This window comes from Armigeres subalbatus, chromosome 3, assembly GCF_024139115.2.
Source record: "Armigeres subalbatus isolate Guangzhou_Male chromosome 3, GZ_Asu_2, whole genome shotgun sequence".
NCBI lineage: Eukaryota > Metazoa > Arthropoda > Insecta > Diptera > Culicidae > Armigeres > Armigeres subalbatus.
This window is the reverse complement of record NC_085141.1, coordinates 162,104,462-163,236,469: the sequence shown is the minus strand read 5'-3', so window position 1 is coordinate 163,236,469 and position 1,132,008 is coordinate 162,104,462. Positions and strand designations below refer to the sequence as shown.

At 39.9% G+C, this 1,132,008-nt stretch overlaps 9 protein-coding genes and 3 long non-coding RNA genes across 18 annotated transcripts in view; 7 read left to right on the top strand and 5 right to left on the bottom strand.

Annotated features, from left to right (window-relative positions):
* LOC134226619 (cell adhesion molecule DSCAM-like) overlaps positions 1–4,881 on the bottom strand; it is a 161,438-nt gene extending 156,557 nt beyond the window's left edge. For 2 of the 5 annotated variants that reach the window (XR_009983518.1, XM_062707507.1), the window contains exon 1: positions 3,774–4,881. The gene's annotated coding sequence lies outside the window, so the exon portion shown is untranslated. The remainder of the gene's footprint in view (positions 1–3,773) is intronic. The other 3 variants (XR_009983520.1, XR_009983519.1, XR_009983523.1) reach the window with 3 other exon arrangements.
* Positions 4,882–90,692: 85,811 nt separating this feature from the next.
* LOC134226620 (uncharacterized) lies at positions 90,693–91,441 on the top strand. The gene is made up of 2 exons (XM_062707508.1): positions 90,693–91,129; positions 91,343–91,441. Exons 1-2 carry the CDS (start codon positions 90,761–90,763, stop codon positions 91,346–91,348), a joined length of 375 nt encoding a protein of 124 aa, XP_062563492.1. The 5' UTR covers positions 90,693–90,760; the 3' UTR covers positions 91,349–91,441.
* Positions 91,442–342,045: 250,604 nt separating this feature from the next.
* Positions 342,046–343,804, top strand: LOC134219323 (uncharacterized). The gene is made up of 2 exons (XM_062698040.1): positions 342,046–343,344; positions 343,511–343,804. The coding sequence occupies exons 1-2, from the start codon at positions 342,225–342,227 to the stop codon at positions 343,579–343,581; spliced, it is 1,191 nt and encodes a 396-aa protein (XP_062554024.1). The 5' UTR covers positions 342,046–342,224; the 3' UTR covers positions 343,582–343,804.
* Positions 343,805–416,643: 72,839 nt separating this feature from the next.
* LOC134227910 (limbic system-associated membrane protein-like) lies at positions 416,644–933,737 on the top strand. Of its 3 annotated transcripts, XM_062709616.1 has the most exons (7): positions 435,567–435,800; positions 435,872–436,038; positions 475,222–476,172; positions 745,776–745,927; positions 746,058–746,268; positions 868,053–868,310; positions 930,641–933,737. In XM_062709616.1, exons 3-7 carry the CDS (start codon positions 476,109–476,111, stop codon positions 930,856–930,858), a joined length of 903 nt encoding a protein of 300 aa, XP_062565600.1. In that variant the 5' UTR covers positions 435,567–435,800; positions 435,872–436,038; positions 475,222–476,108; the 3' UTR covers positions 930,859–933,737. The 3 variants fall into 3 exon arrangements, with proteins under 3 accessions (XP_062565599.1, XP_062565600.1, XP_062565598.1); XM_062709615.1 differs by lacking the exons at positions 435,567–435,800; positions 435,872–436,038 and adding an exon at positions 416,644–417,518; XM_062709614.1 differs by having other exon boundaries at positions 435,567–436,038.
* LOC134226250 (uncharacterized) lies at positions 563,160–569,048 on the top strand. Its single transcript, XR_009983436.1, has 3 exons — positions 563,160–563,254; positions 563,501–563,562; positions 568,745–569,048. It is a non-coding gene; the product is annotated as an uncharacterized LOC134226250 (long non-coding RNA).
* Positions 594,726–613,120, bottom strand: LOC134219111 (uncharacterized). Its single transcript, XM_062697803.1, is given in 11 exon segments — positions 594,726–595,590; positions 598,527–598,607; positions 608,301–608,332; positions 608,334–608,408; positions 608,479–608,594; positions 608,655–608,802; positions 612,015–612,071; positions 612,314–612,499; positions 612,561–612,651; positions 612,750–612,895; positions 612,959–613,120. Coding segments are annotated over 11 exon segments (1,959 nt in total).
* A 67,112-nt stretch (positions 933,738–1,000,849) lies between the features above and the next one.
* On the bottom strand, positions 1,000,850–1,001,491 carry LOC134222103 (uncharacterized). Its single transcript, XM_062701247.1, has one exon. The coding sequence runs from the start codon at positions 1,001,489–1,001,491 to the stop codon at positions 1,000,850–1,000,852; it is 642 nt and encodes a 213-aa protein (XP_062557231.1).
* Positions 1,001,492–1,031,448: 29,957 nt separating this feature from the next.
* On the bottom strand, positions 1,031,449–1,043,430 carry LOC134219142 (uncharacterized). The gene is made up of 4 exons (XR_009981495.1): positions 1,043,100–1,043,430; positions 1,042,310–1,042,973; positions 1,041,996–1,042,255; positions 1,031,449–1,031,715 (listed from the first exon to the last, which is right to left on the bottom strand). It is a non-coding gene; the product is annotated as an uncharacterized LOC134219142 (long non-coding RNA).
* A 5,023-nt stretch (positions 1,043,431–1,048,453) lies between these two features.
* On the top strand, positions 1,048,454–1,049,791 carry LOC134222102 (uncharacterized). Its single transcript, XM_062701246.1, has one exon. The coding sequence runs from the start codon at positions 1,048,454–1,048,456 to the stop codon at positions 1,049,789–1,049,791; it is 1,338 nt and encodes a 445-aa protein (XP_062557230.1).
* Positions 1,049,792–1,049,832: 41 nt separating this feature from the next.
* Positions 1,049,833–1,050,789, top strand: LOC134222100 (uncharacterized). Its single transcript, XM_062701245.1, has one exon. The coding sequence runs from the start codon at positions 1,049,833–1,049,835 to the stop codon at positions 1,050,787–1,050,789; it is 957 nt and encodes a 318-aa protein (XP_062557229.1).
* A 125-nt stretch (positions 1,050,790–1,050,914) lies between these two features.
* Positions 1,050,915–1,052,946, top strand: LOC134222099 (uncharacterized). Its single transcript, XM_062701244.1, has 2 exons — positions 1,050,915–1,051,379; positions 1,051,933–1,052,946. Exons 1-2 carry the CDS (start codon positions 1,050,915–1,050,917, stop codon positions 1,052,944–1,052,946), a joined length of 1,479 nt encoding a protein of 492 aa, XP_062557228.1.
* Positions 1,052,947–1,074,191: 21,245 nt separating this feature from the next.
* On the bottom strand, positions 1,074,192–1,074,655 carry LOC134225726 (uncharacterized). The gene is made up of 3 exons (XR_009983313.1): positions 1,074,567–1,074,655; positions 1,074,394–1,074,511; positions 1,074,192–1,074,325 (listed from the first exon to the last, which is right to left on the bottom strand). It is a non-coding gene; the product is annotated as an uncharacterized LOC134225726 (long non-coding RNA).
* Between the last annotated feature and the right edge of the window lie 57,353 nt (positions 1,074,656–1,132,008).

Sequence of the window (1,132,008 nt, the reverse complement as noted above, 5' to 3'; positions counted from 1 at the left end):
TTTTTCCCAAAGACTGATTTGACATCTTAACAACTTCGCGACGACTAAAACACGCACTGTACTTACTTGCCCGAAGACTATTGTAAACTATTCTAATAAGATCACCCATACAACATTTCAGTAGAATGTTAATAACTTTGTCTGATTAACTCCAATTTTCTCGCGTCTTTCAGCATCACATTCTGTATTTGATTTAGCAATATTCGACATATATTTTTTATTGACGAACAATATTTTCGAATAAAGCTCTTTATTATTCACTCAACCCACCAACACAATTACAACATAAAAATCATACAATAGTGTTGGTTTGGAGCACCCGCTGCTTCAACACACTTAAATCACTACAGAGCATTGCTCAAGCTCCACTTTCCTTCGTCTTCTTTCCACTAACCAAACTTATGAAAAGACCAATTGAATTGAATTCGCTTTTGGCGATTGAATTACCAACAGATATATTTGTTGTTTACTTCGCAATATCTGACACTCCGCAATTTTCCCAGTTGATTTTTCTCCTATGGATCTACATTTCAACTGGAACTTGGCTTGTTATTAAGTATTCTATCAGCATTTCCTCAGGTATTAATTGAAAGTTTTTCAATGTCCACCATTGCATGAGTATGTAATGTATCTTGTGTGGCAAGTACAATGGATACACTATGCCCAGGGAGTCGCGAATGTTTCCCACCCGAAAACATCCTAGACCGGATTCATCAGCTGTTGGCCTTCCATTTAGAGTCCTCACAACGAGCTCCTTCCTCGGTGTCTCCGGAAGTCGATGTTAACTGAAATTCTGGGGAGGAAGCTGGGTCAGCCACACCTTATGTAGGGGTGAAAACGATATCTACAAACAAGCGGAAAATGTTAAATAGGCAGACCTGCGGCGTAGTCTCCAAAAAAAAGGAGTCAACCAAAATATAGACTGACAACAAATTAAGGACAATCATAATTGGGTCCACCAATGGCTTGGCTATCACAATGGGTCCGCGACGTTAGGCATAAGTACGTTAGACATAACGGACGTTAGGCATAATGTACGTTAGGTTAGGCATAATGGATTTTTGGCATAATTCTGCCTTCTTTATGTCATGGGCTGTTCCTTGGGTTATTTTATGCCTAACGTCCATTATGCCTAACGTACTTATGCCGAACGTCCTTATGCCTAAGGGGGTATACGCATCACAATGCACACTGGTTCATAAGCCCCTAAAACGTGCGTTTTTTAGTTTTCGACCTGAAAACTACATTTTAGAGTCATGATGTCTTCAGAAGAGTTGAAGGATATTTCTTGGGCTTTCTTTTGATAAGAAAATATCAATGATCTATCCACCTTGAAGGGCAGTATGAAATAAAAAAATTACGTAGATGTACGAAAGCAGTGGTTGTCCTCTGCAATGTTATAAAGAATGTGAATTGGAACATCTTTTCTAAAGACACAATATTGGACAAACGGTTTTGTAACGAATTAGAGCACGTTTTGTATGAATGATCCCCAAAAATCATATTTTAAGCATAACTTTTTTGAAAATAATTTTAGCACTATGGTTTATTCTAGAAAGTTGTACATAATGACAAAAAACATGTTTGTCTAGAAGACTACTTTGATCTATCTTGAAACCTGTCAATGTTATTAAGGAATCTTCAGCGGCAAGAGGCGGCAAGAGGCGAAAAGCGGCAAGAGGCGGCAAGCCAAACAGCCACCATCTGAAAGATTCGGGTTTAGGCTACCGAATGCACATTGTTTTGTTTTGTTCCGTCGTGTTCCACTATTGTTTTGAATCAACTTAAAATAGTCCTTAATGTACGTTTTTCAGTACAACTGTTACGTAAACAATTAAAAAGCCGCTAACATGATTGATTATTTATTGCATGGTTACAATCTCCACCAAGACGAAACAGCCACATTTAATACGAATGGCTGTCATTTGTCGAGATTGTAACCATGCAATAAATAATCAATCATGTTAGCGACTTTTTAATTGTTTACGTAACAGTTGTACTGAAAAACGTACATTAAGGACTTTTTTAAGTTGATTCAAAATTATAGTGGAACACGACGGAACTAAACAAAACATTGTGCATTCGGTAGCTTAAACCCGAATCTTTCAGATGGTGCCTGTTTGGCTTGCCGCCTCTTGCCGCTTTTCATGGTGTGTTGATGTGAAAATTGACTTTTTTTTATAGATTCCTTAATAACATTGACAGGTTTCAAGATAGATCAAAGTAGTCTTCTAGACAAACATGTTTTTTGTCATTATGCACAACTTTCTAGAATAAACCATAGTGCTAAAATTATTTTCAAAAAAGTTATGCTTAAAATATGATTTTTGGGGATCATTCATACAAAACGTGCTCTAATTCGTTACAAAACCGTTTGTCCAATATTGTGTCTTTAGAAAAGATGTTCCAATTCACATTCTTTATAACATTGCAGAGGACAACCACTGCTTTTGTACATCTACGTAAATTTTTTATTTCATATCGCCCTTCAAGGTGGATAGATCATTGATATTTTCTTATCAAAAGAAAGCCCAAGAAATATCCTTCAACTCTTCTGAAGACATCATGACTCTAAAATGTAGTTTTCAGGTCGAAAACTAAAAAACGCACGTTTTAGGGGCTTATGAACCAGTGTGCAATGGCCTTCCCAGTCCTCGCTTCGCGTTTTTGACGACACAAATGTCAATTTATAAGCAATTGGCATATCTGAAAAGTATTTTCTCGTGCAAACTGCAGTTAACATTTTGTTAAATGCTAGGCATTGTTTTACGAAAGAGACAAAGACATAATTTCATCTTTAATATGGCCAAATTCTGCGAATCAAGCGCCTTATCGATTGACTTGATATTTTGTTCGTGAAATGAAACCAGAATCAAACTATTTCAATTCATTCGTATATTAGTTGGTGGATATCGTCAGTTATAGGGTTGATGGATAACCGATACGATTTACATTGTATATGCTACACGATAACTTGTACACAAAAATTGAAAACTTTTCATTGGTGCTTGACACAATTTAGCAGCACCCCGACCATATGGAAAGACATGATTGACGAGAATTTGCGTAATAAGTGAATGAAGCATAACAAGATTAGTTATCAGTGGACGAATAATTATGTTTAGATTCAGTAGTCAAAATCAAGATAGATGTACTCAATTCATTCACAGATCCTGTTTTTGATTCATTTTAATCAAGGTGCGTAGTAAAATTTTTGCTAAATTGAATCGCTTTGATTCGAGATTTCGATCCCCACACATGATGAAATGCATCAAAATCATGCTTTTATTCATTCTTATTTCTTGAGGTTTATTGAAAGTTCATAAAAAACATCATGTCGTCTTTTCATTTGAAATTGCATATCAAATAGATAATTCTGATTATTGCTGCAGAAAAATGCATAATTCACCCATAAGGAGCGTTGCTGTCGCGTACACAGGTGAGCAGCAGCTGAGTAAAACTGTGTTAAATAGCACATACGCATGGGGAAACATTATGGCTCGAGAGCGGAAGTACTTTTAGCCTGCTTATCAAAGTAGATTGTTGTTATCAGAAAAGTGTTGTTAACAGTACGCCTCTCGGAAACAATGTACATTGTCGTGTGGAAAAGGAGCATTCAAGTTCATGGCAACCCTCAACGTATTAATGCTAGGAACATTATCCCTCAAAACTTTCTCTGCAACTTTCTTTTTAACTCAAATGATCGACGCTTCTGTATTCAAATTTAAATTTTATTATGCATGTGCTGACAGAATAAACGTCGTAATAATTACCTATTGCATTCAAAACGCTTCTCAAATCCCATAGCGTGAGTAATTCCTGTCTTGCACATAGCTCTCTGGCCAGAGTATATCACTGCAATGTTTTCATTTGTTTATTCGCAACATCAACACATAAGGGGATTCGTTTGCCTTGTTATCAAGGACTCAATTTGCATATCACACCACTTGAAACTTCTCTAATAACATGTTTTTATCCTTTGTACTTTGTTGTTGAACACTTTTCATGACTCGGCGTTTCTTGTTTCACCAAAGCTATCCCGCGTAATGTAAGAAAGCTTTCCCCTTTTCACGATTCAACTTGATTTATGCTCTTCGGTACGTCGTCGGTTTTATGCAATTAATAAATCATTTCACGTTCACTGCAGCGGGTTTTGGTTTCCACAACAGAAATAGGCAAAAAACGCCAGCAGTGGCGATGTAAGGATTACTCCGCTACGACCCAACCAACCGAGTAACCACCCACTCTCCAGAAAGAAACACGACACGGAAGCAGACAACTGGCTGGCACTGCTGGTAGTTCACTTCACTGCTGTCGCCGTATCAACTTCGCACCACACCTTCCACGGTGATGCCAGCAGCTCATCCCTCCCTCGAGGGACCAGTCATTGCAGAACGATGCCGTGTAATGTACAATTAACAATACACTTTCCACCCAACAACGAGGGGCCAGCTTCTGGCTGGAAGCACTAAATTCGTTTCGGATTCACTGCCCTCTCTCACCCCAATCATTAGCACCACTAGGAAATGGCCAGCAAGCACGTAGGTTCCCCTCGGATCAAGCACCCCATTTCGCTCGCACAGATGGATCCCGGAAGTATCCCCGAAGTGAATCCCGTTCGAATCGAAATTGCACACCTTTTCAGCACGGAAATCACCACCCGTCACCAGACCAGTCCGGAATGTGCATAAAATTAACCTTAATGGCCCTCCATCGACCGACACTACGCTCGAAAGGCAATTGCACACCCCTCAGGCTCCGATTGCAGTTAACGGTGGGGAACACACACAGAACAGGAATCTAAAGCCTTACTTGCTGTGGTCAAGTCTCCGCCAACGATATGCCGCGCACGTGTCCGCTCGGTTCCAGTTCACAGTCGAAACTAATCAATCGCATTCCAACAGGGACGGCTGGAACTGCAGACATAGTTCGCCGTCGTCGTGGGTACAACATATTTTCCATAGCAGCAGAGAGTCGCAGGGCGCCGGTCCAACGCACACATACCCAGCAGGGGGCGAAAGCTTTTCTTCAGAATTTCCCACGACCGTGAAAGTTGGCACGCTGCTGAACCGGTTCAAACAAACGCAAATGAACAACGGATGAACACGGCTAGCGTGAACATGGCGGTGGAACGTGGAATCTGTGAACGGAACAGCCGCAAGGGAAACAGATGGGAAGGAGATTTTTCACCTAATTGAGAACGGATGAGAGAATGGCCCGAGGTTCAATGACGAGAAATCAATTCTCACGAAGGCAAAAGTTGGGTCAAGGATAAAAATTGGGGTAGATACGTTTGATTTCCTTGTTGTCTTCGCGTGTCTGTCGAAATCTCTTACAATTTGGTTTTCGTCAAACCCTGGGATAATGTGAAAGGTATAAGTTTGATCGGAACGTGCCAACGAGTGCACAGATTTGATGATATGCTTGTTGAATGTGCTATAGATATAAGATTGTGTTTAGCATTTACTTTTGCTTAACAACCGGTACATACACGTACACAAAAAACTATGGTTTTGAGTCTAAAGCAAAGCAGTCAGAAGGGAATCTGAAGAGAGCTGTCAAACTACCGGCGGAACAGGACGATGATCCGGTCCCAATAGGCCACATTATAAATACCAGCGTAGAAAAAGACATCATGTCGAAGATAGTATCACGTTTGAAAGCTTGGAATTTGGCTTTGCAGGTTGCGACACGTCATTTCTCCAAAACGAACATTTTGGCCAAACGGCATTGTCAGGAGAATGACCTGCTCGACCAAATAACCAATTAAATTCGCCGGCATCAGCTGTGCCGGAATTGCTTGAGAAAGGAGCATCAATCGAACGAATGCTCATCGTCCACCAGTTGCCGCAAGTGTCCTGGTCGTCACCACACCTAGCCTTGCTCAAGTGACACATCTTCCACCTCGACTTCGAAGCCTTCCAATAATCAGCAGTCGAAACCCATTTGCGCTAATCCAAAGAACGATTCATCGATTACCTTTACCTCAGCCTCCATCGCAGAATCTATCACCTGTGCTTCCGTAGGCCATGTGAAGAAAACGGTTAAATTCGCCACCGCAATTATCATCTTCGTCAACGACAGTGGAGTGGAACATCCAGGGTGCTCTTCTCGATTCAGGAAGCGAATGTTGCTTTATAGCTGAAAGATTCAAGCAGCGACTCAAAGTAAATCGAAAAATAATTTGTCTGCCAATTAGCGGAATTGGTCAATCATCTACTCAAGCTAAGCAAAAGTTTGCATCGACCATTCGCTCCAAGTTGGGGAATACACCGCCAACGTTGAGTTCTTCATCCTCCAGAGAGTTATCATCGATCTACCGGCAACCTCATTCGACACTTCGACATGGGAAGTACTTCCTGGTATACAGCTCGCAGATCCATCGTTCGATAGTACCGGCCCGCTTGATATCATCATTGGTGCCGATAATTGTCGCTCACCTGTGCGACGATTCCACATGCTGCAAAATCGTTTAATTCGGACCTACAAAGAAAATATATGGCATTCATTGATGTGTACGCCGCCCTTGGTCAGATATAAAAAAAAATAGGCCTACGAAAAACCAACTACAAAACGCTCTACGAAATTACGCGTCGTCTTTGACGCGTCTTGTAAAACGCCATCGGGGCCATCGTTGAATGACGCCCTAATGGTTGGCTCAACTGTTCAGGAGGACATTCGATCCATTATTATGCGAAAACACCAGGTTATGATTGTTGCAGACATTAGGATCATATGAGTCGATCCTCGAGATACCCAAATGCAGCTAATTGTTTGGAAATCAAGTCAGAATCAACCACTGGAAACATACAAATTAAAAAACCGTTACCGTTTCTAGTAGAACTCGCTGACGACGAAAGTGAACATTTTCCGTTGGCTGCAATCACCTTGAAAAAAGATTTCTATGTTGATGACCTCGTCTCTGGTGAACGAAATGCAGAAGAAGTTTACAACTACGAAATCAACTATAGAAACACTACCGATAAAGAGTGAATTTGAATTAAGAATCTGTATGGGAGCCCTTTTTAGCCGTGTGGTAAGACGCGCGGCTACAAAGCAAGCCCATGCTGTGGGTGGCTGGGTTTGATTCCTGGTGCCGGTCTAGGCAATTTTCGGATTGGAAGTTGTCTCGATTTCCCTGGGCATAAAAGTATCATCGTGTTAGCCTCATGATATAGGAATGCAAAAATGGTAACTTGGCTTAGAAACCTCGCAGTTAATAGCTGTGGAAGTGCTTAATGAACACTAAGCTGTAAGGCGGCTCTGTCCCAGTGTGGGGATGTAATGCTAATAAGAAGAAGAAGATGGAATGATGAATCAATTCTTCGGAGAATCGAACCTGAAAATCTTGCTTTGACATAATTCTCCGAATTTGATCGTAACCAGGCCTTAAAAACTCTTGGATTCCATTGGGAGCCATCCACGGATGTTTTACGTTATCAAATGCTATTGCCCACTGAATCTGCCCCACAACATCTGACAAAGGGACTCGCTCTCTCTATTATCGCACGACCTGCTCGGCTTAGGCTATTGAAACAATCTCAACAAATTATTCAATTTCCGTTACTTTCCGTTAACTGGTCACGAATTCCATGCAAACAGGACGTCTCGGCAGCAATTGAAATATATTCGTCCTAGCTTTAGTCATCGGTAATCATTTTCTCAAACCGTTGTATGTTGTCAACGCCAGCAATGATACGACCAGCGGCACGAATTCATTAAACAGCAGCTCCGGAGTTTCAAGGTCCCCCTCATGCGGTTTTTTATTCTGTAATCCACTATTTATTGAGCCCTTTTTTCTTGATCACAATTTTATTAATTTCGTCCATCCAAAAAGCCACCGGTCAATTAGTGTTTGGTCGTTCTTGTAATAACTTTTTTTCCACTAAAATACTTCCACTTTATAAACTACCTAGTTAAAAAAATCAAACCTGTCTTTGACAAACTTAATATTTACAAATAAATTAGAATCAGATTTATTTCCAGAGAGATGTCATTTTTATGTCCATGTACAAGCGTAGCATGCTTCGATCAACTAGAGATTGTATGATGTAGAGTATAGTATAATATAGTATGTATAATCCATAACGTGGTTTTCTGGAGCTAATTGCATAACTCATCAACAGGCAACATTGCTGCTGATGGCGCGAAAGATAGCACACACAAATTCAGGCTACTATGTTGCACTGCACATTTCAGTGATGCCCTCAAAGAAGTTTAACGATAATGACTAAAGATTCGCAACCTGTCTTAAAATCCATTACTAATTATTGGGGCGATTAATCAACATGCGATTTTCGTTGGGTGAAAGCTGTTGAGTATTCCTTTTAGCTATGTAGGTTTTCTTTTAACCTGTGCTTAATGGGGGAACGTCATTAACAGTATAATGAAAAAATAAATTTCCCCATACTAATTTGCATGCAAACTTGAAACGGCTTGTGCTAAATCAGTTTTAATCCAAATGAGCTCAAATTTTCAGAGGACACTCAGAACATGGTAAAGAATCAGATGAGCACTGTGGAGCAAAATCGATTTTTTGAACCACCCTAGTATAGATAGTAGAATCTATAGATGAGCGAATGCATGGATGAGTCGATTTTTTTTGCCCGTGCACACGCGCATATGACGTCACAGCCCTTAACGTTTCCATTGAAATCGTGACGCCATGCTCGTTTGGAGACACGTTTGACAGTTCGTTTGGAGACAGAGGATTTATCTTCGCTCATCTATATATTCCACTATCTATAATGTAGAGCAAAATTGTTTGCAGCTCATTTCACAAGTTGGTCTGAATAAGTTTGAAAGAATGGAATTAAGTATTCGTACCTGAGCGTGTATGCAAAGAGTGAGTACGAATCAAGTCAGTTTTGAAACGGTTGCGTTGACAGACGGACGTAAAGTCACGACGCCATCTTTTCCAACAGACCCCACTTTCACCGACTGTCTTGCTGGGAAATTCTCGAAATATCAACGTTTGCTTCGTGTTGAACCCTGCTGTCAGCGCTTTATTGAAAGCTGTTGTAAATTTCCCAGTGAAAGACCAAACACCAAAGTTCTTTCGCCCAGCGAGTTGACGAAATCAGAAAATTGCATACTACGCCTAGTTCAGCAACAATGCTTCGTCGAAGAATACAAACACCTTCAGAAGTCACAACCTGTCGGATCAAAATCACGCATCAGGTGATTCCATCCGTTCATCTCTCCAGAGCAGCTCATTAGAATAGGTGGCGGATTGGGAAAAACTAATAACTGCAAGCACAAAATACTGCTGCCATCATCACACGTGATTTCCTCGCTACTGATCCGGAGTCATCATTAAGCTCATCTCCACACCGCTCCCCAACTCCTCGACAGCCTCCTTCGACAGCGGTACTAGGTCATAGGGACCATGAGCATGGCAAAGCGGGTGGTCCACAATTATGTCACTTGTTTCAGCGCACGTCCGAAGCTGTTGGAACAATGCAGGGCTGACTGCAAGTCGCCCCTTTACGATAACCGGAGTAGACTATTAGGGTCCTATCATGGTAGCGTCCGCCCATCGTCGCGCTGCTTAAAAAAAGACTTATGTGGCACTATTTATTTGAAACCAATTCAAGTTCAAATCAATTTCCATACAAAACCAAATCCAATTCAAATTTAATCTAAATCCAAATCGAATGTAAATCCAATCAAAATACAATCTAAATTAAACGTAAATCCAATCCAAATTCGTTTCAAATTCAATCCGAATTCCGAATCCAATCTTAATCCAATCAAAATGTTATCCAAATTCAATCCAAATCTGATCTAAATAAAATCCAAATCCAATACAAATCCAATCCAAATCGAATGTAAATTGAATCCAAATCCAACCCCAATCGAATGTACATGGAATCCAAATTCAAATCGAAAGTAAATCTAATCTAAATCCAATCCGAATCCTTTCCAAATTTAATTCAAATCCAAACACAATCTAAATGTTATCCAAATATGATCTAAATCCAATTTAATTATAATCCAAATCCAATCATAATCCAATCCAAATCTAATCCGTATTCAAATTCTATCTAAATCCCAATCGAATGTAAATCCAATCAAGACCCAATCTAAATCTAATCCAAATCCATTCCAATTTCAATCCAAATCTGATCTAACTGCAACCAAATAAATCCAATCTGAATTCAACCCAAATTCAATCTTAATAAAATCCAAAGCCAATCCAAATCCATTTCAAATTTAATCCAAATCCAATCCAAATCTTATCTGAATTCAATCCAACTCTAATCTAAATATAATCCAAATCCAGAAAAAAAATCAATACAAATCCAAATCGAATGTTAATCCAATCCAAATCCAACACAAATACAATGTAAATCCAATCCAAATTCAATCTTAATCTTATCCAAATCCATTTCAAATTCAACCCAAAAATCCAATCTTAATACAATTCAAATGTTATCCAATTCTATTCTAAATCTGATCTAAATCCAATCCAAATCTTATACAAAACCAATACAAATCTAATTTAATTTATTTATTTATTATCAGACTAAGGCCGGCCTGTGCTGCACATAAAAGTCTTCTCCATTCAGCTCGGTCCATGGCTGCATTTCGCCAACCACGCAGTCTGCGGAGGGTCCGCAAATCGGCCTCCACCTGATCGATCCACCTTGCCAACTGTGCACATCGCCTTCTTGTTCCTGTCGGATGTTTGCCGAGAACCATTTTCACCGGATTACTGTCCGACATTCTGGCCACGTGCCCGGTCCACCGCAGTCTTCCGATTTTCGCGGTGTGAACGATGGATGGTTCTCCCAACAGCTGATGCAACTCGTGGTTCATTCGCCTCCTCCACGTACCGTCCGCCATCTGCACCCCACCATAGATGGTACGCAACACTTTCCTTTCGAAAACTTCCAGTGCGCGTTGGTCCTCCACGAGCATCGTCCAGGTCTCGTGTCCGTAGAGAACTACCGGTCTTATAAGCGTTTTGTAGATAGTCAGTTTGGTACGGCGGCGAACTCTATTCGATCGGAGCGTCTTGCGGAGTCCAAAGTACGTACGATTTCCAGCCACTATGCGTCTCCGAATTTCTCTGCTGGTATCGTTATCGGCGGTCACCAGTGAGCCCAAGTACACGAATTCTTCAACCACCTCGATTTCGTCACCACCGATAGAAAATCGTGGTGGGTGGCTCACATTGACCTCTCTTGAGCCTCTTCCTATCATGTACTTCGTCTTCGACGTATTGATGACTAGTCCAATCCGTTTAGCTTCGCTTTTCAGTCTGATGTAGGCTTCTTCCATCCTCTCAAAGTTACGTGCCATGATATCAATGTCGTCGGCGAAACCAAATAACTGGACGGACTTCGTGAAAATCGTACCACTCGTGTCAATCCCTGCCCTTCGTATTACTCCCTCCAAAGCGATGTTGAATAGCAGACACGAAAGACCATCACCTTGCCGTAACCCTTTACGGGTTTCGAAGGGACTCGAGAATGCCCCTGAAACTCGAACTACGCACATCACCCGATCCATCGTCGCCTTGATCAACCGTATCAGTTTATTCGGAAATCCGTTTTCGTGCATTAGCTGCCATAGCTGGTCTCGATCGATTGTATCATATGCGGCTTTGAAGTCGATAAATAGATGATGTGTGGGCACGTTGTATTCGCGGCATTTCTGCAATACCTGACGTATGGCGAACACCTGGTCTCTGGTAGAGCGTTCACCCATAAATCCCGCCTGGTTCTGCCCCACGAACTCTTTTGCAATTGGTTTTAGTCGGCGGCATAAAATTTGGGAGAGTACCAGCAATGTGATTGCGCGGTAGTTGCTACAATCCAGCTTATCGCCCTTTTTGTAGATGGGACATACGACACCTTCCATCCACTCCTGCGGCAGAACCTCTTCCTCCCAAACCTTGGTAATCGCCCAGTGCAGCACTCTAGCCAGTGCCTCACCACCGTGTTTAAACAGCTCTCCTGGTAGTTGGTCAACTCCAGGGGCTTTGTTGTTTTTCAGCCGGCCGATCTCTTCCTGGATTTCCTGGAGATTCGGAGCCGGAAGTCGCATGTCCTGCGCGCGTGCTCCTAGGTTCATTACCATACCGCCACCGTTGTCTGCCATATCGCCATTCAGGTGCTCTTCGTAGTGCTGCCGTCACCTTTGGATCACCTCACGCTCGTTTGTAAGAAGGTTCCCGTTTATGTCCTTACACATATCGGGCTGTAACACGTGGCCCTTACGTGAACGGTTCAACTTCTCATAGAACTTTCGTGCGTTATTAGCGCGGTACAGTTCCTCCGTCTCTTCACGGTCTCGATCTTCCTGCTGGCGCTTTTTCCTCCGGAAAATCGAGTTTTGTCTGTTCCGCGCCCGTTTGTATCGTGCCTCGTTCGCCCTCGTGCGGTGTTGCAGCAATCTCGCCCATGCTGCACTCTTCTCCTCAACTAACTGCTCACATTCGCCGTCATACCAGTCGTTTCTCTGAGCCGGAGCCACCGTACCTAGTGCAGTGGTTGCGGTGTTTCCAATGGCGGATCGAATATCTCTCCAGCCATCTTCAAGAGATGCTGCGCCTAGCTGCTCTTCCGTTGGGAGTGCCACTTCCAGCTGCTGCGCGTAGTCTTGGGCTAGTCTACCGTCTTGTAGCCGCCCAATGTTTAGCCGCGGCGGACGACTCCGACGCATGTTGATCACCGTCGAGAGTTTTGAGCGCAGACATACTGCAACGAGGTAGTGATCGGATTCAATATTCGCACTGCGGTAAGTGCGTACGTTCGTGATGTCGGAGAAGAATTTACCGTCGATTAGAACGTGGTCGATTTGGTTTTCTGTTACTTGATTAGGTGATTTCCATGTGGCCTTGTGGATATTCTTGCGGGGGAAGAAAGTGCTTCGGACTACCATTCCGCGGGAGGCTGCAAAGTTTATGCATCGTTGGCCGTTGTCGTTCAATACGGTATGCAGACTATCCGGTCCGATGACCGGTCTATACATTTCCTCCCTTCCTACCTGAGCGTTCATGTCACCGATGACGATTTTGACGTCCCGCAGTGGACATCCATCGTATGTCTGCTCCAGCTGCGCATAGAACGCTTCTTTCTCGTCGTCGGATCTCCCTTCGTGTGGGCAGTGCACGTAGATGATGCTATAGTTGAAGAAACGGCCTTTTATCCTCAGCTTGCACATCCTTGCGTTGATTGGCTGCCACCCAATCACGCGTTGGCGCATCTTTCCCAGCACTATGAAGCCAGTTCCCAGCTCGTTGGTGGTGCCACAGCTTTGGTAGAAGGTAGCCGCTCGATGCCCGCTTTTCCACACTTTCTGTCCTGTCCAGCAGATTTCCTGCAGCGCTACGACATCGAAGTTCTTCTTCGTTGGCATTACATCCCCCACTGGGACATTGCCGCCTCGCAGCTTAGTGTTCATTAAGCACTTCCACAGTTATTAACTGCGAGGTTTCTAAGCCAAGTTACCATTTCTGCATTCGTATATCATGAGGCTAACACGATGATACTTTTATGCCCAGGGAAGTCGAGACAATTTCCAATCCGAAAATTGTTTAGACCGGCACCGGGAATCGAACCCAGCCACCCTCAGCATGGTCTTGCTTTGTAGCCGCGCATCTTACCGCACGGCTAAGGAGGGCCCCTTGCCATCGAAGACATCGAAGTTGTGGGGATGAAATTCATCGTAGATTATCCTGTCACAACCTGCGAAGCCTAGCGACTTGCAGTTCCATGTTCCAAGCTTCCAAACATGATCCTTTATTCGTCGCCCAGGTCGTTGCCGATTGTATCGAGTCGTATTTTCTTCTATCTTGTTCGTAATAGTTGTTTTTAAATGCGGCTTATTGGGCCTGCGCAAACCTCCTGTCTCGTCGGAGGGCCGTCGTGTCAGGGCTGTTTAGCGTCCCACCTGACACCAGGACTTGAGCTTATGCGCTTTGAGCGGCACACGGTCGCTTTGGCGAAGCCTACTTGCGGATTCATGCAGCTTTTTATAGAGATTTAACAGGGCCCACTGTCAAACCCCACCACATCCTAGGCAGGCGCCACAACTCGCAGATGGCCTGGGGAGGGATCGTCAAGCCTTTGGAAATAGTCCCTGCTGCCCCCAAATCCAATTCAAATTCAATCCAAATCAAATGTAAATAGAATCCAAATCCAACCCAAATCGAATGTAAATCCATTCCAAATCTAATTCAAGTCAATTCCATATTCAATCCAAATCCAAATTTAATCCAATTCATACCTGATCAAATCCCATTCAAATTCAATCTAAATCTAATCCAAATGCAATTTAAATTAGATCCAAAGCCAAATCCAAATCGAATGTAATTCGAATCCAAATCCAACCCACATCCAATGTCCACCTGAAATTCAATTTAAATCCATTCCAAATATAATAAAAAGTTGCTGAGATTATGGCAAATATGTACAATGTATGAAACAATTTATCACTCTAGTTTCAGCAATCTAACGCAAACTCATTTTTATCCGCTTTCTAAAAATAAAGACATTTGGTACCTGTTAGGTCGCAAGCAATATGAGTTTGTACTACGTGCGTCGCATATCCAAAAAGTTTTTGAACTTTTGATTTGGTGAAATGGCGTCTTCGAGACATTTTATCAGTGAGTCGATGCGCTTTTTCGGAGGTTTTCAGACTTATGATTAATCCCCATAAAAGCGAGATGTAAAATTATTTTTTTCCACTATAGAACATGCAAGGTATATGTACGTCTTCGCAAGAGTTGTAGCAAAAGCTCTGCTGGAAAACTTTGTCGAAGACACCAAGTTCGTAATAGCTTTTATGCCAACAAGCTTTGAACACGTTCAACAAGCATACAACCATATGGAGACGCATGATGCGTTGGTTCATCAACTCTTTATGATGGGAGATTGATTTATGCGTTGCATAGTAGGAAATGGTTTTTGGTGATACATATTATTCAGGTATTTATTTAAAATTCATTACTTGTACTTTGGTATGCCAATGAGATTGATTGCCACAATTTGCCCGTTATCAAGTTGCAGTTGAATCAAATACGACTAAAAAATCCAATAAAACTGTTATATTTTTTTTATTTTTCAAGTTTTTAAGTCGTTTAAGTTTATTATTATCTAAAACTTTTTAGAACATGCAAAAAATGTAGAAATGAAAATGAAAAAGATATGATGAAAAAACATTTTTAAGGGTTGTAAGCATAAAACGTAAAAAGTGACGGAATTACGAACTCGATGTCTTCGACAAAGTTTTTCAGGACAACTTTTGCAACAACTTTTATGAAGAATCAAACCAAATAAACAAAAATATATTTTTGTTATCTTACTTGAATATAGTGATTGATCAGTAAACTGAATATCTCCAACGAAGCGCAATCACTTACTGATACAATATCCCGAACACACCATTACGCGTTTTTAGCCACTATGCAATGGTACGCTTTATCCAGCATTTGTCGTGCCAAATATAATACAATGAAAATATAACGTAATAAAAATATAAAATATGAAAATGTGAAAATTTGGGAATATGAAAAAGAGTATATTTGAAATTATGGAAATATGATAATATGAAAGAAGAAAAAAGAAAAATACGAAAATATAAAAATATAAAATATAAAATATTAAAATATAAAAATATAAAATATAAAAATATCAAGTATAAAAATATCAAGTATAAGAATATAAAAAATATAAAAACAGAAAAATATGAATGACCAGATATGTGATAAAAATACGAATATATAAAAATATGAAAGCTTAACATTGTTGTAGCATATTTTGTAGAACAGCGCCACAAGTAATACTCAAGATTCCTTTCAATTATCTGTCCAGATTGCTATCGGAAATCAAGAGGATTACTACTGGTCAGGTCAAAATAGGGGAGAAAGGAAATGTTAATGTAGTATTTACTTAACGAGAGGCTTTTAACTCAGCGACACCTTCTTAAATGCCACGTAGTTGGATATCGGGAAGGAATTCGTTGAATTTGCCTGTAGCTGCTGAGACAAAACTAGCAAATCAAGTTAGCATGTACGGAACCCAAAATTTTAATGTAAAAACGATTGGTTACATGGTCACAATACATATATACTGCCCATGATCGCATATTTGTAACATTTGCATTTTGGTTGATTTTTTTATTCGTTTGTCGATCCTCCCCACAAACTCAATCATTTCCAGCTTACCACAGATAAGCAAGATAGTAAAGACTATCTCACTGTTGTGGGATTAGATGCAGTAAATTGAGCTTTCTGAACGATTCACAGGCTTTCTACAAAATGAACAAAAATGCGAGTGTTACAAATATGCGATTATGGGCAGTATAGTAGTACACAAACGTCGTGAATAATTAACCGAATAAAATGGAGCATTGACTTGTAACATATATCCACAGAGAACAGACGTTGAAGCTGTACTGGCAATGTTGTGATAAGTTTTTACTGATCATTTGAAATAACTTTGGAATGTCGCCGTTATTCCGTGCAGAATCAGCGCTGGCATCATCAAAAATTGCCACTGTGTGCTAGTGTGGTTTTGCATGCAAGAGCAGCGCCATCGGGTTGTCAAAATGATATTGTGAGTTGCAATTTCGACGTCGATGGCGCTGAGGTTCGGCCGATTGTTTTCACATGTTTTGTGAGAAATTTTGTTCGAGCCTTCATGTCTGTTCTCTGTGATATATCTAAGAAACAAAATTTAAATTTAGATATGTTTGAACAAAAGCTTTCCTTTCCCTAAATATTAGCTTATTAAGACAATTATGTTCGTAGTTGCTCTGATATTTTGTGCATATTATGTGCGTATCAGTCAACATAAATAAAAGCGTTCAATTGGATTTAAATAGAAAAAAAGACATGCATAGTTGATTGTTTTGTTTCGCCATATTTATACTTAATCGAAAAAAGTTATCTGGATGAATAGAAAACTCGGCAAATCAGAATTCCGAAAAACGCAATCAGAGGAAATGGAATTTCATTTTATCTGATAACATGATTATGTTCTCCGATGTTGCTTCCAATCGAATCGTCGTCGCATGGTCGCATGGTCGCTTTGTTCTTTTTGATAGGCGGAATGAACCTCATTGCTGGCTTCCAATCGAATATAATAATATCATAATCGTCCGTAAAACTACGGTGTCGTAAATGTGCCGTAAACCAACTCACAGGTTCGTTTGATCATCATGCCGTTAGAATAAGGAGCTCTGAATGTTGAAATATATCGCATTCTTGGGAAATGCTTACTGAAAATACATTTTGTATTACCTTTTCGCGGCAGTGTAAGTGTACTCACCATTCAAGAGAAATATCCTTCCTACCATTTGAAGCCCCGCAAACTTGTTAATCTTCGTAATTACGGATGTCGTTTGAGAAACTTCACCCTCCACGTGACGATGACTGGTGGAACGAAAGAATCGTCCGCCGAACCGATGTATACCGTTTTGATTCAATTACCGAAACGACTCATACGCTGAACGTGGTTTAATGTGACCAATTTTCCAAAATATTCTATTGTCTGAAATAATCGAATTCCAAATCAATAGCTGGGAGATTAGTTCACAAAAAGCAATTGAAGAGTTTTTGATATCGTTTTTTACTGACTACGTAATCCAATGTTTGGTACCAAGTTTTCCGAAAGAGTACCGAAACGGTAATCGCTTGGCTTGGCGTTAGTTTTGCTTTACACCGCAAATGTGTGCTCATTAAAGTAATAATTTCAAGCAGTAGCTCGTGAAAACTACGTCGCCTAAGCAGCGGTCTGGAAGTAGGTGCGGAGCCGAGAACCACAAGAAATCTCAGACTCTAATTAATTACTTCAGTTTATCAAGCAGCTGTGGTAATTGACATAATTAATTTTGTTTATTTTCTTGGATCTCTATTTGCCAATCCTCACGACACTGGTGGGCTGCCGCCCGGCCTTCCCGCTACGCCTGCGGGCGTCAACTGAAAGGACGGAATAATATGGCCAGTGATGGATAATGCTAACAGCGTTAGATTTTTCATTTTCAAGGATTGCATCTCGAGTACCAGAAAAAGATTTTTTTTTCAATGCCTTGGATTACAGTTTTCACTTGCCTTCGGGCTTTCTTCAATCAAGGATGCTCGAGCATTGTATCAGACATGATGAAACTGAGAGCCAGGTGCGTGCACGAAGGTATGAAATAGGCGGGGTATAACAGATAAGAACGTCGTGCAACTTTGGGACCGTACACTTATTACGTAAGCACTTTTGGGGAGGGGGTCTGTCATTTTCTTACGCTCCGTAAAAGACACAAAAAATGCGGAGGAAAAACCTTTTATGGGGGGAGGGGTTTGGAAAACCTAGAAAAAAGCTTCCTTCCATAATAAGTGTACAACCAATTTCGCCGTAGGCGACTGGTCGAAATGAAATGGGTTAATCCCTCAAACGATTCTCTTATGCACAACCTCGCTTGTAGCTAAAACCTCGATGTTGCAATTATAAAGGTATTCTCTACCGTCTTTCCATTAACTTGTTGATGTTTTGAATAGATTGAGTTTGAAGTACGTTATGATTCTTTATCCACGTTAATCCGATGGTCTGCCATAAGTTGAGAACTGGTGCCCACAAGAAAGCTTTGCACTGAACATTGATTTTGCTTCTACAAGGCAGTTCTCTGGTACATTATAAATATTTTCCATCGTTTTATTGGTGGTTACTTGGAAAACCTCCCATACTTAGCGAAAAGTTTTATTTAAAACAAACTGAAGGAAGGAAGTCAAGGCAAAAGTTTTGCCACACCACTTTACCATTTGGATATTTTTGTTTCAATTCATGTGATGCTCTTTTTTGTAGAATTTAAAGAGGATGGTAAGATTTGACTGCCAAAGACGAGTATCAGAATCAGCACAACATTATCCTCATTTTTTGTATTCTCGTTCCTCATGAAGATTCCTTTCAATATTATAATATTTAACTGAGTCATTTGCCTGTCCTATATCCTGCTTTCCACGCTCGGTGGGTTGCCAGTATGACAATACTAGAAAATGACGGTACACACCAGAAATAATTTCATTATAAATATTGAATTCCAGTTAAAATTATTTCTATAAGAACTTATACATTCTACACGCTATTCAATTTCTCATGTTTTCCTTTTTTTAACAAATTTTCGCCCCTATAGGGAGCCCTAGTGCGAACAGTGCTCTTTCTAGGAACTCCAAGACCAAATAATGAAACTTTTTTAAACTCTTCTTTCTAAGATTTTTGCATTTCTGGGTGGTGAATGACATCATGATCACTTCCGGTCTTTTACTATACTTAGTATAGGAACCTTTCCCACTAATTTCGAAACACATTCTCGTAACAAATCTTCATTTAAATATAAAGTTCATGAAATACAATTCAGATTATTTACGATCCATTTCGAATGCAAATCTAAGAAAATTCAAATGTAATTCATGCCAAACTATGATTCCATTCAAAATCAATCTAAAATCAATACGAAATCTATCTCAATCTGAAGAAATTTTAGTTCAATACAATGCACAATGGGGAAATCCGATTTCAAAGGTGGAAAAAATTGATAACTTTCTTCACGAACAACTTACAGAAGAGATCAAGAGCTTATTCGAAAGAGAATTTTGCAAAGAATTCAGTGAGTGCTGTTTCATGGACGTGGAACGCTTCTGTATGTAGTTATCGAGCTCGTTTTGCCCTAATGCCCCATATATCGCGAGTTTCCAAACTATTTGTCATTTTATCTTTAAGACACTGTTCTAAAATTGTGTTTATCTCTTCACTGTGGATCCACAGAAGGGCACTAAATATATTTTGTTGGTAAAATAAGGAAATTTAAGGGATTTCGGGGTCAAATAAGCATCAAAGTGCATTTTATGTGCAATTTTCATGTATTCTGTAAAAAATAGTAATATTTACAGATAAGTGTTGATATTATTGTCTCAAAGTGTTGAACAGATATTGACAAATGGTTGCCGAACAAAAATTAATGAAATAAATCGTTTCACAAATGTTTTAATTGATTATTTATTGAGTAAAAAACGATTTTTGAAAACTTTTGAATAGCACCGATGCCAAACATTTCCAAACCATACCCGATAGCACAACTAGACAAGAATAGTCATATGTTATGAGTCTTGATGTGATCATAGATAGGAGGTGATGGGAGATACTCTATTTTCTTGCCTTTTTGCCCAAATTCCCCTATGAAATAATATAGCTCAATGATTCTGAGCAAAGAAATGATGTAGTAATGTTAATTTAATTCATAGTTTCCAATGATATAATTAAAATAACAAATAATCATATAATTCATTAAAAATATTGAATTATAGGGGATTTAGGGTCATACAGCTCATTCAATGTAATTTTTATTCAAAATAGCATAACATTTTTTACAGACAACGCACATAGAAGATTAAGAGCTTATTCGAAAGGGAGTTTTCCAAAAAAAACAGTGAGACATGTTTTATAGACGGGAGACACTTCGGTACGTAGTTATTAGGCTAGTTTTGCCCCAATGGCCCATACATCAGAGTTGATCATATTTTTCGTGCTTTTATCTTCCAAGTATTGTACTAAAGATGTGTTCTCCTCTTCATTATAGATCCATAGAAAAGCACTATACATGCTTTGTTTGTAAAAGTAGAAAATTTAAAGGATTTTGGGGTCAAATAAGTATTAAATTGCACTTTACGTGAATTTTTCATTTTTCAATTACTAATGAAGTAAATCATTTCGCAAGTGTTTTATTTTGTGATTTATTGGGTAAAACCCGATTTTATAAAAGCCATACCAAACCATACCCGTTTGCACAACTAGATAAGAGTAAATATATTAGTCGTTGTGATAATAGATAGGAAATATGCGTTTCTTATGACGTTTCACCCAAATTCTCCTTATGAAATAATAAAGCTCAATGACTCTGGGTTAAGAAATGATGGAGTAACATTGATTCAATTATAATTTGTCAATGATACTATACAAATAACAATGCTAACGTAGATAGCATTGAAAAAAAAATCATAGGGTTCAGGACTCAGAAACTTTTTTTTTAATACATAATTAATGAATTTTTCACTTATTTGTCCCAAAATGTCTTAAAAATCCAGTTTTAATGTAATATATGGATATTTGTTTTTTTTATGGTATCAATTTCTGTTAAAAAAAATTATGACAATAATATAAACTATTATCTGTAAATATCTGAATAATCAATAGGTTGTTGATTTCGCCAAAATTGACCATATGTAGGAGGTACATCAATGCTTACAAGTTTATAAATCATCGTATATTAACCCTAAATGATTATTCGACGTAATATAGTGCAAATAATTATTTGGGTATTATTTTTTACAGAATACATGAAAAATTCTCATAGAAGCAGTTTGATGATTATTTAACCCCAAAATCCCTTAAATTTCCAACTTTTTCCAACAAAATATGTATAGTGCTATGTATAGATCTACAATGCTTTCGAATAAGCCCTTAACCATATGTGTGAGTCACTCGTGAGAAAAGTTATCCTATTTTGTATAAAAAAATACATTAAATGATCTGTTTGACCCCTAAATCCCCTATAAACCAATACTTTTAATGAATTATATGATCATTTGTTATTTTCATTATATCATTGGAAAATATCAATTAAATTAACATTACTACATCATTTCCTTTCTCAGAATCATTGAGCTATATTGCTTCATAGGGGAATTTGGGCAAAAAGGCAAGAAAAAAGTGTATCTCCCATCACCTCCTATCTATGATCACATCAAGACTCATAACATATGACTATTCTTGTCTAGTTGTGCTATCGGGTATGGTTTGGAAATGTTTGGCATCGGTGCTATTCAAAAGTTTTTAAAAATCGTTTTTTACTCAATAAATAACCAAATAAAACATTTGTGAAACGATTTATTTCATTAATTTTTGTTCGGCAAACATTTGTCAATATCTGTTCAACACTTTGAGACAATAATATCAACACTTATCTGTAAATATTATTATTTTTACAGAATACATGAAAATTGCACATAAAATGCACTTTGATGCTTATTTGACCCCAAAATCCCTTAAATTTCCAACTTTTACCAACAAAATATATTTAGTGCCCTTCTGTGGATCCACAGTGAAGAGATAAACACAATTTCAGAACAGTGTCTTAAAGTTAAAATGACAAATAGTTTGGAAACTCGCGATATATGGGACATTAGGGCAAAACGATCTTGATAACTACATACAGAAGCGATCTACGTCCATGAAACAGCACTCACTGAATTCTTTGCAAAATTCTCTTTCGAATAAGCTCTTGATCTCTTCTGTAAGTTGTTCGTGAAGAAAGTTATCAATTTTTTCCACCTTTGGAATCGGATTTCCCCATTGTGCAATGCAAGTGAAATCCAATTTTTATTAGATTTCAACCCGATCTAAATCTGAATCATATCCAAATTTCATTTTCATTTCATTTATTTAGTCTACATCTAAACAGATAACACTGATTCAACAATTTGACGCCACAATACACGGTTCGAGGCCGCATCTCTCCATCCTCGAATACGCCCCACGCTCCCCAAGTCGTTCTGCACCTGGTCTTCCCACCTCACTCGCTGCGCTCCACGCCGTCTCGTACCTGCTGGATCGGAAGCGAACACCATCTTTGCAGGGTCGCTGTCCGGCATTCTTGCAACATGTCCTGCCCATCGTACCCTTCCGGCTTTAGCTACCTTCTGGATACTGGGTTCGCCATAGAGCAGGGAGAGCTCGTGGTTCATTCTTCGCCGCCACACACCGTCTTCTTGCACACCGCCAAAGATGGTCCTAAGCACCCGTCTCTCGAATACTCCGCTTGCAAGTCCTCCTCGAGCATTGTCCATGTTTCATGTCTGTAGAGGACAACCGGTCTTATTAGCGTCTTGTACATGACACATTTGGTGCGGTGGCGAATCTTTTTTGACCGCAGTTGCTTCTGGAGCCTGTAGTAGGCCCGACTTCCACAGATGATGCGCCTTCGTATTTCACGACTAACATTGTTATCAGTCGTTAGCAAGGATCCGAGGTAGACGAATTCCTCGACCGCATCGAAGGTATCCCCGTCTATCGTAACATTGCTTCCCAGGCGGGCCCTGTCGCGCTCGATTCCGCCCACAAACATGTACTTTGTCTTTGACGCATTCACCACCAGTCCAGCAGGGAGGCAGCAGGGGGCAGGGGGCAGCAGGGACTTTGTCCAAGGGCTTGACGACCCCTCCCCATGGCCACTGCGAGTTAGACCGGGACCATCGTCCCTAACCCCTAATCCCAAGGCGTCAAGCGACCCGTGCCGAGGAGATGCATGGCCAGGGGGTGAAATAATAAGCTAGGCCTTTAACGGAGCCTGTGGGGTACCTGGGCACCCTCCACAGTAATTGTCCCTTACCGCGTTATGCTGGGCTCTGGCGTGGTGGACCTCTTTTCCCGAGCAACTCGTGGGACCAAAATGGAAAACCAAGTCAATTCTTCAATTAGTGGTAGTAGTGTAGGCGACAACCCCTTCGCAAGAGGTGGGTTGTTCAGGTCTCCGCCTAGGAGGCCAGAGGCAATAGTCGGCAGCTCAGTGCGCAGCGCCAGCGTGGGTCACTCAACCTTCCTCTCGGCTATGAAAACGCCGGAAGGGGTTATTGACGGCCCATGGCTTGTGAAGGTGATGAACCGCAAACGCGATGGGCTTTCGGCCTTCCAGGTGGCGACGGAACAGCTGGACGCCATCATCGACTTTGCGTCATCGAAGCATAATATCAGCAAGGACCTCAAGAGGAGCTTGCAGAAACTTCGAAAGTCGATGCTGGACGCCAAGCTGGAAAGGGCGGTCGGGACGGCCAAGTGTAAACCCGTGAAATCGGTGGAGTCGAGGTCTACCCAGACTGAGGCCCAAGGATTCGCGGACTCGGGCAAGGTCGAGTCGACCGAAGGCGTGCCAGCTAAGACGGTGGTGCCAAAGTCTACCCATACTGAGGCTCAAGTATTTGCGGGTACGTCGGGGGTGACTACTCCAACGGAGCAGACACAAAACGGGAGACAATCTCCAGGGATGAGCTCCCTGGGGCCGCTCCAAAACGCGGAGGGTTACTACCCCGAACAAAGGTAGTGGGGCTGGGAAGCTGAACCCCGGTCAGGTACCTCCAAAACCGGGGAGGAAGGACCTGGAAAGGTCCGTCCACTCAGGCAAGACGGTGGTAAGGGGTTACGGCAGGCTGAAAGTTCTCAGCCGCACCAGACCAGGGAAATAGAGGGAATGACGCCTCCTGGACCCTGGTCAAGAACAAGAGGAAACCGAAGACGTCAAGGGCCGAAAAGAAGGCCCAGGCGCATGAGGGTAGCAGGAAGTCTAGGGTAGGCGCCAATCGCTCCAGGGCGATGCCCTAGTCATCACGGCGGACGAGGCTAAGTACTCGGATGTTTTGAAGGCGATGTGGAGTGATGTCAAGCTCGGAGAACTCGGCGCCGACGTACGTCGAATAAGACGTACCCGGATGGGCGAGATGATACTCGAGCTGAAGCGGGGCGTCTCGCAAAGGGCGCCGCCTACAAGAAGTTGGCGGAGGGGGTCCTAGGCGAGACGGTCAAGGTGAGGGCACTCACGACGGAGGTGAATCTAAGGGTTAAAGACCTGGACGAGATCACTGAAGTCGAAGAGCTCGTCACGGCACTGCGGCAACAGTGTGAAGTGGAGACGCCCACCGCAGCCGTTCGGCTACGGAAAGGTCCGGCAGGGACGCAGGTAGCATTGGTTTGGCTATCTGCAGCGGACGCCTCAAGGTAGTCAAGTTAGGGAGCGTCAAGGTGGGATGGTCGGTATGCCCTGTGCGCATATACGAGCAACCCGAAGTTTGCTTCAAGTGCCTGGAACCGGGGCACAAGCAATGGGACTGCAAAGGCCCTGACAGAAGCAATCTCTGCCGACGCTGCGGATTGGAGGGACATAAGGCACAATGCTGCACGAACCCTCCCAATTGTTTGATTTGTTCCAAAGTCAAAGTGCAGGTAAAGCAGCTGGCTTGCTCGGCTTCGCCCGAGTGTTTGGTGTGCGCAGGTTTAGAGGAAACGGCGGAACACGTGTTGTTCGTGTGCTCACGTTTTCGCGCAATGCGTGACCACATGCTTGCCACATGTGGTCTGGACACTACCCCGGACAACCTAGTTCGGAGGATGTGTAAAGACGAAGTTGGCTGGAACGCCGTTTTATCGGCTATCGCCCAAATCTTCTCGGAGCTACACAGAAGGTGGCGCGTGGGCTCAAGGATGGCTAGTTCAGGCGCAAATAAGAGGTGGTCCAAGGGATCGGAGTCGGCTTCATGGGTCATACCGGTGGTCATGCTCTGTGGTCGAACTCGATCCTTTTATCGAACAAGTGGCCGCGCGAAGAACAACATGGTATCGTCGCTTTCGCAGCGTCGGTCAACCAGGCGGGTTCCGAGCCCGAGGACGGAAAGGGGTCCTCGTCAAGGCTGGGGCAGGCGTAGGCCTCGCGTCGGCAAGTCCCTCTGTGTGCTGGCGAATAGGCCCTATCCCAGAAAGGTCAATTTGGGGTGCACGCGGCATCATCATTCTTGATACCAGTCGTGCAGAGGGAAGCAGGCGCGAAGTCGACCCTGCCCACCTTCCGAGGACATAGGGCGTGGTAAGGCCACCTGGAAAGCCGGCAATGCGCTGGCACGATACCATGGTGTTCTTCTAAAAAAGCGAGTCACGATGTTCGATGCTGCAAGGACACGCAGCTAACCTCGAGGGTGCGTCATGCACTGGCCCCCCTTTGAAGCATTACTTTCTAGTTGTACCGAAGGGACGATGGGCTTGGCGGCAATGGAAACGGTTTAGCTGGTCGGGGATGCAGCCCTACCTCCCTCATTGGAGGTGGCCCCTAACCCAGCACTTCCTGGTCAACCCAGGATGTCTGTTGAGCAGATTCCCCCTCCATTGTTTAGGAAGAAAAAAAAAAAAATTCACCACCAGTCCAACTTTTGTTGCTTCACGTTTCAGGCGGGTGTACAGTTCTACCACCTTTGCAAATGTTCGGCCGACAATGTCCATGTCATCCGCGAAGCAAATAAATTGACTGGATCTATTGAAAATCGTACCCCGGCTGTTACACCCGGCTCTCCGCATGACACATTTTAGCGCAATGTTGAACAACAAGCGCAAAAGTCCATCATCTTGTTTTAGTCCCCGGCGCGATTCGAACGAACTGGGGTGTTCGCCCGAAATCTGCTCACAGTTTTGCACACCATCCACCGTTGCTTTGATCAGTCTGGTAAGCTTCCCAGTGAAGCTGTTCTCGTCCATAATTTTTCACAGCTCTACGCGGTCTATACTGTCGTATGCCGCCTTGAAATCAACGAACAGATGGTGCGTTGGGACCTGGTATTCACGGCATTTTTGAAGGATTTGCCGTACAGTAAAGATCTGGTCCGTTGTCGAGCGGCCGTCAACGAAGTCGGCTTGACAACTTCCCACGAACTCGTTCACTAATGGTGACAGACGACGGAAGATGATCTGGGATATCACTTTGTAGGCGGCATTAAGGATGGTGATCGCTCCAAAGTTCTCACACTCCAGCTTGCCGCCTTTCTTGTAGATGGGGCATATAACCCCTTCCTTCCACTCCTCCGGTAGCTGTTCAGTTTCCCAGATTCTGACTATCAATTTGTGCAGGCAGGTGGCTAGCTTTTCCGGACCCATCTTGATGAGCTCAGCGCCGATACCATCCTTACCAGCTGCTTTATTGGTATTTAGCTGTTGGATGGCATCCTTAACTTCTTTCAAGGTGGGGGCTGGTTGGCTTCCATCGTCCGTTAAACTGACGTAGTCATCTCCTCCGCTGCCTTGACTTTCACTGCCTGTACTCTCAGCGCCATTCAAATGTGCCTCGTAGTGCAGCTTCCACCTTTCGATCACCACACGTTCGTCCGTCAAGATGCTCCCATCCTTATCCCGACACATTTCGGCTCGCGGCACGAAGCCTTTGCGGGATGCGTTGAGCATCTGGTAGAACTTGTTTCGTGTTTCTTGAGAACGGTACAGCTGTTCCATCTTCTCGCACTCCGCTTCATCCAGGCGGCGTTTTTTCTCCTGAAAAAGGCGGGTCTGCTGTCTCCGCTTCCGTCTATAACGTTCCACGTTCTGCCGGGTACCTTGCTTCAGCGCGACCGCCCGCGCTGCGTCCTTCTCCTCCAGAATCTGTCACCCTTCGTCGAACCAATCGTTCCGTCGACTTCGTCCCATATACCCGACGTTGTTCTCCGCTGCGTCGTTAATGGCTGCTTTGACTGTATTCCACCAGTCCTCAAGAGGGACCCCATCGAGCTCACCCTTTTCCGGCAACGCTGCCTCGAGATGCTGCGCGTATGCAGTGGCGACATCAGGTTGCTTCAGTCGCTCTAGGTCGTACGCGGCGGTCGTCGGTACCGAACATTGTTGATGACGGATAGTTTTGGGCGCAGTTTCACCATCACCAAATAGTGGTCAGAGTCGATGTTAGCGCCACGATATGTTCTGACGTCGATAATGTCGGAGAAGTGCCATCAATCAGAACGTGGTCGATTTGTGATTCTGTCTGCAGTGGTGATCTCCAGGTGTACCGATACGGAAGGCTGTGTTGGAAGTAGGTGCTGCGAATGGCCATATTCTCGAAAGCAGCGGAATCAATTAGTCGTAGGCCGTTTTCGTTCGTGAGCCGGTGAGCGCTGAACTTTCCAATAGTCGGTTTAAACTCCTCCTCTTGGCCAACCTGAGCGTTTGAATCTCATATGATGATTTTGACGTCGTGGCTTGGGCATCTGTCGTACTCAGGTTCCAGCTGCGCGTAGAATGCGTTCTTATCATCATCAGCGCTTCCGGGCTATGGACGTTGATTACGCTAAAGTTGAAGAACCGGCCTTTGATCCTCAACCTGCACGTTCTCTTGTTGATCGGCCACCACCCGATCACGCGCCTTTGCATATCGTCTATCACTATGAAAGCTGTTTCCAGCTCGTGTGGGTTGCCGCAGCTCTGGTAGATGGTATGATTACCTCGCACCACGTTCGCACCATTGATCTCTTCCAACAAACCTCCTGCAGCGCTACGATGCCGAATCCACGGTCCTTGAGCACATAGGCGAGTATGCGTGTGCTCCCGATGAAGTTGAGAGATTTGCAGTTCCACGAACCGAGTGTGCAATCGCTAGTCCCTTTTCGTCGCAGTGGTCTTCGCCGATTGTTCCGGTCCGTACTCTCTTGTTGATTGTTCGTTGCGTGAGTTTTTATATTGGCTGGCTTGCAGGGCCTGACACCAAACCCCCTAAATTTCCGGAGGACCATTCCTTCTTACTTCCGGTAGACCATGGTGGACAGTTTCACTTAGAGTCCCTCGCTGGCACTCGGACGATGATCAGCCGCCCCTAACATGGAGAATAGACGCTGTTGCCGATCCTGACATGGAGAACAGACGCTCAATAAGATTTGCACCTCCGGAGAGGAGCAAACTTACCCTTCCCTGTCAGCATACGACCATAGTTCCCACCGGGGTTGGATACCCGATCTTCCCTAAGGTTGCTCGTATCCCGGCCAGCACCACGGCGAGATGGGGTCTATTTTATTCCTTCAGGTACGCGAAGTACCAATGGTACGCTTTACTCAGCATTTGCCGTAATATTGTTCTATTGTTGTTGAATTCTGTGTGAAAGTTAAAAAAAAAATCTTTGAACGATCAAAAGAATTTCCTTGGAAAGTTTTGAAAATTTTCCATATAGTATTTCCACGTGAAAATTTGAAAAAGTCTTGTGGACTTTCGAAATAATTCCCAGTCAATATTTTAGAATTCCCTCCAAAAAATTAGAATTGCTTTCGGATAGGGGAACAGACGGCTTTGGCAGATTTTGTTCTATTATTGTCAGGGGTTGTCGACCGAAATTTGGCCTTAATATTCATAAATGTTCAAAAAATGTTAGGGCCAAATTTGAGCATAATCAGCCATAAAAACCCTTCTGACGATAATAGAACAAAACCTGCCAAAGCCATCATTCCCCTATATATAGGGGAACGGTTCGCCACTTCATCTCATAGCTCCTATTTCCATCCCATCAAGAACAAAGCAATGGAAAGGAATTTGATTTGTTTATTATTTTTGCGATTTTTTCAGCAGCGAGCACGCATGTTGACAAAAAGAAGCGACGAATTTGGTGCCGTATTTCTTTGTTTAGCGATGAGGTGGATATATGTACAGTGAGATGGGATCGGAACAGTTCCTCTATATTTTTAATTTCCACGGGTCTAAAGTGGAAGCCTTCGATGCGAACACCAGCGTTTTTTAAAGACGTACACGCACCTAATCCTTGATTTTCTGTTTATAGAACTCATAAATCATATTGAATTTAGAGTTATTTTTAGACCGAATACATAGCTTTGGAGTTTGGAGCTTAAAGGTTGAACGAACAAAAAGACAAAGTTGTAATGCCTACTGCCTGCAAAGTGGAATCGAATCATCGATCTCGTCGGCAAGCTGCGGTGCGGTGCGACAAAAACCCATTTTTAGAATTGAGTGTCATAATTAAGCTACATTTGTCTCACTCCTGTGCCGACCAAACACTTTACTTAAATTCACCCGTCTATTCTTCTTTAGGTGATCCGTGTGTTAAATACACACCACATTCGGCGCTGTTTAATGCTTAACACATACTCAAAAGCTTAGACACAGTAATTAAATTTCCGACACGCAAAGTTTGCATACGCACGCAAAATCTACCGTAGCGTGACGCAGAGAAATGGGTTTCCAACAATCGAGCTAAGAGGTAGCGACGCTTTTTTCATCTCTCCAACCTTTCCTTCCCAGAAAGTGAGTCAGAATCTGTGAGTAGCTTTTGAATAAAACATCAGCTTTTTGGGCTTTCCACGAACGACATCCTACGGCAATATTGCGTTAACCTCTTTACAAATTTCAACGTATACTTCCGGTATCTTTGGCCTTTGTCGTTGGAATTAAAAATCAAAAAGCAGACGGAAAAGTTTATTCATCTTGACGTAGCGCATATTAAATAGGATAATCTAGTTAAATATGTAAATGCCCAACTTGAAATTACACATTTCCGAAGATTCTTACGCCAAATTAGATCGCCGGTGAAGGCACGTTTCTCAAAAAGGCTGCACACCTACTATTGCGGAAGGAAGTACGACTGCTTAAAGATATTTAGATTTCAACAACAACAAAAAATCTCCAACAGACCAATTCAGTGCTTTCAGGTTACTATCCAGCACAGAAAGCCCTAACTCAATAGCGGATGGAGCAGGGTAAAAATTTCAACCAAGCGAGAAATAACGACAAACTCATTGTAGGAGGGGGAAGCCTACCGCAACAGTTTTCGAGCCTGGCGTTTTGTGTTTATGCTAAAACCACGCGGCCTTGGTCTCGGACCGCTTTTCGCTAAACCAAGCAAGCGAAACGGAGGCCAGGCACCGCGCATATGGTGGGGGACGAGCTGTTCAAAACCAGCCAGCAAGGTGGAACCAACCAACAGCCGCAGTGAAAGGTCTTCTGTTGATGCTTCCTTAGCGTCATTAATCATGTAGAATGGGTTGAAGACATTCTCCGCTTTGATTGCTACATTGTTGTTATCTATATTTTGGTTAAAACGGGCATGGTGAATTGCCATCGTTGGCGGTCGTGGGCGATGTCCTTCCCGGTCCCTCGAATGTTTTGACTTTCCTTACTAAGTTTGTTTAGTATATATGCATTCATCATCTTAAACTAAGCGTTACGTAATTAACTCGCACCGTCATCCTGATTTGGTTGAATTTATTTATTTGATTATTTTTGGCACATTCACCTATGTCATTATTTAAATTGAATAAAATCAACAATGTTTTCATTTGTCAGGGAAACTTTTCTAGATTGTTTGTCATTTAGGTCAGTGGTTTTTGAACTTCTTCTTGAGTGATTTTCCTTCTATCTAGCATTGTTGATGGCACCCTTGAATATAAAATTGAGTAGGGTATCCGTTCCCATATTAATAACAGCCCGTATATCAATCCCAACCGTCGATAAACCAAATAAAAAATCAATTTGTTTACAATTTCTCACATCGTATGTACGCAATAATGGATGGAACACATTCTTGAATGTTTGGAATATTATTCAAAATTTTGTTTAAGTAATGTTTTAATGCACAAGAATCAAATTGTTAAAAGATAAAATAATAAAGCACTTTTATTTTCATTTTCCTACCTCTGAGCTGATGGTTTGATGCACTGCTCGATTGCTACTAGCAGATTCATCTGTTTTCACGCCGTTGTTTTCCACTCAATTTCAAGCTAAAACAATTCTATCCCTTCAAAATTCACTTCACAGCACATAAAGCACATCACATTTTCACTATGAATATAATTATATTTAAAAAACCAACGCGATTTCCTATAGTTTGATATAGGTTTATTTCGAACAACGTCTAAATTATCCTTGTCCGTATTCCAAACTGTTTACATGGCTTGCAGTACTCTCAAGGGTTGCCGACCTAGATTTTTATTTCAAAGCGCTTGAATGAACTTTCACTGTGAAATTCAACTCTTATGTTTGTAACATAAATTATATCGGAAAGACAAATTATGACAAACACAAAATTGGACTGATAAGATGGAAAACTGCAACAAAAACAGTCATTTTTGTAATTATATTTCAACTCAAATACAAAACATTGAGGAATTCGGCATCACTGCAATCATATCGTTACGCATACACACAAGTAATAGTGTGCGTATTTAAGTTGGAAACAGTATTATTGATATAGGTACAGGCATAAGATTAACTGATTTTGAATGTTATTGAAATAGGTGCATGGCGGTAATGATGTTTTTTTGCTAAATACTTCTATAATGAGATAAAAATTTCATTTTTGAAGTTACCAAATTGTTTTCAATTAAAAATTACATGAGCCGAGCATAATTATTCTCATGTTTCTTGATTATTGGGTGAGAAATTAATGCATTTCATATGCGTATTGCCTTATTGTTATTGATATAGGAACAGATACCCTATTTCCTTTTCAAATTGCGGTCATTAAGATGATTTCATGGTTTTATTGTAAGCTTTAAAAATATCCTCTATAAAACTGTTATAGAGTATAATAAAACTTATAATGTTACATGATAACGTGTAGAAATTTTGGCTAGCTCAGTCTTTAAAACCATTAAACGATTAGCGATTGACCAATTTTTCCCTTGAAAAAGGTCACATCCAATGGCCGAAACGTCGGGCAGAGTAAAACGCAGGTATCTGGCACCCCCAATCCTACCCACTACGTTTGACAATAGCCAACATCTTTGAGTTTCCCATTGTTCTATTGAAATTGGGTTTCCCACTGACAATTCTATTTTGTAAACATTTTTTGTTCCGAAGTGATTTTTTCCAAATAGACGTAATTATTTTTCACCATTTTTCAAGAAATTGTGCGAAAGTATGAATGCGAGGTGTATTTCAACAAGAATATTGATGTCTTTGATAAGTTTTCATATTTCAATCGGCACTAAGCGCTCTACTTCGCCAAAGTATCATGATATTTAATATATATTTTTAATGGCAGGTTTCAACAATCGATGATTTTGATGCTGGCATCAGAAACATGGCCGCTTCGCAGACCCCTGGTAAAACGCTAATCGTTTAATGGTTTTAAAGACTGAGATAGCCAAAATTTCTACATAAAAACTATTTCCAGTCGTTTTCCAATACCATACAGTTACATGATAACTCAATGTTCTCATATAAGACTCCTCGTGTCTTATCCAGATGTACTACTCCGAACAAATTATATTCTTCTTACTTCTACCTAAGGTTGCACTTTTTCCATCGTTTCCTGACTGCTTGCAGCATGAGCGCGAAAACCCGGCGTGTGAGTGCACCGAATGTGCAATCGCTCGTACTCAATTATGAGAGATGATGATAACAGCAGTAAATGCCCAGCTTTACTGTATAAGAGGAATTTAATTCAATTAAATCATCGCAGATCGCACTCCAATTTCTCGCTCCGTTGCTTGCAGCCAGACTACTCTCATTCCATCCACTCCGAATCCTGGAGATTTCTATCGCTATTAGCGGGCATATTCCAGCTTAAGCACAGCACTCTATCACCCGGTACCGACCACCAGGAACAACGGCCAGTTTTATGTTTCCGAGCTGCCAAGATTCATTTTTCACATGTTTTTGTTTTGCTTTTTGCTCAGCACTCGCGCTTTGTTGATATCCTTTGTGTGCGTGGCGGCAACACGCCCCGGAGATGAGTTTAATATCTTGAAATTAAATTATGTTTTTAATTCAATGCGTAGTGAGTACAGTAGCGACTTCCATGTGTAACACTGAGGGGAGGTAACATACGGGTGGTGTTTTTCATCGAAACGGATTTAATTTTATTTTTAGAAGCTATTAGAGCGATTCCAGCACGTCTTGCAGATATGTGGTTGAGCGCACGATGGCGACTGCCTACAAACTTCGGTATGTTATTTATTTAGGAGTTTAAGGTATTTAATTGTTATGAATTTGTTGTATACTTTGCTAAATTTACGAGCGACGTTTCACATACATAATGGGATAAACATTTCATTCTTAAACGACATACAGGAAAAAGATTCAAATAAAATAAAATATAGTTTTACTGCTGATGCCTTGTACTAATGGATAATCTTGAAACGCGTTTGACGGAAGCATCTTGGAGGCGGATTATTAATTTCCAGCCAATGCATGCTGTAAACATGTTGTTCTAGCTTTGGTGAAGCATTCATTAGCTCCACTAGGATATATACTTGCTGGCTTTCTACACTGTTGAACCTAAACGATTATTTATGAAAAATGGTTAATTTTTCAGGGTGGGCTAATTAGGAATCAAATTTTGGAATGGCATGATGAGTTGTACGTAAAATATTTCCCTATTCCTCTCGATGCATGGCTGCACGTCGCCAATCACACAGTCCAATTACCCACAAATTGTCTTTCACCTATTCGATCCACCTTGCATGATGCTTTCTTTTTCCCGGCAGATCACTATTAAGAACCATGTTATTGTCTGACGGGCTACATTTCCAGCCCATCGCAATCGTCTGATTCTCACGGTGTGAACGTTGGCTTTTTCTCCCAATAGCTTAACTGTCGTTCTACGCATGCTTGTACCAAATTCAAAAACAGACAATTGAGAAAATGACATTCGAAATTGAACTCTAATTTTTATTGCTGACGTTCAACCGGTGTGAAATTTATGAAAATTACATCATAGTACAATTCTAAAACCTCAATTTCAATAAAATCATTCTAAATCTTCGCCCACAAATAAAATGTGTGACCCTGATCATGAAAATAGTTTGGCGGAACAGTCATGCCGAGAAATACAGCACTTGTTCGGTGGTTTCTACGCATATCAATCCCGCTCAAAACATAAATTCGTAAATGACTACATACTGCGATTGACATATGTTTCTCCATGTTTCATCTACGGAAGTTAACTGTCCACGTGGTTGAAGTGATTATGTCACTTAAAATATTTTTTTCGAGAAAACAAAACCAGTGACAACCTTAGACAACCAGACACAGCATTCGATGAACAAAATCACAGACAACAGACGTTGAAAATTTTGATTTTTTTAATGCTATTATATTAGTTATATTAGTTAGTATATTGAAGAAAAAACACTTGCCACGGGCGCTACTGCGTCCACAGATAAACTAGTAGAAATATTTTTCCCGTTTAATTATTTAGAATATATTTATCATTATTACATGACTTTGAACTTAAGAACAGCAACCCTACATCTCTACACAAAGTTTTAAATCCATCCCGCTGCTCGGAGAATGCTAATTAATCTTTTCCTTAATCGTTTCGACCGAATCGAGAACTGGTTGAACAGTATTCCGCTGGAGCCGGGGTCGGTTACGGGAAGCATATGTCCGCATCAAACTCCACCCATGGAACCTGTGTCTGGTTCGAGGACTACTCGGTTGGACACTGACACGTACGCAAACAATACTATCACATAAATCAGCATATCTGATTTAGGAATACCGACCGACTTTGGTCTGAACTCGGCGTACTCGGCGAAATTTTTAAAACTCTTCTCACAAATTCTAGACATCAATGCAATATCACAGAATAAAATTCAAAATCAAAATTTTTATTGTAAGGAAAGTTCATCCCCGTACTGCTAACTGCATTTATCTAAATTGCTTCTAGAATTTTCGAGAAGCGTTTTCAAAATTTAACCGCTTGCTTTCCCGTGCCATTCTTTTCAAATATGTTTCATCTTTTAGCTTCTTATTCTTCTTAATCTTTTTTATTTGATCTTTATTCGCCAATTTAGCATGGAGCGCCAAACTTTATTAAAACCTCGTCCTTTCTAACTGAGACGTTAGTTAAATAATTTTCAAAAGCGAAGTATGTTTGTGTTCCAAAAAAATCAGCGAGCTTCATAGAAAACGAAATCGTTTCCAAGAATATTGCACTAAGTGGCACAACTTTGTGCTGGCCCAGCTCTCACCGGCATGATTCTCTCACTCTTCGTCTTCGTCCACACTCACCGTGTTGGCTTTGTTACACGATGAGTATCAGCGTCACTCTCTGTGGTGTGTATTAAAATCTCCTCATTGTGCACAGTGTGTGAGGAAATGCCAGCTCTGGTCTGAAGAGACTGCATGCAGCAACCAACGGTGTGTTTTATTCGCTCTCAAACCATGGGAATGCATAGTTTCGTACATAAGAGAAAATAAACATGTACATATAATAATATTATAAGCTATAACTAAACCGTGCAAGGCACAGTGCTCTGAAGCGTAGAATTTACAAATTTGAGAATTCGGTCAAATTTGTTTGTTGCAACTCAGATCTGACAAGTAACAAAATCATGGGGATGCTACTCCTAGCCACTTCCATCAAAGTGGAAAGAGCTGTTGATGTGGTACCTACCTAAGACCGTCTACTGGCATAGAAATACTCTCATAAGCATCATTTAATTGGAAATTGAGGGGGGTATTCGTTAGGTCAGAATTTGCCTAAAACAGTCTTTTTGAAGTAATCACAGAATCCTCACGACAAATGATGACTTGGAATAATTAACTGCCTTCAAGGATAAAAATATAAAGCAACTGGTTCTGAACCGCAAACGTGAAATGGGCACGATTCTTTCAACTAATGTAGATCAATCGTACGTTATTAACGGGAGAGCTTCACGTGTAACTATAAGAGATGAATTAACGTCTTTGTAAATGGAACTTCTGCGAAAAATGCGCGAATACCAAGAATCTTTCAAGATTAAGTTTGTATGGCCTGCAAGAGGAGGTGGTGTGTTGGTAAAAAAGGATGAAATTTCTAAGCCAGATTTAATCAATACTAGGGATGATCTGAAAACTTTAATTGACCGATATTCTGCAAATTCTAAGCAAACACCATCTCCAAAGCGTAAAAAGAATGATCAAAACTAACTTTTTTATGTTCAAATATTTTATTCCTAATTTATGATATTGTCAATTATGTTTGTGTGTTCTTAAATATATGTAATGATGTATCAAACACTAAATTATTTTTATAATCATATCGATGATTTTAACTTGTCGTGTAATAGAATATGTCCGAATCAACTACGTGTCATACAGTGGAATGTACGAGGAATAAACGACCTTCACAAATTTGATAAATTATTAACTCCACTAGATCATTTTACTGCTCCGATTGACGTTATTATTGTCGGGGAAACCTGGTTAAAGGATGGAGATACGTCGTTGTATAACATCAAAGGCTATAATAGTATATTTTCTTGTAGAAACAGATCATTTGGCGGACTTGCTGTGTATATAAGAGATAATATGGAATTCAGAATAATTGAAAACGTGTGTATTGAGGGTTTTCATCATATTAATTTTGAACTAGTGCTGAAAGGAGAAGTTATTGACATTCATTGTGTATACCGTCCACCGTCTTATGATTTTAATGCGCTTCACGATTCTTTGGAAAGTTGGCTTAATAAAAACAATTCTACTCGTCCTTGTCTTATTTTTGGAGATATCAATGTGCCTGTTAATTTGTCAAATAATAACGTTGTGCTGAAATATAAGTATCTATTAGAGTCATACAGTTTTATGTGTACAAATACATGTGTTACGAGACCTGGTAGCGCAAACATATTGGATCATGTTTTATGTAAAATGTCTGATGTTCATCGACTAAGTATTCACACTGTATTTCATGACTTAAGTGACCATTGTTTAATTTTATCTGAATTTAGAATAAAGCTTGGCTCTCATCGCATAAAATTATCTAAAACGGTGGTGAATCATGATAGACTAGATAGAGAATTCAAAAGATACATTGATACCTTTGGGCCTGTTCGGGACGCGAACATGTGTTTGCAAAACATTTCATCTAAATATGATGCACTATTGAAGGATTGTACTAAAACGATGACAAAGTACGTTAACATCAAAGGAACCCAATGTCCTTGGATGAGCTTGCATTTATGGACACTTATAAAAATTAAGAGCAATTATTTAAAGAAATCTCGTCGTGATCCTGGCAACATGCGTTTAGCGGAAATGTTTGAGCATGTATCTAAAAAGCTTGATATTGCAAAATATTTTGAAGACTTGTTGATCAACACTTCTCATTCAAAATTATGGAAAAATATTAACTCGATAATCGGCAGATCAGACAAAAAGAAAATGGTAAAACTTAATGTCAATGGTGAATGTGTAGCTGACAGTAAACTTATATGTGAAGCCTTCAACGACCATTTTTCAACGGTTGGCTCAAATTTAGCAAACAATATTATCCCATCATGTTCAAACCCTGAAAGGCATATTGAACCGGTTTCGAATACTATTTTTTTGCAGCCCGCATCAGCAAATGAGGTTGTTTCAATAATACATCAATTGAAAAATAATAAAAGTCCTGGTCCTGATTGTATCCCAGTAAAGGCAATCAAGAATAATGCAATATCCTTTTCCCGAATTCTGTCTGATATATTTAATCTTTTGATCCAAACGGGTGTTTATCCAAATTGCTTGAAAGTTGCCAAAGTAATTCCTGTTTTTTAAGTCAGGTAGTCCCCAGAATACAGACGATGATCTACCTATCTCGGCTCTTTCTGTTTTTATTAAAATTCTCAAAAGTTATTAATAACTCGTATTGTTAACTTTCTAGATCGTTATAATATACTTTACAGCATGCAATATGGAATTCGAAATGGAAGCAGTAACAATAGCAATAACTGAACTCGTTGTTAAAGTACTGGAAGAAACAGATTAAAAAAATATGTAGGAGCGTTATTTTTAGACTTGAAAAAAGCCTTCGATACCATAAACCATAACATTTTACTACGTAAGCTAGAATGCTATGGAATAAGAGGTGTGGCAAATAACACTATTCGGAGTTACTTAGTAAACAGAACTTAATACGTGTCATATGATGGAGAGATAAGTTGTCGTAAACGAATCACCACTGGTGTTCCACAGGGAAGCAATATTGGACCCCTGCTATTTCTTGTATATATAAATGATATAACGAAAATTGGACTTATTGGCACTCCCAGGCTGTTTGCAGACGATACTGCTTTATTCTATCCTAATGTTGATCCAAGATCAGTTATTTCAAATATGAGTAATGACCTGCAAACCCTCCAGATATATTTTTCCGACAACCTACTTTCACTCAACCTGCAGAAAACAAAGTACCAAGTACTTCCAATTCTACCGGAACTCATGCTTGGGAATGTTATAATCGATAATGTACAGGCTTTTAAATACCTTGGTATCCTTTTAGATTGTACCTTATCCTGGGATCAACACATTAAAAAAATTGCTGGAAAAGTTTCGTCCATGTGCGGAGTCTTGAAACGTATTAGTAGTTTCGTCCCGCGAAAAGTTATGCTTTTGCTCTATTTCGCTCATATTCATTCTCATTTGAATTACATGATAATAGTCTGGGGTAGAGCCTGTAAATCCAAACTAAAAAAACTACAAACACTACAAAATCGTTGTATTAAGATAATATTTAATCTACCTCTGTTGTATCCAACCATAGGGCTATACACTGATTTTCCACACAAAATACTGCCGTTACAAGGTATGTGTGAGGAGCAAACATTACTAATGGTTCATAATATATTACATAACCCAATCGGAATTCATAATATAACTTTAGAGGTTGTACCCCAAATACGTAACACAAGACAGAGTAATCATTTAGCTATGTCTCGTGCACATTCAAGTGTTGGTCAGAAAAGGTTAACTTTCGCAGGTCCTGCCAAGTATAATAATTTACCCAGAGATATTCAATTGATAACCAATCGTTTATCCTTCAAAGCCAACATAAAACGTCTCTTAAGAACTAACTTACCTCAATTATTAATATAAACTCTTCATTTCTTCATCGTTATCTCTTAATTAACAGTCCGTCACCAACATTTACATAAACTAATTCGTAATTATTACTTTAAGTATATTATCTTGTTTAATTGTTTTTCATTTGTGCTTCTTTAAAGGGATGCTTAATCCACTAGAGGCACGATTTTTTTGTATAAATAGTAATTATTCTCTCATTTGTAGATTTGTATTTTGAATTAAATTATTCTCAGCCAAAATTGAATTAGTGTAGTTTTTTTTAAATTTTGTTGCCGCGTTTTGCTTTATGGCTGAGAATTGAGTGTCCATTACCAGGAGGCTCATCCAGAGCCTTATGGTGTGGGGGAGAGAGGAGGGTCACTCAAAAAAAAAAAAAAACTACCAGGGTGTTGAGATTCTTAATCGTTGAAAAGGGTGCCCTTCCATTTAACCGTTTACTTCAATTTAACCTATTTTACCACGATATATTTCTCAGCGGTAGTTTGATTTTGTGCAGAGCTAGTGAAAACTGTAATTTATATAAATACTAGCGAAAGAAACCCACCGTTGCCCGGGTGTTGCAAATGTCACAATGAACTATTTGCAGCACCGCACTCTAGATCAATTTCCGTGCGTTTGTTTTGTTTTCCTCAAAAGCTGACCCACAATAGAGATGAGTGACGTTTAACGCTCGCACACTGACATGCAATTCGGCATGCGTAAATACCAAGAAAGCAAATAATTCAAAGATTTTACACTTACCTCAGGTATCAAACACTGCGGGAGAAGTGGATAATGTTTCAATTACGCAATTTTTTACTTCCCTCCAGGGTTTATTTCGATAGCCCTGAATCTTAATATGTTCCTTCTTTGTTTTCATTGTTATTCCAGTGGTGATTAAACTCATATAAATGAGAAAATGCCTGATAAATCCACCTATCGGTATTGATGCCTTTCACATGTTTTACATATGAAAAAAATTTATAAGAAAGGTAAAAATAGCACTTATAGGTAAATATATTGTATAATTCACATTCATTTTTATTCATAACAAGTTTCGCCGTTGAATGCAATTTTTTTGCGAGCAAATTGGTAAAGGACAAGTGCTTAAGAGCCAGTTCGCGAGAAGCGCGACCCCCTCTTGTATTGATATTCTCCGATTTGGATGAAATCTTCAGGGTTTGTTCATATATGTAAGAGAAAACATTTTGCAAATTTCAGATTTTTTTCGTTGAGGGGAAGTGGGGTAAAACGACCCTTCAAAAATTATTGTTCAAAAATCGCCAAAAATAAAAAAATGCAATAACTTTGGCTATGACTGACCGATTTTGTTTAAATTTTGCACGCCTTTTCTACTCAATTAGTGCTTTATACCAAGTAGTTAATAGGGTTATAAAGTTGTTTACTTTAGGAGAAAATTGACTTTTCGATAAAAATTGTCGTTTTCCAAAGGGAATATTTTTCACCAACAGATCTAGGATAAAAACTAAACCCGTAAGGCAATTAAGGAACTAAAGAGCTTTCATCTCATATATAATGTAGAAGCGCCAACTCAAGAATTTCTAAGAAAATCGCAATTTTCTGCAACACTGTTTATTCAAAAGAAAGTTCGCACAAATTTTGATCCTACTTAAGTTGATGTTTTCCGATCTGGTGAAAACTGTCCAAACTTTTTTGTCTAAGTTGAAATTAAAAATCAGAATTTTCCATTAGGGGAGTGTAGGGTAAAATAGACCTTTAAAAAGAAATGTCAAAAAATCCATCATTTTTTTATGTGAGTTCTAGCAGAAAATACATAAGTTAAAAAAAAAAGTTTTTTCTTCCTTTCAATTCATCTATATTTTTCGTCTCAATAGATACGTATATCCTTCGCTGATCTATATTAGATAGCAAACTATTTGCAGAACAATTTTCAACAGAAGTAAAACCCAGGTTTATTTTTACACGGTTGGAATTCTTTAATTTCTCGGTTAACCCGAACTTTCACAGCTTTTTAAATACCACCTGAATTTTCTTTGATTTTTTGTGAATTTTTTCGTGGGGTTATCTCATTGTTTCATTGACGTTGAAGGTCTTAAACGACTAAAACCAAACCGTGTAAAAAAAAACCTTAGGACCAAAATAAGTGCCTTAAACATTAGCACGTCTTTCGCAAACTGAAACAAAAATGAACGGATTCGACGAAAGTGCTTGTTGATATTTTTTTTAATCAGCTACAATTACTGTGGGTACCGGTACTGATGTTGCTTTTACAGCTATGCGACAAAAACAATTATTCTTAACGGCAAATGAACAATTTCATAACGTTTAAACACGGCTTGTTGATGGAGCTGCTTCTCAGATTATATTTTTCTTTTGTACCTACTTGCATCAGGTTACCATAGGCTTGTTTTTGTAGCTTGTAACGATTGTGTGGTATTCATAACTCTCTTTCATCCTCCATCATTATCAATTTTAACCAAATTCTGCAAACCATCAGTTTATTGTGCAAAAACGTCAAACCGTGTACCATTCATACATTTTGAATTACTAACCTTCAAACTGCTAGCTAATATTACAGAGATACAATCTAAACAAAATGTTTGACTGAATGGACTATACCAGTTCTAATCGGGTGTATATATTTTCAAGAGTTGGACAATTTTATCTCATAGGTAATGGAATACCCTCGATTCTATGTTTACACAACTGTGTGAAAAACACTCCAAAGTTTAACAAAGTTGCATTCATTTTGCACAATACGGGAAAAACCTTAAAATTTTATTGTAGATCGCTTAATCAATTAATTAAAAGATTACCAAGCAAAACTGTTTTATTCTCGGCTCAATTTACACCACCTGAAAGTGCTTGAGTACCTCAACAAAACTGTGTAGTTGATTGTAAAATGGATGCCTTAAATATCAGCCTTTTTCTCTTGAAATCTTTGCTAACCTTATATTTTGGTGGAACAATATTTTTGAACGGGAGTTTAAGATGGTGCTAAGTTTACAATACCTCCGCCAGAATATTATAGAAATGACATGACTAGTTCACTAGTTCACGTTATTTTTTTTAGATTGAGAGATTGTGAAGAATTTAATTGTTTAATTGAAACATCGATAAAATGGAGTTGCGATTCTCACAAACTGGCTTACAAACAAACAGTGCAATGTGCAGAAACTCATAATTTGATTGATTGTTCTTAAGTCGGAGATAAGTTTCAATAAGTTTGATGTATATTCTGCTTGAGCTCACATATAAAAATTTATGAATTTTTGACATTTTTTTTTACAAGGCTATTTTACCAGATTTTCCGAAATTGCTCATTTGTCGTTAAGAATAATTGTTTTTTATCGCATAGATATAAAAGCAACATCACTACCGGTACCCACATTAATTGTAGCTCATTCAAAAAAAAAAAAAATCAACAAGCACGTTCGCCGAATTCGTTTATTTTTGTTTCAGTTTGCGAAAGACATGCTAATGTTTAAGGCACTTATTTTGGTCCTATTTTACTTCTGTTGAAAATTGTTCTGCAAATAGTTTGCTATCTAATATAGATCAGCGAAGGATACACGTATCTATTGAGACGAAAAATATAGATGAATTGAAAGGAAGAAGAAACAGTTTTTTAAACTTATGTATTTTCTGCTAGAACTCACATAAAAAAAAGATGTATTTTTTGACAATTATTTTTAAAGGACTATTTTACCCTACACTCCCCTAATGGAAAATTTTGATTTTTAATTTCAACTTAGACAAAAAAGTTTGGACAGTTTTCACTAGATCGGAAAACATCTACTTAAGTAGGGTCAAAATTTGTGCGAACTTTCTTTTGAATAAACAGTGTTGCAGAAAATTGCGATTTTCTTAGAAATTCTTGAGTTGGCGCTTCTAAATTATATATGAGATGAAAGCTCTTTAGTTCCCTAATTGCCTTACGGGTTTAGTTTTTTATCCTAGATCTGTTGGTGAAAAATATTCCCTTTGGAAAAACGACAATTTTTTATCGAAAAAGTCAATTTTCTCCTAAAGTAAACAACTTTATAACCCTATTAACCACTTGGTATAAAGAACTAATTGAGTAGAAAAAACGTGCAAAATTTAAACAAAATCGGTCACTCATTGCCAAAGTTATTGCATTTTTTTGGTTTGGCGATTTTGAACAATAATTTTGAAGTGCCGTTTTACCCCACTTCCCCGCAATGAAAAAATCTGAAAATTTGCAAAATGTCTTCTCTTACATATATGAACAAACCCTGAAAATTTCATCCAAATCGGAGAACATCGTTGCAACCTCCCTTGGAAAGGGGGTCGCGCTTCTCGCGAACTGGCTCTTAAGAATAGCTGATAATTTTGTACGTGCTTTGCGCACACACATACATACAAAAATACGCACATACAGACATCATCTCAATTCGTCAAACCAAGTTGATTAGTTTATAATCATGTAAGTCCCATTTTTCCTTTAAAAAGTTCATCTTTGGGGCGAAAATATAGACTTTACGTACACTAAGTGTTCGAGAAGGCAAAACCACCCCTCCCCTAGCTATTACGAGAATTTCTTGAGGATCTATTCCGTTAAGATAATGAAATTATTCCACAAAAGATACTCAGAGCAATTATCGTATTGATTTTAGTTGTATGTAACTACTCACCACTATTGAAAATCAAGGTAACATGGGTTTTCCACTTACCCCATCCCACTAGGGCAAGTGGAAAAGCAACTCCTAATTTTAAAATCTATTTCCATAAATTTCAAGTGACCAAAATGGTATGAATTACCACACAGTTGGTGCAAAATTTACTGTTTTTAATAGCCCATTTTGATTGAACGCATTTAAATCATTTAAACTGGTTTTACACTAATTCAAACACGCACTATCGATTTTTCCTTTTCCACTTCCCCCAGTGTACCTTATACAAACCTTGCGGATCCCAAAACGAATCGAATAGGGAAAAAATCTTGCAAATAGGTCAATCCGTTCGCGAGTTAAATCGTCAGGAAGAAAATCTCAACTCATTTTTATTATATAGAGAAAAAGAGAAGATATTTTAAAACGCAGTGTATTATTTTAAGGACGTTTTCCAATACTTTTCAATTAGCTTTCAAGCTTGAAGTTCTGAATGAACTACATTTTAGGACCACTATGCGTCAGAGATTCGTTCAAGCGTTAATATCTTGAATACGGATATAATTTGGAATTGTCCAGCTCGCACACACTTCCGGTGAACCGATGAGGTTGGTTTATGTTAGCCAGAGTGATGGTGAGACGCTTGGGTCGTCGAGATGTGTTCATCCACTTTCACTGAATTGCATTAGATGCCAGAGTGGTAGTATGCTCGTTAGCTACCACACTGGTTAGAGTAGTGCAATTAGTTTAGGGTTCATAGTTTCAACAACGATTTCTCTATCGCTTTTCTGTTGTTTATTTTGATGCGTATTATTAGGAGAGTGTCTCCGGTCTAAAGCCTAGCTTCTCACTCAAAACTTTTTTTCAAGTCAATATTATGCAGTGACATGATCACCAATAGAAAACTAAATACATTAGCAAAATTTTCTCCTAAGCAATACTGTAGGCATTGGACAAAACATATGCAAATTAAACATATGAAAAATGTAAACGTTTTTCTCCAAAACTATTTCCCTTAATCGGATAGAGGAAAACTTATTCTGTCTGATATGGAGAAGAGCCGTTTGGCCGAATACCGTTCGGCCGAATGCCATTAGGCCGAAAGTTGTTTGGCCGAATATACCATTTAGCCGAAAGCCACATTTGGCCGAATAGGACATTTTGCCAAAAAGGACATTTTGCCAAAAAGGACATTTTGCCAAATAGGACGTATTGCAGAATAGATCGTTTGGCAGAATAGGACGTTTGACCGAATAGGACAATTGACTGAATAGAACGTTTGGCCGAATAGGACGTTTGGCTGAATGTGACGTTTGTTCGAATAGGACATTTGGCTGAATAGGACGTTTGGTCGAAAAGGACTTTTGGCCGAATAGGACGTTTGGCTGAATAGAACTTTTGGCCGTATATGACGTTTGCACGAATAGGGCATTTGGCCGATGGTTTGTTCGGCCTAGTGGCATTCAGACAAACGACCATTCCCCACTACAATTTCCTCCTGGACAAAACAAATACAACTGTGTCTATGAAATACTAAACCGTGCTTTTTCTTCGATAGTTTGTACAGTGGTGTACAGTGGTGTACCAACCAGAATGTGCAAGATTTCAGTCTTCAAGGTGCAGCCCCGCGCAAATGTTTATCCGTGCTGCCGCACTCGAATGAACATTCGCTTCGGGCTCGAACGTGCACCCGTAAAAATGAGCATGAACCCGAGCGTAGGCTGGATGCTCATGTTTTGCACCGCGCTCACAGCGGCGCTCGAACATTGATGTTTTCAGCGCGGCTGTGAGCGCCGCTTTGAGCACGGTACAAAACATCGGTTGCAATCAACATACATTGCTTGGTTGGCTTGGCTTAGCATTTTGGTGTTGAAACTCTAGTTTTAATATAATTGAATTTCAATCGTTCGATGATACTTTGTTCATAAAGTTAAAAAGGAACTTATTTATCATCTTATTATGCGCGTAGATATTTGAAATATCCTCAATGACAGAGTATAAGGACATTCTACGAAAAACATAAGCATAAGAAAAGTCCAACCCCGTACTTCTAACCATTTGTAATTGAATAGCATTTAGACTTGTTGAGAAGAGTTCCAAAAATTCTTTCGGTTGCTTTCCTGTGCAATTTTTTTTTTTCGACTTTAAAAAAGGTGGGGACTTCAAGTTTTATATAATTTCCTTTGAAAATCGCACTACTTGCACTGACTTATCTTTACACAAGTGAAAAATTGTGTTATGAATGTGTATTCTTGGGTTGCTTTTTAAGCGGATTGCATAAATCACTTGATTTTTAAGCGAATTTCGACATTTACGCCGTTTTTCTACGCGATTGTTTTCACAAAGTTGTTCTACGCGGATGTACGTGGAACGTATTCCCCTCGCAAAGACCGACCTCATTGTATTAGATATAAGCAAGTAGGAACGCGGTTATATTTTAAAATGCCGCTAAAGTTTACGATATTTGAGGACGGTTTTGTAATCCGTGATTTTTTTTTTATCTTCAGTCATTATCAAGGTACATCATCGGAAAACATGTTCAAATAATCAAATATGGATCGTATATTTTGTGTATGCAGGGTACCCGAATTTTAAGAAATTTTACGTAATGTGACTAAGTTGTCCGGCACTGAGGGATTTCTCTCTACTTGAGATGGAAATGTGTGTACATATTTTGGTAATTTGACAATGCAATAATCAACAATCAGGAGTATTCATTATATAAGCCTCCATGTGAAATCGGAATTATTGAACAACTAATGCATAAATTTTAACTCACGTGCTTTACTATGTATCTACCTACAAAATCCGTCCATCGTCGTAGGGGCTAAAACCAACGAAAGCAACGTACATTTGCTAGAACTCCACTGTAGCAGAACGTTTCTCCTTAGCTTACGATTTGGTACGTATGAGTTTTACAAAAAAGCGTCTCTTTTATTGGTTTTCGAGACTATGACGAACAGACGAAAATACCTGCCGTGTTCCTATATGTTCAACACAATTTGTTGAGGGTTTGTGGAAAACAAAGTAAGTTGACACACGGTCTACAATATCGAAACATTTTTTTTCTTCAATTGGTCTACATTTCAACTACAACTTAACCTGTTTTCAACTAAGGGTTCCCTATTAGCATTTAAAGTAACCGTTTTAATTGAAGCTTTTCTATGCCTGCCATTGTATACATGTGTTTTGTGTAGCAAACACAATGAATATACTGGCAATCAATTGACTAATCCGTTTATTGTACACTTTTTATGCATTTGTTTTTAGGAAGATTTTGTATTTCCTTTGTTTGCCCAATTGAGTTTCATTCTTTTAATGAAGCTGGATAGAAACAATAATGTTATGTACCATCTTTGCTTACAAACTAAATTTTCATTTTAAACTTAGTTTGCTTCACGTTTTGGATTATTTTCAACTATAAAACATAACACGCTTGCTTTTCACATACTACTTTTGCGAACGTTTTGATTCTTTTCCCGTTTTGACGCACGCAAATGCAAATGCTGAAACCATAACTTGTTTTCATATACGAGCTCCGATTCGTATTTTTTTTTGCTATGCCGCTCAACTATGGCGAATACGAAACGTGCCGCATAATAGTAAAGCATCGCGCTCGGCCCAAAACTTATTCTCACAGCCTCAGTTCTCAGCCTAAGCACACAGTCTGAGCACACAGCATGCTGGATGAGCACACAGCCTGAACACACAGCCCAAGTTTTGAACTTGAGCTCGAGCCTGAGCTGAGCCGCACCGCGTTCATTTTCGCACCCATGTTCGATGCTGATGGTGAACACGAGCTTGAAGGAGAACGCGCGCTCGGGATGAACATGAACTTGCAAAAACTGCACTCAAGCTCAGCGCCGCTCTTGTTTTCGTGAAGACTGCAAGATTTTTATGCAATCTTGCATTATTTTATGCAGAGATTGTCATAATTTTGGGCATATGCACAGATTGCATTAAATCAATAATGCAAGCCCTTGCATTGAATATCCGGAAGCGAGAGAATAAAAACGGGTTATGTGCTTGTATGTGTCTACATTGAATCTATTTTTATACTCCCATCTACGACCACATACCGCTATTACTTGCCAACTCTAACCTGCTTACAAAAAAACGAGCAATGGGTAATGTTTTCAACATAACCGCGGGTAGACGTAGGACTTGTATAAACGTAACGTATTTACATTTAACTTCTAACTTTTGGATCTATAGAGTTTGATTATAGGTATTGATATTGGAAACGACAACTTCCATGCTGTGTAGAATTATTAGCAATTTGTTTATTCAAAACTTCTGGAAATAAAACTAATAATTAAATACATAATTAGAATTGCTTTTTTCTAACTATTAAGCCCTTATTTACTCAAGCAAATGTAGGGCATCTATAGATTTCTTATTGATGATAGTATTTGAAGTTTAAAAATTTTATTTATAAAACTTCCAGACTTGGGCAAAATGTGCTATTTTAGGGGAACTGTCCCGTTTTCCAAACAAAGAAATACAGCACCAATTTCGTTGCTTTTTTTGCTAACATGCGTGCTTACTGCTGAAAAAACCACAACAATAAGAAACAAGTCAAGGAGCAGTAACCCTACTAAAATAGAGGAGGTACTGCTAATACGTCAACGAAAAATTATTTAATGTTTTCATTCCAAACTCCGAGTCTACGTCAAGTTTAATAATACAATTTCTCAGAAAATGAAAAACAAAAAATAAGATAAAATTTATTTAAATATTCTTCTGTAAATTATTTTTTACGGACTTTTTTAAAACATGTACTACAGACAGCGAAATTTTCTAATTTAAAATGGATATTAACACTATTGCTGATTGTGCATCTTCAATTGCTAATGCCTTTTGCAAATAAATGAAAGTAATTATTTCAATCAAATTTTCATTTTCATCAGCGTACTTATTTTTTTTCTAGGGAATCAGAACTGTTATAGTATAACCATGTTTCAATGTGCGTGTGGTTCAGTACCAAGCACAACTTAACATATGGTCAGTCATATGACATGACTCATACCCATCCCGGGATCATATGGATTATGAAAACAATCACCTGGATGAGCAGACCAAATCTCTCAATTTTACTCTTCCTCACCCACCCCCGCGGCCACCGCCATCATCGGCCTGTCCCGGTAAACCCCGACCGAGGCGATGGGCGATTCCATCCATCGCAACCGACACCACTGCATTCGACCATCATCAAGCACAGAATGACAAAAAATGCGCCCACTTCTTTTATGCATATTCACAGACCCACCCACCGGCAGTTCTATCGCTGGTGACTGTATGCTGTCGCTGTGTAGGTAAACACAGCGAACGAACGAAACGAAAAATGCGGGAGCAAAGAGCACGGCAGTACGCGCTGCTGTCACAAATTGTAATGACTCGCACACGGCAGGCACTGCTTCTTTTATACACAAAGAAAATCTTCCGGTAGACCCGAACATACCGTGACATACCGCATTCTGATGTCCGTGTTAGGAATGCACGGGATTGGATACATATGAAATTTTGACTGGCTTTGACAAGAATTGAAATTCTCAGTAGCTAATCGTTAATAATCTTAAGTTTCAATAAAATAGGCAAAATGGTGGAGAGTGTCCAAGTCGATTGATATATAATTCTTAAAAATTCATCGAAAGATAAATGCGCTAGAAACGTTCAAAATCTTCCCTTCCAAAAATCTAAATGACATCCAGTATAGTAAAGAAAGACGTAAGTCCTACGTCAAAAATCGCATGTGACGGGAATTGATCCTAGACCCTTCGCCATGGTCAGTACTACTTGACTGACGCACATGCACCTGGGCTATATAATATGTGAGAGAAGCAGTGACCAAAGGCAATCATAATCCACGTTATATGTTATGTGAATGTGATAATTATCAAACAATCTCAAGTAGACGAGTAACTGAGATAGTAAGTAAGATAGTAACGGAATCGTGAAGAATGTGTGAGTCAAAGTTATATTGCTGTATACGATGCATATACTTGTTGCTGATAGAATCAAAGAGAGTCGTTTAGATGAATTGAGTGGAAGCAAATAAAACGACTTAATGCAATAAGCTGGCATAACAAATATAACATTCTCTGAGCGGTTTGCATGCGAGATTTGCTACAACATGCTTAATGCAATGAATGTCATACATTTTTGCTTTGGGTGTAACGAATCACTCGTTTTCGATAACTGCATTAAATCTTTATTGCATATACACACTCAGGATGTTAATGAAGGTTTCTAGAATCGCTTATCAATCCTATTGAATTCGCTCAAGTAGTTGATAATTGTTTCTGACTCCATTACGATTTATATTTCGATTCAGAGGTTCTCGATGGGGTAGAGGTCAGATGGTTGAGATTGTCATTCCATCGCTGATACACCCAACCAGCAACTGTTAGATTTTCTAACAATTGTGTATAAGGGTTTGCAAAAAACTTCATAAGAACATGTGCATTTGTGAAATTGTTAGATTCTATTAGCTCTTCTATTAGAAAATATTAGCTCAAAAACAAATATTGTAAAGCAGCTTGCAAAATTGAAAGGTCTCATACAGTTCTTATACATGTTTTGGTAGGTTCTTATGCAAAATTGTTAGAAAATCTAACAATCACCGGTTGGGTATAGGTTTATACTCTGAAATCACTGTTTAACGATTTTCGCAGTACGTTTGGGCCTTTAATTTGTAGAAATATTCCATTTAAATGCAAATATCATTAAGCGTAAGATAGAATACCAGCCTTAAGTATACCGTTTGTACATTAATCAATTTCATAAATCAAACCAAGGCCGTTAGACGTCAAATAGAAAAAAATTCCAAGCCATAATATTGCTTCCCCCAAAGATTGGTTATCTTTCGACAGTTTTGTAGATTCAACCATTTTCTTTCTTTTTACACGGGAATTTACGTCCCATTATGTATATTGAACTTTGAGTGATCGGTTTCAGTAATGTTGGCTTTCGTGATCATCATAGGGAATATTTATTTTCAATCTATCACATTACAAGCGCTCATTAGCATTTAAGGAAACAACGATTATTATGCTATAAAATGATTATATAGTACCGGATTCTCACATGGAAAGTAGTAATAATAACAACGTTAAAGCAGAAACAGCTTGTTTACAATACTTCGATGCTCTTTCACGAAATAAAAATGTAATGATTTTTTTTTCAATGCTTATTTTTTTTATTTTCAAATAGATTGAACTTCGTGGCCGTGCGGATAGCGACGACAGTACGATAAATGCATTTGCGTGCTGTGGAGTGTGGGTTCGATTCCCGCCCTAGTAAGAAGAAAACTTTTCGTGAAGCGGAAAATTCTTTACTAGTCCATTGGGTGTTGTGTAAATGTCGTGTCCGTTGTCTAATGCCAAGTGTTTGTTTGTCTTTGGTGTAAATATCGCATGACTCCTCCCAATGAAAACGAAAATCTCAGCACTGATACTTAGTATACGAAAAAGGATAAAATGACGGCTTCATTGGAATGGAGATCGCCAGAGTAGTTGCTTTGAGCACATCTTCTACAAAACATTCATCAGACCGGTCATTTTCTACGGACATGTAGAGGATCAACGTTAAGGTGGTTTCTTCGAGTGGGAGTAGAATATGGAAACAATAAAATGATAGCCTTTTAGTTGGTGCAGCTGGTTGCATGATAAAAGCATAAAACTCGCATCTCTGAGCGGATTCCAACGGAATGCAATTAAATCGTAAATTCGACCGATACGAGTGATACTGCCGGAACCAAACCAAAGCTGTCTTGTACGGATTGCATGGTGTAGTCGACGAGATAGATTAAAGTGGTGGCCATTTTCCACGTTCTTTCCTAAGCTCCGACTGAATGCCTTTGCATTTAGGGGCAGATATATAGCAATGCTTTCAGGGGTGGAGTACACTTTCCGCGTACCTCTTCGTTTTTCAGGCAAGATTTATCCGAACGAACCACCAGCAGCAGCGGCTCCATAGTGATGTCATGATAAAATTTCGAGGAAATATTTGTTCTACTAAAAGCTTATGGCTATCTTAAAGCATTTTGTCAGAAAAAAACGCTTCTGGGTGTTACCAGCCAGCGTGAAAACTGGAATGGATTGCGGATCTTTGGCTTTTAAATGGAATTTATTCATCGCTGTACTTAGTGAGGTGTAAAATGAATTAGAAGGCGTTAGGGGCTGTCCATATACCACGTTGACAGTTTTTGTGGGGATTGGGGGTTGGTTTTATGTCTACGAATCATACACATTTTTAAAAATTAATATGAGCAATGGTTCACGCTGGGGAATGTGGGTATCTAAAACTGATCAAAACCTGCCCACGCGATATATGGACAGCACCAATTTATGTTTTTAATTTAAACATATGAGTTGAAAATTTTGAAACTGTGTTTGTGAGAGATTTGTTCCCTTTTTGATATAACGATTCTTTTAATGTCGAACGAATGTTACCGTTGTTTTCGCTCACCGATGGAAAACAAATACAAAAATAACAACCCCATATGCTTCCCATTTGTTCGGTTTTGATGGAAACTCAAAAGGTGGAATTTGAATAAAACCCTTTTTTCTGCTCAGAGGAAAATCTCCCTCCATTTCTGACGATTAATGAAACTCATCAATTTCCAATTCCATACGGCCAGTCATCAATATAACGAATACCGCTGCCATCGATGATGTGACAAGCGCCTGGCGACGAAACCGGTCGCAGCTGTACATGATATAAATAATTGAATGAAACTGCGTAAAAAGTTAATTAGCTTACGGAGGGCTGTGCTGTGACTACGACGTATACGTTTCGCTAGTGAAGATATGCAGCCCTTAACAACTCAATTTATTTCCTCAAGTGTAATTAATCATTGTTCGCAAATACGCTAAGAATCACATTTTTTCATGGCGTGTATCGTGACCAACTGGTAAATCACAGGTGAAATTACGGCTGGTCTAGGTGGCATGCCGAGTTTCGATTTCCATCTATGGATGACTTTTTGTTTCATTTTTTATGGTTCTCCCATTTTCATATTATGAACAATGGGTGGTTACCCAAACAGCTGATGCAATCCTCATGGTCGTCATCCTAAATGACTGAAATAAAAATTCTCGCTGGAAAATTTTAAAAAAAAATCATAGCAAAATAAGATTATCTATCTATATATAGTCGGGGTTCAGCCAAAACGCACCAAGCGGCTTTTTGACTGACTTGTGATATTTCGTTCGTACAAGGACAACGGAAATTGATTCATATCAATTCAAGCGTACATTTGCAATAGGATATCCTCATTTATTGGATTGAGGGGGCAGCAGGGACTATGTCCAAGGGCTTGACGATTTGCGAGTTGTGGCGCCTGCCTAGGATGTGGTGGGGTTTGACAGTGGGCCCTGTTAAACCTCTATAAAAAGCTGCATGAATCCGCAAGTAGGCTGCGCCAAAGCGACCGTGTGCCGCAATCGCACAAGCACAAGTTCTGGTGTTAGGTGGGACGTTAAACAGCCCTGACACGACGGCCCTCCGACGAGACAGGAGGTTTGCGCAGGCCCAATAAGCCACCTTTGAAAACAACTATTACAAACGACATAGAAGATAATACGACTCGATACAATCGGCAACGACCTAGGCGACGAATAAAGGATCACGATTGGAAGCTTGGAACATGGAACTGCAAGTCGCTAGGCTTCGCAGGTTGCGACAGGATAATTTACGATGAACTACATCCCGCAACTTCGATGTCGTAGCGCTGCAGGAAATCTGCTGGACAGGACAGAAAGTGTGGAAAAGCGGGCATCGAGCGGCTACCTTCTACCAAAGCTGTGGCACCACCAACGAGCTGGGAACTGGCTTCATAGTGCTGGGAAAAATGCGCCAACGCGTGATTGGGTGGCAGCCAATCAACGCAAGGATGTGCAAGCTGAGGATAAAAGGCCGTTTCTTCAACTATAGCATCATCAACGTGCACTGCCCACACGAAGGGAGATCCGACGACGAGAAAGAAGCGTTCTATGCGCAGCTGGAGCAGACATACGATGGATGCCCACTGCGGGACGTCAAAATCGTCATCGGTGACATGAACGCTCAGGTAGGAAGGGAAGAAATGTACAGACCGGTCATCGGACCGGATAGTCTGCATACCGTATGGAACGACAACGGCCAACGATGCATAAACTTTGCAGCCTCCCGCGGAATAGTAGTCCGAAGGACTTTTTTCCCCCGCAAGAATATCCACAAAGCCAGATGGGAATCACCTAATCAGGTAACGGAAAACCAAATCGACCACGTTCTAATCGACGGTAAATTCTTCTCCGACATCACGAATGTACGCACTTACCTCAGTGCGAATATTGAATCCGACCACTACCTCGTTGCAGTATGTCTGCGCTCAAAACTCTCGACGGTGATCAACACGCGTCGGAGTCGTCCGCCGCGGCTAAACATTGGGCGGCTACAAGACGGTAGACTAGCCCAAGACTACGCGCAGCAGCTGGAAGTGGCACTCCCAACGGAAGAGCAGCTAGGCGCAGCATCTCTTGAAGATGGCTGGAGAGATATTCGATCCGCCATTGGAAGCACCGCAACCGCTGCACTAGGCACGGTGGCTCCGGATCAGAGGAACGACTAGTATGACGGCGAATGTGAACAGTTAGTTGAGGAGAAGAATGCAGCATGGGCGAGATTGCTGCAACACCGCACGAGGGCGAACGAGGCACGATACAAACGGGCGCGGAACAGACAAAACTTGATTTTCCGGAAGAAAAAGCGCCAGCAGGAAGATCGAGACCGTGAAGAGGCGGAGGAACTGTACCGCGCTAATAACGCACGAAAGTTCTATGAGAAGTTAAACCGTTCACGTAAGGGCCACGTGCCACAGCCCGATATGTGTAAGGACATAAACGGGAACCTTCTTACAAACGAGCGTGAGGTTATCCAAAGGTGGCGGCAGCACAACGAAGAGCACCTGAATGGCGATATGGCAGACAACGGTGGCGGTATGGTAATGAACCTAGGAGCACGCGCGCAGGACATGCGACTTCCGGCTCCGAATCTCCAGGAAATCCAGGAGGAGATCGGCCGGCTGAAAAACAACAAAGCCCCTGGAGTTGACCAACTACCAGGAGAGCTGTGTAAACACGGTGGTGAGGCACTGGCTAGAGCGCTGCACTGGGTGATTATCAAGGTTTGGGAGGATGAGGTTCTGGCCGCAGGAGTGGATGGAAGGTGTCGTGTGTCCCATCCACAAAAAGGGTGATAAGCTGGATTGTAGCAACTACCGCGCAATCACATTGCTGAACGCCGCCTACAAGGTACTCTCCCAAATTTTATGCCGCAAACTAACACCAATTGCAAGATAGTTCGTGGGGCAGTACCAGGAGGGATTTATGGGTGAACGCTCTACCACAGACCAGGTGTTCGCCATACGTCAGGTATTGCAGAAATGCCGCGAATACAACGTGCCCACACATCATCTATTTATCGACTTCAAAGCCGCATATGATACAATCGATCGGGACCAGCTATGGCAGCTAATGCACGAAAACGGATCTCCGGATAAACTGATACGGATGATCAAGGCGACGATGGATCGGGTGATGTGCGTAGTTCGAGTTTCAGGGGCATTCTCGAGTCCCTTCGAAACGCGTAGAGGGTTACGGCAAGGTGATGGTGTCTCGTGTCTGCTATTCAACATCGCTTTGGAGGGAGTAATACGAAGGGCAGGGATTGACACGAGTGGTACGATTTTCAAGAAGTCCGTCCAGTTATTTAGTTTCGCCGACGACATTGATATCATGGCACGTAACTTTGAGAGGATGGAGGAAGCCTACATCAGACTGAAAAGCGAAGCAAAACGGATTGGACTAGTCATCAACACGTCGAAGACGAAGTACATGATAGAAAGAGGCTCAAGAGAGGTCAATGTAAGCCACCCACCACGAGTTTCTATCGGTGGTGACGAAATCGAGATGGTTGATCAATTCGTGTACTTGGGCTCACTGGTGACCGCTGATAACGATACCAGCAGAGAAATTCGGAGGCGCATCATGGCTGTAAATCGTACGTACTTTGGACTCCGCAAAACGCTCCGATCGAATATAGTTCACCACCGTACCAAACTGACAAAACGCTTATTAGACCGGTAGTTCTCTACGGACACGAGACCTGGACGATGCTCGTGGAGGACCAACGCGCACTGGGAGCTTTCAAAAGGAAAGTGCTGCGTAGCATCTATGGTGGGGTGCAGATGGCGAACGGTACGTGGAGGAGGCGAATGAACCACGAGTTGCATCAGCTGTTGGGAGAACCATCCATCGTTCATACCGCGAAAATCGAAAGACTGCGGTAGGCCGAGCAAGTAGCCAGAATGTCGGACAGTATGCGTAGTTCTCGACAACGATCCGACAGGCACAAGAAGGCGAGGTGCGCAGCGGGCAAGTTGGATTGTTCAGGTGGAGGACGATTTGCGGACCCTCCGCAGACTTCGTGGTTGGCGACGTGTAGCCATGGACCAATTTGAATGGAGAAGACTTTTATGTATTGCACAGGCCACTGCGGCCTTAGTCTGGTAATAAATAAATAAATAAATAAATAAAAGGCATAGTAGCGGATTCCTTCCTACATGACTAGTACCAAATAGTTTTTCGTGAAAAGCGATTGACAACTCTCTTGGAATCATAGTAGATAGTCTTCAAAATGACTGTTTAGGATGCGAATGATGATTATCAATCGACAAGGCTCTTATTCTTTCTAGCAGCGACGAGCTTTTAGCTAGAGCAACTTAAGCTGCTAGCTTACACGCCCGTTTTCATCCAAATGTTTGGTTGGAGGGGGGGGGGGGTATTTTGCAAGATGGCAACTTTTCGCACACGTCTATTGGTGGCATGTCACTTGTGTTGCAGAAACTGCATTCAATGCTTCATAACTTTACTTCAAAGTTCAAGGCCAAAATGTAATGTCTGCAGTTTTCTTAATCAAATACAATTATTGTGCTCCTCAGACAATCTCAAAAACTTTATCTTCATTACGTTGCAGCATTACATGCAATTTAGAAATATAAAAAGCAGTATAGCATGTACAATGTATCATATTACACCACAGTTCACGAAAAGCTGAAAACATTGCACACCTGTAGGCCAGCGCTATCATCCGGCTAGAGGTGACAGCAACGGCATAAAGGCAAATTCGCGAAGTCATTGTACGGGAGCACTCTTGAGCGAACGATAACTCTGTCGAAACAATCTCGTCACGTTAGATAATATTATCCCCTCTTGTTCATGTCCTACAACTTTGCCGTTGGAGGAAGCGAGCAAAACAAAATATAGAGAAAAATCCCATTCAAGCCTGGAGGCATCTTGTAATATGAAGATCGGAAGCGCTACACATAGTATGTAGGTATCCGTGGACCGTGCTAGTCAGCCCGCAGAAAACACGTGAGCCCTACCATCGCTGGATAGATTGTGCGAGGCGGGAACAAAGTTACATTTATCTTGAAGAGTCTCAGCGGCATTTCCCATCTTTTTTGCCTGAAACATCGTACGCCGGATTGGGATGCACACGAGCTGAGGAATTCACCTATAGTTCACAATGCGCAATTTATAATAACAACGGAAACACAAGAATTAACACTACGTTTGTTTATAAATCAATTATGAATGGTTTGATATCGGCGTATTTCATATACGGGTTTACTTGCATGAACACAATGAATTACTCCGACCTTTGGATTATTTATCTTAATTGTTAATTGTTTACTTAAGAAACAAAGCTCCGTAAACTTGTCAATGATCATAAATATGAAAACAAAGACCAACTAAACGCTTAACTGCCCAAAGCGGAAACAAAAAAAAAGTTTCTAAAAAACTCGAACTCTTCAGTTTGTTCGCATCACGCCGGTGACTAAGACAAGGTGATGGACATTCGTGCCTGTTGTTTAACATAAGGCTAGAAGGTTGCAGAACAACATAGCAAACATTTGAAAAGGTTGCAGAACTGGATTGGTGGTGAATGCGTCGAAGACAAAGTACATGCTAGTAGGTGGAACCAAGCGCGACAGGGCCAGCCTGGGAAGCAATGTTACAATAGACGGGAACACTTTCGAAGTGGATGATGAATTCGTCTATCTTGGATCCTTGCTAACAGCTGATAATGATAGTCATGAAAAATGAAGGTGCATCATCTGTGGAAGTCGGGACAATTACGGGCTCCAGAAGAAACTGCGGTCTAAAAAGATTCACCACCGCCTCAAATGTATAATATACAAAACGCTAATAAGACCGGTAGTCCTCTACGGACATAAAACTTGGACCATGCTCGAGGAGGACTTGCAAGCACTCGAAGTATTCGAGAGACGGGTGCTTAGGACCATCTTTGGCGGTGTGCAAGAAGACGATGTGTGCCGGTGAAGGATGAACCACGAACTTGCCCAGCTCTACGGCGAACCCAGTATCCAGAAGGTAACTAAAGCCGGAAGAGTGCGATGAGCAGGGCATATTGCAAGAATGCCGGACAGGAACCCTGCAAAGATGGTGTTCGCTTCCGATACGGCAGATACAAGAACGCGTGGTGCGCAGCGAACAAGGTGAGCTGACCAGGTGCAGAACGACTTGGCGAGCGTGGAGCGCAATCGAAGATGGAGAGTTGTAGCCTAGAACCGTGTATTGTGGCGTCAAATTGTCGATTTAGTGGTATTTGTTTAGATGTAATGAATGAAATAAATGAAAATGAAATAATTTAATTAGCTAAATAGAAAATTATTTATGAGCTTTTTTGAGGATTTTCTTCAACTGTAATAAGAAGAGTTTGTACTATTCTGATTAATGCTGTCACTTTTTTTGTACCTTCACAGATGCGTATTTCAACCTCATCCATATCCATAGTTTCCGATCTTTTAACTCACAAAAGTTATGCCTGAAATTAAAACTTTTCCTCAGTAGTTTATCTGCGACAAAAGGAACAAAAGGCGCACAACAGAAGATGGAATAAGCAAGTGCCCGAGAAAATGTCTTCTAGCAAAATGGAAAACTGAAAAACAAGTGTCGGAAAGCAACTCTTGGCAAACGATGAATACCGGAATGTTTTTGTTCGGTGTGCACGTATGCACGTTCAGTGTTATGTGGGTGAAAAAAGCGAATAAAGACGATATAGTACGTACGCGTGTACTTGTTGTAGGAGGCCAACAAGCCGGGCATTAAAAGCATTTATGTAAACTTGCACACCATGTCGGGTGGAATACTGTCTGTCCATGGCATCGTACATATAAACATGTGTACAGTGTCGTTGGATTTCTTAAATCGCTGCTTCTACAAGTGGTGGTGTCCTCGTGTCTGGCTAGTGCACCACATAAATGGTGTCAGAGAAAATGAAAAGAACGCTTTCACTGCAAACATTGTTAATTAGAAGCGAATCCAGCAACATTGTTTTATTGCAAATTCTATGGAAATTTCGCAGGAAGTGCTATAATTATAATTGTTATAAATTCGTGTATAATTTCGATTATGTAGTTTCCCAATCTTCTTTTACTCGACCCAGGACGAAACGATCATCCAGAGCTGTCATTCGTTTAACGGTAATAGTATACTGCCGCTAACCGCAAGTCGAGCACATCGGTATATGGGGCTCCATATACAGATGTGCTCGACTTGCGGTTAGCGGCAGTATATATGGGCCTCCATATACAGATGTGCTCGACTTGCGGTTAGCGGGAGTATAGAAGTCGAGTGAGATGGTCAGGATAGAATTCCGCTCGAAATCGTAAATGCAATAATCACATACAGTAAACACTGGTAAAATCATTTTCTATTCATTACATATTTAAATATAATATCTATAAAAATGTAAATGTAAGTGAGAGCACTGACGATGTTTACTACCTTAATTTAGGATGATGAAAGCACTAAAATGCAAAATAACAATTTTCATTTTTCCTTTCGAAAGCGTATTCTGAACTACTCGTTAAAATTGCAAAATCATCTTTTTAAAACCAGTAAATAACTATTTTAGTGGATCTATTAATATACGACTGTTCTCCAGCATTAAATCTCCATTTTGCTCCCTTATTGCATTTAACAATACTTGATCGACCAAAATAATTCAAATCCTGATTCCCCATCTTCCATTGTTTCAACTAAAATAATATCGCACTCTCCTACGTTTGATAAACGTCTGTCATACTAGCTGGTTAGGGGCCTTGACAAGTGTGTAATCGTATCACATCAAAGGTTAGTCACCATTCTACGTAGGTTATAGTCCTGTACCAGTCCCAGTACGTAGTGCAATAAAAAACAGAGAATCAATTACCGGAATGGTGACAAGGCGCTTTCATGTTTGTGTCCTACGGCCTTTTGGCACATCAGCTCTTGATTGCCGCTTGCCAGGAAAACGTGATTTTATGCTGTTTTATGTTTTGTCAAATTTTCTCGTATCAAATACTCTCGGTTATGTGCGCTGAATTAGTTGGGGGGTCTCTAGAGGCAAAATTGACAAGCCAGTATAACATACTGCAGTAATTGATGCCCAGGTTGAACTTAGATTGGGAGCAGACCAACGCTTGGGTGTGAAGTGTTTTGCGTTTTATATTTCATAGAGTAACTTCCACAGCACAGGGCCCAGGGGTGTCAGGTCAGCTTAGAGACATTGGATAGCATTCGATCGAATTGTCGTTTGATCAGAAATGAATTCCAGCTTGCAAATCGTGTGATTATGTTATGATGGAATTGCCTTTCTAGTGCATTTTTTTTATTCTTTATTTAGGTGTTTTTGCCTTTCTCGTATACAAAGTATACGTAAAGGCTATAGGATCACTCCAAAACCGAACTTTTGATAGAAGGCCCGGGGACCCATAGTGTTATATACCAATCGACTCAGATCGACAAATTGAGGTGATGTCTGTATGTGTGTATGTATGTGTGTATGTATGTGTGTGTGTGTGTGTGTGTGTGTACAAAAATGTGAGACACACTTTTTGGTACTTAGCATTATCCAATTTGCTCGCAACAAGTTCCATTCGACGTAGAATTCAATCCCATTGTTTGCTATTGAAAATTAGATCCATCGGACATTGCGTTCCGAAGTTACGGCGAAAAAACTGTTTTCACGTGCAAAAAAAAAGCAAAACGCCCTACCTCGGATTCGAACTCGTGATCTCTGGGGTGGGAAGCGCATACTATACCGCAGCACCATCAATACTCTTAACTTGTGAGAAGATACATGCAAACATAAATCATCGAATTGGAGATATGATTATTGCCTCTATATAGCATTAGAGTTTATCCTGCTAGGGTAAATGTTCATATACTGGAAATATTAACGAATTGAGAAAAGAAAATATTTGTTTTTATCGTTTGTTGATTGAAACTATACAGTTTCAGCTTAGCTTAGCTTAGCTTAGACTGACTGTACATATCAATGGTTGCTACTCCGTGATTGATCAGAACTGGTGCAAATTGCACTACGATCCAAGTGAATAGTGGTTTGGATTTACCAACTATTCTCGAAGTGCACGTTTCGTGATTGAAAATAAACAGTTTCATTACATTAATTAATAGATAAAATATTGATTTTAAAATGAGATTTATTTCACCTCACCAATTATTCAAAATAGCTTCGTAAAAGTTGCTTCACCATTGATGTGAGGAAGTCAATTTTGTTATGAAAAATTATATTGGTGTGATGGCATAATTACATCATACCGCAACGAAAGGAAACATATGTGTATAATAATGGGAAATATATAATAAGAACCCACTACCTACACTCAAGGTACGGGTGCCCTATGGAAATTACAAATATCCGTTATCCGATATCCGTTCATTAATTGAAAACCCTCTCCTATGTTAAACGTCATACATAACTTTTCTCATGTCTTATTGCAAATGCGCTATGCGCTAAGAAAAACACAAATACCCTATATCACATACTCATGTATAGCAATTTCAAAATGCATCGTGCTTTGTTCAACGCTCTCCCGTACGAATGCGGGTGAAAAAAGGAATGGCAATGTGCCGTCGCACAGTGGCGGGCCCCCATATAAATGTCAGACTAAAAGAATTTTTCGAATTTAATTTGCCCATACACATTTGTTTAGGAGATGCTTTACAGCATCAACTTTTTAACACCAAGTTACCAAAAATTAAATTAACAAGCTACAATCAACAAATTAAGGAATTAGCTCATTCACAATATGTGTGAGCTTCGCGAAAAAAACGAATCTTTCTTTGTACGGGTTTCCGCCACTGCGCATCGGTCGGCATCGCTTGGACTGTTTATTTAAAGCTTGCATCAGGCATCGCATTGTACACAGCCCGTACAGCGCGTACAGCAAGCCGTGCTTCTGTTCTATTTTTAGCACTGATAGAAGTAAATAGGTAGTAGATCATTTTGACGTCTGGCGGTCGTCACAAGAACCACGAAAAAAGTGCTGTTGGCGCCGAAGTGCTTGAGCAGCATAGGGGGGTGTATGTTTCTTGCGTTGTCTGCTTGTAAATTGAATGAATTTCAGGAATTTCAGGAAACATTCGCAAAGTGATAGAAAATGTTATGATGGAATAAAATTTGATTTTAAATTTTTTAAATGATTTCGAATTTAAACAATCGATTTAACAACTATATAATATAATAACATAATTATTATGATTTGCTTTTGCAGATTCAAAGACGAATTCGAGAACGTTTTGTGGTTGGGTAAGCTGTGGGAGATTTGTACAAAAAAACTCTCACACCTTCTACCCTACCACAAAAACGTTCTCGAATTCATCTTTGAATTAAAAAAAAGCAAATCATAATAATTATGATATTATATTATATTGAAAATTGCTTTATTGCATTTGCATATAATCGCATATTTGTACCATCTTCATTTTTATTTAATTTTTCAGTCCATAAATTGTCATTAAAAGCTTTTAAGTATATCATTGATTACACAATGGAATATTTTTTATTCATACGGCGTAAGGCAGGGCGAATATTTTTCTGAATTTCGTCTACCCCTTGAATGTATCAATTTGAAAGAAATACAGTAAAAAGTATTGGTAATTCAACGACATGTGGTCGGGGCTTAGCCAAATCGCACCAAGCGGCTTTTTGACTGACTTGTGGTACTTCGTTCGCAAAAATAAAACGAACATCATACAATATCAATTTTTATGTATATTTTTTGTAGGATACCCATACGATTTGTTATCAATTAAATCTGCACAGAATAAAATAATGAAAACTAATCAGCGCGTAAAAAATACAGACGCAGAAAATTACACTATTATGAGCATACATGAATCTTTGCTATCAATTTTACCCTAAATGTATGCAATTTGTATAGCATTATGCCACTTAATCGAATAAATAGTGACATAATGCAATACAAATTGCATACATTCAAGCAAAAATATCGTTGAAAATTACGCTCTTTTTGGCATTCCCTTTATGTGCATTACTTTCGTGTAAATTTCAACAACTTTTTCTATCTGTGTGCTAATCGAAAATTTGAGTAGAAAAATAACCCATTTTTCCCCGGCCATGTGAAAACACAAATATTCCTAACAAGTGAATATTCATTATTATCGATTAAATTAGATAAATTCTACAAGCGACAAATTTATTCGCATTATAAATAACACTTAGTTTGATTGAATATTGCACTTATTCGCATGCCCCAAATATGTGCATGAAAATTCATTTAAAATTACAAAACACCTTTATCTGAGGAACTATTTACGAAAACTTATTTCTCGTAGGGCTTGTAGACCAAAAGTGTCATAATACAAACGATTAAGTTCGAACAGAGCTGCAAGTCCTTATAATAAACGCACAAAATGAAAATATGCACATTCCAACACTCGATCCAATTGTATGATCTTATTGATTGGGTGACAGAAGCCTAAGCTGGATTCTGACTTCAAACTGGGAAACACTCGAATGTTTGCCAACTGGAAACATTTTTTGTTCCATATCCCGGGATTTTTTTGTAATACTAAAATAAAACGTCACTGCATTCGCTTCAGTCGCTTGCCGTCGTATGGCCCATCACCCCGGCAAGGGTGAAGGGCGTCAATTTTAAAATGATTGTTAAAATGTTAAAACACGTTTTAGCCGAAAATAGTTAGATTTTTCGGATTTGAAATTTAATTTTCTTTTAGATTGGCAACATGAAAGTCTAATTATTTCGATTAAAAGACATGTGTAGCTATGTAGTCTAACATATAGGTAAATACTTCGGCTACCTGTTAGTGGTGCTGGATTAGATTTGACGAATCGATGTTTTTAACTTTGTTTACAATCGCAGAGAAGTCGTTTCAAAAATTTGGTATTGAGTTTTAGAAAATAAAAATTGTTTATAAATATGTTTTTGAAAAAAAAAATGAGAACCGAATGAGCGTCGAACACAAACTCTCTGAGTGAGAGCCTAGAATGTTACCCCTCAGCTATCTTTACTTCTTGGATGAGTGGTGATCGAAGTATAACAGGTTATATGCAATTTGCACTTATCATCGGCTTGTGCATTCGTGCGGCAACGCACCTGGAGCTGTGTTTTTAGGTTCCGTGGCATATTTAAATCATCTGACGTTGAAAAACATATACGATTGAGTTTACGTCATGTGCTTTTGTGTCAATTCATTCAAATCGCCTAATATTCATAATGTTTTGGTGTGCAGGGAAGCAACTTCAGAATCAATTTCAACATTTATTTTGAATCCTCTGTGATGCATTCTTCCTGGCGTTTCAGCAAATAATTCATATTGGCACAGTATATGTAAACATGGCTGGTCTAACAATTAGTTTGTAAATAAAACAATTTATTTTAGTAAATGGTTTTGATTTTCTATAACTACTTACTATATTCGTACCTTTTCGCTTGTATACCTTCGGTGTGGTTTTTGATAGTTAATTCATTCATGCTATACATAAGTCCTAAATCTTGGACTTCGCTAGTCTAATTGGAACCCCATTCATAGTGACAACACATCTGTTTGAAGATTTCAAATAGCACTCGGATTAAATGGGAGAAGCTGAGTTTCGGAAGGATTTGAGGAAATTTTTTTTTTAAGCAGGTCAATGGAAAATGTGTCCAAACTTTTTTACAATCCAAGCATGTTTTGGATCATGTAGTAATCTAAGTTCGATCATTTAGTTTGTCGATTACTCATACCAGAAGTTAAATTTTAAAACGTGTTTTATGGTGGACTTCTGGTGCGGATATTTTTCGACATTTAACCTCTGGAATGAGTTATTGACAAACTAGTAAACTATCGAACCTATATTACTAAATGATCGAAAACATCCTTGTTATAATCCATAACAAATTACTCTAAGGCAATCAACGATTTTTGATTTCCTGATAGAATAATATCAGGTATGCAATCAGTATGATATAAAGTGTTAGGCCAGCTCTGTCACGAGAAATCTATCAGATTTTGTACAGGGATAGTTTACCTGTACAGAGTGATCTGATAAATAATTTTAGATCAGTTCATTATAATATATACAAAAACAAATTAATATGAATCAATTTTAATAAAACCTCCGGTTAATCACTCCGAAATGCTCTCCATATGAAGAAAAGCAACCGTAGTAGAATTCTCTTTAGATTTTATTAAGTCGGATCAAATTCGTAAATCTTAGTTGAAAAGTGGTTGAATGTCAATGACAAAAACGGAACTGCTCATCAGCAAAAAATGAATTCTTATCTATATGAATTATGAAGAATCATACTATTCAAAACAATAATTTTAAAAAGACTATCTTATTGATTGGGTGCCAGAAGCCTAAGCTGGATTCTGACTTCAAAACAAGAAACACTCGAAAGTTTGTCAAATGACCAATATTATGGATCATATATCCAAAACTATGGATCATATTACCGAAGTTATGGATCATAATCACGATAAAATTGCACAAAATTGTATTTTATGGATCAAAATGTAGTTTTCTATGGATCATTTTCCAAATAGATGATGGGAAAATATATAGCAGGAATGATATTGTTTTTCTTGATCATATTTGAAGGTACATACATATTTTTCAATTATTTGGTTTATTTTTTAGCTTAGTTATGGATCTTAAAATTAATCTTTATGGATACGCCTGAATTATTTTTTGGATTTTAAAGTAGCGTTATGGAACATTCAGATGTTTTTTATGGATCGTTTTTCATTTTTTTATGGATCGTTTTTCATTTTTTTTATGGATCGTGTTTATGCATTTAACGGTACAAAGTAAAGCTGCCATACACAAATGTGAAAAATAAGCCCTTTTTAGTGTTATATAAGACTTTTCTAATATGTTTGTCAACCCTTTTGAACGAGCGAGAAAGGCATCATCACCGCTAGGTGGATTAATCAGGGTTTTTTAATTCTAGATTAAGTTCAACACCGGCCTTTCTCGTGCACTAACTGCACGCATAGTCTCTAGGATCTCTCTAAAAATGAGTTTTTCAGATGAGACCCGGAGACCCACAGTATTATATACAAATGATGTATGTTATGTATGTTAGTGCTCAAAGAACTCTAATCGATTGACTCTCAAATTGTCACATTTGGCGGGGAATCCTGTCCCATTGTTTCCTAATAAAAATGATTGGGTTATGGACTCTTTTACTATGTTTTAATGCACGAGAAAGGCACCATTAGCGCTAGGTGGATTCCTATCTAAATAATTATGATTGAAAGCATATTCTACTACAATACAATGAGTAAGTTAACTTCGAAAGTGAAAGAAAATCTGAAAACTTTTAGCTAAGTTGAAACAGTTGAAACTTTTAGCTAAGGAAACAGTCGGGTTTCCACGAATGCAAACTTCGTTTTCGGAAACGGTTTTTCTCCGAATTCCAGAAACCCTGAGTAAAGAATGATGTATGGTTATGTGTTAAGTGTGCATGATGGATGAAGATTCCCGTTCCTTACTATGCAATCCTTGGATCAACCGGATCAACTTGTCAGGAGTACTCTATTCTAGTGCCCAGAAAAAGCATTGCTTGGAAACAAGCTTATTTTAACTAGCAGATATTTTTGTCTTTTTAGTGAAAAATCTATTATCTTAGTGACTAAATTTCAATAAATTCTATTCAGTCGGTGAAATTAAAATATGGCTGGTAAACCTAATAATTCAAGGTCAGTCACCCTACGAATAGTGAACAGGAATGAAGCCTCCAGTTTGAAAAATGAACCCTGCACGGGAAGAGTACTGCTGTTTTGGTGAGATCGAATCAATTTAACTTATGTTTTCTATTAATTTATATTTGGGATCCTCAGCTGCTCCAAATAGTTTTCCTTGTTTTGATCTTCTTTTAAATGATCTATTGTGCTTACTCGTAGCTATACAGCACCTATTTGGCATAATCGAGTATCACAAATACATTTCTGTTGGTTTGTGCTTTAAATGTCGTCTCATAAAATACTGCACGCTTAAAATCAATAACACAGAGATGTGTTTGCTTCACACAAAACGGACCTAATGCGGAACATCCCCTAGATGAGCGACAGTTACACAGGCACAAAAATGCCTCTTACGGTCGTGATAACGGTTCTTTTCAATATGTAAACGTTTGTACAGATTCCTTGTTTCATGAGGAACCAAATACTGTTGAAAATATTGAAATCCAAGCTTCAATAAAACCACACGAGCTATTTTTGTGGCTGTGTAACTGTCGCTCATCCAGGGATGTTCCGCATTAGGTCCGTTTTGTGTGAAGCAAACATATCTCTGTGTTCTTGATTTTAAGCGTGTGCATTTCGATAGTATCATGTTATACAGGCAAAACTCTAAATCTACAGGTTTTCAGAATCGACATTTTTTTGAGTTTGTTGTTCAAAAAGAAACTATGAAATGTATTTTTTTCTGTTCTAATCTAATCAAACAGCACCTTCTATTCCCATGCTCAAATACGTTGCCGCTTTCTGAATAAGAACAATGGTGCCTAAACCTAGGCTAATTAGCCAGGGCTTTGCTTTAGCTTTGCCCTATCCCAAAGAAATCAACAATGGATTGACATAACCTTCTTAGCATTGGCACTCCCATCGTTTGTTCAAGCTCACAGTATCATTTGCTTTTGAAGATGTTCCTAAAGTTTATTCCCTATCAACCATCCAACTCCTTGACATCTAAGAGGGCGTCGGTGAGTCGCTGGCCTCTCGTTAAGTAGATGTCATATCATCATTTCCTTCCCTTTCTTGGTAACGGAGAGGATGGGCGTGGCCGGCAATGGTAGCTTTCAAGCTTTATCATTTCAGACCTACAATTGGGTTACTATAGAATCCAGAACTGCTTGTCTTAGAATCAAATTTCGGACACATGCACCCACTGATTCATATTTCGGAGAATTCGTTTGTTGTTTCAGTCTGAAATTATTTCTGACCAGTGTTGGTAAAATCACTCATAAATCTCAATCAACGAGCGCTCCCGTGCGAACGAAATCGTCTGCGATTTTAAAGGAATGCATCACGCATGAGTTTTTCATGCTAAAACGCATTATTTCACTCATTTGCCAGAAAATCATTTTGGTTTAAAAACCCATTTGAAATCACTTTGGGGGCAGTTTATTGCTTATACATAAAAGAGTGTCTAATATTTTATGCGACAAACGTCAATTTACTGTTTTTAACGAAGAAGAACAAAAGAAACCCTACGATGATTCAACTCATCCATGAGTTTTTAGGAGCTGAGTTGGGTGCGTTTCAACTCACGCTTGATTTGAATCATCTATGAGTTTTGAGATTTTGAGTTTTTACCAACACTGTTTCTGACCTGGTAATAATTGGAATCCTGGTAATAATTGGAATAGTCCTTGAAAGATCGTGAAAGAGGTTCGATTGAAGTTTCAGCATGCAAAAGTTACCGAGCTTACATTATGCGAGATTGGGACAATCCAGGGGATAAATAATAGTTGATTGAGTTCATTAGTGCAAGTTGGTTCGGTCGTAGAAGCAGTATGCAGATGCCACCGGACCTGCATTGTGTTAGTTTTTATCTTCGTCGCAATACCATAAAGGTAATGGTAATGTTTTCAAATTATTGTTCGTTTAAAAGTAGAACGATCTCGAGGCCACGGATTTTTGTTCTGCTTTGTGCGGTAAGTTTATTCTAAGTGCGCGATCGAACGTGTTTGTTTAAAACAGAACGGTCTCGAGATCACGGCATTTTTGTTCTACTTAGTGCGGTCAGTAATTTAACTAATTAGTGCACGATAATCAAACTACATGTTATACACAGCATACCGTTTACCGAGCTGAACCCCGCTACATGCCCTACCCCATATATTTACCATCCCAGTGATTTCTCGTGAAAGTGCAGATGACTCGTCGGCTTCCATCAAAGCGAGTATCACGTCAACATTTTCCTACCCATTCCTTATTGACCTGCATTCGGACACGGCCGGCGCTGGTATTGCTTTATATTGGGTCACCAGTTTTTACACATTGAGGATGATGTTAGTCCCAAACATCGTCTGTTGGTTCCCTGTGTAACTACAGCTGACCTGGCAATAACGGAGTAGCAGCCGTGGGCGGTCAATCATGCTCATGCTCATGCTCAATAGAATGTGTAAGTTAAATTCAGCGTATGATAAAGTTTTACCACATAGCATGTTTGTTGACAGACAAATGCATATGCATTTCTCTGCCCATTGAACGATTGCATATTAATGTATTATTGAACAACAGTAATTTGTCGACCAGTGTACAGCAAACCATGACTTCCCAGTCAACACAAAATCATATATGATGCAACAAAATATGCCAAGGTGGAGGCGATATACGTACATATTATATGGGGAAGTACCTATATGGCCTCCACTTTAGCATCTTATTCGACATCATATACGATCTTGTGTTGACTGGGTTCACTGTCAGACCTACGGGGCATATCCGCATACCATTCCACCCACTTCATTCGGGGCCCCACATTTAGGTGATCCTGACAAGGTTATTTTTTCAATCATCAATTTTAAAATAGGTAAACACAGAATTATTAATAAAATATAAGTTAAACCTTAGAATGGTTATTATGCGCATTTGGCAAAATCTCTCAAACGCAAGCTAAATCTCCTCCCTTTCATTCACTGCAAGATCTTAAGAACCGCAAAAAGTTTCTAGTTAATAGATATGAATAAAAATTCAGGTAGAATTTGCGATACAAAAGGACCTCAGTCCACTAAACAATGAAAGAAACACAAAACATTTAACACCATTTATGTTTTTTTAAAACCTCACTCACTAATATTACCTCTATTTTGAACTTAAAATCACACAAGATATTCGTAAGCGTAAGTATCACTCTGTGGGTTCTGTGCTCATGCACTTCTTCTAAAATTCCAACCCCTAGCTAAGGCTAGTTCGCCGACAGGCTTGCTGAGATCCGCTGCTACGTTGTCTCGATCCCTCGACGGCCGTACCACAAATTTCCTCACTCGAATCCTCCTGACTTCCCCCGGCGTCGAGGGTGGTCCACCAGTTCCGGTGAAGGAAACTTCCGCACCGGTGGTGCCCCGACTACCGGCGGCTAGCGCAGAGGACGCTATCGCGCATAGAGCCAACTTCGTCTTCGGGTTGCAGAGGTGTTCCGACAGTTCCGGTGGTGGATGATGTACGCACTGGCGGTGCCCTACATAGCCGAAGCATTTCATTCTTCTTTCTTCAGCAGGTTAGCTGATCGAGTGCCGAGGTCGGTCCGACGATTTCGGTTGGCAGAAAACTTCCGGTGCATCGGCGCCCCGACGACCCAAGACCAAGCACTGCTCACTGTGCTGGATTATCCTCCGAGCCGACGCTTATTTGCTGGTCCCTTCTCCAACTACACTGCAGCTCTGACAGTATTTGCGCCATGACTCTGCTTACCGCATTCCACGTATCTTCATCGTGACACATTCGCTCTGCGACGTTGTCCGCCCTTAGGGCAGGCATTCCTCTACGTGCCTCCGCAAACCTCGGACAATCGAATAACACGTGCTCTGGAGTCTCCTCTACGTTGATACACACCGGGCTGAATGGTGATGACGTATGGCCACACCGGTGCAGATATTGGCGAAAACAACCGTGTCCGGATAGGAACTGAGTTAGGTGAAAGTTCACCTCTCCATGCTCCCTGTTCACCCACGTCGACACATTGGGGATGACCGATGTCTCCCTCACATTTCTAGTAACTCTCCGTTGGTAGCACTCGATATCCTCTGCTAAGGTTCTGCAGATTGGAATCATCTCTGCGATAACGCAAACTGCCTCTGACAAAATGGTACGGTACGCACTCACCACTCGAATGACCATTAGACGAAACACGCTATTCAATTTCCTGCGATTACCTTTCGTCTTGAGCGCAGCTTCCCAGGCTGAAACGCCGTAGTATTGAGGATGATACGGTCGCCAGAAGACGCCTACTGCTGCCTTTCGGTACGCCGACGTTCGACATGAGTGCAAGCGCAATGACCATCTTAGCCGCCTTCTCGCAGGAATAGTCGACATGGGTGTTGAAATTCAAACGGTCGTCGATCATCACTCCTAGATGTTTCAAAGCCCGCACAGACAGTATGTCGTGCTCTTCGACGATAATCTGCATTCGCTGTATGATTCGGCAGTTGCTGACCAGCATCACTTCTGTTTTTTGGTGAGCAAGCTGAAGCTTGACTCCATTCTTCTAGTTTTCAATTGCGTCGGTCGTCTCTGCCACCAGCATTTCTATCTCTTCCAGCGACTCTCTGGTTATCGTTAGAACGACATAATCCGTGAATCCGAAGATCTTCACGCCTTTGGGCAACTTCAGCTTTAGCACTCCGTTGTACATAACGTTCCACAGCATTGGGCCAAGTATGGAGCCATGCGGAACACCCGCCGTAACCCTAATCGACTTCTGCCCCGAATTCGTATCGTAGACCAGAATCTGGTTTTCGAAGCTTCCCCAGTGTATCCAGCAGGTATATGGGCCTATACGATGCGGTTTCCTGGTTTTGGCAGCAACACCAGTTTCTAAATCTTCCACTTATTCGGAAAGTAGCCATCTGCTAGGCATTTCTGCAGCACCATCCTGAACAAATCTGGAAACGCCAGTATCGCAGTTTTTAGAGGCACGATTGGAATTCCATCCGGACCCGGAAATTTCTTCATCTTCAAACCTTTCTCCACTGATGACAGCTTGTCGTTGGAGACTTGCATACCTGCAATGGTGACTCGGTCTTCATCTTCGTACGGTGTAGGCGACCACATCGTTGAATCATGCTGCGGGAACAGACCGTCCACGATGATCTTCTGTCTGTCTGTCTATTTTTTGTTTCTCCATAAGCCACGCAGGGTGAATCCGCTCAACAGACATCCTGGGTTGTCCAGGAAATGTGGGGTTAGGGACCACCTCCAACAGCAAACGAGGGAGGTAGGACTAAATCCCCGACCCGCTAAACCGTTTCCATTGCCGCCAAGCCCACCGTCCCTTCGGTACAACCAGAAAGTAATGCTACAAAGACCGCCCCCACAACGCACCCTCGAGGTTAGCTGCGTGTCCTTGCAGCATCGAACATCGTGACTCGCTTTTTAGATGAAACCATGGTATCGTACCAGCGCATTGCCGGCTTTCCAGGTGGCCTTACCACGCCCCATGTCCTCGACTGCACGACTGATATCAAGAATGATGATGCCGCGTGTGCCCCAAATTGACCTCTCTGCGATAGGGCCTATTCGCCAACACACAGAGGGGCTTGCCGACGCGGTGCCTACTCCTGCCCCAGCCTTGACGAGGACCCCTTTCCGTCCTCGGGCTAGGAACCCGCCCGGTTGACCGACGCCATGAAAGCGACGATACCATGTTGTTCTTCGCGTGGCCACTTCTTCAATAAAAGGATCGAGTTTTTACCACAGGGCACCGGTATTATCCATGAAGCCGACTCCGAACCCTTGGACCACCTCTTATATGCACCTGAACTAGCCATTCATCGAGTCCACGCGCCACCTTCTGTGTAGGTCCGAGACGATTTGGACGATAGCCGATAAAACGGCGTTCCAGCCAACTTCATCTTTACACATCCTCCGGACTAGGCATGTGGTCACGCATTGCGCGAAAATGTGGGCACACGAACAACACGTGTTCCGCCGTTTCCTCTAAACCTGCGCACACCAAACACTCGGGGGAGGCCGACCAAGCTAGTTGCGTTACCTGCACTGTGATTTTGCGGCACGCTTAAACGCCGGCACTTCGAACTCCCCATGGAGTGCTTGTTGTTCACAGCTTTGCTGGAACAAATCAAACAATTGGGAGGGTTCATGCAGCATTGTGCCTTGAGTCCCTCCAATCCGCAGAGTCGGCAGAGATTGCTTCTGTCAGGCCCTTTGCAGTCCCATTGCTTGTGCCCTGGTTCCAGGCACTTGAAGCATACTTCGGGTTGCTCGTATATGCAAACAGGGCACACCTTGACGCTCCCTAACTTGACTACCTTGGAGGCGTCCGCTGCAGATAGCCGAACCAATGCTACCTGCGTCCCTGCCGGACCTTTCCGTAGCCGAACGGCTGCGGTGGGCGTCTCCACTTCACACTGTCGCCGCAGTGCCGTGACGAGCTCTTCGACTTCGGTGATCTCGTCCAGGTCTTTAACCCTTAGATTCACCCTAGGATAGGATGTGCCAAGTAGTCAGTAAAAATCGTACCGATTTGCTGTCACAATCGTACCGGCTGCTGATTGGTTGTAAATGACAATCGATTACTTCGATTGATGGCTGCGCGTTTTTCGTAGGGCAGCATATCGTTAGTTTGGCCGTGTTGCAGGTTTGTGAAGTTTTTATTAAGCAAAATATGTAAATGTTTGAGTTCCAATTTTTTGGTAAAACTTAAATTCATATTGAATTGCAAACGCCATATAAATTATTCTTAATGGTTGTAATACTGTTGATGTTAAGCATTATCGTTCATCTTTTTGTCATTTTCGATCTCAAAGTCATATTTTCATTAGCGAAAACTTCTCTTTGTTAGTGTTTCGCGTCTCTTACATAAATAATTGATAGAGCGGAAAGAAAAACATCAAGTTTTGATACATGATATTCGGAAAATTTTGTACCAAATTAATTTGGCTGCACTGGCGACCACCTCGTCAGAGCAACCGACTAAAAAACAACAAGGCAGTCTCAATTGAGTTGTCACGTCCTATCCTAGGATTCACCTACGTCGTGAGTGCCCTCACCTTGACCGTCTCGCCTAGGACTTCCTCCGCCAACTTCTTGTAGGCGGCGCCCTTTTGCGAGACACCCCGCTTCTGCTCGAGGATCATATCGCCCATCCGGGTACTTCTTATTCGACGTACGTCGGCGCCGAGTTCACCGAGCTTGACGTCACTCCTCATCGCCTTCAAGACGACCGAGTATTTAGCCTCGTCCGTCTTGATGACTAGGGCATCGCCCCTGGAGCGATTGGCGCCTACCCTATACTTCTTGCTACCCTCATTTGCCTGGGCTTTCTTTTCGGCCCTTGACGTCTTCGGTTTCCTCTTGTTCTTGACCAGGGTCCAGGAGGCGTCATCCCCCTCTATTTCCCTGGTCTGGTGTGGCTGATAGCTCTCAGCCTGCCGTAATCCCTTACCACCGTCTTTCCTGGGTGGACTACCCTTCCCAGTTCCTTTCTCCCCGGTTTTGGAGATACCTGGCCGGGTTCAGCTTCCCAGCCCCACTACCCTTGTTCGGGGTAGTAACCTCAAGAAGCTCATCCCCTGGATACTGTCTCCCCCGTTTTTGTGTCTGCTCCGTTGGAGCAGTCACCCCCGACGTGCCCGCGAATACTTGGGCCTCAGTCTGGGTAGACTTTGGCACCACCGTCTTCGCTGGCACGCCCTCGGTCGATTCGACCTTGCCCGAGTCCGCGAATCCTTGGGCCTCAGTCTGGGTAGACCTCGACTCCACGGATTTCACGTGTTTACACTTGGCCGTCCCGACCGCCCTCTCCAGCTTGGCGTCCAACATCGACTTTCGAAGTTTCAGCAAGCTCCTCTTGAGGTTCTTACTGATATTATGCTTCGATAACGCAAAGTCGATGATGGCGTCCAGCTGTTCCGTCGCCACCTCGAAGGCCGAAAGCCCATCGCATTTGCGGTTCATCGCCCTCACAAGCCATGGGCCGTCCATAACCTCTACCGGCGTAGACGGGGAGAAGGTTAAGTGACCCACGCTGGCGATGCACACCGAGCTGCCGACTATTGCCTCTGGCCTCCTAGCCGAAGATCTGAACAACCCACCTCTTGCGAAGGGGTTGTCGCCTACACTACTACCACTAATTGAAGAATTGACTTGGTTTTCCATTTTGATCCCACGTCCACTACGCCAGAGCCCTGCATGACGCGGTAAGGAACAATCACTGTGGAGGGTGCCCAGGTACCCCACAGGCTCCGTTAAAGGCCTAGCTCATGTAGGTCACTCCTTCCCAGATGTCAACTCACCATTTCGCAGCCCTCTGTTTGTCTGTCTGTCTGTCTGTCTGTCTGTCTGTCTGTGTCTCTGTCTGTCTGTCTGTCTGCGGGAATTCACCGAATAAACTGTGCTGGAATTCCTAAATTCTTCAACCGTCTAAGACGAATTAAGTACTGTCCATTTAATTCCACCAGTTAATTTTCGTTATCTTTGCAGATACGTATTTCGACCACAACTGTGTGGACAGTACTTAATTCGTCTTAGACGGTTGAATACATTCCACTAAAAGAGCTATATATATTTTCCCTAAATTCTTGGCAAATTTGCTACAGATTATTTTGAGAGAATTTACTTAAATTTACAATAAAAATCACGAATGAGTTTTCGCATTTTCAAACCAATTTTCGTAAGAATTCCTGAGATATTCTTGGAAGAATCTCCGCAAGAAAAATGGAGTAATTTCTGCAGTAGTTCCAATAGCAGTTGGATATTCGAAAAAAAAAATCCAGGTAGAATTTCTTGAGAATTTCCAGGTGATTCACTACAGGAATTATGCGAGGAATTTTCACAAATTTCTTCAGGAATTCTCGGAAGACATATCTTATTTATTCTCCAAGTTTTCCACTAACACTCCCATACAATATATACAGGAATTCCTGCCGAACGAATGAAGATGGGTTTCCGTCAAAACCCTTGGAGAAGTTTTAGCACAAAATGTTGTCGGAATTTCTTCATGAACTCCTGGTTAAAGTTTTCAAAAAAAAAAAAATAATGAGGGTTTTCCGCAAAAGACGGACTAGCTTTGCAGCAATTTTCGAAAGATTTTCAGCAAAAAATCTCGAATAAATTTCAGCTGAAATTTCCGAAAGTTTTCTTTAGAAATTTACGAAGAGATTTTCACTTCAAACTCAAACTTGAGGGAGTTTTTAAATTATTTATTCTTAGATAGGAATTCAAATAGTTCTAGAAAGGTTGTGCGGCTTCATGGCCGTGCGATTAGCAACGTCAATCGTCTAGACGCATGTGTTGTGGAGTGTGGATTCGATTCCATGGTAAGGAGAAAACTATTTGTAAATCGTAAAATTCTCTACTGGTCCACTGGGTGTTGTGTATTAATGTCCTGTCCGGTTTATAATGATAGACGTTAAGTGTTCAGTCTGTGCAACCTCTGGTCGAAAACGGTAGTTCTGTCTTTTTATACTAACACGCAAAAAAAAAGCGTTCCCGAATTTGTGAACCAGCAAAAATACACCGTGATTTAATTCAAGGATTCAGGAACTCCAGTCACGTTTTTCAGAACGTTCCAGAAAACGTGACTGTATTCCCGAATCCGTGACTGTTGTTCCCGAAAAAATACACCGTGAACTCGTTAGTTCACGAATTCGTGAACGCTTTTTTTTTTGCGTGAACCGCTGGCACAGAGAACAGACATGGAGGCTCATACACAATTTCTTGCAAAACGTGTGTAAACAATCCATCCGAAGTTCAACGCCATCGACGTCGACATAGCAACTCACAATCTCATTTTAACAACACGATGGCGTTGGTATACATTTACATGTAAAACGACACTAGCGCACAATGTTCGTCAAGCTGGCAGGCCACTTATCATAACATTGAAAATAAATGTTTAATTTTGATACACATAGTCAAGTTTGCCATTTTAAGGTGTTTTTATGAGATATTGCAAAAAAAAAAAAGATTCGGCTGCCGGTCGGGCTTGAATCACTATTCCATTGCTCACAACCACAAGTCATCAATCAACATCAATCAAGAAAAATTGAAAATAAATACATCTAAATTAATGTACCAAATGCGTACCTAGGCGTACCTCCGGAGATTTTAAACGTACCTCAATATTTCATAGAAAATCGATGGCCTGCTGAATAGAAGGTCGATTTTTCTAAAATCTTCGTAAAACTTCTCAACTTTATCGCTACTGTCGCGTTTTTTTCTAAAGCTATTTTTCGCAGTTCTTACGCTTTTTAGTGAAAGTTAAAATTGTCAAAGTTTTGACTATTACATTTCGGAATCATCGTATAATCATCTTCCGGTGACATATTCCACCCGCGAGTGTTATCACGGAAGAAAACCCAAAAAACAATCAACGGAATTTCGGATTGTTTGCGTTCACCCGTCGTCCATTCGTCATTTCATTTATTCAACCCACGCGCCGTCTTCCGTCCATTTTGTGAAGCTGCGGCAGCTTGTTTACAAACAACCGCAATCGCAATGACGAAAAAGTGCGACGGTGATCCGTGCTTCGGCGCATCCGCTCGAGGCGGCAAAGTGGAATGTATGAAATGCCATAAGCAATTCCACCTGAAGTGCGTCAGTTTGACTGGCAATCAGTACATGGCAGTACGTGATTGCCCCGGAGCTCTCTGGTTCTGTATGGTATGCCGTAACAGTGTTATCACGGCTGATATCCGTACAGATGGCCCCAACGACTGCTATGCACTTATTCTCCAACGTATCACATCAGTTCTCAAACTTGTCGGTGCTCAGATCGATGTTTCCCGCTCAATCTGCCGTGCCATCAGCTCATCCTTTGCTCGGCCCAGCCACTATAATCCTCCCGCCCGGCCTGCCGCCGGTAACTCGACTAATTTCCATGATGAGCTCGATAGAATGCAGTTCGATTTCACCGAAGTTTTCAACTCATTTATCAACAACGCTTCCCCATCGACCGCTAATGGTGCCAATAAACGGGACCGTACTTCCAGTTCAACTTCATCATTCCCGAGGAACGACAAACGGATGAGAGTTGACGTTTCAGTTGGTACGTCTGATCATACGGATGTTATAGTTCCTCTTTTTGCAGATGCCGCTGAATTTCATGCTCCTACAAATAATCCAACCAATCCATCGCCCACACCACATCAACATGCCACCACCACCAAGCAAACAACTTCTGCTGCTACTGCCAATACAGCGATAATCTCCGCCCACTGCCAAGCCAACAATCAAGCTCAAAACAAAAAAACTGCAAGTCAAAGCCCAACTACCGCTGCCATTTTCGCCCCACCGCCAGTTTATCAAGCCCCACCACCGCATCAAGCCCCATCATCGCATCAAGCCTCGCCACCGCATCAAGCCCCACCATCACATCAAGCCACATCTATGAATTTGCCGATGCACCGCACAGTGACCCCATCAATCGCTCCGATACAGAAACAAGCCATCATGCGCCCCGGTGCTGCTCCTAATGTTGTGCCTACTGATCGACCCGTTATATTAAGTCAAGTGAGTTATCCAAGCTTATCACACCCGTCTGTTAATATGACCCACCAAAATCATTTAAATGTCAACCCGAACTATAACTCGCACACTGCAAGCAATGTAAATCACATTAGAAATACGCACACACAGCCTCTAACTACTCCTAGTCTTTCCGTCGCTCCACCATTCACACCACTTCGATGGTACTACCTGACAAGATTCCAGCCGCATGAAACTCCCGAAAATGTGATTTCGTACATCACAAGCAAGATCATTTGCGATCGAAACTTGATCAACTGCAACAAGCTGGTGCGAGACAGTCGCGACGAAAATACGCCACTAACTTTCGTATCCTTAAAAATAAACGTTCCTGCTGCAGCAGAAACTACCGTAACAGATCCCAACTTTTGGCCCACTGGTGTTTCAATTAAGCCTTTTTTCATGCGAAGCAATCAAAATTTTTTATCAGCACGCCGCAACAGATTTGCCATTCAAAACACTCCCTCTCCGCGCCAACGTGCAGCCACTCAAATCGATCGTCCGCACCGCCAGCAACAGATGACATCACTTGCACACCCTCGATCACAATCAAACCAAATAATGTCCCCACTAATTCCGTACCAGCAAACTCAAGTTCAAGCCCAATCGTTTCCCAAAACCACCAGAGTAATCTCAACTATGGTGTAAATAAGAAAATCATGATTTATTACCAGAACGTTGGCGGTATCAACACTAGCATCTCTAACTATCGTCTCGCCAGCTCCGATGCTTGTTATGATGCGTACGCTCTTACCGAAACATGGTTAAAAGAAGACACGGTTTCTTCTCAAATTTTTGGATCCTCTTTCAACGTTTTTCGCTTGGACCGTAACCCTAACAATAGCAGGAAAAAGTCAGGTGGAGGAGTGCTAGGGTAACCGGCGGTAATGTTGGCCCTGGATGTAACATTGGCTCATCACGCAAATTAATAAATACTTCAGCGATAATACGTCGATTTGTAGAGAGATATTAACCATCACTTCTTAAGAAAAGTGTATCAAACATATATCTGCTTCATAACTCTAGATTTATACACTTCTTAAACTATTAAAAGCAATTATCTTGCGTGAAAAATCACTTTGACTCGGTTTATTAGCAGCCATGTTTCGTTGACTTATGCAGGCTGGCTGTGTTAGAGTTTTCTTTTGCCCCATAAAAGAATTTTCTGAATGAACATGCCTGCTTCCGCACATCAGATGAATGGATAACAACCGCACTATGTCAGCTATCATTTTTATTTCACAATTTTCATTAGTATAGCGACATAATTACCCAAAACTTTTTTGGACAATACTGGGGACACCCGTAGCCAAATGGTGGCATGCGCTTTCGATTTGTAGCACTACGTTAGTATAGGTGAAACTCTGAAATCAAAACATTCTCACCAATAACCCGTACTGGAGAAAATAACTGAAAGCTGCAGATAGAATATCCGATGCTTGCGATTAGGATGCCAAGAATTTTTGTAAAAACAGGTTAAGTTTCATTCGCAAATTACATAACGTTAAACTCAACCCAAACCAAGCCTCTAGTAATGCTTCATGTATGGTAGGGTTCTAAAATTTATAAAGTCCTTAACGCTCAGACAAGAACCTTCCCACTACCTAAAACGTCACGTAGTAAATGGGCCCTCATGATGCTTTTCTCGAATCACGATATAATCGCTTTCATTCGCAGAACATACCAAAAATAATTGCCTACCTTACGGCTTCCAAACACGATTCAAGCAAAAGCGATTCAAGCATCAACCTTTCTTGGTTCGATACACCATTTTCTTCATATTTTCGCAAATAAATGATTCAATTAGTGTAAGAATATTTAGTTTTATCATCTTTCGCACGAATCCTACAAACATTTTCTCATTTAATAATGGAAAGATACAATGGATCATATGTTTCATTAGATAAACTTTCAACGTCATTTCGTGAGAATAATTTCAAGTCAAATTACTTGACAAATACCTTCATCATAATTTAGATTTATTATTGCTTGCAAAAAGTATTTTGATCTGTAAAATGATACCGAAAAAGTATTCTTTTAACTCGGGAAGTTGAAACACGTGAGAGTTTTGAGAGGATTCACAACAGCTGATCGATATAGAGAGGAGTGGAATCAAACGCACGTACCAATCATGAAATTTCAATGCAGGCAGAATTAAAAACAAGCATCCTTTAATTGTATTTATGAATAATTGTGTAATAATATCAGGTAGTTGGCACAGTTTTAACTGTTTATGCACAGTACAAAGCAAGGAATTGCCTAGAATAAGTTTTACAATTGGCTTTCTTCAATAGTGCGTTATGCACCATCCCCACCTAAAGCATTGTTTACGTTTTGGAAAAAAGTTTCTTTGAGAGTATCGCGAGAGCGAGAGCAACACCACTGCCATGATTTCAACTAGCAGTAAATCTCAAAATTATGCGGCAGCCAATAATTAACGTATGCAATTTGTTTGAAGGCACAACATGAGGGCTAGAACATGTAGCCTTTTTGCAATCATTTTTCTAAACTTCTTCACTATGGTAAATGTTTGGAAAATAAATGAATCATATAATAGTAATTACGTTAGTATGTCCCTGGTAAGCGTGCTATTGATAGAAACTAGAACGCATTCTCACAGTCAGTGTGGTAGTATCTTACATGCAACCAATTAGAATCTACGCTCAATACGATGTTTTGATTTTCTCTATTTGTTTGCATGCTGCCTTTATTCAACGCAAGCAAAATGACTGGTACTATAAACAGCAACCCATCTTTATCTCTCGTATGTTCGAAATCAACACTCACTCGTCCCAAGTGGGCTGAAAAATTATCCACATGATAGGGACAAGGATGCCGACCTTTTGTCCATTTCTCTCGAGACTTTCGCTGGTTTAAATGAGATATTGCGGACATTCCTCGTCGTTTTTTGCTATTTGGCGTCAAAACCAAATGTAAGCAAGCCGGCTGGTGGAATAATTCTGGTTGCAAATGCAATATATAAAGATTTATAACGATAAATGTGCTCAACCGTAGCATAATGGGCCAAGGTTTGAGCCGTTATCCCTATTGGCTTTGCGTGCCAATTTGAATGCACGACAAATTTCGATACCTAGCATTGATAGCGTCGAACAGCTCTGGGTAGCTGTGAGTTTTCATTCACACACTCTTTTTATCTGTGTTATTTACATTCCTCCGGATCGCACACAAGATCCAAACTTGATTGATCAGCACATCAGTTCGCTCAATTGGATCACCAATGAAATGAGTATCAGGGATAGCTTATTGATAATTGGCGATTACCAGAGTCTATTATATATAGAGTTACGCAAAGAGTGAAGCCAAATCTACCTATTGAACTGTCAAACCGTCTACCTATCGAGCAAAGTAAACAAATGATTGTTGGTAAGGCGGAAGTATTGTTATCGCCTGATGATTATTATGGCGAATTAAAACTCATGAATTGAAATGTATTAGATTTGTTCTAGAAAAAGCTTCAAAAAACTTCAATACACCCCTCAATAAAGTTGCAACAAGAAATTCACGTGTTTGCACTCTGTAGGTGACTTTGGTTATCGAATTAAAAAGCTTTAGAAGTGATCACTCCCGTGAAGTCACTTGAAGGGTTGAACAAAAATGAAAGTTTTCAACATAATAACAAGAGCATCATTCAGAATAAGAGTAAGAAGATCCTCTTTGCGCAACTCTATATAATAGACTCTGGCGATTACAACCTACCCAACATTAAATGGAAACCAAGCAAATCCAATTTCTTCTATCCCGATGCTACACAATCTTCTATTAGCTCCACTGTCGCTAGGCTTATCGATGGTTATAACTTGGCGCGTGTATCCCAGTTGAATTTTGTACATAACAATAACGGTCGGATGCTTGATCTTTGTTACGGTAGCATTGATGGAGATGTAGACTTTTCATTGATCGAAGCACCTTCACCACTAGTAAAATCTTCGATTCACCATCCTGCGCTGCTGGTCGAAGTAAGCGGTGTCTCACAATTTGTGTTTTCGGATCCCGTTGAAGCTGTTTACTACGACTTCAAGAATGGCAATTATATGGATATGAATGCATTCCTCTCCAGCGTTAATTGGAATGAGCACATCGGTCAAGACCTCAATTCATGAGTGACCCGTTTCTCCAACATTGTATTAGGGTTTCTTACCCCATTCCCGGCCTAACATGCGTACGACTGCATTATTTAATTGATATTTATGACAGAAAGCAACTATTTCTGAAATTTGCAGGCTGTATAATACTGCATTGGGGTTCACTTCTGCTTAAAAAATAGCTATTCGTGCTAAATATCGTTCAAATAAGCTTTTATTTGATTTAAATTAACGAGGTGCAGCACTCATTTCAGTCATAGCGATTCCCAATCCGGCATACAAAAAACCAATTCCCGGCCTAAGCAAAATTTCACTCAATCTCTCAACATTTTACTCTCATTCTCTCTCGGGACGGTAGAAAATGCGATGTAAACAAAAATATGCACGTTCCACGACAACAAGATGCCAGATGGTATTATTCATAATCATTTTTATTTGGTTGAGAAGATACATAAACTCATCCAAATTTCTTCCAAATACTTTAAAACAATATTTATTTCACCTTTTAAAATCGAGAGAACTATAAATAACATGACAACGTCAACATATTAGACAATTTTCCTATTAACGATGAAGGATCATTTTTATAATCATGGCCTTTTGGCAGCACGGTGCGGCTAGAAGTTCTTGGGCCGAGGTGAATTTTTGTTCGGTTTGTGAATACATTTTAAAATGTATTCTAGTATGTTTAAATAAGCTCTAGTGAAACGAACAAATAAGAATAATTGAAGTGCGGGTGTTTAGAATTATGGTTTGGTGATTAACAGCTTCATGCAATGGTTGTATCGAGCACTGTGACGATTTTCAGGTAGGTGTTTATTTGATAATACCGTTTTGTAAAAGTGGAAAGAATCACTCCGGCTCAGTGGTGTGGCATCGGAGAGTGAAATTTTGAATTCTACATTTTTATTTTCTACAATTGAATCAATTAGGAGTAAAACAAGTGATAGAAAAATATTGAGTATTGTGAAAAATTAATGGGAGACTTTTTAAAAATTATCAACCATAAACCTACGACTTCCAAACAGTTTAAATCATTAGTTTTCTGTGCAGTGAGCCGGGAACCGGGTCCATAGGCCCAAGTAGTGATTTACCCTATATGCAATAGATCAATTCATTCCAAAACGATCCAGTAAATCGCCGCCTAATCCACCATGGGGAAACAACTATCTTAAGTGCCTGAAAAGACGTAAACGGTCTGCTTTACGTAAATACTCGAAATATAAAAGCACATAACATATAGGCATCTTCGCCATGGAATGTGGTCTTTCCATGATTTTGAAACGCTAGCGAACCTAGCGGTGGAAGTCAAACTTTACTGAACAACGTGCATAAGACAGAGCAGCATCGCATGCTTCGATGTCTCTTTCTTTCACCTTGGATATACGGGAGGGCCGTTCGTCGATTGTTGATACGCAAAGAGCCTACTTTGAAAATTGCAGTTTGTTCTATCATACCGTGCATACTTATATTTCGGACGCATTCAAACTTCGGACACCAGAATTTATATGGAGTATTTTTGAAATATTTCTCTTGAAATGTGTCATTGAGCTCATTCAAAATACAGCATGTTTAAATTCAATATTAACACACTTCAACCATAGTTAGCCATGTTATTTTAAAACGATTGTTTATTTAAATGTCGTACATGACAGATTATGGAGAAAAATTAAAACTTTATCTCCCGGTTTTATTTTAATTTGCTGTCCGAAGTTCGAGTTTAAAATGTCCGAAAAATGAATCAGTGCGTGCAAGTGTCCGAAGTTAGATTTCAACAGGAGTCTCAAGTTTTCAGTGATAGTAAATGTTCTAGGCTGAGAAAACTGATTATTAAACAGACATTCATTTTTTGTGATCCTTACGTTATGGATTTGGTTGTAATCAAAAGGAAATAGTTAATAGTTTGTGTGTTTAGCCCGTGTCAATCTCACAAAGCCCTTAGCCGTCCGAAATATGAATTTGCACGGTACCTATCTGTTTTGTGATAAAAGCCACCAGTGCAAACTCAACAATAGCTCAATCAACGCTTGCTACAAGCGCTTGAATAAAAAACTGTACATCGCACATCAACGAAAAGTGCAAGTAAACCTGCGTCAAAATCCCAAAAGATTCTGGAACTACGTCAACCAACAACGAAAAGAACCTGGTCTTCCCACTATCATGACCAATGGGAATATTGAATGTTCATCGACAGAAGACATCTGTAATTTATTTCAACAGCAATTCTCGAATGTGTTCACCGACGATTCCCTGGAATTACATCAAATCAATGAAGCCGCTAACAACGTCCCTGTTCGTCCCCCAGTTGGAAACCACCCAATCGTCGATGCAGACACAGTAGCTGATATTTGCTGTACCGTAAAAGCTTCGACTAGTTGTGGACCAGATGGAATTCCTGCGTACGTCTTGAAGAATTGTTCTAATAGCCTATCCGTACCTCTAGCCAGTCTCTTCAACGTATCGCTTCAAGTCGGAACGTTTCCGGAGCATTGGAAGAAATCTTACCTATTCCCGGTCTTTAAAAAAGGAAATAAGCGTGATGTCAGCAATTACCGTGGTATAGCCGCACTTTGCGCCACCTCAAAGCTGTTTGAGAAAGTAGTCTATAAGTTCTTATTTCACAATTGTCAAGATTTCATCTCCGAGCATCAACACGGTTTTATGCCAAGGCGTTCAACGAATACGAATCTGACATTCTACACGTCATTCATCGCCCAATCTTTGCAGAAAAGATATCAAGTTGACTCTATCTACACTGATTTTTCGGCTGCTTTCGATAAGATCAATCACAGGATTACAATTGCCAAGTTTGAACGCCTAGGTTTTTCCGGATCCTTTCTGTTATGGCTTGAATCCTATCTAACTGGTCGGGGAATGGCCATCATCATTGGAGACTCAACCTCGCAATACTTTGGTGTTACGTCAGGTGTGCCACAAGGTAGTCACTTAGGACCTCTGATATTTCTAGTATATCTGAATGATGTGAATCTTGTGCTCGAATCCTTCAAGCTTTCTTTTGCCGATGATTTCAAATTATACTGGACTATTAATGATGATCAGGATGCTCTGTTTCTACAACGTCAACTCGACATTTTCGTCAAATGGTGCGAGATCAATTGCATGGTCCTCAACGCCAATAAATGCTCTGTAATTTCATTTTCCCACAAGCGCTCTACTATTGACTTTTGTTACAAAATCGGATCTACAGCTATTAGACGAGAATCTGTTGTTAAGGATCTAGGCGTTTTATTAGACTCTAAGCTAACTTTCAAAGACCACATCGCCTTTATCACATCGAAAGCGTCGAAAACACTTGGATTTATTTTCCGCATTGCGAAGCACTTCGATAACATTCAATGTCTAAAATCGCTCTACTGCGCGTTAGTGAGGTCATTACTAGAATATTCACTAGTTGTATGGGCTCCTTTCTACCAAAACAGCACAATACGAATCGAAGCAATTCAGCGAAAATTCGTTCGTTTTGCTCTACGCCGTCTTCCTTGGAATGATCCAAATAACTTACCAAGTTATGAAGCACGCTGCCAACTTATTGGTTTAGATCTGTTAAGTGAGCGTCGTGACGTTTCCAAGGCGCTTTTCATTGCAGATCTCCTGCAATCTAGAATTGATTGCCCGGCCTTGCTCTCTCAATTGAACTTTAACATCCCCTTTCGTCCACTTCGGTCAACACCTTTCATTTTCTTGAGAGGTGCTCGCACAAACTATGCGCAAAATGAGCCATTCACTAGTATGTGTCGCATCTTCAATCGCTGCTCCACCGCATTTGATTTTCACCTTTCACGGGGTGTTCTTCGGAAACGGTTTTCTACACTCCTCTCAGCTTCCAACAGTATCACACATTAGCATAGGCCATTAGGATCCCAAGCAACACAGTTTGTTTCAAAGCAAGTAACAACAACCTCGCTGTGACCAAAATAATGTTTAATATATGGAAAGAGTACCGCATATAATACTTCATTGTAACGCAAAAAGCGCAGGAGGTGGAGTCTATTTGTGACTTGTGTTTGTTGCAATATAGGTTACAAATATGGTACATGGAACATTATATTTTAATGGAATAAGTTGCAAATGATAGTTACAAAAACGTACTAGAAACGAAGCAGAGATGTTTTCTAAAATGATGGAAAAATTTCACGACCTATATTATTCTGATTTGACGTCTACTCAAGTGAAATAACCAGTTTATAATTTATACTTCAAGTGACGAATCAGCTACAGAATTGGTCATCGATAATGAAATCTGAAAATGTTTCATATTGAACAATTGACTTCAAAAACCCTATATGAAGGCCGTATTCTCAAACGCTTCAAGTTTCATCGTGAAGTTAACCATTTTACTTCGAATTAAAATAAGCGCCTCCTAAAAGTGTAATTATTCATGTAAAAATATTACATTTTGAAAAAGTGTTGCAGGGAAAAATAATGCCTTTGCAAGGAAATGATAATTGTATTATTGAAGAATGGCGTAGTGTATTTTTTTGTTAGATTATTTCTTGCTCAAATGGATGATGTAATGTTAAAATCCAATTTATGTAAATCATATTTTTCTGCTGCTGAATTGCATATGGCTGACATAGTTTCGCAATCCCATACACTGCGGGTTCAAACGTTAAGTACAGCCCTACATTGCATTGATGCATTGAGTAGACTCTGGTCCAGTGAAAATGAGGCAAATCCAGAAGTAGCACAAAATACAGTAAACCCTCCATAAGTCGATGTTTAAGAGACCGTCGAGCCAAGGATTCGACTCGACTTAACTCGGCTTGACTCGACTTGACTCGACTTGACTCGACTTGACTCGACTTGACTCGACTTGACTCGACTTGACTCGACTTGACTCGACTTGACTCGACTTGACTCGACTTGACTCGACTTGACTCGACTTGACTCGACTTAACTCGGCTTGACTCGACATGACTCGACATGACTCGACTTGACTCGACTTGACTCGACTTGACTCGACTTGACTCGACTTGACTCGACTTGACTCGACTTGACTCGACTTGACTCGACTTGACTCGACTTGACTCGACTTGACTCGACTTGACTCGACTTGACTCGACTTGACTCGACTTGACTCGACTTGACTCAACTTGACTCGACTTGACTCGACTTGACTCGACTTGACTCGAATTGACTCGACTTGACTCTACTTGACTCTACTTGACTCTACTTGACTCGACTTGACTCGACTTGACTCGACTTGACTCGACTTGACTCGACTTGACTCGACTTGACTCGACTTGACTCGACTTGACTCGACTTGACTCGACTTGACTCGACTTGATTCGACTTGATTCGACTTGACTTGACTCTACTTGACTCTACTTGACTCTACTTGAATCGACTTGACTCGACTTGACTCGACTTGACTCGACTTGACTCGACATGACTCGACTTAATTCGACTTGACTCGACTTGACTCGACTTGACTCAACTTGACTCGACTTGACTCGACTTGACTCGACTTGACTCGAATTGACTCGACTTGACTCTACTTGACTCTACTTGACTCTACTTGACTCGACTTGACTCGACTTGACTCGACTTGACTCGACTTGACTCGACTTGGCTCGACTTGACTCGACATGACTCGACTTGATTCGACTTGATTCGACTTGACTTGACTCGACTTGACTCGACTTGACTCGACTTGACTCGACTTGACTCTACTTGACTCGACATGACTCGACTTGATTCGACTTGATTCGACTTGACTTGACTCGACCTGACACGACTTGACTTGACTCGACCTGACACGACTTGACTCGACTTGCCTTGAATCGACTTGACTCGATTTGGTTCGATTTGACTTGACTCGACTTGACTCAACTTGACTCGACTTGACTTGACTTGACTAGACTTGACTTGAGTTGACTCGACTTGACTCGACTTGACTCGACTTGACTCGACTTGACTCGACTTGACTCGACTTGACTCGACTTGACTCGACTTGACTCGACTTGACTCGACTTGACTCGACTTGACTCGACTTGACTCGACTTGACTCGACTTGACTCGACTTGACTCGACTTGACTCGACTTGACAGCTCGACTTGACTCGACTTGACTCAAATTGATTCGTCTTGACTCAACTTGAGCTTGACTTGACTCGACTTGACTCGACTTGACTCGACTTGACTCGACTTGACTCGACTTGACTCGACTTGACTCGACTTGACTCGACTTGACTCGACTTGACTCGACTTGACTCGACTTGACTCGACTTGACTCGACTTGACTCGACTTGACTCGACTTGACTCGACTTGACTCGACTTGACTCGACTTGACTCGACTTGACTCAACTTGACTCGACTTGACTCGACTTGACTCGAATTGACTCGACTTGACTCTACTTGACTCTACTTGACTCTACTTGACTCGACTTGACTCGACTTGACTCGACTTGACTCGACTTGACTCGACATGACTCGACTTGATTCGACTTGATTCGACTTGACTTGACTCGACTTGACTCGACTTGACTCTACTTGACTCGACATGACTCGACTTGATTCGACTTGATTCGACTTGACTTGACTCGACCTGACACGACTTGACTCGACTCGACTTGATTCGACTTGACTCTACTTGACTCGACTTGACTCGACTTGACTTGATTCGACTTGACTTGATTTAACTCGGTATAACTTGAATTGACTTGAATTAGACTCAATTTGACTAGACTTGATTCGACTTGACTCGATTTAACTCGGTTTAACTTGAATTGATTCGGCTTGATTCGACTTGACTCGATTTGACGCGACTTGACTTGATTTTTCTCGATTTGACTCAACTTGAATCAACTCGACGCGACTTGAATTGACTCGACTTTGACTCGACTCAACTTGAACCGACTTGAATCGTCTTGACCCGACATTACTTGACTTGATTAGACTTGACTCGACAGGACTCGATTTGACTTGTATTGACTCAAATTGATTTGACTTATTTCGAGTTGATTTAATTTGTCTCGAGCTAAATCGAATTTGACTCCACTTGACGAAATGACTCGATTTGACTCGACTTAATTCAACTTGACTCGACTTGATTCGTCTTGACTCAACTTGACTCGACATAAATCGAATTGACTCAACTTTACTCGAATTGACTCAACTTTACTCGATTTGGCTCAATTTTACTCGATTTGACATTACTTGAATCAACTCGACGCAACTTGAATTGACTCGATTTTAACTCAAATTGACTCAACTTGACTCGACTTGACTCGACTGGACTCGATTTGACTCGACTTGATTCGACTTGATTTTGCTCGATATGACATGACTTGACTTCAATTTGACTCGACTTGACGCGACTTGACTCGACTTGATTCGACTTGATTTAACTCGGTTTAACTTGAATTGACTCGGCTTGATTCGACTTGACTCGATTTGACGCGACTTGACTTGATTTTTCTCGATTTGACTCAACTTGAATCAACTCGACACGACTTGAATTGACTCGACTTTGACTCGAATTGACTCAATTTTATGAGTCGACTTGACTCGTCTTGACCCGACTTTACTTGACTTGATTCGATTTGACTTATTTCGAGTTGATTTAATTTGTCTCGAGCTCAATCGAATTTAACTCCACTTGACGAAATGACTCGATTTGACTCGACTTGATTCGACTTGACTCAACTTGACTCGACATGAATCGAATTGACTCAACTTTACTCGATTTGACTCAACTTTACTCGATTTGACACAATTTTACTCGATTTGACTAAACTTGAATCAAATCGGTTTGACTCAACTTTACTCGAATTGACTCAACTTGCGTTAATAGGATTTTTTTTACTTTCACGTCCAAAGTTCTATTGTCGGCAGTGTAAAATAGAAGCATTGAATGATTGTTACAATTAAAGTTACACAATAGTTGAATTTCAGGTCCCAAAACACTTGAAAAAACTTTATGTCATATAATTACTTTATCGTCATTGTAAGCTTACTGGAACGTTCCAATGACATATGTTCCACATAGAGTTCTCGATTCGTGACGTTCAACAATTTATTCCGATCATAATACACTTGTCAGCAGTGGAGTGAAGTGCAAATTTGTGAACTTAAGTGAAAGCAGAGAAACCGTTTCGCTAGAAAAAATGCCTTTCGTCGTGGTCCAAACTAAAAAGAATAAAAAGGCCAGGCCTACTATGACGGTAGTTCCATCGACGTGGGCCAAGAACAATACAGTTTATTGGCCAACTGCCAATTTGGTTACACTGTCCTATGATGAACATTCGCAACCAGAAGAGACGTGGCAATCACAAAAGTGTAAAATAATAGGAAGTGGACCAACGTATACTGATGCCGATAATATCATGAAAAGGCTCGAAGTGGTGACAGATTCCGAGGATGCGGCGGAGATCAGCCGTGCCACGAGAGCAACACCCGGATCAAAAAAAGCTAAATTTTCATCGAAAACGTATCAGCTGAAGGTTACCCCGGCTTCTTCGAAGCATCAGCTGCAGGTTAGTACAAATCATGTTTAACCAGACTTCTGGGTAGACATTTTCTTTATAAAGGTATTCATTACAATTAAAGAAGACATTTATTATTGTTCACAATAGAATAACAATAGAGTCATAGAGTGATAGACAATTTTGCTATGCAAAATGGTGAATATTAATTCAATAGCAAAATCGTTATTGAGTCGAAATAAGCCAATTTATTGAACATTTCAGGACTAATTGGCAATTTGAGCGTACAAGATTATTAAACAAACATTGGAAGAAAAATTCCTGCTAAAGCAAGCATTTCTTGAGAAAACCGCGGTATTTGACCGACAGAATAAGCCTTCTTCTATCAGGTATGGGAATTAGTTGGGAAGAAAAACGCTTGCATTCTACGGAATCCATAAAACAATGTTTATCAACAAAATAACTTACGCCCAAATCGGAAATTGGTCCCGATTTATTGGAAAACAATTTGATTCATTCACATAATACGTATCATTTTGAGAGGAACGAGCACCAAACGCTATGAATCCAAACCACGGCGGCAACGGATTTGACAGAAAATATATGGGCCAAATGAAAAATATTGTCGTTAGCGTTACCCGTTCTGTTCCATTGCATTCAGGGCTTGAAGTGATACAAAATCTAGAAAACCTTCATAAAAAAGGAATGATTGGTAAAAATGGGTTGAAAAACGATATTAAAAAATGTTTAGTTACCAGATAAAGATTGTCGCTTCGGTTCCCTTTGTTCTGCTGTCCGAAACATGTGTGGTACCTAACTGTCAAATCGTATGTATTTTTCCTTCATTGACATTTAGATCCCCTATCTTCGCCAGCAAAAGATGTTCCGGACAGCGACGACAGCGACAATCTTTATCTAGTAACTAAAATATATATCTTTTGTTGAAAACTATAAATTTTGGTGTTACGTAATTTATGAATGACCCTACCGTCAATTGACAATGGCAGATCAACCCATCTACCAGGCTATAAACGTCCCTATCCTGTCGCTGCGGTCGCTGCTAGCTGAAAATACTGAAAATAGCCACCACCCAGTTGACCGCTGCAGGAAGCACTTGACGTGCCAATCGTGAGGTGTCACAGGAAGCTGGATTTTTGAGAAAGCAAAGAGAATTTCAAATACGTCTGATTCTATGTCAGTACCGGTATCATCCGGATAGCAAAGTTTGGTTCAAAAGGTTGGTTATTCATTTACATAGAATATTATGGATTTTATTATGATTTATAATATTTTCAGATCTTAATGCATACTGTGACTGGCCATTAGTTCTATATTGATCCGAAACTGGTGGATTCCAATTACAAATCCTTGCTGTTAGCCGTTAATTACGAGTTCAGAAGCGTGGAGATGCAGTCTCTAAGGAATCTGAATTGTTGAGTCATCAGGTCATAAGGCATTCCCAAGGAGGGAAAGCAAATGAATATGCGGAATACAGATATTGAGAGGGACCTAGTGAGCAGAGATAGAAATAAACCGAGGAAACAAAAAGAGATTCAATTCAATGAAGATGGACGAAAAGTCCAAGCGACGGAGTTGGTCAAGAGCTTCAAGAGCGAGCGTCCGCGGAAGGAAGTTTTTTGTTACTGAATTATAATTCGGAACAATGATATGGATTTGAAAGGTAAGTTATTTGACTAAAATTCAATTTGCAATCGGCTAATTATGGATTTCATTTTGATTTTAGATATGCTGCGGATGACAGTTTGCTTCGCATTATTCTGAAGCGGCCGCTGATAAATCTTATGTACAGCTGGTGTTGCTATACCATCATCCATGGTGCCACAAGATCTGGAACAGCATGTCGTTAAACTTGTGCCTTCATTCTCCGCTAAGTGGTAATCCAATTCCTGATGCAAGTGACGTTCGTTTCACCATACTGCACCGAACCTGCTGTTGATGGATATATTATAGTTCGTTCGTGCCAACTTACATCTATTCCGGTTTCTGCTCCGAAATTACATGCCACCATTCTTACAGTTATGTACTGCCAGGGATCCAAAAACAATAATGATAATTTATGTAAAAACGGGAACTCTCGCGAGAACTATAAATTAATCTCGAAATAAATCTATATAATAAAAATGAAATGGTCTGTGTTCGTATTCGCATAACTCGAAAACGGCTGGATGAATTTTCTTCATTTCTTCAACAGTTAAATTCGTTATCGTGTCCGACGGGTTTATATGATATTTATATCAAATTGGTTCACTGGTTCAAATTGGTTGACTTGAGTTTGGATTTTTCCATCAAAGGTAACAAACTATGCTAATCATCTTGTCGGCTGTAAATGCATTCAATTAACAGTGAGGATGCGTGAAATGTTTTTCATGGAGCTTATTGAGGAAACTCCAATCTTTCCAACGCTGACAATTTTGTTGCTTGATCGGGTTTGGAACCTAATCAAAAGTTTAAATATGTAAAACATATTATTGTAAAAAAGGTTAAAAAAAGCTAGCAATTAATATCATCATTTTGGATCACCTAAAAACAATTTCAGATCGAATCATGCTTGGAAAGGATTTTACATACCCCCATTATTGGCACCTATATTGATTTTCATCTTAAAAATCGATAAAAACCCAGAAAACACGATAAAACATGAACATTTTTTCATGGACAGTTGCGATAAAACTAGCATGTAAATTATGGTAAAGTTTTGGCAGCCAGCATTGCTCACAAGTAATCAATATTGATCCAAAAATCCCAGGGCAAGTTAGTATTACAAAAACGAAAAATAATATGGAGATATCTAAAAATATTGTTTTTGATTTTTGGCCAGGATTTGGGCTGAAATACTCCTTAGTGCGACGCTATGCAACGCTATGGTTCGTGACGCAAAGTTTACACATTTAATTTCCTCAGAAAATAAAAAATATATGACATTTCATAAACAAACGTACTATTGTTAAACGTTGTTCGTAGCACACCATCGTATCAAGAATCTCAATTACCACCCAGAATATTTTACTGTTTTACATAGTGCATGGTAAAAGTACGTCCAAGTTAGTGACGCTTCGGGACACAGAGTTAGCCAACAGAGCATCGAAGTGTGTGTGTGTGTGTGTTTTTTTTTCAGCGAGGTTGGATTTTTCTCACAATTCATACGTTAAATCTAATTTCGGAAGTGGTGCGCTGTTTTCATTTGGTAATGCGCTATACAGCGCACCACTTCCGAAATTATATTTAACGTATGAATTGTGAGAAAAATTCAACTTCGCTGGCGGCTAACTCGGTTTTCTACTGAATCGATAATATAATTGTTTTACGCTGAAAAAGTCTCGTCAAATTTTCAGGCACTTAGAGTAGAGTGGGGCAAGAGTGCGCGTGGGGTAAGAGTTACGTAACGTTTTCGATTTTTTAAAGTTATAAAAAAGATAAACTAGCAGCACTGCATCAGTTTGACAGATATTCAGACCAATTCTCGCTTAACTTTTCAAAAGGTCCTAAGTAACATTTTTTCATGAATTAATTTGAATAGCGCAATCAACAGACCAATATGAAAGCTTTTGATTGCAGTACTCAAATTAATTCATGAAAAAAATGTTACTTAGGACCTTTTGAAAAGTTAAGCGAGAATTATTGTCAAGGGACTAGACTTTACTAATACAGAAAAAATAAAGAACCTAAAAAAAAAGTTTAAAGAACTCAACTTTGAGTACGAAGCTCAAAATTTTAACTCAATAGTAGGTTGTTTTCTCACTCTCTCTTTTGAATGTTATTAAAAACAAAGAGAGCTGCATCGACTCAACGCGTGCTGTTCCGTGGAAGAAGCCAAATTTGAGTTGTTTTCACCATAGTCTCGAGTGAGTGAAAATAACATAAATTTGAATTGGTGGAACTTCATAGTGGGTGAAAATTCAACACGGAAGCAAAGGTAAAGTAGGATTCCGCGTCGAGCATGTCGGTTAAAGATAAGTGCCTGGAAAATTGATTTTTTTTTGTGAAAAATAGTATTTTGGCCATAACTTTCGAGCCCATACTCCGATCTGGCCAATTTTCAATAGGAAATAATGAGACAGGACTCTGCGTCGAATTTGTTACAAGCAAATCGGTTGAGAATAAGTGCCTGAAAAATGAGTGACACTTTTTTACGCGATTATTCCGTAAAAAAAGTATGTTGGCCATAACTTCCAAGCCCTTAGTCCGATCCGGCCAATTTTCAATAAGAAACAATGGGATAGAAGTCTGCGTCGAATGCAATTTGTTGCGAGCAAATGGGTTTAGGATAAGTGTCCAAAAAATGTGACACTTTTGCTTAATGGTACGTGGGTGCGCACAGACACACACACATACACACACACACACACACACACACACACACACACACACACACACACACACACACACACACACACACACACACACACACACACACACACACACACACACAAGTTCCTTTTTTACGCTACGCGAAAGCTGGTATATGTTTACCTCTGTTGTTTTTTGGTATACATAAAAAAAATGTTTTTTCGTATCCAGTTTTCCGCGAGCAGTAATGCCAGCTTGCCTGCGGGTTAGTCTCTGATTTGACATTTCTGGAGGTCAACTGCACCCACCATTCGAGCATTTTGATCAATGTGGTATATAAGAAGGCTTGAATTCACCGAATCATCACCTTCTTATATGCAACATTGGTCAAAATGCTCGGAGCGGTGGGTGCAGTTGACCTCCAGAAACGTCAAATCAGAGACTGACCCGCAGGCAAGCTGGCGGCCATTACCGCTCGCGGAAAACTGGATAAAACATTCCTAGGACCCCTCCCCCTTTCAGAGCTACGTAATCTTTAAACATTTCATAATGTATTCTCAATGAACACAAATTTAATGTTATTAATGTTAATTTGTATAAATATATACTCAAAACACATGCTTGGAAAACTGCGTACTCTTACCCCACCGGTGGGGTAAGAGTGCGTTTTTCACGTGTCTTGCAATAAGGGTTCTACTAAAACGAGTTTCAATAATTTCAATATTTTTTTTTCCGCTGGGAACGTATATGAAAAGTATACGAATAGTCGACAATGATTTGACATGCAGAAGTTTGCTTTCTAAGGGTCCCATGTTCGATTGAAAACTAAGTGCATACTCTTGCCCCACACAACTCTATCCTCAACCAATTTGCTCGCAATAAATACATTTGACGCAGTATCATATCCCATTGTTTCTTATTGAAAATATGCCATATCGGACAATGGGATCAAAAGTTATGGCATATTTTTCAATAAATTGGGAACATTAGACGAAACGAATTGATAGTAAATTTCCTGTTACATATTGATCATGGAATGTTTTACATTGTTTGGCTTTTTCATTTCTGACGTTCATTATTTAAGGTGTTGGCTACGCAAAAGATGACTCCTGTATTTTTATTAACAAATACCTAATTAGCAAATGTGGAAATCAGATCTATTTTTTGAAGAATTTTTTATTGTTTAAATAAAATAAATAAACAACGTTTTTTATAAACTTGGATGCAGTAAGTAAAATGAATATGTGGCCTCCTATTTGCTACAATCTTCCATGCTTTTAGTATGATATTTACTGTAGAATAACCAATGTAATAAATTGCAGGTAGCTAACGAATCAACATTACTCGGTAGCTCGGATGATCCAGGAAGCGGAATTTCAAACGCTACGATGAATACCACATTCAGCACCAGTCATGACGGAACTGTGAACTTCGGCGGTCAGGCACATAATATTCCAACTTCCATTTTTCAACCCAATGCCTCCAACTTCATCATAAATCAGCCTTCAACCTCGGGGCTTAACAGAACTCTTTCCATATCAACAGCAACGTCTCAACATAATGTGGTCAATTCAAATCAGGTAAGTTTTGTTCTTTCATTTCTCTCTGTTGGGTAATTTCTCTACTAACGTAATCTCTCATTCACAGAGTAACCCAGCAAGAACAATTTTTCAACCCGGGACCTTATCGCATTGCATCATGGATCAGCCGGCATCGATGATAAACAAAACGGGAACGTCTCAACTGAATCTACCTGGAGGAGTCAACACAAATCAGGTATATTTGATTTTAGACGTATATTTCCCTCTGCCTTAAGTAGTATTTCAAGTACATGGTACAATCTACTCACAAAAAAAGATCTACAACTGAACTCCAATGTAACAAATCTAGGTAGTGTTGACTAGAAATACTAGAATAAGAGATCGGCGAAGACGCCATCTTGTTTCCAATCGAACCGTCAAAAGCGGTTCCATTTCGACTTGTTTACTTTTTGCATCCATAAGAAGCAAGCAAAAAGTTCAAGTGCTGCCAGTATTGTTTTCACGATTTCATGCATTTTCATACGTTGCCATTTCGACAGTTTTTCACTCCGCCGGTCTCTGGTTATAGGGTTGCTAGTGTTGACCAGAGACGATGGTATTATATAGAGACACGCGGAGAGAATAAAAGCAATTCTGGCTTCACGGCCAGCAGACAAAAATAATCTGTGCGATCGGCAACATATAAATTTGTTAGAGCTTGAAGTGACTCTCAGTGTGAGCAGTTATTTCGTTTGCTTCAACTACATATTTTGTGTTCTTTAGCACCATTTCCTTATATTCAACAATGAATATGTTTAAATACCATATATAAATTTGCTATGAGAACTCTGGAAAACATCTTCATTTACTAAACTTTCTAAACTTTTTCATAATTTCTATTATGTTGATTACAATACCTATCTTGCATTTAGTACCGATTGGTAATGTTTGTTTACTTTGCTCGTTTGGTACCGCGTTTGACGGTTCGTTTGGTACTTTCGGCTTCACTGTTTGCGGGTCTCTATCTATAATGCTACGTTTAGACAAGGCAAGTGAGTTGAGCAAGTCGCTTGAATCGAACGCGAACTGAACGTGTAAACACCTTACTTCAAATCACTTGAACGAAAAGAAAGTTGAACATGTTCAACTTTTGGCAAGTCAATTGAATTCAACTGAGTTGTTCAATTCACTTGCCCTGTCAAAACGTAGCAACAACGTTTCTGGTGTTGACCAACAGTGTTCATGAAGTTGTACATCGGAAAAGTGGTTAAACCAAAATTCTTCATTTAGTCCCCCATATATTTCATCCCTAATTAATGAAACCACAATACCACTGTGCGGATTAGATTTTAAAATTCTAGAGTTTCACAATTTTTAGATTATAAGAAATAATGATTTAAAAAAAAAGATTTTACAACTTTTAAATTTTAAATTTACCGATTTTGTTTTTTTTAGATTTTTATATTTTAAGATTTTAAAAATTTGATATTTTAAGATGTTAAGATTTTAAGATTTTGAAATTTTAAGATTTTAAGATTTTAAAAATTTGATATTTTAAAATGTTAAGATTTTAAGATTTTGAAATTTTAAGATTTTAAGATTTCAAGATTTCAAGATTTCAAGATTTTAATATTGAAAGATTTAAAGATTTGAAGATTTTAAGATTTTAAGATTTTAAGATTTTAAGATTTTAAGATTTTAAGATTTTAAGATTTTAAGATTTTAAGATTTAAGGATTTTAAGATTTTAAGATTTTAAGATTTTAAGATTTTAAGATTTTAAGATTTTAAGATTTTAAGATTTTAAGATTTTAAGATTTTAAGATTTTAAGATTTTAAGATTTTAAGATTTTAAGATTTTAAGATTTTAAGATTTTAAGATTTTAAGATTTTAAGATTTTAAGATTTTAAGATTTTAAGATTTTAAGATTTTAAGATTTTAAGATTTTAAAATTTTAAGATTTTAAGATTTTAAGATTTTAAGATTTTAAGATTTTAAGATTTTAAGATTTTAAGATTTTAAGATTTTAAGATTTTAAGATTTTAAGATTTTAAGATTTTAAGATTTTAAGATTTTAAGATTTTAAGATTTTAAGATTTTAAGATGTTAAGATTTTAAGATTTTAAGATTTTAAGATTTTAAGATTTTAAGATTTTAAGATTTTAAGATTTTAAGATTTTAAGATTTTAAGATTTTAAGATTTCAAGATTTTAAGATTTTAAGATTTTAAGATTTTAAGATTTTAAGATTTTAAGATTTTAGGATTTCAAGATTTTAGGATTTTAAGATTTTAGGATTTTAGGATTTTAAGATTTTAGGATTTTAAGATTTTTGATATTAAGATTTTAAAATTTTAAGATTTTAAGATTTTAAGATTTTAAGATTTTAAGATTTTAAGATTTTAAGATTTTAAGATTTTAAGATTTTAAGATTTTAAGATTTTAAGATTTTAAGATTTTAAGATTTTAAGATTTTAAGATTTTAAGATTTTAAGATTTCAAGATTTTAAGATTTTAAGATTTTAAGATTTTAAGATTTTAAGATTTTAAGATTTTAGGATTTCAAGATTTTAGGATTTTAAGATTTTAAGATTTTAGGATTTTAGGATTTTAAGATTTTAGGATTTTAAGATTTTAGATTTTAAGATTTTAAAATTTTAAGATTTTAAGATTTTAAGATTTTAAGATTTTAAGATTTTAAGATTTTAAGATTTTAAGATTTTAAGATTTTAAGATTTTAAGATTTTAAGATTTTAAGATTTTAAGATTTTAAGATTTTAAGATTTTAAGATTTTAAGATTTTAAGATTTTAAGATTTTAAGATTTTAAGATTTTAAGATTTTAGGATTTTAAGATTTTAAGATTTTAAGATTTCAGGATTTTCAGGTTTTAAGACTTTAAGGTTTTAAGATTAGGAAATCGTCGTTTGAATCTTTGTTTACAAAAGCAGATAAGTCGTTTTGAAAATTTTGGCTTGACTTACATTGTAAACCAGTCTTACAAAAGAATTTTAATCCTTATCGTTGGCTAGTTTATAATTTCATTGTAGATTAATTATTTGATTTTTTTAAATTTCCACAGATGATGCTTCGACCCTTAATGATTCAGTCTGGAGATGGTAAACAGTATGTATTTCAACATGATACTTATCAGCTGACCAATGATGTTGTGCAAGAAATAGCTAACGTAACAAAAAACTGTGAGTTCGTTGACAAGGTTTCGCCAGCTCCAGAAAACATCCTCAATTTCCCGATAGTTATGGAGCAACCAGGCAAGAACGTTGATTATGATGACAGCATTGGGAACCATCCAGTAGATCCAGAAGAGGAAGAACAAATTATAGAAGAGACTGGTTTCTCAAGAGATGACATCATACAAAGATTGGACAGGCTAGAAGCCAACGTGAATAAAATATTAGTATTCATGGCCAACATTGATAAGTATTTTAAAATGAAAAGTGAGGAGCCAAAGGAGCGTAAAGAAGATAATCAAAAAAAAAAGCGAAGCTCTGAAGATTTTTCCGAATTTGAAGCAATTCTTCCCGTTAAAAGTGTTGAGCAACTAATTGCCATCGAAACGAAGCTAGAAGTAAAAACTTTTAGTGAGAAGTTCTACAGATATTTTGAAGTCGCTTTCTGTTTGAATGGAAAACGAGAGGGATATCCCTTTTTCAGAAACTTAATTCGAAAGATAATTGAAATATCAGTTCTGATTCCATTTTCATGGCTGGGCAATACTCGTGCCAAGCAAGGAGTACCTGCTGCTCAGCCAAACCAAAGCTTTAAAAGAGCATTCCCAAGATTTATTGAGTTTATTGGCGATGTAGTTCGTGCTGCCGACTTTGAATTCACCAGAGAAGACACTGAAAAAGCGTTCGGCGATTTTCTTCGTCATAAAAATACGGAATTAAAACGACACACCGACCAACATGGGCAGCGTAGAACATCGCATTCCCGGAAGAAACGACCAGTTGTTGGAAACCCGATTGAAAGCGTATCGGAAAGCAGTTCAGATGCATAAGTTGATTATCTAGAAACCTAAGTTTATTGTTCTGTCTTTATGTAAATCTACTTTTACTATTGGTCGCTTAAAGAACTAGACAATGAGTAGTTTTATCACCACATAAAAACTTTTGTACGCAAAAGAATAAATATTGAGTTCTTCTTTGAAGAAAATTAAGTAATAAGATTATCTTGATAAAAGATGTTATCAAATCTGTGTGTTAAGTGTTAAGTGTATTACTAAGACAAAATTAAAAGAAATTTTCACTGCATATTGAATTGATATATGTTTTATTGTATAAGCTGAAAACCTGAGACATAATATTGTCGGCGTAGCACCAAGTTAGAATTCGGAAGTCGGGACTTCCGAACCGAACTTTCTTCCGAAGTTTTATCTGTCAAACTAGTTGATGCGTTGTTTAGCGCACCTTTAGTCGAATCCAGCATTGTAAGTCAGTCCCGTTTGGGTTATCATCTCTGTTCAGTAAACTTCATGTATTTATAGTGTTCGTTCGTCCTGTACTGCCTTTTTTCGTACGATTTCAAAATACTTTGGTTACATTATTGACATCTTTAGTAATGTTACAGTTAAAGTTATATTTATTTCCCGAGTTTTACATTTTATAATTGTCAAAGATATAAAACAAGAAATGCATCTTCAGTAGCAGTTATAAGTCGCACATTCTTTATACTGGAAAACGTAAAAATAATCTTCCGAGGCCAATTCAAATGTCAAACTGTTATGATGTCGATGAAATAGTATTTTTTGTAGCTGATGACGTCATCTTCTATTGTTTTGAACGAAATAAAACTCAAGTAAATTTTGTTACAAATTCGTGCAAAAATACAACTGAGCAGTATTCCAGTTATAAATTTCCCGACGAAACTGTTCGAAGTTTTAAAACTATAACGTCTGTTGAAGATGGCATTTTTACAGTTTCAATTTAATTTCCTAACTTCCATACAATTTATAACTCTACTAAAGATGCCCTAATGTTGCATGAAGAAAAAAAAGCAGAAAAGATGATATTCGAAAAAAATTGCACGGGGAGCATACGTAGAAAATTTTGAAACTCTTTTTAAAAATTCTAGAAGCAATTTAATTAAAAACCGTTAGCAGTACGGGGTCGGAAATTTCAAAATTTTCTTCGTATTGCTTCCCCGTGCAATATTTTTCGAGTATCATCTTTATGCTTCTTCTTCTTCATGCAACGTTTGTTCGCCAATTAGCTTACGATTTTTTTTTTTTCAAATTATTAAATACAATGAATGTTAGGGAATACGTACGTACAAGTGTTTAATATATAATGGTTCGTCTCCATTGTATAATACTTTTACAAGAAATTTAGTGGGAATTAATTCCCTTAACAGCAAATTAAAATATCGTTTAACTAATCAAATTGTTTCTTAAATGCAATAAGGTAATTTTCGTTGTTGGACGTTAAACAAGACGAAACCCCCCCTCTCCCCCTGTCACAAACTCTCACAAATTCTGGAACCCACTACCCCCCTCAAACCTGGGACGTAATTTTTGAACGATCCCTAACGGAAACGCTTTGAAAAAAAAACAAAATATCCTATCCTTTCCGTGCGCGTGCAAGATAAAAATGATTAAACGTCAGATAAGCCTTATTGAATAGGCCTTTTCATTTGACCCTGCAGATGTTTACAATTGCTCAACAACCGTTTAAGCGCGTATCTGTTATAATTTTTATCATAGAATAACTGTCAGTTTTCGGTGAAATCAGCTGATTTTTGAACGTATCGTGAAATACCTGAATGTATTTACTGATTTTACATATACATCCTATTGTTTAGCCCATCGTTTAGCCAGGATGGCCCGGTACATTAAATGTATACAAATTTTGTTTCATATTGCATATTGCAGTGTCACATAAAAAGGTCTACTGATTACCTACTTGATAGCAGTATGTGTATACATTATAATGGATGATGTGAAAACAAATGTTTATAAACAAGCAACGATAAAGTTCAATTTGAAATAACATTTATCTAGTTTTAATGTTTTATCATAAAATATAAATTATTTCAAGGTGTGAATTAGTGGCAAAAACACAGATTTCGGCATGTTTTTATCCTGACAATCTACCTTGACCATTTTGCAGAGAATGTTGTCTAAGCTGAATACTTCAGGTAACTCGTGTTCTAAATTTGAGCTGTATATATGTAATGCCGTTGATCGAATTGGCTTAAGGAAAAAATCATTCAGATTTTTTAACGAGCTGCCATACAAATGATAAGTGTTATCAACAGTGTTATGAATAATGTACTTAGTAGCAACAATTTTGAAGTTAGTTGTTAAAACCCACTTATTTGGTGAAGATTCCGAATCTAGACAAAAATCATCAAGCTTTATATACCCGTAAATATCACATGAACTATTCATGATAATATTTTGCAAGCTCTCATCGTCATCATCATTTAATAGAAATTTCTTTTTCAAAATATGGGTTTTTGATTGATTAGGACGTTTCAAATTAGCAAAATTAGATTGCATTTCAATGATTCTCCGTGATACCTGCGATAGTGGCAGGTTCCCACTTCTTATTAATCGTTTTAATGTAAAAAGTTTGGATTCAAACGGATATGCGTCAAATGAATCCAGTGGACCAAACCGTATAACATCGTCAATCAAGTGTGTTAAATTGTGCATATTACTGCAAAAATGATGTTTTCCATACAATATTTTAACGCCATTCAAAAAATCATCAATAAGAGCTTTAGCAACTACGTAATTCTCCGAAGATTGATCGTACCTTGAGCAAATTTGAATTGCACAGAAAAAATTAAGAAAGTGATCTGAAATTTCTTGGGATTCAAAAAACTTTTTAACTATTACTGGACTTAAATAAAGTAAGAACGTCCTAAACTCGGTCCCTTTCCATCGAGATAAGTGTTCAAGACCTCTAGGTTGGCGTCGCATTTCACGAGGAAGCTTACATGACTGCAAAAATTGTGATATTTGCTCAATCTGCTTGGCTGACCACTTCGCTTCAAGATTGTTCAATGTGCCATTTTTCCAGCCATTTAGAAATCGCTTAGTGATTCCCAAATCTATTAAGTGCAACCCATCTCCAATCGGAAAATCTTGAACCATGTCTAAGCCGTCGATGTTCTCCAGTATACTATCATGCTTGTAATGACCTTCATATTGACGAGAACGAAATCCTTCGTCAGTTCTGAGGGGTGCATTGGTCTGTGGAAAAATCATTGTTTTTGCTGTAGTCGAATATTCGCCTTCAGTCACACATTTTAAGCACGAGTTGTAACCGTTATGACCAATCACTCCTGGAATAAAGAATAGTTTTTCATTATGAAACATAAAATTTTTCGTAGTTTTTATGTACCTCTTAACATTGACCGAGCTGGAGTATCGCAAATGAAACAACGCAACTGAACAGCTATATGTGTATTGCCAATTATCAATCCATTTAGGAGCACATCATTTAGTTCAGATACGAAAGGTTGCAAAAATGCATTGACATCCTTCGGTTTGTCTGTGAGTAAATAAATAATCAATTATACTTAGCCCTCGATATTTTAAAATACATATTCTTACATATTCCACAAAAAATTCCTACTACCAACGGCGACAGCCGTTCTTTTAGTTCATCTATGTTTATTAAAATTGGCCACATAGATTGAGATGAACTTTTGAAAGCCGGAAGCCCATCAATATTCACATTGAGGGAAATTTTAAACGGTGGGTTGGAAATGGTCGAAATAGCTTCCGTAATTGATCTTTTTACTCCATAATGCCAATAGCTACCTCCGAGATTTTCATCGGAGCAAATTATTGTCGTTCGAGGAGTTTGCACCAACGTTCTGGCATCTTTCGGCAGAACATTGTTGGGAATAAAACTTTTCAATATAATTAAAAGCGAGTTGATTGCGACTTGTTTTATTTGGTGCGTAATAGCCCAATCCTTGAGCTCATTGCACAATCCGTGCTGGTCTGTGGTGTCATCTAATTCATCTTCACTTTCACTATTAATCTGCTCGTTATTTTTATGGAATACTAACTCTTCTACATGTTCCGATACATGACTACAATTAGGACTTTCTACAATTTCCGGTATATAGCTGGAGTTATTATTCACTTCTTTATGTTTCTCGATATCAGTTTTCAACATTTTTTTCTTCTGATTTGCAAAATAACCATTTCTTTTTATTTTTCGCCACAAATCGCGATCAGTTTCCTCCATTTTTTTAGATTTGGAAAGTTTTCACAATGCGAGCTATTCAACAGCTTGCAACCTTTTGAATAATATTTCTGTTGTTTAGGCATCAGCAAACTTAATCTTTACGAACTGTTACCAAAGCGTATTTTCCGAAGTAATTATATGATAACATCAACAAAGAGATAATTATTACTTCATTGTAACATGTTCAACAGCATGGCATGTAAAATCTAACTGAAATTCCAAAGAAGAAGATGTTGCGCAAATGTTTTAAAACACGTAATGGTTTGTCCACTTTAGTGTGACATATCTAAATTGTTATTCAGTTGACACTAAATACACATATGTAAACAGTAAGTTTCACATTAGTCAAAACAACAGGATGTATGACTGAACTTATGTGTAACAATTTAAACAAGATTCAAATTTGTTTCTCGAGTGTATTTTGTAATGTGACGTTGAATATACCTTAACTGCAAATGTTTTGTAACAATCTCGCTCGTCCCACTTTATACACGCTTGAAGTGGACAGCGTCGTTGTTCTGCGAAACTATTGAATTCCATTACTGAGACTTGGAGTAAATTATGAAACACAGTAAAAACGTATCTGAATCTAGAAGTAATTCAAGTACCTTCTTTGTGATTTATATGCAACTTTGAGATAGTTCGAAACGAATTTACGATGTTGCATGTGTTGCTTGGGATATACTATATAATATTAAGTAATTTAAGTCAAACAATGTATCATTTGGAATTATTGTATTTCTGTTGATATGAAAAGATGAGGAGGTTTTGCGCCCATTTGAGAAAGATTCCATGGTTCTACTCAAATGGGCTTTTCCCTGCTCCAAATAAACAAATAAACAAATAAACAAATACTGTAATGTACCAAGTACGTACCTTCCGGAACTATATTTGTTATTCAACGTACCTCAAAATTTCCCATACTTTCTTATACTATTTTTTTAAAAACCTTGTATTAAAAAAATTGATTAAAATTATATTTATCGAAGTACGTTGGCGAACTGCGAACTCTAATACGAGTTTGTTCGCAGAATTGATTGTGTTTGTAATAAACTCATGAAAAACCCTATACCCTGAGAGCAGTTTGATGAGAGCTTTGTTAACAATCGATTGGTATCCTGCATTCTTGGGTGATGTGTGATTGTTCGGGAAGAATATTTTCCGCCACTGAATCAACTGTTACAAATTTTTCAACATGTTAGTACCGTAATCCGGGGAAACTTTGATCACAGGAGTGAAATTGATCAGTTTATTCTCCACATCGGATTATGGGATTAGAAGTTATGGCCAGAATACTAATTTTGTCCAGAACAGGCTAAAAATACCCGTCTTTATTTAAAACACTTAAGGCACCAACACTGCTACATGGATTAATCAGGGTTTTTCAATATAATTTTAAAGTTGATAATTGATTGAAACATTTGATAATCAGTTACCTCAAATTTGAAAATAAAAAAAAAACTATACAAGAGAAAATTTTAAAACAAGTTTTAAATTATCAATTGATTATTTGAACAACATCACAAAACTTTCTACATGTAGCAGTACTCGTTTCAAAGATATGAAAAAAGCCATGAATTCACTTACGGATGAAATATTTACAAATCATTAAAAAAATGATCAATGTTACCCCGGATTCCGGTATCATACAATGTTGTTTTGTGTATGTAATGATGACCTTTGAGACATTGAAGGTGATGTAGGTTGGAAATGACGAAAATGTTATGAATCTGAATGCAATACATACGTGAGGCTGTTCTCGAGGGATTCCAAATTTTCAAGCTATTGATGATCAGTCTTGTTGGGATGCTGATTCTGAAGAATAATTGTAAACCATTCTACCTTGTCAGTCAGGAAATTGCTTATTCTTTTATGTATTATTCAGACACGAGATGGTGCTTTTATTCTGTGCCTCACAATTTTGACATCATGGCCTTTAGAAGTAGATACATACATACTGCGTTGTTGAATCTCCATTTCGCTTTGATACTCTTTATTTTAAGGTCAAGAATGTATTGCCAAATTTCAAATTTCATTGCATATATTTGCATAACGAACACCAGAACTTATAACATAAAAGTGACCTTCAATTACCTAATATTTAAAACTGACATTGTTATCTGGAATATCACGTTCAATCCCATTGGCCATTACATATTCCGTATATAGTACCATTTTCCCAGCAAAATTAGACACGACACCGGCGAGTGGCAATGCTAATATCCTTGTATCCCCAGGGCGATTGAAACGCAGTTTCATCCCGTAACCCTGTCAATGTTTCCAACGTCACCCAGGGGCGCACTAAATATGCAAATTACACGATTTTGCTGTCAATTAACATGATGTCAGAAGCTTGTACGACGGTGCTTTGGTTCACACTCACAAACTCGTGGTGTGGTAAGTCAGCGAACCATTATGAATGTGATTTGGAAACTGCACCAGTTGTAATACAATTGTATCAAATTACCAAGCAATATGGAGTGTTTTATGAAGTAGAAATGATATAGCAGTATTATATAGAAATTATATATTACATAAAAGCACTTTTTAAACCGGTCAATCAGTTTTCGGAAAATTAAAAAAGCTTTGAATATTAGTTTATTCTACTCAAACTTGACGGGGTTTTACATGCTACAATAATAATTATCAACAAAAATCTCATCAAGATAGTTTTATAAATTGTTTAAAGTCCGCACAAACCCAATAGTTTATGTTTATCATTTCGAAAGACATGGTCATTGACATTCTCTGTTTAATCGCGTTTTCCAAATACTGAATATTTTTTTGGGGAGTGAGTACTTAATTAGGAACAATTTTCAAATAGGCATAATTGTATTTTACCTCGCAATTTGATCTGATACCTTGTTTATCCAGCCGATTGCTATATGAATGAAATGATAAATAATTTAAAACACGTTCTATTTTTTAAGTAATTAAATATTCCAAAAGATTTAAAGTTTGAGTTAATTATTACTGTTTAATGAAAAAAACCTATCGAATGCATGCCATTTGGTGAGTTTGCCATAAATATGGCCACTGGCCAGTCGTACTAATAAAGTGTTACCTTTCGATGTTTGTCGTTTCGGCCGACGAAGGAGAGAGAGAGCCGCAGCAACCGGGGACATTCGCCTCTTCTACGATATCTCACGACGCTTAAGCGGGGCGAATATGAATGCAACGATGCCTGTGAAAGACGCGAATGATCAGTTATTGACCGACCCAACTGACCAGCTGAAACGCTGGTTCGAGCACTTCGAACAACTTTTTCAAGTGCCAGCCAGGCCATCACCACCTCTGCATGATCTGCCTATGATCCGACGTATAACACGCGTCAATACCGAAGCTCCATCACTGCTAGAGATTCAAACAGCCATCCAAAGCATGAAATCGAATAAAGCCGCTCAACTACTGCATCGTTTATTTCATAATATCTGGGACACCGCAACTTTCCCGGTCGACTGGATGCAAGGTATCTTAGTGAAGGTGCCCAAAAAGGGTGACCTGACTGTATGTGATAACTGGCGAGGCAATATGTTGCTGTGTACCGTTCTCAAAGTTCTATGCAAAATTATCCTAGCCCGGATTCAGGAGAAGATCGATGCGACTCTCCGGCGGCAGCAGGCTGGATTCCGTGCCGGAGGATCCTGAGTGGACCATATTGTCACGCTCCGCATCATTCTGGAGCAGGTCAACGAATTCCAAGAGTCCCTTTACTTGGTATTCATTGACAACGAAAAAGCTTTCGACCGTCTCAATCACGAGAATATGTGGGGCGCCCTGAGACGAAAGGGGGTTCCTGAGAAGATCATCGGCCTCATCGAAGCACAGTACGCGGCCTTCTCGTGTAGATTGCTGCACAATGGAGTCCTTTACGACCCTACCCGGGTCGTATCTGGTATGAGGCAAGGATGTATTCTATCACCGTTACTATTCCTCATCGTAATCGACGAGATTCTGGTAGATGCGATTGACCGTGAACCAAACCGCGGCCTGTTATGGCAGCCTATAACCATGGAGCACCTAAACGACTTCGAATTGGCTGATGAGTAAGCTCAACGACCTTGCCGAGCGCACCTCTTCGGCAGGTTTAGTCATCAACGTCAACAAAACCAAATCATTGGATGTAAATACGGTGACTCCTTCCAGTTTCACAGTAACCGGGCAACCAGTTGAGAATGTTGAAAGCTTCCAATATCTTGGTAGCCAAATAGCGTCAGACGGCGGTACCAGGATCGGCATAGGCGCACGGATCAAGAAAGCAAGGGCTGTCTTTGCGAGTTTAAGAAATATCTGGAAAAACAGGCAGATAAGTAAACGCATCCAACTTTCAACTCTAACGTGAAATCAGTGCTGTTATACGCTAGCGAAACATGGTGTGTATCAGTGGAGAATATTCAACGGCTGCAGGTGTTCATTAACAGATGCCTGCGGTATATAATTCGGGCCAGGTGGCCTCACAACTGGATATCAAACAACGAGCTCCATCGTCGTTGTCACCAGAGGCCGATAGCAACAGAAATTCGGGATCAAAAGTGGGGCTGGGTCGGCCACACTCTACGTAGGGGCGGAAACGAAATCTGTAAACAAGCATTAGACTGGAACCCAGCGGGACATCGCAGCAGAGGCAGACCCAGAGGCTCATGGCGGCAAAGCCTCAATAAAGAAATAAAAGAAGTCGACCGAAATCTAACCGTTAAAGCTAACCGTCGGCCCTTTGCACCACCAAAGGTGTACAGGATCCATAAGTAAGTAATTTTCGCTGTTTGGCAGATTTGGTGTTCAGTGGACATTGAAATATAGAAATAAAAACAAATTTAGCCATTCTTGAAAGTAAAGAAATGGTTTATTCATATCTTACCAAAAAGTAGCTTATCACTATACGAAATAATGGGAAAGTAACTCATTGCTGAAAATAACTAATGTCAATTCACTTAACAGAGTAAGTGCATTTCTTGATCTATCAGCTTACAAAAAAATTGATCATAACTTTAAAACGCAACGGTAATGATAATGAGTTACCCTATTTTTTGTGAACCTTCAAGATAAATGTTCAGAAATAAGTCCCATTTGCTTCTGATGCAATCGAGATATCATCTTTACGAAATTTAATTAGCATTTACATTATCCAAACATCAGTAACATAATCGGGCAAAATTTATGGCCCGCAGTGGGTATTTATTATGCAAGACAAATGATTCCTTCATTTCTCTTTCTCAGTTCCTACACCAGCCGGTCAACAAATAATCCATGTCACGCAATTCACAAACTGTTGACGATTGATTTGCTATATTTCACTCCGTTCAGAAGCTTGTCACTCACAGAGAAATTGAGTGATGTTTTCCGAGCTCATTAAACAGAATTTATGGACACACTTTAGATGACAGCCTTGTCATTAGCAGAACTCAAAGAGTTCTGCCCGCTGGATGTGCGACAAAGCGAACCACTTCACGCTCTCCTCCTCACGTGAACACGCAAGCCTCCGACCCCCGAATTCCGTGAGCAGTTTTGGTACTCTGGAATGCGCTCATCCGTGAGTCTGGTGACGGGTAACGAAGTTTGCTGTTCTGAAATTCCAAACAGTACACTGTTTGATTTATGATGGCAAATGGCGTTTAGAAAGCGAGAAAATGTGACAATTTGTTAAACTGTTGATTTAGTAATATTGCAGCATTGTGTTCGAAATTCGGAATTAATCCTGAGCTATCGCCATCGAGGGTGACAAATGGGCAAATGGGACCTAGGATGAACACCTGTGGATTTCATGTACCTTAGGAGAAAATCTCGAGTTTGTTCTGAAATTGGTGCAAGTTGTAACTAGACATCAAAGTTTTATTTGTCTTTATTAATGAGACTTTCAGCCCAAGGCTGGCTCGTCTAGTATCAAAGTTCATGTAAATAAAGCCTCATCATTCTGTCATTTGGTACGTCCAGTAGGTAAATGTTCAAATTCGAACCCACAGAGGAAGGGTTTGTTTTCGGACGACTAATATTTCGAACAAATTCGATTTGTTCGAATAATTTTCTCATTTGATTTTGCTTGCGTAAACGAGAATGCTCATCAGTTTTCTTTCTCATCAGAAACCACACCATATTTCATGACACATAAATTTAAAATCAGTATTAATCGTGATTTGTTGATTGTGGTCTTATTTTCCATTTGGAATTTGAGCTCCTCTTCAGCACTTCCAGAGGCCAGAGTTCAGTGCTTAAATTTTCGGCTACAAAACAAATTATAGAATCAATGAATTGATTCCAATCAAGGGTTCCGGTCAATAGTTTTTATTTAAAACAGAAAGAATGAAACTTGTTCCGAAAAATCAGTTAGCCCACTTTGTCCTATTTGATAATCCCACGCCATAACCCACTTGGCTGAACAAAGATCCCGAGGAGCATACAGTGAGGGAAAGCAGCAATTGGAATGCTATTTAGATTAGCATTTCACCACTTAATACTTTCCACTTCCTCCTCATAGTGCCGATCGTTTCAAAGCGCACTAGCAAATGAAATTTAATATAATCATTAATTGAAAATCACAACATCTATTTCACCTAAGGCTGCTTGACGTCGGTCAAATGTTTTATCAAATGGGAAGCTTTGCTGTTTGCTGACGCAGGCATGCTTCTGCCGTACTTCCGTACGATCGGCATAACAACCGACGTGCTGGACTTTCAAAAGTCATATTCGACGTCGCACATCGGGATGGCGCAAACACAAACATTAATGCTTGTGTACAAATTCTGGTGCAAATATCGAGCATCCGACTGTCATTATATAATAAAATAATACTCACTCGCCGTTTTCCCAATAGGCGAACTGAAACATGTGAGTCTACGAATGCCGCATCATCATCGCCAGCAACCTCTAGCTAGCGACTCAATGGTTTGTGACACACGGATGCATCAGCAATTTTCAACTGAAGACAAGTGTTGTGCAGACAATGTTTATGATCCTAGAATAGGTCACATAGCACTGATAGTCGTTTCCTAAGGGGTCGAGTGGATTGGTTTTGGTCGTCTGCTTGGAATAATTCAAAACTGATCAGAATGCCAATGGTCTACCTTAATGAGTGTTCGAACAAGGTTTCTCACAGTTGGCCGCCTGGGTAGAGAAGGCATTAGCCCGAGTTGGATTGTCTGATATTGGATAAATCAACCAGAAAGTATTGAAATAATGAATTATAAAACGGACTGTGAACAGAATTCCATTTCGAAGAAAATGTACTTCAAACATGTTTTTGACATAATAATATTGGTCGGAAATCGGAATTCATTACGACAAGCTATGCATATCTCACTTCATATTGAACACCTGAAGCTAAACAGTTACGGTTCAATTGTCAGTGTTAAAATTGCTTACACTTATTCCAACTCAAAAGCCGTAAGTCCAGTCAACTGTATTTTGCACGTCATAATAATACTTCTACTGAAAGTGAGCGTACATACCAAAAAAAACTTTCCCATATTTAATCTGAGCGGCGCACGTTACATCAGGTTGTATTCATTATGGGTACTAACAAGATTGTTACAGAGAACCTACAATATTTGAAAAAATCAGAAGGGTTATGTAAATTATGCCCCATGTCATTGAGGATGTAGTGCCATCATACATGAAGTTTGAGCATGAGTATTAGAGTTACTCAAATTAGTATGTATTATATTGCCCTGATGATATGGACAAAATTTCAGCCAGAACGTGGTGAAATCAGTGAGGATACTTGCGGGATGTGTAGCTGCGACGAGGACGGCAGCAGCGACAGCCGAAAAGATGCTACATTGTCGGGACAGGCTGTCCAAACTGGTCAAGTTTGGACCGGAGACCCAAAACCTGACACCTCGGTCGGAAACGGAGTCGTTGGAGAAGCGGATCTTGTGGTTCCGGAAGCGCGTTGCGGTAAGCTCAATAAAAGACCTTCTCATCTAGTCTGAGCTGTCGCTTCTTCTGAAACGGGTGGCGATGATTCCGTCGATATTGGCGGGAGGCATCAGCCAGCTTCTTGCTCCGTGCCGTTGGAACCACGCCAATGGGTGAGACCTATGCCGGTCACGTTTCGTAGGATCCGTTCAGTCATTTTTCAGACATTTTACCGAAAACTATTTCGTGGTTGAACAATTGGCGGTTTGTAACTTTTCGCGGTACGACATTTGGCGGATTGTACTTTTTTCGCCGAATGACTACTGGCGGAATGTACCATTTCGCGGAATATTAATAATAATAACATATTGATGCGGAATCGACTGTAACTTTTATATTTATTTTACGGCTACGCAGTCTTTAATTGTAGAAACGAGTTTATTCGTTGCCCATCGTTTCGACACGGGGATTGTGTCTTCCTCAGGGGGTAATGTAATTTAGTTTATATACTATGTGTGTTTTCACACATTTCGGTTTCCAACACCGATCACACAGTCAACAAACGTACAGATGTAGATAGTTTAACTACCACATACGCAAAATTGTTACACATTATTAAAAACATAAAACAATATATAAACTAAATTACAGTACCCCCTGAGGAAGACACAATCCCCGTGTCGAAACGTTGGGCAACGAATACACTCGTTTCTACAATTAAAGACTGCGTAGCTGTAAAATAAAAATAATAATAACTTAGTTTTCATTCATTAGTATTCACAGCAATTAATACCTGCGAGGTTTCTAAGCCAAGTTACCATATTTTTTTCATTCGTGTAACACGAGATTAAGAGCAAGATTAGCGGTGGTTAGTATAAGCCGTTTGACAGTTTAGTATCATTACTTGACACCTTACTTACCTATGAATCCTGTACACCTCCGGTGGAGCAAAGGGCCGGCTTGAAAGATCTCCATCCTTATCGTTGCCCAGCTATCGCTTTAACCTGTTGCCAGGTTAGATTTCGGTCGACTTCTTTTATTTCTTTATTGTGGCTTCGCTGCCAAGAGCCTCTGGGTCTGCCTCTGCTGCGATGTCCCGCTGGGTTCCAGTCTAATGCTTTTTCCGCCCCTACGTAGAGTGTGGCCGACCCAGCCCTACTTCCGATCCCGAATTTCTGTTGCTATCGTTGCCTGTTGCCTCTGTTGCCTCTGGTGAAAACGACGATGGAGCTCGTTATTTGAGATCCAGTTAGGGCATCTGTTGAGGAACAGCTGCAACCGTTGAGTGGTCTCCACTGATACACACCATGTTTCTCTAGCGTATAACAGCACAGATTTCACATTAGAGTTGAAAATTCGTATTTTGGTGCGTTCACTTATCTGCCTGTTTTTCCAGATATTTCTTAAACTCGCAAAGGCAGCCCTTGCTTTCTTGATCCGTGCGCCTATGTCGATCTTGGTACCGCCGTCTGACGCTATTTGGCTACCAAGATATTGGAAGCTTTCAACATTCTCCACTGGTTGCCCGGCTACTGTGAAACTGGAAGGAGTCACCGTGTTTACATCCAACGATTTGGTTTTGTTGACGTTGATGATGGCGCTCGGTAAGGTCGTTGAGCTTACTCTGCATATCAGAGCGCCGTTGCGCGAGGAGTGCAACGTCATCAGCCAATTCGAAGTCGTTTAGGTGCTCCATGGTTATAGGCTGCCATAACAGTCCGCGGTTTGGTTCACGGTCAATCGCATCTACCAGAATCTCGTCGATTACGATGAGAAACAGTAACGGTGATAGAATACATCCTTGCCTCACACCAGCTACGACCCGGATAGGGTCGGACAGGACCCCATTGTGCAGCACTCTACACGAAAAGGCCTCGTACTGTGCTTCGATGAGGCCGATGATTTTCTCAGGAACTCCCTTGCGTCTCAGGGCGCCCCACATATTCTCGTGATTGAGACGGTCAAAAGCTTTTTCGTAGTCAATTAATTCCAAGTAAAGGGACTCTTGGAATTCGTTGACCTGCTCCAGAATGATGCGGATGACAATATGGTCCACAAAAGATCTTCCGGTACGGAATCCGGCCTGCTGCCGCCGGAGAGTCGCACCGATCTTCTCCTGAATCTAAGCTAGGATGACTTTGCATAGAACTTTGAGAACGGTACACAGCAACATAATGCCTCGCCAATTATCGCATACAGTCAGGTAACCCTTTTTGGGCACCTTCACTAAGATACCTTGCATCCAGTCGACCAGGAAAGTTGCGGTGTCCCAGATATTACGAAATAAACGATGCAGTAGTTGAGCGGATGTCATGGGGTCAGCTTTGAGCATCTCGGCTGATATGCGATCGACCCCTGGGGCTTTATTCGATTTCTTGCTTTGGATGGCTGTTTGAATGTCTAGCAGTGATGGAACTCCGGTATTGACGCGTGTTATACGTCGGATCCTAGGCAGATCATGCAGAGGTGGTGATGGCCTGGCTGGCACTTGAAAAAGTTGTTCGAAGCGATCGAACCAGCGTTTCAGCTGGTCAGTTGGGTCGGCCAATAACTGATCTCCGCCCCGCTTTAGCGTCGTGAGAGCCGAGTATCGTTGACGGGCTAAGACTTTGGCTCCTCTGGTTTTTGATCGCTCTATCGCGGCTTTGGCTTCTCTTCGCTCCTCTATCTTCCTCCAGGTCTCATCGGTAATCCATTGTTTTCTCTGTGTGCGCAGTTCGCCCAGATTGTTCTCGCTGGTGGCGATGAAGGCATTCATGATGGCGGTCCATTGGTCTTCCACGCTGCCACCTTCCGGAATATCTGCAGCACCCGTCTCCAGTTCTTCAACGAAGGACCGTTTCACCGTGACATCTTCCAGTTGGCGTGTGTTGAATCGTCGTCCAACTCTTTCCTCCTGCCGAAGAATCCGCGCAATGGGCAGGCGTATTTCGTCGATGAGGAGGTGATGAATAGACGCGATATCGGCACTACGTTTATTCCGTATATCAAGAAGGCTCCGTTTCCATTTTCGGCTGATGCAGATGTGGTCGATTTGATTTTCTGTAAAGCCGTCACGGGAGACCCACGTGACCTTGTGAACCTGTCGATGCGGGGGAAAAGCGATCCCCCGATCACCATGTCGTTATTACCACAAAATTCTCCGAAGAGCTCTCCGTTTTCGCTCATTTCTCCGAGACCATGGCATCCCATAATGCGCTCATGGTTCGAGTTGTCGGATCCTATTTTTGTATTGAAGTCGCCCAAATAGATCTTGATATCACCCTTCGGAATACTATCTACGACGGCATTGAGTTGACTGTAGAAGATCTCTTTGTCTTGCAGATCGGCAGCATCGGTTGGCGCATAACATTGGATTATAGTAAGGTTCCGGACCCGTGTTCGAAATCTGGCAACGATTATCCTTTCACTTATAGGTTCCCACTTCATAAGCGCAGAGTGTGCCTGAGCACTTAGTAGGAAGCCAACTCCGCGATGCCAGGGAGCGTGTTCACCTCGTAAACCAGAGTATAGCAGAACTTGTCCCGACGGCGTCCCGACGTCATGCGGCGTGCCTTATTGGCAAGTTGTGCCAGTTTACCCTGCTGGGCTAGGGTTAAAACGTTCCATGTTCCTATTCGTGTTCGTTGTTTCGCGCTAAGAGTCGTCGCCGTAAAGTCATTCCGTATTCTTTAATTATCGGATTCTCGAACGAATTTATGTTTCGCGAAAAGTAGGTGGTTGGCCCAAGGTTCGCTATTCACCGGGATGGGGCGGCCATCTTAGGTATAGCTTCCGGGGAATAGCATTTCATCACAGAATTTCATACTCAGCGGCTGGATGCCAGAACAGACGCTGTTGGAGCCTCACCTCCTTGGTGGACAGACGCTCGATCATTCGGGTCAAATTTGTTCAAACACTCAACACCAGGACTATGCTAGTGCGCTTTGAGCGGCACACGGTCGCTTTGATAGAGCCTGCTTGGGGACACATGCAGCTTTTTATAGAAGTTCAACAGAGCCCACTGTCGAACCCCACCACATCCTAGGCAGATCGCACAGGACGCACCCTCTAACTCTAGCTGATGTCAGAAGGACAACAGTGACACCTTACTGATCGCTACTAAACGCGCTGCTAGAACAGTACCACAGCTGACAGGTGACCAAATTTGGTAGCGCGGTAAGAGCGCTGCTATTAAACGAACTGTCAAACGTCAAACGTCACCGATGTGGAATACAGCAACCAAATTGATAGCCGAAAACAGCGTATGGTACGAAAAAGAGTGACTAAACTAAAATGACAGCGCAGTGCAGGTGATCAAAATACTCGCGCCCGGTAATGATGCTCTAACACGTTGAAACTTTTTTGCCTGAAAAAGTCGAGAAAATTTTTCATCGATAAATTTACTAGACCGGGCCAGAAGTTGAACCCAGCCGTATTCAGCATAGTCTTGCTTAGCAGCGACGCATCTTCCCGCACGACTAAGGACCTCCCGGAATATGACGAAGTGGTTTTCGAAATTTCAATTACCCCTTACAAATCCTGTATTATATCTGAATTATTTATCTCTTATTATCTCTTCTCTTTACTTTGTTACGGATAGACGTTTTTATGATTAATCCTTTATTTATTCCTTTCGCCGTATACCGAGAAAACGTATTCATTTGAATTTAGAATTATATCCTCCTTTCGTTTTGTACCGGGCAGATGCAACCATTTTAAGAAGGCATTACCCCTTCCTTCGCCTTATACCTGGCAGATGCGTTCATATAAAACAGGTTTTATCTACGTCTTTCGTCTTATACAGGTCAGACGCATTATACCATTCAAAGAAATCATTACCCCTCCCTGAGGCCTTATGCCGAGCAGTCACGTTCTTTTAAAGAACGCTTTGTGTGGCTCCAAATGGCTTGAGCGAAATGCGATGACAGCAGCTCTTCGTCGGTGCGTGTGTACGCCACCGAGATCTGACGAGAAGAGGCCGATTTGATATTTTAATGGAAAATGATAGTAAATAATCTTTAGATAAAGCAGAGGATATGAATGTTTGTAGCATATTTCTCCAGTAGTAAATTTAGCATAAACTTTATAAAATTAAAAAAAATACTGAAACTTGTTAAGAGAATTATGTTGAGCTTTTTAGTGGAATGTCTTCACTTGTCATAAGACGAGTTTGTACAATCCCATTGAATTCCACCACTTAATTGTATCTTGACAGATACGTATTTCGACCTCAACAGTAAGGCCTGATTTGAAATCACAGATGTGTTGTCTGAACCTGGCTGTTTTATAAATTTCTTGCATAGGTTTGGAATTGCAGGCCTCCCAGACTATACGGAATACATGTGAAGTCTGAAGCAGAATCGTTGGAGCACGTCATATCAGCCCATGTTCCTCAAATTATTAGAATTCCATGCTACTTGTTGGTGGCATAGATACAATCTCGGGTCAACCCGTAAAGAGAATGCAATGGACGCTAAACTCACCCATGCAAAAGTCGTAAGGAAGTCATTCCGGCTCATGCACAGCGGTTGCTGCCTGGGTGCTTCCAAACCCCCGCATGATCTGCGATGTCTACTCAGGTATCTAGTTGCAGCTTTTTGTTTACCTTACTCCATGCAAAGGTACGAAACACTGAAAACAACCTAGACAAACAACCAACAATACATGTCAATACATGTCAGCCAACGACACTTAGATTGGTTTTCTTCTCAGTAGTCAGCAACCATGTACATGTGGCATTCATCAAATGAGATCCAATTTTCACATACTCACTATTGTGTTCTGAGCTTTAGGCCCAATGCCCTAAGGTTTTTTTTTTCTTCCTAAGCAATGGAGGGGGAATCTGCTAAACCGTTTCCATTGCCGCCAAGCCCATAGTCCCTTCGGTAAAACCAGAAAGTAATGCTTCAAAGGGGGGCCAGTACATAACGCACCCTCGAGGTTAGCTGCGTGTCCTTGCAGCACCGAACATCGTAACTCGCTTTTTTAGAAGAACGCCATGGTATCGTGCCAGCGCGTTGCCGGCTTTCCAGGTGGCCTTACCACGCCCTATGTCCTCGGAAGGGGGAAGGGTCGACTTCGCGCCTGCTTCCCTCTGCACGACTGGTGTCAAGAATGATGATGCCGCGTGCACCCTAAATTGGCCCCGATAGGGCCTATTCGCCAGCACACAGAGGGACTTGCCGACGCGGTGCCTACGCCTGCCCCAGCCTTGACGAGGACCCCTTTCCGTCCTCGGGCTCGGAACCCGCCCGGTTGACCAACGCCGCGAAAGCGACGATACCATGTTGAGTTCGACCACAGAACATGACCACCGGTATGACCCATGAAGCCGACTCCGATCCCTTGGACCACCTATTATTTGCGCCTGAACTAGCCATCCTTGAGTCCACGCGCCACCTTCTGTGTAGCTCCGAGACGATTTGGGCGATAGCCGATAAAACGGCGTTTCAGCCAACTTCATCTTTACACATCCTCCGAACTAGGTCGTCCGGGGTAGTGTCCAGACCACATGTGGCAAGCATGTGGTCACGCATTGCGCGAAAACGTGAGCACACGAACAAAACGTGTTCCACCGTTTCCTCTAAACCTGCGCACACCAAACACTCGGGCGAGGCCGAGCAAGCCAGCTGCGTTACCTGCACTGTGATTTTGCAGCACGCTTAAACGCCGGGCACATTGAACCCCCCATGGGTTGCTTGCTGTTCACAACTTTGCTGGAACAAATCAAACAATTGGGAGGGTTCGTGCAGCATTGTGCCTTATGTCCCTCCAATCCGCAGCGTCGGCAGAGATTGCTTCTGCCAGGGCCTTTGCAGTCCCATTGCTTGTGCCCCGGTTCCAGGCACTTGAAGCAAACTTCGGGTTGCTCGTATATGCGCACAGGGCATACCGACCATCCCACCTTGACGCTCCCTAACTTGACTACCTTGGAGGCGTCCGCTGCAGATAGCCGAACCAATGCTACCTGCGCCCCTGCCGGACCTTTCCGTAGCCGAACGGCTGCGGTGGGCGTCTCCACTTCACACTGTCGCCGCAGTGCCGTGACGAGCTCTTCGACTTCGGTGATCTCGTCCAGGTCTTTAACCCTTAGATTCACCTCCGTAGTGAGTGCCCTCACCTTGACTGTCTCGCCTAGAACTTCCTCCGCCAACTTCTTGTAGGCGGCGCCCTTTTGCGAGACGCCCCGCTTCAGCTCGAGGATCATCTCGCCCATCCGGGTACGTCTTATTCGACGTACGTCGGCGCCGAGTTCACCGAGCTTGACGTCACTCCAGGTCCTTCCTCCCCGGTTTTGGAGGTACCTGACCGGGGTTCAGCTTCCTAGCCCCACTACCCTTGTTCGGGGTAGGAACCCTCCGCGTTTTGGAGCAGCCCCCAGGGAGCTCATCCCCTGGAGACTGTCTCCCGCGTTTTTTGTGTTTGCTCCGTTGGAGCAGTCACCCCGACATACCCTCAAATACTTGAGCCTCAGTCTGGGTAGACTTTGGTACCACCGTCTTTGCTAGCACGCCCTCGGTCGATTCGACCTTGCCCGAGTCCGCGAATCCTTGGGCCTCAGTCTGGGTAGACCTCGACTCCACCGATTTCACGGGTTTACACTTGGCCGTCCCGACCGCCCTCTCCAGCTTGGCGTTTAGCATCGACTTTCGAAGTTTCTGCAAGCTCCTCTTGAGGTCCTTGCTAATATTATGCTTCCATGACGCAAAGTCGATGATGGCGTCCAGCTGTTCCGTCGCCACCTCGAAGGCCGAAAGCCCATCGCGTTTGCGGTTCATCGTCTCCACAAGCCATGGGTCGTCAATAACCCCTACCGGCGTTTTTTTTAGCCGAGAGGAAAAGTTGAGCTGCCGACTATTGCCTCTGGCCTTCTAGGCGGAGACCTGAACAACCCACCTCTTGCGAAGGGGTTGTCGCCTACGTTACTACCACTAGTTGAAGAATTGACTTGGTTTTCCATTTTGGTCCCACGAGTTGCTCGGGAAAAGAGGTTCACCACGCCAGAACCCAGCATGACGCGGTAAGGGACAATTACTGTGGAGGGTGCCCAGGTACCCCACAGGCTCCGTTGAAGGTCTAGCTTATTATTTCACCCCCCTGGCCATGCATCCTCTCGGCACGGGTCGCTTGACGCCTTGGGATTAGGAGTTAGGGACGATGGTCTCGGTCTAACTCACAGTGGCCATGGGGAGGGGTCGTCAAGCCCTTGGACAAAGTCCCTGCTGCCCCAACCAATGCCCTAAGGTACCCAGCATCAAATGTAGTCGTGCACACGACACACATATATGTGTGCATTACTCTATTTGATGCTGGGTACCTTGCGTGGACACAGTGTGCAAAAAAACGGCCCTTAGGGGTACATAGGGCCAACGTAAAAGATCTCCATCCTTAACTTGGGCCCAAGTCTGATTTCTATCTACTGCGTTCATTTTTCTGTTAGGGTTTCAGAGCCAGGAGATCTTGCGCTTGCTTGAAGATCTCGTCACCGTTTTTGTGTGGTGCGTGGCCGGCCTACGTTCGTTCATACTGTGGAGTTGCTGTTGATATCGAATTTCGGTGGCATAGTCGATGGGGCTCAGCATTCGGGATCCAGTTGTAAGGCCACCAGGTCCGAGCTGTAAAACGTAGACATCGGTTGATGAATACTTGCAAATCTATGTGATCTCTGCTAATACGCACAAAGTCTCACTGGTCTATAACATCACAGATTTCACGTATTCGAGGTTTGGGGCACTGCCTGGACCGATTGGATCTCCATGTTCTATGTTGATCTTGTGCCGCCACCCGACGTTGGCTGGCTTTGGTTTTCGACCTTCTTTCCACTGTTTGCCCGTTTACCGTGGAGTTGGAGTTGTTCACATCCAATGATTTGGTCTTATTGACGTTGATGAGTGGGAGCGTACGACCAGGTCATTCAGTTTACTCTACATGGTAGAGCGATGTTGCATTGGTAGAGCATTATCATCATCTGGGTCGAGGTCATTCGATTGTTCTATGGTGGTATGGGCTGGTAGAGTGGCCAATGATTTCCTCGATTACGATGGGCAATAGCAACAGAGATATAATACATCCATCCTTGCCTTACGCTAGCGATTCCATTGTGCAGGAGTCTGGATTTTATCTAGACCTCCCTTGCTTCTGGGGACGTCCTGCAGTTTTTTGTGATTTAGATGATTGAAGGCTTTTCCATGGTCAATTAGTAACAAATAGAGGGACCCTTGAAATCCATTGTCCTGCTCCAGAATGACGCGAAGCTTAGCAGTACACCCAAAAAACAAATCTGACAATTATTGTATAAAATCTGGGCATATACAATTCAGTAAGCTTTTTATACAAATATTGTATTAAAATAATACAAATCTGTATTTTTTTTTTCAATACAACAATTGTATTAAAAACTTCCGAAATTGTTTATGCCCAATTATTATACAGTTTCTGCAAGGTTCTTATGCAGAACTGTATTAAAATCTGCCATCCGCTGGTTGGGTGTATGGTTCTCACATGATCACCCGGAATCCTGCCTGCTGTCGTTGGAGACTTGTCAACCTTTCCCTATATCCGAATTAGAATAAGTCGTCAAAACTTGAAGAATTTGTGCTAAGGTCGAGCAACGTATCAGCTGATCAGTTAGATCGGTGAGTGACTGACATGTCGCGTCTTTCCCTGGCATATACGGACTTTATTACGATCTTATTTTTCTCCCACTTCGGGGATGTCGAAACAAACAATAATAATGATTTGGGATGGATGAACCCAGAACCATAAAAGCTCAACTCATTGGGTGAACGAGACCTGTTCCCCTTCTATACACGCCCGGCTAAAGCACACTTCTAGTCAATGAGGTGCTCGGGCAGCCAATAAGAATGAACCACAAATGGCTAGATTCATTCAGCAAGACATTTTGTATTTGGTCACATTTTCTTTGTCTACATTGACAATATACTTAATCGCTAGTCCTACCTTACTTCTACCCTACATTCCTCGCGTCGATGGGGTGCCTGTAGACGATGAATCCGCTGCAGGGGGCCCCCAGATGAGCTGCTACGGTGGATGATTGATTCGAACGCGCCTTTTTCAGAGCGCTAAGGGTCTGTCTCAATTGGATAATTAAACTGAAATTAAACTTAAAAGTGACATTTCAATAATTATCAAATAACCCTGCTCGCAGAGCAAGATTGGAGTCGTTCATTTGACGTTTGTTTCCTTTTTCCTCCGTTCCACGATGCGATGTTTTGTACATCGATGCCCGGTGGCTGGGTTGCCAGTTGTTTAAGTTGATAGTCGAATAATAATAATGTACAATATGTAGTCGACATAATTCCACTGCGTAATAACTTGTCCTTGTTCCAATCAGGCATCGTGAAATATCGAACAGTAGGTGATGATCGCCGGTTGTTTCGACTTTCTTGCTATCGTCGGCCGGGGCGTCCAACCACCTCTCCCGTCTGCAGCCAGCAACTTACTTTTTTAGAACCGCTTTTAGTTGACATCGCGTTTGACTATCATCGTCTAATTCGCGAGATCCGGCAACGCATTGCTCGATTTCAGCGGTGGGAGGAGATGCTCGGGTAACGAATCAACATAGACCAACGAGATGATCCAGCTGTGAAGAGATCGTTCGTTGAAGCACTTGAAACACGGGTAGTGGATGTTCTGGAAGGGGGCGACGAAGAATGCTTTATCGAAACCTACGAGAACAACTTTGGTGAACTGCGCACTCAGCGAAAAGATTACAGGATTACAGAAATTATTATGATTACCCGTCGGAAGATTGAGGAGCGTAGAAAAGCGAATCGAAGTACGAATCCCACAACGATTTGTATCTCTGTAAGTGGGAGTCGGGCGCTGCTGCAGACAGGAAAGGCGGGCATGGGTCGACTTCCCTACCGATGAAGAAAGGATGGCTGCTGCAACTGGAGATTATTGCTTCAATTACTCACTGACTTGGACAGCTGAAAAGCTGGCTCGGACAGTTTGAACAGCTTTTTGAAGAAAACTGGGACTTTATGTTTTCTTAAAAAAGCAGCCATCCGAGGCATTAAATCTAAAGAGGCCCCTAAGGTCGATCGGCTGTTGGCGGAGGTGTTCAGGGCTGATCCTTTGCTGTCTGTGCGAATGTTGTAGCAACCATAATGCAATATTTTGCCCCACTCCGAATTATGGAGCAGGTAAACAAGTTGGAATTGGCCTAAGGATGCAAGGGATTTTCAGATAGGATCGGAAGTTTGTCAGACCCCATTTGAATAGTCGCTGATGTGAGGCAAAGATGCATTTCATCTCAACTGTTACATATCAATCTATGGGATCTTGGTGGGTGCGATTGACCGTGTACTATACCTTAATCGACTCTGATTTGGCTAATGAACACGAAATACTTTATTAGTGCTGTGACGCTCTTTTGCGCGGAGTGGACTCAACGAGCTGACCGTATGCTTCTTTGTGGAGGGTCTCACTATCAACGCCAGCAGGACCAGGTAGTTGAGTGTCAAACTGGAACAGCCCTCAAACTTTTCAGTAGTCGGACGATCGTAGGATTTCAATATCTTTACTATTTGATATCATCAGATGGCGAAATTGGGATCGACATGGAAGCACGAGTCAGAAAGGCTGGCTACCTTTGCGAGTTTTCGAAATATTTTGAGACTCAACCGGATTCATCCACGCACCAAAATTCGAATGTACTACTCTATCGTGAAACGTGTTGTATATAGGCAAAGATAACGCAGATGATGTCTTAAATTTATAATTCTGACGACCTTACAGCTGGATATCGGACACATAAAAGCCATCAAATACCAATAAAAAAGATGTTTAAGAACGTGGATGGAAATGGGTCGGCCACATATTGCAAAGGAGATTAAATGGAATCTATAAGCAAGAGTCCCCTCAATATTTGTGACCTGATCGGATATAGAATATTTATGCCAATAGAGATATATGCTCGTATTTCTATCAAAATACTTTTGGCGACAAATTTATGAACTACTAGTCGACCCGGCAGACGTTGTCCTGCATAGTAGGCCCATGCGAAGTTTCCATACGATTTTTAATTTTAGTTTTTCACGATTTACTCAACCTTACAACCGTTACTTTTGCATGAGGAACTATCATATAAACCCATCGGAAACGATAACGAACATATTTGCCGAAAGGTTGAAGAAAATCCATCCAGCCGAACACAGGCCATTTCATTTTTATTATATAGGGGAAATGTTCCGATCTCAATCTCACTGTACATATATCCATCTCATCGCTAAACAAAGAAATACGGTACCAAATTCGTCGCTTCTTTTTGTCAACATGCGTGCTCACTGCTGAAAAAAATCACAAAAATAATAATCTAACCAAATTCCTTCCCATTGCTTTGTTTTTGATGGGATGGATATAGGAGCTATGAGATGAAGTGGCGAACCGTTCCCCTAGATAAATGATATATTTCGCACCATCACTGTTTGTGATGCATAATGTTCGAAATTAAAAAAAAAATAAAACTCCACAAAAAAAAATTTGTTTTCGCCCCCTCAATAGTTTTGGAAAACTGGAGGGGTGACATAAAATAAATTTAATATTTGTATCGGCCTTATCAATCAATCAATTCATTCAAAGTAGGCATTATCTTTTCTCTGCGAGTGATTGACTTTGCGTCCAATTTGGGAATTTCGAGCTCGTTCAGTAGCCGCTAGGTTGCGAAGGCCGACGGAAGTCCTTGGTAGCTTAGTTGGTTAAAGCCAGTTTAGCGTACTGTAGGGTCATGGGTTCGAGTTCCATCGAAGTGGTTACCTCCAATACATTTTCCAAATCAATATCTTCCACATAACGTACATATTCACATATGAGTTTTCACAACATTGTAAGTCGGGTGGTTGAATCCCCGGAAATAGGCAATTAACTTTGATTGGACTTTTCTCTTTGTTTTATACCGGGCAGAAGCGTTAATTCATAGAAGGGGCTACTTCTTTTATTAATTTCTTTATACCGAGAAAACGTGTCCATTTCAAGAAGGCATTGTTTCCTCACTTTGCGGTATAACGACAGGATGCGGTCATTCAAAGAAGGCATTACCTTCTTTCATTGCTTCAAATCACAATCCAAAAGAATTTAGCCCGGATTGCATGTAATTAAGCAGAAATCGGTAAATATTTCAATGATAATTATTCTAACTGAATTTCGCCAAATGGCATTCCGCGGAATGATTTTCGATGAAAAGGTATATTCCGCGAAATGTTTTTCAGAAAAAAGGTGCATTCCGCGAAATGTGTTTCGGAGAGTCGGAATGTCGAGCGCCGATGTGAACGCGGTGCAAAACATGAGCATCGAGCTCGTGCGAGTTCGAGCCCGAAGCGAATGTTCATTCGAGTGCGGCAGCATGGATAAACATCTGGGGGCTGCACCTTGCTAACTGCAGTAGAGTGCTAAGAAAATAACATTTTTACATGAAATAATGCTGCTTGAAAATAAAGCTAGCCACCATCCTAAGTAACCAAAAGATGCACAATCCGAAGACCGTGAAGCGATGCCAGAACAGTTTTGGAAAATAATTGAAGCTAAAAACTGTTTTATTCGGAAATCATCCTATCTAAATTTATTGTTTGTATTGAATTCTCTGCAACTTTGATGAATTTTGCGACCCTCTGATTGAAAAAAAAACATTCCACAAAATTTGTCACAAATGGGCTACCCTAATGGCAGCTCACACCAATATTAGATCTTTTCTTGTAGATGATTTCTTCTGAAGACGTATTAAGAATACACTTTTTAATGGAAACTGAATACTGAAATAAACTATAGTTCATAAATTCTTATTTTGTAAATTTGAGTGTCACTTGTAATAATGGTTTCATGTTTAATACAAATGTAAAGTTAATTCTCCTCAGTAATATTCTCCTATTAAAGATATATATTATATATATTAACAATACAACGGATTTTCCCACAATAAATAGCATTTAATAGGAAATCCTGTCTCATTGTTTCCTATCGAAAATAAGCTGGATAAAAGTATAGGACTCCAAATCGTATCTTAAATACTGTTTTGTTATATGAAATGAGAAAAAGACCATTACTGCTAGGTGGATTATTCTAGGTTTTAGATATTTGTTTCATTTTTATACTTTTAAATGAAAAGGTTGTTTCTTGGATAAATTGATAAATACGGTAAGGCTTATTGTGCAAACGATTATGGTAATTCGCCAAATGTTGAACGGCTAATTTCTTCGCCTATTGTTGAACGCACGTGCATTTCTTATGGGAGTTCAACAAAAGGCGACAAAATTAGCCGTTCAACATTTGGCGGTTTCCCCTAATTGAATACTTGGCAGTCAACCTGTTTCGTTCCCCTACAATATTGCTTTGGCACTCCGAATATGTTTGACGCTGGTTCAAATCAATATTTTTCATTTGGGTCTTGTTTATATGTCAGAATAAATCCTTTCAGGTCAGCTGCTGTATTTCACATTCAAATTTGAATAAGATTCGGAGGAATCATCATTAATCCGCATACAAAAAACGGAAAGCGTGTTATATTTCTCCAAAACTTTCATGCAGCAAGCACTTTCATTTAGAACAAAAACTGCATCACTCCATCCATCAGATTGCATTCCGTGAACAAGCTGATAATATAAAAGAAAATATAACTCTCCTCGTTGCGTACCCCGAACTCCATTCAAGTCGGAACCTGCTAAAATGTGTTGAAAAGCGTGCTCGTTTGCTGAACAGTGTTAAGCTCGACGGCTGCTAACGATCAGCCGGATGTTCGTTCGACGGACGGTGCCATAATACCTGCTTGGCAAATCCATATCCTCGCTGCAGGTGGCGCTGGCTGCTAGTGTGGTCCATTCATCACACCATCGCCACCCTTGCTGTGTAGAGGTGCGGTTCTCGAGCTCGACTATCTATGCGCTCGGTTTTGCCGAAAATGTGCTTTATATTTTTTTTATTTCATCGGAAGCTGTTTGCACCATGCGGGCATCATCAGCATGGCGTGCAAAGAAAATTTATCACTTCAACCGATGATGACTATTATACTGGCCGGTGGTGGATCTGATGATGATGGGACTGCTGTTGCTGCTGCAGCCGTTGTCCGTTGAATGTTGCTGGTTATGGGAGTTTCGCATAAGGATGAGAGGTAATATCATTAATCGAGTTCAGGTGAAAAGCCAACTTCGGGGCATCACCCGATCAAACCGATATTGACGTGACCACCCACGAAAAAGTGGGACGAAATTTATGTCAGCACTGTTGGGTGATGAACCTCATTATGCAATTGTGCGGAGAGCGATGGTGCATTTGCAATTCACATGCAGCTGTTCGGGGTCTGAAACTGCTTCAATGTTTCAGCTTTTTGGTTCATCCCCATTTTCAACTAATGTACAGCTGGTAAATTGATATATTCAGAAATTCTGGCGTTCTGGCTTAAACGTCAGTGCATGACCAATCATTTCTAGATTTTTTTTAACGGAATGTATTATGTTTGACAAGGTTGTAGTCTATACTGAGCGTTACTGTTTTAGTTCTTTCTAGAGGGGAAATATGGCCAATATGATCTTCCTAAGTAAACCATTCAATGGTGATTTCATCGTAGAATTATTTTTTTGGGGTTAAAAGACTTCACTATTCCATCAGCTTTCATTTCTTTCAACTCTGTAACATAACCTCTAAGACGCTCAATAATAAATAATCATATTTTTTTTGGAGTTTTGCCAATAGTCTAACATATCAGTTAAGTATTATCAATTTTCATGAGAGACCAAAAATTGGACTGTATAAAATATTCCAAAATGGTTTATTCCCATCTGAAATGCACGACGCTGGGTAAACGCCTGTCCACGTTAAATTTCGGACACTTAGGTAATGTTCAATTAATTTGTCGTCATTTTATCAATTTGGTCGTGATTTAAAACATGCTAAAAGCAGCACATGAAGCAGAAAGATTCAGCTGTTATATAAATTGATCGTCTCTGTGGTTTGTAAAAATTTCAAAAATCGCCTTATAAGATGGAAAGGCTTTACGCGCCATTTAAAAATTTGCTGATGATTTTAATCTAAGGCGGTGTTTCTTCGGAAGAATTACTGGAAACCAGGGATCGTACGGGATAAATTTGGCAGCACCAATCCGCCCTTCAACACGCAAGGCCCGTTTTCAACCGAACCGAACCGGAACACCGACAGCTTGCGCATCGGGCTGCTCTTCTCTAGCCGTTTGGGTTGCAACTGCTGATTTTTTCGCACTATTGAAAGCTCTTTTGAGTACAACCTTGAACTTGCCGCCAAAGGTACAACCTGGAACCAACCGCTCCAGAGCTCTTTTTTCGATGTTAGCCTAGCACCACGGTGCTCGGGATAAACTCTTCTCCGGCAACGATCGATGAATTGAAAAACATAACCCACAGTCCGCAACAGCTGTTGATGTTTAGATAAGCGGTTGTATTGAATTAGTAGTTCCGAAGCAAGCCGCTGGTGAGCGTGAGCATTTCTTCCGGTGTACCGAGGACTCTTGAGTTGGCCATTCAGATTCGTCCTTGTAAAGAAATCCAGGCCCTATAAACCACCGGTTGTCAGTTAAAAAGCGAGGTCAGCAAGGTCTTTTGACCCATATCGTAGCCGTTGTTATTTGCTGAGCATCGGGTCGAAACTCGACGGCGAACGTGAGGTCGTCACTTTCTGGAAGCCATGGTATACCCAGAACTAGTTCGCATCGGCCAACTTTCCTGCAGCATTTTTTTGTAAGTTCCAGACTTTGATCTCCGACCCGTCGAAGAACTAGTTCGGATTTCGAGAGCCAGTTCCGAATTTGGAATCCCGCCCTTTAATGAATCACCATCACTTGGAGTGCTACACAAGCTGATTCTTCAATCGTGTCCGAACTGTTCCGTAATAATCTACGTAGGTGTTCTCCATTATGGCTGCTAATGCTTCGGATATGTGTGCTTTCATTCCCCAGCGCCCAGTTACCGCGCTAACGATTGTTTTTTTTTCTCAGAATTTTGCGTGCCTTGCGATCTTCTGCGGCTTCAACTTGCGGAACCAAATCTGCGCCCATGCTTTCAGTTGAAAAGAAGTTTTTCGCAGCATCGTGCAGTTGTTGGTCGGTAGTTCGGTAAGACCTAAGATGGCCTAACCTAACCTCGTTTTTGCCGCAACTGGTTAGTAATACTTCCTTTCTCACTTCTGCAGATAATTTAGCATCGTCGGCGCCGAGCAAGATACGAGGTACTGCGCTAGGACTGTAAAGGTAGATCCAAGTTGTCGACATAGTCCAACGAGTGCGTCCGATCTTTGCAAATCGCTGATACTTCAAACTAAACGTTCTGAGAATCTCTTTCCGTTCGTCGGATGTTTCCGGTCCATTGTAGACATAAGGGATCCACTTCGCCGTCAATGCCCAGCTTGTCGAACATGTCCTTCTCGATCAACTCGTGCGAAGAACCATCGTCAAGAAATGCAAATGTGTTGACAGACGAATCTTTTCCGCAGAGTGTTACGGGTAGTGTCCGGTAGAGGACACGGAGACGGAAGCTGTCGATGGATATTTACGGTAGCTGATAGTGTGGGTTGGCTTCTCGTTGAGTTTACTGCGAATGTAGCCGACGATTGGGGATCTCCAGGATACAGCAGCTTTTGATGAAGTACCTCGGAGCTACCAATACTACAAACCGTGGCCTTGCATGGCCACTTACCCTACGGGATCATGCAATGATTTTTCAACGATTCTCCAACGTCAAATGCTTGAAACCGTTGCAGTGTTTCACTTTTTGTTCATCCCTCTTACACAACAGAAACGGTTTCGGTTGGAAACCTACACTTACGTTGGCTTCCTTTTTTTTAGCGTTACGTTCCGTTTTCATATGGGCTTCCATTGACGAAAAAGCTTATCGGCCAGTAAAATAAGAACCAAGTACACTGAAGTTTTTTTTTTACGCGGTTTTTTTTGCGCGGTTTTTTTTACGCGGATATTTTTACGCGGTACCGACGTAAAAAAAAACCGCGTTATTTTAAAAAAACGACGTAAAAAAAACCGCGCTATTTTAAAAAACGACGTAAAAACCTATTGGGGACTTAGAATTTTATATGTTGGTGCCTACTGGGGACTTAGAAAATGTTTTATGCCGGTGCCTACTGGGGACTTAGAAAATTTTAAAATGGGACTTATAATGGACGGGGCTTCTTCCTATTTGTTTGCTAGGTGTTGTTTGTAGGTCATAGTACGCTAGTATGGATCGTGATATGGTACATGGTTTTTGTGATATGAAACCAAGAATGTCTTCCGATCTATGCTCAAACTCTTCCAAGAATCTCCTGAAATAAGGCCTTGAGATCTATGAAATAAGGCCTTGAGATCTATAAAGATCTGTCCTCTTGTTTCAAATATGGTGCATGCTCTGTGTGGTTCATAGAATAGATTGTGTTCAAAGCCTAAGTTATTGATCATCCAAAAAAATCCCGAAGCAAGGCCTTTAGATCTACACGCGTAACCAAAGATCTATCCGCCTGTTTCAAATATGGTGCATGCTCTGTGTGACTCATAGAAAAGATTGTGTTCAAAGCATAAGTTCTTGGTCATCCAGAAAAATTGCGACGGAAGGCCCCGAGATCTACACGCGTAACCAAAGATCTATCCGCCTGCTTCAAATATGGTGCATGCTCTGTGTGGTTCATAGAATAGATTGTGTCCAAAGCATAAGTTATTGATCATCCAGAAAATCCTGAATGAAGGCCTTTAGATCTACACGCTATACCAAAGATCTATCCGCCTGTTTCAAATATGGTGCATGCTCTGTGTGACTCATAGAAAATATTGTGTTCAAAGCATAAGTTCTTGGTCATCCAGAAAACTTCCGAAGTAAGGCCTTGAGATCTACACGCGTAACCAAAGATCTATCCGCCTGCTTCAAATATGGTGCATGCTCTGTGTGGTTTATAGAATAGATTGTGTTCAAAGCATAAGTTATTGATCATCCAAAAAAATCCCGAAGCAAGGCCTTTAGATCTACACGCGTAACCAAAGATCTATCCGCCTGTTTCAAATATGGTACATGCTCTGTGTGACTCATAGAAAATATTGTGTTCAAAGCATAAGTTCTTGGTCATCCAGAAAACTTCCGAAGTAAGGCCTTGAGATCTACACACGTAACCAAAGATCTATCCGCCTGCTTCAAATATGGTGCATGCTCTGTGTGGTTCATAGAATAGATTGTGTTCAAAGCATAAGTTATTGATCATCCAAAAAAATCCCGAAGCAAGGCCTTTAGATCTACACGCGCAACCAAAGATCTGTACGCCTGTTTCAAATATGGTACATGCTCTGTGTAACTCATAGAATAAATTGTGTTCAAAGCCTAAGTTATTGGTCATCCCAAAAAATCCCGAAGCAAGGCCTTTAGATCTACACGCGTAACCAAAGATCTGTCCGCCTGTTTCAAATATGGTATATGCTCTGCGTGACTCATAGAATAGATTGTGTTCAAAGCATAAGTTATTGATCATCCAAACAAATCCCGAAGCAAGGCCTTTAGATCTACACGCGTAACCAAAGATCTGTCCGCATGTTTCAAATATGGTACATGCTCTGCGTGACTCATAGAATATATTGTGTTCAAAGCATAAGTTATTGGTCATCCAAAAAAATTCCGAAGTAAGGCCTTTAGATCTATACGCGTAATCAAAGATCTATCAGCCTGTTTCAAATATGGTGCATGCTCTGTGTGGTTCATAGAATAGATTGTGTTCAAAGCCTAAGTTATTGGTCATCCAAAAAATCCCGCTTTAGATCTACACGCGTAATCAAAGATCCGTCCGCCTGTTTCAAATATGGTACATGTTCTGTGTAACTCACAGAATAGATTGTGTTCAAAGCCTAAGTTATTGATCATACAAAAAATCCCGAAGCAAGGCCTTTAGATCTACACGCGTAACCAAAGATCCGTCCGCCTGTTTCAAATATGGTACATGCTCTGTGTAACTCACAGAATAGATTGTGTTCAAAGCCTGAGTTATTGGTCATCCAAAAAATTCCGAAGCAAGACCTTTAGATCTACACGCGTAACCAAAGATCTATCCGCCTTTTTCAAATATGGTACATGCTCTGCATGACTCATATAATAGATTGTGTTGAAAGCCTAAGTGCTTGGTCATCCAAAAAATTCCGAGGTAAGGCCATTAGATCTACACGCTTAACTAAAGATCTATACGCCTGTTTCAAATATGGTACATGCTCTGTGTGACTCCTAAAATAGATTGTGTTCAAAGCCTAAGTTATTGGTCATCCAAAAAATCATGAAGCAAGGCCTTTAGATCTACACGCGTAACCAAAGATCTGTCCGCCTGTTTCAAATACGGTACATGCTCTGTGTGACTCATAAAAAGATTGTATTCAAAGCACAAGTTCTTGGTCATCCAGAAAACTTCCGAAGTAAGGCCTTCAGATCTACACGTGTAACCAAAGATTTAACAACCTGTTTCAAATATGCTACATGCTAGTGACTCATAGGATAGATTGTAATCAAAACACAATCACATCTGAACACAATCTATTCTATGAGTCACGTAGAGCATGTACCATATTTGAAACAGGCGGACAGATCTTTGGTTACGCGTATAGATCTAAAGGCCTTGCTTCGGGATTTATTTGGATGACCAATAACTTAGGCTTTGAACACAATCTGTTCTATGAGTCACACAGAGCATGTACCATATTTGCAACCGGCGGATGGATCTTTGGTTACGCGTATAGATCCAAAGGCCTTACTTCGGAATTTTTTTGGATGACCATGAAATTATGCTCAGAACACAATCTATTCTATGAGTCACGTAGAGCATGTACCATATTTGAAACAGGCGGACAGATCTTTGGTTACGCGTGTAGATCTAAAGGCCTTGTTTCGGGATTTTTGGATGACCAATAACTTAGGCTTTGAACACAATCTGTTCTATGAGTCTCACAGAGCATGTACCATATTTGAAACAGGCGGACAGATCTTTGGTTACGCGTGTAGATCTAAAGGCCTTACTGGATTTTTTGGATGACCAATAACTTAGGCTTTGAACACAATCTATTCTATGAGTCACCCAGAGCAAGTACCATATTTGAAACAAGAGGACAGATCTTTATAGATCTCAAGGCCTTATTTCATAGATCTCAAGGCCTTATTTCATAGATCTCAAGGCCTTATTAAAGGAGATTCTTGGATGAGCTTGAGCATAGATCGGAACACATTCTTGGTTTCATATCACAAAAACCGTGTACCATATCACGCGTACTATGACCTACAAACAACACCTAGCAAACAAATAGGAAGAAGCCCCGTCCATTATAAGTCCCAATTTAAAATTTTCTAAGTCCGGCATAAAAAAATCTTCTAAGTCCCCAGTAGGCACCAATATATAAAATTTTCTAAGTCCCCCAATAGGTTTTTTTTTACGTCGTTTTTTTTAAATAGCGCGGTTTTAAGGGATCCACTTCGCTGTCAATGCCCAGCTTGTCGAACATGTCCTTCTCGTGCGAAGAACCATCGTCAAGAAATGCAAATGTGTTGACAGACGAATCTTTTCCGCAGAGTGTTACGGGTAGTATCCGGTAGAGGACACGGACACGGAAGCTGTCGATGGATATTTACGGTAGCTGATAGTGTGGGTTGGCTTCTCGTTGAGTTTACTGCGAATGTTGCCGACGATTGGGGATCTCCACGATACAGCAGCTTTTGATGAAGTACCTCGGAGCTACCAATACTACAAACCGTGGCCTTGCATGGCCACTTACCCTACGGGATCATGCAATGATTTTTCAACGATTCTCCAACGTCAAATGCTTGAAACCGTTGCAGTGTTTCACTTTTTGTTCATCCCTCTTACACAACAGAAACGGTTTCGGTTGAAACCTACACTTACGTTTGCTTCCTTTTTTCAGCGTTACGTTCCGTTTTCCTATGGGCTTCCATTGACGAAAAAGCTTATCGGCCAGTAAAATAAGAACCAAGTACACTGAAGTTTTTTTTTTACGCGGTTTTTTTTGCGCGGTTTTTTTTACGCGGATATTTTTACGCGGTACCGACGTAAAAAAAAACCGCGTTATTTTAAAAAAACGACGTAAAAAAAACCGCGCTATTTTAAAAAAACGACGTAAAAAAACCTATTGGGGGACTTAGAATTTTATATGTTGGTGCCTACTGGGGACTTAGAAGATTTTTTTATGCCGGTGCCTACTGGGGACTTAGAAAATTTTAAATTGGGACTTATAATGGACGGGGCTTCTTCCTATTTGTTTGCTAGGTGTTGTTTGTAGGTCATAGTACGCTAGTATGGATCGTGATATGGTACATGGTTTTTGTGATATGAAACCCAGAATGTCTTCCGATCTATGCTCAAACTCTTCCAAGAATCTCCTGAAATAAGGCCTTGAGATCTATGAAATAAGGCCTTGAGATCTATAAAGATCTGTCCTCTTGTTTCAAATATGGTGCATGCTCTGTGTGGTTCATAGAATAGATTGTGTTCAAAGCCTAAGTTATTGATCATCCAAAAAAATCCCGAAGCAAGGCCTTTAGATCTACACGCGTAACCAAAGATCTATCCGCCTGTTTCAAATATGGTGCATGCTCTGTGTGACTCATAGAAAAGATTGTGTTCAAAGCATAAGTTCTTGGTCATCCAAAAAACTTCCGAAGTAAGGCCTTGAGATCTACACGCGTAACCAAAGATCTATCCGCCTGCTTCAAATATGGTGCATGCTCTGTGTGGTTTATAGAATAGATTGTGTTCAAAGCATAAGTTATTGATCATCCAAAAAAATCCCGAAGCAAGGCCTTTAGATCTACACGCGTTACCAAAGATCTATCCGCCTGTTTCAAATATGGTGCATGCTCTGTGTGACTCATAGAAAATATTGTGTTCAAAGCATAAGTTCTTGGTCATCCAGAAAACTTCCGAAGTAAGGCCTTGAGATCTACACGCGTAACCAAAGATCTATCCGCCTGCTTCAAATATGGTGCATGCTCTGTGTGGTTTATAGAATAGATTGTGTTCAAAGCATAAGTTATTGATCATCCAAAAAAATCCCGAAGCAAGGCCTTTAGATCTACACGCGTAACCAAAGATCTATCCGCCTGTTTCAAATATGGTACATGCTCTGTGTGACTCATAGAAAAGATTGTGTTCAAAGCATAAGTTCTTGGTCATCCAGAAAACTTTTGAAGTAAGGCCTTGAGATCTACACACGAACCCAAAGATCTATCCGCCTGCTTCAAATATGGTGCATGCTCTGTGTGGTTCATAGAATAGATTGTGTTCAAAGCATAAGTTATTGATCATCCAAAAAAATTCCGAAGCAAGGCCTTTAGATCTACACGCGTAACCAAAGATCCGTACGCCTGTTTTAAATATGGTACATGCTCTGTGTAACTCATAGAATAGATTGTGTTCAAAGCCTAAGTTATTGGTCATCCAAAAAAATCGCGAAGCAAGGCCTTGAGATCTACACGCGTAACCAAAGATCTGTCCGCCTGTTTCAAATACGGTACATGCTCTGTGTGACTCATAGAAAAGATTGTGTTCAAAGCATAAGTTATTGATCATCCAAAAAATCCCGAAGCAAGGCCTCTAGATCTACACGCGTAACCAAAGATCTGTCCGCATGTTTCAAATATGGTACATGCTCTGCGTGACTCATAGAATATATTGTGTTCAAAGCATAAGTTATTGGTCATCCAAAAAAATTCCGAAGTAAGGCCTTTAGATCTATACGCGTAATCAAAGATCTATCAGCCTGTTTCAAATATGGTGCATGCTCTGTGTGGTTCATAGAATAGATTGTGTTCAAAGCCTAAGTTATTGGTCATCCAAAAAAATCCCGCTTTAGATCTACACGCATAACCAAAGTCCTGTCCGCCTGTTTCAAATATGGTACATGCTCTGCGTGACTCATAGAATAGATTGTGTTCAAAGCATAAGTTATTGATAATCCAAAAAAAATCCCGAAGCAAGGCCTTGAGATCTACACGCGTAACCAAAGATCCGTCCGCCTGTTTCAAATATGGTACATGCTCTGTGTAACTCATAGAATAAATTGTGTTCAAAGCCTAAGTTATTGGTCATCCAAAAAAAAATCCCGAAGCAAGGCCTTTAGATCTACACGCGTAACCAAAGATCTGTCCACATGTTTCAAATATGGTACATGCTCTGCATGACTCATAGAATAGATTGTGTTCAAAGCCTAAGTTATTGGTCATCCAAAAAGATTCCGAAGTAAGGCCTTTAGATCTATACGCGTAACCAAAGATCTATCAGCCTGTTTCAAATATGGTACATGCTCTGTGTGACTCCTAAAATAGATTGTGTTCAAAGCCTAAGTTATTGGTCATCCAAAAAAAATCGCGAAGCAAGGCCTTTAGATCTACACGCGTAACCAAAAATCTGTCCGCCTGTTTCAAATACGGTACATGCTCTGTGTGACTCATAAAAAAGATTGTATTCAAAGCACAAGTTCTTGGTCATCCAGAAAACTTCCGAAGTAAGGCCTTCAGATCTACACGTGTAACCAAAGATTTAACAACCTGTTTCAAATATGCTACATGCTAGTGACTCATAGGATAGATTGTAATCAAAGCATAAGTTCTTGGTCATCCAAGAGATCCTTGAAGTAAGGCCTTTGGATCTACATGCGTAACCAAAGATCTATCAGCCTGTTTTAAATATGGTACATGCTCTTCGTGGTTCATAGAGAAGACTGTGTTCAAAGCATAAGTTCTTCTTCTTCTTCTTCTTCTTTTTGGCATTACATCCCCACACTGGGACAGAGCCGCCTCGCAGCTTAGTGTTCATTAAGCACTTCCACAGATATCAACTGCGAGGTTTCTGAGCCAAGATACCATTTTTGCATTCGTATATCATGAGGCTAACACGATGATACTTTTATGCCCAGGGAAGTCGAGACAATTTTCAATCCGAAAATTGTCTAGACCGGCACCGGGAATCGAACCCAGCCACCCTCAGCATGGTCTTGCTTTGTAGCCGCGCGTCTTACCGCACGGCAAAGGAGGGCATAATTTCTTGGTCATCCAAAAAAGTTCCAAGGTAAGCCCTTTACATCTACACGAGTAACCAAAGATCTATCGGCTTTTTTCAAATATGGTACATGCTCTGTGTGGTTCATATAATAGACTGTGTACCTCGCCTTCTTGTCCCCATAGTGATGGGCGATATTCAAAGGCGCGATCTGGTGGTGACCGATTCATGAGAGAATGTGCAGGTTGAGGATCAAAGACCGGTTCTCCAGCTTAAGCATAATCACCGTTCAGCCTACACAACGGAATTCTGCCCATACCCTGAGGGAAGTTAAGGATGCCATTAGACAGCTAAAGACCAATAAAGCAGCTGGTAAGGATGGTTTCGCAGCTGAGCTCATCAAAATGGGTTCCAGAATCCAGATATTCAAAGGTCTTACTTCGGAAAATTTTGGATGACCAAGAACTTATGCTTTGAACTCGATCTATTTTATGAGTCACGCAGAGCATGTACCATATTTGAAACAGGCTGATAGATTTTTGGTTACGCGTATAGATCTAAAGGCCTTAATTTGGAATTTTTTTGGATGACCCAGAACTTATGCTCTGAACACAATCTATTCTATGAGTCACACACAGCATGTGCCATATTTGAAACAGGCGAACAGATCTTTGGTTACGCGTGTAGATCTAAAGGCCTTGCTTCGAGATTTATTTGGATGACCAATAACTTAGGCTTTGAACACAATCTGTTCTATGAGTCACACAGAGCATATACCATATTTGCAACCGGCGGACGGATCTTTGGTTACGCGTGTAGATCTAAAGGCCTTGCTTCGGGATTTATTTGGATGACCAATAACTTATGCTCTGAACACAATCTATTCTATGAGTCACGTAGAGCATGTACCATATTTGAAACAGGCGGACAGATCTTTGGTTACGCGTATAGATCTAAAGGCCTTGCTTCGGGATTTATTTGGATGACTAATAACTTAGGCTTTGAACACAATCTGTTCTATGAGTCACACAGAGCATAAACCATATTTGCAACCGGCGGACGGATCTTTGGTTACGCGTGTAGATCTAAAGGCCTTGCTTCGGGATTTATTTGGATGACCAATAACTTATGCTCTGAACACAATCTATTCTATGAGTCACGTAGAGCATGTACCATATTTGAAACAGGCGGACAGATCTTTGGTTACGCGTATAGATCTAAAGGCCTTGCTTCGGGATTTATTTGGATGACCAATAACTTAGGCTTTGAACACAATCTGTTCTATGAGTCACACAGAGCATGTACCATATTTGCAACCGGCGGATGGATCTTTGGTTACGCGTATAGATCCAAAGGCCTTACTTCGGAATTTTTTTGGATGACCATGAACTTATGCTTAGAACACAATCTATTCTATGAGTCACGTAGAGCATGTACCATATTTGAAACAGGCGGACAGATCTTTGGTTACGCGTGTAGATCTAAAGGCCTTGTTTCGGGATTTTTTTGGATGACCAATAACTTAGGCTTTGAACACAATCTGTTCTATGAGTCACACAGAGCATGTACCATATTTGAAACAGGCGGACAGATCTTTGGTTACGCGTGTAGATCTAAAGGCCTTACTTCGGGATTTTTTTGGATGACCAATAACTTAGGCTTTGAACACAATCTATTCTATGAGTCACACAGAGCAAGTACCATATTTGAAACAAGAGGACAGATCTTTATAGATCTCAAGGCCTTATTTCATAGATCTCAAGGCCTTATTTCATAGATCTCAAGGCCTTATTTCAGGAGATTCTTGGATGAGCTTGAGCATAGATCGGAACACATTCTTGGTTTCATATCACAAAAACCATGTACCATATCACGCGCACTATGACCTACAAACAACACCTAGCAAACAAATAGGAAGAAGCCCCGTCCATTATAAGCCCCAATTTAAAATTTTCTAAGTCCGGCAAAAAAATCTTCTAAGTCCCCAGTAGGCACCAATATATAAAATTTTCTAAGTCCCCCAATAGGTTTTTTTTTACGTCGTTTTTTTTAAATAGCGCGGTTTTTTTTTTACGCCGTTTTTTTTAAATAACGCGGTTTTTTTCACGCGGTTTTTTTTACGCGGTACATGGAGCGACGTAAAAAAAAACCTTAGTGTACGCAGTTTATGGATTCAAACTCATTACCTCGAGTTTTTGAACAAGATATAAGATTCTTCAGAAATTTCTAGAAATATTTATTCAGATTTTTTTTCAGAAATTTAACCAGAAATTCTTTGGCAAAATCCTCCAGACATACCTTTGCTCAGAAATTTTTTTGGAAGTTTCTCAAAAAAATCTCTCAGAATGGAATCTTGAAATTCCTTCAAAAGTTCTTTCAGGAATTCCTTCGCAGTTTCCCTCAGCGATTTCTTCAATACATCCTCACGAACTCCTTTGGAAACGTCTTCATGGAAATCTTACGAAATTCAAATCAATTATGAACGAGAACTGCATATCCATAGAAATTAAAAAAAAAATCATCAAAAATGGGGAAAACTACATAAAACAAAACCAGCAATAAATTGTTTTTAATTGATCTTTTATATTTTCATTGGCATTTTCCCATTTTCAATAAGAAAAATTCTAATAGGGGAACTGTACCGGTTTTGGCCATGTTCCGAATTTGGCCAGTTTCTCGCATATCTTCAAAAATAAAGCAATTTCCGAGAGTTTTATTAGCTGTAACAGAAGATATATCCCTTACGATTCTTCGCTGTGGAAAATAATCGATTGTTTTTGGAAAATATGCATTTTTCAGGGTTGGCCAAATTAGGCACTAAGGTGGCCAAAACCGGTACGCTTCCCCTACTTTATGAAAATTTCGGTAACGATGGCCATAGCAAAAATTTATAAAGATAATCAAACATCGGCAACACTTTCAACAAAATTTATCGAGGGGGGTCCCGTAGCGCAGCGTAGTTGGCTACACGTTCGCCTTACAAGCGAATGGTCATGGGTTCGATTCACAGCTCCTCCACCAAACCCTCGCCAGTCGCCGGATGCGCAGTTCATGCGGTAGCGTATTGGGGAACGCGTCTTATCGTCACGGCTGCCTGATGACGACTGACAACTTGTTTTTCTCGGAAGCATTCCTCCAACGGACCCGGCTTAATGGCAACTGAACAATGCAACGAACATTGGATGCACGACATGGACAAACGGACACAATGGACTCACGATGAGGTGGACTGGCAACGACAACAATAATGGTAATGGAAATCTAAAAATAGATTCTGTGTGGATTCTGTTCAGCAAAATACCACAGTAGATCTCGGCACAGTAGCGGTTAAGTAACACAGATGCCTAACAAATAAAGGAAGGAATTAAAAAAAATATCGGAACGTGATCGAGTGCTCTGGTATTATCAATAAATTGTAAAATATGGCACAACGGAGTCGGATTTTATGCAGGCGGTACGTGAGGTGCGTGAAAAACGGCACTAGAAGAATCCGTGTCAATCTCTAAATCCGCGCAAAAAGCTGCTCAAATATAATCGCGAAGAAAGCGACCCATGTTTGTGCTTATATTTGCAATTAATTTTTCGCCCACATCGGTTCACGCCGTCGCCGATAAATTCCGACGGGCCAAAGTGACTGTCACGCCGCCGCCGATGATGTGACCAACGCACAGGTCTATTGTTAGTCCTTTACACTACTTCAACCTTTAACATACCGTCTTCTTTTGGCTTCTTTTGACAAATCGGGGGCTACTTTGGACATTTTGAAACAAGAATTATAACGTTAATTACTATCAAATTTCCATTATCACCATTCAGGTGTATTGATGATGGATGGATGGCAACTTTCTGTTTCAAATTTTGTATTTATTTCGTTTATTTTTTTCAGAAAATTAAAAATCCAAAGTAGCCCCCGTAATCAAAAGAAGCCCCGCACGACGTAATCAGTTTATTAAGTACGTAATATTGAAACATTATTTAAAACATGGAAACGAAAACATGAGAAACAAAACAATCACTAATTGATAAAAAAAAACTATTACTTATTTATAACTTATGCTCTGGAACTAACTTTGGTACAACCTATTTAAGCAACCCATTTTTCCCGTTACGCTGGGATATGGATACTCTGAAGTAGTGCGTAACGGTGTAAATCCGGTCATATCGCCAGGCTCGGTACAAAACTGAAGCTGACAATATGACGTCCCTAACCCCGAATCCCAAGGTGTCAGGCGACCCGTGCCGAGGGGATGAATGGCCTGGGGGTGAAACAATTAGCCAGGCAGTTAACGGAGCCTGTAATGCTTGGTAGACACTTTTTCGTGCTGCATTACGGATAAAGATCTACCACACTGTGCTCTAGTTCTTACTATTCTTGTTAATACTTATGAGTGATGGTCGGAAGAGTATGGAACGACTATAATTTGCTTTTAGATGACCCACCTTTTGCTCCTTTTGGATGGAGTCAATGGAGTAAATTATAAAAACGTAACTCAATCTTAGGTTGGTTTCGAAGCCGACGACATGAATTTCCAAGCTCCAGAGCGCTGATTAATTAGGAAAGAAGCGGATACGAATTTGGTGGATCTGCTGAACCCTCTGACTGATTAGAGCTCTGGGTAAAGGTGAGATTCAGAAATGCCAAACGCAATGAAATCAGATCTCTGTACAAAAACGAATTCGGAACTCATAAGAAGAAGCAAAAATATGTTTGAACTACAGTACCGATGCATGGTCAAAATCAGTATTATCTCACTTATTGTTGAGCCGAAACTGATTGAGGGGCGCGCCTCTGAGAGTTGGTATAAGCCGTTTCTCGAAGGGTATAAATAGCGGTACCTTAATCTAAAGAGGCCTTGCATTAAGTTTGAGAAATATCTGAATAAAAAACGACTTCTTCATTTCTTCTTAATAGAAATGGAGCAGAAAGACATGCACTAAACAAATGACACGGGTATACTACAAAAGTTCAATGAAATGGACGCAGTGGTTTATCCCGAACAAAAAAAACCTATTTTATATATTTTTTTATTCTATGAAGTTGCAGTTTTTTTCTTCTTTTTCTCATTGGCATTACACCCCCCACTGGTACACTGCCGCCTCGCAGTGTTCATTAAGCACTTCCACAGTTATTAACTGCGAGGTTTCTAAGCCAGGTTACCATTTTTTGCATTCGCATATCATGAGGCTAACACGATGATACTGTTTATGCTCAGGGAAGTCACGACAACTTCAAACCCGAAAATTTCCTAGACCGGACCGGGAATCGAACCCAGCGTGGTCTTGCTTTGTAGCCGCGCGTCTTACCATACGGCTAAGGAGGGACAGTTAACTGTATTTTAAAATTGCGGAATGCGCAAAAGATAATACAACAATAATCACTAATAACCAGGGTTCGTAATGCTCACTCAATCTCAGGAGCACAGGATCCTCCCTCATAAAAATTTTCGGGGAGAAATCGCTTTTCGGGAAAGAAAAACAGCCTGAAGAGTGATAACCATTTTTCGCTCACTTCGATTGCCGCCAAACGTTGGTTTGCTCTTTTTCTTTCATATTCGAGTATTTTCGTGGCGCCATAAATGCAAATGGTAGTAGCTTATGTGGACCAAATAAATTAACGCTTACATACAGATAGCGTGGTGATGTGGCTAGAGTAAGCGCATCCCCACAGCTATTATTGTTACTATTCTGGGTTCGAATCCCGGCGCGACCATACAATTTTGTAATTGTTCTGCGATAATTCTCGCGAAAAGTGAGAGAGATGTAAAAGTGATGAATCGAAAAAGGATTTTCATCTAATAGGCAGGATTTTCGTTTATCTTCCCAAGCTAATTCTGGAGAAAGATTGATGGGTGAAAGATGATCCTCAACATAAACAACGAAAAAAGATTCTCCCTTGGTCCGAAAAACGCTTGCTTTGGTCTCATTGAAGCGAAAAGTCGAAACCCTGCTAATAACAAGTAATCACCACTAGGCATTCTTCCCTACTAGCTGTTCCATATCACAGAACAAACTACGGTTACAACCCCCTAGACTCCTGTATCCGTGCTTTTAATGTAATTTGAGAATAAAAATTTGAGTAAGAATTAATATTTAAGTTCAGTCTGTACGATTGTTGTATCGTAATAAATATAAATATAATAATTGGTTCAGTCCTCTCAGGTTAAAGTATATCGAAAGAAAAATAAATGGAACTAATCACAATTTTAACAGCACGAGGTGTTTTTGTGATTAGACGAAAAGAATTTCAAACAATATACCATCGCATAACGCCTCAAATGGAATTGTTGTAAAATTCTTCTACTTCCACAGGAAAAGGGGTTTCCATCGTTCTGCAGCACACCCCGCACAAAAAGTTCCAGCCTCTGTTGTCCGACATTCTTTCCTGCGGCTGCCAGACGGCTCATCTAGACTCGAATGCGGGTTTAAATTAACTTTCAACAAGATTCTGCCAGAAGTGTCATCTCCATTAGCATCCGTCTTTGTAGTGGCTTCGTTCTATCTGGCGGTAAAGACTTCCTAAGCAAGGGGCGTCAGACGACAGTACAGCCATAATTTGTTTCTTAGCTGGCTCCAGTGACAGGCCTAACCCGACCGTGTAAGCTCAGTGGATTTTTCAGCACCAACAAAGTAAGACAACATAAACAAAAAAAGGACACACATAAATCACAAACGCACAAATCCTTCGCTTTAAAAGTGTTCCTCGCCGAGTGACAGCGTGCCGGCCGGATCTAGGACAATTGTGAGTGACATTAGAGCAGTAGCAGCACTACCAGCACATGAATAAAGGAATATCGCGTCAGGGTAAAGCGAGTCACTATGCGTACTAAATCGAAAAAAAAAAATGAATTTAATTATGTGTATTTTGTATTGTGTATATTTTCGTAGTGTTTCGACCTTCATCGTATCTCGTTTTTGAATCGACTTTGCAATAACTTTGAATATAAAAGCTCATTTTACCCGACTAACGCATTTTCAACCGCTTCTCCCTGTAAACCGAGCCAGGAAACTGTGAGAGTACTTTTCGCAGTAGAACTCCTTTTCACACTTTTCTGTTGGCGACTTGGTAAAGGAACCAAGCTTCCGGATTTTCATTCTTTCATCTTGCCACTTACTTCCTACTGGGAAATATGGTAGGTAGTGATGGTTCTCCGCACTTAAGTATTACGACGATTCGTTTACCTACTGCGGTGAAATACCGAACGACGCAAAGTCACAAACGAGGGAATGCCATTAATCAACGACTGGGAATCCATCCTTATTCTTCGTTAGGCAGCTGACCAGGGATTTGTCATCTGCTTCACGCATGTTCTATTCCTGGTAGGTAGTGGGATTATTTCTTGAATGAAAGAACGTCGCGTCACCTTCTGAACTATGGCTAGGAAGGTATGAAATTTGCAACATCATCGAAGGGAACTTACCTCTAAAATTGAATACAAATCTACACACCGTGTTAATCTAAAGACTTCCCCAAAAAAATCATATCGTACTTATTAAAGTGTAAATGTACTTTGTTGTTTTATTTGTTTTTGCTTTGTAACACGATATGGTGGTCAAATTACACCAGGAGTTGCTTCCCGAATTCATCAGGAATTCTTTCATAAATCATTTCAGGAATTTCTCCAGGGATCACGATTTCTCTATAATACATGCAAAAAAAAAAACACATTGCAAATAGTAGGGTAAATCACTACTTGGGCTCATGGACCAATTTTCGGCACACTTCACTGAAAACTAATAATTTATGATAACCAGTGAAAATCAATATTTTTAAATAAGACTCATGTCTACCACGCAGAATTTCGAATATTATTCAATCCCTTATGTTATTCCTCAGTTGTATATTTCACAAAAGTACACTCAAAAAACCAAATCTGACAATTATTGTATAAAATCTTGGCGTATACAAATCTGTAAGATTTTTATACAAATATTGTATTAAAATAATACAAATCTGTATAATTTCAATACAGCAATTGTATTAAAATCTTCCGAAATTGTATATGTCCAATTATAATACACTTTCTGTAAGGTTCTTATGCAAAACTGTATTAAAATCTGCCATCCGCTGGTTGGGTTAATTTCGAACTGCCTCCCTTTTGTCTGAAGACTTTTGCGTCGAAAAGATCAATATCACTTCTACAATAAGGAAGCCGTTATTTTACACACAAATAATTTTCTGTATATATTATCTACTAAGTGTTTTTGAATCCACTGAAACTTAAGAAAAGAACTACATATTAAACTAATATAAAAATAACGCTTTCAAAATCAATTGTAAAGTCGCTTCGGCATATTATTTTCCAAACTTATATTGTTGCCAAAGATGCAATTGGTCTTTGCCTTTGTCGTACAAACAGTTTGAACGAAAGATTATCATTTCACTCCAAAATCGAACTTTATATATACTCAATATTATTTTATATTGAGTTCTCCAAGTGAATAAAGTGTGCGTGATTCCGCTGTATTCAACTTTAAGTATTTGTGGTGTTCTTGCTGCGATTGTATTACCACCTACCTTTATTCTATATTTATTTATTTATTTAGCAACAACTGCCAACAGGTGAAACATACGCACCCCAATGACATACTATACGGCATACATAAAAAAAACAGAATGCTCCAAATCTAGCACAAAATACTCTTAAATCTATTCTTATTAGTTATACGTGGAACATGAAAACCAAACACTTCGTAACACCTTTTAAACACGGGACACATGCCTTTGATTGGCTCATTGATTCCGTAGTTAGTTCTAGAAGCACGAATGTGCAAGAATGAGTGTGAGCGAAGATTACGATTTCGTATGTTTACTTAGATCTTTTCTAGCAGATCTGGACAGTCAATATGGCCTTGAAGCAAATCTCCAATAAAACAGGCTTTTACAACATTACGTCTAGCATTAAGTGTTTCCAAGTTTATAAGCATGCATCGGTTCTCATATCTTGGTAAATTATAGGCATCTTGCCAATTGAGAAATCGGAGAGCAAAGCGGATGAACTTGCGCTGAATTGATTCGATTCGTTGAGTATCATTTTGATAATATGGTGCCCAGACTGCTGAGGAATATTCTAGTCGTCAGCGTACGATAAAGTTAAGCAGCTTAGGATAAAATTAACATCGTTCATATAAAGTACAAATAAAAACGGTTCGAGATGGCTACCTTGAGGGACGCCTGAGCTAAACGGAAACGGCGACGAAACATGATCCCTGATTTTGACAGCCATGTTGCGATCAGTCAAATAAGATCTAAGCCAGTTGAGAGTAATGCTACTTAAGCCTAGTTTTTCAAATTTAGCAAGCGCAATATCGTGGCTCTTTTTTATCGAAAGTTGCAGACAAGACTGTGTAGATGGCATCAACTTGGTAACCTTTTTCCATTTGGCTGGTGACGAACGATTTATTTATGATTAGTCTGCGGAGGGTCCGCAAATCGTCCTCCACCTGATCGATCCATTTTGCCCGCTGTGCAGCTCGCCTTCTTGTTCCTTCTTGTTCTTCCGATTTTCGCGATGTGAACGATGGATGGTTCTCCCAACAGCTGTTGCAACTCGTGGTTCATTCGCCTCCTCCACGTACAGTCCGCCATCTGCACCCCACCATAGATGGTACGCAACACTTTCCTTTCAAAAACTCTCAGTGCGCGTTGGTCCTCCACGAGCATCGTCCAGGTCTCGTGTCCGTAGAGAACTACCGGTCTTATAAGCGTTTTGTAGATTGTCAGTTTGGTACGGCGGCGAACTCTATTCAATCGAAGCGTCTTGCGGAGTTCAAACACTGCAAAAAAATTTGACTTCTGCTGGTAATGTAATCAATGAAACTAATATAAATGCAGATCATGTAATCGTTTTCTCAATGTAATTATGCGTTGAAAATCATGCACATAAACAGAGCATGAATTAAACCGTATAAATACATTACCTCACCCTTATTATTACACTTTGTTGACAACAATACTTTATTCACCATGAACATTTTATTCATAAACCATTAAGTTTACATGATATTATGTGAACCGAAACAAAAGATGGGCACGCTTGCGACGATCTCGGTAGAATGTAAACAAAACAAACAATTCTATCACGGCAGCTGCAAATGCAGCGGGAAACCTTCGAACCCGACCACAGTCATACTAAAGTTAAGATTTTCCATTACGACTACAAAGCAACATCCATAATATTGCATTTCATCGGTGTACTTCATTAGGCGTTCACTTAAATCGTTGGGAAAATTTCGAATTCTTGCATTTCATCCAGTCAGATAATTCCCCTTGACGATGCGCATGCGTTTACTCAGAGCATGTAAATTTACAGTACCTAGACAGGACCCGGTCACGACGGGTTCGATACTGGTTTATTTGAATCGCCATAACTCAGAACCTGTTACTCTTTGGGCAACATTGGTTTCAAGAAGTGAAGACGGTAGAGTGGTATCAGAACGGGCTATCACTCTGCGGACCAGAGTTTGATTCTCATGTTAACCATTTTTTATTTATTTAGCATAAAATAGAACATGTAAATTTAAAATAACACAAAAATTTGAACAAGTGATGTAAAAATAAAATGAAATGTAAATTTCTATCGTTTATCATGCTCCAATTATGTGCATGATATTTGATGTAAATGTACATGATTCGTTCGAACAGTTAAGTACGTACGATTTCCAGCCACTATGCGCCTCCGAATTTCTCTGCTGGTATCGTTATCGGCGGTCACCAGTGAGCCCAAGTACACGAATTCTTCAACCACCTCGATTTCGTCACCACCGATAGAAACTCGTGGTGGGTGGCTTACATTGACCTCTCTTGAGCCTCTTCCTATCATGTACTTCGTCTTCGACGTGTTGATGACTAGTCCAATCCGATTAGCTTCGCTTTTCAGTCTGGTGTAGGCTTCCTCCATCCTCTCAAAGTTACGTGCCATGATATCAATGTCGTCGGCGAAACCAAATAACTGGACGGACTTCGTGAAAATCGTACCACTCGTGTCAATCCCTGCCCTTCGTATTACTCCCTCCAAAGCGATGTTGAATAGCAGACACGAAAGACCATCACCTTGCCGTAACCCTCTACGCGTTTCGAAGGGACTCGAGAATGCCCCTGAAACTCGAACTACGTACATCACCCGATCCATCGTCGCCTTGATCAACCGTATCAGTTTATCCGGAAATCCGTTTTCGTGCATTAGCTGCCATAGCTGGTCCCGATCGATTGTATCATATGCGGCTTTGAAGTCGATAAATAGATGACGTATGGCGAACACCTGGGCTGTGGTAGAGCGTTCACCCATAAATCCCGCCTGGTACTGCCCCACGAACTCTCTTGCAATTGGTGTTAGTCGGCGGCATAAAATTTGGGAGAGTACCTTGTAGGCGGCGTTCAGCAATGTGATTGCGCGGTAGTTGCTACAATCCAGCTTATCGCCCTTTTTGTAGATGGGACACACGACACCTTCCATCCACTCCTGCGGCAGAACCTCATCCTCCAAAGCCTTGGTAGTCACCCAGTGCAGCGCTCTAGCCAGTGCTTCACCACCGTGTTTAAACAGCTCTCCTGGTAGTTGGTCAACTCCAGGGGCTTTGTTGTTTTTCAGCCGGCCGATCTCCTCCTGGATTTCCTGGAGATTCGGAGCCGTGAGTCGCATGTCCTGCGCGCGTGCTCCTAGGTTCATTACAATACCGCCATCGTTGCCTGCCATATCGCCATTCAGGTGCTCTTCGTAGTGCTGCCGCCACCTTTGGATCACCTCACGCTCGTTTGTAAGAAGGTTTCCGTTAATGTCCTTACACATATCGGGCTGTGGCACGTGGCCCTTACGTGAACGGTTCAACTTCTCATAGAACTTTCGTGCGTTATTAGCGCGGTACATTTCCTCCGTCTCTTCACGGTCTCGATCTTCCTGCTGGCGGTTTTTTCTCCGGAAAATCGAGTTTTGTCTGTTCCGCGCCCGTTTGTATCGTGCCTCGTTCGCCCTCGTGCGGTGTTGCAGCAATCTCGCCCATGCTGCATTCTTCTCCTCAACTAACTGCTCACATTCGCCGTCATACCAGTCGTTTCTCTGAGCCAGAGCCACCGTGCCTAGTGCGGCGGTTGCGGTGCTTCCAATGGCGGATCGAATATCTCTCCAACCATCTTCAAGAGATGCTGCGCCTAGCTGCTCTTTCGTTGGGAGTGCCGCTTCCAGCTGCTGCGCGTAGTCTTGGGCTAGTCTACCGTCTTGCAGCCGCCCAATGTTTAGCCGCGGCGGACGACTCCGACGCGTGTTGATAACCGTCGAGAGTTTTGAGCGCAGACATACTGCAACGAGGTAGTGGTCGGATTCAATATTCGCACTGCGGTAAGTGCGTACGTTCGTGATGTCGGAGAAGAATTTACCGTCGATTAGAACGTGGTCGATTTGGTTTTCCGTTACTTGATTAGGTGATTTCCCTGTGGCCTTGTGGATATTCTTGCGGGGGAAGAAAGTGCTTCGGACTACCATTCCGCGGGAGGCTGCAAAGTTTATGCATCATTGGCCATTATCATTCGATACGGTATGCAGACTATCCGGTCCGATGACCGGTCTATTGATTTCTTCCCTTCCTACCTGAGCGTTCATGTCACCGATGACGATTTTGACGTCCCGCAGTGAACATCCATCGTATGTCTGCTCCAGCTGCGCATAGAACGCTTCTTTCTTGTCGTCGGATCTCCCTTCGTGTGGGCAGTGCACGTTGATGATGCTGTAGTTGAAGAAACGGCCATTTATCCTCAGCTTGCACATCCTTGCGTTGATTGGCTGCCACCCAATCACGCGTTGGCGCATCTTTCCCAGCACTATGAAGCCAGTTCCCAGCTCGTTGGTGGTGCCACAGCTTTGGTAGAAGGTAGCCGCTCGAGGCCCGCTTTTCCACACTTTCTGTCCTGTCTAGCAGATTTTCTGCAGCGCTACGACATCGAAGTTGCGGGGATGTAATTCATCGTAGATTATCCTGTCGCATCCTGCGAAGCCTAGCGACTTGCAGTTCCATGTTCCAAGCTTCCAATCGTGATCCTTTATTCGTCGCCTAGGTCGTTGCCGATTGTATCGAGTCGTATTATCTTCTACGTCGTTCGTAATAGTTGTTTTTAAAGGCGGCTTATTGGGCCTGCGCAAACCTCCTGTCTCGTCGGAGGGCCGTCGTGTCAGGGCTGTTTAGCGTCCCACCTAACACCAGGACTTGGGCTTGTGCGCTTTGAGCGACACACGGTCGCTTTGGATCGTGGATCCGACTTGAGACGACTTTGATTTTGAGCTTGATGGATGGAGAACAGATGCTCGTTGTGTCTGGAGTATTGTTGGTTGGCTTCAGCGTAAGCAATTCTAGTTGCATCGGTGCGGTCTTCTCAGAGCAGCTCTTTTGGAACGTTTTAGACGCTTAAGTTGTGGATTCGACCATTCAGGTTGGGATGGTTCGCGACGGGTTACTTTAGGCACAAACTGTTCAATGGCGTAAAGTAGGATGTTGGACAACGAAGATGCAGCATGATTGGCATCGTTGTCGTTGAGAATTTCTGTCCAATCTACATCGCGAAGAAAAGCATTCATACTTTCAAAATCGGCCTTATGGAAATTGTAGAAAATATTGTCGGTTGTGTCGTTGAATTGAATTTGGGACCTACTGTTCAAATTTACAAGCAAAGGAGGGTGATGCCTGCAGTCTTTTACTAATGCTAACGCAGCCCGCGTGACAGCATAATTGCCACAAAAATCTTTGCTAGCAAAGCACAGATCCAGCGTTCGATGATTATCGTTAAACGTTGAATTGAGCTGTTTGAGTGGGTCCGGAAATAGAGTACCATTTGAGCCGCTCTGCCAGGTAATCCCGCGGAGGTTGAAGTCACCCACAATAACTATGCTGTCGTTAGGTCCCATTTGAGTAACGATCCATTCTAGCGACGCCAAATGTGTGTCAATCAGTGAATCGTTATTTATCATGTCAGGCGGAGTATAAATCACGCAAAAAAAAAGATTGTATGCTCTTTAGCAGTGATTGCAACCCACAACTGTTCAACTGTCAAAAATCCGGGAGGGCACAAAATGCGCCACTAGTCGCATTTACGAACAGCAAGTAATACTCCCCCGCCAGAGTTTTTCCTACTATTTAAGGATGAGCGATCATGACGGTACACTGAAAAGGAGCTGTCGAAGAGCTGACAAGATTTGGTATGATCGTTGAGCCATGTTTCGGTGAAAGCGTAGATGTCGTAGCTAGCATCACTGACTGCCAACTTATAATCGTCGAATGAACAGTTGATACCTCCAACATTTTGGTAGTAGACTAGGATAGATGAAGAAGAAGCCGAAGTATTCTTAATCGCTGGCGATGGGCGTTCATTCAATAATATTGATTCGAATGTTGGAGCAAACCAGTGGCGCCGGGAGTGGGTGGGACAGGTAGTACATGTCCTATTCATGAATTTACCTGGGTGGGACAGTCAAAGCATTGTCCTACCCTGATTGTGGTAAGAACATATGAAGTCATTTAATGGCAAGAATCCAAACAATAATCATAGATGTTTTTGGGGTCCTAAAGCAATAGACTACTGATTGTTGATTAGGACTTCAGGTACTTTGAAATCCCTAAAGCGTTCAAAGATGTCTAGGTTTTACAGAGGTGAAATAGAAGTTGTTGAAATCTGAATCTGCAAATGCGATTAATTAAATATTTTAGAAGTTATGATAAAGCACGATTGAATGGATTATTAAAAGGCTACGGAAAAGTCTTCTTCAAACCTCAAAAGATCTATTGAAATCTGAGGGACCAGAAACATACCGAAGACCGCTCTTAAAGGGTTCTGAGCTCCAAAAACAGAAGCTTGAAAATATATTCGATAATCGATAATAGAAAGCCAATATTTCTCTTAAAAATCGAGGAAATTTTATCAATATTAAATATATAAATATTCAGGCCACAAGAACTTTTCGAGTTCTGATTATTTTTAGAATTGATTATAATGCAAGCATAACTTTTCCATTTAAAAATGGATTTCATATGAACATGGTACAGTTATGCTTTCAGCAGCAGTATATGTAAAATTTGCATTGATTTCTCAATACCAGCACTGTTGCCCAAATCGGAGACATGATCGGTTGTCTAGTGGCTATAGTTTCTGCCTATGAGCAGGAGATCATGGGTTCGATCACAGGCCCGCCCTTTCCTATTCTGAATACCTTAGTTCTTTCTGTGTTCTACCAAAACGATTCCTACCGTTACAGCTTTCACACTAACAGTTCCCTAACAGTAGAGTTCTCTGCTCCTTTATTAAGTATAGGTTTAACCAATTAACCATTCTTTTCCCTCCATCATTCACAAGAACTGGGCCAGGATAGATCTCGACTGTTGAAGAGTGCCTTGCTTCCATTGATCAGTCCAAAATTATTATTTGTGTTAACGGATGTAAGTGACAAAATAGTCTTGTAACGCCTGCGAATCGATTAATGCTACTGTTAATCACTTGCCATAAGACGAGTTTGTACAATCCCATTTAATTCCGCCACTTAATTGTACCTTGACAGATACGTATTTCGACCTCAACAGTAGAGTCGTCTTCAGCGTCTCGTACTTGACTCGCCTGTAATACCAGTTGCCCAAATCGGCATTTCCTATTTGTCCTACCCACGACTCGGAACGTGGATGCGCCTCTGGAGCAAATATAGCTGTGGATTCATCGATGGCATCGCTCGGAATGGCGCCGTTGCTATTGCTGGAAGGGATTGATTTTACGGCAAACGAATCGATCTTATAGAGCGCATACTTGCCTGCGTGAGCAGTTTGGAAACCCCTTTCCCTTACATCGTATACAGGACCGGGACGACTGCAGGACGCTGGCGGGATTGGCTCGACTGTAACGAGAGGGTCTGGAGTTTCCAATAGGCTTACAGGCATGCGTCCCGGAATAGAGGAAATGTTCGGTGATCGTTTTTAGCTGCTGATGGAAACGGCATCAGGGCGGAAAATGAACTCATTTTTATGGTACTTGCCTGTTTGCACAGGCTGGAAGACGATTTCACCAAACTGTCTCGACTGCGATTGGGGGCTTCGGGGTTTCCAATGTGCTTCGTGATTTGTTGCGTCCTGGTTGTGGAGCAATCCTTTCGGAGCTTAAAGTTGACGAAATAGAGCGGTTTGAAAGACTTGGAAGGTTGATGTGAGCGGCAAGCAAATGGTATTTTGTAATCAAACAGGAATTGATTAATGGTAGCTGACCGGGAGCCGCACAATAGCGTTGTTTTTTGAGATTGGTTCAAACTCCCGCACGGTTATGCCATCAGGCCAGTACCAGCTATCACCAACTACATTCGAAACAGTGTTACAAACCGTCACTTTGAAGGACACAAACGGTAGATCCTAGACGTGTTTCCCCCTAGGAACTAGCTTGGTTACTTTCACCATGGAAGATTCAGCAACATACTGTCTGATCTGTTCCTTATTTTGCTCGAGTGCGAAAGGAGTGACATAAAATGATTTTTCGTCGATTAGAGTTTGTGCGTTGTGCGTCACCTTTAATGTTATAGCTCCAGTTTCACTAGAACCGTCGCAAGTATTATTGGCACTTTTATCCACAGCGGGGCCAGATTGTTCCATGTTGCTAGTGGTATGCTGAATAACGGCAGAAGTTTTGTTGGCTTGGGTAATCAGTTGCTTCCCGAAAGCAGCAGGTGTAGAGACGTTTGTTCGATGTGTAGTTTTTTTGTCGCCGGAGTTACTTGAGTTCGTAACAATCTGAACGCGTTTGTTGGATCCTACAACAAACCTATCGGAAAGCTGGGCAATAGAGCTGTTGACTTCGTCCAGAACTTCGAAAAAGAAAGTATCGTCGCATGACCTTGACCGATTAATAGGATCCTCAACAGAATCATCCAAATTCAGCTCATCATTGCAACGAGAAAATGAATTCTGGTGCACCGAGCTCTTATTAGGTTTGGATTGGTGCGAGATAAACATGGTTCTGTTAATTTTTCGGAGATTTTCGCCGTAATTCCCCAGTCGTGTATCCATTGAATCGGTGCGGTTTAGCAATTCTCGCATAATTGTCTTCTCTCGATCATAAACAGCTGGCTCGAAGTTCAAACGACAAGACTCGCAAAATAACCCGGTTTTAGCGCACCACGATGAAAATTGTGACTTAGACTATACATTCTACACAGTGACATTAGTGTGGGTGATTCTGGTCTTGGAGAACTCAATAGAAGGCTGTCCGTGTGTATGTGTGGGTGTGCACACGAAAATCGAAAACATAAGCCAACTTTTCATATAGTAATTCTTAACTGTTTTTTGCCTTTCTCGTACAACAAAGTTGTACCGAAAGGCTATCATTTCACTCCAAAATCGAACTTTTTATAGAAGTCTCGGAGACCCATGATGTTATATACCAATCGACTCAGCTCGTCGAGCTGAACAAATGTCTGTCTGTCCGTGTGTGTGCACACGAAAACCGAAAAACATTAGCCACTTTTTCATATAGTAATTCTTGACCGATTTTTTCGCAACAAGTTTCATTCGACAGGGGACAAAGCCTTGTTGATCACTATTGAATTTGATAACGATAAACCATTGCGTTTAAAAGTTATTAAGAAAATGGAATCGAACTATATAAGGGCCATATAAGGTTGGTGTCTTGGCTAAATGCGAGAAAGGCAGTGTCACCACTCGGTGAATTAAGTTGGGTTTTTCGCATCAAATTGCATTCTACGGGGGACAAGCCCTAGTTCATCAATGTTGAAAATACTCACGATTGGTCATTGCGTTCTAAAGCTGTGAAGAAAATATTGCGATGAACCATGAAGGTTGATTGGATGCTTCGCAATAGACCTGTGCAGCGGTTCATCGAATTCACTCACCCGATGGATTTTGACATTTGAGCGGGTCGTCTTCTCGAACAAAAGTTCATTTTGCGCGACCTACTCAAACGCCATAATTTCTTGGGCGAGTTCATTTTGCGTTAGTCTATACAGCGTTTGCCATGGCCGTAAGGTAGGCAACTATTTATGATATTATCAATTCGGTGCAAAACCGAATTATAGCCGCTAACAAAGTTGGATTTTTCTCACAATCCATACGTTAAACCTAACTTCGGAAGTGGTGCGCTGTTTTCATTTGGTGATCTGCTATACAGCGCACTACTTCCGAAATTAGGTTTAACGTATGGATTGTGAGAAAAATCCAATTTCGATAGCGGCTATAATTCGGTTTTCTACTGAATTTATAATATGTATCACACTAAGGCAAAACCAAACGATTGAATCGGGAGAGGTATGGTCACCGCTAGGTTGATTTTTCGGGGTTTTTACCTTGTAATTATTCTTAATGTGAACAGAACAACACAAAAAACATATGAATGCCATATTGATGCTTCTATTCGCATTTGATTCATTCATTCATATTTTCTTGATATAATTTGAATGACTATATATAGAATAACTTGGTAGTTATCACACTTTATGATACGCATACAAAATATAAATATCTTTGAAAGGGCCAATCCAATTTAAATTCAATGTCCCTTTTAACCAGGCCATGTCATGTTGATTTTACCTTGAATTTTCATTTTCGTACTATGTGACGTTTCTAATTGTACTTATTTCTCAATTGGTTTTTTCGAGTTCTTGTGATATTTGGAATTACATATGGTATTGTATATCATGGCGGTTTTCTAGGTGCTGCGCTCTTTGCCAAACGACCAGTAATTGATCAACGGTTTGGAAGATTCAGCGATGTTGGATATCTTACAGGACTAAGCCGATGATTGCGATCGGCAATTATAATCAACGCAAACAATTCTCGATAAGCCACTTGAGCGTACAATAAATAATAAAATATCGACTGTTTTAATATTACATATAAATATTGTACATGTTTTGGGTATATTTTTTTCCATATTTTTTAGTAAACGACATTTGGACAATTGGCCGAATAGGACATTTGGCTGAATAGGACATTTGGCCAAATAGGACATTTGGCCGAATAGGAAATTTGGCCGAATAGGACAGATAACCTGCTCCGGCCTCTCCCTCTCAGGGACGTCTTGTGGACTTTAGGTACACCTGTTTTAGGCCCGATGCCCACGTAGCGTCTTTTCGTCGCAGCGTGCACACAGCGTTAAAATAACGCAGGTGTGCATCGGAGCGGTGACGCTGCGTTAACGCTTTTGTCCGATACACACCTGCGTCTTTTTAACTCCGTGTGCACGCAGAGTTGAAAAGACGCTATGTGGGCATCGAGCCTTACCATGCTGCTAAAAAAATTGCTGAGTGTTCTCAAATGAAAGTTGTTCATATAATCTAATATTACAACCTTTTCTTGTACAACTCAAGAAAATATTTAAAAAACAATTTGAATAGAAAGGATTTACTAAACAATGAACAGCCAATTGATCTCTTTTGTTCCAAAAATATTTTGAATTGTCGCAAGTCGTCCGGAATCTAACTTGGTAACAGTTAACGCTCAGGATAGAGATCTTGCAAATCGGCTTTTTCCACCATTCGGGGTGCACAGGACTTATATCCGCTAACATTTAAACTCTCCCATATTTTATTGTTGTGAAAGAAGTTTTATTAACCATTATTTGTATCATTATCATTTGAAACGCCCCAGATTGTGACTACCAATGAGTCACATGTAGAAGCTGAAATGATTTCCAGTTATTTAATTTTGGCAAATTTCGTGAAAAATATACCTTTTTTCTATGTTGTCTAGTTTCGTAAAAAAGCATAATTTGTCTTTCTAATTTTGCTCGACACTCCGGCTAATTAAAGAGGTACTTCGCCATACAAAAGAAGGAGGAATTAGGCGACATCTTTGTTATGGACCAGCGATCCAGATTTATTTTCCCTATTATACTAGTATATGCAGATGATATACTAATCATCGCCAGAAGCATTCAACAATTAAACCTTATAATTCCGGTGTTTAAAAAGCACTTGGAAGAAGTTAACCTTTTTCTCAATACGGAGAAAACTAAAGTTTTAGTCAGAACCCCTCTGGGTGTCTCCCATCAATGATAAACATTGATGGCGTCGCATACACAACAGCGAAAGAAGTGGATTATCTTGGCGCCGTTATTACGGAAAAACTGTGCCGCGCCAAAACTATGAGGGCACGCTGCAAAACAGGAGTAAAAGCTTCTAAAATACTGCTCCAATTTTTGAAAACGACGAAAGCAACAAAACAAATAATTAATATCATGTACGACTCAATAATAGCGCCCACACTAGTCCTGACCAAGAGGTCCAGGGCACAATTGAGAAAGTACGAACAAATCGTCGAAGAATTAGCAAAAAGTTGTGAAAACGAAGACGAACCGGGCACAAGTATTATAGGAAACAAAACTGTTACGAAAAAACTATGGTACTACAGATGCGCTATTGGTGCCACATCTTGAGATCTGAAGACAACAACCTATTAATACTGGCGGCACAATACAAAAAGCCGTACCGGAAAAACAGTCGCCCGAGTTTCACATGGTCAGATATTATACAGCAAAACATCAATCGCTACGGTGATCTGTCGATAGAAGAGTAAGAAAGTCTTGCCATGAACAAAGAAGAAGTGACAAAGAAGATAGAGCAGATATACGAAATTGCTAAATTGCAATTGAAAAGCACCTCTTAATAACCCATCCAAACTCCAACTCCAGATACCTATGAAGGTCGCGCGAGTTCTCCGCATCTTCTTAAGTAGGTATCTAATCAACACTTCCCACCCAAATCCCCACTGATCGTAAGGACCTGAGCAGGTATTGAACAAAGGGATCGTTGAATGAAAAACATGTCAAGCACCAGGCTGTTGTTCTGGCGCATCTAACTATTGACAGCCAACCCAGGATAGTGTGCGGTCAGATATGCTATGCTATGCTAATTTTGCCCGACACTCCGGCTGAGTCTAAACCGAAGGTACGTCGCGTCGTTGTTTGTTCTCGCAGCGCAGCACATGGAACGGGTTGGACTCCTTTCAACATTTCTGCATTCGCACCTAAACGTGCCTACTTCGCATATGCGAAAGGGTCTGTTCAAATATTACGTAACGCGAAAAACGTTGTTTTTAAGAACCCCCCACCCCCTCGTAACAATCTGTAACAAAATTTAGAACTACCTCCACCCCTATGCGTAACGCGTAACAAATACATTTTTTAAAAATCTTGTTTTTGGTAGAATTTGAACCACGATAAAATAAATTATTATTTTTTGGGTATTTCATGCTTTTTTGACGTCAATAACTATTTTTTGAAAAATTTAAATATTTTTTCTCAATTGTTACGCGTAGCAAATTCTCGAAGGACCCCCACCCCCTATATTTAGCGTGACAAATCGTAACAAAAATAAAACAACCCCTCACCCCCTATTGCGTTACGTAATATTTGAATAGACCCAAAGCGGATGGTGTGAGGAAACGGAGAAAACTGGCAACGCTCACGCTGGTTCTCCGCGAGCGGAGAACGAGTGAGCACACCAAGGAGAAGCAATTTTCAAAACATTTGTCATGGTGCAAAGCTTTAAATTTGACTTCTGGCAGCGCTGCTGTTGGTTCTTCATTATGAATCGTACGACTGGCAAAAGGTTTCCACCTAGGGTAACTGATCCAATAGTGAAGGAACTAAGCACGTTCCAACACTATTCATTTTCCTAGAATTAAACGAAATTTCATTTCGCTTACCTTGGATATATATCCGAAAGCGTTCCCCATCTATTTTATTCGAAAAATGCTTCCGTCGCATGTATTCCATGTATTCCGTCCTAAAATAATAACTCCAATTATTGGTACACTGTTCCAATAGTTGCGGTATTTTTTTATTCGTGTTCCTATAGTTGTGAATCCCATTGTTTTGTTACGAGACTCGCAACTATAGGAACACTACCGCAACAATTGGTGCACAGGCGAAAATTTAGTAAGGTATTTTCTTGATATTTACCAGTTTTTGGAGATAATCAATGCTATTTTCACTTGCTTCGTATATTGACATATTGTTTTATCATTGGACGTAATGGGTTGCTGCGTTTGATTTGTAGATTTAACGCACACTGTACTACCGCAACTATAGGCACACCCACGACTATCGGATCATTTGCCCTATGTGATATGGTATTATTCATCGGGGAAACACATATTTAGCTGCAATGTACGTCAAGCATGTGGCGTTGAATTGACATTAAAACATCATTGGAAATAGGACGTAAAACTTTGCTTACACAATTTTACGAACAAATTATTTTCCCTTAAAATTAATTGTAAGTATATTAAGTTACCTACTTCTGAACTAAAAATGGTTACCTGTTCCATGAACAGGTAGAACATATAGACGAGGCGCCTCTGCTCCCTCTTCAAGGCACTTGAGAAAATTTGCCATGCCATTGTACACTGTATCAAAGACCTACGGAGCTCCGCGAACTACCTTTTAGTATCGTCTCGGAAACCTATATAAAAATAGGAATCTAGAGGTCTTTATACAGTCTTTTCGGAAAATGAGGAACAAAAACCCAGATTAATCCACTTACAGTGAAATTTTGACCCTTCCTTAGTTACTATATGGGAATTTTACAGACTCCAGTATTTAAAACGAGATAAAACTACTCAGCTTCCCATGGCGATTTACCGTGATAATGACTAAATAATTGCCTACCCAAAGGCGGATGTCATGGGTTTAGTGACAACTCAACGAATGATAACGCACTGTACTTCATGCTGCCTATCTATATTGGATTGAATAGCTATTGTGACATGGTTAGTAACTATCGTAACGCTGGTTACATATATCGTACTCGTAATTTCCAGAGACCTCGATATTCAGAACAAACTAAATAATTCATTGATCTGAGCGAAACTCAAAAGCGTTCAATAATAACATATATTTCGCCTTATGGATGCCTAATTTGGTAAAACTAAACTTGTTTAATACCTTAAAAATTAGTGAGATTTATATGGTAGTAAATTTCAGAATTTGCACACATACGAACACATACATGCATATAAGCGGTTTATTAGTGTCTCAAAGTGTCTCCACTGAAGAAATTTTTGAAATCTCTTTTCATTTTTACGTTTTTGCTTTTCTGAAAAGATTTTTTTGTACATGCTTCTATATCTTCTATATCTATATTTCTATATCATATCATTTGTTATAATTATATTTTCAATATTGAAGTGAATTTGTTTCAAATATCATATAGGGGGAATGACGGCTTTGGCAGGTTTTGTTCTATTATTGGCAGGGGGGTTTTTTATGACTGACTAGGCTCAAATTTGGCCTAAACATTCTTTGCATATCAAAGAATATTGTGGCCAAATTTCATAACATTTGGTCGACAAAAACCCCCCTGCCAATAATAGAACAAAACCTGCCAAAGCCGTCTTTCCCCCTATTTTATTTAATAACTCACGAGATTTCTTGATAGATTAACACGTAACACACCTGCGTAATGCATACAGATTGAAATTATAGACACTTCCGAAGGAAGGGTCAAAAAAAAAAGTAAATTGAATGAAAGACATGGGACGAAAGGGTTACCCTAGCATCCAGCCTAGTCTTTGATACAAAGTATTCAGCTTGCAAAACCCAAATCTTCGACCGACACCATTCAGAGACATCACACCTGGTTAGTATATGATAAAACAAACAATAAAACGAAAAGAAAAAATATATCAAGAAAATCAAGGTTCAATTTAATCATTGAATGTCATCACGATTTGACTATCAGAACTCCGGATGGAGTAAATGACTGCAAGTTCCAAAGTATCAAAGAAGTATATAAACACTGGTTCCGTAATGTGTACAGCTATCTCGAAGACATTACATTGTCCGATGTTTTGTCGGACCCCACAAGAATTTTGATTTGAGACGAGACGGTTTCAGTTTGAATCAAGTTATAGCGATAAAAAGCAAAACTCTACTGTTATGTTTCCCTTAACCGTGAATGGTACTTACCACCCAGGGTTTACAGAAATCGCTCTCAATAGATAACGAACAACGATAAAAGAGAGGCAAAAACCTCTTCGAATCATAACAAGCCATGAAAACAAAACTATCGCACTTGTATGCAAGTTGGATTCGGATAGGATGCCCCCATCGATGGAGTTTGATAAAACGCTTTGTTCTCGCTCATTTCTTGTTGGGGACCATATTTTTTTCGCACAGATGTGTAAAAAAATGAAATGCATCTTCAGTACCAGCCCCCCCCCCCGCAATTGGGGCTTATTGAAAGAAATTTACCATAGATTGTAGACCCCCCCCTCTCAGTTCATTATCGTAAAAACGTCTCTCACGGTATGCTACCTATCGAGAGTGTATACAGACATGATAAGTGAGAGATTCTCTCATTCTCCTTTGGATTCAAACCCTGTTACCACCTGATGTTATTCTAAGCGAAAAGCGCCCCAACGAGCATTTTCACGAAATTGCGGCATTGTAACATCGGATAATGGATGGATGAAAACTTCAAACTTCGTAGCTTACATGAGGAAAATTCTCTACCTACCGCTCAAGAAGGCATGGACGAAATTTTATATGCTATATTTTGTTGATGCTCTAATACAGGTTTTAAAGCTGCAGATGTCTACCAACAGTTGAGTATCATCATGATCGCTGTTTATATGAACGCCACTTGTATTATACAGCCTGCAGATGTCGCTATCCTTAAACCTCCTAAAAATAGTTGGACAAAGATTGTGGATGCTTGGCGAGCAGACCGTCCGGCGGAAAAGCTGACTCTTCGAAATTCTGGATCTTAAAAAAAAAGCAATTATTAATGGATTCAAAGCATGTGGTTTATATCCTTTTAATGCGAATGCGGTGTATGTATTTGAAAAAAGGCTTCCAACGATGTTAATCATGTAACTGACGAAGTCAATGAAATGTTGCCAGATGCAGTAATACCGTATACAGATGCCATATTTAGTGATGATTGATTCAGTAATGCCAGACTTTTCATTGAGTTACCAGATGAAAAAATCACTGAGAAAGAATCCTTTGAGGAAACCATTTCAATTCCAGTGAATATATTGACCACTGCGGTTGAAGTGATATGAGAGGAGTTCTTTTACCACATGGTAACACAGAGAAATTTCCAATAATATCTACACCACTGTTGGATGAATACGAAAGCACGACTTACTGTTCAATTCCGAAAATGATTTGGAAGATCTGGTGGAAACTGAAGTGAAACTTCCCTTATTTAAACCATCAAAGGTCTCCAGCGAAATGGAATTTTCCTAATCTTAGCGGTGTAATTTTCAGCTCATGAAAGGTTAGTGCATTATTCACTATACATCGTTTGTAAAAGCCGTAAGGTAGGCAATTATAATGTGCTGTTTAAAACGAAAATCGTATGCTGAAATTTGGCAAATTGGAAATTTGCTTCCAATATTGACTCAACATATTTGGTTAATCGTTTCGCTATTGGCGCTTTGATGTTGCATGAAGAAGAAGAAGCAGAAAGATGATATTCTAAAAAATCTCCACGGGAAACCATACGGAGAAGTTTTTAAAACGCTTCTCAAAAAATCTAGAAGCAATTTAATTTAAAACGGTAAGCAGTACGGAGTTGGACTTTTCTTCTACTTATACAGTAGACAGTAGACTTATACAGTAGACTTATACACAATATTACTATTCGAAATTATTTTGTGATATTACCCTTAAAACATAGTATAATAAAAGTAAAATAAAAATATAGTATATATAAAACAAAGTTGTCATTTGTACGACTACACATCACTCAAGAATATACAGCCCAATTTTTGCAAATTTTTATTCGCTTTCGTCTTCTATTTATAATGAATTTGGAATAAATTGAAATCAAAATCGATGCAAAGGTTTTTGTACATTTGTATGTGAATTTCAAATCTTGATCATCTGTATAATATAACATGAAGTTGGCATTATCATTCGATAATTGAAAGATCGATTTCACGTCTCACTACCCATTTTGCGCTTCTCACTTTGAGACGTCTTTCTTCTCACTCCTAATTTCTCACTTTTCAAATGACCTATTCGGCCAAATGTCTTATTCGGCTTAATGACCCTTTCGGCCAAATGCCCTTTCCGGCCAAATGACCCTTTCGACCAAATGACCTTTTCGACCAAATGACCCTTTGGGCCAAACTACTGTTTCGGGCAAATGACCCAGGTGGATTTCGGCCAAACGACCCTTCCCCGTGTACAATCAAACAAAGAATCAATATCTAAAAGTAAAAACTGCAAAAATATGGTTAGTGTTAAAATGTGAGTTTGTGTTAGTAAAAACTTAAAGCTAACTTGTTAAAATTTTAGTAAACAATATTTGGCCTAGAAAACGAAACACAATAATCGGTAAAACAAACAGAAAAACATAGAAAAAAGTAAATACACAGAAAGAAAAATTCAGTGGAATTTACGCCAGAAATCATGAACATAAATGGAACGCCATTATTAGCGTAATTCCATACGGGATATATCTTAAATGTATACAATATTTGACGTGAAACGTCAATATTGCATACAAGCTGTAAGCAATCTTGTTAGGAAGAGGACCATTTCAGCGTAGAATAGCGTAAATTTCCGCATGTCAAGTTTTACGCGCTGTTTACTTTTCATTATTTTTTCTGTGTAAGAACAATAATGAACGGAATTAGGTATAGGGACGTCACGGGTATTAATGGTGTGTGAATAGGTCCACGCTAAGGGCATTTTTCTTTCCGTCGTTTTTCCTAGGGCCCGGTGAATTCCGACAGGCCAGAAGTTCAACGAGTCGGCCCGAGAAGATCCGAGGCCAAGCCAACCACAATCGCCATCTTGTTCGTCCGGCGTGTGGAAATAGACGTCGCTTCCAGTAGTGTGAAACTTCTGTCAACCGACCCACGTTGACCAACGGTGATCAAGGAGCCAATCATGCTGGCAATCGCTGGTAGCTTCCCAGAGTCAACCGTCCGACCCTCGCTGGCAAATGCTGGCAATTGATCTGCACCAATATTCCAATCAACGATATCAACTGCAAGCTTCCACAACGAATCAGCAACTGGTAACTGCCGGCCACTATTGGACATCGCTATTCTCACGACATCCGCCAGCTGGCCAATGTCGTCCGTTAACACCTACCACTTCTAAAGATTCGGTCCGTACCACCAAAATGCTTTGTTAGTTAAGCGAAATTCAATGGTAGAGATTTATTTGGAGACTAGCCCTGATTTGTGAAGCTTTCGTTTCGTTTGCTTCGTTTCAACCGGAGCCGTCAAAGCCTCACCTTCCGAGTAACTAGAAATAGTGTTATTTGCCCTATTAGCTTTAAAGGCTCCCCCAGACCTAAGCGATTTCATCGCAGCGACGGCGACAACTAGTCGTCGCGATTCTATCGTTGGGTCGCTGCAGGCCATGCTCTATTTACGCTTCCATACCAACGGCGGCAGAATCGCTGTCGCCAAGCGATAGAATCGCGTCGCGACTGTCGCGTCGCGTGTGTTTGGGGGAACCTTAAACCATATTTTACTCCGACACAGAGAACATCCCTGGAAGTTGTTTCTTTACTATCCGTTTCTGCTTCAGCTGAGTTTCATTAGGATTCGTGTATGGAGTAGAATATTCATTCAACGACCCTCAGATTTCCCCACCCATTTAGCTTGCGAGTTACATGTGTTTGTTCACTCAATTAAAAGGAATTATGTTATGGTAAAATCCATCATATTGATCCATTTTTGGCGAGACAAAGTTCGCCAGGCCAGCTAGTTTAATATGAATTCTTAAAATGTGTGATTGTTAGCCGTTAATCTAATGTGCAAAAATAGGTGAGTTCATTCCGAAAACTACTTTTTTTTGTGTCTTCATTAAGGAGACTTTCAGCCCGAGGCTGGCCGAAAACTACTTTATTGGACAAAAAACTCTGCCTGCTTGAGAGGCTGCCAAATTTGCGCGATGAGCTTACGTTACATCCTAGGGTAACATCGCCTCCCTTTACCCTACTTCTTATTATAAAATCGTATCGTATCATCACGTATCTGACTAATAGCCTATTCAGATTACGTCATAAATGATATAACAATTGGCGTTCCATCGTAAATACGGTTTCGTAAATAATGGTTTCGTTATGAGGGTGGGCCCTCCTTAGCCTAGCGGAAAGATGCGCTGGTACAAAGCAAGACCATGCTGAGGGTGGCTGGGTTCGATTCCCGGTGCCGGTCTATACAATTTTCGGTTTGAAAATTGTGTCGACTTCCCTGGGCATACAAATATTATCATGACAATGATATACCAATGCAAAAATTGTGATTTGGCTGATAAACCTCGCGGTTAATAACTGTAGAAATGCTGAATGAACACCAAGCAGCGAGGCGGTAACGTCCCAGTGGGGGATGTAATGCCAATAAGAAGCAGAAGAAAATGTCATTATTAACGCAGCTGCATGTAAAAAAGCAAACTTCAAGTGAAATCAAGGTTTTTCCTAATCTTTTTGGGACCTCAATGGACTGCGCAGAAGATGGAAACGATTAATTGCGTCCCCGCTTTCTGCAACGCGTTTGAAATTACTATGAGAAAACGTTCATTTTTGTGTTTTTGCTCTTAGTGTTTTCAATTTATCGTCAATCACGTGCTGACGTACTGAGTTAGTATATAGTCCAAAAGATGGCAAAAAAACTTAGCCAAAGAAGGTACGTTGCTGTAGCGTCTACAGAAAAAGTTATAACGCTTCGAAGATTAATTGTTCAATCCATATGCAAGAAAATAATGTTTTCGCCAGCACTACCGGGCTACCTATTATAGTTAGAGGGCAATATTCTTTTTCCATTTTGTCCGGATTTTTACTTGCATAAATGATACCGAGAAAAATAAGATTAATAATTTTGAAATAACATTCACTTCACTTGAATTATTGGTCCAGCCAGGTGGTTCAGCAGTGTTGGCAGATAAAATCAATCTTCGAGCGATATAACTTTTTTTAGATGTTCTTCGATGTTTGCTTCGGTCTTTCTTCAGCAAAGTTTTCCAACATTATTTGGGGTATATACATTGATAGTGATACATTGCGTTAAATTAATGTATCACTTGGTTTACAATAAACTGGAACCTCTAGGAGTGAAAATGCAAAAAATACTTTTTCCCATATTAATTTCCATACAAATTCAAAACGTGATGCGGAAAGCGAGGAAGCAACCAATCGGGCTAAGATTTTGCCAAGCTGTTTGAGACCCCGAATGGTTTCGAGAAACCATTGATTTGAAATTGACCACGATGCCCAACTGCAATACATACTATTCCATATATTTCGAGTTGTCAAAAGATACCCTATAAAAAAATCATTATGATTTTGTTATGAACAATTATTACGAGAATGCTGCTTCTGCTATCCATGCGTCGCATCGCAATTTTTAACATAAGATTTTTTTTTCCTTTATTTATTTATTTAGGCACTCTGTGTTACTTAACCGCTACTGTGCCGAGATCTACTGTGGTATTCTGCTTTGCAGAATCCACACAGAATCTATTTTTAGATTTCCATTGCCATTATTGTTGTCGTTGCCAGTCCATCTCATCGTGAGTCCATTGTGTCCGTTTGTCCATGTCGTGTCGTGTTGCATTGTTCGGTTGCCATTTTATCCGGGTACGTTGGAGGAATGCCTCCGAGAAGAACATGTGTCAGTTGTCATCAGGCAGCTATGACGGGCAGCTATGCGGGCAGCAGGGACCATGTCCAAGGGCTTGACGACCCCTCCCCAGCCGTCTGTGAGTCAGGGGGTTCTACCTAGGAGGTGGTGGGATTAACAGGGGGCGCTGTTAATTCCCTCCCAAAAACCACATATCCGCAAGCAAACCTTATCAAGCGACCGTGTGCCGCTTAAAGCATACAAGCCCCTAACCCCGAATCCCAAGGTGTCAGGCGACCCGTGCCGAAGGGATGAATGGCCTGGGGGTGAAACAATTAGCCTGGTCGTTAACGGAGCCTGTGGAGGTTCCACAGAGTGAGGGCTGCTTCGGCGGCAAGCGGGTGGCAGTGGGTGGTACCCACACACACCCCAAGTGGTGCACATGTGGTGCAAGCAGAATGGTAGTTGGGGTATTATTCGTAATACCCCCACATAATGAGGGACCGAGTGTATGGGTGAGCACACAAGTAAGCCTCGCATGGTACGCATGGTTGGTAGTGTTAGAATGACTGAAGTCTGGTGAGGCCTGGCAGGAATGTCTGGGGCAGATACCTCTGCGGCACCTCAGAAGTAGGGGACACGAAAGTCTCGCTGCGTCTGGCAGGAGTGTCGGGGGGTTGATGCTTCTGCGGCACCTCAGAAATCGGAGACATGTAAGGTAGTGGTGCGACCCCGTTCCAGGATGGGGAGACCACCACATTGGCTGAGGACTACCTGGGCTTCGAAATGTCAATGGGTGGGTGCTACCGGCATAGTACCTAACGGTGACCTATTGGCAGTATCAAAGCCTGGGTAGGTGAGTGTTAGGCACGTCTGACGTGCCGGGTGTTCCACGCCCAAACGATGCACAGGAGGTGCACAGAGTGGAAAAAATGGGATATGGGGGTATTACAACCCCCACTGAGTGAGTGACTGAATGTCAAAGAGAGTGGTGCACAAGTGGTGCAAGCGATTGGGACTGAATGTATGAGCGAGCACACAAGTTAGACTCGCATGGTACGTATGGTCAGAGTGGCTGCTTAGGCAGTAGTGTGATCCGGCTGTCAGGGACGGAATGAGTGAAGTCTCGCTAGGCCTGGCAGGAGTGTCGGGGGGTTGATGCTTCTGTGGCACCTCAGAAATAGGAGACATGAAAGGGTCTGCCTCGTAGCTGACGTAGGAGCGGCATAGGAGCCACCAACCTAGGGTCGCCTCCGGCTTGGTAGACAAGTGGTGCCACCTGTTGCAGGACACCACACTGAGTGAGGACTGCCTATGTTGTGAGATGGCGGCATGGGGTACCCCCTGCAGGGTACCTATTGGTCCTCTTGCAGTCATTCAAGCGGCATAGGCAGGTGAGTGTTGGGGCATATGTGGTGCCAGTGTGCCTTGTGCAAATGTGTTGCATGGGGAGTGTCGAAGAGTTGAGGCGCATACGTGCACTTGTACGTCATGGAGGGGGCGCAATGCCCAATAGTCATTCCCCGAAGTATTGCTTAATTGCGGGCCGGGGAATGACTGGAGAGGAAGGAGTTGATTTTAGTGGGTCGGGAGTGGTGATCCCATCCCCACACTACCTGGGTTCGCCTCCCCAGGTGTCTGTTTGCAGATTTCCATTACCTTCGTTCAAAAAAAAAAAAAAAAAAGCTATGACGATAGGCGCGGCTCCCAAAACGCTACCGCATGGGCTACGCATCCGGCGACAGACGAGGGTTTGGTGGAGGGGCTGGTAATCGAACCCATGACCATTCGCTTATAAGGCGAACGTGTAGCCAACTACGCTACGGGACCCCCAACGACCTAAGAGTTCGAGCAGCTATAATATTGTATTAACTTCAAAGTATTCACTATCTTTATCATATTACGCTAAATTAGTCAATCAAAGCCAAACTAAAACAGTACAAGTAAAACATTCCACTTGGAAAGTCAAGTAGTGTCAGCAGCCGAAAAAATGCGTCCACCACTAGCGATCTAATACTCATAATATAACCATATTCGATAAAAAGACAACTATGGAAACATTATATCACAACTAGCACCTTATTCGGATCCAAGCGTAAAATGTTAAACAGACATCATAATTCTTACTTACAAACAGAATTTAAGAATTTAATTATTTATGCGGAACTCATGCTCGGATCTAACAATCTGGATTATTACGTCTGTAGAAGTTTCAATGCAGAAGCAACAACGTTTCGGAAACAATGTATTTCAAAATTAAATTCCTCCTCACTGAAATTTAGTTACAAAAACTTTTTCTTCTTATCACGATTGTAATCGGAAACAATGAGTGTATCCCCACAATAGCAAACTCCCGGCTTGTGATGTCGGCAAGGAAGCGCACTGGGAATAATTAGTTTTTTCGAGTGTTCCCACCCACAGGAAGCTGCCGAAAGCTGTGCATCCTCCCCGTCGTTGTTCGCGTTTTCTTTTATGCGGCTCACATTTCTTTGCACCATCTCTACCCGACGAGACCATAATAGGATGGTAATAAATTTGAGGACTAATAAAACCTAAGCTGGAAATTGCACAAGATTTTACGCTTTATTGGAAGCCCTATATCCGGTGCAGCTCAGCGCCTTTTTCCCGTGCCAGGCAGTGCGTCATCGTCTGTGTCGCCAAGAATAGTTGGAGCGCAGTGTAGTTACCTCCGAGAACCGGAATCTCGTACGATAGTAAGCGAGCTTGGACAAACAATGCGATCAAACCGGATCAATGTATGCTGAGAAGAGGAAGGCCGCCCTGCTGGAATCGAACACAAACGAGAAGATATGGGTAGTTCTGTACGACGAACGGTATGGATGGATGCATTCTGTGACGGCGATAGAGGAAAAGCGTGAATACTTGTACATTCGGTAGAGGGTAGAGGAACTATTCGCGCATCAGGAGAAGGGGCGCGAGTAGTTCCACATTTTCTGTGTGGATGACAATAAGTTTCAGGAGAATGAGAGTCACATGCCGAGATTATGGATAGACACTGAATTTGGGCTGTGCTGCCTTTGGGGAGCGGATTTTGCAAATAAGGTGGGCCTTTAGAACGAGTAATTCTGAATAAATGGGCATCTGAATAACATTAGTAGAGGACTAAATTATCACACGACCTTCCTTCTGCCAAGCTCCCGTATGAAGGGGGAGGGAAGAATATCAGTGTGGATATGTGCCATCACAAATATTGCCCTCCGCTCGCTTTCAAATCGACTTCTAAAAAACATTCTTCATGCCTGCCGTATTCTAACGGAACTATCAATTCTATACTTTCGCCTCTAATTCTATCATGAACATGTACGTCCAAGTTTGGAAGATGATATTAGCATTTCCATATCATTAGTAGAGGAGCTCAAGAACCAAATCATTATGCACTGAATATAATAAAAATATCGGGGTGTGTAGAATGATATAGGGTTACTGCTCCTGGACTTCATCTCATAGCTCCGATATTGGTCTCACGAAAAACAAAGAAATGAAAAGGTATTTGGTTTGCTTATTATTTTTGTGATTTTTTTCAGCAGTGAGCACGCATATTAGCAAAAAGAAGCGACGAAATTGGTGCCGTATTTCTTTGTTTCGCGATGAGATGAATATATGTTCAGTGAGATGGAAAACGGAACAGTTCCCCTATATGAAGGCGAAAATTATCAAGTTGTTCTGTAAATTGCTTGGGTTTACTCATCCCTCAAATATCCAAACGAAATCAAAACATGTTATCAATCATGGAAGTATCTTCTTCTTCTTTTATGGCTGTACATTACAATTGGAACTTTGGCCTGTTTTTCAACTTGGTATTCTATTGGCATGGTAAATGCGTACCTGAAGGAATAAAATAGACCCCATTTTGCGGTCCTCAGCCTCTTACCCAGCAACTCCTATTCTTACCTCCTCGTGGCGCTGGCCGGGATGCGAGCAACCTTAGGGAAGACCGGCAATCAACCCCGGTGGGAGATATGGCCGTATGCTGACAGGGAAGGGGGGATTTTATCATCTCCGGAGGTGCAAATCTGATCAAGGGTCTGTTCCCCATGTTAGGGCCGGCTGATCATGGTCCGAGTGCCAGCGAGGGACTCTAAACAAAACTGTGCACATCATGCTGCATCGAGAAGGCAACACCTTCAATGCGATGTAGGTAGCGCAACCCTGGTAGTAAGGTAGCCTGCCGAAGATTTTACAATTAGCAAGAAATGCAAAAGTAGACCCGACAGATTTATTCAACGGCAACAGATCCGGCAACGAATGAAGGACAACGATTGGAAAGTCGGATCTTGGAACGTGAGAACTTTGAACGAACCCGCGCGTGTTGGGCTTCTGGCTCGTGAGCTGCAGAAGGTCGGGGTGAGTGTGGCAGCAATCCAGGAAATACGGTGGGCCAGAACTGGAGAACGAGAATTACGAGCGGTGGATCCCATTGCGAACACTGCATTCAAGTACCAGATTTACTATAGCGACGGTGACAGAGCAGAACGAAGAGTTGGCTTCATAGTGATTGGGAAGGAGATGAAGCGTGTTATCTGGTGGAAGCCGATAGGCTACTGCATTTGCGTGTTGAGAATAAAGGGCAAAATCTTCAACTATAGCCTGATCAGCATCTATGCCCCAACGGATGATAAACCTGATGACGTGAAGGATGAGTTCTATGAGAGCCTTGATAAGGCCTACGGAGAGTGCCCAATACACTATGTAAAGATTGTCATCGGGGATGCAAAAGTGCATCGGAAGAGAACGTTTCTTTGGCCTTTCATTGGTACGGAAAACCTTCATTCCGCTACCAACGATAATGGACTGTGGCTTGTAACCTTTGCTGCTGCTAGAGAGAGTTCCGCGTATAAAAATGTGCAGAAGAGGTGCTGGGTTATGCGGTTCATGTGAGAGCCATATGCCCAGTAGAGGTAATCCAACGCCGAGGCCTGGACGAAATTACCGAAGTCGGTGAACTGGTAACTGCACTGAGAGATCAGTGTGGCGTTGAAAAGGATTAAAAGGATACCGTGATTCGGTTGCGGAAACGCTTATGCTGAAACGCACGAAGGTACTGGATGATGCCAAGATGAAGGAGGGTAGGTCTGTATGCTCGGTCGGCGCAAACCTCAGGCCTGCTTGTGCTTCGATTACGGACATAAGTCATATGACTGCAAAGGTCCTGATCGGAGTCGGCTTTGCCGGAGGTGTGGAGCTGAAGGTCACAAGGCTCACATCTGCCAGGCCACACCGAGGTGTTTGATCTGTGGTCCAGGCACAGATAACAAACACCCATCCGGTGGGCAGGCATGTCCGGCCTCTAGATGGGCTCGGTCATGCAAGTAGCTCAGCCAAATCTCAACCACTGCGAGGAAACTAAAGCGCTGCTACAACAGTCGGTACACGAGAATTAGACTGATGTTGCCTTGCTGTCCGATCCGTACCGCATCCCTGCTAAACATAGCAGTTAGGTTGCGGATAAGTCCGGAATAGTAACCATCTGGACTTGCGGGAGGTACCCCATCCAGGAGATAGTGTCATTTCTTGATGATGAGGGTTTTGTTATAGCAAAGGTAAGCGGAGCTTACTTTTGCAGCTGGTACTGTCCTCCAAGATGGAGCATATAGCAGTATACTAGGGTGTTAGATAAGCTTGTAGCGAGACTAACTGGTCTTAAACCATTAGTTGTAGCAGGTGACTCCAACGCGTGGGCAGTGAATTGGGCCTCTCGATTCACTAACGCTAGAGTCTCTAGCGGTACTGAACGTAGTCTTGCTGAACGAGGGCCAAGCGTCAACGTTCAGAGGACCGAATGGCGAGTCATGTATCGATGTGGTCTTCTGCAGCTCGGGATGGACGGTGGAGCCTGAATGGAGGGTTCACGAAGGGTATACTGCTAGTGACCATCAGGAAATTTCAATCAGGAAAAAAACCATCAGGAACGTTTTATGGTCAGCTATACCCCCAACAGAACCACCAGGCCAGTCAATGAAGCTGATCTAGGATGGCGTACCTCGCAGTTTGACCCAGAACTGCTGGAAGAATCACTACGGTGGGAAAATCGGACTTTAGGTCTTAGTAGTGATGTTATCCGATGTCCTAACACGAGCATGTGACGTGACAATGCCCAGGAGGACTATGCCAACCAGCAACCGTAAAGCCTGCATTGAAGAGCTGTGTAGGATGGCCATTAATACTCCATGGGGGGAGGGGGGGTGCATACAGGATAGTGATAGCGTTGAAGCGTGAAGCGTGACTCATCGGGTTGGCCCGCAACACCTTACGAGTCAGTAAACGTGATACCGCTAGTGACTAACGATGAGCTTATAGCCGTTGCAAGAAAACTTAAGCTAAGCAAGGCACCAGGACCGGATTGTATTCCTAACCTGGTCCTTAAGTACGCGATTCTTGCCGCTCCAGATATTGTCAGGAGCTTCCTCCAACGTTGTCTGGACGAAGGAAACTTCCCAGATCGTTGGAAACGACATAAGTTGGTGCTAGTGCCTAAGCCTGGAAAATCCCCGGGAGAGCCTTCGGCATACAGACCAATTCGCCTACTCGACACAACTGGTAAGTTGTTAAAGAGGATGATCCTGAATAGATTGACGGTTAAAACACGCAACTTAGGCTTGTTGTTCACGGAAACGGGAAATACTAAATCACAGCTTGTTTTCACTATAAATTCTTCAAAGAGTTTTCCAATACAGCGGGTTGTTTTTGTTTACAGAGAGCACAGTCGGTTAGAAACACAGAAACGTCAAAAAGTGCCCATGCATATGTGTGTGCGACACGAGGAAAAAATCAAGCGAATAATTCTCGCGCAGGTGTCTAAGAAGGAGGAATCTGCGCAATGTTGGCTATCCTTTGAACAAGACGAACCTCATAGAGAACCTAATCCCCAAATACCAATAAAATTTTGCATGAACTCGTGACAAGTGCAGAGGTGTTCTCGACTTTCAGTGAGCGAGTGGTTGCCGTAAGGATGTGTTCTGCGCCTAAATTGACCAGTAACAATATAATTATTTAACTGAACTTGGAGTTTCGATTGCTCGGAGACCTTGAAAGTGCAAATCTTATCCTGGGTCCGGTTCTGCTGATGTAGACTAGCAATCCATGGGAATAATATTATCTAATATCTTTTTCCACGTTCATTCGGTTAAACTGTGCCTGGAAAACCTTGAAACATTACTCCTAAACGGAACACGACTGAAGGCTAAGCTGTTTCTACGCTAACCGAAGTGCAATTGTGATTTGAAAATTATTTTCATCCCAGCAGAATCCATTCCAAAATCGAAGTAAGTACCAAAAACAACAAAGGTAATAGTGATATGGAAATGCTAATATCATCTTCCAAACTTGGACGTACATGTTCATGATAGAATTAGAGGCAAAAGTATAGAATTGATAGTTCCGTTAGGATACGGCAGGCATGAAGAATGTTTTTATAGAAGTCGATTTGAAAGCGAGCGGAGGGCAATATTTGTGAAGGCACATAATAACACGACCTTCCTTCTGCCAAGCTCCCGTATGAAGGGGGAGGGAAGAATATCAGTGTGGAATATCAGTTAACTTCACGTAGAAGTAACACACACGAAATCATTAATTTAGTTAAAGGTAATAGTGCTATCGTGGTGGCGTTATATCTTCACACTCATTCCCGTGCAGGGATGCCAGTGAATATTTTCACAGTCGTTTAAATATGTCTTCAAATGTCTTCAATATAAAAATTTTGATTATTAGCGAGAAATTTTAGAATCCAATAGGTTTGTAAATTCAATCATGTCCTTGTTTTAAAGATGTGGAATAATGTTTATTTTTTCAAACATTCAAATTCATAGAATTCAAGAGAATATTCTATAAAATTTTCACGAGATAGTGTATAACGAGTTTCCCCTGGATTTTATACTGAGTCTGGTTGAAATTCCACCGGATTTTTTAACTGAACTTCCATGTGGAATTCTTCCAAATTTATTTTTAAGGAATACCCTGTAAGGTTTCAAAATTTACCGTGAAATACTTGAAAAACATCCAGACGATGATTTCCCGAAGAATTCCTGTTGGAACACCCAGAAGATTTACTGAAGAAACTTCTGGAGAAATTTTTGAAGGAACTTCCGGGGGAATTGCTGGAGGATTTTCAAAAGGAATTCTTGGAGAATCTTAAGAAGGAATTCCTTTAGGAACCTCGGGATGAATTTCGGAGGGAGTTTTTGGAGAAATTTCTGAACGATATTCCTGATGAATTACTGAAGGAATATCCGATGGAATTCCTGAAGAAATTTTTAAAGAAACATCCGGAGGAATTCTTGGAAGTAGTTATGGATGAATTCTTGGAGGAGCTTCTTGAGAAATAGCTGCAGAAACTTCCGAAAGAAACCCTGGAGGGAATACCAGAGAAATTCCGTAGTATACTTCTGGAGAATCTTTCGGCATCACTCTTGGAGAATCTTCCAAACGAATTCCTGAAGAAACTTCCAAAGGAATTTCTGAGGAAACTTCCGGAGGGATCAGTGGAGGAGCTTAAGCGGGAATTTTTGAAAATTCTGGGAGAACTTTCGGAAGAATTTCTGGAAGAACTTCCGGAGGAATTCCTGAAAGAACTGCTAGAGGAATTCGTGGAGGAACTACCGGAGTAGTTAAGGAGGATCTTCCGGAGGTATTCTTGGATGTTCTTTCGCTGGAATTCTCGGACGACCTTACGGAGGAGCTCCTAGAAGAAATTCCAAAGGTATTCCTGGAGGATTTTTCGGAGAAATTCCTGAATCTTCCGGACAAATTCGTGTAGAAAATTTGGGAGGAATTTCAGAAACAACACTAGAACAAATTTATAAAGGAATTCTCAGATAAAATACTGGAAGAATGTCCAAAGATATTTCTTGAAGAATTACCAAAGGAATTCAAGGAAGAATTTAGCGAAGGTGTGTAAAAAGTTTCCTCCGGATTTCTTTTACGAACATTTTCCTGTAGTAATTTACCATGGAAGATCTGAGAAATATCTATTTAACACCAAAACGATTTCAATTTCTTGTCGACATTCGTAAGAATTTTCTATGGAAATTGTGGAAATCAAAAGGGATTTTTTGTGGGAGTTCAGTAAAACTTGTGGAAGTTAAGAAGAATTTCCCGTTTAATATTTGGAGTACCGTAATCCGGGGTATCATTGATCAATTTTTTCAATGTTTTGTAAATATTTCCTCCGTAAATTAAATGATTGCTTTTTTCATATTTTTAAAACGAGTACTGCTACGTGTAGAACGTTTGAGGCTATTGTTCTTGATTATTTGATAATTATAAAGTTTTTTTAAAAATCTGTTTTGTCTAGTTTTTCGAATTTCCAATTTGGGGTAACTTTGATCATCAATCATTTCACTTTGTTACGTATATGAAGCAAGCGTTTGTAAACGCCTTAAGGTAGGCAATTACTTTTGAAATCCTTATACTGAGGCGAAGCGTATTGATTGTTTCGAGTAAGGCATCATGACCGCTAGGTGAATTATCTGGTTTTTCAACAATAAAAATCAAAATTTTGAAACAAAAAATATGGATAAACAAAGAAAATAAGATTACTTATCCCCCAATTGTAGGTACGATCTCAATTTTTTTGTTATTATGCTTGTTTTGAGTGCTTTTTTGGCAGCTTACTGTGAGTTAACAAAATGATGTTGATTTTATTTTTCAAACTATGGCAAAAATTAAATGCAAATTCTAGTGGAGATTATATTATTCGGTAGCAAATTTAGTCAAGATTAAAATACCTAACTCATAATAAGTAATCGTAATAACAGAAAGTAATACTTTATTCATCTTTTGAAAATGGTTCAACTGATCGATGTTACCCCGCTGATCAATGTTCCCCGGATTACGGTATTTCCTTTATTTCTTTTTAACGGAAATTATTTTAAATTTCCACGATAATTTTACCTGAATTTTTAATTTCAATTCTCTTAACTTTAGAAAATAAATTCTTTCACCTTGGATTTCTTTCACCAGCGCACAGCTCAAAGCTAAGTGTGTATGAGCTCTTAAATGCGTTGCAGATATCAACCGGCTAGTGTGAATGTATTTTATGTTTGAGATTCTAAGCTCGAGACAAAGACTATTATAACTTTTGTAATATTCATATACCTAGTTTACATAGAGGTCGCAGATTTTATAAGCTTATAAGTAAGTAATGAAATTGTATTTTCTATTCGCTGGCTTATTGATTGTCTTCAAGTGTCTTCCAATAAGTAGATAAGTCTTCAAATATTTTGAAAAGTCTTCAAAATGTCTTCACGAAATAAATGTCTTCATAAAAATTCAAATGTCTTCAAATTGAAGACATGTCTTCAAATCTGGCATCTCTGTTCCCGTGATCTAGTCACTCAGTCGATTAGTACTAAATCACCCGGTTTGTTTTGCTCTGTGCATTGACACGCCCGAAACGGTGTTGTTGTTTCGATTAGAGCAGCAGGTCCTGGTGCGTTCGGCAGTCTCAAAAGCCGAAACATTACAGTTGACGCGCGTGCCTCTGTTTCGACAACGGCTTTGGTGGAGGTCCATTCAGTGCGCATCCACATGATTCATTTGCGGCGGTGCTGAAAATTGGATAGAGACGTGTGTCTTGATGCGATCGATGGTATCAAAAGCCGAAGCATTCAATCGACGTGCATGCTCTGGTTCAACGACGGCTTGAGTGAAGGCAAAGCGTAACGATAATACTTGTGACAGATATATGATGCGAAAATCACTGTACAGCATAAAATCATATATCTGTCACCCAGAATCACGTTGGTATTACCCAAGCAATGATGATTCTACGCTGATACGTACCCTGCTTTGCGCCCGTTGTATACAACGTTACAGGTACAGCGCAAAGCAAATTTGAATGCAAGCAATGCTAGTAACGCATACAATGGCGCCATCTGGTTGCGGTCACTACCCATCACTGACGTTAAAACATAATAAGAAAAATGAGTTTTTCTTGTTGGATTATGAAAGCGACCAATGAACGTGTTCTTCGGCGATATATTTGTAAATTCCATTTTAATTCAAACTACTTATTTTACAAATTTGTATCCCACATCATTTCACTAAGTTTACTAAATTATTTGTTCAGTGGGCATATATTTATAAAAATATTGTAACTGTTTGTCCTGGTTATACTTGATGACCTTAAATAATTTTCTTTTGCTATTATCAGCTTTTTTGAATTCTGAGTTTCAGACAAGTCTGGAACGCTGATCTTTTTTCTTAGTTTCTTGTAAATATTTCTTATAAAGAGGAAACGTCAACATGTTTTCTATTTATATTTGAACTAATTATTTCCCAACAATTAAATGAATATTTCATCGCCTACAATAAGTAATACTTAACAGCACGGATATCTCCATCAATCCTTTGACTAATTTTAATATTACAGTCCTGGATTCACTGATTCAGCCTGCTTGATCCGAATTGCCCGGAGAATGTCCCGCATTACCACATGATAAATCTGTAAATTCTGGATGAGCTATGATAACATCCGAAAAACCAGGAGAAAAAAGAAATCTTGGACACTCTAGAGGGTCTACTGAACTTGGAGAATGGAGGTTTAAATAATTTTGAGAATCTAGGCCATTTCCGTATATGTACCGAAAAATCAACGAAAATTGAAATAACTTGTCAAACTCTGAATAACGCAGGAATCTGAGGAATCTTAAGTATTTGATTACCCAGGAGGGTTTAAAGAATGTGGGAATATTGAGATTTTGTATGATTCACACAGTTAAACGTGTCTGAAGATATTCTGTAAAGTTAAGATCATGATAATGATCCAATCGAAGCTCTAGAATCTAAGAAAATGGGATATCAGAAAATGTGAGAGATCCTTTTGGAGTATCCTTAAATTAGCAAAGATCTACAAAGTTAGGAAAACGCCTTCAAAATCCGAAGAATGAAAAAAATCACAGTGATTGTTCAGACTGAACACTTACATTTTTTTTTTAAATCACGATAATAAAGAATATAATAATAAATACTTACATATTTTGTAAGACAACAGACAATGCCAGAAAATTTTACATATCGAAGAGTTTCCACGATTGGAGGGGGAACAGTTTTAATAGGGATTTTGTTTGGGCGTAAATAGGGATTTTGCGTTTTTTTTTTCAATCCCAATAATCAAAAAAGCTGTACATATTGTAATATAATAATTTTGATAACGACAAATTTACTTTTTAGCAATTTTACAGATAGTAGTGTTTCTTTACATCAATCGAAAATTCACCAAGTGTGTTTTGAACAACAATAAAAATGTTTAAAATAATCAGCAAAAGGCCGGATTTTAATAAAGTATGTAGGGGGAAAGACGGCTTTGGCAGGTTTTGTTCTATTATTGTCAGGGTGGTTTTTGTCGACCAAATATTATGAAATTTGGCCACAATATTCTTTGATATGCAAAGAATGTTTAGGCCTAATTTGAGCATTGTCAGTCATAAAAACCCCCTGCCAATAATAGAACAAAATCTGCCAAAGCCGTCATTCCCCCTATTTACATTTTAATAATCTATTTACAGGTCATGTAAAAATGGAAAATAAATTTTTATTATTTTGTAAGATAAATCTATATGTAACGCAAATAATACTATAGTAACGCAGCGAATGGTAAAAAATATGTGTGTCATCCTGCTGCTGTACGCGTACAACATGGTACGTGTATCACTGTACAGAAACCATATGTCTGTCGATAGTATAAGGGAGGATTTTTAGGAACACGCTGTACACACTTGGACACAAGGTGTTTGTGGATTTATACTGCCTACACGATATCACTTTATTTTGGTTGCCGTAGGGAAATACATTTTGGGGTGTATTTTTGTTGGATAGAAGATGATTTGTAATCATGGAGGCAAGGATGTTAACGATCATTCAGTAATTTGCGTTCGATCATTTAGTAGTTTGTCAGTAACACATTACAGAAGCTGGATTTCACAATATGTTGTATGGTGGACTTCTAGTGCGAAGGTTTTTCTACAACTTTGCCTAATGGTTCGTTATTAGAATTCAACTAATAATGGAGTTAGAGCGCTAGTAGCAGTAACTTAAACTAAATGATTGGAATTTTGTTATCATTTAGTCTAAGTTGCTGAAACTATAGCTATAACTCCGTTACTAGTGGAAATCAAACAACGAACCATTAGACAGAATTGTAGAAAAACCTTCGCACTAGAAGTCCACCATACAACATATTTTTAAATTCAGCTTCTGGAATGTGTTATTGACAAACTATTAAATGATCGAGCGCAAATTACTGAATGATCATTAACATCCTTGCATGGAGGCATGTAAGGCGTGCGCTAGGATTTTTGTGCAGTCTGATAGGAGTGTTTTGTGCAGTGGGTCGTGTGGAAGGGTTTTTCATCCTGGCTGTGTTGGTCTGAATGCTACAAACTTCAAAGCATGGGCAGCGAATGTTGGTTTGCTTTGGTTTTGTGAGAACTGCCGAGTAAATATCCACCCGAGCGTTATGGACCAAGAAGCTGTAATCCTGAAAACGATGAGGGATTTTCTGTTGCGTGTTGACTCAATGGATCTGCGTGTTGGTCAGTTTGGCGAAAATCTGAAAACGCTGAATGGGCTAATGTCAATCTCCGCATCAGTCAGACGTGACTCAAACTTTTCAACGAGATTGCAACAGTTCGCGATGTCGGGTCCGGCAATGCACGATCCTACTGAATTTCACACCAGTATCGATCGTTTCAACCTCGATCAATCGCTACGGTCTAGTGCTGCCAACAACACACTTGCAGACTTGGGAGATCTAGATGTAACTCTGCATAAAGATGATAGTAACAATCGTGAATTGAATGTACCGCCGAATGCTGCCGACGTCATGTTGCCTGTCGCATCAACTACGGGAACGAATGCTGAAGTCACCACGAGAACTATCAATACTGCCACCGTTTCCTCCGTCGCTGCGTCCACTTCTACCGTCAATCCCGTCGCTACTGTCATCGCTTCATCCACCACTGCTACCACCTATGCCACTGTCGCCTCTGGAGCTAACGCTGTTGCTGCTGTTTCGAATCGTGTTCCAACTAATTCGTCTTCAATCAACCACACAGTAGGCTTGAATCTCACCCGCTCTACTGCACCGCCATCAAACCAAGATTGTCGACTGAGAGTGGTAAATAGACTGCGTCCACCAGTGCGTCAGACACCAAACGTAGAAATGATGAAATCGTTCTACGTCACACCTTTTCACATCGAACAAACGGAAGATGATATCATCGAGTATCTGCGAGAAACCATCAACGTCGATCGTTCTACGCTAAATTGTGTTAAGCTAGTGCCACGAAATAAGGATATTAACGAACTATCATTCGTATCATTTAAACTCTCTGTTTCTGAAGACCTTGTCGCTGTAATTAACGATCCGTTTTATTGGCCAGAAGGTGTAGATATTCGCGAGTTTCAGCCAAAAAACGTGAGCGTACCAAGCCGGCCAGCTCCGAAATGATTAGCGTAAGTAATGCACTTCGTAATACCAATGCACAAACTGATTCAAATACTTCTTTAGCTCCTTTGTTGTTCGATGCGCCTATTTACGAATCGAAAATTAAGCTCCATTCACTCGATTATTTGAAAATGAAAACTATTCTAGAGAAACATTCTAATAATTTTATGAAAATAGCACTCCACAATGCAAGGAGTTTAAATAGCAACATTGAAAACTATCGCTCATTCGTAGTAAATTCAAAACTAGATGTTTTATCTGTAGTGGAAACCTGGCTCAAACCTTCTAACACCAGCATGTCAGTAGAGCTTGAGGGCTACAAGATTATCAGATCTGATCGTCAAAATAAGAAAAAATCAAGAGGAGGTGGAGTCGCCTTTTATTTGAGGAAAAACATCAAATACTCTGTAATCACAAAATTGAAAAAGAAAGCGAAATTGACTATTTGTTTATCAAATTAAAACAGGCTAACTTAGTCTGTGCAGTCGTGTATAAACTCCCAGACGTTGCAATAACGAAACTCAATGCATTTTTTAGCATTGTTTCTGAAATTGCAGCTACAGAACCCAACATTCTGATGACAGGCGATTTTAACATAAATTTGAAGATGGAAAATTCTAACAATACATTGAAACTGATCGACTATTTAAGTCCATTATCATTCAAGCTAATTCCCACTCATCCAACTTGTTACAGGCCCGGTTCTGCATCAACCATTGATATATTTACAGGTAATTGCACTCAGAACCAAAACAACGTTTATCAATCGTCTGTTGGTGGAATCAGACGATTACGATTTCATTTGCATTGATTACAAATTTAAGCTTCCTAAAACTTGTGCTGATGTTTACTGGACACGAGATTATCACAAAATAGATCAATCCTCTTTCTTGGCAGATTTGCGCTGCGTAGATTTTGATGCTGTACTCAACTATGCAGAGATTAATGTGAAACTAAAATGCTTCAATGACCTATTTTCGCCATTCTTGATAAGCATGCCCCGCTCAGGGAAAAAACGGTCAAAGATCCAAGCACTCCTTGGATCAACACTCGTATCCATCGATTGATTAAAAATCGGTCCAAAGCTTATGAATGTTGGAAACACGATAGAGAGAGTCAGAGTAAATGGAGAAATTTCACCTGTTTTCGCAACTTAACAAATCGAGAAGTCAAACGTACGAAACGAGAATATTTCTCCTCCCAACTAAGCGCTGACCTTCCTGCTAAGCAACTTTGGAAAAACATTAAACGATTAGGCTTAAAACAAACAAATAATAATATGGGTGGAGGGGATGTTAATGCAGATACCCTCAACTCATTCTTTGTTGCTCACTACACACCACTTAGCTTCAATCAAAATGATGATGTTGGAATACATCCGAATTTCTCATTTAGGTGTGTTACAAATAATGAAATACTCTCTGAGTTCGTTACTGCTTCGTGTAATGCATGCTGTTGGTAACGATTTAATTCCGCTCAATGTTTTAAAAATGTCCTTAAGTGTTACTCTCAAATACATTGAAAACATCTTTAATTATTGTATTACTTCCTCAGATTTCCCCCTTGATTGGAAAATCGCAAAAGTAATTCCAATAGGTAAGACTGATCACCCTGTTACTGGAAAAGACTATCGTTCAATAAGTATTCTATGCGCACTTTCAAAAATATTCGAATCATTACTCTCTAAGCAACTAAATGCGTATTTGACACACAACGATCTTTTATGTACTTTCCAGTCTGGATATCGAAAATCATGCAGCACTGTGACTGCTCTTATTAAAATTGAAAACGACATTAGAGAAGCATTAGACAACAAAATGGTCACTTTATTGGCTCTTCTGGATTTCAGTAAAGCATTCGATTCTATTGATTATAGCACCCAACCAGCGGATGGCAGATTTTTATACAGTTCTGCATAAGAACCTTACAGAAACTGTATAATAAATGGGCATATACAATTTCGGAAGATTTTAATACAATTGTTGTATTGAAATAATACAGATTTGTATTATTTTAATACAATATCTGTATAAAAAGCTTACAGAATTGTATATGCCCAGATTTTATACAATAATTGTCGGATTTGTTTTTGGGTGTACCTTTAAATCTGTCATATTGTAGATTTCATCTATATGCAGACGACTGTCAATTATACATATCAGGAGTGCCTGATACAATATCTGAAATGGTAAATCGAATTAATTCTGACATTCAGAGTATCTTGCTATGGTGCGAGAATAACGGACTTATACTCAACGGAGGAAAAACTCAAACGATTATTTGTCACACTAAACGTGCCGTTCTTGTTAATGTACCATCAATAAGAGTAGGTAACGATATCATTGAATATTGTAATGTAGTCAGAAATCTTGGGTTAATGATGGATTCTAACTTAAACTGGACATCCCAGGTTAATGCCGTTTGCAGTAAAATTTATAATGCCTTACATTCGCTTGTCTTACTAAGACATTGTACTCCCCAACATATCCGGGTTTAATTGATTAGGTCTCTCTTAGTTCCATTGTTTGATTATGGAGATATTTTGTTTGGCCTTGTAACTAAGAAAAATTCAAGAAAACTTAACCAGGTGTTCAATGCAGTCACCAGATATGCATTTAATCTGAAAAAGTTCGACCATATATCTAATTATAAAAAGGCAATACCGTAATCCGGGGGAACATTGATCAGCGGGGTAACATCGATCAGTTGAACCATTTTCAAAAGATGAATAAAGTATTACTTTCTGTTATTACGATTACTTATTATGAGTTAGGTATTTTAATCTTGACTAAATTTGCTACCGAATAATATAATCTCCACTAGAATTTGCATTTAATTTTTGCCATAGTTTGAAAAATAAAATCAACATCATTTTGTTAACTCACAGTAAGCTGCCAAAAAGCACTCAAAACAAGCATAATAACAAAAAATTGAGATCGTACCTACAATTGGGTGATAAGTAATCTTATTTTCTTTGTTTATCCATATTTTTGTTTCAAAATTTTGATTTTTATTGTTGAAAACCAGATAATTCACCTAGCGGTCATGATGCCTTACTCGAAACAATCAATACGCTTCGCCTCAGTATAAGGATTTCAAAAGTAATTGCCTACCTTAAGGCGTTTACAAACGCTTGCTTCATATACGTAACAAAGTGAAATGATTGATGATCAAAGTTACCCCAAATTGGAAATTCGAAAAACTAGACAAAACAGATTTTTAAAAAAACTTTATAATTATCAAATGATCAAGAACAATAGCCTCAAACGTTCTACACGTAGCAGTACTCGTTTTAAAAATATGAAAAAAGCAATCATTTAATTTACGGAGGAAATATTTACAAAACATTGAAAAAATTGATCAATGATACCCCGGATTACGGTACTTGGATGTGATTTTACAAGTCATTTAAAGCTTAGAATCTGTATCCCAACATTCAAAATTATAAACGACCCTCCAATTTACCTTCGAGATTTCTTCAGACATGCGCGCTCTTCAAGAAGTTCATTACTCATCGTTCCTAGATGCCTTTCAAATAGTTTAAAACAATCTTATCGTTTACGAGCCATACAAATTTGGAATGATCTACCTCGAAATCAAAGGAGTGAAAGAAGTTTTTCTACTTTTAAAAGAAATTTGAATAATTTATTTAGTGTATAGTCATTGGTATTAGATGCTGCATAGTAGCATAAGCTTTGAGAATCAGTAGGTGATTATTTGTTTTACTATATGGAGTTTGTTAATAAATAAATAAAAATAAAATAAAAGTATAGGACTGTGCAAATTGCGGTTGTAAAGCAACTCCCATGCTCCATCCATTGGTTCCCTATACAATTTCGATTGTCTGGTCTGGTCAATCACGGAATCTTCCTTCCTTCCTATTGGCATTACATCCCCACACTGAGACAGAGCCGCCTCGCAGCTTAGTGTTCATTGAGCTCTTCCACAGTTATTAAATACGAGGTTTCTAAGCCAGGTTACCATCTTTTCATTCGTATATCATGAGGCTAGCACGATGATACTTTTATGCCCAGGGAAGTCGAGACAATTTCCAATCCGAAAATTGTCTAGACCGGCACCGGGAATCGAACCCAGCCACCCTCAGCATGGTCTTGCTTTGTAGTCACGCGTCTTACCGCACGGCTAAGGAGGGCCCAATCACGGAATAGCAACTACGAAATGTACGATTAGCATGCTCATACTCATGCTCTTTGGAACGCATAGAAATCATCAATAGCAGTCAAGTGAAATTTCTGATTTGGTTTTGTTGCTTTTTGTGTTTGGAGAGGCGCATTATTAAAAATAAATCGATTTCAAGACTATATTTCTATACAAAAGAAAGCAGATCCGAGAAGAAATTCCTTCAAAGTACAAAACACAATCGCTTAGTGACGGCAGAAAGATCAACTTCAACAGTGATCTTACGTTGTCCAACGTCTACCCTGCGGTCGTGTCTTGTACATAACCCTTCTTATTTTTTGCTGTTTTCTCGGAATTTGCGATTTTAAGTTGAGCTTCAGAAACGAGTGTGTTCAAGTTCCGCCACATCTCGGACAACCAGTTCCAAGTTCAGCAGTTAAGTTTCACTGCCTACAGATTGAATCACCATAGTAAATCAAAGGCTAAGAGCGACTTCTTTTTCTTCTTGTATGGCTCTACATTCCAGCCGGAACTTGGCCTACTTTTCAATATTCTATCAGCATTTCCTCAGTTATTAATTGAAAGATTTTCTGAGGACGCCATTGCTTGAGTATGTATCTTGAGTATGTATGTGGCAAGTACAATGGATACACTATGCTCAGGAAATCGAGAAAGTGTCCCACCTAAAAACATCCTAGACAGGACTGAGAATCGAACTCGCCATCTCCGGGTTGACAATTCTACGTCCTTGCACACAACGCCAACAGGCGACCTGAAGAGCGACAAATGTCGTAAATAAATTGTTATTATCCGTGAGAAGATAGCACCGTAGAAGTGGTGAAGAAACGGGAGAATGTGAAAACTATTATTGCTTCCATTTCAATTCCCCATGTCAAACTTCTGGGTTGCCTTAATAATCAACTTGACATATTTATAGATGATTTCAATTTAAATAGAACATTGTACTCTAGTTTCGGGTAGATAGAGATGACCGCATCCCATTAAAAGCTGAACAAATTAATTAGTGTCGCTTACTTCTCCCGCCCGAATAAAACATCTGAATAATTTACCAAACTGAGCCCACGTTGTAAACCAACGAAACGGTTTCAACCCACGACGACATCGAAACCGGCCATCTAACTATTGGCGGATTTGGTTCAATTTGCTCATCCTATCGATAAAAGTAGACTCTGGGTGGGTTGAGTAGGTAGGGGAAAACGACCTATCGTTGTGTTATGATCTACTGTGGCTGTGCTGGGAAAATAGTCGGTTATGGGTAATGAGATCAACAGTAATTGTTTTCTCTGCCATTTGATCAATTGATAATCATTTGTACTGGAGGAATGTATTGAGCATAATCACTATTTTGAATGCATTCTTCAAACAATAAATATCTTTCCGGGATCAACACACGCTACGTTGTAGCAATAGAAAGACAGGTCATTATAAAATATCACAAAAATAGTTGATTGCGTCCTATTGGTGCAGTAATCTTTTGTCATCCCAATATTCATGCATTATATTGCTAAAAATAATTATCGTTGAAAAAGACATGAACTATTTGATTTCTTAAAAGAGCGACGTTCTCATAACCCCTTCTGTTCTGACACAGCGTTCGGTTCCTTCATAATAAGCCGATTCACCCTACTCGAATACCCTCTGCCAGCACGATGATGGCACTATGGCTTCTGTTTTGGCTGAAGGGGAAAATGCTCAAGTTATTACGATCATGCTTAGATGTGATAAATTTCGAAAGCTTCTTTCTTCAGCCCGATGACAGCGAACGATGGCAACGATATGGAGACGACGACGGGAGTTTTCTTGGAAGGCCACGCTGCTGGAAGATGGGTCGTAATAGTGAACGGGTCTACTAGCGGAATGTTCAATAAAGCAGAAATTTGCGGACAAGTGCGCTTCATTCAATCTGTAGCTTAAGCTATACAAGTTGAATAACAGATTCTATGGGAGTGTTTTCCAATAAATTTACTGTAAATAGTAGCACGAGCTAGTCTATGGCATTCGTACTGTAAATATTGTTCAGCTTTTTCAGATCATCGAAAGTTTTACGGCTCGGCGTATTAATTGAATTAACAAAAGGGCAAATGAGGCATCCTTCGAAAATTAATTACCGTCTAGATTCACAGCTTTCTGTGTTGACACCGGTTTTATCTATCGACCGTAATATTTGGGCAGAATGTCTCTTCTTTTATAACATTTTTAAACTATGCCTAATATATAGCCTTGAGATACTGGTGTAAGGTTAGCTCTGATAACAGGATCCGGATCCCATTATTCTGAAATAATGAAATATTTGAAGTATTTTTAAGATGGGGTTTAACAATATTATCATTTCGTTGCACAAACTAGAATTGTTCGCCTGCATTTTTCAGAGCTCAATTAATTAAAAACACTGAAAAATCTAGCTTATTCATTGGCATTACGACGTTCCCAGGGACTTACCATCTCGCAACTTGGTGTGAATTCAGTACTTCCATTGATATTTAGTAGCACCCGTATGTGATGTTAGCACGACGATGTTGACCACCACGATATGACCTAGGAATTCGCGGAAATCTAACCCCCAGACCCCAGTGCTAAATCGTTTTTAAGACATTATTCATATGACACATATCTCCAAAATTGAGGCGTATTTGCCACCGGAGCCGATGTTTTGATACTACTTCATCATCAGACGAAAAAGTGTTTGTTACTTGCATGCAATCTATTGGTTCATGGTAGCTATTTTTATTTTTTATTTTGAATATTAATCATAATCTTTTCTAAATACTAGTACGCTGCTCATACGGAACGGGTTTACGGAAAATTTGATCGAATTACAAAAGAAGATTTGACAGCTGATTCAGCATGGGAGAAATCTAGACCAACATTTGAAAAGGGCGTAACAGCCAAAATGTTTTCCATCTGATTCTTCGTCTACATATAAAGCTATATATGTAGGCAAAGAATCAGAAGGAATAAATTTTGGCTGTTGCGCCCTTTTCAAATGTTGGTCTAGAAATGTAACTTTTCCGTACGGTATAAAGGCTAATGCGTTGCTGAAAAGTACTGTTCAAATATTGTCTATGCGGGTCATCGCTGGACCGTCGCGTCGCTCAACCAGCGAGCGCTTTCCAGTTTGGTGCTGTAGCGACGCATTGAATTTGCCTGCGTCGCTGGAGCACTTACTGGAAAGGGTCGCCAGCGACCAGCGACGTTTCAGTCGAGCGACGTAGTTGAGACAAGTTCATACATGTTCTTGATTTTATCTGCATCGACAATAGAAAGGACATGGAATGATTCCGCTACTGAAATTCCGTGAGCAGTAGGGATCTGACAAGTACAGAAAATTTTGTAACGCTATAAACGCCTGCTGGGTAAAGTAAATTGAGCTGTCACTTACGGAAAAATATTCCGCACCATTATTCCGTAAGAAAAAGTGACATTTCTCCCATACTGAATCAGCTGTCAAATTTACTTTGGTAATTTGATCAAATTTTCCGTAAACCCATTCCGTATCAGCAGCGTACTAGGCTTTACGGATATTTTTTCAAACTACCAAAGTAAATTTGACAGCTGATTAAGCATGGGAAAAATGTCATTTTTCCGTACGAAGAATGGTAGGGGAAGTGTACCGGTTTTGGCCACCTTAGTTCCTAATTTAGGCAATCCTGAAAAATGCATAATTTCCAAAAAAATATCGCTATATATGTGGACGAAGAATCAGAAGTAATAAATTTTGGCTGTTATGCCCTTTTCAAATGTTGGATGTTATCGATCATTTAGTATTTTGCGTTTGATCGTTTAGTAGTTTGCTAATAACTTATTCCAGAAGCTGAATTTCAAAATGTGATATATGGTGGACTTCTAGTGCGAAGGTTTTTCTACAACTCTGCCTAATGTTTCGTTGTTTGATTACTGATTATTAACGGAGTTGTAGCTATAGTTTCAGTGACTTAGACTAAATGAAAACAGAATTCCAATCATTTAGTTTGAGTTATTGCAACTAGCGCTATAACTCCGTTATTAGTTGAATTCTAACAACGAACCATTAGGCAGAGTTATAGAAAAACCTTCGCACTAGAAGTCCTCCTTATACACGCAAAAAAAAGCGTTCATGAATTCGTGAGCTAACGAGTTCACGGTGTATTTTTTCGTGAACAACAATCATGGATTCTGGAATACAGTCACGTTTTCTGGAACGTTCTGGAAAACGTGACTGATGTTCCCGAATCCGTGATTGTTGTTCACGAAAAAATACACCGTGAACTCGTTAGTTCACGAATTCAAGAACGCTTTTTTTTGCGTGTATCACATTTTGAAATTCAGCTTCTGGAATGAGTTATTGACAAACTACTAAATGATCGAACGCAAATTACTAAATGATCGATAACATCCTTGGGTCAGCTCTGTACTGCGCACGGAATTTCAGTAGCGGAATCATTCCGGGTCCATTCCGTATCCTATCTATTTGCTTTGCACAGTATTTTTCAGCATCGTACTAGCCTTAACCCCTCACAAAAATAAAAAAATTCGATAACTTATCACTTATCCTTATCATACTAACAATTAGTGGTGATACAGCAATGCACCATTTGAAGACGTTATGACGGTGAGGGAGGCCACATAGCGCATTCTTCACTATTTAACATGATTTACTAAAACAGAGCTGTCAACTCGAAACCAACTCAAATATATTCTGCCGAGCATCATTAACATACAATTCGGCTAAAGTAAGTGAATGCATCTTATAAAAACTTTTCAAAGAAATCAGCACAGGAAAAAAATACGAGAATGAATTAAACCGGAAGCATGTACCTGGGAAACAAACCACAGAATGGCAAACAAAGATGGGTGAAATGAACGAGTTTCTTTCTGCTGGATGTCAGCGCAAGCCGGACGACACAAACTCTAGGTGCCAACTGTGTAGTGGAAGTGCTAAAAAAAATTCAATTTCATTACGCAAATTGGAAGTTACCAGTGGGATTCAATTGAGGAAGTTTATTTGATTGGATTTAATTTAATTTCTTTGTTGGAAGCTTCAGTCATTACCGTGTGCCCGAAAAGAATCAATTCGTGCCACGCTACGAATAAGCTCATATAACCACCGCGATGTTTGTTAAGAGGATCACATTTTCCGGTTAAATAGGCTTGGCTATTAATGTCGATCAGGTGACATTGTTCAATTAATAATTCAAGGTTCAATGGTGCCCTCAGTTTTTCTGTGCCGAAACCAGAAATGTTAATACGTCAATTGACTACCTGGCAGGCTGGCACAGCGGTATGCGAAATGAAAAGAACAACAAAGGCGCACCAGGGGATTGGTAATGGAGGGGCAACAGCATTTTTGGCGGTGAGGTGTTAATGAGTCAATCAGTTTCAAATATTACGAAATTTTAGTGCATTTTGTCGTCTGTAATTGAAAAGGTCATAAGGAAGGGTGCTTGGTGGCCTTGTGTCACTGCTTCTGCCTCATAAGCAGGAGATTAAGGGTTTGATCCCTGGCCCTTTCCAATTTCCTATTAGATAATTTCATTAATCATATAACTCAATCTCTTTGCAAATCAAATTCTCATTGCTAGCAAGTATGATTCTAAATATAGAATTGTTATAAAAAGCTGCCTGTTACTTAGTAGCAGTAAATAAAATGTAAAAATAGATTGGTATTCATTTGTACCCGTATACGAATGCTATATACGGTCGCTATGCTCGTGCAGGCCTCATACAAGTAAGAATGTGTGAGGTTGATGTGCGGGTAGCGATGGTATGGTAGACGTGTGCGTGGTATTAGAATCCAATAGCATTCAAATTCTAATTGTAAAAAATGAATCCCATTAGAATTCACTTTAATACTTCCTCATTACTCTAGTACTTCTAATTCTCATTCATATATTCCTATCCCATAGATCGCATCACTTACCAAAGTGAATCCAGATAATATATCCCTTCATACTAACACAATATCCTATCCTAAGACTATCGTGGAGATGCAGAGGTATACTCGGTCTCTAGTAGCAACGAGAGTTGAACTAATAATCCTTCCTTCCCTTGATGACCGTAAGGACGTGGCCGGCGCCGTAATTGACTTAGTAAAATGCATTGAATTTCCGAAATTTGCACATTGAGAATGATAGCTAAAACCCAAGCTCCATTCAATTGGTTCCCTGTGCAATTTCGCAAGTTCTAGTCAATCACGGAGTAGCAACTACGAATTGTACGGTTATCCTGCTCATGCTCATGCTCATGTAATTGAAAAGGTCATAAGGAATTTTTTGGAATATTTTACCAAAAATTTCCAATTCTTGTGCGATAATGGATAAACTGTTATTGTGGCGTTTGAGGGGTTTTCTAGCAAGAAAATTCCAGAGTCAAAACCGGGTTCTACTACTGACCAGAATTCTTCGGATGTTCTTAAGAATTCCTTAGGAATTAAATTCTGACATTTTTTTTTCAAAAATATCTTAACCCTCTCCTGTCCGTGGTGTCTGAATTTGGCTACTTATAACCTTTATTGAATTGTTTCAACTACAAAAACAATGTCATGAAAACTCATATATGAATATGTACATTATGTGGAGGAAATTGATTTGAAAAATTTATTGGAATACATTAGCTACTGAATAAGCTCGAGATTACCAAATTGGACGCATAGTCAAATCACTCGCAATTCATTTGTCAAACCAACACTTCCACATGTGTATAGTACACGTTCACATTAGAGGAGCGCAGGGCCGGATTTATGGGGGGGCCGGGGGGGCCGTGGCCCCGGGCCCCCACAATTCTTATGTACCAAAACCAACCTTTTTTGTACATTTTGGGGCCCCCACATACCGTCGGCCCCGGGGCCCCCTTCCGGCTAAATCCGGTCCTGGAGGAGCGTGAGTATTTATAATGTCTGGCATCCGTTGTTCTTTAATCTCTCCAAGAATTTCTTTATACATTTCTCCATGAACTATATCGGAATTTCATCTATGGATCTCCCTAGAAAATCCTCCGAAAATAACTTCGGAGATAGGGGAAAAGACGGCTTTGGCAGGTTTTGTTCTATTATTGTCAGGGGGGTTTCTATCAACCAAATTTTATGAAATTTGGCCACAATATTCTTTGATATGCAAAGAATGTTTAGGCCAAATTTGAGCATAATCAGTCATAAAAAAAACCCCTGACAATAATAGAACAAAACCTGCCAAAGCCCTTATCCCCCCTATATAAAAAAATCCAGGACTATCTACAGAAGTTGTTTCAGGAATACCTTTAAAGATTCCTTTAGGAGAAATTCTTCGGAAAGTTCTTTAACAATTTCTCTAGAAATTCCTTGCTTTCCAGAATTCCTCCGGGAATTAATTCTAGGAAAAATTAAGAACAGTACGCCAAGCATTCCTTTTGACATTCGTCCAGGATTTTTTTTTCTGAAAATTCGCTGGAAAGGCCTTTGTAAGTTTCTTCGGAAATTCCTTTGAAACTTCCTCCAGTCAATCACTCGGAAATCCTTTTATTAAAGCTACATGATTTTTTCCGAAATTCTTGCAATAATTATTCTGGGAACTTAGAATTTTTCAGGAAATTTATTAAATATTAAAATCGGAAATATTAAAGGAATTGCCGGAAGAGTTTCTAACGGAAATTTCCAAAAAAATACTTCCAGATGAAACTTTCGAAAGAACTCTTGTAATTTGTAATTTTCAAATGATTCCTTAAGGAATTTCAGAATCAATTTCTGAAGTGATTTCCGATTTTTTTTCTAATGAATATACGAAGATTTGAGACTAATTTAATTTTCGAGGAAAGCCGGAAGAAATTCCAAAAAAAAGAAAGAATCTTGGATGATGTGCTAAAGAAATTCCGAGGGGATTTCTTAAGGAATTACTGGAAGAAATTTCTGAAATAATTGCTGAAGGCATTTCTTGAAAACGAACGAAGTAATTACTAAGCTAATTCCCGCAGAAATTTCTAGAGCAATTTAAAAAAAATCTGAAGGAATTCTCCTAAAAGAGTTTTGGAAGGTTTCCCTGGTAAAATTTCCGTAGGTATGCCGAAGGAATTTTGTCCAAAAAATATTTAAATAATTCCTTGATGATATTTCCAAGCAGTTCTCATGAATCAAGTATTTCATAAGGATTTTTAAAGGTTCTACTAAAAGAATTTTTGAAGTAATACTCTGAACCATTTCCAAAAAAACTCTGGATCTATCTCCAAAGTTATTTCCTGAGAATTTGCAGAAAGAATCCCTGGAGGAAACTGCTAAGGAATTCTTGGAGGAATGTACAATGAAACTCAAGAATTTCGGAAATTCCTTCAGGAGTTCCTTCGGAAATTCCTTAAGAAATTCGTTCTAAAATTCCTGAACGGAATTCCGGGACCCGAGGGAATGAAAACCTGGAAAAATTTCAGAAATCCCTGAAGGAAATTTTAGATGAGTATCCAAAAGATTTTTCAGACATTTTTTTAAAGAACTTTTCGAAAGAATTTCTAAATAAATTTCTGGAAGTATTTCTAGATTTATTTGAGGAGGGTTTTCGATGAAATTTCTTGGGGAATTTAGTAATGAATCACTGGATGAATTTCCGATGTTTTACTTAGTGAAATTTTCGATGAACGATGATAAAAGAGAGGCAAAAACTGTTCCGAATCATAACAAGGCATGATAACAAATTTATCAAACTTGTATACAAGTGCGAAAAAACAAAATCGGATATGCAGCCTCCACAGAAAAATGGTGATTCTCGCTTTGTTTTCGCTCATTTCGTGTTGGTTACTGCATAGCTGTGTGGAACAAGTTGAAATTCATCATCAGAGCCAGTGCTCCCCGCATTTGTATTTATCATGGGGAATACCCTCCCGCATCAGTTCTCTATCATGACAGCTTGCGAAAAAAGTCTCTCGCGGTATGCTACATATCGTATATGTATACAGAGATGATAGGTGAGAGACTTGTTCATTCTCTTTAGGATTCAATCCCTGTGGAAGACTTTTCGAACGAACTTTTGGATAAATTCATGAAATATCATATCAATACTGGATGGAATTCTCGAGAATATCCGAAGAAGTGTTATGAGGGATCGACTACAATCCCGACATTATTGGGTTTTTCTTTTGGCATGAACAGGGATGGAATGCTCCTCAGAGCGAATCAGGAGAAGAAAACAATGCTCACTGCTCTCGTCACACGAATCTTTGCTCTTCTCTTTTGTACTTTTACGCTTCACTCTTTTTCGAGTAGCTCCGAAATAAATACATTTCTCAACGATAACTGAATTATTTGACTCAATGAAGTGAGGAAAAAGTTGCTCATTGAGTATCTTTGAGCCTCGAAGGACGGAATTCTTCTTCTCCTTCTTATTGGGATTACACTGGGACAGAGATTCCTCGCAGCTTAGTGTTCATTAAGCACTTCCACAGTTATTAACTGCGAGTTTTCTAAGCCAGGTTACCATTTTTGCATTCGTATATCATGAGGCTAGCAAGATGATACTTTTATGCCCAGGGAAGTCGAGACAATTTCCAATCCGAAAATTGCCTAGACCGGCAACGGGAATCGAACCCAGCCACCCTCAGCATGGTCTTGCTTTGTAGCCGCGCGTCTTACCGCACGGCTAAGGATGGCCCCTAAAGGACGGAATAAATTTATGAAAATTAGTTGGCTAATCTAACGGTAGCCAGTAGGTTATTGTATTTATCGTGTTTGTTTAGAAAACAATTCAATCACTGACATAAGGCGACTGTAGAACTGTTTCATTTAATTTCTACACGTTGTTGTAAATGGAATATCACTAAACTTGATTTATGCTAATGAAGACATTCGCTCTAAGGAGCTTAACAATTTTCATTCGAAATTCAGGCAGTCGAACAAATCTTGTATTAATCGATCGAAACGATATACACTAGAGTCGCTTTTCATGCGGTTTAGTATGAGGTTTGTTTTTTTTATGCGGATTTTGGATCTCACGCGTTTTTACGCGTTTACACAATATTTTGAGGAAGGGCTTGGTGCCTTTATGCCACTACTTCTTTCTTTAAAAGGAGATCAAGGGATCGCTCCCTGGCCCTTCCTTTTTTTATATTAGATAATTTCGTCAATAATCTCTTTGCAAATCAAATTCTAATTGCTAGCCAGATAAATGTAGAATTGCCTACATCAAGCTGCCTGTTACTTAGAAGCAGTAAATAATTAATGTAATATAATGGTATTCATTTCTACCCGCTAATGGATGCTATACACGTTCGCTATTCTCATGCTGATCTTATACAGGTGCGAATTTGTGAAGCTGTTGTGCGGGTAGCAATGGTGTGTGTGTGAAGTGTGCTTTCATTCCTCTGTACGTTCAGTTGAAAAAAAAAAAAACAACAAAAATTATGCTCATCAAAGAGGCACATTGAGACAAACGGCTTCTTTCAAAGAGTGCCGCTCCTCATTTTTCCCGCAACGAAGAGCATCTTTTTTTATGCTTTGATCATAACCGTGATGTCTGGTTGCTCATTTTTGATGCACTTTTTTGGTCATTTAGCGCATTGTGCGAGTAAATGACAAGCCTGGGCATGAAGTCTCAATTTCAAATTTAAAACAGTGTTTGAATTTACTACTGTCCAGATTATCAAAGGAATTCCGGGATATATTCTTAGAAGAATTCCCGAAGGAATTCCTTCAGATATTTCTGAAGAAATTCTTGCAGAAGTTTCTGAAGTAATTTCCGAATTATTTCCTTTAGAAATCTTTAGAAAATCTAAATTTGGATTCCTTTAATAAGTATTCAGGAAATTAGTTCAACAATTCCTTAAAAAATCGTTAAGAAACTCTTTTCGGAAACTTATTCAGGTTGTTCTTTGGAAATTCCATTAAAAATTCATTCCAAAATTCCTCCTGAAATACATCCAAAAGAACATCCAGATATTGTTTCGAGAACTTCTCCAGGAATAATTTACAAAATTTCTCGAATAGCTCATTTGAATATTCCTCCATTCTTTCGTAAATCCTCCCAAAAAGAATTTTCTTTAGCAAAACAATGTAATATTCCTTTCAAAATTTCTGCAGGAATTATTCCGGGAATTTTGTTAAAAGAATTCTTCCGAAAAATTATTGAAGAATGAAACAGGAAATCCTAAAGGAATTTCCGGAGAAGTTTCTATTTATAAAGATTTCGTGGAGAAACTTCGTAGGAAATTTCTAAAGATTTCTCGAAGAAATTCTCAAAAGGATTTCTAAATGAAATTTCTGGAAGATTCCTGGATTCCTCGTACATAACCACCCCCCCCCTCCAGAGACAAAATTTTTGTAAGATTTTTTCTTTCGAACCCTCTTAAATTAAAAAAAATGTTCAGAAACCCTTCTTTCCCCAGACCAACTTCCTGGCTACGCCACTGTCCGGTGTAGTTCCTAGATGAATGTATCTTCTTCTTCTTCATTGGCATTACATCCCCCACTGGTACATTGCCGCCTCGCAGCTTCCACAGTTATTACCTGCGAGGTTTCTAAGCCAAGTCACCATTTCTGCATTCGTATATCATATCATATATCATATCGTATATCATGAGGCTAACACGATGATACTTTTATGCCCAGGGAAGTCGAGACAATTTCCAACTACCCTCAGCATGGTTTTGCTTTGTAGCCGCGCATCTTACCGCACGAGCCCCAGATGAATGCAGTGATCTTTTCTATAGACACTTCCAAATGACCATAAGTGCCGCGAGCATCTGTAGAATACTCCACGCAGAGGGTCTCACATGGAAAGCGCTTGAACGACGTGCCATTCAAATAAGGGAGGATGAAATTTTTAGATTTTGTTCGGAACTTAATACATTGATTGGGATCTATTCAATCTCTTGTTCTTGGATGAAGTGTCCATAGATAATCGAGACATGTTACGTAACAGAGGCTACGGTGTCAAAGGAGAAACTCTTGTATTTCGAGGAGAATTCGTTCAACGCAGGATTGTTTCAAACTAGTAGGGATCTATTATTCGAATAGCAGAAAATAAATAAAAATTGTAACTATTTATTGGATTCAATAAATCAGTGATACAATCAGTACATCAGTATCAATATCATCACATACGATCAACATCTTGGAAATCAACAATACGATCCGCCAATAAGTAACTCAACTCATTCACCTCTAGACGCAACGTTTCTGACATTGCAGATACAAGACTAGAGTTTATTGTTGAACGTGACCTCAATCCTTGTATGCGCCGCTTCACTCTTTTCCCGAGTTCGATTAATTGATCTGCTTCAGATTCCAACTCTACTAACTCGTTCATGTATCCATCGTTGATTATTGTTGCTACTGATAATCCATTCCGTGATGTTTCCATACGTATAGCCTCTGAAAGTGGCGCAGAACGGAAGAATTTGAGCAGGAAGTTCGGTGGCATTTCAGACATTCGTCGTTCCCGTTCATGAGGCAATGCTGAATGAACGTAGTTAGCCCACAACCGCCAAACACTCGCATGTACAGTGAAATGATGTATAACATGTATGTCCTTTAGTTCATTTGCCAGGATTGTTACACTTTTATTTCTGGGTGCACCTGCATGGTCCGTATTATGGGATCTGCTGCTTATTGACAAAATCCCAAAGTGACTTGCTCGTCACCGAATTCGAATAAATTTAAACATGAATTCTTATTTCCTGATGAAACGTTTTTGTGTTTGATCTTGGATGATAACGAATTTGCACACATCACAGAAACTTGGATCATTTTCCGTAGCCCTGTTGTTGGCCATTGTTATCAATAAACACAATTTCCCGACACAGAACTGCTTGAATGATTTTCTACATACCGCACACAATTTCATCCACAGAGTTTCCAGTAACGTGAGCTGAGTTGAATTGGCTTCCCGATGTCTCACCGACAAATTGTCGTTTATGGAAAATACCACGAAGTCCAAGTTGTTTGTTGTACGGTTCGCTGATGTCAATTTCCGTGTTTTCTGCCTGTTGGATGTTTTCGGGGCAAAGTTCTCTTCATTATTGAGATCCGTCAATGGATCATATGAAGCGAACTCGTCATCCAATGCTTCGATCAGGAATTCATCCAAGTGGCCATCTCCAAGGCTAGCTTCCGCGGAAGAGATCAATTCATTACTGCAGCTTGCCGCAACCATGATACGAGATCTGTGAACCGAATATCGCACGTCAGAACAAGAAAAAAGAATTAATTCGAATTACACACAATAGATCTCCAAAACTCCTGATTATTGGATATTTAAAACTGTGTTTATTTGGAAAAAAAATCTATACTTCCAAACTGTTCCGAAGCTTTCAAAGTTGTTTGTCAACACAGGTCAACACTAGCGGTCATTTATTATTTGTTATTATCACAGTACACAGTAACACAAAACAACCCAAATGTGTGTTATACATCACCGCAAAAAAGAAAATGTTTGATATTGAAATTGTGGAGTAAGGACCAAAATAATACAAGCTTATATAGTTGTTTATTCAAAGTTCATAAGTTATGATAATAGTAATAATATGAAACATGAAAGATCTCCATCCTGAGCGTTGCCCAGCTATCGCTTTAACCGGTTGCCAGGTTAGATTTCGGTCGACTTCTTTTATTTCTTTATTGAGGCTTCGCCGCCAAAAGCCTCTAGGTCTGCCTCTGCTGCGATGTCCCGCTGGGTTCCAGTCTAATGCTTGTTAACAGATTTCGTTTCCGCCCCTACGTAGAGTGTGGCCGACCCAGCCCCATTTTCGATCCAGAATTTCTGTTGCTATCGGCCTCTGGCCCTCCCATAGAACGCATCACTTACCAAAGTGAATCCAGATAAAATATCCTATACATCTAACACAATACCACATCCCAAGACAATCGTGTAGATGCAGAGGTGTTCTCGGTCTCTAGTAGCAACGAGAGTCGAACTAACAATCCATTCCTTCCTATATGACCGTAAGGACGTGGCTGGCACCGTCATTGACTTAAAATACGTGAGCTTCTTAAACGTGTACATTGAAAATGGATGGCAAATTTGATTTGATTTGAATTTCACAGGTTCCAGTCAATCATGAAGTAGCAACCACGAATTGTACGGTCATAATGCTTATTTTAAGTTACTGTCAATGATGTGCCTTCGGGACCGAAACCGACGCTTTCAACCCATTGTTTTTAGTTGGGAAAATTTTAAAGATCGGATGAAGAGATATTAGCTCATACTTCCTGACCTCTTCCGTGGCGATCTCAAATTTGAATCTGCAGAATGACCGCCCCCTATCTTCTGGAAGGACGTTATCCTACGTCAAAACACATAATACCAACATGAAAGTGTTGTACTAATTCTATTCCGTGCTTCCATTCCCTCACAACAACGTCTTGTGACCCGAACCCGGTTCGTTAAGTTGAAAAATTGGTATGATGCACACGATGACGGCAAATTCCGTTGGTTCTATTTGGTTTATTGCAACGTCGCACGCAACGTTTTCATCTTCTACGTTCTTCCACGCCACGAAACAGTGGGCTGAGGTGTTTCAGTTTCGTAGTTATATTTCCAAAGAAAATTGATTGTGTTATAATGTATTTTCCAACCAGTAGGGGAACTGCACGGCACTTGATTATAAATAATCTTATAGTTCCCATTTTCATCTCATTAAAAACGAAGCAATGAAAAGGAAATTGATTTTCTTTTATTTTTGTGATTTTTTTAGCAGTGAGCACAGATGAATAATTTGTTTGAGAAACTGCATAAGTCCATTTTACACAATTTCGAGAAAACAACAAAAAACTGTTTTTGAACAAATTGGCACCGAATCTTTCGATTTCTTCGAAACAGATTTATAGTTTTCGGCAAAACTCAACACCCTGAGGCACTTTCAGTGCAAAAAATGTAAGCAGTACTCCATAATTACTCTTCAAAGTACGTGGACATATGTAGTTTCTCAAACAAACGAAAAAAAAATCGTACATTCCAGAAAAAAAAAAAATTTCGTATTTTTTTGCCAGAATACGTATTTTTGGACGAGGATTCAGAATATATAAAAATCTCATTTTTGCCAAAAATGTTACATATGAAGTTTCTCAAACAAACGATTCAGATGCAAAAAGAAGTGTTGAGATCGGTGCTGTATTTCTCTGTTTTGCGATAAGAAGAATATATGTTCAGTGAGATGGAAAACGGAACATCTCCCCTATTTTAAATATTTTTGATGTTTGACTGGCTTCACATATAAGAGAAAATTAATATCTAATTCACAATTTACTTGCAGATGACATCCTAGAGACCCTACCCACAGCAAGTCTCTAGCAGCCTCTTGTCAGCATACTCCACCTAGTTGCCTTGAGTGAGTACATGCTTTACTTTCATATTCGAATGTACACTCTTGCTAACTAAATACAACAACCCTCTTCTGCTCATGTCACCGTATTTTATTATTTATGGGTCTGTTATGATCATTTGTTTTGACGGATTGGTCACTTATCTTCCCTTAGTTTCCCTGTCACTGTTCGATTCCCCAAAGGCTGGAGAATGTACGTACATGAGCGGAATGGATTAGTGCAAAATTGATAAAGCTTGCCCAATCAGCACAGAATGAATCTAATTTTTGTGTTATCGCCATTTCAAGAAACAAAAAATTGATTCAATGTGCTAAAACATTCTTCAAACAATCGCCTGGGCGAAAGTTTTGATGCCCTTTGTGTGCTCCAAGATAGAGAGTGTGTTCACCCAACCAGCGGATGGCAGATTTCAATACAGTTCTGCATAAGAACCTTACAGAAACTGTATAATAATGTGGCATATACAATTTTTGGAAGATTTTTATACAATTGTTGTATTGAAATCTTACAGATTTGTATTATATTCTGTATAAAAAGCTTACAGAATTGTATATGCCACGAACTTATACAATAATTGCCAGATTTGTTTTTTGGGTGTTCCGGTTTTTGCTAAGCTTCGGCTTCCCCCCATTAAACCGTAATGCAATGTCGCTTTGGGGAATGTGTACCCGGAACGAGAGAACGGTTCAATTTGTCCTTTTCGGGTTTTCGGAAATTGATGATTCGATTAAAATTGACAAGAACCAATCGAAAGCTCCAGGGATATCGAAGGCTGATCGAAAGCCTTTGATTCTGTGTCAATTTTGCGAGGGGAGAGGGGAGAGTGGATGTTTCGATTGTGTGTTGTCGGTGGAACAATGGCCGTGAGGATAAATGAATAACCGGAAAATGGGCTCATATTGAGTGTCGATACCACTGGGCTGCACTGCGTTGGCTTGGGACTTTGGGAGCAGGGACACATTGATTCTAGATCGAAAGACTCTGGCGTGTTGCTTTATTGAGATTTGTGTTTCGGTACGAGCTTAGAGCTGAACGGTAATCACGAAACATGCCCAAAACCAACAAATGATGGCATCGGATTTTCCTAAGCATACCAGGAAATATAAACTTGCAGCAAATACCGAACGAGTGTAGAATTTCAAAAGATCCATGAAAAAATGCATATAACGTCTATTTTATATGTTTCCGAATTGGTTCATGATTGTAACGCAAGTATCGTTCAAGTTTATTTGATCCATGCCTAGAAAACGGATCAATGTAACCAAATAGCATTCCACCAAACAACTTATAAATAAGACCCGATTTAATCACTTAATGCCACTAAGTTTATGCTAATACCACCTTTCTTGTAATCATCATAAACTTCTGTTTTCTGAATTCAATTGCGAAAAACTATTTAATCAGAATTTTTGAGGAAAAGAATGGTGTGCCAGTACGACTCTGCTGCACAAGAAAGGCAAAAACATGGAAAGCTCAACATGTCACAGCTTGCTTTTAAATTGGGCTTGTTCAGACAGGAAACTGTCTTGGGGAAACGGCAAGATAAACTGAATTGCTCCACTCAAGCTCAGGATGGTCTCTGGATTCTGTCGCATATACATTGACGGTGCCTATGATGCTCTCTGTTTAGGGCTGGGCGTCATTTGGTGGAATGTGCCAATTTAAGTTTCAGTTGTATGATGGATTCAGCTGTTTCATAAAGCAAGTAAGAAAGTTTGGGTTAAGATCTCAATTTATTTTAGCTGAAAATAATTGTCAATACTTCTCCTTTTTCTTCTTCAATGGCCTGCTTTTCAACTTAGTATTCTATTAGCATTTCCTCAGTAATTAATTGAAAGTTTTTCTATGCCCAAGGAGTCGAGAATGTTTCCAACCCGAAAACATCCTAGACCGGACCAAGAATCCAACTCGCCATCTCCGGATTGACAACCCTACGCCTTGGTTCGCAAGGCTACTGGAGACCCACCCGTTGTCAATACTAACACTCTCTTAAATGGGGATCTATGCAAGGGGTATGTTTTAACCGATTTAATACGGATGGGTCATATATGACCCAAGACGAAATTCAGCTGTCAAAAATCAGTTTTAAGAGATAAAGCCTTGCTTTCTTCAGCAAAAATGTTCAAAATTAACTGCTCCATCCAGGAAAAATATTGTACAGGTCAGGTTACGGACACTACGACGATCTAGAGCATTCAAACTATCCTTGAGTTGTAATTTTGATGTTCTTAGGAATCAACACCATCTTTACCATATTCTTGTTGAATAATTGAAATTGAAATGTTTAATGATAATATTGTGCGCCTGCCCAGCGGTATAACAGATCTTTTTCAATATCTACGATACTTCAAACCGTCCTTGAATTCAGATCTTAACATTCAAATCGATCAACATGAAGATTTTTGATGTCCCCACTATTTTTATGAATTGGAATAGCCTCACGGTACCTCGTAACACCGTTACAGACATACCACAGAATTCGATCAATATCTACGACACTCTAAACTATCCTTGAGTGCAGATCTTAATGTTCAAATCGATCAACATGAAGATCTTCGATGTCCTTACTAGTTTTATGAGTTGGAATAGCCCAAGGCACCTCGCAATAGTCCAAGGTACCTCGTAACACCATTACAGACGCACCACATAATTCGATCAATATCTACGACACTCCAAACTATCCTTGAATACAGATCTTAACTTTCAAATCGATCAACATGAAGATCTTCGATGTCTCAACTTTTTTCATGAGTTGGAATAGCTCCATGGGACTTCTTTACACCATTACAGACAAACTACAGAATTTGTTCGACATCTACGACACTCCAAACTATCCTTAAGTACGATCCTAATTTTCAAATCGATCAACATGAAGTTTTTCGATGTTCTTACTAGTTTTATGAGTTGGAATAGCTTCAAGGTACCTCGTAACATCATTACACACACCCCAAGTAACACGGTTTGTTGTATGAGTGTAAAAAATAAATTTTTCGAACATATAGTTTGTTACGTTTTGGTATAAAAACCAGCTCTCATTACTTTCACACGACCCAAACAACGCACAAATTATCGATATTTTCAACATCTTCCAGTCTTGCAACCTTGTGTTTGATTGCACATTCACAAGAATAAACTTAAGTACTAATGATGTTTTCAATGACCGACTTTCAACATGGTTCTGTCAAATTGAATACCAAAACGAAAATGTTGACCAACACGTTCAAAGAAATAAATTTTATACAAAAAACGTTTTCATTCATGCATGCATGAAATGACGAATACCATTTTAATAATATTAATAAAAATATCCATAGTGAATAAATAAATCAAATTTGTCTCGGTCGAAACATTATATGCGGCTCATGTTTCATTGGCTAACTTTTCATTTTACTTCTCCTAAGTTCATGCGCCAATGATTGGAGAAAAATTTGACTAAGCCAGAGCATATTTTTGCAATTGATATGTAAACAATATCTCGAATCTGCAAGAGAAAAACAGTATGGTGAGTTCTTGATAAACAACAAGGTCAACGAAGAACGTTCATTGCATTGATTTTAAAAGATGTTGAAATTACGTTCAAAATGCATATATTAGCTAAAAGTGCTACCATTGGGATATATATTCTGACAAAACAAATGTCAAAAAGTGAACCTTGTTCGTAAAATCTTCCTGCAGACATGTTTTATGTCGTGAGAATGTAAAACGAAACATATCAAATAACCAAACAAATGTCAAAAAATAACATGTTATCAGCAAGTTGTAAGAATGTAGTATGAAACATCTTCAATGATTAAATTTCTGTATGTTTTCCGAAAACCTTTTCATAGCTTTCCTTGAACATAACTTGTTTTGTATTTCCTTTTCTCGACCGTTATTCAACATTATTGATAGATCTTCGTTAATAATGATGTTTTCGGTGTTACTTGGGACACCACAGAATTCGATTATTATCTACGACACTCCAAACTATTCTTGAGTACAGATCTTAACATTCAAATCGATCAACAAGGAGATTTTCGATGTCTAAACTATTTCAATGAGTTGGAATAACTCCAAGGTATCTCGTAACACCATTTTAGACACATTACAGAATTCGTTGAGTTTCTACGACACTCCAAACTGTCTTTGAGCTCTGATCCTAATACTCAAATGGATTAAAAAGAAGATCTTGGATGTCCTTACTATTTTTATGAGTTGAAGTACCTCCACGGTACCTCATAACACCAATACAGACACACTACATACTTCGCTCGACATCTACGACTCTTCAAACTATCCTTGAGTACAGATGTCCCTACTTGTTTTATGAGTTGGAATAGCTCCGCGGGACTTCAAAACACCATTACAGACACACTACAGAATTCGTTCAATATCTGCGAAACTCATAACTGTCCTTGAGTACAGTACTTATGGTATCGGTGATATACTGGGAATGTTATGATTTGTATATACTGGTGTAAAGATGTCCCGTGGGGCTTCACCAACTAACACTCAAGCTTGGAAACTTATGAATCACGCTGTTGGTCTTGTAGACCCCAATATCTGAGCTCAAGAATGCTTTGGAGTATCGTGGATATTCTGGGTATGTTGTATTATGTATATACTGGTGTAATGATGTCAAATGGGACTTTATCAATTAACACACAAGCTCGGGAACCTATGAATTACTCTGCTGGTTTTCTAGACCTCCAATATCTGAACTCAAGAATGATTTGGTGTACCGCAGGAACTCTGAGAATGTTGTGATTTGTTTGGAGTATCGTTGAATTTTCTTATATACTGATGTAATGATGTCCCGTGGGGCTTCGCCAACTAACACAGAAGCTCGGGAACCTTTTGAATTACTCTGTTGATCTTGTACACCTCCAAGATCTTAACTCAAGAATGGTTTGGAGCACCTTAGATATTTTGAGAATGTTGATTTTTTATATACTGATTTAATAATGTCCCATGGGGCTTCACCAAGTAACACACAAGCTCGGGAACCTATGAATTACTCTGCTGGTTTTCTAGACCTCCAATATCTGTACTCAAGAAAGATTTGGAGTACCGCAGGAACTCTGAGAATGTTGTGATTCATGTATATTGGTGTAATGATGTCCCGTGGAGTTGCTCCAACCATCACATAACCTCGGAACCCTATGAATCACTCTGTTGGTTTTGTACACCTCCAAGATCTGAATTCAAGAATGGTTTGGAGTACCACAGCTATGTTGATGTTTTTAAATACTGATGTGATGATGTCCCATGGGGATTCTACAACTAACAAACAAGCTCAGGAACCTATCAATCACTCGGTTGGTCTTGAAGATCTCCAAGATCAGAACTCAAGAATAGTTTGGAGTCCCGTTGATGTTCTGGTAACACTGCTATTTGATTAAAAAATAGTTTTATTATGTCTCAAGTACCATTGCCGACCCAATGAGGATTGACCCCGTAAAACGCTTTGTTGTTTATGTAGATCATCAAGTACTGTACTCAAGAAGGGTTTGGAAGATCTCAAAAAATTATTTTCCCCCATATTTCTACTTTTTTATGGTTTGCATCCGTTTTTGAAGCAGTATGTCCAAAATTTATGCTGAAACACGACGAAAAAAAAATCCGCATTGAATCGGTTAAGGTACACCGGGGCAAGTTGAAACGGTTTTTTCAAAGTTGAACTTTGATGTATGGTACCCCGGGGCAAGTGAAAATACGGGATAAGTGGGCACTATGACTGCAGATGAATCGATGAACGTTTTTAATGGTAATAATGTTCTAGGAAGATGAAGCAGAACTATAAACGAGTTCATCCGACATAAAAATATTTGGAATCAAAACCATTTGAGGCACCATACTAATTCTATTGCTTGATCATGACTTTAAACTACCGGGAAAATCTATTACTTTTATTTGAATTCAATGGATTTCCAACTAAATAGTCGTTTCTAAATTTATCATTGATGAGGAAAGTGAATATTTTGAGCAATTAAATAATTGTGTGACATAGAAAACGATTCATTTTTTTTTTAAATTTAAGCCAAAATCTGCAATTTTCATTTGCGTTTGACTTTTAACATACATGGGGCAAGTGGGACATATTTGAACAACACTTTCGATAAAGCTTTTCAATTGTGTTTAGATGGATGTCTAGTGAAAATAACTTCGCCATTCATATATCATATGGATCTGAATCAAATGCAGTTTGATTCCGTTGTTGAAAAGTATTGTACAGTTAATTATCAAATGTGAATTTTACATTCTGAAAATTATCTCCCGCATGAAGAAGAGCAATGACTATAACTATGCGATATTCTTCCGTTTACAGTGCAAATAATCTATTATTCTACAATAGGTCAACAGGATTTGTCTTGTGTTTTGTTATATTCAAACTTCGCATCAGATTTCCAGATAAATAAAGTGCTTAACACATAAGTTGGCTGTTTTGTTCTGTTGCAAATTAAAAACACTGCGCATCGCCTGAATAAAAACGTTTCTTCTGAAGTACTGATTTATGTAATAGTTTATGTTCTAAAAAGAGAAATAGTGAATGAAGATTTGCTTATCATTACCACCTTAAACATTTGTACGAAAGTTACGAAAGTAAAGTAATGGAAAACAAGACATCAACCAAATAAACAGTAAGTCGGCTGTTGTCTAGTTTTCATGTCTGCTAACATTATAATCCCTTTCTTTTTGCCAAAATAAACTCTGACATGCAACCAATCTCCATTCATGACCTGAATATACTAATACTCAGAAATAATATGAACAGTATATCTACATTCCTCAAATCAGTTTCGTTCGACAGTAGAAAACAGAATAGATCCCACTTGCCCCGGAGTACCTTACTGTAAAAAAATCACTCTCTGATAAATTTTGAATCCGTTTTCTGTGCTTACTAGTTCGGACCAAAGATAACCCTTAAAAAATAAGAAACCTTACCTAAATTATTTAAAAATATTTTGTATACGTGTTACGTTTAAGTTTGTTAGCCACTGTTTTTTCTCGAATCTAAATTTGACTGCAAATGCACCCTAAAAATCATTGCAATTATGTGCAATTAAGGGGCTCTCCTTAGCCGTGCGGTAAGACGCGCGGCTACAAAACAAGACCATGCTGAGGGTGGCTGGGTTCGATTCCCGGTGCCGGTCTAGGAAATTTTCGGATTGGAAATTGTCTCGACTTCCTGTGGGCATAAAAGTATCATCGTGCTAGCCTCATGATATACGAATGCAAAAATGGTCCCCTGGCTAAGAAACCTCGCAGTTAATAACTGTGGAAGTGCTTGAGGCGGCTCTGTCCCAGTGTGGGGATGTAATGCCATTAAGAAGAAGAAGAAGAAGATGTGCAATTATCATCTCGAATGGTTGCATAACGCACTAACCGTCACTTCAAGTACAGCTTTGTACCGCACACCCCTGCTGAAAACAATTGACACTTTCGCATAGCGGCGCATAGAGATGACAGATTTGAAGACATACACTCAGAAATAAATAAATACTAAATAGATTAAAAGTCATACTAACTGGCTATTCGCCTGGTTGACCCCGCATTAGTTTAAGCGTGAACAATGCGGAGATAGTATAACTTGAATTTATTAGCGCATAGTATAACATTCCAGTAAATGGAAATAGAATAACAGCGTTTTAATAATTTTGGTTTTGTTTTTGATTGGCCAGAAAAAAAATTGTTTAAATTTTTTCAAATCAAACTTTTATTATTTAACCTATTACATTAAATAAGATCAGAAGTTTACTGACTTTATAATTTTTTTAACGGGAATAATTTATATTGATCGGCAAATACGATTATTGTGTCCACGTCGAATTCCCGAAAATTCGATGATACCAATCCCATGCTGCATCTGTTACGTCTGGCTCCAGTGCCGTCTGTTTGGGGGAAAACTCTGAGTTTCCTTTTGACCTCTGGCCGATCATCTTAGGTTTTACGCTTCGCCGCCTGATAGCTTTCTCGGTGGATTTTTCCACTTGTTGGAACCAGGTGCTAATTTTTGATTCGGCATCACTCCGCGTCGGTCACGGAAAAAAACTCATAGTTTTGGTTTAACCAGCCTCGAATACAATGATTCCGGGTAAAGAATTCCGATTTTGTCCTGACATCCTGTGGTGACAATTTTTGCCTAGAAGCAGCTGTAAAGGGAAATTACGCATGTTTAATTTACTCGATCAACTCACTCACCGAGTATTATTCGCACTAGAACTATATCGTTAAACTTACGTTCGAAAATTATGATACGCTGCAGAACTTCAATTTATTTGCAGCAATGAAAAACACGTCTCTTCAAACTTTTCAGAGAAATTATAATGCAATTTTTAATAAACAAGCACAAATCAGCCTTAGTATATATTTTGATATTTGACAGTATACTTTTTATACTAGGCTATGTTTAAATGAAACATATTACTAAAATGATTGAAATCTAAACAATTCTAGTTTATCTTCAATTCTGAGTGTATGTCTTCATTTTGAAGACTCTTGATTCTCTGTGAAGACATTTGAATTTTTGGAATGTTAAGACATTTGAAAATCTGTAAAGACTTTTTTTTAAATATTTTTTGAGTGTGTAATAGAAAATGCCTTTTGTTGCATTCATCAAATAAACAAACCGAACAAACTTCAAGCATGCGGAAGCAGCGCGCAAGCGAAACAAATACGATAACAACACCAATGATTTCAGTTCAGTGTCTGAACGAAGCTTTGATTCCGATCGTCCGAGCTTATAAATTCAGTGCAGCCAGAGCAATATTTCACAATTTCCAGTGTGCATTTGGCAAAAGTGAATGAAGTTTGAAAGAAGAGGAGCCATTTTTTACAATGAGCAAGAATAAAATACAAAATTATTTTAAACGTGCCAGTAAAAAACGTGAGGAAATTTTTTTATAAGTTCTCGGAAATATTTCTGAATTACTAATATCGATCTTTAAATCTATTTTTTTGTAAAAATTGCTAGTGATACCCCGATGGGCCACAGGGTGTCATCTAGCCGAAAACTCTGGATATTCAACCATATGATAACCAACGGAAGAAAAGAATTATTCACATCTTGGCCACAACAGCAAAGAAACATCACCTTGCCGGAACACACCCCAACACCAAGCAGAAGATGGCCAATGCGCTGGCAACGGTACGTCAACTTGCCTCCAGGACTTCAAAGCAGGTGATGCGAATTTTAAAATTAGCGGATCATTACCTCGTCAAGCTTAGAAGTCTCTCAAGAAGAAAAACAAAGAACTCAGGTAAGTTTTTTTTCCTTTTACTGGTTAGATTACGAGATACTTGGGCACCGTAACATATTCCCTTCCCTCTGATTTGATCAGTTTGAAACCAAATAAGGCTTATAGCCGAAATGTAGGCAATTTACTGTTTAAAGTACAATTTCAATAACGGCTGTCGAAATCGAGATTTTCAATAGCTAAATGCATTGAATCAATTCGAGTTCGAGTCCCATCGAAGGGAAAGTGGTTACCTCCAATACATTTTCCAAATCAATATCTTCCACATAACGTACATATTCACATATGAGTTTTCACAACATTGTAAATTATTGTCCAAGTCGGGTGGTTTAACCCTTTATAAGGCAGTGGCAACTATACCCTAGCAGCACACATGTTCCACATGGGCTACAGCAACTCATACGTGACCGAATTCAGTCACAATCAAGTTGATGTAACCATTTTTGTCTGACTTGTGCTGCTCGGGTATTGCCACCAACAAATTATATGTTTTTCTATTTATCAACAAGAGTTCTACTTATTATTTCCCATGTAGTGGCTTTATTTGCTTCCTAGTAACACCCCAGATGAATTTGAGCCATAAATAATTTACATATATTTTTTTCCCGTTGGTATTAATTATTTTAAATCTCCTGTGTTAGATTATTAGGGAGCGTCCACAAATTACGTAACGCTTAGAGAGGGGAGGGGGGTTGGGCGAAGTGTGACGACCCATACATAATTTTTAGATGTTTCATACAAAAAGTGTAACATAGGGGGGGGGGGGTTGAAAATGCCTAATTTTTGCGTTACGTAATTAATGGATCTTCCGTTACGTGATTATCGTGAAAAAAGCTTTACCTTTCTGTATATTTGGTTTTTTGGATTTTTGACGAAATTGTGTTTTTTTTTTCAAGAATACCCCCTTGGGAACAAAAGCGCAAAAAAATGGGTTTCACTTATAATGCGTTTTTCGACTAGGACTCTTCACAAAAAAAGTAATGTACATTGATTTGACTGGTTTTAGTTAGAACCTAATTTTTAAAAATCTTTCATTTATTTTTTGTTGCCTGTTTTCCCGCTTGCCGGGCAGTGGCAACTATATTGCCACCAATGTTGTCCCGCTTGACGGGCAGTGGCAACTATATTGCCACCAATTTTTCAATGTTTCTGAACTGTTTAATGTATAACAAGCATACATTTGAGTTTAATTTGTGTCTTATTGTTGTTTTTGTTAATTTATTGTTCAGATTCGTCAGCCTTATAAAGGGTTAATCCCCGGAAATAGGCAATTAACTTTGATTGAACTGAACCTGAGTTGCGTGCTCTTGCCTACGCAATGCGGTCGGGTCTGAGCTTGACGACCGACTGGCAAACAGCTTCCACAACCTCACTTGATCAGTACAGTTGCTGATGAAGAAAGTGTACAGCCGCCAGACATTCTAAATACTCACGCTCCTCTAATGTGAACGTGTACTGTATGTGGAAGTGTTGGCTTGAGAAAAGGATTGCGAGTGATTTGACTATGCGTCCAATTTGGGAATCTCGAACTCGTTCGGTAGCCGCTAGGTTGCGAAGGCCGACGGAGGTCCTTCGTAGCTTAGTTGGTAAAAGCACCAGTCTAGCGTACTGTAGGGTCATGGGTTCGAGTCCCATCGAAGGGAAAGTGGTAACCTCCAATACATTTTCCAAATCAATATCTTCCACATAACTTACATATTCACATATGAGTTTTCACAAAATTGTAAATTGAATCAATTGTTTACAATAATTGTATAAAATCTATGAAAGTTTACTGATCGTCTCATACCAAAATCTCCAGAATCCGTTGAAAAACGGCTGAGTAGTTGGCTCGTGACGGTCTCAAATTTGAAACTTTGGAATGACCCCCTATCTTACCGAAGGACGTAATTCTATGTCAAAATGGTGATGATGCCTTTCGTGATTTGATATGTTGAATTCGAATAAATGTTGTTAGACCGGTAATTGCCAACATTTTTTTTAAATTTTTTTATAGAAAGTTTTTTAGAAATAAAGAAAAGGCCAACCATGGTTTTAAAATCATTAAACAATTGAATCCAAATATCGATTCGTTTGAGAAAGACGATTATCAGACCAATGACCCTACGCTACGGCAGGCCCACACTTGTCGGTGCTTAATGTGTCAACGGTTGGGTTCACTCCGGTGGCCAACCGTACGAAGATATGGCATCTTGAGAGCAGAAGCCTGTCACAGCCGATCGCTCAAATCCTAAAAATTATCCCGGAGATAATCTCGTTTTACCAATAAATATGCGATACGGACGTCTAAGCGCCCATGAGCACCCTTCAATATTGATTCGCATCGATGATGAAGCAATTATGACACATGAGCGTGGGTGTGTTTGTGTGGCCCGGAGAGAAAGCCAGCACTTACCGAGCTATCATTCTGTTTGCAAGTCGTGAATATCAAGTGCACATCGTTTGTGCACACGTATCTTGGTTGTCATCCATGCTGAGTCAACGGCCCTTGAGCGGATGGTATGTCTATCCTGTGCATCAGTAGGGCTGTCTTTCGCATCACGGAACGCATCAAGAGACAGCAGCCATGTTGCATCCGAGTGCACAGCCCACCTCCAGATCTGTTTGATGGTGAGTAAGGAATATTTGAGGGTGGGAAACCGATCCATACGAAGCATCTTGAGTATAACTTTTGCATTCTCAAATCCTACTTGAGCTTAAGCGAGAACGTCTCAAGCAGGAGCGACCGTTGTTGGTTGGTCGATCGGAGTCGATTCAATTACCACTAATAACGTCACTAGCAGACATGTGAGCAATTAGCAAATTGAACTATAAATCCACAATCAACCTCCTAATGCGGAGACTTGCTTCATAAAACGCTCAGTAGACCATCATTTGCACTCTCAATATGCCGGATCGAGTTTGGACGTTGATTAATTTTTCACAAATGAGCGCATAATTGTGCCACAATGAGATAAACAAGAAACTGGGTAACGAACAACCACACGATGAATCTAGCTCGGTTTCATTGTTCCGCTTGGACATTGGTTTAATGCGATTGTCGGAGACATTGTTAATCTTGGAAATTGTGTGTGACAGATGCTGCTGTGGTCGAATATTATCATAAGAAGCACAGCGAATGGGTCGCGAGGAGTTATTGACCACAACTTCCGCTCGAGTGGGATTGTTATTCAAACCACAAAAGGTACTTGATGAGCTACCGTTGTTGATGGGAAACTAACAACCTCGCCAGAGCGAAAACCAAACGAACGAAGTGGTGACGTGACGGCGATATAAAACAAGCAACGTCAAACACAGTAAGAAGGAAGGAGTATACTTAGACGCTCCGATGAATATTTCAACGGTCTCATGCGCAGTACTGCTAAAGGGGCTGGGGGTAATATAGACACCCTAAGGAATCGCGTCGTTTTCACTTGGAAAACGTTTTAATATTGGGACCCTAAACCACTTACCTGAATGTTAAACTGAAGCACTACGATGGCACGAAGTTAATTTAGTGAAAAACAATCAAATTTTGTAATGTTTATGACAATGAAAATCAGGATGAAAAACCCCGGTTCAAAATTCTGCGGGTGAAATGGACATAGTGTGTGGGTGAAACGGTCAAATTAAAAAAATTAAAACACTTCATCTAGTTGATGAATTGTATGCATAGGCTAAGCATCTATAAAATGGGCCTCTTGGAATAAAAATGTTGGATAGTAATTGATATATTGGAAATTTATAATGACTTTACTAAAAAAGCATGTTACATCAATCAAAACCACTTAAACATGCCAAAACTCTGAAATTCGAATTTCCTAATGAATGCTTGGCGTTTTCGGAAGCAAACAATACAAACTTTTCAAAATAAAGTTTTGGTGGAAACAAATTTTTGTTCTTTACATGGTTCATATTACCAACACCAGAACGAGTCCGTTTTACTCCATCATGATCACATTTCTCAAAAAATTCTCAAGAAATTGAATTTAATGATAAATTATCAATTCAACTCGTACACAATTTTTTAATAGACTAAGTTTGAGATCCTCGAGGATCATGCGGATTAGTTTAGCCGGTTTCTGATTTAAAAGCTTAAATATCGCACACAACAATTACATCACCAAAGCATTTCAGCCATAGTTTAAATTAAATCATTAATAAACAGAATAATTTTCATTATTTGAATGTAGTAAAACATGTCATACACATAATTTGAATCAAGCAATAAGATCCACTTGATAGAGTGCCAAATTTGTAACGATTTAGCTCACACGGGACCCTGTCCGTTTTATCCCCTTCTCCCCTATAATTTGGATTTTATTGAGATTATTCCGAATTCGTTGATTCAACTTGTTTATGAATATTGTGATTTAAGAACATTATCACAGGAAGCTTCATAAATTGAAAAAAATCAATGCAGGGAAAATTTATCCGTTTTTTCTCTTATTTCATCGGCGCCAAGACTAACCACGGTCTCCAGTTAATCTTGCGAGCAATGCGTAAGATTTCCAAGCCGGTGATGAGGATTTCGATTATCGGTCAAATATTCTCGGCTTCCTGGTCATAGTGTATCCATTATGTGTTGTGTTGTGTGACAACAAGAAACATACTTATGCATTGGAGGCAGTGGCGTAGCCAGGGGGGTGGTTTTGGGCATTACCCCCCCCCCCCCCAAAGACAAAATTTTCAGAAGAAATTTTTTTCTCGGAAAAAAAATGTTAAGAAACCCCCCCCCCCCAGACTAATTTTCTGGCTACGCCACTGATTGGAGGACATAGGAAGCTTTCAATTAATAATTCTGGAAATGCTAATAGAACAGTAAGTTGAAAAGCAGGGCATATTTCAGTTCGAATGTAGAGCCATTTAAGAAAAAAAGCCCAACCAAATAGAAGAAACCTATTAAAAAACCCAGATTAATCCACCTAGCGGTGATGGTGCCTTTCTCGACCTTCGTAAAATGTGTGTGCTTGAAAAAAGATGAGCTAGTGGCTAGGAGTAAAAAAGACAAATTTCTTTGTCCGTTCTATGAAAATCAGATTATTTATGGCAAAGATATTGTAGATCCAGTTGAAAACCGAAAATCATATTTTGTCCCATTTTCGGATGTCGCAACTGCATCGCGAGTGGTGCCCGACTATGGCACAGTTGCGCACTACTCGCGATGCAGTTGCAACATCCGGAAATGCGAGAAAATGCTATTTCGCGGGACCTCGGTTCGGTTTTCAGCTTGATCTACAATATGCTAATAAGAATTTCGACATTTTTGTTTCCTTTTCCAATCTTTTTGACGTACATAACCCTGTTTTATTTCACCCAGTCATATATTTTAAGGATATCACTTTTGGATGTTAGTTGAACTGAAGCTCCGACCACACAAAAAGAAAACGAAAATGTCATTCCCATCACGCGAGCGCCACAGTGTTGCTTTTTGTCGATTTCGTGCGCTTTTTAATAGCATCGTTTCTGTTGATTTTTTCGCTGTAGGTTGTTTGGAGGAAACGTTAGATATCATAAAGGGCTTTTTGAGAAAATCTGTGAAATGATTAATCCACCTAAAAGTGAGATAAAATTTTACTTTTTCACCTAAACCGTATATGCGCCTAGTGTCTTCGAGAAAGTTGTAGCGGATGGTATTTTAGGCCACTTTGCCAAAAATCATGTATCTGTGACTTATACTTTACTAGATATGTGACATTTACCGTGGAAGGCCCTAAAATCAGTTTTTTGAGCATAACTTTTTTTATATGTTTCAGGCACTTTTACACCCTTCTACAAAGTTGTTTGGCTAAAAAAAATACACGTCTTTTAGTTTTGCACTTAGTGTACGAGAAAGGCAAAAAAGGTGTCTTTTAAATGTCTACACATACACACATACACTCATACACACATACAGACATCAGCTCAGTTTATCGAATTTCTATATAAAACTATGGGCTTATGGGCCACCATCAAATATTGGTTTTTAGTGCGATCCTATAGCCTATACATAATCTTAGTGTACGAGTAAGGCCAAAAACAAGAAAATTTAAAATCTATATAACTCGTTTGTAATTTCGTGTAAACACAAGCTTCAATCGCTAGGCAAGAGTCAACATACAGCAGCTTCAGAGAACTAAAAGTTGTCTGCGCCATTTTGCGCCGGACCAAGTTATACGATTCTCAAATATCCCTAGAAAAAACATATTTTCTCAAATAACTTATCAATTTTAAGAGATAGAGCTTCGCAATGTTCTACAAAAACGTGTATTTTATTAGCCAAACAACTTTGTAGAAGGGTGTAAAAGTGCCTGAAACATATAAAAAAGTTATGCTCAAAAACTGATTTTAGGGCCTTCCACGGTAAATGCCACATATCTAGTAAAGTATAAGTCACAGATACATGATTTTTGGCAAAGTGGCCTAAAATACCATCCGTTACAACTTTCTCGAAGACACTAGGCGCATATACGGTTTAGGTGAAAAGTAAAATTTTTATCTCACTTTTAGGTGGATTAATCATTTCACAGATTTTCTCAAAAAAAGCCCTTTATGATATCTAACGTTTCCTCCAAACAAACTACAGCGAAAAAATCAACAGAAACGATGCTATTAAAAAAGCGCACGAAATCGACAAAAAGCAACACTGTGGAGCGGAGGGCAATATTTGTTATGATATAAATCTCATGACCGTCTTTCTGCCAAACTCCCGTATGAAGTGGGAGAGACAGAGACATCATTTCAGTTCGTCGAGCTGAATCGATTGTTATATAACACTATGGGTCTCCAGGCCTTCTGTAAAAGTTTGGTTTTTGGAGCGAACATACAGCCTTTTCGTATAAAAAGGCTAAAATGGTGTTTCGGCCATAACTTCCGATCCCATAGTCCGATCTAGCCAATTTTCAATAGGAAACAATGGGACAGGATTCTGCGTCGAATGCAACTTGTTGCGTGTGAATCGATTAAGGTTAGGTGTCCGAAAAATAGGTGACATTTTTTGTGATTTTTATGAAAAAAGGTATTTTGGTCATAACTTCCGATCCCATAGTCCGACCTGTCCAATTTTCAATAGGAAACAATGGGAAAGGATTCTGCAACGAATGCAATTTGTTGCGAGCAAATCGGTTGAGAATAAGTGCCTGAAAAATGAGTGACATTTCTTACGCAATATTTTTGTATGAATTTGTATTTTGGCCATAACTCTCGATCCCATAGTCCGATCTGTCCAATTTCAAATAGGAAATAATGGGACAGGATTCTGCGTCTAATGCAACTTGTTGCGAGCAAATCGGTTGAGGATAAGTGCTCGAAAAATGAGTGACACTTTTATACGCGATTATTTCGTAAAAAAAGTATTTTGGCCATAATTTCCGATTCCATAGTCCGATCTGGCCAATTTTCAATAGGAAACAATGGGACACAATTCTGCGTCGAATGCAACTTGTTGCGAGTAAATCGGTTGAGGATAAGTGCCCGAAAAATGAGTGACACTTTTGCTACATTTTGGTACGTGGGTGCGCACAGACGAACACACATACACACACACACACACACACATACACACAGACATCACCTCAATTCGTCGAACTGAGTCGATCGGTATATAACACTGTGGGTCTCCGAGTCTCCTATAAAAAGTTTGTTTTTGGAGTGATCATATAGCCTTTACCGTATACTTACTAGAGCTGGCATTTCCTCACACACTGCGCACAATGAGGAAACTTTAATACACACCACAGAGAGTGACGCTGATCCTCATCGTATAACAAAGCCAACACGATGAGTGAGGACGAAGATGAAGAGTGAGAGAATTATTCCGGTGAGAGTTGGACCAAAACAAAGTTGTGCCACTTGGTGCTATATTCTTAAAAATTATATTGTTTTCCATGATGCTCGCAGAAATACTTTGGAACACAAACATATTTCGGCGGGGTTTCAATGAAGTTTGGCGCTCCAAGCTAAAAAGTATAACATTGTCAAATATGGGTTGCATAAAGAAGAAAAAGAAGCCAAAATATGATATTTGAAAGGAATGGCACGGAAAAGCAAACGGTGAAATTTTGAAAACGCTTCTCAAAAATTCTAGAAGCAATTTAGATAAAAGCGGTTAGTGGTCGTTCGCCTAAAGTGCCGTTCAGTGCGAGGAATAACATTCCAAAAGCCAGCTAAACCAAAAATATAATGTAGTTAAGTTTTGAAGATAATATTAGCATTTCCATATAATTGTAAAAAGCGTTTAACTCTACGCAGCAGTAATACATTCATCTTATTATTTTTAGCAAAAACATGTCATCCATATCTTATTACGCATAATTAGTATCAACAACTACGTTTAACTTTAGCAATGTTTACTTTTATTCTGTTTGTTTCACCGTTCTATCAATACTCATTGAGGAACACGGTGTGTTTATTTCATCATTCATCCTCAACTCTTCGTGTCTGACTCGCTGCAGAGTCAAAACACAAAGAAGCCTCACTGCGTTGAGGAAGAGAAAAAATGAGCGATAATCGAAACACACTCTTTCCGGTCTTTTTGAGGAGTGCGAAAGACACGCACATTTCGACTACTCTGAGGAGTATGCCAGCCCTGATACTTAGTATACGAGAAAGGCAAAAAGTATTTTGGCCATAATTTCCGATCCCATAGTCCGATCTGGTCAATTTTCAATAGGAAATGCAACTTGTTGCGTGGAAATCGGTTGAGGATAAGTGCCCGAAAAATGAGTGACACTTTTTTACGCGATTTTTTTGTAGGATTTTGTATTTTGGCCATAACTTTCGATCCCATAGTTCGATCTGGCCAATTTAAAAAAGGAAACAGTGGGACAGAATTCTGCGTCGAATGCAACTTGAGGCGAGCAAATCGGTTAAGGATAAGTGCCCCAAAAATGAGTGACATTTTTTACACGATTTTTTCGTATGATTTTGTGTTTTGGCCATAACTTTTGATCCCATAGTCCGATCTGGCCAATTTCAAATAGGAAACAATGGGACAGGATTCTGCGTCGAATGCAACTTGTTGCGAGGAAATCGGTTGAGGATAAGTGCCCGAAAAATGAGTGACATTTTTTACGCGATTTTTTCGTAGGATTTTGTATTTTGGCCATAACTTTCGATCCCATAGTTCGATCTGACCAATTTCAAATAGGAAACAATGGGACAGGATTCTGCGTCGAATGCAACTTGTTGCGAGCAAATCGGTTGAAGATAAGTGCCCGAAAAATGAGTGACATTTTTCACGCGATTTTTTCGTATGATTTTGTATTTTGGCCATAACTCTCGATCCCATAGTTCGATCTGGCCAATTTCAAATAGGAAACAATGGGACAGGATTCTGCGTCGAATGCAACTTGTTGCGAGCAAATCGGTTGAGGATAAGTGCCCGAAAAATGAGTGACATTTTGTTGAGTAGTTTTGCGCACACACACACACACACACATATACACACACATACACACACACACAGACATCACCTCAATTCGTCGAACTGAGTCGATTGGTATATAACACTATGGGTCTCCGGACCTTCTATAAAAAGTTTGTTTTTGGAGCGATCATATAGCCTTTACCGTATACTTAGTATACGAGAAAGGCAAAACATTGTAGCTTATTGAACAAGTATGTAAAAGTATTAGTCAAAACCAATAGACGTTTTAGCACGATTTTGCGCCATCACAGCGAAGCGAAGAGATCGCCTGAAGTCTAAAACTGGCTGCTCCAGAGTACAGAGCCTGTATTGAGCTACCTACACACCTTGTTCGGTAATTTCTTTTACTGATTTCAAACCGTAAATCATAAAAAATACCGGAAACTCAGTAACTTCTCAAAACATTACCGATGACCAGTAATAGATTTGTTTGATTACTGACGTCTATAATGATTCTTACTGACTTCCCCGTAATAAAAGCATATTTACTGAATAGAACGATTTCTCAGTAAATGTCAATACCGAGATTCTGGTTTTTTTTTTAATTTACCGAAAAAATCTTCAAAGCTTAAACGTCAACTAAGGTTTCCTTTGTGTCAAACATTTTCATTTAATTCGCCATGTTTTTCTATTCCATTTTCTATATCTAAATTGTATTTGCCACGAGACCTCGACGAACTGAACGCTCCCTGGAAGGCCATATTGTGGATCCTTGAATTGACAAAACCGCTGGTAGTAGAACTGGAGCCTGCTGAAACTAAAAGAAATATGTACGCAAGCAGAACAGAAACAAGGCGAACAAGCGGTATTATCCTTGTATATTCCGACTACAGGTGGTGCATCTAATGATCGTGAACAATTCCGGTGAGAACACTTCATACGGCAGCAGGCGGAAGAGCGGTTTTCATGTCAGCTGACCGATATAGTCCCAGTCGGACATAATAACACCGTATGACCTTCCAGGGAGCGCAGAGTTCCACGATGCAATCATCAAAACCTGATCAAAACAACTATAGTATATGAGTCTCAAAGCAAACTTTTGTAACAATTCAAATAGTATCGATTGGTGTGCCCCCGAAAACGCGAGCACTTTGAAACTTGGATTCCGTGAGGAGTGTCCTTAATCTAATTTTAATATGGTATAGGATCTTTGCGATATTAGTCCGTTTTTTTCCTCACGTTCTTGGCGTGAAGTTGTATCGTTCCAATTTAGTTACATTTTGCATTTCCAAAGAATAGACAACTTCATATTAGTGATATGAATGAAGTTTGTATACTACCTAGAACCAACAACAACAAGACAACAATAACTACTTGGAATGCTAATATATCAAGATGAGGTTTCACATCTTGTTTATTCTTCAATAACTGCCCAGAGCTAATGACAACAACTCGAACTACTTGAGAAATGCAAACATATACCAATAGCCTTCCGTTCGTGGGTTGATCTGCAGATCATTCCTATAAGGAGTTCATAGACTACCTAGTACCATGGCAAAAACAAAAACTACATCAAACGTTCGATAACTGCAAGTCATTTAACTGCAATGCTTTTTAACTGCAATTCAATAGTTGCAACAGTTTTACAGTTATCGGATCGCTAAACTTCAAACCGATGTCAGACTTAATGACAGCTGCATTGCGCTGCACATTTAGATGCACTTTTATTGCATCTGACGTCGATTGACAACCGTTTGACTTGGCTTGTAAAATGTCATCTGCATGTCATTTGACTAATTTGTTCATAACTTTTTTCAGAAGAAAAATCTACTTCATATTTTTAGATGTACTCATAACGCTTGAGTAAGCCTACATTTTTGTTCAAGGGTACATTGCTCTAAACATAACATTTGAGGCTGGAGAGTAAAAACTTTTCAAAATGTCATGTGTCATTTGACATAATGTCATTTGAATGACATTTTGCCTCCCACGCCCCAGATTACATATTTACAACAATGCATTATTAGACAAAGTTGTAGGCACATTTAAGGGCTATAAGTTCGACATACCTTAGAAGCCGATATCTAACTTCTGAACAAGTTCTGGAAAAATTATTCAAACGAATGCAAATGATATTTTACAACACTGGTCTAGAGTGCGTTGCAGTTATCGAACGGCATTCGATAACTGAAAAGTAAACATTTTGCAGTTATCGAACGGCTACTGTACTAGGAATGCGTACATTCACTCAGATGAGGTTGACCCGCTTTTGTCACTCCCAGATTTTGTCTACCCCTGATTTTGCCTGTATGCTATATGGACGGCCTCATTTGCCATCTCTTTAAGAAAGGGCACAGACTGGAGTGCGCCAATTACCGAGGAATAACCCTCCTTAATTCGGCGTACAAAATTATGTCCCGTATTCTGTTCTACAGATTGAGACCGCTTGAAGAGTCCTTCGTTGGCGAATACCAAGCAGGTTTTCGTGAGGACCGATCAACGACGGATCAAATGTTTACCCTGAGACAAATCCTTGATAAATTCCGGGAGTACAACTTGCAGACACATCATCTGTTTATTGATTTCAAGGCGGCGTACGATTCAGTGAAACGGAATGAATTATGGCAAATTATGCTTGAACATGGTTTTCCGGCGAAACTGATACGATTGATTCGTATAACGTTGGACAGATCGAAATCAAGTGTAAGGGTTGCGGATGAAAAATCGACGTCATTTGTTACCTTAGATGGATTAAAGACGGGTTATGCACTCTCGAATCTACTGTTCAATATAGCGCTCGAGGGAGCGATTAGGAGAGCTGGTGTTCAAAGAAGCGGTACCATTATCACAAAATCGCATATGCTCCTGGGATTTGCGGACGATATCGATATTATCGGAATTGATCGCCGTGCCGTGGAAGAGGCTTTTGCGCCTTCTAAGAGGGAGACAGCGAGGATTGGACTCACGATCAATACCAGCAAAACGAAGTACATGGTCGCTGGCAATCAACGTGGGTTCATTAGTGGTGGTGGTAGCGAAATAGTGCTGGATGGTGAAAAATTTGAAGTGATAGAAGAATTTGTGTATCTTGGAACATTAGTGACGTGAAATAATGATGTTACCCGCGAGGTGAAAAGGCGTATTGCAGCTGCAAATAGGGCTTATTACGGACTTCATAACCAGCTTAAGTCCCGTAGTCTGCAAACGAAAACAAAACTCGCGCTGTATACTACTCTGATTCTTCCGGTGGCTTTATACGGCCATGAGACATGGACGTTAAAGGAGGCTGATCGGAGAGCTCTCGGAGTGTTTGAGCGTAAGGTGCTGCGGACAATACTTGGCGGTAAACAGGAGAACGGTATCTGGCGGCGTCGCATGAATCACGAATTGTACCAGGTGTATAAAGGGCTGGATATTATTAAGCTTATACAACACGGCAGACTACGGTGGGCTGGTCACGTTGTTCATATGCCGGAAGAACGTCAAGCGAAGATAATATTTAGTAGAGAACCCGGAAGAGGCCGCAGACTTCGTGGAAGGCCGCGTACACGATGGCTTTTTGCAGTTGAAGAGGACCTGAGGGCGCTCAATGTTCAGGGCGATTGGAAGCGATTGGCCCAGGATCGAGTCCAGTGGAGAAGGATACTCCATTCGGCGTAGGTTCATCGAAGAGCTGTAGCCCATCAAGTATCAAGTAAGATTTTGCCTAACCCGATTTTATCACGTTTTCGACCCAATTTGCCGCAAACAATAAAGATACATATACTGTGAAAGCATTATATGCTAAGCACCATAAAGAGCATGTACCGTTTTTGAATTTACACGATAGACCTTTGGTTACTTTAGCAGACCATAAGATCTTATTCCAGGGACTTTTTGGATGACTTAGGCCTTACTCCAGGGGTTTTTGGAGACCCAGAATATATACTGTGAAAACCGACTATTCTAAGAAGCGCAATGAGCATGTAATATATTTGAAACTGGTTGATAGTCCTTCGGTTACGTGTGTAGACTCTTAAGCCTTACTTCGAAGATTTCTTGTATAACCATAGACAAAAGCTGTAAACCTTGACAATGGGCAAAAAGTATATGAGTTTCTGTTTCCAAAACTGTCAAAATTATTGTCAATTGAAAATTGTTAAAGTTATGAAAATATCAATTTATGGAAACACGGGTACCCTGTCGGCCATCCACGTGGTAAAAAATATCAGATGCCCCTCCCCACGTCCCTCCTCACTGTATCAACGTGATTTTCTCACAGATGCTACATTTCATGGAGTTCTTAGATGTCACCGAGTTTCAGCTTGCAGCTATAAAAATTCATTGAAATATCACCACTTGAATTTGAAAAAGGAACACGGGTACCCCGTCGGCCGCATAAGGGTTAATTGGTGAGCTGGGCATATTTGCTGTTTCTCGACCAATCATGATTAGCAACTATGATGTGTGCAGTTAATTAAGCTAATAAGCTCTTCATTGACTATTTGCACAATATGTGAAGAACAGGGAATCAATATTCGGACAACCCCTAACAATATACTCTTTGTCATCAACAGAGTTTGTTACTGACAAACGCACCTAGCGACAAACCTTTATCCGAAGCCGAATGCGAATACAATATGACAAGAATCATTTGCCTTGCATGCTCTTATATTTTCGAAAATACGATGCTTATTTTGTAATTTGCCTTGCATGCTCTTATATTTCCGAGAATACGATGCTTATTTTGTAATCATTGTTCGATTCTCGAATATTTCCATAAAAGCAGAAACTATGATAGCATAAAACCGAAATTTGCACTAGAAATAATGCAAAATAACAGGATGAAAAGTTAGCAACTAGATTGTCTTCTTTTTTGTTACTGACAAAATTGTTCGGATCTTTGTCATTATTATCTTCGCTTTTGTCGCTTTTTTCGCACGCGCGTTCCAGAAAAATTGATTCCCTGGTGAGAAACAATGCAGATTTGTGGGAATTTCTAGATCTTCGCATAGAAAAAATTTAGATCATTAAAATTGCTGAGAATTTTTTACTTATGATTGCTTTCAGCACATACTGACCATAACAGCTGTTCTCATATGCCAAGGACACACACAATAGCTCAGTTTGTCGAGCTGATTGTATATAAGACTATGCTGCCGCTAACCGCAAGTCGAGCACATCTGTATATGGACGCCCATATACAGGTGTGCTCGACTTGCGGTTAGCGGCAGTATGGGTCTGTGAAATTCAATCTGAAATACATATCGTTGTGCATTTTAGAAAGGTGCACAGGATTCTTCTAGTGAGCAAATGTATGCTATATATGTAGACGAAGAATAAAAAGGAATAACATTGGGCAGATACGCCCTTTTCAAATGTTGATTTGGCAGATGTGGATGCATAGTTAAGTATCCCACTAAATAAAAAATAAATCCAAGCATCCTTTTTCAAATTTTGACTAAGTCAATACTGTAAAACCACGCTGACAAGACAATATGAAGCAAGCTTCAGCATAATTACATAATTCTTAGGTGAACTAAGGTTTTAAACGAAATTTGAATCCGTATATAAAAAATCCCACAATTTCTTTATTTTTATATACTTACTGATATAAAATTGATCAGATTCGGGAGCACACGCTCCACGATGAATTCTTTTGAAAGTGGCACAAATGCTGGCCTTATCGCCAATGGTATATGCGGCGAGAATGTGACGATTTATCATAGATTGCCGCTTCTGTTATTATAACTCTTTTGGTCGCAAAACAGTTATTCGACTTTGAAAAAGTGGAATCAGAATTGCGTACATAATGTAAAACCAATTCAATAAAAATTCCGCGGAAAAAAAATCAAAATTTCGAATTAAATGAACCTTGATTTCGTATCGTTTCGAAGTCTCGAAAGAAATCTATATTTCGTTTCGTTTCGATCCGAATCAACATTGACATTTTAAATTTCGTTTCGTTTCTGTGTGGCCCCAAATGGCCGAAGCGAATTGTTATGACAGTAGCTCTCCGTGGGTGCGTGTGCACGCCATGGAGGTCTGACCAGAAGAGGACGAGTCATGGCTTGCTACGCACTGATCGATACGCTGAGATGTTAATGTATAATCACACGCTGATAATATACTTAAACCCCACATTTCCCTTCTTCTCTCATTAAAACAAAAGCAAAAAAATCCTCTAGCATAGAACGCATTGATTTTTTTAAAAGTTATTTGCGCGAGACGAAGATGAACGTATTGCTTTTGAGAAAACTGATGATTTCCCTTGAAAACTGAACTCCAAAATAAACTTGTATGATCATCGTGGTTTCCAATCGCAGAACAACGAAATGCAAGTCAATAGGTTGTATCATTAAAATGTTAAACTAAATTGGTAATTGATCTCACAAAAACATTTTATATTGTAGCAATAATCTGAATATCTTATACCGTCCATTAAATCCAACTATCAGCTTCATATATAGTAATACCAGCAAGCTGACCTTCAACATATCGATTTTGAACTTGCTAACAACCGCTTAGAACATGTGTTTCCAAACTGTGGGCCACGACTCCTAGGGAGGTCGTGGCCTGATCAATGATGGGTTGGGAAAGATGAATCTTGATTCCATTTTTTGTCCCTATTTTGTCCCACAAATCTATCACAGCCATTAGATTTGGATCCATGTAGTGAATGGAGAACAATAAATTTTGAGATTTTGTCAAATACAATGAATTCCAAACAATTCAAATCCAATCCAAATTCAATCCAAATTCAATCCAATTCCAATAAAAATTCAAGCCACATTCAATCCAATTCCAATCAACATCCAATCCTAATCCAATCTAAATCCGTTCCAAATCCAATCAAATGCAATTCTAATCCAAATCTAAATCAAATCCAATTCAAATCCAGTCCAAATCCAATCCAAATCCAATCCATATCCAATTCAAATCCATTCCAATCAAATCCAACCAAAATCTAATCCATATCCTATCTAAATCCAATCCAAATCCAATCCAAATCCAATCCAATTCCATTCCACATTCAATCCAAATCCGTTCCACATCCATTCCAAATCCACTACAATCAAAATCTTATCCAAATCCGATCCAAATCCAATCTAAATCCGTTCCAAATCCAAATCCAATCAAATGCAATTCTAATCCAAATCTAAATCAAAACCAATCCATATCTAACCAAAATCTAATCCATATCCAATCCATATCCAATTCAAATCCATTCCAATCAAATCCAACCAAAATCTAATCCAAATCCGTTCGAATTCCAAATCATTTCCAATCCATTCAAAGTAATATAATGATGGGATACGAAGCAATTCATAATGGTTTGTTCAATCTAACGCGAACTCATTTTTTTTATCCAAATTCTAAAAGCCAATGTGGGAAGGTAGGGGGCCCTCCTTAGTCGTGCGGTAAGATGCGCGGCTACAAAGCAAGGCCATGCTGAGGGTGGCTGGGTTCGATTCCCGGTGCCGGTCTAGACAATTTTCGGATTGGAAATTGTCTCGACTTCCCTGGGCATAAAAGTATCATCGTGTTAGCCTCATGATATACGAATGCAGAAATGGTAACCTGGCTTAGAAACCTCGCAGTTAATAACTGTGGAAGTGCTGAATGAACACTAAGCTGCGAGGCGGCAATGTCCCAGTGGGGGATGTAATGCCAATGAAGAAGAAGACAGAAGAATGTGGGAAGGTCGCAAGCAATATGCGATTCTGCTAGGTGGGTCGCATGTACAAGTAGTTTGGGAACCTCTGGCCTAGGATATGATATTTATCTAAAATTTCGCAGAGATATCATACTTAAATGGGATAGCATAAGAATATACCTATATTTTATACTTATGTTATCCAGTACTATTAGCCAATAACTCCAAACTTATGACTTTGTGAATGCTGGCATTGTTTTTTGAGCTTCGTGAATGTTGGATATCTCATCCAACGGGTGATTCCGCTACGACTACTAAGTCAGTAAATTCCAAAATAAACTTCAAGCTAATATATTAAGCCTTCCAAACAACTTTGTAGCATACGATAGATTTCCATATCTCTCAGATTTCGATAGAACTAGCTTAACTGGTAATCTTTTGAGAAAACTTCACTTCACTGCTACTGACGTCATCCACACGAATGCATTTTTTCAGTGTCTCCACGACGAGCGCTTGTGAACTGCTGCTGGCGGCATCTTTTTGCCGTTACCAAGCAATTATGATTTGCAGTTTGATGAAAATTTACCTCTGCTCAACCTGCTCTACTCTATAAAATGGTGGTTCTAAAAAAACGATTTATTTTCAATAACTTGCTTTTTCAACCATTAACAGCAACACAACCAAAATCAAAATCTTAAGAGAAAACTTCAGACTGCTACTGCAGTCATCTCATCGAATAGCTTTTGCGGCATCTCCTCCCGACGAGCGTTTGTGGAACAGGGCACTGCGAGGACGAGCTTTATCTTTTTCTTACTGAAGAAATTAGGAAACAACAGTACCACTTACTAGCTAAATTGACATTTACTAACCTTGCTGTTTTTTAACTACCATGAAGAATGAATGAGAAAGAGATTCGCTTGAACAGTGCCCTATACGGCGAATCTCAATTTACCCATTAATAGGTACTTTTTTGTGCTATCTCTTTCTGTCTGCAAAAAAATTTACCCAATTTCTTGAAGTTCGGCGACATAAATCATTAATGGGTTATGCCGCCAAATTTTAAAAAAATGTGTAAATTTTTCTGCAGAGAGAAAAAGATAGCACAAAAAAGTACCCATTAATGGGTGAACAAAAATCTCCGTGTACTGCTCCCGACGGCAACTTTCTGCCAACGCCGAGTGATTATGATTTGCACTTTGAAGAAAACTCGTCTCGACTTAACCATCTCGTGGGTAAAATGGTGGTTCTGAAAAGAACCGATTTATTTTCAATGATGCGCCTCTCCAGTCTCTAAAAGAGTTCTTGAGAGAAAATTTTAAATCAAACTAACTAACATTTTCTATCCATAAAATGCTTGGCTTGCAAAAGACTGATTTGCTTCCAACAAAGCACCTTTCTAATCACTAACAGCGATAAGAAAAATGCGTTAAAATTTCACTTGCCTAACTGGTGCTTTTAACGGCCACTCGGTGAATTTCCGCTAAGAGGCTACCATTTAAATTGAATTTTCAGCATCGCACTAATATCGTGGAACAATTAACCCTTTATTTTTATAAAATGTTTTGTTAGTTCAGGAAAGAACCGATTTGCATTCCGCAATGCGGTTTTCTAATCACTAACATCAACCAAACGTTAGTCCGAGCATGTTGTTAAAATTTGAGTTTTAGTTATAGACACTAATTTGACAAATGGATGAATTTGAATATAGATACTTCCCGGGATATGATCCAGCTTGATACGAAGACCTTGAACTCCATATATTCGTCGATGGAAGTGCACAAGCATACTCCTCTGCCTGCAGCCTATATTCGTGTTTGAGATCGTGAACAAATACGCTGTAAATTAGTCTCGTCCAAGACGAAAGTAGCTCCACCATAGCTTACATCTGTTCCGAGATAGTTACCGTGGATTCCGAGAATATCAGTAGCTAGAATCTACAGGATATGGAGAAGCATATCTGGCGATTGGTCCAGTCGGATTTTTACCCGGATGACGTAGCTACATTGAGGCGCTATATGGTACTGGAACCGGAAGATAGAGAACCAGTAATCGGAACAGTTCGCTAGCCAATCTTCCACCGGTACTAGATGAGTATGGATTACTGCGCGGAGATTATTCTGGCTAGAGGGCATCCGATCACAAACTTGCTGCTGGATTGGTATCACCGAAAGTTTCGTCACGCCAACATCGAAGCAGTTGTGAGCGAAATTCGTAAGCGGTTCTACATTCCGAAACTTCGAGCACAAATCCGAGCCATAGGGAAAGGTTATCGGTGGTGCCAGGTTTACACAGCTGTAAAGCCAAATATGAGTCAACTTCCTCGGTTTCGCGTAACACCGTTTCTTCGGCACATTACATGTATGAGCATTTGGACCCTACCTAGTCAAAGTCGACCGCAGTGCGTTCAAACGCTGGCTAGCCATCTTCACGTACCTAACGGTTCAGAAAATGCATGAGCATGAGCATGAGCATTATGACCGCACAATTCGTAGTTGCTACTCCGTGATTGACTGAACTTGCGAAATTGTACAGAGAACACAATGAATGGGGCTTGGGATTAGCTACCCATTCTCAATGTACACGTTTCGGGAGCTCAAATATTTAAAGTCAATAACGGCGCCGGCCACGTCCTTACGGTCATATAGGAATGGAAGGATTGTTAGTCTGACTCTCGTTGCTACTAGAGACCGAGTATACCTCTGCATCTCCACGATTGTCTTGGGATAGGATATCGTCTTAGTTACAAAGGATAATTTATCTGGATTCACTTTGGTAAGCGATGCGATCTATGGGATGGGAAATGACACTAATACGAGTTAAAAGTTAAAAAACATGCAGGCCCGGTGGCATATGAAAGCTAAGGAGATTCGCGTTTTGGACGACCGCACGGTAGCGCAGCACTCTGTACTCACTTGTTCGATGACTACAGCAAACTATTGAAGAACTCGCTTTTTTCGACCGCGCGCGACATGCGCATGAGCCACCGAACACAAGATAGATACTTTATTTCTTTCCCGACGACAAAAACAAGCACTGCACTTACTTGTTCGATAGCTACTCTTATTACCGGCCGCGCAATGCAGAACAAATATTTCGGCCGATCGCGCGATCATTTTGCAGTCCGAAACAAGAGAAATCACGCACTGAACTGATTTTTATTACCGGCCGCGAAATGCAGAACAAATATTTCGGCCGATCACGCGATCGTTCTGCAGTCCGAAACAAGAGAAATCTCGCACTGAATTGATTTTTATTACCAGCCGCGCAATGCAGAACAAATATTTCGGCCGATCGCTTCATCGTTTTGCAGTCCGAAACAAGAGAAATCACGCACTGAACTCCGTACCTAACGGTTCAGAAAATACACATAGGTTTTGCATTTTTTAACAACCGGCTCGTGTAAGAAGCAAGTTTGATGATTCATTGCTCGTAGAGAAGCACCCCAAGAAGTCTATACTGAGTATGGTACAAACTTCATTGGCGCTAGTAGGGAGCTGGAAAACAAACTGCGAGACATCAGCCTTACCTTGAGCACTTTCACGGACGCACAGACAAAATCGTGGTTCAACCTCCCGGCAGCCCCGAATATGGGTGAATGTTGGGATGAACCGCTCCGTGAAGACAGCTCTCGGAAAATTACCTGGATCACGCATGATGGACAATGAATCATCCCTCACCACCCAAGTAATATTTTAAGTTTCATAGCGCTCTTGAAGGCCATAGTTTACTCTACAAGACTGTTATAAAACCAGTATGAAACCAAAATGTTACTAGGGAATGCTAGTCAAGGAGCATATGGTGAATTTGCATCCACTGATCTTTTGGCTACTGGACAACGAAGGGCAAAAATCCTTAACACCAAATCATTTTTTCAGGCTCAGCTCAAGTGGAGTTGAAGCCCCGGTTGATCACATAAAGGCGTTAAGTGGAAGATGATCCCAAACAAACTGGATTCGCTTTGGAAACGTTGGATCGGTGAGTATTTGCCAATAATATCTCGGCGTTCAAAATGGTTCAACGACGTTTCTGTTATCAAGGAAGGAGCATTAGTTAAGGTAATTGACGGCAAAATTCGCAACCGTGTGCGCAACCGGGAAAAGACGGCATAGTGCGACAGGGCGGTCTGCAACCTGGTGATTCTAGATATTTTTACTCGTGGTGAAACGGATAGCAGTGGACGTGGCGGCGTTGCTGGCAATTAACATGGCGCCGTCGAACTAGTGCAAGGACGAGAGGCTGTTGCGGGAAGAAGCATCAACCGCCCCCTGACATCGATAACGTTTTGGATGAGAATGTGTGAGTGTAGATGATAACGACAACTGTCTGCCATCTGTGTAACATGAAAAGAGAAACTCATAATTTTGGTTCAGCAATAAGGCGATTTGATCAAGTGAATTTATGAATATGGAATTTAAAATGTATTTCGCTGATAATAATGCTAAATTACTTACTAAGCCCTGAATCTATGTTGAATAATTCATCATAGATTCAGGGCTTAGGCAGCAAATCTACACCTATGTTCGATGTGGTTAGCTCGAAGATATACAGTAATTTATTGGTTAGATATAAGATGTATAATATTTGGGAAAATCTACTCACAATCGATCTCCTACTCAGCAAGATATAATTTTAGAATAAGAAATAATTAGCTTCGAGCTTCGAGCTAACCACATCGAACATAGGTGTAGATTTGCTACAATGAACTCCGAAAACTTTAACCCCGTAACAAGCGTCGAAAACACAAAAAATGTGCTGGTGTGCAAACGGTAACGCAAAAACACCTGATACTCCGTCAGTACACTTGGTGTTAATTATAAAAATAAATTTGTTTATTTTGTTTATTTTTTAGGAAAAGGGAAAAGCCCGTTTGAGTTGAACTCTTTTTGTTCTCTCTCAAATGGGCGCAAAACCTCTTCGTCTTTTCGTACCAACAGAATACAATTTAACTCCAAATGATACATAATACAATTATTTCTTACAACTATTAACAATAATTAACTTAGTCTAGATCTAGTATCAACAATTCAAACTAACCTTTCTAAAAGTGTGACAGGGTGAGGGAAAACCTTTTCCGAAGAGTGTTACGACTCAAGTAAAAATCGAATTCATTTGAGCAGCGATTGAAAATTCTGCACATGCTCAAAAATGGTTCGTTGTGCCCGTAATTCGTTCGGGCACCGCGGAGGAAAAAGAATTGTCTAGAACGAAGGTTTTGTTGGCGTTGAAATTCAGCAGGGACAAAAGAGGAGGCGAGTCAATGTTCAGAAGTAAAAGGTCTGATACAAATAACGCACGGGCAGTATCACGACGGACGCTTAGTAAATCTAGCTCAATTAACCTACAGCGGTTCTCATAACTAGGCAAAATGTCAGGGTTTCTCCACGGGAGGTGACGTAGAGCGAACCGTACGAATTTACGCTGAACTGATTCAATACGGGAAATATTATTCTGATAGTAAGGTGCCCAAACTACAGATGAATATTCTAAAGTGGATCTTACTAAAGAACAATATAGAGCCTTTAAACAGTGGACATCATTAAAATTCCTTGCTATTCGAAAAATGAAACCCAGTGTACGGGAGGCCTTAGAGACTATGAAAGCAACATGTTCAATCAAAAAATTGATTTGAAAGCATCAAAGTAAGCTTGATATGAACAACAACGGAGAGCCTAGACTTCCGCTGTTCTAGCAGCATGATAATCTCCGTAATTTCCATCAGTATCCGAGTAGGATTCTCTTTAGAATCCGTGAGGAATTCCCATCAGAATCCGAGAAGAATTCTCATTGAAATCTCTAAGGAATTTCTTTCAGAATCATCGAAGTATTCCAACCGGAATCTAGAAGAATTCACACTGGTTTCCTTTCAGTATCGATAAGGGATACCATTGGGAATCTGTGGGGAATACCCTTTATAATCCATGGAGGATTTGCTACAGAATCTCTCGTTGATTTGCTTCGGAATTCCTCCAGAGTCGTTCGGATATTTGCTTTGGAATTCCTTGACGAGTTGTTTCAAAATACTTCGACGGTTCCCTCGGAATCTCTAAATGATTTGCTTCGGAATCCCTCGACGAATTGGCTCGGAATCATTCGACGATTTACTTCAAAATCATTCGACGATTTACTTTGAAGTCCCTAGAACATTTGTGTTGGAATCCTGCAGGATTTCCGATGGAATATCTGAAACATTCCCGTCGGAACTTCTGGAACATTTCCGTCGGAATTCCTGGAATATTCTCGTTGGAATTCCTGGTGGATTTCATTTTAAACCTCTAGAGTCCCTGCAACATTCCTGTTCAAAATCCTGGAATATTCCCATTGGAATTCCAGAACCATTCCCCTAGACATTCCGGGAGGATTTGGAATCCCTTATAAATTGCCTTCAGAATTCCTGGAGGTTTTCTTCGGTATGCTTGGAGGATTCACGTCGAAGTCCTTGGAGGAATGTTGCATTAGACGAATTTCGCGCCAACTCGACCAGCAGTTGGCAGCACCATCTCAGAATCGAATGAAACTTGTTGGGCATAAAGAGATATGGTATTTCTAAGCATACTTAATTTTTCAAAAATTGTCAAGAGTAACATTTGATGAGGACCTAATTTTTTTTCATTTTTTTTGCCATCTGCTTTCCAAATTCCATTTGCTTACTACATATTTGCTTTTCCAATTCATATTTATTTACCAGCACACCATTCAACTACTTTATCTATCTCCATTCTCCAATCAGTTTTGCAAGTTGTCAAGTAACTGGACACCTCAAAAATCAATTTGTCAAACCGAAAAGTATTGATAGGCATCGTCTCGAATGTAGTACTTTTTTGGCGTATGTAATTAATGTCACATCAATCAAAAGCGTACAATGGTGGGTAATGGATCTTGCAAATAGAGCCAACTTCTGTTTTCTCATCCTCATGATGTTTATCTCTATTTATCTTATTCCGTATTTCAAAGCAAAACACCACCCAGGTCATTCAAGTATCATACACTTCTCTTCATTTTCCAAAGTGATTGCATGGGTTTTATGTTTGCACACTGTAATAATGACACATGATACAATCTAATAGCAATTTGTTGTGCACGCCAACGAGGCAGCGAGAGCCTTCTACCCAGTCGTCCCGCGTATCGCCACATGGCCTATTCTTTACACGTTCACGAATATGCCAGCCGAATAGGTCGCGTTTCCCGATACGGGAGAAGTTGTCAGGGAAACCCGCATGCACCGTTCGCAGTTTGGTATCCCAACCGATGGGGGGGACAACAAAAGGCGGCAACGGTGGCTAAACAGCAGCGGCCCATAAGCGTATTTGGGCTCGTAAAATTTGATTACATAGGCAAAAGTAAAAGTGTCAACAACATGGAAAGCGATGTCGACCTTTTATTGGCGCATTTCTCAAAAACCAAATGGCTGCTTCCGACGTACTTGAGTTGAGTTGAGATAGCGTCAATGGCGGGAGAGCTGCGGGGTAGGCCTCAGGAGCAGTTTTATGAAGCAGTTTATGATTATGGTCGATATAAAGAAGCTGTCTGTTTGTTTTTGATCCTTCAACGAGCCAGCAAACTCCTCTCGAGAGCTACTTTTGAATGATGAAGCACTATCTGCCGGATTGAGACACTCGGGTGCGGATGGTCCAACACGTGTACTGGATACTAGGAGAAGGCAGATGGTGGATTTCAATTTTTTGTTCACGTCAAAGCTCATAAATGGGCTTATTTAAGGCACTTGTTTATATTACGCCGTTAACGATGCGGGCTGTAAAGCTAAGTGCTTGGTGAAGTGCGAACAATAAATTCGCCGTTTTGGTCATATTGGTGAATAATAAGAAAGCATCAAAATTTCCTCGGCGCAAACCGCAAGTACACATTGAGATTAAATTGTCGAACTTTTTAATTCATTATCAAAATCAACTATTTCGATTAGCACTTTAGCAATCAAAAGACGCCCTTTCATGTCAGTCCCATACGTGTTTTCACACATCCAGATAAAAGGCGCTGATGATCAAAACCGCACTTCCGTTGAGATGTTGAGAACTGGATTCGTCGAGTCGTCTTGTCGGCTCCGCGACGTAGGCAACTGACGAGGCTGTAGTGTTGTACACATCGTGGACGGTAGCTTCAGGGTTCTTTGAAGCTTCTTCCGAGCTCACGACTCACTGTGGGCTTTTTCTAGGAAATAATCCTTCCGACGGCTAGAAGCTGCTCACCGAGCACACTCTGCACTATTCGGAACCTTCTAGGGTCCCCCCACCAGCACACACAGTCCTCAGCCAACCAAAGCTCCATGAGAATTCCTTTCTAAAAATGTTTTTGACTTTCTCGTATACTAAGCATTTTCAAAAAGGAGTAATACTTTTTGCACTGACCCACAACGCGCGTAGTAGTTGCCAAGCTACTATATGGTGAGACTCCCAGCCATGACTGGTCCTAGCTACTGGACTTTCCTCGAGAAACGGTTGAGATATTTACGTTTAAAGCCGCCTTTGATGACATGGACACTAAGGTGGCTCAAAAAACACTTTTTCATTTTTTTTATGGGCCACCTTCTTTGATGGTCTGATGCTCTGGACAAAATTTCAGCCAAATTGGTCAACGTTTGGGCGGTGCTAAACTCGTTGGAAATTTGAATAGAAAAAATGTATACAGAATCATCGAAAAACTGTGACTTGCATTTGAACGTCACAATTGACGATGGAGAACTATGATAATCATTCACTGCCGTTCTACGCATAATTGTCCCATGTAACCTTTTATGAAAAATCTCAAACTCGAGCCAATTTGTCCCACTGTAAAAAAAAGCTGTTATTTTATAATAATATATAGAGACTGAAATCCGTTTAAATAAGTAGTGTTTCGTTTTAAGTCTTGGTAAAGTGTTGCCTACGCTCATAACATCCCAAAAATATTTGGTAAATTTTAAGACCCAATGGATTCTGAAATTGGTGAGAAAAATTGATTAGAGTTTGGATTTTTTCTTTAAAGGTAACATGGGACAATTATGCGTAGAACGGCAGTTAAGTGCTTGTAGAATTATATACAGAATGTTATGCTGAAAACCGCAAGAAGATTAGACTTTATTAGGAAAATATATTAACATTTTACTGGAGTGTTGTATGGGTGAATTTATTTCTTTTCGAAGGTAAAAGAAACGAAATTTGCTCAAACCCCACTTCAGAGAAATGCTAATAACTTCGCCAGGCAAACACTAATATTTTCGCGGTTATTAGCATAACATTCTGTATTTAATTCTTCAAGATCTGAATGAGTATCATAGTTCATCATTGTAAATTGACCTAATTGTAAATTGATGTAATTGTCTAACCACAAATTACTGTTTTTGGATGTTTTTGCATTTTTTCCATATAAACTTTAAACGAGTTTAGCACCGCCCAAACGTCGATTTTGCTGAAATATTGTCCAGAGCACCCTGATGCTCAAATTGAACCGAATAAGAAGGCCCATACAAAATAGAAAAAAGTTTTTTCCATATGTAGTAGTTTGAGTTTTTAGTTATTGTGAGTCGAATCAGGAAGTATGCAAGGCGACCCGTAAAGCTGGGTAGACACCTTTACATGGTGTGTTACGGGGTAAGATCTACCACGGTTACATTGTCAGCTACAGGCAGATCCTGACCCAACGAATACCTTCCTCATTATTCAACTCCGTGGTACTTATGAGGGCGTCGCTAAGTCGGTGGCCTCTCGTTAAGTAAGTACCACATCAACAATTCCTTCCTCTCCCTACGGTAAAGATGGGCGTGGCCAGGAGTAGTAATCCTCATGCTTTTGTTATTTTTCTCTAAGACTGGAATCAAGGACCACTTCCCTTCTTGATTTCTGATAGCATTCTAGACAAGGATCTCAAAAGTAAAACATGAGTATCACTAGTTTCCAATCTACGAATCACACCGTAACAATGCTAATGCCATGCTATGCTAATGCGAATCAGGATGTATGCAAGCGACGGAATTACTCTTCGAAACGAAAGCAAAGCGGAACAATGACGAATGCTTCAACTGTCGTGGATCCGGCCACATATCCATGAATTGTCCACAGCCACAACGCCGTTCCCGTTGTCCGCTGTGTAACTAGGTGGGTCATGGTGAGGAAACCTGGGGTGGCATTGTGCACCTCGACTCGAAACAAGCAAACCATGCGAAAGAGCTATTTATAGAAAGGAGATGCGCAATGAGACCCCTGCTTCAAGCGACGCAACAACACGAGTGCTAGATCGCGCGGTGAATCGGCCGATCCGAAGCCAACTGTTAGTAGCAGCAACAGAGCGTACCCGATTGTTTGTTATGATCGAAGCGTTCCTGGAAAATTTCTGGAGGTAAGTGACCAATCGTTAGTACCGGTGGAGCTTGTCGTGGGTGATGAGGCGCAAACCATAGAGGCACTTCCCGATTCCGGATGTCCGGTGAGTCTTGTAAAGAAATGTTGTTTTCCGAATGAACAAATATTCAGTACTGATAGTAATGAAGATCTGGTATGTGCGAATAATTCACAAATCGAGATAGCATGGTCATATTCGACCAAAGCGAAAAAATTAGATCGGAGAACTATGTAACAAATTTAACAGTCGCTAACAGTACGATGAAAATGCGCATGATTTTGGGTCAAAATCTTTTCGAATAAAACGATATCCGTGGTTTCATCACGATCGAAATGGTAGTACAAGTTTCGATGTTCAAGCGATGCAAGATGTTTTTGATGGCGATGTTGAAACTTTGTTCGTGAATAAAACTTGTACCCTTGATGTTGGTGATTCAGATGAAACCAGATCATTAAGCGGTACTGTATGTAAACTTTTCGAAACTGAGTACTTGTTTCGCGAAAAACCGATCGAACCGTTAGTAAAGTATTTCGTTGAGATAAAACTGGGGGAGAATCGATATTTCAATTCAACCCCTCAACGCTTAAGCGATTATGACCGGAGGTAACAAAATGAAATTGTTGATGATTTATTGATTAAGGGTATCATACGTGAAAGTGAGTCGCCTTGTACGAGTCAAGTTGTGTTAACACGTAAAAAAAATGGTAAGTATCGTCTATATGTCAACTATAAGCCGTTGAACAGGCTTGTCGAACGCAATCATTATCCGCTTCCGATAATCGATGATCAGGTCAGTAAGCTTCAGGAGCGGAAGTATTTCACTTCTCTCGATATGAAGTATGGCTTCTATCATGTCGGTATCGCGGAAGTCTCGAAGAAATACACGCCGTTCATAAAAAAGCGGCCAATACGAGTTCAACAAACTACCATTTGGTTGTGTAAACTTGTCTGCTGTATTTTCGCGTTACGTATCGAAGGTTTTAGAACCTTTCCTAAAAAATGATGAGATCGTAGTTTTCATAGATGAAATTATGGCAAGCTAAAAAACCATCGAAGAATATTTGGATTTGTTAAAGAGGGTTTTTCGTGTGTTGTCTGATAATCACATTCAACTGAACATTAAGAAGTGATTTTTCCTAAAGTTAAACGTTGTTTTCTTTGGTTAAGAAGTTATTCTTAACCAAATGAGACCTTGTAATAAACATATCGAGAGTTTCGAAAGCTTTCCGGTACCGACGAATGCGGGAAAGCGTTGCAAAGGTTTCTTGGTTTAATTAGTTATTTCCGGAAATTCATTTACCGTTACAATCAAATCGTAGGCCCATTGTATGAGTTGATGAACAGCCTTGATAAGATTTTCAAGTTCGAGACTCAACATTACGAAGTTTTGAGATGTTCAAAGAGGCATTAGTGTCAAAACCGGTATTAAGTATCTATTCCCCAGCGTTGGAAACACAGCTGCATACGGACGCGTCGGCTAGCGGTTTCGGTGGAATCCTGATGCAGCGACAGTCGGTCGGCAATCAATTCCATCCGGTAATGTTCTTCTCGCGTAAAACGATTGCAGCTGAATCGGTATTACATTCGTTGGATGATGATGATGATGATACCATCCATTGTAGCAAGGCACGTGCCAGTAGCACTGCTCATATCTGACGTTTTATTCATGCTTATATTATTGTTCGAGGGGCCCTCCTTAGCCGTGCGGTAAGACGCGCGGCTACAAAGCAAGACCATGCTGAGGGTGGCTGGGTTCGACTTGTCTCGACTTCCCTGGGCATAAAAGTATCATCGTGTTAGCCTCAAGATATACAAATGCAGAAATGGCAACTTGGCTTAGAAACCTCGCAATTAATAACTGTGGAAGTGCTTAATGAACACTAAGCTGCGAGGCGGCTCTGTAACAGTGTGGGGATGTAATGCCAATAAGAAGAAGAAGAAGATATTATTGTTCGTATTTCATCAAACTCCTGTATGAAGGGCCAAAATGGGTGGGGTGGCTCCATAAGCAGAGACACTTATGCGAATCCACGGGATGAATAGAGAATCTCCTTCCAGAAGAAAGTTCGTACATACACTAATTCAATCTACCCCTCGTTTTCCAGATCGACCTAATAGATGGAGAGAAGAGCCCGCCCTTTGTCCACGCAATGTTAACAATAGGCAGCTGGCAATCCCACTCTTCCTATCCAAATCGCTTCAATCGGGTGCCCTGATGGTTGTTTTATGTTAAATCAAGTAGTTTTAAAGTAGATTATTCATATTTTTTTTATTCTTCTTCTACTTCTACTTCTTATTGGCATTACATCCCCACACTGGGACAGAGCCGCCTCGCAGCTTAGTGTTCATTAAGCACTTCCACAGTCATTAACTGCGAGGTTTCTAAGCCAAGTTACCACCCAACACACAATTTATGCTGAACAAGCTAGTTTTTTAGCTGAAGAAGCTTATTTGACACGAAACAAGCTCTTCTTCAGCTTCCAATGTTTGTTGGGCATTTTGCATTCGTATATCATGAGGCTAACACGATGATTCTTTTATGCCCAGGGAAGTCGAGACAATTTCCAATTCGAAAATTGCCTAGACCGGCACCGGGAATTGAACGCAGCCACCCTCAGCATGGTCTTGCTTTGTAGCCGCGCGTCTTACCGCACGGCTAATGAGGGCCCTATTATTCATATTTTTTTTTTCCAAGTTCGTTTATTTGGTAGGCTCAGGCGTGTATAACACTTTACGGAGCCATGGTTCTTTGTGATATATACAATCAATATCATTTTATTATACAGTTAATAAGAGAGGGGAAGGAGCCAGCGTACTCGTGGTGACTCGAGGTTAGTTTACAAAGTTTAAGGATGGACGGGGCTTAGGATTTGGGATAAGGAAATTTCAGCTTCTCATCCGGGCATTTGGCGTCAGTGACGATGTGGCGTGTCGACATGCTCGAGGAATGGTTCGACTGGGAGCATCTTCCGGATGGCAAAAAGGCAGAGACTAAACAAAAAAAACTTTAAAGAAAGAAGAAAAAAAAAACAAAATATTAAATTTTGATGTCAGAAGCACAAAGAAAACTATAAATGGCCTGCATATAGACAACATCACGATCTCCCAAAACACCTAGAACTTCCCTGAAGGGTTGTTTACCTCGGGCCACAAGGGTATCCAATAATTGCTCTCTGGAGGCGTCATTTTCCGAGCAGGACCAAACTACGTGATCGATGTCATCATAACCGGCTCCGCACCTACATAAGTTGCTATCGACAAGGTTTATTCTGTACAGATGTGCGTTTAGTGAATAGTGATTGGACATAAGTCTCGTCATCACGCGAATGAAGCCTCGACTTAAGTCCTCACCTCTGAACCACGCTCGCCCAGAAACTTTTGGAACTATGGAAAATAGCCACCGTCCAAGTTCATTGTGTGTCCAATTCCTTTGCCAACTTTGAAGAGTACTCTGACGGACTAATGGGAAAAACTCGTTGCTCGAGAATTGTCTATCATAAACCTCACCTTCCTGTGCGCCCACCTTTGCCAGCGAGTCTGCCTTCTCATTGCCGTAGATTGAGCAGTGAGAAGGGACCCAAACAAAGGTAATCTTGAATGATCTTTCGACCAAAACACGCATCTGCTCTCTTATGTTTGTAAGAAAGTAAGATGCGTGCTTAACAGGTTTCATCGACCGGAGTGCCTCGATAGAACTAAGACTATCCGAGAAGATGAAATAATGGTCTACGGGCTGATTGGAAATTATCCCCAAAGCGAAGTTAATTGCTGCCAGCTCAGCAACATAAACCGAACACGGTTCCTGAAGTTTTTGGAAGGTGGTTGAAGTTACATTGAAAACACCGAAGCCAGTGGATCCGTTGATGCGAGAACCATTAGTGAAATATCTGTTGTTGCAATTGACATGCTCATATTTTTCAGAAAAAAAGTGAGGGAATAGATATTTGTCGAAGATGATCTGGTATTCCTTGAATAGCATGTTTCATGGACAGATCGTATACAATTGAGGAACTGTCGTTGGTGAAGTGAACTCGAGGGGGATTATAACACGGAAGACAAAGATCTGACGATATGTAGTTGAGATAAACTCTCAGGAGTCTTGAACGACAAGTTAGTTCAAGCATATTATCGAAGTTATCTAGAACAAGTGTGTTACTTGTTCCACATTTGATGAGTATTCTAAGTGAGAGCTCCCAGTAACGGTGCTTTAAAGGAGTGACTCCAGCAAGCACCTCCAGGCTCATGTTATGCGTTGAATGCATGCAGCCAAGGGCAATACGCAAACAACGATACTGAATTCGTTCCAATTTGATCAGGTGGCAATCAGCTGCTGAGAGGAAGCAGAAGGAGCCATACTCTAAAACAGAGAGAATAGTCGTTCTATAGAGTTTGATGAGGTCTTCCGGGTGAGCACCCCACCATGTTCCGGAGATAGAACGTAGAAAATGGATCCTTTTCCGGAATGTTGGCATCAAATACTCAATGTGGAGTTTCCAGGTGCATTTGGAATCAAATACGACCCCAAGGTATTTAGAAGATAAAGATTGGTTGATGTCATCATTCAACAGCTTGAGTTTCAGTTGAGCAGGATACCGCTTCTTAGTAAACACAATCAATTGAGTTTTTTGGGGTGAAAACTCGATCCCTAAATGTCTGGCCCAAACAGTCAGATTATCTAAGGTACTTTGCAATGGTCCTTGCAAGACAGCTGCACATGGACCTCTTAGAGAGACCACGGCATCATCTGCAAGTTGTCTGAGCGTGCATTGTCCTTCTAAACAATTGTCAATATCTTTAACATAGAAATTATAAAGCAAGGGACTTAAACACGAACCTTGGGGAAGGCCCATGTAGCTATTTCTGGAAGTTGTCAGAGTGCCGAGTGTGAAGTTCATTTGTTTTTCTGACAACAAATTGTACAAGAAATTATTCTAAATAACCGGTAATCCACTACTGTGCAGATTGCCTGACAGTACTTCTGTGGAAACTGAATCAAAAGCGCCCTTAATTCCAAGAATACTGAAGCCAATTGCTCCTTGTGCGCAAAGGCCAGTTGTATATCTGAAGAAAGCAACGCCAGACAATCGTTTGTTCCTTTCCCTTTTCTAAATCCAAACTGAGTATTTGAAAGCAATGCATTTTCTTCGACCCAATGGTCGACTCTTGAAAGGATCATTTTCTCCAATAATTTTCTCATGCATGATAGCATGGCAATCGGTCGGTATGAATTGTGATTAGACGCTGGTTTTCCAGGCTTTTGAATAGCTATTACTTTCACCTGTCGCCATTCAGGTGGCACAATGTTGTACTCCATGAAACAGTTGTACAGGTCAAGTAATCGTCTTTTTGCGATATCTGGGAGGTTTTAAGAAGATTGAATTTGATGTTATCGCATCCCGGAGCAGAGTTATTCGATGAAAGAAGAGACATAGAAAGTTCCAGCATTGAGAGTGGTCCACCCATAGAACCGGGATCAGTGACTGATTCTCGAAATAGCGGTTCTGCTGGTACGGAATTTGGACAGACCTTTTTTGCGAAATGTAATATCCATCGGTTGGAGTATTCTTCACTCTCGTTGGTGGAAATGCGGTTCCGCATGTTGCGGGCCGTTTTCCAAAGAGTTGTCATTGAGGTTTCTCGTGATAGTCCCTCGACAAAACGTCGCCAGTAGCTACGTTTTTTTGCCTTGAGAAGATTTTTGAGCTTTCTTTCGAGCCTCAAATACTCTTCAAAAAGCTCGGACCTTCCATGTTTACGGAAGGCCTTGAAGGCATCAGATTTCTCAGAATACAACTTAGTACATTCATCATCCCATCCAGGAGTGGCTGGTCTTCTTATGACAGATGTACTTGGAACGCGTCGTTTCTGAGCTTCTAGTGCGCTTTTTTGAATCAACTCAGTAAGGAATCGATATTCATCCAAAATTATTCATATTTACGATGGAATTATCTTACCAATTTCTGTACCTGCAAAATACAATCCTTTCATCGTTTGTTCTGTTTGGTTCAGATTTTTGCCTTTCGCTAAGTATACGTAAAGGCTATAGGACCATTCGAAAACCAAACTTTTGATAAAAGGCTCGGAGACACAGAGTGTTATATACCAATCGACTCAGCTCGACGAATTGATGTGATGTCTGTATGTGTGTAAGTATATATGTATGTGTGTGTACAAAAACACACTTTTTTGTACTTAACCTTATCCGAGTACTTAGTCTTAATAAGTTGCATTCGACGCGGAATTCTTCCTAATTTTTCGCTATTAAAAATCAGCCCAATCGGCAATTGCGTTCCGGAGGAGAAACATTGATTTTTACATCATTTTTCCCAAAAAAAAATCAAAATCGATTTTTTTTTTCTGAAAACTTTCAAAAGCAATGCATTCGAATGAATGCAAATAAATGTGAATTGATGGAAATAACTGAATCTATTTCCCTAAAGTGCATTTTGACCTCCCTTATGTTCTTTTCTTGTTTCAAATATAAAAAACGAGAAAGGCACCATCACCGGTGGATTATTTGGTTTTTCTTCATCAGTAAGCCTTGAAAAAAAATCCGGTTTTGAGCCAATATTTGGAAGACACACAAATAAATCGTTTGAACAATAGACTTGAATCCTAGCAAGATGAGATAAAAGGCGAAGGCCGTATCAAACATTATAACACAAGAGTCGGTATTACATTCGTTCGGGCTCGAAAATCTAGCATCAGTGTACAGCGTTAAATGTTTTCGCGTTTATCTTTTCGGAATTCCGTTCAAGATTCTAACAGACTGCAGTTCTTTGAAAGCAACATTAGCGAAAAAGACGTCAACCCGAAAATCGCACGTTGGTCTTTGATTTTGATATTACTAGATTGGGGAAGATCTATTGTTCCGAAAGAACAAAAATCGCTTGTTGCTGTACATTCCAGCTAATATGGAACAATCCGTAATGTTCAAATATCACAACAGCTTCGAGTACTTCGGCATCGACAAAATTCCGCAAATGCATTCAAAACTAAAAAACCATATTCCGAAGTGTATCATCACATGCATCGCGTTTGATCCGAAGTTGAAGAAGTTGGATGGACCACTTCTTATTGTTGAAAAGATTAGCCGCCCGTTTCATACTATTCACGCAGATCATCCCGGGCCGTTAACATTGACTAAGGGAAAGAACGAACACATTCTCGCAGTCCTAGACGCTTTTACATAACCTCACGACTGTTGTTCGGTATAGTTTAAAAGCGAAATGTTCCCGAAGATCTTGAGGCTTACGTTGACGTATTGAATTAGAATTTTGACCGGAATTTTCCTGCATTGAGTGATGCAGCATCGCGCAACATACGTAATTTTTTTTTTTCATGTTCGTTTATTTGGTAGCCTTAGGCGTGTTTAACACTTTACGTAGCCATGGTTCTTTGTGATATATACAATCAATATCATTTAATTTTTCAGTTAGTAAGAGAGGGGTAGAAGCCAGCGTACTCGTGGTGACTTTAGGTTAGTTTACAATGTTTAAGGATGGACGGGGCTAAGGATTTGGGATGAGGGAATTTCAGCTTATCATCCGGGCATTTGACGTCAGGGGCGATGTGGCGTGTTGTCGTGCTCGAGGAATGGTTCGACTGGGAGCATCTTCCTGATGGCAAGAGCTATGGTGTTCTACGGAACAGAAAGCAGAAACTAAATACAAAAAATAAACTTTGGAGAAAGAAAAAAAAAACAAACTATTAGATTTTGATGTCAGAAGCACAAAGAAAACTATAAATGGCCTGCATATAGACCACATCACGATCTCCCAAAACACCTCGATCTTCCCTGAAGGGTTGTTTACCTGTTTACCAATCCAATAATTGCTTTCTGGAGGCGTCATTTTCCGAGCAGGACCAAACTACGTGATCGATGTCATCATAACATAAGTTGCTATCGACAAGGTTTATTCTGTACAGATGTGTGCTTAGTGAATAGTGATTGGAAATAAGCCCCGATATCGTGCGAATGAAGTCTCGACTTAAGTCCCCACCTTTGAACCACGCTCGCCCAGAAACTTGGATTGGAAATTGTCTCGACTTCCCTGAGCATAAAAGTATCATCGTGTTAGCCTCATGATAAACGAATGCAAAAATGGTAACTTGGCTTAGAAACCTCGCAGTTAATAACTGTGGAAGTGCTTAAGTGTACACTAAGCTGCGTGGTGGCTCTGTCCCAGTGTAGGGATGTAATGCCAATAAGAAGAAAAATAAGAAGAAGAAGAATTCCCACTATCATTGTATGAAAATGATTCAGCATAACCCTGGCTCAGTGTACCGCTACAACCATCACTGACGCTAACTGGACCAGAGACTAAACACCCGCCACTAAGTCAGTCTAAATTTTCGGTGACTTGTAAAGTCCATCGTGAAAGCTGGGCTGTCAACGGCGTTTGAGGAAGTCAGAGTAGATGCAACAAATAAGTTCATTGATGATAATTATTATTCCTTCACATGAGTTGTGTCGGACTTTCCGTTTACTCCGGCAGACACCTAGAAATCAGCAAAAATGAGCCGAAGAAAGTTTCCCAGAACGCATCCGCTCCTGCAGCGAAGAGCATTCCGAGCCCTTCTACTGGCATCAATAGACGTAAGCGAGAAGCTGCCGTCAAACGCCCCCAAGCTGAAAGAAAACGCGCGTGTAAGTTAGCAGAAACGAACTGCAGTTAAAATCCCTGTAAGCTACATTAATTCGCGCTCTCCAGTTAGCCTTGGGAACAAAGGCGCAGAATCCGGAGATGGCGAGATTGATTCTCGGTCCTATCTAGGATGTTTCGGGTGGGAAAAATTCTCGACACCCTGTGTATCCATTGTATTTGCTACACAAGATACATACTAACGCAATGGCGGACATAGAAAGTTTCCAATAAATACATAAAGAAATGCTAATAGATTACTAAGTTGTAAAGCAGGCCAAGTTCCAGTTGGAATGTAGGAAGGAGGGAGGGGGTCAAGCCGAGTGTTACGATCCATACAACAAAAATAAACCTTTCATACAAAAAGTGTTACGAGGGGGAGGGTGGGGTCCAAAATCACAAAATTTAGCGTGACGTAATTTTAGAAAGAACCCAAATATGTCTGAATAAACCGCAGAAATTCCGAAATTCGATTGAAAAAAAAACATCGCGTAAAAAGCGATTCGTGTAAAAAAACGCGAAAAAAATGACTTCAGTGTACATTGGTGTATGAAGCATTGACCCTTCCTTGATCGAATGGTCACAGAAAATTGGAAATCCATCATGAAACGGCTGAGATAATAACGATCAAAGTCTATCATATTTTCGTGACGTTTATCGATTTTTTGCAATCGTAAAGTGTACCCCAATATAGAAAAGACAGACGTAGTGCTACGTCAAAAACTTAAGTGAAGAACATAGCATAGCATATTTGACCGCACACTATCCTGGGTTGACTGTCGACAGGGATGTTAGATGCGCCAGAAAAACAGCCTGGGGCTTGGCATGTTTTTCATTCAACGATCCCTTTGTTCAACACCTGGCCAGGTCCTTACGATCGGTGGGGATTTGGGTAGGAAGTGTTGATTAGATACCTACTTAAGAAGATGCGGAGAACTCGCGCGACCTTCATAGGTATCTGGAGCTGGAGTTTGGATGGGTGATTAAGCCAACATTCTTCATATATAGCTCTATATGTGGACGAAGAATCAGGGGGAATAAATTTTGGCTGTTACGCCCTTTTCAAATGTTGGTCTAGAATGGATACACTATGCTCAGAGAGTCAAGAATGTTTCCCACCCGGAAACAACCTGGACCGGACCGAGAATCGAACTCGCCATCTCCAGATTGGCGATCCTATGCCCTTGCACACAAAGCTAACTCATCCAATAATTTGCCTAATTCTTACTTAATTATTACCACAACTGTGGAGAGCTGGGACTCCAAGGATGTTATCGATCATTTAGTAATTTGCGTTTGATCATTTAGTAGTTTGTCAACTCATTCCAGAAGCTGAATTTCAAAATGTGTTGTATGGTAGACTCCTGGTGCGAAGGGTTTTCTACAACTCTGCCAAATGGTTCGTTGTTTGAATTCCACTAGTAACGGAGTTATAGCTATAGTATCAGTAACTTAGACTAAATGATAACAAAATTCCAATCATTTAGTTTAAGCTACTGAATACTTCTCCAATACTTCTGGTGTACCACAAGGAAGTAATCTGGGACCTCTCTTGTTCACGCTGTTCATCAACGAACTCTCTCGACTGCTACCTCCTGGTTGTCGTTTGTTTTATGCAGATGATGTTAAAATGTTTATGATTATCAACAGCATCGAGGATTGTGAAGAACTGCAGTCGCGTGTGGATAGAATGGCGAACTGGTGCTCTGCTAATCTCCTGGCGCTCAGTATTCTGGTACTACCCTTGAGAGAGTGAATAAGATTAAGGATTTAGGAGTCACACTGGATCAAGACATGACATTCAAGCCGCACTATAACGACATCATCGCAAAAGCTAATCGGCAACTCGGATTCATTTTCAAACTATCTGAAGACTTCCAGGACCCTCATTGCCTAAAATCTCTGTACTGCTCTCTAGTTCGTTCTATCCTTGAATTTTGTGCTGTAGTTTGGAGCCCTTATCATAGCATCTGGATCTCAAGGCTAGAAACCGTGCAACATAGATTCATGCGTTATGCACTCCGGCACCTACCATGGAGGAATCCCGCTTATCTTCCCGCATATGAGGATCGATGTAGACTACTTGGTATTGACATTCTTCAAATGAGAAGGAATAGATCGCAGGTTGCCTTCGTGGCCAAAATAGCGACTGGTGAAATTGACGCTCCGGAACTTCTGATGAGATTAAATATTTATGCTCCGGAACGAACAATGCGTCAACGAGATTTCCTGCACCTTTCTCCACGTAATCGAATGTATGGCATGAATGAACCTTTCCGTGCTGCTGCGGCTGCTTTTAACAACATTTATAAGCTATTTGATTTTAACTTACCATTGACCACCTTTTTAAGAAGATTGTAATCGTTTAATGTATACTTGTTTAAAATTTACTATATTCATTAAGACCACAAAATGTCAGATGAATCTATACAATAAACATAAACATAAACATAAACTCCGTTATTATTTTTATTCGAACAACAAACCATTAGGCAGAGTTGTAGAAAAACCTTCGCACTATGAGTCCACCATACAACACATTTTAAAATTCAGCTCTTGGAATGAATTATTGACAAACTACTAAATGATCGAACGCAAATTACTAAATGATCGATAACATCCTTGGGGAGACCACATAAGCTTGACCCAATCAACGTACAATACAGTCTACTATCTACATTTATATTGATATGGAAATGCTAATATCATCTTCCAAACTTAGACGTACATGTTCATGATAGAATTAGAGGCGAAAGTATAGAATTGATAGTTCCGTTAGGATACAGCAGGCATGAAGAATGTTTTTATAGAAGTCGATTTGAAAGCGAGCGGAGGGCAATATTTGTGACGGCATTTTTTTTCTGTCGGTACAATATCCACTGCGACCAGATATTTGATCTATTAGGGCCCGCCTTTTTTAATGTATAGTACAAGTCAAATAGTCCAAAACACTATTGAATAGTGGTTTGAACTTACTGACTATGATTATTATCCCAGTAAGGTATAATTAAACGAAGAAGTTATCCAAACATCCTAGGGTTCCATAAAACCCTTCTCAAAAATGTTTCTCCTCCTATGAAAAAGTGATGTACAATCACAAAGTAAATGTTCCGATGTTTCAATCTCAAAGTTACAGAAACGACAGATATCGTCTTCCAGCTCCCCAAGTTGTTTTAAATAGTATTTACTGGTACAGTGACCTGTTATTAGCACACTGAATGTACATAAGTCTTTTTTGATAAGCTCAAAACCTTTCTAGTTATTGTTGCATTTGGAGTTGTGAATCTCCTTGATTGTCGTGCTGTCCTTGTATTATTCCAGATTTCATTTATTTTCAGTTTTCAATTCTGTCAGAATGGTTCTGGACCTATAAATAGTTTGAAAGATCCTTTTCTTGCTAACTAAGCAGCTTTTACATTACCTTCAATTCCACAGTGCCCAGGAACCCAAAATAAATTCAATGTATTATTTTGAGCCACCTGTTGGAGTAATTGAATGCATTCCCAAACTAATCTTGATGAGCAAGTTACTGATTTCAGCGCTTTTAGCGCAGCTAAACTGTCCTTTTGCCAAACTCCCGTATGAAGGGGGGGGATATCAGTGTGGTAGCTGATATATCTCCACTGGCTGCCATACTGATATTCTTTCCTTCCCCTTCATACGGGAGTTTGGCAGAAGCAAGGTCGTGCCCTCCGCTCGCTTTCAATTCAACTTCTATAAAAAGATTCTTCGTGACTGTCGTATCCTAACGGAACTATCAATTCTATACTTTCGCCTCTAATTCTATCATGAACATTTAAGTCTAAGTTTGGAAGATGATATTAGCATTTCCATATCATTGTAAATCGTTTAACTTCACGTAGAAGTAATACACTCAAATCATCAATTATTGTTCATTTATTTTTTCTATATATCTTTCCCTGCACAATAGTGTTCTTGGTCTATTCCTGGTCCCGAATTAATCGTTTCGTAGTTATCCCGTGATTAACTGGATGTATATCAAAAGTAAATAGTGGCAATCCGTTTTTTCTACACATTATCCACAATGTGATTCAGCTTATCAAAATAGTCAGTGAAAGGAGGAACACGAATAAAAACAAGTGATTGCCCCATTTACACATTCATATATGTCCCATGAAAACTCGAGGACAAACATCTCCCATCCGGAGTATATAAGTGCGTGAACGGGATGGTGCTGGTTCAGTGGTAATTTAGATTTAATTTATTATCGGGATAAATTTATGTGCTCGATAAAAGCATTTCGGGATAAAATAAATCCTTTTATAGTTGCTCTGCGCCCATTAACCAACCAGTTCTGTAGGTACAAACAAAGTTTGGATGGACTGATCTCATCCACGTACAGTGTACTACATGAGCAAATGAAGGCCTTGAATGCCTGTTTGGTTGGATTGTCGTGCAAAATTGAATACCGTCTCGATTCATATTCCGAACATTCAAGCACATGATGTAAAGAGCACATGGATGACCTTATTATTGAACCTAAGCCAAAGGACTGTTCTTCTACACAAAAATATAAATAGTTAAATAGTTTTCTATTTTTTCGTGTATTCGGTGAGCGGTACAATTTGAGAATGCTACTACCGCGGTGGATTAACTTTCAAAGGATTGTTCCAAAAGGATTATTTCTCATTGTGATACTGCAGTGAAAATTCTCGAGATTAATATTTTAACCACATCCAAGTAATAATCTAATCCAAACCAGATGCCATATAGTGCAATCTGAGTGCACTATACTGTCCATGGAATGTACTTTAACCCACTTCCAAACAATAAATTTACCAATGTAAGTCTTAATTGTTTTCATTGCTCTAAACACAAGCACGAATTCATTCCATCTGCCCGGGCTACAGCTGCAATTATCCACTCGAAAAAGCCACTTCGTACTGCTTTTGGATTAAGCGTTGTGGAAACCTAAACGGAGCGGTCTGCACACTTTGTCTTGATTACGGTGCCCGACGATGCGATGGTCGCTGGTCGCCATTTCTGATGAAGAGGAAAAAATAATGCCAATGGAATGGCGAAAAAAGAAACTGTCGCAGAAAATTACGTAATTTTCTTGAAGTTTTCTGATTTCATGCTATACAGAACATTTGCCACGTCGGTTGGACTTTTCTTAATAAACTTCAAACCCATTCGGTGCAGCATTCGCCTCAACAGCAAGCCAAAATGTGCAAAACAAAAAAAAAACATCACACACACAAAGCTTTCAATTCTTCGTCCCGTCACGAAACAAACTAAATTCCTTTGTTGAGCGTTTTTCCGCTGCTCTCCGAGGTTTGCTACCTTCCATGTATGTCCACCAGGAATGGCGTATCTTGACGATGGCAGCGGTACCCAATTTCAACTTTCGTCCAGCTGAACCCTTTTCGCGAGGAAAAGTTTTGCAATCGTTGAAATAGAATATTTCAATGATAATTTTAACTGAAAAAATGAACATTGCGGAAATTTGTGACAAAACAAAATCCAATGTTTTGATTATGTTATTGCAATATTTGTTCAATTTTCAAAGGCCTAAGTCAACTTCCATGTCATAAAACACCACCCAGAGTCACTATTTTTTAAACTCACTTGGGGATTGTGCACACCCCTTTTGGTGCAAAAAACTGACTTGACGATCTCAGTCTTCAGCGATTTCCCGCTATCGTCTAAATCTCTTTCCAGGGTATAAATCTATAGATTTGTTTATTTATTTGATGAGGTTACGCTGCCCTGAACCTCCGAGACTGCTCCTTCAACGCTTGTTCGCAGATTTCGTTTCCGCTTCTACGTTAAGTGTGACCTACACAGCCTCGCTTCCATCACGAATTTTACTTGCTCTCGGCCTCGGATGATACCAACGATGGAGCACTGTAATTGAGATCCAACTAGGAGGCCACCAGCTCAAAACATGTACAGCAGGTATCTGTTTATGAGCACCGGTCGCCGTTGAGTGTTCTCCACTGATACACACCATGCTTTACTAGCGAAAGCAGTACTGATTATACGTTGGAATTTAAAATGAGGTTGTTAGTGCTTTAACTTAGTACTTATTTGATCATTTATTCGGGCTGCAAAGTTCATGCATCGTTCGATGACCGGTCTATACATTTCCTCTCTTCAGCGTTCATGTCGTCGATGACGGGTTTGACGTTCCGCAGTGGGAATCCACCGTATGTCTGTTCCAACTGTGCCCAAAACGCTTCTTTCTCGTCGTCGGGTCTTTTTTCGTGCTGGCAGTGGATGTTGATGATGCTATAGTTGAAGAAATGGCATTTTATCCTCAGCTTGCACATCCTTCAACATCGGTACTGCTCAGCAGATTTCTTGCAGCATTACGATTTACGACGGCGAAATTTGTTGCGTGTGTTCTCTAACTCCACACACTAAGCATCAAGAAACCCAATACGAGAAATAATTGCCAATCTAATGTATGCCCGCTAGACCAATGCGACTAAGAGACAATCAAGGAATTTTGCTCATAATGCATGACAATCAACGCAAGAAATGTGGTACATGATTGTATTGTAACATTTTTTTCTTACAAGCTAAGCCTACCTCCTTCCAGCACCGTAGTGCTAACTTCAGCGAACGTCTTCGCTACTTATCACTTAGGGGCCCCTACTCACTGCGCCTTGTTCTGCACCACTCGATGGCGCGGCATTCGATGGTGCAACTGCACTCTCTTGGTGGTTAGAGCCACATGCACACTCACTACCACCTCGCTTCTGCGTTCTTTCTGATGCTATTCCCTCTGGTATACCGCGGCACTCTTCTCCTCGCAGTTCTCCACACCGAATATCACTGATCACTGCACTGTTGGGTAACCTTGCACGTAAGGTGATCCAAATCTTACCCCAATCGTGCACCATTCATAATCAGCTGCTCTTCTGCAGTCGGATTCAACAAACTTGCACACTATATATCGGCATGCGGCTTCACCATTCACTCCCTTTCGCTAGCACACGGCAGCGTCGTTGCTGCTAAATTCCAATTGAATTCGAAAAGCACTGCGAGGATACAACACCATGTGACCGGTCGGGGTAATCACTATCACTCTATGCGATCGTCGAGCCGGTGTCGTTGGCGTGGCTACTGCTGGTATAGTTGGACTACGTTGCTGCCCAGCAGCTTTCTGCAATTGATACAAAAGGCCCTGTACAGGGTGGCTGCATGAGTACATCTGTGGACCAAACATTGTGTGTGTTTAATTACCTCTTTCGAGGGCCTTCTCTGTCCGGTGAACTTGAGTTTTGATGAGCCTACGTCTGTGTGTGCGGGTTGTTGAATGCCTATATGATACGGGTTTTGGTAACAATGTTCTAGTATTAAACTGTGCTCATTATACCTGCTTCTAGTTTGTAGTTTTGTGCCTTCCTTAATATGAACGTACGGCAGATGGTTGGTGTGAAATCTTCTTCGTCTTGCGCTCGACGGCCAGCTGCGCTCTTGCCTGAACGGAGATGGGAATGTTCGCGACTCTGAATGGATGGGTTGTGGTTATCGATCTGGAGAATGAAGTTGGCGATTGATTTACCTACTTATTTTGTTCTTATGGGCGTTTCCCGGTGGAGTCGTTGGGAACCTGGTCTTCAAGGCTCGGACATGCAATTGTCTGCTTCACACTCTCTCCGGTTTGTTGGCTATCCGATGGTTCGCGCTAGTACACGTGACGACTGTAACTGTATTTGGACAAACTTGTTAACCGGCTTCGAATGACCGATCTGCTAGAGGCTTTTACCTGTGCAGTGATGAAGATCTAAAACTGCTTCACAGAGTCGTCTTTATACTTTTTCCCGCGAAGAATGCGTTTTGATACGAGAGCCTTTCACACCGTACGTCACACGTTGCAACTTCTGATTGATCTACGGAAGTAGCAACCGTCAAAAGGGTACGTCAGCGATAGTGCGAGTGCTACCAACTTCTCATATGTAGAGCTGGGTGTTATTTCAGCTGCGGTGTGGTGTGTTTAGTGGTGGCATATTGTGCTTTTGGCGTATTGAGTCATAGGCACAATCATCAATATTGATGAACGAAATATAATGTAACAAATTGCGAGGATGTAATTTATCGTAGATTATCCTATCGCAACCTGTGAAACCTAGCGATTTGCAGTTCCTTTATTCGTTGCCTACACACTTCATTTCATTTATTTAGTTAACATCTAAACAGATAACACTGAATCAACAATTTGACGCCACAATGCACGGTTCGAGGCCGCATCTCTCCATCCTCGGATACGCCCCACGCTCGTCAAGTCGTTTTGCACCTGGTCTGCCCATCTCGCTCGCTGCGTTCCACGCCGTCTCGTACCTGCCGGATCGGAAGCGAACACCATCTTTGCAGGGTTGCTGTCCGGTATTCTTGCAACATGTCCTGCACATCGTACCCTTCCAGCTTTAGCTTCCTTCTGGATACTGGGTTCGCCGTAGAGTTGGGCGAGCTCATGGTTCATTCTTCGCCGCCACACACCGTCTTCTTGCACACCGCCAAAGATGGTCCTAAGCACCCGTCTCTCGAATACTCCGAGTGCTTGCAAGTCCTCCTCGAGCATTGTCCATTAGGGTGGCTCAAAAAACACTTTTTCAAATTTTTTGATGGGCCTAATCTTCTCGCGGTTTTCTGCATAACATTCGGTATTAAATTCTTCAAGATCTGAATGAGTATCATAGTTCTTCATCGTAAGTTGTGCCGTCCAACTGCAATTTATTGTTTTTTGATGTTTCTTCATACATTTTTGCATATAAACTTCCAACGAGTTTAGCACCGCCCAAACGTTGACCGATTTGGCTGAAATTTTGTCCAGAGCATCAGGGCATCAAATAGAACCGAATAAGAGGGCCCATCAAAAAAAATTTAAAAAAGTTTATCCCATACTAATTTGAGCCACCCTATTGTCCATGTTTCATGTCCGTAGAAGACTACCGGTCTAATCAGCGTCTTGTATATGACACATTTGGTGCGGTGGCGAATCTTTTTCGACCGCAGTTTCTTCTGGAGCCCGTAGTAGGCCCGACTTCCACAGATGATGCGCCTTCGTATTTCACGGCTAACGTTGTTGTCAGCCGTTAGCAAGGATCCGAGGTAGACGAATTCCTCGACCACCTCGAAGGTATCCCCGTCTATCGTAACACTGCTTCCCAGGCGGGCCCTGTCGCGCTCGGTTCCGCCCACAAGCATGTACTTTGTCTTTAACGCATTCACCACCAGTCCAACTTTTGTTGCTTCACGTTTCAGGCGGGTGTACAGTTCTGCCACCTTTGCAAATGTTCGGCCGACAATGTCCATGTCATCCGCGAAGCAAATAAATTGACTGGATCTGTTGAAAATCGTACCCCGGCTGTTACACCCGGCTCTCCGCATGACACCTTCTAGCGCAATGTTGAACAACAGGCACGAAAGTCCATCACCTTGTCTTAGTCCCCGGCGCGATTCGAACGAACTGGAGTGTTCGCCCGAAATCTTCACACAGTTTTGCACACCATCCACCGTTGCTTTGATCAGTCTGGTAAGCTTCCCAGGGTAGAGGTGTGCGCCGCCACGCCGCCGCCGCCGATAGTTTTTGGCACGCCACCGCCGCCGACATTTTTGCATCGGCGCGCCGCCGTTACAAAGTTGTTACGCCGCTGATCTATAATTTTCCACGCCGATTCAAATTTTCAGTGGAAACTCCAAAGATTCAGTGCAATATCCATATAATTTCCTGATAGATCTCTACAACATCGAGTTCCCGTTGAAATTCAAAAAAATCTAATTGAAATTGCATTTTTGAACAGAAAAGAGTCGTTCGGCAGAAAGCCACAAGGCTGAAAGTTGTTAGACCGAATATGTCGTTTAACCGAAAAGACTATTTGGTAGAAGCCTTCCCGAGCAAACCAATAACTTTTTTTTAATGTTGTGAAATCATCGATTATGTTTACTTAATTTGATATCTTTTTGGTCGTTTTAACGGTTAAAATAACAAAACATAATAGAAGAAATATCTTACTGTGACATTCAATCATTAACTATTCCTGCTGTCGATGAGAACAAATCGAAAACTAATTTTGATATTGGTTCCCGACAACAAAATAAGTACACAGTTTGATGTCATATCATTCAATTTAGTAATCTTCAGCAAAATGAGATTAAAATATGTAATCAATCATAATCATTTATACATATCATGAATTATGACTCAATTTGATGTCAAAATCAAAATATGTTTTCTATATGATCTCATTATGTGTTTAGACTTCGCTAGGATATCTAGCCTAAAGTTATTTGGCCGAGAATGTCATTTGGTTGAACAGTTCCTTTGGCTAAAAAAATCGTGAATATGTCCTTCGGCCGAAATAGTCGTTTGGTCGAAACGAACTTTTGGTCGAAAGTGTCGTTCGGCTGAATTGGTCATTTTTTATATTTTCAAGACAATGACGGGAGAATCTTTTGATTTTCGCCTCAAAATTTCAGCAAAAGATTTCTAGTTTTTCCAGAATAGTTATTCGAAAATTATTTTCAGATTTTCCACGGAAACTACTTTCAAGTATCGAGAACTCTTTGGAATTACCAAGAGGAGCTCTTTGGATTTACCAAGGAAAGTTGTTTGGGATTCACATGAGAATCTCTTCAGATTTTTCACGAGAAGTTGTTCCAAATTTCTATAGGAAAATGTTCGGAATATCCACGGAATGTTTCTATTGAGTTTCTGTTGAGTATTCTTTGAAATTCACACAGAAAATTGTGACTGGTAAAAGAGATGCTTTACGTTGACTTCCCCAATCTAGATTATATAAGACGGTTAGTTTTTTATCCTTTATTAGAGTGATTTTTTCGCAGGGAGAAGTTCATCACTTTAAAACATCGGAAAAATGCTCGGAATTTTTGAGGATTTTTTTGGATTTCTTCAGAAAATTCTTTCTATTTTCGATTAGAAATTTTTGGTAAGTTCCATTGACCGAAAGCGACAGACGCCGAACTGGCAATTTGGCCGAAAAAGCCGTTTGCCGTACCAGGTTGTCCGGCCGAAACGATCGTTGGTCAAAAATGCCATTTTGCAGAAATAGTTTTTTGGCAGAATGGGCCATTTGGCCGAAAAAGTAATTTGGTCCAACGGGTAATACAGCCAAATTTCAATGACTGATCCTCGTACTGAACGGGTAATATGGTCAGAAATGGCCATTTGTTTGGCGGAATGGTATTTTTGTCTACTAACCATTGAATAAAATTCCGTGGCCTCTCTATTTTTAAGTCGATACTGGCCTTTAGGCCAAAAGACATCTAACCAGGTAACTTTTAGCAAAACTAAACGTTTCACGGAAACTGTTATCAGGTCAAAATTGGTTTGACCGAAAATGTAGTTTGACCGAAATCAATGGCTGGGCAATGGCTAAAGGAAAATTTTGGCAGACTTGTAAAAAGTTGGTTACCCTAACTATTTGGCTGAATTGTCGTTTCACCGAATAGATCATTTGACCGAAAATGCCGTTTGGTAAAAAATGTCATTCTGTAGAAAGAGCCATTTGGCCCAAAAATGTACTTTCTGCAACCTTCTTTGAAAAGTGTTGTTCGGCTAAATTGATCATTTTGCCAAAAAGACGTTTATCCGAATATCAATTCGGTTTATCAATGTGATTTGGTTAGATGGCTTTTGGCTTAAAGGCCAGTATCAACTTAAAAAGTAGAGAGGTTACGAAATTTCGTTCAAGGGTCGTTTGACAATTAGCCTTTTCAACGTAAATGTTATTAGGCCAAATGGATGGATATTTTGGATTAAATTACCCGTTCAGTTATTGACATTTGGCCGTATAACCTGTTGGCCTAAACTATATTTTCGGACAAATATTCCATTCTGCCAAACGACCATTTCGGCCAAACAGCATTTTTGGGCTGATGACCTATTCGGCCAAACGACCTGTTAGGGTAAAACAATATTTGGGCCAAATTACCAGTTCGGCCGTGTGTCGCTTGCGGCCAATGGGATTTCCCAACAATTTCTTATGGACAATACATTAGTCGTTCGATAACTGCAACATGTTTTCGTTTCAGCTAGCCAATGGCGTTCGATAACTGCGACGCATTCAAGACGGCAAACACCTGTCAGACGGCGTCAGAATAGAAGTGCACCTGATTGTTCAGCGCTATCCAGCTTTACACGCTCGGTGATGGCGGCTTATCGGTGTGTAAATATCAATTGGTCACTGTACTGTTTGACACTACTGCCGTAATCTGGAAAAGTGACGTAACAGCCATTTTACAACATGCATGTTTTCCATTTTTCTGTTAAAGAGCTCGACGAGTAGTACTCGTTAACACCATTTTTGGAAAATGGCGTATACGTCACTTTTTAAGATTACGGCAGACTTGCTGGAGGAAAGCCTACTGGCGTTCCTTGGTGAGGAAGGGAAAAAGACCTTATTGACGGTGAGTTTTCCCCCAGCTAGTGTCAAACAGTGCAGTAACCGATTGATTTTTACACTCCGACAAGCCGCCATAACCGAGCGTGGAAAGCTGGATGCAGCTATCATCGACATTGACATCGTTTTGAAGCTCAGCTGTCCGATAACTGCAAAACTGATGTAACTATCGAAATGCTGTTAAAAGCATTGCAGTTAAATTACTTTCAGTTATCAAACGTCTAACGTACAAAGAATTTCCCGTAGAAACCCAATAATTTTAGAACAATTTTTCGTGGAGACATTTTGAACAATCCTCCGCGGAAATTCTAAAGAAGTTTCCGTTAAACTTACGGACAATTTCTCGTGAACATTCCAGAGATTTTTTCTTGAAAGTCTCTATTATTCTTTCTAGACTGTCTTTATTACTCTAGACTAAGAAAACCAACGGTTAAACACCCATTCTACCAACCGCACTCTCCTACAATTATCAAGAATTTTCTGTGAACATTTCGAAGAATACTGAACAAAAATACAACAGGAACTTTTCGCAAATATCTGAAGTTTTTCCTGTAGAAGTTAAGAACATTTTTTGGTGAAAATTCTGAAATTTCTCATGCAAATTGCGACGATTTTTCTGCTGAAATTCCAATCAATTTTATTTGGGAATTACAAAGACCTTCTCTTGGTAATTCCAAAGATTGCTCGAAAATATTTTCCAAATTATGGAAAAACTTATAGATTTTTCTGGAGAAGTTCATTAGATTTTTCATGCGAAATTCAAAAGATTTTTCTTTTAATGTCTTGAAAATATCCCGAAAAAATGCAAAAAAAAATCTTAGAAAAACGTAATGAAAAAATCGCCACGCCGATTCACGCCGCCGCCGCCGCCGGCTAAAATGGCTTTCGGCGTGACGCCGAAAACGCCGCCGCCGCCGACCAAAATTTTGACAAACGCCGCCGCCGACGAATATCGGACCGGCGCACACCTCTATCCCAGGGAAGCTGTTCTCGTCCATAATTTTCCATAGCTCTACGCGGTCTATACTGTCGTATACCGCCTTGAAATCAACGAACAGATGACCGGTTGGGACCTGGTATTCACTGCATTTTTGAAGGATTTGCCATACAGTTAAAATCTGGTCCTTTGTCGAGCGGCCGTCAACGAAGCCGGCTTGATAACTTCCCACGAACTCATTCACTAATGGTGACAGACGACGGAAGATGATCTGGGATATCACTTTGTAGGCGGCATTAACGATGGTGATCGCTCGAAAGTTCTCACACTCCAGTTTGTCGCCTTTCTTGTAGATGGGGCATATAACCCCTTCCTTCCACTCCTCCGGTAGCTGTTCGGTTTCCCAGATTCTGACTATCAGTTTGTGCAGGCAAGTGGCCAGCATTTCCGGGCCCATCTTGATGAGCTCAGCTCCGATACCATCCTTACCAGCTGCTTTATTGGTCTTTAGCTGTTGAATAGCATCCTTAACTTCCCTCAAGGTGGGAATGGTTGGCTTCCATCGTCCGCTGAACTGACGTAGTCATCTCCTCCGCTGCCTTGACTTTCACTGCCTGTACTCTCAGCGCCATTCAGATGTTCCTCGTAGTGCTGTTTCCACCTTTCGATCACCACACGTTCGTCCGTCAAGATGCTCCCATCCTTATCCCGGCACATTTCGGCTCGCGGCACGAAGCCTTTGCGGGATGCGTTGAGCTTCTGATAGAACTTGCGTGTATCTTGAGAACGGCACAGCTGTTCCATCTCCTCGCACTCCGCTTCTTCCAGGCGGCGTTTCTTCTCCTAAAAAAGGCGGGTCTGCTGCCTCCGCTTCCGTCTATAACGTTCCACGTTCTGCCGGGTACCTTGCTGCAGCGCGACCGCCCGCGCTGCGTCCTTCTCCTCCAGAATCTGTCTGCACTCTTCGTCGAACCAATCGTTCCGTCGACTTCGACCCATATACCCGACGTTGTTCTCCGCTGCGTCGTTAATGGCTGCTTTGACTGTATTCCAGCAGTCCTCAAGAGGGGCCCCATCGAGCTCACCCTCTTCCGGCAACGCTGCCTCGAGATGCTGCGCGTATGCAGTGGCGACATCAGGTTGCTTCAGTCGCTCTAGATCGTACCGCGGCGGTCGTCGGTACTGAACATTGTTGATGACGGATAGTTTTGGGCGCAGTTTAACCATCACCAGATAGTGGTCAGAGTCGATGTTAGCGCCACGATATGTCCTGACGTCGATAATGTCGGAGAAGTGCCGTCCATCAATCAGAACGTGGTCGATTTCTGATTCTGTCTGCAGTGGTGATCTCCAGGTGTACCGATACGGGAGGCTGTGTTGGAAGTAGGTGCTGCGAATGGCCATATTCTCGAAAGCAGCGGAATCAATTATAGTCGTAGGCCGTTTTCGTTCGTCAGCCGGTGAGCGCTGAACTTTCCAATAGTCGGTCAAAACTCCTCCTCTTGGCCAACCTGAGCGTTCAAATCTCCTATGATGATTTTGACGTCGTGGCTTGGGCAGCTGTCGTACTCACGTTCCAGATGCGCGTAGAATGCGTCCTTATCATCATCAGTGCTTCCGGAGTGTGGGCTATGGACGTTGATTATGCTGAAGTTGAAGAACCGGCCTTTGATCCTCAACCTGCACATTCTTTCATTGATCGGCCACCACCCGATCACACGCCTTTGCATATCGCCCATCACTATGAAAGCTGCTCCCAGCTCGTGTGTGTTGCCGCAGCTCTGGTAGATGGTATGATTACCTCGAAACGTTCGCACTATTGATCCCTTCCAACAAACCTCCTGCAGCGCTACGATGCCGAATCCACGGTCCTTGAGCACATCGGCGAGTATGCGTGTGCTCCCGATGAATTTGAGAGATTTGCAGTTCCACGAACCGAGTTTCCAATCGCTAATCCCTTTTCGTCGCAGTGGTCTTCGCCGATGGTTGCGGTCCGTACTCTCTTGTCGATTGTTCGTTGCTTATGATTTTTTAAAGGCTGGCTTGCAGGGCCTGACACCAAACCCCCAAACCCCCCTTACATTATGTACGCAATTCTGATTTCACTTTTTCGAAGTCGAATAACTGTTTTGCGACCAAAAGAGTTATAATAACAGAAGAGGCAATCTGTGATAAATCGCCACATTCTCGCCGCATATACCATTGGCGATAAGGCAATACCCCAGTATTTGTGCCGTTTTCAAAGGAATTCATCGTGGAGCGTGTGTTCCCGTATCTGATCAATTTTATATCAGTTCAATTTCATATCAGTTTTATGTACTAAATATGAAAATAAAGAAATTGTGGGATTTTTCATATAGGGATTCAAATTTCGCTTAAAACCTTAGTTCACTTAAGAATTATGTAATTATGCTGAAGCATACTTCATATTGTCTTGTCAGCGTGGTTTTACAGTTTTGACTTAGTCAAAATTAGAAAATGAATGCTTAGATTTATTTTCTTATTTAGATATTCTATTATGTATCCACATCTGCCAGACGTATACGTAGTGTAACTGCCAGTGACGTCCGCCTTCTATGCAGTGAACGTCTACACGTCCCAAACTAGCTCACCGTTGGGGTTCTCAGGCTTACCTTTACTTGCTCAAGGGATACACGAAGGAATAGCGAAGAGAAGTGGACAACACAACGAGAGTTCGACGCAATTGCATGCACATAGGGTCAGCGTTTGAAAGAACCGAAGATTTAAAGACACATTTCTAATTATATTTTATTTTTCATTTGATATTCCTTGGTTTTGGATTAGTGGGAGGAAAGGAAGGGTTGCGGCCTTACAAGGTTGGTCGACATTGTCAAGCTCAGGTGTTTTGACATACCTGGGTACTCAACGGTACCTGCGACGGGGTTTGAAGGAGCTCCTCCTCGGCTCCGCTAGTGGATTGCTGACCGGGCTGACAGTGGTTGGTAGTTTGAAGCAACTATGCTTCTTCAGGTCCTCTGGATAGGCTGCCGACAAGGCTGTAGCCTTGGACACGTGGAAGGGAAAGGCTCGATGACTCGTTATGTCGTCTTTCCGTCTCCGCGAGGTAGGCAGCCGACACGGTCCTAGCGTTGGATACGTCGTGGGCGGAAGCTTGAGGGTTCGAGCTTTTTTTTTCCAGTCCTCTTGGGGATCGCAGCCAGCGATCTGCAGCGTTGAACACATAGGTGATTTGTCGAAGATTTTTCTCGGCTTCACGGGGATGCCGCCAGTGATCTGCAGCGTTGGACACGTTGACGGGGGGGAAGGGTCTTGATATTCTATTTGATACACTTTCACGGGCTCAAGGGGCCGGCAGCCGACGAGGCTGAAATGTTGGACACGTGGGCGGATTGTCGATGCTCTGTCTCGGTTCCGCGGGATGAGCCGCGACGTTGAAAACTGCGACGATTGGTGATCCTTCGAGGTTTGTTCCCAGCTCGGTGGGATAGACAGTCGGCGAGACAGTAACGTTTAGCACGTGGATGCAGCTTGAGAAATAGTCGAGGTTTTTTTCCGGCTTCGCGGGACTCACGACGCACTACGGGCTTTTCTATCGGAAATAATCCTCCCGACGGGTAGCAGCCGTTCACCGCGCACACTCTTCAATATTCGGGACAATCTAGGCTCCCTTCACCAGCACACTAAGTCCTCGCTAAATCAACGCTCCACAATGATCTTCTTTTACAGTTTTTCTCCGGTCAATCGAGAGGTCTGTACCCGATCACAGTCAAAACACGACTCCTCGACTAGTCCACGACCACGATCTTTCGCTCGGCTCCCTCGATTTTCTCTGTCTCTGCACCCCTCCTTCGACGTTCGGCTTCGGTATAGCGGAAATGGTGTTTCCGTCTTTCTTTCAATTTTGCTCCAAAGGCCGAAATAGGGAGAGGGGATAGGACAGTGGGTACACCTTAACTATGAAATAGGTGAAAAGCCTCAATATTGTTTCCTATGTATATACATGTTATGCAAGTATGCCGATGGTTCGTCCATTGTTAATATATTCGGTAACAGTAGATAGAGAACTGATATTACTAGACCAACATTTGAAAAGGGCGTATCAGCCAAAATTTATTCCTTCTTATTCTTCGTCTACATATTTAGCATACCTTTCTAAAATGCACAAAGATATGAAGTTCAGATTGAATTTCACAGACCCATAGTTATATACAATCAGCTCGACAAACCGAGGTTTTTTCTGTGTGTCCTTGGCATATGAGAACAGCTGTTATGGTCAGTATAAGCTGAAAGCAATCATAAGTAAAGAACTTTCAGCAATTTTAATGATCTTTCAACCCGTTCTGGATTTTTTTTTTGCAAATTCTATGCAAAGATCTAGAAATTCCCACAAACTGCAATGTTCCTTACATATTGTGCAAATAGTAAAAAAAAAGCTTGTCGGCTTGATTAACTGTACACATCGTAGTTGCTAATCATGATTGGCCGAGAAACAGCAAACATGCACAGCTCACCAATTAAATAATATTCTTGCGATACAAAAAAGTTATTCTTATTGTATGCTTGCTTGCTTAGTTTCACACTCATTGTTATAAGAGATCGAGGAATGCTCTGCATCCCCGTGAGCGCTACGGGAAAGGAATCGTTGGTTAGTTGAGAAGGTAATTCACGTGAAACCCCTTGGTAAGCGACCTTATTTTGAAAACAAGAAGATGAAAAATGTGTTTCGAATCAATCCAACGCAAGGCGTGCTTCGTTTAATAATCTTCTACAACACGATCGATTCCGCACTAAATAATTTTGTGCTCTTCGATGCAGACATTAGTTTTATCACTTCGCGTTCTCCCACACTAGCTGGCGTGATCAGCATCAACACTATCGATTGCACACTAGTTAAACAAATTTCTGCTACGCGAGGTAGATTTTTATCACTTCGCGTTTTCCTAGACTAGCTGCCGTCCCATGACCTGCAGCAATACGATCGATTCCGCATTCATATTGTGCAAATAGTAAAAAAAAATATCACAAAATTTCATGGAAACACTAAAGACGTTTTATAGAAGAAAACTACATATATAATTTACGACTAAGAATGAGGTTATGTAGTAAGCATTAATAGAAAAAAATGTATAACCTAAAGTTTTGAAAACAACTTTACGGTTTTGTTCAGCGGCGCAGCCAAAATTTTCGATAATATAAAGTATGGTTTAAGTTTAAATTTGTTTCGAAATTCCGCGCAATTCCGTCCATGCTCAAATTCCGCGAAATTCCGCGGAATTTCGTTTCGAACCACCTGAAACGAATTTTTTCGAAATACCGCATACGCTTACAGTTATTAACTGCGAGGTTTCTAAGCCAAGTTACCATTTTTGCATTCGTTTATCATGAGGCTAACACAATGATACTTTTATGCTCAGAGAAGTCGAGACAATTTCCAATCCGAAAATTGACCAGCACCGGGAATCGAACCCAGCCACCCTCACCATGCTCATGCTTTGTAGCCGCGCGTCTTACCGCACGGCTAAGGAGGGCCCAATTATTGGAATTATCATTTCGTAATTCTCAGGTGTGTAAAGTAGGAAAGTTATCAAATTTTGGAATCGATTGATAATAAACACAAAATTATCATTTTATTGAAATCCTAACTAATACCAATTTAATGTCAACAATGAAGTTCAATCGGATGTTTAGCATTGAGTTAAGGTGTCATGTAGGAAGATAAGTTCAAATGTAGCATTTACCAATGCTTCGAATCGAGATACAATTTCGAAGGATTCTTACTCTCTAGCGAGTTTTAAACAATTGATAATGTGGATATGTGATTGTTTGAGAGTATTGTCGATTCATCCTCGATTATTTGAAAATTTTATTTTTATCTTGTAGTTTGTCTCTTGTTGAGTTCGTAATGCTCACTCAATGTCAGGAGCACAGGATAAACCACGAAAACAGATTCACCCTGGGATTGAAAAACGCTTGCTTTGGTCTTATCGAACAGAAAAGTTGAAAAGCTATACATTACATACAGCCACGTAGTTCAACGTCACCTTTGCGTACAACACCTTCCGGCTTTAGCTACCTTCTGGATACTGGGTTCGCCGTAGAGCTGGGCGAGCTCGTGGTTCATTCTTCGTCGCCACACACCGTCTTCTTGCACACCACCAAAGATGGTCCTAAGTACCCGTCTTTCGAATACTTCGAGTGCTTGCAAGTCCTCCTTGAGCATTGTCCATGTTTCATGTCCGTAGAGGACTACCGGTCTTATCAGCGTCTTGTACATAACACATTTGGTGCGGTGGTGAATCTTTTTTGACCACCAGTCCAACTGGTGCACAGTTCTGCCACCTTTGCAAATATTCGGCCGACAATGTCCATGTCATCCGCGAAACTGTAGCCTCTGTAGGCTGCTTCGGCGGGATAAATTGTATGGGAATTTTTGCTGAGCACTGGGTCGTCTTATTCTATAATATCGTTGCACTCCAACATGTACTCACTGCGGTGGCGATGCACGTAGCGAGGCCGGTTCGACCGGCGGAGTGCCACTCTGCGGTGGCGATGGACGTGGCGAGGCCCATTCAAACGGCGGAGTGCCACTCTGCGGTGGCGATGGACGTGGTGAGGCCGATTCGAACGGCGGAGTGCCGCACTGAGCGGGCAATGCTTGTAGCGGTCGGGGGATGTAGCGATGCCGATTACGACGGCGAGGAGCCGCACTGAGTGGATGATGGACTTGAGGGGCCGATTCGGACGGCGGCGTGTCACAATGAATGCCCGGTAAGCGAATTATAATGTGCGCACAACTTCCACGTTTTTTTTAGAAAGATGGCCTGCGTCCTTGCCGAAGAATGGTAGATCCCACAATGACTGCGGAGATGGCTTGCGGTGCCCACGCATTCGGTATTGTCGGCGAGCTTACTTCTGACCCTCAGAATGGGTCCTTGGGGACCACTGCGAAGAAAAGAGAACCCTCGCCAAAAGGGTAATAAAAGAAAAGGCCCGACTTGAACCTTTTCTTCTATTTTTTCTTCGTTTTCGTGATTTGTAACCCAGTTGATTATGAATTTTATTCGTTTTCAACCTAGTTGAATCATATTTCACTACGTTTTGATATTTTTTTCTTTTATGCTTTAGGCAAAATTATAAACTTTGAAGATTTGCTGCATGCACACGACGTTTGTCACTTGCCGATTCAGAGGGATTGCCGATTTGTTACCACGGATTAACCTCTTTCAGGTTCACATTAGAAGCACCCGAAGTTAACCCTTGACGGTTCGTCAACGTTGGCATTTATTCCGCGCCGGTTAACCACCAGGACCCGGAATGAGTGCCCGCTCAAACCACTAACAAGGTATTGAACATTTGGGTTTGTGTCCCGACTAGTATGGAAGAAGACGATTGGCTCGAGCATTGTACAGTGGGCCACGTCGTGAAATTAGGAGGAAAAAATTATTTTCACCATAATGATAATATTTTAGAATCAAAGTGTCTTCAGCAAAGTCAAAGCTTTTTATTTAAGCTTTATTTTGAAGTTTATTGCAATAGGGTCGCCCCACTGCATTTTGAGATAAATTTTTTAACTTCTATATTTCTAATTTAAGCATTGTACGATGTTCTAGAAAGTTGTTCCTTATTTAATTTTGAGGCACTTTGCTGAAGAAACCATTGTTGTACGTCGTTTGTATCATTTGATTCTGACTATCAGTTTGTGCAGGCTAGTGGCTAGCTTTTCCGGGCCCATCTTGGAGAGGTCAGCTCCGATACCATCATTACCAGCTGCTTTATTGGTCTTTAGCTGTTGGATGGCATCCTTAACTTCCCTCAAGGTGGGGCTGGTTGGCTTCCATCGTCCGCTGCCTTGAATTTCACTGCCTGTACTCTCTACGCCATTCAAATATTCCTCGTAGTGCTGCTTCCACCTTTCGATCACCACACGTTCGTCCGTCAAGATGCTCCCACACAGTACGAACAAAACCTGTAAATTTCCGTTCAAGTAGATGTAACAAATCTGCTCCGTGTTGAACGACAAAAAGTTATAGGTTGTTTTATATTTACACGTGCTGGAATTTTACAGTTCTTATTTTTATTTGAAAACAAAAAAAGGAGCAGAGCTTGGGAATACAACATTGGTCTACAGAGTGAGAGCCGAACTTGTTATCGTATCGGGTATTTCCGCTTCTTGATATCGAGTCGATAAAGGTTTAACAGGTTAAACGTTTTGGTGATTCGATAATTCTTCATTAGGCTGAACGATAGCTTAAATTTACATGACACGGAAACTCCATCGAGACGGAATCATTTGAGACTCAGTATGCTGAATGCATCACAGATTTCTCGCCGGGAGAAACAAAAAACAAAGAGTTGCAGCGATGAAATGCAGCGTCATAAATGCTGCTTTATTTCCATATGTGAAGATATCCGTTTAGGTTGATTCATATGAGTAAAATAGGTGCCAGCTGCGGTTTGCATGAAATGCAGTGAAGTTTGTTTTGATTTGTTTTGACAGCCACGTGCTCGCTCACCAAGGTTTCTGGTAGAGTCATGTAAAATTAAGATATATTCAATTGAAATTTCAATGGTTTTATCATTTACATCACAGAATCTTAAAATTATGATCTGGTACACATTCTGTTTCCGAATTTTACATTCAATTATGAATTCCGTCGTGGCTAATTTTCATAATATTTTACTGTGCATCCTTATCTCTGCACATTTCGGCTCGCGGCACGAAGCCTTTGCGGGATGCGTTGAGCTTCTGATAGAACTTGCGTGCTTCTTGAGAACGGCATAGCTGTTCCATCTCCTCGCACTCCGCTTTTTCCAGGCGGCGTTTCTTTTTCTGAAAAAGGCGGGTCTACTGTCTTCGCTTCCGTCTATAACGTTCCACGTTCTGCCGGGTAGCTTGCTGCAGCGCGACCGCCCGCGCTGCGTCCTTCTTATACCCGACGTTGTTCTCCGTTGAAACGTTGATGGCTGCTTTGTCTGTATTCCAGCAGTCCTCAAGAGGGGCCCCATCGAGCTCACCCTCTTCCGGCAACGCTGGCTCGAGATGCTTTTACATGAATCTGAATAACTGGCCTTGGATAACTGTGGGAGAGATCACGAGATTTAGTTCAATTTCTACGAGATGTGTTACGCTTCAAGACAAAATTTTCAAAACGACTTAACTGCTTTTGTAAACAAAGATTCAAACGACGATTTGACGAATCTGATAGCTTTCCCACGCAAACCAGCACCACCAATAGATAGCTGAAGGATTCCGCTACCTGTTGATGGTGTTGGTTTGCGTGGGAGAGCTATCAGATTCGTCAAATTGTCGTTTGAATCTTTGTTTACAAAAGCAGTTAAGTCGTTTTGAAAATTTTGTCCTGACTTGATGTGTACAGTACTTGGAGCTGCACATGGAATTAGGTGCACTGGCTCTTTATGAAAACTCAGAAACCCGGTGAGAGCTATCTATGTTTTCCATTCATATGATCAATTTATACTGCTTCTTCAATTTTATGGCAACACTAGTGACGTGTTGGTTGTTTAAGACTCACGTGAAACAAAAGTTTATACAACATGAGGCAGTATGATTATATGATGACACTTAATTATAATTTAATGTGCATTTTACGTATGAAAATCACAATAGCAGTCATATTGCTAGTGATTTCTCTGCACAATTTAGATATTTTGTGTTTGGATTCAAAAAGGAATAATAGCGGTGGAATTATGGTGGAATAGTTGTTGCAATTGGATGAGTTGTTATGATACCTCTTTTACCGGTTACCAATTAATATTCGCTATAATTGTGGCGATTTTTTTTTTTTAACTAATTTTATTTGCTAATTATCTAATACATGCATTCATCTCTTAGACTAGGTGTTCCGTGTTTTCTTAACACTATCATCCTTATTTGCTATGTTACATTTTTAGTTATTATTAATACATTTCAATTGCCTCTGGCAGTTAGAATATTTCCTCTGGTTGAATTGAACCATGTAGGAATTACAATGTTTTCTACTTAAACTAAACTTAACCTAATTTATACTAAGGGTACAAGGAGCTGATCGTTGCAATAGAAGATTGCAACTATTTTTGTCTAAAATTGGAAATTATTTTGTTGGACATTTGTTGCAATGTCTCAATATTAGAAATTCTATGAAGTTCTTTGGTACTATACCACGGAGGCAACTTCAGAATCATTTTCAGAATTTTATTTTGAATCCTCTGAAGTGCCTTTTTTCAGGTATTGCACCAACTAGTCCATATTGGCACAGCATACAACATGGCAGGTCTAAAAATTTGTTTGTAAATCAAAAGTTTATTCTTAAGACAAAGTTTTGATTTTCTGTTTATAAGTGGATATAGACACGTAATATATTTGTTACATTTGGCTTGAAGGCCTTCAATGTGATTTTTAAAAGTTAATTTTTGATCTAGCAGAAGTCCTAAATATTTAGCTTCGCTAGACCAAATAATTGGAACCCCATTCATAGTGACAATATGTCTGCTAGAAGGTTTCAAATAAGAAGCTCTCGGCTTATGTGGGAAAATTATAAGCTGAGTTTTGGATGCATTCAGGGAAATTCTCCATTTTTGCAAGTAAGTGGAGAAAATATCCAAACTTTTTTGCAATCTACTACAAATGACACGAAGGCTACGCCCTTTGGCTGAGAGACCTGTGTCATCTGCGTTAAAGATTTGTGACACCCTGGTGGTAAATCAGGTAAGTCAGAAGTAAAATGTTATACAAAATGGGCCCCAGTATGCTGCCTTGGGGAACACCAGCTCTTACAGGTAATCTATCAGATTTAGAATTCTGATAGTTTACCTGCAGTGAGCGATCTGATAAATAATTTTGGATCAGTTTAATAATGTACAGAGGAAAATTAAAATTCATCAATTTTACAATCAAACCTTCATGCCAAACACTGTCAAATGCTTTCTCTATATCAAGAAGAGCAACTCCAGTCGAATATCCTTCAGATTGTTGAGCCGAATTAAGTTCGTAACTCTTAATAACTGATGAGTGGTTGAATGCCCATGGCGAAAACCAAATTGCTCATCAGCAAAAATAGAATTGTCATTAATATGAACCATCATTCTATTTAAAATAATCTTTTCAAACAGTTTGCTTATTGAAGAAAGCAAACTGATTGGGCGATAACTAGAAGCCTCAGCTGGATTTTTGTCCGGCTTCAAAATTGGAACAACTTTGGCGTTTTTCCATTTATCTGGGAAGTATGCCAATTGAAAACATTTGTTAAATAAATTAACCAAAAAGGATAAAGAGCTCTCAGGAAGTTTTTTGATAAGTATGTAGAAAATACCATCATCACCTGGGGCTTTCATATTTTTAAATTTTCTAGTAATAGATCTCACTTCATCCAAATTGGTTCCCAACGAAGGGTCAAAAACATTCTCTTGATTGAGAATGTCTTCGAAGCTCCGTGTAACCTGATCCTCAATTGGACTAGTGAGACCTAGACTAAAATTATGGGCACTCTCGAACTGCTGAGCAAGTTTTTGAGCCTTTTCGCCATTTGTTAATAAAATTTTATTTCCCTCTTTAAGCGCTGGAATTGGCTTTTGAGGTTTTTAAGAATTTTCGTTAATTTCCAAAAGGGTTTCGATACTGGGATCCAACTTCGAGACATTATTCTCAAAGTTGGTATTTCTCACAATAGCGAAACGTTTTTAATTTCATTTGCAAATCTCGCCAAATAACTTTCAACGCGGGATCGCGAGTTCTTTGGTATTGCCTTCGCCTCACATTTTTAAGACGGATCAGTAGCTGAAGATCGTCGTCAATAATAATGGAGTTGAATTTAATTTCACATTTAGGAATTGCAATGCCTCTGGCTTCGACAATTAAATTTGTCAAAGATACGAGCGCATTGTCAATATCACTTTTGGTATCCAAAGGAATATTAACATCAAAATTCCTATCGATATACGTTTTATATAAATCCCAATCAGCTCTATGATAATTAAAAGTAGAGCTGATTGGATTATAAATGGCTTCTTGTGAGATTTCAAATGTCACAGGAAGGTGATCAGAGTCAAAGTCAGCATGAGTTACCAATTGGCCACACAGCTGACTTGAATCCGTTAAAACTAAATCAATTGTAGAAGGATTTCGACTGGAAGAAAAACAAGTAGGGCCATTGGGATATTGAATAGTATAATATCCCGCAGAACAATCTTCAAATAAAATTTTGCCGTTGGAATTGCTTTGAGCATTATTCCATGAACGGTGTTTGGCATTGAAGTCACCAATTACGAAGAATTTTGATTTGTTGCGAGTCAGAATTTGAAGATCAGCTTTCAACAAATTCTTTTGCTGCCCATTGCATTGAAAAGGCAAATAGGCTGCAATGAAGGAAAATTGACCAAAATTTGTTTCAACAGAAACTCCCAAGGTTTCAAAAATTTTGGTTTCAAACGAAGAAAATAATTTATGTTTGATACGTCTATTAATGACGATGGCGACCCCACCACAGGCGCTGTCAAGACGATCATTTCTGTAGATAAAATAATTTGGATCTCTTTTAATGGAGAGTCCTGGTTTTAAATACGTTTCAGTTATAATGGCAATATGCACATTATGAACTGAAAGGAAGTTGAATAATTCATCTTCCTTACCCTTTAGAGAGCGGGCATTCCAATTTAGAACTTTCACACAATTATTTAGATCCATTAAAACGGAGTCCGATAACAATTGTTTGTGTGTACTTTATACCAACCTGAACAGCTTCTGGTATGGTATTTGCTTTGAACATCATGTGATGCAATTGTTCAGTTAAAAAATCAAAATCGGAAGCAGTCATGCTACCTGAATCGGCAACATGACCGTTATTTTCCGTTGGGACATGGGTATAAACCTCATTTTGAGAAGAGACATTTTGTCTACCAGCAGCGATGTTTGCATACGTAGGTACATTCGAAAAATTGGAATTTACTGAAGTGCTTGCTACCCGTTGACGAGCGGCAAAATTTGTTTGTGAATTGTGGTGGGTATGAATTGCTCGACCGGTAACTGGTTTCGAAATTTGAGCGTTTGAAAAATTTTTACCCGTCGAATCTGGGATCCGATTGGAATTTCCCGTCATCAATTTTGCACGGGAATTCAAAACTTTTTTGCGTGAAGGGCATTCCCAGAAATTGGATTTATGATTGCCCCCACAATTTGCACATTTAAATTTATTGGAATCTTCTCTCACAGGACATGCGTCCTTGGCGTGAGAAGTTCCACCACAAATCATGCATTTAGCATCCATGTGACAATGGTTCCATGACCCCACTTTTGGCACTTACGGCACTGGGTGGGGTTTGGGAAATTTCCCCCAGGCCTGCGGAAATGTTCCCATGTAACACGGACATGAGACATAATACAGGCCTTTTCCAAACTTTTCATATTATTTAGTTCACTTTTGTTAAAATGAACTAAATAAAATTCTTGAGAAATGCCCCTCTGGGAAGTACAAGAGTGGGATTTCTTTTTCATCTTAATTACTTGGACTGGTGAAAATTCAAGTAATTGAGAAATTTCAATTTTTATCTCGTCCAGTGATTTGTCATCACTGGGGAGACCTTTCAAGACGACTTTGAACAATCGCTCAGTTTTGTCGTCGTATGTGAAGAATTTATGGCGCTTCTCAGTTAAATACTGAAGAAGACGTTTGCGATCGTCAAAGGATCCCGGCAAAACGCGGCAGTCACCCTTCCTAGCAATCTGAAATGAAACCTTGATCCCCTGAAGGATACTCAAAATCTCATTCCGGAAGCCAGAAAACTCGGCAACAGATACCACAATTGGCGGGATCCTTTGCTTTTTCTCATGAATCGAATCACCTGGGCTAGAGGTATATTCGATTTGCTCAATTTCATCATTAATCAAATCGAACTGATTGCTCAGTGTTTTTATTAATGCTCATGGCTGAGCGTGGAGACGTGACTTTCTAAGAGGTTTTTTCCCAGAACGGTGTCCCTGCAGGATTACCACCGCTTGTCGGAATTTTACTTCCGCAAACGGGTCCAACGTAAAACGAAGGCACGGGTCCTTGCAAAGATCGTAACGGGATCAGTGGGTACAAATAGCGCTAAGAAGCACCGTTGAAATTAAAATAGCTTCGGGTAGTATTAAAAACTTCCTTCCGCAAAGAGAGAAAGAACCGCACAGCACGAAAGCACGATGCGGTCTGATGGCGATTTTTAATTCTAACGAATCCCCAGCTAATGGGTCAAAATCCTATTGCAATGCGGCCAAACGTCAAAATATAGTGTCAAAATCGCGTTATCGTTTCATTGTTGCTTCTAGCATGAACGATCATTATTGGCATAACATTTTCTTTTGTTGAATGCAGAAAGTTAATTACGCTTAAAACACCTTAATTAGCTAATGTCTTTCGCTAGTTGGAAATAAATCGTGCTACTTTATCTAGTCAGGCACCAAATGGCCAATTATTACAAGCAACGAAGATTTGAATATTTCCATCTCATTGTCGGAGCACTGAGTGAAAATATTTTAATTTTTCATAAAATCTCATACGTTTTCAAATAGGGGGCTAGGATTTTGTAACTGTGCATGTACTCCAATACACTTATATTAAATATATATAGTAATATAACTGTATTGTAGTATAAATCAGTCCAGAATTGGGCTGAAATTCTCCAGCCTATAGTAAAGAATTTAAAAATTGTATAGATTTTTTTTTAACTATTTAATTTTCATTTGTCATATTACTTATGTCCATTTCTCATCACTGTAACTTCAAAACTGCACAATCTTTTAAATTGTGTACTGTCTATTTGTCAATGTTTTATATTATTTATTTTTTAAATTTTTGTGGCTTTGTTTATATTGAATTACTATATTATACTGTCATTACGTTTATTGAAGCTAACTCATAAAACAGAGCAATGATCCTGTTAAACTTGAACACTTGAACCATCTTATCTTCGCTTATGTTGTTCTTTAGAATTGATGTGTATTCGCATTTTTAATTTCTAGGTTCATAATATTCATGTTATTGACATTGAAATAAACACTATGGACCAAGCACAGAATATTAACACATCATTTCCGGATCGACGATGCTAAGCTTTTGCTGGAAAGAATTTTAGATACATTATATTCATCACAGTGATTATATTTTTTACATTTATTACCCGAAAATTATCAAATTAGGTAGACTGGAGCGGAATGAAAATTGAATATTTTCACGAACAAAATTATCGACTCCTTCAATTTTATTTCATGAAAGAGATATCGAATCCTTGTTTTACCACATGTTTTTAGTGTCCACATATTTAGATTTATATTGATTGCGATATTATTATTAAATAAGCAGTATGCGAGCCCCTTTGGAATAATATATTGACCCTCAAATAAATTGAATAAAAACATGATGTCTTTGTTTGTTGGACAAATTAGTGCTGTTCCGCTTAGTATCGCAGCTTAATTTTGGCTTTTCTGTTTTCAAGCGCATCCATAGTATTTATTCTTTAGACAAGGATAATACACCGTTGGTTATGCTTTTCATTTATTATTTTAATGTGGTAATGTTTACAATATGTTAAAAATATGAAATATATCTACGTAACTATTATTTTGTGTTATTAATTCTATGGATTTTAAGAAATATGAGAACAGTGTAGGTACGAACAAATTAAACTTTTATTTCATTTCCATTATCCTTTGGCTCACTCGTGCATTTTGAGTTTTATTTCAAATGTTATAAATCATGGTTGAACATTATACAAAACAATCACTAATACTGAATAATTGTATAAATAACTGATCATAGGCCCAATTCTACAGTATGAATTTGTTCGAGATTGAACCGAAAAACTTGTCCAATAGTAGGTACCTACCAGCGACATGTTCCTTATATTTCCGGGTAACAATTGTAAGACACGATTTTGTCGCTACCCATAGCTCAATACTTCTAGTTGCAATTATTTGTACCTAAGATCAGAATAAAATGCGTCTATCCGCAAGACGTTATCATCATTCATTTTTTGAAAGCTTAAGTTAGAGGTTTCTAGAAAAGTGCAATTCACTTATCGTTGTCTGAAGAGTAGTGCTTAATTGTTTTATTATACAAAGTGTCAGAATAATTTCCTTCAAGTGTTTTGTACGAATAGCTAAGTGTGTGTGGGATGCTGGAACTAACCATGAAGAATGTGGACCATAACTAAAAGTGATTTCTTACTACTAAAAAATGGTAAGTCTATATATTATAACAGTGATTTGTAATCGAAGATGATGTGAATTTATTTTCCTTTTCTCATTACAGATTGGTGGGAAGAAATTCCTTAAAAGGTTTAACGCAACCGGAAAATACGTACAATGTGAGAGTAAATAATATTTTTCAAATAATTTGCCACTAGTGAAATGTTTTTCAAACTTATGCAACATACGTTTAGCCGTCTATTTTGTAACAGTCGTCATCATCGTTGACGTTCTATTACGTTGATTACTACAAAAGTCGCATGAGTGTGCAAGCAGAATAATTTCACTGTGATTTCTTTTTAAGTTCTATTTCTATTATTTTTGTGACTTGAAATAATTCCAACCACCAGAATTTCTTTCAAATTCTATTTCAATTTTTTTTTATTCATTTGAATTTCAACAAAGCTTTCTTGTCACGTGATATTATCACTACGGAATATTATTTTTAAAAGATTAAAGTCATCTATTTTCCAAAAGTCGTCATCATATGACCAAAGGTCGCATGAGTGTGCAAGCAGAATAATTTCACTGTGATTTCTTTTTAAGTTCTATTTCTATTATTTTGTGACTTGAAATAATTCCAACCACCAGAATTTCTTTCAAATTCTATTTCAATTTTTTATTCATTTCAATTTCAACAAAGCTTTCTTGTCACGTGATATTATCACTACGGAATATTATTTTAAAAGATTAAAGTCATCTATTTTCCAAAAGTCGTCATCATATGACCAAAGGTCGCATGAGTGCGCAAGCAGAATAATTTCACTGTGATTTCTTTTTAAGTTCTATTTCTATTATTTTTGTGACTTGAAATAATTCCAACCACCAGAATTTCTTTCAAATTCTATTTCAATTTTTATTCATTTCAATTTCAACAAAGCTTTCTTGTCACGTGATATTATCACTACGGAATATTATTTTAAAAGATTAAAGTCATCTATTTTCCAAAAGTCGTCATCATATGACCAAAGGTCGCATGAGTGTGCAAGCAGAATAATTTCACTGTGATTTCTTTTTAAGTTCTATTTCTATTATTTTTGTGACTTGAAATAATTCCAACCACCAGAATTTCTTTCAAATTCTATTTCAATTTTTTATTCATTTGAATTTCAACAAAGCTTTCTTGTCACGTGATATTATCACTACGGAATATTATTTTAAAAGATTAAAGTCATCTATTTTCCAAAAGTCGTCATCATATGACCAAAGGTCGCATGAGTGTGCAAGCAGAATAATTTCACTGTGATTTCTTTTTAAGTTCTATTTCTATTATTTTTGTGACTTGAAATAATTCCAACCACCAGAATTTCTTTCAAATTCTATTTCAATTTTTTATTCATTTGAATTTCAACAAAGCTTTCTTGTCACGTGATATTATCACTACGGAATATTATTTTAAAAGATTAAAGTCATCTATTTTCCAAAAGTCCTCACCATATGACCAAAGGTCGCATGAGTGCGCAAGCAGAATAATTTCACTGTGATTTCTTTTTAAGTTCTATTTCTATTATTTTGTGACTTGAAATAATTCCAACCACCAGAATTTCTTTCAAATTCTATTTCAATTTTTTTATTCATTTGAATTTCAACAAAGCTTTCTTGTCACGTGATATTATCACAACGGAATATTATTTTAAAAGATTAAAGTCATCTATTTTCCAAAAGTCGTCATCATATGACCAAAGGTCGCATGAGTGCGCAAGCAGAATAATTTCACTGTGATTTCTTTTTAAGTTCTATTTCTATTATTTTTGTGACTTGAAATAATTCCAACCACCAGAATTTCTTTCAAATTCTATTTCAATTTTTTTTATTCATTTCAATTTCAACAAAGCTTTCTTGTCACGTGATATTATCACTACGGAATATTATTTTTAAAATCATTTCCGGATCGACGATGCTAAGCTTTTGCTGGAAAGAATTTTAGATACATTATATTCATCACAGTGATTATATTTTTTACATTTATTACCCGAAAATTATCAAATTAGGTAGACTGGAGCGGAATGAAAATTGAATATTTTCACGAACAAAATTATCGACTCCTTCAATTTTATTTCATGAAAGAGATATCGAATCCTTGTTTTACCACATGTTTTTAGTGTCCACATATTTAGATTTATATTGATTGCGATATTATTATTAAATAAGCAGTATGCGAGCCCTTTGGAATAATATATTGACCCTCAAATAAATTGAATAAAACATGATGGCTTTGTTTGTTGGACAAATTAGTGCAGTTCCGCTTAGTATCGCAGCTTAATTTTGGCTTTTCTGTTTTCAGGCGCATCAATAGTCTAATACACCGTTGGTTATGCTTTTCATTTATTATTTTAATGTGGTAATGTTTACAATATGTTAAAAATATGAAAAATATCTACGTAACTATTATTTTGTGTTATTAATTCTATGGATTTTACGAAATATGAGAACAGTGTAGGTACGAACAAATGAAACTTTTATTTCATTTCCATTATCCTTTGGCTCACTCGTGCATTTTGAGTTTTATTTCAAAAGATATAAATCATGGTTGAACATTATACTAAATAATCACTAATACTGAATAATTGTATAAGGCCCAATTCTACAGTATGAATTTGTTCGAGATTGAACCGAAAAACTTGTCCAACAGTAGGTACCTACCAGCGACATGTTCCTTATATTTCCGGGTAACAATTGTAAGACACGATTTTTGTCGCTACCCATAACTCAATACTTCTAGTTGCAATTATTTGTACCTAAGATCAGAATAAAATGCGTCTATCCGCAAGACGTTATCATCATTCATTTTTTGAAAGCTTAAGTTAGAGGTTTCTAGAAAAGTGCAATTCACTTATCGTTGTCTGAAGAGTAGTGCTTAATTGTTTTATTATACAAAGTGTCAGAATAATTTCCTTCAAGTGTTTTGTACGAATAGCTAAGTGTGTATGGGATGCTGGAACTAACCATGAAGAATGTGGACCATAACTAAAAGTGATTTCTTACTACTAAAAAATGGTAAGTCTATATATTTTAACAGTGATTTGTATTCGAAGATGATGTGAATTTATTTTTCTTTTCTCATTGCAGATTGGTGGGAAGAAATTCCTTAAAAGGTTTAACGCAACCTGAAAATACGTACAATGTGAGAGTAAATAATATTTTTCAAATAATTTGCCACTAGTGAAATGTTTTTCGAACTTATGCAACATAAGTTTAGCCGTCTATTTTCTTACAGTCGTCATCATCGTTGAAGTTATATTACTTTGATTACTACAAAGGTCGCATGAGTTCTATTTTTGTTATTTTTGTGACTTGAAATAATTCCAACCACCAGAATTTCTTTCAAATTCTATTTCAATTTTTTTTATTCATTTGAATTTCAACAAAGCTTTCTTGTCACGTGATATTATCACTACGGAATATTATTTTTAAAAGATTAAAGTCATCTATTTTCCAAAAGTCGTCATCATATGACCAAAGGTCGCATGAGTGCGCAAGCAGAATAATTTCACTGTGATTTCTTTTTAAGTTCTATTTCTATTATTTTTGTGACTTGAAATAATTCCAACCACCAGAATTTCTTTCAAATTCTATTTCAATTTTTTTTTATTCATTTGAATTTCAACAAAGCTTTCTTGTCACGTGATATTATCACTACGGAATATTATTTTTAAAAGATTAAAGTCATCTATTTTCCAAAAGTCGTCATCATATGACCAAAGGTCGCATGAGTGTGCAAGCAGAATAATTTCACTGTGATTTCTTTTTAAGTTCTATTTCTATTATTTTTGTGACTTGAAATAATTCCAACCACCAGAATTTCTTTCAAATTCTATTTCAATTTTTTTTATTCATTTCAATTTCAACAAAGCTTTCTTGTCACGTGATATTATCACTACGGAATATTATTTTTAAAAGATTAAAGTCATCTATTTTCCAAAAGTCGTCATCATATGACCAAAGGTCGCATGAGTGCGCAAGCAGAATAATTTCACTGTGATTTCTTTTTAAGTTCTATTTCTATTATTTTTGTGACTTGAAATAATTCCAACCACCAGAATTTCTTTCAAATTCTATTTCAATTTTTTTTATTCATTTCAATTTCAACAAAGCTTTCTTGTCACGTGATATTATCACTACGGAATATTATTTTTAAAGATTAAAGTCATCTATTTTCCAAAAGTCGTCATCATATGACCAAAGGTTGCATGAGTGCGCAAGCAGAATAATTTCACTGTGATTTCTTTTTAAGTTCTATTTCTATTATTTTTGTGACTTGAAATAATTCCAACCACCAGAATTTCTTTCAAATTCTATTTCAATTTTTTTTATTCATTTCAATTTCAACAAAGCTTTCTTGTCACGTGATATTATCACTACGGAATATTATTTTAAAAGATTAAAGTCATCTATTTTCCAAAAGTCGTCATCATATGACCAAAGGTCGCATGAGTGTGCAAGCAGAATAATTTCACTGTGATTTCTTTTAAGTTCTATTTCTATTATTTTGTGACTTGAAATAATTCCAACCACCAGAATTTCTTTCAAATTCTATTTCAATTTTTTTATTCATTTGAATTTCAACAAAGCTTTCTTGTCACGTGATATTATCACTACGGAATATTATTTTAAAAGATTAAAGTCATCTATTTTCCAAAAGTCGTCATCATATGACCAAAGGTCGCATGAGTGTGCAAGCAGAATAATTTCACTGTGATTTCTTTTTAAGTTCTATTTCTATTATTTTTGTGACTTGAAATAATTCCAACCACCAGAATTTCTTTCAAATTCTATTTCAATTTTTTTATTCATTTCAATTTCAACAAAGCTTTCTTGTCACGTGATATTATCACTACGGAATATTATTTTTAAAAGATTAAAGTCATCTATTTTCCAAAAGTCGTCATCATATGACCAAAGGTCGCATGAGTGTGCAAGCAGAATAATTTCACTGTGATTTCTTTTTAAGTTCTATTTCTATTATTTTTGTGACTTGAAATAATTCCAACCACCAGAATTTCTTTCAAATTCTATTTCAATTTTTTTATTCATTTCAATTTCAACAAAGCTTTCTTGTCACGTGATATTATCACTACGGAATATTATTTTTAAAAGATTAAAGTCATCTATTTTCCAAAAGTCGTCATCATATGACCAAAGGTCGCATGAGTGTGCAAGCAGAATAATTTCACTGTGATTTCTTTTTAAGTTCTATTTCTATTATTTTTGTGACTTGAAATAATTCCAACCACCAGAATTTCTTTCAAATTCTATTTCAATTTTTTATTCATTTCAATTTCAACAAAGCTTTCTTGTCACGTGATATTATCACTACGGAATATTATTTTAAAAGATTAAAGTCATCTATTTTCCAAAAGTCGTCATCATATGACCAAAGGTCGCATGAGTGTGCAAGCAGAATAATTTCACTGTGATTTCTTTTTAAGTTCTATTTCTATTATTTTGTGACTTGAAATAATTCCAACCACCAGAATTTCTTTCAAATTCTATTTCAATTTTTTTATTCATTTGAATTTCTACAAAGCTTTCTTGTCACGTGATATTATCACAACGGAATATTATTTTTAAAAGATTAAAGTCATCTATTTTCCAAAAGTCGTCATCATATGACCAAAGGTCGCATGAGTGCGCAAGCAGAACAATTTCACTGTGATTTCTTTTTAAGTTCTATTTCTATTATTTTTGTGACTTGAAATAATTCCAACCACCAGAATTTCTTTCAAATTCTATTTCAATTTTTTTTTATTCATTTGAATTTCAGCAAAGCTTTCTTGTCACGTGATATTATCACAACGGAATATTATTTTTAAAAGATTAAAGTCATCTATTTTCCAAAAGTCGTCATCATATGACCAAAGGTCGCATGAGTGCGCAAGCAGAACAATTTCACTGTGATTTCTTTTTAAGTTCTATTTCTATTATTTTTGTGACTTGAAATAATTCCAACCACCAGAATTTCTTTCAAATTCTATTTCAATTTTTTTATTCATTTGAATTTCAACAAAGCTTTCTTGTCACGTGATATTATCACAACGGAATATTATTTTTAAAAGATTAAAGTCATCTATTTTCCAAAAGTCGTCATCATATGACCAAAGGTCGCATGAGTGAGCAAGCAGAACAATCTCACTGTGATTTCTTTTTAAGTTCTATTTCTATTATTTTTGTGACTTGAAATAATTCCAACCACCAGAATTTCTTTCAAATTCTATTTCAATTTTTTTTATTCATTTGAATTTCAACAAAGCTTTCTTGTCACGTGATATTATCACTACGGAATATTATTTTTAAAAGATTAAAGTCATCTATTTTCCAAAAGTCGTCATCATATGACCAAAGGTCGCATGAGTGCGCAAGCAGAATAATTTCACTGTGATTTCTTTTTAAGTTCTATTTCTATTATTTTTGTGACTTGAAATAATTCCAACCACCAGAATTTCTTTCAAATTCTATTTCAATTTTTTTATTCATTTCAATTTCAACAAAGCTTTCTTGTCACGTGATATTATCACTACGGAATATTATTTTTAAAAGATTAAAGTCATCTATTTTCCAAAAGTCGTCATCATATGACCAAAGGTCGCATGAGTGCGCAAGCAGAATAATTTCACTGTGATTTCTTTTTAAGTTCTATTTCTATTATTTTTGTGACTTGAAATAATTCCAACCACCAGAATTTCTTTCAAATTCTATTTCAATTTTTTTTATTCATTTCAATTTCAACAAAGCTTTCTTGTCACGTGATATTATCACTGCGGAATATTATTTTTAAAAGATTAAAGTCATCTATTTTCCAAAAGTCGTCATCATATGACCAAAGGTTGCATGAGTGCGCAAGCAGAATAATTTCACTGTGATTTCTTTTTAAGTTCTATTTCTATTATTTTGTGACTTGAAATAATTCCAACCACCAGAATTTCTTTCAAATTCTATTTCAATTTTTTAATCATTTGAATTTCAACAAAGCTTTCTTGTCACGTGATATTATCACTACGGAATATTATTTTTAAAAGATTAAAGTCATCTATTTTCCACAAGTCGTCATCATATGACCAAAGGTCGCATGAGTGTGCAAGCAGAATAATTTCACTGTGATTTCTTTTTAAGTTCTATTTCTATTATTTTTGTGACTTGAAATAATTCCAACCACCAGAATTTCTTTCAAATTCTATTTCAATTTTTTTTATTCATTTGAATTTCAACAAAGCTTTCTTGTCACGTGATATTATCACAACGGAATATTATTTTTAAAAGATTAAAGTCATCTATTTTCCAAAAGTCGTCATCATATGACCAAAGGTCGCATGAGTGCGCAAGCAGAATAATTTCACTGTGATTTCTTTTTAAGTTCTATTTCTATTATTTTTGTGACTTGAAATAATTCCAACCACCAGAATTTCTTTCAAATTCTATTTCAATTTTTTTTATTCATTTGAATTTCAACAAAGCTTTCTTGTCACGTGATATTATCACTACGGAATATTATTTTAAAAGATTAAAGTCATCTATTTTCCAAAAGTCGTCATCATATGACCAAAGGTCGCATGAGTGTGCAAGCAGAATAATTTCACTGTGATTTCTTTTTAAGTTCTATTTCTATTATTTTTGTGACTTGAAATAATTCCAACCACCAGAATTTCTTTCAAATTCTATTTCAATTTTTTTTATTCATTTCAATTTCAACAAAGCTTTCTTGTCACGTGATATTATCACTACGGAATATTATTTTTAAAAGATTAAAGTCATCTATTTTCCAAAAGTCGTCATCATATGACCAAAGGTTGCATGAGTGCGCAAGCAGAATAATTTCACTGTGATTTCTTTTTAAGTTCTATTTCTATTATTTTTGTGACTTGAAATAATTCCAACCACCAGAATTTCTTTCAAATTCTATTTCAATTTTTTTTATTCATTTCAATTTCAACAAAGCTTTCTTGTCACGTGATATTATCACTACGGAATATTATTTTTAAAAGATTAAAGTCATCTATTTTCCAAAAGTCGTCATCATATGACCAAAGGTCGCATGAGTGTGCAAGCAGAATAATTTCACTGTGATTTCTTTTTAAGTTCTATTTCTATTATTTTGTGACTTGAAATAATTCCAACCACCAGAATTTCTTTCAAATTCTATTTCAATTTTTTATTCATTTGAATTTCAACAAAGCTTTCTTGTCACGTGATATTATCACAACGGAATATTATTTTAAAAGATTAAAGTCATCTATTTTCCAAAGTCGTCATCATATGACAAAGGTCGCATGAGTGCGCAAGCAGAATAATTTCACTGTGATTTCTTTTAAGTTCTATTTCTATTATTTTGTGACTTGAAATAATTCCAACCACAGAATTTCTTTCAAATTCTATTTCAATTTTTTATTCATTTGAATTTCAACAAAGCTTTCTTGTCACGTGATATTATCACAACGGAATATTATTTTTAAAAGATTAAAGTCATCTATTTTCCAAAAGTCGTCATCATATGACCAAAGGTCGCATGAGTGCGCAAGCAGAATAATTTCACTGTGATTTCTTTTTAAGTTCTATTTCTATTATTTTTGTGACTTGAAATAATTCCAACCACCAGAATTTCTTTCAAATTCTATTTCAATTTTTTTTATTCATTTGAATTTCAACAAAGCTTTCTTGTCACGTGATATTATCACAACGGAATATTATTTTTAAAAGATTAAAGTCATCTATTTTCCAAAAGTCGTCATCATATGACCAAAGGTCGCATGAGTGTGCAAGCAGAATAATTTCACTGTGATTTCTTTTTAAGTTCTATTTCTATTATTTTTGTGACTTGAAATAATTCCAACCACCAGAATTTCTTTCAAATTCTATTTCAATTTTTTTTATTCATTTCAATTTCAACAAAGCTTTCTTGTCACGTGATATTATCACTACGGAATATTATTTTTTAAATCATTTCCGGATCGACGATGCTAAGCTTTTGCTGGAAAGAATTTTAGATACATTATATTCATCACAGTGATTATATTTTTTACATTTATTACCCGAAAATTATCAAATTAGGTAGACTGGAGCGGAATGAAAATTGAATATTTTCACGAACAAAATTATCGACTCCTTCAATTTTATTTCATGAAAGAGATATCGAATCCTTGTTTTACCACATGTTTTTAGTGTCCATATATTTAGATTTATATTGATTGCGATATTATTATTAAATAAGCAGTATGCGAGCCCCTTTGGAATAATATATTGACCCTCAAATAAATTGAAAAAAAAAACATGATGGCTTTGTTTGTTGGACAAATTAGTGCAGTTCCGCTTAGTATCGCAGCTTAATTTTGGCTTTTCTGTTTTCAGGCGCATCAATAGTCATGCTTTTCATTTATTATTTTAATGTGGTAATGTTTACAATATGTTAAAAATATGAAAAATATCTACGTAACTATTATTTTGTGTTATTAATTCTATGGATTTTACGAAATATGAGAACAGTGTAGGTACGAACAAATGAAACTTTTATTTCATTTCCATTATCCTTTGGCTCACTCGTGCATTTTGAGTATTATTTCAAAAGTTATAAATCATGGTTGAACATTATACTAAATAATCACTAATACTGAATAATTGTATAAATAACTGATCATAGGCCCAATTCTACAGTATGAATTTGTGCGAGATTGAACCGAAAAACTTGTCCAACAGTAGGTACCTACCAGCGACATGTTCCTTATATTTCCGGGTAACAATTGTAAGACACGATTTGGTTATGGTTTGATGATACAATTGTCATGTTACGGTTTATATCGCTTGTTTCTTTATTGTTCCAAAGTTTTGATAATTGCCAAATAAAACACAAATGGTACAATATTTTACATTTATTTTCTAACCTAGATCTTTACGAAACGTAATTAGTATGTTTATAGATTAAAATCATCCTTTTCTCCTTGCTCTAAAACAAATTTTCACCGAAAGGCTATTATTTCACTTCAAAAATGCTGTTTTCATAGAAGCTTCGAGACCCAAACCACTCTGCTCAACAAGCTGTGCTTTTCTCTGTGTGCTATATAAGATTGGCGTCATGGTTAAATGCGAGAAAGGCAGTATGACTACTCGGTGTATTAAGTTGGGTTTTCGACTTGCCTTTGTATATATTTGTTTGAAAAAGTCACAAGAGGGAAAATAAGATTTGACGCACCCATAAGACTGATCGACATGAATTGATCCGAAGCCTTATTTTTACATTGTTTATAGATTTTACAATTAAGGGGCAATTTGTTTATCTCCGATCAGATTTTAAACATGATTAAAGAGTATGAGTAATAGAGTGGGGCGTCATGGTCATTTTTTTTCAAATCAATGGTTTTTGAAGCCATTCTGGGTCTGTGAAGAATTTGGGTCCGATTGGTTGGTTCTTCGTTTTACGCATCGCGTTTGAAGGCGGGCGAACAATTGACTTAAGTTACAATGTTTCAGATATTGCACAAAACTGATGCACCACTTGTACGGATCGCATGGGGTCAACTTAGAGCATCGCTACTGATGTGCGATCAACCCCAGGAGACTTGTTGGATTTTATGCTACGGATGGCTTCTTCAAATTCCTGTTGTAATGGGACTTCGGAGTTGATGCGAGTAATGGACGTTGATACTGAGTGAGTGAGTGATTACCCCATCGCTTCTTTAACTGGAGCTGTTGTATTCTTCGTCGCTCGAGTTCCATGTTCTCCAACAAACTGTCCCTTCACATCACGATATCCTAGTCGGCGTGTATTGAAGCACCATATATCCACCGCTTAGTCCGAGCAAAACGCAGTCGGATATTGCCAATTAGATGGTGATCTTTTAGTAATTTGGTTTCCGCTGCCCGCGAGTTTGACGTCACTCAAACTTCAGAGGAAAACCCTACTAATAATAGGATTTCTGCTGCTGGAGAGCCTTTAACTTCCAACAATGATAATGATAGTCATTCTACAACACGATCCACACGGAATCTGCAGAGCGTAGCGCTATCCAGAGGTACTAGGTCAGATTCGTCGGTTCCAACTGTTACACCACCTTTAAAAAATATCTAAACCGCAAAACAGTAATGTTGGGGTAATGACATCAATCCATCGCAGAAAAAAAATAAACCGCAAACAAACAAGTCTGGTGTAGATATAATGTCGAAAAAGAAACAACCCTTGCATCGACACACCTGTTAGTCTTCGAAACCACCTTAAATAAATGGAAAGTATTTATCTCGCGCTGAGAATCATAGTGACGTAACTGTATTGATAAGTAAGTAAGTAAGAAAAAAAAAAATCGCTCAAGCTTTTCTTTTTACCTATCCAAATGAAATTCTTCTGATGTTCTTATGGATTTCCGAAGGAAAATCACTTTGAGCGATTGATTATTTATTCTCGAGAAGAATGAACAACTGAACAAATTAAGAAAATGGTAATACTGTTGTGTAGAAGTTACATCACTTTCCATGGTGAATTTCGATCTATGTTACTGACTACCCCACCCAACCAACACAACTTCCTTCCCTTGGTAATTGTGTAGATGCAGAGGTATTCTCGGTCTCTAGTAGCAACAATAACCACACACTAATATTCCTTTCCTTTCCCAACTGAATGTAAGGACTTGACCGGCGCCGTTATTGATCAACATTTGCGAGCTGCTGAAACGTGCACTTCGAGAATAGATGGTAAACCCCAACCACTATTCACTTGGATTTGCACTATGTAGTTCTTATCAATCACGGATTAGCCACCATTGATATGTACAGTCAGTCTAAGCCAAGCTAAACTTAATGATTGTTCAATGGATTGTTTGTGCCCCTAGTGACGAGTAGTTCAACCTTTGTTGGAAAGGTTGATGGTTTATATTGCTTTTGAAGTGAACAGTTCACTTTCTGTTAAATATTAAGCAAAAATATTAGTTTATCAGCTTCCAAAACAAACAAACAAATGTATTTTTTTTTTGTTAAGTATCTTGGCTGTGCATATGCACAGCACATGTTTCGAAATGGACAAATTGATATGAAATTTACAAAAAAGAATCCACCTGTCTTGGAGGGACTCGAACCATCAACCAAAAGGCGTGATAACCCCCACACAATAAGACCACTTAAATGTCACGTTTGGGGAAAAGCCATCAGAATCCGAGTACCAACCTCCACCGCGGTTAGCTCTTTTTTGCAAATTGAATATCTTTCGGATGCTTGATTTCACATGTGCTCTAGTATTGTATATCCACAGTCCAGCGAGTGCATATTGTTTATTAAACGAGAGCATCACACTCTATGCCCCTAACAACGGACTGGGCGGATTTGTATAGAGTGCAAATGAAAAGTTCATTTTTGGAGTGAAATAATAGCCTTTCGGTGAAAATTTGTTGTAGAGCAAGGAGAAACGGGTGATTTTAATATATAAACATACTAATTACGTTTCGTAAAGATCTAGGTTAGAAAATAAATGTAAAATATTGCACCATTTGTGTTTTATTTGGCAACTATCAAAACTTTGGAACAATAAAGAAACAAGCGACATAAACCGTAACATGACAATTGTATCATCAAACCATATGTGATATATCAAATAAAATAAACGCCATAACTTTTGCTGAACCAATATTTATATTTACATACATCTTAACCTAGCTTACATTGATAGGACGTGACAGGAAAGCTTTGTTGAAATTCAAATGAATAAAAAAAATTGAAATAGAATTTGAAAGAAATTCTGGTGGTTGGAATTATTTCAAGTCACAAAAATAATAGAAATAGAACTTAAAAAGAAATCACAGTGAAATTGTTCTGCTTGCGCACTCATGCGACCTTTGGTCATATGATGACGACTTTTGGAAAATAGATGACTTTAATCTTTTAAAAATAATATTCCGTAGTGATAATATCACGTGACAAGAAAGCTTTGTTGAAATTAAAATGAATAAAAAAAATTGAAATAGAATTTGAAAGAAAGGCTGGTGGTGGGAATTATTCCAAGTCACAAAACTAAGAGAAATAGAACTTAAAAAGAAATCACAGTGAAATTGTTCTGCTTGCGCACTCATGCGACCTTTGGTCATATGATGACGACTTTTGGAAAATAGATGACTTTAATCTTTTAAAAATAATATTCCGTAGTGATAATATCACGTGACAAGAAAGCTTTGTTGAAATTGAAATGACTAAAAAAAATTGAAATAGAATTTGAAAGAAATTCTGGTGGTTGGAATTATTTCAAGTCACAAAAATAATAGAAATAGAACTTAAAAAGAAATCACAGTGAAATTATTCTGCTTGCGCACTCATGCGACCTTTGGTCATATGATGACGACTTTTGGAAAATAGATGACTTTATCTTTTAAAAATAATATTCCGTAGTGATAATATCACGTGACAAGAAAGCTTTGTTGAAATTCAAATGAATAAAAAAAATTGAAATAGAATTTGAAAGAAATTCTGGTGGTTGGAATTATTTCAAGTCACAAAAATAATAGAAATAGAACTTAAAAAGAAATCACAGTGAAATTATTCTGATTGCGCACTCATGCGACCTTTGGTCATATGATGACGACTTTTGGAAAATAGTGTAGCATACTGTGTCAACATAAAATTCAGTAAACATGTCATCTGTAAAACATCATCATAAAATAGAACACTTTATAACATCTTGCTAAAAACATGAAACATTCCCATAGCTTTTCAATCAACAGAATTCTCAGACCTTCTCACGGTCATAAAATCTTACTTGACATTTCATAACGACAAAAAGCAAACCAAATGCAAACACTTGAAAATTAATTATTGCTAACCTCTTCCAAGTTTCTACCGAGACGATGACCCATGTCATCGACACCATACTTAAACCTAAACGTTCACCCTAGACAATCGATTACTGCGTTAGTGTAATTCGATCTCTTAGCCTACGACCAAGCGCATCGTTCCCACGATGCAAGTGACGAACGGTCGTTCATACACATACTTGTAACACAGAGCTAATCAACTCTGATTGGTTAATTCTACACACCGAAGGTTAACTCCAAGTACCGCCCTCTTTTCAATACAATCATTATATTTTTCGGAAAAACCTGTAACCAAAATGTAGAAAATAAAGAGATTCTAAAACGACTATCGAACCGTGCACATCGTTTGTGAAAGAATTCCGCGACAAAGTAAATGATAGGAAGAACAGTAAATGGCGACCAGTTGACAGCTAAGCCTTTCGACTTAGAACCGCGACGTTAAGTGATCAATGAGAAAAAGTGAAATTCACATTGTAATCGCGCCGCACATAAACAGTGCTCTATGAGAAAAGTGAAACTAACATAGCGATCGCGCCGCACATAAACGGTGACCAATGATAAAAGTGACACGAAGAAAAATATTCAAATTCCGCGCCCGGATGTTTAATGCAGTGTGGTTAATGCAAACACTCTCTGTACAGTGTTTATGGTCACATCGACGAAATGTTCGTCATAAAGGCACTTTACATGAATCATAATGAACAGTGACAGTGCACAGAGTTAAAATCTATAATAATATTTATGACTCGAGATATAGATTTTCGTGAAGATGGGAAGCCGAACTCAAAACAAGTTCAAAATAGTGGAGATCCGCAAGTGAACATATTGAATAAATTGGACATTCACGATTCATTACACGAATCGCATGAAATAAAGTTGTTATTAATTTTGTTGGTGGTGTGTGTACAGCTAGTTATTACAATTTACCAGCTATTCAAGCGCCATTCGCGCGCGCAAACGCTGAAATTAGTTAAGTCAATTGCGAATTTACAGACAGTATAAAGTGGACTCGTATGCCATGTAAAAATCGCACAGTGAAGTGAATGAGCGGAAAGCGGAAAAAAAAATCACCGAAGAACGTAAGACAAAGGACGACGAGAAAACGAACCCGGACCAAAAACATCAACAGGAAGACCCAGAGGAAGGCGTCACATTGGCATATGGCAAGCGGAGCAGCAATCCGGTGAGCAAGTTCCAATTGGAAATTCAATTTGCCTTTTATTATATTATATCATTGGTGTTTATAAAATTATAAAAATTGTAAAATTTGTCGATCATTTATTTATATTACTGGTGTTTGAAAATTCTTGAAAATGTCAATAATTTAATTATATCATCGGTGTTTGAAAATTATTGAAATTATCATTTTTCTTTATACATATATTGTCAATGTTAAAACAAAATTTATTCGAGATGGACAGTGATTGGCAGGGATTTTTAAAGTTATTGAGCGACATAGGTCAGGGTAAAGGAATCGGTGTTTTTGCGCCTAGTAAAACAAAGAATGAGGATCCAAAAACTTGGGAGGAAATGATAGAACGAATTAACGAATTGCCAGGAGATGAGCCAATTACTTGGCAACAGAATAAATAAAAAAAAAATGAATGAATATTTAATTTTTTAATAATATAATTGAAATTTAAGATAAATGAGTGGAGAAATCGAAACCGAAATAGGAAATTTGATAGGAAAATTGCATAATATAAAAAGTAATTTGAAAAAGGCACCTTTCAGAAAGTACCTCAGATGTACTATTACAGAAAAAATTAAGTCAACAAAAATTATATATAACAGAATTATTCAAAAACTTCAAGACCACGAACTTATTCTTGATAATAAACATTTCGATTTTTTTATTAAAGCAGCTCGTCTGGAATACGACGAAATTATCTGTTTACTACAGGTAAAATTAAAAAGTTATTTGAAACCGTTATCTTTGAAATCAGTAGTTTATGTCATTATTTTCAGTAACAGATTGTCTAAAAATTCTACCAAAATAAATATGGCGTTAGACATAAAAACTGCCTCGGAACTAGCGTCCCTGATTCCAACATATGATGGAAATCCAGGAGGTATGAAATCATTTACTGATGCAATAAGTTTAATTGAAACTATTGTATCGGCAGATCAACAAGTTGCTGCCATTCAGCTCATTTTAACTAAGCTGACTGGTAAAGCTAGGGATTTATTCATAGTGGTTCCAGCAAACTATCAGGAAATTAGAAGTAAAATTACTGCTAATTGCACAGATAAAAGCAGTTCAGATTTAGCTCTAGCAAATCTGAAAAATGTTAAACCTAGAAAAGGACAAGAAACATCAGGATTTACTAGGGAAATAGACATACTTACGGATAAACTTAAACATGCTTACATTCGGGAAGAAGTTCCGAATGAAGTAGCAACAAAATTAGCAAATAAGGCTGCGATACAAACTTTGATAACTGCATCGCATAAACAAGAAACAAAAATGCTTCTCAAGGTGGGAAAATTCGATACCCTTTCGGAAGCATTGAATATTGTTGTTGAAAATGAGAATTTCAACAATGAATCATCCGCATCAATGATGCAGATGAGGACATTTTTCCCTCAAACCAAACCAAATTATCAATCAAATTATCCAAATCGCAACCACGGCAACAGCACTAGAGGAAATTTCAGAAATTTCTCTCGTCAAAATCCACGTCAAACCAGGTCAAATTATACTCAACAAGCAGTAAACAGATATCCGAGATACAACTACCCGAACAATAACCTACAACGTCTAAGGCAACAAAATTGGATCCATCCAGGAAACAGAAGAATTCATCATATGAACGAGACACATGGTTCTAGTTCATTGCCTTCAAATCAGTCTGCACCGAACGGTACATCGTCCCAACCAGTAGGTCCAGTAGGTTTTATGCACAGTAATATGATGCCACCGCAACGGCAACAACAACAGCAAACACAACATGCACCATGCAATTTTTAGGGACACCATTCCAACAGTCCCCGTACTCACAATGAACCTGAACGCTTCAAATTTCATAGCGGTCAATGTTCAAATGACAAATGCTAGAAATACGTTCATTATAGATTGCGGAGCGGACATTTCTATTTTTAAAATTAGTAAACTGAATCCGAATTATTTAATAAATCTAACGGACAAAATCAAACTAACAGGTATCACCGACGATAAAATTGAAACCATCGCGTCGGCGAAAACTGAACTATATTTTGAAGGAGGATTGTGCATCAAGCATAAATTCCACCTAGTAAATAATGAATTCCCTATTATGACTGACGGCATTTTAGGCCGCGATTTCTTAAGTTCCCATAAATGCATAATTGATTATGAATCTTGGCTACTTAAGTTTAGTGTAAATAACGAAGAGATAACAATACCGATCCATGACAACTTGAACAATGGTTTCATTTTACCAAAAAGAAGTGAAGTTGTTAGACGAATTGTAAATATTCCATGTACATTCACAGGAAATATTGCCAGGCGTTTTCTGTGGAAATACCATTGTATCACCTAATAATCCTTATGTTAAATTTATAAATACTACAGAGAACCCTGTACATATAATGTATTCACAATTTCACCCCGTTATAGAACCGCTAAATAATTTCTATATAATGAAAATTGCTAGTAGCAAAAATAAAGAAAATCGTCAATACGATATTCTTAATCAAATTAACTTCGATGGCATATCACCAGATGCTATGAAAGGTTTGAAGAACTTGATTGCAAAATATCAAGATATTTTTAGTTTACCTGATGATACTTTAACATGTAACAATTTTTATACTCAACAAATTCCTCTTCAAAACAACAGTCCTATTTATATTCCAAACTATAAAAACTTACATGCTCAAACAGATGAAATTCAGAGACAGGTCGATAAATTACTGAATGACAATATTATCGAACATTCAGTATCCCCATATAATTCTCCAATATTATTGGTACCAAAGAAATCTGATACCAATGACAAGAAATGGCGTTTAGTTGTGGATTTCAGGCAACTAAACAAGAAAATTCTTGCTGATAAATTCCCTCTCCCCAGGATTGATACTATTTTAGATCAATTGGGAAGAGCTAAATATTTTTCCACATTAGATTTGATGTCCGGATTTCATCAAATTTCATTAGACAAGAATTCGAGAAATTTTACTGCATTCTCAACACAGTCTGGACATTATCATTTTACGCGTCTACCATTTGGATTGAATATAAGTCCAAATAGTTTCCAGCGTATGATGACAATTGCCATGGCTGGATTGGCCCCGAATTAGCTTTTATCTATATTGATGACATCATTGTGATTGGTTGTTCAGTCAATCATCATCTAATGAATCTTGCAAAAGTCTTCGACAGATTGAGATTTTATAATCTGAAACTCAATCTAAGTAAGTGCAAATTTTTTCAACCTGAAGTTACCTATCTAGGTCATAAGATAACCGATAAAGGTATACTACCTGATCCTTCTAAATTTGACACAATTAAAAATTATCCAGTTCCATCTAATGCTGATGAAACTAGACGATTTGTGGCTTTTTGCAATTATTACAGGAACTTCGTTCCAAACTTCGAAAAAATCGCAAATCCTTTAAATAATTTACTCCAGAAACATACAAAATTTACTTGGACAGATGAATGTCAACATTCATTCAACATGTTACGTAATTATTTAATGTCACCAATGATTCTTCAATATCCTGATTTCAGTAGAGAGTTTATTTTAACGACAGACGCTTCAGATATTGCTTGTGGAGCAGTTTTGTCCCAAAAATTTGACAATAGCGACTTACCGATAGCATTTGCAAGCAAAACTTTACAAAAGGCGAAAAGCATAAACCCGAAATTCTCAAGGAGCTGACAGCAATACATTGGGCTGTTAACTACATTGAAACTTATTTATATGGTAAAAAGTTCATTGTAAGAACATACCACAGACCTTTAGTATTTTTGTTTGGAATGAAGAATCCAAACTCGAAACTAACAAATATGCGTTTAGACTTGGAAGAATTTGACTTTGTTGTGGAATACATACAAGGCAAAGAAAATGTAATCGCAGACGCCTTGTCACGTATTGTTACAACGTCCGATGAATTGAAAAATATCAACATTCTGAAAATCAACACAAGAGCAATGACCCGAAAGCAAAATAAAATGTTAAGACCAGCTGAAACGACAAAAGTTGCTGTAAGTAAAGAGCCTGATCATCTCTCTACATACGTAACCGAAAAACCGAGCATTACTAATAAATTGAATAAGTTAGCAATTAGATATGATAATAATGTTCTTGAAATGATAATTTTATCAAAGAACAGTAAAAAATGTATTGCATCAGTGCAACAACAGTTTATAGCAAACGGAATTCAAACTTTAGAGTTTGCTCTTCTGAAGTTAGAAAAATATTATTCTCTATGAAAATTGAACAAATAGCATTGTCTTCGAATAGTGAACTATTCAAACTATGGCCAATAAATATATTCAAAAGAATTATGAATGAAAAAGTTAGACACGTGCAAATTGTAATTTTTACTCCACCAAAATTTATATCGGATGGAAAGATGATTAACGAACTAATGAGAAGCAATCATGAAACCCTTCTAGGAGGACATATAGGACAACATAAACTATACCTTAAGATAAGAGAAAAATACAAATGGAAAGACATGAAAGGTTGTATAGCACAATTTGTTAAAAAATGTGAACTATGCAAAAGAAATAAAATTATTAAGCATACTAAAGAAAAGTTGGTTCTTACCACAACCCCTTCTAAACCTTTTGAAGTAATTTCAATTGATACAGTTGGACCCCTTCCATTATCCAGCAATAATAACAGATATATCGTAACAATCCAATGTGATTTAACGAAGTATGTAGTTCTAATACCTACACATAGTAAAGAAGCTAATGTTATTGCAAAAGCATTAGTCGAAAATTTCATTCTAACATATGGAAATTTCCTTGAATTAAGGTCAGATCAAGGAACAGAATATAAAAATCAAACATTGGAGCAGATATGCAAAATTTTAGAAATAAAACAAAACTACTCAACAGCTTATCATCCACAAACCATAGGATCACTAGAGAGAAATCACAGATGTTTGAATGAATATCTGAGATCTTTCACTAATGAACATCATACGGATTGGGATAATTGGTTAAAATTTTACAGTTTTTCTTATAACACTACCCCACATTCTGATCATCAATTTACACCATTCGAATTAGTCTTTGGCAAAAAAGCACAGTTACCCAACGAAATATACGAAAAAGGAATAGAACCATTATACAACTATGATGACTATTATCATGAACTTAAATACAAAATTACAAAATCGAATGAAATTGCCAGAAGAAATCTAATTGGACAAAAATGGACACGAACGAATCAAGCAAATCAAAACGTTAATCCAATTGACTTAAGTATTGGAGACCTTGTGTACTTAACAGTAGAAAACAGGAAGAAACTCGATTCTTTTTACTCAGGTCCTTACAGAGTTATCAAAATAGATGATCCAAATTGTAAAATAAGACATCATTTGACAGCAAGTAATGATCTTATTACAGTCCATAAAAATAGACTCATTAAAGCATAAAAAAAAAAGAAACATTTGATACAATTTTACTTACAATTTTGTACTTATACATTTATAAAAAAAAACAATACCAACATAGAACTAATTTAGACTCAAGTACCGAGCCTAACTCCCATAAAAAAAAAAAATAATAATGAAAAAAAAAAATCAAATGGGATAGGTGAAAATTCTTAGTCTTGCACTAAGAAGTGCGAAATTCGGTTAGGATCAAAAATTAGATTTTTTTTCCATGCTCTTAAAAATTTTGTGAACGGTATTTGGAGAATAACTATTACGGAATGATTTTATTCCATTACATCATTCTCCCAAAGGGGGAAGGTGTAGCATACTGTGTCAACATAAAATTCAGTAAACATGTCATCTGTAAAACATCATCATAAAATAGAACACTTTATAACATCTTGCTAAAAACATGAAACATTCCCATAGCTTTTCAATCAACAGAATTCTCAGACCTTCTCACGGTCATAAAATCTTACTTGACATTTCATAACGACAAAAAGCAAACCAAATGCAAACACTTGAAAATTAATTATTGCTAACCTCTTCCAAGTTTCTACCGAGACGATGACCCATGTCATCGACACCATACTTAAACCTAAACGTTCACCCTAGACAATCGATTACTGCGTTAGTGTAATTCGATCTCTTAGCCTACGACCAAGCGCATCGTTCCCACGATGCAAGTGACGAACGGTCGTTCATACACATACTTGTAACACAGAGCTAATCAACTCTGATTGGTTAATTCTACACACCGAAGGTTAACTCCAAGTACCGCCCTCTTTTCAATACAATCATTATAATTTTTCGGAAAAAACCTGTAACCAAAATGTAGAAAATAAAGAGATTCTAAAAACGACTATCGAACCGTGCACATCGTTTGTGAAAGAATTCCGCGACAAAGTAAATGATAGGAAGAACAGTAAAATAGATGACTTTAATCTTTTTAAAATAATATTCCGTAGTGATAATATCACGTGACAAGAAAGCTTTGTTGGAATTCAAATGAATAAAAAAAATTGAAATAGAATTTGAAAGAAATTCTGGTGGTTGGAATTATTTCAAGTCACAAAAATAATAGAAATAGAACTTAAAAAGAAATCACAGTGAAATTATTCTGCTTGCGCACTCATGCGACCTTTGGTCATATGATGACGACTTTTGGAAAATAGATGACTTTAATCTTTTAAAAATAATATTCCGTAGTGATAATATCACGTGACAAGAAAGCTTTGTTGGAATTCAAATGAATAAAAAAAATTGAAATAGAATTTGAAAGAAATTCTGGTGGTTCGAATTATTTTAAGTCACAAAAATAATAGAAATAGAACTTAAAAAGAAATCACAGTGAAATTATTCTGCTTGCGCACTCATGCGACCTTTGGTCATATGATGACGACTTTTGGAAAATAGATGACTTTAATCTTTTAAAAATAATATTCCGTAGTGATAATATCACGTGACAAGAAAGCTTTGTTGAAATTGAAATGAATAAAAAAAATTGAAATAGAATTTGAAAGAAATTCTGGTGGTTGGAATTATTTCAAGTCACAAAAATAATAGAAATAGAACTTAAAAAGAAATCACAGTAAAATTATTCTGCTTGCACACTCATGCGACCTTTGGTCATATGATGACGACTTTTGGAAAATAGATGACTTTAATCTTTAAAATAATATTCCGTAGTGATAATATCACGTGACAAGAAAGCTTTGTTGAAATTGAAATGACTAAAAAATTGAAATAGAATTTGAAAGAAATTCTGGTGGTTGGAATTATTTCAAGCCACAAAATAATAGAAATAGAACTTAAAAAGAAATCACAGTGAAATTGTTCTGCTTGCGCACTCATGCGACCTTTGGTCATATGATGACGACTTTTGGAAAATAGATGACTTTAATCTGTTAGAAAGAATAGTCCGGAGTGATAATAGCACGTGACAAGAAAGCTTTGTTGAAATTGAAATGACTAAAAAAAATTGAAATAGAATTTGAAAGAAATTCTGGTGGTTGGAATTATTTCAAGTCACAAAAATAATAGAAATAGAACTTAAAAAGAAATCACAGTGAAATTGTTCTGCTTGCGCACTCATGCGACCTTTGGTCATATGATGACGACTTTTGGAAAATAGATGACTTTAATCTTTTAAAAATAATATTCCGTAGTGATAATATCACGTGACAAGAAAGCTTTGTTGAAATTGAAATGACTAAAAAAAATTGAAATAGAATTTGAAAGAAATTCTGGTGGTTGGAATTATTTCAAGTCACAAAAATAATAGAAATAGAACTTAAAAAGAAATCACAGTGAAATTGTTCTGCTTGCGCACTCATGCGACCTTTGGTCATATGATGACGACTTTTGGAAAATAGATGACTTTAATCTTTTAAAAATAATATTCCGTAGTGATAATATCACGTGACAAGAAAGCTTTGTTGAAATTCAAATGAATAAAAAAATTGAAATAGAATTTGAAAGAAATTCTGGTGGTTGGAATTATTTCAAGTCACAAAAATAATAGAAATAGAACTTAAAAAGAAATCACAGTGAAATTGTTCTGCTTGCGCACTCATGCGACCTTTGGTCATATGATGACGACTTTTGGAAAATAGATGACTTTAATCTTTTAAAAATAATATTCCGTAGTGATAATATCACGTGACAAGAAAGCTTTGTTGAAATTCAAATGAATAAAAAAATTGAAATAGAATTTGAAAGAAATTCTGGTGGTTGGAATTATTTCAAGTCACAAAAATAATAGAAATAGAACTTAAAAAGAAATCACAGTGAAATTGTTCTGCTTGCGCACTCATGCGACCTTTGGTCATATGATGACGACTTTTGGAAAATAGATGACTTTAATCTTTTAAAAATAATATTCCGTAGTGATAATATCACGTGACAAGAAAGCTTTGTTGAAATTCAAATGAATAAAAAATTGAAATAGAATTTGAAAGAAATTCTGGTGGTTGGAATTATTCCAAGACACAAACATAATACAAATATAACTTAAAAAGAAATCACAGTGAAATTATTCTGCTTGCACACTCATGCGACCTTTGGTCATATGATGACGACTTTTGGAAAATAGATGACTTTAATCTTTTGAAAATAATATTCCGTAGTGATAATATCACGTGACAAGAAAGCTTTGTTGAAATTCAAATGAATAAAAAATTGAAATAGAATTTGAAAGAAATTCTGGTGGTTGGAATTATTTCAAGTCACAAAAATAATAGAAATAGAACTTAAAAAGAAATCACAGTGAAATTATTCTGCTTGCGCACTCATGCGACCTTTGGTCATATGATGACGACTTTTGGAAAATAGATGACTTTAATCTTTTAAAAATAATATTCCGTAGTGATAATATCACGTGACAAGAAAGCTTTGTTGAAATTCAAATGAATAAAAAAATTGAAATAGAATTTGAAAGAAATTCTGGTGGTTGGAATTATTTCAAGTCACAAAAATAATAGAAATAGAACTTAAAAAGAAATCACAGTGAAATTATTCTGCTTGCGCACTCATGCGACCTTTGGTCATATGATGACGACTTTTGGAAAATAGATGACTTTAATCTTTTAAAAATAATATTCCGTAGTGATAATATCACGTGACAAGAAAGCTTTGTTGAAATTCAAATGAATAAAAAATTGAAATAGAATTTGAAAGAAATTCTGGTGGTTGGAATTATTTCAAGTCACAAAAATAATAGAAATAGAACTTAAAAAGAAATCACAGTGAAATTATTCTGCTTGCGCACTCATGCGACCTTTGGTCATATGATGACGACTTTTGGAAAATAGATGACTTTAATCTTTTAAAAATAATATTCCGTAGTGATAATATCACGTGACAAGAAAGCTTTGTTGAAATTCAAATGAATAAAAAAATTGAAATAGAATTTGAAAGAAATTCTGGTGGTTGGAATTATTTCAAGTCACAAAAATAATAGAAATAGAACTTAAAAAGAAATCACAGTGAAATTATTCTGCTTGCGCACTCATGCGACCTTTGGTCATATGATGACGACTTTTGGAAAATAGATGACTTTAATCTTTTAAAAATAATATTCCGTAGTGATAATATCACGTGACAAGAAAGCTTTGTTGAAATTCAAATGAATAAAAAATTGAAATAGAATTTGAAAGAAATTCTGGTGGTTGGAATTATTTCAAGTCACAAAAATAATAGAAATAGAACTTAAAAAGAAATCACAGTGAAATTATTCTGCTTGCGCACTCATGCGACCTTTGGTCATATGATGACGACTTTTGGAAAATAGATGACTTTAATCTTTTAAAAATAATATTCCGTAGTGATAATATCACGTGACAAGAAAGCTTTGTTGAAATTCAAATGAATAAAAAATTGAAATAGAATTTGAAAGAAATTCTGGTGGTTGGAATTATTTCAAGTCACAAAAATAATAGAAATAGAACTTAAAAAGAAATCACAGTGAAATTATTCTGCTTGCGCACTCATGCGACCTTTGGTCATATGATGACGACTTTTGGAAAATAGATGACTTTAATCTTTTAAAAATAATATTCCATAGTGATAATATCACGTGACAAGAAAGCTTTGTTGAAATTCAAATGAATAAAAAATTGAAATAGAATTTGAAAGAAATTCTGGTGGTTGGAATTATTTCAAGTCACAAAAATAATAGAAATAGAACTTAAAAAGAAATCACAGTGAAATTATTCTGCTTGCGCACTCATGCGACCTTTGGTCATATGATGACGACTTTTGGAAAATAGATGACTTTAATCTTTTAAAAATAATATTCCGTAGTGATAATATCACGTGACAAGAAAGCTTTGTTGAAATTCAAATGAATAAAAAAATTGAAATAGAATTTGAAAGAAATTCTGGTGGTTGGAATTATTTCAAGTCACAAAAATAATAGAAATAGAACTTAAAAAGAAATCACAGTGAAATTATTCTGCTTGCGCACTCATGCGACCTTTGGTCATATGATGACGACTTTTGGAAAATAGATGACTTTAATCTTTTAAAAATAATATTCCGTAGTGATAATATCACGTGACAAGAAAGCTTTGTTGAAATTCAAATGAATAAAAAATTGAAATAGAATTTGAAAGAAATTCTGGTGGTTGGAATTATTTCAAGTCACAAAAATAATAGAAATAGAACTTAAAAAGAAATCACAGTGAAATTGTTCTGCTTGCGCACTCATGCGACCTTTGGTCATATGATGACGACTTTTGGAAAATAGATGACTTTAATCTTTTAAAAATAATATTCCGTAGTGATAATATCACGTGACAAGAAAGCTTTGTTGAAATTCAAATGAATAAAAAACGTTGAAATAGAATTTGAAAGAAATTCTGGTGGTTGGAATTATTTCAAGTCACAAAAATAATAGAAATAGAACTTAAAAAGAAATCACAGTGAAATTATTCTGCTTGCGCACTCATGCGACCTTTGGTCATATGATGACGACTTTTGGAAAATAGATGACTTTAATCTTTTAAAAATAATATTCCGTAGTGATAATATCACGTGACAAGAAAGCTTTGTTGAAATTCAAATGAATAAAAAAAATTGAAATAGAATTTGAAAGAAATTCTGGTGGTTGGAATTATTTCAAGTCACAAAAATAATAGAAATAGAACTTAAAAAGAAATCACAGTGAAATTATTCTGCTTGCACACTCATGCGACCTTTGGTCATATGATGACGACTTTTGGAAAATAGATGACTTTAATCTTTTAAAAATAATATTCCGTAGTGATAATATCACGTGACAAGAAAGCTTTGTTGAAATTCAAATGAATAAAAAAAATTGAAATAGAATTTGAAAGAAATTCTGGTGGTTGGAATTATTTCAAGTCACAAAAATAATAGAAATAGAACTTAAAAAGAAATCACAGTGAAATTGTTCTGCTTGCGCACTCATGCGACCTTTGGTCATATGATGACGACTTTTGGAAAATAGATGACTTTAATCTTTTAAAAATAATATTCCGTAGTGATAATATCACGTGACAAGAAAGCTTTGTTGAAATTCAAATGAATAAAAAAAATTGAAATAGAATTTGAAAGAAATTCTGGTGGTTGGAATTATTTCAAGTCACAAAAATAATAGAAATAGAACTTAAAAAGAAATCACAGTGAAATTATTCTGCTTGCGCACTCATGCGACCTTTGGTCATATGATGACGACTTTTGGAAAATAGATGACTTTAATCTTTTAAAAATAATATTCCGTAGTGATAATATCACGTGACAAGAAAGCTTTGTTGAAATTCAAATGAATAAAAAAATTGAAATAGAATTTGAAAGAAATTCTGGTGGTTGGAATTATTTCAAGTCACAAAAATAATAGAAATAGAACTTAAAAAGAAATCACAGTGAAATTATTCTGCTTGCGCACTCATGCGACCTTTGGTCATATGATGACGACTTTTGGAAAATAGATGACTTTAATATTTTAAAAATAATATTCCGTAGTGATAATATCACGTGACAAGAAAGCTTTGTTGAAATTCAAATGAATAAAAAAATTGAAATAGAATTTGAAAGAAATTCTGGTGGTTGGAATTATTTCAAGTCACAAAAATAATAGAAATAGAACTTAAAAAGAAATCACAGTGAAATTATTCTGCTTGCGCACTCATGCGACCTTTGGTCATATGATGACGACTTTTGGAAAATAGATGACTTTAATCTTTTAAAAATAATATTCCGTAGTGATAATATCACGTGACAAGAAAGCTTTGTTGAAATTCAAATGAATAAAAAATTGAAATAGAATTTGAAAGAAATTCTGGTGGTTGGAATTATTTCAAGTCACAAAAATAATAGAAATAGAACTTAAAAAGAAATCACAGTGAAATTATTCTGCTTGCGCACTCATGCGACCTTTGGTCATATGATGACGACTTTTGGAAAATAGATGACTTTAATCTTTTAAAAATAATATTCCGTAGTGATAATATCACGTGACAAGAAAGCTTTGTTGAAATTCAAATGAATAAAAAAATTGAAATAGAATTTGAAAGAAATTCTGGTGGTTGGAATTATTTCAAGTCACAAAAATAATAGAAATAGAACTTAAAAAGAAATCACAGTGAAATTATTCTGCTTGCGCCCTCATGCGACCTTTGGTCATATGATGACGACTTTTGGAAAATAGATGACTTTAATCTTTTAAAAATAATATTCCGTAGTGATAATATCACGTGACAAGAAAGCTTTGTTGAAATTCAAATGAAGATAAAAAATTGACATAGAATGTGAAAGGAATTGTTGTGGTTGGAATTATTTCAAGTCACAAAAATAATAGAAATAGAACTTAAAAAGAAATCACAGTGAAATTATTCTGCTTGCGCACTCATGCGACCTTTGGTCATATGATGACGACTTTTGGAAAATAGATGACTTTAATCTTTTAAAAATAATATTCCGTAGTGATAATATCACGTGACAAGAAAGCTTTGTTGAAATTCAAATGAATAAAAAAATTGAAATAGAATTTGAAAGAAATTCTGGTGGTTGGAATTATTTCAAGTCACAAAAATAATAGAAATAGAACTTAAAAAGAAATCACAGTGAAATTATTCTGCTTGCGCACTCATGCGACCTTTGGTCATATGATGACGACTTTTGGAAAATAGATGACTTTAATCTTTTAAAAATAATATTCCGTAGTGATAATATCACGTGACAAGAAAGCTTTGTTGAAATTCAAATGAATAAAAAATTGAAATAGAATTTGAAAGAAATTCTGGTGGTTGGAATTATTTCAAGTCACAAAAATAATAGAAATAGAACTTAAAAAGAAATCACAGTGAAATTATTCTGCTTGCGCACTCATGCGACCTTTGGTCATATGATGACGACTTTTGGAAAATAGATGACTTTAATCTTTTAAAATAATATTCCGTAGTGATAATATCACGTGACAAGAAAGCTTTGTTGAAATTCAAATGAATAAAAAATTGAAATAGAATTTGAAAGAAATTCTGGTGGTTGGAATTATTTCAAGTCACAAAAATAATAGAAATAGAACTTAAAAAGAAATCACAGTGAAATTATTCTGCTTGCGCACTCATGCGACCTTTGGTCATATGATGACGACTTTTGGAAAATAGATGACTTTAATCTTTTAAAAATAATATTCCGTAGTGATAATATCACGTGACAAGAAAGCTTTGTTGAAATTCAAATGAATAAAAAAATTGAAATAGAATTTGAAAGAAATTCTGGTGGTTGGAATTATTTCAAGTCACAAAAATAATAGAAATAGAACTTAAAAAGAAATCACAGTGAAATTATTCTGCTACCTTTGGTCATATGATGACGACTTTTAGAAAATAGATGACTTTAATCTTTTAAAAATAATATTCCGTAGTGATAATATCACGTGACAAGAAAGCTTTGTTGAAATTCAAATGAATAAAAAATTGAAATAGAATTTGAAAGAAATTCTGGTGGTTGGAATTATTTCAAGTCACAAAAATAATAGAAATAGAACTTAAAAAGAAATCACAGTGAAATTATTCTGCTTGCGCACTCATGCGACCTTTGGTCATATGATGACGACTTTTGGAAAATAGATGACTTTAATCTTTTAAAATAATATTCCGTAGTGATAATATCACGTGACAAGAAAGCTTTGTTGAAATTCAAATGAATAAAAAAATTGAAATAGAATTTGAAAGAAATTCTGGTGGTTGGAATTATTTCAAGTCACAAAAATAATAGAAATAGAACTTAAAAAGAAATCACAGTGAAATTATTCTGCTTGCGCACTCATGCGACCTTTGGTCATATGATGACGACTTTTGGAAAATAGATGACTTTAATCTTTTAAAAATAATATTCCGTAGTGATAATATCACGTGACAAGAAAGCTTTGTTGAAATTCAAATGAATAAAAAAATTGAAATAGAATTTGAAAGAAATTCTGGTGGTTGGAATTATTTCAAGTCACAAAAATAATAGAAATAGAACTTAAAAAGAAATCACAGTGAAATTATTCTGCTTGCGCACTCATGCGACCTTTGGTCATATGATGACGACTTTTGGAAAATAGATGACTTTAATCTTTTTAAAATAATATTCCGTAGTGATAATATCACGTGACAAGAAAGCTTTGTTGAAATTCAAATGAATAAAAAAAATTGAAATAGAATTTGAAAGAAATTCTGGTGGTTGGAATTATTTCAAGTCACAAAAATAATAGAAATAGAACTTAAAAAGAAATCACAGTGAAATTGTTCTGCTTGCGCACTCATGCGACCTTTGGTCATATGATGACGACTTTTGGAAAATAGATGACTTTAATCTTTTAAAAATAATATTCCGTAGTGATAATATCACGTGACAAGAAAGCTTTGTTGAAATTCAAATGAATAAAAAAAATTGAAATAGAATTTGAAAGAAATTCTGGTGGTTGGAATTATTTCAAGTCACAAAAATAATAGAAATAGAACTTAAAAAGAAATCACAGTGAAATTGTTCTGCTTGCGCACTCATGCGACCTTTGGTCATATGATGACGACTTTTGGAAAATAGATGACTTTAATCTTTTAAAAATAATATTCCGTAGTGATAATATCACGTGACAAGAAAGCTTTGTTGAAATTCAAATGAATAAAAAAAATTGAAATAGAATTTGAAAGAAATTCTGGTGGTTGGAATTATTTCAAGTCACAAAAATAATAGAAATAGAACTTAAAAAGAAATCACAGTGAAATTATTCTGCTTGCGCACTCATGCGACCTTTGGTCATATGATGACGACTTTTGGAAAATAGATGACTTTAATCTTTTAAAAATAATATTCCGTAGTGATAATATCACGTGACAAGAAAGCTTTGTTGAAATTCAAATGAATAAAAAAATTGAAATAGAATTTGAAAGAAATTCTGGTGGTTGGAATTATTTCAAGTCACAAAAATAATAGAAATAGAACTTAAAAAGAAATCACAGTGAAATTGTTCTGCTTGCGCACTCATGCGACCTTTGGTCATATGATGACGACTTTTGGAAAATAGATGACTTTAATCTTTTAAAAATAATATTCCGTAGTGATAATATCACGTGACAAGAAAGCTTTGTTGAAATTCAAATGAATAAAAAAAATTGAAATAGAATTTGAAAGAAATTCTGGTGGTTGGAATTATTTCAAGTCACAAAAATAATAGAAATAGAACTTAAAAAGAAATCATGCGACCTTTGGTCATATGATGACGACTTTTGGAAAATAGATGACTTTAATCTTTTAAAAATAATATTCCGTAGTGATAATATCACGTGACAAGAAAGCTTTGTTGAAATTCAAATGAATAAAAAAATTGAAATAGAATTTGAAAGAAATTCTGGTGGTTGGAATTATTTCAAGTCACAAAAATAATAGAAATAGAACTTAAAAAGAAATCACAGTGAAATTATTCTGCTTGCGCCCTCATGCGACCTTTGGTCATATGATGACGACTTTTGGAAAATAGATGACTTTAATCTTTTAAAAATAATATTCCGTAGTGATAATATCACGTGACAAGAAAGCTTTGTTGAAATTCAAATGAATAAAAAAAATTGAAATAGAATTTGAAAGAAATTCTGGTGGTTGGAATTATTTCAAGTCACAAAAATAATAGAAATAGAACTTAAAAAGAAATCACAGTGAAATTATTCTGCTTGCACACTCATGCGACCTTTGGTCATATGATGACGACTTTTGGAAAATAGATGACTTTAATCTTTTAAAAATAATATTCCGTAGTGATAATATCACGTGACAAGAAAGCTTTGTTGAAATTCAAATCGGAAAAGCAAAGTGAAATAGAATTTGAAAGATATCGTGGTGGGCGGAATTATTTCAAGTCACAAAAATAATAGAAATAGAACTTAAAAAGAAATCACAGTGAAATTATTCTGCTTGCGCACTCATGCGACCTTTGGTCATATGATGACGACTTTTGGAAAATAGATGACTTTAATCTTTTAAAAATAATATTCCGTAGTGATAATATCACGTGACAAGAAAGCTTTGTTGAAATTAAAATGAATAAAAGAAATTCTGGTGGTTGGAATTATTTCAAGTCACAAAAATAATAGAAATAGAACTTAAAAAGAAATCACAGTGAAATTGTTCTGCTTGCGCACTCATGCGACCTTTGGTCATATGATGACGACTTTTGGAAAATAGATGACTTTAATCTTTTAAAAATAATATTCCGTAGTGATAATATCACGTGACAAGAAAGCTTTGTTGAAATTCAAATGAATAAAAAATTGAAATAGAATTTGAAAGAAATTCTGGTGGTTGGAATTATTTCAAGTCACAAAAATAATAGAAATAGAACTTAAAAAGAAATCACAGTGAAATTATTCTGCTTGCGCACTCATGCGACCTTTGGTCATATGATGACGACTTTTGGAAAATAGATGACTTTAATCTTTTAAAAATAATATTCCGTAGTGATAATATCACGTGACAAGAAAGCTTTGTTGAAATTCAAATGAATTAAAAAATTGAAATAGAATTTGAAAGAAATTCTGGTGGTTGGAATTATTTCAAGTCACAAAAATAATAGAAATAGAACTTAAAAAGAAATCACAGTGAAATTGTTCTGCTTGCGCACTCATGCGACCTTTGGTCATATGATGACGACTTTTGGAAAATAGATGACTTTAATCTTTTAAAAATAATATTCCGTAGTGATAATATCACGTGACAAGAAAGCTTTGTTGAAATTCAACGGAAGAACAACGATTGAAATAGAATTTGAAAGAAATTCTGGTGGTTGGAATTATTTCAAGTCACAAAAATAATAGAAATAGAACTTAAAAAGAAATCACAGTGAAATTATTCTGCTTGCGCACTCATGCGACCTTTGGTCATATGATGACGACTTTTGGAAAATAGATGACTTTAATCTTTTAAAAATAATATTCCGTAGTGATAATATCACGTGACAAGAAAGCTTTGTTGAAATTCAAATGAATAAAAAAAATTGAAATAGAATTTGAAAGAAATTCTGGTGGTTGGAATTATTTCAAGTCACAAAAATAATAGAAATAGAACTTAAAAAGAAATCACAGTGAAATTGTTCTGCTTGCGCACTCATGCGACCTTTGGTCATATGATGACGACTTTTGGAAAATAGATGACTTTAATCTTTTAAAATAATATTCCGTAGTGATAATATCACGTGACAAGAAAGCTTTGTTGAAATTCAAATGAATAAAAAATTGAAATAGAATTTGAAAGAAATTCTGGTGGTTGGAATTATTTCAAGTCACAAAAATAATAGAAATAGAACTTAAAAGAAATCACAGTGAAATTATTCTGCTTGCGCACTCATGCGACCTTTGGTCATATGATGACGACTTTTGGAAAATAGATGACTTTAATCTTTTAAAATAATATTCCGTAGTGATAATATCACGTGACGAGAAAGCTTTGTTGAAATTCAAATGAATTAAAAAATTGAAATAGAATTTGAAAGAAATTCTGGTGGTTGGAATTATTTCAAGTCACAAAAATAATAGAAATAGAACTTAAAAAGAAATCACAGTGAAATTGTTCTGCTTGCGCACTCATGCGACCTTTGGTCATATGATGACGACTTTTGGAAAATAGATGACTTTAATCTTTTAAAAATAATATTCCGTAGTGATAATATCACGTGACAAGAAAGCTTTGTTGAAATTCATATGAATAAAAAAGATGGAAATAGGATTTGAAAGAAATTCTGGTGGTTGGAATTATTTCAAGTCACAAAAATAATAGAAATAGAACTTAAAAAGAAATCACAGTTAAATTGTTCTGCTTGTGCACTCATGCGACCTTTGGTCATATGATGACGACTTTTGGAAAATAGATGACTTTAATCTTTTAAAAATAATATTCCGTAGTGATAATATCACGGGACGAGAAAGCTTTGTTGAAATTCAAATGAATAAAAAATTGAAATAGAATTTGAAAGAAATTCTGGTGGTTGGAATTATTTCAAGTCACAAAATAATAGAAATAGAACTTAAAAAGAAATCACAGTGAAATTATTCTGCTTGCGCACTCAAGCGACCTTGGGTCATATGATGACGACTTTCGGAAAATAGATGACTCTAATCTGTTAAAAATAATATTCCGTAGTGATAATATCACGTTACAAGAAAGCTTTGTTGAAATTCAAGTGAATAAAAGATCGGGAAATAGAATTTGAAAGAAATTGTGGAGGTTGGAATTATTTCAAGTCACAAAAATAATAGAAATAGAACTTAAAAAGAAATCACAGTGAAATTGTTCTGCTTGCGCACTCATGCGACCTTTGGTCATATGATGACGACTTTTGGAAAATAGATGACTTTAATCTTTTAAAAATAATATTCCGTAGTGATAATATCACGTGACAAGAAAGCTTTGTTGAAATTCAAATGAATAAAAAATTGAAATAGAATTTGAAAGAAATTCTGGTGGTTGGAATTATTTCAAGTCACAAAAATAATAGAAATAGAACTTAAAAAGAAATCACAGTGAAATTATTCTGCTTGCGCACTCATGCGACCTTTGGTCATATGATGACGACTTTTGGAAAATAGATGACTTTAATCTTTTAAAAATAATATTCCGTAGTGATAATATCACGTGACAAGAAAGCTTTGTTGAAATTCAAATGAATAAAAAATTGAAATAGAATTTGAAAGAAATTCTGGTGGTTGGAATTATTTCAAGTCACAAAAATAATAGAAATAGAACTTAAAAAGAAATCACAGTGAAATTGTTCTGCTTGCGCACTCATGCGACCTTTGGTCATATGATGACGACTTTTGGAAAATAGATGACTTTAATCTTTTAAAAATAATATTCCGTAGTGATAATATCACGTGACAAGAAAGCTTTGTTGAAATTCAAATGAATAAAAAAAAATTGAAATAGAATTTGAAAGAAATTCTGGTGGTTGGAATTATTTCAAGTCACAAAAATAATAGAAATAGAACTTAAAAAGAAATCACAGTGAAATTATTCTGCTTGCGCACTCATGTCACCTTTGATCATATGATGACGACTTTTGGAAAATAGATGACTTTAATCTTTAAAAAAATATATTCCGTAGTGATAATATCACGTGACAAGAAAGCTTTGTTGAAATTCGAATGAATAAAAAAAATTGAAATAGAATTTGAAAGAAATTCTGGTGGTTGGAATTATTTCAAGTCACAAAAATAATAGAAATAGAACTTAAAAAGAAATCACAGTGAAATTATTCTGCTTGCGCACTCATGCGACCTTTGGTCATATGATGACGACTTTTGGAAAATAGATGACTTTAATCTTTTAAAAATAATATTCCGTAGTGATAATATCACGTGACAAGAAAGCTTTGTTGAAATTCAAATGAATAAAAAAATTGAAATAGAATTTGAAAGAAATTCTGGTGGTTGGAATTATTTCAAGTCACAAAAATAATAGAAATAGAACTTAAAAAGAAATCACAGTGAAATTATTCTGCTTACGCACTCTTGCGACCTTTGGTCATATGATGACGACTTTTGGAAAATAGATGACTTTAATCTTTTAAAATAATATTCCGTAGTGATAATATCACTTGACAAGAAAGCTTTGTTGAAATTGAAATGAATAAAAAAATTGAAATAGAATATGAAAGACATTCTGGTGGTTCGAATTATTTCAAGTCATAAAAATAATAGATATAGTACGTTGAAAGAAATCACAGTGAAATTGTTCTGCTTGCGCACTCATGCGACCTTTGGTCATATGATGACGACTTTTGGAAAATAGATGACTTTAATCTTTTAAAAATAATATTCCGTAGTGATAATATCACGTGACAAGAAAGCTTTGTTGAAATTCAAATGAATAAAAAAATTGAAATAGAATTTGAAAGAAATTCTGGTGGTTGGAATTATTTCAAGTCACAAAAATAATAGAAATAGAACTTAAAAAGAAATCACAGTGAAATTATTCTGCTTGCGCACTCATGCGACCTTTGGTCATATGATGACGACTTTTGGAAAATAGATTACTTTAATCTTTTAAAAATAATATTCCGTTGTGATAATATCACGTGACAAGAAAGCTTTGTTGAAATTCAAATGAATAAAAAATTGAAATAGAATTTGAAAGAAATTCTGGTGGTTGGAATTATTTCAAGTCACAAAAATAATAATAGAAATAGAACTTAAAAAGAAATCACAGTGAAATTATTCTGCTTGCACTCATGCGACCTTTGGTCATATGATGACGACTTTTGCAAAATAGATGACTTTAATCTTATAAAAATAATATTCCGTAGTGATAATATCACGTGACAAGAAAGCTTTGTTGAAATTCAAATGAATAAAAAAATTGAAATAGAATTTGAAAGAAATTCTGGTGGTTGGAATTATTTCAAGTCACAAAAATAATAGAAATAGAACTTAAAAAGAAATCACAGTGAAATTATTCTGCTTGCGCACTCATGCGACCTTTGGTCATATGATGACGACTTTTGGAAAATAGATTACTTTAATCTTTTAAAAATAATATTCCGTTGTGATAATATCACGTGACAAGAAAGCTTTGTTGAAATTCAAATGAATAAAAAAAATTGAAATAGAATTTGAAAGAAATTCTGGTGGTTGGAATTATTTCAAGTCACAAAAATAATAGAAATAGAACTTAAAAAGAAATCACAGTGAAATTATTCTGCTTGCGCACTCTTGCGACCTTTGGTCATATGATGACGACTTTTGGAAAATAGATGACTTTAATCTTTTAAAAATAATATTCCGTAGTGATAATATCACTTGACAAGAAAGCTTTGTTGAAATTGAAATGACTAAAAAAAATTGAAATAGAATTTGAAAGAAATTCTGGTGGTTGGAATTATTTCAAGTCACAAAAATAATAGAAATAGAACTTAAAAAGAAATCACAGTGAAATTATTCTGCTTGCGCACTCATGCGACCTTTGGTCATATGATGACGACTTTTGGAAAATAGATTACTTTAATCTTTTAAAAATAATATTCCGTTGTGATAATATCACGTGACAAGAAAGCTTTGTTGAAATTGAAATGACTAAAAAAAATTGAAATAGAATTTGAAAGAAATTCTGGTGGTTGGAATTATTTCAAGTCACAAAAATAATAGAAATAGAACTTAAAAAGAAATCACAGTGAAATTATTCTGCTTGCGCACTCTTGCGACCTTTGGTCATATGATGACGACTTTTGGAAAATAGATGACTTTAATCTTTTAAAAATAATATTCCGTAGTGATAATATCACTTGACAAGAAAGCTTTGTTGAAATTGAAATGACTAAAAAAAATTGAAATAGAATTTGAAAGAAATTCTGGTGGTTGGAATTATTTCAAGTCACAAAAATAATAGAAATAGAACTTAAAAAGAAATCACAGTGAAATTGTTCTGCTTGCGCACTCATGCGACCTTTGGTCATATGATGACGACTTTTGGAAAATAGATGACTTTAATCTTTTAAAAATAATATTCCGTAGTGATAATATCACGTGACAAGAAAGCTTTGTTGAAATTCAAATGAATAGCAAAAATAGGAATAGAGTGTGAAAGAAATTCTGGTGGTTGGAATTATTTCAAGTCACAAAAATAATAGAAATAGAACTTAAAAAGAAATCACAGTGAAATTATTCTGCTTGCGCACTCATGCGACCTTTGGTCATATGATGACGACTTTTGGAAAATAGATTACTTTAATCTTTTAAAAATAATATTCCGTTGTGATAATATCACGTGACAAGAAAGCTTTGTTGAAATTCAAATGAATAAAAAAATTGAAATAGAATTTGAAAGAAATTCTGGTGGTTGGAATTATTTCAAGTCACAAAAATAATAGAAATAGAACTTAAAAAGAAATCACAGTGAAATTGTTCTGCTTGCGCACTCATGCGACCTTTGGTCATATGATGACGACTTTTGGAAAATAGATGACTTTAATCTTTTAAAAATAATATTCCGTAGTGATAATATCACGTGACAAGAAAGCTTTGTTGAAATTCAAATGAATAAAAAAATTGAAATAGAATTTGAAAGAAATTCTGGTGGTTGGAATTATTTCAAGTCACAAAAATAATAGAAATAGAACTTAAAAAGAAATCACAGTGAAATTGTTCTGCTTGCGCACTCATGCGACCTTTGGTCATATGATGACGACTTTTGGAAAATAGATTACTTTAATCTTTTAAAAATAATATTCCGTTGTGATAATATCACGTGACAAGAAAGCTTTGTTGAAATTCAAATGAATAAAAAAAATTGAAATAGAATTTGAAAGAAATTCTGGTGGTTGGAATTATTTCAAGTCACAAAAATAATAGAAATAGAACTTAAAAAGAAATCACAGTGAAATTATTCTGCTTGCACACTCATGCGACCTTTGGTCATATGATGACGACTTTTGGAAAATAGATGACTTTAATCTTTTAAAAATAATATTCCGTAGTGATAATATCACGTGACAAGAAAGCTTTGTTGAAATTGAAATGAATAAAAAAAATTGAAATAGAATTTGAAAGAAATTCTGGTGGTTGGAATTATTTCAAGTCACAAAAATAATAGAAATAGAACTTAAAAAGAAATCACAGTGAAATTATTCTGCTTGCGCACTCATGCGACCTTTGGTCATATGATGACGACTTTTGGAAAATAGATGACTTTAATCTTTTAAAAATAATATTCCGTAGTGAAAATATCGCGGGCCAAGGAAGCTTAGTTGAAATTCAAATGAATAAAAAAATTGAAATAGAATTTGAAAGAAATTCTGGTGGTTGGAATTATTTCAAGTCACTAAAATAATAGAAATAGAACTTAAAAGAAATCACAGTGAAATTATTCTGCTTGCACACTCATGCGACCTTTGGTCATATGATGACGACTTTGGAAAATAGATGACTTTAATCTTTTAAAAATAATATTCCGTAGTGATAATATCACGTGACAAGAAAGCTTTGTTGAAATTCAAATGAATAAAAAAAATTGAAATATAATTTGAAAGAAATTCTGGTGGTTGGAATTATTTCAAGTCACAAAAATAATAGAAATAGAACTTAAAAAGAAATCACAGTGAAATTATTCTGCTTGCGCACTCATGCGACCTTTGGTCATATGATGACGACTTTTAGAAAATAGATTACTTTAATCTTTTAAAAATAATATTCCGTTGTGATAATATCACGTGACAAGAAAGCTTTGTTGAAATTCAAATGAATAAAAAATTGAAATAGAATTTGAAAGAAATTCTGGTGGTTGGAATTATTTCAAGTCACAAAAATAATAGAAATAGAACTTAAAAAGAAATCACAGTGAAATTATTCTGCTTGCACACTCATGCGACCTTTGGTCATATGATGACGACTTTTGGAAAATAGATGACTTTAATCTTTTAAAAATAATATTCCGTAGTGATAATATCACGTGACAAGAAAGCTTTGTTGAAATTCAAATGAATAAAAAAAAATTGAAATAGAATTTGAAAGAAATTCTGGTGGTTGGAATTATTTCAAGTCACAAAAATAATAGAAATAGAACTTAAAAAGAAATCACAGTGAAATTATTCTGCTTGCGCACTCATGCGACCTTTGGTCATATGATGACGACTTTTGGAAAATAGATTACTTTAATCTTTTAAAAATAATATTCCGTTGTGATAATATCACGTGACAAGAAAGCTTTGTTGAAATTCAAATGAATAAAAAATTGAAATAGAATTTGAAAGAAATTCTGGTGGTTGGAATTATTTCAAGTCACAAAATAATAGAAATAGAACTTAAAAAGAAATCACAGTGAAATTATTCTGCTTGCACACTCATGCGACCTTTGGTCATATGATGACGACTTTTGGAAAATAGATGACTTTAATCTTTTAAAAATAATATTCCGTTGTGATAATATCACGTGACAAGAAAGCTTTGTTGAAATTCAAATGAATAAAAAAAATGAAATAGAATTTGAAAGAAATTCTGGTGGTTGGAATTATTTCAAGTCACAAAAATAATAGAAATAGAACTTAAAAAGAAATCACAGTGAAATTATTCTGCTTGCGCACTCATGCGACCTTTGGTCATATGATGACGACTTTTGGAAAATAGATGACTTTAATCTTTTAAAAATAATATTCCGTTGTGATAGTATCACGTGACAAGAAAGCTTTGTAGAAATTCAAATGAATAAAAAAATTGAAATAGAATTTGAAAGAAATTCTGGTGGTTGGAATTATTTCAAGTCACAAAAATAATAGAAATAGAACTTAAAAAGAAATCACAGTGAAATTATTCTGCTTGCGCACTCATGCGACCTTTGGTCATATGATGACGACTTTTGGAAAATAGATGACTTTAATCTTTTAAAATAATATTCCGTAGTGATAATATCACGTGACAAGAAAGCTTTGTTGAAATTCAAATGAATAAAAAATTGAAATAGAATTTGAAAGAAATTCTGGTGGTTGGAATTATTTCAAGTCACAAAAATAATAGAAATAGAACTTAAAAAGAAATCACAGTGAAATTATTCTGCTTGCGCACTCATGCGACCTTTGGTCATATGATGACGACTTTTGGAAAATAGATGACTTTAATCTTTTAAAAATAATATTCCGTAGTGATAATATCACGTGACAAGAAAGCTTTGTTGAAATTCAAATGAATAAAAAAATTGAAATAGAATTTGAAAGAAATTCTGGTGGTTGGAATTATTTCAAGTCACAAAAATAATAGAAATAGAACTTAAAAAGAAATCACAGTGAAATTATTCTGCTTGCGCACTCATGCGACCTTTGGTCATATGATGACGACTTTTGGAAAATAGATGACTTTAATATTTTAAAATAATATTCCGTAGTGATTATATCACGTGACAAGAAAGCTTTGTTGAAATTCAAATGAATAAAAATTGAAATAGAATTTGAAAGAAATTCTGGTGGTTGGAATTATTTCAAGTCACAAAAATAATAGAAATAGAACTTAAAAAGAAATCACAGTGAAATTGTTCTGCTTGCACACTCATGCGACCTTTGGTCATATGATGACGACTTTTGGAAAATAGATGACTTTAATCTTTTAAAAATAATATTCCGTAGTGATAATATCACGTGACAAGAAAGCTTTGTTGAAATTCAAATGATTGAAAAAAATTGAAATAGAATTTGAAAGAAATTCTGGTGGTTGGAATTATTTCAAGTCACAAAAATAATAGAAATAGAACTTAAAAAGAAATCACAGTGAAATTATTCTGCTTGCGCACTCATGCGACCTTTGGTCATATGATGACGACTTTTGGAAAATAGATTACTTGAATCTTTTAAAATAATATTCCGTTGTGATAATATCACGTGACAAGAAAGCTTTGTTGAAATTCAAATGAATAAAAAAAATTGAAATAGAATTTGAAAGAAATTCTGGTGGTTGGAATTATTTCAAGTCACAAAAATAATAGAAATAGAACTTAAAAAGAAATCACAGTGAAATTATTCTGCTTGCACACTCATGCGACCTTTGGTCATATGATGACGACTTGTGGAAAATAGATGACTTTAATCTTTTAAAAATAATATTCCGTAGTGATAATATCACGTGACAAGAAAGCTTTGTTGAAATTCAAATGATTAAAAAAAATTGAAATAGAATTTGAAAGAAATTCTGGTGGTTGGAATTATTTCAAGTCACAAAAATAATAGAAATAGAACTTAAAAAGAAATCACAGTGAAATTATTCTGCTTGCGCACTCATGCGACCTTTGGTCATATGATGACGACTTTTGGAAAATAGATGACTTTAATCTTTTAAAAATAATATTCCGTAGTGATAATATCACGTGACAAGAAAGCTTTGTTGAAATTCAAATGAATAAAAAAATTGAAATAGAATTTGAAAGAAATTCTGGTGGTTGGAATTATTTCAAGTCACAAAAATAATAGAAATAGAACTTAAAAAGAAATCACAGTGAAATTATTCTGCTTGCGCACTCATGCGACCTTTGGTCATATGATGACGACTTTTGGAAAATAGATGACTTTAATCTTTTAAAAATAATATTCCGTAGTGATTATATCACGTGACAAGAAAGCTTTGTTGAAATTCAAATGAATAAAAAAATTGAAATAGAATTTGAAAGAAATTCTGGTGGTTGGAATTATTTTAAGTCACAAAAATAATAGAAATAGAACTTAAAAAGAAATCACAGTGAAATTATTCTGCTTGCGCACTCATGCGACCTTTGGTCATATGATGACGACTTTTGGAAAATAGATGACTTTAATCTTTTAAAAATAATATTCCGTTGTGATAATATCACGTGACAAGAAAGCTTTGTTGAAATTCAAATGAATAAAAAAAATTGAAATAGAATTTGAAAGAAATTCTGGTGGTTGGAATTATTTCAAGTCACAAAATAATAGAAATAGAACTTAAAAAGAAATCACAGTGAAATTATTCTGCTTGCGCACTCATGCGACCTTTGGTCATATGATGAGGACTTTTGGAAAATAGATGACTTTAATCTTTTAAAAATAATATTCCGTAGTGATAATATCACGTGACAAGAAAGCTTTGTTGAAATTCAAATGAATAAAAAATTGAAATAGAATTTGAAAGAAATTCTGGTGGTTGGAATTATTTTAAGTCACAAAAATAATAGAAATAGAACTTAAAAGAAATCACAGTGAAATTATTCTGCTTGCGCACTCATGCGACCTTTGGTCATATGATGACGCCTCTTGGAAAATAGATGACTTTAATCATTAAACAATAATATTCCGTCGTGATAATTTCACGTGACAAGAAAGCTTCGTTGAAATTCGAATGAATAAAAAATTGAAATAGAATTTGAAAGAAATTCTGGTGGTTGGAATTATTTCAAGTCACAAAATAATAGAAATAGAACTTAAAAAGAAATCACAGTGAAATTATTCTGCTTGCACACTCATGCGACCTTTGGTCATATGATGACGACTTTTGGAAAATAGATGACTTTAATCTTTTAAAAATAATATTCCGTAGTGATAATATCACGTGACAAGAAAGCTTTGTTGAAATTGAAATGAATAAAAAAATTGAAATAGAATTTGAAAGAAATTCTGGTGGTTGGAATTATTTCAAGTCACAAAAATAATAGAAATAGAACTTAAAAAGAAATCACAGTGAAATTATTCTGCTTGCGCACTCATGCGACCTTTGGTCATATGATGACGACTTTTGGAAAATAGATGACTTTAATCTTTTAAAAATAATATTCCGTAGTGATAATATCACGTGACAAGAAAGCTTTGTTGAAATTCAAATGAATAAAAAATTGAAATAGAATTTGAAAGAAATTCTGGTGGTTGGAATTATTTCAAGTCACAAAAATAATAGAAATAGAACTTAAAAAGAAATCACAGTGAAATTATTCTGCTTGCGCACTCATGCGACCTTTGGTCATATGATGACGACTTTGGAAAATAGATGACTTTAATCTTTTAAAATAATATTCCGTAGTGATTATATCACGTGACAAGAAAGCTTTGTTGAAATTCAAATGAATAAAAAAATTGAAATAGAATTTGAAAGAAATTCTGGTGGTTGGAATTATTTTAAGTCACAAAAATAATAGAAATAGAACTTAAAAAGAAATCACAGTGAAATTATTCTGCTTGCGCACTCATGCGACCTTTGGTCATATGATGACGACTTTTGGAAAATAGATGACTTTAATCTTTTAAAAATAATATTCCGTAGTGATAATATCACGTGACAAGAAAGCTTTGTTGAAATTCAAATGAATAAAAAAATTGAAATAGAATTTGAAAGAAATTCTGGTGGTTGGAATTATTTCAAGTCACAAAAATAATAGAAATAGAACTTAAAAAGAAATCACAGTGAAATTATTCTGCTTGCACACTCATGCGACCTTTGGTCATATGATGACGACTTTGGAAAATAGATGACTTTAATCTTTTAAAAATAATATTCCGTAGTGATAATATCACGTGACAAGAAAGCTTTGTTGAAATTCAAATGAATAAAAAATTGAAATAGATTTTGGAAGAAATTCTGGTGGTTGGAATTATTTCAAGTCATAAAAATAGTAGAAATAGAGCTTAAAAAGAATTCACAGTGAAATTATTCTGCTTGACCACGCATGCGACCTTTGGTCATATGATGACGACTTTTGGAAAATAGATGACTTTAATCTTTTAAAAATAATATTCCGTAGTGATAATATCACGTGACAAGAAAGCTTTGTTGAAATTCAAATGAATAAAAAAATTGAAATAGAATTTGAAAGAAATTCTGGTGGTTGGAATTATTTCAAGTCACAAAAATAATAGAAATAGAACTTAAAAAGAAATCACAGTGAAATTATTCTGCTTGCGCACTCATGCGCCCTTTGGTCATATGATGACGACTTTTGGAAAATAGATGACTTTACTCTTTTAAAAATAATATTCCGTAGTGATTATATCACGTGACAAGAAAGCTTTGTTGAAATTCAAATGAATAAAAAATTGAAATAGAATTTGAAAAGAAATTCTGGTGGTTGGAATTATTTTAAGTCACAAAAATAATAGAAATAGAACTTAAAAAGAAATCACAGTGAAATTATTCTGCTTGCGCACTCATGCGACCTTTGGTCATATGATGACGACTTTTGGAAAATAGATGACTTTAATCTTTTAAAAATAATATTCCGTAGTGATTATATCACGTGACAAGAAAGCTTTGTTGAAATTCAAATGAATAAAAAAATTGAAATAGAATTTGAAAGAAATTCTGGTGGTTGGAATTATTTTAAGTCACAAAAATAATAGAAATAGAACTTAAAAAGAAATCACAGTGAAATTGTTCTGCTTGCGCACTCATGCGACCTTTGGTCATATGATGACGACTTTTGGAGAAAAGATGACTATAATCTTTTAAAAATAATATTCCGTAGTGATAATATCACGTGACAAGAAAGCTTTGTTGAAATTCAAATGAATAAAAAAAATTGAAATAGAATTTGAAAGAAATTCTGGTGGTTGGAATTATTTCAAGTCACAAAAATAATAGAAATAGAACTTAAAAAGAAATCACAGTGAAAGTAATCAACGTAATAGAACTTCAACGATGATGACGACTGTAACAAAGTAGACGGCTAAACGTATGTTGCATAAGTTTGAAAAACATTTCACTAGTGGCAAATTATTTGAAAAATATTATTTACTCTCACATTGTACGTATTTTCCGTTTGCGTTAATACTTTTAAGAAATTTCTTCCCATCAATCTGTAATGAGAAAAGAAAAATAAATTCACATCATCTTCGAATACAAATCACTGTTAAAATATATAGACTTACCATTTTTTAGTAGTAAGAAATCACTTTTAGTTATGGTCCACATTCTTCATGGTTAGTTCCAGCATCCCATACACACTTAGCTATTCGTACAAAACACTTGAAGGAAATTATTCTGACACTTTGTATAATAAAACAATTAAGCACTACTCTTCAGACAACGATAAGTGAATTGCACTTTTCTAGAAACCTCTAACTTAAGCTTTCAAAAAATGAATGATGATAACGTCTTGCGGATAGACGCATTTTATTCTGATCTTAGGTACAAATAATTGCAACTAGAAGTATTGAATTATGGGTAGCGACAAAAATCGTGTCTTACAATTGTTACCCGGAAATACAAGGAACATGTCGCTGGTAGGTACCTACTGTTGGACAAGTTTTTCGGTTCAATCTCGCACAAATTCATACTGTAGAATTGGGCCTATGATCAGTTATTTATAAATTTCTTATTAGACAGAAGCTGTACGACCGTAATCAGTTTAAATTCAATTTTATTGGCATATCGGTCTCGATGCTGCTCGTATAGAGGAAGGAGCAGCGTGTGTGTGAAAGCAGATGGGAAAGAGCAGGTCAAATGTTATCACTTGTCGCTGCCTAGCGATAACATTTGGACTCCGTTTCTTTCCCATCTGCTTTCACACACACGCTGCTCCTTCTTCTATACGAGCAGCATCGAGACCGATATGCCAATAAAATTGAATTGTAATGAAATGCATTCAATAGCTAAGTGTGTATGGGATGCTGGAACTAAGCATGAAGAATGTGGACCATAACTAAAAGTGATTTCTTACTACTAAAACCCTGGTTAATCCACCTAGCGGTGATGGTGCCTTTCTCGTGCCCCCTTAAAATTATTTTTTGGCCATTACTCTTGAGCCCATAGTCCGACCTGGCCATTTTTCAATAGGAAACAATGGGAGAGTATTCTGCGTCGAATGCAACTTGTTGCGAATAAATCGGTTAAGGACGAGTGCCTGAAAAATGAGTGACATTTTTTTACCAAATTTTTCTATAAAAAGTTGGTATTTTGGCCGTAACTTCCGAGCCCATAGTCTGATCTGACCAATTTTCAATATGAAACAATGGTAGAGTATCCTGCGTCGAATGCAATAAGTACCTGAAAAATGAGTGACATTTTTTTTTGGGCGGCTGCGCACAGACACACACACACACACACACACACACACACACACACACACACACACACACACACACACACACACACACACACACACACACACACACATACACACAGACATCACCTCAATTCGTCGAGCTGAGTCGATCGGTATATAACACTATGGGTCTCCGGGCCTTCTATAAAAAGTTTGTTTTTGGAGCTATCATATAGCCTTTACGTATACTTAGTATACGAGAAAGGCAAAAAATGGTAAGTCTATATATTATAACAGTGATTTGTAATCGAAGATGATGTGAATTTATTTTCCTTTTCTCATTACAGATTGGTGGGAAGAAATTCCTTAAAAGGTTTAACGCAACCGGAAAATACGTACAATGTGAGAGTAAATAATATTTTTCAAATAATTTGCCACTAGTGAAATACGTTTAGCCGTCTATTTTGTAACAGTCGTCATCATCGTTGACGTTCTATTACGTTGATTACTACAAAAGTCGCATGAGTGCGCAAGCAGAACAATTTAGCTGTGATTTCTTTTTAAGTTCTATTTCTATTATTTTTGTGACTTGACATAATTCCAACCACCAGAATTTTTTTCAAATTCTATTTCAATTTTTTTATTCATTTGAATTTCAACAAAGCTTTCTTGTCACGTGATATTATCACTACGGAATATTATTTTTAAAAGATTAAAGTCATCTATTTTCCAAAAGTCGTCATCATATGACCAAAGGTCGCATGAGTGCGCAAGCAGAATAATTTCACTGTGATTTCTTTTTAAGTTCTATTTCTATTATTTTTGTGACATGAAATAATTCCAACCACCAGAATTTCTTTCAAATTCTATTTCAATTTTTTTTATTCACTAGCTTTATGTACCCGGCCTTGCTCGGAATTGTCAGTTTGGTTTTCAGTTTTTTACAATCAGAAAAAGATAAAACCCATTGGTCAACAGAGTAATTGTGTTAACTTATTGATACTTCGTCATTTGACTAATAGAAGGCTTTTGGAAGCATTGACTGATCTAGAAAAAGGGATCGTTGGTTTGAATAGGCTTATTCCTGGCAAACGTCAATTGCTAAAGAAGGAAAAACATCCACCGATGCTTTATTCCGAGCAAACGCCCATTTTTAAAGAAGGGATCACACTCACCATTGCCTTATTCCGAGCAAATGCCTACTTTTAAAGAAGCAATCACATCCACCATCCAGAAGGAAACACATTAATTGTTGCTTTTAACTGGGCAAACCATGATTCCGATAAAGGGTAACAATAATCATTGCTCTATACCCAGCAAATGCATGTTTCTATGAAAGATTTTTCTAATGCTGTTCATAATTATCCCAAATGCCCTTCATGTCAAATGACCTCAAGCCAAATATTGTTATGTTAATGGCCTGCTTCATTCAGGGATATGTCATTTTCAGGGAAGTGTCATATTCTGGGATATGTGTATCGGTAAGAATAATTTTTGGGAAACATCATTTTCGTTGAAGTCATTTTTGGGGAAATGTTATTAACGGGAAAATGTTATTGTGGAGGATTTGCTATTTTTAAGGAATTCGGGAAATTTGTTTTCGGAGCATTGTACAATGTGAAAGAACCTCGAATGAACTAAATAAGAGGGATTTTAAATTAAGACGTTTACTGAACAATACCTTCCGCATTCCAAAAGTTTCTCCCAGCCTCTATATAATAGTTTTGGGCAGAGAATATGTGTTTACAAAATTGGTTTGAATTGACCCATGCCGTAAAAAGGTATACAAAACTGTTCGTTTAATAAATATACCATCTCTCTCATTCAGCTATGACACTCCTATCCAGTCTGATATAGTCTTCCTTAAACAGAGAATATGGGTTCCAAATTAATGGGTTCAAAAGTTATGCTGAATTGATCGATAACTAAACAATACCCCTCTCTCACACCATCCCCTTTTAAAATTACCTATCCACATCCACTAAAGTTGATTCCTTAGGACATACAATATTTGATACAAATTTAGTTCAAATCGGTCATTGGGTTCAAGACTTACATTTAGTTGATCGATTGCTGAACAATACCCCTACCTCCATATCCTCCCTTTTTCAAAGATTCATCCCTAATCACGCTATCGTCGTCTCCTTAATATGAAGAATGTGTGTTCCAAATTTGGTTGAAAACGGCCAATGGGTTCAGAAGTTACACTGAGTTGATCAATAACTTAGCAATACCCCTCCCCTCACACCCTCCCCCTTTTCCAAAGAGCATCCCCAACCCCCCTATCGTCGTCTCCTTAAGACAAAGAATGTGTGTTCCAAATTTGGTAGAAATCGACCAAGGGGTTCAAAAGGTACACTGAGTTGATCAATAACTTAGCAATACCCCTCCCCCCACACCCTCCCCCTTTTCCAAAAAGCATCCATAACCCCCTATCGTCGTCTCCTTAAGATAAAGAATGTGTGTTCCAAATTTGGTTGAAATCGGCCAAGGGGTTCAGAGGCTACACTGAGATGATTAATAACTAAGCAATACCCCTCCCCGCACATCCTCCCCCTTTTCCAAAGAGCATGCTTAGCCCCCCACCATTGTCGTCTCCTTAAGATAAAGAATATATGTTCCAAATTTGGTTGCAATCGGTCAAGGGGTTCAGAAGTTACACTGAGTTGATCGATAACTAAGCAATACACCTCCCCCCACACCCTCCCCCTTTTCCAAATAGCATCCCTATTCGTCTCCTTAAGATAAAGAATGTGTGTTCCAAATTTGGTTGAAATCGGTCAATGGGTTCAGAAGTTATGCTGGAACATACATACAAACATACATACAAACATACAAACATTGAGTTTTATATATATAGATAGATAGATAGATAGATAGATAGATAGATAGATAGAAGAAGAAGATAGAAGATAGAAGATAGAAGATAGATAGATAGATAGATAGATAGATTTGAATTTCAACAAAGCTTTCTTGTCACGTGATATTATCACTACGGAATATTATTTTTAAAAGATTAAAGTCATCTATTTTCCAAAAGTCGTCATCATATGACCAAAGGTCGCATGAGTGCGCAAGCAGAATAATTTCACTGTGATTTCTTTTTAAGTTCTATTTCTATTATTTTTGTGACTTAAAATAATTCCAACCACCAGAATTTCTTTCAAATTCTATTTCATTTTTTTATTCATTTGAATTTCAACAAAGCTTTCTTGTCACGTGATATCATCACTACGGAATATTATTTTTAAAAGATTAAAGTCATCTATTTTCCAAAAGTCGTCATCATATGACCAAAGGTCGCATGAGTGCGCAAGCAGAATAATTTCACTGTGATTTCTTTTTAAGTTCTATTTCTATTATTTTTGTGACTTGAAATAATTCCAACCACCAGAATTTCTTTCAAATTCTATTTCAATTTTTTTATTCATTTGAATTTCAACAAAGCTTTCTTGTCACGTGATATTATCACTACGGAATATTATTTTTAAAAGATTAAAGTCATCTATTTTCCAAAAGTCGTCATCATATGACCAAAGGTCGCATGAGTGCGCAAGCAGAACAATTTCACTGTGATTTCTTTTTAAGTTCTATTTCTATTATTTTTGTGACTTGAAATAATTCCAACCACCAGAATTTTTTTTTAAATTCTATTTCAATTTTTTTATTCATTCGAATTTCAACAAAGCTTTCTTGTCACGTGATATTATCACTACGGAATATTATTTTTAAAAGATTAAAGTCATCTATTTTCCAAAAGTCGTCATCATATGACCCAAGGTCGCATGAGTGCACAAGCAGAACTATTTTACTATAATTTCTTTTTTTGTTCTATTTCTATTATTTTTTTGACTTGAAATAATTCAAACCATTAGAATTTCTTTCAAATTCTATTTCAATTTTTTTATTCATTTGAATTTCAACAAAGCTTTCTTGTCACGTGATATTATCACTACGGAATATTATTTTTAAAAGATTAAAGTCATCTATTTTCCAAAAGTCGTCATCATATGACCAAAGGTCGCATGAGTGCGCAAGCAGAATAATTTCACTGTGATTTCTTTTTAAGTTCTATTTCTATTATTTTTGTGACTTGAAATAATTCCAACCACCAGAATTTCTTTCAAATTCTATTTCAATTTTTTTATTCATTTGAATTTCAACAAAGCTTTCTTGTCACGTGATATTATCACTACGGAATATTATTTTTAAAAGATTAAAGTCATCTATTTTCCAAAAGTCGTCATCATATGACCAAAGGTCGCATGAGTGCGTAAGCAAAACAATTTCACTGTGATTTCTTTTTAAGTTCTATTTCTATTATTTTTGTGACTTGAAATAATTCCAACCACCAGAATTTCTTTCAAATTCTATTTCAATTTTTTTATTCATTTGAATTTCAACAAAGCTTTCTTGTCACGTGATATTATCACTACGGAATATTATTCTAAAATGATTCCAGACATCTATTTTCCAAAAGTCGTCATCATATGACCAAAGGTCGCATGAGTGCGCAAGCAGAACAATTTCACTGTGATTTCTTTTTAAGTTCTATTTCTATTATTTTTGTGACTTGAAATAATTCCAACCACCAGAATTTCTTTCAAATTCTATTTCAATTTTTTTATTCATTTGAATTTCAACAAAGCTTTCTTGTCACGTGATATTATCACTACGGAATATTATTTTTAAAAGATTAAAGTCATCTATTTTCCAAAAGTCGTCATCATATGACCAAAGGTCGCATGAGTGCGCAAGCAGAATAATTTCACTGTGATTTCTTTTTAAGTTCTATTTCTATTATTTTTGTGACTTGAAATAATTCCAACCACCAGAATTTCTTTCAAATTCTATTTCAATTTTTTTATTCATTTGAATTTCAACAAAGCTTTCTTGTCACGTGATATTATCACTACGGAATATTATTTTAAAAGATTAAAGTCATCTATTTTCCAAAAGTCGTCATCATATGACCAAAGGTCGAATGAGTGCACAAGCAGAAACATTTAACAGTGATTTCTTTTGAGATTCTATTTCTGTAATTTTTGTGACTTGAAATAATTCCAACCACCAGAATTTCTTTCAAATTCTATTTCAATTTTTTATTCATTTGAATTTCAACAAAGCTTTCTTGTCACGTGATATTATCACTACGGAATATTATTTTTAAAAGATTAAAGTCATCTATTTTCCAAAAGTCGTCATCATATGACCAAAGGTCGCATGAGTGCGCAAGCAGAATAATTTCACTGTGATTTCTTTTTAAGTTCTATTTCTATTATTTTTGTGACTTGAAATAATTCCAACCACCAGAATTTCTTTCAAATTCTATTTCAATTTTTTTATTCATTTGAATTTCAACAAAGCTTTCTTGTCACGTGATATTATCACTACGGAATATTATTTTTAAAAGATTAAAGTCATCTATTTTCCAAAAGTCGTCATCATATGACCAAAGGTCGCATGAGTGCGCAAGCAGAATAATTTCACTGTGATTTCTTTTTAAGTTCTATTTCTATTATTTTTGTGACTTGAAATAATTCCAACCACCAGAATTTCTTTCAAATTCTATTTCAATTTTTTTATTCATTTGAATTTCAACAAAGCTTTCTTGTCACGTGATATTATCACTACGGAATATTATTTTTAAAAGATTAAAGTCATCTATTTTCCAAAAGTCGTCATCATATGACCAAAGGTCGCATGAGTGCGCAAGCAGAATAATTTCACTGTGATTTATTTTTAAGTTCTATTTCTATTATTTTTGTGACTTGAAATAATTCCAACCACCAGAATTTCTTTCAAATTCTATTTCAATTTTTTTTATTCATTTGAATTTCAACAAAGCTTTCTTGTCACGTGATATTATCACTACGGAATATTATTTTTAAAAGATTAAAGTCATCTATTTTCCAAAAGTCGTCATCATATGACCAAAGGTCGCATGAGTGCGCAAGCAGAATAATTTCACTGTGATTTCTTTTTAAGTTCTATTTCTATTATTTTTGTGACTTGAAATAATTCCAACCACCAGAATTTCTTTCAAATTCTATTTCAATTTTTTTATTCATTCGAATTTCAACAAAGCTTTCTTGTCACGTGATATTATCACTACGGAATATTATTTTTAAAGATAAAGTCACCTATTTTCCAAAAGTCGTCATCATATGACCAAAGGTCGCATGAGTGCGCAAGCAGAATAATTTCACTGTGATTTCTTTTAAGTTCTATTTCTATTATTTTGTGTGACTTGAAATAATTCCAACCACCAGAATTTCTTTCAAATTCTATTTCAATTTTTTATTCATTTCAATTTCAACAAAGCTTTCTTGTCACGTGATATTATCACTACGGAATATTATTTTAAAAAGATTAAAGTCATCTATTTTCCAAAAGTCGTCATCATATGACCAAAAGTCGCATGAGTGCGCAAGCAGAATAATTTCACTGTGATTTCTTTTAAGTTCTATTTCTATTATTTTTGTGACTTGAAATAATTCCAACCACCAGAATTTCTTTCAAATTCTATTTCAATTTTTTTTAGTCATTTCAATTTCAACAAAGCTTTCTTGTCACGTGATATTATCACTACGGAATATTATTTTTAAAAGATTAAAGTCATCTATTTTCCAAAAGTCGTCATCATATGGCCAAAGGTCGCATGAGTGTGCAAGCAGAATAATTTTACTGTGATTTCTTTTTAAGTTCTATTTCTATTATTTTTGTGACTTGAAATAATTCCAACCACCAGAATTTCTTTCAAATTCTATTTCAATTTTTTTTATTCATTTCAATTTCAACAAAGCTTAGCTGCCTAGCGATAACATTTGGACTCCGTTTCTTTCCCATCTGCTTTCACACACACGCTGCTCCCTTCCTCTATACGAGCAGCATCGAGACCGATATGCCAATAAAATTGAAGTTATTTATACAATTATTCAGTATTAGTGATTATTTTGTAGTGGCAGAAACTCTAGGGAAGTATTTTGCATCTATTATTATTTATTTAATCAGACTAAGGCCGAAGTTGCCTGTGCGGTATATAAGAGTCTTCTCCATTCGGCTCGGTCCATGGCTACACGTCGCCAACCACGCAGTCTACGGAGGGTCCGCAAGTCATCTTCCACCTGATCGATCCACCTTGCCCGCTGCGCACCTCGCCTCCTTGTGCCCGTCGGATCGTTGTCGAGAACCATTTTCACCGGGTTACTGTCCGACATTCTGGCTACGTGCCCGGCCCATCGCAGTCGTCCGATTTTCGCGGTGTGAACGATGGATGGTTCTCCCAACAGCTGATGCAATTCGTGGTTCATTCGCCTCCTCCACGTACCGTCCGCCATCTGCACCCCACCATAGATGGTACGCAGCACTTTCCTTTCGAAAACTCAAGTGCGCGTTGGTCCTCCACGAGCATCGTCCAGGTCTCGTGTCCGTAGAGGACTATCGGTCTAATTAGCGTTTTGTAGATTGTCAGTTTGGTACGGCGGCGAACTCTATTCGATCGGAGCGTCTTGCGGATTCCAAAAGTACGTACGATTTCCAGCCACTATGCGTCTCCGAATTTCTCTGCTGGTGTCATTTTCGGCAGTCACCAGTGAGCCCAAGTACACAAATTCTTCTACCACCTCGATTTCGTCACCACCGATGCAAACTCGCGGTGGGTGGCTCACATTGTCTTCTCTTGAACCTCTTCCTATCATGTACTTCGTCTTCGACGTGTTGATGACTAGTCCGATCCGCTTAGCTTCCCTCTTCAGTATGATGTAGGCTTCCTCCATCTTCTCAAAGTTACGTGCCATAATATCTATGTCGTCGGCGAAACCAAATAGCTGGACGGACTTATTGAAAATTGTACCACTCGTGTTAATCCCTGCTCTTCGTATTACCCTTCCCACAGCGATGTTGAATAGCAGACACGAAGGACCATCACCTTGCCGTAACCCTCTGCGGGTTTCGAAGGGACTCGAGAATGCCCCTGAAACTCGAACTACGCACATCACCCGATCCATCGTCGCTTTGATCAAATGTGTCAGTTTATCCGGAAACCCGTGTTCGTGCATTAGCTGCCATAGCTGGTCCCGATCGATTGTATCATATGCGGCTTTGAAGTCGATGAATAGATGATGTGTGGGCACGTTGTATTCGCGTCATTTCTGCAGTACTTGGCGAATGGCGAACACCTGGTCCGTGGTGGAGCGTTCGCCCATAAAACCCGCCTGGTACTGCCCCACGAACTCCCTTGCAGTTGGTGCTAGTCGACGGCATAAAATTTGGGAGAGTACCTTGTAGGCGGCGTTCAGCAATGTGATTGCGCGGTAGTTGCTACAATCCAGCTTATCGCCGCCCTTTTTGTAGATGGGACACACGACACCTTCCATCCACTCCTGCGGCAAAACTTCCTCCTCCCAAATCTTGGTAATGACCCAGTGCAGCGCTCTAGCCAGTGCCTCACCACCGTGTTTAAATAGCTCTCCTGGTAGTTGGTCAACCCTAGGGCTTTGTTGTTCTTCAGCCGGCCAATCTCCTCCTGGATTTCCTGGAGATCCGGAGCCGGTAGAATTATGTCCTGCGCGCGTTCTCCCAGGTCCATCACCATACCGCCATCTTCGTCTGCCATATCGCCATTCAGGTGTTCTTCGTAGTGCTGCCGCCACCTTTGGATCACCTCACGCTCGTTCGTAAGAAGGTTCCCGTTTATGTCCTTACACATATCAGGCTGTGGCACGTGGCCCTTACGTGAACGGTTTAACTTCTCATAGAACTTTCGTGTGTTATTAGCGCGGTACAGTTGCTCCGTTTCTTCACGGTCTCGATCTTCCTGCTGGCGCTTTTTCCTCCGGAAAATCGAGTTTTGTCTGTTCCGCGCCTGTTTATATCATGCCTCGTTCGCCCTCGTGCGGTGTTGCAGCAATCTCGCCCATGCTGCATTCTTCTCTTCCACTAACTGCTCACATTCGCCGTCATACCAGTCGTTTCTCTGATCCGGGGGCACCGTTCCAAGTGCAGCGGTTGCGGTGCTACCAATGGCGGATCGAATATCTCTCCAGCCATCTTCAAGAGACGCTGCGCCTAGCTGCTCTTCCGTTGGAAGTGCCACTTCCAGCTGCTGCGCGTATTCTTGGGCTAGTCTACCATCTTGTAGCCGCCCAATGTTAAGCCGCGGCGTCCGACTTCGACGCGTGTTGTACACCGTCGAGAGTTTTGAGCGCAGACATACTGCAACGAGGTAGTGGTCGGATTCAATATTCGCACTGCGGTAAGTGCGGACGTGCGTGATGTCAGAGAAGAATTTACCGTCGATTAGAACGTGGTCGATTTGGTTTTCCGTTTCTTGGTTAGGTGATCTCCATGTGGCCTTGTGGATATTTTTGCGGGGAAAGAAGGTGCTTCGGACTACCATTCCGCGGGATGCTGCGAAGTTTATGCATCGTTGGCCGTTGTCATTCGATACGGTGTGCAGACTATCCGGTCCGATGACCGGTCTATACATTTCCTCCCTTCCTACCTGTGCGTTCATGTCACCGATGACGATTTTAACGTCCCGCCGTGGGCATCCATCGTATGTCTGCTCCAGCTGTGCGTAGAACGCTTCTTTCTCGTCGTCAGGTCTCCCTTCGTGTGGGCAGTGCACGTTGATGATGCTATAGTTGAAGAAACGGCCTTTAATCCTCAGCTTGCACATCCTTGCGTTGATTGGCTGCCACCCAATCACGCGTTGGCGCATCTTACCCAGCACTATGAAGCCGGTTCCCAGCTCGTTGGTGGTGCCACAGCTTTGGTAGAAGGTAGCCGCTCGATGCCCGCTTTTCCACACTTTCTGTCCTGTCCAGCAAATCTCCTGCAGCGCCACGACGTCGAAGTTGCGGGGATGTAATTCATCGTAGATCATCCTGTCGCAACCTGCGAAACCTAGCGACTTGCAATTCCATGTTCCAAGCTTCCAATCGTGATCCTGTCTTCGTCGCCTAGGTCTTTGCCGATTATATCGAGTCGCATTATCTCTTATATTGTTCGTAATGATTGGTTTTCTAGGCGGCTTATTGGGCCAGCGCAAACCTCCTGTCTCGTCGGAGGGCCGTCGTGTCAGGGCTGTTTAGCGTCCCACCTAACACCAGGACTTGGGCTTGTGCGCTTTGAGCGGCACACGGTCGCTTTGGTGGGGCCTACTTGCGGATACATGCAGCTTTTTATAGAGGTTTAACAGGGCCCACTGTCAAACCCCACCACATCCTAGGCAAGCCCCACAACTCGCAGATGGCCTGGGGAGGGATCGTCAAGCCCTTGGACATAGTCCCTGCTGCCCTTTTGCATCTATAGCCTCCTTCAACAACTATGATCCGATGTTCCAAGCGAAAATCAGAAAACAGCAAAACTCGATTCATAACTTTCAAATCCCCATTGAATCCATTCGATCGGAAATTAATCTCCCCTTCTCGCTGGACGAGCTCTCCTTCGCTTTAAAGACGAGTAGTGGAAAATCCGCCGGGCCTGACGAGATCGGATACCCTTTGCTTAAACGGCTTCCGTTAGCAGGGCAATCAAAATTATTAGAACTCATCAACACGATGTGGGAAGACCAGTCCTTTCCTAATCAGTGGCGAGAGAGCCTCGTTGTACCCATCCCTAAAAATGGTGTATCTGCAAGAGATGAGACTCAATATAGACCCATAAGCCTAACAAGCTGCCTCTCCAAAGTGACAGAACGTATGGTCAACCGGCGCCTGCGAGAGAAGCTAGAGAAAGACGGACGTTTTGGGTACCACCAACACGCTTTTAGAGCAGGATACGGCACTGGCACATATTTTGCGGGATTAGGAGACCTATTACACCAAGCATACACAGAAGGCAAACATGCAGATCTTGTATCTCTAGACATATCAAAGGCATTCAATCGAACCTGGACAATCGGACCTGGCAATCGAACCTGGACACCTTTCGTACTACAGAAACTAAAAACATGGGGCTTCTCTGGCAACATCATGGCGTGCATCAGAAACTTCCTCGATAATCGATCGTTTAAGGTTCAGATTGGAAACTTCACATCCCGGAGCTTTAAGGAAGAAACTGGCGTCCCTCAAGGGTCCGTCCTCGCGGTTACGATTTTTGTTATCGCAATGAGCGATGTAACCAACCACCTAGCATCTAACGTGTATATCTTCATCTACGCCGACGATACTCTCATGGGGACCATCGGGAATAGACCAGGCACCAACTTCGAGGGCCTGGTATCCAGATAGATGGGAACATGATACCTAATAAAAAGAACGTTCGCGTTCTAGGAGTCATGATTGACCGAAATTTGACGTTTCAAGCCCACTTCAATTTGGTTAAAACCAATTGTCAAGCCAGAATCAATCTGATACAAACGATCTCGAAACCACATCGTTCAAACAATCGGGCTATTCGGTTCCAGGTCGCCCAGGCCATCATCGACAGTCGGCTTCTTTATGGCTTAGAGCTTACATGCTCCCAAGAGGAAAGGCTCATCGACACCCTTTCGCCCTGCTTCAACAAATACGTCCGAATCATATCCGGATTGTTACCATCTACCCCGGCTATTTCAGCATGCACCGAGGCAGGTATTTTACCCTTCCACTGCAGGGTAAAATCTGCTATCTGTCGGAAAGCGGCGAAAACCTCCGGAAACGATCAAACACTCCTCCTTCAACGAGCAGACATAATTCTACGTGTTTTAGCAAATCAGAACATGCCCACTGTTGCCAAAATACACTGGCATGGGGCTAAAAGCTGGCGTTCCAGCAAAATCTATGTGGACAATAGCATACAACAAAAATTCAGAAAAGGGGATAATACTGAACTACTGCGAGCCTCCGTTCGGGAACTTCTAGGAAGTCGATACAGGAACTTTGAACACCGCTATACTGACGGTTCCCTATCCCATAGAGGAGTGGGAATTGGCATCCATGGACCCAATCTTACCATTACCAAAAGCCTTCATACACATTACAATCATAGTAATAGGATTACAATCATAGGATTACAATCATAGGATTACAATCATAGTAAAAATATACTGAGAAAATGAATGGGACAAAAGCACCTCACACTATCTAAGAAAAATCAAAGCCACAACCGGCCGCTGGAGTGAGTTACCAATTTTGAAAGAGCAAAGGATAATATATCGCCTCCAAACAGGGCATATAAAACTCTCACACAACTATAACCTAGGTTCTTTTAAAACTATGCCAGACCCGAAATACTGTGGAACACATTATTTGCTTTTGCCCGCTGTACGAATACCCGAGATCAACCTATGGTATTCCAAGCAGCATTCGAGACGCACTCGCCGATGACGCTGCAGCAGTTGCAGCACTATTTTGTTTCCTCAAAGATACCAACCTACACGCGATCTAATCTCTTCTGCGACGAGGATATACAAAGCCACTACTCGGGACGACTACGGCCACGGGACTGCCAGGTCGCCCCCAACCGGAAGCTATTGTGGGACCGGAATGGGGATCCCTCTTGGCCTTCCCGGGAGCGATACATCTTCCCCATCCAATTTTCAAGAAACGGACAACACCTCTCGAGCTACTCAACTGCGACGCATTGATTAAGCGGACCAATCGGACTGATTGTAGCTTGGTTGGACTACTGCCAACATCATCGAAGCATCACACTGGTTGGCCTACTGCCAGCGTCAATAAATCGGTTTAGTTTAACTCTCGCAAATCCAAAACATAAATCTGGTGAACAACTGGGATGATCCGGAGAATTATTTAGTAACAACCAAAGAACCACCGTCTCTCCTCTCGTTGGTTGGCTTATTGTCAACCTGGCAACCCAATCAATTATAACCGATTTCCACCGGCACTATCAAGCACATACCAAGTACGCTTCAAGCCGACCAACCTCAGCACAGGACGAAGACGGTCTCAGGATAGTCAGGGTGCCTCCAACCGGAAGCTGTCGGGACCGGATTGGGGATCCCTCCTGGCTTCCCGGGGAAGTCATATTCCTTCTAGCTTCAGCAAACACCGGCTCCAAATTCGGCTAGCCATTTGCTAACGTTTCCAGTATGCTTCAACAATGGCTGGACTACTGGCAGCCTCATCAAGCTCAATGATCATAAGCCCACAAACTCAGTTCCTTGCACTGGTGGACAACTGGGTCACATCGGAAAACCTCTGCAATAGCGTACTGCAAATATCTGCTGCGAAGGAACCGCCGACATCGAATGTTCCAAATGCGCTAGCAACATCGGCACTGCACGAGTTTTGTAGAATCAGGAAAAACGCTCTCACATCCAAGGAAACAGCAAAACTGTCAGGAGGTCGGACATGGTATTTTCCACGGACTGAAACATGGCAAATCGGAGGTGCTGGGACGATTCCAACCGAACGTTGACGGAATCGGAATGGGAACTCCTACCGGCACCTCCTACTCCTACTCCACCTTTCAACAAATCACAGCCGATTAACGGACTGGGGAAAAGAGAGAGTAGTCGGGGCGGCCCTGAACCCGAGTAGCACACTTGTCACATACCAGTCACTTTGACTTATACGCGACAGTCAAATACAGTCACATTGGAGTTGCTACAACAAAATCGATCCGAGCTGTGCTACTAGGGAACCGGAAGTCCTCGTCCAACCGGAATCGGGGGGGCGACCTCGGCGCTTGATCATTCCCCTAAGACCACCTGCAGAGACGGAACAAAGACACAACTGTGAGCCGATAAGAACTGGGACGACGTCTGCTGTTTCTCTCCGAGATCTGTGGACTCCCACGCAAAAACTTGCCTACAAGTGAAATAGGTTTACCGAAGCTCAATTTTTCAATTTTGGCCAAATGACTTGAGACCTAAAAGTATACAAGGGGATTCATGGATTAATCAATCAAAACTCACCTGTTCAGCTTTATACTGCCGACAACCAATGCCCTAACCGCGTTAACGATGAAGGGCCCCCCGTAGGCCCAAGGTGACTACAACCGCGAACGATTGATGTACGGGATTTTTCATCGTTACAAAGTCAACCTTGACGGGGGGAACTTGGTTGCCACCGGATTCCCGGCCTCGGTCCAGTCTCCCGTATCAAGGGACAAAAGCCGAACACAAACACGGAGATTTCCTGGATTCCTGCTGGTCGACGCTCTGGGCTCTTTTCAGCTCCTCGCGGGAATAACATCGCTCGCACTCATAGGTCACCTTGTTACGGCTCCACCTGCTCCCTGGACACGGATTAATTCCATATCGCCAACCGAACCCAAACACAACAGCATGGACACGGACTGTGTCAGTCGGAAAAGGGGAATCGATAGCGCGCCTTCCCAAGCAGCACAAATTGTTTCACTACTGAATATTTCACTGTGTTGCAACTATTCGGAAAGAAACAATCTTTGCGTATGTGCCATCAAACATAACTCTCTTGCAATTCGAAAAGCGCAAGAGGTGGAGCCTATGGAAACATCCATCGATTGCAGTAAAATAGCAATAATGTTGCAAAATACTACAGCGGAAAAAAAAATAAAAATACGAAACTGGATTCGATTTATGGATCTTGTGATTGATAGTCCTTCACTCTACCACAACACCATTCTACACTTCGAAGGGACTGCATGTTGACTCACCATAAAAACCATACGATTATGAAGTTTTGTACTCGGGTTTCCTTTTACTTGATTCACTCTAACTTTCACCTACTCAGTGACTGAGTAAAATTGTATTGCCATCTCTTTTCTTCCCACGGAAATTTCACGTCAAAAGCAGGATTACTCATAGTTTTGAGTTGTCCTGCTTTTGACGGAAATTGAGTAAAATTTCCGTGGGATAGAAAGAGAGAGCAATACAATTTTACTCAGTCACTGAGTAGGTGAAAGTTAGCATGTTGCACCATCATAGGAAAAAATGTGAGTTGTCAAAAAGATGAACGATTTTAAATTAAACATGAAGACACATTCAACGTATCTACAACTTAATTTAAACAAACAGTTAAATTTTGAAAGGCGCATTAAAGTTACATGGTCCACAATATGCAACTTAATGATTTTGTTCCGTGTTTGCAACATGAAGTGCAGTTAGGGTGACCATGTGAAATTATACCAAAGGAGGACAATTCACCCGAATTGAGCGAAAAAGGAGTACATTTGGTTGAAAAAGGAGGACATAAAATCGTTTGATCGTTTGTCAGTTTTTAATATGATTAAAAATACCGTTTTAGCGCCCTAAAACTAAAACTTTCATTGGTTTACCGCATTGAGGAATTGTGGAATTGTGGAGTCAAAACGGTATGAGGGTTGCTGACGTTTAATCATCTTTCTCTTTCAAGCGCACGGCGAAGATAGAATTTGTTTTTATCGGGAAACGTTTCCCGATGAAAACAAATCCTATCTTTCCTTTGCGCTTAAAGAGCGCGAAAGAGAAAGATGATTAAACGCCAGCAACCTCTATTATATTTGTTAGATTTTTGCACACTAAAGTCTATTGGAAGAAGTTTTTGTAATGATCCAAATACAACATCCTCTTATATTTTATTAACATAACAGATCACTTTATTACCTTCAGATGGAACGTTTTTTCTCATTACAGTCTACATAAAGCACTTTCTAGTTATGAACTACCCACAACATCTTTTCAATTGAAAGATTTTAGCTTAACTAAATTTAAGATAAGTTGTGAACAAATTTTTAATATTATTAGGCCTGCATTTTCAACAATATTCCGCAGAATTCTAACAAGAATCATTGTTTACAATTCTGAATAATTAATTGCAAAAATAGGTAACTGACCGAACATTAGGTTCTTTAAGGACCGAATACAAGATGCTTAATTGCCCAGCTTTTTTTTCTTGAATGCCATTCGGAATCACAAATTAGGGTATGTGAATTAGAATGATACCGTTAACTGTATGACCACAAAGTTCTCAATTTCATTCCTTGTCGTGTTTCTGGACGAGCCGGACGTATTTTACTCCCGTGTCTCATCACGTGACGCGCTTTATACCGCTAGAGTTTTGTCCCCCGTTTAGTATTCGGCGGGTTGTTTTTATATCGTTAAGTTGCCTACGCGAGTGTAAAGCTAGTTACAAGGTGATTTATCCAGCCGACTAGTTAAGGAAGCGAGCTGTTCTAGCGATGCTATTGCAGTCTCGTTAGTTTGTTTTTTTTTTTTCATCAAGTGCTGCGACGACGATCAGTATCAATCAGCATCAGGTCGTCATCGACAAAGCTACCTACTCGGGTAGGCAGCAAACAGGCTAAGTAAAAAGATTGTATCCCATTGTCTCTTTGCATTCGTTTAACTTTCATCCACGCACCAGTGGTGAAGCTTTTGTGTGCTCTGCCTGTCGTTAGGCAAGGGTGGCACCGTTGCATTAGAGTGGGACGAAACGCAAAAAAGGTTGCCTGAATTATTATTAAAAACTTTGAATTTTTTTTTCTTCTTTTTTTTTGTGTGTGTGTGTGTGTTTGTTTTGTTATTATTATAATTAAAACCTATTAGTATTATTTTTTTTTTCTCTTCTATTTTTTTTTGGGGGGGGATTTTGTATTACATTTCATGGACGAAGAAAACGGAGGCGAAACGCCTCCCAAAGACAATGTCGTTCGCACGCGATTCTACCAGGCTTCTTCGCCTGGGCCTTGGGTTGTTTACTTTCGGCAGAAAGTGAAAAGTATTGATTTCCTAGGAATCAAACGTGATTTGACGCGTCGTTTTCCGAAAACTGATTTTCATCAAATCAATCGGAACAAACTACGTGTAACCGCACCTACATACCAGGATGCAAATGCTATCGCGAAAGACCAGAACTATAATGTGGAATATTTGGTTTATGTGCCCTCGCGGGAGGTCGAGATTGAAGGCGTAATTAACGCAGCGAGCCTGACTTGCAAGGATGTGCTTGCAGGAAAAGGCCGTTTAAAGAATGCCCTGCAATCTACCGTGGATATTCTGGACTGCAAGGAATTGCATTCAGCAGCCATGGTAGATGGTAAAAAAGTATATTCGAAGTCAGGTTCGCTACGGGTAACGTTTGCCGGTTCGATACTCCCAAAATATGTAGATATCGAAAATATGTTGTTTCCGGTGCGTCTTTTTGTACCCAGAGTTTTCAATTGTACCAACTGCAAACAGTTGGGGCACACTGACGAGTTTTGCGACAACAAGCCCCGTTGTGGCAAAATGTTTTGAAAGGCATAGAGAGGAGTCCTGCCAACAACAAGTTACAAAGTGCGCTTATTGTGGCATGGACCCTCCCCATGGTTTGCAAGAATGTCCGGTGTACAAAAAGCGCACCCAAAAAGTTAAGCGTTCATTAGTACAGCGCTCTAAGCAGTCGTATGCAGAAATGGTGAAGTCGCAAGACACATCCGCAACTGCCAACGCAACGGCTGCTATTTCAGCTGCCGTTCAAGTAAGTGATTTTTATGATGTCATTTCCATAGACGAATCGGACTCTGACGTAGCCGATATGGATGATTCTGCGGAGGTACACGTACCCGAAAAGAGGAAGAAACTGTCTTCCCCGGGATTGCGCCGTAAGAAAACAAAAATCATCTCTAGAAGCTTGCCGAAATCTGATGGTAATGGGGATTACTTAAAATTCCGAAGCAGCCTGTCTATACTGCTCCTTTTGACCCATGTTGCAGTAAGACATTCTGCCATTGCCTAAAACTGATGTTACAAAGAAACATCAGGTAAGGAATATCTCTGAGCAGAAAACTGCTACTCGCACTTCTAAGAAAAGAATCTCGTCCAAGCGAGGATTGATATCCTTTAAGGATCTTGTGGATCGTATTTTGAACTTGTTCAATATTCCGAATTCATTGAGGCCAATCATTGACCTCTTTATTCCAACAGTTGAAAGTTATCTGAAGCAATTGACTGTTTCATGGCCCCTTCTTGCAGGACTTGTATCTTTCGATGGATAATACGGCCATACAAGATACAATCACTGTGCTGCAGTGGAACTGTCATAGTCTGAAACATAAATTGGACGTGTTTAATGTTTTAATTCGCAACTCCGATTGCGATATATTTGCACTCTGTGAAACATGGCTTTCTTCTGAAGATGAAATCAACTTCCACGATTTTAACATTATTCGCCAAGATCGGAATGATCATTATGGTGGCGTTCTTTTGGGAATCAAAAAATGTCACACTTTCTACAAAATTCCCATTCCGACTGTTAATGGTTTAGAAATCGTCGCTTGCCAAGTAAATGTAAAGAATAAAGACCTTTGCATAGCTTCAGTGTATATTCCCCCAAATGCCTCACTTAATCGTCGGCATCTTTGGAGCGCAGTCTCTCTTTTATCATCCCCAGTTTTAATACTGGGTGATATGAATGCACATGGTATTGCATGGGGCGAAACTAGAGACGATAACAGAGCGCCTATTTTCTATGATTTGTGCGACGATTTCAACTTGAATATTTTGAACACAGGCGAAGTAACTCGAATAGGACCTCAAGGTCAGGAAAGTCGAATAGATCTGTCTTTATGCTCTAATTCACTATCATTAGATTCCACGTGGAAGGTAATCCAAGATCCCCATGGTAGTGACCACATGCCGATAGTCACCACAATCAAAAGCGGCTCTCAACGATCAGTGCCAGTTGATGTTCCTTTCGACCTCACAAAAACATTGACTGGCAAAAATTTGCATCGGCGGTAAACATTGGTATTGAATCAACTGATATTCTTCCTCCACTGGATGAGTATCGATTCCTTACCGAATTGATTCATAAAAGCGCACTAGAAGCTCAGAAACGACGCGTTCCAAGTACATCTGTCATAAGAAGACCAGCCACTCCTGGATGGGATGATGAATGTACTAAGTTGTATTCCGAGAAATCTGATGCCTTCAAGGCTTTCCGTAAACACGGAAGGTCTGAGCTTTTCGAAGAGTATTTGAGGCTTGAAAGAAAGCTCAAAAATCTTCTCAAGGCTAAAAAACGTAGCTACTGGCGATGTATTGTCGAGGGACTATCACGTGAAACCTCAATGACAACACTTTGGAAAACGGCCCGCAACATGCGGAACCGCATTTCCACCAACGAGAGTGAAGAATACTCCAATCGATGAATATTCAACTTCGCAAAAAAGTACCGTACCAGCTGAACCGCTATTTCGAGAATCTACGCTTGATCCCGGTTCTTTGGGTGGACCATTCTCAATGCTGGAACTATCTATGTCTCTTCTTTCATCAAACAATTCTTCTCCGGGATGCGATAACATCAAATTCAATCTTCTAAAAAACCTCCCAGATATCGCTAAAAGACGATTACTTGACCTGTACAACTGTTTCATGGAGTACAACATCGTACCACCAGAATGGCGCCAGGTCAAAGTAATAGCTATTCAAAAGCCTGGGAAACCAGCGTCTAATCACAATTCATACCGACCGATTGCCATGCTATCATGCATGAGAAAATTATTGGAGAAAATGATCCTTTCAAGAATTGACCATATTGGGTCGAACAAAATGCATTACTGTCAAAAACTCAATTCGGGTTTCGAAAAGGTAAAGGAACAAATGACTGTCAAGCGTTGCTCTCTTCAGATATACAGCTGGCCTATGCGCACAAGGAGCAACTGGCTTCAGTTTTCTTGGATATTAAGGGCGCTTTTGATTCTGTTTCCATAGAAGTACTGTCGGAAAATCTGCACAGTAGTGGATTACCCGTTATTTTGAATAATTTCTTGTACAATTTGTTGTCAGTAAAACACATGAACTTTACTCTCGGCACTCTGACAACTTCCAGAAATAGCTACATGGGCCTTCCCCAAGGTTCATGTTTAAGTCCCTTGCTTTACAATTTCTATGTTAAAGATATTGACAATTGTTTGGAAGGACAATGCACGCTTAGACAACTTGCAGATGATGCCGTGATCTCTCTAAGAGGTTCATGTGCAGAAGTCCTGCAAAGACCATTGCAAAATTCCTAAATAACCTGACTGTTTGGGCCAGACATTTAGGGATCGAGTTCTCTCCGCAAAAACTCAATTGGTTGTGTTTACTAAGAAGCGGTACCCTGCTCAACTGAAACTAAAGCTGTTGAAAGATGACATAAACCAATCTTTATCTTCTAAATACCTTGGGGTCTGGTTTGATTCTAAGTGTACCTGGAAGACCCATATTGATTATTTGTTAGAGAAATGCCGAAAAGGATCCATTTTCTCCGCTCTATCTCCGGAACATGGTGGGGCGCTCACCCGGAAGACCTCATCAAACTATATAAAACGACTATTCTCTCTGTTTTAGAGTATGGCTCTTTCTGCTTCCTCTCAGCAGCTGAGTGCCACCTAATCAAATTGGAACGAATTCAATATCGTTGTTTGCGTATTGCCCTTGGCTGTATGCATTCAACGCATAACATGAGCCTGGAGGTGCTTGCTGGAGTCACTCCTATAAAGCACCGTTACTGGGAGCTCTCACTTAGAATACTGATCAAATGTGGAACAAGTAACACACTTGTATTAGAAAACTTCGATAATATGCTTGAACTGGCTCATCGTTCAAGATACCTGCGAGTCTATCTCAACTACATATCGTCAGATCTCTGTCTTCCATGTTATAATCCACCTCGAGTTCACTTCGTCAACGACAGTTCCTCAATTGAATACGATTTGTCCATGAAACACGCTATTCAAGGAATACCAGATCATCTTCGACAAATATCTATCCCTTCCATTTTTTCTGAAAAATATGAACATGTCAATTGCAATAACAGATATTTCACTGATGGTTCTCACATTAACGGATCCACTGGCTTCGGTGTTTTCAACGTAAATTCAACCACCTTCCGAAAACTTCAAGAACCGTGTTCGGTTTATGTTGCTGAGCTGGCAGCAATTAATTTCGCTTTGGGGATAATTTCCAATCAGCCCGTAGACCATTATTTCATCTTCTCGGATAGTCTTAGTTCTATCGAGGCACTCCGGTCGATGAAACCTGTTAAGCACGCATCTTACTTTCTTACAACTGTAAGAGAGCAGATGCGTGATTTGGTCGAAAGATCATTCAAGATTACCTTTGTATGGGTCCCATCCCATTGCCTAATCTATGGCAATGAGAAGGCGGACTCGCTAGCAAAGGTGGGCGCACAGGAAGGTGAAGTTTATGATAGACAAATCTCGAACAACGAGTTTTTCCCATTAGTCCGTCAGAGTACTCTTCAAAATTGGCAAATGATTTGGTCACACAATGAACTTGGACGGTGGCTCTTTTCCATAGTTCCTAAAGTTTCTGCGCGAGCGTGGTTCAGAGGTGAGGACTTAAGCCGAGGCTTCATTCGCACGATGTCGAGACTTATGTCCAATCACTATTCACTAAACGCACACCTCTATAGAATAAACCTGGTTGATAGCAACCTATGTAGGTGTGGAGCCGGTTACGATGACATCGATCACGTAGTTTGGTATTGCTCGGAAAACGACGCCTCCAGAGAGCAACTATTGGATACCCTTGTGGCCCGAGGTAAACAACCCTACAGGGAAGTAAGAGGTGTTTTGGGGGATCGCGATGTGGTTTATATGCAGGCCATCTATGCCTTTCTTTGCTCGTCTGACATAAAAGTCTAATTCCCCTATCTTTTTTTCTTTCTCGTTTTTGTTTTTGTCTTATTGTTCTGTGTAATACGAAGCTATGGCCATCCGGAAGATGCTCCCTGACGAACCACAACTCGAGCCCGACGCTACGCCATACCGTTATTGACGTCAAATACCCGGATGAGCAGCTGAAATACCTCAAACCTAAATCCCAACCTAGTCCGTCCTGAAATTACGCAATCTAACCTTGAGTCGCCACGAGTATCTTGGTCTATACCCTTTCCCCTTACTAACTGTTGATAATAAGATGATATCGATTGTAAATATCATAAAGTCTCGGCTCCGTTAAGTGTTATACACGCCTGAGCCTGTCAAATAAACACAATAGAAAAAAAAAAAAAAAAATCTCAATTTAACAAATTCTAAACTGTTTAGACTGAGACTAAAGAAAATCGAAACTGTAAAGATTAGTTTTAGGTCTTTCTATTTCATTCTAGGCATGGCAAGGCGGCTGCTCTTTGGCTCACAAAAAAGACAACTTGATGAGTGTTTACTCGTAAAAAAAAAATTGAGAAGCATTTACATTCTTTTTTTCTAATCCATTTCTCACAATTCCGATGCTTCTGACATTTTTGACACTTGTATTACTGTAACTTTGTTTTCCATATTAACATTATTTTTTATTCCAAAACTTATAGGAAAATATTTCAGAATTAAAACCAGAAACGCAAACGTGTGCAATGTTTTGTTCCATAATGGACTTGTTGTATTGTTGTTTGTTAAACTAGAATTTCTTCATGCAACTGTTTTTCCAAAATTTCCAAAAAGGAGGACATTTTAGCGCAAAAGGAGGATATCTGGTTTTTAATGAAAAAGGAGGACATGTCCTCCTTTAGGATACCATATGGTCACCCTAAGTGCAGTATTCTTTGTTTGTTTGTTTCAAATGTCAAACACGTACTGCATTCAGGGTTGCCACATATAAAGATTATTCTGTATTTTACAGATTTTTGAGGTAGAGCGGTGACCAAGAATCTGTATGTACAGATATACAGATTTAGCAAAATTACAGATTTTACAGATTTATTGAAGAGAACAGTACTGAAAATTATAATACAAATTATGTAAATAATTTAAATTCTTCGCCAAACTCATCTTATTACGATCCATCATATAAGCAAAATTTTAATTTGAAAATACAGAGCAAATTGGCTCTGATAGGTTTTACTTTTTATTAAAAGTTTATGCAAATCAACGAGATTGAAACCATATTATGCTCTGTAAAATGTTCGGACTATATTTGAATAAAGTGGTCTCAGAAAAAGCTCAAGCAATAATAAAAGAAAATCAGATCTAGCCTTTATTTACATATCCAGAATCAGTAGTTCTGCTTAGTAGGTTTAGTGAGACTGAACGGTTGGTCCTCTAAAGTGGCAACAATAGTAGACGGACCCTCGACAGATTTCATTCTCAAATTATCAAATTTACATAATTTTTAAAACAAAGTTTGCTCAAAAACTATTTTAATTGGGTTTAGATGGATACAGATTTTCAATACAGATTTTTACCTTGAGATACAGATATGAAGATTTCCTGGAGAAAAAATACAGATTTAAATGTGGCAACCCTGACTGCATTGCAATTTTAATGAAACATTGATCACAATGCGAACGTTTTTGACATCTTGATGCAACTTTTTCGTAATAACTGAATGACCGTACCTATAATTCACTCCCTGTAGCAGTTATTCATACCTAGGCTAGGAATAAAATGAGCCTTTCCGCATGGTACCAGCATCATTAACTTCTACAAAATTATAGTTGGATGTTCCATGAAATTAAGTTTCTTGGTTGGTGAGTGTTTCATTACATAAAATGTCTGTAAGAACAATTTGATTTGATTCCTGTGTAACAATCGTTCAAACAATAACGTCTTCAAGAGGAATGCTGCGATTTATTACGACGATAGTGTCTCTTAACGACTAAAGTATGGTAAGTCGGAATGTTAACAGTGATTTGTGAACGAATCTAATTTCGGATATGGTTTTCTACTATCATTTCAGATTGATTGGAAGTCATTCAGTAAAAAAAATCGTTTTTTTCTTCAAATTCTATTTAATTTTTTATTCGTTTGAATTTCAACAAAGTGTTTCCGGAAGTTTGAAAAATGCTTTGTGAATTATTTTTATGTTCTATTTCTATAATTTTAGTAAACTTGATGTTCGTCCAACCACCAGAATTTCTTTCAAATTTTATTTCTATTTTTCGTCTATTACTTCGTCTCGAGAATGATCATTACACCCTGTGAAGTGAAGCCGTCATCCTCTAGGAATGTGATATCTGGGAGAGTTACCAAGCGTCTTTGGTTCTACCTTAACTCTAAATTTTTATTTCCTGAAAAATATCTAGAGTAAATAAGAGAATAATTGATTACAAGTCAATCCGTTGCTGATAATTTGATGCGTTGCTGTGATAAATCTATCCTGTCTGAAAAATCATTCTGCGACCTCACCGCTGCCACCAATGATGTGAGCGTGGCTGTACTTGTACCCAGAAGTATGCCAGTCCGCTTTGACTTAATCCGTACAAGTCAATGGTTCTGATAAAACTAACTTTTATTTTTAGAAAATGCCTTAGTCTACACTCATGAGTGCGATTGCTCACCTTTAAGTGGGGGCAATCGTTCTCTTTGCTTTCTTTTCTCTATTCTTTTTTATGTTTCTTCACAGGCAAGATCAACTACCTGCCATTGATCCTGACAATGTTTGTAATGTTTTAAAAGTTTATTGAAAATATACATCAGGCAGACATACATGTGGTGATGCTCAATCTTGTCCTATCAGCCCACCACATTTATTTGAGTTTCAACTCAAGTTCTCTTGTCACATGATATTATCACAACTCAATATTATTCCTGAGTTTATCTCTCATCTATCTATTTTCTAAAAGTCGTCATCATGTGGCCAAATGTCGCAGGAGTGAGAAACACGAAAATACACTCAATTGCTTAGTCTTCAAATGTTCTTTTCTGGGTGAGATTTTGAATCCAACTCGTCCCTTATATTCAAAATTATATTATTTCATTGAAATGTTAGTTAGGTTAAGAAGCTGGTCAATAAAATTATGTTATGATTTAGAAAACATTGTGGTATTTTTTATTTGGTATATCACATAAGGTATCTAAGTTTTCATGATAAGTGATTGTTTGAAACCCAGGTAAGTGTCTTTGTATCTGATCGGTAGTATTTCCAGTGAGTAGTAGACTACTAGCCGTGCGGTTAGACGCCATGCTGAGGGTGGCTGGGTTTGATTCCCGGTGCCGGTCTAGGCAATTTTCGGATTGGAAATTGTCTCGACTTACCTTGGTATAAAAGTATCATCGTCTTAGCCTCATGATATACGAATGCAAAAATGGTAACCTGGCTTAGAAACCTCGCAGTTAATAACTGTAGAAGTGCTTAAAGAACACTAAGCTGCGAGGCGGCTCTGTCCCAGTGTGGGGATGTAATGTCAATTAGAAGAAAAAGAAGTAGACTACTAGAAGCGCTGCAAATAGCATTTCGTGTGACGTTTTTGATGACAGATGGATTCTATAATGTGAAATTATGCATGTACGTGCACAAAAAGCTGAATACTGTGACACATTTTACAAAAAGTTCCTTTATCGTCAAACGTGAATCGATCCGAGGTTTAGTTTCGCTCGGTTCTACGTTCTGAGAAGCACACTCACACGCAAGCTCGGTTGCCGTCGGTTGGTGACTGTGGCTATTTGCTTCTAACTAGATCTCATTAACCTTCTCGCTGGGTGTGAAATTGCTGTTTGACTTAGGTCGGGACCGCACCGGGCCAGTTTTATTCCCGAGCATTAATTTTCATTAGACGTGCTAAACTTCGCAACAAGAATAGAAACACAGGAGAATGGAAAATCGCTCCGCAATGTCTTAATAAATGTTCACCGAACGGGGTTTCTTGTCTCCATTGGGGGTGCAATTTCATTAAACTTCCTGATTAATTGGATTGCGGCTTGGCTCTATAACTTTCGTGAGCCGTAGCCGGGCATCTATGCTTGGGCCACCATTAAGTCACACGTTTCGGGTCACAATGAGACGGGAGCAGAAAAAATCACGCACTTCTCGAGGGGTTTATTGCTAAAGCTGCCAAGCCTTTGTCAAAGTATAGAATTATTTCCGAAAGTTTTGCGATAAGTTTTTTCGAAATCATTTTGTTGGAATAGAGAAAATCTCCTTTGTTGAAGAAAAATTAAATATGAAGTAGAAGCTATGGTCATGTTGAGCTAAGACTGCTATCAATATTGAATACACTTTAATTAAAACTGCTACAGAATGAATATGTAAATCAAATTTATAACTGAGATCAAAACTAAACTGATGTAGGTGTTTATCGACCGCGCTCATCAATGCCACCAAACGTCAATAAATAGTGGAAGAGAGGAAATTGCAGCATGTTCATACCTTAAGGTATACCGCAGCGTAGCCTGAGCGAAGAACAAGTGAAAGGAAGCGTCAGTAGTTGGGCCTGAGATTGGCTAAAAATATAAGCACTGTATTTCCTAATGAGAACTGTAGAATGCAGCATTACGACTAACACTTATGCACTTAGCTTGAAAACTGTTTTAGACCATAGGAAGCCATAACTCGCTGTTCTAAATTTTACGAAAATTATTGAACGCTTTATTTCTTAAACACTCCTCTATAAACGTAAAACTGGATGAGAACGTAGCACCAAAACCGGCATTATCGTAAAGTGAATGCAGCTTTGGTTGTCAGTTTCAGGCACACCGAATGCATCGCATACGTCTTCTTCGCCTAAAAGAAGCAACAAACATAAGCTTCTCTTGGGGCTATAAAACTGCATTGCGCTAGCAAAATACTCGTAAAACTCTTTGATTCTGCAGATCTTACCGTTTCTTACAGTTGGCTTCGAAAATCGGATGATCGAGGAAAACTACCACCCATCCGGGCGGCGCAGCGTTGTCGTCTATGCCGCCAGTAACCGCCACCGTCAGAAATCCAAATTCAATCATCTTATGCTCGGGCTTTGATTTCCGTCATTGTACGATGGCGTCTTATTGCTTCTCAGCGCTAGTGGGATCATTCCTGGCTGACTAGGGGTGCCAGACTCGTGATATGGGTTATTCACTCATGTACAAATATAAAAACAGACAAAGATAATGTAAGCAATTAAAATACTGTTTACTGAATTTGAAACTGTCTGAAAATTGTAAAAAAATGCCAATATTCTGTGCTTCTGACTGTAGCCCATCGACAAGTGGAAGATAAAACTGGTGGCACGGTATCCTCTGCAAAAACATTCCCTTTCCATCATCATGGTTATTGCTTCACCGTCGACTACAGGGCGATCCCCATAGCGACCTTGATGCACTTGAGCGAACTGACGTCCTACCGTTTGCTGCATTGGAGGGAATCAAACTAATCCTGAGAGGCCCCGCGTGTGATTCGATACCACCGTCAATGCAATATCGACGTCATTGATTATTAAGTTTAGACCAATACGCCCATATACGTGCCATCGCCGTAGCGGTGGCGCAGGAGTAAAATGTGTCTTGTATTTCCTTCTTTCGATAAGCCGTTATTATCGAACGTCAAAGACGAAAGCACAATCCCTTCTGCTAAGCTTTTTGCGAAAAACCAACATCAAAGAAGGCATCGATGTTTACCGTTGGTAACGGGAAGGAAAACTGCTGACATTTGACAATCCGTATATTTCGTAATCATAACAACCGATAAGTCATGCACCGGTTGGCACCGGAAATGAGTTTTCATTTCCCGGTACGGTCGTGTGGTTTGTCATAAAGGGTTATGGGTTTGCCTGCAGAAATTAAAGTTTTGTTTTCAGTTTTCGCTCGTATCGTTCCTTGTCTAGGTTTCGATCGAAAGGATGAAATAAAATTACGACTAGAGTTGGAATGGTACGGGAGAAGAGTTTGCTCGTTATCATCCCGATAAAGGCCACTTGAAGAACCAATACTGTAATGTGACATGAAAACAAACCTTGGGCAGGATACATAGCAGGCTATATATTATAATAAAATCTCTGCCTGATCTATTGGAGAATAATGAATTGGAGAATATGAAGATGAAGACGTCGAAGGATGATATAGAAAAAAAAATGGACGGGAAAAAATAAGGACATTTGTTTTAAACTCTTCTAAGAAACCCAGAATAATCCACTTTGCGGTGATGGTGCCTTTCTCGTGTATTATATTTAAAACAAAAAAACACATAAGAGTAACCAGAAAAGCACATAACGGAGGTAAAAATTGCACTTCATGGAGATAGATTCAGTTATTTCCATAAATTCACTTTATTTGCGTTCATTTGAATGCATTGCAGCAGTTTTTGTGAAACTTTTTTTTAGATTTTGTATTTTTTCCCAATGTTTTTTTAATAACTCCGGAATTAAATGGCCGATTGGGCCAATTTTCAATATTGAAAAATGAGGAAGGATTCCACGACGAGTGCAACCTGTTGTCGGATAAGGCTGAGGAAGAAAAAATGTGTCTCACATTTTTTTTGTATACACATACATACATCATATCAATTAGTCGAGCTGAGTCGGTTGGTATATAACACTACGGGTCTCAGAGCCTTTTATCCAAAGTTCGGTTTTGGAGTGATCCTATAGACTTTACGTATACTTAGTATACGCGAAAGGCAAAACTCTAGAAGCAATTTAATTAATAGCAGTTTGCAGTACGGGTTGGAGAAATAGCAAGGTCATTGAAAGTCAACGCGGATGCAACTCGCGATCTTGTCATCCCAGTTGCACCCGCTTCTCCAAAGATCCTGAGCGAATCTATGACAAAAGGTCGAAAGATTGGCCGAGAAACAACAAATAATGCACAGCTCACCAATTGAATAGTTTTCTCGGGGCTAGAAAGCTATTCTCACTATACATGCTTCGGAGTTTCTTGAATTCAAGACCAATAACGATGCCGGCCACGTCCTCACAGTCAATTAGGATAAGGGGAGGAAAATTAGTTCGACACTCATTACTACAAGAGACCGAGGAATCCTCTGCATCTCCATGAGCGCACTGGAAAGGAATAGTTGTTAGTTGGGAAGGAAATATATTATAAATATAATCGCCTTGGTAAGCGACTAATTATTTATTTTGAACGACGCCATATTCATGATGATACGAAAACGGAAAAGAAACGCGTGTTTCACGTATTTTCTCGAAGACTGATTCGATATCTTAACTACTTCGCGACGACTAAAACACGCACTGCACAACGCTTGCTCGATGGCTACTGCAAACCATTGAAGATCGTGCTTCTTGCGATCAGAGCAAAGCGCAATACATGTACATCAGGGCAGTTCAAATTAGAAAAAAAAAAAATTCAAAATCAAGCTCCTATACCTTGGATGGAAAGATATTATAGTATACACCCGATTCTTTTTTTTACACGGGGGAGGCGTTCCACGTCCGTGAAAAAAAAATCCGTGTAAAAACAGAATCGGGTGTATAGTATGCTGACAAAATTTTAGCTCATTTGGTTAAGGTTTAATGGTGGCACGAATACGATTAAGTTTTATATGCAAATTACTATGGAGAATTGGTTATTTACGCTCAATGGGCTGTATTTTTTAGTTGATTAGATCCAATTCAAGTAGTCTCTCCAAAAGTCGATACTTTAATCTATCATAAACATTTTTCGAGAAGACATATATGCATTTAAAATCAGCTTTTATAACGAAATTAATAAAACATATAAGACCTTGCTGTAGTTGGAACATTTTTGAAAAAGTAAGTTTTACCGATAGGGTATCAACGATGTTGTAATAACTTCTTAGCAACTATTCTTAAGTGTTGTTCTGAGGCTGTATAGTGACAGTACGCAAACAAGTTATTTGGACGAGAATATTTCCATTTCCATCATCATTGCGTAAGAAATAAGAAATGTTTATTCACATAAAAGGATGTTGAAAGTTTTCAGTACATATCCAGATGACGTTATTCATGGTAGGTTTTTTTTTCTATTAACAACTTCTATTCTTAATTCTTTGTTTATATGTTGACAATATAGAATATTCCACCATGTAGCTGCTCAAGACATAATGAAATTATTGGTTTATCGTCCCAAAGAATCTACTTACTATCCGCCAAACACACATATCCTTTTGGATTTGGCATACACAATGGAATGGAACTCAACTGCAACCTCTCCAGATTTTTTTTTATAGATTTCAGGTCACGCTCAAGTCGCAATTGTTGATATATTATTCCAAAATGTTCAATAAACCCAAAATTGGATGTTATAGCAGTGGATTTAGTAATTTGCCCTGGCACGAACCTTCGTAGCTGTACAACAGTTTTTTTTAATAACTTTGGAACAAAATAAACGGTCTTAAAAAAAATCAATAATTATTATTATTATAAACGTTGAAAAATGTTAATATGTGTTTGAATAACAGAATAAATGTAATTATGTGCGACTCATTTACGAAGAGAAATGATTGAGTAGGTGTTGTATCAAATACGAACAGCGACTTATTTTAGAAATACTGTTTAATACACCTAACAGCTAAGCGTTTTTCTAGTGCATTCTGAGGGTTAATCACAAGAGACACTTGAAAATGAGATTTTACGGAGTAGCGGGGTATCATGGGGTATATGTATGGTGTTGCTTAATACGACATAAAGTAAATCCATTGAATTAATGAATATATTTCCAACGTATGAGTATGGTGATATTTATTATAAATTCCTTGAATGAATGATAGATACATTTAGCTGTGTGTTATATGTGTTTGATTTCATAGTCCATAATTCGCTTACTTTCTGTAATTCACTGCTACACCCAACAAGCGACTGTCTCATGACTGTCATGACTGTAAGTTCTCATATAATATTTGTATAAGAATCTATCATTTTCGCATATACCCAGTTCTTATATAGGTTTTGGCAGATTTTTATACATAGTTGTTAGAAAATCTTACAGTCGCTGGTTGGGTGTACTATTAAACTTCAATCATTGTAGTTATTTACCATGTTATCCAGTTCAAGTTATTTTAGTAGGTAGTTCTAAGTGTAACTAGTTTGAATCACTTGTGTAATTATAAAGTTCAACTTTAGGAACAGGGTGAAAAATTTATTTCAATAGTATAGTTGATATCGAGCGACAATGTGTATGGATAATTATTACTGCTCTCTTTCTATGAATGGTGAATCAGGCCTAACTTCTTAGCGATATCTTATTGCGTGGGTGTTTCCCGATTTATCGTGGGGCCGAAGGGCTGGCAAGTCAACGGAGCTACTAACATATGGTAAAAAATGTTATGGATCTCCTTATATCTTATTGTACGAAAAACACCTATAGAAACATAAAAAGGGTAAAAGGCTAACGCTTAAAAACGATGTATTATATTTTTTATTTTGTTCCTTCTATCATCATCTCTCCATTTGTTTCTCCTCAAGGCGATTAATTTATCTTGGGCCTGCAACGATATCTTCAAGTGATAACTTTGTCGTCGAGTTTCAATACAAAAGGTTTTCCAAAGATCAGCGATCATTTTGCGAGCCGCGTATTACATTCACTCGTGCTATAATAGAATAAAAGCTGCAATGCCACTTTATTTCTTGGAAGTTTTTATTCTCTAACTGCTGAAATTGGACAGCAGACGGACCACACCAAGGCCTTCCCTAATTCCATTCTAGAAGTTTGAATATGTCACCTTATTTTATTACACGCGATGGCAGCTTTCCAACTCATAACAAATCCAGTAACAGTTACTAAGTAACAGATATCACAATATCGTTGGTGCCCTATCGGTGAAAAAAAAAATTCAAAAGTGTTCCAACAACAGCAAGGTCTTATATGTTTTATTAATTTCGTTATGAAAGCTGATTTTAAATGCTTATATATCTTCTAGAAAAATGTTCACGATAGATTTAAGTATCAACTTCTGGAGAGACTTCTTGAATTGAATCTAATCAAGCAAAAATACAACACATTGAACGTAAGTAAATAACCAATTCTCCATAGTAATTTGCATATGGAACTTAATCGTCTTAGCGCCACCTTAATCAGATGTGCTGAAATTTTGTCAGAGTACTATCTATTATAATACCTTCCCATCCAAGTTATGGGAGCTTGATTTTGAACACATTTTTCTAATTTGAACTGTCCTAATGCACATCAGCCATCGAACACCAGATAGATAATTTATTCTAATCGCATCAATTGAAACACACACTTACTTGTTCGATGGCTACAGCAAACTCATGAGCCACCGAACACCGTATCACTTACTGCAGAAACCCCAAGCAGCACACAATTTTGGTGACCGGCCGATCGTTTTGCTTTCCACACAAAGCAGAACTTTTCGATGACCGGCCGATCCGCATACTAGAGAAACATGACTGGACAAGAGACAAACTTTCACTTTCTCGAAAGGGTTGAAGGTCGAAAGGGACAAAAGTCGATCAATATCAAGTTTATTACAAGCTGGGTGTATTCCAATGCAAAGAAGTAGTAATTTCCATGAAATAAAATTATGAATACCTATCTAAGAAATTATTCAAACATGTATTGTGCGACATTGATTCTCTCCATTTCAGTTTCTTGTATATTCCGACCTTCGGTTCCATTCAACCATTTGTTCTTTTTGACCTTTTGCCCGGTCGACGTTTTTTCCTTTCAACCTTTTGTCCCGTTCAACGTTCTGTCCTTTCGACCTTTTGTCCTTTTCGACCATTTGTCCCTTCGACCTTTTGTCCCTAACACATCCTGAGTTATAATACGTCCATAGCACGCGAATTAGCTGCACGATTCCATCGCGACCGAGCTCTTCCGCGACCGAAGCTTCGATCAACGTATACGAAGAGCCTTCACAACAGGAAAACACGAAAGATCACCGACGGCTGACTATGCTACTGTGCATGTTACATGACGAATGTGCGCGTTGCAATTCACCACCTTACAGCGAATAATGATTTTACACTTGAAACCTTCGTGTGCATTTAGACAGCTTTTACAAAGCTGCCATCTCTCTACCGCATTCAACCGCTGGATGTGCTTGATCAAGCATCAAAAAATCCTCGCTATTACGCAACCTGTGATTTGTCTCGCCACATGGAATTCATTTCTGGGGCTCGGTATGTCGAACAGTCCGTCTTACTTGTGGACGTTCACAAACGCTCCTTGTTGCTTCACCTTGCTTCGCTCTCGATTCCGTTCCGGATCGCACACACGACTACTGGGTTGCCCGTCCACCAGATTTATCGCCTCCGTAGCTACAGAGACTATCTCCGCAAGAAAATCTACCATGGTACGTAATGTAACTCTCTTCCCGTCGCCTAATTGCCCACGCTTGTATCGAATCCAATCCATCTTTGTACTCGGTGGAAGCTTCTTCGCCAACTCACTTATCAGTAATGGGTTGATCAGGTGTCCTTCAGGCGTCCGCGGCACGCTTCTGCGCGATACGCACCTCCTGAGCCATCCATCACATTTCACTCAATAATCGCATCGGGTTGCCAGGTACCGCAACAACCGTCTTACCATACCGTCAAATGGGGTGACTTGCAAAACTTTTCAAATTCAAATTCTACAAATGAGACAGCCGAAAAAAAATAAGTACATATCATCCTATTTCACCAAAAATACGTATTGATTGATTTGGAAGGTGAAGTAACAAAGTACAAGTAACCCAACAACTAATATTACCTTTGCGCCACCTATTTGCCTAAAATTCTGCCCAATAGACATATAATAAGAATTGTAACTTTCGAACATAAGTTTAAATTTTACAAGTCCTTCTTATTAATTACATATTATTCGGCAACTCGGCCGTACGATCGGCAATCAAACTCATCAAATGCTTTAGCCAAGCTAGCCTTTGGCTCAGCAGAGTGTAGGCTAAATGTACCAGTTGTGGCTATAGTACCAGTTGTCGCACTAGTGCTTTATATGCCAAATGGCCAATCAAATCACCGCAAACCAAGTTCATATCGATAAAGCATATTCATATGATACGATAAAACCTTTGATCTCCTCCAGAACAAGCAAAGCATAATTGTAAAAATTGATTTTGCTTAATTTTTGACGTCCTTTGCACCAGTTGTCACACTAGTGGTCACTATTTGGCAAGTCCCATAAGAAAACAATGGGATTTGCCAAATAAGGAACCAAAATTAAGAATAGTGTCACAACTGGTATATGCGTTCCTATTATTGATTAATCTATTTTGATGATTATAACAAATTTTATTGTGGTTTTCATAGCTGTTCTAAGGAGCAGGAAGTAAAACCTTTCACTTGATATATAAAGTCCACCCATATGCCTTTTACTTATTTTTGAAAAAATAGTTGTTCTTATGTATGGCGACAATTGGTACACCCACCCTAATTGATTCGCACTCTATACAATTCGCCCAGCCCGTTGTTGGGGGCATAGATTGCGATCCTCTCGTTTAATAAACAATGTGCACTCGCTTGACTGTGGATATACAACAGTAAAGCACATGTGGAGATTGCACAAATCAAGCATCCGAAAGATATTCAATTTGCAAAAAACAGCTAACCGCGGTGGAGGTTGGTACTTATCACGCCCATCTAGAGAGTAGGAGGTTGAGGGTTCGAGTCCCTCCAATACACGTGGATTCTTTTTCATATCAATTTGTCCATTTCGAAACATGTGCTGTGCATATGCACAGCCAAGATATTCAACAAAAAAAAGTCCTTCTTATTAGCATTACTCCCTCCACCGGAACTGTGCCGCCTCCCAGCTTCGTGTTCATCCAGCTTTTCCATAGTTGATAACTACGAGATTTCTAAGCCAAGTTACCATTTTTGCATTGGTATACCATGAGACTAAAACTATGATACTTTCACTCAAGGAAGTCGAGAAAATTTCCAATCCGAAGTTTTCTCAGACCGGACCGGAAATTAAACTTAGCCACCTACAGCCTGATCTTGCATTGCAATCGTGCAATATACCTCATATTTAATTTGTGCAATAATTCTACAGAAAAGTTAATTTGAATAATATTCAACAGTATGGGTCTCCAGTCCTTCTGCCAAACATAAGTTAAAATATGATTTCACAACCTTTCGATACATTTAGTATGGGAAAAATATAGAACTTACTTTTCAGATAGGTATGAAATTTCCAAACCTACGTATTATGATAATAAAATGATTAACATAGTTCAGGATCGTAGAAAAATATTTATAGAAGACTGAATTTAGATAAAGTGATATCGGAGCACGTAGAGAGCGCCAGCCAGCAACGGGGATTGCGACACAAGATAAAAAAAAAATGTTTTCCCGCCGTGCGGCATAGGTGCCTTCTAGGCAACTAGCTAACTTTTACGGTGATAAATTGGATATAATATTGTTTATATGCCTTTCAAATATTAAATCTGTGGTTACAGAGAACGGTTTTCGATGATTTTGTCGGCGCTTTCCGGTGATTTTATATTTCCGGATATACGACTTGTGGATGGCAAAATTGGAACTGGAGGACCAAAATATATTTCGAATTGTTTTGTTTTTGCTATGGCTAACTTAATAGAGAAATCTTGTAGCATCTTGTGATAAAGAATAATTCGGGACTGATTCGCGATTTGGGCGTAACGACTTTGTAAACAAACATTGGAGGAAAAATTCCTGCTAAAGTAAGTACTTCCTGAGAAAACCACGGTATGTATCCGACAGAATACATAGAAGTTTTCCTCTATCAATTAGGCGAAATATTAAAAAAAAAAAAAGAGCAATGGGTAATGTTTTCAACATAACCGCGAGTAGACGTAGGACTTGTGTAAACGTAACGTATTTACATTTAACTTCTGACTTTTAAAACTATGTAGTTTGATTATAGTATTGATATTGGAAACGACAACTTCCATGCTGTGTAGAATTATCAGCAATTTGTTTATTCAAAATTTCTGGAAATAAAACTAATAATTAAATACATAATTAGCATTGCTTTGTTTCTAACTATTAAGCCCTTATTTACTCAAGCAAATGTAGGGCATTTATAGTTTTCTTATTGATGGTAGTATTTGAAGTTTAAAAAATCTATTTATAAAATTTTCAAACTTGGGCAAGTGCTATTTTAGGGGAGCTGTTCCGTTTTCCAAACAAAGAAATACAGCACCAATTTCGTTACTTCCTTTTGCTATAAACATGCGTGCCATCCGCTGAAAAAAAAATTACAACAATAAAAAACAAGTCAAGGAGCAGTAACCCTACTAAAATAGAGGAGGTACTGCGAATACATCATCGAAAAATTATTTAATGTTTTGATTCCAAACTCCGAGTCTACGTCAAGTTTAATAATACAATTTCTCAGAGAATGAAAAACAAATAATAAGATAAAGTTTATTTAAATATTCTTCTGGAAATTATTGTTTACGAACTTTTTAAAAACATTGACATGTAATACAGCGAAATTTTCTAATCTAAAATGGATATTAATACTATTGCTGATTGTGCATCTTTAATTGCTAATACCTTATGCAAATAAATGAAAGTAATTATTTCAATCAAATTTTTATTTTCATCAGTATAGTTGATTTTTTTTTCTGCTGGGGAATCCGAACTATTATAGTATATCCATGTTTTATTGTACTCTCGTTTAGTACCAAGCACAACTTAACATACGGTTAGTCATATGCTATGACTCGTACCCATCCCGGGATCATGTGGATTATGAAACCAAACACCTGGATTAGCAGACCAAATCTCTCTAATTTTATTCTTCATCATCCACCACCGCTGCCCTCGCTGCCTCAGCCATCATCGGTCTCTAGCCGTGAAACCCGAGCGATGCGATGGGCGATTGCATCCATCGCAACCGACACCAATGCATCCGACCATCATCAAGCACAGAATGCGAAAAAAATGCGCCCACTTCTTTCATGCATATTCGCAGACCCATCCGCAGTTCTACCGCTGGTGACTGCATGCTGTCGCTGTGTAGGTAAACAGCGGACGAACGAACGAACAAAAAGAAAAATGTGCGAGCAAAAAGCACGTCAGTACGCGCTGCTGTCACAAATTGTAATGACTCGCACAGTAGTAGTAGTAAAATTCTTCTTTATTGTTTTATTTTCTGTTCTACAATTATTTTTTACATGTACAGTGCTCGGCCGGCTTGGCCCTCCAACTTCAATTTTAAATTTTTATGTTTACATTGTTATTTAAGTGTTAATATGATATATCATGACGGCCTTTAGGAGGCGCTGGTGTGTTTTTTTAAATTTGATAACCTAACTACTATGTACACTAATATTTACAATAAGAAATTTGATAACCTAGATTGGAACTAGCGCCCTAATTGGAGCCTGATCCGAATGCAAGCAACGGACCCTAAACTTTTCTTTACACTCACCAAAGCGTTCATGTAAGGTTTTTATTCCGGCCAGACGGTGGACCTCGGATGTTCTTGTCCTGGGAGGTGTTGAGGATCATCCTCAGGAATTTGTTTTGGACCCGTTGAAGTTTGAGGTGGTGGGTTTTAGCGCAGCTCTCCCAGACCGGCATGCCATATTCGATCACAGGGAGGATGATTTGCTTGTAGACAGCAAGCTTATTTTTCAGGGACAATGACGACCGGCGGTTGATCAAAGGGTACAGTAGTTTCAACAAGACGTTACACTTTGTCACCGTTTTGTCAACCTGTTGCCTGAAAATAAGCTTGCTGTCGAGGGTCAAGCCAAGGTAGCCGGCCTCATTGGCCCATTCCACGGTCGTGCCATTGAGGATGATTTTACAGTCCCCAGGCGGAACAAGTTTAGGGGATTTGGAGTGGGGAAAATGATGACCTGGGTCTTCGCCGCGTTGATACAGATCTTCCAGCTGGTGAGGTACTCTGTCAGGGCATCCAGGCCTCGTTGGAGTTTTGCCACTAGCGCTCTGATCACTCTACCGTTGTAGACGATGGATGTGTCATCTGCGAACAGAGACAGAATGCCGCCTTCTGGAGGTTCAGGCATGTCGGAGGTGAACAGATTGAAAAGCAGGGGCCTGAGGATACTGCCCTGGGGAACGCCTGCGACGATGTTGTGCGCATTGGAACTCGCTCCGCTGATTGAGACCCGGAATGTCCTTGCCGACAGGTAATTGTTGATGATTTTCACCAGGTAGCTGGGAAGATTGTAGCGTTGTAGTTTGTACACCAGGCCATCATGCCATACATTGTCAAATGCCTTCTCGACATCGAGTAAGGCCATGGCGGATGTTTTCGAGACAAACTTGTTCCGTCTGAGGACGTTGGTAACTCGGGTCAGTTGGTGTACAGTTGACCGACCGCGTCGGAAACCAAACTGTTCCTCGAGCAAGATGTTAAGATTTTCAGCAGACTCAAGTAACCGATGATGAATAGCTTTTTCGAATAGCTTGGATAACCCTGAGAGAAGGCTGATGGGTCGATAACTTTTGGGGGAGGAAGGATCCTTCCCAGGCTTCCGGATGGGGATGACTTTCGCTGACTTCCAGGACGATGGGAAGTAGCTAAGCCGGAGACACTGATTAAAGATCAGCGAGAGGTGCTCAAAGAACGGAGCACTCATGTGTTTGAGCTCGAGATTCAGGATGCTGTCGAAGCCTGGGGCCTTCATGTTCTTCGACGATTTGATATAGGCCGTCAATTCGTCAGCTGAGATCTCCAACTCCTCCGAGAAGTCGTTGGGAATCAAATGGATGTTGTTAGCATGCTCGTTGACGGCTGCTTCGTGTGGACTGACGATGTTCTGTCCAAGATTGTGTGAGCTGACGAAGTGACGACCTATTTCAGCGACCTTCTCTGCAGGAGTTATCAAGCGATCCTTAGAGCCATTATTGTCTAGTGGGATCAAAGGTGGAATGGGCCGAGGCTTGGATTTTAGAATTTTGGTCATTTTCCAGAACGGCTTAGCATAATCTGGGAGAGTGCGGATCTTATTCGAGAAGTCGTTATTTTTGAGGTCCACCATTCTGGCCTTGATAATTTTTGTGATTCGATTGCAGCGTGCCTTAAGCTCAGGCAGTCCAGTACGCTGAAACTGCCTGCGAGTGACATTCCGCAATCGAATCAAATCTTTGGTGAGTGTATCGATGTTTAAGGAGTTGCTTACCTGCCGAGCCGTCGGTACGTGTTGCTCTCGGGCCGCCGTGATCGCCTCCTCGATAGCGCACAGCTGGCGGTCGATACTTTCCGGCGTCTCCGGACGCACCTCGTAGTCGACGGTGTTATCGACGCACTGCTGGAAACGCTGCCAGTTCACTCGGTGGTAGTTCCGCCGTAACTGCTGGTGCCGATTGACCGAGGAGCCCAGTTCCGCCACCACCGGATAGTGATCCGAACTGAGCTCCTGGTATACAACCGGCTGCGAGACGTGGTCACTCAGGTTTGTTACGTAGAGGTCGAGCGTTGCGTGGGCACCGGACCGACTCAGCCGAGTGGGGAATCCGGGCTCAGGATCGTGTAGTGGCCTTCCTCCATGTCGTTGCTCCAGATGGTGCCGTTTCGATTGCCGCGACTGTTGCCCCAGGCTTGATGTTTGGCATTCAAGTCGCCGGCAATGATATACTGGCCTTGCCTCCGCGTCAGCTTGACGATGTCCCTCCGAAGGGCAGCCGATGGTCCATCGCCGGCTTTGGCTTGCGTTGGACAGTACGCCGCGATGAGCGCGATTGTGCCGACCGAAGTGGTGATTTCGACACCGATGGCCTCAATGACACTGAGCTGGAAACTTGGAAGCAGACGACAGTTGATGTTGTAGCAAAGAGCGATGGCCACACCACCTCCCCTGGTCGGCCGGTCGAGTCGCACGATGCGGAAGTCCGGGATGTTGATGTTCACCTCCGGTTTTAGGTGCGTTTCGGTGATGAACGCCACGTCTATTTCCTTCTCCTCAAGGAAATCCTTCAGCTCGATTGTTTTGCTCTTTAGCGAGCAAGCGTTCCAGTTGACCAGGCCCACCCTAGCAGCCATTTTCAATGATGAACATGCCAAGTGTGAAGACCTGGTCGAATCGGGTTTTGCAGCCGCGCAGTCGAGTGGCGAGCTGCGCGAAGATCGGCATCAGTTGCTCCGGAGTGTACAGCGGGGCAGATTCTTCCGGTGGGACGGCTTCGTTCTCCGACTGCCGACGGAACCCAGGAGGAGGAAGCGCGGGCCATTCGCTGGTGGATGGTGCCGACGATGCTGGAGCTTGGACCGATGCAGCTGCCGCTGCCAGTCGCTTGTGCGGCTGTAGCGGTGGGAGTATTGGAATCACACGACGGGGAGCCGGGATAGCTGGAAAGTTCACCTCGTTGATTACAGGAACACGGTTCTTCTTCGGAATGGTCCTGGTGGAAGCCTTCTTCCGGATTTCCAGGAACTCGGCTCGCTTTGGGCAGCCCTTTGTGGTGGCCTGATGTTTGTCGCCACAGTTGGCGCATTTGGGATCGGCCACCTCCATTTTGTCGCACTCGTCAGTCGGATGGGGTTCGCCACACTTGTTGCAGCGCGGCTTCATGCGGCAGTTCCTGGTGCCGTGCCCGAAATTGAAGCAGTTGGTGCATTGCGTGACATCGCGGTGCACTGGCCGATATCGCTCCCAGTCAACGACGGTGTAATTTATAACGCCAACCAGCTTCAGGTCCTTCCAGGTAGTGGAACCGTGCTCCAGATGGATCAGATAAAGCTGGTCGCGATATTTCCTCGCCTTGTCGTGACGAGCGATCTTGTGGACGGCTACTGGCTTCAGTCCGCAACTTTCAAGCTCTGCTTGGAGCTCTTCCTCCTTCATGTCGTGAAGTCCTCGCAGCAAGGCCTTGAGCGGCTTCGTGCCGGGGTGGTCATGAGTGTAGTACTCATACTTGTGGACCTCGAGGAACTCCACGACGGATTGATGATGGTCCCTGTTGGCCGGCATCACTTTCACGCCCTCGCTGCAGAGCCGAAAAGTACATTTCAGCCCCTTAGCGATCAGCTGGCGAATTTTTGGTCGTAAATCTGGCGGATCGCCCTTCACAAACACGGGCGGGCACTTCTCCTTCCGCTCCGGCTGCACCTGCGGCAGCTGCGATTGCTGCTTCTTCCTCTTTTTCGGCGGATTTCCGGCGTCATCAAGCGGCAACGGTGAGAACACGTTGCTCTGCAAAAGCTGCTTGGAGGGGTTACCCGCGCCTCCAAGAGCAGTGCGCTTAGGCACTTTTCCAGCGACCGAATCGGCCACCGAGTCTCCCATGACGGGTCCGGGAGAAAATAACGCCAACGCGACAAGCGAAAACGTAAACAGCGAAAGAACGAGAAAAAAACACTTCGAAAAAATGCGCGAGCAAAAAACACGTCCGTACGTGTTGCTGTCTCGAACTGGAATGACTCGCACACGATAGGAACTGCTTCTTTTATACACAAAGAAAATCTTGCGGTAGACCCGAAGGCCCGTGACATACCGCATTCTGATGTCCGTGTTAGGAGTGCACGGGATTGGTTACATATGAAATTTTTACTGGCTTTGACAAAAATTGAAATTTTCAATAGCTTATGGTTGATAATCTTTAATTTCAATTAAATATTCAAAATGGTGGAGAGTATCCGAGTCGATTGATATATAAATCTTAAAAATCCATCGAAAGATAAAAGCGCTAGTAACGTTCAAAATCTTCCCTTCCAGCGTAACGCTCTCGATTTCCAAAAAATCTAAATGACACCCGGTATAGTAAAGAAAGACGTAAGTCCTACGTCAAAACACTTGCATTCTACGGAATCGATAATATAATGTTTGTTTACAAAATAAGTTTCGCCCAAATCGCAGATCAGTCCCAAATTCTTAAATTTATATTTCACACATTTTCTTCAAAACGACGTATGTGATTTTATAAATAAACTGTCGTAATCTGGCAAAGTGACAGTATACCGTATTCCAAAAATGGTGTTAACGAGTAGTACTCATCGAACTTTTTAACAGAAAAATGGAAATCATGTATGTTGTAAAATGGCACATACGTCACTTTTCCAGATTACGGCAGTAAATATTCAAACGTCGATTTATCCAATCTGATGGCACTCCTACGCAAATCAAGTCCTCCTACCTGTCAGTGGTGATGGTATGCGTGGAAGTACCATCAGATTCCAATCTGATGGCAAACGACGTCTGAACCATTTACAAAATCACGTACGTCCTTTTGAATAAGTACTCAGGGTTCTTATATCTTGTATTCATCTTGTAAGTACCCGAGTATTGAACAGAATAAAAAAAACTTTTCAAATTCTGCACAACATAAAATTACAAAAAATAATCAAAGACGGTTTTGGGCATTAGAGGGTTAAGCGATTGAAGGGAAAAAAATATTTTGGATTCAATTAAAATTCCATCCCGAGTCAATCAACTGGATTCACAGCAGACCCGTAAATGTAATTCAGAAAAGGCAAATCCAAATTCTTATGGGATGATTTTTCTACCTTACCGCTGTTCATGCTTATGCTTATCGCTGCTATATTGTAAAGAGTTATATACGAGTGTAGCAGCGTGTCAATTACTGTGATGATCGATACAATTTTACGATGATACAGCTTTGAAGAATACTTCACAGAATGGAAAACTTCCCAACAGTGCAAATACACTCCCATCATGCTGATTCCGGTAGCAGAACGTCATCATGTGGATACGTGATCGGGTCGGCTAATGCACGAAATTATGGAATTTATTTTCAACTCTCCGTTTCAACGACTTTTAATCCGCAGCCTTATTGCCGGCCGGTGCGGTTATTGGGGTAACTTTTCTCGCTTCTAACTTTTACCGCCCTTTTGATACATTCGGGGAAAATTATTTTTCAGAATTGTTTTCGCTTTCCCGGTACCTACATCCAGGTGCACCGAAAGGTTATATTTTCGCTCCAAAGATGTTTTTTGTACGGATTTGGGTCGCGAGCTTAATGTCAGGTATTAATCAACTCATTCGATAGATTGTGGTAAATATTGAACATAATTTTGTATGCGTTTGCTCTCTAACTCATTTTCTCATCTAAATTCCAATTATAAAAGTGGAACTTTCTAGTAGCACAAATAAGCGTAATGCACCGAAAACAGTACGTTCGGTGCCAGAACTCAATTCGCACGTTTTATTTACAAATCAGGGAAATACACTAAACATAATTTTAACTCATAAATTTTCTTATGCACAAGAAAGGCAAAATCACCACTAGGTGGATCAATTTGAATTATTTAAATTATTGTTCGAAACCGTTTTTTTTAGTGCTAACAAAGCGTATCTTTATGCAACCATCGTAGCGCTTAGGAAAGTATGATATGGCAAGCATGCGTAACATAAAGTTTCATAGGCTTTCAAACGAAAATTTGTTAACAAATATTGCAGCTTGTTTTGCCTGAAAATATGCCCAATTTGCCAGGTTTTAGTTCTTATGTACAATTCTACCATAGTTATGTGGCACTGTTTTGAACAACTCTAGGTCTCTTAATATTTGAACAACTCTAACGTAACCAGGAAGCGTCTCTGTATTAATGAAATGTATAAATCATTTACGGTATATTATCGGTACTTTATTTGGTAGGTACGAGATCATGTCAATTTGTATATTCGCACTACGACATGACAGATTAGATAATCGATTAGTAAGAGTAAAATCAGCAGTGATTCAAATCGTTCGGGGCTGTCAGTTTGAATATGAAACTGAAACATTAATTTTCCCAGTCAATTTCCAAAATAAAACTGGTATAACGCTCAGTTCTATTTTCCGCAGATTTGAAGCACGAATGAATTACAAGATTCAAATATTTTTCAATTGTTTTGGTGTATGAATGAGTCATTTTGTCTACGGAACAATCCACTTTTCAATTACTGCGCCTCTCCTGGTCGCAACATACTTACTTGATACTTGATGGGCTACAGCTCTTCGATGAACCTACGCCGAATGGAGTATCCTTCTCCACTGGACTCGATCCTGGGCCAATCGCTTCCAGTCGCCCTGAACATTGAGCGCCCTCAGGTTCTCTTCAACTGCAAAAAGCCATCGTGTACGCGGCCTTCCACGAAGCCTGCGGCCTCTTCCGGGTTCTCTACTAAATATTATCTTCGCTTGACGTTCTTCCGGCATACGAACAACGTGACCAGCCCACCGTAGTCTGCCGTGTTGTATAAGCTTAATAATATCCAGATACCGTTCTCCTGTTTACCGCCGAGTATTGTCCGCAGCACCTTACGCTCAAACACTCCGAGAGCTCTCCGATCAGCCTCCTTTAACGTCCATGTCTCATGGCCGTATAAAGCCACCGGAAGAATCAGAGTAGTATACAGCGCGAGTTTTGCTTTCGTTTGCAGACTACGGGACTTAAGCTGGTTACGAAGTCCGTAATAAGCCCTATTTGCAGCTGCAATACGCCTTTTCACCTCGCGGGTAACATCATTATCGCACGTCACTAATGTTCCAAGATACACAAATTCTTCTACCACTTTTACCACTACCATTTTTCACCATCCAGCACTATTTCGCTACCACCACCACTAATGAACCCACGTTGATTGCCAGCGACCATGTACTTCGTTTTGCTGGTATTGATCGTGAGTCCAATCCTCGCTGTCTCCCTCTTAAAAGGCGCAAAAGCCTCTTCCACGGCACGGCGATCAATTCCGATAATATCGATATCGTCTGCAAATCCCAGGAGCATATGCGATTTTGTGATAATGGTACCGCTTCTTTGCACACCAGCTCTCCTAATCGCTCCCTCGAGCGCTATATTGAACAGTAGATTCGAGAGTGCATCACCCTGCTTTAATCCATCTAAGGTAACAAATGACGTCGATATTTCATCCGCAACCCTTACACTTGATTTCGATCCGTCCAACGTTATACGAATCAGCCGTATCAGTTTCGCCGGAAAACCATGTTCAAGCATAATTTGCCATAATTCATTCCGTTTCACTGAATCGTACGCCGCCTTGAAATCAATAAACAGATGATGTGTCTGCAAGTTGTACTCCCGGAATTTATCAAGGATTTGTCTTAGGGTAAACATTTGATCCGTCGTTGATCGGCCCTCACGAAAAGCTGCTTGGTATTCACCGACGAAGGACTCTTCAAGCGGTCTCAATCTGTTGAACAGAATACGGGACATAATTTTGTACGCCGAATTAAGGAGGGTTATTCCTCGGTAATTGGCGCACTGCAGTCTGTGCCCTTTCTTAAAGAGGGCAAATGAGGCCGGCCAACCAGCTAGCAGGCATTTCCTCGTCTTCCCATATTTTCGACATAATATGGTGCAGAACTTCATAAAGCTGCTCACTGCCATGTTTGAGAAGTTCTGTCGGAAGCTGGTCCTTCCTCGCAGCCTTATTGTTTTTCGGCTCTTTAACAGCTTTTTTTTAACCTCATCTAGTGTAGGCGACTCCACAGCTTGTCCATCGTCGCTAATATTTATTCTGTTCACCGATGCACCGTCACTTCCACTATTCAACAAAGTCTCGAAGTGTTGCTTCCACCTGGCAGCCACTTCAGTTTTATCTGTCAGCAAATTCCCTTGTTGGTCGTTGCACATGACGGGAGATGGCGCTGTCTTTCTCCGCACGCCATTGACAGACTCATAAAACTTCCGCATATCGTTCTGCTCCATTTTTTCCCACGCCTCACTAATAACTTGTGCTTCGTACTCTTTTTTTCTTCCTGCGGTGGGTTCATTTTTCGGCTGCTCTTGCTTCCTTGTACCGATCTCTATTCGATCGGGTACCTGACACCAACATCCGGCTTCTGGCAACGTTCTTCTCGTCTGTCACTCTCTGACACTCCACATCGAACCAACCCGTCCTGGGTCACCTCTGTGCAGTGCCTACCACTTCTCGTGCTGTTGTGATCACCGCTCCATGGATCGACTCCCATAGATCGTTGATGTTGTCGCTAACGTTGATTGCACTTATCCGTTCGTCGAGCTTCTGGCGGTACTCAGCCGATACTCCTTCCGCCGACAATCGCTGGATATTGTAACGCATCGTTCGCTGTGATCTTTCGTTCGATACAGTTGACAACCGTGATCGAATTTTACTGACAACGAGGTAGTGATCAGAGTCAATGTTCGGACCTCTGAATGTCCGCACATCGATAACATCCGAGAAATGGCGCCCATCCACCAGAACATGGTCTATCTGGTTGCAAGTTTCACCATTTGGGTGTCTCCAGGTGTGCTTTCGGATGTTCTTTCGTGCAAAGTAGGTGCTACTGATGGCCATCCCTCTGGCAGCAGCAAAATTTACTAGCCGTAGGCCGTTGTCATTGGTAGCGGAGTGAAGGCTCTCCCTACCGATTATGGGACGGAAAAAGTCCTCTCTACCGACCTGAGCGTTAGCGTCTCCGATAACAATTTTCACGTCATGCTTTGGGCACTCTCCATAGGCTTTATCAAGACATTTATAAAACGTGTCCTTCACGTCGTCGGATTTATCGTTTGTCGGTGCGTAAACGTTGATTGGGCTGTAATTGAAGAATTTGCCCCGTATCCTCAACACACAGATTCGTTCGCTAATGGGTTTCCACCGCATCACTCGCTTCATCTGCTTGCCCATCACTACGAAACCAACTCCATGCTCTGCTTTTTCACCGCCGCTGTGATAGATGTTATACTTGAATGCAGTATTGGTTGTGGGGTCCACGGCTCGGAATTCACGTTCTCCGGATCTAGGCCATCGGACTTCTTGAATAGCAGCCACGTTCACTCCAACCTTCTGCAGTTCACGAGCCAGAAGGCTCACTCGTCCAGGTTCATTTAGGGTCCTGACATTCCAGGTACCGAGTTTCCAATCATAGTCCTTATTTCGTTGCCGGGTCGGTTGCCAAAAATAACGTTCACTTTTTCTTCTATCTCCATTTTTCGTGGTATTTGAGATGCTTCAGTAAGCTACCTTACCGGGGTCGCGTTACCTACATCGCGATGATGGGGCTGCCACCTTAGGTATAGCTGACGCGATACAGCATTTCGTTAATCAGCCGCTGGGTACCAGGCAGACGCTGTTTGAGCCGCACCTCCTGGTAAACAGACGCTCGAGGCGTACCTTCTCACTCCAGCTGATGTCAGAAGGACAACAGTGCCCAGGCTGCACTACCAGCTAAGTACACAACCCTTAGCTGGCGGTCTTTTGTCATCGGACGTCCCGTGGAATCGTGAGATAGGGACTTGTGGGGACCAGAGCTCTGTTGGGCGCTCCTTCCTTGATGTCAACCCACCATTTTGCAGCCCCGGTCGCAACATAATTATTCCAATAAATTGAAAATTTTAAAAACATGAATAGAACAGTACTGGGGAAACCAGCTAGTTTGTTCTATTTTGCTTCTTTTTAAGTTCTTATTTTGGTAGTTGTATATAAATATGTAGTGGAATGAATAACATTATGATTAGAAATTATATCAAATTTTATATATATTTGTAGAATATAACATCCACTAGGAGCCGAAGTTAACTCGGGATGTACATCTCTTGAAGAAGAAGCTGGAAATTATAAAGAATTTAATTATTATCTAAAGGGTTATGAGTATCAGATAGCAGGTTATGTGCCAGGACGTCGTCTGCATAAAGGTTTCATAGCAGGTTGTGAAGCTTTCATTTCTCGCTTAACTTTTCAAAACGACCTAAGTTACCTTTTTTCATGAATTAATTGGATGTTGTTTTTGGGATGTTTTGTAGTGGGCTATGAAAATGTTAAATAATGAAAATATGAAGGTACATAATACTATAATATAAAAATAAAAAGCATGAAATCATGAAAATTTTATAATATGAAAATAAGAAACATAAAAATATAATGTAATAAAAGAATAAAAATTGCTATTTGAAAATAAAAAATATGAAAACATGAAATTTAAAAATGAAGATACAAAAATATGAGTAGGTATAAAAAAACACAAAAGCATGAGAATATGAAAATATTGAAAAAAATACATTCTCCATGTTAGGGGCGGCTGATCATTGTCCGAGTGCCAGCGAGGGACTCTAAGTGAAACTGTGCACCATGGTCCACCGGGAATAAGGAGGAATGGTCCTCCGGAAATTTGGGGGGTTTGGTGTCAGGCCCTGCAAGCCAGCCTTAAAAAAACATAAGCAAAGAACAATCAATAAGAGAGTACAGACCGGAACCATCGGCAAGACCACTGCGGCGAAAAGCGACTAGCGATTGGAAACTCGGTTCGTGGTACTGCAAATCTCTCAACTTCATCGGGAGCACACGCATACTCGCCGATGTGCTCAAGGGCCGTGGATTCGTAGCGCTGCAGGGGGTTTGTTGGAAGGGATCAATGGTGCAAACGTTTAGAGGTAATCATACCATCTACCAGAGCTGCGGCAACACACATGAGCTGGGAACAGCTTTCATAGTGATGGGCGATATGCAAAGGCGCGTGATCGGGTGGTGGCCGATCAATGAAAGAATGTGCAGGTTGAGGATCAAAGGCCGGTTCTTCAACTTCAGCATAATCAACGTCCATAGCCCACACTCCGGAAGCACTGATGATGATAAGGACGCATTCTACGCGCAGCTGGAACGTGAGTTCGACAGCTGCCCAAGCTACGACGTCAAAATCATCATAGGAGATTTGAACCGACTATTGGCAAGTTCAGCGCTCACCGGCTGACGAACGAAAACGGCCTACGACTAATTGATTTCTCTGCCTCCAAGAATATGGCCATTCGCAGCACCTACTTCCAACACAGACTTCCGTATCGGTACACCTGGAGATCACCACTGCAGACAGAATCACAAATCGACCACGTTATGATTGATGGACGGCACTTCTCCGACATTATCGACGTCAGGACATATCGTGGCGCTAACATCGACTCTGACCACTATCTGGTGATGGTTAAACTGTGCCCAAAACTATCCGTCATCAACAATGTTCGGTTCCGACGACCGCTGCGGTACGACCTAGAGCGACTGAAGCAACCTGATGTCGCCACTGCATACGTGCAGCATCTCGAGGCACCGTTGCCGGAAGTGGGTGAACTCGATGGGGCCCCTCTTGAGGACTGCTGGAATACAGTTTAAGCAGCCATTAACGACTCAGCGGAGAGCAACGTCTGGTATGTGGGACGAAGTCGACGGAACGATTGGTTCGACGAAGAGTGCAGACAGATTCTGGAGGAGAAGGACGCAGCGCGGGCGGTCGTGCTGCAGAAAGGTGCCCGGCAGAACGTGGAATGTTATAGTCGGAAGCGGAGACAGCAGACCCGCCTTTTTCAGAAAAATAAATGTCGCCTGGAAGAAGCGGAGTGCGAGGAAATGGAACAGCTGTACCGTTCTCAAGAAACACGCAAGTTCTATCAGAAACTCAAAGCATCCCGCAAAGGTTTCCTACCGCGAACCGAGATGGGCAGGGATATGGGTGGGAGCATCTTGGCGGTCGAAGGTGTGATGATCGAAAGGTGGAAGCAGCACTATGAAGAACATTTAAATGGCGCTGAGAGTACAGGCAGTGAATGTCAAGGCAGCGGGGAGATGACTACATCAGTTCAGCGGACGATGGAAACCAACCAGCTCCCACCTTGTGGGAAGTTAAGGATGCGATCCAACAACTAAAGATCAATAAAGCAGCTGATAATGATGGTATCGGAGCTGGGCACATCAAGATGGGCCCGGAAAAGCTAACCACTTACCTGCACAGACTGATAGTCAGAATCTGGGAAACTGAACAGCTACCGGAGGAGTGGAAGGAAGGGGTTATATGACCCATCTACAAGACAGGCGACAAGCTGGAGTGTGAAAACTTTCGAGCGATCACCACTGGGCACTGACATCTGGGCATATCACTACAAAGTGATATCCCAGATAATCTTCCGTCGTCTATCACCATTAGTGAATGAGTACGTGGGAAGTTATCAAGCCGGCTTCGTTGACGGCCGCTCGACAACGGACCAGATCTTTACTGTACGGCAAATCCTCCAAAATTGTCGTGAATACCAGGTCCCAACGCACCATCTGTTCATTGATTTCAAGGCGTTCGAATCGTGCCGGGGACTAAGACAAGGTGATGGACTTTCGTGCCTGTTGGTTAACATTGCACTAGAAGGTGTCATGCGGAGAGCCGGGTGTAACAGCCGGGGTTCGATTTTCAACAGATCCAGTCAATTTATTTGTTTCGCGGATGACATGGACATTGTCGGCCGAATATTTGCAAAGGTGGCAGAACTGTACACCCGCCTGAAACGTGAAGCAACAAAAGTTTGACTGGCGGTGAATGCATCGAAGACAAAGTACATGTTTATGGGCGGAACCGACAGGGCCCGCCTGGGAAGCAGTGTTACGATAGACGGGGATACCTCCGAGGTGGTCAAGGAACTCGTCTACCTCGGATCCTTACTAACGGCTGATAACAATGTTAGTCGTGAAATACGAAGTCGCATCATCTGTGGAAGACGGGCCTACTACGGGCTCCAGTAGAAACTGCGGTCAAAAAAGATTCGCCACCGCGCCCAATGTATCATGTAGAAGACGCTAATAAAACCGGTTGTCCCCTACGAAAAATGGACAATGCTCGAGGAAGACTTGCAAGCACTCGGAGTATTCGAGAGACGGACGCTTAGGACCATTTTTGGCGGCGTGCAAGAAGACGGTGTGTGGCGGTGAAGAATGAACCACTAGCTCATCCAGCTCTACGGTGAACCCAGTATCCAGAGTGTTGAGTATTCCTTTTAGCTATGTAGGTTTTCTTTTAACCTGCGCTTGATGTGGAAGCGTCATTAACAGTATAATGAAAAAATAAATTTCCCCATACTAATTTGCATGCAAACTTGAAACGGCTTGTGCCAAATCAGTTTTAGTCCAAATGAGCTCAAATTTTCAGAGGACACTCAGAACATGGTAAAGAATCAGATGAGCGCTGTGGAGCAAAATCAAATTTTTGAACCGATGCGGTCTCGAACCGTGTTTAGTGGCGTCAAATTGTTGATTCAGTGTTATCTGTTTAGATGTAAGCTAAATAAATGAAATTAAATGAAAATGTAAAAATGCATATAATTCACTTTTTACCTATGGCTACCGTCATTCAATGCCGCTTATAAGTAACGTGTAAAATGTTTAAATTATTTTGTCAAACAACAATAAAGTTATAACACAGATAACAGATATTTGGGCTAGAACAAATTTTATTGAAAATCCTGTGTAAACTTTTGAATTTATATACGTTATGGGCCAAACACAATTGATACGTTTGCGTGCGTTTTGACAGTTTTCCCATGGGAAAACTGTCAAAACGCACGCAAACGTACCAATTGTGTTTGACCCATTAGCCCACTACTGCCATCTACTCAACTGATTGCGGCAGTACATACGGACGCAGCTGATTAACACCCGTCAAACGCAACCAATGCATTTGACAGCCGCATTCGGGCTGCGTTTTCAAAAGCAATGATTCTTGCGCCATCTTCAATCGATTACCAACCGCGGTCCCAATCTTCTATATACATAAAAATGAATTTCTGTCTGTCTGAACCTTATAGACTCCGAAACTACTGAACCGATCGGCGTGTAAATTTGTATACAGAGGTTTTTGGGGCCGGGGAAGGTTCTTAAGATGGTTCGAGACCCCTCCCTCCTTTGGAAAGGGGGGCTCCCATACAAATGAAACATAAATTTCTGCATAACTCGAGAACTAAGCAGAGAAAAATCAATTTTAGGCGAAACGAAGTTCGTCGGGTCTGCTAGTTTATAATACATTTGAATCAACGGTTGCGAATGTTTACATACTTTTCGGATGCCAGCCTCAATATCTGTTATCTGTGGTTATAATATGGAGTGTAAAAGTTCGTTTTTCACTGGGGTGAAACGCACCATCCAGCTATAGTACATGCAGAATCGAAAGGATTGATGAGCTTCGATTACTGCATATTTCATCATAATAGCCGATTGATATGCGAATAAAACCGACATGGGTACTGCATTAAATTGCATATAACCAAACTTCATGAGTTGGTTTTCACTTTCTCATCGACGATGACGTAACGTGCTTGAAAAAGAAAATGCTAATATGCTTTATCCATTTGCACAAAACCGGGTCCCATATGCAAAGCAGTTCATAATAAACTGAAAAAAAAACTACGCTCCAAATCCAGTTTAATTATTTTCCACTTGCATTCTATAACAGAGCGAATTGCAACATGCGATCGCCAGAAAAACTTGCACCAGATGTGCAAATTGGTTCAAAATTGGAATTCAGGGAAAATTAAACCAAAATGTGCAACGCATATACCGATAAAATAAATGAAATTATACTCTTGCCGGAAATTCATCGCACTGTCGGGCATGGGTCACATGTGACGCATTGGGCCCACACAATAGTTGGGACGCAGCGATAGGCTCGACTCGGAATCATCCAGCACACACCCATACTGCAAAATCGCAATAAAACGCTTTGCGTTTGTCATCAGTTACATAGAGATTTGCAGATGTCGCTCTTGATGATTGATAAAAAAATAAGTTAGATTCAATCAACAATTGATCCAGAGGGGTTTTGATGGACAATATTTGTGCATTGCCGAATGTTGTTCAACGATAAATAGTCTTATTGTAATTATTTCCTTGCAGCCACTCTGAAGAACATTTCCAAACAGGGCGGAGCGAACATTTCAAGATCATCTGAAGCGTAATTTATCGCAACGCAGCTACATAGTTCCTACACCTAAATGCAAAAAAATAAGTATAATCATCACGAGCTGTATGTAAATACTACGGGTGCTGAAAATTGAGTGTTGTAACTACACAAAACCAAAATAAACCTTTCAGTTATTGTATAAAATCTTGGCATACACAATTCTGCAAGGTTCGAATACACTAAATGAAACCTTTTTATACAGATACTGTATTAAAATGATACAAATTCATAAGATTTCAATACAATTGTTTTATTAAAACCTATTGAAATTCCATATTCCAAAATTTTACACAATTTCTATAAGGTTCTAATGAAGAACTGTATTGAAATCTGCGTTTGTAATCTTCTTCTTCTTCTTCTTCTTCTTCTTCAATGGCTTTACGTTCCAACTAGAACTTGGACTGCTTTTCAACTTAGTATTCTATTAGCATTTCCTTAGTTATTAATTGAAAGCTTTTCTATGCCCGCCATTGCATGAGTATGTATCTTGTGTGACCTGGTAAGTACAATGGATACACTATGGCCAGGGATTCGAGAATGTTTCCCACCCGAAAACATTATAGACCGGATCGAGAATCAAACTCACCATCTCTGGATTGGCAATTCTACGCCTTTGCTCGCAAGGCTACTGAAGACCCTTTGAGCTAAACTCATCCAGATGGGCCCGATAAAGCCGGGCCACTTGTCTGCACGGACTGACAGGCAGAAACTGGGAAACAGAACAGCTTACCGGAAGTCTGGATTTACTTAGCCAAGTCCCAAAGTTTGTATAAATTGAAGATACATAGTCAGTCAACCAAATAAATATTTCTTGCGTCATGACTGATGAACTTCGTTGGAAATTAAAAGAATATAACTCAACTACGTTACAGGACCATTTTATGATTTAATCTCGGAACGGTTATTCCGGAAACAGGTTCTCGTGGGGCTTAAACTTATTCTAAAGAAACCTTGGCAATGTAGATATCAAAATTCATAAAATTATTCCGGAAGCATGATCTTTTGAGTTATTAGGCCATAGAATGGTTTGGCAACGGACCGGTCATCCTGGAACAGGTTCCCGAGGGGCCTAAAGTGGTCACAAAATCATTTAGAAGAAACCCTGGCAATATGGGTATCAAAATTCAAATTGTTTCGGAAGCATGATCTGGTAAGTAATTGGATCATACGATGGTCCTGAAGGGAAGCATGATCTTATGTGGAATTGGGACATTTGATGGTTTGACAACGGACCGGTCATTCTCAAACAGGCTTCCGTGGGTCCTAATGGGGCCCCTCATTTAGAAGAAACCCTGGCTATCTTCTTTTTCTCCAAATGAATTTACATGACAACTGGAACTTGACCTACTTTTCAACAATTCTATTAGTGTATCCCCAAAAATCAATTGACAGCTTTTCTATACCGATCAAATGCTTAACTATGTGTCTTGTATGGTGACCACAAAGGATACATTATGCCCAGAGAGTTGTGCACATTTCTCTATCGAAACATAGATTTAAAAATTCCAAGCAATTGTTTCAGAAACATGTTTTTTTCCCACAAGAACGAAACAGATTTTCGTTGAATCTAAATGTTCTAGATTCGATATTCTGAAACAACAAGTGTTCTTTAGCTCAATGCTGGCTCGTCTTTATTAGATACTAGCAGACCCGACGAACTTTGTTTCGTCTAAAATTGATTTATTTTCTGATTAGTTCTCAAGATATGCACAAGTTTCTGGTTCATTTGTATGGGAGCCCTCCTTCCCAAAGAGGGGAGGGGTCTCGAACCATCTTAAGAACCTTCCCCGGCCCCAAAAACCTCTGCAATCAAATTTTCACGCCGATCGGTTCAGTAGTTTCCGAGTCTATAAGGTTCAGACAGACAGAAATTCATTTTTATGTATATAGATTGAGGATATCGAGTAAGAGAGGTAAAATCTACCTGCCCGACTATTTTTAATCACTTTTGCTGGTCTGTCGTTTCGATGGCAAACCTTCTTGAAGGCCCATCAGCTTATAAAAGCATGTTACCGGAAAAGTTTCAAAAATGTTGATACTTATCCAGATTTCCACAAGCGATAACGGACGCCAACTAGCCTCTGCATAGTTTCAAATAAGACGTTCCTGGAGGTCAGCCGCCTCCACTGCTCTGAGCATTCTGAACAATGTGGTAAATAAGAAGCTGTTGATGCAATAGATCCACACTTTCTTATTTGCTTCATTGCTTAGATTGCTCCTTCTCACTTTTTTCTTGTTCCTTTGAAGGGAGAAGAAAAAAGAAGCTTGAAGGAAAAGAGAAAAAAATAAAATTTCTCGTTTCCTTTAAGCTTCTTTCTTCTTCTCCCTTTAAACTTCTATCTTCTCACTTCTCGCATCTCTCTACTCACTTCTTACTTCTCTCTTCTCACTCTCTTATTACAGTAATATCCCGATTTTATTATCCCCTTGCCTTGGTGATAAAATAGGGAATATGACAAAATCGTATTTTTTTGTATTTCTAATTCTTTAATCCATTTCACAAATTTGAATCAGTTTATACCTTGGAAAGATAAAACGCGTGAATGGTACCCGTTATTTCGTGTCAAAAAGACTTTGAAGATTCTTGACAGGTACTCAGAAATAATTTATAATAAACCACAGGCGCTGGTAATTTATAAAAATAAAAAGAACGACTAAAATTTTCAACATTTTTTAAGGTAACAAAATGGGTCAAAAACGTAACAAAAACGGGACATGATAAAATCGGGTCGAAAATGTGATAAAATCCGAGATAGACAAAGTCGGAGAGCGGAAAAATCGGGTCAACACTGTGTCACTTTTCACTTCTCTCTTCTCATTTCTTTCATTTCACTTTTCTTTTTCCACTTCTCACTGCTCACTTATCACTATTCTCTCCTCACTTGTCATTCGACCTAATGACCATTCCGCCTAATGTCCGTTCGGCCTAATTGCCATTCAACCTAATGACCCAGCATCAGTCCCACTTTCTTGGAAAAATTTGTTTCCGAAACAATTTCAAGAATTTTGATGCTAGGGTCTTTTCTAAATGAGTTTGTGGTTACTTTATGCCCACGGAAACCTGTTTCAAGATGTCCGTTCTGGTTGTCATCCATCCTACGGTCTCAACTACTTGGAAAACATGCTTAAGAAACAATTTCAAGAATGTTCATTCCCATTAGGGGTTTTATTCCCGGATACGATTTCCCGGGAAATCAATTTTCCCGGGATGCACACTTTAGTTTCCCGAATTTCCCGGGAAATTATTATATTAAAGTATTTGAAAATCCTTTTCTAATTTTGATGAGGAAGTATAAATTATATTTTATTTTTTCACTTTTCCCATATTGAAACTTTTGCTCAATAGCATATTTTGCTTTCAAAGTAGATTACACTCCATATTATAAAATAATAAAGTTGTACGGTTCAACCCTAATGCGTGTTGAAGGGAAGCGAAGCAAAACATAAGTTTCCATCGGCCGTTTATTTATTTAGTAGGCCCAATCACCGGTGGGTGTTACGAAGTCGAAATAAAAATCTAGTGTTTGATGAAATTTCTCAAATGCATTTGATTCTATTCTCTAACACTCACTTGCCGCCTAGTACGGTACTGCTGGGATCGACGGTTTCGGATTCCGCCTCGAAAAGCATTTTAACCATTCCACTAAATTAAACATTAAAATATAAGAAATAGAAAAAAATCTCACTAGCACCAAGTCTTGAACATGCCATCTTTAGATCTGCAGGCGAATACTCTACCACTGCACCATGCTGCACATCTTGAAGTGAGCTGGTTTTTTGTCCAACATAAACTACCCAATTTATATCTTTACAACTACTTGAAACTTCTGCAAGCCATTTGGACTGAAGTGGTTTCGATTGTATTACGATTCACGTAGACATTCATTCGCACTGATATAGGATATTGCAAGGAATATAAGTCATTATGAGTTTTTATTCACACAATTACGATTGATTTTCACTATGGTAAAAATTATCATATATGATACATTCAATACAACATTTGTCGACAATAATCTGATAAAGTTTGATATGCAATGCGATTTAGATTTTTAATGGACGCAAATGCGACTTTATTTGCTGTTTTTTTATACGATATGTGGTTTACTGGGAAGGTACTCTCCCAAATTTTATGCCGTCGACTAGCACCAACTACAAGGGAGTTCGTGGGGCAGTACCAGGCGGGTTTTATGGGCGAACGCTCCACCACGGACCAGGTGTTCGCCATTCGCCAAGTACTGCAGAAATGCCGCGAATACAACGTGCCCACACATCATCTATTCATCGACTTCAAAGCCGCATATGATACAATCGATCGGGACCAGCTATGGCAGCTAATGCACGAACACGGTTTTCCGGATAAACTGACACGGTTGATCAAAGCGACGATGGATCGGGTGATGTGCGTAGTTCGAGTTTCAGGGGCATTCTCGAGTCCCTTCGAAACCCGCAGAGGGTTACGGCAAGGTGATGGTCTTTCGTGTTTGCTATTCAACATCGCTTTGGAAGGTGTAATACGAAGAGCGGGGATTAACACGAGTGGTACAATTTTCAATAAGTCCGTCCAGCTATTTGGTTTCGCCGACGACATAGATATTATGGCACGTAACTTTGAGAAGATGGAGGAAGCCTACATCAGACTGAAGAGGGAAGCTAAGCGGATCGGACTTGTCATCAACACGTCGAAGACGAAGTACATGATAGGAAGAGGTTCAAGAGAAGAAAATGTGAACCACCCACCGCGAGTTGCCATCGGAGGTGACGAAATCGAGGAGGTAGAAGAATTTGTGTACTTGGGCTCACTGGTGACTGCCGAAAATGACACCAGCAGAGAAATTCGGAGACGCATAGTGGCTGGAAATCGTACGTACTTTGGACTCCGCAAGACGCTCCGATCGAATAGAGTTCGCCGCCGTACCAAACTAACAATCTACAAAACGCTAATTAGACCGGTAGTCCTCTACGGACACGAGACCTGGACGATGCTCGTGGAGGACCAACGCGCACTTGAGTTTTTGAAAGGAAAGTGCTGCGTACCATCTATGGTGGGGTGCAGATGGCGGACGGTACGTGGAGGAGGCGAATGAACCACGAATTGCATCAGCTGTTGGGAGAACCATCCATCGTTCACACCGCGAAAATCGGACGACTGCGATGGGCCGGGCACGTAGCCAGAATGTCGGACAGTAACCCGGTGAAAATGGTTCTCGACAACGATCCGACGGGTACAAGAAGGCGAGGTGCGCAGCGGGCAAGGTGGATCGATCAGGTAGAAGATGACTTGCGGACCCTCCGTAGACTGCGTGGTTGGCGACGTGTAGCCATGGACCGAGCCGAATGGAGAAGACTCTTATATACCGCACAGGCCACTGCGGCCTTAGTCTGAATAAATAATAATAAATGGTCTGTCGTTTCGATGGCAAACCTTCTTGAAGGCCTATCAGCTTATAAAGACATGTTGCCGGAACAGTTTAAAAAAAGGTGATACTTATTCAGTTTTCCGCAGGCGATAACGGACGCCAACTAGCCTCTGGATAGTTTCAAATTAGACGTTCCTGGAGGTCAGCCGCCTCCACTGCTCTGAGCATTCTGAACAATGTGGTATATAAGAAGCTGTTGATGCAATAGATCCACACTTTCTTATTTGCTGCATTGCTTAGATCTTAGATTGATCCTCCTCACTTTTTTCTTGTTCTTTTGAAGGGAGAAGAAAAAAGAAGCTTGAAGGAAAAGAGAAAAAATAAAATTTCTCTTTTCCTTTCTTCTTCTCCCTTCTATCTTCTCACTTCTCGCATCTCTCTACTCACTTCTTACTTCTCTCTTCTCACTCTCTTACTACATCAATATCCCGATTTTATCCCCTTGCCTTGGTGATAAAATAGGGAATATGACAAAATCGTTTTTTTGTATTTCTAATTTTTTAATCCATTTCACAAATTTGAATCAGTTTATACCTTGGAAAGGTAAAATGCGTGAATGGTACCCGTTATTTCGAGTCAAAAAGACTTTGGAAATTCTTGACAGGTACTCAGAAATAATTTATGATAAACCACAGGCGCTGCTAATTTACAAAAATAAAAAGAACGACTAAAATTTTCAACATAAAACCATAAAAAATATGGTAACAAAATGGGTCAAAAACGTGACAAAAGCGGGACGTGATAAAATCGGGTCGAAAATGTGATAAAATCCGCGATATACAGAGTCGGAGAGTGAAAAAATCGGGTCAACACTGTGTCACTTTTCATTTCTCTCTTCTCATTTCTTTCATTTCACTTTTCACTTTTCTTTTTCCACTTATCACTATTCTCTTCTCACTTGTCATTCGACCTAATGACCATTCCGCCTAATGTCCGTTCGGCCTAATTGCCATTCAACCTAATGACCCAGCATCAGTCCCACTTTCTTGGAAAAATTTGTTTACGAATTAATTTCAAGAATTTTGATGCTAGAGTCTTTTCTAAATGAGTTTGTGGCCACTTTAGGCCCACGGAAACCTGTTTCAAGAGGTCCGTTCTGGTTATCATCCATCCTACGGTCTCAACTACTTGGAAAACATGCTTCCGAAACAATTTCAAGAATGTTGATTCCCATTAAGGCTTCCATTTCCGGATACGATTTCCCGGGAAATCAATTTTCCCGGGATGCACACTTTAGTTTCCCGAATTTCCCGGGAAATTATTATATTAAAGTATTTGAAAATCCTTTTCTTATTTTGATGAGGAAGTATCAATTATATTTTATTTTTTCACTGTTCCCATAATGAAACTTTTGCTCAATAGCATATTTTGCTTTCAAAGTAGATTACACTCCATATTATAAAAAAATAAAGTTGTACGGTTCAACCCTAATGCGTGTTGAAGGGAGGCGAAGCAAAACATAAGTTTCCATCGGCCGTTTATTTATTTAGTAGGCCCAATCACCGGTGGGTGTTACGAAGTCGAAATAAAAATCTAGTGTTTGATGAAATTTCTCAAATGCAAAAACAAAGATTCGTGGACAGCGACAAGATTTCTCCAGATCGCAGATATTTAGGCAGGGGCAGTGAGTGACGGCTTTGGTAGGTTTTGTTACCGACCGGTCTCTTTTTTTGGGCAATAATCAGACGAGCTGTATAGTTTCTAGTAAAGCTAACTTACCAGTCCTTCTCTCCTGACATGTGGGTCGTACCTGGAATGAGTGTTTAGCTTCTTTCCATCTAAAATTACTGCACCATGAAGTTTGAATAATTTAACACTTTAAAAATTTTGCATGCTAGAATCTTTATTTTATACACATTATATATTAATGTTTGTGCACACGCGCTCGTTGGGGCCACTTGCTACCACAACATGCTGCTTCCGATGGAACCGCTCTAACCAGCACCGAACCTGCCACTTTTAACATCATGCGGTTTAGGAATCGACGGTTACGGATTCCGCATCAATCATCGATTTCACTCTGTACGCTGGAGCTACTATCCTCTAACACTCACTTGTCGCCTAGTACGGTACTGCTGGGATCGACGGTTTCGGATTCCGCCTCGAAAAGCATTTTAACCATTCCACTAGAGCTGCTATTTTCTAGCACTCACTTGCCGCCTGGCGGCTTGGATCCCGGTTACGGATCCACTCTGGGCAAATGTCTTCACTCAGACCCAAAGGAAAGGCACTTATTTCAGATAACGTTGTCACGAATAATCAGAATTTTTAACGCGACCGAATTATGTCACTACTCTGTCCCGGTCTTCCACTATCGCCCTGACGCTCTTAGTAGTGTAGAGATTTACCATCAATCACCGTGTTAAACAATTTACACAAGTGAACCGGCACTATTCTACGGTCGGATCTCGATAACCGTGGGTCTTATTGCACCCTCTTTAGGAATTATAGCACTCCCGGGGAATGTTTCTCGTACACTTTCCGCTATTCAAAATCAATCGGGTAACCGCGTAGCGAAAAGAAGCCTCGATCGTTTTCTTCAATATAACGGGACTGACTGCTGTACAGTGCATGCGATGGGTTCGGTGTGGTGTGCTATATGGACATTTTCTTCTCTCCGCTCTCCAACGATGATCGCCGCAACCTTAAAGCTTAAAATCAATAACACAGAGATGTGTTTGCTTCACACAAAACGGTCCTAATGCAGAACATCACCTAGATGAGCGACACTTACACAGCAACAAAAAAAGCTCGCCTAGGGAGTGTATGCGGTGGATTATATGCTTTTGCAGCTACCACAAGCGTGGCTATTTACAGGTGCATGTTACCCATTTGAGAACCACCTATTTTCCCGCATCAGGTTGAGCTTTTACATCTTTTCGTTTTTGCCTTTCTCGTACAACAAAGTTGTACCAGAAGGCTATAATTTCACTCCAAAAGCCAAATTTTGATAGAAGGCTCGGAGACCCATAGTGTTATATACCAATCGACTCAGCTCAAAAAACTGAGCACATGTCTGACTGTGTGTGTGTGTGTGTGTGTGTAGCCCCGGGAATTTTTTATTGTTAAACACGTTTCATATAGAAGGACTTGACCGATTCGAGTGCAACTAGTTTCATTCGACGGAGAAACTTTCCTAGTTGGACACTATTGTTTTTGTTTGCTAATATCTCATGCGGTTTGAATAATATTTCTATTTTTCTTTTATCAAATACGCTGTGTACATGCACATTTTAAATCATTAATCAATTTAGCCGTGACGCAATCCATTACTCTCATAGTTGAGTTATTTTTAAGCAGCGTGATATAATCGCATCAAAGCTATTAACCGCCTAAATGTAGGCAATTTACGTTACATTTACCATACTAATTCGAATTCAACACATTGAATCGAGAAAGGCATAATCACCACTGGGGGATAAATTTGGGTTTTTTTTGTGGTTTCGTTGTATTAAACTTATAATCCACCGTACACTCTCCCATAGTGTTAGTTCCCTGATCGCGTCAAACACATATATCGTGGACACAGCGACCTTACCCATCTGAGCTAAAAGTATCAGTTTATTGTCAGAAGTTTTTTTTAAGACCTTCAATACTTTTTGATTCAAACCCCGACTCGTGTTTCAAACAGACTCATGTTCCGAACACTCGTTTTTGTTTAGAGATATGTCTTTTTTTTCTAAATAATATTGAACTATTGGGAATTTACTGTCTGTACATGTCAGAGTACAAAAGTTAACAATAATAATAACAAAAACTCGCCAAGCTTATGCGTTTCTGGTGCTGCTCAGAATTTCAAACAAAGTTTTACAGAAAGAATTAGGGGGAATGACGGCTTTGGCAGGTTTTGTTCTATTATTGTCAGGGGGGTTTTTATGACTGATTATGCTCAAATTTGGCCTAAACATTCTTTGCATATCAAATAATTTTGTGTCAAATTTCATAAAATTCGGTCGACAAAAACCCCCCTGCCAATAATATAACAAAACCTGCCAAAGCCGTCTTTTCCCCTATTTAATATTCATAGTTAGGATTTGTAAGGTACGACCATAAAACGATCGTCCGAAAGTATTTTTTCACTTTTGAAAAAATATTTCATTTTTGAAAATATTTTCATTTATCTGCTTTAATACCTAAAATTCGAAGGCGAAATGTGCACACTGCACAAGTGTCGTATCAAAGTTCGTATTATAAACCAAATTTGACCAGAATATTCTTTTTATTGAGAAAATATATGGACGAGTACCAGAATGTTTGATGTTAGGAATCTTTTGATAATAACAGAATAAATCCTGTCAAAGCCGTCTTCTCCTCCATATAAAGGAAGAATGTAAACATTATGGAAGTGTAGCACATATCATCTGGACACAGCAGATCTTACTCTTGAACGAGAGCAGATGCTGAAACTTTGCCATCTAATGCTCGTGATATAGCGAACGTTTTGCAGAAAGAGGTAACGCTTTTCGAACTAAACTGAGAAAATTCTCAGACTTTTCAACAACTCTTTAATAATTTAAGCACAATGTAGCAAATATCAATCCCCTGAGGTCGAGAGTACATTTTCATCCTAAGTTATATTATTTCAAGTAATGATTTTGATTTTCGCATAATAGTTTTATTTCCCGGGATCCCGGGAAATACCGGGAAGTTTACATTTTATTTCCCGTTTCCCGGGAAGTTGATTCCCGGGAAAAATGGAATCCCTAATTCCCATATTGCCAAAGTTTCTTCTAAATTAATTTGTGGCCACTATTGGGCCCACGGGAACCTATTCCGGGATTTATAGGCTGTTCGGCCACATTGAGAGTTGACGTAAAGTCAATGTCAACTTCTCTCCCCGAACAGCCAAGATAGCTGTGTGGTGTCGGCAGCCAGTTATCTGGCTAAGAATAACGCTACGAATTGCCTGTTCCGGTGGTAGAAGTCCACCATACAGGTGACCCCAAATTCTTGGTGTGATGCTTTATGCTTACCGTGCCTACGAATGAATGGTTAGGGGGGTCTTAAAAGAACCTAACCGCTAACGGAGCCTGTGAAGCACCAGGGCATCCTTCACAGTATCTAGCCCTTACTGCGCTAACCGGAGCTATGGCGTAGTTGACTTTTTGCTTCTCCGAAATAATCGGCTACCCTTATTCAATCTCAACTTGAGGTTAAATAAGGGTGGGATTATGTTTTTATTTAGTTTTTCAACAAATTGTCACCTATATGGATTCGCTTTATGCGTTATACACATTGTACTCTGTGTTTCGTCTTCGACTTTCTTGATAAGATACCAATTTGGTTTCATCGTTGCTGTTCATATTAATGCTGAAGTTGTGGAGTGCACTATCTTAATTTGCAATGGCTTCAGTTAAGATAGCTCAAATCAATCTTCAGCTTAAAAGAACAGCAACGATTAATCTTTGTAGACTTATGCAAAATGGCAAATCTCAAGTGGCTTTGGTGCAGGAACCCTATTTTCGCAAGGGTAGCTTCTACCTAGGTAACCTAGTGAACCCGGTTTTTGCTGCTTTCAGTAAAGAAATGGCAAACTCTCGATCAATGCCGCGTGCATGCGTGCTTGTTAACAATGCTATTGTTGCTACACTTATCTCTGAACTAACAACCAGAGATGTATGTGTTGTCACAATTGATGCAACTGGCGGAACCTCCGTAAGGAAATACGTCTATTGTTCGGTTTATTTACCACATGATGAACCATCCCCTACGGATGCTCCAGAGGATGCTCCAGAGGCTCCAGCTTGATGGAATACTTAAGTAGTACCGAATTTAGTTTACTTAACATAGGCAATCGCCCAACCTAATTAACTTTATTATCGGCCTCGCAATGCAAAACACAAAATTTCGGAATATCGCGCGATCGTTCTGCCGTCCGAAACAGGAGCCAACACGCACTGAACTAATTAACTTTATCAGATACGTTATTGAGGTTACTCAATAATGGCGGTTTTCCTACCTATGGAATTGCCGACGACAATCTAACATTGATAGTGGGTTTGTGCATTACTACCTTATTCGACCTGATGCAAAGTGCTCTTCAGGTATTTGAAAGTTGGTGTCGCCAATATGGCCTTTCGGTAAATCCGAATAAAACATCTATTGTTCTTTTCACGGATAAACGCAACCGCAATTGTATTCGTCCATTACATCTTTTTAGTTCTGAAATCAATGTAACTGATCAAGTAAAGTATGTTGGTCTAATTTTGGATTCAAAGCTTTCCTGGACTCCTAACATTGAGTTCAGAATCAAAAAGGCGTGTATGGCTTCTGGCAATTTGGAGAGAAGTATGTCGGACAGCATTGTTTGTTACACTGACGGCTCCCTCCTCGAAGGTAGAGCAGGTGCAGGCGTCTATTCGCGTGAGCTGAGATTGGAACAGTCACACTCACTGGGAAAAGCGGAAATATTTGCCATCATGTGTGGAGTGCAATCTGCACTGCAGCAACGCATTATGGGCAAAGTAATATACTTCTGTTCAGATAGCCAAGCAGCTATTAAAGCTCTCGCCTCGGCCAACTCAAGGTCGAAGTTAGTAATCGCATGTCGAACTCAAATTGAGGAACTGAATTCAGTTAATACTTTACACCTATATGGGTACCTGGCCATTCTTCCTCAGCTGGAAACGAATTGGCTGATGAGTTAGCTCGTAATGGAGCATTGCATGACTTCATTGGTCCTGAGCCAGCTATTCCAATATCCAAGTGTTGGGTGAAGCTTTTGATCAACTCTTGGGCTGTCACTCAGCACAAATGGCATTGGAGTAGTCTGGATTAATGTCATCAAACAAAATTGTACATCCGGGATCCATCTCCGGTAGTAGCAAGCTATTTAGCTAATCTGTCTAAACAGAATTGCAGTGTCTTAGTCAAGGCCTTGACAGGCCGACTGAACTATCACATGGCAGATAATTGGCAGATTTGTGATAATTGTGAATCCGATTATGGAACTTCTAATATGTAACTGCCCAGTCTATGCACAATTGCGCTTCCAAATATTTGGTAAACACTTACTTAGTGAAATTGACTTCAGAAACCTGAACCTTCAGAGTATTTTGTTGTTCATAACCCGTTGTGGTCAGGAGCTATAAGCTCTTGTACGCTTATGCGTTGTATGCCCTCTTCAAGGGCTTTTCCAAACATTCCCTTTGTTCTTTCATCCACATTCCTTTCCTTTTTGTTCACTTCCTTTTCCGTCAGGTATGTGATGAAAAAGGCTGTGAAGGCGATGGCACAAATCTCCCAAAGTGGAAGGGAGCATGTTTGCAAAGCACGATGAAGCACAGAATTGAAAGTTATCGCAAGCGAGCGCCAAGTATGAAAATTGAATAGAAGTTGAAACGTAAGCAGAGGGCCACGCGTACAAAAAAGTATGAGATTGAGAAACGGCTGCTACGCGCACATAAAATTTAGCGCACGCGAGTCTCACGAATATTGTGTAACTCACATTAACATTCGTGAGTCGCAAGCGATCAGCTCATGTGCTGTTTGCCATGGCAAACCATTGCAAACAACAGAGGAGGTGCGTAAAACAGTTTGGACGAGTAATTTTAATTCAATAATATCGTTACCCAAGTAACGCCAGCTATGCATTCCTAGCGCATGAGATGAGTCTCATGAGACGTACATTGAGACACGCTCACTGAGATATTTTATGTGCGCGCTAGCTTCTCTCGTCGCACTGACACGATGCTACGTGAGCTTTTGTAGCTCATGCCACACTGTCTCATCCATGTATACACGAGAATTAAGAGACTCTGGAGCATCTATAGCATGTTTGAGACATGATCTAGCAAATCCTGAATTCCGGTAACCAGGTAATCCGAATCGGTTCTATGTGGCATGGATCGGATAGAGGACGAATTTCTGAACAAAATTCGAATCAAATAGCAAACGGAATCGTCCAAATCGGTTGAAAACTGACGAAGTTATGGTCATACCAAAAACGTGAGTACCCAGGTGCCCTGTCGGTACACAGCAAAAAAAAAAATTGTAATATCACATCAGATTTGATGCACATCATCGCCGTCGCAAATCGTATGTGATATTACATCAGTTTTGTGTTACAAGAAGTGACGTACTTGGAATTTTCTTTTCAAAATAATGCGATTTGCGACGTAATATTTTCGACGTAATAACATAAACGACGTAAAAATCCGTCAGCCAGAAACCTTGCTTTTGGCAGCTGGGTTAGGGTTGCTCGGGAATTTTCTTTCATGCTTCCGAAATACATGTAAGTAGAAGAAATGCAACACATGATTTTATTTATTAAAATGTTGTACATAAACCTAAAGTATAATAACAAATGATTGATGTTCGATACTCGTTAGCTTTAGAAACTGCTTTAAATTTAGAGATTTTGGAATTTCAGGCTTTCATGGGTTTTTATTGTTTTTTAGAGTTTGAGATTTTATTGTTTTAAGATTTTTTAGGATTTTAAGTCAGGTTTTTTTTACTATTTATTTATTTAATCAGACTAAGGCCGAAGTGGCCTGTGCGGTATATAAGAGTCTTCTCCATTCGGCTCGGTCCATGGCTACACGTCGCCAACCACGCAGTCTACGGAGGGTCCGCAAGTCATCTTCTACCTGATCGATCCACCTTGCCCGCTGCGCACCTCGCCTTCTTGTACCCGTCGGATCGTTGTCGAGAACCATTTTCACCGGGTTACTGTCCGACATTCTGGCTACGTGCCCGGCCCATCGCAGTCGTCCGATTTTCGCGGTGTGAACGATGGATGGTTCTCCCAACAGCTGATGCAATTCGTGGTTCATTCGCCTCCTCCACGTACCGTCCGCCATCTGCACCCCACCATAGATGGTACGCAGCACTTTCCTTTCGAAAACTCCAAGTGCGCGTTGGTCCTCCACGAGCATCGTCCAGGTCTCGTGTCCGTAGAGGACTACCGGTCTAATTAGCGTTTTGTAGATTGTCAGTTTGGTACGGCGGCGAACTCTATTCGATCGGAGCGTCTTGCGGAGTCCGAAGTACGTACGATTTCCAGCCACTATGCGTCTCCGAATTTCTCTGCTGGTGTCATTTTCGGCAGTCACCAGTGAGCCCAAGTACACAAATTCTTCTACCACCTCGATTTCGTCACCACCGATGCAAACTCGCGGTGGGTGGCTCACATTGTCTTCTCTTGAACCTCTGCCTATCATGTACTTCGTCTTCGACGTGTTGATGACTAGTCCGATCCGCTTAGCTTCCCTCTTCAGTCTGATGTAGGCTTCCTCCATCTTCTCAAAGTTACGTGCCATAATATCTATGTCGTCGGCGAAACCAAATAGCTGGACGGACTTATTGAAAATTGTACCACTCGTGTTAATCCCTGCTCTTCGTATTACCCCTTCCAAAGCGATGTTGAATAGCAAACACGAAAGACCATCACCTTGCCGTAACCCTCTGCGGGTTTCGAAGGGACTCGAGAATGCCCTGAAACTCGAACTACGCACATCACCCGATCCATCGTCGCTTTGATCAACCGTGTCAGTTTATCCGGAAAACCGTGTTCGTGCATTAGCTGCCATAGCTGGTCCCGATCGATTGTATCATATGCGGCTTTGAAGTCGATGAATAGATGATGTGTGGGCACGTTGTATTCGCGGCATTTCTGCAGTACTTGGCGAATGGCAAACACCTGGTCCGTGGTGGAGCGTTCGCCCATAAAACCCGCCTGGTACTGCCCCACGAACTCCCTTGCAGTTGGTGCTAGTCGACGGCATAAAATTTGGGAGAGTACCTTGTAGGCGGCGTTCAGCAATGTGATTGCGCGATAGTTGCTACAATCCAGCTTATCGCCACTCCTGTGGCCAAACTTCCTCCTCCCAAATCTTGGTAATGACCCAGTGCAGCGCTCTAGCCAGTGCCTCACCACCGTGTTTAAATAGCTCTCCTGGTAGTTGGTCAACCCCAGGGGCTTTGTTGTTCTTCAGCCGGCCAATCTCCTCCTGGATTTCCTGGAGATCCGGAGCCGGTAGAATTATGTCCTGCGCGCGTTCTCCCAGGTCCATCACCATACCGCCATCTTCGTCTGCCACATCGCCATTCAGGTGTTCTTCGTAGTGCTGCCGCCACCTTTGGATCACCTCACGCTCGTTCGTAAGAAGGTTCCCGTTTATGTCCTTACACATATCAGGCTGTGGCACGTGGCCCTTACGTGAACGGTTTAACTTCTCATAGAACTTTCGTGTGTTATTAGCGCGGTACAGTTGCTCCGTTTCTTCACGGTCTCGATCTTCCTGCTGGCGCTTTTTCCTCCGGAAAATCGAGTTTTGTCTGTTCCGCGCCTGTTTATATCGTGCCTCGTTCGCCCTCGTGCGGTGTTGCAGCAATCTCGCCCATGCTGCATTCTTCTCTTCCACTAACTGCTCACATTCGCCGTCATACCAGTCGTTTCTCTGATCCGGGGCACCGTGCCAAGTGCAGCGGTTGCGGTGCTACCAATGGCGGATCGAATATCTCTCCAGCCATCTTCAAGAGACGCTGCGCCTAGCTGCTCTTCCGTTGGAAGTGCCACTTCCAGCTGCTGCGCGTATTCTTGGGCTAGTCTACCATCTTGTAGCCGCCCAATGTTAAGCCGCGGCGTCCGACTTCGACGCGTGTTGTACACCGTCGAGAGTTTTGAGCGCAGGCATACTGCAACGAGGTAGTGGTCGGATTCAATATTCGCACTGCGGTAAGTGCGGACGTTCGTGATGTCGGAGAAGAATTTACCGTCGATTAGAACGTGGTCGATTTGGTTTTCTGTTTCTTGGTTAGGTGATCTCCATGTGGCCTTGTGGATATTTTTGCGGGGAAAGAAGGTGCTTCGGACTACCATTCCGCGGGAGGCTGCGAAGTTTATGCATCGTTGGCCGTTGTCATTCGATACGGTGTGCAGACTATCCGGTCCGATGACCGGTCTATACATTTCCTCCTTCCTACCTGTGCGTTCATGTCACCGATGACGATTTTAACGTCCCGCAGTGGGCATCCATCGTATGTCTGCTCCAGCTGTGCGTAGAACGCTTCTTTCTCGTCGTCGGGTCTCCCTTCGTGTGGGCAGTGCACGTTGATGATGCTATAGTTGAAGAAACGGCCTTTAATCCTCAGCTTGCACATCCTTGCGTTGATTGGCTGCCACCCAATCACGCGTTGGCGCATCTTACCCAGCACTATGAAGCCGGTTCCCAGCTCGTTGGTGGTGCCACAGCTTTGGTAGAAGGTAGCCGCTCGATGCCCGCTTTTCCACACTTTCTGTCCTGTCCAGCAAATCTCCTGCAGCGCCACGACGTCGAAGTTGCGGGGATGTAATTCATCGTAGATCATCCTGTCGCAACCTGCGAAACCTAGCGACTTGCAATTCCATGTTCCAAGCTTCCAATCGTGATCCTGTATTCGTCGCCTAGGTCTTTGCCGATTATATCGAGTCGCATTATCTCTTATATTGTTCGTAATGATTGGTTTTCTAGGCGGCTTATTGGGCCAGCGCAAACCTCCTGTCTCGTCGGAGGGCCGTCGTGTCAGGGCTGTTTAGCGTCCCACCTAACACCAGGACTTGGGCTTGTGCGCTTTGAGCGGCACACGGTCGCTTTGGTGGGGCCTACTTGCGGATACATGCAGCTTTTTATAGAGGTTTAACAGGGCCCACTGTCAAACCCCACCACATCCTAGGCAAGCCCCACAACTCGCAGATGGCCTGGGGAGGGATCGTCAAGCCCTTGGTTTTTTTTTAGGTTTTTTTTACTATTGGATACTAATAGGCCTGTACGGTGATTTAATTATTGCCGGCGACAACATGATAGATCATTTTCATTCGGCGCGCCATGGCCTTGGCGCCGCGGCAGCATGCAGCGTCATGTCATTTGCATTCAATTTCATAACTCATTTTCAGCCGGCGGCAGCGGCGTGGGAGCGTCACGCCGTTGATGATCGGTGGCGGTATTTTACGAATAAAACATACTGCCGCAATATTCGGAAGCTTCCAGGAGTTCCCTTGTAAGTTCTGCCAAGAATTTCCCCGTAAGTTCGTCCAGGAATTCCTCCGGAAGTTCGTCCAGGAATTCCTCCGTAAGTTCGTCCAGGAATTCCTCCGGAAGTTCGACCAGGAATTGCTCCGGAAGTTCTTCCAGGAATTGCTCCGGAAGTTCCTCCAGGAATTACTCCGGAAGTTCCTCCAGGAATTGCTCCGGAGGTTCCTCCAGCAATTCCTCCGGAAGTTCCTCCAGGAATTGCTCCGGAAAGTCCTCCAGGAATTGCTCCGGAAGTTCCTCCAGGAATTCATCTGGAAGTTCCTCCAGGAATTCATCTGGAAGTTCCTCCAGGGATTCCTCTGGTAGTTCCTCCAGGAATTCCTCTGGAAGTTCTTCCAGGAATTCCTCTAGAAGTTCTTCCAGAAATTCCTCTGGGAGTTCCTCCAGGAATTCCTCCAGAAGTTCCTCCAAGAATTCCTCCGGAAGTTCCTCTAGGAATTCCTCCGGAAGTTCCTCCAGGAATTCCTCCGGAAGTTCCTCCAGGAATTCCTCCGGAAGTTCCTCCAGGAATTCCTCCGGAAGTTCCTCCAGGAATTCCTCCGGAAGTTCCTCCAGGAATTCCTCCGGAAGTTCCTCCAGGAATTCCTCCGGAAGTTCCTCCAGGAATTCCTCCGGAAGTTCCTCCAGGAATTCCTCCGGAAGTTCCTCCAGGAATTCCTCCGGAAGTTCCTCCAGGAATTCCTCCGGAAGTTCCTCCAGGAATTCCTCCGGAAGTTCCTCCAGGAATTCCTCCGGAAGTTCCTCCAGGAATTCCTCCGGAAGTTCCTCCAGGAATTCCTCCGGAAGTTCCTCCAGGAATTCCTCCGGAAGTTCCTCCAGGAATTCCTCCGGAAGTTCCTCCAGGAATTCCTCCGGAAGTTCCTCCAGGAATTCCTCCGGAAGTTCCTCCAGGAATTCCTCCGGAAGTTCCTCCAGGAATTCCTCCGGAAGTTCCTCCAGGAATTCCTCCGGAAGTTCCTCCAGGAATTCCTCCGGAAGTTCCTCCAGGAATTCCTCCGGAAGTTCCTCCAGGAATTCCTCCGGAAGTTCCTCCAGGAATTCCTCCGGAAGTTCCTCCAGGAATTCCTCTGGAAATTCCTCCAGGAATTCCTCCGGAAGTTCCTCCAGGAATTCCTCCGGAAGTTCCTCCAGGAATTCCTCCGGAAGTTCCTCCAGGAATTCCTCCGGAAGTTCCTCCAGGAATTCCTCCGGAAGTTCCTCCAGGAATTCCTCCGGAAGTTCCTCCAGGAATTCCTCCGGAAGTTCCTCCAGGAATTCCTCCGGAAGTTCCTCCAGGAATTCCTCCGGAAGTTCCTCCAGGAATTCCTCCGGAAGTTCCTCCAGGAATTCCTCCGGAAGTTCCTCCAGGAATTCCTCCGGAAGTTCCTCCAGGAATTCCTCCGGAAGTTCCTCCAGGAATTCCTCCGGAAGTTCCTCCAGGAATTCCTCCGGAAGTTCCTCCAGGAATTCCTCCGGAAGTTCCTCCAGGAATTCCTCCGGAAGTTCCTCCAGGAATTCCTCCGGAAGTTCCTCCAGGAATTCCTCCGGAAGTTCCTCCAGGAATTCCTCCGGAAGTTCCTCCAGGAATTCCTCCGGAAGTTCCTCCAGGAATTCCTCCGGAAGTTCCTCCAGGAATTCCTCCGGAAGTTCCTCCAGGAATTCCTCCGAAGTTCCTCCAGGAATTCCTCGGAAGTTCCTCCAGGAATTCCTCCGGAAGTTCCTCCAGGAATTCCTCCGGAAGTTCCTCCAGGAATTCCTCCGGAAGTTCCTCCAGGAATTCCTCCGGAAGTTCCTCCAGGAATTCCTCCGGAAGTTCCTCCAGGAATTCCTCCGGAAGTTCCTCCAGGAATTCCTCTGGAAGTTCCTCCAGGAATTCCTCCGGAAGTTCCTCCAGGAATTCCTCCGGAAGTTCCTCCAGGAATTCCTCCGGAAGTTCCTCCAGGAATTCCTCCGGAAGTTCCTCCAGGAATTCCTCCGGAATTTCCTCCAGGAATTCCTCCGGAAGGTCCTCCAGGATTTCGGCTGAAAGTCTCTCCAGGAATTCATCCGAAAGTTCTTTCAGGAATTCCTCCGAAAAATCCTCCAGGGATTCCTCCGAAAACTTCTCCAGGAATTCCAACGAAATATTTTCTCTAATTATCTCTCCAATTTTTTTTAATGAATTCACACAAAAAAAAACCCTTTATGAATTCCTCCAGAATATACTTTAAAAAATACGCCACACGCCCAGAAGTTCTTCCAAGAATTTTCGCAAAGCTTTCTTCAAAATTCTTTCAGATACCTCTCCATAAATTCAGTTGAAGATATTTCCGAAAATATCTCCCGAAATTTCGCAAAAATTTATTCCGAAGCATCGTTTTGAAACTCTATCAGAAATTCCTTAAAGTATTCTTTAAAAAACGACATGAAAAAATGAATTTTAATAATCGGATAGATCTAATTAATGGCCGCAGTAGTTCTAATTCCCCAATAAAAAAATTATCAGATGAATTCCCCGAGGAAATACTTTAGGAATGTGCAGGAGAATTTCTGGAGGAACTCCTAAGGTATTCCAAATCGATTCTCCGGTGAAGTTCATGGAGGATCTTCTAAAGGACTTTCTGTAGGAACTTCCGGAGGAACTTTTGGATGAATTCCTGGAGGAACTTTTGGATGAATTCATGGAGAAACTTCTGGAGGAATTCCTGAAGGAACTAGCGAAGGAGTTCCTGGAGAAACATCCGGAAGAATTCCTGGCGGAACTTCCTGGAATTCCTGGAGACATCTTCCGAAGGAAATCGAAGAGTATTTCCCGTAGAAAACCCGAAAAAAAATCCTGGAGAAACTTCAGAAGCAATACGTGGAGGAATTTCAGGAAGAGTTACCGTTGAAATTTATGGAGGAACTTCAAGAGGAATCCCTGAAGGAACTTCAGGACGACTTCCGGGAGGATAATCCTGACGAATTGCTGGAGGAACATCCTGAAAAATTTCTGGAGAAACTTCTGGAAGAATACCTGGAGGAACTTTCGAATTAATTCTTTGAGGGTTTCCTAGTCCGACGAATTTCTGGCGAAACTCTGGGACGAAGTCTTTGAAGAACTTTCGGATGAATCCTAGAAGAACTTCCGATTGAATTCCTGATGGAACTTTCGGAAGAACGTCTGGAGTATTCGCTGGAGGAACTTCCTGAGTATTCTGGAGAAACTTTCGGAAGAATTCCTAATAAAACTATGGAGGAATTTTAAGAGATGTTCCCGGAGGAACTTCCGGAGGATTTCCTGGAGGTACTTCCGAAAGAACTGTGGGAGGAATTCCTTGAGAAACTGTCGGATGGATTCCAGAAGGAACTCTCGGAAGAACTCCTGGAGGAGAAACTTGAAATTTGAAAATTGAAGTGGAATTCCTGGAGAAGTTTTCCGAGGAAAATTTAATTTTTTTAAATATTTTAAATTTTAAATTGTAAATTTTAAATTTATAGTTGAACATTTTAAGTTAATTTATAAATTGAAAGATTTAAAAATTTAAAAATTTTAGATTTTAAAAAATTAAAAGTTTAAAAAAAATAAAAAATAAAAAATTTTAAAATTTAAAATTTTTAAACTGTTAACCCGAAGTTATTGACACTGACAGTGAAGACGACCTTACTGTTGTGGTCGAAATACGTATCTATCAAAGGTAAGAGAAAATCCGATGAATGCTGTTTAAAGGGACCATCAGTGTAACCCAGAAAATATGTTTTCATATGACATAATTTGTTTCCATTAATCAATATCGAACCATGGAGCATCGATTCATGGTGGATTCACTGTAAAAGTTTGTTTTCAAAATTTCGCAGTATGCAGTAAACGTAAAACCGTCAATCAAGCTACAGCAAATCAATCAAACGCACAATTTCAGCTTTTCGTCTTCCAGCAGTAAGATCCCGGGTTTCACATCACCACAACGCTCGTACATATATTTTTTGTTTTTTGGGTAAAATTCTGAACCTAATTTCATCTAGCTGGTAAATTGTGAATCGATTCCGGAATTATTTACTTACTGATAACCGCTGAGTTTTTGATTTTTTCAAATATCAGAGTGGTAGGTCCAAACTCTGTGATGATAATCTGCAACTAAAATAATTTGCATCCTTTCATTGGTTTGAAATTATATATCTCCGAAATACAAACAGATACAAACCTGCAGATTCATCGGTAACAATCTCAGATCAATATCATCCGTCAACCAGCTGTACTCCTTGTTTTTTGGCTGGCGGAACGGTTTCGAGATTTTGGAAAGTGGTGGATCAAATTCTATACCTGCAATCAAAACATTTCTTACTTTTTCTTCCGCCCGGGGGAGGATTGAAATTATCTAAATAGAAACTTACCTGCAGATTTGCTTTTCAGCTGCACGTCGTTACTATTTTCCGATCGGAGGTTAGAGGTATAACCCAGGATATTTTTTATCATGTGCTGCCGATTTATAATCAAGCAAGCACAATTATCACCAACAAGTTCGGACAATCTCTGCCATCAAGTGAAAATTTTCTTCTCGCTGTCATGGCTGACGCGTCAATTCATTACATCTTTATGAACGTAATCGCAGCATTGATTCGACGTAAAATTAAGTTGCTTATACGTAGGGAGCTAATTCAATAATTTCTGAAGTAATATTATCAAATTTTGTAGGTAATTTTATATTTGTTTGGTGTAGCTGAAAATTCTTTTTGGCGATGATGATTTACGGTGAGCGATGTAATAAAACATTGTAAATGCGGTGAAATTACATCAAATCTGCAATTACATATGATTTTTGGGTACATTGCCAAAAGTTACGTTTCGCCATATTAATAATTTTTTGCTGTGTACGTTACGGGGTAAAAATATTCAGAAGCCCCTCCCCAAGCCCTTACTGGATTTTAATTTTGATTCCAACCAAACATAAATTTTGCCGAGTTTGAAGATGTCACGGAGTTTAAATTTCCTGCGATGTTTAGAACCCTAAAAAAATTCACTTGAAAACGAAAAAGGTACCCGGTAACCCTGTCGGTAACATAAGGTTTAACATAAACATTTTGATTTGACCCAGACATGGTATAAATTATTTAAAAAAAATATAACCTGTTATATTTACAATTAATATTTACAATAAGAATTTGATAACCTAATTTATTGGTCCATAAGCGCGTAACGAACCCTTAGCCTGTTCTTGCACTCACCAAAGCGCTCTTGTAGTGTTTTCATCCCCACCAGACGATGGACCTCAAAAGCTCGTGTTCTGGGAGGAGTGTTGAGGATCATGCTCAGAAATTTATTTCGAAAGCTCTACAGCTTTAATCAAGAATCAAACCGAGTAGAACACAGTAGAATCAAATCTAATCAAATCTAATCGAGTGGAATTCGATCGAACCGAACTAAATTTGAAATATGGGCGCAAAACAATCTGAATGAAATAAAATGGAATATAAGACACAAATGGCTCATCACCACGAAATTGTCTCTGTTTTCGTAGCTTCGACAGTTCCGGTGGCAGCACAAGAACTGAGCCGTTCTCTGGCCATGCTCCCTTAGTACATTTTCCAAAGGGGTATTCAACAAACACTTCCCATTCAACAACATCAACCACAACCCACCAAACCCTCATCCAACCACACAACCAAACACTGGTCACAGGAATGGTCCGGAATCAAGTAGAGCATGGCCCGCCAGATTATTTACTGCTTTTCAAGGATTTGACGCAGCACCAAGCTCCTTGCTTGCCTACCAGGAAAAAGCCACCACAGTACTAGTACAAAACTTAATCCCCATTTATCATGATTATCAATTTCATGCCGTTTTAGTACTGAATAGACCAGTTTGTGCTCACTTCGGATGACTGCTGCTAACTCGGTGAGAATAAAGGCATCCCCTCACCCAAAATCCGGGGCCGGAGTTCCCGTTCCACCCGGAAACGCTTGTTGTATATCCCCGTCGGAACTATCACAACCATTCACTTTCGCTTGAGCTGAGAACGTGCCAGCTGGAGTTGGAAGCTCTTGGCCTTTGAACTGTTCAATTTGCCAACTGCGCCGAGCATTTCGCCACACATTGGCTCCGATGGCGAATGCCACGATTTTACATGTGCTGACTCAACTTCGGCCAATCGATACTGCAATCCGTAGCAGGGGAACCGTCTTGAGTTTTGAGTTATTGCTTCCAACTGCACAGGAACTGGGAAATATCAGCGCTACTGAGCAGTGAAACATAATATAAGTTATGTTAAAGATGTTGCATGATATGGGAGCGTTGCATTTATTTAAAGATCAAATTTTCATAGCTTACTGTGGTTCCTAAGTACTAAAAATAGTGCTTAAAAACGAATCATTTACGGGTTTCTTAAAAAAAAATAAGCTCAGCTCAAAATAAGAAGAAATGATTATATTTCACGATTAAATAAACATGTTGTATTTAGATTAAAAATGGAATATTTCTCCTACTCAATTATTCGTTTTCTGAAGAGCGAACATTTCAGGCGGTTTTATTTTTCATTTTTTATCTACTGCCCTGAGAGTAAGATGCTTGAAATAGTATGGTAGAATAACTTTGAGGTTATTGAAGGAAAACTTTCCTCAGCATATCCATAAATTCATTCAGACAAAGGCTGAATACTGCTTCGTTCTAAAAATGCTTCATAGAGATCGTTTAGTGCAAAGTGATTTCCTCCCTGCAGTGCTAAGTAAGTGCTCTGTTCTTCTTGACATAACGGAAGCTTTCCTTAATATAATCGTTCGATACGAAATTTTCCAAGCCAGATGCATCAGCGAGGAAGGAGAGTGAAATGACCAATGAACATAGCCGAACAAGTTTATTTCGGAAGCAAAAATATTAAGAAAGTTTCGTCATGCTGCTTTTCATTCACTGGTCTTACGGAATAAGTTTGAGGGTTTTGCATCGGCCTTTTCATCATTCGGCTGCTGCATCCGGCACCCAATCATGAATACGGGGATGGGTGAAAGCGGTAAAAGGCACAACATGCCGAATTGTTTGGGAGTTTTGCTATTTTTGCTGTTCTTTTATGATTGTTTTAATTCAATCAAGTGAGAAAAAAAAGTTTCGATGTTCCGCTTGTAGGCATAAAAGCAAAGGGGATCCCCAAACTTCAAAAATAATATATATTTTCTATAGTAAAACATAAATGCAAATACGTTCAGTAACAGGAGCATACAGAAGTAACCGTTCATTTTTTATTAAAACGCTAATAAGCAACAAAAAGTATGGCGCATAAATCATCCCCTAGGACCAATCATAATCAAAATAATATCTAGGAAAAGTTCGTCAATTACAAATTTATACAACTACAGCGTGGCATCGAAAACTGAAAACGTTTCCGTAGCCGCAGCTTTCTGTTGCCTAGATGGTTGTACTGTCGAGTTGATGTTTGCATGGCTGTCACTATTGTGGTCAGATCTGAAATCCGGCCAGTGTGCCAGATGGTGCCGAAATTATTCGTCAACGATATTGTGCTTGTAGAGAATTAGCATTTTACATTCCAATGACGACGAACCAGAAAATCAGCTCAGACTAGCAAAACAAGCCCAAAACTTTATCGTTGCCCAATATCATGGAATCGGTGTTTTTGTCGTAATACTTTTTAATGGAAGTCGCCGGGGGATAAATACAGACCCTCTGCACTTCCGGCGTACAGCTTCGTCGATCGAATTCGTTGTACGACGGAAACGGTTGAATTATTTATCTTTTGGACTATCATTGGCAGACATCAAATTACTAATCAGTAGCATGATGACGTGCCTCTTAGCATAAGAAGTCATGATACCATGCTCGATAAAGAAAGCGGAAAATGCGATTTTCCTGTTAGCTCAAAAACGACTTTAAATGTAAACGTCTGTGCGTGTGGTATTACACGGCCAGATGTATGCATGATCACTGGACAAAACTGAATACCGGTGCATGTTCAGTAGTTATAGTTGAATCATTGATTTAGTATAACATTCTGAGCCACTATTTTAAAGATACCTGAAGGCTGGCTGCGGTAACATACCATCCTAAATGGACACCCTAAGGAATCGCAGAAATCGCATTTCAACATGAAAAACGTTGTAATTTTAGGGACCTAAACCACTTATGTCAATCTTGTACTCAAGTGCTACGGTGCCTTGAAGTCCATCCAATGGAATATAATCCGTTTTCCTGATTTTTCTGATAATGAAAATCAGGTTGAAATGATCCCGATTTCAAAGTGTGTGGGTTATATGGACACCAAGTGTGGAAAAAATGTTAAGAATTTGATGTTAATTTAGTTAATAAATTGTAGGCCAAGTATCTTTAATCGTTCTGATTGATGGACGGCACTTCTCCGACATTATCGACGTCAGGACATATCGTGGCGCTATCATAGACTATGACCACTATCTGATGATGGTTAAACTGCTCCCAAAACTATATCCGTCATCAACAATGTTCAGTTCCGAGGGCCGCCTCAGTACGACCTAGAGCGACTGAAGCAACCTGATGTCGCCACTGCATACGCGCATCATCTCGATACAGCCGAAAAAGGGCGAGCTCGTTGGGGCCCTTCCCTAGTAGCACACATGTTGCAAGTCAGTTTTCGCAACTTATATGTGACTGAATTCGGTAACATTTAGGTTGGTGAAATGTGCTACTTGGACTCCTGATGACTGTTGAAGTATAGTTAAAGCAGCCATTGAAGACGCAGCGAAGAGCAACGTCGAGTATGTGGGACGTAGGCGACGGAACGATTGGTTCGACGAAGAGTGTAGATAGGTTCTGGAGGAGAAGAACGCAGCGTATGCCGTCGCGTTGCAGCAAGGGACCCGGCAGAACGTGGAATGCTATAGACGGAAACGGCGACGGCATACTCGCCGCTTTCAGGAAGAGGAACGCCACCTGGAAGACGCATAGTGCGAAGAAACTGAGCAGCTATACCACGCTCAAGATACACGCAAGTTCTATCAGAGGCTCAATGCATCCTGTTATGGCTCCGTGCCACGACCCGAGATGTGCAGGGATAGGAAAGGGAGGATCTTAACTGACGAACGTGTTGTGATTAAAAGTTGGAAGCAGCACTTCGGAAAAACACCTAAATGACGCTGACAGTTCAGGCAGTGAAGGATAAGGTAGCGGAGGAGATGACCACTTGAGTTTGAAGCCCTCACCTAGAGAGAAGTTAAGGATGCCATTCAACAGCTGGTAATGAGGGTAACGGAGCTGAACTTGTGGGCCCTGAAAAGCTGCCCAACTGTCTGCACAAGCTGATAATTAGAATCTGATAAACAGAACAGCTTTCGGAGGAGTGGAAGGAAGGGGTCATGTTCCCCATCTACAAGAAAGGCGACAAGCTGGAGTGTGAGAACTTTCTAGCGAACACATACCATCCTAAATGCCGCCTAGAAAGTGATATCCCAGATTCCCAGATCATCTTCCGTCGTCTATCACCAATGAGTTAATGGAAAATTATGCAGCCGCTTCACAACCGACCAGATCTTTACTGTACGACAAATCCTCCAAAAATGCCATAAATTCCAGGTCTTAACGCATCATCTTTTTATCGATTTCAAGGAGGCATACGACAGCATAGACCGCGCTGAACTATGGTAAGTTGAACGAGAACAAATTTTCCGGGAAGCTTACCAGGTGGATGCATGTGCAATAATGTGTTTGTTTCGCAGAAGATATGGTTATTGTCGGCCGAACATTTGAAAAAGTGGCAGAATTGAGCACTCACCTGAAACGGCACGCAGCGAAAGTTGGACAATTGATGAATGTGTCGAAGACAACCCGACTAGAAGGTCAAAATTAACAAAATGATATCAACTTATATTATTATGTTGTGCTAAATTTCCATAACAAAATTTGTTAAAAACTTGGTGCAGAATGTTGATAAAATAACAAAATGTATATTAAGAATAACAGTAGTTGTAACAAAAAGTTTTCAAATTTTGTTTCAATATCATCACCAAAATAGCATACATATGTTGTTATATATTTAAGAGTAAAAATAATTTAATAATAACAGAATCAGATAAAAGGAACGTTTGGCCGAAAGGGTCATTAGGTCGAAAGGGTCATTTGGTCGAAAGGGTCGTTTGGCTGAAAGGGTCATTTGGCCGAAAGGGTTCTTCCTGCCGGTACGGTGTTCGGCCAAATGGCCCTTCCCCGGATGGGAGTCTTAGCTAAATCCATTTTAGTTGCCTACGTTTGGGAAATTCGGTGTTAATATTTTTTAAATAATATTTTGATAACATTTTGTTTCATCTTTCGAAATCTAATGGCTACTAAGAACAAAACCCTATTTTTTAATGAATAAATTTGTGTATATTTTCTGCTTTAATTTGCAATTTATCAATGGCAAGTGTTTGGCCACATGGCCCTTCATCTTTGATTATTATTTATGTTTTACATATTTGGTAGGAGAGTTTAATCTAATATAATCTAATCTCATACTTGCGTAGCCAATATTTGAAAGCTTCCTGGAAAATGTCGGTTTCTGAATTCCGTCATTTTTCTTTTCATATGGCCAGGCCAACTACGCAGTATGTACCGCAAAGATGACTCCTAGATATTGAGTGACTTCAGGAATACCTAAAGTCACTTAATAGCTTGAAATCGAGGGGAAATGAAAAAAGCGTGGACCTCCCGTACCAAACGCTTCCAATAATATAGATACCTAATATATAATAAAAATCATGTGTGTATTTATGTATGATGTATATAAGTTTGTTTATGTGTTTTTTTTCTTCCTAAACAATGGAGGGGGAATCTGCTCAACAGACATCCTGGGTTGACCAGGAAGTGCGGGTATAGGGATAACCGAGGGAGGGAGGACTACATTCCCCACCCGCAGACCCGTTACCATTGCCGCCAAGCCCATAGTCCCTTCGGTACAACCAGAATGTAATGCTTCAAAGGGGGGCCAGTGCACAACGCACCCTCAAGGTTAGCTGCGTGTCCTTGCAGCACCGAACATCGTAACTCGCTTTTCTAGAAGAACACCATGGTATCGTGCCAGCGCGTTGCCGGCTTTTCAGGTGGCCCTACCACGCCCTATGTCCTCGGAAGGTGGGAAGGGTCGACTTCGCGCCTGCTTCCCTCTGCATGACTGGTATCAAGAATGATGATGCCGCGTGCACCCCAAATTGACCTTTCTGCGATAGGGCCTATTCGCCAGCACACAGAGGGACTTGCCGACGCGAGGCCTACGCCTGCCCCAGCCTTGACGAGGAGGACCCCTTGCCGTCCTCGGGCTCGGAACCCGCCCGGTTGACCGACGCCGCGAAAGCGACGATACCATGTTGTTCTTCGCGCGGCCACTTGTTCGATAAAAGGATCGAGTTCGACCACAGAGCATGACCACCGGTATGACCCATGAAGCCGACTCCGATCCTTGAGTCCACGCGCCACCTTCTGTGTAGCTCCGAGACGATTTGGGCGATAGCCGATAAAACGGCGTTCCAGCCAACTTCATCTTTACACATCCTCCGAACTAGGTTGTCCGGGGTAGTGTCCAGACCACATGTGGCAAGCATGTGGTCACGCATTGCGCGAAAACGTGAGCACACGAACAACACGTGTTCCGTCGTTTCCTCTAAACCTGCGCACACCAAACACTCGGGCGAGGCCGAGCAAGCCAGCTGGATTACCTGCACTTTGATTTTGCAGCACGCTTAAACGCCGGGCACATCGAACCCCCCATGGGGTGCTTGCTGTTCACAGCTTTGCTGGAACAAATCAAACAATTGGGAGGGTTCGTGCAGCATTGTGCCTTATGTCCCTCCAATCCGCAGCGTCGGCAGAGATTGCTTCTGTCAGGGCCTTTGCAGTCCCATTGCTTGTGCCCCGGTTCCAGGCACTTGAAGCAAACTTCGGGTTGCTCGTATATGCGCACAGGGCATACCGACCATCCCACCTTGACGCTCCCTAACTTGACTACCTTGGAGGCGTCCGCTGCAGATAGCCGAACCAATGCTACCTGCGTCCCTGCCGGACCTTTCCGTAGCCGAACGGCTGCGCTGGTCGTCTCCACTTCACAGTGCCGTGACGAGCTCTTCGACTTCAGTGATCTCGTCCAAGTCTTTAACCCTTAGATTCACCTCCGTCGTGAGTGCCCTCACCTTGACCGTCTCGCCTAGGACCTCCTCCGCCAACTTCTTGTAGGCGGCGCCGAGACGCCCCGCTTCAGCTCGAGTATCATCTCGCCCATCCGGGTACGTCTTATTCGACGTACGTCGGCGCCGAGTTCACCGAGCTTGACATCACTCCTCATCGCCTTCAAAACATCCGAGTACTTAGCCTCGTCCGCCGTGATGACTAGGGCATCGCCCCTGGAGCGATTGGCGCCTACCCTAGACTTCTTGCTACCCTCATTCGCCTGGGCCTTCTTTTCGGCCCTTGACGTCTTCGGTTTCCTCCAGGAGGCGTCACCCCCCTCTATTTCCCTGGTCTGGTGCGGCTGAGAACTTTCAGCCTGCCGTAACCCCTTATCACCGTCTTTCCTGAGTGGACGGACCTTTCCAGGTCCTTCCTCACCCTGTTTTGGAGGTACCTGACCGGGGTTCAGCTTCCCAGCCCCACTACCCTTGTTCGGGGTAGTAACCCTCCGCGTTTTGGAGCGGCCCCCAGGGAGCTCATCCCCTGGAGACTGTCTCCCCCGTTTTTGTGTCTGTTCCGTTGGAGCAGTCACCCCCGACGTACCCGCAAATACTTGAGCCTCAGTCTGGGTAGACTTTGGCACCACCGTCTTCGCTGGCACGCCTTCGGTCGATTCGACCTTGCCCGAGTCCGCGAATCCTTGGGCCTCAGTCTGGGTAGACCTCGACTCCACTGATTTCACGGGTTTACACTTGGCCGTCCCGACCGCCCTCTCCAGCTTGGCGTCCAGCATCGACTTTCGAAGTTTCTGCAAGCTCCTCTTGAGGTCCTTGCTGATATTATGCTTCGATGACGCAAAGTCGATGATGGCGTCCAGCTGTTCCGTCACCACCTCGAAGGCCGAAAGCCCATCGCGTTTGCGGTTCATCGCCTCCACAAGCCATGGGCCGTCAATAACCCCTACCGGCGTTTTTATAGCCGAGAGGAAGGTTGATTGACCCACGCTGGCGCTGCGCACTGAGCTGCCGACTATTGCCTCTGGCCTCCTAGGCGGAGACCTGAACAACCCACCTCTTGCGAAGGGGTTGTCGCCTACACTACTACCACTAATTGAAGAATTGACTTGGTTTTTCAGTTTGGTCCCACGAGTTGCTCGGGAAAAGAGGTCCACCACGCCAGAGCCCAGCATGACGCGGTAAGGGACAATTACTGTGGAGGGTGCCCAGGTACCCCACAGGCTCCGTTAAAGGCCTAGCTTATTATTTCACCCCCCTGGCCATGCATCCCCTCGGCACGGGTCGCTTGACGCCTTAGGATTAGGGGTTAGGGATGATGGTCCCGGTCTAACTCGCAGTGGCCATGGGGAGGGGTTGTCAAGCCCTTGGACAATGTCCCTGCTGCCCCCAGTTTGTTTATGTGTGTATATATGTATGTGTGTATGTGGGTTTATATGTGTAGTGAATGTGTGTGGGTGCGTGCGTATTTAAATAAATTTACAGTTTATCAAAACCTTACCTCTGCTCAAAAATTCTGACGCTGAACCAAGAGCCAACATGCACTGAACTAATTAACTTTATTACCCTTACATATTTGGTAGGAGAGTTTAAAAAGTGAATTTAATTTGACATATTTGCCTTTCGGAGGCATTGATTATATTTGATAACCTAACTACTCAGTACACTAAATATTTACATTACAAAAATTTGATAACCTAGATTGGAGCTAGCACCCTAAGAGCTACCTGAACCGAAGCTAAGCAACGGGCCCTGAACCGATCGTTACACTCACCAAAGCGCTCGTAAAGTGTTTTGATTCCTGCCAGACGGTGGACCTCAGAATTTCGTGTCCTGGGAGGGGTGTTGACTATCATCCTCAGGAATTTGTTTTGGACCCGTTGAGGTTTAAGGTGATGGGTTTTAGCACAGCTCTCTCATACCGGCAGACCGTATTCGATCACAGGGAAGATGACTTGCTTGTAGACAGCAAGCTTATTTTTCAGGGACAATAACGACCGGCGGTTGATTAAAGGGTATAGTAGTTTCATCAAGACGTTACACTTCGTCTTCATCTTGTCAACCTGTTGACGAAAAATAAGCTTGCTGTTGAGAATCAAGCCAAAGTAGTCGGCCTCATTGGTCCATTCCACAGTCGTGTCATTGAGGATGATTTTACAGTACCCAGGCGGAACATGTTTAGGGGATTTAGAGTGGGGGAAATGATGACCTGGATCTTCGCCGCGTTGATACAGATCTTCCAGCTGATGAGGTACTCCGTCAGGGTATCCAGGCCTCGTTGGAGTTTTGCCACTAGCGCTCTGATCACTCTACCGTTGTAGACGATGGAGGTGTCATCTGCGAACAGAGACAGAATGCCGTCTTCTGGAGGTTCTGGCATGTCGGAGGCGAACAAATTGAAAAGCAGGGGCACGAGGATACTGCCCTGGGGGACGCCTGCATTGGAACTCGCTGCGCTGATTGAGACCCGGAATGTCTTTGCCGACAGGTAATTGTTGATGATTTTAACCAGGTGGCTGGGAAGATTGTAGCGTTGTAGTTTGTACACCAGGCCATTATGTCATACACTGTCGAATGTATTCTCGACATCGAGTAAGGCCATGGCGGATGTTTTAGAGACAAACTTGTTCCGTCTGAGGACGTTGGTAACTCTGGTCAGTTGGTTTACGGTTGACCGACCACGATGGAAACCAAATTGTTCCTCAAGCAAGATGTTGAGATTTTCGGCAGACTCAAGTAACCGGTGATGAATAGCTTTTTTGAATTGCTTTGATAATCCTGATAGAAGGCTGATAGGACGATAACTTTTGGGGTAGGATGGATCCTTCCCAGGCTTCCGGATGGGGATGACTTTCGCTGACTTCCAGTACGATGGAAAGTAGCTGAGTCTGAGACACCGATTAAAGATCAGCGAAAGAAGCTCAAAGAACGGAGCACTCATGTGTTTGAGCTCGAGATTCAGGATACTGTCGGAGCCTGGGGCCTTCATGTTCTTCAATGATTTGATATAGGCCGTCAATTTGCCAGCTGAGATCTCCAACTCCTCCGAGAAGTCGTTGAGAGTCAGGTGAATGCCGTTTGCATGCTCGTTAATGGCTGCTTTGTGTGGACTGATGATGTTCTGTCCGAGACTGTGCGAACTGACGAAATGACGACCTTTTTCAGCGACCTTCTCTGCAGGAGTTATCAAGCGATCCTTAGAGCCGTTATTGTTTAATGGGATCAAAGGTGGAATGGGCTGAGGCTTGGATTTCAGTTTTTTGGTCATTTTCCAGAAAAGCTTAGCATAATATGGGAGAGTGCGGATCTCATTCGGGAAGTCGTTATTTTTTAGGTCCACCATTCTGGCCTTGATAATTTTTGTGATTCGATTGCAGCGTGCCTTAAGCTCAGGCAGTCCAGTACGCTGAAACTTCCTGCTAGTGACATTCTGCCATCGAATCAAACCTTTGGTGAGTGTATCGATGTTTAGGGTCTTGCTTACCTGCCGAGCTGTCGATACATGTTGCTCTCGGGCCACCGAGATCGCCTCCTCGATGGAACGCAGCTACAGATCGATTGCTTCAGGCATTACCGGCCGCGCCTCGTAGTCGACGTTGTTGTCCACGCACCTTTGGAACCGGCTCCAGTCGCCTCGGTGGTAGTTTCGCCGGAACTGCTGGTGCCGATTGACCGAGGAGCCCACTTCCGCCACCACCGGATAGTGATCAGAACTGAGCTCCTGGTAGACGACCGGCTGCGAGACGTGGTCGTTCATGTTGGATATGTATAGGTCGAGGGTTCCGTGGACACCGGACCGACTCTGCCGAGTGGGGGAATCCGGTCTCAAGATCGTGTAGTGGCCTTCTTTCATGTCGTTGCTCCAGATGGTGCCGTTTAGAATGCTGCAGATTCTTCCGGCGGGTCAGTTTGATTCTCCGGCTGCCGACAAAATACAGGAGGAGGAAGCGGAGGTCATTCGCTGGAGGATGGAGCTGGTGGTGCTAGGCTTGAATCGATGGTGCTGCTGCGGCCAGTCGCTTGTGCGGCTGCAACGGTGAAAGTACTGGTACCGCTCGTCGGGGAGCCGTGATAGCAGGAAGGTTCACCTCGTCGAAGTTGTAACCCTAGTAGCACAACTCGGATCGATTTAGTTGCAGCAACTCCAATGTGGCCGGATTTAGTCGCATATGAGTCACACTGACTGGTATGTGACAAGTGTGCTACTCGGGAACATTTGGTGCACTGTGTCACGTCTCGGTGCACGGGCCGGTATCACTCCCAGCCGACGACGGTGTAGTTAATCACTCCGACCAGCTTCAGATCCTTGAAGGTGATGGAGCCATGCTCAAGCCAGGTAAAGCTGGTCTCTGTATTTTCTCGCCCTGTCGTGGCGATTGATTTTGTGGACGGCGACAGGTTTGAGGCCACTGTTCTCTAGCTCGGCTATAAGCTCTTCCTCTTTCATATCGTGGATCCCTCGCAGAAAAGCATTGATTGGCTTCGTTCCAGGGAGGTCATGAGTGCAAAACTCATATTTGTGGAACCTAGGAACTCCACTATAGATTTGTGGTGATCTTGATTAGCAGGTATCACCTTGACTCCCTCGTTGCAAAGCCGTAACGTGCACTTGAGGCCCTTTGCAATAAGCTGGCGGATTTTCGGCCGCAAATCCGGTGGATTGCCCTTAACGAAAACAGGCGGGCACTTCTCCATCCACTCAGTTTGCTCCTGCAGCAGCTGCGATTGCTGCTTCTTCCTCTTTTTCGGTGAATTGCCGGCGTCACGGCGAGAACACGTTGCTCTGTAAAAGCTGCTTGGAGGAGTTACCCGCGCCTCCAAGAGCAAAGAGCAGTACGCTTAGACACTTTTCCCGCGACCGAATCGGCCACCGAGTCTCCCGTTACGGGTCCGGGAGAAAATAACACCAACGCGACGAAGCGAAAACGTAAACATCAAACGAACGAGAAAAAATGCGCCAGCAAAACACACGTCCGTACGTGCTGCAGTCTCGAACTGGAATGCATGAAGACATAATGATAATTCGCTTATTCGAATATATTATAAATAAAAAACTGAGATAAGTCCTACGAAGTCTTTTTTGATCTTCCCTCAACTCCACATAGATAAAATCCAAATAGAAAACACCGCTTCCCTGCCTCGATGATCAAACTAGCTTTGGCACGGCCCCTTACCCCACAGGGTTGCAATTCGGCCGCCAGTGTAACTTAGAAAGAAGGTACGTACTATATTTCCTATGTTCTTTATTACACAGTTGTTCGTTGGAAGCTGCTGGGTCTATTCTCATATAAATTTCTCAAGAACTTAGCACCGTATGGTCACAAGTCCACTACATCATACACTTGGCTTCGCAGCCGGTACTCAGTCTCCGTACTAATGAAATTTGCGGTGCCAGAGAAGAATTGGCCCCTGCCATCCTGCACACTGGAGAAAAACCGGGATTAATCCACATAGTTACCGCAAATAAAAAATCGTTGTATTTTCATGCACATTTTTTGGAGCATGCAAAAAAACGCAACGTTCGTTGAACCTGTAGAATTCAATCAAATTATATTGAATGTCGAATGTTTATTTGTTCGTACAGGATAGCTGCTTTTTACATGTCGTTGAGTTTCCAATAGTTGCAAAAGACTTTAATGAACTATAGTTGGTTTGCAGATGTTGTTTCCAATATAGCAATTTAATGTCACACACTGTTTTTGGAATAAGATTCACATCAACTCTTCGCTAGAGCGCACCTCATTGGAAATTGTTGCTCTGGGGGATCGCAAGTCACATCATCTGAAGCCCGTAGCTATCGACCAGCGAGTTTTGTTTCTTGAATCCGTAAGTCAATAGAGCATATTCATAATGGACGAAGCTAATGTCAATACTTCTCATAATCCAAAATAAGCAAGCATATAAAAGTCAAGCATGCCTTATGCGCCCTGTGGTCTTTCCCGTTTTCAGTTGTGGTTAGACACAAAATTGGCAGCGTGGCAGCAGCAGCAGAATTCGATTCTTTTGGTTTCCCGTTCACGTTCAATTACCACCAAGTGCAAGGTTTGGAAAGTGCACTTGTGCTTTTGCTAACGCACACTCACACTCGCACGTGTCATCGATGGCGGTGAATGGCATGGACTGTAGGAGCTTAATCAATTTTGAGTGCCGTATGGCAGCTCATAAATTTCAAAGAGCGATTTGCGAAGATGGTTGGGTTTGGTTATGCTTTGTTTGATGATTGCCTCTGACAATCGCCAAGGACATCTTTTAATGGATAGAGTTAAAATTTAAGAATGCTTAGTAATATGTAGGTGTTATACATCATAACAAACATGTTTTTTCATATCTCAAAAACCCATATTGATACCCCAAGCGGTGATGGTGCCTTTCTCGTGGATTATGTTACAAGGCTGTTACAAGGCAAATCAACCAAAGGCTTGGCCCAATCTCACCCCTTTTCAGCGTGCATTGCTCGTTGCTACGAAAAACCTTAACCGCTATATAAATATTCATAAAATTCGATAAAACAACAACAAATTATCGTAACATGATAACCAGGTATCCATCCATTACATTAGTTGTGTAATAGATTTATGGGGCAATACTGACACTATTTCAATACGGGTTCATTCGATCAATAGTTTTACATTCAAATTCCAAGCATTATGGTACGAACACAATTAGTTCTTTGAATTTGTTTTGTGATTTCCTAGACGTTAATTTTACTATAATTTCGAACCGTTTGAAGTTTTCATCAAAATTCGTAACAGTTTCTGAGATATTAGGAGTTGAAACATTGTTCGTTTTTGGCCCAATCTTACCCCCTAGGCCCAATGTCACCCCGAAGGACGGTACGCAGAACTTTCTTTTCGAAAATTTCCAGTGCACATTGGTCCTCCACGAGCATCGTCCAGGTCTTGTTTCCGTAGTGGACTACCGGTTTAATGAGAGTTTTGTAGATAGTCAGGCGAACTCTATTCGATAGTCCGTCTTGCGGAGTCCAAAGTACTACGATTTCCTACCATGATGCGTCTCCGAATTTCTCTGCTGGTATCGTTATCGAAGGTTACTAATGAGCCCAAGTACACGAATTCTTCGACCACCTTGATTTCGTGGTGGGTGGCAAACGTTGTCTGCTACATCGCCATTCAGGAACTCTTCGTAGTGCTGCCGCCTCCTTTGGATCACCCCTACGCTCGTTCGTAAGAAGGTGCCCTTACACTGTGGCACGTGGCCCTTACGTGAACGGTTCGGCTTCTCATAGAACTTTCGTGCGTTATCAACAGGGTACAGTTGCTCCGTCTCTTCATGGGCTCGATTTTCCTACTGACACTTAAATTGTAATGGCCAATCATGAAGTTGAAACTACGAGCAGACTGCATCGTTCTTTCGTGCTGTGCGGTTCTTTTCTTTCTTTGCTGAACGAAGTATTCAATACCACCCGAAGCTATTTTAATTGCAACAGTGCTTCTTATCGCTACTTGTACCTACTGATTCCGTAGCGATCTTTGCTTGGAGCCGTACCTTCGGTGGTAATCCTGCAGGGACACCGTTCTGGAAAAAAAGCCTCTATGAAGGTCACGTCTCCACAGTCCACGCTCAGCAATGAGCATTAATAAAAACAAGAGGAAGGTGAGTCTCTGAATTCTCCACTTCCTTCTAAGAAACAAGGTTTCAAGACCGTCCTGCCAAAGCGCGGAAAAAATAGAAGGAAGCTGGAGACTTCAGTTACTCCTTCTAACTATAACATTGGAAACAATTCTTCTCCTCCAAATCTACACCTAGCCAGGCGAAAAAGCAAAGAATTCCGCCAATTATGGTATCTGTTGCCGAGTTTTCTGGCTTTAGGAATGAGATTTTGAGTAACCTTCAGGGGATCAAGGTTTCAATCCAAATTGCCAGTAAGGGTGCCGCGTTTTTCCGGGATCCTTTGACGATCGCAAACGTCTTCTTCAGTATTTAACTAAAAAGCGCCATAAATTCTTCACATACGACGACAAAACTGAGCGATTGTTCAAAGTCGTCTTGAAAGGTCTCCCCACATGGATCCTAAATGCATGATTTGGGGTGGATCCTCTCACGCCAAGGACGCCTGTCCTGTGAGAGAAGATTCCACTAAATTTAAATGTGCCCATTTTAATTGCCCGTGCTTTGCTATCATTTAAAATGTACTCACCGGAAACAGAACTAGCACCGGATGTTCTCCGAGGTGATGCCCGTCCATCCTGGTAGGGAAGCTCCAGAAAATCGGTCTGATGGTCACAATCACATGTTGGCTCTATTGGTGGATCATAAAACACACTCTTCAACGCATTCAGAACCGTTTCTCCGTCGGTGAACACACGATAGGTGAGCAGGAACGTGTTCAAAAAGTCGATCGATAGGAACCGTAGATCAGTCAACCGTTGCAGAAGTCGTTCCGGGGTCGCATAACGAACCTGAGGTAATTTGCACGAGTTGAGCGTTCGAGAGAATCGAATGTCAACGTCGTCCTTGAATAGTCTCGGATCAGCTCGGAGCGCTTGATGTCCTGCAAAAATGGATCCTTCATAGTGATACCCGCAACCAAAGAACGACACAAACAACACCGAAAACAGAGATAAAGAGAATGAGACCAGCTTGAAGAACATTTAAACACGGATTACACATCTGCTTTGATTGGAAGCAATGTTTACTTCCGGACGAGCCGCCGATCCCAGGCGAAAGCAACGAGTGCATGTGAATATTGTCCAAACATTGTGATATATCACTGATCCAGGCCTCCTTGTCCTGAATGGTTGGCGCTATTAAATGAATGCTGTGTCGTGCTCCGGATTTGGTTTCCACGAATATCTTGAAGTCCCGATTTCCGGCATTGACCGATTCGGTTACACTTAAAGTGCTCCCTCTAGTGGAGGCCGAACAAACCGACGCATCCTCGTCTTCATGTTGCACTTCGCTAGGATCTTCGATGAGGGTGGTATCCGCCAGCGGAATTTTCCCCACATCCGGTAGTAAGTGCAGTCGGCCTCCGGATGTTCTATTAGGAGAGAAAAGATTTGTTTTGATTATCTATCTGATTATTGTCAAATTATACGAAAACATAGTGACTGAAATCGTATTTTAAACGCATTTAAATAATACTGAGATTATACATAAAGGCAGACATTTTATTGGTAGGTAATGCCATTCTTTGACGATGTTCATCCTATGACCATCACCCCAAAGCATGAGTTAAAATGTCATGTTTTCCTTTTCATAACATGGAGAATTTGTGTTTTTACAAAAGCAGTAGCAAAAGCTTTCCTGAATAATTTATCGTATACTCCACGTTCGCAATTTCATTACATTTGAAGATTTTTCGCTTAACTTTTCAAAACGACCTAAGTAACATTTTTTTCGTGAATTAATTTGAGAACTGCAATCAAAATCTTTCTTATCGGTCTGTTGATTGCAATACTCGAATTAATTCATGAAAATGAAATTAATTAGGTCCTTTTGAAAAGTTAAGCGAGATTTGCTACGTTTTGCCTTTCACGTATACTAAGTATACGTAAAAGATATAGGATCACTCCAAAATCTATCTTTTGATAGAAGCCTCGGAGACCCATAGTGTTCACCAAACCAGCGCTGCAGCGCTGAGACTGTTACATTTTCCAACAATTTTGTATAAGAACCTACCAGAGTTCAGTGCGTGATTTCTCTTGTTTCGGACAGCAAAACGATCGCGCGATCGGCCGAAATATTGTGTACCGTCGTCGGGGGTGACAATGGGTCAAATGGGGGTGAGAATGGGTCACTGTTTCAAGTACTTAGAATGCTTGTAGAATAGATTGAATGTATCTGAGGGCAAGAAGACTAAAATATAAGAGACCTTTTTGAACGATTTTGTTATCCGACATCCACGCTGCTGGTGAGAGTGATGACCCATTATCACCCCCCAGACCCATTGTCACCCCCGACGGCGGTAATCATAAATCCAATTTCTTGGAATGCCCTTCGCGCAAAAAAGTTTTGAATTTCCGTGCAAAATTGATGACGGGAAATTCCAATAGTATCTCAGATTCACCGGGTAAACATATTTCAAACGTTCAAAATCAAAATCATTCGCAAGTCGAGCAGGTAATACCCACCACAATCAACGAACAAATTTTGCTCCTACGTCTCACCGGGTAACGAACAGTTCATCGAGTTCTAATTTTCAAACATGCCTATCTATGTAAGCATCGCTACAGACAGACAAAATATCATTTCTGAAAATTTACCGACGATGAATGATTTTCATACCCATTCTTCAACGGAAAATAACGTTCGTTTTGACGACTCAGGTAGCATGTCTGCTTCCGACTTCGATTTTCTAAATGAACAGGTTGGTATCAAATTTACTCAAAAAATTGTTATTGGACTTCGTTTCAATGGGTTAAAATCATTCTTTGAAAAATTTAAATTGGAATGTCCGCTCTTTAAAGAGAAAGGAAAATGATATATTCAACTTCCTATCAATTCATAATGTGCACTTTTCCATTATAACTGAAACATATTTAAAACCTGATCTTTTCATCAAAAGAGATCCAAATTATTTTATTGAACGAAATAATCGTCAGCGCCGGTGGGGGGGGTCACCATTGTCATTAATAGACGTATCAAACATTAATTATATTCTTCGTTTGAAACCAAAGTTTTAGAAACCTTGAGAGTTTCTGTTGAAACAAATTTTGGACAATTCTCTTTTATTGTTGCCTACTTGCCTTTTCAGTGCAATGGGCAGCAAAGGAATTTGTTTAGAGCTGATTTTCAAATTCTAACTCGCAACAAATCCAAATTTTTCATAATTGTTGACTTCAATGCCAAACACCGTTCATGGAATAATGCTCAAAGCAATTCCAATGGTAAAATTTTATTTGAAGATTGTTCTGCGGGATATCATACTATTCAATATCCCAATGGATCAATTTTCTTTGCCAATTTTAGACAAAAGTCGTTGCAATCTTTTATTGTAACGATTAGCTTATTGTACCCTGAGTATATAAATTAGGTCAAGTTTAGTTTATGTTGAAAACATTCATGGTTCAATTCAACCAGAGGAAAAGTCCTAACTGCCAGAGGCAATTGAAATGTATGAATAATAACTAAAAATGTAACATAGCAAATAAGGATGATAGTGTTAAGAAAACACGAAACAACTTGTCTAAGAGATGAATGTATGTATTAGATAATTAGCAAATAAAATTAGTAAAAAAAGAAGCTACGAGTTGTATTGTCATCCTGCTCATGGTCATGTATCTTTTTTTTCTATCTTCTGTATAATAAAAATGAAATGGTCTGTGTTCGTATCCGCATAACTCGAAAACGGCTGGATAGATTTTCTCCATTCCTCCAGCAAATATGTCTGTTATCGTTTCCGACTGGTTTATATGATATTTTCTCATGCGAAAATCACGAGTAAGGATGAAGAAATTATGAAAAACTAAAATAAGATATTTCAGCTCTGAACGCGCATTTTCGCCTACTTTGCAGGACAACATCTGCCGGGTTGACTAGTATCAGGGTAGAAATATTTCACAGTCAATGTAGTGAAAAACATGGATCTCAGTATAATCTGCTGTCGCCTTCATCGCCGCCGTGGTGAGTGCGATTGGGTGCAGCCGAAAAATCATTTCCGACACCGACCATTCAATTTCGCATTCAGCCACTCACAAGTCTGAGCGGCCCATTTAAACGCATGGTGATTTTTTTCAATTTGCTGGGTGAATGTGTACATTTTGCTGTGGTAAATTTCATCTTCGCGGCGCTGTGGGTGATGTGAGTTCTGTTGTTTACTTTTCTGCCTCTCCGGGAATGTGAGGTTGATTTCAAAGCAGGAAGAAAATAAAAAAAAAATGATATAAAAAAACATCACTTTCATCCAGTGCTGCCGAATATTTACAACCCTGACAAGTATACAATAAGAATGAAATGGTCTATGTTTGAATCCGCATATGTCGAAACCGGCTATATGAATGTTCTCCATTCCTTCAGCAATTACGTTCGTTATAGTTTCTGAAAGATTTATACGATATTTCCTTATGCGAAAATCATTAGTAAAGTTGAGTAAATCCTGAGAAACTAAAATAAAGATTTGTATGGGAATTTCACTTTGGCAGCTCACAACGCGCATTTTCGCTTACTTTGCTGGACAACGTCTGCCGGGTCGACTAGTAGTTGTATAAATCGCAATTTAGTCCTATAAATTAATAATAAATTAAAAATAATAATTCAAAAGAGCAACTTAAGTTCAAAATTACCTAAATGATGTTACATAGATATGGCCGGGGTTCAGCCAAACCGCACCAAGCGGCTTTTGGACTGACTTTTGATATTTTGTTCATACAAGGACAACGGAAATAGTTTCATAAGCGTACATTTGCAGTAGGATATCCTCAGTTATGGCTTTGAGGGGTATAATACATATATGATTTGTGATCAATTAAATCTGCTAAACGAAAGTTTGAGCAAAAAATGGGTAACTTTTCGTTGGCGTTTGGTGCGATTTGGCTGAACCCCGACCATATATGAAGCACATTCTCGAAGTACATCCCCGCTAATAAGATAAGGATAACTTGAAAGCTATGTTGTGCCCTTACTTTTGAATTGTTCCGAAATCATTTTTTTTTTTCATTAATCTATTCTTATGAAATTACCTTTTCATCAACTTTGGCATCCGCACCTTTCAATATGACTGTATAGCCACCCATCAAGTAAAAACTAGTGACCTACTGCTTATTTTTAACTTTTTCATTGGCTTCAATTCTTCGATGAAACTGTCCCAGAGAATCCGTTTGTCTCTCTTGTTCGGGGGTTTTCCGAAGCTGTTTGATGAACCCGATGAATTCTAGAAAGTAAGCCGCCTGGCATTCAAAAAGCATTTCCTTCCGCGTTCATAAGCTCTAAAATATGCCACCCGTCGTGTTACAAATATTTGTTCACCATTTCGCATCGAACCGGTTCGGTGGAAGTGCTTTCCAGTGAGGGGAGCAGACCCCCGACAACTTCGGGTCCAAGGATCCACTGCGCAGGACCGAGCATTCTCCTTCGGCCAGAACCGAAATGCACTGGAAAGCAGGAAGGGCTCGCAAACCATGGCCTGACCGCCTTGGCCAACGTCAGTATTGTTGAGCTTCTCGAGCGAATGCCGCGTCCGAGAGTGCCCGCGCCGGTTTGTCTAGCGAAGTTGTCGAACTCGTAGCGTAATAAAATTGGCGGATCCGTAGCCGTACGCGAAAAGAAACGGAATCGCGTTGCTGCGATTCAACTGGGGGAAGAAATCTGATCTGGTGAAATAGTCTTAGGTGCCGGAGGGTAATGTGTATTTACGAAGGATCCAATTCGAAGGATTTTAAAGGTTGATTGGAAATTGTGTGGGAATTAAATTTCTCGGAGAGTTTATGGTTACAGATTTATGCCGATGATCGCTGATCTGGAAGCGAGGAGTTCAAAAGGGTAATAGGGTCAGCTGAGTGCGGTTCCGGGTGAACAGCGAAAGCATCTGATGCGAAAAATGTAGGCATGATGTAATAAGCAGCACATCAGGCTTGATAGCTACGGATGCCGAAAGCTTGGGTGTCGGGAAGTGAATAATCCTGACATGCCTGGAAGAGCATTAATATGATACGAGTTTGTTTTTAATTTCGGGCACTGTGTCGAGTGCGGCAGTAATTAATGACAGTTGTACCTTATCTAGTGGATTCATGAGGAATCTCATCATTAGTAGTGTCGGCGGATTCTACAGTGTGCTATGTGTTTGCGTTGTGTTTGGTGAAAAGAGCAAAAAGATACACAAGAGCCGGATTTTGGATAGATGCGACTACGTGGGTTCTGCCGGGCAGACACAGCGTTGAACACGTTGAAACTAAAACGTTCCGCAGGCACATTTCAGGCGAGGAACGGAATATCAGACACGTTTCTGCTCTTATGGTTTTTCAGAATGACGTGTGTGTAATGTGTCGCACCTTGTCGCTAACGAGATGAGAGACGCTTTACAGCCTGCACCGTAGTAAACATAAAGTAAGTGTAGCGTGGTTTTCATCAAAGCTGTTCACCGGAGTGTTGGAGAAGACTCATAATGACGGATTATTAAAAAGATAATTTCATCTGTAAATTACGTTGAATGAATATTTTCTCCCACGGATATGTTACTAATGACACAAACAAGTCAGCGGAATTTTGAAAATTTGGACTCAATAAAGCCTGGAATCGCTTTTATGTACCATCGTTTGTAATGATAGTAAAGCATATGTCGTGGTAATATTTTTTACTAGTTTAGATTTCTATTTCAACAAAAGGAAGATCGATTGCTGTACTCGCAGTAAATATTAGGAATCTTTCGGCTTGGTCATTACTATGACAATCAAAATATCAGTTAGCCTTCTTTATCATCCAGCAAAGTAGGTATTCAAACGTCGGATAAAGGATAATATTTATCGTTTGATTGCCAAAGTGGCTCTGAAATTGGGAGTGAAGGAAGGACATTTTTTTCCTGGGAAATGTTAGTTTAGAGAAGGATTTTTTTTTGCTTGGGATATTGTAACTTGATCTATTGTGGTGTATCCCCGTATTCCATAACTTATTGACAATTAACTGGAAGGGACTGGAAGGATCAACAGTACGTCTACTCAACATAATTGTCAGTAACCAGTGGGTGGGACAAGTAGGACATGCTGTACGCATGAAAGTTCCTTTTCCTCCCTTTTAAATCCTAAAAGCGTTCACGGATGGCTAAAGATTTTTCAATAAATCTCAAGTTCCACACATTTTCTAGTTTTCCGAAAAGTTTCTAAACATTCTAAACAAGTATGTAATGATTTCTGGTGGATCAGAAATATACCAGGAAGCCGAAAAAACATTTGAAATTCTATATGAAACCGCAGACTGTCAGGTGATTTGCCCGTTCAATAATTAATGCGTAGAAATCTAAGATCAATTGTTGATAATTTACTAAAAGTCTTAATAGTCTTAAATGTTAATTCTAGCCCTTATGGTGGATTGTTGAAAGTCTACGGAAGAAAGTCCACATGAAATTTTGTTTGTTAATCTCTCTGATTCACTCAGTTTTTATCTTCATCGACTTACTCATTCGGTTGCTATTGTTTATTGATTGATTGTCTTTATTAGGGAGGTTTTCAGCCCAAGGCTGACTCACCTCATAAAAAGGTTGCAGCTTGATACTGGATACTTGATGGGTTACAGGTCTTCGATGAACCTACGCCGAATCGAGTATCCTTCTCTCCTGGGTCAATCGCTTCCAGTCGCTCTGAACATTGAGCGCCCCCAGGTCCTCTTCAACTGCAAAAAGCCATCGTGTACGCGGCCATCCACGAAGCCGTGTTTTGTCCAAAATATTATCTTCGCTTGACGTTATTCCAGCATACGAACAACGTATCCAACCCACCGTAGTCTGCCGTGTTGTATAAGCTTGAATTCAAGTGATGCACCCGCTAAAGTTGTTGAAAAATTACTTAATGTAAAGTATACAAAAAGGTTTTCTGGCTTATGCCGACAAAAGTAAAGTTCATAGTCAGGTTCGCTTTATCACTTGTATTCTGTTACGTGTCCTGCCCAGACTACGAGCAATATCACTTGATCTAGTGTAACTATATGTAAACGTCTTCTTCTTCTTCTTATTGGCATTACATCCCCACGCCGGGACAGAGCCGCCTCGCAGCTTAGTGTTCATTAAGCACTTCCACAGTTATTAACTGCGAGGTTTCATAGCCAAGTTTACCATTTTTGCATTCGTATATCATGAGGCTAACACGATGATACTTTTATGCCCAGGGAAGTCGAGACAATTTACAATCCGAAAATTGCCTAGACCGGCACCGGGAATCGAACCCAGCCACCCTCAGCATGGTCTTGCCTTGTAGTCGCGCGTCTTACCGCACGGCTAAGGAGGGCCCCGTAATTACACCTAATTGTCACTGGAAATAATGGATATAACGTCTAATGTAAAGTTTCGCCATAACAAGTATTATATGTGGCTCATAGCCTGAAAGCACATAAAACACTGTGAAAAACGGCGACAGCTGTACATACAAAGTACGAGTGTGGTGGTATGCCAACCCAGCTGAATAATTTAAGCCCAAATTAAAATTTCGGCAAAATGGAATTCCGCGAAATGGTCAGATTCCGCACAATGTACATTCCGCGAAATGATTTTCCGGGAATTGCTTGGGAGTTGGGACTCCGCGAAATGTAATTCCGCGGAACGACATTCGGCAATTTGTCATACAACCCTAAACCATATTGTTGCTGTTCTCGGGTACTTTTTCAAAACGGCGTATGTCGCAAATTGTAAACAGGTCCGTTTTCAACAGCATATGGCATCATATTCATCTTAAAATATGTACCGCCATCGGGGGTGACAATGGGTCTAGGGGGTGAGAAAAGGTAATCGCTCTCACTGGCAGCCTGAAGGTCGGATAGCAAAATTGTTCAAAAAGGTCTCTTATATTTTAGTCTTCTTGCCCTCAGATTCATTCAATCTGTTCTACAAGAATTTTAAGTACTTGAAACAGTGACCCATTCTCACCCCCATTTGACCCATTGTCACCCCCAACGACGGTACCTGTATCTTCAAAACTACATGAAAATATGTTATTAAAAACGTTGTTGAAAATATTGCACATACACCGCTTAGCATAAAATGTACTTTAAAACTGTTTTCGAACAATTAAATAGTTTTATTCGTGCGTTAACTTGTAGTTTTTCAGAACTGATGTCAAAATTAAATTTGTTGCTTGTATATTTTGATTTTTGTTATTTACATTGTTTTGATTTTTGTTGATTTACGTTGTTTTTCAGCAGCAAATGTTATTACGTCGTGTTGTAAGTGTTGCATTTTGTTTGTCGGATGTGAAAGCAACATTTCGACGTATCAACAGCGTACGGAGCAGCGTAACATTTCGACGAAAGTAGCATGACCTCGGTTATCCTGACTTATCAAAATGACGTATGTGATTTATCTGTTGCAGAACGTTGTAACATGTATTTTTAACAAAATAACTGAAATGTTCACTCGCAGTGCAGAGTTCAGAGTCAGTGACGCTAAACCTTGTCTTAATATATCGTTGAGGTGTATTCAATTGCAATAAAAATGTTAAGTTTCTATCTGAGAGAGAGAAGACAGCTCGCTTTATTTACGTTCATCCTAATGTCACCGCGATCCAGTCACTGCGAACCGAAAAAGTAAACACAGCAATGCAACTTCAAATGGTCGTAGCCAAAATTATTTATTTGGCAATTTATGTTCGCAACTTTTCTTATATCTGCTACAGTTAATTGAACCCGTTATTATCCATGTGAATGATCCCGTATTATGCGATATCGGTTTTGTTCCACGTTAGGATGTTCATAACCAATGGCCTGGGCCTGGGAATTGTCGCGTTTGTCAGTGACACCTGACAAGATACATAAAAACATGGTCAGTCAAAAAAAACTTGTCAACTTCCAGTTTTTCGTCGCACGATTGGATCCCCACGACCAGATGACAACTTTTTCCAACCGCGACAATTTGCTTTTGTTGTATGTCTTGTTAGAGCACACATCTGCGACAAAAGTGTGACAACGCATACACTTTCGGCTCTGTGCACGACACAACATTGGTCCCGAAAGTAAGTTATGTCGCATCTTCTGGTTGTCCATCTGCGTGGAGGAGCAATAGCAGCGGACAAATTTGAAATATCATACTGAAAAGAGCACTTTATAATTAATTATTTCTTTGTTCTCTTGACAGATTTTCTGTTTAGAAATAAGACATTTTATTCAATTTTTGCTTTGTTACGTACATAATAATACATGAACAAAAAAAACAAGTCAAGACAAAATTTTCAAAACGACTTATCTGCTATTGAAAACAAAGATTCAAACGACGATTTGACGAATCTGATAGCACTCCCACGCAAACCACCACCATCAACAGGTAGCGGAAACCTTCATCTACCTATTGGTGGTGCTGGTTTGCGTGGGAGAGCAATCAGATTCGTCAAATCGTCGTTTGAATCCTTGTTTACAAAAGCAGACAAGTCGTTTTGAAAATTTTGTCTTGAAGTGTCTTTTGCACATAGAAAGATCCCCCATTGTAGAATAACTGAACCATTTAACGCAACGCAGATTTTCACGCGGTTTATGGAGTTTTCGTACTTTTCAAGTGGGTTTTGTATTGATGCTGTTTTTTAACCGATTTTGTTCACGTGGTTTTGAAAAAAAAATCGGACAATACGAAACAGCGATTTTTGATAAAGTCATTTTTACGCTGTTTTTGTAATTTACCCGGTTTTGACTTACGCAGTACAATCAATCGTCCGCGTAAATTTCGACTTCAGTAGATTTTGACCGGTACACCGTTTGTAGCAATTGCCTGATAGACGGTTTGACTGATTTGACTGCAATATTTTAAGTATAAGAGAAATACGGAATTTTATTTAAGCGTATATCCTACACAGAAAAAAAATCCATGGTAACAATTACTATTTTGTAGACTACGCCATGTTTTTAAAACAACCACAAATTTTCAGTTAAATTAACCATTCATTCGGACAAATTCACCACTGATTCAGTTCATGTAACAACATTCCACCAGGACCACAGTTGATTTTTACTGCGCGCATGGTAAAATCAAACGGGTTTGTTGTCTGCTGAAAATCGTCGGTGCGTATTCTTAAATTAACCCTCGGAATGGTAGTTTCGACCGCAACATATTTTTGCGTGTACATTAGGGGCAATTAAGGAACATTCGATACATTTTTGATTGATTGGAATTACTGCACGTTAACTTGGGCGGAGTAGGGTAAATGATCCAATAGTGGAGGAACTAAGCACGTTCCAACACTATCATTTTCCTTGAATTAAACGAAATTTCATTTCGCTTACCTTGAATATATATTCGAAAGCGTTCCCCATCTATTTTATTGGAAAAATGCTTCCGTCGTATGTATTCCATGTATTCCGTCCTAAAATATCAACTCCAATTATTGGTACACTGTTTCAATAATTGCGGTATTTTTTAATTCGTGTTCCAATAGTTGCGAATTCCATTGCTTTCTTACGGGACTCGCAACTATAGGAACACTACTGCAAGTATTGGTGCACAGGCGAAAATTTAGTAAGGTATTTTCTAGATATTTACCAGTTTTTGAAGATAATTAATGCTGTTTTCACTTGCTTCGTATATTGACATATCGTTTTATCATTAGAAGTAATGGGTTGCTGCGTTTTATTCGTAGATTTAACGCACACTGTACTACCGCAACTATAGGAACACCCACGACTATCGGATCGTTTGCCCTATATATTTTAATCGCTAGCCACGCGCTGTTGTGGGGCGGCCGTACACTTATTACGGTGCATTTTTCTGTGTTTTTCGAAACCCCCTCCAATGTAAAATTTTTTCTTACACATTATTTTTTATTTATATGGAGAGTAAGAAAATGATAGTACTCCTTCCATAAGTGCTTACGTAATAAGTGTACGGTCATGAAACGCTCATGCCGCCTTGTTCATGCTATGTACAGCGTGATATGTTTTTTGGTTTATGATGTTCAAAATACAACAGCTTGTGTGCTCGAGTGTTAATGGCCCGCTTAAAAGATTTCCGGATATAGATCATTTCAAACCATTCCTGATTTTTAAACATACATTTCAGATAATATCTAAAAACATATTATGTAATTAAATGACGCATTTTGGTTAAACAGGAGGAGCTGGACTAAAATCACCAAAATTCGACACATTATTATTATGCCGTACATATTAGCCGTTTTTATAATGAGATCGACTTCAACTGCTGTAAAACCCAGAAACCACACCATTTCAGTGGTTTCCACACATTTTGTCATTAATTCATAATGACAACATTTTGCTGACAACGACAACAATTTTTGTCGCGACAAAATTCAAAGGTGACATGACGAACTTTTTTGTCAATAACCATGCCAACTATTCTAATCCGTTTGGTTGTGCAAAACCTTAGTCGCGATGGAAAGCGTCACACGACACATATATCGTAACAAAATAAGTATGTGACAAGATTCAAAATGTCTTGTCGGAGCGAGAGACCAGTAGTACGCTGTATCGAGCTACGTTGGTTAGGTTGTGTTGTCCAGTTTGAGGTGACGGTTTTCTCTTTGGTTTTGTCACATGATTTGTCTGTATGGAGGTGACAAATCCCAGGCCTGATAACCATTAAAATCAGCTAATTCGAACAAGTTTTCATTGAAGTGAAAAATGTTGCTTCCGACGTTATGAAATGTTACTTTGATTTGTTGAGTTTCCATGGTTTCCACACAAATAAAGAAGAAGAAGACATAGTAAATAAACGATCTGTCAGTGAGCTGGCTTCTCTCTCTCAGGTTTCTAAATAGGAATAAAAATAAAATTTGAAAGCTCCCAAGCTTATTTTCTCAGCTTGATCAATGTAACCATCCATTCAAAAAGTACCCGACCCAAGTAACAATCTCCTTGCCTTTGGATTTATTTAATTCTTATAGCGGACTTATAAAAGCAACCACTATAGCTATTTGCTCAGCTTTATTGTCGCTCTTATTGCTAAACCTTTCATAAATGTGCTGAAAAATCTTTAAACGTCAAACGCCTGTTGATCCTATGAGCAGTTTTACGGTTGTGATGAAGAGCGTAATTAATCCTATGCTTCAAAAAATCAAATTTTTGTCGTAATTTGGTCAAATGCATAACCTCAATAAGAATATTTGTATTGCGAAGCGTTTATAAGGCCGATACGAATATTAAATTTATTTTATGTCCGACAATGTCTTGGAATGTACGAGGAGGGGGGGGGGAATAAAAAAAATAACAAGGAAACGAAAAAAAAAAAATCCAAAATGCAATTATTTCATGGAAAATTTTTGAACTAAATTTAAAATTTTCTTTTTGGAAAATGGCTGGTTTTGCAGATAAACTCGTAATCTCTTAAATCCGAACACCAAAATTTTCCACAATCCATAACACCAAAGTACTGCTAGAGTTTGTTTAAGTCAAGTATGAAATTCTCAAATCACAGATGTGTTGTTTGAACATGGCTGTTTCATGACGTTCTTACATAGGCTCGGAAATGCAGACTTCCCGGACTCTACGGATCAGCATGCCCACGACCCTAAAATTATTGGAATGCCATGCTACTTGTTAGCGACAAGGATATGACCTCGGACAAACTCGTAGAGAGGATGCAATGGACGCTAAACTCACCCATACAAGAAACATGCGCGGATGAGCTGCGGGGGTTTATGTATAGTCGCTAGGAGGTCATTTCGGCTCATGGACGACAATTGCTACCTGAGCGCTTCCCGACCCCACACGATCTGAGATGTCTTCTCAGGCGTATGGTTGCAGATTTTCGTTTACCTTACTTCAAAGGTACGATTCTAAAAAAAATCGCTCTACGTCATTCCAGTACGAGACAGCAACACGTACGGACGTGTTTTTTGCTGGCGCTTTTTTTTCAACTGTTTTTTTCTCGTTCGTTCGCTGTTTACGTTTTCGCTTGTCGCGTTGGCGTTACTTTCTCCTGGCCGATTCGGTCGCTGGAAAAGTGCCTAAGCGCACTGCTCTTGGAGGCGTAGGTAACCCCTCCAAGCAGCTTTTGCAGAGCAACGTGTTCTCGCCGTTGCCGCTTGAAGTGCCCGCCCGTGTTTTTGAAGGGCGATCCGCCTGATTTACGCCCAAAAATTCGCCAGCTGATCGCTAAGGGGCTGAAATGTACTTTTCGGCTCTGCAGCGAGGGAGTGAAAGTGATGCCGGCAAACAAGGACCATCATCAATCCGTCGTGGAGTTCCTCGAGGTCCACAAGTATGGTATGAGTACTACACTCATGACCACCCCGGCACGAAGCCGCTGAAGGCTTTGCTGCGAGGACTCCACGACATGAAGGAAGAGGAGCTAAAAGCTGAGCTCGAAAGTTGCGGATTGAAACCGGTGGCCGTCCATAAGATCGCTCGTCACGACAAGACGAAGAGATATCGCGACCAGCTTTACCTGGTCCACCTGGAGCACGGCTCCACCACGTGGAAGGACCTGAAGCTGGTCGGCGTTATAAATTACACCGTCGTTGACTGGGAGCGATATCGGTCAGTGCACCAACTGCTTCAATTTCGGGACGGCACCAGGAACTGCTGCATGAAGCAGCGCTGCAACAAATGTGGAGGCGACAAGCATCGGGCTACAACCAAGGACTGTCCAAAGCGGTCGGTGTTTTTGGAAATCAGGAAGAAGGCCTCCACCAGGTCCCTGCCGGAAAAGAACCGAGTTCCTGCTCTGAACGAAGTGAACTTTCCGGCCATCCAGGCTCCCCGGCGAGCGATACCAACTCTTCCACCCTTGCAGCTACACAAACGACTGGCGGCTGCTGCAGCATCAGTTCAAGCTCCAACACCATCCACCAGCGAATGGCCCCCGCTTCCTCCCCCTGGATTCCGTCGTCAGGATAATGAGCCCCTTCCGGTCGAGGGCGACCCACCGCTCTACACATCGGAGCAGCTAGTTCCGATTTTCACCCAACTGGCAACGCGACTACGCGGTTGCAAAACTCGCTTCGACCAGATCTTCACCCTGGGCATGTTCGTCATTGAAAATGGCTGCTAGGGTGGGTCTGGTCAATTGAAACGCTTGCTCACTAAAGAGCAAAATCATCGATCTCAGCGATTTCCTTCAGGAGAAGGAGATTGACGCGGCTTTCATCACCGAAACCCACCTGAAGCCCAAGGTAAGTGCAACAATTACGAGTTTTAGGCTGGTGAGGTTCGATCGAACAACCTCCAGAGGAGGAGGAGTGGCAATCGCCTTGCGAAGCAACATCGCCTGCCGCCTGCTGCCGGACTTCAAGCTTAAACTCATAGAAGCCGTTGGAGTGGAAGTCACCACTTCCGTCGGAGTCGTCACCCTCATCGTGGCTTACTGTCCCCCACAAGCCAAAGTCGACGATGGCACGTCGGCCGAGCTACGAAGGGATATAGTCAAGCTCACTCGGCGGCAGGGGCAGTTCATCATCGCCGGAGACCTGAATGCAAAGCACCAATCGTGGGGAAACACCGTCTACAACCGGAACGGAGTCGTCTGGTCCAACGACGAACTAGAGGGCCACTTCACCATCCTGAGCCCTGACAGCCCTACCCGGTTGACACGGTCCGGGGCCCATGCTACGCTCGACATCTACATCACGAACATGCACAATCACGTCTCGCAGCCGGTCGTCTTCCAAGAACTTAGCTCGGACCACTATCCGGTGGTGGCTGAAGTTGGAACCTCAGTAAATAGGCACTAGCTAACAAGGCGAAACTATCATCGAGTGAACTGGCAGCGGTTTCAGCAGTGCGTCGACAACACCGTCGATTACGAGGTGCGTCCGGAGACGCCGGAAAGTATCGACCGCCAGCTGTGCGCTATCGAGGAGGCGATCTCGGTGGCCCGTGAGCAACATGTACCGACGGCTCGGCAGGTAAGCAACTCCTTAAACATCGATACACTCACCAAAGATTTAATTCGATTGCGGAATGTCACTCGCAGGCAGTTTCAACGTACTGGACTGCCTGAGCTTAAGGCACGCTGCAATCGAATCACAAAAATTATCGAGGCCAGAATGGTGGACCTCAAAAATAACGTCTTCTCGAATAAGATCCGCACTCTCCCAGATTATGCTAAGCCGTTCTGGAAAATGACCAAAATTCTAAAATCCAAGCCTCGGCCCATTCCACCTTTGATCCCACTAGACAATAATGGCTCTAAGGATCGCTTGATAACTCTTGCAGAGAAGGTCGCTGAAATAGGTCGTCACTTCGTCAGCTCACACAATCTTGGGCAGAACATCATCAGTGCACACGAAGCAGCCGTCAACGAGCATGCTAACAATATCCATTTGATTCCCAACGACTTCTCGGAGGAGTTGGAGATCTCAGCTGGCGAATTGACGGCCTATATCAAATCATCGAAAAACATGAAGGCCCCAGGCGTCGATAGCATCCTGGATCTCGAGCTCAAACACATGAGTGATCCGTTCTTTGAGCACCTCTCGCCAGAGTGTAAAATAATCGAAATTTTTTGGCGAAGTCCATTTTTCTTCATTTGTCAGTTCACTTCCGACACATTCATAGTCGGCTCTGGACAGTCAATATTCAGTTGAATATTAGTAATTGAATATTTATGCACATTTTACAAATTGATAAATTATCTGACATCTGAACACGTTTCAAATGAGTAAAGTGATTTATCACAAAGGACTGCATCCGATTTTCATCCGCGAGGCACTTTCAACGTTAAACATCAACATAAACAATGCTAATTATGTTTTTTTCTGCACATAGTAAACACACTCAGTGACAGTCGAATGAATGAGTTCGAGGAGTAGTCGTCTGACTTTGTCATTCTATGTTTTGAATATTCATGCGATGTTTGTCAAAATTCGGACCGAAGTTGCTTCATGAAGATGAATATTTTAAGCTCTGCCTCTCGCTGATCTTTAATCAGTGTCTTCGGCTCAGCTACTTCCCATCGTCCTGGAAATCAGCGAAAGTCATCCCCATTCGGAAGCCTGGGAAGGATCCTTCCTCCCCCAAAAGTTATCGACCCATCAGCCTTCTCTCAGGGTTATCCAAGCTATTCGAAAAAGCCATTCATCACCGGTTACTTGAGTCTGCCGAAAATCTCAACATCTTGCTCGAGGAACAGTTTGGTTTCCGACGCGGTCGGTCAACTGTACACCAACTGACTCGAGTTACCAATGTCCTCAGACGGAACAAGTTTGTCTCGAAAACATCCGCCATGGCCTTACTCGATGTCGAGAAGGCATTTGACAATGTATGTCATGATGGCCTGGTGTACAAACTACAACGCTACAACCTTCCCAGCTACCTGGTGAAAATCATCAACAATTACCTGTCGGCGAGGACATTCCGGGTCTCAATCAGCGGAGCGAGTTCCAATGCGCACAACATCGTCGCAGGCGTCCCCCAGGGTAGTATCCTCGGGCCCCTGCTTTTCAATCTGTTCACCTCCGACATGTCAGAACCTCCAGAAGGCGGCATTCTGTCTCTGTTCGCAGATGACACCTCCATCGTCTACAACGGTAGAGTGATCAGAGCGCTAGTAGCAAAACTCCAACGAGGCCTGGGTGCCCTGACAGAGTACCTCACCAGCTGGAAGATCTGTACCAACGCGGCGAAGACCCAGGTCATCCCTCACTCTAAATCCCAAAACATGTTCTACCTGGGGACTGTAAAATCATCCTCGACTGTGGAATTATCCAATGAGGCCGACTACCTTTGCTTGACCCTCGACAGTAAGCTTGTTTACAGGCAACAGGTTGACAAGACGGTGACGAAGTGTAACGTTTTGTTGAAACTACTGTACCCTTTGATCAACCGCCGGTCGTCACTGTCCCTGAAAAATAAGCTTGCTGTCTACAAGCAAATCATCCTCCCTGTGATTGAATACGGCATGCCGGTCTGGGAGAGCTGCGCTAAAACCCACCACCTCAAACTTCAACGGGTCCAAAACAAATTCCTGAGGATGATCCTCAACACCCCTCCCAGGACAAGAACATCCGAGGTCCACCGTCTGGCCGGAATAAAAACCTTACATGAACGCTTTGGTGAGTGTAAAGAAAAGTTCAGCGTCCGTTGCTTGCATTCGGATCAGGCTCCAATTAGGGCGCTAGGGAAGTTATCAAATTTTTATTGTTAATATTAGTGTACATAGTAGTTAGGTTATCAATTTTTTCAAAATGAACTAATGCCTGCAATAGGCTTCCATGTCATACTAGAAATATTTTCAAATTACTTCCTTTTCAAAATAATAAAAAACAAACTAACAACAAAGATGAAGGGCCGTGGGGCCAAACACTTACAATGTACATTAGATGTAAAATCAAACCAAATAAATAAACATACATTCATTGAAAAAAAAACTAATAAAAAAGATTCCAAATTTGGAACAATTTCATAGGCATGGACAGGAATTGTTGAAAATTTGTCACCAGTGGTGTACTTCACTTGCATAAAAAGTAGGGAACTATGGGCATACATGTTGCAATTCATATCAAACAGAGTACAACTAGCGAATGGTATTAGCTTCAATGATTTAAATTTTCCAAGTTTTGTAACACTAAACAGGAAACAGAAGAGTTCAGTGCGTGTTTTCTCTTGTTTCGGACAGCAGAACGATCGCGCGATCTGCCGAAATATTGTGTTCTGCATTGCGCGGCCGGTAATAAGAGTAGCCATCGAAAAAGTAAGTGCAGTGCGTGTTTTTGTCGTCGAGAAAGAAATAAAATATCTGTCTTGTGTTTGATGGCTGAAGCGCATTTCGCGCGCGGTCGGAAAAAGCGCGTTCTTCATTAAATTGCGGTAGCCATCGAGTAAGTGAGTACAGAGTGCTGCGCTTTCGTGCGGTCATCCAAAACGCGAATCTCCTCAGTTTTCATATGCCACCGGGCAAGCATGTTTTAACTTCTAACTCGTATTAGTGTTATTTCCCATCCCATAGATCGCATTGCTTGGCAAAGTGAATCAAGATAAATTATCCTTTGTAACTAAAACGATATCCTATCCCAAGATCGTGGAGATGCAGAGGTATACTCGGTCACTAGTAGCAACGAGAGTCGGACTAACAATCTTTCCCTTCCTACATGACCGTAAGGACGTGGCCAGCGCCGTTATTGACTTTAAATATTTGAAACGTGTACATTTAGAATGGGTAGCTAATCCCAAACCCCATTTATTGTGTTCTCTGTACAATTTCGCAAGTTCAGTCAATCACGGAGTAGCAACTACGAATTGTGCGGTCATAATGCTTATGCTCATGCTCATGCATTAAACAGGAAACAGAAAGAAATAATTATAGGAATTCTAGGAAAATATGTTCATTATATAGAAGTACTCCTGTTGATCTCAAACATGTAAGTGATCTTCGTTTTGTATGAGATTAGGTTGCTAATGTACAAAGAATAAACATAATAAATAAATCTAGAAAGGTCCACAACGGGTTTGTTATCTGTTGAAAATCTTTGGTCCACATTCTTAAATTAACCCTCGATATAGTAATTTCATCTGCAACATTTTTTTGCGTGCAGGGAAGACGAGACCGGCACCCGTGTTTTTGCAGCCGCGATGCTAAGCCTGTGTCGTTTAATTCAATGAGAACATAATTCCTTAAATTGTGTAGTTGAAGGTTTTTTACATCAACCATGTTTAATTGTTTATCTTAAGACATTTCTCGATAAACTATTTAATGTTTTCTAACACGGGTCGCTACGGAATAACATTGAAGTCGAGGACTAGTGTGTTTCGCCTGTACGTCGACATGTTGCAACGAATTCAAATTTATTCGCGGCATGATACACAAATCGTAATATTTAATATTAAGACGCTGCGAGCTATCCGAAAACACGACTGTCGAGCACGAGAAGCGGTTGAAGACTGAGAGCATGCCTGGGAATAAGTATTTAACCGATTGCTCAAACCACATCCTAGGATCACTATCTTTTAGAATAAATCGATATCGAAACACTAAATCCTATTCAAACACATATTTCTTTTTTTTATATTCGCAAAAAACGAAAACGAGATGCGATACCATTGAGATTTTAGAATTAACTCACAATTTAACTTAGATACCTACACACACTACACTTAGCACTTTTTTCGAGGCTACAATCCATACATATTTAAAAAATCTGCGAACGCTACGCGAACATGCTTTGCCATGCTTAGGAACAATCTAAGGTAACCAATGGTCGAGTTGACACTGACGATAAGAATCAAGTGTATATCTCTGCATCGCCCTGATAAGATTGTTTGAAAAAGATAGTTTTCGAAAGGTTTCGAAAATCATTATAAATGTAAGAGTCCTAATCGTATTAGAATGTTTGTCGAAAAAATTCCGTGAGTTCATTCAGAGTTACTTGAAAATGTCGATCTGCCTTTGAAGAAACCATGCTGATTTTTTGTAATGCTATTTGCCACCTGATTGAATATTTTTCTAATTACTCTTTACTTCACTCTTTAAATAAACCTATTGTTCTGATCGAAATATGGCCAAGAATTAAGCAAAGCTTAGTGAACAATGACCAAAAACTAAATGAACTTAAAAGGATTTGCGTAGCGGTTGGGGAATTTGATTTTTTATCGGTCAACGCTAGAAGAATATATTTTTAATAGCCATTATATTCTTCAACTTTGCTTGGGTCTTGGACGTGCTTCGATCTGAACAATAGGTCAATTTTTAGTGCCTGATAGTGAGATAGAATCCATGCGAATTATTCCTTTCCCAAGTAGGTATGTCAGCAGTTACTGTAACCAAGGCATATCACAAATTGACAGAAAACATGAAAATCCGTTACCATCAGTGACATCGACATTATTGAATGTGGCGTGTTGGTCATCAGCGATTCTGGTGGAAGGAATTTCCTACGAAAGCTACCAACGCTGGATCTCACCAGGGAAACACATTCCCGAACAGTTCCTGTGCATTAGAAAATCGACTGATATGTGCGTGAGTGATGTTTGATTATTGGACATTGGCGGATGCGGATATCTTCTTTTTCTTCTCGTTGGTATTACATCCCTATCTGGGACATTGCCTCCTCACAGATGTTCATTGGGCACTTCTACTGTTGTTAAATGCAAGGTAGCCGAGTTACCATTTTTCCATTCATAAATCATGAAATTTATACGATGGTACATTTATGCCCAGGCAAGTCGAAAAACTTTCCTATCCGAAAATGTTCTAGTCTGGACCGAAAATCGAACCCAGTCACCTTCGGTCTTGCATTGTAACGCGCATCTTACCGCACGGCTAAGGAAGGCCCCATGCCCCAGGAAGGATGCGAGTATGTCATCCATTCCATTCGTTTGGTTGGCTGGTTTTGCAACACACTGGATGCTTTAGGTCACAGATAAAGAGAGTATGGTGGATTCGAGTTTTAATACACGTTTCGAGCGTCCCAGCTTTGTTATTGGATATTTGGATCGGTGGCGAAGCACACGGGAATGTTTTGACAATCTAAACGGAAATAATAGTTTTATTGTACAGCAGGGTTCTTATTGTGTATTTTTATATGTTTTGAAACACGCTGATGACCCCTTGGCAAAAAAAAAGCTTGAATCGTTTCGTTTAGTTTTTTAAATTCAATTTGATATATTCATATTCATTTACTTGCTCATGTCAACATTGTCTATTGTCCCGGAAGCAAAAGAATTTCAAATTTTAGGGCAGATTTCAAAGATTAAAAGAAAGCCCCTCTTTACAATAACATATATACAAAAAATGCTATCTAAAGAAAATGTACTGTCGGAATGTATTTCGGGAATAACAAAACCATTTATCATAGCAAAATTTGTTATACTTATGATATTCATTTGTTATTCACTTCTACCTGAGGTATGTGTTACTATAAGCATAGACCTTGAAAACGGTGTTATTTTCAACCAGTATGACTGACAAAATCTCCCAAGTGCAGCTTTTGTACTGATGGTGCTTTGAATAAACAATTTGTACCCGACGCTCCTGGTGTAGATCCAATCGATAGGATACATCGACAACCAAGGTATGGGCGATTTTATCCATGTCAACCAGGTCCAATGGTGGTGGCTGCAGTGCGAAACTTTGACATACTACGCGGTGGGATTCTGATCCGAATGATATCGTTTTGGATCACACAAACAGTGCTCAGCTGGATGAGACCCAATACTGTGTGTGGTGACGGTACTCAGCCGATGATGCAATCATGCAACAATACGTGTCAATGTTACTGTAAGTGGGAAAAGCAACAAGAGCTCAGCTATTCGAGAGCAAAATTTGCTATATTGAAAACCCCACTTGCAGCGGAAAAGTCGGTTTTAATCGGGGGTCTGATGTTTTGGTTGTGTTTTCGTAGTGTAGATGCAGTCTCGTTTCTTCTGCTTGTCGTTTATGGAACTGTCAGTGTGGAACGCACCTATCTCTTTCTTTCCCATGATTCTTCTTATGGCTGTCAGTGCGGAATTTTCTATGTTGGCTACGAAATGAACTGTGGTGCAGTGCAGGTATACAAGTGTCAGTCCCGTGGTTTTAATATGTTCTCTATTATGAATGGGGAATTCGTAGGGACAAAGCAAACATTAAAAAAAAACAGAATAATCCACATAGCGGTGATGATGCTTTTCCCGCTCATTATAAAATACTAGCGAAAGAAACCCAGCTTTGCCCGGGTGTTGAAAATGTCACAATGAACTTTTTGTAGCACTACACTCTAGATCAATTTCCGTGCGTTTGTTTTGTTTTCCTCAACAGCTGACCAAAAATAGTATTCAAATGATTTTTTACATTTCCCCGTTATATTTTCACCAACCTTTTGCATACACAAACCTTGCGGATAACAAAACGAATCGATTAGGGAAAAAATCTTGCAAATCGGTCAACCCGTTCGCGAGTTAAATCGTCAGGAAGGAAATCTCAACTCATTTTTATTATATAGAAGATATCTGGAAAAGTTCTTAGCGCTGGAAGGTTGTCATATTGACATCCAAAATAACAACTCAAACATGCATACTAGATCCAAACCGAGTTCATCATAAACCGAACCAAAATCGCACCCAGTTTGAACACGAGTGTGCGCCCAAGTTCAAACACACACGTAAAAAAATTTAATGTTATTTAATATTAATATTTCTAATACTTTTTTGTCAAAGCAGGCGCTTAATAATAGGTATAAGAAAAAACTTATACATTGCATTAGTCACATACATTCCGAAACTTATACTTTTCATTAACTTATGAATGCTATTAGCTTTTTGATATTGGGTCATTCATTAGGTGACATAATGAAGAGTATAAGTATTTTCGAATGGTTTTTTTCATAACATATAAGGTTATTTTTTTTACGTGCACGGGTTTGAACATCACTCAAAATAATTGTCACTTAATTTCCACTATAAAAATCATGTAGGCTTTAAAAATCGACATTTATGATAACCTTACTTGTGTCCAATAAAACTTACTCACATGTCATATGCATACCAAGAACAAATGTAGTGAAATTTAAATGAAAATGTAGAAAACAATAGCTATGTTCTTTTATAGTGAATACTACTTGTCACGAATGTATGAATAACATATGAGTGGGGTACTCAGACAGAAGTGTATGTTTTGCATCAATCGCTAATGGAAAATTGTGCAGAAATATCATAAGAGCAATTTACAAAAAAAAGTCTTTGAGTGTGAAATAAATGTTTCATATTCTATTTTTGATCTCGTCCGCTTCTAGTGGACGGGAAATTTTAACACTAACACGGATATTTCGCAAACTATAATGCCAATTCACTTAAAATCAATGTGTTTGTTGAAATTTCAATTCACTTGAATTTAATTACTTTTTTTAGTGAATTGAGAGCAGTGAGTACCATCACTAACAAACAGGGTTCGGATTTCTCACTCACTCACGCGACAACTGATCACTCCACCATGCATTTTATCCGGATAAATTACAGTGCGATAAACTCCGGCACAAGCGATGGTGCGAAAAATTGTTATCCTTCTTCCCATGCTTCGCGAAAATCAAATGCTGCTTACTTTGCCTCTCCAAGCTGATTGAGTCTGACGATGCGCCACGATAAGTAGAAGGTTCAATACAGCAGTTTTTCCCTTCGCTTTCAATCAATTCATGTGGTGGTGTGGTTATAGTGGGCGTACTGAAAATTTTAAAATTGTTTTGGGTTCGAATCCCGTTGCGGTCCTAAATTTTTGTAAATATGCTTGTAAAATTTATCTGGTGAGGCGACGAGAAGGAAAATTTGTGGATTAAAATTAAATTATCCGGCGATCCGGCGCTCACGAATTTATCACCCGCCATTCTATCCGGATAAAAATGTTGTGTGAGAATACTTCCTCACAGGGGGACCATGAAAAATCACACTCCGCTTAATGGATTAATCGCAGGTTTTTATTCATATGAGTGAGAATTCCGAAGCCTGCTAACAAATCATTTAACTTCTACAAACGAAGCTAGATGGAAAATATCCGCATATGTTTTCATGTAACTCTCAAGTGAAAATTATTTTGAGTGGGAAGTTTAAACATCAGTTTACACACATGCATGCTGTTCATCTGTTCATGTTGGTCAAGTGGTTTTTCTTCTTGAGTAGAGGTGTTGGCCTAGTGAATGGATCTAAGTGTGCTGCGCTTGTGGACGGACATGGAAATGTCAACGACTGAAAATTAAATTTTGGCTGATTTGCTGAAATTCAAGTTTTTGGAAAAAATCGGAGCGAACGTTCGTGGATCTATGGATACGAAAAGTGAAAGTCGGAGTAACAATACTGAAGAACTCGCTGATAGGATCTAAGTCATTTCTTTAAGGATTTTTTTTCTGTTGAGCTAGTTTGCGGCAATGGGCAGATCCAATCGTTCCTTTGTTCCAGGGTGGTCTGTTGAGCGGAATGTGAAGAACTCGTTTCCTGGGACTTAAAGTAAAATAAAGAAATTTTTCAAGATGGAAAACGTCCAGGAATTTGATGTTTAGAGGGCTTACGTATCCTGAGAAATCCGGTGAGTGTGTTCCATGTAGCCTCTAGCCGCTTCAGTCTGAATCTGTTTACTAGCATAGTGTTAATAACGAGCAGCCTTGTTCGTGGGGATAAACGCCTTTGTATGAAAAGTGTAATTTCGTGTCAATATTTGTGCCTGGAACTCTTTCGTTATTCAAAACTGGCTACAACATAACATTACCCAAAGTCTCAAATTCAAAGTCTCATACATACATTGATTTTTATATGTAAACTATTTATTAACACAGCGGCACGACTACAGTAAAAAATTCAGTAAGTGTTACAATCAAACGGTCTTCATTGGTAAAAATCAGAAAATCATTTTGTGTGGTTAAAAAATTTCCCATGCCTTTTATATTTTTCATTCGCATTTTGAAATACATTTACAAATACCTTTCTATGCCAGAACTATCCTAGTATCTATATTTACCATAGATCAATTTACATATATAGTAGAGTGGGGCGCAGTTGTATGGAAAAACGCAAACTTCGTCCGATCAAGTGAGATCAAGGTTTTTCTGAATCGTGTTGGGACCCAAATCAACTGTGCAAAATATGGGCTCGATTGGTTGCAACCTCGCATGCCGCATCGCGTTTTAAATTTACAAGGAGATTAGTATGGGAAAACGTACTTTTTTACATTTTTGCTCTTAGCGGTTTCAATTTATCATCAATCACGTGACTCAATACGTTAGCATATAGTCTGAAAGATGCCGAAAGACTTTGCCGAAGAAGGTACGTAGCTGGAAGGTCTACAAAAAATGTTATTACGTTTCGAAAATTGATTGTTCAAACCATATGCAAGAAATCAATGTTTCTGCCAGCACTACCGGACAACCTATGGGTATCGAAACATCTTCCTTCTTGACGGATTTTTTACTTAGTGAAATTATTCTGGATAGCTCCCATTAGCTCAATAGCCCTATAGGATTAATTATTTTGAAATAACACTCAGTTAAATTATTGGTCTACGTAGTACGGCAGTGCTGGCAGAATAAACGATTTTTTGCATATGGTTTGAACACTCAATCTTCGAAGCGTTTTGACTTTTTTCGTGGACGTTCCAGCAACGTGCCTTCTTCAGCAAAGTTTTTCGGCATCTTTTGGGTTATACTTTAACGCAATGTGCCACTTGGTTAACGATGAACTGAAACCTCTAGTAGTAGAAATGCAAAAATACACGTTCTCCCATACTAATTTCCATACAAACTTCAAACGCGATGCGGAAAGCAAGGAAGCAACCAATCAGTCCCAAATTCTGCACAGTTGTTCAGGACCCAGAATGGCTTCGAAAAACCATTGATTTGAAAAAATGACCATGATGCCCCACTCTAATATATAGTGCCGCCGCTCAATCCAAACACAATTTGCATATAGGGTGGGTGTACCAATTGTCGCCATACATAAGAACAACTATTCTTTTAAAAATAAGTAAAAGGCATGTGGGTGAACTTTATATATCAAGGGAAAGGTTTTACTTCCTGCATCTTAGAACAGCTGTGAAAACCACTATAAAAATTGTTATTATCCTCAAAATTGATTAATCCATAATAGGAACGCATGAACCAGTTGTGGCATTTAAGCATATGCGGTATTTCGAAAAATTTCGTTTCAGGTGGTTCGAAACGAAATTCCGCGGAATTTCGCGGAATTTGAGCATGGCGAAATCTGAATTCTTGATTTCGTTTCGTTTCGTAAAATTACTAAAATTTCGCTAGAAAAAACTAGCTTCTAACGAAATTTAACGGAATTCCGCGGAATTTCGAAACAAATTTAGACTTAAGCCATACTGCCTTGTACAGTCGTGTATTATCAAAAATTTCGACTGTTTTCAAAACCTAATGTTATACAAATCTATCTATTAACGCCTACTAATCAATCCCATTCTGAGTAAACAAATACGTATTTAGTTTTCTTCTATAAAACGTTTCCGGTGTTTTGTTAGAAATGTCCACCACTGCCGTAATCTGAAAAAGTGACGTATGCGCCATTTTACAACATACATGATTTCCATTTTTCTGTTAAAGAGTACGATGAGTACTACTCGTTCCCAAGATTCCCAAAAACATATTAGGGTATCCAGGATCCAGAATATATGAAAGTTCAATCCTTCTCATGTTTGTAATTTCTTCTTATCTAAAAACCCCTATTTTTTTGAAGAAATTCCTTGAAGATTTTTCTTTTCTCCAAGTTTTACTTCTAGACATTTCTTTGGCTATTCTTTCAGAAAAATCTCCAGCATTTCCTTCAAGAATGCATTCGAGAGTTCCTTCAAGACTACATACGGAATTTCTTCCCAAAATTCCACCAGAAGTTTATTCAGAAATTTATGACGGAAATCCTCCGATTTCACTCCATAATTTCACTTGTAAATCTATAAAAAATTCCTTCGGTAATTCTTCTAGGAACTTTTCCGGGCATTCCTCCGGGAACTTTTCCTTTAATTCCTTTGGAATAACTTCCAGGATTTTTTTCGGGAATACCTCCATAAATTCAATAGCGAAATCCTATAGGACTTCATTATAGAATTCTTCTCGCAATTACTTCAGAATATCCTTCAAGAATTCCACTAGAAATTTCTTTAGGAATTTCTATTTCCACGGGAATTTTTCCACGGAATTGTCCTAGAGTTCTTTCCGGACTTCACTCGGAATTTACTCCAGCCTTTCATTCGGAAATTAATTCGAGAGTTCCTCTGGGATATTTTCCAAGAGCTTTTCCATGAATTTCTTCAGAACAAACCCCCAGAATCCATCCGGCAATTTCTTTATCAATTCATCTGGGAATACTTTCAGGATTTCATCTGGGAATTTCTGCACTAATTCCACCTGGTTTTTTTTCGGGAATTCCATCAGATATTTCTCCGGAGATTCCTATAGGAACTTCTCCCAGAATTATTTCAGAACTTCCTTGTGGGAGTTCCTCCGAAAATGCTTGTGGGAGTTCCTTCAGGAGTATTTCCAAGATTTCAAGGGAAATGGAATTTCGGAAGTTCCTCTAGAAATTCAACTGATATTCCACCTGATGTTCCTCTGAACATTTCTCCAGGAATTCATTCGGGCTTTCTTTCAGAAATTCATTCAGGCTTTCTTCAAGAACTCATTTAGGCTTTCTTCAGCAATTTATCTTCAAATTCCTCCAGAGGTTCCTCAGAGAATTTCTCTGGGAGTTCCTCCGGGAGGTCCTTTAAGAGCTCTTCCAATTCATTTTTTAGTTCATCCAGGAGTTCTTACGAGAGTTCCTCCAGGATTTCCTCCGGAAATTCTTCCTGTAGTACTTCAAGAAATTCCTCCAGAAGTTCCTCTGAGAATTCCTCTTATAATTTCTCCGGGAATTTCTCCAGATATTTCTCCGGGTGTTCCTCCAGAAATTACTCTCGAAGTTCCTCTGAGAGGTTCCTCTGCCGGTGAAACTCCCGGAGGAATTCTCGTAGAAACTGCTGGTTGAACTCCCGGAGGAATTCCCGAAGGAACTGCCGGAGGAGCTCCCGTAAGAACTCCCGGTGGAATTTCAGGCGAAACACCTAGAAGAATTCCTAGAGGACCTCCCGGAGTAACTCCCAGAGAAACTATCGGAAGAACTTCGGGAGCAATTTCCAGCTAAATTTATGAAGAAAATCTTAATGATTTCCAGAAAAAAAACCTGAATGATTTCCTGGAAGAGCTACTGGTGGAACTACATGAGGAATTGCCGGAGAAACTCCCGGATGAATTTCCAGTGGAATTCCCGGAGGAACTCTCGGAGGAATTATCGACGGAACTTCCGGAAAAAATTCTGTAGAAACTTCTGGGATAATTTTCTAAGGATCCCCCGGAGGAACTGCCAGTGAAACTACCAGAAGAATTCTTGGAAAAAATCTTGGAGAATTCATCTTATAGACAAATCTCGTCAAGCTGAAACCTTTGTAGGGGTATGTAGATGGACCATCCTCATCATTATCATAGGACCTCCCGGAGAATTCCTTGAGGAGCTCCCAGATAAATTCTCAGGTGAGCTTTTGGTGAAATGCATATATAAATTAAAGAAGTCTAAATGAATTCCAATTCTGGAGAAATTCCGGGAAGAATTTTCATTAACAGTCGATAGAACTACCGGAGGAACTCCCGGAGGAATGGAGGAGTTCTTGGAGGAACTGCCGGTGGAACTCCTGGAAGAATTCCCGGAGGAACGCCCGGAGGAATTTTCGGAGAAGCTCCTCGAGGATCTCCCAGTGGAAATCTTGAAGTTTCCACCGGAATTCTTTAAGGATTTCTTTGAGAATCAATCTATGAATTCCTCCGAAAATTCCATTTTTGATTTTATTTTCGGTATAATTTATGTATACTTTTTCGGTGGAATTCCTAGAGAAATTCTTTGTAATTTTCACAAGTAATAATTTGAAACTTTTAAGGCAAATTTTATGGCAATTACACAAGAAATTCGAAGATTTTTCGCAGAATTCTCAGGAATGTGCACGGTGCAATTTTTCAGAAATTTTTATGAGAAAAAGCACGAAATTATCTGAAGAATTATAAAGGACAACTTATAAAAGAGTTCGTGGAGGATTTCTTGCAGTAAATAATGGTGGAATTTTCGGATCAATTCCCGGCGAAATGTATGGTGGAATTCCTAAAGACTTTGCCTACTTTGCTGATAGAATTCTGGATAGAATGCCTGGAGCAATTGTCAAAGGAGTTCCTGGAGAAAGCTTGCATATTGGTTTTGACGTAAACTACGTCTAAGGGGAGACTTCAGATACAGGGTGTAAAACGAAATTTCCAAATTCGAGACCGTCACGAAATTAGGATAGATTTCAAACGCTAATAGCGTCTTTATCTTTCGATGGATTTTCGACATTTGCTTATCAATCGATTCAGAAACTCTCCAGCAATTTGCCAATTCTATTGATACTATTGATTATCAACGTTAAACTATTGAAAATAATGTTTCTTTCCAAACCGGGAGAAAAAATCAATTCCGTTCATAAATCCCCAACACGGACATCAGATTGCAGTAAGGTACGGGCCTTTTGATCCACTGCTTCGTTTATCCTGTGTATAAAAAGCCCCGTGTTTCGCGTGCGCGCGTCATTTTCATTCTGAATGTCACGGCGAGCGGACCAGGGCGTCCAGAAGCGGTCCCAGTGACAACGGCTGTCTCAGCGGTGTGGTGGTGCGGATGAAATTTTTTCGGTCGGTCGTGGTGGCCGTCGTGGAAACAGCAGCACAACATTTTCATCCGTGTCCCATCTTCGACGGATCTGGCAATCGACGGCGTACGTTGAGCCGAATCATCAGATGGCGGTCGCGCAGCCCAGTGGCTGCTGATAAGGCACATAAGTGGCAATTAATCGGTTCTTTTCAGGACCATCATTATATTTGGGAGGAAGTTGAAATAATTTTCCTAAAGTGCAATCGTTAGGAACTGGAAAATTCTTCGGTGAAATTTTCTAGCGTAATTCGGAGTTGTATGATTTTAGTGATTGAGAATGTTGATATTAGACGAACTTTCTTCATAGAACAAAGCATAATTGTTTGGCATCGGTAGCGGAATCATAGCATTAGTGCCGGTCCGAGCATAGGCTGTCATCGGAAGATTGCTACAGCAATTTATTCACTAATGTGATATTTGCAACGATTTGGATGTTGTAGGCACAACATGAAATTTTCCCGCGAGACTAATTTTGTATTTTTCCTGTTGATTGAAAAAGAAATCGGTTCCGAGATGAACTTTATTCAAAGCGCAACGCTAACGTCGGTAGTTGAATCCCAAGCAAGTAGCGGAAGGAGACCATGCAAACAATTGATTCGCATTATGACTGAAAAAATTGTATGGCGTCAGTATTGATGTTTGCTACAGATTTTTTGACGTAAGCTTCGTCTAAGGGGAAGACTCAGATACAGGGTTTAATACGGAAATTTCCAATTTCGAGACTGTCACAAAAATTAAGATAGATTTCAAACGCTGATAGCGTCTTTATCTTATTTTCAACATTTGCTTATCAATCGATTCGGAAACCCTTCAGCAATTTGCCAATTCTATTGATACTATAGATTATCATTAATGCTTAATTTTTTTTCCAACACAAATATGATTTTGAAAAAGTATCACCGGCGCGTGCTTACTCGCAATCTACATGCTGATACATTTACAGTTACATCAAACAACTGAAAACCGAAATACGCCACTCCAAAATTACGAGGTGACAATGTTAGAAAGAGACAAAAGATAGGAAAAATAACACGGTGTGTAGTGCCTCCCCGAGTCACCTTAAGAGCCACTTTCATTGATGGTAGCCGATCGTTAGTACTTCATATCAAATATCATATCATATCATAGCATATCAAAGAATATTGTGGCCAAATTTCATAAAATTTGGTCAACAAAAACCCCCCTGACAATAATAGAACAAAACCTGCCAAAGCCGTCATTCCTCCTACATCATTCAAGAAAATTTAAACTGAGCGCTGCTAATGTTAATGACGACGACCGCGCGACCCACACCATCGCCGGGAATAAAATTTCCAGTAGGAGCTCCGCCGATGACGAAGGTGGTACCAGGGTCTGCTCTCCGCGATATCTCGAACGAAATGGCTCGCGCGCGCGGAAGAGCTGCTTTCTTGTAATCAATAAAGTTGAACCTTTAGCCACGCCCCTTTGGGGTGTGTGTGACGGTTACACAATATTTGCAGTCATACCGGCCAACAAAGAGGCGGGACTAATGAGCCATCTTTATTGATTATAAGAAAACTGCTCTCCCACGCGCGCGTAGTAGTAGTAGTAAAATTCTTCTTTATTTAAAACATTTTTTGTTCTACAATCAATTTATACATGTACAGTGATCGGCCGGCTTGGCCCTCCAACTTCAATTTCAAATATTGTTATTATTATTATTATTATGCTATTACTTAATTTTTAACATATAATGTATCATGACGGCCTTTAGGAGGCGCTGGTGTGTTTTTTTTAATTTGATAACCTAACTACTATGTACACTAATATTTACAATAAAAAATTTGATAACCTAGATTGGAACTAGCGCCCTAATTGGAGCCTGATCCGAATGCAAGCAACGGACCCTAAACTTTTCTTTACACTCACCAAAGCGTTCATGTAAGGTTTTTATTCCGGCCAGACGGTGGACCTCGGATGTTCTTGTCCTGGGAGGGGTGTTGAGGATCATCCTCAGGAATTTGTTTTGGACCCGTTGAAGTTTGAGGTGGTGGGTTTTAGCGCAGCTCTCCCAGACCGGCATGCCGTATTCGATCTCAGTGAGAATGATTTGCTTGTAAACAGCAAGTTTATTTTTTATGGACAATGACGACCGACGGTTGATCGAAGGGTACAGTAGTTTCAACAAGACGTTACACTTCGTCACCGTTTTGTCAACCTGTTGCCTGAAAATAAGCTTGCTGTCAAGAGTCAAGCCAAGGTAGTCGGCCTCATTTGCCCGTTCCACAGTCGTGCCATTGAAGATGATTTTACAGTCCACAGGCGGAACATGTTTAGGGGATTTAGAATGGGGAAAAATGATGACGTGGGTCTTCGCCGCGTTGATACAGATCTTCCAGCTGGAGAGGTTTTCTGTCAGGGCATCAAGGCCTCGTTGGAGTTTTGCCACTAGCGCTCTGATCACTCTACCATTGTAGACGATGGAAGTGTCATCTGCGAACAGAGACAGAATGCCGCCTTCTGGAGGTTCTGGCATATCGGAGGTGAACAGATTGAAAAGCAGGGGCACGAGGATACTTCCCTGGGGAACGCCTGCGATGATGTTTTGCGCATTGGAACTCGATCCGCTGATTGAGACCCGGAATGCCCTTGCCGACAGATAATTGTTGATGATTTTCACCAGGTAGCTGGGAAGATTGTAGCGTTGTAGTTTGTACACCAGGCCATCATGCCATACATTATCGAACGTCTTCTCGACATCGAGTAAGGCCATGGCGGATGTTTTTTAGATAAACTTGTTCCGTCTGAGGACGTTGGTAACCCTGGTCAGTTAGTGTACGGTTGACCGACCGCGTCGGAAACCAAACTGTTCCTCGAGCAAGATGTTGAGATTTTCGGCAGACTCAAGTAACCGATGATGAATAGCTTTTTCGAATAGCTTGGATAACCCTGAGAGAAGGCTGATGGGTCGATAACTTTTGGGGGAGGAAGGATCCTTCCCAGGCTTCCGGATGGGGATGACTTTCGCTGACTTCCAGGACGACGGGAAGTAGCTAAGCCGGAGACACTGATTAAAGATCAGCGAGAGGTGCTCAAAGAACGGAGCACTCATGTGTTTGAGCTCGAGATTCAGGATGCTGTCGAAGCCTGGGGCCTTCATGTTCTTCGACGATTTGATATAGGCCGTCAATTCGTCAGCTGAGATCTCCAACTCCTCCGAGAAGTCGTTGGGAATCAAATGGATATTGTTAGCATGCTCGTTGACGGCTGCTTCGTGTGCACTGATGATGTTCTGCCCAAGATTGTGTGAGCTGACGAAGTGACGACCTATTTCAGCGACCTTCTCTGCAGGAGTTATCAAGCGATCCTTAGAGCCATTATTGTCTTGTGGGATCAAAGGTGGAATGGGCCGAGGCTTGGATTTTAGTATTTTTGGCCATTTTCCAGAACGGCTTAGCATAATCTGGGAGAGTGCAGATCTTATTTGAGAAATCGTTATTTTGAGGTCCACCAATTTTTGTGATTCGATTGCAGCGTGCCTTAAGTTCAGTGACGAGTGACATTCCGCAATCGAATCAAATCTTTGGTGAGTGTATCGATGTTTAAGGAGTTGCTTACCTACCAAGCCGTCGGTACATGTTGCTTCCGGGCCGCCGTGATCGCCTCCTCGATAGCGCACAGCTGGCGGTCGATACTTTCCGGCGTCTCCGGACGCACCTCGTAGTCGACGGTGTTATCGACGCACTGCTGGAACCGCTGCCAGTTTACTCGGTGGTAGTTCCGCCGTAACTGCTGGTGCCGATTGACCGAGGAGCCCAGTTCCGCCACCACCGGATAGTGATCCGAACTGAGCTCCTGGTATACAACCGGCTGCGAGACGTGGTCACTCAGGTTTGTTACGTAGAGGTCGAGCGTTGCGTGGGCACCGGACCGACTCAGCCGAGTGGGGGAATCCGGGCTCAGGATCGTGTAGTGGCCTTCCTCCATGTCGTTGCTCCAGATGGTGCCGTTTCGATTGCCGCGACTGTTGCCCCAGGCTTGATGTTTGGCATTCAAGTCGCCGGCAATGACATACTGGCCTTGCCTCCGCGTCAGCTTGACGATGTCCCTCCGAAGGGCAGCCGATGATCCATCGCCGGCTTTGGCTTGCGTTGGACCCCACGCGCGCGTGGCATTTCAGCACCTAAAAACTCATGGATGTGTTGAATCATCGTATGTTTTCTGTATGTATGTAGAATCACGAGCGCGCGTCAAACGGAGAAGCTGCAAAAATGTTTTCGCATGGATGACTATCTACCGAAATTATAAGACTTTCTCTGAATCGTGCTCTCGTGATTCTACTACCGACGGAAAACAATCTGCCATCACCAAGCAATTAAGTTCTACTTTGATCAAAATTCATCTCGCTTCAAGTTGTGACATAAAAGCTACTTTCATTGATGGTAGCCAATCGTTAGTATGGGAAATTACGGCTTTGGCAGGTTTTGATCTATTACTGTCAGGGGGTTTTCTGTAACTAATTATGCTCAAATGTGGCCTTCTTTGTATATCAAAGAATATTGTGGCCAAATTTCATAAACTACGTTAACTACGTCTAAGGGGAAGCCTAGGATACAGGGTGCAGAATGATTTCCAAATTGGGGACCGTCACGAAATCATGTAAGATTTCAAACGGTAATGGCGACTTTACCTTTCGACGGATTTTCGAGATTTTGTTATTAATAGATTCGGAAACTTTCCACCAATTTGCTAATTGTATTAAAACTATTCATTGTCAACGGCAAACTATTGAAAATGTTATTTCTTTCCAAACCGGGTGAAAAATTCAAAAATAATCCCGTTCATAAATCCCCAACACGGACATCAGATTGCAGTAAGGTGCGGGCCTTTTGATCCACTGCTTCGTTTTTCCTGTGTATAAAAAGCCCCGTGTTTCGCGTGCGCGCGTCATTTTCATTCTGGATTTCATGGAAAGCGGACCAAGGCGTCTAGAAGCGGTCCTAGCGACAACGGATGAAAATTTTTCGTTCGATAGTGGTGGCGGTCGTGGCAACAGCAGTACATCTTTACATACAAGCAGCATTTTTGGATCTGGCAATTAACGGCGTGCGTAGAGCCGAATCATCAGATGGCTGTCGCGCAGTCCAGTAGTTGTTGTTGGTGAGGCACATAATTGGGAATGAATCGGATCTTTTCAGAACCACCATTATGTTTGGGAGGAAGGTTAAGTTGAAATAATTTGTCAATAGTGCAACCGCTAGGAACTAGAAAATTTTTCAGTGAAATATTCTAGCGTGATTCTGAGCTCAATTATATGATGTTTGTCTAGCACTTAACTACTCTTCTTGCTGTGGATGTAATTTCGAACAATGATTCAGTGATTGATAAGTGATTGAGAAAGTTGATATAAGACGAACTTTTTTCATAGAACAAAGCATAATTGTTTGGTATCGGTAGCGTTATCATAGCATTACTGCCGGTCCGAGCGCGCGTCAGAAGGAGAAGCTGCAAATATGTATTCGCATGGATGGAAATAAAACCTTAAGCAAGTAGCAGGCTACCTACTAGAATTATAATCTTGATGGGAAATTTCACTTGACTGTTACTGCTATCCACGCGAATAATTATCGGCAGCGTCTTTTTATAACGCGCGCTTGTGATTCTGCTACCGATGGAAAACAATCTGCCATCACCAAGCAATTAAGTTTTACTTTCAACAAAATTCATCTCCCCTCAAGTTGTGACTTAAGAGCTACTTTCTCTGATGGTAGCCAATCATTAGTACTTCAGACAAGAAAATTTAATCTGAGCGCGAACGTCGAAGCCGATGGTGGGACTACGATCTGCTTTTCGCGATATCTCGAACGAAATGGCTCGCGCGCATCAGAAGAGCTGCTTTCTTGTAATCAATAAAGTTAAACCAGTAGTCACGCCCTTTAGTAAGTGTGTGACGGGTACACAATATTTGCAGTAATACCGGACAACAAAGAGGCGGGACTAATGGGCCTCCTTTATTGATTATAAGAAAACTGCTTTCCCCGCGCGCGTGGCATTTCATTTTAAATGTCGCGGAGAGCGGTCCAGCAACGGTAGAGATGTCGCAAATTAATCGATTACTTCGATTAATCGATTATTTGTTGTGATAATCGATAAATTTTTAAATCGATTACTTCCCAACGATCTTCTTATTGGCATTACATCCCCACACTGGGACAGAGCCGCCTCGCAGCTTAGTGTTCACTAAGCACTTCCACAGTTATTAACTGCGAGGTTTCTAAGCCAGGTTACCATTTTTGCATTCGTATATCATGAGGCTAGCACGATGATACTTTTATGCCCAGGAAGTCGAGACAATTTCCAATCCGAAAATTGCCTAGACCGGCACCGGGAATCGAACCCAGCCACCCTCAGCATGGTCTTGCTTTGTAGCCGCGCGTCTTACCACACGGCTAAGGAGGGCCCCTTCCCAACTTCCCAACGGTTAATCGATTCAATAATCGACAAGAATCGAGTATAATCGATTAATCGGGATTTTACGACAACTTTTAGATTTTGATTACTTCAATTATTCGATTCATCGTTATGATAATCGATTAATTTTGATTCGATTACTACTCAACGATAAATCGATTCAATAATCGTCAAGAATCGAGAGTAATCGATTGATCGAGATTTTACGACATCTCTAAGCATCGGCGGAGTTGCTGAGCAAATTTTATTCCAAATACATATGGGATATTGTAAAAATCGGTTCTTCTCAGGGCTTCCATCCTATACAAAGGAAGATTGAGGCGAGGCGAACTTTTTCGAAGTGCAAATTAACCGCTAGGAGACGCCATAAAGTTGCCTGGCGTCCGTAGCAGAATCACGAGCGCGCGTCGGAGGGAGATGCTACAAATATGTAGGGGAAGGGGGGGGGGCAATATGCCCTAGCTAAGCAAGCACTGCTTTATTGTCTTATTTGTAACGCTATTCATGGGTATTTTTACATTATGCAACCATTAAACAAGATAGCTAGTTGATGCCATTCAAAAATTGTCAAAAATCTCAATCATATTGATAATATTCACATTTCAAAAAAATGGTGATATTCTGTCGCCGGAAAACTCATGAGGCAAAACGCCTTTTAGCTGGCAGCTCCTAGGGAACAAAGCACCTGGTATGGATAGTGCATGGAGACGCAAGTACATTGTAGGTTACTGCCACTAGGGCATTTTGCCTCGCCAAAATGTTAGATGTTTCTTTAAAATGTGGAAATTTTCGGTTTTTCCGACCTTCCCATACACTATTTTGAAACTTTTTTCGCCTAACCTACATAATTTTAGATCTAGTTTTGTTAGGCCATCTTAATGACGGTAAATATGATGGAAACCACAAAAGGCGTTTTGCCTGGGGGGGGGCGTTTTGGGGCCTCTTCCCCTATTCGCATGGATGGCTTCAGTGGCAGTCAAGTTTAATTCTTTCAAGATTCTTATTTGGTTTTGTTATTCCAGCCTATGGCGTGGGTCGTGTGGTCGTTAGTGATTCGAAATATGCATTATTGGGAATTAATCGATTCTTCTCATGGACACCATTTTAAACATAGGAAGATTGAGGCGAGACGAATTTGTTCAAAGTACGACGTCGTAGCAGAATTACGTTGCCATTCGTAGCAGAATAACGAGCGCGTATTGTAGAGAGCTGCTGCAAGCATGTATTCTTGCACTGGCACTAGATTCTTCATTTCACCAAACTGTTTTACGTAGTTTACGTCGGGCGGTCGTGTCTTGTACACAACCCTTATGATTTTTCAGCCTATTTTATAATAAATATTATTTCAGAGAGGATTTGTTTAGATTTGTTATATGATTGTAATATCTGATGAGCAATAAATCATGCATACTTAAATGCATTATTGTTTAACCATTGTAATGGTTAAATAAACGCACAATGCACACGTTTATTGGCGTTGCGTTTTAGTACAAAACGCTGACTTCAACGGACAGTGCAATGCGCTATTGTGATCCAGCCTTTACTGCCGGTTGTGGATTTGGTTTCAAAGTTTTTGGAGTTTAGAAGGAAATAGTGCCAAGCACTTATATTCATGTGTTTTTATAAAACTACTATAAAACTACGATTCAGAAGACCTAAAAAAGTTGGCCAACCTACTCGAAATCCTAGCAACGCCCATGCGTGGCGCAGATTCCTTTTAGAGCGTCTCTTTTTTATTAAAGACCAACTTCTTTACCTCTTATGTCTTAAGCCAGCATTCCTCTTATAGTCTTATAATAATGAGTATCAAACTATTTTTCCTCTCCTAATCCTAAATTGACTGTAAGGGCGTGACCGGCTCATACTGTCCATAGCAGCTGTTTCTTGCACTCAATTGAAGTCAGTTGAAGATGAAAATTTACAAGGACAAACAGACAATAGCTTGGTTCGTCGAGTTGATTGTATATAAGAATATGGGTCTATAGGTAAAAGGGGGTTCTTTAAAAAAGGTTGAATTTGCAAGGAAATTATATTCTTTTTTTTACAAGCTTTTGTATGAAAAAGGAAAAATTATGTTTTCATACCTGGCAAACTGCAGACGTACGAAATTTGCGATCGCATTTCTGAAACACAATCTTAAAGACATATTTTTGTGCATTTTAGAAAGGTGCAGAGGATTCGTCTAGTCAGCAAATGTATGTTTTTTGCAATTCTCTATCTGCGTATACTATATTCGTATATTCTGGTTTTGATTTAGCTCAATGCCATAAAACCACGCTGATAAATGAATATGAAGTATGCTTCAGCATAATCACATTAGTCTTAAATGAAATAAGGTTTCAAATAGAATACAAAATAAATCCCACAATTCCTATATTTTTATATACATACTTAATGATATAAAACTGAACTGATATAAAATTGACCAAATTTGGGAGCACCCACTCCACGATGAACTCCTTTGAAAGCGGCATAAATGCTGGGGTATTGCCTTATCGTCAATGGTAAACGGGAACACGGCGATTTATCAAAGACTGCTTCTTCTGTTATTTTATTTTTTATTGGTTGCAAAGCAGTAATTTGACTTTGAGTAAATTAATTCAGAATTGTGTACATAATGTAGGAATGTGATAAAAATTCCGCGGAAAAAAAATCAAAATTTCGTTTCGTTTCGAAAAATTTCGAAGTAAATGAACGTTGATTTCGTATCGTTTCGAAATCTCCAAACTTAAAATATATTTCGTTTCGTTTCGTTTCGAATCAACACAAACATTTTAAATTTCGTTTCGTTTCGTTTCGTAAGAAAAAAGTGTCTTATCGCATACCCTTAGTGGCATTATTCTTAATTTTGGTTCCTTATTTGGCAAATCCCATTGTTTTCTTATGGGATTGGCCGAATAGGGACCACTAGTGCGATAACTGGTGCGAAGGACGTCAAAAATTAAGCAAAACAATTGTTACAATTATGCTTTGCATGTTTTGGAGGAGATCAAAGGTATTATCGTATCATATGAATATGCTTTATCGATATGAACTTGGTTTGCGGTGATTTGATTGGCCATTTGGCATATAAAGCACTAGTGCGACAACTGGTGATATAGCCACAACTGGTGTTAGTCGCAATGAGAAAACAGAACTGTGCAATAAAAATCCTATTCGACTAAATGCTGATGTCATATTAGAAATTTGGAGACAGTACTCGTCGATAGCAAATCCTTCCGCACGCGATGGCATATGAGCAAGTCAAACCACCTTCCTTTTGCCAGTGGAGATATATCAGCTTCCACACTGATATTCTTCCCTCCCCCTTCATACGGGAGCTTGGCAGAAGGAAGGTCGTGTGATATGTGCCATCACAAATATTGCCCTCCGCTCGCTTTCAAATCAACTTCTATAAAAACATTCTTCATGCCTGCCGTATCCTAACGGAACTATCAATTCTATACTTTCGCCTCTAATTCTATCATGAACATGTACGTCCAAGTTTGGAAGATGATATTAGCATTTCCATATCATTGTTCTCATAATGCTTCTGCAAAATATTTTATTAGCGATTGTTAATAAACATACATTTCGCTCTGAGAACCCCACTCATATATTTTTCATACATTCATTTTAAGTAGAATTCACTGGAAGAGTATATAGATATTATTTTCTATGTTTTCTAATAAATTCCACTACATTTCTTATTAAGATGCACTTGTGATTTGAGTAAGTTTTATTTGATTCCAGTAAAGCAGATGAAAGTTTCAATTTTTAAAGTCTACATGACTTTTTATAGTGGAATTAAAGTGACAATTATTTTGAGTGTTGATCAAGGACTTTAAATGTGAACAATACTCTGACTCTCTTTTGTCGACAGTTTTTCCACACTGTCGTGTAGAAACTCCTAAATATAATAATATAACAATAATGTAACAAATCCTGCAATTATTCAAACGAATGATTTAACTCATTGATGATTTTTTGAAAGATGGGTTCTGTGAGTTTCAACTCATGCATGATTTCCAGTTTAGGCACCCAACAATATTCGCTAAGCTCATTTTAACGCGGTTTATATTATCAAGATCTTATTCAGCAGTCTCGCGATTTTATTCCATGTTGCATCAGATTTGAAGGGTTGAATTTGAATTGGATTTGGATTGGATTTGGATTGGATTTGGATTGGATTTGGATTGGATTTGGATTGGATTTGGATTGGATTTGGATTGGATTTGGATTGGATTTGGATTTTGTTTGGATTGTGTTTGGATTGGTTTGGATTGGTTTGAATTGGTTTGGTTTGGATTGGTTTGGATTGGTTTGGATTGGTTTGGATTGGTTTGGATTGGTTTGGATTGGTTTGGATTGGTTTGGATTGGTTTGGATTGGTTTGGTTGGTTTGGATTGGTTTGGTTGGATTTGGATTGGTTTGGATTGGTTTGGATTGGTTTGGATTGGTTTGGATTGGTTTGGATTGGTTTGGATTGGTTTGGATTGGTTTGGTTGGTTTGGATTGGTTTGGTTGGTTTGGATTGGTTTGGATTGGTTTGGATTGGTTTGGATTGGTTTGGATTGGTTTGGTTGGTTTGGATTGGTTTGGATTGGTTTGGTTGGTTTGGATTGGTTTGGATTGGTTTGGATTGGTTTGGTTGGTTTGGATTGGTTTGGATTGGTTTGGTTGGTTTGGATTGGTTTGGATTGGTTTGGATTGGTTTGGATTGGTTTGGATTGGTTTGGATTGGTTTGGTTGGTTTGGATTGGTTTGGATTGGTTTGGTTGGATTCGGATTGGTTCGGATTGGTTTGGATTGGTTTGGATTGGTTTGGATTGGTTTGGATTGGTTTGGATTGGTTTGGATTGGTTTGGATTGGTTTGGATTGGTTTGGTTGGTTGGTTTGGATTGGTTTGGATTGGTTTGGTTGGTTTGGATTGGTTTGGATTGGTTTGGTTGGTTTGGTTGGTTTGGATTGGTTTGGATTGGTTTGGATTGGTTTGGATTGGTTTGGTTGGTTTGGATTGGTTTGGATTGGTTTGGTTGGTTTGGATTGGTTTGGATTGGTTTGGTTGGTTTGGATTGGTTGGTTTGGATTGGTTTGGATTGGTTTGGATTGGTTTGGATTGGTTTGGATTGGTTTGGATTGGTTTGGATTGGTTTGGATTGGTTTGGATTGGTTTGGATTGGTTTGGATTGGTTTGGATTGGTTTGGTTGGTTTGGATTGGTTTGGGTTGGTTTGGTTGGTTTGGATTGGTTTGGATTGGTTTGGTTGGTTTGGATTGGTTTGGATTGGTTTGGTTGGTTTGGATTGGTTTGGTTGGTTTGGATTGGTTTGGTTGGTTTGGATTGGTTTGGATTGGTTTGGTTGGTTTGGATTGGTTTGGATTGGTTTGGATTGGTTTGGATTGGTTTGGATTGGTTTGGATTGGTTTGGATTGGTTTGGATTGGTTTGGTTGGTTTGGATTGGTTTGGATTGGTTTGGATTGGTTTGGATTGGTTTGGTTGGTTTGGATTGGTTTGGATTGGTTTGGATTGGTTTGGTTGGTTTGGATTGGTTTGGATTGGTTTGGATTGGTTTGGATTGGTTTGGATTGGTTTGGTTGGTTTGGATTGGTTTGGTTGGTTTGGATTGGTTTGGATTGGTTTGGTTGGTTTGGATTGGTTTGGGTTGGTTCGGTTGGTTCGGATTGGTTTGGATTGGTTTGGATTGGTTTGGATTGGTTTGGATTGGTTTGGATTGGTTTGGATTGGTTTGGATTGGTTTGGATTGGTTGGTTTGGTTGGTTTGGATTGGTTTGGATTGGTTTGGATTGGTTTGGTTGGTTTGGATTGGTTTGGATTGGTTTGGATTGGTTTGGATTGGTTTGGTTGGTTTGGATTGGTTTGGATTGGTTTGGATTGGTTTGGATTGGTTTGGTTGGTTTGGGATGGTTTGGATTGGTTTGGATTGGTTTGGATTGGTTTGGTTGGGTTTGGTTTGGATTGGTTTGGTTGGTTTGGATTGGTTTGGATTGGTTTGGATTGGTTTGGTTGGTTTGGATTGGTTTGGTTTTGTTTGGATTGGTTTGGTTGGTTTGGATTGGTTTGGTTGGTTTGGATTGGTTTGGATTGGTTTGGATTGGTTTGGATTGGTTTGGATTGGTTTGGATTGGTTTGGATTGGTTTGGATTGGTTTGGATTGGTTTGGATTGGTTTGGATTGGTTTGGATTGGTTTGGGTTGGTTTGGATTGGTTTGGTTGGTTTGGATTGGTTTGGATTGGTTTGGATTGGTTTGGTTGGTTTGGTTGGTTTGGATTGGTTTGGTTGGTTTGGATTGGTTTGGATTGGTTTGGATTGGTTTGGTTGGATTTGGATTGGTTTGGATTGGTTTGGATTGGTTTGGATTGGTTTGGTTGGTTTGGATTGGTTTGGATTGGTTTGGATTGGTTTGGTTGGTTTGGTTGGTTTGGATTGGTTTGGATTGGTTTGGATTGGTTTGGATTGGTTTGGATTGGTTTGGATTGGTTTGGATTGGTTTGGATTGGTTTGGTTGGTTTGGATTGGTTTGGATTGGTTTGGATTGGTTTGGTTGGTTTGGATTGGTTTGGTTGGTTTGGATTGGTTTGGTTGGTTTGGATTGGTTTGGATTGGTTTGGATTGGTTTGGATTGGTTTGGATTGGTTTGGATTGGTTTGGATTGGTTTGGATTGGTTTGGATTGGTTTGGATTGGTTTGGATTGGATTCGGATTGGATTCGGATTGGTTTGGATTGGTTTGGATGGGGTTTGGATTGGTTTGGTTGGTTTGGATTGGTTTGGATTGGTTTGGATTGGATTGGTTTGGATTGGTTTGGATTGGTTTGGTTGGTTTGGATTGGTTTGGTTGGTTTGGATTGGTTTGGTTGGTTTGGATTGGTTTGGATTGGTTTGGATTGGTTTGGATTGGTTTGGATTGGTTTGGATTGGTTTGGTTGGTTTGGATTGGTTTGGATTGGTTTGGATTGGTTTGGATTGGTTTGGATTGGTTTGGATTGGGTTTGGTTTGGATTGGTTTGGATTGGTTTGGATTGGTTTGGTTGGTTTGGATTGGTTTGGATTGGTTTGGTTTGGATTGGTTTGGTTTGTTTGGATTGGTTTGGATTGGTTTGGATTTTTTGGTTTGTTGGTTTGGATTGGTTTGGATTGGTTTGGATTGGTTTGGATTGGATTTGGATTGGTTTGGATTGGTTTGGATTGGTTTGGATTGGTTTGGATTGGTTTGGATTGGTTTGGATTGGTTTGGTTTGATTTGGATTGGTTTGGATTGGTTTGGATTGGATTGGTTTGGTTGGTTTGGATTGGTTTGGATTGGTTTGGATTGGTTTGGTTGGTTTGGATTGGTTTGGATTGGTTTGGATTGGTTTGGTTGGTTTGGATTGGTTTGGATTGGTTTGGATTGGTTTGGATTGGTTTGGTTGGTTTGGATTGGTTTGGATTGGTTTGGATTGGTTTGGATTGGTTTGGATTGGTTTGGATTGGTTTGGTTGGTTTGGATTGGTTTGGATTGGTTTGGGTTGGATTTGGATTGGTTTGGTTGGTTTGGTTTGGATTGGTTTGGATTGGTTTGGATTGGTTTGGATTGGTTTGGTTGGTTTTGATTGGTTTGGATTGGTTTGGATTGGATTCGGATTGGATTCGGATTGGTTTGGATTGGTTTGGATGGGGTTTGGATTGGTTTGGTTGGTTTGGATTGGTTTGGTTGGTTTGGATTGGATTGGTTTGGATTGGTTTGGATTGGTTTGGATTGGTTTGGATTGGTTTGGTTGGTTTGGTTGGTTTGGTTGGTTTGGATTGGTTTGGTTGGTTTGGATTGGTTTGGATTGGTTTGGTTGGTTTGGATTGGTTTGGTTGGTTTGGATTGGTTTGGATTGGTTTGGATTGGTTTGGTTGGTTTGGATTGGTTTGGATTGGTTTGGTTGGTTTGGATTGGTTTGGTTGGTTTGGATTGGTTTGGATTGGTTTGGATTGGGTTTGGTTTGGATTGGTTTGGATTGGATTTGGATGGATTTGGATTGGTTTGGTTGGTTTGGTTTTTTTGTTTGAATTGGTTTGGATTGGTTTGGATTGGTTTGGATTGGATTTGGATTGGTTTGGATTGGTTTTGATTGGTTTGATTGGTTTGGATTGGTTTGGATTGGTTTGGATTGGTTTGGATTGGTTTGGATTGGTTTGGATTGGTTTGGATTGGTTTGGTTGGTTTGGATTGGTTTGGATTGGTTTGGATTGGTTTGGATTGGTTTGGATTGGTTTGGATTGGTTTGGATTGGTTTGGATTGGTTTGGATTGGTTTGGTTGGTTTGGATTGGTTTGGATTGGTTTGGATTGGTTTGGATTGGTTTGGATTGGTTTGGATTGGTTTGGATTGGTTTGGATTGGTTTGGTTGGTTTGGATTGGTTTGGTTTGGTTGGTTTGGTTTGGATTGGTTTGGTTGGTTTGGATTGGTTTGGTTGGTTTGGATTGGTTTGGATTGGTTTGGATTGGTTTGGTTGGTTTGGATTGGTTTGGATTGGTTTGGTTTGGATTGGTTTGGATTGGTTTGGTTTGGTTGGTTTGGATTGGTTTGGATTGGTTTGGATTGGTTTGGATTGGTTTGGTTGGTTTGGATTGGTTGGATTGGTTTGGATTGGTTTGGATTGGTTTGGATTGGTTTGGATTGGTTTGGATTGGTTTGGATTGGTTTGGATTGGTTTGGTTGGTTTGGATTGGTTTGGTTGGTTTGGATTGGTTTGGATTGGTTTGGATTGGTTTGGTTGGTTTGGTTGGTTTGGATTGGTTTGGTTGGTTGGATTGGTTTGGATTGGATTTGGATTGGTTTGGATTGGTTTGGATTGGTTTGGATTGGTTTGGATTGGTTTGGATTGGTTTGGATTGGTTTGGATTGGTTTGGTTGGTTTGGATTGGTTTGGATTGGTTTGGATTGGTTTGGATTGGTTTGGATTGGTTTGGATTGGTTTGGATTGGTTTGGTTGGTTTGGATTGGTTTGGATTGGTTTGGATTGGTTTGGTTGGTTTGGATTGGTTTGGTTGGTTTGGATTGGTTTGGATTGGTTTGGTTGGTTTGGTTGGTTTGGATTGGTTTGGATTGGTTTGGATTGGTTTGGATTGGTTTGGTTGGTTTGGATTGGATTTGGATTGGATTTGGATTGGTTTGGATTGGTTTGGATTGGTTGGTTTGGATTGGTTTGGATTGGTTTGGTTGGTTTGGATTGGTTTGGTTGGTTTGGATTGGTTTGGTTGGTTTGGATTGGTTTGGATTGGTTTGGTTGGTTTGGATTGGTTTGGTTGGTTTGGTTGGTTTGGATTGGTTTGGATTGGTTTGGTTGGTTTGGTTGGTTTGGTTGGTTTGGTTTGGTTTGGATTGGGTTTGGTTTGGATTGGTTTGGTTTGGATTGGTTTGGATTTTGTTTGGTTGGTTTGGATTGGTTTGGATTTTTTGGTTTGGTTGGTTTGGATTGGTTTGGATTGGTTTGGATTGGTTTGGATTGGTTTGGATTGGTTTGGATTGGTTTGGATTGGTTTGGATTGGTTTGGATTGGTTTGGATTGGTTTGGATTGGTTTGGTTGGTTTGGATTGGTTTGGTTGGTTTGGATTGGTTTGGATTGGTTTGGATTGGTTTGGATTGGTTTGGATTGGTTTGGTTGGTTTGGATTGGTTTGGATTGGTTTGGATTGGTTTGGTTGGTTTGGATTGGTTTGGTTGGTTTGGATTGGTTTGGATTGGTTTGGATTGGTTTGGTTGGTTTGGTTGGTTTGGTTGGTTTGGATTGGTTTGGGTTGGTTTGGTTGGTTTGGATTGGTTTGGATTGGTTTGGTTGGTTTGGTTGGTTTGGTTGGTTTGGATTGGTTTGGATTGGTTTGGATTGGTTTGGATTGGTTTGGATTGGTTTGGATTGGTTTGGATTGGTTTGGATTGGTTTGGATTGGTTTGGATTGGTTTGGATTGGTTTGGATTGGTTTGGTTGGTTTGGTTGGTTTGGATTGGTTTGGATTGGTTTGGATTGGTTTGGATTGGTTTGGATTGGTTTGGATTGGTTTGGATTGGTTTGGATTGGTTTGGTTGGTTTGGATTGGATTTGGTTTGGTTGGTTTGGATTGGTTTGGATTGGTTTGGATTGGTTTGGATTGGTTTGGATTGGTTTGGATTGGTTTGGATTGGTTTGGTTGGTTTGGATTGGTTTGGATTGGTTTGGATTGGTTTGGATTGGTTTGGATTGGTTTGGATTGGTTTGGATTGGTTTGGTTGGTTTGGTTTGGTTTGGATTGGGTTTGGTTTGGATTGGTTTGGTTTGGATTGGTTTGGATTGGTTTGGTTTTTTGGTTTGGTTTGGATTGGTTTGGGTTGGTTTGGATTGGTTTGGTTGGATTTGGATTGGTTTGGATTGGTTTGGATTGGTTTGGATTGGTTTGGATTGGTTTGGATTGGTTTGGATTGGTTTGGATTGGTTTGGATTGGTTTGGATTGGTTTGGATTGGTTTGGTTGGTTTGGATTGGTTTGGATTGGTTTGGATTGGTTTGGATTGGTTTGGATTGGATTTGGATTGGTTTGGATTGGTTTGGATTGGTTTGGATTGGTTTGGATTGGTTTGGTTGGTTTGGATTGGTTTGGATTGGTTTGGTTGGTTTGGATTGGTTTGGATTGGTTTGGGTTGGTTTGGATTGGTTTGGATTGGTTTGGATTGGTTTGGTTGGTTTGGATTGGTTTGGTTGGTTTGGATTGGTTTGGATTGGTTTGGTTGGTTTGGATTGGTTTGGATTGGTTTGGATTGGTTTGGATTGGTTTGGTTGGTTTGGATTGGTTTGGATTGGTTTGGATTGGTTTGGTTGGTTTGGATTGGTTTGGATTGGTTTGGTTGGTTTGGATTGGTTTGGATTGGTTTGGATTGGTTTGGATTGGTTTGGATTGGTTTGGATTGGTTTGGATTGGTTTGGATTGGTTTGGTTGGTTTGGATTGGTTTGGTTGGTTTGGATTGGTTTGGATTGGTTTGGATTGGTTTGGATTGGTTTGGATTGGTTTGGTTGGTTTGGATTGGTTTGGTTTGGTTTGGATTGGTTTGGATTGGGTTTGGTTGGTTTGGTTTGGTTGGATTGGTTTGGTTTGGTTTGGATTTGGTTTGGATTGGTTTGGATTGGTTTTGGTTGGTTGGATTGGTTTGGTTGGTTTGGATTGGTTTGGATTGGTTTGGATTGGTTTGGATTGGTTTGGATTGGTTTGGATTGGTTTGGATTGGTTTGGATTGGATTTGGATTGGTTTGGATTGGTTTGGATTGGTTTGGATTGGTTTGGTTGGATTTTGGATTGGTTTGGATTGGTTTGGATTGGTTTGGATTGGATTTGGTTGGTTTGGATTGGTTTGGATTGGTTGGTTTGGATTGGTTTGGATTGGTTTGGATTGGTTTGGATTGGTTTGGATTGGTTTGGTTGGTTTGGATTGGTTTGGATTGGTTTGGTTGGTTTGGATTGGTTTGGATTGGTTTGGATTGGTTTGGTTGGTTTGGATTGGTTTGGATTGGTTTGGTTGGTTTGGATTGGTTTGGTTGGTTTGGATTGGTTTGGATTGGTTTGGATTGGTTTGGATTGGTTTGGATTGGTTTGGTTGGTTTGGATTGGTTTGGTTGGTTTGGTTGGTTTGGTTGGTTTGGTTGGTTTGGTTTGGTTTGGTTGGTTTGGATTGGTTTGGATTGGTTTGGATTGGTTTGGATTGGTTTGGATTGGTTTGGTTGGTTTGGATTGGTTTGGATTGGTTTGGGTTGGTTTGGTTGGTTTGGTTGGTTTGGATTGGTTTGGATTGGTTTGGTTTGGATTGGTTTGGATTGGTTTGGATTGGTTTGGTTTGGTTTGGTTGGATTTGGATTGGTTTGGATTGGTTTGGTTGGTTTGGTTGGTTTGGTTGGTTTGGATTGGTTTGGTTGGTTTGGATTGGTTTGGATTGGATTTGGATTGGTTTGGATTGGTTTGGATTGGTTTGGATTGGTTTGGTTGGTTTGGTTGGTTTGGTTGGTTTGGATTGGTTTGGATTGGTTTGGATTGGATTTGGATTGGTTTGGATTGGTTTGGTTGGTTTGGATTGGTTTGGTTGGTTTGGATTGGTTTGGATTGGTTTGGTTGGTTTGGATTGGTTTGGATTGGTTTGGTTGGTTTGGTTGGTTTGGATTGGTTTGGATTGGTTTGGATTGGTTTGGATTGGTTTGGATTGGTTTGGTTGGTTTGGTTGGTTTGGGTTGGTTTGGATTGGTTTGGTTGGTTTGGATTGGATTTGGATTGGATTTGGATTGGTTTGGGATTGGTTTGGATTGGTTTGGATTGGTTTGGATTGGTTTGGTTGGTTTGGATTGGTTTGGATTGGTTTGGATTGGTTTGGTTGGTTTGGATTGGTTTGGATTGGTTTGGATTGGATTTGGATTGGTTTGGTTGGTTTGGATTGGTTTGGATTGGTTTGGATTGGTTTGGATTGGTTTGGTTGGTTTGGTTTGGATTGGTTTGGATTGGTTTGGATTGGTTTGGATTGGTTTGGATTGGTTTGGATTGGTTTGGTTGGTTTGGATTGGTTTGGATTGGTTTGGTTGGTTTGGATTGGTTTGGTTGGTTTGGATTGGTTTGGTTGGTTTGGATTGGTTTGGATTGGTTTGGTTGGTTTGGATTGGTTTGGTTGGTTTGGATTGGTTTGGTTGGTTTGGGTTGGTTTGGATTGGTTTGGTTGGTTTGGATTGGTTTGGATTGGTTTGGATTGGTTTGGTTGGTTTGGTTGGTTTGGATTGGTTTGGATTGGTTTGGATTGGTTTGGATTGGTTTGGTTGGTTTGGATTGGTTTGGTTGGTTTGGATTGGTTTGGGATTGGTTTGGTTGGTTTGGATTGGTTTGGATTGGTTTGGATTGGTTTGGATTGGTTTGGATTGGTTTGGTTGGTTTGGATTGGTTTGGTTGGTTTGGATTGGTTTGGATTGGTTTGGATTGGTTTGGATTGGTTTGGATTGGTTTGGATTGGTTTGGATTGGTTTGGATTGGTTTGGTTGGTTTGGTTGGTTTGGATTGGTTTGGATTGGTTTGGATTGGTTTGGATTGGTTTGGATTGGTTTGGTTGGTTTGGATTGGTTTGGATTGGTTTGGTTGGTTTGGTTTGGATTGGTTTGGATTGGTTTGGATTGGCTTTGGTTGGTTTGGTTGGTTTGGATTGGTTTGGTTGGTTTGGTTGGTTTGGATTGGTTTGGATTGGTTTGGATTGGTTTGGATTGGTTTGGATTGGTTTGGATTGGTTTGGTTGGTTTGGATTGGTTTGGATTGGTTTGGTTGGTTTGGATTGGTTTGGATTGGTTTGGATTGGTTTGGATTGGTTTGGATTGGTTTGGATTGGATTTGGATTGGTTTGGTTGGTTTGGTTTGGTTGGTTTGGATTGGTTTGGTTGGTTTGGATTGGTTTGGATTGGTTTGGTTGGTTTGGATTGGTTTGGTTGGTTTGGATTGGTTTGGATTGGTTTGGATTGGTTTGGTTGGTTTGGATTGGTTTGGTTGGTTTGGATTGGTTTGGTTGGTTTGGTTGGTTTGGATTGGTTTGGATTGGTTTGGTTGGTTTGGTTGGTTTGGATTGGTTTGGTTGGATTTGGATTGGTTTGGTTGGTTTGGATTGGTTTGGTTGGATTTGGTTTGGTTTGGATTGGTTTGGTTTGGTTTGGATTGGTTGGATTTGGTTTGGATTGGTTTGGTTGGTTTGGTTGGTTTGGATTGGATTTGGTTTTGTTTGGTTTGGTTTGGATTGGTTTGGTTGGTTTGGATTGGTTTGGTTTGGTTTGGATTGGTTTGGTTGGTTTGGATTGGTTTGGATTGGTTTGGTTGGTTTGGATTGGTTTGGATTGGTTTGGATTGGTTTGGTTGGTTTGGATTGGTTTGGGTTGGTTTGGATTGGTTTGGATTGGTTTGGTTGGTTTGGATTGGTTTGGATTGGTTTGGATTGGTTTGGTTTGGTTGGTTTGGATTTGGTTTGGATTGGTTTGGTTGGTTTGGATTGGTTTGGATTGGTTTGGTTGGTTTGGATTGGTTTGGATTGGTTTGGTTGGTTTGGATTGGTTTGGATTGGTTTGGATTGGTTTGGATTGGTTTGGTTGGTTTGGATTGGTTTGGATTGGTTTGGATTGGTTTGGATTGGTTTGGTTGGTTTGGTTGGTTTGGATTGGTTTGGATTGGTTTGGATTGGTTTGGTTGGTTTGGATTGGTTTGGTTGGTTTGGATTGGTTTGGTTGGTTTGGATTGGTTTGGTTGGTTTGGTTGGTTTGGATTGGTTTGGGTTGGTTTGGGATTGGTTTGGATTGGTTTGGATTGGTTTGGATTGGTTTGGTTGGTTTGGATTGGTTTGGATTGGTTTGGTTGGTTTGGATTGGTTTGGATTGGTTTGGATTGGTTTGGATTGGTTTGGATTGGTTTGGTTGGTTTGGTTGGTTTGGTTGGTTTGGATTGGTTTGGTTGGTTTGGATTGGTTTGGATTGGTTTGGATTGGTTTGGATTGGTTTGGATTGGTTTGGATTGGTTTGGTTGGTTTGGATTGGTTTGGATTGGTTTGGATTGGTTTGGATTGGTTTGGATTGGTTTGGATTGGTTTGGATTGGTTTGGTTGGATTTGGTTGGTTTGGATTGGTTTGGTTGGTTTGGTTGGTTTGGATTGGTTTGGTTGGTTTGGTTTGGTTTGGATTGGGTTTGGTTTGGATTGGTTTGGTTTGGATTGGTTTGGTTTTGTTTGGATTGGTTTGGATTGGTTTGGATTTTGGTTTGGATTGGTTTGGATTGGTTTGGATTGGTTTGGTTGGTTTGGATTGGTTTGGATTGGTTTGGATTGGTTTGGATTGGTTTGGTTGGTTTGGTTGGTTTGGATTGGTTTGGATTGGTTTGGATTGGTTTGGATTGGTTTGGATTGGTTTGGTTGGTTTGGATTGGTTTGGTTGGTTTGGATTGGTTTGGATTGGTTTGGATTGGTTTGGATTGGTTTGGATTGGTTTGGTTGGTTTGGATTGGTTTGGATTGGTTTGGATTGGTTTGGTTGGTTTGGATTGGTTTGGATTGGTTTGGTTGGTTTGGATTGGTTTGGATTGGTTTGGTTGGTTTGGATTGGTTTGGTTGGTTTGGATTGGTTTGGTTGGTTTGGTTGGTTTGGATTGGTTTGGTTGGTTTGGTTGGTTTGGTTGGTTTGGATTGGTTTGGATTGGTTTGGATTGGTTTGGATTGGTTCGGTTGGTTCGGTTGGTTTGGATTGGTTTGGATGGGGTTTGGATTGGTTTGGATTGGTTTGGTTGGTTTGGATTGGTTTGGATTGGTTGGTTTGGTTGGTTTGGATTGGATTTGGATTGGTTTGGATTGGTTTGGATTGGTTTGGATTGGTTTGGATTGGTTTGGATTGGTTTGGTTGGTTTGGATTGGTTTGGTTGGTTTGGATTGGTTTGGATTGGTTTGGATTGGTTTGGATTGGTTTGGTTGGTTTGGATTGGTTTGGATTGGTTTGGATTGGTTTGGATTGGTTTGGATTGGTTTGGTTGGTTTGGATTGGTTTGGATTGGTTTGGATTGGTTTGGATTGGTTTGGATTGGTTTGGATTGGTTTGGATTGGGTTTGGTTTGGATTGGTTTGGATTGGTTTGGATTGGTTTGGATTGGTTTGGATTGGTTTGGATTGGTTTGGTTTGGATTGGTTTGGTTTTGTTTGGATTGGTTTGGATTGGTTTGGATTTTTGGTTTGTGTTGGTTTGGATTGGTTTGGATTGGTTTGGATTGGTTTGGATTGGTTTGGATTGGTTTGGATTGGTTTGGTTGGTTTGGATTGGTTTGGATTGGTTTGGATTGGTTTGGATTGGTTTGGTTGGTTTGGATTGGTTTGGATTGGTTTGGTTGGTTTGGATTGGTTTGGATTGGTTTGGATTGGTTTGGATTGGTTTGGTTGGTTTGGATTTGGTTTGGTTGGTTTGGATTGGTTTGGATTGGATTGGTTGATTTGGATTGGTTTGGATTGGTTTGGATTGGTTTGGATTGGTTTGGATTGGTTTGGATTGGTTTGGATTGGTTTGGATTGGTTTGGTTGGTTTGGATTGGTTTGGTTGGTTTGGATTGGTTTGGATTGGTTTGGATTGGTTTGGATTGGTTTGGATTGGTTGGTTTGGATTGGTTTGGATTGGTTTGGTTGGTTTGGATTGGTTTGGATTGGTTTGGATTGGTTTGGATTGGTTTGGATTGGTTTGGTTGGTTTGGATTGGTTCGGATTGGATTCGGATTGGTTTGGATTGGTTTGGATGGGGTTTGGATTGGTTTGGATTGGTTTGGTTGGTTTGGATTGGTTTGGTTGGATTGGTTGGATTGGTTTGGATTGGTTTGGATTGGTTTGGATTGGTTTGGTTGGTTTGGATTGGTTTGGTTGGTTTGGTTGGTTTGGATTGGTTTGGTTGGTTTGGATTGGTTTGGTTGGTTTGGATTGGTTTGGTTGGTTTGGTTGGTTGGATTGGTTTGGATTGGTTTGGTTGGTTTGGTTGGTTTGGATTGGTTTGGTTGGTTTGGATTGGTTTGGATTTGGTTTGGTTGGTTTGGATTGGTTTGGATTGGTTTGGATTGGTTTGTGTTGGTTTGGATTGGTTTGGATTGGTTTGGATTGGTTTGGTTGGTTTGGTTTGGTTTGGATTGGTTTGGATTGGTTTGGTTGGTTTGGATTGGTTTGGATTGGTTTGGTTGGTTTGGTTGGTTTGGATTGGTTTGGATTGGTTTGGATTGGTTTGGATTGGTTTGGTTGGTTTGGATTGGTTTGGTTGGTTTGGTTGGTTTGGTTGGTTTGGATTGGTTTTTGGTTGATTGGTTTGGATTGGTTTGGTTGGTTTGGTTGGTTTGGATTGGTTTGGATTGGTTTGGTTGGTTTGGATTGGTTTGGTTGGTTTGGTTGGTTTGGATTGGTTTGGGTTGGTTTGGATTGGTTTGGATTGGTTTGGATTGGTTTGGATTGGTTTGGTTGGTTTGGTTGGTTTGGTTGGTTTGGATTGGTTTGGATTGGTTTGGGTTGGTTTGGATTGGTTTGGTTGGTTTGGATTGGTTTGGTTGGTTTGGTTTGGTTTGGATTGGTTTGGTTGGTTTGGATTGGTTTGGATTGGTTTGGTTGGTTTGGTTGGTTTGGATTGGTTTGGATTGGTTTGGATTGGTTTGGGATTGGTTTGGTTGGTTTGGATTGGTTTGGATTGGTTTGGATTGGTTTGGTTGGTTTGGTTGGTTTGGATTGGTTTGGATTGGTTTGGATTGGTTTGGATTGGTTTGGTTGGTTTGGATTGGTTTGGATTGGTTTGGATTGGTTTGGTTGGTTTGGATTGGTTTGGATTGGTTTGGATTGGTTTGGATTGGTTTGGATTGGTTTGGATTGGTTTGGATTGGTTTGGTTGGTTTGGATTGGTTTGGATTGGTTTGGATTGGTTTGGATTGGTTTGGTTTGGTTTGGTTGGTTGGATTGGTTTGGATTGGTTTGGATTGGTTTGGTTGGTTTGGATTGGTTTGGATTGGTTTGGATTGGTTTGGATTGGTTTGGATTGGTTTGGATTGGTTTGGATTGGTTTGGATTGGTTTGGATTGGTTTGGATTGGTTTGGATTGGTTTGGATTGGTTTGGTTGGTTTGGATTGGTTTGGATTGGTTTGGATTGGTTTGGATTGGTTTGGTTGGTTTGGATTGGTTTGGATTGGTTTGGATTGGTTTGGATTGGTTTGGATTGGTTTGGTTGGTTTGGATTGGTTTGGATTGGTTTGGTTGGTTTGGATTGGATTTGGATTGGTTTGGATTGGTTTGGATTGGTTTGGATTGGTTTGGATTGGTTTGGTTGGTTTGGTTTGGTTTGGATTGGTTTGGATTGGTTTGGATTGGTTTGGTTGGTTTGGTTGGATTTGGATTGGTTTGGATTGGTTGGTTGGTTTGGATTGGTTTGGATTGGTTTGGATTGGTTTGGTTGGTTTGGATTGGTTTGGATTGGTTTGGTTGGTTGGTTGGTTGGTTTGGTTTGGTTTGGTTGGTTTGGATTGGTTTGGATTGGTTTGGATTGGTTTGGATTGGTTTGGATTGGTTTGGATTGGTTTGGTTTGGATTGGTTTGGTTTGGATTGGTTTGGATTGGTTTGGTTGGTTTGGATTGGTTTGGATTGGTTTGGATTGGTTTGGTTGGTTTGGATTGGATTTGGATTGGTTTGGATTGGTTTGGATTGGTTTGGATTGGTTTGGATTGGTTTGGATTGGTTTGGATTGGTTTGGATTGGTTTGGATTGGTTTGGTTGGTTTGGATTGGTTTGGATTGGTTTGGTTGGTTTGGATTGGTTTGGTTGGTTTGGATTGGTTTGGATTGGTTTGGATTGGTTTGGATTGGTTTGGATTGGTTTGGTTTGGTTTGGATTGGTTTGGATTGGTTTGGTTGGTTTGGATTGGTTTGGATTGGTTTGGATTGGTTTGGATTGGTTTGGATTGGTTTGGATTGGTTTGGTTGGATTTGGTTGGTTTGGATTGGTTTGGTTGGTTTGGTTGGTTTGGATTGGTTTGGATTGGTTTGGATTGGATTTGGATTGGTTTGGATTGGTTTGGTTGGTTTGGATTGGTTTGGTTGGTTTGGTTGGTTTGGATTGGTTTGGATTGGTTTGGTTTGGTTTGGTTTGGTTTGGATTGGTTTGGTTGGTTTGGATTGGTTTGGATTGGTTTGGATTGGTTTGGATTGGTTTGGATTGGTTTGGATTGGATTTGGATTGGTTTGGTTGGTTTGGTTGGTTTGGTTGGTTTGGATTGGATTTGGATTGGTTTGGATTGGTTTGGATTGGTTTGGTTGGTTTGGATTGGTTTGGATTGGTTTGGATTGGTTTTGGATTGGATTTGGTTGGTTTGGTTGGTTTGGATTGGTTTGGATTGGTTTGGTTGGTTTGGATTGGTTTGGATTGGTTTGGATTGGTTTGGATTGGTTTGGATTGGTTTGGATTGGTTTGGATTGGTTTGGATTGGTTTGGTTGGTTTGGATTGGTTTGGATTGGTTTGGATTGGTTTGGATTGGTTTGGATTGGTTTGGTTGGTTTTGGTTGGTTTGGATTGGTTTGGATTGGTTTGGATTGGTTTGGATTGGTTTGGATTGGTTTGGATTGGTTTGGATTGGTTTGGATTGGTTTGGATTGGTTTGGATTGGATTTGGATTGGTTTGGATTGGTTTGGTTGGTTTGGATTGGTTTGGTTGGTTTGGATTGGTTTGGATTGGTTTGGATTGGTTTGGATTGGTTTGGATTGGTTTGGTTGGTTTGGATTGGTTTGGATTGGTTTGGATTGGTTTGGTTGGTTTGGGTTGGTTGGTTTGGATTTGGTTTGGATTGGTTTGGTTGGTTTGGATTGGTTTGGTTGGTTGGTTGGTTGGTTGGTTTGGATTGGTTTGGATTGGTTTGGATTGGTTTGGATTGGTTTGGATTGGTTTGGATTGGTTTGGTTGGTTTGGATTGGTTTGGATTGGTTTGGATTGGTTTGGATTGGTTTGGATTGGTTTGGATTGGTTTGGTTGGTTTGGATTGGTTTGGATTGGTTTGGGTTGGTTTGGATTGGTTTGGATTGGTTTGGATTGGTTTGGATTGGTTTGGATTGGTTTGGATTGGTTTGGTTGGTTTGGATTGGTTTGGGATTGGTTTGGATTGGTTTGGATTGGTTTGGTTGGTTGGATTGGTTTGGATTGGTTTGGATTGGTTTGGATTGGTTTGGTTGGTTTGGATTGGTTTGGTTGGTTTGGATTGGTTTGGATTGGATTTGGATTGGTTTGGATTGGTTTGGATTGGTTTGGATTGGTTTGGATTGGTTTGGATTGGATTTGGATTGGTTTGGTTGGTTTGGATTGGTTTGGATTGGTTTGGTTGGATTTGGTTTGGTTGGTTTGGATTGGTTTGGTTGGTTTGGTTGGATTGGTTTGGGTTGGTTTGGATTGGTTTGGTTGGTTTGGATTGGTTTGGTTGGTTTGGATTGGTTTGGATTGGTTTGGATTGGTTTGGATTGGTTTGGATTGGTTTGGTTGGTTTGGATTGGTTTGGTTGGTTTGGTTGGTTTGGATTGGTTTGGATTGGTTTGGATTGGTTTGGATTGGTTTGGATTGGTTTGGATTGGTTTGGATTGGTTTGGATTGGTTTGGTTGGTTTGGATTGGTTTGGATTGGTTTGGATTGGTTTGGATTGGTTTGGTTGGTTTGGATTGGTTTGGATTGGTTTGGATTGGTTTGGATTGGTTTGGATTGGTTTGGATTGGTTTGGATTGGTTTGGGATTGGTTTGGATTGGTTTGGATTGGTTTGGTTGGTTTGGTTGGTTTGGATTGGTTTGGTTGGTTTGGATTGGTTTGGATTGGTTTGGATTGGTTTGGTTGGTTTGGATTGGTTTGGTTGGTTTGGTTGGTTTGGATTGGATTTGGATTGGTTTGGTTGGTTTGGATTGGTTTGGATTGGTTTGGTTGGTTTGGTTGGTTTGGATTGGTTTGGTTGGTTTGGATTGGTTTGGATTGGGTTTGGTTGGTTGGATTGGTTTGGATTGGTTTGGATTGGTTTGGATTGGTTTGGATTGGTTTGGATTGGTTTGGTTGGTTTGGATTGGTTTGGATTGGTTTGGATTGGTTTGGATTGGTTTGGATTGGTTTGGATTGGTTTGGATTGGTTTGGTTTGGATTGGTTTGGATTGGTTTGGTTGGTTTGGATTGGTTTGGGATTGGTTTGGATTGGTTTGGATTGGTTTGGATTGGATTTGGATTGGTTTGGATTGGTTTGGATTGGTTTTGGATTGGTTTGGATTGGTTTGGATTGGTTTGGATTGGTTTGGATTGGTTTGGATTGGTTTGGATTGGTTTGGTTTGGATTGGTTTGGATTGGTTTGGATTGGTTTGGTTGGTTTGGATTGGTTTGGATTGGTTTGGATTGGTTTGGATTGGTTTGGATTGGTTTGGATTGGTTTGGTTGGTTTGGTTGGTTTGGATTGGTTTGGTTGGTTTGGATTGGTTTGGATTGGTTTGGATTGGTTTGGATTGGTTTGGTTGGTTTGGTTGGTTTGGATTGGTTTGGATTGGTTTGGATTGGTTTGGATTGGTTTGGATTGGTTTGGATTGGTTTGGTTGGTTTGGATTGGTTTGGTTGGTTTGGTTGGTTTGGATTGGTTTGGTTGGTTTGGTTGGTTTGGATTGGTTTGGATTGGTTTGGTTGGTTTGGATTGGTTTGGATTGGTTTGGTTGGTTTGGATTGGTTTGGATTGGTTTGGATTGGTTTGGATTGGTTTGGATTGGTTTGGATTGGTTTGGATTGGTTTGGATTGGTTTGGATTGGTTTGGATTGGTTTGGATTGGTTTGGATTGGTTTGGATTGGTTTGGATTGGTTTGGATTGGTTTGGATTGGTTTGGTTGGTTTGGATTGGTTTGGATTGGTTTGGTTGGTTTGGATTGGTTTGGATTGGTTTGGATTGGTTTGGATTGGTTTGGTTGGTTTGGATTGGTTTGGATTGGTTTGGATTGGTTTGGTTGGTTTGGTTTAGTTGGTTTGGTTGGTTTGGATTGGTTTGGATTGGTTTGGATTGGTTTGGTTGGTTTGGATTGGTTTGGTTGGTTTGGATTGGTTTGGATTGGTTTGGATTGGTTTGGATTGGTTTGGATTGGTTTGGTTGGTTTGGATTGGTTTGGATTGGTTTGGTTGGTTTGGTTGGTTTGGATTGGTTTGGATTGGTTTGGATTGGTTTGGATTGGTTTGGTTGGTTTGGATTGGTTTGGATTGGTTTGGATTGGTTTGGTTGGTTTGGATTGGTTTGGATTGGTTTGGTTGGTTTGGATTGGTTTGGATTGGTTTGGATTGGTTTGGATTGGTTTGGATTGGTTTGGATTGGTTTGGATTGGTTTGGATTGGTTTGGATTGGTTTGGATTGGTTTGGATTGGTTTGGTTGGTTTGGATTGGTTTGGATTGGTTTGGATTGGTTTGGATTGGTTTGGTTGGTTTGGATTGGTTTGGATTGGTTGGTTTGGATTGGTTTGGATTGGTTTGGATTGGTTTGGATTGGTTTGGTTGGTTTGGATTGGTTTGGATTGGTTTGGTTGGTTTGGATTGGTTTGGTTGGTTTGGATTGGTTTGGTTGGTTTGGTTGGTTTGGATTGGTTTGGTTGGTTTGGATTGGTTTGGTTGGTTTGGTTGGTTTGGATTGGTTTGGTTGGTTTGGATTGGTTTGGTTGGTTTGGTTGGTTTGGTTGGTTTGGTTGGTTTGGATTGGTTTGGATTGGTTTGGTTGGTTTGGATTGGTTTGGTTGGTTTGGATTGGTTTGGATTGGTTTGGATTGGTTTGGATTGGTTTGGATTGGTTTGGATTGGTTTGGTTGGTTTGGATTGGTTTGGATTGGTTTGGTTGGTTTGGATTGGTTTGGATTGGTTTGGATTGGTTTGGATTGGTTTGGTTGGTTTGGATTGGTTTGGATTGGTTTGGATTGGTTTGGATTGGTTTGGATTGGTTTGGTTGGTTGGATTGGTTTGGATTGGTTTGGATTGGTTTGGTTGGTTTGGATTGGTTTGGATTGGTTTGGATTGGTTTGGATTGGTTTGGTTGGTTTGGATTGGTTTGGTTGGTTTGGATTGGTTTGGATTGGTTTGGTTTGGTTTGGATTGGTTTGGATTGGTTTGGATTGGTTTGGATTGGTTTGGTTGGTTTGGATTGGTTTGGTTGGTTTGGATTGGTTTGGATTGGTTTGGATTGGTTTGGATTGGTTTGGTTTGGATTGGTTTGGATTGGTTTGGGATTGGTTTGGATTGGTTTGGTTGGTTTGGTTGGTTTGGATTGGTTTGGATTGGATTTGGTTTGGATTGGTTTGGTTGGTTTGGATTGGTTTGGTTGGTTTGGATTGGTTTGGTTGGTTTGGATTGGTTTGGATTGGTTTGGATTGGTTTGGTTGGTTTGGATTGGTTTGGTTGGTTTGGATTGGTTTGGATTGGTTTGGATTGGTTTGGTTGGTTTGGATTGGTTTGGATTGGTTTGGATTGGTTTGGATTGGTTTGGATTGGTTTGGATTGGTTTGGTTGGTTTGGATTGGTTTGGATTGGTTTGGTTGGTTTGGATTGGTTTGGATTGGTTTGGTTGGTTTGGATTGGTTTGGATTGGTTTGGATTGGTTTGGATTGGTTTGGATTGGTTTGGATTGGTTTGGTTGGTTTGGATTGGTTTGGATTGGTTTGGATTGGTTTGGATTGGTTTGGATTGGTTTGGTTGGTTTGGATTGGTTTGGATTGGTTTGGATTGGTTTGGATTGGTTTGGATTGGTTTGGATTGGTTTGGTTTGGTTTGGATTGGTTTGGATTGGTTTGGATTGGTTTGGGATTGGTTTGGATTGGTTTGGTTGGTTTGGTTGGTTTGGATTGGTTTGGATTGGTTTGGATTGGTTTGGATTGGTTTGGATTGGTTTGGATTGGTTTGGATTGGTTTGGTTGGTTTGGATTGGTTTGGATTGGTTTGGATTGGTTTGGATTGGTTTGGATTGGTTTGGATTGGTTTGGTTGGTTTGGTTGGTTTGGATTGGTTTGGATTGGTTTGGTTGGTTTGGATTGGTTTGGATTGGTTTGGTTGGTTTGGTTGGTTTGGATTGGTTTGGTTGGTTTGGATTGGTTTGGATTGGTTTGGATTGGTTTGGTTTGGGTTGGTTTGGTTGGTTTGGTTTGGTTTGGTTGGTTTGGTTGGTTTGGATTGGTTTGGATTGGTTTGGATTGGTTTGGATTGGTTTGGATTGGTTTGGATTGGTTTGGATTGGTTTGGTTGGTTTGGATTGGTTTGGATTGGTTTGGATTGGTTTGGATTGGTTTGGATTGGTTTGGATTGGTTTGGATTGGTTTGGATTGGTTTGGGTTGGTTTGGTTTGGTTGGTTTGGATTGGTTTGGTTGGTTTGGATTGGTTTGGATTGGTTTGGATTGGTTTGGTTGGTTTGGATTGGTTTGGATTGGTTTGGATTGGTTTGGTTGGTTTGGATTGGTTTGGATTGGTTTGGATTGGTTTGGATTGGTTTGGATTGGTTTGGTTGGTTTGGATTGGTTTGGATTGGTTTGGATTGGTTTGGATTGGTTTGGATTGGTTTGGTTGGTTTGGATTGGTTTGGTTGGTTTGGTTGGTTTGGATTGGTTTGGATTGGTTTGGATTGGTTTGGATTGGATTTGGATTGGTTTGGATTGGTTTGGATTGGTTTGGATTGGTTTGGATTGGTTTGGATTGGTTTGGATTGGTTTGGTTGGTTTGGATTGGTTTGGATTGGTTTGGATTGGTTTGGTTGGTTTGGATTGGTTTGGTTGGTTTGGATTGGTTTGGTTGGTTTGGATTGGTTTGGTTGGTTTGGATTGGTTTGGATTGGTTTGGATTGGTTTGGTTGGTTTGGATTGGTTTGGTTGGTTTGGTTGGTTTGGTTGGTTTGGATTGGTTTGGTTGGTTTGGATTGGTTTGGATTGGTTTGGTTGGTTTGGATTGGTTTGGATTGGTTTGGATTGGTTTGGTTGGTTTGGTTGGTTTGGATTGGTTTGGTTGGTTTGGATTGGTTTGGATTGGTTTGGATTGGTTTGGATTGGTTTGGATTGGTTTGGATTGGTTTGGTTGGTTTGGTTGGTTTGGATTGGTTTGGATTGGTTTGGATTGGTTTGGATTGGTTTGGATTGGTTTGGATTGGTTTGGATTGGTTTGGATTGGTTTGGATTGGTTTGGTTGGTTTGGTTGGTTTGGATTGGTTTGGATTGGTTTGGATTGGTTTGGATTGGTTTGGTTGGTTTGGATTGGTTTGGATTGGTTTGGATTGGTTTGGATTGGTTTGGTTGGTTTGGATTGGTTTGGATTGGTTTGGATTGGTTTGGTTGGATTGGTTTGGATTGGTTTGGATTGGTTTGGATTGGTTTGGATTGGTTTGGATTGGTTTGGTTGGTTTGGTTGGTTTGGATTGGTTTGGATTGGTTTGGTTGGTTTGGTTGGTTTGGATTGGTTTGGATTGGTTTGGATTGGTTTGATTGGTTTGGATTGGTTTGGATTGGTTTGGATTGGTTTGGATTGGTTTGGATTGGTTTGGATTGGTTTGGATTGGTTTGGATTGGTTTGGATTGGTTTGGATTGGTTTGGATTGGTTTGGATTGGTTTGGTTGGTTTGGATTGGTTTGGATTGGTTTGGATTGGTTTGGATTGGTTTGGATTGGTTTGGATTGGTTTGGATTGGTTTGGTTGGTTTGGATTGGTTTGGATTGGTTTGGATTGGTTTGGATTGGATTTGGTTGGTTTGGATTGGTTTGGATTGGATTTGGATTGGTTTGGATTGGTTTGGATTGGTTTGGATTGGTTTGGTTGGTTTGGATTGGTTTGGATTGGTTTGGATTGGTTTGGATTGGTTTGGATTGGTTTGGATTGGTTTGGTTGGTTTGGATTGGTTTGGATTGGTTTGGATTGGTTTGGTTGGTTTGGATTGGTTTGGATTGGTTTGGATTGGATTGGTTTGGATTGGTTTGGATTGGATTTGGATTGGTTGGATTGGTTTGGATTGGATTTGGATTGGATTTGGATTTGGATTGGATTTGGATTGGATTTGGATTGGATTTGGATTGAATTTGGATTGAATTTATTAACTGCGAGGTTTCCAAGCCAAGTTACCATTTTTCGTATATCATGAGGCTAACACGATGATACTTTTATGTCCAGGGAAGTCGAGACAATTTCCAATCGGAAAATAGATTAAACCGGGACAGTGGATCGAACCCAGCCACCCTCAGCATGGTCTTGCTTTGTAACCGTGCGTAGAAGTGCAACGCCGTTTAGTTTTGGATTGCATTTGGGTAAGATTTGGAATGTTTTTAGAAGAAATTGGAACTTCATTGTATTTGACAAACAAAAGAAGGCCATTTGCTTCGTAAATTTGTATCTAATCATCCAACGGAAGTATGAATCACGTTTCATCTTTCGCAACCCACTGTTTAGGAACTCATGCTCTGAATCATTGTTCTGCTATTAAAACCATGAGACAAGTTTATTTTGGTGTACAGTTTCAATGGAATTTACCGGTTGCTCAAATGCAACCGATGTTTACCTTCGTCTCATATGTATATCCCAGGAGAAAACAACCATTGCATCCTATGCTTGAAGATTTTTTTTGCGTTTTTAATTAGAGAAGAAGAAAAATGTGGGGTTTGAGTGAAATGCCTTCAGCGTGTTTTCAAAAATTCACACCTCAACGAGTTAATCGGCGACCAGCAAGCCATGACTCTGCCTCTCCCTCTTCCAGTCTGATCTCCTAGGCGTGCACACACATCCACGGAGAGTTGCTATCATATCTTCGCTCCGGCCATTTAGGGTCTCACACTTTCCTTACTTGACTCCGATTGATTACCACTTCATTGTCCAGTTGTAACTTCATTGATGCCTTGATGCACCCTCCCAACCCCATCATATGAGATTACATTTACAGTCAAATCAGTAATGTTGAAAGGGATAATTAGGCATGTGTATCATCCCTTTAGGAGAAATCCTTCAGAAGCCCTAATACTTACATGATACTTGATGGGCTACAGCTTTTCGATGAACCTACGCCGAATGGAGTATCCTTCTCCACTGGACTCGATGCTGGGCTGATCGCTTCCAGTCGCCCTGAACATTGAGCGCCCTCAGGTCCTCTTCAACTGCAAAAAGCCATCGTGTACGTGGCCTTCCACGAAGCCTGCGGCCTCTTCCGGGTTCTCTACCAAATATTATCTTCGCTTGACGTTCTTCCGGCATACGAACAACGTGTCCAGCCCACCGTAGTCTGCCGTGTTGTATAAGCTTAACAATATCCAACCCTTTATACACTACAACTCGTGATTCATGCGACGCCACCAGATACCGTGCTCCTGTTTACCGCCGAGTGAAAGCCTTGAACTGCTCTTAAGAATTAAAAAATCAAATCTGTCCTGATTATGAAAATACAGATCTGAGCTACCACATCTTATATATAAAAATGAAATGGTCTGTGTTCGTATCCGCATAACTCGAAAACGGCTGGATGGATTTTTTTCATTTCTTCAGCAGAAACATTCGTTATAGTTTCCGACGGGTTTATATGATATTTCCTAATGGGAAAATTACGAGTAAGGTTGAGCAAACCGTGAATAACTAAAATTGTGATTCCTATGCGAACTTTGCATGGACAGTTCGGAACGCGCATTTTCGCCTGCTATGCAGGACAACGTCTGCCGGGTCGACTAGTTTTAAATAAAGATCGAAACAGACATTTTAGTGTTTTGGGCTACTCCTTTATATGAGCGGGACTAGTTTATGCGGGACGAGATTACGTGAATGATTCAAAACTATGTTTACCATGCGAGTTTTGGAAGTTAAAAATCTTTTTGCAAGCTACACCACCGTGAAATCATTTCATTTCATAACACTTATGATGAACAACAGTCCAGAAAAAAACCTAACAATATATTTTATGAGTATAGCCACTTTTACAACGCGTAGTGATACATAGAATAAGTTTTCATCAAAACTAGAACTCGTTGAAAATGAACTTATACAGTTTGAAGTACTTACTAATGTTTGTTTTATTTATATTTTTATTTTCAGGTGATTGTCGGTGTTAAACATCAAACTACATCTACTAGCAGAAAAAAAACTGAACCACTCTCCCGATTGAAGTGCTACGAACCTGTCGAGAAGCGAAGTCAAGTGATTGATTAATAATTAAACTAGTGTGAAAACACAACGATCCATCGCATCTCAGTGTCCGTGAGAAGTGCTATGTGCGCATCTGCATGTGCTCGCCAGCTTCCCTATTCAGGAAGTTCCTGTTGTTCCCCTGCAGCGGAAGCAGGGTGCCCATAGTTTGTTGAAAGTAGAAAAAGTTGCGGTATATAAATTTATACGCTTCAGCTGCAGTAACGTCATCCGGTCCAGGCACATGTGGTTCACCGTGAGCCTTCCTGGGGCGTTGAATGATGAGTGCTGAATTGGAGCTTAGATGCGGTACCACGTGTTTCCCCTGAAGCATGTCGTTGTCGATGCAGCAGCCACTGCAGAATGATTCCGAGGCCTAGCCGCGGTGACAAAAACAAGTTCCGCTGATGAGTTTGACCATTTGTTGGTTGGTGGGCTCGTTCAAATCTATGTCGAACTTCACCAGCGGATGCCCACGGCGGAATAAAAGTTGTTTTTAGTGCATAAATTATATCCCCTGAAATACAGCGGCTCGTAAAAAATAACCACCACATCAAATCGTGAACTCGGAAGTTGGGGAAGCAACAAAAAATAACGCAAGAACCCGTGGATACGAATTCCCAATCGTCGTCGGCCGGGACGAGCTCGCAATCCGGTCGAAGGCTTGTGTCGTAAAAAAGGGATCAGCCTTGTGGCAGCGTTTTTTTTAGTGTATCAGAGTGTCACTCTACAAACGGCATATATTGAAACATAGAAAAAGTGTACAGTACCAGTCGCCGGAGGCAATCGAAAGCAGGATGGAAACACGAATAGGAGGATTACTGGGATTACTCTCCTGCTATTGCATCGTGATTGCCACTGGTAAGTAGCACTATGCCTTTGGTAGGCGACCGACAAGCGTACCACGGAGACTCGCTAGATTATCATCTTAATTTGAATGGCAAATCCGAAAGATATGCATATCACCGATATTCCAACACTTACGTATATATGCGCACGGTTGCTTTCCGAGCCGGCCTTACATTTCAAATCTAGTTTTAGCCGGGGTGACCCACGCGTAAACGATGTGGGCCGCTGGTAGGTACCCACTTGCACCGGCTGTCTGGGACCGGATTTACTTGAGAAGATTCTCTGAACGGGGATTACATTTCCATGGGCTTTGAGTAGATGAAAGCGTATCTCATTAGCAAATATAATGAACATTCTTCTCGAGTGGATTTTTTTGGCTTTTAATGGAATGGGATGCGAACCCATGAACGATAACTGAGAAAACACACGCAATTAGAAGGAATTTGTTAGGCTGAAACTTATCTCGATGCCAATCAATCTGACAAAACAATTAGTAAACAATATGCTTGAGGAGGTTTTTTTCAAATGGGCGTAATTAATTTGAATTAAAACAAACGGCGAACTTACCTTTTTGCCTCTCTCGTAAGTCCGCAAAACGATTTTTTCATTGGAAACTCGAAAACCCATAGTAAGTGTTTCTACCAAAAAATGGAGTTTTTTTTCAGGTTTAAATGTTGTAGGTGTTCAATGTAGGGTATCTGTTTCATTATTAATAACATGCTCCTATATCAATAAGATTTGCAAAACAGGTAATTTAGGCTCAATTTGTATCCTGTTTTGTTGTTATCCGGCGTGCTCATTGCTGGGTACATGTTATGCATGACTCTCCTAGATTTTGAGAATTTTCAAAAAATTATACAGTGAGTCCAAAAAGTATTCGTCTAGCTGTGTGTTTTATGGAAAATGTCAAAAGTAGAATCTAGTAAGCTCAGAAAATTAAAACTATCGATTACATTGTGTAGCAAATTGATCAATTCATCTTTATTATTAAAAATCAAACAGAAAAACAAAACAGTAAGAAAAACATAGGTAACAAAACATAACAATTCATTAAATATGGGCTCAAAAAGTATTCGTCTATTCAGGTTTGGCGCACTTTTGCAACGAAAACTAAAGTAATAGAATGGAAATCAATATTTAATTGGATTCCCCTGTGTATCTATGACGGCTTGTAGTTCTTGTGGCATGGAACTGATCAAATTAGCAGTGACGGAGGATGGAATTTTCTCCCATCCTTCTTTCAACACTAACTTCAATTCATTGTTGTTGGAAATTTGACTTTTGAGAATTTTGTCGACCAGCAACCAGGGTTGTAAATATTCGGCAGCACTGGATGAAGGTGATGTTTTTTTATATCATTTTTTTATTTTCTTCCTGCTTTGAAATCAACCTCACATTCCCGGAGAGGCAGAAAAGTAAACAACAGAACTCACATCACCCACAGCGCCGCGAAGATGAAATTTACCACAGCAAAATGTACACATTCACCCACCAAATTGAAAAAAATCACCACGCGTTTAAATGGGCCACTCACAGTCATACGGTAAGGCGCGAACTGAGCAGCATGTCAGAGCGACATGTGAGTGGCTGAATGCGAAATTGAATAGTCGGTGTTGGAAATGATTTTTCGGCTGCACCCAGTCGTACTCACCACGGCGGCGATGAAGGCGACAGCAGATTTTACTGAGATCCATGTTTTTCACTGCATTGACTGTGAAATATTTCTACCCTGCCAGCAACTTCCAATGGTGTTAAATTGGATTCATATATGGGCTCTGTGGAGGCATTTTGAGTTTATTTATTTTATTTATTTATTTATTTATTTATTTATTGGGAGCAGGGAAAAGCCCGCTTGAGTTGAACAGTTAGAAATTCATTAGCTCTCACTCAAGCGGGCGTAAAACCTCCTCATCTTTTCTATGCATCAACAGATTACAATATCCAACCCAAGTAGCAAAATTAATTTTATGAGGCACTTGAAGCACACTTCTAGACTAGTGCCTTAAAACCACATTTAAATCCAATTGTTCTACAAGCTTGCTCCAAGACAGCCATAAAGCCACTATAAGATGAAAGAGGCCCACTCTTGAGAAGGTGTTCAAGACCATTTTCCAAGGTTCGCTTAAAACTTGTTAGTTTTATCAAAGTGAGCTTATGATGGCATGAAAAGATCAGCATAAAACCCTGTTAGGATTACTAACGAATTTGACAGCATGTGTTTTCGTTATCTAGATCCGCTGATGTTTATACTTGTTTATATTGAATTTTGTCTGAACCAAATCGAACAGTATCTCATAATGATGAAAATTATTATGGATACGTTGAAAATTTAAACTTAATTGCATTGTGATCGTGTAATTCCACATGCCACAAGCACTTTGTCGATGCTTTTCCGAAGAAATGTAACAAATATTAAATGCGCCTTATTAATATTGCAAGCTATAGTATTATTTTGAAAAACTATTTTTATTTAAAAACCCAAATTTATCCCCAAGTGGTGATTATGCCTTTCTCGATTCGATATGTTGGATTCGAATTAATGTTGTAAATGCTGTGCTTATTGCCTACATCTTGGCGGTTAAAATATTTGATGCAACTCTATCACGCTGCTTATAAATTACTCAATAATTGAGTAATTTTAGGGCAATTATTATGAGAGTAATGGATTGCGTCATGGCTAAATTGATTAATGACTTAAAGTGTACATGTAAACAGCGTATTTGTTAAAAGAAAAATAGAAATATTATTCAAATCGAATGAGTTTTTAGCAAACAAAAACAATAGTGTCCAACTAGGAAAGTTTCTCCGTCGAATGAAACTAGTTGCACTCGAATCGGTCAAGTCCTTCTATATGAAACGTGTTTAACAATAAAAAATTCCCGGGGCTACACACACACACACACACACAGTCAGACATGTGCTCAGTTTTTCGAGCTGAGTCGATTGGTATATAACACTATGGGTCTCCGAGCCTTCTATCAAAATTTGGCTTTTGGAGTGAAATTATAGCCTTCTGGTACAACTTTGTTGTACGAGAAAGGCAAAAATGTACATACCCACAAAAAATAAATTTTTCTCTACTTTTTATTTTGCAGATGTAATATTTGTTTTATGCCCCAATCTATGAAATGACTCATGCATGTAAAATAAAAACAAATAGTTTTCAGCAAGGTTTTCAGCGTTCATATAGAAATGGCTTCCATCAAGAAATTTTTCGTAGACGATAATCCGCCATGATTTCAATAGTTTTATCGAAAACCATCATGAGATTGGATTAAAACCACTTTATCTCATACAAAACCTGTTAGGTTTATGCAGGAGCATGATAAATTGAACTAGATTTATCGCAATCTTAACGAAGCTTAGTTTGTCTTGAATAAAACTAACTAGTACTGGTCAAAACTAAGAAGTTTTATTGAAGAGCGTTATAAGTTTGGTGCTTTCATTATAACATGTTGTTTACAAATCCATTGAAAACAAGTCGTTCATTTGGAAAGAGTTCGCCGTTAAACATTTACTAAACTGAATATCTGCACAAAATGCTGAATTAAATTAAAACTCAATAGGGTTACTGCTCCTCGGGTTCATAATATCTATCTATCTATATCAATAACAATCGAGAACAAAGAATTGGAGCGCAAAATGTTTTGATGATTGCAATACACAGATACACAGATTGAGCCGAAATCATCCATTTTGCGAATATTGTCATATAATAACATGCAATTCAACTGAAAAAGAAATGCATATAACTGATTTGTTTACCTGTTAGTTAAACATCTATAGGGTTATTTTTAATCAAAAAGTAAATAGTTAACTCTTTATTAAAAATAAACCAGCTTCGAAATACGAGTAGAGTTGATAGTTCGATAATGATTTTTCGCAATTTTGCAACAATATGTTAAAGATTTCAAAAATCTATCTTATAAATACTTAACTTGCCAGTATTTGTTGTGTAGCTCTACCGTCCGTTGAAAACTGGCGAAATTCGCCTGTATATTGTACCCAGATGGTTATGATTACGAATGCCCAAAAAATCGAGAAAATGTATTTTGAGGAAAATTGATCGATCATATGATAAATGGGAGGATATGAAATCTGCCTGGTATTGGAAGATCAAGACAGCTGGTGGTAAATTTGATCCGATAGATAGAAAACTGCAGCTGATGATCCGATAGAAAGAAAACTCCGATAGAAAAAAAACAGATGCCTGCGCAAATGGAGTTTCCATATATGGGATAAATTTACATTATTTTTGCCTTTGATCCACTTGTTTTTAATTTATACACTTGTTTGCGTCCAATTTGACATTATGTTTTGTTTGCTTTGATGTATTCTTCAACAAGAGCACTTTCTCTCAATTAGAACCACATAGTTTTAAGGAAGTTTTATAAGGACATTTTCAAGATCGTTCTTGCTTAATGAAGAGTACCATAAAACTTTCTCAAAACTATTTGGTTTCAATTGGGATAGAGTGCTCTTGCTGCATAATTTATCAAAATAAACAGCTTAAGATGGACCTGGAGCATATCATAAAACTGTTATAAGAGAATTTAGCTTTGAGGTAACTTGGACTATATGAAAACTACTAATGATCTACAGTTTATGCGAATCCTTGATAAAACTGCAATAAAACTTGAATAAATCCAAATAGAATTCAAAATATTACTTGGGAAATGATACAATTCGGCTTAAAACTACATCCAACAATAAACTTAAATCTAGGCCTAGCTACTACTGATTGTCGTTTAGAAGGTGAGAAAAGTTCGTACGGAGAGTGTTACAAGATGAATGGAAATCGAATCCAATGGAGCAGTTATTGAATATACGGCACATGCTAGTGATGATGATGATGATGATGGTCCCGCCACATACCCCTACAAAGGTTTGAGCTGGACGAGTTATCTTTAAGATAATTAATTAAGATCAATTTAATCAGATTTGCAAACAAATAAAAAACGATCCGATTATTTCTACAGATATAAATTTGTATGTAACTTTCCATTACTATACAGCAAAAACATAAATTTAAAAATTAACTGCTGATATCAACTTTAAACTTTTGCAAGCATCAGTAGTGATACTTCGAGCTCTACAAAAGGCAATACTTGTGAAACCTCTCGCACAGATATCATAAGTTTCACCAAAACCGTATTCATGTCATTTTATAAGACCGCAATCTACAACTCGTAAGCATCATACTTTTCTACGAAGTTCGAACATCACAAAATCCAAAACTTGTGGTACCTCTCCGTCGATATCAAAAGTTCTGAGTTCAGTCGCGAGTTAAATAATCTACCAGATGACTTACTACTAATCTAAATAATCCTTCAAACAGCTCGAAACTTGCACAATTGTAAATAAATGTGAAAAAATCATCTATATCTGTAATACGCGCGCGAGGCTCAAACTTTTGTAGACTACACAAAAGTCAAATTAAAATTACGTCAACTATATAAAAACCCACCATCACCATCGAGGCGAACTAGTAGATCATTAAAGCCCCATTAATTAGGTAAACAAAATTGTTCATACAAAATATCCGTTTAAAACAACTTCAGCAAAATACAAAATTAGTCAATAATAAAAAGTTGATCGAGCTGTTCAAAAGGTAGCTTTAACGTGTGAAATACATTGTCGCTTAAACTGTGTTAGTGTCGCTGCACGTTTGATGTGCGTAGGCATCGAATTGAAAACATTTATTCCTTTGAAAAATAACGAATTTTGTGAAGCGCTATTCAAGAAATATGGTGTTCGTACATCATTCGCGGATCTAGTATTATGTCTATGGACGTCACTTCCTCTTTCAATTCGATCACACAAATATCGAGGCAGCAAACCATTAATTACTTTAAACATTATTGTTAAATATACAATCCGTTGCTTCACTGACAACCATTGTAAGGCGTCCAACAAAAAAGTCGAGAAAGTGAATATGTTGCACCTTAAAACTAAACGCATTATTTTATTCTGCAAACGCTGTAATCTCGATATTTGTGTCGCGTTCGACAAAAATAAAATGGAAGGGCAAAAGTCTAGATGAGGAGAGATGATTGATTTATACAATTGTATCTTACTTGCAATAGTTAAGTCGTTTTTCAGCCGGCAGAGAATTCCATACTTCTTGGCTATTTTCTTGATAACATTGTCAATGTGCTTGTCAAACTTTACCTTGTCATCAATAATCACGCCAAGATATTTAATCTCGCGGACGCGCTCAATCGTCTCATCATCAATGTTTACTGAGACATCTTCGTTTACTCGGTTTCGCGAAATAATCATATATTTAGTTTTATTTATGTTCAATTTCAACTGTTTGTATTTCAACCATCTACTTAGAGAACGCAAATCTTCATTCAAGTGCAAAACGGCATCTTTTAGGTTTTTAGCAGCAATGAATATCACGGTATCATCAGCAAAAAGGTTTATATCGCAAAATCGTAAAACTCGTCGCATGTCATTTATGTACATAATGAATAGAATAGGCCCTAATACACTTCCCTGTGGCACTCCTAGCGTGTTCTCCACGGGACTTGATACAGAATCATTAAAAGCAGTCCGTTGAGTTCTGTCACACAAATAGCTTTCAAACCATTTGTATGCAGAACCCGAAATTCCAAAGCGCTTGATTGTGGTCAACAATAAGGGCCGAGAAATTGTTTCAAAAGCGCGTTTGAGATCCAAAAACACCGCAACAATCGTATCTTTACGCTCTACACTTTCTTTCCATTTAGCTAATACCAAGTTCAATGCGGTTTCACAAGAATGGCCTTCTCGATATCCCGATTGTTCCGGTATCAGCAAGTTATTACTATTCAAATACTCAAGCAGCTGGCCTTTTACAACAAGTTCTAAAATTTTCTCTAATGTGTGCAACATATTGATGGGGCGAAACTCTTCGGCTTTAATCGTCCCAGCAACTTTTTGTATTGGAATCACTAAAGATTCCTTCCAAACTTGTGGCACGTGCCCAGTTTGTAACGATTCATTTATAAGGCCCAGCAAGTTGTGTCCGATGACATCAAAGCAGTCTTGTATAACTTTAGCATTTACATTGTCTACGCCAGCCGATTTTCCTATACCAAAGCAAACGTCCCTAAGCTCTTCGATCGTTATTGGGTGAAAGCATTCAAACCTACAGTTAGCATTAAACGGCTGTTTTATTTCGTCAGGTTCATCAACTAAATCAATAGATTGATTAATCAATGAAACGCTATTGACGAAATATTCATTAAATTGTTCTGCAATTATTTGTTCTGAATGTTCTAATGTGCCATTGAAGGTTATGGATCGCGGTTTACTAGTACTAGGTTTCAATAATGATTTCAAAATTTTCCATAACTCTTTGCTGTTGTTTTGGTGCTGATCAATTTTCCTCTGAATATATTCGCAACGCGTTTGCTTCAACGACTGCGAATACCTATTCCGCGCGACCTGATACCTATTCCAATGATTTTCACTATTACTTCTGCAAAACTTTTTGTACAATTTATCTCTTTTACGCTTGAGACGTAGCAGATCTAAATTGTACCAGCTGTTCGAATTCTTTACAGAAACGAATTTATGTTCAATTAATTGATTGGTACAGGTTTTCAAAACGTCAGTAAATGGCTCGTTGTGACCATAATTAGTTCGTGCACCATGAAGAAAGAGGAGAGAACGAGAGCGAAGATTCCTATGGCTAACATTGATGTTTAGCATGGAAAGCAGTGGGGGACAGTCGATTCTCGATTGCAAGAGGTCTGCAATGAATATCGCCCGAGAAGTATTGCGACGGACTGTTAAGAGCTCTAAATCTATAAGCTTGCAACGGTCTTCATAGCTGGGTAAATTTGAAGGATCTCTCCATGGAAGGCGGCGTAAAGCGAAGCGTATACATTTGCGTTGAACGGATTCTATTCTAGCAATATTGTTCTGGTAATATGGAGCCCACACTGCGGAACAATATTCTAAAATCGATCTGACTAAAGAACAATAGAGTGCTTTGAGGCAGTGGACATCATCGAAATGCTTTGCAATTCGGAATATAAAGCCGAGGGTGCGAGAGGCTTTAGAAGTTACGTACGCAATATGCTCTCTAAACGTTAGCTTAGAATCTAACATCACCCCGAGGTCTCTGACAGAAGATTCTCGCCGGAGACTAGTGGAACCGATTTTGTAGTCGTAGCTAATCACAGAACGTTTGCGGGAGAATGACATCAAAGAACATTTGTCAGCATTGAGTACCATCTGATTTAAATCACACCAGTTTGAAAACAAATTCAGTTGTGATTGTAGGAACGACGCATCATCGAGATTTTTTATAATCCAGTACAGCTTGAAATCATCGGCAAATGAGAGCTTGAAAGACTTGAGCAACAAATTGATGTCGTTTAAATAAATGATAAAGACAAGTGGTCCAAGATGGCTACCTTGGGGCACTCCTGAAGTCATCGGAAAATAGGATGAAATGCAATCTCCAATTTTAATTGCCATTTCTCGATTGCTCAGATATGACTGAAGCCAGTTCAGGAGAGGCCCGGAGAATCCGAGGCGCTCGAATTTGGCTACGGCGATTTTATGATTGATTTTATCAAAGGCTGCTGTAAAGTCCGTATAAATCGAATCAACCTGTTGTCCTTTCTGAAAAGCCTTAGTGATGGTTGACGAATAAACAAGTAGGTTGGTAGTTGTTGATCGTTTTGGGATGAAGCCATGTTGATCCTCTGATATATAACCCAGGCAGTTGTGAGATAAAAAATTTTGGACCAGTTTTTCAAACAGCTTTGAGATTGCACATAGAGCAGCAATACCCCTATAGTTCTTGACTTGCTGCTTATCACCTTTCTTGAAGACAGGAAAAATGTAGGATTTTTTCCAGTGATCCGGAAAAGTTCCAGTACGCAGCGATAAGTTGAACAACATTGATAGAGGCAGACATAAACTGGAGGAACATTTTTTTAAAATGAGTTGATTGAGGTATTATAGAGTAGCTACAGCTTAGTATTTTGAACTGTGTGCTTGGGGTAATTACCATACCGAAAGATGTATATTCTCTGTAAGCCTAATTTCCCAGCACTGGCGTTCAAATTTTCTTTTAAAATGCGGATGAACATTTTGTGATACATAATTTCTTCAATAATGTGAAATGTTCCCACACCGGTTACGCCCATGCACCTCAGATATCATGACGGAGCCCCGCCATGCTTTACTGCTAAAAAGAGGTTCGGCGGGTGTATCTCAATATTCCTTTTCTGCCATACTATACATCGGCCATTTGATCCGAATATGCTGTACTTGCTATCATCAGATAACATGACTTGAATCCGAAAATCATCCTTCTTACAGCGATAGTTTTTGGTGAAATCGAGCCGTTTTTGTTAATTTGATGGCTCACTTGAAATTTCTTCTGCGATACTCGCCTGTAATACCCATACTTTTCACAGGTATTTCTGTTCGTATTGGTTCATATCTTAGCACTTCTTCTCTCCAACTCACTTGCCTATATGGGTGCACTCGTTTTAAGGATTTCTTTTTGACTTTCCGCACAATAAATCGCTCATCATTATCAGTTTACCATCACGGACGACCACTCCGTTATTTATTTTGATAGGTTTCTGGGGCGCAGATGCGATCAATCACCGATTGAATGATTGAATTCTTGCTACCCTTGGTCTTGGTAAACTCATATATCAACTTGCACTTATTATGTAGGCGTAGGATAAGTTTTTCTTTCATTAGAACTCATCTTTTTTCATTTCCCACCAATGGTTTCAAAACGACGATTTCAAAATAAATAAAGGGATATTTCTGAAAATTTAACAATTTTTAAAAAATACAAAAAGACTGCAGATTTGATTTGCCGCCTTAAATGGCAATATTACAGCTTCTGTATAAGCCCAAAAGAGTTCAAATCGGGTCATAGACGGCTGAGATATTGGTGTGACAATTCTTCATTAGTAGTCTGAAAATATGTCTCATATTCGTATTTCACAGGTATCTCTGAAACTGAATTTCCGATTGCAGAAAAAAAATTAATGGGTCCAATGACAAAAACATAGCTTTCGTTTAAAGATAAAATCGCACAAATCGGTCCAAGGACGACTGAGATCTTGATGGGACATATTTTACCAATGTGTGAAGTTGATACGTCTAATGCTTTATGTTCGTATTTCAGAGATATCTCCGGAACCCAATGTCTAATTGCAAAAACAAAATACAATGGGTTCAATGGCAAAGTCATAGCTTTCGTTCAAAGATAAAATCATGCAAATTGGTTTAGAGACGGCTGAGATATTCATGTGACAGTATTTTGTTAGTTTTCTGAAAATACACTTCATGTTCGTATTTCTCACATATCTCTGGAACCAAATGTCCGATTGCAAAAAAAAAATAACTTGTACAATGACAAAGTCATAGCTTTCGTTTAGTGTTAAAATCGTCAAATCGGTCCACGGACGGCTGAGATCTTGATGTGAGATTTTTGTAACGCACACACGCACACACGCACACACACATACATACATGTGCTCAGTTCGTCGAGCTGAGTTGATTGGTATATACGACTTGGGTCTCCGAGCCTCGGATAAAAAGTCGGTTTTTCAAGCGATCTTTATACCCTTCTTAGGGTGTAAGAAGGGTAAAAAATGTATCATAAAACGTCAGGGAATCCGCCAGAGTGTCATCCGCATTGAGAAATAGGCAGGTGTTACGGAATATTATTCGACAGGTAACATTTCTAATTCCATATAACATACACCATACGGACTCAAATGTCAGGAATGATCCAATTACCGACGGATGTCTTTTAATATGAATTGTTTTCAGTTGAAAACAAAATCATTTACTTCGCTAGCTCATCATTGTGTCATTTCTATGGAAAGCGGTTGAGCTGCACAATATATGAATGACGATACGACACTCTGACATTGGTTTTATTTTGCTTCGCTTCGCACGAGGTGAAGTCAGTAAAATAGAATTGATTGGTTTATAAATTGTCGCGGATACGGTGGGAAAGTGACAGTGTGCAACCATGAGAGAGTGTTACCGAAATGATGAGTGGGGAACGAATGCTAATGGGTTAAACGTTGTTCCGTTGAAGAAGATGATATAAAGTTATTTTTGCCTTTATCATATAACGAAGCTGTAGTAGAGTGTTGTAACTTCTCTCATGTGTTTAGTATGTATAATTTCATGTTTAATACATATCTCCAACAGACGGACTTGACCGATTTGACTTTCATTTGACGCGTAAACCTTCCTAGTTTAATTTTAATATTTTTATCTCTCAATTTATTAGGACGCTTGAACATTTTATTTGTAAAAAATAAATTGTATTCCATTACGAATTGATAATTACTTATTTAGGCCAACATATCTAATCTTACTTAGCAATTAGCTTTGAGAGCTTTTGTGTTATTTACTTACTTACTTATGGGTCCTGTTCATTCCCGGGGGTGCAAAGGACCGACATTAAAGATCTCTATTCTGAGCGATGTCCAGCTATCGCTTTAACCTGGTGCCAGGTTAGATTTCGGTCGACTTCCTTTATTTCTTAGTTGAGACTTTGCTCGCCACGAGTCTCTGGGTCTGACTCTGTTGCGATGTCCCGCTGCTGGGTTCCAGTCTAATGCTTGTTTACAGATTTAGTTTTCACCCCTACGCTAGGTGTAGCCAGCCCAGTCCATTTCCAAACCCGAGTTTATGTTGCTGTCGACGACGACGATGGAGCTAGTTGTTTGAGTTCCAGTTGTGAAATCACCAGTCACGAATTATATACCGCAGGCATCTGTTGATGAACACCTGCAGCTGTTGAGTGTTCTCCAGTGATACACACCATCTTTCGCTAGCGTATAACAGTACAGATTTCACGTTACAGTTGAAAGTTCGTATTTTGATACGTTCACTTATCTGCCGTGCGCCTTTGTCGATCTTAGTACCACCGTCTGACGCCATTTGGCTACCATTGAAAGCTTTCAATATTCTCTGCTGACTGCCCGGCTACTGTGAAACTGCAAGGGGTCGCCATGTTTACATCCAACGATTTATTTTTGTTGAAGTTGATGACTAAATCCTGGCAACTCTGTACTCTGTATATCAGAGCGCTCCATGGTTGTAGGCCGCCATAGCAGCCCGGGGTTTGGTTCACAGTATAGGGCACTGCACGGACTGCTTTGTCTCTTTTTCGCCGCAAAGAAATAAGAAAACAACAAGGCCAGTAAACGTCAAAACTTATGAGGAACGGAAGAGAAAGATATGTTTCCGTGCAGTGCCCTATTACGCACCTACCAGAATCTCGTCGATTACGATGAGGAACAGTAACGGTGATAGAAAATGTACATCCTTGCCTCACACGTCAGAATTCCTCGGAGCTACTTTCCAGGGTATGAGAGTCAATGAAATTTTGAGCCTTTCAAAAATGGATGAATGGCGAAGGCAATTATCCATATGTAACGAGGGAGAGGATATTGCGTGTGGATTTTATTCCAATAACCTAGAAATTTGTGTAGAAATTTCTCATGTTTCTCACTACTATCTTTGAATATTTATCCACCGGTGCATATTTCATGCATATTACTAGAATTGGGCAGTTGAAAATGAAACTCTTAATAGGTACCTTGTTTGTTCCCTTCATCAGGTATTATTCCACATACTACCGGGTAGATACATTATATTATCCCTACCTAAAAATCTTTTACCAATGGATCAAAATTTCTGTACCCACAATTGAAATAAAATGAACCATTTATTTTTTGTAAACATTACTACTTGTCGGGATATTCAGTGACACGATTCGTGAAGTACATAGTGAAATAATCGTTGAAATAAGTGAGTGTGAACAAAATTAATATCTGTGATTTGTGTCAAAATATAGCTAGAAGTTTCCTTTGAATAGAAATTTTTAAAACTATAATTTGTCAATACTTATTCAAAAGGAATAATTTGATTTTGTTAACAAAGGCAGTGCAATTATGTAGGGAAACTGTTCTAGATTCTTTCTTACTTTAACAATTATGGTACCATTATTTTATTATTACACTTAGTAAATTAAACCTGTTTCATAACGCATGAAGAACATTTCTAAAAAATTCTAAAATCTAAATCCCACAAAAAAATTCAATCATTAGTTTTCCTCAATATATCTTAGTATAGTATATAGGTACATATAAATGTATCAAAAACTCCAATCACAGAAATGTCTCAATATTTCCTATTCGATTAAGAAAAAAAACTCCAAGCACCAGTCTCTCAAATAAGAATTAGTTTCTCAATCTCGAATTAGAAGAAGCGCCAACCACAGAAATTTCTCAATATTTTCTATTTCCTATTCGAATTACCAAAAAAATCCAACCACTCAAATTTCTCAATATTTTCTATTTCCTATTCGAATTAGAAGAAAACACCAACCACTAAAATTACTCAATATTTTCCATTTCCTATTCGAATTACCAAAAAAATCCAACCACCTAAATTTCTCAATATTTACTATTTCCTAATTGAATTACCAAAAAAAAACTCCAACCACCTTAATTTCTCAATATTTTCTATTTCCTATTCGAATTACCCAAAAACTTCAACCACTCAAATTTCTCAATATTTTCTATTTCCTATTCGAATTACCAAAACAAATCCAACCACTAAAATTTCTCAATATTTTCTATTTCCTATTCGAATTACCAAAAAACTCCAACCACTCAAATTTCTCAATATTTTCTATTTCCTATTCGAATTACCGAAAAAAAAAACTCCAACCACCTCAATTTCTCAATATTTTCTATTTCCTATTCGAATTACCAAAAAACTCCAACCACTAAAATTTCTCAATATTTTCTATTTCCTATTCGAATTACCAAAAAACTCCAACCACTAAAATTTCTCAATATTTTCTATTTCCTATTCGAATAAGAAGAAAACGCCAACCGCTAAGATTTCTCAATATTCTCTTTTTCCTATTCGAATTACCGAAAAAACTTCAACCACCTATATTTCTCAATATTTTCTATTTCCTATTCGAATTACCAAAAAAAAACTACAACCAACTTAATTTCTCAATATTTTCTATTTCCTATTCGAATCACTAAAAAACTCCAACCACTCAAATTTCTCAATATTTTCTATTTCCTATTCGAATTAGAAGAAAACGTCAACCACTAAAATTTCTCAATATTTTCTATTTCCTATTCGAATTACCAAAAAAATCCAACAAGCTCAATTTCTCAATATTTTCTATTTCCTATTCGAATTACCAAAAAACTCCAACCACCTAAATTTCTCAATATTTTCTATTTCCTATTCGAATTACCAAAAAAAAACTCCAACCACCTTAATTTCTCAATATTTTCTATTTCCTATTCGAATTACCAAAAAACTCCAACCACTCAAATTTCTCAATATTTTCTATTTCCTATTCGAATTAGAAGAAAACACCAACCACTAAAATTACTCAATATTTTCCATTTCCTATTCGAATTACCAAAAAAATCCAACCACCTAAATTTCTCAATATTTTCTATTTCCTATTCGAATTACCAAAAAAAATCCAACAACCTCAATTTCTCAATATTTTCAATCTCGAATTAGAAGAAGCGCCAACCACAGAAATTTCTCAATATTTTCTATTTCCTATTCGAATTACCGAAAAAAAAACTCCAACCACCTCAATTTCTCAATATTTTCTATTTCCTATTCGAATTAGAAGAACCACTAAAATTTCTCAATATTTTCTATTTCCTATTCGAATTACCAAAACAAATCCAACCACTAAAATTACTCAATATTTTACATTTCCTATTCGAATTACCAAAAAAATCCAATAAGCTCAATTTCTCAATATTTTCTATTTCCTATTCGAATTAGAAGAAAACGCCAACCACTAAAATTTCTCAATATTTTCTATTTCCTATTCGAATTACCAAAAAAACTCCAACCAACTTAATTTCTCAATATTTTCTATTTCCTATTCGAATTACTAAAAAACTTCAACCACTCAAATTTCTCAATATTTTCTATTTCCTATTCGAATTAGAATAAAACACCAACCACTAAAATTACTCAATATTTTCCATTTCCTATTCGAATTACCAAAAAAATCCAACCACCTAAATTTCTCAATATTTTCTATTTCCTAATCGAATTACCAAAAAAAACTCCAACCACCTTAATTTCTCAATATTTTCTTTTTCCTATTCGAATTACCAAAAAACTCCAACCACTCAAATTTCTCAATATTTTCTATTTCCTATTCGAATTAGAAGAAAACGTCAACCACTAAAATTTCTCAATATTTTCTATTTCCTATTCGAATTACCAAATAAAATCCAACAACCTCAATTTCTCAATATTTTCTATTTCCTATTCGAATTACCAAAAAACTCCAACCACTAAAATTTCTCAATATTTTCTATTTCCTATTCGAATAAGAAGAAAACGCCAACCGCTAAGATTTCTCAATATTCTCTTTTTCCTATTCGAATTACCGAAAAAACTTCAACCACCTAAATTTCTCAATATTTTCTATTTCCTATTCGATTTCCCAAAAAAAACTCCAACCAACTGAATTTCTCAATATTTTCTATTTCCTATTCGAATTACCAAAAAATTCCAACCACTCAAATTTCTCAATATTTTCTATTTCTATTCGAATTAGAAGAAAACGCCAACCACTAAAATTTCTCAATATTTTCTATTTCCTATTCGAATTACCAAAAAAATTCAACCACCTAAGTTTCTCAATATTTTCTATTTCCTATTCGAATTACCAAAAAAAAAACTCCAACCACCTTAATTTCTCAATATTTTCTATTTCCTATTCGAATTACCAAAAAACTCCAACCACACAAATTTCTCAATATTTTCTATTTCCTATTCGAATTAGAAGAAAACGTCAACCACTAAAATTTCTCAATATTTTCTATTTCCTATTCGAAATACCAAAAAAACTTCAACCATCTTAATTTCTCAATATTTTCTATTTCCTATTCGAATTACCAAAAAACTCCAACCACTAAAATTTCTCAATATTTTCTATTTCCTATTCGAATTACCAAAAAAAACTCCAACCACCTCAATTTCTAAATATTTTCTATTGGGTTAGGGACAAAAGGTCGAAAGACATAAGGTCGAAAGGTCAAAAGGCCGAAAGACAGAACGTCGAAAGACAAAAGGTCGAAGGGACAAATGGTCGAAAAGGACAAAAGGTCGAAAGGGACGAAAGGTCGAAAGACAAAAGGTCGAACGGGACAAAAGGTCGAAAGGGAAAAAAGTCGAAAGAAACAAAAGATTAATAATATCAAAATTACACAATTTTTAACAATTAATAAAAATTCATTCAGTGAGTACAACTAATAGATGGATGTTTGGGTTTTCTAAATATCACATCGATCCGTCAAAATGGCACACGCCATACATTAAATACATTAATGTCCCATTTTGACAGATCGAAGTGACATTTAGAAAACTTTGATATCCATCTATTATTTGCACTCATTGAATGCATTTTATTTAATTGTTAAAAATAGTGAAAAAAGGCATTTTTTTTGGCCAACTGTATAGGACAACTCTGTCTCGCGCAATACAAGTTTTATTCATTTCCAAAATCAACAATCTGCTTTATCTCTAACAAAACTATGACATTCATAATATTGTTTCATAGTAATTTCTCCTTCTTTGAAAATGACTCATTCTTCAACTTTGATTAATGAGATGAGTGTGTTATTATTTCTGCTTGAAGTTAAATGCATAGCACAAACACCCAACTTGTTATCAACTTGTTCTTGATCGAAATTTTGTCCCTTTCGACGTTTTGTCCTTTTCGACCTTTTGTTCTTTTCGACCTTTTGTCTTTTTCGACCTTTTGTACCTTTCGACCTTTTGTCCTTTCGACCTTTTGTCCTTTCGACCTTTTGTCCCTTTCGACCTTTTGTCTTTTTCGACCTTTTGTCCTTTTCGACCTTTTGTCTTTTCGACCTTTTGTCTTTCGACCTTTTGTCCTTTCGACCTTATGTCTTTCGACCTTTTGTCATAGATTCTTTTCTATTTCCTATTCGAATTACCAAAAAACTCCAACCACTAAAATTTCTCAATATTTTCTATTTCATATTCGATTTACCAAAAAAAACTCCAACCACCTAAATTTCTCAATATTTTCTATTTCCTATTTCCTATTCGAATTAGAAGAAAACGCCAACCGCTAAAATCTTATATATAAAAATGAAATGGTCTGTGTTCGTATCCGCATAACTCGAAAACGGTTGAATGGATTTTCTTCATTTCTTCAGCAAATATGTTCGTTATCATTTCCGACGGGTTTATATGATATATCCTCATGCGAAAATCGAGAGAAAAGTTGAGTAAATCATGGAAAACTAAAACCAAGATTCGTATGGGAATTTTGCATAGGCAGTTCACAACGCGCATTTTCGCCTACTATGCAGGACAACGTCTGCCGGGTCGACTAGTTTCTCAATATTTTCTATTTCCTATTCGAATTACCAAAAAAACTTCAACCACCTAAATTTCTCAATATTTTCTATTTCCTATTCGAATTACCAAAAAAACTCAAACCACCTCAATTTCTCAATATTTTCTATTTCCTATTCGAATTACCAAAAAAACTTCAACCACCTAAATTTCTCAATATTTTCTATTTCCTATTCGAATTACCAAAAAACTCAAACCACCCAAATTTCTCAATATTTTCTATTTCCTATTCGAAATACCAAAAAAACTTCAACCACTAAAATTTCTCAATATTTTCTATTTCCTATTCGAATTACCAAAAAACTCCAACCACCTTAATTTCTCAATATTTTCTATTTCCTATTCGAATTACCAAAAAACTCCAACCACCTAAATTTCTCAATATTTTCTATTTCCTATTCGAATTAGAAGAAAACGCCAACCACTAAAATTTCTCAATATTTTCTATTTCCTATTCGAATTACCAAAAAACTCCAACCACCTAAATTTCTCAATATTTTCTATTTCCTATTCGAATTAGAAGAAAACGCCAACCACTAAAATTTCTCAATATTTTCTATTTCCTATTCGAATTACCAAAAAACTCCAACCACCTAAATTTCTCAATATTTTCTATTTCCTATTCGAATTAGAAGAAAACGCCAACCACTAAAATTTCTCAATATTTTCTATTTCCTATTCGAATTACCAAAAAACTCAAACCACCTAAATTTCTCAATATTTTCTATTTCCTATTCGAATTAGAAGAAAACGCCAACCACTAAAATTTCTCAATATTTTCTATTTCCTATTCGAATTACCAAAAAACTCCAACCACCTAAATTTCTCAATATTTTCTATTTCCTATTCGAATTACCAAAAAACTCCAACCACCTAAATTTCTCAATATTTTCTATTTCCTATTCGAAATACCGAAAAAATTTCAACCACCTTAATTTCTCAATATTTTCTATTTCCTATTCGAAATACCAAAAAAACTTCAACCACCTTAATTTCTCAATATTTTCTATTTCCTATTCGAATTGAAAGAAACGCCAACCACTAAAATTTCTCAATATTTTCTATTTCCTATTCGAATTACCAAAAACTCCAACCACTAAAATTTCTCAATATTTTCTATTTCCTATTCGAATTACCAAAAAACGCCAACCACTAAATTTCTCAATATTTTCTATTTCCTATTCGAATTACCAAAAACTCCAACCACTAAAATTTCTCAATATTTTCTATTTCCTATTCGAATTACCAAAAACGCCAACCACTAAAATTTCTCAATATTTTCTATTTCCTATTCGAATTACCAAAAAACTCAAACCACCTAAATTTCTCAATATTTTCTATTTCCTATTCGAATTAGAAGAAAACGCCAACCACTAAAATTTCTCAATATTTTCTATTTCCTATTCGAATTACCAAAAAACTCCAACCACCTAAATTTCTCAATATTTTCTATTTCCTATTCGAATTACCAAAAAACTCCAACCACTAAAATTTCTCAATATTTTCTATTTCCTATTCGAATTAGAAGAAAACGCCAACCACTAAAATTTCTCAATATTTTCTATTTCCTATTCGAATTACCAAAAAACTCAAACCACCTAAATTTCTCAATATTTTCTATTTCCTATTCGAATTACCAAAAAACTCAAACCACCCAAATTTCTCAATATTTTCTATTTCCTATTCGAAATACCAAAAAAACTTCAACCACCTTAATTTCTCAATATTTTCTATTTCCTATTCGAATCACCAAAAAACTCCAACCACCTTAATTTCTCAATATTTTCTATTTCCTATTCGAATTAGAAGAAAACGCCAACCACTAAAATTTCTCAATATTTTCTATTTCCTATTCGAATTACCAAAAAACTCCAACCACCTAAATTTCTCAATATTTTCTATTTCCTATTCGAATTAGAAGAAAACGCCAACCACTAAAATTTCTCAATATTTTCTATTTCCTATTCGAATTACCAAAAAACTCAAACCACCTAAATTTCTCAATATTTTCTATTTCCTATTCGAATTACCAAAAAACTCAAACCACCTAAATTTCTCAATATTTTCTATTTCCTATTCGAAATACCAAAAAAACTTCAACCACCTTAATTTCTCAATATTTTCTATTTCCTATTCGAATTACCAAAAAACTCCAACCACCTAAATTTCTCAATATTTTCTATTTCCTATTCGAATTAGAAGAAAACGCCAACCACTAAAATTTCTCAATATTTTCTATTTCCTATTCGAATTACCAAAAAACTCACACCACCTAAATTTCTCAATATTTTCTATTTCCTATTCGAATTACCAAAAAACTCAAACCACCTAAATTTCCCAATATTTTCTATTTCCTATTCGAAATACCAAAAAAACTTCAACCACCTTAATTTCTCAATATTTTCTATTTCCTATTCGAATTACCAAAAAACTCCAACCACCTAAATTTCTCAATATTTTCTATTTCCTATTCGAATTAGAAGAAAACGCCAACCACTAAAATTTCTCAATATTTTCTATTTCCTATTCGAATTACCAAAAAACTCCAACCACCTAAATTTCTCAATATTTTCTATTTCCTATTCGAATTACCAAAAAACTCCAACCACCTAAATTTCTCAATATTTTCTATTTCCTATTCGAATTACCAAAAAAACTTCAACCACCTAAATTTCTCAATATTTTCTATTTCCTATTCGAATTACCAAAAAAAACTCCAACCACCTCAATTTCTCAATATTTTCTATTTCCTATTCGAATTAGAAGAAAACGCCAACCACTAAAATTTTTCAATATTTTCTATTTCCTATTCGAATTACCAAAAAAACTTCAACCACCTAAATTTCTCAATATTTTCTATTTCCTATTCGAATTAGAAGAAAACGCCAACCACTAAAATTTCTCAATATTTTCTATTGCCTATTCAAATTACCAAAAAACTCAAACCACCTAAATTTCTCAATATTTTCTATTTCCTATTCGAATTACCAAAACTCAAACCACCTAAATTTCTCAATATTTCCTATTTCCTATTCGAAATACCAAAAAACTTCAACCACCTTAATTTCTCAATATTTTCTATTTCCTATTCGAATTAGAAGAAAACGCCAACCACTAAAATTTATCAATATTTTCTATTTCCTATTCGAATTAGAAGAAAACGCCAACCACTAAAATTTCTCAATATTTTCTATTTCCTATTCGAATTACCAAAAAACTCAAACCACCTAAATTTCTCAATATTTTCTATTTCCTATTCGAATTAGAAGAAAACGCCAACCACTAAAATTTCTCAATATTTTCTATTTCCTATTCGAATTACCAAAAAACTCAAACCACCTAAATTTCTCAATATTTTCTATTTCCTATTCGAATTACCAAAAAACTCAAACCACCCAAATTTCTCAATATTTTCTATTTCCTATTCGAAATACCAAAAAAACTTCAACCACTAAAATTTCTCAATATTTTCTATTTCCTATTCGAATCACCAGAAAACTCCAACCACTCAAATTTCTCAATATTTTCTATTTCCTATTCGAATTACGAAAAAAAACTCCAACCACTAAAATTTCTCAATATTTTCTATTTCCTATTCGAATTACCAAAAAACTCAAACCACCTAAATTTCTCAATATTTTCTATTTCCTATTCGAATTACCAAAAAACTCAAACCACCTAAATTTCTCAATATTTTCTATTTCCTATTCGAAATACCAAAAAAACTTCAACCACCTTAATTTCTCAATATTTTCTATTTCCTATTCGAATTACCAAAAAACTCAAACCACCTAAATTTCTCAATATTTTCTATTTCCTATTCGAAATACCAAAAAAAACTTCAACCACCTTAATTTCTCAATATTTTCTATTTCCTATTCGAATTACCAAAAAACTCCAACCACCTAAATTTCTCAATATTTTCTATTTCCTATTCGAAATACCAAAAAAACTTCAACCACCTTAATTTCTCAATATTTTCTATTTCCTATTCGAATTACCAAAAAAAAAACTCCAACCACCTTAATTTCTCAATATTTTCTATTTCCTATTCGAATTAGAAGAAAACGCCAACCACTAAAATTTCTCAATATTTTCTATTTCCTATTCGAATTACCAAAAAACTCAAACCACCTAAATTTCTCAATATTTTCTATTTCCTATTCGAATTAGAAGAAAACGCCAACCACTAAAATTTCTCAATATTTTCTATTTCCTATTCGAATTACCAAAAAACTCAAACCACCTAAATTTCTCAATATTTTCTATTTCCAATTCGAATTACCAAAAAACTCAAACCACCTAAATTTCTCAATATTTTCTATTTCCTATTCGAAATACCAAAAAAACTTCAACCACCTTAATTTCTCAATATTTTCTATTTCCTATTCGAATTACCAAAAAACTCCAACCACCTAAATTTCTCAATATTTTCTTTTTCCTATTCGAATTAGAAGAAATGCCAACCACTAAAATTTCTCAATATTTTCTATTTCCTATTCGAATTACCAAAAAACTCCAACTACCTAAATTTCTCAATATTTTCTATTTCCTATTCGAATTAGAAGAAAACGCCAACCACTAAAATTTCTCAATATTTTCTATTTCCTATTCGAATTACCAAAAAACTCAAACCACCTAAATTTCTCAATATTTTCTATTTCCTATTCGAAATACCAAAAAAACTTCAACCACCTTAATTTCTCAATATTTTCTATTTCCTATTCGAATTACCAAAAAAAACTCCAACCACCTCAATTTCTCAATATTTTCTATTTCCTATTCGAATTAGAAGAAAACGCCAACCACTAAAATTTCTCAATATTTTCTATTTCCTATTCGAATTACCAAAAAACTCAAACCACCTAAATTTCTCAATATTTTCTATTTCCTATTCGAATTAGAAGAAAACGCCAACCACTAAAATTTCTCAATATTTTCTATTTCCTATTCGAATTACCAAAAAACTCAAACCACCTAAATTTCTCAATATTTTCTATTTCCAATTCGAATTACCAAAAAACTCAAACCACCTAAATTTCTCAATATTTTCTATTTCCTATTCGAAATACCAAAAAAACTTCAACCACCTTAATTTCTCAATATTTTCTATTTCCTATTCGAATTACCAAAAAACTCCAACCACCTAAATTTCTCAATATTTTCTTTTTCCTATTCGAATTAGAAGAAATGCCAACCACTAAAATTTCTCAATATTTTCTATTTCCTATTCGAATTAGAAGAAATGCCAAACACTAACATTTCTCAATATTTTCTATTTCCTATTCGAATTACCAAAAAACTCCAACTACCCAAATTTCTCAATATTTTCTATTTCCTATTCGAATTAGAAGAAAACGCCAACCACTAAAATTTCTCAATATTTTCTATTTCCTATTCGAATTAGAAGAAAACGCCAACCACTAAAATTTCTCAATATTTTCTATTTCCTATTCGAATTACCAAAAAACTCCAACCACCTAAATTTCTCAATATTTTCTATTTCCTATTCGAATTAGAAGAAAACGCCAACCACTAAAATTTCTCAATATTTTCTATTTCCTATTCGAATTACCAAAAAACTCCAACCACTAAAATTTCTCAATATTTTCTATTTCCTATTCGAATTAGAAGAAAACGCCAACCACTAAAATTTCTCAATATTTTCTATTTCCTATTCGAATTACCAAAAAACTCAAACCACCTAAATTTCTCAATATTTTCTATTTCCTATTCGAAATACCAAAAAAACTTCAACCACCTTAATTTCTCAATATTTTCTATTTCCTATTCGAATTACCAAAAAACTCCAACCACTCAAATTACTCAATATTTTCTATTTCCTATTCGAAATACCAAAAAAACTTCAACCACCTTAATTTCTCAATATTTTCTATTTCCTATTCGAATTACCAAAAAACTCCAACCACCTAAATTTCTCAATATTTTCTATTTCCTATTCGAATTAGAAGAAAACGCCAACCACTAAAATTTCTCAATATTTTCTATTTCCTATTCGAATTACCAAAAAACTCAAACCACCTAAATTTCTCAATATTTTCTATTTCCTATTCGAATTAGAAGAAAACGCCAACCACTAAAATTTCTCAATATTTTCTATTTCCTATTCGAATTACCAAAAAACTCAAACCACCTAAATTTCTCAATATTTTCTATTTCCTATTCGAAATACCAAAAAAACTTCAACCACCTTAATTTCTCAATATTTTCTATTTCCTATTCGAATTACCAAAAAACTCCAACCACTCAAATTAGAAAACGCCAACCACTAAAATTTCTCAATATTTTCTATTTCCTATTCGAATTACCAAAAAACTCCAACCACCTAAATTTCTCAATATTTTCTATTTCCTATTCGAATTAGAAGAAAACGCCAACCACTAAAATTTCTCAATATTTTCTATTTCCTATTCGAATTACCAAAAAACTCAAACCACCTAAATTTCTCAATATTTTCTATTTCCTATTCGAATTACCAAAAAACTCAAACCACCTAAATTTCTCAATATTTTCTATTTCCTATTCGAAATACCAAAAAAACTTCAACCACCTTAATTTCTCAATATTTTCTATTTCCTATTCGAATTACCAAAAAACTCCAACCACTCAAATTTCTCAATATTTTCTATTTCCTATTCCAATTAGAAGAAAACGCCAACCACTAAAATTTCTCAATATTTTCTATTTCCTATTCGAATTACCAAAAAACTCCAACTACCTAAATTTCTCAATATTTTCTATTTCCTATTCGAATTGAAAGAAAACGCCAACCACTAAAATTTCTCAATATTTTCTATTTCCTATTCGAATTACCAAAAAACTCAAACCACCTAAATTTCTCAATATTTTCTATTTCCTATTCGAATTACCAAAAAACTCAAACCACCTAAATTTCTCAATATTTTCTATTTCCTATTCGAATTACCAAAAAACTCAAACCACCTAAATTTCTCAATATTTTCTATTTCCTATTCGAATTACCAAAAAAACTTCAACCACCTAAATTTCTCAATATTTTCTATTTCCTATTCGAATTAGAAGAAAACGCCAACCACTAAAATTTCTCAATATTTTCTATTTCCTATTCGAATTACCAAAAAAACTTCAACCACCTAAATTTCTCAATATTTTCTATTTCCTATTCGAATTAGAAGAAAACGCCAACCACTAAAATTTCTCAATATTTTCTATTTCCTATTCGAATTACTAAAAAACTCAAACCACTCAAATTTCTCAATATTTTCTATTTCCTATTCGAATTAGAAGAAAACGCCAACCACTAAAATTTCTCAATATTTTCTATTTCCTATTCGAATTACCAAAAAACTCCAACCACCTAAATTTCTCAATATTTTCTATTTCCTATTCGAATTAGAAGAAAACGCCAACCACTAAAATTTCTCAATATTTTCTATTTCCTATTCGAATTACCAAAAAACTCCAACCACCTCAATTTCTCAATATTTTCTATTTCCTATTCGAATTAGAAGAAAACGCCAACCACTAAAATTTCTCAATATTTTCTATTTCCTATTCGAATTGCCAAAAAACTCCATCCACTAAAATTTCTCAATATTTTCTATTTCCTATTCGAATTAGAAGAAAACGCCAACCACTAAAATTTCTCAATATTTTCTATTGCCTATTCAAATTACCAAAAACTCCAACCACCTAAATTTCTCAATATTTTCTATTTCCTATTCGAAATACCAAAAAAACTTCAACCACCTTAATTTCTCAATATTTTCTATTTCCTATTCGAATTACCAAAAAACTCAAACCACTCAAATTTCTCAATATTTTCTATTTCCTATTCGAATTAGAAGAAAACGCCAACCACTAAAATTTCTCAATATTTTCTATTGCCTATTCAAATTACCAAAAAACTCCAACCACCTAAATTTCTCAATATTTTCTATTTCCTATTCGAATTAGAAGAAAACGCCAACCACTAAAATTTCTCAATATTTTCTATTGCCTATTCAAATTACCAAAAAACTCCAACCACGTAAATTTCTCAATATTTTCTATTTCCTATTCGAATTAGAAGAAAACGCCAACCACTAAAATTTCTCAATATTTTTTATTTCCTATTCGAATTACCAAAAAACTCCAACCACCTTAATTTCTCAATATTTTCTATTTCCTATTCGAATTACCAAAAAAACTCCAACTACCTAAATTTCTCAATCTTGTAGAGTTTCGACTGAATTTTGTTTAATACATATTGTTTTATTGGCTTAGCAGTCTTAATACTGTATCAAACGAACTATAATGTTCTTGTTCCGACGTTTCGGTCCGTATTTGGGACCTTCTTCAGGATTCTAAAATTTATTGTTGTATGTTTATCTATTTTTTTTAAATAGTTGTACAATCTACAATTTTCACACAAGTTTAAAAAATTACTACCAAAGAATTGATCGCTCTTGTCCTGATACTTTTAGCCTGTCGTGTTGTTTGCATCTGCTGTACATTTGAGAATCCTGTCATTTTGTTTTATGTTATTATATAAATTTCGGGTAGTTTTTTGCCTTACTTTTACTCACTGTGTTATAGTCTCTAATCGGAATGGGATATCGACTTATCATTGGTTATGCTCTCTAATTTTGTTCACTATATGTTCACTTCTATGTTCACCTTTCTGTTCACTGGTGACTATGTGACTATATCTATCTTTACTATATTTGTAAACTGGCTCTTATTATTGGGTTATTGTATGTGTTGGATGGGTGGTGTTTTGATTAATATTTGTGTTGTGTTCATTCGTTTGCTTTTTAAGTGTATGCATGATACCAATGTAACTAATACTTAGTCCTTCTATATCGGTTCGTTTGTTTATGTTATCCGTAGTTAAAATGTGGCATATTTGTAGAATAGGAAGTCTAGTAGATTTTTCACTGGAGTCTAGAATTTTAACACTGTCATAATCAAATGTGTGTCCTGTTGATACTGCATGTTTCATTATTGCGGTCCTTTCTTTCCATTGATCTAGTTGTATGTTTTTATAGTTGTCATCTTGCAGGTTCATTATTCTGTCCAGTTTGTTTTTGTCCGATTTGTATCCGTATAGTCTAGTCTGTAGCTTGTTGGTAGTTAGACCTACATACATAGCTTTCTGAGGTTGTACGCGGCATTTGTTTTTAAATGTGTGGAATGCATGGAAAAGAAGTTAAGGAAACAGCCGGATGCGTTCGTTTTCTTGTACCAATCCGTAGAGAAAGATTGATCTTCATTCCGTATAACCATCATGTCAAGGTATGCGAGTTTGCTACTTTAAATTTGGCGAACAACACTACAAGCAGATCACAGGAATGGCAACGGGGAGCCCGCTTTCTCCGGTTTTAGCTGAAATAGTCACAGACTCTCTAATAGATAAGGTAACAGATTCCTTGGATATAGTCATCCCTGTTATCAAAAAGTATGTGGACGATCTGTTTCTCTGCATACCAGAAGGACGAATACAAGACGTACTACAAGCGTTTAACAACTACCACCCAAGAATTCAATTCACGGCGGAAGTTGAACCAGACCACAAACTCGCATACCTTGACATGATGGTTATACGGAATGAAGATCAATCTTTCTCTACGGATTGGTACAAGAAAACGATCGCATCCGGCCGTTTCCTTAACTTCTATTCCATGCATTCCACACATTTAAAAACAAATGCCGCGTACAACCTCATAGAAAGGGTAATCAAACTATCGACTACCAGAACACAACAACAAAAGAACCATACCATCATAAGAGAGTTAATAGCAAATGACTACCCCAAATCACTGATAAATAGGATGATAAACAACAGACGCATTACACGAACACATACAGGAAGAACAGCTGACGATGACAACATCACCTACAGATCCATACCGTACATGGCCAACCTATCACCGCAGACAACAACACACATTCAACGATCAGGGAAATATGAAAACATCAAAATATGTCACTACAACATCAACACGATGGAAAAAAATGTACAGACGCATGAAAGGGACGACGGATAAACTTCAACGAAGCAACGTCATCTATGGCATTAACTGCACACAGTGCGAAGCTATATAGGTATGTAGGTCTAACTACCAACAAGCTACAGACTAGACTATACGGACACAAATCGGACAAAAACAAACTGGACAGAATAATGAACATGCAAGATGACAACTATAAAAACATACAACTAGATCAATGGAAAGAAAGGACCGCAATAATGAAACATGCAGTATCAACAGGACACACATTTGATTATGACAGTGTTAAAATTCTAGACTCCAGTGAAAAATCTACTAGACTTCCTATTCTAGAAATATGCCACATTTTAACTACGGATAACATAAACAAACGAACCGATACAGAAGGACTAAGTATTAGTTACATTGGTATCATGCATACACTAAAAAAGCAAACGAATGAACACAACACAAATATTAATCAAAACACCACCCATCCAACACATACAATAACCCAATAATAAGAGCCAGTTTACAAATATGATAGAGATAGACATAGTCACATAGTCACCAGTGAACAGAAAGGTGAACATAGAAGTGAACATATAGTGAACAAAATTAGAGAGCATAACCAATGATAAGCCGATATCCCATTCCGGTTAGAGACTTTAACACAGTGAGTAAAAGCTAGACAAAAAAACTACCCAAAATTCATGTAATAACATAAAACAAAATGACAGGATTCCCAAATGTACAACAGATACAGACAACACGACAGGCTAAAAGTATTAAGACAAGAGCGATCAATTCTCGCTAAACTTTTCAAAAGGTCCTAAGTAACATTTTTCTCATGAATTAATTTGAATAGCGCAATCAACAGAACAACATGAAAGCTATTGATTGCAGTATTCAAATTAATTCATGAAAAAATGTTACTTAGGTCCTTTCGAAAAGTTAAGCGAGCATTCTTTGTGAGTAATATTTTTTAAACTTGTGATAATTGTAAATTGTAAAACTGTTTGGATAAACATACAACAATAAATTTTAGATCCCTGAAGAAGGTCCCAAATATGGACCGAAACGTCGGAACAAGAACATTATAGTTCGTTTGATACAATATTAAGACTGCTAAGCCAATAAAACAATACGTATTAAATTTCTCAATATTTTTTATTTCCTATTCGAATCAGATGAGGGCAGCAGGGACTATGATCAAGGGCTTGACGATCCCTCCCCAGGCCATCTGCGAGTTGTGGCGCCTGCCTAGGATGTGGTGGGGTTTGACAGTGGGCCCTGTTAAACCTCTATAATAAGCTGCATGTATCCGCAAGTAGGCTCCGCCAAAGCGACCGTGTGCCGCTCAAAGCGCACAAGCCCAAGTCCTGGTGTTAGATGGGACGTTAAACAGCCCTGACACGACGGCCCTCCGACGAGACAGGAGGTTTGCGCAGGCCCAATAAGCCGCCTTTAAAAACAACTATTACGAACGACATAGAAGATAATACGACTCGATACAATCGGCAACGACCTAGGCGACAAATAAAGGATCACGATTGGAAGCTTGGAACATGGAATTGCAAGTCGCTAGGTTTCGCAGGTTGCGACAGGATAATCTACGATGAATTACATCCCCGCAACTTCGATGTCGTAGCGCTGCAAGAAATCTGCTGGACAGGACAGAAAGTGTGGAAAAGCGGGCATCGAGCGGCTACCTTCTACCAAAGCTGTGGCACCACCAACGAGCTGGAAACCGGCTTCATAGTGCTGGGAAAGATGCGCCAACGCGTGATTGGGTGGCAGCCAATCAACGCAAGGATGTGCAAGCTGAGGATTAAAGGCCGTTTCTTCAACTATAGCATCATCAACGTGCACTGCCCACACGAAGGGAGATCCGACGACGAGAAAGAAGCGTTCTATGCGCAGCTGGAGCAGACATACGATGGATGCCCACTGCGGGACGTCAAAATCGTCATCGGTGACATGAACGCTCAGGTAGGAAGGGAGGAAATGTATAGACCGGTCATCGGACCGGATAGTCTGCATACCGTATCGAACGACAACGGCCAACGATGCATAAACTTCCGCGGAATGGTAGTCCGAAGCACTTTCTTCCCCCGCAAGAATATCCACAAGGCCACATGGAAATCACCTAATCAAGTAACGGAAAACCAAATCGACCACGTTCTAATCGACGGTAAATTCTTCTCCGACATCACGAACGTACGTACTTACCGCAGTGCGAATATTGAATCCGACCACTACCTCGTCGCAGTATGTCTGCGCTCAAAACTCTCGACGGTGTACAACACGCGTCGGAGTCGTCCGCCGCGGCTTAACATTGGGCGGCTACAAGACGGTAGACTAGCCCAAGACTACGCGAAGCAGCTGGAAGTGGCACTCCCAACGGAAGAGCAACTAGGCGCAGCATTTCTTGAAGATGGCTGGAGAGATATTCGATCCGCCATTGGAAGCACCGCAACCGTGCACTAGGCACGGTGGCTCCGGATCAGAGAAACGACTGGTATGACGGCGAATGTGAGCAGTTAGTTGACGAGAAGAATGCAGCCTGTAAGGACATAAACGGGAACCTTCTTACGAACGAACGTGAGGTGATCCAAAGGTGGCGGCAGCACTACGAAGAGCACCTGAATGGCGATATGGCAGACAACGGTGGCGGTATGGTAATGAACCTAGGAGCACGCGCGCAGGACATGCGACTTCCGGCTCCGAATCTCCAGGAAATCCAGGTGGAGATCGGCCGGCTGAAAAACATCAAAGCCCCTGGAGTTGACCAACTACCAGGAGAGCTGTTTAAACACGGTGGTGAAGCACTGGCTAGAGCGCTGCACTGGGTGATTACCAAGGTTTGGGAGGATGAGGTTCTGCCGCAGGAGTGGATGGAAGGTGTCGTGTGTCCCATCTACAAAAAGGGCGATAAGCTGGATTGTAGCAACTACCGCGCAATCACATTGCTGAACGCCGCCTACAAGGTACTCTCCCAAATTTTATGCCGTCAACTAACACCAATTGCAAGAGAGTTCGTGGGGCAGTACCAGGCGGGATTTATGGGTGAACGCTCTACCACAGACCAGGTGTTCGCCATACGTCAGGTATTGCAGAAATGCCGCGAATACAACGTGCCCACACATCATCTATTTATCGACTTTAAAGCCGCATATGATACAATCGATCTGGACCAGCTATGGCAGCTAATGCACGAAAACGGATTTCCGGATAAACTGATACGGTTGATCAAGGCGACGATGGATCGGGTGATGTGCGTAGTTCGAGTTTCAGGGGCATTCTCGAGTCCCTTCGAAACCCGTAGAGGGTTACGGCAAGGTGATGGTCTTTCGTGTCTGCTATTCAACATCGCTTTGGAGGGAGTAATACGAAGGGCAGGGATTGACACGAGTGGTACGATTTTCACGAAGTCCGTCCAGTTATTTGGTTTCGCCGACGACATTGATATCATGGCACGTAACTTTGAGAGGATGGAGGAAGCCTACATCAGGCTGAAAAGCGAAGCTAAACGGATTGGACTAGTCATCAACACGTTGAAGACGAAGTACATGATAGGAAGAGGCTCAAGAGAGGTCAATGTGAGCTACCCACCACGAGTTTCTATCGATGGTGACGAAATCGAGGTGGTCGAAGAATTCGTGTACTTGGGCTCACTGGTGACCGCCGATAACGATACCAGCAGAGAAATTCGGAGACGCATAGTGGCTGGAAATCGTACGTACTTTGGACTCCGCAAGACGCTCCGATTGAATAGAGTTCGCCGCCGTTCCAAACTGACTATCTACAAAACGCTTATAAGACCGGTAGTTCTCTACGGACACGAGACCTGGACGATGCTCGTGAAGGACCAACGCGCACTGGGAGTTTTCGAAAGGAAAGTGTTGCGTACCATCTATGGTGGGGTGCAGATGGCGGACGGTACGTGGAGGAGGCGAATGAACCACGAGTTGCATCAGCTGTTGGGAGAACCATCCATCGTTCACACCGCGAAAATCGGAAGACTGCGGTGGGCCGGGCACGTAGCCAGAATGTCGGACAGTAATCCGGTGAAAATGGTTCTCGACAACGATCCGACGGGAACAAGAAGGCGAGGTGCACAGCGGGCAAGGTGGATCGATCAGGTGGAGGACGACTTGCGGACCCTCCGCAAACTGCGTGGTTGGCGAAGTGCAGCCATGGATCGAGCTGAATGGAGAAGTCTTTTATGTGCAGCACAGGCCACTCCGGCCTTAGTCTGATGATAAATAAATAAATCGAATCAGATGAAATCTTCAACCACAGAAACTTCTCAATACTTTCTATTCACTGTTCGAATTACCAAAAAAAAACTCCAACCCCCTTTATTTCTCAATATTTTCTTTTTCCTATTCGAATTAGAAGAAAACGCCAACCACTAAAATTTCTCAATATTTTCTATTTCCTATTCGAATTAGAAGAAAACTCCAGCTACTCAAATTTCTCAATATTTTCTATTTCCTATTCGAATTAGAAGAAAACGCCAACCACTAAAATTTCTCAATATTTTCTATTTCCTATTCGAATCACCAAAAAACTCCAACCACCTTAATTTCTCAATATTTTCTATTTCCTATTCGAATTACCAAAAAAAAAACTCCAACCACCTAAATTTCTCAATATTTTTTATTTCCTATTCGAATCAGAAGAAATCTTCAACCACATAAATTCTCAATATTTTCTAATTCCTATTCGAATTATCAAAAATCTCCACCCACCTTAATTTCTCAATATTTTCGATTTCCTATTCGAATTACCAAAAAACTCCAACCACCTTAATTTCTCAATATTTTCTATTTCCTATTCGAATCAGCAGAAATCTGCAACCACAGAATTTTCTCAATATTTTTTGCTTCCTATTTGAATCAGATGAAATCTTCAACCACAGAAACTTCTCAATATTTTCTATTTACTGTTCGAATTACCAAAAAAAAACTCCAACCCCCTTTATTTCTCTTTCTTTAACTCAAACTACCTTAATTTCTCAAAATTGTCTATTTCCTATTTGAATTAGTAAAAAAAACTCCAAGCACCAGTTTCTCAAATTAGAATTAGTCACAGACCAACCACAGAAATCTCTCAATATGTTCTATTTCCTATTCGAATCAGATGAAATGTTTAACCACAGAAATTTCTCATTTTTTTCTATTTCCTATTCGAATCAGGAGAAATCTTCAACCACTAATTTTTTTTCAATATTTTCTATTTCCTATTCGAATAACCATATTTCTCAATATTTCCTTTTTGCCTTTCTCGTATACAAAGTATACTTAAAGGCTATATGTTCGCTCCAAAAATGAACTTTTTATAGAAGGCCCGGAAACCCGTAGTGTTATATATCGATCGACTCAGCTCGACGAATTGTGTGTGTATATGTGCGTGTATATGTGTGTTTATTTGTGTTTTTTCTTCCTGAGCAATGGAGGGGGAATCTGCTCAACAGACATCCTGGGTTGTCCAGAAAGTGCGGGGTTAGGGGCCACCTCTAACAGCAAACGAAGGAGGCAGGACTACATCCCCGACCCGCTTAACCGTTTCCATTGCCGCCAAGCCCATAGTCCCTTCGGTACAACCAGGGAGTAATGCTTCAAAGCGGGCCAGTGCACAACGCACCCTCGAGGTTAGCTGCGTGTCCTTGCAGCATCGAACATCGTGACTCGCTTTTTTAGAAGAACACCATGGTATCGTGCCAGCGCATTGGTGGCATTCCAGGTGGCCTTACCACGCCCTATGTCCTCGGAAAATGGGAAGGGTCGACTTCGCGCCTGCTTCCCTTTGCACGACTGGTATCAAGAATGAAGATGCCGCGTGCACCATAAATTGACCTCTCTGCGATAGGGCCTATTCGTCAACACACAGAGGGACTTGCCGATGCGGTGCCTACGCTCGCCCCAGTCTTGACGAAGACCCCTTTATGTCATTGGGCTCGGAACCCGCCCGGTTGACCGACGCCGCGAAAGCGACGATACTAAGTTGTTCTTCGCGCGGCCACTTGTTCGATAAAAGGATCGAGTTCGACCACAGGGCATGACCACCGGTATAACCCATGAAGGTGACTCCGAACCCTTGGACCACCTCTTATTTGCGCCTGAACTAGCCATCCTTGAGTCCAATTCGCCACCTTCTGTGTAGCTCGTTCCAGCCAACTTCATCTTCACACATCCTCTGAACTAGGTTGTCCGGGGTAGTGTCCAGCACATGTGGCAAGCATGTGGTCACGCATTGCGCGAAAATTTTGGGCACACGAACAACACGTGTTCCGCCGTTTCCTCTAAACCTGCACACACCGGACACTCGGGCGAGGCCGAGCAAAGCAGCTGCGTGTGATTTTGCACTGTGATTTTGCAGCACGCTTAAACGCCGGGCACTTCGCTTCTGTCAGGGACTTTGCAGTCCCATTGCTTGTGCCCCGGTTCCAGGCACTTGAAGCAAACTTCGGGATGCTCGTATATGCCCACGGGGCACATAAACCATCCCACCTTGACGCTCCCTAACTTGACTACCTTGGAGACGTCCGCTGCAGATAGCCGAACCATTGCCACCTGCGTCCCTGCCGAACCTTTCCGTAACCGAACGGCTGCGGTGGGCGTCTCCACTTTACACTGTCGCCGCAGTGCCGTGACGAGCTCTTCGACTTCGGTGATCTCGTCCAGGTCTTTAACCCTTAGATTCACCTTCGTCGTGAGTACCCTCACCTTGACCATCTCGCCTAGGACTTCCTCCGCCAACTTCTTGTAGGCGGCGCCCCGCTTCAGCTCGAGGATCATCTCGCCCGTCCGGGTACGTCTTATTCGACGTACGTCAGCGCCGAGTTCATCGAGCTTGACGTCCCTCCTCATAGCCTTCGAGACGTCCGAGTACTTAGCCTCGTCCGTCTTGATGACTAGGGCATCGCCCCTGGAGTGATTGACGTCTTTTTTTTCCTGCTACCCTCATTCGCCTGGGCGTTCTTTTCGGCCCTTGACGGCCCTTTTAAAGCAAAAATTTCAATTATGAAAAAATAATTTTCCATTGGAAAATCAAAATATTCCACGAAAAAAATACAAAATTTACATAAATAAATCAATATTAACAAAAAATCAATTAAAATTTTTTTCGACAATTATGGTCATTGGTCATGTTGCTTTCTAATTTCTTCGCGGAGAGAAAGAGACAAAGCAGCCCGTGCAGTTCGCTTTACCGTTTATGGCTTTGTGTTCTTCTAAATATTAGGCAATTTGACCAAATGCCAAATTTAATCAAATATGTTTAAAAATTCAATTCTTATTGAACATTACATAAACTTTTCCTTCATTTCGCTTTTCTTTCTTCTAAATTTCTTTTTATTATTCTACTACTGGTACTCCACAAAATTCTTTTTCTTCAACCTACGTTTTCTTTCCCTTATTTTCCTTCTGACTTATTTATTTTGATTTTATATTTTCCATCTTCGTTCTCTCTATTCCGTTTTTTATTTTCTTCTTGCTTTCTTCCTTTTTTCTCTCTGCACCCCCGGGAAATAATTATAACAACACAGCTGGTTTTATATACAAAGTGGTCATGTTTGAGGATCAATATCTCAATTTCTAGCGATTAGATTAAGGGCATATTTTGCATGTTTATGTTGGAAATAGTTATAAAGCCACCACTTTGATATGGGGCTCCACTGATATTTGTCAATCTTTTCTATTTCCTATTCGAATCAGAAATCATACTCCAATAACTGACATTCCTCAATATTCTCTAATTTCTATTCGAAAAAATGTACATTCACTTTTCCATCCACGAGGTTTGATGTAGTTTATCCAACATACGGAGGACATATAAAGATTCTACATATTCAGATTCTAAATTGAAGGGGAATTTTGTGGAGTATTTCCAGGAAATGTTTATCCAGCTGAATTAAAAAGGTCTCAGCTCATGTTTCAATATTTAGTTACATTATAGAAATGCATCTAAATTCAATAAGACAAAACAATTAAAATTACGTTTGAACTATGCATCTGGGATTACTTGCAATTATTTATTCTCAGTACTGTGCAGCGATTATACGCATATCTGTCACATGTACATAGGAATCGTAGCAACCTTGGCACACCCAAAAAACAAATCTGACAATTATTGTATAAATTCTGGGCATATACAATTTTGTAAGCTTTTTATACAGATATTGTATTAAAATAATACAAATCTGTATTATTACAATACAATAATTGTATTAAAATCTTCCGAAATTGTATATGCCCAATTATTATACAGTTTCTGTAAGGTTCTTATGCAGAACTGTATAAAAATCTGCCATCCGCTGGTTGGGTGTACACATACCGTTTTTGGCTCAAATTCCGAACATGACTCATATTCCGAACACTCGCGTTTAAATAACCGTTTTGGCTTTATTCGTGTTATTTTCCCCATAGGATCTTAAATACCTTTGTGTTCTTGATCCTCAGTGCGAAAAACTGGTGAAAGCTTTAATTACAGGGTGCTGAAACGCCAGTGTTTGGAATATGAGTCATATTCAGGATTTGAGCCAAAACGGTATGCGTATGACGGCGCATTGAATGGTCGGTACTGCCACAACAACGGCTCAAAATAAAATAAAGTGCCTTGTAGGTTTCGTTTATCAAAGTGGGAGGCACGGTAATTGCAGAAAAACAGTATCACCCACTTTTCACCAATTCTACCGGTAGAACCTATTTCAAAGTCTTGGTAGTGTAAGAAGGTGTAATGTGGCCCCCTCGAGCAATCAATTCCGAGTGCTTTGTTTTTTATCTGCCGGCCCACATCCTCTTGGATTTCTTTGCGATCTGGAACCAAGAGTGTTATGCACTCCGCCCGTGTGCCATGATTCGTTACAATTCCGATATTTTGTCTATCCAACTCCTATTTTTTTAGTTTCATTCCTTTAAGCGCTCGAATCACTGAGTTGTTCTCCGTTGACCTTAAATGATAACACCTTTCAAAAATGTCACGAAAAAACTCAAAGGTGCCAACCTTATTGGGTTGTACGCAAACGTGACGTTGAATTACGTAGCTGTATGTAATGTATATTATTCCTAGACCAACATTTGAAAATGACGTAACAGTCAAAAATTATTCTTTCCTGTTTTTTGTCTATGTGGCTTATTTTTTGAATGTTTCCGAAACCTGGAATTCGTGTGCTTATACGATTTTTTATGGTAAAAAAGAGTAGCCTCAGAATTTCAGGCCTAAAGGGCTTTAAGGCCTTTAAGGTAGTTTTTTGACCATCAAGTTTAGACTTACATAAAAATAATCCTAACTTTGACAATTTTCATCCGATTTACAATGTAATGGTAATATGTAGAATTTGATAAAATTTTCTTTTTTTTTAGGGAAAATCTGTTTTACAAACGCTCTAACTTTGTCAAATAACAGCCGAATCCGGATATTTTTATATGAAATTAAAGAGAAATTTGTATTCTAATTTTTCTTAGAACAAACTGAGTTTCTAAATACATTATTTGGCAATGTTTTAGACCAAATACTGCAAACCAATTGTTCTATTGAGCAAAGACGCCCCATAGTAGGCCATAATTTCATTGGTTTTATAGTCTTTTATCAAAATCTGCATATTACCAACATTTGGAGCTGATTTCAAGGAATATGATGTTTCACAAAGTTTTCATAAATTTAATACTGAAGAGATTAATTACAATACATTGTAAATCGGATGAAAATTGCCAAAGTTATGATTATTTTTATGAAAGTCTAAACTTGATAGTCAAAAAATCACCTTAAAGGCCTTTGCGCGACCTCTTAACTTCAATATGTTGGCCTGTAATTCTGAGGCTACTCTTTTTTGCCATAAAAAAGCGTTTGGGCACACGAATTCCAGGTTTCGGAAACATTCGAAAAATAAGCCGCACCTAATGTAATAGCTATGAAGGTAGATAAGGAACTAGAAAGAATATGTTTCGACTGTTAAGAGCCTTTAAAATGTTGTTCCGGATTTGTAATTTTACTTCAAGTAAGCATATGCGGTATTTCGAAAAATTTCGTTTCAGGTGGTTCGAAACGAAATTCCGCGGAATTTCGCGGAATTTGAGCATGGCGAAATCTGATTTCTTGATTTCGTTTCGTTTCGTAAAATTACAAAAATTTCGCTAGAAAAAACTAGCTTCTAACGAAATTTAACGGAATTAAATTTTGGCTGCGCCGCTGAACATAATCGTAAAGTTGTTTTCACAACTTTAGGTTATACAATATTCCTATTAACGCTTACTACATAACCTCATTCTTAGTCGACAAATTCGTATATAGTTTTCTTATATATGAAACGATCATGTGGATGCTGGTCATGGGATGGCAGCTATTCCGGAAGAACGCGAAGTTAAAAAAATCTACCTCGCGTAGCAGAAATTTGTTGTGTGTGCAATCGATCGTGTTGATGCTGATCACGCCAACTAGTGTGGGAGAACGTAAAGTGATAAAACTAATGTCTGCATCGAAGAGCACAAAATTATTTAGTGCGGGATCGATCGTGTTGTAGAAGATTATTAAACGAAACACATTGATCTTGCGTTGGATTGATTTGAAACACAGTTTTCGTCTTCTTGTTTTCAAAATGACTTCGTAATACATATTTTGTCGCTCACCAAGGGGTTTCACAAGAATTACCTTCTCAACTAACCAACGATTCCTTTCCCGTAGCGCTCACGGAGATGCAGAGCATTCCTTGGTCTCTTATAACAATGAGTGTTTAACCAATTTTTCTCTCCTAATCCTAAATTGACTATAAGCACGTGACCAGCATCATTATTGGTCATGAATTGGAAACACCGAAGCAAGTATACAATAAGAATAACTTTTTTGTATCCCAAGAATGTTATTTAATTGATGAGCTGTGCATATTTGCTGTTTCTCGGCCAATCATGATTAGCAACTACGATGAGTACAGTTAATCAAGCTAATAACCCGAGCAAAGCTTGAGAGCAAAACGATAACTCGTTTTGATGTTGTGAAATCGCCGAATATGATTACTAAATTTAATATATTTTTGGTCGTTTTAACGTATAGCAGGTCGTTAATGTATAGCAGAAAAACCTTACTGTGACATCAAATCGAAAACTATTCCTGCTATGAGAGCAAAGGATCAAAATATGAAATCAATCATGATGAAACAAATTATGATTTCAATTTGATGTCAAAATCAAAATGTGTTTTCTATATGCTCTCATCATGTTTTCAGACTTTGCTCGGGAAGCTCTTCTTTGACTATTTGCACAATATGTAAGCAGAGCCGTAGCGTGGACTGCTAGCGCCCTTGGCGAAACCATGATTTGGCGCCCCTCTTTTGATTATAAAAATGGGAAAATTTAACAACAATTTGACAATTTGAAATGCATGAACAGTAAAATTAGAAGGTTTAATGGTTTAAAGATGCTTTAAACATCATTCAATACTGTGAAGAGAACAAGAACTTTTGTTCCTGAAGTTCATTTGAATTGCAGAATGTCCATCTAAGATTTGTTTCCATTTGGTGATACTTTTTTTGATTATTTCACAAGTTATTTGAGCGACCTTTTAGAGCCGTGCTGGAAGTTCATTAAAAATGTTAAGGTTTTTTTCAGAGCCTACGCACTGCTGGGTCTAGTTGGGTCAATAAAATCCAGCTCTGAAATGCGTCGGTCGATTATCGGAATCGTTATCGGACCTATTCGCGTCAAGGAAAATCCGATTCTGGAGTGGGTCTGACGGTGTTTTGAAACCACTTCTGGACCGAACAGAGCTAATAAAATTTCACTCTGGGGTGAGATGGTTGAAGGTCAGAGTTTCTACCGGATCTAGTCGAATCAGGGAAAACCATATTTTGGAGTTGGTTTGTTGGTGGCCGGGAGTTGCCATTGAACCTATTTGGATCAAGTAAAATGTAGCTTTGGACCACTGAACCCAGTTAGGACAAATTAAATCAAAAATAACTGTATGGTGTGTCGATTGGTTGGTGGTCGAATTCGCCAACGGATCTGTTTGGATCAAGGAAAATTTAACTCAGGACTGTGTCTGTCGATAGTTTGAAGTCACTTCCTGTACATATTTGTGTTGATAAAATTGAACTATGCAGTGGGTTGTTCAATGGTCGGAATTGCCGTCCACCTCAGGACCAATATACATTTGATTATAATAAGAAGAAATGAAAAAAAAAACAAAAACCGGGAAATTTACCTGAACTATAAATTACACAAAAATCCATACCACTACTTCCGGATATAAGAACAAAAGGCACTTCTAAATTTTGTCAATCGGTTTATTATGAATGTAACCTTTTAAAGATGTCCACTTAAAAAAGCTGAATAAATTCAAACCAATGAATTTGAGTGTGAATTGTCCTTTTTTTAGTTAATTAAGTTATTTATTTATCTCATATATTGTATAGTGTCCTACAGGGTTACCCAAAAATCGGACCACAATACAATAAAGTTTTAAAGCTTAGCAGGTTTCCCAGGTTTGTCCTTGATCTAGGGGTGTAGAATAGATCCAACTGACGTAGACCATGCGTGGGAAACCAAAACTGGAGGTCACTAGTAATGCTGCAGTGAATAGATCCATGTACAAGTCGATGAAGCGTAGACACATCAAGGACGCGCCGAGTTAATGATGTGATCTGCGACTTATTCTTCTCTGATATGGTTCATAAGGGTAATAGAATTTTCTATACAAAAACGCTTAAATGTATGCTGCACTGCTTCAATAAGTTCTACATTTCGCGAATAGTCACTGCTATCAAACATTATGACTCCGGAAATCCCTCGGTGGCCCTAATATGTAATAGCTAAAATTTTAAATAATCCGATTCACACAATGTTGATAATCAAAATCCATGATTGTCAAATAACTTGTTAAATATTATATTTTTCGGAAAAATATATTACGCTCTTTTAGTGGAATGTATTCAACCGTCTAAGAGGAATTAAGTACTCTCCATTCAATTCCACCAATTATTTTCGATATCTTTGCAGATACGTATTTCGACCACAACTGTGTGGTCGTCGAGTCGTAAAGTCGAGTCAAGTACGAGACACTGAAGACGACCACACAGTTGTGGTCGAAATACGTATTTGCAAAGATATCGAAAATAATTGGTGGAATTATATGTAGAGTACTTAATTCGTCTTAGACGGTTGATTATATTTTTGTTTTTCTCTTTTTTCTACTGCCCTCTTGTAACCGGTTTCGGAAGTCCTTGAGAAATCGGATTAGCAGTCAAAACTAAAACAAATCCATATAACATGTTGATGTGGAAAAAAGGCAATATGTATGGCTTGCTCTAGATTATTCCACATATCTCTTACTTGTCATAAAGACTTATCTCTACCATTGTACCAACCCTAAACTAAATAATTTGTCTTTTGCTTATAGCATAATCCTTTGCTTATAGCATAATCGGCGCCCCCTAAAGACTAGCGCCCTTGGCGGAGGCCAACCTGGCCAACCGCACGCTACGGCGCTGTATGTAAGGAACATTGCAGATGTGTGGGCATTTCTAGATCTTCGCATGGAATTTGCAAAAATAAAATTCAGAACGGGTTGAAAGATCATTAAAATTACTTAAGATTGCTTTCAGCTTATACTGACCATAACAGCTGTTCTCATATGTCAAGAACACACAGACAATAGCTAAGTTTGTCGAGCTAATTGTATATAAGACTATGTATGGGTCTGTTAAATTCAATTGGAAATACATATCTTCGTACATTTTAGAAAGGTGCACAGGATTCTTCTAGTGAGCAAATGTATGCTAAATATGTAGACGAAGAATAAGGAGGAATACATTTTGGTTGATACGCTCTTTCAAATGTTGGTCTAGTATTATCAATTCTCTATCTGCGTATACGCCTGGTAGATGTGGATACATAATTAAGTATCCCACTAAATAAAAAAATAAATCTAAGCATTCATTTTCTAATTTTGACTAAGCCAATACTTAGTCCACGCTGACAAGACAGTATGAAGTATGCTTTAGCATAATTACAAATTTAGCAAAATTTTGTTCTACAAAATTGTGAGAAATAGTAAGGTCATCATTATGGTGCTATCAAAATTTTTTTCTTTAACTCCTAAATTGACTGATTTAGAGCAATTTTACCTAATTGGATTAGGGTGTACCTAAAAAAAAAAGTATTTTTGATTTACTTTTTTTGTTTAAGATTTCTCGAGAAAGTCGTCTTCGAGTGACTTTTAGAGCTCAAAAAATGCAACTTTTGGTGGGTCAATATGCTCAATATCTTTTACCAATCAAAAGTTATAATCGTTTTTCTTTCAAAATACATTTTTTTCAAAAGTTGATGTCTCCGGTAAGGGCAGACCAAAAAAATATGTTCACACGGCATTTAAAAGAGCAACTCATATTATTTATTATATCAAAAAATTGTAGATGTGTAATTTTTTTTTAATTTTACTGCAGTCATGTTTTTTTCAAGTAAATTGATATAACTCGACAACGGAAGAAGGTACAGACGATGTTATTATAGCAAAATACGCGTTTTGAAAAGCTCCAAAAGACTTCAGAAGATGACATTCGTGAGGGACTGTTTTTTGAGGGACACCCTAACCCTGATAAGTAAAATTGCTCTAAACAAGTGAGCTTAAGAGCTACATAAAAAGTTTATATAGCAAAGTTGATTGGAAAAAGCTGCGCTATAATTTTGTAGAACATTTTATGTCAATATTCAGCAAAACAAAACAAAAAAAATTCACATTTTATAAAATGGCCCACCCTATTTCTCGATAACTCTATATTAAGGGCCCAAGTATCCAGAACAACTTCGCGGAACCTTTTTTTTTCTTAAAATGATGCTTAAGGTCGAAAATGCATATTTTCTCGTTAATCTTGCAATACGGCGATAATGATAAAACTTATTAAATATGTTAAAGCTGTAGATTTTTTACTTTTCCTTTTTCCCGAATATCACCTTCTTTTTGGGCTTTTCAAAACGCGTGTTTTGCTATAAGAATATCGTAGGTATCTTCTTCCATTGTCGAGTTATATCAATTTACTTGAAAAAACATGATTTTAGTAAAATTGGTAAAATTTGAGATAAAAAAATAACATATCTCCAATTTCTTCAAATAATAAAGAAAACGAATTGCTCTTTCAAATGCAATGTAAATATATTTTTTCGGTCTACCCTAACCGGAGACAACAACTTTAAAAAAAAATGTAATTTTGACAGAAAAACGATTATAACTTTTGATCGGAAAAAGATATTGAGCATATTGACCCACCAAAAGTTGCATTTTTTGAGCTCTAAAAGTCACTCGAAGACAACTTTTTCGAGAAATCTAAAACAAAAACAGTAGATCAAAAATACTGTTTTTTGAGGTACACCCTAACTCAATTAGGTAAAATTGCTCTGAATCAGCCAATTTAAGAGCTACAGAAAAAGCTTTTTTAGCAAAATTTATTGGAATAAGTTGCGCTACAACTTTGTAGAACATAACATGTCAGTATTGCGAGAAATAAACAAAATATTTTCAATTTTTTGTATATGATGGGCCACTCTATTTTTTTTAGCTCCATGATAATGGCCTTACTATTTCGAACAATTTTGTAGAACAACAGTTTTTTTTCTAAAAACTATAGTTTTGGCATAAAATGCATCTTTCCGCGTAAATCTGTATCCTGGACCATAGTGCAATGGCATTTGCTGGTCATCATATGGAGTAAGCCATAGTAGACGATATTCGACAAAAAAGTTTGCCAGTTCATTGACAATAGTTATAATTCCTTCACCTAGAAATCAGCATATAAATACGAGCCGGAGAAAGTTTCCTGTCACACAACCATAGCAGCGGTGAAGGAGATTACGAGCGCCTCTACTGGCACCAATAGACGTAAGCGAGGGGATTCCGTTGAACGCCCCCAAACTTTCGGAAGAAAATTCGGCTGTTGATTAGCAGAAATAAACAGTACCAGCTAAAAGCTTTGTAAGTTTCACCTTTTGTCTGTGCTTTGGGGTCAATATGACCCCAGGCTACTTTGAAAGGCTGCCATTTTATTATTTTTCAACCGATTCTCGTAATTTTTGGTAGTTTGGTAAAACTCGCCGAGATCTTTTCGCTATTCGCTTGAAATATCTTGAAAATAAACGGTACAAACTAATTTTACCACAATATTTGCATAGATCGTCTAGTGGGCAGTCCGCCCTGTGATGGGAGAACTAATTCTGAAGTTTACATGTAGGTGACGCTAGTGTGCTTGAAATATTCTTATATGTGTGAAATAAGGCTCTAGATTGAGATCCAAGCAAGTTGAGAGCAAAGTTGTTCAGGATGCCCAGGACTACAAAGCGGTGCTCAGTATAATGAGTACTTCTTCCGAAAGGCGGCACTAGTGAGCAGTTTTCAGCATTTGAGTATATTGTTCCATGTAAGATCTGATGTATTTTGAGGCGTAGTAATTTTGGCAAACATGAATGTTGCGGTAGGGTCTTCAAAGGTTTTATTTTCATTCAACTTGCTTGTAAACGCTGGAGTTAAGGCCTTTTGATTTACACGCGTAACCAAAGGTCAGCCAGTCTGTTTCAAATGTGGTACATACTCTTAGTAATACCAAGATTAAAATGCGTTCACAATATATGTTCTTGGCCATTAAAGAATTTCCTGGAGTTAAGGTTTTGGGGTCTACACGCGTACCTAAAGGTGAGCCAGTCCGTTTCAAATATGGTACATGCTCTTAGTGATAAAAAGAATAAAATGCGTTCACGGTATATGTTTTTGGCCATCCAAGAATTCCCCGGAATTAACGTTTTTGAGTCTATAAGCGTGACCAAAGACCAGCAAGCCTGTTTCAAATATGGTGGATACTCTTAGTGATACCAAAATTTAAATGCGTTCACAGTATATGTTCTTGGCCATCCAAAAAATCCCTGGAGTTAAGGTCTTTTGATCTACATGCGTAACCAAAAGTCCGCCAGTCTGTTTCAAATGTAGTACATACTCTTAGTAATACCAAGATTTAAATGCCTAGAAATACCTGGAGTTAAGGCTATTTGGATCTACATACGTAATCGAAGATCAGTCAGCCTATTTCAAATATGGTACATATTCTTAGCGTTTCTATGGTTAGAATGTTAGAGTGGCCTTTAGCGCTATACACGTAACCAAAGATCAGCCAGTCTAATTCAAATGGGGCTAAGGCCTTTGAATCTATTGGCATAACCAAATATGGTAGATACTCTTAGTGATACAGTTAAGGTGTATGGCTCTATACGCGTAGGGAAAGATCAGCCAGTCTGTTTCAAAAATGGTACAGGTACATGCTCTTAGTGATACAAAGAATGAAATACCGTCGTGCGGGGCTTCTTTTGACTTCAGGGGCTACTTTGGATTTTGGATTTTTTAAACAAATTAAGCGAAAAAAATACCAAATTTGAAACAGAAAGTTAGCATCCAACTATCAACAAAACACCCGAATGGTAATAATGGTGATTTGATAGTAATTTAGGTTACAATTCTTGTTTCAAAATGTCCAAAGTAGCCCCCGATTTGTCAAAAGAAGCCCCGCACGTTCACACCAACATCTTCTTCTTCTTCTTATTGGCATTACATCCCCACACTGGGACAAAGCCGCCGCAGCTTAGTGTTCATTAAGCACTTCCACAGTTATTAAATGCGAGGTTTCTAAGCCAGGTTACCATTTTTGCATTCGTATATCATGAGGCTAGCATGATGATACTTTTATGCCCAGGGTAGTCGAGACAATTTCCAATCCGAAAATTTCCTAGACCGGCACCGGGAATCGAACCCAGCCACCCTCAGCATGGTCTTGCTTAGTAGCCACGCGTCTAACCGCACGGCTAAGGGGGACGTTCACACCAACATGTTCGAACAATTTGTGTTGCCAAAATCGAATGGTTTTTTTCTCATGATTCTTCACAATTCTTCACTTATTGTGACCCTAGACATACTGTGCCACTTTTCAAGAATATTTTGAAATCTTAAGTGTTTTTGTGGAAATTTTATTTACGCGTTTTTTACATTTTTTACGTCGGTTTCGGGCTCTAACCAATTTGTTTACTCAAATTTTAAAATCTAAGCGTTTTAAAAAAAAAATCTCCCCACAAAGTACACGCCCACCTATGGTCAATCCTAGGTAAGGTCCCAAAAGATAATTGATTTATCTTTCGATCCACACAAAAAACAACCGGAATTGACCAAACAATCAAAAAGTTATAACAATTTCAATTTGGGGTCAATATGACCCCAGAGCACAGATAACGTAAGTTTTTTTGAGCACAGACAGAAGGTTAATTTGGCATCTATGCTTGCGATGCACTTATGGGATTGGTTGATTTATCGAAGCCGATTGCTAAAATGTTAGCAAGTTTTCAATAATAAATAAGTATACATAATTGTTGTAACATACTGGAGTTACTCGGAGGATATGTGCCGCCTATCGGCTGAGACGTAGTCCCACGTCAAAACATTATCCCAATACTCGAGTCACTGTCCTGAGTATTATTTGATTGCCGTTATCGAATTTTCATAACAAGATGTTGCTTTCAAATCTGCTGATATTCGATACACTCCAATCCAAACAGCGTCACATTAACCTTTTGTCTGTGCTCAAAAAAACTTACGTTGTCTGTGCTCTGGGGTCAAATTGACCCCAAATTGAATTTGCTATAACTTTTTTAATGTTTGGCCGATTTTGAATTTTTGGGGCTGTTTCGAAAGATAATTTAATCATCTTTCAGATCGTTACCTAAGATTGACTATAGGTGGGCGGGTACGTCGCGGGGAAGGGTTTTAGTGATAAAGGGTACAAAAACAGTGATTTTTCATGAATATTTTAGTTATATCTGAAAATCCTACCCATTTTGAACTGCACCTTTTTGAAAAAGGTTATGCAGGAAGGCGTGTGCTTTGGCATGAGGCGTTGATAAGTTTAGAACTTGACTGCCAGGTGGTGGTATATTTGAATTCATTATTTTAGACTACTCATGTAATTCCGATATATAGAATTCTCCTCAGTGTAAATATTCTTATCGCACAAATTTAAAATTTAGTCAAATGGCGTCTTAATCAAAGGTCATCTAGTGGGAATGGACTGTCTTGTGACGGAAGTAATAATTGACAATTTTACTAATAGGCGGAAAATTGACTGATCTTTGGTTACGTATGTAGACCCAAAGGCCTTAATTCCAGGGTTTTCTTGGATGACCTAAAACATATTCTGTGAACACATTCTATTATTTGCAGCATCATTGGAGCAGGTTGAATACAAAGAAAACTTTTGATGAGCTCTACCACAACATTCATGTTTGTCAAAAATGCTACAAACCAAAATACATCGAATCTCACATGGAACAATATACTCAAATATAACAGCTCGCTAGCGCCGCATCTTGGAAGAAGTGCTCATTATATTAAGCACTGCTTTGTAATCTTGGACATCCTAAACAATGTTGCAGAATACAACTTGGGTGTAGGTATGAGGGATCTTAAGCTAAAGCAATATTTCAAACATGCAAGAATATTGCAAGTACACTAGCTCCGCCAATTTGTAAATTTCCTAATTATTTATTCCGTCCCATGGCAGTCCAATCCTACCAGACGAACTTTGTTAAAGACGTCATCTTTAAAAATTTCAAATTTCTGCGATAAGAATATTTACAATGAGGAAAATTCCATATATCGGAATTACTTGAGTAGTCTAAAATAATGAATTCAAATATACCCCCACCTAGCGATCAAGCTCTAAACTAATTAATGCCTCATGTCAAAGCACACGCCTTTCTGCATAACCTTTTTGAAAAGTCGCAGTTCAAAATGGGTAGGATATTCAGATATAAGTAAAATACGCATAAAAAATCACTGTTTTTGTACCCTTTTTTACGACAACCCCTCCCCGCGATGTTCCTGCCCACCTATAGTCAATCTTTGCTAACGACCTGAAAGATGATTAAATTATCTTTCGAAACAGTCCCAAAAATTCAGAATCGGCCAAACATTAAAAAGTTATAGCAATTTCAATTTGGGGTCAATTTGACCCCAGAGCACAGAACAACGTAAGTTTTTGAAAAAGTACACTGTAGCGCATATTTTCAAGATTTTCGAACAAATTTGCACCTAGGAGACAGATCTCGGCGAGTTTTAACAAACTACCAAAAATTAGGAGAATCGGTTGAAAACAAAAAATGGCAGCCACTCAAGTGGCCTGGGGTCATATTGACCCCAGAGCACAGACAAAAGGTTAATCAAGTAAAGCTTGATTCCAAGAAATAGCTTTCAATATTGTAGATCAGTAAATTGGCATCAATCAAGCAAATATTGGCATTTCATTAGTTCGCACGGGTTGATGCAGTAACCGGACGCCTTTTATGCATACCACCCATATAGCACTCTAGCTTGGCATTGCGTAGAAGCAAAGCTATCGTTGTATATGTAGGAGGTTCTTTGATAGAAACACGAACAAACACGCCAAGTTGTTTATTCGCATTCCAACGGGTCTCCTAAGATATTTACGCTATGTTTATTACAATGTGCCCTGATGGCCCAAGATTACTGAAGGACGGATAATTGGAAATATATAAAAGGAAAACAGAAACATTTAACGATTTTGCGAAATGAAGCTCGAAAGTGGATTACACATTTAAGCGATATAGCTGTTTTCGCATTTATTCAAGACGCCAATCCATAATTCGAACTACCATTTTCTTCATAACTTTTGAAAACTAAGACGGATCATTTTCAAATTCAATAATGGTTAACTATGTCCTCGAATGCAACTTGTTGCGAGAAAATCGGTATAGGATTACATACTAAATGAAATGTTGGTTAAAGGTTTTTTTTTTTCTTTATTAAGGAGACTTTCAGCCCGAGGCTGGCTCGTCTCCGTTGGTTAAAGGTTTTCTAAGTCTTGTGCACGCAAGTTTGCTCAATTTGTTGAGAAAAGTTGATTGATATATAACACAATGGGTCTTTCAGCCTATTATAAAAAGTTTGGAGTGAAATGATATCATTTTAGTACATATAAGGTACACTGAGGGAAGTGGAAAAGGAAAAATCGATAGTGCATGTTTGAATTAGTGTAAAACCAGTTTAAATGATTTAAATGTGTTCAATCAAAATGGACTATCAAAAACAGTCAATTTTGCACCAACTGTGCGGTAATTCATACCATTTTTGTCGCTTGAAATTTATGGAAATAAATTTTAAAATTAGGAGTTGTTTTTCCACTTACCCTAGTGGGATGGAGTAAGTGGAAAAACCCCTGTTAACTTGACCTTCAATAGTGATGAGTAGTTACATATAACTAAAATCAATACGATAATTGCTCTGAGTATCTTTTGTGGAATAATTTCATTACCTTAACGGAATAGATCCTCAAGGAATTCTCGTAATAGCTAGGGGAGGGCTGGTTTTGCCTTCTCGAACACTTAGTGTACGTAAAGTCTATATGTTCGCCCCAAAAATGATTTTTTTAAAGGAAAAATGGGACTTACAGGGTTATGAACTAATCAACTTGGTTTAACGAATTGAGATGATGTCTGTATGTGCGTATTTGTATGTATGTGTGTGCGCAAAGCACGTACGAAATTATCAGCTATTCTTAAGCACTTGTCCTTAACCAATTTGTTCGCAAAAAAATTGCATTCAACGGCGAAACTTGTTATGAATAAAAATTAATGTGAATTATACAATATGTTTACCTATAAGTGCTATTTTTAACTTTGTTATACATTTTTTTCATATGTAAAACATGTGAAAGGCATCAATACCGATAGGTGGATTTATCAGGCATTTTCTCATTTATATGAGTCCAACCACCACTTGCATCACAATGATAACAAAGAAGGAACATATTAAGATTCACTGCTATCGAAATGAACCCTGGAGGGAAGAAAATAATTGTGTAATTAGAACATTATCCACTTACCCCGCAGTATTTAATACCTGGGGTAAGTGTAAAATTTTTGAATTATTTGCTTTCTTGGTACAAACCACTACCAATTGAATGGGATTAGTTTAATTGTATTAGAATGGTCACCTGTGATATAAATTCACTTGAAAAAAGAACAATTGGTGCAAATAAGAATTGATTTTATGAATGCAAAAATCAACTTTTCGCGAAACCTAAAATTACAGTTCAAGCGCTAACCGTGTTAGTGTATGTATTATACAAATTTCAACATAGTATTAGTGTGAGCATCAAAGTATATGCTTGCATAATGTTATGATGTGGTAAAAACTGTAAAGTATGTACAATTCCAATTTTTCGAGTCGATTTTTACACTTACCCCCTTTTTCCACTTCCCCCAGTGTACCTTACCTATCTACAACTTTGTTGTATGAGAAAGGCAAAATGTCTCCACTACCACCTACTATGTACCACGCGCCCCCACTGCCCCACCAAAAAGAGAATGGAACGGACGCGTTTCATGTAGGTACTGCATTGTTTTTTGGAGCGTCACCATTTTTCAAATTTAAATCTGATCAAAATTTCTTTTTTTTTTAACCCTGCTTTGTTTGTAAACTAACTAATTACTCCCCTTCCCACTTAAAAGTTCATACCAAAACCAAACGCCAGAGGTAAAACGAACAAAATGAGTCACTCTTAAGTCTTCGTGAGAAAAAAATTTCACTAACATTTATTCCACTGCTTTGGGATTCGTAAACAAGCATCTAGATCGGATGACTTATACCATCCATCAATGGGCTATTTTTGACCTATCTACTACAGATCCCGCTCTAAACATATTATCGCGCATTTATTATTAATTTTCATACTCACCAGAAAAAAGTTACTCTTTGCTTTTCTTCGACTTATCAACTTCGTGAAAGGACCTACATTGTACCTCTAGCAGCTTGGCCCTAGAACTTATTCTTTGCTGAGCGTAAACAACGTTCGACCGTAACGGCCAGGGTCGGTTGCTCGTGAATTTCAGCGCTCGGTTCGAAAGGAAATGAGATAACGATGAAAGCAGCGCGATTGCTCCTGCTGCCGCTGTAAACTGCTAACTCCTCTGTACACTTGAATGGCTAACGAGGCTAACGATGTGGAAAGGGGCAATCCCCGAGGTGTCACCATCCCAGATGGAAAAGCCATGATGGTCGGATGAACAGGAAGATATCATCCTTATCAGCCAACAATTTTCCCGAGGAAAATCGACAAACCGACGTAGAAGCAAGACTTTTGCTGCTGGGTGGAGTGTTTCCAACCGTAAACTTTACGAAATTGACACATCGTTTTCGGGATGCGCGTAGTCTTTGCCATGATTGAAAAGGTGGCTTGTCATAACCTTCCGAACGGATACATACTTTGAAGCGTTCTTCGCATATAAATGGTTTGATTGATTTTCTACTCATTGGAATGAATTTGTCTGCGAGGCGTATAGCCCGAGTTCCCCGCTGGCGCTGATCATTCACGCCTAATTTCTTCCAATTGAAGCGGAATGTGGTACACCTCATTTGCCATTTTCGACTTCACTGTAGTAGATGCAAGACTATGATACGAAATTGCGTGCGGCCGTGGTTTGCCAATTAAGCTACTGCAGAGTGAAATGGACAGATGAAAGCCCACGAGATTCCATCAATCTTTTGATGTCAAGTGGGTAACGGCCTACCTACTCTGGGGCACGGTATTCTGACTGCTTAGCGTACTTGCGAGGAAGAACAGAAAGCCAGGGAATGGCGTTCTCTATTTATATTTTACTGCCCGACCACGACCAGCTACGTGCTCTGATTTCGCCTATAAAGTTGGGTTGAATTTTCTTCAGCTTCTTCCTTGACTGGTAATCGGTATTCCACCATGCATCTTCAATAGGCCGTTGGTTGGTATAAATGGTGGCTTTTTATTAGTAATAAACGAAAATGTGTTGAATATTATTATTAGATTAATTCGCGAAACTTGCAGCTTCAAGCTAGTTAAATATTTGGGAAATATGAATCAATGTTGTTCAACCCGCGTTGCGTTTTGTGGCAAAATTCATCTTTTGATCAGAGATTGGGAAAAGAATTTACAAACTTAAATTATTTTGACCTTTACATTATTTGGTTTGGTCATCCAATAACTGAAATCTTAATACACCCAGGTTTCTTACAAGGGGGATACGTACCTCATTAAAAAAACCGTGTATAAAACGTGTTAAGGACAAGCATCTCGGAATCCAAAACAGAATTCACTTGCGTTTCAAGAGCACACCACTCAATTAGGTTCTGCAGCATGACGTCACGAATGAATTCGGTCCTCGTCAAATGAACTTTTTTGACAGTTCAGTAGTACTTTCCACTGACTCCGACGAGGACTCCGACAAGGTTCGAGTTCGTGATTGGTTGGCTGCCCCGATGTTCTCCGACTCGATTCGACTCGTAGAAGCAAATGATTCCATACTAAAATTATTTTCTCGGTTAATCTGATGCTTCTTTCGAACAATTTTCCTATTCCATATCTCAATGTATGCTTGAGTCAATGGTGCTTTCATTAGCGACTCTTAGAAGATCGGATCATGTGATCTATCCAATAAACCAACTTATGAATGGTGTATGATATGATATCCCAGTAGGTTCATTGAGTTGATATGACTTCAATCATTAATTATACAAGTTACTACCTTTTAGGTTCACTAAAACGTCCGCAACGTAACGGTCCGCAAGTCATCTTCCAACTGATCGATCCACCTTGCCCGCTGCGCACCTCGCCTTCTTGCGCCCGTCGGATCGTTGTCGAGAAGCATTTTCACTGGGTTACTGTCCGACATTCTGGCTACGTACCCGGCCCACCGCAGTCGTCCGATTTTCCCGGTGTGAACGATGGATGGTTCTCCCAGCAGCTCATGCAACTCGTGGTTCATTTGCCTCCTGCACGTACCGTCCGCCATCTGCACCCCACCATAGATGGTACGCAGCACTTTCCTTTCGAAAACTCCAAGTGCGCGTTGGTCCTCGCCCTTCGCCATCGCCCAGGTCTCGTGTCCGTAGAGAACTACCGGTCTAATGAGCGTTCTGTAGATTGTCAGTTTGCTACGACGGCGAACTATTCGATCGGAGCGTCTTGCGGAGTCCAAAGTACGTACGATTTCCAGCCACTATGCATCTCCGAATTTCTCTGCTGGTATCATTTTCGGCAGTCATAAGTACACAAATTCTTCTACCACCTCGAATTCGTCACCACCGATGCAAACTCGTGGTGGGTGGCTCACATTGTTTTCTCTTGAACCTCTTCCTATCATTTACTTCGTCTTCGACGTGTTGATGACTAGTCCGATCCGCTTAGCTCCCCTCTTTAGTCTGATGTAGGCTTCCTCCATCTTTTCAAAGTTACGTGCCATAGCCCATAATATCTATGTCGTCGGCGAAGCCAAATAACTGGACGGACTTATTGAAAATTGTACCACTCGTGTTAATCCCTGCTCTTCGTATTACCCCTTCCAAATCGATGTTGAATAGCAGACACAAAAGACCATCACCTTGCCGTAACCCTCTGCGCGTTTCGAATGGACTCGAGAATGCCCCTGAAACTCGAACTACGCACATCACCCGATCCATCGTCGCTTTGATCAACCGTGTCAGTTTATCGGGAAATCCGTGTTCGTGCATTAGCTGCCATAGCTAGTCCCGATCCATTGTATCATATGCGGCTATATCATATAAGTCGATGAATAGATGATGTGTGGGCACGTTGTATTCGCGGCATTTCTGCAGTACTTGGCGAATGTCGAACACCTGGTCCGTGGTGGAGCGTTCGCCCATAAAACCCGCCTGGTGTTGCCTCACGAACTCCCTTGCAATTGGTGCTAGTCGATGGCATAAAATTTGGGAGAGTACCTTGTAGGCGGCGTTCAGCAATGTGATTGCGCGGTAGTTGCTACAATCCAGCTTATCGCCCTTTTTGTAGATGGGACACACGACACCTTCCATCCACTCCTGTGGCAAATCTTCCTCATCCCAAATCTTGGTAATGACCCAGTGCAGCGCTCTAGCCAATGTCTCACCACCGTGTGTAAATAGCTCTCCTGGTAGTTGGTCAACCCCAGGGGATTTGTTGTTCTTCAGCCGGCCAATCTCCTCCTGGATTTCCTGGAGATCCGGAGCCGGTAAAATTATGTCCTGCGCGCGTTTACCCCGGTCCATCACCATACCGCCATCTCGTCTGCCACATAACCATTCAGGTGTTCTTCGTAGTGCTGCCGCCACCTTTGCATCACCTCACGTTCGTTTGTAAGAAGGTTCCCGTTTATGTCCTTACACATATCGGGCTGTGGCGCGTGGCCCTTACGTGAACGTTTTAACTTCTCATAGAACTTTCGTGTGTTATTAGCGCGGTACAGTTGCTCCGTCTCTTTACAGACTTGATATTCCTGCTGGCGCTTTTTCCTTAAAAAATCGAGTTTTGTCTGTTCCGCGCCTGTTTGTATCGTGCCTTGTTTGCCCTCGTGCAGCGTTGCTGCAATCTCGCCCTTGCTGCATTCTTCTCTTCCACTAACTGCTCACATTCGCCGTCATACCAGTCGTTTTTCTGATCCAGGGGCACCGTGCCAAGTGCAGCGGTTGCGGTGCTACCAAAGGCGGATCGAATATCTCTCCAGCCATCTTCAAGAGACGCTGCGCGCCTAACTGCTCTTCTGTTGGGAGTGCTACTTTCAGCTGCTGCGCGTATCCTTCGACTAGTCTACTGTCTTGTAGCCGCCCAATGTTAAGAGTTTTGAGCGCAGGCATACTGCAACGAGGTAGTGATCGGATTCAATATTCGCACTACGCTAAGTTCGGAGTTTCGTTAGTGATGTCAGGAGAAGAATTCATCACCTTCCTACCTGGGCATTCATGTCGCCGATGACGTCCCGCTGTGGGTATCCATCGTATGTCTGCTCCAGCTGTGCGTAGAACGCTTCTTTCTCGGCGTCGGGTCTCCCTTCGTGTGGGCAGTGCACGTTGATGATGCTATAGTTGAAGAAACGACCTTTATTCACTCAATCACACGTTGGCGCATCTTACCCAGCACTATGAAGCTGGTTCCCAGCTCGTTGGTGGTGCCACAGCTTTGGTAGAAGGTAGCCGCTCGATGCCCGCTTTTCCACACTTTCTGTCCTGTCCAGCAAATCTCCTGCAGCGCCACGACGTCGAAGTTGCGGGAATGTAATTCATCGTAGATTATCCTGTCGCAACCTGCGAAGCGACTTGCAGTTCCATGTTCCAAGCTTCCAATCGTGATCCGTTATTCGTCGCTTAGGTCTTTACTGATTATGTATATCGAGTCGCATTATCTCTTATATTGTTCGTAATTCTTGGTCTTCCAGGCGGCTTATTAGGCCTGCGCAAACCTCCTGTCTCGTCTGTTTTGAGTCCCACCTGACACCAGGACTTGGGCTTGTGCGCTTTGAGCGGCACACGGTCGCTTTGGCGGGGCCTACTTGCGGATACAAGCAGCTTTTTATAGGAATTTAACAGGGCCCACTGTCAAACCCCACCCCATCCTAGGCAAGCCCCACAACTCGCAGATGGCCTGGGGAGGGATCGTCAAACCCTTGGACATAGTCCCTGCTGCCCGCATAGTCCCTGCTGATCTGGAAGATACTGTGAACTAAACACAAGAATATTTTGGAGTACCTTGAAGATCCCTCATTTATGAGAATTGGGTTGGCATGGTGCGTATATTATATTGAACCGAATTGGTGGAGTACCTGTACTGACGATGAAGGCATTGCTAAAGCCTTGATTGATTTGATATATACCAAGGGCTGAACTCCAAAACGTTTTGGAGTACCATGAGCATCTCGTATTTAAGAAAATAGGCCTTACATGATGCGTATATTCTTATTGAACCAGATTGGGTGGATACCGACGATGAGGCATTGCAAAAGCCTTGATTGCTCCTGTAGGTACCGTGGGCTGAACTCGAGAACGTTTTGGAGTACCTTGAATTCCATCTTGAATTCCTGAAAATCAATCACAGGCATAACGTTCAGGATGGCTCAACTTGTTTGAGTATTCAGAACTATTAAACAATTCATTCATTTATTTAGTCTACATCTAAACAGATAACACTGAATCAACAATTTGATGCCACAATACACGGTTCGAGGCCGCATCTCTCCATCCTTCCACGCTCGCCAAGTCGTTCTGCACCTGGTCTGCCCATCTCGCTCGCTGCGCTCCACGTCGTCTCGTACCTGCCGAATCGGAAGCGAACACCATCTTTGCAGGGTTGCTGTCCGGCATTCTTGCAACATGCCCTGCCCATCGCACCCTTCCGGCTTTAGCTACCTTCTGGATACTGGGTTCGCCGTAGAGCTGGGCGAGCTCATGGTTCATTCTTCGCCGCCACACACCGCCTTCTTGCACACCGCCAAAGATGGTCCTAAGCACCCGTCTCTCGAATACTCCGAATGCTTGCAAGTCCTCCTCGAGCATTGTCCATGTTTCATGTCCGTAGAGGACAACCGGTCTTATAAGCGTCTTGTACATGACACATTTGGTGCGGTGGCGAATCTTTTTCGACCGCAGTTTTTTCTGTAGCCCGTAGTAGGCCCGACTTCCACAGATGATGCGCCTTCGTATTTTACGACTGACATTGTTATCAGCCGTTAGCAAGGATCCGAGTTAGACGAATTCCTCGACCACCTTGAAGGTATCCCCATCTATCGTAGCACTGCTTCTCAGGCGGGCCCTGTCGCGCTCTGTTCCGCCCACAAGCATGTACTTTGTCTTTGAGGCATTCACCATCACTCCAACTTTTGTTGCTTCACGTTTCAGGCGGGTGTACAGTTCTGCCACCTTTGCAAATGTTCGGCCGACAATGTCCATGTCATTCGCGAAACAAATAAATTGACTGGATCTGTTGAAAATAGTACCCCGGCTGTTACACCCGGCTCTCCGCATGACACCTTCTAGCGCAATGTTGAACAACAGGCACGAAAGTCCATCACCTTGTCTTAGTCCCCGGCGCGATTCGAACGAACTGGAGTGTTCGCCCGAAATCTTAACACAGTTTTGCACATCATCCACCGTTGCATTTTCCATTGCTCTATACGGTCTATACTGTCGTATGCCGCCTTGAAATCAACGAACAGATGATGCGTTGGGACCTGGTATTCACGGCATTTTTGAAGGATTTGCCGTACAGTAAAGATCTGAAGAACGTCAAGCGAAGATAATATTTAGTAGAGAACCCGGAAGAGGCAGCAGGCTTCGTGGAAGGCCGCGTACACGATGGCTTTTTGCAGTTGAAGAGGACCTGAGGGCGCTCAATGTCCAGGGCGACTGGAAGCGATTGGCCCAGGATCGAGTCCAATGGAGAAGGATAATCCATTCGGCGTAGGTTCATCGAAGAGCTGTAGCCCATCAAGTATCAATTAAGTGAAGATCTGGTCCGTTGTCGAGCGGCCGTCAACAAAGCCGGCTTGATAACTTCCCACGAACTCAGTCAACTGTTAAACAATTCCTACATATGCCAGATTTATTTGAATGCTCTCAGAATCGAAATCTTCCCAAGGTTTCGAATACCTGGGTTCACCTATCTTGCAATGTTTTTCACAGCAAACAGATTCCTAATTTTAGTGCAACAATCGTTTTAATGAAGCAGTATCCTTTACTCCTTTTTTGGCTTGTCCCATTTTGAACAAAAATAAGTTAATAATTATTTGCGAGCGTCTTAGGGGAAATGTTACACGGTTTAAAAATCTGTTGTCTTCCTTTTACTTCCAGTAATTCGTTTTTTGGTATCAACACAGATACGTATTTCGTCCACCACTTGTGGACATCTTCAGTGTGTTGTTTATCGACTAGCTACTATATCTATTTATTTTGTGATGAGATGAATAGATGTCCAGTGAGATGGAAAACGGAATATTTCCCCTATTTCGGTCTGAAACTATTTCAGAAATTTATTTTGAAATTCATTTGAAAATTGAACAAGAATTTTATTTAACGGAAATTCCTTATGATTTTCCTCTGAAAAGACTTCTGCTTATCGTATTCTACAGTAATTTCATATTTGTTTAGGAATTCCTTGAAGAATTTGTGTTAAATAAATCTATACATGCATTTAAAAATCCACAGGGTCTTCAGTTAGCCTTGCAAGCAAAGGCGTAGGATTGACAATCCGGATTTGGCGAGTTTTATTCTCGGTTCACCCTATTACGCTTTCAGGTGGGAAACATTCTTGAATCCCTGAGCATAGTGTATCCATTGTGCTTTGCCACATAAAATACATATTCATGCAATAACGAGCATAGAAAAGTTATCAATTGATATCTTCAATAAATGATATTTTAATACAAGTTTCGAATGTAGAGGCATAGAAGAAGAATATGCATTTGATGACAACTGTTGAAACCTTTCAAAAACAGTTGTTCATGGTACTACCACGGTTTTATATCCATAATACCTTCAATATTAAGACATCAAACGATTGAATTAATAATGCGTCGATCAGCCCAGATCAGCATAAAAGCATTTAATTAGCTAAAAGTTAGTCATCTTTCTGCTCCCCTATTGCACCGCAAACTTTCACATGCTTCAGTGAATTCGAGAAACCGAACGGGATGCCTCAAAACTAAAACTCGGTGGCCTAGTTATAAAGCAGCTAAGCCAACTTGAGCAAACGGAAACTCACAATTCAAAATTGTGAGCCAAAAAGAGAGTTCATTTTAATAGTTCGTCAATTTTTTTCCCTTTTCAACCAAAGCTTCGTCTCCCAGCACAACGATGCGGATCGCATTCAATTGAAATATTCGTCCCGATAAAATATTTTCGTGCATGCATTTGTGTTTGGACTTCAGTTAACTCCGTCACGCTTCAACTGCACCTTTTTTGCCTATCCTTAAGAGTCGTCAGTGCTCTGAGCAGAAGTGCATGTGAATGTCGGTTTCATTTCGGGTCGCTAGCTGCTGGGCGGATTACGGAGGGGGTAGTTTTACGGAGCATAGTTGTCGGAACATTTCTTTGCGTTCAAAGAATTTTCCTTTTCTGTGCCAGCGAGTTGATGGAAATGTTCACATATTTTGTCCTACCTCCTTTTCTGCTCTCCCGTTTATGAGCCTCACAATTCAATTATGCACTCCCGTCCCGTTGCCCTTATTCCTTTGGCATGTCGTTCATTTCTTCGTAATTCACCAAGTAGGTATTTCGTGCTTGGAAAGTCTGAGCGGACAATCGTTTGCGCTTCGTCGAACTCTTCTGGGAAGAAGGAAAACCCGAAAACAGGAAAAACTCCTCCTGAGCGCGGTTCGAATGAACACATTTGTAGAATACATAAAACTTGTAAGTTTATCGAATGGGAGGAAAATTGAAATTGAAATTTATTAGTTTATTTAAAAAGTTGACGTAGTTTATCACTCGACAGCCCTTTCTGTGTACAGTTGGTGCTTGCAGTCGTTCGATTCGTGAGATGGATTTACTGAGACTTTCTACTTGTTTCCGATTGCGGTGGAAATGGAAAAGGGTGGGATAAGTCGAGCACTTCACTTTATTGCTTCTGGAGCCGATTGGAAATTGAAGGATAACATGTTTGTTTTGAGAAGTTTTTCTGTGACCTTGTAGGAGTTGTAATAGATTCTAATTATACTAACTTCTTTAACTTCTTCTTCTTATTATTGGAATTACATCCCCACTGGGACATTGCTACCTCGCAGCTAGTGTTCATTCAGCATTTCCACAGGTTTCTAAGTCGAGTTACCATTTTTGCATTCGTATATCAAGTTGATTCAAAAGTATAAGATTGCTAAGGTCGCTTCAAATCGCAAGACCAGTTTGCTGCGTCCAGGCAATCAAACTATCGGCACTTAAAGTGTCAAACTTATGTGTTTGACAAAACAAAACATTTTCCGCAACATGCCACGAAATTTACGGTCATATTCAACATATTGAATCCAGTATTGGGAAAATAGTTTAAAGCTAACAGCGCTATTGGCATTCTAGTACTTGTGCTTCTACTGTATATCATGAGGCTAGCACGATGCTACTTTTATGCCCAAAGAAGTCGAGAAAACTCCCAACCCGAAAATATCTTTAAACCGAACCGGGAATCGAACCCAGCACCCTTCATCATGGTCGTGCTTTGTAGACGCGCACGGCTAAGGAAGACCCACAAATTATACTAACGAGCATCAATATTTAAAGACAAACATCTCGGAATCCAAAACAAAATTCACTCGCGTTTTCAAAGGCACAGCAAAGCTGAAATAAAAGAAAATGAAATAAATGTGAAATAATGTGTGCACACTGATTAATGCTAAGGCCCGACATGACAGATCCCCACAGACATGCTTCATGAAAAATCCATTAGATACGCAATGCAGAAATTGTCCATTCCCCAGTAACATTTTGGTTTTATGCTGGTCATGAACTGCCGCTAATCGCAAATCGAGCACATCTCTATATGGGCCTCCATTGCTCGACTTGCGGTTAGCGGCAGTGAAGGTCAGGAAGAGCAAATTAGTATTTTGAGGACCGTTATAAAACTAAAAATGTTGTTTTGTAACACCAAAAAAACAAAAAAAAATACGCCTAGCGGCGATGAGCCCTTCTAGTGGCCACGCGTATGATGTTCTACTCAGTTATGCCTAAACCAAACATTCTAGGCTCTCCAAACTGTTCTGGAGCTTAGCTCAAATGGTTTACCAGGTCAACTGGACTCGATACAAATCTGACAGCGACCGGTTCATACAGGTTCTTTGAGCCCCCACGTATATTTTACATTTCAGTTATACCCAAACCTGTTGTTCTGTCTTCTCCAAACTGTTATGGAGTTTGGATCAATTAGTCTACCAAGTCGATTGAGCTTGATACAATTCAGACAGCAACTAGTCCTGTCCATACAGCTCCCTTGGGCCTTCTGGTATAATAAGCAACTCAGTTATACCTAAACCATATATTTTAGGCTCTCCAAACTGTTCTGGAGTTTGGATCAATTGGTATATCAGGTCCACTACGCATGAACACAAAGCCGACAACAACCAGTCATGTCCATACAAATCCCCAGAGTCCACGCGTATGATGTTCTACTTATTTATACCCGAACCAGACATTCTGGGTTCTCCAAACTGTTTTGGAATTTGGATCAATTGATCTACCAATTCAACTGAGCTAGATACAGATGTGACAGCAACTAGTCCTCTCCTCCCAGCTCCTTCGTGGTCGTGTGGTTAGCGACGTCAATCGTCTTGACGCATGAGCTGTGGAGTGTGGATTCGATTTCCGCCCCGGTGACGAGAAAGCTTTTCGTAAAGCGAAAAGTTCTCCACTGGTTCACTGGGTGTTGTGTGAATGTCCTGACCGTTGTCTCATGCTAGATGTTAAGTGTTGTTCAGTATGTGCGACCTCTGGTCGAAGACGGCGATTCTGTCTTTTTAACAGAGTTATACTCAAATCAGATGATCTAGGATCTCCAAACTGTTTGCAATTCAGGCTAATTTGCCGTCTAGGTTAGCCCAATATAAAACCGATAATAACCAATCATGCCCATACAAGTCTCTAGAGACCATGCGGATGATATTCCACTTAGTTCTGCCCAAATCAGATGTTCTCTTGTTCTGGAGTTTCGATCAATTGATCTACTGGGTCAACTGAGCTTGATACGAATCTGACAGCAGCCAGTGAAATTCATACAACTCTCTAAAGCCCACGCGTATGATTTTCCACTCAATTATACCCAACCCAAATGTTCTATGCTATCAAAACTGCTCTGAAGTTCGGATAAATTGGTCTACCAGGTTAATTGTATTCGATGCAACCAGTCATCTCCATACAACTCCTTAGAGCCTACGCGTATAATTTGCTTTTCAGTTTTGCCCAAACCAGATGTTCTCCAAACTTTTCTGGACCTCGGATAAAATGATCAACCAGGTTAACGATACGAGGCTTGATAGGAAACTGACTACTATAAAACCTCTTTCTACGCTCCCTCTTTTTACGCTCCTCTTTTTAACATTAGCATTAGCATTGAGAGCAATTCGCACAAATTCGTAGGTTGTACAAGCCTGGACTAATGTATGAGAGAGAGTAGCATCACTTTCATCCGTTACCACAGATAATCCCAAGCAGCACACATGTTGTAGAGAAGTTAACGTAACTCATATACAACCAAATTTGGTCACATTTGAGTTGCTGCAGTCAAATCAGTGTGAATTGTGCTACTCGGGTTGATTTGGGACTAATCACTATATTTTATATGGAAGCAATGTACTCTCCAGATGTCCAGACCTGTCCTGGCCACATCCTTGCGAATGCTGAGGAAGGGGGAGGATGATTAGTCGGACACCTACTTAAAAACCCGACTTAATCCACCTACAGTGAACGCAACCCTTCTTACACTTTTGAATGATTGTGTGTGCCCAGTGCATATTACAATTTCTATGCATATGACCTTCAATTAAATGTAAAATAACTGATATTATCATGCTTTTAACGATTTCAAAATAAAAACCCGACTTAATCCACCTACAGTGAACGCAACCCTTCTTACACTTTTGAATGATTGTGTGTGCCCAGTGCATATTACAATTTCTATGCATATGACCTTCAATTAAATGTAAAATAACTGATATTATCATGCTTTTAACGATTTCAAAATAAAAAACCCGACTTAATCCACCTACAGTGAACGCAACCCTTCTTACACTTATGAATGATTGTGTGTGCCCAGTGCATATTACAATTTCTATGCATATGACCTTCAATTGAATGTAAAATAACTGATATTATCATGCTTTTAACGATTTCAAAATAAAAAAACCCGACTTAATCCACCTACAGTGAACGCAACCCTTCTTACACTTTTGAATGATTGTGTGTGCCCAGTGCATATTACAATTTCTATGCATATGACCTTCAATTGAATGTAAAATAACTGATATTATCATGCTTTTAACAATTTCAAAATAAAAAAAAGGGATACTTCTGGAAATTTAACAATTTTTAAAAAATCTGCAGTCTTTTTGCAGATTTGATTTGCCGCCTTAAATGGCAATATTACAGCTTCTGTTTAAGCCCAAAAGAGTTCAAATCGGGTCATAGACGGCTGAGATATTGGTGTGACAATTCTTCATTAGTAGTCTGAACATATGTCTCATATTCGTATTTCACAGATATCTCTGAAACCGAATTTCCGATTGCAGAAAAAAAATTAATGGGTCCAATGACAAAAACATAGCTTTCGTTTAAAGATAAAATCGCAAAAAACGGTCTAAGGACGACTGAGATCTTGATGGGACATATTTTACCAATGTGTGAAGTTGATACGTCTAATGCTTTATGTTCGTATTTCAGAGATACCCCGGAACCCAATGTCTAATTGCAAAACAAAATACAATGGGTTCAATGGCAAAGTCATAGCTTTCGTTTAAAGATAAAATCATGCAAATTGGTTTACAGACGGCTGAGATATTCATGTGACATTATTTTGTTAGTTTTCTGAAAATACACTTCATGTTCGTATTTCTCACATATCTCTGGAACCAAATGTCCGATTGCAAAAAAAAATTGAACTTGTACAATGACAAAGTCATAGCTTTCGTTTAGTGTTAAAATCGTGCAATCGGTCCACGGACGGCTGAGATCTTGATGTGACATTTTTGCAACGCACAAACATACGCACACACGCATACACGCACACACACACACATACATACATGTGCTCAGTTCGTCGAGCTGAGTTGATTGGTATATACGACTTGGGTCTCCGAGCCTCGGATAAAAAGTCGGTTTTTCAAGCGATCTTTATACCCTTCTTAGGGTGTAAGAAGGGTAAAAAGGGATACTTCTGGAAAATTAACAATTTTTAAAAAATCTGCAGTCTTTTTGCAGATTTGATTTGCCGCCTTAAATGGCAATATTACAGCTTCTGTTTAAGCCCAAAAGAGTTCAAATCGGGTCATAGACGGCTGAGATATTGGTGTGACAATTCTTCATTAGTAGTCTGAACATATGTCTCATATTCGTATTTCACAGATATCTCTGAAACCGAATTTCCGATTGCAGAAAAAAAATTAATGGGTCCAATGACAAAAACATAGCTTTCGTTTAAAGATAAAATCGCAAAAAACGGTCTAAGGACGACTGAGATCTTGATGGGACATATTTTACCAATGTGTGAAGTTGATACGTCTAATGCTTTATGTTCGTATTTCAGAGATACCCCCGGAACCCAATGTCTAATTGCAAAAACAAAATACAATGGGTTCAATGGCAAAGTCATAGCTTTCGTTTAAAGATAAAATCATGCAAATTGGTTTACAGACGGCTGAGATATTCATGTGACAGTATTTTATTAGTTTTCTGAAAATACGCTTCATGTTCGTATTTCGCACATATCTCTGGAACCAAATGTCCGATTGCAGAAAAAATTGAACTTGTACAATGACAAAGTCATAGCTTTCGTTTAGTGTTAAAATCGTGCAAATCGGTCCACGGACGGCTGAGATCTTGATGTGAGATTTTTGTAACGCACACACATACGCACACACGCACACACGCACACACACACACACACACACACACACACACACACACACACACACACACACATACATACATGTGCTCAGTTCGTCGAGCTGAGTTGATTGGTATATACGACTTGGGTCTCCGAGCCTCGGATAAAAAGTCGGTTTTTCAAGCGATCTTTATACCCTTCTTAGGGTGTAAGAAGGGTAAAAAGGGATACTTCTGGAAATTTAACAATTTTTAAAAAATACAAAAAGACTGCAGATTTGATTTGCCGCCTTAAATGGCAATATTACAGCTTCTGTTTAAGCCCAAAAGAGTTCAAATCGGGTCATAGACGGCTGAGATATTGGTGTGACAATTCTTCATTAGTAGTCTGAAAATATGTCTTATATTCGTATTTCACAGATATCTCTGAAACCGAATTTCCGATTGCAGAAAAAAATTAATGGGTCCAATGACAAAAACATAGCTTTCGTTTAAAGATAAAATCGCACAAATCGGTCCAAGGACGACTGAGATCTTGATGGGACATATTTTACCAATGTGTGAAGTTGATACGTCTAATGCTTTATGTTCGTATTTTAGAGATATCTCCGGAACCCAATGTCTAATCGCAAAAACAAAATACAATGGGTCCAATGGCAAAGTCATAGCTTTCGTTTAAAGATAAAATCATGCAAATTGGTTTACAGACGGCTGAGATATTCATGTGACAGTATTTTATTAGTTTTCTGAAAATACGCTTCATGTTCGTATTTCGCACATATCTCTGGAACCAAACGTCCGATTGCAAAAAAAATTGAACTTGTACAATGACAAAGTCATAGCTTTCGTTTAGTGTTAAAACCGTGCAAATCGGTCCACGGACGGCTGAGATCTTGATGTGAGATTTTTGTAACGCACACACATACGCCACACGCACACACGCACACACACACACACATACATACATGTGCTCAGTTCGTCGAGCTGAGTTGATTGGTATATACGACTTGGGTCTCCGAGCCTCGGATAAAAAGTCGGTTTTTCAAGCGATCTTTATACCCTTCTTAGGATGTAAGAAGGGTAAAAAGATGCAGAGAACTCGGGAGGTTTTTGGAATTGTTAGTGTGGAAGGTTATAACAGTAGGAATCGTTTTGGTAGAACGTGAAACACAGAAAGAACTATGATAGAAATACAAATTACGAAAGGATCGAGCCTGGAATAGAACCGACGACCTTCTGCTTATAAAGCAGAAGCGGTAGCTGCTAGACCACCCAGCTCGTCTTTTTACGCCCCTCTTTTTAAGCTCAAAATTCCAAATAACGCTTCCTCTTTTTACGCTCCAGACTACGTGGTGGGCTCCACGTAGTCTACGAACACCGTAGATTCAAGGTCTGTGGATCAACCTTCGTAATGGAGGCAGTTATTGTAGAATAAACTAGTTGTGTGGTATTCGTTTGCATTCCAAGCACTTCTTGTTGTTGTCTTGGGTCCCTGGTAGTCTACGAACTCCATAGATTCAAGGTTGCTGGATCAACCTCCTTGATGGACTACTCTGGTTTCGCGTGCAGATTTTAAGGCATATTCCAGGCTTTTTTTTGGATGACCATGAACCTATGCAATAAACGCATTCTATTCTACGTACCACAAAGGGTTGTACCACTTTTGAAACAAATTGGAAGATCTCTGGTCACGGGTGTAGATCTTTAGGCCTATTCCAGGGTTTCAATGTTCTGCACCACTTATGACTTTTTGATTTCTTGGCGTACCAAGAACATCTTAAGGCCTCAGAACTCAAACAATTGGACGACCCTAATACCGAAATTGGTGAAGGACACATTTCATTTTCATTTATTTAGTTTACATCTAAACAAATAACACTGAATCAACAATTTGACGCCACAATACACGGTTCGAGGCCGCATCTCTCCATCCACGGATACGCCCCACGCTCGCCAAGTCGTTGTGCACCTGGTCTGCCCATCTCGCTCGCTGCGCTCCACGCCGTCTCGTACCTGCCGGATCGGAAGCGAACACCATCTTTGCAGGGTTGCTTTGCAGGGTTGCTGTCCACAACAACAGGCACGAAGTCCATCACCTTGTCTTAGTCCCCGGCGCGATTCGAACGAACTGGAGTGTTCGCCCGAAATCTTCACACAGTTTTGCACACCATCCACCGTTGCTTTGATCAGTCTGGTAAGCTTCCCAGGGAAGCTGTTCTCGTGCATAATTTTCCATAGCTCTACGCGGTCTATACTGTCGTATGCCGCCTTGAAATCAACGAACAGATGGTGCGTTGGGACCTGGTATTCACGGCATTTTTGAAGGATTTGCCGTACAGTAAAGATCTGGTCCGTTGTCGAGCGGCCGTCAACGAAGCTGGCTTGCTAACTTCCCACGAACTCATTCATTAATGGTGACAGACGACGGAAGATGATCTGGGATATCACTTTGTAGGCGGCATTAAGGATGGTGATCGCTCGAAAGTTCTCACACTCCAGCTTGTCACCTTTCTTGTAGATGGGGCATATAACCCCTTCCTTCCACTCCTCCGGCAGCTGTTCGGTTTCCCAGATTCTGACTATCAGTTTATGCAGGCAAGTGGCCAGCTTTTCCGGGGCCATCTTGATGAGCTCAGCTCCGATACCATCCTTACCAGCTGCTTTATTGGTCTTTAGCTGTTGGATGGCATCCTTAACTTCCCTCAATGTGGGGGCTGGTTGGCTTCCATCGTCCGCTGAGCTGACGTAGTCATCTCCTCCGCTGCCTTGACTTTCACTGCCTGTACTCTCAGTGCCATTCAGATGTTCCTCGTAATGCTGCTTCCACCTTTCGATCACCACACGTTCGTTCGTCAAGATGCTCCCATCCTTATCCCGGCACATTTCGGCTCGCAGCACGAAGCCTTTGCGGGATGCGTTGAGCTTCTGATAGAAGTTGCGTGTATCTTGAGAACGGCACAGCTGTTCCATCTCCTCGCACTCCGCTTCTTCCAGGCGGTGTTTCTTCTCTTGAAAAAGGCGGGTCTGCTGTCTCCGCTTCCGTCTATAACGTTCCACGTTCTGCCGGGTACCTTGCTGCAGCGCGACCGCCCGCGCTGCGTCCTTCTCCTCCAGAATCTGTCTGCACTCTTCGTCGAACCAATCGCTCCGTCGACTTCGACCCATATACCCGACGTTGTTCTCCGCTGCGTCGTTAATGGCTGCTTTGACTGTATTCCAGCAGTCCTCAAGAAGGGCTCCATCGAGCTCACCCTCTTCCGGCGAACCTGTCTTGAGATGCTGCGCGTATGCAATAGTGACATCAGGTTGCTTCAGTCGCTCTAGGTCGTACCGCGGCGGTCGTCGGTACCGAACATTGTTGATGATGGATAGTTTTGGGCGCGGTTTAACCATCACCATCCTCTTGGCCAACCTGAGCATTCAAATTTCTTATGATGATTTTGACGTCGTGGCTTGGGCAGCTGTCGTACTCACGTTCCAGCTGCGCGTAGAATGCGTCCTTATCATCATCAGTGCTTCCGGAGTGTCGGCTATGGACGTTGATTATGCTGAAGTTGAAGAACCGGCCTTTGATCCTCAACCTGCACATTCTCTCATTGATCGGTCACCACCCGATCACACACCTTGCATATCGTCCATCACTATGAAAGCTGTTCCCATCTCGTGTGTGTTGCCACAGCTCTGGTAGATGATATGATTACCTCTAAACGTTCGCACCATTGATCCCTTCCAACAAACCTCCTGCAGCGCTACGATGCCGAATCCACGGTCCTTCAGCACATCGGCGAGTATGCGTGTGCTCCCGATGAAGTTGAGAGATTTGCAGTTCCACGAACCGAGTTTCCAATCGCTAGTCCCTTTTCGTCGCAGTGGTCTTCGCCGATGGTTCCGGTCCGTACTCTCTTGTTGATTGTTCGTTGCTTATGATTTTTTGAAGGCTGGCTTGCAGGGCCTGACACCAAACCCCCTAAATTTCCGGAGGACCATTCCTCCGTATTTCCGGTGGACCATGGTGCACAGTTTCACTTAGAGTCCCTCGCTGGCACTCGGACGATGATCAGCCGCCCCTAACATGGAGAACAGACGCTGTTGTGAGCCGATCCTGACATGGAGAACAGACGCTCAATAAGATTTGCACCTCCGGAGAGGAGCAACCCCCCCTTCCCTGTCAGCATACGACCATAGTTCCCACCGGGGTTGGTTACCCGATCTTCCCTAAGGTTGCTCGTATCCCGGCCAGCACCGCGGGGAGGTAGGGATAGGAGTTGCTGGGTAAGAGGCTAAGGACCGCGAGATGGGGTCTATTTTATTCCTTCAGGTACGCGAAGTACCAATGGTACGCTTTACCCAGCATTTGCCGTAAAGGACACATCTTAAGACTAAAAGTAAGTTAAATATCAAACTTTGCTTACCTAAAAGATTGCAAACTTGTTTTAGGCTCCAAATTAAAAAAAGCGCTCTCTTTGTACACGCAAAATTTCAAACAACGCTCCCTCTTTTTACGCCCTCAATTCGAAATAACGCCCCCCCCCCCCCGTACTTACAAGTTCATAGAGTCCAGTTGAATGATTCCACTCAGTTTTTCTCAAATCAGATGTTCTAGGTTTTCAGAACTACTCTGGAGCTTAGATCTTTCACCAAGCCGTTGTACATATTCTAACCATGTAGATGAGATGCTCAATGTTCTTAAATTTGTTCTGGAGTGGGAATCAAGTAGTCTACCAAACTAAGCTCGCCTAGTAAAAATAAAATCAAGTTGTGGAATTAAATGGGATAATGCTAGATTGTTCTTTAATTAGTGAATAAATTAGAATCAAAACCTTGTAATTGTGAAAAATAATAAACATGGACTCTATGAACAAGGCTGCAAGGCAGGCTCGAAGGGCTGCATGAACATGACTGGTTGCTGTCAGTTTGGAGAACCTAGAACATCTGATATATACCAAGTATAAACAAGTTGTGAATCATCCACGTGAGCTGAAGAAACTAACGTGAAAATGACGGATTTCCATTGCCATGGGTTTTCGTAGATTTCTTAGTCAAAATTTGCATCAGTATTGTTACGTAAATTGCGTACGCGCCGCTGCCATCAATTAGAATCAGTGAATTTATGTCATCCCATGACGGATAATTCAACAATAATTATTTTCTGTGCGTACAACACCATTCCCCCATCCATATTCATCGTCACTGTATGCGGAGTAGCTATGCGATACAAGGGACTACAGAAAACGGAACAAAACAAAACTATATGATGAATGAATGAAAGTTAGTGATCGATTGTTGATTACAATTATCGGGTAGAAATTCTCTTGGACAGATTGTGAATTTTATAAAACTAAACATTATTTACTAGGTACAAATTACTGAACTAGTGTAAAATAGTACGAACAGTGCACAGTTTAACAGTTTAATCACAGACAAAGTTTAATAGTTATTTCTCACGAGATTAAGGTAATTGAGTTTAAAAGTAAGTGATTGAGACTGCTTAAGACTAACTTTAAATCTAAATCACAGAGCGAATATCACAGTTAGTTGAACGCAGTGCGTGATACAGGTCATAATTCGTGCAGAAGTACGTACACTGAGGTAAATGAAACAAAATATTAATAAAATATGTATAAAATATATATAAAATATTAATAAAATATATATAAATAAAATAAAATAATATAATAAAATATATGTAGAGTCCCTAAAGTGTAACATAAAATGCATCAGGCAGATAAAACTAATTTACCGTACATGACCGCTTTCCGGATAAAACGGGATTACGAAGATAATAAACGTGAGTATTTAGAGTCAGATTCTGATCGAATCATAATTTAAACATAGAGCACGATGTATTAAAATTACAATCATTAAAACCCACAGGGAAGATTTTACGCATCCTAGTGTGAAATAAAGGATTGTTCAAATTTGCGGAAGTACTGTCTTCTGATTGTTGCCAGTTTGGGAACAAGTATAGAGCCACTTGGAAGTCGAGGAGAATGTTCATATTGTTCACACAGAGTATTGCCAAAGTTAAAATAGTGTAATAAGACTTTTTGAACCTGTAAATGATGCTCACACTGAAGTATGTCTTAGTAAAATCTTACTCGCGCCCTCTAGGAAAAAAGTTGGCATTCCTCGGATAATTGCTCACTTATGGATAAGACATACGTAAAAAAATGTGAAAAATAGTAAAAACCCGACTTAATCCACCTACAGTGAACGCAACCCTTCTTACACTTTTGAATGATTGTGTGTGCCCAGTGCATATTACAATTTCTATGCATATGACCTTCAATTAAATGTAAAATAACTGATATTATCATGCTTTTAACGATTTCAAAATAAAAAACCCGACTTAATCCACCTACAGTGAACGCAACCCTTCTTACACTTTTGAATGATTGTGTGTGCCCAGTGCATATTACAATTTCTATGCATATGACCTTCAATTAAATGTAAAATAACTGATATTATCATGCTTTTAACGATTTCAAAATAAAAAAGGATACTTCTGGAAATTTAACAATTTTTAAAAATCTGCAGTCTTTTTGCAGATTTGATTTGCCGCCTTAAATGGCAATATTACAGCTTCTGTTTAAGCCCAAAAGAGTTCAAATCGGGTCATAGACGGCTGAGATATTGGTGTGACAATTCTTCATTAGTAGTCTGAACATATGTCTCATATTCGTATTTCACAGATATCTCTGAAACCGAATTTCCGATTGCAGAAAAAAAATTAATGGGTTCAATGACAAAAACATGGCTTTCGTTTAAAGATAAAATCGCAAAAAACGGTCTAAGGACGACTGAGATCTTGATGGGACATATTTTACCAATGTGTGAAGTTGATACGTCTAATGCTTTATGTTCGTATTTCAGAGATACCTCCGGAACCCAATGTCTAATTGCAAAAACAAAATACAATGGGTTCAATGGCAAAGTCATAGCTTTCGTTTAAAGATAAAATCATGCAAATTGGTTTACAGACGGCTGAGATATTCATGTGACAGTATTTTATTAGTTTTCTGAAAATACGCTTCATGTTCGTATTTCGCACATATCTCTGGAACCAAATGTCCGATTGCAGAAAAAATTGAACTTGTACAATGACAAAGTCATAGCTTTCGTTTAGTGTTAAAATCGTGCAAATCGGTCCACGGACGGCTTAGATCTTGATGTGAGATTTTGTAACGCACACACATACGCACACACGCACACACGCACACACACATACATACATGTGCTCAGTTCGTCGAGCTGAGTTGATTGGTATATACGACTTGGGTCTCCGAGCCTCGGATAAAAAGTCGGTTTTCAAGCGATCTTTTACCCTTCTTAGGGTGTAAGAAGGGTAAAAGGGATACTTCTGGAAATTTAACAATTTTAAAAAATACAAAAGACTGCAGATTTGATTTGCCGCCTTAAATGGCAATATTACAGCTTCTGTTTAAGCCCAAAAGAGTTCAAATCGGGTCATAGACGGCTGAGATATTGGTGTGACAATTCTTCATTAGTAGTCTGAAAATATGTCTCATATTCGTATTTCACAGATATCTCTGAAACCGAATTTCCGATTGCAGAAAAAATTAATGGGTCCAATGACAAAAACATAGCTTTCGTTTAAAGATAAAATCGCACAAATCGGTCTAAGGACGACTGAGATCTTGATGGGACATATTTTACCAATGTGTGAAGTTGATACGTCTAATGCTTTATGTTCGTATTTCAGAGATATCTCCGGAACCCAATGTCTAATTGCAAAAACAAAATACAATGGGTTCAATGGCAAAGTCATAGCTTTCGTTTAAAGATAAAACCATGCAAATTGGTTTACAGACGGCTGAGATATTTATGTGACATTATTTTGTTAGTTTTCTGAAAATACACTTCATGTTCGTATTTCTCACATATCTCTGGAACCAAATGTCCGATTGCAAAAAAAATTGAACTCGTACAATGACAAAGTCATAGCTTTCGTTTAGTGTTAAAATCGTGCAAATCGGTCCACGGACGGCTGAGATCTTGATGTGAGATTTTTGTAACGCACACACATACGCACACACGCACACACGCACACACACACACACACACACACATACATACATATGCTCAGTTCGTCGAGCTGAGTTGATTGGTATATACGACTTCGGTCTCCGAGCCTCGGATAAAAAGTCGGTTTTTCAAGCGATTTTTATACCCTTCTTAGGATGTAAGAAGGGTAAAAAGCCTGAGATACAGCTGTTTGAAAATTTAGTTCTCATGATTCTTTGATCACGGTAGGTATTCGGCTTGAAAGAAAAAAAAATATATCAAAAGTTTTTTTTTGGAATTATCCTTTAACTTCTTGGCACAACTTTGTTTTACGAGCTGGAATTTGGCCTGCTTTTCAATCAAGTATTCTTTAAGCATTTCTTCAGTTATTAATTGAAAGTTCTTCTATGTCCGCCATTGCATGAGTATGTATCTTGTATGGGCAAGTAAAATTGATACCTTGATTGATACACTCTACCACGAGTGTCGAGAATGTTTCCCGCTCGAAAATTACCTTGAGCGGACCGAGGATCGAACTTGCCATCTCCGGATTGGCAATCCCACGACTTTGCTCGCAAGGCTAAGTGGAGACCCAAACTAACTGGTACTATCCCCTTAAAGTGATCATTTATTTATTCATTGTGACTATAACAGATCCCTGTTGGATATAATACAAATTCATACGATTTTATTCGTAGGAATCTGCTTTGAAAGCAGAAGTGTTCGAATCATACACGCAAAATAGCCTACTACGCGAGTCAAATTGCAAATAAACCTGATGTGTTCGCAAAACAATTCGATTTTGATTAACGTTCTATCGACCGTTATTGTTCATCATTTTTGTTGCCATGTGTCATAATATCTGGGCAGGCAGTAACATAATTTCCTTGTCCCAGTTTTAACGACTGCTATTCAATGCTTACCGTTTGATGCCGACAAAAAATGTTGCTTGATACATACAAATAAATGATCAGCATAAATCTGCCCACATTCCATTTTTTACCGATCATATTTTCCCACTTGTGTAGCGTTTTGAAATATACCACGTGTAGGTACCTACTCGGCGGTCTCAAAATGCTAATGCGTTCTCATGATTTTACCCACTTCCACGAAGGACTTAGACCATCTGTCGCTTCTTTACTTGTGATTTATTTCGATACTTGAAATAAAAAAAAAAATGAAATATGATAATAATATTTGATCAACGACAAAAATGAGCACCAAGGGAACAAATCGGATTATATGGCCGCCACTGAACAAAACTCACTTCCACCGGCAGCATTTTAAAGAACAACTGCGACGAATGGAGGAAATAAAAAGCTTCCTTTATTCGAAGGCTGTGCTTTTTTTCTAATTCAATGAATCAAGAGTGGCCCATCGAAAAGGTCGTAACAGATACTGGCTCAGTGGAGGAGAAAAGTTAAAAAATCTTCACTTGAAGTGTTGTCCGCAAACAAATAAACAAATAGACGACCAGTGGAAATTCACAAAACTTTTTTTCTATGCTGCTCATTTGCCCAATCTTTTGAACAGTCATCGGGGACATTTCCATTCCAAGGGGCCTATGTGTTTGTTAGTTTTACGTTTTCCTGTTTGCATACGAAATCAGGGGCGGGATGTACGGCATACGGCAGGGTATACGTCGAAAGCAAACTTTTCCACCAGGAAAATCAAAGAGGAGGGGACAGGTGGTTCACTTCCATTGACTACGCTTTCTTTCAATATTTGCATTTTATTGAAGGGTAGGAGTTTTTACTACATATTCATAAACAAACAACTCGTCTGGAATTGCATGCTAGGGAATCAATGATAAACATGAGGAGCATGAATTGCGTCAGTCAACATACTGATGATTGAAATTGTTGTTGAAGTAAACATGTACTCTTGAAAAAAATAAATACCGTAATTCCGTGGAAAATTGATCACTCCTGAAGGTTTTGGGGGAACCATTCCAAGCATTACCAAATCATATTCAATAAGTCAGTTTCTCGCTCGCTTTGAAACGCCGCAATGAATCTAATCAGTCGGCAAATGTCATGAATACTTGTTTCGAATGTTTCGGAATGGGATTCAAGATAAACATTATTTTAGAGAATGAACTTACAAATAAGCTCTGTACAGTTGAGTTTTGCGTTTGAACGCGTTTATTTTGAGTTCAAAAAATACCAACTGAACACAGTTCGCGCGTTCCGATCAAAAAGCTTTTCAAAATAAATTTATCATGGGGTATAGCCTTCCGAATCAGTTCTGTATCATGGCTGTTACGGTTTATTTTATCTTACATCTGAGTGACAAATCTCGCTTAAAGCAATCCATAGCTTTAATGTTGTTCTGTTGATTGCAGTACTCAAATTAATTCATGAAAAAAATGTTACTTAGGTCCTTTTGAAAAGTTATGCGAGAAATGTTTGAATGGATTTGTGTTCGTATCATGTTCTGTGTTTGGGTCTGAAGATGGGCAATAAAAATAATAAATAGAGAAATTTCCAGACATATACTTCGTATTGCTGGTGCCACATGGCACAAATTAATTCAAGGTGCCCAAATAGTATCGAAATTCCTTGACAAAATCAGCATATAAATACAGCAACCAAATTGCTGTAGACAAAAAAGTAGAATGTTGTATTCGAGACACGACCGCCAATTGGACGTAGGATTACGTGAAGTGCAGAAGATTTTATATTGAAATTCTGAATATGTTCCTTGATGCTGATTTTCGAAGATCCGTCTGTATTTTTTTTTGTATTTTGTATTTTTTGTATTTAAAATGGTCTATCTGACAAACAGTCTTAATATAAATAAAAACTTATTACTAGTTTAAGTTCATGGATAGAAGGTCGGGGGCATCAGTTTCAGCAGCTAATAGTTTAGCAATAAACTAAGATTGCGTGTCTAAACCTAGCAATCGACATCTATCAGGATACGGCGGCAAGTTTTCAGGGTCTCTCCTCGGCAAATATTTTAGCGCTGAACGTATGAATCTCCTTTGTACTCGCTCGAGTCTTAAGCACCACGTGACCTGATGGACCCCCAAACAACAGACACAGTTTTCAAAATTGGACGGACGAGTGCACAGTACAATGATTTCCAGCAGAGTGGATCAGAGAAATCTTTCGCAACCTTAGAAATGAAGCCTAGCTGCCTTGTTGCCTTCGAAATTATCGCTGAACGGTGCAAATTAAAAGTCATTCTTGAGTCCAGCATGATCCCAAGGTCAGTCATACTTGAGACCCTGTCAAGAATTTTGCCATCGATATGATAGTCGAACAATATTGGAGATACGGTACGGTGAAATGTTATCACTTGGCATTTTTACACGCTGACAGTCAGTTTATTCCTACGGCACCAGTCGGCACCAACGTTCGTACAACAAATGTAAAGCTTCATATCATCAGCGTACACAAGTTTGAAACATTCACCAAGACCCAAAGCAGCATCATTGAAGAAAAGAACGAACAGTAGCGGTCCAAAATTGCTACCTTGCGGTACACCAGATCTGTATGTGTAAGGCACTGACACATAACCATCGATCTTCACCCGAAGCTGCCGATCCATAAGATAGGATTTCAACCAAGATACCAGTTGCGTAGATATTCCGAGGCGGGATAACTTGTGTAGCAGAATTTCGCGGTCGATTTTGTAAAAAGCTGCTTTCAAATCGGTGTAGACAGTATCGACTTGCGCTTTGACCTCCATACTAGATACACTTTGATGTAAATCTCAAAAAATTCGTGGTAACCGATCGCCCGGGCAGAAATCCGTTTTGATTGGTGGATATATAGTTTTTTTGAAACATCTAGAATTGCTCCGCACATTATAATCTCAAAAAACGGCCGAGAGGCTTGTGATACCACGATAATTAGTAACATTGTGGCTATCACCGCGTTTGAAGACTGGTGTTACGAACGACTGCTTCCAAATGCGAGGAAATTTAGCCTGGCGGAGTGAACAGTTGAAAATATCACACAATGGTTGTGCTAAAGCGTCAATGCACTGACATAGTACAACTGCAGGAAACCCGTCTGGACCAGCTACGAATGAACGTTTAATTTTTTTTTGCTGCCAATGAAACCATTTCTGGATTGATGGCAAATAATTCAAGCTCGATCATATTAACAGGAATATCCCGGATAGCTTTACCTATTTCCAACTTTGAAGTCTTACTCGATGCGAATATGGATGCAAAATGCTCGGCAAACAGTTTGCAGGACTCATCGGTAGACGCAGCAGATGATAAATTCATATATATCCTCGATGGGATCGCCGCGCTTTTCCGTTTTGAATTGACAAAACTCCAGAATCCTCGTGGGTGTCGTTTAAGATTTGTTTGCACGTGCAATACATATGATTTGTAGAGTGTGCTATTCAAAAAACGATACGCATTACTAGCTTGCTTAAAACTTGGCAGGCGTTCTTTTACGTCGTAGCTGTCTTTGGCAAGCATTTCGCACTCTTCTTAATTCTTTCAAACTTCTAGTACTCCAGGCAGGAGAAATTGGCGGCCGGATTCGTGGAGCATGCGAAGAGAGCCAATTGTTCAAAACAGAGCAAAAACCTTCCGCCATGTCGTCGACGTCATTCATTGCGGAAATCGAATGCCAGTCGACGGTCATCAAATAATCCAGAAGACTCGCAAAATCAGTTTTTCAATAGTCCACTGGGCGCTCATTTTGTCTGTTCACCGGTTCGTCACATTTTGCTAGCGCTAGCAGAGAAATCTCAAGAGGAGGGTGATGAGAATCCACAGGTAGAAGCGGCGCCACACAACAACTTACATTAGCCACACAATTTTCCCAGACCGCATCGTGCTTTCGTGCTGTGCGGTTTTTTCTCTCTTTGCGGAAGGAAGTTTTTAATACTACCCGAAGCTATTTTAATTTCAACGGTGCTTCTTAGCGCTATTTGTACCCACTGATCCCGTTACGATCTTTGCAAGGACCCGTGCCTTCGTTTTACGTTGGACCCGTTTGCGGAAGTAAAATTCCGACAAGCGGTGGTAATCCTGCAGGGACACCGTTCTGGGAAAAACCTCTTAGAAGGTCACGTCTCCACGCTCAGCAATGAGCATTAATAAAAACAAGAGGAAGGGGAGTCTCTGAATTCTCCACTTCCTTCAAAGAAACAAGTTTTCAAGACCGTCCTGAAAATCTCGGAAAAATAGAAGAAGCTGGAGACTTCGGATATTCCTTCTAAATCTAACGTTGACATTATTTCTTCTCCCATCGAACTGAGCAATCAGTTCGATTTGATTAATAACGAATTTGAGGAAATCGAATCTACCTCTAGCCCAGGTGATTCGATTCATGCGAAGAAACATCGGATTCCGCCAATTGTGGTATCTGTTGCCGAGTTTTCTGGCTTTCGGAATGAAATCTTGAGTAACCTTCGGGGGATCAAGGTTTCATTTCAAATTGCTAGGAAGGGTGACTGCCGCGTTTTGCCGGGATCCTTTGACGATCGCAAACGTCTTCTCCAGTATTTAACTGAGAAGCGCCATAAATTCTTCACATACGACGACAAAACTGAGCGATTGTTCAAAGTCGTCTTGAAAGGTCTGCCCAGTGATGATAAATCACTGGATGAGATTAAAATTGAAATTTCTCAATTACTTGGATTTTCACCAGTCCAAGTAATTAAGATGAAAAAGAAATCCCACTCCGGAACTTCCCAGAGGGGCATTTCTCAAGAATTTTATTTAGTTCATTTTAACAAAAGTGAACTAAATAATATGAAAGTTTGAAAAGGCCTGTATTATGTCCCATGTCCGTGTTACATGGGAACATTTCCGCAGGCCTGGGGAAATTTCCAAAATCCCACTCAGTGCCGTAAGTGCCAAAAGTGGGGTCACGGAACCAAACATTGCCACATGGATGCTAAATGCATGATTTGTGGTGGAACCTCTCACGCCAAGGACGCTTGTCCTGTGAGAGAAGATTCCAATAAATTTAAGGGTGCAAATTGTGGGGGAAATCATAAATCCAATTTCTGGGAATGCCCTTCACGCAAAAAGTTTTGAATTCCCGTGCAAAATTGATGACGGAAATTCCAATCGGATCCCAGATTCGACGGGTAGAAATTTTTCAAACGCTCAAATTTCGAAACCAGTTACCGGTCGAGCAATTCATACCCACCACAATTCACAAACAAATTTTGCCGCTCGTCAACGGGTAGCAAGCACTTCAGTAAATTCCAATTTTTCCAATGTACCTACGTATGCAAACATCGCTGCTGGTAGACAAAATTTCTCTTCTCAAAATGAGGTTTATACCCATGTCCCAACGGAAAATAACGGTCATGTTGCCGATTCAGGTAGCATGACTGCTTCCGATTTTGATTTTTAACTGAACAATTGCATCACATGATTGATGCAATGTTCAAAGCAAATACCATACCAGAAGCTGTTCAGGTTGGTATAAAGTACACACAAAAAATTGTTATCGGACTCCGTTTCAATGGATCCAAATAATTGTGTGAAAGTTCTAAATTGGAATGCCCGCTCTCTAAAGGGTAAGGAAGATGAATTATTCAACTTCCTAACAGTTCATATTGCATATTGCCATTATAACAGAAACCTATTTAAAACCAGGACTCTCCATTAAAAGAGATCCAAATTATTTTATCTACAGAAATGATCGTCTTGACAGCGCCTGTGGTGGGGTCGCCATTGTCATCAATAGACGTATCAAACATAAATTATTTTCTTCATTCGAAACCAAAGTTTTTGAAACCTTGGGAGTTTCTGTTGAAACAAATTTTGGAAAATTTTCCTTCATTGCAGCTTACTTGCCTTTTCAATGCAATGGGCAGCAAAAGAATTTGTTGAAAGCTGATCTTCAAATTCTGACTCGCAACAAATCTAAATTCTTCGTAATTGGTGACTTCAATGCCAAACACCGTTCATGGAATAATGCTCAAAGCAATTCCAATGGTAAAATTTTATTTGAAGATTGTTCTGCGGGATATTATACTATTCAATATCCCAATGGACCAACTTGTTTTTCTTCCAGTCGAAATCCTTCTACAATTGATTTAGTTTTAACGGATTCAAGTCAGCTGTGTGGCCAATTGGTAACTCATGCTGACTTTGACTCTGATCACCTTCCTGTGACATTTGAAATCTCACAAGAAGCCATTTATAATCCAATCAGCTCTACTTTTAATTATCATAGAGCTGATTGGGATTTATATAAAACGTATATCGATAGGAATTTTGATGTTGATATTCCTCTCGATACCAAAAGTGATATTGATAATGCTCTCGTATCTTTGACAAATTTAATTGTCGAAGCCAGAGGCATTGCAATTCCTAAATGTGAAATTAAATTCAACTCCATTATTATTGACGACGATCTTCAGCTACTGATCCGTCTTAAAAATGTGAGGCGAAGGCAATACCAAAGAACTCGCGATCCCACTTTAAAAGTTATTTGGCGAGATTTGCAAAATGAAATTAAAAAACGTTTCGCTATTCTGAGAAATACCAACTTTGAGAATTATGTCTCGAAGTTGGATCCCAGTTCGAAACCCTTTTGGAAATTAACGAAAATTCTTAAAAACCTAAAAAGCCAATTCCAGCGCTTAAAAAGGGAGAAAAAAATTGTATTAACAAATGGCGAAAAGGCTCAAAAACTTGCTCAGCAGTTCGAGAGTGCCCATAATTTTAGTCTAGGTCTCACTAGTCCAATTGAGGATCAGGTTACACGAAGCTTCGAAGACATTCTCAACCAAGATAATGTTTTGGACCCTTCGTTGGGAACTAATTTGGATGAAGTGAGATCTATTACTAGAAAATTTAAAAATATGAAAGCCCCGGGTGATGATGGTATTTTCTACATACTTATCAAAATACTTCCTGAGAGCTCTTTATCCTTTTTGGTTAATTTATTTAACAAATGTTTTCAATTGGCATACTTCCCAGATAAATGGAAAAACGCCAAAGTTGTTCCAATTTTGAAGCCGGACAAAAATCCAGCTGAGGCTTCTAGTTATCGCCCAATCAGTTTACTTTCTTCAATAAGCAAACTGTTTGAAAAGATTATTTTAAATAGAATGATGGTTCATATTAATGACAATTCTATTTTTGCTGATGAGCAATTTGGTTTTCGCCATGGGCATTCAACCACTCATCAGTTATTAAGAGTTACGAACTTAATTCGGCTCAACAAATCTGAAGGATATTCGACTGGAGTTGCTCTTCTTGATATAGAGAAAGCATTTGATAGTGTTTGGCATGAAGGTTTGATTGTAAAATTGATGAATTTTAATTTTCCTCTGTACATTATTAAACTGATCCAAAATTATTTATCAAATCGTTCACTGCAGGTAAACTATCAGAATTCCAAATCTGATAGATTACCTGTTAGAGCTGGTGCTCCCCAAGGCAGCATACTGGGGCCCATATTGTATAACATTTTTACTTCTGACTTACCTGATTTACCACCAGGGTGTCAAAAATCTTTGTTTGCAGATGACACAGGTCTCTCAGCCAAAGGGCGTAGCCTGCGTGTCAATTGTAGTAGATTGCAAAACAGTTTGGCAATTTTCGCCACTTCCTCGCAAAACTGGAAAATTTCCCCGAATGCTTCCAAAACTCAGCTTATAATTTTCCCACATAAGCCGAGAGCTTCTTATTTGAAACCTTCTAGCAGACATATTGTCACTATGAATGGGGTTCCAATAAATTGGTCTAGCGAAGCTAAATATTTAGGACTTCTGCTGGATCAGAAATTAACTTTTAAAATCACATTGAAGGCCTTCAAGCCAAATGTAACAAATATATTAAGTGTCTATATCCACTTATAAACAGAAAATCAAAACTTCGTCTTAAGAACAAACTTTTGATTTACAAACAAATTTTTAGACCAGCCATGTTGTATGCTGTGCCAATATGGACTAGTTGCTGCAATACCAGAAAGAAGGCACTTCAGAGGATTCAAAATAAAATTTTGAAAATGATTCTGAAGTTACCTCCGTGGTATAGTACCAATGAACTTCATAGAATTTCTAATATTGAGACATTGCAACAAATGTCCAACAAAATAATTTCCAATTTTAGACAAAAATCGTTGCAATCTTCTTGTACCCTTAGTATAAATTAGGTTAAGTTTAGTTTAAGTAGAAAACATTGTAATTCCTACATGGTTTAATTCAACCAGAGGAAATATCGTAACTGCCAGAGGCAATTGAAATGTATTAATAATATCTAAAAGCGTAACATAGCAAAAAAAGATGATAGTGTTAAGAGAAAACACAGTCTAAGAGATGAATGCAGGTATTAGATAATTGTCAAATAAAATTAGTTAAAAAAAAAAAAAAAAAAAAAAAAGCCACACAAATCGAAAAACAGAGTACCAGATCAAGGACGCGATCAAGCGAGTTGGATACAGTATTTCTTTGACCAAGACACAAGTAGTCCATACCATCCAAGAGACTACTACTGGATGGGGGAAGTTGCGATCCATCACAATGCACAATGCCGTCAGTTTCACGCCACCGTATGCGTGGCTGGTTATAATCCCCACAGATTAGAACAGCATCATCAGACGAACATTTCTCGCACAGCTCATTCACGGATGAAACATGGTCATTAATTACATCTACATCACGACTTTTGTCCGGTGGAATGTGGAATGTGGAATGTCAATCTGGGTTGGAATATCCTCGGCATGTCGCATATCCTGGAAATAAATGGGTGAAAACCCGATTGCTACTATAAACTTATTTCGGTTTATAACTATAAGCACAGTATTAAAGAAACAGAAGATCGGTAAACAACAACCTTAACAACAACTTCCTCCATGAATATTTGGTGGCAAGGGCGTCTCATCGAAGGCGTCGATCTTTATGAACGGTTGTATGACATTCGCCAGAAAGTCATTTGCCAGAAGGCCTTTTGCCAGAATCAATTTGCCAGAATGGACCATTCCCCAGAAAGTCGTTTGCCAGAATGCACCATTCCCCAGAAAACCATTCGCCAGAATGTACCAATCCCCAGAATGCACCATTCCCCAGAATTGGTCGTCACCTATTTGCCATGCGCGCGTTTGCCCAGTATGCGCAATAATTCTTAACGCCATGAACTTTAGGCATAACTATGAACAGCTTTAAAAGAGAGCTTCATTTGGCATAAGGGACATTTTTTATAATTTTGATTTGTTGTTGTTGTATAGTTGTTTTCTACTGAGGAATAAAACACCGCACCTGGATAATAGAATTGAAAATACCTAATCTGTACATAAGACGTATGCATACATAAGCCGAGTATAGCAGCTTGCCTGAATTAAGGCAAAAATGGCGGATGTTATCCTTTCTTTCAAAATAGGTGCTTATTCGGATTAAGGTAATGGTGGATGTGACTCCTTCTTTAAAAATAGGCGCTTGCCCGTATTAACGCAATGGTTGATGTACACCCAGGTTTTTTTTTACGCGGTTGGAATTCATTAATTTCTCGGTTAACCTGAACTTTTACAGCTTTTCAAATACCCCCTGAATTTTCTTTGATTTTTTGTGAATTTTTTGGTGGGGTTAACTCATTGATTCATTGACCCTGAAGGTCTTAAACGACCAAAACCAAACCGTGTAAAAAAACCTGGGTGTAATTCATTCTTTAAAAGAAGGCGCTTGCTCGGATTAAGGCAATGGTGGATGTGGTCCCTTCTTTAAAAGTAGGCGTTTGCCTCAAATGAAGCAATGGTGGATGTGATTCCTTCTTTAAAAGTAGGCGCTTGTCCAAATTAAAGCAAAAGTGGATGTGATCCCTTCTTTGAAAATAGGCGTTTGTCAGAAATGAAGCAATGGTGGATATGATCCATTTCTTTAAAAAAGGTGCTTGCTCCGATTAAGGCAAGGATAGATGTTATCCCGGTGTCCTCCTTAGCTTAGCGGTAAGATGCGCGGCTATAAAGCAAGACCATGCTGATGGTAACTGGGCTCGATTCCTGGTGCCGGTCTAGGCAATTTTCGGTTTGGAAATTGTCTGGACTTCCCTGGGCATAAAAGTATCATCGTGTTAGCCTCATGATATACGAATGCAAAAATGGTAACTTGACTTAGAAACCTCACGGTTAATAACTGTGGAAGTACTAAACGAACACTAAGCAGCGAGGCGGCTATGTCCCAGTGGGTATGTAATGCCAATGAAGAAGAAGATGTCATCCCTTTTTTAAACGTAGGTGGTTGCCCGTGTCCGTGTTTGAATATGTCAATTGTGGATATGATTCCTTCTTTAGAAATAGACATTTTGCCTAGACTTGTAGATATAACAATATTTAACTTCTTCAATGAAAACAAATGGCGTATAGTATGACTTGAAATGATATTATCCAATTGTAGATATGATTTAATTTTGAAAATAAGTCTGCGTCTGGAATGAGACGAAAAAATATGATATCCATTCGTAAACAGTTTTTTTTGGTATTAGACAAATATGATTTTTTTTTGATAAATAGTATCCATCTTTTTGAAAATCGTCTAATATGTTGAATAATCCCTTTTATGAAAATGAATTATACTGCAAATCCCTTCATTATTAAATAGTGTCCAAACCACCAAATAATGCAAAATTACCTTCCTTATATATATTTTGTTCTATTCTTTAGCCATCAATAATTATAGGAATTTCCAGTTTTACAATTTCTGGGGAATGGTACATTCTGGCAAATTACATTCTGGCAAATGGTCTCTTCTGGGGAATGGCTTCCTGGCATATGGTCCATTCTGGCAAATGAGTTTCTGGCAAAAATCATTCTGGCAAATTGATTCTGGCAAATGGTTTTCTGGCAAATGTGTAACAGTTCCTTTCGCTATTCTTAATTAATTGCATGAAAACTCAGTGGTTTAAGCGCCACTCTCATAAATGAGAGACCACTGGTCGTGTGTTTTATGTTGCTCGACTATACTGTTTATGTGCATGAGTGGAATTCTCAGGGGAACGGTTTTTTTAGGTAAACGCTAAAAAGGAATGTTCAACAAATCGGAAACGACGTAGCAGAGGTAGACGCACTGAAAAGTGAAAAATTTTACACGTGCTCGCAAGAGAGAGAGAGAGAGAAACGATCACCCGGGCGGACTAGTTACCTCAGGGCTATGGTCGTATTAATGACAAATCTAGTGTGAATTCATTTATATAGTTTTATATTCATTCATTTTTTTCTCAAACATAGGTGTAAGTGTATGTGTCAATGTTGTGTGTGTGTGTGTAATCATGGCCATGGGTATAGAGGTAGACTAAGCTGCGCAGGGTTTGGGTTACGCTCTCGGTGCTACCAGCGATTCGTCAACCGGGGGCATGCGATGTTCTGGGCATGCACAGTGGCACGGAGCGTAGTGCCTACCGACCGGAACGAAACGGCGGCGGCCCGGGCTCAAGTTCTTTACGGCCGATCTATAGATGCGGAGAGGGAGTTATCGGCGGTGCTGGTACGCTATCCGATCATACGTAAACCGTACGCAGAAAGGCCAACGGTCCCTCGCACTCCGTTTGGCTCCCAACGGATGACGGGCCAGGGGTGGCATTGTGCATCTCGATTCGAACGCAATTCTATCGAGTCGAACATGTTTGGCATTACGGGTTTCGATTCGATCTCGAAAACGACTCATCGTTCGAGTATGCTCGAGGAGGTACAAGAATAACGAGATGTTTCGGCATTATGGATACTCGATAGCACACTGGAAAACGACTCAAGTCGAATGAAAAACACTCGTCACCTTTATAGCTTTCGAATGTTGTTCGAGAGCGATTTCTTGCTGAAAGTTTTTAATTATATTTGTTATTATTTCTCTACGGGAAGAGAATAAATGGTTCATTATTGTACCTTGAAGGAAAGAATGTTATTAGTATACCTACTTTCATAGTTTCCAGACAATATGCAATCTCTAATTATCCTGAAATCCGCGTAAAAACGACTTCAACTAAAATCGTTTTTTGAAGTTTTCACGTATTTTTTGGCTATTTCGATAAATCGCGTGAAAAATCTATGAGAAAAATCTGCGTAAAAACGTGTATAATAAAAAATCTACGTGAATATAAATGAGTTAAATAAAAAAACGCGCATGAGACGACCCAAGTGCATTTAACTAAAACACATGGAAACATCAAAGTAATTTATTATCGAATCCTACTTTAGCTTTAAATTATTTAGCTCAAAATTGGATCATTGGCATACACTCGAATAAACATAAAACTTATAATTTGTGTCGTAACAATATCTCAATTTACAAAACATGTCGTATCGGCATAATGTTTTAATCGGTTCCAACTGCTCAATAAATAATATTGCTTTTTAAAGTCATTGAGCACAATTTGCTTGTTTATAAATTAACTGCTAATTCATGCCCTGAAGGATGCCTTTCCAACAGGCAACATGCTACACGCAGATGAAATTACTCTTGTTCTCTCTGTTTACTCACATTCGCCATGCGCTGAAGGTTGTCTCTCCAGCGGGCGGCATACTAAACACGGAGACAGCTATCTCTTATTCTCTCTGTTTACATTTCGTTTGACAGAACATACTCGATTGAACTAGTACAGCACCATTCGAAATCTTGTACTGCGACTGAATGAAGTCGAACGAAACACATAATGCCGCATTTTTTTCGAAACGAATCCAAAAACTTACGAATCGAGTGATTCGATTCGAGATGCGCAATGTCACCCCAGGACGAGCGATCGAATTAACGTATGCGGACACCAGCGCAAGATGACCGACGGATGGGTCAACGCACTTGAATCGTGTAAAAAAAAGCGTCTTGTTGGACGCTGTGGTCCAACGAAAATAAGAAATTAGAATAAATATATATTATAGAAATGAATTCTAACTGATTTACCTTATAAATAGTTTTAAACTGCTCAGAGAACAGAGTGTTCACCCCTAGTGATACGTATCTCTCAAACTAGTTTTTTAGTATGAAAAAGATATTTTAATTAGAAAAATTATTAACCAATTCGCGCACTAAAGAGATAAAACTTTCACTTCACATTGCATCAATTATTTTACACACCTTCAATAAATGAAAAAAAGGTAAAGGTCACCGAGATTCACTTCTGTTCTTCAGCCGACGTAACGTAAAGTGATCCGATGTAGCATAAAGAAAAGTTCAAGAATCCAAAGTCCAAAATCTAAGGACTACCATTTTTGTCGTTTACCAATACCAAACAGCGTTCGCCCATTTATATCCGTTTATTTACTTCAACTAAGTTCATGAGACATCTGTCTTAAATCCTAGAACTAAACTTGCTCCAAAGCTTTCATTTTATGGCAATATTTCATAGGTTGTTATGTAAACGGTTCATATAATTATTAAACCTATTTTGACGGTATCTACTTGTTTTATAGTTTATAATATAAATATATCTATAATTGTGGATAAAAAAATTAGAATAACCAAAGAACGTTACATCACACCACGCTGTTTTATGAAAATTTGATCAATTTGAGATTGATCAAATTTTCATAACCCTAAATTTCATCGGAATTCCTCAAAGCTTAATTTTAATATGTATTCAAAACTCTCGATTAAAATTTTATTCAGATCTAGCAAATGCAGTATACATAGATAAGCATTAAGTTGAGCACCTATTTTGTTTTTGCTTTGTTTACTAAAGCTTCCGCTACTTTGTTGGATCCTTTTTCTCCAACTTCTGAGTAGCTGTATGCAAATAGACAACGGATATATATAACGTGAACAAGGCTAGCAACATATGATACCTTATCGAACTTATCGACCAATTGTAAAATATATTGTACCTTCAAACTTCGCATCCAATCAACCATATCAACTTAGTGTTGAATCACTTATTGACTTTCTGCCCCAGATTAAACGAAATTAACTGCAAATCATAATATTTTTTTTTCTCAACTGATTCTGAGCTGATCAATCTTGTAAACCGTTTGGTTCTACCCTGATTTGACAGTCCAAAAGATTTTTAGAAAAACATCGCATAAAAACTTATAGCATTATGTTCAACCCTGCGGCTACATCTGACATACACACTATAAAAAAAATACACGAGAGGACCGTGTGTTCTACACATGAATTTGCGCATGTTGTCAAAGCAAATCAATATCACGTGTAAAACATATGACATCGCTCATTCGAAACTCTGCATTTGTTTATAAACAAACCTCACGGTATTAACGTGTAAAACAAATAGAATTCTGTTGCTTGACTTGCCAGAGTCACTTGTTTGATATGTGATATCGAAATGTATTCGTGTTGAATTTCGTTTGTTATAACAAGTGAATTTCATGTTTTCTTTCATATTTAAATGATAATGATGATTGCATATCCGTCCGGAATCCGATTTCCGTCAGCGGATCGAAATCCATTTCGAAAAACAGTTTTCATAACTTCAACTATTACTTGATTAGAAAACCGTCTCTCGTTGGTTTTCGAAACGCTGACGGAAATCGCATTCCGAACAGATAAAATAAAATTCGAACAAGTTAGATTAAAATGTAGGTGATTGTATTTATTATTTTTAGAAATGCTGAACCACACCAACCAGCATTAACGAACTGAGGCCGAAGAGTTTGTTCTAGGACAGGTAAGTGCTTTCATCTTCCGGAATCTGCAACCAATGAATAAGATTCTCATCATTGTCGTAGCCAAGCAAATCCGTTCACCAACTTATTTTGTTGTTGAAAATAAGCGTTGGACACTTGCAAACAAATGACGTATTCACGCCTCAAGAAACGAACACTGAATGATCTTCATTTATTTTCTATTTCCCCTTCTAACAATCTAGAATTGTATGTCAGCCTACTGAGATTCAATTTCAAATTTCTTCTTATTCGCTTCTTAGTATGCTTGCATTTCCAATGCCTACTACGATAGAATTTCAAATTCGTTATTTATCATTTTATTTTATTTAAATACTATTTTATTTATCAATGAAACCAAAAACCGGAAATGCTTTTTTCAGGCTCTCTTTATTCCCCACAATATTCACCGTCTCTACTCTTTCACTGTTTATTCTGAAAAGCGAATTATTTGGAGCTGTTTATACGAAAGTATAAATTTAATTGTATTATTTTTTTATACCCGCGCATGTGTTCAAATATCCATAACAGCTGTACATTGATTGCTTGTAGCTATAAAGCATTGACGCTGTCCTAAAACTGCTCAGTTAATTCTGTTTGAAACAATTGGTTTACTAAACCATTGACTAAACCAATCAAATCCAAATCCAATCCAAATCCAATCCAAATCCATCCAAATTCAATCCAAATCCAATCCAAATCCAATTCAAACCAATCCAAATCCAATTCAAATACAATCCAAACCAATCCAAACCAATCCAAACCAATCCAATCCAAATACAATCCAACCATCCAAATGCAATCCAGATCCAAGCCAAATCCAATGCAAACTAATCCAATACCAATCCAAATCTAATCCAATCCAAACCAATCCAAACCAATCCAATCAAAACCCAATCCAAACCAATCCAAATTCAATCCAAACCAATTCAAACCAATCCAACCAATCCAAACCAATCCAAACCAATCCAAACCAATCCAAACCAATCCAAACCAATCCAAACCAATCCAAACCAATCCAAACCAATCCAAACCCAATCCAAACCAATCCAAACCAATCCAAATCTAATCCAAACCAATCCAAATCCAGTCCAAACCAATCCAAACCAATCCAAACCAATTAAAATTCAATCCAAATCAAACCAAATCCAATCAAAATCCAACCAAACCAATCCAAATCCAAACCAAACCAATCCAAACCAATCCAAACCAATCCAAACCAGTCCAAACCAATTCAAATTCAATTCAAACCAATCCAAACCAATCCAATCCAAACCAATCCAAACCAATCCAAACCAAACCAAATCCAATCCAAACCAATCCAAATACAATTCAAACCAATCCAAACCAATCCAAGTCCAATCCAAACCAATCCATATCCAATCCAAACCAATCCAAACCAACCAAACCAATCCAAACCAATCCAAGTCCAATCCAAATCTAATCCAACCAATCCAAACCAATCCAAACCAATCCAATCCAAATCAAACCAATCCAAACCAATCCAAACCAATCCAAACCAATCCAAACCAATCCAAACCAATCCAAACCAATCCAAACCAATTCAAACCAATCCAAACCAATCCAAGTCCAATCCAAATCTAATCCAAACCAATCCAAACCAGTCCAAACCAATCCAAACCAATCCAAACCAGTCCAAACCAATCCAAACCAATCCAAACCAATCCAAACCAATCCAAATCTAATCCAACCAATCCAAACCAATCCAAACCAATCCAACCAATCCAAACCAATTCAAATTCAATCCAAACCAATCCAAACCAATCCAAACCAAACCAAACCAATCCAAACCAATCCAAACCAAATCTAATCCAAACCAATCCAAACCAATTCAACCAATCCAACCAATCCAAACCAATCCAATCCAAATTCAATCCAAACCAATCCAAACCAATCCAAACCAATCCAAACCAATCCAAATCCAATCCAAATCCAATCCAAATCCAATCCATATCCAATCCAAATCCAATCCAAATCCAATCCAAATACAATTCAAATCCAATCCAAGTCCAATCCAAATCTAATCCAAATCCAGTCCAAATCCAAATCCAATCCAAATCCAATCCAAATCCAATACAAATCCAATTCAAATTCAATCCAAATAAAATTCAAATCCAATCCAAATCCAAATCCAATTCAAATTCAATCAAATCCAATCCATATCCAATCCAAATCCAATCAATATCCAATCCAAATCCAATCCAAATCCAATCCAAATCCAATTCAAATCCAATCCGAATCCAATCCAAGTCCAATCCAAATCTAATCCAAATCCAATCCAAATCCAATCCAAACCCAATCCAATCCAAATCCAATCCAAATCCAATCCAAATCCAATCCAAATCCAAATCCAATCCAAACCAACCAAACCAACCCAAACCAATCCAAACCAAACCAATCCAAACCAACCAAACCAATCCAAACCAAACCAATCCAAACCAATTAAAACCAACCAAATCTAATCCAAACCAATCCAAATCCAGTCCAAACCAATCCAAACCAATCCAAACCAATTCAAATCAATCCAAATCAAACCAAACCAACCAAGTCCAATCCAAACCAAACCAATCCAAACCAAACCAATCCAAACCAATCCTAATTCAATCCAAACCAATCCAAACCAACCAATTCAAATTCAATCCAAACCAATCCAAACCAATCCAACCAACCAACCAATCCAATCTAAATTCAATCCAAATCCAATCCAAATCCAATCCAAATCCAATCCAAATCCAATCAAAATCCAATCCAAATCCATTCCAAATTCAATCCAAATCAAATCCAAATCCAATTCAATTCTAATCAAAATTCAATCCAAATCAAATCCAAATCCAATTCAATTCTAATCCAAATTCAAGTTCAATTCAAATCCAATCCAAATCCAATTCAAATCCCATCCAAATCCAATTCAAATACAATCCAAATCCAATCCAAATCCAATCCAAATCCAATCCAAATCCAATCCAAACGCAACCAGATCCAATCCAAACCAATCCAAACCAATCCAAACCAATTCAAACCAATCCAAACCGATCCAAGTCCAATCCAAATCTAATCCAACCAATCCAAACCAATCCAAACCAATCCAAACCAATCCAAACCAATTCAAACCAATCCAAACCAATCCAAACCAATTCAAACCAATCCAAACCAATCCAAGTCCAATCCAAATCTAATCCAAACCAATCCAACCAATCCAAACCAATCCAAACCAATCCAAACCAATCCAAACCAATCCAAACCAATCCAAACCCAATCCAAACACAATCCAAATTCAATCCAAACCAATCCAAACCAATCCAAACCAATCCAAACCAATCCAACCAATCCAAACCAATCCAAACCAATCCAAACCAATCCAAACCAATCCAAACCAATCCAAACCAATCCAAATCCAATCCAAATCCAATCCAAATCCAATCCAATCTAAATCCAATCCAAATCCAATCCAAATCCAATCCAAATCCAATCCAAATCCAATCCAAATACAATTCAAATCCAAACCCAATCCAAATCCAATACAAATCCAATCCAATCCAAATCCAATCCAAATCCAATGCAAATCAATTCTAATCCAAATTTTAATTCAATTCAAATTCAATCCGAATCCAATTAAAATACAATCTGAATCCAATCCCAATCCAAATCAAATCCAAATCCAATCCAAATCCAATCAAAATCCATCCAAATCCAATCCAAGTCCAATCCAAATCCAATCCAAATCCAATCCAAATACAATCCAAATCCAATTCAAATCCAATCCAAATCCAATACAAGTCCCATCCAAATCCAATCCAATTCCAATTCAAATCAAATCCAATACAATCCAAATCCAATCCAAATCCAAATCGAATCCAATCAAAATCCAATCCAAATCCAATCCAAATCCAATCCAAAACCAATCCAAATACAATCCAAATACAATCCAAATCCAATCCAAATCCAATCCAAATCCAATTCAAATCTAATCCAAATCCAATCCAAATTCAATGAAGCAATTTGTCATGATTTGTGCAATCTAACGCATACTCATTTTTATCCAATTGCTAAGGATCAATACATTTGGTACCTGGTAAGTCGTAAAAATATAGGCTTCTGTCAGGTCGGTCAGACTTATCCAAAAGGTTTGAGAATTTATGATCTAAACAACGTTATAGGAAACGGCTACTCGCCGAATCTCACATCTCTGGAGGTAGAGCTCACGATCTTGAGATCAATAGCCCTTAACACTTCATACATCCAGTTGGATTTCACCTTTCAAATTCTGCCAATATAATGAATTGCAAATTATGTTGAACACCCACTCGATGATTCTTATATTCTAGACAACTTTGTAGAAGACGCTAATTTTGCAAATCGCCTGATTTTTGTTTGTTTCACCCGCGATCGCTCGTCTTTATTTCTTTTCCTACCAACTAAATTGACATACCCTTCTTTTGCCGATTCATCTATGAACTTGTCTACATGGCTTACCATTATTTTTTGCCATACATTTTTCTTTTCTCTGGCTTACCATTTTCCTTTGCCAGACATGGCTTACCATAATTTTTTGCCATTTTTGTTGCCGGTTTGAGGCTTACCATATTTTTTTTCGCTCCACATATTATGGCTCACCATTATTTTTTGCCATTTTATTTTCCAGCTGAGGCTTACCTTTATTTTTTTGCCTTTCAGACCTCATGGCTTATCATAATTTTTTTGCCAAATTTTCCTGCGTCCTAGGCTTACCATTATTTTTTGCCCAAATTCTTTACTTTTCAATCTCCTGCTAACTTATCTTACCATTCTTGGGAGCAACGACCACGTCATTGTCGTAGCCAAGCAAATCCGTTCACCAACTTATTTTGTTGTTGAAAATAAGCGTTGGACACTTGCAAACAAATGACGTATTCACGCCTCAAGAAACGAACACTGAATGATCTTCATTTATTTTCTATTTCCCCTTCTAACAATCTAGAATTGTATGTCAGCCTACTGAGATTCAATTTCAAATTTCTTCTCATTCGCTTCTTAGTATGCTGGCATTTCAAATGCCTACTACGATAGAATTTCAAATTCGTTATTTATCATTTTATTTTATTTAAATACTATTTTATTTATCAATGAAACCAAAAACCGGAAATGCTTTTTTCAGGCTCACTTTATTCCCCACAATCATCTAAACAGATCACCAAGAAATTCAAAGGATTGCTGCCGGAAAACATGATCGGTCCGGTGCTGATGCCTACCAATAACAGGAAGCCGCCATGAAGTACGTACGTCGCAAAGGATATTCCGAGGGACCGATACTGAGGATTCGTCGTTGTTTTTATGAAAAACAAATGCAGCAGCAGCAGGAGGAGAACATGCAATAAATAAGAAAATGCACCAAGTTAGTATGTTCTGATTAGATTCAACACCAACGAGGAGCCACAGCAGGTCAGCCAGTTTTTCCAGAGCAAGAAATTCAATTTTGAAATATTTATATAAGTATATATTCAAATAAAATATTCAACTTACTTCTGTATTGTTTTTGTTTTTCAACCGTATAATAGAAATCGCATTCCGAATGGATCAAATGAAATAAAAACAAATTATTATTTTAAAAAAATCTACATTTTTTTACAGTTTTCAACTATATAGAATAAAAAGATTTCGAGAACTTTATTGTACATAGATTTGTAGGCGTATACTCATATTTACCTAAGACAGCAGTTTAGTTCAAATTTGGTAAACTTCACTTCGTCTATTTATGTGCGAAGTTGTTTGTTCCACACATGCCGCAATGTCTTCTGCCACTGAACAGTGAAATGCCTCTTCCTTCCACCACCGCTTTATAACCATAATGGAAACACGAATATATTTCTTCATAAATAATATTCAAACATAGTATTTTTCTTCTTTATTGAAGTGGTATTTAATATAAAAGTATACTATCACTGATAGCTGAAAATTGTTACAACCTGCATGCATGAACATGTGCGATTTTATTAGAATGATGACAATTGTCTCATCAGAATCCATACCTAAATTCGTTTCAATTGATTCATAACATATTTAAGATAAACATATGACATCGTGGTGTATCAAGTATGATTTTTTTATAAACATTGTCATTTGAACTGAGTTTGTAAAGAACATCGCAGTGATGTGAAATACATTAGACTTGATGGTGTAACTTGGAATGAAATATCATCATTTTGAAACATATGAGTGGAACGTGTATTTGTTATGGGTATTCATGGATATGCATATCATATCGTGGTGTATCAATAATGAATTCGGATACTTACTTTGTCATTTGAAATAAGAATGTCAAGAACATCATAGTGATGTGGATTACACCAGAGTTCATGGTGTCAGCTGATTGAAAATATCCATATTCCGAAAAACATGAATCGAACGTGTATTTTTTTATCAGTGCAGTTGTGGACCTAACACTGCGATACCACTACATAACTAAAGTTATCTGCAGCCTGGAGACAAAACGACGCTATCGAGGAGCTACGAATTAAATACTTCGAGAAAAGAAAGATATCATCTAAAATTCCGGAGAGTATATAATTGTTGTAAGTGCTAACTAATTATCTAACTGCTCTACTTTCTATTGCAGGAAATCCCAATACAGATTTTACAACATATGTTAAATGTTGGTAGCATTATGGATGCTTCGTTGGAAACTATGCTACCTGTGTGATGTACACCTATACATGCTCGACCAAATCTGCCGTATCTGCCTGTATATATTTCTCATTTTGCTACGAGATTACCTGTGACTTTGTTTACCCCTATCAGAGCTGTTTACATCGACAAGAAGTGATCTATTTCATGATGTGTTTTGTTAACTCTAGAGAAGATGTATTGTAACCATTGTAACCTACATGCATATATACAGTGTTATTTACAAGTGCATGGATTCATGCATACTTTGTGTTTGTTTTTATTTGCCGTTTTAAAGAAAACTAGACGTGTTTTTGTAGGAACTTTTACCTGTAGTAATTTCATAGCTTGCTGAACCATTTGATTTTTCTTACATTTTTTTAAGGAATGTGGCATGGTAAATTCCTAAACGTTTTCCCGTATTATCTACCAATTAGTAGCTGTCGCCCAGAACTTTACTCACTTTCGCTTCGGTATATCTGGGAGCGAACTTGGCGCAAAAATCTTTTCCTTTATCGGATAAAAACGTACTTTTCTTCAAAACTTTTTCGTCAACGCAGTATTTTGGTGCTTTAGGGTTCGAACGTAAGTTATAAAATCTTGCCTGCTTTTGATAAGCTTCTTGGGGGTTTTTGCGTACTTGAGCATATAAACGATTTCGATCCTCGGATGTGATCGAGTGTGAATTATCATTAGTTTCATTTATAGTTTCATATTCTCGTCCATCAGATATTATGTTTCTTCCGAACGTAAGAAAGTACGGGGTATGTTTCGTTGATTCGTGAGTAGCATTCCGTATAGCATTTGCAATGCTGTAAATGTTGTCGGCCCATGTCTTATGATTTGACTTCATGGTGGCTCGAATTGCAGTTGTTATAACTCTGTTAACCCTTTCAGAATTGTTAACTTGCGGGTGATAGAACGGTGTTAGCCAATGCGTAATACCATAATGTGCCAATAAGTCCTTAAACAATTTCGACGTGAATTGGCTACCATTATCCGTTAATACGGTTTGAGGTACGCCAAAAAGTAAGAATATCGACTGCTCTAGAAATTTAATAAGTGAGGATGCCGTTTCCTGCTTGAATGGCTGCACTAAAACAAATTTGGTGAACACGTCCGTAGCCACCAGCAGGCAGGGGCTGCGTGCCTGACCGGATGGTGGAAACGGTCCCAAGTAATCCAGCGTTAGAAATTGCCACGGTTGATTACAATGTGGTTTCTGCGATCCCATAGGGGGGACATTATTAATGTTACTACTTTTGGATGTTTTACACGCCAAGCATGATTTGCAAAACTTTTTTGTATCGAGGGCCATTCGAGGCCAAAAAAACCTCTCTTTTAATTTACAAATAGTGTTGTCATATCCCAAGTGAGCAGGTTCATGAGCGGTTTGTATTATACCGACTCTGTCTGCTTTAGGGGGATAGAACTTCCAGAGAAAGCGCTGATCTTCGATTTTCCCAGTGTTCTGAACAAGCTTATAGATTTTATTTCCTCTTACCATGAAATCCGTATACTTTTCGGGATTTATAGTAATTTGATTAAGTAATTTAGAATATTCGTCGTCTTCTGTTATTTGGACAGTTTCGATTCTTGATAAGCAATCCGCAAGGACATTCTCCTTGCCCTTTCTGTATTGGATTACAAAATCGTGAGATTGGAGCTTTAGTGCCCAGCGGAGCAGTCTGGAATTCCCATTTGCTGCGGTGATTGTGAATAGCCAAGTGATGCTTCTTGCATCTGTAATTACTTTTAATTGAGTGCCTTCGATATAATGGAGAAAATTTTCAACTGCCAGTAGTACGGCAAGACACTCTTTCTCTGTCGCCGCATATTTGCGCTGCGTACTAGATAACTTCTTGCTAAAGTATGCAATAATGCGTTTTCCTTCAGGATGATCCTGTAGCAAGGCAGCTCCGACCGCGAGTTGAGATGCATCAGTCTCAATGACAAATGGGAGGTCGAATCTAGGATTTGCCAAGACTGGTGAAGATGTTAATCCTGATTTAAGTTGTGCTAATGCACTCTCTGCCTCTTGCGTCCATTTGAATTTTTGGATTTTTGAGCAAGTCCGTTATTGGAGCAGTAATGTGGCTGAAATTACTGATAAACTTTTTGATAAAACCCAATAAATCACATAAACCTACGAACGTCCATCACTGACTTAGGACGTGGGTAATTTAGTATGGGTTCTAACTTCGAACTATCGATAGCCAAGCCATTCTCCGTTAATAAGTATCCCAAATATTTGACTTGTCGTCTACAGAATCGACTTTTTTGCACCGAGATCGTCAAGCCAGCTTTAGCCAATCGCTTCGCTACTTCCGTCAAAAGCCGGAAATGGTCTTCAAGACTTTCGGTGGCTATAACTATGTCGTCTAAATATATAAACACATAAGGTTCGAGATCGAACCCCATGGCTTTATTCATTAGTCTGCTCATGGTGAAAGGAGCATTTTTTAATCTGAAAGGAACAACTTTGAATCTATAGAGTCCCTTTGGAGTTCTAAAAGCTGTATAATTTCTAGAACTCTCTTTCAATGGGACCTGAAAATATGCGTCTTTCAGATCAATTATGCTAAAATATTTAGCTTTTTGCAATCTATAGAATTTCTCATTCATGTTACGCATCGGATAAGCGTCTTTTTGGTGACAGAATTTATTTTCTCGAATCCAAACATACTCGAATTGTTCCATTTGGTTTCTTAACAGGAACTAATGGGTTAGCAAATTCGCTAGTACACTCTTCAATGACATCTAATTTTTCATACCTTTCCAATTCTTTTTCAATTTCCTTCCATAACTATGGGAGTATCTGTACATGGGCAAGTCTCTCATTCTTGCTCCATCTATTATTTCAATTTCATGCTCTATCAGATCAGTACGCCCAAGCTTATTTTCACTCGTCCATTCAAAACATTTAAGAGCTTCTGTTAGCTGTTTCCTCTGGAGTGTAGTTAAATTGTGCTCTGTTTCTACCGAATCAAGCTTTTGCTCTGGTTCATTTGGCAGTTCTAATGATGGCACTTCTAGTGACTCATCTTCTTCTGCCATTGCCTTATGGGATAATATGGTTTCATCTTCAGTAAATTGTAGTGAGCATATTGTTATATTAATTTCAGGTTCTAAGTCCGCCGTATTCATATTCGAATGAAGGTCGTGACTAATGAAATTGATTATTGGCTGGCCGTTAATGTCTAACACATCAATATCCGACAGCATGTTCTCACATTTTATCATTGGTCTTATTCCGAAAGCGTTCCAAAAATCCATTCCTAAAATTAACGATTTCGAAAGCTGGGGAACAACGATCGTTGGAATAACTTTCGTTGTACCCGCGAAGGTGTAAGGTATATTTGCATAACCGATACATTCATGGGCAGTGTTATCTGCAGTACTGACTACAACGGATGCTTTAAAAAGTTTAAATCCATGCTTATGTATTAGTTTGAGTGAATTTAAGACACTAATGCTCGCTCCTGAGTCAAGTAAGGCTATCATCTCTGTGTCCAATACTGAGACTCGTATTTTAGGGCATACATCTGGGTTTACTTTATGTATAAAACTTCTTTGCACGATTTGGTCTGTTGAGAACATTCTGATATTGGAACTTTTTTTGTCTTTCGCGAGATGGACGTGTTCCTATGGGTGCACCTCGCATCTAGTTTAACGACTGTTGCTGAACGTTTAGAGGTACTTGATTGGTTACACGATTTATTGGGTGATTGCTCTCGCATGTTTTAGTTGTTCGACCTAGGTTTCCACACGCATAGCAAAATATAAGTTTGGCTTCTTTACAGACCCTCCAATGATGCCCGGGTTTTTGGCAATTCCAGCATTTCACTACTACCATGTCTGCTGGTTGTTGTGACCCCTGAGCAGCCACAGAGGGGTTTAATTTGAGTTTGCGTTGCAATGCATATATCGCATATTCATCAGTTGACGAATTTTCTTTCTCTGAACAACTATGTGCATCTATATTGTGCACCTCGGTTCTGGAGTTCTGACAAGAACGGTAAAGGTTTGGATCCGTAGCATCGATGCGATGGTTAAGATCAAGTAAGTGCTCAAGATTACGCACCCGTGTGGTTGCTAATTTTGATCTATAGTGAGGGCGCATGTTCTCCCATACGATTTCGAAAATAGTCCGTGACGAATGTGGCCGTTTTAGACAAAGGTTTAATTTTTCCACTTCAGTGACAAATGCCACGAATGTTTCTCCTCTCTTGCCTCAATTCCCGCAATTGGGAACGAATTCCTCGGTCTCGATTTGGATTACCAAATCTGAACCGTATTTCATTCTCAAAATTGTCCCAAGTTGTGCAATGGTCCTCTCTGGTAAACCACCAGTCACTTGCCTCGCCCTTTAATTTGTAAATGAATTTTGTCTAGTAATTCTCTTTTCCCCACTCTCTCATGTTTTGCCAATTTTTTTGCTCGATTCAAAAAATCTTCCACCTACATAGATCTATTGTTTCCGGTAAACACAATGTCCCAATTTTCTACCCTCGATCTTGAAGGTCGATGAAAAGCATCCCAATCATCCCTATAGCGCCTTGAAGGCGTTATCGATCTGTGTGGATTTCTGTGTCTGTTTTGTCTTCGACGATTTTCCTGTTCCGTGCTACTATCACTTGAAGAAATAGTGGAGCATCTACCCCTGGATTTGTATGCTACATTTCTCACTGTACGCTTTCGTTCGTATGTCCAATTTTCACTCTCATCAGAATCACTACTTTCTGTGGAAGAATTATATTTTCTTCTCCTGTATCCCCGTTCTTCTTTTCTATCCTTATATCTTCCTTCCTTTTCATGATTTTCAGACCTTTTTTCTCTTGACCTTTCCAAATCTTCCTTTTTATTCGTCTTTTTTAATTGTCTATCATTGTTTGTCTCTTCTTCATTTTCATCTTTACTATCCAATGGAACATCTGCTCTACCGACTTTTTTATCTTCTTCGTTTGCTTTCTTTCCTTTTGGCCAGGTTCCTGTTCTGCTACTTCCGTCTTTCTTTGCGCTGTATGTGAATATATTTAAACTACCAGCTTCCTTTACTATAGCCCTAGGGTTGGGATTTCTCCAGGATTCTTTAGCTCCTTTTGCCCCATCACCTAGTTCTAACTCAAGGTCAGTTTCGTCGTTATAACGTTCCGGGTCATAAGTTACCCTTTGCCTATATGCTCTCAAAATTTCTTCAATATGCTTACAATAATCCTTTTTTAACTCCTGTTGCTCTTCATTCGCCGCATTTGAATATGATAATCTAATTACGTAATGTCTAAGCCTAGAAACTATGCCATAGTCAAAGGATTCACGTAAACTTTTCTTCAGCGATCTAATAACATTTTCAAGACTGGAAGCTTCCTCAACTATATTGAAACCAGTATCATAAGGTTTTGGCTCGCTTCGTTCTGTTTTGTATGCATACCTCAAAGCTCGTCTTTTATCTTCTGACTTAGCATCGGCTTTAATATCTATATTTCGGAGTGTTATTTCAAAATTCAGTTCATCTTCCGTCAAATGATCGGCATTGGGTAGGATGTAAAATCTCACCATGTTTGCCTCCACTCAAATTTTAACTATGTTAAATCAAGAATCAACAAATTACAAACCCTAATTCTCCAAATCAAATTCAAAAGCAAAATAAACAAAAGCAAAACCCAAATAAATTCAACTAAATTAATAAAATTATGTAGTACTAACTATAATTGAAACTGAACTCAAATTCACTTACTAAATTTTTGATAATAACCACAAAATTACCTAATTACTAAATACTCAATTCAATTCAAAGAAAATTTATAATTCGGTGTTACTTATATCTACTTTTTTAAGCCAAACTGAAATCTCAAAAAAATAATAATAAAGAATAAATACTAAGTAATGTAATAATGAAAATAATAATAATAAAAAAATATAAGAAAAAAAATGTGCAAGTTTAAATTTAGAAAGTAAAATTTTAACCGTTTTTGCGTTGGGCGCCAATGTAACCGTTCCTTTCGCTATTCTCAATTAATTGCATGAAAACTCAGTGGTTTAAGCGCCACTCTCATAAATGAGAGACCACTGGTCGTGTGTTTTATGTTGCCCGACTATACTGTTTATGTGCATGAGTGCAATTCTCAGGGGAACGGTTTTTTCGGTAAACGCTAAAAGGGATGTTCAACAAATCGGAATCGACGTAGCAGAGGTAGACGCACTGAAAAGTGAAAAATTCTACACGTGCTCGCAAGAGAGAGAGAGAAACGATCACCCGGGCGGACTAATTACCTCAGGGCTATGGTCGTATTAATGACAAATCTAGTGTGAATTCATTTATATAGTTTTATATTCATTCATTTTTTCTTAAACATAGGTGTAAGTGTATGTGTCAATGTTGTGTGTGTAATCATGGCCATGGGTGTAGACTAACCTGCGCAGGGTTTGGGTTACGCTCTCGGTGCTACCAGCGGTTCGTCAACCGGGGGCTAGGATGGCATGCGATGTTCTGGGCATTCACAGTGGCACGGAGCGTAGTGCCTACCGACCGGAACGTAACGGCGGCGGCCCGGGCTCAAGTCCTTTACGGCCGATCTATAGATGCGGAGAGGGGGCTGTCGGCGGTGCTGGTACGCTACCCGATCATACGTAAGCCGTACGCAGGAAGGCCAGCGGTACTCCGTTTAGCTGCCAACGAATGGCGGGCCAGGACGAGCGATCGAGTTAACGTATGCGGATACAGCGCAAGATGGCCGACGGATGGGTCAACGCACTTGAATCGTATAAAAAAAGCGTCTTGTTGGACGCTGTGGTCCAACGTAAATAAGAAATTAGAATAAATATATAATATAGAAATGAATTCTAACTGAATTACCTTATAAATAGTTTTAAACTGCTCAGAGAACAGAGTGTTCACCCCTAGTGATACGTATCTCTCAAACTAGATTTTTAGTATAAGAAAAAGATATTTTAATTAGAAAAATTAATAACCAATTCGCGCACTAAAGAGATAAAACTTTCACTTCACATTGCATCAATTATTTTACACACCTTCAATAAATGGAAAAAAAGGTAAAGGTCACCGAGATTCACTTCTGTTCTTCAGCCGACGTAACGTAAAGTGATCCGATGTAGCATAAAGAAAAGTTCAAGAACCTAAAATCTAAGGACTACCTTTTTGTCGTTTACCAATACCAAACAGCGTTCGCCCATTTATATCCGTTTATTTACTTCAACTAAGTTCATGAGACATCTGTCTTAAATCCTAGAACTAAACTTGCTCCAAAGCTTTCATTTTATGGCAATATTTCATAGGTTGTTATGTAAACGGTTCATATAATTATTAAACCTATTTTGACGGTATCTACTTGTTTTATAGTTTATAATATAAATATATCTATAATTGTGGATAAAAAAATTAGAATAACCAAAGAACGTTACAAATGTCATACAATCTTATGAACAGCCTCGTAAACGACATCTTCGTGCATGTCGAGCTGGCCGCCAAGCCCGCCGTTTCGGAGAGTTCCAAAGTCGTCACCAAGTAAGTCAGCTCCTACCCAGACAACCAGAATGCATGCATAATTTAATTGTTTTTCTGTTATGCGATGCCTTTGCGCACAAATTTCATCGCATAATAGTCGCGAAAACGCTTTTTACGTACAAAAGTGGAGGCGATATATATGTATTTCTTATCCGACGTTGCACGGTAGTGTATGCGATTTGCACGATTAGGCGAGTTTGTTCGTTATACATTGCGATGTTGTTTGTGATAACAAACTATGTTTGACAGATAAACCTATTTCATTTGGATTTGTTTGCAGGAATATGCGATGTCAATAAATGAAGCTCGAATAAACTCGTAAAATAGTCTACTGTGCGGGAAAAGATATAAATGAACTGATGAAATTCGCACCACAATGCGATTTTGTTGAAATATGGATCGGTAAACGATATTAATCGTGCATTCTTATGCGATGTGTGGTTGTCTGGGTAGTGAATGAACGAGGAAGTAGCTTCACTTAAAACGCCCCTTTTCAGGGCCACAGTCCCACTCAAATAGGAGGGGAACTTTCGTACCGCGCAAGCCTTAAATCAAAATTTTGAAATGAATTTCCTCTACTGATGCCACTGTTAGTCAATTTATAATATTGCCGCTGGAACACGATAGACGTCATCCATTCTAATATATTGTTTTGAAACGTCTCCATACAAGGAGCGCATGAGCTGTTACCAACAAAGAATTTTGCCCGTCACCATGATTTGCATTTTGTGCAGATTTTTGTCTCGGCTCAACCTTTTTTCGTGTAAAAAGATGATTTTGTTTCCAATGACGCGCCTTTCCAATTATAAACAGCAAGAATACAGAAATCAGAATCTTGGGAAAATCTCATTTGACTGCTAACGCAACTCAATGATGAGAGACGCCATCATTGTTTACTTCCCGCACTTTTACTGCTATATATTCCAACTTTCTACCGTCGCCAAGCGGTTATGATGTGCACCTTGAAGAAAATATTTCGGCTTGCGTACAATGGTGACAAGAATCGATTTTGATCCACAATTCGCCTTTCTAATTATTCATAAACTAACGCAAAATGAACTCCCCCAAGAAATTATGACGTTTGAGCAGTTCGCATAATGAACGCAAAATGAACTTTTATTCGAGTGGACGACCCGCTCAAATGTCAAAATCCATCGGGTGAGTAAATTTGATGAACTTCTGTATATGTCTATAGCAAGCAAACGATAGTCCGTACCTTGAGTGAAAATTTCACTTTTCTGCTAAATAGCCACATTTTCAGTGGCGCCACTGGTATCCGGGGATCGTAATCGATGCCATTTTTGCAATCAACTCTTTCTTCTCATAAGATTTTGGTCCTGAGAAGAACCGATTTTCTTTCCACAATGCGCCACTAACAGTAACTAAACGATAGTCCGAAGATTGTTGCTTATGGCGATGGCCTCTCGATGTTCCGGTTTCAGGCCTGGTAGCGATTCACTTTTTAGTGACTTGGTCACTTTTTTCGGTCAAGTCACTAAAAAGTCTCTTTTTTCGACCTCAAGTCACTAAAGTCACTTTTTCTCGCAAAAAGTCACTATTTTCAACTATTTTGAAACTATTGACTATTTTTGAATGAAGTTTTATGTATAAGTCGGATGATGCTTTGTTCACGGCGGAAATGAAATTACGGATCTTGGAAAAATGGTCGCTCTGAAACATCGCCAGCCATTTTACTCGATGCTCTTATTGGCATTTCACCAGTAGCTAATTGACCTTTTCCGTCAACATTTTTAATTTGCTCAATCTTTTTTTTACTTTATTTAAAGTCAACTTTCCCAAAGAACCCATATTTTTTGACGCCTCCAAATATTTTTAAAATTTAAAACAAAATATTTAAAAAAAGTCAAGATTGCTTTGAGAATAGGTTGTATGTGCAAACGAGAGATTCTCTTTGATCACGCTCTCTTTCGCTAATATATCGTCTAGTTTTGCATGTTTTGCTACATTCCCACTTCAGCAGGATAAACAAAGCTATTGTCTTTGGATATCTGCCAAGAAATTCGAAGTAATTTTTTGTATAGTTTCGTAATAATCGAAAGAGAATAGATCCAAAGAGAGACTCTCTTTTGCACATACGACCTATTTTCAAAGCACTCTAGAAGTGTAGTTTTTCAAGATTGAGCTAACATCCGCCTGATTTTGGACGAATGAATTTTTCAGACTGGTTCACTCGTGCAGCATTTTTTCAACTTTTGTTTTCAATTTTTAAAATAGTTAGACGCTTGAGAGAGAGTTGAAAGATAGAGAAAGAGATTGAGACAATCAAACGAGATGCAATTTTTGACGGGAAAGGATATAGATATTATATAAAGGGAATAAAGTCTCCCCAATTTTGAAGATTGCATGCGCTGAGATACATCGAAAATGAGAAAAGTAGATCAAGTCTGCCCAGTCACCATTGGCGGTTCAGATTAATCTTTTCAATTTTAGATATTCTTCTGGTGCTTCAGGGAAACCAATAGTTGATTAAAGGCTTGTTATTTAGTACATACCCAAAACAAACATGCTTATCAGTTTTGTTATAACGGAAATTTGTTTTATCACAAAGCTCGTACTTTGTATCATAGGGGCGTAGCTGTTTTAATCCATTGCTCTTCGTCGATGTTTTCTTTTTATCATTGAAGCGAATTGCGGTAGTTTGCCGAAGATTAAGATTATTGGTTTGGTGTGATAAAGGGTGATTGTCTTGCACCAGACGCAACAATCACGGTTGTTACTGTTGAGTTATTAACGAAGTTATGATTCTCAGCGCGTGATATTTTGGTAAAATAAAAATATTTATTTTCAAATCGAAATAATAATATTTGCATCTATGATTGTACTGCAATCGAATTAAAAAGGCGATACATTAAATATGTAAGGGATCCCCAAAGAAATTTTTCTGTAAGAACATGAGAAAATAGAAGCCGTTTTTCCCTCCCAAAATCCACTTCGCTCAATATTTTGGAATTTTTCAAAATATATTGTGATGATAATGTATACATTTGAAATAGCATAAATGTGAAAGATTCCAATCGTGTTTTTTAGATTTTGTTAGATTCGTTATATTTTGATAACTTTTGAATTTGAAGACGAGCCCGACGGTTCTGCATTATAAGCAGGAACTTGAGGGTTCAATCCCAGGTTCGTTGTAACTGAATTTTCATAATTTTTGTTTCGTTTTCTACCAAAACGATCCGTACTGATGTTCCTTTCGCACTATAAATTCCAAAAACTTCCGTGGCACCTATAGCAAATCTGCATTTTTCTTAAGTAGGTGTTCAGCTAATCCAGTGATCGTAATTTTCACACATTCTCACGAGAAGAGAATGTTTATTCACGCAGATTTTTGTCCAGAAATCATTTTTCGGGAAAGAAAAAAAGGGCTTATGAGTGATAGATAACTATGTTTCGCTCACTTCCAGTGGCGCAAACATTTGATTTGCTCGCAGGACTAGTCATAGTTTTGAGTTTGAGTTTTGACTAATATTTAGTAAAATTTCCTTGGGATAAAAAGAGAGGGCAAAAGATAGCGTGCACGATTTTCGTTTCTCTTTTGAGTTCGTTATGAAAGAGTGGTGAGTAAAAGATCCGCCACAAATTACGAAAAAAAAATTCTCCCTCGGCGCTAAATTTCGTCACATCAAAATTGCAACTGAAACTGAAAGTCACTATTTGGTCACTTTTTCTGCAACTGAAAGTCACTATTTGGTCCCTTTTTTCATCAGCTTTGGTCACTAAAGTCACTTTTTTGAGCGGCATTGGTCGCTACCAGCCCTGCGGTTTCTGCTGAGACTGCTGCAACGGGCGTCATCGTTGTGCCCGCTCTCCGAGAAAATTTAATTGAACTGAGGATTGGAATCGAGCCCGTATATTGCACGATTTTGATGTCTGTGCTTGCGATGCACATACGCGATTGGTTGGTTTACCGATTTTTCGGTGCCTTGTAAAATTCATTTTTTCAATAGTTTAGCACCTTGAATGCATTTTTTCGATAGTTGAGCAAAATCTTAGAGTTCGCCGATCGATTAACACCAAAATCTTTAAAATCGGTTGAAAGACGGCTGAGTTATTAGCCCATACTTCCTGACCACTTTTTGTGACGGTCTCAGATTTGAAACTGCAGAATGATCCCCCAATGTTCCGGAAAGACGTAATCCTACGTCAAAAGCAATGCGCAAATCAAATACATTTGCGGGACTGATGAACAAAAACATTTAAGGAAATCTTGTCATATCTCGCAATGGGCAAACACATTGGAATTGGACGCTGCTCTCGGGGCACACAAAGATCGTCAGTTATTTCAATTTTTTTAATTGCTGTGTTCATTGTCAATTTAGTATGTCTGCAAAATAGTCGTATGTGAAACCCTCAATAGTATAGTGGTCAGTATCCTAGCCTGTCATGTGGGAGAACGGGGTTCGACTTCCCGTCGAGGCGCGATCTATATACATAAAAATGAGTTTCTGTCTGTCTGAACCTTATAGACTCGGAAACTACTGAACCGATCGGCGTGAAAATTTGTATGCAGATGCTTTTGGGGAAGGTTCTTAAGATGGTTCGAGACCGCTCCCTGCTTTGGGAACTTTGAGAACTAATCAGAGAATAAATCAATTTTAGGCGGAACGAGTTAGTCGGGTCTGCTAGTATTACATAAAATTGTTTTACAAACATACATCTGTCAAAACCTGCAAATGTATTCGAGTTGCGCATTGCTTTTTGTCTTCAGCAATTTGGTTGCTGTATTCATAGCCTGATTTTGTCAAGGAATTTGTAAATCATTATCATGGAAAAAAGAAATTGTTGGATTTTCTGGAGGCGAATCAATAATAGTATTCCATTCTATTGTTATTGCTCTCTATTTGAATCGATAATTGGAAGACTGGGATGAGCAGCCATGGACCGAATTGAATGAGAAAGACTTTTATTTACTGCACAGGCCACTCCGGCCTTAGTCCGAGAAATAATAATAACATTAGCTATCTAACTTCCTCTGAAGAAATTTCTGGAATACCTTTTAATTTTCACGTTTTTACTTTTCTGAAAAGATTTGTTTGCGCATGCAATATACGTTCCTAAATCAATATCAATTATTTGTATAAATCTCAGAATTACAATTTTCATATCATACTGTTTGTTGTGATTATTTTTTCATAATTCATAATTCACATACAAAGTGAAATTATAGACGACCCGAAGGCAATTTCGGTAAAAATATACATAACTAATGTTGGTACAATTTTGATATAAAATTTAACTTGTTAAAATACATTTACAACGAACAATCTAATTATTATTCCAGCTGTTCTAAATAACAACCATTGATATAATTGAGTTGAAATGTTGATGTGCCTTAATAATCGGGTGAAGGCCCGAATAGTTGGAATTCCGTTCCATAAACATTTCCGACAGAAATCAAACATTTACTTCATTACATTATCCAATCAAATAGATCCTATAAACGGTAATCACAATCATCATTTGTATCTGTCGGTGCCATCGCTGACACCCACAGATCAACACACAAATCTATCTCAATCAATCCGACCAATGTAGGTTCCTCTCGTCCCACTCAGTTCGCCCAGTCGGCGTGTGCCACATTCTCGGAAACCAGCCGACACGCAGCTTCTAAATATCAACCCGCAACCCGATGATCAATAAAGTTTGATTAGAATCGCAAACTGCCTAACGACTGAACAATTTATTACCGTCATCGGCTAAACCATATCATTTGTATACTTTCCAATGAACACGTTAAAGCTCAGGCTGGTTTCGCCGAGGCCTCACCCAATTCCTGATTTCACCGCACCAAGTTTTGGCAAACACTATCAATCAAGCTGCACGTATTTCCATTGCCGCAGATTTATACCCATCGGAGTGGAGAATATAGAGCAATCAATTTGAAAATAATATCAATTTTCATGGAAATGAGTACCTACACATTATTCGGGTAGCGTCCGTCTTTTGCCGAAACCAAATTCAAGAACCTCCTTGCAACAGCACCATGGCACACAGCTCGAGTGAGGTGCACAACTTCCACTGGAACGGAATCTTATCTATTCCGCCCAGTCGGGGTCCATCCACCATGAGTTGTGCAGCACGAGAATACTCCTGTGTCGTAGATATCAGACCAGGTACCAGGTACAGATCGAGAGATAGAGCTAACTTTCGGAAGCGATTTTCCATCGTCAGGTCGTTAGGCACAGAAAACCTTCGCAGAACGTTGAGAAGAAAGTTATAGCTTTGCGATCACTGCTCTCGCCCACGTCGTTTTCTGCAATTCTATTGAAATAAGGGCAAATTCGATTTTTTTATTCTGCATAATCTCGACAGACACACAGTGTGGGGTGCCTTCGTGTGTTTTGGTGGTATTTATCTATTAGGGTTGGTATATTCGGATCTTTTTCGGTCGTATTTTAAATCTTGTGGCTTCAATTTACCACCAAAATCTATGCAACATGTTCCTAAACATCATCATCTTCTTCTTCTTATTGTCATTACATCCCCCCATTGGGACTTTGCCGCCTCACTGCTTAGTCTTCATTCAACACTTCCATAGTTATTATTATTATTATTTTTTAGTTAGGAGGCTTTAAACTAATATCTTATGCATTCACCTCTTGAAGATGTTAATCTACTACAAACAGTGTAATAATTCTGTTAATTTTAAATATTTTAGCATTTTGTTTTCAGCTTGTTTGTTGTTGCTTAGAGCTTGCCTAAGGTTCCTGCTTATGCCTAATTTATCCCTAATATTATCAAATTTTTGACATCTAGTTATTAAGTGATTAATGTTTAGTTCTTCTTTACAGCTTTCACTTCAGGAGTTTGTTTTTTAAATAGATGACTTTTTGTAATACGCGAGTGTCCTAATCGACATCGAGTTAATGCTCTTTGTTCTTCACGTTTGAATTGATCTGTCCATTTTTCTACGCTCATTTTAATAGATGCTAGATGATGATGACGTTCATTTGACCAGTTGTTTCGGTGATTCTTCCAGATTTCTCCGGTGGCCCATTTGATGACGTCACCAGCAGGTATATCTCGTGTCAGCAGTCGCGATGATCTACCTCTATTTGCTGCTTGATCGGCATGTTCATTCCCTTTGATTCCTACGTGACTAGGAATCCAGCAAAATTTGATGTTCTTATTTCCGATGGATGATTCGATTGTTTGAATGCATGCATTCCGAGATTTTCCATGTTCGAGGGATTCCAAACAGCTAGCGGAATCTGTAAAGATGACGGTAGGTTTATTTGCCACAAATTTCACAGCTGCAGCAATAGCTTCAGCTTCTGCAGAGAAGATGCTGAAATGATGAGGTAGTTTCCGCTCTATTGTAGGTCCAGGCCGGATGATACCAAAACCGACCTCGGATTCCCGCTTGGAACCGTCCGTATAGAATTTTTCAAAAGCAGTATATTTTTCGTTCAGTACTCTGGACATAATAGCTTGAGCTTTGGCGGTACCTTGTCCTACTTTGAACTCATTTTTGATTGTCCAGTCTATAGATGGATTGACTGCATTCCACGGCCGACGACCAAGACGGCGAAGCTTTTGTACTGGTGGAATAACTTTTCCAGTTAAAGACGTCATCGCCAAGTCGGCGGATTTTCAAAGCGAAGGCCTTTTGGTTCTAGATTTTTCTTCGATTTGACACAAACTTTTAACCATAGTTAGGACAACTTGCTCCTTAAACGGTAGAATGCCACTCTCCACGGCTATCGCTATTGATGGTGATGTTCGGAATGCTCCGAAAGACGCGCGTAATAACTGATTGAAGACTGGTTGATACGGTTTTATGCATTTCATTCCGAACAGCTTGATTCCATACAAAAGTTTCGATAGGCATATAGCAAAGCATAGGCTTTTCGAAGGTCCAACAATGCCAATTCACAGTGTTGATTCGTATACTGACTGCTTGCGATAATATTTCATTCAGTTCAGCAAAATAAGTGGCTGTACCATGGCCTGCTCGAAATGCATGCTGGTCAGGATGTAGTGAATGATTATGTTCTAGAAATGTTGTTAATCTATGGTTAACCGTTCTTTCATAGATTTTGCCGATACAGCTGAGAAGCGTGATAGGTCGGTAGCTAGTGTCAGCATTGCTAGTTTTCCAGATGGCGGTAGTTTCTTAATCATCGGATATCTTATGAGATCCTTTCCGGTTGAGTGTCCTTTTGTTGATTCGATTGCATTCAATAATTCCAGAGAAAAACGACTGTCCATGGAGCATATTCCAGCGGGACCAGTGTCATCGTTTTCGATAAGCACGTCATCTGCTGTTGTACAGATGTTTTGCTGATTGCTCGTTTCTGAAGTATTTTTCTCAAAGATATCGGCGAAATGCTCAGCGATTGTTTCTGGACTCGTAACATGCACGTTATTTATGATGAAACTTTTGTTACTGATTGGTTTTTTTTCCACAGAGTCGATTGAAGTTTTTCCAGATTTGATCTGATCCTGTTGTCGGTACGAAACATTCACAGAAATTCTCCCAAGCATCTCGTTTGGCCTGCGTAATAGTTTTTCGAGCCTCATTTCTAGCCTGTTGGGGATGGATCGGGTGATGTGCGTAGTTCGAGTTTCAGGGGCATTCTCGAGTCCCTTCGAAACCCGTAGAGGGTTACGGCAAGGTGATGGTCTTTCGTGTCTGCTATTCAACATCGCTTTGGAGGGAGTAATACGAAGGGCAGGGATTGACACGAGTGGTACGATTTTCACGAAGTCCGTCCAGTTATTTGGTTTCGCCGACGACATTGATATCATGGCACGTAACTTTGAGAGGATGGAGGAAGCCTACATCAGACTGAAAAGCGAAGCTAAACGGATTGGACTAGTCATCAACACGTCGAAGACGAAGTACATGATAGGAAGAGGCTCAAGAGAGGTCAATGTGAGCCACCCACCACGAGTTTGTATCGGTGGTGACGAAATCGAGGTGGTTGAAGAATTCGTGTACTTGGGCTTACTGGTGACCGCCGATAACGATACCAGCAGAGAAATTCGGAGACGCATAGTGGCTGGAAATCGTACGTACTTTGGACTCCGCAAGACGCTCCGATCGAATAGAGTTCGCCGCCGTACCAAACTGACTATCTACAAAACGCTTATAAGACCGGTAGTTCTCTACGGACACGAGACCTGGACGATGCTCGTGGAGGACCAACGTGCACTGGGAGTTTTCGAAAGGAAAGTGTTGCGTACCATCTATGGTGGGTTGCAGATGGCGGACGGTACGTGGAGGAGGCGAATGAACCACGAGTTGCATCAGCTGTTGGGAGAACCATCCATCGTTCACACCGCGAAAATCGGAAGACTGCGGTGGGCCGGGCACGTAGCCAGAATGTCGGACAGTAATCCGGTGAAAATGGTTCTCGACAACGATCCGATGGGAACAAGAAGGCGAGGTGCACATCGGGCAAGGTGGATCGATCAGGTGGAGGACGACTTGCGGACCCTCCGCAGACTGCGTGGTTGGCGAAGTGCAGCCATGAACCGAGCTGAATGGAGAAGTCTTTTATGTGCAGCACAGGCCACTCCGGCCTTAGCCTGATGATAAATAAATAAATAAATTCTAGCCTGTTGGAAGTTATGGAGAGCCAATTCTCTTTCAGGATCCTCAATGCTTTTTCGCTTTAGAGCCCGTAGAGCCTTGCGACGAGCTTTCACGACTTGTTTGACCTTGTCTGTCCACCAGATCGCGGTCTTTCCATTTAGTTTCCCTGATGTCCGTGGTATTGTTGACAGCGCTGCACGATATATACTTTGATCAAGGGCTTCTGCTGTGTTTTCGAAGTCCGTAGTCATTTGCTTTTCGCATTCCCGTGCGAATTCGTTCCAATTTGCGTCCTTGTACAACCACCGTTTGGGAAGTTCAAATCTTATCTGTGGCTCATTTGTTTTTAGACATATCGGAATGTGGTCGCTTCCCATTGTGTCGTCTGCAGCTTGCCAGATCAACTTGGAAGCGAAATTAGATGAAGCAACTGTTACATCAATAGCAGAAAGTGAGCCACGGGCTTCATGTAAGCAAGTTGAGAAGCCATCATTTAAAACGATCATTTGATTTTGAACTACCCATGACAGTATCTTTCTTCCTCTCTTCGTCGACTTAGAGCTACCCCAAGTTTCGTGAGAGGCGTTCATGTCACCAGCGATTATATACGGCGGTTCGGTTGTTTTGAGAAAGTTGTCCAAAGCACATATAATGTCGTCATCTTTAGCCGTATGTGGGAAATAAACCGATGCTATTGTCACGTTCTACGGGCTGATGATCCTTGCAGCGCATATAGGAATTACTTTGTTGGTATCGATGAATCTGTGAGGTACTTCTTTCAGGATTCCTAGACCGGCTGCTCCTTTTCCATTGTGTACACCACGATGTGCTAGTTTCCATGAATATCGCCCTTTCAAACAATTCTCAACATTGTCTGCCATTAGTTCTTGCAAACATAATGCTATGGGGAGGTTTTTGAACACAAGCTGGGTGAATTCATTTTGATTCGCCCAAATACTGCGTATGTTCCACTGTAGAGCTAGAATTTGCTGGTAGTCGTCCGTGTTCCCGTGATTGGATTCAAAAGCTCTTGGCTCTGGAGTATTCGATATCAGCAGATGTGATATCTGTAATGGATGTAGAGGACAACGGGGTACTGTTTCGCATATAAGAATTACGTATACTTGCCTGAGAGATTAGGCAAGCCGCGTCGGCTGCCGCCAGAGGCTCATCGAGCAAGCCCGGAACATCTCTGGTCAGGGCCGACACGGTAGGCCTCGCGCTTGGCGAATCAAAAAGGGAGCGGCTAGACCTAGATTTGTATGTGCTTTGTCTATCTTCTCCGAAGAGTATGCTGGTTCCAGGTAGAGATTTCAAGTTTCGAAATTTGTCGTATACATCGGGATTCGAGAGTGCATCTATCGGAAGTGGCAGAATATTGTAGCTGCTAATAGGTGTGTCTATGCCGTCTGTGTGAATCTGTTGTGAATTGCAGGTGCGTGAGTATTTGACGGAACGCCAAGAGATGTTAGTGGAGAGCATTTTTGATTTCTCACGATGCTTGTTCCCTTGTGTGGTCAGTCCCTCACCCGGGAGAAAGAATGTCTCTTTTGCTTTTTCCTCCCCACCCCGGTCATTGCGGGTGTGTTGAGGTACCACGTTAGTCCGATGTATTGCGGCTGGAGCGTGATTTCTCTTGAAGTAGTTCCTCCTCCATGTGGGATTGTGGGATCTATAATGGAAGCGAGAGACAGATGGCTCCTGTTTCGAATATACGGAGTACTTGCCTGTGTGTCTAGGCGGGCCGCGTCGGTTGCCGCCAGAGGCTCATCGAGACAGCCCGGAACATCCCTGGTCAGGGCCGACGCGGTAGGCCTCGCGCTTGGCGAATCGAAACAGTCAGCTGTGGTGTTTTCTTCAATCACATGTTGCAATACGGGATAAATATTTAAGTTGATGTCGTGATGTGTCCGTAGTTTACGGCTAGTTCCATGAATGCTCGTTTTGGTGGAATTTGACAGCATAGAGTGGCATTTTGATTGTCTTATTTCTGCTGATAATATGCTGGTTGATGGAATACTCTGGAGGCGCCGAAATTTATCGTATAATATAGAGTTTGAGAGAACTTCTGATGGGAGCGGTTGGAGATCGCGGTTGCTGATAGAGTTGTTTCTGATGTCCGTATTGTCTGGATGTAGATGGTGGGTATTTGAAGATAGCAAGCAGTTGGCTGATTCTCGAGGGAATTCACGGGAAAGCATATCTATTGTCACACGATCCATATTCCCCCGGCTGATCACTCCATCGGGAGGGAGGGTTTCATTCGTCTCTCCTTCCTTGCGCCAGTCATGAAAAGTGTGTCGAGGTACGATGTCAATTTTTATTGTTGCAGGTGATGTTTTATTTCTCTTGACGCAGTTGATAATTTTTGTAGTTTCTAGAAATGGAGCGAGAAACAGAGAGGTACTGTTTCGAATATTTGTATTGATAGGGGTACTTGCCTGTAGAGATAGGCGAGCCGCATCGACTGCCGCCAGAGCAAGCTCGGAACATCTCTGGTCAGGGCCGATACGGAAGGCCTCGCGCTTGGCGATTCGGGGGGTTTGTGGTATTAGTGTTTGTAGAAATGTACTTAATTGTGATATCTATATTTGATGTCCTTTTCTTGTCCATGGTTTTGCCGGGTCGTATATCTATGCTTGGGGGTGTATTATTCATCATTTTTTCCTATTACGTGTTTCCATTCCTAGCAACGGCTCCGATTGAGAGATGTTTTCGGCGGTTGGACATTTTTTTTTTATCAGGAGAGTCTGTGCCGCCGTTCTTTTGGTTTCCTTTTCTCTTGTGGCTTCGAGTGTTTTCGTATTCCATATTGTCCGTATTGCCTTCGATGTTGCGATCATAATTTGATTGTGATTGTTTGCGGTGATTTTGGCTGTTGATTTGAAGTTCGTCGTAAGAACTCGAGCGTGTTAGTTCAATGTAACAGTTTTTGGCTTGTGGTTTAGGTTGGGAGGAGGAGTTTGTCACTATCGTGTTGGGGTGCTTGCAGATACTTCCTTGTTGTCCGACAGATGCTATTTGTGCCTTTAGATCCGCGATTACTTTAGTAAGGTTCACAATCTGATCTTGAAGAGATTTGATCATACGATCTTTGTCACTTTCTTCGGCCCTTGTGTTATGTTGGGTCACGATAGCATAGGATGTGTTTCCATTTGCCCTACGGAATTCTGAACGTGCTTCACTATACGACAGGTTGTGGTCGACTTTCAAACGAATAATCCCCTCTTCCTCACGATATACTGCACATTGTTTCGAAATTGGAGAGTGGTTTAGATTGCAGTTTTTGCAGTGCACGGGATTGGTACACGGAGTTTCTTGGATTTCGTGCGTACCTGAACAGGTGAGACATATTTGTTTGTTGTTGTTGGGGTCACACTTTCTTCGTGTATGTCCGAAGTTAGCGCAGCGTAAGCACATCATAGGAGCGGGGTAGTACCGTCTTACATTCACTCGTAAAAGTCCAAAGAGAACACACTCTGGCAGAATTGTTCCACTGAATGTGAGAACAATCAACGGTGTATTCCGCAGATCCTTACCATCTCGTTTTTTAATTCGCCGGGCAGCTACCACACCTTGGGATTTCAGGTTTTCCAGAATATACTCTTCACTGTGGTTAACTCCATCTGATTCATACACGACACCTTGGACTGTATTTAGAGTTGGGTGTTCGATGATTTCGATGGGAGTTTTGTCAGGCAGTTCTCGAATTTGTTTTAACTTTTCGCATATCGTTTTGGATTTGTTTCGCAATATGTATTTTGCTCCACCCGCCTCTTTCGAGGCATGCACTTTTTCGGCTGCATCGGGACCCAATGCCAGTAGCACTGCATTACCAATCAAAAAATGATCAGAAGGAAGGCGAGGTGCGCGTTCTGATGAAGATGCATTAACGTCAGTCATACGGGTTTGCATTAGTAGTACACTAGTATGCATTAGTTCATCATTTCGTAGCATCCATCCTGGTACTCTTCCTCTATTCGAAGGGTCGTGTGGAGGGGGTTGGGAGTGACCTGCCATGTGTTATACACAACAGCCACCAGTTAATAGATTCTCATCGACGAGTGTGCCGTAGCAATACTGAGATCAATATTGATCTGGCACTCAAAATACAAGAATAGGTATATTGCTTGTGTTGTATAACTTTCGTTTTTTATTATACACTGCACTGCAGAATACAAGCTGTGTCGCTTGTTCTTGAGAGCACTATTGTTCGATGTCGATCTTCTATATGTGATAGCCAGGAGTTGATTCACTGTGAATTTAATGCTTATTTTCAACCAATTACTTTCCACATAGATTCAAACTTTTCAGTCGATCGCAGAGATGACTGGTTGACAAGACGGTCGTGCAAAAATCTAGTGATATGATAAAGAATATCACGGGAATATCGAGTTTATAAATCGATACAAATCGACCCATAGTTATTAACTACGAGGTTTCTAAGCCAGGTTACGCTTTTTGCAATCATGAGGCTAACACGATGATACTTTTATGCCCAGGGAAGTCGAGACAATTTGGAAACCGAAAATTGCCTACACCGGCAACGGGAATCGAACTCAGCCACCTTCAGCATGAATTGCCCTTAAGCCGCACATCTTACCGCTAGGCTAAGGAAGGCCCCACATAGTTAAAAAAAAGGGGAAGGATAATTAAGGTACGGTTAACATTTAAGAAGACTGTAAAACAGTTTCAAAACTGGGGATCATAAAAAAGGCTTTGCTCCAAAGATGTCGACGATCAAGCAAAGCAATATGAAGAAAATCAAATCAAAAACTTGAAAACGTCTATTTTTGCCTTTCTCGTATACTAAGTATAGTATAGTATAGTATAGTAAAGGCTATATGATCACTCCAAAACCAAACTTTGGATAGAAGGCTCGGAGACCCATGATGTTATATACCAATCGACTCAGCTCGACGAATTGAGGTGATGTCTGTTTGTGTTTTTTTTTTTGTAGAGGGATGAAGGCAAATCTGGATACAGACACCTGAAATTATTACTCAGGGAGTGGGGTTGGCGCGGAAGGCAGAATGCCAGCCCGCCGGACCCACCAAACCCACTCAAGCAACAGAAGGTTACTTGAGTTACCCTCTCTACTAATACCCTGAACCCCCCAGGACTTCATTTCAGTATTACTTCTGGGGGATAGGCAGTACTAAATGTACTCCTCCCAAAATGGCACGTTTCACGGCGCCTCTCTTCGATTTTCTATTTACTTCTGGGCCATTTGGCTCTCTTGTTTGTACCAGTAAGCACACAAAATTCTTTATCTTTTCCTCGTGCCATTCAGCACCATCTCCTTTTCGAGCCATTTAGCTCCCAACGTGGTCGCACTCTACTCAGATAATCCCCGGCGGCGGATCTATCCTACTCCGACGGGGAGTCCCCCGGCGGCGGAAGCTCCCCCGAAACCGACGACCCGCATCCGTGGAAGGCTGTTTCTTTTCAACACTACTAATACACCTGGTCAGCAGGTCCTATGCTCTTTCTCACGTCAACGGGTTACCGGACGAGTGCCGAAGTCGATCCAGAGATTCCGGGTGGAGCATAGCGTCCGGTTCAATGGTGCCTCGACGACCTGAAACCGGCCTTTCAATGCGTCGCGATCTACTCGATCTAGTCCCCGGCGATGGATCTGGCCTACATCGATGAAAAAAAATTCCCGGCGGCGGAATCTCCCCCGGATCTGTTCTCCCTTGTCTATGAGCCATTCAGCTCCTAGCCTGATATAGGTCTAATCATAGTCTTTTAACAGCATTCTCGTGCCATTCATCATCATCTATCAACGTTGAGCCAGTTAGCTCCCAGTTCCGTCGCGAACTACTCAGATGATCCCCGGCGGCGAATCTATCCTACTCCGTCAGGGAGTTCCCCGGCGAAGGATTTTCCCTCGAAACCGACGACCCGCTTTCGTGGAAGGCTGTTGCGTAGCCTGAACTACTCTTAACATTTAATTTGTCTTCTCCAATCTTCAGTCCTTTCTCACTTCAGCGAGTGACCGGTCGAGTGCCGAAGTCTATCCAGAGATTCCGGGTGGGGCATAACGTCCGGTTCAATGGCGCCTCGACGACCCGAACCCGGTACTCTTACGCGTCACGGTCTACTCGGCTTAGTCCCCGACGGTGGATCTAGCTTACACCGACGCACCTCCCCGGTGACGAAAGTTATTACGAGATTGATAATCAATAACCTTGAGCCATTAAGCTCCCAGCTTAATCGCGGACTACTCGAATAGTCCCCGGCGGCGGATCTATCCTTTTCCGACAAGAGGCTCCCCGACGACGGTGGAACCTCCCCAGTTACCGATTGTATCACTCTCTCCCTATCTTCGAGTGGTCGCTGTCGCTGTCAATTCATTCGCTGGCCCTGTCTCCAAGTTCTTTGCAACTCCGTAAGAATGTTTGATACTACTTTTTTGACGACATCCCAAGTGGCTTCATCGCGACACATCTCACCGACTATGTTCTCCACGCTCAAAGCTGATATTTCTCTTCGTATGGTCTCGAACCTAGGGCATTCGAATAGAACGTGTTCAGGTGTTTCCTCCGTATCCTCGCACACCGGGCAGCATGGTGAACGTGTGTGACCAAAGCGATGTAGCTACTTCCTAAAACATCCGTGTCCCGACAGGAACTGCGTTAGATGAAAATCTATTTCGCCGTCCTTTCTTTTCACCCAACTCGTCAAGTTTGGAATGAGGCGATGGGTCCACCTTCCTTTGTCCGAGTTATCCCACTCATGTTGCCATTTGGCTATTGATACTATTCTCACTGTTTTCCTCACACCTCTAATGTCCCTTCTATGGTAGCACTCAATATCCTCAGCTAGCATTATGTCGACGGGAATCATCCCGGCGATCACACATACTGCCTCCGACGTTATAGTCATATAGGCGCTAGCGACTCTCATAGCCATGAGCCGATACACGCTTTTAGCTTTGCCTGGTTACGCTTGGTTTTGAGCGCATTACCCCACGCGGGGACGCCGTACCTTAGGATCGATGATGATACGCTCGCCAAAAGCCGCCTTCTACTACTCCTCGGACCCCTAACATTTGGCATGATTCGGGCTAACGCTGTGGTTGCCTTCGCAGCCTTCGCGCAGGCATAGTCAACGTGGCTATTAAAATTTAACCGATCGTCTATCATCACCCCCAGGTGTTTCAGTGAACGCTGAGACCGAATTACGTGCCCTCCGACAGAAATTTCCACACTCTGTGCGACTTTGCAGTTACTCACCAAAACAACTGAATTTAACAGACTACAAGATGTAATTTCTACAAACATGACAACAGATGTAATTCGTGATAGATTAAGATTATTTTTAAGAGGACAATTGTATATGTGACAACAATTATGTGTATAATGTTTAAGTAGGGTAACGGGCTTACAGCCTATAGTCCAATAAATCAAATCAAATCAAACTTCTGTTTTGTGGTGAGCCAATTGTAAACTGACACTAGCCATCCAGTTTTCGAATATATCGATCGTTTCAGCTGCCAGCATTTCCACCTCCTCTAGATTCTCACCCGTTATCGACAAGACAACGTCATCGGCAAATCCAACGATCACGACTCCTTTGGGCAGCTTAAGCGTTAGTATTCCATTGTACATCGCATTCCAAAGAATGGGTCCGAGTATAGAACCTTGTGGCACTCCTGCTGTGACCCTGATCGACCTTTGCCCGATGTTTGTTTCGTAAGTCAGGACACGATTCTCGAAATAGCTCTTCAAAATCCTGCATAAGTACGCCGGGACACGCATACTATGCAGTGCTTCAGCGATAGCCTTCCAGCTAGCGCTGTTGAACGCGTTTTTAACATCGATTGTTACGACAGCACAGTATCGACCACCTCTCCTTTTTTGCTTAGAGGCCATCTCGGCCCTCTGAATGACTGCCCGGACTGCGTCCACCGTCGATGTACCCTTCCGGAATCCGAACTGCATATTCGATAGACCACGCTCACCTTCTGTGTACTTTGATAGCCTGTTGAGAATAAGCCGTTCCAAGAGTTTTCCGAGGGTGTCCAACAAGCAAATGGGCCTGTACGATGTTGGATCCCCAGGCGGTTCACCTGGTTTTGGCAACAGCACCAGCTTCTGTATCTTCCATCTATCTGGAAAATTGCCTTCTTCCAGGCATTTTTGCATTACCGTCCTAAACATGTCCGGGAACGCCAGTAGAGCAGTCCTCAATGCTACATTGGGAATTCCGTCCGGACCAGGAGCTTTTTTAACCTTCAGAGCTTTCGCGACAACTTCAAGCTCTTCGCTGGAGACATGTCTGTTTGTGTGTATGTATGTATGTGTGTGTGTATGTGAACAAAATTTTGTAGACACACTTTTTGGAACTTAGCATTAGCCGAATCACTCGCAACAAGTTCCATTCGACTGAGAATCCTGTCCCATTGTTTGCTATTGAAAATTGGCCAGATTGGACTATGGGATCAGAAGTTATGGTCAAAATACTATTTTCTATGCGCAAAACACGCTAAAAAGCTCTCTTTCATAATTTTTTTTAGTATTTTTTTGCACGAGAAAGGCATCAACACCGCTAGGTGGATTAATCAGGGTTTTTTAGATTTTGAGTTATGACAGTATTGGCTGTTTATCAACTTATTGTAACTTTTGAACCTGTTGGCTGATTTCAACCAAATTCGGAGCACCTATTCTCTGTTCTGTGGCGACGATTATAGTAGGATGTGGGAGTCATTGGAAATGATGAAGGGGGTGGAGGAAGCAGCATTGTTTAGTTATCGATCAATTCAGTGTAACTTCTGAATCGCTTGACCGGTTTCCACCAAATTTGGTATACATATTCTCTGTGCAAGGAAGACGATATTAAACTAAGTAACAGGGTCATAGAGGAAAGGGAGGGGATGCATATTTTTGGAATAACCAGATTTGTATAATTTTCTAATGCATGCGTCGATTTCAACAAAATTTGGTATACGTATTCACTATTCTAAGGAAACAATTATAGCGGGGTGGGAGGGTTATTTTGAATGCGGGGGATTATTGGAGTATGATATTGTTAAGAAAACGATTAGTTCAATATAATTTCCCCTTTGACCGATTTTCAAATTGAGACACAATCCTCTATATAGACGATTATAGAGGAAGTTGGACGGTCAGTAGGGAAGGTGAGTAGGTAGTGTAGAGTGCGAGGTCATGCATACATATGTGAGATATATGAATAAGAACCGATTTCTCAAAAATAACACATAAATTTCTTAAGAAAATTATTTTGAGCTGTTTAGTGGAATGTCTTCACTTGCTATAAGGCGAGTTTGTACAATCCCATTTAATTCCACCACTTAATTGTACCTTGACAGATACGTATTCCGACCTCAACAGTAAGGTCATCTTCAGTATCTCGTAGTTAAATCGAGTGCAATAGCTTGGGCAATCATGGAGCTTGACGTGCCGCATGATAGTATTCGACTATGCATTGCGTTGCGTTGTAACGGAGTGTTTCGTAGATTGCATGCTGATAGCTGTCTTGTATACTCTTTAACTTTCTTACCCCATTACTATTTGGGAATTATTAGCAACTCAATTGGAGGTCCAAAATGATAAAACATGAAAGCTACCATTGCCGGCCACGCCCATCTTCTCCGTTACTGAGGAAAAGAAGTAAATGATAATATGCTACTTCATAGATGATAAGAAAATTATTTTGAGCTTTTTAGTGGAATGTTTTCACCTGTCATAAGACGAGTTTAAACAATCCCATTGAATTCCACCACTTAATTGTATCCTGACAGATACGTATTTCGACCTCAACAGTAAGGCCGTCTTCAGTGTCTTGTACTTGACTCGTAAGTCGAGTCAAGTACAAGACACTGAAGACGGCCTTACTGTTGAGGTCGAAATACGTATCTGTCAGGATACAATTAAGTGGTGGAATTCAATGGGATTGTTTAAACTCGTCTTATGACAGGTACTTCATAGATGTCAAGGAATTGGATTGTTGGTAGGGAATATAGTTTAGGAATGTCATTATAAGCAAATGATTTAATTAGTTTGAACTGACGTTAGGAGTAACTTTGCTTAGACATTTATGTCACTCCATTGATGATTGTCCTGAGATGGGGCAAAGCTATTGAACTTGTCCTGGCTAATTTGCCTAGGTTTGAGATCCTATGTTCGCTCTCTGAAACGAGAAAGAAAGTAAAATATGTTAAAGGCCCTATCTGTATGCAATTGCACTATCAATAATTATATATTGATTTAAGGACAAACTTTTCGGAATCCAATTGAATCATTTGTTTGAGAAACTACATAAGTCCATTTTACACTATTTCGAGAGAACAACAAAAAACTGTTTTTGCACAAATTGGCACCGAACCTTTCGATTTCATCGATACAGATCAATAGTGTACTTCATAATTGCTCTTCAAAGTGCGTGGACATATGTAGTTTTCCAAACAAACGAAAAAAATTTCAAACATTCCTGAACAATTTTTTTTATTCGTTTTTTTTTTTGCCAGAGTACGTCTTGGAAGAGGGTTCAGAATATATAATAATCTCATTTTGACCAAAAATGTTACATATGTAGTTTCTCAAACAAACGGTTCAATTTTGTTTCACCTTGCGTTTTCAAAGGCCTTTACTTGGATTCTTAACAGTTTCACCTTAATAATCATCTTTATATACGCTTTTGCTAATGAGAACAAGAACCAAATATGTGATCTACAAGTTATTATTTTTAATTCGTTTTTCAAACTTAATTTGCTGTGAATTATTTGTCGGAAACTTGACCATTTTAGAAGTATTTCTGCCTTTTTCGTACACTAGTACGAGTAAACACACTCAGTTTTTATTTCTGCAGCTCGGCAAAAATCCGCACAGCCGTGCGCCAGCAAAATAAATAACTGATATTCCGGCAAAAAAAGCGTTTGTTAGCTGATTTTCGGCAAATTATTTGCTGATTATCAGCAATTTTGACAGAAATCTCGGCAAAAAACATGTTTGCTGGGGCACGGCTGTGCGATTCTCGGTAAAAGTTCAACATTTTGCTAAGATCCCGGTAAAAAAAATTAAGTCTGAAGGCTATATATTTACTCCAAAACCAAACTTTGTATAGAAGGCCCTGAGACCCATAGTGTTATATACAAATCAACTCAATTCGACGAATTGAGGTGATGTCTGTGTGTTTGCATGTGTGTATGTATGTGTGTGTGCAAAAAAAGGCTCGCCAATTTTACAGGTACTTACCCCCAACCGATTTGCTTGCCAGGTTGCATTCGACGCAGAGTTCTGTTCGATTGTTTCCCATTGAAAACTAGCCGGATCGGACTACAGGATCAGAAGTAATGATCAAAACACCTTTTTTCCATACCAAAAATGCGTAGCAATTACTCACTCGAAAGAAACGAGAAAGGCACCATCACGGCTAGCTGGATTAATCTGAATTTCAATGATTTATTTTCATTTCATTTGTATACCACCAGATCTAAGCGACATAAACCTACTCTACATAAACACACCCTGAGTTAGAACATACCCAAAGAAAATGGCGACTTTTCTCCAATAAAATTTCATAATATGTCGGTCAATCGTCAATCAGAGGAGGTTCGAAACCCTACCGGAATGTTAATAGGTACAATTTGACAAGCCGCAGGAGCTCAGTGCTGATTGTGTGGATTGTATTTGGATTTGATTGGGATTGGATTTGGATTGGATTGGATTTGGATTTGGATTGGATTTGGATTGGATTTGGATTGGATTTGGATTGGATTTGGATTGGATTTGGATGTAATTTTAATTGGATTTGGATTGAATTCGGATTTGAATTTGATCTGGATCTGATTTGGATTGGATCTGGATTGGATCTGGATTGGATTTGGATTGGATTTGGATTGGATTTGGATTGGATTTGGATTGGATTTGGATTGGATTTGGATTGGATTTGGATTGGATTTGGATTGGATTTGGATTGGTTTGGATTGGTTTGGATTGATTTGGATTGGTTTGATTGATTGGATTTGGATTGGATTTGGATTGGATTTGGATTGGATTTGGATTGGATTTGGATTGGATTTGGTTTGGATTTGGATTGGATTGGAATTGGACAAAAGCAGGCCATTGACTTCGTAAAATTTATTATTCTCAAATCATTCAATTATTTCTTAGATCCCAGTCCAAAAGCTTATTTAGTTTGATGCGACAAAATATGGTCGAAAGTATGAATCAAGATTTGTCTTCCACTACCCACCATTGATTAACCCACGCCCTCCCCACCCAGGAGGGTCACGACCCACAGTTTCGGGATCCACGCCCCAACCTATTTCGGTTGGTCAATGCAGCAACACCCGGAAGCGACCAGTGGAATTTGGCATCCGTTCTCCTTCCGATCCCAGTGATGACCCAGCTGATGAGTAGCCCTAGACTGAGAACTACATCATTTGGAACAAATCATAAATAGAAATAACAAATAAATGAATAATTTACCTAGTATTATAATATCTCTCCGCCGAGAAATACACCAACACAAAATATAATCTCATTACACAAAACACTGCTACTGCTACTCTTCCGGTGGAAATTTCGAACAATTTCTCGTGATCATTTTGAAAAACATTGGATTTCAAATTGAAATGTAGAAGAATTTGTCGCGCAAAATCAGAAAAAAAATGGATATACAGAAGAATTTACATTTACAAAACATCTGCCAGTATTTCTTATGATCAGTTTTTATGACACCTGATGGCATTTAATAATCCGTCGATGTTTGCTCCACTTCATATTCTCCATCATCCATTGTAGCTCTTATTCCCAGCCACAGTCTCCACTGTGCGTCGGCTTTGCCCAAGTTTTCCCAACTTGTAGGCACTTTCCCCAAGACAGGCCAACCGAAAGATAATATATCGCGATAACGATTTGATGTGCCTACCAACGAGCTGAGCTGGCTGCCCTCTTCCGACCAAACGATCGACCGACCCTGCTCGGAAAGAGTCCTCGATTGTACCGGAGGAGGGTAATGGTCCGCTATCATCAACAGCTGGAGGGCACACATCTCATTTGTATTCAGCGTTTTATTTACATTGACCGAAAAAAAGGAATCGCTCGGTACATATCTGCCCCGGCCCATGGATTGGTAGGCCGCTTTCTGGAGCGGTTTTCAGGTTCGTCGAGATGGGTCTCGACGTGGCAGTACGCGGAGGAAGGGTTCCTTGGGTAAAGTTGTCAGAATAGGTTTCGTGGGTTTTTTATCCCACTAAAGGACTCCGCTCTGCCGCGGACGACGGCTATGGTGGAGGAAGAGGTGGAGCTCTTTATTTTTTTTGGTATGTACAACGCTTTTTCTAGGGTGAGTGTAATTTATGAGGTCGAATGATACTGACGCGGTGAAGTTGATCGATCAGATAAAAACCAAGCGGTTTTCTGTTGTAAATTGAATAGAAAAGGTCAAGTCCATAAAAGATTGCTTCCCGTGGCGTGTCCGTGGTTATTTAGTTACGGTACGAACTGTGGCTTGTATGAGAAACAGCAGCTATGTGTATTATTTGGTGTTACTTTTTAGATATTTTTGTTGTGCTCAATATGTTGAAACTTTATAATCTTGATTGCATAATTGGACTAAAATAGGGTAAATTGCGTTGTTAAACTGGGCTGGAAGTTAACGCACTTGTCATAACAGGAGTGCTTGTTTTGTACAGCAAAAGCGGGCAGAATATCGCTTTACACATATTATTCAATTCAAGTTGTAATGGAAGTCTTTCGGGTCTCAGTGAGTATGACTGTCAATCCACTGATGGAGAGTTCGATTCTCGATCTGGCACAGAATGTTTTCGGGTGGGAAATATTCTCGGCATCCGTTATACTTTCCACACAAGATACATATTCATGCAATATGGGGGCATAGAAAAGCTTTCAATTAATAACTGTTGAAATGCTAATAGAACACTAGGCCGAAAAGCAGGTCAAGTTCCAATTGGAATGTATTCCATTCAAGAAGGAAGTTTTTTAAAAAGTACATACTCTTATTTTTCAGTTAACTCTTTTAATTCATAGGCACTAATTATTCCTTTTCTCTCTTTCTTTCTGCAGGTACGTGTGTATGTCTCATCCGTGGACTAGTCAGTACTGGAACATCCAATGCTAGTAGTAACCATTAGCACTATATTAGGCCAAATCGCCATTCAGGGTCAATATGCGTCTACTCTCGGAACCCGTAACGCTGGGTAGACACCTTTACGTTGTTTGTTACGGGGTAAGATCTACCATGGTTACATTGCCAGCTACAGGCAAATCCTAACCCAACGAATACCTTCCTCATTAACCAGCTCCGTGGTGCTTATGAGGGTGTCGCTAAGTCGGTGGGCTCTCGTTAAGTAAGTACCACATCAACACTTCCTTCCTCTCCCTAGTTACGGTGAAGATGGGCGTGGCCAAGAGTAGTAATCCTCATGCTTTTGATATTTTTGTTTAAGACTGGAATCAAGAACCACTCCCATTCTTGATTTCTGATAGCATTCTAGATAAGGATCTCAAAAGTAAAACATGAGTACATATCACTAGTGTCCAATCTACGAATGGCACCGTAACAATGCTAATGCTAATATGCGTCTCCTCTCCTGGGCGGCTGCTCGCTTTAGCCTTGGCCTGGCCCAGGTCAGATTCCAGTCAACTCTCTTTATTTCTCCGACCTTCTCCACTGTTTAACTAGTTACCGTAAGGTTGGAGTGGTTGGTCGATCCAACGATTTGGTCTTGCTGACGTTGATGATGAGTCCCGCCGTACGTAGAAAAGCGTTCGGCCAGATCGTTCAGCTTACTCTGCCTATCAGAGCGTGGTTGTGCTAGTAGAGCAATATCATCAGCCAAATTGGAGTCGTTCTGATGCTTCACAGTAATAGGCTGCCAAAGCAGCCCACAGTTTGGTACACGGTCAAGCGCAGCCACCGTGATCTCTTCGATTACAATGAGGAACAGAAGCGGAGACAGAATACATCCTTGCCTTGTTAGACAGGACTTGGCGCGTAAAAACTTCACCCAAAAAACAGATCTTACAATTATTGTATAAAAACGTGGCATATACAAATCTGTAAGATTTTTATACAGAAATTGTATTAAAATAATACAAATCTGTATAATTTCAATACAACGATTGTATTAAAATCTTCCAAAAATTGTATATGCCCAATTATTATACAGTTTCTGTAAGATTCTTATGCAGAACCGATTAAAATCTGCCATCCGCTGGTTGGGTGTTCGTACTGCGCTTTGATTAGGCCGATTTTGTCCAGAACTATCTTGCATATAAGGGCGACCCACAGCGAATACATTAATTGTTACCGTGTCGAAATGTTCTGTTCCAGATCTGGCGGTCTCATTGTCCATTCTGACGTGTTTGAGCTCGAAACATTACAAACGGACATACCACTTGTGGTTTGGAGCAAATCTGGCGTTTAAGTTTTTTTTCTTCATTTCTGAACAAAAAAAATACTTCTTTGCATGTGAAAGATTTATTTTAAAAAAAATTAGAGGTGATCACTTTCCTTCCCTTTAGTTCTTAACAAAGGGATGAGATTTGTGAATTCAACATCGAGTAGTGTAAACTATCAAATTGATGTAAATGTATCAATGTATTGAACTTATTGAACGGAATAACTGTCTACCTGACTATTGCTTCTACTTACAGTTCAATATATGCATAGCTTAAAAGTTAATAATTTACAATTTCACAACATTTGACTCATTTAATCACAGCTATAGATTAAGAAAAGAACCGTTTTCGGCGCTTTTCATTGCCTATTTTATTAATATTGACAGACATCTTGACCGTAAATTTCAGATCTCGACACCAGCCGAACAGAGGTTTTCCGATTTGTATATCAAATTAATCACAATTCTGCGGAACTAGGTTCAAATCAATCAAGGAGCCTCAAAGTTCAGTTCGATTACATTCTCCAGCTGTGTCCAAAGCGGCTCTAGCATCCAGCGACGAAAGCATTTTCTGCGGCGCTCACCAAGAAACCACATTTTGCAGACCCAGCATCTCAACCTTCATAAACAATCTTTTGAAATATCGCTCCACTCCGTCGAAACTGAAAATGATAGACGCCTTGTGTTGGCTGGCTTCGCAATTCGCCTAAGGTCGAACCAGTGCGTTAAAACCACCCAAATGGTCGCATATTGTTCGCCTTTCCTTCGTCTCGTTTTCCCTGGTTGCCGCTATTCCCAAATCGATTAAAAGTCATCACCATTGAAAAGTTCTCGGTGGCCGCGAGCACTTCAACTTCCACCGAGAAAAGCTGAGGCGCTTGAGCGTGTAACCATCGTCCGATGAATTGGGAAAGCGTTGATTGCGGAAAATTGGTTTCGCCTGTGGCAAAAGGAGCGACAAAATTCGGTGGAACCGAAAGGAATGAATGTCGAAGACAGGCGAGTAGTCTAGTTCCTGCCACGGCGAGCGGAGGCAGTTCTCTGAAAAATAACGGCCTGTCTCCGTGTTTCCTCGTCGGCCACATATCAGGACCGTTTACTCAAACGAGCTGAAAATTTAGGCAGAACCTCAATACAAATAAACCGCAAAAATCAACAGCAATCACTACCGGTACAACGTCCTGAGCAAAGGTGTCTTTTGGTATGTGATGCGTTCCATTTGATAGAGTTCTGAGACGACAGTACATAATCGGATGGTATAATGTGTTGACAACTGTCGAAATGGTTCATCTCGAAAATTTAAAAAATTGATATTGATATTCCAAATAATTCAATTAATTTGAATTTTTGAACTTGAAATTTGTGGAGCTTAGAATTTTGAATACGAAATAAAATCTTTAATTTTGATTAAGATATATAGAATTTCTTATTCAGAATATAGCATTTCGATTTTAATTTCGGTATTTGGAATTTGATCTTCGGTATTGAAAATTTGATAACTTTGGAATTAATTTAGAGTTTTGAAATTTTAAAATTTTGGAATTTTGGAATTTTGGAATTTTAAAATTTTGGGAATTTGGGAATTTTGGCATTTTGGAATTTTGGAATCTTGAAATTTTGAAATTTTGAAATTTTGAAATTTTGGAATTTTGGAATTTTGGAATTTTGGAATTTTGGAACTTTGGAATTTTGGAATTTGGCATTTTGTCATTTTGGAATTTTGGAATTTTGGAATTTTGGAATTTTGGAATTTTGGAATTTTGGAATTTTAGAATTTTGGAATTTTGGAATTTTGGAATTTTGGAATTTTGGCATTTTGGAATTTTGGAATTTTGGAATTTTGGAATTTTGGAATTTTGGAATTTTGGAATTTTGGAATTTTGGAATTTTGGAATTTTGGAATTTTGGAATTTTGGAATTTTGGAATTTTGGAATTTTGGAATTTCGGAATTTTGGAATTTTGGAATTTTGGAATTTTGGAATTTTGGAATTTTGGAATTTTGGAATTTTGGAATTTTGGAATTTTGGAATTTCGGAATTTTGGAATTTTGGAATTTTGGAATTTGGAATTTGAAATTGGAAATTTTGAAATTTGAATTTTGAATTTCGTTTTTCTAATTTTGAATTCTAAATTTTGAACGTCGAATTCTGAGAGGCCAAATTTTTTTTTATTATATTTTGAATGCCCTAAATGAATAAACATTGGGATTTTGTATATAAAATATTGGTTCACAGCTCGGACTTGACGGAAAATCCCATGTGCAGAAGTCCTGCAACAAAGTGAAGACATATACCAAAAAACTTAATTCCATCAGGTCCCCAAATGGTGAAGGCAAACGGCATCTAAAGCGTTCTCTTGTCAAGCGCATTGGGCCAAAAATCCTCGCCACCGGGAGAACCATTCTGCTGCCAGGACAGGAACTGAAGCGGAAAACGGGCCAACACTTGTCTTTGCAGCACATCAAACGCAACTTTTGCCTCCCTGCTGATTGCCGAGCCGTAGAAAGAAGGCTTCCTACATAAACTTGTGTGGTTGGATGAACATATGAGTGTGAGGGTTTGTGTGTTTGTGCCCGTGCTCAGGGGACGGAATAGAAGTCAAAGTTGAACGCTCAACAGCTCACCCCCCAGCTTATCACGTCCGCCCTTCCGGAATCCTTAAATGGGAAGTTCGGCAGCAGCGATTCAAACGAGCTAAAGTTGCTCCCGACATGGATCGTCCACGCGCGATAAACTTTTCGAGGCTGGTCTTCAGGGAAATGTTTGCTTGTGTTGTGTTCCAAAAAACGGTTGTAAATTTTGGGTTAGGGGGATCGCTGCTGGACCAATGCGAATGTTTAATTCATGCTTTTTGTGATACGTCCATTCCATATTTATGACTGTTTGAGCAAACCTGTTTTTGTGGAACCGAATGGACAAAAGAAATTTTTGATCCAACAATTTATGTTGTTCATACGGGGACTGATCTTTTGTCATTTGAGGTAATCAAAAGTTCAAAGTCCCTTCCAATGAACTGTATATGACGGCAAAGAAAACAATTGCAATGTCACTGATTATAGCCCAGCCACCATTATAAATTCTCTAACAAAACAGCCGACTCGAACCTTTTGTTGCGATAAACCGTACCCTTAATCCATATTTCTCTTACTACTCATTCTGTTTCCTCGCAATACACGGCACCGGCACATTCAAAGGACTCAACCGCCAACAAGCGATATCAATCCACGGTCTGGTTTTTGCTCCCTTTTGTAGTGTTCATTGTTCCGAAGCACGGCCAATATTCAAAGCTCGGGCGGAAGTAGCAGTGAGCTAACTGCCGCTTGTTTGGGCCTTTCACCCACTCGAAGTCGGTGCCGTGAACAAGCACTCACTCCAGCTACCTAATAGAAACCCAAACCGCCAAACTCAACAGCGTGGTAATCGTTGGCAGGAAGCACCAACTAACGTGACCCCCACCCCCGCACCATGCTGACTCCGAGGCAAGGTGTATTGCCTTATGGGCATGTATCAAATGAACATAGCAACACAACACCAGCATTGAATCGTTCCCCGAAATGGGCAGTTCGCTTTGGACATTCTTTTGTGGAAAACTGAGACTAACTTCGCGGAACCGTGTGGCATTGTGCCGTGGCAGCCAGCACAACAGTACCGACATTTTTCTGGTCACGTATTATTGGAAATGCCGAACGACTGACAAGCAATAAAGGATCGCACAAATTTTTACAAGCCCGTGTCGATATGATGCAGAACGGGCAATCAGTGTGATTCACGATTTCATAATAGGAAAAGCAGGGTATTATATTCGCGTTGAATTAGTTGAACATTGTTTTTAAACTTTGGAAGAAGCTTTGGAAAGTCTGCGAGGAAATTTTTGATCGTTAGACTTATTGCAATCAAGTTGAGCAGGTCTTTGAACGCCAACTCTAAGAATAACACATTCCAACCTCCAACGTAGCCTCGGTTCGGTAACAAAATTATCGAAGTGTGCCTTCAATGCAAAATTATTCGACCCTGTTGCTGCATTTTTTTCATGCTTCAAATATGTGAATCAAAATAAACGTTAATTTACTAAATATTTCTGCATGTGTGAGACAGCGAACAAAGAACTTTTTTCTATATCTCAATCAACAAATCGAAAATATCGTGGGCTCTTTAGTGTTTTTAAAGAAACAAATATGTGAATTATTTGAATATTTCGATGGAAAGAGCATTGACTAGTGGATAAATTAATCATATTTCTGCAAAACGCAAATCTGCAAGTAATAAAAACACTAATAATCCAAATATAATATCTGAGAATTATATACTTTCAAGCTCTGATTATGCATGAATGTTGCATGTTCTGGTCATCAGGTTGCGTGTATAATGAGTGTACAGGTTTTGGCAACACTTGTATCTAGCTAGACCTACATTAAAAATATATCTTTTTCAAAAATAATCTATCAGTTTCAACAACATAGAGGCCTGAGGGATGTACCCTATCAGTGACAGAAGTTTTCTTAGTAATCGTGGCAACCCGAATGAAAATTATTTAAGAAAAACAAATCAATTATTGTAACGCTATTGTAAATTAGAGATATACAAAACTTTCTGCTTTACCAACGTCTAATACACCGCTACCCGGTACGGTTGCGGTACTCCATTTGCGGTTTGCACTATTATAGGTACAGGTATGTACTTGATCATCTATGCTTTCGGTTCCTCTTGTATGCAGCCTCTTTGCCATCCATTTCATCTGGTTTCGTCGAAGACTAGGTCGATCCAACCATGGATTTTAGATTCTCTGGTTTAGGCCTGAGAAGCTGGCCAACCTCGGTGGAGAAGTTCGTAGAACTAGGCGAACGATAATGGGCGAGATGATCCTCGTCGTAGAGGTCGTTTAACAATTATGTCACAGGTTTTAGGGGAGTTTGAGATTTTGTGACACTACATATATTAGGTATACAAAAAAGCGCGACAATGGGGGGAGGGGGGCCTAGAAATCTCAAAAAGGAGTGGACGTCATATTTGAATCGCCCCCTTGGGAAGGGCTCCTATGCGGACGGTACCTCATATGGAGCGCTAATCCAAGAAGTTCTGGGCGAAGGTGTATAAGTAAGGGTTCTATAGGGTAAGCAGCTGGACATGACAAGCGTCCTTTCGCCTGCTTCGACAGACTGATACCTGCACCATGGCCCAATCCATTATTGTCTGCTATTAGCGAGGGTAGAAGCAGACGACGAAGAGGTGGCAAGGGTGACGGTAGAGAAACTCGTGGTCCAACATACGCCCCAATCGTATAACCCAACGGATCAAGATCCGGACTGCTACACACTTAGAAATTATCACCGACTTCGGTAATATTTTTACCGAAATCTAAACCGCTGAGCGCTCGGTAATGTTTCCGGTAAAAGTTCGCATTACCGAACGGCCTGTATCGCGACCAGAAATATAGCTGTCAAATTATTACGGAATGTTCGTCAATGCTTACAAAGTGGATTGTAAATTTTATTGAAAATTATATTCAAATAAAAGTTGAAATATCAGATTGTTTATTGAATGCTTATTTATTGATTGAATCAATAGAATGAGTAATTTCGGACATACTTTTAAAGTTCATTACTACTCATTCCATCGTATAAAACAGTCCTGGATGACTGGACTCAAATTGCTCGCCCCGAACGAACAAAATGGGAATCGCTGAATCCATTTGTGGTGGCTCATCTTCCAACTAAATGAATTAAAAGAAAAGATACAAAAAATTAGAGCCAATTTTTATATAGTTTCATATTTTGCATTACCTTAATCCATTCTACGATGCCTGATAAGGGATCATTTTTCTCGGAGTTATCTTTCTTTCTTTTGGAACCTCGGGATGGGTTCTTCATGCGAATTATCGACAAAGCTCGAATAAAATCTAAAATTTAAGACATAGTATGTTAGATATATTGCCTACCAAATTCAGAACACCATTTACCAAATTTCATGTCCTTGTAGAGGTTTTGGTATTGCTCCAAAACTTTTGCTTCAATATGGTTCCAATTGTCCCAGAAAGGTGCGGCAGCGGACTTCAGCTTGACGTAATCAATACTGATCTGTAAAAACACACATTTAGAGACAATTAATTTTACATTTTACATCAAACACAAGTTGAATGAGAACGAGAATAAGAATGATTATTTATTAATTTTGTCAGATTCTCTTAGATGTGAATACACTTTGCGGTAATGTTCCTAAATGGATATATTGCCTGATTTTTTTCAAAATTGCACGCGGCGTATCCTTCAGGAAAGGTACCGCCGCGCTTTTTGCACCCCGTTTACTTGATTCTTAGGGGTGAACAGCATTGCGGTGTATCGTTTGGCGCGGCCGTACCTTTCGACAGTCATTCTCCGCGTGAAGTTTTGTGCAAGTACCAATTTGCGAACATTGGCCCTGACGAAAGCGAGAAAACAAAATGGGGGCCGGCTGATGCTTTTTTATTTCTCCCAGCAAGTGATATAGAACGTCAATTTTAAAATGCTTATTAAAGCGTTAAAACGCATTTTAGCTTAAAATTGTTTACTTTTTTGGGTTAGAAATTTAATTTAATTTTATATAGGTAACACGAAAGTAACACGAAATTATTTTGTTAAAAAACGAGCAATGGGTAATGTTTTCAACATAACCGCGAGTAGACGTAGGACTTGTAAAAACGTAGCGTATTTACATTTAACTACTAACTTTAGGATCTATGAAGTTTTATTATAGTATTGATATTGGAAACGACAACTTCCATGCTGTGTAGAATTATTAGCAATTTGTGTATTCAAAACTTCTGGAAATAAAACTAATAATTAAATACATAATTAGAATTGCTTTGTTTCTAACTTTTAAGCCCTTATTTACTCAAGCAAATGTAGGGCATTTATAGATTTCTTATTGATGATAGTATTTGAAGTTTAAAAATTCTATTTATAAAATTTTCAAATATGGACAAAATGTGCTATTTTGGGGGAACTATCCTGTTTTCCATACAAAGAAATACAGCACCAATTCCGTTGCTTCTTTTTGCTTACATGCGTGCTTACTGCTGAAAAAATCAATACAATAAGAAACAAGTCAAGGAGCAGTAACTCTACTAAAATAGAGGAGGTATTGCTAACACACCAAGGAAATTTTTTTTAATGTTTTGATTCCAAACTCCGAGTCTACGTCAAATTTAATCATACAATTTCTCAGAAATAGAAAAACAAAGAATAAGATATTTGTTTATTAAGTTTATTTGGAAATTATTTTTAGCGGATTTTTTTAAAATGATTTACATGTAATACAGCGAAATTTTCTAATCTAAAATGGATATCAACACTATTGCTGATTGTGCATCTTTACTTGCTAATGCCTTCTGCAAATAAATGAAAGTAATTATCAAATTTTTATTTTCATCAGTGTAGTTGATTTATTTTTTGCTGGGGAATCAGAACTGTTATAGTATAACCATGTTTAAATCTACGCGTCGTTTAGCACCAAGCACAACTTAACATATGGTCAGTCATATGACATGACTCGTACCCATCCCGGGATCATGTGGATTATGAAACCAATCACTTTTCGTGGATGAGCAGACCAAATCTCTCTAATTTTCTTCTTCTCCATCCACCACCGCTGCCCTCGCTGCCTCAGCCATCATCGGCCTCTAGCCGTGAGTTCAGAGCGATGCGATGGGCGATTGCATCCGATACCACTGCATCTGACCATCATCAAGCACAGAATGACAAAAAAATGCGCCCACTTCTTTCATGCATATTCTCAGACCTACCGGCAGTTCTACCGCTGGTGACTGCATGCTGTCGCTGTGCAGGTATACAGCGAAAGAACGAACGAAACAAAAAATGCGCGAGCAAAAAGCACGTCAGTACGCGCTGCTGCCATTGTAATGACTCGCACACGGCAGGCATTGACATACCGCATTCTGATGTCTGTGTTAGGTATGCACGAGATTGACTACATATGAAATTTGTACTGGCTTTGACAAGAATTGAAATTTTCAATAGCTCATCGTTAATAATCTTAAGTTTCAATGAAATAGGCAAATTGCTGGAGAGTGTCCGAGTCGATTGATATATAAATCTTAAAAATCCATCGAAAGATAAAGGCGCTAGTAGCGTTCAAAATCTTCCCTTCCAGCGTAACGCTCTCGATTTCCAAAAATCTAAATGACACCCAGTATAGTAAAGAAAGACGTAAGTCCTACGTCAAAAACATGTGTAGAAAAGGAGCCTAACATGTAGTTTTTCAAAATTCTAACCCTACGTATTTAAAAGTTTTCAACATATCACTGTTAATAACATTTTAAAACATACTTCCTATACTTCACCATGTTGAAAAACAGTGATTTCACGCACACGTCCGTCGCCGCTAGATGGCAACAGCGCGGCTGCGTCAAAGCGAATTACAAACGCCGCGCATTGGATCATATCCAGAAAATCTGACAATACTTGTACAAAACTTCATACGGCGAATCACTGTCGAAAGGTACGGAAGCGCCAAACGATACACCGCAATGCTATTCACCCATTGCAGAAAGCGCGGCGGTATTTTTCCTGAAGGGTTTCAGCCTACTACTAAAGTGCATGTAAAAATAAAAATAAAAAAACATCTTTGTACATCTTTTGCTACTTTGGAATAACCATGATGACAGCGAACACAATATCTCAATAGTGACACTATCTCATTTTTAATTATCTAATCTTTTTATTACAATTAACGAAAATGATAATACGGTATTCAATAGCAACCCGCAATTTAAATTAATAGAAACAAACATTATACTGTTATATTGATTCGCGGAAAGTATATGAAACCCTTGCCAAATGTTACGCGTGATTTATTGGAATGACAGCTGTCTTGTATACTGAATGATACTGACAGTCAATTAGGAATTCCAATTGGAACAGTTTGTGTTTGTCTTTACAAGTTAGTACGTAAACAACATAACATTAATGTGTACCGGCAGTGAAACTCGTGAAACTAGTCATCCTCAACATTTTTCAAAACAGTGTTTGTTTAAAACGTAGGTGCTTAGGGGCCGTACACTTATTACGTAAGCAATTTTTCTCGGTTTTAAGACCCCCCCTCCCCCCATGTAAGATTTTTTCCATACAAAAGATTTTTTATTTATATGGCGCGTAAGATATTGACCGACCCCCCCTCCCCCCATAAGTGCTTACGTAATATGTGCACGGTCCCTTATCAGCTCTCCGTCGTACGCTGTTAACACCGGGAAATCCTTCAAATAGTCGCTGAACTTGTTCTCCAGACGTGAGCGCTAGCGATCGGCAAAGGTAGCGGTCCATACCTCAATCAAACGGGCTTTATTCGTTTGAGTCGATATGATGAATTTCAATTCTTGGATCTGAAAGTGGGAAATATATGAGTTTACAATTTAAAATTCAGTACCAAATTTTCAAAACGACTTATCTGCTTTTGTAAACGAAGACCGGTAGCCGAAGCATTCCCCTACGTGTTGATGGTGCTGATTTGCGTGGGACTGCTATCAGTTTCGTTAAATCGACGTTTGAATCTTTGTTTACAAAAGCAGATAAGTCGTTTTGAAAATTTGGTACTGAATTGTCCTGTACTTGTTTTTAGATGTACCAGTGATTGAATATCCACAGGGCAAGACTGTTCCAAAAGCGAAATATTCTGCATCGATGAATTTGATTCGATCCTCCGACGTTTGATAACTCGTTCTCCGGATTTTCTAGCCAAGTATTCCATACGGTGGTGGATTCTACCGGCATGACGATTCACACCCCGTGCATGGGCATGAAACCACAGTGCCTTGAAAACAAAATTGAGAAAGTGTTCGTTATTTGGATTAAGTTACAATGTTGCATTATACCTGAGGTGTATCAGGACTCGTCGTTGCCAGGATAGGGTATGACTGTACCAGTGACAAAGCGATTTGATTTTTATGATAGTTTGTCGGTCGACTATAAGAAAAAAAGATTGTGATGTATTTGAAAAGTTGTGAATTTAAAGTATATATATACATATAATGAAAAAAATATTTCAACTATCGTTTACTCACCATCCGTGCAAAGATTTCAAGCATTCGCATAATAAATTATTTATGCGCTTCAAGTCCGTTTCTTTAATTCGTGCTCCCTCTCGCAGTAGTTCCTGTATTGCTGCTCCTTCGATGGTTCTTTCAAAAATTCGATCAATGTGAATAGTCTGTTGAATTTACACGTTTGGGCAATCACGTCATCACTTTAACAAAGTCAAATAAGAACTCACCTCCTCAAGATTAATGCCGTGATAAGGGTTGTTTGGATCAATCAACGCTTCAGTCTGTATGACTTCTTCGGTCAAAATGTCGTCTTCTTCAATGAATTCCTCATACATGGTATCCACAGCTTCAACGTTGTTATGTTGTAGTTTTTCGATTAGTTTAATCATTTTCGTGCTCAAATTCATTTTATTAAAGTCTCGTTCGTTCAAAGCCATGAATGTTGGTAAGTCGTCGATTTCTTCTTTTTCTGTAAATCATGATGAACGATGCTTAATAATTTTGTATATTATAACCAAAAGCAAATGATTGGAGTGTACCTAATAATCACGGTTATAAAATCGTCTTGAAATGTATTTTTAGATCATTTACTGTAGACCAAAATGAATATGTCGTATGTATAAAGCATTCTTCCAGTGGGACTAGTACATCACTAGTAGTTACTTCAACTTCGTAAGCTTGAAGAAATTCGTTAAACCACGTTGTAGAGCATGTACGCATCAAAACGTATATTTCTTCCTTTACAACCACAATCTCTCGAATAATACCGTAATAGCCTATTCAGATTGGGCTATTTATGACTTTGTTAAGTGAGAGGGTATCCAATTATTACGAGGTGTTCAGACTGCAGCAAGATAATATATCTTGACGTTTCCATGTTTCCTCATTTGCACGCTAATACAGGGTTGAATTCAAGGAGAGTTTTAAAATTTAATTTGCGAAATCAAGCATTTGTGTGGTGACAATCGAACATTTTTTTCTGAACAAAATTTCTACGGAAAAAAATATTTTAAAAAAAATATGAAAGGGGATTTTCGAAGAATATTTGAAGCTCTCATTAAGGATAATGAGCGAAGCTACATTAATTAGTTAGGTGCGCCGTTCTTCGGGGAATCAGACTATTCCTCAATTTATTTTTAAGTTTAGAAAGTATTTTGATTCTATACTATGATCGAACGGAGATTTGATAGAAAAATTTAGATACTTTTGGGAATTATCACAAATAAATAAAAAAAGGACGATTGGACCAATTTTCAAGAAATATTTTCGAATTAAAATGTATTTCCACCAGTATCTCCATGTATGAAGGGCAACTCAGCAATTTAATTTTTTTTCGAAAATGGAAACTGAACCATTGCGTTCTACTCGACAATCAATGATACAGCTTCTAACAAAATCGAATCGTGTGAATGTGATATAATTTAAACTGGATTTTGGATGAATTAATGCTTTACCAATCCATGTTTTATTTAAGGTTATTCTACTTTATATATACATCCCATTCAAATCGTACAGTTGTCCCACGTGAAAAATGTTGAAATCCAAAGTATATTAAGCCATTCAAGGAGCAGAATTGAAACAATTTATGAAATCATGTTTATTCATCAAATATATTCGTTTTACAACCATTCCTACGTTTTAAATTGTCTTCCGCATTGGCCCTTGAACTTTGAAAATTTATTCGATTTGTTCTATTAAATCTAGGTTTAAGTTAAATACTTCATGTTAATTCTAGAGAGCATCTGTTTTTTAAACATTTCATGTTGAATAAGTGGAGAATAAATATTTATCATCATTATTTTTCATCATATAAAATGCTTTCCACAAAACCATCACAATCCGAGTTATTCTTCAGCGCTCAGAAGATTTCCATCTAACATGCATTCGACCCTGCTGCGACAGAAAGAGCATGACTGTCAACTACGAAACGAAATGAAAACAGAGAGAATTTTCTCTTTGGCAAAGAGAGCGTGACGCTTGTCAGTTTTGTTTTGTTGAATTTCGCCCTGCATCCCAGATAGAACGAAAGCTCTCTCGTAATAATTCTAGACCAACATTTGAAAAGGGCGGAACAGCCAAAATGTAAACATTGCAGTTTTTCGTTTGAATGCATAGAATATGGTGCAAACTAGCCCATAGTAATGAAAAAAATAATATTTTCTATCAGTAACAGTTATTTTGAGATACTTAAAAAATGGCGGATTTCCATCCTGGTTATATTCACCAAACCTGGTTCTTACGCTATTCTTTCAAAAGCATAGGAGCTTTGCGAAATTTGTGTGAATAAGGTAGGTTTTACTCTATCCTTCATATTGAGTCAATATTTATTACATTTTCACTTATATTTGCTGTAATAATGAATATTTTAATGAGAAATACGAAACAAGGATTCCCTACCTTTTGCTGGAGCTGTTGCTGTTACGGCGCGTACATCAGCCTGTTGAAAGGTTTGTAGTGGAAATACGCCTTTCGAAAATAATCAGATGCAGGCTCTTGCGAGAGCTCTGAACCTTCAAATTTTCGTTCAATGTGCACACTGGAATATCATAGAAGTGATTAGGTACCACGTTTGTTTCTACTCAACCCTAATAATGTATAAAAATCATAATTAAATAGATTTTATTAATTTCTTTTTTGGTTCCTTACTGGAAACCTAACAGAAGCGCATTTTCGTTATGAAACCTAAAAAATGTATATTAATAGCTGTTTTGCGCATATGTAACATGCAACTATTTGGAAGCAAATCTACTTCAGTCAGGTCATGTAAAATGAAACATTAGCATCATTACTAATGCCTTTCAGTGAGTGGATCAGTAGCCATACCGAGTTGAGGCAAGCTTTAAGACCAATTATTTGAGAGACGTTCTTTAAGAATCAGTCACCCCCAGAAGTGATTCACCATATGCTGTTTATATTAGTTTAATTTGAATTAGTGAAATCGATTGTAAAACGATATAAAAGCTCAAAGGTGCAGCCCAATGTACGGTTGTACGCAAAGGTGATGCAGAACCATGTACAGGACCGGATTTAGCCGGAAGGGGGCCCCGGGGCCAACGGTATGTGGGGGCCCCAAAATGTACAAAAAAAGTTGGTTTTGGTACATAAGATTTGTGGGGGCCCGGGGCCACGGCCCCCCCGGCCCCCCCATAAATCCGGCCCTGACCATGTATGTAATGAGTATTATTTGTATTTTAGTTTGTGTGTCTTTAGTACAATGATATTTACTCTTCTCAAAGTCTAAGCATTAACCCTCGGTATCGTTGCGTTTGAATTTTCTATAGCAACCATTTCCAACAACCGTAATCAATGCTGAAGGTTTACGGCTGCAAACAGAGGATTAGAACTAAACTTATTGTTGCTTGTTGCATTAATTTGACTTCAAGGCGATGCACTTATAGGTTTGGTTGATTCACCGAAACCCATTGCGAAACTGTTAGAAAATTATCAATAGTAAGTAATTATCAATATATTTTATTTAATACATTGGATATGAAGAATTGACTCTTCCTTGATCGAATGGTCCAAGAAAATAGAGAATCGATCGAGAAACGGCTTAATCGTTCAAATCTATCATGATTTCGTGATGTTTTTCAATTTTTCGCAATCGTAAAATGTACCCCAAAATAGAAAATACAGACGTGGCCCCAAATCAAATCTGTTTTTCTCCTAATCTATGATGAAAAGCTTGGAAATTAATGTTTTGACGTAGGACTTACGTCTCTCTTTACTATACCGGGTGTCATTTCAAAATATTCAAATCGACCGCGTTACGCTGTGTTGAAAGATTTTAAACTTTAATAGCGTTCGTCTCAGTGGACGAATTTCTGCGGTAAGCCCCTCAATCGACAGATTTCAAGTATGCCTTTCATGTCCATGCTTGATAAGACCCGAAAAACTTGTTTCAATAGGCGTAAAACTGTTTTCAATGAAAAACATTGAGATCAAGGGAACCTATAAATATGGGTACCGCATAATTCTTGCATCATTCCATTACCACGTTCTGATTGGTGCAGACACCAGCGAATGAGCAGCGCTGGGTCTGCCGAGAAGCCATAAAATAGCGCAACGCGATTTTTTCCTTTCATTCTGACCGGGACAAGCGAAGCAACCGCATCATCGATTGAACAGCACTCACACCTTTTAGCAGGGAATGAAGCCACCATCATCAGCCGAAACCTAGCCAGTACAGCAGCAGTCCACCCTACAGACCCGACAAAGCAGCAATGCTGAGCAGATACCGGCAGCAGCAGCAGAGTCGAGCCGAGACCGGCCGGCATCGGTGATGAGCCGAGACAGGCTGAAGAAAAGCCACATGATGCAGCATGCATGTCCAAAAAACAAACGGAGCCAATGATAGAGATCAATATCAAAGCTTTCAATTCCCTTAGGGATAGAAATTGCAGGGTTGTTACGGAGATCCTGAAATATCGCCAAATCCGCGCCGACTAAAATCAAATCCACGCCATTTCCGCGCGACATGAAAATCCATTCTGCGCCAAATCCGCGCGACCCAAAACTAAATTCTAAGCAAATATACGTTAAATATCAATGTTAAATATTACGCTGAACATTACAACAATTTAGTGAACGTCTTTTTTCGAGTTCGTTTTTATAATATTACTGATTTTAAGTATATGTTTTAACTTCAACGTAACACATGTTTGTACAGAATTGAAAATAGGATCAAGGAAAAAGCAGTTGATATAACAACTCATCTAGATGGTCCTTCTTGGAATTTCTGAAGAAGTCGCTCCAAAACTGTCTGCGGGTGTTTCTCCGAGAACATCTGTGGAAATTTCTCCATTCTTGCAAAAGGTTCCCCGGAAATTTATGCGGAATTTCATTTTTCATAAATTTTTGTGAATTCCTCAAAAACAACATGCAGGAAATTTTCGGAAACTGTATGTGGACACCCCTAATTAATTCCTATAGAAATCGCTTGGGAAATTCTAACAGAAATTGGTTGGTGACTTCCTGCTGAAAAACTTCCGAAAAATCTGTTGTTAAATTTTCAGTATTTTTCACAGAAATTCTTGTGATCATAGCTAAATAAACTTCGAAGGAAATCGCAACGTGAATTCTTGCGGGAATTTTTCGGGAATCTGCAAAAACTCTTCCGGGAAAGCATTTCCAAAAATTTTCAACAATTTTTTTTTTCAAAATCAACTTCAAAAACATTTTCCGCGGAAGCACTTAAAAGACGGGTGTTTATGTCCTTCAACAGACATGTTTTGAATGCGCCATGCTTCAGAATGGTTTAAAAATGACAACAAGTGGCGCCCCTCTCCTCATAACATTTGTTTAATCAATGCTCAAGAGTGTAACCATGAAATTTAAACAAGGTTTGTTAATATCCGAAAATTGATGTTAGTAAATAACTACAAACGTTAATTTTGTTCTCGAAAACATTTGCTAACGAGAATAAAGCCCATCTAGATAGACATAAAACTAATTTTCAAATAAACGTGCTTACACAGCAAATAATTTTGAAAATTCAACGACGTGTAAAACTGCAGCTTATCCCATCAAACGAATTAACATTCGATATTCAATTGAATTTGATTGAATTTTACAAGCAAGCACCGTTCAAATTTATTTCGATTCAAAAGAATAGTGAGATCGATTGAATGTTACGTTTATTTGCATGCTCCAAATATGTGCATGAAAATACATTTAAAATCACAACATATTTTTATCTGTGTAGAATTTCATTTGTTTACATACTCCTAAAACTAAATCCGCACAAAGTCCTAAAATCGTTACGTAAATCCGCGCCGAATCCGCGAAAACCGCAAAATCCGCGAAAATCGCGAAATCCGCTTAGTCGTAACAACCCTGAAATTGTACTTGGGTGCCAAATCCAATATTCTAAAGATAAAGTTTTATGCGTGATTTTCATAAATAGCGTCAAAACTAACAGTGGATAATTTTTCTGACTTAACCGCGAAGTGGACGAAGGACTACACTTGACCATGCTTTTAAAGATTCATAAGATGTCCAAATATTTCACATAATCTTATTTGGATGAAAAAAAACCACCGATAACAGCTCAAACATTAATAAACTATCAATCGATTTTTCATCAAATGTTGGATTTTTTGGCATTGATATGTAGAAAAACATTGTTTGATACTGACCGCACACAAAGCGAACGTGACTGAATGATCGTCCCATGTTATGAATTCTAAATCTTATCACCCGAAATCCCATGTGCGGGTGTTTCCTTCCTTCTACTACTAACAATGTTGTCTCAGAAAAGAACACCCTACTTCCACCTGAACTGCAATTCTAAGCTCGCTTGCCCGGTTTATTGGCCTGTATCAAGCGAAAAGTCCCGTTAAGAAATAGACGCCAGCTGCGAGCAACAAGCGTAAAAAAGAAGAAGCCATTTTCAGAAAAATATATATAGCTCTTTTAGTGGAATGTATTCAACCGTCTAAGACGAATTAAGTACTGTCCATTTAATTCCACCAGTTAATTTTCGTTATCTTTGCAGATACGTATTTCGACCACAACTGTGTGGTCGTCTTCAGTGTCTTGTACTTGACTCGACTCGACTCGACTGACCAAGTCGAGTCAAGTACAAGACACTGAAGACGACCACACAGTTGTGGTCGAAATACGTATCTGCAAAGATAACGAAAATTAACTGGTGGAATTAAATGGACAGTACTTAATTCGTCTTAGACGGTTGAAAGAAGAAGCCTTTCTCGAACGCGTTGATGATGATGACGCTTTGGCTGACAAAGAAGCGGGATACAAGACACTAGCTGATTGGCCCACCAATTGGGAAGCAGAGAAGATTCAAAATTAAGTAGTATAAAAGAAAAGTGCATTCGCTCGCAGAGCATTCAGTCTTTTTATACCATCACTAGAAATTCGCGGTTATTTGAAAAGATCGTTTTCTTACTTTTTGCACTTAGCCGAAGCAAACAGCCTTTTTCAAGGCTGTAAGAGTTAAAAATAATGTTCTCCTTCAGTCGCTATCGCACGGATTAGAAGGCCCTTCAGTGGAAGGGCTGAGATACAGTCTACATCCCCTGCTGAGCCAACTTGTGGTTTATTTCAGGCAGTCCTTCAGTGGGAAGGTTGCCACTGTCGAGGCTAATATTTCGTGACCGGACAGATACTTCCTGAATTTTTTTGATGATTTTTGTTCGAGGTAGATTTGATTTCTGTGTCGGTTTGATGAGAAGATTTTGCCAAGGAATGGTATGCAACGCCGATTATTGATCCAAAATAGTTGATGTGATTTTTTTTTTTTTAATCTTTATTTAGGTGTTTTTTTAATTCTAGATTAAGTTCAACACCGGCGAGTTGATGTGAGAAATTTGGACATATTATGTATCTTAAAGGCAAGTCAAGTCCTACGTCCATTTAGCGGTTATGTCACAGACATTACCCACTGTTCGTTTTAATTGGTTTATTTCTTGAGAAAAACGTGCTACGCAATTCAAGCTGTACAGAAATAACCTAAAAGTAGGCAATTTTTAGGTGAAACGTTGGGCGGAACAACACAGGCAGTTGATAACAGGACTAAATTTCATGGCGTATTTCCAGTGAGACTTTGATTTTGGGCGTAGTGCATCCCAAGTAACATTCGTACAGCTCTTTGGCATTCGGTGTTATTTATTGCGGTTTTATTGCAACAATGGTCATGCTCTTCAGTTTAGAGAAAGCATTTAACATGCATGAATTGGAATCCTTCTATAGGCTGTTTTCAAAACGTTTTGAAGCAGGTTATAAATTCCGGATACTATGAAATTTTAAATATGAATTTATTGAGGCACTCCATGCCTTCATTAAACCAATCAGAAAACTAATAATAAAGCTCTTTGATTTTTGTTTTATTTGTTATTATAAAATACTTCTTAAAGCTGTTTTGTAACTACAAATGTTACTTTCAAAACAATTGGCTTCACATGATATCTATTGGCATTTATGAATGCTACGAGCTTTGCATTTCTAATTGATTAAAAAAAATGCAAAGTGAAAACGAGTAGTAAGAGCTAAAACTTCATTCTTATAACAAATATAGCCTTTTAATGTTACTATTCTGCGTGCTCACTCACAATATGCATGCTGACACATTTTCAGCTACATCAATCATCTCGATATCGAAATTTTTGTTTCAGAAATCGCGAGGTGGCTGTGTAATTGAATAGACACTAACGATAGAAAAAATAACATGGTGCGCGTCACAGCTACCTTAAATGTTTCTCGCTTAACTTTTCAAAAGGACCTAAGTAACATTTTTTTCATGAATTAATTTGAATACTGCAATCAATAGCTCTCATGTTGATTGCGCTATTCATATTAATTCATGAAAAAAATGTTACTTAGGTTCTTTTGAAAATTTAAGCGAGGTTTCACATTTTCTTTGTCGGTAGCACGGTACTATGCATTACTGTTTCCGATAAAGTGCCGTCACAAGTGTCAACTAGCATAGTATTTTATCATCATATATGTTGAAAAATGACTAATCAGCATTTGTAACAGCTAGTCAATATAGTACATAAGCAATTACGCATGCAAAAAGGCTTTTTTATGTCACATTTAAACATTATGATTTTATAGTTAATTACATCGAAGCGAAACCATTTGCACAAATGGATATCGAAAAATCATTTCAGATGCCATCGCCATATTTTTTTTCTCTTAGCATCAGCAAGGACTTTACATCCAAATATGCATTTATACTGCATTAAAATCCTCGTATTATATAAAGGAATTAGCTATGAACAATAATAAATACATAAATAATAATAATGTAGCAGAAAAAGTTTGTTTCTGTTTTTCCAAAAAAAAATTTTTTTGAAGAATAATTGGAAAATCGGAGTTTATTGAGAGCGCATCAGTTATATCAATGTTTTTCGCTATATTACACAATAAATCTGATTCGGCACCTAAAAATTATGCACCGTACAGCAGCTATTCAATTATTTTGATTTGAATATTTCATTTGTATAATTGATTATGACATTTTATGGTTTCATAATTTTTTATTTATTTTGTTGAGACTGAACATATTTTAATATTTCATGTTTGAATAAAGCTAGATCTAGAGAATTTCGCAGGCATCGAGATTAAGTAGATTAGAAACAGTTTTAAATAATGCCAACTATCTTTTATAACAGTTTGCAAATGGATTTCTAAGGGTTTAGGATGCCGTGTTTTTGTTCATGTTTTGTCAGATTCTGATCTTGAATTCCGTCTTACATTTACACTTAGAAACCATTGCAAGAGTGGGCCAACTAGGCAGATACTACTCTTCAAGAGGTTTTGGTGTAAGCGATCAAGAAACAAATACCTTGGCCATGGTTTTATTGTCATAGGATTCAAATACTCTTGTAGCAAATCATAAAACTCAAAATGTTACTTGGGATGTAATTTCCATTTCTGAAGCTAATATACACTTAGCTGCATATTTTGGCACAGCACTTCGAAGAGAAAGGTAGTTTTCATCTATAATATGCAAAAAATTCAATTTTTATTGAATATTCACTAAAAAGGAATTGATTTACAAGCTCGAAACTTGGAGAGTAATTTTCTCGGTTTTATGTTAATGGAATTCCGCCCTTTTCAAATGTTGGTCTAGAATTGTTCGTAATAAATTCTTTATGACTCTTTTTAGCGGATATCTTTTGACAGCGCAAAATGTATGGAATATTACGTAAATAATGTCATCATAAAGCGTATTTACCCTGAAACGCCAATTATTATGTCATTAATGGCGTAATCTGAATAGGCTATAAGAAGGAAATAACTCATTCGAATGGTTTTTCAGCGCAATAATCAAATTTGGGCGTAGCTGAATTCCATTAATTACCACCGATTTTGGTAACAGGACGATTTCAATAGCTTCTTCCAGAAATGTGTTGCTGAGACATTCTTGACGATTCACGAGTTTTGCAGAAATGTATTTCAACTTATCACAAAAAGGATTTTCAAGGATATTAATTATCATCCTGAAGCACTGCCTTTTTGCTAGACTCGAGCAAATGTTCTTAAAGTTCTTACAAGTAGCAGCTTGGTTTTTACCAGTCTTATTGGTTTGCTCAAATTGAAGGCAGTTGTACTGCTTCATTGATCCACTCTTCTTTATGCACATAGCATAGTGCCTTAAATAGTGAAGTTTATTGATTCGATTCAAAATTCCGGTCGAATTTTGAATAAAAAATTTGTTCAAACAATTCAATATGCTCTTCAAGCTGATATAACAAATTTTCGGACACAACCGGGGACATAATTATTCTGGTAATATTGATGAGGTGACCAATGAGTTTCATATATTCGCAATCTTCAGGAACTAGTTGTCGAATCAAAAATGGCAGCACTCGTAATAGGAGAAAGTTTTGGTAAGAAGTCTGCCGTATTATGTGCTTCGTAGGACGTGAGAGCATCTCTTCGGTGAAATTAGGGGATGGCTTGTTACATCGATCATTGAAACCGTAAGTGAAGGTGTTGATTCGTTTGTTTAGGGTTTTAGCAGTTATTCTTGTATCTTTTTGCTTATAATAATGCGATAGAACTAACTGAATCGTGAGGGGTATAACACCTTCGGCCAAATCATGCATCCCATCCAACGCAAAATTGTCTGTGATATGATAATACTGTAAGTTATTCAAAATCGTTCCTGAACATTTTAGCCCACATTCTTTCGGAGTTATTGATCCTTGCTGAACCAATGAGAGATTGATTGTGTACCATTCCTTAACTTTAGTCCTATGACTTTCAGTCGGATCCGCATGGAGCCTTTCCCTGGAGATTTGGCAAATTCTACAGAAATAATTGGCGCTTGGGCTGAGCAAACCAAACATGTCATGTACAGCCAATGTGTCACCACAGAAGACGGTTACCACTGCGCTTAGTAGGAACTTCTCCGACCCATAGTATACGTCAATTCCTTTCTCCAGTGCCTTGAGCTCAGTAATTAGAGGCTCCAAAATTCTAGCATATCCGTTTTTCTTGACATCAACCGCTGTGCAATACAGCACAGGAAATACAGTCTTTGTGGAGCTATTCCACTTATCTGGAAAGTTTTGAATTTTGAAGCTGAAATTTGAGACTTTATTTATTCATGCTCTAGAGCTAAGAGCATTACCAAGCTCAACATCATCCTGATAAATACTGAGATGAATACAATTAGGGAAATTTCGGAAATAATCTTTCGTCCTAAAAGTCTCACCGGATTTGAAGGAGCTGTACTCAATGACGCATGGAGTATTTTCAGAATTTTCCTCCTTCAGCAGATTTCGATTATCGGAATTACGGAAAATCAGCTTTAAAGTGTCTATCACACTGATATAGGACGCTGTTTCGTTTACTAATACTTTTTTTTGGTGCCGAATCAATATGGCGAATATCTTCTCGGCGATTCAATAAGATATCCTTAAGTGTTGTAGTTGATACAGATATTTTTCCAAGAAAATTCCATTGCTTACGAAAAGTGTTAACTTGATCGAAGAGCTGGTTGAAATGAAATAAATTTCGAAACGAAGCCATTTGTTCGGGAGATAGTAGCATGCCCTGAGATTTGAAAAACTTCAACGAGACCGCTTCTAGGTATTCCGCGACGTTGCTTACAACAGATTCACACATTTTTGTGAATTCTGTTATTTTCGATTGTGGTAGACCCCCGTCGTAAGTTATACAGCAGATACTTATGTTGATGATATTCTTTATTTCATCCAATGTGATGATTTGTTCGGTATAATTAGTTTCCTCGATGATGCCTTCAGAGAGCTCATCAGGAAGCAAAACTGAACCACTAGGAACAACATCACTGTGTGCCTGTGTACAAGTGGCAACTAAAATATGCCTTTTGAGCGTATACAGACTACCATAGCGGGAATTGCAATGTTTAAATGTGCAACCAAAATAGTTCTGAGAAAGATTAAGCTCGTTTTTGCGGACATGTTCATTTATATGACGCTGTAAGCCGGAAACGTAATTCGGGACTTGAGTTCCGCACAGAAAACACTTAATTGTGGCATAAAAATAAGCAATTTGAAATATATTGTTTTATTACTTACGAAAAAGAAGTACCAGCCGTTCATCCAGCTGGCGAATAGCATTAATAACCGCGTCCATTGCTAATTATCACTCAAAAATCAAATATGGCTGCCGCGGAAAGAGTGTTGCGCTGTATAACCGAAGTTCAGTAAAAAAAAATACAGTCTACAGTAATTTGTAAAATGTACAATCTATTTCGGTGAATTATATGACGACTTCGGCAAAGGAGGCCATCGAGTATACATTTATTTTCGTCTTTTACGGGTTTTCGGTAAATTTTTTCGCATTTACCGGTACATCGGTTATTAATTGTGTTTACAGAGCTCAATCGGTAAAATTTATTACCGAAATACGAAATGAAATCTGAGTGTGTAGGGGGCTACAAATAATTCGACTAAAATATCAAGTTGATCTTCAGCCATTGATGTGTCGATTGGACGTGTGACAGGGCACTCCATCATGCTGTAGGCCAACGTTTTGATCCTCGGAGAATTTGGCTTCCCCCAGGGAAGCACTTAAAAGCACCTTAAAAATACCGATAAACAATTCCGTATTGATTCTAACCCCAACATCAATGAAAACAGGCGGCAGTTTCAATTCGTTGGAGGCCCCCAATCAAAATACCATGACACCAGCTGGATTGGTTTGGAATTTAAGCTTCACTTACTTCATGACATCCGGAATTTTCTTCGGTGAAATGTGTTGGGGTCGGCATCGGCTGAAAAGCTTTTGCGTCGAAGCATAGGATCCATTTTGTTCCTTCTTTAAGGCTCTATAAACCGTAATCAATCCGATGATGACGATGATTTTTTTCGAATCCACACTAATACTAATAAAGTTTTGAACTCAATCAATATTTTGGGGCAATTTACGGACTTACCCTCCATCATAATATATTCATTGCATTTCCATATTAATTTTTCACTTATCAAAACTAGCAATTACTGAGAAATTGCTGGAGAAACGCTGAAAACTGCGTTTTTCCTTGGCGATATTCGTATGTTCATCGAACGCATACTAACGTTCGAACGTTCGGATCAAACACATACACACTTACTTGATTTTTCACTTGGTCTTTTCCTATTGTTTCCTTGAATTGATCACTCCTAAAACATATTCACTAACTGAGTTTCACATTTTTCTTCAATCTGAACTGCCAATTAATTCACTTCACGCCCAAAAACTGTCGAAAACTGCTTTCCAAAAATCGAAGTGAAAGACAAATTTGACGACCGTATTGTGAATGCAATAAAATGCGGAAGACTCAAATTCACTAGCGCAATAAGTAAAATGGTAAGTACAAAATCTACGCGATGCAACTTCATTCAATCCGAACAATACAACGAATACGCCAGCCAACACGCAAACAAACGTGTGCATTAGGGTGGCTCAAAAAACACTTTTTCAAATTTTTTGATGGGCCGCCCTCTTATTCGGTTCTATTTGATGCCCTGATGCTCTGGACAAAATTTCAGCCAAATCGGTCAACGTTTGGGCGGTGCTAAACTTGTTGGAAGTTTATATGAAGAAATGTATGCAGAAACATCCAAAAACAGTGATTTGCAGTTGAAAGGCACAATTTACTATCAAGAACCATGATACTCATTCAGTTCTTGTAGAATTAAATACAGAATGTTATGCTGAAAACCGCGAGAAGATTAGAGTTCATTACGCAAAGTTATTAGCATTTTACTGGAGTGTTGTAGGGGTGAATTTATTTCTTTTCAAAGGTAAAAGAAACGAAATTTGCTCAAACCCCCTTTCCAAGAAATGCTAATAACTTATCCGGGCAGATTCTAATCTTCTCGCGGTTTTCTGCATAACATTCTGTATTAAATTCTCCAAGATCTGAATGAGTATCATAGTTCTTCATCGTAAGTTGTGTAGTCCAGCTGCAATTTACTATTTTTGGATGTTTCTGCATACATTTCTTCATATAAACTTCCAACGAGTTTAGCACCGCCCAAACGTTGTCCGATTTGGCTGAAATTTTGTCCAGAGCATCAGGGCATCAAATAGAACCGAATAAGAGGGCGGCCCATCAAAAAAATTGAAAAAAGTTTTTCCCATACTAATTTGAGCCACCCTAATGTGCATACACAAGAAAATAATCATCTCTTCACCGTTGCCAGATTTATTTATTGGAAAAAATCATTGCTGTTTGTCGGATTGAACAATAAAACCAAAAATAAATATTTAAACATGTTATGTAAGCTTCTATTACATTCCAAGTGGTGTATAAAATTTTTTAAACCGATAAATACCCATATATTTGATACACCATGAACATGTCTTATGATATAAAATAAACAATTCTCGGGTACTTATTCAAAAGGACGTATGTGATTTTGTAAACAAAGATTCAAACGTCGATTTGTCCAATCTGATAGCACTCCCACGCAAACCATCACCACAGACAGATAGGGGAAGCCTTCGGCTATCTGTTGGTGGTGTTGGTTTGCGTGGGAGTGCCATCAGATTGGACAAATCGACGTTTGAATCTTTGTTTACAAAATCACATACGTCCTTTTGAATAAGTACCCGAGAATTCGTCAAGTCTGGGAACATTATGCATCAGCTGGCATATTTTTACCACCCTATTTCCACCCTCCCCAGTTGTAAACAACATTTTATTTATCGCTGCTGCACTTTTTCGTACCAACTGCATCACTATTACAAACAAGTGATTCAGTCATTAATTTTCAAAACATTGTGATGGAGTCTTGAGCCTTAACAAAGAAAGTAATATTTTTGAACGAATCACTCGTAGCTCCTATATCCCGTCCGTAATCAAGTAGCGTTTCACTGTTGGTTCCACTCAAGCTTTGGAAAGTACATGAAAGTCTTCTTTGATGGTTTTCGCATAAATTTCCCAGAAATTTTGACTTCCTTGGCAAGTTTTCCGATGGAACGCTCCAGGAACAATCTTTCCACGAGACTATTTGTTCACGTTTGGCATACGTGCAAAGCACGGACGTCCACTTACCGGATTCCGCTACTAAGAGTCATTTTAAGACGATAAAATGTGGCCATAAGACATCCTATCACCATAGCAATCTTATTCAACGTCTTCTGGGCGAACAACAAAGGTAATCACTTTTTTTGCGTACATTTTTACAAATTTACAAAACAACAATTACAATCTCTCGGTTCGGCATTTGAAAGTAAACATAAACAAATATACTGTTAACAGAAATTGGTCACTAGCTACTCGAATTAACCCAATATTCAAGTTTGAACATTTTCGCATTATTTTCTGCCGCACCCTGTAGGGCGCGCATCTGCAAGAGCAGGCTGGTCCAGTCTGGGTGTTGGCATTTAGCACAAACTGCAACGCCTGGAAGCAGGATAGTAGTCATAGGGTGATGTACCAAAGAGTTATTGCGCAATGCTCAAAATGGGTGTGTAGCCGAACGGTACGAGGAAAGACCCGAATAGCTCATTGTACAATGCACAGTGGGCACAACAAGCTGAAACGCGTGTTTTCATATGCGTGCATATTAGGGTGGCTCAAATTAGTATGGGTAAAACTTTTTTCAATTTTTATGATGGGCCGCCCTCTTATTCGGTTCTATTTGATGCCTTGATGCTCTGGACAAAATTTCAGCCAAATCGGTCAACGTTTGGGCGGTGCTAAACTGGTTGGAAGTTTATATGTAAGAATGTATGAAGAACCAACCAAAAACAGTGAATTGCAGTTGGTCGGCACAACTTACGATGGAGAACTATGATACCCATTCAGATCTTGAAGAATCTAATACAGAATGTTATGCAGAAAACCCAAATTTATCCCCAAGTGGTGATTACGCCTTTCTCGATTCGATATGTTGGATTCGAATTAATGTTGTAAATGCTGTGCTAATTGCCTACATCTTGGCGGTTAAAATATTTGATGCAACTCTATCACGCTGCTTATAAATTACTCAATAATTGAGTAATTTTTAAGCAATTATTATGAGAGTAATGGATTGCGTCATGGCTAAATTGATTAATGACTTAAAGTGTGCATGTAAACAGCGTATTTGTTAAAAGAAAAATAGAAATATTATTCAAATCGAATGAGTTATTAGCAAACAAAAACAATAGTGTCCAACTAGGAAAGTTTCTCCGTCGAATGAAACTAGTTGCACTCGAATCGGTCAAGTCCTTCTATATGAAACGTGTTTAACAATAAAACAAATTCCCGGGGCTACACACACACACACACACACACAGTCAGACATGTGCTCAGTTTTTTGAGCTGAGTCGATTGGTATATAACACTATGGGTCTCCGAGCCTTCTATCAAAATTTGGCTTTTGGAGTGAAATTATAGCCTTCTGGTACAACTTTGTTGTACGAGAAAGGCAAAACGGCAAAAAGGTTAGAGTTTGCCTGGCTAAGTTATTAGCATTCCTCTGAAGTGGAGTTTGAGCAAATTTCGTTTCTTTTACCTTTGAAAAGAAATAAATTCACCCCTACAACACTCCAGTAAAATGCTAATATCTTTGCCTAAAAAACTCTAATCTTCTCGCGGTTTTCAGCATAACATTCTATATTTAATTCTACAAGAACTGAATAAGTATCATGGTTCATGATCGTAAATTGTGCCGTCCAACTGCAAATAACTGTTTTTGGATGTTTCCAACAACTTTGGCACCGCCCAAACGTTGACCGATTTGGCTGAAATTTTGTCCAGAACATCAGGGCATCAAATAGAATCGAATAAGAGGGCGACCCATCAAAAAATTTAGACAGTGTTTTTTGAGCCACCCTAGTGCATATGGATATTCTTACATGAATTGTGCCTTGGGACTCAAATTTTACCAAAAAATTAACTATCTTATGAAATATTAGGTTGCCCAAAAAATTCGCCCATTGATAAGAAAAAAATAGTTCCGTCCAAATAAAGAGCCTCTACAAAAGTGATATAGAAAAATAAAAGCAACTTTGTTGTATATACCAATTCTCCATCTATCTCTTCTCTATCTCTTAACTCGTTATGTGATTATATTTGAAAAATCGTGTTAAAACCGGTTTTTACGTGAATTTCACGATCGTCACAACTCGTTACCATTAGCCATTACTAATCACTAAAAAAATCATTTCTTCGGTATTTCTCAACAATCACCCCCGCAAAACAATTGCTCAGATCTCTTAGTTTCTGGAAATGGGATAATATTTTGGCCACTTCTTCTTTTTATTGGCATGACATTACTCATTACATCATTCAGCACTTCCACGAAGTTTTTAAGCCAAGTTACCATTTTTGCATTCGAATATCATGAGGCTTTTATGCCCAGGAAAGTCGAGACAATTTCCAAACCGAAAACTGCCTAAACCGGCACTGGGAATCGACTCCAGCCACCCTCAAATTTTCTGGGATTGTAGACATCTGAACAAAATAATTAGGGGAACTGTTATGATCTCCATCTCACTGTACATATATCCATCTCATCGCTAAACAAAGAAATACTGCACCAAATTCGTCGCTTCTTTTTGTCAACACGCGTGCTCACTGCTGAAAAAAATCACAAAAATAATAAACCAACCAAATTCCTTTCCATTGCTTTGGGATGGATGGAAATAGGAGCTATGAGATGAAGTGGCGAACCGTTTCCCTATATTCTATCATTTCTAAATCCTCGCATGCGACATTTCAATCTTTATGATATTGTGGTCTTTGGGCAAGTTGGAAATGTTTCGGAATCACCCGAAAGTATGTATTTTCTACAAAATAACCTATGGTGTAACTAACTCTAAACTTTCGACAGTATCCAGAAATACCTACTAACAAATCTCGCTTAACTTTTCAAAAGGACCTAAGTAACTTTTTTTTCATGAATTGATTTGAAACGCGCAATCAACAGAACAACATGAAAGCTTTTGATTGCAGTACTCAAATTAATTAATGAAAAAAATGTTGCTTAAGTCCTTTTGAAAAGTTAAGCGAGAAATACTTGCGAAAAACTAAGTCGCATCTACGGTAACTTGATCGAAGAGCCCTGGTTGGGAAAGCATGAAACACAACGCCACCCAGTCGATACAGTCCACCAAGTTTTAGGCAACACATGATTTCAGTCTCCTTTAAATATATAACAACTATTTCTATGACTACAGTCGCACCTCCACATCTCGATATTGAAGGGACCATCGAGATAGGGAGAGATCGAGGAATGGAAAGAAAATTGAAATGGTTACTAGATCCAAAAAAGCTCGTTGCTGTGAAAAACGACAACACAACAAATGTCATTTCTTGTTGTTGATATGTTTGTTATTGTCCAAAGATGGTCTAGTAGCCTAAAAATTTGAACATATCGACATAAGGAGAGAGAATTCTGAACAAAATATGATAAGAACACATCGAGATAGAGAGATATCGAGATAGGGAGGTTTTCGACATGTAGAAAGCCCAAATGTATGTAGATTGAAGGGACTGAGGAAACCATCGACATAAAGAGAGATATCGAGATATAGAACATCGAGATGTAAAAAGTCGACTGTATTACTTTTTGAGCAATCCTTAGGGCCCACGTTTTGGTTTGATGGCATTATAATTATAAAATGTGATTTGAAAGTTTTCTAGAATCTGCAGAAGGTAGGAATCAGGTGTTTCCAATACGGAGGAGCACTGTGTTTCATCAACTAACTGATGAAAGCCATAACATCCGAACTAGCAAACGTTTCTTTGTTTGACGAAAATGATGGATACTAGAAATATCACGAAATACTATTGCGAGACAATGAGTAATATTATCGCAAAGTTTAGAGTTTCTTGCCCCTTGGTGTTACCTGGGGTAGCCCAGCAATCCATTGAAGTTTTGTTAAAAGTGATAGAACAAAATGTTGTAAAATACTTTTCAGATTTGTTAAATGGTCGGGGTTCAATCAAACCGCACCAAGCGGCTTTTTGACTGACTTGTGATATTTTGTTCGCAAAAGGAAAACGGAATGTATTTTATGTCAATTCATGCGTACATTTGTTGTAGGATATCCTCAGTTATGGCGTTGAACGATGTTCGATGTGATTTGTGATTAATTAAATCTGTTACACGAAAACTTTGTCCAAAAAATTGGAAATTTTTTCTTGGCGCTTGGTGTGATTTGACAGAACCCCGACCAAATGGTCTCGGAGCCTTCGACAGCTTCATTGATCATTAGAAACTTGCAAGTCAATACGGGACACGCATACGTATTTGAAAATCCGTTTACTCAATTTGCATTTTTGCAACAAGTTAAATTTCATGATTTTGCATATAATAAAAAAAACTATCTGAATGGTCTCAATTGACTTATAGAAGTGCTAAATGAGTGTTTCCACGGGTGCTAAAAAACCTACCCAGTATACCCTGGAATATTTCCGGAACCAAGGGGCCAATCCAAAATATTATCCCATTTCCAGAAACTAGATATCTGAGCGATTGTTTCGAGGGGTTGATTATCACAATCGATTGATAAATACAGAAGGTATGATTTCTATAGTGTCTACATGAAAGCGTGAATCATAATATATCACTTTTGTAGAGGCTTATTTTTTGTAACGGAATTAAAATATTTTTTTTTTATACCCTGATGGGAGAGTTTTTGGTCAACCTAATATTTCATACATAATTAAGCATCAGCGAAACAAATAATGGGGTAGTCCATCAACAAATAAGAAAAATGTTTCCTCCACCTGACCTCCTTAAATACATCATCGAGAATATTCTCTTCCTTACCACGAACTCGCACTTACAACAACAGATCGAATAGATTTATTCATCGAGCAACCCCTTCATCCCACTTCGGACCTTCTAGTTTCCAATTCTCCTCCAGTTTGATATATCACTCAGACTCCAATTTCGTCATTCTTGGTGTATAAACAAGTCAAACATGCTTTTTCTTGAACTGAGTAGCTGGTATTAATGTTATTATGACGTTATTGCCTTCACGGAAACCTGGGGCCTCTTTGCGCATCACCTCTCGACAGCTATTTCGTAAGACAGTTTGCATGGTTTGCACGTTTCGAGTCGAGGTGCGCAATGCCACCCCTGGTTACACGGCGGCGTTCATACTGCAGAATTGTCCGCAAATTACAACACTTTTCGTTGCGATCACAACCATTCGACAAGTGTTCTCCAACATGGTGGCGGGGTACTAATAGCAGTAGAAAAGCAGTTTCATAGTGAGATAGTTCCGATTACGCTTGAGAATGCCCTAGGGCAGATTACTATACACATCAAACTACCGATTAAAGCTGCTTATATCTGCTGTGCCTAACACCCAATTCTGATCTAACGGCTTACGAGTAGCATTCTTTTTTTCTGAACGAACTGTGTAACATCACCTCTAGTAACGATATCCTAGTTCTACTCCGCGACTACAATTTGTCGCATTTGTCGAGGCGTTACGACGCAGTTATTCCCGCTTACTTACCAACCAACGCTTCCTATTCATGTAAATCTAAAGTCTCTAATTTTGTAAAATTCATGTAAATCTAAAGTCTAAAGAATATGTACTTTCTTCTGGTCGTTTTCTAGAGTCGCATATTCTTTATCGAAACTCACGGTTCCTCGATTTAGCATTTGTTAACGAACTGGACAGAGTGGAAGTGATTGCGCCGCCCACACCTATTTTCAGAGCAAATGCCACCAGCACCTTCCGATGATGCCTTTGATGGCAGAAAGAAAGAAACAAGATACCCACCAAATATTGGCCATTGGAAAAAAGGATGTAGAACGTGGTCGAAGGAACCTGGGACAATAGGCCACCCATAAATGTCGCAGACGGGACCGAAATTCGAAACCAGCGACCTTTTACCATAATCTGCTTTGTAGCTTCGCGTTCCACAATTGAACCACTACTGATGGCTCCAACTTGGGACGCACAGACCATGCAGTGCTATGGCAAACTGAAATGTGTCTCTGCTCGTTCCACAAACTTGAAAAGTCATCGCCCCATCATTCTTCCGCACCGTATAGCACTTCTCGAATGTAGCCAACCATTCTGGAAAGTGTTGTATTTGATTGAAAGTCGAAGAAGCATCCCGTGGCGCCTGCTGGTTGGGATAGCCACTTTTACCTCTGCCATTCGTTGCTGCAGCAGAGCAGAATGCTCCCGTGCCGTGCAGCTGCTGGGGTGCGAATCTTCATCCCGGAAACGCTCGATGGCTGAAGTGGATGGAGCGTGTGTTTTCTTTGCATGCTCCCGACATACACAATACACGTGTACATACTTAGGCATATAGGACTGCGAAAGCTCGGCTGTGTAATTCTAGCCCTCCCGGTTGCACTGCTGCTATGCGAAAGTCTGCTTAAGTTGAGTTTTCCTTTTGTGTTCAACTCTCGTACATTGGAGGAAATGTTTCGGAGGTTGTAGAAAGGTGAGCGTTTTCCTTTTGAGGTGTACAACAGATGTACGACCTGCAAATGGTCCCATAATAGGAAGAAGTTGGTATTGTGGTTTCGAGTGTTGTTTGGGTAACCAAAAAGACGAACCCATCTGACGGTGGCGGCCTGTTGCTTGAAGGGTTTCTCGAGTGGAACAAATGTCGGTTACCTCCTGCATAGCTTGAAATTTGATTCATGAGCTGATTCAGAGCGTACAAACATAGTTAAATGTTTGCTGTACTGTGCTCGAATGACTTTTAAAAAAATGAATAGCTTTAAATGGGGAATAAAGTTTAACAATCATTAAACTTTAATGAGACGGTTGAGGTAAATTGAGCAATTGAATGCGAGTCCAACTTTTTGCAAGTCAAATGGATTCGATTAGTCTAATCTAAATTTAGCATTCAATAATTTCAGAAAACCTAGTTTACGAGAAGGGGAGAAACGGTATCGATGAATCCACTGGATATTGAACAAGAGCACATTGTTTAGTATGCACATTCTTTCCAAAAAAAAAAACACTATCATTAACATATTTAATTCGACAATTGCCCCACAAATTTGTAAAAGTGATTTCGATTTTCACATTCCAACCGTCATCTCTTGAGCAGCGGAAAAATATTCAAATGTTCCCCCGCCTTTAAATGAATTCCATCGCAACCAACCGCCTCCGATGCCACTTCCGAAGATGATTTCATTCTCAAACATTCGCCTCTCGGTTGACATCGGCATGGGACATTTTCGTTACCATAAAATCATTCAAAAGTCAGTTCGCGGAAACGTAGCGTATCAATTTATTAAAATGGAATTTTCTCTTTTATGATGAAATCTGCTTTTCCGCCCGCACGCTGCTGGTGGGGCTCGCTACTTCCGTTCGCCGCATTTACAACGGCTCGGACGAAATTCATATTTGCGGAATGTCTGATCACTTCCTCGCAATCGAAACGCGTAGGGAGGCGGTGAGCCAGTATACAATTTTGCAAATGGAAATCAACCAATTTTTGAGTTTTGCTCGGAAAGAAATCTCAACAACAAATAACAGCCAATGTATTTCTAGAGCTGATATTAGTTACATAGTTTTGTGGACAAACAAAATTTAAGTGATTCAAAGTTATTTCCCAGGAGAATTATGTAACAATTAATTGAATACCGAAGCAAACAATAGTGCAATGAAGATGTTAAATTAATCAATTCGAATGAGAAGATAAATGTAAAGAAAAAAAAGGTGTCGACGAAAAATCCTTTGATACTGTGATTTCAAAGTTATTACAAGCAATAAATGGAGTTATTAATTAATCATGCTTTTTTAATGATAATTCTGATGACCAATTAGGAAAATTGATCATAAAATTTAATAATACTTTTCATGAGAAATCAATGTTCATGCAAGAAATTGAGTTTTACATCATTGTTTGAAAAAGCTTGAAATGTACAAAATTCTGGTACCAACTGCGTATGAAAAAGGTTATGCCATAGAGAAGCTTGCATTTAGAGAATCTACATAAAATTCCGAATAATAATTATACTTTTTAAATTCATAGAAGGGTCTTAGAACTAAGGACTGGATATTCTTGCGATATGAAAAAATGCTGCAGTGTTCCAGAAAACACTGAAATTCCTAAAGCAATCTAGGTTTAAAAAAAGTGGTTTTATAATAACAATTGGAATTTTGTTCCAAAACAAAGCTTAAGCATAGCATAGCACAGCACAAACCGCAAGAATCAGCTGGATCCCGGTCGTTAGTGAAAAACTTGATTTCTTAATTTTCGATGGTCAGCATACCATTACGCTGAGAGACGTCCATCGAACTTAAGGTCACTCCTGATGGAATCTAAGATTAAAAGTGCTCGCGTTTTCGGGGGCACACCACTCGATACGGAAGCAACGCACAACTGTTATTTTTATTATATCACGCATGCTGCGACGCAGCAAAGCTAAATTAACAAAAATGACAGTTGTGCGCCGCCTCTGAATCGAGTGGTGTGCCCCCGAAAACGCGAGCACTTTTAATCTTGGATTCCGTCAGGAGTATCCTTAAATGACATCTTTCACGTACCTATTTATACTTCGGTTTGAAAATTGAAAACTGAAGGACGTCAAATTTTCACGCCTGCTTCCCTTCGCCACCTAGTTGGATTATCTGTTTGGAATGCTCTGGAGTCTGGATTCTCTGTTTATAACCAAAATAAAATATTTTTTCAAATATTCAAAAATACCAAAAGGAACCCAAAGATATTAAAGACTGAAGATTGAAATTAAAATTGGAGCGTCCAAAGAATGTACGATTTCCTGCCATGATGCGTCTCCGAATTTCTCTGCTGGTATCGTTGTCGGAGGTCACCAGTGAGCCCAAGTACACTAATTCTTCAACCACCTCGATTTAGTCACCACGAATACCAAACCGGCTTGCGTTGTCCTCTCTTGAGCCTCTTCCTATCATGTACTTCGTCTTCGACGTGATGATGACTAGTCCAATCTGTTTAGCTTCGCTTTTCAGTCTGTTGCAGGCTTTCTTGGTAGGACTTGGTAAAAATCGTACCACTCGTGTCAATCTCTGCCCTTCGTATTACTCCCTCCAAAGCGATGTTGAATAGCAGACACGAAAGACCATCACTTTGCCGTAACCCTCTGCGCGTTTCGAAGAGACTCGAGAATGCCCCTGAAACTCGATTTATGCACATCACCTGATCCATCGTCGCCTTGATCAACCGTATCTGTTTATCCGGAAATCCGTATTCGTGCATTAGCTGCCATACCTGGTCCCGATCGATTGTACCATATGCGGCTTTGAAGTCGATAAGATGATGTGTGGGCATTTTGTATTCGCGGCATTTCTGCAATACTACGGCATTTCTACAATACAATACGTTCGCCCATAAATCCCGCCTGGTACTGCCCCATGAACTCTATTGTGATTGGTGTTAGTCAGCGGCATAACATTTTAGAGAGTACGTTTAGCAATGTGATTGCGCGGTAGTTGCTACAATCCAGCTTGTCGCCCTTTTTGTAGATGGGACGTACGACACCTTCCATCCACTCCTGTGGCAGAGTTTCATCCTCTCAAACCCTGGTAATTACCCAGTGCCTCACCACCGTGTTTAAACAGCTCTCCTGGTAGTTGGTCAACTCCAGGGGCTTTGTTGTTTTTCAGCCGGCCGATCTCCTCCTGGATTTCCTGGAGATTCGGAGCCAGAAGTCGCATGTCCTGCACGCGTGCTCCTAGGTTCATTACCATACCGCCACCGTTGTCATTCAGGTACTCTTCGTAGTGCTGCCACCACCCTTGGATTACCTCACGCTCGTTCGTAAAAAAGTACCCGTTTATGTCCTTACACATATCGGGCTATGGCACGTGGTCCTAAAGCGAACGTTTTAACTTCTCATAGATTTTTTGTGTGTTATTAGCGCGGTACAGTTCCTCCGTCTCTTCATGGTCTCGATATTCCTGCTGGCGCTTTTTCCTCGGAAAAAAACGAGTTTTGTCTGTTCCGCGCCCGTTTATATCGTGTTTCGTTCGCCCTCGTGCGGTTTTGCATCAATCTCGCCCATGCTGCATTCTTCTTTTCCACTAACTGTTTCCATTCGCCGTCACACCAGTCGTTTATTTGATCCGGTTTGATCAGTTTAAGTTTAATCAGTTTAAATTCCTGTTTTTGTCCATCAGAACGAGGAGTTGGCTTCATGGTGATCGGGAAGCAGATGAAACGTGTTATCCGGTGGAAGCCGATAAGCGATCGCATTTGCGGATCTGGCGATCTGTGACTACAACAGCGCAGGACGTGTTAGGCACTGCACAGCGACGCCAACGAAATGGTTGGTTTGATGAGGAGTGCCAGCGAGTGACGGACGAGAAAAATGTTGCTAGGAGTCGAATGCTAGTGGCTCGTACCCGTTCCAACAGAGAGCGGTACAGTGCAGCAAGGGCAGAAGAGAAACGAATCCACCGCAGAAAAAAGGCAACACGAAGAGAGTGTGATAGCTGAAGCGCAGGAGAACATGGATAGAAACGATATGCGGAGGTTTTACGCAACTGTCAATGGCGCGCGGCATAAGACTGCGATAGTGCCCGCCATGTGCAATGACCGAGAGGGGAATTTGCTGACAAAAAATTCTATGGTGGTAGCCAGGTGGAAGGAGCACTTCGAAGATTTGATGAACGGTGAAAATAAAGGTGTATTAAGGAGCGGGATGGACATAGTCGGCGACGGTCAAGCTGTGGAACCACCAACGCTAGACGAGGTTAAGAAAACTCTAAACGAGCTGGAAAACAGTAAAGCTGCTGGGAAGGATGAGATCCCGGTCGAGCTTCTCAAACACGGAAGTGAGCAGCTGCATCAATCAATCCACCACATTATCCAGAAAATATGGGAAGATGTAGAACTGCCTGCCTCATATGCCCAATATTTAAATAATGGCACAGAATAGAGTGTGTCAATTACACAGGGATCACCCTTCCGAACTCGGCGTACAACATCCTGTTGCGTATCCTGTTTAACAGACTGAGACCGTTTGAGGAGTCCTTCATGGGTGAATATCAAACAAGTTTCCGATCAACGACGGATCAGATGTTTAGCCTGCGGATGATCCTTCATACATTCCGGGAGTACAACTTGCAGACTCACCATCTGCTCATTGATTTCAAAGCAGCGTACGATTCAGTGAAGAGAAATGAGCTGTAGCAGATAATGTCCGTGGAACCCTTGTGACATGTGACAATGACGTTTCCCGTGAAGTGAAAAGACGTATTGCTGCTGCGAATAGGGCCTTTTACGGACTACGTAAGCAGCTCAGGTCCCGCAACATCATACGGAAACGAAATTTGCTCCATACAAAACTCTGATTGTACTAGTGGTCTTTATGGACATTAAAAGTGGCGGGCCGGAGAGCTTTCGGGGTTCCCGAGCGAAAAGTGCTGCGTACATTATTCGGAGAGAAACTAGAAAATGGTGTGTGGCGCAGACGCATGAATCATGAACTGTATCAAGACAAAATTTTCAAAACGACTTAACTACTTTTGTAAACAAAGGTTCAAACGACGATTTGACGAATCTGATAGCTCTCCCACATTCTTAGAAATAATTAATATTACATGTAACTTAATCTGCATTGCGCGTAAAAATTTTGTGACTCAAACATAAAAGAGACTCAATGTTATGTTACCAGTGATGTAACTGTCGAGTCCAACTCGAACCATAAAAAAATTAAATGTACTAAACTCAATGTTACTTCTCAAAACGTAATCCTACGTCAAAATATATACTATTTTCCATAAAATTGAATTTATGTGCAGCAGCACTGAATTCGGAGTTTGAAAAAACGTAAAATTACATCACATTTCACTCAGGCGTAGCGTCATGCAATTCGAAGAGTCAAGTTTAAAATCAGACAGAACAAAACGTCGCGCTTCGTTCTCCGCAAAAGGTGATAATAAAATGGGTGTAAAGTGCTTAATATGCGAACTGAAATGTGTGAATCTAACAGATTATCAAAAACATATTCGGGTGCATCAAAATTTGAAAATATTCAAGTGCGCGTTTGATTGTGAAGTTATTTTCAAATCCTTCGCTGCTTACCGGAAGCATCTCCGGCAGCGCCATTTTGAAAAGCAAAATGAAAATCTTTACGAGTGTCCGATGATTGGGTGTGGTTTCGCGACAACTGAAGTGAAAGTTATTATGAAACATGCAACGTATCACATATGTCCCTTGAAATGCCGAACCGGAAAACCATTCGCTACTCCAAACAGTTTTCGAATCCACAAAATGTATTTCCACCGTGTGGTATCGGCGAAAAAAACTGTCAAGTCCGTAGAAGCGGAGAGTCAATGTCATGAGTTCCCCCTTCCGCAGCAAAAACATGATCATGTTGATATTACGGAAGAAGAATCCCAATATGTAGAAGAATCTTTATGTGAACTCAAAAAATCAATTGAATCTATGTTTGCGAATCTTTTCTTAAAATTGATTACTCAAAACCACGTCACTGAAACAGTTGTTCAGGAAATTGTGGTTGCATTAGAGGAAGTCGCAGTAGTCGAGAGCAAGTTTTGTGATATTAAATGCAGGGTTCTTATATCAGGGTTCACTCACTTCGACAGTAGATGGGAGAGACTAGCGCGGGGGTGAAAAATTCATTTTCAGTGCAAAACATAAACAAACTCGGTGGCTGCCCCATAGAAAAATCCAAGATGGCTGAATCATGAAATTGGCATACTGCTACACCTGTTTGTATTCACCTTGATTAAATGTAGATTAGTTGCTGATGCATTACTTTTAACGGAGAATGCCAGACTAGAACTGATTCATTCGTTAAGGGGTGTTTTCGAACCACGTATATGAGAAAAAAGTATTTCCGGGAGTTCTTCTCTTATGTACCACCTGAAGAAATTTGTTTACAACGGGATAACGACCATAACAAATGTGTGTACCATTATGTTCCAATCTTGGATACCTTGAGAACTATGCTCAATGATAAACAAGTCTATGCCGCATTATTTCGCGAGAAAGAAGAAGCTCATGGATATTTGGCAGATTATACAGACGGCAAAAAGTTCAAAGAAAGCAATTTCAGGATGCGTTAGAAGTAGTAGCCAATGGTTTAGGGAATGCTGTGGGTCGCCACAAGGTACTTTGTGTCTACATGGTATTGGGAAACCTTGACCCTCACCAACGATGCCTTACTGACAATGTTCAGCTTGTTTGTGCACGCAAACCAACACCATCAACAGGTAGCGGAATCCTTTACCTATCTATTGATGGTATTGGTTTGCGTGGGAGAGCTATCAGATTCGTCAAATCGTCGTTTGAATCTTTGTTTACAAAAGCAGATAAGTCGTTTTGAAAATTTTGTCTTGGTATCAAGTACTGTCGTTCGGGGTGACATTGGGCTTAGGGGGTGAGATTGGGCCAAAAACGAAAATGTTTCAACTTCTAATATCTCAGAAACTGTTACGAATTTTGATGAAAACTTCAAACGGTTCGAATTTATATCAAAATTCACGTCTAGGAAATCACAAAACAAATTCCAAGGATTAATTGTGCTCGTACCATAATGCTTGAAATTTGAATGTAAAACTATTGATCGAATGAACCCGTATTAAAATAGTGTCAGTAATGCCCCACAAATCTATTACATACCTAAATTTGAGATCGATGGATATCTGGTGGTCATGTTACGATAATCTGTTTGTTGTTTTATCGAATTTTATGAATATTTATTTAGCGGTCTTGTTTTTTCGTAGCAACGAGCAATGCATGCTAAAAAGGGGTGAGATTTGGCCAAGCCTTTGGTTGATTTGCCACACATAGTTGGTAAAAGCCGTAATGCAGGCAATTATGTTTAATCGTCACATCGTCAGCATCGTCACCGCTGAACTTTATTGTATTTGGCCCAATGTCACCCCCTGTGAGGTGTGAGAATGTGCCAATTTTAAACAACATATAACTTTGAAGAATTTCTCTCATTCATTATTTTTTCCCCACACAGTGGTAAATTTATTGTTCAAGCTTGTACCTAACTCATTACAACTTGATTTCAATATTAACTATTAGAGCTTTGTAACATTTACTTGGAGCATATCACATTTTGGCCCAATGACACCCCCGTAGACGGTATACAAAGAAGAAAATACTGTGAATAGTATAAAATACGACATACTTCAGTGGGCTGGCCACTTTGTGCGAATGTTGGAAGAAAGAATAGCGAAAACAACTGGCTGCACGCGGTGGAATCGGACCTGGGGACCCTGAACGTTCGGGGAAACTGGAGGAACATTGCCGACCGACAAGACCGACGATTATGGAACTCTACAATACGCCAGGCATAGGTGTATCAACGCTGTAGCCAACCAGGTATCCAGGTAATACAATCTGGTTTGCCTATGCTTCATCCCTATCCAATCTCCTAGCCTTGCATGTCTAATATAATCATTGTTTACTCACGGGCCTGTACTTTCATGCACATAAAACTTGCTACTGCGACCCGCTCTCCGTCACTGCACGCCTGCAATACTCCCTTCATCCAAGCTGCGTCGGAGTTGAGCGACGCCTCACCCACCGCCGCCTGGTCGTGGACCTGTGGATCGACGAAGAGATTTCTTTACAAAATTGGGTTTTGCGCAAGTTATAGCAGCACTTACATGTAAAGTCAATCTCTCGCGCCGTGATGCACTATGCGGAGAGATGCGGAAAAGTATGAATGACTCCGAGATGTCTGTTCGGTGAACCCCGACGTGCTTGTCGCGAACGATGATCTCGCAGCCTGTGGTGGATGCGGACTTCCCGGATTGCGTGATGTATGCACGTGATCGACGATCTACCGTCTGCCGCCCGAATAGGTCCCTCTAGCAAGTAACTACAACTGTTTGATGTAGAGAAAATCCGTTTTAAAATGAACTTGACTGGTTGGAATCTCACGCTTACGAATTCACAGATAGAAAAATCCACTGAAATTTACGCTAAAAATCATGCACATAAATGGAACGCCATTATTAGCGTAATTCCATACGGGATATAGCCTAAATGTATACAATATTCGACGTGAATCGTCAATATTGCATACAAGTTGTAAGCAATCTTGTTAGCAAGAGGACAATTTCAGCGTAGAATAGCGTAAATTTTCGCATGTCAAGTTTTACGCGCTGTTTATTTCTCATTACTTTTTCTGTGTGATCACTCAGCACTTTTTTCCGCTAAACGTGACCCGTACGGTGGCCGGGATGGCAATCCTTCACTTGACGTTGACTTCTCGAGTCTTCACAGTCTGATCTCCGGCGGAAACGACGTTGACTGGTGTGCGTGTTGGCTGCTCCCCCGTAGTGTTGATAGGTTTAGTCTGTTAGCTCTTGAGTTCTAACATGTACCATTTGCGGTATTCCGGCAAGCTAGAGCTGAGCGTTTCGCTCTCAAGGTCGGCTCCGAGAGACTAATCAAAAGTTCAATAAAGACACTCCTAATTCTCGTTTAACATTAATTTATTGTGGGTACTTACAACGTCTAGGTTTGTGTGTGTGTGAGTATGTAAGGTGGCCGGCCGGCATAAACTGCTGCAGAGCTCGCGGGTAGGTTGTCTGGTTGAAGGGGGGCTTAACGTCCAGGGATTTCTATGAATCATGCACTCGGTGGACCATGCAATCGGTGGATCATGCAGACGGTGTCCAAAGCGGCACGTGGCTCCGTGATGATCGAGTCTTCCTGGCCTTTGTCCGCATCGGCTATGCGTGGTACTAGCGTCGGCTATGGGTTCTTCCGATTCTAGGGCGCTTGACGGGGTCCTATGGACTAGGCCTACGGGGTAATTGGGCCAGAGAACCACTTTAGCGAAGCGATATTGGGTCCTGGATGTCACATTGGGTTTGTAGGTTATGATTAGTTTCAATACAGCTACTGGGTGGGTTTGGTCATGCAAAGTTCGTTTCGGCACCGTAATGCCTGAATGTATACCTGATTTGGGATCTACAGCTGGTGCGGTGTAGATTATATGCTAGGGAACTTAGTTTCCACTATATCCACTATTTTGGAGAACTTTTAGCTAATGCTTGCTTTTAGCTCACGTCTGACTTTTTCGACGTTCGAAGTTGGAAAGAGACCAATACTAGTGATATTCTTGCCCAGTAGCTAACCATCTCATCACAAATACCCTTTTTTGACAATCTGTTTATGATTCGCGACAACTCTACATTTGGCTCCCATGCAGCAGATCTCTTTGCGTTTTCTGTTATATAGTGTATTACAAAATGTGTTCTTAACTTTAGGCGTGATAAAGAAGTTCTGTGATATACATATATAATATGTGTGCATGCTTATATTTTTAATATTTTTTTAAACTAAGTTTTATACAATTATACATATAATCATTTTATAATAACAAATTTTAGCAACAATATACGTTTTAAATTATTATATTTTCTTGGTCGGCAGTCTGCTATAGGAAATCGTTTGCGAACGGTAACAAGTCAAACTAATAATGCTAGTGTTTCTCTTTTCAAGACATTTGTGCACCTTTGTGGTGTATTTATTCTCGGGTTGCAGTTATTATTAGTTTAGGCATATTATGTTAAATTTTACATCAAAGAACTATTTCGTATATTGTAAAGCGCTATGCGAACTATTTAATCATGACATGGTCTTTCGGGGTAGGGGAATTGTGGGTAAAACCGACACTGCGGGTAAAACCGACACCACTTCAAATCTCTGATTTCAAGTGATTATCGAACAAAATTTCTACACACTTTGAATAAACGTTTGATTTCTTGTATTTCTAGTCATTTTGTAACTGGTGCAGACGAGTGGAAGTCATAATAAACAGACAATTAGCATTGATCACCATTGAGGAGATGAATTATGTAAAATTTTGACATCGGTGTATAAGCTTTTACGGCAATAATTTGTTGATTTTCAGTATTTAATCCATCTCTGATCCATAATTGAACATCATTTTGTGTATGTTGTGGAAAAATAGTTAACTTTTCTAATTATGAACATCCACATGTATCTCATCATTATTATGTTATCAGTTGGGGTAAATTCGACACCTGCCATCGAATCACGAAATACCTCTGTATTATTAGACTCATCATTCGCATAATATAATTCAAGTATTGAAAAACGAGGCGCCGGGGAATATAACTTAATCATAGACTGATTACATACCATATCATCATTGGGCGTGACAATAGGTCTAGGGGGTAATATTGAGTCATCAAGGAAAACTTGCAGGTCGGATGGACAATCTCGCTAAAAGAAGAATCGTATTTTTAGGCTTATTTCACTCTTAGATATTTTTAATCCGTTCTCTAGTGTTCTTTTTCTTCGTGATCCATTTTCACCCCTGCAAACATGTAGCTTGTCACCTACGGAACTAGTCATTTTCATTTCTTGTCATAACTGCACCATACGCATTTATTTTAAATCTCCGTTAAAAAAAGCTTTTAAAATAAGTGAAATTTAAATGTAGATTATTATTTACAGTAGTTAGTAAATTTGTTACTAACAATCTTATATTATTTTTCACCCGACCCATTGAAGAAAATAAATAAAATATGATACGTGATGATGATTTTAAATATATAAAATTTTATTCAACCATCGTTTATGAGTGACCCCTGAACCTGAATTTCATACACAAATATCAAAATGAATGTTGTTAAACATTTCCAATTTTGTTGTAACAACATTTAGAATTGTTCTGATGTTCGATTCCATAACGATTTGATGTGTCGGTTTTACCCTCATGTGGTGTCGATCTTACCCGCACCCCAGCTGGTTGAACTGGAAGATGGACTTTTCGCGTTTTCATCATAAATCAAATTCTATCAAGAAATATTGTCCTGAGACCTCATGGACTGATACATAAAGATCCAAAGTATGCTTCTATGAAATTTCTAGACCAAAAAATTGCTTCATAGATTGGGGAACTGTAAAGTTGCTTAAGGTGTCGGTTTTACCCACTTTTCCCCTAATGGATATGAGTATAGTGTCCCATTCGGGGTAGTGGCCTATCAGGGTATTGGAGTGGAGCCTATCTATCACATTACCGCCATACTAACTTACTGATGGTAGCGTTAAGTTTACCGTAGCATAGTGGTAGAGCACTCGTCTAGCGCACTGGGAGGTGTGGGTTCGATTATAACCGGTTGGCAGTGGATATTTTTGCATATTTCATAAATATTCTCCCCCTCAAACCACATGTTTCCAGTGATCTAATTTTTCTATCCTCATCAAAAATTAGCCGTCAGGACGTGGCCGGCGATAACGATTGGCCTTGAACCAGAAAAATACAAACACTTACAGTTAGAATAGCTCTCTAGTCCCAAGAAAATTATTTTTCCGTTGAGCTGTGCATATTTGTTGTTTCTAGGCCAATCACGACTAGCAACTACGATTTCGGCCGAATGGCTTTTGGCCAAACGACCATCCTTTCCAGTGTTCCCCTGGGAGTGATAATTTTATATTGAATTAAATCGATAGAACATATGACTTTTTTTTCATACCTAACTCTTTAAGTTAAGTAAAATCATTGAGTTCACGAGCCGTGTTTCATTTTGCAGCCTAGTGCTATCACTCATTTATGAACCTGACAGGCAAGCTAGCACAAGCGTATTTGGCATTGTTTTCAATAAATGAGCTCATCAGAGCCGATGTACAACCAGTTCAACAGCAATGCTTATGATGACAAGGTTTGTCAACTCATCCCGCCCGTCATCATTGCCATTCACCTCAAGTCCTTGTCATACATGTTGGCAGCACAGTTATTGTTATTGACACAGGATCTTCTAAACAGGAGCCTATTTACTTCGGATCACGTGAAGCCCCTGCAATAATAAGAGAATCTGTCGTTGCCCATCATCCTGTCAATCCCTGACATATTGCTTGTTTTGTTGGATAGGTGATATGGGGATGGGTTCAGTGTTGTCACGGAGAATAATTAATTTGCTAACCAACATTTTGCTCGTGAGTATGATGTGATCGATTCATTCTGTATTCACTGCGAATTTCGACAAGTGTTCAATTCATAAGAAGCACATATGAGATTCCCTGAATTGTGTGTTAATGCAACACTCTTGTAGCAGCTCGAATTTTTTGAACATTGAACAAATTCTAAGTGCTCTACGCGTAATGTTGATTTAAATGGATTGAATATTTTATTGATATTTGTGGTCACCAGTAAGCTTTTCAAAAAACATTGTAGCACTGCAAAAAGGAAAGATAAGAGACAGAAACAAATATTCAAATAATAAATTGTCTAAGCTCTGAGCAGACTACTCCCACGTGAAACAACAAGTTGAGAATTTTTTCTCCTATAACATAAGAGCAAAATTGTACTTTTAAATTTCTTTCATCAATCTGTTCAAGGAATCTATTATTTATATTGCTTCTGACTATTTAATTTAATGGAACGCCAGTTCAAAGTTATTGGGATAAGAGTGAATTGTCCGAAATGCGTGAGACAAGGTAAATAAAAAATTTAGGCACCGGTTTGACGATTTTTTTTATCTCCAAACACTTGACATTTTCTCGTTGAGCATTATTGTTAATAAAAATAAAAATTGGAAAACATAATAATGAATTTGAATGGAAATTAAATTCTATGATGACACTGCTTCAAACAACAGAAGGTAAATTATGGCTGCGTGTTGTATCATTCATTCATATACTCGTTGGAGTATTTTCCACTTTTCCAGCTTTGATTGCGGATCCAACATTAAACTGTTAATTTTACCCTTCCGAGAAATGAAATAGCTTGTTTGATTGAAAATTGGATAAACAGACGCCCCCATTTCCTCGAAGCGGCTACCCATTTTGAAAATAATAATGGTAGTCAGTTTAAAATCTTTGCCAATATCAAGATTATTTAAGTCTATCGACCGACCAAGTTGGCGATGTTGATGGAAGCAAGATTGATTTGGGTCTTCGGTTACCAGTTGGTTTGTCCATTTGTCCTTCCCTACATAGTAGTGTTTGGTTTGTCAATAAAAGGAAAAGGGTTACTGACGAAGCCAAAACATATTTTCTTACAATCAATCAGTTCCAATAGGCTTTTATTCAAAATACATAATTTCATAGTAGCTTCACCCTTCCACCGGTCGGATGAGAGATTCAAATAAGGAGGTAGGTTTGGAACCAATAACTTCCTTCTTGTATAGTTCATACAACGCCGGATGTTTTGCTGTCGTCTTTATTTTCTCAACTTTTAGGTACAGGTGAAGGAATCAGATTTTAGTGTTTCAGGCTCTTGATTCCTTTCAAACCATGAATTTGTTTATTATGTGGCAAGCCATATCTCATACTCTACAGCCGAGCAAAGCGTGAGATCAACTTATTTACAAGGATTGATGCTGTGAAATAGTTTGTTTCAATTATTTAGGTCGATATTGTTTTGGTCATTGTTTATGGGGACATACAATTGAAAACTATTCGCACCTATTTTGCACGTAAAAATATTGGAAGGCACACCTGTGTTCACATAAATGGGGATACGTATTCTCAAATCGATCATGTTTTGGTGGTTGGTCGGCATTTCTCAGGTGTAATAGATGAAAGGACCTCCCAAAGCACAAATAGCGACTCTGATTGTATGGAGTAATATAAGATTCACGCAAGGCTGTCCTGCATCACCGGTTCTACACCCAACCAGCGGATGGCAGATTTTAATACAGTTCTGCATAAAAACCTTACAAAAACTGTATAATAATTGGGCGTATACAATTTCGGAAGATTTTAATACAAATGTTGTATTGAAATAATACAGATTTGTATTATTTTAATACAATATCTGTATAACAAACTTACAGAATTGTTTATGCCCAGATTGTGTACAATAATTGTCAGATTTGTTTTTTGGGTGAGACGTGAGAAAATCATGCGGTTCAACATACAGCGACTGTCAGGCCAGTTGTGATGTCAACAACACAACAAAGGATGTTATAAAGCTGTACATATAAGGGGATACCTACGACAGGCAACAACATCGAACAACATACAAACCGTAATGTTAAGGCTCCCCCAAACACACGCGACGCGTCAGTCGCGACGCGATTCTATCGCTTGGCGACAGCGATTCTGTCGCCGTTGGTATGGAAGCATAGATAGAACATTGACTGCAGCGACCCAACTAAAGACACTATATACAAAGACGCGAAATCTGATCCCCGAACAAACAAATCAACCGGCAACCCCGAATGTGCAACACTGCTGATGCTGCATAAACTTTTCAAATTGTCTTTAGAGATTTCCATGAATCAAAAATATTGAATTTGTAACACGTTCACCAAACCAAATCGGGTTGTGAATTCTCGGTAAACAAGTAAACTTAATTTTTAACCATTTGTTGGGGTTGATTAGCTCAAGATAATCAAAAAGTAACAAAATAATAATTGAAACATGTGCATTTGTGATATTTGAAATAGCCCTTACCAAATGCTACGCGCGATTTTTTGGAATGACAGATCTCTCGCTCGATTGGAATGACACTGACAGTAAATTTGGAATTCCAATTGGAACATTTCCCGTCTTTGTTTATAGTGTCTTTAGACCCAACGATAGAATCGCGACGACCAGTTGTCGCCGTCGCGGCGATGAAATCACTTAGGTCTGGGGGAGCCTTTAAATTTGTGGACTCCGACCGTGGCAATGCATGCGACCATCCCGGTCGTGTTCGACCAATGACCGGATGAGAGCGAAAAAGTACAATGCCAAAACTGTTCTAAATCCTTGCATCTAACTTGCGCCAAAGCAAGTTCGACATCGGAACGATTCAAATGTACATCGTGCGTTACACCTACATGTCCACACTCTAACTTTCACTTACTCAGTGACTGAGTAAAATTGTATTGCTATCTCTTTTTTTCTCATGGAAATTTTACTCAGTTTCCGTCAAAAGCGGGACTACTCATAGCTATGAGTTGCCCTGCTTTTGGCGGAAACTGAGTAAAATTTCCGTGAGAAGAAAAGAGAGGGCAATACAATTTTACTCAGTCACTGAGTAAGTGAAAGTTAGCGTGTAGATTAGCTCGAGAGCTTGCATTGCTTGAGGAAGAGAGGAGGGTGAAAGACGAAGTTCGCAAAGAGCAGTTGTAACGAGAAAGGGTGATGAACGAAAAGGCTGCCAGGGAGAGAATTGAACGCGATAAGCAATATTTAGCGAGGAAGCGAGATCTGCTAAACCAACAAGACAAGGATCGGGTGGCCCAAACGGCCGAGTTTTGCGAGTGTTGGTGAGTGTTTTGCCGTTGCAACGGAAAAAAATTCATCGGAAATTTGCCATAAAGAAACCGAATCAGCTGTTGTTTACTTTTTTGAAGTAACAATTTTAAGCAAAATGTTGAAAATTTTCAATGAAGGGATGTATTGTCAGCATAAACACGACGGAATCTTAGTACTGCATGAGAAATATCTTGTGCAATACTTCAATTCCGACGGACATTTTATCTTTATTTTGGTTAGTTGCCATAAGGAAACCGAATCGTGAACATTTTGCCATAAGAAAACCTAAAAGTTCACTGGGTGAGTACAAAATTCACCAAGCTCGGATTACCAACACAACTACACATCTTCTCACCCGTAATGTAGAGCCCTGAGCGTGAGTAGTCGTCACTCTAACAGAACCACTGGAAATCGTATCGAAGACTGGGTAGTCAGCCAGGTAGAAATAACCAAAGGCATTGATGCGGGCATCGTTGGAGAGACGTCCAGGCCATCTGAACCAACTCACCATACACCAGTGAATTCCGGAGACACTCATATTCAAAAACTCACTTCCACCCCTGTACTAGATGGAATACCCACAACTACAAATCCGTTTGTCGTAAAGCGTGAACCCTTGGTACCATTCGAAATTGATCTAGTATCGCCTCCACTTCCCAACAATGACGTTACGATCGGAGAGAACTAAAGTGGAGAATCAGCGGGAAGAAACCGTATGAAAAACAGCCTGATTTCCCCAGGAATTCCGTTAGTGAATCTCAACCCGTAACAACGTCTACTGGATGAACAAAGATCAATTGTGAAACACACAGGAGCGATACCAAAACTGGCAAGTAATGTTCTTTTAACGTATGGACGGTGGCAGGAGCATGGAGCAGCAACATCAAAAGGAAATAGAGGCAAGACGGTAACGGGAGCTAGAACTGGTAGAAGAAATAAAGCAGCTTCAGCTTAAAAATGATGCAGGAGCAGAGGAATTACGAAAATACGAATTAGACGTGAAGAAGCAGCTCCAAGAAATCTCTGATTGGCAGACCGCCATGGATCTACAGCGTCATGCGGAATAACAGGAACGTGATGCAGAACGTGATGTCGGCTACGCGGAGGTGAACAACAGTTGTTGCAACAATTGCTTTCAATCAGTCAAGCGCAACAGCCAAAACAAGAAATCAAGTTACGAACCAGCGGCACATCACATGCTTTTGAATCGCTGCGCCATCAAGAACAACAACGATTATGCACTGCAAGGTACGAAGATCGAGCGTGTTCATGATGTGAAAGACTTGGGAGTTATTTTGGACGAGCAGTTGAGCTATAAACATCATATTTCTTACATCGTCGTTAAGGCATCTAGAGCTCTTGGAGTCATTTTCAGAATTGCGAAAGATTTCACTGACATTCATTGCCTGAAATCGCTCTATTGTTCGCTAGCACGATCCACATTAGAATACTGCTCTGCAGTTTGGAGTCCGTTTTATAATAACGGCGAAGAACGCATCGTATCGATTCAGCGTCGGTTTCTTCGTTTTGCGCTTCGAAGGCTGCCTTGGAGAGACCCTTTTCGAATACCCAGCTACGAGAGCTGATGTCGCTTGATTGAACTTGAAACCCTCAGAGTGCGAAGAAATGTTTCCAGAGCTTTGACCATCGCCGATGTTCTCCAAGGTAGAACAGATTGTGAGACCATTCTCCAACTCATCGATCACGGATGCCTCGAAATAATGTTTTGTTACGACCACCGTACCGTAGGACAAATTATGGACTGGCAAGCGCAATAATTGGCTTGCAACGAAATTTCAATCGTGTGGCATCAGTTTTGCCTTTCTCGTATACAAAGTATACGTAAAGGCTATATGTTCGCTCCAAAAACAAACTTTTTATAGGAGGCTCGGAGACCCATAGTGTTATATACCGATCGACTCAGCTCGACGAATCGAGGTGATTTCTGTGTGTGTGTGTATGTGTGTGTGTATGTGTGTGTGTATGTGTGCGTATGTGCGCAAAAAAATGCAAAAAGTCTAGCCCACTTTTCAGGCACTTACCCTTAACGGATTTGCTGGCAACAAGTTGCATTCGACGCAGAATCCTGTCCCATTGTTTCCTATTGAAAATTGACCCGATCGGACTATGGGCTTAGAAGTTATGGCCAAAATACTTTTTTTCATATAAAAGTACATTAAAAAGTATAGCTCATTATTTGACCACTTATCCTTAACCGATTTACTCACAACAAGTTGCGTTTGATGAAGAATCCTGTCCCATTGTTTCCTATTGAAAATTCGCCGGATCGGACTATGGGCTCATAAGTTATGGACAAAAAACTTTTTTCATACCAAAAGTGCGTATAAATTACTAACTCGAAATAAACGAGAAAGGCACCATCACCGCTAGGTGGATTAATCTGGGTTTTTGACTTCCATCTCTCACGTGATATTTTAAAAAGAAGATTCGCTTCTGTTTTTAACTGTAAATTTTTGTTTATTGTTATTGTTCAAGTTATTCACTTGACTATGAGAGATTTGTTTGTGTCCTTGAATTACTTGCTTTTGTGTTTAAATCAAATATTATTGGGGCAGTAACAAGCCTGTTGATGTATACTATAATAAATAAATAAATCCGATGTAACCCAGTCTTGAGCTACGTCAGCCACTCGGATTCAATGGTTTCACAAAGTTTGTAGACCATCAGATTCCGTCTCCCACTGCTCTATGGACGCTTGTGGATATTCCAATGCTGAAAATTTGTTACGTCTCCAACGGGCCTTGCATGGCGCACAAGGGAAGCAATAAGCAGTTTCCTGTTGAACTCTTCGACAGTGCCGCAGGTGATATCAACGCTTTAAATCCTATTCGGGGACCAGAGCAGATCGTTCATAATATGATCGAAAAAGTACGAGCCACCACACCACCCAAACCGAAACGACTGGAAACATTAGTAGGGTTTGGATTGGTACACTCAAAATAATTGTCACTTTAATTCCACTATAAAAAGTCATGTAGACTTTAAAAATCGAAACTTTCATCGGTCTTACTGGAATCAAATAAAACTGACTCAAATCACAAGTGCATCTTAATAATAAATGTAGTGAAATTCATCAAGAAACATAGAAAATAATATCTATATACTCTTCTAGTGAATTCTACTCAAAATGAATGTATGAAAAATATATGAGTGGGGTTCTCAGAGCGAAATGTACGTTTATTAACAATCGCTAATGAAACATTTTGCAGAAGCATTATGAGAACGATTTGCAAAAAACATGTTTGAGTTTGAATTAATTTTCTACTCCTTTTTTTTGTCCTCGTCCGCTTCTAGTGGACGGGATATCAATTACAGGGATATCATAGAAAAAAAAATCGAAGTTTCACTTAAAATTTAAGTACATGGCCAATCGAAAATTCACTTAAATTTTATTTTATTTTCTAGTGAATTGAGAATAATGAGTGCCATCACTAATAAATCATTTAACTTTTACACACGAAACTACATGGAAAATATCTGCATATGTTTTCAAGTAGCTTCTAAGTGAAAATTATTTTGAGTGTAGTGCAGAACCTGTGTGCGCAGCTAAAGGCAGTCGTGCTTCACTATCATTTATCGAATCCGACATTGTTGCAAGAGCTTGTAGACAATTTACCAGCGAATGTCAAGCTGAACTGGGCGCTGTATCAGCAACAGTTAACTGTGGTGGACCTCAATGCTTTCGGCGATTATATGACACGAGTAACATCGGCCGCTAGCAGCGTTACACTGAACAGTGTTTATCAGAAGAGTGGAAGGGATGATCGTGTAAAATTAAAGGAGAAAGCCTATCTGAATACTAACACGACGGTGGAAAATGCGGAATTCGAGCCCTCAGCGCAAATACCAAAAGCGGAGGAAGCACCAATTGCGAGGGTCAAAAGAGCTGAACGCGAGCGTGGTAAACAGTGTTTAGTTTGCAACACCGAAGGTCATCAAGTCGAAGAATCCGCAAAATTAAAGAATTTTAGATGATGAGATACAGTGCGCAATTTGTACAAATGGGAATTTCTGCTCCCGGCAGCAACAAACAGTTTTGACGAAGCTAACACCGTCAGTGGACTAGGGCTCCCCGTGCAGTATTTGAACTTTGAAGAACTTTCCAGTAAGTTTGAGCATCTAAAAAAACTACCAGTGCAAAGTTTCCAATCGGCAATACCTAAAATATTGACGTTGAAGACGAAGAAATAGAGAAAAATATTGATTGGAGTTGACAATGCACGCACACCTTCTTGCTTCGCTTAAGTAGCGGGAAGGTCGTACACGGGAGCCTGTCGCAACGAAGACCCGAATTGGGTGGGCAGTTTATGGTCGGATTGGAGGAGAACATCAGTTACAGCATCGGCAAATGCACATTTGCTTGCGAAACTCGGCGATTGACCTTCATAACTACGTACGGGAGTTCTTCTCACTCGAGAGCCTAGGGATAGCGGTGGCCTCAAACCAGGAAGGCGTTGAAGAGCAACGAGCAAGGGAGATCTTGGAGCAGACTACTGTTCGCACCGACTGCGGCAAATTTGAAACGGGCCTGTTGTGGAAGAACAGTTACATCGAGTTACCAGACAGTTGGCCCATGGCAGTTAAACGTCTAAAGTGTTTAGAAAAACGTCTACAAAAGAATCCAGAGCTGTATGAAGTTGTTCAGAAGCAGATACAAGAATTCAAGCTGAAGTGTGAACGAAGCAACAAAAGATGAGCTGGATAACTTCGACATTCGACGCACTTGGTACCTACACTGCCAAAAATATCTGTATAAGATATATGTGCCGCCGTTATAAATTTTTGCAATAGCTCCACCCTAATAGAACCACACATAAATTAAATAATTTCTAATTCGAGACCACACATAAAGTTTATTTGGATATATATTTTATTAGTAGTTTGCGTGGAGAATGGTTATGTGTGCGCTGGTATACATCATGAGTTGAATCTACGGTTTTTGCCAATAAATATGTGTGGATTTTTAGTAGTGTACCCCTCGGAGTTGTGACGAATTCCAACAAGCGTGGCAAGGATCGGCTTATTTGGAATGCGGCAGCTAAAGTCGACGGCGTGTCCTTGATTGATTACCTTCTGAAAGGATTAGATCTACTTACTCCTTTGTTAGCGGCTTTGTTTCAATTTTGTGAACGTGAAGTGGCTTTATCGGCAGATATAATGGAAATGTTCCTGCAAATTATTATCCGCGATGCTGATCGAAGCGCTTTGTTGTTCTTGTGGAGTGATTCTTCCTTTGAGCCAATTAGGATTATGGTTACAGATGTGGCTACCTTGGGCGCAACAATCTCAGTTTGTGAAGAACATGAACGCAATGGAACACAGAGAGGATTTTCCGAGAGCTTCGACGGCAATAGAGAAGAAACATTATGTCGACGATTACCTCGACAGTGTCGATACTGCAGAGGAAGCAGTTCAATTAGCCGCGGATGTAGCCACGGTTCATGGGAGAGCAGACTTTTTTATTCGAAACTGGATGTCAAACAGAAAGGATGTTCTTGAGCGGATAGGAGAAGCAAACCCAGCTGCGGTCAAGCAGTTCACGGTCAGCAAGGATAGTAGTTACGATACGTTTTCTTTCGATCTTTGCCTTCGAGAAGAAGTGAAACTGTTGATAGAAGGAGATATTGTTCCGAGTAAACGCCAGTTATTGAGCGTCGTAATGAGTCTCTATGATCCGGTTGAATTAATATCAGCTTTCAGCATCCGAGGAAAGGTGCTCGTGACAGAGACATGGAAAACACATATTAGACGGGACGACGAAATTCCGCTTGAGATATTCTGTCGTTGCAATGATTGAAAGTATTTAAAGAGATTACTAAGGTCAAAATCAACCGGTGTTATTTCTCGGGATACGATAAAATTAGTTATGACTCATTACAACTTCATATTTTCGTCGACGCAAGCAAAGAAGCAAGAAGCCTATGCTGCCGTCGCTTACTTTCGGATCGTAGACAAGGGAGAAGTTAGAATCTAGTAGGCAAGAGCACGCAACTCAGGTTCAGTACGCAATGCGGTCGGGTCTGAGCTTGACGACCGACTGGCAAATAGCTTACACAACCTCACTTGATCAGTACACCCAAAAAACAAATCTGACAATTATTGTATAAAATCTGGGCATATACAATTCTGTAAGCTTTTTATACAAATACTAGCTGACCCGGCGAACTTTGTCTCGCCAAAAATTGATCAGTTTTTTTGCGTAAAAAATTTATCTAGAAAATAAATCGGTTCTTCAGATTGATCTCTCATTTTTATACAACTTTGGTTTATATATAAAGATGATCAAAATTTTTATTTTGATGTTTATTCCTGTGTGATGCGCGGTCGTACAAATGCCAACTTTTTTTTATATATATAGAAGAAGAAGAAGAAGATGATGATCAAAATTTATAAAAATCATGCAAAATTGTACGAAAAACCATTTCAACGAAAAGATTGATCTTCAAAGTGTTTTATCATAACATTTTTTCTCGTGAATAGAATAAGAAAAGGGATATAAATTAGCAAAAATTGGGCTGTCTATTCTTGAGTGATGCGCGGTCGTACAAATGCCAACTTGGTTTTATATATATAGAATGATCAAATTTGAAAAAAAATCATGCAAAATTGTACGAAAAACCATTTCAACGAAAAGATTGGGTTTGATCTTCAAAGTATTCCAGTTTCATCATAACATTTTTCCTCGTAAATAGAAGAAGAAAGGGGATATAAATTAGCAAAAATTGGGCTGTCTATTCTTGAGTGATGCGCGGTCGTACAAATGCCAACTTAGTTTTATATATATAAGATTGTATTGAAATAATACAAATCTGTATTATTTCAATACAAAAATTGTATTGAAATCTTCCGAAATTGTATATGCCAAATTATTATACAGTTCCTGTAAGGTTCTTATGCAGAATTGTATTAGAATCTGCCATCCGCTGGTTGGGTGTACAGTTGCTGATGAAGAATGTGTATAGCCGCCAGACATTCTAAATACTCACGCTCCTCTAATGTGGACGTGTACAATACACATGTGGAAGTGTTGGCTTGAGAAAAGGATTGCGAGTGATTTGACTATGCGTCCAATTTGGGAATCTCGAGCTCTCGGCCGACGGAGGTCCTTCGTAGCTTAGTTGGTTAAAGCACCAGTCTAGCCTACTGTAGGGTCATAGGGTAGGGTCATGGTTTCCAAATCAATATCTTCCACATAACGTACATATTCACATATCAGTTTTCACAACATTTTTTGTTGCTAAGCTCAACTGGTGTGCAGCCCGGTTAGCAGGCCCGGTTAATGAAGGTGAGTTAGTTTTCATAGGAGTGTGGTAAATATCCAAATTTTCACCGTCCATTTTTCAAACTACGAAGATTAGGAGAAATCGACTGTACACTCCAAAACTAGATTTCTGAATGACGATGATGTGCCCAGTTACTCAATTCATCAACTCTCTCTACCTCCTTTCTCACTCACTCTTTCATATTTTAATCTCGATCGGATGATTTACCTTTGTATCGGTCTAATTTTCAAGATCAATTTGTAGAAGAACACAACTTATTTTCAGCTTAAACTCATCCTGCGCACACACATACAGTTAAAATAATGTACCTGTATATAGAATTACTTCGCACACTATTTTCCCTTTCCTTAGTGATTTATTTTACCTTTCACGTCAAAAGCTCATCTGGTACATCAACCCTACACATAATTTCTTTTCCATTCTTCCTTCCTATTGGCATTACATCCCCACACTGGGACAGAGCCGCCTCGCAGCTTAGTGTTCATTAAGCACTTCCACAGTTATTAACTACGAGGTTTCTAAGCCAGGTTACCATTTCTGCATTCGTATATCATGAGGCTAGCACGATGATACTTTATGCCCAGTAGTCGAGACATTTTACAATCCGAAAATTGCCTAGACCGGCACCGGGAATCGAACCCAACCACCCTCAGCATGGTCTTGCTTTGTAGTCGCGCGTCTTACTGCACGGCTAAGGAGGACCCCCCTTTTCCATTCTGTTCCATTCAAAAGTCAAGGACGCTCAATGCTAAAACCATATTAACCCGAATCACAGCAATCGGAGAAAATGTCAATTTTTCATACTTTGTTTTGTCTCTAGTTCGTTCGATTCTTTTTCATTACTTCTATCTAGTCTGTATAGGTCTGTACGTAAATAAGCAAACGTAAGTCAAGGAACAGTTATTTTCGTTTTATTTTATTGTTATGCTAATCCTCTACAAGCAGATGAGAAAGTTAGAAATAGGTGGATAAGAGGTCGTGTAATGCGTACGTACCCTGGGAAAGATGGAGAAGTACTTGCATTGCATTGTTGGATGTTGGACTCGAGAATGTCGAACGTCGAGAACAGACCGTTTGACTGAAAGGGCCTTTTAGTCGAAAGGGTTGTTTGGCCGAAAGGGTCGTTTTGCCGAAAGGGTCGTTTGGCCGAAAGAGTAATTAGGTCGAAAGGGTCGTTTGGCCGAAAGGGTCATTTGGCCGTTTCCTCACTCGCTTGTGAGAAGTTTTCCATTTGTGTCCCTACATACAGGGTGCGGCAGAAAATAATGCGAAAATTGGAGCTATTATTTTTAAATCCCATTTGAACTGCTCCAAGCAATAATCTCAACATTTTCGAGTTCAACAAATTTACTGAATGTATGCTTTATTTTTATTAATAATATCCTCAAGACGACGCCGGAGCTAGAACACGCCTTTCGAATCTAGTTCTTCAACATCGACTGTCATGTGCATGTTATGGCTGACGTTAGGGTATTCACACAAGGGTGCGATGGTTTGCAGACTCGTGCTTCAATATACGCCCCACTCGTATAACCCAACAGCAGGGATGGGGGGCAGCAGGGACTATGTCCAAGGGCTTGACGATCCCTCCCCAGGCCATCTGCGAGTTGTGGCGCCTGCTTAGGATGTGGTGAGGTTTGACAGGTTTGACGTCAAAATCGTCATCGGTGACATGAACGCTCAGGTAGGAAGAGAGGAAATGTATAGACCGGTCATCGGACCGGATAGTCTGCATACCGTATCGAACGACAACGGCCAACGATTGATAAACTTCGCAGCCTCCCGCGGAATGGTAGTCCGAAGCACTTTCTTCCCCCGCAAGAATATCCACAAGGCCACATGGAGATCACCTAATCAAGTAACGGAAAACCAAATCGACCACGTTCTAATCGACGGTAAATTCTTCTCCGACATCACGAACGTACGCACTTACCGCAGTGCGAATATTGAATCCGACCACTATCTCGTCGCAGTATGTCTGCGCTCAAAACTCTCGATGGTGATCAACACGCGTCGGAGTCGTCCGCCACGGCTAAACATTGGGCGGTTACAAAACGGTAGACTAGCCCAAGATGAATACACAGCTAGGTGTTGCAATCTGCCAAATTCACGGTTCAGCCATCTTGGATTTTAGTATGGGAGAGCCAGCCGGTTTGTTTATGTTTTGCACCGGAAATGAATTTTTCACCCCCGCCTTCTTCTCGTCCATAAATTGGGCAGATTGAAACACCTAGCTGTGTATTCATCTTAGACTAGCCCAAGACTACGCGCAGCAGCTGGAAGTGGCACTCCCAACGGAAGAGCAGCTAGGCAGAGCATCTCTTGAAGATGGCTGGAAAGATAATCGATCCGCCATTGGAAGCACCGCAACCGCTGCACTAGGCACGGTGGCTCCGGATCATAGAAACGACTGGTATGACGGCGAATGTGAGCAGTTAGTTGAGGAGAAGAATGCAGCATGGGCGAGATTGCTGCAACACCGCACGAGGGCGAACGAGGCACGATACAAACGGGCGCGGAACAGACAAAACTCGATTTTCCGGAGGAAAAAGCGCCAGCAGGAAGATCGAGACCGTGAAGAGACGGAGGAACTGTACCGCGCTAATAACGCACGAAAGTTCTATGAGAAGTTGAACCGTTCACGTAAGGGCCACGTGCCGCAGCCCGATATGTGTAAGGACATAAACGGGAACCTTCTTACGAACGAGCGTGAGGTGATCCAAAGGTGGCGGCAGCACTACGAAGAGCACCTGAATGGCGATATGGCAGACAACGGTGGCGGTATGGTAATGAACCTAGGAGCACGCTCGCAGGACATGCGACTTCCGGCTCCGAATCTCCAGGAAATCCAGGAGGAGATCGGCCGGCTGAAAAACAACAAAGCCCCTGGAGTTGACCAACTACCAGGAGAGCTGTTTAAACACGGTGGTGAAGCACTGGCTAAAGCGCTGCACTGGGTGATTACCAAGGTTTGGGAGGATGAGGTTCTGCCGCAGGAGTGGATGGAAGGTGTGGTGTGTCCCATCTACAAAAAGGGCGATAAGCTGGAATGTAGCAACTACCGCGCAATCACATTGCTGAACGCCGCCTACAAGGTACTCTCTCAAATTTTATGCCGCCGACTAACACCAATTGCAAGAGAGTTCGTGGGGCAGTACCAGGCGGGATTTATGGGTGAACGCTCTACCACAGACCAGGTGTTCGCCATACGTCAGGTATTGCAGAAATGCCGCGAATACCACACAACATCTATTTACCGACTTCAAAGCCGCATACGATACAATCGATCGGGACCAGCTATGGCAGCTAATGCACGAAAACGGATTTCCGGATAAACTGATACGGTTGATCAAGGCGACGATGGATCGGGTGATGTGCGTAGTTCGGGTTTCAGGGGCATTCTCGAGTCCCTTCGAAACGCGTAGAGGGTTACGGCAAGGTGATGGTCTTTCGTGTCTGCTATTCAACATCGCTTTGGAAGGAGTAATACGAAGGGCAGGGATTGACACGAGTGGTACGATTTTCACAAAGTCCGTCCAGATATTTGATTTCGCCGACGACATTGATATCATGGCACGTAACTTTGAGAGGATGGAGGAAGCCTACATCAGACTGAAAAGCGAAGCTAAACGGATTGGACTAGTCATAAACACGTCGAAGACAAAGTACATGATATGAAGAGGCCCAAGAGAGGTCAATGTGAGCCACCCACCACGAGTTTCTATCGGTGGTGACGAAATCGAGGTGGTTGAAGAATTCGTGTACTTGGGCTCACTGGTGACCGCCGATAACGATACCAGCAGAGAAATTCGAAGACGCATAGTGGCTGGAAATCGTACGTACTTTGGACTCCGCAAGACGCTCCGATCGAATAGAGTTCGCCGCCGTACCAAACTGACTATCTACAAAACGCTTATAAGACCGGTAGTTCTCTACGGACACGAGACCTGGACGATGCTCGTGGAGGACCAACGCGCACTGGGAGTTTTCGAAAGGAAAGTGTTGTGTACCATCTATGGTGGGGTGCAGATGGCGGACGGTACGTGGAGGAGGCGAATCAACCACGAGTTGCATCAGCTGTTGGGAGAACCATCCATCGTTCACACCGCGAAAATCGGAAGACTGCTGTGGGCCGCGCACGTAGCCAGAATGTCGGACAGTAATCCGGTGAAAATGGTTCTCGACAACGATCCGACGGGAACAAGAAGGCGAGGTGCACAGCGGGCAAGGTGGATCGATCAGGTGGAGGACGACTTGCGGACCCTCCGCAGACTGCGTGGTTGGCGAAGTGCAGCCATGGAGCGAGCTGAATGGAGAAGTCTTTTATGTGCAGCACAGGCCACTCCGGCCTTAGTCTGATGATAAATAAATAAATCGTATAACCCAACGGATCAAGATCCGGACTGCTAGGGGGCCACAAATCTTCCGACTAAAATATCTTGTTGTTCTTCAGCCATTGTTGGGTCGATTGGACGTGTGACATGGCACTTCATCATGCAGTATGACAACGTTTTGATCCTTGGAGAATTTGGTCTTCCCCCAGGGAAGCACTTGGTCCTTCAAAATACCGATAAACAATTCGGTATTGATTTTAACCCCAACATCAATTAAAACAGGTGGCAGTTTCAAACCGGTGAACCCAAGCCAAACATCATGACAACTGCCGGATTGTTTTGGAATTTAAACTTCACTTTCTCAAGAACATCCGCAATTTTCTTCGGTGGAAATGAACCGGTCCGTACGGCCGTTACCGTCAGTATCGATGCTGAAAAACGTTCGCGTCGGAAAACAGGATTTTGGTGTGTTTCCTTCTTCAACCAAGAAAGAAATCTTTTTGAACGAGTCACTCGTAGTTCCTATACCCGGTCCCTAATCAAGTGGCGTTTCACTCAAGCTTTGGAAGGTAAATTCAAGCCTTTTTATGGTTTTCGCATGGATTTCTCAGAAATTTCGACTTCCTTAGCAAGTTTCCTTTCTAGGAGCCGATTTGATCACATTTGACATACGTGCAAATCTCGGACGTCCACTTCCCGGCTTCCGCTGCTCAGACTCATCATGCAGAGACATTTTAAGACGATAAACTGAGGCCAAAAACCATCCTACCACTATAGCAATTGCATTCGGCTTCATCTGGGCGAGCAACAAACTAGTAATCACTTCTTTTGGGTACATTTTTACAAATTTGCAGTACAACAATTACAATCTTTTGGTGCGACATTTGAAAGTAAACATAAACAAATATACTTCCAATAGAAATTAGGCACAAGCTACTCGAATTAACCCAATATTCAAGCTTAACCATTTTCGCATTATTTTCTGCCGCACATTGTACACCTAGTAGCCTGCGTTACGTAAAGTACGGAACGATTTGTCTTTCGTGGCCACGTGCTTATTAGCTGTGCCATTACTCCGCGGTGTCACATATTATCAAATAATCTCCTTTTTCTTCAATGGCTCTACATTCCAACTGTAGTATGGTCTGCTTTCAACTTAATATTCCTTTAGCATTTCCTCAGTAATTAATTGAAAGCTTTTCTATACCCGCCATTGCATGAGTATGTATCTTGTGTGGCAAGTACAATGGATACACTATGCCCAGGATGTCGAGAAAGTTTCCAACCCGAAAACATCCTAAGCCGGACCAAAAATCGAATTCGCCATCTCTGGGTTGGCAATCCTATGTCTTTGCTTGTGAGGCTACTGGAGACCCAAATAATATTTCTAATAAAAAAAACGATTTTGATAATTAGTGAACAAAATAATTCATTTTGTTATTTCTGTTTACCTCATCATTCTTATATGTATTCCACATGATCCAGAAAATCAGAATATATTTTTCCCTGTTTCAAAAATTGCCCCTATCTTCAAAAAATCCTTGTTTTATCTGAAACCAATTATCCATCCGCAAAAAAAAGCCGGCAGTCATTTGAAATCGAGTAGCAAAAGCAAATTGACATAATGTACCGGAGCTTACCGATTGTTCGCTGAAGTGGATCGAAGTCCAAAAGGTACAATTTCCGATTTTCTCACTGGTGTGGGGGGACGCAATCAGGCCGATTTCCTTCGGCGGAATAATCCAATTCCAGAAATCATCCACTGACCTACCCGTGTGATCCTACGGGGGACTCTAAAGCATCCAAAAAAAATCAATAGCGAGGAAAACATTTAATCGGAGGATAACCGAATCGTCGTTGGGTGGGAGGAAGGACACCACCAAAATGGAATATCGATGAATTGACTGAAAGAATCCCAAGCATCCGTGCGCAGACGGAGACAGTCGCCGATCTGGAGGCGGAGGAACCCCAGACTCTTCGATGGAGATTAACTACCAGAAATTCTTTTGATTTCAATAAAAACGGATGATTGATTGATATTTTAGGAACCGGAATTTTTTCATGGTCATTAGTGATTGGTAACCAAATTTTACCTTCCTAATCAATCACTTCTTTTTCTTCACGGTACCACAAACTAACTGGAACGAATTTCCATCCTTTTAGGGTTTTATGAGAACGGCTCAACACGCTGGTTAACTGTAAGCTTTTTGAGCCGATATTAGTATTCATGTATATATTATGTGGCTAAGCATAACGAAACGCGTTGTGAATTCAGACCCGTCAATCACCAGTTCGACTTGATTTGGCATTAGACTGCTTTCAGAGGGGTATTACTTTCAAGCACCCTAAGTAGGGTTGCAATTTGTTCTGATTAATTAGGTGGGATATATTCAAAAACTTTGTTCTTTGCGATGAAAGCTTGCTTTTAAAAGTGCTAATATATTTTTGTTTCTTGGAAAATTCTTTATTGCAAATGAAATGCTTTCATTATTTAGGGACATTTTATATCTATTTATTGTTTCTACTCTAATTTCTTTATGGGCAATTTTATATATTTTATGGAAGTTTCTAATTTTTAAAGTGGAGTTTTTATTTTACTCTTTTTTATAACAGTTCTATGGTATCAGAAACCTTTATTTATCACCTTACATGTTATTCACATGTTCCTAATAGCGAATCGCCTTAAAAGACTTTAAAGATAGATTTAGATGTTCCTCCGACGTTCTTCAGTAATGAAGCAAATTAGGATGATCAGACGAAACTACCAAATTTCATTATTTTTCGTTTTCCACCGAACAATATCAGTTCCAATAAAATTAATTAATATTAATTTATTGTACTGTTCTCCGTCAGTCGAGTGCACTTTAACTTGTGCGTCGTCAGCGTGAGTTCCATTGATCTCCCCTCTTAAATTTTGTATTGCCAACAACCAATTCGGGGGGCATATCCCAAATTAAATTATATCTATGACAGACACCCACACCGAGAACCTATCTAATTCACTTATTGTCAATAATGCTCCTATCATTCGCTAACCGAACATTTTCTTCGCCCTCCAAGGAGCACGTGCACTAGCGCTTCGCAAACTCGATAAAGCTTATGAGCTGGTGGTGTTTTTACTTCGAAATTCTTGAAAGCGTTGCGGATTTTGAAAACTGTCAGGAAAAGTTTACCGTTCAACAGGTAAGTCATCACCGCAACGACGCCGCACCCAGAGCCACATTCTGGAGGAATGTGTCAGTCCGCTTATCGACAACAGAGCCGTGTAAAGTGCGTCGCTGAGAGAATTCCTTCGCGGCAATGTATTTGAAAACGATCCACTGGGAAAAGTTCGTAACACGCGTTTGGCTCAGACCTCTGTCGTCCATCGGAATTCGGCGTTCGAATAATATTCATTAGCATGTTGAAGAGCAACCGGCTCATTCCACGGTAATTGAAAATAAACCGTATTAATGCGAATCGTAAAACAAATTTACTAACTTTTGGTCGGTCGCTTTCACGCCGGACCGGTGCGGGATGCCAGTTCGGGAATTAGGTGGAGGTTATTTGCCCCGCGAATCCACGTGATGATGCCGTTTATCTTCGTTCCCCGTGAAGGTTTTGAAGGTTAACTTGCTGACGCGATAAATATTTTCCTCTTCATGAAAGAGAAATAGATTCGCAGCTGCAGCGTGGATGGAGGAAGTTTTAATTGAATTGGTTAGAGCTTGGAATGGTGAGAGTAAATTGCCAACATTGAACTGTTGTAACGTACCCAACGCACGTTGAAGTAAATAAAGCAAAAGTTGGTCAATATTTGGGAGAAAAAACAACTCCCATATTTGGATCACGAGCTTGAATTTGCGGAACATTGCGAGTTGTTTTATAATCTTAAATCTACACGAAATGAATTAATTTCGAACGCAGGCACATCGCATCGTTCTCTCAACCCTTGCAAAGTAAATTGTTAACTAAATGGAAACGAGCATTGATTTCCAGAAAGTTTCCAGCTCGAAATAGATACTCTTGTTGGACGTAAATGAAAGGAGCAATTGTGATCTTATATTTGTTTAATTCGTGCTAAGATGCTTATATCAATGCATAATGGTTACACCTAACCAGTGACTGCAAGATTTTCTGACAATTCTGTATAAGATCCTATCAAACCTGTATAAGAACTGGGCATATGCGAAATTTTTAGAATTCTTTCGCAAACAAATATAGTAATTCAAGATGGCCGACTTCCGGTTTGATAAGATGACTGAAAACCAATGCAATATGGGCCTATCCGGAGCCCACCTTTGGAGCTCCGGAAAAAATCCATGAGGAACTTCCGAATGAATTCTTGTAGGAATTTCTTAAGAAACTGCGAAGAGATTCCTGGGGGAACTTCAATAATAATTACTTTAAGGAAGTTCCGGAGAATCTTCCGAAGGAAGTTCTTGAGGAATTCCTTTGAGGAACTTTCGGAAGAATTCCTTTGTAGACCTTCCGGAGGAATTCCCATGAGGAACTTCCAAAGGAATTCATTTGTGGAACACCCGGAATAAATTCTGGAAGAACTCACTGAGGAATATCTAAAATAACTTCCGAAGGAATTTGTAGAGGAGCTTATGGAGAAATTTCTGAAAGGCTTTTCTGAGGGAACTTCCAGAAAATTTGCTGGAGAAACCTTCACAGGATTTCCTGAAGGAACTTTCGGAGGAATTCCTGGAAAACTTTTTTTAACTTTATTAAACAGATTTTCAGCCCACGACTGGCTCATCTCTGGAAGAAACTTGCAGAGAATTTCTTGAAACAACTTCTGGAGGAGCTCCCGAGGAAATCCTGGATAAATTCCTGTAGGAGCTTCCGGAAAAACTCCTGGAGGAACTTCCGGAGGAATTTTTGGAGGAACTTTCGGAGGAATTCCTGGAGGAACTTCCGGAGGAATTCCTGGAGGAACTTCCGGAGGAATTCCTGGAGGAACTTCCGGAGGAATTCCTGGAGGAACTTCCGGAGGAATTCCTGGAGGAACTTCCGGAGGAATTCCTGGAGGAACTTCCGGAGGAATTCCTGGAGGAACTTCCGGAGGAGTTCCTGGAGGAACTTCCGGAGGAATTCCTGGAGGAACTTCCGGAGGAATTCCTGGAGGAACTTCCGGAGGAATTCCTGGAGGAACTTCCGGAGGAATTCCTGGAGGAACTTCCGGAGGAATTCCTGGAGGAACTTCGGAGGAATTCCTGGAGGAACTTCGGAGGAATTCCTGGAGGAACTTCCGGAGGAATTCCTGGAGGAACTTCCGGAGGAATTCCTGGAGGAACTTCCGGAGGAATTCCTGGAGGAACTTCCGGAGGAATTCCTGGAGGAACTTCCGGAGGAATTCCTGGAGGAACTTCCGGAGGAATTCCTGGAGGAACTTCCGGAGGAATTCCTGGAGGAACTTCCGGAGGAATTCCTGGAGGAACTTCCGGAGGAATTCCTGGAGGAACTTCCGGAGGAATTCCTGGAGGAACTTCCGGAGGAATTCCTGGAGGAACTTCCGGAGGAATTCCTGGAGGAACTTCCGGAGGAATTCCTGGAGGAACTTCCGGAGGAATTCCTGGAGGAACTTCCGGAGGAATTCCTGGAGGAACTTCCGGAGGAATTCCTGGAGGAACTTCCGGAGGAATTCCTGGAGGAACTTCCGGAGGAATTCCTGGAGGAACTTCCGGAGGAATTCCTGGAGGAACTTCCGGAGGAATTCCTGGAGGAACTTCCGGAGGAATTCCTGGAGGAACTTCCGGAGGAATTCCTGGAGGAACTTCCGGAGGAATTCCTGGAGGAACTTCCGGAGGAATTCCTGGAGGAACTTCCGGAGGAATTCCTGGAGGAACTTCCGGAGGAATTCCTGGAGGAACTTCCGGAGGAATTCCTGGAGGAACTTCCGGAGGAATTCCTGGAAGAACTTCCGGAGGAATTCCTGGAGGAACTTCCGGAGGAATTATTGGAGGAACTTCCGGAGGAATTCCTGGAGGAACTTCCGGAGGAATTCCATGAGGAACTTCCGGAGGAATTCCTGGAGGAACTTCCGGAGGAATTCCTGGAGGAACTTCCGGAGGAATTCCTGGAGGAACTTCCGGAGGAATTCCTGGAGGAACTTCCGGAGGAATTCCTGGAGGAACTTCCGGAGGAATTCCTGGAGGAACTTCCGGAGGAATTCCTGGAGGAACTTCCGGAGGAATTCCTGGAGGAACTTCCGGAGGAATTCCTGGAGGAACTTCCGGAGGAATTCCTGGAGGAACTTCCGGAGGAATTCCTGGAGGAACTTCCGGAGGAATTCCTGGAGGAACTTCCGGAGGAATTCCTGGAGGAACTTCCGGAGGAATTCCTGGAGGAACTTCCGGAGGAATTCCTGGAGGAACTTCCGGAGGAATTCCTGGAGGAACTTCCGGAGGAATTCCTGGAGGAACTTCCGGAGGAATTCCTGGAGGAACTTCCGGAGGAATTCCTGGAGGAACTTCCGGAGGAATTCCTGGAGGAACTTCCGGAGGAATTCCTGGAGGAACTTCCGGAGGAATTCCTGGAGGAACTTCCGGAGGAATTCCTGGAGGAACTTCCGGAGGAATTCCTGGAGGAACTTCCGGAGGAATTCCTGGAGTAACTTCCGGAAGAATTCCTAGAGGAGCTTCCGGAGGAACTCCTGGAGGAATTCCTGGACAAAGTTACGGAGGAATTCCTGAAGGAATCTTGAATTCCAAAATGAGCATGAGCATTATGACCGCACAATTCGTAGTTCCTGCTCCGTGATTGACTGAACTTGCGAAATTGTACAGAGAACACATTGCATGGGGCTTGGGATTAGCTACCCATTTTCAATGTACACGTTTCGGGAGCTCAAATATTTGAAGTCAATAACGGCGCCGGCCACGTCCTTACGGTCAAAAAAGATCGCGCTTGTTTCGACCGAAGCAAAGCGCAATACATGCGCATGAGCCACCGAACACAAGATAGATAGATGTTTTATATCTTCCCCGATGACTAAAACACGAACTGCACTTACTTGTTCGATGGCTACTGCAAACTATTCAAACTACTAAATATCGCGCTTCTACTGGAGAAACACGACTGGACAAGAGACAAATTTTCATTTTCTGATTTATTTAATCACCCACGCAAAGCAGAAAAAAATTACGGCGACCGGTCGAACGTTTTGCCTTCCGCACAAAGCAAAACCAAATTTCGACGACCGGCCGATCCGCTTACTGGAGAAACACGACTGGACAAGAGACAAACTTTCACTTCAGAGGAATCTTGAATTTCAAAATGGCGCCAAACATCGATTTCCGGCTACTACTCATCGAGCCCATTCCGGCAATACCCATATTATATGGAGTTTGGTACTCTGCAAAACGATCGTTCCCGCAACCAGAAAATTATTCTTAGTGTTTTCCAGTCAAAAATTTTCAATTTTCAGTTGGACCGTCTTGATTCAAAAATCAGTGTAAAAAAAACTTCCAAAGAACACCGTGTAAAAAAACCTGGGTGTTTTCTGAATGATGATGATGATGGTTTCGGCACATACCCCTGCAAAGATTTGAGCTAGACGATTTATCCTTTAGATAATTAATTGAATTCCATTTAACAACAATTTAATTAGATTTGCAAAACAAAACAAAAACAATCTCATTACCATCACAAATATCAATGTCATATCTTTCCATTACTTTCCAGCAAAAATATGAATTGTAAAAAAACTATTTTTTTCATCTACAGATCCTCATAAGTATCAGTAGTGATACTTCGAGTTCATAAAAATGCATAAATTGTAATACCTCTTGCACAGATTTCAAAAGCTCCACCAAGAATCGCCAAGAAATGTCTAGAAAATCAAAAATGTTTTAAAACCAATGATTCATTTTAACTTAACGTGACTTAATTGAATGTATTGCCTTAATTTGGTTTACTGGTCATTGCACAGCGCGAACACAGTCGCAGTATGGATTGGCAGCCGCGTAAAACCTCTGCATATTGTCCCGATCCACGTTATTCTGCGCTTCAACTGACATTCGCTCTTTGTGCTGCCTTTACATTCTGCGATGGATTCTTTTTTGCCCTTACTGCACTGTACAGTTCTCTGTTAAGTCGAGTACCGACTACCGCATCCGATTCCTGGTAGTGTTTTCTAGTCCATGACTCGTGGGCACTCCGCATCAAATCAATTAATTCGTTGGCGTTGTTGGGCAATGCGTTCTTTTATGTCATTTACCCACAAACTCCTACCTACTTGCCCAGCTTTTTGCGTTGGTTGCCACTTAGTGCGTCACAACTAGGGCAGTGCACCTAGAGGTACATTTGTCGTTGTCCACGTTGTCCTTTTAAACTTTATTAGTAAGTGGAAGTGCTACTGTAATACCGCACCATTATTACCATTCCTATGGTTGATTTAACCGCAGTGCATTATCTCTACATAACTAAATATGTAACATTTCCAATGAATCCCAATGGTAAAGAAATGGAACGAATCCCACAGTTTTAACGATTTCAAATTAAAAACCAATTCGCCTTTTCCTTTTTATTGCTGCCGTTGTTGTTGCTTGGAAGTAGCCAGCTAAACGCGAGCTGTTGCGATGGTCCCAGAACCCATCGCGAGGAAGGATCATAAATAAAAAGTGTTGTCGAAAGAGACAGCACCGCCTCCGAGTTGGAATTTATCCGCATTCGAAATCAAATAATGCTAATACAAACCATAAAACGGATCTCGATTTAGCAGTTTTATGGTAGCAAATTTGTTTTCTATTACGGCTTTATTGCCGCCGCCCTCCTGGAACTGAAGTGGCGATGCGCGCATCTGGTGGTTGTTGGCTTCTGCATCGTTTTCGTGGGATCACGGATGTGTCACCGGAGCAGCGCCAAGGGCAAAGATACAATTCCGCCAGTGATTGGCTGGGACAGATGGAATGGAGGGATTAGCCTTTTCCCGGCGCCAGTCAGCGGAACAGGACAAGTAAATCTTTTAATGGTTGACACTAATCTTGGCTTTCCCAACGACGGACATGTTGAAGACATACATTATCATTATTTGTCGACTGATGACTTTGGACATCGTATTCGTTTTCTAGGAATTTGCAAATTTCTACTCTAACTTACTGCCGAAGTTAGTTTTCGTGTTCTGAATACGCTAACACGCAGTAACCATAGTAAGCCTTCGATGCAACCCGTAAAAATGGTTATGAAGTTAGGCTCTTGGTTCAATGTAATCAATTATGTTTCAAATCCGATAAATCTCGGCTGGAGTTTTCCAAAAGCATATGAAACATTTCCATGTGGCTCTAATTGATAGTCGTTGTTATGCGAAATGTTTTGCAGCGGAGTTTCACGGTACTGATCATTTGCAGTTATTTTTCTTTAGAATAACTAATGAATCATATTATTGGTTTATAATTGTGGGAAACCTTGGTGGAAATCGACCAATGCGTTCTTCCAAAATAATTATATGTGCTTCCATAGCATTGTACTCCACAAATTACTTTATGGTAATAGTTTGGAAGCTAGATGTGTTGTGGGTTACAAAATTGTTTCCCTTGCTTGTTTGCCGTTCATTAACAGATTAAGGTGAGGTAAAAAAAAAAATTGCAAAAGGGATTTCAACAAACATTTGAAATTTTTCATGAACACAAAATAAATTTCCATCAACATAGAAACGACAAAACAAATGTGTAATCTACACAAAAATGGAAATTACACTAGTTATTCTTGTTTGCGATCATGAGCCCACTATCAAGCCTCAGCACATCCTAGGCAGACCCCTAGAATTTACGTACGATTATTTCTTAAGTTTTCCAAAGGTTTCTTATTTATTTTAAGTCATCACACAATATTACCTGAAATTCCCTCAGTTCAATCAAAGTTTATTGCCTATTTTCCGGGTATTGGACCACCGCCTTGGACATTATTTACTGTTTTGATGTTTTGAAAACTCGGATGTGATTATGAATATGTACGTTATGTGGAATATTTTGACCAGACCGTATTTCGTAGGCATGAGCACACAACTTAAGTTCAGTTCAATCAAAGTGAATTGCGTATTACCTTACGTAACCTTTAACCAACCATTGGAAAATCTTTCTATTTTTGCGTTTCAAAGGCAAAGGGTTTTTTTTTTAATTCCTACAGGCATTTCCTAGGAAATTTCATTACTTGGTAAAACCCTATAATAATTTAGCACAAGCATTAGCATTATCATTGAGCAATTGGTGATACAAACATACCCTTTTGAATGAGAGTAGCAATAATTTCATCCGTTATCACATATATTGATTTGGGACTAATCAATATCTCTTAGATGGATGAAAGGCACTCTTTAACAGGTGATACCACGTCCTTGGGAATGCTTGAGAGAAGAAAGATTATTAGTTGAACACCCACTTAAGAAATATGCAGGGAACTCTACGACCTCCACGAGGGGTTTTGGAATTGTTAGTGTGAAAGGTATAACACTAGGAATCGTTTCGATAGAACGTGAAACACAGAAAAAACTGAGATAGAAATACAAAGTAGAAAAGAGACGAGCCTGGGATTGAGCCCACGATCTCCTGCTTATAAGACAGAAGCGATAGCCACTAGACCACCGAGCTCGCCTTGGTTAAATTCTATGAGTGTTTCTGCGGAAATTCATATGGGTATTCTCTTTGGGAAATTCCCGTAGTAAAATCATACAATATTCGTGCTGGAATTCACTCGGAAATTTATTAAGCAATAAAATAGTTTCCGATGGTATTTGATACTATTTATTTTAATTAAGTGCTGCGTTGCACAAAGTGTGGTGGAAACCTCTGTCATTGGAGCCCCACAAGGCCAGAGGTTTGCAACACACCTTTTCAGGATCGTTTTAAACAATGGTTTTCTCGGATAATCTTACCTGTTCTGGCTCTATATTTGGTGACAAGGCGGATGATTTACAAAAAAATGGCGGGAACAAGATTTTCTGAACGTGAAAGACAGTTTGGGTTTATAGGCTATACAAAATAAAAAATTAGTATTTTAGATTTAAACTTCGGATCCTTTTTAATTTTTCTCTTTTTTTTTGAGCTCACCGCGGCCGTTCGTTGAGGTGGTCGACTTATAGGAACTCCATCGTCGTAACAGCGTCCCTTTCTCGTTTACCTTAATCTTCTTTCTTCCTCTTCTTCTTTCTTCTTCCTTATTCAGTTTTTCTCTCTCTTCTTTTCTCTCGCACTGTTCCCACACTTGACGAGGCCATTGTTCCTTGCCCGAGGAGTGGTACCACGCGCATGCACAAAGTTCACTAGTGAAATCGGACGAGCAAACTTACTCCGGAAAATGTCTTCCACTGCACAGAATTTCTACGACTTGCCCGAGGAGTGGTACCGAAACGCGCATGCACAAAGTTCACTAGTGAAATCGGACGAGCAAACTTACTCCGGAAAATGTCTTCCACTTCACAGAATTTCTCCGACTTTGGTTAGGGCAAAGTGGACTTTACAAGAGACAAACTTTTAGTGCACTATTGTCTCTGAATTTGATGGTTTTTACCATGACCGTAGGGTATTTATTTATGGTTTGAACTAGCGAAAAGCGTATCATGGTTTGAACCATTTTGAAATCAGTCGAAATTACCATCTTATTGACAGGAAAAGATCCTAAACCAATATGAATGGCATATTTAGGTATACTGGAAGTGATGGAGTTCATTTAAACTTTCGTGCATATTGTTTAAGTATAAAAATTGAGCGATTTCCCCCACCAGTGGCACAATTTTAAAAAGCTCATAAAGGACGCATTTCATGACACAGGAGTGAGATCAATATATCAAAAGAAAGCCATTTTTATCTGTAATCGATTGACATCATCGTACAATTGAGAAACAGTTTTAAACAGTTAAAATAGCAACATTAATACAAGGTAAAAACTGATCATGGTTTGAACTAAAATGTATCGTGGTTAGAACTTGTAAATGCAGTCAAGTTCTACTGCTGTCCGCTAGGAGCGCTGCATGCACCTAGCTGGAGCATTTTGTTTACATTTCCAAAGTGAAAAAATCGTAATTTTTGTATCAATAATTTAGACGATTTTTACATGTTTCAAGTTACTAATCTAATGCGAGAAGATGAATATTAAAACAAATTTGCTCTTCTATAGGTTTCCTGAGCGTTCCATGCATGTAGTTAGTATTATATTTAGGTTTAGCTGCCAGTAGTTCAAATCATGGTACGAATTTAGTTCAAACCATGAACAGTGTAGTTCAAACCATAGTACGAATATAAGTTATGTAAATATTAAGTTTTATCAATGAAACTAATGTCGTTTTCGGTTTTAAACCTGAGTCAGGTCCGGCCCCGATTCTGAATAAGCGAACGAAAAACAAATCGAGATCAGTCAATATGATGGTGTTAGTGAGAACTCAAGCTATCATCTCTTTTGTTTTCAGTTCGCACGTTTATCAGCTGGCAAAAACAAACATATTTTATATATTGAATTTTGCTATTAGAGTTATTTTTCTTGTTTTATGAATCATGGGGAAGTCAGATTTTTCTTCTGTTAATTGTTTTATTTAGAAAATGACATTTTGTTTAATCCATCAATAAATTTATGTGATTAGGAGTTTGGGATGAATGGCGACGGCAATGTGGATTGTCGTGAAGGAATTTTGGCACTCCGAGACATTGCCGGTAGCTATGCCAATCTGTGTTTCACGATAAACTACATATTATGCTGGTTCTATGTGGCGTTCTGTCTGAGTAACAATAGTTTTGTTACAGTAGATTTGAATTATCAATTATGGCATACAAATGAAATAGAACAAGAAAATATGTAAACACTTTGTAAAAAATCCAATAGAAAATGTATTTGGGGCTTTTTATTTTAAAACATAAAATCAAATCCTACAAGAGTTGACTAGCACTCTTTTTGCTATTTACATTTTTTTTACTAGGGTCCCTTGGGGATAACCACGATTTCGTCAAAACTGCAAACCAAAGGGTTAATATTATTATTAATTCAGACTAAGGCCGAAGTGGCTTGTGCGGTATATAAGAGTCTTCTCCATTCGGCTCGGTCCATGGCTACACGTCGCCAACCACGCAGTCTACGGAGGGTCCGCAAGTCATCTTCCACCTGATCGATCCATCTTGCCCGCTGCGCACCTCGCCTTCTTGTGCCCGTCGGATCGTTGTCGAGAACCATTTTCACCGGGTTACTGTCCAACATTCTGGCTACGTGCCCGGCCCATCGCAGTCGTCCGATTTTCGCGGTGTGAACGATGGATGGTTCTCCCAACAGCTGATGCAATTCGTGGTTCATTCGCCTCCTCCACGTACCGTCCGCCATCTGCACCCCACCATAGATGGTACGCAGCACTTTCCTTTCGAAAACTCCAAGTGCGCGTTGGTCCTCCACGAGCATCGTCCAGGTCTCGTGTCCGTAGAGGACTACCGGTCTAATTAGCGTTTTGTAGATTGTCAGTTTGGTACGGCGGCGAACTCTATTCGATCGGAGCGTCTTGCGGAGTCCAAAGTATGTACGATTTCCAGCCACTATGCGTCTCCGAATTTCTCTGCTGGTGTCATTTTCGGCAGTCACCAGTGAGCCCAAGTACACAAATTCTTATACCACCTCGATTTCGTCACCACCGATGCAAACTCGCGGTGGGTGGCTCACATTGTCTTCTCTTGAACCTCTTCCTATCATGTACTTCGTCTTCGACGTGTTGATGACTAGTCCGATCCGCTTAGCTTCCCTCTTCAGTCTGATGTAGGCTTCCTCCATCTTCTCAAAGTTACGTGCCATAATATCAATGTCGTCGGCGAAACCAAATAGCTGGACGGACTTATTGAAAATTGTACCACTCGTGTTAATCCCTGCTCTTCGTATTACACCTTCCAAAGCGATGTTGAATAGCAAACACGAAAGACCATCACCTTGCCGTAACCCTCTGCGGGTTTCGAATGCCCCTGAAACTCGAACTACGCACATCACCCGATCCATCGTCGCTTTGATCAACCGTGTCAGTTTATCCGGAAACTAAAGGGTTAATATATTATGTTTATATTCTTCAAATCCGTAACCTTAAGCAAATCATTCACAGAAATGCAATAATGAATAAAATAATGGTATGGACATTTTGGTATAAATAATTTCATAGCGGCAGATACTCCGGTACGCTATTTTCCCATTGAGATAACAATTATAGCTAAAATCTTCGAATACACAACGTAATAGTGAATAAATAGCAGCTACCTTCTCGTCACTGCATTTAACGATCACATTTTCAACTAAATTTTCAACCCTCATTTCGTTTATGATGGAGCTTCCGTCAGCGAAAAATATGTCGGTATCTGAATTCGATTCACCATCCAAAAAACTTGGAGAAAGCACACAAATAAAATAATCCAATTTGGGGTGGAAGACAGTAACAAAATCGATAAATTTAACAAATTAAACAGAAACGATTTAAAATCAAATACCCATCCGTGTCTTTTACCTTTCCATTTTCCTTTAGCGTAAACATAAACACCAGTTTGACAGTTTGTGTACGAATGTATTGGTGAACCTAGGTTGGATCTCGATAAATCGGCAGAGCGAACCTCATTCGTTTTGGGTCGGATCTGGTGCGGATCGCGATCCAACCTGAACGAATAACCGAACGTTTTGACAGCTGTTAGAGCGGATCCGGGCAGAACTAGGTTCGACCCAGCAATAACCGAAAATGACATAAGCATAAATATGTGAACCCAGGGTGTTTTTAGAAAGATAATGGACTAAGCTTCCATATGAACTAGAGTTCACAGATGTATTATGTCTCTATAATGAAATAAATGAACTTTGTTCTGACAGCTCATCTGATACCTGCCATTTGGTTCAAACCATGATTGGATACCCTAGTATTGATTTTAACCCTTATACAGCCAACAAAAAAACATACGTGGATGCCTGACAGGGTACCCGTGTTCCCATAAATTGATATTTTCATATATTCAATAATTTTCAACCGATTTGGATAATTTCGACATTTTTGAAAATAGAAACTCATATACTGCGGCACCTCAGAAATTGGAGATACTAGCTGGGACGGAAGCGTAAAAAGTGAAGAAGTTTTTGGAAGCGGCTTTAATGTATTTCGAAACGACAGAAATTTTCATGAGTCCAATAGAAAATCAGGTGGGGGAGTTCTTGTAGCTATTTCGACTACCTTTAATTCAGAAATGATTCCTACATCTAAATTTAAAGAATTTGAGCATGTTTGGGTGAAATCATACATCGCAGGTGAAACACACGTGTTTGCCTCGGTGTATTTTCCACCTGACCATGCTCATAAAAGCACGTATGAAAGTTTTTTCCAATGTGCTGAACAAATTTTATCACAACTCCCTCCAGAGGTTAAAGTTCACATCTATGGTGACTTTAACCAACGCAATGCCGATTTCATTCTGGACTCTGAAAATGAAAGTATTCTACTCCCAGTCGTTGGGGACAATGAAACATTGCAATTTATTTTCGATTCAACCTCTAAACTTGGGCTTAATCAAATTAACCATATAAAAAACAGACAGCAATGCTATTTGGACTTTTTATTAACTAACGTATATGAAGATTTCTGTGTGACTGAATCATTAAATCCATTGTGCAATCGAATATTCTTTAATCAAATTCACGCCCACCAAAGACCCAACGACTATGAGTACGATGAAATCTTCGAATATCATTCAGCAGACTATGAAGGAATTAAACTAAGATTAAATAGTATTAATTGGCAGTCAATTATAAGGAATGAAGGAAACATCGATACTGCTACATATACTTTTAACGAAACTTTACAGCAAATAATTAAACAAGAAATTCCACTTAAGGAAAAACGACGACAAAGAAATACAAAAAGTCCAAGCTGGTACAATAGTCAAATCAAAATTTGAAAAATCGCAAACAAAAAGCACGTAAAATCTACAAGAAAGAAGAGAGTGATCAAAACTTAGCGAAATATTTGGAAATCTGCGACCAACTGAATCTAGCCATCAGTAATGCACTTGAAAAATATAATACAAAAATTGAGCTTGAAATAAAGTCCTGTCCAAAAACTTTTTCAATTACGTAAAAACAAAATTAAAATCAGACAAATTTCCATCTGTAATGCCCCTCGACGAAAATGTTGGCGATAGCTCGAGAAAAAACAGTAATTTATTTGCCAATTTTTCCAAGACATCTATACTACATTTTCGGAAGAAGATCGCGATCGCGATTATTTTGCGTTTTATCCAGAATTTTTCAGAGATGTTGGTGTAAATCAAATTCAAGTCCAGGAAATTTTCGACGCTCTAATGAACTTGGATGCTTCGAAGGGACCTGGCCCTGACACGATTCCACCAGTATTTATTAAAAAATTAGCAAAAGAACTCACTACTCCTCTATATTGGCTTTTCAATAAGTCTCTGGAATCTGGAATCTTCCCAAAAATATGGAAAAGCTCTTTTCTAGTACCAATATTTAAATCTGGTCGAAAATCAGACGTACGTAATTATCGTGGCATAGCCCTTATCTCTTGCATTCCAAAACTTTTCGAGGCAATTGTCAACGAGAAGCTAGTAACTGACACACAACACGGCTTTTTTAAAGGTCGCTCGACCTCAACAAATCTGCTTCAATTCGTAGACTTTTCATTGAATGCAATGGATAACGGCAACCATGTAGAAGCTCTATATACGGACTTTAGCAAGGCATTCGATCGCATTGATATACCTATGCTGCTTTTAAAGCTACACAAATTTGGAATTGAATCACGACTCCTGAAATGACTTGAATCATACCCAAGTGACCGCCAACAAATTATCAAATTTAATGGACACAAATCAAAACCAATTCAAGTCACTTCGGGAGTCCCTCAAGGCTCTCATTTGGGCCCTCTTCTTTTTATCTTGTACGTAAACGACATTTCCTTCATTCTGAAAAACATTAAAGTGTTAATTTATGCCGATGATATGAAGCTCTTTATGGAAATAAGAAATGAAGTCGACATCAATGTATTCCGCAATGAAATAGACAAATTCTACATATGGTGCAAGAAAAGCCTATTAGAACTGAATGTAAAGAAATGCAACTTAATATCATTTAGCAGAAAAAGAACAATACCAAACATTTCAATCGCATTAGGAAATCAGAATGTGGAAAAATGTGAAAGAGTAAGGTACTTAGGAGTAATCTTAGACTCTAAACTTTCTTTCGTAGACCACTACAACACAATCATTCACAGGGCTAATAACATGCTAGGGTTCATAAAGCGTTTCTGCTATAACTTTCATGACCCATATACAATTAAAACACTTTATGTAGCTTATGTTAGATCAATAATGGAATATTGCAGTATTGTATGGTCTCCTTTCTCAATCACGCACGAAGAGAGATTAGAATCTGTACAAAAGCAATTTTTACTATTTGCTCTTCGTAAATTCCACTCCCATCATACAAAGCACGCTGCATGCTTATTGACATACAGACTTTGAAAGAGCGGCGTGAAATAGCAATGGTTTCCTTCGTAAATGATATCGTTTCGCAACGTGTTGATTCACCTGAAATCTTATCAAAATTAAACTTTTATATTCCTTCAAGGCAACTTCGTAATCGCACCTTATTTATAACAAACTATCATCGAACAAATTATGCCAAATTTGGACCTTTGAATCGAATAATGAACATTTACAATCAACACTGCGAAGCTATCGACTTTACAATGTCTCGGCAGAATCTTAAAACATATTTTAATAGAATTCGAAATCGCAACACATAAGAAAAAAAGATATAAAATTTTTTTATCTGTACTATTTAATCTCTAGTTAATTTGTTATTATAAATATATGGTAAATACTTCACAATTTATGTATATTACCATTAATAAATGAAAAATTATGTATATTTATATGTACTAGTGTACGACGGTTGACGAAATTAATAAATAAGTGGTGCCACTCCGTTGCAGGATGGGGTGACCACCACACTAATTGAGGACTATCTGGGCTTCGAAATGTCAACAGGCTGGTACCGCCTGCAAGGTACCTGTCCGGAACCCTGTTGGCAGTATCAAAGTCCGGGTAGGTGAGTGTTAGGCACCCAAACGATGCACAGGAGGTGCACAAAGCGTATACAAATGGGAGATGGGGGTATCAACCCCCACGGAGTAAGAGACTGAATGTCAGGGGAGTGGTGCACAAGTGGTGCAAGTGATAGAGACTGAATGTAGGAGCGAGCACACAAGTAAGCCTCGCATGGTAGGTGTGGTCAGAGTGACTGCTTAGGCAGTAGTGTGATCCAGTTGCCAGTGACGGATTGAGTGAAGTCTCGCTAGGCCTGGCAGAAGTGTCGGGGAGTTGATGCCTCTGCGGCACCTCAGAAATAGGAGACATGGCAGGGTCTGCCTCGTAGCTGAGGTAGGAGCGGCATAGGAGCCACCAACCTAGGGTCGCCTCTGGCTTGGTAGTCAAGTGGTGCCACCCTGTTGCAGGACGGGGTGAACACCATACTGAATGAGGACTGTCTATGTTGGGAGATGACAGCATAGGGTACCTCCTGCAGGGTACCTGTATTATTTTTGCAATCATTCGAGCGGTATAGGCAGGTCAGTGTTGGGGCACATGTGTGTCTTGTGCACATGTGGTGCATGGGGAGTGCTAGGAGAGTCGAGGCGCATACGTGCACTTGTGTACGTCATGTAGGGGGCACAATGCCCAATAGTCATCCCCCGAAGTATTGCTTAATTGCGGGTCGGGGGAATGACTGGAGAAGAAGGAGTTGGTTTTAGTGTGTCGAGAGTAGTGATCCCATTTCCACACTGCCTGGGTTCGCCTCTTCAGGATCAGGTGTCTGGTTGCAGATTTCCATTACCTCTATTAAAAAACAATATCTTTCTCCTCATGACTATGCATATTTTCTTAAGATGGTGGATGACTAGGACGACGATGATGTGACGGCACGATGATCGACGAACGATGGCAGGTGACAAACGAAGACTTAATAACATGGTTTATGCCCCATTCTACTTCAGTAGTTTACTCTTACAAAATTGGCTGCATGCTTAGCCTAACAAATGAAAAATCATTAACACTTGTTTCCAAGTAAATTGAAAAATAAATAAACAATGAAATAAATATATAATGTAAATAGAAAATCTAGACAAGTAATTGAATAAATAAGTGAATAAATAAATGAATAAATAAATAAATAAATAAATAAATAAATAAATAAATAAATAAATAAATAAATAAATAAATAAACGGAAAAGTAAACGAATAAGTCTAGCATAAGTCTGATCGGAATAAACACAAATGAAAACAACATATTTGTGTATATAAATAAAGACATTAACCAGAAGACTTCTTCTTCTTCTTCTTCTTCATCTTCTTCTTATTGGCATTACATCCCCACACTGGGACAGAGCCGCCTCGCAGCTTAGTGTTCATTAAGCACTTCCACAGTTATTAACTGCGAGGTTTCTAAGCCAAGTTACCATTTTTGCATTCGTATATCATGAGGCTGACACGATGATATTGTTATGCCCAGGGAAGTAGAGACAATTTCCAAGCCGAAAATTGCCTAGACCGGCACCGGGAATCGAACCCAGCCACCCTCAGCATGGTCTTGCTTTGTAGCCCCCAAGAGGGCCCCCAAACCAGAAGACTACTAAACGCAAAATAAACATCACTCAAACATTACGGAAGTGGAGACAAACATTTATTTCACATTTAGACATTTAATTTTTCAAAACGGCACAAAACATAAATAACAATTTAACGAGGCTAAACCACTAACTGGCTTTGCCACCAAATATATAATTGTGACCCAAAAGTGGTTGGTCATAATCTTTCCGGAATTCTCAAAAAAATTTCCAAAAGTATTGCTCAAAATATGAGGGATTTCCTAAGTATTTTTTTAAGTAACTCCTAACGAAATTTCTTAAGAAATTTCTGGAGGAGTTGCTAAATAAACTTCCAAAAGAATTCCTTAAGGTGTCTCCAAAGGAATTTCCAACGGAATTTTTGTAGGAATTCCTGCAACCATTTTCGAATGCATTCCTTGAAGAATTCCGAATGAAATTTGTAAAGGATTTTCTGAAGAAATCGGTAATGGAAATTCTGAAGGAATCTTCTTAAGGAATTTCCAAAGAAATACATAAAGAAATTTCCGGAAGAATTCCTGAAGTAATTTTCTAAGGTTTTTTAAAGGAAACTTTTCGGAGGAACATCTGAAGTAATTTCAAAGAAAAAATATTTGTTTCCGAAGTAATTTCTAGAATATTTTCCGAAGGAATCCCTAGATGAAATTCCGAAGGAAATCTTAAATGATATGAAAAAAATTATTTTCCGTTTACTTCCACTATTTTGTTTTTACGTGTCTTCACAAATACGTATTTTGTCCACTACTTGTGGACATCTTCAGTGTGTTCTTTAGTCGATAAACAACACACTGAAGATGTCCACAAGTAGTGGACGAAATACGTATTTAAGAAGACACGTAAAAACAAAATAGTGGAAGTAAAAGGAAGATATTTTTTTTTCAAACCCTGTAACATCTTCTCAAAAAAACGCTCAAAGTTAATAATTAACTTAAATGATTGTCGAATCGATATTTCTCCGAATATTCTCAGGAATTCCACAAAGCAACACCATGCTGAAGGTGATTGGGTTCGAGTCCCGATACGGTCTAGGAAATTTTCGGATTGGAAATTTTAGGATTGGAAATTTTCTCGACTTTCCTGGGCATAATAGCATCGTGTTAGCCTGCGATATACGAATGCCGAAATGGTAAACTGGCTTAGAAACATCGCAGTTAACAAATGTGGAAGTGCTTAATGAATACTAAGCTGCGAAGCGGCAATGTCGTAGTGGGAGTTGTAATGCCAATAAGAAGAAGAAGTAGAAGAATGTGCGGTTAGCGACGTCAATCGTCTAGACGCATGTGCTATGGAGTTTGGGTTCGATTCCTGCCACGGTAAGGAAGAAACTTTTCGTGATCGAAAATTTTTCCACTGGTCCACTAAGTATTATGTCCATTGTCTCATACTAGGTGTTAAGTGTTTAGTCTGTACGACCACTGGTCGAAGACGGTATTCCTGATTTTAAAATTTTGTAAAGTTTGAAACTGCCTGACATTTCAACTAAATAAATTTCCCTTGTCATAAGACGAGTTTGTATAATCTTATTTAATTCCACCACTTAATTGTACTTTGACAGATACGTTTTTCGACCTCAACAGTAAGGTCGTCTTCAGTGTCTCTTATTTACCTCGACTACTCGACTAGTAGGAAAAAAATTAATTGATTTTGTATTGCGATTAATTATCGACGTGGCAAAATTATGATCGGTGGCGCGCTGACCCAAAATCATCGGCTGCGGCGGCGTGAGTAAAAACACCGGCGGCAGCGGCACACAGGTTTAATGTGCAGTAAATAAAAGTCTTCTCCATTCAACTCGGTCCATGGCTGCACGTCGCCAGACACGCAGTCTGTGGAGAGTCTGCAAATCGTCTTCCACCTGATTGATTCACCTTGCTCGCTGCGCACCTCGCCTTCCTGTGCCTACCAGATCATTGTGGAGAACCATTTTCACCGTGATATTGTCCGACATTCTGGCTACGACCCACACTCACCACAATCATCCGATTTTCACGATCAGCTGTTGCAATTCGTGGTTCATTCACCTCCTCCATGTATCGTTATACATCTGCACATCTTATTGTTATACATCTGCAACACTTTTCCCTCGAAAACTTCAAGTGTGGTTGATCCTTCACGCGCATTGTTCAAATCTCGTGTCCGTAAAGGACTAAAGGTCTAATGAGCGTTTGTAGGTAGTTAATTTGGTACCCGACCGACCTCCATTCGATCGGAGCGTTTCATGGAGTAAAAGGAACGTATGATTTTCAGCCATGATGCGTCTCCGAGTTTATCTGCTGGTATCGTTATCGAGGGTCACCAGTTAGCATTTACTCAGTGACTGAGTAAAATTGTATTGCCCTTTCTTTTTTGCCACGGAAATTTTCCTTAATTTCCATCAAATTTCCATCACTACTCAACACTATGAGTATTCCTACTTTTGACGGCAATTAAATAAAATTTCATTTAAAAGAAAAGAGGCGGCAATGAAATTTTGCTCAGTCCTTGAGTAGATGAAAGTTAGAGTGTAGCTTAATGGACTGTGTGAAAATCGTACCACTCGTGTCAATCCCTGACTTTCGTATTACTCCCTCCAAAGCGATGTTGAATGGCAGGCACAAAAGACCATCTGCGCGGTTCAAAGGGATTCGAAAATGCCCCCCTGAAACTCGAACTAAATAAATCAGTCGATCCATCGTTGCCTTGACCAACCATATCAGTTTATCCGGAAATCCATGTTCGTGTATTCCCTTAGATGTAATTTACGTCAAATTGTGTCCTAGTGGTCTGGGTCTATGGGATAAACAATAAATAATAATATAAATAAGATCTAAAAAGGAAAAGAGTCTTTAGAGTCTTTTGAAAGTTAACAACCTTAGTAGCACAGTTTAGATCGATTTGGTTGCAGCTACTCCAATGTGACTGGATTTGGTCATGTATAAGTCACGGTGACTGATATGTGACAAGTGTGCTACTCGGGAAAGTTGTCTTGAAATTGAATTGCTGTTCCCTCAAATAATTATTTTCGAACGAAAAAGTCGGCACTACTGGACAACATATTCTAAAGCTAAAGTTTGTAATAATTATGTTTACAAAACTAATTGGGTTGTTTTTCTAGAAATAAATAAGCAAGGCAAATCGCTTTTTCCCCAATATTGAAAATAATTTTCCATCAACACTCATCCCGTTTGCGATAAAAGTACCTCCTGCGTTGGTTCTTTACTTTTAACAACGGTGAAAATCCTCGGAGAGATATATTCAAACAATATTCATTTCATAAGCTACAAATTTTCATACCCAAATGTTTATTATGCTAAGTAAATATATAGCCATTGAGGTGAAATCCAGTTCACCACTCAGCCGTAATCTTTACTTTGCCGGGAGCGCACACAGGTATCGATTTTTTTTGTTCTCGGATTGGTTTTTACCGCGCAAGAATTTCATCTACCGCGTGGTCTCACTGGTGATGACAGAAAAAGGAACGAACCGTTTCGCCGCCTTCCAGCTGATTGTCTTTAATGAAAGGGAACTGCGACTCATTTTGCGAGATCCGATTAAATTGGATTCAATCTGGGATGGGATTCAGGCTGGAACGGCAACGGCGGAAGCGGCATGGGATAAATGCTTGGTTGAACATTTTGACAGTTAAGATACGTCGGGGCAAGTTGAAATGGGAGTGGCAATGCAAATTGGCTGTATTCGATGATTTAAAGGGCATTATATTTCCTTATATTTTCGATTGATTACAATTGACTACTGAACACAATGGCAAAGCTGAACATTGATTACAGATGTCCCTTTACAGTCTCCAGATTGTTTCAATTTGCCTCGATGTACCGTAGACGAAAATATTTGGGATAGATGATCATTAATAAGTAATAAATAAATTAGCCTGAAGAGAGCTTCCAAAAGTACAGTTGGGTTGAATCTTAAATTTTATAACCAAGATTACGCATTGCAAAAAAGCCATTGTAAGCAACATCCAAGAAAGAATATTATTATCAATTCGCCCATTGCCCGTGAATATTCTCTGATCTCAGGTAATTGAAACGTTGAAAACAAATAGTCACTATCTATTGACAAACAATGAGTATCATACCACACACGTTATATAATTTTTATTTTATCAAAACACTTCCCTATCCCGTTCCACCATAAAATAGGTGGAACTTGTGACATGGATTCCCTCGTATGCAAGTCACATTTCTGCTTGTCATGCTAGGTCAATTGGTGTGAGAAAGCAGCATATTTTAAGGAATCTAATAACAGCTCATGTTGTCTCATTCCAAACTATAGCCCAATCATATCGAAGGTGTGTACATGAATTACTACCGCATTCGGTCTGTGCCTCGCTACTTGGCTTCTTGTTACATAAAAATAACGCTCAAATTGAGTTATGTAGGCATAAATTAGGGACCCGGCGTGTACGCCCCGAAAAGTCGAGTAATAATCGTATATTTTTGTTAACTGCTTCCGGAGCGACGACGCGTCAACACCACGCGGCCGGGGGTCGTTTCTTCGACATGGTACAAGCATGGGCAGATGTTGGTTCCGGAAGGGAAGAATGATGGACTGCTTAAAAAATCCGAAATCATCATTAAATGAAAGCTCAAATTTATGTTCGTTGAGAGAGTGCGGGAATATAATAATGGAACTTTACAAATCGTTATTGGGGTTTGTGTTTTATTTCGCATCATTAAGACATAATATACTTTGTAATTTTATGAAGCTTATGTCGCAGAAAAAAATAATCTAATTATGAACATTGCAAAGCTCATCGGACTACGTTTTTCGTATGTATGACTGTTTTCTGTTTTCCAAGCGTTGAAAAGTTCATTATCGACGTTTGTTTTGGTCGGTTATTACGTATTAAGCTTAGGATGGAACAAACCATGAAGAAAATATGAACTAATTGACACAATTTGTAGAGTCTTAGCGAACATGCTGGGAATTTTCACCTACACCCGGCAATGTAACCCCAGAAAAATAGAATAATAAATTTATATCATATTTTCTTACTGAGTTTTCCTAACATAGGATTTTATTAACTTAGTTCATGATGTTGGTTAGATAGCTAGAATTTCAAACAAAACTTTGAAACATATCTAATGCAATTATAAATAATCTTCTTAGGAAGAAAATGTTAGGCTAATTTATAATATCTCAACTTGTTACGATAATCACTGCAACTGTTCGCGTTATAAACGTAGCATTTGGCGCGTTGTTAGTCGAATTGGATATCAAATTTTAATGGTTGTGCACATGATCCAAATAATGGTAACATTATATATTTGTCATGCCGTACTAAGAGTCGCCTATGAAAAGCGACTCCATAGTTAATGTAATGTAAAGAAAAGCTTTCAATGAATGATTAAATTCCTTATTATTAAATCATTTTACTCTTTGATTAAAGGTTATTGATATATGTTTAGCGGTAAGATGCGCGGCTGTAAAGCAAGACCATACTGATGGTGACGGGGTTCAATTCCCAGGGCAGGTCTAGGAAGGGGCGGTGATGTCCCAGTAAGGGATGTAATGCCAATAAGAAGAAGATGTTTAACGATGATTAATGATTATGGATAAAGAATAACTTTTTGACAATGATTAATGACTAAAACGTTTTGAATATAATTAACGATTACGTACAAAATCAATTGTTGACAAAATATATGTAGGGGAACTGTTCCATTTTCCATCTCACTGTACATATATTCATCTCATCGCGAAACAAAGAAAGACGGCACCAATTTCGTCCTTTCTTTTTGCTAACATGCGTGCTTATTGCTAAAAAAATCACAAAAATAATAAACAAACCAAATACCTTTCGATTGCTTTGTTTTTCGTGAGACCAATATCGGAGCTATGAGATGAAGTCCAGGAGCAGTAACCCTATTATTGGTGACTAACGATCGATATGATTAATGATTTATGATTATGAATAATCAAACAAAATGATTTGCATAGTGATAAATAATCGTTAGCCATTGAGTTGACATTACATGATACATTAACTTTAACACGGATTTTTTACGCGGAGTTTAGGATTCACGCGTTTTTGATTTACGCCAAACGTTCCCACTTAGCTTACATCTTAACAAATACCACTCACCAACAAATAGACACCACACTACACAGTTCGGGACCACATTTTTGTTTCTTTGTTTCTTCATGTTTCAGACAGGTGTACAGTAGAGTGATTCAAATTTTGATGTTTTAGCTCCCCTATGCTTAAACGATGACATTTGCTATTTTAATAATCGTCCTAAATTTTTAGCTAATTTGGATGTAATTTGACTGAGCACAAGCTGTTTGAAGCTTGTATGAAAATTACTATGAAAACAGTAACTTTTGTGAAAACCCGTTCCTCATCATTGCCCATTAAGCTCTTAAAGTGTATGAATACGTTAGCAACATGGGAAATTTAACAAGGGAAAATGTCGTCGTTGTTGCTAAACGATTTGATGCTGGCAACAAAAATTATTAGGAAAATACTGAATTGTGGGAAATTCAATTTAACACGTAAAAGAATAACATCAATATCAATAATGAGCATTTCTGTTTTCTTTATAATTTTGCTCACAAAAGTCAGATTGCTTCGCAACAACAACTGACTTTCAGCTTAGGATCTATTCTATGATGGCGATGCGTTAAATATATTCAAATAAATTCTGGGCTGCTTCACGAAACGATCCTTTACATAAGTGGCAATTCTCATAGTAATTTTCATATAACCTTCAAATGGCACGTGCACAGTCAAATTACATCCAAATCAGCTAAAAATTTGGGAGGACTATTAAAATAGCAAAAACAATCGTTTAAGCACAGGGGAGCGAAAAAGTCAAAATTTGAATCACTCTAGTGTACAGTTCTACCATCTTTTAAAATGTTCGGCCTACAGTATCCAAATCTTCCGCGAAAAAAACAAATGGACTGGATTTGTTAAAAACCCCTTCCCCGGCTGTTAGACCCGGTTCTTCGCATGGCACATTCTAGCGCAATATTGAACAACAGACACGAAACTCCATCATCATGCTGTAGTCCTCGGCGGTATTCGAACGTACTGAAGTGTTCGCTCGAAATCTTCACACAAATTCGCACTCCATCTATCGGTGCTTTTATCAATCTCGCAAATGAATGAATGAAGTAATGAATAATAATTAGTGAGGCAGAGGAAGTGGCTGAGTAAGGGTGTGTATGTATGATATAGAGAGAGGGAGATCTTGTTTGTCTTCGGGAAGTCACGTTGACTTAAAGAAGGCATCATCTCTGTTCGCCTTATATCGGGCAGAGGCGTTAAAAAGAAATTATTGCGTTTGTGTGCCTTATACCATCCATTCAAAGAATACATCATCTCCTCTATTTGCCTTATACCGGGCAAACGCGATCATTCAAAGAAAGCAATATTTACCCTGTGCGAATCATACCAGGCAAACTCGATCATTTAAATAAGGCATCATATCCTCCTGTGCCTTATAACTGGCAAACGCATTTATTTAAAGAAGGCATTACTTCCTTTGTGTGACTTACTCCGGACAAACGCATTAATTTAAGAAAAGCATTATTTCTGTGTCCGATACTGGGTGAACGCGTCTATTTAAAGAAGACATAATATCCTCTGTTCGCCTTATAACGTGAAGACGCGTTCATTTAAAGAAGGTATTATCTACTCTGTGTGCCTTACTCCGGGCAAACGCATTAATTTAAAGAAGGCATCATCTCTTTTGTGTGCCTTACACCGGGCAAACGCATTCATTTAAGAAAATTTTATTTACTCCGTGTGTCTTATACCAGGCAAACGCGTTCTATTGAAAGAAAGCTCTTTTATTCCTTTCCATTCCATTCCAATTTTCCAGATTATAAAAAGGTATAATGACAGTTTAAGTTAATAAGACGAGTAATCAAAACTGTGGTTAAAAAGAATATTTAATGCATTTCTCTATGTAACTCTATTTTGTTTGTTCTTATACTACAGATTCGAAATATTTTCGGGGTAGTGTCCTTCCGGGTTAATGGATTTTGGGGTATTGTTCCATTCGGGATAATGGCTTTCGGGGTACTGTCTCATTCGAAGTACTGCCCTTCGGGGTAATGGTATTAGGCGCTCGTGTTAAAATTTCAAATATTATGAAATTTTTATTGCATTTTTCGTCTATAAAATGCAATGCAATTATCTAATTTATTGAAAAGGTCTCTAAAAATCTTCGGAATGTTTTTCCAAAAACATCCAATTCAAAAATTATTTTAGGTATTACTTTCCCTCGGAAATTTCTCCAGTAATTCTTCCGGAATTTGCAGCAAAACCCCTTCCACAAATCTGTGACAAAATTTCAGGAATTTCATTGGGAGTTTACAAACGAATTGCTAACAGAAGTGACAACGGAACTCCTGAAGGCATTTCCGCCATTGAATTTATCCAAGAACATCTTTAAACATCCCTCCTTAGCCGTGCGATAAGATGCGCGGCTACAAAGCAAGACCATGCTGAGGGTGGCTGGGTTCGACTCCCGGTGCCGGTCTAGGCAATTTTCGGATTGGAAATTGTCTCGACTTCCCTGGGCATAAAAGTATCATCGTGGCTATGAGGCTATGATGTACGAATGCAGAAATGGTAACTTGGCTTAGAAACATCGCAGTAATGCCAACGAAGAAGAAGAAGAATCTTTAAACATCCCTTCGAATTTTTTTTTCGGAATTTAGTCCAGGGTTTTTTTTTCAGAAAATCTGGAAATTACTCCGGAGATTAATCCAGCAATTTCTTTGGAGATTTCCCAAAACATTCTTTTGAAAATTCAAAGAAGCAATTCTCTTTTAGAAATTTCTTCAAAGATTCCTCTAATTTTTTTTTTTTTTTGAAATTTCCTTTAGGAATTCCTTGTGAATTGCTTTGAAAATTTCTTGGGAAATACTTTAAAAACTTTCTCCAGGAAATCCTTCGGAAATTCTTTTAGTAGAACTATATGAATTTCTTCAGAATTCCTGCAGGAACTATCCCAGAAATTTTGGAAATTTCAAAGAAATGTCCAGACGAAATTTATGAAATAACTCTTACAGTAATTTCCGAGCGATCCTAAAAGATTTTCTGATTCGATTCCTAGAAGAATTTTCGACGGTCTCAAGAAATTGCTAATTAAATCTAAAAAAAAAGAATTCCTGGATGAAGTTTTGAAGAAAATTCGTAAGAGCTCCAATAATAATAATAGGAATTCTGGAAGAATTAATTTAAGAAATTTATGAAGCAATTTCTAAAAAAGCATGAAGGAATTTCTAAGCAAATTTCTGCAGATATTCCTAAAGCCATTTCGAAAAGAAATCATAAAGAATTTTCCTATGAAATTCTCCTAAGAAAATTTCGGAAGATTTTGCTCAAGCAATCTCCGTAGATATTTCCCCAGATTTTTTCGTAGGGACTTCGACCACATTTTCAAATCAATTTCCGATAGAATTTTTGTAAGGATTTCCAAAGTTTTTTTTTTAATAATTCGTTAAGAAATTTTCTATGAAATCTCGGAAGGAATTTTTGAAGAAATTCGCAAGACGTAAGTCCTCAAGGAATTTTATGAAGAATAACATGATGTATTTCCAAAACAAATCTGAATCTATTTCCAAAGTAATTTCCTGAGAATTCCCCTGGCGGAAATTTCCTAGAGAATTTTCTGGAGAAATCCAAAAATTTTGGAAATTTCTTTAGAAATTCGAAATTTCTATCAGAATTACGGAAGCCGATGGTATGGAATTTAAATTTACGATGGAATTCCTGGAAGAATTTCTGTAAGTATTGCTTAAGGAATTTCTGCAGGAAATTCCAGGGGGATTTCTAAAATAATAAAAATTTTAGGTTTTTGTAGGGTTGTTTGTGGAGGATTTTTGAAGAAATTCCTTCAGTGGAGAGAAGAAATTCACGATAGAATTCCAGAAAGAATTTACGAAGGTATACTTGAAACAATTTCTGGGTGACTAACAGATTTAATTCCTGGGGAAGGATTTTCCGAAATATCACCTGAATGGGAAGTTTTCGAAGCAACTCCTGAAGTAAGCTCCTAAGGAATTCTCGAGAATATCCGAAGAAGTATGACGATGGATCGTCATAACAACATTTTAAGTGACCGTTATGGTCATTCATTTCATTTATTTAGTTTACATCTAAACAGATAACACTAAATCAACAATTTGACGCCACAATACACGGTTCGAGGCCGGATCTCTCCATCCTCGAATGCGCCACACGCTGGCCTAGACGTTTTGCACCTGGTCTGCCCACCTCGCTTGCTGCGCTCCACGCCGTCTCGTACCTGACGGATCGGAAGTGATATATCACTTTGTAGGCGGCATTGAGGATGGTGATCGCTCGAAAGTTCTCACACTCCAGCTTCCACTCCTCCGGTAACTGTTCACTTTCCCAGATTCTGACTATCAGTCGGCGCAGGCAAGTGGCCATCTGGATGAGCTCAGCTCCGATAACATCCTTACCAGCTGCTTTATTGGTCTCCTCCGCTGCCTTGACTTTCACTGCCTAGTCTGAGCGCCATTCAAATGTTCCTGCTCCGTAGTGCTGCTCCCATCTTTTGATCACCACACGTTCGCCCGTCAAGATGCTCTCATCATTATCCCTGCACATTTCGGCTCGCGGCACGAAGCCTTTGCGGGATGCCTTGAGCATCTGATAGACTTTAGTGATGATAGATTTAGATAGAACTTAAGTGATGAACTCTTCAATCTGTTGGAAAATCACTCAAATAAAGCTTAAGTGTTTCTTGAGAACGCTGTTCCATCTCCTAGCTTCTTCCAGGCGGCGTTTCTTCTCCTGAAAAGGCGGGTCTGCTGTCTCCGCTTCCGTTTATAAAGTTCCACGTTCCACGTTCTGCCGGGTATCTCGCTGCAGCGCGACCGCTCGCGCTGCTTCCTTCTCCTCCAGAATCTGTCTGCACTCTTCGTCGAACCAATCGTTCCGTCGACTTCGTCCCACATACCCGACGTTGTTTCCCGCTGCGTCGTGAATGGCTGCTTTGACTGTATTCCAGCAGTCCTCAAGAGGGGCCCCATTGAGCTCACCCTCTTCCGGCAACGCTGCCTCGAGATACTGCACCACCCGAGCACGCGCCTATGTATATCGTCCATCACTATGAAAGCTGTTCCCAGCTCGTGTGTGTAGCCGCAGCTCTGGTAGATGGTATACTTACCTCTAAACGTTCGCACCATTGACCCCTTCCAACAAACCTCCTGCAGCGCTACGATGCCGAATCCACGGTCCTTGAGCACATCGGCGAGTATGCATGTGCTCCCGATGAAGTTGAGAGATTTGCAGTTTCACGAACCGAGTATCCAGTCGCTAGTCCCTTTTCTTCGCAGCAGTCTTCGCCGATGGTTCCGGTCCGTACTCTCTTGTTGATTATTCGTTGCGTAATTGTTTCTTTTGGCTGGCTTGCAGGGCCTGACACCAAACCCCCTAAAACTCCTGCGACCATTCCTTCTTATTTCAGGTGGAACATGATGCACAGTTTCACTTAGAGTCCCTCGCTGGCACTCGGACGATGATCAGCCGCCCCTAACATGAAGAACAGACCCGTCGCATGCAATCTGTTGCAAGTAAATAGATTAAAGATAAGTGCCGGAAAAATAAGCTACATTTTCTGCGAACATACACACACATTTATAATTATTTATTCAGACTAAGGCCGAGGTGGCCTGTGCGGTATATAAGAGTCTTCTCTACTCGGCTCGGTCCATGGCTACACGTCACCAACCACGCAGTCTGCGTCCGCTGCGCACCTCGCCTTCTTGTGCCCGTCGGATCGTTGTCGAGAGCCACAGGATTAGTGTCCGACATTCTGGCTACATGCCCGGCCCACCGCAGTCTTCCGATTTTCGCGGTGTGAACGATGGATGGTTCTCCCAACAGCTGATGCAACTCGTGGCCCACCATAGATGGTATGCAGCACTTTCCTTTTGAAAACTCCAAGTGCGCGTTGGTCTTCCACGAGCATCGCCCAGGTCTCGTGTCCGTAGAGGACCACCGGTCTAATGAGCATTTTGTAGATTGTCAGTTTGGTACGGCGGCGAACTCTATTCGATCGGAGCGTCTTGCGGAGTCCAAAGTATGTACGATTTCCAGCCACTATGCGTCTCCGATTTTTCTCAGCTGGTATCATTTTCGGCAGTCACCAGTGAGCCCAAGTACACAAATTCTTCTACCAGCTCGATTTTGCTCCATCGATGCAAACTCGAGGTGGGTGGCTCACATTGTCTTATCTTGAACCCCTTCCTATCATGTACTTCGTCTTCGATGTGTTGATGACTAGTCCGATCCGCTTAGCTTCCCTCTTCAGTCTGATGTAGGCTTCTTCCATCTTCTCAAAATTATGTGCCATAATATCTATGTCGTCGGCGAAGCCAAATAGCTGGACGGACTTATTGAAAATTGTACCACTCGTGTTAATCCCTGCTTTTCGTATTACCCCTTCCAAAACGATGTTGAATAGCAGACACGAAAGACCATCACCTTGCCTTAACCCTTTGCGCTTTTGGAAGGGACTCGAGAATGCCCCTTGAAACTCGAACTACGCACATCACCCGATCCATCGTCGCTTTAATCAATCGTGTCAGTTTATCCGGAAATCCGTGTTCGTGCATTAGCTGTCCTAGCTGGTTCCGATCGATTGTATAATATGCGGCTAAGTATAAGTCGATGAATAGATGATGTGTGGGCACGTTGTATTCACGGCATTTCTGCATACACACACATACCTTAATTGTCGAGCTGAGTCGATCGGTATTTAATAATGTGGGTCTCCAATTCTCCTAAAAAACCCAAATCAATCCACCTAGCGTTGGTGGTGCTTTTCTCGCGCAATATAAAAATAAGAAAAACACATAAGAGAGGTCGAATTTGCACTTTAGGGGGATAGATTTCACCTTTTCTTTCAATTCATGTCTATTTGCGGTCATATTTTCGGTCTCCGTAAATTTTTTTTTCGATTTTAATTTTTTTACCAAGGGGGGACCCTTGACAAAAAAACAATGTTTTTTGGATAACTCGAACGCAATGGCCGATCGAACCAATTTTAAAAGGGAACAACAAGACCGCAATCTGCGCAACTTGTTGCAAGCAAATTGGATAATACTCAGCACCAAAAAGTGTGTCCCACATTTTTGTACACACACATACAGACATCAGCTCAATTCGTCGAGCTGGGTCGATTGGTATACAACACTCCTTCAGTCCATGCTGATGCGAGTAGCGCCTTCTCCCTGTATTTCCAATTCACTTCAATTTTGTAGGAGACGTATCGTAGATCTGCGTTGTTAATTCGATGCGGTATAAATCTAACAACTTGAGGTTAATCATCTAGTTGCAATGAATTATATACCATTTGTTGCATAAAGCCTGTCCACGTTAAATTTCGGACACTGAGACAATGTCCAACTGATTTGTAGATATTTTATTTCTTTGGACAAGAAGGAAATCCGCTGAAAGAATAACATAAAGCGGAGAGATTCAACTGTCGTGTAAATTGATCTCCTCAGTGGTTTGTGAAAATTTTAAAAAATCGCATGGTATGATGGGTGTCCGAAATTTAACGTGGACAGGCTTTAGCATCGCTGGAAACGTGTTTTGTTGCCACTTCGTAAATAAAATCCAAAACGTTCGGGGTCCACTAGAAACGGTTGACTGAATTTCTTCGATCAATGTTTCCTTGCGGCGTAGATGTAATTGACAGAGCGGTGTTATCACTTATCCGATGACAACCACTGTTAAATGTACGCAGCAGTTTATATCAAAGTTCTTCTCAATGCTTGAAATATTTCGCCTGAAGTTCACTCACGACGAGTTCGATTTGGGTATCATTCGTTTTTTGCCTTCCGCATTTACTAAGTATGCGTAAAGGCTATAGGATCACTCCAAAACCGAACTTTTGATAGAAGGCTCGGAGACCAATATATATACCAATCGACTCAGCTCGACAAATTGAGGTGATGTCTGTATGTGTGGTTATGTGTATAAAAAAATGTGAGACACACTTTTTTGCACTTAGCCTTATCCGATATGCTTGCAACAGGTTGCTTTCGACGCAGAATCCTTCCTTATTTTTCTCTATTGAAAATAAGCCCAATCGGCAATTGCGTTCCGGAGTAATTAAAAAATACATTGTTTTTCCTCATTTTTCCCAAAGGTCCCCACCAGGAAAAAAAATCTAAATCTTTTTTTTGTTCAAAAACTATGTCAAATGTATTCGGAGCAATGTACCTTTCAACAAAATATAGAACTACCCAGAGGCGCATCCACGTTCCGAGTCGTGGGTAGGACAATTCGGAAACGCCAATTTGATAAAAAAAACCCAGATTAATCCACCTAGCGGTGATGGCGCCTTTCTCGCATAAAAAGGTAATAAATGTAGCCTTTACGCTTACACCTCGATGATGTACAAGGCAAAACAGTTACACCGTCTAATGTTATGATAGAAAATTTACACTAGTAGACAACAGATGGCGCTGCCAAAAGTTTCTCGGATTTCCTATGTTCGAATTTTGACTTTCGGGCAATTTAGTACTATGTACATAGTACTATGAAACTGAACGAAGAGCATACTTACGCCTAAATGCGTGCAACACGAGCATCTTTATAGTACGATGAAACTCTTAATGGGAAGCCACGGATAAAATATTCATAGATGCAAGGCATTTTTCATAACACATTATTGTTCTATGTGACTTTGTCTCAACACTATTTTAATACTATCTATTTTTTGCAATTTGCAATTATTATGAAATTCAATAGTGATCAACAGCGTTTTAGTCTCTGTCGGATGCAACTTGTTGCAAGAAAATCGATTAAGAGTTTCTATGTGAAAATTTGGCTAATGTTTTTATGGCATTTTGTGAATACACACACGCACACACATACACACACACACACACACACACACACACACACACACACACACACACACACACGGACAGACAGACATTTGTTCAGCTCATCGAGCTGAGTCGAATGGTATATAACACTATGGGTCTCCGGGAGTTCTATCAAAAGTTCGATTTTGGAGTGAAATGATAGCCTTTCGGTACAACTTAGTTGTACGAGAAAGGCAAAAACTGATATTAACACTAGCATTAAGGTGACTCGGGGAGGCACTAAACACCGTGTTATTTTTCCTATCTTTCGTCTCTTTCTAGCATTATCACCTCGCAACTTTGAAGAGGCAACTTTGATTGTTAGTGCTTCCCGTGTTACCTTAAACGATTAGTATAAATTTTTAGGTGTTACAACCCTAGACTATTGTATGAGAGTAGCATCTCCGTTGGAATCCGTTACCACAGAGGCACCAACATTCCAACAGTCGAAATCTGCCCCGGCCACATGCTTGCGAATATGTTAGGGGAAAGAATTGACACTTATTAAAGAAATGTACCGAGGAGAACTCTACGACGTCCCATAGGTGTCACATGAGGTTTTACAACTGTTAGGAAGGTATAACAGTAGGAATCGTTTTGGTGGATTACGAAAACAGAAAAAAAAGACATGCAGAATAGGAAAAAAACGAACCTGAGATCGAGCCCACAACTCCTCATGCTTATAGTGGGCTTCGTGGCCGTGTGGTTAGCGATCACCGAGGTTGTCTCCGATTTGGGAAACCGTTGTGGTGATGAGGAATCGATGCACATTATATATATAGGGGAAGGTGGGTAGACTTGATCCCCGGGAAGACTTGATCACCCCCTGTTTTATCGAGGACTAAAGTAGTTTTGTTCTATTGTATTTTTTAGTATAGATCCTCTAGACAAATGACCTTTATGTAGTGAGTTATTTTTTGGATTGACAACCTTATTTATTCTGCAGGGCGGTTTGTATGTTTTTATCTTCCTAAGGATTGTTTCATTAGCCAAGCAAAATTTGAACAACTTTTCATAACAATGACCAAATGCTTTCGTTTTGTCAGAGCACAAAGCCAGAAATATGTTTAACGATCTGTACTGTTGAAAATGTGAACATTCCATCAAAGTTTTAGGAAATTTGGTTTTGAAGTTATTGTCTCAATATGGGGACACTTGATCCCCCATTAGTCACCCATACAAAAATTTGGCGAAAAAATTCAAAAAAATATAAATTTATTCTCAGGCTTCTAATTTTTTGTAGATTTGACAGATTTGATGAAGGGTTGTCAGAGAAAAATATTTATTGCGTAGATATCATAAAAAAGGGATCAAGTCTCCCCGAATTTTAAAATTGCATGTGCTGTCGAATTCAATAACAAAAATTGTTCACATATACGCACAGCAATTCGAAAATTCCACGTATTTTGAAGGAAAAATATTTTAAAAATCTGAGGGCACCTTTCTATATTTATCAAAGTAAGTTCTTGGATAGGGATCAATTTTCCCCGAATATTTTCAAAGTCGATTTTTGACAGCACTCCAAAAAATTGATTGTGTATCAATAACAACAATAATTTAAGGACTGTCATACATCAGTAAAGTTAAATACTATATTTCTTAGAGAGTCTGTGTGTAAATTGCGTATGTTTATTTATATTTGGCTGTGATACATCGGAAATCAGAAAAGTCTACCCAGTCTCCCCTACTGCCGATGGAAGCATATCCGTCCCATGTTGATATGAAATCTATTTCAATGTGGACCAGTTTGCTTGCGGTGGCATATAATGAATTCTAAAATATTTAATTTGAACTTGATAAGTTCTTGCAAAGAATACTCACATAATTTGAGATTTTTTTTATCAATTTTCAGGGCAAACATTGCTTTTCCAAGTTTATTAAGGTCTTCCGAGAAACTGGCATGCAAGAATTCTTACGATTATCAAATATCTTTACGAACTTTGGTTTGTTGATTTTTATCGGTGATGAAAAATACACAATTTCCGTTTTTTAATAACGTTTCGGCTTACTCCATTCAGCCATCATCAGATATTGAAAAACGTACACTTGCCACCAGTGTGGTTTAATAATAAATAAGTTATTAAATAGCAACCTGCGCTTAAACTCCGTTTTTGGTGGAATTCAAACAACTTGATCAAACTGATTTTTTAAAGAGACATCGAGCTCATCACTTCAGTAACAAAAAACATTCACACTAGAAGTCCACCGTTCAACCACCGACATAATAAAAAATTATAGAGCCCAAATTACTAATTGAACGAAAACATTCTTGATCCTTGATATCTCTATGATTATTGTCAAAACTTTAATTAACTTTGAAATCTCCACAGATTCCTGCCAGTCAATAACTTCATCTTACCATAATCATGGGTAGGACAATGCTTTGACTGTCCTACCCAGAAAAAATCATGCGTAGGACATGTCCTACTTGTCCCACCCACTCCCGGCGCCACTGGAACTACCTTAGCTTTATGGACTTATCAAAAGTAATGTGCGAATCAGGCATCTAAAAAAGTTTTAGACAAATTAGTCAAATGACATGCAGATGGAATTTTACAGCACTAATCCCAGTCCAGCTCAGTTGACTATTTATGCAATTTTATTGATTCTGGTCAATCACGGATAATCATAGATATGAACGTGAGATGGAAATCGAACCAGTTTTTGAACATTCAAATAATACATAGTAACTAAACTACAAGCATTACTTTTTTTCTCGCGCGAGTGTACACGGAAATCAGGAACCAGACACCTGAGGAGGTTAACTGAGGTAATGTGGGGATGGGTGTCATAAAATCTGTATTTTACCCGACCCACTGAAACCAAAACCCCTTCACTAGATCAAATCTCCCTGGCCCACAATAAGGCAATACTTCACAAGTAATGTGAGTGTACTCTTCTATTGAGGGTAATAATACTCGGAATGCACCTCCGAAACTTCAAAAGGTCTTAAAATATTGAAAATCAAATGAAAAATTCCGTTTTGTTGCAACTTCCTTTACATTAAACTTTAGAAATAATCCTACCGGCTCCCCATTTCGTGGTAATGTACTTTTTCGTACTCTGAATATTAAAGGTGTGCAGCCTGCCGACAGTGTTGTTGATCAAAGCATGGAAAATACATCACATTTGGCTCGTCTTTCAGTGTCGTCTAGCTTTGACGTACACGACGACGGTCCCTTTCTCCCAACCATTTCAAGATGATGATGCGACGACGGTTAGGCACGTGACACCTTCAATGGGGAAATCGGGACCGTAATATTTCCTACTTAGTTTCGATGAAAAATGATTTACGACTTACGGTTGAGAAAAATTTTCAAAACATTTTTCTGCATCGATTTTTCCATCAGGAGGGGTCGGAGTTTTTTTATTCAAAGCACAAATGGGAAAAACGTGCCACACGCTGATATTCTAATTTGCCACTGCAGCAAAACCGCTGAATTTTAAGCAGATTGGGCTTTGGGGTTGGTTATAATGGGAACCCATACAAAAGAGCCCAATTTCGCCCATGCAATGGAATCATGAGCATTCTATCCAAAGGTGCTATCTACGAGGAGGTGCACCGTGACAGGTCATGAGCGGTGGTCGACTTTTCTTCTTATACTCCGGTAAATATTCCTTCCCCATTCGAAAAACAAACGCCCGGTTTAAACAGGTGCCACTTTACATGTGGAACATGAATAATAGGATAACAACCGTCTGGAGAGTAAGTCTCCTCTTTTTGACGATTATCTCACATGCTTGCGGTGGGCATTTACTTGTTGTTTCGCTTGAATATGGCCGTAAGTGGATAACAACCATTACATACACCAGTCAGTGCGGTGTGGATTAGGAAAAAGTTACAGCTAACTAACGAACATGGTCTCTGTCAACCCTCATCAGTGGCAGAATATGAAATGTTATCGAGCCATGCCTTACGGGAAGCCATGGGGATTGACTGGTTGACGTGAGGGTATTTTCCCAATTCGGTTCCAGTAATTTATGATCGTTTCAGACAAATGGGTAGATAGCAAAGATAATTCCCAATGGGGAGCTAGTAGAATAAATTTTATTAAATATACTAATACAGATTAGAAGGAGAATATGTGCGTCGGCATAGGGAAATTTTGACCTTGCCTTTAGTTAATGCAATAGATTTTTTTCGGTTCCACAAATTTTACATTTATAGTGGGTGTCTTGACTAAATAATTGTATGGATTCGCTTATAACGAGGATAGAAATCAAACATGTGGTATATTACTTAAATTTTCTGTGGCTGTTTTCGTGGGCTAACTCACTGTTTAAAAAAAAACAGAGGGCAGAAAAAATACAAAATCAAACCACGTTAAAAGCGATACTAGTGTACTGCCGCTAACCGCAAGTCGAGCACATCTGTATATGGAAGCCCATATACAGATGTGCTCGACTTGCGGTTAGCGGCAGTGTAGAGCTTGATAGATTATGTTTTTATAGTGCGCATGGCTTCGGTCGAAAAAGAATAGTTTTGGCCGAACATTGTTCTGGTTGTTTTGATTAAATTTCGACGACGCCAATTATTTTCTCACGCCACGTCAAAATACGTCGACGCTTCGCCATATTAAAATTGACCATACCACGTAGCCGAATACTTCACACCACGCGCCAATGGCTATTGATAGATAATTGTAGCACTAAAATCATGGCACATTTTGGACAGATTTGGATGCAGCAACCGATATGTGACCAAATTCGCAAAATGTATTTCGTATTTCGACCTCAACAGTAAGGCCGTCTTCAGTCTGAAAAATTCTGTAAAAAGGCTCTCAAACTATTTTGTATTTATTGCATTTCGAAAAAAAAAATCTGAAGTAAATTCCGAGGGAACTACTGGAGGAGCTTCCAAAGTAGTTCCTGTTAGAACTTCCCGAGGAATTCCTGAAGGTAATTGAAATAAAGAAAATTCTGGAGGAACTCCCGGAGGAATTCCTGGAGGAAGTTCCGGAAGACTTCCAGGAGGAAGTTCCGGAGGAATTCCTGGAGGAAGTTTCGGAGGAATTCCTGGAGGAAGTTTCGGAGGAATTCCTGGAGGAAGTTTCGGAGGAAGTTCCGGAGGAATTCCTGGAGGAACTTCCGAAGGAATTCCTGGAGGAACTTCCGAAGGAATTCCTGGAGGAACTTCCAGAGGAATTCCTGGAGGAACTTCCGGAGGAATTCCTGGAGGAACTTCCCGAGGAATTCCTGGAGGAACTTCCGGAGGAATTCCTGGAGGAACTTCCGGAAGAATTCCTGGAGGAACTTACGGAGGAATTCTTGCAGGAGTGATAAATGATAAATGAGAAATTAGAAGTGTAAAGTTACTTCACACAATGATGAGCAAGAAGACAGAAGTTAGGCATCTCACTTGTCACAATGAGGAAGAAAGAAGTTCGAATCGCTTATTTCTTCTTTCAGTGAGCAGTGAGAAACGAGAAGAAGGAAATGAGATGTCTCGCTTCTCACTATGAGAAGTCACTTCTGCACACTTCACACTTTTCACTCCTAATTTCTCACTATGAAAACCGTGAAGTGAGAAATGCGGAGAGAGAAGAAAGTCATTCCCGTTTCTCACTCTTACTTTGCACTGGGAAAAATGCAAAATAAAAAGTGCGAGGTGAGGCTTCCTGCTTCTCACTCCCAATTTTTCACGTCTCGTTTCACATTTTTCACTTTTTACTAATCGTGCTTCACACTTCTCATATTACATTTTCAATCAAATGACCCGTTCTTCCATTTCGACCAAATGAATATTCGGTCAAACGACATTTTGGGCGAAATGACTCATTAGGCAGATCGACATTTCCGGCAGTTACTTTTGGCCAAATGACATATTCGAGTGAATGATCCAATTCGCCAAATAACACTTTCAGCCATACGACCAAAGTGACGTTTCCTGCTGCATGACCAAACAACATATTGTCCAACAAGTTTTCGCTCTATCGGGCTTCGGCCAAACGGCTTCAAGCGAAATGACAACCCAAACTGCCCTTTCCCCATTTTCGTATTTGTGTCTTTGAAATAACTTTCTACAACCGAAATATTAGGTCCAATGCGGTTTTTCAACACCACGTGCACGCAACGTTAAAATAACGCAGGGGTGCATCGGCGCTGCGATGCTTCCAAACTTTTTCAATTATTCCTTTCCCGTGGCGCTCATGGAGATGCAGAGGATTTCTCAGTCTCTTGTATCGAATTTCGTCTCCTAAGTTTAAAATGATTATGAAGAAGATTGTGAGGCCGGTATCGTAATTGGCCTTGAATTGAAGAAACTCCAAAGCATGTACAGTGAGTAAAGTTAGTGTATTTATTGTTTCTCGGCCAATCACGACTAGCAACTATCAAGTGTACCTGCAGTCAATCAAGCTAAGCTTATTTCGGGTACATAACCGTGAATGGGATATCGTGTAAAATGCACCATATAAATCAGAATCGTGCTTTACACATCGTACAATCAAAAAGCAACAAGTTGTCATCGCAATCACGTCATGTAGCGTGATACTAATTAAGTAATTTCCTCTCCACAATATCCACTCAAGTCGGTAATCGAAGGTCCAATTAACGGTCGTGTTTCGTGTCGGCACTAGAGCCACAGATGGCGTCTGATCTATTCAGAGATTCTTCTCAAACAAGTGCTCATTACAGCCGTTAAGTGGCGACCATCAGTGCTGTAATTTTGATGCTTCAAATTAAAATTCAGCACACCATCAGGCTTTAGTAGTCCTCCGGATGCTCTTCAGTGCGACGGCAGTAAAGAAGCAATACTATGGCTCGCATGGCCTATGTTCATATGTTTGCCGTCTGTCGTTATAATGTAGCACATGGAGCGTTTTAAGTCTGTACTTATTGTGCACTTTCTTCCATTCTGACTTCATGTCATTCTTTTTTTTTCAGTTGAATTATAATTTGTGCAAATTCGGCTAACTCTCAGACTAAGTTAGTACGATTTTTAGATTGCCTGGACTTCAACAGTCACAATAATCAACCATCAACCAATTGGATTCGAATGGCACAACTGAAAAATGTTTCTATTTACATCTTTTTAGGTTCTGGCAAAATACTAGCTATGGTTCTGGTCTTTTTGTTTTTGAATTAGGCCGTTACATATATTTAATTACCATTTTATCTTACTAGTCTCCGAAAGTTCAAGGGGGATAATAAAAAATAAATATTAAAATGAAAAAATCAGAAACTCCTCGGATTTGTTGAAGATTGTTTCGAAAATCCTCAAAATTATTCGAATTTTATTTTTGTTGCCCCTGAAAATATCAAACAAATATAGAGACAAAAAAACTATTAAATATTTGTATTGGCCTTATTAACAAAAGAACATAACCACAATGACGTTCTCCTGTTATTGATTACTTAGAATTAGTTTTGGGTAAAATTTCAAATCATCCAAAATTAGGAGGCTACATTCTTCTATTCCATGTTGGACCTGATACATAAACGAAACGTGTACGAAATACATGGGAAAGGGTTTAATGCCCTCTTGTAACTGTGGCATGTGATGTTCAACCGCATCTCAAAAAACCCCACTCCACATACCTCATAAAAATGATTTAGTGGTTCCCAGTGACAGTAATTCTTCATTAATTTAATATACTCGTACACTTTGCAAATTATGACGCAGAAATCCGCGAAGGTATATCGCTTATCCAACCTCTGCCAGGACTGGCGCTGCTGTGAAGTGTAAAGGAACGACGGACGACCACGGACGTCGACACACTGTCAACATCGCGAATGACAACGGCAACGCCAACGAAGACGCAGCAGAGGCACTTGGTCCCACTCCGGCAAACTCGCAGCGGCGAGTTTCATCACATAATAAGCCTGAAAATCGTTCGGTATGTTGCTCGTTCGCAGGAGCCAAGCCCCTCGTGACAAAGACACACTGTTCAAAGTAATGAAATTTTCGCTCATTGTTCCCTCTGACAGGGAAATGCCTTTGGATGGAGCTGACATCGTAAAACACGACCCACCAGCTTATAAAGCCAACCTGCGTGCATTGGTATCCAAGCTGTGCCAGTTCGCATTTTTCGTTGCTTTTTTTGGCCGGCCCCCTTGGGAAATAATACAATGCAAATATTTTTGAATACTTTCATGAATGTGGGCCACATGCAAGGAAACCGTGATTAGTCTGTATTGGATTTACTTGAGAAAAATTTTACGTTCTCTACAGATTATTTCCAATTCTGAGAAAAAGTTCGCACATCAGCAACAAGTTTTCTGTGCAATATTTGATAATGGACTATCAATCAACGAAAATAACACACATCAGTTGGATTATCAATTCCATTCTGATGTTCCTGCAATTGAGCCCGAGTGTCAGTGAATAGAGAAAAAATCTTCGTCTAGCTCTGGGAAGATGGGTTGCACAAAAAGAAGGAAATAGCTCCATCATTATTCGACACATGTCGTGATATGTATCTTCCTATCATCCACTTTCATAACCAGGAACCGGTGAAAATATGAAAAAAAAAACACTTCTAGCTAGAAAATAGAGAAAGATAATTCTAATCAGTTTCCAACATTTAACAAGCTCAATCCATGCATCAATTATTGTTCTAGTCTAATGGAGACGCATGGTTTGCCTCTTGCTGTTCTTATGACAGAAAACGTCTATGTCTTTGAATTTATGAATGGGGTCATGCGCTAATTCGTACATGGCGCTAATTCCTGTCAATTCACTAAATACTCGCGAAATTTTAATCAGCGATTTATCCACCTGACGATAGGAAAAAGTGTACACTATGATCAGCACCTATTCCACTCACATTCCGGTGTTATTTTCTCGAGAAACACTTAAACAAAACATTACAATTCATATAATCTATAATCTGCACGATTTTCTACCCTATCCCTATGACGAAGGAAAGCAATATCTAATGCTGAACTGAGAAATTATTCGACGGAGGACAATGGGCGCATATCATGCTTGAACATACCAATAGGTAATTGGTTACGCGTATAGATCCGAGGGCCTTTACTTCAGTTTTTTGGACAACCACTAACATTTTCCATACGATGTATCACAATACGCACAATGCATATTGAAACAGGCCTGTTTAGATAATAGGTTATGCGTGCTAAAGGCTTTCACTTTAGGGATTTCTTGGATAACAGCGAACATCTTCCTTACACATATTCTATCAAATGCTCTACAATGGGCACATGTGTAGATCTATCAGGGCAACGTGTAGATCTATCAGGTATCAGGTATCAGAACGTCGGCTCCAGGGGCTCGTTCACCTCAATTTGGGAGATGTGTGCCTTCACAGCGTTTTTTAATCACACACCTGGCCGAAAAAAGGAAGTGAACAAAAAGGAAAGGATTGTGGATGGGAGAACAAAAGGAAAGTTTGGAAAAGGGCCCTTGAAGAGGGCATACAACGCATAAGCGTACAAGGGCTTATAGCTCACAACGGGTTATGAACAACAAATTACTCTGAAGGTTAAGGTTTATATTGACTTCATAAACTTCATAAACTACTAAGTAAGTATGTACCAAATATTTGGAAGCGCAATTGCGCATAGACTGGGCAGTTACATATCAGATGATAAGAAGTTCCATAATCGGATTCACAACTATCACAAACAGATGATTCAACGCGTTGAATATTTGCCATGTGATAGTTCAGTCGGCAGTGACCAGTCAAGGCCTTGACTGCAATTCTGTTTAGACAGATTAGCTACACAGGTTGCTACTACCGGAGATGGCTCCCAGATGTACAATTTTGTTTGATGACATGAATCTAGACTACTCCAATGCCATTTGAACTGAGTGACAGCCCAAGAGTTGATCAAAAGCTTCACCCAACACTTGGATATTGGAATAGCTGGCTCAGGACCAATAAAGTCATGCGATACTCCATTACGAGCTAACTCATGAGCCAATTTGTTTCCAGCTATGGAAGAATGGCCAGGTACCCATAAAAGGCGTAAAGTAATAACTGAATTCAGTTCCTCAATTTGAGTTCGACATGCGATTACTAACTTTGACCTTGAGTTGGACGAGGAAAGAGCTTAAATAGCTGCTTGGCTATCTGAACAGAAGTATATTACTTTGCCCATAATGCGTTGCTGCAGTGCAGATTGCACTCCACACATGATGACAAATATTTCCGCTTGAAGGACAGTTCAGTGTGTACCCAGTGAGTGTGACTGTTCCAATCTCAGCTCACGCGAATAGACGTCTGCACCTGCTCTACCTTCGTGGAGGTAGCCATCAGTGTAACAAACAATGCTGTCCGACATACTTCTCTCCAAATAGCCAGATATTCACTCATCCTGCGAGGGGAATTGTGTTGAAAATGTCCTATAAGCTAAACTACTAACGTGTGTGAGATCACTTGGAGCAAGGAAAATTTTGTCCCAATCAACCATAAGCGGTAACAACGAAGTGTGTGGAGAACTGCGGTTTACAGGATTCTCTTCCATAAAACCGAGTGCTCATAGTCGGTGAGTACAAGAAAGTGCTTCTTGGTTGAGATCCCTAGCAGCACACATGTTCCACATAAGTCACTGCAACTCATATGTGACCACATTTAGTCACATTTAAGTTGCTGCAACAAATTTTGTCTGATTTGTGCTGCTCGGGATGTATGTGTAGTGGGGCCACGTCAAAGAGAACTTAAAGAGCAGCCATGCGAGTTGAAGAGAACGCACCAGCTATTGCCATTAGGCACATCCTTTGAAGATGGCCTAATTTAGACTGAATTGTCCTCACTTCCCCTTTTGCCACCACACAAGACTTATGGATGTCTTATGGCCAAAATTGGTCGTAAAACTATTAAGTAAATCCATTTGATATATTTGGGTTTGTGTCCCCAAGTCTTACTATAAGTTCGTCGGCATTGGCACGAAAGCCATACACGCCTTTTTGATTCTGAACTCAATGCTCAGGAAGTCCAGGAAAGCTTTGAATACAAAATTAGACCCACATACTTTACTTGATCAGTTACATTGATTTCAGAACCAAAAAGATGTAATGGACGAATACCATTACGGTTACGTTTTTCCATGAAAAGAACAATAGATGTTTTATTCGTAATGCACAAACCCACTATCAATGTTAGATAGTCGTCGGCAAATCCATAGGTAGGAAAACCGCCATTATTGAGTAACCTCAATAGCGTATCTGCAACGAGATTCCAAAAACGTGGAGATAATACTCCCCCTTTGAGGGCATCCGCAGACACCTAATTTCCTTATAGCTGCTTGAAGTAACGTCGAGTAGAGATGTCGATCGGCGGACGGTACGTTGAGGAGGCGAATGAACCACGAGTTGCATCAGCTGTTGGGAGAACGATCCATCGTTCACACCGCGAAAATCGGAAGACTGCGGTGGGCCGGACACGTATCCAGAATGTCGGACAGTAATCCGGTGAAAATGGTTCTCGACAACGATCCGACGGGAACAAGAAGGCAAGGTGCACAGCGGGCAAGGTGGATCGATCAGGTGGAGGACGATTTGCGGACCCTCCGCAGCTGAACCGAGCTGAATGAAGAAGACTGTTATGTATAGCACAGGCCACTCCGGCCTTAGTCTGGTAAAAAATGAATAAAAGATGTCGGTTTTTAAGCATCTGGTGAATCCATTTGGTAATTATATTAGGCAGCCCATGGCAACGTGTATGGGCTGCGAAATGGTGAGTTGACATCCGGGAAGGGGCGCCTAACATAGCTCTGGTCCTCACAAGTTCCAATACTCACGCTTCCACGGGTCTTCCGATGACAATTGACCGCCAGCTAAGGGTTGCGTACTTAGCTGGTAGTGCAGCCTGGGCACTGTTGTCCTTCTGACATCAGCTAGAGTGAGATGGTGCGTACTGTGGGGTCTGCCTAGGATGTGGTGGGGTTCGACAGTGGGCTCTGTTGAACTTCTATAAAAAGCTGCATGTGTCCCCAAGCAGGCCCTATCAAAGCGACCGTGTGCCGCTCAAAGCGCACTAGCCTAGTCCTGGTGTTGGGTGGGACTTTAAACAAATTTGACCCGACTGATCGAGCGTCTGTCCACCAAGGAGGTGCGGCTCCAACAGCGTCTGTTCTGGCATCCAGCGGCTGAGTATGAAATGCTATTCCCCGGAAGCTATACCTAAGATGGCAGCCCCATCCCGGTGGATAGGGAACCTTGGGCCAACAGCCTACTGTTCCCGAAACATCAATTTGTTCGAGAATCCGATAATGAAAGAATACGGACTGATTTTACGGCGACGACTCTTAGCGCGAAACAACGGACTCGAATAGGAATATGGAACGTTTTAACCCTAGCCCAGCAGGGTAAATTAGCACAACTTGCCAATGAGGCACGCCGCATGAAGCTTGAGATCCTGGGACTGAGTGAAGTCCGTTGGCCAAACTTTGGAGAACACAGAACGCCGTCGGGACAAGTTCTGCTATACTCTGGTTTACGAGGTGAACACGCTCCCCGGCATCGCGGAGTTGGCTTCCTACTAAGCGCTCAGGCACACTCTGCGCTTATGAAGTGGGAACCTATAAGTGAAAGGATAATCGTTGCCAGATTTAGAACACGGGTCCGAAACCTTACTATAATCCAATGTTACGCACCAACCGATGCTGCCGATCTGCAAGACAAAGAGAACTTCTACAGTCAACTCAATGCCGTCGTAGATAGAATTCCGAAGGGTGATATCAAGATCTGTTTGGGCGACTTCAATGCGAAGATCGGATCCGACAACTCGAACCATGAGCGCATTATGGGACGCCATGGTCTCGGAGAAATGAGCGAAAACGGAGAGCTGTTCGCAGAATTTTGTGGTAATAACGACATGGTGATCGGGGATCGCTCTTCCCTCATCGACCGGTTCACAAGGTCACGTGGGTCTCCCGTGACGGCTTTACAGAAAATCAAATCGACCACATCTGCATCAGCCGAAAATGGAAACGGAGCCTTCTTGATGTACGGAATAAACGTAGTGCCGATATCGCGTCTGATCATCACCTCCTCATCGGCGAAATACGCCTGCGCATTGCGCGGATTCGTCGGCAGGAGGAAAGAGTTGGACGACGATTCAACACACGCCGACTGGAAGATGCCACGGTGAAACGGTCCTTCGTTGAAGAACTGGAGACGCGTGCTGCAGATATTCCGGAAGGTGGCAGCGTGGAAGACCAATAGACCGCCGTCAAGAATGCCTTCATCTCCACCAGCGAGAATAATCTTGGCGAACTGTGCACCCAAAGAAAAGAATGGATCACTGATGAGACCTGGAGGAAGATAGCGGAGCGAAGAGAAGCCAAAGCCGCGATAGAGCGATCAAAAACCAGAGCAGCCAAAGTCTTAGACCGTCAACGATAGTCGGCTCTTGAGAAGGAAGTAAAACGCTCATGTCGACGGGACAAGCGAGCGTGGGCAGATTCTCTGGCCGACGAAGGAGCAACCGGGACATGCGCCTCCTCTACGATATCTCACGACACTTAAGCGGGGCGAAGCTGAATGCAACGATACCTGTGAAAGACGCGAATGATCAGTTATTGACCGACCCAACTGACCAGCTGAAACGCTGGTTCGAGCACTTCGAACAACTTTTCAAGTGCCAACCAGGCCATCACCACCTCGGCATGATCTGCCTGGGATCCGACGTATAACACGTGTCAATACCGAAGCTCCATCACTGCTAGAGATTCAAACAGCCATCCAAAGCATGAAATCGAATAAAGCCCCAGGGGTCGACCGCATATCAGCCGAGATGCTCAAAGCTGACCCCATGACATCCGCTCAACTACTGCATCGTTTATTTCGTAATATCTGGGACACCGCAACTTTCCCGGTCGACTGGATGCAAGGTATCTTAGTGAAGGTGCCCAAAAAGGGTGACCTGACTGTATGCGATAACTGGCGAGGCATTATGTTGCTGTGTACCGTTCTCAAAGTTCTGTGCAAAATTATCCTAGCCCGGATTCAGGAGAAGATCGATGCGACTCTCCGGCGGCAGCAAGCCGGATTCCGTGCCGGAAGATCCTGTGTGGACCATATTGTCACGCTCCGCATCATTTTGGAGCAGGTCAACGAATTCCAAGAGTCCCTTTACTTGGTATTCATTGACTACGAAAAGCTTTCGACCGTCTCAATCACGAGAATATGTGGGGCGCCCTGAGACGCAAGGGGTTCCTGAGAAAATCATCGGCCTCATCGAAGCACAGTACGAGGCCTTTTCGTGTAGAGTGCTGCACAATGGGGTCCTGTCCGACCCTATCCGGGTCGTAGCTGGTGTGAGGCAAGGATGTATTCTATCACCGTTACTGTTCCTCATCGTAATCGATGAGATTCTGGTAGATGCGATTGACCGTGAACCAAACCGCGGGCTGTTATGGCAGCCTATAACCATGGAGCACCTAAACGACTTCGAATTGGCGGATGACGTTGCACTACTCGCGCAACGGCGGTCTGATATGCAGAGTAAGCTCAACGACCTCGCCGATCGCTCCTCCTCGGCAGGTTTAGTCATCAACGTCAACAAAACCAAATCGTTGGATGTAAACACGGTGACTCCTTCCAGTTTCACAGTAGCCGGGCAACCAGTGGAGAATGTTGAAAGCTTCCAATATCTTGGTAGCCAAATGGCGTCAGACGGCGGTACCAAGATCGACATAGGCGCACGGATCAAGAAAGCAAGGGCTGCCTTTGCGAGTTTAAGAAATATCTGGAAAAACAGGCAGATAAGTGAACGCACCAAAATACGAATTTTCAACTCTAACGTGAAATCTGTGCTGTTATACGCTAGCGAAACATGGTGTGTATCAGTGGAGAACACTCAACGGCTGCAGGTGTTCATTAACAGATGTCTGCGGTATATAATTCGGGCCTGGTGGCCTCACAACTGGATCTCAAACAACGAGCTCCATCGTCGTTGTCACCAGAGGCCGATAACAACAGAAATTCGGGATCGGAAGTGGGGCTGGGTCGGCCACACTCTACGTAGGGGCGGAAACGAAATCTGTAAGCAAGCATTAGACTGGAACCCAGCGGGACATCGCAGCAGAGGCAGACCCAGAGGCTCATGGCGGAGAAGCCTCAATAAAGAAATAAAAGAAGTCGACCGAAATCTAACCTGGCAACAGGTTAAAGCGATAGCCGGGCATCGCTCAGGATGGAGATCTTTCAAGTCGGCCCTTTGCACCACCGGAGGTGTACAGGATCCATAAGTAAAAAGTAAATGGCAACGTATGATTTCCAATATTACATCGAAAGACACGTTGTCGAAAGCACCTTCAATATCTAAGAAAGCACCCAAGCACGATTGCTTTTGTGCGAATGCTTTCTCGATATCGTAGACAACATTGTATAGAAAAGTCACGGTGGACTTTCCAGATTGGTAAGCATGTTGATTAACATGAAGAGGCATGTTTGCCAAACAGTCATCACGAATGTGATTATCAATAATACGTTCTAAGCATTTCAGAAGAAATGAGGTCAGACTGATTGGTCTAAAACTCTTTGCTTCTTCATACGAAACACGTCCTCCTTTTGAGATAAACTTTACAGTGACATCCCGCCAGGTTATGGGAATATACCCAGTAGCAAAACTGCACACTAAAAGCTTTTTCAAAACATGTTTGATATGTTCAAAACCTCTCTGAAGTAGAACGGGATAAATCCCATCCTCCCCTGGAGATTTGTAGGGAGCAAAACTGTTGAGTGCCCATTGAATCGGCTCAGTAGTTATGATTCTACGTGCTTGAGACCAAGACCCATAGCTACATGAAAAGACATCAGGATCATCCGAAGTGCTCTAACGATTATTCATCAGAAGAAGTGTAGTCGCCATTTGGCTTGCGAATTTCGCCAACTTGGAAATCCTTGGATCTCGCAAGAATTTTATTCAATCGACTGGCTTCACTCAAATTGAAAACATTTGCACAAAGGTTTTTCCAGTCGGATCGTTCAGCAAATTGGTTTGTTTTGTCACGTTAATCGAATTCATGGATAAAAAATAATTACGTGATTTATGGACGATCCCTAAAGGGAGAGGGTGCTAGAAATTATATATTCTTGCTTTTTAGACCATACCCAGCTAAAACTAAGTGGAAAATCAATTTAAAAGTCCAATTTTATTTTTAACTGCTCGCTTGTATGGGGATCCCCCATAGTGCACAACTCATTTCTTTTCACTGAATCGTACGCTACTTTAAAATCAATTAACAGATAGTCAGTCTGCAAGTTGTGCTCCAGGAATTAATCAGGGATCATCTGCAGGCTGAACATCTGATCCGCCGTTGATCGGATCCACGAAAACCTGTCTGGTATTCGCCGACGAAGGATTCCTTAAGCGGTCTCGGTCTGTTACAGGATACGCGGCAGGATTTTGTACATCGAGTTCATAAGGGTGATCCCTTTTTAATTAGCACAATCTAGTCTGTAACCTGGGCTACAAAATGGTGGGTTGACATCAAGGAAGGAGCGCCCAACAGAGCTCTGGTACCCACAAGTCCCTATCTCACGCTTCCACGGGTCGTCCGATGACAAAAAACCACCAGCTAAGGGTTGTGTACTTAGCTGGTAGTGCACTGTTGTCCTTCTGACATCAGCTGGAGTGAGAAGGTACGCCTCGAGCGTCTGTTCACCAGGAGGTGCGGCTCAAACAGCGTCTGCCTGGTACCCAGCGGCTGATTGACGAAATGCTGTATCGCGTCAGCTATACCTAAGGTGGCAGCCCCATCATCGCGATGTAGGTAACGCGACCCCGGTAAGGTAGCTTACTGAAGCCTCTCAAATACCACGAAAAATGGAGATAGAAGAAAAAGAGAACGTTATTTTTGGCAACCGACCCGGCAACGAAATAAGGACTATGATTGGAAACTCGATACCTGGAATGTCAGGACCCTAAATGAACCTGGACGACTGCAGGCATTGCAAACCATCCCATCATTCGATCTTTTGAGCAAAGATACTGATGAAATAATGGGATAGCGATCTTAGCTATCTATCCGCTCAGTAAACAAAGTGCAATGTTCGTCATGGAGAAACATTTTTTCACAGCTTTTGTTGTAGCAACACCTTCGCAACGCGAACAAACCCCGAACCGCGCTGGCTATCCGGATCATCATCGAATGCTCAAATGATAATATCTTTCCAGAGTGCTCTTTGATTAGAGATAATATCTTTGCACAAGCAAAGATAATATCCTGTGCTCAGATGATATTGCAATGCCTGTGGACGAGTGAGCCTTCTGGCTCGTGAACTGCAGAAGGTTGGAGTGAACGTGGCTGCTATTCAAGAAGTCCGAAGGCCTAGATCCGGAGAACGTGAATTCCGAGCCGTGGACCCCACGACTAACACTGCATTCAAGTATAACATCTATCACAGCGGCGGTGAAAAAGCAGAGCATGGAGTTGGTTTCGTAGTGATGGGCAAGCAGATGAAGCGAGTGATGCAGTGGAAACCCATTAGCGAGCGAATCTGTGTGTTGAGGATACGGGGCAAATTCTTCAATTACAGCCTAATCAACGTTTACGCACCGACAAACGATAAATCCGACGACGTGAAGGACACGTTTTATGAATGTCTTGATAAAGCCTATGGAGAGTGCCCAAAGCATGACGTGAAAATTGTTATCGGAGACGCTAACGCTCAAGTCGGTAGAGAGGACTTTTTCCGTCCCATAATCGATAGGGAGAGCCTTCACTCCGCTACCAATGACAACGGCCTACGGCTAGTAAATTTTGCTGCTGCCAGAGGGATGGCCATCAGTAGCATCTACTTTGCACGAAAGAACATCCGAAAGCACACCTGGAGACACCCAAATGGTGAAACTTGCAAACAGATAGACCATGTCCTGGTGGATGGGCGCCATTTCTCGGATGTTATCGATGTGCGGACATTCAGAGGTCCAAACATTGACTCTGATCACTATCTTCTTGTCAGTAAAATTCGATCACGGTTGTCAACTGTTTCGAACGAAAGATCACAGCGAACGATGCGTTACAATATACAGCGATTGTCGGCGTAAGGAGTATCGGCTGAGTACCACCAGAAGCTCGACGAACGGATAAGTACAATCAACGTCAGCGACAACATCAGTGATCTATGGGAGTCGATCCATGGAACGGTGAGCACAACTGCATGAGAAGTGGTAGAAACTGCACAGAGGCGACCCAGGACGGGTTGGTTCGATGTGGAGTGTCAGAGAGTGATAGACGAGAAGAACGTTGCCAGAAGCCGGATGTTGGTGTCGGATACCCGATCGAATAGAGATCGGTGCAAGGAAGCAAGAGCAGCCGAAAAAACGAACCCACCACAGGAAGAAAAATGAGTACGAAGAACAAGTTATTAGTGAGGCGCAGGAAAAAATGGAGCAGAACGATATGCGGAGGTTTCATGAGTCTGTCAATGGCGTGCGAAGAAAGACAGCGCCATCTCCCGTCATGTGCAACGACCAACAATGGAATTTGCTGACAGATGAAACTGAAGTGGCTGCCAGGTGGAAGCCACACTTCGAGACTTTGTTGAATGGAGGAAGTGACGGTGCATCGTTGAACAGAATAAATATTAGCGACGATGGACAATCTGTGGAGTCACCTACACTACATGAGGTTAAAAAAGCTCTCTTTAAGAAAGGGCACAGACTGGAGTGCGCCAATTTCCGAGGAATAACCCTCCTTAATTCGGCGTACAAAATTATGTCCCGTATTCTGTTCAACAGATTGAGACCGCTTGAAGAGTCCTTCGTCGGCGAACACCAAGCAGGTTTTCGTGAGGGCCGATCAACGACGGATCAAATGTTTACCCTGAGACAAATCCTTGATAAATTCCGGGAGTACAACTTGCAGACACATCATCTGTTTATTGATTTCAAGGCGGCGTACGATTCATTCATTCATTCAGTGAAACGGAATGAATTATGGCAAATTATGCTTGAACATGGTTTTCCGGCGAAACTGATACGGCTGATTCGTATAACGTTGGACGGATCGAAATCAAGTGTAAGGGTTGCGGATGAAATATCGACGTCGTTTGTTACCTCAGATCAGCGGTTCTCAACCTTTTCGGTGTGTGGTATCCCTTGAGGCTTTGTCGTTGCTTGAGGTACCCCTTAAGATTTTTTTCTGGAAATTAAAAAATCAGACTATAGAAGGAATTGTTGCGTAATTTTTATTTTACATGAAAATGCAGCAGGAAACCTAAGATTCAAAATGGTTATTCGCGTTTTTTTACTTACCTCCAAACATATATTTGAACTATTCGTTATTCATTGATATTCCTCTATTCAATTTTCAAATATATTCTTAAACTGCCAATGAAACTTCAAGAGTTTTTGTATTTCGACAGAGCTGTTAAAATTTGAGAACTAATTGTCGATCATTTTTTGGCGATGTTAACAGGAAAAAAAAAGAAAATATCGTTTGGGACATAAATTATTTTTTTTAGAATTAATTGGGCATTGTTTTTCGTTTCTGAGAACTTTGGTTCTTTGGTTGGTTTGTTTTGCTGAACTTTGATATTATGAACCCACACTACCTGTCTGTGGTGATGATTTGCGTGGGAGTGCTATCAGACTGGATAAATCAACGTTTGAATCTTTGTTTACAAAATCACTTATGACCTTTTCAATAAGTACCCGAGAATTTATTAATAATTTTTCTTATCGTTCACATGGGCTTTAAAATTAAAACAACAAACATTAAAAATAAATAGATAACTAACGAACATATTTTGTTCGCCTTTTCAAAATGTGTACGGTTATTTAGTTATTTTTATTCAGGAGGTATTGAATTACATATATCAATATTCTGACGAAATTTTCGTGATTCAGGAACACCCAAAGACGGAACACCCTACCGTTTCACGTTTTTATTGACATTTATTTCAACGGCTCTGAATGTTGTATTTTATACAACACCGTTTTTACGTCATGAACTTCTCAGAATCATTGGATTGGACTATTGAAAACAGTTTTGGATTGATGTTCACATCACTACGAAAACACAAAACTACTGAAAACATTTTAAAATAATGAGCAAGTGCCTGCTGAATCATAATCTGTTCCTTGTGGATTGATTTCAAATCAAAATATCAAAATTCGTACAGCTATTATTAGACTGAACGTTTAAAAGCAGACCAATTCAGAAGGGATCCATTTGATTCATATTGCGCCGATCTTACTCTGTTCATTGCGATTTGAAGTTTAAGCATAGTCACTATGATGCAATTAAGGTCAACACGCAAACATATGATACAAGAAATTTTGTGTTTACTGGGTGTCGATTTGTTTTTGATTGGTGTTTTAATTTCAAAGCCTACTTTGTACTTCAATGGCCAAAAAGTTTACTGTCAAGTATTTGAACAGGATAAGATAAATTATTTATGAATTAATTACTTCAAACACCCTTTTTTATTTTCAGGTGTTGTACGGATTTTGTTACCTCATGGTACTTTACACTTAACATTGTTTCTGAATCTTGTTATGGTTCGAATGTATATTTTTAAACTCTAAAACTATGACATGGATGTTTAATTCAAGAATTTCAAACATCATCTATGTGCCAAAATGTGTTGCGGATGACGAAGCCTCAATTTCGAAGAAACCCCGCGTTGTGCTCCACTATGTTATTTATTATTCTAAAAGGAACTCTCAAAGTACCAAAACAAACCACTTCGGACGGTAGTTCCTTTTTTAAGTTGACACAGTGAATTATTCAACAAACTCTTGTATCACAACTGTGTTAAGATTGAAAATCAAGCGAAACATTATTCAAGCTCTTTTTAGACAGTTGAAAATCAAGAATTTTTTCTCATTTTTTCTTAAGTTTTTGCAATATCTGCCATTATGCATTTTTGTCTCAGGTACCCCCTGAGATCAGAGAAGGTACCCCCAGGGGTACATGTATGTACCCCAGGTTGAGAACCGCTGCCTTAGATGAATTAAAGCAGAGTGATGAACTCTCGAATCTACTGTTAGAATCTACTATATAGCGCTCGAGGGAGCGATTAGGAGAGCTGGTGTGCACTGAAGCGGTACCATTATCACAAAATCGCATATGCTCCTGGGATTTGCGGACGATATAGATATTATCGGAATTGATCGCCGTGCCGTGGAAGAGGCTTTTGTGCCTTTTAAGAGGGAGACAGCGAGGATTGGACTCACGATCAATACCAGCAAAACGAAGTACATGGTCGCTGGCAATCAACGTGGGTTCATTAGTGGTGGTGGTAGCGAAATGGTGCTGAATGGTGAAAAATTTGAAGTGGTAGAAGAATTTGTGTATCTTGGAACATTAGTGACGTGCGATAATGATGTTACCCGCGAGGTGAAAAGGCGTATTGCAGCTGCAAATAGGGCTTATTACGGACTTCGTAACCAGCTTAAATCCCGTAGTCTGTAAACGAAAACAAAACTCGCGGCCTATACTACTCTGATTCTTCCGGTGGCTTTATACGGCCATGAGACATGGACTTTAAAGGAGGCTGATCGGAGAGCTCTTGGAGTGTTTGAGCGTAAGGTGCTGCGGACAATACTCGACGGTAAGCAGGATAACGGTATCTGGCGGCGTCGCATGATTCACGAATTGTACCAGGTGTATAAAAGGCATGATATAATTAAACTTATACAACACGGCAGGCTACGGTGGGCTGGTCACGTTGTTTGTATGCCGGAAGAACGTTTAGCGAAGATAATATTTAGTAGAGAATCCGGAAGAGGCCGCATGCTTCGTGTAAGGCCGCGTACACGATGGCTTTTTGCAGTTGAAGAGGACCTGAGGGCGCTCAATGTTCAGGGCGACTGGAGCCGATGGGCCCAGGATCGAGTCCTGTGGAGAAGGATACTCCATTCGGCGTAGGTTTATCGAAGAGCTGTAGCCCATCAAGTATCAAGTAAGATTGGGCATATGAGACCATCCATGTATCCGTCAGGTAGTTCTTCATTCATCCATACATCCGCCAGGCCGGCTAATCCTCCCAAATTTTCTGGATAATATGGTGGATCGATTGATGTAGCTGCTCACTTCCGTGTTTGAGAAGCTTGACCAGGATCTCGTTCTTCCCAGCAACTTTTCTGTTTATTAGCTCGTTCAGCTTTACCTCGTCCAGCGTTGGTGGTTTCACAGGTTGATCGTCGCTGACTATGTTCATCCTGCTCCTTAATACCAGACATCATGCACGCGTACAAAAAAGGATAAGGTGAAGCAACGAGCGCTACACGAACATAAAATTTAGCGCACGCGAGTCTCACATTAACATTGGTCATAGGGTTGCGGTACCGGTAGTACATATACAAATATTTACGGTACCGGCACCAGTATTCGGAATAAAATGTAAATATGAAGGAATGCTTGAAAGTGACAAAATATTTACAGAAAATCACGATTTTGAATTATGTTTTCACTACGGGTTTCACTTCGCATAAACATACATAAAAACTTTGTATTGAGTACCGCAATTTAATGAAAAATTGAGCAGTTGTATTTTAATTTGCCCAAATAAGATCGCAATCAAATTTGAGCTATGAGTAAAGTGGAACTGCAGCAGTTGACCAAGAATAGAGTTTTAGGTGAGATCCCAGGTAACTATTAGCACTATATTTCGTTATTTCGGCTATATAGGGCTATTATAGAGCCAGTACGAAGCTTGTCAGCTCTGTGCTAGCGTTATAGTCGCACGTACGGCTTATTTAAATGCTACCTGTTATTTTACGGTTACGTGCGTTTATGGGATTTGATTGATAGACGTTTCTCGTAGATGACCAAGAGCGAACTCTGGTAGTTATTTTTTACTTATTTATGTATTTCTGCTCATGAATAGTAATGTGCCTTAGTATTTTTGTGCTTTTGTCATCATTCGTATTTTTGCAAACTTTTAGAATCCAAATCTTATTTTGGCCACTAATGTCACATATGTGGTTTCTCATACAAACGTCCTTTTGCATTTGGTTTCTACGAAATTATAACTTCCATCAAAATAAAAAAAATCTGAAAATTTTCAATCCAATTTTCCGCTAGTGGTAATGGACATGATGTGTCTAGTATTCTCAGAAATGTTAGTAAAATCTCAAATTCTTAAATCTTTTCGGCAATTCTAATCATGCGTGAATCAAATCCCATAAGAATCATGGCCCAGAGAATCACTCATGATTCGAATCGCGATTTGCATCATTGGCATTGCTTGATTTTTACGTGTTCTTCATCGTTGAATGCATTGAATTACATTTTATTCAGTTCAATCAAAGGTAATTGCCTATTTCCGGGGATTAAACCACCCGACTTGGACGTTAATTTACAATGTTATGAAAACTCATATGTGAATATGTACGTTATGTGGAAGATATTGATTTGGAAAATGTATTGGAGGTAACCACTTTCCCTTCGATGGGACTCGAACCCATGACCCAACAGTACGCTAGACTGGTGCTTTAACCAACTAAGCTACGAAGGACCTCCGTCGGCCTTCGCAACCCTAGCAACTACTGAACGAGCTCGAGATTCCCAAATTGGACGCATAGTCAAATCACTCGCAATCCATTTCTCAAGCCAATACTTCCACATGTGTATTGTACACGTCCACATTAGAGGAGCGTGAGTATTTAGAATGTCTGGCGGCTATACACATTCTTCATCAGCAACGGTACTGACCAAGTGAGGTTGTGTAAGCTATTTGCCAGTCGGTCGTCAAGCTCAGACCCGACCGACCCGACCCGAGAGCACGCAACTCAAGTTCAGTTCAATCAAAGGTAATTGCCTATTTCCGGGGATTAAACCACCCGACTTGGACGTTAATTTACAATGTTATGAAAACTCATATGTGAATATGTACGTTATGTGGAAGATATTGATTTGGAAAATGTATTGGAGGTAACCACTTTCCCTTCGATGGGACTCGAACCCATGACCCAACAGTACGCTAGACTGGTGCTTTAACCAACTAAGCTACGAAGGACCTCCGTCGGCCTTCGTAACCTAGCGGCTACTGGACGCATAGTCAAATCACTCGCAATCCATTTCTCAAGCCAATACTTCCACATGTGTATTGTACACGTCCACATTAGAGGAGCGTGAGTATTTAGAATGTCTGGCGGCTATACACATTCTTCATCAGCAACGGTACTGACCAACTTGGTCAGTACCGTTGCTGATCGAATGAATTAAACACCAGTCAATGTGATAATCATCATCGAATTACTAATTTCAAATCAATATCTTCCACCTGCATATCTTTTATTGCCTAAAACAATAACGAATACATCTATATGTAAACAAAACATACGTCTGGATTGCGTTTCGGCGCTTTTAAAAGCGAAATCATTTTTCGGCGAATGAGCGATGGGATTCTGTCCCAAAAAACTCAAGTGCGATGCTCTCCCTACATAATCGTAAGCGAGTTATCTCGTGCATGAAGCCTCGATGACTGAGGTCTGAGTATGATTCTACCAACACCGACTCTCAGCAATGAAGTAAATAAGACTGTGCAGATCTACTTCATCAACACCTTCTTATTTACTGCTTTAGATAAAATGCTCAGAACAACAGGTGAGTTGGCGGCCATTACCACTTGCAGAAAACAGGAAATTATACATGACTGAACGTTCATCTAAGTCATTCTAAACTTAAAGTAAAGAGATCAAATTATACTGATCAAAATCAAACATCAATTTTTATTTTCCCGGTACTACCGGTACTTAACTTTCTCTATACCGTAGTACCGGTACTACAAAAAGGGGCCGGTACTAGGAACCCTAATTGGTGAGTTGCAATGCGATCAGCTCATGCGCTGTTTGCCACGGCAAACCTTTGCAAACAACAGCGGAGGTGTGTAAAACAGCTTGGGCGGGAAATTTTCATTCAATAATATTGTCGCCTAAGTAACGCCAGCTATGCATTCCTAGCGCATGAGATGAGTCTCATGAGACGTACATTGTGACACGCTCACTCAGTTATTTTATGCGCGCTAGCTTCTCTCGTCGCACTGAATCTATGCTTTTGTAGCTCATGGTACACTGTCCAGAATTAAGGAGACTCTCTGCTTAATACACCTTCATCACGGACAAGCAGACATAAGTAACACTCGTCAAATTTGCCTTCATTTTCACCGGTCAACAAATCTTCGAAGTGGTCCTTCCGCCTGGCTGCCACCATTGTCTTGCCTGTCAGCAAATTTCCTTCTCGGTCTTTGAACATGACGAGCGCTGGCGCAGTCTAATCGGCTACGTTTCACTTTTCCCCTCGCGCTTCTAATTTTTTACACTGCTAAGTGCGAAATGAGGGGTGATAAGTGAGACGTCTTAATTCTCAATCCTCTTTTATCAATTCTCATTGTGAAAAGTAAATTGTGAGACGTCTCACTTCTCATTTTGCACTACTCACTTTTTACAGTGCGAAGTGAGACATCTCACTACTCACATCGCGCTTCTTACTTTTTACAGCAAGAAGTAAGAAATAAATAATAAGAGGCGAGACGTATCACAATTTACTTTTCACAATGAGAATTGAGAAAAGAGGATATAGAATTGTGGAAAAAAATTGTAAAAAATTAGAAGCGCGAGGTGAAACGTGAGTTGTTAGACGTCTCACTTCTTACTTTTCTTAGTGAGAAGTCGGATATAAGTGGCGAGAAGTAAGACGCCTAACTTTTCACACCTCATTTCTCACTTTTTAAATGACCTATTCGGCCAAATGTTCTATTCGGCCAAACGTCCTATTGGGCACAATGTCCTATTTGGCTAAATGTCCTAGTCGGCCAAATGTCCTGTTCGGCCAAATGACCTTTTCGGCTATATGACCATTTCGGCCAAATGGCTCTCGGTCTAATGGTCTGGTTGGCCAAATGGCATTCGGCAGAACGGTATTCGGCAAAACGGCCCTTCCCCAAAGTAAATAGAGCTGTCACTTTTCCTTGCGGAAAAATATTTCTTCCCATTAGGTATTCGTCAAGGAAAAGTGACATTTCTTCCACAGATATTTGAGCAGCTGTCATGTTTACTTCAGTAAATTAAAAAACTTTTCCTTGATAGCAGCATGCTAGGCTTAATATGCGAACTCACTGCTAAAAACATCACAAAAAAGGAAATTTCTTTATTATTTTAATTATTATATTATTTTAAATAATAATTCCTTATTATTTTCAATATCTATATTTATTTAAGCAATTTGTGCACCAATTCTTTGTTTTCTATTGTTAATGGTATGGATCAGGGTTTGCAGAAATCGCTCTCAATAGATAACCAACAACGATAAAAGAGAGGCAAAAACTGTTCCGAATCATAACAAGCCATGATAACAAATTTATCAAACTTGTATACAAGTGCGAAAAAACAAATTCGGATAGGCAGACATTTTCAATCTCTTCAATTTATTCAATCTGTATGGATACATGTTATGAATTCAAGGAGTAGTTGCTCCGTGATGATAAATATTTCAAATGCAAAATTTGAAAATGCAATCTACAGTGAAATGCCTTTTACGGGAGTTTATGTAATCATTACGAATCAATCTCCCATGTTGTAATATCATATTTGGTATCTACTCTCCAACCATAAATTCCGTCATTTCTCAAAATTCGTATCGCTAGAATATCCTGCCACAACGTTCACGAATAGAATCAATTTCAGCCGCAGCACGCTTCGTTACAGACCTGATGGCGCCCTGTTAATGCAAATGCAATTGAACGGTTTCAGCAAATGCACAATTCAAAATCCTCCCTCTAGTCGTAGAAACGCTAAAAGCATGCTGAGTGTTTGCGAAAACACGCCACGATTACAGTTGTGATTCCTATTAACAGGGGTCTATAAGGTGGGTCAATTGATCTGATGGTGCTTGAAATTTTGCATTATTTGTTTTGATTTCATTTTGAATTTGAAATACAAATAATAAAGAAAAATAGCTCGTGGGTATATAAAAATAATAATATTAATAACAAATAGATGCGTTTTATATGAACTATTTTTTATAGTTATAATAAGCTAGTTAATAGGTTAAATACTGTTCGATCAAAGTTAATTGCCTATTTCCTGGAACTTGACCACCCGACTTGGACATTAATTTACTATCTTCTGAAAACTCAGATGTGAATATATACATTATGGGGAAGATTTTGATTTGTCGAATCAAAATCTTCCACATAATGTACATATTCATAACTGACTTTTCAGAACATATCAGGTAAAATACTTCTATTTTGTGCTAAACCATCCAAACTTCCATCATCCTTTTCGTGCCAATCACCAATTGAAAAAGGATAAGCCTCTATGGAACAATCAACCCAACACCTATCCTGTATACAGTCGACTTGGTGGTCCGGCTTGAGTGATACCATTTTTGTTGATGTGCTAGGTTCGAATCCAGTTCAGGTCATATTTTGTTTTAGCTCTCGTGAAAAGTGAGTACGGCATGATAAAATAATTGTATCAAGTAGACACAACATTATACAATATTCAAAGGCGTTGAGTTCCAAAAAGTTTGGCAAAAGAAAGCTGACGTATCGATTAACTTTTGATTGTGATTCCTTAGCCACATTTCACAACCGATCGACTCAGCTTGACGAATTGAGGTGATGCCTGCCCCAGTCTTGACAAGGACCCCTTTCCGTCCTTCCGATAAAACGGCGTGCCAGCCAACTTCATCTTTACACATCCTCCGAACTAGGTTGTCCGGGGTAGTGTTCAGACTAAGGGTATGCGATAACACACTTTTCCTAACGAAACGAAACGAAACGAAATTTAAAATGTCTATGTAGATTCGGATCGAATCGAAACGAAATAAAGATTTCTTTCGATACTTCGAAACGATACGAAATCAAGGTTCATTTAATTCGAAACTTTTCGAAACGAAACGAAATTTAAATTTTTTCCGCGGAATTTTTATTAAATTGTTTTCACATTATGTACGCAATTCTGATTTCACTTTTTCGAAGTCGAATAACTGTTTTGCGACCAAAAGATTTACAATAACAGAAAAGGCAATCTGTGATAAATCGCCACATTCTCGCCGCATATACCATTGGCGATAAGACAATACCCCAGCATTTGTGCCGCTTTCAAAGAAATTCATCATGGAGCGTGTTCTCCCGAATCCCGAAATCAATTTTATATCAGTTTTATATCAGTAAGTATATAAAAATAAAGAAATTGTGGGATTTTTCATATACCTACGGATTCAAATTTCGTTTATAACCTTAGTTCACTTAAGAATTATGTAATTATGCTAAAGCATACTTCATATTGTCTTGTCAGCGTGGACTAAGTACTAACTTAGTCAAAATTAGAAAATGAATGCTTAGATTTTTTTTTTGTTCAGTGGGATACTCAATTACGTTTCCATATCTGCCAGGCCGCAGGCGTATACGCTGATAGAACCAAAATGTATTCCTTCTTATTCTTCGTCTACATATATAGCATACATTTGCTCACTAGAAGAATCCTGTGCATCTTTCTAAAATGTACGAAGATATGTATTTTCGATTGAATTTAACAGACCCATACTGCCGTGAATCGCATATCTGCCCCATCTTTGCTGAGTTCTCTATTCATATGGGACAAATATCTAGATCTAGATATCGAAGATCTAGAAATGTACACAAATCTGCAATGTTCCTTACATACAGCGCCGTAGCGTGCAATTGGCCAGGTTGGCCTCCGTCAAGGGCGCCAGTCTTTAGGGGACGCCGAAATCAAGGATCACGCTATAAGCAAAAGACAAATTTATTTAGCTTAGGGTTGGTACAATGGTAGAGATACGTCTTATGACAAGTGAGAGATTTGTGGAATAATCTAGAGCAAGCCAAAAATATTGCCTTTTTTCTACATCAACATGTTATATGGATTTGGTTTAGTTTTGACTGCTAATCCGATTTCCCAAGGACTTCTGAAACCTCTGTCAGTAGAAAAAAGATTAGAAAAAGATATAATATTCAACAAGTTATTTGACAATCATGGATTTTGATTATCAACATTGTGTGAATCGGATTATTTAAAATTTTAGCTATTACATATTAGGGCCACCGAGGGATTTCCGGAGCCATAATGTTTGATAGCAGTGACTATTCGCGAAATGTAGAACTTATTGAAGCAGTGCAGCATACATTCAAGCGTTTTTTTGTATAGAAAATTCTATTACCCTTATGAACCATATCAGAGAAGAATAAGTCGCATGCAGATCACATCATTAACTGATCGTCGGCGCGTCCTTGATGTGTCTACGCTTCATCGACTTGTACATGGTTCTATTCACTGCAGCATTACTAGTGACCTCCAGCTTTGGTTTCCCACGCATGGTCTACGTCAGTTGGATCTATTCTACATCCCTAGATCAAGGACAAACCTGGGAAAAGCTGCACCTCTTTCTCGTTTATGCCAGACTTACAACGAAGTGGACATTTTTATGGAGCTTTCGCAATTCAAAAGGATTATCCGAAACTAGCAGCTTTGCTAAGCTTTAAAACTTTATTGTATTGTGGTCCGATTATTGGGTAACCCTGTAGGACACTATACAATGAATAATATATGAGATAAAAAAATAACTTAATTAACTAAAAAAGGACAATTCACACTCAAATTCATTGGTTTTAATTGATTCAGCTTATTCAGCCAATTATTCAGCTTTATGGACATCTTTAAAAGGTTACATTCATAATAAACCGATTGACAAAATCTTGAAGTGCCTTTTGTTCTTATATCCGGAAGTAGTGGTATGGATTTTTGTGTAATTTATAGTTCAGGTAAATTTCCCGTTTTTTGGGGTTTTTTTCATTTCTTCTTATTATAATCAAATCTCGCATGATTTTTGAAAACGTCGTAAGTTCAAATGAGAGACTCTCTTTCATTACGCTGTCTTTTGCTAATATCAAGGCTAGCTTAAAATTTGTTGCAATATTTTCACCTCAGCACACTAGATAAAGCTATTTTCTTCAGATCGGTACTGGAAAATCCAATGTAAATGTTAGTATGGCTTTGTAATAATCGAAAGTGAAAGTAAACAAAGAGAGCCTCTCTTTTGGATGACGTTTTCAAAAATCACGCGAGAAATGTATATTGGTCCTGAGGTGGACGGCAATTCCGACCATTAAACAACCCACTGCATAGTTGAATTTTATCAACACAAATATGTACAGGAAGTGACTTCAAACTATCGACAGACACAGTCCTGAGTTAAGTTTTGCTTGATCCAAACAGATCCGTTGGCGATTTCGACCACCAACCAATCTACACACCATACAGTTATTTTTGATTTAATTTGTCCTAACTGGGTTCAGTGGTCCAAAGCTACATTTTACTTGATCCAAATACGTTCAATGGCAACTCCCGGCCACCAACAAACCCACTCCAAAAAATGGTTTTCCCTGATTCGACTAGATCCGGTAGAAACTCTGACCTTCAACCATCTCACCCCAGAGTGAAATTTTATTAACTGTTAGGTCTAGAAGTGGTTTCAAAACACCGTCAGAATAGGTCCGATAACGATTTCGATAATCGATCGACGCATTTCAGAGCTGGATTTTATTGAACCAACTAGACCCAGCAGTGCGTAGGCTCTGAAAAAAACCTTAACATTTTTAATGAACTTCCAGCACGGCTCTGGAAGGTCGCTTAAATAACTTGAGAAATAATAAAAAAAAATTGACATTCTGCAATTCAAATGAACTTCAGGAACAAAAGTTTTTGTTCTCTTCACAGTATTGAATGATGTTTAAAGCATCTTTAAACCACTAAACCTTCTAATTTTACTGTTGATGCATTTCAAATTGTCAAATTGTTGTTAAATTTTCCGATTTTTATAATATAAAGAGGGGCACCAAATCATGGTTTCGCCAAGGGCGCTAGCAGTCCACGCTATGGCTCTGCTTACATATTGTGCAAAAAGTAAAAGAAGAGCTTGATAAACTGTACACATCGTAGTTGCTAATCATGATTGGCCGAGAAACAGCAAATATGCACAGCTCACCAATTAAATAATATTCTTGGGATACAAAATAGTAGTTTGTGCAACTAGTTGCAAAAAGATGATTTTTTCAGCACGAGTTGTACGTTTATCCAACGAGGCTTGCCGAGTTGGATAAATACTACGAGTGCTGAAAAAATCGAGTTTTGCAACGAGTTGCACACGCTATTTTTTGCAATGACGAAAAATGGGCTTTAATATGATAAATCTATACCAAAATTGAACAATCGAATTTACTCCACATGATCATTCATGCCAATAAATTATGTTGCGGCAGAGAACAATAAGATGCCATCTTATGGTGCCAAATTGCATAGCTTGAAAAGCTATGAAACGATGGATGCAATTGCCTTTGGAAAATTGTGATGTTATGTCCAACAAACCATTTCATTTATTACGAGACGCTTAGAGTACACTATTTAAACACTCACCCAAACTAATTCAGCTAAATGTAGTCATGTAACTACTGTCCCAATGTAGGTTTTTCATTATAGCACCCAAATGAGTGCTTTAATGAATATTATGCAACCCATTTGAGTTGCATAATGGTCATTAAAGCACCCATTCTGTTGGTATGGAAAAGTAGGCCGTTTTATCACTAAAATGACAACTGTAAACCAGGTATTATGATCAGGAATTGCAAAAAAGTTATTCTTATTGTATACTTGCTTCGGTGTTTCCAATTCATGACCAATAATGATGCTGATCACGTGCATATAGTCAATTTAATATTAAGAGAGGAAAATTAGTCTAACACTCATTGTTATAAGAGACCAAGGAATGCTTTGCATCTCCGTGAGCGCTACAGGAAAAGAATCGTTGGTTAGTTGAGAAGGTAATTCGTGTGAAACACGTTGGTAAGCGACAAAATATGTGTTACGAAGTTATTTTGAAAATAAGAAGACGAAACTGTGTTTCAAATCAATCCAACGCAAGATCAATGTGTTTCGTTTAATAATCTTCTACAACACGATCGATCCCGCACTAAATAATGTTGTGCTCTTCGATGCAGACATTAAGGGGTCGTACACTAATTACGTAAGCACTTATGGGGGGAGAGGGGGTCCGCCATTTTCTTACGCTCCATATAAATAAAAAATGATTTGTATGGGAAAAATCTTACATGGGGGGAGGGGGTTTTGAAAAACCCAGAAAAATTGCTTACGTAATTAGTGTACGGCCCCTTAGTTTTATCACTTCACGTTCTCCCACATTAGTTGGCGTGATCAGCATCAACATGATCGATTGCAAACTGGTTTAAAAAATTTCTGCTACGCGAGGTAGATTTTTTTAACTTCGCGTTCTCCCGGACTAACTGCCGTCCCATGACCAGCATCCACATGATCGTTTCCGCATTCATATAGAAGAAAACTACATACGAATTTGTCGACTAAGAATGAGGTTATGTAGTAAGCGTTAATAGGAATATTGTATAACCTTATGTTTTGAAAACAACTTTACGAATATGTTCAGCGGCGCAGCCAAAATTTTTGATAATATGAAGTATGGTTTAAGTTTAAATTTGTTTCGAAATTCCGCGGAATTCCGTTAAATTTTGTCAAAACCTAGTTTTTTTCTAGCGAAATTTTGGAACTTTGACGAAACGAAACGAAATCAAGAAATCAGATTTCGCCCTGCTCAAATTCCGCGAAATTCCGCGGAATTTCGTTTCGAACCACCTGAAACGAAATTTTTCGAAATACCGCATATGCTTAGTTCAGACCACATGTGGCAAACATGTGGTCACGAATTGCGCGAAAACGTGGGCACACGAACAACACGTGTTCCGCCGTTTCCTCTAAACCTGCGCATACCAAACACTCGGGCGAGGCCGAGCAAGCCAGCTGCGTTACCTGCACTGTGATTTTTCAGCACGCTTAAACGCCGGGCACTTCGAACCCCCTATGGGGTGCTTGCTGTTCACAGCTTTTCTGGAACAAATCAAACAATTGTGAGGGTTCGTGCAGCATTGTGCCTTATGTCCCTCTAATCCGCAGCGCCGGCAGAGCTTGCTTCTGTCAGGGCCTTTGCAGTCCCATTGCTTGTGCCCCGGTTCCAGGCACTTGAAGCAAATTTCGGGTTGTTCGTATATGCTCACAGGGCACACCGACCATCCCACCTAACTTGACTACCTTGGAGGCGTCCGCTGCAGATAGCCGAACCAATGCTACCTGCGTCCCTGCCGAACGGCTGCGGTGCGCGTCTAAACTTCACACTGTCGCCGCAGTGCCAAGACGAGCTCTTCGACTTCGGTGATCTCGTCCAGGTCTTTAATCCTTAGATTCACCTCCGTCGTGAGTGCCCTCACCTTGACCATCTCGCCTAGGACTTCCTCCACCAACTTCTTGTAGGCGGTTCAGCTTCCCAGCCCCACTACCCTTGTTCGGGGTAGTAACCCTCCGCGTTTTGGAGCGACCCCCAGGGAGCTCATCCCCTGGAGACTGTCTTTTCCGTTTCTGTGTCTGCTCCGTTGGAGCAGTCACCCCCGACGTGCCCGCAAATACTTGAGCCTCAGTCTGGGTAGACTTTGGCACCAGCGTCTTCGCTGGCACGCCCTCGGTCGATTTGACCTTGCCCGAGTCCGCGAATCCTTGAGCCTCAGTCTGGGTAGACCTCGACTCCACTGATTTCACGGGTTCACACTTGGCCGTCCCGACCGCCCTCTCCAGCTTGGCGTCCAGCATCGACTTTCGAAGTTTCAGCAAGCTCCTCTTGAGTTCCTTACTGATATTATGCTTCGATGACGCAAAGTCGATGATGGCGTCCAGCTGTTCCGTCGCCACCTCGAAGGCCGAAAGCCCGTCGCGTTTGCGGTTCATCGCCTCCACAAGCCATGGGCCGTCGATAACCTCTACCGGCGGAGCCTGGGAGATGGTTAAGTGACCCACGCTGACGCTGCGCACCGAGCTGCCGACTATTGCCTCTGGCCTCTTAGGCGGAGACCTGAACAACCCACCTCTTGCGAAGGGGTTGTTGCCTACACTACTACCACTAATTGAAGAATTGACTTGGTTTTCCATTTTGGTCCCACGAGTTGCTCGGGAAAAGAGGTCCACCACGCCAGAGCCCAGCATGACGCGGTAAGGGACAATTACTGTGGAGGGTGCCCAGATAATCCTCAGGCTCCGTTAAAGGCCTAGCTCATTATTTCACCCCCCCCCCTGGCCATGCACCCCCTCGGCACGGGTCGTCTAACGCCTTGGGATTAGGGGTTAGGGACGATGATCCCGTTGGTCGCACCCACTCACTCTAGCTGATGTCAGAAGGACAACAGTGCCCAGGCTGCACTACCAGCTAAGTACGCAACCCTTAGCTGGCGGCTAATTGTCTTCGGAAGACCCGTGGAAGCGTGAGATTGGAACTTGTGAGGACCAGAGCTGTGTAGGTCGCTCCTTCCCAGATGTCAACTCACCATTTCGCAGCCCGGTCCACCACCGTGTGTATGCGTGTGCGTCTGTGCGACCCACTCAAAAAAAAATTTCACTCGTTTTTCAGGTACTTATCCGATTTACTCACAACAAGCTGCATTCGACGCAGAATACTCTACCATTGTTTCCTATTGAAGATTGGCCAGATCGGACTATGGGCTCAAGAGTAATGGTCAAAATACCATTTTTATAATGCACAAGAAAGGCAACATCACCGCTAGGTGGATTAATCAGGGTTTTTTCTTATCTACTCGTGTTCCAAATCCGACTATGATTCTACTAAGCAAATCCCTTTGAGCTTCTAACGAAAATTCCTTCGATCGTTATCCAAATCAATGGTCAATAGAAAAGAACAGTCAGAAAATATGAACTTCTGGTTAGAGCCTTAAATATTCGATTATTATTCATGAAGCCCATCGGCCTTCTTCGTCACTTCACTTCTAAACATATTTATATTCGGTTCTGCACCGTCAACTTTCGGAATGAATATAGGTCAGTAAGTATTTATTTGAATATCACAAATAATTAAATCGTAAAATTAAATACATGTTTGATGATTTAAATAATTACACGCAGGTACCATACTCAGTGGTAATCAATTGAATCAATTTATATAGAAGTAAACTGAGTAGGTAAGTCATTCTATGTTTAGAATAATCAAAACACGATTGTCAAAACTCGGAATGAATGTGTTTCACGAAAGTGAATATTTTATGCTCTGCCTCTGGGTAGTGCTATTTCCGCAAGTCTTCTACATATATAAAACAAAAATAGTCTGCGGCGGGACGGTTTAGACCCCTGATTCCGACCTGATTTCTTCAACCAAAATTCTCAGCAAACTTTTTTTCAATTGCTACCGACTTTGCCCATCATATAAAATTGTGTTTTCGATAACGCTACTTATTCGAGGCATTGGCTTAATTGAATATTATAGAAGCTTGTTGATGACGGTTGACAGAAAATCAATGGCGTACCTTTACAACACTGTTACGACCACAGTTGTAGCCTTCGAAGCTTTCCCAGAACCGTAACATTTGATCGCATAATCGGAATTAAAGCTGCCCGGGGCGCGCATTTCACCCGTGGAGAGTAAGTCAAGAGTGAATTACGAGTTATTATCGTCGCCACACAATTGATAGCTCGTGTGATTGGACGGCAGTAGCACTCACTCCAGATCCAGATTCCTGCCCAGACCAGACCGAACCGAACGTATGCGGCCAAGTGGTGGATTTCTACGACTGGCGGTCCCGATATCCGACATGATGTAGATTCCGTGATGTATACCGGAGTGAGTGGATTTCCGATTGCAATTTCCGATTCAATCGGAAGTCGATTTATGTGTTATTTGCTAACTAAACCCCCGCCCGGTAGCTTCGATGCGTATTGAACAATGCTGCACGCGGCTTGTGGTCACGGATTTGCTAAATCTGGACGACGGCAACTCGATAGCCATGAGGCGCCATAAATAGAAATTTTGATTGCAATTCGATTTCGTAATTTGTCAATATGCTTAGATTGATTCGTAAAGTATGTGGTGTAACAATCGAAAACAATATTTTGAGACTCAGCATCGTGTCATCGGAATGCTGTGCTTTTTGCGGCTTTTTGACTAACAATAAAATTAAAGCTATACAGAAAACAATTATATTGACTCAATGTAAAGTGGCACTTTACCAAACAAAACAAAACAAAAGTAAATGCAATTTAGAGTAATAATTCCTACCTGTTTTTGCCGTTCATGTTGCAGTAATGTATCAGCTGACATTTCCATATCATATCGTAGTTTTTATAGTGTGCAACGGAGTAAAATCTATCAAATTGAGCCTAGGGGAAATGAGTTGTGGTTATTAAGGATTCGTCATTTCTGGTAATCGCTACCAACAGCAGTCTCAGAAATAAAACAGAATTAACTATTTCTTGCAGGGAAGGGTCTTTTGGTCTGAACCCATTCGGCCGAAAGAATGAATCTCTATATATATATAAATAAAAGGGTCTGTGTTCGTATCCACCTAACTCGAAAACGGCTGGATGGATTTTCTTCATTCCTTAAGCGAACATGTTCGTTATCGTTTCCGACGGGTTTATATGATAGTCACGCGAAATTACGAATAAGGTTGAACAAATCCTGAAAAACTAAAATTTAGAATCGTATGGAAATTTTACATGGGCAGTTCACATACTATGCAGGATAATGTCTGCAGGGTCAATTAGTTATTGTATAAATATTGAGTGGAAGAAAGAGTATCATGAAAAGAATAAGTAAATCATTTTCATTCGACCAAATGTCAATCAATGAAATGTTCCAAAGCCGACTGTGATGGAGTATTGGCAAAATAACATTGATATCATTGGTTTATGACCATGGGCCGAAAAATAGGGTCACCAGGGTCTCTAGAAGTATCTATTAGCTCAGGTGAAAAATCCTCATTAGCTTCCGTACTCGTTTCTTCCGCTACTTATTAAATTTCCTCACGTCCACTGAATTCCTCTAATCAGTTTATTCATGTATCTTGTGGATTATTTATTAAAATTTAATCAAAAATCTTTCGACTAAATGTCAATTCGACTAAATGTCCATTTGACTAAATTTCTATTCGACTAAATGTCCATTCGACTAAATGTCCTTTCGACTAAATGTCCTTTTGACTAAATGTCCATTCGACTAAATGTCCATTTGACTGAATTTTCATTCGACTAAATGTCATTCAACTAAACGTCATTCGACGAACTGTCCCAAAGCCCGCCGTCCAACGGTCATGTGATACCTGCAAGATTAATAGTGGCCACCCGTTATTTAGGTTTTTCAAGTCTAATTAAAGGCCAAAATGTTATATTTTTAAATCCTAACAATTCTTTATAGTCTAACGTAAAAACAGTCATGCAGAATGAAATATTGTTGGTATTCAGTAAGTCTAGTATTTTGGTTTTCGAACAGAGAAATAGTGATACATCAACAAAGTTGGAATGCTGATCATGTTCACTCAATTGAACAGAATCTTACTCAACAGGATCTCTCTTTGTGGCTGATACAGTTATTAATTATCTTGTTTTTTATTATCTTGTTTTTTTAATTTTAAAATTGGCCGCACCTCAAAAGCAATGACCAGTGGTAAAAATCGCATAGTGCTTGTTTTGAGACCAACAAAAATGGTCTGTGATGAATCGAGGTCGCCAGACAACTACCAATTCCACGACCGTGACTATTCCAATCTGGTGACTTTATACCTACATCAATGTGGTATTGTCACGCATTCTTGAGACACCATCATTTTTTCTATAGTAGGGGGAATGACGGCTTTTGCAGGTTTTGTTCTATACTATATTTGTTTTCTATAACTAATTATGCTCAAATTTGGCATAACCATTCTTTGCATATCAAAGAATATTGTGGCTAAGTTTCATAAAATTTGGTCAACAAAAACCCCGCTGACAATAATAGAACAAAACCTGCCAAAGCCGTTATTTCCCCCACGTGTTATTTGTACACAAATGCGATTTTTCTTAAAATACTGACTAAAAACGGTTGGATTAGCATATTGTTAAAAGTTCATGAGGAAGACAGACAGGAAGACTTGTGATAAAATATAATTAAAATATTGATTGTAAATAAACTTGCCCTAGTTAAAAGAGGAAGTACAACTTAATAGTAGATCGAACAGTACTGATTCTAAGCCTGTTGATTTCGTAAGTATTTTCAAAACTTCATTTTTTCTTTGATTGAAGATTATGTTAATAACAATTTACTCGTATTTAATAATAATTTAATAATTTAATCAAAATATGTTTAAATACACTTAGTTCTGGGTAATGGGATAAGGCTATTAGCAAATTCAAATTATGCGTCTATTGCTCGAATGATAAAATTTTAATCTAATTATACTTCTAAACCAGAAAATAATTATAACAGATCATTTAGTCGCATGTTATACAATAATATGCAGAGCAATGGAATACAATGATGCAAGGTATCTTAGTGAAGGTGCCCAAAAATGGTGACCTGACTGTATGCGATAACTGGCGAGGCATTATGTTGCTGTGTACCGTTCTCAAAGTTCTGTGCAAAATTATCCTAGCCCAGATTCAGGAGAAGATCGATGCGACTCTCTGGCGGCAGCAAGCCGGATTCCGTGCCGGAAGATCCTGTGTGGACCATGTTGTCACGCTCCGCATCATTCTGGAGCAGGTCAACGAATTCCAAGAGTCCCTTTACTTGGTATTCATTGACTACGAAAAAGCTTTCGACCGTCTCAATCACGAGAATATGTGGGGCGTCCTGAGACGCAAGGGAGTTCCTGAGAAAATCATCGGCCTCATCGAGGCACAGTACGAGGCCTTCTCGTGTAGAGTGCTGCACAATGGGGCCTTGTCCGACCCTATCCGGGTCGTAGCTGGTGTGAGGCAAGGATGTATTCTATCACCGTTACTGTTCCTCATCATAATATCGAGATTCTGATAGATGCGATTGACCGTGAACCAAACCGCTGGCTGTTATGGTCAACGTCAACAAAACCAAATCGTTGGATGTAAACACGGTAACTCCTTCCAGTTTCACAGTAGCCGGGCAACCAGTGGAGAATGTTGAAAGCTTCCAATATCTTGGTAGCCAAATGGCGTCAGATGGCGGTACCAAGATCGACATATGTAGGCGCACGGATAAAGAAAGCAAGGGCTGCCTTTGCGAGTTTAAGAAATATTTGGAAAAACAGGCAGATAAGTGAACGCTCAAAAATACGAATTTTCAACTCTAACGTGAAATCTGTGCTGTTATACGCTAGCGAAACATGGAGTGTATCAGTAGAGAACACTCAACGGCTGCAGGTGTTCATTCACAGATGCCTGCGGTTTATAATTCGGGCCTGGTGGCCTCACAACTGGATCTCAAACAACGAGCTCCATCGTCGTTGTCACCAGAGGCCGATAGCAACAGAAATTCGGGATCGGAAATGGGGCTGGGTCGGCCACACTCTACGTAGGGGTGGAAACGAAATCTGTAAACAAGCATTAGACTGGAACCCAGCGGGACATCGCAGCAGAGGCAGACCCAGAGGCTCATGGCGGCGAAGCCTCAATAAAGAAATAAAAGAAGTTGACCGAAATCCAACCTGGCAACAGGTTAAAGCGATAGCCGGGCAACGCTCAGGATGGAGATCTTTCAAGTCGGCCCTTTGCACCACCGGAGGTGTACAGAACCCATAAGTAAGTAAGTAAAATGGAATACACTGGATTTTGTTTTTACACGATTTACATTTTCTCAATTTTCCACTCATCCTAAATGTTTAACGTATATTAATTGTCATGTGATTTTTCTTTGATTTATTCTGGATTTTTTGAAACATGTTGCGAAAAGATTGGTGGCAAATTGAAGTCACACGATCAAAAATGCGAGCGAAAAAAAAATCGTGTAGAAACAAAATCCTGTGTACAATAATCGCCTTAATATATGCAATTTTGGGATCAAGTGTGTCCACACAGTAAGAGATCAAGTGTTGAGTATTTATGTTGGTTTATTTTTTCATTTAATGTGAAATGAGCAATAATCAATTTTATTAATTCTGCAATAATAAAACAATGTCCAGTGAAAATTTGACACGTTTTGGTTGGATATATTCAAAGTTATTAAACTTCTTACCTTGGCAGAAAAAAAAGGATTGAGAATGCTATAATAATAAATCCTCTCAAAAACCTATATACTTAAAGGAAGTAATATAAAATGTTACTCAGATTCAATTATCTGTCTAACAGATCTGTTTACACAGATCAGCGGTACAAAAATAAGATTAGTTTTCGAGAAAACAGGGGGGGGGGGATCATGTGTCCCTGGGGATCACGTGTGTCCAGTTTCCCCTACCCTTTGATCAACCGCTGGTCGTCATTTTCGCTGAAAAATGAGTTTGATGTTTATAAGCAAATCATCCTTCCAGTGACCGAATACGGCATGCCGATCTGGGAGAGCTGCGCTAAAACCCATCACCTTAAACTTCAACGGGTCCAAAACAAATTCCCGAGGATGATCCTCAATACCCCTCCCAGCAGAACACGAAATTCTGAGGTCTACCCTCTAACTGGTATCAAGACACTTTACAAGCGCTTTAGTGAGTATAACGATCGGTGTAGGGCCCGTTGCTTAGCTTCGGATCAAGCCGCTATTAAGGCGCTAGTTCCAACCTAGAATAACAATTTTTTTATTGTAAATATTAAGGTACATAGTATTTAGGTTATCAAATTTACAAACTAATCAATGCCTCTAAAAGGCAAATATGTCAAATTAGATTCACTTTTCACTAAATTTTGCCATTCATTAAGCAAATTACAAGTAACCAAAGCTGAAGGGCCATGTGGCCAAACACTTGTCATGTAGAAAATATTGCTAATCAAATCAGAAAAAATAAACACAAATTTATTGAAAAAAATAAATAAATAAATTGATAAGGGGCGCGTCTTCATCGAGACTGTTCTTTGTGAAGGGTCTAAATAGAGGGATCTTGTCGTGATGCTATCGAGATAAGCAAAACAAGAACTGTATCGAAACAAATACGGCATTGCTTCTCAATAGTTATGGAGTAATTCGTCTTGTACTCATACACTTAGGATACGGGTAACACTGCAGTAGATCTAATAACTGGTCACAGTGGCACATCCGAACAAGAAAAAAATGGAGTTCCAAAAAAGTTTTTGAAGAAGCTTTCGGAGGTAATTCTGGAGCAGATTTCGAAGGAATTCCCAGAGGGGGGTAACCCAGAATTTTTGGGGTAACTTTTTCGCAAGAGAATTTCTGAAGGATTTTTCGTTTAAAATTCTAGAGAAGCTTTCGGAATTATTTATTACACTTAGCTATTTTACAAAAATGTTTAGTCTGTATTAAATGATTTATATTTATTCTCCATGAGCGCTATTATCTCACAGCGCTTTATAAAAGTATGTGGAAAGGATAAGGGAACTGTTCCAAAATCTATTGCACTGTACAGATTCATCTCATCTCGAAGTAAAGCAATAAATCATCAATTTCGTCGGTTATTTATGTTAACATAGGTACGTACTCACTGCTGAAAATATCACAAAAATTTCAAACCAAGCCGCACCAAGGGGCTTTCAATTTATTTGTTTTGGTGTATTTGATCGTCCTATAGGACGAATGTAGTAGCTATGAGATGAATTACCAGAAAAGCAACCATGTGTGGTTTTGCAGATCTGAATGTAAAAATCCACCAATCAATTTATGTTTGGTTAACTACCCATCACTAAACATATACCCACCAATGCAAACCCTTTTGGTTCAATCGGGAAAATAGCATTTTCCGTTTTGGGGCAAAATAGTTAAATCAATCTCTACAAATCAGCATAAAAAGTCGCGCCAAAAATATCATTGAGAAACTTCCGCTCTTTTATAAAAACGTTTCCCAGTGCCGATCCAGCGTTACACCATTTGGTCGGGGTTCAGCCAAGCCGCACCAAGTGGCTTTTTGACTGGCTTCTGGTATTTTGCTCGTAAAAGGAAAACGGTTATCATTTCATAACAATTCATACGTACATTTGTTGTAGAATATCCTCAGTTTTATGTAGTAGAGGGATTTCTGATCCGATTTGTGATCAATCAAATCTGCTAAACGAAACCTTGGACAGAAAATTGGATTATTTTTTCAGGCGCTTGGTGCGATTTGGCAGAACCCCGACCATTTGGAAATCGAACAGGCTGCTGCTGGTTTCAAGCACGCTTTCTATCGGAACGCTTTTACGTTCAATTTGGTCAATCGAATAGTAGCGTAGCGGCAGCAAGTACCAAGTTGCTATGTACTACGATTTCTCCTCACTTTTATCCACCCCTGCCTGCCAGGACGCAGTCAATAGCGTTGCGTTACGTTAGGTTTGGACTGATTCAAGAAGGTGAAAAACGGAATCGAACAAAAGCACTCGGGCCAGAAAACGGTCGATTAACCTTCAAGCTTGAACGCGGACCAAAGTGACTTGTTAAACAATGCGTTTCCGGAACTTATCAATTGGTCGTTCGCACAGTTTCGCTCCCGCCACCAGGCCACATTTTCAGGTTTGGACCAACCCTCAACTGTTGATCGATAGATGGATGGTTGTGCGATGCGGCTCTCGTCTGGGTGTTTTTTATAAATGCCAGACATATTAACCAGTATAAAAGCATGAGGATTGTGGGTAACAGTGAGAACGTTATGATTCCATCAAGTGAGCCTAAAACAGTTAATAACTGTGGTAGTTAACGAATGAAGCTGCGAGGCGGCAATGTCCCAGTGGGGGATGTAATGCCAATAAAAACGGATGAAAGTGTTGCTACTTTTATATAATAGTCTGGGCTTATAGCACCTACAAATTTGTGCGAATTGCTTAATGCTCGAAATTCAGGCGTTTAAAATTCAAGGGAAAGTTGTGTTTCGTAACAAATATCAAATAATGAATGCAGATGTACGCATGTTACGCTGGAAGTGGGGTAAGAAACCCTATATATTACTTTGTGATGGAGAGACCAGAGATGCATGTGTGAGCTGCAAATCCCTTCAATCCAAACTGTCTCACATGCAATTGTCTATTTACCACCTGCACGTAACGAATCGATCCGATTCTATCCTGAGCAAAGGTTGAGAGCAAATTGACAATTCATTTAGATACCGAGTGTAAAATCTATAACTCGAATTGAAATGGTTTTGGTTGATGTTGGTTTTTTGAAAAAAAAAATCAAGCAAGAAATTCACTAAAAATAATCCATTTTAATCTGTGCATAATTGAATACAAGTATGTTCAAATTTTATTTGAAAATTCGAAAACAAATAACGATGTAAATTTTACATTAACCCTATTTGTCCACCACGTGATGTCAGGCTTTGCTCGGGATTCTTTTTGGATGCCGTCAGGGCAGATTGTTAGTGTGCCAGGAAACAATAGATTCGTTTGCTAATATTTCAAGAAGACGATTGACATGGGCAAACGGAAGCTCAACAATTCAGCCTCTCCTCACAGTTCGACAAAACAGGAATAGGAGGCCTCATCACGTATGCCGGAAGGTTACATCGCCTAGACCGATTCCAAGCCATACTCGACTGAGCTGGGAATTAACCCTGCCCGGCCATTTTCCACACAGCTACCGCCCCGAAGTGTCGTCGAGTGTATTAATCCACTCACATCCTCTTCTGCCGCTGTTAAGTCGTTTGGTTTCTTGGCACGTCGATGGGATTATTGTTACGTAAAATTTCAAATTGGTTTGATATATTTGATCCTTTCCGATCCAGTACGAACGAACAAGCCGTACTCGGTCCTGTCGGTAGGCACGGTTTTGCAAGTGGTTATGGCACGACACGACAGCACCAGTGGGTGGGATTGTGGCGAATTGCTTCCCGATTTAGCTCAGAATACCAAGTCAAGCGATCTGCTTGCCAAAGGTGTAGTAAATTTTTTAAGGGGCTGACTTATTATTATGCAAAACTAATTTTGCTTTATCCGATGGGATGCCTGAAGACAAAAACGTAAAACCAGTATGTTCGTTAGGTATTTGAATTGCTTACAATAAGTTTACTTTAATGTTCCTTTTCTTTTTCTTCTCATTTACATTGATTCTTGTTTAATCTCTTGACGTAGGACTACGTCTGTCTTTTCTATATTGGAATACACTTTACGATTGCGAAAATCTGGGACCGTCACGAAAATATGATAGACTTTAAACTTTAATATCTGAGCCGTTTCTAATTTTTTGACCATTCGATAAAGGATGAGTCAACGCTTCTTTGAATTTATTTGAAAATACTGATTTTTAACTATTTATTATTGAAAATTGATAAAAAGTTTAGAAATATGTAAACTAACCAATCACTTACATGCATCACTAGCACAGATTTCAAAAATCAGTCAATTGCGGGTTTCGATCTAATCCTCAGTTTGAACAAGATTTCACGCAGAGAGGACGCGCGGCATCTCAAAAATCAGCAGTCATTCCAGTTCGAGACAGCAGCACATACGGACGTCTTTTTGTTCGCGCATTTTTTCCAAGTGCTTTTTCTCGTTCGTTCGCTGTTTACGTTTTTGCTTCGTCGCGTTAGCGTTATTTTCTCCCGGAACCCTCATAGGAGACTTGGTGGCGAGATTCGGTCGCGGGAAAAGTGCCTAAGCGCACTGCTCTTGGAGGCGCGGTTAACCCCTCCAAGCAGTTTTTGCAGAGCAACGTTTTCTCTCCGTTGCCACTTGATGACGCCGGCAACCCGCCGAAAGAGAAGAAGAAGCAGCAATCGCAGCTGCCGCAGGTGCATCCGGAGCGGAAGAAAAAGTGCCCGCCCGTGTTTGTGAAGGGCGATCCGATGGATTTTTTTTTCGACGGAAAAATTTGCCAGCTGATCGCTAAGGGGCTGAAATGTACTTTTCGGCTCTGCAGCTAGGGCGTGAAAGTGATGCCGGCAAACAAGGATCATCATCAATCCGTCGTGGAGTTCCTCGAGATTCACAAGTATGAGTACTACACTCATGACCACCCCGGCACGAAGCCGCTCATGGCTTTGCTGCGAGGACTTCACGACATGAAGGAGGAAGAGCTCCAAGCAGAGCTTGAAAGTTGCGGACTAAAGCCAGTGGTCGTGCACAAGATCGCTCGTCAAGACATGGTGAGGAGATATCGCGACCAGCTTTACCTGATCCATCTGGATCACGGCTCCACTACCTGGAAGGACCTGAAGCTGGTTGACGTTATAAATTACACCGTCGTTGACTGGGAGCGATATCGGCCAGTGCACCGCGACGTCACGCAATGCACCAACTGCTTCAATTTCGGGCACGGCACCAGGAACTGCCACATGAAGCCACGCTGCAACAAGTGTGGCGAGCCCCATCCGACTGACGAGTGCGACAAAATGGAAGTGGCCGATCCCAAGTGTGGCAACTGTGGCGACAAACATCGGGCCACCATAAAAGGCTGCCCAAAGCGAGCCGACTTCCTGGAAATCCGGAAAAAGGCTTCCACCAGGACCATTCCGAAGAAGAACCGTGTTCCCGTAATCAACGAGGTGATTTTTCCAGCCATCCCGGCTCCCCGTCGTGTGATTCCAATACTCCCACCGCTACAACCGCACAAGCGATTGGCAGCGGCAGCTGCATCGGTCCAAGCTCCAGCATCGTTGGTACCATCCACCAGCAAATGGTCCCCGCTCCCTCCTCCTGGGTTCCGTCGGCAGTCGAAGAACGAAGCCATCCCACCGGAAGAATCTGCCCCGCAGTACACTCCGGAGTAACTGATGCCGATCTTCACGCAGCTCGTCACTTGGCTGCGTAGCTGCAAAACCCGCTTCGACCAGGTCTTCACTCATGGCATGTTCATCATTGAAAATTGCTCCTAGGGTGAGCCTGGTCAACTGGAACGCTTGTTCGCTAAAGAGCAAAACAATTGAGATGAAGGATTTCCTTGAGGAGAAGGAAATAGACGTGGCGTTCATAACCGAAACGCACTTAAAACCGGAGGTGAACGTTAACATCTCGGAATTCCGCATCGTGCGACTCGACCGGCCGACCAGGGGAGGCGGTGTGGTCATCGCTCTTCGCTACAACATCAACTGTCGTCTGCTTCCAAGCTTCCAGCTCAGTGTCATCGAGGCCATCGGTGTCGACCCATCTGCTTTCTCTCAGGATTATCCAAGCTATTCGAAAAAGTTATTCATCACCGGTTACTTGAGTCTGCCGAAAATCTCAACATCTTGTTCGAGGAACAGTTTGGTTTCCGACGCGGTCGGTCAATTGTACATCAACTGGCCCCAACGTCCTCAGATGGAACAAGTTTGTCTCAAAAATCTTTGCCATGTCTTTGCTCGATGTCGAGAAGGCATTTGACAATGTATGGCATGAGGGCCTGGTGTACAAACTACAACGCTACAATCTTCCCAGCTACCCGGTGAAAATCATCAACAATAATGATTTTTGAAAACGTCGTAATTTTTGATTTTTGATAATTATTATCTGTCGGCAAGGACATTCCGGGTCTCAATCAGCGGAGCGAGTTCCAATGCGCACAACATCGTCGCAGGCGTCCCCCAGGGCAGTATCCTCGGGCACCTGCTTTTCAATCTGTTCACCTCCAACATGCCAGAACCTCCAGAAGGCGGCGTTCTGTCTCTGTTCTCAGATGACACCTTCATCGTCTACAGTGAGTGATCAGAGCGCTAGTGGCAAAACTCCAACGAGGCCTGGATGCTTACAATCGGACCAGGCGACCATTAGGGCGCTAGTTCCAATTAAGGTTATCAAATTATTATTGTAAATATTAGTATGGTAGTTAGGTTATCAAATTTTCTAAATTAATCAATTCCTCCTTAGGGGGTCCCGTAGCGTAGTTGGCTACACGTTCGCCTCATAAGCGAATGGTCATGGGTTCGATTCCCAGCCCCTCCACCAAACCCTTGCCAGTCGCCAGAAGTGCAGTCCGTACGGTGGCGTTTTGGGGAACGCGCATCACCGACACGGCTGCCTGATGACGACTGACAAAACTGTTCTTCTCGGAGGCATTCCTCCAACGTTCTTCAATTAATGGCATCCGAACAAAGCAACGATCACTGGATTCACCACATGAACAAATGAACACAATGGACTCACGATGATATGGACTGGCAACGACAACAATAACGAATTATGGACATCTAAAAATAGATTCTGTGTGGACTCTGTACAGCAGAGTACCACAGTAGATCACGGCACAGTAGCGGTTAAGAACACAGAGTGCCTACCAAATAAATATACGAATAAAAAAAAAAATTCCTCCTTAAGGCTATTCTGATACTTTAGATAAACTTTATAAATTATATTTAAATCCCAACCATTGGTATTGAACCGAATCTAAGATAAAGGGCCAAGTGGCCAAACACTTGTAATGTCAAACATAATGTAACAAACAAAAAAAAAAAAAAAATGAATTTTAGTCAGTAAGTCAGCTATATTGATCGGGATTCCACAAAGAGCGGTTCGACATTTGATGCAGCGGATCGGACACAGCAGCACGAAGGCGTGAGTAGCAGTGGCAATGCCGAAAATTTATTCCAAATTTCGGAGGCTAAGCGATTTAATCATCGAGTGGTGGTTGGACAGTTTCAACGCGCGGTGCCGACAAGCGTTTAGATGCAGTTAGTTGTTGGAAAGGCGCATCGGAAAAAAAAAAAAAATTGGTTCTTCTCAGGACTAATATTTTATGGAAAGAAAGAGTTAATTGAGAAAATGGCCTGTTTTGATGGCATCGGATTTGGCGTGGTAGCTTGGTTGCTGTTAGTGATTCCATCCATTCAAATTTACTGCATCATCTCCCTCCGACGCGCTATCAAATTCGTTTTTTTACGATTGAGTTTTGCACTTTGAAGAAAGTTTATTTCGGATAGTCGGATCAACTTTCTTTTGTATAAAATGGTGACTTTTGTATAAAATCAATAAAGACGCCGCCTTAATGGAAACTATCTACAGCATCGAAAACTTAAACAAACGGGCCACTAATCTTTGATGAGGAAGAAAGAGCCTATGCTGAGATTTTCGAAAGAGTGAAATGTCAATGTTGATAAAGAGACGCAAACTATGATGACAAATACCATCGATTTCGTATAGCTACGTAGTCCTACGTCACTTTTGCGTACACACCGATTGGGTAAATCATCGAATGGCCATTGTTGGCAGCAAGAGAAATATTCTACATTGGTTGCACTTAGTGGTTGTCAAAACGTATCAAGAAGCGTAAATAGGATCTTGTCAGAACCAACATAATAAACAGAAGTTTTTTTTTGTAATTTTCTTCGCAGCGAAATTTATTAGCAACGATGACGTCGGTAGCGGTTCAAACGACTGTCGTGATGTGATAGCGTCTGTAGCCATTCAGTAATAGATAATGAAAATTTCTCGGAAGTTTCGGCCAATCCTTTGGTTGTTGTAAGTGGTTGTGAAAGCGCACCAAAAAGCGTAAATCGTTTCTTGCCAGAGCCACCATATTTAACAGAAAAGAGTTGATTCAAGATGGATTTCCTTCAAATAGACAAAAAATGCAATAGCAATGATAGCGTAGGTAGCGGTGACGGCGGTCAGCGATGGTTGCGGCAAAAAAGTTATTCACTGGGATAGCTTCTACAGCCATTTATGAGTAGGAAGTAATGTTTTCTCACAATATTTAGTCATTTGGTTGTTATTTGGATGTTTGGAAAGGCGCATTATAATGCAACGTACACACCAGTCAAGCAATTTGACGAACATTGACTCCGCCCCCAAGAAAACGCTTCGGTTGCTGCTTTGTTTGAACGTGTGTGAAGTTGTTCGAACAACCATTTGACAGTTGGCGGCTCGGTTGGAAAAAATTAAAACGGTTTGATTTTGGTTTGAGTTGTCGGGAGTGGAGTCAAAGTTCGGCGAACATGTTTGAGCATTTGTAGTGAAGTTGCACAAACCCCCATATATTTTTTGATGGTTGGTGCTCGAGTTGGTGCTTCGGTCGTTCGTGTGTGATATTGTTGGTCGAATAAATTAATTGTTCGTGTCGCTGTTGGTAAAACTGGATGGATGTTTGAATAAACGAGAGGTGGAGTTAATGTTAGTCAAACTGCTTGACCGTGTGTACGTTCCATAATGCAACGTACACACCAGTCAAGCAATTTGACGAACATTGACTCCGCCCCCAAGAAAACGCTTCGGTTGCTGCTTTGTTTGAACGTGTGTGAAGTTGTTCGAACCATTTGACAGTTGGCGGCTCGGTTGGTAAAAATTAAAACGGTTTGATTTTGGTTTGAGTTGTCGGGGGTGGAGTCAAGGTTCGCCGAACATGTTTGAGCATTTGTAGTGAAGTTGTACAAACCCCCATATATTTTTTGATGGTTGGTGCTCAAGTTGGCGCTTCGGTCGTTCGTGTGTGATATTGTTGGTCGAATAAATTGATTGTTCGTGTCGCTGTTGATAAAACTTGATGGATGTTTGAATAAACGAGAGGTGGAGTCAATGTTGGTCAAACTGCTTGACCGTGTGTACGTTCCATAAAAAATAAAACTGTCCTAATTTATTTGGATTGCCACGACAAACTCGGGAAAGGTGCATCTTTATAAGCTTGCAAAATTATAAGGTTTCATACAATATTTATATGAGAATCTAGCATTTCCGCATATGCCCAGTTCTTATTCATGTTTTGGTAGGTTCTTATACATAATTGTTAGAAAATCTAACAATACTCATCGACGAACTAAGGCGATATTTGTGTTTGCATGTGTGTACGTATGTTTGTGTGTAAGTTTATGTCTGCATGTGTGTGCGCAAAAACTCGCAAAACACATGTCAAAGTTTACTCCATAACATTTTCTATACGACATACACAGTTTTGGTGAAAATAATTGAAAAACGCAAGTTTGAAAGGGGCCACCGACCATTAAAAACCAACATTGCTACACCGATGCAATGAAAACCATACCAACGGTAACGCTCCGCGAATCGACTTGCTATCCATTCCGTTTTGCATCTGCTTGCTTGCACACGTCCTTATCCGTGCAGATGCATCTTCTTTACGAGTGCGGCAATACTCACGAGAACGTTTTCCATTTTCCTCCACTCGTTGCAGTGCTCCACATCATCGGCGGGGAAGTGCAGTCGTACTGGGAGCAGCCCTACGCTCAGCCTTACTTCGACAATAGCACCCGGCGAGAGATAACCGCCACCGTTGGGCAATCAGCGCTTCTGCACTGCCGGGTGCGGAACCTGGGCGACCGGGCGGTAAGTGTCTCATTATCACCTATTTAAATGCACGAGCTACGAGAGCGTGGACCCTTCACAAATCACGTGCGATAAAAAAAGGATCCTGTTACAAAGTTTAACCACGCATCTGCTCGATTCCCTTCCGCAGGTGTCCTGGATCCGGAAGCGTGATCTGCACATTCTAACGGTGGGCATCCTCACGTACACCAACGACCAGCGGTTCCAGTCGCTGCACACCGAGGGCGGCGACGAGTGGACGCTGAGGATTACTTCGCCACAGCCTCGCGACTCCGGCACGTACGAGTGTCAAGTGTCAACCGAACCGAAAATTTCACAAGCCTTTCGGCTCAGTGTTGTGGGTAAGTTTGTATCCGGAACGGACCGATTTCCCTCATTTCATCGTAGGTAGTTTGGTCACGTGTTAATCGCTTGGTTGGTCATCGGAACTGTTGTTGATTCCCAAGCATGGGCAAGATTGTTCCGTGAACGGCGGAAGGCGAGGCTTGAATAATATGCAATGAAGGACCATTTGCCAAGTATACTGTTATAACATTTTATACAACAATAATAATCGTTATTGAGGCTACAACGAATATCGATGAAACATCGTAAAACGGAAAAATGTAGCTTCAATGCTCACAACGCACAATGTTTGATGCCACAAAAATGGCCAATCATTAATCAATCATTAGATTCACTCACTACTGGCAATTACAGTTCTTGCATGGTGCAAGTAAATTTTTGTTTTAATTCAAACCAGGATAAAGTGGACTTAACTGGGGTAAATAAAAGCTGTAGTTTTGTCTTGTAGATGCCTACAAAAAATATATAACACGAATCAACTGATTTAAACAATCTCTGAACCAGACCACGGCCCATTTATGATAATTCGACAACATATTAATTCTTCCATGATTTACCGTAAAACGATCTTGAATGTAAAATATTTTAATGCGACTCTTATGCAGGCACAATCAATATGAAACAATCATGAATTGGAAGTTTCTGGCATTCCTTTCGAACGAAGCCATCATTACACTATTCAATTATAATTAAAAGAAATCACATTCATTCATATATTTGAATAAACGGTAATGGAAATCTGAATGAGAATAACATGTGAATTTCAACTTTAAAATCAGTATAAAAATAAAAATAAATTTTTCTTGATTGGTACCCCTTCGTGTTTTTGTATTCATTGAGGTACCCCCTATTTTGATAACCGTAACTCATAAGCTTATCTTGAAAGAGTACTTTCGAACCTATTGAAAAGAGACTTTTGATCATCTTAAAATTACGTTTCTGATCCTTTTGAAAGTAGACTTCCAAGCCTCTTGAAAGAATAATTCTGAGCCTCTCGGAAGGAAGTTTCCGGTAAGGTAAGTGGGCTTCGTGGCCGTGCGGTTAGCGACGTCAATCGTCTAGACGCCTCTCGAAAGGAAGTTTCCAAGCCACATGAAAGGGGTCTTTCGAGCCTCTTAAAAGGAGGCTTTGAGGATCTTGAAATGACGTTGCTGAGCGTTATAAAAGTAGGCTTCCAAGCTTCTTGCAAGAAGAATTCCGAACCACTCGAAAGGAAGTTTCCGAGCCTCTTAAAAGTGGGCTTCCGAGACTCTAAAAAGGAGGCTTCCAACCCTCTTGAAAAGAGAGCTTCCGACCATTTTGAAAAGAGGCTTCCTAGCCACTCGTGGGGGTAGGCTAAAAGAATTCCCAGCCCCTCAAACGGAAGTTTTTAAGCATCTTGAAAGGGAGCTTCTCGAAATAAAGCTTCAGGCATCTTGAAGTGACGTTTCTGAACCTTTTCAAAGTAGGCTACTGAGCTTCTCGAAGAAAGAATTCCGAGCCCCTTAAAAGGAAGTTTCCAAGCCACTTGAAAGTGGGCTTCCGAGCCATTTCTGAGCCCCTCGAAAAAAGGTTTCCGATACTGTCCGATGCGGTCTTTCGAGCCTCTTGAAAGGAGGCTTTGACCGTCTTAAAATTACGTTGCTAAGCCTTTTGAAAGTAGGCTTCCAAGCTTCTTGAAAGAAGACTTCCGAGTTCCTCGATTGGGTTTCCGAGCTAGTTGAAAGGGGGCTGACTGAAAGAAGAAAGGAGGTAACCTCTTAAAAGGGGGTTTGGATAAAGGCTTTCGAACTGCGTAGCAGAAGGCTTCCAAGAGTTTTTTTTTAAAGGCCTTTATGTCTTAGGCTTCTGAACCTTCAAATTTAATAGTTCAGTTAAAAAGTATATTGTTAACATATTTCATAATTTTGTTTCAATCAAGTAGATTGCTTTTGAGGATTATTTTGATCTTTTAACCAAAGCCCTTCATTAGAGTGATTCCAATTTTGGCTTTTTCGCTCCTTTATCCTTAAAAGATGACATTTTCTGTTTTATTAATCCTCCTATTCTTTTTTTGCTAATTTGTATGTAACTAGTATAAGCACGCGCAGTTCGAAGATTGTATGGAAATTACTATATAAATCGCCACTTAAGTGAAAGACCGTTCCGTGTTGCGATTAATTAATTATTCAAATGTAATTGACCCGAGAATACTTCCTAAGCTAGAGGACAGTTGTTGTTGCTTTTTTGTAAGCAATGTTATGAAGAAAACAAAAATGCTCATTATTGATATTGATGTCATTCTTAAAAAAGACAGAAACGCCGTCTTATAGACTGAACACTTAACACCTAGACAACGGGCAGGACACATAACATCCAGTGGACCGGTGGAGAATTTTTCAATTACGAAAAGTTTCCTCCTTACCGGTGCGAGAATCGAACCCCCGCTCCATAGCCCATGCGTCTAGACGATTAACGTCGCTAACTGCACGGCCACGAAGCCCACTAATATATTTTTAGAGCTTAATGAGCAACGTTGCGGAACGATTTTCTACAAAGTTGATTGTTTTCATAGTAGTTTTTATACAAACTTAAAACTGCGCGTGCTCAGTCTAGTAACATCCAATTTAGCTGAAATTTTAGGAGGATTTATAAAACAGCAAATGGCATCGTTAAGGCATAAAGGAAAAAAGTCAAAATTTGAATCACTCTACCCTTCATACACTGTGTTAGCTGTGGTGAACATGATTCGATATGTTTTGATTTACTGATGATTGCTATGCATATTATGTACAATACAAAGTCTTGCAATATAAATTTATACAATTATTACAACTTTACCAAAAAATTATTTATTGCAATTGTAATACGTCCGCCATTACGCATTTTCGTCCGAGGTACCCCCTGGGGTCAGCGAAGGTACCCCCGGGGGTACATGTACCCCAGGTTGAGAACCGCTGATATAGAGGAGTCTGAGTAGGCAGTGTGCGAGATGACAGCAATTCAGATGTGCAGTTACAATTTTTTGGTGAATGTGAAGAAAAATACTTATTGTAGTTGCCATAGAAGATAAAACGACTCGATATAATTGGTTATGAATAAAGGATCACGATTGGAAGCTTGAAAAATGGAACTGCAAAACGTTAGGTTTCGCAGGTTGCGACGGGATAATCTACGATGAATTACATCCCCGCAACATTGACGTCTTCTGGACAGGACAGAAAGTGTGGAAAGGTGGGCATTGAGCGGCTACCTTCTACCTAAGTTGTGGTGCCACCAACGAGCTGGGAATCGGCTTCATAATGCTGAGCAAGATGTGCCAACGCGTGATATGGTGGCAGCTATTTAACGCAAGGATGTGCAAGCTGTGGATAAAAGGCCGTTTCTTCAACTATAGCATCGTACGCTGACCACACGAAGATAGACCAGACGACGAAAAAGAAGCGTTCTATGCACAGCTGGAGCAGACATACGATGGATGCCCATTGCGGGACGTTAAAATCATCATCGGTGACATGAACGCTCAGGTAGGAAGAAAGGAAATGTATAGACCGGTCATCGGACCGGATAGTCTGCATACCATATCGAACGACAACGGCCAACGATGCCTCTGGCGGAATGGTAGTCCGAAGCACTTTCTTCCCCAACAAGAATATCCACAAGGCCACATGAAAATCACCTAATCAAGAAGCGGAAAACCATTACGTTCTAATCGACGATTCTCCAATTACGCACTTACCGTAGCACGAATATTGAATCCGACCACTACCTCGTTGCAGTATGTCTGCGCTCAAAACTCTCGACTGTGTACCATACGCGTCGGGGCCGTTCGCCACGGCTTAACATTGGCCGGCTACAAGACGGAAGACTAGCCCAACGGAAGAGCAGCTTGGCGCAGCTTCTCTTGAAGATGACTGGATAGATATTCGATCCGCAGTTGGAAGCACCGCAACCGCTGCACTAGGGACGGTTATCCCGGATCAAAGAATCGACTGGTATGACGGCGAATGTTAGTGGAAGAGAAGAATGCAGCATGGGCGAGATTGCTACAATACCGCACGAGGGCGAACGAGGCACGATACAATCGAGCGCGGAACAGACAAAACTCGATTTTTCGTAGGAAAAAGCGCCAGCAGGAAGATCGAGATGCGTAGGGACATAAACGGGAACTTTCTTACGAACGACCGTGAGGTGATCTAAAGGTTGCGGCAGCACTACGAAGAGCACCTGAATGGTGGAATGGCGATGTGGCAGACAACGGTGGCGGTTTGATTATGAACCTAGCAGCGCGCGCAGGACATACGTTTACCGGCTCCGGATGTCCAGGAAATCCAGGAAAAGATTGGCCGGCTGAAAAACAACAAAGCCCCATCTACGAAAAACGATAAGCTGGATTGTAGCAACTACCACGCAATCACATTGCTGGACGCCGCAAACAAGGTATTCTCGCAAATTTTATGCCACCGACTAACACCAATCGCAAGAGAGTTCGTGGGGCAGTACCAGGCGAGATTTATGGGTGAACGCTCTACCACAGATCAGGTGTTCGTCGTACGTCAGATATTGCAGAAATGCCGCGAACACAACGTGCCCACACATCATCTTTTCATCGACTTCAAAGCCGCATATGCAGGGCCGAATTTAGCCGGAAGGGGGCCCCGGGGCCAACAGCTTTGGGGCCCCAAAATGTACAAAAAAGTTTGGTTTTGATACATAAGAAATGTAGGGGCCCGGGGCCACGGCCCCAGCCCCCCCCCCCCCCCCTAAATCCGGCCCTGTGCATATGATACAATCGATCGAAACCAGCTATGACAGCCAATGCACGAAAACGGATTTCCGGATAAACTGATACGGATGATCAAGGTGACGATAGATCCGGTGCGTACTTTGAGTTTCAGGGGCATTCTCGAGTCCCTCCGATACGCGCCGAGGGTTACGGCAAGGTGATGGTCTTTCGTGTCTGCTTTTCAATATCGCTTTGGAGGGAGTAATACGAAGGGTACAGATTTACACGAGTGGTACGATTTTCATGAAGTCCGTTCAGCTATTTGATTTCGCCGACGAATTTGATTTTATGGCACCTAAGTTTTAAAAGATGGCGGAAGCCTACAACAGACTGAAAAGCGAAGTTAATAGGATTGGACTGGTCATCAACACGTTGAAAACGAAATACATGATAGGAAGAGGCTTTAGACAGGACAACGTAAGCCACCCACCAAGAGTTTGTATTGGTGATGACGAAATCGAGGTGGTTGAAGAATACGTGTACTTGGGCTCACTGGTGACCGCCGATAACGATACCAGTAGAGAAATTCGGAGACGCATCATGGCAGGAAATCGTATGTACTTTGGACTCCACAAAACACTCCGATCGAATATAATTCGCCGCAGTACCAAACTGACTATCTACAAAACGCTTATTAGACTGGTACGGACTGGTACAGACTCTACGGACACGAGACCTGGAGGGCACTCGTCGAAGACCAACACGCACTGGGAGTTTTCGAAAGGAAAGTGCTGCATACCATCTATGGTTGGGTGCAAATGGCGGACGGTACGTGAAAGAGGCGAATGAACCACGAGTTGCTGGGAGAATTATCCGTTCACACCGCGAAAATCGAAAGATTGTGGTGGGCCGGGCACGTAGCCGGAATGTCGGATTGTAATCCGTTGAAAATAATTCTCGACAACGATCCGACGGGAACAAGAAGACGAGGTGCAAAGCGAGCAAGATGGATTAATCAATTGGAGGACAATTTGCGGATCCAGTTTTGTCTGAAAGCTAAATTCTAGTATTATCTGCTATATAACTCGCTCCGGTTTACTTAGTCGTACGCTGTTGACAAAAACTCCGCAACGGGTGTAGTCTGCTAAAGGTATTCCTTCTTCCTTTCAAATAATTCCAATCACTTGGTGGATCTTTATGTTCAGCAGGTCAATTTCAACTTTAAGAAGCTTGTTAGGATTTCGTCCTTCCTAGTGACCGTGACTTAGCGACTCCGCTGCTTGTCCATCATCATTAATTTTGATTCTGCTTGTGCACTTACTGCTCGATTTCCCACTGAACAACAACAACTCAAAGTGTAGGGGAGGAGGTTCGGTTGTGGGCACCGTTCGGTTATGGGCACCCCTATGTATCTTTTGACAGAAAAGAGATGCTTACATTCTGACAACCGTCATTTGTTTGCTATAATAGCATGATGTTTTGTGCTCAATATCAAACCGGATGGGCATCTCTACTTTGAACTAGAAACAAATAAATTTTTCGTACAAGAAAAACAACACGAAAGTTTTTTTTTGCCTTTTTCAAAGTGTCATAAATTAAAGGATTTAATTCAAAAGTGAGTTCTAATGCGTATTTACACAGTAAATTTAATCTATTTTGAGGCCCAATGTCGATTGCCATCAAAATTTTAGCGCGAATTTTTTTTTCTTCTCGTTCCAAAAAGGCTGCGAAATTCGGTTGTGGGCACCTTTATTGGTTCTGTTATGGGCACCCTCATTTTATTGATAAATCATTCAATATCGTTTAACTTGTCCCTTAACTTATTTTTAATATCGTTTTAAGGCAGTTTTTATAATTAGTTTGACATAATTGTTCGAAATAATGAGTTCTCAATGCTGATAAATGCTCCATAATTTCATTTTCCCGTAAGCGCACGTTAATCGACTTCAATTACAAAATTGATTCTACAAGTCTTAAGAGAGAATCTGTCGTTAAGGACCTAGGTGTGTTTTTAGACTCTAAACTATCTTTCAAGGATCATATCGCTTTCATATCATCCAAGGCTTCAAAAACACTAGGTTTTATATTTCGCATAGCAAAAAATTTCGATAATATTCATTGTCTCAAATCATTATATTGCTCATTGGTGAGGTCTTTGTTAGAATATTCGTGTGTTGTATGGGCCCCTTATTACCAAAATAGTATATCGCGCATTGAGTCCATTCAGCGCAAATTCGTACGCTTCGCCCTGCGTCGCCTTCCCTGGAACGACCCAAATAATTTGCCCAGTTACGAAGAACGATGCGGACTGATTGGTTTAGAGCTCTTAAGTACACGTCGTCAGGTATCAAAAGCACTTTTTATTTCTGACCTTTTGCAATCTAAAATAGACTGTCCGTCTTTGCCATCAAATTTAAGCATTCATATTCCTACTCGAGAGCTTCGTTCAAGCTCCTTTATTTTCATCAGGGGTGCCCGAACTAATTACGCACATAATGAGCCCTTTATAAGCATGTGTCGTATATTTAATCAATGTTCTACTGCTTTTGACTTTTCTCTTTCTCGTTCTGCACTTCGAAGAAGTTTTCTCCTAATATTATCCCCACCTCGCCACACGTAACATCAAAATGATCTGGTGAAATAGATTCTAACATCGTATAGATTCGTAACATCAAAATGATCTGGTGAAATAGATTCTAGATGGAATTGTAAATAGAAGTAGTTATATAATAGTTAAGAATAGTAGTATTAAGCTAAAATTGTATCATTTGGAAACATTTTATTTTCTATTGATATGAAAAGAAGAGGAGGTTTTGCGCCCATTTGAGAAAGAGCGTAAAGTGCTCTACTCAAACGGGCTTTTCCCTGCTCCAAAGAAATAAAGAAAGAAATAAAGTTTATTTAATATTTTTGTTCTTTGGGCATGTCTAGTCATTATACACACACTTTTTGGAACAAAGCGTTGACCGATTTGCTTGCAACAAGTTGCATTCGACGGAGAATGCTTTCCCATTGTTTCCTATTAAAAATTGGTCAGATCGGACTATGGGATCAAAATTTATGGCCAAAATATTATTTTTTGAAATGAACGAGAAAGGCACTATTGCCGCTAGGGTGATTAATCAGGATTTTTGACTGTGATGCATACCAATAAAACGTAAATCAATGAAAAATTAAAACCCATTTACCTAAAGTGCTATTTAGACCTTTCTTATGTGATTTTTTTCAACATCCTCCTTAATGCACCGAGGGAGGCATCATCACTGCTAGGTGAATTGAGTTGAGTTTTTTTAGCGTCTCCTGGCTTTTAGAATGAATAAACTATTCCTTGTCTTTAAATCTGGTTTTTATTCATGCTTCTTTATTTTTAGCTAAGTTTTCAAGGGTGCCCACAACCGAACCACGAAATGAAAATGTCCAAAAATGTCAAATTTTTAAAATTGTCAATATTTTTTTCTAAATCGATGAAATCATATCAATTTCTTTGCTAGTAGTAAGGTTATAAGTTTAGCTTTCGATTGCTATGCAAATGTCGCCGACCGAACCTCCTCCCCTAGTATTATATACCACAGTGCAGTGGCTGGATTATAAGTAGGATTATTAATTGTAATCATTAAATGGGTACCATCGTTTTCAATTGCACAATTTAAAGCTTTTCCCCATATGACAGCCGTTGCTATAGTTATGATAGCGATCATAAAAAATAAAACCAAATGATATTCAATTCTCCGAAAAGCGTTTATTCAGATGAATGGCTGGAGATGCCTGCTGAAATAGGATTAATTAATTACACCATGTTATAATAGGATATTATAATTATTGCTATGAATTCTACTGCTCAGTCGACTGTTGCGATATTACAACAGTAGTTAGCGCACTACAGAAGATTGTTTTATACGAATGTGGTTGATTTCCAGTAAATTATAGTAAAATCTTCGATACATTAGATAATTGGTAAAGATATGTACAAATATTGCGCAAAAGAAATCTATTTTACGTATGTTCTCCCCAACCTGTTTTTTGTTTGTTTTGAAACATTTTCAGGACTACCCAGTTAGGCTCAGAATTGTTGTTGAGTACTGCTTCCATTACAAGCTAAAATAAACGTACAATTGGGGATCTCTACATCCACCGAGATACCGACTTTGTAAATGTACCTAACAACAATGAACCTCGGAAGTTTCTATTTCCCTTGGCGTCCGATTTCGAACCGGCAAACAAAAGCCAGGGATTTGCTTACAGAGCGAACAATGAACTTTAACACGCAATTCACGGCCCCACAGTACATCCCGTCACGCATTGTTATCGGACAGGACAATAAATCAAGTCTCCGGAGAGGGATCGATACTGGCTTGGGGGGAACACAGTCGTAGCTATTGTTGAAGGGTCCGCCGAACATATGATACCACCTGCTCCAATTAGAATCGACAGCATATTAACGCACTGAATTCAAGTTAACTTCATTAAATGTGTTACCAAACTTTGACGTAATTAGGCAGCTTAATCCAATCGGTCTAATGCCGCGATAATTACAACAATTGTTCAATATTTAATTGGAACAGTTATTCGTGCCTCACGTTTGTCGATTAATTTCATCCGAGCAGTCACGGTCCTTTTCGCACCCCAGCGGTTTAGCTCAGGTGATCGATATCATACACCCCAATCAACAGCCAAGTTGTACATAACACTCCATTTACATTATCCGAGCCAAACCAAATTTATCATTTCGAAAGGTTACATTGATTTGCCTCTACATATTTATCGACATGGCACCATCTTCCCAGCCAGTTGAGGTTGGTGGTCCGAATTACCAACGGTTGGAGGAGCTGCGGGTCGAACTGTTTGACCGGACGCGGTGAGATAATAATTTTCGAGTTTATTTTTCCACTTGTCCGAATATTACCCTCCAATCAGGAGCGGCATGCCCGTGTCTGTTTCGTTCCCGCTCAATGGTGGCTAAAGTTCCGAGGATAAAGCACGCTACATTTAACGTATACATTGGCATACGTACAGTTGGGTGGAGGGAGTTGGTGCAAAAAACACTGTTTAATAAAAGACTTATTCTATATTTTGTACAATATCAAAGCGTTAAGGTCCAAATGATAAAATATTAGAAATAGTACAATGTTTCACCTGTCGGAGAAGAAGAAAATTAAAACAAACATTTCTGGATATCTCTGATAACTAGAATAAGATTCAAACTAATCAAAACTCAAAAGTGATGAAAACATCAAAAAATAAAATTGGCAAAGTACGAAGCTTAGTGGAATATCAGATGTCTAACAGGGTATTTACAATGACGCATTCTACACCGTTTTCCTCTTCATGAGGAAGCCGCAGGTGGTATCACCGCATTAACGAAAGGTGACCACAAAAGATTTTGACTGTTGGTCTGGCCTTGAATGACTGGTGGTTACGTCAATCGGTATAAATTAGGCTATGGCTTCATGAGCTCCGGTACGTGAAGCTCGTGACTCAAAAAAACATATTCTAACATTTGTTTCGTTCTTGTGCCGTTGTAGAAACAAAATAATACCATAGTCACATATTAAAGACAAGAGTATTTTGGTAAGGAATCAAATTGCGAAAGGTTCTACCGTAAACATGTTTAAATACATTGACGTAAATAGTTTCCTTACAAAAGCACGAACATAAAAATTGTCTATTCTTTCGGGATGCGTGACAATACTACGCCTCGTCCTTCCGGAGAGTGCAAGACAACAGTAAAACTACGCTTACAGGTCATGCACAGTGAAACAAACTGACGGTGTCCTCGAGGATCTATTTTTAACATTCCCATTAATGAATTAATAATTTAGTTTGTATTGATAGAACATTTTCGAATCACAGCTCACTTTTGATTACCTGGATTAATTCTACAGTTGCAAGTCGTTAAAATTTGTGTTTCGAAGTCAAGTTTTTGCCTTTCTCGTGCAACAAAGTTATACCGAAAGGCTATAGGATTACCCTAAAAAAGAACTTTTGATAGAAGGCCCGGCGACCTATGGTGTTATATACCGATCAACCCAGCTCGACGAACTGAGGTGATGTCTGTGTGTGTGTGTGTGTGTATGTGTTTTTTTTTCTTCCTAAGCAATGCAACAAAGTTGTACCAGAAAGGCTATCATTTCACTGCCGAAACGTACTTTTTATAGAGCGCTTGTAGACCACAGTGTTATATACCAATCGATTCAGCTCGACGAACTGAGCAAATGTCTGTCTGTCCGTGTGTATGTATGTGTGTATGTTTTTTTTTCTTCCTAAGCAATGGAGGGGGAATCTGCTCAACAGACATCCTGGGTTGTCCAGGAAGTGCGGGGTTAGGGACCACCTCCAACTGCAAACGAGGGAGGCAGGACTACATCCCCGACCCGCTAAACCGTTTCCATTGCCGCCAAGCCCATAATCCCTTCGGTACAACCAGAAAGTAATACTTCAAACACAACAACAAAACGCACCCTCGAGATTAGCTGCGAGTCCTTGCAGCATCGAACATCGTGACTCGCTTTTTTAGAAGAACACCATAGTATCGTGCCAGCGCATTGCCTGCTTTCCAGGTGGCCTTACCACGCCCTACTTGCCGACGCGGTGCCTACGCCTGCCCCAGGCTTGACGAGGACCCCTTTCCGTCCTCGGGCTCGGAACCCGCCCGGTTGACCAAAGCCGCGAAAGCGACGATACCATGTTGTTCTTCGCGCGGTCACTTGTTCGATAAAAGGATCGAGTTCGACCACAGAGCATGACCACCGGTATGACCCATGAAGCCGACTCCGAACCCTTAGACCACCTCTTATTTGCGCCTGAACTAGCCATCCCTCGAGTCCACGCGCCACCTTCTGTGTAGCTCCGAGACGATTTGGGCGATAGCCGATAAAACGGCGTTCCAGCCAACTTCATCTTTACACATCCTCCGAACTTGGTGTCCGGGGTAGTGTCCAGACCACATGTCGCGCATTGCGCGAAAACGTGGGCACACGAACAACACGTGTTCCGCCGTTTCCTCTAAACCTGCGCACACCAAACACTCGGGCGAGACCGAGCAAGCCAGCTGCGTTACCTGCACTGTGATTTTGCAGCACGCTTAAACGCCTGGCACTTCGAACCCCCTATGGGGTGCTTGCTGTTCACAGCTTTGCTGGAACAAATCAAACAATTGGGAGGGTTCTTGCAGCATTGTGCCTTATGTCTCTCCAATCCGCAGCGTCGGCAGAGATTGCTTCTGTCAAGGCCTTTGCATTCCCATTGCTTGTGCCCCGGCTCCAGGCACTTGAAGCAAACTTCGGGTTGTTCGTATATGCTCACAGGGCACACCGACCATCCCACCTTGACGCTTCCTAATTTGACTACCTTGGAGGCGTCCGCTGCAGATAGCCGAACCAATGCTACCTGTGTCCCTGCCGGACCTTTCCGTAGCCGAACGGCTGCGGTGGGCGTCTCCACTTCACACTGTTGCCGCAGTGCCGTGACGAGTTCTTCGACTTCGGTGATCTCGTCCAGGTATTTTACCCTTAGATTCGCCTCCGTCCAGTGCCCTCACCTTGACCGTCTTGCCTAGGACTTGTTCGGGGTAGTGACCCTCCGCGTTTTGGAGCGGCCCCCAGGGAGCTCATCCCCTGGAGACTGTCTCCCCCATTTTTGTGTCTGCTCCGTTGGAGCAGTAACCCCCGACGTGCCCGCAAATACTTGAGCCACAGTCTGGGTAGACTTTGGCACCACCGTCTTCGCTGGCACGCCCTCAGTCGATTCGACCTTGCCCGAGTCCGCCAATCCTTGGGCCTCAGTCTGGGTAGACCTCGACTCCACGAATTTCACGGGTTTACACTTGGCCGTCCCGACCGCCCTCTCCAGCTTGGCGTCCAACATCGACTTTCGAAGTTCCAGCAAGCTCCTCTTGAGGTCCTTACTGATATTATGCTTCGATGACGCAAAGTCGATGATGGCGTCCAGCTGTTCCGTCGCCACCTCGAAGGCCGAAAGCCCATCGCGTTTGCGGTTCATCGCCTTCACAAGCCATGGGCCGTTTATAACCTCTTCCGGCGTAGCCTGGGAGATGGTTAAGTGACCCACGCTGGCGATGCGCACTGAGCTGCCGACTATTGCTTCTGGCCTCCTAGGCGGAGACCTGAACAACCCACCTCTTGCGAAGGGGTTGTCGCCTTCACTACTACCACTAATTGAAGAATTAACTTGTTTTTCCATTTTGGTCCCACGAGTTGCTCGGGAAAAGAGGTCCACCACGCCAGAGCACAGCATGACACGGTAAGGGACAATTACTTAGGCTCCGTTAAAGGCCTAGCTTTTTATTTCACTCCCCTGGCCATGCATCCCCTCGGCACGGATCGCTTAACGCCTTGGGATTAGGGGTTGGGGACGATGGTCCCCTTGGTCGCACCCACTCACTCTAGCTGATGTCAGAAGGACAACAGTGCCCAGGCTGCACTACCAGCTAAGTACAAAACCCTTAGCTGGCGGTCGGTTGTCATCGGAAGACCCGTGGAAGCTTGAGATTGGAACTTGTGATGACCAGTGCTGTGTAGGTCGCTCCTTCCCAGATGTCAACTCACCATTCTGCAGCCCAATGTCTGTGTGTGTATGTGTTTATTAATACAAATTTTGTAGACACACTTTTTGGAACATAGCATTACCCGATTTACTAGCAACAAGATGCATCCCATTATTTGCTGTTGAAAATTGCGTTTCGGAACTATTGAAAAAAGCATTGTTTTTATACCAAAATTCGCCCTTTGAAAAAAAAAATCAAAATCGAAAAAAAAATCAAGAATGGTGGCAACACATATTAATTAATGAAAAGGAAAAAAATTAAGAAAAAATGCGATCTAGACCCCTAGAATGCTCTTTGTAATGTTATTTTTTAAATACATTTTATGATGCACGAGAAACGAATCATCACCGCTTGGTGAATTAATCTGGGTTTTGTGGATCGAGTCGCGTCGATCAATGCCACAATGGTCGCCCTCGCCTTCACCTCTCGTTTTTCCTAACACAAATGACAATTTACTGGCGATTAGCACATCTGAAAATCTTTTTTTTTTTTCGTGTATGCTGCATAGGTGAAAAACTGGACAAAGTGAGGACAATTCAGTCTAAATTAGGCCATCTTCAAAGGATGTGCCTAGTGGCAATGACTGGTACATTCTCTTCGACTCCCACGGCTGCTCTCAAGGTTCTCTTCGACGTGGTTCCACTACACATACATCTCAAACAAGAAGCACTTTCTTGTACTTACCGATTATGGGTTCTCGGTTTCATGGAAGAGAATCCTGTAAACCGCAGTTCTGCACACACTTCGTTGTTACAGCTCATGGTTGATTGGGACAGAACTGTCCTTGCTCCAAGTGATCTCACACTCGCTAGTAGTTTTCCTTGAAGGATATTTTCAACACAATTCCCCTCGCGGGATGAGTGGACATCTGGCTATTTGAAGAGAAGTATGTCAGTCAGCATAGTTTGTTACACTGACGGCTCCCTCTTCGAAGGTAGAGCAGGTGCAGGTGTCTACACGCGTGAGCTGTGATTGTAACAGTCTCACTCACTGCACTGTCTTACAAGTGGAAATGTTTGCCATTATGTGTGGAGTGCAATCCGCACTGCAGAAACACATAACGGACAAAGTAATATACTTCTGATCAGGTAGGGAAGCAGCTACCTAAGCTCTCCCTTCGGCCAACTCAAGGTCGAAGTTAGTAATCGCATGTCGAACTCAACTTGAGGAACTGAATTCAGTTAATACGTTACACCTTATATAGGTACCTGGCCGTTCTTTCATAGTTAGAAACGAATTCTCGCTTAACTTTTCAGAAGGACCTGAGTAACATTTGTTTCATGAATTAATTTGAATACTGCAATCAATAGCTTTCATTTTGTTCTGTTGATTGCGCTATTCTAATTAATTCATGAAACAAATGTTGCTTAGGTCCTTTTGAAAAGTTAAGCGAGAATTGGGTGATGAGCTAGCTTGCACTGGAGCATCACAAGACTTTATTGGTCCTGAGCCAGCTATTCTAATACTAACTGTTGGGTGAAGCGATTGATTAGCTCTTGGGCTTCCACTCAGCACAAACGGTATTACAGTAGTTTGGATTCATGTCGACAAATAAAATTGTAATTCCGAGAGCCATCTCCGGTAGTAGCTCAACTAATCTGTCTAAACAGAATTGTTGTATCTTAGTCAAGGCCTTGACAGGTCACTGCCGACTCAACTATTACATGGCAAATATTCGACGTGTTGAATCATTTGTCTGTGATGGTTGGGACTCCGATTATGGAACTTCTTCACTCCACTTCCTTTTCCATCAGGTGCGTGATGAGAAATGCTGTGAAGGCGATGGCACCAATCTCCCAAATTGAGGTAAACGTGCCCCTGGTGCTTTTTGGGAGAATCAATGAAAAAACGGGACAAATTGATTACGACGGAACAGCGCAATAAGGTCTAAAAACGGGACTGTCGCGTTGAATACGGTGCATATGATCAACCTACAAATTATTCTACAGTTTCTGTAAGGCTCTTATCTAGAACTGCCTTAAATTCTACCACCCGCTGGTTGGCTGTACAGTAGACATTCGATAATTGCAAGTCATTTAACTGCAATTCGATATAGTTGCAAATGTTTTGCAGTTATCGGACCGCTAAACTAAACAAAACGATGTCAAACTCAATGGCAGCTGCGTTGCTCTACACAATCAGATGCACTTTAACTGCATCTGACGTCGATTACGCGTTCGACATCTAAAATGCGTTACAGTTATCGAACGGCAATGGCTAACTGAAAAGTAAACATGTTGCAGTTATCGAACGGCTACTGTAACTGCGCAGAGGCTCTCCTTTCCAATGACTGGACAAAAGAACACTTTCCCTTCCAGGTCGTGCATTTGCGTTCCCAATGATGAATTCTACGTCATGTTGTAGGCATTCTCCGTGATACTTGAACCAGCAATTGGGCCCATAGCGCGGAATTCCCGTTCACATATTCCTCACTATCGGGCCTCTTGAAGCACTGCAACCTCCACCTTCACCTTTTGCAGCTCTCGAGCACGGTTCTTATCGTTATAACTACCGAATTTCCAATCAGTTTCCATTAAATAGTGCCTTGTGCTTTGTCGATTGTTCTATTCTGATTACATTTTTCGGGGTTGATTGTTAATTTTTCAGTATGCCGCCTTAACAGGGCTACGATACCTAGCCACGTGACGAGGTTCTATCTTCGGAATAGCTGATGTGACACCGCATTTCTTATGGATACGTGTAGATTTTAATGGAAATTCAGCAAAGCCCATTGTCAAGCCTCTTTACATCCTAAACAGCCCTCCCAGGTCGTATCCCCTCAATCTAGCTGATGTCAGAAGAACAATAGTGCTCAGCCAACACTAACTGTCATCGGCAGACCCGTGGAAGCGTGAGAGTTGGAACACGTGAAGACCAGAGCTATATTTGTCGCCTCTTCCCAGATGTCAACTCATCAGTTCGTTGCCTACTTTCCTTAATTAGGTTGAAATCGGTCGAACGGTACAGAAGTTATACTGAATTGTTCGTTTTATACACATTAACTATTGCCCCCCAACTTCCCCCTTTTCCAAATGACGCTTCCATCCTATTCATAATCGTCTTTAAAGGATTGAGAATATATGATTGAAATTTGGTTGAAATCGACCTATAGACAAACAGTTCTTTCTCTTTTATGAATAATGTATTTAAAAAATACGAAACACAAACAGGTAAATCTGCCTGTAGGGCAATCAAACTCATCAAATGCTTTAGCCAAGCAAGCCTTTGGCACAGCAGAGTGTAATTGATTCGCACTCTATACAAATCCGCCCAGTCCGTTGTTGGGGCATAGAGTGTGATCCTCTCGTTTAATAAACAATGTGCACTCGCTTGACTGTGGATATACAACATATGCTTTAGCACATGTGAAGATTGGACAAATCAAGCATCCGAAAGATATTCAATTTGCAAAAAAGAGCTAACCACGGTGGAGGTTGGTAATCGGATTCTGATGGCTTTTCCGCAAACGTGACCTTTAAGTGGTCTTGTGGGTTCGAGTCCCTCCAAGACACGTGGATTCTTTTTCCCAAATTTCATATCAATTTGTCCATTTCGAAACATGTGCTGTGCATATGCACAGCCAAGATATTTAACAAAAAAATTGTTTTCGTACGGCCGAGTAGCCGAATAATATGCAATTGAAATCTGCAATGTTTACTTCTAAATGCTTTTCCCACCAAACGTATTCAAGACAACCAACAAAACATTCGAGAAGCTAAAGCACAAATCATGAGACACATAGCGTTTAGCGCGACAACATTTCTCTCGTTAGTGCCAAATTCACAACCAATACTGAATCTCTGTCGTTCAGTCATGACCTATGGACTGAATAGAGGCTAAAATATGTAGGGGAGAGGGAGACAATATGCCATAGCTATGTAAATAATGCTATAATGTGTCTTAAGCAACAATTGTCATTGGTATGATAAGCCTATTAATAAAAAAATACAAAATAATCTTATGTTTGTCAATAAAAAATAATGGCTATGTTGTGTTGACGGAGGAACTTACCACGTGTTCGCTTTTATTTTTTTTAGTGTGGGTAGAGCTTTAGAACGCGGATGGCGTTATGCGGCATCTTCTTCCACATCTGATCTGTACGACCTTTCAGCATTCGAAGCGCACTTTTGAAACACTTCCTGAAGCCGACAATGCAATTTAAACTCCTTCCCAGTCACATCACATCATGGCCCTACACTCGAGGAAGGGAACACCGGAGGCAATGGCGACGGCGGAAATGCTTCATCTGTTCGAATCGAAACCGGCACTATGATTGGAGAGTGCTTTTGCTCAAGCTTTTATAAACGGTTACAGCACGGCTTGAATGGTGCTTAGTACTTTACATTGTCTGCAGTTGAGAATACATCTTCATCTCCAGTAACAGACGATGTGTTTAGGGAAATGCGGGGCGTTTAAATCTTTGCATGATAGGAAAAAGTCGAAACGAACTGCTATGTGGGTGTTCACCTGTGAGCAACTTCCAATCTATCATGCCCACTTGGATCCACTTGTATATTTATGATTTTTTTTAATTTCTTGAAAATTCTTTGAACACCTATTTATATAAGTAACACCATTTGAACCCTGTAAGAAAAGACTGTAAAACACGTTCAAATGTGAATGGTGTTTTCGACTTTCTTGCACGCTTGAGTGCGGTACGTCCTATTAAAAAAAATGCTTTATGATTTTTTTTCTTGATGGTAACAAATTTATTCGCTTGTCCGAAATCGAAAAATATGCGATGGCATGAATCGAAACTCCAACCTGTGCAAATATGTTGATACCCAAAATGCCCTAAAATGCTCCACGTAGGCATAACCACATAACATTGGATGAACGGAAAGTTGAGCGAACCAGAAACGAAACGATGGACAATTGCGTGCATTGTTACACAGTCGTTGCGTGTAGCAGGCACTCCGAGTTGTTTCATTCCGAGCATTGCCGATGGCAACAGAAAAAGCAAATCGCATTATAAAGCTGGAGAATGGTGTGTCATACTTGGGAACTTTTGGATCCAGGTAGAACTGACACAAAAATATCGACCAGATTTCTACGAAGAGTATTGTCAGTAAAGGAATTCAGGTGATTTTGGACTGGAAATCTGGTAGTGTTCCAAAGATTACTGTGCATCAAATGAAGAGCAATGATACCATTCTGTAACATGTAAGGGTTTACTATAGATTTAAAATTATGAATATTGTATATCAAGAGGTTCGATTTATTGATTAACCACATCTTGATGCCACGGTAAAAAAGAAAACAAAATCAGTTTCTATCTCGAAACGTATTTTATTATTTTTTTTTCGAATCTAAAAACAAATTAAATAAAAAAAAATTTACATTAATTCGGCAAAATGTATGACATTTTTATTTTAGCCAGAATTTCAGTATAATACACACAACCCTCTTTTAACGGCACTTAGGGTGGGGGTTGGTATAAAGCTGTGAGCCGGTCCGATATTCAGCGGCGGCGGCGTTTGTCAAAATTTTGATTGGTGGCGGCGTGAATCGGCGTGGCGATTTTTTGATTACGTATTTAAAAGAACTTTTTGGCTTTTCTTCGGGATATTTTCAAGATATTAACGGAAGAATCTTTCGAATTTCGCCTGAAACATTTGAAGAACTTCTTTGGAACGTTTTTCCAAAACGTTCATTTGGAAATTATTTTCGGATTTTCCAAGAGAACTACTTTGAAGTTTCGAGGATTCTTTGTATTTACCAACAGAAGCTCTTTGAAAATCCCAAAAAAACATTGTTTGGGAAATTCAGCAGGAAATTCGTCGAAATTTACATAGGAAATTCTTTAGAGATTTCACGATAATTTGGTTCAAATTTCTACAGGAAAATGTTCGGAATATCTACGGAAAGTTCATGTTGAGTTTCTGTAGAGTATTTTTTGAAATTCAAACAGGAAATTCTTTATAATTGTAGGCGAATATGATAATATGGTCAAAATGTCCACCCTTTTGGCCAAATGACATTTACGGCGAAGAGGCCTTCTTGTCAAACGACCATTGAATGAAATTTCGTAAATTTCGTAAGTGCCGGCCACGTCCTTGTAGTCAGTTAGGAAGAGGGCCGTCTCGCATCTTAGTGTTCATTAAGCACTTCCACAGTTATTAACTGCGAGGTTTCTAAGTCAAGTTACCATTTCTGCATTCGTATATCATAAGGTTTACACGATGATACTTTTATGCCCAGGGTAGTCGAATCACGTTTCAGGCGGGTGTACAGTTCTGCCACCTTTGCAAATGTTCGGCCGGCAATGTCCATGTCATCCGCGAAACAAATAAATTGACTGGATCTGTTGAAAATCGTACCCCGGCTGTTATACCCGGCTCTCCGCATGACACATTCTAGCGCAATGTTGAACAACAAGTCCATCACCTTGTCTTAGTTCCCGGCGCGATTCGAACGAACTGGAGTGTTCGCCCGAAATCTTCACACAGTTTTGCACACCATCCACCATTGCTTTGATCAGTCTGGTAAGCTTCCCAGGGAAGCTGTTCTCGTCCATAATTTTCCATAGCTCTACGCGGTCTATACTGTCGTATGCCGCCTTGAAATAAACGAACCGTTGGAGCGTTGGGACCTGGTATGCACGGCATTTTTGAAGGATTTGCCTTACAGTAAAGATCTGGTCCGTTGTCGAGCGACCGTCAATGAAGCCGGCTTGATAACTTCCCACGAACTCAGTCACTTATGGTGACAGATGACGGAAGATGATCTGGGATATCACTTTGTAGGCGGCATTAAGGATGGTGATTGCTCGAAAGGAATGGAGAACAGACGCTGTTGTGAGCCGATCCTGACATGGAGAACAGACGCTCAGTAAGATTTGCACCTGCGGAGAGGAGCGAACCCCCCCTTCCCTGTCAGCATACGACCATAGTTCCCACCGGGGTTGATTACCCGATCTTCCCTAAGGTTGCTCATATCCCGGCCAGCACCATGGGGAGGTAAGGATAGGAGTAGCTCGGTAAGAGGCTAAGGACCGCGAGATGGGGTCTATTTTATTCCTTCAGGTACGCGAAGTACCAATGGTACGCTTTACCCAGCATTTGCCGTGCCACGATCGGAAAATTGAGTTTTTCGATCAATCGAATTTTTCAGCCAAGGGAAAATTTGAATTGGCGTGGAAAATTAAAGATCAGCGGCGTGACAAATTTTAAAAGGCGGCGCGCCGATGCAAAAATTTCGGCGGCGGCGTACACCTTTAGGTGGGGGCCAAAAAACCCTTTCGGCCAAATGACTATCGGCCAGATGGGCTTCGGCCTGATGGTTTGTTCGGCCTAGTGAGTAGTGGCATTCGGCCAAATGGCATTCGGTGGAATGGGTTTCGGCCAAACGACCCTTCTCGTAATAGATCAAATAGGGCATAAGCCATTTTTTAGAAGATAGCTCTTTGGTTATGCGTGTAGATCTTAAGGCCTATTGGCGAAGAAAGTATACCCGGGCAGAAGCCATGAACAGAATAACAGAACATTATATGGAATTGATTGATAAAAAAAATAAAAGAACAGGCAACAATATCAAAAATTTGCTCCGAAATTTTATTTAAATGTCAAGTTATGCTCAGTGTTGGTAAAATCACTCATAAATCTCAATCAACGAGCGCTCCCGCGCGAGCGAAATCGTCTGCGATTTTAAAGGAATGCATCACGCTTGAATTTTTCATGCTAAAACGCATCATTTCACTCATTTGCCACAAAATCATTTTGGTTTAAAAACACATTTGAAATTACTTTGGGGGCAATTTATTGCTTATACATAAAAGAGTGTCTAATACTTTATGCGACAAACGTCAATTCACTGTTTTAACGAAAGAGAACAAAAGAAAACCTACGGTGATTCAAATGGATGATTCAACTCATCCATGAGTTTTTAGGTGCTGAGTTGCGTGCGTTTCAACTCACGTTTGATTTGAATCATCCATGAGTTTTGAGATTTTGAGTTTTTACCAACACTGGTTATGCTATGGATAAGAACAAACTAATGGCACATGATATTGATCACTTCTTACAAATAGCATAATATGATCTCTCCATGATATTTTGGTGCAAAATATTGATATTGTCGTCTGATCTTTCATCTCTTATATCAATCATGTCCATATCTCATTTTGCTTTCAAATCAACATTTGATATTATTGAGCTATTTTCGTCTACTCGGGTATACAATACACTGTTGCCGTAGCTCGGGTAGGTGGTATGATTACCTCTAAACTTTTTTACTATGGATCCTTCCAACAAATCTCCTGCAGTGCTACGATGCCGAATCCGCGGTCCTTTAGCACATAGGTGATTATGCGAGATTTACAGTTCTAAGAACCGAGTTTCCAATGGCTTGTCCCTTTTCGTCGCTGTGGTCTTCGCCGATTATTCCAGTTCGTACTCGCTTGTTGATTATTCGTTGCGTGAGTTTTTATTTTCAAAGGGTGGATTGCGGGACCTGACTCCAAACCCCCTAAATTTCCAGAGGACCATGCTGCACAGTTTTGCTTAGAGTCCCTCGCTGGCAATTGAACAATGATCAGTCGCTCCTAACATAGAGAACAGACGCTCTATAAGATTTGCACCTCCAGAGTGCTAAATAATATCCTTGGTGACATTGACAACAGTTGTTGATAACCCAACATCTCCGAATAGTGCAGCAATGTGTTTTGTTTGTTGCAAAGGTATGCGATAACACATTTTTTTCCAGGCGGAACGAAATGAAATTGAAAATATCCATGTTGGCTCGAAACGAAATATAGACTTCCGTGACTTCGAAACGATACGAAATTAAGGTCCCATTTGATTCGGAATTTCGCGAAACGAAACGAAATTTTCTTTTATTCAGCGAAATTTTCATTGAATCGGATTTGTATGCAATTTTATTTCAATATATTGAAAATGAAATAAATGTTTTACGACCAAATAGTATTTTAGTAACAGATAAAGCAGGCTATAATAAAATGTCGCTTTCTCGTTTTTTGCGTGGCTTTATATGTCAAGATAAAATTCATAATCACTATCGGTCCCTCTCAGATAGAGAATTGATATAAGCATGTATATGCCCAGATTGCTTTAGATTTTGATTGGAAATTTTTCTTACAACAGTTGGCAGTTTTGAAGAAATGTTTTTAAGAATCATAGAAGGAAAACCACCAATTGCCGAGCAGTTGAGCATCATATTTGGGTTTGAGATTTTTTTTCAACCAAAACCCAGGACAAACTTTAAATAAAAAAAAATATGTAGGGGGAATGACGGCTTTGGCAGGTTTTGTTCTATTATTAGTAGGGTTTTTTTATGACTGACTAGGCTCAAATTTGGCCTAAACATTCTTTGCATATCAATGAATATTGGGGCAAAATTTCATAAAATTTGGTCGACAAAAACCCCCCTGCCAATAATAGAACAAAACCTGCCAAAGCCGTCTTTCCCCCTATTTTGGAAACAGCCGAAAACTTTTGATTATATGAAGTTTAATAGTGGTTGAAATTTGGTTCGAAATTCCGCGGAATTACGTTACATTTCGTTAAAGCATTGATTTTGCAGTCGAAATTTTTGGAACTTAACGAAACGAAACGAAATCAGAAAACCAGATTTCGCCATGCTCAAATTTCGTGAAAGTTCGCGGAATTTCGTTTCGAATCACTTGAAACGGATTTTTCAAAATACCGCATATCCTTAGTTTGTTGTAGGATGTTTGTAGATGGAGTTGAAATGGGGTTACAGAGTTGGAGGTGTCTAACATTCGTAGTCAAAGGCGTTAAAGGCGATTTTTTTATTTTTCCTTGCTTCTAAATTCAGCATTCAACAGGAACCTTAAATTACCATTGGCGGGTTGGCTGACGTTACTCTGGATTTGGTTGTCTTTGATGCCACAACGACTCATTCCCATGTGGTGTTTCGCTGCCTCGTATCTTAATTTATTGATTCATCTTTCTTGAGTATTGGCCGTTTTATTTTTTCTACCTGTTTTAGTTCCCGTTCCACCTTGCTTCGAGTTACGCACGAAGTACATTAGAATAGTTCCACATTCACTGTGGCGCAAGTTATTCAGTCCATTACTCTCAATTTAGTTTTTGAGCTATGATTTGAACGAACAAATTGGTAAAGCTGACTGTCTAATAGTTTCAAGTTGCAATTCTAAAATTGACGAATAGTTCAATCAATTTTGTACAGCTCATGTTCAAACGCCTGGATGAAAACAATTCCCGCTCCTGGCACGAGATGCAATCTTGTTGACTCGTATTAAGATTTAGTGACATAATCCTAATCGCCTCTCCTTTCTCTGACATTCTCAATGCTTCAAGAGCTTCGAGGGATCTGGTTGGTCTAGTATTTATTTTCATGCGGATTATTGTGTCGATGATTTCGCTTTTCATCCGAAACTCTCGCTGAAAACAGACTGATAGGTATCTGTCGGATAAAGCAATTGTATTCTGCACGGCTGATTGCAAGCAATCCGAAACACCAAAGTTAACCAATTACCCATCAGCTGCCATTTCAGTTTAATGGATTGGAAAAGTGGGGCTGGGATTTTCACACAAAACATTCAATGAACTTGGCGGCTGCTTCCAGACGGTTGAAGTGCCATAGAAGGATTGGGGAATATAATCCCTTCTTGACTTGCGGTCAACATAGCTTTACTTTGATTGGATGAAGACCATCGACTACAACTGGGAACTATTGAAAATTGAAATGTAGATCATATTTTGTCACTTACAAAATAGGTTCACCTTAACATAATTATTATTAGTGGGATCTCAACATTTTTGAAGGCTTCTAACGGGATTCAATCGGGGGTCAAACTCGGAAACTCGGAAACTATTGAACCCATCGGCGTGAAATTTTGTATACATTGTTTTCCAGGCCGGGGAAGGTTCTTGATGGTTCAAGACCCCCTCCCATGCAAGTAAAACACAAATTTCTACGTAACTCAGAAACTAATCAAGCAAATGGAATCCGATATGGCATGTGAAAAATAAAGAAGTTTGACATTTGCTCTACCAAATGATATCGAATTGTAGAGCAAACATTAGAACTTAAATTGTGAATACAAAATAAATGTTTGAGCTAATTAATTTTGAACGAGACGTCGATGTTTCGGCAGGGAAAAGATTTTTTTAAACAATTTTCCAAGCTTAAAACACTTGACCCGTGTAACCTTCATTCGTGAATATTGAAACAAGAATGCAACATAAGGGGTGCGGATAATGAAAAAGTTATCTGCACATCGTGATGAAATTTTAACTATGATTTGGTGCATGAGGTAACAAATTTCAAAAGCCAACCGATGAAAGCTGCTCCATATCGAGACGTAACAGGCACCGTTATGAACGTCGACAGGGATTACCTCGTCACGTATCACAACCAACGTGAGAAGTTGTAAAACTGTCTACGGATAGCAGCAGTGGCGAAGGTTTACGTGGTGAATAAACAAGGAGTGTTTTGTGTGCAATCCTGTTCGGTTCACTTTATATTTGCGATGGTTCGAGGATACGGCTGTCAAAGCAGGGCAGACAACAACGAACGAGAGCGTTTGATTATGCTGAGCTCAATCAACTGGATATGGAATTACGAGTGAATGTATTATTACCTGTAAATGGAATGGATAAGAGTATTTAAAAATAGGCTACAAAAAAAGCTCCATAACCATGTCATGTCAAACCATTACCATAAATAAATATATGTAATGATTAGATTAAAGCGGAGACAGATTGCACACGGGCTTAGAGTGCGCACTAAAGTTCTCTAACAACATGAGCATAATAAATTGTCAACACTATATGTGTTTGACTCATCATTAGGCCACTGGATTGAATATGTGAGCATAAACATAGTTTTTATGGTGTCAGGCCAATAGGCCGAAGGTCATTTGGCCGAAGGTTATTAGACCGAATGGTCATTAGGCCGAACGGTTATTTAGCCGAATTAGCAGAAGAAGCAAAAAGTGGAAAATGAGAAGTTATTTCTTCATCTTACTCCTTCTTCCTTCTCCCTTGCTGCAACTTCCTTCTTCTATCTGTCTTCCTCCTTCTTCTTTCTTCTTTTTTTCTCCTTCCCTCATCCTTCTTTCTTCTTCATTTTTCCTTATTCTTCCTTCTTCCTTCTACCTTCTTCCTTCTTCCTTCCTCCTTCTTAATTCTTCCTCCTTCTTTCTTCCTTCTTCCTTCTCCCTTCTTCCTTTTTCTTTCTTCCGCTTTCTTCCTTCTTTCTCCCGTCTTTCTTCTTCTTTTTTCTTTCTTCCTTCTTCCTTCTTCTTTTTTTCTTCTTCCTTCTTCTTTCTTCCTTCTTTCTTCTTCCTTCTTCTTTCTTCCTTCTTCCTTTTTCATTCTTCCTTTTTCTCTCTTCCTTCTTCCTTTTTTCCTTCCCTGTCTTCCTTCTTTCTTCTTCCCTCTTCCTTTTACCTTCATTCTTCTTCTTTCTTTTTACTTCCGTTTCCCTCCTTCTTTCTCCCGTCTTCCTTCTTCCTTCTTAATTCTTCTTTCTTCCTTCTTCCTTTTTTCTTCTTTCTTCTTCCTTCTTCCCTTTTCATTCTTCTTTTTTCTTTCTTCTTTCTTCCTTTTTCCTCTTTCTTTCCTCCTTCTTCCTTCTTCTGTCTTCCTTCTTCCTTCTTCTGCCTTCCTTCTTTCTTCTTTCCTCTTCCTTTTACCTTAATTCTTCTTCTTTTTTCTTCCGTTTTCTTCCTTCTTTTCTTCCGTTTTATTACTTCTTTCTTCAGTTTATCTTCTTTCTTCTTCCTTCTTCATTCTTCCTTCTTCCTTCTTCCTTCTTCGTTCTTCCTTCTTCCTTCTTCCTCCTTTTTCCCTTTTTCTTCTTCCGTTCTACTTCTCCCTCATTTCGCACTACTCACTCCCCATTTCTCATTCGGCCTAATGACCCAGCATCAGTTTTGATGTAGTTTTGGCATAAATTGTTATCACGGTTCCATCACTTTAAAGATTGGCGATTTTAAAAGCTTTTGCTCGCTCTTCAAATAATAAAAATTCTAATAGGGTTACCGGAGGTAATGTTGGCATAGGATAAAATGTTGGCTCATCACGCACATAAATCAATCATTTAGCGATGACATATCATTTTGCTGGAAAATATTTATCATCGCTGCTTTAGAAAAGTGTATCGAGCACATTTTAGTTACACTACACTAGATTCCTGCACTTTTTCTGCTGATAAACGCAATAAACTTTGTAACGTTCGACGGATAATTTGAATTAAATTTAAAAGAAATTCAAAAGCTTTAGACGTTTTTATCTTTTTAAGCAAAATCAATTGTAAATAAATTTTGAAATTCGTTTTTATTATTATAATTAAATTAAAGAGAATAATATTTAGATTGAATTAAAGCTTATTTATTATTTTTGTTCTTTTCTGTATATATTTTATTTCATTTGAATTAATTTAGCTTTGGACGTTTTTATCTTTTTAAGCAAAATAATGCTAGAATTCGTTAAGTCGGCTTGACTACTTGACTGTCTTGGGGTAATGAAATGTTTCGTGCGGTTTGCGTCTCGGCTGAGCGAAGTGGTATACTTCTTCAGTGAGTGCAGCAATGGCTCCTGAAAGTATAGAGCTCTTTTCAACCATTTGCTTAAATCTAGGAAGGCGCCAAACTGCTATCGCCATTCGAAAATCGCTAAAGAATAAGCAATTGTCCTTCAAGGTTTCCTGAAGGATAGAACCCTTAAGCTCGTTCATTTTCGCTCGCACTAGAGGAGTAGAAGTATCGCGGTTTTTCAGTTCCGAGTTTGTGAATAATACTTTCAAAGTGAAACGTGTGCACCTTCAAAGTCTGTCGAAGATCCAGCTTATTTTCCGTCAGTGCGCCTGACGATTACGCGATTTTACTCCATTTGCCGGAGGAATTATTTGGAAAAAAAGCGCATAGGCGCTTTTTTTGTACGGGCTGGAAATTTGAAAGCGACCAGCGGAGTCATTTTGGGGTTCCCGTCCGAATTTCGTTGTGGGTCGCAGAGCGACCATTCGAGCTCGTGTGTCCGCTAAGGCCCGCCTTTCGAGGTAGCTAAACGGAGAGGAGTGAAGTTCGCCAGTCAGTCGAGCGAAACTGACCCGACAGTCGCCAAAAACTGTCGTAGAACCACCCGTACGCTACAACCCCCGGTGGTCAGGTTCCGAGAGCCCGGTCCCCGTACGTCGCTAATTATCGTACGCTGGACCGAACCTGAACCAAGAGTTAGTGGCTTCCTTTTAGTCCTCGCCCGGTGAATCGGAAAGGTACGTGAAGCCGGGTCGTAAGGGAAAGTGGGCTACTAGCTCGAGGGAACGGTATTCCGGACGCTCTCGAGGTTCGTAAATCGGAAGTCTTCCGTCCAGCCGCCACTCCCTCCGCACCTTTAATTCGGCCATTTGCGCACGAGCTCACACCGCCATCTTGTGGAGCAGCGATCGCCCACTGGCAAGCCGCCGGTAACTCGACGCTCCGGAGACACCGACGTCACCAGCACGGTCGAACGAGTCGTCATCGTCCTCGTTGGACAATCCAGCGTTTTCGGCACCCCGCCGGAGAAGCCTACGTCTTCGGCGTCCCGCCGGAAAGCCATCCGTCTTCGGCACTCCGCCGGAAAGCCATCCGTCTTCGGCACCCCGCCGGAAAGCCATCCGTCTTCGGCACCCCGCCGGAAACCATCCGCCTTCGGCACCCCGCCGTAATCCTGTCATCGCTAAAAAAATCCTGCGCAGGTACGTGGAAACATGGTTATCATGGGCATGAAGTTTTCCATATAGAGATTAGGCCCATTTAGCATGTCGTCCAACCCAAATGAACTCGCTTGATAAAAAATATGTTGAATTAGAAGATCTGGATGCCAATTGATTTTATTTGCAGCATTTCCGTTTAGAACACACTGTTCTCGTACGTTTCAATTACTCCGTTGGTAGATTGGTTATTTCAGATTTCTATTCCTCTTCGGTCAGTGAGTATTGGGTTGAGCGAGCTTAAGTGAGTACGAGGGGCAAGCGGATAAGCGGAGCGAGTTTGGGTTTCCGTTGGTTTGGCAAGTTGTTTGGAAGATTCAGCCAGCAACCGTTCGAGGATTTCCCCTGAGGTATTGTCTCAAGAAAGTCGGGCAAAACAACAGACTGGTGGTCTCTCACACGTGAGAGTGGCGCTACAAGCCACCAAGGTTTATCAAGTACCTCATACGATTTTGCGAACGGTTACAACTTGCGTGGAAAATCACTTTGACATGGTTTTTTAGCAGCCATGTTTGATCGACTTAAGCAAGCAGGCTGTTCAAGATTTTTTTATTCTGCCCAATAAAGGAATTTTCTGAATGAACTTACCTATTTTCGCACATCAGATGATGAGATGATTAGCATAGCGACACGATTAACCAAAACTTTTTTGGACAATGTTGGGGGCACCCGTTGCTGAAAAGCGGCATGCGATTTTGATTCATAGCAGCAGGAGAAATCGAAAATCAAAACATTCCTAACGATAACCCGACGAAAATAACTCGAATATATTGACATTTGCTCATATAATAATCCGATGATATAATGGGCCAGGATCACTTATTCTATTCGAAGAGCTTTAAAGATCGTTTCATGCGGATAGTTTTTAGTCTAATTCTTTCATCATAATTCAGACAATTCGTATTTAATCTAAGATATGATATGGGAAAAGCGTTTTATTTTAATCGAGAAGTTGCAACACGTGAAAGTTTTGAGATAATTCACAACAGCTGATCGATGTAGAGAGGAGTGGAATCAGACGCAATAACTAAACTCAAAACATCAATGTTCGCTGCGTTGAAAATAAGCATCCAATCATTGTAATTATGTATATCAGATAGGAGGCAGAGTTCTAGCTGTTTATGCAAAGTAATAAGCAAGTAATTGTCTAAAATAAAGTTTACATTTGATTTTTTCCGTTGGTGCGTTTTTTGCGGCATTCCCACCTAACGCATTGTTTACGTTTTGGGAACAAAAATCTCTCGAGAGCATCGCTCCACGAGTGCAGGTATTTTGATTTTCTGCTTTTGTTTGCATGCTGCCTTTGTCCAACGTAAGTAAAATTGCAACCAACCAAATTGCAACCCATCTTTATCTTTCGTATGTTCCTGTATGTTCGAAATCAGCAGCCGCTTATCCCAAGTGGGCTGAAAACAGCATCCACTAATAGAGCCAATATTGGGAAAATTAGCCAAAGTTTTATCCATTTCGCTTGACACTTTTGATGGCTTAAATAAGAAATTGTGGGCAATTATCGTTGTTTTTAACTACCTGGTGCAACAACCAAAAGTAGGCAAGTCGCCTGATGGCATAATATTGGTTAGAGCTCCAATGTATGCTGATGTACAACAATAAATATGCTCAACCACAGCATAATATGCTAAGGTTTGAGCCATATACCCTATCAATTTGTTTTTCAAGATGAAATTCAGAGATTTTTGTAAAAATTGATTTATTAAAAAAAAAGCACTGCTGGGGCAAGTGTGCACAGTTTTTTTCAACGCTATGAGCATTCAAACGTGTGTTGATTTGTTAATAATATTTTACGGGTATTGATCAACCTTCAGGAAAATAATTACAAAAATCACAATGTGTGAAAAAAGGCGCACAATTTAGCTGGTCAAAACCTTGACCAATTGGTTCATGAACATTTGCATTTTCATCATTAGGGAAAACGAAACATACCTAAATTGTTACAATAATTATGGGGAATCAACTCATCTTTCTGGTGCGCAATCTTGCCTGCACAATGCGCACTCCTACCCCCGACACGGAGCAAGTGTGCGCATTTGATTTTCTTCATTCTGAAATGAGTTTTTCATTCATTTTCATTTTATTTTCATTCTGAGTTCTGAAATGAATTTTTGGAGGAGTTTTTGAAGAAATTCCTGGAGGGTTTTGTTCCGGAATTCCCAAATAAATGTTCGAAGAGAGCCTGAATGGATTATTGAAAATAATTCCCGTTCGAACTGGCAAAACAGTTTTAAATAGAATTTCTAAAAGACTTTCCAAAAGAATTCCTAAAGGAATTTCAAGAGGAATCCATAAAGGAATTTTTGAAGGAATTTCCGGAGGAATTTTCATAGCAATTAATGATAAAAAAATTAGAGTAAATGCCTGCTGGTATTTCTGAAGTAATTCCTATATTTCCTCAGAAATTCGTTTGAATTTTTTACCAGTAATTGATTTGCAATTTCCTTCACAAATTTCTTTGGGGATTCGTCCAGGAATTCCATCGGAAATAGCCTCAAGGAGTTCTACAAAACTCCACCAGATACAAATTCCAGAAAGACTTTCGAAAATTCTTTCGGTATTTATCAGGAATTAGTTCGGAATTTCTTCCATGCATTTCACCAAAAGTTCGTTTAGGAAAACATTGAAAAAATTCGTTAAGAAATTTTTTTAAGAACTCTTTTGAAATTCTTTGCAAAGTTCTTGGACAAAATTTTCTTAAGAATTCCTGAACAAGTTCCAAAAGGAATATCCAAAGAAATTCTTGAAAGATTTATCGAAGTAACTTTTGAAGGATCTTCCGACAGTCTTATATGTCTTCGGAAATTTCTTTGGATATTCCGTCAAGATTTCTTTCAGAAATTCGGATATACCTTCTGAAAATCTTTCACAAATTCCTTTCGAAATATCTCAGGAAAATGCTTTAGGAGTTCCTTCGTAAATTGTTTCAGAATTCCTCCAAAAATTCTTCAAAAACTCCTACAGAAATTCATTCACGGTTTACTTCGGAAATTTCTTTAAACTTTTTAAAATTTCCTTGGGAATTTCTTTGAAAATGAACTTACAAATTCCTGCAGAAGATTCTTTTAGGAATTCCACCGGATTTTTTTTTTTAAATTTAGTTTGGTTTAAATGGTTTGAGGTTTGAAGCACCACAAGGCTCATCTGAAAGACCGTCGGATATTGGTTTGTGGTTTGCAAAATCACAATGCGCCTCTGGAAGAACGGTGGAAAATGGTTTGTGGTATAGAAATCTATAAGTCGTGTATGAGAGGTGGCCGAAAAATGTATTGCAGTCTGTGGAACTACAAGGTGCGTGTGGAAGACCAATGGAAAATGGTTTACAGTCTAGAAAATCTCAAAGTCCTGCGACCATTTATTTTAGTTGAAACAAACTTAGATTTCATGTAGCCATTTGACGGCATAAGTGTACATGAGACTACCAGTTGCGCTATGATATAACGAAATCTGAGAGAAATGTAGAAAAAATATATGCTGCACTGTTCAACACTGTTTGGGAAGCCAAATATATTATTTGCAAATTTATCTTGGGAAGTACTAAATCAATGGCCAAAGCCATAGCTGGATCACTGGATATCTTTGACTTTGCAAAATTAATAAGGATTCCACAAAGCTATTCGACAGTTCAAATTTATTATACGTAAGATAAGTTTGGTGTTATTGGCTAGCAGTACAAGTTTACACGTCTATTATTTGGGTATAATATGTCGGATTTTGTGGAATTTAGGATGAATGTAAATTGCAAGGCGTTTGCTCGGAAGTTCAACATCAATATGCTTAAGTACAGAATGATGGTGATACGCGAAACTAAAAGTTGGATTGCATGTACGGATTAGATTTGTAATGGATTTGCATTGGATTTAGATTGGATTTGCATTGGATTGGATTCGGATTGGATTTGGGTTGGATTTGAATTGTATTTAGACTGGATGTGGATTTGAATTGGATTGGATTGGTTTGAATTGATTTGGATTGATTTGGATTGGATTTGGATTGATTTGAATTGGATTTGGATTGATTTGGATTGGATTAGGATTGGTTTGGGTTGGTTTGGATTGATTTGGATTGGATTTGGATTGGTTTGATTGGTTTGGATTGGTTTGGATTGGTTTGATTGATTTGGATTGGTTTGGATTGGTTTGATTGGTTTGGATTGGTTTGGATTGGTTTGATTGGTTTGGATTGGTTTGGATTGGTTTGGATTGGTTTGGATTGGTTTGATTGATTGATTTGGATTGGATTTGATTGGTTTGGATTGGTTTGGATTGGTTTGGATTGGTTTGGATTGGTTTGGATTGGTTTGATTGGTTTGGATTGGTTTGATTTGATTTGGATTGGTTTGGATTGATTTGGATTGGTTTGGATTGGTTTGGTTGGTTTGGATTGGATTTGATTGGATTTGATTGGATTTGGATTGATTTGGATTGGTTTGGATTTGATTGATTTGGATTGGATTTGGATTGGATTTGATTGGTTTGGATTGGTTTGGATTGGATTTGATTGGTTTGGATTGGTTTGGATTGGTTTGATTGGATCTGGATTGATTTGGATTGGTTTGGATTGGTTTGGATTGGTTTGGATTGGTTTGGATTGGTTTGGATTGGTTTGATTGGTTTGGATTGGATTTGGATTGATTGGTTTGGATTGGATTGGTTTGGATTGATTTGGATTGGTTTGGATTGGTTTGGATTGGTTTGGATTGGTTTGGATTGGTTTGGATTGGATATGGATTGATTCGGATTGGATTGATTTGGATTGATTTGGATTGATTTGGATTGGTTTGATTGGTTTGGATTGGTTTGGATTGGTTTGATTGGATTTGGATTGGTTTGGATTGATTTGATTGATTTGGATTGGTTTTGGATTGATTTGGATTGGATTTGGATTGGTTTGGATTGGTTTGGATTGGATTTGATTGGATTTGATTGGTTTGGATTGGTTTGGATTGGTTTGGATTGGTTTGGATTGATTTGGATTGATTTGGATTGGTTTGATTGGATTTGGATTGGATTTGGATTGGATTTGGATTGGATTGGATTGGATTTGGATTGGATTTGGATTGGATTTGGATTGGATTTAGATTGGATTTGGATTGGATTTGGATTGGATTTGGATTGAATTTGGATTGGATTTGGATTGGATTTGGATTGGATTTGGATTGGATTTGGATTGGATTTGGATTGGATTTGGATTGGATTTGGATTGGATTTGGATTGGATTTGGATTGGATTTGGATTGGATTTGGATTGGTCGGGTCTGAGCTTGACGACCGACTGGTAAATAGCTCACACAAACTCACTTGATCAGTACAGTTGCTAATGAAGAATATGTGTAGCCGCCAGACTTTCTAAATACTAACGCTCCTCTAATGTGAACGTGTACTGTACACATGTGAAAATGTTGGCTTGACAAATGGATTGCGAGTGATTTGACTATGCGTCCAACTTGGGAATATCGAGCTCAGTCAGTAGCCGCTAGGTTGCGAAGGCCGACGGAGGTCCTTCATGGCTTAGTTGGTTAAAGCACCAGTCTAGCGTACTGAGGGTCGTGGGTTCGAGTCCCATCGATGGGAAAGTGGTTCCCTCCAATACATTTTTCAAATCAATATCTTCCTTAATGTACCGGTGCCATCGAGAGATGTACATGTTTCTTCTACTTCTTCTTATTGGCATTACATCCCCACACTGGGACAGAGCCGCCTCGCAGCTTATTGTTCATTGAGCACTTCCACAGTTATTAACTGCGAGGTTTCTAAGCCAAGTTACCATTTTTGCATTCGTATATCATGAGGCTAACACGATGATATACTTTTATGCCCAGGGAAGTCGAGACAATTTTCAATACGAAAACTGCCTAGGCCGGCACCGGGAATCGAACCCAGCCACCCTCAGCATGGTCTTGCTTTGTGGCCGCGCGTCTTACCGCACGGCCAAGGAGGGCCCCATGTCACATGTACATGTTACATTGAGTGAATTTTTCAGGAGACGCATTTTCCCAAAAACATCGAATAATAAATTCATATTTGCAATTTTCTCCAACTAAACTGTACCAGCATGTACCAATCTGTTGTGAAAACAGTCATGTTGACGAATTTTCTTTTAAGTAAGCTGATTTTAGTGGGTGGAACTGTACAGTGTACATGTACCACTTTTTCTGACAACGAAATTACTATAGATCTTTGCAAATAGAAGCCGTTGGTGTAAAACACTCAAAATTGACAAAAATGGTTTATGTACCACTTTCGCTAGCACCGGTTCATATTTAACAAAAAAAAGCTTTATTACGTGTTCTGTGTAATATTTTTATTTTACTACTCACAGGCAATGCATTTGCAATTTATTGGACTACCAAATAACACAAAGTTTGCATAAATTGCGTTGAAAAGTAAAAAGTTATCATAGGTATTGCCTTAGGGGGCATATTATACCGTCTTACCCTACATACGTAGATCATTTTTATTCGAGATCCAACAGATTAACAAATGCAATTCAGAAGCCCCCCTTCCCCCGAAACCAATTTTCTGGTTACGCCACTGGACATATGTAAAGTGTTTTTGTCTACTATGTTGGTTCAGTCTGAATATAATTTGAGATTTCTAGACACATTTATGATTGAGGGGTGCATATAATACGTCGACGCAAACTATAATTTACAGCATTCCCTACCATCCAATTATAGAAACGCTAGGTATAATAAGTATAGTCTCCATAATATTATTTTTCGTGATTTGATGACAAATATTTCAATATTGAATTTCTTTAAAGCAAATATTCTTACTCGATTCAAATCAACTGGCATTCTCCACGAATAAACCCACTTACGCTGTTGAGCTAATTTGGCGTCATTGAATGATTTACGAGGCACTTTCTTACAGGCCTCTCGAGATCTTGTTTGCAGCGATGTCCAATGTTTACCGACGTGTACCATGAGGTAGCAGACGATACCGAAACAATGGACAAATCCATGGAGCACGTTAAGCCCCAAAGGATAACTTTCTTCTTGCCTCGCATGTCACCGAACTGGCCCATGCCGGCTCATACGGAACAGCACTCAATCCGTGAGAACGTGTAATATCACAAGTTGTGTCCCTTCTCTGTCGCAGTGGAACTGCAACCGTCCAAGGATCTTGCACTTGCCAGTTTTGCCAGCGGCCGTGCCTCTATCCGGACACCTGCTCCGGTCGGCTGCGGGAAGGAGCAGTGTCTTTTCTTGTGTGCTTTCGGCTCAGTCACGGTTTACGACGACGGCGACGGAGCTCATAATGTATACTCGAACTCGGAACTTGTCGTTCCGGGGTTGAATTATTTATAAGACTTGTTGTACCGGCGTTGTGACACGTAGTGGAAGTTTAATGATGTTCAGCATTAGTGGTCGGAAGCTGGTGTTGGTTTGATGTCCCGGGCTACCCTATTGATGGGTCGGCCATAAACTAATGATAATTGAGATTTCATCGTGTGTGTATTCGAGAACTTGTATGAGCCGGTGCTGGTTGCATTGGCGCTGTGTTCCGTACTTACAAGAAAGAGTATCATCTCAGTCCCTGGGCTATAAACCGGTAGTAAGAGGTCAGATATCGGCATAGCAAGGAGAAAGTTTTGCGACACAAAAGGCTTCTTCGGTATGTAAAGTGCTGCACGGGGCGACACCACCGTCGTCAGCTCATCGTCTATTCTGAACATATCGCATATCGAGCCGGACGGTCGATGCTGCCGGTACATAGAAACCGCTTTTGAATAACACTGCTTCTTGTTGGGTTATTATTTATTCCAGAAGCCCCACATGATGAATGGGCATGTTGAAACACACGGCAGAACACTGGAAGGATATTGCATACATACCACCAGTGCGGATAAGAAACAATCCACAACGGGACTGTTCTTGGTTATCCAGCAACATGGGGTTCACTTAGTATAAGCAAGCACACATAATGTACGAGTGTGCTCGACGGAATTATTTTCCCTTGAACTACTTAATTTATGTCTACAGCGGAGATAAATATTCGTACATCTTTTTCAACTAAATTGAACAGTCAATTGACAATTTATTACACTTGATTTGACCTCCAACAGAAAACAAGAGAACTGCAAATATACCCGGCAAAATGTATTTCATTTCTTTCTCTGATAATCTTGGCAGCGAATCGGATACGTTCTTAAAAGGTAAAGGCATATCACTTTTTTTATAACGACAGCAAGAATAAATTTTTTGTGAAGAATTGGAACATTGAAAGACAAAACTTAAAGGATCAATAGATATCATATATAGAAACTTTGTGGCACAAGAAAGGAAAACAAGTTTACCGAATTATAAGTTGGTTATCATGCATAATTATGAACCGTTTGTTTGAGTTTGTGAGGCTTTTGGTCAAAACAAGATTTTTAAATATTCTGAATCCTCGTCCAAAAATACGTATTCCGACAAGAAAAAAGAAAAAAACTTTTGCTCGGAAATGTATGATTTTTTTTCGTTTGTTTGTGAAACTTCATAATGTACACGCACTTTAAAAAGCAATAATGAAGTGCTGCTTTCCGTTCCCGAACCAAAAGTTCCCCAAGGTGTTGAGTTCTGCCTAAAAATATAGAACTATACGAAAAAAATAGAAATATCCGGCGCCAATTTGTTCAAAAACATTTTTTGTTTTTTTCTATGAATTGTGTAAAATGGATATATGCAGATTCTCAAACAAATTTCTCAATTGGGCCTGGAGAGGGGTTTGAAGTGCCATGCATCGAGAAAATAAAAGAAAGACAAAAAGAATTGTTGGTGTAAAATAGGCATATGATAGTAAGCATATGCGGTATTTCGGAAAAAAAATCGTTTTAGGGCATTCAAAAAGAAATTTCGCGGAACTCCGCGAAATTTGAGTATGGCGAAATCTGATTTTCTGGTTGCATTTCGTATCGTTAAATTTCAAAATTTTAATTTCTATCATACTTTTCATTAATCATACTTTTAACGAAATTAAACGGAATTTCGCGGAATTTCGAAATAAATTTTTAATAATTCCAATTTTTATATCATAAAAAATGCGGCTGCGCTAGTATCACTTAATATACTAAATGATAAGAACACTTATTATCATTTAGTATATTAAGTGATACTAGCGTTTCACGCTGTAAATATTAGATATAGAGCACAATTGTAAAGGGAAAATAGTGCTAGAAGTCCGCCATACAACCGCCATAGTCCATAGTCCGCCTTTGGAATGAGTTATTGGCTGAATGAAATGATAAGTAAGGGTATGCGATAACACAATTTTTCCTGACGTAACGAAACGAAACGAAATTAGAAATGCAACTGTTGGATCGGAACGAAGCGGAGGTGCAATTACGGCACCTTTCTTGGCAGCAACAAAATGATTTCATTAAATTGAAATTTTTTAAAACATGTGTTGGGAAAACCAGCGAGTTTGTTCTATTTTGTTCCAGATTCAAACTAGAATAGTGATCGAACATTTGAAATGAAACTGAATCACTACTGATTTCATTCTACATAATTGGTACCCAAATGCCATTGGGCTGGCTTAATTTTACAAAAGGACATAGGTAAGTAACAGATCACTTTGGATCTATTCACTATTTTCAAAAGTATGCCCCTCACCAGAAACAACGTGAGAATATTCATTGCTTAATATCGTCCAATATTTCCAACATATTTCATATTGATTGGATCTGTTCACCATTTTGAAAAGTATTACAGATTCAAAGTGTCACCCCTCCATTTCAATTAACATTTTAAATAAAGTCTCCAGGTAAATTTTCGACCAAATTCATGAAGATTTATTGAATCCGTAAAATTTTCCAAAATGGTCTTTTCAACAGATCTAAGCAGTTGATTGCAATACAAAACTCGGTTTTTTCATTTTTTTTTAATTAGGGTTGGTGGAAATCTTAATTTTTAAATTTAAAGTAATTTTTTTACGTTTTGAGTTTTTTATGATGAGGGGCATGGAAGATAAACGAAAATCGTGACTGCTAGATGAAAACCTTTTCTTGTTCCATGACTTTTTCACAAATTCTTTGGTGCGTGGGATGCGCTGACTCTAGCAACACTTTCAAGCTATTTGCATATAGGCATTAGCTTACAGTGGGTAAACGTCCCGGATTATGTGGAACAGTTTACTTGCTTCGCATTTCCTGGTGCCCCGGAAACGTTCCGAATTCCATGATGAATCTGTAAAGCCGTTATTTCTGCAGCTCAGCAAAATAAAGAACAAATTTTCGTAAAAATACCGTTATTTGCTGATTTTAGCAATAAAATGAAAGCTAGGCAGAGTCGTAGCGTGGACTTCCAGCGCCCTTGGTGAATTGTTTATTGGGTGCCCCTCTTCTACTAAGAGAAATCAAATACGTAAATTTTACATTTGGAGAACAATTTGAATATCAATACCTAAAAAATGTTTAATGGTTTAAACGTACTTCAAATAGCATTCACTATTCAGAAATGTATTGGAAGCAGATACCTGAAATCCACAAAGAAGGATTGAATAAAATACACTTAAATTATTTTAAATTTTGTTGTACTTTTTTACGCAAATAATGTAAGGACACTTACAGAGTCGGGTTAGAATCTCATAATAAGGCTACGTTTTGTTGTATAGCCTCTAAATCCCTGAAGAAGGTAATGAAATATACACACACGACGTTTCAGCTGCTTTATAAGGCTGAAAGAGACGATAATAGTCATACAAAATAGAGTATAACAATCGGAAGCATCCCATTAAAAAGATAAACATTTAGATATTTAGACAGATATCGCGATCAAGGGGTCGAGGGGAGGAAGTTGAAAATCAATCATTTTTGCGTGATGCACTAAATGAATACTTCCTTTATGGTTTTTGCAAGCATCTGTAATCTGTTTTCGAAAATGAGATTGCCAGAATCGCTATCGGAACTAGTCGAATTATGAAGAAAAGTTACACTAAAGTGGACTAGTTGAAGGCCAGAATCGCCATCTGGAGTAAGCCCTTGGATGATTTTTAGATGCCACTGGACCTAGTTGGGTCAATGAAATAAAGCCCCGTAACGCTAGGTAAACACCTTTGCGTGGTGTGTTTTGGTGAAAGATCTACCACCGTTACATTGTCAGCTACAAGCAAATCCTGACCCAACGAATACCTTCCCCAATATCCAACTCCGTGGTACTTATGAGGGTGTCGCTGAGTCGGAGGCCTCTCGTTAAGTAAGTACTACATCGACACTTCCTTCCCCTCCCAAGTTACGGTGAAGATGGGCGTGGCTAGGAGTAGTAATCCTCATGCTTTTGTGATTTTTATCCTAGATTGAAATCGAGGACCACACCTACCTTGATTTCTGATAGCAACCTGAATAAGGATTTCAAAAGAAAAACATGAGTATCACTAGTGTCCAATCTACGAAGTACACCGTAACTATGCTATGCTATGCTATGCTATGCACTGGACCTAGTTGGGTCAATGAAATAAGGTAGGTTTATCGGTGTTCGGAGTTGGTTGGAATCACTATTAGACCTCTTCGATCAAGTGGGTTGGATGGTGGATGAAATCAACATCGGATCTATAGGATAAAAGGATAAAGATAAAGGAAAATCCTATTCTGGATTGGGGCTGTTGGTGGTCTCGAGGCTCTTATACACATAGTTTGGTCAATAGAATCCAACTCTGAAACAATTTAGTCGAGGGCCGGAAACGCCATCGGAAGCAGGAGGACGAAGGAAAATATCCAACTCTCGATTTGATTAATATTAAAAAAGAAGAAAATTCTCCTAGCAACAATTCTAACAAAGCAAATATTTAGGAGTTTTCGATATTCCTCGATACAGCCTGCCGATATAACTCAATGTCATTCAGACTACATGGAGTTTTTCTAAATTAAACAAGCAAATTTATATCAAATCGCAAAACCAAACCACTACCACTACAAACCTAGGAGCAAAGGGACCATTCGAAATTTGGCTAATCGCTTGTTTATGAATGTATTCCTTTGAAGGAACCTACATGGAAAAACTGAATCATTTGTTCACTAATCATTCCTCACTGCTGAAACATTACGGTTCTGGAGGACTCTTTCAGAAGTCCCTGAGAATCCTGAATATAACATGTGGATGTGAAATAATGAAACAATATTCTTTGTTTGCTCTGTAGATTACTCACCCAACCGGCGGTTGTTAGATTTTCTAGCAATTCTGTATAAGAATCTACCAAAACCTATATAAGAACTGGGCATATGCGAAATTGTCAGCTTCTTATACAAAAAATGTAAGAAAAGCTTACAACATTGTTAGATTCTTATACAATATTTGTATAAGAATCTAGCAATTTCGCATATGCCCAGTTTTTATACAGGTTTTGGTAGATTCTTATACAGAATTGTTGGAAAATCTAATCTAACAACCGCCGGTTGGGTGTAGATTAAACATCTCTGCTATATACTCACACATGGATCTTTGGACCAACCCATACTCGGTTTGATAATTACAAGACCTATAAATAATGAAACTGTTTTATTTATTATAGAGTAAACATTGATTTTGGCGCCCCCCTGAAGGCTGGCGCCCTTGGCGGGGACAACCCGGCCAACCACACGCTACGGCGCTGAAGCTAGGACATGATATAACAATTCAATTGAGACTGCCTTGTTACTTTTCAGTCGGTAGCTCTGAAAAGGTGATCGCCAGTGTAACCTAATTAATTTGACACAGATCTTCCAAATACAGGTCGGGCTCGATTATCCGGATTATAGATTTGATTTTCACTCCGGATAATCAAATCCTCCGGATAATCGAATCGCCATAAAAAATTAAATCTCCAATTAAAAAACCTATGTTTTATTTTACTTGAAGCAGTGTAGTCAAAAATCATTTAGAAAAAAAAAACCCTGAATAATCCACCTGCGGTGACTTTCTGGTGTATTATGGAAAAATAGTATTTTTGCCATAACTTTTGAGTCCATAGTCCGATCCAGCCTACTTTCAATATGAAATGATAAGACAGAATTTCCATTTGAATGCAACTTGTTGGTTGAGAATACGTGCAAAAAATGGCTGGACTATTTACGCGCTTTTTGTACAAAAAATAGTATTTTGGCCATTACTCATTTTATGCCAACAACTCGAACGCAGACCTTTTCGATTATTGCTAAATATTAATTGTTAAAAGCAGCAGCACGTTCAAACTAACAACAAACTGCCCTACGGTAAACGCACCGTACCGGCACGATTGTGACAGAAAATCGGTACGATTTTGATACAATTGAATAATCTGGATCTGAAGGATCTAGAAAATGTAAGAAAATTATAGATTTCCATAATGTACGGAATAAAAAATATCTGAAGGTAGAAGTTTAGGTCATGACAATGATCTCAATCGGATAGATATGAATCAGTTCCAGAATCCGAAATAAATGAGATACCAGAGAATGTCTCAAGTCTGGAGCATTCTTAAATCTGCAAATATCTAACAATCTACTAAATCAGGAAAACTTCTGAAACGTCACCATCTTCATTTCATTGCTTTCAAACAATGATTGTTTAAATTGAATACTTTCAGAAGCCAACGGAAAACGGACAATACTCAGTAGTCCAGTGAGGATTATTTCGCTTATCGAAGAGTTTCTACTTACAACTAGAAGAGCAGAAATCGAACAAGCGCCTCATAATACATTACATATTTCATACACAAATCTCATAATTTAAATAAAAATATAGCATACCAAAACGATGAGATCTACAAATTATTTTATTTCACTGAACAATATTATTTAAATTAACAAATTGAAAGCTAAATGCGTTTCTGTTGAAGATACAGAATTGTATTACGTAGTGAGATTTAGTGAAAGAATTTATATGTATAAAATATTGAGTAGAATTTGAATGGTTTTATTCAGCGGCGCAGCCGATTTTTTTTATTTTATGGAAATTAGAATTATTAAAAATTAATTTCGAAATTCCGCGAAATTCCGTTTAATTTCGTTAAAAGAAAAATTTTTAAGTCGAAATTTTTGAAATTTAACGATACGGAACGAAATCAGAAAAACAGATTTCGCCATACTCAAATTCCGCGAAATTTCGTTTCGAATTCCCTAAAACGAAATTTTTCGAAATACCGCATATGCTTAATTATAAGTTCAATCCCTGCCCTTCTTACATAAATAATGGATAGGAACATGGGGTTTGAAACATATTGTTTAGAAGATTCTGTACCAAATTAATTTAATTACACTGGCAACCACCTCGGCAGAGCTATCGACTGAATAGTAACAAGATTGTCTCGATTGATTGGCACACCATGTCTAAGCAAACACGTATTTGTGACGTTTTGTTGCTAAAACATAGCAAATAGTTTACTGGAAATCAGCCATAACCGTATTTTTTTACGGAAGTCTGTCCTTTATTTTGCTGAACTGCAGAAATTAAAACTGACTGTGTACTTTTGATTTTTGGAAAATTGTTTAGATACTCAAAATTACATTCATCCTATAACTTCAGTAGACCCTTAAGACCTTCAACTTCAGTAGGTTCAACTTCCCTCTTTTCTTATAATAATTCAGATCTTTTACCAATTTTTTTACATTCCATTTCCAATGGATTAAATCTCCAGGCTTTACAGATTCTTCATGGAATGCGGAACATTTGCCGGGCGCCAGGCAATGCGAGCCAAGTAGGCTGAACCCAGGACTGTCCCGCAGAATACGGAACGTTTGGCCACTGTAACCTAATGTCTGCATGCAGATAGCGTGATGGTGTTGCTAGAGTAAGCGCATCCCTCGGCTATTATTGTTAAGGTTCGACTCCCACCTAACAGCATTTTTCTAATTTCCGCCACACAATTTTTCTAATTGTTCTCGCAAAGAGTGAGTGAGAAGCGAAGTGTTAAAACGAAAAAATGTGTTTATCTTGTAGTCACGATTTTCGTTTATCCTCCAAGAACTCCATAGAAAAAAGTAATTAATGAATATACCGCTCACTATAAACAACGTAAAAAAATTCAGTAAAAATTTTTTTTTTAAGTCGTTTATTTAGTAGGCAATAGTAAGCAATTAATTTACATTATATTAATCTGAAGGTGTGTCAGACGTGCGGAGTGAAACATCCTTACGAGAGGTCTTTTTCGGAGGCGACCGGTCTATGGCTGTAACCTCAGCTGCTTGATCCCTCCGTTGACTCGTTGATGACTTTTGTTGCTCCTTCTCCTCCGTCTTCAGCGAATTTACGTAATCCGTGTATCCCAATATCGCCTTTTTCACGAACCATATCCGATCGGTTTTGTTCTTGAAACTCATGGTCTCCGCCATCTTCTCCCTCTCTACCTTTGAGTATGGAATAGAAATTTCCGCCTGCTGGGTTATCGTTTTTGCTGGGCTAGACTCCAACTCAACCACTCCCTCCGCTACTATTATCGGCGTAGCACCAAGTTAGAATTCGGAAGTCGGGACTTCCGAACCGAACTTTCTTCCGAAGTTTTATTTGTCAAACTAATTGATGCGTTGTTTAGCGCATCTTTAGGCGAATCCAGCGCACTACTTCCGAAGTTGGGAAAGTTGCCTGTATCTGGAGAAAAATCCAATTTCGGTATAAAAAGCGGTATAAATTTATTCCGGATGCACAATACTTCTATCACGTCGTTCTCCGAAACTTCAACGTTTGGTTGTTCAGCTACTCTTCCTTCAAATCCAATCACAACATCCGAATAGGTTTTCTTCTCGCCTTCTCTTAATTGCCTGTTATCCTTCTTTTCTTTTTGGATCCTGTTCCTCAATTTTGGACACGAATCTTTTCGGTGCCCTTCTGCTTGACACACAAAGCACTTATTCCGTAAATTCGGATAATATATCCGTGCCGTCCAATTGTTTAGTTGAAGTGAAGGGGGAACTTCCTTATTCATATCAATGAACACTCCTCTAATTCCGGTGAACATGTGGTCCAACCCCAAATCCTGTGGGAATTTCTCCCGGATAATATTTTCCACTTTCCCGTATTCACTAAGGCGTTTTTCTAAATCGTTGTCCGGTAGTTCAGGCGGCAAATCAAACACACGAATGTATTGGATTTTACTACCTGCCGCGACCATATTAACTTCCACGGAATTTCCATTAGAATAAGAAAACTTTTGGGACTCCTTGTTCCTGATCAACGCATTTAGCATAGCATCTTGCGAAACGAATTTAGTAAACAGCGATCTATACATTGCTGTTCTATACTCTGCTTCCATATGTGATACATCCGTGCCAAGTTGTCGAACAAAGGCTGCTATCTCAACCCATGTCGGACGGGGAGCTGAAGGTGGGAACAGAAACTGCCCGGATTCACAATCATTTCGCACATGGCATACGAACGAGAGAAATCTAGAAAACAAACCGAAAACAATAGCTACCGCTTTATGGTGCTGTTCGAGAACAACGTGCTGCTATACGTCTGCCAGCGACGGTAGCAAATGAGCAACTGACAGTAAAAAATTAGAAAAAATAGAGTTTTGTACTGCAATCAACTGCTGTCATACTGTTTAGATTTGTTGAAAAGACCATTTTGGAATTTTTTACAGATTCATGAATTTAGTTGAAAAATTTGCCTGGAGACTTTATTCAAGATGTTTATTGAAATGGAGGGGTGGCCCTTTGAACCTGTAATACTTTTCAAAATGGCGAACTGATCTAATTGGCTTTTTTAATTTTTACTGAGGTCTGTTGAAAATATTAAGAGATGAATATTTTTACGTTGTTTGTAGTGGGGGCATATTTTTGAAAATGGCTCTCTATGACCGTTACAAACATTTAATTAAAATTATGTGTTACTGATCCCGGAAAGGTAAAAAATAAATATCAAAATGAAAAAAAAAAAATCGAAAAACTGTTCGGATTTGTTCAAGAATGTTTTCAAAATCCTTATAATTTTCCGATTTTTTTTTGTTATCGCATACCCTTATATAATAGTAGAGAGTGAAGTGGCCAGGTATACAACTGCTACTGTATAGGAAAAGGTACTAATCCCAAGCACCAATTTGCGACAATAAACAGTACATTGCTCAATTGAGCATTGTATAGCCACCCACGATTTGTATAATTACATATGAAAACGAAAGTGAAAACGGATTGAGATATTTGTAGGGAAAAAACGCCAGAACCTTTTGCTAATGAGTGCGATAGTCGGTTGACCGCCGAACTCGTCTCTGAGTGTATCAAATTTTCTGAATTTAATCAATTCTGATAAATGCAATGCAACCAACGACAATTGCAATGTAATAATAGGTGATTCAGTAATATTTTACCACGTTTACAATATCGCATAATTTGACTTCAACAGACTGTACCTACTTGAGATAAAAATATAAGATAAGATAAAAATATAAGTCCTTACTACGTTTTGAATCTCAGGTGTTGATGACAATCGGAGCATTTGAACACCATGCCGTAAATTCGAGGAAAGTCGAAGTTATTACATTGCAGCAACACCGATGAATTGCTAATTTATTGACTTTCGAGTCAACTTACTTCGCTACACGTTCTTTCAACATAACACAGGTCGTAGATACATGGGAATAAATTCATGAGCCGCATCTCATTCAACAATCTGAATAACGTGGCTATATCGCAGCACTTTCAAAATGAAGTTTCTCCGAAAACTCTTCCACCCTGACGGTTTTATCCTCTCCCTCCAGAGTGCAACTCACACAGTTTCCGAACAAAGTTGCTGATTCACATTTGACTGGCTCGGTTCAAGTGATTTAAGATTAGTGTGGGTCTGGAAGATGTCAAATTTTATTCGTTAACTCTGCAGCAGCAAGCACACGAGACCCGTCTCCCTAAGACTCCTTTCGCACGATGTAATATAAATTGACGTATGATCCATTAAGTTTCTTGAAAGCACCGAAAGCGGTGGATTGGAGTTGGCACGAAGAACTCATGCCACGTGTTAGGATAGACAAAGATTAACAGGGTTGAATGGTGATAAAATTGCTCACACTGGGAGAAAGTTTTCCTTAGCTGGATCATAGAAGTATGTAGTGTATTTCTTACGGCTCCAGCAATATACTGGGTTATTGCTCCTTGGCTGATGTCCCTATATTAATCATATTAGACAACGAAGGATTGGAGCACATTTTGTGTTGTTTCTTGTTTTTGTAATTCTACCAACTATAAGCACGCATGCCAACAAACAGGAACGGGGAAATTAAGCAAGATTTAATAACATTTGAATTTTCATCCTGTTGTGAGATTTTTTTATATATTTTGTTCATATATATGGAGCGTGGAAAAATGGGGTCTGTCTTCTCATGAACCCTCATGCAAGGATGTTAACGATCATTCAGTAATTTGCGTTCGATCATTTAGTAGTTTGTCAATAACTCATTCCAGAAGCTGAATTTCGAAATGCTGTATGGTGGACGTCTAGTGCGAAGGTTTTTCTACAACTCTGCCTAATGGTTCGTTGTTTGAATTCCACTAGTAACGGAGTTATAGCTATAGTTTCAGTAGCTTAGACTAAATGATAACAAAACTCCAATCATTTAGTTAAAGTTACTGCAACTAGCGCTCTAACTCCGTTATTATTTGAATTCTAGTAACGAACCACTAGGCAAAGTTGTAGAAAAACCTTCGCACTAGAAGTCCACCATACAACATATTTTGAAATTAAGCTTCTGGAATGTGTTATTGACAAACTACTAAATGATCGAACGCAAATTAAATACTGAATGATCGTTAACATCCTTGCCCTCATGTAATCAGTGTACGGTCTCACGTTATTATGAAATAATGAATGAAAAACTCTTTAATTCATCGCCTACTTTATTTTTATGGTGAAAGTTCTTTCTTGATGACTTCGACTGGGGACATAAATTTTATTTTCGCAATTTTTAAGTTATTCAATATTTAAAACATGTAAGAAGGGCTTTATTGAACCTTCGGATGCTTGGAAAACTTCTCTTAACAAGGCAATAAACTTCATTCGTTTAACGTACGGTATAACTGGGATAACAATCATAGTCAGTAAATTCAAATCACTCTTCAATAGTATTCTAGAATATCTGGCATATACTATGCATTGAAAAGGGGCCCGCCACAATAGATCAAACATCTGGTCGCAGTAGATAATGTACCCGACAGAAAAAACATATTAATTTAAAGTTTGTACTTTTTTTTTCTATATCAATTGTTTCTTCCAGATAAATGCGATAAACGGAGAGATTAATTTCAACTTAGTAAATTCATGAAAAAGAAAAGATAATTGGTTGCGTTTAGCATTTTTTTTTGCTTTTTGCATTGGTAGAACAATTCATTTTTATTTAAGTACATTTCTGTTCTTTTTTTCATATAGAGTATTCGGCCGACTTAATATTATTTTAAATTAAATTAAAATTTTTCATGACGGCCTTGAGTAGGCGCTGGTGCATTATGAAATTTGATAACCTAATTTCTTCTTCTCTTCGCATTGGCATTACATCCCCTACTGGGACATTGTCGCCTCGCAGTTTAGTTTTCATTAAGCACTTCCACAGATGTAAACATAATTATAACATTCTATCAGTCGGAACACCATTAAAACCTAAATACTATGTACAGTAATATTTAAAATACAAATATGATAACCAGAATTGAAACGCCCTAATAGCATTCTAATCCGTATGCAAGGAACGCGCTTGTGTACTGTTTTAATCCCGGCAAGACGGTGGACCTCACAACCACGTCCTCACGTCCTGAGAGGATTGTTAAGGATCATATTCAGGAATTTGTTTTGAACCCGTTAATCTTTTGAATTTGGCACAGCTTACCCAGGCCGGAATGCCGCAGTTGATCACAGGCAGGATGGTTTGCTTGTAGATAGCAAGCCTATTTTACAAGGATAATGACGACAAACGGTTGATCAAAGGGTATACAGTAGTTTCAACAGAATGTTACACTTTGTCATCGTTTTGTCTATCTGTTGCTTGAAAATAAGCTTGCTTTCGAGGGTAAAGCCAAGCTAGTCGGCCTAATTGGCCCATTCCAATGTTATGCCATTGAGGCTGATTGTTAACTGTGGTGGAACATGTTTAGGGTATTTGGAGTGGGGGAAGATGATGATCTGGGTCTTCCCCACGTTGATACAGATCTTCCAAGACCAATACATCCAGGCCTCGTTGAAGTTTTGCCTCTAGTGCTTTGATCACTCTACCTTTGTAGTCGAGTGAGGTGCCATCTGCAAACAGAGACAGAATGCCGTCTTCTGGAGGTTCTGGCATTCTACTACCCTACGGGACGCCTGCGACAATGTTGTGTGCATTGGTACTCGCTCCACTGACTGAGACCCGGAATGTCCTCGCCTACATATAGTTGTTGATGATTTTTACCAGGTAGCTGGGAAGATTGTAGCGATGTAGTTTGTACACCAGGCCATCATACCATACATTGTCAAATGGCTTCTCGACATCGAGTAAGACCATAGTGGAGTTTTTAGAGACAAACTTGTTCCGTCTGAGGACGTTGGTACCTCGGTTCAATTGTTGTACGGTAGATCGACGGCGTCGGTAACCAAACTTTTCCTCAAAGATGCTGTGGTGTTTTTGGACAATCCTGAGAGGAAGCTGATGGGATGATAACTTTTTGGGGAGGTAGGATCCTTCCCAAGCTTTCGGATGGGTATGACATTGGCTGACTTTCAGGACGAAAAAAAGTAGCTGAAATGGAGACACTGATTAAATATCACCGAAAGGTGCTCGAAAAACGGAACACTCATGTGATTCGGGATGTTGTCGAAGCCTGGGTTTTTCATGTTTAATATAGGTCGTCAATTTTCCAGATGAGATCTTCAACTCCTCCGAAAAGTTATTGGGAATCAAATGGATGTTGTTACCATGCTCGTTGACGGCTGCTTCGTGTGGACTGGTGATGTTCTGCCCAAGATTGTGTGAGCTGACGAAGAGGCGATCTTTTCCGGCGACCTTCTCTGCAGGAGTTAACAAGCGATCCTTAGAGCCATTGTAGTCTAATGGAATTAAAGGTGAAATGATTTCATTTCATTTATTTAGTTTACATCTAAACAGATAACACTGAATCAACAATTTGACGCCACAATACACGGTTTGAGGCCGCATCTCTCCATCCTCGGATACGCCCCACGCTCGCCAAGTCGTTTTGCACCTGGTCTGCCCATCTCGCTCGCTGCGCTCCACGCCGTCTGTGAAATGATACAAGATTTGGATTTTAAAATGTTGGTCAATATCCAAAAAAAGCTTAGAACACTCCGGAAAAGCGCAGATTTTATCACCATTTCTGACATTAATGATGTTTGTCTAGCGATTGCAACGTGTCTTAAGCGCAGCCAGCGCAGTGCGTTGGTACTGCATGCGAGTGACATTTCGTAGACGGATCAAATCTTTGGGGAGTATATCAATAGTTAGGGTGTGCCGTTGAAACGTGTAGTTCACGGGCCAGGGACAACACCTCTTGGATGGCTTGTAGCAGCACGTCAATATCCTTCTGTGTTGCCGGATTGCTATGGTAGTCCATGTTGTCGTCCACGCACTGAGCTCAGTCAACTCGATGCTAGTTTTGCCTGGGACTGTCGATGCCGATTTACCGAGGAGCCCCCTTCCGCCACCACTAGGTAGTGGTCTGAGCTAACCGATGAACAGCAAAATATGGTCGTTCCTTACAACGTTTTTGGGTGGGGATGACCTTGGCTGACTTCCAGGACGAAAGGAAGTAGCAAATTTCAAATTTTGTACAAAGTTTACAACATGAGGATTTGATATTCCATGGAGGTAAAGGACTTCCAATAGCTTTCTTTTGTATCACATAAGGTGATAGAGGGATCCCTGCAAATGCCGTTTTCAGAAGTGTCCGGTATTGGGAGGTGGCCGGCGCTGAGGGATCTTCCCCTACTGGTCTTGCCTCCGCGTTAGCTTGATGATGTCCCTCCGAAAGACGGTTCATCGTAGGCTTTGGCTTGAGTTGGGCAGTTCGCCACGATGAGCGTGATTGTGCCAACAAAAGTAGAAACTTCGACGCCAATGGTCTCGATGAAACTCTGCAGGAAGCTTGGTAGCAGGTGACAGATGATGTTGTAGCGAAGAGCGATGTAAACACCATCTCCCCTGGTCGGCCAGTCAAGTCCGGGATTTTGAGTTCACCTCCGGTTTTAGGTGCTAGAAAATCGGCATCAGTTGTTCCAGAGTGTAAAGAAAAGCAGATTCTTCCGGGCAGGTTCGTTCTCCGGCTGTCGATGGAAACCGGAAGTAGAAAGTGGGCTCCATTCACTGGATGGTGGAGCAGGTGGTTCTGAAGCAGCTGCTGCTGTATGGTGAGCCGGGATGGCCGAATAGTTCACCTTTCTGAGCGCAGGAGCACGGTTCTTCTACGGTAGGGTCCTAGTGTAGGCTTTTTTCCGAATTCCCAAGAACTCCGCCCGCTTCGGAATGTCCTTGGCGGTGGCCCGTTGTTTGTCGTCGCAGTTTGCGCACTTGGCCCGGCCACCTCCATCTTGTCTCTCTGATTTGTTGGGTGCGGGTTGCTACACTTGTAGCAACGTGGCATCATGCGCGGCAATTCCGGGTGCCGTTCCCAAAGTTGAAGCAGTTTGTGCAATTTATAAGCAATAAGTTGAAGCAGTTTGTGAAATTTATAACACCGATAAGCTTCAGGTCCATCGTAGTGATTGAGCCGTGCTGCACCAGGTAAAGCTGGTCGAGATATTTCCTCGCCTTGTCGGGACGAGCGATGTTGTGTACGGCCACTGGTTTCAGGCCGCTACTTTCGAGATCGCTTGCATCTCCTCCTCCTCCAGAGCTGCTTTATGCCGGGGTGGCTATGATTGTAATCAAGGATGTTATCGATCATTTAGTAATTTGCGTTCGATTATTTAGTAGTTTGTCAATAACTCATTATAGAGGGTAAATTCCAAAATGTGTTGTGTGGTGGACTTCTAGTGTGAAGGTTTTCCCTCAACTCTGCCTAACTGTTCGTTGTTCGAATTCCACTAATAACCGGTAAGGTGCTAGTCACAGTACACCCAATATTCCCCGGTTAACCAACTGGATTTTATTTTTATTTTTTGTGATTTTTTTCATGTGGTTAACTCATAGTATCATCAACGCTAAAGGTCGTAATCAACTAAAACCCACCCGTGTAAAAAAAGAACCGGGTGTAACTTATACTAAATGATAGCAAAATTTCTAATGATTTAGTTTAAGTTAATGTACCTAGCGCTATAACTCCGTTATAAGTGGGATTCAAGCAACAAATTATTAGCCAGAGTTTTAAAAAACTTCACACTAAAAGTCAACCATACTACATATTTTGAAATTTAGCTTCTGGAATGAGTTATTGACAAACTACTAAATGATCGAACGCAAATTACTAAATGATCGATAACATCCTTGATTGTAGTACTCATATTTGTGGAGCTCCAGGAATTTCATTACTGACTTTTGGTAGTCCATGCTAGTAAGCACTTTCACGCCTTCACGAAAAGTACATTAAGGGCCTTTAGCGATTAGATGGCGGATTGTTGGGTGCAAATCCAGCAGATCGCCCTTCTCAAACATAATCGTGCACTTCTCCTTCTGCTGAAGTTGCTGCTTCTGTGCTTCTTTTCCGGAGTATTCTGGCTACGACGCCGGAAGACGTAATGAAAGGAAGAACTTGCTTGACAGAAAACGAATGGAGGAGTTTCCCTCGCCACTAATTGTGGTGCGCTTTGCCACCTTGTCAACGACCGGGCTAATCACTAAATCTCCCATATGTAGAGTAGAGTGGGGCAAGAGTGCGCGTGGGGTAAGAGTACGTTTTCGATTTTTTTAAGTTATATAAAAAAATTAACTAGCTTGATTGGCTAACTTGATTGGTATTCTGCCCAACTATTGTCATGTGTAATTGTAAATGATTTGAATAAACAACAAGGGAGATATGAACATAGTTATTTTTCTGGTCATTTTGCTAAAAATAATTGTGTTTTCGCAACTAGTATTCCAATACCATCCATACGCTCAATCACGTAAACATTGTACCATTTCTATAACCTATTGTATAGAGTACTTTGTGGTGCAGAACATTAATTCGGTTGGTTTTCCAAGAAGTCAAAACCATTAACTGAATAAATTTTGGAGCTGTGGGGTAAAAGTACGCAGTAACGGGTGGGGCAAGAGTACGCATGTGAACCTTTAAGTTCTGTTGTCAAACCCGTATCTCCGGCTGAAATAAGACTAGTTCCACAACGTAAAGGTCCACAACAAAGAAAAAAGGGACAGAAATCGAAAATTATCAGAAATTCTCCCTTTAAAGATAAGTAATTTGGTGTTAGAAAGGACTTAGCGAACAAAGCACTGAAACGAAATAATAAAATTGTGTTTGGTATTGTTTTACACCTCAACATAGTCCGAAAACACAATTTCATCTAAATGATAATCATTTAATCAAAAGAAACATCCATAAATTACGCAACGCTGAGCTGGGAGGGTTGCGAGATGTGTAACGATTCATAGAATTTTTAAAGGATACATAAAAAAAGTGTAAGATAGCGGGGAGGGGTGATAAAATGCACAAATTTTCCGTTACGTAATTAGTGATCTTTCTTTAAAGAAAATTCCTTTCTTCAAGCTACGGGAAACCTCGTATATCTAAATAAAATAAAAATAAAATATAATAAAAAACAAAGTTTTTCGTATGAAAGTTCATATTTCTAGGACTTCTCCCCCTTTCAGAGTTACGTAATATTTAAACATTCTATAATATACTTTCAATAATTATCAATTAAATGTTATTTACTCTTTTTTTTATTCTTTATTCTTTATTTGAAGCAGGGAAAAGCCCACTTGAGTAGAGCAAAATCCCTTCCTCAAGCGGGCGCAAAACCTCCTCTTCTTTTATATCAACAGAAATTACAATTTCCAACAGACACAATGTTTCTTAAGACTATTGCAATTTTACATTTAAAGAATACTTAATTTCTATCCTGACTAACTATCTATCAAAGGGTGTTTGTGTTAGAAGCGGCAAGTATTCGGCAAAAGTTTTTCCGAAGATAGGGACGAGAGATGTGAAAGTCAAATTCAGTAGCACATCGATTGAAGATACGGCTCATACTAGTGAATGGCTCGTTATGTCCATAATTTGTCCGAGCACCCTGGAGGAACAAAAAAGAACTGAACCTAAGCTGACGACGGGGCGCATTTAGGTTCAAAAGAGAGAGCAAATAGTAGGAATCAATTCTTGATTGTAGAAGGTCGGAAATAAATAAAGCCCTGGATATATCCCGACGCTCGCTCAACAACTCTAATCCAATGAGCTTGCAGCGGTCATGGTAACTTAGTAGATTGTTTGGATCATGCCAGTGGAGATGCCGTAAAGCGAAACGAACAAATTTGCGTTGGATTGCCTCGATACGCAATATACTGTTTTGGTAAAACGGTACCCAAACAACAGAAGAGAATTCTAGAATCGATCTCACCAGGGAACAATACAGTGCTTTCAAACAATGGATATTCTTGAAGTCTTTAGATATGCGGAAAATGAAACCAAGCATCTTAGAAGCTTTGGAGGACACGAAAGCGATATGATCGTTGAAAGATAGTTTTGAATCAATTTATTTTTGTTAATATATAAGGTACACTGGGGGAAGTGGAGAAAAGGGATAAGTGTAAAAATAGACTCGAAAAATTGGAATTGTACATACTTTACAGTTTTTACCACATCATAACATTATGCAAGAATATACTTTGATGCTCACACTAATACTATGTTGAAATTTGAATAATACATACACTAACACGATTAACGCTTGAACTGTAATTTTAGGCTTCGCGAAAAGTTGATTTTTGCATTATAAAATCAATTCTTATTTGCACCAATTGTTCTTTTTTCAAGTGAATTTATATCACAGGTGATCGTTATAATACAAATCAACTAATCCCATTCAATTGGTAGTGGTTTGTACCAAGAAGCAAATAATTCAAAGATTAAACACTTACCCCAGGTATCAAACACTGCGGGGGGAGTGGATAATGCTATAATTACGCATTTTTTTTTCTTCCCTCCAGGGTTTATTTCGATAGCTGTGTATCTTAATATGTTCCTTCATTGTTATCATTGTGATTCCAGTGGTGATTGGACTCATATAAATGAGAAAATGCCTGATTAATCCATCTATCGGTATTGATGCCTTTCACATGTTTTACAAAAGTTAAAAATAGCACTGATAGGTAAATAGATTGTATAATTCACATTAATTTTTATTCATAACAAGTTTCGCCGTTGAATACATTTTTTTTGCTAACAAATTGGTTAAGGACAAGTGCTTAAGAATAGCTGATAATTTTGTACGTACTTTGCGCACACACATACATACAAATACGCATATACAGACATCATCTCAATTCGTTAAACTAAGTTAATTAGTTTATAACCCTGCAAGTCCCATTTTTCCTTTAAAAAGTTCATTTTTGGGGCGAGCATATAGATTTCACGTACACTTAGTGTTCGAGAAGGCAAAACCAGCCCTCCTCTAGCTATAACGAGAATTCCTTGAAGATCTATTCCGTTAAGGTAATGAAAATACTTATTCCACAAAAGATACTCAGAGCTATTATCGTATTGATTTTAGTTATATGTAACTACTTATCACTATTGAATGTCAAGGTAACATGGGTTTTCCACTAACCCCATCCCACTAGGGTAAGTGGAAAACAACTCCTAATTTTAAAATCTATTTCCATAAATTTCAAGCGACCAAAATGGTATGAATTACCGCACAGTTGGTGCAAAATTGACTGTTTTGATAGCCCATTTTGATTGAACGCATTTAAATCATTTAAACTTGTTTTACACTAATTCGAACATGCACTATCGATTTTTCCTTTTCCACTTCCCTCAGTGTACCTTACTTAAAATACATGATTGGAAAAATGCATACTCTTATCCCACCCGATGCGCACTCTTTCCCCACCGGTGGGGCGCCCCTTTCAAATGTTGGTCTAGAATTGATGAATATATAAAATCGAAATATCTGAAAACAAAGCCCTTAAGCAGGCATCAGGTTGCTTATCAAGTCAACAAATCTACTGTCACAGTTTTGCACAAACTAGTTTCAAAAATAGAAAGCTCCTTCAACGCCAAGGAGATCGCCCTGGTTGCATTTCCTGATGTAGAGGGCGCATTTGATAATGCTTCTTATAAATCTATGAAAAAGTCGATGGAAAAAATGAATTTTGAAAAGGTAATTATAGTCTGGATTATGGAAATGCTGAATAATAGACAAGTAGGGGAACTGTTCCGATCTCAATCTCACTGTACATATATCCATCTCATCGCTAAACAAAGAAATACGGCACCAAATTCGTCGCTTCTTTTTGTCAACATGCGTGCTCACTGCTGAAAAAAATCACAAAAATAATAAACAAATCAAATTCCTTTCCATTGCTTTGTTTTTAATGGGATGGAAATAGGAGCTATGAGATGAAGTGGCGAACCGTTCCCCTATATGCCGAACTGGCAGATTCAACTATAAAAATCAAGTCCACTAAAGGTTGTCCGCAGGGAGGTGTACTATCTCTTTTGTTATAGTCTCTCATATTCGATGATCTTCTGAACAAACCAGTAGAACAAGGTTTCGAAGTTATTGGTTTTGCTGATGACGTTGTCATAATAGTTCGTGGAAAATTTGACTCAATAATATCTGAAAGAATGCAAGTTGCGTTGAACTGCACTTTGCAGTGGTGCTTAAGCGAAGGATTAAATATAAATCCAGCAAAGACTGTTTTAGTTCCATTCACTCGTAGAAGAAAGTTTACGCTCAAAGGCCTGACAATTGATAGGACAGTTCTAAAATATTCGTCAAGTGTTAAATACTTAGGTGCCATCTTAAATTGGAATTTACACATAGAACAAGTAGTTGACAAAGCTACAAACGCATTATGGATAAGTAATAAAACTTATGGAAAGTAATGGGGACTCAAACCTAAAATGATCCATTGGATATATACGGTTATTGTACGACCCAGAATAGTATACGCAACATAAGTTTGGTGGCCCAAGATAAACCAAAAAATGACACAAAATACAACGTTTGGCTTATATGGCCATAACGGGTGCAATGCATAGTACACCATCAAACGCACTAGAAGCAGCTCTTAGTAAGCTACCACTGCATCAATACGTGCGAATGGAAGCTGAAAAATGTGCACTAAGATTACGAAGATGAGTTTTATAAGGCAATCTTTAAGAACACATGAGTATACTGAGAGATTTTCCTATTAATCCAAGCGTAGTAATGAACGAAGACTGGAAGATATACCATACGCAGTAGTTCAAACAGACCGCCAAATATGGAAATTTGCGGAGTTTCTAAATGTGTTATACAAATGGAGATTAATAAATGGGAGGATGAGACGATACAGTCGAGTTGGATCGTTACAAAGGCCTTAAGACAATCTAAACAGTTCATCACTCCAAACAAGAAAATTTCAAATAAATTGCTAAATCTGAAAAAAAGTTCTTTGAAAATAGTTATTGGTCTGCTCACAGGTCATTGTCCGGCCAGATATCATTTGAAAAAGATAAACAGAAGTCAAACTTATATCTGTCGCTTTTGTGCGATTGTTCAGCACTATTCCTGCGAAGAAAGAAGTACTTTGAGAAGGGCATATTAAGTCCTACCGATAGCTGGACAGCAAACCCCAATATAGTAGTAAAGTTTATTGAAACGGTAATACCAGATTGGGGTACTTCGCATCAGGAGACAATAGCGGTAACCACACATGGTAGCTCGCTGATCTGAGTAGATGCAATACTGCAATACTAACAAGGGGTATACCACAATAGATCAACTTAATTGTCGCAGTGGTTAAAATCCCAAAAAAAAACATATAGGAAGAGTATACGAATCGTCGACATTGATATGATATGCAGAAGCTTGTTTCATGAGGGCTACATGATCGATTGAAAACTAAGTGCGTACTCTACTGGGACCGGGAGAGAAAAATGCCACCCCGAGATACAGCAGAAAAAGACAACGAATGACAGAAAAGGCGCGAACTAAGGTCAGAAAGTCGCTGTAAGGGACATGAATGATGGCCCCGATTTCTATTCAAATACCCTATTTGTATACCTTTAAAGTCCAAAATGCTTTAATTTTTTTATCTTTCTATATAATAAAAATTAAATGGTCTGTGTTCGTATCCGCATAACTCGAAAACGGCTGAATGAATTTTCTTCATTCCTTCAGCAGATATGTTCGTTATTATTTCCGACGGCTTATATGACATTCCTTCCTACGAAAATCACGACTTAAGGTCACTCCTGACGGAATCCAAGTTTCAAAGTGCTCCCGTTTTCGGGGGCACACCATTCGATACGGATAACTAACGGATAATAACCATTCGATAACGATAAACTAATCATTTTTCAATTGGTTGAGCTAAAATACAATTGCTTAGAATGAAAGCTCTTTGGGTTGCGTCTATTAAAAACTTTGGCTTGGTTTGGAGCATCTAATCACGAAATACAATACCAATATAAGCGTCGTTCCATAAAATAATATAATATGTAGAAATCGTAAATATTCATCGTGAGACAAAAATGCCTCAAAATTTAGCAACAATTATTCGAATAAAACTCGCTGTCTTTTAGGACCCCCAAAAAAATACATCAATATAGCTTGCACTGATAAAAAGTAAAAAGCTACAGAGACTAGCATGGGACAATTATGCGTAGTATGGTAGTGAAGAGGAAAGGTTGATACGAATTCATCATCTTGATTAAGACATATTAGCAATTACTTCAATCAGTGATTAAAATAAACCTTCAAACCCCCTCCCCCACCTTTTAGCGTAACAAAGTATAACGCAAGTGGGCACTTCCCCCTCCCCCCAAAAGCGTTACGTAATTTGTGAACAGACCTTAATATGTTCAGGATTTACCCTTGGATGTTGATATGTTCAAATTTCTAGACCAGCAGACTATCTTTGAGTAATAACAAAAACAAAAAATATTTGCGTTGTTGTCATTTCCCATAGCAACGAGCTATTTTCTGATCTAGTACTCATTTCAATATGTATTCGATTCCTCTATCTCCTCTTGTTTTGATAGACCCCATAATTATCGAAGGAGTGACTGTATTCATTTAGATCCGCCCAAGGACCCATTTTGAAAGTTATTGATTAAATATTCAACAACTTTTTCCATTTCATTCGCTATGTATGAAAAAAAGGACAAAATGCTTGGCAAAAAATTAGATGTATGCCTCTCTGAAGTAGACCCAAGTCGACAGAATATTCACAGTACCATGGCCACTCCTGAAGTATATTTGAAATAATGTTGAAGCAACTTCGAGTAAAAAGGAGTATCAGCTTAACCTAGAAGGAACCGTATTAAAACAGGACTTTAAACTTTTTTGCAACCCAAAAATATTTACTTCAACATGCTGCCTTTTCCTGTAACATTGCCGTTTCACAATTTTGTTGTCATTAAATGCATGTTTAAAGTTATAAATTTAATAAATACTTTGTTTTCCTATGAATTTTTACCCAGAGAGTTGAAAATCTTCCTAACCCATGATCGTTTAATTAGAATTCAACACGCCATCTCTAGCTGGCAATACTACGCAATTACGCGCAAGGTCGATTCAACCTCAAATTCCCAAAATTATGTGTTTTAATTTTCCAAGCTGTTAACCGAAAATAGTTCCAAACTCCTTTTTCTTCCGATGAACATTTCAACGATGAATAACTATTTATAGCTGTTGGTTTTCCACGTTTGTCATTGCCAGCTAACCACTTTGAAAAATAAACATGCTACCCACCTCAGGTTGGCTGCTATGTGGTGCAAAACAGAACTACCCTGTCACCGGTTTGTTTGTTCTGGTCGTTCATGTGCAGTCAGTATACATGGAGTACGCATCCTGTTGCAAGTACAAGCTCAGTCCAAAGGTAAGCAACCAGCAGATGAGGGCCGTGGAGAAACTCCTTTTCTCTACGGTTCCGCCTGTCGCGTCGTCGTCGTCGGTGCCGTTGGACTGGTTCATCATTCAGAGGGCAATTTTCGTCAGCAACTTGCTTCCTGGGGAAAGCGCTCGTCGCATCGCATCATCGTCGACCAAACTCGGCTATGCTCACGGATGCTCGGGCGTGCAGTTTATGTACATAAATCAATATTAACTTTGAGTGTTTGGACAGCTAACGGCGATGTTCGCGAAGGTTTTAGAGAGAAACTTACGGCGCTGTGTTGTTGATGGTTTACAATTTTTTTTCTGAACTGGCTCTAATGTAATCCATAATTGATGTTGTTCGGCAAGCAAAACTTTCTCATGACATTGTAATGCTTTCTGGAAGTGTAGCGCATTCATGGAGGTAGTTTGTGTTGATACACTTAGTTGCAGCAACAGTTAACCGTCTGAAAATTTACCTACTTAAATGGATTGAGCAGTTATGTAATATCCAAATATTGTGTTAGTCAATGCTCGAGTCAGCTGTCCCACATACTTCTACGAAAACTACTGGAGCTTCCGGTGAAACCTCTGATTCACGAATGCAATTTGAACTTGGACGATGACGAACTTGGCAAACTTGAACAAAACGATTTTTGTTATAAATTGAAATATATTTCAAAGCCATTATATTGATGAATGACTAACCCTAACGTTTGGTTATTAAAAATAAAGTTGAAGATAATTTGCACGTGAATTTTGATTATGTCTTTTATAGTTTAATTTTCGAATTGGCTTTTGGCCAATTTGAGATTGGCCAATTTGAGAATCAAAGTAAAAAACAGTATGTTTAAGATTGCTACGGCGTTCGGAATTAATCCTGTTTTCGACCAGGATCCACAATGGCTAATGGATTTGACTTTTACAAAGTCCAGATTAAGCAAGTTGTGTGACTACGCTAGGGTGACCATATGGTATCCTAAAGGAGTACATGTCCTCCTTTTTCATTGAAAATCAGATGTCCTCCTTTTGCTCTTAAATGTTATTTTTTTATACTTTCAAAAAACAGTTGAAATAATAACTTATTCTAGTTTATTGAACAATACTGCAGCAGAGATCCATTCGCAAAATAATAGCGTAGTACACGTTTGCGTTTTTATTTGCTTTCTAATATTAAATATTTTCTTTTAAGTTTTTGAATAAAGTCAATGATTGAAAACTAAATGCTAAGTTACAGAAACACAGGTGTGGTGAAACACACATAGAAGAAGAATCGGAATTGGGAAAAATGGATTTAGAAAAAGCCAAATGCTTTTCAAAATTTTCTTCACCCTTCGAATTGCCTTTGGAACGCATTGCAGAGTACGATTCTTAAATATGTGAGGAAAAGAGCAACATTAGGTGGCTCCGAGCTTTTGAGGCTTTTTTTCTGCTTTCACCTTCCGGAAAAAAACAGAATCGATGTCATTGTTAGAAATTAGGAAATTGTTTCCGTCGGTTCCCAGGAGCCGAAGCACCATCTGCCCTTCGAGACAGAGGCACGTAGGGACGTGTTTTTTTTTGCTCGCACATTTTTTCCAAGTGTTTTTTTCTCTTTCGTTCGCTGTTTACGTTTTCGCTTGTCGCGTTGGCGTCATGGGAGACTCGGTGGCCGATTCGGTCGCTGGAAAAGTGCCTAAGCGCACTGCTCTTGGAGGCGCGGGTAACCCCTCCAACCTGCTTTTGCAGAGCTACGTGTTTTCGCCGTTGCCGCTTGATGACGCCGGCAATCCGCTGAAAAAGAGAAAGAAGCAACAATCGCAGCTGCCGCAATTGCAACCAGAGCGGAAGGAGAAGTGCCCGCCCATGTTTGTGAAATGCGATCCGCCGGATTTTTGCCCGAAAATTCGCCAGCTGATCGCTAAGGGGCTGAAAGGTACTTTCCGGCTCTGCAGCGAGGGCGTGAAAGTGATGCCGGCCAACATCAATCCGTCGTGGAGTTCCTCGAGGTCCACAAGTATGAGTACTACACTCATGACCACCCCGGCACGAAGCCGCTCAAAGCTTTGCTGCGAGGACTCCACGATATGGAGGAGGAAAAGCTCCAAGCAGAGCTTGAATGTTGCGGACTGAAGCCAATGACCGTGCACAAGATCGCTTGTCACGAAAAGTCGAGGAGATATCACGACCAGCTTTACCTGATCCATATGGAGCACGGCTCCACTACCTGGAATGGTCTGAAGCTGGTCGGCGTTATAAATTACACCGTCGTTGACTGGGAGCGATATCGGCCAGTGCACCGCGATGTCACACAATGCGATGTCATCATTGAAAATGGCTGCTAGGGTGGGCCTGCTCAACTGGAACGCTTGCTCGCTAAAGAGCAAAATAATTGAGCTGAAGGATTTCCTTGAGGAGAAGGAAATAGACGTGGCGTTCATCACCGAAACGCACCTGAAACCGGAGGTAAACGTCAACATCCCGGACTTCCGCATCGTGCGACTCGACCGGCCGACCAGGGGACCATCGCTCTTCGCTACGATATCAACTGTCGTCTGCTTCCAAGCTTCCAGCTCATCGGAGGTACATCGTCAAGCTTACGCGGAGGCAAGGTCAGTTTATCATTGCCGGCGACCTCAATGCCAAACATCAAGCCTGGGGCAACAGTCGCGGCAATCGAAACGGCACCATCTGGAGCAACGACATGGAGGAAGGCCACTACACGATCTTGAGCCCGGATTCCCCCACTCGGCTGAGTCGGTCCGGTGTCCACGCAACCCTCGACCTCTACATAACAAAACTGAGTGACCACGTCTCGCAGCCGGTCGTCTACCAGGAGCTCAGTTCGGATCACTATCCGGTGGTGGCGAAAGTGGGCTCCTCGAATAATCGGCATCAGCTGTTGCGGCGAAACTACCATCGAGTGAACTGGCAGCGGTTCCAGCAGTGCGTCGATAACACCGTCGATTACGAGGTGCGTCCGGAGACGCCGGAAAGTATCGACCGCCAGCTTTGCGCTATCAAGGAGGCGATCACGGCCCGGGAGCAACACGTACCGACGGCTCGGCAGGTAAGAAACTCCTTAAACATCGATACACTCACCAAAGATTTGATTCGATTGCGGAATGTCACTCGCAGGCAGTTCCAGCGTACTGGACTGCCTGAACTTAAGGCACGCTGCAATCGAATCACAAAAATTATCCAGGCCAGAATGGTGGACCTCAAAAATAACGACTTCTCGAATAAGATCCGCACTCTCCCATATTATGCCAAGCCGTTCTGGAAAATGACCAAAATACTAAAATCCAAGCCTCGGCCCCCACCTTTGATCCCACTAGACAATAATGGCTCTAAGGATCGCTTGATAACTCCTGCAGAGAAGGTCGCTGAAATAGGTCGTCACTTCGTCAGCTCACACAATCTTGGGCAGAACATCGTCAGTCCACACGAAGCAGCTGTCAACGAGCATGCTAACAACATCCATTTGATTCCCAACAACTTCTCGGAGGAGTTGGAGATCTCAGCTGGCGAATTGACGGCCTATATCAAATCATCAAAGAACATGGAGGCCCCAGGCTTCGATAGCATCCTGAATCTCGAGCTCAAACACATGAGTGCTCCATTCTTTGAGCACTTCTCGCTGATCTTTAATCAGTGTCTCCGGCTCAGCTACTTACCATCGTCCTGGAAGTCAGCGAGTCATCCCCATCCGGAAGCCTGGGAAGGATCCTTCCTCCCCCAGAAGTTATCGTCCCATCAGCCTTCTCTCAGGGTTATCCAAGCTATTCGAAAAAGCTATTCATCACCGGTTACTTGAGTCTGCCGAAAATATCAACATCTTGCTCGAGGAACAGTTTGGTTTCCGACGCGGTCGGTCAACTGTACATCAACTTACCCGAGTTACCAACGTCCTCAGATGGAACAAGTTTGTCTCAAAAATCTTTGCCAATGCTCGATGTCGAGAAGGCATTTGACAATGTATGGCATGAGGGCCTGGTGTACAAACTACAACGCTACAATCTTCCCAGCTACCTGGTGAAAATCATCAACAATTACCTGTGAGCAAGGACATTCCGGGTCTCAATCAGCGGAGCGAGTTCCAATGCGCACAACATCGTCGCAGGCGACCCCCAGGGCAGTATCATTGGGCCCCTGCTCTTTAACCCGAGCAAAAATGAATAACTTTTTGATAACAAATTCTATTATCCGGTTATCAGATATTTTGATAACTGAATTTGTTATCATTTTGGCTGAATTAACAGCCAACATAACAAAAATGATACCAGAATTTTGCTCCTGAAATAACTAAATGAAAACAAATTAAGTTATCACTGATACCAAATTGATAACACATTTTGTTATACATGTTATTCACTCAAATAACTAATTTAGTTATTATTTAGTTATCAGCCATCACTGTTTTATCGACCAAAATACTTAAATCTTCTTTGCCGACTTCGTTACGCATTGAAAAAAATGTTGGCATTCATTGGGATTCGAATTCGAATCGAATGATTGTACGGCGTTGTCTCTAGGCATTCACCCAATTACGCTTTCTTGAGGAGCAGGAGAGAAGAGCACTACACTTTCTACGATCTTGCATTTACTGAAGACTATTTATAATCAAATCAGGATACCATAACCACTTATGTAAATAACAGTCGGCTGGACAGAGTGCAAAGCAGAATAACTTATTAATAACAAACTTAATTATCCAGTTATATTGATAACTAGAATTGTTATCATTCTGGTTGAATTACAAGTCAACATAGCAAAAATGATAACCGAAATGAATTTCATTCAAAATAGCGAATCGGCAATCATCGTCCTTTTATTGAATACATTTTGTTTTCAGTTGTGACCAATTAAATAATAGGCTTAGGTTAGTTTTTCTCTCTTATATTATCAATCATTAGGTTGCTAGCAGCACCATGCTGTAAATCGATTTCGGTTATAGGTTTTATTCAAACTAAATAAGCCTTGCATTTCACAGTGAAATGTTTCATGTTTTCATAAGCATATATAAACATAAACACTTCTGATCGCAGGAACAATTATTCCGTGAAAAAATGTTGCTATTCGGTGGATGATCCAGGACCGGACAGTTTTCGGGGGGCCCGAAATGTACGAAAAAGGTTGATTTTGGTACATAAGGTTATGTGGGAGCCCGGGGCCATGGCCATTTCGTATGGCTACCTAGTCCACAACGCGCATTTTTGCTTACAATGTCAGCCGGGTCGACTAATTAAACATATTTTTTGGGCTACTGTGATGGTCCATTGAAACACCTTCCAAAGGATTTTCTATTTCACATTTCGATATTTCCATGAGTCAACCGTCCTTTCAACATCGACTATTGGAGGTTTGACTGCAGATGATCTTGCTCGTTAGGTTAAACTGTCAGTAGTTGAGCAAATACTCTTTGGTTGAGCACATTAATAAATCGACTAAAGTGCGAGCATAATTGTTTTCTCCACAACACACCAGAACGTTGAAATTTCTTGATTATCCGACACTTCCAGTCATTGGCGTAACTACAGGGGGGCTAGGGGGGGCTATAGCCCCCCCTAGAACTAAATTAGCCCCCCCTAGAAGTTTTGCTACTTTGCATGAATATGCTAGCTCTCTGATCATATATAGGAGTAACTACCAGGAAAGATTTCTCTTCATTCACATCTCTCTCTCTACAAAACATTGAATCTATTTTATCAAATTTTCGAACCTCGAACAATTGTTATATCTTACAATAGGAATGTTTAACACGAAAAATAGTACGCTCTTTTGATTCTCCAGCGCCAGATATTATTACTTTAGGAAATTGGAGTAGGAACAGTGGTTCCATGCTGATGCAATACTGATTGAATAAATAATAGAAGCAACAGACTAAGAAAACAAATGAATCATTTGATTGAGAAACTGCATAAATCCATTTTGCACAATTTCGAGAAAACAACCAAAAACTTTATTTAATTGGCACCAAATCTTACCATTTCTTCGATACAGATCAATAGTTTTTGGCAAAACTCAACACCCTGGGGCACTTCTGGTGCAAAAACTGTAAGTAGTACTCCACAATTGCTCTTAAAAGTGAGTGGACTTATGTAGTTTCTCAAACAAACGAATAAAAATCATACATTCCTGAACAAACATTTTTTTTTGTAATTTTTGCCAGAATACGTATTTTTGGACGAGGATTCAGAATATATAAAAATCTCATTTTGGCCAAAAATGTTACATATGCAGTTTCTCAAACAAACGGTTCAAATACAATTTCTAAAATTTTGATTGGATAAAAAAAGTTCTAATGACATACTGAACTATCTGTATGGTCTAAATATTGACACAGTATAAAATGTTGGACAAGTTGTAGTATTTAATCTTTAAATATATTAAAATTTTTACTGGGTTTTTTGCAAGGGGTGTCTCACATAGAATAAATTGAATATATTTGCTGGAAATGAACCAAGCAACCGAAGCGACTTTATTTCGATGTAAATCGAAATTGTTTTAGGACACATTGCTGATTTTAGCAACGCAGCGAATAAACCATCTGTCAAATTGAAAAGTGGGATTGCCAAATTGTGAAAACGTCTGCACCATCGCTCGACTTTATGATGTTGGTACCGAAAGAAGACTATCTGTGCATGTTTTTCATGATAAAGTACGTCGATTTTGATTCTCTACTGCAAAATGGACAAGTACGCGATGTATCGATAGACACCTTCATGCAATGGAATTAGTGGCAGAGAGATTAGACAACATTCAATTTGGGCTGAAAATATCGCATTGCAATCGTTCACCGTGTATCGATCGATCGTATTTTCTCCTCTTATCTAAAGTCCTCAAAAAATCGGTGCTGTAGGAGTGATAAAACCTCAGTGGACGCTGTAGTACTCTTAGGTATTCTTGAGCAATTTTGTCTAGTCCCTGACATGGTGCAGCATTTATTGAATCTTGAATACATGTTCCACATTGTTCCCAGACGGAACTGAACTGTAGACAAACGACCCATGAAAATATGATTTATTCTTATCCTGCTATTTTGTTGACAAAGAAGATCGACCAGCATGGGAGAAACTTCGATCGACTTCAATCTGCTCATTAGACATGACTATTGATTAAGACTCAGAATTCAGAAATTCAATATCTGAGGACTGAGAGTACGATAATAATAAGATATTACAGTTGTCGTCACCGATCGTAGAAGTTAAGTTCTCAAGAACATTTTTGCATGCAATAAAATATTCAATTTCAGTTTCCGTATGTTTCCTAACAAATCAACCAATCTATAGCGATAGTGTCGTTTCGAAGCATACTTTAGCAGCCAACACCTAAAAAAGAGAAACAGATCTTTAATTTTTGGTGCAAACTATAGGTAACTTCAGGAATCATGCCTAATGATTTGTTGATATAAAAATAAACAACTCACTTGATGTCATGGGTAACGTGAAAAATTCATGATTGCTTAGACAAAAATTACAGTTCAGTGTCGTAGAAGGTGTGTTGCAATATTGATCAAATAGCACCTTCTGATAAAATCAATACAAATCGACTTTATTTCGATTGAAATTCGCTGCCATCGTTAGCAGTGAGACACCCCTTGGTTTTTTGAGTATATTTAATAAAACCTAGCGTGTTCATAGTTCTTGAAGATGCATGGCCTTTCTGAAAGAATTATCAAAAGAATCCTTCCGAAAAATTGAATTAGCTAGTTTTTTAGCTGAACATGTCTTTCTAATCGCATAGTTTTTTTTTGGAATCTGACGACTGAAAATTCGTCACTCACACTCAACCTCCTGTGAAATGATGGTTCTGAGACGAACTGACAATGTGCCTTTCCAATCACAGGCAAAATCAGAATTTGTCTACTCTGACATCAACTTCAGATGATTTGCCATCCATGGCGAAAAAACTTCTGCAGCGTCGCCAAGCGAGTATGATTTGCACTTTGAAGTATGTTCGTCTCGGCTCAACCTCCTGTGTATCTGAGAAAAACTGATTTGTTTTCAATAATGTTCCTTTTTAATAAACAGAAATAAAATTTGAATTTTGAAAGAAAATATCACTTGACTGCTACTGACGCCAACGATTCTGCAGCGTTGCTCTCCGACGAGCGTTTGTGATTCTGATACTAACGAAAAATTATTTCAGTACCGCGGAAAGGCAACCGACGCCATTGTTTGCTATCAACCCTTTCTGTTTTATAAAATACTGGTCTTGAAAAGAGTCGAATTTCAATCCACAATGCGTCTTTCGAAACACTCACAGCAATCAAACGTTAATCCGAACCTTGCGTTAAAAATTAACTGCTGCTGCTGTCCGACGGCACTCGATGCTTTGCCACTAAGACGCTAAGAATAAAAGTTTAGCACCGCCACTGATATCCCGAGACCGCAATCGACGCTTAAGAAGAACAGATTTTCTTTTCACAAAGCGCCTTTCTTATCACTGATGGAAGCGAAACGGTAGTCTGGTCATTGCGTGGATATTTCTCTTGGGTACTGCTACTTTCGGCGACGGCCAGCACATTATAATCCATTGTTTTTTATAGTTGGTGAAAATCTTAAAGCGTTCGTCGATCGATTGATACCAAAATCTCAAAAATCGGAACTTTTCGTGAAGGTCTCAAATTTGAATATTCAGAACTACCTCCCTATCTTCGCAAAGGACGTAATCCTACTTCAAAAATTAGCCCCCCCCTAGAATTTTTCGTTAGTTACGCCAATGCTTCCAGTTAAATTTTCCGCTTCCCCATATACATAAGCACTGTGGATCCCAAGACGAATTATATTGCGGTTAGTCAATACTATTCACCTAGCTACTAGCTACTAGCTGCAAGGCCATTTTAAGTACTTATCAAATTACAACGCTTGGTTCTCAGATACATATTTCATTATTCAACATCACCTGAAATGAAAGTAAAGTTAAAGAAAGTAAAGTTTATAACACAGATAGGAAAATTTCAACTTTTGTGGAAATTCCTAGTTGACAGAGAAATAAACAAAACAGTAGATATCGTTAGTAACGAGGAAAATCACAGTCTGCTTAGACGAAAATTTCAGTTCAGTGTTTGGAAACAGCTCTTGTCACACTATTCATAGCATTGGCCGGGTACATTTAGGGTCTGTCTCATTTGGAGAATTAAACTTAAAAGTGACAGTTCAAAAATAAGCAAATATCCCGGTCATAAGAATGGCTGATGCTACCCAGCAATTCCAATAAGACATCGATGCAAAATGATTCGATATCTGTCAAAAGTAATCTTGCTCTGCGAGCAGTTATTCGATAATTATTGAAATGTCACTTTTAAGTTTAATTTCAGTTTAATTATCCAAATGAGACAGACCCTTAGCAGAAGTATTGTGCCTTGTTGACATCTTTCATGATCATTTTTTCAAGGCTTCTACAGATCTGGCATTCATCGCTACAAACCACCGCGTGGCGGTCAAATTTTCAAAATCATCAAAGTAGCTTTTTGCTACAGGTATGTTTTTCTTAGGCGCCTATCTGGCTGTACAATATATTTGAAAGAATAGAATGCTTAGCCCGATATCTGAACGACTCAGTTATCAGTTAATCACATGATTGATAACTAAATATCAAGATGATAATAAGGATAACTAATCCTGTTATCAGTTTGATATCATTTCAGTTATCTGCCTTTGCTTGGGAATCTGTTCACCTCCGACATGCCAGAACCTCCAGAAGGCGGCATTCTGTCTCTGTTCGCAGATGACACATCCATCGTCTACAACGGTACAGTGATGAGAGCGCTAGTGGCAAAACTCCAACGAGGCCTGGATGCCCTGACAGAGTACCTCACCAGCTGGAAGATCTGTATCAACGCGGCGAAGACCCAGGTCATCATTTCCCCCCACTCCAAATCCCCTAAACTTGTTCCGCCTGGGGACTGTAAAATCATCCTCAATGGCACGACTGTGGAATGGGCCAATGAGGTCGACTACCTTGGCTTGACCCTCGACAGCAAGTTTATTTTCAGGCAACAGGTTGACAAAACGGTGACAAAGTGTAACGTCTTGTTGAAACTACTGTACCCTTTGATCCACCGCCGGTCGTCATTGTCCCTGAAAAATAAGCTTGCTGTCTACAAGCAAATCATCCTCCCTGTGATCGAATACGGCATGCCGGTCTGGGAGAGCTGCGCTAAAACCCACCACCTCAAACTTCAACGGGTCCAAAACAAATTCCTGAGGATGATCCTCAACACCCCTCCCAGGACAAGAACATCCGAGGTCCACCGTCTGGCCGGAATAAAAACCTTACATGAACGCTTTGGTGAGTGTAAAGAAAAGTTTAGGGTCCGTTGCTTGCACTCGGACCAAGAAGCGCTTAGGGCGCTAGTTCCAATCTAGGTTATCAAATTATTATTGTAAATATTAGTGTACATAGTAGTTAGGTTATCAAATTTTAAAAAACACACTAGCGCCTCCTAAAGGCCGTCATGGCATATTATATTTTAAAACACAAATAACAACATCGGCCGATCACTGTATATGTATAATCAAAATAATTGTAGAACAAAAAAAAATAGAATAAAGAAGAATTTTACTACTACCATCTGCCCTTCAACGCTATTCGTCTATTGGCCACTTGGCCAGTTATTAATTGAAGGCTTCCTTTGTCTGTCTGTATCATAACCCTGATTTTCACATTTTCAAAGTCCAAACGATGTAGTAAAATTACCATCAGACCCCTAAATAATCATAATTGTCTAACTGCGACAAATAGTTTCCCAACACGTTCACTTCAAGTGTGAACCCCAACTATGCGCACACGAGCTACAAGAGCTCAATTTGTTGCAGCATATTTTCCGCCATAAGAATCAAATTACCCGGCCGGGTAGAGCGAACGATTTCAGCATCCAAACCGCGTGACCGAAAATAAACAGATTCGCTTATCTGGTTAAACTGCCGCGCCAATCACGCACTATAGCTGGGCCCGGACAACGTTTAAGTAATCACGCGGTAGAAGGGGCGGTTTTGTCTCGGCACTGCAGGACTATTGTGGAGAACGGCCGCATAATATGGGGAAACATGAAAAAAGCACAACCACATCGTTTACCGCCCTAGGTGTGTGCCCGTAGCGGGGATGCAAATTGACAAAATGGATAAGCAAAATGGTGGGCAGTTGTTTCCGATTATATCTGCGGCGATTGCTGCTGCATGAGTCCTATTGCGGTTAAACATTCCATAGCTAAAAGGCATAATCCGTAAAATATGCGTTGAGGGGAGTATGGCTTCTGTTTAAAATTAATGGATCCCTCTTTTAAGGAAGCACAACATTACACATTGATTCCCATGCATGTTGCATTATTTCTAAATTTTGATTCAATGTTGTTTTAGAAACAACTTTTTTTGTTTCCATTTAAAATTCGCCCTTTCGGAATACATATGTACTACCTAGATTGGTACTCTGCATACGTTTCTTTTTATTGAGTAAGCCATTGAAAGATAGAGAGAGGATCATGTCGACGGCTTCGTACAATACTGGCACAAGTCAAAAAAATTCGTTTTGACATTTTGATAAAAGCACGAAAAATAGTATGAAGTTTCACCTGACAAAGACCCAGGCCGAAATTCACAATAGGGGGAAAGACGGCTTTGGCTTTGGTTTTGTTCTATTATTGTCAGGGGGTTTTTGTCGACCAAATTGAATGAAATTTGGTCACAATATTCTTTGATATGCAAAGAATGTTTAGGCCAAATTTGAGCATAATCAGCCATAAAAAACCCCTGACGTAGTTATGCAAATTTTGAAAATTTGCCGAATTTTTGAAAAATTCGTGTGAAACCTCGATATGATCGATTTTTAAAAGTTTGTTTTTGCTGAAACACATAAAACTATTCCCTTTGCACCAAGACATGCAAAAATATCCATGGAATTCGAAATAATCACAAAGATAGGAATGTTTCATTTTAGAGTGAAAATTTTAAAACGTCGTGTCTGAACATTTTCATATTTCAAGTTGTGCCTATATTGCACGAAATGTCAAATTGTAAGACACTTACTTATCAAAATGAGCTGACTCTGTAGCACGTCCGCATTGCTTCCATCTTACGTTTAAATAAATTTAACCACATCAAAATGTAAAAAAAGCCTTGTATCGCCTAAGAGACCAACAAAAATGAATTTCTCAATTACGCTCGCTTCAGATAATCCCACCTGTATGGCAGCCATAAACCACACCAGATTGAACCCGAGATGACTTCCGTACTGCATCCGTGGTCAGCATGGGAGCTCCCAATCTCCACCATATAGGCTGCTCCGATGCGCCTGAATACACATTCGTTCAATTAGCAAACAAGCTTCAAACAAATCACATCGCACCGGTGTTTGTCTTTTGCATATGTTGTTTGTCATCGGCCTTTTGCGGTTCCGTCCACAAACGGCCGAGCCGGATGATAGCCATTGTCAACCTACCTGCTGCACTTGCAACACTAACCGTGGGAAGCAGCCGAAGCCTATCCAGCAGGAGGAAGGACAATTTCCGACCGATCGGATTGCGATTGGCCACATGATGACGGCAAACATGGCGTCCGATTGGTTTGCTCCCGGAGTGCAATAGTTTGAAAAATGAAATTTTATTGGTCACGGCTGTTAGGGTTTGAATGGCGATTTCACCGAACAAGCTGGAAAGTCTAAAAGTTCATTACCTGCCGCACGTCGTTGCAGCAAACGTTAATTAGTACGGACTAGTGTTGAATTGATGACACATGATCGAAAATTATTGCGGAGTTGCACATTTATTCGTGGGAGGTTGTGGTTGGAGATGTATGATTTAGTCTGTGCTTTGATCTTCCATTAGTGCAACTAGTGGTGAGAATTCGGTTGACATGTTGGCGGAAATATTTTGAATTTGTCTGTTTTATGCTAGTAGTCCCCCACTATCTCTCGGAATACTACGGACACTGATTTTGGATAATAAATGAAGCAAGTATTTTCCTTTTTCTAATATGGCTCAACCCTATTAAGACGAATAGATCATTTATGCTCAGCGTTTGCGATTGGCTATTTTAACTGGTTAGCTGGGTCGGCGATTTCTCGGATTAATCTTTTCTCTACTGAGGCCTTGCGAAGTATCGTAGAGGAGACAAAAATCGTCGGTTATCGGCTAGGGAATCCATCCACAATCATTCATCCTATATGCATTAGTCATTAGTGTTTACCATTCTTTCTCTGGACCCAAATCCGTCAACGGTATTTGGTGTGGTATCTCAATTAGAGTGTACATTTGGTGAGTGAGTTTGGAGATGGGTACGCGATGCGACAGACGGTTGTGCTGGATGGTGAATACAATTTGGTAGTGTTTATTATCGGATAACAGTTGCGGATATATGGGAGAATACCTGGATACCACATTGGCGATCCTGCCATGATAGTTGGTAATTTTGGTATAGAGGAAACATAGCTGAATGCAGTTAAAAGTATTACTTACAAGTATTCTCTATGATCTGCTAAATGATCCGGCTGGAAAAAACCTTTGTGCAAATGTTTCCAATTTGAGTGAAGCCAGTCGATTGAATAAAATTTTTGCGAGATACAAGGATTTCCAAGTTGGCGAAATTTGCAAGCCAAATGGTGATTACACTTCTTCTGATGAAGAATCGTTTGAGCACTTATTTGATACGCACTTCCCTGGATGTGTCGATATAACATCTTCGGATGTTCCTGATGTCTTTACATGTAGTTATAGGTCTTGGGTTCAAGCACGTAGAATCATAACTACTGAATCGATTCAGTGGGCACTTAACAGTTTTGCTCCCTGCAAATCTCCAGGGGAGGATGGGATTTATCCCGTTCTACTTCAGAGAGGTTTTGAGGATATCAAACATGTTTTGAAAAAGCTTTTAGCATGCAGTTTTGCTACTGGGTATATTCCCATATCCTGGCGGGATGTCACTGTAAAGTTTATCCCAAAAAAAAGGACGTGCTTCGTATGAAGAAGCAAAGAGTTTTAGACCCATCAGTCTGATCTCATTTCTTCTGAAATGCTTAGAACGTATTATCGAACTTCACATTCGTGATGACTGTTTGGCAAACATGCCTATCCATGTTAATCAACATGCTTACCAATCTGGAAAGTCCACCGTGACTCTTCTACACAAGGTTGTCTACGATATCGAGAAAGCACTCGCTCAAAATCAATCGTGTTCGGATGCTTTCTTAGATATTGAAGGTGCTTTCGATAACGTGTCTTTCGATGCAATATTGGAAGCCGCACGTTGTCATGCATTGGCGTAACTAAGGAAAAACTCTAGGGGGCTAACTTTTTTTAAAAAAATCTATTTTACAGTCAAAACACAGATAAAGCTACTATTTTCGCTTTGTTGTCTTATCAAGCAGCCCTTCAACACATCTATATACGACTTGAATATTTACAAATTTATTGATGTCATTGACGGTCAGCCCTCATGACATACAAAATCTAGGATTCCAAAAAAAAAGAAAAAAATCTGTTATGTTTTGGAAATCCATACAATAGGTTGTATTTGCGAAGTCTAAGCAAAATTCTTCACACTGAATGACATTTTTTATTGGCTCTTAGAGTAGAGCAAAAGACAGGAGGGGATGGCCACTCAAAATATGACAGATAGCAATGGGTTTTCCCATATGAGGGAAGAGCAGAATATGCCTCGACTCCGCGAGTTTGGCTTTCATATTTCCGAAAGTGTCCCATTGATAGACTTATTACTAACGACACCTTGAAAAAACTTAAAAATCTTAAAGGATTCACTTGCTCACTTGCTGATAAAATCCATTAAAAACTTAGGATTTGTTAGAATTTTTTCAGTAACCTAAACATTCTGTGTCTCTTTAAATCTTAAATGTTATTTTAAATTTTTGTATTGTCTCAATATTAAGACCATATAAGCCATTAGATATTTTACTTAAACAGTATTGATTCAGTATACATTGATTGTTCCTTCTCCAACTTCCTGGGGTTGAGAATCAAAGAAACGTAAAATCCTTCGTGCTTAGCATTATTATTGCAAGATATAACAATTGTTCGAAATTAAAAAAACTTTATAAAATTCTATGTACTTCTTCTTATATACATAAACCAAAATTGGAATTTGTACGACCGCGCATCACTCAAGAATAAAAAGCCCAATTTTTGCTCATTTATATTCTATTCTCTTCTTCTTTTTACGAGGAAAAATATTAAAATGAAATTGGAGTGCTTTAAAAATTAAATTTCAATCTTTTCGACGAAATGGTTTTCCGTACAATTTGCATGGAATTTTAAAATTTTGATCATCTTCTTCTATATATATAAAACAAAGTTGGCATTTGTATGATCGCGCATCGCTCAAGAATTAAAAGCCCAATTTTTACTCATTTATATTCGTTTTTTTTGAGGAAAAATGCTATAATGAAATTGGAATGCTTTGAAAATTAAAACTCAATCTTTTCGATGATATAGTTTTTCGAATAATTTGCATGGAACTTTAAAATTTTGATCATCTATATATAAAACAAAATTGTAAAAAAATGAGAGATCATTCTGAAGACCTGATTTGTTTTCTAGATAAATTGTGTACGCATAAAATCGTATCGCCAAGTCAGCTTGTTCTTATATAAAGTAGCAAAAATTCTAGGGGGGCTAATCAAATCCTAGGGGGGGCTGAAACCCCCCCTAGGCCCCCTGTAGTTACGCCAATGTTGTCATGGGATACCTAATATAATTACCATATGGATTCACCAGACGCTTAAAAACCGACATCTGTACTCGACATTAGCCAAGCAGCGATTAAAAAATTAAGTGTCTGCAGATGCCCTCAAGGGGGAGTATTATCTCCACTTTTGTGGAAACTCGTTGCAGATACGCTATTGAGATTACTAAATTATGACGGTTTTCCTACCTATGGATTTGCCGACGACTATCTAACATTGATAGTGGGTTTGTGCATTACTACCTTATTCGACATGATGAAAAATGCTCTTCAGGTAGTTAAAAGTTGGTGTCGCCAATATGGCCTTTCGGTTAATCAGAATAAAACATTTATTATTCTTTTCACGGAAAAACGTAACCGTCCATCCGAAATCAATGTAACTGATCAGATAAAAAATGTGGGTCTAATTTTGGATTCAAAGTGAGTTTAGAATCAAAAAGGCGTGTATAGCTTTCGGCCGATGCCGACGAACCTTTGGTAAAACTTTGGGTCTTAAGCCCAAATAAATCAAATGGATTTACACAACAGTTGTACGACCAATTTTGGCTTATGGATGTTATGTGTGGTGGCAAAAGGGTTGAGTGAGAACAATTCAGTCTAAATTAGACCATCTTCAGAGGATGTGCCTAACGGCAATGACTGCGTTCTCTTTAACTCCCAGGGCTGCTTTCAGTTCTCTTCGACGTAGCCCCACTACACATACATCTCAAGCAAACGACATTTTCTTGTACTTACCGACTATGGGTACACCCGATTATTTTTTTTACATGGGGGATGCGTTCCGTGTAAAAAAAGTTTTCAGTTCAAAATTTAAAAATCCGTGTAAAAAAAGTTATTTTTATGCCTTTATTAAGGAGACTTTCAGCCCGAGGCTGGCTCGTCTCCGGAAAATGTAAAAAAAGTGTTATGATTTCTCGACGAATCATGCAAAATGGACCAGCTTCGCAAAAAAAATGTATGGGATTTTTTTTACACGGCCGTGTTTGTTACACTGACTGCTCCCTTCTCGAAGATAGAGCAAGTGCAGGCGTCTATTCGCGCGAGCTGAGATTGGAACAGTCACACTCACTGGGTAAACACTACACTGTCTTTCAAGCGAAAATATTTGCTATCATGTGTGAAGTGCAATCTGCACTGCAGCAACGCATTATAGACAATGCTTCTGTTCAGATAGCCAAGCAGCTATTAAAGCTCTCGCATCGGCCAACTCAAGGTCGAAGTTAGTAATCGCATGTCGAACTCAAATTGAGGAACTGAATTCAGCTAATACTTTACACCTTGTATGGGTACCTGTCCATTCTTCCATAGCTGGAAACGAATTGACTGATGAGTTAGCTAGTAATGGAGCATCACATGACTTTATTGGTCCTGAGCCAGCTATTCCAACATCCAAGTGTTGGGTGAAGCTTTTGATCAACTATTGGTCTCAACTCAGCACAAATGGCATTGGAGTAGTCTGGATTCATGTTATCAAACAAAATTGTACATCCGGGAGCAATCTCCGATAATAGCTAGCTATTTGGCTAATCTGTCTAAACAGAATTGCAGTTAGAGGTGTGCGCCGGTCCAATATTCGTCGTCGGCGGCGTTAGTCAGAATTTTTGGCGATTTTTTTTATTACGCTTCTCTAAGATTTTTTTTTGCATTTTTTCGGAATATTTTCAAAACATTAAAGAAAGAATCTTTTGAATCTCGGATGAAAAATCTAATGAACTTCTCCTCAGAAAAATCTGAAAGTTTTTTAAAAAATTGGAAAATATTTTCAGAGATTCCACGGTAACTACTTTTATGTTTCGAGAAATCTTTGGAATAACCAAGAGAAGCTCTTTGGAATTCCCAAATAAAATTATTTTGAATTTCTGAAGAAAATTCGTTGCAATTTACATGAGAAACTTCAGAATTTTCACAAAAAAATGTTCTTAACTTCTACAGGAAAATCTACGGAAATTCACGAAAAGTTCCTGTTGAATTTCTGTTGAGTATTCTTCGAAATTTGCACAGAAAATTCTTCATAATTGTAGGAGAGTGCGGCTGGTGTTTTACCGTTGGCTTTCTCAGTCTAGAATAATAAAGACGGCTAGTTTGGCATGCCAACGATAAAACTGTAAATTTTTAAGAATTTCCACGGGAGACTCTAAGGAGTTTTCAAGAAAAAAAATCTGGAATGTTCTCGAGAAATTGGAGAAATTGGAAAATGGAGAAGATAACTGTAAAAGAGTTGTAAGAATCGATTGGAAGACGCTCGGGAACCAGCTGTTTAACATCATGATTCTTATGATTTCTTGATCACGGTATTCAACACGTTAACCATAAACGCGTATCGTTTTGATTCAAATCCCGAACAGACTCATATTCCGAACACTCGTTACATACAAATTAATTTGAAACATTTCGTTATTATTGCATAAATAAACGAATGTTATCGGCAAGCGTACAGATCAAGGACGTCTTAATTGTCCAACAATTAGATAACGTTGCAATTTTGCATTTTAGTGCTTTTAAGGTTGTGTCCGAAACTTTAATCAATGTGTTCGAAGTTTAAAACAATTATTATTTATTATTATTATTATTTAATCAGACTAAGGCCGAAGTGGCCTGTGCGGTATATAAGAGTCTTCTCCATTCGGCTCGGTCCATGGCTACACGTCGCCAACCACGCAGTCTACGAAGGGTCCGCAAGTCATCTTCCACCTGATCGATCCACCTTGCCCGCTGCGCACCTCGCCTTCTTGTGCCCGTCGGATCGTTGTCGAGAACCATTTTCACCGGGTTACTGTCCGACATTCTGGCTACGTGCCCGGCCCATCGCAGTCGACCGATTTTCGCGGTGTGAACGATGGATGGTTCTCCCAACAGCTGATGCAATTCGTGGTTCATTCGCCTCCTCCACGTACCGTCCGCCATCTGCACCCCACCATAGATGGTACGCAGCACTTTCCTTTCGAAAACTCCAAGTGCGCGTTGGTCCTCCAAGAGCATCGTCCAGGTCTCGTGTCCGTAGAGGACTACCGGTCTAATTAGCGTTTTGTAGATTGTCAGTTTGGTACGGCGGCGAACTCTATTCGATCGGAGCGTCTTGCGGAGTCCAAAGTACGTACGATTTCCAGCCACTATGCGTCTCCGAATTTCTCTGCTGGTGTCATTTTCGGCAGTCACCAGTGAGCCCAAGTACACAAATTCTTCTACCACCTCGATTTCGTCACCACCGATGCAAACTCGCGGTGGGTGGCTCACATTGTCTTCTCTTGAACCTCTTCCTATCATGTACTTCGTCTTCGACGTGTTGATGACTAGTCCGATCCGCTTAGCTTCCCTCTTCAGTCTGATGTAGGCTTCCTCCATCTTCTCAAAGTTACGTGCCATAATATCTATGTCGTCGGCGAAACCAAATAGCTGGACGGACTTGTTGAAAATTGTACCACTCGTGTTAATCCCTGCTCTTCGTATTACCCCTTCCAAAGCGATGTTGAATAGCAAACACGAAAGACCATCACCTTGCCGTAACCCTCTGCGGGTTTCGAAGGGACTCGAGAATGCCCCTGAAACTCGAACTTTAAGTTTAAAACAATTGGTCGGCATTTGAGACAAAGTTTGACAAACGCTTTCCGATGAGAACAATTGATTTATTAGCAGGTTTTATTAAGTATGTGGACATCCGAAGCGAAAAATGTGCTTAAATGTTCGTAATGTGAGTCAAAACGGTACTTTCCAACATGTAATTAGGTATACAAGTTGCCTTACAAGTGCTTGTACACACGATTATTCAAATAAATGTTTGTGATGAAATTTGCCTGAAAAGCTTAGTCACCAGATAAATAATTGCACAAATGTACCATGCGTCTCCACATGCTGTTATGCTTATATGCTGCTGAACAATATTACTGAACTTACTTACCGTGAGGACAGACGGATATCGCAATAACTTTTGTTACGATATTAACTTATTATTTCAACTATGAATGTTCTATGAATATGAATATCTATTCTAAGAATGCATGCATGCAAACATTAAAATAACTTCAAAGCAGTTAGAGCGACGAAGGAGTTCCTACATTGTCACCAAAAATATCGGAATTTCCCCAATCAATCATCTAATGCTCTCTCTTTCTCTGACACACCCTCTGACATACCAAGCGAGTCTAACATTTTTGCTCACCCTTTATGCACCATGTGAGACTATCTTTGATGCTCTAGCACGTCAGTTTGAGACTCATTTGAGTGCCCACTCTGACGTACCATGTAGGACTTGTTCAGGCTCTCACCTCTGGCATACCATGTGAGGCTGACAATCGGACGCTCACTCTACACTCCTCTGTCATTCCTGGAGGTATCGATAGCGATAGTTAACAGTTCTACGCTTCGACTCTTCTACCTCGCCACAAGTAGTCCGTACCAAGCACTCACTCTTCTACCATGCCTCGAGGTGGCGATCGCGGTTGCCGCCCGCTGCCTCAGCAAGTGCAAAACACTTACTCACTTCCCCGCTATCAGTCCTTTTCGCTCTGTCCCATAACGCTGGGATATGGATACCGTGGGGCATCGAAATCCGTACACTTAAGCACCTTAGTATATGAAAAAGTCATTAGAAAATAGGAATCGAATGTAAATAGAAAGTTTGTCATTGACACAGGCGCATGAAGGCTTCTACTTTTGAAGTGTTTCACATTTACTCATGAAAAACTAAGACAAACATGATAAAATAATGAATTAAATCAACTACTCCTGACTCGAAATCCGTCCACCGTGGACGGATTTCGAATCAAAGGTTCAAAATCGGTACAGCTATTTCTTAACTAAATATTTAAATTGAAACAGTCTGATTGACTAAACTACAATTGTAAATAGTTCGATATGCACCTTGAGAAGCGATCCCTTCGATTTGTATTCCGCTTATCTTATGTAATGATTTGCAATTAGCAATTAAAACACAGTTACTTTTGGTGCAATTATGCTCTACCAGAAAACAAAATGGCGGCACAAACTCCGCGTTTGGTGGGTGGAGATTTGTTTTTGATTTTTGTGGTTTTAATTTCAAAGCCTTCTTTCCAATTCTATGCCCTAAAAGATTACTGTCAAGTATCTGAACAGGATAAGATTAATTATTCCTAAATTAATTACCTTTAACCTTCTTTAATTTATTGATATCTCATGAGGTGGACGGATTTCGGTGCTGTACGGATTTCGGTCCCGCACGGTACTCTGAAGTAGTGCGTAACGGTGTAAATCCGCTCATATCACCAGGCTCGATTCAACTCTAAAGCTGACAATATGATGTCCCAAAAACCCCAAGTTGCTTCGGCAATATCCAAGGTAGGAATTTCGTTTGAGTGTGGACTGCGCATACTAAGGCAGGATTGCCGTAGCGTACTATCGTTGATTGGTCCCTACATACCGCTATTGACACCTCGAGGCATGCCAGAGGAGTGTTAGGGTGAATACCCAAATGAAACTCACATGGGGCGACCGACTTTTGGAGAAACTGCTTTGACGGTAGGGTGGTAGTGGGTTGAATCCACACACCCACAGTAAGACACAAGTGGTGCACGGGGAGTGTCCCTACTTCGATAGAGTAGCGCGTGGACTGCTTCGACAGAAGCAGGGGTGATCGGGTTGTGCTGAGGAAGAAGAGTCATAGTTGGTAACCATTAGCTTGCGCTCCGCATTTTAGAACCAAGATCCTTTCATCAGTCTTGGTCCGTCTGACACTTCGCACGTCCTGTGAAAGCTTTTGGGCCACACGCATCGATTTAAGGACTTTGACATACTCATCCTTGTCAGTTTTAATCAAGACGGCCTCGTCTCTGTCCTTAGCTTTCTTTGCGGATCGAGATGCGCTCGTCTTCCGCTTTTCCCTACTGACCAGCTGCCAGGGATTTTCGGTCCCTTTTGCCAATAGCATTGGCCGGCTGGTACCCTCTTACGGCCCGGCGACTTGCGGCTGGTTGGTGCCTTTCGCCTTTTTGGGGTCGACTTCCTTCGGGCTTCTCTGCACCCCGATCTGCTCCGTCCAGTTGTCCAGACGACGCACATCGTTTGGCTTTGCTAGGAGCGCCTTCGCCGGATTGCTGCCTGAGCCGTTTCGGATTAGGTGCAGTATTTTCCTCATTTACCGTCAGGGCGAAATCAATCGCCTCTTGGCCATAGTCGCTCCTTCAAGCAAGGAGAAGGCATTGATTTGGGCAAAATAGGATAATTTATCTGGATTCACTTTGGTAAGCGATGCGATCTATGGGATGGGAAATAACACTAATACGAGTTAAAAGTTAAAACATGCACGCCCGGTGGCATATGAAAACTGAGGAGATTCGCGTTTTGGACGACTGCATGGAAGCGCAGCACTCTGTACTCACTTGCTCGATGGCTACAGCAAACTATTGAAGAAGGCTCTTTTTTCGACCGCGCGAGACATGCGCATGATCCACCGTACACAAGATAGATATTTAATTCCTTTCCCGACGACTAAAACACGCACTGCACTTACTTGTTTGATGGCTACTCTTATTACCGGCCGCGCAATGCAGAACACAATATTTCGGCAGATCGCGCGATCGTTCTGCTGTCTGAAACAAGAGAAAACAGGCACTCAGTAGGCAATTGAAAAAGATGTAGCAATTCTCACAGATAAATATCACAACGCTGATATAATTTGAAAAGGTCGCACAATTTGTAATGTTGTTACTTTCATATTCTTTCAAAACAAGACAAAATTTTCAAAACGACTTATCTGCTTTTGTAAGCAAGGTGAAGGTTTCCGCTACCTATTGGTGGTGCTGGTTTTCGTGGGAGAGCTATCAGATTCGTCAAATCGTTGTTTGAATCTTTGTTTACAAAAGCAGATAAGTCGTTTTGAAAATTTTGTCTTGAAAATATTCTTTTTCAGACAAAAACAAAAATTTTTGATTGTTCATCACAATCTGGAGACCTATCACGACCTGTAAAAATTTACACTGAACAGTAAACAATATATTATGTATCTGATTCTGTTATAAATTTATAACAAAATATGTTATTTTTATGATAAAATTATAACAAAATTTGATAGTTTTTTGTTTTAAGTAGTGTTATTTTGGATAAAAAATTAGTTATTTTAACAATAATAACAGCTTATTATTAATTAGTTTTAATTCAACTTCTATCTACGAAATTTATTTGCATATTTTAAATTGACGAACATATGTAGGTGATAATAACGGTAAAAGTTCTAATCAATTTTGATTAGCGAGCCGAAAATGGTTAAATGAGTCTTGTGTTCATGTGCATAAGCACCTTATGAACGAATTATTTGAGCAAGCGATAATGTTACAAGATTTTTGTAATAGAAAGACAAAAGTTCAGTTAATCTAAAACAACTCATTATCATAAACCTATTCTGAAAGGTCAGATAATGAATCGACAATATTATATAAAAATGTCATTAATAATTAGAAAAACAGATACTTTTGAAACGCGATCGAAAATGATCTTATAATACAATGGAACAATGATGCAAAAACCCACAAACCCGATCAACAAAATCTATTTATGAAACTGAATTACAACAGATCTAGTTTCATTATGGTTCCATAGAGCATCATTTACTTTAATCGGAAGATGCAAACCTTTTATGAAGCCTGTCATAATAACTTACATAAATTTTACAATACCATAGAAAAATAGGCTCACGTTTGAATTAATGTAATGAAGAAAATGAAGTGAATATTTTAATGTGATTTTCCCTCTCTTTCATATGAATGTATTTTTTACGTTATCTGTTGCAGCTGCAGTGGGATACAAAAAAAGTCATAAAATTCCATTTCTGTACCAGGAAATTTCTTTTGTCTGGACGTCGTTATTTTTTCCGCGACATATGTGTGCATTCCTCAAACACTCGGACATTTGTTATTCGGATGGCAGAGTGGTTTTTCCATAACCGTATCACAGCCGGTGCAGCCTCAGTCAGTCAGGGCTTCGGGACCGAGGTGCCCACTAGATTTGAGCGAGCCGCCACAGGCGGGCTCACGTGGCGTGTCCCAGGGTGACACATTGCTTTCGTTTGCCAGAATGAAAAACGACCGAGTGGCAAAATGTAAATAGGTCTGCCCCTTTTGCCCTCATCATGTCCCTCCCTGTTGCTTGTTTTCAATCGTTTCTTTTTCAACTGGAGTTCAAATGGGCATATGTGGAGTTCTCGGTGTCTCTGCAGCTAGCAATCCTATCTTGCCGGACGCAGCTGGTCCTTTTCTGCCATTTGGGCGGGTAATTTGCGTCAGCACTTTTTCGCAGTCCCTGATAGAAGCGGTCGTTGGTTCGCTGAAATGTTCATTTATCAATCGCCGTCGGTGACAAAGTGAACTGACTCCGCCGGCTCCCTTGGAGACCTGCAGGCAATGAAGCACAGGGATTTGGGCTATTGATTGGAACCTGCACGCACATATTGGCAAGGTTTGGTGTGCTGTGCCATCCTCGTGATCCAGGGCCTTGTATGAATGAACCACGAAGTGCTCATCAACGGACATGATTTATTGGCCAAGAATGCAATACTGATATGGCCGACTGTGGTGCTGTTGCAAAACAAATCGAAAGATAGACACTTCGGGTTTATTTTTCATTTCCTACTTAACGTATTTACTAACGTTGCATGTGTATATTCGTGTAACTGTACGTGTACATATATTGTTAATACGAGGATTTTTTTTTAAACCAAAATTGGTTTTAGCAAAATATGCGTTCAGTAATAGTAAGTAAAGTAAGTAAGTTCAGTAAAATAGAATAAGTTTTCGAATGTTTACACCTTTTATTTATATGGACTATGCCTTTTTCGTTCAATTTCGTTATTATCAAATACAGGTTACAACGTATTCGTCACAAATTTTAAACTAAGCAACTAACGTGTAAGGTTAGCTTTCTCTGTGCTTTTGTATGGCGCATAAGATAAGTTATCTACTCGTGCAATTGCTTTGAATCGCAGACAAAAATAAATGCCAAAATGTCACCTAAGACAAACAAACCTTTAAACAGCGATGCCAGATCTACGGAAATTTCCGTGTATTTACGGATAAAGTGAGAATATTTGACAATTTACAATTATTGTGAAAAGTATTCTCACTTGTTTTCAAATTTAGTTCAATTTCCCATTGTTTTTTATTAAGAATACGTCAGATCAAACGAAAATTTATGGCAAACATATTATTTTTTATTTTTTTTTGGAAAAGATGTTTAATTTTGATACACATAGTTAGGTTTGCCATTTTAGGGTGTTTTTATGAGATATTGCGAAAAAAGATTCGGCTGCCGGTGGGACTTGAACCCACACTATTCCATTTAGTACACGGACGTATTACCAATTATACAACAGCTGCCCTTGCGAGAAGTTGTTCCATAACCAGCTAATAGGTAGAGAGAACAGGGTAGAGGTAGAGGGAACAGGGTGTGAAATGTTGCCAAAGCAGATTTGATAGATACGGGGAATTGACTGATATCCCATCGTTATTAGCTGGTTATGGAACAACTACTCGCAAAGGCAGCTGTTGTATAATTGGTAATACGTCCGTGTACTAAATGGAATAGTGTGGGTTCAAGTCCCACCAGCAGCCGAATCTTTTTTCGCAATATCTCATAAAAACACCCTAAAATGGCAAACCTAACTATGTGTATCAAAATTAAACATCTTTTCCTAAAAAAGAAAAATTCTGACGTCCCTCGCAAATCATCAATCAAGAAAAATTATTGTTTATAATGAACGAGAAAGGCTCCATAGTGTAATGAATCTGTTTTTTTTTCTATGGTACACATAAATGAATGCAAAAACGCAAATTAATCAATTTACCTAAAGTGCAAAGGTATTTATCCATAAATTATTCCTTATCTTTAAATTTAGATGGTCTTCTTTATTTTGAGCCGAATTCTCAAGGGTGCCCACAACCAAACCACAAATTGTCAAATTTGCGAAATTGTCAACAAAATGTTCCAAATCGACGCAATCAAAATAATTTCTTAATTTTAAGTAGGGTTATTCTTCTAGTTTTCAGGTATACAAATGTCGTCACAAACAACTAGGTCTTTGCTCCACAGCTGCATATCCCTTGACAAAATCATCTGTTTTTTTACAAGTTTGTCCAAAAAGCAAACTAAAACTTCGCAGGAACAACTCCTCGTGCTGCCACCATGTAGTATTTTTAGCTAGGAAGCTGTCCGAAATCCATTTTGACGTAGGCTCCATCGTCGATGATCAGGATTATCAATGTGGGTGTGCAGATTTTTTTTCTCTCCTTTCGGCTTCCATCTGGAATAATTTTTGACACGCTGCACGAAACTTCGTGAAATTTATACCACAGCAAGTGGGCGCATAGGTAAGCAAACCTCTGTAAAATAATTCTTCGGTCACTTTCCATGCCGCAGCAATACAATAAATGATTCCGGATTCTAAATGGACATAGCTTCATCCTATGTGATTAATTTCAATTCTATTTATATTTCGTTGGAATTGAATTTTTTTGTTGAAATTTAATTTTTGATCGGAAAAGGGTCGTTCGACAGAAAATTATTTAGTCGAATATTTCTTCTTCATATTGGCATTACATTCCTCATTGGGACATTGTCGCCTCGCCGCTTATCGCTCGATCGAAATGTATATTCGGCTAAAAGTGTCGTTCGGCTAAATCGGCAAAATTCTTCAAGTTTTTTTTTTCCAGAATACTCATTTAAAAATTATTTTCAGATTTTCCACAGCAACTACTATGAAATTTCGAAAATTCTTTGGAATTACCAAAAATTTTCACGGGTAGTTGTTTCCAATTTCTACACGAAAATATTCGGAATATCCGCAAAAAGTTCCTGTTGAGCTTCTGTTGAGTATTTTTCGAAATTTACTTAGAAAATCCTTCGTAATTGTAGGTGCCTGTGAGTGGTAAATAAGATAATTTAACGTTGACTTTCTCTATTATTTATTTATTCAGACTAAGGCATAAGTGGCCTGTGCGGTATATAAGAGTCTTCTCCATTCGGCTCGGTTCATGGCTACACTTCGCCAACCACTGATCGATCTACCTTGCCCCCTGCGCACCTCGCCTTCTTGTGCCCGTCGGATCGTTGTCGAGACCATTTTCACCGGGTTACTGTCCGACATTCTGGCTACGTGCCCGGCCAACCGCAGTCGTCCGATTTTTGCGGTATGAACCATGGATGGTTCTCCCAGCAGCTCATGCAACTCGTGGTTCATTCGCCTCCTCCACGTACTGTCCGCCATTTGCACACCACCATAGATGGTACACAGCACTTTTCTTTCGAAAACTCCAAGTGCGCGTTGGTCCTCCAAGAGCATCGTCCAGGTCTCGTGTCCGTAGAGGACTACCGGTCTAATGAGCGTTTTGTAGATTGTCAGTTTGATACGGCAGCGAGCTATATTCGATCGGAGCGTCTTTCGGAGTTCAAAGTACGTACGATTTCCAGCTACTATACGTCTCCGAATTTCTCCGCTGGTATCATTTTCGGCAGTCACCAGTGAGCCCAAGTACACAAATTCTTCTACCATCTCGATTTCGTCACCACCGACGCAAAGTCGAGGTGGGTGACTCACATTGTCTTCTCTCGAACCCCTTCCTATCATGTACTTCGTCTTCGACGTATTGATGACTAGTCCGATCCGCTTAGCTTCGCTCTTCAGTCTGATGTAGGCTTCCTCCATCTTTTCAAAGTTACGTGCCATAATATCTATGTCGTCGGCGAAGCCAAATAGCTTGACAGATTTATTGAAAATTTTACCACTCGTGTTAATCCCTGCTCTTCGTATTACCCCTTCCTAAGCGATGTTGAATAGCAGACACGAAAGACCATCACCTTGCCGTAACCCTCTGCGCGTTGCGAAAGGACTGGAGAATGCCCCTGAAACTCGAAATACGCACATCACCCGATCCATCGTCGCCTTGATTAACCGTATCAACCGTCTAAGACGAATTAAGTACTCTCCATTTAATTCCACCAATTAATTGGTGGAATTAAATGGAGAGTACTTAATTCGTCTTACACGGTTGAATACATTCCACTAAAAGAGCTTTATATATTTTTCTCAACCGTATCAGTTTATCCGGAAATCCGTGTTCATGCATTAGCTGCCATAGCTGGTCCCGATCGATTGTATCATATGCGGCTTTGAAGTCGATGAATAGATGATGTGCGGGCACGTTGTATTCGCGGCATTTCTGCAGTGCTTGGCGAATAGCGAACACCTGGTCCGTGGTAGAGCGTTCACCCATTAAACCCGCCTGGTACTGTCCCACGAACCCCCTTGCATTTGTTGCTAGTCGACTGCATAAAATTTGGGAGAGTACCTTGTAGGCTTATCGCCGTTTTTGTAGATGGGACACACGACACCTTCCATCCACTCCTGCGGCAAAACTTCATCCTCCCAAATCTTGGTAATGACCCAGTGCAGCGCTCTAGTCAGGGCGTCACCACCGTGTTTAAATAGCTCTCCTGGTAGTTGGTCAACCACAGGGGCTTTGTTGTTCTTCATCCGGCCAATCTCCTCCTGGATTTCCTGGAGATCCGGAGCCGGTAAATTTATGTCCTGTGTGCGTTCTCCCAGGTCCGTCACCATACCGCCATCTTCGTCTGCCACATCGCCATTCAGTTGTTCTTCGTATTGCTGCCGCCACCTCACGCTCGTTCGTAAGAAGGTTTCCGTTTATGCCCTTACACATATCAGGCTGTGGCACATGGCCCTTACGTGAACGGTTTAACTTCTCATAGAACTTTAGTGCGTTATTAGCGCGGTACACGGTGTGTCTATGGGGAAATATTATTTTCCAAAAATCAGTATCTCTGAAACACCCACCACGTGAAAGTATATGCTCTCCTTTTTCATATAGTGGGTAAACTAAAATGTTCTATCGAGGGATCTAGAATAATTTTTATTTTTTTCGCTATTTTTGGAGCAAACTCCATAGAAATCTCAAATGATAGCCGATTTAACCCCCCCCCCCCAGAAATGTATGGAAAAAGGACCCCCGATAGAACATTTTAAAAATGCACCTACGTGGAAGAGGAAAACCTATACTTTCGTGTAGTGAGTGTTTTAGAGATACTGATTTTTCGATGATAAGCCTCTTCGGACAAACACACCGTGGGTACAGTTGCTCCGTCTCTTCACGGTCTCGACCTTCCTACTGGAGCTTTTTCCTCCGGAAAATTGAGTTTTGTCTGCTCCGCGCCTGTTTATATCGTGCCTCGTTCACCCTCATGCGGTGTTGCAGCAATCTCGCCCATGCTGCATTCTTCTCTTACACTAACTGCTCACATTCGCCGTCATACCAGTCATTTCTCTGATCCGGGGGCACCGTGCCAAGTGCAGCGGTTACGGTGCTTCCAATGGCGGATCGAATATCTCTCCAGCCATCTTCAAGAGACGCTGCGCCTAGCTGCTCTTCCGTATGGGAGTGTCACTTCCATCTGCTGCGCGTATTCTTGGGCTAGTCTACCGTCTTGTAGCCACCCAATGTTAAGCCGCGGCGTCCGACTTCGACACGTGTTGTACACCGTCGAGAGTTTTGAGCGCAGGCATACTGCAACGAGGTAGTGGTCGGATTCAATATTCGCACTGCGGTAAGTGCGGACGTTCGTGATGTCGGAGAAGAATTTACCGTCGATTATAACGTGGTCGATTTGGTTTTCCGTTTCTTGGTAAGGTGATCTCCATGTGACCTTGTGGATATTTTTGCGGGGAAAGAAGGTGCTTCGGACTACCATTCCGCGGGAGGCTGTGAAGTTTATGCATCGTTGGCCGTTGTCATTTGATACGGTGTGCAGACTATCCGGTCCGATGACCGGTCTATACATTTCCTCTCTTCCTACCTGTGCGTTCATGTCGCCGATGACGATTTTGACGTCCCGCAGTGGGCATCCATCGTATGTCTGCTCCAGTTGTGCGTAGAACGCTGTTTTCTCGTCGTCGGGTCTCCCTTAGTGTGGGTAGTGCACGTTGATGATGCTATAGTTGAAGAAACGGCCATTCATTATCAGCTTGCACATTCTTGCGTTAATTGGCTGCCACCCAATCACACGTTGGCGCATGTTATCCAGCAATATGAAGCCGGTCCCTAGCTCGTTGGTGGTGCCACAGCTTTGGTAGAAGGTAGTCGCTCGATGCCCGCTTTTCCACACTTTCTGTCCTGTCCAGCAAATATTCTGCAGCGTCACGACGTCGAAGTTGCGGGGATGTAATTCATCGTAGATCATCCTGTCGCAACCTGCGAAACCTAGCAACTTGCAGTTCCATGTTCCAAGCTTTCAATCGTGATCCTTCATTCGTCACCTAGGTCTTTACCGATTATATCGAGTCGCATTATCTCTTTTATTGTTCGTAATTAATGGTTTTCCAGAAAGCTTATTGGGCCTGCGCAAACCTCTTGTCTCATCGGAGGGCCGTCGTGTCAGGTCTGTTTTGTGTCCCACCTGACACCAGGACTTGGACTTGTGCGCTTTGAGCGGCACACGGTCGCTTTGGCGGGACCTACTTGCAGATACATGCAGCTTTTTATAGGAATTTAACAGGGCCCACTGTCAAACCCCACCACATCCTAGGCAAGCCCCGCAACTCGCAAATAACCTGGGGAGGGATCGTCAAGCCTTTAGACATAGTCCCTGCTGCCCCTTGACTTTCTCTATTTAGAATAATTAAGACGACTAGTTTGTCATAGTAAACGTTAAAACAAAAAATTGTTCGGAATATCCGCAGGAGACTCTTTGGAATTCTCCGGAGAGTTGAGAGAAATTCTCCGGAATTTGTACGAAAAATTCATCAAATTTTCGCGATAGATTGTTCAAAAAGTAGATTTCAATAAAAAATACTTTGGTTCTCAACGGAAAATTTCTACAGGACATTCTGTGTATTGCCCATAAGAAATTCTTGGGTATACCCCGTTAGGCATAAGTACGTTAGGCATAAAGACGTTAGGCATAAGTACGTTAGGCATAATGGACGTTAGGCATAACGGACGCTGGGCATAATGTACGTTAGGCATAATGGACGTTAGGCATAAAATGGCTCAAAGAACAGCCCATGACATATAGAAGGTACACCCAACCAGCGGATGGCAGAATTTAATACAGTTCTGCATAAGAACCTTACAGAAACTGTATAATAATTGGGCATATACAATTTCGGAAGATTTAAATACAATTGTTGTATTGAAATAATACAGATTTGTATTATTTTAATACAATATTTGTATAAAAAGCTTACAGAATTGTATATGCCCAGATTTTATACAATAATTGTCAGATTTGTTTTTTGGGTGTAGAATTATGCCAAACGTCCATTGTGCCAAACGTACATTATGCCAAACGTCCGTTATGCCTAACGTCCATTATGCCTAACGTACTTATGCCTAACGTCCTTATGTCTAACGTACTTATGCCTATCGTCGGGGACCAGAAATTCTTGGGGAATTCCATTGACCGAAAGTGACGGACGGACTGGTGAATTGGCCGAAAAAGCAGTTTGCCCTGAAAGGTCGCCTGGCCCAAAAATTTCGTGTGGCCGAAGAAGTAATTTGGCAGAAAATACCGTTCGCCATTTGGCCGAAAATGTCATTTGGCGTTCGGCCAAATGTCTATTACTGAACGGATAACATGTACAAAAAAAATGTATGTTTGTTTAGAAAATGTAGTTTATCCGATAGCATACAATCGAAAAGAACATTCGGACGAACTGGTCATTTGACAGAAGAAGTAGTTTGGTGTGGACCAAAAATGCTATTTGATAACAATGCTATTTTCTGCTAAAAGTGTCGTTTGGCTGAATTGGTCATTTTGCCAAAAAGTCGTTAAGCTGAAGTGGTCATTTGGCAGAATACGCCGCTGGGCGAAATGGTTGTCTGCAAAAAAAAATCGGACCAAATGGCTCTTTCTGCCAGATAACTATTCCTACCAAACGGCATTTTCGGTCAAATAATATGTCGCATTTGGCGAAACTACATTTCCGAACAAACCATTTTGACCTGATAACGGTTTCGGCTATACGTTCAATTCGGCTTAAAAGGGGGAAGGGTCGCTTGGCCGAAACCCATTCAGTCGAAAGCCATTTGGCTGAAAGGGTCATTTGGCCGAAAGGGTCGTTTGGCCGAAAGGGTCATTTGGCCGAAAGGGTCATTTGGTCGAAAGGATCATTTGGCCGAAAGGGTCATTTGTCGAAAGGGTCATTAGGCCGAAAGGCTCGTTTGGCCGAAAGGGCCTAGTAGCATTTGGCCAAACGGCCTTTCCTCTATTTGGGCAGATGACCTATTCGGCGAAACGACCTATTAGGAAAATCGCTTTCTCGGCCAAATTACCAGATATGCCGTATTTTGCTTTCAGACAACGTAATTTCTCAAGATTTTTTTATGGACACTACACTAGTTATTAGATGATTTCTTCATGTTCACGTTTCAGTTAGCGAAAGCCGTTCTATGACTACAACGCATTGTAGACGTCAAACGGTTGTCAGTCGACGCCAGATGCATTGGAAGTGCACAAGGAATGTAAACCCATGATTAATCCACCTAGCGGTGATGATCCCTTTCTCGTTCGTTCAAAAGGGTTAAGACATATGTAAAAGAAGTCTAAAATAGCACTAATAAGTGGATAGGTCCTATTTTTCATATTTTTTTTTATATGTAGGGTAATTTGCCAAATGTTGAACGGCTAATTTCTTCGCCTATTGTTGAACGCACGTGCATTTCTTATGGAAGTTCAACAATAGGCGACAAAATTAGCCGTTCAACATTTGGCGGTTTCCCCTATGTATTATAAAATTTTTCGCCGAACACAACTTGATGCTAGCAAATCGGATGAGCAATGAGGGATTTCATATTGTGGTTTTGAAATTAGTATTTTGGCCATAACCTTTGATCCCATAGTCCGATATGGCCAATTTTCAATAGGAAACAACGGGAAAGGATACTGTGTCAAATGCAATTTGCTGCGAGCAAATCGGTTGAGGATAAGTGCCTGAAAAGTTTGCGAGAATTTTCCACGCGTTTTCAGCGTAAAAAACCCAGATTAATCCTCCTAGCGGTGATGATGCCTTTCTCTCTCATTATAAAATGTATCGAAAAAAGTTCTTTAGAGAGGACAAAACAACACAAATATAAAGCAATTTATTTATTAACACAAATATAAAGCAATTTCGACTGTCATATAGACTTCCAAACCATTTGGAATAATTCTTTTTCCTTTTTTGGACATTTAAAATCATTAATTGTTATCAGTATAATTTCTGAAAATAAAATTATTTTCAAAAAATGTGAGTGCCTGTTTTGTCGTGTTTCTATTCAGTAAGTAGGTAGATCACGCGGGCCGATTTTGTTATTCTATGCGGCCGAAAGGAAAACCAATCAGTGCCTGTTTTTTCGTGTTTCTGCTCAGTAAGCAGCGGTGGTTCGTGCGTTGTTCTGTGGGATCGAAATGAAAAATCAGTGCCTATTTTGTCGTGTCTCTGCTCAGTAAGCAGATAGTTCGCGAGGTCGAATGAGTAAACAATTGGTGCGCGATCAGGCGTGTTTTGGGTAGGACATAGAAAATTCGTGAAATCCAAATTTATGGTTCTGTTTCTAACGTTCGGTGAATGTTATTAAGTGTTCAGTAAATTATTAAATATATTTGAATAATTTTTCAGCATACTATTACTATTGTTGACAAACGCTCTATATTTTCGAATAGGGCTCCCTATTATTCACCTTACCCACTAAGACAGATTTTCCTTCCCGAGACATCTATGAAGGTAGTATAGAATCCCTGCATCTTCACTAGTAGGTAGATGTTGAACTAACATTCCTTCCCTTCCTTCCGTGATTGTAAGGACGTGGCCAGGTATACAACTGCAACTGTATAGGAAAAGGTGCTAATCCCAAGTACCAATTTGCGACAATATACAGTAAATTGCTCAATTCAAGACAAAATTTTCAAAACGACTTATCTGCTTTTGTAAACAAAGATTCAAACGACGATTTGACTAATCTAATAGCTCTCCCACGCAAACCAACACCATCAACATGTAGCGGAAGCCTTCACCTACCTATTGGTGGTGTTGGTTTGCGTGGGAGAGCTATCAGATTCGTCGAATCGTCGTTTGAATATTTGTTTACAAAAGCAGATAAGTCGTTTTGAAGATTTTGTCTTGAATTAAGCATTGTATAGCCACTCACGATTTGTACAATCACATATGCTATGCTATAATAATTACTTTCATCACTATTTAGAACAACAAGAATGTTCAAACGTATGTAGACAAACATACGTATGCATTTTTGACAAACTTCATCCCATTTCAATTATACGAGCTCGGTGGTCTAATGGCTACCGCTTCTGCCTTATAAGCAGGAGGTCGTGGGTTTAATTCCAGACTCGTCCCTTTCCTACTTTGTCTTTCTATCTTAGTTCTTTGTGTGTCAGGTTCTACCAAAACGATTCCTACTGTTATTACCTTCCACACAATCCCAAAAATTCCTGTGGCATCTATGAGAGGTCTTAGAGTTCTCTACATCTTTTTTAATTACGTGTCCAACTAACCATCCTTCCCCTTCATAAGCATTCGAAAGGACGAGACCAGGGCAGATCTTGACTATTGGAGAATGCATTACTTCCAGGGGGAGAAGGCGGAGCACTGAATCCCTACCCCAACATGTGCGACATCTGGATTTGGTTCTAAACTGTAAACAACAGCGTTAATTCTGTACCACCTTTTTGTTATGGCGAGGCAATTTTTATGTACACTTTTGTTTTCGATATTTTATCAAAATTAAAGACTCAATCATGCAGCAATATAACGATGTGGTATGCTTGAGATACCTGCTTGATTATAGGGACTCGAAAAAGAATTTATTTGCAGTAACTAACCGAATATAAAAATGTTCACATTAACGATTGCGCCCTAACACCGGTTCTTAGCTTCGATGCAGAGTACACGAGCTTTGTTCGCCAGTGACAGGCGTATGAAGCCCTTGATTACTTCCATCTAAGATATGTGATTAGTCCCAAATCAATATATGCGGTAACGGATAAAAGTGATGCTACTCTCATACTATAGTCTTGACTTGTACCACCTACGAATTTGTGCGAATTGCTCAGTGCTAATTAGAGATGGGCGTTCAGATCCGCAACCGTTCAAATCCGGATCTTTGAAGTAAGTGAATGATTCGAAGCTCACTTTTTGAAAGATCCGGTTCACCAGACCAACAAATTATCTAACTTTTTGTAAGGAAATGGCAAAATAAAAAGTTTATCGTAGATTCTCTAGACATGTTATATATGCTTGTGAGCGAGAGAGGGGTAAAATTATTGCCTGTACTGGTTAAACTGTGATCTTGAATACCACCGTTTCACCATTTTGCATTCATCCTATGTTTTGATCCAAAGGTCCGATCCGTATGAAAGATCCGAATCTTTGGACTGAATGATCCAGATCTGATCCGCTCAACAAAGTGATCCGTTTTGCCCATCTCTAGTGCTAATACTAATGCTAGCAATGAATACTCAAGATAAGATTGTTTGTAGATTGATATTGCACCAATTGGTTGTCTCAAACAGTCTACATTTAAGCATCTAAATTCTACTTGAATTCTAAGTTAAGAACCGTAATTTTCGTCTTCCTTCCCCATTGGTCGTACTTTTTGTATTTATTACATAAACATTTTGTATGGATCATCACACTTCTTGAAACCCCCTCCCTCTTACAGGCGTGACGTACTTTGTGGATGTCGCCATATGTCTTGCACCCAACCAGCGTATATCAATTCTTTGTAAGAATTTAACGAAATTGGTATAGAAACTTATCAGGTATGGAATTTATCGATGCTTATACAAACATTGTATGAGATCTTGCAATATCACATACGATACGATACATGTATAAAAAAACTTACATCTTCGTACAAGAATCAAGCATGTGCCAATTTCCTACACATACATAATTGTAAGACACTCAAACATTCGCTTGTTGTATGTGGTAAAAAAGATGAAAATGTTCATATTGAAAACCTTTTTCCTCAAAGCTGACCTGCCATGAGTTTGTGATAGCAGAAGATAGATTTCAACAAAGATATTAGTAGATTTACTACGAGCCTCAAGGTTACAAATCCTCTGCTTGTATGCGCTCAATCAATCAAACAACATGCAATCTCACACCAGGTCATAGCAAATGAATTCAATAATTGATGAAAAGGTACATTTTTCTCTGAAGCGTTTTTTCGGTTCAGTTTCAGGACCTACCAGGGCGCCGATAATGCCCCGTCGGTCGACAATGATTTCCAACTTACAAGGCTGCCAATAATGACGCGCTGATGTGAGGGATTCCACGGACTGTGTAGCGTGGCCATGCACAGCAATTAACGTCATGCGATGCGGCGAGAACACCAGGCTCACTGCCTTTTTATCATCACAAATTATTAAATCAATACATCGTTAGTCTTCTCCAGGCCAACCGCAAATGGCATGTTGTGCTTTTGTTCGACACATGTCTATTTAGCTGTAATTATTAAATTAGTGCCTTCGAACTGATTGCATGATGCATCAAGCCGTACAGCAAATGTATTAAAAGCGACTTGATTTGACACCCCGAGAAGTTTCCCTATCGGATGCAAAAGTTTCCCGAAACCCGACTCCCAAGTCACGTCGTAAACGATTTGGACATGCCAAACCGAATCATACCGACACGACCCGACAGGCGAAGAAAATCACATTGAAAAAGTTCAAATAAATAGATTGCTAAACATTGACCACGGGAGTGTAAACGTGAAAATGAAAAAGACATGAGTTCGGAATACCAAAAGGAGGACAAACAACTAAACTTCTGCCTGGGTTGCAAAACCCGTAGGGGAATTGTTTGCAACCAGAGTCTCGCAAGTGCAACTGCTGCAGCGCCAGATAAGGGGAGAGGTCGGTTTAGAACTAGCTCCTCCAATTTCCTCTTTGCATTGTTTGTGTGATGGCTGGATGGGAACAACACACCCAACATGAATGTTCTTTTTTTTCTGCTGTAGGTGCTGGTTTTTCTCTAATGGAGGAGGCATTGCCATCATGGCAGGACCAAGTTTGTTTACAGCTGCCTTTTGCAGTTTTTTCCGTTTCCGTGAAGTTCATTCGGTATGCATGCGATGCAATCGTTTCCAATTGCTTGGGCTAGCCGGAGCGGAAAGCAGGCCGATCCAGTTTTTCACGTAAATCGCGCCCCAGGCGCAGCGGAAAGGGGAAAGCTGTCCCATCCGCCAATCATAATGGGACCACTGATTGCAACTTATTTTTCCAGTCTGAAGAGCTTAAATTCTTTGTTGAGGGGGATTAATTTTCATCTCCATGGAATGCTTTTACCGTTGTAAGCCGACGCAGAATTGCGGTTGAAGAGTATCCACCTGAATTGAGTTCCATTATTGTGCAGGAAATTATGAAACGAGCAACAAATGTCATTTAACAAGTCATATGTTCTGCAGAATTGATAATTGGAACAGCTAGTTAACTACGTTTTTTGGCATTTGTTCAAAGTTTGAGTTGTAGAGCTACCAAGAAAATAAATTTGAAAGCAATGTCGTTACCATGTGACGTTATCCAATCGATTTCGCGTTCCGTAAATTTCCAGAAACAATCTATTCGAAAAAACTCATATGTACAGCCAGGGCCGGTTTCAGCCGGAAGGGGGCCCCAAAATGTGTTGGTTTTGGTAGATAAGATAGGTGGGGGCGTGTTGCCACGAACGCCCTCTAATTAGACATACTTAGAATACTTAGTAGAAAAAGCGCCACATATTGCAGAAATGCCACACATGATCAACATCAAAGCCGCATATCCCAAGTAACATTTTTGGTTTTATAACGGTCTTCAAGATGGAACAGCTGTGCCGTTCTCAAGATACACGCAAGTTCTATCAGAAGCTCAACGACTTGGCGAGCGTGGGGCGTATTCGAGGATGGAGAGATGCGGCCTCGAACCGTGCATTGTGGCGTCAAATTGTTGATTCAGTGTTATCTGTTTAGATGTTAACTAAATAAATGAAATGAATGAAATGACCGGTCTTCAAAACCATAATATGCTCTTCATGACTTCCATAAACCCACCATAAAAACAAAATGTTACAGAGGATGATACAATCGATTTAAACTGGCTATGGCAGCTTAATGACGAACACGGATTTCCGGATGAACTGACACACATCTGGCCAAAAGTCATGGCCGTAATAGATCATTTAGTCGAAAATGCCGTATGGCCTTAATGGTCGTTTGGCAAAATCATCCACAATGAATAGTGAGAAGTGAGTATTATGAAGTAAGAAATGTGCAGCGAGTGTGAAGGTTCCCACTTTAAACTTCGCATACTTCTCATTTCTCACTTGTCACTATTCAGTGTGGTTCATTCTTGCCATTCGGCCAAGCGACATTTTCGCAGTGCGTGAGATGGCAACAATTATATTTTGCTGTCGCGATTTTTTTCGATGGCTGTGAAGAAAAATAATTTGTGAGCCGAAATTCAATTTATCGATGTTAAGATGATGAATCTTGTTAAATGACGAAAGTAATTAAAAGTGGACGTGATGAGCAAAAGACTGGAAGCTAAGAACGCTATCATCTCAAGAGTAGCAAGTCAGTGATATTCATCGTGTATCGAAACGAATTCAGTGAGGTTGATCCAATTACTTTGTTTATGGATCAAAATCTATTCACTGATAGTCAAATACTGAACCAACTGACGGCAATAAAAAGTTTACTACCGCTTTCACACAGATTAGTAAGTTGTAAAATTGCTTAATACTAAAGGCTAACCCTTTCCGTTTCTTCAATTTCAAGCCCGCTCTTTTCTCACTTTTTTCAATCTTAATCTAAGTTAGCTATAGTCACAACAACAGTGGTAGACAGTCGGAAGTTCCCTTCAACTGAATATGTACTGAATAGGGAGCGGGACCATTTGGGCAGCACCCTCTATTCCCGTCCGCAACGTTAATTACTCAAACGCGTTCCAACCAAATGGCTTGATTGTACATCACTAGATATCGACAGAAACTAACCATGTACTAAAAAACAAGTAATTCGGTTGTAATGCGATCGAGTAATGACCGTTGTAGACGGGAATAGGGGATACTGCTCAAATAGTTCTCTACCCTATGTCTCCCTATGTCTCAAGCCTTGAAAAACAAGGACATTTGAATATTTGCTGCTATTTATTTTGGTTTCACCGAGGTATTTTTTGCCCTGCTTTTGTAGAATTTAGCATATGACTGAGCTTTAATCGGATATCCGGCGGAAACGAGCCGCGAACGTATGAAATCTGAATCTACACACTTAATTTTTTTACCAGGATCTTAGCAATTTGTTTAACTTTTACCGAGATTCGCACAGCCGAGCCCCAGCAAATGTGTTTTTTGCCGAGATTTCTGTCAAAATTCGCGAAGTCGAAGCAAAATTCTTCACACAAACAATGACAGTTCTTTATGGGTTTTTACAGTAGAGCAACAGAGAGGAGGAGATAGCGGCCATGTTTCACTCAAACTCTGACAGATAGCAATGGGATTTCCCATAAGAGGGAAGAGCAGAATTTGCTTCGACTTCGGGAATAACTGAGAATCAGCAAATTATTTTCCGAAAAGCAGCTAACAAACGTGTATGAATTTTAACTATTTTGTATAATAGCGGATGTTAAGCGCGTTTATTTTTCTGACAATAGTTTTATAAAAGATTTATATTTCTCTTCGTAATGAATGATTTGTTTATCGGCTTTATCGATCATTTCTACTCAAAGTATGAGGGAGTAGATATTCGAAAGATAATTGAAAATCATCAGATTGAAAGCCATTCGCTAGGGCGCGAAAAAGTATGGAACGATAGAGGGTGAAAGGGAGAAAGGAAGACCATCTATTGAACAGCACACATTCGAAGCGTGAATCTTCTTGCCTAACGCCCTGGTTGAGGACGGCTTTGTTAGTGGTATGGAAACCACCGTGCCAATTTCTTCGTTATAAATAATTAAAAATCTAAAAATTTGAAATGGCTTCTTGGGCCACAAGACACCTAGCACTGAATATTGTAAGATTAGGTATCAAGATAAATAGCTATCAAAGATGATTCGACGACAATCAATCATATTTATAATTCATTCATTCATTTTTTTTTTTTTTTTCATTTATTTAGTCTACATCTAAACAGATAACACTGAATCAACAATTTGACGTCACAATACACGGTTCGAGGCCGCATCTCTCCATCCCCGAATACGCCCTACGCTCGTCAAGTCGTTCTGCATCTGGTCTGCCCATCTCGCTCGCTGCGCTCCACGTCGTCTCGTACCTGCCGGATCAGAAGTGAACACCATCTTTGCAGGGTTGCTGTCCGGCATTCTTGCAACATGTCCTGCCCATCGTACCCTTCCGGCTTTAGCTACCTTCTGGATACTGGGTTCGCCGTAGAGTTGGGTGAGCTCGTGGTTCATTCTTCGCCGCCACACACCGTTTTCTTGCACACCGCCAAAGATGGTCCTAAGCACCCGTCTCTCGAATACTCCGAGTGTTTGCAAGTCCTCCTCGAGCATTGTTCATGTTTCATGTCCGTAGAGGACAACCGGTCTTATTAACGTCTTGTACATGACACATTGCGAATATTTTTTGACCGCAGTTTCTTCTGGAGCCCGTAGTAGGCCCGACTTCCACAGATGATGCGCCTTCGTATTTCACGACTAACATTGTTATCAGCCGTTAGCAAGGATCCGAGGTAGACGAATTCTTCGACCACCTAGAAGGTATCCCCGTCTATCGTAACATTGCTTCTCAGACGGGCCCTGTCACGCTCGGTTCCGCCCACAAGCATGTACTTTGTCTTTGACGCATTCACCACCAGTCCAACTTTTGTTGCTTCACGTTTCAGCCGGGTGTACAGTTCTGCCACCTTTGCAAATGTTCGGCCGACAATGTCCATGTCATCCGCGAAACAAATAAATTGACTGGATCTGTTGAAAATCGTACCCTGGCTGTTACACCCGGCTCTCCGCATGACACCTTCTAGGGCAATGTTGAACAACAGGCACGAAAGTCCATCACCTTGTTCTAGTCCCCGGCGCGATCTGAACGAACTGGAGTGTTCGCCCGAAATCTTCACACAGTTTTGCACACCATCCACCGTTGCTTTGATCAGTCTGGTAAGCTTCCCAGGGAAGCTGTTCTCGTCCATAATTTTCCATAGCTTTACGCGGTCTATACTGTCGTATGCCGCCTTGAAATCAACGAACAGATGATCCGTTGGGACCTAGTATTCACGGCATTTTTGAAGGATTTGCAATACAGTAAAGATCTGGTCCATTGTCGAGCGGCCGTCAACGAAGCCGGCTTGATAACTTCCCACGAACTCATTCACTAATGGTGACAGACGACGGAAGATGATCTGGGATATCACTTTGTAGGCGGCATTAACGATGGTGATCGCTCGAAAGTTCTCAAACTCCAGCTTGTCGCCTTTCTTGTAGATGGGGCATCTAACCCCTTCCTTCCACTCCTCCGGTAGCTGTTCAGTTTCCCAGATTCTGACTATCAGTTTGTGCAGGCAAGTGGCTAGCTTTTCCGGGCCCATCTTGATGAGCTCAGCTCCGATACCATCCTTACCAGCTGCTTTATTGGTCTTTAGCTTTTGGATAGCATTCTTAACTTCCCTCAAGGTGGGGGCTGGTTGGCTTCCATCGTCCGCTGAACTGACGTAGACATCTCCTCCGTTGCCTGTACTCGCAGCGCCATTCAAATGTTCCTCGTAGTGCTGCTTCCACCTTTCGATCACGAAACGTTCATCCGTCAAGATGCTCCCATCCTTTTCCCTGCACATTTCGGCTCGCGGCACGAAGCCTTTGCGGGATGCGTTGAGCTTCTGATAGAACTTTCTGTTTCTTGAGAACGGCACAGCTGTTCCATCTCCTCGCACTCCGCTTCTTCCAGGCGGCGTTTCTTCTCCTGAAAAAGGCGGGTCTGCTGTCTCCGCTTCCGTCTATAACGTTCCACGTTCTGCCGGGTACCTTGCTGCAGCGCGACCGCCCGCGCTGCATCCTTCTCCTCCAGGATCTGCACTCTTCGTCGAACCAATCGTTCCGTCGACTTCGTCTCATATACCCGACGTTGTTCTCCGCTGCGTATTCCAGCAGTCCTCAAGAGGGGCCCCATCGAGCTCACCCTTTTCCGGTAACGCTGCATCGAGATACTGCGCGTATGTAGTGGCGACATCAGGTTGCTTCAGTCGCTCTAGGTCGTACCGCGGCGGTCGTCGGTACCCAACATTGTTGATGACGGATAGTTTTGGGCGCAGTTTCACCATCACCAAATAGTGGTCAGAGTCGATTTGTGATTCTATCTGCAGTGGTGATCTCCAGGTGTACCGATACGGGAAGAACTGTGTTGGAAGTAGGTGCTGCGAATGGCCATGTTGTTGGAGGCGGCGAAATCTATAAGTCGTAGGCCGTTCTCGTTCGTCAGCCGATGAGCGCTGAACTTCCCAATAGTCAGTTTAAACTCCTCCTCTTGGCAAATCGTTCAAATCTCCTATGATGATTTTGACGTTGTGGCTTGGGCAGCTGTCGTACTCACGTTCCAGCTGCGCGTAGAATGCGTCCTTATCATCATCAGTGCTTCCGGAGTGTGGGCTATGAACGTTGATTATGCTGAAGTTGAAGAACCGGCCTTTGATCCTCAACCTGCACATTCTTTCATTGATCGGCCACCACCCGATCACGCGCCTTTGCATATCGCCCATTACTATGAAAGCTGTTCCCAGCTCGTGTGTGTTGCCGCAGCTCTGATAGATGGTATTATTACCTCTAAACGTTCGCACCATTGATCCCTTCCAACAAACCTCCTGTAGCGCTACGATGCCGAATCCACGGTCCTTGAGCACATCAGCAAGTATGCGTGTGCTCCCGATGCAGTTGAGAGATTTGCAGTTCCACGAACCGAGTTTCCAATCGCTAGTCCCTTTTCGTCGCGTCGGTGAAAATTCACAGAAATCTGCGATTTATTTGAAGTGTGTGAGTTTAAAATTTTAACGTAAACAAATTTGGGGAAGGAACAATCATTATATTTTACTTTCTGTCTCGTTTCAGAGAGCGAACAATGGCACATAAACCTAGGCTTAGCCAGAGCAAGTTAATTTTCTTCGCCCCATCCCAGAAAAATCATCAAAGGAGTGACATACATTTCTCCAAAGTCTATTCAAACTTATCATATCATTTGCTTATGATGATACTCCTAAACTGTATTCCTTACCAACCTTCCAACTCCTTGACATCTATGAGATCGTCGGTGAGTCTCGTTAAGTAGATGTCATATCATCATTCTCTTCCCTTCCCTATTAACGGAGGAGATGGGCATAGCCGGCAATGGTAGCTTTCATGGTTTACCATTCTGGATCTCCAGTTGGGTTGCTATTAAATTCCAAATAATAATGGGGAAGGGTCGTTTGGCCGAAAGCCAATGAAGAGTAATAAGTGAGACGTCTCTCTTCTCATTCCTAATTTCTCACTTTTCACATGACCTATTCGGTCAAATGTCCTACTCGACCGAATGACCCTTTCGGCCAAACGGCCCTTTCGGCCAAATGACCCTTTTGCACTAATGACCATTTCGGCCAAATGACATTTTCGGCCAAACGACTCTTTCGACCGAATGATCCTTTCGGCTTAATGACCCTTTAGGCCAAACGACTTTCTCGATCAAACAACCCTTTCCGCCAAATGACCCTTTCATCCAAACGACTTTTTCGGCCAAACGACCCTTTCGGTAAAATGATTCTTTCGGCCAAATGACCCTTTAGCACTAATGACCCTTTCGTCCAAATGACAATTTCGGCCAAACGACTCTTTCGACCGAATGACCCTTTCGGCTTAATGACCCTTTAGGCCAAACGACTTTTTCGGTCAAACAACCCTTTCGGCCAAATGACCCTTTTATCCAAATGACCCTTTCGTCCAAACGACTTTTTCGGCCAACTGACCCTTTCGGCCAAATAACCCTTTCGGCCAAATGACCCTTTCGACCAGATGGGTTTCGGCCTAATGGTGTGTTCGGCCTAGTGACATTCGGCCAAATGGCTTACGGCCGAATGGGTTTCGGCCAAGTGGCTTTCGGCTGAATGGGTTTCGGCCAAACGACCATTCGTGTGAGTGTCGTGACCAAGTGCCGTTTGGCCGAAAGGGTCAATTGACCGGAAGGCTCGTTTGGCCGAATAAGACATTTGACCGGATAGGTCGTTTGGCCAAATAAGATATTTGAAAAGTGAGAAATTAGGAGTGAGAAGAGAGACGTCTCTATTATCATTCCTCATTTCTCACTTCACACAGCAAAAAAGTGAGAAGCTGTTACGGTTTACAAAGCGTGAAGTGAGTAGAGAGACATCTCAGTACCCACTTCGCACTACTCACTTTTTAAAGTGAGAAGTGAGAAATGAGACGTCTCAAACGACCCTTTCGGCCAAATTACTCTTTTGACCAAATTACCCTTTCGGCCTAATGATCCTTTCAGCCAAATAACTCTTTTGGCAAAACGACCCTTTTAGTCAAATGACCCTTCGGCCAAATGACTTTCGACCAGATTGGTTTCGGCCAGATGGGTTTCGGCTAATGGTTTGTTCGGCCTAGTGGCATTCGGCCAAATGGCTTTCAGCCAAATGGGTTTCAGCCAAACGACCTTCCCCCCAGAATTAGCTGGCAAAAATCACTTTTTCGTTATCGTTATTCGTTATAACAATATCTTGATTTTCACGAGAATTACCAGCCGCCTATGTTTGTTACCATCTTTAATACACCTTCACGCTTTCTGGTATGTCAGATTATTGTCCACTTTTGGTTCGACGATATCGATCTCCTTCCAGAATTCTGGACAGTCATTCAACTCTATGATTAAACATTATAATTAATTATTTATTAATTTTTGACAATGATGAATGCTTGTCATAAGACGAGTTTGTACAATCCCATTGAATTCCACCACTTAATTGTATCTTGACAGATACGTATTTCGACCTCAACAGCAAGGCCATCTTCAGTGTCTCGTACTTGACTCGACTTACTAGACACTGAAGACGGCCTTACTGTTGAGGTCGAAATACGTATCTGCCAAGATACAATTAAGTGGTGGAATTCAACGGGATTGTACAAACTCGTCTTATGATTAGTGAAGACATTCCACTAAAAAGCTCAAAATAGTTTTCTTTACAAAATGATTAATGATTATGATTAACGAATAAATAACTTTTTGACAATGATTAAAGATTATAAATAATGACCAAAACGTTTGGAGTATGATTAACAATTTCCGATCGGGATTAAATGTTGACACAATATGTGTATGATTAATAATCAACGATCGATATGATTATTGATTAATTATTATGAATAATCAAATTGAATGATTTGCGTAGTGACCAATAATCAAGTAACCTATATACCAAATTGAGTAATTAAAAGGTATAAAATATACTTAGGTGCTGAGGGTGGCTAGGTTCGATTCCCGGTGCCGGTCTAGGAAATTTTCGGATTGGAAATTGTCTCGACTTCCCTGGGCATAAAAGTATCATCGTGTTAGCCTCATGATATACGAATGCAAAAATGGTAACCTTGCTTAGAAACCTCGCAGTTAATTACTGTGGAAGTGCTTAATGAACACTAAGCTGCGAGGCGGCTCTGTCCCAGTGTGGGGATGTAATGCCAATAAGAAGAAGAAGAAGAAGAAGAAAATATACTTAGTACCTATACGAGAAAGGCAAAAGTATATGATTATGATTAAAGATTAGTGAATGAAAGAGATGTATGCAATTATTGAATTTGATGTTTAATGAAGAAACTCAAAACAATAGTGAATATGATTAGTGATTAATGATTAAATGTAAAATTTGATGATTAACGATTAGTGATTAACGATTAAGTAAATAGCATTTTTTGTATGATTATGAATAATGAATAATGATTAAATAACCCATTATTCATTATTCATGATTAAATTTATGATTAATCACTAATGCTCTGCTCCTGGATTGACACCAATCATGCTTACTTCTTAGCCCTCTGCATCGAAAATGGGAATAATATGTTGATCGATATGATGGTTATTTGTATTTTTGTTAAATCGATTACTGGAAAATAAAAAAATGAAAACGGCTCGTAAATTGGAATCATGAGTGTGCAAATTGGCCAGTTATACCACTACCGAAGTCATCTGAAAATCCAATCGTCGAGAAATTGGAGATTTCCAACCAAAACCACAAGTTACAGAAATCCATTAGGGGGTGTAGATGTGGTGTGGCCCAATGGATCCCCCCCTTCGCTGTTGCTTTCCATGGGCCAAAGTTGTTGCATCGCATTATTCCGATTGCAGTGCATCCACCGCATGTGTCGCCCCAGTGCAGACAATGAATTCCGGAGAAAAAAGAAGAGATTGCCAGCTCTGGGACGAGGAATCCATTTGGCAAATCGACAGCCAGACAGAGCCGTTGAAGACGAATGCTGCCGATGAAGGGGTGGATTGATTCGTGCAGAACATGGATTATTTTGGAAACAAGAAAAATCCATTCTCATCGGCTTCGGATTCTGGTGGAATCAGAATACAATGGTGGGTGGTTCGCAAGGGAGGAAGGATGCTTTGGGATACTCGGCGCGAATGTATGCAGATGTTGGGCTATTTTGTTTAGTAGCTGAGAACTGAAGCAAGGATCGGTGATGTGTTTTCTACCCGTGAGCGGTAGGAATGGGATAATGTGAAGGGTGCGGACAATAAAAAGTTGTTTTATTGGCAGGAAAGTTCCATGCCGAGCAGGATAGGGCGAAGTCTGATCGATTTTGTATGTTGGACGATGATATGTAAATGAAAAGAAGGGTAGATAGTCTTTGTTATCCGTAAAGTTTACCAGAATGGGAATCGTGCAAAGGGCAGAGTTCGGTGTGGTCGGTTTATCGAAAGTTTTGCAGTTTGGTTCACACTTCATGGTCTCGTGTTTAATGAAAAGTTGCTGTATTACTGACATGACGTAACTTTGCATTTGCACGGGAGAAAAGTTTTCGATTATCCATTACAGAATTCTATGCACTGAGGTGTATAAAATTTTATGGATATGCTTGAAACTGAAAATCACGCGTTTCTGTTGAACACCTTGACTTTGTGATGCAACGTATGGCCATTAAAGCAAAACCATAACCCGCCTATGATATTGCAAATTTACTTCAACTCTCTCAAGATGAATTCGATTCAAACATTTTGAATTTGAATTTCAAGCTATGTGTCATTCAATGTGATTTTATACTGCACTCGTGTATGCCCATTGTGCATGTGTGTTATACGTGCGTCAGGACAGCGGACTTTAAGTGCTGAGAAAAATTTACACTTCCATTAGGGGAAATCGGTTCAAAATGTCCAAACATGTTTTCATATCACTAAATCAAAAATAATAGTTAAGACATCTATAATAGAATTGTCCTTTTTTCTTTGTTATAAAATTTAAGCACCTGTTTCCTCAAGTTGTTTTTTCACTGGTTTCACTGGATAAAAACATTTTCACAATAACATGCCTGAAAAAAAAATAAATAATAAAGATTGCGCCATGTTAATGAAAAGTTACGTTTACCACATATCAAATTTTAAACTTTTTATGCAGCCCAAAACTATCCCATCAGATATGCTTGACTGTGGATTCCATGGTTTGATAAAGGCACGTGCCAGGAATAAATTCTATAAATAAAAAATATGATAAAAAGCAAGAAAAGTGAAAATTCAAGAGTGAGAAAATACACGTTATAATTGATGACTGAGAAGTGAGAAACTTCAAGTAGGAATCGAGAATGCATCTAAAAACCAGTAAATAACTTTCTTATCATTCAATAATTGTTAACTGGGAATCGAAACATGAGAAGGGAGTAGTGAGATGGTAAAAACGAGAGGTAAGAATGAGAATTGAAAAGTGAGAAGCGATACGCAGTAAGAAGTGAGAAATGATATGAGAAAAGAATCAGGAGGTAAAATGTAAGAAATGTGAAGCGAGACACGAGAAGTGATAATTGAATAGTGAAAAATCGAAAGTCAGAAGTGAAATATAAGGAGAATAATGAGAGAATTTATGAATGCGATTTGAAAGATGTGAAAGTGACAGGAGAGACGAGGAAAGTGAACAATGTGAAGACTACATAGGATTGGTTATTTTCAGTAAATTCAAGGAGTAGGGTCTATACGCAGTCTACATTATAATCAAAGATCAATCAATTTATCCAAGAAAATTATTTTGAGCTTTTTAGTGGAATGTCTTTACTTGTGATAAGACGAGTTAATACAATCCCATTGAATTCCACCACTTAATTGTATCTTGACAGATACGTATTTCGACCTCAACAGTAAGGCCGTCTTCAGTGTCTCGTACTTGACTCGACTCGAGTCAAGTCAAGTACGAGACACTGAAGATGGCCTTATTGTTGAGGTCGAAATACGTATCTGTCAAGATACAATTAAGTGGTGGAATTCAATGGGATTGTATTAACTCGTCTTATGACAAGTGAATCAATTTATTCCAAATATGGTATTTGTCCTTTGTGATACATAAAATACAATGAGATCACAGCTAAGGTTGTTGGCCATACACGAAATCCATGGAGTAAGGCATCAAGGTCTACACGCGTTAACAAAGATCAATCGGACTTTTTTAAAAAATATGGTACATGACATATATATGGCATAGAATACGTTATTTTGAAAGTTTATACTACATGAAGAAGCCAGTGGTTAAAGCTCAGTTGGGTCTGATGAGACTTATTGATTTTTGTTTCAATTTTAAAAGTATTGTTTTTTATTGGAACATATTGCATAAAAACATCGCACCCAGTTTCAAATGACTTTGGCCAAAATTGGGGCGCCTGTAAGATGGTAGAGTGGTTTTATACTACACGCAGCACCTAGAAGTGGCATTTTTCACGGGAAAGCAGCTGGTCGCAGTTTCTATCGGGAATAGATGGTGAGATATTCTATCTAACATTGGTAGCACCGCAATAACTACGGTGGTTCCAGTGAGTCCAGACCAGAACCTATGCTGTGAACGCATTCTTACTTACTTGATACTTGATGGGCTACAGCTCTTCGATGAACCTACGCCGAATGGAGTATCCTTCTCCACTGGACTCGATCCTGGGCCAATCGCTTCCAGTCGCCCTGAACATTGAGCGCCCTCAGGTCCTCTTCAACTGCAAAAAGCCATCGTGTACGCGGCCTTCCACGAAGCCTGCGGCCTCTTCCGGGTTCTCTACTAAATATTATCTTCGCTTGTCGTTCTTCCGGCATACGAACAACGTGACCAGCCCACCGTAGTCTGCCGTGTTGTATAAGCTTAATAATATCCAGCCCTTTATATACCTGGTACAATTCGTGATTCATGCGACGCCGCCAGATACCGTTCTCCTGTTTACCGCCGAGTATTGTCCGCAGCACCTTACGCTCAAACACTCCGAGAGCTCTCCGATCAGCCTCCTTTAACGTCCATGTCTCATGGCCGTATAAAGCCACCGAAAGAATCAGAGTAGTATACAGCGCGAGTTTTGTTTTCGTTTGCAGACTACGGGACTTAAGCTGGTTACGAAGTCCGTAATAAGCCCTATTTGCAGCTGCAATACGCCTTTTCACCTAGCGGGTAACATCATTATCGCACGTCACTAATGTTCCAAGATACACACGCATGAACGCATTCTATTGTACGTATAACAAAAGGCATGTGCCATATTTTAAATAATCCATTTATTTTTATTGTTTTACTAGTTTTATTGACTAATTATCTAAAACATGTATTCATCTCTCAAACTAGGTGTTCCGTGTTTTCTTAACATTATCATTCTTTTTTGATAGGATACATTTTTAGTTTTTATTAATACATTTCAATTGCCTCTGGCAGTTATAATTTTTCTTCTGGAGGAATTGAACTATATAGGAATTACAATGTGTTTAACTTAAACTAAACATAACCTAATTTATACTAAATATACAAAGAACTAATCGTTGCAGCAGAAGATTGCAACGATTTTTGTTCTGAATTGAAAATTATTATATTGGACATTTATTGCAATGTCTCAATATTAGAAATTCTAAGAAGTTCATTGGTACTATACCACGGAGGCAACTTTAGAAGCATTCTCAAAATTTTGTTTAGAATCTTCTGAAGTACCTTCTTTTTGGTATTGGATTTCTCTGAGAGGGGCTGCGAAATGGTGAGTTGACATCCGGGAAGGGGCGCCTAACATAGCTCTGGTCCTCACAAGTTCCAATACTCACGCTTCCACGGGTCTTCCGATGACAATTGACCGCCAGCTAAGGGTTGCGTACTTAGCTGGTAGTGCAGCCTGGGCACTGTTGTCCTTCTGACATCAGCTAGAGTGAGAGGGTGCGTACTGTAAGGTCTGCCTAGGATGTGGTGGGGTTCGACAGTGGGCTCTGTTGAACTTCTATAAAAAGCTGCATGTGTCCCCAAGCAGGCCCTATCAAAGCGACCGTGTGCCGCTCAAAGCGCACTAGCCTAGTCCTGGTGTTGGGTGGGACTTTAAACAAATTTGACCCGACTGATCGAGCGTCTGTCCACCAAGTAGGTGCGGCTCCAACAGCGTCTGTTCTGGCATCCAGCGGCTGAGTATGAAATGCTATTCCCCGGAAGCTATACCTAACATGGCAGCCCCATCCCGGTGGATAGGGAACCTTGGGCCAACAACCTACTGTTCCCGAAACATCAATTTGTTCGAGAATCCGATAATGAAAGAATACGGACTGATTTTACGGCGACGACTCTTAGCGCGAAACAACGGACACGAATAGGAACATGGAACGTTTTAACCCTAGCCCAGCAGGGTAAATTGGCACAACTTGCCAATGAGGCACGCCGCATGAAGCTTGAGATCCTGGGACTGAGTGAAGTCCGTTGGCCAAACTTTGGAGAACACAGAACGCCGTCGGGACAAGTTCTGCTATACTCTGGTTTACGAGGTGAACACGCTCCCCGGCATCGCGGAGTTGGCTTCCTACTAAGCGCTCAGGCACACTCTGCGCTTATGAAGTGGAAACCTATAAGTGAAAGGATAATCGTTGCCAGATTTAGAACATGGGTCCGAAACCTTACTATAATCCAATGTTATGCGCCAACCGATGCTGCCGATCTGCAAGACAAAGAGAACTTCTACAGTCAACTCAATGCCGTCGTAGATAGAATTCCGAAGGGTGATATCAAGATCTGTTTGGGCGACTTCAATGCGAAGATCGGATCCGACAACTCGAACCATGAGCGCATTATGGGACGCCATGGTCTCGGAGAAATGAGCGAAAACGGAGAGCTGTTCGCAGAATTTTGTGGTAATAACGACATGGTGATCGGGGATCGCTCTTCCCTCATCGACCGGTTCACAAGGTCACGTGGGTCTCCCGTGACGGCTTTACAGAAAATCAAATCGACCACATCTGCATCAGCCGAAAATGGAAACGGAGCCTTCTTGATGTACGGAATAAACGTAGTGCCGATATCGCGTCTGATCATCACCTCCTCATCGGCGAAATACGGCTGCGCATTGCGCGGATTCGTCGGCAGGAGGAAAGAGTTGGACGACGATTCAACACACGCCGACTGGAAGATGCCACGGTGAAACGGTCCTTCGTTGAAGAACTGGAGACGCGTGCTGCAGATATTCCGGAAGGTGGCAGCGTGGAAGACCAATGGACCGCCATCAAGAATGCCTTCATCGCCACCAGCGAGAACAATCTGGGCGAACTACGCACCCAGAGAAAACAATGGATCACCGATGAGACCTGGAGGAAGATAGAGGAGCGAAGAGAAGCCAAAGCCGCGATAGAGCGATCGAAAACCAGAGGAGCCAAAGTCTTAGCCCGTCAACGATACACGGCTCTTGAGAAGGAAGTAAAACGCTCATGTCGACGGGACAAGCGAGCGTGGGCAGACTCTCTGGCCGACGAAGGAGAAAGCCGCCGCAATCGGGGACATTCGCCTCCTCTACGATATCTCACGACGCTTAAGCGGGGCGAAGATGAATGCAACGATGCCTATGAAAGACGCGAATGATCAGTTATTGACCGACCCAACTGACCAGCTGAAACGCTGGTTCGAGCACTTCGAACAACTTTGGTAAGTGCCAACCAGGCCATCACCACCTCGGCATGATCTGCCTAGGATCCGACGTATAACACGTGTCAATACCGAAGCTCCATCACTGCTAGAGATTCAAACAGCCATCCAAAGCATGAAATCGAATAAAGCCCCAGGGGTCGACCGCATATCAGCCGAGATGCTCAAAGCTGACCCCATGACATCCGCTCAACTACTGCATCGTTTATTTCGTAATATCTGGGACACCGCAACTTTCCCGGTCGACTGGATGCAAGGTATCTTAGTGAAGGTGCCCAAAAGGGTGACCTGACTGTATGCGATAACTGGCGAGGCATTATGTTGCTGTGTACCGTTCTCAAAGTTCTGTGCAAAATTATCCTAGCCCGGATTCAGGAGAAGATCGATGCGACTCTCCGGCGGCAGCAAGCCGGATTCCGTGCCGGAAGATCCTGTGTGGACCATATTGTCACGCTCCGCATCATTTTGGAGCAGGTCAACGAATTCCAAGAGTCCCTTTACTTGGTATTCATTGACTACGAAAAAGCTTTCGACCGTCTCAATCACGAGAATATGTGGGGCGCCCTGAGACGCAAGGGGGTTCCTGAGAAAATCATCGGCCTCATCGAAGCACAGTACGAGGCCTTCTCGTGTAGAGTGCTGCACAATGGGGTCCTGTCCGACCCTATCCGGGTCGTAGCTGGTGTGAGGCAAGGATGTATTCTATCACCGTTACTATTCCTCATCGTAATCGATGAGATTCTGGTAGATGCGATTGACCGTGAACCAAACCGCGGGCTGTTATGGCAGCCTATAACCATGGAGCACCTAAACGACTTCGAATTGGCGGATGACGTTGCACTACTCGCGCAACGGCGCTCTGATATGCAGAGTAAGCTCAACGACCTTGCCGATCGCTCCTCCTCGGCAGGTTTAGTCATTAACGTCAACAAAACCAAATCGTTGGATGTAAACACGGTGACTCCTTCCAGTTTCACAGTAGCCGGGCAACCAGTGGAGAATGTTGAAAGCTTCCAATATCTTGGTAGCCAAATGGCGTCAGACGGCGGTACCAAGATCGACATAGGCGCACGGATCAAGAAAGCAAGGGCTGCCTTTGCGAGTTTAAGAAATATCTGGAAAAACAGGCAGATAAGTGAACGCACCAAAATACGAATTTTCAACTCTAACGTGAAATCTGTGCTGTTATGCGCTAGCGAAACATGGTGTGTATCAGTGGAGAACACTCAACGGCTGCAGGTGTTCATTAACAGATGCCTGCGGTATATAATTCGGGCCTGGTGGCCTCACAACTGGATCTCAAACAACGAGCTCCATCGTCGTTGTCACCAGAGGCCGATAACAACAGAAATTCGGGATCGGAAGTGGGGCTGGGTCGGCCACACTCTACGTAGGGGCGGAAACGAAATCTGTAAGCAAGCAATAGACTGGAACCCAGCGGGACATCGCAGCAGAGACAGACCCAGAGGCTCATGGCGAAGAAGCCTCAATAAAGAAATAAAAGAAGTCGACCGAAATCTAACCTGACAACAGGTTAAAGCGATAGCCGGGCATCGCTCAGGATGGAGATCTTTCAAGTCGGCCCTTTGCACCACCGGAGGTGTACAGGATCCATAAGTAAGTAAGTAAATTTCTCTGAGAATTCCTTATGGGTTTCCTCCGGGAAATATTCGGTGATTTTCTCCGGAAATGTCTCAGCGAATTTCTCACAGAATTCCTCCGGGAATTGCTCTGGGAATTTCTCCGAGAATCCTTGAGGGTATTCTTCTGGGATACATTGCGGAATGTCTCATGGAATTCTCTAAGGAACTCCACAGCGAATTTCTTCGGGAATATCTCTTTAAATTTCTCAGTATTTTTTTCCAGAAATTCCTCAGGCATTCCTCCGCAATTTCTTCTATGAATTCCTATGCAAATGTCTTAGGGGTATTCTCAGGGAATTCCTCCAGGAATTGCACTGGGAATTTCTCCGAGGATTTTCTCAGGGATTCCTCTGGGAATTCCTCCGGGAATTCTTCAGTGAATTCCCTCAGGAATGTCACAGCGTATTTCTAAGAGAACTCCTCAAGGAATTCCTTAGAGAAATAGACCGGAGGAAAAAGACTGAAGATTCTCAATGAACTCATTCCTCCGAGAATTCCTCAGGGATTCCTCCAGTAATTTCTCCAGTAATTCTTCCGGGAACTTACGGAAAATCTTAAGGGAGTTTCTCCGAGCAATCCTCAAGGTTTTTCCGAGAATCCCTCAGGACTTCCTTCGGATATTCCTCCTAGCATTTCTCTGAGAATTCCTACGGGAATTCTTCAGGGAATTCCCCTGGAGATTCCTCCGGGTATTCTTCAGGGAATTCCTCAGGGAATTCTTCCGAAAATTCCTAAAGAAATTCCTCCAAGATTTTTTCAACGAACTCTTCAGAAAATTCTCCAGGGAATTCCCTCAAAAATTCTAGAAAATCCTCCGAGAACTCTTAAAAGGATTCCTCCGGAAATCCTTCTAAGAATTCCTTATGGAAATACACCGGAAATCCATTGAGACTCCTCAGGAAATTACCTAGGCGACGTCTCAAGAAATTCATTGGAGGATATTTCTCCGGGAATTCCTCAAGGAAATTCATCTGAAATTTTTTTAGGTGTTCCTTCTGAAATGTCTCTTGAAATTCCTCAAAAAAAACCTCAGAGAATCTCTCCGGGAATGCCTCAGGGAATTTTTCCGGAAATTCCTCGATTCCTCCAGAAATTACTCCCTGAATTCTTCCGAGAACTCCTGCTGAAATTCTTCATGAAATTCCTCCGGAAATTTATCAGGGATTCTTCACAAAATTCTCCATGGATTTTTTCGAGTATTCCTTTTGGATTTCCTCCGGGAATTCTTCAGTGAATTCCTTCGGACATTTTTCCGAGAATTCTTCAAGAAATTGCTCAGAGAATTTCTCCGGGAATCTCTCTGGGAATTCCTTAGGGATTTTTTCCAGTAATTTTCCTGGGACTTTCGCAGGGATTTTCCGGGAATTCCTCCTGGAGTTCTTCTGTGAATTTCTCTGGAAATATCTCAGGGACTTCCACCAAACATTCCACAGGGTTTCTCCGGGAATTCCTCATTGAATTCCTCTGGAAATGTCTCATAGTATTCCTCAGGGATTTCCTCCAGGAATCGCTTTGGAAATCCCTCAGGAAATTTTTCGAAAAAGTCCTCTGAGAATTTCTCCATGAATCCTTCAGTGAATTTTTAGGGATCCATCCGGGAATTCTTCAGGGATTCCTCAGGAATGTCCAAGGATTTCCTCAAGGAACTCATCAGAATTTTTTTTTGGGAATTCCCTCGGGAATGTCCTCCGGGAATTCTCAAAGAAATCTCTGATGAATTCCCAGTTGAATCCCTGAGGAATTATCTGAAAAAGTCCCGGTAAAATTCACAGAGGAATTCCCTGAGACATTCCTGGAGGATTAACAATGTTGTGGAAACTCATATGTGAATATGTACATTGTGCGGAAGATATTGATTTGAAAAATGTATTGGAGGTCACCACTTTCCCTTCGATGGGACTCGAACCCATGACCCTACAGTACGCTAGACTGGTGCTTTAACCAACTAAGCTACGACTACGAAGGACCTCCGTCGGCATTCGGAACCTAGCGGCTACTGAAGGAGCTCGAAATTCCCAAGTCCACGAAGTCATCGGCCCATATCTAGTTCTCTGTGGAATATTGTTTTCGCTATTCTTTCTTCCGACATTCGCACTAAGTGACATCTAAACATCTGATCCATCGTTGATCGGCCCTCATGAAAACCTGCCTGGTATTCGCCGACGAATGACTGCTCAAGTGGTCTCAGTTTGTTAAACAGGATACGCCACAGGATTTTGTATGCCGGGTTCAGAAGAGTGATCCCTCTGTAATTGGCACACTCTAGTATGTGCCCTAGACTGGTCCAGATTACTATGGGGAGAAAAAAATGTTGTCGAATTCCACGGGGCACCCCCCAGAATTGTGTCTTTGGTTGAGAAAATTAATCTCTGAAAATTTCAGCTCAATCGCTTGTTGCATAAGCTGGCGCATTTGATTTGAAGTTTGTATGGGGATTTCAGCCAAAATGTATAGGAAAATACACCTCCGTCACTCATTCGATCTGGAAATTGGTTCTGATTGCTCGATTGACCTCAGAATTGCAAAAACGGCAGTTGGTATGCTACAGAACAATTTCACAGAACATTGCAAGATGATCAAATGAACTTTTATATAATTTTCGGCTGATTTATTAGGAGCTGATTTGTGTATTTTTGGGTTTTTTGATCGAATCGCATCAGCCGAAACCTATATAAAAGTTCATTTAATCATCATACAATGTTCTGTGAAATTGTTCTGTAGCATACCAACTACCGTTTTTGCAATTCTGAGGTCAATCAAGCAATCAGAACCAATTTCCAGATCAAATGAGTGACGGAGGTGTATTTTCCTATACATTTTGGCTGAAATCCCCATACAAACTTCAAATCAAATGCGCCAGCTTATGCAACAAGCGATTGAGCTGAAATTTTCAGAGATTGATTTTCTCACCCAAAGACACAATCCTGGGGGGTGCCCCGTGGAATTAGACAACTTTTTGTTTCCTGGGCCAGTCTAATGTGCCCTTTCTTATATATTGGGCATATGAGGCCATCCAACCAGCCGCTCAATTTTCTGGATAATGCGGCGGATTGATTGATGCAGCTGCTTACTTCTGTGTGTTATCAAAGAGGAAATTGTGACTATTTCAAAATTCACAACATTTTTAGCCATTTATTATAATAATATCACGTATAATTGAATTATTAGAAGCATACAGGAAAAAGATTTCCTGAAACCGAAAAGGGCTATGGAAATCTAAGGAAACAGCAACATTTCTAAGCCCGCATAAAATTTTGTTTGCAAGAAGTTCTGAACTCCCCAAAATATTATTTGATGATCACACGATTTCCTGGTAGCTCGCTACGATATATAAAAAATCTGAAATTAACAAAGTATGGATGGGCTGTGGGACAAAAAGATCGAAGGACAAAAAGTAAAAACCCAGATTAATCCACCTAGCAGTGATGATGCCTTTCTCGTGCATTATAAAATATATTGAAAAAATCACTTTAAAAAGGTCAAAAAAGCTCTTTGGGTGAATAGATCACATTTTTTCTATCATTTTTAATATTTTTGCCTTGCCACCATTCAAAGACAATTGTTTTTTGATTTTTTTTTCCAAGGGGGACCTGTGGGAAAAAACAATGATTTTTCAATAATTCCGAAAAGCAATGATCGGGCCCATTTTCAATAGCAAACAATTCCCTGTCGAATGCAACTTGTTGCGAGTAAATCGGATAATTCTAAGCTCTAAAACGTGTGTCTACAAAATTTGTACACATACACATACATACACAAAAAAAAACAGACGTCACCTCAGTTTGTCGAGCTGAGTAGATCGGTATATAACACTATGGGTCTCCGGGCCTTCTATCAAAAGTTTTTTTTGGAGCAATCATATAGCCTTTCGGTACAACTTTGTTGTACGAGAAAGGAAAAAATGCATATGTTACGATATGCGATATTATTATATGCGATCGTGGGTAAATAGTACAATAATTAGCGCAGCGGCACGTTTTAAAAAATACATTATAAAATACAATATGGATTAACTGTCCAGACAGCGCGTCTACAATTGTTTTAGGGCCGATTCCCACGTAGTGTTTTTTCACCAATGTAATATTAACGTTCAATAAAACTAGTTGTATGTCATACATTGATTTTGCATGCCTTTGTGTAATAATTGTACAAGTATATTTGTGAAAATTAACAACACAATTCACATAAATATCAATGGAAAAAGCCGCATAATATGGAAATAATGAGGTGTATGAAAACGAACGTTATGTTCAAATCACCCAAATGCCCAAACTACACCATCATTCCACCCAAACCACCCAACCCAATAAGCAGTTAGCCTCAATGACACGCCTCTTCTTTCCTTCCAAAGCAGGAAAAAATGGCAGCAAACGTAACGAGCGCACGAGAAAGCATGTACGAATGCGATTTTTATTTCCAACGATGAAATTTTTACAACTGTGTTGATGCGAGCGGATAAAGTCATCGGCTTCGGTCTCTATAGCGCGTGTGTTAGTTTTCGTGTTCCACATTTGAAGCTTTGGAAAGCTTTGCTTGAGAGGTTAGCATCATCAATAAAGCACGAAAGAAGCAACACAAACTTTAATGCTGTCAGTATACACGGTGCGAAATTTATTCATTGAATGTGGAAATGCTACACACCTAATTTGTTTTACTCAATATTGTGCGGTTACTTGCTGAGTTTTTTTTTACTTTATTAAACTGTTTTTTTTAATCTACAGATTATATTCAACACCATACTTGCTAAATGGACACGGTCGGTTAAAGTGGCTGGTCCTTATTGCCTGATTTTCTCAAAATTGCACGCGGCGAACCTTTCATGAAAGGTACCGCCGCGCTTTCTACCGTTTACTTGATTCTTATGGATGAATAGCATTGCGGTGTATCGTTTGTCGCGGCCGTACCTTTCGACAGTCATTCGCCGCGTGAAGTTTTGTGCAAGTACCCATTTGGGAACATTACAAACGCCGCGCAGTGTATCATATCCAGAAGATCTGACAATAAAGTGTTCGTGAAAGTAGTCGTTAGATTATTCGCTGTTGGTTTGAGCGAGACAGAGTATATGACAAAAAAATCAACCAGCAACTTGCGGTTTTTGGTTCGAAATGAACGTTTGTCAGCAATGGAATAATCCATCTAGATTTTCTACTAGATGGCGTTTTGCTGTACTATAAATCTCGCATAACTTTTCAAAGGGCCTAAGTAACATTTTTAATGAATTAATTTGAGTACTGCAATCAACAGAACAACATGAAAGCTATTGATTGCAGTATTTAAATTAATTCATGAAAAAAATGTTACTTAGGTCCTTTTGAAAAGTTAAGCGAGAATTCATGAAAAAATGTTACTTGGGTCCTTTTGAAAAGCTATGCGAGAAATGTAATAAAAATGCATGAAGCCAAATAGGACTTTTGGGAACTTGAAAGTGTTCTTATTGTTAAGTTGACTTTTTGTCAATTTATTGGTCAATACTTAAAAGGTGCTATAAAAGAAAAGTGCATACTTAGGTTTTCCAAATCTGATGCGGACTATCTTTTGAAAAGGGTCAAACTTGTTTTTACTGATTTTTCAAATGGATATAATCGATAAACGACGCTTCCTACAAAAAGTGTTGTATGGGTGACTGTCGCAAAATCATTCAAACTTTCTAATAAAACTTTTGAAAAACCCTAAATAGAACCCTACACTAAAAATCAATTTAAAAATAAAAGTCAATTTGCAAAAAAACGCTCTTTTGATTTGGAAGAAATTTTGTCTCAAGATAGGTGATTATATTCCTACCAACCGTCCATACATCGCAAGCCGGGCACTTTTAAAGGAAAAAGTTTTTCTAACAAAACTTTTCTTGACGGAATTGATTTTTCAGTGTCTTTAAGGTGGATTTAACATATGTATACATATATACTCATATTAAGTATTCCTGTACAGTCAGGCAGAGTACAATGTTTTGGTCGTAACTGGTCGCAACTAAAGAAGCTAATAATGGAATATAATATTTTTTGAAGATATAAACCCCTTTTAATATTACTCTTAATTTAAAAACAAACTATATTTAGTGACTAAATTAGACAATGTATCATAAAAATAGATTTGCTTGGGGTTCTATAACGATGGCTTTCATTGGTTTAGTTTCAGATGAAAATACACTGAAAATAATTCCGACAAGAAAAAGTTTTTGTTAGAAAAGCTTTTTTCCTTAAGAGTGCCCAGCTTGCGATGTATGGACGGTTGGTAGGGAACATAATCACCTATCTTGAGACAAAATTTCATTTAAATAAAAAGAGCATTTTTCGCAAATCGACTTTAAAATTTTAAACTGATTTTTTCAGCGTAGGGCTCAATTTGGATTGTTTCCGATATTTTCACTAGAAATTCTGACTGATTTTGCGATGGTCACCCATACAACACTTTTTTGTGGGATGCGTCGTTTTTCTATTATATCCATTTGAAAATATTAGCAAAAAAATTTCAGCTCTTTTCAAAGGATAGTCTAGATTAAATTTGGAAAAACATTTTTGTTTTCATTTCGGATCATCTGGTGATTTTTATTTCTCAATTTTCATTTCTTACTTCTTACTTTTCACTCCTCACTTCGCACTTCTCACGTCTCACTTTTCACTTCTCACTGCTCACATCGGCCCATAGGGGAAAGAAATGGCAGAAATGACGCTTAACTTTTAAAAAGAACATATGTCACCTTTTTTCATGAATTAATTTGTGTACCGCAATCAAAAGCTATCATATTGGTCTGTTGATCGCAATATTAAAATTCATTCATGAAAATATGTTTCTTAGGTCATTTGAAAAATAAACTAGAATTTTCAGTGTATACATGAAATCTTAAAATAGGTACTTTTTAACTCATTAATGGGTTTCTATGTTTCTTTGTGAATTTTTTTTTCTTCCGTGTAAGCTGTGTATTCTATGCTGTCAGTGTGCCGGTTTCGAATAAATTGTGTCTTGGGAGAACATAACCTAGAAAATCGATAGCTTATTTGTTACGAAATAATGATGTCTCATAACTCTTTGAATATTTACTATTTTTTGAGCCGTGCCATCATTATGAAATTCAATAGCGAACAAGAAGAAAACATTCCCCATCGAATGCAACTTGTTGTAGCAAAATCGATTCAGGTTTAGTACTAGAAAAATTGTCTAATGTTTCAATGTGCACACACATACACACACACACACACGGACAGACAGACATTTGCTCAGTTTGTCGAGCTGAATCGAATGGTATATAATACTATGGGTCTACAAGCGCTCTATAAAAAGTACGTTTTGGGAGTGAAATGAAAGCCTTTCAGGTACAACTTTGTTGTACGAGAAAGGCAAAAATGATGTTGAATGGATTGAAGGTAGGAAAGGGAATAGATCGATTGAACAAAATTTAAAAATATCTTATTTTGTATACATGATGATTAAGACAATATTCTCAGCAATAATTTTGGAAATAAACTTCTAAAGCAAAATCTAGCTCATAACATTTCTCAGAGATTTCTCATTCTATTTATTTCGGGGTCAGTTTTTCAACAAATTTTATAGTGTAAATTTGTTTTGGTTTTTGTTTATCTAGTCGCGAGACTATGAAATTGAATAATTGGTGTTTGACGGTTCGTGCACTTTTAGTACGCGTCGTTTTTGTCGAAATAAGCCACTAGAGTGCGTGGGTACGTGATGGAATGTGTATCGCTCATTAGGCGACACGAAACACATTAAGTGCGCACGTTTTTTTTAGCGCATTGAGTTGAACTCGGTTTTTGTCTTTATATCTTTCTAGTAGTCCAATGGAATTGTTTTAGCCTTTCAAGGCGTCTTCCTATACATTATCATCCCAACTAAACTACTACCCTTCCCTGATTGGGCTGAAAGTCTCGTTAATAAAGACAAAAAAAATACTACCCTTTTCCTTTCCTCATCTTGCATTGATTGTGATCAGTATCGTTTTGACGAAAAGATCAAGTACAAACATACATTTTAGTTGAAAATGGAATCGAAGAATCAAAAATTATCTAAGGATTTTGCCCGACTTTTGATACAAATATGTTTGATTTCCACGGATTTCTCAACATCTGAATGTTTACTCAAATCGGCGTTTCATCTATTTGTCCTACCCACGACTTGGAAAGTGGGTGCGCCTCTAGCTGAGAACATAGACAACGCGAAGTGATGAGGGGAAGGAATAAGAACCTTTGATGATAAAGCTGACTCTTTAACCGTTTTATAACCGGGGGACCTCCTCATTCGTGCGGTAAGATGCACGACTAAAATGCATGACCATTCTGAAGGTGAGTAGGTTCGAATTGTATACATGCGTCATGAAAAAACCTACTTAGATATATACTCTCGTTAAGTGCATTTTCTTGCAAATATTCCAAAATGTCAAAGAGTCGTTATGCCCCGGGGGTGCATATTACCCCAGTTTCCCCTAAATATTCTAAAATTGATACACTTACTATGCCTACCACCTACTACTTACTAGAATGGACACTAATATAGTCTGTACAAGAGTTAAATTTGATTGTTAGGTGGAAGAGATGCTATTTTATGCTTACTATGCTGCCCTTCTACGCATATTTGTCCCATGTTAGTTTTTGTGGATTTTGACTTTTTACCATAGAGCAGTCTATTTTGACATATACTTTTCGAAAACTCTCACAGAAATCGAACTTTGTTCGAAAATCATTGAAAACAACATCAAGTCTATTTGTCCCATTGCTCAATTTCTATGCATAATTGTCTCGCTGTGATTATATTCATCATTATAGCAGATTCTGCATCTGTACGTGATCATGAAAACAAACCTAAAAAAAACTTCTACATCTGTTCTACAATGTTCAACAATCTGTATGTGAAATACTGTGAATGTGGCAACATTCGAGCATCGCTTGTGTAAAAACCGAAAATGTGTTCGTATTATAGGCAATGGTCGATTAAAGCAGTTCTGTTGTTAATTTCGACTACTGCCTGGTCATTGTGTTTGTCCTGAATTCAGTAGTCTATCTAGTTTATTGACATTCGACTTGTGACCATTGATTCTCGTTTTTAGCTTTTTCTTAGTCATACCTGCAATTTCGGTAAGGGATGCTATAGACTATGCTTGTGTTTCTCCAAGGACAGTTTCTTTATTTAACAGAGAAACCTATGTTAAAGCTATAAATTCAACATGCATAAATACCGACTTGCCTGCCAAATTATTAGTAATCCTTTCAATCTCATTAGCGTCATTATCGAACTTTCTTTGCTTAGTCGATTTATGCCGGTTGCACACAAAAAAGATCCGCAAGCAGGACCGTTTCCATATCACGTTTATTAGCGTCATAAACCTTTGTAAAATATGTCCATTGTGCTGGGCGGGCACCGAGCGTGCCATACCATTCAAATACACCACACAAAGACCAAATATGCCATATAAAACCCGATAAGAATCACCATTTCTCATCCAGCCCACCACCAAACCCAGCCATGCTGTGCGCAGAAAAGAACACCCAACTCATAGATGTTTTTCGATTTTCTCCGTTTTCCCCTTCTTCCAGTTTCCAAAGCAAAAATCCTCGGCAACACGGAGCTGTTTATCAAGAGCGGAAGCGACATCAACCTCACATGTGTGGCGCTGCAATCGCCGGCGCCGCCCTCCTTCATCTACTGGTACAAGGGAGGTCGCGTGGTTAATTACTCGCAGCGGGGCGGAATCAGCGTGCTAACCGAGCGGCAAACCAAAACAAGCAAACTGGTCATTGCCCGGGCGGTGGCGTCCGACTCCGGGAACTACACCTGCTCGCCCAGCAGCTCCGGTAAGTAGACGTAGGCGGAGGTGATGGCAATGATAAAGGTGGACACTTGCTGCGCCACGAGGATTCCACGGCAAGGGGCATCTATGAATTACAAAGGGCATTTTTCAGGAACTTAAGGCGAGTGTTTGTTGCAGTTGTCGTGTCAGTTGACTGGGATATGATCTTGAAATTGCGAGATTGTTGGGGCCCTTATTTTAGTACTCTTCCAACCTTGTCCTTATAAGCTTCTCGCCATACCAACAAATGAGAAAACAATGTTTGATATAAATAGGTACCAAACATAATATGTGAAGTGGATGAACCCCATTCCAAGCATGGCTGAAAGAACAAAAGGTGACGTGATGATAGCAATAATAAAATACTATTGTGTTGTCAGAATGCTAGATATAATACTCAGGTTCACTCCCAAACGGATCTTTGCGCATAACAATAGCTTGCTTTCTTATTCAAAACAGAGAGCTCGAAAAGGAATGCCTTAATATTACAACAAAAGCTGGTTGGCATACCACTGCACTGCACATGATGGCGCAAAAGCGATTGGTGATTTTGGGTTGAATACAAAGAATCCCGCTCATAGGTGACCAAAAAGCCATTGTGAAATTTGAAAAGGGTCAAGGTTGGTATTTCCGTCTGTGTTCTTTTTCCCGTCGTAATCGAAAGCTTGAAAATCAATAAGAGCGAAACTTTTTGATATAACTCTTTCGTATCAGAATTATGTCTCAGAAGGATCAATTTGGACCAACGAAGTGTATAAAAATGAGCAGTGCTTTCAGTTTTTGAGCATATGGCGAAAATTTAATTATGGACGGAAATATCTGCTGTTATGGAACCGACTTATTACCTACTTCGAAAAGCGGGTGGCACCCCAACATTCGATCGCAAGACTTGGAAGAGGGTAATTTGAATTTTGATTTTTGATTCATTTGAAAATGTATCCTTAAACCGAACAAAAAATCACCTCGGCCCTAGAACTTCTAGCCGCACCGTGCTGCCAAAAGTCCAGGAGTATGAAAATGATCCTTCAGCGTTAATAGGAAAACTGTCTAATACGTTGACGCTATTATGTTATTTGTAATTCTCTCGATTTCAAAAAGAGAAAAAAATATTGTTTTTAAGTGTTTAGAAGGAATTTGGATGAGTGAATATATCTTCGCAACCAAATAATAATAATATTATGAATAATACCATCTGGCATCTTGTTGTAGTCGAACGTGCATATTTTTGATTACGCCACATTTTCTACTGTCCCGAGCGAGAATGAGAGATTAAGATGTTGAGAGATTGAGTGAAAATCGCTTATGCCGGGAATGGAATTGAAGTATGCCGGAAAAGCAATCGCTGTGACTAAAATACATGCTACATCTCGTTGATTTGAATCAAATAAAAGCTTTAGCAAAAATAGCTATTTTTAAAGCAGAAGTGAACCCCATTGCCGTATTACACGGCCCACAAAATTCAGGAAAAAATGCTTCCTGTCATAAATGTTAATTAAATAATGCAGTCGTACGAATGTTAGGCCGGTAATGAGGTAAGAAACCCTATTCTGAATCCTTGTCCAAAAATACGTATTCTGGCAAAAAACACGAAAACAAATTTTGTTCAGAAATGTATGAAGAATTTTTTGTGTGTTTGAGAAACCACATACATATGTACACACAATTTGAAGAGTAATTATGAAGTACTGCTTGCAGTTTTCAAACTGGAAGTGCCGAAGGATGTTCAGTTTTGCCAAAACCTATTGATCTGTATCGAAGGAGTCAAAAGATTCGTTGCCAATTTGTCCAAAAACAGTTGTTTGATGTTTTCTCGGAATTGTGAAAAATGGATATATGCAGTTTCGCAAACAAATGATTCAATTGTTTTGTGGTGCAACCACAGAGTGAGGATCGCTGTTGACTCCCAATGTCAAGGCTGTATTTTGCCACAAACCCACCGTTTGGCAATGCGATTATGCCGTTTTTCTAAACCTTCTATTTCTTCTTATACTGGGTATACTGCGGTAATTCGCATCTTCAAGTGTCTTGTTAACTGATTTTTTGTTCGATTTTTTTCACTGTTTCTGATATTTGCTTCGCTGTTCCATTTCTTTTGATTTTTTAAAACTGTTTCCTTCTCTGCCTTTCTCGTATACAAAGACTGTATGATCGCTCCAAAAACGAACTTTTTGAAGGAGGCCCGATAACCCATAGTATTATATACCGATCGACTCAGCTCGACGAATTTAGGTGATGACTGTGTATGTGTGTGTCTGTTTATTTATATACGTGCGCAAAAAAAATAACTATTTTTGGCACTTATCCTTAACCGATTTAATTGCAATGAACTTCATTCAAAGGGAAAGCCTGGTATACAATACTATGGGTATCCGGTCCCCCTATAAAAAGTTTGGTTCTGGAGCGAATATATAGCCTTTACGTATACTTTGTATACGAGAAAGGCAAGAAGGCATTAAATCTAACTACGGGGAAAGACGGCTTTGGCAGGTTTTGTTCTATTATTGTCAGGAGGGTTTCTGTCGACTAAATTTTATAAAATTTGGCCACAATTTTCTTTGATATGCAAAGAATGTTTAGGCCAAATTTGAGCATAATCAGTCCATAATAACCCCACTGACAATAATAGAACAAAACTTGCCAAAGCCGTCATTCCCCCTATGTTGATCATGTTATCATTTTAATGTGATTCCGTGCTGAATAGGCAGCGCCTGGTACCTTCATACGGCTGGATCGGCGGCATACATCGCCCTTTCGAAACCATCCTACCACGATTTTGTCCGTCGACCGTCTAAGAACAGTCCGACCAGTGCGCCCAACGAAGACTTGCCACAAGCAGGTTTCCAAATGGAGGCAAGTGAGGTCGCTAACTAACCGTAGTGAATTTTCCACGTTGGTTGACAATTGCTGACGGAAAAGTCTGATCCGTTACATTTATCGGATCGGCTAATTACGAGGATGTAGGTTAGTTTGCGTCGATCCTAACCTCGGTAAAAACATTTCAACTTCATGCGAATTTCATCATCTTATAAGAAAGCTTAGATACAAAATCCTTTTTTTTATGGAACGTTGTCCACTATTAGCCACACTAAATAACTCTCCTAAGAAAATCTTTGCACTATGCTCAAATTAAATATAAACCTCCATTCAAGCACTTCCTGCCGATGGTTAATCCAAGTGCTAGTATCTCAGTTGCTCCACAGTTTCGTGCTGCTTGCTGACAGAGGGCTTTAGTGGCTAATTTTCATGACCCGAATCACACGTTTGACGTCGCACTTGAGGTGACAGATAAACCGTTAGACCGTGGAGCCCTTCGTCGCTGCCGCCATTATCCTGCTTAATTATTCCACGACCGAAATGAAAACGACCTTCTTTTCGCCCTAATCCTTTTCGATCGTTCTGCTGCCATACCGTCCAAATCCTTTTTTCACTCCGTTAGCCATAGCGTGCCGTTCGCTTGAGTCCCTTACTGGCCGTCCCTGGCCAGCGCTTCTCATCACATTATACCATGCTTAGTCTCGAATGTATGAATTTGAAATCGTTTTGTATGCATGAGTGTCCTGCGCTCAGCTCATCGCTGATATTCGCTGTCTGCGGAGCTGCTCTGTTCTGCTGGAAGGCAATCAAGCAGCAGCGCAGCCAACAGACGATCCAACTGATGAGCGCAGGGCTTCAAACGAAAAAAAAAAGACGAACAAAATAAAGATTAAATTAATATTCATCGTTTATACCCGGAGCTTTAAAATATGCACCACCACTGCCATAATAGTCCTGCACTACCTATGCACACGCGAGCGGCGTGTTCCGGACCAGCTGTGACGGGCGAGCGATGTGATGAGGTTTCGGGCGGGATACACGAACTAGGTGCCAATTGCCTCCGGATGAAAGTCTATGCAGGAGAATTAAACCGTGTCGGGGATGGTTCTATGCGCGATAACAGGGAAAGTTCTGCTTGTAATTTCCTGTGAAATTGTAAATTTTATTGTTTTCGATGTGCTTACATGGAAGAGCTGTTATCGATAGCACAGGGAGAGTTAACAATGATCCATATCGTTATTCTTCAGTCCTTTATAGGAAGCAATTTACAGCCACAAAGGCATTGTAATAGCGAATATGTACTTTTTTCTGATTTTTGGCCCAACTCAATATGTGCGCTGAAAGCAGGGTTCACGGAATTCACTATCAATTGATAATGATAGACGATAAAAGCGAGGCATAAATTTTTCACAATTGTAGCTAGCCAGTAAGTAAGCCTATCACAACAAGTGCTATACAAACAATGTTAAAACGCTACGTTCTCTCTTATTACTAGATCAACATTTGAAAAGGGCGTAACAGCCAAAATATATCCCTTCTGATTCTTTGTTCACATAAATATCTATATATGTAGACGAAGAATCAGAAGGACTAAATTTATTTCAAAATATTCAAAGTTTGAAATACTCAAAATTCAAAACATTCAAAATTTAAAAAATATTCAAAGTTCCATATATTCAAAATTCAAAATATTCAAAGCTCAAAATATTCAAAAATCAGAATATTCTAAATTCAAGAGATTCAAAATTCAAAATATTTAAATTTCGAAATATTAAAAACTCAAAGCATTCGAATTCTAAATTATTCAAAATTCAAAATATTAAAAATTCAAAATATCAGAATTCAAAAACAAAATTCAATATATTCAAAACTCAAGTTTTTTATTTCGTAATTCGTAATTAAAAATTCACGAAATTCAAAATTCAAAATTAAAAAAAGGCAAAATTCAAGATGTTTTGGTCAATATCTTGAATTTTGCATTTTGTTAATTTTGAATTTAGTGAAATTTGAATTTTAAATTTTGGAAACAAATTTCAAGAAAATTTAGAGCGAATTCCATTTGTTTCCAAATAAATTCCAAACAAATACCGTAGGTCTCCAATCCTTCTATCAATAGCTCATTTTAAAAGTGATGATCAAGATTTTTTTATGTACAGGTTATCCGACTTCGTCAGTAGATGGGAATAACCAGCGCGGGGGGAAACATACATTTTCAGTGCAAAACGTAAACAAACGAGCATAAATTCCATACAAACATCCAAGATGGCTGAGTTGCGGATATTGACAAGTCGGATAACCTGTATACATAAAAAAATCTTGGTGATGATATCCCGGACAGAAGCCATGAACAGAATGACAAAACAATTGGCCCTGACGAAAGCGAGAAAACAAAATGGGGGCCGGCTGATGCTTTTTTATTTCACCCAGCAAGGGATAAAGGACGTCAATTTTAAAATGCTTATTAAAGCGTTAAAACACAGTTTAGCCTAAAATTGTTCACTGTTTTGGGTTAGAAATTTAAATTACTTTTATATAGTTAACACGAAAGTTGAATTATTTTGATTAAAAAAATGTGTGGATAAGGAGCCTAACATGTAGGTTTTCAAAATTCTAACCCTACGTATTTTAAAGTTTTCAACATATCACTGTTAATAACATTTTAAAAGCATTTTAAAATATACTTCCTATACTTCACCATGTTGAGAAACAGTGATTTCACGCACACGTCCGTCGCCGCTAGATGGCAACAGCACGGCTGCGTCAAAGCGAATATATGGACTTGATTAATGTAAGAGATAAAATAACAGGCAAAAATATCTAAAAGTTGCACCTTTTAGTTACATCTTTTAAATGTGCTATATGGATAAGAACAAACTTATGGCAAATGAAGTTGAACACTTCTTATGAATAGCATAACTTGATCTCCTCTTGATATTTTAGTGTGAAATATTGATACTGTCGTCTGATTTTTTATCCCTTGTATTAATCATGTCCATTTTGTTATTATTGATCTATTTTCGTCTACTCGGGATAGACTCTAGTTACATGCTTTTAATGTGTACGAGAAAAGTGAAAAATGTTTCCAGAACATCACTTTACAAGTGTGTCAAACAATGAAAAATTACATGAGATATTCTTGTTCGCATTCATCATTTTCATCGACATGTTTTTATCATTTTTATCACGTTCTAAAACGTACGCCACAAGAACAACTTTGTAGGGAATCTATGATCTGAGCGACGTCGTTCATCACCACAGAGCGTAACAAACTACAAAGTGTCCTATAGAGATAGTAGGTACATAATATTGGGAAACCGTTTCTTGCGCCAGCGAAAAGTGCACTTTCTGCCTTTCTGTGTCAGTGCACTGTTCTCCAAGCTGGGAACCCATTTTCCGGTTTGTAGCACCATAAAATTCTTTTAATTGAAATTCGGAGAAAAAGTTGCTACTGGAACTGCAACACAAAAAAGTCACCCATCCGAAAACCCAGATAACAGAACACGGGGATTTTTGGTGTCGGTAATCCGATTTGGCACGAATGAACCGAATTATGCACTAGACTTCAACTTTTTACTGAAGTAACCCACTAGAAGAAATAGATTCACCCACAGATTAAACGAAGCCATTATTATAATGAAGCATGATTCGAAAATTTTCTAAGCAATCACATTATCATTAAACCCCAGCTTGCCGTACTTTCTGCTCGAAGACGAGATGAGTTTCATTTTCATACCCAGTGCGACTCAATCTTTCTCCAGTACGGTTTCTCCTGTTCAAAAACTGCCAAGGGATGGATCGAAGTGGGAGGCATAACCACTGAAGCATTGATACCCGGAACCAGAAAATTAGTTTCAAAATTTGACCACCGGATTATGGTGTGGCGTAAGTGGCAAGAAATGTGTAAAGTTAATTAGCAAGTTTTATTATGCATGTTCCGAGGCGGAATGAACGAACTATCTAACACGAAAGTGCAGCTGCAGCTCAAAACGTTTCCAAGCGGACCAACCCAAGGCAAGATGATTTCAATCGATTGATTGGAAAAGTTTCTGCATGCAGCCGTCAGCGGACCTGGTTTCCGATATGGATCCACAGTTTTCCCATTTACGGTCAGATCATCTGCCTTTGGCAATTATTATCATCGCTACGGTGGAGAAGCCGGACGGAAGTTGTGTACGGGGGAAAACTACCGTGACTCGTTAAGCAGCGCTCTATTATCGCTTCACATTATATGCGTTGCTACAGAAGCAGCTCGGATCATAGGAAAAGACTAGAGATCAAATAGGGAAGCTACCGTTGTGGTATTTAAACTCAAAATAAGCTTGAAACATGTTGCCTTAAGTTTTATTTACAGAAGCATTAATCAGTGATAATTCTTTCAAAAAGATAACTACCAGGGAACAAGTCTATGATCGGCTGTACGGACTGTAGACTTAGGACTACATTATGAGAAAAACGTCACTACTAAAAAAGTACGCAACAAAAAATATACCATGGCTACATATCGTATTGATTTTCTACTTAAAGCAACTAGCCTTTTCCGACTTTATAACGTATTTTAATTCCAAACTCTTGTGAGATCAGTCATTTGTTGATTTTTGTAATGTTATCTTACAACCGAGCTACAAAATCAGCCAAACGGTCAATTATACATAGTGTAAATCACGATATGTTTCAGTCTTTCTATTACAGCTAGAATCGAATTTTTTAATATTGATTCAAATATTCTAAAAAAATAATTCCGGTATCAAGTTTCGAACGTAATCCCGGAGAAATTCTGGAAAGAAAGTCATTTTTATTATTCCAGCTTTGCTTCGTCGCAGCATGCGTGGAATAATTAAAATTACTAGAATCAAACAAAAAAATTAATAAAGTTAAAAAAATAGTTGGGCTTGGCTTCTGCTTTGAATAGCACCCCATTCAAAGCAGAAGCCAAGCCCAACTATTTTTTTAACTTTATTATTTTTTTTTTTTTTTTGAAAACGCGAGCTTGTTTGGTTTTGGAATCCGGGAGATTTCCCCATGATCCGGATACCCAGCGCAGATATGGGTTTGTACCTGTTACGAAGGCGTTTCTACTACAAAGCTGTGAAAAAATGTTTCTGCATGACGATCAATGCACTTTGTTTACTTAGCGAGTAGATACCTAACTGAGATCAGTATCCCATCATTTTGAAAGTATCTTTGCACAGAAAATCGAATGATGGGATCGTTTGAAATACCTGCTTGGAGTATTCGCAAGACGCGAGCTTATGACAAAAGAGAGGGGCGAAAGCTAGAACGATTCGATGGGCTGGGCATGTTGCAAATGCAACCTTGCAAATATGGTATTCACTTCAAAGCCGGTCGGAACAAGTAGTCGTGGAGCGCGGCGAGCGAGGTAGTCGGACCAGAAGCAGAACGATTCGGTGAGCGTAGACACTCGTAGGGCTTACCTAAAATGGAGAGATGTGGCCTCGAACCGTGTATTCCAAGTAACAATTATTGTTTAAAAATGCTTTTGGAGACATAGATTCACTTTTTAAGTATGATATAAAGCCACAATATACTTTGTTACTATAGGGTTGCATCATCAAATAGTTCATTCAGTGTTATTAGTTAGATGTAAGCTAATTGAACGTAATGAGACCTAACTAAAAATGAGCATACTGGACTGCCGTAAACGTAACCGCCATTTTTCAAACATGGACTTAACGAGTACTACTCATCGAGCTCTTTAACAGAAAATGGAAAACATTTATGTTGTAAATTGGCGCTTACGTCACTTTTCCAGATTACGGCAGTGGAATGAGTTTTTAATGTGAAACAGCATGCTATTTCAACTACAGTTGATTGTTTAGTTATTAGCTTTTTTTTCCTCTATAGAATTTATCTGCATTGAAAGCGACAAATGCGTTGATAGTTTGCAAATTGGTTCATAATTTTGTTTTTATAACTTGCCTCATCCTCCCTCACTCGGCAACCTCTCCACTTTCTAATAATATAGTGATCATTGTTTCGTTCGCCATGCAAGCACCGTCATGTTTAGCTGGATGAAACTCAATTTATGTTTCGTTTCTCGGCGAGATAATTAGCTAGGCAAAATGTAATTAAGGTGCATGTCTAATGCAGTTGCATTCACTTTTGAAAGCTTCAAATGCTCGATGCTCAGGCTCGCTCAGGATTCCTGGTTGAGCACAAAAAGAAAGAAAAGATAATAAAAAAGTTTGAATAAATGACGTGTACTTTATAATTGATGGCAATTTTTGCTTTGCTTATTAGCGAGTTCTGGTGCAGTTTAAAATAATATAAATCTACATCTGATTAAATATGTTAAATTTAGTCATAATCACTATTATCATTTATTAGCTTACATCATACATCCACACTTAGTTTCAATTAGTGAAATCGGTAAAATTTCACTTTTCTGCCACAGCTGTCTTTATCCGGTTATTTTTTTTATTGAAAACTCGCGCTTAGTTTCATAGGGGCGATCGATTTCTCTTAATCGATTTTATGTTTTGGTAATAACTCAATTGTGTCAAAAGCTACAACCGTGATTATTAATTCTGGTGCAAGATACAATCATCCTTTATCACACCAAACCAATACATCATCTGCAAACTAGCGTAATTCGGTACTATAATAAAAAGAAAACATCGACAAAGAGAAATCGATCCAAACAGTTACGCCCATATGAAACTAAGCACGAGAAAGTAAGTAAAGCTGATCTGATAAGGCTTGAAATGTCAAGAAACTCCAATTTAGTCCGAAATTTTATTGCAGTCTTTTTCGGTAATGTGGTTGTTTACTATGGTTCACAAAAATATTCGAGAAATTAAGCATTAGCATCACAGATAAAAATATGTTGTGATTTTAAATGTATTTTCATGCACATATTTGGAGCATGCAAATAAACGTAACATTCAATCGATCCCACTGTTATTTTAAATTGAAATAAATTTAAACTGTGCTTGCTTGTAAATGTCAATCAAATTAAATTGAATATCGAATGTATATTCGTTTGATAGAGCAAGATGCAATTTTACACGTCGTTGTTACGGTGTAATTCGTAGATTGGAAACTAGTGATACTCATGTTTTACTTTTGAGATCCTTATCGAGAATGCTATCAGAAATCAAGAAGGGGAGTGGTCCTTGATTGCAGTTTTTAACAAAAATAACAAAAGCATGAGGATTACAACTCCCGGCCACGCCCATCTTCACCGTAACTAGGGAAAGGAAGGAAGTGTTGATGTGGTACTTACTTAACGAGAGGCCACCGACTTAGCGAAAACCTCATAAATACCACGGAGTTGGATAATGAGGAAGGTATTCGTTGGGTCAGGATTTGCCTGTAGCTGGCAATGTAACCGTGATAGATCTTACCCCGTAACACACCACGTAAAGGTGTCTACCCAGCGTTACGGGTCCACAAAAATATTGGAGAAATTAATTGCGAAAATGTAAAAGAAAATGTGTCGTAGCAATATCAGACCTAATAGAAAGTCGGATAAAGAAATAATCAACTTTGGAGTAAGATAGTACATGGAAGGAACCGCCATCGGATCAATTTGGGTCTTGGAAAATTATTGGATTGATCAATGGTAGGAATTGTTATCAAACCTCAGGTAAAAAAAAACTATTAAGTAATGTAGTCGGTGATTTGATTATTATCGAACAGAAGTCTTGCAATATTTAGTATGTACTCGATACAAATGTAAAGTTGTAGATGTAGAAACATTATAAAAACATACCCTTATTTTAGACATTTTTACTCGTTTGGGCCTAATCGGAAAAATTCTAAATCTAAATGATACTGTCCTTAATCATCGATTCACATTTTACCAATTTACTCGCAAAAGTTTCTGGGTTTGGAATATGCAGATGAAATTTGGGGTCTGGCCTACAAGAATTTTGTTTTTAATAGAACGAGCACCCAATTAGTTGATTACGGGTGTAATCCTCGATGGAAAGAACTGACAAAATCAAAAATATGCTAAATCAGCAATTTTGTTTTGTTTTGTTGTGATCACTGCTATAAAGCATTACGATTCTAGAAGTCTCTCAAATAGCGACCAAATTAAAGCTGAATCCTTTCCATTCAAAACGAGTATCAAACTTTATGATTTTTGAATATTTTTTTGAATTATATTTAGCCCAATAGGTCATTTGACCGAATAGGCCATTTGGCCGAAAAAAAATATTTAGCCGAAAAGATCATTTGGCCGAAAAGATCATTTGGCCGAAAAGCTCATTTGGCCGAATAGGTCATTTGGTCAAACATGTCATTTGGCCGAACAGGATATTTGGCCGAACATGTTATTTGGCTTAACAGTTTATTCGGCCTTCTCATTTTGCTCTTCTCACTTTATGCAGTGATAAATGAGGGGTGAGAAGCGATAAGTGAGACGTCTTATTTCTCACTCCTCATCTCATATTTCTCACTGTGAAAAGTGAGTAGTGCAAAGCTTAGTAGTGAGACGCCCAACTTCTCTCGTCGCACTACTCACTTTTCACAGTGAGATGTGAGTAATGAGACGTCTCACTATTCACATCTCACTTCTCACTGTGAAAAGAGAAAAGTGCGAATTGAGAAGTGAGACGTCTCACTACTCACTTCGCTCTTCTCACTTTTTACAGTAAGAAGTGAAAAATGAGACGTTTCACTTCTCACTCCTCACTGTAAAAATTGAGTAGTGCGATAAAGGCATCTTCTTCTTCTTCTTATTAGCATTAAATCCCCACACTGGGATAGAGCCGCCTCGCAGCTTAGTGTTCATTAAGCACTTCCACAGTTATTAACTGCGAGGTTTCTAAGCCAAGTTACCATTTTTGCATTCGTATATCATGAGGCTAACACGATGATACTTTTTATGCCCAAGGAAGTCGAGACAATTTCCAATCCGAAAATTGCCTAGACCGGCACCGGGAATCGAACCCAGCCACCCTCAGCATGGTCTTGCTTTGTAGCCGCGCGTCTTGCCGCACGGCTAAGGAGGGCCCTGCGATAAAGGCATCTTACTATTTAATAACTTCTCACTTCTTACTATTCACATCTAAGCATATGCGGTATTTCGAAAAATTTCGTTTCAGGTGGTTCGAAACGAAATTCCGCGGAATTTCGCAGAATTTGAGCATGGCAAAATCTGATTTTTTGATTTCATTTCGTTTCGCAAAATTTCAAAAAAATCGCTCGAAAAAACTGGCTTTTAACGAAATTTAACGGAATTCCGCGGAATTTCGAAACAAAATTAAAATTAAACCATACTGCTTCGTGCGGTAGTGTATTATCAAAAATGTTGGCTGCGCCGCTGAACAAAATCATAAAGTTGTTTTTAAAACTTAATATTATACAATTTTTTCTATTAACGCATACTACACAATCCCATTCTGTGTCAACAAATACGTTTTTGTTTTTCTATAAAAAAAAATCAAAAGTGATCCGACTTAACATTCATGACGTCAGGCACAGAGTGTAAATATAATCATATATGAATCAGATCAGTAGAACTTTTTCGAAAAGACAAAGCCGTGGCGCGAATTCTTAGGGCCCTTGTAAAGTCTTTTCAGAGCGCCTCTTGCATATTAAAGGCTGATTTCTTCACTTCCGTTTTGGCCCTCGAGCCTCCTATTAAAAAAGTTTAATTTGGAAGGAAACGATAGCCTTTTGGTACAACTGTTTATACGAGAAAAGAAAAATTATTTCTTTATACCTGGCAAACGTCTACCGTAAAAACTTTGCGATTACATTTGTGAAATACAATCTGAATTACATACAGCGGTAAGGCAAAATTATTGAATTTGGAAATTTGGCCCAAATTCAAATCCTTATAACTTTCTAAAAAATTGATGAAATTGGATGAAACCGGAAACAATCGACGGCAAATTTAGTCAAGATTTAGGAACATGCATGGTCACGAGTACTGGCCACCGGACACCGGCGATGTTCCGGATTTTCGGAGGCTATGGAACATCTGATTGCATCAATGGGTGCGCTTGCCTCTCTCACGCACACACACGCGCACCCCAGCATAAGAGTTCAAGACAGCAGTACATACGGACGTGTTTTCTGCTCGCGCATTTTTTTCAAGTATTTTTATCGTTCGTTCTCTGTTTACTTTTTCGTTTCGTTGCGTTGGCGTTATTTTCTCCCATACCCGTCATGGGAGACTCGGTTGGCGATTTGGTCACGGGAAAAGTGCCTAAGTGCACTGCTCTTGGAGGCACGGGTAACCCCTCCAAACAACTATTGCATAGCAACGTGTACTCGTCGTTGGCACTTGACGACATCGGCAATCCGCCGAAGAAACGCAAGAATCAGTAGTCGCAGTGAGCATGAGCATGAGCATGATTGACCGCCCACGGTTGCTACTCCGTTATTGCCAGGCCAGCTGTAATTACAGTAATTACACAGAGAACCAACAGATGATATTTGGGACTAATATCATCCTCAATGTAAAAAAACTGGTGACCCAATATAAAGCAATACCAGCGCCGGCCGTGTCCGAATGCAGGTCAATTAAGGAATGGGCAGGAAAATGTTGACGTGATACTCGCTTTGATGGAAGCCGACGAGTCATCTGCACTTCCACGAGAAACCACTGGGATGTTGGAAAATATGGGATAGGGCATGTAGCGGGGTTCGTCTTGGTAAACGGCATGCTGTGTATAACGTGTAGTTTGACTATCGCGCACTAATTAGTTTAATTAATGACCACACTAAGTAGAACAAAAATTCCGTGGTCTCGAGATCGTTCTTTTTTAAACAAACACGTCCACGGTGCCCCGGTAGACCGTTATTATAAAATAAAAATGTCCATCAAAACTAAGTACAGGGCTCGACTCCTGTGGTGATTCTGCACCTATGGACCAATTTAAAAAAAAAACCCTGGGAGGAATCTCGAGAAATCTTGATTTGAAGTTTAAAGTTAAGAAATTTTAAAAGAATCCAAAAATATCACCAAAAACCCTGATCCTAATCCACCTAGATAGATGTCCTTCAATTCTTCTTGTACCTGCCGGTCGAAAGTAACCACCAGCTTTGCAGGGTTGCTGTCCGGCATTTTTGAAATATGCCCTGCCATCGTACCCTTCCAGCTTTAGCCTCCTTCTGGGTACTGGGTTCGCCGTAGACCTGGGAGAGCTCTTGTTTCATCCTTCGCCGCCACACACCATTCTCTTGCACAACGCCAAATTCGCAACGCCTATTCCGGTACCTCTACAGAACTCTGAAACATGCTAATTCAAGATATGGTACTTTGACGTGAATGGAAGCTGCGGCTTTTACCAGCAGCTAGCAAAGCCATCAATTACTTCCTCAAAACCATGCTCGAGTTTCAAAGAGCTGTATCTTGCGTACACTTTTTCGAAATGATTCAGAACCTGCTGATTGACATATTAATTAGAAAATTGTTAATGTTGTTAATTAATCGGGATTCTAGTGAACTCTATGCAATTTGTTGATGCCTCATCTGTACTTGGTTCACCATAAATTTACCCAACATGGCGCTTCTCGAGCAACTTTAAAATCGAATTAACAATTCCGAACTAGATGTGTAGTGACGGAGATAATCAAAGGTTCATTTTGTTTCTTTATTAAAGTGTTTTTAAAAGTTCAAAAATTTAATATTTTATCTTTGTCGTAACCGAAAACCCAAAAGAATAGGTACAAAGCTTGTAATTTTTTTCTTTCTCTTGTGCATGTTTCCTGATGTTTTCCTTGTTTCTCGAGATCTCATTCTATATGCCGAGCTCACTCTTGAAAATCGTAGTTTTTCCTTACCACCATCTTTGGAGTCCGATGATCCTTTTGCGGGGAAATCTCAGAATATGATAAAGCTCCGTCAATTCAATTGTTACAGCATCTGACGAAGATCTAACCTGTTATAAAATGCTAAACAACTACACTACTTTAAACAAAACTTTAAGCTGTTGGTTTTTTCATCATTTTTTTCCGTACTCCAATCTTTACTTCCGATGCTCGAATACATTTGTGAATACAATAAAAAAAATACAAACTGTAATCTGAATGGCATTCAACAAAGAATCTGCAGCCTGCACGTGAATTCATGAATGGTTCTAAACGAGAGGGAGCACTCTTGAAGATAGACGGCTTCAAGCCATACAAAAAACATACCTAAGTCAGCTTGGTGAGCTTAATCAGTTGTAAAAATTTATAATTTGAATAAAGGTAACAAATGCAAACTTGTTGAAAACAACTTGGACAACTTTTTGGACGGCTTTGAAGGTATATTTGGAATATTATTGAAATAAAATATAGATTCTTTTAAAATTTCCTAATTAAAAACTTCAAATCAAGATTTCTTGAGATTCCTCCTAGGGATTTTTTTAAAAATTGGTCCAGAGGTGCAGAATTACCATAGGAATCGAGCCCTGTACTTGGTTTTGATGGACATTTTTATTTTATAATAACGGTCTGCCGGGGCACCGTGACGTCCGATCGCGCACTTAATTATTTGATTAACTTACCGCAGAACAAAAATCTGTGGCCTCGAGACCGTTCTACTTTTTTAAGTGAACACTATTTTAAAAACTCTTTCACCTTCATGGTATCGCGACAAAGAAAAACTACACAGTATAAAAATGTTACAGCATATATGATGTAACAAAAAGGCTCCGTTCGATTCGACTCATTTTTCCATCACTTTCTAAAATTACAGGTCGTCGTTACTATGGAGCTTGTATCCAATATTGCATACAAGAAAAAGTTGGATGTAAAATTAGAGGTTATTGAACACAATAATAAGCGTTAAAATATTTCCATGGCGTGTAATTTTCAGTATTTTTAACTGTGTACATACTGAGGATCGCGCTTCTACCACCGAACCGACGCACACTCAAGAACTGTATCAACTTTCATTTGTTAATTGGATTGTCCCGCAATTAAGGGAAAATCTCGCACAATGTAAGCTTGGTAACTTTTGCATACCGAGGAATGCGTAACTTGAGCCGAACCGACGCGAACTTTAACACGATCTTTCAAGCACTCCGTGCTGATTTGTTCATCCATCGTGAGGATAAACAAACAATCACTCAAAGGGAGCGATTGTTCATTTGAATGTGGACTAAAACGTCAACGCCATCGTTATTGCTTCAACGCGAGGATATAAAAAGCTTACTGTGAAGGGGCGACTATGTAATAAAGAAACCATTTTTCAAATTTTAAACTAAGCAAAAAAATCATCATCATTAAAACTAGGGCTTGTTAGATTATAATCGTCGTCCATCCATCCCTTTTGGTGTCGTAATTCCTTAAGAATGTCTTGCTCCTGTTGTCTACCGTTAAACCCCATTCGTATGTCTTCCTCTCGTGAATATGAAAAAGGATTTGAATTAGTGATAAAGTAAGACAAAAAATACTTGAAAACATGTTTAACAGAAATACTCCGTTGTCGTTTGTTGTGTAGCATCCGTTTATGATGCATACTAGTTTGGATATGTAAGCTGTAATTAAATTTGCGTATATGTATAATTATAATCCATTTACTGAATTATTCGGGTTTGTCAGTATAATGGCGTTTTCCGTAGCTCTAAAAATTTAATAATAATTAATATCTATTAGTGTAACTACTACATGTTGGAATAAGTCTAAAGTCTAAGTCTAAACTTTTACACGAAATGCTTCAGGTCTGAATCTATAAGGCTAGTCCAGGTAGAATTGGGAAAATCTTGTCCTAATTAGTGTATTATCTCGTAAGCCACTCAAACTTACAAAACACTATAATCAACCGATTATTCCATGAAACGATTATCCAGCTTAAACTCTTTTACTTGACATGTCTTGTGCTATGTGTTATAAAACTTCTAAAATTGATAAAAGTATAATTGTATCGCAGTATGAATGTTGAAATTGTACACACATAAAAATGAAAGCTATATTTATTAAAGTTAACGAGAGACAATATTTCAAAATTCAATAAATTCAATATGAATATGACGATTTTAAAATTCTAATGTTTTGGTAAATGAAATATCCACAAAACATGACATTAAAAAACAGTGATTACGCATTAAAAACTAAAAGAATTAAAGATAATAATTGAAGATTTTTGAGAAAGTGTGAACTTACCTTGTTGAAACTTCTGTAAATAATTGCCAGCCGTATACATACCACTTGTACAATCTATTGGATGCAGTCCGTTGGTAATCGGAAATGAAGTTAGGCAAGTACAAACTCCAGCTTACTCCAGAGGACGACCACCTACCATATGTTCATGGTCTCAAAAAATCCATCAGCTGCATTAATTGTCTGCCAGTTACTGATTCGGAGGCCTGTTCTTGGTCAGGAGGCTGAAGAGGCCTTACACAAAATACGTATGATTTTCACTGCTGATATGATTTGTCCAACACTTATTCCTGTCCGTAAGTAGTGCGTATTGGAAAACAGGACAAGCTCGAATAAAAATGTACGTGTAGAGCCTCGAGCCGAACCATATTTAATCACGGATATCGCGGAAACTCAAGCGCAAGAATCAGTAGTCGCAGCTGCAACAAACTCAACCAGTGCGGAAGGAGAAGTGCCCGCCGGTTTTCATCAGAGGTGACCCGCCGGAACTGCGACCAAAGCTCCGGGAATTGATCGCGAAAGGCCTAAACTGCACATTCCGGCTCTGCAGTGAAGGGGTTAAGGTGATGCCCACCAACACGGACCATCACAAGTCAGTCGTAAAGTTCCTGTAGGTCCACAGATATGAGTTTTACACTCATGACCTCCCCGACACGAAGGCGCTCAAGGCTTTGCTGCGAGGGCTCCATGACATGGAGGAAACTGAGCTCATCCAGTAGTTGGAAGGCAGCGGACTCAAGCCAGTCGCGGTGCACAAAATTGCTCGTCACGACAAGACGAGAAGGTATCGCGACCAGCTTTACCTGGTCCACCTGGAGCATGGCTCCACCACCTTCAAGGACATGAAGCTGGTTGAGACCATCAACCATACCGTCGTTGACTGGGAGCGATATCGCCCAGTACACCGCAACGTTACGCAGTGCACCAACTGCTTCAACTTCGGGCACGGAACCAGAAACTGCCGCATGAAGCCGCGCTGCAACAAGTGTGGCGAACCCCACCCAACTGACGAGTGTGACAAGATGGAGGTGGCCGATCCCAAGCGCGCCAACTGTGGCGGCAAAAATCGGACCACCACAAAGGGCTGCCCAAAGCGAGCCGAGTTCCTGGAAATCCGGAAGAAGGCCAGGTTTCCACCAGAAACCTTCCGTAGAAGAACCGTGTTCTTATAGTAAACGAGGTGAACTATCCCGTCGAGCGATTCCAGTTCTCCCACCGTTCCAACCGCACAAGTTATTGGCAGCAACATCTGCGTTGGTTCAAACTCCAGCACCGCCGGCTCCATCTTCCTGGATTCTGCCGACATCAAGATGAGCATCCTCTACCCCCGAAGAATTCCGCTTCGCTCTACACCTCGGCGCAGCTGACTCTAATATTCAGCCAACTTGCGACTCGGCTTCGAAGCTGCAAATCCCGGTTCGACCAGATCTACACTCAAGAAGCATATTTTGAAAAGATTTGGTTGCGGCAACTCAAATGTGACCGAATTTGGTTACATATAAGTTGCTGCAACTAACTTGCAACATATGCGCTACTCGGGAACTCTGGGCCTTCTCGTCATTGAAAATGGCTACTAGGTTGGGTCTAGAAACGCGGTAATTTATCACAGACAGCTTTTTCAGTTGCTGTAATTCTATTGTTCGCAAAGCAGGTATCTGACTTTGAAAAAATGAAATCATAGTTGCGTTCATAATGTAAAACCAATTCAATAAAAATATCGCGGAAAAAAATGAAATTCCGTTTCGTTTCGTAAAATTTCGAAGTAAATGGACTTGATTTCGTATCGTTTCGAAGTCTCGAAAGTAAATTTACATTTCGTTTCGATTCGTTTCGAATCAACACAGACTTTTTGAATTTAATTTCGTTTCGTCTCGTTAGGAAAAAGTGTGTTATCGCATACCCTTATTCACATCGCGACGTACGAGAAGACGATGGAAGGTTGTTTGATAAAAAGTCATTCGTTTAAAAGCCATTTAAACGGAGGCCATTATACCGAAATCTGTTTGCCAAAAGTCATTCGTACGAAAATATCATTTGGCTAAAAAGAACAGTGTAAAATGTCATTCGACAGAACTGGTCCTATGGCCGAAAATGGGATTCAACCGTACAAATCATTTAGCCGGAAACGTCGTTTAACCTAAATGATCAATTGGATGAAAATGCTGTTTGACTAAAATTTCAATACAGCAGGGCGTTTGACAAAATAGATTAATTCCGATTAAGACGAATAAGTTGTTTGGTGCAAAACATCATTTAGACGTCTCATTCCTTATTTCTCATTTCTTACTTCTCACATTGAGAAGTAATACATAAAATGTGAAAAGTGATACATTTCACTTCTCACTTCTCATTGTAACTTCTGTGAAAAGTGTGAAGTGAAAAATGTGACGGCTCACTCCTTTCGTACTTCTATAATGAGAAATAAGGAGTCACAGGTGCGAAATGAGATGTAAGACATCGCGCGTTTTACTTCTACCTTCTATTTTCTCACTTCTCTTTTTACTTTTCACAGTGAAACATGAGAAGTAAGAATTGAGACTTCTCTATTCTTATGTCTCACTTATCACTGTGAGAAGTAAGAAATGAAAAGTGAGAAATAAAAAGTGAGAAATAAGAAGTAAGAAATGCGAAATACGAATAGTAACGTCCAAATTTATATTTCATAACCAAACGGCTTAATTTGAAACGAATAATACTATCCAACGACACATGTAGTCGAATGTTTTCTTGGTCATTTCGGTTGTTTAACCAAACAACAATAAGGGTCGTGTGACATGTTTGGTTATAATGCATTTCCGGCCGTTTGGTCGAATTACATTTTTGGGCGAATGCCCCGTTCCGACAAAACAGTTTTCGGCCAAATGAATAGTGTGCAAAATAAAGATTGAATTTCTTCCAGTCCAAGCGTATAAAATAAAATATTTTCAATTTATTAATTACACCATTACAAATATTCAATTAACTTTTTGTCCTAATGGTCTCCGAAAATTCAAGGGGGGGACAAAAAAAATATTAAAATGAAAAAAATCCAAAAAACTCCTCGGATTTGTTAAAAAATGTTTTAAAAATCCTCAAAATTATCCGAATTTTATTTTGTTGCCCACTCAAAATATTATTTTTTGGCAAAAAAATTCGAGGGGGGGGAGACAAAATAGATTTTAAATATTTGTATCGACCTTATTTTGTTCTATTAAAAAAATTACAATTTTGTAATAAAACCTTGCAGAATATACAGCCAAGATATTGTACAGAATTTTTAGTTTCATTTTTGTTTTCAGCTAAATAATTGAGTACGCAGTTTATTCACACGATCCGGTTCCATTCTGCTTTGTGTGTCGGAAAGTAAGGTAATTAGAGCGCGATTGGTCGTGTTTCTGCTCAGTATGCAGATAGTTTGCGCGATCCGAAGTTGTAGAAACCATCTTCTATGCATGGTGTGTTTTTTCTCGTTATTTTCAGTAGAAATAAGCGACATCATCCACAGTACAGAAGTCATCGAACGGAGCATAGTACTGTCAAACCTCCATGAGTCGATGTTCTATGACTCGATATCGTGTCATGGAAGCAAATTATGCCATATTAAATAATATTTTCTGGGTTACTGTGAATGACCCTTGAAACAGCTTTCCAAAGAAATTTTCTTCCATATCTTGATATTTCCATGAGTCGATGGTCCCTTCAAGATCGACTCATGGAAGTTTGACTGTATGATTTTTGGACACGGATCGTTAGTAGTTTGATAAATTCATTGTGTTGAAAAGGGCAGGTCATATCACTTATCAGAGAGCAACCAGATTCAATAATGCCTACCGAATGACTAATATTCATTCCTGTGCTTATTGTGGAGACGCAGAGGTTACACGGTCTTCAAATAGTAAAAACCACCTAACCTTAATTAAGCTAAGCAAAAAAGAAAACCCCTACGCCGTTCTGCTAACCGTTTCAATTAAATCGCTTTTAGAAGTTGATACGAAGATTATTTTAAGCTTTAAGCTAAACTTTATAAAGTAGTGGAATAAAATGGAATAGTACAAACTCGTCTTATAGCAAATATACTTTTAGAAATTTTGAGGAGAGTTTCAAAATTTTCTTTGATATGCTTACAAGCGCCTTTTCGTTTATTCAAACATCATCTTTTTGCGTGTTCTTCTTCATGCAACATAAAATTGTCAATAAGGTGGCTGCAATCAAAGGTTATGAGCAGGAAATCATTTTTTCTTTTTGCATTTTTTTTATGCGCATGCAAAACAAGCGGCAAAGGAGAACCAACGACAAAGCTTTGTTTTTGTAGGAGATAATAATGACAAACATCCATAAAATTTTGTCAGCAACAAAAAAGAAGATAATTTTGTTGATAACTTTTCATCCCGTTATTTTGCATTATCTCTACAGGAAATTTCGGTTTTATGTTATCGTAGTTTCCGCTTCTATGTAAATATTCTATATTCTAACTTAGATTTCAAAAATAACATCATATTCTCGGAAATATCAGAACACACAAGCCAAATGATTCTTGTCATACTGTGTTCTGGTTCTGATAAAGGCTTGTTGCGAGGTGCGTTTGTTAGTAACAAACTCTGTTGATGACATAGGATATATTGTTAGGCGTTGCTCGAATATTGATTTCCTGGTTACGAGGGAAACAGTGCGCTGTGCTACAGAAGTTTCTATCTTACTAGACGTTGCAAAAATTGATCTCATATAAAAATTACAGTCAATTGGACAAAGGTACTTTATCGATAATTTGCAGATCAAAACACAGCATTCTTATTATCGCTCGCCTGTCGATCTTCAATTTTCAATTACTGATCAGTCGTTCTTATGTTCTTTTGGACAAATGGCTGCACGTTCAGTCTAGAAACCGGCAGCGTAATTGAGCACTTCACCACGAGTTTGCTAATGACAGTTTTAGCAAACAGTGAGCAGTCGATGCTCGCTTTTCCTCACGCGCCAGTAACTCGAATGCGACATGATTTATGAGGCGGCAAACGAGCTTTCGCGGAAAACGCTTTCTTTTGCATAAGAGGGGGATTATGGGCAGCGAGTGCTACTCCACTTGATGTACGGCGCTATGACACTCCCCAACTCATTCGCCATAGCGCTCTGAACTTTTACACATGCTGTGAAAGGATTAGCTCGCAATTATATTCCGATCCTCCATGTCGAAACCGAAGCGTGCGGCGGGAGTAACCGAAACACGTGGTTACGCATAGAGAGAACAGATATTGTAACTAATTTTATGAACCAATAACTTCCGCCACTCGACGGAGCAGCACTGCCTGGGGCTCTGATCCGTAACAAGTACGACGCTCGTCGGAAATGGCCTCATTCCACTCAATGAATGCACTCAAAATTTATTGCTTCGTAATGGTTCGTGGTTATGTGGGATTCACTGATCTCTCAGTGCCACTCAAACATTTTACTGCCTTGTTGGGGAGTTAATTTTTGAGTGAAAGATATTTCAGTCTTTTGATGAAAGGTTGACTGCGCTGGAAATTTTATGATGAATGATTCTACAGTATGGTTGTAAATTATGGAATAAAGTGTCGTAGACTGAAATTGCGTCCCGAACAATTCGTTGATTGTACAACTGGGGCCTTTGATTTTTGTCATGCAACCATGAAGTCTACTGCAACATGATTGAACTAATCACTGACTGAAAGTGCGAGAAGAATAAAAAAGTTATTGCATCACAGCACTATAAAAAAACAAACCAAATTGAAATCAAGTAAACGAACGGCAGAAGCAATAGCACGATTGTATCGCCCTACATTAATTAGTAAATGGCACTGTAAATCTATAGCAATATCCGAAACTCCCTTGACGGGTCATAAAATTTATGTTCATTGACGCATTTCTTCAACCTGGCATATCACTCTGCTGGCCTAATTTGCACTATCAAAGCTTTCTGTGCCAATACCCAGGAGGGCAAACAGGAACAAAATGAGGAAAGAAAATAGCGTCACCTTATTGCCGTCACACGGAAACCCCGGCTGCTGGCTCTGTAGTGTGCCACCAGTGTGAGGTAATAAACTTTTATAGAGCGAAACGCATATAAACGGAGAAAGGTTCTGGCCTGGCACCCTAATGGGAATCGAACACGGAACCCAGTGCCGACGACGTCGTTGGGCTGATTTGCTCCGGAAGATTTCACCCACGGTACGTTTTTATGTGGTTCCGTTGTGAATGGGGCTCTAGGAGAATGCTATTCGACATGCTTTACACGTATCCCGAGGGTGCACTGGCATCCCGAAGAATCCTGGAGATGTTTAATAAATTGCTTCAAATCTGGATGAAAAGAGGAAAGTTGAGGAATAGATATCAAAGAACGGAAAGTCACAGTATCCAATAGTTTTGGCGGTTGAGTTTAGTAACAAATGTTTATGGATAGTTCACTTTAATCTTGCTAAGCCCAAATAGTGGCCTGAGATAGTTACAGATGTAGGATTTTTGTTGTCGCTGTTGAGGTATAGCGCCAAGCTTAGATGACTCGTGGGGCATCATCGAGTACCTAGAACTAGAACTTTCTGTTAAAAAAACTTTCCTTCTAATTCTAATCATTTTTTAACGCACCAATTACAAGAGAGTTCGTGAGGCAGTACCAGACGGGTGTTATGGGCGAACGCTCCACCACGGACCAGGTGTTCGCCATTCGCCAAGTACTGCAGAAATGTCGTGAATACAACGTGCCCACACATCATCTATTTATCAACTCCAAAGCCGCATATGATACAATCGATCGGGACCAGCTATGGCAGCTAATGCACGAACATGGATTTCCGGATAAACTGACACGGTTGATCAAAGCGACGATGGATCGGGTGATGTGCGTAGTTCGAGTTTCAGGGGAATTCTCGAGCCCCTTCGAAACGCACAGAGGGTTACGGTAAGGTGATGGTCTTTCGTGTCTGCTATTCAACATCGCTTTGGAAGGGGTAATACGAAGAGCAGGGATTAACACGAGTGGTACAATTTTCAATAAGTCCGTCCAGCTATTTGGCTTCGCCGACGACATATGACGAATGTCAGACAGTAACCCGGTGAAAATGGTTCTCGAGAACGATCCGATGGGCACCAGAAGGCGAGGTGCGCAGCGGTCAAGGTGGATCGATCAGGTGGAAGATGACTTGCGGACCCTCCGTAGACTGCGCTGTTGGCGACGTGTAGCCATGGACCGAGTCGAATGGAGAAGACTCTTATATACCGCACAGGCCACTTCGGCCTTGGTCTGAATAAATAAATAAATATTGTCGGTCAAATGGCCCTTTCTACCAAACGGCCAATTCAACCAAACGGCATTTTCGGTCATATTTGACATATTTGACCAAACGACCTGTTAGAGCTTTTCGGCGAAATTACCAGTTTAGACACATGATCCTTCTGGTCGTATTTCTCTTTCGGTCAAATGATATTTTCGGCCAAACCGTTTTCGACCTAATAGCCGTTTCGGCCAAACAACTAAACAATTACTTTCGGTTTAACGTGTTATTCGGCTAAGTGACCTTCAGTTAAACTTACCTTTTTTTAACAATATCCCGTTTAATATCCGAGGAATTTATTATGGACAACACAAAAATATACGAAGAAATAAAAAAAATCCCTTCGCAATTCTGAAAAATTGCCTGTCCAAATGTGGAACAGCTCTCCGTGAAAATTCCTAAGACTTTACCATAAATATTTAAAAAAAAATCGTCATTCTAAATCATTTCATATGGACAGTTCAAACAATTTCCTGCGTAAACTTTGAAGAAATTCCTGTAGAATTTCCGTAGAAATTTTATTAAAATTCCTTAGAATTTTTTGTCAGAATTCCAGAGAGTTGCATCTTACTTTTCATTTCTAACATATCACTTTTCACAGTGCGAAATGAGAAGTGAAAAATGACGCGTCTCACTTTTAACTTCGTACTCCTTATTTCTGACTTCTCGTTTCTAATTGTCAAAGTGAGAAGGGCGAAGTGAAAGCTTTAAAGTGCAATATCTTTCTTCTCACTTTTCATTCCTCACTCTTCATATCTCACTTCGCACTTTGCACTTCTCTTTGTCAAACGACATTTTCGTCCACGGTACCGTTCGGTCAAACGACATTTTTGACGTATTTTTCCGCCAAATGACTCTTTCTGTCAAACGATTTTTTGGCGAAACTACCTATTTGGCAAAACGACATTATCGACCACATAACATTTCCAAACGAGTGATCCATTCGACCTGTTCCTGTTCGGTCAATCGATATTTTCGGCCACTTGACCTGTTCGAAAAAAAACGACCATTTTAGCCTAAAGACCTTTTCGGTCAAACGAGTCAGCCAAATGAACAGTTCGACCTATGTTTTCTAAGTCTTTGCTTTTGTGATTTTTTATTATATAATAAGTTCATCACATTCACTTTCGGCCACGTAACGCTTTCCGCCTAATAACCAACGTACAATTCGGCTGAATAGAATCCGGCTATATGACTTTTGTTGTTTAATTTATTCACCGCGGGTTTCCATCTAGCTTTTCTGTTATATTGGCTTTTGTGTTCATTATCACCGAGAGAAGCTTATATAGCGGAAATATTAGATAGATTACTTTTGGTCTAACATGTTATTCGGGCAAGTGGTATTCGACCCGGTACCGGTCTAGGCAATTTTCGGATTGGAAATTGTCTCGACTTCCCTGGGCATAAAAGTATCATCGTGCTAGCCTCATGATATACGAATGCAAAAATGGTAAACTGGCAGTTAATAACTGTGGAAGTGCTTAATGAACACTAAGCTGCGAGGCGGCTCTGTCCCTAGTGTGGGGATGTAATGCCAATAAGAAGAAGAAGGTATTCGACCAAATGGATTTTGGCCTAATGAGTTTCGGCTAAACGACCCTCTTCCTTCAGCTTATATTTTGATCATATGTCTCTTTTTCATATTATTTCGCTTTCTACTCGTTCGCGCTCTAGTAAATGGTTTTCAAATCTGGTAATTCCAATAATTGCTTGGATGTCTTGGATTTCAATATTGCCCTCCGCTCGCTTTCTAATCGACTTCTATAAAAACATTCTTCATGCCTGCCGTATTCTAACGGAACTATCAATTCTATACTTTCGCCTCCAATTCTATCATGAACATGTACGTCTAAGTTTGGAAGATGATATGAGCATTTCCGTATCATTAATAATTGCTTGTTCCGTCATACGGTGAGTAGAACTAACCAATAAAGCCGATAAACAAATCTAATCTATTATATCAAAGAAATTAATAACGTGAAGAAATGTGCCAATATCACACATCGAAGGTCATCGACATCATTGCGGTAAATACAGACCTTAGTAGATTTTTCCGTCGGTTAGAACGTAATCTGTATATTTTTTCGTTTTTTCACTTCGTGTCTTTATGAATATTTTTATGGGGGAGAAAAGGTGCTTCATATCGCCATTTCACCGAAGGCTTCAAGCATTACCCATCCACCGCCGTTGTCACTCGGCTATTTGCAACTGATTATCGTTTCGTACAATCTCTCTCTTCCTACCTGAGCATTAATATCGCCGAAAACGAGTTTTGGGTTTTGTAATGGGCATCCATCGCATGTTTACTACAGCTGTGCGTAGGCTTCGTGTAGGCAGAGCAGGTTAATGTTACTGTACTGGAAGAAATGGCCTTTGATCTTCGAAATGTATATGATTATCAAGAATATTTATGGATTCTATGAAAAATGTAAGCATGATTAAAACTGTTTATCATCGCCTGTTTGTATGCAGCTTTTGTCGATTTAAAGTTAAAAAATTGATAATGATGAAATCAGAGGCCCTACCCATGATTATCGTATAAGAACATATGAAGTCATTATTGGTTGGCAAGAATCTGTTTGCCGGGTGATTTCAAAGCACAAAGTTCATTTGACAATCATGACACATCTGCATATAACTAATTTGGAATGCACATAAGGGCTTTAGGGGCTTGCAGGGACAAACTGGGTTGATTTCCTTTTTAAAGTTCTTCTGGATATTGAATTTGGTAAATCGAAATTTTCTACCTTTTAAATGACAGCACCCGTGCTCCAGCTGATCTATAGCAAAAAAAAAGGATCCCTAGAAATATAACAAACTAGCAAACAACAAAAAACTAGATGAGACAACCGTGAAAAAATTATGAAAATCGCTTAGAAAACGCCCGGGAACCAGCTGTTGAATTCATGATTTTAATAATTTCTTGATCACAGTATTCGACACGTTGACCAAGAACATGCACTTCCCAACATGCAATTAGGTTAAGGTTTCTCATAATACAAATTCCATACAAATGCTTACATACTTGTTTATTTATTTAAATAATCGAATGTGATGAAATTGGCATAAAAAGTTTAGTCACCAAATGAATTATCGAACAAATGTACCACGCGTCTCCATATGCTTTTATGCTTACATGCTGCTGAACAGTTTTCAAAATGCATCGCGAATACAAATCTACTGTCGACCAGTGTAATTATAAGAATTCCATAATGTAGGGGAGAACGGTCCAAAATGCACCTCTTAAGCTTTTTCGATATTTTCGCCCATATAAACAAAAATACCCAACCATTTCAACGTATAGGTGCAAAATTGACAAACCCAGCTACATTTCACAATGATCTTCTATTCAAAACAATAAGGTTTTCATGACTTTCTAACGCATTTTTTTTAATAGGCCTGGGGCAAAACGCCCGAATGGTGGTCTAAAATGACTCAATTGCATGTAAAATGATGGTGAACGCATGGTTGTTTGTTTTTTCTTCTTCTTCTTCTTCTTCTTATTGGCATTACATCCCCACACTGGGACAGAGCCGCCTCGCAGCTTAGTGTTCATTAAGCACTTCCACAGTTATTAACTGCGAGGTTTCTAAGCCAAGTTACCATTTTGCATTCGTATATCATGAGGATAAGGGCCATCCACAAAGTACGTCACGCTCTTAGGGGGGTCCGAGTAGCGTGACGACTCATACAAAATTTTAGAGGTTTAATACAAAAAAGTGTGACGAAAGGGGGGGGGGGGGGTCAAAAATCGCCGATTTTTGCGTGACGTACTTTATGGATCTTCCCTAACACGATGATACTTTTATGCCCAGGGAAGTCGAGACAATTTCCAATCCGAAAATTGTCTAGACTGGCACCGGGAATCGAACCCGGCCACCCTCAGCATGGTCTTGCTTTGTAGCCGCGCGTCTTACCGCACGGCTAAGGAGGGCCCTTGTTTTTTCTTAATGGATTGAAATATGTACAATCTTACGGATGTGGTGGAGGAATAGCAAATCGTTAAATTTGAGTGAATATGAAGGGATGTTGCTATTTTTTTTCCAGTGGAGCTCAATGATGGATAACTAATTATGAGTTGTAATGGTAATATTCGTTCATAAATGCACTACAACAGATTATATGAGTTATTTTATGAGTCAGGCCATTTTGCCCCAAGGGTGCATTTTGGACCGTTCTCCCCTATGTCATGCTTCTTGGGAAGCCTTAAATAATCTTGAAAAATCAATATTTGTATATGTAATGTATGTAATATAATCTGAACATCGAGGTTTTTTTTTAATTATATCCGTATTCTATCCGTAAAAACTTTTCAAGCCCTGATTAATGTGCTTTGCAATTCCATCTCTTGTAATTCTTCTGCAAAATTCACATAGATGAGCTAAATTTCTCTGTAAAGCATATGCTATCAAAACATTCACTGCAGGCGTTCAATCAAGTGCCCACCCAACTTTTAAAAACTATCAAAGTGGCTTTTTCCTGTAGGTTTGTTTTTTCTTAGACGGCTATCTGGTGCTCATTGCGATTGAAAATAGTCGGACGAGTAGGCTTGATATGTGCTGTACAATATTTTTCGAATTGATTATATTGTCGCCGCAAGCAAAACTGTACCATATCGATATAATATTCATATCAACATGGTTCAGCTTTGCTTTCAGTGGCAGTATGGGTAAAATGTGCATCGATTCCTCAATACCAGAACTATTCGAAGACAAGCTCGTTAGTTTATTGAGACCATACCTATTCATCCAAAACCTTTATGACTTCAGGTCCTGAATTCTACTATAGAAAAGAAATATAATACGCGCATCAATGTATGATGTGAACATCCTGAGCTATTCACAGATATAAAAGGGTTCATGTGATATTTCTAGGCGTACATCATAGTGATATTCTAGAATTCGCGAAATATTCTGAAGTTCAGCTCGTAAGCCATATGTAGCAACGGCCTCCAAAATGTCCTCGGCATCAATTACATTTCTCCTTAACAGACCCTTAGATGCCTGTCAATATAAACAAGTTCTATTATTATGCATTTCAATGCATGCAAGGCCAATCAAAATGTTCTTGAGTTCTGGTCATCAGATCTACAATCTTGGAAAAGCAAGATGCGAGTTTAACTCCAAGTTAACGTCTCCTTCTCAGTTTAAGAGTATCAGTTGGTTATATGGAAATATTTGACAAGCCCCACAGTGATATTCTAGAATGTGAGAAACGTTTTGAACTTTAGGTCGTAAGGCCTACTCAGTAACGGACTTCAAAATTTTCATAGCCTCCATCAAAACTCTTCTCAACATACGCTTAGATGCCTTGAAGAAGATATATGCTTCCTATACTGCTGCATTCCAACATACCGTAGAACATCCAGTTCAGGTCGTCAGATATACAAACACATAGAAGCGTAATCCTTAGGTCATTCTGCTCGGTTCAAAGAAATCTTCTTCTTATTGGCATTAATTCCCCCACTGGGGCATTTCCGCATCGCTGCTTAGTGTTCATGCAGCACTTTCGCAGTTATTAAAGACAAATAGTCTAAAGCACAAAACGTAGAGAGGGACAGAAGGCCGAAAGAGACAGAAAGTCAAAAGGAACAAAAGGTGAATATAGAACAAGTTGATGATTCCCAAGGAATTTGCCAGAAGGTTTATTAATCAGTAATAAACATTTTATGCAATCTTGCAAATACTTATTGTTAAAAAACGAGCAATGGGTAATGTTTTTAACATAACCGCGAGTAGACGTAGGACTTGTATAATCGTAACGTATTTATGTACATTTAACTTCTAACTTTTGGATCTATGGAGTTTGAGGTATTGATATTGGAAACGACTACTTCCATGCTGTGTATAATTATTAGCAATTTGTTTATTCAAAACTTCTGGAAATAAAACTAATATTTAAGTACATAATTAGAATTGCTTTGTTTCTAACTACTAATCCCATATTAAGTCAAGCAAATGTAGGGCATTTATAGATTTCTTATTGATGATAGTATTTGAAGTTTAAAATTCCTAATAAAAAAAAAAATCAGACTTGGCAAAATGTGCTATTTTAGGGGAACTGTCCCGTTTTCCAAACAAATAAGTACAGCACCAATTTCGTTGCTTCTTTTTGCTAACATGCGTGCTTGCTGCTGAAAAAATCACAACAATAAGAAACAAGTCAAGGAGCAGTAACCCTACTGAATTAGGGAAGGTACTGCTAATACGTCAACGAAAAATTATTTAATGTTTTAATTCCAAACTCCGAGTCTACGTCAAGTTTAATAATATAATTTCTCATAAAATGTAAACAAAGAATAAGATAATGTTTACTTAAACATTCTTCTGGAAATATTTTTTTTGCGGACTTTTTTAAAACATTCATATATAATACAGCGAAATTTCCTAATCTAAAATGGATATTAAAACTATTGCTGATTGTGCATCTTAAATTGCTAATGCCTTCTGCGAATAAATAAAAGTAATTATAATAATCAAATTTTTATTTTCATCAGTGTAGTTGATTTTTTAGCTGGGGAAAGAACTGTTATAATATAACAATATTTTAATGTACGTGTGGTTTAGCACAACTGAACATATGGTTAGTCATATGCCATGACTCGTACCCATCCCGGGATCATGTGGATTATGAAACCAATCACTTTTCGTGTATAAGCAGACAAAATCTCTCTAATTTTATTCTTCATTATCAATCACCGCTGCCTCAGCCATCATCGACCTCTAGCCGTGAGCTCCGAGCGAAGCGATGGGCGCATCCATAGCAACCGACACCACTGCATCCGATCATCATCAAGCACAGAACTTCAAAAAATGCGCCCACTCTTTCATACATATTCGCAGACCCACCGGCAGTTCTACCGCTGGCGACTGCATGCTGTGTACACACAAACCAAAAATTGATGCTAAAAAATGCAAGCACCTCCTTAATGCAATCTCTGCATACAATTAATGCAAGAAATGCAATAAACATATTGAGAAGAATTTGCATTAAATTTTCTTCACATCATTTCAACTACCACAATTAAAGACACGTGCGTCCAATATTCTACACTGCTTAAAACAGAGCACACATTAACATCATCCATCTATCTGACGAGAAGATTCAACTCTACAAATTCCTTTTGAGTTGGTGTACGTATCGTCGACAGCGTTGCGCACTGAAACGACTCCATACGCGGACGATATAGTTTCTGGTAGCCGTTCGTCTAGCGCCAGTCACATACGTATCGCCGTTTTGAAGTTTTGAAAGTCGCGTAGCAAATCACGGTAATTGCGGTGAAAATAGTACTAAATACACCGATCTTACGATTATCTTAGAGTGATTCTGCTTGATAAGGTCAGCTTTCACCGGGAAACGTATAAATGAAGTCAACGATTTTCGTGAAAAATAATCCAATGCTGCAGTTCCATCATGCTACTTTCACGAGCTGTTCAGCGATCTCAGGATTTTTTTATAATTATATGTTGCATTTAATGATTACCTTGTATTCACGGCGTAGAGGGAGGAAGAAAGTTTTCCAGGCAAATTACTTTCGAGTCCCTTCACATTACTACTGCTGGTACAATCAGCATCTTAAAACTTTTTTTGTGAATTTCAAACTGAACCCGTGGAATGGACGAGTTTGAGGCCATTTTTACTATTCTCGAATGAAATCCTATGCGGGAAAAGATTTGAATATTTCATATAGATTTTTTTACTCCGGTATTCAATCCAAAGAAGAATGCAATACCAATTTTTCTTTGATTTGATTGATTTGAAACGTCAACTATTAGGTATCAGGAAGCACACCAATACATGCACAGATGAGATCCATCACAAACACATACACAATATGCTTATACCACTACTACATGCACATGAAATTTCTCGACACAAATACAGATCCAAAATGAATCATACACACCAATACTATCAAAAAAGTCTCCAAACTTTGCAATCTCATTTTCATGCAATACCCCGGTAAACATTTTAATGCAAGATTTGCATGGGCCTAGGATTAATGCAATCTGGGAATGAAATTGATGCAATATTGCATTAAAACCTTGCAGATTCTGGTTGGGTGTAGGTAACACAGCGAACGAACGAAATGAAAAATGCGCGAGCAAAAACACGTCAGTACGCGCTGCTGTCACCATTTATAATGACTCGCACACGGCAGGAAATGTTTCTTTTATACACAAAGAATATCTTGCAGTGGACTCGAAAGCCCATGACTTACATCATTCTGATATCCGTGTTAGAAATGCACGGGATTGGTTACATATGAAATTGTTGGTGGCTTTGCAAACATTAAAATTTTTTAATAGCTTATCGTTAATAATCTTAAGTTTCAAAGAAATAGGCAAATTGCTGGAGAGTGTCCGAGTCGATAGATATATAAATCTCAAAAATCCATCGAAAGATAAAGGCGCTAGTAACGTTTAAAATCTTCCCTTTCAGCGTAACGCTCTCGATTTCCAAAAATCTAAATGACACCGTAAATGACACGTAAGTCCTACGTCAAAAAAGTTAAAATTCTCAAGGGCAACTTTTTGAATATGTAACACATTCTGGAAAAAGTTTCGAAGGTAAACTACTATGGAAAAATTGTATCAATCGTAATGAGCAATCAATGATCAATGAGCGGGCTTGGTAGTCATATGGCTACTGCTTTTGTCCATACGCAGGATGTTGTGGGTTCAATCCCAGGTTCGTTTTCTCTCATTCTCCTACTTTGTATCTTTCTCTATATTTCTCATGTTCTAGCAATCGCTAGAACTGGAAATGGACTTCCATACCATTTCCATTTCTATTCCTATACCTTCAACTTGACTATTCTAGCAGTATCGGCTAGAATTGGGAATGATCTAAAAAGCTCGTTTCCTACATCCAATTAGAAATTCCATCAGTTGCTTCCTCCTAGCTATCACATTGGCAGCTCGTTAACCAAGACGGACCTTTGCCTCTCGAACCTAACCCAAAAATTCCAATAAATTCCGTATGAGCTTGTGGCAAGTGCAGAAGTATATTCGGCTTTCAGTGAGCGAGTGATTGATTCATCATTTCCTCTCCCTTCCCTACATTGACTTGCATTCTGACGTAACAGGCGCCAGTACGACCTAAAAATGAGATCACCAGTGCTTGTACATTAAAGATGAGAATATCTGTTGGAAAGCTCGGAGACCCATAGTGTTATATACCAATCGACTCAGCTCGACGAATTTAGGTAATATCTGTATGTGTGTATGTATGTATGTGCACATTAGCATTAGTTAGTTAGCTTTATCCGATTGCATTCGACGCGGAATCCTTCCTAATTTTTCGCTATTGAAAATAGGCCCAATCGGCCATTGCGTTTCGGAGTTTTTTTTTTGATTTTTGATTTTTGGAAACAAAATTTCAAAATCGAAGAATTTTGTTTTCCGAAATTGCTGCAATGCATTTAAATAAACGCAAATAAATGTGAATTGATGGAAATAATTGAATCTATCTCTCTACAGTGCAGTTTTGACCTCTCTTATGTGATTTCTTGTTTTATAATACACGAGAAAGGTACCATCACCGATAGGTGGATTCTTCTGGGTTTTTGCCTTTGGATCTATTGCCCTTTTCGGCCTTTTGTCCTTTTCGACGATTTGTCCGTTTGACCTTTTGTCCCTTTCGACCTTTCGACCTTTTCGACAATTCGTCCCTTAAACGTTTTGTCCCTTCGACATTTTGTCTTTCGGCATTGTGTCCCTTCGACCTTTTGTCCCCAACCCTTCTAAGCAAGGTTACCATTTTTGTATTCGCATATCACGAGACTAACACGATGATGCTTTTATCCCCAGGGAAGACAAGACAATTTCCAAACGGAAAATTGCCTAGTCAGGCACCGGGAATAGAACCCAGCCACCCTCATCATGGTCTTGCTTCATCAAATTTTGTTCCTCAAACGTGGCCATTTTGTATGAAAAACATCGGTGGTGTTTCAATTATTTTCGGGGTTGTAACGACAATTTTTACTTTTTCAATCATTCAGTTTTTCTACTTTCCGTGGATATTCAAAAAAATTTAGAATAATTCACCGACGAAATACAATATAATTTTGTGGATATTCAGGACGACATCCATTGAAATTTCAAAACATTTCCCCTTGCAAATTCAGAAGAACAATTTCCCGATAATATTTGAAAGAACTACTCGTGGGAACTCGGAAGATCTTCTCGAGGACATTTGGAAAAGTTTCCAGTGAAAATTTCGAAGATTAAATTTTAAAGAATTTGCCATGTCAGAAGAATTTTTCTTGGCATATTAAAAAGACACAAAAATTCAAAATTATTTTCCATGGAAACCCAAATGAATATGCAGTGGTAGTTCAGAGAAAAAAAACTTTCCGTGGAAATTTGAGAGCGTTTTCCGTGAAAATACTAGTTTTTTTCTCGCCGAAGTTCACAAAAATGTCCCGTGACGATGCGGAAGAGTTTTCCGTTTAAGTGTAGAAGGATATCCTGCTGAATTTTGGAAGAATTTCTCATGAAAACCTGGAAGGATTTTCTGTCGCGATTGGGAATAAAAACCTGTTGGAATTCGGAAAGATTTTATTAAGAAATTCCGAAATATTTCCTAAGGATTTGAAAAAACAAATTTGTGTTCAACTGTCTGAGACGAGTTTAGTACTTTCCATTTATTCCCACCACGTTTTGTTATCTTCAAAGATATGTACGTATTTCGATCTCAACTATAAGGCCGCCTTCAGTGTATCGTACTTGACTCGACTCAAGTCAGTACCGTTGCTTGGGGTTTACGGGGATTATTATTTTCCTGGAAAGCATAATTAACGTTTGAATAGTCATTTTATAAATTTTCAGTCTTGAATTCAAGCAATAGTTTGGTTAAAATCTAATTCATCTTACTTACGTTTAGTTCCAATTTGTAGCGATATGTCTTATTGAACCGCTCTAATGTTGAACCGAATATGCTACAAGGTTTACTCTATCTTTCCGTATTACACTTCCCGTACTATGTGTGTACACATAAATTCAATTTTGTTCAGTACGTTGGTTACATATTATAAAGTAAGAAAACTTTTAAACCGGAATGCCTTTAGCACAATAGTATAAGTATCAGTACTATAATTGTACTACTTATACTACTACTACTATAATTGTACTACTAAATAACTAATTTGCAATAATTACACAGCTAAATGTTCAAGCTCACCAAGCTTTCTCGCATTTGTTCTAGCTCCTATATCATTTAATCTATCTCATATCGTGGATAACTCACCGCATACAGAAGCAAGTCAGCACGGTCAATCTAGGAATACTAGAACAAGTGATAGGTGGAGACGCCATCTTGTTTCCAAACGAACTGTCAAAAACAGTTCTAATTTGACTTGCTCACATTTTCCATCCATAAGAGACAAGTTAAAAGTTCAAGTGATGCCAGTATTATTTCCATGATTTCACACAGTCTCGACAGTTTTTCACTCCGCCGGTATCTGGTTATAGGGCTGCTGAGTCAATCGCTTGTGTTGACGATTAGGTAAAGATACTGCAATTTGTAGTGGCCAGCTAATGCACACTGGAGAAACCCGATTTTAAAGGTGGAACCAATTGATATCTTTTTTTTACGAACAACTTACAGAAAAGATCTCTTCTGTGGGTCGTCCACGAAAAAAGTGATCCCATATTGTATACACAAAATAACATCTAATGAGCGTTTAGGCTTGTATGACCCCAAGATCCCCTGTAATTCAATATTTTTAATGAAATATATGAATATTTGTTATTTTAATAATATAATTGGCAAATGTTAATTTAATTAATATTACTACATCATTTCCTTACTCCTTATCCATAAAGTACGTCACGCAAAAGTTGGTGATTTTTAACCCCCCCTCCCCCTTTCGTCACACTTTTTGTATTAAACCTCTAAAATTTTTGTATGAGTCGTCACGCTGCTTGGAATCCCCCCTCCCCCCTAGGAGCGTGACGTACTTTGTGGACGGCCCCTTAGATATATTATTTCATTGGGGAATTTGCAGAAAAAGGTAGGAAAAGTTGTCCTATCCATGACCACATCAAGACTCATATAATATGACTATTTTTGTTTAGCTGTGCTATCGGGTATGGTTTGGAAATGTTTGACATCGGTGCTATTCAAAAGCTTTGAAAAATCATTTTTCTCTGAATTGATAACCAAATGAAACATTTGCGAAACGATTTACTTAATTAGTTTTTGTTCGGCAAACACTTTTGGACAATAATATCATCAATTATCTGTAACTTTTATTAATTTTTACAGAATACATGAAAATTTCACATAAAATGCACTTTGATGCTTATTTCACCAAAAAAGATCCCTCAAGTTTCCAGATTTCACTAGCAAAATACATTGAGTGCCCTTCTGTGGATCGACAGTGAAGAGATAAACACAATTTTATAACAATGTCCAGATCAAAATTTAAAAGTACTTGCGTTTTCAAGTATATAATGTAGACGAGGAATCAGAAGGAATACATTTTGGCTGTTACGTCCTTTTCAAATGTTGGTCTAAAACTGTAATTTGTATTATTTCACGCATGCTGCGACGCAGCAAAGCTGAAATAATAAAATGACAGTTGTGCGTTGCTTCCTTATTGAGTGGTGTGCCCTTGAAAACGCGAGTTCTTTTAAATTTGGATTCCGTGATGAGTGTCCTTAAAGATAAAATGACAAAAAATATGGAAACTCGTGATATATGGAACGTTTGGGCAAAACGAGCTCAATAACTATATATAGAAATGTTCCACTGCCATTAAACAGCACCCATTGAATTCCTTGGATCAGAGGCGCATCCACGTTCCGAGTCGTGGGTAGGACAAATGGGAAATGTCAATTTGGGCAAAAGTTCTGGTATTGATATTAGCATTAAGTAATTCGCTATTGCCTAGACTAGTGGCGTAGCCAGAAAATTGGTCTGGTTTTTTTTTTCAATTTGAGAGGATCTGAAATAAAAAGTTCTTTCTAAAATTTTGTCTGCATTTTTCTGTCGCTTGTTTTGTTCACATACATTCACATACAGAATAGGAAAGGGGCGAGCCTGTGAGCGAACCCACGACCGCCTGTCTGCTTATAGGCAGAAGCAGTAGTCACTAGACCACCAAGCTTGTTTCAGATTTGCAGTTCTGGAGTTGAAAAATCGATCCTATATTACCTTTACTGCCGCTGAAAGCATAACCATCCTATGTTGATATGAAATCTATTCCAATATGGGACAGTTATGCTTGCGGCGAGAATATAATTAATTTAAAAATATTTAATCAGGTCGTGAAAAGTTTTGCGTACAGAAAACTCACATAAGTCGAGGAATTTATTTCGATTTTCGGAACTAATATGGCTTTTAGAAAAGAATCAAGGCCTTCCAAAAGCATAACACTTTTCTGGAAAGATTATCGAATATCTTTACAAGCTTTCAGCAGTCACGGATCACAGCAATTTGTATAAATCAAGAAAGGTTTCAATCAATTATTGCCAACTTCTAGGATTGTATATTAACTTTCAGAAATGGTTATAAATTTAACGATTAAAGACATGTCTAATGATCTTTTTGTGAGAGAATTATTAGGCTCTTTTTGTGGAATGTCTTCACATGTCATAAGACGAGGTTAATAGTATTCCATTTCATTCCACCATGTTGTAATCTTTACGAATACGTACTGCAGCTTCGGGAGCTCAGAATCCTTTACGAACCAGATTTCAGGGCGAAATTCCGGATATTTGTAGTTCCTCAGGCCTCTAATATCCGTTGGAACGTGCTTTATTTATCATAGCTTCTAAAATGTTTATTCAATCACTTTTGTACAACCTCTATTTTACCCCTGGAAACTCTTTAGACCAAGGATGTTTCTGATCATTTAGTAAACTGGGTTCGATCATTTAGCAGTTTGTCAATAACTAATTCCAGAAGGTAAATGTGTTTTATGGTTGTGGACTCCTTGTGCGAAGGTTTTGCTATAACTTTGCCTTCATAATGGAGTTATAGCGTGAATAAATTTTGTTATCATTTAGTAGTAGAATTTACATCTTTTTAATTCGAACAACGATTTGGTTGAGTTGTAGAAAAACCTTTACACTAGAAGTCCACTTGACAACACATTTCAAAACTTAGCCTCTGGAGTGAGTTATCAACATGCTACAAAATGATCGAGCCCAGTTTACTAAATTAGTTAAAACATCCTTGATTCCATGAAACCCCCAAGATTATTGTTAAGACTCTGATTAGCTTTGAAACCATCATTTGCCAACATACAGATTCTTGCCAGCCAATGACTCTATTTTACCATAATCGTGGGTAGGACAATGCTTTGACTGTACTACCCAGGAAAAAATCATGCGTAGGACATGTCCTACTTGTCCTACTCACTCCCGGCGCCACTGCCTTGGATAATTCCCTTTCGAATAAGCCCTTGATCCCTTCGGTAAGTTGTTCGTAACGAAAGTTTTCCACATTTGACATCGGATTTCTTCAGTGTGAAAGCGCCAACAAGCTCGTAACGTGAAACCACAAAAAATTGCCTTTGAACATTCCTTCATTAGCATTATTACGCAATTTTCAAGATTTTTAACAGGATTTATTTCTACGATAGGTTACACTTTTCGAATTTGAATGCTTGCATAAAAACACAACATTCCGAAAATTTCATCATGAGCATAATTCAGTTTGCCATCAGGAATTATAGCTCCCGGATAAGCCATCACCATTTGAACATAATCATATACCTTGATTGCTAATTCAATGGGATCACAAATATAGCAAATTGAATCACTTTAATTTGCACATTACCGGTGGGTCAACTACATGTTCAAACCACTGATTACGCATCACTTATTCAAGTACAAACCAAACTAGGAAAACAAGGATTTTACGCTTGATTTCAAACCCCGTATCACGCGAATATATCAAACACGCGTGGTATTGTCATTTGGCGAAAAATTATTGCAAGCATTTCCCACAATGAAGCCTCACTCACACCTCACAGCCAGGCACATTCATAACCAGCCGGGCCATTTTGTTGCGCCGGTGTAGCTGTCCCAGTGACAGATGCCAGAGATGAGTGTTTTTATGCCGAACCGACTGGAGCAAATGGAGCCAATCCCCGTCCCGTCCTTTTTTGCCGGGACATCTTCCGTGGCAATCAGACCGCGTCATAATTATTGCACGAGGCAATTAAAGAGAATTCTCGCGACTCATTTTAGGTCGGACCTAATTACGACCCGACCCGGCCAGCCAGTGCGCGGCAGCATTTCTATTGCACGTAGTGCGACCCTAAATCGGCGTAATAAAATTAACCGTTTCGAATAATAACCCCGAATTAGAGATCCGCGCGTGTTATCAGTGGTATCGGGCAAACGAAGCTGGATTGCGGCGCATTCAAAAATTCATTCGTTCGCTATTCCATGCGACCCGGTTTTCAGTAACAGTGATTCTCCACGATTTGTTACCAAAATGACTATTTTGGATTTTCAGCTATTACCTACCTACTACATTGGGCCATGGACAACGATAGGAAATTTCCATAGTAAGCCCAGGCGAAATTTTGGTCGGCTTTCTATATGTCTTTATCAAGGCTGCGGCACCATGTATTTCAGGCATGGGTTTCAATCCACCGTCAGCAGTTGACTGAAGGTTTTGCTTTCATTTCGCTTTTAAAGCTACCTTACACCTCCGGAAAATTTTAGGCCGGATTTTGGTGCTCGTGCATTTTAAATGGGGCCGGGATTTTGATTTTTCGTGCCCAAATCCCGAAAACATCGCATATGTAAAATGCATTAGCATTAGCATTAGCATTAGCATTTCGCACAAATTCGTAGGTGGTACAAGCCAAGACTATTGTATGAGAGTAGCAACACTTTCATCCGTTATCACATATATTGATTTGGGACTAATCGCTATCTCTTAGATGGAAGCAATGCGCACTCTTCAATAGTCGAGATATGTCCTGGCCACGTCCTTGCAAATGCTGAGGAAGGGGAAGGATGGTTAGTTGGACACCTACTTAAGAAAGATGCAGAGAACTCTACGACCTCTCATGCCACGGGAGGTTTTTGGATTGTTAGTGTTGAAGGTTTAACAGTAGGAATCGTTTTGGTAGAACGTGAAACACAGAAAGAACTAAGATAGAAATTCAAAGTAGGAAAGGGACGAGCCTGGAATTGAACACATGACCTCCTGCGTACAAGGCAGAAGCGGTAGCCACTAGACCACCTAGCTCGTCTTCGCATATGTAAAAATGCATGGGTAAAAATTCTACGAACCAAATTCTCGAGGACTTAGGCTATCTTTAAGCAGATGCCATTTCCATTCCAATTAATGTTTAGTCTGATTTTCTTTATTTGTTTACTGGATTTCCTCTTGTAACGATGAATACCGGCTTTAACTTGACAGCATGTCGATACGCAAGCTACTCGTACAGCAATTTGTGTACAGCGGTTCCACTAAACTCTTCTTCGGCGGTCCCAAAGGTGAGTGATTCAAATTTCTCTCACTAGCCGAGTAACGATAGTGTCGATACCAGAGATTTATGGCTATATAGGTAACCTGGTGGAAGCAGTGGAAATAGGCAGAAATAAAAGTTTCTTTTGTAAAGGTAAATTTATACCCGATCTAGCCCACAAAGAGGTGGCCTTGCACACTTAAGTAGGGATTGTTAATCCATACGGTTCTAGCGAGCTAGATAGTGCTAAGTAACGCCGAGTCGACACTATCAGATCAGAAGTGTAGATTCAGCTATCTAATCAGCTATCAGTGCCGCGAATTTTGAAGACAGCCAAACGAAGAATAAGTTTTTAAAAATCCAATCTACTAATAAAAATTTTCTTTATTTAAACATTGTTTGTTCTAAAATTATTTTTAAACATGTAAAGTGATCGGACAAGCCCCTCCAATTTTATTTTTTATCTTTTTAAAGTGATTTTCAGGATCATCCTCAAGAACTTGTTTTGCACTTTTCGGAGTTTCAGATGATGAGTTTTAGCATAGCTCTTCCAGACCGGCATTCCATATTTGATCACAGGGAGGATGATTTGCTTGTAGACAGTAAGATTATTTTTCAGGGACAATGACGATCGATGGTTGATCAAAGGATACAGTAGTTTTAACAAGACGTTACTGTGACATCCAGGCATTTACACTTATATCAAACAACGAAACACTACCGAATGTTTGGGTCCGCCTCTCGTATTCACGCATATCTGACATCTTCGTAGACTTGTCTAGCTTAACATTCCAAACGCTCTTATTAGGATACCACATCCTCCCTTTACGGAAAATGTTGACATGCCTTTCTTACTATCATTTGCTAGTTTGTATCTTATTGACCTTTTGTCTAGTTTGTATCTTATCTTATCTTTCATCATAGCTATCGGCATTTGGACATGCTTTCAAAATATTCGTATCTTGATTTGCTTCAATTTGTGAAAATTGGGAACCGCTTACCGGAGCCGCTTGCGGGTGACTACTCAAGGCTAAACCTTGTGGGGTTGATCCGTTCATCCGTCGACTGCTGCCCGCAGTTTAGTCGCAGTGACTCGTCGACTGCTGCCCGCAGCTGCGCAGTCAGATTCCACTCCTTTGCCAAGAAACTTTGGCTCTCCTCGTCTCGCTTCACCTGGTCTTCGCCATACTTTCGTTCGAAAACCTTCAGTCGGTTGACCAGGTCGAGCTCGCGTTTCCTCCTTTCGTCGTTTTCCTTCTGAGAGTATTTCCCATTAGCTTGGGGAAGATCTGCAGGGTCGTGCCTTCGCAGTCAGAGCGACCTCAGCATTTTTCGCATCAGCTTCGTCTTGTTGGAGGAGAAGCCCAGTACTTCAAGTGTTACTTTTCTCGCTCCAGCTTCTCGTTCATCATCTTCTCGACGAGCGATTTCTTTATTCGCAGCCTTTCTTCTTCAAGCTTTTCCCGTAAGCACCTTTCATCTTCCAGTTTTCGGAGTTCCCGGGCAATATTGGCTCTCCGAGCGCTTAAAGTTCTGGAATCAACAGTCAGAAAGCTACCAGAAGGCACCCTCGGACTGTAGTTTTGTCCACACACGCACACGATAAATGAAACCAACTCTTGCAGCTTCCGCATTGGGCCAAGCACAGTTCAGCTTTGTTGGGACGCCTACACACCACACAATCGACATCATTTCCGTGCTCGAGATCAATATACGAAGGCTCAAAGTCACCTTACTCCTCTGACTCTGGTACCACAGTCGTCGCTTGAGTACCACTACTAGGGCGGGAGCTGGATCCACCTGCTCGGGTTTCGGACATAGTCTGCCGAACGAAAGATCTCCGCATCTTGGAAACGATTCTTTGAGAATGTTACAGGGTTGAACTTTTCGGAGCTCATTGAAGCAAATATACACCGCTATACACCTTTATTCCCGATGTGATTAGCTCAAAGCAACGGTCTCGTTACTAAAGATTTACTTATTTTGCATTGGGATTCAACATCTCAACTGAAATCAATGTTTGGCAATGAGCTCATTGAACTCTACGTAAGCTGCATATAAGTTTACAAAAAATATATTGGCTATGAGCTTTACTCAGCGCAATACATGGACTGGAATTGGACTTTTTCTGTCTCTCCCGCTTGGTAATGAGCTAAAACTCTACGCAAGCATTTTGTTTTTCTCGAAATTTTGCAGTGGCCATGAGCTTTACTCGGCGCAATGCTTCTACGTCTTCTTCTGCTCCTTCGACACAATACATATACCGATTTGTTCCGATTTACTGCTTGGCAATGAGCTGGAACTCTACGCAAGCACTTATTTTTCTAAAATTTTGCTTTGGCCATGAGCTTCACTCGACGCAATGCATATATTGGCTTGACCCGTTATAGAGTAGAGTGGGGCAAGAGTGCGCGAGGGGTAAGAGTACGTTTTCTTTTTTTGAAGTTATAAAAAAAGATAAACTAGCAGCACTGCATCAGTTTAACAGGTATTGAATAAACAACAAGGGAGATATGAAGAAAGATAATTTGTTGGTCATTTTGCTAAAAATAATGGTGTTTTCGCAACTAGTATTCCATTACCATACCATATATACGTTCAATCAGGTGAACATTATACCATTTCGATAACCTATTGTATAGAGTACTTTATGGTGCACGGGTTGGTTTTCCAAGAGGTCAAAATCATTAACTGTATAGATATTGGGGCTGTGGGGTAAAAGTACGCAGGAACGTGTAGGGCAAGAGTACGCATATGAATCTTCAAGTTCTGATGTCAAACCCGTATTTTCGTCCGAAATAAAACTACGAAGCGAAAAGATCCACAACAATGAAAAAAGGAATTTATATTAATTAAGTTCTCCTTTTAAGGATAAGCTGAAACCATTTGGTGTTAGAAGCGACTTAGCGAACAAGGGGAAGAAACGAAATCATGCAATTGTATTAGTTATTGATTTACATCTATACATAGTTTGAAAACACAATTTCATCTAAATGATTATTTCATTTCATCAAAAGCCACATCCATAAATTACACAACGCTTAGCTGGGGGGGGGGCTGTTGCAAGATGTATGAGGATTCATGCATGTTTCTAGAGGATTCATACAAAAATTGTAAAATAGGGGCGATGAAATGGCCAAATTCTGCGTTACGTAGTAAGTGGATTTTCTTTAAGAAAATTCCTTTATCTACGCCACGCTAAACCTGATATAGTTTTTTTGGTATTTAAAAAAACACAATGTTTTTTTTCGCATGAAAGTTCACACTTCTAGGAACCCTCAGAGTTATGTAATCTTTAAACATTTCAAAATATATTTTCAACTAATCAACTAAATGTTGTAAGATCATTTTTATGTTAAGAGGTGGGGAAAGAGTGCGTTCTTTGGGTGTCTTGCAATAAGAGTTCTGCTAAAACAAATTTAATTATATCCATTATTTTTTCCACTGGGTAACATAAAGGAAGAGTATACGAATCGTCGACATTGATTTGATATGCAGAAGCTTGTTTCATAAGGTCCTCATGGTCGATTGAAAACTAAGTGCGTACTCTTGCCCCACTCTACTCTACTGCTTAGAAATGGGCTAAAACCCTACGCAAGCTAGATTTCTGTCTACATTGTATTGGCCATGAGCTTTACTCGACGCAATACGATTCCTATTTTCTCCAACATTAACCATGGACTTCGTCCGGTGTAATGTGAAGTTTTGCACGCAACTAAATTTTATTTGCATTTCTGGCTACTCACACATTCTTGCGCATTATGTCCACTTTCTTATACCTTTATATTCATGCACATTGCTTACGACTTTCATCGCGTTATCTTTCCGTGTCACACGTTTTGTGAAAACCTCATACTTTTGTCAACTCTCGAATCCAACCTGCATTCTTTCTTAAAATATTGATACTTACATACAAGACATTCATCTTCATCCTCACAATTACACAATGAACATCATCATGGCAGGATCGCCAATGTGACATCCAGGCATTTACACTTATATCAAACGAAACACTACCGAATGTTTGGGTCCGCCTCTCGTATTCACGCATATCTGACATCTCCGTGGACTTGTCTAGCTTAACATTCCAAATGCTCCTATTAGGATACCACAATTACACTTCGTCACCGTCTTGCCAACCTGTTGCCGGAAAATAAGCTTGCTGTCCAGAGTCAAGCCAAGATCCCGGATACATTAGGTGTTTTACAAAAGTTTGGCCACATATAACATATAGTGAGGCTGGCATCCGATACGTGTGTAAACCGTTGATTCAAATGTATTCCTCTTTAGGAATACAATTGTCAATCATTTGTAGATAACGCGACGATCATTCTAGTGTAAAACGCAGCTGTCAAACGTATTGACTGCGCTCGATGATTGCTTATTAGTTGCGTCCGTATTTACTTCCGCAATCAGTTGATTATATGGCGGTAGTGAGTCAACGTATATCGGTTCAAAAGTTTACAAAAAAAATTAAATAAAATTTGTCCTTGCTTAAATATCTGTTATCTTTGGTTTGGACATCATAATGGCCCAAACATTTTCAATTGGAGGGAACTCCGGCGAGTCTTTTGGCAAAAAAATAACATTGTTACCTCTGTACCAGTGTAACACCAGCTGCTCTTAGTGACAGAATGCTAAATTCGGGCAAACTAGCGTCTCGTCTCCGTGGGCGCACAGTTACGGCAGTTGGTGCTTCTGGAAGCACTTGTCTCGGTAAATTCGGTCATTGATGGTACGCGTACGGTAAGTTATGTACGGCTGGCTCATCTTGCCACGCCTACATATGGTCTACCAAACGAAGCACTTTTTGGCGAAGTTGTCCACCTTTTTCTTCCTTATGTTCCGGCTAACATGAAACAACTGCCGGAAATTGCTTTGTGTCTTGATGCAAGTCTAGTCGTCCATCACCTCGGTTGCGTCAGCCTCGTGCAACTACCTGGAGCGGAATTTTGCTACCACATTTTTTTTTCAATGCTTTTTTTTTTTTTGTTGGGCTGCGAAATGGTGAGTTGACATCCGGGAGGGGGCGCCTAACATAGCTCTGGTCCTCACAAGTTCCAATACTCACGCTTCCACGGGTCTTCCGATGACAATTGACCGCTAGCTAAGGGTTGCGTACTTAGCTGGTAGTGTAACCTGGGCACTATTGTCCTTCTGACATCAGCTAGAGTGAGAGGGTGCGTCCTGTGGGGTCTGCCTAGGATGTGGTGGGGTTCGACAGTGGGCTCTGTTGAACTCTTATAAAAAGCTGCATGTGTCCCCAAGCAGGCCCTATCAAAGCGACACCGTGTGCCGCTCAAAGCGCACTAGCCTAGTCCTGGTGTTGGGTGGGACTTTAAACAAATTTGACCCGACTGACCGAGCGTCTGTTCACCAAGGAGGTGCGGCTCCAACAGCGTCTGTTCTGGCATCCAGCGGCTGAGTATGAAATGCTATTCCCCGGAAGCTATACCTAAGATGGCAGCCCCATCCCGGTGGATAGGGAACCTTGGGCCAACAACCTACTGTTCCCGAAACATCAATTTGTTCGAGAATCCGATAATGAAAGTATACGAACTGATTTTACGGCGACGACTCTAAGCGCAAAACAACGGACACGAATAGGAACATGGAACGTTTTAACCCTAGCCCAGCAGGGTAAATTGGCACAACTTGCCAAAGAGGCACGGCGCATGAAGCTTGAGATCCTGGGACTGAGTGAAGTCCGTTGGACAAACTTTGGAGAACACAGAACGCCGTCGGGACAAGTTCTGCTATACTCTGGTTTACGAGGTGAACACGCTACCCGGCATCGCGGAGTTGGCTTCCTATTAAGCGCTCAGGCACACTCTGCGCTTATGAAGTGAGAACCTATAAGTGAAAGGATAATCGTTGCCAGATTTAGAACACGGGTCCGAAACCTTACTATAATCCAATGTTACGCACCAACCGATGCTGCCGATCTGCAAGACAAAGAGAACTTCTACAGTCAACTTAATGCCGTCGTAGATAGAATTCCGAAGGGTGATATCAAGATCTGTTTGGGCGACTTCAATGCGAAGATCGGATCCGACAACTCGAACCATGAGCGCATTATGGGACGCCATGGTCTCGGAGAAATGAGCGAAAACGGAGAGCTGTTCGCAGAATTTTGTGGTAATAACGACATGGTGATCGGGGGATCGCTCTTCCCTCATCGACCGGTTCACAAGGTCACGTGGGTCTCCCGTGACGGCTTTACAGAAAATCAAATCGACCACATCTGCATCAGCCGAAAATGGAAACAGCGCCTTCTTGATGTACGGAATAAACGTAGTGCCGATATCGCGTCTGATCATCACCTACTCATCGGCGAAATACGCCTGCGCATTGTGCGGACTCGTCGGCAGGAGGAAAGAGTTGGACGACGATTCAACACACGCCGACTGTAAGATGCCTCGGTGAAACGGTCTTTCGTTGAAGAACTGGAGACGCGTGCTGGGTCGATCGCATATCAGCCGAGATGCTCAAAGCTGACCCCATGACATCCACTCAACTCCTGCATCGTTTATTTCGTAATATCTGGGGCACCGCAACTTTTACGTTCGACTGGATGCAAGGTATCTTAGTGAAGGTGCCCAAAAAGGGTGACCTGACTATATGCGATAACTGGCAAGGCATTACACACTGGGGAAATCCGATCTCAAAGGTGGAAGGAATTGATAACTTTCTTTAAGAACAATTTACAGAGATCAAGGACTTATTAGAAATGTAATTTTGTAAGGAATTCAGTGAATGCTGTTTCATGGACGTGAAACACTTCTGTGTGTAGTTTTGAGCTCGTTTTACCCCAATGTACCATATATCACAAGTTTTCATACTTTTTGCCATTTTATTTTTAATGTTCTAAAATTGTGTTTATCACTTCACTGTGGATCCACAGAAGGGAAATAAATATATTTTGTTGGCAAAAGTTGGAAATTTAAGGGATTTTGGGGTCAAATAAGCATCAAAGTGCATTTTATGTGCAATTTTAATGTATTCTGTAAAAAATAGTAATATTTACAAATAAGTGTTGACATTATTGTTTCAAAGTGTTGAACAGATGTTGTCAAATGTTTGCCAAACAAAAATCAATGAAAGAAATCGTTTCACAAATGTTTTATTTGTTTATTTATTGAGTAAAAAACGATTTTTAAAAACTTTTGAATAGCGCCGATGCCAAACATTTCCAAACCATACCCGATAGCACAACTAGACAAGAATAGTCGTCTGTTATGAGTCTTGATGTGATCATAGATAGGAGGTGATGGGAGATACTCTTTTTTCTTACCTTTTTGCCCAAATTCCCCTATGAAATAATATAGTTCAATGGTTCTGAGGATGGAAAAGATGTAGTATTGTTAATTTAATTGATATTTTCCAATGATATAATGAAAATAACAAATAATCATAAAATTCATTGAAAATATTGAATTATAGGGGATTTAGGGGTCATACAGCTCATTTAATGTATTTTTTATTCAAAATAGGATAATATTTTTCACGGACGACGCACATAGAATATTAAGGGCTTATTCGAAAGGGAGTTTTCCAAAAAATTCAGTAAGAGATGTTTTATAGACGCGAGACACTTCTGTATGTAGTTATTAAGCTCGTGTTGCCCCAATGTTCCATACATCACAGTTTATCTTATTTTTCGTGCTTTTATCTTCCAAGCATTGTACTAAAGATGTGTTCCTCTTCATTATAGATCCATTGAAAAGCACTATACATGCTTTGTTGATAAAAGTTGGAAATTTAAGGGATTTTGGGGTCAAATAAGTATTAAATTTCACTTTACGTGAATCTTTCATGTATTCTGTAAAAAAAATATTATTATTCTCCCAAAATGTTCTACATACATTGATGATCTACATACAAAAATTTCTAATGAAGTAAATCATTTCATAAATGTTTTGTTTTGTGATTTATTGGGTAAAACCCGATTTTCAATGCTTCTGAAAAGTGCCGATGTCAATCATTCCCAAACCATGCCCGTTTGCACACCTAGATAAGAGTAAATATATTAGTCGATGTGATAATAGATAGGAATAGATAGGAAATATTCTTTCCTCATGACGTTTTACCCAAATCCCCCTTTTGAAATAATGTGGCTCAATGATTCTGGGTTAAGAAATGATGGAGTAACATTGATTCAATTATAATTTGTCAATGATACTATAAAAATAACAAATATTCGTAGATTGCATTGAAAAAAAATCCAAGGGTTCAGGGCTCAGAACCATTTTTTTAAATACATAATTAATGAATTTTTTCACTTATTTGTCCCAAAATGCCTTAAAAATCCATTTTTAATGTAATATATGGATATTTGTTTTTTTAAGGTATCAATTTCTGTTAAAAAAATATGACAATAATATCAACTATTATCTATAAATATCTGAATAATCAATAGGCTGTAGATTTCGTCAAAATTGACCATATGTAGAGATACATCAATGCTTACAAGTTACTAAATCACCGTATATTAACTCTAAATGATCATTCGACGTAATATAGCGCAAATGATTTCTTGCTTATTATTATTTTTTACAGAATACGTGAAAAATTAACATAGATGCAGTTTGATGATTATTTGACCCCAAAATCCCTTAAACTTCCAACTTTTTCCAACAAAATATGTATAGTGATATGTATGGATCTACAATGAAGAGGAAAACAGAATTTCAGTGTAATTTTTAAAAGGTAAAATTACCAAAATATGAAAAATTTTGATGCAGTGGACATTGGGGCAAAACCAGCTCAATAACTACATACAGAAGTGTCTCATGTCTATAAAACATCACTCACTGAATTTCTTGGAAAATTTGCTTTCGAATAAGCCCTTAACCTTATCTGTGAGTCGCTCGTGAGAAAAGTTATCCTATTTTGTATAAAAAGTTACATTAAATGAGCTGTATGACCCCTAAATCCACTATAATTCAATATTTTATTGAATTATATGATTATTTGTTATTTTCAATATATCATTGGAAAATATCAATTAAATTAACATTACAACATCATTTTCTTGTTCAGAATCATTGAGCTATATTATTTCATAGGGGAATTTGGGCAAAAAGGTAAGAAAAAAGAGTATCTCCCATCACCTCCTATCTATGATCACATCAAGACTCATAACATATGACTATTCTTGTCTAGTTGTGCTATCGGGTATGGTTTGGAAATGTTTGGCATCGGCGCTATTCAAAAGTTTTTAAAAATCGTTTTTTACTCAATAAATAAACAAATAAAACATTTGTGAAACGATTTCTTTCATTGATTTTTGTTTGGCAAACATTTGACAACATCTGTTCAACACTTTGAAACAATAATGTCAACACTTATCTGTAAATATTACTATTTTTTACAGAATACATTAAAATTGCACATAAAATGCACTTTGATGCTTATTTGACCCCAAAATCCCTTAAATTTCCAACTTTTGCCAACAAAATATATTTATTTCCCTTCTGTGGATCCACAGTGAAGTGATAAACACAATTTTAGAACAATGTCTTAAAGATAAAATGACAAATAGTTTGGAAACTCGCGATATATGGGGCATTAGGGCAAAACGAGCTCAAAAACTACACACAGAAGCGTTCCACGTCCATGAAACAGCACTCACTGAATTCTTTGCAAAATTCCCTTTCGAATAAGCTCTTGATCTCTTCTGTAAGTTGTTCGAGAAGAAAGTTATCAATTTTTTCCACCTTTGAAATCGGATTTCCCCATTGTGCATTATGTTGCTGTGTACCGTTCTTAAAGTTCTGTGCAAAATTATCCTAGCCCGGATTCAGGAGAAGATCGATGCGACTCTAAGGCGGCAGCAAGCCGGATTCCGTGCCGGGAGATCCTGTGTGGACCATATTGTCGCGCTCCGCATCATTCTGGAGCAGGTCAACGAATTCCAAGAGTCCCTTTACTTGGTATTCATTGACTACGAAAAAGCTTTCGACCGTCTCAATCACGAGAATATGTGGGGCGCCCTGAGACGCAAGGGAGTTCCTGAGAAAATCATCGGCCTCATCGAGGCACAGTACGAGGCCTTCTCGTGTAGAGTGCTGCACAATGGGGTCTTGTCCGACCATATCCGGGTCGTAGCTGGTGTGAGGCAAGGATGTATTTTATCACCGTTACTGTTCCTCATCGTAATCGATGAGATTCTGGTAGATGCGATCGACCGTGAACCAAACCGCGGGCTGTTATGACAGCCTATAACCATGAAGCACCTAAATGACTTCGAATTGGCGGATGATGTTGCACTTCTCGCGCAACGGCGCTCTGATATGCAGAGTAAGCTCAACGACTTTGTCGAGCGCTCCTCTTCAGCAGGTTCAGTCAGCAACGTCAACAAAACCAAATCGTTGGATGTAAACACGGTGACTCCTTCCAGTTTCACAGTAGCCGGGCAACCAGTGGAGAATGTTGAAAGCTTCCAATATCTTGGTAGCCAAATGGCGTCAGACGGCGGTACCAAGATCGACATAGGCGCACGGATCAAGAAAGCAAGGGCTGCCTTTGCGAGTTTATGAAATATCTGGAAAAACAGGCAGATAAGTGAACGCACCAAAATACGATTTTTCAAATCTAACGTGAAATCTGTGCTGTTATACGCTAGCGAAACATGGTGTGTATCAGTGCAGAACACTCAACGGCTGCAGGTGTTCATTAACAGATGCCTGCGGTATATAATTCGGGCCTAGTGGTCTCACAACTGGATCTCAAACATCGAGCTCCATCGTCGTTGTCGCCAGAGGCCGATAGCAACAGAAATTCGGGATCGGAAGTGGGGCTGGGTCGGCCACACTCTACGTAGGGGCGGAAAGGAAATCTGTAAACAAGCATTAGACTGGAACCCAGCGGGACATCGCAGCAGAGGCAGACCCAGAGGCTCATGGCGGCGAAGCCTCAATAAAGAAATAAAAGAAGTCGACCGAAATCTAACCTGGCAACAGGTTAAAGCGATAGCTGGACAACGCTCAAGATGGAGATCTTTCAAGTCGGCCCTTTGCACCACCGGAGGTGTACAGGATCCATAAGTAAGTATTTTTTTTTGTTAAATATCTTCGCTGTACATATGCTCTGCACATGTTTCGAAATGGACAAATTTATATGAAACTTGCGAAAAAGAATCCACGTGTCTAGGAGAGACTCGAACCCTCAACCACCTAATCTCTAGATAGGCGTGATAACCTCCACCGTGGTTCATCATATGCTTTAGCCAAGCAAGTCTGAATTATTGTGATTGTATTGTTTAAATTAGGCACGGCAAGTGCTGGGTAAAGCGTACCATTAGTACTTCGCGTAACTGAAGGAATAAAATAGACCCCATCTCGTGGTCCTTAGCCTCTTACCGAGCAACTCCTATCCCTACCTCCCCGTGGTGCTGGCCGGGATACGAGCAACTATAGGGAAGAACGGGTAACCAACCCCGGTGGGAACTATGGTCGTATGCTGACAGGGAAGGGTGGTTTGCTCCTCTCCGGAGGTGCAAATCTTACTGAGCGTCTGTTCTCCATGTCAGGATCAGCTCACAACAGCGTCGGTTCTCCATGTTAGGGGCAGCGAATCATCGTCCGAGTGCCAGCGAGGGACTCTAAGTGAAATTGTGCACCATGGTCCACCGGGAATAAGGAGGAATGGTCCTCCGGAAATTTAGGGGGTTTGGTGTCAGGCCCTGCAAGCCAGCCTTTAAAAAATCATAAGCAACGAACAATCAACAAGAGAGTACGGACCGGAACCATCGGCGAAGATCACTGCGACGAAAAAGGACTAGCGATTGGAAACTCGGTTCGTGGCACTGCAAATCTCTCAACTTTATCGGGTGCACACGCATACTCGCCGATGTGCTCAAGGACCGTGGATTCGGCATCGTAGCGCTGCAGGAGGTTTGTTGGAAGGGATCAATGGTGCGAACGTTTAGAGGTAATCATACCATCTACCAGAACTGCAGAAGCACACACGAGCTGGTAAAAAATCACTTAAATAAAGATTTAAAAAAAAAGACACGAGCTGGGAACAGCTTCCATAGTGATGGGCGATATGCAAAAGCGCGTGATCGGGTTGTGGCCGATCAATGAAAGAATGTGCAGGTTGAGGATCAAAGGCCGGTTCTTCAACTTCAGCATAATCAACTTGAGTACGACAGCTGCCCAAGCCACGACGTCAAAACCATCATAGGATATTTGAACGCTCAAGTTGGCCAAGAGGAGGAATTTAGACCGACTATTGAGAAGTTCTGTGCTCACCGGCTGACGAACGAAAACGGCCTACGACTAATTGATTTCGCCGCCTCCAAGAATATGGCCATTCGCAGCACCTACTTCCAACACAGCCTCCCGTATCGGTACACCTGGAGATCACCACTGCAAACAAAATCACAAATCGACCACGTTCTGATTGATGGACGGTACTTCTCCGACATTATCGACGTCATGGCATATCGTTACGCTAACATCGACACTGACCACTATCTGGTGATGGTTAAACTGCGCCCAAAACTATCCGTCATCAACAATGTTTGGAACATTTGAATGGCGCTGAGAGTACAGGCAGTGAAAGTCAAGGCAGCGGAGGAGATGACTACGTCAGTTCAGCGGACGATGGAAGCCAACCAGCCCCCACCTTGAGGGAAGTGAAGGATGCCATCCAACAGCTAAAGACCAATAAAGCAACTGGTAAAGATGGTATCAAAGCTGACACACTGATAGTCAGAATCTGGGAAACTGAACAGCCACCGGAGGAGTGGAAGGAAGGGGTTATATGCCCCATCTACAAGAAAGGCGACAAGCTGGAGTGTGAGAACTTTCGAGCGATCACCATCTCTAATGCCGCCTACAAAGTGATATCACAGATCATCTTCCGACGTCTGTCACCATTAGTGAATGATTTCGTGGGAAGTTATCTTTCGGCCTTCGTTGACGGCCGCTCGACAACGGACCAGATCTTTACTGTACGGCAAATCCTTCAAAAATGCCGTGAATACCTGATCAAAGACTGATAGACTGATCAAAGCAACGGTGGATGGAGTGCAAAACTGTGTGAAGATTTCAGGTGAACCCTCCAGTTCGTTCGCGCCGGGGACTAAGACAAGGTGATGGACTTTCGTGCCTGTTGTTCAACATTGCGCTAGAAGGTGTCATGCGAAGAGCTAAACTTATTTTAACCAAAATCAATGCTTTCAAGATTCACTTTGGGATTTCCTAGATCGTCAACCATTTTTTCGGCAGTCTCCCAAAAGCACCTTGTGGTATTACAAGCCACAGCCTATTTTCCAGCGGTCTTCTAGACGCGCTTTGTGATTTTCTAAATGTAATGCATTTTCCAGCGGTCTTCCAGACTCGCTTTTTAGCAATATATATATTTTTTAAACCATCAAATATTATATTCTTCGCACATTAACCTTTTGAAATCAGAGTCAGGATCCAAAAATAGTCTGGCAGGATCGCCAAAATGTATGACCCCAAATGACCAGAGAGAAATACGATGACAGCAGCTCTCCATGGGTGCGTGTGCACGCCACGGAGATCTGACAAGAAGAGGCCGAGTCACTTTTCCATAGCTTTCTTCGAACATACCATGTTTTAGATTTCTTTTTTCCCAACCATAATTCAACATGATTCCTAGATCTTCGCTAATAATGATGTTTTCGGTGTTACTTGGGTGGAGTAACATAAGTATCAAGCTATTGTTAAGATGTATGCACAGTATGGTACTTTTGAACGTATTTCGATTAAATTAGATAATATGCGAAGTCATTTTCCTTGAATTTATAAAAAAAAAAGTATGCATTTTCAAGGTTGAAGATGACGTATGATACACATAAGGCAAAAGATTATTCAGACTTAAAATGAAGCCCGTAAGTTTTTAACTGAAGAAAACTTCCTAAACTTAGTTTGCAGCATAATATGGTGAAATTGGGAAACGTCTGTTGATAGGCTTTATCGTATACGTTGTTGCATGAGGACCCAGCCATTGTCGAACGTGTGCCAGCTTGTGGAGGTACTGCTGATCAAATGCTGCAAGTATTTCCGAGAACGCCTATATACCTAAAAACACGCCAGGGATCCATAATTTATCTGCTTTAATAGCGTCGGCTGTTGGTGGGGTCGTCGGGTTGCCTCAATGTGCACCATCTGTAAAATTATATTTACCAATAATATTTTGCCAAAAGTGAAAAACAACCCGTCGGTCGGTACACGCACAATCGCTAATTTCAGGCACAAACATCAGAAAAGTGTCCATATTGGAGGGTGAATTGTTTGAAACCCCATTTCATGAACTCCGTGTGGTAATGATATGGGTTCGCGTGCAAATGAGGAAACATGCAATTTGTTCCGAGGCTGAATCGTTCGCTCCCAACCTAATGGAGCTTGGTAACAAGGCAGCCTTGTAATAAAGTAAAAAAATGTGAGGGGGTGTGAATTTTAGTCGTGGTTGACCACTCCAGCGGAAGTGCAAATGTTATAATTGATATTATTGATCTGTTGGTATGCAAATTGAAAAATAACATTCATTGAAATGTATGAATGGCTGTGTCGAAGTGGATGATATTGAGTGGAATAAACAACTTACGGGCTCTGAGAAAACATAATTTATTATTATTGTCTCTATTTAAGAGGTTTTCCGCCCTTGGCAGGCTCATGTCTGAAGAAAAAACATAACTGATAATATTGTTGCAATCATAATGCTCAACTATTTTCTTAGTTTTTAAAGAACGCATCTAAGCAGTTCTTTGACCTGGAATTCAGATTTTAGGTATTCTAGCTTCTTTTATTCCAAAATTTATACCCATGGGAAAAGAACACCAGAAACAACTTTTAAAACATTCGGGAAACCAACTTTTGAATCGCAGGACAAAGTTACCCTACACCAATTCAATTGGAACATGTTTCATTAGACTAAAATTGTTTTTGTAGTTTGACAATGTTGCAATTTTATGTCGATAGGTTTCTGCAGTCAAAAGCTACACGACCCTCAGTACACTTATTGCAAAACTACTGTATGCGAAACTTAATGACCCAGAAACATTCGAGTATGAGAAGTTAATCAAAATGAATTTAATTCACAGTTACTTTTAATTTCGTTAAATCCGCAGATCTGCCAGTATGGTACATATATAATGCTTTGCCTTGATTCATTCCAATCTCGAATCATCTCGCACTGGTACTTCCCCACACCTGCCGACCGTTTCTGAATGTAAACATATGCGTACAAATAGAAATGTAATGCAGAAACACTTATTGTTGTGTTAATTCTGAATGCAGGAGTAAGCAAACAAAACAATAAATATTCTCAGCACCCCAGTATCATCTAATGCATATTCTATGCCTGTTTAACCACTGTCCGTGCGCCCGTACGGCTGTTATTCGTGTTAAACCAACCATCCTTCCCGGTGAATGGGATTTACTAGATTTACCACCACTTGAATCACGAATGGACGTCACCGGTCGGTTGAATCGGTTGAATCAGTTGGACGAAATCATGCTGAACTAGCGGTGTGCCATTTATGTCAAAAGGATGACATTACGGTTCCACCGGGCGGTTGGTGTTGGCTTGCTGGCAATTAATTCGACGGCCGACCGTCCGTCCCGGGTCGAACTGGGCAAAGGTGGTCCCATTTGGGAGAGAAAGGCCATAACCAGTCTGTAGTGGCTGATACTGCTTTGTTAGTTGGTGGTTGTTGAAGGCTGCGGAAAAGTCATGGAGATATCGCCATAAGCGTCACGTTTCAGAATGGGCCAACATTGATGGATCTTAAAATACCGAATAAAAAAATGTCACTGCACATTTTCATTGACTAAATAAACACAATGAATGCAAAAATAGTCTATCGTAAAGAAATCTAATTACTTGTTATGCGAAAACAGTAAAATAAACATGAACATATTTTACAGTAATCAGACAGTTCCGCGTTTTCACCATTTGTTCTACGCTGAAAAGCGTACCACGAAACGTCCCGCATTTCACTTATTTCTAGATAATGTCCCGCGAAATAGAGAAAAATTGAAACAAACTGCCGCTTTCTCATGGAACTCAATAGACTTTAAAAATTCTTAAAATTGATTGCAAAATGGTGGGGAACACGACAGCAAAGAGATACGTCCATCGTAGTCAAGCTCTTAGCTGATGAAAGAAAAAAGAATTGGATACCAAAATCCAATCCAAATCCAATCCATATTCGATACAAATCAAATCCAAATCCCATCCAAATCCAAATCCAAATCCAAATCCAAATCCAATCCAAATCTAATCTAAATCCAATCCAAATCCAATCCAAATCCAATCCAAATCCAATCCAAATCCAATCCAAATCCAATCCAAATCCAATCCAAATCCAATCCAAATCCAATCCAAATCCAATCCAAATCCAATCCAAATCCAATCCAAATCCAATCAAATCTAAATCCAATCCAAATCCAGTCAAATCCAATCCAAATTCAATCCAAATCCAATCCAAATCCAATCCAAATCCAATCCAAATCCAATCCAAATCCAATCCAAATCCAACCCAATTCAAATTCAATCCAAATCCAATCCAAATCTAATCAAAATCCAAATCAAATCCAAAACCAATCCAAATTCAATCCAAATCCAATCCAAATCCAATCCAAATCCAATCCAAATCCAATCCAATCCAAATCCAATCCAAAACCAATCCAAATCCAATCCAAATCCATTCCAAATCTAATCCAAATCCAATCCAAATCCAATCCAAATCCAATCCAATCCAAATCCAATCAAAATCCAATCTAAATCCAATCCAAATCCAATCCAAATCCAATCCAAATCCAATCAAAATCCAATCCAAATCCAATCCAAATCAAATACAAATCAAATCCAAATCCAATCCAAATCCAATCCAAATCCAATCCAAATCAATCAAATCCAATCCAATCCAAATCCAATCCATCAAATCCAATCCAAATCCAATCCAAATCAATCCAAATCCGTTTCCAAATCAATCCAAATCCAATCCAAATCAGATCCAAATCAATCCAATCCAAATCCAATCCAGATCAATCCAAATCAATCCAAATCCAAATCCAAGTCCAAATCCAAATCAATCAAATCTAATCAAATCCAATCCAAACCCAATCCAAATCCAATCCAAATCCAAATCCAATCCAAATCCAGTCAAATCCAAATCAGGTCCAGTCCAATCCAATCCAAATCCAATCAATCCAGGTCAATCCAAATCCAATCAAAACCAATACAAAAACAAATTCAAATCCAGTCCCAATCCAATCAAAATATAATCCAAATCAATCCAGATCCAATCCAAATCAGATCCCAAAATCCAATCCAAATCCGGAGTCAAATCCAAATCAATCAAATCTAATCCAAATCCAATCCAAATCCAATCCAAATCCAATCCAAATCCAATTCAAATCCAATCCAAGTCCAGTCCAAATCCAATCCTAATCAATCAAATCCAATCCAAATCAATCCAAATCGAATCCAAATCAATCAAATCAATCCAAATCCAGTCCAAATCCAATCAAATCAATCCAAATCAATCCAAGAGTCAATCCAAATCCAATCAGAATCCAATCAATCAATCAATCAAATCCAATCCAAATCAGTCCAGATCCAATCCAATCCAAATCCAGTCCAGATCCAATCCAGTCAGATCCAAGATCCAATCCAGATCGGTCAAATCCAGTCCAGGTCAATCCAATCGGTCAGTCCAGATCCAAGTCAGTCCAGGTCAGTCCGATCAGTCCAGATCCAGTCCAGGTCGATCCAAATCAATCCAGATCCGATCCAAATCCAGGTCAGTCCAAGTCAGATCCAAGTCCAATCCAGATCCAATCGATCCAGATCCAGTCGATCCAATCCAGTCCAGGTCGAGGTCAGATCAAATCCAATCCAGTCCAGTCAGTCAGTCCAAATCAAGTCCAAACCAGTCAAATCCAGTCCAAATCCAGTCCAGATCCAGTCCAAGGTCAATCCAGGTCCAGTCAAATCCAGTCAAGTCAAATCGATCCAGATCAAATCCAGATCCAATCCAGTCCAAATCCATCCAAGTCAGTCCAAGTCAGGTCCAATCCAAATCAAGTCCCAAATCAGTCAGATCCAGTTCGGAGTCCAGATCCAAATCGATCCAAATCAATCCGATCCAAGTCCAAATCCAGATCCAGTCAGGTCCAAATCCAATCCAAATCCAGTCCAGTCCAATCCAGATCCAACCAGGTCAGATCCAGTCCAGATCGGTCCAAATCAGTCAGATCCAATCCAAATCGAGTCCAAATCAATCCCAAATCAGTCAGGTCCAATCAAATCAGTCCAGTCAATCAAGTCAGTCCAAATCCAATCAGATCAAATCCAAATCAATCCAAGATCAGATCCAAATCAGTCCATCCAGGTCAGTCCAGATCAGTCCAGATCCAGTCAGATCCAGTCCAGATCAGGTCCAAATCCCAGTCCAGATCCAGTCCCAGGTCAGTCCAGATCCAGTCCGATCCAGTCAAATCAATCCAAATCCAGTCCAAATCCAAGTCAGTCAGTCCAAATCCAATCCAGTCAATCTAAACCAATCCAGATCAGTCCAAATCAGACGGTCAGGTCGATCCAGTCCAAGTCAAATCAGTCAGATCCAGTCAGATCCAATCCAAATCCAAATCCAGTCCAATCCAAATCAGTTCAGATCAGTCCAAATCAATTCAGTCGGTCAAATCAAATCCAATCCAAATAAATCCAAATGCAGTCAAATGCAATCCAAGACGCAATCCAGTCCAGGTCCAGTCAGGTCAGTCCAGGTCAGTCCCGATCCAATCAGTCAATCCAAGTCCAAAAACCAATCAATCCAAATCCAATCAATCAATCCAAATTCAATCAAATCCAATCCAAATCAAATCAATCCAAATCAATCCAAATCCAGTCCAAATCAATCCCAAATCAATCCAAATCCAATCAAATCCAATTCCAAATCAATCCAAGTCCAAGTCCAATCCAAGTCCAAATCCAGTCAAATCCAATCCAAATCAATCCAAATCCAATCAAATCCAATCCAAATCAATCCAAATCAATCCAATCCAATCAAATCCAAATCAATCCAAATCAATCCAAATCGATCCAAATCCAATCCAAGTCAATCCAATCCAATCAATCCAATCCAAATCCAATCAAATCAATCCAGTCAATCCAATCAAATCCAATCAAATCCAATCCAAATCAATCAAATCAATCAATCAATCCAATCCAGTCAAATCAATCCAAATCAATCCAAATCAATCCAAATCAATCAAATCAATCCAAATCAATCCAAATCCAATCAAATCAATCAAATCCAATCCAAATCCAATCCAAATCCAATCAAATCCAATCCAAATCAATCCAAATCCCAATCCAATCAATCAAATCCAATCCAAATCCAATTCAAATCCAATCCAAATTCAATCCAAATCCAAATCCAATCCAAATCCAATCCAAATCCAATCCAAATCCAATCCAAATCCAATCAAAATCCAATCCAAATCCAATCTAAATCCAATCCAAATCCAATCCAAATCCAATCCAAATCCAAGTCCAATCCAAATCCAATACAAATCAAATCCAAATCTGAATCCAAATCTGAATCCAATCCAAATCCAAAACAAATTAAATCCAAATCCAAACCAATTCCAATCCAAATCCAAACCAATTCCAATCCAAATCAAATCCATTTCCAATCCAAATGCGTACATTTATTGCGAATTTTAGTTTCACGTATAGTAGAGGAAAACTGGTGTAATATGCACCCCCGGGGCAAAACGACCTTTTGTCATTTTTAAGTAAATTTTCGGCAATTTTTCGAGAGTATTTACTACAGCGCATGAAGCTCGGATCTCGAACTACCAATCAGGTAGTAAACATTCTTGAAAATATCCCTGGAACACCCCTAAAAATGACAAAAGTTCGTTTTGCCACGGGGGTGCATATTGCTCCAGTTTACCGTACACCATCAATCGGAATTGCAGCATATTGATGTTGACCTTCCGAGCAAACGCATTGAAAATGACATTTATCCTAAATTCCGCAAAATCTGAGATATTATACCCAAATGAGAGACGTGTAAACTAGTATTGCTAGCCAATAGCTCCAAACTAATCTTACGCATAATAAATTCGAACTTCCAAATAGCTTTGTGAAATCTGACAACCTTATAAATTTTGCAAATTTCAAGATATCAGATGTGATAGGTCATACTGCTATGGCTACTAAGTCAGTACATTCCAAGATAAATTTCCAGTTGATATATTTCGCTTTCCGAACAGTTTCGAACAGTACAGCAAAGAATATTTCTTCATTTCTCTCAGATTTCGTTATATCATAGCTCAACTGGTAGTCTCATGTACACTAACCACGCCAAGTGGCTACATGAAATCTAAATTTGTTTTAATCAAAATCATTGCTCGCAGGACTTTGAGATTTTCTAGATCGTAAACCATTTTCCGTTGGTCTTTCATACGCACCTTGTAGTTTCACAAACTGCAATACATTTTTTCGGCCACCTTTCAGACAAGCCTTAAAGTTTTCTAAACCACAAACCATTCTTCACCGGTCTTCCAGACGCGTCTTGAGATTTTACAAACCACAAACCATTTCCCGACGGTCTTCGAGACGCGACTTATGACTTTGCAAACCACAAACCTTTCCGACGGTCTACCAGACGCGTTTTGTGATCTTGCAAACTAAAATATATCACTCTTCACAATTGAACCACTTGAATTCAACTCACCTCATGAAATCAGCGACAGGATCTAAAAAATAAACTGGCAGAATCGCTAAAACGTGTGACCTTAAATGGCCGGAACGAAATTAAGGGCAGCGACTTTCTGTGGATGCGTGTGCACGCCGCGGAGATCTGACCAGAAGAGGCAGAGTCATGGCTTGCTGCTCGCCGATTGACACGCTGAGGTGTGAATCTACAAACACACGCTGAAGGCATTTCACTCAAACCCCACAAGGTGCGTTTGGTGGGAATGCCACAAAAACGCACCAACGCAACGGAGATATCGAATTGTAAGCCTCAGCAACTCAGCGAAATAGTCGCGTCGACTGAAGACGCCCAACAAACCGGTGGACCCTTACAGGCTTTAAATCTAGTCTCAAACACGAATACTTAGATCGGTGAATGGGCGGTGACAACCCCCGGTAATCCATTCAGAAAGCGGTAATCGGTGTCCACTCTCAATCGCGTTGGCGCAAACAGTCTTGAATCGGACAAGTTGGATCAATTATGTGATAGGGTTAGGGTATTTTCCATTATTAATAACATGCTACTATATCAGAAATATTCGCAATCTGAACTCTTTTGGTTCAATCTGTGCGATTTAATAACTTTTACAAGTAAATTGATAAAGAATATAACTTCTGAACAAAGGCATAAAACAAACAGATTTTTTTTTCTATATCGCTTGGAAAAAAAATCAAGGAATTATTCTCTACCTGTTCTATGAAATCATAATAAGAATACGAACTATCTCCCATTGACACGAACCGTCCGTCCGCCTGGACAGTAATGAGCGGCACAATTAGTTTATCTCTCTGTGCAAGCCAAAAATAATAGCTCGTAAAAAGAAAACTTTCCAGTCTGGAATATTAACCATCGGTTCAGGACACCGCTCGTGGTTCTCGTGGGATCCTCCAGCGCGGCACATTTATCCTCCATTACCGGAGAGTAAAAAGTTTTAAACTGTTCCCAAAAAAAAGAACTAATGCCCGTTTTCAAACTAAAACCCACTTTCTCTATTCTCGTTCCAGATTCTGCCAGCGTGGTCGTGCACGTCATAAACGGCGAGCAACCAGCCGCAATGCAGCACGGGAATAGCAGCGCTAATAGCATTTTAATAAATAAACATAGTTTTAGCTTAGCGTACTTGGGAGCCGTTCCGCGTGGTACAAGTTTAATAATATCATTAACATCGTCAACCCTCGGTATGATACTGAAATCGATTTTCCTGCACGGTGCATACAGGTGACTTATGGTGTGAAATGTTGGATGTTACAGCGTTTGAAGAGCACCGAACCGATTCGGTGCGAGGCCGGTTCGATAGGTTTATGTGAACATAGAATTCTAATGATACTTGAAGATTTAGAAGCAAAAAAGAGTCTTTTACTGTGAGATAGGATTAGGTAGAGTGTAATCTGAACAAAAAAGGTAATAGACGCCAAATGAGGTCATTTGATTCACAATAACGCCATGTAGGATGTCTTAATTTGGAAAAGTCATGGCGAATTTATTGAAGGTTCTCCATTTAGATCAATTTTGTAAAGCAAATCACAAGCTTTCATGAAAATCATGAAGATCAAAGGTTTGATATATTCCGAGTTCTGTATATAGTACATCACACTCATAGGCGTTTATTTTTGTATCATATTCATAGTCGTTTCCCAAAGCTTTTCGGAAAATACATTCTTTGACAGTTACAGTTAACTGCAGACAGAATTGAAGTCATACACCAGATTCACTGCAAGACAATATTTAATTTTAATTTAATTTATATTTTTAAGACATGAAGCTAGACTTTTGAGTTAGCCCTGAGTTAGCCCCGAAGAAAACACTTCGCTTACTGCATTTCTAAAGATAAAAGTCAATGATATGAAACACATCTGATTTTGTGACGATCATTTTTATGTGACATAGCAGACCTGACGAACTTAGTTTCGCCTAAAATTGATTTATGCTCTGCTTAGTTATCGAATAATGCAGTAATTTCAGTTTCATTTGTACCTTCCCCGGTCCCAAAAAGCTGTGCATACAAATTTCCACGCAGATCGGTTCAGTAGTTTCGGAGTCTATAAGGTTCAGACAGACAGAAATTCATTTTTATGTATATAGAAGAAGAAGATTCAAGATTCATTTTCATGGCAATTTCTCTATTTCACTTTGAGGACTGCGATCAATGTCACTAATAGCACAATTGACATATTTATATCTCTTCTTCTTCTTCTTCTTCTTCTTCTTCTTCTTCTTCTTCTTCTTCTTCTATGGCTCTACATTCCAATTGGAACCTAATTGAAAGCTTTTCCATGCCCGCCAATGCATGAGTATCAGTGGCGTAGCCACGGGGGTGGTTTTGGACATAAACTCCCCCCCAGAGACAAAATTTTTAGAAGAATTTTTTTTTCGAACCTTCTCGAATTAAATAAATGTTCAGAAAAGCTCCCCCCAGAATAATTTCCTGGCTACGCCACTGATGAGTATGTATATTGTGTGGCAAGTACAATGGATACACTATGACCAGGGAGCCCACCCGAAAACATCCTTGGCCCGACCGAGCATTGAACTCGCAGTCTCCGAATTGGCAATCCTATGCATTTGTTTGCAAGGCTAACTGGAGATACCAGCCGAAAGTTACTTGGTTGAATAACACGTTAGGCCGAAGGTTATCAAGGCGAATTTCATTTGACGAATTGGACAATTGGTCGAAACGGTTATTAGTCCGATAACTGTTTTTGCAAAAATGTCATTTGGCTGAATGTGACCTAAAGACAAAAAGAACATACAGCCGAACTGGTCATTTGGTCGAAAATATGGAAATGGTCGTTTGGCAGAAAGAACCATTTGGCCGAAAATGTCATTTGTGCGAACGGGATTTACGGACGTAAAATCCGTTGGGCAAAACATGTTGTTGCGTGAGAATGCATAATGTAGAACCCCTGTTTTATTTCTGTGCTGCAGACTTCGGGATTTCACAAGTTTCGTTTTGTCGTTTATCTCGCACGAGACAGAGCGGGCGCTTTAGATCTAATTCTAATGTGAAAAAACACCGTCATTGTAAGTGATTCATGTTATTTGTATTGACTATCATCAATAAAGTTATTTTGACTTTGTAGTATGCGGTAAGCTAATCATCAAGTGTTTTATTTGCCCGGCTGAAAGAGAGGTGCCCAATGTCCTGCTTTCAATACAGGTCATATGGCTGAAACTGTCGTTTGGTTGGACAAAAGTCATTGTGAAAAATGTGTGTTTGAAGATAATTGAGAAGTGAGAAATGAGACGCGATAAATTATAGATAAAAAATGAGAAATAAGAAGTGATAAAAAGATGTAAGAAGTAAGACGGAACTTCTTACTGCAAAGCGTGATAATTGAGAAGTAAGAAATGAGAAACTTTGGAAACGTGAATTGTCAAGGAGAATTGAAAAAATGTTTCAGATTAGAAAATGTAATTTTTTATTTAAGTCATTGCTTAAAGTCATCGTAAATTTTTGAGTTGTTTATATTACAAATTTATGAAACAGTATACCCTTTCTGATTTTCAAGAGTCATTTTTATGATTGAACTTTCCTTTTGAAATATCCGAACACCAGATGAACTGCCGCGAATCATTAACGCAATATCAAACCAAATCAATCACTATAACATCCTACATGGTCAACCTTCTATGTACATATGGTGATCCATTTAGCCCCGACTCAGAGGCATGGTTCCTCTCGTTAGGATAGTAAATTGATAGCAACAAAAAATAGTGAATTTACATTCGATAATCACGCATCGCACATCCAATTTGTACAGTCATATTTCCGAGTTCATTGTAGGTATAACCAGGCGGAATCGGACGAGCAAACCATGCAGAAGTGTGTACACTGGACAGATGGAAAAAGTTAATTGAAAATTTCTGGCACGGACCTGTTTGATCTGATACGCGAGATGGGCACTGTTCGGGTTCATATTATGGCCAATTAATTATAGAAATGTAATTTTGTTGACGTTTTACGAATTACAATCATATTTTTATTTTTTTTAGCAAAGATAAGAAACTAAATGATTTCTTATACGTAGAACATACAATAAACAACTATTAGAAATTGTAAACCATAAAATGAGTACCTTTATAATTTTGATTCCCTGTGTACGGTTTACTATGCGAAACGGTATCAGAATGTTATTTGCACAGAATGGTTGATTGGGGCTCCGCTGAATGAAGAAATTTCATGGAAAAGATTTCCGAACAGGATTTTTATATCCACGCGTTGCCGAACTTAAAACGAAATTTGAAAATGTAGTTATCCTTTCATTTGTTGAGGCTTTGTTCATTAAATATGAATGCGGCCTGAGAGTTAATTACTCTTATTGGTTATTGCTTTGGGTTTTGTAATAACAATATTATACATTTTGACATGAAGGGTTGTTCTTCTTTCTTGGACATCGTATTGTTTAATACAAGAATCGTCTTACACATTAATGTTCATTTCAGGTAACTCCTGGTTGAGTCGAGGTTGAGAAATACATCATTACAGTAGGAAAGAAAGGGAATTGAAGACACTCAAATTATGACGATTCCGTTGACATTCTTGTGCGGCCGATCGATGAGAAGGGTTTCAAGCCATGATAATTGCTTAGGGCCGTTCTGATAAAGAAAGCAAAGTTTTCGCCAAGTTTTCTTTATTCCGTACCACGGTATGGATCCTATGGATTAAGCTTTTCTCTACCAGATAAAGGAATTAGTTTTAGTTGAAAACGTTTGCATTCTCCGGAAATAATGAAACAATGTTTGTTTACAAAATAAGTGAAGCCCAAATAGCAAATCGGTCCCGATATGTTCAGTGAGAAGAAAAGCGGAACAGTTCCCCAAACATAGCTGCTTGCTCACCAGTAGGCTATTTGAGGTTGAAACTTGAAAAATGACGAACTTTGAATACACCCAAATCAAAGTTTCTGATTATAAAGTTGCGCAAAGAGGATCTTCTTACACTTATTCTGAATGATGCTCTTCTTATTATGTTGGAAACTTGAAGTTTTGTTCAACCCTTCAAGTGACTTCACGGGAGTGTTCAGTGAAGTGTTTTGAAGCTGTTTCTAATACTTGCGTTTTAATTCTTGCGTTTTAATTCGCCATAATAATCATTAGACGATAACAATACTTCCGCCTTACAAACAAGCATTTGTCGATAGCTAGACGGTTCAATAGTTAGACTTGGCTTCACTCTTTACGCAACTCTTTATATAGGGGTACCTGGGGTAATATGCAACCCCGAGGCAAAACGACCTTTCGGCATTTTTAGCGTTGTTCCAGGAATATTTTCAAGAATGTTTACTACTGGATTGGTAGTTCAAGATCCGAACTACATGCGCTGTAGTAAATACTCTGGAAAAACTGCTGAAAATGTACTCAAAAATTCCAATGGGTCGTTTTGCCCCCGGAATGCATATCACCCCAGTTTCCCCTAATAGACTATGACCCGAACCACTACTGGGGTCATCAATTCAGTCCCGTTTGAGAAAACTGCTTCTCTCCTGTTCCTGTGAAAGAAAATACCTCCCACTCGCTTAAAATGATTAACACAATGTTGTGCGAGCATTCACACAAAACGGGTCTCTTTAGGAAGAACACCCAGATGAGCTACAGTTACACAGCCACAAAAATACCTCGTACGGTCATGTTAACGGTCTTTTTTATCATGTAAACGTGTACAGATTCCTGGTTTTATGAGGAATGTAATGCTGTTGAAAATATTGAGATCCGAGCTGCAATAACATCACACGAGCCATTTTTGCGACTGTGTAACTCTTGCTAATCTAGGTGTTCTTCCAAAAGAGGACCGTTATGATTTTTTTCTGAAAACATGATCATGACAATGCTTTTCGGAAACTTAAGTAATATGGATACTTGGGCAACGTAGGATATGTTTCAGAAAGAATATCGACCTTCCAACAACGATTATCACTTGTCATAAGACGAGTTTGTACAATCCCATTGAATTCCACCACGGTAAGGCCGTCTTCAGTGTCTCGTACTTGACTCGACTCGAAAGTCGAGTCAAGTACGAGATACTAAAGACGGCCTTACTGTTGAGGTCGAAATACGTATCTGTCAAGATACAATTAAGTGGTGGAATTCAATGGGATTGTACAAACTCGTCTTATGACAGGTGAAGACATTTCACTAAAAAGCTCAAAATAATTTTCTTAACAACGATTATCAGGCAAGTACGCGCTCAATTCGTTCAGTTCTTCTCCTGAAAAGATTCCCGATTCCAGCCGACACGCAGCAATACTTCATCCAGCTGTAAATCTCTTCGATCGGACACGGGGACACAAACTTGCCTCTAGCATTGTGGAAGGTCCTTATCCTTATCTGCTCAACACAGTCGAGCCACTCCAGCCAACGATCACCAGCCGTGTTCCGGCCATGTGTTTGAGACAAGTGAAGGGATCTTTCAACAACGTTTCTCTGGCAAGTACAATCTCAATACGCTCAGCTCAACTCGTGTAAAAAATCCCGATTCCAGCCAAAATGCCGCAACGCTTCCAGCTGAAAATTGTTGCACCTTCATTGCTCAAAATGATGCGCAATTCTTGTGCGTCTACTACCAGAATGTCAGGGGCTTACGCACGAAAACGACAGATTTGAAACTACGATTGTCGGCTTGTGATTACGACATAGCCTTAACCGAAACCATAGACATAGCTCTGATATATGCAATTTAGAACTCGGACGTCACGATATTTCGTTGTGATCGTAGTGAGTCCACCAGCAACCTTCGTAGAGGTGGGGGTGTGCTAATTGCTGTGAAACATGAACTGAATTGTTTCGAGGTGACCCTTGATGGCTGCAACGAGCATGAGCAAGTCGTATTATGCGTAAAACTTCCAAATCGATCCGTATATATCTTCGGAATTTACCTGCGTACAATATCTGATCCAGTGCTCTACTCCGTCCATTTCACCGCCGTTCAACGTGTTTCATACATGTCTTTGGACAACGATGACATTCTACTGCTAGGGGATTACAATCTCCTTACCTTCAGTGGCGCTTTGACAACGATATCAACGGCTTGCTTCTTGCAAATGCATCTAGCGAGCAAAAAATTTCTCTAGCCGAATCAATCTCCGCCAGCGGTGCAAATCAACTTCATTTCGAATCGTAATGGTAGAGAGCTTGATCTTGTGTTCACGAACACGTCGGACATTTTTAGAAGTTTCTCAGCCACTATTTATTTATTTATTTATTTTAATCACCCACTTGCCCCTCCTACCAACAAATGATCATCACCCGCCAGTACTAATACAAATGTATGTTTGCAGTTGCAGTTTCGTACCCGCTCAAACTGAACGCGATCCAGATGATATAGATTTCGACTTCCGGCGATGCGATTGTTTCTCTATCAATTGTGAGCTTTCTACGATCAACTGGAATCAATCTCTCCAGGCGCATTATATAGATGGTAATGTGGAAATCTCAGTCTGAGAAGTCAACTAACCAAATTCCGAAGACGGTGAATTACGGTAACGCTACTGCAACCTCATCTGACGAGGCTGCGAACCTTTTTGCGGCATTCTTTCAAAGCGTATTCAATGCAACACCTCTGCCTCCAGCCTACGCAGCAGGCTTCCGGAAGGTCCCAGTCCATGAAATACGTCTTCCACGCATTCAATTCTCCCATCGTGAAGTGCTAAAGGCTCTGTGTGATCTTGATGAGTCTAAAGGTGCTGGAGTAGACGGCTTAACGCCCTATCTTCTAAAGAGCTGTGCTGAATCTTTTGCGACTCCACCGCTACTGCTTTTCAATCAATCAATTTGGGGGCAATTTAATGTTAACACATGCAAGAGTATTCATTATTCTATGCGACGAACGTCAACTAACTGTATTTGAAAAAAGAGAACAACATAAATCCTACATGAATGATTCAACTCAGCCATGAGCTTTTAGGTGCTGAGCTTGGTGCATTTCAACTCATGATTGATTTGAATCGTTCATGAGTTTTGAGATTTTTAAGTTTTTACTAACACTGGACTCTCATAATTCAATCAAATTGGCTAATATTTCAGGTTAAATATCTTGGCTGTGCATATGCACAGCATATGTTTCGAAATGGACAAATTGATATGAAATTTGCGAAAAAGAATCCACGTGTCTTGGAGGGACTCGAACCCTCAACCTCCTACTCTCTAGATAGGCGTGATAACCCCTACACAACAAGACCACTTAAAGGTCACGTTTGCGGAAAAGCCATCAGAATCCGAGTACCAACCTCCACCGCGGTTAGCTCTCTTTTTTGCAAATTGAATATCTTTCGGATGCTTGATTTGTCCAATCTCCACATGTGCTTTACTATTGTATCCAGCTTTCCACGCACGTCATAATGGCGGATGCTATAAAAAAAATTGACGTTAACTGCTTCCCGACACTGAACTGAAATTTTCGTCCAAGCATCTATTGAAGTTCTTCGTGTCCAACGACAACCCAAAATGTGTTATTTCTTCATCAACAAAGAAATCCACTCGTGTATCAATATTCATTTTTTCTACAATTATGTTTATTTGAAACATTTAAACTAACGAATGTTTTATTTCAGATAGTGTGATGATTGCGTAGTTGAAGGGCAGCGAACGATGATCTTTTTCAATGCTGGTCCTACTTAATATCTCTCTACTTTGCCCGAAGATTTGCGTTTTTGTTGCGTTTCGTAGTGAAATATATGTTTGAACCAAGTGTCCCTTTCGAAGGAAATTTTAGCAGTGCTTGTCCATCGCCGAACAGTCAAAAGCTCAATGTTATGTTCCCAAATAACGCCAACACGGTTTTTGCTTAGCATAATACCGTTGCTTCGCCGACGAAAACCACCTCTGTTATGGAACTAAAAACTAAACTAGGGCTTTGGTAGATCTTTCTCCGTAACACACTGTGTAGAAGTGATCTACTCAGAGTTAGGAGGTACTAGCCCTTATTAGAAATAACGGATAATAACCCAGTTTCAGTATGCAGATTGCCATGTCGAATAGTAAATATAGAACCTCTACCAGTCCTCTCAAGAATTTCTTCATCAAACTTGACTCAATGATGTTAATGATATGATATGTTTAACGAAAAAACTGTCTTATAATCATTAAATAGAAGCAAAAAACATGGTTTCTGGTGTTATTCATTCATATCATACGTCGATCAAATAACATCCGACAGCAAAACATCATCCGCAAGAGTTGTCCATTTAGCGACGAGCAAATACAGATATGTACACTGGTGGAAATAAGTATAAAGACAAGCTCGGTTTCCATACAAAATGGCCATATTGGGAAGTCAATATCTCGATTCTTAGCGATTCGATTAGGCTGATTTTTTGCCAACAAGCCTGAAATTACTTGAATTTTTATTCAATGATAGTTACATTTATGCATATATTTTGGTTATACGCGTTTCTGCTGGAAATAATTATAAAGACAGTTCCGTTGTATGGAGCTCCATATAAAAAAGTGGTGTCTTTATAATTATTTCCAGATTTTGAGGTCAAAGCAACAAAGATGTATACAATTTACTCAAAGATCGAAAGTTCAAGTTAAAAACAGGTGCCTAGTAAAATTTCAGCAAAATCGAATTGCTACGAATCGAGATATCGATCCTCAATCATGATGAAAATGTATGAAAATCATGCTTGTCTTTATACTTATTTCCGGCGGTATATAAAGAACTTTTTTCTCCGCTTCTAAGGTGAATTTTCTTTGCCCTACGAGACGACTAAGCGATCATCACATCGTACTGTCTGAAATAAAGCATTCGTTAGTTGGCATATTTGCGAATCAAAAGAATAGTAGAAACTTGTGAATTACGATACTCGAATAAATTTCTTTGTTGATGAAAAAATAACAAATTTTAGGTTGCCGGTGTCAACGAAGACTTCAATGGGTGCTTAGACGAAAATTTCAGTTCAGTGTATGGAAGCAGTTAATGTCAAACTGTTTATAGCATCCGCCATTATGGCGAGCGTGGAAAGCTGGATACCCACAGCCAAGCGAGTGCACATTGTTTATTAAACGAGAGGATCGCACTCCATGCCCCCCCAGTAACTGTCTGGGCGGGACGGTATAGAATGCGAATTCAATCGCACTCTGCTGTGCCAAAGGCTTGCTTGGCTAAAGCATTTGATGAGTTTGATTGCCTTTAACGTAAGCGGTCGCGTGTACTCAGACGACTAATGACGGTGAAAGACCGACACTTGATTACAATTAATTGCATATTATTCGGCAACTCGGCCGTACGAAAACCATTTTTTTGGAGTGCGATCCTCTCGTTTAATAAACAATGTGCACTCGCTTGGCTGTGGGTATACAATAGTAAAGCACATGTGGAGATTGGACAAATCAAGCATCCGAAAGATATTCAATTTGCAAAAAAGAGAGCTAACCGCGGTGGAGGTTGGTACTCGGATTCTGATGGCTTTTCCGCAAACGTGACCTTTAAGTGGTCTTGTTGTGTAGGGGTTATCACGCCTATCTAGAGAGTAGGAGGTTGAGGGTTCGAGTCCCTCCAAGACACGTGGATCCTTTTTCGCAAATTTTATATCAATTTGTCCATTTCGAAACATTTGCTGTGCATATGCACAGCCAAGATATTTAACAAAAAAATGGTTTTCGTACGGCCGAGTTGCCGAATAATATGCAATTAATTGTAATATTTCAGGATTGCTGCTAAAATGAACAAGCATCGCAAAAAAGTCAAAAGTCAAACGATCGTAACGGAAAACCAACGTTTTCGGTCAAACTACCTTTTCAGCCAAACAACATTTTCTGCAAACAACCAAACAATTTACCTGTTCGACTAAATAAGTTTTTCGGACACAGGACCTGTTCGACCAAACGACATTTTCTGCCGAATGACGGTTTTGGTTTGGCCGAATAAGATTTGTTGGCTGAATATTTTAAATAAGACGATTAATTATTTTAGAGCGTCTTAGGGGAAATGCTACAAGGTTAAAAGACTATTATTCTTCCATTTACTTCCACTATTAACTTTTTATGTATCAACAATCAATGATTGTTGATACATAAAAAGTTAATAGTGGAAGTAAATGGAAGAATAATAGTCTTTTAACCTTAAATAAGACATTTGACTAAATAATTTGGCCAGAAGCAAAGTTTTGGTTTGGTTCCCTCTCATTGATCGAACTCTGGAAATGAGATAGCGAAAGAGTTTGCACAACTTATAGATGGTGATACTTAAGTGAAACGCCTCACTTCTCTTTTCTCACAGTAAGATTCATTTCTCTTTTAATCAATCGTATTGTACTTTCGCTTCCCAGTTTGAATTTGTTAACGCCGGAGGAATCGCGTTTTCAATCTTCATGTGTACTCCTCGTACGCCAGTATTCGAAAGGTCCAAACCAAGTTTCGTTGAGAATTTTTCTCGCATCACCCGATGAATATTTTGTTATGAATATTTAATTAAGTGTGCACGACTTTGCCACTTGAATATTGAAAAATGACGGTATCAGTATCCGCATTGGCTTTTCGGACTTGAACTTGACGCTCAAGCTTCTGTCTGATTCCATTGTATAAAAAGCTTTCCATTTCTCCGATATCGGCATTGAACCGCTTGAGAAATTTGGCAAAAGTGGCCCCCGACGGTTGTAATGTTCCGAGCGGGAAGTTGAACTTGACGGTGTTGCAAAATGGCCGTCTTTGAAGAGATGAGCCAGCCTAGAGCTGCAAGTCTCTATACAACACGAGAAGAACTGATGTTCTCACTATCCCTAAATCCTTAGCTCCGTCCATTCTTAAAAATTTGTAAACCTTATCTCACCATACGACGGCTTATGTCCCACTCTTACTAACTTTTAGGAATAAAATGATAACGAAACAATGGCTCCGTAAAGGGTTATGCATGCCTGCATGCCAACGGGCTATTTGGTCGAATGTTTTAATGGTGATATAATTTGATCGGCCATATGACCTGTTCGGTAGGATGACATTTTCAGCTGTATGATCCATTGGGATAAACGATTTTTTCGGTCAGAAGACCTGCTAGGCCAAATACCATTTCCTGCCGCATGCCTATTTTGATCAAATGACATTTACGACCAAACGATCCCCTTTACGGCATTTTCTGCTGTATGACCTGTGCGGCTAAATGACTTTTGTGTTGGGGAGGTTTCAACTTCTTGATATTCTAGTTTGATTTTTTCATTGGGTTTTATCAGTGAATCAGAACGAAAATAGTTCAAAACTCTTTTATCATCTTCTATATTAAAACTAAGTTTCATACTCGTCTCTCGCTTTTGTTATCCTTCGGTTCAATTCTTCACTGCTTTCAGCTCCCTTCTCCTTTGAGCTTTGTTCGTACTAGTTCACCGATAAAAGCCAATGCAAAATTCACACTTAATTATTTTGGTTTTTTGGATTTCAGTCTAACTGTTCGTTCGGTCAAACAGCTTTCGATTCAACTATTGTCCTCCACATGCCCCTCCCCCCTCATCCTTTTTACTTTAAAGGTCACATTGACAAACTGCACAACTAACACATTGACAACGGAAACTAAGCAACCGCTTGAAACCTGTTTAAGCGATCAATTTTCCAAAACTTTAGAAAAAGGGGCTCAAACATAAGTCCTGCAGTAGAACATATTCACGAACCTGCTCCGTGAAATTGAAATCCCCAAGAACAACCATTGCACTAGAATAAGCCGAGATAAGTGCAAGAGACCTCTACAGGATACCGTGGCATTTGTAAATATGACAATAACCCTTGATTATTGTCAAAGATTTTGTTGATATTATTTCATAGATCTTGTTTTTAATTTAAGTTTGCGTTTTAAAATGTGTTTAATAGTTTAAATATTGTTCAAAGTATACAAGGTGGATGATTAATCGCAATTAAAACTACCTAAACTAAACACTATGCGACGTTCCCAAACTGATGGATTTAATTAAAAACTTCAGGCTACCGATTCTTTGGAAAGAAGACAAAAAGAGTGCAGTCAGCACGCAACACATGCCGCAAATGGTTTTATGTATCCAGAACTGAACACTGCCCATAGAGAAGAGATGCTAAATTAAATTAAAAGACACTGATGAATCGCATTATCATTCGCACAGCAAGTGAAAAGCCAGTTTGAACAGGTTCGCGTTGTATTTCGAAATGAAATGCCATTGTACCCGCGTTTATAACAAGCGACGGGAGTTATCAGTTTTTAATTTTTATATCAATGCAAACTGGATATTGTCACGGCACATGCTCGGTTGTGACAGTTTATTATAGCTATATCATTGACTGCAACTGAAATATGTACAACCTGATTCTGTTTTTTCTCATTTTAATTTCAATCAAGATCCACGAAATGACTGCCTCCTATTTTTCCTTTATCGAGAATAATACAAAACATACATTGAGTGTAAAATCATGATTAATTAAACTGTTTTTAATAAATCGAACCACCTTTTTTCCTTCACTTGGTGATTGATGACATACTTATGCAAACACATAATCTGCCAAAAAAGTATCGCATAGTCTAAACTCATTTATTCCAAAATATTTAGCACCATCGCCCCCTTAAAGGTAAAAGATGTCGTATTTTCCTCTTTACTTTAGAAGTTCAATGAGTAATAAAAAAATTCCTTGGCTGTGCCGCAAGATTCGTGGTTACAAAGCTAGGCCATGCTAAATGGATTCGATTCACGGTGCGGTTTAGGAAATGTTCGAGTTGATGTTTTTTTCGATTTCCCTGGGCATAAAAGTATCATCGTGTTAGCCACATGATATACGATTGCAAAAATGGTAACATTACTTAGAAACCTTGCAGTTAATAACTGTGCAAGTGCTTAATGAACACTATGTAGCAACCCAACCCCAAAAGTTCCTTTAAGAGTACGTTTTTCGCTTAAGCAGCTCAGTTAAGCTTTCTAAGCGAAAAACGCACTCTTAAAGGTGCTTTAGGTTACTTAGGAATGTCCTAGTAAGGATGTAATGCCAATAAGAATGAGATTTCAAGACCAAGTTAATACACTCAGAGTTGAGTTGGCAAATTAATTTCTCGATAAATAAATAGGAAAAAATTACAATAACAAGAGAATTCTATTTGGTTCCTTTTTTCATTATTCACATCGAGAAAGAAAAACTTTCCAAGAGCTTAACAATGCAACTCGAAAGAACATTTCTTTATCATTAATAACATGCAAGGGGTACAATGTGAATCATAACAAAGGTAGCTTTACTTAACAGAGTGCTCCCCGATGGAATAAAATATACTGTGTACTTCCAACGGCAAATTGAATGTAGTATCTAAAGTTTAATAGGTGGAAATCATGAAGCAAATAGAAATTATTAAGATGAATCTTGTGTTTACCCAAATAAACTCATGCATTTTGAGCAAAATTGTGGAAAACACAAAAAAAACAGAAAAAGTGTTCATGGATCAATTATTCATTCATTTATTTAGCTTACATCTAAACAGATAACACTGAATCAACAATTTGACGCCACAATACACGGTTCGAGGCCGCATCTCTCCATCCTCGAATGCGCCCCACGCTCGCCAAGTCGTTCTGTACCTGGTCAGCCCACCTCGCTCGCTGCGCTCCACGCCGTCTCGTACCTGCCGGATCGGAAGCGAACACCATCTTTGCAGGGTTGCTGTCCGGCATTCTTGCAACATGCCCTGTCCATCGTACCCTTCCGACTTTAGCTACCTTCTGGATACTGGGTTCGCCGTAGAGCTGGGCGCCACCATACACCGTATGATCCTAAGATGGTCCTAAGCACCCGTCTCTCGAATACTCCGAATGATTGCGTCCTCCTCGTCCTCCTTGAGCATTGTTCATGTTTCATGTCCGTAAAGGACAACCGGTCTTATTAGCGTCTTGTACATGACACATTTGTTGCGGTGGTGAATCTTTTTGACCGCAGTTAGCATGTACCGTCAACTGGGGGGAAGATGATCATTTTTAAGACAAAATATGCAATAACAATGTGTGTTTACATTTTAAATCGAAACAAATATTTTCAAAACACGTACTGCTATACGTTGCAATAATCAACAACTTTAGTTTTCTGAAATGCGTTCGCATTTATTAAAATAAATTAAATTATCACACATTTTTTGAGTAATCTGGTTTGGGGTGAAGTTGATCAAGACAGCTCTATTAAAATCATTATGACCTAGTAGTCAAAATACACTAGGTTATTTGTATGAATGTTGAATTTACTACGTAAAGAAGTCTACGAAGTCAATATTTGAAACGAAAATAGCGTCATTTATGACTATCTCCAGAGCCTAAAATATTCATCTTCATGAAGCAACTTCGGTCCGAGTTTTGACAAACATCGCATGAATATTCAAAACATAGAATGACATAGTCAGACGACTACTCCACCAACTCATTCATTCGACTGTCACTGAGTGTGTTTACTATGTGCAGAAAAAAACATTATTAGCATTGTTTATGTTGATGTTTACCGTTGAAAGTGCCTCGCGGATGAAAATCAGATTCAGTCCTGTGTGATAAATCACTTTACTCATTTGAAACGTGTTCAGATTTCAGATAATTTATCAGTTTGTAAAATGTGCATAAATATTCAATGACTAATATTCAACTGAATATTGACTGTCCAGAGCCGACTATGAATGTGTCTGAAGTGAACTGACAATTGAAGAAAGGTGGACTTCACCAAAAATTTTCGATTATTTTACACTCTGCTATCTCTCTATTTTTCCACAAAATACGTTTTCATGATTATAATCGAAAATCTCGGATTTCTAACATTACTTGAACGAAGAATATTGTTGACTACCGTTTCATAAAAAAATTGGCACTTTTGACTGACACATCAAATGATCATCTTCACCTCAATGATCATCTTCCCCCCAGTTGACGGTACATTGTCTTCGATGCATTCACTACCAGTCCATCTTTTGTTGCTTTACGTTTCAGGCAGGTGTACAGTTCTACCACCTTTGCAAATGTTCGGCCGACAATGTCCATATCATCCGCGAAACAAATAAATTGACTGGATCTGTTGAAAATCGTACCCCAGCAGTTACACCCGGCTCTCCGCAGGACACCTTCTAGTGCAATGTTGAACAACAGGTACGAAAGTCCATTACCTTGTCTTAGTCCCCGGCGCGATTCTAACGAACTGGAGTGTTCGCCCGAAATCTTCACACAGTTTTGCACACCATCCACCGTTGCTTTGATCAGTCTGGTAAGCTTCCCGGGGAGGCTGTTTTTGTCCATTATTTTCCATAGCTCTACGCGGTCTATACTGTCGTATACCGCCTTGAAATCAACGAACAGATGGCGCGTATTCACGGCATTTTTGAAGGATTTGCCGTACAGTAAAGATCTGGTCCGTTGTCGAGCAGCCGTCAACGAAGCCGGCTTGATAACTTCCCACGAAATCATTCACTTATGGTGACAGACGACGGAAGATGATCTGGGATATCACTTTGTAGGCGGCATTAACCTTAGTAGCACAACGCACACTGATTTGGTTGCAGCAACTCAAATGTGACCAATTTTTTTTTTTGCATATGAGTTACAGTAACTACTCTACAGCATGTGTGTTACTCGGGAAGGATGGTGATCGCTCGAAAGTTCTCACACTCCAGCACACTATATGCCCCATATACAAGAAAGGCGACAATTCTTGTATATGCGGCATATAACCCGTTCCTTCCACTCCTCCGGTAGCTGTTCAGTTTCCCAGATTTTGACTATCAGTTTGTGCAGACAAGTGGCCAGCTTTTCCAGGTCCATCTTGATGAACTCAGCTCGGATACCATCCTTACCAGCTGCTTTATTGGTCTTTAGCTGTTGGATGGCATCCTTAACTTCCATCAAGGTGGGGGCTGATTGGCTTCCATCATCCGCTGAACTGACGTTGTCATCTTCTCCAGTACCTCGACTTTCACTGCCTGTACTCTCAGCGCCATTCAAAAGTTCCGCGTAGTGCTGCTTCCACCTTTCGATCACCACACGTTCGTCCGTCAAGATGCTCTCATTCTTATCCCTGCACATTTCGGCTCGCGGCACGAAGCCTTTATGGGATGCGTTAAGCCTCTGATTGAACTTGCGTGTTTCTTGAGAACGGCACAGCTGTTCCATTCTCCTGAAGAAAAAGACGGGTCTGCTGTCTCCGCTTCCGTCTATAACATCCACGTTCTGCCTTCTCCTCCAGAATCTGTCTGCACTCTTCGTCGAACCAATCGTTCCGTCGACTTCGTCCCATATACCCGACGTTGTTCTCCGCTGCGTCGTTAATGGCTGCTTTAACTGTATTCCAGCAGTCCTCAAGAGGGGCTCCATCGAGCTCACCCTCTTCCGGTAACGCTGCCTCGAGATGCTGCGCGTATACAGTGGCAACATCAGGTTGCTTCAGTCGCTCTAGGTCGTACCGCGGCGGTCGTCGGTACCGAACATTGTTGATGACGGATAGTTTTGGGTGCAGTTTCACCATCACCAGATAGTGGTCAGAGTCGATGTTAGCGCCACGATATGTCCTGACGTCGATAATGTCGGAGAAGTTCCGTCCATCAAGCAGAACGTGGTCGATTTGTGATTCTGTCTGCAGTGGTGATCTCCAGGTGTATCGATACGGGAGGCTGTGTTGGAAGTAAGTGCTGTGAATGGTCATATTCTTGGAAGCTGCGAAATCAGTTAGTCGTACACCGTTTTCGTTCGTCAGCCGGTGAGCGCTGAACTTTACAATAGTCGGTCTAAACTACTCCTCTTGGCCAACCTGAGCGTTTAAATCTCCTATGATGAATTTAACGTCGTGGCTTGGGCAGCTGTCGTACTCATGTTCCAGCTGCGCGTAGAATGCGTCCTTATCATCATCAGTGCTTCCGGAGTGTGGGCTATGGACGTTGATTATGCTGAAGTTGAAGAACCGGCCTTTGATCCTCAATCTGCACATTCTTTCATTGATCGGCCACCACCCGATCACGCGCCTTTGCATATCACCCATCACTATGAAAGCTGTTCCCAGCTCGTGTGTGTTGCCGCAGCTCTGGTAGATGGTATGATTACCTTTAAACGTTCGCACCGTTGATCCCTTCCAACAAACCTCCTGCAGCGCTACGATGCTGAATCCACGGTCCTTGAGCACATCGGCGAGTATGCGGGTGCTCCTGATGAAGTTGAGAGATTTGCAGTTCCACGAACCGAGTTTGCAATCGCTAGTACCTTTTCGTCGCAGTGGTCTTCGCCGATGGTTTCGGTCCGTACTCTCTTGTTGATAGTTCGTTGCTTATGTTTTTTTAAAGGCTGGCTGGCAGGGCCTGACAACAAACCCCCTAAATTTCCGGGGGACCATTCCCCCTTATTCCCGGTGGACCATTTTGCACAGTTTGACTTAGAGTCCCTCGATGGCACTAGGACGATGGTCAGCCGCCACTAACATGGAGAACAGACACTGTTGTGAGCCGATCCTGACATGAAGAACAGACGCTTAGTAAGATTTGCACCTCCGGAGAGGAGTAAACCCCTCTTTTTCTGTCAGCATACGACCATAGCTCCCACCGGGGTTGGTTACCCGATCTTCCCTAAGGTTGCTCGTATCCCGGCCAGCATCACAGGGAGGTAGGGATAGGAGTTACCGGGTAAGAGGCTAAAGACCGCGAGATGGGGTCTAATTTATTCCTTCAGGTACGCGAAGTACCAATGGTACGCTTTACCCAGCATTTGCCGTGCCTATTGGTTTTGGTTATTGGTTTAGTGCGAACGAATTTCTATCTCTTCACTACACATGCTTTCCTGGTTGGCGGTATACTCTGGCGGCGACTGATACGCTTTGATGGCTCACGGAATTACTCCATTCACATAATGGCTTCAACTATCCGGCTATGGCCGGACTGCTTTCGGATTTATTTATTTATTTATTTGATACAGTCAACAGGCTAAAAAAACACCCCAATGACAAACTTAAAATTAAGCAAAATAATTAAAACCTAACACATAATCATCTTAATTCTATTCTTGTTAACCTCACGAGAAACATGGAAATCGAACTCTTCATAACATCTATTGAATACACGACACATACTCTTAATGAGTTCATTGAAACCGTAATTGGTTCTTGATATGCTGGAATACAAAAATGATTGTGATCAGAGACGGCGGTTAGAAGTGTTAACTGTAATTTTTTCAAGCAACTCTGAACAATCAATATAACCCTGCAGCAAATCACCTACAAAACATGCTTTTGCGATATCGCGTCTCGTTTGAAGAAGATCTAATTTATTTATTTATTTTTCATCAGACTAAGGCCGGAGTGGCCTGTGCTGCACATAAAAGACTTCTCCATTCAGCTCGGTCCATGGCTGCACTTCGCCAACCACGCAGTCTGCGGAGGGTCCGCAAGTCGTCCTCCACCTGATCGATCCACCTTGCCCGCTGTGCACCTCGCCTTCTTGTTTCCGTCGGATCGTTGTCGAGAACCATTTTCACCGGATTACTGTCCAACATTCTGGCTACGTGCCCGGCCCACCGCAGGATGGTTCTCCCAACAGCTGATGCAACTCATGGTTCATTCGCCTCCTCCACGTACCGTCCGCCATCTGCACCCCGCCATAGATGGTACGCAACACTTTCCTTTCGAAAACTCCCAGTGCGCGTTGGTCCTCCACGAGCATCGTCAAGGTCTCGTGTCCGTAGAGAACTACCGGTCTTATAAGCGTTTTGTAGATAGTCAGTTTGGTACGGCGGCGAACTCTATTCGATCGGAGCGTCTTGCGGAGTCCAAAGTACGTACGATTTCCAGCCACTATGCGTCTCCGAATTTCTCTGCTGGTATCGTTATCGGCGGTCACCAGTGAGCCCAAGTACACGAATTCTTCAACCACCTCGATTTCGTCACCACCGATAGAAACTCGTGGTGGGTGGCTCACATTGACCTCTCTTGAGCCTCTTCCTATCATGTACTTCGTCTTCGACGTGTTGATGACTAGTCCAATCCGTTTAGCTTCGCTTTTCAGTCTGATGTAGGCTTCCTCCATCCTCTCAAAGTTACATGCCATGATATCAATGTCGTCGGCGAAACCAAATAACTGGACGGACTTCGTGAAAATCGTACCACTCGTGCCAATCCCTGCCCTTCGTATTACTCCCTCCAAAGCGATGTTGAATAGCAGACACGAAAGACCATCACCTTGCCGTAACCCTCTACGGGTTTCGAAGGGACTCGAGAATGCCCCTGAAACTCGAACTACGCACATCACCCGATCCATCGTCGCCTTGATCAACCGTATCAGTTTATCCGGAAATCCGTTTTAGTGCATTAGCTGCCATAGCTGGTCCCGATCGATTGTATCATATGCGGCTTTGAAGTCGATAAATAGATGATGTGTGGGCACATTGTATTCGCGGCATTTCTGCAATACCTGACGTATGGCGAACACCTGGTCTGTGGTAGAGCGTTCACCCATAAATCTCGCCTGGTAGTGCCCCACGAACTCTCTTGCAATTGGTGTTAGTCGGCGGCATAAAATTTGGGAGAGTACCTTGTAGGCGGCGTTCAGCAATGTGATTGCGCGGTAGTTGCTACAATCCAGCTTATCGCCCTTTTTGTAGATGGGACACACGACACGTTCCATCCACTCCTGCGGTAGAACCTCATCCTCCCAAACCTTGGTACTCACCCAGTGCAGCGCTCTAGCCAGTGCTTCACCACCGTGTTTAAACAGCTCTCCTGGTAGTTGGTCAACTCCAGGGGCTTTGTTGTTTTTCAGCCGGCCGATCTCCTCCTGGATTTCCTGGAGATTCGGAGCCGGAAGTCGCATGTCCTGCGCGCGTGCTCCTAGGTTCATTGCCATACCGCCACCGTTGTCTGCCATATCGCCATTCAGGTGCTCTTCGTAGTCCTGCCGCCACCTTTGGATCACCTCACGCTCGTTCGTAAGAAGGTTCCCGTTTATGTCCTTACACATATCGGGCTGTGGCACGTGGCCCTTACGTGAACGGTTCAACTTCTCATAGAACTTTCGTGCGTTATTAGCGCGGTACAGTTCCTCCGTCTCTTCACGGTCTCGATCTTCCTGCTGGCGCTTTTTCCTCCGGAAATCGAGTTTTGTCTGTTCCGCGCCCGTTTGTATCGTGCCTCGTTCGCCCTCGTGCAATCTCGCCCATGCTGCATTCTTCTCCTCAACTAACTGCTCACATTCGCCGTCATACCAGTCGTTTCTCTGATCCGGAGCCACCGTGCCTAGTGCAGCGGTTGCGGTGCTTCCAATGGCGGATCGAATATCTCTCCAGCCATCTTCAAGAGATGCTGCGCCTAGCTGCTCTTCCGTTGGGAGTGCCACTTCCAGCCGCTGCGCGTAGTCTTGGGCTAGTCTACTGTCTTGTAGCCGCCCAATGTTAAGCCGCGGCGGACGACTTCGACGCGTGTTGATCACCGTCGAGAGTTTTGAGCGCAGACATACTGCGACGAGGTAGTGGTCGGATTCAATATTCGCACTGCGGTAAGTGCGTACGTTCGTGATGTCGGAGAAGAATTTACCGTCGATTAGAACGTGGTCGATTTGGTTTTCCGTTACTTGATTAGGTGATTTCCATGTGGCCTTGTGGATATTCTTGCGGGGGAAGAAAGTGCTTTGGACTACCATTCCGCGGGAGGCTGCAAAGTTTATGCATCGTTGGCCGTTGTCGTTCGATACAGTATGCAGACTATCCAGTCCGATGACCGGTCTATACATTTCCTCCCTTCCTACCTGAGCGTTCATGTCACCGATGACGATTTTGACGTCCCGCAGTGGGCATCCATCGTATGTCTGCTCCAGCTGCGCATAGAACGCTTCTTTCTCGTCGTCGGATCTCCCTTCGTGTGGGCAGTGCACGTTGATGATGCTATAGTTGAAGAAACGGCCTTTTATCCTCAGCTTGCACATCCTTGCGTTGATTGGTTGCCACCCAATCACGCGTTGGCGCATCTTTCCCAGCACTATGAAGCCGGTTCCCAGCTCGTTGATGATGCCACAGCTTTGGTAGAAGGTAGCCGCTCGATGCCCGCTTTTCCACACTTTCTGTCCTGTCCAGCAGATTTCCTGCAGCGCTACGACATCGAAGTTGCGGGGATGTAATTCATCGTAGATTATCCTGTCGCAACCTGCGAAGCCTAAGTTAATCTAAGTTAATTAGTTTGCATCGGTTCTCGTAGCTGGGTAGATTTAACGGATTTCTCCAATTGAGAAAACGGAGAGCAAAACGGAGGAATTTACGATGCGTACGATGCATACGATGATTCGATGCGGTAAATATCATTTTGATAGTACGGAGACCACACTACGGAACAATATTCTACTGAGGGACGCACTATTGAACAATACAAAGCTTTCAAACAGTATATGTCTCGGAATTGTTTGGCAAAACGAAAGATGAAACCTAGTTGCGAGGAGGCCTTTGCCACGATATAGGAGATATGATTCTTGAAAGTCAGCTTGGAATCTAACATTACTCCTAAATCTTTAACAGTAGTTTCTCGGCGCAGTTCCGTATTGTTTAAATAATAGTCATGTTGATAGAGCGATTGCTTCCGACCGAATGAAATTATGGAGCATTTAGTTACATTAAGTACCATGCGATTGAAACGACACCAGACTGCAAAAGCATTGAGTTGCTGCTGCAGGAATATGGCGTCTTGTGGACTTTTGATCACGTGATATAGTTTCAAGTCGTCAGCAAACGACAAAGTAAAGCAACGTAGGATGAAATTGACATCGTTCATGTACAGCAAGAAAAGGAATGGCCCGAGATGACTACCTTGGGGAACACCTGAAGATACTGGAAACGACGATGAAACATAATCACCAAGTTTAACAGACATACTGCGCCCGGTAAGATATGATCGAAGCCAAGTAAGTACCCTGTCATTTAAACCTAATTTATCAAATTATTATAGCTATTTCGTGGTTCATTTTGTCGAAAGCTGTTGACAAGTCATTCATGCTATTGAAGTCAGCCTTACGGAAGTCGTGATAGCTACTGTTGAAGGTGTCCTCGAACCGCAGTTGAGTTCTGGCAAAGATTTTAAAGTACAAGATAGTCCACTCTTAATTGTCCCATACAAGCCGTTGACGAACAACTTTTCTATAGTGCAGCGCCAACTGTTGATTAAAAGTCTAACTGTTTTAGTGAAAATGATCAAAGTATCCTTGACTTTTCACTGTCCTATGATAAATAACAAAATCAATATGTTGACAGAACTGATTGCACTAACTTTGATTAATATATTATTTAAATTCAAAGTTCGTTTACTCTCAGTTGAGGATGGACTATTCGTGATGAACAGACGATGGAGGTAGGAATACTTTAAATCTAAGAGGTAAAATTTTTAAAGAAAGGTTTTGTTTCAGATGCTGATTGGAAGCAAAAACCATAATCGTGGTCCGTGTATCACCGCAGACAGGTTCCGTTACAGATACCAGGACCTTAGGCGCAATTGGACTATTTTGGTTCCCGGATAAGAATCGGCTCTGAAGACCCCGGTGAGACTGATGGGGAGGCGGCCCACATCCCGTGTAAGTGTCGTACCCCTTGAAAGTGTACGACTTTTGCCACATTTCTCTCTGTCTTTCAAATCTCGAAAGGTCACGTTTATAAGAAAATGGTTGAAATAAACAGATAAATAAACATATAATCCTTTTCTGCGTTTGTAATACTTAAATTGCCTTGTGTTTTTCGAATTGTTTGTTCGCCAAAAGCAAGAGAGCCTTTGAGTAGTCGCACCATGAGCAAGCCAAATTTTCCATTACATGTTCTGTAGGATCCAATGATTAGGTAGTAAATCTTTTCGGTGAACAATGCCGGATGGTAATGAATCCATCTTGTTTGTTGAGTACACGCGATGGCTCGAGGTTATTGAATGGTAAAAATATTTAAATAAGAAAAAAAGAACAATTATAAACCACGAAAGAAAATATGAAAAGTTTTAGGCGTTCTAGAATCCAGCTTTTGAGGTTTTAGGAAACTAGCCAACAGAAGAACTAGTTGTTCATACTTTCTGAATTGATGTATGAGCTCTGCGTAAAAACTAGTATTTCTATCGGACTATTTGGTCACAGAAAGTAGCAAGGATGAGAATTATATAGAAAGGTAGCATTTTGATGTATTCCAATAAATGGAAAAGATATGACGTTTGGCATTTCAAATTGTTTTGATTGTTTTGGAAGCAAAGGTGCGCCTCAACGCGTCGATATAAAGGCGACGATGCGCTGCCACGCGTTACTGTGATAAAATAGTTCGACCGCCATCCGTTGTAGCGCTATAGTGGTGTTCGCCTGTTTTTCGCAAGAGTGGGCTATATTGTTAATATATAATATTTGGTTCTGGCATCCAGTGATATAAGCAGAGGGGGATGATGTGTGCATTCTTTCACGAGTGGGGAAGGTGCACGCATGACGGCTCAAGTGAGCCACAGGTCTTTACTGGCAAAACATAAATCCAGCGCCCGATTGTTGCAATTTAGCACTGCATTTAGTTGTTTGAGTCCCAATTACTCGACAACGGATTACGTAACCACATTCATTGACCAAAGTGACGAGACGACAATCTATTGTGCCGGTTCGTTCACAAGCGCATGGACGACACAACGATTACAAAGCATGCTTTCTTGGTACTTACTCGTCACCACCTAGGATTTACGTGCGGTTTTAGGGGGGTGTGGATGTACTCGCGGCGGCACCGAAGCTGCACCGTAGTGCTACTTCGGCCGAGAAACAACCACCGGGGTGATTCGATGTTGTGATTTAATCGCACTCCACAAGATTCGCGGACTTACGCGCAAGCGCGGCACGTGCGTTTGGTCTTCCTCTCGAACAAAAGAGATGGCGGTTGCTGTTGTTCGGTGGCGTGGATCCAATGGTGTCGGCCTGCCTGTCTAGGGTGCAGATCTAACGGGGGCAACCCTCTTCCGGCCACGCGTGCCCCGGGAAACCTTCGAAGTCGTAAGGTGGGGTCAAGAGCGGTCTCGAGCTGGTATGGTGTGACGGCAATGGCCTCGCTGCCTCGAATCTAGGAAAAATTCACATACATTCCATTACGACCCCAGCCACATGGTCGAATCGCACTAGCTTACCGATCTAATCTTTCGCCGAAACACAAATTTGCCGCAAACTACTCACTAGCCTTTTAGTTGGAACTAGCTACTAAGGGAAAGGACACATTAATTAGCTAAACCTGATTAGAATTTCCACGGAATCACTACCTTACAAATTACACCACGACGCGGGACAAATTATCGACCACTTTTGCCTCTTCCACAATCCGATTCGAAGTGGATGATCGAGGCTAGGAATTGTCCTCAGATACCGCTAATTTGCGACCTTCGGTTGCGAAATCGCGAAACTAGACGAAGTCCAGATTCGCGAGCGACAAAATTTCTAATTTGCGTAACCGAATCATTAAAAGCATGATGACCCCTGTTTTTGACATCTGTACAAATCACCCGGTCAGCTCTTTCAGGAAGGAGTTCGGAAGGAGTGGACCAAGCCGAACGGAAAAGATCATTGCATCTTGAATGGATACCTCATCAGGTCGATGCCCGCTAATTGGCATCGCAAAATTGCGCTTGACAGAGATCTAGCGTTGTTTTGATTTCGGTGCTTGCAACTGATTTGGGGACTCATTTACGCTGGCGTATGCCAGTTGCAACATCTGGAAGCACGTGGTTCCCTTGCGGTGTATCAACTTTTGGAATAATTTAGAAAAAACGGAAAGACATGCAGACAATTGAAATGACGAACATTGATTCGAATTTCCAGAGAAAATTATAAATAAAAAAGCGTACTTGGTACACTATATATTGCACGAGAACGTGAAGGACCGCTACAGGAAATGCAATTCAGTAAGAGAGACGATCGAGCATATTGGGTGTTCAGCCTTAGCTGATTCAGCCTATCTCGATCGCCATAACGAAGTAGCCAAGATTGTGTGCCAATAGCTTGCTTAAAAGTTACTCCTCACGGAATCCAAGTTTCAAAGTGCTCGGGGGTACATCACAGTTCATTCAAAAGTATAAGATTGCTAATGTCGTTACCAAGGTGAATACAAACAGGTGTAGCAGTATGCCAATTTCATGATTCAGCCATCTTGGATTTTCATATGGGGCAGCCACCGAGTTTGTTTATGTTTTGCACTGAAATTGAATTTTTCACCTCCGCGCTAGTCTCTCCCATGAGTGAGTGAGTGAAACCTGATATAAGAACCCTGGTCGTTACTGTTCGCGTGACTAACATGTAGGTTACTTCGACCTGGCAGCCAAAGTGCCGGTACTACAAGTGTCAAACCAGTGTTATTGATGAAACAAAATATGCACTACAACATGATGCATGAATTATGGCCAATTGAAGCTTTTTGAAGCATAATTTGGCAAAATAATTCAATTGACTACAGCGCCACTAGCGTTATAGTACTTATGCTTCTACTTACACCACTCGAGACGGAAGCAACGCACAACTGTCATTTTTATCTTTTCACGCATGCTGCGACGCAGCAAAGTTAAATCAACAAAATAGACAGTTGTGCGACGCCTCCGTATCGAGTGGTGTGCCCCGAAAACGCGAGCACTTTGAAACTTGGATTCCGTGAGGAGTGACCTTAAAGTACAACATGGTTAACCAATTTGTTGCCTACTACAAATATGTGTCTGACCCGGTTCTGGAAAATAGTTTCGTGAAGCTGTACTGGTATCGCGAGATCATAACAGATGTCCTCATTCGTGCCAATCTGCCCGATATAGTGGTCTACGACAAACGGATGAACCCTCATCGACATTGCTTACCACTAGACCATAATGTCCAAACAACATTATCCAACAATATAACGAAGTACCACGACTTGGTGGAGGAATTGAAGCAGATGTGGCACCAGGATGACGTGCATATAATTCCGGTAGTTATCTCAGCAACCAGAATCGTGCCGAAATCTCTTCTGAGATCCTTAGAAGAGCGGAAACTATATCATAATCTCCATAGCATCCAAAAAACAGTGGTTCTTGGAACTTGCAGCATTGTAAGAAGGTTCCTGAATCACCATAACTAATACATCCGGTGCAAACGTTTATTACAGGATTTTAAGTCAACCGGCGAATGAGATCCACAGAGCCTAATCCCCTTTGGCATTCAGATTACCCGGGGTAGGTGAAAATTCTCAGCACGTTTGCTGAGGTAGTAACAAAACACTATAATAAAAATGAAAGACAAAACGGGTGGTGTTCAAAAGGGGTGGGTGTGTTAACGGAAGGGTTATTCCATATCATAATTTTTATTTTTATTTTCATCCAACTGTGCCGTAATAATTGAAGCAGTGCCTCTGACCACCGACATCTTAAATCACCATAGAAACCACAATTCAACCAGGTGGTCGCCAGGAGAAAACAAAAATAAAATAAAATTAACGTTCATTAATAATCGTAATAAATTTGCTTTTTGACGGAACAATTATGCAGGTTGATTGTGTGGTGGGATGAACCATTAACCCAGTGGAAAAAGCCAACAGGTCACACAGCTTCAGCGGAACCGTATGAAAAAGTGGCTTCCATCCACAAACCATAAAATGTCGGGCATTGAAGCGGCATAACTGGATGACACATATGTAGTACTTAACTCTCAGCCGACGAATCAGTCAACACCGGATCCACCCTACAAGAATGGATTAATTTAAATTCAATCTCACAAAGCCACTGTGAAAAAGGCTGGTATGTAATGGAGCCATCACAGGATTACCGCGAATTGATATTGATGGTACAAGAGTGCCATCAACATTGTATACCTTTTGTCGATAGTTCAAATTTGCAATCCGGCTTACGGGACTATGCACTCAATTGAAATTTTACTTTAAATCAGATTTTGGTCATCAATGTCACATGTGCAATCCAGATTATGGCGGTTTTTGTCTGGATCAAGTAATCTCAAGCATGCGAATATTCTATTCACGTGGACAAATAGGATAGTCGCATGTTTTTAAATATTTTGTAGGTGGGCAGTATATTGATCCATGTTCCTTATCGTTGTTATTTCATGCCATCGATATGCTGCTGTATAAATATCTGAACGCATAGTCGTTATCGAGCACCTTCGTCAATATTTACGACGGTAGCATCGACAAGATGAGTGATGATTATACCTGCGTTTTATTACGCCACGTGCCGGGTTATTATGTTCAAAGTGTAACGTTTGACATGTGAGATAGATATGTCTGACTGCAAAAAAATAGAACTTTCCTTCGATTCCAGCGAAAAAGCTGTCTTTCTCATACTTCACTTTGTTCGGGATGTCGCAACAATTTTTACTGAAGGAAATATTAGAGCATCACCGATTGTGAATTGTGCAACGAAACGTAACTGTTATCAACAACCATTCCGCATAAGTAATCATGTAGATATTCCTAGCATAAAAAAACTAACGACAAGGATGTTATTGACTATTTAGTAATTTGCGTCCGATCATTTAGTAGTTTGTAATAATTCATTCCAGATGCTGAATTTCAGAATATGTTGTATGGCGGACTTCTAGTGCGAAGGTTTTTCCACAACTCTGCCTAATGATCCGTTGTTGGAATTCAATAAATAACGGAGTTATAGCGCTAGTAACTAAATGATTGGAACTATGTCATCATTATCATGCCGTTTTCGCCCTAAAGTGGCCTCAGGGGCAACATCAGCAAATTGAAAATCGCCGATCTCGAGCACTGCGTCGTTGCACTACAGGAGACCAAGGTAAACCAATTCATTGTTGCACCAGATTTTGTCGGCCAGCAGTATACGCTACTTCTGGAGACGAACAGCGTACACTACTGGCAACACGGGGTTGGGCTAGCCATCCGAGCAGGCATACCGTTTGAGCGTGTGCAGATCTACACCACCCTGTAAGTTATTGTAGTACGTATCCACGCACCGATTCAGCTAACGGTAGTATCTGTCAACATCCCGCCGAGTTCTACACAGTGTCAGGCTGTACTAGGTGAACTATTCGAACAGCTAGAGCGACCGATGTTGCTTATTGGGGACTTCAATGTGAAGTGCACTCTCATGTGGGGGTCTTACCAGTCGAGCCCGCTTGGTCGTTTCATCGCCAAGACTACTTTGACCCATCGTTTGGTGATCTTAAACGACGGCTCACACACCCGCATCGATCCGGCTTCAGGCAACACCTCGACAATTGACGTTACCATCTGTTCTGAGAATCTGGCTCCTAGGTTTACTTGGCGAACATTGTCGGACACGCATAATAGCGACCACCATCCGGTCATCTTGTAAATTCCCGGATGGATGAACCACAAAACGACACAACAAAAGTGGTTCTACGATCAGGCTGATTGGTCGTTGTACAAGCGGCTTACGGTCGAAACCATCCGGCAAGATGCCTAGTGGAACGTAGACAGCTTCAGCCCGCGAACGAATGGCCAGATTGAACCAAAAATGGCACCATGATGGTGCCCGAAGCGAAAACAGCAATTCGCCACAGGCGAAAGTGCCTCCGCCCCTACCACGTCAGCAGCAACGCGATCCGGGCCATCCCGAGGCGCTGGCAAAATTCCAGGAAGCACTAGCAGCAGCAACTTCGTGGTGAAAATATCACCCAGCAGCACGACAACCGAACTGTGGCGGACGGTGAATACTCTGCGTGGTAGCCGGCAACAACGCCCAGTAGTCTTCAAGTGAGCGGACGGATTCACGGACGATCCCGAAGAAGCGGCAGAAGAACTGGCGAAAGTGTATTGCGAAAGATCGACGACTTTAAGCTACCCTCCATCGTTCCAGGTGGCGAAATCGGCAGCTGAACGATGGTCCACTGAATTTTCGCACCATAATGATGATGTTATACGACATTACCCTGATCGAACTTCTGTGGGCACTCGACAAAGCGCGAAGTACTCTCTTCGTAAAATCGACGCTTCTCGAGCTGTTTGAACGATATCTGGCGCAGTAGCCAGTTCCCCCCCCAAACTACCAATATTCCGGACCGAATGCCTTCCGATAAATCTCGCGCACCAGCTGCATGGCAAAGCTTTTCGAGCGGATTATTAATCGGCGACTAATTAGCAAACTCGAATCAAGTGACGGCTCGACAAGCGCCAACACGCTTTTCGTGCTGGACGTGGCACCGATACGTACTTTGCCTATCTTGGAAGGTAGCTGCCTACTACTGACGAACACTGCCTAATACCATCCCTGGATCTACAGAAGCGTACGACACCACCTGGCTACACGGCACCTTGGGGACTCTAAGGTCTTGTCGAGTACTTGGTCGGATGCTGAATCTACTGCAGAGTTTCCATCCAGGTGCCCATAGGAGGACATATGTCTCAAGAGTACCTCCTGGAGAACGGAGTAACTCCCCAAGCAACACAGGTAGTTCCATATCAGTGTTAGCAGTACAGTTACGACTTCTCCGCGAATCTCAGTTTGATTGCTAGACTCTTATATACGACTTATTTACAACGAAAAAAGCGCAAGAGGTGGAGTTAATATATAACATATTCCAAGTTTCAAATGAATATTTTTGAAATCTCATTTATAACTGAATTGTAACACACATGAAAACCGAGCTGTCATCTCATTCCGGTTAAATGTTTTCCTCAATTTGTTTTGAAAATATATTATGAAGAGCAGACATGATGTAAATAATGAATATTAATTTCGAGATCATTTTTTTGTATTCGTGCCACAAATATAAGTAGCTACTCCATATGCGGTTCAAAATTTATGGTGGAACATACATATGTAGCTCTTTTTTTTTTGTGCGCCATGAAAAAAACATAATATAATGGATCACATAGTGGAAAAATTATTGCAAATGCATCGTATGGTTCGACCGCGAACGAAAGGCATGTCTGATTTCCATAATTCAGAGCTCCATTTTTATCGTACACTGATGGTTGAAATTTTTGCTACCTCAGAAAAAGAAACTTATCGGGAGAATATCCAATGCTATATAAATATATTAAGTTATTTCGATAATACGGTATTGGATACTATGATTCATATGTGCTATTATGATCATTCTATGACCAAATAGATTCGAAAGTCGGATTACATATAACGAACTACAAACATTATTTTTGCACCAGGCTTCAATAAAATTGACCAATGCTGTAGATCTTGTTTCAATTCTGTTGAAACCACGAAAAAGTATGTAGGTAAGGATCAAAATCCGTCCAGCTATTTTTTGACTAAATATTCAAATTAAAGCTGATCGATTGACCGATTGATCGAATTGACGTTCACTGTAAATAGGTCAACACGCACCTTGCGAAGCGATCTATTTGATTTTTAATTTGATGATGTTCCATTTTACACTGCGATATGCAGTTTAAAAACAATCACTTTTAGCACAATTAAACACATGAAAAGATTGCACCTAAAACTTTGCGTTTGCTGAGTAGTGATTTGTTTTATATTTGTGTTGTTTTAGTTTAGAAGGCTACTTTCCATTTCAATGGCCTAAAAGCTTACTACAAGGTATATGAACAGGATAAGGTAAACTATTTGTTAGTTAATTACTTCAAACCCTTTTTAATTTAATGATATCTTACTAGGTAGACGGATTTCATGGCTGTATGGATTTCGATCTCCACGGCAACTGGTCCATGTTGAATCGTTCGAAAGAAATTGGGTTTGTAGAGATGGAGATGTAGTACGAAAACGTTTCTTTATTCAAATCCAATTTATCTTTTAGAACACACCGTACACGTCGCATACACAACATATTTAATTAATTGCAAATTACTTTTGTTTAAAACATTACATTTTTAGTAAATCTTTTTGAACGAGTTTCGGACACCGCTTATTTAATCTTTTCAACTTAAGCTGTTTATTCTCGGCGAAATAAAAACTCACTTTTATTTTTTCTTACGCTTCAACCAACCTTTGTTTTTTCGATCATCTACAGAAATATTCGACCTTGCGTTCGTTCTCATGAGTGGTTTGCCTATTCTCTAAATAAATAGGCGAAATAAGCAAATCGCAAATTTCTGATGATGACCCATGAAAATAAATTGAAATGTAAAAAAAACAAAAGTGATTTTATATTCCACCGAGAAAAAACAATTAAAATTGAAAAGTTCTTTAGTAATTTTGAAGCATATCATATTTTTCGTCCGGCACTGTATTAAGATCTGTCAAAAATATTGCATCCAGTAAGAAACGGTGATATTGTTTCAAAAACTCACATACAACACAAATGTAACTACATGAAACCATGATTATGCATCTATAAATTGTTGTATGTTGTTACATAGTCATAAATCGGTTTTCATATTAACCTAAAGTTATTAACTAAACTTCCAAGTTGCAAATCAAAACAATAATAGGTACATTCGAAATCAGTTTGTGTGTTTTTTTGTAATTTGTGTGCCATTTTCGTGCGGACATTCGGAATATATGTAGCCGAAACTAATAAAATCCCAAATATGAAAGGTAAGAGAAATTAGTTTTGATCAATATTCGTGTGCTCATACCTATCTGTATGTATGTATGTAGTTAGCCACCATCCTAGCTTGAGTCTTGCTCTGCATGCGGTTCCACTTAACAGTAAGGTCAAATTACAGTATCATTCTGAATTCAACATACTGCTGTATGAAGGGCCAAAAATGGGGGTGGTGGACCTGTAAGCAGATAAACTTACACGAAACCCACGGGAAAATGAGAATCTCCTTCCAGCAGAATGATCCAACCAAAAGAATAGTGAAATTTGCAATACTTGTCAAGCTTTCCACGAGATGGTTTGTTTGAAGAAGGGCGCGTCAACTGATTAACAACTGTTGGAGATAAAAGTAATAGGCGCGAAAGACTAATATTAAGCGAGAATTCTTTCCTTCCTTGACTCCGATTGGCTACCACTTCATTGTCCAGTTGTAACTTCATTGATGCCCTGATGCACCCTCCCAACCCCATTTGATATATTTGCAGTCAATTCAGTAATATTGTAAGGAAAATTTGAGCAGATGAGGAGCTTATATGAAATTTAGTGATCTGACCTGTAAAGTTACAGTGCTCCAATACCTTCTCTGAAACATCAATTTAATTGTTAACTTAGGCTATAAATAACTACCTACTGTAAACACAAGTTAATACGGTGGTGTTTTGCTTGAAGAATACCGCTATCACTGGACCTCTATCGGAGAGTTTATCTTTGACTACATAAGCAGTCTTTAATCCTTTAAATAAAAAAAAAAGTTGAGTCGCCGGGCTTAATATCAGAAATTAGTTTTTGGAGTGATCATATAGCCTTTCGGTACAACTTTGTTACACGGGAAAGGCAAAACGATTATATATGTTTTATATATAAAAATATATGAAAATTAAAATGGAATGATAAGAAGTAATGTGATGAGTTTAAAATAATAGTCATAAATCTTTAGAATTCAATAGCTTTGCGAAGCGATCAGGATTAAAAATTGCTGTTGTAAAAAAAATATGATTAATACAATGTATTCTATTTATATCCTGACCTACTGTCTTCAATATGCATGTAGGTGAATACCTGGAATATGAAACAAATATTTTGGAAATAATAAATTGAGCATTTTATAAATGCACGGACATTATGGTATTTATGAATACTTCGAATGAAAAAAATGAAATAAATAGAGAAAAAAATGAATAAGAAGATTCATCTGAAATTAATGCATTTAATTAATTGCAATTGATTAAATCACAAATTATAAATAACGCGTAGACAAATCCTGAATTATGCAAAACATAATGATAATGATGATGTTTGGGTGCCCTGTTGATTCCACACAATACTCAATATTTAATATATTCATATAATAGTATCAATGATAATTCAGTATAATATAAAATAACATACAATATAAACTATAATACAATATATAATGCAAATATGTGATGAAATATAGAATATGTACAATTACATATCGTCTGAAAATGGGAAAAAAAGTTAAAATGGAATTTGCTCATCTGTACACTGCTCTTATATTTCTGTAAATCCAAAGAATTAATAATTGTTGATGTAATTTCCGAGAGACAGTTTCTTCAAAATAGGGCGCGTTGAATCCTTAACAATCCGAAGAAACTTACTTACAAGGATGGTAGAGTACACGTTTCTCCTCGACTATGGTAGGCACTCAAGCTACACTGTTTTCAAGTTGTAATTTCAATGATGCTTAAATGCTCCTTCTCAACTGTTAATGTTATAATATTCATTTATATAAATGACGCAATAGAATATGTAGAATAATATACAATATAATTGTTAGGATTACATTAAAAAGCTTTAAAATTAAGTTAATTTATTATTTCATCAAGCGTGTATTGCTATAAGATTTTTAAATTAGACTTCTGCTTAACAAATGAAATAATAGTTTATTCAAATGTAAGAAATATCATATAAAATATAATGAATATAAGAAAATTAGATAAACATTAATAAAATAAACGAGATGAGAGCATTATGAAAGAAGTAGTTCCATGGGAAGCAGTCCAATCTACTTGAGTTGCACTAAATCTGCAGAGCCATATATCATCTGGTGCAAGTGTGGTCTCTAATCAGAAGCAAAAAAAAAACAAATAAATGAATAAAAGAATGTTGTTGGATCTATCGAGATTATATATTGCACGAAAACGTTCCATTAGCTTCAAAAGCAGAATTCTACTTCAATATGATTCTATTTTGAATCCTAAACTGCCTATGAAAGTATAACAGTCCCACGTAGATATGGAATCAAGTCAACATGGAACTATGGGCAGCAAAGCCGCTTATCCGCATAAGCCGTTAAAAGTTACCTAGGGAAAATTACATTTTTTCACATTTTTAATCAATTAGCTATTTAACCTTTAAGAGCTGTTGGGTCACTATTTCCTGAATGTCCAGCTAAAAACTATAAGGTCGAGTTTTGCTACTAAGATTTTTTTTAAATATTCCATTCCACCAAAATGATGGACATTTTTTTAAATAAACTGTACCAGAAGACATATTATTAAATTTTGAAAAAAACATATGATTCTAATTTTTTAAAAGATGTGAAAAAACTAAAATTTATTCTTTACCAATAGAAATAGAATTAAACCAATAAATCATTAATTGTCTTTGACGCGATGTTTTGGCTTTAAATAATGATCAATCAAAACTATTTTAGAAAGTAAATTGGAAAGAACTCACGGGGATCCGTTGGCGATGATTTCTGGCCCATGCATGTTTGTATCTTCCGTTTCTTCTCCTTTTTCAAACTGCATCTATTCTAAGAATTCATCCGTTCGTAATGACGCACGAAATGTCCGAAATTTTGATAACATAAGTTCTCACACACAAAGCACTAAATATCTTCAAAACTTTAGCGTAACAGAGCATTTTTTCTGTTCGATCTGAGCCTGGCCCTCAGGTATATTGCTTGCAGAGGAAATACTATATTCGTAGCTAAATTACAAATTTACAGTTTTCACTTCACATATCAGGCTAAACTGATAAAGCAAGTTTTAAATACTTCTACATAATACTGTTTCACTGAAATTTAAATTAGCAAGTTGAATAAAACGCAAAAAAATGACGGGAGCAAAAAATTTCCGATACACTCCCGACCGGGGCACACTACGATCTGTAGTGTGCTCATACCTATCTAGACAGTAAATAGTGTTCTGAAGGCCTATTTTTGAGTGCCATACAGAATGTTAGATAGAGGTTTCGATCAAACGCAATTAGAACAAACATTCTTTTGCTGTTTTATTCAAGTTATACATAAGTTGCAAATGGAAATGTTTAAGAAATATAACTTTCCGAAACCCATAACATAAAGAACTTATGTATAACTGAATCTGAACTTAACGTAACAGTTGAAACCAGTTTATAATTCATATTCAACGTTTCTATATATTTTTTATTTGGAGTAAGTTGCAGGTGCTACTTGGGTCAAGGTTCCGTCCTATCCGTGATGCTGTTTGTCGTCGCGATGCAGCCCATTTTCCGCGTGCTACCCGCCGAGTTGAAATCCTTCTGTATGCGGATGATATTCTCCCCGTGGTGCGTAGAGCAAAAGCGAAAGGTTTACACCGTAGACTACAGACCGCAGTTACAGCTGTGGACAAATGGGCGAAAATTGTGGGGTTCGCTATATCTGCGACCAAATCGCAAACTTTTACTGCAACCACAAAGCGCGCCAAGAGCCGGCGCAAGATATCACTATCGAGCGAATCCCCGTTCTGAAAACCAACCGCCTAAGGATCCTGGGTGTCACTCTGGACCGAACGCTCACAGCTAAGCTAGTCGTGCAATCGACACCGATGGATGGTTCAAAATCTGATGATCCTGTAGGTGCCGCAATTCACACGACCGGCCTCGCAAGATCGTTCAGCCACCCGCAAGCGTGCAGTGTCTTCTCTGCGGAGGCATATGCATTCAATGAAGCGATCACGACCCCGAACACCAATGGTGAAACGGTGATCCTTACAGATTCGGCTAGCTGTTTGTTGGCATTAGAATCCGGGGCTTCAAAACAACCGTATTTACAGGAGATCGAAAAGGTGAAGCGCAACAAACCCGTCCGATTTTGCTGTATCCCGGGACACGTTAGCATTAGTGGAAATATCGAGGCCGACCGACTAGCAAACGAGTGGAGACATCCTGCAATCGAAATGCCCAAATGGGCGAAGGCGCTTTAAGAGCGATTAAGCAGTATCGCCGATTCTCGAGAGATTAGGGACGATACGCTCAGGTGGACGGATCAGACCAGCAATGACCCGACACAAGAATTGGCCACACGAGACTGACTCATACATTTCTGCTGAAGAAGGATCCTCCGCCCACTTGCGAGTGCTGCGGAGCCATCATCGACGTGCAGCATGTTATCCTCCATTGTCGTAAGTATGAGCAGCAGCGACAAGACAACAATATGAACACAACTAGTCTCAGAGCTGCCCTGGGTAATACTGACGATGACGAAACGACGAATAAACTGTTGCTGCTTCTACAGCAAACGGCTGTATATAAATAAATAGCGGCAAAAACGAAAATAAACATGACACCAGCAAACAGCGTCAACACACGGATAGGAACAATCCAGTCGACAAAACTGCACAAAGCCTTTTCCCAGTCCAAGCTTATATGGAAAAAGTGAAAAGTCAGGAATTTCAAACCTTGCACCCTTAAATGATTTATTAACTGTATAAAACTACAAAGTTATCAACAAACAACACTTGTACCTATATTAATTATTCATTTCAACTGCTAAGCCTTCCTTTATAACAGAGCGAGTGCAACCTGGAAAATTTTGCCTATGCTGTTGAACAACTTTGAGAAGATATTGAAGCTGTTCTTCATTTTTTGTCAGTTTTCCACAAGAATCTTGATGAAAGAGGAGTTAAACTAGTTCAAGATTCTTATGGAAAATTCACTACCAAAAATGAATTAATTTTATTCCTACTTTCAACAAATTCTTCCAATTCATCCCATATACTAGGATCTTCTTTGAGAAAATTTGCCGATATTCCAGAAATTTCAAAAAAAAAATCATCGTATTTTGAGAAACAAAATCCGGAAGCGTACAAGTAGTCAACTTATCGATCGTAGATTCATCAAAGGATTGATCCATAGTAGGCCATGCCGATTTAAATTTTATAAAAATACTTGAAGAAGGGCCTTTTGAAGGAAATAGTTTTTCCCAAGCTGCTGTCATCAAAACTTCGGCAATCCGGTTCTCGATGAGGGTACAAGCGCCTTTTTTGATTCCTGTATTTGCTGCTGTTGTATCAAATCCCATTGCACAGATGCGATCGCTTAGTTCCCATGCATTCATCAATTTGGAAACTTCGTTTGCCTGTCTTTCACCAGTTCCAGAAGACAATTTTGGGACTCCAAGCAGCTGAACAATTGCTCCAGAAGATACCAAACCTGGCAATCTTTCTACTTTGTCAGTACCTGAAAAGAAAAAAAATCAGATAGATTCCTTTAAAAAAAGTAAAAAATATGTTACAAATAGCTTCTTTAAAAAAAAACAAATATTACCAAATGTAATCTAAAATTGTAGGAAAGAAATCTCAAATAACAAAAAAAACTATCGATTGCTTCAAATCATGATTAAAACTAAAAAATTAAACTCAAGGAGAAAGAACAATACAATAAAAGTACTGTTAAGGAGAACTTACCTAAGTTTAGTTCAGCACTTGTTAAAACCGCAGAAATAACATACATTGCATTTCGGTCGCTTAGTCCAATACGGTCTAGGGTGGCAGCTAGTATAGGAGTTATTTTTGATTTACTTCGCTCGGAAAACGCTCTACTAGTGGAGGGTTTCTCATCTGGAAGTAAGACATAAAAATATTGACATATAGTAGAAGTTACCATCTTATTTGATTATATTCTTACCTCCTCCATCAATAGTAAAAACGCTGGTAGCTGATTGAGATTCCAAGGAAGGCTCTGGTTCCGTTGTTGGTTCTTCTTCGATTTTGCCTTTTTTAACTCTCGCAAAGGCAGATCCAGGCCTTCCAACTTCCCTTTGCAGAATAAGGAACTGTTTATCCTTATCGTTTTTAATCAAATTTAATGCATTCCATCGAGCAATGTCAAGCAATCGATCCAAATTATTATTGATTACTGAAACTTTCTGTTTATCTCCCGCGTGAGAAGATGTTTTGATAATTGCTCGCATTTGGTTAAATAATTTTAGGAGCTTAACAACAGCACTGTAGTGTTGCATTAGAGGAATTCTATATTTCTCCCAAAAAATTTGAAGTTCAGTTACTACAGTTTTAGCAGCTGGTTTTATACTCAAGTGTTGATTTTCATTATAAAACGCATCCGACCAAGCACATCACCGTTTGAAGGCAACTTTACACCTTTAAAACTTTCAATTGGGACAACAAGTTCCATACTTAATTCTTCCTTAGATTTTGAATCCATTTTATGTATTCCACTTGCACGATCAAATATCACTTCACAAAAGCAAGAAGCACATTTTTCTTGCAGGACCAGTGGTTTTGGAGATACAACGATTTGAAGAGTGAAAAATTAGTTACATTATATCGAGGTATACCTGTAGAAATAAAGAGCTTTTATTTGATTTGTTAATACAACAAATAGGCCCAATGATTTGGGAGTTACAATTTTATGAAAATTTAAAATTCCTGAAATGATCGATTTTTCTGAATACCCTATATTGAAATTGGTCACCATAAAGGGGAAATAATAAAATGGGTCCAATATTGTTCTATAAGGAACGATCCTGCCAAATATAAGGTAATTTTGAGGGATCATATCAATAATGTTGGAGCTGGATGGCTATATATTTTTATTTGAGGCTAACAAACTAAATGGAAGAAGTACTTAATTTATTTCGTGTATTTACATTCACGCTTCGAAAATTGAACTCTAAACTATAGCATAAACCAAACTTGACCAAATTTTGAGTTCTTCAATTTATGCCAATTTTGAGTGGATTTTTTTAGCGTGTTAGCTCGAAGATAAAACGACGCCAGAAAATTGCGAGATTAAACATCGAACAATATCCCGGATGTGATTTTCTACTTAAAAAAAAGATCCCCTCCCTTGCCCCCCCTTATTCACCCCGTCCCTCTCTTGCTACACTACTGTACAGAGTACGGAAAGTATTTACCAATCGGATAAAAATTCGCAAGATTGCGTGATAATCATGCATTTAATTTTGCACGGCACCGAATATGCCTGCATCGCCGCCGCAATGGTCGGTGGTACGTTGCTCTCATTTTAAACACCCCTGGGGGACACGCTCGAAACCCTCGACTTTGGATGCTTATAACTTGGCCAATTTCAAAGGGATTTACATCCGGTCTTCACCAGTCGCTTCCTTATATAAAAAAGGTTCTACATTTTGTCCACAACAGGAATCCGTCGACTACAGCGCCACCTAGAAGCTACTTTCCTCATACATTTGGATCACTTTTCCCATACAAACTTTGAGCCATTTGCGCACGCCAACCACTGGACCGAATGAGCTGAAATTTTCAGGGGAGCTTCTGGGACCCCCAAACTGTCATTTAAGGGTGCAAGGTTTGAAATTCAGGATTTCATGCATTTTGGGCCAGTCTAGTAGTAGTTATGGCAATGACTGGTTTATTCACCTACAAACAGATACTGTCTTGCCAAAAATTACAGGTCACCATCAAACCGCAACCATCAAAGCGCATCCCCTGTGCTGGCTGTTGTCGGTATTGGAAAACTAGTGTAATGGTTTCAACAGCAGCTGGTACTGTGGGGCAAAGTCCCCCACAGGCAAGGACCAGTGTATTCTTACATTCGCAGAGTTTACCGCTGTACTTTTGACGTAAACTACGTCTAAGGGGAAGACTCGGATACAGGGTGTCAGATGAGAATTTCAAAACTGGAGACCGTCACGAAATCATGTAAGATTTGTAACGTTAATAGGTCCTTTATCTTTCAATGGATTTTAATGATTTATATATCAATCGATTCGCAAACTCTCTACCAATTTGCCAGTAGAATTGAAACTATTGATTATCAACGCTAAACTATTGAAAAATTTAGTTCTTTTATGCATCATGCATCCCCAATACAGCGCGTTCCAATCCTTGGTAATTGCCTACTTTTAGGTTATTATCTATTATTGAACTGGGTTGTATGAATGGGGTGGCCCAGCCCAGTCCCTACTCCTTCATAGAGTGGGAGATGCTGCTAAAGCTGGGTAGTATTGTCGTGGGATGGTTCCTTCTCTTCTATATACACACCCGTTTCAAACCACTCAGAGGCTGAGTGAAATTGTATCGCCGTCTCTTTTTTTCCCACGGAAAAGTTACTCAATTTTCGTAAAAAGTGGAACCACACAAAATTTGAGTAGTTCCACTTTTTACGAAAAATGAGTAAGATTTCCGTGAGAAAAAAAGAGACGGCAATATAATTTCACTCAGTCTCTGAGTGATTTGAAGCCGGCGTGTAGATCGGAATAGTTGGTTCAGTGTACTATATTTGGTTTTACGTAGTTTACGTCGAGCGGTCGTGTCTTGTATACAACCCAATTTTTTTTTTCTCAACAGTGGTCCACGGAAACGGAAGCGCTGTTGTATTACAGCTCTACCGCAACCACCATGGAAGCACTGGTAGAAAAGATTGAGAAAAGAGAGAGAGAGAAGTGTGAGGAGAAGCGTGGAAGAAGAGTAGAAGATGAAAAGAAAATATTATAATGTGAAGAGTTTATAATTGTATATCCAAAAATCTGCTTTCCGAAACGAATGCACCCTTCCGGTGTAACGTGTCGTAAATACACAAACAAACAAACAAAACACACATCAACATTCCCTTCCTTCTCCAACTGGCTGTAAGGACTTGGCCGGCGCCGTTATTGATCAACATTGCTAGTTGCTGATACGTGCACTTCGTGAATAGATGGTAAACCCCAACCACTAATCACTTGGATCGAAGTGCAATTTGCACAAGTTCTGATCAATCACGGATTAGCTACCATTGATATGTACAGTCAGGCTAACCTGACCTAACCTTTGTAGACTTCACGACCGTTGCGGCGTCAGTCGTTTGACGCGTGCTGTTGAGTGTGGGTTCGATTCCCGCCCTAGTAAGGAGAAAACTGTTCGTAAAGCGGAGAATTCTCCACTAGTCCACTGGGTGTTATGTAAATATCCTGTCCGTTGTCTGATGCTAGGTGTTAGGTCTTCAGTCTGTGCGACCTCTGGTCGAAGACGGTGATTCTTTCTCTTTTTTAACCTAACCTAACCTTAATATTTTGTTTACGACATTTGATCCGCAGAATCCGATCAAACATTTACTTTCAAAAGAACAGGTTTCTGAAAATGACAATCGAATTCATTCGATACCCAACAAGCACTCGTTTTGATTCAACATAATGCACTCGATTAACCTACATTCCAACTGGATTGTGCACACAAAAAACATTGATTTATTTTTGTGACACTCCTAATGCGATGATCTGTTCTATCAGTGTTTTTTTTTTCGTGCGTTCGTATCCCGCGAGGAAAACTAATTATGAAATTGAGACCAGCTAATTGCGTCGGATACTCCATTGTGGCTGTGTTGATATTCGAATAAATAACGATAAATTGATTTACATCGAATTGATTTTTGTTTCACTCATTAGTATTTGGCATTGCTTTTAGAAACGTTCTCTTCGTAGAGTAGCTTGTTATTGCTCCATATGGTAAATATGTTTAGCGGAATTCGATTGGGTTTTTGCAAATAAACTGTTTAACCAAGTTAAACATCATGTTCATTGCTAAATCAAATTAAAACTGGGCGCTAAGCAATTAAATGGTGTTTAACGGCGAATGGAAGCCCTGCGTATCACATAGCGAGGTGTGACTGAGGCAAACTGGCTGCGCTTGCATCACAATAGTACATTTAAAAGTAATATTTATTTTGAGAATATGTCCAATGCGATGAAATAATATTTTGATATTTATGAATAGTTTTTAATCTTCTTATAACTACAAATCATTATGCTTATCATAAACAACGCTGATATTTAATTTGGATCAGGGAGAAAAAATTAATTTCGTCAGTTTGTATGTATGTTTAATTTGCATTTTTCATTCTCAACAAGGAATATATTGTTATCAAACACAGCAACACAATTCGCATAACAGTCCCCAATTCGCATAACAGTCTCATGTCAGTTCTCTCCATGTTGAAGAACTTACTGTTGAAGTTTTCAAAGTCGTTTCACGTGGATAAATATAATAGATTTCAATTAATAAAAGTTGCTATCTTTCTGAAACTTTGACTTTCTTCTTCTGTATACTATGCTAGAGAACTATTAAATGGATTGTAATTATTTTTATTTTCTGTGTATCAGAGCATCAACATCTGGAATGCAACTGTTAAAATCGAATAAATATCAACATAACAACACAAATCGGTTTTGATCTTAAACATTTCTAGAACAAAGTCTGTTATATGATTAATGTCTTTGAACCAGAAGGCAATAATTAAGCTAATTTCCAACAAAAAATCAAAATCGACAAACATCGACATAGGACTGTTATGCCAATCGGGACAGAATAATGGTACGCTCTTATGAACATGCTCAACATCCATTTGAGTGGGAGGGTTTCCGCTTCTCGTATATCCATCTCGTAGAATCCCTATGGTATCAACTATTAGTCGTATCATGCATATATTGTATACTATATAGAAAGTTTTCTCTTCCGCCATCGTCGCTGCAGTGCGCCGTTGGCGATGACGACCCACACCCACCGTAAGCGTGCGTTATAAATCATAGCGGAACGAAATGTGCGAAAGGAATCTGCCTGAGATATGTAGATCTCCACGAGCTTGTTAAATTAGATTAAAGTATTTAGCATACAAAGCGGTGGGAGCCAAGCATCCGTCTCGAACACGACAACGGCTATGGGATGGTTTGTTGTTGGCCAATGCTGCTTTTACAAGTCCAGAAGCAAAAATTTTGGACCGGATAACAATGCTGGCTTGGTCTTTTAATTGGTTCATTCATCATTTTGATGTACGCTTGCATAATTGTGTTGTTTTTGGGTGCTGGCATGTGTGCTGAACCAGTCAACGAAAAGTTTGAAATGGTTTTAAGTTCTTGCCGATCAGCTACGTGACATGGGTAGCGCCACTTAACAAGTCTTTACAAAAAGACACGCTTTTTCAGGTTGCTTGACACCTTGGGACTCGGAGTTAGGGACTTCATATCGTCACCTTAAGTGTTGAACCGAGCCTGACGATATGACCGGATTTGCACCGTAACGCACTACTTCAAAGTATCCACGCTATCCATATCCCAGCGTAACAGCAATGGTAGTGATGGGTAGGACTGAAAGGACATCTGGGAAGCTCCCGGATATGTTCCCAGGGATAGTATGATAAGGATAGTGGACGACTTGTTCTCAACACACGTTTCGTCGGTTTTGCCTCCTATTCCATACGAGTCCGTCGATATAATAACGAGTAACTACTCAGACTGTTGGAAAAAGCTGTTTCCTGTTGATGTAAACTGGTGCTGTCGACGAAGCCCACACTCGCCTTCTTCTTCTTCTTTTTCAATGGCTCTACATTCCATTATGGTCCAGGATGCAGTTTTACGCGGAAAGATGCATTTCACGCCAAAACTATATTTTTTAGAAAAAAATGTAGTTCTACAAAGTTGTTAGAAATAGTAAGGTCATCATTATGGTACCATAAAAAATAGGGTGGCCCATCATATAAAAAAAATAGATTATTTTTTATTTTTCCGGAATATGGACATGTTGTGTTCTACAAAGTTGTAGTGCAGCTTATTCCAACAAATATTGCTAAAAAAGGCTTTTTCTGTAGCTCTTCAGTTGGCTAATTTAGAGCAATTATACCCAATTGGATTAGGGTGTACCTCAAAAAACAGTATTTTTGATCTACTTTTTTTTTGTTTTAGATTTCTCAAAAAAGTCGTCTTCGGGTGACTTCTAGAGCTAATGCAACATTTGATGGGTAAATATTCTTAATATCTTTTTCCGATCTAAAGTTAAAATCGTTGTTTCTGTCACAATTACATTTTTTACATAAGTTGATATCTCCTGTTAGGGCAGACCAAAAAATATTTTTACACGACATTTGGAAGAGCAATTCACATCCTTTATTAAGTCGAAAAATTAAGATATGTTATTTTTTTATCTCAAGTTTTACCAATTTTACTGAAGTCATGTTTTTCAAGTAAATTGATATAACTGGTCAACGGAAGAAGATACAGTCGATGTTATTATAGCAAAACACGCGTTTTGAAAAGCCCCAAAAGTCTTCAGAAGGTGTCATTCGTGAAAAAAAATTCTCTAAAGTAGTGAGCTTAAGAGCTACATAAAAAGTTTATATAGCAAAGTTGATTGGAAAAAGCTGCGCTACAGTTTTGTAGAACATTTTGTGTCAATATTCCGTAAAAAAAAATCACGTTTTTTTTTAAATGGCCCACCTTATTTTTCAATAACTCTATAATAAAGGCCAAAGTATCCAGAACAAATAGATAGAACAATTTTTTTTCTTTAAAGTATACTCTAGGCCGAAAATACATCTTTTCTTGTTAATCTTGTAATACGGTGATAATGATAAAACTTATAAAAAGTGTTGAAGCTGTAGATTTTTTAATTTTCATTTTTCACGAATTTCACCTTCAGAAGACTTTTGGGGCTTTTCAAAACGCAAGTTTTCTTCTTTTTATTGACATTACATCCCCACACTGGGACAAAGCCGCCTCGCAGCTTAGTGTTAATTAAGCACTTCCACAGTTATTAACTGCGAGCAGTGGCGTAGCCAGAAAATTGGTTTGGGGGTGGTTTTCTGAACATTTTTTTTTAACGAAAAAAAAATTTCTTCTAAAAATTTTGTCTCTGGGGGGGGTTTTATACCCAAAACCACCCCCGTGGCTACGCCACTGACTGCGAGGTTTATCATGAGGTTAACACGATGATACTTTTATGCCAAGGGAAGTCGAGACAATTTCCAATCCAATTTTTTTTTCTTTTTCTTTTTTCTTGAAAAAATACTGTTTTTTGAGGTGCACGCTAATCCAATTAGATACAATTGTTCTGAATCAGTTAGCTTTAGAGCTATAGAAAAAGCTGTTTTTAGCAAAATTTATTGGAATTAGCTGCGCTACAACTTTGTAAAACATGACACAAAACCATGAAAAAAAATATTTTTTCCTATATAGTGGGCCACACTTTTTTTTTTGTAGCACCATAATGATGGCCTTACTATTCCAAACAATTTTGTAGAACAACAGTTTTTTCTTAAAAATATACTTTTGACGTAAAATGCATCTTTCCGCGTAAATCTGTATCCTGGACCATAGTGCATTCCAACTGGAACTTGGCCTGCTTTTCAACTTAGTATTCTATTGGCATTTCCTCAGTTAATAATTGAAAGCTTTTCTATGCCCGCCATTGTATGAATATTTATCGTGTGTAGCAAGTACAATGGATACACTATGTCCAGGGTGTCGGGAATGTGTCCAACTCGAAAACACCCTAGACCGGACCGAGAATCGAACTCGCCATTTCCGGATTGGCAATCCTACGCCTTTGCTCGTAAGGCCATTTGAGACCCTACATTCGTAGTTTTCTTTTGAACAAATTCCAAAAAAAGATGCAATTAACTTCTTCTGATCTTCCAATGGACATTCGTCACAACTTGCAATATAAATGATTCTCATTTTCGAATGATATTTCTTGTTTTTTATGATTCTTCGGATTTTCCGATAAAAATTCCTGACACTCGTCAAAGCACTTGCAACGGAAATTTTTCGAGAATTTCAAAGGAAGTTCTCCGGAATCTTTCATTCATAGGATGTTTTACAGAAGTTTCAATAAAAATTCTTCGAATTTTCAAATGTTAATTTCCAATAAAAATTCTTTATGCTTTTCTATGAAAATTCTTCGAAGGTTTGAAAATAAATTCTTCGAAATATCCATTCATTGGAATTCCTTCAAAATTTTCAATGGAAAATTCATTGGATTTTCTAATGAAAAACTCAAAGGTGCAGCCCAATCGGGTTGTATGCAAAGGTGACGTAGGACTACGTAGCTATTCGAAATTCAAGACAAAATTTTTTAAAACGAATTATCTGCTTATGTAGACAAAGATTCAAACGTCGATTAGACTAACCTTATTGCATTTCGACGCAAAACAACGCCATCAACAGGTAGCCGAAACCTTCACCTACCTATTGATAGCGGTGGTTTGCGTGGGAGTGCTATCAGATTCGTCAAATCGACGTTCTTTGTTTACAAAAGCAGATAAGTCGTTTTGAAAATTTTGTTTTGAATTGATGGTTATTTATTTATTTATCATCAGACTAAGGCCGGAGTGGCCTGTGCTGCACATAAAAGACTTCTCCATTCAGCTCGGTTCAAGGCTGCACTTCGCCAACCACGCAGTCTGCGGAGGGTCCGCAAGTCGTCCTCCACCTGATCGATCCACCTTGCCCGCTGTGCACCTCGCCTTCTTGTTCCCGTCGGATCGTTGTCGAGAACCATTTTCACCGGATTACTGTCCGACATTCTGGCTACGTGCCCGGCCCACCGCAGTCTTCCGATTTTTGCGGTGTGAACGATGGATGGTTCTCCCAACAGCTGATGCAACTCGTGGTTCATTCGCCTCCTCCACGTACCGTCCGCCATCTGCACCCCACCATAGATGGTACGCAACACTTTCCTTTCGAAAACTCCCAGTGCGCGTTGGTCCTCCACGAGCATCGTCCAGGTCTCGTGTCCGTAGAGAACTACCGGTCTTATAAGCGTTTTGTAGATAGTCAGTTTGGTACGGCGGCGAACTCTATTCGATCGGAGCGTCTTGCGGAGTCCAAAGTACGTACGATTTCCAGCCACTATGCGTCTCCGAATTTCTCTGCTGGTATCGTTATCGGCGGTCACCAGTGAGCCCAAGTACACGAATTCTTCAACCACCTCGATTTCGTCACCACCGATAGAAACTCGTGGTGGGTGGCTCACATTGACCTCTCTTGAGCCTCTTCCTATCATGTACTTCGTCTTCGACGTGTTGATGACTAGTCCAATCCGTTTAGCTTCGCTTTTCAGTCTGATGTAGGCTTCCTCCATCCTCTCAAAGTTACGTGCCATGATATCAATGTCGTCGGCGAAGCCAAATAACTGGACGGACTTCGTGAAAATCGTACCACTCGTGACAATCCCTGCCCTTCGTATTACTCCTCCAAAGCGATGTTGAATAGCAGACACGAAAGACCATCACCTTGCCGTAACCCTCTACGGGTTTCGAAGGGACTCGAGAATGCCCTGAAACTCGAACTACGCACATCACCCGATCCATCGTCGCCTTGATCAACCGTATCAGTTTATCCGGAAATCCGTTTTCGTGCATTAGCTGCCATAGCTGGTCCCGATCGATTGTATCATATGCGGCTTTGAAGTCGATAAATAGATGATGTGTGGGCACGTTGTATTCGCGGCATTTCTGCAATACCTGACGTATGGCGAACACCTGGTCTGTGGTAGAGCGTTCACCCATAAATCCCGCCTGGTACTGCCCCACGAACTCTCTTGCAATTGGTGTTAGTCGACGGCATAAAATTTGGGAGAGTACCTTTGTAGGCGGCGTTCAGCAATGTGATTGCGCGGTAGTTGCTACAATCCAGCTTATCGCCCTTTTGTAGATGGGACACGACACCTTCCATCCACTCCTGCGGCAGAACCTCATCCTCCCAAACCTTGGTAATCACCCAGTGCAGCGCTCTAGCCAGTGCTTCACCACCGTGTTTAAACAGCTCTCCTGGAAGTTGGTCAACTCCAGGGGCTTTGTTGTTTTTCAGCCGGCCGATCTCCTCCTGGATTTCCTGGAGATTCGGAGCCGGAAGTCGCATGTCCTGCGCGCGTGCTCCTAGGTTCATAACCATACCGCCACCGTTGTCTGCCATATCGCCATTCAGGTGCTCTTCGTAGTGCTGCCGCCACCTTTGGATCACCTCACGCTCGTTCGTAAGAAGGTTCCCGTTTATATCCTTACACATATCGGGCTGCGGCACGTGGCCCTTACGTGAACGGTTCAACTTCTCATAGAACTTTCGTGCGTTATTAGCGCGGTACAGTTCCTCCGTCTCTTCACGGTCTCGATCTTCCTGCTGGCGCTTTTTCCTCCGGAAAATCGAGTTTTGTCTGTTCCGCGCCCGTTTGTATCGTGCCTCGTTCGCCCTCGTGCGGTGTTGCAGCAATCTCGCCCATGCTGCATTCTTCTCCTCAACTAACTGCTCACATTCGCCGTCATACCAGTCGTTTCTCTGATCCGGAGCCACCGTGCCTAGTGCAGCGGTTGCGGTGCTTCCAATGGCGGATCGAATATCTCTCCAGCCATCTTCAAGAGATGCTGCGCCTAGCTGCTCTTCCGTTGGGAGTGCCACTTCCAGCTGCTGCGCGTAGTCTTGGGCTAGTCTACCGTCTTGTAGCCGCCCAATGTTAAGCCGCGGCGGACGACTCCGACGCGTGTTGATCACCGTCGAGAGTTTTGAGCGCAGACATACTGCGACGAGGTAGTGGTCGGATTCAATATTCGCACTGCGGTAAGTGCGTACGTTCGTGATGTCGGAAAAGAATTTACCGTCGATTAGAACGTGGTCGATTTGGTTTTCCGTTACTTGATTAGGTGATTTCCATGTGGCCTTGTGGATATTCTTACAGGGAAGAAAGTGCTTCGGACTACCATTCCGCGGGAGGCTGCAAAGTTTATGCATCGTTGGCCGTTGTCGTTCGATACGGTATGCAGACTATCCGGTCCGATGACCGGTCTATACATTTCCTCCCTTCCTACCTGAGCGTTCATGTCACCGATAACGATTTTGACGTCCCGCAGTGGGCATCCATCGTATGTCTGCTCCAGCTGCGCATAGAACGCTTCTTTCTCGTCGTCGGATCTCCCTTCGTGTGGGCAGTGCACGTTGATGATGCTATAGTTGAAGAAACGGCCTTTAATCCTCAGCTTGCACATCCTTGCGTTGATTGGCTGCCAACCAATCACGCGTTGGCGCATCTTTCCCAGCACTATGAAGCCGGTTCCCAGCTCGTTGGTGGTGCCACAGCTTTGGTAGAAGGTAGCCGCTCGATGCCCGCTTTTCCACACTTTCTGTCCTGTCCAGCAGATTTCCTGCAGCGCTACGACATCGAAGTTGCGGGGATGTAATTCATCGTAGATTATCCTGTCGCAACCTGCGAAGCCTAGCGACTTGCAGTTCCATGTTCCAAGCTTCCAATCGTGATCCTTTATTCGTCGCCCAGGTCGTTGCCGATTGTATCGAGTCGTATTATCTTCTATGTTGTTCGTAATGGTTGTTTTTAAAGGCGGCTTATTGGGCCTGCGCAAACCTCCTGTCTCGTCGGAGGGCCGTCGTGTCAGGGCTGTTTAGCGTCCCACCTAACACCAGGACTTGGGCTTGTGCGCTTTGAGCGGCACACGGTCGCTTTGGCGGAGCCTACTTGCGGATTCATGCAGCTTTTTATAGAGGTTTAACAGGGCCCACTGTCAAACCCCACCACATCCTAGGCAGGCGCCACAACTCGCAGATGGCCTGGGGAGGGATCGTCAAGCCCTTGGACATAGTCCCTGCTGCCCCCAAATTGATGGTATTTGCCATATTAAATTGTGTCATTTCATGACGGCCTTCAGGAGGCGATAGTGTGCTTTTTTTTAATTTGATAACCTAACTGCTATGTACACTAATATTTACAATAGAAATTTGATAACCTTGATTGGAACTAGCGCCCGAATTGGAGCCCGATCCGAATGCAAGCAACGGACCCTAAACTTTTCTTTACACTCACCAAAGCGTTCATGTAAGGTTTTTATTCCGGCCAGACGGTGGACTTCAGATGTTCTTGTCCTGGGAGGGGTGTCGAGGATCATGCTCAGGAATTCGTTTTGGACCCGTAGAAGTTTGAGGTGGTGGGTTTTAGCGCAGCTCTCCCAGACCGGCATGCCATATTCGATCACAGGGAGGATGATTTGCTTGTAGACAGTAAGCTTATTTTTCAGAGACAATGACGACCGGCGGTTGATCAAAGGGTACAGTAGTTTCAACAAAACGTTACACTTTGTCACCGTGTTGTCAACCTGTTGCCTGAAAATAAGCTTGCTGTCGAGAGTCAAGCCAAGGTAGTCGGCCTCATTGGCCCATTCCACAGTCGTGCCATTGAGGATGATTTTACAGTCCCCAGGCGGAACAAGTTTGAGTGCCTCGTTGGAGTTTTGCCACTAGCGCTCTGATCACTCTACCGTTGTAGACGATGGAGATGTCATCTGCGAACAGAGACAGAATGCCGCCTTCTGGAGGTTCTGGCATGTCGGAGGTGAACAGATTGAAAAGCAGGGGCCCGAGGATACTGCCCTGGGGGACGCCTGTGACGATGTTGTGCGCATTGGAACTTGCTCCGCTGATTGAGACCCGGAATGTCCTTGCCGACAGGTAATTGTTGATGATTTTCACCAGGTAGCTGGGAAGATTGTAGCGTTGTAGTTTGTACACCAGGCCATCATGCCATACATTGTCAAATGCCTTCTCGACATCGAGTAAGGCCATGACGGATGTTTTTGAGATAAACTTGTTCCGTCTGAATACTTTGGTAACTCGGGTCAGTTGGTGTACAGTTGACCGACCGCGTCGGAAACCAAACTGTTCCTCGAGCAAGATGTTGAGATGTTCGGCAGACTCAAGTAACCGGTGATGAATAGCTTTTTCGAATAGCTTGGATAACCCTGAGAGAAGGCTGATGGGTCGATAACTTTTGGGGGAAGAAGGATCCTTCCCAGGCTTCCGGATGGGGATGACTTTCGCTGACTTAGAGTGACCCATTTCAGACTGCCTGGTATTTCATGACCAGTCCGAGGCCACTTTTGCGTACAATAAGCCCCGCCTGTTTATGCTACCATTATCAACTGGATAATGGATCCATAAACAATCTTCCGGATGACATGCGGTCTCAACCGCGGCACACTACGATCTCCGCCTTGTAAAAATGTTAGATGTGTCATCAAAATGTGGAAATTTTCTTTTTTTCCTACCTTCTCATTGATTATTTTGACACTTTTTTCGCCTAACGTACATAATTTTAGGTCTAGTTTTGTTATGAACATCTTAAACACGGTACATATGATGAAAGAAAAGAAAAAAAAACTGTTTGGAATAATAACAAGCTAAGAAAACAAGTTGATCAAACCTGTATAGAAGTGCGAAAAAGAAAAACAAAACCGGATAGGCAGCTTCCTCTGAGAAGTGCTGATAATAAGGGAAAAATGGTTCCGTGTACCAGGTTTAAAAACCAATAAGGCAATGTTATTATTCAAAAATTTCGTACTCTTTTGTTCGTATTTACGACATAGATATTTGAAATAGTACTCAACGACAGAATCTCCATTTTGGATGGAATGACTGCCGGGTCAACTTGGCTTTCGATTAAACAAAACTGCGACTAAATTCTCATAAATCCTCAGAAAATAATAAAATTATGCAAAATAAATTTAAAAATAATTACAACAAATCATCATTTGCGATTTATACCCTTTTCATTGCGTTACATTTATACCATAAGTTCTTTGGAAAATATCAAAATATTCTTTTTTCCATATTTTAGTTTCTGAATTTCAAGCCCAAAACACCCTCTACACCGAATTTGCTGAAAACCAGCAATAGGAAGAGCTTTCGCAAAATGACTGAAAAATTAGCAAAACTAAGCTGTCAGAATGATTGTTACCAATTGTTGGTTATTCAGTACTAAACATTTTACTGGATAAGTTGCTGTATTTTCAGCACAGGAAATTCAGCAAAAATTTGCTGATTTCCAGAGAAGTCAACTTATTGTGTGATTCTGATTTTTTAAGGTTGGAGGTGTCGAAGAAAAACAAAAACAAAATGCCACCATTCCACCCATGAACCCTGCTTGTGGAAAGTTTTATGTAAATCGAAAACCCGTTGGCCCAAATCCCATTGGTTTCCTAGCCATACTAATATGGACCCACGTTTCGGTGTCGAATCTGTGAGCAGTCAATAGTGGATTCAATTCTGTTGAACGGTGCTTCAGTTTTGTTAATGATGCAGACGTCTTTCCTTTTGATAGTCGACGTTCTTGAGAAATCCATTTTCCAAGCGTGCAGTTTCAGTGTCCGTTTTCATGCGTCGTAACTGTTTCACTCTGGTATTAATTGTCAGACGCAGACTATAGAATCCTCATTTTTCAACAAACAATTCCATTATAGTCTTCTTGTAGCATCAAGTTTTCCACATTTACAAATTAAACTTTTAAAGAAAAAAGTCGCAGATATAAAAAATATTTAAAAAAAATTGGCTCAAAATATTGTCATCTGCATTTTGGCACCAATATGTGTGCAGTTTGGGTTGCGAAGAACTCAATCAATACCGCACCGTACGGGGATTTTAAGATCATTACAGCATTATATTAGCTACATAACAAGTGTAATATTGACTATAATTGCAAGCAGATGTCATTAACATGTATTGACTCGTTCCAATTAAATTTCATTTGTTTAGGTAGTGTTACTTTGGAATAAATCTCGGGTACTTATTCAAAAAAACGTATGTGATTTTGTAAACAAAGATTCAAACGTCGATTTGTCCAATCTTATGGCACTACCACCCAAACCAACACCATCAACAGGTAGCCGAGGGCTTCCCCTACCTGTCTGTGGTGATGGTTTGCGTGGGAGTACTATCAGATTGGACAAATCGATGTTTGAATCTTTGTTTACAAAATCACATACGTCCTTTTGAATAAGTACCCGAGATCTTCTTCTATATACATAAACATTAATTTCTGTCTGTCTGACCCTTATACAGTGGGTCCAAAAAGTATTCGTCTAGCTGCATATTTTTTAGTAAAATGTAAAACTTAGGCGTGATAGAAGTGAAATCAAAAAACTTTCTTCTAAATTTGGCAGAAAACTTATCAACACATGATTATTATTCAAAAACAAATAGAGATTTCAATTACTTTTTCTGGTATGTAGAGAATATCTAAATTTCGTCAATTTCGCTCGCTCAAAAAGTATTCGTCTATTCAGAAAATAATCTAGAAAATAAACAGAGTGGTCGTCAGCAATAGTAAACTGATAACGATGAGCGATTTATTATGCGGAAAATAAAAAAAAATCCTTAAAAACGAGTTCCCCCATATAGGCAAGTGAGTTGGAGAGAAGAAGTGCTCAGATATGAATCAATACGAACAGAAATACTTGTAAAAAGTATGGGTATAATGGGCGAGTATCACGGGAGAAAATTCAAGTGAGCCATCAAATTATCAAAAACAGCTCGATTTCAGCTAAACATATTGCTGGAAGAAGGATGACTTTCGGAATCAAGTTGTGGTATCTGACGAAAGCACGTACAGCATATTTGGATCAAATGGCCGATGTATGGTATGGCGGAAAGGAATATAGAATACAGCCACAGAATCTCTTTTGAGCAGTAAAGCATGGTGGGGGCTCCGTCATGGTCTCTGAGGTGCTTGAGCGCAACCGGTGTGGGAAAATTTCACATTACTGAAGGAATTATGTATCACAAAATGTTCATCCGCATTTTGAAAGAAAATTTGAACACCAGTGCTGAGAAATTAGGCTTACAGGGAACATACATCTTACGGGGTGATAATTACCTCACACAGCCCAAAGTACAAGCTATAGCTACTCTATAATACCCCAATTAACTCAAAACGCCTCTTCAGAGCCAAGATATGAATCCAATTTAACTCCATTTGAAGTTTCTGGACGACAAACTTTTCGTGAAATTCGTGAAAGTCATATTTCCAATAAAAACGAATTTAAATTAGTGTTGAAAGAAGAATGGAAGAATATTCCGTCCCCTGTTACGGTTAATTTGGTCAGTTCCATGCCACAAGAACTACAGCCCGTCATAGATACACAGGGGAATCCAACGAAATATTGAATTCCATTTTACAACTCCTGTTTTCGTTTCAAAAGCGAACAAAACCTGAATAGACGAATACTTTTTGAGCCCGTATTTAATGAATTGTTATGTTTTGTTACCTTTATTTTTGTTATTATGTTATTTTTCTGTTTGATTTTTAACAATGAAGATGAATTGATGAATTTGCTACACAATGTAATCGATAGTTTTATTTTTTTGAGCTTACTAGATTCTATCTTTGACATTTTCTAGAAAACACACAGCTAGACGAATACTTTTTGGACTCACTATAGACTCGGAAACTAAAGAATCGATCGGCGTGAAAATTTGTATGCAGAGGTTTTTGGGGCCGGGAAGGTTCTTAAGATGGTTGGAGACCCCTCCCCTCTTTGAAAGGGGGGGGGGGGGTCCCATACAAATTAAACACTAATTTCATCATAGCTCGATAATAATTCATGCAAATGGTACCAAATCATGCATGTGGAGGTTTTGGAAACTATGTTTTTGTGGTGTTTTGAAACCCCTTCCCCTCCTGGAAAAGGAGATTCCCACAAAAATGAACCACAAATTTCTGCATAGCTCGAGAACCAATCATTGGCGAAACGAAGTTCGTCGGGTCTGCTAGTATCGAATAAACTTACACGCTAACTTTCACCTACTCAGTGACTGAGTAAAATTGTATTGCTCTCTCTTTCTATCCCACGGAAATTTTACTCAATTTCCGTCAAAAGCAGGACAACTCAAAGCTATGAGTAATCCTGCTTTTGACGGAAAGTGAATAAAATTTCCGTGGGAAGAAATGAGACGACAATACAATTTTACTCAGTCACTAAGTAGGTGAAAGTTAGAGTGTAATCTTAATCCTCCTAAATACACGAAGGTATTGTACTTCGTGTTTCAGGGAAAAACAAGTGGACGAGCGTAAAATCACTGTTTACACATCGTAGCTTTTGAAATGATAGACCGATCGAAGCATCTTCCTTGATCCCCGCTTTTCAATTTATTTCGTCTGCTCCCGGTGATTAATAAAAGTGCAAGGTTCATTTTTACCATTTTAAACTGCAACACACTGTTTACTCAGTATTGACATGAAAAGACCACAAAAATATCACGAAGTCTTAAAGTGGGCACACGAGGTGAAAAAGTTGTGGCCCCATGCTTTCATGCAACGCTGATGATATTGCCAACTAGCGGCACAGTGCCCAAATAATCCAGCTGTATGTCAAATACCCTCATCATTCTGTCAGTACCAGACACAACTCTAAGACTTCTACTACGGACGTAGTTCCGATTTGTTTCGTACTGCCAAACCGATAAGCATCAAACTCTACTGTGCCATGCTACTAAGATATGGGCCCTGTTCATTGGAATTGCTTTCCGTACGTGATTAGAATCACCAAACTGTGCAGCACCAACAGCCTCATTTGCACTTTCTCCTTCTTTCTAATAGCTATGAGCCATATCAAGGACCAAACCCAAATCACGGCAACGTACGACAGCGCAACTAACAACACACATCGAATCGTGCCACATATCGACGAAGAAAGCTAATGAGTGTTGCTTCATTGCATACATATAATCGTTCTAACGTAAGTAGGTACGGTACCTAGTTGGCAGTAAGAACAAATCCCCTGAAGCTGTTTGCAGCTGGAAGGCATTCGTTCGTGATTAAATCTCAACTATAAATGTGAAAATTGGTTCTTGAAAAAACACTTAAATTAGTCAATTAGTTTCCGAGAAGACAATCAATGACGAAGATGGTGTTTGTCGAAGAAGCGCATACGTAGCAGTGCTGTAGTCGAAAATAATTGTTTACAGATCATGAAGTCATTTCCACAGAATCTGCCTTGTTGCTGGTGTTTGACGGCGCCCGATTCCACGAAGAACTTTCCACTGTTAATTGATGCGATAAATTTCCCGGTATCAACACTCGATCTATCTTCATTCTACTTCGAATTCCCGAGGTCAAGAAGCGCTGCTTACTTGGCAAACAGAAAAATGTAAATTGCGATACCGGTTTACAAAGTAGCGCAATCCGGTGCAAATTTAATTATCCATTCGCTTGGATGTTTCGCTGATTCCGATTGCGAACCACGAGTTTCACCGTGCTCTTGACTTGATAGGCATCCCCGAGAGATAGATACAATCTATTCGCATTGCGAATTTCTTGATTTTCCCGATGTAAATTAGTTGTATCTAATTTTATTTCGAGTTTGGATCTGGTATGAATATTTCATTGAAAGCTGCTGCTGATTGTGTGAACAATTTTAAGCTCTGGTAAGTTAGCAGGAGATGCAAAATGCCTACAAACTCGTATGTATCGATTACTTCAATACCAAATTATTAGGACGATTAATTACATTTTGTAAAAAGGATTCTTCCCCTACCTGTCGACATCGAGGTTTTGGTTTGTTTTAAATATTAGAAAAGTCGTTTGGATCAAGGCTTTTTTATGACCTGTAAAGGCATTATAAACTAGTAATTTACTTTGAGGCCAAATTATTCCGCCTATGAAAAAGACTACGAAAATTTGGAGATCTATCGTTTGACAATACTGCAACTGGTCTAAATAAATGCAACATGTGAGAACAATAGATTTTCCGAATCACTTTAATATTTAAAATTATTAGTGTAATTTCTACATTAGATATATCTTTAAAGGTAGCAAATAATGAAAATGCGATGCCGACGATGCCGCATTCTACCTACACATACCGACTCGACAAAAGAACCATTTTCTTCCCTTTATTCAGCCACTTAAATGAAGAAAACATACCATCTATTATTTTTAACAATTAGGATTCCTCAAAAACAAACTTAGCCCGCTGTAAACTGATTGCAGGGGATCAAAATAAACAACCGATCCACCGAGCGGCCAGCTATCCCAATTTCAAATTATACACAAAAGTATTGCTCATTTTTCGTCTTCCACAAGGACCAACTTATCGTGAAAATTGATTATTCTGTCGCGGAAAACTCAAATAACGATCAAAGTGAAACCGCAATTTTTGTCAGCCGTCAACCCGCGAATCAGACGCGGGATGGGACAGAAAAGGATTCGTTATTTCCGAATAACACAATTTCTTTATTTCGCAATTGTCAATTCACAGCATCTCTCATCCCTCGACCAAATGGCGCACGAGGATTTTGGAGGAGGAAAAACTGTCGCCACGCGCGTCAACGGCAGCAGTTGGAAACTGAGCTATACACATAGTTGGTAATTCAGACAAACATTTGAAAAGGGTATAATAAAAAAAAAACAATTAATCTATTCAGTTCTTTCTCTATGTATGTAGATGAGTTATCAGAAAGAATAATTTTTCGGCTGTTACGCCCTTTTTAAATGTTGGTCTTGCAACGTCGTAGCTCCTGAAATTGCTTTTAGGAAAATCAAACGGGCAGAAACAAGACCAAATTTAAATGTAAATTTGTGAACAGCTTCATTCTTATCGTAAACATTCCAATTCTGAGATGGTTTGTGGAGTATTCTTGAAGAATCCTTTCAAAGGCTTTAGGTACTGCAACAAAAACAGAACTTATGCAATTTAAATGTCACGCATCCTTACCAATATAGAAAGATTTATTATGTATGATTTATTATGTAGAGCATAATCTGCAAAACAAACATTGAATTGTTACTTGGAAAATATTGATTAGACATCGTGCCATTTTAGACATTTATCACCTGAGGATCGTACTGCTTTATGATTAATGAGCCGCTAGGCTTCAATGCCACCTTTTAAGTTCTTTTTGGCGAAATTTTATGAGATACACTGGAGGAAGTATACAAATGAAGTGGAAAATTTAATTAGTTTCAGAGGTTGCTTTGTAGATAAACAGGCATGCATTCGAAGTGGTAGTATCTGTTGTCATAGGTTCTGGGTAGTCAGTGAACTATGTGTAGATCTTATTAGACGCAGTTCGGTGTAAGCGAATCTTATTCGACTTTCTAGAAATAAATATTGGCAAGTGGTTGAGGGTGACGAGTTCTGCTTTAATCAAGGTAAGTAAAACTATCTAGTCTCGAGCGAGTAGCACACTTCTCACATACCAGTGACTGTGACTCATATGCGACCAAATTCAGTAACATTGGATTTTTTAACTTTATTTCCGTGATTTTTTATTTAGTAAGTATAAGTTCATCACGTAGTAACATTGGAGTTGCTAAAACTAAATCGATCCGAATTGTGTTACTAGAGTCCGGTTTAATCCACTTCTATCTAATAATAGCTTCTAATGTGAACCAGGGTTTTGATCTAATTTGGCCGTAGGTCGAATTATCGTCAAATAAATTAACTCAAATTTTCCACTCTTTTATCCGAAGGTCCAAAAGAAAATTTGAATAACATATAGTTTGTTTCAAAATGTCCTTTTACATGCAACACCGATGTCTTTATGAAACGACTTGCAATAAAAGGGTGTCAAAATTTTCTGCTGCAATAACATTCTCTCCGATAACCTTCAGCAAGTGGATTTTGATTAATCGAACCGCTGCCTCCCAAAGCTCTCCGAAATATGGCACGCTAGAGGGATTGAAGTGCCACTGAATTCCACCTCCGGCGAGTTCAGAAGCGATTTGGTCGTGGTGTTCACGGTCCTTCATTAATTTGAAAACTTCAGATAACTTGTTCCTGGCTCCAACAAAATTTGTACAGTTGTCAGAGTAGATGTCTGAACGCGGCGTGCTACAAATCGACGTAAAACTTGCAAAAAAAATCCGTTGAATGATAAGAAACAAGCTCCAGGTGCACTGTCTCTGTACATCTGAAGCATCATCCTGAAGCATCTGATGCACTGATGTATTATTTGTCGGCCTACATTCCTACCACCTAGTGGCCAGTACTGGAGACGGATAACTCCTAAGAGTAACTGCGGTCCTGCATGCATAAGTCGCTCATGATAGTGTTTCAACAGCATTCTGGTAAACTGGTGACGAGCCGGTAGAACGGCGGGATTTTTGCTAGCCTCGGATTCCCTAGAGTTCTTCGTCCAACCACTCTCATAATTCCTTCATCATCGACATAAGGGTGAAACCACCGTAATGGGGATTTTCGTGATACGAATTCTTTGTTTTTCAGGGCCTTTACTTCTTCATCGAAAACTTTTCGCTGGATGTTTCGGATTATGGTATGCTCGGCCGCCTTTAGATCTGAAGTTGACAGGAAACCGCTTCTATGACGTTTGTCTTTGCTTTGGATGTGCGAAGAAATTTCATTAACCTTAGCCAATACGCTGTTCGTCGAATCAGGTCAGTAAATGATTCAAACTTTCTGAGGTATAATTCATTAAATTCACCTACGGATGATACGGTGCATGCAACGGCAATGTGCCATCGTTCTTCTTCTCCCTCTTTCGAATATTCAATAGTCTCACTTGGCCACATTTCAGGTGCATTTTGCATCCAATTAGGACCCTTTCACCAGAGATCTCTATGAGCAATTTCATCCGGGAACATTCCACGAGAAATGAGGTCAGCAGGATTGTTTATGCCACGAACGTGATTCCAATTCTATCCTTCTGTTTAGGTTTGGAATTTTGCCACTCTGTTGGCAACGAATGTTGTCCACGTTGTTGGTGATGCTACAATCCAACGCAAAACACAAGTCCAATCTGCCCAAAAGAATCTTGTAACAAGTATCTTTATGAAGCCGCGGACGCTCTCAAACATTTGCGATAGTAGAAGCGCGCCGCAGAGCTCAAGGCGTGGAATCGACTGACTTCGAAGAGGAGCCACTTTGGATCGTGAGGATAGCAGTCTAACCTTGATTGTTCCGTTCACGTCTTGGCTCCTTACGTAGATGCAATCACCGTATGCCTTTTCGAAAGGGTCCGAGAAGCAGTGCAATTCCAGCGAAGCAGCATTTGAGATTAGTACACATCGATCAACTCGAATTTGGTTTAGAAGATTCAGTTTTCCGTGGAATTTTCGCCAGGCCTCACCCACCGTAGCAGGTACTGGTTGATCCCAGCCCAATCTATCCCCGCTTGCATCGCGCAGCGTCCACAGTTGCTGCATAAAAATTTTCGTCGACACTGTTGTGGCGCCAATCAAACCGAGAGGATCGAAGAGCGTTGCGATAAACGATAGGATTTTCCGTTTTGTTAGTGGGCTGTCCAAACCTAACGGCGGAACGTGGAACTGAAACCGGAGGGTTTCGGAAGCAGGCATCCATGTGAGATCTAATGTTTTTACTGACGGTTCTGGATCCAAATCTACACCATTGTTGTCCTGAATGGCCAGGTCGTCAGTGGTACACCTTTTAAATCTGCAGGAACGTTGCAGGACCACTTTCTCAGCCTATATCCCCCACTTTCCAGAATCCTCGTTAGTTGAACTCAGAGAAAAATGGCCGAACTTGTGTCGTCCACACCAGTAATGACGTCATCCATGTAGACGTCCTCGAGGATTGCTTTAGCTACGAGCGGATAACGAACTTCATCAGTTTCCAATCGCTGCAACGTACGAGTTGCAAGGAAGGGGGCTGATTTTGTTCCATACGTCACGGTGTTAAGCTCATACACCGCAACTTCCTCGTAGGGCATGAAACGATGGAGAATGGTCTTTTTTTTACAAGGGAGAATGCATTTACACACTAACCCAGTACACGTGCATTGTAGTTGCCAAACTACCACACGGAAGTGTACTGGAGTGTCGGACTCGACCATACCGGTAATACCGACTAAACTCCCTTGGGCTCCACCATCGTTTCCCCCAGGAACTACCTCCCAGTACTACTTCTGGGGGATGGCAGTACTAAACGTACTCGCTCATTCTCGCTCACACAGGCACACCGTCCACCGTCCCACCCGCGCTGACACCCCAAGTAACACTGTTTGTTTTATGAGTGTAAAAAATACATTTTTCGAACATATAGTTTGTTACGTTTTGGTATAAAAACCAGCTCTCATTACTTTCACACGACCCAAACAGCGCAAAAATTATTGATATTTTCAACATCTTCCAGTCGCAACCTTGTTTTTGATTGCACATTCACAAGACTAAACTTAAGTACTAATGATGATTTCAATGACCGACTCTCAACATGGTTCTGTTAAATTTTATACAAAAAGCGAATGAAAACAAGCATGCATGAAATGATGAATACCATTGTAATAATATTAATAAAAATATACATACTGATTAAATAAATCAAATTTGTTTCCAAGTCTCGGTCGAAACATTATATGCGGCTCATGTTTCATTGGCTAACTTTTCATTTTACTTCTCCTAAGTTCATGCGCCAATGATTGGAGAAACATTTAACTAAGTCAGAGCATATTTTTTGCAATTGATATGTAAACAATTTCTCGAATCTGCAAGAGAAAAACAGTGTGGCGAGCTCTTGATAAACAACAAGGTCGACGAAGAACGTTCATTGCATTGATTTTCAAAGATGTTGAAATTACGTTCAAAATGCATATTCTAGCTAAACTGCTATCATTGGGATATATATTCTGACAAAACAAATGTCAAAAAATTAACTTGTTATGACCTTGTTCATAAAATCTTCCTGTAGACATGTTTTATGTCGTGAGAATGTAAAACGGAACATATCAAATAACCAAACAAATGTCAAAAAACAACATGTTATCAGCAAGTTGTAAGAATGTAGTATGAAACATCTTCAATGATCAAATTGCTGTATGTTTTGCAAAAACATGTTCATAGCTTTCCTTGAACATAACATGTTTTGTATTTCATTTTCCCGACCATTTTTCAACATAATTATTAGATCTTCGTTAATAATGATGTTTTCGGTGTTACTTGGGACATACTTCTCTAGTCATTCGACCTAACACTCCCTCTGGCATCCCTTGAGGGACATTTCACTTAGGTTCCCACTTCTGACATACCATGTGAGTCTGACTCACCTCGCTCATGCCATATGAGACTAGCTCAACTCAACTCCACTCATTCCTTTCGTACCATGTGAGACTGACTTGGATGCTCTGCCACGCCGCGGGGTATCAGTAGTCGTAGGAACCAACATTCCTGCGCTACTCCCAGCGCGGCGTGTGCAGTCCATACATACACCTATTCATTCACACTTCTGCCATGCTTCGAGGTGACGATCCCGGTTGCCACCCGCTGCGCCATTACCTCTGCATGGGCAGACCATTCACACACTTCTTCGCGTTCGGCACTTTCGCTCTAACTAACCAATCACAAGTTAGTCATGCTTGTCGATTGTTGCTCGGCGCGCCAGATTCTCTGCAAGCTGCAGGCAATCTGAGTGGTTGCAGTCGAGACTGCGTTCCACTTCTCCACCGCTTGACACATCATTTGGATAAGATTATCCGGAGTTGTGTCCCGGCCGCAAACGTCTAGCATTGCTCTTCTTTCGACGTCGAAACGAGGACATACGAACAGTATGTGCTCTGCAGTTTCGTCAACACCTGGGCAGTCAGGGCAGACGGGGACCTCCGCGTGCCCAAACCTGTGGTGGTACTGTCGGAAACAGCCATGGCCTGACAGGAATTGTGTCAGATGGAAGTGAACCTCCCCATGGGGTCTCCCCACCCAGCTTGATATGTTAGGAATCAGCCCACCTACCTTTCGAGGAGTTATCCCACTCGCGCTGCCATCTGGCAACTGAAGTCACCCTGGTACGCTCGCGGGCTCCTCTGGTGCCACGTAGGTCAAAACACTCCTCGTCTTCCCGGATGACCAGCCCGACTGGCATCATACTCGCTATCACGCAGGATGCGTCGCGCGATACCGTGCGGTAGGCCAATATCACCCTGAGACACATCAAGCGGTAGGTGCGGTAGGTCCTCGATAATGCCGCCACAGCAGTCGAAGCCTTCTTGCACGCATATTCGACGCATACCGAAGGTAAGCTTGTCGTCTATGATGACCCCAAGAATCATCAGACTCCGCTTTGAAGTGATCGCGACGTCTCCCACGTGTACAACTACATGTTGTGCCGACTTACTGTTGCTGACGATAACCACCTCCGTCTTATGTTGAGCGAGCTCAAGGCCTCTCGCACTCATCCAGTCCGCCACAGTGCTGATCGCGTGTTCTGCGGTTAGCTCTACTTCGGGGATTGACTCCCCGTAGACCTCTAGGGTTACATCGTCAGCAAAGCCGACGATCTTCACACCAGGAGGGAACTTTAGCTTCAGAACCCCGTCATACATCAGGTTCCATAGTACCGGGCCCAGGATTGATCCTTGCGGGACTCCTGCGGTAATGGAAACACTTTTCTGACCGGCATCGGTCTCGTATAGCAGCACTCGGTTCTGGAAGTGGCTTTCCAAGATCCGGTACAGTCCCACCGGCAGGCTAAGCCGGTGTAACGAGAGCGCGATAGCATCCCAGCTTGCGCTGTTGAATGCGTTCTTCACGTCCAGTGTCACCAACGCACAGTATCGAATTCCTCGCCTTTTCCGTTGGATCGCTACCTCTGCAGTCTTGAGCACTGAGTTGATAGCGTCCACCGTGGACTTACCCTTCCGAAAACCAAACTGGTTACTCGACAGGCCATCCGTACCCTCTGCGTGATCCTCTCGAGCAGTTTACCCGTCGTGTCGATCAGGCAAATTGGTCTGTACGCCGATGGGTCGCCCGGAGGCTTCCCGGCCTTCGGCAGCAGTACCAACTTCTGCCTTTTCCATCTCTCAGGGAAACGACACTCATCCAGGCATCTCTGCATAGCTAGCCTGAACATGTTCGGGTTCGCTATGATCGCTGCTTTGAGTGCACTGTTTGGAACTCCATCGGGGCCTGGAGCTTTGTTCATCGCAAGGGTGTTAGCCGCTGCGAGTAACTCTTCGTTCGTCACCGGAGCCACCATTTCGGCCACACTCCCAGCGCCTTGCAGCGCAGGAGGAGGCCAGGGACTTGTGGCTCGGGGCGGTAAGAGTACTTCGATAATCCTCGCCAACCGGTCCGGTGACCGTTCGGGGGGCGAAGAGCCCCCTTTGGTCTTGGCCATCACGATCCTACAGGCGTCACCCCACGGATTCGCATTGGCACCCTCGCACAGGTTGTCGAAGCACGCTCTCTTGCTGCTCTTAATGGCCTTGTTAAGGGCCAGTCTCGCAGCTTGGAACACTTCCCGGCGGACCGCTCTTTCCTCCTCGATGCAGGCTCGTTGCGTCCTACGTCTAGCCTTGAGGCAGGCTGATCGTAGGGCTGCAATTTCGGCACTCCACCAGTATGCCGGGCGTCTGTCATTGCTTGGCAGGGCTTTCCTCGGCATAGTAGCATCGCACGCGCGTGATAGGACAGCTACCAGCGCATCCCCGCTTAGACTGTCGGTGTTGGCCTCCAGTCCCAGGGCCGCGGTGAAAACAGGGATCACCCGCCCTCGGACGCTGCACACCATATTTGATCCTGAAGCGAATTGCTAGGTGATCACTATGGGTCTAGCTCTCGTCTACCCTCCAGTTCAGGTCCGAGACCAGACTGGGGCTGACAAACGTTACATCTATCCATGACTCGGCCCCATTCCTACGGAATGTGCTACTGGCTCCGTCATTGACAAGCATTGCGTCGAGTTTTGCAAGTGCCTCGAGTAACGCTTGTCCCCTCTGATTGGTGCAGCGGCTGCCCCATTCCACTGCCCAAGCATTAAAGTCTCCCGCTATAACGAATGGGCTCCGACCTACTAGGTCGGACGATAGCCTGTCGATCATCTGGTTGAACTGTTTCATTGGCAACCTTGGTGGGGCGTAGCAGCTACAATAGAACACCCCATTGATCTTGGCTATCGCGACACCCTCCGCGGAGGAGTGTACAACCTCTTGAACGGGGAACCTTCCCGTTGTGCAAATTGCCGCCGACCTAGACCCGTCCGCCACCCAGTTGCCATTGTCGGACAGGAGGGCGACATCGATCCTCGACTCCGAGACCGCCTGCCACAGCAGTTGCTGGGCAGCTGCACAGTGATTCAGATTCAGCTGTGTTACTTGTACGGCTTTTTCCGATTGGCTTCTCCGAAGGGACACGCAGGCCCGCCCATAGCATGGCTCCGGGCCTGCTTCTTACTGGCGCAGATAAGGCACCTAGGTGCCTTGTCGCATTCCTGCGCCTTGTGTCCCTTCTCGCCGCAGCGACGACACATCTTGCTTCGGTCTGGGCCCTTGCAGTCATTAGACTTGTGCCCGGACTCAATGCACCGGTAGCACCTGTCCACTGAAGGTGTCAGGAGCACGCTTACTGGGCATACTGACCAGCCGATCTTCAGCTTCCCTTTCTCAGTGACCTTTTTGGCGTCAGCCACCGGTAGTCTGAGATAGGCTACCTGCGTACCAAAGAATCCCCCTTTTAGGCGTACAGAGGACCGCTCAGCCTCTGTGCCGCACTGCTCTCTGACGGCAGAGACGACGTCTTCCGCGGTCGTGACCTCGTCCAGCTGCTTACACTGGAGGGTCACTTCCGCACCCAACGACCTGACCTGAGCGCCGTCACCCAAGACCTCCTGGGCAAGCTTTTTGTAAGCCACCCCGCTGGATTGCGCGCCACGCTTCAGTACCAAGATCATTTCACCGTTCTTGGTACGTCTAACGCTGCGCACATCCTGGCCCAGGGCCGATAGGCTATCGACCGCTCGCAGCGATTTCAGGACATCGGCGTATTTGTCCTTGTCGGTTTTCACCAACAAGGCCTCGCCTCTGTCTCTCACCTTCTTCGTAGGTCGAGGGGTGTTTGACTTCCGTACCCTACTGACCAGTTGCCAAGGATTCGCATCCCTTTCGGCGGGTACCGATGGCTGGCTGGGGCCAGCTTGTGGCTCAGCAACTTGTGCCTGTCTAGTGCCTTTTGCCTTCTTGGACACACGCCCTTCAGGCTCCGGTGCACCATCCAGGCGACGCTTCGCCTTAATGGTAGCGCGTTTGGGTCGCTTCGAACTTGGCGTTTTCTTGCCCTCACTGGCCGTAGGGGCGGTCGCCTCTTTCACCACAGTAACACCGCTAGGGGAGGAGAGGGCCTTGGTCTGCGTACCTTTGGCTACCTTCTCTGCTGCCGCTACACGCCTGATATAAGCGTCCTGTTCTTGTCTTGCGACACGAACAGCTTGCCGGAGCACCAACAGGCTCTGCTTAAGCTTCTTGTTGGTGTTCTGCCTGCCGCTTACGAACTCGATGATCTCGTCGAGTTGCTCGGCCACCACCCGTATCCCTGATAGTGGCTCGTCAGGCGTGCAGGCAGGGCTACTCCCCACCACCACTGGAGACTCTTCGGTACTGCCAATAGCAGCAGCCGTCACTCCACTCGCCCCCTCTTTAATAGGGGACCTCGCTAGACCCCTTTTGGCAAAGGGGTCCGTCACCTCCAACTCCAAAGATTGATTACGTTCAATGCTCATTACTGTATGGGTCCCCCTTGCGGCTGCCGCCGAATCCAACTGGAGTAGTCGCCTTTAGTGATCCCATGGTTATACATGCCTGCCTTGCGGCAAGCAGGGAGGCCATGCGAGGGTTGACACTTGCGTGTTCAGAGCCAGATCAGCGCAAGTCAGGAAAGGGCATCTGAGCCTACTCCCACCCAGTAGGCAAAACTGGATGGCAGGATTGGGCAGCGTGCTACAAGGCCCGCCACGGTTTTATGGGACGGAAGACAGCCTAGCCATTAGCCCACTAGCCGTTCCGAGTCGGTGTCACCCGGCCCTACTAAGAGAGTAGAATGTCAGACTGCCAGCCCTCGCTTCACAATATAACAATATCCAAATACAAGACCAATACACGCAACCAGTATGCCATAATCAGGGTCTTACTGGTACCAACCCTGATGTGCCAGTAGCACTCCCCGGGCTTGTGCTTTTGAAGCGGCACACAGTCGCTTTGATAGAGTCTGATTACGTGCACTTGTGGTTTTTTGGGAGGGATTTTAGCAGAGCCCACTGCTAAATCCCACCACGCCCTAGGCAGTTCTCCCTGACTCACAGACAGCTGGGGAGGGGTCGTCAAGCCCTTGGACATGGTCCCTGCTGCCCCCATAGAGAATGGTCTTTTTTTTTTTTTTTGTATAGAGGGATGAAGGCAAATCTGCATACAGACACCTGAAATTATCACTCAGGGAGTGGGGTTGACGCTGTTGGCAGAAGGCCAGACCGCCGGACCCACTAAACCCACCCAAGCAACAGAAGGTTACTTGAGTTACCCTCTCTTCTAATGCACAATTCCCCCCGGGACTACCTTTCAGTATTACTTCTGTGGGGGAAAGCAGTACTAAAAGTACTCCTCCCAAAACAACACCTTTCACAGTGCCTCTCTTCGATGTTTTGTCATACGTCTGAGCCCTTTGGCTCCCTTTATTGGTGCCAGCAAGCACACAAAAGCGTGGGCCCTTAAGCCCTTTACTTTTTTCCTTGTGCCATTCAGCAACGCATCTACTTTCCTTTTATTTTTAGAGCCATTTAGCTCTCATCGTGGTCGCAACCTACGCAGGTAGTCCCCGTCTACGGATCTACCCTACTGCGACGGGGAGTCCCCTGGCGGCGGAAGCTCCCCGATACCGACGACCCGCATTCGTGGATGGCTGTTACATTACCAACACTACACATTCACCTGGTATGCATGTTCATAGATCCGCTCAAGTCCTACGCACATTCTCACTTCAACGGGTGACCGGAAGAGTGCCGAAGTCAGTCCAAAGATTCCGGTGGAGATAGAATCCGGTTCAGTGGTGCCCCGACGACCCGAAGCAGGTGCATTCACGCGGCACTATCTACTCAACTGGTCCCCGGCGGTGGACCTAGCCTACTCCGATTAACCGATTTCCCATGAACTGCGCCTTTCAGCTTCTTGCTTAACCAATGAGCCATTCAGCTCTCACCTTGGTCGCGGACTACTCGGATAGTCCCCGGCGGTGGATCAATCCTACTCCGACAGGGAGTTCCCCGACGTCGGAAGCTCCCCCGTAACCGACGACCCGTCTCAACGGGTCAACGGGTGACCGGGCGAGTTCCGAGGTCAATCCAAAGATTCCGGGTGGAGATAACTTCCAGTTCAATGGTGCCCCGACGACCCGAAGCCGGTACATTCGCACGCCACGGTCTACTCGGCTGATCCCCGGCGGTGGACCTAGCCTACTCCGATAACCGAGTTTCATTTGCCTTGAGCCATTCAGCTCTCACCTTATTCATTGAGCCATTTAGCTCCCGCCTCGATCGCGATCGCGAACGACTCGGATAGTCCCCGACGGCGGATCTAACCTACTCCAACGAGAAGTTCCCCGAAAGCGGGAGCTCCTCCGAACCCGGCCGTTTCGCCACGTTCTGCGGCTACGCGCTCGCCGCAAGCTGAATACAGTTGCGACGCTGTCGTTCCCATCCATTATCGACATATATATTCACGACTTCGACGACTCATGGTCCGCTATCCGTAACGGCTGCCTGCTGCTGCTCTATGCGCCAACTTCGTTGCAGGATGTCGGCTATCCTGGACGTCGCTCTTGCAACCGCTCTCCGCAGTTCTGGGTTCTGGCACATTGTTCTTACAAAGTTATCGGTTTTGGTGTCCGTTCCGCATGCCCCCAACATCGCACTCCTCACCGTTTCGAACCGAGGACATGTGAACAGGATGTGTTCAGCCGTTTCTGTCACGTCTGGGCATTGCGGACAGGCGGGAGAAGCCGCGTGACCAAACCTGTGTAGGTACCACTTGAAGCATCCATGGCCTGTTAAGAACTGGGTCAAGCCAAAGTTTAGCTCCCCATGAGGTCTGCTAATCCATGCCGACACACTTGGGACTAAGCGATGGGTCCACCTTCCCTTAGGCGAGTTGTCCCACTCTCTCTGCCATTTGGCTACCGTTGCTGCCTTTATATTCCTTCGAGCGTTATCGGTGCCCCTGAGGGCGTAGCACTCCTCGTCTTCCTCTACCACCAGTTTGATAGGCATCATGCCCGCGAGTACACATGCCGCTTCGCGAGATACGGTGCGATATGCGCTGATAACTCTCAGGCACATTAGCCTATGAGTACTCTCCAGCTTTCGCACGTTGCAGTTTACGCTCAACGCTGACACCCAAGCTGGTCCTCCGTATCGTAGTATTGAAACCGCCACGCTTGCCAGCAGCTTGCGCTTGCTGGAGCACACCCTAGAGTTGTTCGCCATCATCCTCGATAGTGCCGCTATCGCCGTCGACGCGCGCTGGCAGGCGTAGTCGACATGACTTTTAAAGCTCAACTTATCGTCGAGCATCACCCCCAATTGTTTCAGAGATCTCTTGGAGGTGATGTCGCAGCCGCCGACTCTAATTGTCGCCTCCTGAACCGATTTCCGATTGTTAACGACTATCATCTCCGTTTTATGATGCGCCAACTGTAGCTTCTTGCTGCGCAACCATTCCTCCACTAGGCTGATCGAATAGGCTGCAGTCAATTCGACCTCTTCGACGGATTCTCCGTACACGGTCATGGTTACGTCATCGGCGAATCCCACTAACTTGACTCCTGGCGGGAGCTTCAACCGCAGCACGCCATCGTACATCACGTTCCACAGCAATGGACCCAAAATTGATCCCTGTGGGACACCTGCCGTGATGGGGCGGTAGCCAAGCCTTCGTCTGTCTCGTAGATCAATAATCGATTCTGAAAGTAGCTTCCCAGAATCTTATACAGCCCTACCGGTACTCCCAGCCGAAGCAACGAGTTCGCGATCTCCATCCAGCACGCACTGTTGAATGCATTCCGCACGTCGAGTGTTATTACTGCGCAGTAACGTATACCGCGCCGCTTGCATTCGATGGCGACCTTTGCAGTGTCAACCACCGATTTAATGGCACCCAGAGTAGACCTTCCTCTCCGAGAGCCGAATTGCTCGCTCGATAATCCTCCTACCTCCTCGACGTACGGCGACAGTCTGTTCAGGATCAACTTCTCCAGTAGCTTCCCTACCGTGTCTATAAGACAGATTGGTCTGTACGCTGAGGGGTCTCCTGGTGGCTTGCCAGGTTTCGGTAACAGGACCAAACGCTGTCTCTGCCATATATCCGGGAATGTCCTCTCGTCCAGACACTTCTGCATGGCCAACCTAAACATGCTCGGGTTAGTCGTTATGGCTGCCTTCAATGCCATATTCGGGATCCCGTCCGGACCAGGTGCTTTACTCGGGTCGAGGGACTTTGCCACCGTCAATATCTCTTCTACCGTCACCCTCTCCACCGCTTCATCATTTGCTACCCTCGCTGCTGGCGGCCAGTGGGTTGGGCCGTGGTGCGGGAATAGTGCCTCGATTATAGTCTTCAGCCTCGTTGGACATCGCTCGGGAGGAGCCAGTGCTCCTCTTGTTTTGGCCATCACCACCCGATAGGCGTCTCCCCATGGGTTCGAGTTGGCGCTCTGGCACAGTCTGTCGAAGCAGGCTTTCTTGCTTTCTTTGATGGCCTTGTTTAGAGCCAGTCTCGCTGCTTTGAATTGCTCGATGCGTTCCTCCCTCACTTCCGCCAAGCGTGTCCTTTGCGTTTTTCTTCTAGCCCGGAGACAGGCTGCTCGAAGGGCTGCAATTTCATCGCTCCACCAGTATACCTGAGGCCTGCAGTTCCGTGGTCGCACCTTCCTCGGCATGGTCACGTCACAAGCTCGAATATATATATATATATATATATATATATATATATATATATATATATATATATATATATATATATATATATATATATATATATATATATATATATATATATATATATATATATATATATATATATATATATATATATATATATATATATATATATATATATATAGAGAGAGAATGGTCTGCAAAGGTCGATCCGTCGGCGTAATAAGGATGTGTCGGAACATTTTTTCTGATACGAAAAGTATCTGTTTGGTTCGACTTCGTAGGATGATAGATCTTAAGTCGTCCTGCACAACAGGCCCCACCAGAAGTGCTTCGTTTAGGGATACTCCAGACGATGTCTTACAGGAAGCGTCGAAGACAACCCTCACTTTGGTGGTGGTACTGGCCTCCTTGACCACAGGATGATGTCCTTGGTAGGATCTTCAACCTTCCGCATGTGCCCGAGCCGTGCGTATTCGTCCATGAACGAGACATATTGATTCCGCAAGTTGGCATCTTTTGCCAGCCTACGCTCCGTTCCTAGACGCCATCGGAATGCGATGGCCCGCGAATCGCCCAGTTTAGAAAGGACGTCTTCATTTTTGAGCAGAGGAACAGTGTACCGCCCGTCTGGACCTCTTCGAACCTTGCTTTGAAACAAACTTTCACACTGTTGCTCTTCTGGGGAATGGGAATTTGGGAATTCCACCTCAAGTAACTTTTCGAGCTGGGATGTTGCTGAGAAATGACAGCCAATTTCAACGTGTTTTATAGACGATAATCCACGACAAACTAGCCAACCGAATACCGATTCAGTCAGGTTTGGTAAATCGGTTCCAATCGAAATTCTTCGACCAGTTTCGACGTACTCGAAGAAAGCTTCGATGCCCAGGACAACGTCGACTTCCTTGAACTGGAAGAATGTCGGATCAGCCAATTGGATTCCATCTGGTAAAATCCACCCTTCCGTATTGACGGTGGTTGTGGGTAGATCTACGGTGACCTTGGGTAGTACAAGGAAATCCATCGCTCGCGAGAAGCTTGAAGTTCGAGAACGAATTACTATTTGCACTGTATTCTTTACTTTGATTAACCCTTGTCCTATTCCACGGATTGAGATGTCGACACGGTTTCTGGAGACCTTTATCCTTTGGAATAACCAATCCGACATAAAATTGCTTTCCGACCCATAATTCAAAAGAGCCCGTTGTCATCCTCGTCGACGACAACCGCTGTCGCAAGCAGAATTCTTGTCTGTCAGTGAGTGTCTCTCCGCCACGGAGAGTTGTTGGAATGCGGAGCATTGGTGTAGAAGATGGTTGTCCCTTCAAGCCACACATCTTCCTATGGTAGATTGCATCGAATTATAGCTGCTCTTCACTGCTGTCACCTTGGGCTTAGGTGGAATCGCTGGTTGGTGGAAAGTCTTGGCATCCTGTCTCGGTGGAAGTGATTCTAAAACTTGGATTAGCTTCCGAAGGAATTCGGTGATGTCCTCCTACGTATCTTGTTATTTGGAAGCAGCAAATTCCTTCCATGCACGGCGGGTCTATGGATCCAATCGTATTACGAGTAGATTTACCAGCAGCAGGTTTTTATAATCATCCGGTTTCACGATTTGATCGAGTGTTTGGACACCAAAGATCGTAACTCGATCACAGATTGGAGAGCGACGGAGGTTTGAGCAACGAATGAACCTGCTTCTTCTTCAGCAATTTATTGTTGTTATACCGCTTGCAACGAATGTCCCAAGCAATCTAGTAATTAGCCTTGGTCAGTCTCAGCGAATCCACTAGGCTCTTAGGTTCGCCGAGGAGACACCCCTTAAGATAATGGAATTTTTCAACCTCTGGCAAGTCGGTTATCCAATGAATCAGCGAGGTGAACAGATCCCGTCATCGATTTCACCACAGAATGTTTGGAGCTTTATCTGAGGCAAACGATCATGGTCCAAAACACCCTACATCGAAGGATCACGAACAGAATGATTCAAATTGGTTGGCTCATGAAACGCCTTTGCCTTGTTATTGAGAAAAGACTTTTGTAGACTCTGTAGTATTGCTCGCTGATCTCTCGCCTCAATTTATCATAATATTACTCCTCGTCCTCGAAATCGTCGTGTGACTTCAAGTCAACTAAAGCCTCACTAAATTATTCCACATTTCATCGATTTTGTCTAAACGAACTTCAATCTGGGTAATCGTCGTTTGTTCATTGAACCGTTCGATGAAGACTGAAATGTCGTTGAATGAAGCCGTTATTTCCTCTAGATATGTTATCAACTGCTTTATTGATGACCCCCCCCCCCTTATGGTAGGTGCCATGATGTGACGTCAGTTGTGTGGTAGAGAGAGAGGTGATGTAGTATTTCGCGTGTACTATTGCTTCGGTGGGCATATACTAACCTTAATTACTGACCTGACAGAAAAGGTAACTGATCTAAAGTAATCCAAATTCAACGAAGATACTTTGGAAGTCCACACCAAGCAGGGTACAGTAGTGACTCCAAATTAGTGTCATGCAAGAAGGCTTCGGCCAGACATATACCGAACTATGTATATTTACCTGACAAAGCAGTAACTCCAACCTATTCGGCATTCCTGGCCAGCATTGGTATAGGGAGGTGATTCTATTCTTCAGCATGCACTAAGTCCCCAGTGTCCTTTTGTAGTCGTCTTCAGTCAGCACTGAAGATGGATACAATTGCGATGGCGAGCATTGGAAGACAACATTAACACACACACATTAACCAAACACAGAAGATGTATCCTTATACCTTATTCATCGGATTCCGAATGGCGCAATTTCCACAAAGCACAGCTCAAAAATGAATTCTTTCTGATGGCGCCTTCAAGAGTTTCAATGGCGACGACTTGGCATCATCCGAGAACAGATCAAAAAACCTCCCCACAGGCTCCGGAACTGGGCATCCGGTTCGTAGGACCAAAATGTTGACCAGTTGGTTTCTACCTTCCTTCTACTAGTGGCGTTTTGTCCTACCGACTCCAACTTCTATTGGATTAGTTGACTGATGTTGTTTGCGGGGTTGGTGACGTGCGGGGAAAGCACGTATCCAATCTTTCTGCTGAGAGTACTCTGGGCGCTTGGGGTTTCTTCACATTCACAACACAGCAATCATGCGTGCTACACAGTTTAGCAAGAACTACACTTATTTTAGATTAAACACAAGACTTTTATACTACATTTATTTACTACAACTAATTTGAACACACTAAAAATGAAACGAAGTTTGGTTACTAATTTATTCCCGATGGCGCACAGTGGCGGAAAGCCGGACCTCAAAATTTTTTCGTGATTTTCGTGAAGCCCTTTTTTAATTGAACAATTGAATGGGCTAGTTCCAAAATTTATTGATTGTAGCTTGTAAATTAAATTGTTGGTGTCTTGTTGAAGTGAAGTGTCTCCCGAACAAATATGTATGGGAAAATGAAATTTGGCTAAACTTTGTATGGTTAGTGCAAAGCGGGAAATTGACTGGGGCCTGGGCTTACGGAAGCCCTTGGATAACATAAAGTATGTCGGATAACCATTTCAACCTCAAAATGAATTCAGCGTTTCAAAATTACTCTATGGTGAAGTTTTGAACGCAATCTCAGGGTTTGTCCGGGATTAGTATGAGGGCCTGCCACTGTGTTGCGGCTCGAATAGTACTGGCTAATCCTATCAAAAGTCATCTGCTGACCCTCGGTCATGTGATGATCTGTAGAGAATCTCGTAGGTTCTCGGCTGGTCATCGGAAACAGGGGCTTCTGCAGTCGAAGAGAATTGAGCAAAATGCAGGATAAACATAGTGATCCTTCTTATAAACTATTGAAGTTATTTCAAATAAATCGCAGGTAATCTAACACAAGAACAGTTGAATATCCAATGAAACAGAGTGTTTAATAATTATTTTCGGATTATTTTTAAGTTTTCTCTAAATTTTATTGCTATTTATTTTTTTTAGAATTAATAAATTGTAACCTTTCCCTTTGCAGCAATGCAACGAGTGAAATCTCTACTCTATCGCATCACTTTGATAAACAATTAATAATCATTTTGGCAGATATTCAGAACTATGCATGGAACAGCTGATGGTTTTCCATAATCAGAAAAGGGCTCTTTTAGTTTGAATATTTAAGAAAACTTTACGAGTAGATTTAAATATTGGTCCGGACTGTAGTCTGTCAAAAACTTTGGAAATACTTCGAGTAAAATCAGCACTCAGCAATCATTCAGATTGTTCGACGATATTCATTTTGAATCTGGAATGAAAATATGTATTTTCCCAGGAGGTCATTAGATTCATTTTTTGTATGTGGTCAATTGCCCACTGATGATGGCGCTTCCATCGATATTGCTTGTGTTTGACGTTTGCGCCCTTCCGCCATCTAGTTACTCCCGTTACTCCTTGGACGGAAATACCTCCCGTGTCCCTACTACTTGAATAATGTAATTACACCCGATTCTTTTTTTACACGGGGGATGCGTTCCATGTGGAAAACAATTTCAAATGGAGCAACTTTGCAAATACTCATGATAGAATAGAACATTACGATACTCGATTATACTAATATCAGATGCTGCATAAATTGATACAACTTGGAAAAATGAAGTTGAAAAATGCAGCGGCCTGAGAAACGCGGGATGTTTAGTCACTTGAATTAATTCGAAATAAATAAATGAAAATGCGTATAACGCCAATGTACCTATATTTCACATAATCTCATAATAAGACGATCTTCATAAATAATACCTAACATAAGCCATATTAAGACACAATGCGCTGCTCACAGAATAAAAAATAACGTTGCTTTGACCACCGCTAAAGTGGAGCTGTTTACAGTTCCCAAGAAATCCCGCTGTGTTTTACATTGGGTTGTATTATTCCTTCACTCATCAATTTTGCTTCACGGGCGCCTGTCAGATGTATGGATCGACGAAGACCCGTCTTTTCTGGCTACGGATGACCGATAATGGAAGATGTTTTACTACAAATATAGGACACTTTGTGGCGAAATTGAACGTTGAAATGACGAGGTTGCATCCAAACCTAAAAAAAACATCAGACCAATAAAATATAATAAATCTACAATGATAAATTAATAATGTCTTTTTCATTGTCTTCTTCTTGGGCCTTTTAGCTTAATAATATTTCCTAGATGCACATTTCAGTTCCTACAGCAGTTTGATAACAAACAAAATTCTCGTCATGCGCCAACCTGTAGCTCATAGTTATGTCAGCCTACTTAAAAAAGACGCCATTTTTATGAAGTAGTTTCACTACACTGAGAATGGCAATCCGAACGAAGACTCGAATTCGTCATCTCCGGGGTTGCAATGCCATGCCTTGTATCCACAAGGCTACCAACTGAATCCGAAGAAGCAGCCTTTATAACACCCCAAAGCTTTTGCCCCACTTTACCCTGTCCCTAATTCAAGGCGAACAAAGTTTATTATGCATCTGCGACCGCAAGACGGTAATCGGATTAAATCGCCGAGATAGCGAAAATATGGCACTTAATAGGATCAGTGGCGACTGAAATTTTACATTCTATCGAACTTGGGATTGGCTTGTGTCATGCTGTTCGTTGGGAACTAGGCTGAAGATTGTAGACTCCCGTTTGGTGGGTGTGCGAAGTGTGCTTTACTGATGGAGGCAAGTTGAGAGGTTTAAATCAAGTTTTGGGTTTGTTCACTGCGAAAACGTTTCAGCTCTTTTGAAATATTGACATTTCCATATGCAAACGCTCCGGGCGCTAAGTTGTAAATCTTGTTGCTGGAGAGCATTTTATTCTTGGGGTTTGCTAAATACTGTATGATAATTAAAAATCAATCCATGAATCAGTGGTACCCTGTATTTGTTCATACTGTTTGTCCTGAGATTAATCGAATCATGACAAAGAGCAGGGAATCTAAAGCTATGTGTTTTTGCTGAAACTCAAGTTATCAGTAGGACACGAATTTCACCAACTCTGTCTATTTGGAGATTAGGTAAAACATAGTAATTGCATATTATTCGACGAAAAATATTTTTTCTGATGAATAACTAGGTTGTGCGCATGTACAGCACATGTTTCCGAAATTAAAAATTGATAGGGGATATGACGACTTTGGCAGGTTTTGTTCTATTATCGTCAGGGGGGTTTTTGTTGATCAATTTTTTTGAAATTTGGCTGCAATATTCTTTGATATGTTTAGGCCAAATTTGAGCACGATTGGTTATACAAAACCCCCCTGACAATAATAGAACAAAACCTGCCAAAGCCGTCATTTCCCCTACTTACTAAATTTGCGAAAAAAAACACAATTTGGCAAATCAATCATCCGAAAGATATTCACTTTGCAAAAAAGGGCTAACCGCAATGGAGGTTGGTGCATGGAATCTGATGGCTTTTCCGCAAACGTACCATTAAATGACTTTGTTGTGTAAGGGCGATAATGCCTATCTAGAGCGTGTGAGGTCTTGGGTTCAAGTACCGCAAAGATAGATGGATTCTTTTTTGCAAATTTAATATCAATTTTTCCATGTGAGAAACATGTGCTGTGCATAATGCTTCCCTCGTTACGTCTCACGAACGCTCCCACGCCACCACGCATGAACCGGACACCCATGTTGCAAATGATTCAATCACAAGATGCCACCAAAAATGACACACCAGTTCAATTATCTGTCCCTCGACGAATCGCAGCTCACCGCCCCCGGACTGTAAAGCGTCTGGTCAATCCAAGGTCATCCCTGGTTTAAATGGCTTAGATTGCTATTATCAGAATCTCGGTGGCATGAACACAACGCTGTTTGATTATAAACTTGCATGTTTGGACGCCGCTTTTTATATCTACGCTTTTACTGAAACTTGGCTCACAGTATTACACTTTTAAAACACATGTTTGAAGATAGATATATGTAGTATGTACTGTTTTTCGAATGGATCGCTCAGAGTTAACTAGTACTAAAACAGCAGGAGCTGGTATTTTATTGGCAGTCCGCTCCAATATCAGTTGCAACTTGCTTCAACCACCTAATCAGTGCTGTAGTTGTAAAATTATAGCTAGTTAGTATAGAAGGGGCGCTTATATATTAAGGCGCTGGTAAGGGTGTTTCAAGGGCGTATATTAAGCCACTGAAACAAATGTAGTAAAAATGGTGCTAAAACCACTAACTAACTAACTAACTAACTAACTAACACTAACTAACCACTCCATTATTTTGGCTATTTAATATGTCACTAGAATCAGGAAAATTCCCAAATATATGGAAAAACTCATTTTTGATACCCATTTTCAAATCTGGAAAAAAATCAGACATACGTAATTATCGTGGAATAGCCATTATCTCTTGCATTCCAAAACTTTTTGAGGCCATAGTAAACGAAAAATTATTCAAACAAGTAAAATGCGAATTACAGACGCACAGCATGGCTTCTGTAAAGGGCGTTCAAGTTCAACTAATCTTCTTGAATTTGTTGACTATACCCTGAATGCAATGGATAAAGGAAACCATGTAGAAGCTCTTTATACTGACTTCAGTAAAGCATTTGACCGCATAGATATACCCATGCTTCTATTCAAATTGAAAAACTGGAATTGAGCTGGACTACTCAAATGGCTTGAATCCTACTTAACTGATCGCCAATTGATTATAAAATTTAACAACAATAGATCAAAACCCATTCAAGCCACTTCCGGTGTCCCCCAGGGCTCTCATTTGGGGCCTCTATTATTCATATTATATGTAAACGACATTTCCTTCATTCTTGACAAACTTAAAGTGTTAATCTATGCAGATGACATGAAGCTCTTTTGGAAATAGGGAATAAAAATGACCTCAACATATTCCAGAACGAAATATGCACATTCTACGAATGGTGCAATAAAAGCCTATTGCAACTGAATGTAAAAAAATGTAACCTTATATCATTCAGCAGAAAAAGAACAGCATCAAATCTCTCAATTACATTAGGAAACCAGGTTGTAGAGAAATGCGATAGAGTTAGGGATTTAGGAATTATCTTGGACTCCAAACTAACGTTCATCGACCATTACAACACCATTATTCATAAAGCAAATAATAACTTTAATGACCCATACACAATTAAAACATTATATATTGCTTATGTAAGGTCGATACTGGAATATTGCAGCATTGTATGGTCTCCATTTTCAATAGCACACGAAGAAAGATTAGAATCAGTACAAAAACAATTCCTATTATTTGCTCTTCGTAAATTAGGCTGGACAACATTCCCACTTCCATCATATGAGGCACGCTGCAAGCTTATAAACATTCAATCTTTGAAAGAGCGTCGTGAAACTGCAATGGTTTCATTTATTAACGATATAGTTTCGCAGCGTATTGATTCAACAAACATTTTATCGAAATTAAATTTCTACACACCATCTCGACAACTGCGTCATCGACATACATTTTTAATTAATCACTGCCGTACAAATTATGCAAAATTCGGACCTCTCAATCAGATGATGGCCATCTATAATCAACACTGCGAAACTATTGACTTTACAATGTCTCGGCAGAACCTAAAAAAATATTTTGTCACGATTCGAAACCTACACATCTAAATTTACATTAAATCCCAAAATTAAACACTACTTAACCAAACTATTTTTATTTTTATACACTATAATACCGTATTTATAGCATTAAGAAAATAAAGAAAACATTAATATATGTATTTAGGGGCAGCAGGGACTATGTCCAAGGGCTTGACGATCCCTCCCCAGGCCATCTGCGAGTTGTGGGGCTTGCCTAGGATGTGGTGGGGTTTGACAGTGGGCCCTGTTAAACCTCTATAAAAAGCTGCATGTATCCGCAAGTAGGCCCCCACCAAAGCGACCGTGTGCCGCTCAAAGCGCACAAGCCCAAGTCCTGGTGTTAGGTGGGACGCTAAACAGCCCTGACACGACGGCCCTCCGACGAGACAGGAGGTTTGCGCAGGCCCAATAAGCCGCCTAGAAAACCAATCATTACGAACAATATAAGAGATAATGCGACTCGATATAATCGGCAAAGACCTAGGCGACGAATACAGGATCACGATTGGAAGCTTGGAACATGGAATTGCAAGTCGCTAGGGTTTCGCAGGTTGCGACAGGATGATCTACGATGAATTACATCCCCGCAACTTCGACGTCGTGGCGCTGCAGGAGATTTGCTGGACAGGACAGAAAGTGTGGAAAAGCGGGCATCGAGCGGCTACCTTCTACCAAAGCTGTGGCACCACCAACGAGCTGGGAACCGGCTTCATAGTGCTGGGTAAGATGCGCCAACGCGTGATTGGGTGGCAGCCAATCAACGCAAGGATGTGCAAGCTGAGGATTAAAGGCCGTTTCTTCAACTATAGCATCATCAACGTGCACTGCCCACACGAAGGGAGACCCGACGACGAGAAAGAAGCGTTCTACGCACAGCTGGAGCAGACATACGATGGATGCCCACTGCGGGACGTTAAAATCGTCATCGGTGACATGAACGCACAGGTAGGAAGGGAGGAAATGTATAGACCGGTCATCGGACCGGATAGTCTGCACACCGTATCGAATGACAACGGCCAACGATGCATAAACTTCGCAGCCTCCCGCGGAATGGTAGTCCGAAGCACCTTCTTTCCCCGCAAAAATATCCACAAGGCCACATGGAGATCACCTAACCAAGAAACGGAAAACCAAATCGACCACGTTCTAATCGACGGTAAATTCTTCTCCGACATCACGAACGTCCGCACTTACTGCAGTGCGAATATTGAATCCGACCACTACCTCGTTGCAGTATGCCTGCGCTCAAAACTCTCGACGGTGTACAACACGCGTCGTAGTCGGACGCCGCGGCTTAACATTGGGCGGCTACAAGATGGTAGACTAGCCCAAGAATACGCGCAGCAGCTGGAAGTGGCACTTCCAACGGAAGAGCAGCTAGGCGCAGCGTCTCTTGAAGATGGCTGGAGAGATATTCGATCCGCCATTGGTAGCACCGCAACCGCTGCACTAGGCTCGGTGCCCCCGGATCAGAGAAACGACTGGTATGACGGCGAATGTGAGCAGTTAGTGGAAGAGAAGAATGCAGCATGGGCGAGATTGCTGCAACACCGCACGAGGGCGAACGAGGCACGATACAAACGGGCGCGGAACAGACAAAACTCGATTTTCCGGAGGAAAAGCGCCAGCAGGAAGATCGAGACCGTGAAGAAACGGAGCAACTGTACCGCGCTAATAACACACGAAAGTTCTATGAGAAGTTAAACCGTTCACGTAAGGGCCACGTGCCACAGCCTGATATGTGTAAGGACATAAACGGGAACCTTCTTACGAACGAGCGTGAGGTGATCCAAAGGTGGCGGCAGCACTACGAAGAACACCTGAATGGCGATGTGGCAGACGAAGATGGCGGTATGGTGATGGACCTCGGAGAACGCGCGCAGGACATAATTCTACAGGCTCCGGATCTCCAGGAAATCCAGGAGGAGATTAGCCGGCTGAAGAACAACAAAGCCCCTGGGGTTGACCAACTACCAGGAGAGCTATTTAAACACGGTGGTGAGGCACTGGCTAGAGCGCTGCACTGGGTCATTACCAAGATTTGGGAGGAGGAAGTTTTGCCGCAGGAGTGGATGGAAGGTGTCGTGTCCCATCTACAAAAGGGCGATAAGCTGGATTGTAGCAACTACCGCGCAATCACATTGCTGAACGCCGCCTACAAGGTACTCTCCCAAATTTTATGCCGTCGACTAGCACCAACTGCACGGGAGTTCGTGGGGCAGTACCAGGCGGGTTTTATGGGCGAACGCTCCACCACGGACCAGGTGTTCGCCATTCGCCAAGTACTGCAGAAATGCCGCGAATACAACGTCATCGACTTCAAAGCCGAAATCATCGACTTCAAAGCCGCATATGATACAATCGATCGGGACCAGCTATGGCAGCTAATGCACGAACACGGTTTTCCGGATAAACTGACACGGTTGATCAAAGCGACGATGGATCGGGTGATGTGCGTAGTTCGAGTTTCAGGGGCATTCTCGAGTCCCTTCGAAACCCGCAGAGGGTTACGGCAAGGTGATGGTCTTTCATATCTGCTATTCAACATTGCTTTGGAAGGGTAATACGAAGAGCAGGGATTAACACGAGTGGTACAATTTTCAATAAGTCCGTCCAGCTATTTGGTTTCGCCGACGACATAGATATTATGGCACGTAACTTTGAGAAGATGGAGGAAGCCTACATCAGACTGAAGAGGGAAGCTAAGCGGATCGGACTAGTCATCAATACGTCGAAGACGAAGTACATGATAGGCAGAGGTTCAAGAGAAGACAATGTGAGCCACCCACCGCGAGTTTGCATCGGTGGTGACGAAATCGAGGTGGTAGAAGAATTTGTGTACTTGGGCTCACTGGTGACTGCCGAAAATGACACCAGCAGAGAAATTCGGAGACGCATAGTGGCTGGAAATCGTACGTACTTTGGACTCCGCAAGACGCTCCGATCGAATAGAGTTCGCCGCCGTACCAAACTGACAATCTACAAAACGCTAATTAGACCGGTAGTCCTCTACGGACACGAGACCTGGACGATGCTCGTGGAGGACCAACGCGCACTTGGAGTTTTCGAAAGGAAAGTGCTGCGTACCATCTTTGGTGGGGTGCAGATGGCGGACGGTACGTGGAGGAGGCGAATGAACCACGAATTGCATCAGCTGTTGGGAGAACCATCCATCGTACACACCGTGAAAATCGGACGACTGCGATGGGCCGGGCACGTAGCCAGAATGTCGGACAGTAACCCGGTGAAAATGGTTCTCGACAACGATCCGACGGGCACAAGAAGGCGAGGTGCGCAGCGGGCAAGGTGGATCGATCAGGTGGAAGATGACTTGCGGACCCTCCGTAGACTGCGTGGTTGGCGACGTGTAGCCATGGACCGAGCCGAATGGAGAAGACTCTTATATACCGCACAGGCCACTTCGGCCTTAGTCTGAATAAATAATAAATAAATTAATATATGTAATAGAGGCGCCTGTTCAAATGTTTGTTCGATGTTTTTAAAGAATTTGTTTAAATATCGAATAAAACATTTACATTGTAGGCATCATAGATGTAAAGGTGGTAGAAACGGGAAATGGTTGCGGTGAATGGTGTATAATTGGTAGCGTTTAGATTTATTTGTTGAATTACAATTTATGTCTTTCGAGATTCCTTGAATATGATCCGCTTAGCTGACATCCGTACAGCTTCAGAAATACAATAATAAATAACGGCGCCGGCCATGTCCTTAAAGACAGTTAAGAAAATAGAAGGGACTTAAGTATGTGATATTCGCTATTTAGAGTTCGTGTTTACCTCTGCGTCTCCACAAAAATCACAGGAGGTAACACTTGTTAATGAGAAGGGGTATCCTTGGGGTCTGGATTTACAATGATAAGTAATGTGAGCGTCTGAGCATTTTAAACTCTAATATGAACATTCATAAATACGATAAATCACAGATAGGTCGTCCAGTTATCAAAGAAATGGCTTAAGCTCTACAGTCAGGAACAAAGATTTGCAGTCCTGTTTTAAGTATGGTACATGCTCCTTGTGGTACAGAGAAAAGATATGGTAGATCTCGTGGTAGACAGCATATGTTATTGGTCATCCAAGAAATCCCTGGAGTAAGGCCTCTTGATCTACACGCGTAACTAAAGATCATTTTGCGTAAGTCAAATAGAGTACACGTGCTCCTAGGTAAGCGTGACACCCAGACAGACCAGGAACCAGGAGCTGAGAGTCATAAAGAGCATCTGGTCGGTCAGCTGTCAAAAGCGCAAGTGCGCACCGTTTTTGATTGATTTTGTTGTCGTTCGATTAGAATGACTTCTTATTTCAATTGACAATTCAATAGTTGTATTACTACACGTAGAAAAAACGTGAACTTTGACAAACAAATTTTACTGATTTTTTTACTAATTTTTTCAAATTAATATAATCTAAAAACGATGCTTCCTACAAAAAAGTGTTGTATGGGTGACTATCGCGAAATCAGTCAAAAATTCTAGTGAAAATATTGGAAACAATTCAAATTCAGTCATACACTGAAAAAAAAAATCACTTTTGAAAATTAAAAGTCGATTTGCGAAAAACGCCTCTTTTGATTTGAACACAACTTTGTCTCAAGATAGGCTATTATGTTCCCTACCAACCGTCTATACATCGCAAGCTGGGCACTTTTAAGAGAAAAAAGTTTTTCTGACAAAAGCTTTTTTGTCGGAATTGTTTTCAGTGTTTTTTTATCCGGTACTAAACCGATGAATGCCATACTTATCTCAGAACCCCAAACAACTCAATTTTAATGATATTTTGCCTAATTTAGCAACAAAATATATATATTTTTTTAAATTAAGAGTAACATTTAAAAATGGTTCATATCTTCAAAAAAATACTATATTCCCTTATTCGCTTGTTTAATTGCGACCAGTTACGACCAAAACATTGTACTCTGCTTGACTGTACTGGAATACTTAATACATGTATGTATGTATATGTTGAATCCACTGACACCCTTTAAAGACACTGAAATTCATACTAGAAAAAGTTGTTGTTAGAAAAACTTTTTTCCCTTGAAAATGCCCAGCTTGCGATGTCTGGACGGTTGGTAGAAAACATAATCATCCATCTTGAAACGAAATTTCGTTCAAATCAAAAGAGGCACTTTTTCGCAAATTGACTTTAATTTTTTTTAAACTGATTTGTTTCAGTGTAGGGCTTAATTTAGAATTTTTAGAATATTTTTATTATAAAGTTCGACTGATTTTGCAATAGTCACCCATACAATAGTTTTTTGTAGGATGCGTCGTTTTTCGATTATATTTATTTGAAAAAATCAGTAAAAAAAAGTGTGTGCTTTTTTTCAAAAGATAGTCTAGATCATAATTGAAAATTTGTTTATAAAAGTTCACGTTTGTTCTACGTGTAGTAATTTAACTATATTGAACTGTCAATTAAAATAAGACGCCATTCCAATCAAACGACAACAAAACCAATCAATCAATAACGGTGTAGATCATTGATTAAGCGTGTAGATCTGAAGACCTTTACTTCAAGTTTTTCTTGGATAAACGCGAACGTCTTCCATACGCAGATTCTGTTATATTACAGGATTTCTTGGATAACCATGAACATCTTTCATATACATATTCAATTATATGTTCCACATTGGACACATACAACGTACAAAACAGACTTGTAGATCATTGGTTACGCGTGTAGATTTGAAGGCCTCCACTTCAGGAATTTCTTGGATACCCGCGAACATCCTCCATATACATATTCTATTCTATGTTCCAAAATGTACACACAATATGTTCAGAACAGGTCAATATTAAATTAATTTATGTAATTTTGATTTAGCACATACCGCATAAAAAATTAATTTGGTGTACTTTTTGAAATAGAAAACCAATACCAATAGATTTATTTGACAGCAATCCATCGATTTTTGGAATGGACGAATGAAAATTCTCATGGACGTAAACAGCTTTTCGTAAGACAAATTTAAAAAAATGAAGGGTGTTTTTGAATGCCGATTCTCAATAAATCATGATTTGTTCATTGTGCTAATAGTACGCAATGAAAACTAGGAACCCTAAAATACATGTTACATACAACCTAGTTAGAGTCAGTAGCTGGGTTAGCGTATAAATTAGATTTGAAAACCAAGCAATACCTACTACGACGGGAATTAGCTCACTACCCTTCGCCAAATTTTTTCCGAAAAAAATATAACCGTCATTTTTGATGAATCCGAGAGAAACTCCCGAGATTATTAATTATATTAATTAAATAAATTAACTTTCATATGAATTTTCAGAATATTCAAAGGAATTCTTACAGGATCTCCTGTAAAAAAAATCCTAAAGGAGTTCCTGAAGTGATTTACAAAAGAGTTCCTGAAGATTTCAAGGAATTTTATCGGGAATTTACTTTAATACTTTTTGAGTCTTTTTCTTCACTCTTGAACATTGTTTCATTCGCTTGGACATTGTTTCCTTCGGAAATTCTTTTGTAAGTCTGACTCGAAAATTCCCTTAGTAAACCATATAACATTTTCTAAGAAATTATTTGCGGAATTCCTGCAGGATTTTTTTTTTGGAAGGGTTTTCCGGACATTCATTACTGAACGAGATACTCTTCTATGGAAATCCTAAAGGAATTTTCAGAGGAGTTTTCAACGCAAAATCCAAAGAGTTTCCTAAACAAAATTCCCAAAATTGAATCTGGTTTAGAAAAGATGCCCGAAAGAATTCTTAAAGAAATTTTCTTTGACTCACGAAAGAAGTCATGGAAAACCCCTGATGAAATTCCTTGACGAAGTTCTGAAGAAATTCTCAAGAGAAAGTTTTAATGAGTCTTAGATTGTTTAAGAAACTGCTTGAGGAATTACTGTAGAATTTTTAGTTTCTGAAACAATCGCTGAATGAATTCCTATAAACAATATGAAGGAATTTGTAGGGATGTTGGGCCGTTACCTTCGATTGGCACTGGTTCCGGTTAATTTTTAGGTTTTGGTTGGTGGGGTTTTGGGTTCCTTGGATGGTTTACTCGCCTTGCAAAATGATCCGAACGCACATTTACACTGCCACTTTACACTTTACAAAGCTACATTTATTTGCTCACAATACACCACATCTTCTTTAACACTTAACATTTATTGTAACAGAACTCCTTAATCACTTTCTTTAAGGAAAACACATTTTCCGTTCATCCTTAGCCGTGCGGTAAGACGCGCAGCTACAAAGCAAGACCATGCTGAGGGTGGCTGGGTTCGATTCCCGGTGCCAGTCTAGGCAATTTTCGGATTGGATATTGTTTCGACTTCCTTGGGCATAAACGTATCATCGTGTTAGCCTCATGATATACGAATACAAAAATGGTAACCTGGCTTTGAAACCTCGCAGTTAATAACTGTGGAAATGCTTAATGAACTCTAAGCTGCGAGGCGGCTCTGTCCTAGTATGGGGATGTAATGCCAATAAGAAGAAGAAGAAGAAGACATTTTCCGTAAGGTTTTTTAATGGATTGTTTTTAATTAATTTGCAAAATAATTTCCGAAAAGACACCTAAAAGATAACGTAGAGCAATACCAAGAGGAATTTTTGAAGAATTAATTGCAGATTTTTAAAAAGGAGGAGATTTTAAGGAGATTTTAAAGGATAGATAATGCATAGATAATTTTTTTGAAGGTTAAACTCCATAAGAAATTTTTCTTCAAAAAAAAAAGTTCAAAGAACTAATGGAGTACGTTCCCGAGAATATCCCAAGAGAAATTCAAAAGAAATTCCTGGAGAGATTTCCGAAGGATTTTCTGGATTAATTTGCATAGGATTTTTTTGATAAATTGCTGGAGAAATTCCCGTGGGATTCTGGACGGCTTATGAATTTGACAGAAGGGTCATTCAAGGTATTCACGAATAAATGTCTGGAACGTTTTTCTACAATATAACTGAATTGATTTATGGAATAACACCTGGATGAATTCTTTAAGAAATTCCTGGAAATATTCAAAGAAGTATGATGATGGATCGACTACAAATCCCGATACTTTGAGGGTTTTACTTGGCATGTATTCTAAATTCCAGAGTTAAAACAGGATGCCCTGAACAGTAGTTAAATTCTGGTTTGATTCTAAATTTAGAACTGCATGGCAAGAAAACTAAATTATTAAACAATTTGTAACATTATAGTTTTGGTTTTTGGGAAAAAAAATAGATTATTATTTCGCTGTTATGTCCATTACTGTGCTTTTCTCCAGTTTTCAATTATCCGATATCACATGGAAAACATCGTAATATTGGGGACCCACTTACGTGAATTCTAAACCGAAACACTACGATGGCTTGAAGTTAATTTAGTGAAAAACAATCAGATTTTGGAATTTTTATAACAATGAAAAACGGGATGAAAATTTTCCGGTTTAAAAATATGCGGGTGAAATGGACATAGTGTTTGGGTAAAACAGACATGTTAAGAAATCAAGCCTGAAACAATGAATTTAGTTGATGAATTGTATGCATAGGCTAATTATCCATAAAATAGAAATATTAGATACTTTAGAAATGCAAATTTTAAATAATAATTGATATATTGGTAACTTATAATGATTTAACTAAAAAGCATGTTACATCAATAAAAATTACTTAAAAATGTCATTGGTCTGAACAAAACTGGGAAATTAGAATTTAATAGTAAATGCTCGGCGTTGTCGGATGTAAACAATACAAACTTTTCAAAATAAAATTTAGGTGAAAAAAGTTATGCACTTCATATGTTCCATATTATCCACACCAGAACGGATCCGTTTTACCATACCATGATCCAAATTCGTAAAAAAGTTTAAAGTCCTCGAGGATTATGCGGATTAAATTGGCCGATTTTTGTTTTTAAAGCTCAAATACTGCACATAAAAATTACATCACCATGGCATTTCAGCCATAGTTTACAGTAAATCAATAATAATCAAAATAGTTTTCATTATTTGAATGTAGTAAAACATGTCGTACTCGTAATTTGAAACAAGCAATAAGATCCACTTGATAGAGCGTAAAATTTGTAACAATTAAGCTCAAACGAGGGGCCCATGGGCCCATGTTCTAACAAATGTGGCTTGTTATTGACTTCTTTTTTCCCCTGCGCTCTGAAAGTTCGTATTTCATTTTGTGCCTTGTTCGGTAGACTTTATTCTTCGATGTTCTCAGATTTCTTCCCATCCGATGAACAATTTTCCGATTAAGCATATGGTTCATATGAACCGATTCACGTCTATTTTTTGTCATGTCCTGAAATGAAAACTCCTCACTATTCTTCCGAATTGCATAACCAATTTCTCCTAGGCTCACGTTATTTGAAAACAACAGTAGCACATCAAAAACGTGCTTATTCTTTCTGGGACACCCTATATGATATTACTCCATATTCGGAAACCATCACTGCAGAAAATTAATTTCGCTTACGATTACTAAGGATTCATAAGTTTTCACAACTGTTCTCAATGGCACAAACAGTTATTCAAATTGAGCTGTTTGTTTGATGATGAGCGTCATTTAACGCACTCACCTGTATAAAACCCAACAATGAACCACCATCCACTGTGCATTGGAAGCATCCAATTGATCCCTTTGAAATTCAGTGCAACTTTTTACCGTCCGTAAAAAAAACATCGATTGACTTTCCTGTTCACTGCCCTTGCACGTGGCAATGAAGTCCTGATTGAACTTTGTAAAGGTAATTATCTCGGGCATCAGCATCATCATCAGGTGCGCGAACTTTGATTGCATTGATTTATGCTGCCGACGACGACGACGACGACGACGACGACCGTGGGACTTCCGGCCTGCATCCGCGGTCAATGGTTTGGTCTAGTCGCACTTGTGGTACTATCCCATCTAATGACATCCATAGAGCAACGTGGAACATGTTTTTTGCCTGTTCTTCGTTCAACGTACCTACGGTTTGCTTTTCACAACTTTTCGAGCTAGATTTTTCATTTAGTCCGCGCCGCGGAGTAGCTGGGTATTAGTCCCCTTTTTTGTTCTCGTACGCCGTGTAGTGTTATAAGCCACACTTCAACGTAGCTTTTTGTAGCAGCTGCCCGTTCCGTTATTGGTGGCCATAGTAGAAGTTATAATTGAGTTAGTTTGAGAAAGATGGAAAACTAAATATGAATGAAACAGTATGTAGTTTCCAGTTAAGCTTCAGTTTTGAAAAAAATAATTTTCGGAAAATGAATTTCAAACGATTTTGCGGAATTGAGACCTAAAATGAAAAATCAACATTCGATTTTCTTTCAGAGATCGATGAAGCTAATCATATGAATAGAAATTTCTTCCTCGACATTTTCCGTCTTGTTTGACGTACAAATTTTCAAAACGACTTATCTGCTTTTGTAAACAAAGATTCAATCGACGATTTGACGAATCTGATAGCTCTCCCACGCAAACCAACGCCACCAACAGTTACTATTAGATTCGTAAAATCGTCGTTTGAATCTTTGTTTACAAAAGCAGATAAGTCGTTTTGAAAATTTTGTCTTGAAATATAAGTGGTATAATATTGTTCCAAACGCACAAGCAGGGCACTTCACTCCAACTTTTCGTTCTGAAATGTCGCATTTTCAGCAAAAAGAATTGCTCTAATCAAAACAAGTTATTTCAGGAAACACATAAATTTGACGGACTGAATGACAAATATTTGTCCAGTCAGCCTGATATCCATATCAATTTCTAATCAGTTTGACAGATGTCTGAATAAACTTGGAAATCCTCTTTTTCAAGTAGTTGCACAAACTACTAATTACGTAGAAATAATCTTCATTTAAATTTTAACAAAGTGTATCTCTGTAATTTGTCTCATGAATTATCACCAGCAGACCGAATAAATCGCTGTCAAAGAGTGAAATTTAATTTATATTCAGCAATGTTCTTGTTTAGCATGTAAACTAAATTTGCGATGTAGCACAGATTTTCAAGTTTTGCATGACCCGACTGTTCTACTTTTGTTTTTGATTGAAGATGTTGTCGTGACGGTTTTTCCATGATTGTATAAAATAAATTGAAATGGAACGCTGAAAAAGTAAAAACTTTTGTCTTCTGACTTGTGATTTCCACTTGGCAGGAGCGGAGAATCATAGCCCTTGATTAGATGCTTATCCCCAATCCTACCAGTCCATAATTCATCATAAAACAACTCTCTGCAGTGGCTTCGCAAGGACTTAATCGCAAAACCATCATCACCACTAAAGCTACCATAAACTGCTCAAGCAATCGGGCCCAACTTGGTAGATCCTCCTTACCCATCGCTCGGTCTTTACGTTTCCACAATTTGTTTGTCTTCCAAAATCAGCAGATAGCCAACTTTAGCCATCACATCCATCCTTGCTCGCAGAAAGGAAAGATGTCTGTACCATGGACGCTTTGCTGGTGTTATTGCTATGGACGGACAGTGTCAGAAATTAAAGTTTATCACAGTTTGGAACAAAATCTTAACGATGAAAATATGGTGAGATGAAAATTGAATTGAATATAAAGAATAAAGTGCAGATAAACAGAAAAAGCATAACATTTATTTTTAGTTCTGTTGTCATTATGAAATACGAACAGCAGAAACAAAAGATTCAACTAGTTTCGTTCTTTTACTGACAGGTGGTTTTGATAGATAAAACTTTCAGGAAATTCAACTCAAATTACCTGTCTACCTACATGGCTACTCCACAGCATCAGACCGTTGTCGGGCATTTAGAAGAGCTCTGTTCTCGTCCAGTTTATGCCTTATATGAGATGGGGGACATCTATTCGGTTTCCTTGTTGTATTGTTTTCGTAATTATTTTTTCCAACATTTAAGCTAAATGACCGTTCAAAAGGTATAACTTTTTTGTTTTTTGACTAAATCACTCGCGGGTTTCGGGAGCCTCTTCGTCATAAGGTAAAGATTGTACGAATAGGACAAGGCCAAAGGTGCTGGTTCAAAGAGATGGCGCCACAACATTTGTAGTAAAATGAATTTTCTTGTATGGACAAATGGCCCGTTCTCACTAACTACGCATCACAGCGATATGTGACCTAGGTAGAAAAGCTACAAATATTTTTCTGATTTTTTATACCCTTATTGCATTTTGTAACTTTAAACAATAAATGAGATCTGATTACAGTTCCATACTAAACTCGAGCGGTTTACTACAAATTTCTTTATGACTGCTCTCCACCTAGAGTGTACAAAAGTAACATTCATAACTTACGCCATTCAACAACAGTTGTCACTGCTGTATATGCAAAATCACATTGATATAAATACGCAGCATCGCCACCTGTCGTCTGATAGTGTCAATATTGCAATTTATACCAGCAGGTGTATTAGTGTTGTTGGAATGATTTGAAAGAGCCTCAAGCGGAATTTTAGCTAGAATGCCACTGGTCTCGTCCTCGTCCTGATTTTGGAACAATAATGATAATGGAACACGTGGGCATCTAACGGATAGAATTCAAGCATGCTTGTATATTTTTGTATAGTACCAAATCTAAAGAATCTTAGTTACCATGATCGTACCAACGCAGAGCACACTGAACTGTGTTCAGAGTTCAAAACTAAGAACACCAAGACACGCTCTTGGCTTATGTTCTGTTAATGATGCATCTCTGCCCAAAACAATCGTGGAGACGCTCGGTAGACCTTTTCATGTTTTTAAAAAGTATCGAAAATTCAACCGGTCAGCCCAAAATCACAATTCTTATGCCAAAATAAAGCCTATGCTAATTTGGATAAAATTTCCAGGTGGCTCAAGTCGATTTAGTGTTTTTGGGCTATTTTCAGTTTTGAAAAAAAATCTAACAGGAGATATAAACGCCAAAAATCATCGCAACAACCTCTAAACGGAAGCTCTTGGTGTGCTCTGAAAATCTTGTGAATATCGCGAGTCATTCCGTTAACGTTTTGACAATTTTAAAGTGATTTCAAGCTTTTGAGTGCATAAAAACACTGCTCCCCCTAAAAGTCGTTGTTCTTTATTGCAATTCATTGCTTATTTATTCAATTATTTTTTCCTTTTTCCTTTGGACATTTGAGTAATATAATTGTCAGTATGCGATTCACCGTTGAATTCTTAAAAATCAGAAGCTGAACATTTGTCATAAATTTACACGTTATACAAGTTATTGGAACAAAGAAGCATTGATTTTCGATAATATTTGATGCCTACATCTACAACAAACGACTTCCAAATTTGGTCCATTGCACCATAATGTCTGTATGCTTTTACCATCTAGTGCATCGTAGTTACAAGCGCAATCAACCCTCTTTTGTTCGAACAACTTGTTTGAAAAAAATCATAATGTATAAATTTATGGCAAATGTTCAGCTTCTGATTTTTAAAAATTTAACGATAAATTGCATATTGGCAATTATATTACTCAAATGTCCAGAAGAAAAAGGGAAATAGTAATATAGTAAATATAAATATAATAAATACTACATATAATAGCCCTGTTTGTCTGTCCGGTGACTAGCCAACCAGACGCAGCACGCGGGGAAATTCTAACAAAAAATGAAATATTCGACACTTCAATTCGTTTTTACTATCAGATGCAGAAAACAAAACCAGTGACAACCTTAGACAACCAGACACAGCATTTGATGAAAAAAATCACGGACAACAGACGTTGAAAACTTAGATTTTTTTTGCGAACCGATTATATTCGAATAAAAAACACTTGCCACTGCGTCCACAAATAAACTAGTAATATAATAAATTAGTAATGATATGTAATAAATTTAAGAACTTTGTGGAACAACGACTTTAAGGGGGAGCAGTGTTTTTATGCACTTAAAAACTTGAAAATCACTTAAAAACGGTCAAAACGTTAACGGAACGAATCACGATATTCACAAGATTTTCAGACCAAACCAAGAGCTTCTGTTTAGAGGTTGTTGTGATGATTTTTGGCGTTTATATCTCTTGTTAGATTTTTTCAAAATGGATTAATGAAAAAGCAAAATCTGCCGCTACGAAATGGGTAGATAGCGCCACCTTAGACCAGTTCCTTCAAAACCTCTCGCATGTTAGGATGACTCGGGGAGGCACTGAACATCGTGTTATTATGTTATTTATTTTTCAAAATAAAGTTTGTTGTAGAAAAAAAGTTAAGCATTCAATGATGAAAATGATGACGATTTGATGATTGTTAGTGCTTCCCGTGTCACCTTAAACTATATATACAGTAGCGGCTTTGATTTGATGCGGTGACGGTGAGTGCAAAATGACTAACCTAAAATAATCCATTGAAAATAACACAAAAACACTAAATCGACATGAGCCACCTCGAAATTTTATCCGAATTAGCTGAAAATTTGTCAGCAGACTTATTTTAGCATAAGAATTGTGATTTGATACTTTTTGGAAGCATGAAGAGGTCTAATACTTATATTGTACGCTCCGCTCCCAAGTTTGTGCGACCAATTCAGTTTGTACAACCGTCTGATGATCAGTTGGTACAACCAAAACTCCAACAAACGTTATAAGGTACACCGGGGCAAGTTGAAATGCGGGGTAAGTTGAAACGGAAGCTGTAATTTAGATAGGAAACGACCGAATGCTCTGATATTTTTTTTCAACAAACTACTCGCCTAAACGCTCCTTCTGACTGTCATTCCCGAAAGATTGCAGCTTTCAAAAGCAATCCCTGCCATTGTTTTTTTTTTCGCCCTTTGCAAAATACAAACCAACTATTTGACGTGTCAATGAAACAGGTCTCAAAACGATATTTGGAAGTGTTTTTTCATCAAATTTTCACGGTAGGTAATCATTCAATGTTGAATAAACATAATGATTATGAAAAATCGATGAAAGACCTGTTTTAATTTTTGTATTTTGGTTGTTTGATATTGCTCTGCATGTTCAACTCATCGGGGCAAATAGAAATGCGTGGTGCGGGGCAAGTTGAAACCAACATTTTTTTTATGTATACAGGTTATACGACTTGTCAATATCCCCAACTTAACTTGGATTTATGTATGGAATTTATGCTCGTTTGTTTACGTTTTGCACTGAAAATGTATGTTTCCCCCCCGCGCTGGTTATTCCCATCTACTGACTGACTGAAGTCGGATAACCTGTACATAAAAAAATCTTGGTTGAAACAACGATTCAAAACGTCACCCTCGCAATAAAAAGTAATTTTTTTTTCAGAATTCTACATGTTCCGTAAATTCATACATTCGAACAACATAAATTTATAAAAATATGCAAACTTCTGAACATAAATTTAATAAATTTCCGCCCATTCCGTCCTGAATGCAAACCTCCTACAATCTCCACTAGAATGAAAAGGGGTTTTGAGATTGCAGTTTTGAGATTATTAATCTACAGAGTACTGTCTCTCAGAAAAATAAAACATAGGGTATGTAAACATTTCGTTAACTCCACCTTTCACTTCCCCAGCTGCCTATTTCTCTAATCGAAGAGTTTATGAGAGATATGATGGCTGGTTAATTAATGTGCAATTATGAAGAAGCCACAGCCGAATTAATCAACTGCGCAATATACAAGTGAACAAAATAATGAAGCATCTTGAATAGTAATCCGAGGGGTTACCAGTAGGAGAAAATCAATTTGATAAATTTTTAGCGTAGTGCGTTCTCCAAAATTTGGTCTCTGAAAATACGCTTGTGACTTTGTTGTATACTGCCCTTATTCGCATAAGAGTCCCATGTCATTTTCGCCGACTTGAGTAATTTGCCATTGAATTCATCAAACTTGTTTTACATGGAGAAATACAAAAAAATTAATAAATTGAAAAAAATTTTTTTCTAAAAATTGAAATAATATTCTTTATCCGTATTTATCCGTGTTAATTGTCCCATAATTAAATAGACCATACTTAAGTTTATTTTTTGTGTAAAAGAGTAGCCATCAAAATCTGGAATCTGACTTTTATGAGAGTAAATATCAAGATGAGACAACAAAGGTGGGATTTGTTTTTAAATTTCTATAACAAAGCCTACTATTTTATCAGTTTTTCTTAAACAGGAGACAATTTTAAGCCAATTACTGAAAGAAAATCAAAATCGTCAAAACTTACATGGGACTCTTATGCGAATCCTGGCAGTATTATAGTCACCTCTACAACCTCGTGCTTCTTGAGTCTCACTGAGTACATACATTATGTTATTAATACGGCAAAATTAGCTTATATAACGCTGTGTTTCAACTTGCCCCGATACGCGGGGCAAGTTGAAATGATGCATATAAAAAAATAATTTGAATATAAAAAATATTTAAAAAAAAGTTTGTTAAGGTTGCTTATTTTTTATGTATAATATTTGGCCCGAACTAACAAACACCGCAAACGGATTCAAAATATATCAAAGGGTGATTTTTTTACAGCACTTCGATTTTCAACTTTGAAAAAACCGTTTCAACTTGCACCGGTGTACCTTATTTAGTTATTTTCTTTATGTATATGCTGATGTGTATGGTGATGTTTCACGAATACTGAATTGGATGAATTGAATTGGAATGGGATTGGATTGGAGTGCAATAAGATTGGATTTGAATTGGAATGGGATTAGAATTAGATTGGTTGTGGATTGAATTGAATTTTATTGGAACGTGAATGGCATGTAATTGGAATTTTAGTGATGATGGATTGGAATGCGATTGAAATTTGTTTAGAGTTGCAATTGTATTTGATTGTGATTGGATTGGAAGTGGATTTGAATTGTATTGGAATTCGATTTTCACAGTCCATACAGGAATTCCACCGGATGCACATCTCGGAATTTCTCCGGAAGTTTCTCCTGGAATTCCTTCGGAAGTTCTTCCAGAAGTTTTTCCCGGAGTTCCTCCGGAAATTTATTCTGCAATTCGTCTAGAAGTTCCTTCCGGAATTTGACCGGAAGTTCCTACAGGAATTTTTCCGGAGGTTCCTTCCGGAATTCCACCCGAAGTTCCTCCAAGAATTACTCCGGAAGTTACTCTCGGAATTTCTGCGGAAGGTCCTCCAGAAGTTCCTCCCGGAATTTTTCCGGAAGTTCCTCCCGAATTTTTTCCGGAAGCCCCTCGCTGAATTTCTCCATAATTTCTTCCCGTAACTTCTCCGGAAGTTCCTCCCAGAATTACTCTAGAAGTTCTTCCCGAAATTCCTCCGGAAGTTCCTCCCAGAATTTGTCCAAGAGTTCTTGCCGGAATTCCACCAGGAAGTTCTACCCGGAATCACACCGGAAGAATTGCTCCGGAAGCTCCACCCGGAATGCAACCGGAAGTTCCTCCTGGAATTCCTGCAGAAGTTCCTCCCGGAATTTCTCGAAAAGTTCCTCCCGGAATTGCTTTTGAAGTTCTCCCGGAATTCCTCCAAAGTTCCAAGTTCAAGTTCCTCTTAGAACTCCTCCGAAATTTCTTCTCGGAATTCCTCTGGAAGTTCCTCCTGAAATTCCTCTGGAAGTTCCTCCAGGAATTCCTCCGGATGTTCCTCCCGGAATTCCTCCAGATGTTCCTCCCGGAGTTCCTCTGGAAATTCCTCCCAGAGTTCTTCCGCAAATTCCTCAAGGAAATCCTCCAAGAATTCCGAAGTTCCTCCCGGAGTTGCTCAAGAAATTCCTCCAGGAAGTTCCTCCTGGAATTCCTCCGGAAGTTCCGCCGGGAATTTCTCCGCAAGCTTCATCCGGAAGTTTCTCCAGGAATTCCTACGGAAGTACCTCCAGGAATTCCTTCGGAAATTCCTCCCGGAGTTCCTCCACAAATTCCTTCCAGGAAATTCATCAGGAATTTCTCCGTAAGTTCTTCCCTCGTAAATTTCTCCGTAGTTCCTTCCGGAATTTCCCCAAAAATTCCACAGAAAATTCCTCCAGGAATTCCTCCAGAAAGTTATCCAAGGATTTCCTCCGGAATTCCCTCAAATAATTTCTACGGAAGTCCTTTCAGGAATTGCTCCTGAAGCTCCCCCAGGAATTCTTCCGGAAGTTCCTCCAGGAATTTCACAACAGTGCTTCCTGGAATTCCTCTGGACGTTCCTTCAGGAATCCCATCGGAATTTCCTCAAGAAATGCCTTCGGAAGTTCCTCAATGAATTGCTCCGGGAGTATTTCTTCTGATTTTTTTTCGAAAGTTTTTTCACTTTCAATCTGTGGATTTTTCATAGGAAATCCTTCAAAATTTTTTTAGAAATTTTTCTGAGAATCTGTTCTATCAGTAATTCTGCAATCAATGTTTCTGAGAAGTTCTATAAAAGTTCTCTCTGGAGTTCCTTTACTTCTCCAACTCAACAAACATTACCTACTCAATCACAGATTTTCTCACAGAAAATCCAAAAAAAAAAATCTCCAGGCAGTTTCAGATAGTAGAGGAATTTACGCATTAAGTTCATATGGAATTTTTCATAAAATCTCTGACTCTGAAATTTTTGAAGGAATATCTATTGGTATTATAGTAGCATTTCCATAAATACCCGAAGAAAAATGTGGGACATTCTTTTAAAAATTAAATTGTCAGGCGGCTTTAGAACAAAATATGTTTGACCGAGCATACGCTGTATAACAAGGGGCCTAGTGGCTAAGCGGCCTGGTTTGCATACGGCAGCGGCGCACAGGTCTAATATTATCCAATTGTTATTATATTATTATTATAATTTATAATAATAATCAGGGTTTCGACTTTTCTTTTCAATGAGACCAAAGCAAGCGTTTTTCGGGCCAAGGGAGAATTGCCTATTAGATTAAAATCCTTTTTCGTTTCATCACTTTTAACCTCTCACTCACTTTTCGCGAGAATTATCTCAGAACAATTTCAAAATTGTATGGCCGCGCCGGGATTCGAACCCAGAATATTAACAATAATAGCTGTGAGGATGCGCTTACTCTAGCCACACCAGCACGCTATCTGTATGAAAGCGTTAAGTCAGAGGTTCCCAAACTTTTAGACATGCGACCCACCTAGCAGAATCCCATATTGCTTGCGACCCACCAGGTACCAAATGCATTCACTTTGCAAAATTAGATAAAAAGGAGTTCGCGTTAGATTGGACAAATCATAATAAATTGCTTTATACTCCATCAGTGTATTGTCACAAATTTCGTCGGATAAGATTTGAATTGAAGTTGGATTGGATTTGGATTGGATTTGAAATTTATTCAGATTGGATTTGAATTGGATTTCGGTTTGATTAGGATTGGATTTGAAGTAGATTTGGATTGGATTTTAAAAAGATTTAGATTTTATTTAGATTGGATTCGAACTGGATTAGGATTGGTTTTGGATTGGGTTCGGGGTTTAGATTTAGATTGTATAGGACTTCTTTCTACTTGCCCAAATATCGTATAACAAAAAAATCCGTTGACCTCGTCAGGTTTGTTGTTCTTTAATCATCAAATCATTACTTAGATCCTAATTCAAAATATGGAATAGATTTGTGAGACAAAATAGTAACAATAATGTGAATTATGTTTTGTCTTTCGCGACCCACCACTGAACAGACCACGACCCCCCTGGGGGTCGCGACCACAAGTCGGAGCATAAACAAACTGTTTTGATTTCATCCGACCAACTTTGCAACTTTGAAACCGTCCTTCCGACAGTCGTACAACTTGCCCACAGACGATCCGACTTTACTCCGACTCTACCAAATTTCCTGGGGGTGGAGCCAAAGTTGTACAACACATCGGAGCGTGTGTGGGGCCCCTTATGAATGTTCACCGTACGAGTTTTCTTCATACATTTTTGGAGGAAAACCTCAGATTAATCCACCTAGCGGTGATGGTGCCTTTCTCGCGGAAAAACGTAATAAATGTAGCATGTAGCCTTTACGCTCACACCTCGATGATGTACAAGAAAAGCAAAACAGTTACACCGTCTAATGTTATAATAAAAAAATTACACTAGTAGACAACAGATGCCGCTGCCAAAAGTTTCTCAAATTTCCTATGTTCGAATTTTGACTTTCGAACAATTTCATAGTACTATGAAACTGAACGAAGAGCATACTTACGCCTAAATGCGTGCAACACGAGCATCTTCATAGTACGATGAAACTCTTGATGGGAGCAAGCCACGGATAAACCTTAAAAATATTCATAGATGCAAGGCATTTTTTATAACACATTATTGTTTTTGCCTTTCTCGTACAACAAAGTTGTACCAGAAAGGCTTTCATTTCACTCCCAAAACGTACTTTTTATAGAGCGCTTGTAGACCCATAGTATTATATACCATTCGATTCAGCTCGACAAACTGAGCAAATGTCTGTCTGTCCGTGTGTGTGTTCGTGTGTGTGTGTGTGTGCGTATGTGTGTGCACATTGAAACATCAGCCAATTTTTCTAGTACTAAACCTGAATCGATTTTGCTACAACAAGTTGCATTCGATGGGGAATGTTTTCTTCTTGTTCACTATTGAGTTTCATAATGATGGCACTTCTCAAAAAATAGTAAATATTCAAAGAGTTATGAGACATCATTATTTCGTAACAAATAAGTTATCGATTTTCTAGGTTATGTTCTCCCAAGACACAATTTATTCGAAACCGGCACACTGACAGCATAGAATACACAGCTTACACGGAAGAAAAAACTTCACAAAGAAACATAGAAGCCCATTAATGAGTTAAAAAGTACCTATTTTAAGATTTCATGTATACACTGAAAATTCTCGTTTATTTTTTCAAAATGACTTAAGAAACATATTTTCATGAATGAATTTTAATATTGCGATCAACAGACCAATATGATAGCTTTTGATTGCAGTACACAAATTAATTCATGAATAAAAGGTGACATATGTTCTTTTTAAAAGTTAAGCGTCATTTCTGCCATTTCTTTCCCCTATGGGCCGATGTGAGCAGTGAGAAATGAAAAGTGAGACGTGAGAAGTGCGAAGTGAGGAATGAAAAGTAAGAAGTAAATGAAAAATGAGAAATGAAAAATCACCAGATGATCCGAAATGAAAACAAAAATGTTTTTCCAAATTTAATCTAGACTATCCTTTGAAAAGAGCTGAAATTTTTTTGCTAATATTTTCAAATGGATATAATAGAAAAACGACGCATCCCACAAAAAAGTGTTGTATGGGTGACCATCGCAAAATCAGTCAAACTTTCTAGTGAAAATATTCCGTGCATAGTAGAAAATCGAAAATTTGTTTTCAATAAAATGAAATATCTGCAGTTATCAGACGTCGCAACTCATTTCTGATTAGTGCGCATGATAGTACATCCATGCGTGCATGATGCGCACTACTAATGAAATATTTCAAATTGTCGCGACTCGCGTCGCAGCGCGAGTGCTCTATCGCGCGGTCCGGTTTGGTGCCGGCCCGACAATATCGGAAACAATCTAAATTGAGCCCTACACTGAAAAAAATCAGTTTAAAAATTTTAAAGTCGATTTGCGAAAAAACGCCCTTTTTTATTTAAATGAAATTTTGTCTCGAGATAGGTGATTATGTTCCATACTAACAGTTCATACATCGCAAGATGGGCACTTTTAAGGAAAAAAAGTTTTTCTAACAAAAACTTTTTCTTGTCGGAATTATTTTCAGTGTATTTTCATCTGAAATTAAACCAATGAAAGCCATCGTTATAGAACCCCAAGCAAATCTATTTTTATGATACATTGTCTAATTTAGTCACTAAATATAGTTTGTTTTTAAATTAAGAGTAATATTAAGAAGGGGTTTATATCTTCAAAAAAATATTATATTCCATTATTAGCTTCTTTAGTTGCGACCAGTTACGACCAAAACATTGTATTCTGCCTGACTGTACAGGAATACTTAATATGAGTATATTATGTATACATATGTTAAATCCACCCTTAAAGACACTGAAAATCAATACAGTCAAGAAAAAGTTTTTGTTAGAAAATTTTTTTCCCTTCAAAGTGCCCAGCTTGCTATGAATGGACGGATGGTAGAGACCATAATCACCTATCTTGAGACAAAATTTCGTCCAAATCGAAAAGGGCGTTTTTTGCAAATCGACTTTTAATTTTTAAATCGATTTTTTTAGTGTAGGGTTCAATTTTGAGTTTTTCAAAAAGTTTTATTAGAAAGTTTGACTGATTTTGCGATAGTCACCCAATGAGAATAAATACAACACTTTTGTGTAGGAAGGGTCGTTTTTCGATTATATCCATTTGAAAAAATCAGTAAAAACAAGTTTGACCCTTTTCAAAAGATAGTCTGAATCAAATTTGAATAAACTATACACAGCAAAAAAATTTGTTGAATATTACATCGAAATCGCTGCAACCAGTTGAATCCATCGACTGTTGAATATTACACTGCGCGATGTACTCAAGAGCCTGCTGTGTAATAAACAGAAGCGATGTAATTTATTTCGACGTAAGAAATAGACGACGTAATCCGATCAATGTAAAAGAATGTGATGTAAAATAGTACCTTACAATTTTCTGAATTCCGTTTTTAATGGTAATTTTCTTTTATAAAGTTATTTTCAAATTTGTACCATATAAATTATTTTATTTTATATCATATTTAATATCATTTTTTTTTGTATCATAGACATGCTTATTATTAAATTGACGGTAGGTAAAAGATTTGACACCAAAACGCAACCACGGTTCCATTCTGCTACAGCAACAAGTTGATCTTCGAGAGTTTCTGCGGGATAGTTGACTGTCAAGACTTTAAGTACGGTTGCGCCAATTGATAATGCCCTGGGATGTTGGATAAATCGCATAGGATGCCGCGTCGGAGGCATCGTAAACCTATAAGAAAGAACGGTTTATAAAAGTTAAACTGGGTTTGGATTTCAAGATTCCTGAGGGAATCATTCTGATACTCCGAAAGGAATTGTTCTGGGATTCAAAAAAATACGCTTGGGATTTCAAAGGAAATGCTACTGGAATTCCAAATGAAATCATTCTACAATTTGAAAGAAAAATCCATCTGGCCCTTGATTGATTCTCTTCTGGTTGTTGAACCATTGAATAGAAAGGCGAAGCTGATATTCAAATTCCTGTCTGGTCTTGGACATCATCTGGCGGGAAAGTCTTCGGCTTTGACTATAAGCGCACTTACCGAAAAGTACACGCGGCGCTCCCAACAGGAATCTGAAACGCCGCATGGAATCTTGTGCAAATGCGCTTTTGGAAACATTACAACAGCCGCGCGGTGTATCGTATTGAAAGTGCCCTACAATACTAAGCCATAAATAGTATTTTGATAAGAAAATTATTTACTACTCCAGGTTTAACAATAACTTCAGCAATTTTCTCGCCAGTATTTTTATGAATTCTTTCAGAAGTTCCTCCAACGAGACGAGCCAGCCTTGGGCTGAAAGTCTCTTTAATAAAGACATAAAAAAAAAGTTCCTCCAGAAATTCATCAGTGATATCTGGGAATACGTTCGAAAATTTCTACATAATTCCTCTAGAAAGTCTTTTAAAGATTCATCCAGAAATTGTTCCATAAATTTTTCCTTAAAGATTGTTTTACAGTTCGGAAAACGTGTCACGGGTTTTGGTCCGCATGCATTTTTGAAGAAACTGGATTCAGGAGTTTGGCCACGGAAAACAAAATTCACGCCCCTATGAATATACATGAGGATCAAATCCCCTGACACGTCATCCGAACTGTAGATCAGCCTCAAGCACCTTCGGAAATTCCATATGGGATTTTTATAAGAATTCTTTTTTCGACCCCTAAGTAGCTTTTCGAAAATTCATCCAAATATTGCTCCATAAATTCCTTCGAAAGCCTCATTCGAAATCCCAGAATGATTCCATTAGAAAAAATAAAAGAAATCCCTTTTGTGTCTCGGAAGGATTCTATTCGGAATCACAGAATTCCGTTTGAAATCACATACTTTGAGGGGGTCAAACACAAAGGGGTGTAGGGGCCTTTCACAAATCACGTAACGCTAAAGGGGGAGGGAGGGGATCAAGACGAGCGTTACGATCCATACAAAAAAAAACAGATTAAACCACCTACAATGAGATATTGACCCTTCCTTAGCTATAAGGAAATATCTCCAGGGTCTAGTATTTAAAACGAGATAAAACTACTCAGCTTCCCACGGCGAATTACCGTGAAAGTGCTCAAATAATAGCCTACCCAAAGGCGGACGGCATGGGTTGAATGAAAAGATATTTTAGTTACTAGATAAAGATTGTCGCTGTCGTCGCTGTCCGGAACATCTTTTGCTGGCGAGGATAGGGGAGCTAAATGTCAAAGAAGGAAAATCCATACGATTTGACAGCTTGGTGTACCCAAAATGTGCCGGACAGCAGAACAAAGGGAACCGAAGCGACAATCTTTATCTAGTAACTAAAATACCTTTTGTTGAGTGACAACACAACGAACGATAAAGCAATGTATGTCATGCTGCCTATCTATAAGGAGCTTTTCGGATTGCATAGCTATTGTGACATGGTTAGTAACTATCGTAACGCTGGTAGCATATACTGTACTCGTAATTTCCAGAGACCTCGATATTAACCCGATATTAAATGCCCAGGACGAACTTTTAATTTTTAAAACCATATATCTCTGAGGTTTTTAGAGGTTTTTACTCGGAATTTTCACTAAAATCAAGGGGAGTATTTGTACTTTTGGGCACATGCAAACCCTCCCCTCCAGACCCTCCCCCTTTTTATGGTTGAGAAAACTAGGTGGTCCAAAAGCGTAATTTTAGGCAGTGATATATGAAACTGGTCATATTTGGAGATTTAATAGTCTGTTTAACAGCCCATATGCACAGAGCTATTCAATATGATTCAATTGAATGAGATTTGTGCAAATAATGTAACAAAAACTTTTTTAAGGCCTCCAATACATCTGGCATATTGTGGTGAAGTTGCTCTGAATAAATAAAAATTTTATGTGCCTGAAGCATGAACTTATAGTGATCCAACAAATCTATATAAGTCCCTGGAGCCCGTGCGAATGTTTCACCATTAAAATATGTCCAACTCAGATGTTCTAGGTTCTCCAAATTATCCGGGAGTTGAGTTCAATTGGTCTACCAGGTCAACTGCGCCTGGTATCAAACCTACAGAAACCCAGCGTGTCCATATCAGTCCTAAGAGCCCATGCGAACGCTTCTTCATTCCAATAAGTACAACGCAGATGTTCTAGGAACTCCAAATTGTCCGGGAGTTGAGTTCAATTGGTCTACCTGGTCAACTACGCCTGATATCAAACCTACAGAAACCCAGCGTGTCCATATCAGTCCTAAGAGCCCAACCGAATGTAACAAAAACTTTTTAAGGCCTCCAATACATCTGGCATATTGTGGTAAAGTTGCTCTGAATAAATAAAAAAATTTTGTGCCTGAAGCATGAACTTATAGTGTTCCAACAAATCTATATAAGTCCCTGGAGCCCGTGCGAATGTTTCACCATTAAAATATGTCCAACTCAGATGTTCTAGGTTCTCCAAATTATCCGGGAGTTGAGTTCAATTGGTCTACCATGTCAACTACGCCTGATATCAAACCGACAGCGACCCAGCGTGTCCATTTAGGTCCTTAGAGGCATGCAAATGCATCACCAGTCAAATAAGTCCAACGCAGATGTTCTAGGTTCACCAAATTGTCCGGGAGTTGAGTTCAATTGGTATACTATGTCAACTGCGCTAGATATCAAACCTACCGAAACCCAGCGTGTCCATATCAGTAGTAAGAGTCCAAGCGAATGCTTCACTATTCAAATAAGTACAACGCAGATGTTCTAGGTACTCCAAATTGTCCAGGAGTTGAGTTCAATTGGTCTACCATGTCAACTACGCCTGATATCAATCTAACAGTGACCTAGCGTGTCCATATGAGTCCTAAAAGCCCATGCAAACGTTTCATCATTCACATAAGTACAATTCAGATGTTCTAGGTTCTCCAAATTGTCCGGGAGTTGAGTTCAATTGGTCTACCATGTCAACTACGCCTGATATCAAACCGACAGCGACCCAGCGTGTCCATTTAGGTCCTTAGAGGTCATGCAAATCCATCGCCAGTCAAATAAGTCCAACGCAGATGTTCTAGGCTCACCAAATTGTCCGGGAGTTGAGTTCAATTGGTATACCATGTCAACTGCGCCTGATCTCAAACCTACAGAAACCCAGCGTGTCCATATCAGTCCTAAGAGCCCATGCGAACGCTTCTTCATTCAAGTAAGTACAACGCAGATGTTCTAGGTACTCCAAATTGTCCGCGAGTTGAGTTCAATTGGTCTACCAGGTCAACTGCGCCTGATATCAAACCTACAGAAACCCAGCGTGTTCATATCAGTTCTAAGAGCCTATGCGAATGCTTCTTCATTCAAATAAGTACAACGCAGATGTTCTAGGTACTCCAAATTGTCCGGAAGTTGAGTTCAATTGGTCTACCATGTCAACTACGCCTGATATTAAACCGACAGCGACCCAGAATGTCCATATATGTCCTTAGAGGTCATGCAAATCCATCACCAGTCAAATAAGTCCAACGCAGATGTTCTAGGCTCACCAAATTGTTCAGGAGTTGAGTTCAATTGGTATACCATGTCAACTGCGCCTGATCTCAAACCTACAGAAACCCAGCGTGTCCATAGCAGTCCTAAGAGCCCATGCGAACGCTTCTTCATTCAAATAAGTACAACGCAGATGTTCTAGGAACTCCAAATTGTCCGGGAGTTGAGTTCAATTGGTCGACCATGTCAGCTACGCCTGATATTAAACCGACAGCGACCCAGCGTGTCCATTTAGGTCCTTAGAGGTCATGCAAATTCATCACCAGTGAAGTAAGTCCAACGCAGATGTTCTAGGTTCACCAAATTGTCCGGGAGTTGAGTTCAATTGGTATACCATGTCAACTGCGCCTGATATCAAACCTACAGAAACCCAGCGTGTCCATATCAGTCCTAAGAGCCCAAGCGAATGCTTCACTATTCAAATAAGTATAACGCAGATGTTCTAGGTTCTCCAAATTGTCCGGGAGTTGAGTTCAATTGGTCTACTATGTCAACTACACCTGATATCAAACCGACAGTGACCCAGCGTGGCCATATAAGTCCTAAGAGCCCATGCAAACGCTTCATCATTCAAATAAGTACAATTCAGATGTTCTAGGTTCTCCAAATCATCCGGGAGTTGAGTTCAATTGGTCTCCCATGTCAACTACGCCTGATATCAAACCGACAGCGACCCAGCGTGTCCATTTAGGTCTTTGGAGGTCAAGCAAATGCATTACCAGTCAAATAAGTCCAACGCAGATGTTCTAGGTTCACCAAATTGTCCGGGAGTTGAGTTCAATTGGTATACCATGTCAACTGCGCCTGATCTCAAACCTACAGAAACCCAGCGTGTCCATATCAGTCCTAAGAGCCCAAGCGAATGCTTCACTTTTCAAATAAGTACAAAGCAGATGTTCTAGGTACTCCAAATTTTCCAAGAGTTGAGTTCAATTGGTCTACCAGGTCAACTACGCCTGATCTCAAACCTACAGAAACCCAGCGTGTCCATATAAGTCCTAGGAGCCCTATGTGAATGCTTCATCATTCAAATAAGTACAACGCAGATGTTCTAGGTTCTCCAAATTGTCCGAGAGTTGAGTTCAATTGGTCTACCAGGTCAAATGCGCCTGATATCAAACCGATAGCGACCCAGCGGGTCCATATAGCTCCTTTGAGGTCATGAAAAGAATTACCAGTCAAATAAGTTTAATGCAGATGTTCTAGGTTCTCCAAATTGTCCGGGAGTTGAGTTCAATTGGTCTACCTGGTCAACTACGCCTGATCTCAAACCAACAGAAACCCAGCGTGTCCATATCAGTCCTAAGAGCCAAGCGAATGCTTCACTATTCAAATAAGTACAACGCAGATGTTCTTGGTTCTCCAAATTGTCCGGGAGTTGATTTCAATTGGTCTACCATGTCAACTACGCCTGATATCAAACCGACAGTGACCCAGCGTGTCCATATAAGTCCTTAGAGCCCATGCAAACGCTTCATCATTAAAATAAGTACAATTCAGATGTTTTAGGTTCTTCAAATTGTCCGGGAGTTGCGTTCAATTAGTCTACCACGTCAACTACGCCTGATATCAAACCGACAGTGACCCAGAGTGTCCATTTAGGTCCTTAGAGGTCATGCAAATGCATCACCAGTCAAATTAGTCCAACGCAGATGTTCTAGGTTCTCCAAATTGTCCTGGAGTTGAGTTCAATTGGTATACCATGTCAACTACGCCTGATATCATACCGACACCAACCCATCGTGTCCATATAAGTCCTAAGAGCCCATGCGAATGTTCCATCATTCAAATATATCCAATTCAGATGTTCTAGATTCTCCAAATTGTTCTGGAGTTGAGTTCAATTGGTCTACCAGGTCAACTACACCTGGTAAAAACAAAAAGCAACCCAACTTGCCCATGTAAGTTCATTGAACCATAGCGAATGTTTCGATATTCAAATAAGTCCAAAGTAGATGTTATAGATTCTCCAAATTGTTCTGGAATTAAGGTCAATTGGTTCACCTCTCTGAAACTTGATTATGCATATGTACAACATGTGATAGATTTTTAGTTCGGTGGGGTTTGATCCCACGACCCCAGTTCGCATGACAGGTGCTTTCCCTACTAAGCTACGAAGGACCTCCGTTGTCCACCGCAGCTTAGCGGGTACTGATGAAACCAAATTCCCAGCACCAGGTACCAGCCGATCTCTCGCAATACATTTTCAGAACTAACTCTCTCATATGTATTTTTGTAAACATGCCAACCAAGTAGGATGCGTATTTAGTATTGTCCGGCTCCTACACACTTGCTTCATCAGCAACGGCGCTCAATGAAGTAGGGTTGTGTGAGGTTGTGCCAATTTGGTCGTCAGATCCCTGGTTCACCTCGTCAACCACACACAACCACACATCGGCTCATGTAGGTTTGACTGTAATACATGTACGGATAATTTCCTAAATTCTTGTGAATGCTTTGCTATTCAAATAACTTCATAATAAAAGTCCTTGGTTCTACAGATTATTCCGGAGTTGAGATCAATTGGTCTGCCAGTTCGAGTATGTCTGATACAAAACCAGAAGCAACCAAGCACGTCCATAAAAATCCATATAAACGTAACAACTGATTGACTATTCAAATAGGTCAATTTCAGATTCTGGAGTTTAGATCATCTGGTCTACCTGCTCAATCAAGGCTGGTTCTAATTCGAAAACAACCCATCATGTCCACATTTCAGAGCCTTGGCGAATGATTCACGCCTGGTACCAGACTAAGACGTGCTGGGATTTTTAAATTTAAATGGACTCGCTGGGTTGCTATAGGTTCGATCGAGGGTTCGATACAAGGCGTAGTTGACTTGGTAGACTAATTGAATTCAACTCCCGGACAATTTGGAGAATTTAGAACATCTGCGTTGGCCTTATTTGAATGATGAAGCATTCGCTTAGGCTCCAAGGACACGTTGGGTTGGTGTCGGTTTGATATCAGGTGTAGTTGACCTGGTAGGCCAATTGAACTCAACTCCTGCACAATTTGGAGAGCCTAGAACATCTGCGTTGGACTTATTTGAATGATGAAGCATTCGCGTGAGCTCTTAGGACTTATATGGACACGCTGGGTCACTGTTGGTTTGATATCAGGCCTAGTTGACATGGTAGACTAATCAACTTCAACTCCAGAATAATTTGGAGAACCTATAACATTTGAATTGGACTTACTTGAATGATGGAGCATTCGCATGGGCTCTTAGGACTTATATGGACACGCTGGGTTGCTATCGGTTTGATATCAGGCGTAATTGAAATGGTAGACCAATTAAACTCATCTCCAGAACCATTTGGAGTACCTAGAACATCTGCGTTGGACTTATTTAACTGTTAACTGTGTATTTGCATGACATCTAAGGACCTATATGGACACGCTTGGTTGCTCTTGGTTGGATACTATTCGTAATTGACCTGGTAGACCAATTGAACTGAACTCCCGGACAATTTGGAGAACCTAGAACATCTGCGTTGTACTTATTTGAATGATCAAGCATTCGCATGGGCTCTTAGGACTTATATGGACACTCTGGGTCGCTGTCGGCTCGATATCAGGGTTAGTTGATATGGTAGACCAATTGAACTCAATTCCCGGATAATTTGGAGTACCTAGAACATCTGAGTTGGGTATATTTTAATGGTGAAGCATTCGCACGGGCTCTTAGGACTAATTTGAACACGCTGGGTTGCTATCGGCTTGATATCATGCGTAGTTGACATGGTAGACCAATTGAACTCAACTCCCGGACAATTTGGTGAGCCCAGAACATCTGCGTTATACTTATTTGACTGGTGATGCATTTGCATGACCTCTAAGGACCTATATGGACACGCTGGGTCGCTGCCGGTTTGATATCAGGCGCAGTTGACCTGGTAGACCAATTGAACTCAACTCCCGGACAATGTAGAGAACCTAGAACATCTGCGTTGTACTTATTGGAATGATGAAGCATTCGCATGGGCTCCTAGGACTTAAATGGACACGCTGGGTCGCTGTCGGTTTGGTATCAGGCGTAGTTGACATGGTAGACCAACTGAACTCAACTCCCGGATAATTTGGAAAACCTAGAACATCTGAGTTGGACACATTTTAATGGTGAAACATTCGCACGGGCTCTAGGGACTTATATAAATTTGTTGAATCACTATAAGTTCATGCTTCAAGCTCATAAAATTTTTATTTATTCAGAGCAACTTCACCACAATATGCCAGATGTATTGGAGGCCTTAAAAAAGTTTTTGTTACATTATTTGCACAAATCTCATTCAATTAAATCATATTGAACAGCTCTGTGCATACGGGCTGTTAAACAGGCTATTAAATCTCCAAATATGACCAGTTTCATATATCACTGCCTAAAATTACGCTTTTGGGCCACCTAGTTTTCTCAACCATAAAAAGGGAGAGGGTCTGGAGGGGAGGGTTTGCATGTGCCCAAAAGTACAAATACTCCCCATGATTTTAGTGAAGTAAAACGAGTAAAACCCTCTAAAAACCTCAGAGATATATGGTTTTCAAAATTAAAAGTTCGTCCTGGGCATTTACGGGTTAATTAATCCATAACTAACTAAATCAGTCATTGATCTGAGCGAAACTCAATAACGTCTAATAATAACATATATTTCGCCTTATGGATGCCTGATTTTGTAAAACTAATCTTGTTTAATACCTTAAAAATGAGTTAGATTTACATAGTAGTAAATTTCAGAACTTGCACACATGCATGCATATAAGTGGTATCTTAGTGTCTCAAAACATGCTCACATTTGCTATAGCGTCCACTGAAGAAATTTTTAAAATCACTTTCAATTTTTACGTTTTTGCTTTTCTGAGAAGAATTTTTTTTTTTGGTTTTGAGAAAATGGAATGCAAAGTTTTTCAATATTTTTTCGTTCCTTACATAAATTGTGTGAAAGCTCAAAAATTTACTATTTTTATGAATTTTTACATTTATTATAAACATCGTACAAAGCATATCAGCATGTTGCCGCAAAGCTCTATAACCGAAGCTTGTTTCCTATAGTCAACTCAATTTTGTCCAAAATGTCATTTATACCCCTCTGGGGGTTAGAACCCTCATTTGTAATCACAGAAAATATCGATATGGAATCAGAAGGATTCTATTCCACCAAAAGATTCCATTTGGAATCATTGACGATTCCTTTCAAAATCCCTGAAGGATTCTATTTTGAGTTCTTGAAAGATTTATTCAAAATTCCAGAATGATACCACTTGGAATCTTAGAAAGATCCTATTTGTAATCCCAGAAGATTTCGTTTGGAATCCCAGAAGAATTCCATTTGGAATCACAGAAGGGTTTCATTCGGAATCACAAAAAAAATTGAAAAAAAGAATTCCAGAACGATTCCATTTGAAATATTATTATATATTATATTCGATGCGAAATCAGACGGATTCCATTCCCCGAAAGATTCCATTTGGAATCCCTATTGGGATCCTTTCGAAATCTGAGTTCATGAAGCATTTATTCAGAATTCCAGAATGATTCCATTTGAAATCTAAGAATGATTCTATTTTTAATCCCAGAAGAATTCCGTTTGGAATCCCAGAAGAATTCCGTTTGGAATCGCAGAAGGATTCCGCCGAAAGATTCCATTTGGAATCCTTAGCGTATTCTAGTTGGAATCCTTGGTGGATGCCTTTCGAAATCCCAGAAGAATTCCGTTTGGAATTCCAGAAGGATTCCTTTCTTATTCTTCTTCTTATTGGCATTACATCTCCTACTGGGACATTGCAGCCTTGCTGCTTAGTGTTTATTCAGCACTTACACAGTTATTAACCGCGAGGTTTCTAAGCCAAGTTACCTTTTTGCATTCGTATATAATGAGGCCAACACGACGATTCTTTTATACCCAGGAAGTCGAGACAATTTCCAAAATGAAAATTGCCTAGATCGGCATCGGGAATCGAACCCAGCCGCTCTATGCATGGTCTTGCTTTATAGCTAGGCATCTTACCGCTCGGTTAAGAAGGACCCCTTTCAGAATCATATAACGATTAAATTCAGAATCGCAGAAGGATTCGATTCAAAATCAGAATGATTTCATTTGAAATCCCCGAAAGATTCCATTGAAAATACTTTGGGGTATTCAATTCGGTGATGCATTCCTTTCGTAATCCCTGAAGGATTCTATTCTGAGTTCCTGAAGGATTTTATTTGGAAACTCAAAAGGATTTCGTTTAGAATTTTAGAAATATCCGGAGGTGCAATCACCAGGAGTGGTACACTAGGTACACATACACGAATGAATAGCTTAGTTTGTCATATACAGAGTTGGTTGGTATATCACACTGGTTTTCTAAGCTTTCTATAAAAGTAATTAAATAAACAAATATGAGAAAAAAATCAATCTAAAGGTCATATCTCCGGAATTTACTAAAAGAATTTTAAATGCAATAACTTGATACAATATAAAAACGAGATGACCTTGAGTTTAAGTGATTTCGTCACTACCAATTATAGTGTATTGCATATTGCAAATGGTTCAACTTACCGCACTTCTAGACGCTCTTTTTCCTGTCCAAGCTGATAAGAGGACCGCCGATTATACTCCGGGCAAGACTTTATGTTCCTGTTGACTTCCAAATTGCTAACAATGTCTGATGGCCAACAGCTGTTGTGATGAAAACATCTGGATCTTTTGATAAATTATTCCGTGAATGAATAAACCCGACATGTAGCTCGACAGTAGAATGGATTCGATACGGCATGGTGAAAAAGACTACCGATTGTGGAAATTTGATCGAACCGAGACTGAAAAAAAAAGTTCATTAATAAGTAATAAATGTTATTTCTTGGTTTTCGTACCTTGAATGAATTCTCTCGTTACTAAATATGTAACGTGCATTGACAATGCCATCGGGTGAATGTATAGTGATCAGCCACAAAATTTATGAAATTCACTCTGTACGATCCAATCCAGGCTAATGAAATTTTCTTTGGTACTGTCTAATCAATTGATCATTTGAAAACTTCCAGAGGATTGCTGATAGAATCAACTATTAGGAAGTTTTGCGGTAAAATGCCCACCGATCACGGATTGGTTTTAGGGTTCGGTTTTCAGTTTATAAATTCTTGAGCAGCGAAAAATAAAGTATGTAGTGCAATGGCTCTCTTAAAAACTGGCAGGAAATATCCCGTCTCGCAACTGAGAAACAATGGAATGTGGGCCACCAGGAAAACTGAACGAGTTTCGAGTTGCAAACACGATTCGGGTGGCCAAATTTATCGACGGATAGAAGCTTTTCCGGAACGGTGCCACACAATCGGGCAAGGTCCCGAACCGATACACTTTTTTTCGCTCAACTGCAACAAAGCGGATTCGCATTTTTCCAGATTGGATAGTTCGTCAATCTATTTCACAACTTTTTCGCAGCTGATCCAATCCTGACTATGATGAAATTCTGCTGATATCCCCATCAAATCACACGGCTATGTGGGATTCTTTCCTATTCAGTTTGAATAATCAAGTCTGAAAAAAAAATAGTCATATAAATACTATAAATCCACTTTTCATTACCACAAAAAAAAACATTCTTCGATTCCTCTCCGGCAATCTTTTTCAGTCAATAATTGCAAGCGAATATAAAATACTTACATCGACTTATGGAACACCTTCAATCGGGGTCGGTTGTTCCGGTATTCCTCACCCGACAGTCCACAGTTCACAGGTCCAGCAGTCAACTTGCAACGGTAATTAACACCCAACGCCATCAGCCGATGAAGCGCAGCAAAATGCAATTTACCATTTCCCGCTAACCATCACTTCCACCGTAAATTCTAACCGTCCGTACTTGAATTCGTTTTTCTGACTTTAATCTGAAATAGTTTTTGCTTAAAGAGAAAATAAAAGCGCACTTTGCAGCGGTATTTTAACTTTAATTGCAAATTCGAAATTTGCAAAACTGCTGCTTTGACAAACAAAAATCAAAATGGCGGAACGATTTAAAACTGGGTTTAAGCAGTGTTGCGAGATTTAAAATAGCATTATCAATTAATGTCATATTACACAGTTTGTGCGTAAAATTACCCAGGCAAATCTGAATCACTGGGTTGCATTCGATTTCGATGCGATATTCAGTGTTTTTGTATACGAATATTACACATAAACAACGTAGAGGAAAATGATGAATCTGTTCCGGTGTAATTTTCAGGTGATGTGATATAACATCTAAAACGATGTGAATGTACATACAAATTTCGGCTCTACATCAGAATTCTGGTACGTCGTCTGAATTACGTTGATGAATATTACAAATCTTTTTGCTGTGTATGTATGCACTTTTCTTTTAACTGCACTTCCTAAATATTGACCAATAAATTTACAAAAAGTCAACTTAAACAATCAGAACACTTGCAAGTTCCCAAAAAGTTCTATTTTGGCTTTACGCATTTTATTACATTTCCCGCATAACTTTTCAAAAGGACCTAAGTAAATTTTTTTCATGAATTCTCGCTTAACTTTTCAAAAGGACGTAAGTAACATTTTTTTTTCATGAATTAATTTGAATACTGCAATCAATATTGTGATTCTCGAGATATTATAGCATTTTGCTCATTCACCTCTGCCTCGCTTAGTTGTGCGCCGCTAAGGTATTGTGTCATATTATGGTACTTTACTCAATTTAAGTGTAGAATATTACATCACAAATTAAACATAATTGCACTACTAATATCCACTTAAACAATATCCCGAACGCAACACAGGCGAAAGAAAAGCAAAAAACTACTAAACCTCGAACAATTTCACTTAAAAATATCTTTTCGTAAAGGGACGACAATATGCTATATACCTTACAAGCGAATGTTGAAAAGCTTACCGAAAGCTCACATCTATTTGACATTGGTTTATTTACTTTTTGCATGGCGCACAACTCGGCGCATGGGACCCGGCGCGTAACTGGTGAGCCAGTATGCTAATTTTAGAAAAGAATCGCAATAGCTTTCATGTTGTTCTGTTGATTGCAGTACTCAAATTAATTCATGAAAAATGTTACTTAGGTCCTTTTGATAAATTATGCGAGATCTATAGTACAGCAGAAAGTCCATTGCTGATAAACGTTCATTTCGAACAATACACCGCAGATTGCTGGTTAATTTTTTTGACATATACTCTGTCTCGCTCAAACCAACAGCGAATAATCTAGCGACTACTTTAACGAACTATTTAAGGAACAGCTACTTTAACCGACCGTGTCCATTTAGCAAGTACGGTGTTGAACATAATCTGGAGATTAAAATAACACTTAATAAAGTTTAAAAAAAACTTAGCAAGTAACCGCACAATATTGAGTAAAACAAATTAAGGGTGTAGCATTTCTGCATGCGGTGAATAAATTTCGCACCGTGTATATAACTGACAGCATGAATGTTTGTGTTGCTTCTTTCGTGCTTTATTGATGATGCTAACCTCTCAAGCAAAGTTTTCCAAAGCTTCAAATGTGGAACACGAAAACTAATGGACGAACACACACGCGCTAGAGACCCGAAGCCGATGACTTCATCCGCCTCAACACAGCTGTAAAAGTTTCGTCGTTGGAAATAAAAATCGCATACCTACGTACATGCTTTCTCGTGCGGTCGTTACGTTTGCTGCCATTTTGTTTCATGCTTTGGAAGGAAAGAAGAGGCGTGTCATTAAGGCTAACTGCTTTTTGGTTTGGGTGGTTTGGTTGGTTTGGGTGGAATGATGGTGTAGTTTGGGCATATGGGTGATATGAACATAACGTTCGTTTTCATACACCTCCTTATTTCCATATTATGCGGCTTTTTTTTCATTTATATTTATGTGAATTGTTGGTTTCATTTTCACAAATGTACTTGTACAATTATTACACAAAGGGATGCAAAATCAATGTATGACATACAACTATGTAGTATGATTGAACTTTAATATTACATTGGTGAAAAAACACTACGTGGGAATCAGGAAAGTTGGAAACATATCGAATTTTAATCCATATGTATTTTTCAAAACGCGCCGTTGCGCTAATCATTGTACTACCGCACGATCGCATATTTGTAACATATGCATTTTTTCCTTTCTCGTACAACAAAGTTGTACCGAAAGGCTATATGATTGCTAAAAAAACTTGATAGAAGGCCCGGAGACCCATAGTGTTATATACCGATCGACTCAGCTCGACAAACTGAGGTGACGTCTGTTTTTTTTGTGTATGTGTGTGTATGTGTACAAATTTTGTAGGCACACTTTTTAGAACTTAGAATTATCCGATTTACTCGCAACAAGTTGCATTCGACGGGGAATTGTTTGCTATTGGAAATGGGCCTGATCATTGCTTTTCGGAATTATTGAAAAAACATTGTTTTTCCCCAAAGGCCCCTTGAAAATTCAAAGAACAATTTTTTTTGAATGGTGGCAAGGCAAAATATTAAAAATGATCGAAAAGTGTGATCTATTCCCCAAAGAGCTTTTTTGACCTTTCTAATGTGATTTTTTCAATATATTTTATAATGCACGAGAAAGGCATCATCACTGCTAGGTGGATTAATCTGGGTTTTTGTGACTATGTCTCATCACTATTTTAATATGTATTATCTATTTTTTGCAATTCGCAATTATTATGAAATTCAATAGCGATCAACAGCGTTTTAGTCTCTGTCGGATGCAACATGTTTCAAGAAAACCGGTTAAGAGTTTCTATGTGAAAATTTGGCTAATGTTTTTTATGGCATTTTGTGCACACACGCACACACGGACAGACAGACATTTGTTTAGCTCATCGAGCTGAGTCGAATGGTATATAACACTTTCGGTACAACTTAGTTGTACGAGAAAGGCAAAAAAAGTAGAAGGTTGAATTAAAGACACAACCGCAAATTGTACGTAGAATTTCGTATAGTTCGATAGAAGTTTATGTCAACGTACCCCCCTCGGATTTTTTTTGCCGAAAAATAACATTATGAGGGGGCCAACCAAATAAAATTCGGATAATTTTGAGGATTTTCAAAACATTCTTTAACAAATCCGAGGAATTTTTTGATTTTTTTCATTTTAATATTTATTTTTTATTATCCCCCCCCCCCCTTGACCTTTCGGTGACCAGTAGGACAAAAAGTTAATTAAATATTTGTAACAGCCTTGTTGACTGTATAGGTGATAGGTAAATGGAATTTAGGAAATGTGCGACTGAAAGAGTAATAACCGAACGTATTAGGTCAACTGAATGAGAGATGTGAGCCACCGCCTACACTGTATGTTATATGTATCGATCCTTTCTTTTATACTCTACTATCTACAACATTATGTGTATAGGAAAGACATTATTGTAGTTTACTCATCGTCCAGTTTTCGTAACAGAAGGGTGCAGATTGATCAAGGAATGGAATATTAATAGAAATTGTTCAATAAAGAAAATAGTGTTTAAATAGTAGTAACAAATAAAAGTGTGGTGAATAAAGAATGCGCTGCAGTTTGTGATGGAAGTAGTGCCTTTTTAATTGTACTTACCGGAATATGGTATCGGTACTTACCTGATTATACGTCGTCGTCGTCGTTGTCATCATAACCATCGGAGTAGCTGGAAATATAAGGAGATTTTGGGGCAAAACTGTACACTTTGCAGTATTAGCTTGTTTCACATTGGACGGAACGCATACGGTAGGTCACAACATTGGTGCCGTGACCAGGATCTACGTTCCGAAGAAGTGATACGGCGTCGACACCGCCATTATTTGCGCGCAATCACAAATGGACCTTCGCCATACTGGGAGACACATTCTACAATTGGTGACGCCATAACAAACTCGATTGTGATCGGATATTTCGGCCATCACGTTTAAATTATTATATGAACGTCATTGGAATCTATCGGGACCAGCTGGGATTGAATATTCAAGGCCTGTTTGACAGGCTCACAAGGTGAGTACCTGTCCAACAATCTAATTTCGTATTTCATCCCTACCTGGTCGAATTTCTTGTTCCAATTTTCGATACTACTGGTACTACTACACTACTACGCTCGTGGACTTGCTGATCGATTGTTTCTGGCCGAGGGAGCATACCAACAAGTTTTTGAGGATCCTGGAGGAACTGACCATCACTGCGGACGGCGAATGTCGGAGTATAGTCCCTTGGACCCACGAATAAAATGTTTTTCATCACTTGGATAGTGTCTAACTTATTTAAGCACTGAGCCCTGGATTGTCTAGTTTCTGTTTCGTTAATGAAATTTGCCTGACTGTGTGGGAAGCTGCTTTCGAAAAGAATTACGTTACGGTGGACAAAACTTTAATACAAAGCCTGTCGAGCGGGCTCACAAGGTGAGTACCTGTCCGATAATCCACCTAAAGCGTGAAAGGTGCTTCTCTTGTGACATTACTTGTAGAAGATGGTTTGATTTGAATTGTGAGTACGTGCATGAATGGTTTGAAACCCGTAGAGCGAGCTGTGGTACGTTGCGGTGGACAAAACTTTAATACAAGGCCTGTCGAGCAGGCTCACAAGGTGAGTACCTGTCCGATAATCCACCGAAGGCGTAAAAGGTGCTTCTCTTGTGGTATTATTTGTAGAGAAACGGTTTGATTTGGATTGTGAATCTGTTGATGAATGGCATTTCGGAGCATGTGAAATAGGCTGCGGTACGTTACGGTGGAAACATAAATAAATACAAGGCCTGTCGTGCAGGCTCACAAGGTGAGTACCTGTCCGATGATCCACCTAAGGCGTGAAGGGTGCTTCTCTTGTTTCATTGCTTGTAGACTGATTGATTTTGATTGCGAGTTCATTGATGGAAGGTAGTTTGTAACCCGTGGAGCAAGCTGTTACGTGGCTGTGATAGAAATTAAAATACAAGGCTTGTTTGACAGGCTCACAAGGTGAGTAGCTGTCCAACGTTCCATATTTCTATCGCAAGGGTGCTTCGCTTTGTGTATTTCTTGCAGTCTGCTGGCGCTGTTACCCTAGACCTTCTATCGTATTTGCGTGTCATCATGGGAGGAAAGGAGCTTAAGTCAAGTGTCAACACACGTGACAATATCATGGACTTTTTAATCCGCCTGGAAACGTTTCTAAGTAATACAGAAGCACCAAATGAGATCCAAATTAGGCTTCGTTTGGAAAAGTTAGAGGCAAAGTGGCATGAATTCGAGGAAATACAATCAGCGATAGAGGGCACTGAGGAATATGAGGAGAACATCGATCAATACCGGCAAGTGAGGGCAGATTTTGAAGATAAATATTTCGATGTAAGGGCAGGGTTGGAAAGTCGATTACCTCGGGAGGTAGCACAAAATACAGATCGAACTGTTGTTGAACCGGCGGCTCCTGGTGAGATTCGCAATGTGCATTCGTACGTGCGACTGCCTCCGATCAACTTGCCAGAATTCAACGGGCACTACGAAAATTGGCTTGCGTTCCACGACACTTTCAAAGCTCTAATCGATTCTACCCAGGAACTCAGCAACATACAGAAATTCCATTACTTACGGGCATCTTTGAAAGGCGAAGCTCTTAAACTTATCGATTCGTTCCCTATGAGTGATGCTAACTACAAGGTTGCTTGGGACAGTTTGGTAGCAAGGTTCTCCAATAAATATTTATTGATGAAGCGACATCTGAACGCGTTATTCGAGTACCCTAGAATGCGAAAAGAAACTGCTATTGGTATACATGAGCTCATCGATTGTTTCGAACGGAATACAAAAATTTTGGACCAGCTGGGAGAACAGACAAGCGGCTGGGGAGCAATGCTGACACACTTGATGGTCTCGAAGCTTGATGACACCAGCCAAAAGCGATGGGAGGAGCATGCAACGGGTGTGGAAGAGCCATGTTTTCCTGTTCTAATAGAGTTCCTCAAAAGACAAACTCGGGTGCTGGATGCGGTTTCAGTGGATCAACTATGTTCAACTGCAAGCAGTTCGTCTTCAACTAATTCCTTCAAATCGGTAAAGGTTTCGGTTAATTCGGCGACCGAAAACTTTCTACCCAATTGCATGGTTTGTAACGAACAGCATTACATTTCACGATGCCCATCATTCAACGGGCTACCATTGGATGAACGGCTGAATTTCACGAACTCCAAGCACCTTTGTAGTAATTGCTTGGGTAGAAACCACCTTGCACGGGATTGTCCTTCAAAGTATCGCTGTCGAACGTGTTCGAAGAAACATCATTCGCTTCTACATCCAGGTTTTCCTGGGTCTGGCTCAACTTCTTCCACTTCTACATCGGATTTGGCAACGCTTACTGATACTCCTACTTTCGGCGGGACATCAAACTCTGGCAATCCTGGATCTAATTCAGATCCAACCTTTCATCTAATGTAGCGGTGGGAGTACACGGATCACACGTTTTTCTCTTGACGGTTATGCTGAAGGTTAAGGACACTTGGGGACGAAATCACATAGCAAGGGCTATTTTGGACTCTGGATCGCAGGTTAATCTCATGTCGGAACATCTATGTCAATTGCTCAAGTTGCAGAGAAGCGATAAAAGGGTAGAGATCAGTGGAATAGGACGTTCTCGGAAACAAGTAGCATACGAAGTGTCCACAGTCATCAGTTCTCGTATTCAAGACTTCTCACAGTCGATGAACTTTTTGGTAATGGCACAAATTACTGATGATCAGCCTTCTTCGTCTTTACCGTTTACTAATTGGAAACCTCCATCGGAAATGGAGTTGGCAGATCCCGAATTCTTCCACTCTGGTCCGATTGATATTGTCCTAGGCTCACAATTCTTCTATGATTTTCACCTTCTTCACGGTGGCCGGCTACAAATACGAAAATTCGACGGTACACTACCAGTGTTTGTCAACACCGTATTTGGATGGGTAGCAGCAGGTGAATCGGAATGTAACGGAAGAGCTTCAAGCGTCAGTTGCCATCTTGCGATAATGGATTCATTAGATAAAAGCATTGAAAGGTTTTGGAACATAGAGGAGCTAATCAATAAGAAACCAAGGTCACTCGAGGAAGAAGATTGCGAAGCTCATTTTCAAGAAACTGTTACACGTGATGAAGATGGAAGATATGTTGTTCGATACCCAAAACGTATTGGCTTCGAAGAGATGATTGGTGAATCGAAGAGTATTGCATTGCAACGATTCCAACAATTAGAAAGACGATTAGGACGAGATACTGAACTCCAGAAGCAGTACCGTGAATTCATGCAAGAGTATATCCATTTAGGACACATGAAGTTTGCTGGCACAATTGAGAATGTGGAAGATCATGAGCGCACGGTGTGCTACCTTCCACACCACCCCGTTTTTATGAATCGAGTACCACCACGAAGCTACGTGTGGTTTTCGACGGTTCAGTAAAGACATCTACTAATTGTTCGCTCAACGACGCTCTCCTTACAGGACCGGTTATTCAAGATGATCTTCTAGATTTGATGGTTCGCTTTCGGAAATATCCAATTGCTCTGGTGGCGGATGTGGAAAAGATGTACCGGCAGATCCGTATTCATCCAGAGGACACTTGTCTCCAACGAATTGTCTGGCGTTTCAATCCTTCGGAGCCCATTCATGTCTATGAATTGCAAACCGTAACCTATGGTCTATCTCCATCGTCGTTCCTAGCAACACGTGTTCTTCAGAAATTGGCGGAAGATAGTGGAAATCAATACGAACATGCCGCTCCGAAAGTATCAAAGGATTTCTATATGGATGATTTTCTTTCTGGGGCGAATTCTGTGATTCAAGCTCGAGGACTTCGGAAGGAGGTGCAAGCATTGCTGGCAGAAGGAGGGCTGCTACTAAGAAAATGGAATTCAAACCACCCAGAAGTTCTGGACGATCTACCAACCGAGTTGAACAACAATCTATCAACAATGTACTTTGAAACAACGCAGAAGATCAAGACGCTTGGAGTTATATGGGAAATAAAATCGGATCACTTCGGAATCGAAGTACGAGAATCAAAGGCGGACTAAAAGACAGGTATTTTCTGCTATTGCTCAGCTGTATGATCCTCTTGGTCTCGTCTCACCAGCAGTGGTGGAAATCTGTGAACCTTGCTCACAAAACGAGAAGTAGGCAAAGCAAAATACTCGCGAACACTTGTTTTGCCTTTTTCTTGCCTACTTACTACTCGCAGAGAAAACAGAAAAACGAACCCCGAAAAATGTTCGTGAAGCTTCGCGAGTCATTCGGGTTAATTTGCAAAATGTCATAAAACAACTTCGGAACATGTTTATCACGGATGTTCGAGGTGTTCGAGCAAGAACACCTTTGTTTATAGTTATTGTATTTATCACAAGTGAAATTTATCCATTGTATTCGAAATAACCACAAATACTCGCAACCGTGATTTTTACTCCCGAACAAAATACTGCCCCGCTTTTTTGCTTTGCTCTGCCCGTACTCGAGAACAAAGCAAGCACCAGAAAACTGCAGGCAGTAGGTTCGCGCGAGTGTGGCATTTTTTGTAGGCCCAATTACACTCTTTTCTTACTCGTGAAGCGAGTATTTCCACCACTGCTCACCAGTAGTTACCTGGGCAAAAATAAGGATGCAGCATCTCTGGTTGATCGCGCCGAGTGGGACGATCCAATTCCAGAGGACATTTATGTAAAATGGCAGGAATACTATCAACAGTTACCATTACTAAAGTCATTTAAAGTTTCAAGATATTTGTTCACGCCAGAACCAAAAGAAATTCAGTTCCACATCTTCAGTGATGCTTCGGAACTGGCATACGGGGCTTGTATTTACGCTCGATCCACCAACAAGGATGGTCAAACCAAAACGGAGCTAATCTCGGCAAAATCTCGCGTAGCACCACTCAAGCGAGTAAGCCTACCTCGCTTGGAGCTCTGTGCTGCACTTCTGGGAGCAAGATTATATGCTCGGATATCTGCAGCGCTGGGAATGGAGGAAGTCCATTGTTGGTTCTGGTCGGACTCAACAGTAACCCTACACTGGATACAAGCACCATCTAGTACCTGGCAGTCATTCATCGGAAACCGTACATCAGAAATTCAACGACTCACACACGGTCACACGTGGAATCACGTGAGGGGAATAGACAACCCTGCTGATTACATTTCCCGTGGCCTGCTTCCTGAAAAAATTGTCAACAATACTGTTTGGCGTAATGGTCCAGTATGGCTGAGTCAAGAGAAGGAAAATTGGCCGAAGCAACAGGTGTTAGAGCCTATATTAGATGAACTGTTGGAAAGAAAAAATACTACGCTACTCACAGATGCCACTTTACCGGATACCTCACTATTTGAGCGATATTCCTCATTTTGGAAACTTGTTCGCGTTACTGCATACATACTACGCTTCATATCTCGTTGTCGCAAAAAATCTCCCCAGCAAGAACCATTCATCACTGTGCCGGAACTACAAGCTGCGAAGGAAGCGCTAGTCAAGGGCGTGCAACATCAAATTTTCTTCGAAGAAGTTAAGGCTTTAAATAAGAAGCAATCGATACCGTCGAAATCTCCACTAAAAAATTGCGTGTTGAGATAGACTCGAAAGGCATTCTCCGCCTTTGTGGCCGGCTCCAATTGTCTGAAGAACGCTACCAAACTAAGCATCCTATTATTCTTCCGTGCAAACATCCTCTAACTACATTGGTTGCAGAACATTTCCATGCTCTAGCATTACACTCCGGACCTCGTATGACATTAGCATGCATACGACAGGAATTTTGGCCTCTGCGAGGTAAGGTAATCGCAAATCTCGTTTGTCGCAAGTGCCACAAGTGTTTTCTGCACCGCCCTCCTCCTATTTCCCAACCAATTGGTCAACTTCCCAAGACACGTACAACCCCTAGTAGACCATTCACAATCACTGGAGTGGATTATTGTGGTCCGGTATACATAAAACCGATTCATCGCCGAGCTGCCTCTCGAAAAGCCTACATCGCCGTATTCGTCTGCTTCGCTACAAAAGCAGTCCATTTAGAATTGGTATGTGACCTATCAACGGAAGCGTTCATCGCTGCATTACGACGTTTTATCGCTCGACGTGGGCTTCCAGCAGAGATACACTCAGATAATGGAACCAATTTCCAAGGAGCAAAAAACTTTCTTCAAATTCTCAACAATCCTCGCCATCAACAAACAATTTATAATGAGTGCAGCGGGAGAGGCATAAAATGGAATTTTATTCCTCCCAGAGCACCAAACTTCGGCGGTTTGTGGGAAGCCGCTGTCAAAACCGCCAAAACATCGCTCTCAAAACCATCGGGAATGCCAGGCTATCCTATGAAGATTATGCCACCGTGCTCACTCAAGTGGAGGCCAATATGAACACACGTCCACCACGCCACTCTCGGAAGATCCTAATGAGCTTGAAGTGCTGACTCCTGGACATTTTTTGACCGGATCCTCTTTTGTAACTCTGCCTGAACCAGATTATACGGATATCCCATCAAACCGGTTGAATCACTATCAACAACTGCAGCAGCTTATCCAGCAACATTGGAGCAGATGGAAACGGGAATATCTGACGGAGTTAAATAGTCAACGCACGAAATCTTCAGCACCAGTCGACATCTTCGTGGGTCAATTAGTCCTTCTACGTGAAGATAGCAAATCATCCACTACCTGGCCGCTGGCGAGAATTGTCTGTATCCACCCAGGTGACGATAATGTTGTTCGCGTTGTCACTGTTAAAACAGCATCAGGAACGTATACAAGATCTACATCACGCATTATTCCATTACCTTTCGACGAGAACTTGATTCAGCAGAAAACGAACGAAAAAACCCATAGCTAGAATAGATAAATTAGATTAATGTTTGTATTTCTACTGTATGTTATTTTGACTATTAAGATTTATGTTGTAAGCGATTGAGTCCGGTTCTGCAAAGAGTAAATTAGTAAACAAATTTAGGTGGCCGGTTATGTTGACTGTATAGGTGATAGGTAAATGGAATTTAGGAAATGTGCGACTGAAAGAGTAATAACCGTAATAACCGAACGTATTAGGTCAACTGAATGAGAGATGTGAGCCACCGCCTACACTGTATGTTATATGTATCGATCCTTTCTTTTATACTCTACTATCTACAACATTATGTGTATAGGAAAGACATTATTGTAGTTTACTCATCGTCCAGTTTTCGTAACAGAAGGGTGCAGATTGATCAAGGAATGGAATATTAATAGAAATTGTTCAATAAAGAAAATAGTGTTTAAATAGTAGTAACAAATAAAAGTGTGGTGAATAAAGAATGCGCTGTAGTTTGTGATGGAAGTAGTGCCTTTTTAATTGTACTTACCGGAATATGGTATCGGTACTTACCTGATTATACGTCGTCGTCGTCGTTGTCATCATAACCATCGGAGTAGCTGGAAATATAAGGAGATTTTGGGGCAAAACTGTACACTTTGCAGTATTAGCTTGTTTCACATTGGACGGAACGCATACGGTAGGTCACAACAAGCCTATAAAACTAAAAAAAAATAAAAACTCTTCTGAAGAACCTATTTGTTTTCTAGATAAATTGCGTACGCGCTAAATTGTATCAGAAAATTGATCAATTTTTGCCGGGTCAGCTAGTTATTTATATAATCTTTTAGTTATCCTTACCTACAATCAAGTTAGTAACTATTCAATTGTTTCCCAGAAATTTACCAAACGGTCCACCTTTCCTTGCTTTTATTCTCCGGTGTGGTTTTTGTCGGATTGGAAATATTTAGAAGAAAAACAATTTGAAACGTTTTTCTGGAGCTTTGACTTTGAGGTACCATCGTGTTTCTTCTTCTTCTTCTTCAAAGACAAATAATTCAAATGTATCTAATACTGTACCATAAATTCACAACAATCAAGAAATCCGTGAAGTCGTAAAAATCCGGCTGATAAAATTCCGTATATTTATAGTTTTTTTCTGTTCGACGTTCAAAACGATCAAATTATTACTATTGTTCCATTTTAATAATCTACATACCACCTGGAATAGCCTTGCGAAGCCAGAATCACTGGTATCTGTGAAGTAGAAATCAAATAATCAACAATACTAAATACTCATCCTACTTGGTTGACATGATGTGTACAAAAATACATTTGAGAGAGTTAGTTCTGAAAATGTATTGCGAGAGATCGGCTGGTACCTGGTGCTGGGAATTTGGTTTCATCAGTACCCGCTAAGCTGCGGTGGACGACGGAGGTCCTTCGTAGCTTAGTAGGGAAAGCACCTGTCATGCGAACTGGGGTCGTGGGATCAAACCCCACCGAAGCACAGTGATTCCGCGATGGCGAACCCCAAAAAAAAATTTTTCTGGTATCACAATTATTTCATATTTGTCGAATTCTATAATACTGCGAGAATCATCAGAAAAAAATTCAAAAATATTGGATGAAAAATAAGATTACCAGGATTTTTCTAAGTTGAGCTGTTTTGATGTGCCTTTTCTTGTCCCATAGAAAATGTATGGAAATTAATAATAAAATTCAATTTGAATTTAACTAGGAAGGAAAGGGCTAAAATGGTCGTTCACTATATCATTTTGTAGCATTTTTCGCCTAGTTTTAGGATATCATAATGACGACTTGCGCAAATCTGCGCCCGGTCATTGGATTCGATGTTTAGCCGTTTCTATAACTAGGTTTTACTGAAAGGTTCTCATTTTACACCAGAACCTATTTTCCTTTAGAAGTGTTGTGGTATAAAAAACTCAAATACAATTCGACTCAGTTCGAGTAGTTGAATCGGTCTGATCGTGTGTTTTTGGTACATACCCGTGTTTGTAAATATGTATTTGTGTATGTGTGGGTGCACTAAAAGTATGTAATGAAAATAAGCTGTTTTCGAGCAGTTATGTTAAACCGACCTCGATACAATAACTTTTATTAGAATGTGAACAACAAGTAAGGCTTCAATAAGGTGAATGTAAACAGGTTCTGCGTGGTGTGTATTAGCCTGAATAAATTTTTCATAGGAATATACAGGGGATGGACAAAATAATTAGGACAGGCAAATTTTTGGTAAAATTAGATGTGTTGTAACTATCTTAGTTATCATCCGATTTCGACAATTCAGGCATGCCCGAACTAGAAAATTAATGCAGTTTGACGGTATGTCCATGGAACCGACTATGGCCAACGAATTTCGGAGATATTCTGGGTTTTTCGGAGGTAGGTTCAAAACCGTAAACTTGAGGTGGATATTAGGAGAAGTTGTGGTTAAAAATTGAATAATATTAGTAACCACAAATGAAGCAGGGCTCTTGCTGATTAGAACCATATATTGAGATTTGGAATCGGACCAGAATCAAGTGAGATATGGCCATTTCTTTAAAATCGGCTCCGATCGATACTTATCAAAGGGGTCAGGCCACAATTTCATTTGAATCTCGCTTTTTGATAGATGGTCCACTATGATTTTATTCTAGAAGGCCTCTAATGTGTCAAGAATGAAAAACCAATTGAATAAACGGATCCTGGAGTCGCTGGGATGTCCCCGGGGAATCTGTGAATGGGACATTTAAATTTTAGCACCAAAATCAGTCATTCGACGGCTCTTTTTTCATGGTTTTCGATCGGGAAGCGAAGTATGAATATAAAATGGTCCATTGACGGAACTGACCGCTTCCAGGATCAACGGATTGGCCCCGGGGAACCTATTGAAGGGGACATTTTAGTTTTACCACCAAAACCAGTCGTTCGACGGCTCTTTTTTCATGGTTTTCGATCAGGAAGCGAAGTATGAATATAAAATGGTCCATTGTCGACTCTGACCGCTTTCAGGATCTACGGATTGGCCCCGGGGAACCTGTGGAAGGGGACATTTTAGTTTTACCACCAAAACCAGTCATTCGAAGGCTCTTTTTTCATGGTTTTCGATCAGGAAGCGAAGTATGAATATAAAATGGTCCATTGACGGATCTGACCGCTTCCAGGACCCAAGGATTACCCCCGGGGAACCTGTGGAAGGGAACATATAAGTTTTAGCACCAAAACCAGTCATTTGACGGCTCTTTTTTCGGTTTTGACGGTTTTCGATCAGTATAAATATAAAAGATCAAAGTATAAATATAAAAGGACCATTGACAGCTTTGACCGCTTCCTGGACCTACTGGTTGCCCCCGAGGATCCTGTGGAAGGGGACATTTTAGTTTTTACACCAAAATCAATCATTCGACAGCTCTTCTTTAATATAAGCAAAGTATGAATATAAAATTGACCATTGATGACTCTGACCGCTCTCAGGACCTACAGATTCCCCCCGGAAAACCAGTGGAAAGGAACATTTAAGTTGCAGCACCAAAACCAATAACTCGATGGCTTTTTTTCGTGATTTTTGATCAGAAAGCGAAGTATGAGTATAAATTGGACCGTTAATGGATCTGACCGCTTCCATGACTTACGGATTGCCCCCGGGAACTGTGGAAGGGGACATTTTAGTTTTAGCACAAAAATCACCTACGGATAGCTCACGGGGAACCTGCCTACTTCATACTTCGCTTCCTGATCCAAAGCCATGAAAACAGAGCCGTTGTATGACTAGTTTTGGTGCTAAAATTTAAATGTCGCTTCCTGGTCGAAATCCATGAAAAAAGAGCATTCGAATGACTGGGTTTGATGCTAAAACTAAAATGTCCCCTTCCACAGGTTCCCCGGGGCCAATCCGTAGATCCTGGAAGCGGTCAGAGCCGTCAATGGACCATTTTATATTCATGCTTCGCTTCCTGATCGAAAACCATGAAAAAAGAGCCGTTGAACGACTGGTTTTGGTGCTAAAACTAAAATGTCCCCTTCCACAGGTTCCCCGGGGCCAATCCGTAGATCCTGAAAGCGGTCAGAGCCGTCAATGAACCATTTTATATTCATGCTTCGCTTCCTGATCGAAAACCATGAAAAAAGAGCCGTCGAACGACTGGTTTTGGTGCTAAAACTAAAATGTCCCCTTCCACAGGATCCCCGGGGCCAATCCGTAGGTTCTGGAAGCGGTCAGAACCGTCAATTGACCACTTTATATTCATACTTCGCTTCCTGATCGAAAACCATGAAAAAAGAGCCGTCGAACGACTGGTTTTGGTGGTAAAACTAAAATGTCCCCTTCCACAGGTTCCCCGGGACCAATCCGTAGGTCCTGGAAGCGCTCAGAATCGTAAATTGACCATTTTATATTCATACTTTGCTTCCTGATCGAAAACCATGAAAAAAGAGCCGTCGAATGACTGATTTTGGTGCAAAAATTTAAATGTCCCCATTCACAGATTCCCCGGGGACATCCCAGCGACTCCAGGATCCGTTTATTCAATTGGTTTTTCATTTTTGACACATTAGAGGCCTTCTAGAATAAAATCATAGTGAACTATCTATCAAAAAGCGAGATTCAAAAGAAGTTGTGGCCTGTCTCCTTTGATAAGTATCGATAGGAACCGATTTTAAAGAAATGGCCATATCTCACTTGATTCTGGTCTGATTCCAAATCTCAATATATGGTTCCAATCAGCAAGAGCCCTACTTCATTTGTGGTTACTAATACTATTCAATTTTTAACCACAACTTCTCCTAATATCCACCTCAAATTTACGGTTTTGAACCTACCTCCGAAAAACCCGGAATATCTCCGGAATCCGTTGGCCATAGTCGGTTCCATGGACATACCGTCAAACTGCATTAATTTTCTAGTTCAGGCATGCCTGAATTGTCAAAATCGGATGATAACTAAGGTAGTTACAACACTTCTAATTTTACCCAAAATTTGCCTATCCTAATTATTTTGTCCATCCCCTGTACATATAAGCATTTATTCTATAAAACGTGTTAAAAATAGTAGTTTGTGCAACTAGTTGCAAAAAGTTGATTTTTTCAGCACGAGGCTTGTCGAGTTGGATAAATAATACGAGTCCTGAAAAAATCGAGTTTTGCAACGTGTCGCACACGCTATTTTTTCAATAATGAAAAATGGGTGTTAATATGATAAATCTGTACCAAATTTATACAGTCTAATTTACTTCAGAAGATCATTCTTGCCAATAAATCACATTTCTGGAGAACAATTGGGTTCCATGTTATCTTCCCATTTTGCATAGCTCGACAAACATCGAAGCGATAAATGAATTGTCCTTTGAAAAAAAAAATTTATGTCATGTTCATCAAACTATTTCATTTATAACGCGACGCAGAGAATACACTATTTGAACACATATCAAAGCTTATGCAGCAAAAAATGTAGTCATGTAACTACTGTTCTGATGTTGCATTTTCATTATAGCACCAAAATGAGTTTCATAATGGATTTTATGCAACTCATTTGAGTTGCATAATAGTCATTAAAGCACCCATTTTATTGGTATGGAAAAGAAGGCCGTTTTATCACTCAAACAGGAACTGTAAACCAGGTATTATGATCAGGAATCAGATCGCTCTCGAATATAATTGATTTGTGACTCGTGTGGAAAACAATTTGATCCCGAAACATTATATTGATTTTCTCATGATATGGCCAATTTGTTTGTAGGACTATATTGATACAATCCGCGCAAAGCTCAAAAAATCGATTATCCTCTTGTTCTACTTCGGTTTTTACCCAAATCAGCTAAAATTTTCGGAGGACATCTAGAACATGATACACAATGGAATGGGCATTGTGGAGCAAAATCGGTTTTTTGAACCACTCATGCATTATTTCAATCAATTTTAATCCCTTTAAATTTGTAAAAGTGGTTTTGACTTTTAAGGAGTAGTTTTTTTTACTTACCCTGGTGGAATGGGGTAAGTTGAAAACTCATATTACCTTGACATTCAATTGCGATGAGATCAGTGATCAGTGTATCGAAATAAAAAAACACCACCAAGTTTTTAATTTATATTTTCTGTTATTATGACAGATGACGGTAATTTCAGTTCATGGTGTAAGCACAACTAATTCATATCTTTCCATTGCATTACATTGATACTAATGTTGACCATGCTAAAAAAATCATGAAAAAAGGTGCGAAATAAAAATTGCCCCACTTTAGTATTCCATCAATTTTTGGTAATATTTTAGCATAAACATCTTAAAATACATGATAAAGTATTTTGAAATGACAGTACGGGTCATTCTCTAGAATTACTTCAAAAAATTGTTTTTTTCCGACAGAATATTTTTTCAAAAATGTTCGGTTCAAAATACTTCTAGCATTCACGAAACAAAATTTTATCATATTTATGTTTTCGAATCGTTTACCTGTTTATATTTATATTTGAATTTTTCGAGTACATACGCACTAAGCTCAAAGTAGAAGGGAGCAATCGAAAGCAATGAAGAACAGAAATGAAAGATATCGCAAGCGAGCGACAAGTATGATTTTTTTTTGTTGTGGAAGGTTAAAATGTGCAGAGGGCCATCAGTGTACAATATTGATTGACCTTTTTATAACACCAACGAGCAAGTATAAACCAAAGGTTTTCTAAGGAATAAGGGCCCGGAGAACAGGCGAGTCTCTCAAAACTCTAGATTTTTCTCTAAAAACCTTGTTTTAGTCAACGTATAATTGTGAGTCGTTTCATTATCAAGCTGGAAAGTTAGTTATTGGCCCATGAATGACGCGCCGTGTTTGATTCCGTGTCACCACTCACACCAATAAAAGATTTTCCCGAAATCAAGAATTCCTCATAATTATCATTACTTTTTCACAAAGGTTTCGGCTAATTTTGACCTCCACTCCGTAGTGCAGGTCGCAAAAATAGTATTGTCATCCACCAAAACCATCAAGAGTGAGCTTCTCGACTGAAAGAAGTACATTCATCAATTCGTTTGAGCAGGTAGTGTGCATCTCATCAAAATTGAGGCTATTATGTTTCTGTCGCTTTATAAAATAGAGCTTGCTGAGCCTTCTGTGATGTGAATGAATTTAATGGTTATTTAAGTTAAAATATTTTTGACAATTTCTAAAAAAAAAAGGTTTGCGCCCTTAAGGGTTGAATGCAAGTGGTCCACATTAATATCAATGTAATGCACTGAAAACCCTAGCAGCACAATCCAGGCCTATTTGGTTGCAGCAACTCAAATGTGACTAAATTTGGTTACATATGGGTCACAGAAACTTTTGGGCAACATATGTGCTGCTCGGGAAGTTGTGAAACAAAATGTTACATTCTTAACTTAAATTAGGATTATCTGTTTATAATTTCAATTATTCCTGAAAACATTTATGTAAAACTTGGTGGTGCTATTTTTATTTGATTTGTATATGATAAATAATTGTTATTGCCCTGAGAAAATTTTATTCTGTTAAATTGCGGAATGGCTTTCCAAGGAATACCCAAAGGGTAATTTTGCCGAATGCCGTTTGACCGAATAGTTGAAATTAGTTTCTTTATTAAGTGAAGTGAGAAGAGAATAGTGAACATGAGAACTTAGAAGTCATGAATGGGATACCTGATGTGAGTAACTCTGTGAGCGTAATTGATCCTGACCGAAGTTTCGGTCCTCCATTTAACCACGTATTGCGCCCAGGATCAATTACTTTGAACAGTCGATTGAAATTGTACTTTTTCTCCATCCAGTCTTCATTGTTTAGTACTAGGGAGTTTATACTGAAGTTTTTTAGAATGCTAAGATGACCCTTAAGGTCACCTCCTAAGAGGTTTTCGGATCGTCTGATCCTTAAAGCACTCTTTTAGCTTCTAATTGTATAATTAGTAAAGCATTTAGTGCACTTGATGGTGTACTGCCCATTGTATCTGTAATTGAGATGGTCGCTAATCGTTGAAATTTTTCGAGCTTCATCTGAGCATTTGACTTACAAAAACCTAATAACTTTGGAAGTACTCAATGAACATTAAGCTGCGAGGCGACAATGTTTCAGTGAGGGATGTAATGCCAATAAAAAGAAGACCTGGAGGAATTTCTGAAAGTATTGCTAAAAGACCTTCTGAAAGAAAATTCGGAAGAGTATCAAGAAAAAATCTTAGGAGGTATTTTCAAAGGAATTTCTGATGGTATTTCTAGAGATTCTTGCGGGGCATTTTCGAAGAAATTCTTTGAGGAATTTTGTAATGAGTCACTGGACGCATTTCCGATGAATTACTTAGAAAAACTTATGATAGAATTTCTGAAGGAATACTTGAAGGTATGCTGGATGACTAACCGAATCAATTCCTGGGTATTTTTTTTACAAAAATAATGTATGTGTATAATATAATGTATGTATATAATGTATGTATATAAGTATAAAGAGTGTATGTATAATGTAATTTTTTCAACAAATTAAAAAAAAAAAATTTTAAAAAAATAATAAAAAATGAGAAATTTTCGGAGAAGTTACTGACAGAAATCTCAAAGGATTTCCAGAAGGAATTTTGAATGAAATAACCGAAAGATTTCTGGAAGAGTTTCTTAATGAATTTCTGAAGATATTCTCGAATGAATGATCAAAAGAGTAATCCAGCAGGAATTTCCGAAGGTCTCAAATATTTTTTGGAAAAGTTGCTAAAGAAATCCGGATGAATGGCCGGAAAATAATTTTTGAAAGATTTCCTTGATGAAGCTGCTTCGAGAAGTTTTGAGCAAATTCAAAGAATTTCTTCTCAAATTTTCCGAAGGGCTTTCTTGAGAAACTTTTGGAAGAGTTTTTTTTCGCAAATTTCTGAAATATTTGCTAAGAAAATTCCTAGAATATATTCCGAAGAAATTCCTAAATCAGTTTCCGAAGAAATTCCTAGAGCAATTCCAGCAGTATTCCCAAAGAAACTTCGGTAGGATTTCTTCTAAAAAAATTCGAAAGTATTTTTAATTAAATTTCCGTAGGTATGTCTGGAGGAATTCCGAAGGATTTTCTAAAAGTATTTCTGAAGAAATTCCTAAAAGAATTTGTGAATTTCTTATAATTCCTTCTTTGAATTTTCAAAGGAATATCTAGAAGAATACCCAAAGGAATTTATAAATATATCTTCTAAGTAAATAACATACTCGTTTTAAAGGTTAGACAATTATCTTTCCAACGGTGTATCAAATCCAACATTTGGACCGTTATTCGTTGAGAAAATTGCATTTGTTTGAAATGCATTTTTTCTACAATTTTCACAATGTCTGTGGTGCAATGAGTTTTCATCACAGAGAGCTGAAATTTTGGGAATCTAGGTTTGAACTATTCGTCTATCAAATGATATTCAAGACACGTCATTTAAAGCAAGTCAATTTTTCGATTTTTGGCCATAGTGGAATGTTCAAAGAAATTCTTGCAGAAATTTAAGAATGTCGGAAATTCCCTCAGAATTTATTTTGGAAATTCCGTTCGGAAATTCCTTCACGAATTCTTCAATACCTTTGGAAATTTCTTCCGAAATACCTAAGGAAAATTTCTGAAGGAATTCCTTCAGGAACACCTACGGAAATTGTTTAAGGAATATCTTTGGAAAATCCATTTTCTTCAGATATTCCTTTGAAAACTCATCTCAGCAACCCCTTGAGAATTCCTTTAAGAATTCGTTTAGAAATTTCTTCGGATATTCCATTAGAAATTTCTTTGTAAAATCCTTTTGAAATTTTTTCTGGGAGAAAACCTTGCGAGCATTCATATAAAAATACCTAATAATTTTGGCGAATACAATTAAATTTCAGGGAAAATATTCGATCTGGTGGGTCAGTAGTTAGAAAAAAATAAGGAAATTCTCAGTACAATTTTGGCGTATTTAAATACATTTCATGGAAAATATTAGATTTGGTAGGGCACGCGCCCCAGCTTAACTCCGCCAGTGCTAGTTAGTTTTGGATAAACGAATTATTCTAAGTATTTCAAATTTAAAGAATAATTTCCCAAATAATGAGAAATTTGCATGAGTATCTATCTTGTGTTGTAAGTACAATGGATACACTATACCCAGGGAGTCGAGAATGTTTCCAAACCGAAAACATCCTAGACCGGACCGAGAATTGAACTCTCTATCTCCGGATTGACACGCAAGGCTACTGGAGACCCTTTTCTGAATAAACTGTGACCTCAATAAAGGGTTAAGAATTATCTTTGCTCCTCATCTCAATATTTCCATGGTCCCTTCAATATCGACTCATAGAGGTGAGTACACCAAAATTACACCAAATACCAAATGAACATGATGTCAAATAGCTTCTATGGCAAATGAACCAACCTCGGCTTGAAAGCAAATTCTAAGAGTTTAAGTAATACTGGAGAATGCTTGAGTGAATGTTTTCGGTTTAGTCCAAATGTCAAACAAATTTCAAATTTATATATTTCCAATCACTTTCATTTTCTATATAATATTTATAAAAAAATTGAAGATTGATTTGGTAGAGAAGAAATTGAAGTATTTTTACACCATATCACAAATCACAAACAACACTAAACTTATTTCTGCCTCAACACTAGAGTGATTCAAATTTTGACTTTTTCGCTCCCCTGTGCTTAAAAGATTGTTTTTGCTATTTTAATAGTCCTTCCAAATTTTAAGCTGATTTGGATGTAATTTGATTGTGCACGTGCCATTTGAAGGTTTTATGAAAATTACTATGAGAATTGCCACTTATGTAAAGGATCGTTTCGTGAAGCAGCCCAGAATCTATTAGATCCTAAGCTGAAAGTCAGTTGTTGTTGCGAAGCAATCTGACTTTTGTGACCAAATTATAAAGAAAACAGAAATGCTCATTATTGATATTGATGTTATTCTTTTACGTGTTAAATTGAATTTCCCACAATTCAGTATTTTTCTAATAGCTTTTGTTGCCAGCATCAAATCGCTTAAATAGCAACAATGACGATATTTAATTTGGTAGAAGTGTTTTTAAACCATATGATATTTAATATATAAAATAATGCTTTTGTAAACTTGAATACAATCAAGCATCCAACATAAGCGAACAAATCACTTTATTGGTTCCTTGTTTGCCTAGTGGTCTAATCCCGGCTTAAGGTTAATCGAAGAATAGATGGATAGACACTTTTAATCTGTTCATTTAATGAGTTTTTGATGATCATGTGAAAAAATCACATGAGACTGGGAAAAATATAGGCCAACATATATATTTTTTATTAATACATAATAAACATACATAAGTTATCTCATTCTGAAAATCATTATCTTATGCTTTATACCCTTTTATCTATATTGCCGTTATACGCATATTTGTCCTATGTTTGATGGGATTCCCTATATGCGTATAACGACAGTATACCTAATAGCTAAACTAAACTAAACTAAACATCAAATACAATTTAAACTAGAGTGAAATTTTTTGACTAGAGGGTCGAAAATATTCAAACGTAGTATATAAAAATTTCAATATATTTGTAGTTCACTGCCAAAATTTCAGCTCAATCGGTCATCGGGGAACAAAGTTACAGCTTGTCAAAGTTGACCATTTTGTATGAGAATCGCCCTCCGCTGGTATTATTCGAAGCACAGGTGTACGTATCCACCCATCTTTTTCTCCACTCCTAAAAACATGCCAGGACCTAACAAATGAACCAGCAAAGTTTAATAGACCAAAAGTAATGTAAATAAATCAAAAAAAGATCATTTAGGAACCTATTAGAGGTTTTTGCCAACTTTTGTATGGAGTGGAATCACTGTGCGAAGGGGCGGTTACCCTCCAATACCTTTTCCGAACTAAATCTATCACATGTTGTACATATGCATAATCAAGTTTCAGACATAGTAATTAATTTCCACTCCGGGTGGCTTAATACCCGGCATATAGGCAATTAACTTTGAATGTACCAAATAATCCTGTTGACCTGATGTAGAATAAATAGATTATTTGCACTGTAAACGGAAGAATATCGCATAGTTATAGCCATTGCTCTTCTTCATGCGGGAGATAATTTTCAGAATGTAAAATACACATTTGGTAAACTACTGTACAATACTTTTTAACAATGAAATCAAACTGCATCTGATTCAGATCCATATGATAGGAATGACGAAGTTAATTTTCACTAGACAACCATCTAAAAACAGTTAAAATAGCATCATCGAAATGTTGGTCAAATATGTCCCACTAGCCCCATGTATGTTAAAAGTCAAGGGCAAATGAAAATGGCAGATTTTAACTTTATATAAAAATTTTAAATCGTTTTCGATGTCACACAATTATTAAATTGCTCAAAATATTCACTTTCCACTTCAATGATAAATTTAGAAACGACTATTTAGTTGGAAATCCATTGAATTAAAATAAAAGTAATAGATTTTCCCGGTAGTTTTAATTCATTATCAAGCAATAGCATTGGTATGGTGCTTCAAATGTTTTTGATTCCAAATATTTTTGTGTCGGGTGAATTCGTTCATAGTTCTGCTTCATCTTACTAGAACATTGTTACCATTAAAAACGTTCATTGATTCATCTGCAATCATAGTACCCACTTATCCCGTATTTTCACTTGCCCCGGGGTACCTTAGTTTAGCAAGGAATGTTGTTCTACAAAATTGTTCGCGGAATAGTTAGGCCACAAGGCCATCATTATGGTGCTATCAAAAAATAGGCTGGAAAATTATTTTTTTTATTAGTCGGAATACTGACATGTATTGTCTATCCGGAACAAAGTTAGAACGCTTTTTATACCGAAGTTGGATTTTTACTCGGTCTCTAGTAGCAACGAGAGTCGGACTAACAATCCTTCCCTTCCTACATGACCGTAAGGACGTGGTTGGTGCCGTTATTGACTTTAGGTATTTGAGCTCCCGAAACGTGTACATTGAGAATGGGTAGCTAGTCCCCCAAGCCCCATTTATTGTGTTCTCTGTACAATTTCGCAAGTTCGAGTCAATCACGGAGTAGCAACTACGAATTGTGCGGTCATAATGTTCATGATCATGCTCACAAGTTGTATTTGACAGGGGGAAAATTCTAGCAGATCACAGATTGCATTTGATAACAATCGATTGTTGCGTTTGTAAGTTATGAAGAAAAAAGGAAATCTAACCGTATAAAACCATGTAAGGTTTGTGTCTTGACGAGAAAGGCAATATCACTGCCCGATTATTTTTTTTCACTACTGAGTTCATATCCTTTTCTGCTCATGAAATGAGATTTTGGGATAAATAAGATCGACGAAAAAACATAGGTAAACAAGAATGGTTTCGGGACATTTCAGGAGTTGTGTCCAAGATATGGTCGCTACAATACAATAAAATTGTGGATTCTATCTTTACTTTGAAGTCTGCATATCGCAGGCAGATTCAAGAGTGCCATAAGGAATAAATATCAAAATATAATTGAAATAATGACAATATTTAAATAACACATTGTCGGGTAATAATTCTACGATGCTTCTGGAAATTCAGCTTGATGCCCGGTTCAAGAATTCCTAAAGCATAATAAATATACGAAACGTTTCAACATAAAGTTAAAGAAATGAAGATGGTGAAGCCAGTCGTTAGCGCAACTGTTTCATGCCAGAGATAAATGATGACAGTCAGCTTAAAATGATTATTATCATCCGCAAGGCAAGTTCATTTATTACGTAGCCTCGTTTTGCTTTTCACAACTGACACTACCTGCATAGATACATGCACCGGCAAAGTAAAAAGTTAATCTGAAGGTGGGATTCGTGAAATAATTACCATGATTTGCTCCAGCAACGGCGACAGTTTTGTCTCATCATTTTCGCAGCTTGACGAGATGTTCATTTCCAAAGAAATAAAATCGTACGCTGCAGGATTAGGGGGAATAATGTTTAAATATGCAATAATCATTGTTCAGTACTGCTTTGAAAATGGTGTGAAGGTTGGTGTACTAAGAGTGTTAAGAAAAAAATTCTCGCATTCCATTTTCGCCACTTTAACTTTAGCATTTCCCTTAGTAATATCCTACTTTACGAGAATCTCTACTTATAATGATAGAAGATTGCATGAATGCTATCTACTTTTTGAATTATTGTTATGTTTTACTGCTGACTAAATAGAACAGAGGAAAGTCCATTAGTACCATTTCCCTCTACTTATAACATGCTCTCAAGAGTTTTTATGAAATGTGAAATGAGCTCCACTCCAATTCGGTCGTCGGCCGGCGTTTGTGAGTAATCAGCAGAAGAATGGTGGTAACTAATGTTAACGGTCAGACAGCTTGGCGCCTGCCAGGCTCTTCTAGTCTGGACTTTCGTTGTTCTTTGGAAGAATCTGCAGGGATCGTTCGTGTCGTAGGAGTGCGGTAATCTCACATCACAGCACGTGCTGCCGGCGGCTCAATCCGAGTGAATACGCACAACAATAAGGCATTCGTTTTCTTCCTTGGAGCCGTTGTGGCAAATAATGAAGTGAAATGCGATGTAAGTGAACGTGATTGAATTGGAAGTGACTTTTTTTTTCGTGGAAGGAAGTAATCGGTTAACACAGCTGCCTGAACCGAATACGAATTCGTAAGTCTACTTTGGCAAGAGTTGTTTGCAACTGAAAGGATTGTGTTGCTATTCTGCCGTGCCAGTTTTGGGAACTTAGTAAATGTGTATTTTTGCCATTACGTTGTTTATCGTTCTAGTTCACAACTAGTAAAAAAACATAAAAGTTTGTTTTTAACATTGGCAACGTTTATCTATCAACGGCTATCAAACTTTGTAGTGAATATTGTCTTCTTCTTATCATCTTATTGGCATTACATCCTCCACTGGGACAGAGCAGCCTCGCAGCTTAGTGTTCATTAAGCACTTTCACAGTTATTAACCGCGAGGTTTCCAAGCCAAGTTACCATTTTTGTCAATATAGTAGCTAGGTCAATAAACGATTACCTAGTTTCGAACTTATTTTCAAAGTCAACCGATATTTGAGTATAGCCTAGCCTGTAAAATTTTGCAAGGCAATAGTTATAGCTGGAATATTTAAAATTAGAAGAAATATACACGAAAATGAATGATCTTATGGCCAGACTTGGAAGAATATTTACTACCACCTTTTCGAAGATACTGGGTGTCTACATAATATACGATGAAACAAAACAGTAATAATCACAGCATTTTCTGCAGCGTACTGGAGTAATATAGAACAAACTCGCTGGTTTCCCCAACAGTGTTTTTCAATTTTCAATTAAATGAAGCCGCCAACAAATGCGCCGTAATTGCAAAGTTGATTGATCCGTAGAAAAAAAAACGCATTCATATACCAAAACAATTGAAAATTATTTGAATCTCGTGACTCATTCGTGGTTCAAATCTGCAGGAACAAATCGGACAGTTGACTGGGAAAATTAATGTTTCAGATTCATATTCAAACTGACAGCCCCGAACGATTTGAATCACTGCTGATTTTACTCTAACGGCGCACAGTGTTTTCTAACCCAGGAATTCGTGATCGAAAATGTTTTGGTCATGGAAAGTTGATTTTTTAGTCTCAGTGACTTCGGAGAAAAGTTTCAGTATGCTAAGCTCCATATTTTGGAAAAAAAATTTTTTGGACTAATCCCCCTAAAAGTGAGATGGAAATTCTCTTTCATCTATTTATGAAGATACATCATTGGTGTCTTCGAAAAAATCGTAGAAAAAGTTTCCAGGAAAAATTTTGCTGTATAAACTTTATTTCTATCTGCTATAGAAGTCGACATATGGGTCGTTATTTATGAGCCACCCCCAAAAAACAGTTTTTCACGATACTTTCGTTAATATATTTTTTATATTTTTCAAATGTTATACAAAGATATCCGTCGTGCATGAACCTTCCGAAGATAGTTTCTTTTTATTTTGAATATTGATGAAGTTATTGACAATTTTTTGTTCAAAAATGAGCATTTTGACATTAATTGCATAGTGTAGGGGCAAAATGGGTCAACATTTTAATTAGGAGATTGAAAGTATAACTCATGCACTAACGGTTGCATTGCAACATATATGTGACTTAGCTTTCCGTAAGTACCGTATGGATATGTTTTCTTCTTCTTCTTGTTATATATAAAAAATGAATTGGTCTGTATTCCGCATAACTAAGAAACGGCTGGGTTCAAATTTCTTCATCACAATTTCCTATGGGCTTACATAATATTTTCTTATGTAAAAGTCACGACTAAACTGAAAAAATATGAAAAATTCACATTAGAATTTGTATGGGTATTTTGTATAGGCAGATCACAACACGCATTCTCACCTACTGTGCAAGACAACGTCTGCCGGGTAATCTAGTTCATGATAATAACACTTACGCCAGACCTATGTCTTGTTTTAATGTTTAAATTTTCAAAATGATTATCGAATCGACGGATGTTTTACAGAGGAATACCAATATATCGGGATATTGGTATTTCCAGAGAATTCTAAATGAAAAGAAATAAACTAAAATTTTTGGAACACTTTTCTGTTAACCTGTTTTGCAATATTGTGATGTTTTAGACGTAGCAAACCGGCTTTTTATTATTCCGGGATATTTCGAAAAGTAAATAGGTAAAACAAGTACCTTCGAATTGCTTTCATAAAATTATATTTAAACTTATGATGTTTGAGACGTTACTAAACATAGTTTCCATTCAATAAAGATTACTGATTTACCCGATACTGCATTTCCTCTCATCAGCATTCCTGGCTGTATGGTGATTTCTAAAATAATACAATTTGCCCAAATACACTGGGGTCGCTTTTTACGTGACTTTTTGATGATTTTTTTAAATACGCGTTGTTTCTTCCCGCGGAATTTGAAATTCATGTCAGTTCTGTAAAACATCCATCCATAATCATTTAGAAAATTTTGTATTTGGCTAAATCATAGGTCTGGCGTAAGTGTAAAGACTAAAGATGACCCTGCAGACGTTGTCCTGCACAGTAGGCGAGAATGCGATCTACCTTTTTAAAATTTCCATACAAATTTTATTTTCAATTTTTCTAATTTTTTCCAATTTTGGTCGAGATTCTTTCATGAGAAAATATTCTGTAAATACGTCGGACATGTTGATAAACAAATTTGCTGAAGAAATGAAGAAAATTTTAGTTATGCACAATACATACCAATTCATTTTTTATATATAACAAGAAGAAGAAGAAAAAGATGTTCATACGGCACTTATGTCAAGCTATGTCACATATATGTTGCAATGCAACCATTAGAGCATGAGTTATACTTTCAATTACTTAAATAAAATTCTGCCCCATTTTGCCCCTACATGTATGCAGTTAATGTCAAAATGCCCATTTTTGAACCGAAAATCGTCAATAACTTCGTCAATATTGAAAATAAGAAGAAACTGTCTTCGAAAGGTTCATGTTCTTTATCGCGACGGACATCTTTGTAGAACATTTGAAAAATCTAAAAAATATATTGACGAAGTATCGCGAAAAACCTTTTTTTTTTGGTGGTCGTTCATAAATAACGACCCATATCTCGACTTCTATAGCAGATAGAAATAAAATTTATATAGCAAAATTTTTCCTAGAAACTTTTTCTACAACTTTCTCGAAGACACCAATGATGTATCTTCATAATTGGAGGAAAGAGAATTTCCATCTCACTTTTAGGGGGATTAGTCAAACATTTTTCCCGGCTCACTGCACAGAAAACTAAGGATTCATACTTTTTGGAAGCCTTAGGTTTATGATTAATAATTTTTAAAAAGTCTCCCATTTATTTCGCACAATACTCAATATTTTCCAACTATTTATTTCACTCATAATTGGTCCAATTATAGAAAATAAAAATGTAGATTCCGAACATTCGCTCTCCGTTGCTACACCACTGAGCCGGAGTGAATCTTTCCACTTTTACAAAACGGTATTTTCATATAAACACCTACCTGAAAATCGTCACAGTTTTTATTAGTTTTTAAGCGTTTGGAAGTAATTTGGATGTGTGAATATATCTTTTCAACCAAACAAAAATTATTATAAATAATACCATCTGGTATCATGTCGACGTTGAACGTGCATATTTTTGTTTACGTCGCATTTTCTTCCGTCCCGAGAGAGAATGAGAGTAAGATGTTGACAGATTGAGCGAAATTTTGCTTAGGCCAGGAACTGGGTTGGATGTGGGCCGGATATGCAATCGCTATGACTGAAATGAGTGCTGCACATCGTTAATTTATTGTCTATCCGGAATAAATTTATACCGCTTTTTATACCGAAGTTGGATTTTTCTCCAGATACACGCAACTTTCCCAACTTCGGAAGTAGTGCGCTGGATTCGCCTAAAGATGCGCTAAACAACGCATCAATTAGTTTGACAAATAAAACTTCGGAAGAAAGTTCGGTTCGGAAGTCCCGACTTCCGAATTCTAAGTTGGTGCTACTCTTCTTCTTCTTTTTATTGGCATTACATCCCCAACACTGGGCCGCCTCGCAGCTTAGTGTTCATTAAGCACTTCCACAGTTATTAACTGCGAGGTTTCTAAGTCAAGTTACTATTTTTGCATTCGTATATCATGAGGCTAACACGATGATACTTTTATGCCCAGGGAAGTCGAGACAATTTCCAATCCGAAAATTGTCTAGACCGGCACCGGGAATCGAACCCAGCCACCCTCAGCATGGTCTTGCTTTGTAGCCGCGCGTCTTACCCCTTAGTTGGTGCTACGCTGACAATAAATCAAATGAAAGCGATGTTTACCAAGAAAAAAATGTTTACCAAGAAGTGAACCCCTTTGCCGTATTGCACGGCCCACGAGATTCAGGAAAAGTTGTTTCCTGTCAAAAATATCAATTAAATAATGCAGTCGTATGCATGTTAGGCCGGGAATGGGGTGGTAGTGTCGTTTCACATCGTAGCGAGAAATTTATGTAGGGGAGAACAGTTCAAAATGCACCCCTTGAGCTTTTATAGTAGTAGTAGTAAAATTCTTCTTTATTCAATCATTTTTTTTGTTCTACAATTATTTTGTTTATACATCCCAAGTAACCGTAAGCATTATGCCACAGCATGCTAATAGCTTTATAATGGCATTTCAACTGCTCAAAAGCTAAATAACAGCATTCTTCAAGCATACATGTCTGTTATAAGCATTGCTAATGCTTTGAAGCACAGACAAATGTAGCATTATTATTACCATTATATTCGTCAATAATGCTTATTTCGTGCTTGATTTAATGCATTGAAACATCAAGCATTTCTAATGCGTATATGTTCTGCATCGGCATTATAAATGCAAACCTTCAGTCTATTTATAGACATTGAAAGTGGCTGTAGTTATTCACGATAGTCCATGGAGTATGATTATTCACCTTATTCATATAAACCGAAATCAATGAACTTAGTTTTGGTGATGCCTTACTCGTTCATTATAGATGACAATAAAAACCACTTTAGCATGTTCTGAATAAAACTTGAAGAGATAGACCGTTTGTGTCCTAATAATCCACATTTTCCAACTCACATCAACAATTCGGAATGAAAAATTGCATTATTTATTAATAGGAGTCCTTGTGTAAATCACAGTATTGGTATTACAAAATCAAACACCACCTAAATTGGTCGAGTGGAGTTAAAAGGCATGGAAAATTGTTTATACCCGGGTTTCCTATCAAAATTCGTTTTTGGGTGAGCAGTGAGCACATATACAGGCTGCAGTTACACTACAGTGCACAAGGAAGACAAAAATATATATCGATACTCGTAAATATTTTGTATATTGAAATCCGTACACATATAATGAATAAAACATCTTAAATAACACACCTTCAAGCACATATTTGTAGATAATCTCCACTTATTTGATTCTTCCAGACCTCCCTTCAGGTTGCACAGGAACCAATGTCTGCTTATGTAAACCGATGCACATATTGCTTATCTTTAGCTGCATTCTGAACTATTGCTGAACCGCGGAACGTTGCTGCATCTTGATATGATCGATCGGACGGACAAACGGTCTTAAAATGTTATATCCTCAAATTAATTGACCATATACTTTACTTTTTCGGAAATAATATTTAAGCTTGATTCGTCCAGACCCGAAGTGTTCATTGATGATCTCCAACCGATGTACCCACCGAGGAACGGCCTAGTCTCGAAAAAAATTGTTTGATGAGTTTCCGCTTCGAAGTTGCTATAAGAACAAAACCTCTCTTCAGTAGTACATATAGATATACACTCTGATGTATAATTGAAACTTACATAATTGTTTAAACCGGTAGGCGCTGGCCTAATCGTACACATCCGTCATTTCTCAACACTCCAGCGCTCTATCCATTTTCCACATCCTCCGGAAAGCATAATTGAATATACATGCCATCTATAATAAAATGTATTTTTATCACAAATGTTCAATTTTATTGGAACTAACTCACCGATTGATTAAAATAGCACAAATTATTGAAAAAAAAACATAAAAGGTGTTGAAAGAATTAAAATTTGAGATGCTATACCAAGATTGTTTGTTTTGTTTTTGAAATACGTTTGAACTATAGATAGTAGAATCTATAGATGAGCGAATGCATGGCTGAGTCGATTTTTTTGCCCGTGCGCACGCGCATATGACGTCACAGCCCTTAACGTTTCCATTGAAATCGTGACGTCATGCTCGTTTGGAGACACGTTTGACAGTTCGTTTGGAGACAGAGGATTTATCTTCGCTCATCTATATATTCCACTATCTATAGTTTGAACCGTTTGACCTCGTTTGACATTGCACCTATCGGATTTTATTACAATGTTGCCAGTTCTATTGTAGAGGCAAATTTAGCTATTTTGTTCATCATTATTAAAATTATATTATTCAGTCTACAAACAATGAAAATGAAATTAATAAATAAGAACCTTAGGGTAAAATCAGCAGTAATTCAAATCGTTTGGGGCTGTCAGTTTGAATATGAATCTGAAACATTCATTTTCCCAGCAGCTGTTCTAGATTTATTTTTTATACCAGTCAAATGTCAAAAAAATAAAACTGGTATAACGCTCCGTTCTATTTTCTGCTGATTTGAACCACGATTGAATCACGAGATTCAAATATTTTCCAATTGTTTTGGTTTATGAATGCGTCATTATATCTAGGGATCAATCCACTTTGCAATTACGGCGCCTTTCTTGGCGCCAACATGATGATTTCTTTTAATTGAAAATTTGAAAAACATGAATGGAACACTGCTGGGGAAACCAGCGAGTTTGTTATATTTTGCTCCAGATTCAAACTAGAATAGTGGTCGAAAATTTGGAATGAAACTGAATCACTCCTGATTTCACTCTTATAGGTGATGTGTATCAGTTGTGTATAATAGATTATGAATATAAAGAGGAAGTTTCTATTCAAGAGAAAATATATCGGCCTGTGCTATAACATGCATATTTGGGATTTTATTTGTTGACTATAATATGCATATTGTATACTGGCAACACAGCTGATCAGAGATTGAAGTCATATTATGATTCATTTCATTTATTTAGTTAACATCTAAACAGATAACACTGAATCAACAATTTGACGCCACAATGCACGGTTCGAGGCCGCATCTCTCCATCCTCGGATACGCCCCACGCTCGCCAAGTCATTCTGCACCTGGTCTGCCCATCTCGCTCGCTGCGCTCCACGCCGTCTCGTACCTGCCGGATCGGAAGCGAACACCATCTTTGCAGGGTTGCTGTCCGGCATTCTTGCAACATGTCCTGCCCATCGTACCCTTCCGGCTTTAGCTACCTTCTGGATACTGGGTTCGCCGTAGAGTTGGGCGAGCTCATGGTTCATTCTTCGCCGCCACACACCGTCTTCTTGCACACCGCCAAAGATGGTCCTAAGCACCCGTCTCTCGAATACTCCGAGTGCTTGCAAGTCCTCCTCGAGCATTGTCCATGTTTCATGTCCGTAGAGGACTACCGGTCTTATTAACGTCTTGTACATGACACATTTGGTGCGGTGGCGAATCTTTTTCGACCGCAGTTTCTTCTGGAGCCCGTAGTAGGCCCGACTACCACAGATGATGCGCCTTCGTATTTCACGACTAACGTTGTTGTCAGCCGTTAGCAAGGATCCGAGGTAGACGAATTCCTCGACCACCTCGAAGGTATCCCCGTCTATCGTAACACTGCTTCCCAGGCGGGCCCTGTCGCGCTCGGTTCCGCCCACAAGCATGTACTTTGTCTTTGACGCATTCACCACCAGTCCAACTTTTGTTGCTTCACGTTTCAGGCGGGTGTACAGTTCTGCCACCTTTGCAAATGTTCGGCCGACAATGTCCATGTCATCCGCGAAGCAAATAAATTGACTGGATCTGTTGAAAATCGTACCCCGGCTGTTACACCCGGCTCTCCGCATGACACCTTCTAGCGCAATGTTGAACAACAGGCACGAAAGTCCATCACCTTGTTTTAGTCCCCGGCGCGATTCGAACGAACTGGAGTGTTCGCCGAAATCTTCACACAGTTTTGCACACCATCCACCGTTGCTTTGATCAGTCTGGTAAGCTTCCCAGGAAGCTGTTCTCGTCCATAATTTTCCATAGCTCTACGCGGTCTATACTGTCGTATGCCGCCTTGAAATCAACGAACAGATGGTGCGTTGGGAACTGGTATTCACGGAAATTTGGAGGATTTGGCGTACAGTAAAGATCTGGTCCGTTGTCGAGCGGCCGTCAACGAAGCCGGCTTGATAACTTCCCACGAACTCGTTCACTAATGGTGACAGACGACGGAACATGATCTGGGATATCACTTTGTAGGCGGCATTAAGGATGGTGATCGCTCGAAAGTTCTCACACTCCAGTTTGTCGCCTTTAGATGGGGCATATAAGGAAGGGCCTTCTACTCCTCCGGTAGCTGTTCGGTTTCCCAGATTCTGACTATCAGTTTGTGCAGGCAAGTGGTCAGCTTTTCCGGGCCCATCTTGATGAGCTCAGCTCCGATACCATCCTTACCAGCTGCTTTATTGGTCTTTAGCTGTTGAATGGCATCCTTAACTTCCCTCAAGGTGGGGGCTGGTTGGCTTCCATCGTCCGCTGAACTGACGTAGTCATCTCCTCCGCTGCCTTGACTTTCACTGCCTGTACTCTCAGCGCCATTCAGATGTTTCTCGTAGTGCTGCTTCCACCTTTCGATCACCACACGTTCGTCCGTCAAGATGCTCCCATCCTTATCCCGGCACATTTCGGCTCGCGGCACGAAGCCTTTGCGGGATGCGTTGAGCTTCTGATAGAACTTGCGTGTATCTTGAGAACGGCACAGCTGTTTCATCTCCTCGCACTCCGCTTCTTCCAGGCGGCGTTTCTTCTTCTGAAAAAGGCGGGTCTGCTATCTCCGCTTCCGTCTATAACGTTCCACGTTCTGCCGGGTACCTTGCTGCAGCGCGACCGCCCGCGCTGCGTCCTTCTCCTCCAGAATCTGTCTGCACTCTTCGTCGAACCAATCGTTCCGTCGACTTCGACCCATATACCCGACGTTGTTCTCCTCTGCGTCGTTAATGGCTGCTTTAACTGTACTCCAGCAGTCCTCAAGAGGGGCCCCATCGAGCTCACCCTCTTCCGGCAACGCTGCCTCGAGATGCTGCGCGTATGCAGTGGCGACATCAGGTTGCTTCAGTCGCTCTAGGTCGTACCGCGGCGGTCGTCGGTACCGAACATTGTTGATGACGGATAGTTTTGGGCGCAGTTTAACCATCACCAGATAGTGGTCAGAGTCGATGTTAGCGCCACGATATGTCCTGACGTCGATAATGTCGGAGAAGTGCCGTCCATCAATCAGAACGTGGTCGATTTGTGATTCTGTCTGCAGTGGTGATCTCCAGGTGTACCGATACGGGAGGCTGTGTTGGAAGTAGGTGCTGCGAATGGCCATATTCTTGGAGGCGGAGAAATCAATTAGTCGTAGGCCGTTTTCGTTCGTCAGCCGGTGAGCGCTGAACTTTCCAATAGTCGGTCTAAACTCCTCCTCTTGGCCAACCTGAGCGTTCAAATCTCCTATGATGATTTTGACGTCGTGGCTTGGGCAGCTGTCGTACTCACGTTCTAGCTGCGCGTAGAATGCGTCCTTATCATCATCAGTGCTTCCGGAGTGTGGGCTATGGACGTTGATTATGCTGAAGTTGAAGAACCGGCCTTTGATCCTCAACCTGCACATTCTTTCATTGATCGGCCACCACCCGATCACGCGCCTTTGCATATCGCCCATCACTATGAAAGCTGTTCCCAGCTCGTGTGTGTTGCCGCAGCTCTGGTAGATGGTATGATTACCTCTAAACGTTCGCACCATTGATCCCTTCCAACAAACCTCCTGCAGCGCTACGATACCGAATCCACGGTCCTTGAGCACATCGGCAAGTATGCGTGTGCTCCCGATGAAGTTGAGAGATTTGCAGTTCCACGAACCGAGTTTCCAATCGCTAGTCCCTTTTCGTCGCAGTGGTCTTCGCCGATGGTTCCGGTCCGTACTCTCTTGTTGATTGTTCGTTGCTTATGATTTTTTAAAGGCTGGCTTGCAGGGCCTGACACCAAACCCCCTAAATTTCCGGAGGATTATTCCTCCTTATTTCCGGTGGACCATGGTGCACAGTTTCACTTAGAGTCCCTCGCTGGCACTCGGACGATGATCAGCCGCCCCTAACATGGAGAACAGACGCTGTTGTGAGCCGATCCTGACATGGAGAACAGACGCTCAATAAGATTTGCACCTCCGGAAGAGCAAACCCCCTTCCCTGTCAGCATACGACCATAGTTCCCACCGGGGTTGGTTACCCGATCTTCCCTAAGGTTGCTCGTATCCCGGCCAGCACCGCGGGGAGGTAGGGATAGGAGTTGCTGGGTAAGAGGCTAAGGACCGCGAGATGGGGTCTATTTTATTCCTTCAGGTACGCGAAGTACCAATGGTACGCTTTACCCAGCATTTGCCGTGCCAAGTCATATTATGAACTGAGTTTAAATTGGTAACTTTTCATGGGATCTTGCATATCCCGCATGGCCGTGGCAGCAAAGGAGCACACCAACGATGAACAAGGAGACAACACGAGTTCGAGACCCAGAGAAGTTATATTTCATGTAGCTTATAAACGAGAGCTAAAGATGTGTGAAGAAACAAAATAAGAACTTTACAATCTGCTTCATTTTGATTTTAATCATTTTAACCAAATTAAGTTATTTATTTTTTATAATCGTTCAAATAAAACCAGCAATGGGTGACAAAATCGAATGTTCCTAAGATATGCTTTCTAAAAGCATTAGCAATGCTATAAACAGGCCATCAATTTGACAGGATTATCGCTGCACTACTAGTAATGCTATATAAATGCCTTATTATGAAGCATCATATTGGCACGCTATTTCGCCTTTTGCAGCATCAAATGAGCATTATATAAGCACGCAGAGCCTAGTCAGCTTTAAATGGTTGCATTAGAGACGGATATAATGCTGCGTACAAGCCATTTTGTAATGCTTATTGGGATATACAGTGATCGGCCGGTTTGGCCCTTCAACTTCGATTTGATATTTTTTTATATTGTTATCTGAGTTTTAAAATATAATATGTCATGATGGCCTTTAGGAGGCGCTAGTGTGTTTTTTTTAATTTGATAACCTAACTGCTATGTACACTAATATTTGGAGCTTTTCGATGTTTTCACCAATATAAACAAGAATTCCGCATTAGTTCAACGTGTAGCAAAATTTACAAAACCAGCTACATTCCACAATGATCTCCTATCCAAAACAATACGGTTTTCACGAATTTCTAACGCGTTTAAAAATGTTTTTAAAGTGAATGTTGGTTGAGTACCAAAACAAAGCTTTGAAAGTATTGGTACAATAAAAACTGGTATATACTGTAGTAGTATTGGTGTCGTATTTATAATTAATTGCATATTATTCGGCAACTCGGCCGTACGAAAACAATTTTTTTGTTAAATATCTTGGCTGTGCATATGCACAGCATATGTTTCGAAATGGACAAATTGATATGAAATTTGCGAAAAAGAATCCACGTGTCTTGGAGGGACTCGAACCCTCAACCTCCTACTCTCTAGATAGGCGTGATAACCCCTACACAACAAGACCACTTGAAGGTCATGTTTGCGGAAAAGCCATCAAGGCAATCAAATTCATCAAATGCTTTAGCCAAGCAAGCCTTTGGCACAGCAGAGTGCGATTGAATTCCCAGACAGTTACTGGGGGGCATGGAGTGCGATCCTCTCGTTTAATAAACAATGTGCACTCGCTTGGCTGTGGATATACAATAGTAAAGCACGTGTGGAGATTGGACAAATCAAGCATCCGAAAGATATTCAATTTGCAAAAAAGACAGCTAACCGCGGTGGAGGTTGGTACTCGGATTCTGATGGCTTTTCCGCAAACGTGACCTTTAAGTGGTCTTGTTGTGTAGGGGTTATCACGCCTATCTAGAGAGTAGGAGGTTGAGGGTTCGAGTCCCTCCAAGACACGTGGATTCTTTTTCGCAAATTTCATATCAATTTGTCCATTTCGAAACATATGCTGTGCATATGCACAGCCAAGATATTTAACAAAAAAAAAGTCGTATTTATAAAAAACAAAGAATATTAGTAGGGTGGTTCAAAAAATGACCCAGTTTCACCATGCTCACTCGTTTCCTTCCCATGCTCCCAGTGTCCTCCAAAAAACGATTTGAACAAAAACTGGTTGAGCGCAAGCCGATTCAAGCTTGTATGGAAAATTAAGCCTTTTATTACACTGGCTACAGCGCACTAAGGAGTATTTCACCCCAAATCCTGGCCAAAAGTCAAAAACAATATTTTTAGATATCTCCATATTATTTTTCGTGTTTGTACTCTCAAATAGTAATACTAACTTGCCCTGGGATTTTTGGATCAATATTGATTACTTGTGAGCAATGCTGGCTGCCAAAACTTCACCATAATCTGCATACTAGTTTTATCGCAATTGTCCATGCAAAAATGTTCATGTTTTATCGTGTTTTTCTGGATTGCCATTGATTTTTAAGATGAAAATCAATATAAGTTCCAATAATTAGGGTATAAAAAATCGTTTCCAAGCATGATTCAATCTTAAATTGTTTCAGGTGATCCATAATAATCATGACATTAATTGCTAGCTGTTTTTTACCATTTCTACAATAATATGTTTTACAAAATTAAACTTTTGATTAGGTTCCGAACCCGATCAAGCAACAAAATTGTCAGCGTTGGAAAGATTGAAGTTTCCTCAATAAGCTCCACGAAAAACATTTCACGCATCCTCACGCAATCGTGAGTTGTTTTTAATTAAATATAGTGAAGTTTTCTAAGAAAAGCTAGGCGAAAAAAATAAATATTTATGATTTTAAGCGACAAAGCTCATAAAATGGTTCGCTTTCAAAGAAGAGCTGGACATTGATGAAAAGCATACGAATTTTTCGGATGTAAAAGGTTGTTAAGAAATAAAGCGGTTGAAGTGCAACGAATTTATCTGATCTGCTCCATTGATTGTAATATCAATACATTATCCAGGGACTTTCACATTATCCGATGACAAATTGATATAGTTGAAGTGAACAAACGAAGCTCATTTTCAGCAATCTTAGTAAGTAATAATTAAAGAATGAAAATTAACATAAAAACCATACTCATTGACAGAGTCAGAGGAGGACACCACTCGTCGCAAGCACGCTGTAGTACCCAAAGGCAGCGTTCTTACGCCAAGTGGTGCTCTACCTAATAATAACAACTGACGCCGGTGGTCATACTTCACTACTAGTGTAATACAAAGAGCACAAAAACAATAAAATACGCTTTACTGTTAATTGAATGCATTTACAGCCGACAAAATAATTGGCATAGTTTTGGCCACGCTTTTATACTGCGTACTCCTATGTGCAGCGCCTCCCCTCCAAACGCTGGCGAAAAGAGAACCCACATAGCTGAAATCAACATTCCAGAGACTTCACTGAACGAAAGATCCATTGATTACGTAACGCAAAATAGCATTTAATACCCCACTCACCACCATGTCACACTTTTTCTATGAAGCATCTTCCCCTGGTGCGATAGTGTAGACTAGACTAGACTAGAAGCACAGACAAACAGACGTAACACTGAGGAAATTCCCATCGGCCATGAGCTCAACGGTCGTTTTAAATTCGACTGCTTGCGAGTTTCACATCCAGGGGCGCGCGCATTGTATACCTTTGTATTTGACACCTCACACTAGCGCCTTCTGCTGACATTGCCGTACTAAACTTTGTTCCGTACAACATGCACGTTAGGTGGTGGTAAAATAGCTGGGTGATGGATTTTAAAACAAATTATTCTAGCTGTTACGTCTGTTTTCCGAAAATTGCCTAGACCGACACCGGGAATCGAATCCAGCCACCGCACCCTCAGCATGGTCTTGCTTTGTAGCTGCGCGTCTGACCGCACGGCTAAGGAGGGCCCCATTCGCCAATCGCATTGATATGAAATATTCATGAAAGCGTCAATGGAATGGAACCTAGCATGCAGCGATCCAACGGCCATCGTTGAGGCTGCGCTGGAAGTTGCATGCTGGGGCCTCATTGCGCACCTCCTTTCGATAGTTCTTTCGTACTGCAGTTTGTATCGTATCGAGTCGAGGTGCGCAATGCCACCTGCATCGCTTGGTTAAAGATATTTTAGTTACAAGATAAAGATTGTCGCTTCGGTTCCCTTTGTTCTGCTGTCCGAAACATGTGGTACTAGGGGATCTTTTTTCTTGAATGCGCATGCGAAGCAAGCGACAAAAGAGAACCAACGGACAAAGCTTGGTTTTTGTCGGATGAAAACAAAATTAGCATCGTATTCTCGGAAATATCAGAGCATGCAATTCAAATGATTCTTGTCACATTGTGTTTGGGTTCTGACAAAGGATTGTTGCGAGGTGCGTTTGTCAGTAACAAATTCTGTTGACGACAAAGGGTATATTGTTAGGCGTTGCTCGAATATTGATTCCCTGTGTGGTATTGCGAGAAGATTGAAAAATTCGAACCGGGGTCCGACGGTCGACTGTCGGAAAGCTGTTCCGCAAACGTCAAATCACTTGTTGCACGGTAAAAATTTTTGGTTTCTTTTTTCGGTGTGAATGTTGATTATTAAAATCAACGGGAATATGCAACTTTAAACGAGTGTTACATGCCGCTATATTTTTTAAACAAGTTTTATGATACTTTGAAGGTATTTTGTCATATATTTATGTGATTTAGAAACATTTTAGATTTCTCGAATATTCTTAATATCAAGAAATATCAACATTTTTCGTACAGTGCATGCCATTTTGAAGTTTCCGACACTCAGTCTGCTTCTTCTTCTTTGCTCCGCAAAATTAGAATTTTTCTTTTTTCTCGCAATACCAAATTGTCGAATCGTATGTATTTTTCCTTCACTGACATGATATTCAGCCCCCCATTAGCTTTGTCGAAGCTGCGCTGTTGCCATCTAGCGGAGACGGACGTGTGCGTGAAATCACTGTATTTCAACATGGTGAAATATAGGAAGTATACTTTAAAATGCTTTTATCATTTCCGTGCCGATAGTTCAAACGAGCCAGACGTGTGTGCTGTGTCTCATCGCGGGTTTTGTTCGGTAGTGCGAGTCTATTGTGTGGTGCCTACCTACGGATCCAAGGCGATTACTGTCGGCGAGCGAAGTAGCTGCTTCTGGCGACGCCAGTGAAGCAGGCTATTGTTTCTGCTGCTACCTACAGCAGCAGCGCAGATAAGTGGAAGGCATTGTTTTATTGTTCTCCCATCTCTCTGATACAGAGTGGGATTAATTATAATACATTAAATTAGTTTTTTTATATTTTTTTCTAATTTGCTATTAGTTCTAAGTTAGTATAAGAATTAATAGTCCTTCCACCTTGCGAGGTGAGAATGGAGGTAGAGACTATGGGGGGCGGTAGTCCTCTGAAAGATGTACGCACACGATTGTACCATGCGGCTTCGCCTGGGCCTTGGGTTGTTTACTTTCGGCAGAAAGTGAAAAGTCTAGACTTTATCGGCATTAAGCGAGATTTGACGCGTCGTTTTACGAAGCTTGATTTTAGTCAGATCAACAGGAACAAGCTACGAATCACCGCATCAACGAAATTGCTAAAGACAAGGCGTACAATGTAGAATATTTAGCTTATGTCCCCTCGCGGGAGGTCGAAATCGAAGGTATGATCAACGCAGCGAGCCTGACTTGCAAGGATGTACTTGCGGGAAAAGGCCGCTTAAGGTCACTCCTGACGGAATCCAAGTTCCAAAGTACTCGCGTTTTCGGGGGCACACCACTCGATTCAGAGGCGGCGCACAACTGTCATTTTTGTTGATTTAGCTTTGCTGCGTCGCAGCATGCGTGAAATAATAAAAATGACAGTTGTGCGTTGCTTCCGTATCGAGTGGTGTGCCCCCGAAAACGCGAGCACTTTCAAACTTGGATTCCGTCAGGAGTGACCTTAAAGAACGCAATGGAGTCTACCGTGGATATTCTGGATTGCAAGGAATTGCACTCAGCAACCATGGTAGATGGCAAAAAGGAATATTCTAAATCAGGCTCGCTTCGGGTGACGTTTGCAGGTCCGATTCTCCCAAAATATGTCGATTTAGAGAATATGTTGTTTCCGGTGCGTCTTTTTGTACCAAGGGTATTTAATTGTACCAATTGCAAACAACTTGGTCACACTGCCGAGTTTTGTGACAACAAACCACGTTGTGGTAAATGTTTCGAAAGACATCGGGAGGAATCCTGCCAGCAACAAGCCACAAAATGTGCTTATTGCGGTATGGCTCCTGCATTGACGAATTGGACTCTGACAGAGCTGATATGGATGATTCTACGGAGGTACACGTGCCCGAAAAGAGGAAGCAACCGTCTTCCCGGGATCGCGCCGTAAGAAATCAAAAGTCATCCATAAAAGCTTGCCCAAATCTGAAGGCAATGGGGGATTATTTAAAATCCCGAAGCAACCTGTCTTCACTGCTCCTTTGGATCCATCTTGCAGCAAGACATTCCCGCCATTGCCCAAAACCGATGTTTCCAAGAAACATCCGGCTAGGAGAATCAACGAAAGAAAACTTCAATTCGTTCTTCCCAAAAAGTACTCCGTCCAGGCGAGGATTGATCTCCTTTAAGGACCTTGTGGACCGTTTTTTGAATTTATTCAATATTCCGAATCTATTGAGGCCAATCATTGACCTCTTTATACCAACAGTGGAAAGTTATCTGAAGCAATTGACTGTTTCATGGCCCCTTCTTGCAGGAATTGTATCTTTCGATGGATAATACGGCTATTACACAAGATACAATCACTGTGCTGCAGTGGAACTGACATAGTCTTAAAAATAAATTAGACGTGTTCAAGTTTTTGATTTGCAATTCCGATTGTGACATATTTGCACTCTGTGAAACATGGCTTTCTTCTGAAGATGAAATCAACTTCCACGATTTTAACATTATTCGCCAAGATCGGGATGATCATTATGGTGGCGTTCTTTTGGGGATCAAAAAATGCTACTCCTTCTACAGAATTCCCATTCCGACTGTTCCCGGCTTAGAAATCGTCGCATGCCAAGTAAATGTGAAGAATAAAGATCTTTGCATAGCTTCAGTGTACATTCCTCCAAATGCCTCTCTTAATCGTCGACATCTTTGGAGCGCAGTCTCCCTCCTATCATCTCCAGTATTGATATTGGGTGATATGAACGCACATGGTATTGGATGGGGCGAAACGTATGACGATTATAGAGCGCCTATTTTCTATGATTTGTGTGACGATTTCAATTTGAATATTTTGAACACTGGTGAAGTAACTCGAATAGGACCAAATGGTCAACAAAGCCGTATTGATCTGTCTTTATGTTCAAATTCACTATCGTTAGATTGCACGTGGAAGGTTATCCAAGATCCCCACGGTAGTGACCATATGCCGATAGTTACCACAATTAAAAGTAGCTATCAACAATCTGAGCCAGTTAATGTTCCTTTCGACCTCACGAAGAACATTGACTGGCAAAAATTTGCATCGGCGGTAAATATTGGTATTGAATCAACTGATGTTCATCCACCGCTGGATGAATATCAATTCCTTACCGAATTAATTAAAAAAAGCGCACTAGAAGCTCAGAAACGATGCGTTCCAAGTGCATCCGTCATAAGAAGACCAGCCACTCCTGGTTGGGATGATGAATGTACTAAGTTGTATTCTGAGAAATCTGATGCCTTCAAGACTTTCCGTAAATACGGAAGGTCTGAGCTTTTCGAAGAGCATTTGAGACTTGAAAAAAAGCTCAAAAATCTTCTCAAGGCAAAAAAACGTAGCTACTGGCGACGTATTGTCGAGGGAATATCGCGAGAAACCTCAGTGACAACACTTTGGAAAACTGCCCGCAACATGCGGTACCGCACTTAAACCAACGAGAGTGAAGAATACTCCAATCGATGGATATTCAACTTCGCAAAAAAGGTCTGTCCAGCAGAACCGCTATTTCGAGAATCAGTCACTGATCCCGGTTCTTTGGGTGGACCATTCACAATGCTGGAACTTTCTATGTCTCTTCTTTCATCGAATAACTCTGCTCCGGGATGCGATAACATCAAATTCAATCTTCTGAAAAACCTCCCAGATATCGCGAAAAGACGATTACTTGACCTGTACAACTGTTTCATGGAGTACAACATTGTGCCACCTGAATGGCGACAGGTCAAAGTAATAGCTATTCAAAAGCCTGAGAAACCAGCGTCTAATCACAATTCATACCGACCGATTGCCATGCTATCATGCATGAGAAAATTATTGGAGAAAATGATCCTTTCAAGAATCGACCATCGAGCAAAATGCATTACTGTCAAATACTCAGTTTGGATTTCGTAAAGGTAAAGGAACAAACGATTGTCTAGCGTTGCTTTCTTCAGATATACAACTGGCTTTTGCGCACAAGGAGCAATTGGCTTCAGTATTCTTGGATATTAAGGGCGCTTTTGATTCAGTTTCCATTGAAGTACTGTCAGACAATCTGCACAGTAATGGGCTACCCGTATTTTTAAATAATTTCTTGTACAATTTGTTGTCAGAAAAACAAATGAACTTCACACTCGGCACTCTGACAACTTCCAGAAATAGTTACATGGGCCTTCCCCAAGGTTCATGTTTAAGTCCCTTGCTTTATAATTTCTATGTCAAAGATATTGACAATTGTTTGGAAGGAAAATGCACGCTCAGACAACTTGCAGATGATGCCGTGGTCTCTCTAAGAGGTCCATGTGCAGCTGTCTTGCAAGGACCATTGCAAAGTACCCTAGATAATCTGACTGTTTGGGCCAGACATCTAGGGATCGAGTTTTCACCGCAAAAAAACTCAGTTGGTTGTGTTTACTAAGAAGCGGTATCCTGCTCAACTGAAACTCAAGCTGTTGAATGATGACATCAGCCAATCTTTATCTTCTAAATACCTTGGGGTCGTGTTTGATTCCAAATGTACCTGGAAACTCCACATTGAGTATTTGATACAAAAATGCCGGAAAAGGATTAATTTTCTACGTTCTATCTCCGGAACATGGTGGGGTGCTCACCCGGAAGACCTCATCAAACTCTATAGAATGACTATTCTCTCTGTTTTAGAGTATGGCTCCTTCTGCTTCCTCTCAGCAGCTGATTGCCACCTGATCAAATTGGAACGAATTCAGTATCGTTGTTTGCGTATTGCCCTTGGCTGCATGTATTCAACGCATAACATGAGCCTGGAGGTGCTTGCTGGAGTCACTCCTTTAAAGCACCGTTACTGGGAGCTCTCACTTAGAATACTCATCAAATGTGGGACAAGTAACACACTTGTCTTACATAACTTCGATAATATGCTTGAACTAACTTGTCGTTCAAGATTCCTGAGAGTTTATCTCAACTACATATCATCAGATCTTTGTCTTCCGTGTTATAATCCACCTGGAGTTCACTTCACCAACGACAGTTCCTCAATTGTATACGATCTGTCCATGAAACATGCTATTCAAGGAATACCAGATCATCTTCGACAAATATCTATTCCCTCACTTTTTTCTGAGAAATATGAACATGTCAATTGCAACAACAGATATTTCACTGATGGTTCTCGCATCAACGGATCCACTGGCTTCGGTGTTTTCAATGTGACTTCAACCACCTTCCAAAAACTTCAGGAACCGTGTTCGGTTTATGTTGCTGAGCTGGCAGCAATTAACTTCGCTTTGGGGATAATTTCCAATCAGCCCGTAGACCATTATTTCATCTTCTCGGATAGTCTTAGTTCTATCGAAGCACTCCGGTCGATGAAACCCGTTAAGCACGCATCTTACTTTCTTACAAACATAAGAGAGCAGATGCGTGTTTTGGTCGAAAGATCATTCAAGATTACCTTTGTTTGGGTCCCTTCTCACTGCTCAATCTACGGCAATGAGAAGGCAGACTCACTGGCAAAGGTGGGCGCACAGGAAGGTGAGGTTTATGATAGACAATTCTCGAGCAACGAGTTTTTCCCATTAGTCCGTCAGAGTACTCTTCAAAGTTGGCAAAATAATTGGACACACAACGAACTTGGACGGTGGCTATTTTCTATAGTTCCAAAAGATTCTGGGCGAGCGTGGTTCAGAGGTGAGGACTTAAGTCGAGGCTTCATTCGCATGATGTCGAGACTTACGTCTAATCACTATTCACTAAACTAATCCCAAATCCTTAGCCCTGTCCATCCTTAAACATTGTAAACTAACCTCGAGTCACCACGAGTACGCTGGCTTCTACCCCTCTCTTACTAACTGAAAAATTGAATGATATTGATTGTATATATCACAGAGAACCATGGCTCCGTAAAGTTTTATACACGCCTGAGCCTACCAAATAAACGAACTTGGAAAACAAAAAAAAAATGCTTTTAAAATGTTATTAACAGTGATATATTGAAAACTTTTTAATAATTAGGATTAGAAATTTGAAAAACTATATGCTATACTATTTATCTACACATGTTTTTTTAATCAAAATATTTCTATTCTCGTGTTGCTTATTTAAAAGAAAATTAAATTTCTAACCCGAAAAATCCAACTATTTTCAGCTAAAATGTGTTTTAACGTTTTAATAAGCATTTTAAAATTGACGTCCTATATCCCTTGCCGGGTGAGATTGAAACGCATCATCCGGCCCCCATTTTGTTTTCTCGCTTTCGTCAGGGCCAATCCTCGCCAGTAAAAAATTTTCCGGACCGGACAGCGACAATCTTCATCCTGTAACTAAAATATCTTTTCTTGGCTCATTCAACAGTTTCAAATGCTATACTGGTTTTCAGAAATAAATTCTAAGAACCTTTCACAAAAATAAGACAATGAGTAGCAACTACGATACCTAAAACTGGGTCTGCGAACTGCGGTGTGACCGCTAACCTCTATTTCATTTGACGTGGAACACTATTGATGCATAAAAATTGCGATAACCGTTCCAACGACGCGCCGCGACGCTTCAATATGGGTGTAGAGATGAACAAGAAATGAATTTCAATGTTTCATCAAATGCCTAATGATGATGAAGAAACAAATAACACGAAAGCTATTTCGTAAATAAAGTTTATTCTGTGTGATTACCTAACATATGAAAAGTAAATTATGAAAAGTAAATTATCACATTTTTTATACATCAACAGTGTTCCATGCAGGGTTGCCATTATGCCAGATATATCTGGCACTGCCAGACTTTTTGGCAGCAAAAAGAGAAAAAGAGAAACCACCCACAATGCCAGACTTTTCAAATTTCAGACTGATTTTTATTTTTGTAAATTTTGGCCTACATGAACATTTTTAAAACTTTTCTAATGAGTCATTCAGTTATTACTTTCATTTTCATTGAATAAATGAAAATCATATTTATTAATGGCAACAGTTGAATTGTTGAGCATAAGCATGCCGTATTGCCGTATGTATTTATACGTTCACTTTAGGACTGCTTCACTTCTCAAGCACCAAAATTTTCACCCAATTTGTTTACCCTTTCTGGTGGTTTTGAGTCTGTATGGGCCCATAGATGATTTAAAAACGTGGTAGTTTGGTTATGAAATGAGTTAAGGCTTTTACATTTTTTTTACTTTTCCTATCTTTTTGAAACATTTTTTTTTCGCCTTCAGTAACGTCTAGGAATCCCCAATAGCACAGATTCGACTGCAGCAACCTTTGTGGGACCAGAATCGGTTAAAATATGAATCACAGAAACTCGTCTAAGACAAGTGTGCTACTTGGAATGCTTCAGCAAAAGCAGTTATACACAGTGCATTAGCAAGTCAAAAATGACCGCAACTTCATGTCGCTTCCAAAAACTCATTTTTGGATCAATTTCAATCCTTTATAATCAAAGTGAAGGTATGGTTTCCGCGGATGTTGTTCCGAATTGCAGTTTGGCCATGCCAATTGAAGGCCAATTTTTGGCGTGATTTCTTGCGTTTCGAATTCTGGAAATGCTTACAACGTACTGTAACAATGACCCCTAAAATGTATTTATTGTCTACTTCTATGGCTTATTACATTTCCTGGTTATTTGGCAATTCGGCGTCGTTCTGGAAGATCCGAAACATCATTAAACTCCTTTTTATGGACCTGATTGGCCACCGGAGGTCCTACAGAATTTTAAGATCAAAATCCTCTGCTATTATGGACAAAATAAAAACTATGATGGCACTATTTTACAAAAAACCCAATTATTATCTATGTTTATCAAAATTCCTTTTGAAATACCTATGGGCTTATTCAAATCAAAACAGATTTTGTTTTTAATATTGGTAAAAATAATTAGATCACATTTTCAGTTAGAATCTCTTAATTAAAAAAAACGATAAATTAATAATATAAATAGAAAAAAACACCTTAATAAAGACTAAGAAAAAATGATAAAGACGAATTCTTTGCCAGATTTTGCCAGATTTTTAATTTGTAACATGCCAGACTTTTCCAAAAAAGTAGTGGCAACCCTTGTTCCATGTCAAAGAAAATAGGGATTCGTGGTCATTCCGCTTGAAGATTAGCTTTAGCTCGCAATTCCTCTTTTCTGAATTTTATCGTGAAGGGTCTGAGAATTTTATTTTGAAAGACCCAATCTCCTAATTAAACCTTAAACATTGTTCTCTTCTCTTCGGCGGTTAATGTTGTCGTACTCGCTGTCGCGCACTGTTCAGCAATTAGGGGAACGGTTCTGAACTGTTCGGCACTTCATTTCATAGCTCCTATTTCCATCCCATCAAAAACAAAGCAATGAAAAGGTAGGTATTTGATTTGTTTTTTTTTATTTTTGTGATTTTTTCAGCAGTGAGCACGCATCGATGTCGTAAGATCTCGATTAATCGATTAGTAACTAATCGACTACTCTCGATTCTTGTCAATTATTGAATCGATTCGTTGAGTAGTAATCGATTCAAAATTAATCGATTTGTGATTAATTAATCGATTAATCGAAGTAATCGATAAATTTGCGACATCTCTATACACGCATATTCGCAACAAAAAGCGACAAGATTTGTGCTGTATTTCTCTGTTTTGCGATAAGATGAATATATGTTCAGTGAGATGAAAAAAGAAACAGTTTTCCTATACGCTTTATTTAAAAAAAAATGGGCGTATTTTTTTCAAAAATAGCTTTGTCAAAGATTTTTGAGTTTCGTGCTTCTTATTTAATTCCATTGATTTTTTTGTATTACAGTATGTACAGTTCTATACTGTCGTGAATCGCAAGTCAGTGGCATCCAAATGCAGATGGGACTGACTTGCGATTCGTGGCACTATAGTTAAATTCAAATGATATGATGAAGTCATTAATGAATTTAGACATTAACGAATTCGTTCATGGTTTTGTATACCTTTCCAGATAAATCTGTACATGTGGTATCACGATTCAGCGATTGAACCATACACGGTTGGTTGGTTGATTCGCTATATAGCGTTTGCAAAAGCCGTAATGTAGGCAATTATTTATGTTGTGTACTAAGGCGAAACCAAACGATTAAATCGAGAAAGGCATCGTCACCGCTAGGTGGATTAATTTGGGGCATTTCAGTTCAAAAATGAATCATTAGGCAATATGACGTATTCGATCATACATGTCCTAAAACAGATCATAACACGCTAACTTTCACCTACTCAGTGACTGAGTAAAATTGTGTTGCCCTCTCTTTTCTTCCCACGATAATTTAACTGAATTTCCGTCAAAAACGGGACTACTAAAAACTATGAGTTTTCCTGCTTTTGACGGAAATTGCTAAAATTTCCGTGGGAAGAAAAGAGACGGAAATACAATTTTACTCAGTCACTGAGTAGATGAAAGTTAGAGTGATAAGTCGTGTGCGCCCAGTCTCGGTGTATGGAAGCACTTGAGGAACATGGATTGAGAGGAAGCATTACCTTTTTTTCAATTTCGTTTATTTGGTAGGCTCAGGCGTGTATAACACTTCATGGAGCCATGGTACTTTGTGGTATATATAATCAATATCATTCTATTATTCGATTAGTTAAAGAGGGATAGATGGCTTGGAAACATTACATGGTTGCGAGAACATTGTTTTTATCAGCATTCGCTGTTGGACGACAAGAGTGCGAGATTTCTCTTGTTTCGGACAGCAGAACGATGGCGATTGGTGTGTTCTGCTTTGCGCGGCCGGTAATAAAAATCAGTTCAGTGCGAGATTTCTCTTGTTTCGGATAGCAGAACGATCGCGCGATCGGCCGAAATATTGTGTTCTGCATTACGCGCCCGGTAGGCCGGTAGTTAGTTTGTACTACTTTTCGCGCCCGATTCATGGCTAGGTAAAATCACTGTGTATAAAGAATGGCACGGTCGTATCGCTTATCAGAGTGAATCCAGATCCAACGATGCCTACCAATTAACTGATAATCCTTCCTGTGGTTTTTGTGGTGAACACGGTCTTCAAATACCATCAAAAACCACCTACTAATATTCCTTCCTTCTTCCTAACTGACTACAACGACGTGGCCGGCGCCGTTATTGATCATTTGAATTTTAGAGTCACTGAAACTTGCACACTGAGAATGCTTGAACAATCCCAGTCAATCATTCAGTTGATTCTTTGTGCAATTTCACTGATTCTGGTCAATCACGGAGTAGCAACCATAGATATGTGTAGTCAGTCAAAGCTAAAAAAGCTAAAGCTATTCGCTGTTGGACGACAAGTACGCAAACCTTGCTGCTTGCACGGTTAAATACTCCATCCTTGGTCTTTGCGACACTACGCAAACATTCCCATTGTCACCGCGGAAGAGTCGAATCACTCGACCAAAGCGTGGGGGTGAGATATATTTAGAAATTGGGCAATCCACTTCCAGCGTGCATTGATGACAGATATGCAAATATCATCCGTAAAACGGTTCGGCTGCCAACATTGACTAGTGATTAGTGAATAGCAGGCCATGAATTTGCCTCTTTCCTCGTCGGGAAACGAATGGAGTCACACGCCCGATAAGACAGCACACAAGCGATCAAACCTCGTTCGGCGGAATTGTGCCGCACATAAGGCACCACTGAAAGGGTGGCTGTCTTTATTCTTTAAGAAGCACCAGTATTACCACATAAAGGTTGTTCCGTATGTAGATCCATTTGGTACGCGGATGTAGGCCGGACAGATAATCCGTACTCCGGGTGACACCGACCTGAAACGGCGAATGGGCTAATGGCCAGGCTGTCTTCCGTCCCCTAAAACCGTGGCTGGCCTTGCAACACGCGGTACAATTCTGTCGCTCAGCTGGCAGCTGAGTGGGAGTAGGCTCAGATGCTTTTCCCTGACTAGCGCTGATCTGGCTCTGAACACGAAAGTGTCAACCCTCGCATGGCCTCCCTGCATGCCGCAAGGTATGTATAGATAACCATGGGATCGCGAAGGCGACTACACCAGCAGGATTCGACAGCAGCCGCAAGGGGGACCCAACAGACATGAGTAATCCCAATAAAATAAAATCGACGAAGGAAGGAGGTGAGGCGAATGGTGGTAAGGAGAACCCTTTCACCAGACGTAGCGGCCTGGAAAGGTCTCCCCAAAGATCGCCGGGGGAAGGCGATGGTGAAGCCCGTGGAGGGTCTGAGGAGGTGCCGGTTGAAGTAAAGATGGACGGCCCTACCCTGACCCGCGTCATCAAATCTGTGATGGCGAACCACGAAGAACGCGGTGGTCACACGATGGAAGTAGTCACGGAGGTATACGATGTGATTATGTCGTTCCTAGACAACCGGGTTAACTACAGCAAGGACTTGAAACTTGCTGTACAGGCACTCTGTGCCCTAGTAGTTGAGGCCAAAACGGAGTGGAGGTCCCTACTAGAGGCCAGTAAGAGTGCGGAGAGAGAGCTCCGCAAACTCGTCAAGGAGCGGAAGCAGGCGGATAAGGACAAAGAGGAGGCGGAATTGAAAATTCGTCTCTTGTCCGAGGGCAAACGACTGGCGGAGAGCCAGGTCGAGGAACTCCGCAAAAGGATGGCTGTAACGGGAGCGACCCCGAAGCTGAGTAAGGTTACGCAGGAGGCGAACCTGAAAGCAGCTGTCGAGAATACCGCAGCCCCGAAGTCAGCGAAAAGGAAGAAGGTCGAGCAGAAGGATGGCCATCCCAAGCCGTTGAACCCAGTACCTCCACCAGTGAGGACCACTGAAGCTCGCCGGGAGGAAGATCTACCCTGGAGGGAAGTCGTGAACCCCAAGAAGGCGAGACGACAACGACAGCAGACCGCAAAGAAAGCGGCAGGCGGAGCGATACCCGATCAAGAATGCATAACAAAATTATAACAAGGGGAGTTATTTATTTCAGAAAAATAATGTAACAAAATGTGTTATAAAATTGGCTGGTTAGTTGTTAAAATAACAAAAATTATATCAAAATTCCCTCTAGCCGTAACATAATTATATCAGAGGTTGTTACCTTCATTTCAACATTATAACAACCGTTGATATGATTATGAGGTACAAAAATCTACTTTCATGGTAATTGCCTACATCACGTATAAAAATGTGGTACGCTACAACGCCGGATTTCCATCCATAATGTAGGCAATTAATTTTGTACTAGCTATTAACATCGAACATTGATTTAAGTTATACTGGAGGCGATTACCTCCGCTTTTTTCCAATATCAAAAAATGTAGGCAATTATTTTGTGTAAATATACATAACTAATGTTGTTATAATTTTGATATGAAATAAAACTGGCCGAAGACCCATTTTTATCGAATTATCTAATTATAACACGCGTTGTTTTAAATAACAACCATTGATAGAATTGAGTTATAATTTTGTTATGTATTCCTGATCGGGTACGCGCCACTGTTAAGAAGGGTAGAGCCCAGAAGACGACGGGTGAGCCTTCCAATGTCAGTGGTAAGCGTAAAGATAGAGGTGAGGCGATTATCGTCAGTACTGACGACAAGAGCTACGCCGAAGTCTTGAAGGCCATGAGAGTTAATGACAAACTCGCTGGCCTAGGAGAGGATGTCAACTGCATCCGAAGGAGTTCTGAAGTACAAAGAAGAGAAGAGAAGAGTTCTGAGTACAAAAAGTTGACGGAGTAAGTCCTGGGTGATGGGGTTCAAGTACGAGCCTTATGCCCAGTTTCGAACATCCAGTGCAAGGGCCTGGATGAAGTAACCGAGGCTAGAGACCTGGTCGACGCACTGAGAGATCAGTGCAATGTCGAGATCCAGGAATCTACGGTTCGTTTACGCAAAAGCTTCGCGGGAATGCAGGTTGCCTCATTCCAAGTACCTCAGGCTGAGGCCAAAATGGATAAGGCTAAACTGAAAGTGGGTTGGTCGGTATGTCCGCTAAGTATAAGCCAACCGCTTCAGACCTGTTTCAGGTGTCTTGGCAACGGTCATAAGTCTTATGACTGTAAAGGACCTGATCGCAGTAAGCTATGCCGTAGGTGTGGAGCTGAAGGCCACCAAGCTCGCACCTGTCAGGCTGCACCAAGGTGTCTGATCTGTCCCCCGGGTACAGACAACAGACACCTCACCGGTGTCCAGGCTTGTCCGGCCTCTAGAAGGACCCAGACACGCAGGTAACACAGCTTAACCTGAACCACTGCGAGGCGGCTCAATTGCTGCTACAACAGTCGGTTACTGAGTGTAAAGCTGATGTAGCCTTGTTGTCCGATCCTTACCGCATCCCTGCCGGTAACGGTAGTTGGATTGCGGATAAGTCTCAGATGGTGGCCATCTGGACTTGCGGGCGATATCCCATCCAGGAGATAATATCATCACCTGACGATGAGGGTTTCGTTATAGCAAAGGTAAACGGTGTTTACTTTTGTAGCTGCTATTGTCCTCCCAGGTGGAGTATAGTGCAGTTTACTAGGGTAGTAGATATTCTTGCAGCAAAACTAACTGGCTTAAAACCGTTAGTTGTAGCAGGCGACTTCAATGCGTGGGCAGTGGACTGGGGATCCCGGTCCACAAACGCCAGAGGTCATACCCTGCTAGAGTCGCTAGCGGTATTAAACGTAGTCCTGCTGAATGAAGGCCAAGTGCCAACGTTCAGGGGACCGAGCGGTGATTCATGCATCGATGTGACCTTCTGCAGCGCGGGATGGACGGTGGAGCCAGAATGGGAGGTTCATGAGGGGCATACCTCCAGCGATCATCAGGAAATTCGTTTTATGATCCGGTATACCCCCGTAGCAACCACAAGGCGGATCGGCAAAGCCGATCTAGGATGGCGCACCTCGCAGTTCAACCCAGAACTCTTGGAGGAATCACTACGATGGGAAACGCGAACAACGGCATTAAGTGGCGACGAGTTAATCGATGTACTAACCCGTGCATGCGATGTGACGATGCCTAGGAGGACCAAACCTCCCGGTAACCGGCAACCTGCGTACTGGTGGACTGACACAATTGCAGACCTTCGTAGAACCTGCCTTAGAGCAAAGAGAAGGCTGCGACGTGCCAGAACAGACGCTGAAAAGGTCGAGAGACGCAGGGTGTTCCAGACAGCGAGCAGAGCTCTGAACTACGAGATCAAATGTAGTAAGAGAGCCTGCTTCGAGCGGCTGTGCAGGATGGCAAACGACAATCCATGGGGAGATGCATACAGGATGGTGATGGCTAGGACCAATACCACGCCACCTGAGAAATCTCCGGGGATGTTGGCCAAAATAGTCGACGGGTTGTTTCCGAGGCATGAATCATCGAACTGGCCCGCTACTCCGTACGAGTCAGTTGACGTGGTACCGCTAGTGACTAACGAAGAGCTTATCGTAGCAGCAAGAAAACTTAAGCTCAATAAGGCGCCAGGCCCGGATGGTATTCCAAACCTGGCCCTTAAACACGCCATTCTTGCCAATCCAGATATGTTCAGGAGCTGCCTCCAAAGATGCATGGACGAAGGAAACTTCCCAGATCGATGGAAACGGCAGAAATTGGTGCTATTACCGAAGCCTGGCAAACAGCCGGGGGGATCCTTCGGCATACAGACCAATTTGTCTACTCGACACAGCTGGAAAGCTGCTAGAGAGGGTCATTCTGAATAGATTGTCGGCCTATACATAGTGTGCTGGTGGCTTATCTAGCAACCAGTATGGCTTCCGTAAGGGCCGTTCTACCATCGAAGCAATTCGAGCGGTAACGGATACGGCCAAGATAGCGAGAGGTTTAAACAGAAGAGGTATTAGGTACTGCGCGTTAATTACACTTGATGTAAAAAACGCGTTTAACAATGCTAGCTGGGCAGCAATTGCTGACTCCCTGCACCGATTGAGAGTTCCGGATTACCTGTGCAGGATACTGAAAAGCTATTTTCAGAATAGGGTGTTGTTATACGACACTGATGCTGGTCAAAAGTCGATCGTAGTGTCCGCGGGTGTTCCACAGGGATCGATCCTCGGACCGGTTCTGTGGAATATTATGTACGACGGAGTATTGCGCTTAAGTCTCCCGACCGGAGTTAAGATAGAAGGCTTCGCGGATGACGTAATGCTAGAAGTAGCAGGTGACACTCTCGACGAAGTCGAACTGAAGGCTTCATACGCGATTGGCAGAGTGGAGGAATGGCTCAACTCGAGGCGGTTGTCCCTTGCACATCACAAGACGGAAGTCGTGGTAGTGCATAACCGTCATGGGCTGCAACAGGCGAGGATAAGAGTAGGGACCTGCACAGTTAACTCCGTGAGGTCTCTCAAGCATCTGGGCGTGATGATCGATGATAAGCTCAATTTTACGAGCGACGTCGATTATGCATGCCAGCGGGCTTCATTGGCGATAAAATCTTTATCACGAATGATGTCCAACAGATCGGCGGTGCATAGTCAAGTACGTAGGCTGATAGCTGGCGTGGCATTGTCTATCATCCGTTATGGCGTGCCGGCATGGGCCGTAGCACTAAAAGCCGAGTACAATGTAAAGAAATTGATCAGAGTACACCGGCTGATGTGTTTACGTGTCGCGAGCGCATATCGCACCATATCATATGAGGCGGTGTGCGTTATAGCTGGAATGATGCCGATCGACATACTCTTAGAGGAGGATGTGGAGTGCTACAACGATAGGGACTCGGTGCAAGTGCGACGTGTCAAGAGAGCAGCTTCGTTGCTCAAATGGCAAAGAGCATGGGACACCGCAGTCAAAGGTCGTTGGACCCACAGACTGATTCCAGTTGCGTCCAACTGGGTTGATAGGAAGCATGGTCAAGTCAACTTCCACCTAACACATGTGTTGTCTGAACATGGCTGCTTTAAGAAATTCCTGCACAGGTTTGGCTTCGCAGATTCTGCGGAGTGTCCTGAATGTGTAGGTGAGGTAGAATCGGCAGAGCATGTGATGTTCGCATGCCCGCGATTCGAGGTAGAACGCAATACCATGCTGCTTATTAGTGGTATGGATACAACCCCGGACAACCTCGTCGAGAGGATTTGCCGGAAAGAAGCTATATGGAATGCGGTGAACACAGCATCTCAACAGATTATGTCGAAACTGCAGCGGTGGTGGCGTCTTGAACAAAACCAACGAGTGCAGTAGGGGCACCTGTGATGCAGTGAACACTTTGCTCACCCCGACAACCAACATGTCGCGGGTGGGCTGCGGGGACCTCAGTATGTAGATATAGAGGTCATTGCGGTTCACGCGCGGTGGTTGTTGTCGGGGTGCTCGTCTCCAACGTGAGATTATGATACGGACCGTTAGGTTACTATCATAGCTTGCGATCGACGGGTGGTGAGGTAGCCACCCTTGAAGTCGATGTTGTGTGTATTGACGTCAAGTGCGTTAGCATAGGCGTGAGCGTTCTCAATAGTCCCCCCATGATGTATTGCTTAATTGCGGGCCGGGGGTACGGACTGGCGAAAGGGTTTTGGTTTTAGTGGGTCGGGTAAGAGTTACATGACATACCCATCCCCACACTACCTGAGTACCTCCTCAGGTGTCTGGTTGCAGATTTCCGTTTACCCTTCTTACTCAAGAAAAAAAAAAGAAAATTCGACGTACGAACTTTTGAGTTTGTTGGAGCCAGTTAAGGCGGTTTAAAGTATACCTTCGTAGGATGGTTCGGCCGCAACTATTAGCCGGCGATATAAACTTGAACTCAATATCTTCTTCCACACAAAACAAGGCGACGGAGTGCTGGTGTTGTTGCGATCTGAATTGCGCCAACAGTTCGGCTAACGCACGTGATGCTCCGCGGAAATTCTTCGCATTGTCGCACTCTATAACCGCTGGTTTTAGGTCATCTGGCAATAAACCTTCTTAGGGCAGCGATGAATGCATGGGTTGATGTGTCTGCAATCAATTCGATGTGTACCGCTTTTGTGGCGAGACACACGAATATAGCATCGTAACATTTCACAGAAGGTGCTTTGCGACCAAAATGACGGTAGAACAACAACAACCAACAACTGTGGCCCAGCATGCAACAGCTTCCGATGGTAGTAGGTAACTACCGTTTTGGTGAAAGGGTCGTTTGGAGGAAGAATCATTGGGTGTTTGCGGGACTCTGGAACTGGTGCGTTACCAAGACGACCTCGAACTTTCAGAAGTCCATCGTTTAAGGTCGGTGCCAGGAATTTCAATCTAAAGTTGGGCTTTACTTCTCCGTTAGTACGGCTTTAATGTCGTCTTTCAATTACGCGAACCAAGGCCTTCAGCATTACCTTGCGTTCATTGGTATGGAGAGCACCGGTCCTTCGATTGAAGGGAGTTTCTTTGACTGACCTAATCCTAGAAAATACGACACCAATGATACGAGACCAGCATAGGACGAGCGGAGACTCGTGGCTCGGGGAGACTCGTGGGTGGCTCGTACCACGAACGTTTGCTTCTTCAGAGTTCCTGTGCGAACAGTTTGGCAAGTATGTATACTAGAGTGGCCCAGCCTAGTATGGGGAGAAAAAAAAGTCGTCGGATTCTACGGGGCACCCTCCAGGATTTTGCCTTTAGGTAAGAAAATCATTCTCTGAAAATTTCAGCCTGATCGATTATTGCATAAGCTGGCGCAATTGATTCGAAGTTAATATGGGGGTCTCAGCTGAAATATATGGGAAAATACATCTCTGTTACTATTTCGTTCAGGAAATTGAATGGAAGAGTCCGATTGAACCCAGATTTGCAGGAAATGAAGTTAACATGCCCATGAATAATTTGACATAAAAATCTACTATTACTAAATGAACTCAATCAGTTTTTGGCTGATTTATTCGGAGTTGGGTTGAGCACTTTGATATTCATTAATTGCCATGAAAACATACGCATGCAATCAAAGGTGCCTGCGATGCGTGATTTCGCGCGCACTGAAACATAAGTAACTGCACGCGCGTCACAACACATATCGCAGCTACCTTTGATTACATGCGCTTGTTTTCAAGGCAATTAATGAATTTCAAAGTCAGACCGCATCGTGCTTTCGTGCTGTGCGGTTCTTTCTCTTTGCGGAAGGAAGTTTTTAATACTACCCGAAGCTATTTTAATTTCAACGGTGCTTCTTAGCGCTATTTCTACCCACTGATCCCGTTACGATCTTTGCAAGGACCCGTGCCTTCGTTTTACGTTGGACCCGTTTGCGGAAGTAAAATTCCGACAAGCGGTGGTAATCCTGCAGGGACACCGTTCTGGGAAAAAACCTCTTAGAAGGTCACGTCTCCACGCTCAGCAATGAGTATTAATAAAAACAAGAGGAAGGGGGAGTCTCTGAATTCTCCACTTCCTTCAAAGAAACAAGGTTTCAAGACCGTCCTGCCTAAGCGCGGAAAAAATAGAAGGAAGCTGGAGACTTCAGATATTCCTTCTAAATCTAACGTTGACATTATTTCTTCTCCCATCGAACTGAGCAATCAGTTCGATTTGATTAATAACGAATTTGAGGAAATCGAATCTACCTCTAGCCCAGGTGATTCGATTCATGCGAAGAAACAACGGATTCCGCCAATTGTGGTATCTGTTGCCGAGTTTTCTGGCTTTCGGAATGAAATCTTGAGTAACCTTCGGGGATCAAGGTTTCATTTCAGATAGCTAGGGCTGCCGCGTTTTGCCGGGATCCTTTGACGATCGCAAACGTCTTCTCCAGTATTTAACTGAGAAGCGCCATAAATTCTTCACATACGACGACAAAACTGAGCGATTGTTCAAAGTCGTCTTGAAAGGTCTGCCCAGTGATGACAAATCACTGGATGAGATTAAAATTGAAATTTCTGAATTACTTGGATTTTCACCAGTCCAAGTAATTAAGATGAAAAGAAATCCCACTCTGGTACTTCCCAAAGGGCATTTCTCAAGAATTTTATTTAGTTCATTTTAACAAAAGTGAACTAAATAATATGAAAAGTTTGAAAAGGCCTGTATTATGTCCCATGTCCGTGTTACATGGGAACATTTCCGCAGGCCTGGGGGAAATTTCCAAAATCCCACTCAGTGCCGTAAGTGCCAAAAGTGGGGTCACGGAACCAAACATTGCCACATGGATGCTAAATGCATGATTTGTGGTGGAACCTCTCACGCCAAGGACGCTTGTCCTGTGAGAGAAGATTCCAATAAATTTAAGTGTGCAAATTGTGGGGTAATCATAAATCCAATTTCTGGGAATGCCCTTCACGCAAAAGTTTTGAATTCCCGTGCAAAATTGATGACGGAAATTCCAATCGGATCCCAGATTCGACGGGTAGAAATTTTTCAAACGCTCAAATTTCGAAACCAGTTACCGGTCGAGCAATTCATACCCACCACAATTCACAAACAAATTTTGCCGCTCGTCAACGGGTAGCAAGCACTTCAGTAAATTCCAATTTTTCGAATGTACCTACGTATGCAAACATCGCTGCTGGTAGACAAAATTTCTCTTCTCAAAATGAGGTTTATACCCATGTCCCAACGGAAAATAATGGTCATGTTGCAGATTCAGGTAGCATGACTGCTTCCGACTTTGATTTTTTTAACTGAACAATTGCATCACATGATTGATGCAATGTTCAAAGCAAATACCATTCCAGAAGCTGTTCAGGTTGGTATAAAGTACACACAAAAAATTGTTATCGGACTCCGTTTCAATGGATCTAAATAATTGTGTGAAAGTTCTAAATTGGAATGCCCGCTCTCTAAAGGGTAAGGAAGATGAATTATTCAACTTCCTTTCAGTTCATAATGTGCATATTGCCATTATAACAGAAACGTATTTAAAACCAGGACTCTCCATTAAAAGAGATCCAAATTACTTTATCTACAGAAATGATCGTCTTGACAGCGCCTGTGGTGGGGTCGCCATTGTCATTAATAGACGTATCAAACATAAATTATTTTCTTCGTTTGAAACCAAAGTTTTTGAAACCTTGGGAGTTTCTGTTGAAACAAATTTTGGACAATTTTCCTTCATTGCAGCCTACTTGCCTTTTCAATGCAATGGGCAGCAAAAGAATTTGTTGAAAGCTGATCTTCAAATTCTGACACGCAACAAATCAAAATTCTTCGTAATTGGTGACTTCAATGCCAAACACCGTTCATGGAATAATGCTCAAAGCAATTCCAATGGTAAAATTTTATTTGAAGATTGTTCTGCGGGATATTATACTATTCAATATCCCAATGGACCAACTTGTTTTTCTTCCAGTCGAAATCCTTCTACAATTGATTTAGTTTTAACGGATTCAAGTCAGCTGTGTGGCCAATTGGTAACTCATGCTGACTTTGACTCTGATCACCTTCCTGTGACATTTGAAATCTCACAAGAAGCCATTTATAATCCAATCAGCTCTACTTTTAATTATCATAGAGCTGATTGGGATTTATAAAACGTATATCGATAGGAATTTTGATGTTGATATTCCTCTCGATACCAAAAGTGATATTGATAATGCTCTCGTATCTTTGACAAATTTAATTGTCGAAGCCAGAGGCATTGCAATTCCGAAATGTGAAGTTAAATTCAACTCCATTATTATTGACGACGATCTTCAGCTACTGATCCGTCTTAAAAATGTGAGAAGAAGGCAATACCAAAGAACTCGCGATCCCGCGTTGAAAGTTATTTGGCGAGATTTGCAAAATGAAATTAAAAACGTTTCGCTATTCTGAGAAATACCAACTTTGAGAATAATGTCTCGAAGTTGGATCCCAGTTCGAAACCCTTTTGGAAATTAACAAAATTCTTAAAAACCTCAAAAGCCAATTCCAGCGCTTAAAGAGGGAAATAAAATTTTATTAACAAATGGCGAAAAGGCTCAAAAACTTGCTCAGCAGTTCGAGAGTGCCCATAATTTTAGTCTAGGTCTCACTAGTCCAATTGAGGATCAGGTTACACGAAGCTTCGAAGACATTCTCAACCAAGATAATGTTTTTGACCCTTCGTTGGGAACCAATTTGGATGAAGTGAGATCTATTACTATTATGAGATCTTACTGATGATGGTATTTTCTACATACTTATCAAAAAACTTCCTGAGAGCTCTTTATCCTTTTTGGTTAATTTATTTAACAAATGTTTTCAATTGGCATACTTTCCAGATAAATGGAAAAACACCAAAGTTGTTCCAATTTTGAAGCCGGACAAAAATCCAGCTGAGGCTTCTAGTTATCGTCCAATCAGTTTGCTTTCTTCAATAAGCAAACTGTTTGAAAAGATTATTTTAAATAGAATGATGGTTCATATTAATGACAATTCTATTTTTGCTGATGAGCAATTTGGTTTTCGCCATGGGCATTCAACCACTCATCAGTTATTAAGAGTTACGAACTTAATTCGGCTCAACAAATCTGAAGGATATTCGACTGGAGTTGCTCTTCTTGATATAGAGAAAGCATTTGACAGTGTTTGGCATGAAGGTTTGATTGTAAAATTGATGAATTTCAATTTTCCTCTGTACATTATTAAACTGATCCAAAATTATTTATCAGATCGCTCACTGCAGGTAAACTATCAGAATTCTAAATCTGATAGATTACCTGTAAGAGCTGGTGTTCCCCAAGGCAGCATACTGGGGCCCATTTTGTATAACATATTTACTTCTGACTTACCTGATTTACCACCAGGGTGTCAAAAATCTTTGTTTGCAGATGACACAGGTCTCTCAGCCAAAGGGCGTAGCCTCCGTGTCATTTGTAGTAGATTGCAAAAAAGTTTGGATATTTTCTCCACTTACTTGCAAAAATGGAAAATTTCCCGAATGCTTCCAAAACTCAGCTTATAATTTTCCCACATAAGCCGAGAGCTTCTTATTTGAAACCTTCTAGCAGACATATTGTCACTATGAATGGGGTTCCAATTAATTGGACTAGCGAAGCTAAATATTTAGGACTTCTGCTAGATCAAAATTAACTTTAAAAATCACATTGAAGGCCTTCAAGCCAAATGTAACAAATATATTAAGTGTCTATATCCACTTATAAACAGAAAATCAAAACTTTGTCTTAAGAACAAACTTTTGATTTACAAACAAATTTTTAGACCTGCCATGTTGTATGCTGTGCCAATATGGACTAGTTGCTGCAATACCAGAAAGAAGGCACTTCAGAGGATTCAAAATAAAATTCTGAAAATGATTCTGAAGTTGCCTCCGTGGTATAGTACCAATGAACTTCATAGAATTTCTAATATTGAGACATTGCAACAAATGTCCAACAAAATATTTTCCAATTTTAGACAAAAATCGTTGCAATCTTTTATTGCAACGATTAGCTCCTTGTACCCTTAGTATAAATTAGGTTAAGTTTAGTTTAAGTAGAAAACATTGTAATTCCTACATGGTTCAATTCAACCAGAGGAAATATTCTAACTGCCAGAGGCAATTGAAATGTATTAATAATAACTAAAAATATAACATAGCAAATAAGGATGATAGTGTTAACAAAACACGGAACACCTAGTCTAGGAGATGAATGCAAGTATTAGATAATTAGCCAATAAAATTAGTTGAAAAAAAAAAAAAAAACATAGTACGAAAACACAATTTCATCTAAATGATAATTTCATTTAATCAAAAGAAACATTCATAAATTACGCAACGTTTAGCTGGGAGGGGTTGTGAGATGTGTGACGATCCATATAATTGCTAGAGGATTCATACAAATAGTGTAAGATAGGGGGGGAGGGGTGATGAAATAGCCAAATTTTACGTTACGTGATTGGTGGACTTTCTTTAAGGAAAATGCCTTTGTATACGCCACGCGAAACCTGATATATATTTTTACCTCTGTAGTTTTTGTATATATAAAAAACAATGGTTTTTCGTATGAAAGTGCACATTTTTAGGACCCCCTCCCCCTTTAAGAGTTACGTAATCTTTAAACATTCCCTAATATATGCTCATTAAACATCAATTAAATGTTATTAACTCTTATTTGTGTTAATATGTACTTAAAGCACATGATTGGATAAATGCGTACTCTTACCCCACCCGATGCGCACTTTTATTTCACCGGGGGTTAGAGTGCGTTTTCACTTGTCTTGCAATAAGGGTTCTACTAAAACGAATCTCAATAATTTCAATATTTTTTCCACTGGGTAACATAAAGGAAGAGTATATGAATCATCGACACTGATTTGATATGCAGAAGCTTGCTTCATAAGGGCCGCATGATCGATTGAAAACTAAGTGCGTACTCTTGCCCCACTCTACTCTACATGTCCTAAAACAGATCATAACACGCTAACTTTCACCTACTCAGTGACTGAGTAAAATTGTATTGCCCTCTTTTTTCTTCCCACGATAATTTAACTCAATTTCCGTCAAAAACGGGACTACTCAAAACTATGAGTTTTCCTGCTTTTGACGGAAATAGCTAAAATTTCCGTGGGAAGAAAAGAGACGGAAATACAATTTTACTCAGTCACTGAGTAGATGAAAGTTAGAGTAATAAGTCGTGTGCGCCCAGTCTCGGTGTATGGAAGCAGTTGAGGAACATGGATTGAGAGGAAGCATTACCTTTTTTCAATTTCGTTTATTTGGTAGGCTCAGGCGTGTAAAACACTTCATGGAGCCATGGTACTTTGTGGTATATATAATCAATATCATTCTATTATTCGATTAGTTAAAGAGGGATAGATGGCTTGGAAACATTTCATGGTTGCGAGAACATTGTTTTTATCAGCATTCGCTGTTGGACGAGAAGTACGCAAACCTTGCTGCTTGCACGGTTAAATACTCCATCCTTGGTCTTTGCGACACTACGCAAACATTCCCATTATCACCGCGGAAGAGTCGAATCACTCTCGACCAAAGCGTGGGGGTGAGATATATTTAGAAATTGGGCAATCCACTTCCAGCGTGCATTGATGACAGATATGCAAATATCATCCGTATAACGGTTCGGTTGCCAACATTGACTAGTGAATAGCAGGCCATGACTTTGCCTCTTTCCTCGTCGGGCAACGAACGGAGTCACACGCTCGATAAGACAGCACACAAGCGATCAAACCTCGTTCGGCGGAATTGGGCCGCACATAAGGCACCACTGAAAGGGTGGCAGTCTTTCTTCTTTAAGAAGTACCAGGATTACCACATAAAGGTTGTTGCGTATGTAGGTCCATTTGGTACGCGGATGTAGGCCAGACAGATAATCCGTACTCCATCGTATCCATATTCGACGTACGAACTTTTGAGTTTGAAGGGGATACGGGAAGCACAAACAATCATCAAATCGTGATCATTTTCATCATTGAATGCCTAATTTTTTTTCTACAACAAATATGATCTTGAAAAAGTATCAGTCACGCGTGCTTACTCGCAATCTACATGCTGATACATTTACAGTTACATCAAACAACTGAAAACCGAAATACGCCGTTCCAAAGTTACGAGGTGATAATGCTAGAAAGAGACAAAATATAGGAAAAATAACACGGTGTGTAGTGCTTCCCCGAGTCACCTTAAGGCGGTTTAAAGTATACCTTCGTAAGATGGTTCGGCCGCAGCAACTATTAGCCGGCGATATAAACTTGAACTCAATATCTTCTTCCACACAAAACAAGGCGACGGAGTGCTGGTGTTGTTGCGATCTGAATTGCGCCAACTCCGCGGAAATTCTTCGCATTGTCGCACTCTATAACCGCTGGTTTTAGGTCATCTGGCAATAAACCTTCTTAGGGCAGCGTTGAATGCATGGGTTTATGTGTCTGCAATCAATTCGATGTGTACCGCTTTTGTGGCGAGACACACGAATATAGCATCGTAACATTTCACAGAAGGTGCTTTGCGACCAAAATGACGGTAGAACAACAACAACCAACAACTGTGGCCCAGCATGCAACAGCTTCCGATGGTAGTAGGTAACTACCGTTTTGGTGAAAGAGTCGTTTGGAGGAAGAATCATTGGGTGTTCGCGGGACTCTGGAACTGGTGCGTTACGAAGACGACCTCGAACTTTCAGAAGTCCATCGTTTAAGGTCGGTGCCAGGAATTTCAATCTAAAGTTGGGCTTTACTTCTCCGTTAGTACGGCTTTAATGTCGTCTTTCAATTACGCGAACCAAGGCCTTCAGCATTACCTTGCGTTCATTGGTATGGAGAGCACCGGTCCTTCGATTGAAGGGAGTTTCTTTGACTGCATTTGTGACCTAATCCTACACACCTAAAAATATTCATGTAATTTTAGGTGTTGTGACGCTGACATATACGAGCGTGACTTTTGACGCAAATTTAGGTGAAACTTTAATTTTACATCACGACTTTATTGACAAAAAAGATTAGGATTGGAACGAGAATCGAACATAAGCCCGCTGAGTGAGAGCCCAACGCCTTACCACTCAGCTATCTTCGTTTCTTGTAAGAGGGGTGATCGAAGTAAAACAGGTTCCACGATTTTCACTGGACAAGTATTTCACTGCATCAAGCCATCGGCTGCTTGTGCGTTAGGTGCATCGCATCGGGTGTTGTGTTTAGGTTCCGTGACATGTAATTTTCAATCACCTGACAATGAAAAATATATGATTTAGTTTATGTCATGTGGTTTTGTGTCATTTTATTCAAATACGTCACATGTAATATTCATATTTTTTTGGTGTGTAGAAGATACGCCACCAATGATACGAGACCAGAATAGGTCGAGCGGAGACTCGTGGCACGTGGAGACTCGTGGGTGGCTCGTACCACGAACGTTTGCTTCTTGAGAGTTCCTGTGCGAACAGTTTGGCAAGTGTGTATACCTTGAGCTGGAGACGAACTTGTACACGACATTCTTCTACGAGCAAGCGGACAGTTGTTCTGATCTTGTGTACTACAAACGTTAACTATGCTAAATTTCTGGATTTGGTCGGCATAACCTTCTGCAAAACAGGTCTTCCGGGACCCATACGGATGAGTCCATCGAGAAGAAGATCATAATGAGCGCCCACTCCTGATCTAAACCTTCGGACAGGATGTTCAGCTGCGGAATCGAGCAATGCTCTGGCCCACAGGCCATTATTGGACGAATCAACGACTGCAGTAGCACGGTTGACGAACATGAGGATATAGAGGATGTAAAACAATGACTGGTTACAATATAATAATTCACGTCTCTTTCTTCATGCGCATTATTTTCTGTATGTTATCTATTTTTAAAAACAATTAGAGAATGAAATGAGCGCTTGAATTGAGCCATGGCATGTTTTTGCATCATCCAATTTCCTTTCGACGAATTGCTACAGAACATTAAAAACGGAAAACAAAATCAGTGCTTTAACGGCGCTGGCCATTGTGGTCCTCGGGACAATTACAATTGAGTTAAAGTGCCGAATTGCAGCTTTTCAATTCCACACTGAGCATGAAGTGGCCCACTTTCCGGGCCAGAGACAATACACCCCACAGGACAATGCAGCCAACCAGCCGGCAGTCGCCCACCTCAAACTACGCATCCACCGCTCACCGCTGTGTTGTCTGCTCCAATTGTGCCATGGAAGCCAATAATTTGCGAACCCATCAGCGAAGAACTCATGAAAATTTCAATGCAATTAAAAATAAAGCACCATAAAACGAATTGCGATGCATAAAAACCATCTGATTAAAAAATTAATTTTTAAGCCATAAAAACAATTGCCATGGCAGTTGCAAAACTACTGACCGAAAATGGACAAATGGATGCCTGGTTCCGCATATTTGCTTTATTGCCATTTGCTTGCTTTCCCTACTTACTTTTCGACGATTCACCGACAGGACACCGAGCAGGCATGAATGAAACAATGTCTATTTTTGGGACGTTGCTCGTATCCTGAAGAGAAAGATAATCACGATCAGCAATTTAGGTTTATGAAACTTGGGAAAAGTCACGCTCAAAATGTGATAACTTTCCGGCCAAGCAACAGTAAAACAACAACATTCAAAATTAATCTTCATTCTGTGAAAGCTTTCTGATCAGGCTGTTCACACAAGCAGAGCAATGGCTCTGTCCGGAAAATGGGAGAGGAGAGAAAAGCCCGGAGGAAATTTACCACGCAATGCATTGTCATTTTCCCGAGTGTGTACACCATTTCAGATGATCGGATTGGATTGAAGTGGATTTTTGCTCTTTGTTTGATTACCTTTTTTTGAAAATGCTCTTCCAAAAATGATTGATGCAAATAGGATGCTGGCTCCTCTTCCACTATTGCTAAGCTACTCGAATCAGTAACATTTTGATTTATTACAGGCGCACAAATTGACAGAACGCATCGATTGTATTGTATTACATGAAAGATCTTTTTATATGAGGCCCGGAGACCCATAGTGTTATATACTGATCGACTCAGCTCGACGAATTGAGGTGATGTCTGTATGTGTGTATGGCTGTGGACAAACAAATCTCACTCATTGTTAAAGTACTTATTCTTATCCGATTTGCTCGCATTAAGTTAAATTTGACGCAGACTTCTATCCCATTGTTTCCTAATGAAAATTGGCCGGATCGGACTATGGGCTCGGTTATAAAGTTATGACCAAAGTATTATTTTTATAACACACGGGAGAGGCTCCATCACCGCTAGGTGGATTAATCTGAGTTTTGTTATTGAAAATCTAAAAAAATAACAGGGTAAGGTGGGGCCCTTCTTAGCCTCCTTAGCAAGACCATGGTGAGGGTGGCTGGGTTCGATTCCCGGTAATCGGTATAATAAGGTATACCGTAATCCGGGGGAACATTGATCATTTTTTTAAATTGTTTTGTAAATATTACCCCCTTAAGTGAAATCATTGCTTTTTCATATTTATAAAACGAGTACTGCTGCTTGTAGAACGTATAAGATTGTTGTTCTTGAGCATTTGATAATTTAAAATTTTTTTTAAAATATTTTTTGCGAGTTTTTTGATCAATCAAAGTTACCTCTGAAGCGATTTGCACCGATTGTTTCGAGAAAAATATCATCACCGCTAATGGAATTATCAGTGTTTCAACAATATATAGCAAAATTTCGAAACAAAAAGTATGGGTCAACCAAGAGAATAAGATTGTTTATCAAATAACTATGGGTACGAGTTTACTTTTTTTGTTATACTTGTTTTGAGTGTTTTGACGTAGGACTACGTCTGTGTTTTCTATATTGGGGTACACTTTACGATTGCGAAAATCTGGGACCGTCACGAAAATATGATAGACTTTAAACTTTAATATCTAAGCCGTTTCTCGATGGATTTTCAATTTTTTTGGACCATTCGATCAAGGATGAGTAAACGCTTCTTTGTATTTATTGGAAAATACTGATTTTTAACTATTTATTATCGATAATTGATAAAAAGTTTAGAAATAGGTAAACTAACCAATCACGTACATGCATCACTAGCACAGACATCAAAAATCAATCACTTGCGGGTTTGGATCTAATCCTCAGTTTGAACAATATTTTACGCATAGCAGACGCAGAGAACACAGCATCACGGAGACGCTAATAACATTTTCAAAGAAAATCCATCGCATTGGTGGTGGTGCTCGATGTGTTGCTGCAGATCATTCAACCTCAACGAACCAGAATTTCATATGAAGAAAAGGTTGACCATAAAAATAGCACTGTGACGATCCCGCACCGCCAGTGCCGATGCTGAAAATTGATTATAAATTGTGGTGTCAGTTAGTTGGAAAGAAACATTGGGAAAAGAAAATTGGTTCTTTTCAGGATCAACATTTTACGAAAAGGAAGAGTTAATTGCGAAAATGGACTGTTTCGGTGGCATCGGGTTTGGCGTGGTAGCTTGGTTGCTGTTAGTGATCCCATCCATTAAAATTTTCTACATCATCTCACTCCGACGCGCAATCAAATTCGCTATTTACGATTGAGTTTTGAACTTTGAAGAAAGTTTATTTCGGATCAACTTTCTTTTGTATAAAATCCATGAAGACGCCACCTTTGTGGAAAAATCATTCCAGTTCGAGACAGCAACACGTACGGACGTGTTTTTTGCTCGCGCATTTTTTCCGAAGTGTTTTTTCTCGTTCGTTCGCTGTTTACGTTTTCGCTTGTCGCGTTGACGTTATTTTCTCCCGGACCCGTCATGGGAGACTCGGTGGCCGATTCGGTCGCTGGGAAAGTGCCTAAGCGCACTGCTCTTGGAGGCGCGGGTAACCCCTCCAAACAGCTTTTGCAGAGCAACGTGTTCTCGCCGCTTGATGACGCCGGCAATCCGCCGAAAAAGAGGAAGAAGCAGCAATCGCAGCTGCCGCAGGTGCAACCGGAGCGGAAGGAGAAGTGCCCGCCCGTGTTTGTGAAGGGCGATCCGCCAGATTTACGCCCAAAAATTCGCCAGCTGATCGCTAAGGGGCTGAAATGTACTTTTCGGCTCTGCAGCGAGGGCGTGAAAGTGATGCCGGCCAACAGGGACCATCATCAATCCGTCGTGGAGTTCCTCGAGGTCCACAAGTATGAGTACTACACTCATGACCACCCCGGCACGAAGCCGCTCAAGGCTTTGCTGCGAGGACTTCACGACATGAAGGAGGAAGAGCTCCAAGCAGAGCTTGAAAGTTGTGGACTGAAGCCAGTAGCCGTCCACAAGATCGCTCGTCACGACAAGGCGAGGAAATATCGCGACCAGCTTTACCTGATCCATCTGGAGCACGGCTCCACTACCTGGAAGGACCTGAAGCTGGTTGGCGTTATAAATTACACCGTCGTTGACTGGGAGCGATATCGGCCAGTGCACCGCGATGTCACGCAATGCACCAACTGCTTCAATTTCGGGCACGGCACCAGGAACTGCCGCATGAAGCCGCGCTGCAACAAGTGTGGCGAACCCCATCCGACTGACGAGTGCGACAAAATGGAGGTGGCCGATCCCAAGTGCGCCAACTGTGGCGACAAACATCGGGCCACCACAAAGGGCTGCCCAAAGCGAGCCGAGTTCCTGGAAATCCGGAAGAAGGCTTCCACCAGGACCATTCCGAAGAAGAACCGTGTTCCTGTAATCAACGAGGTGAACTTTCCAGCCATCCCGGCTCCCCGTCGTGTGATTCCAATACTCCCACCGCTACAGCCGCACAAGCGACTGGCAGCGGCAGCTGCATCGGTCCAAGCTCCAGCATCGTCGACACCATCCACCAGCGAATGGCCCCCGCTTCCTCCTCCTGGGTTCCGTCGGCAGTCGGAGAACGAAGCCGTCCCACCGGAAGAATCTGCCCCGCTGTACACTCCGGAGCAACTGATGCCGATCTTCGCGCAGCTCGCCACTCGACTGCGCGGCTGCAAAACCCGATTCGACCAGGTCTTCACACTTGGCATGTTCATCATTGAAAATGGCTGCTAGGGTGGGCCTGGTCAACTGGAACGCTTGCTCGCTAAAGAGCAAAACAATCGAGCTGAAGGATTTCCTTGAGGAGAAGGAAATAGACGTGGCGTTCATCACCGAAACGCACCTAAAACCGGAGGTGAACATCAACATCCCGGACTTCCGCATCGTGCGACTCGACCGGCCGACCAGCTGCGATGGTGTGGCCATCGCTCTTCGATACAACATCAACTTTAGCCTGCTTCCAAGCTTCCAGCTCAGTGTCATCGAGGCCATCGGTGTCGAAATCACCACTTCGGTCGGCAAAATCGCGCTCATCGCGGCGTACTGTCCAACGCAAGCCAAAGCCGGCGATGGATCATCGGCTGCCCTTCGGAGGGACATCGTCAAGTTGACGCGGAGGCAAGACCAGTATATCATTGCCGGCGACTTGAATGCCAAACATCAAGCCTGGGGCAACAGTCGCGGCAATCGAAACGGCACCATCTGGAGCAACGACATGAAGGAAGGCCACTACACGATCCTGAGCCCGGATTCCCCCACTCGGCTGAGTCGGTCCGGTGCCCACGCAACGCTCGACCTCTACGTAACAAACCTGAGTGACCACGTCTCGCAGCCGGTTGTATACCAGGAGCTCAGTTCGGATCACTATCCGGTGGTGGCGGAACTGGGCTCCTCGGTCAATCGGCACCAGCAGTTACGGCGGAACTACCACCGAGTGAACTGGCAGCGTTTCCAGCAGTGCGTCGATAACACCGTCGACTTCGAGGTGCGTCCGGAGACGCCGGAAAGTATCGACCGCCAGCTGTGCGCTATCGAGGAGGCGATCACGGCGGCCCGAGAGCAACACGTACCGACGGCTCGGCAGGTAAGCAACTCCTTAAACATCGATACACTCACCAAAGATTTGATTCGATTGCGGAATGTCACTCGCAGGCAGTTTCAGCGTACTGGACTGCCTGAGCTTAAGGCACGCTGCAATCGAATCACAAAAATTATCAAGGCCAGAAAGGTGGACCTCAAAAATAACGACTTCTCGAATAAGATCCGCACTCTCCCAGATTATGCTAAGCCGTTCTGGAAAATGACCAAAATTCTAAAATCCAAGCCTCGGCCCATTCCACCTTTGATCCCACTAGACAATAATGGCTCTAAGGATCGCTTGATAACTCCTGCAGAGAAGGTCGCTGAAATAGGTCGTCACTTCGTCAGCTCACACAATCTTGGGCACAACATCGTCAGTCCACACGAAGCAGCCGTCAACGATCATGCTAACAACATCCATTTGATTCCCAACGACTTCTCGGAGGAGTTGGAGATCTCAGCTGGCGAATTGACGGCCTATATCAAATCATCGAAGAATATGAAGGCCCCAGGCTTCGACAGCATCCTGAATCTCGAGCTCAAACACATGAGTGCGCCGTTCTTTAAGCACCTCTCGCTGATCTTCAATCAGTGTCTCCGGCTCAGCTACTTCCCATCGGCCTGGAAGTCAGCGAAAGTCATCCCCATCCGGAAGCCTGGGAAGGATCCTTCCTCACCCAAAAGCTATCGTCCCATCAGCCTTCTCTCAGGATTATCCAAGCTATTCGAAAAAGCTATTCATCACCGGTTACTTGAGTCTGCCGAAAATCTCAACATCTTGCTCGAGGAACAGTTTGGTTTCCGACGCGGGCGGTTAACTGTACACCAACTGACTTGAGTTACCAACGTCCTCAGATGGAACAAGTTTGTCTCGAAAACATCCGCCATGGCCTTACTCGATGTCGAGAAGGCATTTGACAATGTATGGCATGATGGCCTGGTGTACAAACTACAACGCTACAATCTTCCCAGCTACCTGGTAAAAATCATCAACAATTACCTGTCGGTAAGGACATTCCGGGTCTCACTCAGCGGAGCGCGATACAATGCGCACAACATCGCCCCAGGGCAGTATCCTCGGGCCCTTCTTTTCAATCTGGTCACCTCGTACATGCCAGAACCTCCAGATGGCGGCATTCAGTCTCTGTTCGCAGATGACACATCCATCGTCTACAACGGTAGAGTGATCAGAGCGCTAGTGGCAAAACTCCAACGAGGCCTGGATGCCCTGACAGAGTACCTCACCAGCTGGAAGATCTGTATCAACGCGGCGAAGACCCAGGTCATCATTTTCCCCCACTCCAAATCCCCTAAACTTGTTCCGCCTGGGGACTGTAAAATCATCTTCAATGGCACGACTGTGGAATGGGCCAAGGAGGCCGACTACCTTGACTTGACCCTCGACAGCAAGCTTATTTTCAGGCAACAGGTTGACAAAACGGTGACAAAGTGTAACGTCTTGTTGAAACTACTGTACCCTTTGATCAACCGCCGGTCGTCATTGTCCCTGAAAAATAAGCTTGCTGTCTACAAGCAAATCATCCTCCCTGTGATCGAATATGGCATGCCGGTCTGGGAGAGCTGCGCTAAAACCCACCACCTCAAACTTCAACGGGTCCAAAACAAATTCCTGAGGATGATCCTCAACACCCTCCCAGGACAAGAACATCCGAGGTCCACCGTCTGGCCGGGATAAAAACCTTACATGAACGCTTTGGTGAGTGTAAAGAAAAGTTTAGGGTCCGTTGCTTGCATTCGGATCAGGCTCCAATTAGGGCGCTAGTTTCAATCTAGGATAAAAAAATTTTATTGTAAATATTAGTGTACATAGTAGTTAGGTTATCAAATTATAAAAACACACTAGCGCCTCCTAAAGGCCGTCATGATATATCATATCTTAAAACATGAATAACAATATAAACAAAAAAAAAATCAAATTGAAGTTGGAGGGCCAAGCCGGCCGAGCACTGTACATGTAAAAAAATAATTGTAGAACAGAAAATGAAACAATAAAGAAGAATTTTACTACTACTACCTTTGTGAAAACTATCTACATACAGCAACTACCCATTAGTGAACGTCGCTTGAACAGACAGATGTCAAGAGATAATGTTTGGTAATATGAAGAAACTTCGTCTTGAGTCAAATTTCTGTTGTCATTCCTCGCAACAATACGCATCTTAGATAAACAACATCTCATAACCAAATTCAGAATCTTTCGAGAAAGTTTCATTGGATTCTTAGAATTCATAATTCTCCGAACGGTCCGTTGTCTGTGGAAACCCGATCGAAATGGCTCGCGCGCGCGGTTTAATTTATTAAATACAAGAAAGCTGCTGTTCAGCGCGTGCGAGCCATTTGGATCGAGATTCCACAGAAGGCGGTTCGACATTCGATACAGCGAAGCGGACACAGCAGCACGAAGTGGGTGGCAGTGTGGCAATGCTGCAAATTTGCACAAGCGATTGGATGCAGTTAGTTATTGGAACGGGAATTGGAAAAAGAAAATTGGTTCTTCTCAGGACCAACATTTTACGAAAAGGAAGAGTTAATTGCGAAAATGGACTGTTTCGGTGGCATTGGGTTTGGCGTGGTAGCTTGGTTGCTGTTAGTGATCCCATTCATTAAAATTCACTACATCATCTACCTCCGACGCGCAATCAAATTCGCTATTTACGATTGATCTCATAACCAAATTCAGAATCTTGCGAGAAGATTTAATAGGATTCATAGAATTTGTCATTCTCCGAACGGTCCGTTGTCTGCGGAATCCCGATCGAAATGGCTCGCGCGCGCCGAAAAGCAGCTTTCTTATATCTAATGAAGTAATTCCATTAGCCCCGCCCCTTCATTATTCGTTATGAGTGCACATTATATTTACACCATATCAGCTCACAAAGGGGCGGGGCTTACGGGTTTAGCTTATTAAATACAAAAAAACTGCTGTTCGACGCGCGCGAGCCATTTTGATCGAAATTCCACAGAACGCGGTTCGACATTCGATGCAGCGAAGCGGACACAGCAGCACGAAGTGGGTGGCAGTGTGGCAATGCTGCAAATTTACACGATTGGATTGGATGCAGTAAGTTATTGGAATGGGAATTGGGAAAAGAAAATTGGTTCTTCTCAGGGCCAACATTTTACGAAAAGAAAGAGTTAATTGCGAAAATGGACTGTTTCGGTGGCATCGGGTTTGGCGTAGTACCTTGGTTGCTGTTAGTGATTCCATTCATTCAAATTGACTGCATCATCTCCATCCGACGCGCTATGAAATCCGCTATTAACAATTGAGTTTTGCTCTTTGAAGAAAGTTTATTTCGGATAGTTGGGTCCTTCTAATGTATAAAATGGTGGCATTTGTATAAAATCAATGAAGACGCCACCTCAGTGGAAACTTTACACAGCAACGTGAACGTCGCTCGGACAGACAGATGCCAAGAGATAATGTTTTGTAATATGAAGAAACTTCGTCTTGAGTCAAATTTCTGTTGTCATTTCTCGCAACAATACGCATCTAAGATAAACTATATTTCATAACCAAATTCAGAATCGAGAGTATTTCATAGGATTCTTAGAATTTGTCATTCTTCGATCGGTCCGTTGTCTGCGGAATCTCGATCGAAATAGGCTCGCGCGCCGGAAAGCAGCTTTCTTATATCTAATGAAGTAATTCCATTAGCCCCGCCCTTTCATTAATCGTTATGAGTGCACATTTTATTTACACCCATATCAGATCACAAAGGGGAGGGGCTAATGGGCTTAATTTATTAAATACAAGAAAGCTGCTGTTCGGCGCGCGAGCCATTTTGATCGGGATTCCACAGAGAGCGGTTCGACATTCGATGCAGCGGAGCGGACACAGCAGCACGAAGGAGTGGGTGGCAATGCTGAAAATTTATTTCAACTTTTGGAGGCTTAGCGAAAAATCATCAAGTAGCGGTGTGTCGTGACGCAAGGTCTCGACAAGTGATTAGATGCAATTAGTTATTGGACAGAAGGCGCATTGGAAAAGAAAATTGGTTATTCTCAGGACCAACATTTTATGGAAAGAGTTAATTGCGAAAATGGACAGTTTCGGTGGCATCGGGTTTGGCGTGGTAGCTTGGTTGCTGTTAGTGATTCCATCCATTCAAATTTACTGCATCATCTCCCTCCGACGCGATATCAAATTCGCTATTTACGATTGAGTTTTGTACTTTGAAGATAGTTTATTTCGGATAGTCGGATCAACATTCTTTTGTATAAAATCAATGAAGACGCCACCTCTGTGGAAACTATCTACAGCAACCACCCATCGGTGAACGTCGCTCGGACAGACAGATGTCAAAAGATAATGTTTGGTAATATGAAGAAATTTCGTCTTGAGTCAAATTTCTGTTGTTACTCTTCGCAACAATACGCATCTTAGATAACTAACAGCTCATAACCAAATTCAGAATCTTGCGAGAAAATTTCATAATATTCTTAGAATTTGTCATTCTCCGAGCGGAGCGGACACAGCAGCACGTAGGCGGTCGACGGTCGGACATTTTCACCGCAAGGTGATGTCAAGCGTTTAGATGCAGTTAGTTATTGGAAAGACGCATTGGGAAAAGAAAATTGGTTCTTCTCAGGACCAGCATTTTATGGAACGAAAGAGTTAATTGCGAAAATGGATTGTTTCGGCGCCATCGGGTTTAGCGTGGTAGCTTGGTTGCTGTTAGTGATTCCACCCGTTCAAATTAATTGCATCATCTCCCTCCGCCGCGCTATCAAATTTGCTAGTTACGATTGAGTTTTGCACTTTAAAGAAAGTTCATATCGGATTGTGGGATCAACCTTCTTTTGTAAGCATAAAGACCTTTTTGGAGGACACCATCCTCAAAAATGGCCGAAATAAAGGAGAAATAATCAGAATCAGAAGTGGCGTGAAACCAAACGCAAATAGATTTATATGCAACGTTTGGTTTTCGCCCGCGATGTAAGCGCTCGTTACAAAGTAAGGATTGTGATGTCCCCGACTGAAAGCCAGTCGAGTGGCTTCAGCGGCCAATAAGTCATGTTAATTCCACGGTTAGAGACTTCCATCCAACTGGGAACAACTATTCGACCTCTTGATTCAGTTGGCCTCCGAGCAGTTTGCTTAATGTTAATAAAACGACAAAAATTATTATGGCAAATACTATCAATTTCGAATAGCTACGTAGTCCTACGTCACCTTTGCGTACAACCCGATTGGGCTGCACCTTTGAGTTTTTTTCTTCCGAAGTTTATATCATTCAGCAGCAAATTTAGTCAAGATTAAGATACCTAGCTCACAATGAGTGATTGTGATAACAGAAAATAATATTTTATTCATTTCTTGAAAGTGGTGAAACTGATCAATGTTACCCCGGTGATCAATGTTCCCCGGATTACGGTACACACTTACCTTTTTTTATCGGGATCTCAGCAAAATGTTGAACTTTTACCGAGATTCGCACAGCCATGCCCCAGCAAACATGTTTTTTGCCGAGATTTCTGTCAAAATTGCTGAAAATAAGCAAACAATTCGCTGAAAATCAGCTAACAAACGTCATTTTGTTGGAATATCAGTTTTTTATTTTGCTGACGCACGGCTGTGCGAATTTTTGCCGAGCTGCAAAAATAAAAACTAAGTGTGTACGTCTGAAGGTAGGGGCAAAAATTAACTTGAAAATTGAATATCTCTGGCGTTTTTTAACCGATTTGTATAATTTTTTCTCAGAAGAACCGGATAGTTTTCTAGATTATGGTTCCTCGGTCAATCGGCACCAGCAGTTACGGTGAAACTACCATCGACTGAACTGGCAGCGGTTCCAGCAGTGCGTCGATAACACCGTCGATTACGAGGTGCGTCCGGAGACGCCGGAAAGTATCGTCCGCCAGCCTTGCGCTATCGAGGAGGCGATCACGGCGGCCCGGGAGCAATCGATACACTTACCGAAGATTGGATTCGATTGCGGAATGCGTACTGGACTGCCTGAACTTAAGCGAATGGCCCCCGCTCTCTCCTCCTGGGTTCCGTCGAGAAGGATCTTTCCTCCCCCAGAAATTATCGTCCCATCAGCCTTCTCTCAGGGTTATCCAAGCTATTCGAAAAAGCTATTCATCACCGGTTACTTGAGTGTGCCGAAAATCTCAACATCTTGCTCGAGGAACAGTTTGGTTTCCGACGCGGTCGGTCAACTGTACACCAACTGACTCGAGTTACCAACGTCCTCAGACGGAACAAGTTTGTCTCGAAAACATCCGCCATGGCCTTACTCGATGTCAAGAAGGCATTTGACAATGTATGGCATGATGGCCTGGTGTACAAACTACAACGCTACAATCTTCCCAGCTACCTGGTGAAAATCATCAACAATTATCCATTGGTGTAACTAATAAAAAATCCTAGGGGGGGCTAACTTTTTTGACGTAGGACTTACGTCTTTCTTTACTATACTGGGTGTCATTTAGATTTTTAGAAATCGAGAGCGTTACGCTGGAAGGGAAGATTTTGAACGTTACTAGCGCTTTTATCTTTCGATGGATTTTTAAGATTTATATATCAATCGACTCGGAAACTCTCCACCATTTTGCATATTTCATTGAAATTAAAGATTATCAACGATAAGCTATTGAAAATTTCAATTCTTGTCAAAGCCAGTAAAAATTTCATATGTAACCAATCCCGTGCATTCCTAACACGGACATCAGAATGCGGTATGTCACGGGCCTTCGGGTCTACCGCAAGATTTTCTTTGTGTATAAAAGAAGCAGTTCCTATCGTGTGCGAGTCATTACAATTTGTGACAGCAGCGCGCACTGACGTGCTTTTTGCTCGCTCATTTTTCGTTTCGTTCGTTCGTTCGCTGTGTTTACCTACATAGCGACAGCATGCAGTCACCAGCGGTAGAACTGCCGGGGTGGGTCTGCGAATATGCATGAAAGAAGTGGGCGCATTTTTTGGTCATTCTGTGCTTGATGATGGTCGGATGCAGTGGGTGTCGGTTGCGATGGATGCAATCGCCCATCGGATCGCTCGGAGCTCACGGCTAGAGGCCGATGATGGCTGAGGCAGCGGTGGTGGATGAAGAAGAATAAAATTAGAGAGATCTGGTCTGCTCATCTAGGTGATTGGTTTCATAATCCACATAATACCAGAATGGGTACGAGTCATGTCATATGACTGACCATATGTTAAGTTGTGCTTGGTACTAAACGACACGTAAATAACACGTATTATAACAATTCAGATTCCCCAGCAAAAAAAAAAAACAACTACACTGAGGAAAATAAAAATTTGATGAAAATAATTACTTTCATTTATTTGCAGAAGGCATTAGCAATTAAAGATGCACAAACAGCAATAGCATTAATATCCCTTTTAGATTAACAAATTTCGTTGTATTAAATGTAAATGTTTTTAAAAAGTACGCAAAAAATAGTTTTCAGAAAAATATCTAAATAAACTTTATCTTATTCTTTGTTTTTCATTTTCTGAGAAATTGTAACATTAAACTTGACGTAGACTCGGAGTTTGGAATCAAAACATTAAATAATTTTTCGTTGACGTATTAGCAGTACCTCCTCTATTTTAGTAGAGTTACTGCTCCTTGACTTGTTTCTTATTCTTGTGATTTTTTCAGCAGTAAGCACGCATGTTAGCAAAAAGAAGCAACGGTATTGGTGCTGTATTCCTTTGTTTTGAAAACGGGACAGTTGCCTTAAAATAGCATATTCTGCCCAAGCCTGACATTTTTAAAAATAAAATTTTTAAACTTCGAATACTACTCAGGCCCAAGCCTGAAAATTTTAAAAATAGAATTTTTAAACATCAAATACTATCATCAATAAGAAATCTATAAATGCCCTACATTTGCTTGAATAAATAAGGGCTTAATAGATAGAAACAAAGCAATTCTAATTATGTATTTAATTATTAGTTTTATTTCCGGAAGTTTTGAATAAACAAATTGCTAATAATTCTACACAGCATGGAAGTTGTCGTTTCCAATATCAATACCTTTAATCAAACTCCATAGATCCAAAAGTTAGATGTTAAATGTAAACACGTTACGTTTATACAAGTCCTACGTCTACTCGCGGTTATGTTGAAAACATTACTTATTGCTCGTTTTTTTTTAACTTTTCTATTTTAACACTCATAACACAGGAAGTTTACCATTTTTGCTCGCATCAACTGATGTATATTGTTGGTCTACCAGATATCAATGGACGACTTAAATATTCCAAATGTTGTTCATCGACGCACAGCCCTTTTACAAAAATCTAGAAATCTCGTAGGATTCCCAAAATCCTTGATAGGTTCAGAAAACCATAGGTGTTGCGCTTGCCGTAAATAGAATGTGAAGCACAATCCTGATTTTTTAAAGGATTTTTTTATTTGCTTCGAACCTAGAATACATTATAAATTAAGTAATAGTTAGTTAAACTCTTTTAGCCAGCTTTCAATTCAGTGGCCTGACAGTTCCTACGAGCTTTCAAACAGCGATCTGACCACAGCAAACTAACCTTTCTTTTCTGTTAGAATAACTTCTAGGATGATTTAAAAAATCAGTTTTACATCCCAATACAGCTTATTGGTCGTTAATTTTCAATATGGTTAAAAAAATGCAACAAATTAACTTATAAAAGCATTTGTTAACACATGTTTCACGCCTACTAAGACATTTTCGTTGGTTTCATTGCTGCAGGATAGGAGTTAAGAAAATTAAATAGTATGCGGAGTTTCTAAGATCCACCCGAAAGAATACAAAGTTCTTTTTATTCAACTTTAGTTACCTCTACTTGAAATCTAAATGTTTTACCGAACCTTTCTCAAGAAGCCTACAGTGATAATTTAAATGCGCTACAGCTTTAAGGATTGCTATTAGTTAGGAAGGCTAAGATCATACGCTCGATTTAGATAACAATTACTCACCAAACCCTGGAAAAGCTTGAAAATTTCAAGAAATTGTCCATTGTCCATTTCCTTTGGTATTTCATAAGTTATAACATGTTTTGAGGGGTCCAGATTTTGTCGTGAGCTAAGCCTTACAACAATTGCTTGAAGTTCAAAATGAGCGAATAGATTCAACTTGCTGTAGTGTTTCGAAGAGAGGGATTGGATAATGAAGACAAACCTTTCTCTGCATTTACCCCCGTATATAATCAGTGGATTAGATATGTGCAATACTTATACAAAATAACAAATTTTCTAGGGGGGGCTAGCCAGATCCTAGGTGGGGCTATAGCCCCCCCCCCTAGCCCCCCTGTAGTTACGCCAATGCAATTACCTGTCGGCATGGACATTCCGGGTCTCAATCAGCGGAGCGAGTTCCAATGCGTAAAACATCGTCGCAGGCGTCCCCCAGGGCAGTATACTCGGGCCCCTGCTTTTCAATCTGTTCACGTCCGACATGCCAGAACCTCCAGAAGGCGACATTCTGTCTCTGTTCGCAGATGACACCTCCATCGTCTACAACGGTAGAGTGATCAGAGCGCTAGTGACAAAACTCTAACGAGGCCTGGATGCCCTGACAGAGTACCTCACCAGCTGGAAGATCTGTATCAACGCGGCGAAGACCCAGGTCATCATTCTCCCCCACTCCGCCTGGGGACTGTAAAATCATCCTCAATGGCACGACTGTGGAATGGGCCAATGAGGCCGACTACCTTGGCTTGACCCTCGACAGCAAGCTTATTTTCAGGCAACAGGTTGACAAAACGGTGACAAAGTGTAACGTTTTGTTGAAACTACTGTACGCTTTGATCAACCGCCGGTCGTCATTGTCCCTGAAAAATAAGCTTGCTGTCTATAAGCAAATCATCCTCCCTGTGATTGAATATGGCATGCCGGTCTGGGAGAGCTGCGCTAAAACCCACCACCTCAAACTTCAGCGGGTCCAAAACAAATTCCTGAGGATGATCCTCAACACCCCTCGCAGGACAAGAACATCCGAGGTCCACCGTCTGGCCGGAATAAAAACCTTACATGAACGCTTTGGTGAGTGTAAAGAAAAGTTTAGGGTCCGTTGCTTGCATTCGGATCAGGCTCCAATTAGGGCGCTAGTTCCAATCAAGGTTATCAAATTTTTATTGTAAATATTAGTGTACATACATAGTAGTTAGGTTATCAATTTAAAAAAAAACACACTAGCGCCTCCTGAAGGCCGTCATGATACATTATATTTTAAAAATTATGTAACAACATAAAAATAATAGTAATAATAATAATTTAAATCGAAGTTGGAGGGCCAAGCCGACCGATCAATGTACATGTTAAAAATAATTGTAGAACAAAAATCTATATACATAAAAATGAATTTCTGTCTGTCTGATCCTTATAGACTCAGAAACTACTGAACCGATCGGCGTGAAAATTTGTATGCAGAAGTTTTTAGGGCCGGGGAAGGTTCTTAAGATGGTTTGAGACCTCTCCCTTCTTTGGAGAGGGGGGCTCCCATACAAATGAACCAGTAATTTCTGCATAATCGAGAATTAATCAGACAATAAATCAATTTTAAACGAAACAAAGTTCGTCGGGTCTGCTAGTGTTTAAATAAAGAAGAATTTTACTACTACTACCGATTTGCTTTTTACCCTAATTAGATTATGAGAGAGATTTGGATATATTATGTATCTTATCTTCCCACTTCTCACTTACCATTTCTCACTTCTCACTTCCCACTGTGAAGAGATAGTAATGCGAAGTAAGAATTCAAACGTCTCACAACTAATTTTGCAATTCTCACTTTTCCCAGCGAGAAGTGAAAAGTGAGACGTCTCACTTCTTACTTCTCACTGTAAAAAGATCGAAGTCAGTAGTGAGACGTTTCTCTTCTCTTTTCGCATTACTTACTTTTCACGGTAAAATGTAAAAAATGGGAAGTGAGGCGTCTCACTCAAATTTCCTAGAAGAGAAACGATTCAAAATTTCAACGGGAAGCTTTTAGGAAATTATTCGTCAAACTCTTTCTTGGGCATCTTTAATGGAAAAATGTTCGGAGTTTTCTCAGGAAACGTTTCGAAATTTCTTCGGGAAAATCTTTGGAACTTTCTGGAAAACTCTTTGGAATTTTCTGGAAAAACGCTTCGAAACTCCATTGGAAAACTAACAGGAAATGTCTCGGGAAATGCTTCGAAATTTCCTCGAGCAACAGGTCAGAAATTCGTTGTGAAATTATTTGGATTTGTTCTCGGAATTTCAAAAATTCTTCGGAGTTTCTTTGAAAAATTCTTTAAAATTCCTATGACAACTCTTCGGATTTTTTTAGGAAACTATTCGGAATTTCCTCAAAAAACTATTCAAATATTCCTTGGAATGCTTTTCGCGGAAAATTTCTCGGAAAAAGCTTCAAAAATCCTGTAAGTAACTGTTCTGATGTTCCTTGAAAAAATCCTTGGAATTTTCTCGGGAAACGCTTTGAGATATCCTCGTGAAACTGTCCGGAATTTTTTTGGGAAAAGCTTCGAAAATTCCTTTTGAAACTATTCAAATTTCCTTGGGAAACGCTTCTCCGAAATTTAAAACCAGCGTAACTAATTATAGATCAACGGCGTGAAAAATTTTAAACAGCTGCGCGCCGATGCAAAATACAGGCGGCGACGGCGTAACGCCAAAACCCGTTGGCGGTGGCGAGGCAGCGCACACCTTCAACTGGAACAACAGAATGAAGTGAGAGATCCAGGTGTAATTTTTGACACCAAAATATTGCGGGAAAATCGAAAACATGTTGCGAATAAAAAAAGATGACTGAGTGTCGGAAACTTCAAATGGCGTACGCCGTACACTGTGCGAAAAGTGTTGGGATTTTTTGATATTAAGAATATTCGAGTAGTCGTAAATGTTTCAAAATCATATAAATATACGACGAAATGCCTTGAAAGTACTATGAAACTTATTTAAAAAATTATCGGCATATAACATTCGTTGAAGTTACATATTCTCTTTCATTTAAATAAACAGCACTCACACCGAAAAAATAAACCAACATGTTTTCCTGTGCATCAAAAGTGATTTGACGTTTGCGGATAGTTGACCGTCGGACCCCGTTTCGATCTTTTCTATCTTCTGGCAGTAGTGCACAGCTAGGTTTAATTCCCAGGATGTCCGATAGATTTAATTATACTCTTTGTCTAAAATGTCTCTACTAATGTCTACAAAACAAGAATAAAAAAGCTCGAGCCAGTCTGCAAAATTAGTCCGTTGTTGGTCCAAAATCTACCGAATGTTGGGCAAACATTTAATTGCAGCACTTTTCGATGTTTGCTTCAAATTTTAGAAATTGATATATACGTAAAAAGTATTAGTTTTTCGGAAAAGTTGACAGATAATCGAATGAGCAAATACAGATTTTAGAATGGAAATGCCAACTGCACGAATAGGAGTTTACAAATGGTAGGTGTCTGTGATTTTTCCTTTTGCAATAAGATTAAAAATATGGAGGAAGGGTCGTTTGGTCGAAACTCATTCGGCCGAAAGCCATTTGGCCGAATGCCACTAGGCCGAAAGTTATTTGGTCGAATATACCATTTGGCCGAACAGATCATTAGGCCGAAAATCATTTGGTCGAGAGGATCGTTTCGCCGAACGGGTCATTTGGCCGAAAGAGTCATTAAGCTTGGGGCCCTCCTTAGCCGTGCGGTAAGACGCGCGGCTACAAAGCAAGACCATGCTGACCATTACCATGCTGTGGAAGTGCTTAATGCTTAAAGCTGCGAAGGGGCAATGTCCCAGTGGGGGATGTAATGCCAACGAAGAAGAAGAAGAAGTCATTAAGCTGAAACGGTGTGAGATTATTTTCATCGGCTTTTTTCGGTGAACATTAATCAAAACTCAGCAAACTACCGGACGTTTCGAACTACTAATATGTTCCGTCATCATCAGCGGATCATGCTATGCAGAAAATCTACTCTCATCACTTCTCTGCTTTTGATGGGAGTAAATTTTATCTGTAGCTTGATCCGCTGATGATGACCGAACATATTAGTAGGTCGAAACGTCCGGTAATTTGTTTAGTTTTGATCAATGTTCACCGAAAGAAGCCGATGAAAATAATCGCACAAGATTACAGCGGGGATGATCTCTGTTAAACAAGCTGAAACGGCCATTGCCATTTGACCGAAAGGGTAGTTGGCCGAAAGGGTCATTAGGCCGAAAGGGTCTTTTGGTCGAAAGGGTCGTTTGGCCGAAAGGATCATTAGGCCGAATTAGGAATTTGGCCGAATAGATCATCTGAAAAGTGAGAAATTAGGAGTAAGAAGAGATACTTCTCAATTCTCATTCCTCATTTCTCACTTCTCACTGTAAAAAATGAGGAGCGCAAAATGAGTAGTGAGACGTCTAACTTCTCACTCCTAATTTCTCACTTTTCACTGTAAAAAATAGGAGCGCGAAGTGAGCAGTGAGACGTTTCACTACTCACTTCGCGCTTATCACTTTTGACCGCGAGAAGTGAGGAATGAGGAGTGAAGTTCAGTGCATAATTTCTCGTTTTGGACAGCAAAGCGATCGCGCGATCTGCCGAAATATCGTGTTCTGCATTGCGCGGCCGGTAATAAAGTTAATCATTTCAGTGCGTGTTTTTTCGGAGTAGCCATCGAGCAAGCGATGTGCAGTGCGTGTTTTAGTCCTCGGGAAGTAGTTAGGATATCGAATCCATCTTCGGAAAAATACGTTAGACACGCGTTGCTCTTCCGTTTTTATATCATCGTGAATATGACGTCGTTCAAATGAAATAATCAGTCGCTTACCAAAGCGATTTTCAATATATTTCCTTCCCAACTTACATACTATTCCTTGCCAGTGCTCTCATGGAGATGCAGTGGATTCTTCGGTCTCTTGTATCAATGAGTGTCGAACTAATTTTCCTCCCCTTATCCTAATTGACTGTGACGACGTGGCCGGCATCGTTATTGGTCTTTAATTAAAGAAACTCCGAAGCATGTACAGTGAGAATAGCTTTCTCGACCCGAGAAAACTATTCAATTGGTGAGCTGTGCATTATTTGTTGTTTCTCGGCCAATCACGACTAGCAACTACGATGTATAGTCAATCAAGCTAAGCTAAGAGAAGAAAGAAATGAGGAGTGAGAAGCGAGACGTCTAACTTATCTTTCCTCATTTCTCACTCCTCACTGTGAAAAGGGAGTAGTGCGAAGTGGGTAGTGAGACGCCTCACTATTCATTCCGCGTTTCTCACTTTTTACAGTTAGAAGAGTAAAATGAAGAGTGAGACGTCTCACTCTTTTCATTCTTAATTTCTCACTTTTAACCTATTCGGCCAAATGTTCTATTCGGCCTAATGACCTTTTCGGCCAAACGATCCTTTCGGCCGTATGACCCTTTAGGCCTAAAGACCCTTGCAGCCAAATGACCCTTTCGACCTTATGACCCTTTCGCCTAATGACCCTTTCGGCCAAACGACCCTTCTGGCTAAACGACCTTTCTGGCTAAACGACCCTTTCGGCCAAATGACACTTTCGGTCGAATGACCTTCGGCCTAATGGTCTGTTCGGCCTAGTTGCATTCAGCAAAATGGATTTCGGCCGAATGGGGTTCGGCCAAACGACCCTTCCTCAAAAATATGATTACTATATGATTTTGGCGAGTTGCTTCTGTGTGATTATTGTAACGATAGAAATCATGCGTTGAGTTTTGATGAACCCGAGGATGAACCAATCTTCTTGTGATTTCTTCACATGTCTTCGAAACCAATAAAACCTGTAGCCTATAGGTACAAAGCGCGAATCGAAGCAAACGGCGTTGAACAGATTCGATTCTCTCAGCATCGTTGTTGTAAGACAGACTCCAGACAACAGAACAGTACCTACTCTAGAGTCGAGTGCACCAGAGAGCAATAGAGAGCTTCTAAACAGTATAGGGTAAAACGACCTATTATGGAGGGGTTAAGCACCGTGTCAAAACCGAATTGATTACAAAAATTCTTCAAAAATTACCTGTTGGTCGATTTCCACATTGTAGTAGTTGAATAGGATGCTCGTTAACTATAGTTTCGTAAATATTACGTCAATTGTGCTGTACTTATGTTGTTTTGTTTTTATCACAATAAAAACAAACTACCGCAATAATAGGACGAAGTTGCCTATCGTTGCGATATTTTTTGAAGGTCAGTCCTATTGTTGCGGTATTGCATGTAATTCTTATGGGGAGCGATACCGCAACAATAGGACCTTAGCACTACCGCAATAATAGGCTCAAAGGATTCAAACTTTTAACGAAAAATGTTGATTTTTCATCATTTAGAACGGAATTTTGTCAAACAAAAGCTGTTCTAGTCGTTAATCCGAAGAGTTTTAGTGTACCCACAATTGTTTTCAATGGTATTATATCCAAAATGGAGTACTTCAACACTACCGCAAGATTAGGGCATACCACAACGATAGGACGTTTTACCCTATGTCGATGAAATTCTTCGCAACTCTGAAGATGAATCCCATAGTTCTGGATGCTTTTTCAACGATGAATGAGATGTGTTGCTTGAAAACTAGTTGCAAGTCTAGGATCACGCCGAGGTCCTTCACATGGCTCACTCGCTCTATTTCTGTACCAAGAAGGCTGTAGTTGTAAACGATGGACTGTTTTTTTTTCGTGAAAACGTTATGACAGAACACTTAGCCGGGTTTAATACCATTCGGTTTAGAGAGCATCAATCCGCGAAGCCGATATTCAAACTACGCTCATGAAAACTGGGGTTGAGCGCCAGTTTAATCAAAAACCGTTAGGTACAATGTAATATACCTCCTTAACTTCTTGATGGATAATTGAGCGAAAGTAAACGAGCTTTCCGCACCTCCCCCACTCATCGTCACCCGTGTCTTGGTGATGATGATTAGGGTGACTGACACGAAAACGATGATGACGACCACCGACCGTAAACCATCGCAATAGATTTCGTCCAGGCACCGTGGACAGAAACTTGGCAACATCAAACCTCCTGCACGGTTGCTTTGCTGCGCGGCCTGGCATAGTAAGCCTTATCAAGCCTAATGGCCAATAATTGTCATAATCGTAAAAACTAAAGTGCGGAAATTATTTCCCCCTCTAAGGTTTTTTCTTCTTCCCCTCGGTTGTGATCCGCTAGAATCTAAGAGTAATTCCATCTCAGTGGAATTGAAGCTCGCTCTTCCACTATGAGAAATTTCCACATAAGCGGATGTCCAAACAACACAAAACCAACTTTTCCACCTTAAATAGAAGTAGTTGTAGTTTTTATGTAATACATTGCTGTTAAAGATATTTGTTAAAGATTATCGAGTTAAGGACAAGCATCACAGAATCCAAAACTAAATTAACTCACGTTTTCAAGGGCACACCACTCAATACGGAGGCAGCGGACAGATTTTGTTTTTATTATTTCAGCTTTGATGCGTCGCAGCATGCGTGAAATAATGAAAATGACAGTTGTGCGATGCTTTCATTTTGAGTGATGTGCCCTTGAAAACGTGAGTGAATTTAGTTTTGGATTCTGTGATGCTTGTCCTTAAACGCTTAGAATTACTTGCCGATAACTTGCACATTACTTGCGGAATTTCTAAATAAAAAGAAGAATCATCTGTCATGTGATTTTACATGAGCATGAGCAGGATAACCGTACAATTCGTAGTTGCTACTCCGTGATTGACTAGAACTTTGCGAAATTGCACAGGGAACCAATTGAATGAAGCTTGGGTTTAGCTATCATTCTCAATGTGCAAATTTAGGAAATTCAATGCATTTTACTAAGTCAATTACGGCGCCGGCCACGTCCTTACGGTCATCAAGGGAAGGAATTATTAGTTCAACTCTCGTTGCTACTAGAGACCGAGTGTGCCTCTGCATCTCCACGATAGTCTTAGGATAGGATATTGTGTTAGTATGAAGGGATATATTATCTGGATTCACTTTGGTAAGTGATGCGATCTATGGGATAGGAATATATGAATGAGAATTAGAAGTACTAGAGTAATGAGAAAGTATTAAAGTGAATTCTAATGGGATTAATTTTTTACAATTGGAATTTGAATGCTATTGGATTCTAATACCACGCACACGTTCATTATTAATTATCGCTACCCGCACATCAACCTCACACATTCTTACTTGTATGAGGCCTGCACGAGCGTAGCGACCGTATATAGTATATAGTATGCGGGTACAAATAAATACCAATCTATTTTTACATTTTATTTACTGCTACTAAGTAACAGGCAGCTTTTTATAACAATTCTATATTTAGAATCATACTTGCTAGCAATGAGAATTTGATTTGCAAAGAGATTGAGTTATATGATTAATGAAATTATCTAATAGGAAGTTAGAAAGGGCCAGGGATCAAACCCTTAATCTCCTGCTTATGAGGCAGAAGCAGTGACACATGGCCACCAAGCACCTCTATCTGTCATGTGATTTTACAAGATTGACAAACTAGTATCATATTGTTGAACTGGATAAATAGTGCCCACATAGGTGGGAAACCTTTCCTGATTTTCTTACCATCCGCATGACCGCAGTGCGATCGGGCATGCGGGGTTGGGTTGAAGATTGAGCCATTTGTGTTTTTTGACTTGCGTTGTTGGTCGTATCTGATGTCTGGAAGGACGTGGTTTAGTGCAGAACGGTTGCCATTGCTGCTAAAATATAGAAAAATAACGACACGGCGACGGATGTTGAGCCGAAGATAGCACTGTTCTAGGAATTGGATTGCCCCCTCCCGAACTTGTCGACCACGTTGGAAATTGTATGTACGACGTTTCGGATCCAGCGAAAAAGTTTGCGGAAACGAATCCTGTAGAACATTTTATTGCGCGCCGCTTTTACGATGCCGCTGGAAGGATAGTTGCAAGTCGCTCCAACAACCAGTGGATACACTTTTA

What these genes read in the sequence shown, in the direction of transcription:
- LOC134226620 (XM_062707508.1), top strand. Translation starts at nt 90,761, where the DNA reads ATGCCTTTCGTCGTGGTCCAAACTAAAAAGAATAAAAAGGCCAGGCCT.
- LOC134219323 (XM_062698040.1), top strand. Translation starts at nt 342,225, where the DNA reads ATGCATTCAACGCATAACATGAGCCTGGAGGTGCTTGCTGGAGTCACT. An exon ending in GGATACCCTTGTGGCCCGAG is followed by an intron (nt 343,345 to 343,510) that starts GTAAACAACCCT and finishes TGTAATACGAAG; the next exon opens with CTATGGCCATCCGGAAGATG.
- LOC134227910 (XM_062709615.1), top strand. Translation starts at nt 476,109, where the DNA reads ATGGAAACACGAATAGGAGGATTACTGGGATTACTCTCCTGCTATTGC. An exon ending in TTGCATCGTGATTGCCACTG is followed by an intron (nt 476,173 to 745,775) that starts GTAAGTAGCACT and finishes CACTCGTTGCAG; the next exon opens with TGCTCCACATCATCGGCGGG. An exon ending in GGAACCTGGGCGACCGGGCG is followed by an intron (nt 745,928 to 746,057) that starts GTAAGTGTCTCA and finishes TCCCTTCCGCAG; the next exon opens with GTGTCCTGGATCCGGAAGCG.
- LOC134222103 (XM_062701247.1), bottom strand. Translation starts at nt 1,001,491, where the DNA reads ATGGATTTCCTTGTACTACCCAAGGTCACCGTAGATCTACCCACAACC.
- LOC134222102 (XM_062701246.1), top strand. Translation starts at nt 1,048,454, where the DNA reads ATGGGAGGAAAGGAGCTTAAGTCAAGTGTCAACACACGTGACAATATC.
- LOC134222100 (XM_062701245.1), top strand. Translation starts at nt 1,049,833, where the DNA reads ATGCTGAAGGTTAAGGACACTTGGGGACGAAATCACATAGCAAGGGCT.
- LOC134222099 (XM_062701244.1), top strand. Translation starts at nt 1,050,915, where the DNA reads ATGTACCGGCAGATCCGTATTCATCCAGAGGACACTTGTCTCCAACGA. An exon ending in CGGATCACTTCGGAATCGAA is followed by an intron (nt 1,051,380 to 1,051,932) that starts GTACGAGAATCA and finishes TTACTCGTGAAG; the next exon opens with CGAGTATTTCCACCACTGCT.